Here is a 1,153,433-nt window from a genome sequence, read left to right on the forward strand (position 1 = left end):
GTAGAGTTATTAGGTTATTTTGAAGCAGGAGACGTGAGAAACATGTGTAGTGCCCTCGCCAGGACTCGAACCTTGAACCTCTAGAATACACATCGTGTATGCTTCCAATTACACCACGAAGACATTCATAAATGCGGTAGAAAATACCTTACATACTCCCACTTTGAAAGAGTGGCTGGAGATTAGGGGACCGAATCGACAAATCTCAGGGGCGACGAATTGTCGGCCACCGCCTTTTAGTTCGGGCGCCACTTGTAAAGAAATTGAGGTTTTCTTGAAGCAGGTGATGTGAAAAATGCTCATTGACCTGGCCGGGACTCGAACCTGGACCTGTCGAATACACACCGAATGTGCTACCTTACACCACGAAGAAGGAGGTAAAAATACTTTATACATTATTACATGCTGGAAGGATAAAGAAAATACCTTATATTATTATAAAACAATTTATATTTTTAAAATTCCTACTATTAGTTCATAATCTCCCTACATCTTGTTCAAATTTTTAGTCGTTAATAAAAATACTTTTTATTCATCCACTCAAGTTCAAATGGATTTTTTTAAACTTATAGTATACACATGATGTTAATACACTTTTTTTTACATATTGATAATTGTTTTATTTTTTAAATTTAAATTTTTAATTGAAAATTTTAAAATTAAATTAAATTCATTTTTAATTTGAATTTTTTTGTATTTTTAAATTTTTTTTTGTTGATCTAAGTAGGAATTTTTTTAAATATTTCTTGTTATAACTAACTTTCAACAAACTATTTTAATACTAAAATAGATATGCAGAGAGAAAAATATATAATGCACATGATGCTGTCCGTAAATGCTGCTATCCAGATCAAAATGAATTTTATTAACATGCTGTAGTATCTCCGATCTTTGTTTGCGATTTCCCCCTTCCCAGTGTACGCCCATTTAATAGTGTTCTCGTTTTTATCACATTCTTAGATAGCATGGTACTCGGCATGTAGTATGCAGTGGCCAAGCGCCGGGTAGGCATACCATCTTCATACTTTTCAACAATCAATTTTTGCCTCTATTTTGATCCTAATCATTTTTTTCTGTTGCTCAATTCTTCTAATTAACTTTCTAAAAATTCATTTTTAGTGAATTTTGAAAGCACGAAAAAATACAAAATCACTTTAAATTTCAGAGTTATAGTGCGGTTTGGTTACTGAATAGTAGGTGCGGCCGTCCGGATGCTGATTGACAGTTATTGTATTGTTTTGGCAGAGGTAAATATGCGCAGTCTTAGTCATCGAACTCAAATCGTATTCTAAACAAATATTGTATAGCAACTAGAAATTTTCGCTTCCCAACAGGAAGAATACCAAGCTAGAAGCATTTCAAAGCGGATCTATACCGAGGTACTACTGTACTTGCCCAGCAGTAGATTTATATGACTAATTAGAAAAATTCGATTCTGTATTTGAAGAAACGTTTTGGGCACAGATTTCATGTACCGGGTTGTCCGGAAAATAATGCAGGTTTTCGCAACTATTTATATTTCCTGTACATTTTAGCAACAAAAATATTTTGAATTACATTGGTTTATGCATCATTTTGAAGCTCTATTTTCGCTCTATATTTCTAGTTTTTTTTTTCCAAAATTGTTTTAATAAATATTTACTAGGTGTTATTTTTAGATTTCAAAACGTGATTTTCGGAAAATTTACTTCTATGAGTATAAGCTAGGCTACAGCGCAGCACAAACGGCTCGAAATGTCAACAAAATATGGGGCGAGAAACGTATTAATCAATCTACAGTTCAACATGTGGTACCAAAAGTTTCGCCGTGGAGAATTTGACCTGAAAGATCAAGAGCGTCGTGGACGTTTTTCAGCTGTTGATGGCGACGATTTGAAGACTTTAGTTGAAAGAAACCGGTTCACACCTGTTCTAGAGCTTGCGAAAAAGCTTGGCGTAAGCAAAACAACGATTTATGATCACTTGAATCTTATAGGAAAGTCAAAGAAGCTCCATAAGTGGGTGCCTCACAAATTGAGGAAAAATTTAAAAAAAAAAAAAAAAATTCGCCGTTTTGAAGTGTTCTGCTCTTTTTCTCCGCAACAAAACCACCCTTTTCTTGACCGAATTGTTATGTGCGATGAAAAATGGATTCTCCATAACAACCGGTGACATTCGGCTCAGTTGTTGGACCGCGGTCAGACGCCACAACACTTTCCAAACCCAAATTTGCTCCAAAAGAAAATTATGGTGACTGGTGGTCTACGGCCGGTCTCATCCACCACAGCTTTCTGAATCTGAGTGAAACGATTACAGCAGATAAGTACTGTCAGCAAATCAAGAAAATGCACCACAAATTTCAACGCATGTGCTCTGCATTGGTCAACAGAAAGGAGCCAGTTCTTCTCCACGGCGATGCTCAGCGGCACGTCTTGCAATTGACCCTACAGAAATTGAACGAATTTGGATACGAGACTCTCCCTCTTTCTCCATATTCGCTTGAACTCTCGCCGACCGATTACCACTTTTTTAAACATCTGGATAGCATTCTGCAGAAGATATGCCTCAGAAACCAAGACGAGGCTAAAAATGCCTTTAACAACTTTATCGCGTTCAGAACTTCAAAATTTTATTCTACCGGCATAAATAAACTTATATCTCCTTGCCAAAAATGCATCAATTCGGTTGGTGCTTATTTTGATTAATAAAATTGTTTTTTAGTTGAGTTAGGATACTTTAGAGATATAGGCTAAAAACCTGCATATTTTTCCCGATAACCTAATAGTTAAACCACCATATAATGATTCAAAATGAGCTCTTGAGAAAAACATTATTCGCTTTCAATGTTATTACTGTCATTTTGAATGCACAAGCGCAAACCCTATTTTCATTTTCCTTTCCAAAAGACACTACTGACTGTGGGACCATTAACAGTAGTGCGTATCCCGCCATTCTACTAAACCGAGTAAAAGCACTGAATGAGGGCCAGTATTACCAACATCTGCAAGAATCGAATTTGCAATAGAAATCTTGTAAACCATGGATTCTCAAGCGGTAGTACGCAAGAGAAACAAAGTATTTTTAACAATTCAATTCAAAAATCTCGTGAAGAAAAAGAAAAATTGTTAGAAATTTGCTGTGATCGAACTCTAACTGCAGATTTCAAAAATAACACACTCGTTGACTTTTGGCTGAAACGGAAAAGAATTTAAAGACATTTCAAATAAAGCTATTAAATTTTTATTGGCAGTTTGCGCAGCCTATTTGTGTTAATAAGGATATTCTTTCACGTTGTATTTGAAAAATAAACACAGAATTAAATTTAAAGTAGATCCTAATTTGCGGTTAAGACAAAGCGAAATAAAACTAGACATGAACAAATCGATCTCTCTCAAACAGGCCCAGATTTCACAGCCAATTTTAGCATTACAACTGAAATTTTTATAATTAAAATGGTAACCAGTTTTTAATCTGATATTTTAAGTGCGCATATTTAATACAAAAACCCAGTAAGTTATGGCAATGGCAAAAATACTTGTTTTTTAATATTTCTCTTCAGAAACTGAAAAGTAATCATTTTAAAAATATAGTGGTGGTTTCAGTTTTTGGGTTAGGTAGGTAGGTTACGCCTGGTGTCTAACAGAGGTAAACAGGCATGTGTTCCACGCCCTACTCTAACTACAGCAAAAGCTCCCTGGAGCCACACGAGGCTGCATGAGAAGTACATGGCCTTACGTAGGCCTTAGTAGGATCGTATTACAGATTGAAGCGGCAAGCTGTGGTGTTACAGATAGTAGGTAGTTAAACTAAAAATACTTGTACAATAAGACGTACACCTAAAAAGACATGCAAACAATACACAAAACACATTGCGTAAATTCATAAACAGAGCACATAAAACAGGTACATACAAATAGTCACTTAAGGCACAAAAAGACAAATGGAGTACATGAAGTCACATGAAAGCTGGAGCACAAGGTTAGTGTAGGACAGTTCTGTTGTATATAAATACAGGTACATCTTGAATGATGAATGACGAGTTCATGAATACTCATGTGTGCAGAAGAGTGCAGTTACATTGCTAAGGCGTTGGTGTTAGTGAAAAGGTTGAGAACCGCTGCTGTACACGTTTAATTTTAAATTGATAATGAGAGCTATCTGTCTCAGGCGCCGTGAATGAGCTTTAATAGATAGTAAGTATTCTCCGTTCCAGTCGGCAAAAAATTTCGTTTTGCTTTACCACGGGCAATTTTCGCGTTGCACAAGCGTAGACTGCCTATCATTCCGACTGGCCTAGGCTTAAATCTCCAATGAGGCTGCAACACTTCTGAGATAAGTTTGTGTGGTTTACACGATTATGACAAACCACGCGAGGTCTATTTGCCTAAGAAAATGGGATGCCTTCGTGGAGGACTGCCTAAGGAAGACTCGCTCGTATACACGAGGAAAACCACGAAAACGTCCATGCAGCCAGCCCGTTCGCGGTATTCAAACCTCAGACCGAAATACCAGTGTTCAGCAACTTTACCGCTGCTAGGTCTTCCTTCTGAGATACCAAACTGTCGAATGACAAAATAAAGCCTTAGTTATCTTCTACTAGGTTCTATTTGTGAAATTTAGGACGGAAATAAATCATAATTTTTCCACTCTTGTCCTAGATCTGCTACCAACGGTTATGAACATTTCAGAATTCTTCGTGTCTATACGAGCATGCAAAGAAGGGAATGACGAAGCCATTTTTAAATGAAAGAATAAATGCTTATACAGATATAATTATTTCGACAATTACACAGCAAGAAGCTTCACATAAAAAGGATAATAAAGTTTAATATATACCACACGTTAAAGGATTAGCCAAATTTAATTTGTAGGGCGGAAGGCAGATATATCCATGAACATATCCGAACGAGACATATTTATGAAATAAATATTTGTCAACCATAACTGAAATTGTATCGTAATTAAGAGAAAATGGGTTCCGGACTTTCATAATTAACGAGTAAAATAATAATTTAGAAGTTAAAGTATACATAGTACGAATAAATTCATACCGATCAGAATTTTAAACACACGGAATGCACTTCCGACATTGTAAAAGGAAGGTCAATATTTCCTTCTTTGAATTGCCTACATATATATTATAAAATAGAACAGTATTATATATAAATATAACGGGAAATAAATCCATAATTAAATTACATGATCGAATCAAACTGAGTATACTCTAACTGAGTATAACTGAGCAGCATACTTCATCAACTCACATACGTTGTAGTTTCAGACTATAAATTAAGATAAATTATGTTTGACAAACTCAAATCATCATATTCGTCCTTTTGCATGCAAAACCGTCTTAATCACAAAAAGACACATGTAATTTTGGAAAGTAATTATTAGCGTTTTGAGACTCGAATTCTTACCTTCTCGGTAGCTGATGGCGTTTTATCCCCTAAATGTATCCTTAAATGTAGGAGAAAATGTTCATATCACTAGACAATATTAATAGAGGTCATCATGGTACAGCGGCTCTAATAGGCACAAGTTAAAGTTCACTTAAAGTTATAGGAAGAAGACTTTCAAAAAAAATTCAAAGCTTCGAATGGAGAATGCAACATTCTATTCAGCAGCCATCACCGACCTGCTTTATACTGCGCGCGCTAAGACAGATGTCTTGTTTTGCACCCGCTAAGTCTTTCTGCACCGATGGGCGAAAAATCAAGCTTAGGTGCCAAGGAAAGGTATATAGAAAGGAGGCAATTTTGTATTTCAGAGGAGAGTAAAAAGGAACTTCGTACATTTTTATATCTAGATGGTGCAAAATTAGTTACCATTACAGGTACAACCCTCCTTGGTCTTTGGAAAACTGTTCAAGAGAAATGGAATAAAATACCACCTCCGATCCGATGCTACAAAAGGCTTTATTATCTCGTAAAATTACGGTATAGAAAAATATAGTGAAGTATAAGGTTATCAAATGGAACATTTAAAACAAAATTTTTTGTAAAGTACTTCTGCAATAGCCTCTGGAAATAGGAAACGGTCAATGTTCGTCTGCGTGCGTTCTTTACGATTTTATTATTTCATATGCCAGAAAGTTCGTCTGCAGAAACGTTCACGTAATTTCTTTCTTTTCACAGCGTAACTCATCAAATCCAAGTACCATCACTTACATACGCACGCGGCATATTCATCGACGATGAATATGCCTGCATGCGTATATAACTGATGGTACTTAGTGTCCTAATGATATTTCCGCTCTAACTACTAACGAGAAAAACAAAATTTTTCCCCTATGTTCGCGGCTCGGTACGATTTGCTTGTGGGGGGGGGTGTTGATATATTAGTATGGAATCAATTTCATCCGCGCTGAGTACTTTTTAATGTCAAGAATAATAATAATCTTTAGCACCAAAACATTTTCTTCGTACTTACGTACTATCCCATCAGGCCGTCGAGGAAAATTTCGGCAACGGTCCCCAGTCGCCGTCTTTAAATACGAAATTCTAAAGGATAGGGTCATCCACATTTGGCGCTAAATCGTGCTACTTGGCTTGTCGACGGGACCGTTTTTTTTCCAAACTATTTCACTCGCATAAAATAAATATATCCACTCAAAAATATCTACTTTGTTTCGATGGAAGTATGTTGAAATACTCCGCGTGAAAGTAACAGAAAAAAAAAAAAAAGAAGTAAAAAATGATGATACAAACGATACCAATTCACAGAAAATCGCTAGCTGCTTTTAATCTAAATTCTAAATTAGATTCCTCTGTCAGTCGCCCACAAGCGGCCGAGTGGTAAAGTCGCTGAACACTGTGGTAAAGTCTGAGGTTCGAATCCCGCAATAAGTCTCTAATACGCTTTACAGATAGTGATTTAATAATAACAATCCTGTTCTCTAGGACACAAATTTGGCTTATGTGATTACTACAAAGCCCCGACGGCTATGGGCCAAAGGGGAGGAATGCCTTCATAGAGGGCTTTCTTAGGGAAACTGGCTTGCATTCGCGGGATTCGAACTTCGGACCGAACTCCCGGTGTTCACCGATTTTAACGCTCGGCCGCTGCTGAGCCTGGAACAGAAAAAACGATCTCATTATGGTCGAACTTTCATAGGATTAGGTCTTAAGAGCTTGGAAAATTGATTTTGCGACTTTGATACATTAGAAGGTGCAGCGCGCTTCATTGCACAACCATGTAATTTTCAGTTTGAAACGTTGCATCAATTCTTAGAATCTTTAATACTTGGAATGATCCCTATGGCTAGAAAACTTAAAGCGTGGGTTTATCTGCTTGTTTGTTAAGCAAAATCGCGCCCAGAATATCTGAAACGATAAATGTGTGTGGTACGTTTCAAACAATTTTAATGAATATCCTACAGAATGTGTTTTTTGTTTAGCCCCTTTATAAAACATAATTAAATTTGATCAACTTAATTTTATGATATCTCAGTAGCGTCAAGTTCTACAATAATGTACAATATTAAATCAATGCATACAACGCTGTCGTCTAAAAAAAATTAAAAGGAACGTTATTCGCACGGTCAATAAAAAAAAATTGATATGGTATTTATTATATCTTTATTATGTTTTCAAAAGATGGAAAACTAAAATAAAGAAATGGATATCTCTTCCAGTCTTTTTATCCTTGGGGAAAACTTCGGATGAAATAAAAAACAAGAGGAAAAAAATCTGAAAGTTTTTACATTTTATATCACGCCCAAAAACGTTTTTAACGTTTTGTATGTTACCTTTACTTGTTATTTTCGTCGCATTTAAGCCATAAAATACAATTTAAAACCAATAGCTCAAAATATTTAAAATAGCACATCTTTAGAATTTCCGATACAGTCTCGCGTATTGAAGAAAAAAGCTTTTTTTTTTTTTTTTTTTTTTTTTTTTTTTTTTTTTTTTTTTCCGGTACAGTGTTGCCATTGCTCGCTTTGAAATCGTCGAGTTTGTTAATCAAAAATTCTGTAATGTTTGACAAAATATGAAATAGCTAATAAAACGAACTCCAAATTCAGGCTTCCGGATGCCTATATTCGGGTGGAGACGTACGTTATTCAAATTTGTTTTAATATTATTCAAAAATGGTTTAATAGGTGATTATAATAACTTAACAACTGAGTGTATCAGCAGACTGGTAGCTTGCGAGCTCAACGAAAGCGTGAAAAAACTTAACAAACCCTTTTTGGTGACCGTTAGCTTTAAAAACCTTTCAGTTCATGTTTATCCGAAAAGGCGTTAGCCCGGAACGGCTATTCATTTCGTTTTGTCATTTTGCGTCAATTCACTTTCTGCGTTGAGTCACTTTTCAGATTGTTGCCACCAAATATTGTCGCCCTGTATTATATTAAAAAAAATTGAACAAAAAAGAATTTGCAGAAATGTATGCATGTTTCTCGCATTGTGATAAAACAACGGTACCAAGAGCCATCAAATTTTGAATAACTTAATAACGTGACGCCTGCTGCGAATATGAGCATCTGGAAGGCCAAATTTGGAGTTTGTTTTATTATCAATTTCATATTTTGTAAAACTTTAACGAATTTTTGATTAACAAACTCAAAGATTTCAGAGCGAGCAATGGCAAAGTTGTACAGAAGAAAACATTTTTATATCCAGCGCTCGAGACTGTGTATCGGAAATTCTAGAGATATGCTCATTTTAAAATTATTTTGCGATATTGCTGTTGAACTGAATTTTATGGTTTAAGTGCGAAGAACATGATATTGAATAAATAAAGGTAACACAAAACGCCCCTTTGGACGTAATTTAAAATCCGAAACCTTTCAGATTTTTTGTTTGGGAGTATACTTTACTTATGAAGTAAAGTCAAATTAGTAGGGGCCCACCAGTGGCCGAGCGTAAAGTCGCTGAACACTGGTAGTTCGGTTCGAGGTTCGAATCCCGCGAACGGGCTGGCCTTTCCCCATGTGTAACGTGTATACGAGCCAGTTTCCCTTACAGAGTCTCCACGAAGGCATCCCTCCAGTTAGGCAGATAGCCCTCGAGGCTTTGCCATATTCCCCCCCCACACAAATTAGTCAGTAAATGGTTAAAAAAATTTAATGTCTTTTCATGCACTGAACAGCTTTTGCAAGCAAGATATTTTGAGTTTTGGCATCCTTTAAAATCTTGCTTTACTTTTCGAACATTCTTCTTAATTAGATGGATGGATGGATGAATTATTCAGTTATGGCAGAGCACACGAGGGCTATCTTCCTAAAGGGAGGGATGCCTTTCGTGGAGGACTTTCCAAGGGAAACTATCTCGTGTACACGTTACATATAAGGAAAACCACTAAAACGCCCATGCAGCCAGCCCGTTCGCAGGATTCAAACCTAGGACCGAACTACCAGTGTTCAGCGTCTTTACCGCTCGGCCGCTGGTGGGCTCTTCTTAATTAGAAAACTCATAGCTTCATCAGCTGCGTTAGTTAATTAGCTTCATCAGCTCTTAAAACGTTCAATCTGATTTTGGGAAAGCAATGAGTACTGGAAATAAAGGTTCTCAACCAAAATTACTATGCAATAAAAGTAATTTTTCGCAGAATGTAGAAGCTATCGTTAGACTTGAAATCCAAACAGGCCAGAGAACTTAAATAGAATCGTTATCATGCAATTGAAAATAAAAAGCAATTATAAATATAAAAGAAGCAAAATCTGAAAAGGTTCAGATTTGAATGGTCCCCCAAAACGATTTGTTAAGGCTTTTTACGCTATCACTCTGCTAGCAGCTGTTGCCATCCCTCCTGCTGAACCCATTTCTTTTTGTCTCTTTAGTATTTTAATCGCAATTATTTCATATGCGATTCACCAGGAAAACTAAAAATATTTTAAAACAGCGTATCTTTAGAATTTCCGATACATAGTTTCGCGCACTGGAGATAAAAATTTTTTATTCCGTGCAGTGCTGCCACTTTGAAATCATTTAGTTAGATAATCAAATACTCATTAAAATTTTACGAGATATGAAACAGATAATAAAATTAATTCGAAATTCAAATTAGCTCCAGGTGCAAATCTTCGAGTGGAAGCCTACGTTATTCAAAACTGCGCGGTTCTACGTACCATCGTTTTCCCACACTGCGAGAAACATGCAGATGCTTCATTATTTAACAACTTTAAGTATAATACAGAGCGATAATTTTTGGTGGCAACAATTTCAAGATGATTTCAATTCGAAATGCGTTTGTGTTTACTCCCAGTAAATCCATTCGCCTTGCCAGTTTGCAAACAGGAATTTCCAGGCCGAGTGTTCATAAAGCTGTTCATGAACTGCTTCATAAATTGCAGATTTGTCAGCAATTCAAACTTAATAATCGAGGCTTTCCTAAGGAATTTTCTATACACATTGGTGACCGTGTGACTAGCCCCCTCTTTTCTAGGAGTCATCAATTCATTTGGATGATGACTTCGATACGCTGAGATTGCTTTTGGTACCGCAATTAGAAATTATGAGCCGAACATTATGTTCCCACAAGCCTGTCATTGAGCTACAGATGTATACGTGTTCCTCGATGCAATATTCGCAGATCGTTAGACTGGTAGAGACCAATTTCGTGGCCACTCCGTTCTCCGGACGTCACATCACTCGACTTCCTTTCCAGGGAATACTTGAAGAACCAATTTTATGCTTCAGAGATTCAGCATCGAATAATTAAACAAGCATCGAATTATTAAAAATTCGAATGACCATAGAAACAGTTACTATCCCAAATATCTAATAACCTCTGGAAGGAAATCAAGAAAAGACTATTATCCAAGTGTTTGTGTTAAAGTGTGTTAATATAAAATTCTTTAAAGTTCTAAATGAAATTCAGTCAGCTTTTCCATATTTTTAATTATGTATTAGTTGAAACGTATCTTTAACCGGTAGATAATTTATGGACACCCTGTATACAGAAATGTCAAAGAATGAAGTAAAGAAAATCTGAAAGGATTAAATAATTTAACGTAGCAAATAACTACGGCAATCTTTTGCCAGCTTCTACCATGCTATCAACTACATGCCTGTCTTTCTTCTTATTCTAAACTGACGTCGTATCCCCGTTAACCTGCGTATATAAGAAGTTCCTGTATTCAAATATGTTTTAAAAATATCTTGCCTGCGAAAAGGAGGATTTTTGATACATGGGTAAATAAAGATTGGTGATTTGTAAAAACCCAGTTGCGTCACCTTCAGCCATGGATGGATATCGAAAGCTTTTAAGAGTTCCAGTGTTTTCTTCTACCCACTTAAATTAGGGCATTTATGTATGTATTTCCGTTTATGAAGCAGGACAAAAATTAACACAAGAAAGTGGTACAACGGGAGTAAAATTCATGTCACAGTTGGGAAATTTTATCCTATTTTAGGTCAAGCTCATTTGTTTGGTTCTATTCTAGTGCGATATACGTGTATATACTTAAACCATACATTTGAAATAACTTCGGTATAATACTGCTAGATTCATTTTTGCAATTTTTAATGACCTTTTATTAAGCGATAACAAAGCAAAACATCGTTCTCATCTCGACGCTGGAATGCGTGGTCATAAATGGCGAAGAACCGGTATCTTGAATTTCTGTGATCTGTTGAAATGATTTTGCAGTCAATTCGTGTTTCTTCAGAAGTCAAACTTCCATGTTTACTATAAATTCAGTTTATTGTAAAACTCTTCTATCAACTCCAAACAAGCAAAGCTACAAAAGGTCTCAGCTGTACAAGTATAAAGAACTCAACATTTCAATAAAGGTCTTTTGAAAATTCTTCAATTTTCAGGAGGAAAAATATCTTTTGAGGAATAGGTCTGAAAAACACCTTTGCACAGGAAGCCCTCTAGGAATTTCTTTTTGAAATATATGTTCACTTTGCGCATTTTAATTTTATAGAATGCAGAAAGAAAAATCAAAGAACACGCTAATAATCGAGCTTAGAATAGAAATTTGTTTTAAGTTAGAAAGTATATATATATATATATATATCTTTGTAATGATTTTCTCGAGATTCTTATGTTATTTGTGGATTTCGCTTAACTATTTAATAGCGTGCTCAAACAATGGGGTCACATTATCAGGTTCAGTTTTCCGCCTTACTTTCTTTGGGAACATGCACAGACCTGACTCGGAATAGGGAGCTTACTAAAGCTATGTTCAATAAATGTGGGAAGTAGACAAGATACACAGGAAGGGTATACGAAACCCTTTATTTTTCACTCTTTACAATACTTTCCGTACTTCGAAATACAGAGACCAACTACTTGTGGTCTGAACGTAAGAATATAAAAATATTTAACTAAACTCTAACTTAACTTTGGAACAATAAACGTGGAAGATTGGCCGTATGTTAACAGGAAGCCGTATGTAGTACAGAGAATTGTTAACACTACAATACGTTTAAAATTATCAAGAGGATTAAACCTCCGGCCTGGAAGGCAACCAGCAACCGAGTAAAACTTCTAAGGCAAGCGGCCTGCTTCGACTAACTCCTTCCTCTCTCCTGCTTGGCAAAAAGCCACAACTTAAGTACTTGGCGTTCGCCAGACAAATTTTGCATAAATAAGTTAACGCTTTTAATTCTGGCCGGAAGTAGAAAATAAGAAGTGATAGTAAAGATTTAAAAATAAACGTTAGTAAAACTTAAGATCCTTACAACATTAATAACAGACTTCATCCTTGCCTTCCCCCTGTCTGAAATTTCCCCATAGATTGGGCCAAACCAGTTTTTTTTAAAAAATCTTTTATTCATATTCTTAGTCTAGCTCTATAATCTTTAAGCTATGTATGTGTTACCGTGAAAGACCGAAATTGGAGAATGTCGACTTTCACCGGAGAATGTCAACATTCACCAAATACGTCGGTGAAAGATCGAATATTTCTTTACATTCTTGTACATTCGGACTCTCACCGGTGTATGTCGACAATCACAGATATGCTCTGGTGTAGGTTGAATGTTCTTATATGCAAGATTTGACAAAATAAGAACTGACGTTTTCTTTTACCTCCGTTTTCAACAAGATTTGTTACAGACGAATCGAGGACAAGTGAGAACATGAAGCTCCGTAGCAGTCATTAAAAGCCGTACCTTTTGCTCCAAAGGTAAATAGGTAAGAATTAGCTCTCTTTCTTATTGGCTAATTAGCTATTGACTGAATTTTCTAGGAAATAACTGTTTTGTTCTAAAATGTGCGGTATTTCGTCGTTTTTCCTACTTTATTTTGAACCAATTTTTGATGGCGTAATTCTTTTTAGCGCAGACGTGTTATTAATATCGAAGGATGGTTTTATGTCGAATCACTTTTGTTGTCCTTTTCACTTTTCCAATAACTTTCCCCATAAAACCAGTTACCATAAAAACGAAAATCATTAAATGCTACTCTTACAAAATCCAGTTGCACATATAACTGTGAATTAATGAAGCGGAGTTTTGCGTAATTTGTACGTTATAGAACTGTAATATATAGGCGCGTTTTAGAAAGTTCTTGAGAACGTTTTAAAATATTCGAATGAACGTGTTCTTGTAGAATAGACCGCCTTTCCTCATTTCGTGGAGGTCAGTCTAGTTGAAGCTGAAAAAAAATCTTTCGCAAATTTTGCTCTCATCTCGTTTGGAATTTTTTTTTTTTTTTTTGAGGACTGGCGAGAAAGTTAAACAGTCAAAAACGTTTCAATAGATCACGTGTTAAGATTGTTTGAGGGGGACAGCAGCGATAAGTTTTCATACAGAAGGCCGGGGACTGAAATTCTACACTTTTATGATGTTCGACTTCAACAGAGATAAACAACATTCGATATAAGGAATTTTATCAATTTGTAAGGATTTTGAGGGATTTATTAAGGATTTATAAGGACTTCACAGGGATATTTAAGAATTAAAAAAACAGGAAATCATTCAAGAAGGACATGAGTAGTGCTCAGAAACGCTGATTCGCTGACCATCGATGAATAGTGTTGGCCCAGGAGGGAGGAAAGAAAAATGGAAGAAAAAGTACGGTGTTATCTGTATATTTATCTAATGCATATTCTTTAGATATCATGCCAGATACGGAGATCGGTTGTCGAGATTTGTCAGTTCTGTTTGCCATACACATGATCAAATAGTAAGTGTTTAATCCCAGTCCTTACGTTGCGCCAGAGCTTGGCTTCGGTACTTCTCAGTTTTTAAGATAAATTACAATTTTAATCAAAGAGGACCAGTATTTCTCAGTTTCTAAGGTAAATTACAATTTTAACCAGAGCGCACGAGTACTTCTCAGTTTTTAAGATAAATTACAATTTTAGCCGGAGCGCACAGGTATTTCTCAATTTTTAAGATAAGTTGCAACACTAGCCGGAACGTACGGATAGTTCTCAATTTTTAAGATAAATTACAATTCTAACCGGAGCGCATAGGTACTCCTCAATTTTTAAGATAAGTTACAACACTAGCCGGAGCGTACCGATACTTCTCAGTTTTTAAGATAAATTACAATTCTAGCCGGAGCGCATCAGAGCCTTAAAGATAATAAGCCATACCGCCAAACTGGCACAACCGGCAAAATTAAAACAAACCAAATAATTAAAGATAATCGGAGCCCTGAATAAGATGAGCTCCGTTACATGTTTTATAAAACTAAACCACAATTTAGAAAAATCTTTAGAAATTCGTAACATTTTAACCATAAATAAGACCTTGCAATACCCTGTTTCTCTAAGATACAAATTCATGAGAACATGAGAATCATTCCCCTCACTCACGTCATCTGCCTAAAGGGAGGGATAATTTCGCGGAGGATTTCTTAAGGGAATCTGGTTCGTATGCACGTTACACATTTCTGTCTGCACATTCGCCATCTTAAGCATCGACGATCAGCGCAAAGCGAAGCATAGTGTTAGCGACAACGAATGCCTTAGGTATGTTATTTTTGCTTTATTATTATTTTTTTTTTGTTATATAGCATGGTCTCGCTTTACCCTTAATGTGTGCATGTAGTGAATACTAATAATTTGCTTATACAATTATGTTTTAGTATTCAAGCAAATGAATTGTACGGTATGAAATATTTTCTTCGGATACGCAAATTTATTGTTTATACTGTTATGGTGTTGCAGTTTTAATGCGTGTCGTTGTGCAATTTGAAATAATGAAATCTTACGTTATAGAAATTTACAATCACAGTTTCCTCCTTTTAACAAATATGAATGTTTTCAAACTTTAATGTCGGTTTATATATTCACCGTCCACTTTCCAATCGGGGAATATTTAGTATGTCTTCTATTGTCAGCGCTTCTGGTTTATGAATATAATGTTTAGCGTTAATATTTAATGAAATTTATATACTTATTTGATAATTCAAAGTTAAAAAGGCTGTACTAAAAATTATAAATAGCATTTTTAATAAGAAATGCCATACTAACTTCAAAGTTCAATATCACGCAAACAAAACATAACATGTTTAGGCTAAAGCTATGTTATCTATTCTATTCTATCAATAGGGTTGGGTAAAAAGCATTGTATGTAACATAATTGCAGAAGAAAGGAGTGCAAATTAAAGAAGTGGTTACCGGAAACATGAAAGGAATATAGGTTAAAGCAAATGTTATCATCGGATAGAATTTTATAATACCCTATTTATATTAATTAATATTGATTTGAATTTATTTACAATAGATGTTCTATATTCACAACTGCATTTTTTAATACTAGTTTCATAAGCTCTTATCGGAAACGCTTTTGCGTTTTTCATCATTTGAAAATTACATTTCTGCGTAAAAGACGTCTTTGACTTGTATTCAAGTAACTGCGCTATTTTCCACCTTTACGAGTAGGATCGCTGGGTGAAAGTGTTTCTTTTCAATGATTATGTTTTCGTGAGCAACGTTACGATTTTCAGGCTAATTTGACATTCTATTTGAAGTTTCTCAATGAACTAATTTCCCAGGTCCAACTCTGAGTTTTTGTATTTTCCGTAAACTGAAGCAACTTTTTTTTCAGTTTACGAACGATTTGATTTATGTTAGAGCATTAAAAATCAATGTGAAACCATGTAGTAAAGTAGAAACGTAATTTTAGACAATTATTTTATTCTACCCTAAGACTTCCCATTTATAGCGTAGAAAAAGCAAATCAAACTTAGACTCTATGCAATTCATTTTGGAAAGTAATTGGTGTAGTAATATAGGAAATACAACATGGATACAAGATTGACAGATTATTAATTTTAAAATATTTCTTTAAATTTCACTAAAAACTGAAATATCCATTCGTTAGTTTTAAATTATCAAACAAACAAACTTTTCCCTTTACTAGAATGTGAAATTGTAGAGTACTGTATTCAAAACACTTTAATAGTTCGGAGTGATGAAATTTGACACGCGAGAAATTATACCAAAAAATGGTGTTTTCAATAGCATTCGACTCAGTCTTGACAATCTAGCAAAAGCCATATAGTAACAAGAGTTGCTAAACGATTTAAATAGTACTTGCTAAATTCCAATATGAATCAGAATAATATATTTATTATATGCAGTGGCAGTTATTTTCATGATAAAGTGGCAGTTACTTTTCATGATAAAGCATAGATTTTTCTTGGCAGTTTTCCCTGAAATGAAAGTAACATAATAATGTATCCATTACTAAAGCTATGGTTGCATGTATTGCATATGTTATTTGCAAAACGTCAAGTTTCCATGAACTAGCAAGAAATCAACAATGGGATGTCACAGTGGTGTCTTTACCAGAAAACAGCATAACGTGTTCGATACATACATAGTTGGTTTGCTTTGGTTCACTGAGATTACGGCAAAGCCCACTTGGGCTATCTGCGTAAGAAAAGGGATATCTTCATGGAAGGCTTTCTAAGGGAAACTGGGAAAACCGAGAAAACGCCCATGCAGCTAGCCCGTTCGAGGGATTCGAACCTCGGACCGAATTACCAGTGTTTAGGGACTTTACCCGTCGGCCGTTGGTGGGCCTGTTACATACGTAGAACAGAAATCAAAGAAACACATATTTCTAAATAACAGGAAATCAAAGCGTCATTATCTGTAACAGGAATTATGTATTAGATATAATGCACGAGAGCTGAAAGAATTTTGTCAAAATAATAAATTATTATTCCAAATATATCGGCAAACTAAATCCACAGCGATGCTGATATTCAGAATATCCTAAGTAAAATAATAAAAAATGGCCTTTATTCTTCGAGCTTTAATTCAAACCCTTTGTAATGTTCGAACATTACATAAGGTTTGATTTAAAGCATTCGAACATTACATAAGGTTTGATTTAAAGCATTCGAACATTACATAAGGTTTGATTTAAAGCATTCGAACATTACATAAGGTTACTCCTTAAAACACATTACCTAAAACAGACTTAAGACTTAAGTATTTATGACATGACAAAAGAGCACACAAAGATCTTTTCATCGTAGGAGAAGTTCAGATATTTCCTACAATGTTTAACAACTTACTATGGAAATCCAATAATTAGTACATTTTGCCCTCTTTCCTCCCGATAAATTCAGTATATTTCTATAAATTTTCTTTGAGCTTTTTGTTGCCCATTTTAACAATATCCATATACCATCTGGGAGAAAAGTCGTTTTTCAGTTCTGCTTCAATAGCTCATAATCAGTTGGAGCACCATGGAAAATTCATTATATACACAGACTCTTACAGTGAATTTAAAGCTTTAGAATCCTTTTCTAGCACCGAGTATCCTGTGATGGTGGATGTATTCAAGTTGAATATTAAATTAACAAGTCGTGGCTATGAAATTCTGTACTGCTGGGTCCCCGGACATACAGGAATAAAAGGCAATGAGCTGGCGAACATGACAGCGAAATCTGCTGTTGAAATGTCCGGCCGCCTCATCCCTCTTAGAGATATCTGTTGTGTCATCAAGAAGATCAGAAAAAAATGGCAGCAACTTTGGGACCTTCAACTTCATAACAAGTTGAGAAGGGCGAAGCCTAAAATAGAGCACTGGGATACTACTAGCAGTCTTAAGGAGGAAGTTCTTTTGACTCGCCTAAGAACTGGTCACACTAGAGTGACACATAACTACCTTCTGAAAGCTGAGAATGAGCCTGTTTGTGCAAATTGTGATGTTTGTCTCTCAGTGCATCACATTTTAATTGAGTGTCTATATTTTAATAGTCTTCGCGAGAAGCTATTTTAATAGCTGCGACCTGACTCTCGACCGTTTAATCGGAAGAGAGGTCAATACCAATTTGTTTCACTACCTGAAAGAAACAGATTTCTATGATTTAATTTGATTTCTGTCTTGAGATTTTATGTTAGAATTTTAATGAATCAGATGTTTTAGGATTTTATATCTACATTGCATAACTCATTTTCTGAATCATAGTCAGCATTTTCATCCCATCATTTTAATATCTTTTTACTTGCTTCGATTTTATAAATGTGCTGTTATCTTTAGACATTTTTTTATCTAAAATTTGTACTTAAGTTTGCATGTTGAAGAAAGAATCTTGTGTTTGGCGCATATGGCCTTTAGTGCTTTGTGCCATAAATCTACTACCACTCCCACCACAATAATCAGTTGGGAGAACTGTCTACCAAACAATGTTAAATTATCTCACTAACAAGCATATTCTGAAGAAGAACCATAGCAGGCCATGAGAAATGGCTGCATGATTAGCTTTTAGTGGTTTCGTATACTGACTATTTTTTGGTGGTTCAACATGGACCGTTAATATTGTGGAACTTGCTCGTCATCGAAAGCGAATAAAGGAAAGGAAATGGTACAGCAACATTCTCATGAACATATTAATCAATCACAAATCTGATGACCAAGAAATAAGGTCTTGATATTAATTTAGAAGTGAAACAACAAAAATCAGCGTTATATTTTCAAATTTTCACAGGACTAGTTTCGATGGTTTTACCGAGCCGTCCTCCTCAGCTGCAAAAGCGCAAATGAACGACTTTGTTTTGCTTGTTGTTTGACTTCTAAATTAATATTTGTTCGGCATGTTATTGTATCTTAATTAAGCTCTTGATAGTAAATGCTTACGTTTATTATCAAAGACTGTCAAACTTTTCATACCCAGTCGAAGTAGCGGCAGTCTCCCCTCGGTAAGATCCTAGTATACGGCACGGCCTTGGCGCGATTTTGAAGATTGTCACCAACATAGACTCTTTTACTGCTCATCATAATGTTGCCAAAAATCGCCAAATCCCGTATGTACCGCATACTAGGATTAAACCCTCCCCACTTCTCGATATCTCACCTGTGGTAGCGCAGTTCAAACAGAAACCGAGCACACTGGATAGGCTCACAGCAGTATCAGAAGCTAGGTTCTGTGTAATGTACGCGAACAGCCTCTACGAGAATTTGGCTTTATTCCGGAGTAACCGACTGGCGACCCTCCCGGGGCAACCAAGGGTCTATAAAGTGGCCGTGTTTTCGTGTAGCCGAGCAGAGTACATTCGAAAGTAGCCGAATGATAATATCAATTGCATCAGGAAATTAGAAACTGTACCTTGAGAAGTCGAGCTCCTGCTAACATGTTTTCCGAATGTTCATATACTGCATTTCGTTTTTGCAATAAAGTTAATTACAGCAGTAAGCCGAATTTTAACAGAAGTTTTTGAGTTTAATAAACATTGAAAATCCAGAGTCGAATTGCAAGTTTTAAACAATAAAAGCTATTGATAAAATACGATTCAAGTCTTAAATTAATAGTTATGACAATGGATTGTCATTTGAGTATCATGTTAAACACATTATTTCACAGCTAAAAGCATAAAGTGAAAGATAATCAGTCTTGCATGGAAATAGAAACCACATTAGGACATTATGTTTCATTTATATGCACGAGTTCTATGTTCTATTTATAAAAAAAGGATGTGTTCTTATGCTTGAAATCTTGCCAAGGACGCAAAGAACAACAAAATTATATAACAGTAAACAAATCGTTTTCTATTAATAAACTTATAGGGTGTATTTAATGGGTAGGAAAACTTGGGAAAAGAAAAAGTAATGAAGAGCATTTTTAAAGTTATAAAAGCTAACTGGATATACTATTTGTGTGGAGATTTTCATTCCACTGGATCCTATTTGTGTAAACGAGTCAAAACGGCTTCCTGAACCAATATCCTCACCAAATTCTCTGTTATGAGATGTCTTGAAGTGGAATTTCAAAATGCAGCTCAAGTTCATAGCAAATTGTACAGTGTTTACTAAGCAACTGCGCTTAATTTCAGCCGTGTCCGTATTTGAGGATAAGTCTCTTAACAAGATTTTTACTCGTCTTTCATGCCTAAAATTAATAAGTGATATATTGCATTTGCCAAACAATACCTACTAACGATTCTATGATCATGTTCAGTGCGAGCTAGTACCCTAAGAAATTCGTCGCTTAATTGGCATAAAAACTTACGTCTAGTAATTTAGCCGCAAGATCTTAAAGAAAATAAGTAAATTTTACATTTCCGTCTGTCGTAATCATAATTGGAGATAGCAGCTTGAACTGTTGTTGGAGCCTGCTGCTGCACATTACCGTTTAATTGAGACACATTACCGTTAATATTATTGGTTGAATTATCATCCGTATTACAGTTATCAACAGCACTGTTTTAAGAATAGAATTATTAACATTTAATTTTAGATCACTATTACTAGACACGGAATTATTTGCAAGAATAGCAGAACTAATAAATCTGTTGAGAACATCTTATCTGTTCGATAAATCAAGTTTACTTCTAGATTTAGGTTTAAAGTGCCGTAGCAGTTTCGCTAGGTTTTTTTTTATTATTTTTGCCATTGTCAGACATTTTATTTTCACATTTACAACCTTTTTTTTAACTTTTAGAATCCCTATTACTTCTAGCACTACGTGCAACAGAATTAGGCTCAGAGCATGCGTTGACTCTAGCCTCATTACATTTGTCATTGCGTTTAACAAAATTTGAATAATTTGCCAAGCAAAATTTGGACTTAACCTTCTAAAACCTCATTCTGCTTAGTTAGCATTCGGACTTCAGACATATACTCATCAGTATACATAGATGTCAGGGTCAGTAACCGTAGGTCCAGGAGACGGTTCTTGTTAAGTGCACGCGTTTGATATTTCTATATCACATTCAATAAATGAAGTCCTTGTTGACACGGACAAATATCTAAGTTCACAAAATCATTAGTTGAACATTCGTTATCCAGAGAAAGTCCATGGCTTTTAAAAGTCCATTAGAAGTAGCAGCCGGAAAATATGGATTAAAATCCCAGGTATCCATAATGGTTGAGGCTGAAGCTCCGAAAATACCACGGAACTGGAGCCGGGAGATCTTCGGCCTCCGCCGAACAACTATCACAGTTTGTCGTAAGAACCACTCTGCACAGAAGAATCAGATATCGCTCTAGTAGCGGTTCCATCGCTCTCGCGATTTCTGAATCTACATTATCATCTTGCATTGACCGATGCCTTCAGAGGGTTTGTTCCCATTGAACCTTGTGTTCTGGAGACTGTTAACCCTTTCCGGTACGCTACCTTTTAAAGTCGGAGTTTTGATTAAAAAAAAAAAGGTAGGCAGTCTAATTAGGCCTAGAGGAGTACACAAGTAAAATTTTGTGAAGATAACACTTATCGTTTTAATTCTGTGGGTGTGCCCAAAGTGGCCCACTGATTGAATAGAGCTTCGAAAAGAGTGCTGAAACGAGCATTGTTGTCAATGAACTGAGCGATGAGATGCGGAGAAACAAAGAATACAGACTCTCAGTTGTCCTAGATTATCGGTGAGCCCGGTCTGGGCATCGTAGGGTTCGCCGTTTGATTTTAGGGAAGATTTCAAGGTAAAAATTTAAAACTAATATAGAATAAGGAGATTAGCACACAGCCAAAAAAATAACATAAAAATTTATTTTCAAACAATTTCTTTTATACCCTAAAAAAATCTGGAGGATTTCTTTGAAAAATGAGGGTCTTAAAAAACTAAACATGGCTAAAATATATTGACTGGTTTGTGTTGAGCTGCCGTCTACTATAAATAAAAAAGGTTCAGAGTAACCTATAGTAACCTATAAATCCTTTTTCATTCAATTTTTCTGTGCGTACAGAAGGAAATTTGGCTGATCTTTAGAATATGGTAACTGGTAGTTTGGCGACATTTTGGAGGCGATAAAGGTTACTACCTAGGACTTTGGTAATAATGTGAGAAGCACGCAGTTCCGATTACGCATTATTTTGTGTGAGGGAAATGAGAGATCATGAGATATGTCATGTGACATTAATGGACGAATTACAGTTGTTTAATCGGAAAAGGGGGGAAATCTGGAAAAGCTTCATTGTGTGTTGTGTGAAATAGTGTTAATTTTCGGATTTCATGGCGCTTTGTAAAGTGAATTCTAAATTTTTAATGCGTTTATCTGATAATAATAATAAGTTGAGATTGTGTGAAAGGAAGGATATTACAAGTTTAAATGGTGGTGCAAGAAATATGGTGAAAATGGACATTCTGTGAAAAGGAGTGTAAGGAAGGGTACTTAGTTTGCTGAAAGTAGTTTGAGTATAGGTGAAATTTTATTAATTTCTTATTACTTGGTGAATAGATTTCTAGTTGACTACTGGATTTAGGATTTAGAAATTAGCAGTAGTACTGCAGCGACGTAATGAAGATTCTGAAGAAGATTAGGTAAGTTAGTATTTTTAATCATTTGAGGATATTATTTTTATGCATTTTTCTAAATGTAAGGAGTAAATAAATTAAAATGGTATTATTTGAAAATTGTTATTAGCAATGATTTAGTTTAAAGTAATTAGGATTGTAATCTAATTTTTATTAATTTAATGTATGTGCTTATTTATATTTTAAGTAGTGTTTTTTAATTTAATTTTATTTTAATTTAATGATCGTGATTTTGTGAGTTATATGTTTGTAGTATTTTGGAATATATTTGAGTAGTATACGTTGAGTATTTTCATGCATTTTCGTGAAATTTTTCTAATTTATGAGAAAAAAGCAGTGTACATGGATATAGTGATGAGTGTGCGCAATGCCATTTTTGTGCAATTCTGGGATGTTTTTTTAAGTAAAAATAAGTCGACGTGTACATGGTTTAGTGATATTTTAATTAAATGATAGTTATTTTGTGAATTTTATGTTTGTAGGAATTTGGTATACGTTTTAGCTGAAGTAAACGTGCATGGAAATAATTTAAATATTTGACACTAAGTATTTGTAATGTTTGCGGTATGAATTCGTTGGTGACGTTTAAAATATAATAGATAATTTAGAGGTAAAAGTTTTTAGATATTTTATTTATTTTATGCGTGGAAATGTTTATATTTGGAAAGGGTATATACTTTTTCGCGATAAGGTAATTTCATATATGTTCTTTTTACCGGGTTTAAAGATTCAGAAAATTGTTATGCATTTTCGTGAAATTTTTCTAATTTATGAGAAAAAAGCAGTGTACATGGATATAGTGAAGAGTGTGCGCAATGCCATTTTTGTGTAATTCTGGGATGTTTTTTTAAGTAAAAATAAGTCGACGTGTACATGGCTTATGTGTATGTGTTATTTTGAAAAACGCGTAAGGTGTATGGTATTGTGCACTTTTTCCCAATTTTGCAGTGAATATTTGTAATGATTAAGCAGTTTTGTTAGATAAAATTTTTAGCATAAGTGTAATTCGGCTAGTAGATTGTTGGAAGAAGTGTTCAGTAGATAAAAAGAAAAGAAACATGTCTTTACTTCGTGAAGACAAAATGGCGGCGGGGGAAAAAAAAATAGAGGTTTGCTGTAGGAGAGTTGGTCGCCAAATTTTCGCCAAAAAATCGCCAAGTTACCATAATGTAAAGATCAACCGGAAATTTTTAGGTGTGTCCAGACCGGACACACTGTGCCGCAAAGGGTTAAAGGTCCTTATGTGTGGATTTAACGCTGCGTACTCTGAGAGCGCATTTTCTCTGATCTTTTTCGTAGAGGCTAACACAAACCAGATTCTCGTTTTGATACTGACCTGGATAGAAATATGGCCTTTTGTCAAGCGGACTACATGGATCTTAAGGCTCGTCGGGAAAAAGGCTAGCATACATTCCTTCGTTTAACACACAAATTTGAAAAGCTGATTACTGATAAGTTACCGGCATACCAGGATACGTTCCCGGAGCTTTATACCTCCTCTTTTCAGGAAAACGCCACTTCATGGGGTAAAACTGATAATGAGGATATGGTTTTCGGATTTGTTCGAAATAAACGACGAAGGACCTCTTTACCTAACAGCAATTGATACGCCGTGCTTCCGGACAAAGGCGACGACATTACAATCATGACAAACAAGGAAACCTCCGAAAAGCCTTCAAAGAAACTTTCAGGCCGTAAATCTCCCAACTGGAACAAGCTGGGTACTGGAGAGGAGCTGGAACGAGTTATGCTGCTGGGGGGGGAAGCCAGGTAAAACATCAAAGCACCAAAGGAAATAGAAACTACGCACCAATACAGTAGGCGTCTAACACACAACTCCCTTCGGCGCTCCACGTTGCCAGCCCGTTCGCGGGATTCGAGCCTCGGACCGAACTACTGGTGTTCACCGATTTTACCGATCGATGGGCTGACTCTATTAAGAATTGTTTTGCTTCGCGAACGGAACTTACAAAACATGTGGTATTTTCCCTTCTCCTGTCCGAATTGCTGATACTGGAAGAGAGTGTAATTTACCCTTTTGAGGAATGTATAACAATTAAAATTCATTTTGGTACTTTGTGATTATCTTCATACCACTGCAGTAGAATGACCAACGTGTTGGCGATTAGAAAATGAACTAATAGAAATAATTAGGAAAATGAAATGCTAACTTAAATAAATTAACTCAAATGTGCTAACAGTCCAAACGTGAAGAACCGCTCAACAATGCATATGAATAAATTAATTTAAAAATAAAAACTTAATAATTAAAAGAAAATGAATGATTAAACTGTAGGTAATTTATGTATATAAAGATCATCTTTTTGTGTGTTTGTTCGCGATTAATTCAGTCACTACTATAGCTATCGTCACCGTACTTTCTACCATTCTTTTCTGGGTCCTGGAAAAGATCGACGTCCACTTTTTTCCAAACTAAATATAGCTCAAATCAGCGATATTAATTAAAAATCTCCGAAAACACTCATTTTCGCACTCATTTGTTTGTCTGGCAAATATTTTTGTCTCGCTTTCAAATCGTACTTTTAATAAAAAAAATTGTAAATTTTACAAAATCTATCTATCTATATATAAAGAATAATGTGTGTTTGTTCGCGTTATTGATTTCTGATCAATTATAATCAATATTTTGCCACATTTAATAGACTAAAATTCAATACAGGTGAAATATTGGATGGAACTTGAGCTTTGACGACCATTTGATTAGAAAGACGAAAATCATTAAAAACTGCGTGCCACTGTTGCTGATTTAATGAGAGAGAATTAGTTTATTTTTTATCGAAATCTTTTCTGCGGGTTCCATATCGCAACAGACTGAAAAATCTTATTTTTTGCATCGTTATTACATAAGTATTACAGCGGTACCTTTCTCTCTGTTGTTAGATACGTTACTCTCAATCTAACTTAACTGGCATCGAGTACTTCCACTAGTTAGTAATATAGTTTTAAACTCTTCGTCAAAATTAAAAAATGTAGTTAAAATGTATAAGAATTGAATTATAGTCCCTAACTTACGGAACCGCTGAAGACTGAATATGTGAACATGCATAACTATGACGTCACAAAAATTTCGTTATCTCTGACGTCATGTACTACTTTCTATACTTTTGATTCTTCTTCTACTACATTAGTTGAAACCTCTCTGGCAACACTGAACTCATGTTTAATCTGATCATTTTTAGTGTCAAAGTGATTTTGGCTTTGGCTAATACCAACTGATTTTACTTTGAATATAGCATACTGGTAATTGCATAAGCGAAACACAAAATATAAATTGTTTACAGATATCAACGGATTTCGAAGTTTTATAAGGACTTCCACAGAAGAATATAACTTATGACTTAGAGTTTGTAGCATGAATATTTTGCAGAAGAGAGAAACCATCAAAACATCATACTATCACCTCACTTGCCAGGTTTTGAAACGAGGTCTAACTATCACTATTAATACTTCTACGTCTCCTGCTACTACGGGATCGATTGTAGTTGGAAGACAAATGTTTACAGTCCCCTAAGAAAACAGTTTTTTTAAAGTTTCAATGGTGTTAAAAGCATAATCGACCAGGCTACGTGTGAGAACTGAAGCTTATCACCAAAATGACCCTAAGAATAACATAATAATTTGTATCTAAAAAGAAATATTTGTACAACGAATAAGCCTACCAGCGGCCGAGCGGTAAAATCGCTGAAGACTGGTAGTTCCGACCTGGGTTCGATTGCAGGGAAGGCGCTCACCAGCGGCCGAGCGGTAAAATCGCTGAAGACTGGTAGTTCCGACCTGGGTTCGATTGCAGGGAAGGCGCTCACCAGCGGCCGAGCGGTAAAATCGCTGAACACTGGTAGTTCGGTTCGAGGTTCGAATCTCGCGAACGCGTGGCTGCATGGGCGTTTACGTGATTTTTCTGTTGTAGCATATAGCAATACAAGCCAATTTTCTTTAAATTCTTCTTCAAATGTCTCCCTTTTCTTAGACAAACAGCTCTATTAGGCTACTATTACACGGTTTGTTTCGGAAGAACAACAGTTTGGAATAAGTTTTCTACTCTCACAACAGCCAATCACCACAGATGGCTTTCGGGTTAACGCAGGGAAAACTGGTTCCCCACTACAAACAAGCTGATTGCTGACTGGTTGAAAACGAACAACTTGCAATTTTTTTTTTTTTTTTTGTTGGAAAGGAAGGAAAAAGTCGCACGACTTTCTATTAATAGTAAACCAGGCAGAAAAATTGTCCGAAACAGTTGTTCGTATGAAACAAACGCCGTGTGATATGGCCCTTAGTATTGGTCATAATGAGATCGCGAAATTTAATCCGAGTTAGTTTCTTAAATTAGATTTACAGTCGACTCTGCTTTGACTTCAAATATGAATTAGTAAAAATAAAATGCAAATGCTATAAAATGTTATAAATGCAAACGAATGTAAAATTTTAACGATGTATTTATTCTTTGTTTTAATCTAAACGGTTTCTGGAAATTAAAACATTTCTACTAAATATATACATATCGTAATAAATTATTTTTGACTTATATTACCCACTATTTTCTCAATCTTTTCTGCATACCTTCATGATGTAACGGTTAGCACACTCGATGGGTAATTGAGAGGTCCAGGTTCGAGTCCCGGCGAGGATATTGCTCATTTTTCATGTCTCTAGTATCAAAATAGCCTAATGCCTCTACAGTGGCACCCGAACTAAAAAGGTGGAGAATGATGATTCTTCACCACCAGGCCTTGTTCCCTAATCCCTAATCGCTCCTAATCCCCAATCGCTCTTTAAAAGCGAGTAGTGTCCCCTAATCCCCAGTCGCTCTTTAAAAGCGAGTATTCCCCCCCTCTCTTTTCTGCATGCCTTCGTGGTGTAACTGTTAGCACACTCGGCGCGTATTCGAGATGTCCGAGTCCCGGCGAAAGCACTGCTCCTTTTTCATATCTGCAGCATTAAAATAACCTAATGACCCTACAACTTATACTACCCATTCGAAATAGTGGCATGCTAATGCATGTAACTTAATCGTATTATTAATGTCGTTACATTAACACATGTATTTATATATAATTCTAATCTATTTATTTATATAAACCTAGAAATTCACCAGAACAGAAAGGAGTTTCGTGGGGAAATGTTGATGCTTGGCACAGAGCTTGAAACAAGATAACATCTGTCAGACCGACGCGAAAGTTTCAGCGCAGAAAAAAAAAATCTTATGACATTGATAAAGAAAGCCATTTATTCTGAAACTTCGCTGCTCTAAGAAAATAACAAAACACAGGTCTCGTCTTGCGACAAAAGCATTAGGTTAAATGACTTACGTCAAAGTCTACCATATTTGCATACACTTCTTCCAGTTTAAACAAATTGCATTCTTCAGTTCTAAAGAACGGTCAGAATCATCTACGAAACCTGGCTTCGCCATATCGCCCCTCTAAATTACAACTCGAATTTAGAAAAAAATATATGTTTCTCCGAGTAAAAGAATCTTTTTACCCCTCGCAACTGACGTCGAAGAACATTATCTGCACTCCAAATTCGAAGCAGCATTTCGCGAGACTCTTAAATTATTCCCTAATGGGAGATAGATAGCAAAGAAATTATCCGGAAGCCAGGCATAATGTTTCGAACTCCGAAAATTAAAAGAGAAAAAGTATGTGAAATTTTACCATGTCCGTTAAAATGCATAACTCCATTTAACGTGGGCATAGTTTTCAAAAAGAAAACAGTTTAAGCTTTCTGAAAATTAGCTCGTTTATTCAAACGATTTATTTTGTGGAAAGGGCAAGTTGATTTTGTTGGCAACAAGAAGATAAATTGTTTAGTTTACTTTGACTCCGCATCAAATTGCGAATTTGCTACCTATGTTTGTAAACTTTTCGGATGTGTTAAGATTTTTAAAGTTCGCTATTGCGACGAAGCTGTGGTAGTTTAGATTAAATTCTGACGTATTTTTCTTAGGAAAAATTTATCTATTTATCCTTACGAATTTTTCGTCGAAACGATTTTAAACGTAACTCGCATGCTTTGTGATTTCATACTTTTAAATTCGTAAATAGTTTTGAGTGTCCACGCGTTATTCCTGCATTACTTTCTTTTCGAATTATTTTCTGTTTATACGTTTGCAAGAGGGAAGTCTAAAATTAATGGAGTCATAAAAGTTTTCAGGAAATCTATGCTATTGATAACTGTATGCAAAACTTTCATCTTCGGGTATTTTAATGCATATTAAAAAAATCCCAATGACGTGATTTTGAAAATTGTCGTCAACACCAAAATGACACGTTTAAAGCTTATCGCCTCTCAAATTTCGCTGAATCTCGTGTGTACCGTGTACTAAAATCAAACCGTAGTTTAAACGTGGCTATAATCGTGGAGGCATTTTAATAATGGGGGCCGTGAAAATCAAATAATACCCAAAAGAATTTAAGTGACACAATCCAGAGATATGACAGTAAAAATTAGTAAGGATTTTTCGTTTATTTTCTGATGATGTTTTCTTAATCTTACCTTCAGCATCTCACAATATTTAATGAGAAAAGTCTTTTTGCTTTCCTTTCAAGAAATCCACAGAACACTTGAAATTCTTTGCCATTTGATCACACGGAAAGTTATATGTAGAGCTATTTACAATTTGTTTGCTTAAAGATGAATATTCATCTTTTTAGTCCAAGGGAGCAATTGCCCAGGAGCACTATTAATTTCGTTTTGGCATTTTGCGATGATTCACTTTTCAAACTTTTGCCACCAAATAATAGATCCCTGTATTATATTTACTATTCGGTTTCGAGGGCCTTAAAAAAATTGCAGCGGTAATGTATGCGCGAAAGCGTCAAATCTAGCAAACACGCCCATTTAACAGCGTGCCAAATCTCGCGTACGCGCTGATTTCAGATTGCGTAAGTTTATATAGTTCTATATTTCTTAAGACGCCATTGAAATACTAGTTTAATTTTTAATTCCTTTTTTGATATCCTATGTATTTAACAATTTGGGAATTGCCTATGACGAAAAGTCTGCGATAGAATTTTGGGTAAAGTGCGGAATCACCCACTGCTTGACACTTTTTTAAGAATTGCACATACTCTGTATCCATGTGCACATCGACCTATTTTCACTTAAAAAAAATCCTAGAATTGCACAAAAATGGCACAGCGCACACCCTTGACTTTATCTATGTACACATCGACCTATTGTCACTTGAAAAGTAAAAGAAAATTGACACAATTCCAATTGTTTTTACCCTTGTAAAAAGCGGCAAAGAAATTAAGCGGGCGATTCAGCACTTTACCGAAAATGTTTTTAAAGAAAAGGCATCATTCATTATAAAAAATTATGTTTGAACAACCGACGAGATGACATTATGCTTTAGCGATAACTCGGTAGCGAAATATTATATGAAATTAACCTTTCATCTGAATTACAACATCAATATTTAGATAGTTATTTACTATTATACTTCCTTTCTTGCGTTAGGGTTGCCGCAATTACTTTTGGCAGCACTGGCATCAACAATAGTTTGGCGATTTTTTACGGCCCTCGAAACCGAATAGTACCAAGAAATTAAATAATGAAGAGTCCGCATAAATGTATGTATGTTTTTCGCATTGTAATAGAACAACGGTACTTAGGGCCATCAAATTTTGAATAACGTAATCTTACACCGGAAATGGGAATCTGGAAGCCATAGTTTGCAGTTTTATTATCGATTTATTACTCTTAAATATTTTGACGAATGTTTTATTAACAAACTCAATGATTTCAAAGCGAGCAATGACAACACTGTACGGGAAGAAAATACATTTTTATCTCCAGCGCCGCCAGACAGTGTATTGGAAATTCTAAATATATGCTCATTTAAAAATTATTTTGCAATTTTGCAGTTGAATTGAATTGAATTTTATGGTTCAAATGAGAAGAACATGGTATTTAATAAACAAAGGTAGCACACAAAATGTTTAAAAAAAAGGCCCCTTTGGGCGTAATGCAAAATCTGAAAGCTTTCAAATTTTTTTTTCCTTTCCCTATCGTTGCCACTGCGTCTGAGCCAAAACAATAAACATAAGAATAAAAATGCTGCACCCTCTCGTGGCCGGCAACATGAAAGTAGAACAGGATCCGAATGCTTCTTAAAGGAATAACGTTAGCTTAACATGGTAAGACGTAATCACTGATTAAAGTTGCCCTATCATGCAAGGAGTGTAAAATATAACGTTTTCTGATAATTTCTGAAAATCAGTAAATCTTCTGCAATCGTTTAGTTGTTATAATGTTGGTTACTTGTATGGTGTTTCATTATATATCATTATTCTTTCGTGCTTACTTGCAGTGTATTACAATACATTTCAGTATTCTCTATTGCGATTAATAAATTGCTATATTGAGCAAAATCAATTATAGTAATAAAAAAATCCTTTTTTTGTTACAATAGCTATTTTTTCGTAATCTATTACTAAGCAGATTGTCATCTGATTTTAATTTTGTTTTAACGTGAATATAGACTGAGGTTATGGAAAAGCAAAACTGCAGCTAAAACTAATTTAATCTAATAAAATTGCATGTTTTTTGAAAGAATAATGTCAATAAACTTTTGTCAATTGTTTTATATTACATTGACTGTTATATGTTTTAAACAAAAACTGAGCAATACTTTGTTTCAATTTGAAAATGTGGTGTTAGAAAGAAAAAGTATGATGATATTTTCTTTCGATAAATATTGCGATAACAATTCGAATAAATATTCCATTTGTTACAATTGAGTGAATGTGTAGAGAATTGTTCATATTTCTAAAAAGGCATACACGAACTGGAAGTAATGGGATTTAAATTGTGTTACGATAACAGAAAACAAACCTTTGTTTTTCCCTTCAGAAGAGCATTCTGAAACATAATAGCATTGTTATTCTTATCGTCTGCGTCGTTAATATTGCCATATCTCTCAAAATAATAGAGGAAAAGAACAAACTTCTATAATTGCAGGCATAAAAACATGTTTGCCTTGAAAACCATTATTTTTAGGACTGATCGTGCAACATGAAAGAGTTATTTGTGTGATGTTTTTAGATGATGGCCAAAAGTAGCAAAACTTACATTTTTATTAAAGAACGACCAGATAATTTATGCATAAATGAGATTAAAACCTTTTTAAAACAGAAAATGAAGACGTGTTTATTTAATTTCAGTATTGATCCATCTTAGCGATTGTTCGTCTTGTAGCAAAATGTGAAGCGATTATTAACACATATACATAACGATACACTTACAATGCCCAAAGAAGAAAGGTGCCCACCAGCGGCCGAACGGTAAAGTCACTGAACACTGGCAGTTCGGTTCGAGGCTGCATGCGCGTTTTCGTGGTTTTCCCTATGTGTAACGTGTATACGATCCAGTTTCCCTTAGAAAGTTCTCCACGAAGGCATCCTTCCCCTTAGGCAGATAGCCCTCTAGGCTTTGCCATAATCACACACACACCCAAAGCAATCAAGGTGGTCTACGGTCTGGGTATGCAAAAATTATTACAGAGGCTCATATTTGTTTTCGGACACTTGTGCTTTTCAGTTTTATTTGCAAATACCATTTACTAAATATTAACGAAGTGAGACTTTAATTTCTCGGATACAATTGATCGCCGTTTTTTAAAACCTGCCTATTTTTGAAAATGTTATTCCAAATATTTCTGGTTAGTTTTTTCTTTTTTTACTTTATTCAAAACGTTCTGAAAATGAGCCTTTTGAACGGACCCCTTTGCACCAATAGTTTATATTCAACAAAAGCATTAAAACAACGAGACATCCAATACTTCGTTAGATATCCTTCAGCTAAATTCACATTTTTCATGTGCGGTCAAGACAGGAAAGTGGTTAGCGACTCTGACTACAGTATCGAAGGGCCCGGGTTCGAATCCCTGAGAAGGCATGGTTGTAATTTGTCCGTTCTTGCATAGGAAACAGCGGTGGCCCACCTATTAGGTGCCTCTGTTACGGTGAAACACCGAAATCTGGAGAATGTCGACTTTCACCGGTGAGTGTCAACATTCACATAGTCTCTTGGTGTATGTCCGAAATATTTTCCAAATACTCTTATTTCTGACTTACACCGGTCAATGTCGACATTCACCATGTACTAATGGTGAATGTTAAACATATAACAATATTATATTTTCTTCTCCGTAATTCAGTCGCGAATAAACGCACTTGAAACTTGAAACAAGAACTTAAGAACATGAGAACCTAAGACACACAATACATTCAAAATGAGAAAGGAAAATAATAGAAGTTAAAAACTTACTTAATTATGCAGTACGTTCTAAATGAGAAAATAAAATAACAGTAATAAAAATCTTACTAAATTATGTGATTCAAATCTTATTTATTGCAACAACTTTAACTATTATGGCACTTCATGACCTCTCTTTTCGACTTTCACCAGAGCATATCTGTGATTGTCGACATACACCGGTGAGGGTCGATTATACGAGAATGGAGTGAAATATTCGGTCTTTCACCGACGTATTTGGTGAATGTTGACATTCTCCGGTGAAAGTCGACATTCTCCAGTTTCGGTCTTTCACGGTAATAACTCCATGATACAGAAGCCACCACTTCTGGCTCGTAGTGGCCAAAGTGAATAAGCGGTTAGCGCCTTCCATTGGGGGAAAACATCGGTTTTCATGTAGTTTGGCCTTGATTTAACTATTTTTTTTAGAAAGAATGCTCTGCTTTGTTCTATTCCTTTGTAAAAATTGGCGGTACTATTCGGTTTCGAGGGCCGTAAAAAAATTGCAGCGAAAATGTACGCACAAAAGCGCCAAATCTAGCAAACGCGCTGATTTCAGATTACATAAGTTTATACAGATCTATATTTCTTAAGACGCCATTGAAATACTAGTTTAATTTTGTAATCCTTTTTTTGATTTTAAATCCTTTTTTGATATCCAATGGATTTAACAATTTGGGAATTGCCCATGACGAAAACTCGGCAATAGAATTTTGGGTAAAGTGCAGAATCAACCATTGCTTGACGCGTTTTTAAGAATTGCACATACTCTCGGTATCCATGTGCACATCGACCTATTTTCACTTAAAAAATATCCTAGAATTGCACAAAAATGCAACTGGGCAAACCCTTGACTTTATCTATGTACACATCGACCTATTTTCACTTAAAAATTAAAAGAAAATTGACATAAATCCAATTGTTTTTACTCTTGTAAAAAGCGGCAATCAAATAAGTGAGCGATTCTGCACTTTACCGAGAATATTTTCAAAGAAAAGACATCATTCATTATAGAAAATTACGTTTGAACAACCAACGATAGTATGTCGGTAGTGAAATAGCGATGCAGGCATCCATTCAGTTATGTTTAGCAATTTTTATATAAATTATAATAATGATCTGAAATAGTTATTTACTCTTATGCTTCCATTTAGTCATGTTTAGCTTTTTTCATATAAATTATAATAATAAAAAAGTATTATATGAAGTTGATGTTTCATCTAAATTAAAACATCAATCTTAAATAGTTATTTACTGTTATACTTCCTTTCTTGTCGCATTTATTAGTGTTGCCGCAATTATTTTTGGCAGCATTGGCATCAACAATAGTTGGCGATTTTCTACGGCCCTCGAAACCGAATAGTACCAAATTGGCTTTAATAGATGTGTCGAAGGAATGGCAGGTTTAATTATTTTTTCCCAAATCACTACATAAATATTCAACAGGAAGTCTGAAGCATATGGTGTTGGTGTATTGAGAATACGGCAAAGCACACTAGGGCTATCTGCCTAAGGGAAGGGATGCCTTCGTGGAGGAATTTCTAAGGGAAACTGGCTCATATACATGTTACACATGGGGAAAACCACGAAAACGCCCATGCAGCCAGCCCGTTCGCGGGATTCGAACCTCGGACCGAACTACCAGTGTTCAGCGATTTTACCGCTCGGCCGCTGGTGGGCCCTGAAGAATATGGAGGAATTTCGATAACTTCCAGGCAGTTGTATAATAACCACAAGCGAACGTTTAGGGCTTTATGTGTAGGATCGTTATCCTGATAGAACTTGAATGCATTTCGCATTCCGAATTTTTAGCCCAAACGGACAATTTTCCCAGAAGGGCTGTTAATTTCATTTTGACAATTTGTGTCGTACACTATAAATGTCGGTTCACTTGTCAAATTGTTGCCACCAAATATAAGAGCCCTGCATTATAATTAAAGAAATTAAATAATGAAGAATCTGCATGAAAAAGACAATTCTGTATCTCCCATTCTACTGGGCCGATTGACGAAATCCAACTTGGGTTTTTCATCACTCGAAAGCGCGACCTAGGATATATATTAGATTTATATATAGCATTATTCTAAAATAGGAATTTTGACACAAAATCGGACTTTTTCTGAAATGACATGGTAATTGTTTTTGCCAATAATTTGAGTCGTAGTCACTCAAATTATTCCTAAATATTAAATTTTGTAAAATTTGGTCCGAAATTTACGGGAAAATTCAAAAATTTATCTTGGCAAATTTTTGCAGTTTGCGACAACTGTAATTCACTTGTCGAACTTTTTAATATATGGCAACCTATTTTCCTTCCAGTTTATACAGTGTGCTTGAGTGGACAAATGTCATATCTTTCCTACTTTCAAATAATTTTTAACAAAGTGCCACAGCACATTTCATGTTATTATCGCTTTTAAGAAATATACCAAATTTCAAAACGCGCTAATATATAAATTCACTTACATTTTCAGAAATTTTGAATAAAAAAACTCTAATTTTTTTACAGGTTGTAAGGATTATGCTAATTTTATTAACAGTTAAATTGTAAGTTAAATTTCCTTTCCTGTCAAATTCTTAACTTCAACTTACTATTTCCGGCTAGAACGTAGTTTTGGATTCACTCTGAATACCTAAGGAGGAGGAGCGGTATTTAAACCGCGAAGTCTACTTGCTGAGTTAGAGAGAATCAGAGTTTCTGATTTGCGCGCGTCTGCCTTTTGGCTACTCTCTCTCTCAAAGATGTTATTACGCTCGCCCGTACTCAGGCCCTTGATAAGCTTGGTAGTCAAATAGAGTTAAGGGGCCAACTCGATTAGAATCTTGATAGCTTCGGCTATATCTCCTTAGTTAATCTTAGTTTTAGTTTAATTTTTAGTCTCTTAAGTTCAAGCCCAAGTGTCGGCTTTGCTTGTACACTCCAAGACGGAATTTTGTTAAATCTTATTCGAATAATAAAGGGTTAGTTACCCTTCCTTTTTGTTGTTTCTTGTCACAGAACTTAAGCGATTATTCGCTAACTAGTTCTTAAGATTCGTCACTTTCTACAGTAACTGAGAAATACACTAGTGAGAATCTTACAAGTTATGCTTAGATCTACTTTAATATGATGGTAAAACGTTTATAGATAGAGAAAACTTTAGAAAAATTATTTACAAATTTTAAAAATAAATTATAGAAAATGGGCAAATTTTATTTGGAATAAACCTAAATTTTCAAATGTGAAAGGAAAAAATAAGTTTAATAAAAAATGAGAGATGAATACCAATTCAATTAACACCGAAGAGTTTAAATTTTGAGAGCTAATTTTTTAAAAACTACTCTCGCAATTTTTACCAAACTTGGCAGTTTGCCATAATTTGAGTAGTATAATCGAAATATGGAAAAACATTGGCATGTCATTTTAGAAAAAGGTCCGATTTTATCTGATACTACCTGTATTGGAACAATGCTATATAGTAACTATTCTATGTCGCGCTTTTGAGACATTAAAAACGAATTCGAATTTCGTCAATCGGCCGAGTAGAATGGGAGATACAGAACTGTACTTTTTTTTTTACCTCCCTGCCCCGCAATGTACGTATCTCTCACACTGTGAAAAACAACGGTGCCTAGAGACATCCAATTTAGAATAACGTAGTCCTTCGTTCGAATATGGCCATCAGAAAGCCCAAATTTGAAATATGGAATTTGTTTTATTATCTGTTTCATACTTTGTCAAACATTTAAGAATACTTTACTAACAAACTCAACGATTTCAATGAGAGCCAAGGCAACACTGTACGGGAAAAAAAAATTTTTTCTTTGCTCCAGAGCACGAGACTGTGTATCGGAAATTCTAAAGATATGCTCATTTTGAAATTATTGTGGGACACAATTGTTGAATTGAATTTTATGGTTTAAGTGCAAAGAACATGAAATTTTATAAATAAAGGTAACACACAAATGTTAAAAAAAAAATAAAATCTGAAAACTTTTGGATTTTTATTTTTCCATTCGCGCTTCACGAGTTTGGCACAATCCCAGTTGCGTAAGGAGAGGACCGTTGTAATAAGGAATACCAAGAGAACGTATTCTTCGGTGTGCCAACATACACCATCGAATGTTCATCCCTGAGACAGAATGCATCCAGCTTTGGGTTTAAATTTAGAACGCAGATTTCCTTTACTTCTGGGATTAAACACGGAACTTCGGTCTTTCATTAGCTTTTCTGTAATTAAGGTTACCTATACTGTTTCTTACACCATTTTATTGAATTGGTATTGGAAAATTTCTGTTTTGCTTTTGGAAGATTTATTTATTTCGTATCATTTGGGGAAAAATATTTATGAGAGAACTAACATTCAATTTGATAATATGTGGTAAAAAACAAATCATAAAATCAGCAATTTGTGATAAAATCACGAAAACGTTCGTTTCATTATAAACTCGAATATAGTACAAATGTTCAACAATTCGGCTCAATCTTGGTTTGGTTTATTAGATTACGGCAAAGCACTCGAGGGCTATCTGCCTTAAGGCAGGGATGCTTTCGTGGAGGACGTTTTAAGGGAAACTGCCTCGTATGCACGTTACACATGGGGAAAACCACGAATACACCCATGCAGCCAGCCCGTTCGCGATATTCGAACCTCGGACCGAACTACCAGTGTTCAACGACGTTACCGCTCGGCCGCTTGTGGGCTAAGATGAACTTGAAAAATGTGTTTTTGAATCACTCAATCAAATATACAAAGAGCCTAATTAAACGTAGTTTTATCTAGTTTTAAGAATATGCGGATCAGACACTCATCTTTTAAACGAGAGAGATGTCTTTGAGGGAGGGCTTTCTAAGGTGTATTGACTCGGATACATGTCACGCATGGGAAAAGCGATGCAGCCAGTCCGTTTACTTGGATTCTGACCCAGGTCGAGCTACCAGTGTTCCGTGACTTCACCGCTCAGCCGCTGTTAGTCCTTACCATGGTAATGACGGACTTATAATAAATAATGATCCCTTTTGAAGTAATAGCTATGATATTAAAAATTTTATTTTATAAGGTACTTTCTCCCTCCTTTCCGCCTGCCTTCTTAGTGTAATTGGAAGCACATTGAAAATGTATTCGAGAGGTCTATTGTTCGAGTCCCGGCGAGGGCATTACACACTTTTTACGTCTCCTGCCTTTAGAAAACTCTAATGACTTTACAATTGGCGCCCGAACTAAAAGGTGGTAGACGATAATTCCTCACCACCAGGATTTCGCGATTGTGTCCCCTAATACCCAGTTGCCCTTTAAAAGGGAGAGTATCTAAGGTACCAGTATCGGGTTAAGTCCAGTCCACCTAATCGTCTCGAGGACGGCCTAATGACTGTAACGAGCCCCACCCGCTCCAGGAGTATGTAAGGTGTCTGGCGCCCAATAGCGTGTCCCTGTCTCTCTCGCTAGATCATTGCCTTTCGAGAATAATTTTCTACCTCCTTTCCCTATGCCTTCTTGGTGTAATTGGAAGAATGAGCCCGGAGAAGGCAAGATACAAAAAAACAAAAATCAAAAAAGTATGTTTATGTATGTTTCTTATTTATTTACGTTATTAAACGTACTCGCATGAATTTTCTAGACAAAACACTTAAAAAAATAAATCAAATTTCCGTAAAAGCATTTTGGTTTGCAAACATGCATTTTGGTTGAATACTTTTCTTTTATCTCGCCTGTTATTTAAGGAAAAGATAAATTGCAGAAAGCAAAGAAAAACGCAGTTATCCCAAAGACACAATAACGAAGCCGATGCAAAAATATGTGCTTAATTAGAAATAGAATAGATGCGCTAATAGTTTGTCAAATTTGAAAGATTAAGGAGTTCAATTAACCGCAGCTTAATTCTTCCTGTTTTAGCTTAGATGGCAATTCCCTTGAGCAAACAAGGCTAATTGAAGTTAACGAGCTTTCAATCTTTCCATTAATAAAAAAGCAAAAAAAAAAATTAGATATAGAAAACTGCCTTTTAGTGACCAAATTTACTCGCAAGTAGAAAAATTCTCAAACATAGAATTGTGAAACCTTCTTCTGCTTCAGTTGATACATGTGTCAGCAAAAAAGATTATCAAAATTATTTCAATTATTTCTGATAAATGTTTGCGTTTTCTTGGCGATATGATAAATTCCAGAACTCTCTGCTGCCATTTACGATAGGAAATTTGGACTTTCTTTGAGAAGTGGAAACAGTTTTTATGAGTAAGGTATGCTAATAATAAATAACCTGATTCATTAATATTCATAAATGCATTAAAACACTGAAAAGAACATTGATTCATTGTTAGAGAAAGAACAAAATGCATATTGATAAAATAAGTAAAGATAATTTATGCTTTTTTCCGGTCATAATGAATTCCTAGCTTATATTTTAATGTAGGATTTAATACATTAATAACAAATAAATAATTTTATTCGATAAAATATGTTTCATTCTGATATGTGCAGCATACCGTAAAGAATGCAGTAATTATAATTAAAGTGAAATTTTAGAGAGAAATGCATTGGATGTGATATGTGTCAAAAATTGTATTTTCCGCGTAAAATATTATCAGGGTTGATCAGAAGTAAAGTGTACAATTACTGGAATAAGATGCCGATGAAAGCCGTCCGATGAGATGGTGATCAAATTTTATTCAAAACCGCTAGTGGAATGAAATGCGTAAAAGCACCTGAAAATAAAAAGCGTAAAAACATTTCAATATGAATGAAATCAGTTCGTACTTTCCAAGCAACAACCAATTCGTCGGTGCCAAACCAAGAAACAAAAGCTTTTGACTCTTAATACGTATGCGTATGACGCCATGATTTAAATTTAATGTCGTGTAACAACTTTTTCTCGATACCAATAAAAGAATTAACGTGGCTGTAACATATCGTGCCAGTTATCCTAACCCGAAACAAAATCGTTGCCATCTAGTTATTTAAAATTCTGACATTAACAAAACATTTTCGGCATACATTGCCGTCACCTGCAATCGCGTGCTTTCTTCAACGTTAGAATGTTGATCTTAAATTGTACAGACATTAGGTATTCTTGGAAGTAGACGAGATGAAAAATTAGCAATCGCCTTCGCCGGGAATCGAACCACGGACCTCTGGAATACCGGCCCAGTGTGCTGACCCACTACACCACGAAGGCACGCTAGGAAGGTGGGAGAAATACTTTACATACTCCCTCTTTTAAAGGGCGACTGGGAATTTTAGGGGACCCAATCGCAAAATCCTGGACGTGGAGTCATTATCCACAACCTTTTACTTCGGGCGTCACTGTAGAGACATTACGTATTTTTGGTTAGGTTAGGTTACTTAACTACGGCAAAGCCTCGAGGGCTATCTTCCTAAGGACTTCTAAGGGAAACTGGCTCGTACACACGTTGCACATGGGAAATACCACGAAAACACCTATGGAGCCAGCCCGTTCGCGGGATTCGAACATTGGACCGAACTACCAGTGTTCAGCGACATTAACGCTCGGCCGCTGGTGGGCTACGTATTTTTGGAAGCAGACAAGATGAAAAATTAGCAATCGCCTTCGCCGGGAATCGAACCACGGACCTCCGGTATACCGGCCCAGTGTGTTGACCCACTACACCACGAAGGCACGCTAGGAAGGCGGGAGAAATACCTTACAATATAATAATGCATTTAATGCTGGGGAATGCTATTTTTATTTCCTATTTTGTAAAACTTACAAATTTTTTATTAATAAACTGAACGATTTCAAAGCGAGCAGTGGCAATACTTTTCGAAATAAAGTAGATTTTTATCTCCAGCTCTTGAGACTGTTGCCACTTGGAAAAATGTTTGGGAAAATTAGCGTTTTGGCTAACTCCCCTTTGGACTAAAAATATTTAAACTTAGCGTAACTTTAGAATTTTCGATAAATGTCTCGCGCGCTGGAGATAAAAAGGTTTTATTCCGTACAGTGTTGCCACTGCTTGCTTTGAAATCTTTGAGTTTTTTAAAACAAAATGTCGTTCAAGTTTTTACAAAATATGAAACCGGTAATAAAACAAATTCGAAATCAGGCTTCGGGTGGATAGTTGTTTTATTCAAATTTTTATGGCTTTAGGTACCGTCATTTTTTCACATTGTGATGTACATACATAAATTCGTGAAGATTCTTCATTATTTAATTTCTTTAAATCTATTATAGGGCGATAAGATTGGGTGGCAACAATTTTAAAATTGATTCAACGCCTTTAGTGATTCGACGCAAAATGCCGTTTCGAGACTAATCGCCCCACTAGGCTAACGCCATTTTGGGCTAAAAACAAGCTAAAGATAAATAAATATATGTATTTTTCGGATTTGGGAAAGAAGAAGAGGGAAATAATAGTCTAGAAATGGTGGAAGGGGTTTAGAGCCAGATATACTAACCAAATCCATAGGTCGGCTAAGTGCATGAGGGTTTCTTAGTTTGAAGATAATATGCTATACTGGATAGTTACCACAGTATTCTTTCTAAAGTTCAAACTTGCTTGCTATTTAATTTGAAACTAATTTCCATTCTGGATAAAGCTGGAGGAAGGCATAAGAGGTACAGAAATAAACATAAAATATGCCAGTAAACAGATTAAACCTTACACTAATATATCGTTACTATAATCATTACAGGACAATACTAGTGCCATTTGTGGGTTCAGCAATAACATTTACAAGGTATGAACCAATTTGTACAAAATACAGCTATATTGTTTATTACACTTTAGCCTTGTTCTTAATTTAATGACATCTGTAACGTTTTTGGGATGCACGTTCTTGTTCTCATTTAACGTTTTCTTCCAAAGGTATTAATCTTCGTTTGATTTTATGCTTTTTAATGTGATCAAAATTCAAAGAAAAACAAGATACCTAAACTTGGAAAACATTTATGCATGGTTAACTTCTACCTTCGGAGCATTAGCAATATAAACAGAAGACAATTGTAGCACAACAGTTAGGTACATTAACTAAAATTAGACGCTGTATAAGGTATTTTCACCCTCCTTTGCGCATGCCCTCGTGGAGAAATTGGAAGTATACTCAACGCATATCCGAGAGGTCTAGGGTTCGAGTTCCGGCGAAGGCTTTTCGTATTTTTTACGTTTTCTTCTTCAAAATAGCCTAATGTCTATATAAATGTAAAACAATCTGGAGATTTCTCTAGAAACAATCTGGAGATTTCTCTAGAAACAATCTGGAGATTTCTCTAGAAACAATCTGGAGATTTCTCTAGAAACAATCTGGAGATTTCTCTAGAAACAATCTGGAGATTTCTCTAGAAACAATCTGGAGATTTCTCTAGAAACAATCTGGAGATTTCTCTAGAAACAATCTGGAGATTTCTCTAGAAACAATCTGGAGATTTCTCTAGAAACAATCTGGAGATTTCTCTAGAAACAATCTGGAGATTTCTCTAGAAACAATCTGGAGATTTCTCTAGAAACAATCTGGAGATTTCTCTAGAAACAATCTGGAGATTTCTCTAGAAACAATCTGGAGATTTCTCTAGAAACAATCTGGAGATTTCTCTAGAAACAATCTGGAGATTTCTCTAGAAACAATCTGGAGATTTCTCTAGAAACAATCTGGAGATTTCTCTAGAAACAATCTGGAGATTTCTCTAGAAACAATCTGGAGATTTCTCTAGAAACAATCTGGAGATTTCTCTAGAAACAATCTGGAGATTTCTCTAGAAACAATCTGGAGATTTCTCTAGAAACAATCTGGAGATTTCTCTAGAAACAATCTGGAGATTTCTCTAGAAACAATCTGGAGATTTCTCTAGAAACAATCTGGAGATTTCTCTAGAAACAATCTGGAGATTTCTCTAGAAACAATCTGGAGATTTCTCTAGAAACAATCTGGAGATTTCTCTAGAAACAATCTGGAGATTTCTCTAGAAACAATCTGGAGATTTCTCTAGAAACAATCTGGAGATTTCTCTAGAAACAATCTGGAGATTTCTCTAGAAACAATCTGGAGATTTCTCTAGAAACAATCTGGAGATTTCTCTAGAAACAATCTGGAGATTTCTCTAGAAACAATCTGGAGATTTCTCTAGAAACAATCTGGAGATTTCTCTAGAAACAATCTGGAGATTTCTCTAGAAACAATCTGGAGATTTCTCTAGAAACAATCTGGAGATTTCTCTAGAAACAATCTGGAGATTTCTCTAGAAACAATCTGGAGATTTCTCTAGAAACAATCTGGAGATTTCTCTAGAAACAATCTGGAGATTTCTCTAGAAACAATCTGGAGATTTCTCTAGAAACAATCTGGAGATTTCTCTAGAAACAATCTGGAGATTTCTCTAGAAACAATCTGGAGATTTCTCTAGAAACAATCTGGAGATTTCTCTAGAAACAATCTGGAGATTTCTCTAGAAACAATCTGGAGATTTCTCTAGAAACAATCTGGAGATTTCTCTAGAAACAATCTGGAGATTTCTCTAGAAACAATCTGGAGATTTCTCTAGAAACAATCTGGAGATTTCTCTAGAAACAATCTGGAGATTTCTCTAGAAACAATCTGGAGATTTCTCTAGAAACAATCTGGAGATTTCTCTAGAAACAATCTGGAGATTTCTCTAGAAACAATCTGGAGATTTCTCTAGAAACAATCTGGAGATTTCTCTAGAAACAATCTGGAGATTTCTCTAGAAACAATCTGGAGATTTCTCTAGAAACAATCTGGAGATTTCTCTAGAAACAATCTGGAGATTTCTCTAGAAACAATCTGGAGATTTCTCTAGAAACAATCTGGAGATTTCTCTAGAAACAATCTGGAGATTTCTCTAGAAACAATCTGGAGATTTCTCTAGAAACAATCTGGAGATTTCTCTAGAAACAATCTGGAGATTTCTCTAGAAACAATCTGGAGATTTCTCTAGAAACAATCTGGAGATTTCTCTAGAAACAATCTGGAGATTTCTCTAGAAACAATCTGGAGATTTCTCTAGAAACAATCTGGAGATTTCTCTAGAAACAATCTGGAGATTTCTCTAGAAACAATCTGGAGATTTCTCTAGAAACAATCTGGAGATTTCTCTAGAAACAATCTGGAGATTTCTCTAGAAACAATCTGGAGATTTCTCTAGAAACAATCTGGAGATTTCTCTAGAAACAATCTGGAGATTTCTCTAGAAACAATCTGGAGATTTCTCTAGAAACAATCTGGAGATTTCTCTAGAAACAATCTGGAGATTTCTCTAGAAACAATCTGGAGATTTCTCTAGAAACAATCTGGAGATTTCTCTAGAAACAATCTGGAGATTTCTCTAGAAACAATCTGGAGATTTCTCTAGAAACAATCTGGAGATTTCTCTAGAAACAATCTGGAGATTTCTCTAGAAACAATCTGGAGATTTCTCTAGAAACAATCTGGAGATTTCTCTAGAAACAATCTGGAGATTTCTCTAGAAACAATCTGGAGATTTCTCTAGAAACAATCTGGAGATTTCTCTAGAAACAATCTGGAGATTTCTCTAGAAACAATCTGGAGATTTCTCTAGAAACAATCTGGAGATTTCTCTAGAAACAATCTGGAGATTTCTCTAGAAACAATCTGGAGATTTCTCTAGAAACAATCTGGAGATTTCTCTAGAAACAATCTGGAGATTTCTCTAGAAACAATCTGGAGATTTCTCTAGAAACAATCTGGAGATTTCTCTAGAAACAATCTGGAGATTTCTCTAGAAACAATCTGGAGATTTCTCTAGAAACAATCTGGAGATTTCTCTAGAAACAATCTGGAGATTTCTCTAGAAACAATCTGGAGATTTCTCTAGAAACAATCTGGAGATTTCTCTAGAAACAATCTGGAGATTTCTCTAGAAACAATCTGGAGATTTCTCTAGAAACAATCTGGAGATTTCTCTAGAAACAATCTGGAGATTTCTCTAGAAACAATCTGGAGATTTCTCTAGAAACAATCTGGAGATTTCTCTAGAAACAATCTGGAGATTTCTCTAGAAACAATCTGGAGATTTCTCTAGAAACAATCTGGAGATTTCTCTAGAAACAATCTGGAGATTTCTCTAGAAACAATCTGGAGATTTCTCTAGAAACAATCTGGAGATTTCTCTAGAAACAATCTGGAGATTTCTCTAGAAACAATCTGGAGATTTCTCTAGAAACAATCTGGAGATTTCTCTAGAAACAATCTGGAGATTTCTCTAGAAACAATCTGGAGATTTCTCTAGAAACAATCTGGAGATTTCTCTAGAAACAATCTGGAGATTTCTCTAGAAACAATCTGGAGATTTCTCTAGAAACAATCTGGAGATTTCTCTAGAAACAATCTGGAGATTTCTCTAGAAACAATCTGGAGATTTCTCTAGAAACAATCTGGAGATTTCTCTAGAAACAATCTGGAGATTTCTCTAGAAACAATCTGGAGATTTCTCTAGAAACAATCTGGAGATTTCTCTAGAAACAATCTGGAGATTTCTCTAGAAACAATCTGGAGATTTCTCTAGAAACAATCTGGAGATTTCTCTAGAAACAATCTGGAGATTTCTCTAGAAACAATCTGGAGATTTCTCTAGAAACAATCTGGAGATTTCTCTAGAAACAATCTGGAGATTTCTCTAGAAACAATCTGGAGATTTCTCTAGAAACAATCTGGAGATTTCTCTAGAAACAATCTGGAGATTTCTCTAGAAACAATCTGGAGATTTCTCTAGAAACAATCTGGAGATTTCTCTAGAAACAATCTGGAGATTTCTCTAGAAACAATCTGGAGATTTCTCTAGAAACAATCTGGAGATTTCTCTAGAAACAATCTGGAGATTTCTCTAGAAACAATCTGGAGATTTCTCTAGAAACAATCTGGAGATTTCTCTAGAAACAATCTGGAGATTTCTCTAGAAACAATCTGGAGATTTCTCTAGAAACAATCTGGAGATTTCTCTAGAAACAATCTGGAGATTTCTCTAGAAACAATCTGGAGATTTCTCTAGAAACAATCTGGAGATTTCTCTAGAAACAATCTGGAGATTTCTCTAGAAACAATCTGGAGATTTCTCTAGAAACAATCTGGAGATTTCTCTAGAAACAATCTGGAGATTTCTCTAGAAACAATCTGGAGATTTCTCTAGAAACAATCTGGAGATTTCTCTAGAAACAATCTGGAGATTTCTCTAGAAACAATCTGGAGATTTCTCTAGAAACAATCTGGAGATTTCTCTAGAAACAATCTGGAGATTTCTCTAGAAACAATCTGGAGATTTCTCTAGAAACAATCTGGAGATTTCTCTAGAAACAATCTGGAGATTTCTCTAGAAACAATCTGGAGATTTCTCTAGAAACAATCTGGAGATTTCTCTAGAAACAATCTGGAGATTTCTCTAGAAACAATCTGGAGATTTCTCTAGAAACAATCTGGAGATTTCTCTAGAAACAATCTGGAGATTTCTCTAGAAACAATCTGGAGATTTCTCTAGAAACAATCTGGAGATTTCTCTAGAAACAATCTGGAGATTTCTCTAGAAACAATCTGGAGATTTCTCTAGAAACAATCTGGAGATTTCTCTAGAAACAATCTGGAGATTTCTCTAGAAACAATCTGGAGATTTCTCTAGAAACAATCTGGAGATTTCTCTAGAAACAATCTGGAGATTTCTCTAGAAACAATCTGGAGATTTCTCTAGAAACAATCTGGAGATTTCTCTAGAAACAATCTGGAGATTTCTCTAGAAACAATCTGGAGATTTCTCTAGAAACAATCTGGAGATTTCTCTAGAAACAATCTGGAGATTTCTCTAGAAACAATCTGGAGATTTCTCTAGAAACAATCTGGAGATTTCTCTAGAAACAATCTGGAGATTTCTCTAGAAACAATCTGGAGATTTCTCTAGAAACAATCTGGAGATTTCTCTAGAAACAATCTGGAGATTTCTCTAGAAACAATCTGGAGATTTCTCTAGAAACAATCTGGAGATTTCTCTAGAAACAATCTGGAGATTTCTCTAGAAACAATCTGGAGATTTCTCTAGAAACAATCTGGAGATTTCTCTAGAAACAATCTGGAGATTTCTCTAGAAACAATCTGGAGATTTCTCTAGAAACAATCTGGAGATTTCTCTAGAAACAATCTGGAGATTTCTCTAGAAACAATCTGGAGATTTCTCTAGAAACAATCTGGAGATTTCTCTAGAAACAATCTGGAGATTTCTCTAGAAACAATCTGGAGATTTCTCTAGAAACAATCTGGAGATTTCTCTAGAAACAATCTGGAGATTTCTCTAGAAACAATCTGGAGATTTCTCTAGAAACAATCTGGAGATTTCTCTAGAAACAATCTGGAGATTTCTCTAGAAACAATCTGGAGATTTCTCTAGAAACAATCTGGAGATTTCTCTAGAAACAATCTGGAGATTTCTCTAGAAACAATCTGGAGATTTCTCTAGAAACAATCTGGAGATTTCTCTAGAAACAATCTGGAGATTTCTCTAGAAACAATCTGGAGATTTCTCTAGAAACAATCTGGAGATTTCTCTAGAAACAATCTGGAGATTTCTCTAGAAACAATCTGGAGATTTCTCTAGAAACAATCTGGAGATTTCTCTAGAAACAATCTGGAGATTTCTCTAGAAACAATCTGGAGATTTCTCTAGAAACAATCCTGGAGATTTCTCTAGAAACAATCCTGGAGATTTCTCTAGAAACAATCCTGGAGATTTCAGTTACTATTATTTTTTAAGGATTTTAGTTTTTTTCTTGTAAATGTTAAGTGATACCTGAAACTTTAGGTAAAAGCTGCATTTGTTTATGCTAATAAATTTGTTTTTGTAAAACGATTAATTTTAGTTTGATTTTATATTTAATACTTTCATTAAAATTTGAAAAAAGAAAGCATAAATTTCTCGAGAATTTTTAGATTTTCCCTACCTTCCGGCATGCCTTTCTGGTGTACCGGTTAGCACACTCGGCGCGTATTCGAGAGGTCCAGATTCCAGTCATGGCGAGGGCATTGCGCATTTTTCATGTACTCCACCTTCAAAATAGCCTAATGACTCTTTTTTTTTTTACTCTAGAATTTTTATTAAATTCCTTTCCAATAATTTAGTATTCATTCTGAACAAAATTGTTGTCATGTCACTCTGTCCTGTAATTTTTTTTCCAACAAAGACAATATCACCATCGCTCACTTTCTTCCCTTTTCTTCAAGTATTATCTCAACACGTGTTTTTTGACCAACTTCTGTTTTCAAGAATAAACGCTCCAGTTCCCAATAACTTCCGGAAGATTTCCATCTTTGTTTCCAGGTCTTTCTCCCGGTTGGTTCCCGTTTCCTTTCATTCTCAACGAAAAACTTCTTCTACCCCTATTAATCATTATCCGGTGTCTTCGTGCAGTGATTTTTCTTTCTGTTTCGTTAGATTGTTGGTGCCCACGTATGTCTATTCCGGTAATTCAGGATCTAATATCGGTCTGAGATTAGATGGATCTGCATTTGTTTCAAGTGAAATGCTATTCTGTAATGTGATACTAATTACGATATGGACATTTTTGAGGTTAGCTTGGAGCAATTTGTGCAATTTTTCTGTAAAATTTCCTCCACAAAATGAAAAAGTACTATAAACACATTTAAATCTTCTGCATTAGCGAATTTAATTTACTATTATTATTATATATATATAAATTGTCGTATTACGTTTGGCTTGTTCTTGTTAAACGCTTTATTTGACGAAATATTGTTTCATCTTTATGTCTACAACTGCTACTATCGCACCACAAGAAATAAGTCTTTCTGCACCTTCAGTGTCTTTTTTACGAATGGAACAAAGAGGAGACTAGTTTTGAGCACCGAAAAATTTGCTTTTCCGCCTGCTTGACGAATTGCTTGTTCTTGCGCAGAAATTTTAATTCGAATTGTAAAAAACATTTTTAATTGTTTTCACTGTATTTGGTGTTTTAAATATTTCAATATTTTTGAATTTTTGATAGATATTTTGAGGTTTTATGTATTTTCGCCTTGCCGCGAAGTGAGAACTGGATTAATTGAATGAGAAATATATCTCTTATACAATTCGAGGAAATAAGTTTAAATGAAATGTAGAAAAAATGCGTATAATTTACAATTCCGTACAAGAAAGTCATGTGTGTATACATCAGATTTTTTTTTAATTTAACAAATATTCTATTCGTATAAAGCTAATATAAATTTAAAATATAATTAAGAAATTTTGACTGCAAAAATAAAAAAAGTAATTATTGATGCGAACTAATTTCTAATATCATTTAAATTCTAAGAGAATATGTAAATTAAAAACACGTATCTAAAACCCTGAAAAAATAGATATTTAAAAATAGATTTTTTACTAATAGTTATTTTAATTTGTTAGCCTTTTGTGTCTTCTTTTATTGGCCTCGCGTTTCCTCACTATGATGTGAATTAGCTAGGGTGAAACCAATGTATTTAAACTGATGTAGCGAAAGGTTTAGTCGGAGCGTTGTTTTGCTAATGTGAGCGCACGTTGCTATTTCTTCCAGGTGTTAACCTTGAATTTCGGCTTCACATTCTTGCCGCCGAACCATTAGCCTGCCATTGTAGGTTCTGAATCAACCTGTTCGATTAAATTGAATTGTGTAGAATTATGTAGTCTTGTACTACTCCTACCTTTAAATTGAGTATTATGTATCTTTTAAGTTGTCACCGCAAGTGATCGGTGTCTATACGCAGGTAAGTCCATGCCGACTGTAAACTGTATTGTTTTCAAATAGTCATTTTCCTGGTTATGTTCAACTCCAAATCTTGCTAGAAGTCTTAGCTAGGTCTAGTTGCATTTTATGATAGCGAAGAGAACTAGATCCCACAAATGCAATTTCATTCGAACTTATCTGTTATAAAAACTTTATTATTACGATGACGAACACAATAGAAATTATAATGCTTGATATGGAAATTTTATTTATAGTTCGGTGCTACGTTTTAGCTACAGTGGCTCAGCTGACAACCGAAAACAATGCAGGTCCAGGAGAAAGTGTTTTGGAACACACAATAGAGCGCACACTGATGGATATGGGACTGCGCAGCATATGTCCCACTTCATCTGACTGCTGACCAAGCGTCATTGTCAACTATGCTTACAGCGGGTCCGGGAATATCCAGATTATACCATGGATGAGTGGAAGATGGATCGTCAGATAAAAAAAAATTCTCGTTCATCACATCGACGGTCGTGTTAGGCTATAGTCCGGTCGACCAGGCTAACAGTTGCTCCCCCCTTTCACAGTATGTCATACACAGACTGATGGTGGCGGTGGTAGAATAGACCATGAAAGATAAAGACTATCTGAACATAACTGCAGATCATTTGCACTCTTACATGGCATCTGTCTTCCCAACTGGAGATGGAATTTTCCAGCAAGACAACGCCCCCATGGGACAAGGCTCGCATTGTGTTGGAGTGGCTCGAGAAGTATAAGGATCAATTCCAATTAATGCCCTGGGCACCTAACCCACCGAAACGTGATGCGATAGGGCACATTTGGGATGTCGTGGAGCGGAAGCTCAGAACTCAAATACCACCCTGTCGGAATGTCTGGACTTTGTGTGACCGCTGCTTAGACATTCGGTACAACCTGTCTTCAGTCATATAACCAAGACCTTCTGGCATCCCCGCCAAGGTGACTTGCAGCTGTTTTGCAGGCTAAATGTCGCGCAACGCATTATTGAGTAGCTTGTCATAATGTTGTTACGAAATGTCCAGGCGCGGTGAGATAGCTTCCCCACAAAGCAGGTTTAGGGTTGCCAGAAAATGGCAAAGGAAGGCAGGGTTGCCACATTTGGCGAGAAATCACCCATTTGGTGACCAAATTCGCAATATGCCATGGACAGATGGAGAACCTTCTGGCACGAATTCTTACCGGTTCAGCCCAGAATGTTCTCGAATGCAAGCGAAAAGCTATATAACCCTGCTGGTACAAGGAGAGTTAGTTAGTACCTCGTCTAGCGAGTTGATGGTCAGTCATTGAGCAAGTGTCTCGAAGTCTAGTGCCGAGTTGGTCGTCGACTGTTTGGCTGTTTGGTTTGATTGATTTAATTACGGCAAAGCACACTAGGGCTATCTGCCTAAGGGGAGGGATGCCTTTGTGGAAGACCTTTCTAAGGGAAACTGGCTCGTATACATGTTACACATGGGGGGAAAAACACGAAAACGCCCATGCAGCCAGCCCGTTCGCGATATTCGAACATCCGTCGACTGCACCGAAAGAGTCTCTTAGTGTATCTTAGTAGTCTCTTAGTAGTCTCTTAGTAGGCTAGTGCATCGTCGAGAGAGTGTGTTGAGCCCCGGGAACGACTGAATCGAGGATTCGGGACCTGTACTATAGTGTATCGTCGAATGCATCGCGAGTTGTAGCGTGGAGAGTCTCAATAGTACGTGGAGTTCCGAGAACGACGGAGGAGAGTCGGGAGCTGTACTCTGGTGCTTTGCAGTGGAGCTGTCTCCATCATTATAGCGTGATAGCCAGAAGGCTGTGTCGCTGATCGTGTCAGCGTGTTTATTTTAGTTCTTCGACGACTTTGTAAATGTGTTATTAGAGTTTTTTTGAATAATATTGGTCTATAAAGTGCGTTTCGATACTTCATAAAGTGTCGTCGTTATTCACTCCATATCAGCACGAACCCGTAGCGTAGCGAACGTCAAGAGAAAAACGCAACAATTTGTTGGCTCTTCAGTGTATATTACCTACCGTGAATGTTGTCGTGTGAGGCACTTTCAATTCGGATAAACGTTTTGCGTTCTTTCCTAGTTTTCCTTAATCCTCATCTTTCTGTCTCTAATTTTGCATCATTATTTTCGGTACTGTTGAAGTGCCATTTATAGTATTTATATTGGAATGAGAAAACGTGGATGCTACTGCTCGAAAATTCATTTCTTGTAACCGCATTATTATTCACTTCATTCTTGAGTGCATACTTTGCAAATATTAAACCTTTTAGCTTCATTTCGACTAACTGAAAGTGCTTTCAAGAGCTTGTGTAAGCACTCGAGGGCTATCTGCCTAGCGGAAGGGATGCCTTTGTGAAGGACTTAAAATAAGGCTCCTATTGATGTTGCCCCGTATACACGTTGCACGTGCAGGAAACAACGAAAACGCCCATGCAGCCAACCAGTTCGCCGAAATTCTAACTCCGAACCGAATTACCACGGTTCAGCGTCTTTACCGTTTGGTCGCTCGGGCCCGCATCACCGATTAGTAGAAATATTAAGAAAAATTATGATTAATATTACTTACATTGGCAAGGTTGAGAGAAGGAGCCGTAGATGTCAAATGTCAACATCTCTCCTTCAAAGTCGGTCCGAAATTTTAAGAATGAAAATGTTAATAAATAATAAGCTAAAATAATAAAAATAACTTGAATAAATTTGGCAATAGAAATATTAGTTTTGCTAGAAATCCATTCGAATAGTACACGTACTTTTAAGTATCTTATTTTCTTGAACCTTCAAACAATCTGAAAAAGGAAGGCGTATTAAGTTCCCATTGGCGGAATTCCTTAAAGCAGAATTTGACAGTTCATTGCCAGCGACATCTGGCGGTACATTCTTTTATCACAAAAGACCGGAGTAAAGTTTCGAGCTATTGCAAAAACTATCGCTATTCACCAATGTTTATTATTTGTATTTTTCCCCCGGCCTGGCCATAGGTGTTTGGCATCTGCGTGTTTAGCTTCCAACTTATTCTTCGCTTCTTTTTTCCTCCCTCTACTGTTCCCATACATTGTTTATCTTTGGACTTGTATGGTTTGACGAGCTACAGGAAAGAGGAAGCGACGATTTTTTTTCGGGTTTATTTTTCGCTTCCTTGAGTTTGTGGTTTGCCGATGAAAGTTGAAATAAAAAGTACTGATAGAAGTATAGGAAGTTTATTAGAGTTTTGCTTCTGATGGAGACGCGGTGAGAAGGAATAAGAAATCAATGCCTGCCATTTACGAAACAAGAATCAATGCCTGCCATTTACGAAGCGGGGAAGAAGAACACGTCTTCCTCCGTGCTGAAATAACACCTTTTCTTCTACAAAACTAATACAATTTACTATTCCTGTTATAGTGATGATTATAATAATAGTAGTAGTAGTACAGAAAAATATAGGGTGCGGCAGCGGTCATAGTAGGATATTAAAAACACACAATAAGGCAGTAACTGTAATTTATTTATTACCTCTTATGTCAATTAATAGTTAAAAGTATGCCATTTACTAATGTGTAAGTCGTTGTACATTGCGTGGATTACTTTTTTCAAATGATGCCCCCTCTGCACAACACATTCATCTAGGCGGCGTTGGAAGCTTGCCATAACTCGGCGTAAGGTATTCCCTGGGACAATGCCGACGGCAGTTCGGAGGCGATTCTTCAACTCAGGAATGGTGGCACAACGTGTTCGGAAAACTTCTTACTTCAGGTGTCCCCAAAGTTTGCACATGAAAGATCAGGTGAGAGAGGAGGCCAGGAAATGTCACCAAAATGGGAAATTACTCTACCTGGAAATGTCTCTCGCAATGGTCCGTCCATCTGGAACTTTCCATAACGTCCCAAGTTGAAATGTTGCCGAAATAGACGCTGGGTAGCAATAACAGAGTAGTTATTCTTGAAATAACTTTCAACAGCAAAGGCACGATGCTGGTGCACTCCACCGATCTATATCACTGTCACACACGAAATGACAGCTAATTAGTATACGAATGCGGCACGAGCTGGAGCGCATTCATGCAGTACGTCATTGTACTACGCAAGTCAAATTACGCTATGAACGCTGCCGGAACCTATATAAAAATCTGAATGCTTTCAGATTTTATATTACGCCCAAAAGGGCGTTTTTTAACCGTTTGTGTGTTAGCTTTATTCATTTAATGTCATGTTCGTCGCATGTAAACCATAAAACTCAGTTCAACAGCAATATCGCAAAATAATTTTAAAATTAGCATATCTTCAGAACTTCCGATACACAGTATCGCGTACTGGAGATAAAAAAAATCGCGTACAAGTGTTTGCCCTTGCTCGCTTTGAAATTGTTGAGTTTTTGAATCAAAAACTCGTTAAAGTTTCACAAAATATGAAACAGTTAATAAAACAAATTCTAAATTAGGGCTTCCAGATGCCCGTATTCGTGTGGAGACGTACGTTATTCAAATCTGGATGGCTCTAGGTGCCGTTATTTTATTACAATGCGAGAAAAATACATACATTTAAGCAGATTCTTCATTATTTAATTTCATAAATAAAATATTGGGTGGCAGCCATTTGTAAAGTGAACCGACATTTCAACGCAAAATGCCAAAACGAAATTAATAGTCCTTCTGGGTAAATTGCCCCTTTCGACTAATAATAATAATCAAGAAATAATAATTAAATGAAACTAGGGGAGTAAACAATTTCACATGAAGTACATGCAGCAAAACTCAGACAAAAATGAAACAACTCAATAAAGGGCATAATAAAAACAATATAACAAATTGATGGAAATCTTTGGTCCAACTACTTTCTTCAACGAAGTAAAGGAGGTATTACAATCGCGAACAGAAAATTTTTGGGTGTCATATTTCAACGAAAATATTCATTTTGACCGCTTTCGAATGCAATTTAGCAAAGTTTTTGAGTGACATCTGTATGCACGGACGGAATAAAGGTCTCTTTTTCCCAAAACGCATCAAAAAATGGATTTAGTATGGATTCAGATGAAATTTTTGCGTCACGTCTCGCAGATATGTATCTCGCATAGTATTATGCGTAGTATTATCTTGTGCAGATAGTATTATCTTGATACGCAAGATAATACTATGTCGCATAGTATTATCTTGCGTAGATATGTATCTCGCATAACTCCAAAACGAGTATTCTCGGAACGTTTGGAAATTTTGCGTATCTGACTGCTAGAACATATAGCTGTGCAACTCTTTTTTTGATTGTAATCGGTCACACCAAAAGTATGCATATATAGCCGAGTAAAGGAGTGGGTATATATTACTCCGCTCGATGAGCTCAGTTATGTTTATTCTTATAGCCTGGTAAATTGTGCATTTTTTGCTTTAAAATGATTGAATTAAGGTTTTTATGCGTTTAGGCTTGCTAAGGTATATCTTAATTTTATAACAGTTGTTTTAATTTCCAAGCCCTTTCCTACCAGTTCTTGTTTCCACGTACAACTCGTTACAGAAAGAGTTTTTAGAATGCCGTTGAATGTAGATGAGTTTGAAAAAGTATTTAAGTAAGGTTCAACTAACTTCGATGGAGAGTTCTAAGAATCCTTAGTAGCTCTTGTTTGACTTCTGGCTAAGTCACTCTTGAAGCTGTTAGGCTTGGCCGTATTATTACGTGCCTTTTTCTATTCGCCGGCTAGTTTAATTTAAGAGCCAAATACGTTAGATAATTGTGTTTAGCTTCGGGTAAGTCTCGTTTAGTTAATTATGATTTATTTTGTTATTTCTTATGAGGTTTCCTGTAAGCCTGAGAAGGGGCCGACTGTTATTCTTAATCGAGTGAATAAAAGGGTATTTTAAACCCTCTCGAGACTACGTCTTTAGTTATTTAACTCAGCGATAAGTCGCTACATAGTTCACTAGGTTTCTCAAAGTTCAACCTAGACAAAAAGAGAGAGGATTAATAATGGGAATTTTATAAAATAATTCAGAAATATAATCGGGCACATTTAGTCAGTGGCGTAGCGACGGGAGGGGCGCAAAAAAGGTATTTTGCCCCGGACGCCAGTTATGCTCGCTACGCCACTGTATTTAGTTATCTGCAGTGTCTCAGCAGAAGGCGCACAAACATCAAGGAGGGACAGGTTGCTCAAAGACGAATTGGAATTATCTAGTTACGTAAGGTTTAAGATCTATCTCTTCTTTTCCACATACACTAGTCTAGATTCTACAATGAACCTGGCGAATTCTCGCACAGGCGTGAAATAAATACCAGCACAGAAGAAGGGTGCAAAATAACCCTTTATTAGCTCAAACTAAATTAACAGACAGCACGGACTTCGTGCGTTATAAAAGCGCCGTTCACTTGCGGCGATAACTCAACGTAGACTAAACTACAAATCAAAATCTGAAAAATAAACGAGTGCAAGAACGCACTTCAAAATTACTCCTAAGAGATGGACTCGCAGAAATCTAACCGTCGTGATACTAAACTGAGAAGGCCAAAAGGCTTACTCGAGTGACCGCGAAATAACAGCGAAACGTGCGCTAGGCTAGCGAAACACGCTCTGAATAAACTGAGATAATTCCACGTTTAAATAGCACTTCACTTAACTTTATATTTACATCCTGACGAGAGAATATGTGGAGAAGTTTGAGAAGCTGAGAACAGGAAAACTTAAAATAAATTTGTTATGCAAATGAAGAAAAACCCTACAAGGTTAGAAACGCCATCGTGATGTGGTAGTGTACGCAAAGCATGAGAAAAGCAAGAGCAGCGCTTATGCGAAATCAATTGCAATTTATTAATAACAGCAGGAATATTTGCTAAATACACAGTATTCTCAGATTAATCCACGTTGCCCCCCCCCCAGAGCTTTAACATCTTTGCCGGGTCATAGAAACACGAACGTTGTGGAACAGGTATCCCTTGGACGGCAGCGACATCTACAGAGATGCACACCAGGAAATATGAGGTAGCATATAAACTCTTCTATGAATGAGGTAGCATCTATAAAACGGTCTTCGACAATTCCGTGATAATCGCGGATAGCGGTTTTCTGAAACGACGTTTTCCGATCTCGCTCTAGCCCGTGTAACGTCATTTACTACTTGAATACGACGCTTTCGCCTTGCAGAATTATGATTCCGTTTATCCTTTAAGCATCTCAATAACTAATTTTTTAGATGTTGCCATCAGGGGGAAAGCACACGATCCTTAATTTTTCTTTAAATTTTGTTTGGTTTGATTTATGTTATTACTGCAAAGCCTTGAGGGCTATTGGCCCTAGGGAAGGGATGCCTTCGTGGAGGACTTCCTAAGAGAAACTGGCTGATTTATGTGATTACGGCAAAGCTCTGAGGGCTATTTGCCTAAAGGGAGGGATGTCTTCATGAGGGGTTTTCTAAGGGAAACTGGCTCGTATACACGTTACATACGAGAAAAACAATAAAAACGCTCATGCAGCCGTCCCGTTCGCGGGATTCAAATCTCGGACAGAACTACCAGTGTTCAGCGACTTTGCCGCGCTAAATTTAATCAGTATGTTACTGATAAACGAACTATATGAAAGCACTAAATTCGCTTTTGAGCAATTTGTATGGTTAATTTACAATAAAAATTTTGAATAGTTCATCTCATCGTTTTAATTTATAATATATTTAACCGACAATATTTTTGAATCTCTACAGCTTCGCTGTAATTGATAAAGGGTGTTTTTAGCGCTGTACGTTACGTACATATTACAAAGTTATTTAGCTTTTAAAATTTGTGTAATATTTGTATTTATTTATCTATTTAATGTTATTTTAACTTTTTGAAAATTTTAATGGTAAACTACTGTTTTAAGAATGAAAAAGAATGTAATTTCCTCGTTAGATTTGTTAAATGCATAGTTTCTGATCGCGTTATTCGTATATTATAAGCAACACCAGGCATTATTCAAATTTTTATCAGGATTAACGTGCTTTTGCTTATAAATATACGCTGAGATTATGTTGAAGGAGAAAAACGCTTGTTAACAGTAGTAATTATAGCGACAGAAAATCAGTTAAAATTTAAAGTTCTCTTCATGAACGGATACGCAGTTAAGTCGAGAGAGTTTTTGTTGAAAGTTCCCAAATGAAACCATGTCTTTGTTTAGAATATTAAACCAGAGCCGTGCCAAGGTATTTTTTCACCTGGGGCAAAAAGTAAATGCGCGCCCCCCCTCTCTCTCTCTCTATATATATATATCAAAATAGCTATATTTGTTTAAACAAAAGTAACTGTATTAAAATAAAATATCACAATTCTTATAGCACAATTATACCATAATTCTTAAAATATTTTTGATCATATCTTCAGAAATTCAGAAAAACAATATAGTCAGTTATTTATAAATTTATAAGGTGTTTCTCCCGCCTTCTTAGCATGCCTTCGTGGTGTAGTAGTCAATACGCTCGGCGCGTATTCCAGAGGTCCTTGGTTCGATTCCCGGAGAGGGCGTTGCTAATTTTTCACTTCTCCTGCTTCCAAAAAAATCCTAATGTTCCTAGAACTTTCAAATGAAAATGTTAAAAAATTCTTTTTTGACAAAAAAGAAATAACATTGAAATGCACATTGCATTAATTTCCAGGTTTTCTTGCAATTCTTCCTATTGTTTTATTAATTTAAGTTTGAAGCTTATTTCCCCTAATAATGAGTAATTAATTTGTTTTGTTTTGTTTAAAGTAATTTTCAAATTCGTATAGCCAATTTGGCGCCCCTTCTAGTGATTCACCTGAGGCAAGTGCCTCACTTGCCACACCCTTGTCCCGGCTCTGCATTAAACATTAATATATTCTGAAATTTCTGCAGAACTTTCGTCGAGTAACTCTTCTCACCTATCGTTCCACGTTTTGAAAGAAACCTGGCGGTTTGCTTTTACTTCCTGCAAAGCGGGATCATTTTTATTTAAATTCTCCTTCATTCTTGCACGGCAGTTCCACTACTTCGTACACATGACTTAAAAGTTTTACGTCTTCATCACTTAAAAGTAGTACGACATGCGACGAAGTAAACTCAGAAATTTGGAATTAATCTTCTTCAGCGGTTGAATCTGAGTGGTAATTTTCCGCAGACAACGTTTCCCGGAATTGAAGAATAATTAATTATTCTCTCGTGGTGACGTATGTGTTGCGTGTTAGATCGACCTGACAGTGATATATGATAAGGAAACAGAAGTTGGTAACCGAATTAAGCAAGATCTTAATACCAAACATCGAGTTCGGCGCCGATGAAACTAAATATTTAAAGAAGGTTATTGAATTCTCTGGCGCGTCACAGATCGTTTGGAATATTTTTCGCGAAAATGAGTGACGTGAGATGAAACTCAAATAACTACGAGTATTAATGTATTATGGAGTCAGTTTTAAAATCAGATGTCTGAAAAGAAAGATATTTAAATCGCACTTGTTGCAAACGCTTGTCATTACCTCAGCACGCATTATTTTACTCGAAAAGGCGATATTGTAATTTGTCACAATGTTTGTTATCATTGCAAACTTTAGTAAATGTTTCTTGAGAGAAACTGTCAATAAAAATCTGATGTCTTCCCACCGATTCCTTTTTTCAAAAGCCAACGAGCTCTAAGGAAAGTATCACTTCAAGCTGACAGCTTGGAAACTGTATCGAATTTGTTGTTCCCACAAATACGTCTCTGTGAAATTTTGGATTACATTTTATTACGTATAATTAGCCATGTTTAAAAACTATTTTATTTTTAAATTCATATCTATGTTAGCCCAAAGAGGGAATTTGTCAAGAAGGGCTATTAATTTCGTTTTGCCATTTTGCGTTGGTTCACTATAAACGTCGTTTCACTTTTCAAACTGTTGCCAACAAATATTAAAGCCCTGCACCATATTTAAAGACACTAAATAATAAAGAATGCGCACTGCGAAAAAACGGCGGTATTTATCCATTTCTTAATAACCTAGTCCTCCACTAGAGTATGGAAATCTATAAGCCCAAATTTGGAATTCGTTTTATTATCTGTTTCATATTTTGTAAACTTTAACGAACGTTTGATTAACAAACTCAACAATTTCGAAGTGAGCATGGGAACACTGTATGAAAAAAGAAACATTTTTATTTCCAGCGGCACGAGACTGTGTATCGGAAATTCTTACGATATGGCTCATTTTAAATTGTTTTGTGATACTGCTGTTTAATTGTTTTCGATGATGTTTAAATGTGAAGAATGTGATATTTAATAAATAAAGGTAACACACAAAACGGAAAGAAAGACCCTTACGGTAATATAAATTCTGGAAACTTCCAGATTTGTAGCCCAAATGGGCAATTGGCCCAGAAGGGCTATTAATTTCATTTTGACATATTGCGTTGAATCACTACAAAAGACTGAAACACTATTAGAATTGTTGCCACCCAATATTAGAGCCCTGCATTATAGTGAAATAAATTAAATAATGAAGAATCTGTATAAATGTATGCATGTTTCTCGCATTGTGATAAAACAAAGATACCTAGAGCCATCGAATTTTGAATAACGTACTCCTCCAAGATATTTCTCTCGCCTTCTTAGCATGCCTTCGTGGTGCAATGGGTAGCACACTCGGCGCGTATTCGAGAGTTTCCGATCCCGGTGAGGGTATTGCTCATTTTGTCTCCTGCTTCGAAATAAGCTCACAAGGTATTTCTCCCAATTTCCTAGCATGCCTTCGTGGTGTAGTAGTTCTGCACACTGGAAAAGTGGTTCTGCACAAGAAAAAGTAAAAAATAAAATCACTTAATGGTTATCAAGAGGCCCTTAAGTCAAAAAAACCTCGACTCTATCAAAAATATTCCAGAGGTGCGTGGCTCAATTCCCGGCGAAGGCGTTGCTAATTTTTCATCTCTCCGGCCTCCAAAAAATACCTAATGTCTTTAATCCGAATAGGGGCATCTGGAGGCAAAAATTTTAAATTTGTTTTATTATCTACTTCGTAGTTTGTAAAGCGTTTATAAGTTTTTCATTAAGAAAGTCAACGATTTCAAAGCGAGCAATGGCAACACTGTACAGAAAAAAAATAATGTTTATCTCCAGTGAGAAAGACTGCGCAACAGAAAATCTATGAGATTTTCTGTTGCAGATCCGTTCCATTTCCGGAAAATCTATTAAGATATGCTCTTTTTAAATTATTTTGGGATACTGCTGTTGGAATTGAGTTTTATGTCATAAGTGCGAAGAACATGATATTTAATAAATAAAGGTAACACACAAAACGTTAAAAAGAGCCCCTTTGGGAGTAATATAAAATCTGAAATCTTTATTTTTTTTTGTATTTTTAATTGTGTTTTTATATTTACAATACTGACCCCTTGTCCTCGCTGCTAGACTGACTGCAAATTTTTAATTTTTTTTCACTTAAGTTTTGCATGTAAACACTGCAGCTTCTGCATCTGCATCTAAATTCAATTTAACCTTGTATTTAAATAGAATACATTTAATTCTCCTGTTTTGCTTATTAACTTATCTATTTTAAACTCGAGCTTAAATTCTATATCAAAAGTATGTTTCTCGAAAATGCGTTATGAGTATAGAGTAATCTGGAAATATCCATTATAAAGTCTTTATCGTTTATATCCATACATAAAAATTTAGCTGGGTATATCAAAATAATGTATGACGAGATTTAAAAAATCTTGCTATAAATATAGTTTCAAGCGAAAAAGGAGTAGCTAGGAGCAAGTAAAGCCTTACATTTTAAACCATAAGCATAACAAATGTTTGTTTTGGCTAGGAGTAATAGCCATATGAATGCAGTACAGACAAAAAAGAAATCCTTCAAAAGAGAAGTCTGGAACACAAGAAAAAGTAAAAAATAAAATCACTTAATGGTTATCAAGAGGCCCTTAAGTCAAAAAACCCTCGACTCTATCAAAAATATTCTGAATTATTGTGCATTTTTTGAAGGCAACACAAAAAAAAGGCTATTACGGAATATTCCATTGCATCATCATAAATCGTATGCTCTCTGCAATTTATTTTCTCCGTTCCAATGCGAAAAGTAGCTGGGAGGCAAACTTTTATCTCGCAATATCTGGCAGAAACCTTCTCCTTGCTCCGTAGAAAAATAAAATGATACTGAAACAAAATAAGCGAATGTTATTGGATATTTAACATAATTGCCGTAAAATGGTTTGGGAAGGGCTTAATGTTTCTCCTTTAATATTGTTTGGAGGTTTTTTTCTTATTTTATTGTTAAATAGGAATATTCTGAATAAAAGTGGTTTAAAGTTACCAGCTGATACTTTTGCCTTTTAAAAACACAGAAATTTAAAAAACAAAATATTAGGAGAAAATTACATAGACCACCATTTACCAGTCTACAGAACCGAAGATCATAGCTGTAAATCCAAAAATAATATCTGTAGAAATGCTTGCCATTAACGCTTTTTTTCAATCGATATTATTACAGAGCAATTTTATTTTATTTAAATAGCGTGAAAGCGTGTACGCCACAAATTTACAACAAATCATAGTTTTTGTTTATTTTGTCTTATCTTATAGTACGTTCTAGCAAATTTTTTCGTACAGATTTATCATAAAAATGTTCAGATATACAGTACAGCCAAGGTGTGAATTAAAAAATCTAATATGTACACCACATGACATCTTTGTACGGAAATTATTAAATTATGTACAGTTTTCCTGCATTTTATTTAAACTTATTTCCTCGAATTTCAGTAGAGATACATTTCTCATTCAATTAATTCAGTTCTCACTTCGCGACAAAACAAAAATCCATACAAACTCAAAATATTTTCATTAAAAATTGAAAGGTATAGAAAGACACAAAACACCAAGTACAGTTAAAACAATTAAAAAATTAATTTTTACAGTTAAATATACAGTTTCTACGCAAAAACAAGCAATTCGTCCAGTGGGCAGAAAGGCAGATTTTTCGCTGCACAAAACTTAGTTTTCTTTTGGTGCCACTCGGCAAAAAGACACTGAAGGTGCAGAAACTGACTTAACTTGCTATTCTGCTAAGTTTCCAATGTAAACAAATATGGCTGCTATGCACGCAATATGGCACGCAAATTCATCGCAAATGTAACCTGTTTGATCTGATGCAGTATGCACGGCACAAAATGGCGAAATACACATCAGCGGGGCACTGGACGCTAGCATCTACTATATTCCTACCTTACCAAAGACGTGTAACAACGATCGAGTGAAAAATGGAACTATTTTCACCAGTGTTAAACGGAATCGGTTAGAAAGTCCTCCACCAAGGACACTCTCTTCCGTGTAGTACCTTACGGTGGAACACATAAATAATAATAACATCGAACTATCATTGCATAAAATTTCTCTCCTAGATTTTTCAGTTATCTTAAAGGATAAATTGGTAGCTGGCCAGTATGAACACATACAAATTTATCGCAGATGTGCCCTACTTCCCCTAGAAATTTGTCGCAACATATTGATTCTGATGCAGAGGTCTAGGCACAAAATGGCGAAATATACAAGGTGTACCATAAATGTTGCGACAAACTTCTAGGGGAGGTAGGGCACATTATAAGGATTAAGAATTGCATAGGAACCTATACCCGGAAATGTCAGGGATAAGTGGTAGCAGAGGTAGAAGATGGGAAAAGAAGCACGTGTGATTAATTTAATTTGAATTCCGCGAACTATTTGACCTTTCTGGAACAGGTTCTTCCCAGTTTGCTTGGTGATGTTCCACCAAATGCGAGGCGCAACATGTGATTCCAACATAATATGGCCCCTGCTCATTTTGGACTGGATATTCGTAGCCATTTGAACAGATCATTCCCGCATTGATGGATTGGGCGTGGTGGACCGGTTTCCTGGCCGTTACGCTCAGCGGATTTATTGAGCCTTGATTTCTTTTTCTGGGGCGCGATCAAAAGTGTCGTGTATCACGATCCTGTTGTGTCTGAAAGGGATCTCGTGGCAATACTCGCCTGCGCAGCTGCTACAATCAAAGAAACTCCCGGTGTGCTTGAATATGTCCGGCAATAAATGGTCCGTCGGTGTCGGGCATGTTTGGTGTCCGATGGTGCAAACTTCGAGCATCTATTGTAACATTTAAGCTGTCATATACCATTTGTATTCATGTCCAATAAATGTTTCAAATTAATCACTCTTGTCTCTTTTCCCATCTTCTACCTCTGCTACCACTTACCCCTGACATCTCCGCGCATGTGTTCCTACGCAATTCTTAATCCTTATGATGTACCTTACCTCCCCTAGAAGTTTGTCTCAACATTTACTGTACACCCTGTACATCAGCGAGGCAATAGAGACCATCTAGATTCGGGTCTGGGACATTTCGTCTTCGCCATTTCACTGTGGCTGTTTCGCCGTCAAGACATATTTTTCTTTACATGACTATATTATATCTTGTCGTATTATACTCGTATTAAATTTATTTAGTTTAATAATTACGTTTACCTTTTGTTTAATTAATAAAGGTTGCTTGTAATATATGTAGTTGTTTATAAGTATGAGATATAACAAAATTACACATAGTTAGAAAATTATGTCGGTATCATAGAGAACTGGAACTAAATCTATGATATAATAGAAGTTATATTATCGATTTTAAAATTATGCTGGTATAATATTTATATGATTTGTCAAACTTTCTTGACATTTCAATCGGCCAGTTCAGAGAACTCGCTCTGCAAACAGGAAATTGACATTTTTGAGAAATCTGAACTGAAAACGGAATTACTTTGGAATCTTGCAAGCACATTGCTCTTTTAAAATTAATATGTCATGTGTAACGATGTATTTCTATAAAACTGTACACAGAAAAATTTTATATAAAATTTTTATTAAACTAAATTATTAAACTAAACAAAGTTATTAAACTAAATCCACTTAATATAATACTGCAATTCGTGTAAAGAAAAATCTGTCTTGACGGCGAAATGCCCACGTCGAATTGTCCCAGTCCCTCTAGATTCTTATCATATCGAAGACACGTGACTGCTATTGCATAAAAGACGCAATTATTTTTACCATTGGTTAAATGAAATCAAGGGTTTTATGTTTTGTGTGTAAGTAATTTGCAGTTTTTCTTCTGTAAAATCTGCTTTATAATTTTGTCATTATTTTTTGCATTTATTCTGGATTTAATAGAAATAGTTATTCTTTTCACGAATGGTTAGGGTACACTAGAACTGCAGCTATTTAGTTTAATTTTTAAAAATTTGATTATGGCGACGCTCGCAGTGGTATCCGCCAAAGGGAGGTACACCACGTGGAGGACTTTTAAAGGAAATTTGACTCGTATTCATACTACACATGGATAAGAAACAAGAAAACGCCTGTGCTCATAGCCTCTTTCCCAGGATTTGAACTGCGGAGTTCAGAAATTCTACCGCTCGGACGGTGGTGGGTCCTGAGGACGTGAGACATGCACCTCATTATATGTGAGACATCAGACCTACCTTCCAGAATATTATGGGAAACTTAAACAAAATATAAAACTTCATCCAAATCAATTTCATTCAGAAAATATAATATCAAACATAGTTTTCAAATCAAAATTTATACAGACGGATCAAAAACGGAAATAGGATTTGGTAGCACCTACTGTGTATTTTATAACAGTATACTTATACGTACTTGGAAATCAAAAATGATTCAAACTAATTCAATATTCTAAGGTGAATTACTAGCAATAAGGGAAGCCATAGTATATGCAAAGCAACTTTCAATACCTAGCATCAGAATATCTCCCAGTACCTCAAGCATACAAGCAATAATAGGTAAAAATAAATCACCTTTAGTGCAAGACGTACAACTCCTACTTGCTAATTTTCGTAAAGAGTACATAACAAAACTCCACTGGACAAGAGCTCACAAAGGAACGTTTAGAAACGAATTAGCAGATACATTAACAAGAGAGGCAGCGAACAATACTACTATTCCAATAAATTTTCCACTTCCAAATCCTATTTCATTTATAACGTTGCGCGCCTCCAACTTGCACGCAACCAAGAGGTGACTGTGAAAACTTGTATAAAAGATAGAGCCTTGTGAAGGGTTTAAGTCCCTTTTTATTCAACGTAATAAATTACAATTGCGTTCTCTTGACGCTTACAGACTGTGCCAACTTGGCAGTCAAATAAAAATAATAACCTGAAAAGAAATTAAAGACAATATTCTAACTACGAGGCTCTCTCAAATAACTAACTCACCGCGTTTTACAATACGGCTGCTAATTCAGCAGACTTGAAGCTCACTGGAACAATTGCAACTACTTCCCGCCAAGCACATAGGCCGCAACGCGGGGTTATTCAATTCTCGCTAGCTATCTCCGCGCTCGCTAAGTAAGAATATCTCACCGAACTCATTTCCTTCTATTTAAATCAGAATACTTCCGCTGATAATTTGAATCCTTGCGCGTTCTACTCAAATTTACATATTCTGGCATTGGCAGTTCCAGGGGAAAGTAAGGCTTGACAGGAAAGAGTTTAAACTTAAAATAAATGTTAGTTAAAATAAATATAAACCCTACACATTATTAAAATCAAGACTGGAAAAAGATTTAATAACACAATGGAATGCAAATTGGTCAAGAGACAATACAGGCAGACGAACATACTTATTCTCACAAAATACTTATTCTCTTACATACTTATTCTCACATACTTATTCTCACAAAAACCATCAAGCAGTTTAATAACTTCAAATAATGCAATAACTTATTTATTTACCTCACATGGGCCTTTTATTTCATATCTTCATCGTTTTGGCTTCCAGCATACTGACAACAACATCTGTGGCTCAATAGGAACAATAGATCATTATATGTTCCAATGCTCAATAAACCAAAGATCTCCACTTTCGCCCCTTCACGGCTGTCAACTCACAAATCTGGTTGAAACAACTTCTTAAAAGTAATTTCCTTCATAATAATCTGCATAACTTAATCAAATATCTAATAGAAAACTGTGAACATTTAAAAGGAGCATAAAATCAATCCAATATTCAAGATATTTCATGTTTCAATATATTTCATATTTCAAGGTATTTCAAGATATTTCATCTCATAAGAACTTTCATATTAGAGTTAATTAATTTTTATATATATTTATCAAAATATTTCTTTTAACTTTATTTAATGTATATTTTTATGTATAATGATTTAATGTATGTATCCAAATCTCATATCTATAAATTTTAAATAAACATGATCCCACTGAGTGAGCAATAAAGCTGAAAGCCTTCTTGGCGGCACAGCTGCTCACCCAGTGGTCTCCTGTCAACATCACCAGTACATGTTCGGCCATATGTGGTGCTCTGTTAACAGAAGTCTGTCAGGATATTTAGATTCTTGCTGAGCAATGATGAAATACCAACGGATGGCACCCCGAAAGAAAGTTATGCTCTTGTAGTGACATAATCATCAATACTGGAAAATGATTCTGGGGACATACTTAGACTTCGGTTGAACTGTTACCTAAAGACGGCTCTTAAAAGTATTGCAAGAAGGCATCTAAAACGAGGAGCAGAGGAATATTTATCATCACTGAAAACTGAGTCCATTTAAGTTATTAAAATCATTGCTTAAAATTTTATGTACCGAACCTGAAATGTACTGAACCAGAAATTAGTTTGTTTTGAATTAATAACGTCTGTGTCTTAAAAAATATTCAATACCCTATTCGACATCTTGTAGAGACATTAGGCTCTATAAGATAAAAAGTGAGCAATGCCCAGCATAAAAAAATGAACAGGAGAGATGAAAAATGAGCAATGCCCTAGCCTGGACTCTGATCTCTCGAATACGCGCCGAGTGTGCTGACCACTACACCACGAAGGCACGCCAAGAAGACGGGAGAAATACTTTATATGCTCCCCATTTTAAGACTGGAGATTAGGGGACTCAGTCGCCAATTTCTGGTGGTGGAGAATCATCTTCCACCACCTTTTTTTCAGTTCGGACGCCACTGTAGACATATTAGGTTATACTGAAGCCGGAAGACATGAAAAATGTGCAATGCCCTCGTCGGGACTCGAACCACGGATTTGTCGAATACGCACCGAGTATGCTGACCATTACACCACGAAGGCATGCTAGAAGAGAGAAATACCTTATAACCTGAAAATTTGCTGAGATGGGAAAAAATATTGAAATATTTAAAAGAAACCGTAAAATACATCAATGTATATTGTTATGCATTTTAAAGAGGTTTCCTTCCACAACCACCAAGAATATTTTAGCTTAGCTACATCTCAAAGATATTAAAGTTTCCAAAAAATCATGAAATTGGTGGTTCGCTAACTATCAACAAAATGCCATCAATCTACCAAAACTGGAAAGACTTTCAGCTCCGGGGCCCACCAGCGGCTGAGCAGTAAAGCCGCTGAATACTGGTAGTTTGGTCAGAGGTTCGAATCCCGAAAACGGGTTGGCTGCATGGGCGTTTTCGTGGTTTTCTCCATGTGTAATTTGTATACGAGCCAGTTTCCCTTAGAAAGTCCTCCACGAAGGCATCTCTCCTGTTAGGCAGTTAGCCCTAGTGTGCTTTGACGGAATCTCAATACACATAAACTTACCTTTTAGTTCCGGTTGCACTAATTCTGTTTGCAAAGAAAAAAAGTGGTTTATACTTAGGTTTTTATACCAATATTGGACAAATACTACATATGTTTGCATAAACTTATCAAACGTAAAAACTCTATATCTAATGAAGAGAGGAAAATATTTCAATTATTGTTTCTGAATCGGAATAAAACTTGTTAATTTAGGAATTTCAAACAATTTTCAATACGTACATCATCGAAAAGTAAAACGATTGGAACTCTTTCCTTATAAATGCCAGATAAAAGAACGGAATATGAAATGGCATTTTTATCGTGGAACTGTATGGTGTATTTCGCTTTCCTTGGAAGAAAACTGCCATTTTCTCCTTGTTTATTTCTTTCATCGAAGCGTCTGGGGGTTTCTGAAAGCATCTGGAAGTTGAATATGTATAAATGTCGACACATATACACACATCATATTTTTGGTGCCAGATTTAGAAATGCTATATTTGGAGAAAAGACGACATCCGTTTTCAATTCCTTCTATATCACTTTTCTTTCACCTCTGATTTTACGTTGAAAGTTGCTTCAAACTTTTGTATTTGCGGAGGTTATAAGCCTTTTTTACTTCACTGTGAGTGAACTTTGTTTCTTGTTTAGAAAAAGAATGGTTTCTGCTTTTGAGCATATTTTTAATGCTGATATCAGTATTTCATAAAATGATTTTATACCCGCATGTTTTATCTTCCTCTCGTACGGGCATGTATATGGTCTTAGTTACTATATGCAGTTAATATTACTGTAAAATATAATAAAATATTAATATTACTGTAAAATATAATAAAATATTTCCGCGTTGTTCAAAATTCTATTTATTAACAAATTTTCCTTGAAATGAAAATTACTAAAATTCTGGGGTGAAGAAACGTTAAAATATAAAATTCTTATTTTTTTTCAGATTCTAAAACAGTTTACACATGCGTATATTATACACGATTTTTCATAAATATGTAATTTCATAGTGATAGAGATAATACTTTTCTAAAAAAAGGAAAATAATAAATTATTTTCATAATTTTATATTGTAGAGACAGGTATTTTTTGGAGGCCGGAGAGATGAAAAATTAGCAGCGCCTTCGCTGGGAATCGAACCACGGACCGGCCCAGTGAGCAGAACCACTACACTATGAAGGCACGCTAGGATAGTGGGAGAAATACCTTATATACTCCTCTTTATTTTTAAAGGGCGGCCCACCAGCGGCCGAGCGGTAAAGTCGCTGAATACTGGTAGTTCGGTCCGAGGCTCGAAACGGGCTGGCTGCATGGGTGGTTTCGTGGTTTTCCCATGTGTAACGTGTATACGAGCGAGTTTCACTTAGAAAGTCCTCCACGAAGGCATCCCTCCCCTTAGGCAGATGGCCCTAGTGTGCTTTGCCATAATTAAAAAAAACCAAAGCAAACCAACCTTTTTAAAGGGCGACAGGGGTCTTTAGCGGACCTAGTAGCCAAATCCTGGGTGATTAAAATTCATCTTCCAACCCCCTTTTAGTTCGGGCGCCACTGTAGAGACATTAAGTATTTTTTGGAAGCCGGAGAGATGAAAAATTAGCAACGCCTTCACCAGGAATTGAACCACGGACCTCTGAAATACCGGCCAGTGTGCAGAACCACTTCACCACGAAGGCACGCTAGGAAAGTGGGAGAAATACCTGATCATATAAATATATATAATTTTATAGTTTTTATTCTCATATCTATGATAAAGGCTATTCAAATAGTGCCATAGGCGGACATGACAGCCCTGTCAATCTGAAAAATATTATCATTGTAGATGTTCGGTCTTTTATTCATTTCAATACAGATTGAATTCGTCTAAGGACATATTCACTAAGTTCAAGTCACTCGTGGCCTTTTGGAGTTCACGGTTACCAATGCAGTATTCTTCAGCCTGAATGATCTCAAGAAAGAAAGCATCAGCCAAGCCATACATCCACTTTCAAATATCTTACATTGCAAAGATTTTATGCTTTGTTAAACGATAACGGGTGAAAATAAAAAATATTTGAATTTCAGCAATTTCTTTTAAATCGTTGATTTTGTTTTTCAAATTCGAAAGACGAATATGCTACGAGTGGCACCATAGTTCCTTTGTTTCGATGAGTTTTCTGGTTAAATTTGGAAAATCTTACGCTTTGTGGAATGGCAACACAATATTTTACCAATGACCCATGACACACATCCGAGTTATATATCTGTTTAAAGAATATTCGTTATCAGATATCCGTTGTTGTCGTCCTGTCTCTGATAAAAACCTATTCAAATAACACCATGGGCGGAAACGACAGCTCAGGTAAACTGCAACTTGTAGTCATCATAGAGGTTCGGTGTTTTAAAACAAGACCCCCAACATTTGGCGATACAGCAAGGATGAACGGACAGTCAAAAATGTGTGCGATTCCTCCCTGCAGAAGGAAGAACTCGCGAACATCATAGAATTGGAATTCAGCCTCAACAAAACAGCGTTCAAACTATTACACCGGCTTAAAGACAAGAATAATAATGTCAAGTGGATCGCCAAATGCCAACCACCTGCCTTCAGACAAATTATGCAAACTGGCTGCATCCACATCGGATGGCATGCGCACAGGATCACAGAATATTTCAGTACCAAACGCTGTTACAGATGTCAAGAGTTTGGCCACCTACAACAAGACTGCCACAACAAGGAATTCTGCTCCGGCGCACATAACGTCAAAGACTGCGCCGCGATCAATCCAACATGCAACAACTGCGCAGATTTCAATCACAAGACAAAAGGCACAATCCCTTGTAGACACCCAGCGTACCAACCCACCTGTCCAACCTACCAGATATACATCGAGAGGATTCGACGCAGCACCAACTACTAATCCTACCATACCCGAACCAACTCAGTCTTACCCAAATTCTGCACAAGCTTACAATCTCCCTCTTCAGAGCTCCAGATCGTGTCACAATCTGCCGCCAGGTCACTCCCCACCAGTTATATGCAATTTAACAGTCACAACTCCCGACAGCCTCCTCATGTGCATTCAAATAAATTTGCAACGAGCAAAGGCGGCAACCATACAAGCAACAGCACATGCCATCCAAAACGATACCGACATCCTTCTCATTCAGGAGCCTTATTGCAAGAACGGCCAAGTAGCTTCCTTCCCGCTTTCCTGGAGAACAATCCAAGTGAACGAAAATACCCAAGCCCCACGAGCAGCCATCATAATATGCAACCCGATTTTTGGACTCCCGTAATAGTAACAACAGAAAGAGACTGTGTCGCTATCCTCTTCGAAACTTCAGACATGAGTTTCATCCTCAGCTCCATCTACTCCTTCCCCGCGGACACCATCGCAGAAGCAACTGCCGCAATGGACAGAATTCGACTCAAATGCCCTTCCGCTCCCACCATATTCAGCGGTGACTTTAATGCCCATCACACAATCTGGGGCTATGCCGACATCAATAGGAAAGGTCAAGATTTTGAAGACTACATAGCCGCCAACAACCTCCACCTTCACAATTCCAGAGATGCCCCCTACGTTTGACAACACCTACAGCAAAGGATGGCCAGACCTGACCCTTACCAGCAACAACGCCAGCCACTTATGGCAAAACTGAGAGGTGTCAGACGATTGTAGCCTGTCGGATCACAAATACATCCACTTCAGTATCAGCACCAGCACCACCATCCCAATACTTAAACGCTACAGACTACCGAAAGCAAAAATCAAGATACTGAAAAGGCAACTTCACGACCTACTTAGCAGAGAACTTCCATCACTGCAGAGCTGCCACAACGCCGCAGACCTCGACCAGTACACAAACCATCTAACGCAGGAGCTACAAAAATGCTGTGACAGTACTCTCCCCATCCGCACAACCAAGAAAATACAAGGTCTTTCATGGTGGTCGAAGGACCTTCGCTAGCAGCGCCAAAAATGCCGGGCACTAAGACGCCGCCTTACCAAAGCAGACACCCCAGAGGAACGCGCCTTCTTCCTAACACAGTTCAGAAAAGAGAGAGCTACATACAAACGAAGCATACTGACTGCAGAAACTACCACCTGGAAGAAATTCTGCAGCGAGAACTCTGATCCCTTCGGAATTCTCCACAAAATCCCAACAAGCAACGTTTTTCGACCCCACCAAATATACTTGCAGCAACAAACTGCCAACTCGAACACCAGCCTTACCTCAAACACTGCTGCAATTATCTTGAGCACCGTCTTTCCCTCAGATAACCCAGCTGATGATTCACCGGAACAAAAGCTTCTTAGAAACAACCACGCAGCACCGATGACGACATTCCCTTCACCAGGCAAGAAATCACACAAATCTATCGTACCCTGCCCAAGAAGAAAGCACCAGGCCCTGACGGCCTAGACTATAGCATCCTCAAGGTCGCCTACAAATCACATCCCATCTTCTTTCTTCACTTCTTCAACAACCTACTGAAACATAAGCTCTTCCCAAGCGCCTTTAAAACTGGTCATGTAGTCTTCTTCACTAAAAAGAACAAAGATCCCCAAAGCCCAAGCTCTCTCCGACCGATCTGCCTATTGCCGGCTCTATGGAAAGTCTACGAAAAACTAATAGTACACTCATCTTTCATTTGCAAGACAACCGCATCCTAAGCAGCAGGCAGTTCGGCTTCCGCTCCGGCCTCTCCACACTGCATGCTCTGGAGGAAGTTAGACGGATAATCCACCACAACAAAGAACAACAGCTTCACACGGCCTTTGTCTTAATTGACCTTCAGAGTGCCTTTGACACCCTCTGGTGGCCGGCCATTAAACAAGCTCTCCGCTCATCTCGATGCCCCCGTAACATCTATGGCATATTTGACAGTTACCTCCAGAATCGTTTCCTCCTGGTCCCACACAACAACGGGACAACCATCAAACAGCAGGAGAGAGGATGCCCGCAAGGATCTTGCGCCGGCCCAGTGCTCTGGAATCTAACTTTCAACAGCATCATCTCCACCAACTGGCCACAGCATACACAACTAGTTGCCTTTGCAGACGACGTTGCGTTCCTAATCCAGGGTCGCACCAGAAACGAATTGGAACACAGAAGCACTCAAATATTACAAAAATTCAGCTTCCTCTGTCAAGAACTCAAATTAACCATCTCCACTGCCAAATTAACCGCTCTTATCATTCCCAAGCCAGGCACCAACCCAAGCAGAAATCCATGTATTAAACTCCAACAGAAAAATCTAAAAATCGTCAAAGAGCTCAAGTATTTAGGCTTAATATGGGACAAAGGCCTTACATGGATCCCACATCTACAGCAACTCAAAATTAAGACACAAGCCATTGCACGCAAGGCCCGTCAATTTCAAGGTATAAATTGGGGACGAAACCCATATATTAACAAGATTTTGTATACGACAGTGATTGAACCCATAGTCCTGTACGCTGCGGCAATATGGGCGAAGCCGATGCAAAGCCGGAAACGTAAACAACTACAGACCATCCAAAGACCTTTCGCACTAATGATGTGCAAAGGTTTTCGCACCACAGCCACCTCTGTGGCCATCATCCTTGCAGGCATACCACCACTATATCTTAGAGCCGAGCAAGAAGCTACAGTAACCAGAGTCCTGCAACTACGCAAAGACGCCACCTTCCACGATACAACCCATAGTCCGACCTTATATGAAAACCCTCGCCCCACCCAACGCCCACATCCAGGCATTCAAGGAAGAAACTTCCGCATCACCATAGACAACACTAGCAATTCTAGTATTCCCAACGCTACGTACGTCTACTACACCGATGGATTCAAGTTTGAAGATGGAGTTGGTAGCGCCTACATTTGCTACCACCAAAATGATGAACATACCAGTTGGAAGGCAGCACTGCGGCACTTCAATAGTGTGTTCCAGGCAGAAGTCTTGGCCATCCTCAACGCCACCAACGACATACTAAGTAACGGCTACCGCCAAGCATGCATCTGTACAGACAGCCAATCTTCACTCCTGGCAATTCAAAACTTAAGCCACACCTCCCCAATTATCTCCGAAATCCAAAAGCTACTCTCTGTAAACCACCAGCAACGCATTCACCTCACCTGGGTCAAGGCGCATGCTGGTCTCGTTGGAAACGAGGCAGCAGACACCCTAGCCAAAGAAGCCGCAACCAGTTCTGAAGTTCAGCAAATCCATATCCGTGCACCACCATCGCATCTAAAGAGGCTTCTCAAAGAAGACCTACTCAAAATATGGCAAGAGGAATGGAACGCGTGTGACACCGGACGACGGACCTACAATCTCCTACCCAAAGTCTCTCTATCACGTCTTATAGCTATACCCCAACTCACCCGGTTCATAACGGGACATGGCCCCTATCCAGCGTATTATTATAGGCACAACATCTCCACTACAGATGCTTGCGTGTGCGGCCAACTTGGATCACCAGACCACTATATCTACTCTTGCCCACTCACAGCAGACAACCACATTAAGCATCCCACTCCTCCTACAGACGCCTTTCAACGGTTCATTATTAAAAACAAACCTGCAATCAATAAAATCTGTAAGGTCATTGACCAGCTCTCCGCTATGGGCCAAGATATATGCGACGCTGCATAATCCCACAACGTCTGCCACTAACAGAAGTCAACATGAACATCACCCTGTGCTGCTAACATGTCACCGCGCTCGGCATGCTCATATACTCAGCAACCTATGCGCTCCACAAATATGTATTCGCCGGACCTCTACGTGTCTCCCATATCAATGTCCAGCAATCACATGTTATTCCCATCTTATGGCCCCTCGTCTGTAAACACACCCCACAATGTACAGTATATGTGATCAATGAGACCAAATATGTATCTGACATGTGGCATATGTGTATTATTATTTTTTAAGTGTGTTTTATTTGTCATAAGTCTTCAGTGTTAATCAAGTGTATCCCTCCCCCCTTTTTCCCCTCTGCGTGTGTGTTTTCTGTACATTTTCATGTTTTTATGTTTTCATACGTTTAGCACCTAGCTCTGAGCCCCTCACCTGTAAATCCGTCCCACAAGTCTCATACCTGTAATTATGCATTTAGTCAAGCAATGTTAATAAGTCGCCCCTGTTTGGCCATGTAAACTCCTGCACCCTTAATAAGCTCCCGGTGTGGACTCTTGAGGCCACAGGAAGTTGTTGCCATTAGATAGTGGAAGGCGAGGAACACATGCCTGTTTATCTCTGGTAGCCACCAGGCGTCCCCGTCTTCCGTCACCTACCTACCTACCTACCTACCCACCCTCTCTGTTAATTTTCAATCCTCTGTAATAACTAGATTTAAGCCTGACCATGGTTTTATTTATAAGTCGATCTCCATTGATCGGAGCTGGCGTTTTATCGGAATTGAACGTTTCTTGAATCTGTATATGGCCATGGTTTTTGCATCCGAGAGGGTGACATTTACGTTATTATTAGTGTTGGGATTTCGAGCCTCTTCTGCCAGTTTATCTGCCTTTTCGTGATCTGTATGTTGACACGCGCTGGCAACTGTTGAAGAATGCACACCTTACCTAAACTTTAGAAGCTTTGAGGCAAAAGTGGATCCCGTTAGTGATCAGGGAGCTTCCATTCAGGATTGCTTGTCACGCAAGACAAAATTCCTTTTTCATGCTCCGAAATAGGAAGGGTTCTGGGGATAGGAAAGTTGCCTCCGCTATCACAGAAGTTCTCAAGTGAAGTTTAGCGAAAATGGCTCCAGCTCTAATTTTATATTGATAAGAGATATTGCCTGGAGTAGCCCGAAATACTCCAGAATCTTAGTTACTGATTGTCGCATCAGATGAACCAATGGCTTCATGGGGTTCTCACCAAATTCGACGTCTTCCATCAGTGCAAAATAAGGTGTAACGTGATTCATCCGACCACAGTACCGTTTCCAATCCTCAGATGTCCAGTGTCTTTTTTCCCGACACCGCTGCAAACGAATTCCTGCATGTCGGGTAGAAATGAGTGGTTTTCCCACAGACACCCGTCTATACATTCCTATCCTCAGTAACTCTTTGCGCAAGGCTCGAGTTGAAATCTGTTGGGAAAAGCTTCGTTTAACGATATGTATTAGTTGAAGCACAGTAGAGTCCCTGTTCTACCGCACAATTCGTCGGAGACGACGCCAATCACTCTCTTGGAAAACTGTGCTCGAACCGCAGTTACGTCTTCTAGAGAAAATACTGTGGCTTATGATTGTAACATTTGGAAAACCTTTGACATGGTTGCTTTTGAGAATCCAGTGAGATTTGCTGACTTTGAAATCGAGGCCCCTGCACCAACAATAAGCCCTTTTTTCAAATGGTGAAAGATCTGTTGTTTTTCTCATTTAATTCATTCATCGTGAAACGCACGCTTACACTTTACTTATACTAGCGTTCTAACCACGTGTAACTGACGTCATGAAACAATTTGCATAGTTCATCTCTAGCATCCATTCAAATGAAAATCTCAAAGGTGACCAGTGTGTGTAGTAAGTGTTACAAATTTATTATATTAGAAAACTAAATTCAAGATCTTATGGTTTTTCAAACAGCAAAGTTCTGAGGAAAAGCTTTTCCAAGACTGGTAAAAAAATTATATGATTTCGTGCAGAGGCAATACTAAACTCCGTGGAAAATTCAATACAAGATAACAAGGTAAGCAGGGCCTCAAAAAATTTCATAATTTAAATTAAACTTATGACGGTGAACGTCAATGCAGCTAGTCACTATGTGAAGAATTATTGTATTCTCCGTGTATGCTTTCGTATATCTAGCATTCAGCGTTCTATTTGCTGATTTGTTCCCGCATTTACTCCAGTTCCCGCTGTTGCAGCTTCTAGCTTGCTGGTTTTTCAAGCTGTACACCGCCTATCACGAGTTAGTTGCTAGAAGAAGCGATGCAGTTGTGGAAATGTCTAAGTGTGTCCGAAAGACAGGATGTAATCTGTAGAGGGGTGTGACTAATTTTGCATGAGTGGGTTCTCCATTGGCGGACACTTAGTGGACTTAAACTCGGCCACAATTAACGCCAGAAGTGGTAGCCACTTTATAGTGGAAGCACCTAATAGATGGGCTGCCCTAATTTCTATGAAGGGACGGAAAGTTATAGCCCTGCCTTCTCCGGAATTCCAACCCGAGCCCTTCGGCATCGTAGTAGGCTTCCTTAACCATCTGGGCAGCCAGTTTGCTGATTTGGTTCGATTGATTACGGCAAAGCGAGGGAGGGCTATATGCCTAAAGGGAGAAATGCCTAGGACGATTTCACGGAAAAATTCCTGACGCCTAGCCACTTTACACATGTTGAAAACCCCGAAAATGCCATGCAGCCATCTTGTTCACCTAGATCTTAATTCAGGTCGAACTTTGAGTGTTTAGCGATTTTGCAGCTCGGCCGCTCGCGACGAGCATGTATCGAATTCTGGAAAAATTACAGTTGATTTTTTAATCTTTCCTGTTTTGAATTAACCCAGCGATTAACGGCCCCCCAACCGGTATATTGGTTAGCGTCGCTGACTCCCGTGCCGAAGGACCCGGTTTCGAATCCCGGAGAAAGCATGGCTGTTTGTAAATGCATAGTGTCTGTGCGGCATGGCGGCACTCTAAATATGCGGCTAGCCGAAAGTCATTTCGCGTGGTTTGGTTTAAGAGGAGAGGAGTGGGAGACCCTTGGACCCGTCCCTCCGTGGTGCTCTCCATCAAAATGGGGGGGGCGGAACTGAACTAAACCGCACAATCACCTGTAAGGTGCTCAACGCTGTTGCCAACTACAGGCTTATATTGCGCTCCTTGTCAAGAGAATTTTGCGGACTTGGGCTAATGTTACTATCAGACAAGTGAGGGTAAGTGTCAGACAAGTGAGGAATTTTGTGGGCTTGGGCTGATGTTACTCTCAGACAAGTGAGGATAAGTAAGAACAACAACAGGTTTTAACTAAAATGTTATACACGATGATTCGTCAACATTTGAATGAGTTCCGTTGGTTCTTGAGGCTCTGTCAATTCCTTTATGTATTCAAGAATTTAGATTATTTCAGTTGGTCAAAGCCCGCGAAGATTATTTGCCTAAAGAGTAAATCTTTTTACAAATTAATCAATTTAATCGTTATAACTTTCCATCTATTCGACATCAAATTCGAAAATCAATGCAAGACAAAAATAATTTCCTTTCAGACTGAGATACCACTTAAACCTCTTACCGACCTGGGTTTTCGCTAAGAAAGCACAAATTTCCCAAAACTACTATGAGAAAAAATATTTTCTTGATTTTAATACAAAAGTTCTCCTTATACTTTATACCTGCATTTGTATACTTTAATATATTGCCTTCATTTCTTTAACATATTGTAATATGCAGGTTCACATAGATATCACAGAAGTTCTTACGTTTTTACAGGTATCACAAGAATTATTTTAGGCCGTACATATACGGCTTTGCCGATTGGAAGGAAATACATTTCTCGTATTTTTATGAAACACAAATTTTGAAATTTTGTTAACGATAATAACATTTTATGGAATAGGTAAACTAAATGAAGATTACATTGTAAAACATATTTCTTTGTCTTAACTCGCAATATTTATGACTTAAAATAATTGCATTTTAGTGAAAAGTCTAAACATTTATCATCACTCTGCGTAATTAATAGTCAAATAAACACTAACAGGCCTCTTCCGATTAAAGCACTTTTTTATTAATTAAATGGCAACGGTGCTAATGCTTCATTTGAGACATTTTAATTGCAAATTCGCCGACAAAAGACGTTACAGTTCAAGTGTAGCGGAAGTAGACATAATTCATAGATAAAAAGGACACCAAGTTTTTTTTCTCCTTTGTTTATCGAATTTATGAAAGTGCTATTATTACGCTATTTTTCCCGCTAATAGATCGGAAAAAGGTTTTTTTAGTGATAAATTATTGCTTTCAGAAATTCTCCTTCCGAAGCAATTTAAAATCCCTCTTAATAAAGAAATATGTAATGACGCTAAGTTATTTGACAGGTGAAAGAGTTTTAAAAATGTTGTGTCGTAAGTTCATTTAGTTTTCTTATGTTCGCTGCATTCTTGCAATATCTTACAGGAGTTTAGTTTTCCAATTTTTATTTTCTTTGAATACTAATGGGAAAATATTCCTTTTCTGATTCTCTTGAATAAAATAAAGGTATCAGAATTATAACATTCCCCTCGTTTGCTAGATTTTTTTTTATAAAACCTTGAAAACTCTTTCACTAACTGTAAATATGCATAAATAGATTGAAAATATAAATAGTGCAATGTTTATTTATTTCTTTTTTCTTCAAATGGACCTCGAAGTCAGAATTTTGAATTTCTAACATTTTCATTTCATACTTGGTGCGAATTCTATGACATTTTAAATAGCAAACTGGAGAATTTAAAAAAATTGTGTTGCCACTCTCAAATTCAATAAAAAAAACTCGGCAGTTCAAAAAACATTGTTGCCATTAGATATAGCTTAAAGCACTTATCTTTCAAATTTAATCAGAGAAATCGGCGATTTAAAGGAAATGGTCTGCCACTGGGCAAACTAAGATATTTGTTATTTAAATCTAATCAGAAAGACCGTAAAGGACGAATTTAAAAAGATTTAATCCAAGAAACATTATATAAGAAATTATTTTGCCACTTTCCGGAGTACAATATTTTTAGCCTCTATGCACCTATGTAATGCCATTCGGCAAAGCATAATATATTTAATTTTATTTTCCAAAATATTTTGTATGTTATTGACTAAGAAACTAGATGCTTTAGAAGCAATAGATATATTATTACTTAATAGCTGAACCCCTGAAATTTATGCTAGCCGGGCTCCTTAAAATCATTATAATTTTTTTCATTTTTAGCATAACTATTTTAGTAGTTAGCATTATAAAAGTGCATTATTAATTAAATTTAAAGCACTAATCACCTCCATCCTGAATAAAATTATGCAAGAAAAGCTTATATATATATATATATATTAATATTAATATATGCTTCTATATCATGAGTGGCCAAAGTGCGGCTCGTGAGCCTGATATGGCTTTCGCAGGCAATTTGTTCGGCTCTTGCATATAAAATATATGCATGAAATATGGTAAACTAAAACTGTTCAGTGTCCAAAAAGAAGTCATTAATTAGTTTAGACTCTTTTTACAAAGTTATCAGGGATTTCTTTCTATTTAAAACCTTCTCCACTACTTGTATAATCATGTAAATATGAACTTGTGGCTTTTAGAAAATCTAGATACGGCTCTCTAACATTCTTGAATTCAAACGTGCGGCTCTTACTGACATGAAGTTTGGCCAATCCTGTTATATATGCTAATATATAAATATTAGCAATAGCTCCTTAAATTCTCATTTTTAATTTCTGTACTTTCCCTCTTTATTCTAAGAATGGTAATAACGATTTCTGGACTGCGTTATTTCTATATCGATTCATATCATGTGATTTACATAATGCTGATCACATCGCTAATTCGCAACTTAAATCGAAAATTTCTCTTAATAAGCTGCCACATACATAAGATGACCGTGGACTTCTATCTCTGATGTCGGCTAAAACCCTGCCTCGCTGATCATTTCATTTGAAGTAAAGATATATCAGTTGAAATAAAAATGAGTATTTAATCTGCCTCGGCTGCTAAGTTTGCTGTGGATTACGGATTCAACATTCTACGTATCTACGCTATCAATGTATCTGGAATATTATTACAGTTAAGTCCTGCTTTCATCACATATATGTATATGAAAACGTAAATTAAAAAAATATATAATACAAATTATAATTTAAGTTAGCAAAAGCCTCTTACTACTTAGTTTTACTTTGGCATTTCGCCTATCTATTCTAAAAAAAGAAATCTTCTCCTGCACTGCGTCATTTCAAGAGTAATCCATGTCACATGACTCTTACATAACGCTAGTGTTACAAGTGGGACTGAAGCATGCGATAATAAATTGACAGCAGTACTAATTATTTAAATAAATGCACTGAGAGTCGGACTAACGCATTCTGAATTAAGATTTCATCCCAAACAGAAGCCACTTGCTTTCTACACTTCGGTTTAGGTGAACTGCTGTTGCTGCTCTCTTCTTACTGCAAAGCTACCGAAAATGTAAACATTTTGAAACAGGCACGAGGAGTGGCCCAAGCTGTTTGTGGATGCAACATATTTTTTTAAAATGAAAACCTGATGTAGACACCACATGACTTCCTTGCACGGAGTATTAAATGATACGCATTTTTTCCTGCATTTCATTTAAATTTATTTCCTCGAACTACATTCGAGATAGATTTCTCATTCAAATAGTTCAGTTCTCATTTGGCGGCAAAGTAACAATACGTAAAAATTTAAAATATTTTCATTAAAAACTGAAAAATATAGAAAAACATAAAACATCAAATGCAGCTAAAGCAATTAAAAAAAGAAAATCTGAAAGGTTTCAGATTTTAAATTACGTCCAAAGGGGCGTTTTTTTAACATTTTGTGCGTTACCTTTATTTATTAAATAGCACCTTCTTCGTACTTAAACCATAAAATTCAGTTCAAGAGCAATATCGCAAAATAGTTTGGAGGATATTTTTAGAATTTCCGACACAGTCTCGCGCGCTGGAGAGAAAAAATTTTTTTCTGTACAACGTTGCCATTGCTTGCTTTGAAATCCTTGAGTTTGTTAATCAAAAATTCGTTAAAGTTTTACGAAATATGAAATCGATAATAAAACAAATTCCAAATTTGGGCTTCCAAATGCCCATATTCGCAGTAGAATTACGTTCTTCAAAATTCGATGGCTCTATGTACAGTTGTTTTATCACAATGCGAGAAATATACATACATTTATGCAGATTTTTCATTATTTAATTTCTTTAAATATATTGCAGGACTCTAACATTTGGTGGCAAAAGTTTAAAAAATGAAACGGACATTTATACTGACTCAACGCAAAATTGCAAAACGAAAACAATAGCCCTTCAGGTACAAAGCCCCTTTGGACTAACCATTTTTACAATTAAAATTAGTTTCTACGCAAAAATAAAGCATTCGGCCAGCAGGCAAAAAAGCAGATTTTTCAGTGTACAAATCTGAAACTTTAGTTTTGGTCACACTCGGTAAAAAAAATTGAAGGTGCAGAAACTGACATAATTCATTAGTCTGCTAACTTTCAAATGTAAACAAGTATGGCTGGTATGGTAAACGAAAATTAGGCTTAGCAGCACTAAAACAACTTTTTAAATTGCTGATAATTATAACTGTATGGTAACTATGGCATACAGATTAACTAAACGCATAAAAACCTTAACCGGAAGATAAGAACAACATAATTCAATCATTCTTAAACCAAAAAATGCACAACTACCAACATATAAGAATAAAACACTGAGCTCACAAAGCCGAGTAAGAGTGCGTATATATATATATATGTATATATATATATATGTACTTTTGGGCGGCCGATTCACACCAAAAAGAGAGATGCACAACTACATGTTTTAGCAGTCCCATGTACAAAATTTCAACGTCCTGAGGCTATTCGTTTTTGAGTTATGCGAGATACGTACGTACGTGTCTGTCTGTGCAAACGTGTAACGGAAAAATCTCTTCTGAATCCATAAAAAAAAAAAAAAAAAAAAAAAAAAAAAAAAAAAAGTTTTTTATTCTGTCCCTACGTAGTGATATTACGCATAAACATCGCTAGATTGCATTCGATAGCGGTCAAATGGAAATTTTCGTTAAAGTATGAAACTAGGAATTTTTCGTAATTGCAATCCTTCCTTTACTTCATACAAATGAACTAAAAATGAATATTTAATCTGCCTCGACTGCCAACTGCTTTTCGTTATGTATCAACATTCTACGCGATCAGCTGTTTCTAAGTCATCATTACATCTAAGTCTACTCCATTTTATTATACATTACATGCATTTCATTAATTTTACTCAGTTGGCTTTATTCTTCTTTCAGATGGTAATGCATTTCTTTACATATGGATACTTTCCTCTTCCTGCGAATTTACACTCAAACATGAAAGGTAACGGCGACGAGAAAGCTTCCAGAGTAGAACATCTTGCAAACATTCTTAACAATGTTTTTCAAATGTTTTATACAGTTATGTAATATTACCCTGAACTCGGTATCCTCGAGTATTGGCAGATGTTGCAGCTGAGTAAAACATAAGACTTTGAATGCATAATTCGCAAGGTGTCGAGCGTATCACAGTGCTGCCATTCGGAAAAGCATAAAATCTTTAATTTATTATTTCTAGGCAATCAGTCTGTAGTTGTTTAATAAACTGAGGAATTAAAGCAATGAATTCACTTTTAATAACTTATTTTTAGTCCAAAGGGGCAATTTGCCCAGAAGGACTATTAATTTCGTTTTGGCATTTTTCGTTGATTCACTATAAATGTCGGTTCATTTTTCACATTGTTGTCACCAAATATTAGAGCCCTTTACTATATTTATAGAAATTAAAAAATGAAGAATCTTCATGAATTTATGTATGTTTCTCACACTGTAATGAAACAACGGTACCTAGAGCTATCCGATTTTGAATAACGTAAACCTCAATATGGGCATCTGGAAGCCCGAATTTGGAATTTGTTTTATTACCTATTTCATATTTTGACAGATATTAACCTCTTCGTCGTCCGTAAAGCGTCTAGCGCGTTCAAGTGAAACTTCCGCAGAGCGGCCGTAAGGCGCCTCAAGCGTACTTCTTCTCAAGCTTTCCTCAAGCGTTTTAAACGTTTAAAACGCTTTCTAAATGTTTACTTCTTTGAGTTTTTATTTTTGTTTGTTCTAATACATCCTAGAGGGTAGCACTAATCAGGCATTCTATTTCTAATTGAATTTGCCCCGGGTTTTATGAATATTCGCGCCATTTTACATAAGATACAAGAAAGTGAGAGATGGCTTCAACGTCTACTCAGCAGAAAAAGAGAAAAAATGACGTTGTGAATTGGAAAGACAAGGACATACGTTTGATGAGTACAGTCCATAATAACTCGATGAGTACAGTCCATAATAACTCGATGATTGATGTTGGAACACGGAACCAATAATTGTAAAAGATTACAACTACAAAAGGGAGGAGTGGACCGCCTGGATCAGATGTTATCAAATTATCCTGCTGTTAGGAATAAGCAGAGATATCATTATTTTTCCAGTATGTTTTATTTCCTTATAATTTTACTTGATATTCATTGACATTTATCCACTACGAAATTCATGTATGGAAAGTTATGATGTACAGAGAAAACAACATTACACGCTACGAAAAACAGACGGGCCGCTGGGGGGTAATTTTCGCGGACAAGGAAGTACGGCGAAAGGGTAAAATAATTTCTTCCACGTTTTATTTGAAAAAGAAATACAGAAAAAAATTAAAATTAGATCCTAATTTACTGTTAAAGTGAAAAAAGACTAGACAAAGTAATTGATCTCTCTTAAACAGGCACAAATTTCACACTAAACTTTAGAATTAAAGTATAATAACTTGAATTTTGATAATTAAAATGGTAACTAATTTTTAATCTAATATTTTTTATGTGTGCACATTTAGTACAGCCAATTAGTTGTGCAAATGGCAAAATATATATTTTTTAATATTTCTATTGTCACACTGAAAAATAATCATTGTAAAACGTAGTGATGGTACTAAAGTTTTTCAGTTTTTGTTTAGATGGTACGCGTTAGTCAAAAAGTTGAGAACCGCTGATGTATAATAAATAAAAGTAAAGCACAAAATGTTTAATAAACGCCCCTTTGGGCGTAATGTAAAATGTGAAAGGCTTTCAGATTTTTTTTTAAAATTTTACTATTAGTTTTTTTAATTTTTTAAAAATTTTAATAACAGGTTTAAGCGACAAAAATTGTATAAGTTTTACTTTATAATATGCCAATATGATAATTATTATGAACAATTGTCGTCTACTGTGATAAACAAAAGAAGTTTCTTTTGCGATATAGTATACGTACTTGGTATGGTTCATATTTCCTTCTGAACTGAGTTCTTTACTTCCTTGTACGAAGTATTGTAATCGCGAAAAATTTCGGGTATCATATTTCAAGGAAAATACCCATTTTGACCTAATCGTATGCATTTCAACGATGTTTTTGTGTGATATCTGTGCGTAAGGACAGAACAAAGGACTCCTTTTTCCGCAAATGAATGATAAAACTGATTTAAAATGGATTCAAAAGAGATTTTTTCGTGGCTTCTGTATGTATCTCGCATAACTCAAAATTAAATAGACTCAGAACGTTGAAATTTTGTATGTGGGACTGCTATAACATGTAGATGTGCCCCTCCCTTTTTGATTGCAATCGGCTGCAATATATATATATACTATATATATATATATACTATATATATATACTATATATATATATATATACTATATATATATACTATATATATATATATACTATATATATATATATACTATATATATATACTATATATATATACTATATATATATATACTATATATATATACTATATATATATATATACTATATATATATACTATATATATATACTATATATATATATATACTATATATATATACTATATATATATATACTATATATATATACTATATATATATATACTATATATATATATACTATATATATATATATATACACTTTGTTACTCGGCTCAGTGAGCTCAGTTTCTTTATTCTTATGTTTGTAAATTGTGCATTTCTTGCTTTAAAAATGATTGAATTAAATTGTGCTTATTTTCAAGTTAAGGTTTTTACGCCTTTAGTTAACCTGCATGCAATAATTGTGGAATTACTGCAATTTAAGAGTTGTTTAAGTGCGGTTAAGCCTTTTTTTTTTTTTTTTTTTACTGTGGCAGCCATATTTGTTTACATTTGAAACTTATCAGAATAATGAATTTGTTGCCAATTTAAAGAAACTTAGCTTTGCATTAACAAAGTAACGTCCTCTATTATTATTTCGGATTAAATTGTGCTTAATCCATACTAGAATTATCATTCAAATTATTAAATTAGCTCATATATTGACTCAGCTTAGCGTTCACAATAAATTAAGTTAGTTTCTACGCCTTCAGTGTCTTTTTGCCTAGTGAAACCAAAAGTAAACTTTCAATTTTGTGCACTGAAACATCAGTCTTTTTGCCCGCTGGCTGAATTACTTTTTTTTGCATAGAAACTGTAATTTTAATTGTATTTTTAAAAATTTTTCTGTGTTTTTGTTTTATGTTTTTCTGCAGCTTTAAATTTTTAAGTAGGATATTTTGTGTTTTTTATTTATTTTTTTTCCGTGAAGTGAGAACTGAAATAATTGAATGAGAAATACATCTCTAATGAAATTCGAGGGAATAAGTTTTTGATATTAGCAGAAACGACTGTCCCCATTCTGTTTCGGACAGAGCAGAATATTTACGAATGAGCGAATTGCACTTGCGCATTAGGTAAGCAGCGCTGAATCGTCTGTAAAAAAACTATTTACTTTTTATTTATTTAATTTCTTTTATATACCGTTTCAGATTCATTATAGTATTTGAATAGAACATGTGGCAATAATCGGATGATATAATTTTTTCGCAATCTGTGTTATAAAATGAACAAGATGTAACACTGTTAAGTGAAACTAGCGCCAGAGTATAGCTATGGTAAATAAATATAGTGAATTTTAAAAAGCGCATTTTTTCTATTGTGGTTTATGCGCTATCGACGTAGTAAATTTAATTCAATAAGTTTAACAAAAATGCGTATAATTTAATATTCCATACAAGGAAGTCGTGTGGTGTACACATCAGAATTTTTATTTAGCAGTAATGTAGCTTTATCCCATATTAACATTAGGTGCTATTTTTATCTACCTAGCGATAAAACCATTTTTATAAATGATAAGATGGTTGTGATTATTGGAATATGGCACAGCTCACGTGATTTAGCTATCTAAGGGAAGAGATGGCTTTCTAAGGGAAACTGGATTGTGTACACTTACGCATGAAAAAGCTCCACCTGTTCCCCAGGGTAAAGTCGCTGAACACTGACAGTTCAGTCCGGGCCCCGAATCCCGGCGAACGGGCTGGTTGCATGGGTCTTTTCGTTGTTTTCTTTAACATGTATACGAGCCAGTTTCCTTTAGAAAACCCTCCACGGAACATTCCTTCCTTAAGCAGATAACTCTCGTGTGCTTTACCATAACCAGATAAACCAAACCAAACCAACCTTGCATATGGGAAAAACTCCGAAACACAATCATGCAGTCAACCCTCTGATATATGACTGAACCTAAGTCGAACTTCCAACATTCAGCGGTTTTAACCTGTCAGCCACTGGAGGGGTCAGTTTGTAAGAAACGTTACTATAATCGGAACTTTTCAAATACTAAGTTCATCTCTCTTCTGCATGTAAGATTATGTTAATCATGATTATTTCATTATTACATCAATAAATCTTTCAAAAACCAAACATTAATTCAACAAAGTTCTCGTGCTTTGTAAAGATTTAGTGTATTCCAGTTTCACTTCCTTGTACGAAGTAAAGGGAGTATTGTAATCGCGAATATTTTCGAGTGTCATATTTCAACAAAAATATCAATTTTGACCGCTATCGAATGCAATTTAACGATGTCTTTACGTGCGATCTTTACTTAAGGACAGAATAAAGGGCAGTTTTTTCCAAAACGGATTGAAAAAAGGATTTAAAATGGATTCAGAAAAGATATTTTCGTAATGTATGTACGTACGTATGTATGTATCTCGCATAACTCAAAAACGAGTAGACTCAGAACTTTGAAATTTTGTATATAGAACTGCTATAGCATGTAGTTGTGTATCTCCTTTCTTGGTTGCAATCGGATGCACCAAAAGTATATATATATATAACAGTGGGTATATATATATATATATATATATATATACACCAACTCTGTTACTCGGTTCCGTGAATTCAGGTTTTTTTATTCTTATACTTTGTTAAATTGTTTATCTTTGGTTTGAAAATGATTGAATTATGTTGTTTTATCTTCCTTTTAAGGCTTGTATGCCTTTAGCTAATCTGCATGCAATAGCTGTGGAATTATCAAAAATTTATGAAGAGTTGAATTATGAAGAGTGAAAAATTATGAAGAGTTTTTAAGTTGTTGAAGTGTGTTAAGCTTAATTTTTTTACCATAGCACCCATATTTGTTTACATTTGAAACTTAGCAGACTAGTGAATTAAGTCGGTGTCTGCACCTTCAGTAAATTTTTGCCGAGTGGGACCAAAAGTAAACTTTTATTTTTGTGCACCGAAAAATATGCCTTCTTGTCCGATGGCCGAACTGCTTGTTTTTTGCGTAGAAACTATAATTTTAATTGTAAATTTGTTTTAAAACTATTTTAACTGTATTTAGTTTTTTATATTTTTCAATTTTTAATAAAAGTATTTTGAGGTTTCTTTGCATTTTCCTTGTCGCGAAGTGGGAACTGAATTAACTGAATGAGAAATCTATCTCTATTGAAATTCGAGGATATACGTTAAAATGAAATGCAGTATGCAAATGGGCATAATTTAATATTCTGTACTAGGAAATCATGTGGTGGGCACATCAGACTTTTTAATTTAATGGGAATGAGTTAGTGATTTAATTTCATGTAAAAGATGAACTCCGCCAAACTTCAGTACTCATTATGTTATTATCTATTTGCGAAACCTAAAAGACTTTCACATAACTGAACATATTAGCAAATTTTCTGAATAGTAACTATAAATATTCAAGTTCTGACTTTGTAAACGCTTCGGTTGTTCCGGAATGAAAATTATCGTCCATGAAACTATACGAGTTTGTTCTTTTCAGAAGCATTTTAAGCCTGTTGATATTTTAGAATTATTGCGACAGCTGTTTCTTCCATTTAGCGATACAGGAAGAGTAAATCACTGCTTTACTAAATGAAGCAGAAATTCTGGACGTGCCGTGAATGTATGTTGTTAATAAATTAAAATTTACGTTATCTCACTTCAGGTTTATTTATTACACGAAACGAATTTCTTATGATTAAGAAATTAACATTTAGAAATCTGCAATAAGTTGCTGAGAAGAAAGAATGATTTTTCTAATAAAAAAAACAAATAGAGAAAATATTCTGTAGCAATTTTCTGTAGTGGAATTTTACTATTAGCTCAGAGTTACTCTGAAAACGGCATTTTGTGTCGTTTCACTTTCTGCGTTGGTTCACTTTTTAAACTGTTGCCATCCAATATTATCTCCATGTATTATATTTAAAGAAATTAAATAATAAAGAAGCTGCATGAATATTTCTCGCACTGTGGAGAAACAACGGTACCTAGAGCCATCCAGTTCTGAATAACGTAATCCTCAAACCGAACATGAGCACTTGGAAGCACGAATTTTGAATATGTTTTATTATCTAATTCAAATTTTGTAAACCTTTAACGAATTTTTTATTAACGGACTCAGCGATTTCAAAGCGAGCAATGGCAACACTGTACGAAAAAACATTTTTAATCTCTAGCGCGCGAGACTGCGTATTGGAAATTCTAAAGATATGCTCATTTTAAAATCCTTTTGTGATATTGCTATCGAACTGAATTTTATGGTTTAAGTGCAAGAACACGATATTTAATAAATAAAGATTACACAGAAAATGTTTTTAAAAAAGTGTCCCATTGGGCGTAATGTAAAATCTGCATAGATGTATGTATATTTCTCGCATTGTGATAAAACAACGGTACATAGAGCCATCGAATTTTGAATGACGTAATCCTACTGCGAATATGGGCATCTGGAAGCTCGAATTTGAAATTTGGAATTTGTTTTATTATCGATTTTATATTTTGTAAAACTTTAACGAATTCTTGATTAACAAACTTAACGATTTTCAAGTGAGCAATCCCAACACTGAAGGGGGGGGATTTATTTCGAGAGAGCGAGACTGTATATTGGAAATTCTAAAGAAATGCTATTTTAAAACTTTGCGATATTGCTGTTGAACTGAATTTTATGTGGTTTCTGTGCAAAGAACATGATATTTAATCAATAAAGGAAACACAGAAAAAGTCAGAAACGTCAGATGGCTTTAAAAAAGACACTGAAATTCATAGGCAGTTCATTGGAGATACCGTCAGTACCGTGAAGGCTGCAGGTCAGAACAGGATTCCTGCTTGCCCTACAAACCTCTGACGTAGGGCTTAAACCTTTAGGGGCTCTAAAGTGCATTCTATCTCTAATTTTCGTTCGTGAAGTTAGGTTATTTGAATATGGCAAAGGGCTATCTGCCTAAGGGAAGGAAATGCCTTCAAGAAGGTTTTTCTAAGGAAACCTGGCTCGTAATCTTTGTTAGACAATTGGAAGCTAAGAATCCGGACCGTGCAACCGTTCCTTCTGGCACCGAACGCAGGTTGAACCTTCAGTACTCAACCACTTGATCACAGGTGGAACTCACTGAGGCCAGGAAAAATGAGCATTGGAGTTTTATGTGAGAATGTTTTTCAGAGCTTTGGAGATTGTTTCAATGAGAAAATCTTTCCGGGATTATTTCAAACATCAAATACTAATTCGACAAACTTCCAGTGTTTCCCGAAGATCTCATGATAGTAGTACATCAGCACTAAGATAGCAGTATACAGTACGCACTATTTCATGGTAGCAGTAGCTAATTCTTTATAGGCAAACTGTTTTCGTTCCGGACGTATTTCATTTTGCAGGCAGCCTCAAAGAGAGGTCAAAGTAGAGGAGACCAAAATTTTACCTCTGGTCTGCAACTGTAAAGCCACTGCACTAACTGTGTAGCTCCGGCCCAATTTTAGGAGTGATAAAATCGCTGAAGACAGGTAGTTCAGACCTGGGTTCGATACCAGGTGAACGGGCTGGCTGCATGGGCGGTTTCGTGGTTTTCCCCATTTGTAATGTGTATACGATCCATTTCCCTTGGAAACTACTCCACGAAGGCACCCCTTTCCTTAGATAGATTGTCCTAATATGCTTTGTTACTAAAAACCCATGATATATCAAAACAAACCAAACCAAACCGTAACGGTCCATTTTTATACAGAATACATCGGTGGTCCAGTTGCGAAAGTGTCCCATCTATCTTACTCTACCACCAATCTAGTCGAGAAGATTTTTGGCTCGCCAGTATTTCATGTTCTCATGCGGCACAAACAGTATACAAACGTCCGTGCGTTCTCCGGGTTTCAAATTCAGGCTGAACAATATGTCAACCAGCATAGCTAACCAACTTTACTAATCAAATCGGCAGTATCAAAGACGGGGCTCTCATTATCTGAAATCAGGGATTTTGAATGTTACCACTTTAAGCCATCATTAAGATAGGACATCGATCAAGTTATATGGGTCGTGCGTTTATCCTTCTTCAGTTGCATCTTATTTTTTATTCGTGTGAGATTATCAGGTTCAATGTTTCTTCTAACCTTCTTCGGAAACATACAATGACCTGACTAGGAACAGAGAGCTTACTAAAGCTATGTTCACTAATTGTAGTAAGTAGACAGGATACAGACGAAGGGTATACAAAACCCTTTATTTTTCTTTATATACAATGACTTCCGTACTTCGGAATACAATGACCCTCCACTCGGGGTCTAACGTAAAAAATATAAAAATAAAACTAAACTCTAATTTAACTTTAGAATAATACACGTGGAAGATTGGCCTTATAATAACAGGAAGCGTATGTAGCACAGAGACTGTGAACACTACAATACGTTTAATTATTCAAGAGGATTAATACCTCTGGCCTGGAAGGCAATTAGCAACTGCGTAACTTCTAAGGTAAGCGGCCTGCTTCGAACTCACGGCTTCCTCTCTCCTGCTTGGCAAAAAGGCCACACTTAAATACTTGGCGTTCGCCAGACAACTTTGCATAAAATCCTTCACGCTTATAATTCTGGCCGGAAGTAGAAAATAAGAAGTGATAGTAAAGATTTAAAATAAAATAAACGTTAGTAAAACTTAAGATCCTTACAAGATTAGCCTATAAGATAGTAAGGTCCACCCTTCTGACAAGCCCAAGCTCGCCTTATTATTTTCTCCCTCCTTTCTGCATACCTTCGTGGTGTAACGGTTAGAACACTCGGCGCGTATTCGAAATGTCCAGGTTCGAGTTCCGGCGAGAGCATTGCTCATTTTTCACATCTCCGGTTTCCAAATAACCTAATGTCTCTACAAGCTGCATGGCATGCTTGTAGAATGTAAAACCCAATAAAAGTTAAAGGCAGAAAATGAAAAAGTGCGTTATACATCACAATATGTATTCGTAATTTGAAGCCTGTCTACATAGCTTAAACCTTTCAATGAAATTTTCAATGAATTATTTCAAACATTGATCGATTTGTGTTGATATTAATGAATCAGCTCTTTAATGATTCACATATATCTCACAGACTTGCTTCACATCTTACAACAAAGGCGGGGCCCACCAGCGGCCGAGCGGTAAAGTCTCTGAACACTGGTAGTTCGGTCCGAGGTTCGAATCCCGCGAACGGGCTGCATGGGTGTTTTCGTGGTTTTCCCCATGTGTAACGTGTATACGAGCGAGTTTCCCTTAGAAAGTTCTCCACGAAAGGCATCCCTCCCCTTAGGCAGGTAGCCCTAGTGTGATTTGCCATAATTAAATACACCAACACCAATACAACAAAGGCATACAATGTACTGTATATTCTTGAAGGGGAAAAGTGGTATTATAATACGATTTAAATAGGAAGCTATATTATTATCAGTGTTATACATTTTAATGCCCAGTCATATCTATATTAAAAGCTACAGAATGGATTTTTTTACGTTTGCTTAATAATTCAAGACACGCAAGCATACATTTTAGTTCAATCTTTAAACTGAAAGAACATCCCTCACAAAAGCTTTGAAAATAATAACCCTATTGCCAGATACCTAAGAGATCAAAGCGAGAGACGAAATCGCTTTCTCTATTTTCTGCTGGCAACAACACCAGATTAAGGAAAATGTGTTAAAAAGGTCTTCTTTGAAGAAGATGTTTACCTTCTGCGAAGCCTTATCCTTAAGTTCTCCGATGCCACATGAGAGGCAATTATACTTAAAAGAAGACCGCAAAAGCGAACGCATCTCGTTACAGACTTCCGCTGTTAACCTATGCACTTCACGAATGTGTCTCATGGGAGAATATGTGAAGGATTCTTTTTAAATGGCGGCATCTCCATAGAAACCGCAAACTCTTCTCCGAGCATTTCTGGTTCTTTTTTTGTTCTCTTTTTTTTTTTTTTTTTTTTTTTTTACATTGGACCGTCTGTAAAGAATTGATAAAGTTCGCGACTTTCGACAACTGCCGTGGCAACTGCAAAGAATTTCGTCGCAGGAAAGGTAATCGATTGCGAAATCCATTCATCGTACGACTCGACGCTGTTGTCGGTTTTCAGATGAATCGATATGGATTCTACGGTTAAGCCTTATTCGGTTTGCGTAAATGAAGTTCACTTTTGCCAAAAGCTGAAATCAAAAGATTTCTTCGAGAAATTTCCATTTTTTTAATTTCGAGAACAATGAAATTATTAAATTACGTAATCAGAAAGCAAATAATATTCGAGGTTTTCGACGTTCTCCTTGTAGCATTAAACGGTGACCGTAATGTTTGGAATATAAAACTCTCATTACTCATTTTCGTAATTTTTTTAAGAAAACATCGATTTATTGATAGTGACTTTTGCTTGGCAAAATTGTATGGGATGCAAAGAATGATAAAATGTCTCAGGAAAATGATAAATGAAGAGCTTGATCTCTCTCTCTTTTTTTAAGATCGTTGGCTAACATTTTTGTTGCTTTTGAGCCTAATGAAAGATATACACACATTTTTGATTTGTGGCTCACATTTATTTTCGGACACTTGTGTTTTCCAGCTTTATTTGCAAATATAGCAATTACTAGCGAAACAACTTTATTTTTTTTTCACTTATACAAGGATTACGATCACCTTTTTTTAAAACCTACTTGTTTTAGAAACAAATGTTCAAAGCAGTTTTGATTTTTAAAAAATTCTAAAAACTTTTCTAAACACGTTTCGAGAACATTTGGTCTGACGCCACTTTGGGCTAAAAATACCTAAAAGCAGCCTATCTTTAGAATTTTCGATAGACTGCTGGAGTCTATTTCGCCGCTGGAGATAAAAATGTTTTATTCCTTACAGTGTTGCCACTGCTCGCTTAGATATTGTTGAGTTTTTTAATCAAAAATTCGTTAAAGTTTTACGAAATATAAAGTAATCAGTCTCAGTTAACTATATCACTAATGCCTCTAACCTCAAATTAATAAGCCGTGGGTATGATATTCTTTACTGTTGGGTTCCAGGACATGTGGGTATTAAAGGGAACGAGCTAGCAGACAACATAGCCAAGTCTGCAGTTCATCTTGCACATCGCCTCGTCCCGTTTAATGACATCCGTAAAGTCATCAAGGATAAGTTCTTGTTTAAATGGCAGGAAATCTGGGATACTCGGCTAGCAAATAAGCTGAAAAGTATCAAACCAAAAATTGAATGCTGGGAGCCAACTAGGAACCGGAAGGAGGAAGTTTTGCTGACCCGTCTGAGAATCTGTCACTCACATATTACCCATAGTTATCTGTTAAAAGCTGAGAGTGAACCGGCGTGCCCAAACTGTTTTGTCATTTCTTATTAGAGTGTCCAATTTTTAAAAATCTTCGTTTGAAACATTTTAAGAAATGTGACTTGCCTCTTGACCATATCATTGGAAAAGAGGTCAATCCAAATTTGTTTCAGTACCTGAAAGACACAGGTATGTTTTATTTAATATAATTTGATTTTGTTGTGTTTACCTTATTGTTTTTAATAAGACGTTTTTTAATATACCTCATATTTGATGATTTTAGTCTTGTTTTGTAATTGAAATAATTATGTGATGTGTGTAGTAGTTTATTTCAAATATTTTATCATTGCATTCATTAGCATTGTAGATAACCTCGTCATTGTAATTTTGAGCTATTCTTGTGGTTTTTATATTATCTGTTTGTTTATATGTCTATTGGTACTAAAAGGTTTTTTGACATGTGTTGTTTCGGCGCCAATAACCATTGAGAATTTGTGCCAAGAAACCCACTACCACCACCACCACCACCACTAGTGCCTCTGTTTGAATAGAAGTATTATTTTCAAGACTAAACTACACTGGTTTCCAAAATTAGAGGATAGCAATAGAAAATGCTATACTTGCTAGAAGTTGGTGAAGTTGCGGATGCATTTGCTTCTATAAAATCCAAAAACAAAAAATTCTATTTTCTTAAATTATTTATTACTTTCGATGCACTATTTCCAATGAAAATCAAACGATTCTCATCATTATGTCTAGTTTGTAAAAAATTAAGCTATTCTCACAGTTTTGTCTAACTTGTAAAAAATTAAGTGGTTCTTATATTGTGTTTATTTTTTAATTTTTGTCCAGTTTGTAGATTTCCAGTTATAGCAGACTTACTTTCTTCGAATTCTGAGAAACTTCTCCTTTAAGTACATTTGGTAAACTTGAGCATGTAAAGTGGAAAGGATACCAAAAGCTTGCATAATACGAATTCTAATTGCTCTACTTTAAACATCAAGAATTTGCTTAGTCAGTCAAAATTGTCTCAATTTAAAGAATCTGTGTCTAGAAAAAGTATACGGAATATCTTATCTTTAAGTCAATAATTAATTTTATGTTAAAACTTCTTTAGCAATTATTTAATGAGACAATAATAATTAAACAGTTAATATTGCTGTAAAGTTATTATTTTCTGCTTGAGTTTTAATTCAATTTACATCACCAGAATTACGTAAGGTCACATGACATAGATTTTTCTCGAAATGACGCAGTGCATATAGATGTTGCTATTTTTAGAATAGAAAAGGGAAATTAATTTACGCTGCTAATTTAATCTTTTACATACTTTTTCACCCATTTTTTACTTCCTTGTACGAAGTAAAAAGGAAGTATTGTTGTCGCGAAAAATTTCGGGTATCATATTTCAACGGAAATATCGATTTTGCCCGCATCTAATGCAATTTAATGTTTATACGCGACATCTGCAAGTACGGACAGAATAAAGGACTCTTTTCCCCCCAAAAAAATTATAAAACTGATTTAAAATGAATTCTAAAGGGAAATTTTCGTGGCGTCTGTACGTACGTATCTCGCATAACTCAAAACCGAGTAGCCTCAGAACGTTGAAATTTTGTATGTAGGACAGAAATAACATGCAGAAGTGCACCTGGTATTTCGGTTGCTATCGGCCGCACCAAAGGTATATATATATATATCCACTTTGTTAATCGGCTCAGTGATCTCAGGTTCTTTACTCTTTGTAAGCTTGTAAATTGTTGATTTTTGCTTTAAAAATGATTGAATTATGTTGTTCTCTTATCTTCCGGTTAAGGTTTTTATGCCTTTAGTAAATCTGCGTGCAATATTTGTGGATTTATCAACAATTTAAAAGTTGTTTAAGTGCAGCAAGTCTAATGAATTTTGCGATGGCGGACATGTTTGTTTACATTTTAAACTTGGCAAAATGGCGGATTTGTTGCCAATCTAGACAAACTAAGCTTCGCAACAACAAAGGTAACGCCTTCTTTTATTATTGTTAATTAAATCATGTTTAATCCATTCTGGAATTTATTCGAGAAAATAAAGATTTACTTCGTAATTTTCAATATGGATATTTTGAGTTTTTATGTATTTTTGCTTTGTCGGGAAGTGAGAACTGAATTAATTAAATGAGAAATACTGAATCGTCTGTGAAAAACTGTTCCTTTTTTGTTTTGTTTGCCTTAATTTCTTTTGAGAATTCTTCAAATGATATAGATTTATATACATTCTGAGTTATAATATGGACGAAATGTAACGCTGTTAGCTGAAGCTAGAGCCAGAGTGTCGCTATGGTAAATATATATAGTAAATTTTAAAGAGTGCATTTACTCTATTGTGGTTTATGCGCTACCGACGAAGTAGATATAATTCAATCCAGTAAGTTTAAATGAAATGAAAGAAAGAATGCATATAATTTAATTTTCCGTGCAAGGAAGTCATGTGGTGTACACATCAAATTTTTACATTATTCCTCTATTATCAGTTCTGATATGTGCTTTGTTTATCGGCATTTCATGAATTACTAAAAAATTCAAATATCACTTTGATTACAATTTTATGTAACATTTTCTTGTATGGAAAGCGTTTTTATTAACAGAGATTTCTTTACATTTTGTTTTCATTTTAAATTTTTGCGTAGTAGACAATTTTGTTGGTTGGTTTTAAATACGCAGTTTTCGATTTTCATCCGATTTTTTTTTTTACTTACATAGTTCAAATGTAAATTCTTTAATAATTTCTGATATTAATGATTCCTAAAATTAAAGCCTTTGAATCAACTAGAATATTAAAAATAAAAATTTCCTTGAAATATATTTAACTGTCGCGGATTTGTAAACGAACTCAGCATTTACAGTTGCACGATGCAAGAAATTAAAATACTGTTGCGTGCGTACGGGTTCGTTATGAAATGAATGCACAAGTCCTATGAAAAATGAACAAAAATTTATTATTATCACAACAAAAATGCTTAAATTTTCTCAAATGATCATGCAGTATTACAATATCTCACAGTAGTTATCTTTTAACTACTCAAATGTACAATAGAACGTAATTCAAAACAGCTAAAGAGCGCTAATCCGCGAATTCGCTACAATCAACAAGAGCAGTTTTCTAAACAACAACAAACTAAGCAACTACTACGAACTGAGATGTTTTCCTCCTTTTATAAGATTTTAAAAATCACGCGCTAGAATTTTACAGTACTTTCTCGAAATCAAAAAGAGATATTTATTTATTTAATGCACGCGCTCTTGTATTTTCAATTTTCCGGGTTAGCTTTTTTTAATATTCGTCACGCGCTGCACTGCGCGAGAAATAAAACCATTTAATTTATAATTGAACTAACATTAGCTTTTTAAATACCAAATTCGTAACACTGCCCCCTTCCCAAGGACTGCACGTCCCGGGCAGTACAATCCCTGGATAGGAAGCCAAACTTACAACTGAGGCATAAATGCATTAATAAGCATTACATTACAATAATAAACAACATGAAAAATAAATGCAATAGATAACTTAAACAAATGCTATCAAATGCAAATCAAATACTAAATGCAAATCAAATACTAAATAGAAATCAAATCAAATACACATTTAAAAACAAAAAGGACCATGGTCTTACACTATTTACAATTATTTACATTATGTACTATGGCCATTGTAGTGAGCTAACATGTCGTAATGAACGACTTTAGGTTTAGAGTTCGAAGACTTACGGATCATGACGTCATTCAGTCTCTTCAGGACTGTATATGGACCATCCGAAGGTGACTGTAATTTAGAACTGAGTTCTCTTCGTTGAATCGGGTTCCACAACCACACCTTGTCTCCTTCTTTGAATCTATGTCCAGTAGCTCTCGTGTTGTATCTGGACTTCACTTTCTCCGTCGCCAAGTTCACTCGCTTTTGTGCGGAACGGTGCATCACTTCAAAACGGGCTTGGACATCTTGGATGTGTTTCTCAGGCCATCGCCGTACGGCGATGAAACAGGCGGTCACAAGGCAGACGAAGGTCTCGACCGAAGAGCATCTGGGATGGAGAATAGCTGGTAGTCTGGTGTTTCTTTTCGACCCTAGCATGATTTCGGCAGTTTCTCGGGCTGGTTCTTTCGGACAAAGCGTCGAGATTTCCAGGTGAGGATTCCTTCTTAGGATGGATAGTCATGTCTTCAGATCCTGAAAGCAGTCTGTTGTTTTTCAAGTCTAAGGAAAAAGTGTATTTCCTTAAAAAGTCCAATCCGAGTATGCATGGATCTGTGATATCCGCCACATAAGCCGTGTGATGGTAGGCGGCATTTCCAAACGTGATGCTTACGTTTAACTTCCCAGTTATGTCGATCTTGTTACCAGACGCAGTCTGAAGGGTAACACTGGATGGCGTCCAAATAAGTTTATCTTTAAACTGTTCAGCTAAATCTTTCCTGATGATGGTAACATTAGCTCCGGTGTCAATGATCATATTGCAAGGAACTCCATCGATATTCCCATTAATGGACATTCCGTTACTGTTGCCACTCACTGTATAAATTTTAAGCGCTTTAAAACAAGGTTTTTCATTATCTGGCAACCCCCGTTCCTCGATATTTAATTACTAATTTGTTTACTGCGCCGTTGCTGGGAAATGGTCTTATTTTCCGTATCTCGAGGTGTTCTGCAGTTTCTTCGTATGTGGCCTTCAACTCAACTCCGCAGTTCCAGCACTTTAGAATTAGTTTCTTTTCACTTCTGTTCCGTCTCAAGCCACTGACTTGTCTGGTAAAATCATCTGCTTTATATTCCGTACCCTGGGGTGTTCTGCAATTCCGTCTTAGGTGACCTTCACTACCACATCTCCAACACCTTAGAGCCACTTTCTTCTCGCTCCTACTCCGTATCAAAGCGTCGACTTGTCTGGCTAAATCATCTAAACGAGCCATCAGTTGATCCACTGGCTCATGGACTCGCACAGCTCTAACTGGGTAGCGATCTCTACTAGTTGCTTGCTGGGCTGCTTCGAACTTCATGGCGTACAACAGAGCGCTTTTTATGTCCTTTACATCTGCCATTCGAAGAGCTTTCTGTATTTCAGGATCCCGGATGCCGTCGATGTAATATTGCAGCGACAGGATTTCTCTTGTTTCTGTCGGGCACTCCGAAAGGGCGTGATGCGACAGCCTTTCAACATCCGTGGCGAGCTCCTGAAGTGTTTCGGTGGGCTTCTGCTGACGGGATTTTAGTTGAAGTCTGCTGTAGTCTTTTAAACATTTCTCCCCGAAGCGCAGCTCCAAGGCGCCGGACAGAGCTTCGAAATCTAACCTTTTGTTTTCGGGAAGAGTCTGAAGGATAACCGCTGCGTCGGCTCTTAAAGAAGCGGGGAGATGACAGGCCTTAGCTTGGGAATCCCATCCATTCGCATCTGCCACGATAGAAAATTGTGTCTTATACACCTGCCAGGAGGTCTTCCCATCATATGTCGATAGCTTCAGAGAGGGACGAGCAGGCATGGGTAGAAATTTTAAACCATCCGAAGTGCTCCCTGCCGTCGCTACGAATTTCTTTAAAGTGTCAACTTCTTTGGCGAAGACAGCAGAAATTCTGTCTTCGATTTGTTGTTCAATATGTCCTTGGTCGGCAGAAACTCTTTCTTCAATTTGTTGTTGGAAGGCCGAAACTCTTCCTTCGACTCGTTGCTCCACAGCCGACACTCTATCTTCTATTTCATCTTTGACAGAAGAAACCTTTTCTTCAATTTGCCCGACTTTATTTTCGACAGCTCCTATTCTGTCTTCCATAGCCTCAAATTTACTTTCTATTACGCAGGTTATTTCTCTTTTCATTTCGTCTTGACCTGCTTCAATCTTTTCTTGTACAGCTTTTATGTCTTCTTTAAAAGTTACTTGACCAACTTCCAACTTTTCGTGAACGGCTTCCATTTCCTTTTTAACGGATCTCATCTCTCCTTTAACGGAATCTTGGCCCAATTTCATTTCTTCCTTAATTTCTTCTTTAAATGAGGCAAAGGCTGATATTAACTGCCTTAATTGCTCTTCCATCGCTCTTGTTATTGGCATTCAAACCCCACTCCTGACACCAAAAATTGTTGCGTGCGTACGGGTTCGTTATGAAATGAATGCACAAGTCCTATGAAAAATGAACAAAAATTTATTATTATCACAACAAAAATGCTTAAATTTTCTCAAATTATCATGCAGTATTACAATATCTCACAGTAGTTATCTTTTAACTACTCAAATGTACAATAGAACGTAATTCAAAACAGCTAAAGAACGCTAATCCGCGAATTCGCTACAATCAACAAGAGCAGTTTTCTAAACAACAACAAACTAAGCAACTACTACGAACTGAGATGTTTTCCTCCTTTTATAAGATTTTAAAAATCACGCGCTAGAATTTTCCAGTACTTTCTCGAAATCAAAAAGAGAGATTTATTTATTTAATGCACGCGCTCTTGTATTTTCAATTTTCCGGGTTAGCTTTTTTTAATATTCGTCACGCGCTGCACTGCGCGAGAAATAAAACCATTTAATTTATAACTGAACTAACATTAGCTTTTTAAATACCAAATTCGTAACAATACATATGCTGACTGAACATAAACTTGATGCGGCTTTAATAAAATAATTTGCAGCTGTTTAACAAGTAATGTCTGCGCGACATTCGATTTTGTTGACCTAAATTTAATTGCTTTGAGAATTTTAGTCCAAAGGGGCAATTTGCCCAGAAGGACTATTAATTTCGTTTTGGCATTTTGCGTTGAAATGTCGGTTCACTTTTCAAATTGTTGCCACCAAATATTAGAGCCCTGTATTATATTTAAAGCAATTAAATAATGAAGAATCTGCATAAATGTATGTTTGTTTCTCTCATTGTGATAAAACAACGGTACCTACAGCCATCAAATTTTGATTAACGTACGTCTCCACCCCAATATGGTTATCTGGAAGCCAAATTTGAAATTCGTTTTATTATCTGTTTCATATTTTGTAAAGTATTTGAGTTTTTGATTAAGACACTTAACGATTTCAAATAAAGCAAGGGCAAAAACTGTACGGAGGGCGAAGGGGTAATTTTTATCTCCAGTGCGCGAGACTGAGCGATCGGAAGTTCTAAAGATATGGTCATTTTAAAATTATTTTGCGATATTGCTTTATGGTTTATGTGCGAAGAACATGATATTTAATAAATAACGATAACCCACAAACGTTAAAAAACGTCCCTTTGGATGTAATGTAAAATCTAAAAGCATTCAGATTTTTATATTTTCTTTTTTATTAGTATTAATTTAAGATACGCTGGGACTTACTTGATTGTAAGTGCTGCCGTTTTCCCACATTGAGGGGAACAAATTCCTTCATAAAGTTTCTGATTTAATAATAGAGGTTAAACTTCCACGTAGAGACTCCCACATTTATTTAATAAAGAAAATTCTGAATTATTCAAGACCTAGCTGTGCATTTCGTCACCGTTTCGCCTGCACACTGTTTTCAACAGGTATGTCTTTCAAGCAGAAGTAATCTTTTCCCAGTATACAAAATATATTTATTGAACACAATGAATACATCTTCAAGATATTTAATAATAATATAAAGGCAAGGGGACTCGATACAGTGCGTTCAAAAGTGTGAAATGGTTAACTAAATTGTTTAAAACAAAATGCTGTGCACTAAGGATGTACACTTATTTTCCATTACTTACTTATTTTAGTAGTTATCTCAAAATAGATATTACGTGACGCTGTTTTCTTCTTTTACTATATCTCCTGTCGCCCGGACGGTATAGGGGGTAGGGAAGCCTACTGCCGTACCAAAGAGCTCTTGTTCGAATCCCGGAGAAGACATGGATACTTGTAAATGTATGGTGTCGGTGCCGCATGGCGGCACTAAATACAAAGCGAGCCGAAAGTTCTCTCGTGTGGATTTATGGGAATGGAGAGGAGTGGGAAACCCTCGGACTTCCTCCGAGGTGCTCTCCCTCAAAATTGGGAGTGAGAAATCCAACCTCCCTTCGGAGTAGGTTCTGGCAACCGTTGCCCCATAGAATATGGAAAAGACAGCAACAACACTTATACCTCCTCTACAAGAATGCATTTTTCAGTTCCTTTCTCTTTACATTTTCTCTTGGTGGGATTCGTTTTCAGTTCCTTCTTTTTCAAGTATCCCATGTCACAGTTATACCCTTACCACAGACTCTCTCAGAAACCTTCCTTCCTTTAAAATTGAGGAGTTATAAAATTTTAAATGTCCAATCACTATTTCCCTAAAACTGTTAATATACTACGGTCACACTTACGGCAACCGGTCAAACAATACCTTTCAGCAGACCTTTCGAAAGATGTGAATCCTTTTACTTGAAATGGTCCGCACGAGGGTCGAATTTTTATTTTAGATATTTAATGCGACATAACGCAAGCTGCAGGAATTGGAAATATTCGCTCAATGTACGTGAGGGGCTGCCCGTATTCTTTCACCTACCTTCAGAGGATGGTACTTCGCTGCAGGAAATGGTTCCGGTGATTCATGAGCAGCGGAAAACATTGGAAGACTTTTGGGGGAGAAGGGGAAAGGAATTTTATAGCTGAAAGATTCGGGGTTACCATTTTACTGAAATTTAACTTATAGCCATTGGACCTTCCGCCATATTTCCCTATATTCATTGCATTTATTTATTTACATAATGTGACGGCTGTGCAGAATCTCAAATAGATGTGTCATTGAAACATCGTGAAATACTGATGTATATTATCTTTTGCGAGGATTTGCCATTTAAATCGTAGTTTTATTCAAGTTCCTTTATTTAAGTCAAAGAGAATTTTTTTGTGATATATTTTTAGAAACTTCTTTCATCTGAATAGAGAATTCGCTTATGTTAACCGGTTAAATTTTCTTTTAGAGAATTTGTTCGAGGAATGCTATTTGCATATTTAATGACTTTTAGAACTAATGCGAAGAGATAAAAGCTCAGAGAAGGTTTTTCTAGATTTAATGAAAAATTTCATTTTTGATGAATTCTTATGTATTTAATTTAACATTTCACATGCTTGACCTATTTTTCTAAAAGCGCAAGGCGGTTTATTGTCGTTTTCGTTCCTGTTTTCTTTTTAACTTTGTATAGAATAGAAATTACAAATCTATGCTGATTTCCCAACTCGAGCAATTAATACAGGTGAACACTAATATAATTTATTTGCCTTAAATCAACTCAAACCAATTATTTGTGTACAATTTTGATTTTAATATTCGCTTCTGCAAAATGATTTGAAACGGAGAGAAATATTTAAATAAAAAAATGGATTACTAATTGCATTATGGCAGTACATTCGAGGAATATTTGCCTAAAGAGAGGAACCTTTCGTGGAGAAATTTCTAACGGAAAGCAATTCGTATTTACGTTATGCGTGAGGAAAACAGAGAGAACACCGTTACAGCCAATCCGTTCTCGGGGATTTCAACCCTACTCGAACTACCAGTGTTTAGATATTTTGCCTTTTATCCGTCTGTGGGCTTTCAAAAGGGAACCACCAATCTACCCACAAATTAGCATATCTTCACATCATCTCTTATCTACTCATTATACCTGATACCTTATAATATTGACTCAAATCTTGCGAGAAACACTGCGATTATCGAGAAAGAGAACGAACACATTAACAGCCGAAAACCCCGCGTGTACTTACATCCCCTCCAAATTCACAGCTTCGCAGACCCGCACGTGTATGCTTACGCCTCTGAATATTTGCATCATTCTTTTCCGGCCTATTTAGTAGCTATGGTTCAATACTGTTGCGTTCTACGAGTTCGCGGATTTGGAGTGATTGATGACAACACTTGATGAAGAATCAAAACACACTTCGTTCGCCAGTGTTACACAAGAGAGTTCCAAAGACACGTTTGCAGCTGTCGAAAAACTATGATAAACACGCTGGAATAATCAGCAACACAGTCTTCAGGTTATAAGTGCTTCTCCACGGCAAAGCACTATAGAACAACTCCCGACTCGGTTGACCACTCTCGGAGCTCAAGATACTACTACTGAACTCAACGTACTCAAGATACTCTCAACGATAAACTTAAGATTGACTCGACGATGCAGTCAATGATATACTCGATGCACTGCTACTCCGCGTACAGGCAGGTGCAGGGTTTATATAGGTTTCGGCCTGCCTTAGAGAACATTCTGGGGAAACCGGTAAGAATTAGTTCCAGAATGGTCTCGCTCCGTCTCTGGTGTGGTGTAGGGTCCGAAACCGCTACATAAACCCCGGGCTGTAATACAGGGTTGAAATGAACTTCTTACTCAAGTTATAAAAATAACATGAATTTTAATAAAATAAAAACATTAACAAGTACATATCCATACGATGTCGGACTTGGATACATTCAATCTAGTAATTTCAGAAATTTGTTAACAAGAACATCTATCGCATTATACACTTTATATATATATTTATAGTTATATATATATTTATCTATATATTTATAGTTCTAGCGGACCAATCTAGTAGGAAAGTTCTCGCTCTTCTCAGGAAAAACTTTTATATCTATTTGTGTCGTTACCTGCGCTGAACTGCCTGGGGGAATTCTTTCACTCTTACATAACAAAGGTGTCCATATTCTGACCCTGATGAAAAGACTTCTCTTATCTCTTTGTCCCTTGGATTGACCTTCAAGGCTGCAACCGGATTTATTAACAAAGGCATCTCATTGTATCAGGATTTCACCTATGGACTGAAAAAGATACTATTGCAATCTGAAATCTTTCATCCTAGACAAAGAACCTCTGTGCTACCTTATCACACTGGCATATTCCCAACTTTGTCGCCAAATGGGCGATTTCGCGACAAACCCTTAACCCGCTTTTCGGGGAAGCTACCTTACCGCGGCTGGGCGTTTCGTAAAAATAGCCATAATTCACAAATTATGTTAATTTTGTACCCGACAGTGCTCGTATTTTATTTAAATCAAAATGTCTGTCATTAAAGCCAGCAATCTGTTAACTTATTCAAATTAATAATTCTACTTCCGTCAAACAGTACAATTAATATCGGAACAAACTGATAAACTTTCTATTCCAGTTAACGACCCTAATTCGAATCCATCTTCACCCTTTAAGGAAATCATATTTTAGTTTTCTTATTTCATGGCGCCAGTAGCTTAAATCCTCTCCGGCCATTCTTATCTTATTCGGTCATACCATCGAAACTAGTCCTGGGAAAATTTGCAAATATAACGCTGATTTTTGTTGCTTGACTTCTAAATTTATAAACTGATGAACATTAGAGAGAACTTTGTATTCAATACGCAGAAAGCCATTTAAATGTACCATTCTTTGCTGTCATGAATATATTCCATCTATCCCGTGTGTCATTTATGTCAAGTACCTCAAGCTGTCCGATAAAAGAAAGTAATGATTTTATGCGCGTTTTTCTGGCGCAAATGCCTTTTCTTCGGCGCCCACCAGCGGCCGAGCGGTAAAGTTGCTGAACACTGGTAGTTCGGTTCGAGGTTCGAATCCCGCGAACGGGCTGGCTGCATGGGCGTTTTCGTGGTTTTCCCCCATGTGTAACGTGTATACGAGCCAGTTTCCCTTAGAAAGTCCTCCACGAATGACATCCCTCCCCTTAGGCAGATAGCCCTAGTGTGCTTTGCCATAATTAAATACGCCCACCAGCGGCCGAGCGGTAAAGACGCTGAACACTGGTAGTTCGGTCTGAGGTTCGAATCCCGCGAACGGGCTGGCTGCATGGGCGTGTTCGTGGTTTTCCCCATGTGTAACGTGTATACGAGCCAGTTTCCCTTAGAAAGTCCTCCACGAAAGGCATCCCTCTCTTTAGGCAGATAGCCCTCGTGTGCTTTGCCATAATTAAATACACCAACACACCATAATTAAATACACCACACCACACCTTTTCTTTGGCTGATAGGGCTGATAAATATTTTTGTGGGAATCTACTACTTGTAGTAATCCTCAAATTTAACCCCAAATCACCTGTTTCCATCATTTTAAGCATTATTCTGCTAAATAACACCAATAATAGATTTAGTTTATACTTTTTTCCAAAAATTGAATGCCGAACGTAGTCGGATAAATTAAAGACACTTCTTTTCCCTAATGGCAGATTACAAATTATCAAAAATATATGTTTTGTATAAAAATAAGAAACTCGTATATTGCGGAACCTTCTGTTATCTAGTTTGGTTTATTTGATTACGGCAAAGCATGTGATGGCTGTCTGTCGAAGGGGAAAGATGCCTTCTTGGAGGACTTTCCAAGTAAAACTGACTCGCATACATATTAAACGGGGAGAAAACCATGGAAACGCCCATACAGCTACCCCGTTCGACGAGATTCGAATCCCGGACGGAACTAACTACCAGTGTTCAACTACTTTGCCGTTCGGCTGCTGGTTATCAAGACAGCGTGAAACGATGTTACTTCGACTAATTTAATATTCGTATAAAGCAAAAATCCCTAACTATCTAGGAGGTAAATAATAAAGGATATAATAAAATATACATAAACATTTTCAGCTTCACGATTTTAATAAAATAGATTAAAATATACTTATCAATTTCATTTATGAGATATAAATAAATCTGCCAATTTTATTTTATTTGTTCCTGTTATCACAACCGCCATAATCCGCTTGATGAACATATTATTAATTCGACGTTTTAGAAGACGAATAGTATGAAAGTTTACAAAGCCCAGTGCTAAAATGTTTTACATCAAATTCTGTACACCTTTTTGAGAATCTACGCATGTAACTGGAATTGCATGTCTGGGATGAAAACATTTAAAATTAAAAGCCTGTATTCATGTTTTTAAGTTTCTTGCATAAAATATACTACGTGTATGGCAATATCAACTGAAAGAAGCACTGCTTAGTTCTTCTTACTGCTCTATATATTTTTAATACTCAGAAAACAAATTTCGAACAATAAATTATTGCTTGCATTATCTATATAAATAAAGAAGAATATATGTTTGTGTTTTTTCGCGATTAACTCGGTCATTACTATAACTAATGTCACCAACTTTCTACAGTTCTTTTCTGGGTCCTGGGAAAGGTCGACGTCCACGTTTCCCTTCCCCCTCCCAAAAAAATAGCTAAAATCAGAGATATTAATTAAAATCTCTGAAAACGCTCACTTTCGCCCTCATTTTCCAGGGTGGGGACAGTCTCGCGGGGTCTTTGGAGATAAAAATGCCTCATTTCGAAAAGTGTTGTCACTGCTCGCTTTCAAATCGTAGAATCTGTTAATGAAAAATTTGGTAAGTTTTGCAAAATCTCTATATAAAGAAGAATGGTTGTTTGTGTGTTTGTTCGCGTTATTGATTTCTGATCATTTATGATCCATTTTTTAACCACATTGAATCGACTAAAATTGAATATAGGTGAAATATTGTATGGAACTTGAGCTTTCACGACCATCTGAAAAGAGTGTGAGCCCACCAGCGGCCGAGCGGTAAAATCGCTGAACACTGGTAGTTCGGTCCGAGGTTCGAATCCCGCGAACGGACTGGCTGCATGGGCGTTTTCGTAGTTTTCCCCATGTGTAACGTGTATACGAGCCAGTTTTCCTTAGAAAGTCCTCCACGAAGGCATCCCTTCCCTTAGGCAGATAGCCCTAGTGTGCTTTGCCGTATTCTCAATAACACACCATTTGATAAGAAAGACGAAAATCATTCAAAGCTGCGTGACATTGTTGCTGATATAATGCGAGAGAATTAGTTTATTTTTGTATTGAAATTTTTTTCTGTGCGTTCAATGTCGCGTCAAACTGGAAAATGTCTGACTATGAATCGTATTTTTTGCATCGTTATTAGAGAAGGATTACAGAGGTACCATTCTCTCTGTTGTTAGAGACATTGCGCTCAATGTAACTTAACTGGCATCGGGTACTTCCGCTAGTTATCAAGAATTATGCAAGCAATGAATAATTATTTATGCTATTATAAATATATTTTTGCATAGCTACGCATATTTTTAGATACATAGATTTCGATTGTTTCCATGAAAGATTATTTTAAGTAAATGCTTCTCTCAAAATTTCAGTTTGTTCTTAGAGTATAATGTTTTAAAAGAATCCATGCATAATTAAAGTAGAAATTTGTGAAACTGACCGTATGTAAATATTATTATGTGCAAAATTATACTTAGTCTCTAGTAGATAGTTTTCAACTTAATTCTGTGATACAAATAAGTAACATTTTGTGTACTATACTTTTTTTTTGTTTTTCAAAATAATTTAGTCAATTCACGTATAAGCAAAAGCCCTATACTGTACATACTCCGGTTCAACGACAAAATATGCAGACGATAATAAAACACCATCGTAGACGAAAAAAAAATTTTTCCCCTAAAAATTTGTGACAAATGTAAACTTTACGAGTTTACACAGATTGCGGGTAAAATCGGCAGACAAGCAATGAAACACTGAATTGAAGTTCCCGTTTGAAGCAACAGATGGTGCCCTTTACTTTGAAATGCATCGAAATAATACATCGTCCAATTTAAGATTCCGTCTTTTCATGTAAAGGAAAAAAACATTTCGTAAAATATATACATAAATAAAACCTGAACAGGACACTGTAGTCACTTTAAAAGCCCACGGGTGAACTGTAGGATATAGTGTAAAGGGAAAGGAGAATTTATTAACAAAGAAGACTGATGTGTACACCACATGACTTCCTTGTACGGAATATTAAATTATACGCATTTTTTCCTGCATTTCATTTAAACTTGTTTCCTCGAATTTCATTAGAGTAAGTTTTTCATTCAATTATTCTTCAAAATACTAATCGAGTTCAACTAATTACCCAAGAAAGGGTGTTTTTTTAACGTTTTGTCTGTTACCTTTGTTTATGAAATAGCATATTCTTCGCACTTAAACCATAAAATTAAATTCAACAGCAATATCACAAAATATTTAAAAGAGCACATCTTAAAATTTCCGATATACAGCCTCGCACGCTGGAGATAAAATTTTTTTATTCCATACAGTGTTACCATTGCTCGCTTTGAAATTGATGAGATTGTTAAAAATTTCATAAAAAAAATTACAGAATTTGAAACAGATAATAAAGCAAATCTAAAATTTAAGTCGGACCTCCGAGTGCCCATCTTCGGTTGGAGGACTGTTATTCAAAATTGGATTGTCTGTGGGTATCGTTGTTTTTTAACATGCCAGAAACATTCATGCAGATTCTTCATTATTTAGTTTTTTTATATATAACGTATAGAGATAATATTTGGTGGCAACTGTTTGAAATGTAAATCAACACATAAATTGAAACGACGAAAAATGCCGTTTTGAGACTTATAGCTCTTTGGGTCTAACCCCCTTTGGCCTAAAATCATAAAATAGGTATTTCCACAGCATTTCAATTAGAACTGTTCGTAACTTTTCTGGAAATTATTTAACCGAATGACCGAAGCCATATTTCTTTAATTTGCTAATCTGAGAATATAATTAATATTACATCGCACATATTTATTACTTCTTCATTATTCTTATTCTCAAAATAACTTTGCAATAAAAATTCCTGTGAGACATAAATTGTATTTAACTTTAATACATTTTTGGTGCCATAAACCTCTGATCTGAAATCTATAACAGTACGATTATAGCACGTAATAACGATAACCGAAGCAAATATGACCAAAGAAGACATTTTTGTTTGCATTTCGAAGCCACAGCATATTCAACGAAGTATATTGAGTAAAGTAACCTTAAACTATAGCAGAGTTATTAACAAATATTTATCGATGTTAAGTTTCATCGAAATATCGATTATCCTCGAAACAATATTTGTCATGTAAGTGAATGACTGCTTGGCAGATATTGAAAAATCGATTAATCCGTTTTGGTCGAGTTTGAATTATTGCTGTCTCGTCAAATGAAAGAAAATTATTATCGATACGTAATTATTTCATTAAAATGCTGTTTAATAATAACATTGGTAAATATTTCTCTCGTCAGAAATTCGTATAAATATTTATGCATAATTATTTTATTCAATGTAAATATTTGTATGCCTTTGTTTTAAATTTATGTATTGTGAATCTGTGTAGTTTATCTTTCATTGTTTTCGAAATTTTGAATTTTGATTGAATTTATACTCTATGTAAATTTGTTGTTGAATAATGCTCACTTTCAACAACATGGCATGGTTTCATGTGCTTGAGCTAACCTATACTCAACTCAAGCCCATGAAGTACCTCGTGGCAAGGAGCGTAAGATACACCTGTCGTTTGTCAACACCTTACAACGCTGATGGAACGGAACACTTTCCGTCCTAATAGGCGCCTATCGGAATTAAGTACCGCCCCGCCTTTGATCAATCCACAATGTTGCGACCCCACAGAACAAAGGCAGACAAGGCAGTACCAGTACGGTCCTTGCCGAGCCTTACACTGTCCCGAGAGCCCTCAGGCCGTCTGTGAAGTCTGTTATTATGCCCCCCCCCCCCGTGGTTGAAACTGCCTAGGTACAGATCCTAACCGCTACTTCCCAGGCGTTCGCCTGAGTTAACCCCCGGGGGGTCAGCACCTTACAGGTGACAATGCGATTTAGCTCAGTTACGCCCCCCGTTTTGATGGAGAGCGCTCCGAGGGGGGGACGGGTCTGAAGGTCTCCCACATCTCTTCCCCTACAGCCAACATCTCGAAAAGACTTTCGACTCACCGCATATTTAGAGTGCCCTCATGCTGCACGGACACTATACATTTAAAAATAGCTATGCCTTCTCCTGAGTTCGAACCCGTGTCCTTCGATACGACAGTCAGCGACGCTAACCATTATACCGGTTGCGCGGCGTGTAAATTTCTTACACCTCCTTTTAGTTAATGAAATGTTTGGCAGGTTGCATTGTTAGTTTACTAATGCGCACGATCTTCCTTGCTCGGTTGTTTGGATGTAAAAAATACATGACGGTTATCTGGTTAAGGGAACAGAGCCTTCGTGGAGAACTTCAAAGGAATTTAGGTTATATGACGGTTTCAAAGCAGACGAGAGAGGGTTAGATTAGGTTATTTAAATATGGCAATGAACACCAGAGTTTCCTGCCTGAAGTTCAAGTTCTTCTGGTTCCTAAATAAATAAATAAATAAATAAATAAATAAACAAATAAATCTAATGACTCTACACTGTTTTTATGGCTTTCTTACACTTATCTTATTCTGTGAAATAACATAAAATTTCGTATAACATTGTATGCATGAACAATAAATTTGTGGCTCATATAGATAATATATGTACAATGTTTCTTCGGTTAGAGTAGATTGAAGGGTGCCGCTTTTATTAGCCCGAAATTGTTGTTTCATTTATCGCCGAGTTGTTGTTTCATTTATCGCCGAGTTGTTGCTTCATTTAAGGTAGCCTGAGTAGTTGAATGTTATAGAAACCCTATTATGACGTAATTGGTTGCGTGATTGCGGAAGATTTTGAATTATGGGAAAAAATTTGTAAGGGCTTGTGGTGTGTGTTGGTTAGGAGTACGTTGCTTGTTTTGTGGTTTAGACGCTAGAGTGGTTGAATGTGGTAAGATTAATTTGAAGTTTTTGTACAATTTGGAAGGAAAGGGGAAAAGAGTTTTAATTGACTGGTGTGTAAATGAGGGTTTACTTGTATATAATTAGTGTCCTGTTTGTAGGAAGGAAATACGTACGGTTGAACGTCGAAGGATACCGGCAATACGGAGGATAATTTTGACTCTTATTTTTGTGAATTTATGTGGCGTCGCCAGTATACAGATTCTAGTTTAGATAATGTTAAGAAGTTTTGGAAGATTAAGGAATTTTGTTTGACTGAAGAAAGGGAAATTTCTAAGTAAAGTAAGTTTATATTTCCTTTGTGTAGAGCTAAGATGAATTTCCTTTTTTATATCATTTGATTGTTTCATTTAAAATGTAGTTTATTGAGATTATATATTTTTTGTTGGCTGCTCCTGTGACCTTTTAAGTAAAAATAGATCGGTGTACATGAACAAAGTCAAGGGAGTGCGCAGGGCCAAGTTTGTGCAATTCTCTGTTTTTTCAAGTGAAAATAGGTCGATGTGTACATGGATATCGAGTTTTTGCAATTCTTTGACTTGTTCTTTGGGCCAAAAATCGCCGCTACACAAAGCTAAAATAACAAGTCAAAGAATTGCAAAAACTCGGTGTCCGTGTACCGCCAAAAATCGCCAATTTTCGCCAAGGGGCACCCGTAAACATATTTTTACCTGCTTCTTCCCTAAAAATTCGGAAAATAACAAACACATGGAAAGCTTAGGTAGCAGTAATGATAGTGCATTAAATAGTGTCGTGTAATATTCAGTAGTACGAAGTAAAGAAAGAACGCGAGGAATTTAATTAAAATATACACTAAAAACACAAATAAATAATTATTAATTAATAACAATCAGTTTTTAGTCAGTAGGGCAAAAAGTCCCTACCGGTGCAAATCCCGTGAATTCTCGAACTAAACGAACTCAGTAACCCTATTAACCTTCAAATTATAAAAAAGAAACTCAGAATATTAAAATCAGAATATATAAACGGATGAGAAATCCCTCTAAAAACTAGGTATTACAAAAATATTTCAGAAACTGACATGAAAAAGGGGTTAATCTTTCGAATATGGTAACAGGTAGTTTGGCGACATTTTGGTAAGGCTGTAAAGGTTGCTAGCTAGGACTTCAGCAGTATACATGGATAAAGTCAAGAGTGTGCGCAATGCCATTTTTTGTGCAATTCTGGGATGTTTTTTTAAGTGAAAATAGGTCGACGTGTACATGGATACCGTGTATGTGCAATTCTTAAAAACGCGGCAAGCAGTTTGCGATTCTGCACTTTCTCCCAATTTCGCACCTAATCTTCGTTTATGATTAAGCACTTTTGTTCCATAAAAGTTCTAGCATATGCGTAATTCGGCTAGCAGATTGTTGGAAAAAAATGTTGAGTAAAAAAAAAAAAAAAAAAAAAAAAGAAAACTAGCAAGTTGCTGTAGCAGGGATAGTCGCGAAATTTTCGCCAAAAAGTCGCCAAGTTACCATAATCCAAAGATTAACCAAAAAGGCAATCATGCACGCTTTCGAAAATACACATAGGCAATATTTCTAAAACGCATCAATTCTGAAAAAATGCGTGCAAACATTAAAATTTTGTTATAAAGCAGTGTGAAAGCCTATAGTGTGTACAAAAAAGCACAAAATTTTATCATATTTTAAATAAAGATGCTTTCATGCAAGCAATTTAGATTTTGCAGTATCAAAATTACAAATATGTATATTTCCGCTAATTTCACATATAAGTATCGAAAATAGTTATAAATAAGCGTGAAAACATACGATAATCATAAAGAAACAAGAATTTAACAGAATACATACAAATAATCCTAAAAAGCATAAGAGTTTATCGAATTTTTGCCAAAAAGCCTGTCATGGACGCAAAAGAAGTTCCGCAAAATCAAAATTTTAGATATGCATATTTTAACTAATTTCACATAGAATTGTCAAAGTAGATTATAAAAAGATGTGAAAGTACTCAAAGATATGCGAGAGTGCGAAATTATAATATAAATGATCATGTTAAATTCTTCGCGCACGAAATCGTAAAGTTTGACGTGGCAAACTAAAATCCCATAATAATCGACGAAAGTTAAATATGAATGCTAAAATCAATAGTTTTAAGCACCTTACTGAGGTTTCGTAAACAAAAACAATCAGAGTTAAAAGTTTGTACCTACATACCTGCGTAGTTAGGCTTAACAGGTCCGATGTAGGACAAATCACACAAAAATCTTATTGCACAAATAAACTTCTTCACAAAACATATTCAAAACACAATATCACACATAAAATAAAACTAAACCACTTCTTTACCACAAAAATGATACACCTTTCAGAGCTACAAAATCCACAAGCAATATGGTGCCGGTCATGCGCAGACGACATACAAAGTTAAAGGGATGGAAACCGAGATTTTTGCTGGAGAATCTGCTATTCCGTGCAGTAATTATTTAATCTGACTCTGTTGAGACCCAGCAGTGGCCGAGCGGTAAAGTCGCTGGACACTGGTAGTTCGGTTCGCGGTTTGAATCTCGCGAACGGGCTGGCTGCATTAGCGTTTTTGTTGTTTTCCCCCGTACGCAAAATGTACACACGCCAGTTTCCCTTAGACAAAGGCATTCATTCCATTAGGTGGGTAGCGCTGCAGTGCATTGCCATAATCAAATAAACCAAACCGGATAGTTGACAGATACAGGAAAATTTTTTAGCCCAATTTTTGCAACCATGGAAGACGCGAAGAGCAGTCCTTCACTTCCGTGGAAAGAACTGAAAAACTGAAGAAATTTTTGAAAGTCTGAGAAGAGAATCCTGTTCGCACATTTGAATACACTTTTACGGGATGCAAGATTGGATACTTTTACCGTGCCATAAAAAGACAGAGAGAGGCACCGAAAACGGTCTTTAAGGGCGAGTTAAAAAGTGTATTTTCCGCTGGGATTCAGTTAAATATGGATTGTGTAAAGAAACTGCACTGTAATATTAATGAAAACTGACGAAATAAAAAAAATACCTAAATTCTTAAAACTTTGGAGATACCCTACTTACAAGATATGACAATAAATTTCTATGAAAATGTTCATGAACAAAAGACTCAAAGAAGTTATATTTCTTAAAAGTTATTTTTTCTGACGCTGGCCTGGTTTCTTTTGCCTGATGTTTATCTTAATTTGATCACACTTTGAAGCTAACTTTACCTGATCTAATAACAGGATGAAGAAGTAACTAATTTAAAAAAATTCAGTGCTAGTTTTTATGCAACAGACATAAATAAATCTGAACACGCAGTTATGAAAATATTTGATTTGTTTTAATTATTTCAAGGTAAACTCTGTCTAAAGGATGGAAAGCTTCATGAAGGGCTTTCTGCAGGAACTGTCTCGTATGCGCCTTATATTTGGGAAGAACCACGAAAATCGCATGCAGTCAGCCCGTTCGCCGGGGTTTGAACCCCGGGCGAACTACTAGTGCTCAGAATCTTTACGATATTAGAAGGAAAATGAAGTATGTTACACAAGGTGATGAAGTTTGACTGAAATTACATTTTACTGAAACTGTCCAGTCTACAAAACATCGGCAACAAAAATGAATCATTATGAATTTTTCCCGTGTTTTTATATGAATGAATAATACGTAGCATAATACATAAATAAGTACAATAAGAAATATCAAAGGTTTTGGATTTTAATTGAAGCCCAAAAGGGTTTGTTATCGTGTTTTACGTTTCCGATGAGCTCGCAGTCTACCAGTCTGCTCTTTCACCTGCTGAACCTCATTTTTTTTTTCTTTTTAGTCCAAAGAGGCTTTGTCCTTGAAGGACTATTGTTTACGTTTTGCGATTTTACGTTGAATCACTATAAATGTCCATTTCACTTTTCAAACTGTTGCCACCAAATGTTAGAGTCCTGCATTATATTGGAAGAAATTAAATAATGAAAAATCTGCATAAATGTATGTATATTTCCCGCATTGTGATAAAACAACGGTACCTGGATCCATCGAATTTTGAATGACGTAATCCTCATACGAATATGGGCATGTGAAGACCAAATTTGAAATTTGGAATTTGTTTTATTATCGATTTCATATTTTGTAAAAATTTAACGAATTTTTGATTAACAAACTCAAGGATTTCAAAGCGAGCAATGGCAACACTCTAAGGGCGGGAGAAAAAAATCTTTTTATCTCCAGCGCGCGGAACTGTGTATCGGAAATTCTAAAGATAGGCTCATTTAAAAATTATTTTGCGACATTGCTATTGAACTGAATTTCATGGTTTAAGTGCAAAGAACATGATATTTATCAAATAAAGATAACATACAAAACGTTAAAAAAACGCCCCTTTGGACGTAATTTAAAATCTGAAACCTTTCAGATTTTTCTTTTTTAGCGCAGAAGGGCTAAAAGTCTCGAAATGGCATTTTGAGTCGAATCACTAAAAACGTTGAATCACTTTTCAAATTGATAACACAAAATATTATCGGTTTAAAGGTTTCGAATTCCAAAGATCACTCGTGAAAGCCAATCAGCTATATCCCGGAGCATCTGCTAATTTTATAGCAGTTCTTACATTCTGAGTTATCCTAATCTTTGTTCACAAAATACCAACTGATATAGTGGTCGCTGACTGCCGAAGTATTTGGGTTCGAATCCCGGTGAAGGCATGGATGTTTGTAAACGTACAGTGTCCGTTCGGCATGGGGTAACTTTAGATATGTGACGAGCCGTAAGCCCTCTAAACGAGAGGTTAGTGGTAGAGGAAGAGGTGTGGGAGATCCGCCCCCCCCCGGGGTGCTCTCCATCAAAATGCGGAGCTGAGCTAAATCGTACTCTCAGCTGTCAGGTGCTCAAGTATGTTATTGAAGACAAGCTTATCTTGCCCTCCTTACCTCTAGAAATTTCGTGGGCTTGGGGTGACTATAAGTCAGACAAGTGAATATTAGTCAACAACACAAGCAATCAACAAAAAATCTCTCTGAACACCTTAAAATTTTTTCAATGCAGTGTGCTGTCATGTTGCCATTATTTTCTAGCTAAATCTTCCCACTCCCATCTTTTTGAGTTGTCTCTAAAAGCAATTTTACTTTTAAAATTTTATTAAAAATCAGAACAATTTCAAACACAAAGGGAAAATTAAATAAGAGGTTTTTTTTAATTTAGATATGTTTAGAATGTCGTATAGACAGCCAGCTACATATATTTTTCTTCCGTACAGTGTTACTATTTCTCGCTTTGGAACTGTTGAGTTTCTTAATCAAAAGTTCGTTAAAGTTTTAACCCTTTGCGGCAGTGTGTCTGGTTTGGACACATCTAAAAATTCCCTTCTGTACGCACAGAAAAATTGAATGAAAAAGGATTTATAGGTTATTCTGAACCTTCTTTATTTATAGTAGATGACAGCTCATTTGGGGTGTATAAAAGGAATTGTTTGAAAAGAAATTTCTATTTTATTTTTATGGCTGTATGCTAACCTCCTTATTCTATACTAGTTTTAAATTTTTACCTTGAAATCTTGCCTAAAATCAAACGGCGAACCCTAGATGTGCCCAGAACGGGCTCACCGATAATCTAGGACAACTGAGAGCGTGTATTCTTTGTTTCTCCGCATCTCATCGATCAGTTCATTGACAACAATGCTCGTTTCAGCACTCTTTTCGAAGCTCTATTCAATCAGTGTGCCACTTTGGGCACACCCACAGCATTAAAACGATAAGTGCTATCTTCACAAAATTTTACTTGTGTACTCCTTTAGACCTAATTAGACTGCCTACCTTTTTTTTTTAAATCAAAACTCCGACTTTAAAAGGTAGCGTGCCGGAAATGATTGACAAAATATTAAATAGACAATAAATCAAATTACAGATTCGGGCTTTCAGGTGCTCATAATCGGTAGAGGACTACGTTATTCAGAACTTGATTTCTTTAGTAATAGTTGTATTTTCACAATGCGAGAAGCGCACGGTGACAGCAGTTTGTAGCTTGATGAAATTCTTTCAGTAATTTTTTCGTGATTGTTTTAGTGATTTTAGGGGTATTTTTTCATTTACACACACATACGCCTTTCCAGAGCATTTGGACTAATGTCTCTTTGGGTTGAAATCATTTAAAAACAGCATATCTTTAGAAGTTCCCAGTCTCGGCCGCTAGCGATATTTTTTCCCCGTACAGTGTTACCAATCACTCGTTTGGAATCCTTGAATTTGTTAATCAACAATTCGTTAAAGTTATACAGTGTGTGAAATAAACAATAAAACACATACCAGATTCGGGCTTTCAGGAGCTCATATTCGGATTGAGGACTACGTTATTCAAAATTTGATGGATTTAGGTACCGTTGTTTTTTCACAATGCGAGAAACACACAGTGGCAGCAATTTGAGAAGCGATAAAACGATTTTAGTAATTTTTTCGTGATTTTAGGTGATGATTTTTCTTGATTTTGTTTTTTTGTGATTCTTAGGCGTAGTTTTCATTTACACAGACATACACCTTTCGAGATCATTTGGACTAATGTCTCTTTTTGTTACAAGCATTTAAAAACAGCACATCTCTGGAATTTCCGATAGGCAGTCTTCCCCGCCAGAGATATTTTTTTCGTGCAGAGTTACCACCGCTCGCTTTGGAACCGTTGAGTTTGTTAATAAAAAATTTACAAAATATTAAATAGACAATAAATCGAATTCTCGTTTCAGGGTTTTAGGTATTCATGTTCAAGTGAAGGACCACGTTATTCAAAATTTGATGGTTTTAGGTACGTTGTTATTTCTGAATGCGAGAAACACATTTGAAAAAAAAAATTTGAAAAGATACAAAACGCTTTTAGTGATGTTTTTCGTGGTTTTACGTCAGGATTTTAGTGATTTTTAGGCAATTTTTTTTTCATTTTTTCCATTTACACACACAGAGATTTAGGTACCGTTGTTATTTCCGAATGCGAGAAACACATTTGAAAAAACAATTTGAAAAGATGCAAAACGCTTTTAGTGATTTTTTTTCGTGGTTTTACGTCAGGATTTTAGTGATTTTTAGGCAATTTTTTTTTTCATTTTTTCCATTTCCAGACAGACACGCAGACATCTGTCTGCGTGTCTGTCTGTGTGTGTCTGTCTGTCTGTGTGTGTGTGTGTCTGTCTGTGTGTCTGTCTGTCTGTGTGTCTGTCTGTCTGTCTGTGTGTCTGTCTGTCTGTCTGTGTGTCTGTCTGTCTGTCTGTGTGTCTGTCTGTCTGCCTGTCTGTCTGTCTGTCTGTGTGTCTGTCTGTCTGTGTGTCTGTCTGTCTGTGTGTCTGTCTGTCTGTGTGTCTGTCTGTGTGTCTGTCTGTCTGCCTGTCTGTGTGTCTGTCTGTCTGTCTGTGTGTCTGTGTGTCTGTCTGTCTGTCTGTGTGTCTGTCTGTGTGTCTGTCTGTCTGTCTGTGTGTCTGTCTGTCTGTGTGTCTGTGTGTGTGTCTGTCTGTCTGTCTGTGTGTCTGTGTGTGTGTCTGCGTGTCTGTCTGTCTGTGTGTCTGTCTGCGTGTCTGTCTGTCTGTCTGTCTGTCTGTCTGCCTGCGTGCCTGCGTGTCTGTCTGCGTGCCTGCGTGTCTGTCTGCGTGTCTGTCTGTCTGTCTGCGTGTCTGTCTGTCTGTCTGCGTGTCTGTCTGTCTGTCTGCGTGTCTGTCTGTCTGCGTGTCTGTCTGTCTGTCTGCGTGTCTGTCTGCGTGTCTGTCTGCGTGTCTGTCTGCGTGTCTGCGTGTCTGCCTGCCTGCCTGCCTGTTTCTCGCACTCAGAAAAATCAACGGTTCCTAGAGCCATCCAGTTTTGAATAACGTACTCCTCCACCGGAATATGGACACCTGGAAGCCCGACTTTTGAAATTCCGAATTTGTTTTATTATCTGTGTCATACTTTGTAAAACTCTAAGACATTTTTGTTTACAAAACTCAACGATTTCAAAGCGAGAAGAGACATCCCTGTGCAGAATAAAATATTTTAATTTCCACCTCGTAAGAGGAAAGTCTAAAAATTTTAGAACATTATAAAAATATTTTTAGCCAAAGGGCGTTAGCCAAAATGCTTTTGGAAACGACTGTCATATGTGCTTGGCATAAAAGTACCCGCACCCACACGAAAATAAGCTTTAAATCTGGAAAATGGGATCTTTGCAAGGGTACAGACACCTCTATGCAGGACATCGATGGAGAAGTCAGATTTTCTTTTGCGTTTCAAATTAATTATTTAGGCAGGGAATGAAACAAATTTACGACAGCTTCCAGTATTTCGGGACTACAAATAACTGCATTACTGCTTGTACAGACATTAGGTATTTTTTGGAAGCAGGCAAGATGAAAATTTAGCAACCGCCTTCGCCGGGAATCGAACCACGGACCTCTGGAATACCGGCCCAGCGTGCAGAACCATTACACCACGAAGGCACACTAGGAAGGCGGGAGAAATACCTCATATATTCCCCCTTTTAAAGGGCGACTGGGGTTTTTAGGGGACCCAATAGCCAAATCCTGGGTGAGGAGAATCATCATCCAACACCCTTTTAGTTCGGGCGCCACTGTAGAGACATTAGGTTAACTGGAAAAGCCGGAGAGACGAAAAATGAGCAAATGCCTTCGCCGTGAATCGAACCGCAGACCTCTGGATACCCGCCCAGCGAGCAGAACAACTACACCACGAAGGCACTCTACGAAGGGGGGAGAAATACCTTATATGCTTATAAAGGTAATGAGTTCTTATTTTCATCAAAATGACAAGCTACTATGCAGATGAGGATGGACCTTTATATACTGAAATAAGTTTATGTTTAAACTGTACAAATTTGTATATTTAATGTATTTTCCCGCCTCCTTAGGTCAACAACTCCTGCGAGTTGCAGGAACTTTAAGATAATTCAGAGATTTCATAAAAATGCATACATCTTTATGTCAAGTCAATGATTTCATAAAGTGCAAGTATATCCTATTTATTTTTAAAATAAAATTTGCCCACTGAAACTTCTTTTCTGAAAATGAAATATAGTTTCATTTTCAGAAATAAAGTGTTTTTATTTAGAGCTCCGGTTAGAATGATCAAGAGTTATTGACATTGGATAGTATTTCGTCGCTCTGGTATACACTGAAGTGACAAAAGTTATGGGATACCTCCTAATATTTTGTCGGTCCTCCTTTTGCCCCACGAAGTGCAGCAACTCGACGTGGCATGGACTCAACAAGTCGTTGGAAGTCCCCTGCAGGAATACTGAGCTATGTTGCCTTTATAGACTTCCATAATTGTAAAAGTGTTGACGGTGCAGGGTTTTGGGCACGAACTGACCTCTCGATGATGTCCCATAAATGTTCGATGGGATTCATGTCGGGCGATCAAGATGGCTAGATCATTCGCTGGAATTGTCCAGAATGTTCTAACCAATCGCGAACAATTGTGGCCCGGTGACATGACGCATTGTCATCCATAAAAATCCCATCGTTGTTTGAGTACGTGAAGTCCATGAATGGCTGTAAGTGATCTCCAAGTAGCTGAAGGTATCCATTTCCAGTCAATGATCGGTTCAGTTGCACCAGAGGACCAAGTCCATGCTATGTAAAAACAGCCCAGACCATTATGGAACCACCACCAGCTTGAACAGTGCCTTGTTCACAACTTGGGTCCATGGCTTCGTGGGGTCTGCGCCACACTCGAACCATACCATTCAGCTCTTACCATCTGGAATCGTGACTCATCTGACCAAACCACGGTTTTCCATTCGTTTAGGGACCAACCGATATGCTCACGAGCCCACGAGAGTCGCTGCAGGCGATGTCGTACTGTCAGTAAAGGCATTTGAGTCGGTCTTCTGCTGACATATCCCTAGGAAGACAAATTTCGCCGCACTGTCCTATCGGACACGTCCCTTGTACGTCCCACATTGATTTCTGCGGTTATTTGACGCAGTGTTGCTTGTCTGTGAAACATTGACAATTCTACGCAGACGTCTCGGTCGTTAAGTGCAGGTGGTCGGTCACTGCGGTGTCCATTGTGGGATGTTATGCCTGAAATTAGATACTCTCGGCACACTCTTGACACTGTGGATCTCAGAATGTTGAATTCCCTAACGATATCCGAAATGGAATGACCCATGCGTCTAGCTCCAACTACCATTCCGCGTTCAAAGTCTGTTAATTCTCGTCATGCGGCCATGATCACGTCATAGCCTCTTCACATGAATAACTTGAACACAAATGAAAGCCCTGCCAAAGCACTTCGCATTTATACATTTTCTAAGCGATACTACTGCCATCTGTATATTTGCATATTGCTATCCCATGACTTTTGTCACTTCAGTGTATTTCAGTGAAATTTAATCCAATAAAACCCAAAGAATTATTTCAGTTTAATGAATTCATTAATTTTACTTTCAGATACTTTACTTTTCCTCCACACGATGAGATTTCGAGAGAAAGAAGATGCCGGGCAAATTATCCATAAAACAGATTGTCGGTCAAACACTTGAACAAAAAGTATGCAAAAATTAAATATCAATTAAGCTTTCAACAATTACAAATTAAAACCTGTATAATTATAATGTAAAAGTAAAAATATTTGCTCTATGGACAGAAAGCAATTAATAATCTCAGCTGCGTTAGCGTTGGATTTAGCCTCTGAATGTCCATTTTCACCCTTTTTGCTTCCTTGTACGAAGTAAAAAGGAAGTATTGTAATCGCGAAAATTTGCAGGCATCATATTTCAACGAAAATATCCATTTTGACCGCTATCGAATGCAATTTAACGATGTTTTTGCTCGACATCTGCAAGTAAGGACAGAATAAATGACTCTTTCTCCCCCCAAAAAATTATAAACTGATTTAAAATGAATTCTGAAGATAATTTTTCGTGGCGTCTGTACGTACGTATTTCGAATAACTCAAAAACGTTGAAATTTTGTATATAGTGCTGCTATATAACATGTAGATGTGCACCTCGTATTTTGGCCGCACCAAACGTATATAAATATATGTCCACTCTGTTATATCCACTCTGTTAACCGGCTCAGTAATCTCAATTTCTTTACTCTTTGTAAGTTTGTAAGTTGTGCATTTTTTGCTTTAAAAATGATTGAATTATGTTGTTCTTATCTTCCGGTTAAGGTTTTTATGCCTTTAGTAAATCCGCGTGCAATATTTGTGGAATTATAAACAATTTAAAAGTTGTTTAAGTGCGGCTAAGTCTAATGAATTTGGCGATGGCAGACATGTTTGTTTACATTTTAAACTTGGCAAAATAGCGGATTTGTTGCCAATCTAAACAAACTAAGCTTCGCAACATCAAAGATAACGCCTTCTTATATTATTGCGAATTAAATCATGTTTAATCCATTGTGGAATTTATTCGAGAAATTAAGGATTTACTTCGTTATTTTTAATATAGAGATTTTGAGTTTTTATGTGTTTTACTTTGTCGGGAAGGGAGAACTGAATTATTTAAATGAGAAATACTGAATCGTCTGTAAAAAAACTGTTCCTTTTTTGTTTTGTTTGCTTAATTTCTTTTATACTACATCGTTTTAGATTCATTATAGTATTTGAATAAAACATGAGGAAACAATTAGATAATTCTTCAAATGATATAAATTTATATGCATTCTGATTTATAATATGAACGAAATATAACGCTTTTAAGTGAAGCTAGCCCCAGAGTGTCGCTGTAGTAAACAGAAGTAAATTTAATTCAATCCAATATGTTTAAATGCAAATTATACGCAAGAAAAATTGCGTATAATTTAATATTAAGTGCAAGTAAGTGATGTGGTGTACACATCAGATTTTTTAATATGTATATATATATATTTCTCTCTATATATATTATATATAGAAGTAATTTATACATATATTTCTTTTTCAGTTGGGGTACAAACTGGGGTGATAATGGATACATCAAAATGGTCAGCAACAAAAACAATCAATATAAAATTGCAGCAAAGACCAGTTTCCCAAGAATGTGATTGTCGTCTGAATAAGAATAATTTGAAAATAAATTTTATCTACATTAGCCTTCCTGAAATCTTTATAAGAAACTCCCATTTACCATGAAAAATAAAATATCTACTATACCTTCAAAGTTTTATATACTTTTATTTTAAAGTGGATCAACTTTGTGCAGAGGCAATTTCTTAGGTTTATTAAAGATTTTTTATCAGCAGAAAATGAGTTTCGATAGGTGGCTATTGCCTAAGCTACATAAAAGAATGTGCTGTCAATTTAATGAATTTGTGAATATTTGTATAAGACATCGTTTCTTTTTAATAGTTTTGTGAATGAACTCAACCTTGTACTCAACATTGCTGCCAGGGAAAAAAAAAAAAAAAAAAAAAATACGCATAAAAGGAAAATAAATTGCTCTTAATGACTTTCTATGGGACATATTGACATAATCAAATATTGTTCCAATAGAAATTTTAATTTAGAAAAAATATAAATGCTTACATACAAAAGTTTACAAATCTTTTAACGAAACTTTGAAAGTGAAAATAAGCAATTCAATTTATGTTGAACACTAGATGGCAGCACGAGGAAGTGGTATCATTTTGGTAATGGGTTGCAGTTTTCAAAATATTTGCTTCAGTTTCTTTTTTTTTTTTTTTTTTTTTTTCTTTTGAAGAAAGAAAATTACGTATATATTTTCAAGCTGCACTTCTGTAAAAGATTTAAATCTATAAATAAAAGTTATTAAGAAATAAAAATTTTCTTCCGAACAAATGGAATATTTGGAAATTTAATTTTTGTGCTGCAATCTTGTGCTGGAATTTAGTTCTACAACAACGTCCGTACCTCATTTTTATACGTACAATACTCGCAATTCGTCAATATCGTCTTATGAACGTACAATATCATCTTATGAAAATCCGCTGCAAACAGAGTTTAACAGAAGGCGATTTGTGTATTGCAAATCGGGATAGCTGTTTTAAAATAAAATAACTAACAAGTAATTTATGATTTTCATTATTATTCATTCTAATATTCATTTTAAAAGTGATTATAAAAATATTTTTTATAATTACGTTCTCGATGAAATTTTACTTCTTCCAATCAACCGTTTCGATGTTTGTAAGAGGCGGTTAAGGAAGAAACCAAAAGGTTTTGTTTGCGTTATTTGAATTTTCAAACGCATATACTACTGTTTTGAACAGCAGCTATTGTTTCAATAGTTTTCCTTAGAATTTGCAGTGCTTTTCTAGATTTGATGGATGGTAGGATGTCATCACTTTTGCTGTCAATTTCTGCAGTTCTTTAAACACTTCCATAATTTGTTTTTATACAGGTTGTCTCAATATCGTTGCGAATTGACACACGTTCTAAAAATGAAAGCTCATAACCTTTTTGACTGATATTTGAAACTTTAGCTAGAGCCTGCAATTTATGCTTTAGCTAGAGTCTGTTATATGTACGGCTCTTTAAGGCGCATGCTGACTGCATGGGCGTTTTCGTGGTTTTCCCCATGTGTGACGCGTATACGAGCCAGTTTCCCTTAGAAAGTCTTCCACGAAGGCATCTCTTCCCTTAGGCAGATAGCCCTAGTGTGCTTCGCCATAATTAAACCAATAAACCAAACCTCGGACCGAACTACCAGCGTTCGGCGACTTTACCGATCGACCGCTGGTGAGTCATTGGGCATTCGATTAACGCATTAATGTTTGGTTCTGCGCATGCGCGGCGCCTTTGCTGTCTGTGGTTCTGTGAGCTCATTATTTCCTGGTAAATACATAGTGTATCTGAAATGTTGCGTTGTATTCTACATTAAAATGTGATCTGAAGTTGTTTCAGAGCTGTATTGTGCATTTTTAACGCTTGTTTAGAGCGCTACAAGTATCTTCAAGCCGGTAGGTACTTAAGCCTAACCGGATCGGATTGTTTACGTTTGCTACATGTTGATTTGAAGTTACCTAGATTAAAAGCTGTGCATGTTGGTTCAACTCCGAAGCGATTCGGTATGTATTCGCTTCTGCTTCGTTATTTTATATAATAAATTGATTTACATAAACTTTATAGGAATTTGTGAACAATTTTGTTTCGTTGTATGTGATAGTGAGAAATTGCACATTACTCAGTATTTTGAAGTGATATTGATTAATCCGCATGTAAATTTTATTGACAAAGCTTTTTTGGATATTTTTTTTTTTTTTTTTTTTGTTTATTTATGTGCGTTATTTGGAGGAAAACATGATAATTGCTTATATCTGAGATGTATGCATGAGTACGATTGAATACTGAAATTATTACCGTGCATTTAAAGAACGAATAGTTATTTGTGTTTTAACAGTGCTTAAACTTATTTTCACCCCTATGTCACCACGCTGTTATTACCTTACTATATTGTTTTGAAATTGAGAAACAGACATACATCTGAAAATTGGGTTTCATAGTAAATAGACTTAGGTAAAATCCTAGTATACGGTGCAGCCTTTACGCGATTTTGAAAATTATCGCCAACACCAAAAATGATCCAAAGAACGTCTATATACTATACACTATGTGTGTAAATACATAGTAAAAGTTTACAATTGGGTGCCCCTTGTTTTTTGGAGATTCGTTTTTGACGGCAAGATCGGCGTCAGGAAGACACAATTTCAAGATGGCCGCTACACAAAACCAAAATAAAAAGTCAAAGAATTGCATAAACTGTGTGTCCATGTACACATCGATCTGTTTTCACTTAAAAAAAAACATCCCAGAATTGCACAAACTAGGCATTGCGCACTGCTTAAATTTGTCCGTGTACACATCAATCTATTTTTATTTTAAAAAAATCAGGATGCTAAAGCAAAGTTACACTATAATGGTAACCAGAAATACGATTTCATCGCCAAAATTTTACAGAAAATTGTCGCTAATCGAAGGGGCACCCAATTCTACACTAGAACCAAATACATAATATATACTATATATAACTATATATATTTTTGAATGACTCGTTTACTACTCATCGTTTATGTCCCGTTTTTACTGCTCATCATAAAGTCTCCAAAAGCAGCCAAATCCCGTGTGCACCGGATACTAGGATTAAACCTAGACTTATTATGAGTGGATTCTCTGTATTAGGATTGTAATGGAGTATTTTCATATCTTTTGCACAGATTTAAATATTGAATATTACTTATATATGTTACGGTGAAACACCGAAATCTGGAGAATGTCGACTTTCACCGGTGAATGTCAACATTCACATAGTCTTTTGGTGTAAGTCCGAAATATTTTCCAAATACTCTTATTTCTGACTTAACACCGGTCAATGTCGACATTCACCATGTACTAATGGTGAATGTTGAACATATAACAATATTATATTTTCTTCTCCGTAATTTAGTCGCAAGTAAACGCACTTGAGACTTGAAATAAGAACTTAAGAACATGAGACCCTAAAACACACAATACATTCAAAATGAGAAAGGAAAATAATAGAAGTTAAAAACTTACTTAATTATACAGTACGTTCTAAATGAGAAAATAAAATAACACTAATAAAAAACTTACTAAATTATGTGATTCAAATCTTATTTATTGCAACAACTTAAACTATTATGGCACTTTATGAACTCTCTTTTCGACTTTCACCAGAGCATATCTGTGATTGTCGACATACACCGGTGAGGGTCCGAATATACAAGAATGTAGTGAAATATTCGGTCTTTCACCGACGTATTTGGTGAATGTTGATATTCTCCGGTGAAAGTCGGCATTCTCCAATTTCGGTCTTTCATGGTAACATATATACTGCATTAAAATTGTGAGGCAGAGCTGGATATTGTGAGCAGAGCATAGACTTTCTACGAGTATTTTCAGTGTATTTACAGTATACTCTGGAGTATTTTCACACAATTACAATTTGCACAGAAACACTAAAGCAGGCGCGCCAACTCGCCAATGAAAGAAGCAAAGCAAAACATATATGTTACTCTACTATACAGGGTGTTTCATAGATCATGGGGCAAACTTGGAGGGGTGGTGTAGTGTACTGGAGGTGTCTTCAAATGACCCGTTTTCACACAGATACTGATGCAACCTCTCGAATATTGTGTGCTTCGGCACACGCCTGTTCGGAAACCGTTCCTGGTACAACCGTAGCGCTGCTCTGCCGTTCGCATCAGCAGCACCATACATGAGATGCATGTCACCTTTTTCTCTGTGCGTAAACACACCCATCACGCTTGACATCAGAGTTGCAGATGATCCTCTGATCAGATCAGATCGTTTCTTGGAATTCGCAGCATATAGTCAATCTCTGACTTTGACTGCGTCGTTTGGAATTTTTTGCCCTAAGGCGATGGTAATAAAAAAATTAAAGCGAAATCGCCGCGCCGTTTTAGGCGAAGCTCAACAAATACTCTTATACGGTATGTGTAATTGAGAAATTTTGACATAATAATTTTCTTCGGATGCGGGGAATTAGACGGCATGCTGTCCGAGCTGGGATTTATCTTCATGGTGACGTGGAGCAAGATTCGTCGAGGCCAGTCACGTGAGTGGTCACCCACCCAAGTACTGATCCCGAGAGGAACCGCTTGAAAAGGAAATTTGCGTGTAGCAAAGTTTTGGTAAAAATTGGCCTTTCTGCAGGTGAAATCAATTTAATTTTCTGTTTCGGCAACTTGCATGAGGTATTGAAATATTTGAAATCCAATTTTTAACTTTTCTGTAGTATTTTTCGCACTTCTTAGTTTTATAATAGATGACATTAATAGCTCCGATGATTCCGGCATCCTGAGAAGTAGACTGCAGGTTTTGAAAAGCTGCGTTTAGGTATTCTTCGGTATTTCTATTCTGTAAGGTATTACTATAGCTGGATTTCTTAGTAGTATACGTAACGTTGGGTTGTGTTAAGTTCAGAAGTGGGAAAAGAAGCAAAGAAGCACTTTGCGTTGATTTTGTATATAAACACATTTTCCTCTCGTGTCGTTTTTTTTTTTTTTTTTTTTTTTTTTTTTTTTTTTTTCGTTCCTGCCTTAACCCGTCACTTTATCACTTTAGACCCTACATTCCTATACAAAAAATGCATGTACGCTCCCCCACTCCTTCAAGTTTGTCCCATGATCTATGAAACACCCTGTATTCTCTCTATTGGGACGAAACATGCAACATTTCTAAAACATAACTGTCGCGTGTAACGAGTGTGGATAAAAAGGATACATTTATAAATATAAGATAAGTATATAGCTGCTCTTCGTATTTAAAGGATATATATTAAATAAATATATAGGTTTGCAGTTCCTAGCTTTCATTTTATCCCTCCCCAGATTTTGCAAACGTTCCCCTTGGGGATTTTTATACATTTTAAGGACTTTGGGGGATTTTTATTGGGATATATTTTAGGGATTTTTATGGGGAGGGAACAAAAGCACTTTTATGAGCAATTTTAAGGATAAAGGCATTTTTTAGGGACTTTGGAGGAAAGCATTCCTTATAGGAATATCTACAGCGGTGGAAAGACCCTCCCTTCGCTCCCATGACTACAGATTTCTAGGGTAGCTTGAAAATGGTTGACCAAATCTCAGAAGACGCGCGCTATAAACGGGATTCTCTATCTAGCGTTTAGCTTAGAAAAAGCGTAGTGTGTGTGTGGGGGGGTATTTCTTAGGTACCGTTAACGACGCTTATTTTCGAATTATTGATTCATTCGGAAGACCTTAATTTCAGATGTAAATTTTTACTTTTTCTGTATAATTTAAGCCCTATGATTTCTTATATACTCTGAATTTTACCTTGAATCTTCTGTTCATAATACCACATTTACTCTCCGTAATCTTAATTAGATGGTTAATTTTTATTTTTAATTTCTGCAAAGTTTTGTTGTTTCACGTTTTAGGAAGCGTTACGGAAGAAAATTTCAAATGTAATCACCGCAGCAAAAATAAATAAATAAATAAATAAATAAATAAAATAAAATAAAAAATAAATAAATAAATAAATAAAAATAAAATAAAATAAAATAAAATGAAATAAAATAAAAAATAAGATAACAAGCTAAAATCGGTAACTCCACGAAGTCGGTTATTAGAATGTGGTAACCATTCCTCGTAAGTTCCCTTTGGTTCCTTTCACTGCTTCTTGTTCGCGATATTTTATGTTCGAGTATCGTTTGTCTTTGTACGTGTAATTTACTCTACATTTACTTATGTATCATTAATTTTTCCGAGGCTAAAACACGAAGAATTAATTATAATCCTTGTCTTAATTCGAACTTCTGATCACTTTCACCTCGAAAACACGCACGGGGAAATGCGATAATTTGAAAACATGGATTTTAGTATTTAACTTTCATTCATACTTTTCAAAAACTAAGCAAGCTCAGTTACCAATTTGATCATTCAGAATAATCGGTTTGTTTGGGAATGCATTTGTATGCGAACAAATGTTGAAAATTAATACAAAATATCTGAAGAGGGCGCCATAATACTTCCTTGTTTGAAGTTTTAAATTATGCACATTTTTTGCTGTACTGCATTTAACATTTAAGCATGCACACTTTTTATAAATTTTTGCATTTGCGCGTCATTTTCTTGAGAATTATCTCTGATAGATTTAAAAATCGGTGTAAATCTTATTAGTATTCACCAGAGCAATTTTTTAAAAGTATTCCATTAATAAATCTTAAATGCGTCTATTAGTTTCTGCTAATCTTAAATGTGTAACTATCAATTTCATTTACAAAACTGTGTTGAAGAAATTGCTAACCTTATTGCAAGAGTCGAGCTTCAAGACATAATCAATAGTATTTGCCTACATAGAGTTGCAATAATTTAGGTAATTAGCGATTTCATTAAAAATCTAACGCCCTTGTTTCAGAACGTTAACAAAATTCACATCATACATTTGCAAAAAGCAAATTAGATATATTAGACTTTAAATAAAATAAAATTTCTTGATCTGCTCCTAAAATATTATTTTCCTTATAATAAATAACGACAGGCAGTTTTAGGATGCATTCTAATTTCTAAATATCGAAGTACTAAAAACTCATTGAAAAACACTTGTAAAGATTGCAGTGCAACATAATTGATTTCGTTATTTAATTCCATAGATTTTCTTAAGATTCGTCATCATTAACGTAATCTTTTAGAGAAAAAAATATTAGTTATTATACATTCTTTAAGACTCATTTACTGTGGTACTTTTGTATTGTTCCAAAATGTATGTTCATTTAAAGTATTAACGATAAAGAATGCATTATTAATTTAAATTAAATTTATTATTTAATTAGATATTCTGCTTTGTGTTCATAAAGAGCTAGGCAAAAGCAAGCATGAATGTAATCTTATCACAATTTTTTTTTGAAAAAAATTTTTATTATTTTTTTTTGGTTCGAATTACGTTACTCAAATGTTTCAACTCAAAAATAATTTTTAACAATTAATTATTAGCCTAACAATTATTTATTAATTAATTATTAGAATTTCCAACAATTCTGTTACTTCTACTTCCTTGTACAAAGCAAAGGAGGTATTGTAATCACAAAAAATACCGGGTATCCACGAAAACTATCGGATACCATATTTCAATGAAAATATCGATTTTGACCATTATTCAATGCATATTTTCATGTTATCGAATGCATGTTAAACATGTTTTCGCGTGAGTTCTGTACGTAAGGAAGCTTAAAATAAAGGACTGCTTAAAATAAAGGACTCTTTTTCCCAAAATGAATTTGATTTAAAATGGATTTAGAAGAACGCTTTCGTGGCGTCTTTATGTATGTATGTATGTCTCTTGCATAGCTCAAAAACGAGTAGCCTCAGAACACTTAAATTTTGTGTATAGGACTGCTGTAAAATTTGTTGTGCACCTCCTCTTTGTGGTAGCAATCGACCGCAACAAAATTATATATATACATCCACTCTGTTCCCGGTGCAATAAGCTCAGTTTTTTATTCTTATATGTTTGTAAATTGTGCATTTTTTGCTTTAAAAATGATTTAATTATGTTGTTCTCATATTCCGGTTAAGGTTTTTAGTTAATCTGAATGCAATAGTTGTAGAATTGTCAAAAATTCAAGTTATTTACATTGCTGCTAAACCTATATTTTTATCATAGCAGCCATATTTGTTTACATTTCAAGCTTAGCAGAATAGTGAATTAAGTCTTTCTGCACCTTCAATGTCTTTTTGCCGAGTAGGACCAAAAGAATAATTTTAGTTTAGTACACCGAAAAATCTGCCTTCGTGTATGCTCGCCAAATTTCTTGTTTTTGCGTAGACACTGTAATTGCAATTGTAAAAATTGTGTTTGTTTTAACTGTATTTATTGCTTTACGTTTTTCTATGCCTCTAAATTTTTAATGAAGATATTTTGAGTTTTCATGTGTTTTTACCTTGCCCCGAAGTGAGATCTGAAATAACTGAATGTGGAATCCACATCTAATGAAATTCGAGGAAATAAGTTTAAATGAAATGCAGGAAAAAATGCCTATAATTTAATATTCCGTACAAAGAAGTTGTGATGTATACATCAGATTTTTTACGATAAAATATACCGTCATTTGCCGCGTAGTTTCACCTAGCTTTATAGTGCCCGGTTCGAAAAATTTTAAAAGTATTCGCGTAATTTTGCCATTCTTCTATCTGTTTAGAAACAAGCTCCCCTAAATTTTAAAATGAATCCTTTAACATAGTGATTGTTTTCGCCTTGGAAATAAAGAAAAATCCTTGATATTACCTGCAAAGTTGACGCTGAGCACTTCCCTTCTTACTGTTAACCTTTATATCAGCCTAATGCAAAATCCTAATACGATCCATTGCTACGAAGAAAACACGAAATGACATTTCGTCTACAATTTCACTGAATGAGTTGCACATTCGCCTTCTCAATGCACTCCAGTTTCTCTTTAAGAGGGAGGGGGTTATCAAGAATTTTCTTCCCTCTTGAGTTTTTGTGTTCTTAGTGTTTTTGTTCTCTAATGTAAAATGTAGTTCCAACAGCTCCAGGGAGGACATCATGGAACCTTTTCCGTCGAAGGTAGTAGCCCAATTATTATCCATCACCTCTTAGTTCGGACGTCACTGTTAGAGTCAATAGCTTTTTTGCTGTTCTGAAATTTAAAATGTAGTTCCATCTGCTCCAGGGAGGACATCACGGAACCCTTTCTGTCGAAGGTAGTAAGCCAATTTTTATCCACCACCATTTGGTTCGGGTGCCACTGTTAGAGTCAATATCTTTATGCTGTTCTGAAATGTAGAATATAGTTCCAACTGCTCCAGGGATGACATAACGGAACATTTTCCATCTAAGGCAGTAGCCCAATTATTATCCACCACATTTGAGTTAGTTCGCCACTTTTAAATTAATAGGGCTTTTGCTGTTCTGAAATGTAGAATATAGTTCCAACTGCTCCAGGGATGACATAACGGAACATTTTCCATCTAAGGCAGTAGCCCAATTATTATCCACCACATTTGAGTTAGTTCGCCACTTTGAAATTAATAGGGCTTTTGCTGTTCTGAAATGCAAAATGTCGTTCCAATTGCTTAATGGAGGATATCACTAAAACCTTTTCCGTCGAAAGTAGTAGACAAAATGTTATCCACCACCTTATTAGTTCGGGCGCTAATGTAAGAGTCAATATTTTTTTTTTTTTTTTTTTCTTTTTCTGTTCTGAATTGTAAAATGTTGTTCCAAATGCTCCAGGCAGGACATCACGGAGCTCTTTCGTCGAAGGTAGTAGACAAAACGTTATCCATCACCTTTTACTTCGGTCGCCACTGTTAGAGTCAATAGGTTTTTTGCTGTTCTGAACTGTAAAATGTCATTTCAAATGCACCAGGAAAGATATCACGGAAACTTTTCCGTCGGAGGTAGCAGTCAAAATATTATCACCAACTTTTAGTTCGGGCGCCACTGTTAGAGACAATATGGTTTTTTGCTGTTCTAAAATGTAAAATGTAGTTCCAACTTTTAGTTAGAGTCAATATGTTTTTTGCTGTTCAGAAATACAAAATGTACTTCCAACAGCTTCAGGGAAGATATTACGGAACCTTTTCCGTCTAAGGGTGTAGCCCAAATTTTATCCACCACCTATTAGCTCGGGCAACGCTGTTAGAGTGAATAGTTTTTCCGCTGTCCTGAAATGTAAATTATTCTTACAACTGCTCCAGGGAGGACAACAGGGAACCTTTTCCGTCTAAAATATTATCCACCACCTTTAAGTTCGGGCGCCACTGTTAGAGTCAATATGTTTTTTTCCTGTTCTGAAATGTAAAATGTAGATCCGACTTTTAGTTAGAGTCAATAGGTTTTTTGCTGCTCTGAATTGTATAATGTCGTTCCAGTTGCACCAGGAAGGACCTCGGGGAACCTTTTCCGTCTATGGTATTATCCCAATTATTATCCACCACATTTTAGTTAGTTCGCCACTGTTAGAGTCGATAATTTTTATTGCTGTTCTGAATTTAAAATGCTGTTCCAAGTGCTCCACGGAGGACATCACAGAACATTTTCCGTCGAATGTAGAACACAAAATATTATTCACCACCTTTAAATTCGGGCGGGAGTGTTTGAGTCAATATTTCTTTGCTGTTCTGAAATGCAAAATGTAGTTCCAACTGTTCCAGAAGATATCACGGTATCTTTTCCGTCGAAGGTAGTAGACAAAATATTATCCACCACCTTTTAGTTCGGGCGCCACTGTTAGAGTCAATATTTTTTGCTGTTCTGAAATGTAAAATGTAGTTCCAACTGTTTCAGGGAGGAAATCACGCAAAATTTTCTGTTTAATTATTAGCCCAAATTTTATCCACCACCTTTTCGTTCGGGCGCACTGTTAGAGTCAATATTATTTTTTGCCTTTCGGAAATGTAATATGTAGTTAAAACTGCTCCAGGGAGGACATCAGATAATAATTGGGCTAATACTTTAGACTTTCCCGTCTAAAGTATTAGCCCAATTATTATCCATCAAATTTTAGTTCGGGCGCCAATGTTAGAGTCAATAGGTTTTTCGCATTTTTGAATTGTAAAATGTACTTCCTACTGCTCCATGGAGGTCATCACGGTATCTTTTCCGTCGAAGGTAGTAGACAAATTATTATACACCACCTTTTATTTCGGGAGCCACTGTTAGAGTCAATACTTTTTGGCTGCTCTGTAATGTAAAATGTAGTTAAAACTGCTCCAGGGAGGACATCGGGCAACCTTTCCCGTCTGACGTATTAGGCAAATTATTATCCACCACCTTTTAGATCGGGCGCCACTGTTAGAGTTTATAGGTTTTTTGCATTTCCTAATTGTAAAATATAGTTCCAACTGCTCCAGGGACGTTATCACGCAAACCTTTCCGTCGGCACTAGCAGACAAAATGTTATCACCAACTTTCAGTTCGGGCGCCACTGTTAGAGTCAATATATTTTTTTGCTGTTGTGAAGTGTAAAATGTAGTTCCAACCGCACCAGGAAAGACATCACTGAACTTTTTCCCTCTAAAGGAGTAGCCCATTTATTATCCACCACGTTTTAGTTCGGGCGCCACTGTTAGAGAATTGTAAAATTTTCTTCCAACTGCTCCAGCTAGGACATCAAGGACACTTTCCGTCGGAGGTAGCAGTCAAAATATTATCACCAATTTCTAGTTCAGACGCCACTGAGAGTCAATAGTTTTTTGCATTTCTGAATTGTAAAATGTACTTACGACTCCTCCAGAGAGGTCATCACGTATACATTTTCGCCTAATGTAGTAGACAAAATATTATCCACCACCTCTTAGTTCCGGCGCCACTGTTAAAGTCAATATGTTTTTTCTGATCGGAAATGTAAAATATAGTTCACACTGCTCTAGGAGGAACATCACCGAACCTTTTCCGTCTAAGGGAATAGTGCAAATTTATACACCACCTTTTTGTTCGGGAGCCACTGTTAGAGTCAATAGGTTTTTTGCATTTCTCAATTGTAAAATGTGCTTCCATCTGCTCCAAGGTGGTCATCACGAAACCATTTCCGCCGAATGTAGTAGACAAAATATTATCCACCATCTTTTAGTTCGGGCGCCACTGTTAAGAGTCAATAAATTTTGCTGTTCAGAAAAGTAGAACGTAGTTTCAACTGCTCCAGGAAGGACATGAAGGAAATTTTTCTGTTTAAGTATTATCACAAATTTTATCCACCACATTTTCGTTCGGGCGCCACTGTTAGAGACAAAATTTTTTCCAGTCCTGAAATGTAAAATGTTCTTCCAACTGATCCAGCGAGGACATCACGGAAACTTTTATGTCGGAGGTACAGAGAAAATGTTATCACCAATTTTTAGTTCGGGCACCGCTGTTAGAGTAATTTTTTTTTTTTTTTCTGTTGTGTTGTAAATTGGAGTTCCAACTTTTAGTTAGAGTCGATAGGTTTTTTTGTTGTTCTGAATTGTAAAATGTCGTTCCAACTGCACTAGGAACGACATCACGGAACCTTTCCTGCCCAATTATTAGCTAACACCTTTTAGTTCGTTCGCCACTGTTAGAGTCAATAGGTTTTTTTTCTTGTTCCGAAACGTAAAATGTAGTTCCAACTGCTCCAGGGAGGTCATCACGAAACCATTTCCGTAGAATGTAGTAGACAAAATATTATCCACCACCGGGCGCCACTGTTAGAGTCAATATTTTTTTGTTGTTCTGAAATGTAAAATGTAGATCCAACTGCTCCAGGGAGGATATCAGGGAAAAATTTCCCGTCTAACGTATTAGCCCAATTATTATCCACCAAATTTTAGTTCGGGCGCCACTGTTACAGTCAATATTGTTTTGCTGTTCTGAGATGTAAAATGTACTTCCAACTACTCCAGGGAGGTCATCACGGAATCTTTTCCGTCGAAGGTAGTAAACAAAATATTATCCACCACCTTTTATTTCGGGCTCCACTATTAGAGACTATAGGTTTTTTACATTTCTGAATTGTAAAATGTTCTTCCAACTCCTCCAGCGAGGACATCAAGGAAACTTTCCTTCGGAGGTTGCAGATAATATGTTATCACCAATTTTATTTCCCGCGCCGCTGTTAGAGTAAATATGTTTTTTCTGTTGTGAAATGTAAAATGTAGTTCCAACGTTTATTTAGAGTCAATAGGCGTTTTGTTGTTCTGACTCGTAAAATGTCGTTCCAACTGCACCAGGAACGACATCACGGAACCTTTCGGGCCCCACTGTTAGAGTCAACAGTATTTTTTCCAGTCCTGAAATGTAAAATGCTCTTCCAACTGATCCAGCGAGGACATCACGAAAAGTTTTATGTCGGAGGTAGCAGACAAAATGTTATCACCGATTTTTAGGTCGGGCGCCGCTGTTAGAGTTAATTTTTTCTTGTTTGTTTTTGGAATGTAAATTGGAGTTCCAACATTTAGTTACAGTCAATAGGTTTTTTGTTGTTCTGCATTGTAAATTTTCTTTCCAACTGCACCAGGAACGACATCACGGAACCTTTTCCGTCTATGGGAGTAGCCTAATTATTATCCGCCACATTTTAGTTCGTTCTCCGCTGTTAAAGTCAATAGGTTTTTTGCTGTTCCGAAACGTAAAATGTAGTTCCAGCTGCTCCAGGGAGGACATCAGGAAACCTTTTCAGTTTAAGGTATTAGCGCAACTATTATCCAATACCTTATATTTCGGGCGCCACTGTCAGAGTCAATAGTTTTTTCCATTTCTGGATTGTAAAATGTAATTCCAACTCCTCCAAAGAGGTCATCATGCGTACATTTCCGCCGATTGTAGTAGAGGAAATATTACTCACCATCTTTTAGTTCGGGTGCCACTGTTAGAGCCAATAGGTGTTTTTTTTTTTTTTTTTTTTTTTTTTTTTTTTTTTTTTTGCTGTTCCGAAATGTAAAATGCATTTCCAACTGTTCCAGGGAGGACATCGTGTAACCTTTTCCGTCGAAGGTAATATAAAAATTATATCCACTACTTTTCAGTTTGGGCGCCATTTCTGTTCTGAAATGTAAAATATAGTACCACCTGCTCCAGGGGGAACATAGCCGAACCCTTTCCGTCTAAGGAGAAGCGCAATTTTATGCAACACCTTTTTGTTCGGGAGACACAGTTGGAGTCAGTAGATTTTTTGCATTTCTGAATTGTAAAATGTTCTTTCAACTGCTCCAGCGAGGACATCACGGAAACGTTTCCTTCGGAGGTAGCAGACAAAATGTTATCACCACCTTTTAGTTTGTTCGCCACTGTTAGAGTCAATAGGTTTTTGCTGTTCAGAAATGTAAAACGTAGTTTCAACTGCTCCAGGGAGGACATCACGGAAACTTTTCCGTTTAATTATTAGCACAAATTTTATACACCACATTTTCGTTCTGGCGCCACTGTTACAGTCAATATGTTTTTTTTTTTTTTTTTTTTTTGCTGTTGTGAAGTGTAAATTGGCGTTCCAACTTTTAGTTAGAGTCAATAGGTTTTTTGCTGTTCTGAATTCTAAAATGTGGTTCCAACTGCACCAGGAACGACATCACGGAACCTTTTACGTCTAGGGGAGTAGCGAAATTATTATCCTCCACCTTTTAGTTCGTTCGCCACTGTTAGAGGCCATAGTTTTGTGCTGTTCTGAAATGTAAAACGTAATTTCAACTGCTCCAGGGAGGACATCACGGAAAAATTTTCGTCGAAGGTAGTAGACAAAATATTATCCACCACCTTATAGTTCAGGCGCCACTGTTAGAGTCAATATTATTTTTTGCCTTTCGGAAATGTAATATGTAGTTAAAACTGCTCCAGGGAGGACATAAGGGTGCCTTTCCCGTCTAAGGTATTAGCCCAATTATTATCCACCACCTTTTATTTCGGGCGCCAGTGACAGAGTGAATAGTTGTTTTGAATTTCTGAATTGCAAAATGTACTTCCAACTGCTCCAGGGAGGTCATTCTTCCAACTGCTCCAGCGACGACATCACGGAAACTTTTCTGTCGGAGGTAGCAGACAGAAGGATATCACCAATTTTTAGTTTGGGCGCCACTGTTAGAGTCAATATGTTAGAGTCAATATGTTAGAGTCAATATGTTAGAGTCAATATGTTAGAGTCAATATGTTAGAGTCAATATGTTAGAGTCAATATGTTAGTCAATATGTTAGAGTCAATAATCACGATGGACGCGATCTTTCCTCTCGATGATCCAACCACAGACACAGCTGAACAACGCAGCATCAGACAGGACACCACCTGCCCTGACACGGCAAATGACATGGACTTCAGCATGCAAGAAATCACAGGAATCTTTAGAATCCTCTCAACAAAGAAAGCGCCAGGGCCTGACGGCCTGGACTACAATATTCTCAAAACTGCTTTGGCCGCACAACCTGCCTTCTTCTTGCATCTATTCAATGGCCTATTTAAACTTCAAATCTTTCCAACTGCCTTTAAAACAGGTCATGTTGTCTTTTTTGCCAAAAAGTATAAAGACCCACAAGACCCCCGTTCCTTAAGACCGATATGCCTGCTCCCAGCCATGGGCAAAATTTATGAAAAATTGTTAGTCCAGCGCCTCAGTCACCACCTTGAATGTAATAATATACTCAGTAGTAAGCAATACGGCTTCAGACCAGGAAGATCCACCATCCACGCACTTGAAGAAATTCGCCGCATCATCCACACCAACAGAAAACAACAACTTCACAGTGGCTTCATCTCTCTCGATCTGCGCAGCGCCTTTGATACACTTTGGTGGCCTGCCATTAGACAGGCCCTCAGAACAGCTCGCTGCCCACAAAATATCTTCAATACCTTCAGCGACTATCTAGGCAATCGCAAGTTGATGGTGCCACACAACCAAGGCATTACAGTCAAGGTCCAGGAGAGAGGCTGCCCACAAGGCTCATGTGCCGGCCCTCTCCTCTGGAACCTTACGTTCAACACAGTCCTCACCTATGCATGGCCGCCCTATGCAAAGATCACTGCCTACGCGGATGACGCGGCTATCATCATCCAAGGACGTACGCGAAATGAGTTAGAAGAAAGAGGTAAAGCCGCATGTGAAATTTTCAACACCTTATGCACCAAACTCAAACTCACGCTCTCCATCGAAAAATCCGCAGCATTAATTATTCCAAAGCCAGGCACCAACCCAACACGGAAACCCTGTATCAAGCTACAGCAAACTAATATCAAGATCGTTTCTGAGCTCAAATACCTCGGGATTATCTGGGATCGAGGCCTGACGTGGATCCCCCATCTTCAGTACATACGCAGCAAAACAAACGCAATAGCCAGAAAAGCCAAACTTTTCCAAGGAATCAACTGGGGTCAGAATCCTCATATCAAAAAAATCCTGTACACAACCGTCATAGAACGCATCTGCTTGTATGCCGCAACAATCTGGGCAAATCCAATGCAGGGCAGAAAGCAAAAACAGCTACTCACTATCCAGCGTCCTTTCGCGCTTATGATATACAAAGATTTTCGAACCACTGCGACATCCGCAGCACTAACACTAGCCGGCATCCCTCCCCTTTATCAGAGAGCCACGCAGGAAGCAGCGACCACCAGGATACTACAACTCAGACAAGATGCCACCTTTAATGGACACACCTTCAGCCCCACCTCCTACGAACACCTAAGGCATCACAGCAGACAACATCCAGGTGACAAAGGAAAAGGAGTCATCATCAGCATCCCAAAAGCTCCCTCTTCAAATATCACAAGCGCTCATCCTGTCTATTATACGGACGGCTCTAAGCAGGACGCAGGAGTCGGCAGCGCCTTCCTTCTTACCCACCATAATGAAGTCATCACAAGCTGGAAGGGCCATCTCCAACCACATAATAGCATCTTCCAAGCTGAGGCACTCGCCATCCTGAAGGCCATAGCATACGCTTCAACTACCGCTCACCCATAATCTGCACTGACAGCCAGTCAACACTACATGCCATAAAAAATCACAGACATACATCACCAATCATCAAAGACATTCAAATTCTACTGCAGCAGCATCGCTCCAACGCAGCAAGACTCATATGGGTGAAGGCCCATGTGGGCCTTGCTGGCAATGAAGCTGCAGATGCCCTAGCCAACGAGGCAGCCACCAACCATGAGGCCATAGAAGTGAACCTACCAGCTCCATCCTCCTACCTCAAGTCACAGCTCACACGAGCAACCATTACAGCCTGGCAACGCGACTGGGACAGCTGCGACACGGGGCGTTGCGCTCACATTTTTCTACCAAAAGTCTCAACTAGCCGACTCTGCTCCATACCGCCGCTTACCAGGTTTATAACAGGGCATAAGCCTTTTCCCACGTACTACCACAGACATGGCATATCCATCACAGACATCTGCATATGCGGACAAGAAGGCAACCCTAACCACTACCTGTTCGCATGCCCTCTTACCTCGGCCATGCACCTTCCAGAGCCTACCACCGATCTCGATGCCTTTCTCCGTTTCACGGTTAAAAACCGTGCAATGGTGAATAAAATTTGCCAAGTGGTTAACTACCTAGCCACACAGGGTCAAGGCGTCTGTCACCCGACTTAAAACGTCCATCGCCGTTCTTCACAGAAGTCCTCAACCGCAGTATACTGAGTGCCTGTGCTAACTGAGCTACGCTAACTGTGCTACGCTAATTGTGCTATAATCTGTGCAACAAACGTGCATAACGGACCTAGCGCATCATATGTTAGATTTTTTTAAGCATGATTTATGCCATGCATGTTTATATCCCTGTTTATTACATATGTGCACTATGTATAGTAATTTAAGTGTTGGGGTATAGTGTTTTGTATCTTAAGCGCATGCGTTTTGTTCATCTGTGTATTTTGTTTTCAGCATTGCGTTATATGTGTTTATCACAGCATATTTATTTTATGTGTATGTCCAATGTGTATCGCACTATATGCATCTGTCACTGAATAAGTATTTGCCTCAATGGCAGCACTGAATGTACATTACTATTGCTTCTGTATTGCGCTCGTAATATACTCATGTCTCCGAATTATAACTTATGTGTCACGCATATCGTCTCCTGCATATCTGCATTTTGCTTCTTGTACCTTTTGTATATTTTGCGCATATGAGTACTGCACTACAGTATATATGTATATGTAATTATTATTGTAAATTGCAAGATTGCAATAATTGCCAGACTGCAATTTATCGCCAGATTGAAATGTGCGCCTGTGTACGAAATAACCAAACTTTGGAAATTGCCATTTGATTTATAATTATGCTATTGCAACAACATTGTGCGCGGAAAATGCTTATATTTGATTTTAATACGTAATGTGTACATTGTAATGTTTAATTATGTGTAATTATGTTTACTTGGGTGTTTTAATTATGTTGATGTAATGTTTAATTATGAGTATAATGAAATTTGCGTAATGTGTTTTAATGCGCAATGTATGTAACATGTTTATATCTCTGTTACTTATGTGCAATGGGTATAGTATTTTATGTGTCGGTGTATAGTGTTTCGTATATTAAGCACACGCGTTTTGCGCATCTGTGTATTGCGATTTGTATCAATTGTGCATGAGTCTTGCTTTACATATGCTTATCACAGCATATTGTATTTTATGTATGTCTAATACGTATCGCATCATATGTATACGCTGTACAAGTACTTGCCTCTATGGCGGCATTGCTCGTACACTACTATTGCTGCTGTACTGCGCGCGTAAATGCTAATGCATTAATTTATTACTTATGCATCATGCATATCATTTCCTGCGTTTTGTACCTTTTGTGCTTATGAGTATTGCATTACATTTGCTTATTATTGCACTTTATATCATTGTATATTGCATTACTTCTATTGCACATCGTATTACCTCTATGGCTTCACTGATTGTACACTATTATTGCTACTGCACTGTGCGCGTAATATACTAATATCTCCGATTATTACATATGTGTCCTGCGTAAAGTGTTCTGTGTATTTGTGTATTGCGTTATGTAAATTATATTCATATGAATTCTGCACTATATGTGATTATTACTGTATTACTGTATATTATATTACCTCCGCTGCATATTGCATTGCATCCTGTGTCCTACGTACTGCATCCCATGTATCTGTGTACTGCGTCTGGTATCAATTGTGCATATGAGTACAGCATAATATGTGTTTATTATTGCACTTTGTATTATTGTATATTGTATTACCTCTATTGCATATTGTATTACCTCTACAGCCACAGTGATTGTACACTACTATCGCTACTGCATTGCGCGCGTTAACATGCTAATATCTCAGATTGTCACTCATGTGTCCTGCGTAATGTGTACTGTGTACATATGCACTGCGTTACGTGTCTTCTGAGCATGTGAGTATTGCATTATATGCGTTTATTATTGCATATTGTCACTGTACATTGTATTACCTCAATTGCATATTGTATTGTGTATTGTATTAAGTGTTTAATTGTTTTTGTGTACCTTCTCAAGTGTCTTTAAGTGTTTAGGTGTCTACGTGTCTGAAGCGTCTTAGGTGTTTGAAAGTTATAGGTGTTTTTAGTATTCATGTATTCTTTTTATTTATTTATTTATTTATTTATGTGCACATTTCATGTGTGTTTATGCTCTGTTTAATGTACAAACAAGACTGCCCCACCCACAAATGTACATCAAATTTCAATGTAGCACAATGTCGCCCTTGTATGGCCATGTTTAATCTGAATGGAATATCAATAAGCTCCAGGTGCGGCCTTGTGCGGCTCCAGGGAGTTGTTGTATCTGGTTAGTGGAAGGCGTGGGACATATGCCTGCTTACCCCTGTTAAACACCAGGCGTCCCCGTCCTCCGTCACCTGTCACCTGTTCAGAATTGTAAAATGTCGTTCTAACTGCACCAGGACGGACATCACGGAACATCTTCCGTCTAAGGGAGTAGCTCAATTATTATCCACCACCTTTTATTTCGGGCGACACTGTTAGAGTCTATAGGTTTTTTGCATTTCTGAATTTTAAAATGTACTTGCACCTGCTGAGGTTATCACGGAAAAGTTTCCGTCGGCACTAACAGACAAAATGTTATCACCAACTTTCAGTTCTTGCGGCACTGTTAGAGTCAACATTTTTTTGCTGTTCTGAAATGTTAAATGTAGTTCCAAGTGCCCCATGGAGGACATCAGGCAACCTTTCACGTCTAAAGTATCAGCCCAATTATTATCCACCACCTTTTAGATCGGGCGCGTCAAGAATAAATAGTTTGTCGAGCTGAGGATAAGTCAGGATTGTCACAGATGTTAAAGCCTCTTTCAGTTTGTTAAATGCATCCTCAAATTTTTTTGTCTGCAGCAACTTTAGCTTGCTTTCTGTCAATTTATGAAGGGCGTCTTGCAGTGGAAAAACATTCCTTCACAAAAATCTTCTATAGTAGGTGCAAAGCCTCAGAAAACTTGTCCGGTGATGGATATTTTCAGGGCATCTCCAATCTTCAACCACCGTCACGTTTACTGGATCTGTACACACAACTTCGTCAGAAATGACATGTCCAAGGTAAGTCGCTTTCTTTCTGAATAAGGTTCATTTGTCAGTACATAACTGGCTTCCTCCAGATTTTAAATAACCTATCTACACTCAGAGATGACAAGGGATGTCCGAGGTAAATCGCTATCTGTCTGAACAATTTTCATTTGGCTTTATTGAGCATTACATTGGCTTCCTCCAGATTTTAAAGAAGCTTTCTCATATTTTACAAATGAATTTCAAAATTTTCCCGGCTATGATGATGATGTGATCTAGGCATGTCAGACAGGCTTCGTTGGAAAGACCTTTCCCCGCAGTCTCTATGAAGCATTCGAATGTTGCTGGGGAATTACATTATCCAAACAGCATTACTCCAAATTCCTTGTCCAGTAGTAAATACAGTCTTATCTTATTCCTACTTATACTGCAACGACAAAATACCGTTTTATCTTATTCGTACTTGTACTGCAACGAAAAATACCGTCTTATCTTATTCTTACTTATACTGCAACGAAAAAATACCGTCTTATCTTATTCGTACTTATACTTGGGTGGTTCTGCGCATGTCGGAGTCCATGTTGTTTGGTGATTTGTGAGCTCATCGCTAAAAGGCTTATTTTTTGGTAATTATTGGAATTGTGATTCATATTTTGTGTTATTCTGAATGTGTATTCGCTCCGTTTTACATAATGGTGCTACAAGCTGGATTATTTCAAGGATTCATGAAGATATAAGCATATTAAAATCGCCTTCATGCGAGTTTGCTCATTTGCATATTCAGTGTAAGTTTATGCTTTTTTATCCTTTAAATCAACTACTTAACCTGAATCTGATTTGAAATTTGGATTATTTACATGTTTTTTTAACTGTGTGCTGAAAATCGTTGAAATCAAGTGCTTATTTTTAGGGATATTAGCTATTTTTTTCGAATGTGAGCTCTTTATAAAATGATTCGTATTATTGTGCATATTACAGCTGTGATATTTATTCTGTGTGTATTTGAAAGTTTAGAAGCTCCGATTTAAATATTAGTGCTACAATCTGGTTTATTTCAAGAATTCATGAAGTTATGAGCATTTTAAAATCGGTTTCATGCGTAATAGCTCATTTGCATACACAGCGTAAATTATCGTTTATTTTTCTTTAAATCAACAATTTAGCTTGAATTTGTTCTAGAAGTCAGATTATTTATATGTTTATTGAGCTGTGTGCAAAAATTTGCTAAAAACAAATGCTTATTTTTAAGGGTATTTGATATATGAGATCTTCACGATATAATTTGTATTATTGTGCATATTATAGCTGCGACTTTTATTTTGTGTGTTTTTGAAAGTTTAGAAGATCCGATTTAGATAATTGCTCTTCAATCTGAATTATTTTGAGTATTCACAGATATGCAAGCATTTTAAAATCGATTTCATGCGTAAAAGCTCATTTGCATATTTAGCGTAAGTTTCTGCTTATTTTAGCCTAAGTTGATTGTTTGACATGAACTTCGCGTATAATATAGATTATGTACAAGTTTTCTGAACTGCAAGCTGAAAATAGCTGAAATCAAGTCCTTATTTTATAAATTATTCAAACAATTGTTTAGCTATCCAGGAAAGAGTACTTGATATTTTGGTGCACAAGGTAAGTATACAGTTCGGCTCGTTGGGCGACTTATGTATTTTATGCGCAGAACTTTTGTTTAACTCTTTCGCATCGAGAGACGACCAAATCTGTTTCCAACAAACATCGAAAACGCCCGTGTTTACGAATTTGTCTTGGAATAGTTTTCCTTTCCCCCTGCCTGGTAGATCCATTGTGTGCAGTTTCACCTTAGGCCCGGATTGCACCTGCGAACGTCAATAGCTTTCCGTATTTCTCCTTTATTTGCTTCAAAAGAATGATTGACATGTCTTTTAACAACTCGCGAAACCAATGAGCCATACACTAACGTAAAGGGGAAAGAACTAGGTAGAAAATAAACGAGGCGTTGGGGCGGTTTGCCGTTGCCTGAATGAATGGGCGCTACGGGCGACTTCGATGCGAAAGAGTTAATGCGATTTTATACGTTTTTAGAGGTTTTAAACTTATTTTGGATATGTGTTTAGATTTTTAGTGCTTTTAGAGTATTTTATCTAAATTTTATTGAATCACTTCATTTTAAATAATAGAAAATTTTTATTGGAGAGTTCTTTTACTACAGTGTTAGTTTTATACTGCAGTCCCTAAGCCGACAAGGATTAATAAAATTAGTAGGAAAATGAGCCAAGTTGAAATTTCTTTGCCTGACACTACTATCGATTATAAAATTGCTGGGCTAATCTTTAGAACATGGTAACAGGTAGTTTGGCGACATTTTGGTAAGGCGATAAAGGTTACTAGCTAGGACTTTTGCAATAATCTGAGAAGTACACAATAACAGGTTATTTGTCTCAGACAAATGAGAGATCATGAGACATGTAATGTGACATTTTCCGGAAAATTCGGATCGTGATTTTAGCTAACAAGCACTTAGAAACAATTTCCCTGCTAAAGTGCAGAATCGTCCACTTATTTGTTTGGCGCTTTTTACAAGAGTAAGAAGAATTGGATTTTTGTCAATTTTCTTTGACTTTTTAAGTGAAAATAGGTCGATGTGTACATAGATAAAGTCAAGAATGTGCGCAATGCCATTTTTGTGCAATTCTGGGATATTTTTTTTAAATGAAAATAGGTCGACGTGTACATGAATATGTGTATGTGCAATTCTTAAATTCGATTTGCGATTCTGCACTTTCTCCCAATTTCGCACCTAATCTTCGTCACGATTAAGCATTTTTGTTCCATAAAAGTTCTAGTATAAGTGTAATTCGGCTAGCAGATTCTTGGAAAAAATGTTGAGTTAAAAAAAAATGCCTTTACTTTGTGAAAACAAAATGGCTTCCAAAACAAAACTAGCAGTTTGCTGTAGCAGGGTTGGTCGCCAAATTTTCACCAAAAAATCGCCTAGTTACCATAATGTAAATTCACCAAATGCTGAGTTACAACACGATATGCTGCACAGTCATGTGCAGTATGAATAAAATTGTAGATATCTTACGAGAAAAGAGAGTTCCAAAATGCTTAGTGGGAAACTTGAGTAATGGATTAAACTACATAGCAGAATGAATCGCAAATAAAAGTACGGAGCCAATGAAAGTAAGGAAGTAAGGGATGGTCACTTAGATGATAGATTGGATGAAATTGCGAAAGATCCGTGAGAAGATGGAGTATAATAGTATAGAAGAAGGTCAATGGAACAGAAGTAAAGTAAAGTAAAAAAAAAAAAAATAAAAAAGGGGGAACAAAATTAAGGAAATGAATGAGATACATTTTAAAGAAAATGAGATTATCCTGAGACCCAGGAAAGAAGGTGTTGACGTCTATGATGAAATCAAATCCAACGTTGATCCAGGAAAGTTAGGCATTGGTGTATTTGATTCCTTTTGTAGAAAAAACGGTGATATGATTGTAAGGTTAAAAAAATAGAGAAAAATGTAAGAAATTGGAGGATGAAATTGTTAATAAATGAGAAAATAAGTAATCTGGTAAGACCAAAGAGAAGACCCAAAATTATTATCTACAATGCTTCGGATGAAGTTCCCGATGAAAGGATTTTACAAGCTTTAAAGAAGGAATGCATTTGTGATAAGGATTGTGTAAGGCCTCTGTTTAAGATGAAGGCATCTGAGCAATTTATTTCACATAGGGTTTTTCAAAAGGGTTTCATAGGGTCTTTCAAATTTAATGCGGAGAATTACTTTCAAATTACGCGTGAATGCCAGGGTATTTTATACAGGATCAAAGATTGATTGATGATTGATTGGAAATCTAATTCAGCGAAAAGTTTCCTTCGTCCAAAAAGATGTACTAATTGCCTGGCCTATGGTCATACTAAGAAATATTGCCAAAATGCAAAACTTTGTGCGAATTGCTCAGAGGATCACGTTCATACGAGTTGTAAAGCAGAGAGTTTCACATGCATTAACTGCAGTGAATTTAGTAAGAAGTTATCATACAGAATACCATTTTAATCACCATGCTCTATCTAAGGAATGTTTTGTATATCGTGATGAGATGAGGTTTATAAAAGAACCTCTAGATATCTAGTCATTTGATAACAAAATTTCATCTATTGTCTGCTGGGACTTTCTATGTGTTTTTCTTCTTCGCACCTCGCACCTTTTATTTTTAAATAAAGTTGAATCTCTGTCTCGTGTTTTTATTTCTCACCTCTCCTAGTAATTTACGCTCTTTACAGACTTTTATTGAACTGCAATAGTGAATTTTAAATGTTATATTGGAAGTAGTGAATTAAATAAAGAATTTTATTTAATTCTCTACTTCCAATATAACAGTTATTTGTCTTATTTTATAATATTTTAAAGATATATTTGGGGTTTTTAATTGTATATACCTGGTTTTAACTGCAAATAGTTTGATTTTTAGCTGCAAATTTTGAGGATTGGACTCACTAAAGGTGGGATTTTGCTTTTATTAATAACTAATTTTATCAGTCTTTGTTTTTATACATCTGAAATTAGATATTAAATATTAATTTGAACCATTGCGCAGCTTCAGTTTTCCGGCTCTCTGCAGTAGATAAAATAGAAAAATATGGCCCGGAAATTGCCATACAGGAACCCATGCCAAGATATTATATAAATATGTCTCGGAAATTGCCATACAGGAAACCATGCCAAGATATTAGATAAACTGATTACAGGATGCTTAAAATTTCTTTTATACGATAAGAATTACATATGTGAAAATTAATTTGGGTTTCAGAGAGGAAAATCTACGAACTTAGCTTTAAATACAGTGGTAAATAAAGTGATGAATATACGAAAAGAAAAACATGTAGTTCTGATTTCATTCGACGTCAGGGGGGCTTTAGATTTGATAAGATGGCCGTCCTTGCTACTACATCTAAAAGAACTTGGAATTACTTATACTCTGTTTGAACTAATAAAAACTTACTTGTGTAATCGTAGACTTATTTTTCAAAACAAAGCTTGCACGGAAGATCTGAAATACAGTGTTTCCAAGAGATGTCCTCAGGGTTCGTGCAGTGCTTCTCTGTTCTGGTGCCTCATTGCTAACCAGTTATTAAAACATATACCAAATGTCGATATCATATGTTACGCGGACGCTATGATGGCTATCGCTAGTGGACACTCCCTTGAAAAAGATAGAGAAGGCCTGCAGGAATTTGGAAGAAGGTTTTGTGAATGGAGTTTGGCCCAGGGAATTAAACTTAATCTGGAGAAGACCCAGGTTTTATTCTTCCAAAGGGAAGAAAACATACGAGAACACCACAGATTAGATTTGAAAATAAAAGGATTAAATTAGAGAATCTCATTAAATATTTTGTTGATTTAGTATATATTAAGCTGAATTTTATCGAACATTTTAAATTTATACAACGAGGCTAAGAGCGACTTTAAAGTTTTTATAGAAATACTTTCAATTTCTAGATTTTAAATGAAAAATACAGGACTTTGATGGACATTTATAAGAACGATGTGTTGCCAAGGTTTATAAGAACGAGGTGTTGTTATGGTATAGGTGCATGGGGTGCCCGGCCGCGGAAGCTTGCACGTACTAGGCAGAAATTGGATTCTCTGCAGAGAGCCTGGCTGTTGACAATTACAACAGCTTTTAGAGCAGTCTCGACGGAGGTTGTATGCGTCCTAGTAGGAGTACCGCCTCTCTGGTTGCAGTACAAGTACGAATATGAGAAGTTTATGCTTCAATATGATATTAATAAATTTGGAAAATATGATCATATAGAAGTTTATAGTGATGTGTATCTTGTATCTGTGGTTCCTTATGATTGTAACTTTATTGTAAACGGTGAAATTGATGCATGTACAGATGGGTCTGGCATTGGGAGGAGCGTTGGCTGTGCATTTGTTGTATATTTCCATGGAATCGAGATTGATTATGACAGAGCAAAGATTGGATCTATTAATTCAGTGTACCAATCAGAACTATTGGCTCTTAAGTTAGCTTTACAGTGGCTTAAAAAACTTACGGTTTGATATTTTGTTAATATTTATTCTGATGCATTAGCTGCACTTGGCCGCCCTTTCTCGAGCCCACCAGCGGCCGAGCGGTAAAGTCGCTGAACACTGGTAGTTCGGTCCGAGGTTCGAATCCCGCGAACAGGCTGGCTGCATGGGTGTTTTCGTGGTTTTCCCCATGTGTAACGTGTATACGAGCCAGTTTCCGCGGAGGCATCCCTCCCCTTAAGCAGATAGCCCTAGTGTGCTTTGCCATAATTAAATACACCACACTACACAGCCCTTTCTCGGCCAGACAATGAAAACGAATTAGTTGATGATATTTTCAATTTAAAAAACGTCATCTGAGATATATTTACACTGGATAAGGCTTACACAGAGGCCTTTTGGTTTTTTCTAACCGTCTTATGTTAAGGGATGATGACATCCGTGTTTCACCTGATGTACCGTCTTATCATCTTATAGCTTATAGTGTCTTCTGCGCCTGCCCGGCGCCATTGCAATTGTGTGTTTTTCGCGCTGTTCAATTATGTATGTTTGTGCAGTAAATAAGATAGTAAGTCTGTTTTGTGGGTTTGAATTGTGCTTATTTTTACTTTCCGGTGCAGCTTTATAAAGATTTATGCAAATATACGACGTTTACAGTGAATAGTGAACAACATGCTATGCTGGAGCTGTAAGGCCTAACTGAAAGGTATGTTTACGTTTCCTATTGACTGTTCGCGGATTACTATTTAAATGGATGTGATTTATTGTTTTTATGCATTGAGTTATACCATCATAGATGTATTTAATTTAAAGAATTTTTGTTTGATTATTTTCCTATTAAAATTTTGAGTTCACGCATGAAGGCATTTTTTGACATTTTTTAAAATTCTAGTTAATATTACATATCTTTATGCAATTTCACACCTTCTGATGTAATTTGGAGTCAAAGATTAATTTAGTTTAAGAATTTCGAGTGTTTTATTATTATCATAATTGAGACTTTAAACACGTGCATAACAGAATTTTCAAAATTATTTTATTGTATTGTATATATTTCCATGCACTTTCACACCTTTGGATATAGTTTTGAGCCAAAGATTGGTTTAATTTAAGAATTTCAGGTGTTTGACTACTTCATATTCAAGATTTTTAATACGTGCACGAACTCATTTTTCGATTATTTTTGAGAATTTCTGTTTTTGTTGTATATGTTTTTGTAATTTCACACCTATATATGCAATCTGAAGTCGTTTATTTTTGCAATTTACAAAACATTTATGCGATTGACTTCACTACATTTATCAACTTTGAACTCGCGCATGAAGGTGTTTGGTGAATTATTCTTAAGAATTTGTTATGTTGATACCTTTACGTACTTTCACGTATTTTTGAAAAATTGAATGATATTTTTGTATGTTATTTAAAGAGATATACATGATCGATTCTCTCATTCTATTAACTTCCAACTTGCGCATGAGGGCATTGTTTGATGGTATCTGAGAATTCTTGAGTTTATTCTTAATTTTTATGCATTTTCCCACCCTTTAACGTAACTTAGAGACATTTTTATAATCAAGAAATCTCGCGTGTACTTTATTAGGCTTAACATGGATGCCGCTTGTTTATAGTTATAGCTCACCGGTTTTGCACTTTTCAATTTGAACTTTCAGTCTGTTGTCTAAAATTGTGAACTTTACATGATTTATTGTAGTTTTTACGAAAAAACTGATTTTTACTTAGTAATTATTTTTAGTGTATTGAGCGAGATTTTATTAATGTGGTTTTTATTAGCCTAAAGGGTGTTAGCCCACAAGGGCTATTAATTTCGTTTTGGCATTTTGCCTCGAAAACTTTAAATGGCCGTTTCACTTTTCAAATTGTTGCCACCAAATATTAACGCCTTGTATTTATATTTAAAGAAATTAAACAATGAATAATCTGCATAAATACATGTATGTTTCTCGCATTGTGATAAAACAACGGTACGGGGAGCCATAAAATTTTGAATAAAGTAATCCTCCAACGAATATGGGCATCTGAAAGCCATAATTTGGAATTTGTTTTATTATCGGTTTCATGTTTTGTCAGACATTAAAGAATTTTCGATTAACAACTTCAACTATTTCAAAGCGAACAATAGCAACACTGTACGGGGAAAAAATTATATCTCCAGCGCGCGAGACTGTGTATCGAAATACTAAAGATATCCTCATTTAAAAGTTATTTTGCGACACTGATGTTGAATTGAATTTTATTGTTTAAGTAGAAAGAACATGATATTTAAAATACAAATTTAAGATAATAAATGAGGGTAAGAAAACGTCCCTTTTGGGCGTAATGTAATATCTAAAAGCTTTCAGATTTTTTTTTTTCAAATTCATTGATGTATTCATTGTTAAGAACGCAGTTATATCATCTGATATAGTAATATACTGTATTATATCATTTGATTTAATAGACTGTTTTACGAAAATAATTATTTAGAGAATCCTTTCGAATATTTCATACAATACTGCGTTCAGTTTCAAGAAATTTGTGTCTGTATTCTTTTTAAAAAGGAAATATACAGCTGCTTGTGGGAGCAAGCTGCCTAAAATAGTGTAAAGACTATTTTTTATACTTAGAAAAGGAAACATAAAAGCTTATTTTAATGAGTAGTATAATATCAATAAATGTTAGCTAGTAACTGATAATAATAGAGGCAAAAAATCGTGTTTATTGCATTGGAATCGCTTTATTGTTAATCATGGTGTTATAAAGTTAATACGAAATGTAAAACAAATTGAAAAAAAAAATAAGTAAAAAAACCTGAAATCTTTCAGATTTTATGCTCCGCCCGAAAATGCGTTTTTTAACGTTTTGTATGTTACCTTTAATGACTAAATATCATGTTCTTCGGACTTTAAACACATAAAATTCAGTTCAACAGAACTATCGCAAAATATTTAAAAACAACATATCTTTAGAATTTACGATGCACAGTCTCACAAAATGTTTAAAAATAGAAAATTAGCCTATCTTTAGAATTTCGGATAGGTCTCGCACGCTGGCGATAAAATTTTTTTTTCCATTTGAAATTGTTGAGAATCATAAATTTCGTTAAAGTTTTACAGAATTTTAAATAGATAATAAAACAAATTCAAAATTCGGGCTTCCAATTGCCCATGTTTGGTTGCATGACCATGTTATTCAAAATTTGATGCCTGTAGTTACCATTATTTCTTCACAATGCAAGAAACGTCATGCATTCATGCAGATTCTTCATTATTTAGTTTCTTTAAATATAATACAGGGCGATAATATTTGGTGGCAACAGTTTGAAAAGTGAATCGACGCAAAATGACATTTTGCAATTAATAGCCCTTCTTTGCTAATAGCGCTTTCTACTTGAAAAAAAAAAAAAAAAAAAAAAAAAAAGAATTCCAAATTTAGCGTTTTAGGTGCCCAAGTTCGGCTCGAAAATTCGGAGTATTCTGGTGGGTCTATGTTCCGCCGTTTTTACGGTGCAAGCAGAGTGTAAAATACTTAATTTTAAAATTTAATTTATGTTGAATTCAGACTGACATACGGAAGATAAAAATGTTTTACTTCGAGCAGCAGCATCGCATTGCTTTTAAACCGCTGAGTTTGATGAACAGAAATTCACTTCAGATACGAAACAGATAAACAAATATGGAATTCATAATTCGGGCTTCAAAGGTGCACAAGTTCGAGTGCTCAGAATTTGGTAGTTCTGGATGTCGCCATTTTTTGCAATGCGAGGAAACTGCTAACAGAGATGATATTTGATATCAAAGGTACTTATATTTTGCATACACTCAATACTGGCAGAGTTAAATTAGATTGCGAGATTAATGCTCAGATTTACTTATCAGTGTGTAGTTCCTTACCCATATTAAAATGTATGTTTGCATTAAAAACGGCGCTATTGGATATTCTCATGCGTCTTTGATGCATTGGCAATGTAATACTAACGTAACATGCCGTCCTCCAAAAGTTAACGTTTTTGTGTTTAATTTAAGAATGATGCAACATAGAAGCAAAACATTTAGAGTACATATTCACTAAAACAGTTCTTTAATGAATGCGACGTAGAATGTTTCCAAAGTTCAACATAAACATGAATTACAACAAAAAATTGCACTCTTGGCAGAGAAACCCAGTCTTGAAGGAACAGTATTTTGAGGAAAAATGGAATGTAACATTACAAAAAGGGGTTCTAGTAATGAATGTGTGCACCCCTAGCTGCAGTACATTTGCTGCAGCGACGTTTCATGCTGTCACTTAAGTTGTTCGGTCCGTGAAATGGGAAGCAAAGACCAAACACGGAGTAATCCTTGTTCAAGCTCATCTAATCACCTTGGAGGAGGACTTAAAGCAGCGAACTGTCTCCCAAGGTAGTTCCAAAGATGCTCCATCAGATTCAAATGCAGGGACTGACTGAGCTGGCCATTCCATCCGCTCCATAGCGTGACCCTCAAGATATTCTTCAGCAGCCCTAGCTCGGTTTGGTAGCTCATTGTCGTCCATCAGAAGAAATCCAGTACCACTAGCAGCGGCATATGGGCGGACGTATTGATCAAGGATCTCGTCTCGATATCTTATACCGGTCAAAGTTCCTACGTGGAATACATGCAGGTGAGTGTGACCACCGAGTATGCCCAAACCATTATTCCACCCCCTCTGCAACTGTATCTTTCCACTATGTGGGATTGGTTTTATCTATTACGTTGTTCTCTTCAAATCAGCTGACGACCTGAATCACACTCCAGTGTGAACCTGGACTGGTCTGTGAAGAGAAGAGACACCCATTGTGGACTGGTCCAGGCGACATGTTCTCTTGCTAAACATAAACGGGCATCTGTGTATCCTCGATTCAGGGGACACAAACAGCTGGTCGTTTTGCATGCAGACCTGTATTGTGCAGGCGTCTGTGCACTGTAGTAGCTGAGATTCTTGTTCTGTTGCCAATAAATGATCTGCCATGAGCAAAGGTACAGTAATGTTACTCATCTTTCGCGCCGAAAGAGCTAAATAACAGTTTCCCGCATATGTTGTAACTCTAGGTCTGCCTAGAACACGTCTTCTACACAAAGAATCCTGCATTCAAACTGATTCCATTGTCGGTGGACCACACTACGACAGACATTGAGACGTCTAGCAGCATGATGTTGTTACATTCCCTTTTCCATCCATCTGATCTCCCGCCACCTCAACGAATCGGGCTAACTCTTCTAGGCATTGATAGACTCTGTTGGATATTGTCAACAAAATTGCTAATAGCAATTGAAGATCAACACTCGTAAACAAAACTTATAATTTTAGCATTTTTTCTCCAATTCCTATATAACTCTTCATTTCTATAAAATAAAAGTACTCTTACATAATTTTGATGATGTAAATGGAACTAAAATTAAAACAGCCAATATTAATTTTAACAGCAATATTTAACTATCCAAACAAAATGCATTGAGAACCAAAACTAAGTCAGAATTAAGATTTCACTCTGAACATAAGGCACTTGCTTTCCACGCTTTGGCCTAGCTAGATTGCTGGCTGTCTGCTCCTTCTTTTTTTACTGCAAATCTATCAAAAATGTAAGTTTTTTGAGATGGGCACAATAAATATGCCAACTTATTTGTGGCCACAAATAAAAGTTAAATATACCTTGACTGCCAAATTTCTTATTCCTTGTGGATCAGCGTTGCAGCCTTCTACGGCATCAAAATTCTCGCTGTTCATTGTGGATAAAACCACCTGCGTTCTACTACAGAATCTATTAAATATATATACATATAATTATATACCCTTGGTGAAACCGATTGGAACCAAAAAAGGAGGTGCACATCTACATATTATAGGAGTCTTACATACAAAATTTCGACGTTCTGAGGCTACTCGTTTTTGAGTTATGCGGGATACATATATACATACGTACGTACGCACAAAGACGCCACGAAAACTATCTCTTCACTATCCCTTTTAAATCAGTTTTATAATTTTTTTTTTGGTGGGGGGAAGAATCCTTTATTCTGTCACACAAAAACATCGTTAAATTGTCTCCGGTCAAAATGGATATTTTCGTTGAAATGCGCTACCCGAAATTTTTCACGATTACAATACTGCCTTTTTATTTCGTTCAAAGGAAGTAAAAATGTGTATTTTTATATACTAAGCAGGTATTGTTGGCACGATGCCGAAGCAGAGGATTGCATTCTCCGTATTACAGTAAAGTGCATTTTCGATTTTTTTAAACTTTCTTTTTCCTCTGATATTTCGTTTATCCAAAAATAAAGCGACACATACTATTTGGAAACGTTAAGTATGAACGCCGTTTTATTAGTCCTTTGTTGCCGATTCCAAATTTGGATATTGTCTACCTGGACAGACTCTATAAATAGCCATATTTCGTACATTTGCACCACCGCTGTCTATCTACGTGTTCAACGAAGAACCTTCAAAGAAATATTTACAGAATTGGTAATTTCAGAACTAGTGGTAACTACGACTTGGCTAGCTGTATCTTAATGTAATCAAAGGCATCCAAAGTAAAATTCCGAAGGTTTCGTATATTCTTTTGCTCTGCTACTTCTATTCATATACAGTCATTAGGTTTATCGACACAAGAGCTTTGAAAAATGTGAAATGCCCTGGCCGGGATTCGAACACCGAATTGCTAGCAGGACTGGCAGGGAAACCTATATTCGAGGACAAATATACGGAATCGACCGCTGGCGGTAAGAGACCCGGTGTTTCATCTGAGGTTGCAGTTGTCGAGGGATAGAGGCCTAGCCTCGTCTCACTCGGTTCAGCATCGGCCTCCTCGTGGCACCCGCTGGAAACCTTGTCGGCTTCGGCTGGCATGAGCTAATGATGATGCACAAGCCATCTCTGTGGTTCGACTGGGCGGAATATCCGGAACCGATCATTTAATGGAAGGAGACCTGGGGTTCTTCCAGACCACTGGCTAGACTTGTGTCTAGACAACTTCGGCCAGTAGAGTAAATAATCAAACTTCACAGGACTAGAGTCCTAGTTCATACTAAGGCATGTTCGGGCTTGGCAGGGACCGTACTGGTACTGTCTTGTCCGTTGCTTTTGCCGTGGCGGAGTTATATTGTTTAGAAGAGTTACGGCTGTCATGTGGGTCATGCCCTCGTCGCCGGGGTCCGTGCCCCTCTAGCAAGCAGAGGGATCGCTTGAGGTTTCCAATGGGCGTTTGGATCCTTAATATTGGGCTGTTCATATTCTTTCAAGTGGCGCCACTAGGTGGACGCCTGGAAGTACTTAGAAGTACCTTAATAAATGATTGAGTACTATACTCCCGACTTTGATAATTAAGCGACAGGAGTGGTGACCCGTGTCGGTTAATTTGAAGAAGTCTTTTGAATAACACTGGTGTACAAAAATTAAGGACGAGACGGTTTTTTCAATATAACTTTGTACAAAAGCTTTCCAAATCAACACATTTAATACCGTAAGATCCCCAATACGTAAGGACATGAGTAATGTAAGCAACACTTATTAAAAGAAATCAGAGGGATAAAAAGAAGCTTTATTGAAAAAGTAGCATGGAGCGCAATGAGACTGAAGGCCGAAACATCCCTGTGATGGGTGTCCAGAAAGAAACATTCGGTCTTTAAAAAGGGATATGATCTCCCCTGACTGCTAAGCAGGTTTCACAGCGTCTGCCCATGCTGAGAATGAGGGTGTCAATGAGTTGTTGAGGCATTGCTGCCCATTCGTCTTGCAGCGCCAATCGAAGCTCCGGAATCGTTACTGGTGGTAAGGTACGAGCTGCCGAGCGTCTGCCTAGAAAATCCCATACATGCTCGATCGGATTGAGATCCGGAGATCGTGCCGGCCAATCCATACGTTCAATATCTTCACTCTCTAAGAGCTGTTCGGCAGCTACTGTGCGATGACATGGTGCATTGTCGTCCGTGAAAAGGAACTGCGGACCCATAGCGCCTCTAAAAAGACGCACATATGGAAGAAGAATCTCATTACAATAACGGGTCCCGTTGACTGAACCTGCGTCGAAGATGTGAAGGTCTGTACGACTACCAAGAATGATGCCTCCCCAAACGAGAACACCGCCACCTCCATACCTGTCCCTTTCAATGATGATCGAGGGATGATTGCGGCTTCCCCGCTCTCTCCAGATGAGTATGCGATGAGAATCGCTACTCAGACTGAATCTGCTCTCATCTGTAAAGAGTACTCGTCCCCATTCGTTGTCTCTCCAATTCCGGTGTTCCCGGCACCACAGAGATCGCCTTCTCAGATGGGCAGGCGTTAGAGGTACACGCCGTAGAGGGCGTCGTGCAAACAGGCCACCACCGTGCAGTCTTCTGGCCACGGTAAAACGCGATATCTGTCGTCCAGTCGCCTGCGTCGTGTGTCTAGCAATTTCTCCCGCTGTCTGCCGCCTGTTTCTTCTGGCCTGTAAGGCAATATACCGGTCATCAGCGGGTGTGGTTCCTCGTGGACGACCACTACTAAACCCCCGGATAGCTGTTCCTGTAGTTTGAAATTGTCTCAAGTCGTAAAACGATGCTGTGAGCAATTCCGAACTCTGCAGCCACACTTGTCACACTGCGGCCTTCCTCCAACTTCCCAATGATTCGACCTCGGGTAAAAGCATCCAGATGTCGTCTAACGGATTGATTATTCGCCATTTCTCGCTGAGGCAGCAACTCGTGTGATTTTAACTGCTATACGGCGTGCAATCTCTTTGCCAGAAATACTGATCTTACACCGACAACATGCTTTATACTACTCAGACACTCCCCCATTACGTCTACCTGCATATCTGCGCATGTGCTACCGTACATCACCTTACTTAATCTCCTGATTGGTCTTTCTGTCCGCTCTGCCACTTCGTTCAGCTGATATGCTAATTTTTCGACTTCGTCCTTAATTTTTGCACACCAGTGTAGTTTTCTCTTCCCCCCCCCTAATGGGGTCGAGAAATGCGAGTTCTTGGTCTCTCCGTCGTTTTGTTTTCGGGGGCGGGCCGGCCCGGTCGATTGGAGTGGGGCCCACAATGATCGCCTCTGGAGCTGGACTTTTAATCTGTGTAAGGCGGATCTGAGAGACTGGCCAGGAAACGTAGTCCTTTCCCTCTGGCGTTTATGTTTAGCCTGACCTGCTGTCCAATTACGCCACGAAGGACGTAGAAGGAAGGGAGAAAATGCTTTATGCTCTTTCAAAAAAACTTTCTAACCGACGGATTTTAAATGACCGATTCCTGTATTCCAGACACTGTATTCACAACTTCCATTGTTTTATCAATGCTTCAAACCCAGGCTCTTTGGTTTCAGAATGTCCTCTTCTGCCGAGAAGACCTATCCATATACCCGAACTACAATTTTCTGTACCTCTCTGGTTAATCGGAATTATTATGCGCAATTCTATACCGTCCCGGGCTGTCTGAATAATTACGTCCACTTAACCCAATTTCCTCCGAAATAAACGTATAAATTTGTATGAACAATTTTTCCGCTCTAAAGATTCAGCTTTTGGTCTAGGTATACGATCTTCCGCTTCTTAGGAAAGTTGACTCATCGCAAAGAGTATATTTTGTGTTCTTTGTGTATATGTTACCGTGAAAGACCGAAATTGGAGAATGTCGACTTTCACCGGAGTATATCAACATTCACCAAATACGTCGGTGAAAGACCGAATATTTCATTACATTCTTGTATATTCGGACCCTCACCGGTGTATGTCGACAGTCACAGATATGCTCCGGTGAAAGTCGAAAAGAGAGGTCATAAAGTGCCATTATAGTTTAAGTTGTTGCAATAAATAAGATTTAAATCACATAATTTAGTAAGTTTTTTATTACTGTTATTTTATTTTCTCATTTAGAACGTACTGTATAATTAAGTTTTTAACTTCTATTATTTTCCTTTCTCATTTTGAATGTATTGTGTGTTTTAGGTTATCATGTTCTTAAGTTCTTATGTCAAGTCTCAAGTGCATTTATTCGCGACTGAATTACGGAGAAGAAAATATAATATTGTTATATGTTCAACATTCACCATTAGCACATGGTGAATGTCGACATTGACCGGTGTAAGTCAGAATAAGAGTATTTGGAAAATATTTCGGACATACACCAAGAGACTATGTGAATGTTGACATTCACCGGTGAAAGTCGACATTCTCCAGACTTCGGTGTTTCACCGTAACATATATTTTATGAGCGAGATTTGTTTTCAATGGTCCCAATGCAATGTTCGACTTTCCCAGCTTCAAAGAAAAGTTTATAATTTTTTCTATTAAATCCATATTTGTTTCAAAGCTGAAAAAAAATTGCATAATTCTTTAAATATAAAAAAATCGCAGTCTTTCCACTCTATTTAGTAGTGGCATTTACCACTTAATTCAAATAAAGTGCCGCGCATCGTACAAAAAAATGCCCTAGTCTTTTGCCCTACTTTTTGGAGACTTATGTGTTCCGCGCATTTTGGCACCATTATCGTATCCTTGGCCCCGAATATTTTGAACACCTAGATTTAAACTAGAAAATGCGTCCTTTAATTAAAAATTGAATAAACCTTCTCCTGTAGCATCTTTAATTGGGTTAAATCCAATAAAGTATTCGGATATAACTCATTTACCATCTGACAGATTTACACGTCGCATTATGAAGGTAATTTGTTCGGTGTAGCTAATGTTCGGCGTACATTGTGATATAACGCAATGATATTTGAAATTATGTATTATTTTCATAATCTGTTTTCTGATAGGAGCTAATTTTATTTTGAAAATGTTAACCTAAATAATGAGGCATGAGGATAATCTTATCTTTAGATTTTTAGACGTTATTTATGTGTTCGAATAAAACACGATCAAATTTGGTTATTAGTTCCACCGCTCTTAAAAAGGTTTGAATGTTGTTCTTGTTTTTTCTTCTTCGTGTAGGCTTGAACGACTGTCCTTTAAAGCTAAGTTCTGGTTAGCTAAAAACTGCACAATAGCAATCATATGTTCGATAATTTCTCATCATTGGTTCTTTTCCTGCCCACCAGCGGCCAAGCGGTAAAGTTGCAAAACATTGGTAGTTCTGCCCAAAGTTAGAATCTCGCAAACGGGGGGGGGCTTCTGGGGCGTTTTCGTTGTTTTTCCCATGTCTAACGCGTACACGAGCCCTTAGAAAGTCCTCCACGAATTCATCCCTTCTCTTATGAAGACAGCTATCGCTGCTTTGTCGTAATCACATAAACTAAACCAAACCAAACCGTCTTTTCCAACGAAAGGTTTTGTTGTTGTGCTATTTTTGCTTCGTCATGTTTTCATCTCTCTCGAGAAAGAAAGAGAAAAAAAAAAAAAAATCTGAGAGAGTTCAGATTTTAAATTATGTCCAAAGGGGCGTTTTTTTAACATTTTGTCTGTTACCTTTATTTATTAAATATCTTGTTCTTCGCACTTAAACCATAAAATTCAGTTCAAGAGCAATATCGCAAAATAGTTTTAAATTGAGCATTTATTTCGAATTTCCGGTACGCAGTCTCTCGCGCTAGTGATAAAAAATGTTTTTTCTGAGCAACGTTTACCATTACCCGCTTTGAAATCCTTGAGTTTGTTAATTAAAAATTCATTAAAGGTTTACAAAATATAAAATCGATATTAAAACAAATTCCAAAATTTGGCTTCCACGTGCCCATATTTGTAGGAGGATTACGGCATTCAAAATTCGATGGCTCTATGTACCGTTGTTTTATCACAGTGCGATTTTTCATTATTATACATTTATGCAGATTTTTCATTATTTAATTTCTTCAAATATAATGCAGGACTCTAACATTTGGTGGCAACAGTTTGAAAAGTGAAACGGACATTTATAGTGAACCAACGCAAAATCGCACAACGAAAACAGTAGTCTTTCAGGGACAAAGCTTCTTTGGAGTAATGAATTGTAGCACATTTTGCATGTTCTGCATTATTCTCGTATCTTGAAAAATAGTCAGAATCCTAGTAACCAAGATTAATAAGCTGAATGTACCCCTCCGAATAATTTACATTGAAAACAAAAGACGGCATCTCATGAAACAGAGTATAAAAGCCAAGCTCGTTTAACATTTTCACTATTTTTCAATACCTTGCAAAAATACGAATAAATGAATTGTCTACCAGTTTCACTTGTAGGGAATTAAAAATTTTCTCTTACAAGGCACATGTTCTATCTCAATCAATAAATAAATAATTCTAGAAGCTAAGCTTGGAAACCAAGTAGCATCACTGGCGGTAAAACCGAAGGTTGTGTTTTCTCTGTATGTTCCAGGATCAGCCTCTTCAAGATCAGATTCTGCCATGTCTACATTCTAAAACCCACGGTCTCATCCGGCGAAAAACGTTAAGTTATCAGTCGGTGAATCCAGTTCTGAATTACTGTCGTGGTGACCATCTTGCAGCCGGTCTAATTACTAAAGTTACCATCAGTGAGAGTAGATCACTCTACTTTTATTTAATATACTTCAAGAGACCCTCGAAGTTTCGTTTTTTCAGCTTCCAACTTCCTCTTTCTTTTCGATGAAATGCGCTACTATGACTGTTGGTTTTCCTTTACTTTGTGATACTTTTTTAACATACTGGTTCACAGCAGGAGATTTCCTTTCCTGCTCTTACCAGTTCCTTAATGACTCCCAAACGGGCCTGGAGGAGGTGAAAAACGTCCAAGACGTTTTCTCCAGAAGAGGCAGAAATAGATGGAGCAAATAGTGTGAAGCACCTTGCTTCTTTTAGAGAAGATGCTTGACTGTCTGTGTGTTGAAGCATTGAATGAATTCCTAGGATGAGTAGAAAATGTAATCTAGGTTTGAGGGAAGTCATTTCCTGAGATTCCGCTTTCTGACTGGTTTGTTTGGTCACAAAGATCATAATGCAAAACATGTGCAGCGAACGGTCTGATTTTCTAATCCGCTTGTAAAATTTCGCAGATTAGAACATTGGAAAAATTTGCAGGTTTACTACTCATGGTCCTATTGTAAAACCTTTCATTCAGTTTATTGATGAAATCTTGTATTTTTTCCATTTAAAGATCTGACTGAAGATTTCTATTCCTGACGAAGTAGGGAGCATTGGCGATGAAACGTAAAACCTTGCATTTTACTTTGTGACACTTTTCTAATCTTAAATATAGGGAAAGTGTCACAAAGTAAAGGGAAACCAACATAGCGGCGCTTTTTATAGAAAAGAAGGAAACTGAAAAAAGAAAAAAAAAAAAATAAATAAATAAATAAATAAATAAATAAATAAACTTCACAGGTCTTAAAGAAAAGTAGTATTTTAATATTTTACGTACTTATTCTTGTCCACCGTCAAGACGTGTAATGAAATTGAAGTTTTTTAATTGTGACAGCTTTATGCAATCAGTTGAGACTTCATCAGTTTCTATTGGCGAGAACGTTATTCGCTAAAACTTTTTTTTTTTTTTTTTGTGTGTGTGTGTGTGTAATGGGAGTAAGCGATTTCATCGCACAAGAGCTCATTTCAATTCAATTGATCTGACAAAAAGGAACAATTATATGATCGGCTGTTCTTCCAGTGTGGATTTTCCTCATTGGCTGGGAAGCTTAAATGTTGGCTTAAAGATCCTTGCTTACAAAAAGCTTGAATTTGTGAATCTCATGTTTTTCAGTTACTTCAGAAATGGAATTGTTTGTTATACGCGTTCTGGATACTATTATTTAAGTGTTGCATGATCAATATTTTTTATTGTATTGAGCGATGCATTGGGCTGTGGGGTTGTTAACCAGTAATTCCATTCGGTTCCAGGGGACGGTGGACTTTAAAATTAGTTTTTTAAGTTTCTGCGTTTTCAACAAGAAATTGTACGCATATATATATTATAACATCAGTTTATAAAATATATGTTCAAAATTTCAATTTATTTTAAATTAAAAAATTTTTAAACAAATAATTAATTAATTTAAATAAAGATTTAAAATGCTCCTTGCGGGCTAATTTTCAATTTTTCTTCCTAATTTTTCCTTTAAGTTAGTTATAAAGACTTGAAAAAAGTTTTTGTGTATCCTTTATTGAACATGATGGATCAGAAATTTTTAAAAAGGATTTTTGTGAACTTAAACCCAGTTTTCGGAAGAAAAAAATCACCTCATACTCAAAATGATTAAAAACATTATCACAAGTTTAACCTTCTTAATAACCTCATACCCAAAAATGCATACACAAATCTACTGTAACATATAAGAAGATAGTTTCTTCCAAATATCAGCCCACCAGCGGCCGAGCGGTAAAGTCGATGAACACTGGTAGTTCGATCCGAGGTTCGAATCCCGCGAACGGGCTGGCTGCATGGGTGTTTTCCCCATGTGTAATGTCTATGGTACATCGCTGGTGTCCCCCATACTTTTACCTTTACCATGTGTAACGTGTATACGAGCCAGTTCCCCTTAGAAAGTCCTCCACGAAGGCATCCCTCCCCTTAGGCAGATAGCCGTAATGGGCTTTTCCATAATTAAATACACCATCTTCCAAATATCATTCATTTTTAACTGTAAATGAGACGCATGGAGCATTTTCGAGACATACGAACTGCAAAAATTTTGTTTTGAGAAAACAGAATTTAACGTTTTTCTTCAAACTTACCTTTAATACATGGTCATGAGTAAAAGCAAATTAACTTTAAATATGAATATACAGACGCTGGATAACATTTCTGTATTTTAATCTCATAATATTAAATTTGAGAAAAATAAGCATATCGGAAATTGGTATGTGATTAGAAGTTAGAGGTAGAAACAATTTATACATTATATCCAATGAAACTTTTAAAATTCACCCGTGTCATATGTTCCACCTTTATTTGTTACATTTACATCATTTTTTAATGCTTTACAATATTTTTTACTATTTCTGTTTTTTTTCCAAGCAGATAAACTTTTAATTTTGTTTTGGTTCAAGCGACGTTGATCACGCTTTTTTGCAACGAGTTGGCTTCCTCCTGTTTGTGCCTATAGCATTTATTTAACCAAAGTTAAATTCATTAATAGTTGTTAATACTGATATTTCTAGCCTTTTTTAAGAAATAAACACTTCATTTGGTCAAATATATAAATTATAACATCAGTAAATAACTCCTGAAATACCTTTTCTATTTTCTCCAAAATTTAAAGGGCAAAGTTTACGCTGTTTAAACATTTTAAATGCTTGTAACTTAAAAATCAGAATATTTGAATTCGTTTTTTTTCCATATGATGTAGTTACGTAAGTGAAATATTACAAGAGTAAAAAGACAAATTCAATATTTTGGTTGATTTTTTAGCTATATAGTCCATCGTCCCCTTAATGTAAATTTCAGACTTCTTCCAATCAGTAAGTTTGTAAGTACTGATGGTGACCGGTTTATATATTCCCGAGTGCGGCAGTGCTGGGTTATGATCCGCGAAAAGATAGTCATTCGGGTGCCAACTCCGGCGCGTGTAGTGCTCTAGTGCTTTTTGCGATTTCGAATTTTTGTGATTGTGTTTTTCCGGAGAGTGAAATGAACGGGGACTGGCTTCACCAGCTCCCAGCTATGGCAGGAGTAGACCGCGCGATGCCTAAACCCCACTATGTACCTTCAAGTTACGATCTCTATCCGGTGACTTCAAATTTTGTTGCAAGTTATAAGGACTTACTCATGAAAGACTGGTACGACTCACGAAGAGCGTAAGCGGTTCGCATTTTGTAAATCCCAGTGTGAAAGACTTCGAGTGATGATCGACCAAGCTCAAGGTAAGTGAAAACAATCTGGTGCCAGTTATGATTCAGGTAATTGCGTTAAGGGGGCTCATACACCTAAAACCCCTCATAATCTTCCAATATGTGACTGTTGCAAGAATTGAGATATTTTATTTATTTTAAAAGCACTTACTTCCAACCTTTTACAACTGACTACATAATATAGCTGCTTTGGAAACTAGTAACCAGAAAGTTTGTGTTGCCACAAATATTTTTGTAATTTAATCCTCTTTGTGACAAAATATTTCGCCATGTTTCCACCTTGCGCGCATGATATTTTAAAAATGGCTAGTGGTACATACTTGAAATTAGATGGAATTCTTTATATGGGCACTATTTTCTAACTGAACCAAAAGTATGATAAATATTTAATACTGAAAAATTTTATGGACGAAAACATTACAAATTTTTTTAATAAAATACATTTTATAACCTCAACTCTAAATAAAATAAAAATTTAACAAGAAATTTTTAGAATTTTAGGTTCACAGTAGTTTCTAAATGTTATAAAAGCTATATATTAAATATGGAATTAAATTATGCAACAGAATATTTTAAACTGTGCGCGCAAGGTGGAAACATGACGAAAAATGTTGTCACAAAGCGGATTAAAATATAAAAATATTTGTGGCAACACAAACTTTTTGATGACTATTTCAGAAAGCAGCTATATTATGTAGTCAGCTGTAAAAAGTTGGAAGTAATTGCTTTTAAAATAAATAAGTTATCCCAATTCTTGCAACAGTCACCTATTCGAAGATCTTATGGGTTTTAAGGTGTATGAGTCCCCTTAATGTTGTGTATAATGCTCTAAAAATTGATTCTTGTAGCAATGTTAGCTTTGATTATAGTAATGTTGATACTAATAATGTCTCGGTTATTAGTAATGTTGAAAATGACAATGGTTGTCTAGTGGACTCTTCTAAGTGTCGAATTTAACCTAGTGCTAGCAAAATTAGAAACTGTTCTAAGGAATCGAATAAACGCCTAAATGGTACTCTGTATGCTGATGGCTTTGCTTAGGCCAAAAATACGAACAATCGAAGTAAGATTTAAAGCCAAGTATCGAAATAATACTACCTCTTCAAAATAAGTTTCAGATATTGTCTAGAGCTTGTGATAAAAGTGTAAGTGAAGTAATGCTGTCAATGTTACGTGTATTACGGACAACCCACGAAGGATAAAGTGTTACTGATATCCAACTCCCTAAAATAAAACCTACGTTGATCCAAACAAATGTTAAATTCGCGGGTTTTTTTAAATTCTTAAACAGGATACGGATACAAATTTTTCTCTATTTTTTTGCGCTGGTGAATTTTTGAAAACATTTCCTAAGGGGGAAAATAATCGCAGAGTAATTTCTAAATATCTTATAGATTAGCAGATAAATCATTATATTGTAAGGATGGAAATTCGAACGTCCAATTAAGGTGGTAATTAGGGGTTTACCCACGTACTGTGGGTAAAAAAAGTATTGGCAATTGCCTATAATTGAACATATTTCCTAATAAAGGAAATGCTTGACAATTTTAGCTGGACATAACGAACACAGGGTGTAATAAACGCACAAATCTAATGAAACTTCAATTTAATATGCTTTCTACACAAAATATGCAACAGAAACGTAAATTTATATGTCAAAAAAGTATTGGCAAAGTTCTAACTGCTGTGCAAATTTTGTTATGTTAAGATCGCGTATTTAGACTGATAAGAAACCCTGTTAATATAAAGTCTGCAGTAGTACTTCAAAGCTTTTAAAACGTTATTTTGCTAATACTGTGATAAACTGGCTTCGGCAAAATTCAAAGGGGTTGGATATTAATGTTAAAAACATGATTATTCAGCTCAGAAATGAGGGTTTAACTTATCGTGCTATGAGATTACAACTGAACATAAGCTTATTTATTGTTAAATGTGTTGTAAAAAAGGTTCAAAGAGACAGGATCGACGGAATATAAGTGTAGAAGTGGACGGCCTCGAATATTTTCTGCAAGGATAAAACGTGTCATTATCAAAGAGGTTAAAAAAAACCCCTAAAATAAGTGCTCCCCTGTTGGCTAAAGATGCTGCTAATACTTCGCATAAAACGTTTAGTGTACAGACTATAGGCAGTGTTTGACATAGAGGAAGTTATTATGGAAAGGCAGCTAAAAAGAAAGCTTTCATTTCAGTAATAAACAGGAGAATGAGATTGGATTTGCAAAATCTCATGTTAATTTATCAGACGAAATTTGGAATACAGTTATTTTGTCCGACGAATCAAAGTTTAACATTTTTGAGAGTGATGGATGGCAATCTGTGTCGAGAAAGCCTAACACCCTACTGGAAAAACAACATTTAACACAGACTATAAAACATGTTGGAAAGAGCTTCGTAGTTTGCGGCTGTATGTCAGCCAAACGGAGTTGGTAACCTGTGCTTAATTGATGGTATTATCACAGCAAGTACATACATTGACATATTGAGCCTTAACATGAAATTCAGTGCCCAAAAACGTGGCTTAGGAACATCATTTGTGTTTCAATTAGGATACAATGAACCCTAAGGATACAATGAACCTCACTTGGCAATAGTTACTCTATAAAGCTCCTTGCCAGTTAAAGTCACCGCCTCAGTCGCCTGACATAAATTAAATTGAAACTTTACGTCATAAATTGGACCTAGAAGTCAGGAAACATAAAATTTTGTGTAAATATGAACTGAAGCGTATACTCCCGCAGGAACGGCGCAAAATTCCCAACAGGACTTTGGTTTTTCCCAACAGGACTTTGGTTTTTCCCCAACAGGACTTTGGTTTTTCCCAACAGGACTTTGGTTTTTCCCAACAGGACTTTGGTTTTTCCCAACAGGACTTTGGTTTTTCCCCAACAGGACTTTGGTTTTTCCCCAACAGGACTTTGGTTTTTCCCCAACAGGACTTTGGTTTTTTCCCAACAGGACTTTGGTTTTTCCCAACAGGACTTTTTCCCAACAGGACTTCGGGTTTTTTCAACAGGGCTTTTTCAACAACCAGAAATTCGGTTTTCTCTATGAGAAATAGATTACAAGCTAATTCAGAAGTCAAACAACAAAAATCAGCGTTATATTTACAAAATTTTCACAGGACTAGTTTCGATGGTTTTACCGAACCACCATCCTCAGCTGCAAAACCGCAAATGAAATCATTTCATTCATGAAATGATTTCATTTATTATCAAGGATAATCATTTATTATCAAGGATAATCATTTATTATCAAGGATTCATTTATTATCAAGGATCCTTAAATTATCAAGGATTTCCATCGTTAGCTGGATTGATCAATTATAAGCAACTGTCAATACCTTTTCTGCCCACTGTAGTTTGTTCGTGCTGGCAAACGCATTTATGAAGGTACTAAATTTTTATATTTTAGTGGTTCAGTAGTTCCCTAGAGACGAAGGGGCGGCATTGTCCGGTTTCTGAAGTGTGATTTAATTATAAGTATTTTAGTAATGTAAGTAATTTAATGCCTGGCATGCTAAGTATATGTGATATGTTTAATGATTGCAAAGATATGTTTCATATTCAAGAATTTAGCAAAATGTTTAAAGGTATTTTACACCTTTACTGTGCACAATCTTGTTAAAACGTTACAAACCGTATTCGTGAAACGCAGACTACAAAAATTACCGCCGACAGATTATTTTTTGTATTTATTATTTCTAACAGACATTTTTAACGGGAATTTTTCCTTGACATTATTATTATTATTTTTTTTTTTTTTTTTTTTTTTTTGTATTTGCTATTTCTAACAGACATTTTAACGCTGCTAAATAAATCTACTTATTCGGATGAAATTATTATTATAGTGTAAATAGGTTTTGTACATTATTTTTTGCTACCTAGCATCTGTACGTTATCTTCTGATGTTTACTTTATGTGTTCTTTTTCTGGCACTCATGCGTTCGTTCTTTCTAGCATCTGTGTTCGTTGATTCAACAGCTTGTGACGTTTCACTTTTGATATTAGTGTTTCCAATTCTAAAACTTTTCGCTCAACAAAACTTCTGGGCATTATTCTTACGTTTCACATATGAGCGTAAAATTAATTTTTGCAGGTACTAATAAAAGGGAATTTAAAACTTTAAGTTTATTCGACTAGGGGCGGGGCATTGTGCCCACGTATTCTAGTGTCTAAAAACTATTGCACCTAGTTCTTTTTTGGTGCCTGGTTGGTTTTAGCTAAGGGCTCTAGAGAAATTACAGACTATTCTACAAATTTCTGGATTACCCCTAGTGTGACTAGAAGTGTTTCCTTCCTATTAAAATAAACAAAGTAAACAAGGACACGAATCGAAGAAGCCGAATATTCTTGATTATCCGCTCGCGATAGCAGAGTTATTTGCCGATAGAACGTGCTGATATCACAATAGCGGGTGGTTAGGCCTACCGTTTGCGAGTAGGCTGGTTAGGGTATTGTTTCCACGGAGGTTTTGCTACATTTAGCTAAGGTCTTTATTTTTTAAATTCCTACTGTTAGCTCACACTCCCCCTATATCTTGTTCAAATTTTCATTCGTTAATAAAATACTTTTATTCATCCATTCAAGTTCAAATATATTTTTAAAAGTGGTAGTGGATGGCACTTGATGTTAATACAGTCACATATTAAAGTCAATTTCTACTTATTCGTTCCTGTTTATCGGAACTAAAGGTATGCAGTTTTTATATATATTCCTAGCAGCTACGCGGCCAGCCTTCGTATGGCTTTTAAATGTACCGAAAAAATGCCTGAAGGGAACACCAAATGTTAAATTTAAAAACTGCGCAGAATTTTACTCTGCAGAATAACTTCATAAACAAAAAAAAAACCCACAAATTAAAAAAAAAAGTATTACATATAACAAATTACAATGAAATAAGCAATATCCCTTAATACAAATATTAATTATCCTAATAAATTAATTAACTTCGCGTTGTCTTCTCTCAACAAACGTCTAGTATCCAAGAGAAACATTAAATTTAAAAATTGCACAGAATTATCGCTCTCATTTTTCTAAGTGGCAACAGTGCTGATTTTCAACAGTCAGCAGCCCAGTAGACAATTGAATGAAAAACTGTTGTCAAAACCACATTTCTGAAAGAATGAAACTATTCAAAATGATGCGATTAAATCGAAAAGATGAAATAAAAAAAATATGATTCGAATTTTGAAAAAAATCGCTTCGAGGTACACTGGCTCTTGTCTAGATGCACCTATATACCAAATTTCGTAGTGGTCTGTTGGCTTACGTGTAAAAAGCACGAACAGAAGACACACACTCTTTCTTTTATTATATGTAGAGATAAGATTTAAAAATAATGACCGTTTAGTAGGAATTCTCACGTGCTGTAAAAATTAATTTTATAACAATTTTTAAATTGCAATATTTAACAAAAATAAGTGGCAACAGTAAGACAGATCTAAAGATTTTTAAAGGGTATGTAATTAAAGAATTGTAGTTTCATAGAGCTGGATGAAGCGGATGTAATGTCCCGTTACTTCGCAAAGTAAGTTGCGAATCACTGTAGATTATGCAGTAATATATCTAGGACGAAAGCTCTTCGCAGCAGGTCAAGTATATGTCGTGTGAAATCATTAGATGGTATATTAATTGAAGAACTGCACTGCTCGAAACTCAGTGGAAAGTTTCCTTGCAATGATGAAACATTATAAGAGATGGATAGAATGAGAAATTATAGACCACTATCAGCTTCATAAATTTAGAAACGAAAAGATATTAATTATGTTAATAAAAAGTACTAAAATAAAATTTTTCTTTGTTGACCTAAGTAGAAATTGACGGTAGTTATGAAAAATCCCGTCCACCACAAGTGACGGCGCCAATTGAGCCAAACCAAAAAAAAAAAAAAAAAAAAAAAAAAAAAAAAAAAGGTACTTTTCCGTTTTGCCGGCGCAAGCGATCAAGTCGCCAATAATGGTACAATTGATGCCAAACGAATATTCTCGCTGGTAACCTTTTACGCCTCATTCAGATAGTTCAGTTTTATGTCTAAGGCCATTTTCGGTAATTAAATCAATTAGGATGCAATCACAGCGCTTATCCGAAGCCGAAAATATCGAAAATGTAAAGTCAAGGGTTTAAATTCATCAATTCTAATGAGAATGCATTAGCGAAGTAAAGCACTGCAGTTTTACATAATTTCTGAGTAAGCTATTCGTACGAATTGAAGTATTTCTTGCATTTAAACTTGTGTTCCAAATTAAGATTTAACTTGAAATTAATGTAGATAATTACTGTAGATTTTTGTAGAGTAGTTTACGTGCGATGAAATTGCTTGGGGTCACGTGATATGAACCGGCGAAACAGGATGTTGAACCATGAAAGCATAGTAAATTCTTAAATTAATGTCTTTTTACAAATTTATTGTCTTTATTTATTGGCTTTTTGTAAAATTTTAAGCGATATTAAAATGTTTATGCCTTCAAAAAAAAAAAAAAAAAAAAAAAAAAAAAAAAAAGAATTCTTAGAACTAACATTTTTTTAATATTTTTTTATGTGTATACTGTATGATGTCGCCAATAAAGTCTGCTTGGCGAGATTTGCGCCGGCGAAACAGAAAAGTACCAAAAAAAATACTAAATATACCCGAAAGCATTTATTTATATTTAATTTTTCATTAAAAATTTACGTTATTTTTTATTAAGGAGATACACTGTAAAAGCAATTATTTTCGTTAGGTTTTTGATTTAATCGCCGGTAAGACTCCATAGCTTTGGAAATATTCAACAGCATGCTCTTCTGTAGTAAGCAGGTCCCAAATTTTAATAATTTTTTCATTCGAAAGTGCATGATAGAGGGGGAAAAAAAAGGAGTCTTTAATCAAGAATAATAACCAACAGTTGTAATCAAGGTTACACCAAACCCAGCGTGTTTGAAGAAGACTTTTCCATTTTTGGTGCAACATCGCGTAGTTTGGCGTCTTTTCTTTAGTGGACAAAAATGGTCGACGGGATTTTCCGTAAGTACCGAACTGATTTTAATTTTGTTTTTTTATATTACTTGTTCCTAAGTTAGTTGATAATCATTTCGCCGTCCACGTGTGTGTACCATCTTACTCCTTGCTAGGATGGGCCCTGTTGCTGCATATTGTAACTAAAAAACGGTTGAATCCAATTACTGGTTTTGATATGAGCAAATCAATACAAGTAATTTGCCGGATCTCAGAGGGACAGCGGCAGTCAATCTGAGTGAAATCAGATGTAGCAGTAAATCTGAGTGGAAACGTGGGTGTTTGCACACCAAAGTGCTCGTGAGCACATGAGACTGGAAAGAAACCTAGCATGAGACTGGAAGATTGTAATGCAGCATTTTTACCCTATCATTGTGAGGAAAGAATAAAAATTGGTCGCTTATTATACTGCGCGGATTGGTTACCGATACATCAACCATGAGGTAACTTCCGAAAAGGGCAGCAGTTCGATGCAGTCAAGCAAGATTGGTTGGTAATTATTGTATTCCTCAGTTTGGATACTTGGTTATACCGTGTCACTATTTCAACAGTTTACCGACCACTAGCGGTTCAGCATACCCACGTCCGACCGGCTGCTCAGCCGCAGATTCTCCCTGTCCTGAATTGTCAGGACAATCTGATAAATCGTCTAAATAAAACTCTCCAGTACCTTTTTTTCGCTCATCGTGAAAGGTAAATTTTTTAAAAACGGTGTGAAAATGTTGGAGTTTACGAAGCAACTGACTTAACGCAAATGAGCAGTGTACCTCAATCCTAATAATAAAATGCAGATGATATAGCAAATGGCAATTGTTTGTCGGTATGGCTACCGATTGATAGGCTATTTTTAGGTAACCCCGAGAAAAAAGCGATTATTAGGCTATCGGTCGGTAGGCGTTGGCGAAAAAAAGCAGATTATTAGTCGGTAGGCGTTGGCGAAAAAAAGGCCGATTAATACGCTACCGGTCGGTAAGTGTTAGGGGGAAAAAGCCGGATAATAGGCTATCGGTCGGTAGGCGTTGGCGATAAAATGCTGATTAATAGGCGATCGGTCGGTAAAGTGTTAATTCTCCGAGTCGTAGCACTGTCATTACACGATACAACTGAATGTGTAGCTGTATTTATGATTTATCTTGTGTACTGTTATAGTTTGAAACGTGAATGTTAACTTTTATATTTTTCAACATTGCATCTGTTTTAAGAATTCATAATTTGCTGGGTGCCTGGAATGATAAAGGACTGGTCGACGATCTTGAAGCTAAGCTTAACTTAAAAAAGGAAACAAACCAGGCGATGGATTCTAATGTCACTACAAATTATTATGATTTCAGTGAAATTAACGATTTTTTAAAGTTCTATCCGATTTTAATGACTGTCTGATTTTAATTCAAATCTGGGATATGCATACGTACTATAAAATGGTTCGTTTTTTAGTAGACATTGTTCAATAAATAAAGAATATGCAGAAGAATTTAATAGATTTAGGAAGTACTGTATTTTGTTAATATAACAAAGTTCTGTTTGGATGATAATGTAAAAAAGTTAGAAAATGTTGAATACATGAATCAAAGCTCAGGCATATTTTCGCCTTTCGGCTACGATGCTGCGGAAATGAGTACTGCAGCAACATTTCTTTTCAGCAAGCAACGATTGGCTTAGGAATTTTTGAAAAATGTGAAAACGACAATACATAGCTTTTGGTGGTGATACAATATATGTAAGTTTATCACGGAAAATCAACAAGGCTTGTGGTGGATAAGAATATATTCAAATTATTTTAAACATATATTGTTTTTTAATTAATAGCGTGTTTTCACAATTAGTGTCATAATAATACATTTGTATACTTTTGAATTGTGAAACTATTCTATCCATACTTTTGACTCATTCTGTGCGCCTGTTATCTTAGCTATTACTTCTAAAATAAGCTGATGCATTAACGATACATTATAGGAAATTTTTGGAAAGTTTATAGTTTTATTTTACTTTTGTTTATTTATTGTATTAAGAAAAATTATTGCAAATTTACAGCTGCATCTTCGCAGTTTTGTGGACTGATTATGTAATACTCCTTTGCGCGAAGTTTTCAAATAACTACAATTCAGAGTTCCTTACCAAATACCTATTACACACTGAGAATATAAAAATAAATACTTCCGGTTGTGCCTTTTAAAGACTGTTTCATGGGCTTTCTGTAAAAGTATCACTTCCGATTATCTGGTTTTACCTAAAATCTACTCACTTCTTTATATGAATGCAGAAAGCCTAAATACGGAAAATAATAATTTTGGGAAGTTTCAAATAAGAGTTAACGTAGAGGAAAATGTCGTCCCCATACATAAACACAAACAGACGAGCATCATTGTAAAAAAAAAAAAAAAAAAAAAAAAAAAAATATGAAAGCTTTCAGATTTTACATTACGCCCAAAGGGGCGTATTTTTGACGTTTTGTATGTTACCTTTATTAATTAAATATCATGTTCTTCGCACTTAAATCATAAAATTCAGTTCAACAACTATATCGCAAAATAATTTCAAAATGAGCATATCTTTAGAACTTCCGATACACAGTCGAGCGTGCTGGAGATAAAAAGCGTTTTTTTTTTTTTTTTTTTTTTTTTTTTCCGTACAGTTCAATCAATATAATTCTAATAATATGGCTACTTCACCTTTTGTTGCAACAATGAACAAACTCCACTGAACAAATCTTATGCAGATGTTCTAAAATCCAATTAAAATCAAAGCCATAACCGTCTCCTTATAGTCGTAATTGTCTAAAAGCCATAACCATTTAAAAATAATTTACATATTCTTTCTTCAATAATAAGAAAATTTCAGAATTCACACCAAGAACTGATCATACCCTGGACATACTCTACGTTGAAAAGACTGCTATATTGACAATCGGTGTCTAAATGGCAAGAAGAGTGGGATGCAGCCGAGACTAGTAAGCGCACCCACTACCACCTTCTATACGTAAATCCAGCCAGACTGTGTGCAAATCCTCAACTAGTACGATACATCACGGGTCACGGGCCCTTCCCGGAGTACTTTGCTAGGCATGGCACGTCCAACACAGACCAATGCTGTTGCGGCCAGCAAGGTACTCCGGAACTTTATGTTACCAGCTGTCCACTTACCGACGGGATGCATATCCCAATCCCGATTACAAATACGCAGGCCTTCTGCAAATACATGGTAAGGGAAAAACACCTCAGCCGGAAGCTCATAAAGATCATGAACACTCTCGCCAGCCATGGGACAGACCTATGCGCGGCAGAGTAATCCAACATCTCGCCTGTCAGGAACACGTCAAAAGCTAATAAAAAGCAACTAGTGTGTGAGGAAAACAATCACCAGAACCGCAGTGTTTTAAATGCATCAAGTATCTAAAAGCAATAGTATGAAAATAAGTATCGTATAGTGATTCCAACTAAGTATATGTACAAAATATCATGTTACCAAGGATCTAAAATGGATCTAAAATGCAAAAGTATTAATTTGTATAGAATGCATAAGTAGGAATTTGAGTATTGCATCGTTAGCCTTTTCAACGTATATGTACATAGCATTATAAGGAACCTAAATATTGTACTTATCAATATTGTAAATAATAGTAAGAGCCTTAATGATAGTGAAATTGCATATTATATCACGAAGCTAAAAATTCGTTCTTAAAAATGCCACTTCAGGCAATAAATATATGTGTATCTAAAATGCATCTACAATGCAGCAGTAGAATATTAAGTACTGTATAGTGACTTTTAAAAATTATGTATATATTCATAGTTCCATGTAAACCACGTATCTAAATGTACCCAAAGCGCAATCGCGTGTTTTTCAGTATTGTGCAGTGAATCTAGATCAAGTTAATATACATAGTGCTGAGTGGAATCTAGATATAGCAACTACTAATATAGTAGGTTATATCAAGAAATTATCTACCATGAATCTTTACATGGTATCACGAAGATAAAAACTGCTCCTTAAAAATCTCGCATTAGGCAACTCATATAGGTGTATCTTAAAATGAATCTAAAATGTATTAGGTATCCAAAACGCAATGTATGAACTTAAGTATTGTATAGTGAAACTAAATTAAGCAGATGTATCCAGCGATAAGCAAATTATGTATTTACAATGTATCACAAATATCATAGTATGACTTTCAGCATGGTATCGTGGATCTAAAATTACGTATAGGTACATAGCACCACGTAGATCATGCATCTAGGTTGTTTCTGAAAAGCATACCTGAACTTAAGTACTGCACCATGAACTTTAATTATGTAAATGCTTATAGTAATCCAAAATGTTAAGTATGATGTGAGTAAAGTATCGTGATTATGTTTTATGTATCTGTACATAGTACCATGTGGTAAATTCCCATAGTAATTCAAAATGCAAAGTATGATGTAAGTATTGTATCGTGATCCTGTATTATGTATAGGTATATAGTATCATGTGGAATATAAACACTACAAATTTTACTATCGTATGTAACAGTGCATGTAATATCATATGTAACCTCACGATTTTAAGTAACAACTGAGCATAAAAGCTGTTTCATGCAGTTGTTAAAAGTAGTCCCTGATGCTCTCACTTAAAGCAATGTATGTACAAACATCCAAAATGCAACTAGAATGCATCACGTAACAAAAAGGCAACAGTATGTCTTTAAGTACTGTACCAAGAGCATAAATTAAATATATGCATGTAGAATCATGTTAATAATGTATCTAAAATGTATCGTATTATGAGTAAAATCAAATATATGTACATAATAAAATTATTTAAAATGTAACAGTATGAACCTAAGCATTGCATAGTAACTCTAAATTCAGCATCTACATACCGTAACACGTATCCTAAAATGTATCCTAAATGCAACAATCTGACATAAAGTATTGTAACCTGAATCTAAACTAGGTAGAAGTACATAGCACCATGTAGTTTATGTACCTAAAACGTATCCTAAACGCCATAGTATGATTCTAAGTATTGTAGAATGAATTTAAAATATGTATATGTACACAACACCATGTAAACCAAGTACCTAGAATGTATCTAACATGCAATAGTTGGATTATAAGTATTCTATTGTGAAATTAAATTAGTAATTTTTAGTTTCTGTAACAGTACCGTGTAGAAATCGCATTTAAAATATTAATATCGTAAGTAATATAATGATCGTTCCCAAAATGCCACATTAGACAATATATGTATATGTACTGAAATAAGTGTCTTAAGTATTGTAATGAATTGTATTCTCGAATGTATTATAAACGCTGTATGTATCGTATGTATAGAATTGTAAATTTATATGCAATTATGATGTAAGCAGAAGCGTACTATAATAACAGTGGTAATCAGGAGCCAGCTTATGTATTGTGTAAATTCATGTAAATGCACAAATGTATTATGTAAACACCAGGTCCTGAACTGTAAGCTAGAAATGTTGTATATGTTAAACTCTTAAGTAATCAATATTGTCAAGTTACAGAATACCAGCCCGCGTCATGCGGTGAAGACCCCTGCATGGCCATGTTATGATTTGTTTCTAGATTACCATAAACGCTGGAGTCCGGATCGTTGGACGACGGGCAGCACGGGGGCCTTTGGTCGGCTGAACTGCTCCTGGGCTGAATCCGGCGCTGGGTCTGGGAGTCCGGCGCGAGACGCGCACATGGCTCTGAACACAACCTGCTCTAGATAAGGGTGGACGTGGTGCTGTATTGATTAATCGTATGGCAAAGGGACAGTGCCCACGTCCACTGAAATTTGTCATAGGAGGAGACTTTAACGCCCTTGTGTAATGTGTATACGAGCCAGTTTACCTTAGAAATTCCTCCACGAAGGCACCCCTCCCCTTAGGCAGATAGCCCTCGAGTCTTTGCCGTAATTAAACAACCTAACCTAACCTAACCTAACCTGACTAATTATATACTATGACAAAATTTTGCAAACTTAAAAAAAAAAAAAAAGGTGTTTGTAACAAAATTTGTACTACTTAAATTCTGGAAAGAACTCCGAAGTTTGTAAGTGGAAAGGCGCCGACTGTAAAGTATTATTTATCTATTACATTCTAAATTAATCAAAATGGAAGTGTAATACGGCTATACCCATTTACTTATAGGAAACATTGGGTGCCCTATTACATTTCAACCTGTACCTGTAAAAGTTGATGGCAACAATTTGAAAAGTAAATCAACGCAAAATGCCAAAACGAAATTAATAGCCCTTCTGGGCTACTTAATTCGTGTTTAGTCACTAAGAATTCACTAATGAATTTTTGGGCCGAAAACATTACTATCCGTACCTGTGTATTTAGATTAATGGAAGGTAAAAATATAAACTTTTGGACACAATAATTGCTTAATTTTCGACATTTTTATACGGCACCCGAGTTATTAGTAGATCTTTTCCTGTTTGAATTACATCTTCTATGTACAAAATTTACAAAGAAACTGGGAAACGCCAGGTGTTAAAAATGTATCTCTCTGTAAAGAAAAAGTCGATTTAAAAAATGTCTGTAAAAGAGAGTTTTAAAGTAGTTTATCACGAGGAAAACTTAAACCGTATACCAATGACTAGGTCTCTGTAACCGATGAATAACTGCTCAATTTAGCGGGTGCTAAGAAGTATAAAAGTCTAAAACTTCTCTATATGTTACGGTGAAACACCGAAATCTGTTGAATGTCGACTTTCACCGGTGAATGTCAACATTCACATAGTCGCTTGGTGTATGTCCGAAATATTTTCCAAATACTCTTATTTCTGACTTGCGCCGGTAAATGTCGACATTCACCATGTATTAATGGTGAATGTTGAACATATGAGAATATTATATTTTCTTCTCCGTTATTCAGTTGCGAAAAATACGCCATTGAAACTTAAAATAAGAACTTAAGAATATAAGAACTTTAAACACACAGTACATTCAAAATGAGAAAGGAAAATAATAGAAGTTATAAACTTACCAAATTATGTGATTCAAATATTATTTATTGCAACAACTTAAACTATTAGACAAAGTAGACAGAGTAGAGTTAAACTATTAAGACATCGCTTGACAGAGTAGAATGGTCATAAAAGGGACACTGATTAGTCCATTACTATGGATACCGATTAAACTTCCACCCAAATAAAACCATTCTATATTTACACACATACAGGGTGCTACAGGGAAACTACCTTATTCTTTAAATGAATAACACAAATAGTATAATATTTATCAGTTTAATTTTTTTCCAAGTTATAGAGAGACAGTTAAAGTGATGATGAGGATGAAGAGGATGAGGAGGAGGAAGAGGATGAGGATGAGGTGGAGGAGAAGGAGGACGATAAAGAGAAGGAGGAGGAGGATGGGGAGGTGAATGATGATGACGAGGAGGATGATGAGGATTAGGATGATGATTATCATTATGATGATCATGATCATAATAATTTTCTCCGGAAAGAGCACAAACTTAGGCTTACGCCCAACGCTTTCTTAAAAGAGATATTTTAAATGAAAACAAAACTTAAGTAGCAGACGATATAATTTAACTTTCAAAAATATAGATGCAGTTAAGAAAAGTCCAAGCAGAAGATTTTTTTTCAAAGCAAAACAAATTTGTCTAAAAATGGGTAAACAGCATAGGTAGAAGAAAAACCATATTTGTATATTCTTCGCATTATGAAAAACTGATGGTCAATGACAAGCAATGTATCAGAAATAAAATATTTTTATCTTGTATGCGCTAGGCTGTTTCCATTCAGTTTAAAATTAAGATATTTAACTTTCAAAATTAAATTAGTAGGGTGTAGAATAAAAAAAACTAAGAGAATTAAAAGTATTAAGCGCTTTTCTTAAAAATCTTGCCAAGAATCTTGCCAAGAAAACGGAACATTGATAGGATAAACTGAGAGAAAAATTTTAAAAAAATGAAAAATTAATGCCAACACTTGACAATGTATCGGGAATTATAAACATAAGCTGCTATGCAACTTTTAAAAATTGTTTTAGTTGTACTTTATATGGCGCGAGTAAGAAGATATTATTGTATAAGTACTTGTAAGGCAGCAATAACGCTAATATTGCTTTATTTGTTAATATTATAACGCATAGAGGAACTTAAAAAAAGAACAAAAATAATTTTTCCTTTATAATATGTCTTAAAGGGTATCCAATGAAGGCATAGATAACAAAGTAGTAACATTATATCAATTAATTTACTAACCGAATATGATAACAATTTCAAATTCGAAATCAGTCTTCTTACTGAGTACTTTTCTCAGAAAGAAAAATATCTTCAAAAAATCTATGCTGTTAATACATTTTTGTATAACGTCCTCAGAGGAATTCATTGATAATAATAATATATAGAATCCATTAGGTGCTTAAAGCAATGAAACAGGTAAACTTAACAACGCACTCGGCAAGCTTGCAGTCATGGGCGGTTCGGTTTTTTAAATACAGGAAAGCTATGAAGACTATCTACCTAAGAGGAGGGATGCCTTCGTGGAGGATATTCTGAAGAAAGCTAGCATATTACACTTGAAGAAAACCACGAAAACTAACCATGCAGTCAGCCCGTTCGCCTGAGATCGAACTCAAACCAGGCCGAATTACCAGTTTTCAGAGGTCTTAACTGTTCGGCATATTGATGAGGCCTTGAACACAATCAGGAATCTTCAAACTTATTCAGCTGGACGTTCTGTTAATTCCATATATTCTCCTCTCTTAAAAACTGAAATTCGAATCATAGATCTTTCTGTTTACTAGTTGGACCTGCTACTACTTGCACCACCAGGGGACGCAAGGCAAAAAAGGATAAGTCTTTATAAAGGTACCAGCACGACAGCATTACATGATTTGTTGGACATCTTAACTTAGAAATTTATATGGAATGTATTTCCAAACGGATATTATGTTCAATTATTTTTTAACTTGTTGATTCTAAACCGATCGTCACCTTTTCAATCCAAAAAAAATTCGTATTATATCTAGATGCTATATAAATCATTTCATCTACATACACCAATTAACAAAATTTAACTTTTACATTAGTCCTACAGCAAGAAATTTCAAAATAGAAAGTGTTCTTCAGCTGCAAAGCAGTTGTATGAATATAATAAGTTTCAGAAACTGAATTTACTATGATTTAAGGCTTTAAAATTTTAATATTTATAACAAAGGTTTCAGGAGGCGTGTTGGCATTGAAATAATGGAATACTAATCCTGAATTCTTAAAAAGTCCTCCAACGAAGGCATCCCTACTTTTAGGCAGATAGCCCTAGAATGCTTCGCATTAGTCAAATAAGCCAAAGCATACTGTTGCTGTAAAAAAAAAAAAAAAATATTGCATTTTTCTTACATAATTTCGACTGCAAACGTTATATTTGTTACTACGGAAAGATTTTATTTTTGTGCTAAATTCTGAATGTTTGAATTTTTATAATCCACAGAAACGGAGATAACAAAAAAAAAAAAAAAAAAAAAAAACTAAAAAAATATTCATAATTTACTAGGATATATAAACAAAATAATCATTGTTAAATAGATTTTTAATAAGAATATTTTGGAGAAAATAAATGATTAATGTATACTTTACGTCGTACTTCCTAAAAAGCTTGTTTGTTTTAATTGAAAAGTATGAAACATTCTTGAATCATCTGACTAAGAAGTGAAATGCTTTCGTGGAAGATTCTGAAAGGAAACTTGGCTCATAATTGTATTTCACACAGAGAAATCCTAAAAAGTTCCTATCTAGCCAGGCTGTACGCCATGATTCAAATCCGTATCGAGGAACCAGATTTCGCGGTCTTATCCAGTCGGCTATCAGAAAACCCAGTTTCGTAGAAAACAACAAGAATCGAGTCATTAAATAATTTGCTATTACATTGCATCGGCTAAATAATTTGCATGTCAGATAGATTTAAAAATTTAACATAGCACGCAAAATCATACTTTTCTAAATAGATATGGGTTAGCCAATAGTCGAGCGGTAATATCGTTGAACACTGGTAGTTCGACTCGGACTCAAGTTCTGGCAAGCAGGTTGACTGCATGGACGCTTCGATGATTTTCCTTCTGTGGTTCAATACCAGCCAATTTCCCTTGGGAAGTTCTCCACGAAGACATACTTTCATTAGTAAGATAACACTTTCTTACTTTGCCGTAATTAAATAAACTAAACTAAACCTAAAACTGTCATATGTTTTGCCGCCTTTTTAAAGGAAGTTTCACATTCAACATCCCTTAAAGTAATGAGATAATTTTACTTGTTCGCATATGCCATATTGACATAATTTACCCCTTCAAATATTCAAGAGGATAATTATAACTCTATTTTGGCTGATCATAGAATAGACAGAAACGGATAATAGAATATATAGACGATAGATAAGGATCTTTACGTAGATCTTGTGCAGATCTTATATTGTGTTTTAACTGACTGCTTATAAATACATTTAGATAACATAACTTTAAGAATAGCAAATTTATGTATAGAAATATTGCTTTAGATGAACTATAGAATGAATATTACAAAAGGTATTTTTCAGAAAGACAATTTAAGACGGAAATTATTGTGCAATTTTCATTTTAAAACAATACTTTCCTCCTTAAAGTTATAAGGTATTTTCCCCCTCCTTTCTGCATGCCTTCGTTGTGTAATGTAGTGCATTTGGCGTATATTCGAGAGGTCCAAGGTTTGAGTTTCGGCTAGGGCTTTGCTCATTCTTTATGTGTCTCCTCCACAAACAACCTAATGTTCTACAGTGTCGTCCGAACTAAAAAAAGGGGGATGGATGATGATTCTTCACCACCAGGATTTGGCAGTTGGGTCTCCTATTCTCCAGTCGGCCTTTAAAGGGCGGAGTATATAAGATATTTAACTTCTCACTGCATCCTTCGTGGTGTAATAGTAGCACTCTCAGCGCCTATTCGAGACGTCCGAATTCGAATCCCGGCGAGGGCATTGCTCGTTTTTCACGTCCTTAGCTTCAAAAAAAAAAAAAAAAAAAAAAAAACCTAATTACTCTACGAATTGTCTTTCTGAAAACAATATCTGGTTTCATATATAATATTTTACAAAAGGTATATAAAGAAAATTTAATCAGTTATTCTTTAAATTCTGATTTAAAAAAAAGTGTATTTAATGTGTTTCTCTTCAAGATATGCTATTTAAATTACTTCTTATCTTTCCTGTAAAATATTTACAAACAAATAAAGCTCACATGTTTGAGATCGTTTGATATTCAAACCATATATTTATTTATTTTGAAACATCTTAAAAAATCTGATGTGGACATCACATGACTTCCTTGTACACCAAATAAATTAAACACATTTTTTGCTAAACTTCATTTAAACCTATTTCGTTTGAAAATAAAATAGACTCTTCCAAACAAAATACCCATTTGGAACTCAAAATACCCATTTGGAACTGTTGATTGCAATAAAAACGGAAGTGCACAACTAGATGTTATAGCAATCGCATACAGAAACTTTCAACATTTTACGGTTTTCCGTGTTTGAGCTATGCGATATACATGAATACATACGTACGGACACACGTCGCGCGTCAAACTTCACCATTTTATGGTGAAGTTTGAATTTTGCGTTTAATATATTTTAAATAGAAACTTGATAGAATCGAACTTGATATTTAGATACTGCTGACTGTCATAATATTTACTTGCGTATTTCCCCATTATCACAAGGTTCTGAAATTTTTTTCAAGTACGTATTTCGCGTTATTCCCCCCCCCCCACCCTTTATGACCGCTTTCATAAAAGATGTTTTCCTAAATTTTAAAATGTTTTCGTCCATGTAGTGATTGGATAATTCTTCCTAATTAATGTGCACATGGATTTTGTGTGTATGGTTTTAATCGACGAAGGAAGAGCTTCAAGAAAACATATCTATTGCTCATGTTGTTCTGAAGACTATTGCTGTCAGAAAGTTAGACTGAACGGTGATAAATAGACGATGACAAATAGTTGTAGCTAATGAACTACGGGCCTTGGCAGAGGACAAAGCCAGCAGTCCCAGTAGTATTAAATGAACTGAAACCTAAGGTGTTGCAGAGAACAATAATAAGAGCAGGTAAGATTTAGGATACGTAGAGTAGAAATGAAGATTTGATATTGGGAGAGTTAGTATTGCTATATATTCTTACTAAAAGGTTGGTTTTTTTTAATGTAATAATGCAGTGATAATTACCGGTAGTTTATTTGTGAATACGTTTTACTTGTTATGTTGATAATAGTGAAAAATTATTAAATGGGCTAAATTGCCCCATTTCAGGTTCGTAATCTCATATAAAAGAATACTGAAGGCACAATTTTTTTCCAAACCCTTTGGCGCATTATGAAATAAAATAGATTCGAATTGGTAAATATCGACCAGTAGCTTGTAAGTGATGGGCAAAGCAATTTTCAGATGTATGATTCTAAGCCATTATCAATGAACAATGCATTTAAGCTTTCGGCCCAGATTTCACAAAGTATCTAAGCTTCACGTATAGCCAACTAATTAAGTAACGTTAAGAGAACAAAAAATTCTTACTATTTAAGTCTCTTTCATAATTCCACCTTTTTCGAGACCTCACCAGGACTCAATTTATTTGCTGAAACATGTAAGTCGAAAGTTTTGAATGCTTTCGAGTTGATTTGGCAGCCTCACCTGAGCAATATGTCCAATCAGTTCTGCAAGAGATTATTCTGGCTTTAGCCATTTTGCTAACCGATGTTAAAAACGCGATGTTAAATATTTGGCCAGCTTAAGTAGAAGATTTTGGGTAGTCGTCCGAAATCGTTTAATCAAATATATATTTCAATGTAATTTATTTTAAATACACGCAAATGGAAGAGTTTCGTTGGTAAGCACACATGGTGCCTTTTGTTAAATTTACAGAATTAATAAAAAAGTTATTTTAACCTTCTCAGGACTCTTTGCCATTTGAATTCCGACTGAACCAATAAATCGCTTGACAGAGTAGAATGGTCATAAAAGGGACACTGATTAGTCCATTACTATGGATACCGATTAAACTTCCACCCAAATAAAACCATTCTATATTTACACACATACAGGGTGCTACAGGGAAACTACCTTATTCTTTAAATGAATAACACAAATAGTATAATATTTATCAGTTTAATTTTTTTCCAAGTTATAGAGAGACAGTTAAAGTGAAGAGGATGATGATGAGGATGAGGTGGAGGAGAAGGAGAAGGAGGACGATGAAGAGAAGGAGGAGGAGGATGGGGAGGTGAATGATGATGACGAGGAGGATGATGAGGATTAGGATGATGATTATCATTATGATGATCATGATCATAATAATTTTCTCCGGAAAGAGCACAAACTTAGGCTTACGCCCAACGCTTTCTTAAAAGAGATATTTTAAATGAAAACAAAACTTAAGTAGCAGACGATATAATTTAACTTTCAAAAATATAGATGCAGTTAAGAAAAGTCCAAGCAGAAGATTTTTTTTCAAAGCAAAACAAATTTGTCTAAAAATGGGTAAACAGCATATGTAGAAGAAAAACCATATTTGTATATTCTTCGCATTATGAAAAACTGATGGTCAATGACAAGCAATGTATCAGAAATAAAATATTTTTATCTTGTATGCGCTAGGCTGTTTCCATTCAGTTTAAAATTAAGATATTTAACTTTCAAAATTAAATTAGTAGGGTATAGAATAAAAAAACTAAGAGAATTAAAAGTATTAAGCGCTTTTCTTAAAAATCTTGCCAAGAATCTTGCCAAGAAAACGGAACATTGATAGGATAAACTGAGAGAAAAATTTTAAAAAAATGAAAAATTAATGCCAACACTTGACAATGTATCGGGAATTATAAACATAAGCTGCTATGCAACTTTTAAAAATTGTTTTAGTTGTACTTTATATGGCGCGAGTAAGAAGAAAGTAATGCTTAGTAATAAAGCTGAACAACAAAAAACTATGTTAGTAGGCTGATTGATAAACTGCTATGCTCAGCGAGAGCATAGCAACCAAACCTAATGTCTCGACATAGCTCGATAAACGAGCATAGCAGTTTATCGAGCAATGTCGAGACATTAGGTTTGGTTGAATCTGGAGTCATGAAGAATGAGCAGTGCCCTTGCCGGGACTTGAACGTGGACCTCTGGAATACGCGCCGAGTGTGCTACCGTTACACCACGAAGGCATGCTGGAAGAAGGAAGAAAATACCTTATTTACCCCCCTTTTAAAAGGTGACTGGGGATTCTGTCGCCAAATCCTGGTGGGGACGAGTTATTATCCACCATATTTTAGTTCTGGCACAACTGTAGAGTTTTGAAGCAAGAGGTGGGAGGAATGAGCGTTGCCCTCGGCGAGATACGAACCTGACCTCTTGATACTCGCCGATACCTTTACCCAAGGAAGACATGTTGGAAGGAGGGAACAAATACCATATACTTTCATAAAACTACGATTGCTTTCTGGCTAATTTTAAAGAGTTGACTGAAATCGAAACCAAGGTGTTTGGCAATTTAAATTCCTTGGCGAAATTTCTCTGTTACTAGGCATTTTTATATACTGTTGTCACTTTATTTAGCGACTTTTCTGCAGTTTAAAAAATGTGGTGTATAATATAGTACTGAAAAAAGAAGATTCTTCATTTTCAAAAGGCTATATATTAAAAAGCATTTTGCGTACGAATATTAGTGATATAAGAAAATAACCGCACACGCAGCAAATTTTATGCAAACTCACCCTGTGTTTCACACGAAACGTAAAGGGGAATCATCGCTGTAGCACTGATCCGTTTTCTGAGCTTTTCTAATGTTTTTAGTAGTTGAGGTACATAAACAAGTTCCTTAATTCTCTCCAAAGGAGGAAGCCATTGCATCGGGTAACCTGGGTGGCCCAGGAAAAAAACCCAAGTCATCCTAAGAAATGCACCCACTCAAGCAATGTGGAAGTTCCTCGCTCGGGTACCGATGAATTTGAATTTTCCAATCAGGGGTGTCCTATCACGGCGGTCTTCGACCCTTAGAACTTCACGGACCACTACATATATAATTTTATATTTGGCGAACCACTACATATATATAATTTTATATATGGCGGACCACTAATATGAATTTAAAGAAAGGTAAATACATTTATGTAATAATAATCAGAAAATTACACATATTCCGTTCACATTGAAAAATTACATGAAAAGTACAAAAATCTTACCTTCTTGTAGAGCAAGCTTCACATTTCCATATCACTGAAAAGGAACTTCATGAAAAGCAAGAACAAACCGGCAAAGCCGTATTAATAAACTGACAGTGTTATGCCGCCAATTTTGAATTATTGTAAGCGGAATAATCATCGCTTACTCAGCAATGGCGCTGTTAATCAACAATTACACAACACCAACACGGAAACATCCAGTGATGCAGTTATATACAAAAATGCAGTCATCAAAATCTATCAAGATGCCTATTGACATGGAGAAAAACTGTGTTATTAACGACAATAGCATATGTTTGTAGACTTCCAGTTCGCGCTATTATTGTTGAAAGCAGTATATCCGTGGGTGCCAACTCTCGCTTTCGAATGTCGCTAGATACACCTGCAAAAGTAGCTAAAAGGTCGCTTAATTCAGAAGAAATTTCGCTAAAAGTAGTAGCTAAAATTTTTTAAGAAAGTGTAATCCATATTCCATAATAGGTGTTCTTACTCGTCATTCTTTAAATTGAAACTTCATAAAATATAAATGTCCCAATTTTTCTGCGGACCATCAAAAATGTTCCACGGACCACCGGTTGGCGACCGTTGCCCTATTCTATTGAAATCAGCAGCCAGTTAAGAAATGAACCCAAACTGCCACATATTTAGGCAACTTGTAATACTCCCATTCTTGGTATACAAACTTGGTGAGTTGCCGACCAGCGGCCGAGCGGTAAAATCCATTGAAGACTGGTAGTTCGGTCAGGGGTTCGAGTCTCGGCGAACGGGCTGGCTGCACGGGCGTTTTCGTGTTTTTTTCCCATGTGTAACGTGGATATGAGCCAGTTTCCCTTAAAAAGACCTCCACGGGGCATCCCTCTCTTTCCGTGTAGTGCTTAAGGGCGGAGCACGTAATAGGCCAAAAAAAAAAAAAAACTTTGTGAGTTATATGTTATCACATAGTCATATTAATAATGTAAGTATTTTCAAATTTCACTCCTATTTGTGCTTGTAATAGTTTTTAATATACAGTGTTTTCCTAATAAATGAATGATATTTTGATCATATTACCTGAAATGTTGATGACTGTTACATGCGTGTTTTCGTATACGATTGGGCGGGACTTCTTACACAAACGAGCGGTATGATAGCAATATTCGGACGAAAACTGTAACCGCGATTACATTAAGCGGCGTCTCCTGCATGAAGTTATAAAATGGCGTTCTTAATGCATTAGTGGTGTGAATATTTCCTCGAGATTAGCCTATATTTAGATAAGTTACAAACGACAACCCATTTTTTACAATTTAAACTTTAGATTGATGTAAAGTACTAAATAACACTAAATAACAGCCGTTAGATTAACTGACGATTCAACTTTCTAGATCGTCAAATCTTTTTATATATTTCAGAAGACTCGTTTTAAGCTTTTTTTGAATGTTAACCTTCTGGAAAGGAGCATTTAGACGCTATGTAATCCCATTTTTAGTACACAGGGGCTTTGTTCCTGAAGAACTATTGTTTTCGTTTTGCGATGGCTCATTATAAACGGCGTATCACATTTCAAATTGTTGCCACCAAATGTTAGAGTCCTGCATTGTATTTGAATAAATCAAATAATAAAGAATCTGCATAAATGTATGTATGTTTCTCGCATTGTGATAAAACAACGGTACCTAGAGCCATCCAATTTTGAATGACATAATCCTACTGCGAATATGGGCATCAGAAAGCCGAAATTTGGAATTTGTTTTTATTATGGATTTCATACTTTATAAAACTGTAACGAATTTTTTATGACAATCTCAACGATTTAAAAGCAAGCAATGGCATCACTCTACGGGGGTGGAAACCTTTTTATCTCCAATGCGCGAAGCTGTGCAAAGGCAATTCTAAAGATAGGCTCATTTTAAAATTGTTTTGCGACAATGCTGCTGAAATGAATTTTATGGTTTAAGTGCAAAGAACACGATATTTAATAAATAAAGGTAACACATAAAACGTTAAAAAGAACGCCCCTTTGGACGTAATTTAAAATCTGAAACTTTTCAGATTTTTTTTTTTTTTTGTTTGTTTCTCTACTTTCAGTACAAATATGTCGTTGCAGTGTACAGTGGCACTGTTAGTTTACAGAATAAAACTTTGATGTCTGGTCTCTAAGATCCTTCACATTAGCAAAATCGAATGGAATAGATTTAAGAGTTCCATTATTGCGGCTACTGCGAACGAGAAACCAAAGAATGTGAGAGAGAGAGAGAGAGAGAGAGAGAAGACACCACTGTCATCTTTTAGTTGCAGGACTGAACTATGGGCTGTTTTTGTTGCAGCGAAAAAAGACGTTTCTGCAATGTTGGGAATGGTCGTAGCTCAAAATTTATATTTTTCAGCCGATAAGCTATATTTCTTTAAGAATATAGAAAGAAATTTCAACAAGTATTTGTTTTAACACGGAATCTCTTTATACTTCGATGGGTAACATAACTATATACTGCTAGGGAGACCAGAATTATTTTCTTAATATACGATTTTCCGTTTAATACATTTTAAATAGGGACTTGACAGAATAGAACTTGATATTTAGATACTGCTGACTGTCATAATATTTACTTGCTTATTTCCCAATTATCACAAGATTCTGAAATTTTTTCAAATACGTATTTCGCATTATTTCCCCCCCCCCTTTATGAAAGATTTCATAAAAGAGGTTTTCCTAAATTTTAAAATGTTTTTGTCCATGTAGTGATTGAATAAATTTCTTCCTAATTAATGTGCACATGGATTTCGGGTGTGTGGTTTTAATCGACGAGGAAGATCTTCAAGAAAACAGAAATATCTATTGCTCATGTTGTTCTGAAGACTATTGCTCTCAGGAGGTTAGACTGAACGGTGATAAATAGACGATGAAAAATAGTTGAAGCTAATGAACTACGGGACTTAGCAGAGGACAAAGGCAGCAGTCCCACTAGTATTAAATGAACTGAAACCTAAGGTGTTGCAGAGAACAATTATAAGAGCAGGTAAGATTTAGGATACGGTAAAGTAGAAATGAAGATTTGATATTGGGAGTGTTAGTATTGCTATATATTCTTACCATAAGGTTGGTTTTTTTAATGTAATAATGCAGTGATAATTACCGGTAGTTTATTTGTGAATACGTTTTATTTGTTATGTTGATAATAGTAAAAAATTATTAAATCGGCTACATTGCCCCATTTCAGGTTCGTAATCTCATATGAAAGAATACTGGAGGCACAATTTTTTTCCAAACCCTTTACCGCATTATGAACTAAAACAGTGTTGGATTGGTAAACACCGACCAGTAGCTTGTAAGTGATGGGCAAAGGTTCACGTATAGCCAACTAATTAATTAACGTTAAGAAAACAAAAAATTCTTACCATTTATGTCTCTTCCATAATTCCATCTTTTTCCAGTCCTCACCAGGACTCAATATATTTGCTGAAACACTTCAGTCGAAAGTTTTGAATGCTTTCGAGTTAATTTGGCAGCGTCACCTGAGCATTATGTAAAATCAGTTCTAAAAGAGACTATTCCGGCTTTAGCCATTTTGCTAGCCGATGTTAAATATCTGGCCAGCTTAAGTAGAAGATTTTGGGTAGTCATTCGAAAATGTTTAATCAAATTTATATTTTATTTTAAATACACGCAAATGGAAGAGTTTCGTTGGTAAGCACACATGGTGCCTTTTGTAAATTTACAGAATTAATAAAAAAGTTATTTAACCTTCTCAGGACTCTCTGCCATTTGAATTCTGACTGGAGCAATAACTCGCTTGACAGAGTAGAATGGTCACAATAGGGACACTGATTAGTATAGTACTTTGGATACCGATTTGAACTTCTACCCAAATAAAACCATTCTATATTTACACACATATACAGGGTGCGACAGGGAAACTACCTTATTTTAAAAATGAATAACACAAATAGTATAATATATATCAGTTTAATTTTTTTGTTCAAGTTATAGAGACGATGATGATGGTGGTGGTGCTGCTGATGATGATCATCAACATCAGCAGCACCTCATCATCCTCATGGCTCATCGTGCGCATAATTCTCATCATCCTCATGATCTCCTCCTCCTCCTCCTCCTCATCATCATCATTATCATCACTTTAAGTGTCTCTCTATAACTTGGAAAAAAATTAAACTGATATATATTATATACTATTTGTGTTATTAATTTTTAAAATAAGGTAGTTTCCCTGTCGCAACCTGTATATGTGTGTAAATATAGAATGGTTTTATTTGGGTAGAAGTTTAAATCGGTATCCAAAGTACTATACTAATCAGTGTCCCTATTGTGACCATTCTACTCTGTCAAGCGAGTTATTGCTCCAGTCAGAATTCAAATGGCAGAGAGTCCTGAGAAGGTTAAATAACTTTTTTATTAATTCTGTAAATTTACAAAAGGCACCATGTGTGCTTACCAACGAAACTCTTCCATTTGCGTGTATTTAAAATAAAATATAAATTTGATTAAACATTTTCGAATGACTACCCAAAATCTTCTACTTAAGTTGGCCAAATATTTAACATCGGCTAGCAAAATGGCTAAAGCCGGAATAGTCTCTTTTAGAACTGATTTTACATAATGCTCAGGTGACGCTGCCAAATTAACTCGAAAGCATTCAAAACTTTCGACTGAAGTGTTTCAGCAAATATATTGAGTCCTGGTGAGGACTGGAAAAAGATGGAATTATGAAAGAGACTTAAATAGTAAGAATTTTTTGTTCTCTTAACGTTACTTAATTAGTTGGCTATACGTGAAGCTTAGATACTTTGTGAAATCTGGGCCGAAAGCTTAAATGCATTGTTCATTGATAATGGCTTAGAATCATACATCTGAAAATTGCTTTGCCCATCACTTACAAGCTACTGGTCGATATTTACCAATTCGAATCTATTTTATTTCATAATGCGCCAAAGGGTTTGGAAAAAAATTGTGCCTTCAGTATTCTTTTATATGAGATTACGAACCTGAAATGGGGCAATTTAGCCCATTTAATAATTTTTCACTATTATCAACATAACAAGTAAAACGTATTCACAAATAAACTACCGGTAATTATCACTGCATTATTACATTAAAAAAAAAACCAACCTTTTAGTAAGAATATATAGCAATACTAACTCTCCCAATATCAAATCTTCATTTCTACTCTACGTATCCTAAATCTTACCTGCTCTTATTATTGTTCTCTGCAACACCTTAGGTTTCAGTTCATTTAATACTACTGGGACTGCTGGCTTTGTCCTCTGCCAAGGCCCGTAGTTCATTAGCTACAACTATTTGTCATCGTCTATTTATCACCGTTCAGTCTAACTTTCTGACAGCAATAGTCTTCAGAACAACATGAGCAATAGATATGTTTTCTTGAAGCTCTTCCTTCGTCGATTAAAACCATACACCCAAAATCCATGTGCACATTAATTAGGAAGAATTATCCAATCACTACATGGACGAAAACATTTTAAAATTTAGGAAAACATCTTTTATGAAAGCGGTCATAAAGGGTGGGGGGGAATAACGCGAAATACGTACTTGAAAAAAATTTCAGAACCTTGTGATAATGGGGAAATACGCAAGTAAATATTATGACAGTCAGCAGTATCTAAATATCAAGTTCGATTCTATCAAGTTTCTATTTAAAATATATTAAACGCAAAATTCAAACTTCACCATAAAATGGTGAAGTTTGACGCGCGACGTGTGTCCGTACGTATGTATTCATGTATATCGCATAGCTCAAACACGGAAAACCGTAAAATGTTGAAAGTTTCTGTATGCGATTGCTATAACATCTAGTTGTGCACTTCCGTTTTTATTGCAATCAACAGTTCCAAATGGGTATTTTGAGTTCCAAATGGGTATTTTGTTTGGAAGAGTCTATTTTATTTTCAAACGAAATAGGTTTAAATGAAGTTTAGCAAAAAATGTGTTTAATTTATTTGGTGTACAAGGAAGTCATGTGATGTCCACATCAGATTTTTTAAGATGTTTCAAAATAAATAAATATATGGTTTGAATATCAAACGATCTCAAACATGTGAGCTTTATTTGTTTGTAAATATTTTACAGGAAAGATAAGAAGTAATTTAAATAGCATATCTTGAAGAGAAACACATTAAATACACTTTTTTTTAAATCAGAATTTAAAGAATAACTGATTAAATTTTCTTTATATACCTTTTGTAAAATATTATATATGAAACCAGATATTGTTTTCAGAAAGACAATTCGTAGAGTAATTAGGTTTTTTTTTTTTTTTTTTTTTTTTTTTTTTGAAGCTAAGGACGTGAAAAACGAGCAATGCCCTCGCCGGGATTCGAATTCGGACGTCTCGAATAGGCGCTGAGAGTGCTACTATTACACCACGAAGGATGCAGTGAGAAGTTAAATATCTTATATACTCCGCCCTTTAAAGGCCGACTGGAGAATAGGAGACCCAACTGCCAAATCCTGGTGGTGAAGAATCATCATCCATCCCCCTTTTTTTAGTTCGGACGACACTGTAGAACATTAGGTTGTTTGTGGAGGAGACACATAAAGAATGAGCAAAGCCCTAGCCGAAACTCAAACCTTGGACCTCTCGAATATACGCCAAATGCACTACATTACACAACGAAGGCATGCAGAAAGGAGGGGGAAAATACCTTATAACTTTAAGGAGGAAAGTATTGTTTTAAAATGAAAATTGCACAATAATTTCCGTCTTAAATTGTCTTTCTGAAAAATACCTTTTGTAATATTCATTCTATAGTTCATCTAAAGCAATATTTCTATACATAAATTTGCTATTCTTAAAGTTATGTTATCTAAATGTATTTATAAGCAGTCAGTTAAAACACAATATAAGATCTGCACAAGATCTACGTAAAGATCCTTATCTATCGTCTATATATTCTATTATCCGTTTCTGTCTATTCTATGATCAGCCAAAATAGAGTTATAATTATCCTCTTGAATATTTGAAGGGGTAAATTATGTCAATATGGCATATGCGAACAAGTAAAATTATCTCATTACTTTAAGGGATGTTGAATGTGAAACTTCCTTTAAAAAGGCGGCAAAACATATGACAGTTTTAGGTTTAGTTTAGTTTATTTAATTACGGCAAAGTAAGAAAGTGTTATCTTACTAATGAAAGTATGTCTTCGTGGAGAACTTCCCAAGGGAAATTGGCTGGTATTGAACCACAGAAGGAAAATCATCGAAGCGTCCATGCAGTCAACCTGCTTGCCAGAACTTGAGTCCGAGTCGAACTACCAGTGTTCAACGATATTACCGCTCGACTATTGGCTAACCCATATCTATTTAGAAAAGTATGATTTTGCGTGCTATGTTAAATTTTTAAATCTATCTGACATGTAAATTATTTAGCCGATGCAATGTAATAGCAAATTATTTAATGACTCGATTCTTGTTGTTTTCTACGAAACTGGGTTTTCTGATAGCCGACTGGATAAGACCGCGAAATCTGGTTCCTCGATACGGATTTGAATCATGGCGTACAGCCTGGCTAGATAGGAACTTTTTAGGATTTCTCTGTGTGAAATACAATTATGAGCCAAGTTTCCTTTCAGAATCTTCCACGAAAGCATTTCACTTCTTAGTCAGATGATTCAAGAATGTTTCATACTTTTCAATTAAAACAAACAAGCTTTTTAGGAAGTACGACGTAAAGTATACATTAATCATTTATTTTCTCCAAAATATTCTTATTAAAAATCTATTTAACAATGATTATTTTGTTTATATATCCTAGTAAATTATGAATATTTTTTTAGTTTTTTTTTTTTTTTTTGTTATCTCCGTTTCTGTGGATTATAAAAATTCAAACATTCAGAATTTAGCACAAAAATAAAATCTTTCCGTAGTAACAAATATAACGTTTGCAGTCGAAATTATGTAAGAAAAATGCAATATTTTTTTTTTTTTTTTACAGCAACAGTATGCTTTGGCTTATTTGACTAATGCGAAGCATTCTAGGGCTATCTGCCTAAAAGTAGGGATGCCTTCGTTGGAGGACTTTTTAAGAATTCAGGATTAGTATTCCATTATTTCAATGCCAACACGCCTCCTGAAACCTTTGTTATAAATATTAAAATTTTAAAGCCTTAAATCATAGTAAATTCAGTTTCTGAAACTTATTATATTCATACAACTGCTTTGCAGCTGAAGAACACTTTCTATTTTGAAATTTCTTGCTGTAGGACTAATGTAAAAGTTAAATTTTGTTAATTGGTGTATGTAGATGAAATGATTTATATAGCATCTAGATATAATACGAATTTTTTTTGGATTGAAAAGGTGACGATCGGTTTAGAATCAACAAGTTAAAAAATAATTGAACATAATATCCGTTTGGAAATACATTCCATATAAATTTCTAAGTTAAGATGTCCAACAAATCATGTAATGCTGTCGTGCTGGTACCTTTATAAAGACTTATCCTTTTTTGCCTTGCGTCCCCTGGTGGTGCAAGTAGTAGCAGGTCCAACTAGTAAACAGAAAGATCTATGATTCGAATTTCAGTTTTTAAGAGAGGAGAATATATGGAATTAACAGAACGTCCAGCTGAATAAGTTTGAAGATTCCTGATTGTGTTCAAGGCCTCATCAATATGCCGAACAGTTAAGACCTCTGAAAACTGGTAATTCGGCCTGGTTTGAGTTCGATCTCAGGCGAACGGGCTGACTGCATGGTTAGTTTTCGTGGTTTTCTTCAAGTGTAATATGCTAGCTTTCTTCAGAATATCCTCCACGAAGGCATCCCTCCTCTTAGGTAGATAGTCTTCATAGCTTTCCTGTATTTAAAAAACCGAACCGCCCATGACTGCAAGCTTGCCGAGTGCGTTGTTAAGTTTACCTGTTTCATTGCTTTAAGCACCTAATGGATTCTATATATTATTATTATCAATGAATTCCTCTGAGGACGTTATACAAAAATGTATTAACAGCATAGATTTTTTGAAGATATTTTTCTTTCTGAGAAAAGTACTCAGTAAGAAGACTGATTTCGAATTTGAAATTGTTATCATATTCGGTTAGTAAATTAATTGATATAATGTTACTACTTTGTTATCTATGCCTTCATTGGATACCCTTTAAGACATATTATAAAGGAAAAATTATTTTTGTTCTTTTTTTAAGTTCCTCTATGCGTTATAATATTAACAAATAAAGCAATATTAGCGTTATTGCTGCCTTACAAGTACTTATACAATAAAATAAGCACTGTAACACAGCAACAACGATTAAATGCCTTCTTACATAACAACCCCCAATTAAAACTACTAACTAAAAACAGCAATTGAATTTCCCAAAATGTAGACTTTTCTAGTATGTTGTAAAGTAAGCTTTAAAATATTTTGGAAGAGCTAGTCAGAAATTATGTGAAAGGAAGTGACTCCAGTTTTCATTTTTACAAACTTTCGTATAATGTATCAATTTATTTTAAGCCATTTTAACCAGTAATTATAACTTAATATTGTTTCAAATTAAAAATAATGCATGGAAGCATCCACAATGCTCGAACACAGCATATTTAGAACAGTACAAGGAACTGTTTTTGCTAGGAATCTTTGTTAGGAGGAAGCAACTGATTGAAAGCATGTGTTCAAATTATCACATTAGCCATTTATATTGTGAGTAAAGGTACGTCTTTTGTATGCGTATGTTTAAAAACTTGTTTTTCCGTTCCGTAAATAAAGCAGTTCTCCATGGGTGTAATTACTCTTTTGCGACAAATATGAACTACTGCAGTTCTTGAAAACCGCGAACTGAATGAACCTACGATGACTTTACTGAATGATTAGTCATCCGTTATTGTGAACCATTTTAAGCTTTCCTTTAGAAATACAGAAGGTTACATGTACAGATTTTTTACACATGTACATATTCTTTTTTAATCACTGTCATTTAACATAAATGTAAAATCAATCAATATTTTGTCATTTCTTCGCGTAGCATGTCAAAAGAATTTCTCTTAAGTTATATGTTCATGGTTGAAGTTGCTATGTGTATTTTTTAAATTTATGCTATGGAAGGGCACGGCGATCATCTGCATATGTGAAAATAAAATTATGGTAAAATACTTGATCTCTAATACAAGAGATTAAATTTAAAGAGTCGTGTTTTGTCTAAAATAATGATCTTTTTCCTAATATGTGACGATTTTCTCTAGCGGGACAAGTTTTTTTTACTGCTTAGACCTATGAATCTTGGGCATAAGGCTCAGATTTTATCAGTTCTTGCTGACCAAAGAATGTAGTACTTTGATAAAGAAATTAAAATAAGGTTAGCTTTTATTATTTCGGTAATTCTAAATATTTTTTAAATTGGACTAATCCAAGTTTTATTCAAAATCATCCAATGAGTCGAAAAGGTTGACGAAAATTGCTCACGAAGTTATTGAAAAGGAAACTGTATTTGATATGTTAATCAAGTTAAAATATCATTGCAACTGTCTAGACAACATTCAGTCTAAGAGTGATACTATTTTAGAGGAAATTTATATGCATTTTAAACAATAAATAATACAGATCATTCTTCTTTATTATCTTTATTATGTGTCATTTGCCAACGACAACTTCACCATTCGCCAACAATATATATCCAAAAACAATAAAATGAACTAAACAAACATTAAAAAAAATTCGTGCTTTTTTCCTTATTAGTATTTAGTTTTTATTATTATATTATTTTTTAATTGAAATTTGTAACTGCTAGAAAAGTTGCGGGTTACATTTCGGAAACTCAGATTCGAGATCTTCACAATTGACCGCCTAGAACCGTCAGTAACGCTTTCGAACACTTTTCCAGTGCCCGGCTAGAAGTGTCGGTAACGCTTTCGAGGTAAGCCGTCTTGACCGCCTAAACCCGGTCATAACGCTTAGAGGCTTAATCTACTTGTGTGCTACGAACTTTTGAGTACTGAACATTTCACTGCATTAGTTGTGGCTTGTTTTCGATTACGACAAAATATGCGAGAACTATAATGTATATTTAGTGGGTAATCATTTCACAAGACACTGTATTTAATTATAAGCTACTTTATTGTATACAAAACACATCATCACAGCATACAACTACGAGTGTTCTAGTCTTAGTTCTACGCTGTATAGTATTTTAATAATTTATGTAACAGAATATGGAAATTTTATCTCAGTTCTTCGTTGCTGCTTGTAGTTTCATTTCGTTGAACAAAGTAATATATATCACGTAAAGCATAAGCACACAAGAAAATCAAACTTATTAAAACTTTTTCTAATAAAAATCACATTCATATCAATGTACATTAAAAGCATTGGACGATTTAAAATGCGTTAGAACAAAACTTCAGCAAACCAGTATAAGCGACGAGTGTTGTTCCAAAAAGAATAAGTTGCTATTGTTGCGTACGTACGGGTTCGTTATGAAATGAATGCACAAATCCGATGAAAAATGAACAAAAATTTATTATTGTCACAACAAAAATGCTTAAATTTTCTCAAATTATCATGCAGTATTACAATATACTCACAGTAGTTATCTTTTAACTACTCAAATGTACAATAGAACGTAATTCATAACAGCTAAAGAACGCTAATCCGCGAATTCGCTATAATCAACAACAGCAGTTTTCTAAACAACAACAAACTAAGCAACTACTACAAACTGAGATGTTTTCCTCCTTTTATAAGATTTTAAAATCACGCGCTAGAATTTTCCAGTACTTTCTCGAAATCAAAAAGAGATATTTATTTATTTAACGCACGCGCTCTTGTATTTTTAATTTTTCGGGCTAGCTTTCTTTTAATATTCGTCACGCGCTGCACTGCGCGAGAAATAAAACCATTTAATTTATAATTGAACTAACATTAGCTTTTTAAATACCAAATTCGTAACACTGCCCCCTTCCCAAGGACTGCACGTCCCGGGCAGTACAATCCCTGGACAGGAAGCTAAACTTACAACTGTGGCATAAATGCAACTGAGGCATTACATTACAATATCAAACAATATAAACAATAAATGCAATAACTAACTTAAACAAATCAAATGCTATCAAATACTAAATACAAATCAAATACTAAATGCAAATCAAATACTAAATACAAATCAAATCAAATACACATTTATAAACAAAAAGGACCATGGTCTGATACTATTTACAATTATTTACATTACGTACTATGGCCATAGTAATGAGCTAACCTGTCGTAATGAACGACTTTAGGTTTAGAGTTCGAAGACTTACGAATCCGAACCACGACGTCATTCAGCCTTTTTAGGACTGTATACGGCCCATCCCAAGGTGACTGTAATTTCGGACAAAGTCCTTTCCGTCGAATCGGATTCCACAACCACACCTTGTCTCCTTCGTGGAATTGATGTTCAGTAGCTCTTGTGTCGTATCGGGTCTTCATCTTCTCCGTCGCCAAGTTGACTCGCTCTCGTGCAAAATTGTGCATCACTTCAAACCGGGCCTGGAGATCTTGAATATATTCCTCAGACGATGAAGGAGCATCCGGAGGGCAGCCAAACAATAGATCACAAGGCAGACGAAGTTCACGAGCGAAGAGCATCTGTGATGGAGAGTAGCCGGTAGTCTCGTGGACAGCACTGCGGTAAGCCAGTAAAAAGAGTGGTAATTTCTTGTCCCAGTCCTGTTGGTTTCTGGAAACCACTAATGAGAGGTTATTAAGGATGGTTCGATTGAACCTCTCTACCATGCCGTCCGACTGGGGATGCAATGGCGTCGTTTGAGTTTTGTCAATGCCAAGTAGTTTGCATAGTTCTTTGATTACTGCCGAGGCAAAATTCCTTCCCTGATCGGAATGTAACTGAAGAGGCACTCCGAATCTGGAAATCCAGCGCTGTATCATTACCTCAGCTACTGTGACTGCCTCTTGATCAGGAATAGGATAAGCTTCAGGCCACTTGGTGAAGTAATCAATGACAACGAGTATGTATTTGTTGCCATCAGCAGTTCGTGGCAGAGGTCCCAGGATGTCAAAGGCGATACGTTCAAAAGGCGCCCCTAGGTTGTAACGTTGCAGCTTGCCTCGGCTGCGTCTCCTCGGTCCTTTCCGACCTGCACAGGCATCGCAAGATCGGCACCACTTTTGCACGTCATCCTTTGCATTATTCCAGTAAAAGCGCTCACGAACTCTCTGCAAGGTCTTCATTATTCCAAAGTGACCTCCAGTAAGGGTGCTATGTAACTCTTTAAGGACATCAGGAATGCGGGATCTTGGAAGTATAAGTTGCCATCGGAACGTCTTCCCATCATCCGATTCGAATTTCCGGTATAAGACGCCGCTTCGAATGTGAAGTGAATCCCAGAGTGCCCAATATTGTTTGGTTGTAAGACTACAGATAGAAATGTCCTGCCAGGTAGGTTTTCTGTTTGATGACTCCATTAAATCAATTATGGGTTTAATGTCGCGGTCTTCCAGCTGGTCTTTCCTGACTTCATCATCACTCCACGGTTCTCGATCAGCAGATGTTGATGTTGTAATTTGTCTTGCGACCGGAGTCAGCAGCTCGTATTTCGCTTCCACCCTGGAACAATATCGGCAGCTTTCTTGGCAAGGTCTTCTAGACAGGGCGTCGGCGTTTCCGTGTGATGATCCCTTACGATGACGGATAGTGATGTCATATTCTTGGAGTCTCTGTATCCACCTGGCTATTTGACCCTCAGGATTCTTGAAATTTAAAAGCCAGGTCAATGATGCATGATCGGTGCGGAGCAGGAATTTTCTGCCGTATAGATAGTGATGGAACTGTTCTACAGCTTTGACTATGGCGAGCAACTCTTTCCTGGTGACACAATAATTCCTCTCCGGTTTAGACAGGCACTTGCTCCAGTATGCCACTACACGTTCTTGGCCGTCTATTTCTTGGGACAAAACAGCACCAACACTTTCATTACTCGCGTCGGTGTCGAGAATAAATGGTCGGTCAAGCTGAGAACACATCAGGATTGGAGCAGATGTTAAAGCCTCCTTTAAGTTGTTAAATGCATCCTCGCATTCTTTTGTCCACAAGAACTTTTGGTTGCTCTCTGTCAGCTTGTGTAGGGGTCTTGCGATGGAAGAAAAGTCCTTCACGAATTTCCTATAGTAGGTGCAAAGCCCTAGGAAGCTTCTCAGCTGATGGACATTTTCGGGACGTTTCCAGGATTTAACGGCTAATACCTTTTCAGGATCTGTGCGGACACCTTCTGCAGAGATGACATGTCCCAGGTAAGTCACTTCCTTTCGGAACAATTTGCATTTAGTGGGACTCAGCTTCAGATTGGCTTCTTTCAGTTTCTGAAGCACCTTCCTAAGATTTTCTAAATGTTCTTCAAAACTCTTTCCGACGATGATGATGTCGTCCAGGTATATGAGGCAGGCTTCGTAGGAAAGGCCTTTCAAAACAGTTTCCATAAGACGTTCGAATGTTGCCGGCGCATTACACAGTCCAAACGGCATCACCTTGAATTGCCAAAGCCCTTGTCCCGTAGTAAATGCCGTCTTTTCTCGGTCTTCAGGCTGTATTTCTACCTGCCAATACCCACTCTTTAAATCAAGTGTTGAGAACCACTTGCTGCCAGAAAGAGTGTCTAGAATGTCGTCAATTCTAGGAAGAGGGTAACTGTCTTTCTTCGTAACCTCATTCAACCGGCGATAGTCGACGCAAAATCTTGTTGAGCCGTCTTTCTTTCTGACTAGGACGATGGGAGATGCCCATGGACTTACTGAAGGCTCGATGACATCGCTTTCTTTCATATCTTTTAACAGTGTTCGCACCTCTTCCTGTTTAGCAAACGGTAGACGTCTTGGATGTTGCTTGATCGGGGGATGATCGCCGGTATCTATTCTATGTTGTGCCAAACTAGTTCGACCCACGTCAGAAGACGAGCGGGAGAAAACAACTTGAAGATCTTTAATGACGCGATCGGCAGCATTCCTCTCTTTATCGTTTAATTGCGCATTCTGCAATAACTCCGATGTAATTCTCTCTGAGGACACGGATTCTTGGATGTTACTCTTTCTTTCAACGGTGGTTACTGGAGTACATGCTGCAACCACTTCACCTTTCTTAATAATTCTCCCCTTCTCAGTTACATTGGCGACTCTCACCGGGATAACCGTTCTGGATAGGTCGACGAGTGTTGAGGCTACTAGTACTCCTTTTGGGCTATTACAGTTATTGGGATATTCTATGATGCCGTAGCGGAAATTTCTGTTTTCGGCTATGGATCCAGGAAGTAAAATTTCTGTTCTTGCCGGTATTGTGATATTGTCTTGTGCTATGATTTTATGGACAGATTTAACTTCATCATTGACTCCAAATAACGCTATGTCCTCAGATGTAGAATGCAATTCGTTATTTTTAAAGTCCAAGGAAAAATTGTATTTCCTTAGAAAGTCCAATCCGAGTATGCAAGAATCAGTGATCTCTGCTACATATGCCGTGTGATGGTAAGCGGCACTTCCAAACGTGATGTTAACATTTACTTTTCCATCGATGTTGATCTTCTCACCGGACACAGTCTGTAGGGTAACGCAGGGCGGCGTCCAGATAAGTTTGCTTCCCAGTTGTTGAGCCAAATCTTTTCGGATGATGGTAACGTTGGCTCCTGTATCTATCGTCATATTGCAGGGAACTCTATTAATATGTGCTATTATGAAAAGTCCATTACTGCCGCCTCTCACTGCAGAAATCTGAAGCGCTTTAAACTGGGGCTTTTCATGATCTGGCAACCTCCGCCCCGCGAGATGGCCACTAATTAGTTTCCCTGCTGTTTGTTAGGAGCTGTTTTAACATCCGTACCCTGGGGTGTTCTGCAGTTTCGTCGTATGTGTCCTTCAGCACCGCAGTTCCAGCACTTAACGGTCGGTTTCTTCTCACCAATATTCCGTCTCAAGTCGTTCAGTTGTCTAGTTAAATCGTCTAGACGAGCGGAGACTTGATCCCCTGGCTCCTGGACTTGAGCAGCTCTGACTGGGTGGCGGTCTCGACGAGTAGCTTGCTGGGCTGCCTCGAATTTCATGGCGTACACTAAAGCGCTTTTAAAATCTTTAACATCGGCCATTCGCAGTGCTTTCTGTATTTCAGGGTCCCGGATGCCATCGATGAAATATTGTAGCGACAGAATTTCCCTCGTTTCTCTCGGGCACTCCGTAAAGGCGAGGTGGGACAGCCTTTCAACATCCGTGGCGAGTTCCTGGAGTGATTCGGTGGGCTTCTGTTGACGGGATTTTAATTGAAGCCTGCTGTAGTCCTTTAAAAATTTCTCGCCAAAGCGCAGCTCCAATGCGCCGGATAGAGCTTCGAAGTCAAGTCTTTGGTTTTCGGGAAGCGTCTGCAGTATATCCGCTGCGTCTGCTCGCAGAGAAGCTGCGAGATGACAGGCCTTAGCTTGGGAATCCCATCCATTCGCATCCGCAACTATAGAAAATTGGGTCTTATACACTTGCCAGGATGTCTTCCCATCATATGTGGATAGCTTCAGAACGGAACGAGCAGGCATCGATAAAAATTTGAAACCTTCAGAATTGTTTCCTACCGTCGCTATGCACTTCTTTAGGCTGTCCACTTCTTTGGCGACGGCAGCAGAAACCCTATCATCAATTTGTTGTTCGACGGCAGAAACTCTCTCTTCTATATGTTCTTTTACAGAAGAAATTCTTTCTTCTACTTGTTCTTTTACCGAAGAAACTCTTTCTTCTATTTGTCCAACTTTAGTTTCAACCGCGTCTATTCTGCCTTCCATAGCCTCAAATTTATTTTCTATTACGCAGGTAATTTCTCTTTTCATTTCGTCCTGACCTGCTTTCATCTCATTTTTAAGAGATTTCATCTCTTCCTTAACGGATTCCTGGCCCAATTTCATTTCTTCTTTAAATGAGGCAAAGGCTGATATTAAATGCCTTAATTGCTCTTCCATCGCTCTTGTTATTGGCATTCAAACCCCACTCCTGACACCAAAAATTGTTGCGTACGTACGGGTTCGTTATGAAATGAATGCACAAATCCGATGAAAAATGAACAAAAATTTATTATTGTCACAACAAAAATACTTAAATTTTCTCAAATTATCATGCAGTATTACAATATCTCACAGTAGTTATCTTTTAACTACTCAAATGTACAATAGAACGTAATTCATAACAGCTAAAGAACGCTAATCCGCGAATTCGCTATAATCAACAACAGCAGTTTTCTAAACAACAACAAACTAAGCAACTACTACAAACTGAGATGTTTTCCTCCTTTTATAAGATTTTAAAATCACGCGCTAGAATTTTCCAGTACTTTCTCGAAATCAAAAAGAGATATTTATTTATTTAACGCACGCGCTCTTGTATTTTTAATTTTTCGGGCTAGCTTTCTTTTAATATTCGTCACGCGCTGCACTGCGCGAGAAATAAAACCATTTAATTTATAATTGAACTAACATTAGCTTTTTAAATACCAAATTCGTAACACTATTATTATATTTACTATTAAATTAGTTTGCGTTTTCTAAACCCCTATCAATAATACGCTTATTATAACTTATTAAAATAGACTATTGATTTTCTAATTTTTATCTCACTTATTGCATAAGTAATGTTATTCTTTATATGTAATTGCATGTAATTCAGGTTAACTGAATGCAGTACTATTCGTTTCGCGCGAATTAATTGAAAGTTTTTAACTTGCCGGTTTTATGCATCTTCATAATCATAAGTAAATTTAATTAAATAATACAAATATTTTGAAATGCTATTTTTTAATTGAATTCACAAGCATTTGCATATTTCTGAGCATTTAGTTTGAAATCTAAAGGATATATTATGAAAATGTTATCTGTTTAAAGATAGTATTAGGAAATTTTTACACGCTGCTTATTTATTTAGTGAAGAATGTTCGCGTCAGTTTGTCGTATGTCTAAACACGTTCTTAGCGATAAAACGTAGAGGTCTAAAAGGAAGAAGAGCAACCCTCTTAAACTCCTACTGAGAGTTGTCATTTAGAGATATCCAGGGTTCCAGAAATAAGGGGGTGGGAGACATCTGCACGGCCGCTTCAAGGCGGTCATAACGCTTTCGAACACTTTTCCAGTGACCGCCTAGAAGCGTCGGTAACGCTTTCGAGGTAAGCCGTCTTGACCGCCTAAACCCGGTCATAACGCTTAGAGGCTTAATCTACTTGTGTGCTACGAACTTTTGAGTACTGAACATTTCACTGCATTAGTTGTGGCTTGTTTTCGATTACGACAAAATATGCGAGGGCTATAATGTATATTTAGTGGGTAATCATTTCACAAGACACTGCATTTAATTATAAGCTACTTTATTGTATACAAAACACATCATCACAGCATACAACTACGAGTGTTCTAGTCTTAGTTCTGGTTTCCAATAACTTCGCCGCTTGCGATGTTTGGCGCTACGCTAGGTTTAAGTTCCGTTACGAATACCGCAGGCTGTCTACCTAAGGAAATAAGAAGAGAATATCATATGCTATACAGTTTTAAAATACAAAATCTTGAATTCTAGGAAGTTTAGAGTTCGAACTTGACCTAAATCCACGAGACACTTCTCAGTTTCGCTATGAAATATTAAATTCAGTTGCAATTTAAAATAAATCTCTGATTTGATGATTCTGATGATGATGATGAAGATGAAAGAAAGTGTCATGTCATTTCAGAAAAAGTCAGATTTTGTGTCAGAAACCTATATTAGAACGCTGCTATATATAAATCTAATACATATCCTAAGTCGCTCTTTCGAGACTTAATTGAATTTCATCAATCGGCCCAGTAGAACGAGAGACATAGAATTATCGCAATTTTTCCCACAGTGTACATGATATGTGCTGTTCACATATTTGACAAAGGATAAGAAATTGTTAAAATTATCCGCGCTAAGAAATCGCTGTTTTCGACGGGTATCACAATTTGCAAAGCGATCAGTGAGCTTCTTAAAAATGTCTTTTGATACCATTATATAGCAACATTGTGTCAATATGACATCTATAATACGTTGGTAATTCGTGATAGGCAACGAAATAGCAAAAGTATTTGATAAGTGATTTGAAATAGATAAGTATTTGATCTGAGATTCTAAACAGCAAATTTTCTTTTGATTTAAGTTGTTAGCAACATGTTAAAAACATGAAACTATATTTTACGTTATCTTTTCCTCGCATTTTGCATGTTGGTTTTCTACTTTTTTCTTTATGCTCAGAAATGATGGAATTTTTTGAAATTAATGTAACAGATTAATTATATGGACAATTTAACTTTCTTTTCTCCAAATAAAAATTATGCTAAATATTTCACCATTACATATTCATGGTTTCGATATGGTCCACGAATGCATCGGTAGTTTTAGTAGGAAGTCATTTGTTCTGTACAAGTTCCTCCCAGTAAAAAGGAGATCGGTATTTCCCTCCGTTATTTAATCCACTCGCGATTGGACGAATGGGGAATAATGTATTTAATGTTTGGCAGTGCTGCGAGCAGTGGCAAAAACTTTCGAAATAAAGCAGATATTCATCTCCAGCGTGTGAGACTGTTGTCACTCGGAAAATGAAGGCGAAAATTATCGTTTTTCGGAGTTTTTGGTTAATATCTCTGATTTTAGCTACTTTGTTTTGGAAAAAGTGGACGTCATTTTTTCCAGGATCCAGATACAAAATGACGCTTACTGTCGTCGAAAAACTACAACAAACATTCTAAAACAGTCAGCAACACAGCTTTTAGGCTACAACGGTAAAGACAGTTTCACAGCAAAACGCTAAAGTACAGCTCCGTCAAATGTTTAAGGTATAAGGTAAAATGTAAAATGAGGTCAAAGCTCAAATGTAAAGTCAAGTAAGGTAAAAGGCTAACGTCAAACGTAGGAGGTATAAGGTTAAATGTAAAGGTTGAACGTATGAGGTTAAATGTAAAGGTCAGATGTCTGAGGTCCAACGTCAGATGTGTAAAGTCCAACGCTAGATGGCTAACATAAAACTTCAAGATATCTAAGGTCCAATGCCAGATTTCTGTGGTGTTTTGGGCTTGAGACGTATAAGGTCCAACGTCAGATGTCAAAGGTGAAAGGTCTAAGGTCCAACGTCAGACGTCTAAGGTAAGAAATTCGACGTCTGAGGTCCCACATCAAACGGCTAAGGTCCAACGCCAGACGTCTAAGGTCTCACAACAAACGGCTGAGGTCAGACGTCTAAGGTCCAACTCCAGACATGTAAGGTCCAACGTCAGGCGTGTAAGGTCTAACGTCAGACGTCTAAGGTCCAACATCAAACAGCTAAGGTCCAACGTCAGACGTCTAAGGTCCAACATCAAACAGCTAAGGTCCAACGTCAGATGTCAGACGTCTAACGACGTTATTGTTCATGTTGTTTATTATTGTAATGTAATGCTTATTATTGCATTCATGCTTTAGTTGTAAGTTTAGCTTCCTGTCCAGGGATTGTACTGCCCGGGACGTGCAGTCCTTGGGAAGCGGGCACTGTTACGAATTTGGTATTTAAAAACCTAATGTTAGTTCAATTATAAATTAAATGGTTTTATTTCTCGCGCAGTGCAGCGCGTGACGAATATTAAAAGAAAGCTAAGCCGGAAAACTGAAAATACAAGAGCGCGTGCATTAAATAAATAAATATATCTTTTTGATTTCGAGAAAGTACCAGAAAATTTTAGCGCGTGATTTTAAAATCTTATAAAAGGAGGAAAACATCTCAGTTTGTAGTTAGTAGTTGCTTAGTTTGTTGTTGTTTAGAAAAACTACTGTTGTTGATTGTAGCGAATTCGCGGATTAGCGTTCTTTAGCTGTTTTTAATTGCGTTCTATTGGACATTTGAGTAGTTAAAAGATAACTACTGTGAGATATTGTAATACTGCATGATCATTTGAGAAAATTTAAGCATTTTTGTTGTGATAATAATAAATTTTTGTTCATTTTTCATAGGACTTGTGCGTTCATTTCATAACGAACCCGTACGCACGCAACAGTATTTTAATTTCTTGCATCGTGCAACTGTAAATGCTGAGTTCGTTTACAAATCCGCGACAGTTAAATATATTTCAAGGAAATTTTTATTTTTAATATTCTAGTTGATTCAAAGGCTTTAATTTTATGAATCATTAATATCAGAAATTATTAAAGAATTTACATTTGAACTATGTAAGTAAAAAAAAAAAAAATCGGATGAAAATCGAAAACTGCGTATTTAAATCCAACCAACAAAATTGTCTATTACGCAAAAATTTAAAATGAAGACAAAATGTAAAGAAATCTCTGTTAATAAAAACGCTTTCCATACAAGAAAATGTTACATAAAATTGTAATCAAAGTGATATTTGAATTTTTTAGTAATTCATAAAATGCCGATAAACAAAGCGCATATCAGAACTGATAATAGAGGAATAATGTAAAAATTTGATGTGTACACCACATGACTTCCTTGCACGGAAAATTAAATTATATGCATTCTTTCTTTCATTTCATTTAAACTTATTGGATTGAATTATATCTACTTCGTCGGTAGCGCATAAACCACAATAGAGTAAATGCACTCTTTAAAATTTACTATATATATTTACCATAGCGACACTCTGGCTCTAGCTTCAGCTAACAGCGTTACATTTCGTCCATATTATAACTCAGAATGTATATAAATCTATATCATTTGAGTAATTCTCAAATCGTTGCCACATGTTCTATTCAAATACTGTAATAAATCTAAAACTATGCATAAAAGAAATTAAGCAAACAAAACAAAAAAGGAACAGTTTTTCACACACGATTCAGTATTTCTCATTTAATTAATTCAGTTCTCACTTCCCGACTAAGCAAAAATACATAAAAACTCAAAATATCTATATTGAAAATTACGAAGTAAATCTTTATTTCCTCGAATAAATTCCAGAATGGATTAAACATGATTTAATTAACAATAATAAATGAAGGCGTTATCTTTGTTGTTGCGAAGCTTAGTTTGTCTAGATTGGCAACAAATCCGCTTTTTTGCCAAGTTTAAAATGTAAATAAACATGTCCGCCATCGCAAAATTCATTAGACTTGCTGCACTTAAACAACTTTTAAATTGTTGATAACTCCACAAATATTGCACGCAGATTTACTAAAGGCATAAAAACCTTAACCGGAAGATAAGAGAACAACATAATTCAATCATTTTTAAAGAAAAAAATCAACAATTTACAAGCTTACAAAGAGTAAAGAACCTGAGATCACTGAGCCGATTTACAAAGTGGATATATATATATATATATATATATATACCTTTGGTGCGGCCGTTAGCAACCGAAATACCAGGTGCACTTCTGCATGTTATTTCTGTCCTATATACAAAATTTCAACGTTCTGAGGCTACTCGGTTTTGAGTTATGCGAGATACGTACGTACAGACGCCACGAAAATTTCCCTTTAGAATTCATTTTAAATCAGTTTTATAATTTTTTTTGGGGGAAAAGAGTCCTTTATTCTGTCCGTACTTGCAGATGTCGCGTATAAATATTAAATTGCATTGGATGCGGGCAAAATCGATATTTTCGTTGAAATATAATACCCGAAATTTTTCGCGCCAGACGTCTGAGGTCCAACGTCAGACGGCTAAGGTCCAACGTCAGACGTCGAACGGCTAAGTTCCAACGTCAGACGTGTAAAGGTCCAACGCCAGACGTCTAAGGTCCAACGTCAAACACGGCTAAAGGTCCAACATCAAACAGCTAAAGTCCAACGTCAGACGTGTAAAGGTCCAACGCCAGACGTCAAAGGTCCGACGTCTGAGGTCCAAGGTCCGACGTCTGAGGTCCAACGTCATATGGCTGATGTCAAACTTTACTGGTCCAATGTCAGATGTCTAGCGGTCAAGCTTAAGATATCATCTGACTGACCTCACCCTTCACCTTAGACCTCGTATGTTAGCTTAGACGTGTAAAGCTTGAAATTAGACATCTGACCCTTTGACATTTGAACTTCCACCTCTAACCTTACTTTACATTTGACCTTAGACCTCTTATTTTAGACGTTTGACCTCTTACCTTTGACCGTCTTCAGCAGGGTCATCTTCCGCTAAATGATATCTTTAGAGAAAAAGAATAACATCTCATTTAGGCAGCACTTGAAAAGGTTCTTATTTTACTTTATGTATTTACAGAGAAGTTATTTATTCGATGCAACTATCTTACTGTTACCTTTATGTAATAAAACATGAATTTCTTTGGACTTGAAGAAATTTCTTTGAAAGAGTACAGTGTGTTACACTTAAGGAATATTAATTAAATAAACATTTGGATAATCAGCAACGAGCTGAACGCGCACTCTAGCATTGGACACAAGCGAAAGCAGCTCGCATTAAGAATTTACTTCTGACAGACATTTAGAAAGACAGAATTGCTTCATAATTTCTGAAGCATATAGTTGTGTTGTAAGAAAATAAAAAATTAATATTTACGTCTTAATTTTCTTATCAATATAAAGTATATATGCATCTTATTTTAACCTAATATATGGTGATAAATGTTAATTTTGTTTTGCTATTTTCGATCTAATGACCGTCATTTTTAATTTTATTACTCTTGCGACACTTAATTAGACGGTGTAAAAAACATATTTTCTTTGCCTGTCTGTCATTCTAATAGTGATATTTCATGTGTTAATGATTTCAGCCTACGAGTTAATTTTCCTATAGTGTTAGCTCGATTATTTTAATTTAAATTTTGGTGTGGCTCGACTAATTGCGGGGGGGAATCTAATGTGAACATTACATAACTTTCTTGTACAGCCTATTAAATTCTACACATTTTTCTGCTACACTTCATTTAACATATTTCCTTGTAATATTCTAATTTAATCAACCGATCTCTTTAGACAAGTTGAAAATGACAAAAATTTCATAATTTTACATTAAGTATCAGTCACACGGGAGTCAAACACCCAATCATATTTAAACATTTTAACAACGATAGTGTAAATTAGTACTCTAGGATTATATTATACTACGAAGTTTTAAATAGGACGTTTGTTTGACTGACGTTTGACAGTTTGGAAACTCAAATTAGGCAGTATCCGCAGACTTCGCAAACCTTTGGATCTAACTGGCTTTTTGTTCTGCTCGACTAAGTTGAAGACTACGATAGCGATGCGCCAGGGTTCGAATGCCGTAGAAGGCATGGTGGTATCTGTCCGTCCCTTCACAGGAGGTAATAGTGGCCGCCTGTTAGATGCCTCCACAATAAAATGGTAACCACTTCCGGCCTTAGTAGTGGCCAATGTCGAAAAAACAAAATGGTTCCCCTCCCTCCGCGCTCGAAAAAATAACTCTCGAAAAATAACGAGACTTGCAAAGCACTTCAACTTAGTCGAGCAGAACGAAAAGGCTGTCAGGTACAAAGGTTTGAAAGTCTGCAGATACTGTCTAGTCGGCTGCCCTAACCACTATATCATCTAGGCGGGCCTCGAAAAGACATTCACTTTCAGTTGATTATTCTACATTTCAACTGTCTTTGAGACAGTCACCACAGTCGTATTTTTCCTTCTCATGACACCTCTCAAAATTTGAACTTGGTATCCAATACCGGTGGCATCAATCCTTAACCATTCTTTCCACGCTACACTGGTTATCATAAATTAAGGAAAAATCCCAATTACTGAAAAAGTTACATGTAGAACTTTATGAAACTTACCCACAATATACAACACATAGTGAGGTATCAAATAACAAAAATAAATTGCCAGACAATTATGGTAGTATAGAAATTAACACATGTATAAAAGGAACAAATCGAAGGTGTCAGTTTGCTATAGGAAAAGTACCTTCAATATGGAATATGGTCGCCTCTAGAAGCAATACAGCACATACAGCGATGCGTGATGCTTTCAATTATGCGGTCTATCAGTTCCATAGGAAGCGAAAGCCATTGCTCTTGCAAAGCAAAGGGTCTGAGAGGGCGGATTGAGAGCAACTAGACGTCTCTCTACAGCATCCCAAACGTGCTTGATAGGATTAAAGTCCGGGGATCGAGCTGGCCACTCCATGCGCATAATTGTTTCCTGCTGAAGAAAATCATCTACGATGTGGCTCTTCCGTTATCGTCCTGTAACAGGAAAGCATCACCTATTACCCTGGCACATCGGCGCACATAAGCATCAAGGATGTCATTTCTATATACCGGAGACATGGAGGTCTGTGCGTCCACCCAAAGAGATGCCACCCCAAACACAGACACTGCCTCTTCCGTATGCATCTCTTTCACGTATGTTTGACGGATGATAACGGGTTCCAGGTTCTCTACATATCAAATAACGCCTACTATCGCTTTCAAGACTAAACCTGAACTCATCCGTAAAGAGAACAGCCCTCCAGTGGACATGTTGTCGTGCCCTCTCAAAATGGTCCCTCCTATGGCATGATGTGAGCGGCACGGCACGCAAATGGTTGTTCGCCTCGCATACAGACCACCTTTGTGAAGCCTTCTACGCATAGTTGACGCTGACACCAACCTCCCGGTAGCTGCAGCAAGGGAGGATCTAAGAAGAGTCGGAGTAGCGATTCTATTCCTGACTGCACATACTGTCAAATATCGGTTATCGGCGCTCGTTGTAGCAGTTGGAAGTCTTTGGCTGAAGCTCCTAGATGCCGAATCTGTGGTTTGAAATCGCATCCAAAGTCTATGAACCACAGAAGGACTCCCATTAACCATCTGCCCCTTCTGTTTGACTTTGTACTGCCTCTAGTGTCCCAATGGCTCTCCATCGTAGTTTTGCAGGCAAAGGATGCCTGAAGGTCATTGTTACGAATTGGCTACCTCAGATTTCTGTTGTCACTCTCATAGTTAAATATGTGGGCTTGCTCTCAAACATGGACTTTTATGCTCCTCGCAGATGACGTATTCCGACTGCAGCGCCATTAATTTGCATATTGCAGTTTTATTCAGCTACTCTTACTTGCCAACATATTCAAATTTTTGGCTTATTTTTAAGGGAGTTATCGCTATTTTTGTGATTTTTCCTTAATTTATGATAACCAGTGTACTTTATATTGTACTTTTTCTTTCTTGAATTGTCAAATAATGCTTTTTAACACTTAGGCGTCAGGAGTGAAAATTTCAACAACGGCTGACACATTTTATGCAAAATATTTAAAACGCACAACTCCGGTAATTTTTCATCTACTCTATGGACTAAGTGTGCACAATGAGGTAAGACTATGCTTGGTGAGTAAGTCTTAGTACGTGGTTATTTCAAAAGAACCCCTCGACACATTCTGTGCATTGCATGCATAAAATGTTACAGGTGAAATCATCAGACGAATCATTGTGGTAAACAAGGAAAAGTCAGAGGTATAAGATATCGTGTTAGAAAATAATGCGGCAATAAAACTACAAAGTTTTTAAACATCAATGTCAAAAATATAAAGCTTTCTACAAAATAACGGATAAATCTTCTACAAATATCTTTCGTCAATTACGCCATTCACTCACCAGTATTCCTGAATTACATAATTAAAATCATTAGCTATTTTAACGTGCAATTAAATGTTCTTTATCTATGTGTTGTCCAGAATTCAATAAGAATTCCAAGGTCTAAGGGCAAATGAAATGAATATTAACGCAATCATATCCCATTAAAAGACGATAAGATGTCACAGCTACAACCTAAATAGCCATTTCATGAATATAAGCCTTTTAGCAGAATAAAAGGTCAGTAAAATTGGGGTTTCCGAAAGGGAATTCTTTCCTTCTGTAACAAGAAATCTGTACTGTATTCTTCCTCCACTCCAAATGAGCTCATACCCTATGTTATGATATTTAGCTGGCATAATGCACCACGCAATGTTTCGAAATACAAGTTCTGCTTCCGCCAAAAATGTGAAGAAACGATTCAAAGCAGACCATGAAGAAGCTCTATTGTAGGATAGTAATAGAAAAGTGACAGTTCTATGCCAGGATCAGTAGACAGTGTGCGGTACAGACGCTCTGGCGGATTCCGAAGAAGCCCGCAGAAGAAAGTGCAGGAGGAGGAAGTTAAGGAGGAGTTTATTCCCTTATTTTGGAATTTAACGATTGATTCGCAAGGCCTTAATTTTACATGTAATTTTTTAATTTTTAAAATATACATTAAGCCTTTTAATTTCTTACATATGCTGAATTTTACCCTGTTTCTCAACACTTCTGTTGCTAATGCAACATTTACATTCCAGTAACTTAATTACATAATTTTTATTATTTATTTAAAATCACACAATTTGTTTCCTACATTTTAACCAATATTCATATTGTTAACTCATTTGTTACATTTTACATTTAGTTAGATGTACTTTTAAACGTTTTTTCGTAATTTTTAACGTTTGTAATCTTCAATGTATTTTCAATTTTAACTATAATCAAATGCATCACCTTTACTTAATTTTAGATATACAATTTTTAACTGGTTTCATACGCTTCAACTTTCGTAATATTTCACATATTTGAACTTTAACTAATTTATTTTATTGTCACATTATATTCATGAATTTAATTTTATTTTTAACCTTCCCAATTTCAAACAGACTTTTAATTTCAACTTAATTCCTATACTTTCTTAACATATATATGAATTTTTTTAATTTTAGATGCAATTTTTAACTTGTTTAGTGCATTATAAACTTCCTAATCTTTAAAGTATTCTTAATTACTTTCATTAATACTTTCCCACCATACACACTAACTTCATTTAATTTTAGGATGTAATTTTTGCACATTTTCGACAGTTCTCTTCCTCCTAGTTTCCAACCTACTCTGCATTTTTTAACTCATTTTTTATCATTTCCAAGCGTAGTAACACATTTGATTTTACTTATTGTACTATATCACTTAAATTTACATGTTTAAACTTCTTAAACATGCAGGTAGTTTTCAATTAAGCATTTAACTTTCCGACTGTTAATTATTATTCATATGCAAATTCATTGTATAGTCCTCAATTAGTCTACATTTTAAGGGGCTATTTTAATTTGCATATTCTATAATTTCTCGTTCTGTAAAGCCCATCACACCTTTTCACAACCGCAAAAGCGAATGAATACAATCTCTAAAACCAATTCGTTTTTCGATAACAGTATCCTTTCTGTTTCAACTAATCAATATGTTTGTTTTTGGACGTGGAAACAGATTGATTTTGGCTTTCTATCGTTTTAAATTTATGCATTGCTGTTTCAAATGCAAGATTTTCAGATTTAAAAATTCTTTTTCGTTACAAGAAACATTTTATATTGTTTCTTTTTTCCCTTCTTTATTATATTGATAAATTAATAGAATTTATCAATTATTCGTCCCTCGTTTATACATTTCCCAAACGCAAATTTTATTTTTCACTAATTAATATTTCCACATTTTTACATCTACAAAAGTAAATTAATTTCCTACATTTTTTTTTCATTTTATTTTAATTTTACATATTTTTTTCACTTTTTTACTTTAATTTTTTTATAAGAGTAATATTTATTTTTCATGTTTAACCTTTCTTTCCTTTTTGTTTTAAATAAGATTTTAAATTTTCAATTTATTTATTTTGCGAAAGCAATATTTATTTTCGTAGGTTTAATTTTTTTCTTTTGTTCTTTACAGAAATAGAAATTTATTTTTATCTTTTCCATCGAAAATAAATTCACTTCTTCATTTTTTCCCAAACCTAAATTTTTTATAGTTTTAAAATGTTTTCTTCTCGCATATTAAAAAAAAATTTACACTTAATATTTTCCTCTTGCTTTAAATACTTATTTATGTTACATTTCTATTTTTTCAAAAGTGCACTTATATATTTTCCGGCCTACAAAATTTAAACTGGAATTTACATGCATACAATTTCACACTACAGGCTTTCGTGGATAATGTTATCTGCGTCCTAAAACTGATTCAAACCAATACCTACAGAATTCTTCTACACAGTTTAATTCGAATGCAAAACCAAAATATCATTTCTCTTACTTTTCCACGTTAATAACGCTTAATCAGAGGTACTCAGAACTTTGCCCTTTAATGTATTGTACCAATTACTATGAAAGAAGTAGTTTTTTAAAACACTATACAAAACATCAGAGATTTTCTTACTTTTATTCAAAAGGTTCATCAAACTATGTACAAAACATCAGAAATTCTCTTTTATACATCTTACCTTCTTTCAAAGGATTCACCAAACAATGCTCCGCAAATGTAAAATTTTGCTCTGTATTTGCACATTTTTCCTTACATTTAACATTTATCCTACTTTTGAAACACCTGCATGTCACATCTTTAATTCCTCATTTCCAAAAATAAAACCCGACTTACCCAAGTTTCTTTCTTGTTGTAAGATCTACGGTTTCAACTGAATCAAATCTCATCATGAAGGAACAATAAAATTTCATGCTAAACATTCCTCCTCATTCAATACACGTGCATACGAAAAAAATATTCATTTTTCATTATTCTTATGCTTATACACATATATATTCAGAACGCCTTTTATTCAGAAGGATTCATTTATATTACTAACAGACATTCTGTTAAATCTTTGAAAGAGTTCACAAAGTTTTCTAGGATTTTCTTCTACACATCCTACGCTAAACTACTACATACACGTTAAAACTTGCTTTACGTTTTGAGGTAAGTTCACACGGATTCTTAATGGGATCCCAGCACTTTAACATCTACTCTATTCAAACTTATCACAGTCTTGACTTTCTTCACAAGCTACATGGAAACTTATTTACAGGATAAATATCGTTACTTTTAACAATATCCACTCTGTAACGTATTATTTAAATTCGAATTATGACTAGACCTGTGATGGAGAACTCATGCGTATAGACTCTAATGCGTATATAATTGATGCTCACCTAGGAATTGAAAGCTTCTCTCCTTTCTCCGGACGCGGAACATTTTTGTTCAAACATTACGATAAATATTTTTGAGTCTCAAACCTTTCTAACACATTCATTCTAAATTTAAGCTAAAGCTACGTATTTCAAATGGGCACAATTTTTATTTAATACTGAACTTGTATGATGGTTTTTGAGAATGTCATTTATGTTATTATACTTAACAAACAAAAATTATGCGTAACAAATTTGACATGAATCCCAAATAATGATCAAATATATTAGTTAAACTCATTTTAACTTGAGCCATGCATTTCAAATTGACATACCTATGTTTAACTTTGAACTTGCATTTAATTTATCATGGGTAGAAAATAAAGTAATGCATATATGTCATACATAACATATAATAATAATACTAACATGAACTACGTATAACGATCCAACAAACTTAAAAACATATTCACATATTTTTTAGTATGACAATCTAAGGCTCATGTTTCAGAAGTAATATTATAATTAAACACTGGAGCCAGACAATTCTTTGAACATATATAAATTTTAATTCTTTACTGTCCTACATAATAAGTAAGTAAAATACATTTTTCAAATTATGAAACAAAACTTTCTCTTTCGACCGTGTGTTCTTAAGAAGACAGTCAATATGAACATTTGGGAACCACCCGGTGCTGGTGTTCCTCATTTTCCACACATTAATTAAAACACACCCGTACTTTGAAACCAGCCAAATCAATTCAAATATAGATATATAAATCTAAATTATTAAAACACCTTTAGACGTATAAGAGGATTAATGCAATATCCATGAAAAAAGGTCTTTAGAAAAATTAAAAAAGAGAGGGAAATATGAATGTTTTTTCTGCTTATATTCTGAATGAGATATATCGAGAATAAGAACCTTAATCAGTTTCATGCACTGTTCGTAGAAAACACTGGAGCATTTTCAATCTTTTTTTAGGCCTATAGCACATTTATTTATACTAAAAATCTTTCGTTTCGAGGACTTTCTTTTGCATTTAAAGATTTCATAAGGTATTTTTTCCCCGCTTTTCGCATGCCTTCGTGGTGTAACTGGAAACATTACTCGTACGTATTCGAGAGGTACACGTTTAGAATCCTGGAGCGGGCATTGCATATTACTCCTGCTTCACCGCTTCAACAGAGCTTCAATAACTCTATACAGTAAACAAGCGAGCTTGATAAATTGCATTTTTTACCTCAATTTTATGAATTCGCAACTCGGTAGCAAAATTATAATGTATATCATACCAACATTTTTTAAAATTTATTCCATCACTGTTTGCCACTTATAGACATTCGGGAGAAGTTTCTAATTTTCGAAAGGAGTTCCTATGTTAAAGAAAGGATGTATTGATGTTATAAATCAAAAATTCTTTTAAAGAAAGCGTTTGCCGCTAATTTACCCTTTTTACTCAGTTTTTGCATTTTTCTTATTTAGAGTTTCGATAAATCATAAGAAAATAAAATTCGGGGGGAGGAGTCCATATTTTTTCCAAACTGTTATTCCTTTAACGTATTTTTAGCAACCAATTAAACATATAGTTATCTTGTGTTGCCTAGACAGTCTTTCCAACGTCTGAACCCTGTATCGCTCTTGCTAGAAAATTTAAGTAATATTTTAGCATCAAGCGGAACTTTTTCTAACATTTTCAATGAAATCTAATGGAACTCTGTAGTTTATTACCAATCGGGGAATCTTTTACTAGTTCTTTTTGTAACAAATACACTTGGGAATTATCGTCAAGATATTCCATTTTTTTGTAGGTATATTTTCTACTTTTCACTCCATTTTATTTCTAATGAAATTTGATTCATTTCCAAACAGTAAAATGTTTGTTACTTTCCGAATCGGATGCTTGTCTTGTCTAACATATGCTCATTATAAACAAAGCTACAAACAAATTAAAAAGGTAAGTGAAGTATTGTACATTTCATATCGGAAAACTTACCATGAGTATCTTCCTTTTTAATCCTTAACATTTCTTTTCTGCATCTGAAGTAAATTTTCGGGCATAAAATTTTCAGTTCTGACCGACGTTTTTTGAGGATGACTGCGATGTTATCGTGTTTCTTTAAACCGATTTTGGAAAGATCTTTATTCAAGACCTTTTGAATACTTTAAATAAAATACCACTTTTTACATTGCAAATCATTCAATTTTCAAATGTTTTCCAATTCATCTTTTACAATGTCGTCTGAAGAGTCGGAAATAAATTTTACTTATAAGTTATTTTGGTTAATTTTTTAAAATTTTATTACATGCTTGAAAGATTAAACTTCAATAATACTAAATTTAAAATGATAAATTTACAAAAGAAATGGAATTTTATCTTAGCATACTACTAGGAGAGACTAATTTTCTCTGACATTGATGTATTCGCATAGAGATAACGAAGATTTTTAACGCAGCTCATATGGATTCTGAATAATTTCTCTAATTTATCAGGATCACTGACTTGCCTTACGAAAAAATTCGACTTTGAGAAAACATTTGTACCTACTTTCATAAGCAATATGTGTAAGAAAATATAAATATCTCATCTTCATAAGAAACATCAACTTTCAGAACGTTTTAATTTCAGATACTGTGAGAATAAGAATCGTTGTTTTGTCAAAAAGCTTCTTTTTGACTCATAAATGAAGAACTTCTTATCATATTCGAAGGAAACAACGAATCATGCATGACTGGAATGCGTGTTTCTTTACCAAATTTTTACTTTCTAGCATCATTCTACTAAAACGATACTATTCAGAACTTACGACGAAAACAATTTTTACGTGCCTTGCTTTTATTATAGTTTTTGTTTAATTTTCATATCATTTGCATATCTATGAAATTTGCTTCCCAGTCAAGTGGTAATATATTACTAATTTTCGCTTTCCCAATGCATTTATGATCCTTACGTACTCAGGTACATGTCGCATAAGAAATGCGGCAAATACCTGAGTAAGTGCAGTAAATTGCACTTACTATTATTTAATATTAATTTATATTAATTTTCTTTTAAAAAGAATTACAAAAAAGGAAACGTTATAAGATATATTAGCTGATTATACTTCGGAGGCATAAAAACAATTGAGCATTTACCGTACGTTCCATTCATATATACTTTAACAAATTACGGATTAAATCTAGTTTAAATTACTGAATTAAGGCTCAAAGAAATTATTGTAAATAAATGAAATAGACTGTTGCAATTGTAAACAGTCGATAATATTGCTTGGTCGCCAGTATTTTCTCTCACGCCAGCGGTACATCATTGAGCATGCGTAGTAAGCGAAATTCGTTAACATTGATCAACTCAATGCGCAGTTTGTCATTAAGCCAACGGCGGTGAAGATAGCTTCACGGCAAAGCACTAAAAAACTGAAGTAGTACTGAACTCAGCACATTCGCGATTCTCAAACACGGCTACTCCGCATACAAGCAGGGTATATATAGCTTCTTATCGCAGCCTTAACTTACATTCGAGAACATTCCAGAGAAAACCTGCTAAGAATGCTTTCTTCAATATCCTCGCTCTCAGTCTATGCCGTATCGCCAATATTGTCACCAAATCGGTGATTTTGCGCCATACCTGGCAATTCTACCTTTAAGTGAAACTTTCTGGGAACCCTAAGCCTGCTTTGCGAGAAAGGACTCTTATCGCAGCTGGACATTGGGTCACAATATTTCCGAAGCGTCTAAGAGACAATTAAAAGCGCATTTTAAAACGTTACGGAAACCCCAGTGACGTCGCAAAAATGTAAATTTCGTGGAATATGAAATTATTTAAAAATATTTGTTAGGAACTTTAGTTGTGATATAGGAAAATATACATTAACCCTTTCCGCCAATCTACCTTTTAAAGTCGGACTTTTGATACAAAAAAAAAAAGGTAAGCAGTCTAATTAGGCCTAGAGGAGTGCACAAGTAAAATTTTGTGAAGATAACACTTATCGTTTTAATTCTGTGGATGTGCCCAAAGTGGCACACTGATTGAGTAGAGCTTCGAAAAGAATGCTGAAACGAGCATTGTTGTCAATAAACTGACCGATGAGATGCGGAGAAACAAAGAATACAGACTCTCAGTTGTCCTAGATAATCGGTGAGCCCGTTCTGGGCACACCTAAGGTTCGCCGTTTGATTTTAGGCAAGATTTCAAGGTAAAAATTTAAAACTAATATAGAATAAGGAAATTAGCATACAGCCAAAAAATAACATAGAAGTTTCTTTTCAAACATAATTTTATACCCTAAAAAATCTGGAAGATTTCTTTGAAAAATGAGGGTCTTAAAAAAGTAAACATGGCTAAAATATATGAACTGGCTTGCGTTGAGCTGCCATCTACTATAAATAAAGAAGGTTCAGAGTAACCTATAAATTCTTCTTCATTCAATTTTTCTGTGCCTACAGAAGGAAATTTTTAGGTGTGTCTAGAACGGACACACTGCGCCGCAAAGGGTTAAAGAAATAAATGCAGCTCTTCATGTACATGTTTCTAAAGAAAGAAATATATAATGATTTAGGAAAATTTTGCATGTTTTCGATTTTGCTAGTAACACTGGTAAATCAGGCTACGGACAATAATGGATTGGTGAGTCAGGCTACAGTCAGTAAAATCTAGCTATGGAATTCTTTGGAAAATCAGAAAGTTAGTAATCGTTTCAGTACCTCACTAGAAATGAAGTGTTACTGTTAAGCAGCAATCTGAAAATTAAGAAAGAGGACAGAAAAGTACATGTATAAATTGTTTTGCTGATAAGTTTATGAACATTTTCGTTTGATTAAAATATATCCTGAATCTTCAAAATTAGAATGAAACGCTCAGTTTAACCATTAAGATTTTACAAAGAGAATCTAAACAAGTAAGTGTAATAGTAAAGTACTCTTTAAAATTGCGCTAACAGAAGGAAAAAACATGCCTTTTCCCTAAATATTCAAATAACATGTAATAGAAATGAAAGCATGACCTCGGTTCAACAACGCAATACATGGCGTTTTAATAGTAAATGCAATTTTTTAACCAGATTACTTGTCGCATAAGAAATACTTGGGGAAAGCGAAAATTAGCATTGGACAAAAATAAATTTCATAAATAAGCAAATGGCCTGAAAATAAATCAAAAAGTATAACAAAAGTAAACCTGTAAAAATTATTTTTCTTAAAATAATATACATGTTTGAGTTTTAGTAGAATGAAAACAGAAAGTAAAAATTTCGTAAAGAAACACTCATTCCAATCATGTACCATTAATCTTTCCCTTCAATATGATAAAAATGTAATCTCCGAGTCGAAAAGAAAGCATTTTCACAAAAGAATAATTCTTCTTTTCTCAGTAGTTTAAATCAAAAAGCATTCTGAAACTTTATGCTTGTTATGAAGATGAGATACTTATATTTTCTTAGACATATTGATTGTGAAAGTATTTACACATTTTTTCTTTGAGTAAATAGAATTTTTCTTAAATCAAATCAGTGACCGTGATAATTTAGAGAAATTATTCAGAGTCCATATAAGCTGTGTTAAAAATCACCTGTATCTACATATGAATACATTAGTATCAGAGAACATGTATCTATCATGGTAGTATGCTAACATAAAATCCCCTTTCTTTTCTAAATATCTCGTTCAAAATTTTACCGTTGTTGAAGTTGAACCTTTCAAAGTTGTAACAAAATTTAGAAGTCAACCAAAATAACTAACTAGTAAAATTTGTTCCCAAATCTTTAGACAACATTGTAAAAGTTAAGTAGAAAAATATTTGAAAACTGAATGATTTGCAATGTAAAAAGAGGTAATATACTCAAAGTGTTCAAAACGGTATCAGAAAAAAATCATCTCAAAATAACGCTTTGTGAAAACCGATAACATTCCAATTACTCGCAAATAACCTCCGTGAAAAAAGGAAAATTTTATGCCCGAAGATTTATTAGGGATGCAATAAAAGAAACGTTAAAGATTAAAAATGAAGATTCTCTTGCAAGATTTCCCAAATGAAATATACAATTCTCCACGATACCTTACCTTTCTAACCTTTTGTAGCTTTGTTAAGATGCCACTGTAATAAGTATATATGAGACAAGAAATGCATAGGCATTAGAAACAGAACATACATTTTACTACTTGAAAATGAGTCAAATTACATTGGAAATGAAATGGTATGAAAAGTACAAAAATGTACCTACATGGAAAACCGTAACGATAATTTCTCAGTGCCTTTCTTGAGAAACGAAGTAGTTAAAGATTATCCCATTAGTAATCAACTAGTGAATTCAGTCAGTTTTCTTTAAAAACTCAATAAAAAATTCTGCTTACTGCTACAATATTACTTAAATTTTCTAGCAAAAGCGATACATGAGTCAGACGTTGGTAAGACCACTGGCTGTCTAAGCAATAAACAATAACTATATGCTAAATTGGTTGCTGCAAAGATATTACAGAAATAACACTTTGGAAAAAACAGTTTTTCTTATTATCTATAGCAACTATGGATTGGATTGACTTGACTTGGATTATTTAATTATGGCAAGGCACGCGAGGGCTATCTGCCTAAAGGGAGGAATGCCTTCGTGGAGAACTGTCTAAGGGAAACTCACTCGTATACACGTTACACACGGGGAAAACCACGAAAACGCCCCTACAGCCAGCCCGTTCGCGGGATTCGAACATTGGACCGAACTACCAGTGTTCAGCGTCTTTACCGCTCGGCCGCTGGTGGGCCCTATAGCAACTATGAATAAGAAAAACACAATCGAGGAAATTAGTGGACAAAACTGATGAGATCGGTAAATTAACACGAAACGTTTTCTTTAAAATAATTTTCGATTTATAACATGAATACTTCCTTTCTTTAATATAGAAACGTTTTCTAAAAAATAAAATCTTTTTCCGAAAGTTTATGTATGTGGCAAACAGTGATGTAATAAATTTAAAAAAATGTTATGAAATACATTATAATTTTGCTACCGTGTTGCGAATTCATAAAATGAGGGGAAAATGTAATTTATCATGTTCGCTAGTTTACAGTCTCTTGAAGCAACAAAAATATGCGATGCCCTCGATATATGGACCTCTCGAAAACGTACGAGTATGCTTCCAGTTACTCCACGAAGGCACGCGGGAAGCAGGGAGAAAATACCTTATAAAATCTGAAGGTACGGAAGACGGAATTACTGATTTACGAATGTCTGCCTAAATGCAAAACAGAGTCCTCGAAACGGAAGATTTTTGGTATAAACAAATGTGCTATAGGCCGAAAAAGAGAGATTAAAAATGCTCCATTGTTTTTCACGAACAGTGCATGAATGTGATTAAGGTTCTTCTCCCCGATATATCTCATTGAGAATATAAGCAGAAAAAACATTCATATTCCCCCCCTCTCTCTTTTTTTTTAAAATTTTTCTAAATACGTTTTTTCATGGATAGTGCATTAATCCTCCTATACGTCTAGGAGTGTTTTATTAATTTACATTTTATATATCTACATTTCAATTGATTTGTCTGGTTTCAAAGCACGGGTGTATTTTAGTCAACGTGGGGAAAATGTTAAACACCAGCACCAGGTGGTTCCCAAATGCTCATATTGACTGTCTTCTTAAGAACACACGGTCGAAAGAGGAAATTGGGTTTCATACTTCGTAAAATGCATTTTACTTACTTATGACGTACGATAGTAAAAAGGAATTCAATTTTATATGTGTTCGAAGAACTGTCTGACTCCAGGGTTTAATTAAAATATTGCTTCTGAAAACATTGCCTTTAGATCAAGTGATACTAAAAATGTGTGAAAATGTTTTTAAGTTCTTTGGATCGTTATATGTTAATATCATCTCTTATGTATGACTCATGTGCAAGAGTTTATTTCTTACCCATGATAAATTAAATGTGAGTTGTTAAAGAGATCCAAGAGTTTAAAGTTAAATATAGAAAGTCAATTTGAAATGTGCGTCACATATTAAAATGAGTAACTACTATGTTGGACTATTATTTGGAATTCATCTCAATATTTCTTATTGCGCATGATTCTATTTTCTAAATAGGGTAAATTAGATAACATTATCCAAAAGACATAATACGAGTTCAGTATTGAATAAAATTCGTGCCCTTTTGAAATGTGTATCTTTATCTTAAATTTAGAATGAATGTGTTAGAAAGGTTTGAGACTCACAAAAATTATTATTATACTATTTGAACAAAAATGTTCCGCGTTGGAAGGACAGAAGCTTTCAACTCCTAGGAGAATATTAATTATATACGTATTAAAGACTTCATTTTTTGAGTTCTCCATCAGAGATAAAGCCGTAATTCGAATTTAAATAATACGTTGCAGTGTGGATAGCGTTAACATTAACAATATCCACACTGTAAATCACTTTCCATGTAGCTTGTCAAGAAAGTCAAGGCTGATAAGTTTAAATAAAACAGTAGTTAGAAACTACGTTAAGATTGGAGGCATCATGTTAACAATCCCTGTGAATTTTCCTCAAAATGGAAATCAAGTTTTAGCGTATAAGTATTAGGTTCAGGTAGGATATATACAATAAAATCCTAAACATTTCTGTAATGTATTTCCAAGATTTAACATAACATCTGTTAGTAATACATATCAATCCTTCTGCTAATTAAAAGAGAGTGTTCAGAATATATTCGCGTAAGTTGTATATATAAGCATAAAAATAATGAAAAAGGAATCATTTTTTCGTATGCACGTGTATTGATTTAAGAAGAATGTTTGGCATGAAATTTTCTTCTTCTGCATCATGAGATTTGATTCAATTGAAATCGTAGATCTCTCTAAAAAAGAAACTTTAACTCTGTTTTAATTTTTGGAAAAGAGGAATTAAAAATTTTAACCTGAAGTTGCTTTAAAAGTAGAAGAAATATTAAATATAAGGAAAAAATGTGCGAATGGAGTGTATAGAGAGCAAAATTTTACATTTCCTGAACATAGTTTGATGAATCCTTTGAATGAGAGTAAGACGTGTAAAAGAGAATTTTTGGTGTTTTGCACACCAAAGTTATTTGATGAACCTTTTGAATTAAAGTAAGAGAGAATCCGTGAAGTCTGTATAGTGTTTTAAAAGGTTATTACTGTACAACACGATGGATTAGAGGGCAAAGTTCTGAGTATCTCCGATTAAGTGTTATTAGCATAAAACGCAAGACGACATAATATTTTGGTTTTGCATTTCATTAAACTATGTAGAATGAATTCTGTACGTATTGGCTTAAATCAGTTTTAAGGTGTACATATAACATTATCCATGAAAGCCTGCAGAGTGAAATGATATGCATGTAAATACGAGTTTAAATTTTTTAGGCCAAAAAATATATGCAAGTGTACTTTCTGGAGAAACAGAAATGTAATATAAATAAGTATTTAAAACAAAAGGAAAATATTAAGTGCAAAATAAAAAATGGGAAAAGAAAATTTAAAAAATTAATTTACATTTGGGGGCAAAAATGAAAAGGAAATTAAAATTTATTATCGATTGAAAAAATTTAAATAAATTTGTATTTGTGTAAAGAAAAAATTATGAAATGAATATTATATTTGTAAGATAAATTCAAAATTTAAAAACAACTTTATTAAAATAGAATTCAAAGCGGAAAGCTTAAGTTTGAAAATAGACGTCTTAGACGAGGAAAGTGCTTCAGACCATAAGTATATCCATTTTCAAGTAGACTGCGACACCTCCATTTCTATCCTACGACGCTTTAAGTTACCAAGCAATAAGATTCGTCCCATCACCCTCCCCTTCACTTGCTTACTCAGCGAAGAAGAAAAGAACATTTACAACTTAAGGTATCTTTTAGTTTCTTCTTATCTGACTCTGTTGAACAGACAACAGCAAGACCACCCTTTTTAATTGAACGTATAGCAGTTACCTGAGCTCCAATTTTTGGAAGTGGGAACTCCTTAGCAAGTTTATCCTTCAATTTACGACTAGTTGTCGTATCTTTTGGATATATTAGCAACGTCGGTTGAGGAGCTGCTGGAAGGATGGAATGCTGCACTGCAGCAGCGTAAGAATAGCCTGCGAGTGGAGTTGGCAAATTTACTGTATCTTGCACAGGAAATGAGATATCTGAAGCCTGTTTATGATGGGCAAGTTCACAACAAATAACAGTCGAGGTATTGCTACCAGTATCAGTTGTGGGAGGCTTAGGTACAAAATCTGGGCCTTCTTCAGCTAATTGTTTGAAGGCGTCTAAGGATTTACAAAGAGGTTCTCTTAAATTTGAGGGAAGGACAAATTTGCTTCCTTTATATGTTACTGCTATAGTATGGATAGTTTCATATAATACCTTTATTTTTTCATGATAAGAAATGTCTGAATGTATCAATGTAAATGGATCCAAATCACTTATTGAAGGAGTTTGATTACTATCAATAGGTATTACAGAAGGGCGAGACATTTTACAAAAAGTAATGTAGCATAAACACCATTAAACATATATATTAATCAGCTGTATAATGAGTAAAGATAAAATTGTACCAGAATTATGCAATTCAACTAGAAGTATAAAGAGCAAAATAATATAATACAAGTAAATTTACCAAAGGGATATACGATTTTATACGTAGGTAAGTTGAAAAATAAGTTTCCCCTGTCGACTGTGGTCAGAGTTGTGTATGAAAGTCAAAATATAGAATGAGACATTAAAGATATGACATACCTTTATTTTATTATTCTCGTACGAGTACGTTGAGACATTTGTCATACTCTTGATAAGCTTCAAAAACTCCTCCAAGAAAAATTCACGCTTTGCATATGGAAGAAGCGTTGAACGGCTATGGGCGAAAGGCGACAAAGCAGGAAAACGCGCAAGTCACCGATACACCATTGGGTAGAGGTTGCTGCAAATCAAGCAGATGATGCTGTTGCAGTGCCTGCGCAAAGCGGATACCAGCCTCTCATTTGAGCCCCGGTAGGTATGGAGAGAAGGTGCGTTTTGAATTCGTGGTCAAAGGAGGAAGTGAGAGCGGTTATCCGCTATGAATGGGCACGTGGAGTATCAGGAACAGAAATTCATAACCGCCTCGTGGAAGTCTATGGGCCAGGTGTGATGTCGAAGCAAATGGTGCGGAGATGGTGTCGCACATTCAGTGATGGACGTCGTAGTAGTAGTAGGTTTCCTGGCGCAAAACCTTAATGATTATATGCGCCGAAACTCATGTCAAATATTCTTAAATACAAAGACATATAAAAACAAATGGACAAGATAAAAACATACTAGCATTAAAAAACAATGATGAAAATGATATGCAAAGATACAATGCTTAAAAAAAACAAATACACACATCTCATATAATTATCACAAGTACAAAACACTAAGCCATCAAACATAGCACATATTAAAATGCATACTATTAAAAACAATAAGACATGACAACAGACTCAAATTAAATTAAATAATAAATACCTGTTTCTTTCAAGTAAAGGAACAAATTTGAGTTGACCTCTTTCCCAATTATATGATCAAGAGGCAAGTCACCTTTCTTAAAATGTTTTAAACGAAGATTTTTAAGGTACGGACACTCTATTAAAAAATGGCTAACTGACATTACAGTGATGGACGTCAGCAAGTGGAGGACATACCGAGAGCTGGACGGACGCGCACGGCCACTACAGATGCAAATGTCAGGAAGGTGGATGACATGATTAGAGCGAACCGGCGTATCACCATCGATGAAGTAGAGGAAGAACTTGGAATCTCACATCAGCGAGCTCAAAACATCATCCACGACATTCTTCGATACAGAAAAGTGTCAGCACGATGGGTGCCCCGACAATTGACCTCGACACGCAAGGAACAACGCATGGTGGTCAGCCTGGAACATCTCGTGCGTTACCATGAAGATGACAATGACTTTCTGTTTCGGATTGTGACGGGGGATGAAACGTGGGTCCACCATTTCACGCCAGAATCGAAGGCCGCATCTATGGAGTGGAAACATCCGTCATCACCTGTCCGAAAGAAGTTCAAGACAACTCCCTCTGCAGGTAAAGTGCTCCTCACAGTTTTCTGGGACGCCCAAGGAGTTTTGTTGCTGGACTTTTTGGAGGTTGGAACCATCAATGCTACGCGCTACTGTGACACCCTGTCGAAATTGAAAGAGGCGATTCGGAAAAAGCGGCCTGGCCTTCTCACATCTAGCCTCCTGCTGTTGGATGACAATGCCAGACCACATTCGGCGACGGCAACGCAAAACCATATTGCAACTCTTGGTTGGGAGCGCCTACACCATCCGTCATACAGTCCTGATCTCGCACCAAGCGACTTCCATCTGTTTCCGGCTTTAAAGAAAAATCTCGGGGGAAGGCGCTTTGGAAGCAATACTGAAGTGAAACAAGCCGTTCAACGCTTCTTCCATATGCAAAGCCCTGATTTTTTCCTGGAGGGCTTTTTGAAGCTTATCAAGCGATATGACAAATGTCTCAATGTACTTGGTACCTGTGTCGACAGGGGAAACTTATTTTTCAACTTACCCTCGTATATTCTTAATTATATTATGTCAAATATTTTCTCCCAATACTTAAAAAAATAAAAATATAGTGGCCGATCATTTTTGCTAGACATTGCATGTCATAGTATGAAATGAATATGTATGTCAATTTCGGGGCGTTGTTGGCACTCAATTTTCGTACTCAATTTTCTACCTCTGATTCTGATTTAAGTATCCAAGGGCTATCTGTCTAAGGGAAGGGATGCCTTTATGGAACATCTTCTAAGGAAAAATGGCTCATATCGCCGTTACACAAGGAGAAAACCGCGAAAATACCCTTCGCATGAAATCGAGGAGAGAGAAACTAACAGTGTTCAAAGAATTCAGAGACCGCTCAGTTACTTTCTCAGTTATCCCTGAAGTTATAATGTTTGACCTAAGCATCTGTATGTTTTCCAGTTTAATTTGTACATTATGTATTTGCATGCAGTAGTTGTAGAATTATCAATAATTGAAAAATTGTTTTAGTGCGACTAACTATAGTTTTTTACAATAAAGGCCATATGTGTTTACATTTGAAACTTAATTAAAATCACTTTATGAAGGACCCCCCTCCGGAGTAATACAAATACATTGAAAATTTATGTGCAGAAATAAATTCCATAATAAGATTTGAAGAGAAGGCGACATTATTTTCTTTTTCAAGCTTAGTGTAATATTTCAAGATTCTGTCATGGCTATTGTCGCTCTGATCGGTGTAATGATTAAAGATGCTGATTACCCATACCAATATCCCAGTGTTCCAATTCTGGAGAATGTATGAATATTTAAATGTGTATAGTATCTTTGCGGCATAGATATATTCAAAATCAGGAAATCCTTTCGAAGGCTCTGGTAGTAGAGTTAGAAAGGCGAGACACCGTCGAACGGTTCCGCGAGATGTTTTGAGCCGAACTGCACAGTTAGTGCAGTGGGGTTATACCTGTACAACAAGAGGGGAAATTCTGGTGTCCCGGTCACTTCAGCCTTTATCTAAATTAAGTTTTAAAATAACATTTTCGTACAAAGTATGTCACTAGCGTACAAATCTAACATTTTTATGTCTTCGTGCTATATGCAATCATCGATCCATCGTAAAAACAAAATCCTAGAAAAGTTGATCGAATTCTGAAACCTTTATTAACATCTATAGATGAAGGACAGCGAGCTACAAAGAATTCATTCATCACTTCACTCGTTACTTTCCTCAAGACAAAAGGTCATAAAAGCAGTTTAGTCGTTCCATTTTCTGTGTTCCTGAGGACGAAAATATGTAAGAGAGCTAGAATCAGTTTTGGCATCGAAGGTTTAAATTTAGTGATTTTGAAGTTAGTGATCAAGGATACACAGACACGCATGTGAAGGTTATACATACGAATATGTTAGTAATTATAGATGGCTCGTTTGGTTTATTTAATTTCGGCAAAGCCTCGGGGACTATCTGCCTAAGGGGAGGGATGCCTTCGTGGAGCACGTTTTAAGCGAAACTGGCTCGTATAGACGTTACGCATGAGGAATACCAGGAAAACGTCCATGAAGCTAGCCCGTTCCTTGGAACCTCAGTTCAAAACCGAACTTTCAGACTGAACTACCAGTGTTCAGCGACTTTACCGCTCGGTCGCTCGTGGGCATTCTAGATGGCGGTTTATTTCTAAAGGAAAAGGAATTTACTAAAGAACTGGGATTCAGAAACCGTTTTCAAGCTACGGTAAAGGTTTGGAAAGAATGTCGCATGTATTTATCTAGACGATAAAGGATGAGTACATAATGAGGCGTATGAATCTTGCAATAAATTACACAATTACCTCACAAATACGAAATTGTGAGAGACTCTGAAAAATGGATATATTACAATAAAACAAAGTAAAAAAAAACTCTTGAAGACGGAAAAGGAACACGACAAAGTAGAAACATAAAATTAGCAAAACAACAACCTTATGTTACTCTTGACTAAAATATACGGTAAACACAATATTGTTGCTTTACGATGCTTTGGTCGATTTAAGAAAATAAAATAAAATAAATAAAAGCTGAATGAAATTAAGAATAAGAATCAAAAACAGAAATTTAGAAATTATATATTCTGAAGGTGGAAAATCACCAAGTTGAATTTCGCATCTCCACCAGCAGATTATGCTTGCTTGGACCTCACTAATAACTATACATTTGAGAAGTTGTCACTCATTCTCGATCCTTCGAGAGTTCTTGGAATATGTCGAAAGCTTCTCGAAATGTAGTCCATTTAAATGCAGGTGACCTGTGGATTTAGAATCAATCCACAGTGAAAGATCTTAGCAATAATATTGCTATTTCTTTAACGATTTTTCTAGGTTTCGGCGTATTTGATTACTTTAGTTTAGTTGAGTAAATAGAAAGTGTTCATTAATAAATAATATAGTTAAAACAATAAACGATTCAAAATCGCGACCTCTTCAAAGCAGATTCCATGTACTAATATGTGAAGCTACTATGAAAATGGAATGCTACAATGTCTTCTTCCTGCTGAACGCTAAAGTTGTGTGGAGACGTTCACATGAGCACAAAATAGTGACCATAGGTGTCTCATTAAACATTATGTTAACTAGAAGACATTGGTGATTATAAATGTTGTTATCTCTTAAAGGTACATTACGCTGTCTTAAAATTCTAAAACATATTTGTACGTCCAAGAGCATCACATTTAAACAACGGAAATTGCCTTATTTACAAACGGGCACTTTCCCAAGCAGAAGTATATAAAAAAACTCGACTCTTTCTTTTAATAGCCCACATGCGGCCGAGCGCTAAAATGGCTGAATACTGGTAGTTGCGGTTGGAATCCCGCAAACGAGCTGGCTGCATGGGCGTTTACGTGGTTTTCTGGGGTGTAATGTGTATACGAACCAGTTTCTCATAGAAAGTCTTCGACAAAGGTATTCTTTCCCTTAGGCAGATACCCCGCGAGGCTTTGCTGTTGTCACATGTAACCCAAACCAACATTTCCTTTAATATCCAAAACTGCATTCGTTGTTCTAGGTTACTTGAATACTGCAAAGGCCACACTTGCTTAAGGAGAAGGATGCATTCACAGAAAACGTCAAAGAAAACGGGCTAAAGTCTACGCTATGCATGGAAAAAACCATGAAAACATCAATCAACAACAGGTCCGTTGATGGAGGTTTCGAACTCAGATCGCACTCCAGTGTTCAGGAGTTTTAGCTACTCGCCCACTGGTCGAAGACTTACATTGGTTATTACAGTGTTAAGGAAACAAACGAATACAAGGTGTCTAAGAACAGAAACACCTTTGAAGAAAATTTTCTAAAAAAGAACTTGTTTATATTGCATACGGGAAAATCAGCAAAAATATCATACAGTCAACTGGGACCCACAGTATTTGATCTTCAAGTGCCAGCCCACAAAGCTACATTGCAAAGCGAGGACACAAATTGCATTTGAGTACATTAAATGTCTACTAAAAATTCTTCAATTACGACAAAAAGATTTCCATTATTATGAAAATCTTTTGTCGTATAGATATATGTCAAGACACTGTCATGTCCACGTGAACTTCATATTTCATAACTTACATTAACAATGTAAGATTTCGGAAATATCTGAGACGTGTTACAAACGAAGCGAAGTGTTTTAACAAGATAATTAATTGCGTTGAGAATATTATAAATGCAGAGACTATTTAATAAACAGAAGATGCGTAAAATTCAGAAACTAGATACTTAATATAGTTATTACATTTTTGACAAGCTACGTAAAAAGATCAACGCACCCAGTTTACTATCTTACTGTTATGTCCTTTTGGACAATTGAGAAATTAATGTTGTCCATCATGTTATTAACAAAAGCATGCCACAGAAAATGATGACTATATTCTGCGAATGTATTTGTCCTTTTTATTCGCATTTGAACCTGAAAATATCTTGTTGGGGCCTGGCTTCAAACTGGCGTCGTAATCGGAGATTTACTGGCTAAGTGTAAATTCAAAACGAAATCACACACAATTTATTAATGCTAGAAGATATAAATGGAATTGGAAGACATAAATGTTTTAAATATATTCCAAAGATCAGCGAAATATATTTAGATCCAAATCTACTACGTCCTTTGGCTAGAAGATGTTCTTAATATTTTGGAGTAGTTTAAGGAGTTGGAATTCTTTATACCTACAACGTTAAATTGGCCATTTTCGATGTACCTTTTCTCAAAATATGCTGTGTAATTAAAGCACACATATTTCATTATACTGAAATGAGCTTTCGAAACATTTTGAATTTTAGAGTAATTTATAGAATATTGTACTAGGCATAGTAAAATTTAGCACTTTTCTCACAAAAAAATTGTGAATTTTCCCCCTTAATTTATGACAAAAAGCACATTTCAGTAAATATTAGGAATCGCAATAAATAAGACATAAAAATTTTACATGCCTGTGAACAGTACTTCCCAAGAAAAGGTACATCGAGTATGAAAAATCAAGTTTGGAGTAAAACCCGTTTTTTTATATAAAAATCCTCCTTTATCAAAGCATTTGATAACAAATTAAAACTAAATTTTTTTACAGTTCAAATTTTCATAGAGATTCTAAGCTATGGTATTTTTAGGAAGCTAAAAGTGATGAAAATTTTAAAATGCAAAAGTCCCACATCACCGTTTTTTGAAGATTTTTGGCTTCCAACGCCCCTTACTGTTTCGGAGGAATTATTTTAAATACGCGTTTTATATGGAACATGTTTTTATTCCTATAATCCGTCAACAGATTTGTAATGTTCATTAAAAAAAATTCTCTGCGACTTGACAACTTTAACAGATTTAAATCTGTTTTAATATTTTGTTGTGCTCACCTTTTGAGGGCCCACTCGCAGCCGGGCGGTAAAGTCCCTGAACAGTGGTAGTTCGGTCCAGGGTTCGAATCCCGAAGAACGTGCTGGCTGCGTGGGCGCTCTCGTGGCTTTCCCCATGCGAACGTGTGGATCCTTGTTACTAGGCACAAGTCTGTTTGCAAGAATAAGAGAAGTAATAACACTGCTAAGAAGAACATCACAGCTATTCGATAAATGAAGGTTAAAGTGAGGTTTATATACCATAGCAGTTTTGCTAGGTTTTTCCGAAATTTTTGCTATTGTCAGATATTTCAAATTCGTTAGTGCAAACTTTTATTTCACTTTCAGAATCCCTATTGCTACTGGCATTACGTGCAATAGTATTAGGTTCGGGACCTGTGTTCACTGTACTGTTACTTACAACAAAATTTGAATAATTTGCCAAGTGAAATTTGCACTTACCTTCTAAAACCTCAACCTGCTCGGTTAGCATTCGGACTTCAGGCATATACGCATCAGTATAAATGTCAAGATCTGTAACACATCATCCAGCAGATAACTCTTGGTACATCACGTTTGACCTTCAATTAATTAAGTTCTTGAGGAGCAAAAGTATCGAAGTTCACAAAATACTCAGTTGAATATTCGCTATCAAGAGAAAATTCCATGTCCTTTTTTTATGACAGTCAGGAATAGTAGCCGGTAAATACTGATTAAATTTCGAGGTATCTATAACGGTTGAGGCCAAAGCCCCGAAAACACGAGAGAGAGCCGGGAAATCAGCCAAATGACTATCACCGTCTGCTGAATGACTATCACCGTCTGCTGAATGACTATCACCGTCCATCGTAAGAATCACTCTGCCCAGTAGAACACACAAATCGTGCACCAACACACTAGGCGTCTAACACACAACTCCGTTCGGCGCTTGACGTTGCCAGCCCGTTCGCGTTATTCGAGCCACGAAACGAACTACCAGTGTTTGGCGACTGTTACCACTCGACCGCTGGCGGACTCATTATATTAAGGATTCTTTTGCTTCGCGCCCACCAGCGGCCGAGCGGTAAAGACGCTGAACACTGGTAGTTCGGTCCGAGGTTCGAATCCCGCGAACGGGCTGGCTTCATGGGCGTTTTCGTGGTTTTCCCCATGTGTAACATGTATACGAGGCAGTTTCCCTTAAAAAGTTCTCCACGAAGGCATCCCTCCCTTTAGGCAGATAGCCCTCGTGTGCTTTGCCATAATTAAAATAATCCAATCCATCCTTTTGCTTCGATTAAAAACTGAAAAAAAAAAAAAAAAAACCGTGCGCTGTTTTCCCTTCTTCTGTCTCTGTTCCGAATTCCGGATACTGGAAGAGAGCGTATCTTATTTACTATTTGAGGAAAGTATAAAAATTAAAATTCAATTTGGTACTTTGTGATTATCCTCACGCCACTGCAGTAGAGTCAGCAGCATGTTGGCGACTATTGTTTCGCCAAGATAATTAGGAAAATGAACTGCAAACGCGAGAAAGCGCTTAACAATGGATACGAACAAATTAATTTAAAAAATAAAACTTAATCAAAAGAAAAATTAATGTTTAAACAATGGAAAACTAGTAATATAGTTTTATCATTTTCGTCAAAACAAAGATATGTAATTAAAATGTCTAGGAACCGAATTACAGCCCGAAACTTAGCAACCGATGGAGACTGAACTTGGGATGACGTCGAGGTCATGTGAACATACGTAACTTGGACGTCACAAGAATCACTTTATATCTGACGTCGTGCGCTACGTTTTTGATTTTCTTCTGCTACTTTAGTTGAAAACTTTCTAGTGACACCGAACACGTGCTTATTCTTTAATCAGTTTTGGTGTCAAAGTGATTTTGGTTTTGGCCAATACCGACAGATTGCATTTTGATTATAACATAATAACAATTGCATAAGCGAAACGTAAAATATAAACCATTTATACATAACTGATTTCGATATTTTATAAGGACTTCCACAGAAGAATACACAAATTTTTACTTCAAGAGTTTTCTGCAGACGAGAAAAATCATGAAAATATACAATCAGCTCACTCGCCATGTTTTGAAATTAAGTATAACTAACAAGCATTAAATGCTCTTACTTCCTGTGCCACTACGGGTCGCTTGTATTTGGAAGACAAATGTTTGCAATCATCTAAGAAAACTGGTTATTTTTTTCCTAATGTTAAAAACAAAATCGGGCAGGCTATGTGTGGGAACTGCAGTTTTTCAGTAAAATGACTAAGAATAACATAAAAATTCGGAGCTACAAAGAAATATTCGGGCAACGAATAAAGCCCACCAGTCCGAGCGGTAAAATGGCCGAACGCTACTAGTTCCGACCAGGGTTCGATTCCAGGGGAACGGGCTGGCTGCATGGGCGTTTTCATGGTTTTCCCCATTGTAACGTGTATACCAGCTAGTTTCCCATAGAAAATCCTACATGAAGGCATCGCTACCCTTAGGCAGACAGCCGCCATAATAATAAAAAATAAATAATGAAATAAACGTTTACAGGATTACTGTAACAAATCACCTGCAACCCTGACAAACTTAATCGTTACCTATCTAAGGGTTCAGAGACTTTGCCGCTCTTCGGCTTCTTGTTTTTGACATATAATGTAACGTAATACATACATTTACTTAGAGAAGTGATATATTTGACGTCTACTGCTGGTTTCACCTTCATTTATCAGCTATGCGTAAGCACTAACAACGGTTGATCATAAACAACCTACCAGTCGTGCGGTTTCGGAGATACTCGTTCCAAATCTTCGGGCCATTACAATATGCCCTCTTTTAAATTCGCTTACAGCCCATTACTCGCAAAAGTAAGTTCAAGAATGATTTCTTATCTTCTCCAGCAGCAGCTGAATACCATTCAAACTTAATTACCTGCGTCATCCAGACCAATTCACTGAAAAACATTGGGATGGTCAATGTACTTGTAGCTGAATAAGTTGAAGAAGCACAAGCACTTGTCCATTAATCGGGGCACTTACTAAACGTGCTATGATTAAAGTGGAAATAATTTGCCTTTAATTGTCAGAAAAGAATTAGAAAACGCTTTAGGTGAGTTTTATCTGCTTTTCCAGGTAGTTAGGAAGTTTCACTCTCGTTGTACGACAGATAAAGCGCAAAAATAAAACTCTCGCAAAATTACAAACATAGTATTGAAAAATTATAAAGCGTTTCTGCAAATCAGTAAAAACATATAAAGCAACTCTGAAACTAAGACAAATATACAATAGGTTGCCCTATTAGGAACTAAGTTTATTAAAATCATCTTTGACAAAGCTAACAGTAGAATCAACTTTTAATCGATGAATTAAGAAACTCATTTTTACTTCCTTATAAGAAGTAAAAAGGAAGTATTGTAATCACGAAAAGTTTCCGGTAGCATATTTCAACGAAAATATCCATTTTGACCGCTATCGAATGCAATTTAACGATGTTTTTAGTGACATCTGTACGCAAGAACAGAATAAAGGATTCGACAAAAAAAATTATAAAACTGATTTAAAATGAATTCTAAATTGAATTTTTCTTGGCGTCTGTGCGTGCGTATGTATGTATGTATCTCGCATAACTCAAAACGAATAGCCTCAGAACGTTGAAATTTTGTATATAGGACAGTTATAGGAGGCAAATGTGCACCTTCTTTTTTGATTGCAATTGACAACAGATATAATTTGTTATCAGTTGGTAAATGTATACATCAAAGAATCTAAAATGGTTTCATCATATAGTGGCATAAATGACTTTTATACATGTGCGTTGCCCATCCGGAATAGTGGTTGGCGACACTGACTGCTGTTTCGAAGGCATGAATGTTTGTAAATGTGTAGTGTCTGTGTGGTATGGGGGGCATTTTAAATATGCGGCGAGTCAAAAGTCTTCTCGAGAGGTTGGTGGTAGGAGGCCCTCGGACCCGTCCCTTTCCTTGGGCGCAAAACTCAGCAAAGTTGTAGTGTCACTTGTATGGTGTTAAAGGCCAACGACATTCTCTATCTTGCACTCTTTGCCACGATGCATTGTGTGAGCTTGTTCTGACGTTGCTATCAGAGAAATAAAGTAAGTCAGAACAACAACAATATACATGTGTCCAACTTGTATGAAAAGTCAACAATAAATAGGACGGGGAGAAATTTTTATTTATACTTCGAAACGGAAGCCTCCTGAAACTGCTTTTCTAGCAGCACAAGTCTAGGCAGCATCCAGTTCCATATTCTAAAGACCAACACAGTCCGTTATAAACTTCTTCGTCATCACATGATCATAATTGCCGTAACATTTGCGAAGAATGAAATCCTTCGAGAGCGTATATCTTCTTTTTTATTTGGGCAGATAAACTTTCTTGAGGTGTTGATAAATTAGTTTTGTCGCTGAAGTATTTCCTTCAATTAATAAAAAATATGGAAGAAGTAAAAAATAGTAGCCATTATTTCTAATTATAAAGTTTTTTTTTTTTTTTTTTCTAATTCCGAAACAAGTGCAAAAAGTTTTTGCTGCAGGTATTGATAATTTAATGCAGTTTATCTTAAAATTAATTAAATTAATGTATCATTAACTTTTGTTTAGAACATTCCTGAATGGTATAAAATGAAAATTTAAAATCTAAAATTTGACAAGGAGACAATGTGTTACGTGTAATTTTTAGTTCCATTATAAATTAGTCTTGAGGATTTCTCTTTTTCGACCACAGAGTGTGTAGTGGTGCCATCTACATTTGAACTTTGTAACTAATAGTTCAACATATTCCATAATTATAGATTCCATCTATATTATTTTAGTCTTCCGTTGTTGTTTACCTTATATTTTTTTTAAAGAATAAAGTAAAAATACAGTTTTTGAGCTTTATACCTTAAAATAAAAAATGCAAAATTAGCTATTAAAGTTTTACTTAGAATGTTATAAAATAGTTGTATCAATTGCCACGATGTCGCCACTGCTGCGGATATGGCAAATGTTACTGAGAGGACAGGGAGATGATTTACTCGACGTATTACTCGCAAAATACCTTAGGATTCTCTCTTTTAAATGGACTTCTTTTTAGATTAATAGTTTTTGGTAACTTCAAAACACTGAAATTACCCATAGTAACAATTGAGGGTACAATTCGGTTTCGAGGGCCGTAAAAAAATTGCAGCGAAAATGTACGCGCAAAAGCGCCAAATCTAGCAAACGCGCCCATTTAACAGCGCGCTAAATCTAGCGTACGGGCCGATTTCAGATTGCGTAAGTTTATATAGTTCTATATTTCTTAAGACGCCATTGAAATACTAGTTTAATTTTTAAATCCTTTTTTGATATCCTATGGATTTAACAATTTGGGTATTGCCCATAATGAAAAGTCGGCAATAAAATTTTGGGTAAAATGCAGAATCATTCACTGCTTGACGCGTTTTTAAGAATTGCACATACTCGGTATCCATGTGCACATCGACCTATTTTCACTTAACAAAAAATCCTAGAATTGCACAAAAATGGCACTGCGCACACCCTTGACTTTATCTATGTACACATCGACCTATTTTCACTTGAAAAGTAAAAGAAAATTGACAAAAATCCAATTGTTTATACTCTTGTAAAAAACGGCAAACAAATAACTGAGCGATTCTGCACTTTACCGAGAATATTTTCAAAGAACAGACATCTTTCATTATAGAAAATTACGTTTGAACAACCAATGAGATGAAATTTTGATTTAGCGATAAGTCGGTAGCGAAATAGCGATGCAGGCATCCATTCAGTTATGTTTAGCAATTTTTATATAAATTATAATAATGATTTGAAATAAATGTTTACTCTTATGCTTCCATTCAGTCATGTTTAGCCTTTTTCATATAAATTATAATAATAAAAAAGTATTATATGAAATTAAATTTTCATCTAAATTAAAACATCAATCTTAAATAGTTATTTACTATTATACTTCCTTTCTCGCCGCAATTATTTTGGGCAGCATTGGCATCAACAATAGTTTGGCGATTTTTTACGGCGCTCGAAACCGAATAGTACCCAATTGAGACCAAAACGCATAAATCCTACGACATGCCTTACCAATAGAGGAAAATAATGAAATTCAGATAATTTTAGTTTTTCAATTCGCCTCTACTTTCGAAAAAATGTTTCCGACGAGTAGCAAACGAATATTCTAACTGGAATTCTTAAAACCAGCGGGTTTTGTAATTCAAAGAGCACGCAAGATCATCAATGCCGAAAATATTGGAAAGTTGGCTTTTGAAACAGCGGAACTCTAAGGAATCAATACACAGAAGTGCTACGCAGATCCGAACTATAGAATTATATAGAAATCCTCGAATCGGAATCAAGTCCTGGTTCAAATCCCGGATAAGGCATGGATTTTTTAAATTCATAGGTGTCTGTGTGGCATGATGGAACTCTAATTGAGAAAAATACAAAGTTGGGTAAAAACATATTTTAGGCTGCCCCTTGGCGAAAATTGGCGACTGGCCAGCAAGGCACAATTTCATGATGGCCGCTACACAAAACCAAAATAACAAGTCAAAGAATTACACAAACTCGGTGTCCATGTGCACATAGATTTATTTTCACTTAAAAAAATTCAAAGAATTGCACAAACTCAGCATTGCGCACTCCCTTTAAAAAAATCAGGAGAATGATGACCTCATATTATGTTAAAACAAATTTACTCATCACCAAAAATTGAACAAAGTTTGTAACCAATCAAAGCTCAATAAACTGCATTTTAAAGCACACAATGAAGTAACATAAAAAAGGACACACAGTGAAGTAACACATTATAGCATAAACGCACTACAAAAAGGAAATATCGACTTACCGTATTTCGAAATTTCTGTGTCTTGTGGCACACATAATTCCTTAAATCTGGTTCCCGGATCCTTTAATGTCACTGCGTGATTCACTGAGAAGTGAACGAAGCCATTATCAAACAGACGACTTGATATGATGATGACCTTTGTTCCAGGTAAAATATTCCACTGAATTACATCCATAAAGTTTGTTTTCTGCTAACTTCAACCACTTCGAAAAAAACCTTCTGCTCTCTCGTTCTATGCCACGAAACACCCAGAAAAAGCACAAAATACGCAACTCCCTTGTAAATATTTTCCCATGAGTCAAATTCAGCACAGTCACGCACCATACACGTCATAATAGGGTTTCCATAACATTCAACTATTCAGGTTACCATAAATAAAACAATTTGCGATAAATGAAACAACTTGGCGATAATCCAATGGGCATCCTAAATGTAGACTAACCCTAACTTGAATATTGAACAATAAAAAAAGTCTGGAATGAACAGCACCGTGAGACTTTCTAGTGTTATGCATAACATGAAGAAGAGCTGAAACTCAGTTACAACTAACTACCCCTCAAAACGGGAGCTATGCCAATTAAATTTAAGTAATTAAGATTTATACTCTCCTCGGCAATCCGTTCCGAAACTGGAAAATGTCTTAAAGGCAAATTACGACATTAGATTAGAAAACGGTATTAGGGCGAGTGAACAATGCCGCTTCACAGACGATTATTTCGTGAATTTCTCGGTTTGATGCACCTGTGTGGTAATTAAAATAGAATGTTTGTACTGCTCTTTTAAAGCATTAAATTTATACTTATTTCAGTCTGCAAAATGCTGTTCAAAATAATTTTGTAGACAAAATTTAGGTCACTCATGTGTCTTTGAATACTCTCCTACCAATTCTAAGCTTTCCACAGCTAAAATTTTACATTGCCAGTTAGGTTTTACCTTTAAGACATTCTGTGATATTTCGGGTTTACTTTGTGAAATTATTTGGCATGATTTGAGCAAAACTTTAGGCACAAAATTACAGGCGTTTTTGAAGAAACATTATGCATTAAAATAATTTTAATTTAAACATCTGACTCATTTTTCATATCTATAATTGTAACTTAAATTCCGCTAAGTCCATTAAGAACTTTGTAATACCAAAATTTTGATTACAATATTCAAGATAACAGACATCACCACATAACAAGCTCGCCTTTCCTTTCTTGCATTACAAACTAGTCTGAGTGAAGGTTTGGTTTATTTAATTATGGCAAAGCACACTAGGACTATCTGCCTAAGGGGAGGGATGCCTTCGTGGAGGTCTTTCTAAGGAGAACTGGCTCGTATACACGTTACACATGGGGAAAAACGACGAAAACGCCCATGCAGCTAGCCCGTTCACGGGATTCGAATCTCGGACCGAACTACCAGTGTTCAGCGACTTTATCGCTCGGCCGCTGGTGGGCAGTCTGAATGAAGGAATGCTTTGGTTGATTGGGTTATGTGATTACAATAATGCCTCGAGGGCTCTCTGTCTAAGAGGAGGGATGACCTCGTGGAAACTGGCTGGTATACACATTACACATGGAGAAAGCCACGAAAACACCCACGCAGCCAGCCCGTTGGCAGGATTCGAACCTCGGACCGAACTACCTGTGTTGAGCGACTTAACCGCTCGGGGGCCATCAAGGAGTGGCTATATCTTAGCAAAGTCAACAGGACAGTGTAACTAAAATATTAAACATCAGTTAAATGTAAAACAAACAACTTAAGTAATAATTTCAAAGTTTTCCTAAAATCATCTTTGTTACATCCCTTTACATCTTGCACTATTCTATAAAATTTATAGATTATATTTTTCAAAATTATATGTTCTTTGGAGTAAGAACCGTGTACTATTCATTTTCTTGCTTGTCGTTCACAAATAATTAATGTGCCATTTAATTATTCTCATTGTATGAATGATGCAGTCATTAAATTTTCAAAATACCATGAACAGAATTAATGATGGTTTATTCCTATCAACAGAAAGCAGCGCATTATTAGTATACTTTTATTTTCATGTTTTAATTGCTATGATATTTATTTTAATAAGCACGAAACCACTTCATGTCCTTTACATTCTTTACTGCGCTTAAAATATGATCTGTGTCTTATTTTAAAGTCAGTAATTATTTTGAAGAAACATCTATATTAATTATAAGAGAACTTTGAAAATCCTTTACAGTTTTGGATTTTACTTTCTAGAAAGCTCAAATTAAATTGTTTTTCTATCACGTGCTGTTTGATTTCAGGATAAGGTAACAGATATTAAAAAATAAAATATTAAGATTAAGAAATTGGAAAGATAAACAGTCATATTAAAAGAATGCCGTCAGCAGTTTACAGAATGTATCAAAATAAAATATTTGCTGAAAAAGAATGAAATGAAAAGAAACTTAAAAGTGAGCTATTAAAATTAAATTTGATTATGTTTAACAACACGGAGAAATTTTCTTTTAAATCTTCTTCGGCTATGTTAATTAAATATCACAAATAAAGATCTTAATATAAAGGAAGAAACAACTCGTTAAAAAGAAACATTACACGTTGGGATGTTGAAAATGTGACTTGTTATCAACGTCAAACAAAATCCATTACAAGAAACAATCCACGTGCAGTTCATCAAATAAACAGTGTGAGGCACACACACACGCATTTTTTGTCAATGAATCGAAGCAGGAATCTATTGGCGCAATCCACATTCCAGGTTCGTCTTCCGAGTATCTGCTCTTATAAAAAGCATACTTAATTAAGTTCTTAGAACGAGGAGCTCTGAGCTGATATAGCGAAAGGGACTGCAGGGCCAGGAAACTATCGCGATGCCAAATATGCTCCTGTGTCTCGATAATGATTGTGCCCGTTATGTAACGAACAAAAGATTTTTAGTGTCTGAAAAAATGAATATCTAGAAGATGGATCTTTTCCGTAAATCGTTCAGGTACCTGTTCGTTTTGTAGGACTTTACCATCAGGTACTACAGAAGCAGACAATACATGAACATTCAAGAAATAGAGACGCCATTACGGAAATATGTCCATCCATGCACAGTTCAATGACACTTTGAGGGTTCTATAGCTCCTAAACGCTTGTCCCTTCACAGTTTTCTACATGTGATATAAGCTTTCACAAAATATATGTTTTTCCGGAAAACCGGTATCAAATGAGAGAAAGTTTACCTGTTAGAAAATCTTTGAGCACTTTGAGTCTCCCAATGAACCAATTTCCCAGGTCTACTTCTAATGAGTTTTTGTATTCCCCGTAAACTGTAACAATATTTTTGCAGTTCACGAACTATTTGATTTATGTTAGAGCATCGTAGTTCACGAGCTATTTGATTTGTGCAAGATCATTAAAAATCAATGCGAAACTATGTAGACAAATTATTGTAGACAATTATTTTCTTCTACTCCACGACCTAAAGAATGCTTCCCATTTATAGGTCATAAGAGCAAATCCAATCTAGACTTTCTCTGCCGGAGGACGACACTTAGGAAATCTGAGATAAGTGCTGAAAGATTTCTTAAGTGTCGTCCTTGACCTGATTAAGTCGTCAAGTATCAAGTCGTTAATTTCAAGTCGTCAAGTATTTCCTAAGTGTCGTCCGACATGAATGTGAAATTAGACATAGTAAAGTGGAAAATTAATTTTAAATAATTATCTACTCTACCCCCAAGACTTAAGGTATGCTTCCCATTTGTATTGCATAAAGGCAAATGAAACCTAGACCTTACGCAAACAATTTTGGATAGTAATTAGTGTAATATAGGAAATACGAAATGGATATAGGAAAGACAGATTAATAATTTTTAAGCGTTTCTTTAAATTTCACTAGAAATTGAAAAATCCATTCTTTAAGTTTAAATTTTCAAGCAAACTTTCTCCCTTTACCAGTTCGTGAAATTGTAGAGTAATGTAATCAAAACACTTCAATAGCTTGAAGTGATAAAATTTAACATGAAAAAAATATACCAAGAAATGGTATCTTCAACAGCATTCCAATGAGTCGGACAATCTAACAGAAGCCATATAACAACAAGAATTGCAAAACGATTCAAAATATTACTTTTTAAATTCCAATATGAACTGAAGTAATATATTTATTATATGCGAAGTTGTAGTTATATTTCACGATAAAGCATAGACTTGTTTGGCAAGGTTCGCTGAAATGAAATGTATATAATAACGTATTGATCACTAAAGAAATTGTTGCATGTATTGCATAAGATGGTATTTATAAAATGTCAAGTTTCCATGAATTAGTAAGACATAAGAAATGGGATTTCACAGCAGAAAACAGCACAACGTATTCCCATACGTTACAAGGATACACACGGTTTGCTTTTATTTATTGAGATTACGGCAAAGCTCATTACAGCTATCTGCCCAAGAGGAGGAATGCCTTCGTGGAGGACTGTCTAAGGAAAACTGACTCATATATACATAACACACGGGAAAAACCCATAAAACTCCCATGCAGCCAGCCCGTTTGCGGGACTCGAACCGAGCTACCACCGCTCGGTCGCTGGTGGGCACTCCAGTTATCTAAGAATTTAATATTTTATTGCAGCTATTTATTTTATTTAGAAGCAGTAACAGTATTCTACAAATACAAGCTTTTAAATAACAGTATCGTATAAATATTTTGTTTGAATGAAATATTTAGCACATTGACTCAAATATTTGTACTCAATACTTTTTATTATCTGGGGAGGGGGGGGGCTAATCACGCAAATGACTTGAAACGTTCGATTGACTCTTTTCAGTATAACAGAAGAGGAGAGTGTTTCATAAAGTGACTAAGGAACTAATGTTTAGTGCCTGGTAAGGTCACAATAATGTGATAACACCTGCGAAATATGAACAAAGTAATTACTCGATAAGATTCTCAAATGTAAATTTAATCAGGAGCGTAAACAAAGTTACCCTAAAACCCCTAAAACGCTGCAAATTTTCACGCCTAATTTTGGATGGTAAATAAGGGTATATTTGTTTTGTTTCGCCTCAAGTACATTGCGGAAAAAAAAAAAATAGGACAATTTTATATCTTCCGTTCAACTGGGTCAATTGACGAAATTCAAACTGCGTTTTTCATGTCTCCAAAGCGCGACTTTGGATATGTATTATATATATAGAGAGAGAGAGAGCATCATTCTAACATAGGTATTTCGACACAAAATAGGCCTTTTTCTGAAATGACATGCCACTTTGTTTTCATATATAGATTCTACGACTCAAATTATGCCTAAATATTAAATTTTTTAAAATTTGGTGCGAAATTTTCGGAGAAATTCAAATATTTATCTTATACACATACACACACACACACACACACACACACACACCACTCTGATAAGAGAACAGTACCGCATCTTGTAAAATAACATAAAACACGACGTCATCTCATTTGGATTTTTTTACTGATAACTTGGTGTATTTACATGAATAATTTACACGGCGAACTTCTTAATTTATTCTTAATTCTTAATTAATTCTTTTTTTTTATTGCAGACGAGCGGAAAAATAAGTCATCGTTCATACTTTCAAATGAGTTTAACAAAGGGCGTAAATCACATTTGGCGTCATTATCGTTCAAAATCAATATGCCTAATTTCAAAATGCTCCAACATATAAATTCATGTATATCTTAAAACATTTTGAATAACGAACTCTAATTCTTTGCAGGCGTGGGTAGAAATGCATCTACTTTAAGACGATGTTAAAAATTTTATAGTTTATAATACAAAATGTTTTACAAAAAATTTGTAAAAATATTTAAAAATAAATCAAAAATTGTGCGAATTCAATTTGGATTAAGGCTAGCTTTCGAATTCTGGAAGAAGGAATCGAGTAAGTTTAATAAAAAAACAGAGATTAATAAATATCTAACAAATTCAATTAACATTGCCGAGTTAAAATTTTGAGAGCTAATTTTTTAAAAACGACTCGTGCGACTTTTACGAAACTTGGCAGTTTGGCATAATTTGAGTCGTAAAATTGAAATATGGAAAAAAAAGTGTCATGTCATTTTAAAAAAAGGTCTGATTTTGTGTCAAAAAATATCTATATTAGGGCTGTGGTATATACAAAGCTAATACATATCCTAAGTCACGCTTTCGAGACATGAAAAGCGCAATTTGAATTCCGTCAATCGGCCCAATAGAACGGGAGATATAGATATGTCTTTTTTTTTTTTTTTTTTCTTTTGCACAGTGTAACTGATTTTGATGCGATTCTTAATTTGAACAAAAACGTAGTAATGTGTGTTACTTAGTAAGTTAGTAATGGACTTGGTAACTATGAAATTTAGTAATGGAAACTTAGTACACAAATACCATGGGCTGTATTTGTAGCAGTATCTTAGGTACTGTTCTGTTATCGTGATCGGATGCAGAAATATATGTATATACGAGTGTAGGTATGTAAGTGCGTATATGTGTATACACACACATTCGTATGTACATATGTATATGCATACATGAACACGTCCATCCATGCATGCATACATACCTACAAAATTCTAAATCCACTCTGATAACTACCAGCGGCCGAGCGGTAAAATCGCTGAACACTGGTAGTTCGGTCCGAGGTTCGAATCCGCGAACGGGCTGGCTGCATGGGCGTTTTCGTGGTTTTCCCCATGTGTAACATGTATACGAGCCAGTTTCCCTTAGAAAGTCCTCCACGAAGGCATCCCTCCCCTTAGGCAGATAGCCGTAGTGTGCTTTGCCGTTGACACGACGTCATCTCATTTGGATTTTTTTACTGATAACTGTGGGAGTGTCATCAATGAGCATGAACAGTGTTTTCATCAGTAAATAGCAACAGTGCAAGAAAAATGAAAAAAGAAGGCAAGTTCAACGATGTTGGTCGATTTTTATTAGAAAATTTTTGAACGATGAAACAAAAGTTAAGTACGAACCACAAACTGGAATACTGAGGTATTTTTTAAGCCTTAAACATTTAAAGCGTTTCTTCCAAACATTCATTAGTGTATCCCTACTGTCTGCTGCGTTTTGTTCTACAAAAGAGCTGCTTTAGTTAGAACATTTTTTATTTATTTTTTTAATTTGTACCTTATCTTAGATACGTTTTCGTGTTCAAGGTGCGAAATTCAGGAAAGAAAAACGTATTTCAATTTTTTTCTATCAATTATGATGAAACTTCAAAATACAAGCAAAATATTGGTCATGAAAAGTTCTGAGAGTTTAACATGAATTTTGCTTTTATTATTAAACGAGAGATAATCTTAGAAAGTAAATTGCATATTCCTCTTCGGGGTGTAAACTTTAGTAATAAAAAGTTAATTTTATCATTGTCAAGGCTTGCTTTGGTTTCATAAAAGAATATTCAAGATAAAAGACATCACCACATAACAAGCTCTCCTTTCCTTTGTTGCATTACAAAATAGTAATGCAAGAAATTATTATGTCAAAGCACTGGTATGGCAAAGCATATTATGGCATTAAGGTATTACTATGGCAAAGCATAAATTAGTTTGGTTTATTTAATTACGGCAAAACACACTAGGACTTCTGCCTAAGGTTAGAGATTCCTTCGTGGCAGACTTTATAAAGGAAATTGGCTCGTATACACGTTACACATGGGGAAAACCATGAAAATGCTTATGCAGCCAGCCCGTTCGCGAGATATGATCCTCGGACCGAACTACCCACCAGGTTAGCCTGATAACTCTAAATACAAACGTGAAAGTTTGATGAATAGTAATTTGTGATGCCGTTCCACACCACATCGTGGCAATTATCTCTATAGGTCACGAGTGATTGGTTTGAATTATTTGATCATGGCAAGCACTTCACTTCGTGAAGGACTTTCTAAGGGAAACTGGCTCGTATACATAGTATACATATGCTAATCTACAAAAACGCCCATGCGGCCACCCGTTCACGGTGATATTCGAACCTCGGACCAAACTACCAGTGTTGGCGACTTTAACGTTCGACCGCTGGTGGGCCAGGTCATCAGTGATGACAAAATGTAAGTAACACCATAATAAATATGACTTGCGGCATTAATGATCACAGATTACCTATGCTTCATTTAATTCGAAAAAAGAATGTAATTGGTATAATTTTAGTCACATGTAATTCATAATATACACAACTGACAGTTTTAGCATTATCTTAATTAATAAAACATGCTTTTAAAGTCATATATTATGCATCTGGTAGAGAATCCTTTGACTTTCACTCTTAAATTATAACAATTTCCTTCTTTTTCTTTCCCTTTTTAAAAAATATTTTAATTCATTTTGTCTTTAGTTATAAAACTGGAGGTGAACAAGAAGATTTTTTTAAAATTTAATAATTACATCCCTGGTTTTAAAACTCGAAAACATTTTTGAGAACTGAGACATCAATTCCTGATTTATACGAGAGAATGATCTAACATGTTATTCTCTTCACACAAGATGGATCTAATTTCTAAAATGCTAAAGTCTAAAAAGTACAGAATTTCTAAAAAATTACATAGTCTTGCGCTTTCTAAACCAGTGATTAAACAATATTAAATATCGTAGAAACTGTTACCGGCTCTGAAAACATTTCTAGATTGATCTATTTTTTCTCAATTTGACGATTGTTTAGAGATGAAATGATAAAAATTACTTACCGGATGCAAACTGGTGGTTTTCCCGCCCTTTTTATAAAGAGTCCCAAACTATCAATATTTATCTAAGTCAATAGACATTCTCAATATAGGAAATGATTGAATTAAATAAGCACTACATGATACGTTAAAGAAATAAAACACTTACATTATTCTTCAAATCATCTCCTCGTTATTCCGTTTGGTAAACTTTCGGTAAAATTCTGAATTTCCTGCAGAAATTTTACTGCAGTTTCTTCAGTTGCAGGCAAACTCCACAAACTCATATTTCAAAAATAAGTTGAAGAAAAAAAATATCACGACTTATTTATAAAAACCCTTGGAACACAACTACGAACATCGCATACGAAAATGCCGGCGTTGCTTGACTGAAGTATTTTTATGAGCATGGTTACCGACAGAATAGTTATGCACATGATTATCTGAATTTGGCACATTCTAAAAATGTGGCGACTTCTACTAAGAAGGTGCTTGCGTTAATAGGTAAGTGTGAACACCGGTAGTTGGATCCGGGGTTCGAGTCCCGACGAACGGGCTGGCTGAATGGGCGTTTTCGTGGTTTTCCCCATGTGTAACGTCAATACGAGTCAGTTTCTTTTAAAAAGACCTCCTAGGGGCATCCCTCCCTTTCCGTATATTGCCTACGGGCAGAGCACGTACTAAGTAAAAAAAAAAAGACCTAAGTGTTTAGGACCTATAAATGTTTAGAATAAAAGTAAAGGAAGATTTAAACTAAAATTTCTCAATGACATTTACTCAAACTAGTCAATATAATGGGAAAAAAGTATGTTTCTAAGCCTATCACAGAATTAAGGCTTTTATGGAAGAAAGCGTACTTTTAAACTTCTAATGCAGATGCACTTTTAAGGGTACCTTTTGAGTGATTTTTTTTTTGCAATAAATGCAGTGGATGCTTTAAGCTTACAGCAGTCTAATGTTAATGCTAAACAGTGTGCTCTCGATGTGGCAAAAATATAAGTTTTTGTCGTTAATTTTACAAAAATGCTCTCTTATTTTGTGAGAGAATACTATATTTGTTTCGGCTCTCAAGTATCTGTATTATTTCTTAGGATAGCAGACATATACCAGTTTCCTTGGAAATGCATACTTATCTCTTTAAAACTAACTCGTTTTATGATAGAGTGTCACCTGGCTTTAAAATCCATAATTTTAGTGAATGAAATATCTACTTCTATTTCATTTTGTAGGATAAGTACTATTTGGTAATGATATTCCTTTATTCCAGTCGAGTGGTTAGAGGGGGTCGGTCTGCCTTGAACTGCACTTTTTGTATGGATCGTCCAGGCATGTAAAGAATAATGAGATTCTGAATTGCATTCCGAATTAAACTGAGGGGGGGGTAGCTTTTACTCGAAATAAAGTATTCAAAGAAATCACTACATGATTTTCCCCCAACAGCTAATACTTTTACATACCTCTTTTTATACCTTTTACACTCCGCCGAAACTTTTGAATGAAAAATACTAATATCAACTAAATTGTGATTCCTTATTAGGAAAGAAGTATTTCGAGAGTTTTATTTCCGTTATTGCTAGGGAAAACGAAAGAAGCCTTTAACTTTTGAATTTTTGCAATTTATTCTAAAATGCAGTCTCCACAACAAAGTTCCAAATATTGTAATTCACTTGCGAACTTTCCTCACAGTTGCTATTAAGTGCTGCTAGTTGCTACAAGAATTTTCTAAATAAAAATTATTTCAGCAGTATTTCTGAACTGTAAAATGTTTGCATTTAAGGAAATCTTTCCATACTATCTGTATTAAATGCACTGGAACAATCAAGTAAAAGTTTATCTCGAAAGGTTTGGAAAACAAACAAACAAATTTAAAACGAAGCAGAATAATAATATGATTTTAAGATTTTTCGAATTAAAACATTTCTTCAAAATTAAGTTCAGAGTTTAAAATTATTTCGCTATATATCATTTTGACATTTGTTTAATTATTTGTTAAATGAGGAGGGACGGTTAAATCAGCTACCGCCTCGGGTGGGAAAAGATGGCAACGACGCGAACGACTTGCGTAATGGTGCCGACACCTTTACGCAAGTTGACCGTTGTACAAAGATTCCTCGTTATTAAGTTTCAGCTTACACCTTGAAGAATTAGCGTCAAGTTTCCGGGTGGTTCTGTGAACATCGAAGCGAACAGGCGCCAACTTAAATAATGGTCCTAGTAGTACCTTTTGCATGTTAGATATCGTCCATCAAGGCCTTCATGAAGTTCAGATTTAACCATGAAGAATGTAAGTTGCATTAAGGTCCCGGGACGCTGAGGTGAAGGTCTAAGGGAAAAATCATCCACTTCATAGGTGCCAACACAAAGAAGAGTTTAAATTTGTACCATGAAGAAAGCGGCACTCATTAAAATTCAGGAAAGTTCATTTAAGATGTAAGTGAACAATCGCCTACTTGAATAAAGATGCTGGCACCTTCTTCAAGTTAACTGTTGCTCGTGAAGAAAAAACGGATGAATTCCAGATTACACCACGAAGAGCGCATCCGTAATAAAAATACTGGAACACTCAAGTGAACAATCGTTGATTTCAGTAAAGGTACCAAGAGTTTTCATTTACACTTTTACCATGAAGAATGCTGCCTTCATCAAAATTCCTGGCCGTTTCTTTGAAGATCTTAGTGAAAAGTTACCGATTTGAACGAAGATCCTGGTACCGTTATAATTTAGCCAATTATTCAAGACTTACGGTGTTCTCGGCACACTTATGAAGTTCTGTTCACACCAAGAAGAATGCAACTTTCATCAAGACCACCAGACACCCGTATTAAAGTTTTTAGAGTCACCGGCGTGCATAAAAAAGTGCCGCCACCCTTATTAATATCAGTTTAGAACTTGGAGAAAGAAAGCAACTTCCATCAAAGTACCGTACCTTTATAATGGATTCTGCCTTGGTGAAATCTCTATTATAAAAGCGCCAGCACCTTTAAATTGACCACTTATTGCCAATGATGCCCCGTTATAAAGGTGCCTGGAACTTTATAATGCTGGCAGCAGTATAAAGCTCGGTTTATGATAATTTAAGATTATTATGAGATTGTTATGACTAATTTCCTTTTTCCTTATTCCTCATCAGAATGCAAATTAGCTTGGTATGCATTGAAGTTAAGGGTTTTGAATCTTCAGCTGACAGAACTTCCGGCAACCTCTTCTTTTTGTTCGTATTCTTTCCAGATTTACGTACAAGTTATACTCCGGCTTTAGCATCTCGCTAGCCGATGTTTTAAAATATACACCGGTAATTAACTGAGGCTGAATTATTAACTAACTGAGGCAGAAATTTAATAATTAGGCAGAAAATTAAATAACTGAGGCAGCTTAAATTATTCTCTTTTATATATAGGGTCTTCCGTACATATTGCGACAAACTTCTGTGGGAGGTAGGACACATCATAAGGATTAAGAAATGCACAGGAAACCATGCCCAGAAATGTAAGGGGTGACTGGTAGCTGAGGTAGAAGATAGGAAACAAGAGAGTGATTAATTTGAAACATTTATTAGACATGAATACAACTGGTGTACGACAGCTTGAATGTTACAACAGTTGCTCGAAGTTTGCCCCATGCCTGACACCGACGGAGCATTGATTGCCGGACATATTCAAACAAACTGGGAGTTTCTTTGATTGTAGCAGCTACGAAGGCGAGTCTTGCCACAAGATCCATTTCAGGCACAACAGGATCGTGATACACGACCCTTTTGTTGGCTATCCATAAAAGGAAATCAAGACTCGATAAATCCGAAGAGCTTGGGGGGGGCAGGTAACCGGTCCACCACGCCCAATCCATTGAGGCGGGAATGATTTTTTCAAATGGCTACGAGCATCCAGTCCGAAATGAGCATCCGCCCCATCATGTTGGAACCACAAGTTGTGCCTCACATTTGGTGGAACATCGTCTAGAAAGAAGGCAAGAACCTGCTCCAGAAAGATCAGATAATTCGCGGCATTTAACCTGGATGGTAAGAGATACGGTTTGACTAAGCAGTCGGCGAGCACACCGGCCCACACATTAACTATGAAGCATTGCTGCCGCACACCGTGGGGGTTTTCTAGAGCCAACAAATGGTGATTGTGGTGATTGAATAGACCATGCCTATTGAATGTGGCCTCGTCCGTGAACAACACATAAGCTGGGAAGTTAACATTACGGGCACTTTCTTGCAGAAAACGTGTGCGAAACGCACACGTTCAGAATGGTCATCGGGAAGCAGTACTAACTCCTTTGGAGACGAAAGACGTGGAAGGACTCTGCTTTCAAGACACACTGGACACTTATACGAGACATTCTTAATTGAGAGACAATGGCACGTATGCTGGTCCTTCGATTTCTCTCCACTGTATTCAATACACTTTCTTCCCTAACGACCGATCAGGTAGATCGTGCACTGCCCTCACTTGTCCTGCCACTTCTTAATGACCCGTAGTCGCACAAATTTTGATGCAAACGTGCAAACAAACTGTGGTGTGGTTGATGTGCGTCGGGGAAGCGTTCTCGATAAATGCGAGTAGCGGCTCGTCCATTACCCTCAGCTATTTCATCACAAAGTGCATGTCTGCAAGCTCTCTGTTCGTATAGCGTTCCATATTCTTCGCATGGTGCCTACCGCTCGAATGAGCCACTAGCACTCACCTGTACAGCACCCCTGGCGGCTTAAAATGACATTTCTGGGCATGAGTTCCTAGGCAATTCTTAATCCTTATGATGTGTCCTACCTTCCCAAGACGTTTATCGCAACATTTACGGGACACCCTGTATAGTATCAGTGTATATTTTTATGTAGGAATTTAGCTTTTTTATGTTGATTTAAATGCCCAATAGGTACTGAATCTGCTGACGTTTCTTCTATAGCACAATTTGTATCTGTTCTGTTATATTGATATTAAATAAAAGGTTACTTTAACCTTCTTTAGTTTTGTGTGAGTTGTTTAAAACGTAGCGATAACTCGCTTTGAGTGTAGTGTCTGCAGAATTTCAGTTTCTAGTCATAGAAAGGATAAAGGTGACAAAGGTGAGAAAAGTGAGACACTTGCCTAAGGTTAACAACTAAGATGGGCGTCAAATTAACTATGAAATAGTAGACATATATTTAAAAATTAACACACTATGTGTGTATGATTGTTACCTTTTAATTTTGAAACTTAAAGAGAAGTATCGTTTTAAAATATTATATTTAAAGCAATAAACGAGCACTACAATTTTGAGCACTTTCGCACTCGCATGCCTTTCCTTAAATAACTAAGAAAACCAAATCAAAAAACATAAATAATTATTAACGATTTAATATTTTAAATAAGATACAAAAATTATTATTACGCATTTTATGAGTCCAAAAGGAACTGGAAATACGATTTTGTGTTATTTCACTTTTCATTCGAGTCTGCTGCCATTCGAAAAAGCGTAATATATTATTCTCTCATATTTAGTCTGCCTGCCTGTTATTAATTAATTGACAAATTAAGCTAATTAAACGCAATAGATACAGTCATTAAGAATATTACTTTCTAGGCTTTAGGCTGATGGTTTAAATGAAAATGCATAAAATTCATGATATATTTAATTGAAAATAATAAATATATTTATGGAATTAGACTAGACATGTTTTGACACTTAAAATATTCAGAAAAAGATAGACTGTTCACGTGTTAGTCTAAATGCATATTTATCTATTAGCTTGTAAAATATTTCGCTGTTTCATCTGAGCTATTTCTATCGACAATCTGTGAGGATAAACAATATTAAACTTTAACAGAATCCTTTTGGGCGATCCTTAAAACCTAACCCCTTTCCGATTTTATTTGTTTATTAGTCCAAAGCGGCAATTTGTCCAGAAGGACTATTAATTTCATTTTGGCATTTTGCGTTGATTCACTACAAGCGTTGTTTCACTTTTCATATTGTTGCCACCAAATATTATCTCCCGTTATCATATTTAAAGAAATTAAGTGATTAAGAATCTGCACAAATGTATATGTGTTTCTCGTATTGTCGTAAAATAACGGCACGTAGAGCCATCCAATTTTGAATAACGTATTCCTCCTGCGAATCTGGGCATCTGGAAGCCCAAATTTGAAAATTTCAATTTACTTTGTTATCAATTTCATATTTTGTAAAACTTAACGAATTTTTGGTTAACAAACTCAAGGATTTCAAAGCGAGCAATGGTAGCATTATACAGAAAAATCATGTTTAACTCCAGCGCCCGAGACTGTTTATTGGAAATTCTTAAGATATGCTCATTTAAAAATTATTTTGCGATATTGCTCTTGAACTGAATTTTAATGGTTTAAGTGCGAAGAACAGGATACTTAATAAATAAAGGTAACACACAAAATGCTAAAAAAACGCCTCTTTGGAAGTAATTTAAAATCTAAAACTTTTCAGATATTTTTTCGTATTTTGTTATAATTTTTAGCCTGCTGTTATTGCTTTAGATTTGGATACTAGAATTTACTATATAAGGCATCAAATCTCGGATGAGTCATTTCATCATTATCACATAAATTTTATATGGGGTTAATGTAAAATAAGTTAATTTTTCTTACTCGATGGAAAAGAACTTAAAAAGAAATTGCAATTTTTTTTTAATGTTGAAAGTTACAAGAAAGTATTTAAAAAAATATCTTTAATACATAATTATGTTTTTCATTATAAGTCAGAATAATATTATTTTTGTGTGTGTGTGTGTACATGACATGAATTTTATGATATTTCTAATACAGCAACGTTGACTAGGCTATTCCGTGGTGAAATATGTAACGCAATTTTGCATTGCTACGTTAAGTGGCAGGTTTGTTATTCAACTTTATGTTCATGGAATCAACGCACGTGCATTAAATGTAATTCTTCACGACCCGCTTGTATATAGTTGTTGTGAAGAAAGAGGGTAAGGCTATGCGATGGCCGCGGAAGGTGTTGGAAGTCAGACTGAATGTTCGGAAAAAAATAATTGAACACTTTTTCGGACGATGTATAGTTGCATTATCATCCATGAAGTATCCGTCGCCATCAGGGTAAAAGTGCAGCACTACAGGGTGCACTTCATCCGCTAGTATATTTAGGTATCTCATGGCTGTTTGTTTACACTCGAGGAACACCAGAATACCACTTCCACGCCAGCAGAACATGCCCCATATCCTGATACTCCCACCAGACCCTTGCACTGTGCGAGTAAGGCTGGATGGTTTCATAGGGTTCTCGCCAAATTCGAGATCTTCCATCAGCGCAGTGTAAGGTGTAGCGTGATGCATCCGACCGCATTACACATTTCCAATTGTCAGATGCCCAGCATCTTCTTTCCCGACACCACTGCAAAGGTATTCTTGCATGTCGGGCAGAAATGAGTGCTTTCCTCACAGGCACCCGCCTATGCATTCCTATCTTCTTCAATTCTCTGCGCATAGTTCGAGCTGAAATCTGTTGAGAAGAGCTTTGGTTGTCGATCTGCGTCGAATGAAGCACAAAAGAGTCCCTGTTCTACCGTAGAATTCGTCGCAGACGACGCAGATCTCTCTTTCGGAAAAGTGTGCTCGAGCCACAGTTATGTCTTTCAGAGAAGGACTGTGCGTTCTGATTCCAACTTTTGAAAACCTTCGTTATGGCTGCTTTTGAGAACCCAGTGAGATTTGCCGTCTTCGAAATTGAGGCTCCTGGTAAACGGGTACCAACAATAAGCCCTTTTTAAATAGTGAAAGATCTGTTGCTTTTCCCATTTTATTTTATTCATCGTCATAAAATAAACTTACATACGTCATCCTTAGCACGTATTCAAATGAAAATCGCAAAGGTTTTTAATTCATTGGCCAGTGTGTATACCATTGCCGTTAGCAAGAACTTATTTTGGTAGCTATTAGAATTGGCGCATTCAACATTTTTACCGACGTTTCAAAGATAGATTAAATCCAATAAAAAAGTCTGATGTGTACACCACATGACTTCCTTGTAAGGAATATTAAATTATACGCAATTTTTCTGCATTTCATTTAAACATACTGAAACAACAGTTAACGAATTTTGAATTAAATACACTTGGTCGTTGGGTTCCGATTCCAACTAACCCAGTGAGAATAGCTGTCTTCGAAATCGAGGTTCCTGCTAAACGGGCACCAACAATATAGTGATATATACCTTTTAAACCTTGCACCTTACTTATACTATCAGGTTGCGCGGAAAATAATGCAGGTTTTTGCAATTGTTTATCTTTCCTGTTCATTTTTAGCAACAAAAATATTTTCAATTACATTTGTTTATATATCATTTTGAAGCTCTATTTCGCTCTATATTTCTATAATATTCATTTTGTTCCAAATTTATTTTCAAAAATATTTACTAGGTGTTTTTGTTTAGATGTCAAAATGGGATTTTATCCAAATTTACATTAATGAGTAGAAGCTAGGCTCCTCCAGCGCAGCACAAACGGCTCGAAATGTCAACAAAATAAGGGGCGAGAAAAGTGTTAATAAATCTACAGTTCAACGGTGATACTGAAAGTTTCGTCGTGGAGAATTTGACTTGGAAGATCAAGAGCGTCGTGGACACTCTTCAGCTGTTGATGACGACGAATTGAAGACTTTAGGTTGAAACAAACCCAAGCACAACTATTCGAGAGCTTGCGGAGGAACTTGGCGTAAGCAAAACAACGATTTTGAATCACCTGAATGGTATAGAAAAGTCAAGAAAATTATGGTGACTGTTTGGTGGTCTGAGGCCGGTCTCGTCCACCACAGCTTCCTGAATCTGGGCGAAACGATTACGGCAGATAAGTATTGTCAGCAAAATGCACCAAAATTTGCAACGCATGTGCTCCGCATTGGTCAACAGAAAGCGGTCAGTTCGTCTCCATGACGTTGCTCTGCCGGACGTCGTGCAACAGACCCTACAGAAATTGAACGAATTGGGATACGGGACTCTCCTCCTTCCCAAATATTCGCCTGATCTCTCGTCGACCGATTACCACTTTTTCAAACATCTGGAACAAACATTTAAAATGAATTAGCATTCAAATGAAAATCTCAAAGATTTCTATTCATTGGCCAGTGCGTGTAGCTCTTTCATAGTAGAATGAAAGAAATACTATATGGAGATATATGGATATAGTGATACTCGTAAGATGGAATTGAAATGGAGAACGAAAAATTAAACAAGTTGGTCTCCGCTTTTTCAGTTCCTAATCAGTTGGAAATTTACATCATCGGATTTAGCTCTTTTGAAAGTATGTAGGTGCTACAGATATTAAATCGGAAACATGTAGTTTTAAAAAGTGAGTTATAATAATAACTATGGCGTCGTAAAATATCATATTTTTCAAAGATAATATAGTTTAATTCAATCACATCTGAATTTAAAAAAATTGCGTTAAGAATATTTTTAACATAGAATATAATTATAGAAATGTTGCTTTCTATATTTACAATACCTAGCGTCACAAGTTGATCAATTTTCAACAGATTTTAAATTAGCTCGAATCATATTCTTCTTGAATGCGTTCATTATGTCCAGCAAATTAAGGCACTTTCGGCTACTTTAAAGTACCTGGCTGTATCTTGGCGAAATGTTTTCGGAATTTTTACGAACTAAAGAGAAAATTCCGGTTTTTGGAGCTCCATTGCATTTACAGTATTATATTTTATTTCTATTTTCTCTTTTATTAAATATTATAAGTGCTATTTGTACTTCTTTTCATTTAGTTTGTTTGTGATACAACTTATTCTTATTTCATGGTATATTTTGTGGAACACGAGGAGATAGAATTAAAGTTAACAAAAAAATGAAAGCTTTCAGATTTTATATTACGCCCCAAAGGGCTTTTTTTCACGTTTTGTGTGTTACCGTTACGTATTAATTATCATGTTCTTCGCACTTAAAACCCATAAAATTCAATTCGACAGCAATATCACAAAATATTTTAACACATTAAAAGAGCGTATCTTTAGAATTTCAGATACACAGTCTCGCGCGCTGGAGATAAACATTTTTTTTTTCGCACAGTGCTGCCATTCCTCGCTTTTAAATCGTAGAGTTCTGTTAATCAGAAATTCGTTAAAGTTTTACAAAATTTTAGATAGATAATAAAACAAATTCGAAATTCGGGCTTCCAAGTGCCTATGTTCGGTTGAAGGACTACGTTATTCAGAACTGCATGGCTCTAGGTATCTTTGTTTCTTCACAACGCGAGAAACATTCATGCAGATTTTTCATTATTTAGTTTCTTTAAATGTAATAGATGACGATAATATTTGGTGGCAACAGTTTGAAAAATGAATCGTCACAAAGTGGCGTTTCGAAATTACTGGCCCTTCTGGGCTAACGCTCTTTGGGCTAAAAGAAAAGTGTAGTCCGAGACCGATATTTTATAAATTTGTTACTGTTTCATTCATTTCGAACACACATGATTTTTTATAAAAATGACAATCCCAATACAACCAAATTACACGAGACAAAAATTTCATATATTTTCTTTATTGACATAAAAATAGAGAAACATATCGAATAAAGGTCTGATTGATTAATCATTTAATAACGAAGTATTTTCTTTTAAATATCAACCAGCAATTACAGCACAACAAAATGACTACTGTGCACATATACAGGGTTGCTCAAAAATATTCGCAAATATAAAAGAGATGGTAGAGGGAAACGAAAGAAGCAGATTTTGTGATGGAATGTATACTCGAAAATGATGTTTACTGCGCATTCTGAAGATTGTAAATGATGAAGCTATGTAAAATCTCATTCTCAATAATCGTATGAATTTTGAGTGGTATGCATTGCTATCCGAAAACGGAGCTCACCGATATGCATTTTATCCACAGGGTTACCTATGGGAACGGAGCAGCTACTCAAAGAAAGTACAGGAAAAGGGTTCTTTGTATTTCCTTTGAATAACTGCTCCATTTATCTGCAGCCCACAAATATAATGTAGGTCGGTGAATTTTTCCTTCGTGTAACGACAAATATGGCTTACGTTTCGCATGGGAAATGAAGATTTTTACCTGCGGGTCGCCACGTAACACCTTAACATGCTATATCTACACACACACACATTCTATTACAAACTAGGCTTTTTTCAGTCCCCTTTACATTTTTGCTATATATTTTTGATTCACCCTGTGTAAATGAAATCTCTGAACTCGCATAATGTTTATGCTTTGCTTAATTTAGTCAGAAGTGGGGAAACGAAATGAAACGGAATAAGTTTAGCTGAAGCTTTTCAGTCATCAAAGAGCGAAGAATTTTTCCAGCCCTCATTTAAAATGAATTCCTCACAATGTTATAAAATCTGTTCGAAACAAATCAAAGTTTACTTGTTTGTTCTTCAGTTACAGTGTAAATTCTAAAGCATTATGCTTTTAAATTTTATTAATCCACTTAATTATTATAATTTAATACTATCAAGAATAATTTTCTACGCGAATTTTTACATTTATCTATCTTTCATCCAAAAAAATTAGTGTAATTTGTTTTAGTGGTATTTGACGCGTAACACCTCCCTTTACGTATACGAAAAGGATCTGATTTGTTTATTTCATTATTCAAGCATTTTCAAGTTAAAAGTTTTAGCCTGTATTCGTTTTGTTGGGAAGTGAAGTAGAACTTAATATTTAGAGCTGGAAATGAACTTTGTAATGGCAAAAGGCTACAAAACGGAGGAAATGGTATTTTGTTCTCATTCACTTCTTACTGAAAATTCGTTTTGTCGCTACACCAAATATTTATGTATTTTCAAAATTTCACTGAATATTACGTAGAGTTCAAATGTTAACCAAGGGTTTGTAAAATGCTAAAATCTTAAAAAAAAAGGAAAAGCTAATAGCACATCACTGCAACGGAAATTTGACATCTACCCCTAGTGAGAATTTCCCTTTGTCGGTCACTTTTCCTTCGAACCCCATTTATTATGTCAATGTATGAGCCTTATGTTTTATCATTTTCTAAGGGACCTATGCTCGAAAGGCGCCCTCTGTTGGTTATTTTCAATTTATTTCCAGTGTTACGGAGAGAGTGAGCTATTTCGGCTAATACATGTATTTTCAAGAAGCATTGTATATTCTTCAAATTTTTGCTGGTATGCAACATTCTTTAAAATCATGTTATAAATAAGAGCATAATGCTTTTAAATACATTTCTATGTCACTAAAAATTCCGAAGCTTGTGTAATTTGTATTAAACTAATTTTGTATTGATTCGATCGCATTTCGAGCACAAGAAGGAAAGCTTTTCGCTTAAAACTTTCACAACAAAATTCATATTAATACAACCAGGACATGATAAAAAATTACTACAGTATACTGAAATAACATGATAAAAATTACTACAGTATACTGAAATAACATAATAAAAAATCGCTACAGTATACTGAAGTAACATGATAAGAAATTATTACAGTATAATGAAATAATTTCGATGCTACTTTGAAATCGATCAGCACTCAGTGTAGCGGAACGGTGAGTGGTACACAAGAAACGTACTTAATATTTTATGTTAAATTTGTAGGCATGACGATAACTAAATATTGGTTTTCATTGCTGTCAAAGATATTAAAAAGGCTTAAGATATTTAAAAGATTAATATTAAGATATTAAAAATAAAGTTAAAGAAAGGCTTAATATAAATTATTATAAAAGCTACATATAAATTAATAAAAAAGGCTAATTAAAAACACTTAATCTTGACAATTTAAATATTTAAATTGACTCACAAATATACGTTTCCCTTTTGAACATTTTAATCAACGCTGTGTTGGTTAAATACAAATGCATTTTTCGGAGGTGTCACTGATATTTATTACTGAACCAACTCAGAGAACATTTAGAACTCTTTTGTGATTTGCATCAAAACAGATAAATTCAAAGTGTGCAATTTTGTTGTAAAAGTTTTAGTTTAAAATATTAAAAAATTCAAACCAAAAAACGCTCACAATTTTTTAAATTGTAGCATGTTTTTTATTTTTTTTTAAATATGTTTATTTATTAATATACTTGTTTATTCTTTTTTATGTGCGTTTTTATTTTTGTTTAATTCAAAAAGGTCAAAATTCAAGTGAGAAAATTTCCACAATTTAAAAATTATAATATGCATATTTGTTCTAAATATTTTATATAAAAATTCCTAAAGTTATATGGTTAAAATTACATGATTTGGGCTTTAAATGTTCTAGTAGCCTCTTTTGCCATATTTTTATTCTTAAATATTCATTTCACGTTTTATTTATTTATTTTTGTTTAAACAAATCTGAATTTCAGCTTTAAAAATACTATTTAAAAACCACTAATATATATATATATATATATATATTGTTTTGTTTTAAAATGCTAATATGAACCAAAACGTTCTATATGCTTCAGAAAAAGAAATACATACTTATATAAATTTCATAGCTTAAAAACCTTGTAAGTTCTGCAATTAGATAGAAAAAGGATTATTTATTACATAACAGTGAATCGTGAATGGTTTACAAACATGCAATTTAAATCAGAATCTCTCGAAAAGTCCATATCAATCATGAAATTTGTAACTGTAATACGATTTCAGAAAATTAAAGAAAAGTCGTTTTACAAATAATTCATACTGTAAAATACTGGATTTACAATCTGATTAATTCACAGTAAGGGAGGGGGGAACGAAGACCATAAGAAACAAAGTTTTATTAACATCTAGTACCTATAGCAAATGGTTCACTGTATGCTGCTGCGATAATAATCGCGAACAATTTTTGTAATTAAATAGTAACCATAACAATACGAAATACTACGAAATCGTAGCACCCATATAATGCAATCTAGTCCAACTACGCACAAAAATAGGAAAAACTAAAGCAAGTTATAATATTTCCTTGCTGTAGTATTTCGTGACCCAAAAGTGGGCCTTCATTTATATCCATTCACAGTAAGATTTACAACATTTCCATACATTGGTCAAACATTAACATTCAAGCATATATTACTACAAACTGACAAAACAGCAGAGTGTGCTATGAAGCATTTCAACAAGGGTGTGTTTCTTCGTTACATATATACAAAAAAATTTCTCGCTACACAAGTAATAATAATATTATTGCAAATAATATGATTTAGTATCATAAGCATAAGTCTTTTTGGGGGGGAACACTTTACTACAATATGCAAGTAAGAAACTACATTAAACAACATGGTCTCGCAGAACAGATCTAATTCATTAATTTGAATTAGTTTTGCTAGCAAAGCTTTTAAAAGTAGAACTCAAGAAGTTATATTCTCGTGTACTTTTAACTCAATTAATGTCTGAGTTATAATTTATAAGTATAATATGAGCATACTATAATATATACAATCGCTTTGTTTTTAAAACATTTTTAATCTACAGCTAATGATAATTTTTGAAGCAGCTGTGTAATGCCATTTTTAATAAGCAAACTATGACTCTAATGATTGTATTCTATAAAACATAGAATTCGTCATTAATAAAATAAATATACTTTAAATAGTTTTCGACACACTTCAATCTACGTATCGCTTCGTCATGAATAAATACATTTCTTAAACAAACAATTTTTCTGTTAGATTAATATACAATAATAATAATAAATTATTTTTTTTAAAGTACGGAAGAATCGTAGTAGCAGATTCATGGAATATTCCTACAAAATTCCAAGTATTTGAGAATGGTAACTTTCTCATCTTATAGATAACACTAACAAAAGCAGTACATCGAACAGCAAATTTCGTGTTCAGTACTGTAATTAAAAAATGAGTTTGGACGTTGTAATAAATTTTACGCTTCTCCATTTAACGCGTTTTGATTAATTCTATCCAAAATGGCTCAAAAATTTTTCTATGGTGTCACTTTGCTGGCTTTCTATGAATTATACGCAAATTTCTGAATCATTTATACCCTTTCCCAAAACATACAACATTTTTTTACACTGTTGCACTTCAATTCGTGAATTTGTAATACATTTTGTGGCATCGGAATGAAGACGTTCACGTTCGTGCACAATAAAAGAACACAAGATTGCACAGAAATCTCCTCTTCTTCTAAAATGCACATTTCACAAAGTTTTTGGCAAAAATCTTTCTTTTTTCCTCTTAAACACAGCATTTTTTGTTGCCTTTTATGTGTTACTTTATACTTTCTACGATGCGTCTTCAGAAAAAGATGGCGACCGTAAAAAAAGCTGGAATGATGGATAAGAAGCCATTGCTAAGTGGACTAGTGGGAGCACCCGATTTGGTAAGATCACGCCTCATCATCATAACACGATCGATCACATGTATGACGCCATTGACAGTTTGAACATCTGGGCGGACAATACGAGCTTGACGACCTTCCCATTCCAACAACAGTTCACCTAAATTGAAAAGATAGTTAAATAAATATTTAGTCAATATTTAAATAAATATTTATTCATTCATTTAAACACAAAAAACATAATATTATTAAAAGAACACTGTTAACGGAACATTGTTAAATAACGGAACATTGTTATTTAAGTATTAGCTTTGCTTATGGCAGAAAATTAAGATATTAGCTGAGGAGCTAAATATAGAGATATTGACCAAGTCAATATTTAAATAAATATTTATTCATTTAAACACAAAGAACAAAATGCTATTAACAGAACACTGTTAGCGGAACATTGTTACATAACGGAATACTGTTAACATTGTTATTTATTATTTTCTTACGAAAATTAAGATATTAGCTGAATTGACAGAAAACTGAATATCATTAAGCTTACCAGACATCCTCTTTTGAACGGAATTGGCACCGTCTGATGATGTGGTACCTGCGTCCCAGCCAGTTATTCAGATTTTCCCGCTTACCTATTTTGATTTTAAAAGTTCGATATACACACAAATGACATTAATACGAGCCTATGAGAGCTCGCAACATTTTAGGACACATTCTTTCTTGCACTGAGGTACGGTAAAAAAGTTTTGATGAAGCAGAACCTTTTATTTGGATATACAGCAGTGAATAAACATGGTCTGCAACTGAAGCTTCGGGTGAAAGTATTAATGAAGTTCTCGTATATAATGCAATAAGCATGGATCCTCTTTTCATGAAGTCAATGACTCTAAAAGCTTCATGGCCAGCTAGTTGGAAAATCTGGACGGCGAAAATGCGAGAAAATAAATACTGTGATAAAAGATGGATACGTTTCAGTCATTTCAAAGCAAAAAAAGACATAACATTGCCCTATCTGATTCAAATTTCATAAAACACTTTCAGCATGGCACCAGGCGAAAGAGAATTCTCACTAATGAATATAATAACATCTGAAAAAAAAAAGAATAGCTGAATCCGCGTAAAAGCTTTACTAAGCTTCTAAATTAATTGTGAACTAAATTGTAGTGAATTTTTTGATACCACTAAAGATAACAAAGAATTTTCAAAGAAAGCTCACACCAGGGATAAATACTAACAACTTAATAACAAGGTACGATCAGAAGAATTATTAAAAATTGGCTCATTGTCTTTTGTTTTAAGAATTGACTTATTAAACCCATTCATTCATAGCAAATCCTAGCGTTTTATTAGTCCAAAGGGGTTTTGTACCTGAAGGACTGTTGTTTTCGTTTTGCGATTTTGCGTTGGTTCACTATGCAGGGGCTGTTCACACATTTTTTAGACGAAGTATATTGTATTCACAAAACTAAATTACATAAAATTCTTGTGTTTTAAATGTTCTATTTGACATCCCTTATTCTGAACTATCTTTCGATACCGCAATTTCCAGGATAATAATGCCTTTTGAAGTGGCAGAAGAGGTATTCTATCCCATTCCTCCCGAACAGCTTTCCAGAGTCCTGTTAGGGTTTTGGGACAACGTTTGGATAATGCAGTTTTTAAAAGTCCGAAAGCACAAAAATCCATAGGTGACACATCGGGAGATTTAGTAGGGATTTCAGGAACCTTGATACCAGTTTTTTTGTTCCATTTCTTTTAGGAAATTTACAGTGAATTTTGATGTGGGGCTGCTAGCTTTGTCCTAATGGAGTCTCACAGATTGATGGCACTGTGAGTAAAGCGATGGTATTTCATTCAGAAAAATTATCGGTAAAATATGTTCCTGATAGTATTTGGAGTTAATCTTGACATTTGTTTGCACTCTCTTTATTTTTAACCTGCCATTATAAGAAAAACCAGCAACAATCATGAATCCCTTAGAAAAACTTTCTTTCGATTCTTTAAACCATATGCACTTAATTTCCCCCTCTTTATGATAATAAAGGGCTCTTTTTGGTTACAATCATTTAAATGCACCCATGCTTCATCTATTGTGACAATTGTTTTCCATTTTTCTTTGGATAAGTGTTTCTCATATAGAATTCTGCAGCGTGTCCTGCGTTGAGCGATTTGCTTTGGAAGAAGACGATGCACATTGCGTTTTTTCGCTTTCTTAAGATTTAAATCAACATTTATCATTTTGTTTACAGTGGACACTGAGCATTTTAATGATTTGGCAACTGTCCTTTGACTAGGGGGATTTTTTTAACATTAAACAACGTACCTTTGCAATAGTCGAAGATGTCCGTTTTTTCCTTGGACACTTGTTTGGAATTTTTGTCCCACTTGAGGCTCCAACTTGACCTTTTTTCCTTTCTTGTTCATGATATTACCTATCGACGCTTTAGATATCACAAAACAATGACTTTCACATCGTTTTTGGATAACGGAGTATGCATATTTCTCTTCGGAAAGAGCGTAATTGTAGCCTTCGAACCACTGCTTTGCTGAATTTGCCATTTTGAATAAAAACAAAAATTTCAAGCCACAGACGATAATTTTGACTTTTAAAAACACAGTCAATTACAATTACGTTTTTTGCAGCAAACGAAATTTTATTACCGCTTACCGAAATCGTCTAAAAAATGTGCGAACAGCCTCTGTAAATGTCCGTTTGACTTTTCAAACTGTTGCCACACAATGTTAGAGGCCTGCATTAATATTTGAAGAAATTAAATAATGAAAAATATGCATAAATGTATGTATATTTCTCGCATTGTGATAAAACAACGGTACAAAGAGTCATCGAATTTTGAATCGCGTAATCCTTCTACGAATATGGGCATGTGGAAGACCAAATTTGAAATTTGTTTTATTATCTATTTCCTACTTTGTAGAGGTATATCGGATTTTGGATTAACAAACTCAAGGATTTCAAATCAAGCAAATGGCAACGTTGTACAGAAAAAAAATTATCTTTATCGCGTGAGTCTCTGTAACGGAAATTCTAAAGATATACTCATTTTAAAACTATTTTGCGATATTGCTGTTGAAGTGAATTTTATGGTTTAAGTGCGACGAACGTGATATTTAATAAATAAATATAACACACAAAATGTTAAAAAAACGCCCCCTTTGAACGTAATTTAAAATCTGAAACATTTTAGATTTTCTTTTTTTTCTTTTTTCTGTAGTGAATGTTGTTTCAAAATTGTCTTGGTTTGAGTAAAAAATATTTTTAAGATTCTGGAAGAAATAAACCTATCTTTAAGATACTTAAAAAGGGCTAGTCATCATGTTATGAGATAGTACAGTTCATGAACAAAAATACTTTAGTCTACTCGACATCGAGATGACATCCAATATGACATCTTTGTATAGACCAAACGGATTACGTCATCCCGATGGTGCACATTGATTGCATCTTACTAAGAAATTTTCAAATTTATATAAGTATTTTTTTTTATACATTTCCTGAGATATTTTGAAATTTCAATGCTTCGAACGATGGATATAATTTGTACATTGATATTTAAGAGGCTAAAATAGTCAACAGAGCAACGAAATTGATCAATGGTCCACAGACATTAGATACAGAATGTTTAATATTAGATTTTGCTCTGCTGTCCTCTGAAGTGAATTCCAAAACATAACATGAGCCGTTGATATCTCCACCAAGATTTGGAATTTTTTTTTCAAAAATAGGGACTCGAGTTCTTTAGTAGTGGCATCTAGTTTGTTATAGTGGAAGTACGCAGTTTTGGAGTTTCCTTGAATGAGATGGGCGATGTGAATAGTTGCAGGCTTAGATTTTCGTAGATTGTACAGTTGGAATTTAAGTGAATCTGAGTATTTGAGACTTAAGCATTGCTCTAGTTGTTAATCTACAGAGCTTAGACTTTCTGTAGCAAACTGAAATACAGCGCGTATTGTACAGGGTGGTTATAATTAAAGTGACTCTATTCAGACCCCTGTAGAACCCGTTCTGCCTATCTGATTTTGATGAAACTTTGTATATACGTTATATGGACTACGGAGAAACGATTTCTGGAATAAAAATAGTTCAAAGCGTGACCACTAGATGGCAGATTTTAAACATTCTTTATGCAAATCAGTCAAACCTTTAAAGAGATTTGCAGCCAGAGTCAGAAAATCATTCCGCGTGCCTTTGTCATCGTTAATAATGACCTTACAGAAGAAAGATCGAGCCTTACTGGTAAAACTCTTTTATCAGACCACTGTCTTCTTGCAAGATGGAGCAACTCCCTACACTGGGGGTCAAGTCAAAGAACTGCTTCGTGCTAACTTTGGCGAGAATCGTGTGATATCCAGAGCTTTTCCGGATGCCTTACCCCCTCGTTCACCCGACTTAAATCTCTGTGATTTATGGTTGTGGGGATTCCTAAACGAAAGTGTTTATGGAGGAGGAATTAGGACTTTACTTGAGTGGAAAGCCAGAATTGAAAACGCCATCTTCCTGAAATTCCTCGACAGTTACTTCGCGCTACCATTAAACACGCTATAATGAACTTTCAACACGTAATTGATGTCCATGAAGCACACATTGAGCACATTCTGTAGATGAATAAATTTTAATGATTCTGACAGATTTTTAGTCCTTCTTTATGCGCCAAAATTCCCCTTGGTTGTCAAAATTTGAACTATTTTTTAATTGAAGAAATCGTTTCCCCATGGTCTATATAACATATATACCAAATTTCATCAAAATTTAGTAAGGGTAACGGGTTCTAGAGTGGTCGGAATAGGGCCGCTTTAATTATAACCACCCTGCACGTATGGCAGTGCCGTGAATTGACTGCAAGGTGAGTTTACGTTCAAGTCTAGAGCAGTTCCTTGCGCTTGATCTAAATGCAAATTATTGATGCATTTGGCTGCTTCCTGGCATGATTTATCTGAACGATAACCAGAGCATTGCAAGCAAACAGGCTATGCTTTACGGTTAAACGACATATCAGTCGTAATATCCTGTAACTTTTGCATATTTTCTGTAACATGCAGAAGTTAAAGCCTGCGAATTGGCGACCCTCACGATCAGTTACCTCAACATGTTTTGGATTCAGTTCGGTTATCCATTTCTTCTTATCTACTCAGTGTTCGGGGGTGAATTAAATCTAAAGACGGTTACTGAATGCCAGCATAAGATATTGTGCTTACAAGTAATACGGACGCCAAAGATTCCCTCAATTGACTCTATTCCCTCAATGGTTTTCTCTCCCGCATCAAGAGTTCCTTTTTCAGATTTTCCTTCTTTTTAATGATCATTTAAAGGGAGTTTTTGCAGCGAATCGATAATCTGTGAGAGTAGGGAAAATTTATAGTTTTCGGATTGCATTTAAATTTATAGCATTCGCATTCCAGTTCTTTGGCCAGTTGTAATTAGATGCTATAGGATGGATCGTCTATTTTTCGCCGTGATAATGATTACGTGCTCTGGTCAGCTTTTGTTTTGGTTGGATAGAGATTTTCTTTCTACACTTGTAAATGGTGCCTTATGGTTTTCATGATATGGAAGGTTGAAAAATTGATGTTTAATCGTTGATGAGGAAATCTGGTGTTCCAGTGGGACCTAAGGGATTGTGGGTCGCAGGTAGTGGAGATGCTGTTGTCTAGCTCAAACAGTCTTTTTAGTTGTAAACGTGTTGCTAACTTTGCACTGGATGAACGTTAAAAATTTTCACTTTCCGAACAAACTCTTACAAAACTTTCTCCTATCCTGCTATTATAATCTCCTGCTCATTGAGGATAAACTCGTCAGCTAAGAATCACAGCGACTTCAGCCAAGAATTTTTAGAGAGCTACCGAATCTACCCAGGTAAGCGTATACCTACCCAGTAGATCCATATGATTTAAAATATTCTACAATATTATCTACGGGGGGAATTTCACTTTTTTAAGGCATGTGAGATTGTATGTCTTTTAAGCTCGTTGATGATCTGATTCTCTTGTTAATGTGATAATATTCTAACCAAGTTGTTGTTGTTCGGATACTTATCTGTCGAGATTCTCCGACGTTGTAGGGGCGTTATAGTTTTTGGACTTCTTTTGTTCAAGTGATGTATCACATGATGTTAATAATATATTGTGTTAAATATGGCTATCTTTTCCTGATTCTACTGTGAAAAAGTAAAATTGGTTTAATGGGTGATTTTATAACTGTTACCAAAGCTGCATTGACTGCAAGTGTCTCAATAGCTACTGAGCCTGAGTCCCTCCGCACTTCCAAAACTGGAGAGGGAATACGGGTATCACTCATATCCATTGACCTTAATCAGCATCCCATTGGCTTATTTGAGTTGTATAGCTTAGAACCTATTGCTATTCTGGATTGATTACTTGTTAAAGAGCTAGGTGAAGATCGTCTGAAGGATTTGTTATTTCTTACTAATTTTGAATCTGAAAAATACTGTTATAGAACTATGGCATTAAGCGTGATTAAAGATCATGTATGATGCTATTTGTTGTCCTTGAGAACACGTCTTATTTACGTTCGGTATTTCAGCTTCATTGATATTTTCGGTTTGGTAATTATTTCGATTTTTAGACCAGCATTTGGCCTTTCTTATTTTTGGCTTAGAGGATTTCATTGGTGATAAATTATATGCATGCTTAAAAAATATAGTTATTATAAGTAAATGTTTAATATATGATAATTAAATACTGGAGTAGATTTTAATTAGAAATTTTTGAAGCCAAACTTTATTAATTTTCAGAAAAATGAGCTTAATATTGAAAAATGTGTATAATATATTACTTAAAATGTATATATTACTGTAAAGAAGACAAATGCCCCAACAAAATACTTAATCTGTATCATATACTAAGTGTATCATATACATAAGTGTCTTTGAGTCACCTGTGATTTACATCTAGATATTGCCCATTTCCCCTTCTTACTACGTAATAATAAAAGCTAATAATCACTTAATTCCTAATAAGAAAATAATCTGAACTTCGCACTCTCAGAAATCGTCAATTCCAAACTACTAGCAGCTTTCTTTTAATTCTTGTGTTAGATCATAATTAGTAAATCCTATAATCTATAAAATTTCAGTAAAACGTTTCTTTAAATCGCAACTCTTCAGCTCTTATAAAACTATCACGAATCCTTCAAAACTACTGAAAAAAGCTTATGTGTACAACACATGATCACCTTGTACGGAATAAAATTATATGAATTTTTCCTGCATTTCATTTAAACTTTATTTCCTGAAATAATATTAGAGATATATTTCTCATCCAATTAATTCAGTTCTCACTTCGCGGCATGGCAAAAATATATAAAAACTCAAAATATTTTTATTAAGAATTGAATGTTATAGAAAAACATAACACCAAATACAGTTAAAACAAAATACATTTTTTATAATTTTAATATTAATAATTATTTTTACAGTTTCTACGCAAAAACAAACTTGCAAGAGGACAGATTTTTCGTGCACAAAACTAAAAGTTTCCTTTGGGTCTCACTTGGCAAAAAGACACTGACGGTGCAGAAAGACGTAATTCGCTATTTTGATAAGATTAAAATGTAAAGAAATATGGCTACAATGGTAAAAAAAAATTAGGCTTAGCCGCACTTAAACAATTTTTAAATAGTACGATAATTCTACAACTATTGCCTGCAGATTAACTACAGGCATAAAAACCTTAACCGCAGGGTAAGAACAACATAATTCATCATTCGTAAGGCAAAAAAATGCCCAATTTACTAACATATAAGAATAACAAAACTGAACTCAATAAGCCGAGTAACAGAGGATGTGTGTGTGTATATATTTATATACTTTCGGTGCGCCCGATTGCAGCCAAAAAGGGAGATGCACAACTACGTGTTATAGCTATCCTATATACAAAATTTCAATGTTCTGAGGCTACTCGTTTTTGAGTTACGCGAGATACGTACGAGGCGCCACGAAACAAATCTCTGAATTCATTTTAAATCAACAACTCGTTTGGGGAAAAACAGTCGTTTATTCTGTCCTTGTGTAGCGATGCCACGAAAAACATCATTAAATTGCATTCAATAGCGTTCAAATGGGTATTTTCGTTGAAATATGGTACCCGGAATTTTTCGTGATTACAATACTATCTTTACTTCGTTCAAGGAAGTAAAAAGTATACAGTTATACTTTGCACAATTTTGAAGAGGATGAGGCTTTGTTGGAATAAGAATTTTAATGGAATTAGTTGCAGAAAAGACCTACTTCAACAGCAGAGGCTCTTTGGTCATTTCTCTCAATACAAATCTGATGTATACACCAGACTTCCTTCTATGGAATATTAAGTTTTATACATTTTTTTCTTGCATTTTATTTTAAATTATTGGATTGAATTAAATCTACTTCGTCCATAGCGCATAAACCACAATAGAATAAATGCACTCTTTAAAATTCAATATATTTGCTTACCATAGCTGCACTCTGACTCTAGGTTCACTTAACAGCATTACATTTCGTTCATATTATAACTCAGAATGCATATAAATTTATATCATTTGAAGAATTATGTAATCGTTGCCACATATTCTATTCAAATACTATAATAAATCTAAAACGATGTATAAAAGAAATTAAGCAAACAAAACAAAAAATAAACAATTTTTACAGACGATTCAATATTTCTCATTCAATTAATTCAGTTTTTTCTTCCCGACAAGGCAAAAATACATAAAAACTCAAAATATCTATATTAAAAATTACGAAGTAAATCTTAAACACTTACTTCCTCGAATAAATTCCAGAATGGATTAAACATTATTTAATTCGCAATAATAAAAGATGGCGTTATCTTTGTTGTTGGGAAGCTCAGTTTCTCCAGATTGGCAACAAATCTGCTATTTTGCCAAATTTCAAATGTAAACAAACATCTCCGCCATCGCAAAAATTATTAGGCTTAGCTCCACTTAAACAACTTTTAAATTGTTGATAACTCCACAAATATTGCATACAGATTTACTAAAGGCATAAAAACCTTAACCAGAATATAAGAACAACATAATGCAAGTGGGTACACACACACATATATATATATATATATACGAGTGGATATACATATCGACATCTACATGTTGCACATCTACATGTTATAGCAGTCCTACATACAAAATGTCAACGTTCTGAGGCTACTCGTTTTTGAGTTATGCGAGATACGTACGTACGTAGAGACGCCACGAAAAATTCTCTTAAGAATTCATTTTAAATCAGTTTTTTTAATTTTTGGGGGGAAAGAGTTTTTTATTCTGTCCTTACGTACAGAACAAGAACAAGAACACCGTTAAACTGCATTCGATAGCGTTCAAAATGGATATTTTCGTTTAAATATGATGCTTGAATCTTTTCGCGATTACAATACTTCCTTTTTACTTCGTACAAAGAAGTAAAAAAGTGCACAATTTCGGTTCGTGTGGGCTCTTCGAAAGAAGACATATTTTGATCTATTTATGTATTTTCCAATACAAACGTATTCAGAAAAAAATGTGCTATATGAACATTTGGTATAATTCACGTTATAAATTTAAAAAAACAGATCTTCAGAGGGTGTTTACACATTTTTGTAACGATTTTGATTTTCTCCATGAATTTAAATATTAATTTAAAAATACAAACGCAACTGGCATCCAATTGGAATTAGGCTTACTTATCGTCTTCAGTATTAAAAATATACTTTTCTTTAATATGTCGCTGAAAAATAAACACTGGATCGAAGGATGCATTTTTGCGCTGTCCGAAGAGAATTACTCTTAATTATTAAAAAAAGATACGATAATCATGGTTTTACTATTTATATACGTAAAATAAGTGACATAATTTATGTGAAAGGAAAGAAACGTCAGAGTGTACATCTGACTGTGAAAAAGGCGCCATAAAATACATTTTACACCATAACATTTGTATGATAAATTTTTTCTACATTTATTCGACTAAAATTAATGTAGGTGAAACATTGGAAAGAACTTGAGCTTTGACGACTATTTGATTAAAAGACGAGAATCATTAAAAACTATGTGCCATTGTTGCTGATAAAATGAGAAAGAATTAGTTTATTTTTCTATAGAAATTTTTTATTTAGGTTTCACATCGGATCAGACTGAAAAATGTATGACTTCGAAATGTATTTTTTGTAAAAGTGTTGCCTTTTCATTTTAATCGATTAAAACCTCTTTCTTTAAAAACACTTTTTCTGTCATTTTCAACATACAGAAATTAATTAAAGTGTACGTACACCCTTTCTTCGGAAACAATCCATTTACCCGAATTTTTGATTATCCGGTCTCAATTGATTCGGATATTTGAAGTTCTACTTCATTATTTGAAGTACTACTTTATTATCAAGTACTTTTCAATTTAATCAATTAAAACCTCTTTCTTTAAAAACAGTTTTTCTCTCATTTTCAACATACAGTAATTAATTAAAGTGTACGTACACCCTTTCTTAGGAAACAATCCATATATCCGAATTTTTGATTATCCGAATGGGATCCAGTCCCAATTGATTCGGATATTTGAAGTTCTACTGTATCGAAAACTAATCGATGTTACAAGAATTCCAAATATTATTTGCTAATTTCATCTTTAGTAGTAAAGTTATACTATATCAATAAAAAAAATCTTAATAATCACCACAACACAGATCCTAATTCAGATTATTGACCACATTCAATGCAACACACAGTAGCTGAAAGCTCATACACAGATTTGAAAAAAAAAATCCTATATTTTATAGCATACAAGTTTTTGTTGCTCCGTAACAGCAACAGAGGATGCAAATCCAAGACAAAATCGACTTACATGAGACATTAGATTTAGCAAGAGAGAGGAAACGTTAAATAGATCACCATTTTCAAATGCAGCAAACGGATTTAGCTGTACACGCAGTGTTCCCAAGGTTCTGACTAATATTCTTCTGTGGTTCCTTCAAGAGATCTTGACACCAAACACTTCGTGATAGATTGCTGGAGACTGATGGATAACTGCACGCGTTGGAGCTAAATCATACTGTTGCGTTTCTATTCTTACGTGCGTACGAGTTCGTTGATTTGGAGTGAATAACGACAACACTTGAGGAAGTATCAAAACACAATTTATTAGCCAGTATTTATTCAAGACAACTCCGAAAGCACTTGTACAGTCATCGAACTAGTATAAACACTGTATCACTATAAAACTATCTACTATAAAACAATCAGCGACACAGCCTCCAAGCTATCAGGCTATAACGGTGGACCTGGCCCAGTTAAACACCTGGATTATGTAACATCTCTCTTTTGTCCTCACTCCAGTTGCTAAGCACCACCATTTTGATGTTTCTTGTACCGTATGTCTGTATTCGTAGTTGTATTATAAGTTAGTATTCGTACATGTACACTAGTGTGCAAAAATTAAGGACGAAGTCGAAAAATTAGCATATCAGCAGAACGAAGAGGCAGAGCGGACAGAAAGACCAATCAGGAGATTAAGTAAGGTGATGTACGGTAGCACATGCGCAGATATGCAGGTAGACGTAATGGGGGAGTGTCTGAGTAGTATAAAGCATGTTGTCGGTGTAAGATCAGTATTTCTGGCAAAGAGATTGCACGCCGTATAGCAGTTAAAATCACACTGAGTTGCTGCCTCAGCGAGAAATGGCGAATAATCAATCTGTTAGACGACATCTGGATGCTTTTACCCGAGGTCGAATCATTGGAAAGTTGGAGGAAGGCCGCAGTGTGACAAGTGTGGCTGCAGAGTTCGGAATTGCTCACAGCATCGTTTCACGACTTTGGAGACAGTTTCAAACTACAGGAACAGCTATCCGGGGGTTTAGTAGTGGTCGTCCACGAAGAACCACACCCGCAGATGACCGGTATATTGCCTTACAAGCCAGAAGAAACAGGCGGCAGACAGCGGGAGAAATCGCTAGACACACGACACAGGCGACTGGACGAAAGATATCGCGTTTTACCGTGGCCAGAAGACTGCACGGTGGTGGTCTGTTTGCACGACGCCCTGTACGGTGTGTACCTCTAACGCCTGCCCATCGGAGAAGGCGTTCTCTGTGGTGCCGGGAACACCGGAATTGGAGAGCCAATGAATGGGGACGAGTACTCTTTACAGATGAGAGCAGATTCAGTCTGAGTAGTGATTCTCATCGCATACTCATCTAGAGAGAGAGGGGAAGCCGCAATCATCCCTCCAACACCATTGAAAGGGACAGGTATGGAGGTGGCGGTGTTCTCGTTTGGGGAGGCATCATGCTTGGTAGTCGTACAGACCTTCACATCTTCGACGCAGGTTCAGTCAACGGGACCCGTTATTGTAACGAGATTCTTCTTCCATATGTGCGTCTTTTTAGAGGCGGTATGGGTCCGCAGTTCCTTTTTATGGACGACAATGCACAATGTCATCGCACAGTAGCTGCCGAACAGCTCTTAGAGAGTGAGGATATTGAACGTATGGATTGGCCGGCACGATCTCCGGATGTCCATCCCATCGAGCATGTATGGGAGTTTCTAGACAGACGCTTGGCAGCTCGTACCTTACCACCAGTAACGATTCCGGAGCTTCGATTGGCGCTGCAAGACGAATGGGCAGCAATGCCTCAACAACTCATTGACACCCTCATTCTCAGCATGGGCAGACGCTGTGAAACCTGCCTAGCAGTCAGGGCAGATCATATCCCCTATTAAAGACCGGATGTTTCTTGCTGGACACCCATCACAGGGATGTTTCGGCCTTCAGTCGCTTTGCGCTCCATGCTACGTTTTCAATAAAGCTTCTTTTTATACCTCTGGTTTCTCTTTTAGTAAGTGTTGCTTACATTACTCATGTCCTTACGTATTGGGGATCTTACGGTATTAAATGTGTTGATTTGGAAAGCTTTTGTACAAAGTTATATTGAAAAAACCGTCTCGTCCTTAATTTTTGCACACCAGTGTATATACGTATTCTGTATTCTCTATTCTGCATTTTATATTGTGTATTCCTTCTATTTTACTCATTTTTGTCGGTTTAGGCTACAAATATTTGTACTTCCATATTTGTTTTATGGACCTTTCTCACCAGCTCGAGGGACTCTGTGCCTTATTTATGTAATAGCTTCACTCTCAACTCGAATTTTGACCACTATTGTTAGTCATACTCTCATTTAATTCAAGCCAATCTAAGTTTTATCTTAATTTATTAAAATTAATTATTAAAAAAATTTAAAAAACACCACAAGAAAAATCTGAAATGTTTCAGATTTTAAATTACGTCCAAAGGGGCGTTTTTTTAACGTTTAGTGTGTTACCTTTATTTATTAAATATCATGTTCTTTGTATTTAAACCATAAAATTTAGTTCAATAGCAATTTCGCGAAATAATTTTAAAATGAGCATATCTTTAGAATTTCCGATACACAGTTCGACGAGCTTGAGATAAAAAGGTTTTTCCCCCCGTACACTGTTGCCATTGCTCGCTTTGAAATCGTTGAGTTTGTTACTTAAATATTTGTTAAAGTTTTACAAAATACGAAATCGATAATAAAACAAATTCCAAATTTCAAACTGGGATTTCAGATGCCCATATTCGCAGTAGGATTACGTCATTCAAAATTGAATGGCTCTAGACACCCTTGTTTTATCACAACGCGAGAAATATACATACATACATGTATGCAGACTTTTCATTAATTCATATATAATGCAGGACTCTAACGTTTTGTGGCAACAGTTTGAAAGGTGAACCGACATTGCTAGAGTACGACGCAAAATGCCAAAACGAAAGGAATAGTTCTTCGAGACTCAAATCCCTTTGGACTAAAAAGAATTATATCCTGAATTGCTTGTTAATCAATATCAACCTTCGAAGCTACCAGTTTGTTGTACAAAGTGAACGACCTAGGCTTAGGCACTCTGGTGTAGCAAACACCGTTCCAAGGGAACTGCTATAACGGTGGAGACAGCTTCACGGAAAAGCACGAGAATACAACTCCCGACTTTGCTCGGTCTTTCTCGAAAACCTACGTACTCCAAGCTAACAACTCGCGATACATTCGACGATACACTAGTGTACAGCTCCCGACTCGGTTTGGTCGTTCTCGGAGCTCAATACACTCTAAGATCATACTCTGCGATGCTCTCGACGACCAACTCGGCAGTAGACTACGAGAAACTCGCTCACTGACTCTTAACTGACTATCAACTCGCTAGACGAAACACTAACTGAGTCTCCGCGTACCAGTAAGATTTATATAGCTTTTGGCTTGCGTTCGAGAACATTCTGGATTAAACCAGTAAGAATTCGTTCCGGAAGGTGTTCCAGTCTATGAAATATCGCCAAATTTTTCGCCAAATAAGCGATTTCTCGCCAAATGTGGCAATACTGCCTTCCTTTGCCATTCTCTGGCAACACTAAACTTGCTTTGCGGGGAAGCTATCCTATCGCGGATAGACATTTCGTAACATACACCCCATATATGTACTCGGATCAACGCAAACTCTTTTAAACAGAGCTTCAGAGAATGAAAGACTCATTTTGCTCTTTCCACATTTTTGACATCATATTCTACTGTGCAGTTTTCTTTAGCATATTTTCATATAATGAAAGAATAAGAATATTTATAACCTTCAACCATGAGTTCACTATTGCGTTTTTTCGAAATAGTACGTTCTCAGTACGAATTGCTGCGGGGGATCTCCGTTTAACACATTTCTACTTCTATCTACGAAGTAGAGGAAGTATTCTAATCAAGAAAAATTCCGTGTATCATATTTCAACGGAAATATCCATTTTGACAGCTATCGAATGCAATTTAACGATATTTTTATTTTATTTAACGATCAAAATGCATATTAAAATAAATTTTGACCTTTACCGAATGCAATGCATGACATCTGTACGTAAGGACAGAATAAAGGATGCTCTTTCTCGAAAGAAATTATAAAACTTCTTTAAAATGGATTCAGAAGAGATCATTCCTGGCGTCTGTACGTACGTATGTTTTTCGCATAACTCAAAAACGAGTAGCCTCCGAACGTCAAAATTTTGTATGTGGGACTGGTATAACATTTAGTTGTGCACCTCCCTTTTTGGTTGCAATCGGCCGCACCAAAGGTACATAAATATATGTATATATATACACTCTGTTACTCTTATCCGTAAACTCAGTTCTTTTATCCTTATATGTGGATAAATTGGGCATTTTTTGCTTTAAAACTGATGAAATTATGTTGTTCTTATCCTACGGTTAAGTTTTTCATGCCTTTAGTTTAATCTACATGCAGCAGTAGTAGTAGAATTATCAACAATTTAAAAGCTGTTTAATTGCGGCTAAGCCTAAGTTTTTCCTCATAGCAGCCATATATTTGTTTACATTAAGAACTTAAGTAGAATAGTTAATTAAGTATTTCTGCACATTCAGTATCTTTTTTGCCAAAAGAAAACTTTTAGTTTTGTGCACCGAAAAATCTGTCTTCTTCCTCGCTAGCCGAATCGCTTCAATTTGCATGGAAAGTGTAATTTTAATTGTAAAACTTGTTTTTATTGTTTTAGCTGTATTTGGTGTTTTATGCTTTCCTATGTCTTTCAACTTTTAAAGAAGATATTTTGAATTTCTATGTATTTTTGCCTTGCCTCGAAGTGAGAGCTGAATTATTGCATGAGAAACATATCTCTAATGAAATCCGAGGAAATAAGTTTAAATGAAAAGCAGGAAAAATTAGTATAATTTAATATTCCGTACAAGGAAATCATGTGGTGTACACTTTAGATTTGGATTGGATTGGATTGGATTATTGTAATTTGGCAGAAAACCTGTCAAGGTTATGTGCGCCAGACAAATGGTAACAATGCAATCAGTCATTTGTAAAAACTTCTAGCTTAGGTAAAAAGAGACAGGTTAAAGTCTATTATAAAAGCCAATATGTTTTAAAAACTGAAACAGATTACGATGATATGTTTTTCCAATTGAATTTCTTAAGTCCAGTTCTGAACAATTAAAATGTTTTTGGCGAAAATAATTAAAACTCTGGCATTCCACCAAGAGATGATGGACTGTCAGATATGCATTGCAGTTTGGGCAGCTGGGATTCTCTTCTCCCTTCAGAAGATACTCATTAGTCAGGCGACAATGGCCAATTCTCAGTCGAGTCAAAGGGACATCCTCCCTTCTATTAGCCATACATGGCAAGTATCCAATGGTGGATTTTACATTTCTCAGCTTGTTACATACTTTGTCATCCCATTGCTTCTGCCATTTGCTGAGAATTTTGCTTTTGACAAACCCTTTGATGTCTGCTAGTGGAATCTGAAGATTGTACATTGTGGTTGCAGTTTTAGCTGCAATATCCGCCAATTCATTCCCCTTAATGGCAACGTGTCCAGGGATCCACGAATAAAGAATCTGGTATCCCCGAATTTTTAAAGAATGATTCAACTTCAGGATTCTGGTTGCAACTGAGTGAGTACATTGAGCGTGATTTTCCAATGACATTAAGGCACTCATGGAATCTGTGTAGATAATAAACTTTATGTACTTTTGTTTTGAAAGGTAAGTCAAAGCCAGATAGATTGCAGTAAGCTCAAAAGTAAGCACAGAGCAAACTGTATGTAATCGAACGCCCACTATTGTTCTCTCTGTGACGAAAGCGGCACCAACATGATCCTGGGATTTTGATCAGTCTGTATATAGAGGGATATATTTCCTATATTTGTTTCTATGTTCAAAAAAAATCTGCTTGCAGATGATTTCGTTAGTTTGTGATTTACTCCAGTGTCGAAAAGTATCCAGAGAATGGATTCTCCAATCCTCCCAGTGAGGAATTCCAAAACAATCCTCCACCTGTATATCTATATTAGACAAATTATACTCCTCCACCAAAGCACTCATCCGCAAACCAAAAGATGGGACACATGATGGCCGTGCCTGATATAAACGGGAGTATTGGTCATTAAGCAATTTTGACCGCGTAGAATTTTCGGTTTGTGATAAGACTTTGAAATAATGCTTAAAACAAAGATTTTCACGTCTTAACCGCAGGGAGGTCTCGTTACTTTCCACATATAAGCTTTCCACTGGAGAAGTTCTAAAGACGCCAGTGCATATCCGAAGTGCTTGGTGATGTATCGGATCAAGTTTGGGTAATACTGAAGGCCTTGCCGAACCATAAATGATCGATCCATAATCTAGTTTCGAACGAATGAGAGCTCTCTATATAAGAAGAATTGAGCCTCGATCAGCACCCCAAGAAGTATTTGACAGTACTTTCAGAATATTCATAGTTTTTAAACATTTCTTTTTTAGATAGGTAATATGGGGAAGGAACGTAAGCTTATGGTCAAATATCATTCCTAGGAATTTTATTTCCTTTTCTACAGGAATCAGCACATCTTGCAGATAAAGTTCGGGGTCAGGGTGAGGAATTTTCTTTCGATAGAAATGTACACACACAGTCTTTTGAGTAGAGAATCTAAAACCATTTTCCTGCGACCATTTAACAATTCTATTGAGAGATGTCTGCAGTTTACACTCAATGTCTTTCAGGTCTTCTCCCTGGCAACTGACTTGCAGGTCATCGACGTAGAGCATACCCTGGACTGCTGGAGGCAGTTGTTTTAAAATAGAGTTAATTTTTATACTAAATAATGTAACACTTAATACACTTCCTTGCGGAACGCCCTCTTCTTGATGGAACATGTCAGAAAGTGTATCGCCTATCTTCACATGAAACTTCCGATCCTGTAGGAAATGTTTGATGAACATCGGCATGTTTCCTCGTAAACCATTGCTATATAGGTCACGAAGGATACCGTATCTCCAGGTGGTATCATAGGCTTTCTCTGCATCAAAGAAAATGGAAACATAATGATTTCTTCTAACGAACGCTCTACGGATACCTGTTTCTAAGAGTAGGATATTATCGACAGTTGCTCTTCCTTTTCTAAAACCGTTCTGATAAGGGGAGATACAATTATTTGTCTCTAAATAATAGACCAGACGAGTGTTGACCATCTTTTTAAAGAGTTTGCAGAGGCAGCTAGTTAGAGCTTTGGGGCGTAAACTTGACGGATTAGTAGGGTCTTTTCCCGGTTTAACAATGGGGATGACAAAAGCTGTTTTCCAGGCGTTTGGAAAGACTTGTTCCTTCCATACTCTATTAAAGAGAAAGAGGATGGCTGCCAATAACTTGGAAGGAAGATGTTTCAGCATAGGATAGGCAATATCATCTGGACCAGGACATGAATTTTTTGTCTGCAACAGAGCTCTTTTCAGTTCAAGCACAGTAAAATCATGATTATATGGTTCAGTATTGGGAGATTTGAAATGAATTATTTGTTTTTCAATGCATTTTTTTGCGGAAAGAAATTCAAGAGGGTAGTTATTACTGTGTGAGACGGCTGAGAAACTCTGTCCAATAGCGTTGGCAATTCCTTCCCTACTAGTAACTGCTTCACCATTTATCTTTAAAATGGAAAGTGTGTGTTCTTTGTAGATACCGTACGCTTTCCGGACTCTCTCCCAGACCTTCTTACTCGAAGTTGAAGAGCTAATCGAAGACACATACGAAATCCAAGAATTCTTCTGACTTTTCCTTCGCACCTGCCGAGCTTTTGCTTTAGCCCTTTTGAATATTATAAGATTTGATTCTGAAGGATATCTCCGAAAAATGCTCCAAGCTTTCCTTTGTTTTCTGATGGCATCCTGGCATTCAGGATTCCACCAGGGCTTTGGGTATTAGGCTGTTTTACCGACGTTTTTGGTATACATATATCAGCTGCTTGATTAATTTTATCTGTAATGATCTTCACAGCCTGATCAATGTGCACATTCTTTACTATTTCTTCAGTAAAAAGAACCTAATGTATTAACGATTCTCAGTCGGCTTTGCCCAATAAAAAACGCGGTGTTCTAGGTATAAAAACACTCCTATTTCCTGTAATGTTTATGATAATAGTAGTACAGTGGTAACTCCAATCTAACCTTTATGTATGGGTCTTCGACTTGGTCGCCTTGTATATTGTTTCTTTGCAGCCCAAGAATAAAATCCTCATAACCAGAATGGAATTAATACATGAAATTTATACAGGGTGAATGTGAACAAGAGGGATAAACTTAATGGGGTGACAGAAGGCAACTGTACGAGCAATATTCGTTATCGTATGTATAATCGGAACGGAAACGGCGATCCGCTTAGTGCCATTATAAATAAATGCTATAAAAAGGGTCAGTCCTCTCACACAACGGCATAATCCATCTCCAATATTGTCCTCAGAGTCACAGCTCCAGTATTTATTTCACCTGCAGCGCCTATAGCAACTAAATCATGACAGCCAGAACAAAACATGCGAAACGCATGTTACTCGCGGCATAAGTGGAATTAGGAACCACGGCATTTTCTACCGTGGATTACCGAGAGGATTGCTGGTTATATGAATCACAAAATTTCCAGGACGATAGATTGCTCGAGGTGGTTCCATAGCTTGGCCACAAAGATTAGGATCTCTAGTGTTTGGACTTTTCCTGTGGGACAATATGAAAAGCATAATATACGAGTACCCATTGAAACCAATATGGATCTAGTCGTCAGAATCGCCGTTGTTGCTGGCGATATTCGGTAAGTGCCTGGTGTCTTCGCAAATGTACGTCATTCCCTATTCCGCGTGCATTGCAGCTAACGGAAGGTCTTTTGTGCAATTTCTGTGAGCACGTTCTGTTAATAAAATGTTTCCAGAAGTATCTCCTCTCATTCTTTTCTTAATTCTTTAAATATGACAGTGGAAAACTACAGTGTTCTCCCCGCTTGCTTTCGGACCATACAACCTATGACGAATATTGCTCGTATCATTCCCTAAAGTTTCGCCCTCTTGTTCCGATTCACCCTGCTTTATGTTCGACAGCTTTAAATATTTTACTTCATGAAGCCCCAGACATAGAGGAGGAAGACAAACCTTTTGAAACTACAAAGTACTAATTCGATACGTCCAATAACAAAAGACATTTGTTAAGACTAGAATGTGCTTGTATATATGTTATCGAGTTTGAAAAGTTTGAAATCGTGCAAAGTTCGAAATCCGGCATGCTATAGAATGCATAAAACCAGCCAGCAATGTATGAAACTATTCATATTTCACACATTTCCTAAGCATTCCATAGAACGCCAATAGAGAAACCGGAAAAGTATGAAATACATCTCTGATTCGTATATAAATACAGAGGAGCAGATAGAAAAAGAAATAGAAAGCGTCGAAACAATGAAAAAAGTTGAAACTCATCAGATTATGTAAGAAAAAGAGCCTTTTTCAAAAATCATGGATGAGATTATAGTCCATAGGGGATTAAAAAAACTTAATAAAGACATGCTAATTGAAGCGATTTCCGTTTCTGATACCTGGTGTATGTGTTTAAAGGAAACGAGTGATGCTCTTGTGTGCAAAAAAAGGTCGTCGAAAAATTCAATCTTTCTGTGGTTATGCTAGTAGAGGATGAAATGGATATTTTGTGCACCCTTTGTTTCAAAACGGAAAATACTATGGAAGGTAAAATACTTTCTAAAATCAATCTAGAAATATAAGACAAAAGAAAAAAAAAACGAATTCAGGGAAAAAAAATTCTCACTGCGTCTTCGGGAACTACTGTGCGAGTTTCTATTTCAGACGTCGACAAGGGGCGAGTTGATTCGTGCAATGTATTGGCATTTGTAACAAAATGAGTGTGACAGAGGATGGCTTCTACCGACTTGGAACTTCTGCCCTACTTTTAAAACAAGTTTATGCGAGATCACAATTCACTTTATGCCCTAAGAACTTGTTAGTCCAAAGGGGCTTTGTCCTTGAGGGGCTATTGTTTTCGTTTTGCGATTTCGCGTTGAATCACTCTAAATGTCCGTTTCACTTTCCAAACTGTTGCCACCAAATATTATCGCCCTGTATTATATTTGGAGAAATTAAATAATAAAGAATCTGCATAAATGTATGTATGTTTCTCGCATTGTGATAAAACAACGGTACCTAGAACCATCCATTTTTGAATGACGTAATCCTACTGCGAATGTGGACATCTGGAAACCCAAATTTGGAATTTGTTTTATTTTCGATTTCATATTTTGTAAAACTATAACTAATTTTTGATTAACAAACTCAAAAGTTTCAAAGCGAGCAATCGCAACGTTGTACAGGGGAAAAAACATGATATTTAATAAATAAAGGTGAAACACAAAATGTTAAAAAAACGCCCCTTTTACGTAATTTAAAATCTGAAATCCTTCAGATTTTCTTTTAGAATTGAAGACACTCATGAACACTAAATTCTTCTTCAGTCAGTTGCAGTTGCTGAGTCCAGTGAAGGCGGCCTGAGATTCGTCAAATATATGTGGAAAATAGATGGTCAAATTATGTAATTGAAAATATTATTCAAGCCTAACATGTTCCAACAAATAGGTTAACTTTAATTTCTTATTTTTTATACGAAAAGTTTGTTTCACTTAATAAGAAAGGCACAAATTTTGTTTTATACAACTTTCATTTTTCTTTTGAAAAAAAATTTTTAATGGCTCTCTCATTTTTTTCAAAATAACATTTGTATTTTTGAGGAACACGTCTTCTATATAAACGCCTTATCAGGAACGTTTTTCATACTTTACCTAAATAGTATTTGCCATTCTATAGAATGTCTAGATATTATACGGAATATCTAGGTAAAGTATGTAATTATTCTCATTTCATACTTTGCCTAAAAACGTCTTGCATTCTATACAATGTCTAGGCATTCTGTACAATACCGGCGTTTCATACTGTTGCCGGTAACATATATAATACGAAAATGTAAGAATCGAGTTTCATTTTCGTATCACTACGGAATTTATATTTCGTCAATCATCTTCATGAATTAGATATAAAATATAAAATAAACAAACTAAAACAATATGTATTTGTAATCCAATGCACATGCGTAATATGATGCGATATAATAAGGTTTAAGTAAGAGGATACTGAATAATGTTTTCGAACCATTTTAAAAGAAAACTTACAGAAAATAAAAAATTAAAAAAAAAAAAGTGTTGTGGCATTCATTTGACTGCTCTACATTCAAACAAGCACTAGTCTGCTGCAAATAACAAGAATTGTTAAACATTCAACAATACAATTGAGATAATCATAGTGAGCAGGGTGCATGCACAATGCTTACTCACCTAACGGAGGCAAGCCTCCTGATATATTGCTCACTCCTGAATGCAGCACAAAAAGATGTGAAGTGAAGAAACACATTAAGAAGGCAGGAAAATAAGCAGGCATATTACAGTTAACAGAATGAATGCAAATTACATAGCTTAGCACAAGAATATACAATAAGAGGTACCTTTTCTGTTGGTATTTCTATTGGCAATAAGTAAAATTGCTTTGTAATGTGCTGAATAAAAATTTTAAAACTTGCATATATGTATGACATGTAAACATAGATTGAAATAACTGATAGCATTTAATACGTGGAAATGAATGTACGTTTATTTTATGTTATGAGAAAAATTTGAACTTGATATAGAAGTACTGATAACATACCGTTGTAATACCCATTTTTAAATAGGTTTGAAACGTAAAACAAGTATGTCCTGTACGAAGTTTAAATAAAATCAAAGAGAAACGTTATTGTATTGCACAGCAGAGATATTTCAACAGTAATCTAAAACACCGAGTAAACATTTTTGCGTTTAACAATTGCTTAAAATTTTAAATGGGAAAATTAACTGACACTACATCTCTGAGAAAGGGAAGATCTGTACCAGTTTTGATGGAAAACACCCAATCTTTCTTTCTCTACCACGATCCCCTCAATTGGACATTCGGCTTGCCAGTAATATAAGTGCCACATTTTGGAGAGACACTATACAATTACAAACATTTAAATTTCCTTCAGGTTTTGAGCCCAAGAGATTACCAAATTAAGAGAGGTGGGTTGATTTTTTTTTTTTTTTTTTTTTTTTTTTTTTTAATTTTTAGCAGTCGGCACTGGATGATGTGGTACTTTGTTAAAAGTTTGCAATGAATCCTTTAAAAGTAAATAATTTCTTTTTTGCTTCCTTATGAAATGGTATTTCTTTCCCAATGTTGCATTTTTAATATTTCATCATTTATTTATCCATAATAACGGATCAACGAATGACACTGGAACCTTGGTAATAGGCACTTGCGTGCCGATTTTCTGTAGTAAGTCAGCCCCTTATACAGCTAGCTTGTATGCACTTGCCATACTTAATAAAACAAAGGAAAGTAGTTTTCCGAAAAAATAATGATGAAATGAGGGATTTAATGTTTTGAGGTTTTAATGTTCTCTTTTAGCATCCACAGTTTTAATAACAAAATTGAAAAACTATTGTTTTCTTTGTCAGCTCACCAGGATACGTTTTTGATTAAATACAGAATCCTAATGAAAATGATACACTTGGCATCCTTGGTATGCGCAGATTTCATAAATTCATGAAGGCATCAAAACTGAAAACACGCATCACAACAACTGATAAATATGACTAGAAAAGAAACACGCTAATATGACAATCAAAATCGTAAAAACAACCTTGTATTTAGCGTAAGTATATTGAAACACTCAATCGATTTCGAGGGCAGCTAAAGGTCCCTCCTCATCAGGAGAAAGAAATACCTAGAAAGAAGAAAACTAAAGGAGTAAGAGTCTCAGAAACACGTGGTCCTTATCAGCACTGCATGTGGTTATAATCGGATTTTTAATCAGAGTTACACTGGTCGCCTACTTTTACTGAGCCAGGCTATCTGATCAAACATGTAACACAAAGGACACAGAATTAGCGAAGTTAAAAATAGGGAGCGAGGGGCAACTGCACCTTCACGCTCAAAATCTGAACTTCGAATAAGTTCGAAGTTCAAATTCATTATTCGAAGTTCAGATTTTGAGCGTGAAGGTGCAGTTGCCCCTCGCTCCCTATTTTTAACTTCGCTAATTCTGTGTCCTTTGTGTTACATGTTTGATCAGATAGCCTGGCTCAGTAAAAGTAGGCGACCAGTGTAACTCTGATTAAAAATCCGGTTATAACAACGTGCAGTGCTGATAAGGACCACGTGTTTTTGAGACTCCTTCCCCTTTAGTTTTCTTCTTTCTAGGTATTTCTTTCTCCTGATGAGGAGGGACCTTTAGCTGCCCTCGAAATCGATTGAGTGTTTCAATATACGTACGCTAAATACAAGGTTGTTTTTACGATTTTGATTGATAAATATGATTTTATATTGTAATTTTAATGGCATACTTGCTATAATTTACAAAGTTTAATGTTATTTAATAGTTTATTATGAACTCTCGTAAAATTACCAAACTTCAGCATTAATACCTAACTGATTAGAATTTGCGTAAATGTAAACTTATAGATCTTGAACATATGTATTACTGAACATATTATGTCTTGAGTTACGAACACTCAAGTTATGATTTTCAAAGGTGTTTTAAGAGATGTATGCTCAGGGGCTTCCTGAAGCCTCATTTAACATTTTCCGCTGCTCTCATTAACAAAGAGATGACTTACAGGATGGTTTACAAATGACTTACAGGACCATAAATTCGCATGGACGGAAATTATAACCATATTTTTTTGCAAGCAGACACTGACACTTGCGACTTTCCTGTGATCAACGATATTGTGTGGATGAACAATGAACAAGTGGAATGTCTACATTGAACAGATTTATAGGTTAGCAGAGGAGCTCATCAACTTCACACATAGCAACAAAAAGCTATTATGAAAGAAATGTCTTCAAGAAAGATTAAGGAAGGAATGTTACTACTTATGCCGTTTACAGTTCAGGTATTTACACTGTTCAAGTATAAAATTAAATAAAGCTTTCCTGCATTTTATCTGTTTAATAATATTGCATTTATATTTCTTGTTTTAGATTTCTATTGTTTCTGTGCTATGAACTTGTTTAAATAAACAATCAAACTTGTTTAAATAAAATTTCTAGAACGGAACAATCCATTTTAAGTCAATTTCTATGGAGAAAAGTTTTTGGTTTAAGAACCTTTCCGATGACGAACAGCCTTGAAGCAGGAATTAAATTCATGAACCGTGGTTTTACTGTATTACATCTCAAACAAGGGTATAGAGATAGTTCTCTTCTAAAATTTTGTCATATAGCACACGCATATATATATATATCTATATATATACATACACCACCCGACAGTGAAAATGCAATACAAAGAAAGAGGGGCAATAAAGTGATGAAACTCGGCAAACAGAGAGACAGCAACGAACAATTAGCGATCTTTATTTCGAAATGGTATGCATAATACAGAGAGAGAGAGAAGCTCAGTAGGTTGTAAGACCACCTTGGACGGCAATCCACGAAGCAGCACGTTTAGGTACAGAGTTAGTGAGACTAGGGATGGTGTCCCTGTCAACCATTTGCCACAGTTCGTCTTCTGAATGCGGCAATGGCAGGGTCTGCGTCTAATCACATCCCAGATGTGTTCGATCGGTGAGACATCAGGAAATAATGGCGGTCAAGGAAGCATCTGTACCCCTTGCAAATCACGCTGGTTGATGCGAGTATAGTTAGACGTTATCCTGCTAATAAAGGGCACTGGGCATTCTTTGAAGGTAAAGGAAGTGTCACCGGCTTCAGCACATCATACACGTATCGTTGGGTTTCTCTAAATACGAACTAGAGGTAACCTGGAAACGTACGCAATTGCACTCCAAAACCATGATGCCGCGTTGTCGCGCGGTGGAGTTTTCCCCAATTGCTGCCGGATATGTGGAACTGTCGCCACATACTGTAGGCCACTAACCACCAATCGACACGTATCGATATGGGATATATATATATCGATATGAGAAGATTCAAGGTGTCTTGACATGCTACAGAATGGAGATTGAAATGGCTTGCGAGTGCACCACTGTTTGTCCGCAGATGAGTCGATCCACTCGCCCTGACGTCACCCTGGATGCCACTCCTTCATGGTGTTGCATTTTCAATGTCGAGTAGCGTACATGGTAGGCAAATAGAAGGTTTCTTACATTCCTCCCCCTGAAACTGTAAGATTCTCCCTTTCTCTCCTCTGGTTGAGAACCCTTGGTCTACCTCTTCTCGATTTTTATTTATTTCTTCCCTAAATTCTCTTAACACAGATTCAGAAGAAGAATATGTGCGAATGAACGTAGCACATTGTAAAGCTTTCTTATGTGTAAAGGGCATGCTTAATAAAAGCCATTGCTCATGTGTAAGTCAGAAATTAAACTGTTGTATCTTTTTAACTTACCGTGCAATAATTTCATGCAAATTACAAATATTTACACTGTATCTACACACAATGCAAGATGCACATGCATTTACTTGGGGAAACAAGACAATATCAATATATGAGTACAAACATTGGAACATTGGAAATGTTTTGAACTGCATTAAATAATGCAATGAATTCATTCAGAGGATACACATTTGATACTATTTAATAAAGATCACGAATATTTCAAACAATAAATGGTTATTTTACACACACACATATAATACAGATAAACACTTCATTAGAACTGCATTTTGGAATGAAATTTGCCGCTTTTGTTACAATATATAATATAAAATACATAATACAATTTGCAATCACTTTCAATCAGAAATAATGTTAATTTTTCAAAATATTATTATTGATAAATATCACCGACACCAGGCCCAAAACCACAGTTCTGCGAGATCACTGTTTTCGGAAGGGGGCGTCATTCAATTTAATTGATAATCCATTTGTCTAACAACGTGTAAAACAATTCAGAAATTGAATTTAAGTAAATACTGCAAGGATTTACTACGCATTAGAAGCTGAATTTAATAAATATTCCAAGGACTTGTCAATTTAAGTAAATACTCCAAAGATTTGCCTATTTAAGTAAATACTGCAAAGATTTATAAACTACGAATGCAGAAGGGATTCCTATTTTAGGTGCGGCGACGATGATTAAAATATATGCTGCAAAACTTTTATTTGAACTCAACAATAAATCCCTCGATACGCTAATTTAAGTTGTAAGGTTTATCCTAAGTTTGTAACAGTTATATTACATTTATTTACATTTTATATCTCTTCTAGCTTTAGTTTACAATTCCTTACCAGAATGAGTTTTTAGAGTCGCGTTAAATGCAAGCGCGCTTTTGCCTCTTGGCTACGTCTCACTAAGCTGTTATTACGCTCGGCCGTATTACGTGCCCTTGATAGCTTCGCTAGCTAATTTAACATTACGGGCCAACTTGTTTAGAAATTGTGTTAGCTTCGGGTGAATCTCTTTAGTTAGTTGTTAATTAAGTTCTTATTTCTTACATTTTTGAGTTTCAGCCCAAGTGGAGGTTTTATTGTATGTCCTAGGAAAGGGGCCATCTGTTAACTTTATTTTGGGTAATAAAGGGTAATTAACTCTTCCCGAGTTTACGTTTCTATTTTTAGACTTGAGCGATTATTCGCTCAGTAGTTCACTAGGTTCCTCAAAACTTAGATAAAAGTGAAGATCCCTACAATGTTATCCATTACAACTTAAATTTACATCATGCAGATTCATAGTTTTGGTGTGGTGACAATGATTAAAGCATACACTTCAAATATATGCTTTAATAGAGCTCAGCAACATAACGAGGAAAGACAGATCAGCAATTCAAATTTAATCATTAGTAGAACTTCAAAATTTAACAAAAGAGCCTAAGTTAATTCGAGGGATTATTAGCGTATTTCTCAAAATTCTGCTTTTTATATTATTATTTTTAATTATATTTTTTGTTTAATTCGTGATATCCTGTAATATGTATCGATAAGTAATGTTCAGCATTTCGTTTCTCAGAAAAATGTTTTCTTTTTACTTTACAAACTGTGTTGAAATAAATTATTATATACCCAAAATTTAATATTCGTTCATTACAACTACAATAAATACATACTGCGTTTAAAGTAAAGATAAAAAGTATTATGCAAGTATTCCAAACATCTAATCAATCCGGTGTTTTCAGTTCTATTGCAGAAAATAAATTTAATATTTTGATAGCAATAAAAATGATAATTTATAAGGATACATTTTTTTTTTCAAATTTGTATTTTAAAGGAGATATATGGCCCACCTGCTGAACACTGACAATTTAGTCCGAGGTTCGAATCCCGCGAACGGGCTGGCGGCATGGACGTTTTCGTGGTTTTCCACATGTGAACGAGCCAGTTCCCTTAGTAAGTCGTCCACGAAGGCATCCCTCCCCTTAGGCAAAAAGCCCCCGAGGCTTTGCTGTAACCCCATAAATCAAACCAGGGGATATATATTAAAAAAACAATAACTTGCAGTTAGCTATGTAATATAAATATGAATGAAAATTTAGTTATTAATCAGATAACTTCAAAAACTTCTTTTTCCGTCCTCCATTTTTAGTAAACGCGTGCACTAAATGTTATACATTTAACAGCATTAACTTTTAGCTGAAAATAATCTCAGAACTACACATATGGAGGAAAATTAAACTTTCGACTTAACATTTCTAATTTCAAGCGAATTATAAAAGTCGAAGCAATTCCATAATTTATTTTGTTATTTATTTTAAATAAATATATGTCTTAAAAAGAAAAGACACTGTTCTATTTTAGGAAAAATATATATAAAAAAAAAAAAAAAAAAAAGAAAAGGGAAAACAGGTAAAAATGCATATAAAAATAGAAGTAGTTTATAAGAAATCTTATTTATTTTCGTATTTAGAAAACACAAAAACAAATAACACCTTTAAAACTATTTGTTTGTTTTCAGAAAATCGAAGCAAATATATATGAAATATTTGCTTAGAAACATTGCTTAACATTTAGAACACACATTTCAAATATTTTATTTTCTGCTTTATGTATATATTTTGGTTTGTAGCAACACTTGGAAATAATTTGCGAAACGTTTCCTTTCAAACGTCTTGAGGAGATAAATAACATTTTTATCTCCAGTGCGGAAATTCTAAAGATATGCTGTTTTCAAATGTATGTCGTTTACGAGCGAAGAACATGATATTCAATAAATATAGGTAACACACAAAACGTTAAAAAAAGGTTCCTTTTAGGCGTAATATAAAATGCGAGTGCTTCTAGATTTTATTTTTTTTTTTCCTTCATTACACTCAGAAAATTTTATGCTCCGAATTTTATAAATTACTAAAATAAATAATACACTTTAATGTTAATAATTTAATGATGATAAAATCAAATAAATCATTGTTTTGTAATGTTACTATAGTTTTGAAAATCACTGCTTGAAAATATCCATTAAATTTTTTTAAAAAAAATTATCAGATCTTGTTTAATTTTACCTTATTTATTTCAAATCATCGGGTACTATCAATCTTACTTAATTTTACTTAATTTTTACGCAAAATTTAAGTTCATAAGTTTTGTGCTTAGAGGTTTTACCGTTTTACCAAAGTAAAGATATTTGTACAAGAATTAAGCGTGAAAACAAAATGCGCGAAATAAAGTAAAATGTGCTTTAATGAGATATATTAAATCCTATTTGGAAAAAACTGTGACTTAAATAAATAACATAATCTCATCACTATACAACGTATCACATTTAATAATTAAAACAGTTATGTGATACAAATGCCATATGTTTCAGTGTTAAGTAAACCAGATCGTCCCGTTCTTGCGGACATGTCGGTGACGCGCGCCCCGCCCACTGGGTTAGTCTATCTCTTATAAGGTCCATGATTCACGTGTTCTGACAGGTCATTTGCGATATTTTGCGACTTTTTGAGTCTACTTTTGCTACTTTAGTTGAAAATTTCCTGTCAACGCTGAGCGAAAGTCGCCAGTAGGCAACGGATTTGCAGCGGCCCGGTGAGGCGCGCAAGGTTGTGACAGATAAGCTGATTGCGGACGTTCTCATGAAACGCATGAATATGGAATACAAACGTCAAACAGATCATCGATACCTTTTTATTTAATCAAAAGCGACATTTTAATGAAAGACTATAACCGTAAGAGACAAATATCCTACCACGACATGGTGCGAGTCGAAAATCGCGGATCACAGTTAAGAAATCTTGGATCGTTTATTGATAAGAAATTCCTTATACATACAATACACGGATTTTCATATTTTTAAAATTATAACACTCTTTCACAGACATATTCTGATCCTTTGGAAGATCTTATTCAAGCGAGAAAAACATAAGTAATAATAATCGAATGCCTCTTCTAATAACCTTCGTCGTGTGTAGAAATGTAATGTATTGTATACCTGTTCCGCGGGTCTGCCTTGATCTCACTACACAGCACACCATATACGAGTAGCTCTACTCCCATATCAGGAAAGAGAAGAGGGCTGACAGAGCTGCCGGGTGCATTCTTTGTGTCTCATTTGTCACGCCTATGGAGGCCCCTATTGTAAAACGGTGAAATTTATAAATATTTCTCTCATACACACTACGAAAGGTGCAGAGCTTGTAGAAATAAAGCGTTTGAACGACAACTTGGCACTTATCTACTTCGATAGACGTTAATTAAGAACTGGGCTCTTGTATTTTACACCCCAGAGCCGAGAATGTCCGATTACAGATCTTAGCTAGTACAATAAGCGCTCCAGGGGAATCCTAACACTTAATATATCTCCCACACATACGAGTATTAAATGAATCATATGCATTATTTGCTTATTTTGGAAAGAAGTTTGAATTGAACTAATTTTGCACAATGAAAAAAATAACGTTCTTGAAGTTATTTTCGATTTCTTTAGAGGTGACACTTTTATCAGAATGTTAAGCGTTTCAAATAGTTTTCACATACAGCACAAAGCGAATTTTGAATATTACGGTTTAATTACTCTTTTGTAAATAATTAATTAACATTAATAACATATTCCCAGGACTGAATGCCTTCCAGGTATTTCCAATAAGATAGAAGAGCTTCAGGTGTTTAACATAGCTTCTGTTAAGTTGAATAAGTGCTTTGACACATCAACAAATATTTAATAATTTAATTATCTTTCAGTTTCTATGGAATGTTTTCTTACCTCAAATATTTATTTTTCAACTGGAAACTTTATTCGATGAAATTGTCTCCGAAATACTGTTTGTCTTACTGTTAATTTAGCTTAAATATTTTCATCTTAATTTAAATTTCTCAAGTGAATAAAACTGTTAATAACGCATACAATAAAAATGATATAATTTTCAAATTAAATTAAAATAAAGAACTACTGTTTTAAAGAGAAACATAATAGAACGAACTGACAATTTTAAGAAAATAATTCATTAGTATATTACCAAGTTAAAAAAGCGCAAACGGAATTATCATACCAGTTATTTAAAGAGGGTAGTGAATAAAAAAGCTACGTAGTAATTCTGGAGTAAAGATCAATAGCAAACAATTATATTTTATTGTTTTCCAATGGAAAACAATAAAATGTAATTGTTTATTTATCAATAATTGTTTATTAAATAAAATAAAAAATTTAATTGTTTATTTTATTTTTTTTAATAATATCTAAATATTTACTACAACATCTCCTTTCAAAGTGTGCATATTACCTTCTCCAAGAGGACATACCATACTGAATAACACTGGTTGCGAAACACATAATTGAAAGCTTAAGTAAATTATCAAAGTTAACTCTGAAATTATTATAAATAATCATTCAGAAATGCAGTAATGCATATTAATTATCAGTAAAATATCATCGGATACTAATCGATTGCAGAATGCAATGCTTTGACGCGACCACAATGACGGCCAAATTTCTGTCACATATAAAAAATACCGTAATCATTTATTGAAAAATTGTTATATAATTAACTATTTCATAATTGGTGATAATTTATTTACTTTCCTCCTGGTTATTCCAATCAAAAATTGCAAACTATGTTACAGAAACTTATTTCAGCGATGTTGTGCAAAATTAATTTCGGGAAACTTACCGCCCGGATGGTCGAGATGGATAACCTTGAAACGACCGTGGACCATTTGTATCTCGTTTATTCTTTCAAGGTCAGAGGCACGAAGCTCACGATTAACCACGAGGTGACGATCCAAAATCTGTGAAAACACATACGTGTTTAAATATTACAAAAAGGGAGTGCGTATAATTAAATGATAATGATTATACAAGTTTGTTTATAAGCAGCACTAATAGAATTTCTTTGAGATTAACAAGGTAATAATGTATAATAAAGCAAGAACTTTATTACAATAAATTCAGCTCAATCGTAAAGAATTGTAATTAAAGAGGAGGACTCCGTCATTAAGATATACTTTTTTTTTATTTTTAACGAATAATTTAGAATGATTATTTAATTTAGAATGATTTATGGTAATCTACTAAATACATGTTCTAAATATTTACTATAATTTTTCCTTTCTATAGTCCACACCAGAATGCAAATTAGCTGCTTGAGTATTTAAGTAGACGGTTCTGAATTTAGAATTCCGCTTCTTTAGTGTTACAGCTTTTGGCAGCCCCACCAATGATCATTTGAGATCTTGCCATTTCGCTAGCCGACGTTTTAAAACACGCCATTTAAATATTTCAGGCAGCTTAAGCAAACCATTTTATGTAGTCGATGATTACGTTACTTCGAATCTGAATTCCAGCTGATATTATTTTAATGACTGAATGGAGAAGGTTATTTTTACTCAGAAGTGTAGCCTTCTGTTAAAGTAACAGAATTAATAAAAAGGTCATTCTTAGGATTTTGTCATTAATTCAGACTAAAGTGATAACTGGCTACACTTTACTGTCTAGTAAGGTCTGAAGGACATTAATTTAACATATTTAGCAGCTATTTATTATTTTTTAATAAAAGCCTGCCTGCAAATTCAAACAAAATGCTTTGTTGGTTAATGTTTTCTATTATATGTTTCTTGGAACAGTAGACGGTAGAAGTAGCTGAGTTTTTTATGTTCTTAAGCAGGTATTTAAACAAGTAAAGAACATGCGTACAGAGTTTAAATATACATGAAATAGGCTTTATTCTTCTAATCTCAGCCGATTCTTGCTCTTGAACAGAATTTCAAAGCTACTATATCTGGGGCTTTTAAGTCTGTTCAAAAGCAACTGTTCTCTTTGTGGCATTTTCTTCCACTTCTGTAAATAAGTGACGTCAGCGTTGGGAAGTGCATAACGTTATTTGTCTACTGCCTTTACAGAATTCTTCGATACTAGAGTTGACAGAAAATGTTACCCGTCCTTAATTTTGTTTCATTTTTATTTTCATTTGGGACAAGCAAATAAAGAAAAAGCATTCTTCGAAACTTCCCTTTGAATTCAAGCTTTAAGCAAAGGCACTAAGCAGACATATTCATTACAGACACCGGAATAAGGTCTTACTCCTGCGAAATTCTCTATATCTGTAAAAAGATTTTCGTAATAACCAAGCTAATTTTAATATTAAATATTTGGCATAAAATAAGTTAAAAAGAATTTGACATCCCCCCCGAAAAATGTCTGGGAAGATATGCACAACTGGGAGAAAGGATTGTAAAATTTAATGTACCTTTTTGGTATGGTAAGGGAAAGCTTTCATGGTAAGCTGCTTGTAGACTGTGGGCATATTTCTTTTGAGCTGCATCCATGCATCGTCACTGGGAGCAAAGAATGTAAATCGTTTGTCGTTGCCACTCAAAATTTGACCCCAACCGTCTTGCTCACTCAGTTCATAAGTAATCCTACAAATAAATAATTCCTAAATTAATCGGAAATAAGCGAGATTAAGGCAAAGAAGACACCATTGAATATTGAACAATGTGAACAGCTGACAGATGTTATAGATTACGAATTCCTAATTTTCTTCAATTTTCGTATCAGATTTATGAAACACAGAGAACGTAAAGTAATACTAACTAGGTACTCGATTCTCTTTAAAGGTTATAAGAATCATATATTTGGATCATAGAGTCGAACACATAAATATTGAGAATAGTTTTAAAACCCAATAGTGTTTTTTCTATATGTTTATTTGTGTACAACGAGCTCAGCGAGATCTTGCTTTTGCAACTATTGGAAGATGATCCTCAACATTACTTTTTAACCCAGCAGTAGGTTTTAATTCAAACTTTCATATATTAACTTTCATTTAATTAACTTTCATGTATTCAAACCAAAGAAGGTCTGAATAAAAGAAATGATTAAATGAAGTTTCACAGTACCACGAAGTAGTAAAATATTTGAAACATTTGTTGTGATTTTTAATTTTCTTGCTATCATTTCTCCCAAAAAATAATTTAAATTATTGACTACATAACTGCCGTTTAAGTTTAGCCTTTAATTCAGGATAGCGGATACTTTCTAAGGAATTAACCCTTTCACTAAGAGTTTTTTTTTTTTTTTTAATTCTATCTAAGAGAACAAAATTTGTCATAAATAAGGTAAATTTAGCATTTGGGATTTTTTTGACAAGTGGTTTTTCAAGCCAAAGGCTGGACACGTGTCTCAGCCGCAGTTAATGTTGGAATATATACGTCATTACACGTGGCGATCGACTTACTATAAGCACACCTATTATTCTAGCACACTTTATTATATGAAACAGATATTACATAATATGGTACAGAGTAAAAAGCATTCTTTGCATTACCCAACATTACACATTGGGCAATTCATATTTGTTTTTAGTCCAAAGGGACATTTTGCCCAGAAGGGCTATTAATTACGTTTTGGCATTTTCTGACGTTTCACTATAAACAGCGAATCAATTCTTAAATTGTAGCAACCAAATATTAGAGCCCTGTATTATATTTAAAAAAATTAAATAATGAAGAATTTGAATAAATGTATGTATGTTTCCCGCATTCTGATAAAACAGCGGTACCTAGGGCCATCCAATTTTGAATAACGTACGTCTCCACCCGAAAATGGGCATCTGGAAGCCCGAATTTGGAATTTGTTTTATAACCTATTTCACATTTTGTAAAGCATTTTATGAGTCTTCATAATAAAGTCAACGATTTCAAAGCGAGTTTTGGCAACACTGTATGGGGAAAAATTTTGACCTCCAGCGCGCGAGATTGTGTATCGGAAATTCTAAGGATTCTTTTAAATATTTTGTGATATTGCTGTTGAATTAAATTTTATGGTTTAAGTGCGAAGAACATGATATTTAATAAATGAAGGTAGCACACGAAACGTTAAAAAACACCCCTTTGGTCTTAATATAAAATCTGAAAGCATTCCAATTCCCCCCCCCCTCTATGTTCATTTGTCTACATTGAGCTCAGCGGGAACTTGATTTTTCAATTATTGGAACATGATCCCCAACATTACTTTTTACCCAAGCAGTAGTTTTTAGACTTTTGGTGCAACATTTTTGTCCCTTTAGACTCAAAGGGTTAATGGACAGTATCAGTATCAGAGAACAATATTCAAAAATAAATTAGATATTTTAAACAATTAGCAACATATTTATTTAATACTCATTTTGAATGCATGTTTTATTTTAATATTTATTCTTTTTTTTTTTTTTTTTACATTGATATCACTTGCAAGAATGCCAAACAATAAAAATCTTTTGATTTCTTATTTTAACAAGTTAATAAGTATGTGCAAAACTAGAATAAATAATACAGATTAATGATCAATTCATATTGAAACCCTTTTTAAAAAAAGGAATTCCCCTCCCCATAATACTTCATAGAAATTTTTTTACTATGGAAAATCCTCAAACCTTTTTGACATGGTGCGACTTTGATGTAATTTAAACATAAAAAGTACATTTTTAGTTCATAATAATTCACAGACAGATATTTCCGTTTACAGGATGCTTCAAAATGAAACTTATGTTGTAGGGATCCTTCTTTTTATCTGTTAACTAAGTGTAGAAGAACCTAGCGAACCTAACCTTAACCTTTCTGGACTTAAGTCCAGAAACAGAAACGTAAAACTCAAGAAGAGTTAATTACCCTTTATTGCTCAAACTAAAAGTGTACAGACGTTACCTTCCTCAGAACGTACAGCGAAGCCTAAACTTGGGCGTAAACTCAAAAATATAAGAAATTAGAACTTAAAAAATAACTAACTAAAGAGATTTCGCCGAAACCGGCGTAAATTAACTACCGAAGCTATCAAGGACGCGTAATACGGCCGAGCGTAGTAACAGCTTTAGAGAGACGTAGCTAAAAGACGAACGCGCGCTATTCAGATAATTTAAATCTCTCTACCGAAGTTAGTGGAAATTCAACTTAAATACTTATCTTTCTTATTTGAATTTAAGGTGATTCTAAAAACTCATTCTTGTAAGGAATTGTAAGCTGAAGCTAGGAGAGATAGGAAAGGAACTTTAATTTAAAAATAACTGTTATAAATTTACGGTAAAGCTTACAATGTAATTCATAAATAAGCTATAAAAAAGGCATATTCTAGTAGAATTAAAGGTGTTTACGTATTATTTGAACGAGCGCAGGCGGAAATCTCGGCAACGATCGCCAATCGTTACTGTGGAATTCTAAGGACACGATCATTCATACTTGACTCTAAATCGCGTACTTGGCTGGTCGACGGGAATTAGGAAAGTACATTTATGCTGTTTAGAATTATGTGAAACATTTGTAGTTACATATCAAATTCGTCGAATTACTCTTTTTCTTCTATTACAATTCATATTTCTGTGCAATGATGTTCTGAATATAATAAATTTTTAAACTTTATTCAATCTGAAACATTCTGCAATGTTTTGCTTAGAACATCAGTATTATTTTTTGGCTTTGTTTTTTTGTACAAAACAATCAAAGACTACAGATGTAAAAATAACTTAAATCACATACAAAAACTATAAATTTGAGGCATGTATAAACACAAAGATTCTCTTAACGAAAAGAAGGGTTGTATACGGTGATGTGCATGGCTTTCTTTCAATATAGTTGAAAAATACTGCTAATCCTTTTTAGGACTCCATTCTTCGCAATTTAGTAGTTTGGCTCAACGAGCGTTTGACGGTTTTTCTCAATTTTAATGTAAATGCAGAGCATTTTTCCGCAATAATACCAATTGTACACAAAATTACATTGCTTTACTGATAATAATCATTATCAAAATAATCAGTTTTACAGTGATCATTCAAAAATGCTACCTGCATGGTGGAAGGTTTGGTTTACTGGTTTATCTAATATAGCAAAGCACACGAGGGCTATCTGCCTAAGGCAAAGGACGGCTTCGTGCAAGAATTTATAAGGAAACCTGTCTCGTATCCCTATTACACATAGAGAAGTCCATGCGTCTAGTGATTAGACGCATGGACTAGACTCTGGTCCGTTTGCCTGGAAATGAAACCAATGGTCGGAAACTTTACGGCTAGGTCTCTGGTGAGCCAGTAGGATTAGTTGTTTGATTTGGTTTATGAGATTACGGCAAAACCTCGAGGGCTAACCAACCAGAACTAGAACTACACCCCCACTGTGCAAAATTACTTGTATATTAGAAAAAATGGTGTCATCTAGGAAGAACTTAATACCACCGTAGCGAGCGCGCAGCCGTAAGACCGGGAACTAGACAAAACCGTTGGCGAGTCTATAGTCTGCTGTCTCGAAAGTCATCGTCCAGAATAAACAGAACAGGCCAGTCAGGGGCCACTTAGCGGTAATCCCTTCGGAAGCTACGCGTTCTAACTCGTCCATTGGGAAGCTCTAGCGCAATTTTAGTTTTAGATAAATTGAAAAAGTGATTACAATTCTTCAAAGAGCTCACCCACCTCTTTCGCAATCTGTTCAAGAATGTGGAGATTTGAGCTGATGAGGAGAGTACTTAAATTATTCAGATCAAAAGACAACTTTTGTCGGGTGTTCTGAGTGTAGTTACACGCAGTCAAGTAATGGAGTGCGTCATCAGTACCATTTAAACAGCTACAACTGCAGGTCCCACTCAATCCAAACCTCTCGAAGTACTGCGGGAATCTCCCGTGCCCTGTGATTAACCGATTGATACAGTGGTTACCGTAAAGTGCTCCAGTATCAACCTTGTGGATACACTGGAACGTGTCGGCAGACTCCCAACGAACTTCCACAAGCGTATGATTGAATTATTCAAGCAGGGCTTAAATCTCGAAATTGGGACGGGAAGGACAACGTCGATCTCGTCCCTGTAGGTGGCGCTTTTGGCACGGTCATTCAAATGGCCTTACGTGTGCTTTGATCTGCCTACGTTCAACCGTCTGGAACTGGCGAGCATAGCGGTACCAGTTCTTGACAGAATTCATGATCGGATGACGATGGAGCCTCGAGGACTTAGGAGCTTAGGCCGCAGCCCGATCCACCTTGCAAAACAAAGTTTGCCTTATGACCCTATACGGGCTACGCCAGTACAAAAATCATAACACAACTATACAAACACACGAATCACACAATGCCAATGACTTCTTTATTGTTATTAATAAACTTCATAATCTTATGTACTATTCCTCTTGCCTTAACCATTTTTCATGAAATCTATGTTCGCTCCATCAATGCATTTGGTTAACTTACATTCTGTAATAAAGTGGACATTGTCTCTTACTTCTGAACATACTTTACATAAATCATTATCTTGAACATAGAATCTCTTCAGGTAAAAGGGGAATCTCCCATGACCTGTAATTAACTGATTCAAGTCAATGTCATTGTTAATACTCATATTTTCCTTACGAACAAAAATCTTCATGAACATATTATTTTTAACAGAGTTTTCCCATTGAGTTCGCCATTTATCTACAATGCCTCGAGGACTATCTGCTTACGGGAAGAGACGCCTTCGTGGAGAACTTTCTAAGGGAACTGGCTCGTAAACACGTTTACACATAGGGATAACTACGGCGAGCATGTAGGATAGAAAATATTCCGATTTTTGTACACTTTGTTTTGCAATAAATATTGGAAATTTCTTAAGATCAAATAAGCGTATGTTAAACATTATTAAGAATTAGGTCCTTTTTACTAAAATTTCTATGTTATTTATCATGTGATTATAAAAACAGAATTTTCACAATTTAAAATGTCTAAGATTAGTTTAATAACTGTAAAGTAAAATGCTGTAGAAGTTAATTTATTTAATAGTTTTCAAGCAATTTCATACTACTTTTAACTGTTTTGATACTTCAATCCTAATTCACTTCTAATAGGTAAATAGTATATTCCAAGCATTTGGAATTCCTGGAGTTATTAGTACGTCGTTAAGCATATTCAGAATACTCAACAACTTAAAAATTCCAGCAGTCACTACTATTATAATTAAGTTGATTTAAAAAAATAAAGTAAAACACATTTTTTAAAGAAAATAGATTATATCTTTTGAACAATGATATCATTTAACAAAGGAATTGTAATTACTGGGAATTATGAACCCTTTCCACGGCACTTTTTTAAATCTTGGAATCGCAATAACCATTGAGAATTCAGCTTACGCTAAGTTTCACATACTGATAATTCCTCTTCTAATGATATGAGAAATTAAGTTGTTGATGAATTATATTTTCAACGTATTGTTACAAGACTCTTCAATAAGATTTCCGTCTGGAGAAGAAAAATTCAGATACAGCTTTGGCTTTGAAAAGGCTCTGAATCTATGAAACTTGTCGAAAGAAAATTTTTAAAATTTACGATAAGCTGCGAAGTGCTTTTCTAAAACAGTGGTTTGGTGAGGTTTATTTGATTACGGTAAAGCCAGGCTGTCTGCCTAAGAGAAGAGATGCCTTCGTGGAGGACTTTCTAAGGGAAACTGGCTCGTATACACTTTACACATGGGGAAACTACGAAAACGCCCATGCAGCCATTCCGTTCGCGGGATTCGAATCTCGGACCGAACTACCAGTGTTCAGCGACTTAACCACTCGGCCTACCAGTGTTCAGCGACTTAACCGCTCGGCCGCTGGAGGGCTCTCTAAAACAGTGGTCCCTATAGTATACGTTAGTTTTTTTTTCTATAAAAACGCAAAAATTAATGATTCATTTAAAAAATCTCATATTTACCATCATTTCTGTAAAACTCGCAATATTCCTAAGCCACCCAGATTGTTCTAAGTCCCAGTAGCACACAATAACCAATTAATGTTATATGTACATTTATATACGCAAAATGCATTTTAACCCTTTGACTACGAATTTAGAAAAAAAAATTACCCTGATTTCTAGCCAAGTGAAAAAAATATGTCATAAATGAAGTAAATTTATCATTTGGGATTTGTTTGGAAAACGGTTTTCAAGCTAAAGCCGGGGGCACATATGTCCCAGCCGTAATTAATGGTGGACACATATATCCCACACGTAGCCATAGACTTGCTCCAAGCATAACTATTTTAATCTGGAAAACTTTATTACATGAAATAGATTTACATCGCATGGTACAGGATAAACCATTCTTTGCATACCCGCCATTGCTGATTGGCTAACTAATATTTGTTATTTATGTTCATTTGTGCACAAGGAGCACGGCGGCGTTTTGATTTTCCAACTATTGGAAGATGATTACAACATTCGGGAGATTCTAAACACTTTTTAAACCAGCAGTCATTTTTTAATTGTGAGACATATATATCCCGTTAATAGTCAAAGGATTAAAGTATGGTAAGAGTTTCTGTTAAATGATGAAATTCTGCAATTGGATGAGAATAGTAAAACTCTAAAAATAATAATGGACTAAGATTACTATTTACTTGTATTTTTTTAATACCAAAGTTATAATTGCCGAATAAAACAAAATCATTGATATGATCATCGGCTGCTAAAAATTCATAAGTTTAATTGGGTGGTTCAAATTCAGTGCGAATATTAAACACGTGTACACGATGCAATATTTCAAATGCTTTATGTTTTTGCGTGACATCTGGACGTAATGACAGAATAAAGGATTATTTCCCCCCCCAAAAATTATAAAACTGATTTAAAATGAATTCTGAAGAGAACTTTTCGTGGCGTCTGTGCGTGCGTGCGTGCGTACGTATCTCGCATAACTCAAAAACGAGTAGCCCCAGAACGTTGAAATTTTGTATATAGGATTGATATAACATGTAGATGTGCACCGCACATCGTATTTTGGTAGCAATCGGCCCGCGCCAAATGTATATACATATATGTGTATATACAGTAGTGGCCAAAATTGTGGACACTTTTGGAAATTTTTATGTTTTTGAACTTTGTATGCTTATAGAAAACGTTGCGTTTCACAAAATGCAAACTTGTATATATCATTTTAAAGAGAATTTATTACTGAATTCAATACAAAACACAAAATTAAATTATTTGCAATACAAAAAAGTCAAACAATAATAGTTATCGATATACATTAGATAGTGATGATTGCAGTGAGTTATCAGTACTCAGTAAGGTACCCTTTATTTTTTATTACAGTTTCACATCTAAACGTTTCATTGAGCTGTCAAGAGTTTTAAGCTCTTCTTTCGTTATTACATGATGCCAGGAAACAATTATAGCCTCAATTAGTTCCTTTTTATTTGATGGGCGTCTCATTCGGACAAGAGTTTTCAAACGGTGCCACAAATTTTCGATAGGATTGAGGTCAGGACTGTTTCCTGGCCATGACAACAATTTAATGCTTTTTGTACGAACCAACTCTTTCGATATTTTGACCGTGTGGCAAGGAGTAGAATCTTGCTGAAAAATAAACGAAGCATTGTTGGGAAAGAGATCTCTGATGGAAGGTAGAAGTTTTGGTTCTAGAATAGTGTCAATGTATTTTCTGGCATTCAGTGTCCCATCGATGGCATGAAGGCGACCAATACCATCTGCTGACACGCATGACCAAATCATAACACTAACTGGGTTCTTCACAGTTGCTAGAATGCAGTCAGGATGTAGCTCTTCTCCTATTCTACGTCCTACATATTTTCGCCCATCCCTACCGAATAATCATAAATTTTAGTTTCATCACTCCATATAACTTGTGACCACTGATCATGTGTCCAATTAATGTGTTCCTTTGACCACTGTAGTCTTTTTTTTCGTTGCTGAAAATTAAGATAAGGCTTTTTTCGTGGAATTCTACCTCTCAGTACAACATCTGTTAATCTTCTCCTGATTGTTCTTGAACTGACAGAAACACCAGCATCATTCAGATCAATTCTGATGGCCGCTCATGACGTTTTTCTATCTTGGAGACATAGTCTTTTTATTCTTCTGTCATCAATAGATGTGGTGCACCTTTTTCAGCGTTTTCCTTCTTTGTTTTTTATTGAATTTGTCTCCTGATATCGTAAACAAAACTTTCGGACTCCAGATGTAGTCACTGAACCACCCGTCTTGCAATTTCAGTATAGGAAAGACCACTTTCTCGTAACACAATAATATTACATCTCATTCTAGGTGTCCAATCTGCTCTTTTATTTGATGTCATTGCTTCTTGACTAAATGTTAAACATTTTTACAAAAATTCCTACTTGTAATTGCAGTGTATAAGAAACAGGTCCTCCTTCTACAGAACAAAGCAAAATAATGAATTGTTTCAAGTGTAAACATGATGTCAGCTTCTACTGGCAGTTACTAACATTTGATTGGTTCTCAGAACAAGAACAGTGATTGGCCAGGAAAGCTAGACATTACAAACCACTTCATAAATGTGTTTTTTTTATATTAAAGTACATATAACTTTTTTGTATTGCAAATAATTGAATTTTGTGTTTTGTATTGAATTCAGTATTAAATTCTCTTTAAAATGATATATACAAGTTTGCATTTTGCGAATCGTAACATTTTCTATAAGCATACAAAGTTCAAAAACATAAAAATTTCCAAAAGTGTCCACAATTTCGGCCACCACTGTATATATGGAATTTAGAATCTCATACATTATTTGTGCTGTGCAGTTGGGCAACAGGAATGAGATAATTTTGGAATATAAAATGATACGTTTATTTCAGCATCCATCTCACAAGCGTTCTCTCCTGTACCTTGAGGAGAAGCCCTATTTATAGATACGTGTGCTTCATGGTGCTCATCCAAAAAATGATATTAATTGAAATCACGAGGTGACGGTATCTTCTCATTAGGAGGGTTCTTAAGGACTTTATGTAATAAGACATATTTATGAGTTTGGCGATTTGATGGGCGCCAAACAGGTTAACCTTTAACTACTGTGATTTAAATTGCCGCATAACTAGTGCGGGCGGTCTCTCAGACCGCTTCTGCTAAAAACAAAGTAAGATATTGTTTTCTTTTTTCTTATTTGAATAAATATTATTTAATTTTATATATTTAACTTTTTCGTGAAGACATAAAGCAATGTTTATACTTAAATCAGTTCATTAAAATAAAATATATACTATAATAATAATTCCTTCGTTTACGTATCTGGATGAAAGAAGTAAATTTTAAAATTCAACTTTTTTATTTTGCATTAAAATTTGCGATAAGAATGCTTTAATAAGAATATAGAAAATTAATTTTTATTTTAAAAATTATAATTCGAGCTGCATTTTATACATACTTTTCTACTGCTTTGTAGACACACTGATTCTTTGCATGCTATATAATTGTAAGCTGTTTTCCTTTTTTTTGCTCGGTGGACAAATATATCACGCTCTTTTTACTTCCTTGTACGAAGTAAAAAGGAAGTATTGTAATCGCGAAAAGTTTCAGGCAGTATATTTCAACGAAAATATCCTATTTTGACCTCTTTCAAATGCAATTTAACGATGTATTTCCGTGATATCTGTATGTAAGGACAGAATAAAACATTCTTTTCCTCCAAAAAAAATTATAAAACTGCTTTAAAATGAATTCTGAAGAGAATTTTTCGTGGCGTCTGTACGAACGTATGTACGTACGTATCTCACATAACTCAAAAACGAGTAGCCTCAGAACGTTGAAATTTTGTATATAGGACTGCTATAACATGTAGATGTGCACCTCGTATTTTGGTTGCAATCGGCCGCACCAAACGTATATAAATATATTTATATATCCACTCTGTTACCCGGTTCAGTGATCTCAGTTTCTTTACTCTTATATGTTTGTAAATTGCACATTTTTTGCTTTAAAAATGATTGAATTATGTTGTTCTTATCTTCCGGTTAAGGTTTTTATGCGTTTAGTAAATCTGTATGCAATATTTTTTAAATTATCAACAATTTTAATGTTGTTTAAGTGCCGCTAAGCCTTTTTTTTTTATGGTGGCCATTGATGTTTACATTTGAAACAGGAGACTAGTGGATTTGTTGCCAATCTAGAGAAACTTAGCTTCGCAACAACAAAGATAACGCCTTCATTTATTATTTAAATCATGCTTAATCCTTTCTGGAATTTTTTCGAAGAAATAAGCGTTTAAGATTTACTTCGTAATTTTTAATACAGATATTTTGAGTTTTATGTATTTTTGCCTTGTCGCCAAATGAAAACTGAATTAATTGAATGACAAATAATCGTCTGTGAAAAACTGTTTCTTTTTTGTTTTGTTTGCTTAATTTCTTTTATACATAGTTCTAGCTTTATTATAGTATTTGAATAGAACATGTGGCAACGATTAGATAATTCTTTAAATGATATAAATTTTGTGCATTCTGAGTTACAATATGAACAAAATACAATACTGTTAAGTAAACCTAGCACTAGAGTGTCGCTATGGTAAACAAAGTGAATTTTAAAGAATGCATTTATTCTATTGTGGTTTATGCGCTGTCGGCGAAGTAGGTTTAATTCAATCTAATAAGTTTAAATGAAATGCAAGAAAAAATGTGTATAATTTAATATTCCGTACAAGGAAGTCATGTGGTGTACACATCAGATTTTTTTAATCTAATTTATCATCTTCAATTGCAATGTTTCCTTCATCATCATTTATTCCGAAAACTCTTTTTATTGTAAGTTTGAGTTCTTTAGGTAAAAATGATGAAGTTATCCTCCGTTTTACGTGAGACTGCACCAATTGAATTGCTAATGAAATCTTTTCGTTTCACTTTCGGAGCCAATGGGTAAGATTGAAATAATACGAATGCATTTATTGCACATATAACCAAGTTTTTGAAGAATATTGCCATAGGCTAACGTCGGGTTCTACGAGCAGTTGTATAGATTGAAGGAAGAATAATATTGTGACTATGAGTTCGAACACCTTTGTTGGGCACTTGAATAGACTATTTGAATTAATTTTTTCCAATAAAAATTCTCTTGCAGAAGGAAAACATGGATTTTCATTCTCACCGGCAGATATTTCTGAATTTGTGTCGTGGTCGCTCTCAATAATTTCATCACGGGAACTTTCATCAGAGAACTCTAAATTAGACCAATTTCGAACTATTTATTAAAACTGGTTTTGAGTAAGATATATAGAACGTTTCCTGTACGCATTTGAAGCAATTTCAAGAATATTTATACAAAAGTGAAATATGTAACAACAATGAAAAGTGAACTTTATCGGCCGAAATTTGAATCGTATATGCTGTGATCGGTCCCACAGACCGCTGAGGGGAAGGGCTAATTTAAAAAAAAAAATAAAAGAAGAAATAGAGCTACCCAAACGCAACTTGGTATGTGACCTTGGACAACTGTTTCAGGAAGGTACTAAGAATGGGAATACCCATTAATTATTCTAAGGGGTGGAAGCATTTAATGGAAAATGTCGGGCGGTCTGACAGACCGCTCACAGCAGTTAAAGGTTAATATAATTTATAATAAAGAAAGGATTTCGCCAAAATTTAGGAACAGGGATGCAATTTAGGTAGAGAATCGCCAACACATTATTAAGGAATATGATTAGAATTTAATTTAGTCAATTGATTTTAAAATATCATTACATATATATATATCCGCGTTGTTACTCAGCTCAGTAATCTCGGTTTCTTTATTCTTTATGTTTGTAAATTGTGCATTTTTTGCTTTCAAAATGATTGAATTGTGTTGTTCTTATCGTCCGGTTAAGGTTTTTATGCCTTTAATAAATCTGCATGCAATACTTTTAGAATTATCAACAGTTTAAAAGTTGTTTAATTGCCGCTAAGTCTAATATTTTTCCATGGCGGCCATATTTGTTTACATTTGATACAGCAGAATAGTAGATTTTTTGCCAGTCTAGACAAAGTAAGATTCGCAATAACAAAGATAACGCCTTCTTTTGTTATTGCGAATTAAATCATGCTTAATTTATTCTGAAATGTTTTCAAGGAAATAAGTGTTTAAGATTTACTTCATATTTTTCAATCCATATATTTTGAGTTTTTATGTATTTTTGCCTTGCCGCGAAGTGAAACTGGATTAATTGAATGAGAAATACTGAATTTTCTGAGAAAAACTTTCTTTTTTTCTTTTTGTTTGCTTAATTTCTTTCATAGATCGTTTTAGATTTATTATAGTATTTGAATAGAACATGTGGCAACGATTAGATATTTCTTATGATATAAATTTTGTGTATTCTGAGTTAAAGAAATGAATGAAATGTAACGTTATTGAGTGAACCTAGGGCCAGGGTTTCGCTATGGTAAACAAATATATTGAATTTTAAAGAATGTGTGTATGTGTGTATTTAATTATGGCAAAGCGCACTAGGGCTATCTAGCCTAAGGGGAGGGATGCCTTCGTGGAGGACTTTCTAAGGGAAACTGGCTCGTATACACGTTACACATGGGGAAAACCACGAAAACACCCATGCAGCCGGCCCGTTCGCGGGATTCGTACCTCGGACCGAACTACCAGTGTTCAGCGACTTTACCGCTCGGCCGCTGGTGGGCTTTAAAGAATGCATTTATTCTTTTGAAGTTTATGCGCTACAGGCGAAGTAAATTTAATTCAATGCAATAAGTTTAAATTAAATGCAAGAAAAAATTCGTATAATTTAATATTCCGTGCAGGGAAGTCATGTGGTGTACACATCAGGTTTTTTTTATTCCAAATCAGGCCATTTCTATTCATAACCTAAGAAAAATTGCCATTAAATATTTTCTTCAAATAATTGTTTATTTATATAAGATTTTGAAGGCAAGTGAAAACTCAAATAAGCACAGAACAAAGAATCAAAACTGACTGACAATAGAGAGAAATAAACATGAACATATCCCAAAGATTTTATTACATGTCTAACCTAATGTAACCTATGTTACCGATGATTAGTAATATTCTTTATAAAAAGGGTACTTTTCTTACTAAGACAGACATCCCACGTACGAGCTTTTTAATGGATGCATGGATTGTGTATGGAGTTTTATCAATACAAATCTTTTTTAATATGAACCTTATAAGAGTATTAGTCCATAAGGATTTCTCCCGCCTTCCTAGCGTACCTTCATGGTGTAGTAGTCTGCACGCTAAACGCGTATTCCAGAGGTCTATAGTTCGATTCCCGGCGAAGGCGTTGCTCATTTTTCATCTCTTCTGCTTCCAAAAATTACCTAATGTCTCTACAAATCTAACAATGAACAGACATGGACCTTATAAGAGATAGAGTAACCCAGTGGGAGAGGCGCGCGTCACCCACATGCCCGCAAGAAGGAGTAGGGACGATTTGGTTTACCGTAACATTGAAACCTACGGCATTTGTGTCACATAACTGTTTTTAAATATTAAATGTGACACGTTGTATAAGTTATGAGGTTATGAAAGTCAGTTTTTTCAAATAAGATTTAATGTATCTCTTTAAAGCGCTTTTTTACTACATTTTGCGCAATTTTTTACGCGTAATTCTTGTATAAACATCTTTACTTTGGTAAAACGGTAAAAACTCTAAATACAAAATTTATGAACTTACTTTTGCGTACAAATGAAGTAAAATTAAATAAGAGTGACAATGCATGATACCTTCAAACGAATAAGGTAAAATTAAGCAAGATCTGGTAATTTTTTAAAAACTTTTATGCGCATTATCAGGAGGTAGTTTTTAAAATTATTATAACGTTGCAAGACTATCATTTATTTGATTACATGATCATTAATTATTAACATTACAAGATGATCATAAGATGATTTTTTATTTTAATAATTCATAAAATTTGGAGCATTGACATTTCTGAGCAAAATGAAAAAAAAAAAAAAATTAAAAATCTGAAAACTTTCAAATTTTATATTACATTGTCCCTGCTCCTCCGGATGTGGTCAAAGGGACAGTCCGGGAATGCTTTAGACAAGGAAGAAAACCCATTTGGGTTCGCCAGTTTCTTATAAGGTCCATGTGAACAGATGTTTGACGTTACTCCAGTCTTTTAATACGATGCCTTCGAAAAGAAAGTAACTACTGTCTGCTAAATTGACATCACGGCTGGTAGTGAAGTGTAGATTTCACACATGAGCTAAAATTTGTATAATTGAAAGACACTTCATTGAAATAAGTGCAGATGCTAAACATAACAGCCGGACTCACTTGATAAATGACTGCATATGCACCTTTGTACTACGAACGGAAAACAGCTATCCATCTTAAGTTCAGCAGCGATTCTTGATAGCAGAACCTTTATTTTAACATGGAACCAATTTTAAACTAAGCAAAAGAGATTTTACGAACACGCATTAAGTTGCATAACAGTATCAGTCAGACGCCATTCGACAAAAGAAGATAAAAGCTTGGCGTGCTAAATTTGTCAGCGGAAAATAGCCACAAATTTCCAACCTCAGCCCGATCTTCGAGGAGAAACTCATAGGACCAAATTTTAATCCACGATCTTCAGGTACCGGACCAAATCCGGTACCTGAAGACTTATGGTGTTTTTAAAGCAATTTATTTCTGCTTATTAGCCCAAAGGGCGTTGGTCCAAAATGGCTATTAGTTTCGTCTTAGCATTTAGCGTTGAAAACTTTAAATGTCCGTTCCCCTTCTCAAATTGTTGCCACCCAATATTATCGCCCTGTATTATATTTAAAGAAATTAAATAATGAAGAATTTGCATAAATGTATACATATTTCTCGCATTGTGATAAAACAACGGTACATAGAGCCGTCCAATATTGAATAACGTAATCCTCCACCGAATAGGGGCATCTGGAAGCACAAATGTGGAATTTGTTTTATTATCCATTTCATATTTTGTGAACCTTTAACGTATTTTTATTTAAGAAACTCAACGATTTCAAAGCAAGCAATGCCAACACTGTAGGGACAAAAAAAAAAAAAAAAAAAAAAAAAAAAATCTCCAGCGCCCGAGACTGTATTGGAAATTCTAAAGCTATGCTCATTTGAAAAATTATTTTGCGATATTGCCGTTGAATCGAGTTACATGGTTTAAGTGAGAAGAACACGTTATTTACAGGGTGATCAGCGAATAAGCCCTCATTTCAAAATTAAATATCTCTACAACAAAGATCGATAGAATTATGCGGTAAACTGTACGTTCATTAGCAAAACTGTAAAAATGGTGTGCAAAAGTTTAGAAAATTTAGTTATGAAAATCGTTAACAGATGGTGCTCTGCGCTGAAAACTCTTTCTCTGAAAGAAGTAAAAAAACAATAAAGCAGCCTTTGCAATCAAAATACAATTTTTTTCAAAATGTTCACCGTTCAAAACAATGAGGTGACGTAAACGAACAATGAAATTTGACATCACGTCTTGCAATGTCTCAACGGAAATGGAATCACATGCAACATCAATCAACGATTCAAGCTCATCTAGAGTAGCGGGATCGTTTCGATAGACAGCGTCTTTCAATGCGCCCCACAAAAATAAGTCACAAGGACTCACATCGGGAGAATATAGAAGCCAAGCTATTCCTGTGTCAGTAAATTGCGGATAATCTAACGCAATTACTCTATTTCCAAAGTATTCATGAAGAAAGCGAAAAACTTTATCTGTTCGATGTGGTCGAGCCCCATCTTGCATGAACCAGTCCATACCTGGTCGATTCTCCAAGGCTAGTTGAGTGCTGACAAGTTGTTCCAAAATTGTAACGTAACGTTCAGTAGTTATCGTTTCTCGTACGAAAAAATGGTCCGATAATGGCTCTGGCGCATACCGCAGCCCATGCAGTAACTTTAGGCGAATGCAGTGCTTTCTCTTCATACAAATGAGGATTTTCGGTACCCCAAAATCTCCAGTTTTGTTTATTAACGATTCCATTCAAATGAAAATGTGCCTCCTCTGTGAACCAGATGCAGCTCACATCAAATCTGTCGTCGTTGACCATTGTTAGAATCTGATTCGCAAAGGCAACCCTTTGTTACACAGCTTTCATGGGTATGGACTGATGACTTTGGATTGTGTATGGAAACAGCCGTAGGCTACTTTTTAATATTTTTTGCGTGCTCGTGTACTTCAAACCCGTCTCTGATGCCATCCGTCAGATGCTTTTCCTAGGATTTTGCTGAACAATTCCAGAAACTTTGGCTGCATTTTCAGGAGTGACTACAGTTTGCCTAGGCCCAACATTTCCCTTTCGATCATCAGCCACGTTGCCAATCCGTTCAAATTTCGCGAAGAGCATGCGAATGGTTTTCGCATCGGGTCCAAATGGAACATTGAATCGGTTTTGAAAACTGCCACTTGTTGCCGTAGGACTGTGTTCTAATCGATGAAATTCCAGGACCAAAAAAGCATGTTGTTCAATGGAATACATTATTTCACTTTCTACGCTAGCCTTTTTTCACTAGCCAATAGTCGTACTGATCCTTTTCGAATTCAAAGCACATTTTTAAAGGCTATTGATAGAACATTGCGATTAGAGCGCCATCTGTTAACGATTTTTCGTAACTAATTTTCTAAACTTTTGTACACCATTTTTACAGTTTTGCTAATAAACGTACATTTTACCGCATAATTCTATCGATCTTTGTTGTAGAGATATTTAATTTTGAAATCAGGGCTTATTCGCTGATCACCCTGTAATAAATAAAGGTAACACAAAAAACGTTAAAAAAACGCCCCTTTGGACGCAGTATAAAATCTGAAAGCTTGCATTTTTGTGTTTTATTTATTTACTACATTTTTTATGATAAAACGTTAATGATTTGGAACGTATTAACGACATCGTGGCAACAATTCGACATCATTATGGCAGCTGTCTAAATACGGCATTAGGAGAAATGCTTTCATGCAAGACCTTTTGAACAGAACATGACTCTAATATACGCAAAAAATAGCCAAGAAAACAAACTCATTCGCCCTAGTCTAGTTATCGCGACCGAAAACGAACAATCGTCACCAGTTCTCTGTTGGCCAACTGAACAAATTAGTATTTGTTCAGTTGGCCAACGCCTGTATGATTTGCGTATCCATATGCTGAATCGAAATCTTTGTAAGCATTTCAAAGGGAAATACGTGACATTGAATTAATATTTCCATTCAGGAATCCATGTTGATATAGTTACCATTTGATACTACGAAAGGAATCGATTGTAAAGTATAGTGAAGATAGGATAAAATTATTTTGGAAAGTTAGCTCTTTTGTATGTGGGAACATGTTTAACGTGCAAAATGCATCGTAAATTAGATTTTTACCTTAGGCTGCTCAGATCTTCCTCAAAATTTCGGTTTTTTCAAAACTCATTCGATACTATACTGTATCTAGGCTACGAGAAAATAAACTTTTTAGTTTTAAACAAAGCTTATGAAGCTATCTATATAAGCTGTCTTGGCGCAACGGCATAGATTTTAGGCCCACATCTGAGCTTATGTTTAGTATTAAAAGGTGATCTCCTCTGACTATGGATTCAAAGATTTTTTTTCCGTTTTGGGCTTCATGCTGTTGACTATGAATCAACATATGCTTCCCCCTAAATCAACTGTCTTTAGTCAGTATTCAGCAAATAAAGTTTTAACTGTTTTTAATCATTGTTTTACTCACAGTGTAGAGACATTACGTATTTTTGAAGGCAGGCAAGATGAAAAATTCGCAAACGCCTTCGCCGGGATTCGAACCACGAACCTCTGGAATACCGGTCCATCGTGCAGAACCACCACACTTCGAAGGTGCGCTGGGAAGGCGAGAGAAATACCTTATATACTCCCCCTTTTAAAGGGCGACAGCGGTTTTTCAGGAGACCCAATCGCCGAATCTTGGGTGAAGAGAATCTTCATGCAACACCCTTTTAGTTCGGGCGCCGTTGTAGAGACATTATGTATTTTTAGAAGCAGGCAAGATGAAACATTAGCAAACGCCTTCCCCGGGAATCTAACCACGGACCTCTGAAATACCGGCCCACCGTGCAAAACCACCACACCATGAAAGCATGCTAGGAAGGCGGGAGAAATACCTTTAACCGGAATGTACTTATGAGGTCTGTTTTCGATTTCATTAGTAGAATATGTCACTTTAAAAAGCACCTTTTAAAAGACTATTTCAGAACTTCAGGATATTTAATAGGAGAATGAAATAACGTTTTAACTGTTGAGCTCTTCGAAGCATCTAGAAGCTCTGTAAACGTAATAAGAAATGCATGGTATTAAAACGAATAAACACGCATATAAACAATAATAAATTTGTTTCCCTCAATTTCCGATACTTTAAGATTTCAGGCGTAAAATTTAGTAGATGCATTCTTATTACCGAAAAATACTCGATTGTCTTTATCCTCACAGAATAATGCCGAAAATGTACACTTGACTCAAACACAAAAACATACTATTTCCCATTCCTCCCTGTAACGTATTGATAACTTCGGAATCATGCTGCCAACGTATCGTTGTTAAGTTTTTCATACAGTTTGGAACCTTATACTTCAATTAAACAAATAGTTCCCGATGAACATTATTTCTTCATTTACACGATGCTCTTTGGTTTTATGTTTTAGAAAGGAGCATAGTAAGTACGGATTAAATTTGCATTTTATTTCTTTTATACGAAATGTTTCGTTTTACACGAAATTTAGCCTCAAAATCTTGTCGTTTTGAGTTCCATCGAAAAATAATGCATTTTATTCCTTTTCCATTGCAAGATGAAGTCAGCTTATTTGCTAAAATAGAGTGTTTTCCAGGGAAAATGATAACAGATTCTTATTTGATTCTAGGAGATGTCTCTTGCTGAAGGCCACACAGATATATTTGCTTAATATCTCTCAAAGTACTAAAATTTATTTATTATATTTCTTTCATTCAGATTCCTTTGACCACATTGTACTGCTGCTTCAAGACTGAATTACAAAGCCGCATTGAACCGAAAAATTATTATGTATATTTAGAAAAACAAAGACTTGGAATTCGATATTTTTAAACAGCACAATAAAAGCTTGCTTTTGCAGAAATAATTTTAACTCCGCATTTTCCCACAAAGTAACCACCTACCATCTTCTAGTGCAGCTATGAGTCATAAATCGAAATTTTTGGGGTCACAGAAATCCAATTCGATAGTTCAATTTAAAGAAACTGCATTCGTAAGACTTTTAAAGAAATTACATTAATTGAGATTAATGAGATTAGACTTATAAAGACATTACATTAATTGAGATTAATGAGATTAATTACCTGTTATATGAAGTGTAAAAGAATTTGTAAAACTATATACTGATTCAAACCTAAAACCCGAGTTTTCACAAAAATCCTTGATGAATTTGGATCGGAGTTGAAACTAGATTTCTTATTATTTCTGAAATGGCATTAAATGCTCTTCTGCCATTCAGCACCACATATTTTTCTGAAACTTCTTTTCCAGTTTTAACGCTAATTAAAATCAAATTCCGTTCAATGTTGAAACATGTTGAAGATGCTTTGTTTCTAGCAGTGTCAAATATCGCACCAACATTTAATTGATACGCAGCAGAAAATGAACACATCTGCCTCATCAAAATTTTCTTTAATTTTTGTTTGCTTAAAATAAATCCTAAAATACTTTATAAAAACAGTATTCATTTTACATGCATACTGTTTAACAAAGAAGTAAATTATTTACTGGGGGAGATTTATTTTTATATCTTTATTTTATAATTAATATCTAGAGTCGCAAAAAAAAAAAAAAAAAAAAAAAATCAGTGCTAAAAAGGGGGTGCGATTGAAAATAGTTAAAAAAACCCTGGTCCTAGTGTATACAGATTTCCATAAAAAAGTAGGTCTGAAGATACAAAACTGCAATAATTATATTTTAGCTTGTAATAGCAAAATAATTAGTATAATAAGCTCTTTTGAGATTGGTGAACACAGCGTTTTATGCGTACGTTGCGAAGCAGCGAAACGACTACCTTTCAACCCCAAAATGGTTTGAATTCCCGTTGATTGATCTCTTTCGCATTCAGACAAGAAATAGACGTGATAGTATGAGAAATGATGCAAATGATTAATGGATGAAGGATTAAATTGTCGCGAAAATGAAGAATTGAAAATAAAAGACTTTTTATGGTTAAAAGTAAAGACACCAATTGAAGAGGCATTAATGCCACTCTTTGCTTCGCAAAACCTAAAAGTGGGGAAATACTCAGTAACCGAAATAATGAGGTAAGGGCATTAAAGAAAAATTTAGGAAAGCACATTAACGACCCATTACAAATCTCTAGATGGTTTCCACATTTTAAAATTAACTTTAAACTTTAAAAAGGATTAAATATGTATTTACAGCCAGATTACGTATTACATATCAAGGATTAAATATGTATTTACAGACAGCATATTTCCAAAAATATGCTTTATTTTCAGATATATAAAAACATTGTACATTTATTTAACCTAAACATATTTATGTTTAAATTTCCATGTATATAACGCTGGTTTCAAGGTCACACGACGGAGGTTCAAGGTTTCCTCTGCTCAAGAATTGAGAGTTTGATTTATCAGCTTACATCACACCTTTAAAATCTGTAGTACTGATACAGTGCTCAGTGTTACATAATAAACATTATAATATTCTAAAGTGTACATTCTTCCATGGATGTTTCAAAATGGATAGGAATGGTACACACATTTGCACAAGAAAACGCTAAATAATGCAGAATCTGTCAGATTAGTTTCCAGCAGGCTACAGGTAAGGGGTAATAATGTTGTTCAATAAAATGTGTTATTTCATTAAAACATACTCGATAATCCAAAGGGCTATACGACTAAATATCACTTGAATGAAATCTATACAGAATAAAAGAAATAGGGAAATTCTACAAATCCAAATTTACTGTTCGACATCTGAACACTTCATTCCAGGTGTACCTTTCAGGTACGTACCTGAAACGAGGTTTCCTGGTATTGAGCAGCAAATTTAATTCCATAAAATGTCTAGCTATATTATACAGAAAGTCAAAAAACGACAAAGAGCTACAAAAGCAGTCTCATTCAAACTGTAAGGATTTTAAGATTTGCTAACGTTTATTTTATTTTAAAACTTTACTGTCCCCTCTTATTTTCCACTTCTCGCCAGAATAAACGCGGTTAGTTTTAGTATGCAAATTGAGCTTGCAAACTGTTAAGTATTGTTACGAATTTGGTATTTAAAAAGCTAATGTTTGTTCAATTATAAATTAAATGGTTTTATTATTCGTCACGCGCTGCACTGCGCGAGAAATAAAACTATTTAATTTATAATTGAACAAACATTAGCTTTTTAAATACCAAATTCGTAACACTGCCCCCTTCCCAAGGACTGCACGTCCCGGGCAGTACAATCCCTGGACAGGAAGCCAAACTTACAACTGAGGCGTAAATGCATTAATAAGCATTACATTACAGTAATAAACAACATGAACAATAAATGCAATAAATAAAACAAATCAAATGCTATCAAATACAAGTCAAATATAAATCAAATACTAAATGCAAATCAGATACTAAATACAAATCAAATCAAATACACATTTAAAAATAAAAAGGACCATGGTCTTATACTATCTACAATTATTTACATTACGTACTATGGCCATAGTAATGAGGTAACCTGTCGTAATGAACGACTTTAGGTTTAGAGTTCGAAGACTTACGGATCCGAACCACGACGTCATTCAGCCTGTTTAGGACCGTGTACGGACCCTCCCAAGGTGACTGTAATTTCGGACAAACTCCTTTCCGTCGAGTCGGATTCCACAACCACACTTTGTCTCCTTCGTGGAATTGATGTTCAGTAGCTCTTGTGTCGTATCGGGTCTTCATCTTCTCCGTCGCCAAGTTGACTCGCTCTCGTGCAAAGTTGTGCATCACTTCAAACCGGGCCTGGAGATCTTGAATATATTCCTCAGACGATGAAGGAGCATCCGGAGGGCGACCAAACAAGAGATCACCAGGCAGACGAACGTCACGACCGAAGAGCATCTGCGATGGGGAATATGAAGACCCGATACGACACAAAAGCTACTGAACATCAATTCCACGAAGGAGACAAAGCGTGGTTGTGGAATCCGACTCGACGGAAAGGAGTTTGTCCGAAATTACAGTCACCTTGGGAGGGTCCGTACAAGGTCCTAAACAGGCTGAATGACGTCGTGGTTCGGATCCGTAAGTCTTCGAACTCTAAACCTAAAGTCGTTCATTACGACAGGTTACCTCATTACTATGGCCATAGTACGTAATGTAAATAATTGTAGATAGTATAAGACCATGGTCCTTTTTATTTTTAAATGTGTATTTGATTTGATTTGTATTTAGTATCTGATTTGCATTTAGTATTTGATTTGTATTTGACTTGTATTTGATAGCATTTGATTTGTTTTATTTATTGCATTTATTGTTCATGTTGTTTATTACTGTAATGTAATGCTTATTAATGCATTTACGCCTCAGTTGTAAGTTTGGCTTCCTGTCCAGGGATTGTACTTCCCGGGACGTGCAGTCCTTGGGAAGGGGGCAGTGTTACGAATTTGGTATTTAAAAAGCTAATGTTTGTTCAATTATAAATTAAATGGTTTTATTTCTCGCGCAGTGCAGCGCGTGACGAATATTAAAAAGAAGTGGGGTACGAACCCCACTTCTGACACCAAGTGTTACGAATTTGGTATTTAAAAAGCTAATGTTTGTTCAATTAGAAATTAAATGGTTTTAATATTCGTCACGCGCTGCACTGCGCGAGAAATAAAACCATTTAATTTATAATTGAACAAACATTAGCTTTTTAAATACCAAATTCGTAACAGTATTTAAGTTATGGCCTTTTAGCCACGAACCAGTTAGAGAGAGAGAGAGAGAGAGAGAGAGACTTCTTGCCATCTTACTTCACTAGCGTTTTTCAGTCAGTTGCTGTCCTCCTTTGATACTGAAGGCGTACTGTAGTTTTCCCGCATTCGGCGTACTACATATGTAAATACTAAGAGGCCAATCTTCGCGTTAATAGTCTTTGTAAAGCATTTGAGTTTAGTTCTTACTTAATTTAGTTAGTTTGTAGTTCTTATGTTTTAACGTTCAGACCACAAGTACTGGTCTTTGTATCCCGAAGTGCGAGAACAGCCGTAAACTGTGAAGAATAAAGGGTAATTAAACCCTTCCCATCTGTGTCGTATCTTCTACAATTTCAACGAACATAGTTTAAAGTAAACTCACAGTTCTACATCAGGACACCAACATGTTCGCCAAAGTAATTAGACGAAATAGTAGTCCTGATAAAACAATGATAATCTAGAAGTTTCCCATTAGAAAGCATGAGAATTTTGTTTCAAAAGAAGCCTGCTAGCGCATTCTTGATAATCAAATTATCAACTATTCCTGTTATTTGCAGCAAAAGCTATTCAAAACGTACCTACCGTTGGCTAATCAGATTTCCAGGAGGTGTTTTACATTAACAAAAATCTTTCTGTTCTGGTTAAAGTTTCCGGTTCTAATCCCTCTTTACCGTCAGATTTGCAAACATTTGTTTTCTTAATTGCTGTTTGTTCACGTTTCGATCAATACATGTCGCTAGCAGTTTCAGTAGCTATAATAAGTCGGTTATTTCGCTAAACACAGATAGTTCGACCTGGGATCAAATCCTGGGGAACGCTCTGGCTGCATGGTTGGTTTTCGTGGTTTTTCTAGTGGGAACAAGTTTGATGCAGTTTTCTTTAAAAACATCTCATTGAAGGCATTTCTCTTTACAACCAGAAAGCCTCGAGTTGCTGTGACGTTATCAATTAACATAACCGAAAAACCGAAAATTTGTTTGATAAAAATCAGATGGTCGGAAAATTGCCTGTAGGTTTTCAAACTGCGTTTTCCGTCACTCTGGAAGCGCATGTAGCCAGAATTTAGGCCAGAAACATTTTCAAGTGAAAATTAATAAAGGTTATCAGAAATGCGCAAGCAAAACGGACTTGAAGGACTATTGTTTTCGTTTTGCAATTTTGCGTTGAAAACTTTAAAAGGTTGTACCACTTTTCAAATCGTTGCCGCCAAATACTATCGTCCTGTATTATATTGAAAGGAATTAAATAATGAAGAATCTGAATGTATGTTTTCCGCATTGTGATAAAACACCGGTACCTAGAGCCATCCAAATTTTGAATGACGTAATCCTACTGCGAATATGGGCATCCGAAAGCCCAAATTTGAAATTCGGAATTTGTTTTATTATCGATTTTATAGTTTGTAAAAGTATAACGAATTTTTGATTAACAAACTCAACGATTTCAAAGCGAGCAATGGCAACGTTGTACAGAAAAAACATTTTTATCTCCAGTGCGTCTCGGAAATTCTAAAGATATGCTGAAGTTAAAATTATTTTGCAATATTGCTGTTAAACTGAATTTTATGGTTTAATACAAAGAATTTGATATTTAATGAATAAAAGTAACACACAAAATGTTAAAAAAAGGCCGCTTTGAACGTAATTTAAAATCTGAAACCTTTCAGATTTTCTTTTTCCTTTAACTTTTACTTTTTCACTGATAATAAGGCAATCATTCACTGATCTGAATGAGCATTTTGGCCACTAAAACCCATTATCAGAATTATTAAGAAATCTGAACTGCATGATTTCCTCCCCGAGTTTGTCCGTGTATTTCTAAGCACATAATAAGCGTTTTTAAATATATAATCCTTGTACTTTTGCTATTTTTCCCACAAGTATTAGATCAGCTTCTTGCTGATGCTCTCCTTTCAGCAGCTTCCGACTTTTGTAAAATGAGTGCTAATGTTTCAGATATTCTCACAGAAAGAAAATACACTGAAATGCAGTAAGAGCAGCATCATGCGATTACACTTGTGCACGGCTATTTTAATAACATTAAACGGTGAGAAAAAAATCCTTCTAAACAGCAGTGGCATTTAACTAAATACAATCACATGTAAAACATATGCATAAATTTTAAGACATAGAACAATGTGAAAATTTTAAATAAGTAATAGACGAAATGACAGCATCACGTGCAAAGCAAGTAAAATGCACGTTTATACTATAAAAAGAAATGCGTCGAAACGTTTTCTTTTTTTTTTCTTTGTCTGTATTGTCTTATCTTTATATATTTTCAGACACATTGTACAAAAATATTTGATCATTGTAAAATTATTATAACAAGTTAAAGAAATATCAAAACTGCTAAACCTTTCGGCGACCCCTTACTGCAGGTCGCGAACCACAGTTTAAGAAACGCTGTCTTAGACAAAGGGCAAGGAATCCTACAACTTTATTCTCTAATATTTTAATCGTATTAATAATCTTTGCATTTGTAGGACAGTCACTAAATTCATCATTTTCTTCTTCAGAAACTTTATCCCATAATGTTTGTTTCAGGAAAAGGTGGCAGATATCTTCTTCTGCTATTGATGCTGCAACTTGAATTCTTTTTTTTTTCATATACTTAGACAGAAAAAAAGTTGATGTGTACACCACAAGACTTCCTAGTACGGAATATGCGCATTTTTTCCTGCATTTCGTTTAAACGTATCGAATTGAATTAAATTTACTTCGCCTATAGCGCATACACCACAACAGAGTAAATGCACTCTTTAAATAACTTTATTTATTTACCATAGTGACAGTCTGGCGCTAGATTCACTTAACAGCGTTACATCTCATTCATTGTATAACTCAGAATGAACAAAAATTATATCGTCTGAAGAATTATCTAATCGTTTCTACATGTTCTATTGTAATAATATAATAAATTTAAAACGATGTGTAAAAGAAATTAAACAAATAAAAACAGAAACAGTTTTCACAAACGATTTAGATCCGCTCACCTAATGCGCATGCGTTTCTCTATGCGCGACATACTGGTGACAATATTTTTTGCTAATACAACACACTTATTTTTTCGAATTTTATTAGAAATATATTTCTCATTCACTTAATTCAGTTCTCACTTCGGGGCGAGGCAGAAATACATAAAAGCACAAAATATTTTCATTAGAACTTGAAAAATATAGAAAAACGTTAAAACATCTAAGTACTGTTCAAACAATTAAAAAAAAGATTTTTTACAATTAAAATTAGTTTCTACGAAAAATCAAGCAATTCGGCCAGCAGGCAGATTTTTCGGTGCACAAAACTAAAACTTTCCTTTTGGTCCCGCTCGGCCAAAACACACTGTAGATGCAGAAAGATTTAATTTGCTGTTCTGCTAAGTTTCAAATGTAAACAAGTATGGCTGCTATGGTAAAAAGAATTAGGCTTAGCTGCACTTAAACAACTTTTTAATTGTTGATAATTCTACAACTATGGTATGCAGATTAACTGAAGGAATAAAAACCCTAACCAGAAGATACGAACAACATAATTTAATCATTTTTAAAACAAAAAAATGCCACTATACTTATGCACCCACTTAGTATAAATACCGCTCTCAAGTTACTATATCATACCTTTTCTTAGCTTCCCCATGCTAACATCTATATACTGCTTATGCTTTCCTGCCTGAAATGAAGTCGTATCTTTTTACCTGTGTTATAAAAATGATCGTATCGAACTATGACTGAACATTGTCTACCAAAATCATCTGATGTGAATTATCCTGCAATAAAATTATGTTTCGAAACGGCCACGTCTAGAAGTTGATGTATGCATCCATCTGTCAAACTACGCACTTAAAATATTACATATACATTTACATACTTTTGGTGCGACCAAAAAGGGAGGTGCATAATTACATGTTATAGCAGTCCTATATGTAAAATTTGAACTTTCTGAGGCAACTTGTTTTTCAGTTATGCGAGATAAATATATGCGTACCTACGTAGACGCTACGAAAAAAAATCTGTTCTGAATCAATTTTAAATCAGTTTTGTTATTCGTTTGAGGAAATTATTCTGTCTTTACGTACAGAAGTCACGCAAAAACATCGTTAAATTGCATTCGATAGCAATTTAACGATGTTTTTGCGTGTTGGTCAAAATGGATAGTTTTGTTGAAATATGGTACTCGGAGTTTTTCATAATTACAACACTTTCTTCACTTCGTACAAAGAAATTAAAAGAAAGATCGTTTTCAGATTTTTCCTTATTCCGAATAATCCAATAGCTCTTCCTAAATCTTAGAAAACGAGCTTCTTAGCACATGTAAATCAAAACGAAACTGCTTGGCGACTTGATAGTTTATTTAGCAATATACTTCTGGCTCTGGCAATTTCTGTCGAACGTATTGGGTGATTTTACTTCATTTTAAAAAATCCATTCTGAAAAATTTTATAAACATGAAACGAAATATTGATTACAGTAAGCGATGTATTTTCCGTATACAAACGGGCGGAATTTCAGCAAATCGATACCAATATCCGAATGATAAAAATTAACCGCGATCCCATTAACCGGCAGCTACTTCAATCGAAAATCTTAAAGAATAATTATATGATTAGTCATGCAAAATTCGCATATTCAAGCAAACTTTAGCTTTTGATGCCACGAAGATAGCTAAATCTTAATTGCATGTTGGCATTCACTTCAAGAGGAAACATTTACCTGAGATCTGGATCCGACTGCAGTTTTAAGAAGACTGTTTGAAAGGGCATTCCTAAAAGTCTGTCGATTATGTGCACCATACCATCGATGGCTCCGATATCTGCTTGCACAGCTGCGGCTTTGACGCCCACTCCATCCACTGTCAGAGCTATGGAAAAAAAAAAAAGTCACTGTTTGTTTTGCACTAATGCAAGAATACATTTTAAGAATGCAAGTAAGTATCATTCATATGTATAATTATACAAAATATTTATCATTAAAAGGTCCGCCAGTGGTCGAGCGGTAAAACTGCTGAACACTGGGGGTTCTACCAGGGTTCGATTACAGAAGAAGTGGGAAAATTCTTGACCGTTTTCATGGTTTTTCATATGTCCAACTGGCACCATATATGAAGAATATCAAACAGAGGGTGGTTTCTTTAATCAATACGCTAAAAGGAACCACAGGCATTTACAGGGATATTTCTCTGCAGATGATGAAAACCTGCTACCGAATCATAACACAGAGAGTAATCTTATATGGAGCCTCTGTCTGAGGATCTAGACTTAACCAGCCATACGAGGAAGCTGCTACCTTTGATCCAAAGGACATAACTCCTGTTGGTCTTCAAAGTCTATTGTACCACCTTTCCTGACTCCTTAAAAGTTTTGTCAGGACTTTCTGCCCTGGATCTGGTGGTCGAAAGGAAGGCAGCTCTGACACGGATTGCAAGAATTATAAGACTGCACTTCGTGGGTTATGAATTATTACGTTATGGACCGGTTACTCTTGTATACGCAGCTGCTTCTGATCATAATGAAGCAATCAACCTAGAGTATAACACTCCTGATTAAGACGGAGAAAGGCTCTAAATGCGGATTTTTTGTAACGAATAACAAACTGTCAGCCATGTGTGGTCTAGACGACTCCATGACAACAACACGACAGAGGTAGCAGCTATCAAAGCAGCAGCAGTTTACTTCCTCAACAATTTAACACCCAAAACCAAAATATTCAGTTACTCTGCCTCAAGTATTCAAGGAGTTGATCAGCAGAGCAGTATTGGTGAATGACGTTAGAAGCATACTTCTGAGAATATCCTGTAGAGACATTAGGTACATTTTGGAAGCAGGGAAGATGACAAATTAGCAACGCCTTCGCAGGAAATCGAACCACGGGCACCTCTGGCATACGCGCCCAGCGTGCAGACCACTACACCACGAAGGCACGCTAAGAAGGCACGCTAAGAAGGCGAGAGAAATACTTTATAATCTTTCCCACACAGACCCATCTTTTGTTGGGTTTCTGGGCATGTTGGAATTCTTGGAAATGAGGAGGCAGATAATAAATATGCTGCCAACAGAGATGTTTCAACAATTTCAAAGGTTACTATAAATCGACATCAGTCACTTTTAAAAATGTAACTTTTAATATTTACAATATTTATAGATCATGAATTACAGTGTTGTGGTAGTTTAGTAGAGCAGATTAATCGAGATCTATATATCGAAATCTTTTCCATAGGAACCGAAGTGTTTCTAAAGTGTGCGAAGCATCTAAACATCTATCTACCGAGCTACCGATGGAGCGTCTATGGAAATTCAAAAGGCGCGTCGCGTTTAACACGCAGCGCTAGCGCCATCTACCAATTAATCAAAACAATTTCCACAAGAGATAAAGGCAGATAAGATAAAGGAGGCAGATAATAAATCCGATGCCAAGAATCCTTATTTGTTAGATGTGGAGAATAGGTCTCAGTTTCGTATCTGAAACGAATATCGAAAATAAGAATGATGGACATTTTGGCAAAAGAGGTGGGACTATTCTTCAACAGGAAAAGGAGAACCTTCAGCTTCTTTCCAAGGTTCAGTACGCACCTGAGGATAAAACAGCACTTTTTCACGGGCCATTTCCAAGTTATTTGAAACGCTTTCTACCGGACAGACACTGAGAGCTGTAAATGTGAGTTATTGGACAGCCCGACTGCTACGTGTTTCGCAGCGGAAGGATTTCACCTAGTGCAACAGACTGGAATGCAAGGGCTTTAGGTTTTACAAACAACAGAATGGCCAAGAAAAAACTCAAACGGCTAATGCAACATCGTGCAAAAGAGTGAGCAAACTGCTAAATTCTACGAGCTAAGAAAATCTCTTTCATTTCACATTTTCCTAGTTTCGCGACACATTAACCTTTTATATAAGGTATCTTACCTCGTAATGAGACAGCCAGATTTAGTACCTGTATGTCTACATATGTATTTCATAAACACAGATAAGGTCTTGTAGCAGCGACACTCCTATGCTAGTCTATGGTCTATGAAGTCAGGTATAGCGCAGTATCAGGTCAATATCTAGCGCTGTAGCAAACAATTAACCTCATTACCGTATGTAACTATCGTACATTCTGATGTATTTTTGTTTCACTATTCTGTATCCTGAGATTGTATGACTGTGAATGAGTTACAGTATTATAACTAATATGTGTTGTAAAAGTATTACTGTATTAAGAATTATATGTGTCCGCCGATATCATAGCGGCAAAAACATCGCGGACGAAAACGTCGCGGAGAAAACAACGCAAAGCGAAAACGTGATGCTACAAAACATCCTGGGAGAAAACATCGCAGTTTTAAAACATCGTGATACGAAACATCGTCGTTGAAAATAGAGCGGTTCAAAAACTTCGCAGTTTAAAACCATCGTCGTCGAAAATATCGTGGTAAAAAAAAAGTATCTACAAATCATCGCATGACGATAATATCGCAGACATGCTTTTTTCAGGTTTTAATATCTGTAAATGGATATTCCCATAATGATTTGTAAGTGCAAGATGTAAAGAAGGATAATTTTTACTTTCACATTTTTTTCTTAACTAATAAATTTTTGCTGAGGAAAACAGAAGAAAACTTAAGCATAGAAAATTAATGTAACTTATAACACTTAATAGAATTTGAAACCGACATTTGTTAACTAACAAATGCCATTAATAAATCATTTAGTTACTGGTAATTTTTCATGAAAAGTATAATCTGTAAGTTGCATTTAATTTTCTATGCTTAAGTTTCCTTCTTACTTTGTCAGCGAAAATTTATTAGTTGTTAAAAAAATGTGAAAGTAAAAATTATCCTTCTTTCCATCTTGCGCACGCAAATCATTATGGGAATTTCCATTTACAGTTATTAAAGCCTGAAAAAAGTATGTTTGTACGATGTTTTGTACCACGATGTTTTAGAACTGCGATGTTTTCTCTCACAATGTTTTGCAGCACGACGTTTTCGCCTTGCGTTGTTTTCTCCGTGACGTTTTCGTCCGTGACGTTTTTGCCGCGATGTTTTCGGCTGTAACAGAATTATATGTGTTAGGGTATAATTATATATACAAGAAAGTATTGCAGCATGTATATATTTTGGCAATGTATAAGTATTTTCTAGTGTACCGCATCATTATAATTGGGATGGTAGCGCAGTTTAACCGCAGTATTAATGAAAATGTGTAATTGCATTATTGTATGTATTTAAAATCTCTGCACTGCTTTATTGTGTTTAGCGTCTCTATCATTATATGTAACTACCGGGCTGCAGCTGAGGCAGAATACCCCTGAAAAGCAAATGCTTAAAAAAAATTCAGTATGAAATGAAATCAGTTCATTCTTATTAAGCAACAACCAATTCGTAAATAATGTTTTTATTGCAAAACCAGGAAACGAAATTTTTGACACTTCAGGTTAATATGTATGATGTCCTAACTTAAATTTAATGTAATATAACCACATTTTCACTATATCAATAAAAGAATTAACTTGTGATTAATATATCGTTATATTAACCTCAAACAAAATTTGCCAACAGCAGCTATTTATTTAAAATGCTGACATTAATGAAAAATTTTCCGACGTTCAATGACGTCGCATGCAGTCGCGGGCTTTTCTCAACGTCAGAATATGTACCTTATATAATAACAATAATAATATGTTTAAAGGTTGGCAATGCTATTTTTATTTCATGTTTTGTAAAACTTACAAATTTTTAATTCACAAAGTCTACGATTTGAAAGCGAGCAGTGGCAACACTTTTCGAACTAAAGTAGATTTTTATCTCCAGCGCTCGAGACTGTTGCTACTCTAAAAAATGAGTGGGAAAATTACCGTTTTCAGAGTTTTTAATTAATATTTTCGCTGAATTAAAGTCAGTAGAAGATGATAATGGTCGAAATGACTTCCCACGAATTTCCGTACAAGGAAGTCATAAAGTGTACACATCAGATTCTTTAATATTATTTGTAAACGGATAACAAATTGCAATGAACTCACTTTTGTTCTTCTCGTCTCCCAAAACTCGAAAATACAGACTGTTTCTATTGTCAGCCGATACGTATTCTCTGTACCGTCCATACAGCACGTCATCCGTGGAGATACTTTTCATCACCAGATGAAGCTTCAGTAACTAAAATACATTAAAAAGGCTTTAAATATATTAGCACATTAAAATGAATTTTTCTAAAAATGAGCTTTATCAGTTTTAATTAACATATATACATAGGATTATTAATGTTCACAAATCTTTTACGTTCAATATAAAAAAAGAGCTCAAAACCTCATCTACTTGCGGACTGACAGCAGAAACAAGTGGTGATAATAATGCAAAAATAAATTTAAAAAATATGAAAGGTTTCAGATTTTAAATAACGTCCAAAGGGGAGTTATATTTTAATGTTTTGTGTGTTAATTTTATTTATTAAATATCATGTTATTTGCACGTTGCCACAAAATCCAGTTCAACAGTAAAGTCGCAAAATAATTTTAAAATGAGCATATCTTTAGAATTTCCGATACACAGTTCCGCGCGATAGAGATAAAAAGGTTTTTTCTCCTCGTAGATTGCTGCCATGGCTCGCTTTTAAATCGTTGAGTTTTTATTCAAAAATTCGTTAAAGGTTTACGAAATATGAAATCGATAATAAAACAAATTCCAAATTTGGGCTTTCAGATGCTCATATTCGGAGCAGGATTACATCATTCAAAACTGGTTGACTCTGGGTACCGTTGTTTTATCACAATGCGAGAAGCATACGTACATTTATGCAGATTCTTCATTATTTAACTTATTTAAATATAATACAAGGCAATTATTTAATTTTGGCACCAATTTTATAATGTATTTTGTGGCAACAATTTGAAAACTGATACGCCGTTTAAAGTGATGCGACTCAAAATGCCAAAACGAAAACAATGGTCCTTCTGGAACAAAGCCCTTTTGAATTAATATAGACTACGTTTAAAATCTATCCTACATTCAATTTGAAATCAATCATGTGCAAAAAATAAATACCAGAACCACAGTGGCAAACTGCATGAAAGGGGCAAAAATACCAAAACCAAAAATGAAAGAAGAAATTAACATCTTTTGCTATATCGTTATCAGAGTGTTGGTGCAACGAAAGAGGTAAATAAATCAGCCTGTTTCTGAACCAGCAAAGGCACAAATTAAAAGTTTAATACTTAAAATAATATGAGTAATCTGTATCATCATGTGAAATTAAAAATCTAATACTTAAAGTAATCTGAGTAATCTGTATCATGAATTCAACCCCTACAGGTCATTGTAAGTAGTGCAAAAATTACAAAACTACAGTATTAAAACGACAAACAATCTTAAAAAAGGTAAAAAGTAAAAAATATTTATTTTGAGTGCCCATAGTCGAGAAAACAAAACATGTAAATACAAGCAATTCAATGCATGAAAAAATACATGAAAATTTTAAAACTATGCAGGCCGGAATAAACTGAAAAAATAAAATTGTAGTATCAAAATTATACAGAACCGGAAACGTTAAAAAATGTGTAAAACAGGAACAATCCCGCATATGAATACCAAATTAAATTTGATCTAAAAATTTAAAAATTAAAAAAAAATTTAAAATTCTGAAAGCTTTTATATTTTATATTGCGTCCAAAGGAGTTTTTTTAATGTTTTGTGCTAAGTATCACGTTCTTCACATTTAAATCACAAAATTCAGTTCAACAGCAATATCACCAAAATAATTAAATGAAGCATATCTTTAGAATTCCCGATGCACAGTCTCGGGTGCTTCAGAATTTTTTTTCCCCGTTTAACGCTACTCGCTTTGAAATCGTTGAGTTTGTTAATCAAAGATTCGTTAAAGTTTTACAAAATACGAACTAGGTAATAAAACAAATTCTAAGTTTGGTTCTTTCAAATGCCTACGTTCTGTACTGATTTGATTTTCGAAGAAGGTGAAAAAATTGTGAGGAGTAAGTAAATAAATTCGAACAAGCTAAATAAATTTGAAGAAATTAGACAATATCCAGTAAACTGTGAGCAAATTTTGAGAAAATGAATTTAGGAAATACATTGCAAATTATAAATAACCTCAAAAAGAAAAAAGGCAGAAAACGAAAAACGTTGTCAAATACTAAACTCGCTCAAACGGGCGTTTTTTGAGACTTAGAAGCTGGAGTAGGTCAATTTTGTTAATAAAACAGATAGATAATTCTTAGAAAGTCTAATCTAAATTAAAACTAATGTTAGAATTTTGACAAGAATACCTAATTTAGCTGTCTAAAGACCGTATCTAGACAGTACCGCCATGATGGTTTAGATAATGGGGATTCATACACCTTAACCCCCCCCAAGATCTTCGAATATGTTAGTGTTGCTAGAATTCGAATAACTTATTTATTTTAAAAGCAATTACTTCCAACTTTTTACATCAAACTATATAATATAGCTGATTTCTGAACTAGTAATTAGAAAGTTTGTGTTGCCACAAATATTTTTATAATTTAATCAGCTTTGTGACAAAAATTTTTATGCGTCCATGTCATGTTTCAAACTTGCGCGCACAGTTTAAAACATTCTGTTGCATAATTTAATTCCATATTTAATATATAGCTTTTATAACATTTGGAAACTACTGTGAATCAAAAATTCTAAGAATTTTAAGATATATTTTAGTAAAAAAAATCTGTAATGTTTTCGTGCATAATTTTTTTAATATTAAAATATCCATTAGATTTTTAATTCAGTTAGAAATTAGTGTCCATATAAAGAATTCCATCAAATTTCAAGTACATACCATTAGGCATTTTCAAAATATCATGCGCGCAAGATGGAAACATGACGTTAGCGCATTACAAATTTTGTCACAAAGCAGATTAAATTATAAAAATATTTGGGTCAACACAAAATTTCTGGTTACTAGTTCAAAAAGCAGCTACAGTGGTGGCCAAAATTGTGGACACTTTTGGAAATTTTTATGTTTTTGAACTTCGTATGCTTGTAGAAAACGTTACGTTTCACAAAATGCAAAACTTGTATATATCATTTTAAAGAGAATTTATTACTGAATTCAATACAAAACACAAAATTCAATTATTTACAATACATAAAGAGTTAAACGATAATAGTTATCGATATACATTAGATAGTGATGATTGCAGTGAGTTATCAATACTTAGTAGGGTACCCTTTATTTTTGATTACAGCTTCACATCGACATTTCATTGAGCTGACAAGAGTTTTAAGCTCTTCTTTCGTTATTACATGATGCCAGGAAACAATTATAGCCTCAATTAGTTCCCGTTTATTTGATGGGCGCCTCATTCGGACAAGAGTTTTCAAACGGTGTCACAAATTTTCGATAGGATTGAGGTCAGGACTGTTTCCTGGCCATAACAACAATTTAATGCTCTTTGTACGAAACCACACTTTCGATATTTTGGCCGTGTGGCAAGGAGCAGAATCCTGCTGAAAAATAAACGAAGCATTGTTGGGAAAGAGATCTCTGATGGAAGGTAGAAGTTTTGCTTCTAGAATAGTGTCAATATTTTCTGGCATTCAGTGCCCCATCGATGACATGAAGGCGACCAATACCATCTGCTGACATGCATGACCAAATCATAACACTAACTGGGTTCTTCACAGTTGCTAGAATGCAGTCAGGATGTAGCTCTTCTCCTATTCTACGTCCTACATATTTTCGCCCATCACTGATGAATAACGATATCTTCGTTTCATCACTCCATATAACTTGTGAACACTGATCATCTGTCCAATTAATGTGTTCCTTTGCCCACTATAGTCTTTTTCTTCGTTGCTGAAAATTAAGATAAGGCTTTTTTCGTGGATTTCTACCCAGTCCAACATCTGTTAATCTTCTGATTGTTCTTGAACTGACAGAAACAACAGCATCATTCAGATCACTTCTGATGGCCGCTGATGACATTTTTCTATATTGGAGACATAGTCTTTTTATTCTTCTGTCATCAATAAATGTAGTGCACCTTTTTCGGACTTTTCCTTCGTTGTTTTTTATTGAATATTTCTCCTGATATCGTAAACAAAACTTTCGGACTCCAGATGTAGTCACTGAACCACCCACCTGTCTTGCAATTTCAGTATAGGAAAGACCACTTTCTCGTAACACAATAATATTACATCTCTTTCTAGGTGTCCCATCTACTCTTTTATTTGATGTCATTGCTTCTTGATTAAATATTAAAAATTTTTACAAAAATTCCTACTTATAATTGCAGTGTATCAGAAACAGGTCCTTCTTCTACAGAACAAAGCAAAATAATGAATTGTTTCAAGTGTAAACATGATGTCAGCTTCTACTGGCAGTTACTAACATTTGATTGGTTCTCAGAACAAGAACAATGATTGGCCAGGAAAGCTAGACATTACAAACCACTTCATAACTGTGTTTTTTACTTATATTAAAGCACATATAACGTTTTTGTGTTGCAAATAATTGAATTTTGTGTTTTGTATTGAATTCAGTAATAAATTCTCTTTAAAATGATATATACAAATTTGCATTTTGCGAAACGTAACATGTCCTATAAGCATACAAAGTTCAAAAACAAAGATTTCCAAAAGTGTCCACAATTTTGGCCACCATTGTATATTATGTAATCAGCTGTAAAACGTTTGAAGTAATTGCTTTAAGGTGTATAAGACCCCTGGAAGTCTATCATGAAAAACTTCCATTAAGCTTGTTTGCATTTCTATGTTTTGGTTTTTGGACGACTCGGTTAATCGAAATATATATTTTTTAATTTTTAAGCATTTTAAAGTCTTATGAGATTAGTTATTGTAGCATTCATAAATTTGCAAGGCAAGTTTCGAAGGTTTAAATATAGAACTTTCGAAAGTAGTGATGCAAATTCACGAATATTACATTGATATATGATGATATATTACATTGATATATGATGATGAATTTTCTTGCTGCTTCAACTTGTGCGATAATCTTTATTTTGTATGTTATTTTTTTACTCAAATCTTTGTTAAGCTTGTTTATGGTTTTGAAACTATGCTTATAATGGCCTGCAGGAGTTGAACAAATGATAAAGACACATATTACTTTACTTGATTTTCTGGGATTTTTCTTTCCTTTTTAATTTAAGAAAGCAAATACAAAACTCCTCGTATTCCATGAAGTAGGCTTACAGATGTAGTTCCACAAGACTTACAGATGTAGTAAATAGCTCATAATAAAAGGAGTTACAATTCAGAAATAAAAACATAACATCTTGGTCTGGAGAAAGCAAAGAAAAAACATAAAATACAAATATTATAATAAAAAATACTAAAAAGCATATATTATTGAATTATTTTGTACACTGTTATTAAACAAGCAAGTTTTATAAATGGCAAAAATACTACTTAAAGTAGCTTAGATTAATTTTCTTGCTGAAGTTGGACGTTGGAAGAGTATGAAGGATAGAAGGACGTTGGAAGAGTAAGCTAAAAGATAAGAGTTGCACGTTGAGATAAATGTCTTTGTTTAAAATGAAAAACCTTTGACGAAGAAAAGTCACTTATCCTGTTTTGAAAGCAGTGATATAGTAGTCACTCAAAGACAGTAATTGTTAAAAATCTTTTCTTCTTTAATAACTCTGAAAAAAGCATTAAATAGGCAGTATTGCAAGGACAAAATCCTGACCATTAGTTGAACATAGATATTGTCAGTCTAAAATATTAAGCTATCATTATACTATCTACGCCTTTGACAATTTCTTCTGGAATTCTGTAGTGTTATTTTACAAGTTGTAGTCGGGTTTCTTGACTGCTCAGAACTATACTTTCATAGGAGACATTTTATGAGATAGATTGTATTTAAATACTTAATATAAAGCAAAGCTAAACTTCACAGAAACAGGTACGCCTAAAGAAGCATATCGTTTTGTTTACAATAAAAAATTATGCAGAATTAAACATACCCTGTTGACTCATGTGGGCTTAAAAAGCAAAATGGGCAAAGGTATGCAACAGAAATTCGCAGAAAATTTTATCGTGGTATATGTTGCCTCATTGTCATGAACTGCATGAATGGCAGGCCTTTAAGCAGATTGGCAAGAAGCTCAGGAGGAAGATATCTGAAGATTTAATGCTCTAGTCCAGCCCGTTTTAAAAATTGTTGAGGAATAATTCCTCAAATATGTGCATATAAAGACTATATTATGCATGTTACATCGAGAAGTAGGAAGCTACTTTTACTTTACAGTGGATCATTAACACGTGATCATGAGAATAGGTATAATGATTGCCAACTACATAATATCATTTTCAATAATGAAATAGATTTATGAGCAGTCATGATTCGTCTTTCTAACACCTCAAACTCTGTACACTTAACAATAACTGAATTTATATGTATTATAACTTTACCTCCTTTGGAGTGGTCAATTACATTTATAGTAAACGATGTCTTTAACAACAAGAGATAGATACACTGCTACTTAAATCATCTGATTGAAAAAAAAAATCTATCATCATCTGTAAGCGAAACATGTGTTGATGTTTTGCCTTTTCCTATCACGATCAATAACAACCTCATAGCGATGACGATCCTCTTTTCTTGCTCAGTCAAATTAGACACACTTTAAACAGTTTGCGAAGATCAGTTTAAAAGTTTGGATATGGTTCCGGCATGGTACTTTGTTTTTGAGTGTAACTCGTTTGCGAACATGTTCTCTCAGTTCCAGCAGAATTTCTTCAGCCATTTTATTAGTCCAGATAGGCGTTGGATTATTAGTCTTGGTCTGCATTGTATATTGTCTCCAACTCTTAAAGGTTAATCGTTATTATATTATGCATGTTCACGATTATGAATTAAGTCTTTACCTTGTAAAGAACACGATTTCTTTTCACAATTATATTTTATAATACGTTCCGAAACTAATAATTAGAAAAATTTATACTTCTTTTGAAAAGAGAGAAGTTCTACATATGTCCAAATGTATAACACTCATTAACGCATATTTTAAGTTAAAACAATAACATAAATTACCGTTACGTTAGGTTAGGTTATTTAATTACGGCAAAGCCTCGAGGGCTATCTGCCTAAGGGGAGGGATGCCTTCGTGGAGGACTTTCTAAGGTAAACAGGCTCGTATACACGTTACACATGGGGAAAACCACGAAAACACCCATGCAGCCTGCCCGTTCGCGGGATTCGAACCTCGGACCGAACTACCAGTGTTCAGCGTCTTTACCGCTCGGCCGCTGGTGGGCCAAATTACCGTTACGAACAATGAATAAAAACCATTAAGCTAACCAATTACAGTATTTATATAGTTCAGTAATAACTCTTTTATTGAAGATTATGAATCCTTATTTGGTACTTGTTTCAATAAAAGAGCGTTTCTAATGCTCTTTTATTGAACAAGTACCTTTTTATTGAAACAAGTACCAAATAAGGATTCATGATACCGAGAATTACTAAATTAAATAAAATGAATGAATCGCACATTTTTGTATGCATAATTTATTATATATATATTAATTATACTTCATTACGTATACAGAAATATATATAGTACCTTTCGGATGTATATTAAAATTTTACACATTTGATGAACACATAATTGAATGCTTTTATAATTCGGAATCCATTCTTTTTAATTCAAATTGTCTGCCATTAAAAAGATCTTAGATGACCTTAGACTAAGAAGATTTTAAGTAAAGAAATGTAATAGTATAATGTAAAAACAGTTCTGCAGCTAACTGTCATTGAAATTTTGCAACAAAATTTAAGTTGGCGTTTAAAAATTCAAAAATATTTGAAGATAGCTTACGTTTGTAATGGCAGTGATGTTTGTCTTGATGGTGCCTATAGCTTCAGGTGGAAGCTGACGAATAGCTTCGTTAGTTGGCGCAAACAAAGACTTTTCTTGAGAACTGTTAAGAAGTTCTTTGAAGCCTGGAGCAAAGTTCACCAGTTCCATAAATTTCCTAAAAATATTATTATATTTTAATGAATCAATACAAAATACGAACAGCAAATAAAAGAAGTTTCTTTAATTTTATGTTGTTGGAAACTGGAAAAAAAAGTTCTTCAGTGTTGATTTCAAACCTGGTAACGTATTCTGAAACTGCATCTGTGACCGAAAAAATACAGAGCTTAGAATTTCTGTTTCTTTGTGTCTATCCTAAAGGCATTTTCCTATTTTAGCAGAAAATTAAATTTTATAAGATATTTGGATGAATTCATATATAGGTGCATTTTATCGAAAAAACAATTTTAATCTTCCAAATTCTTTTCATTCTTAAAATTTTGTTGTGCATATTCCTCTTTCAGATTTGAAAGTTATTATTAATTATCTTTTAGTATTAAAATATCATCACTAGTTTTAATTACAAGCAGTATTTAGTATTACTATTGAAATATTTATTATTAGTTTTATGTATTACGGAATTTTCTTGAAATTTGATTTCCGTAATAGTCAGCATCATGTATTCGTAACTTTTATGTTCATGCGGTCACATGTAAAATCATTTTCGATAAGATACAAGATTAGAAATATTTACCTAATTATAAGTACGTTATAAGAAATGTACCGTACCTAATTATAAGTTGTATTGTGGCAGCGCGATGAAGAAAAAGGAAACGATTTATGTTGCCATGGAAATCGCAGACGACGACTTTTTATTCTTAGATTTTGAAATCTAGCAGTTTGAGAAAATAGAATAAAAAAGTTCCGTAAGTGTTTTCTAAATGAAAGGAAATAAAATTGTTTTTTAAAATACAGTCCACTAAAATTCTTGTAACAAGTGTCTATTGTAAACAAGTGTCTATTTTGTAAAACGTTAACGAATTTTTGATTAACAAACTCAAGGATTTCAAAGCGAGCAATGGGCAACGTTGTACAGAAAAAAAATCATCTTCAGCGCGCGAGACTCTGTATCGGAAATTCTAAAAAAAATATGCTCAACTTAAGACTATTCTGTGATATTGCTCTTGAACTGAATTTTATGGTTTAAGTGCGAAGAACATGATATTTAATATATAAAGGTAACAGACAAAATGTTAAAAAAACGCCCTTTGGATGTAATTTAAAATCTGAAATCTTTCTTATTTTTTTATTTAATTATTTTTTATTGAATTAAGAGTTAGTTGAATTGAGTTTTGTTTTCAAAGTGTTTAAAAACTCGAGAAAAGTTTATCTGCAGCTTGCGGCTATAGAGTTAGGAGAAGTGGTAACAGCTAGAATGACGATTACAGATCTGATTAATATTATAAAAAATACTGAGGGAAAAAAAACGAATTCGTAGCTAATCTTATAGAAGGGATAATTGAGGACCGGAAAGTAGAGACATTCGAGAAAAATAAAAAAATTAAAATTACAATTAGAACAAATTAAATTAGAGAGAGCGAAAGCTGAATTAGAGTTGTATATTTCATTTTTATACAGAGCCATTAAACACAATGCATTGTAACGTTTCTTTTAATGTACACATAATTTTTACATTAATTCTTTTCTCTCCCTTCTGTTTCTTTCATCGGCCGTTACCAGACTGCAAAGCATCAAATGAATTTGTAGTACAGAGATATTGTTTTGCAAACCGCCATTAGGTTATTTTCCCCCGATATAGCTGACCTACAGCTGATTTTATATTTTTCATAAGAGACGTTCGTTTTGTAGGCCACACTAGTTAAAAAATGTTTAATCAGACACTGAATTCCACAATGGTAGGAATTTACGCCTGTTTGATGCCGTGATGGGCGGATTTTTCAAGCATCTTGGACTGACGTTGTAGGAGACAAATATGTGACGTCAATGAAGGTCCTTGGAAGAGGGGGTGGTAAAATGGGTTGAAGAAGGTAAAGTTCCAGAATAGTAAAGGTATTTTAAGTGTAATGAAAGCTTAGAAACAAGGTTCTCAACCTTTTTGCCCCCATGCACCACTTTTTACCACTGATAGAAATTCATTCCCCTCTTCCTTTCCAAAACTCGCATACATAAAAAAATATGCATACTTCACCTAGATTATTTTTAACTGTTTCATTAATTAAATAAAAAGTACAGAAAATGTTGATAAATATCAAACTTGAAGAAAAGTACATTTTATATTCATAAATTCAAACTAAATGTTGAACTTATTAAAAGGTTGACTATATTCCTCCTATGAAACTATGAAGTTCCCGCCAGGTTTGAAACCCTCCCTGGCGTCGTTTGGCTGAGAACCCCCGCTTTAAAATCATGGAAACAGTACTTATACGTGGTTAGATATCTCGTAAAATTTTATAATAAATCTAATGCTTTACTTTTGTAAATAACAGATGCATCATAATCCCCAGAAACATAAGAAAAAGAATATTCTTTGATGTTTGCTCAACGAAAATTTATCGGTTGAGAATACACAACTATTTGTCTTGCGTTGCAAATCTTCCGCACATTTCACAAATCACAGAAAATGTATCGATTAATACCATTACTAAGCTTTTACCAAAGTCAGCAAAATAATTTTCCCCAACGGCAACATTTATTTCAGCTCGAGTGGCAACAGTTTCCAAGTAAATCAACGTTTTAAGCGCTCGGCTAAGCAAACTTAGCGAGAGAGAAAACGACATTTTGCAGTTATATATTTCAAGTGATAATAATGCCACTCACTAAAAACGGCAGCCTCTTCTTTATGCCCTTAATTTTTTCGGCGAAAGTTTAACCACAACGTCTTTGAGTCCATTTTAAAATGAATTAAATATCTTTGGTCATGGGGTTTACAGCCAAATGAATCTTGGGGTCTAAGGAAAAATAAGTAATTCTGTAGTTTTTAAAGATTCGGCGGAATAGAATAATATAAAGAGGAAATTATGTTACTCACTCTGAACTACAACTTTCCATCTGGTACGTATAAATGATAAATTTCCAAATAAGTGATGTCATAATTCGTCGCATTGTATTAGTTACGACATTTTCCTTGGTAACAAATTGTCTACTTTGTTACTATTCTTATTAAAATTTATAAATTAAGTTTCAGGAAAATGAAATAATCACATCGTGCAGATTATTTTAGAGTATTAAAAAGAAAAGATGGTATATGATTGCAAATAATTATTTTTATATTTATGTATTTAAATCCAAAATCAGTCATTTTAGTTAAAAGGGAGCTGTTTTTTAGTCCAAAGGAGCTTTGTCCATTAAGGACTAGTGTTTTCGTTTTGCGATTTTGCTTTGGTTCACTATAAATGTCCGTTTCACTTTTCCAACTGTTGTCAACAAATTATATTAGAGTTCTGCATTATATTTGAAGAAATTAAATAATGAAAAATCTGCATAAATGTATGTATATTTCTCGCATTGTGATACAACAACGGTTCATAGAGTTATCGAATTTCGAATGACGTAATCCTACTGCGAATATGGGCATTTGGAAGCCCAAATTTAAAATTTCGAATTTGTTTTATTATCTATTTCACAGTTTGTAAAACTTTAACAAATTTTTGATTAACGAACTCAAGGATTTCAAAGCGAGCAATGACAACGCTGTATAGAAAAAAAAATTATCTCCAGCGCGCGAGACTCTGTATCGGAAATTCTAAAGATATGCTTAATTTAAAACTATTTTGCGATATTACGCTTGAACTGCATTTTATGGTTTAAGTGCTAAGAACGTGAGATTTAATAAATAAACAGACAAAATAATAAAAAAACGCCCCTTTGGATATAATTTAAAATCTGAAAGCTTTCAGATTTTCTTCTTTTTTTCCTTTTCCTTTTTTTCTTTTAGTCCAAAACGCAATTTGCCCTGAAGGACTATTAATTTCTGTTTGGCATTTTGCGTTGAACGGCGAATCACTTTTCAAATTGTTATCACCAAATATTATCGTCCTGTATTAGTTTTTTAAATTTTGGTTTCAATTTCGTGGTGATCACTTTAAAAATAAATTCAAAACAATTGTTTCTTTTATGGAATTTGCGCCAAAACTCAACATTCCTTCATAAACGTTACCGCAGTTTCTTCCATTTCATGTAAATCCCATATTCGAAAAATTAAGTATAATAAATAAATAATAATAGTAATAAAAAACACGGAAAAAATAAAATCTGAAAGGGATCTTATCTGATTTTAACCATATCCCAAAAGGACTGTTTTAAAGTTTAATATGGTTTATCAATAAAAATGAACAATGCAAATGGTCAAAGTGGAATAGCGGAATATATATAGGATACCTTATAGAATATTAGATGAATATACATTTAGACTAACACGTGAAAGTTAAATAGCTTCTGCATATCTAAAAAGTGAAAAAATATGTAATGTATTTCTATAAAAGTTTTCAATTTTTTAACTATATCTATTATGAATAAAATGTATTTTTATTTATATGAATTCGATTCAAAAGTTAAAAAATAATTTCTTAAGAACTGGATCTATCAGAACTTAGAAGAAAAGGAAGAGTTTCTAGAACTTTCCTCCACCTGAAACAGGAAGTGATGAGTGATGACGTAGTCATGCTAACACCGACTGCAAAGACGCAATTCGCAGCAAAGAAATAAATGTTTTAAATTTGAAAGAACAGCATTAAAAAAACTTAACTGCATGAAACATTAGCCTTAATTTAGAAGATATCATTACTGTAAGAATTTATAACATTTAAAAAGTTAATAATATTTATTTATCAATTAAAAAATAAGACAAAATACGCTGCGTTTTCTTAAGAGTTGTAGCACTTTTCCCGGTGCATTTAAATCATGAAGAGGAAAACTATGGCATTCATTATCTTTTCTCCATCTGCATACTAAGTAAGAGAATTCTACAAGTACGATAATTATAATAACAGCTTTTGAAAGTTAAGTTGTAGACATTAGGTTAATAGGAAGCAGGAAAGATGAAAAATGAGACACGTCCTCGCTGGGAATCGAATCACGGACCTCTCGAATACGCGCCGAGCTTGCAGACCACTACATTACGAAAACATACTAAGAAGGCGGAAGAAATACCTTATATACTCCCCCTTGTAAAGGGGGAATGGGGTTTTAGGGGACTTGGTCACCAATTCCTGGGGGTGGAGAATCATCATCCACCAACCTTTTAGTTCGCATGCCACTGTAGAGACATTAGGTTGGAAGCAGAAGAGATGAAAAATGAGCAACGCCCTCGCCGAGAATTGAACCACGTACCTCTGGAATACGGGCCCGCGTGCTGACTACTACACTACGGAGGCATGCTAAGAAGGAGGGAGAAATACCTTATAGGTGAAAGGGAAAAAAATATCATTGATAAGAGATAAAGAAGACACGATAAATAAACATAGGAAAAGCAAATAGTCATTTGTAGAAGAAATAAATACTACAAATGTGTCGTCCTTAGCTTAGCATTATAATTAACTTTAAAATTAATTATAATGCATACATTTTATGCTCCATTAATCATAAATTTAAACAAATTATAAGAGGTAAGATAAATAACTTCAAGCAAAAAAAGAAATAGAAAGAAAGAAGGCTTTCACTTGCAGAACCTGGATAATACACCATTGGTGTGAGCTTAAGAAATAGACGGCTTATTTGAGCCTATTGTTAAATGAATTCCTAATTTCAAAGCCCCTAATTATTTAATTATTTTTATTTGCTTCATTATTATCTAAAAAAATACCTTGCGCGCTATAATCCCACACTCGTCAGTTGCTCTCTTCCTGAGATTATCTGGTGTTGCGTACACTGAGTATTGTAGCGGCTCTGGGAGCACAATAACGATAACCCGGTTCCTACTGCCAGAAAAGGCAGACTATGCTGTCCCGTAGGGTAGTGGCTTCGGCCATCCGAATAGCTCCCCATCCCAATCACTCTTATTACCCTTCGTCGTGGTATCTGTGAACCCGAAGCGAAACAAGGGTCTGGTGGGCCGGTTCAGCAACGGCGGCCATTGAGGGAGTTCTATTTTGTATAAATCTGCGTTTCAGGATTTAGGTTCCTTGTTCGTAGCATAAGGGTTTGGTTTATTTAATCATGACAGAACTCGTGAGGGATATTTGCCTAAGGGATGCTTTCGTGAAGGACTTTCTAAGGGAACTGGATCATATACACGTTTCACATGGAGAAAACCACGAAAATACTCATTCAGCCAGCCCGTTCGCCTGGAATCAACCCCAGGTCAGATCTACTAGTCCTTATCGTCTTTATTGCTCGGCCGCTGTTGGGCCGTAGCATAAAGGAATCTGTTATATCCTCTCTCCAAAGTGATTTTGACTGTCTAGGCTGCCTACTAATATCCTTCAGTCGGGACCTAATGCCTTCAAACTGGATCCAGTCGCTTTAGCCGCATTAAGTTGTAGGGAAGTCTAACTACATTTTATTGATTTCTCTTTCTAAGAATTATGGTGTGAACTGGTTTTGTATCAGTTTGGACAAGTGCGTTTTTATTAAATTTAAAATGTTAACAGGTGCTAGACAATGACGTCTGTTTTCACTTGTTAATAAGAGAAGCGATATTTAACGTTTGTTATCCGAGGTATGAAAGAAGTAAAATATCCATAGGCAGAAAAAGAAAGACTAAAGCATTAAATTTCATATTAAGACATAAAATAAAAATTAATGAATTTGGGGATTTTGTTGAGATGGTTTTAACCGGTAAATTGAATAACAAAATTTCTTGCGTTATAGCTAAAGCTAGTCTTTATGGAAACTACATCTACAGTATTGCTTAAACTGACGAAGCTTGAAATACAACGTTTTTAGAACAAGATCTTCTTTGATCTATAATAGTGTTACGGATTTGATATTTAAATAGTTAATGTTAGTAGAATTATAAATAGAATTGTTTTATTTTCCGTGCACGAATATAAAAGAAAGCTAAACAGGAAAATTAAAAATACAAGAGCACGTGCATTTAACATTTCATAAATAAATATATCTTTTTGATTTTGAGAAATTGCTAGAAAAATCTCGCCTGTAATTTATAAAGCTTATAAAAAGGAGGAAAACCTCTCAGTTCAGTTAGTTAGTTGTTGTTTTAACAGTTTGTTTAGAAAACTGCTCTTGTTGACTGTAACGAATTCGTGGATTAGCTTTCTTTAGCTGTTTTGAATTAATTTCTGTTGAGTATAATAGTATAATAGATTAGCTTTCTTTAGCTGTTTTGAATTAAGTTCTGTTAAGTTTTCTTTAGCTGTTTTGAATTAAGTTTAACGTTTGAGTATTTAAAAGATAACTACTGTCAGATATTGTAATACTGTGCAAATACCTGAAGAAATTTAAGCATTTTGTTCTATTTGTTGTGATAATAATAACTTTTGTTCATTTTTCATCGGAATTGTGCTTTCAATTCATAACGAATCCGTACGTATGGAACCATATGTTCGAGATTTAGCGAACAACTCTTAAAATGGGAAAACTTTAAGAGAATTTAAGCCTAGAATCCTTATACTGATATCTTTAATTTTAAATAAATCGCTCAGCTTTAGAGCCTTTTAAAGTTACGAACTTCTTATCTTATAGCTTAAAGTTTAGCTGCTGATAAATTGGAGCGCATAATTAATTTTGCACCTTCTTTTACGAAATGTCTGTAATAATTTGTGATTTTTTTATTAGTCCAATGGGGCTTTGTCCCTGAAGGACTATTGTTTTCGTTTTTGCGTTGAAAACTTTAAAAGGTTGTTTCACTTTTCAGACCGTTGCCACCAAATACTATCGCCCTGTATTATATTTGAAGAAATTGAATAATGAAGAATATGCATAAATGCATGTATGTTTCTTGCACTGTGATAAAACAACGGTACCTAGAGCCGCCCATTTTTGAATGACGTAATTCTACTGCGAAGATGGGCAACTGAAAGCCCAAGTTTGGAATTTGTTTTATTATCGATTTCATACTTTGTAAAACTTTAACGAATCTTTTATTAACAAACTCAACGATTTAAAAGCCAGCGATGGCAACACTCTGGGGGGTACCTTTCTCTATCTACAGCGCGCGGAATTGTGTATCGGAAAATCTAAAGATAGGTTCATTTTAAAATCATTTTGCGACATTCCTGTTGAACTGAATTTTATGGTTTAAGTGCAAAGAACATGTTATTTAACAAAGGTAACACACAAAACGTTAAAAAAGCGCTCCTTTGGACGTAATTTAAAATCTTATATTTTCTGTTTCAAAAGAAAAACTACGAGACTTTTTCTAATGTTTATTAGTTCATCACTGGATATGATGTCTAACAAGCTTCTAATGAAAAGAAAACCAAAATAAAAATAGCTTTTTTACAGTTTACCATCGCTGTATTAACCCACGAAACACGACAGCTAATGGATTAAAGAGAGCAACAGCCAGAAAAATCTTGCTAAAAGGGGGAAATTAAAGATTATTAATTAATAATAAATCTTCTCAAGACGATTACCTGTCTTGTATGACCCTATATGAAAATTATCAGCACTTTTGAGAGTCTATATAAACATCAGTGTTGAATGTTCTTTCTATAATGTCCACTTCCGAAGAATACTATATTCTAAAAGCGTAGTGGTTGTTTCGGAGAGTATTCAGTAGATTTGACAGATTATAAAAGTGTTTGTTTGAAAATCGACACGCGATAGAAGTTAAGACGATTAAGTAAAATATTTTCTGAAAGGAGAAATAAAGTTCGATACAGACCAAACATGAAAAAAGGTCATGATTAGGTCTATTAGTTAAAAAAAGATCATTCGTCGAAAATAAAGGCATTATTTTGAAAAAATAATGAAAAGGTGTCATTAAAAAAACTTTTATTCAAAATGTGTAACGAAAAAAAGAAGGTTACACAAAGCAAAATTTATACCTTTTTTAAAGAAAACAATGCAGGAAAATGTATGAAATATGTGGAATAATGGAATGAATGTATTAAATGATTGAATTATGTATTATTAAATTTATGGATATTCAAATTGAGCTGGGAGGTACATTGCGTATACTGCCGGTTTGTCTTTTGGTACCCTACATAATGCATAAGGAAATGTATGAAATATTAATCATTTCTACACTATCGGCCATTTTTCGGCATTCTATGAAATGCATAACTATTCTATACAATGATGGTACTATACAATGATTTTATACATTGATGGTAGCATCCAGTGTACAAAAGTATGTTGAATAATTTCTTTAATTAATAATTTAATAATTTTTAATATATATTTAATTAATAATTTTCTATACAATGCATCATTTCCTCGTATTCTAGTAAATGAAACAAAATAGAAAATCCGTATCTTTAGTCACTTATACGGGCGTTGCTATTTATATTTCTGGCCTAATAAATAAAAAACAAATGTTTATGATCGAAATTGGTTTTACTGTTTTTTCAAAATATTCTCCATGAAGATCAATACAGTTTTGCATGCGCTTTGAATGCATCAATCGCTACTTCGGGTGTCGCAAATCGCTGGACACGTAATTTATTTTTGATATGCGGGAATAAAAAATGTAATTGGGTGCCAAATCAGGGTTGTATGGCGGGTGACCCATCAAAAATTCCTTTGTTTGAGCCGATGTGCGAGAGCTCGCACTGCCATGATAAAGAATGGTTCATCTTTTCTGAATTTTTTGAATTTCTCCGATGACTTCTGGCAAACAAATCGTCGTGTATCATTCAGAATTGACCATTGTGCTTTGATCTAACGCCGATGTCGTCACGTGATCTGTCATGCCGAAGAAATAGGCAACCATTTGCTTTTTGTTGGATTTCGCACGTCTTGGAAGAGCCACACAGTCGACTGCTGTTTCGTTTCGGGCTCATATGCAGATAACACAGTTATCGAAAATATCGTTACAGCCGAAAACATCGCGGCAAAAACGTCGCGGAGAAAACAACGCAAGGCGAAAACGTCGTGATACAAAACATCGGGGGAGAAAACATCGCAAAGAGAAAACATCGTAGTTCTATACATCGTGATACAAAATATCGTTGTCCAAAATAAAGCGGTTCAAAAATTTCGCGGTTTAAAAATATCGTCGACGAAAATATCATGGTAAAAAATAAAGTATCTACAAATTATCGCATGACGATAACATCGCAGACACTCTTTTTTCAGGCTTTAATAATTGTAAATGGATATTTCCATAATGATTTGTGAGCGCAAGATGGAAAGAAGGATAATCTTTACTTTCATATTTTTTATTAAGTAATAAATTTTTGCTAAAAAAGTAAGAAGAAAATTTATGCATATAAAATTAAGACAACTTATAGCACTTAATAGAATTTTAAACTGACATAGTTAACTAACAAAGGTCATTAATAAATCATTTTTTATAAAGTTTTTACTGGTAATGTTTCATTAAAAGTATAATCTAAAAATGTTTAGAAAAAGGAAGCTACGTAACTTCATGACCTTATCTATAAAAAATTGCTAATTATGAGATTATTTTCTTCACTTTTGTCAATCTAATACTCTTATAATGAAAATTATTTCTTGCTCTGCTTCAGTTTATTCTTAGGTATATTAAGTTTCCTACTTACTTTTTCAGCAAAAATTTATTAGTTAATAAAAAATATGAAAGTAAAAATTATCTTTCTTTCCATCTCGCTCTCACAAATCATTATGGGAATATTCATTTACACTTATTAAAGCCTGAAAAAAAGCAGGTCTGCGATGTTATCGTCCTGCGATGATTTGTCGATACTTTATTTTTTACCGCGATATTTTCGACGACGATGTTTTTAAACTGTGAAGTTTTTGAACCGCTTTATTTTCGACGACGATATTTTGTACCACGATGTTTTAGAACTGCGATGTTTTCGCTTTGCGATGTTTTCTCCCACGATGTTTTGTAGCACGACGTTTTCGCCTTGCGTTGTTTTCTCCGCGACGTTTTCGCCCGCGATGATTTTGCTGCGATGTTATCGGAGGACACTCATCTGACGCGCCTTGTACGTATTTTTTCAGCATTTAATTGCACCAATCGAGACAAGCCTTCTTTTGAACGTTTGTCAGATTATGCGGAATCCAACGCGAAAAAATCTATTTTACGGCCAAATATTTCCATGTAATACTCGTATATTATTGGTGCTTGTCATATTAATGGAATGTCATAGTCATAACTTTGGGTATGTCATACTAATGCCCAAAGATGCCTCAATCTCACGTTATGTCACGTAACGACCTTGCTTTATCAGGTTCAAGCACATCATCGATATTTTCTGGCACAACAACCGATTTTGGACGGCCTTCACGAAATTTCTCCTAGAGCGAACGTCGACTACGATTGAATTCGTTATACCAGCTTTTTACAGTGCTGTAGGATAGTGCTTTATAGTTGTATGAAGAATAAAGTTCATCGAACCACTCTTGCCTTGATAATCCACGTTGAAAGTTATGAAAAATAATCACACGATAATGTACACGAGTCCATTTCATTTTTTGCCCGAGATGAATTTTCAATTTACTGTAAGCAACACAAATCACGCAAAAATGGGAAAACATTCTAAAGTAGTTATAGTTAAAAATATCAATCTTTTGATTGGATCGTCTGCGGTCGCTTAACAATACTTACTGTTGCCAAGGCCAAAAATAGAAATAGCAACCTTCGTACGAAGAAACATTGAAAAATGTAAACTTTGAAAATTCAGTATGAGTGGTACTTACGACAATCTTCCTTTCTTTTCATTTTGAAGGAACTGCCAGACAGTGATGTCTATGATCATGAGAGGACTCTCAATGAGATGGACAACACCGTTCTTGACAGGGATGTTCGGTTTCAGTATCTTTGCCATCACCACTCCTTTCTTGTGCCTGTAGTCACTGTGGGTGGTGCTACTCTGAGCATATACTGAAAGTAAAAGGTGTAGATGGAATATAGATATAGGTATACGTACAGGAGACACTAATTTTTTACGAAACGGTGAAGCAGACATTGTTTCCATATACTACCTATCCAAAAACACTACCACATCACTATGATCTCTAGAGTTCGCAAAAAATAAATCCTTTATTCATTCCACACTGCCAGCCCTAAAACAGCTAGGGACTCATTTAGAATCCAATCCACGTACTTTATTGGTACATATTATCACGTAGATATATATTTAGCATTGTATACATGATATTGTTACATTATAATCTGGCTGAAAATTTGCTTGCATTAATTTATATACTGAAATCTAACGCGAAATGTCAGCAGCATAAGTAAAAAAAAATTCTACAATTTGACGGTTTGAAATCTTTGAAAGCACACACAGATTTGCATTTCGACAATGTGAAACTTGAGAAAAGCACATTATTTTTTTTAATTATGAGAATTCTTTAATCGCACATATTCGTATATTAGAAGTAAAGAATATTTATGCTGCTCAAAAGGGGGCGAAGTGCAACAATAATAACAATTAACTGAAAAAGCTCCTATTTTGAGATACTATGGCGGATAAATTGGCAAATTTTGCGATAAATTGGAGGTCCTTGAGATTTTGTATATAATGATGTGAAAAATGTTGCTTTTCCAATGCATTGCCTCATAAGTACAACTAATTCGCACGTCCAGCTACCAACTGGAAGATTCGCCGTTCGAATCCCACTCGGTTTATTCCTTACGTTTCTTGTTCTAAAATTTTTCGTTGATGATATAACGATAACAGCAGCTCCTCATTCCAGGTATTAATATAAAATTGCGAAAAATCAGGAACCTTAATATTTCAGAACTAAAGGATAAATTAGCAAACAAAAGAACTCTGTAAAATACATCCTATAAGGTAGATAACATACAGTAATTTAATTAAAATTCAGAAGGATGCTGACAAGATACAAGGAAAGTTAGTTTTTATAATATGGGAAAGGACTTATTATTTCTTAAGTCGCACATTTGAGAACATGAAACGCGTGACTGATGGTCGGACTAAAGAGGGTGATACAGAAAAATTATTTTTTTTCTTTTTTATTTTTTTGGACTCAGATTTTGACTTGAATCAAATAACTTATCATGGAGAATAATCATAAGAAATAGTTCTGATAATGTTTTTTGGCCTGGATGCAAATTAAATACAGTGGACTGTTGCCACGTTATCGATACACAATTAAAATGTATTTTGAACTTCTGAACATTTTTCTCAAATTCATAATTTGAATACCTTACACTGCAGTATGAAAGAAAACTTCTACGCAGCTTTTCTTTGTGCAGTCAGAAATAGTTAATTGGCTATATTTTTACAGAAAATCAATATTGTTTATATTAAGAATTTCTAGTTATTAGTATGGATTTCTAACAATTCTTGGCGAAGGATTTGGTACCTTGAAGACAAAATTCTTTGCATTTTAATGAACTCTAGACTAGGATTTCTTAAACTTTTTTCGGTCGCGAGCCCTTTTTATCAATGAGATTCTTTCGCGACGGCAGGACCCCATAATATTTACGAAAATTTTGTGGGACCCCATAAGCATTGCACAAATCAGACAAACGCGTGTGTGAAACTGTAAATTTTTTCACTTGCACTGTAATATACTACTGCAGTTTTGGATCATTAACTCTAATTTTAAGACATAGAACAATGTGAAAATTTTAAATAAATAACAGGCGAAATGACAGTGTCACGTGCAAAGCAAGTAAAATGAACGTTTCTATTATAAAAATAATGCGTCGACACGTTTTCGTTTTTTCTTTGTCTGTATTGTCTTATCTTTATCTATTTCAGATACATTGTGTAAAAATATTTGGTAATTGTAAGATTATCATAATAAGTTACAGAAATATAAAAACTGTTAAATTTTTTTGGCGGGGGGTCGCGACCCACAGTTTAAGAAACGCTGCTCTGGACAGTATTCCATAACCCTAGATGGCAGTCAGGCTGATCTGAAGTACTGCGCCTGCGCGAGCAGAACAGCAATGTGTTCGACGTTGGGTCTCTAATTAAGAGAGAGACTGGAGCTACAGTGTGGAGATATTCTTCTGTGCAGGTCAGGTATGATGAATGCCATCATGGCCCACTTTTGTCTTCTCCTCATATGTCACCAACTCGGAAATCTATTAATGTTTCTAAAGGCATTCAAATTAAAATTTATGTCTGTGTCTTGATGTATGTATTAGTGATACAAATAAAAGACTGATGCATGACTAAAGCTATTTTAATCACGTCTGGGATATTCACGACGGCAAAGTTCTTTCTGCAGTCATGTTAATTGGCTATACTTATACAGAAAATCAATATATACTAAAATATTTATGCTTGTTAGTGAGATGCATCTTAGAGAAGGATTTCGTAACGTAAAGCTAGAATTGTATGCAACTTTTCTTTGTGCGATCACATGTCAATTGACTATACTTCCGCAGAAAGTATATTGGTTATAATAAAAGAATTCTAATTATTAGTATGATACTTCTTAACAGCTTTATAGGATACCATTTGAAATTAGAAACACGAGTATCTTGCTTTTTAACCATATCCAGTTTGTATGTTTGTACACTCAGACAAAATATATTTATATATTTAGACAAGATTTCGTTTGCAAATTGAATACTTAGTAGTTAACTCAAATGCTCTAACAATTTATTATTAATGTATAAGGTATTTCTGCCACCTTCTTGGCGTGCCTTCATGGTGTAGTGGTTCTGCATGCTGGGCCAGTATTCCAGAGATACGTGGTTCAATTCCCACCGAAGGCTTTTGTTTATTTTTCATGTTGACTGCTTCCAAAAAAAATACCTAATGTCTCTTTAGTGGCGCCCAAACTAAAAGTGTGGGGTGTGATTTCTCCCAACCAGAATTTGACGATTTGTTAAAACCCCCAGTCGCTCTTTAAATGGGGGAGTGTATAAGGTATTTCTCCCACCTTCTTGGCGTGCCTTCATGGTGTAGTGTTTCTACACGCTCGGCCGGTATTCCAGAGGTCCGTGGTTCTATTCCCGGCGAAGGCGTTTGCTCATTTATCATCTTGACTGCTTCCAAATTAACCTAATGTCTCTACAAATGTGCAAAGTTATTATTAATGCAATAAATCAATTTAAAGTGAATTGGACTGATTATATGATTATAATGCATGGATGATTTCGTTTGAATCATTTGATAGCACAACTGCTTGAATTTCGTTTCATAAACCTTCTCATAAATACCGACTTGCTGCAGTTTCAGATCAGCTTTTACGTTTCTATATACTGCTTGAAATTAATTGCAGAAAAAATGCATTTCGAACAATTATTCTGCGAGTCGCAGGTATCAACAAGTGTTATTACATAAACTTACGCAGTGCATGATTGCAAAGTAAAATTTTTATGCGCCTATTTAATAGCAAAATCTTCATTTATGGAAATTTTTTATACCAAATTCATATGAATATCGCCTCTGAAAGCAACATTTGACAGGTCAAAGTTGTAAAAGATGCGAGATGTGGAATAAATCTAGTAATGTATTCAAACTTATACTCACACGTGTATGAATTCCCAATAGCATCGGATTGATTGATGATAGAAAGCTCGACCTGAATGTCATCTCCATATGCCTCACTCTGGTACTTATCCAGGGTAGCCAATCGGGTAAAAAGCACGTTCCTTGGAATCACATGACCTCGAATAACCTAGAAGACACAGGTCGCTTACAAAATGAATACACTTTGGTTTATAACTTTTATTTAATGAACTATTTGTTAACTGAAATGATAACATTAACTCAGGTTGAAACTAGAAACTGCCTGGTAATTTTTAAGTAATAAATTCATGAACTACGAAACCAAACAGCCCGATTCAGAATATCCGATACATATCTGCGAATACATAGTTTAATAATAATACTATAGTGTTCAAATTATTTGAGACAGAGCGATTATTTTATAGTTTATGTATATACATTCATATGTTATAATAATAATTATAAAATCAATACGAAATAAATCCTTTAGCATAAATGTCCTTTAAAATACGCTTAGGCATCGAATCTTCTAGTTATTGTGCAGATTTTTTTTTATTTCTTTATCACGAAACCACATTTTATAGCGTTTTAAATAATGGTTCTTTTTTTTTTGTACAATCCATTCTGCTAGATGCTCCTCGAGAATGTGGCACAAGGTTCCGATAGGATTTACGTATGGCAAATTTCCAGAAGAATCTAGTATAATAATTTTATTTTCCACTTATTTTTCACCTACAATGTCGAATTGTAGCATTCACCCAAGCCATGTTGAAATGTCCCTGCAAACGTTTTCAAGAATGGCACAATCCTTGTTTTAAAATTTCTATACACTTCGATGAACTCCGTCAAAAGGAATTAGACCTTTAGTGCCATCTGCAGTGAAATAAAACCAGAAACCTTTGTTTTTGAGGGTATTTTACGGTTTGTTGGATATGTAGAGTTTTATTGATTCACTCTTATATTTCCTCTAACAATGTTAGATGCGTAACCATGAACACACATATATTGATAAAAGTGCTGGAAATTCCTGGATAGGAAACGATGGACCCGTGTTCGTATTCCGGATAAGGCACGGATGTTTGTAAGCGTATAATGTCTGTGCGGCAAGTAACGCAACGCACGGCGAACTGAAAGCCCTCTCGACAATTTGGTGGCAAGGGAAGAGAGGTGAAAACTTTCCGACCGCTCCCCCCTCCAGAGTGTTCTGCCTGAAATTTGGGAGGAACGGCACAGTTAGTGTGGCAGAACTATATCTGTACGACCAATAGTTATACTGTGGTATCCCGCCCTCTTTTACCTGTAACTAAAAAGTGCCCAATAGTGATTAGTGACACTGACTACCGTACCGATGGGACTGAGTTCAATTCCTGCGGAAGAAATATATTCGTAAGAATATAGTGTCTGCGCGGCAAAGGGCACTCAAAATACACGTAAGCCGAAAGTCCTTTCCAGTCGTTGGTGTAAGGGAAAAAAGGATGGGAAGTCCTCGGAAGTGTTCTCCTTTAAAATTGCGCTAAAGCTGGCCAGTTAGAATGGTGAGAATATATTTGTTCGACCAATGGTGAAATTCTGGTGTCCTGCCCATTTGTAACTGTACATTTGTACTGTTTGTTGCTGTCATTTAGTAAAAAAAGATACATTTTTGCGAATGTGGGAGCCTTCGAGGAAATCCAGTTCACCATATGAAGAAGTCTGCGAATATTTTTCGTAGAATTTAGAATTGTAAGTAACAAATTATGGTGGGAAACCGAATCCTATGTTCGAAAAGGAAAAAGAAACATTCGTTGGCTAATCATAGCTGTCCACTGAGCCTTAATTTTAAATTCGATTCTATGAAAATAAACCATAAAGCCTTTTCATTTGATGGAACTGGATTTTCTTGAAGCTTACTTTTATAAAATATATCTTATTTAGTCAATGTCTAAATTTCAATCCAGTACTTTCAAATGCTTTGTGTTTTTTCGCATTTTATTACGTCTTTATTCAATTAATAGTACTATCGTAGTTTTTATTTCATTCCGCCTATTCATTTCCATAAAAATATAACTGCTGTGTCTCACACTGTTGTTCACACGAATGCCCTTGAATGGATTGAGCACGCCAGAACACTATGTGGTAGAATACCTGCTAACGGAAGAGCGGCGCATATCTAATCCCAACTATGAGCCTTCATTAAAATGCCTCTATCAAGCAGCGAGTAGTATTAAGCCAAAAGTGTATGATAGATAAACTGCAGGCTCTAGGACAGGATCTATGCGCACCGCAGACATAGTAGTACTAATAAGTGCAGCGCATTAAATAGTAGTATATATAGATTTGTTGCGGTATGTGTAGGATTCTACATAGGTATATGCTTACAAATATTTATCATGTCAAGCAGAATATATATATGGCTATATAATAATAGTACCATACGTGTGTGGCATGTACATATCACGGCATGTATATGTTGCGTATGAACACGTTTTTTCCGAAGGTATATATTTACCACGTCAAATAGAATGCTTATGTCTATGCCAACCGAAGGTTGTTTTTCTTACAGACCATGTTTTAAGAATTGCACTTCATGCAAATTCAGAATTAAGGTTTTAAAAACTGTGAATATCCACTTAACGTTCACCAACGAAATTTCAAGAGATATCATCTTCATTCTACTTCAAGCAATATAATGTTTCAATTTCAGTATCGAGTCCAACGTTAACATCTATTTTTGAAGGAGAAAAGCTGCTTAGGAATTTCTTTTAAGTCTCTACTATTCCGAAGCATATTACGAATTTATTTTAAGTCTCTACTATTCCGAAGCATATGCCAACGCTTATACAAAATGTGCAGCGGATCAGATTTATTTACGATCACTCATGTTTTTCAGATTTATTTGAAAATGTCAGTTACTAAATATTAGCAAAAATGACTTTATTGATCGTCTGTTTTTAAAACTTGCTTATTCTGAAATATATGTATATATATGTAATATCGTGATAGTCAGGCACATTAATGACGAAGCTTGCCATCAGAGCGAAATGACAACACAGAAGAATTTAACTTTATAGCTCCATATCTTTCTTCAAATCAAACGGCAGATCATTATTCTTTTAGATTAAATTTTTAATATATTTTTACTGTAAAATGCGACTGTATACATTTTATTTTATCAGTATTTTCTCGTGCAATTTGTCTTATTATATTTGCTGTATCTATAGCAGAGTTTCTTAAATTGTGGGTCGCTACCCCAAACTTGCAATAGGGGGTCGCCAATAATTAACAATTTTGATATTTCTTATTATATTTCATTTATATACTTCCAATTCGATTTTTAAGAAAGAATTTTAATTTAAAGCAACTATGCATAAAGCAACTAAGACCGACCAGACTAAACTGTTTAATGCAATGGAATTCTCTATGGCCTTACTTTTTTTACGCCAAAGTATTTCTTCTCTTGTTTCAATCAGAACGCTTTTACGAATATTCTGTTTAGGGATTTTTATCATGGAATCTAGCAAAAGGCGAAATGATTAAAGTGAAAGGGTCGATTTGTTAAAAGCTACGGCCAGTCTTATTTACAGACAATCAACAAATAATTTTTTCCTAATTAAAAAATAAAAGTAGGTATTTAGATGTCTCTAGTCATATTTACGTTAAATTAATTAAATTCCTTTGACTTTTTAAAGAATCGTTTATTCCTCCCTTAATGTAACCTTTCGATTAATGTTATCAAAATAGAAATGGACAAGCGTGATCACGTTAAGTGCCGCCTACTACAGAAAGAAAACACATGAAAGAAAACTGAAAATCTTCACACAAACTGTATTCACTTTCTAAGTAATTTTCTGAATGTTTTCTAAGGAATTGAATGAATATGTTTTCAATGTTAAGTTTCTGAACTGTTTCCTGATTATTTTAGCCCACGAGGAGAATTCAAATTTTATCGTATTTACCGGAAAAATAGTCGCAATATCTCTGTCCATTTTTTACATTAGCAAGAAGGGTGTGGTGTATTTAATTATGGCAAAGCACACTAGGGCTATCTGCCTAATGGGAGGGATGCCTTCGTAGAGGACTTTCTAAGGGAAATTGGCTCGTATACACATTACACATGGGGAAAACCACGAAACACCCATGCAGCCAGCACGTTCGCGGGATTCGAACCTCGGACCGAACTACCAGTGTTCAGCGACATTACCGCTCGGCCGCTGGTGGGCACCATTAGGAAGAAGGATACCTGTCGGCTTTATCATGTTCAATAGAAAATAGTTTTCCTGGGACAATGTTGAAAATAATGAATAAAATCCGTCATTATACCAATGGATACAGAGGATGGTCAAAAATGTTACTAACCTTATATTTATCTTATAAATACAGAGCAGATAAGTTAAATGCATCAGAAATCTATACACATTTCCGACATATATAAAACGCTTCCTTTCTTCTTTATTTCCTAATTGCGTTTCTTCTACAGCTTATCAATGCCAATTCATATGAAAAGGTTCTCTTAATGGTTTCTTAGAAACTCAGACACCGTGGCTTCTTCTTGATTGATGTGAAGAATCCTCTGAATGCTAACCATTAGATATCACGAGGGATAACGAATCTTTCCAAACAAGTCATCGAAAAATACCTGATTACGATATTTTGAGTCTTTTTGTAGAAATTACATAGTCGGAAAATTGCATACACAAAGCACATCTTACGAGAAAATTGAGTTAACAATTACTTATTTTACGGATGAAAAATGTTGACACTGACTAATTTACGTTTCATTCAAATCATCAAATCACAAATAAAGTTAATTTTCTGCACATATTTTTTCTGCTATAGAATAAAACGAGTTGTTTGCTCCTTTTATTTTAAGTTTGGTTTATGCGATTACGCCAAAGCCTCAAGGGCTACCTGCCTAAGGGAAGTGAGGACTTTCTAGGGAAAACTGGCTCGTATACACGTTACACATGGATAAAACGTCCTTGCAGCCAGCCCGATAGCGGGATTCGAAACCTCGGACCGAACTACCAGTGTTCAGCGACTTTACCGCTCGGCCGCTGGTGGCCTCTTTTATTTTAGGAAATGAAATGGTTAAAAGACCAAAGAAACGTATCCATTAGATCAACAAGATTGTAACTGAAACTCGTTATGAGTAAGCGACAGATTTTATTGAATACAAAAGGAAACACTGTTCCTCAGGTGTGAAAGAAGTTTGCTTAAAATTCTTAAATAAATACTGGAATTAAATGAAATATCAATAATAACTTCAAATATAACTTTATTTAGTTCAGATTTTTTCTTTATTCGTTTATTTGTAAGGCAAATTTAAAGGAATAATTCCATTACAAATGGTTACGGCACTTGATTTCATTTGCACTTCCGTGACGTATCCAAATTACTTGACGTTCTTTCAAAGTGCGATCACCATCAACATCTTCTATAGTATTCTGTCTACTTCTATGCTATTCTATCTAATTTTTGGAACACTAGAACAGGAGCCATAAAATGTATCAAAACTCTCAAGAAAATTAAAGAAAAAAGAAAAAACATATGTAGTGAAATCGCTGCAACACTACTTAACAGGAGTTTCCCCCTAAGAACAGACTTCCGAGATTTCAGTTTCACTATTCGTGCGACTGACAGAAGTAATACTTCGCGCCAGTAAATTGTCATAATTTAAGTCCCCGTTCTTCAGATAAAATCACCTTTCGTACCTTAAATTAATCAAGAATAAAACGTTTTTTGCGCAACCGACTACAAATTTCCTGAACGTATATTATGAGTATATTAAATACCCCGATTGTTGGCAAATCTCCTTTCCACCGGCTGTATTAATGAACGTCATTGTAAAATACCCCTACAATAGTCTGAAGCAACATCAAAGGAAAATACGAAATTTTCTAAAGACAGTATTTACCCCCCCACACACACACACACTCACACTAGCAGATACTTAGCCCGACTTAGGCTTGGTTTAGAGTCGGGAGTGGTGATCGCTTTATTGTGGAAACACCCAATAGATGGGCCAGTATTATCTCCTATGAAGGGACAAACAGTTACAGCTATGCCTTCTCCGGGAATCGAACCCGAACCGTTCGATATATGTAGCAGCCCTCCCTAACCACTACAGCGTCTGGGAGGTACTCTAAATAAAGTATATTCACATATATAATTTTCGACCTAGTACTCGAAGCAGTAGTTCTAAGGTTGAATTACCCGTGAACTAAACATATAAATGCAAACTTTCATTCCTTAACTTTTATTGTTGAATGTGTGCATGGGGAATGATGTTTCTGAACATTTCAGGGTTCCTCTTGATCAACTATAAGATTTTAAAATTCATTGGAAGGTGTGTCTGCGAAAGTTTGGATCCGTTCGAAGTGAAAATATCAAGTTATGACCCAAAGTACTTGAGATGCGGTACTTCCATCCTGAATAAAAACGAAGCTATCCCAGGTTTACATTTTACATAACGTAATGTCATAATCAATGTAATTATATACTAAACTAACCTCAGTATCGCAACAGTCCTAGTGGGCCATGGCCTACAGTGCCCCGATATCTGCTTTCCGACCGTGAACTCCAGGGACCATATGCCCTGAACAAGTGGTTTACTTGTCGCAGAACCCCCGGTGTTTAGTTCCCAAGCGAACTTGGTCCTCATTTCATCGACCCACTCAAGGGATGAAAGGCTGAGTCAACTTGCCCAGCCCGGTGATCAAATCACGGACCACAGGTCCGGGGTTCGATTGGCGACGCGCTAACTATTGCGGCTGTTGTTATATAGTACCGGTCTTTTTTTTACATCATCTATTTTACAACGATATGCAAAATATAGAAAATATTTTAAAACATGTGATCAATTGGCATTCCATTTAAAGGTTACATTGCTGAGATTGCCACACAGGAGCCGGTACCGTCGGTTTTAACTAAACCAAGTAGATGATTTTGCATAGTGCCCTGAAGGGCGGTGCTTTTCAATAGGGGATGTCGTTCGTGGTAGATTGCTAGTATGCTTCGACGTTACCCCACGACCCATGGAGACTAACGGGTATCCATCATACTTCAACTAGCAACGGTATGGATATGCAAAATGCATAGGAAAAAAGCCAAATTTTGCCAAGTAAAACAGTTAATAAAAAGGGTTAAATGTCTAAGAACATTGGCCGGCATCGTTAGAAATAAATATTAGAAGTTGTCGTCTGAAACTCAGCTTTCTGTATAAATGGAGTGGTAAAAAATTATCATTATTCTTATAGTTAAAATCGAAACGCTTTCCCCTATCAAAAGATCTCGGGATCGAATCCTAATAGACACAGAAATTTAATAACTAAACTTGGTAAAAATGATCAATAAATAAAAACACTGCAGTGGTTAATTACCCATTTGTCCACACCCTGATGTCTGTTGAAACTGTGGCCTTGTCCTGCCGCTACGGGCAAGAAGAAAGTGTGGTTTCCCTCCCTCTTGAATAATTCCTCCAACTGCTCTTGCTTCACTCTGCTGTTGAACGCACTGTGACAAAGAAAAAAGATTAAACCAGTTTTAATGCATTATCTATTAAGGTGATTTAATGAAGTACATGATATTCTCATACTTTAAGAAAAAATGTAAACAGCACTGAATTTCTCAGAAATGGACATTAGTTTGTTAAGAACTCAAAACATTGTTCAAACACTCGCAATTTGTGTTCATTAACTCTTCCAAGGTACTTCTAAATTCTTGCAGATCCTACTCGACTGACAGCAAGTTATCGTTTAATCTGAAACAAATCGCAAAATCTAAAAGAAGGTTAAAATAACCCTTTTATTGAAGCATTGATATAAAATACCTCATACAGACTTCACAGTTTGGGATATGCGTATGGCACCGTTTGCCAAAGCGTTTTAAGGAGTTTGTTTGTTTTCGAAACTTTGTCGCCGATGACCGCAGTAGTACCGTGAAGATTTAAAAACAGAAGGCTTGTTATTTTCATTAAGAAATTAAGCTTTTCTTCGTATTTTATATGCTTGCAGCCATGTGAAAAAACAGCAAGTTTCGTTTTTTGAAAGGCCTGTTTTTTAGGCAGGTAAATAAACAGCATTGTTATTTAAGTCAACAGCACATAGAGAACAGTGAACTGCGATATAAGTTTGCCAAATGCTGGAATCTGCGTTGACTAATGTTATGCTTTTATTCCTTTGCAGTTTGTTAAATTTATGAGACAGATCCAGACAGTTTATCCCGGACTTCATTCAACCGTGAACAGAGTACATAGTATGTTTAGATAACTAAAGGTAAGCAGTTCCTATTTTATCTGAATGGAAACAAATCACCGGAAGAGCCTTTGGGATAAAACAGATGGTATTTGGCAAACAACTTAGCAACGTTTGCTAGCTTTACGATGGCTCACATTTGTTTTCGGGAACTCGTATTTTTGAAATAGATTTGCATACATTTTGCACTGAATATTCAAACACAGACTCCAAATGCTTTTGGTAATATGTCATATTTTCGGTATTTTAAACTTTTCCAGTTACAAAATAAATATCATTAAAATATTTCTTGTAAAAAAACAATTTATCGAACATTTATTTCTTGTCATAAAATAATTAGCCCAAAGAGCGTCAGCTTTTTTATTTTGTTTTGGCATTTTGAGTTGGTTCACTATAAATGTCAGTTCACTTTTCGTATTGTTGCCACCCAATATTAGAGCCCTGTGTATTATTTAAAGAAATTAAATTGTAAGGATTAGGTTAATTTTATTAACAGTTAAATTTTAAGTTCTTTTCCTGTCAAATTCTTAACTTCAATTTACTACTTCCAGCCAGAACGTAATTTTGGAATCACTGAATACTTAATGAGGAGGAGGGTATTTAAACCGCAAAATCTAATTGCTGAGTTAGAGAATCAGAGTTTGTGATTTGCGCGCGTCTGCCTTTAGGCTACTCTCTCTCTCTCTCTCAAAGCTGTTATTACGCTCGACCGTACTCAGGCCGTTGATAAGCTTCGTAGTCAAATAGAGTTAAGGGGCCAACTCGGTTAGAATCTTAATAGCTTCGGCTATATCTCTTTAGTTAATCTTAGTTTTAGTTTATTTCTTAGCCTCTTAAGTTCGCCCAAGTGTCGGCTTTGATTGTACACTCCAAGACGGAGTTTTGTTAAATCTTATTGGAATAATAAAGGGTTAGTTACCCTTCCCTCTTGTTGTTTCTTGTCACAAGAACTTAAGCGATTATTCGCTAACTAGTTCTTAAGGCGATCATTCGCTAATTAGTTCTTTCTACAGTAATTGAGAAATACACTAGTGGGAATCTTACAAAATAATGAAGAATCTGCAAGAATGTATGTTTCTCGCATTGTGATAAAATAACGATACCTGGAGCCATCCAGTTTTGAATAACGTAATCTTCCAATGAACCATGGGCATTTGGAAGCCCAAATTTAGAATTTGAAATTTGTTTTATTATCGATTTCATATTTCGTAACACTTTAACGAATTTTTGACTAGCAAACTCAACGATTTCAAAGCGAGCAATGGCAATACTGTCCGGGGAAAAAATTTATCTCCAGCGCCCGAGAGACTGTGTATCGGAAGTTCTAAAGATAAGCTCATTTTAAAATTATTTTGCGATATTGCTGTTGAATTGAATTTAATGACTTAAGCGCGAAGAAAATCTTATGTAATAAATAAAGGCAGTACTCAAAACGTTACAAAAACGTCCCTTTGGGCGTAATGTAAAATATGAAAGCTTTCAACTTTTTTAATCGATTAAATTTTTAATTACTTTAATGTTTATAATATTTCGAATACTCTTCTGTTTCGATTTTTTGGCAGACGATTTTTCTCGCCATAAATTTTTGTTCTAAATGAGAATACATCAGAAGAATTAGCCTCTGTATTTGGAAATTATTACTTACTTAGCAAATTTTATTAACAGTTTCATATCTGAACTGAACATGGTAAGATAACTATAAATTCTGTTAATGTTTTAAACAACAATAATTTTAAATAGGGTAAACCTGTTCAAAATATCAAAACCATTCTTGATATGAAGCTTATAACTCTGTTTGATATAATAAAACGATAGAAAGTGCGTGGAACTTTTGAAAATTCACAAAATTCTAGACAGCGATCCAAATTAACATCAAGTGAATTGGTCACATATCCTACGAAAAATCAACTAAAAAATTAGTGCTGTAAAACATGCAGCCAATCTTAATCTTAATGCAGTCATTAAGGCACACAGATGCAACAGCCGATTGGTAAGAAGTCCAGAAAAAACGAAGAAATAACGCCTAGCGTTCGAAACATTCATGATAATGGAGATGGAGCATCTCACTCCGTTTAATGATTAGTACCTTTGTGAGGTTGCCTAATACTTATTTGCATTGTTAAACTGGAAACATATTTATTACAATTACGGGAGGCTCTTTACAAATATACATAATTTATGGATAGCATAGAATAGTGTAGTAATCGGCTGCAGTTTGCGCTGATGGCTCCATGTAAGGATTAGTAACTAAGTTGCTATTTTGTTTAGTACATTTGTTGAGGTTGCTATTACCTACCACTTTTTGAACGCAAAATATATTTGATACAGATTTATGAGAAGCTCTATAACAATATCTGATAACATGGAGAACACTGAACAATTATTGTACGTAAAGCTATCGGCCTCGTTATGTGAGGATTTTGCTAACGGCTAGTTTCTCTAGCCGAGAGTTCAAGAGCATTCTCAGGTCTTGTTCCGATGGAAAAAATCTTCAGACTGATTTAGCCACGCCTTCTTAATTTTTCAGTATTAGTTTACATGCTCTGATTCGTTATCTCTGGAACGATATCAGAGGAAAAACAAGATAATTGGTTCGTCAGGCGTCCTGTCCTTTGAGACTGGTCGTGAAGTTATGTCTTTTGTATTGTCAATTGGAACGAATTATTGCGTCTACGATGTCAAACTATGCCGTCTGGCACACTTCATAAAAGCTTGGAAACAGTAACTTACAAGGACCGCGAAGACGATTTTCTTATCCTGCGTTGTCCACAGTAGTAAGTAAAGATTTACGATAAAGAAACAACGTTATATATACAGTACTTGCTTCTGAAGGACGAATTACACTGTGGCAAAGCTCAAATTAGGAACAGAATACGAAACACCGATAGCATGTTGGTGAGCACGGGGATGGAGACATAATGAGTTCAGGAAATTTCGTTGCCTTTAGAAGGGGAAATACCTTGTATAGAAGGTAACATGAATAAGTATAAATAAATAATGTTAAGGAAACCTGAAAGCATCTGCAGAAATTTTTGTAAGAGTTATATTTATTTAGCTAACAGTTAAATTTTGAGTTAAAATTCCTGTCCTATCGCTTCTTAATTTCAGCTTACCAATTCCGGCTAGAACGTAGTTTTAGAATCACGTTTGAATGCAAATTGAGGGAGAGTAGTATTTAACCGAAGTTCTACTGCCTTAGAAAGAATCAGAGATTTTGGCTAGCACGCGTCCGCCTTTTTAGGCCTCTCTCTCTTACGCTATTATTACGCTCGGCTGTACTTTAGGCCCTTAATAGCTTCGCAGTCAATTAGCATTAAGGGGCCAACTCCGTTAGAATCTTGATAGCTTCGGCTATATCCTTTTAGTTAAGATTAGTTAAGTTTTAATTCTTAGTTCCTAAGTTCAAGCCCGAGTGTCAGCTTTATTGTAAAACTCCAAGACGGAGTTCTGTTAAATCTTATTTGAATAATAAAGGGTCTTTTAAACCCTTTCCAAGTTTTAATTACTGTCTCAATTGTCACCGTTCATACTGATGCACAATTTTCATTCTCAGTGTATCATTTCTGTCAACAAATAGGTGCGTATGTATCATTTTTATTGATGTGTGATTATTGCCCATTAGGAATAATAAATGATCATGTGTTTTCAGTTATCGCCATCATTCGTATTACTGTGCATGGGTCATTATCAGAATATCATTGCTATTAATATATAAGTGTTTATGTGTATCATTTCTAGTAGTTTATGTATAGTCATACAGAATGATCAACGATTACGTGTAATCATTAACTGTCTTCTTCTGCATTAATACGCCAGTTTGCATTATCAGTGTATCAATTCTTTTATTGTATAAGTGTTTATTGTTTGCCTATCTCATTAACCACTTAGGCCAATATACATATGTATCCAATGTACCTATACCAGCCAATGTACCTATGTATGAAATTTTTATTATTTGTATGCTGAAGCATATATGCATACGCCCTTGTTTGGCCATATCAAAACCTCACATTCTCCATTAATATATTTCCGATGCAGCCCTCGCGGAAAGCCGCGAGGGTTGTGTTGTTCTAGATAAGTGCGAGTACCGGACGAAAACCGACTTGTCATATAAAGCCGTCGGGGTGTCCGGGCCCTGCATTCACCTGTCTCATGAACTCAAGAGATTATTCGCTTACTAGTTCTTAAGATTCTTCACATTCAACTGTAACTTAAAGTACACAGTACTTAGAATGCAAAATACATTCCAGCTCTGTCAGGATAACAATCACATTATTTTGATCTCTACTTCCGCAAATTAATGTAACGATAAAAACTCATTCCAACAGATTATAACCGACATTATTTATATTCATTTCATGCCCTATTCTTAGACTCTGCAATACAGCTCTGCATTTGTAAGTGAGTATTGTCAATGAAATGTTTTTAAAATACATGATTTTATTTTACTTCTTTGTTTATTCAGATAAACTAGGGCTTCTTAAACTTTTTTCAGCCGCGACCCCTTTTTATCACTGAGATTTTTATCGCGACCCGAGGGCCCCATAATTTACGAAAATTTTGTGGGACCCCCCAATCCGACACACGCGTGAGTGAAACAGTCAATTTTTTTACTTCTTACTGTAATATACTATTGCAGTTTCAAGTCATTAACTTTAATTTCGGATTTTAAGACATAGAACAATGTGGAAATTTTAAGTAACAGACGAAATGACAGCGTCACGTGCAAAGCAAGTAAAACGAACATTTATATTATAAAATGAATGCGTCGAAACATTATTTCTTTGTCTGTACTTTTTTTTTTAATCTTTACCTATTTTCAGATACATTGTGTAAAAATAGTGGGTAATTGTAAAATTATTACATAGTGAAAGAAATATCAAAACTGCTAAAATTTTTGGCGACCCCCTGCTGAAAGTCTTGCGACACCATGGGTGTCACGACCCACAGTTTAAGAAACCCTGAGATAAACTAATATAAGAAATATGTTTATACAGCATGCTGTCCTGTAACAGAAGCGATCCTTGACAAGGTATTTGACACATAAAACACAGCTCCACATTATTATTGTCAAGACAAGTTTGAATTGTTGTAAGATTGATAAAAATGTTTCTAGTTTATGTATGAAATATTCGGTGAAACCATTTAGCTGCGAGAACATGAAAAAATATCAGGAAGAAAATGTGGCCTTTAAGTATGTTAAAATAATAGTATAATTAGAAAGTACATTCTCGCTTCTCTCACCTTAGGGGTTCCTTTATATCGTGTTGTTCGGGATGGCTCAAGAGATCATAAGCTGACGGAGGCATTGACGTACTTGATACATACGGTTCGAGAATGTCATCTATGACGTACAATATTTGATTTTCTCCTTCAGTCGACGTATACTCTTTTGAATCGACGATTTTCGCATTATTTGCGAAATATTCCACCTGAAACGAAATAAGATATACATTTTTAGAGAATTCACGAAGGTTTAACTCATATTTACGTTTCAAAACATTAAAGTGAATTATCAGGATAATTATTTGAATTTCACAAGGTTTCCCCTCCCTTCCTCCTTTCAGCACGCCTTTATGGTGTAATGGTAGGACACTCAGCGCGTATTCGAGAGGTCCAGGTTCGAATCCCGCATTGCCCATTTTTAACGTCTCCAGCATCAAAAGAACCTAATGAGTCTGTATAATCATTAGGTTATTTCGAAGCAGGAGAGATGAAAAATGAGCAACGCCTTCGCCGGGACTCGAACCACGGGCCTCTCGAAATACGCGCCGAGCGTGCTGACCGCTACACTGCAAAGGTATGCCAAGAAGGCGGGAGAAATACCTTATATACGTCCCCTTTTAAAAGGCAACTGGGGATTTTAGGGAACCCAATTGCCAGATTCTGATGGTGAAGAATCATCATTCACCACCTTTTAGTTCGAGCACCACTGTAGAGACATCAGGTATTTTTTGGAAGCAGGAAAGATGAAAAATGAGCAACGCCTTCGCTGGGACTCGAACCATGGGCCTCTCGAATACGCGCCGAGTGTGCTGCCCACTGCACTACGAAAGCATGCCAAGAACGTGGCCGAAATACCCTACAAGTCTACAAATTTCAACCAGTTCTTTATAAAACTTGGGACAAATTAGAAAATCTGAAACACAGTTGAAAATCTCTACAATTGGAAAAATCCATAAATAATGATTATTACTTCATTTTTAAGAATATGTGTTACGAAGAGCTGTCTGCGAAGATTTATGCAAAATTTTATACGTCAACTTGATATTTACAGCACCAAAGTACACATTGAATACTAATCGAATTTTATGCTATTCTTGTTTACTGAAGTTCACGCAAAGACACAGGAATAAAGACAGTAAATTTCTTAGAATAGATCTTAAATAGAACTGTTAATTACTGACCACCCTTTTAATTAAATGGGCACTTCTTATATGTTGTAGGTGTTCTTACAATTAAACTACTGTATTTAGTCGCTCATTTTACCCTAATGTTTTACTACTTTTATCTTAAGTAGCTAGCCTAGTAGCCACTAGCTTCGAAGGGGGTTTAAATTATAAGATCTCTCTAAGCCCTGTAGGTTAGTTATATCTATTGTTAATATCTCAACTTTTAGTTTCAATTGTCTGACTTTTAGTTACTGCACAAGCAGAGCCGAAGTTTGTTAGCGTCGAGTAGACGCATTTTGGGTTTTCAAAGATTTAATAAAGATCACTAACTCTTCTCTTGCATAGTTTCCTGCTACTCCAGTTTTAGACAGAAGTTCATATACTGGACTCTACAAAGTAAATTCACAAATGCATAACTGAAATGCATTTGTGAGCTGCATACAAGTGTTTTGTGGGTCGTCGGTTTGGGACCACTATCCTAATAGATAATTGTCATATTTTATTTTCTTCTGCGAAGAATGAAGTGGTGACTGAAAAGCTTACTCTTAAAATGGTAAATTTACAACAGAAAACTATTTTTTAAGTATTCATTTCTTTGACATTTATGTTTCAAAAGTGTTGAGTTGTTTTCGTAATTAAGGCAGAGATTTCACATTTTTTGGCTCTTTTATTATTGGGTTTTCGATAAGACAGTGCACGGAATTAACAATGCTTTTTGCTGTTTTCTTTTTTAAATATTTAATAAATATTGGTTAAATTTTCTCGTTTTTTCTCTACGCCTGACAGAATATTTTATTAAGCCTAATAACAGAGAAATCCAAAATTCAAAGCTCAGTTTATTGTAATATACACAGGAATGCACAAAAACATTTCAAGCAAAAATGCCTACATTTAAATACATATAAAGAAATTTACATATGTGAAATGTTTTTAAAAAAATTTACGTTTTATTTAAATAAGGAATTTAATAACAATCTTCTTTCAAAATTATGTTTGTTATTTCTTATTAACACATAATATAATCACAGTTTTTAGGATAAATTTAAAAATGATGAAAGTCTAAAGTGTCATCTTTAAAGGAAAAAAAAAAAGACTTAAGAGTCTATTATAAATGGCTGTTACAAATTCAAATTGGAATTTTTCTTTAACATATACACAATTCAAGAAAACGATCGGTATTGTACACTGTTCAAAACAAATATTTACTCCCTCAGAAACATAAAACAGCAAATCAAATAAATATTTCGAATATTCACTTTATTCAGTAAGGCAGTTTAATTAAGAATGTATTCATTTGAAAAAAAATCTTAAATGTTTCAACAATAAAGTGTTAAGGATTATGTTAATTTTATTACAGTTAAAGTTTTAAGTTAAAGTTCCTTTCCTGTCAAATTCTTAACTTCAACTTACTACTTCCGGCCAGAACATAGTTTTAGAATATCATCTGAATACATAATGACGAAGAGCGGTATTTAACCGCGAAGTTCTTTGGTCTTAGAGAGAGAGAATCAAAGTTTCTGATTTACGCGCGTCTGTTTTTTGACCACACTCTCTCTCTCAAAGCTGTATTACTCTCGGCTGTACTCAGGCCCTTGATAAGCTTCGCAGTCATCTGGTGTTTAAGGGGCCAACTGCATTAGAAACTTGATTAGCTTCGGCTATATTTTAGTTAATCTTAGTGTTAGTTTAATTCTTAGTCTCTTAAGTTCAAGCCCGAGTGTCGGCTTTGATTGTACACTCCAAGGCGGAGTTTTGTTAAATCTTATTGGAATAATAAAGGATTAGTTACCCTTCCATCTTGTTGTTTCTTGTCACACGAACTTAAGCGATTAGTCGCTATCTAGTTCTTAAGATTCGTCACTTTCTACAGTAACTGAGATTTACACACTGAATGTCTTACAAAGTAATTCATTTGAATCCGCATAAAATGTGTAAAATATTCGTAACGGAAAACAAAAAGACAAAATACTGCCTATATAATATCTTTTAACCTGCTTTAATTTAGGATTTAATTGAAAAAGGTGTTAATTAAGTGACATTAATTAAAGTAAAAAATATGTTTAAATAAAAGTCGCTGGTATATTCTTTATTTACTTCTTTAACGCTTCGCTCGACTAAAAGAAAATGGAACTACTCGTAAAATAATAAATATTTTTAATCTCTACCGCACTAATTATTCCAGAAGAACAAATTTCAATCAGTTAGTTCTTTTTTAATTAAAGTCGAATCTTAAAAAACCTGGTTGCTGTTGAATGTGATGAAATTAAAAAAATGAAATTAACAAACAGGAATGAATGCATTTGAAAAATTACTAAGTTATGCAGAATTAACGACTAGACTAGATTAGAAAATAAAAGAAATTTATTATTCTTTCAGATATAGTCGCAGTATTTTTTTTCTAAAATATTTCCCATTTATAGTTGATAATATTGTGCTGCCGTATGTGCATAAAAAAGAAAACAATTTGCATTCTGTAATGAATACGTTTTCTGTCGGTTTCAGAATACGTTAGAATGCAATTTGCTTTTTTTAAATCTTGGCATATTAAAGTTTACAAACTTCATGAACTTCCGTCTTTAAAGAACATGAGATGTCACATAATGTAGAAAATCTAGTAACAAAGTTCACTTATTATGCATGTTTTTTCCCTAATCCTTCCTCCCCCTCCCATTTCGGTGAAATAAATCTTGTAGAAAGGTTTTTAATGCCTTCTAAGTTTAAACATTTTCTTCCAACTTTTATTAAAAAAGGGATTTTCAACTTCAAACAATACTTTTTTTTTCTGAATCACTCACAGAATTTAAATACTTTAAACAGGTTAATAATTACATAGTTCCGATAAATTTTAGGAAACATGTAAGATTTCGAAACAATGTTTAACATTTTTTCCTTCTTCCTAATATACAACACTTGCAAAGTTTAAACCTTTTAAATAGTCTGAAAAAACCTCAAAGTTCTTATTAATTGCAAGGATTATATGACTATTACTCATGCAACATACCGCAATAAGTTAAATTTTGCCTTTTAAAAAATGCTTTGTAAGTACCAGAGGTGGAAAAGGAAATTTATGGAGATAAGAAGTTTATTAAATGATTTTCTTCAAAACAAAGAATTAGCGTAAAGTAAATACAGCGTTTAAAGCTTTAAAGAAACAAGAGTTTTTAAAACACAGCTGCACCGATCACACGGTTAGAAGACTACATGGCTAAGTTACAAATATTCTATATGTGATCCTTTTGACCATGTTCTATATGTGATCCTTTTGACTATGTTCTATATGTGATCCTTTTGACCATGTTCTATATGTGATCCTTTTGACTATGTTCTATATGTGATCCTTTTGACTATGTTCTATATGTGAACATGGCACGTGTCAATGAAATAAATTCTTCCTAAACGTGTCCTCACGTCAACAGTCAAAGTACATGTTCTGGTGTATTGGTTACGATTGTATACATTTCTAGAAAGAGGAGAAACGGAAGATCAGTCCTTAATGTATCGGCACAGGTAGTAATCAAACGGTGTTAAATCCGGATTTCTTAGTGGCCATTATGTTAGGACCATACTTACTGTAGGAACGCCCAGTCCAAAGCCAGTGCAGGTGTTCTTCCATATTAGTTATAAATGACACAATTCAACAGTATCAGAACTTGGTTTGCATGTTAAATACCCATAAAGCTTTTTCTACCTGAGTAGCAGTGACAGTGATATTGCTCGAACGATGTCGAGAGCGCTCATGGTCATGGTCATTCCTGGCGGGGGTGCAGGGCGTAGAAGTACGCGGGCAGCCAAAATTCGAAAGCGTCCGAACTGTCGCAATACCGCACCTAAATATTTTAAATTCATTGTAAATACGTTGTAAGCAATTTGTCATATGTAAGTACTTAGTGAGTATGAAATAAAAAAAAATTATTAATTATTGAGAATTTTTTTTTAAATTTCGGGGTGGCAATCATAGGAAAGAACGCGGGGCCTAGGAACGGTCCTGCTCGTGGTATTCTGTAGTCACGAAAACAAAGAACAGAAAGAGGTCATAAACATGAAGACTTCCTCTACCAGTTCTTTAGGCTAACTCTGTGTTTTTGGAGCATGAATTTGTCAGTTGTATGAACGCTGTATGAACAGAGTTAAAGAAAAAATTTCTCAGCTCCTTTTTATAATGTCAAGTGTATTATTATCGAGATCTAATGCCACAAAAAATTGCGCATTTAAATTTTCCGTTTTTTCTAATTAAAAGTTTCAGCTCCTTTCAAGACTATCCTTCCAAACGTACACAGTTTTCGCTTCAAGCAACATATTATTGGGCAAAAATGCATCGGTTCTCCACACCGAGGTATTTCATGGAAGTGAACCAAGAGCGCCATCTACTAGGAAAAGATTGGATCGAAGTATTCAGTTATGACAAAGCACACGATTGCTATCTGCCTAAAGGAAGGGATGTCTTTCGTGGAGGACTTTATAAAGGAAACTGGCTCGTATACACGTTACACATGGGGAAAACCACGTGCAGCCATCCCGTTCGCCGGATTCGAACCTCGAACCGGTGTTCAGCGTCTTTATCGCTCGGCCGCTGTTGGCCCCCCTACTAGGAAAAGAAGGAAACAAATTTGTAGGATACGTGTAAATTTTATAAATAGTCAGAATTACAACTAATGCTAATAGATGCACAAAGATTGAAACAAAAGCACAAACTGTCTCCGATAATCGTAACAGAAGAAAGGTTGAAATGATAGTGTAAAGACCAATAGCAATGAAGCTTAGCAATGGAAGTAGCCTTTATTTCTCATTTTCTATCATACATTTATCATATTTTAAGGCTATGTGTGTTAAAGAGTAATGAAATTTAAATTCCAGTATGAGGAGTTCATTCCTATGCCTTTATCATCAAATATGATATCCTTTGCTTTTCTAATTAGCGATTTGAGTATTTATGGATATATACAAACCTTGTGTACTGTACAATGCCAGTTTCCTATTCATTATGGATCAACATTTCTGCACCTTCAAAATTCCGGCTGTTCATTGCCTCTTTATTTCTATTATATATATATATATATATATATATATATATGCAATCAGTTTTTTTGTATGTCATTAATCTATCTATTTTATGCAGGTCAAAAGAGATATACGGTGGAACATAAGGATACGAGCACCTCTACATACGAGAAATTCAAGATAGAGGAAAGTATGAGAAAGAATCGTCTCTAAATACGAGCACTGACTCGAGTAACGAGCAACTAGCCAGGTTTTTGGTATGCGTGGCGCGTTTTCCGATCTGGCTCGACTCGAAGAATACCTCGTCAGATCTCTCAGTATTACTAATTCATAAGTCAAACAACAAAAATCAGCGTTATATTTACAAAATTTTCACAGGACTAGTTTCGATAGTTTTACCGAACCACCGTCCTCAGCTGCAAAACCGCAAAACGATTGAAAAAGGCGGTGTCGGAAGCTATCATTTGGGCTAAAGTTAAGAATCTGCACTTGGACTTTCTTCAAGAAACTCCGCTGCTGATAAATTTCAGTCAGAGTTCCTACAATTTATTACTAGAGAAATGTTTCTTCTCCAACAAGTGTTTAATTCTAATGAAGCAGGTTTTTTGGAAGAAAATGCCCAAGAGGACCTACATCACGCAAGAGAAGAAATATTTGCCTGGTCAGAAGGCAATGGAAGATGGGCTTACCCTTTTGTTTTGCGCCAACGCAAGTGGAGATAGTAAAATCACGCAGTTGCTCGTCTACCACACAGAAAATCCATGAATTTCCAAGCAGAAGAAGATGCAGTAAAACCTTGTGAATGTGATGTGGCGGGTCAACAGGAAAGCCTGGGTAACAATTTTTCATCGAATGGATTAAATGAAGTTTCCAGTCCCTCAGTGAAGAAAATAAGTTGCCACTCAAGACTTTGTTTATCCTTAATAATGCTCCTGCACATCCTCCAGGGCTTGAAGATGATTTGCTGGAGGAATTTCAATTCATAAAAGTCAAGTTTCTTCCTTCCAACAGCACTCCACTTCTCCACCCTATGGAGCAACAAGTCATTTCTAACTTTAAGAAGCTGTACACGAAGGCCTTGTTTCAATGGTGTTTTGAAATAACCGAAATTACCAGCCTGACCCTCATAGAATTTTGGAAGGATCACTTCAACAGCCTGAATTGTTTAAATCTCATTGATAGGGCGTAGAAAGAAGTCTCTGGGAGGACCTTGAATTCAGCTTGGAAGAAAATGTGGCCTCAGAGTATTGCTGATTTAGGTTTTGATCCTCAAACTGTGGACAACACAATGTAGCTAGTCAAAGAAATTGTATATCTGGGGGAAAGTACGGATGAGGATGGTGCTGATCAGGATAAGTTGATTCTGACCTAGAACCTGCCCTCCAGTGGGGTAAAATTCCTAAAAAAAGAAAGCCTTCTTGAATCACAGGGGGACTCTTCTTCCCCACAATAACCCATTTCGTCTTCTTCACATCCCTATCGCCAGTCAGAACTCTTTCTTAAGGGAAATTACGGTTATGTTATTTATCAGTGTTATTTATTAGGAAAATTGATTTTTCTGCTGATGTTTTTGGGGTTGCGGAACAGATTAACTGTATTTACATTATTTTCAATGGGAAAGTTTGTTTTTAGATACGAGAAGTTCGTTATACGAGCTCAGTCTTGAGTCTAATTCCTCTTCAGAATTCGATTGGTGATCACTAAACTGTTCTTCATCAACTGTTTCTTCGTCTTCTTCATTAACTGAATCTTCATCAGTCGACACTTCAGTTTCTGTAATTTTTTCATTTCATCGTTGTAACTCAAATAACGAGACATTTTTGCAACTGCCTGATCTTCTTCACAACTCTAAATGACAATGCGAGCGCGCGCCTCGGGCCTGGGAAGCCCGGCTACCAGTTTCTAAGAAAAGAGAAAGGGATAAATTCTGGAAATGCTTGTGAATGACACATACATGACCTTGAACGCAGCTACTGAGAACGTCGAAAAATTTCACCAAAGAGAGAAATTTATGTATTATGTTTTTGTAACGACCGGGCCTGGGATGCCCGACGCACGTCATCGCGGGTTAAGATGTAGGGTCAACTTGCTTATCTTCTAAGTGACAATTGTACGTGTAGAAAGTTCTAGTAGCAACTACACAGAAGAAGGGATAAGAGTACCCTTTATTAAACTCTTTAAAATTTACAATGCGTCAACTCGACGATAACACACTAGTAGATAGAAAATGGGCGTTCTGCGGCAGGAGGAGCTGAGGAGCTGAGGGCGTGGTCAATGACGTCACACAGAGGGCGGGGCCAAAGGCAACGTCATCACACCAAAGGGGCGTGGTCTCGAGTTGAGTTGAGTTGTTGGTAGACTGCTGGTTGAGTTGTAGACCTCCTGCTTTTCATTAAAAGTTAGTTTTTTTTTAATTTGGCAACGGAGTCATGGCGTCCTCTAGGGATGAAAAATGAAAATAATCTATTTAGGAATTGCTCATGGCGTCCTCTATGGACGAAAAAAGAAAATTTATTTTAGAAATTTCTATTTAAAAAAAAAATACTCTATTATTCAAAATATAGAATTGAACTCTGAAACAAAATATCTCACCAGCTGAGTAGTTTGAAGATTTTAACCACTAAGCTGACGGGATACATTCAGATTTAGGTAAAAAAGCCTATATAAGAAAATGGAATTTGAATCGACTCATCAATTTATTCTGATACTTTTATCCTTTCTAGTTTTTCATGAAACTTTAACTTATTTCTCAGGTTTTCTGTTTCATAATAACATATTCATTTACTGTCATATTTTTTTAATACTTAACGTTTCTAATTTATTTGTAATATTTTATTTAATTTCCACATACTATTTTTTTCATACCTTTCATAAATTTCAGAATACCTGATTTTTAACTTATACGTTATATTTCACAAACGTTCACGCACGTGCTGTTTATTTGTTACATTACTTAATTTTAGATGCAATTTCACACTTTTTTTAACGTTATAATGTTCAATATATTCTGAATTTTAACTTCATTTACTTTTTTTAAACCATTCTAGTATTCTATACACACTTTAACTTAGTGGTATGAAATTGTATTTAAAAAGAAACGTTTATTTTTCATGATCTTAGTTCTTTTACTAAATTTTCTACAGAATTTCTAATTTCTTTCACGTGTTTAACAATATCTTCCTTACATTACCGAATATTTTTTTAAAAAAAACTTAAGTCTATAACTGTTAATTGCTTTTCTTACGTTCATGATTTCCCTTCTGTGTTTATATTTCTTAATTCTAGCTTAACTTATTTATTATAATGTTTTTATTTCTGTCTCATCACTCGTAATTCCAACATTTTATCCCTTTTTATTCATTTTAACGATATGGATTGTTTTCATTTACTCCATAATCAAATATTTCCTTACAATTTTTATAATACTTGTTTTATTCCTCGATCATAATAGATCATCTACAGGTTTTACTCAGAAATTTCCATTCACAACTTTACAGTTTAATACCATTTATATCTAAATGTATTTCTTTCTCATATAGTTTTATGGTCTTCAAAGTTTCTAACATCATATTTAGTTTTAAATCCCGATTACCTTTAAGTGTGTTGATAATTTTCATTTCTAATTTTACAACCACGTTCAGTGTTTCATCCACACATACCAAAATATTTCTTACATTTTCTGATATTTAGTCTATGTCATATTTCAGTACTTCAAATGAATTTACACTGCTCACACTATTATTTTTTCATGTTTTAGAGACACTAACTATACTAATTTTACTATTTTTCCTGCACTAATTGCATCTATGTCAGCACTCATGATAAACTAGCAATTGTTTTGCATCACATGCATAAAGAAATTCTTAAAACCAACTTTTTCAATATCGTACTCAAATTACTGTTTTCCAGATCGGAATTACCAGTATTCTTTGGTTTTACTCTGTTACATCTTTTTAAATTTTAACATTTTACTTTTAATTCTAACATACATCTTTTAAACAGTTTTTTCTTTTAATGATAGCCTTACCTTATTTGTTCAAATTAATTCTTTCATTCACCTTCTTTACTACCTTTCAGTACCTTCATAATTCACTATGCAAACGCAATGTCTTTCACTGACATTCTGTTTAATAATACCACAAGTTTCCTTAATTGACAAAAAGCGAATTATTTCTCATTTCAAAATAGAACTACTATATTTTTGCACAAACAATACCTTTATCCATTCAAGCCACCCCTTAACCTGTAACTGACGTAGCGATAGGAAAGGAGATTCTTATCATATGCTCTTTCGACATTTGAGGTTTCTAGAACTTCTTTGACAAGTATATCAATACCATCAGAAAATATACTTAACACTTTTACCCAGTTTAAAGGCAACATACTGTTATAAGAATGGTTTTAGTTAAATTTATAACACAAATAAACGCATTTTGTGCTAAATAGGCATAAACATTTAGATTCAGAATATTTCTTTTTAATCCGATGTAAGACTTGAATTTCATTCATGATACGGATTGTCTCTTGATTTTCTTTTTGTTTACCTTACACTAATAGAAAATTTTTATTTTACAAGTTCAGCTTTTAATGAAATAGAAATAAAAACTACGATACACCTGCTGTTTTTAAGAAAAGGAACTTTGATATATTTCTGGAAATGTAAATGCTTTTAGAGTTTTCTTTCAATAACGTTGATTTTCATTACCTTACTAACTTCAATAATTCTCTTATTAGCTAATATGAATGAAAGAAGATTGTCAAAAATGTGACACAGTATAATTCTTACGAACATATGTACCTTTACCAGCATACAGATATTACTGATTGAAATGAAGAAAGATACAGATATTTTACTCCAATCTACATTAAATTAAAAAAAAATATTGAAACTTTCATACATTCCAAAGAATAAACGAAAACTCAATAGATATTGTCATGTTTGTATATATGAGATAAAAGTTTTATGAATGGTATTTAAAGTAATGCTTAGAACTTCATAAAAGCGAACATTCACTATGTTAATACACATATCATCAGTTATTTACATTAATCAATATAATATTAATCATTACATGTACTATATGCATATATATTTAAAGTTTAATTGTCTTACAATTGAATAATTAACTATTGAGAGAAAGAGGTTCATATCTTACACTATTTAATTCACATGGAACAAATTTTTCCATCAACCACATTGAACCAAGTTTATTAAATTCGCCAAAGCTCTTTTATTTCTGCATTTTCACACTCAGGACACATTTTAAATGTAACTATTGATTACCATTTCAAACACCGATATCATAACTCAGTGTAAAACTACATCATAACTCATTTTTTCCCTACTAACTACAATTTTATATATTCAAGAAGTACATCTAGACATGATCATTTTCTATGTTCTAGCAAATCGATTCAATTGCGAACATACTATTAAGACTTGCGATTTTTGAAGACTTGCATGTATTAACGATGTCAACGTTTCTTCGTTTTTTGTAAGATTCGTATCAAACCATGTCGCATTCGAATGTGGTGTAAGAGATCACTTTTTCTTTTAAACAATTGTAAACAATGGATGCAATTTATAAAAAGAGAAGTATCATGCTGTTTCAAAACATCATCATCAGCATATTTCTGTTTCTTTTGACACCAGCAAAATTAAAAAAAAAAAAAAAAAAAAAAAGGTTCGTGAGATTTTCTTGAAATTCTGTTTTACTTGAAAAAAAATGTCCGAACATTCAATACGATGTAAAGATTCATATTGTTTTAAATTCTTATGCTCACTAAATATTTTTTATCACGATTTACTCTTAAAAGTAACTTTATAAGTTTTCATATCCTTTTTACATGAAAAGAACTTGTGATTATTCACTACAAAATTCTAAGACGAGAAGCTTCGCGACTTTTCAAACTACAAATTTAAATTTCTTAGGACATACACTACATCTGATGTTTCTTTCATGAGATTTCAAATATCTCTTCAGATTACTCGTATTCAAGAAACCTTACAAATATATCACATAAGTTCAGCGAATAATCGCTTCATAAACTCTTAAATTTTCAACACGAATGAATCACTTGAAGCATATACTGCACTGTAAACATACAATACTTAAAAAAATTGTTATAAAAAATAAAAATACATTCATTTCACCAAGAAGCTTTTCTATTTAAATACATTTATTTATTTCCAAAGAACAAGTTTCTGTATTATACATAAAATATACTTAGAATTTTCTTTCATTAGTTAATATCAAATTAACAACAATATCCATTTACTGATATTTGATATACATGTTTGCTTTAAAATTAAAACTAAAATTTCAATATATTTCTATTAAAAAAAAACATAATGAAAAAAAAATACTCATAACATCAACCAAAGACAGAAATTTAAATAGAATAGCTGTACTTATATTAGTGCATTTTTATAATCTTCATAACATTTCGATTCAAAAAACCTATTACAAAATAAATGAAACATTTTTTTCTGCCTTAAAGAATCTCTTATATTTTTAAAATTAATACATAAAAATATATCTTCACCAATATATTTAATTCTGTCCTCAACACTTATTATAATGCAATCATGTCTTGTTTGTGAAGGATGATTTACAATGCAACCTTCGCATTTATATAGCTTTTTTATCACTGAATTTAATTCAGTTTTGATAGAGTTTATGAGTTCTTTAAAAAGTTCATCATCATCACTTACGATATCCGAACAATTGTTTTTACATTTGATTTGCAACGGTAAAATAATTTCAAAAATACTTTTATATAAAGTATTAGATACATCAGGAATAATTTCTTTCAATTTTTTAAAAATATCACAGTTTACTTTTAGGTATGTAGGTTTTAGTTTAAAAGAATTTTCATCTTGTTTAAAAACTTGTTGAAAAATACACTCACCTTCTTTGTTGAAAACTACCAACTCATTATTGCAAATGATGCTGGCACTCATATAGACAAGATTAAATTCATATATTTTTGAGGAAAATTCTTGCCATGTTGCAGGAGTTATAACAACACCGCGTGTAGTAGGGTATAATATTTTATTTTGTTCCACACATTCACGTAGATGAATGTTCATTCTGTTTTCAAACTGATTTATGGACACAAAATATCCCCAACCAAGAGTCCACTGTGCAATCAACTTCGAACTTTCTTTTTTCTGTTCTCGATTATTCGGCATGAAGATATTTTCAGGAACAGACTTCATATAGTGGGCAAACCAGTCATCCTCTGGAAGTTCATCCTCATTATCTTCCAAGCGTCGTTTTTTAATTTTCGAAATTTTTATGTTTCGGAATGTGATACTAATTCTAGGATCTTTAACGTCAGGTTGAGAGGGTATTCCGTGCCTCCAAAATTGATTCGTTGGGTGTCTCATTACAAGGAGAGTTCCATGAGTTAAGTCCACGCTTCGAGATGTGAAATTTCGCCTGGTAAATACCATTTGACGTTTTGCACCTAAACTGATGATAGGTATATCACTTTCAGGTTCGAGACAAGTTTCATTGTCTTTATGCGTTGAAAGTTTCGCCACTCCGTCAGGATAATAGTTCAATAAAGCAAAATTATATTTTTCATGATGACGTGCAGCACTCATCAAGGGTCTTCCTTCACTTCTGTATGTATTGTCAAACTTGGAATAGCAACAACAACCTTAAGATAATACATTCTTTCGCGTATGATTATCAGAGTTTTAGAAATTTTCCATTACTCTATCATGTTAAGTGGATGATGCTTTTAAGATTCTCCTTATGCATATATGTAATATCGAGGTTCAGAATAACAACATTAGGACACTATAACTCTTTCCCACTATCCTATCATGATTATTTTTACACATATGACACCGGAAAGACTGGCTTCACAAACAAGACATGACAAGAATGTATTACGATAAGTGTTGATGAAATCATTTCGTTAATGTATGTTTTAGATAATTTTTGCTATTTAAGAATGCTACGTATTTCTATATCATTCAGAATTGTCGTTAGATTCAAAAGCGAATATGAGGAATATATGTGATACAGAGTTAAATGTGGAATTATACGAAGAATTTTATTCACGAAATGAAGCTGATATTTTGCTAGATGAACTATCAAATTATGATTTTAAAAATATTAGTTTTGAAATTAATGGGACTCAGTATGTTCCACGAAGAAAAGTACTCGGTTTTGGTGATGAAGGACTTAGTTACAAATTCTCTGGAACGAGCATTTGTGCAGAACCATGGACTCAAACTCTTCTAAATGTAAAAGATTATGTTGAAACGATAACTGGAAAAAAATATAATTTTGCTTTATTGAACTATTATCCTGACGGAGTGGCGAAACTTTCAACGCATAAAGACAATGAAACTTGTCTCGAACCTGAAAGTGATATACCTATCATCAGTTTAGGTGCAAAACGTCAAATGGTATTTACCAGGCGAAATTTCACATCTCGAAGCGTGGACTTAACTCATGGAACTCTCCTTGTAATGAGACACCCAACGAATCAATTTTGGAGGCACGGAATACCCTCTCAACCTGACGTTAAAGATCCTAGAATTAGTATCACATTCCGAAACATAAAAATTTCGAAAATTAAAAAACGACGCTTGGAAGATAATGAGGATGAACTTCCAGAGGATGACTGGTTTGCCCACTATATGAAGTCTGTTCCTGAAAATATCTTCATGCCGAATAATCGAGAACAGAAAAAAGAAAGTTCGAAGTTGATTGCACAGTGGACTCTTGGTTGGGGATATTTTGTGTCCATAAATCAGTTTGAAAACAGAATGAACATTCATCTACGTGAATGTGTGGAACAAAATAAAATATTATACCCTACTACACGCGGTGTTGTTATAACTCCTGCAACATGGCAAGAATTTTCCTCAAAAATATATGAATTTAATCTTGTCTATATGAGTGCCAGCATCATTTGCAATAATGAGTTGGTAGTTTTCAACAAAGAAGGTGAGTGTATTTTTCAACAAGTTTTTAAACAAGATGAAAATTCTTTTAAACTAAAACCTACATACCTAAAAGTAAACTGTGATATTTTTAAAAAATTGAAAGAAATTATTCCTGATGTATCTAATACTTTATATAAAAGTATTTTTGAAATTATTTTACCGTTGCAAATCAAATGTAAAAACAATTGTTCGGATATCGTAAGTGATGATGATGAACTTTTTAAAGAACTCATAAACTCTATCAAAACTGAATTAAATTCAGTGATAAAAAAGCTATATAAATGCGAAGGTTGCATTGTAAATCATCCTTCACAAACAAGACATGATTGCATTATAATAAGTGTTGAGGACAGAATTAAATATATTGGTGAAGATATATTTTTATGTATTAATTTTAAAAATATAAGAGATTCTTTAAGGCAGAAAAAAATGTTTCATTTATTTTGTAATAGGTTTTTTGAATCGAAATGTTATGAAGATTATAAAAATGCACTAATATAAGTACAGCTATTCTATTTAAATTTCTGTCTTTGGTTGATGTTATGAGTATTTTTTTTTCATTATGTTTTTTTTTAATAGAAATATATTGAAATTTTAGTTTTAATTTTAAAGCAAACATGTATATCAAATATCAGTAAATGGATATTGTTGTTAATTTGATATTAACTAATGAAAGAAAATTCTAAGTATATTTTATGTATAATACAGAAACTTGTTCTTTGGAAATAAATAAATGTATTTAAATAGAAAAGCTTCTTGGTGAAATGAATGTATTTTTATTTTTTATAACAATTTTTTTAAGTATTGTATGTTTACAGTGCAGTATATGCTTCAAGTGATTCATTCGTGTTGAAAATTTAAGAGTTTATGAAGCGATTATTCGCTGAACTTATGTGATATATTTGTAAGGTTTCTTGAATACGAGTAATCTGAAGAGATATTTGAAATCTCATGAAAGAAACATCAGATGTAGTGTATGTCCTAAGAAATTTAAATTTGTAGTTTGAAAAGTCGCGAAGCTTCTCGTCTTAGAATTTTGTAGTGAATAATCACAAGTTCTTTTCATGTAAAAAGGATATGAAAACTTATAAAGTTACTTTTAAGAGTAAATCGTGATAAAAAATATTTAGTGAGCATAAGAATTTAAAACAATATGAATCTTTACATCGTATTGAATGTTCGGACATTTTTTTTCAAGTAAAACAGAATTTCAAGAAAATCTCACGAACCTTTTTTTTTTTTTTTTTTTTTTAATTTTGCTGGTGTCAAAAGAAACAGAAATATGCTGATGATGATGTTTTGAAACAGCATGATACTTCTCTTTTTATAAATTGCATCCATTGTTTACAATTGTTTAAAAGAAAAAGTGATCTCTTACACCACATTCGAATGCGACATGGTTTGATACGAATCTTACAAAAAACGAAGAAACGTTGACATCGTTAATACATGCAAGTCTTCAAAAATCGCAAGTCTTAATAGTATGTTCGCAATTGAATCGATTTGCTAGAACATAGAAAATGATCATGTCTAGATGTACTTCTTGAATATATAAAATTGTAGTTAGTAGGGAAAAAATGAGTTATGATGTAGTTTTACACTGAGTTATGATATCGGTGTTTGAAATGGTAATCAATAGTTACATTTAAAATGTGTCCTGAGTGTGAAAATGCAGAAATAAAAGAGCTTTGGCGAATTTAATAAACTTGGTTCAATGTGGTTGATGGAAAAATTTGTTCCATGTGAATTAAATAGTGTAAGATATGAACCTCTTTCTCTCAATAGTTAATTATTCAATTGTAAGACAATTAAACTTTAAATATATATGCATATAGTACATGTAATGATTAATATTATATTGATTAATGTAAATAACTGATGATATGTGTATTAACATAGTGAATGTTCGCTTTTATGAAGTTCTAAGCATTACTTTAAATACCATTCATAAAACTTTTATCTCATATATACAAACATGACAATATCTATTGAGTTTTCGTTTATTCTTTGGAATGTATGAAAGTTTCAATATTTTTTTTTAATTTAATGTAGATTGGAGTAAAATATCTGTATCTTTCTTCATTTCAATCAGTAATATCTGTATGCTGGTAAAGGTACATATGTTCGTAAGAATTATACTGTGTCACATTTTTGACAATCTTCTTTCATTCATATTAGCTAATAAGAGAATTATTGAAGTTAGTAAGGTAATGAAAATCAACGTTATTGAAAGAAAACTCTAAAAGCATTTACATTTCCAGAAATATATCAAAGTTCCTTTTCTTAAAAACAGCAGGTGTATCGTAGTTTTTATTTCTATTTCATTAAAAGCTGAACTTGTAAAATAAAAATTTTCTATTAGTGTAAGGTAAACAAAAAGAAAATCAAGAGACAATCCGTATCATGAATGAAATTCAAGTCTTACATCGGATTAAAAAGAAATATTCTGAATCTAAATGTTTATGCCTATTTAGCACAAAATGCGTTTATTTGTGTTATAAATTTAACTAAAACCATTCTTATAACAGTATGTTGCCTTTAAACTGGGTAAAAGTGTTAAGTATATTTTCTGATGGTATTGATATACTTGTCAAAGAAGTTCTAGAAACCTCAAATGTCGAAAGAGCATATGATAAGAATCTCCTTTCCTATCGCTACGTCAGTTACAGGTTAAGGGGTGGCTTGAATGGATAAAGGTATTGTTTGTGCAAAAATATAGTAGTTCTATTTTGAAATGAGAAATAATTCGCTTTTTGTCAATTAAGGAAACTTGTGGTATTATTAAACAGAATGTCAGTGAAAGACATTGCGTTTGCATAGTGAATTATGAAGGTACTGAAAGGTAGTAAAGAAGGTGAATGAAAGAATTAATTTGAACAAATAAGGTAAGGCTATCATTAAAAGAAAAAACTGTTTAAAAGATGTATGTTAGAATTAAAAGTAAAATGTTAAAATTTAAAAAGATGTAACAGAGTAAAACCAAAGAATACTGGTAATTCCCATCTGGAAAACAGTAATTTGAGTACGATATTGAAAAAGTTGGTTTTAAGAATTTCTTTATGCATGTGATGCAAAACAATTGCTAGTTTATCATGAGTGCTGACATAGATGCAATTAGTGCAGGAAAAATAGTAAAATTAGTATAGTTAGTGTCTCTAAAACATGAAAAAATAATAGTGTGAGCAGTGTAAATTCATTTGAAGTACTGAAATATGACATAGACTAAATATCAGAAAATGTAAGAAATATTTTGGTATGTGTGGATGAAACACTGAACGTGGTTGTAAAATTAGAAATGAAAATTATCAACACACTTAAAGGTAATCGGGATTTAAAACTAAATATGATGTTAGAAACTTTGAAGACCATAAAACTATATGAGAAAGAAATACATTTAGATATAAATGGTATTAAACTGTAAAGTTGTGAATGGAAATTTCTGAGTAAAACCTGTAGATGATCTATTATGATCGAGGAATAAAACAAGTATTATAAAAATTGTAAGGAAATATTTGATTATGGAGTAAATGAAAACAATCCATATCGTTAAAATGAATAAAAAGGGATAAAATGTTGGAATTACGAGTGATGAGACAGAAATAAAAACATTATAATAAATAAGTTAAGCTAGAATTAAGAAATATAAACACAGAAGGGAAATCATGAACGTAAGAAAAGCAATTAACAGTTATAGACTTAAGTTTTTTTTAAAAAAATATTCGGTAATGTAAGGAAGATATTGTTAAACACGTGAAAGAAATTAGAAATTCTGTAGAAAATTTAGTAAAAGAACTAAGATCATGAAAAATAAACGTTTCTTTTTAAATACAATTTCATACCACTAAGTTAAAGTGTGTATAGAATACTAGAATGGTTTAAAAAAAGTAAATGAAGTTAAAATTCAGAATATATTGAACATTATAACGTTAAAAAAAGTGTGAAATTGCATCTAAAATTAAGTAATGTAACAAATAAACAGCACGTGCGTGAACGTTTGTGAAATATAACGTATAAGTTAAAAATCAGGTATTCTGAAATTTATGAAAGGTATGAAAAAAATAGTATGTGGAAATTAAATAAAATATTACAAATAAATTGGAAACGTTAAGTATTAAAAAAATATGACAGTAAATGAATATGTTATTATGAAACAGAAAACCTGAGAAATAAGTTAAAGTTTCATGAAAAACTAGAAAGGATAAAAGTATCAGAATAAATTGATGAGTCGATTCAAATTCCATTTTCTTATATAGGCTTTTTTACCTAAATCTGAATGTATCCCGTCAGCTTAGTGGTTAAAATCTTCAAACTACTCAGCTGGTGAGATATTTTGTTTCAGAGTTCAATTCTATATTTTGAATAATAGAGTATTTTTTTTTAAATAGAAATTTCTAAAATAAATTATTTTCTTTTTTCGTCCATAGAGGACGCCATGAGCAATTCCTAAATAGATTATTTTCATTTTTCATCCCTAGAGGACGCCATGACTCCGTTGCAAAATTAAAAAAAAAACTAACTTTTAATGAAAAGCAGGAGGTCTACAACTCAACCAGCAGTCTACCAACAACTCAACTCAACTCGAGACCACGCCCCTTTGGTGTGATGACGTTGCCTTTGGCCCCGCCCTCTGTGTGACGTCATTGACCACGCCCTCAGCTCCTCAGCTCCTCCTGCCGCAGAACGCCCATTTTCTATCTACTCACACTACACCTCCCTTGGGCCTTAGACGCTCAAGCAACACAGGTAACGGCAATAGGCTAAGTCTCTCCTTAACTTTCCTTCTAAAACCCAGGTACTTAAACACTTTCTTTACGAGGTAGAATTTGCATTCCTTCAAGCGCGCTACTAAATTTAAATATTCTGGCATTGACAATTAGGAATGAAGACTTATAGGAAAGAATGCGAAACTAAATAAAAACTTGGTTTTTTAAAATAAATATAAATCCCTACAAAGTTATGAGCCACATTATAAAATAAACCAAATTTAAATAAATGTACGTGTAATGTTGAAGTTTTAGAAATGATTAGTGGGGAGGATCATTACATAGCAACGGTGAAAGGGATGCATGGGGCAGAAAATGTTGAGAACCACTGCACTATACCTTCTTGGCCTGCTCGAACAAAAATAACTAGTTCCTTTTCGATAAATCTCATAAATACGAGGTGTGACACCAATGAAAAACATACCAAGTGTGTAGCTTGAAAACAAAGCGGAGTTGGCAACAACTGTGTTGGTGACGTTATGCAACACACCTCCTCTATCCATGCGGCCAGTTTCGACTAAACCGATCAAGTCAGTGGGGAGTAGTGCGTGATTGAGTGAACACGCGCAACTGCATTTTGCCGGAAAATTGTCTAATGTAAAAACCGAACAGCGGATCAGTTTCTTGTGAATCTTAAGAAATCAGCCACGGAGGAAACATTTCAAATGTTAACCGAGGCTTAGGGAGATGAAACTTTGTCTTATGCACGTGTGGTTGAATGGCATAAGCGGTTTTCAGGGGAAACGGCGAGTGCGAAAGATGATGAACGTGCTTTATCATGACTGAATGGATTCCCAGTGGTTAGACTGTTAATCAAGTTCACTGAAATACTAAAAAGACTTCGTGAAAAAATTAGGAAAAAAAAGGCCACTGATGTGGAGTGATAGATGGCTGTTACAACAGGACAATGCACCCGCTCACATGGAACTATCTGTCAAATAGTTTCTGACTAGCAAAAACCTTACTGTGGTCGGGCATCCTCCTTATTAACCTGATTTGGCTCCATGCGATATTTTGTTATTTCTTGAAGTTAACTCTTACTTAAAGGGAACCCATTTTACCTCAGCTAAAGAGGTTCAGGCAAAAACGGAAAATCTCTTGAAGGGCCTTCCAAAAACATCGTTCCAGAACTGTTACCAGCAATGACAGCACCCAATGGAGAAGTGTGCGAACGCTGAAGGGAACTACTTTGAAGGTGATGATGTCACGGAGAACTGATTCTGTAAGTACAATGATTTATTTTTGGTGTGTGTGTGTGTTACACCTTGTATAGTGAATTAAGAAGGATCCCCCCCCCGAAGGAATAGGTGTAAGGAAATATGGTGGCATTAAAGTTTCACAATTTTTTTCGTTGCTAAGGGGGTTTGCGCACAAATTTACCTTTATTCTGTATAGTCCTTATATTTTACCCACTTTCAAACATAATTATTATCTGGGGCAAGTGAAAAATCTCAGTCGCCAATCACGCTTTGTTCACTATTAAATCATATTAAGCAAAACAGTAATGCAAGCAGCAATTTCATAGGTTATCAAAGCCAGAATAATTTCAGCATCCATTCTTGTTTCACTGTTCCCCGAAGCAGAGGGTTAAAATTCTGTCATTATTCGCCTATTTTCCCGTAACAAATTACCTCGGTACACCAGGTGACATGCCACAATGCGTCATTATCTCATAAAATATTCATGACCAAAAGACTACCTATTTAAGTACCTTGAATAAAGCTTCCAGCGGCATTATTAAAGTTCTCCCTGAAACAGCAGTACTGTTTGTAGGCAATTTTTAAAACTATACTTTTATAAATGCAAAAAGGAATGCTTGGCAAATATTAAATTTTATTGTTTTACAAAAATGTATGAAAATGCAGAAAGAAGACAATTAGTTTTTTTTTTTTTTTTTTTTTAAATTTTCATAAAGTAAAGGAAGTATTGCAATTGTGAGACATTTCGATTATCAAATCTCAAAGGAAATATCCATTGTCCGTTCACGAATTCATTTTAACTATTTTTTGTTTGCGTGACGTCCGTACGCACGGACAGAATAGAGAACTTTTTATTCCAAAAAGGATTTAATATTTGTTCAAAAGTTCTTTATTTGTGACGTCTGTATGTACGTTTGTAGGTAGGTATCTCTCATAATTCAAAAGCTATTAGTCGTAGAACGTTGAAATTTTGTTTATGGGACTAGTATAACATCTAGTTGTGCACTTCCCTTTTTACTGCAATCGACAATACCAAAACGTGTATACATACATATACATATTATATATAATCACCTCCATTACCCGGCCCAAAAGTCCTTATCTAAACTTTATTTTCGAAATCGTTGTCGAGAACGGCTATAAAGAAAATATATATATATATATATATATATATATATATATATATATATATATAAAGCAAATTAATAAACAGTCACTAGATGGCGCGCGACAAAATGTTATGACTTTAATTTTTTGCTATTAACTTTTGGCAACGAGAATGAACGGACGGTTTTGTAGAGAGAAGAGATGTTAGACGTTCGACTGTATATCTAAATGTTGAATTATTATAAAATTAAAAGTTTTCTTTCTTCTTCTTAAGATGTAGCATATATTGAATAGATTACCGAAAATAGGAATCAGCAAGCTCAAATCCTGGAAGCACTTTGAAAGGACCAAAGGCAAGTGAAACCTTTTTCCTTGAATTTTAGAACTTAAAAAACTTAGAATTTATCGTATAGAAAGTTTTCTAGAATCATAGTCATATACGTTCAATTGCAGAAATGTTTTAAATGAGGATAATATTCAGGTTTGGGCAATGTCAAATTTAAAACAAAATTTTACTTTTAATGCAGTATCCTATGCTTAGATTTGGGAAACTTTTATATTCGTTATGAAAAATAAAAATACAAGAAATTTGACTTTTATATGACAAAAATTTGCCAGGATATTGAATCCCCAAATGTGCAATTTTTACCTTGCCTCGAGGAATCGTTAATTATATTAAAATGATTCCTTCAAATAAATTTAAATGAGGTGTATAACAAGAATGTGTATAATTTAATAGGCCGTAAAAGGACGTCGCGTGGTGTCCATATAAGATTTTTTATTAAATTATGATGTTTTAAAATAGCGTACTTTGTACATTTTGCTGCATAATTTGCATGATTGTTCCGCAGCTGAGTTCGATTTACAAACATATATTTAAAACATACCGTATTGCCATAGGCGTGATTCATTTTTAAACTATAACCCTATATAATGCATCTCCATGAAATAGCCGAATTTTAAATTAAAATCGAAAGAGAAATATTATGCATTTTGTGGACTGGGAAGAGTCCGACTCTCAGAAGATAAAAATGTTTTATTTCGAACAGTGTTGCCACTGTTCGCTTTTATATCGCTGAGTTTGTTAATTAAAAACTAATTAAAAATCTGTACAAAATAGGAAAAAAATCGAAACCAAATTCAAAATTCGGTTTTCGAGGTGCACATGATTGGAGGGAGGACTACATGTATTAATGTATTAGAAATTCGGTGGACCGGAGTTTCTGTGGTTTCTCCATAATGCGAGGAAAATACACATATGCATACATATTCTCATTCATTTAGTTTTGTAAACAACACGAAGATAACATTTGTTAGCAAACATTTGAAAATTGAGTCGTTTGACTTTTCTACGCGACTTGATCAGCAACTACATAAAAGTTTTGCTTTCTGTTCAAAATAAATATATAAAATAAATAAATAAATAAAACTCTGAAAGGTTTCAGATTTTAAATTACGTCCAAAGAGGCTTTTTTTTTAACATTTCGTCTGTTACCTTTATTTATTAAATATCACTAAACCATAAAATTCAATTCAACAGCAATGTCGCAAAATAATTTTTAAATGAGTATATCTTTAGAATTTCCGATACACAGTTCCGCGCGCTGGAGATAAAAATGTTACCTCTTGTGAAGGGACGGACAGTTACAACCATACCTTCTCCGGGATTGGAACCCGGGCCCTTCGGTAACGGAGTCGCCTCCTTTAACCACTATACCATCTGGGCGGCTTTTTATTAAAAATTATAAAATACGTAAACCCTACATTGGTTACTACTTAAACACCAAATACAGTTTAAGAAAAGTAATTTTTACAATTAAAATTAGAGTTTCTGCGCAAAAACAAGCAATTCGGCCAGCGGGCGCGAAGAAAGATTTTTCGGTGTATAAAACTGAAAGTTTACTTTTGGTACCACTCAGCAAAAAAGCATTGAAATTGGTGCCGAAACTGACTTAATATTTAGTTTTAGTATTTTACTAAGAGTTTCAAATGTAAACAAATAACTTCTTCGTTAGGGCTTAGTGGAACGTAAACAACTTTTCAATTGTTAATAATTCTAAACCTATTACATGCAGATTAATTAGAGGTATAAAAACCTTAACCAGACCACAAGAACAACATAATTCAATCACTTTTAAAGCAAAAAATGAGCAATTTACCACCGTATACGAATAAAAAAAACTGAGCTAACGGAGTGGGTATATATAGATATATACTTTTGGTGCAGCCTATTGCAACCAAAACGTGATGTACACAATTACATGTTATATCAGTCCCATATATACAATTTCAATGTTCTGAGGTTTCTCATTCTTGAGTTATGTAAGGTACGTACACACAGACGTCACGAAAGAAACTCTTTTGAATTCCATTTTACAATCCGTTTTGGAAAACAGTTTTCTTTATTCTGTCAGATGTCACGCAAAAACATAGTTCAAATGGATTCGAAAGTAGTCAAAATGGATATTTTTGTTGAAATATGATACCCGAAATTATTCGCGATTATAATACTTAATTTACTTCGTAAAAGGAAGTGAAAATTGAAAAAGCTGAATTTATACGTTCTTGGTAGTATATAATGCAGAACAACATATTTGATTAAAAATACTACATTGTCTGAACACTTATTTATTTTAAACGAAAAACTTTAAAACAATTTTTGGTTTTGTAGCAAAAAACTTTAAAACAGTTGTTGCTTTTTGGTTTTGTAGATGAACATCATATATTATACACGTCAATCTCTCTAGAGTAATTTAATAATTTGCTCTTTTTTTATTCCTGTGAGAAAAGGCTAGTAAGGTGTATTGTCATATTTGGTATCTGGAATGGGTTTAGTCGATAATTTCATCATGTAATATGCCACTGACGCCACATAGTACAAAAACATTTCAGCCATATTTATTCGGCTTGTGTTCAAGAACACTGCTAAAGTCAACTCCTTTGAATGGGATTATAAACTCATTAACACTGATATATTCTTCTTTATCTAATTCCCTTAGATTGTAGAGTCATTTTGAACCAGGAGATGTGAAAAATGTCAAATGGCGTCCCTCGAACCCTGGACTCTCGAATATGCGTCGAGTATGCTTCTAATTATACCACGAAGGCATGGGTAAAGGAGGGAGAAAATATCTTATAAAGCTCTCATGATATGCATCTATCAGTAGCCTAAGTTTATACAGTCTGTCATGACCAGGTAGGCAATAGGCTATATTTTTGTTGGTGTCACTGACATAAAAATATTGCCTAAAAGTTTGAAAACGATTCCGCCATCAAAGGATATCTTCTTGAGTGACTCCATAAATTGCAGTATGCAGGCATAGACACAAGGACAATCCTGAAATGAATTCTTAAAAATACCTCCATTTTAACTTCTTCATAAAAGTTGAAAGTATTAATGTGGTATAAATAATTTAAGCGGTGGAGTTGGAAAATGTCCTTGAAAATCAGAATTCTCGGGATCTTTTTGCACCCGAGGAACAGTTTGAGTTTGCTTTTTTTTTTTTTTTTTTTTTTTTTTTGTTTTTTTTTTGTTGTTGTTGAATTACTAATTCTTTTCACGGTTCACGATTTTTACCATATCTAATTTGATAATTTATAAATCATTTATCTTCTAAAGGATTTTCGTATTTACCATCTACCACGTTTTTTTCCCTCTTCTATTTCGATCTCAATTAATTTATTCCAAAAAGATATTGAGCTAAATAAATATTAACTCTGTTTTGTATTTCGTGATCTTTCGATAAAATAATTGTAACATTTCAACTAATTTCCTAATCGGAATTCTCCTATTCGACATCTGAAAAACTCCTATTCATCAAAATTGATCAGTTGACGAAATTTATGATTTACGCTTTGATACACTGGACACATATCGCGTAAAACAATAAATCCTATATTTAGTCAAAGATATCTCAAAAGTAGCAAAATACTGTACGAAAATACCAGTAATGACAGTGAAAATTAAAAATAAACAACACAACAATTAAGAGGTGTTGAGTTGTACCAAATGGTATCAACTTTTCAACAAACAAAAATACCAAAATTTTGAAAGAAATATTTATTAAAAATATTTAAAATACTATTTATACATATAAAAAATAAATGAAAAAGTATTTGAAGAAATTAATTCATTTAGATTTCCCTCAAAATGAAACTGATTTTGACACGTTTCTTTCTTTTTTTTTTTTAACGTTTTGTGTATTACCTTTATTTGTTAAATATCATTTTCTTCGCACTTAAACCATAAAATTCAGTTCAAGTGCAATATCGAGAAATAATTAAAAATTTTTAGAATTTCCGATACACAGTCTCGCGCGCTGCAGATAATTTTTTTTCCCGTAGAGTGTTGCCATTGCTCGCTTGTAAATCGTCGAGTTTCTTAATCAAAATCTCATAAATACTTTACAAAATATAAAATAGATAATAAAATAAATTCCAAATTTGGGCTTCCAGATGCCCATATTCAGGCGGAGACGCACGTTATTCAAAATTCGATGGCTCTGGGTACCGTTGTTTTATCACAATGCCAGGAACATATATCCATTTATGTAGATTCTTCATTATTTAATTTCTTTAAATATAATACAGGGCGATCATATTTGGTGGCAACAATTTGAAAAGTGAATCGCCGTTTATAGTGAAATGCCACAAAATGCCAAAATGAAATTAGTAGCCTTTCTGGGCTAACGCCTTTTGGGATTAAAAAAATTAGAACAAAGTAAAATTTAAACAAGCATCATTTCGTACATCAACGGAAATAGAACAGCCATTTACTGGTGGGGTGGGGAAATGAATGTGAATTATAACAAGTGTCCATTTGGAATCACTAGGAGCATTAGTTGGGAGGGAAAAAATCGTCAATGTTATGATCCAGTTGGGATGACTAGGACTGAAAGATAAGTGCGTGTAATTCTGAAAATGAGAATTTAGTTTTGGATGGTGAACACAATAAATAAAATTTATCAAAGGAAACCGACATTTTCTGTTTGGTAAAATATAACTGGTTTTAAGCACAGCAGTCCCGATTTTCAATGAAATATACACAAGCACTCTTGTTAACCAGTTACCTGTGATTGACGAGTATAATCGTTATGGAGAAGTGACACGATTTTGTGTATTGACTAGTATACTCGTCATGCGTATATTATGTTAATGAAATATAAAGATAAAAGGGAGGTTTATTTGGTAAGCACTGTACATAATGAAAACGTAATAGAAACAGAGAAAAGAAAAATAATAACAAAGAAACCGGAGCTAGTGACTGATTATAATAAAAAAGTGGGTGGAGTAGAAATGAGCGATGGAATTATCATAGCGTACTCCACAGCAAGAAAACGACTCAAAAAGTACTACAAAAAGATATTTCTCCATTTCTTAGACATTGTGTATCTGAATGCATTCATATTATACAAAAAAATATAATGGAACATTATCGCGTATCAACGTTTTGCTCAAATGTATTGAATACACTTTTGCGACATATCCAGTTGAAAGAAATAAACCGACACAAACTCGGCCATTTAGACCTAATATAAGCCAATTAGGCGGGAATCATGTTCCGGATTATAGACTCGGAACATCGAATAAAAACAGCCCTACGCGAAGGTGTCCGAATTGCTACAAACGTAAGACCAGGAAGGAATCGCTTTACTGGTGTTCGATTTGCAAAGTCCCATTGCGTATAGTACCCTGTTTTGTTGAATATTATTCCACAGCGGGAATTTAAATTCTTACTTTTATATGTATAATATTTAATTTAATTTATTGCGTTTTTAGTTTAATATGTATGTGATACATGCTTATGTCAACCAAATAAGTAAATATTAGTAATAAAATTTTCAATTTTATAAAACAAACGCATCTTTTTCATCCAATATCTTACCGGCGCAACTTACTCTGTGATTGACGAATATACTCGTCATGGCTCGATTCTGGCGACACAAAACGATGCGCACTCTTAAACGAGAGCGCCGCAGTTAACTGGTTAACTCTTCTTCTTGAAAATTTTAGTTTTTTCCTCATATCATTTCTCGTATCATCATCAATGTGTCAAAAATCACATTTTCCTACATTAGGAAACAATATAAATTTTCCTAAACATTGACCATGTTTAGGAAAATTTATATTGTTAATATTATATATAAACTCATATTATTATATATAAACTCAAACCTGCCTGAAAGATACAATCCCTTATGTATTATTGGAAAGAGTAAGTATAGTCGTGCTTTTGGATCCTCATGTATTATTGGAAAGAGTAAGTATACTCAAGCTTTTTCCGACAATTATGGTTTCTCCTTCGTCCTTAAGCTTAAAAACAGGATTTTAAACTTAATAAAAGAACGAGTTTTCACAATAAATTACTTTAAGAAACCACTAATATGAGTCTACATATAAGTAAACTACTCTTTTGTTTGTTCTCGATAGCTAAGAAAGCCTTTTAGTAAAATAAAGCTATTTAAGATACACTGATTCAATTTCATGAATTGATGTCTCGCTTGCGTGCGATTATGTAACACTTCCTGACACGTTGCAACAGAAATGAGTCATAATGTATGATAGTAACACTTCTCAGACAATGACTGACAGCATCGGTTACATCAGTGCGCTTACTATTTACATGCGTAGCTTATCGTCTTCATAATCACTGACAACATTTACGTGTAACTCGTTGGCAGTGCCAAAACAGATAAGCAAAGCTTCTAACACCTGGGACTGATTGGTTTACGATTGTGGTGTCAGTGCTAGTGGGATCGAACAGCACCTTTGCTTTGCACTAAAAATTTGCAATAAATGAACGCATGATAGAAACATTCATTCGATTCTTCCTTATTGAATAAGAAGAAAATTTTATGTTACAAATAAACTCATTTTGATTCGTTGATCGATAGGCAAAAAACCATTCCTAAGTTGGCAGAGATTTTAAATAAAATTGTGTCAGTTTCGAGGATGCTCGAAAACGATTTCAAGACTTAAGTATTTTAAATATTTGCAAATGTTTAACCTTAGATTTGCATAGATTTTATTGTAATATTACTAGTTGCGACCTTAGATTCGTATAGAGTGTATTTAAGATCTATTCAATAAAATTTTGCGTTTAGATTGGCATGGAGTTTATTTCAAATCTACACAAATCTAAGGTAGACATTTTACCAAATTTGAACTTCGCGGTCGACCGTTTCTTTTTAATTGTATTTTTTGGGCTATAATCTATCATAACTCTTTTAAAGATACTCTTTTTTCCAACATCTCGTTTGAGGTTTAATTTCAGATTTTCCAAAATTTAATGTTATTCAGAAATCTGGAAACAGTTTTCTATTTCGGGATCCGTAGCTAAGTTTTGGAATGCTTAAAGTAGTTTGAAGTTCCACTCGCGGTACACATAAACATCACGACCGTTACACTTTGTAGCCGGTTTGGTTCATTTGATTATGACAAATCACTCGAGGGCCGTTTGCCTAAAAGAAGCGATTATTTTATGCTGGACTTTCTAAAGAAAATATGTCGTCTCAATGTTATACGTGCAAAGGTCCATGCAGACAGCCTGTTAGCTGGATTTTAAACCCTTGACCGAACCACCTGTGTTCAGGGACTTTACTGCTTGACCTTTTTGAAGACCTTTCCTGCTTGACCTTTTCTTACATACTATTTGTAAAAAACATCAAGGTTACAGAACGAGAGCGCCTATATACAACATAACTATCTACATACTATAACATAACTATAACATAACTATATTTCTACTATATACAACAAAACTATCTTCTGCTCAATTCTTCTTCCTCGATCTAACAAATCAAATCTATTTAGTAATTTAAGTAATCCTTTTTAAATAAATGGTTCACAAGCACCTATTTCTCATTAAATTTTGAAGAAAAAATTCAACGGTCTTATATTGGAATGAATTGAATTTAATTTTCACGAACACAATCATATTTAAATTTACAATGAGTAATACGTTAAATAAAAATTTAAAATGAATGAGTGTTTTTAACTTTGCACTGAAATGAATTATTTAAAAAAAATCCGAAAGCTTTACGATTTCATATTATTCCCAAAAGGGTGTTTGTTTAACGTTTTGTTTGTTACCTTTATTTGTTAAATATTATGGTTTTCGCACTTAAGCCACATAAAGTTCAATTCAAGAGCAATATCACAAAATATTTAAAAACAGCACATCATTAGAATTTCCGATATACAGTCTTGCGCGCTGGAGATAAAAGTGTTTTTTTTTTTTTTTTTTTTTTTTCGTTGTCATTGCTCACTTTGAAATCGTTGAGTTTGTCAATAAAAAATTCGTTAAAGGTTCACAGAATTTAAAATGGATAATAAAACAAATTCGAATTTCGGGCTTCCAAGTGCCCATGTTCGGACTACGTTATTGAAAATTGAATGACTCTAAAGGGCCAGTTTACATCTCTCAAAGCTGCTCGAAGCGAGCCGCTCGTCCGGGCGTTTCGAACCGAGTGAACGGACCTATACTCTGATAGATTGTTTACACAAATCAAAGTGGACTGACAACTCGCCTCCGTTTGTTTACGACCGACGTCGCAGCTGCAGGAAAGAATATGCATTTAACATACATATATGTTCCTAGGCTGCAGTGCTTGAAGTCTGCGAAGCAGTTTCAAACGAATAATTTCTGCTCTTGTGAGGAAAAAAAAAGAAGAAAAAAAAAATGGGTACGTGATTGGGTAGCTTGCCGCGATGAATTAGGAGTATCAAATGAACTATTAAATGAATTTCGGACGAGAATGTCCAAAGTTACAAAAACGTTATTGCATATCAGATACAAGAAACTCAGTTTGAGAGAAGTTATTTAGTCAACTTTGGTTACTGAAAGTCAAATTAACAAAGTTTTTCTACTATATACAACTGTTTATTTACACCTAATTAATCATTTACAAAATAATGTAAAAGTAATAATGTGTTTTATTATTTATTAATAGAAAGAATATATTTATTCATCCAAAATCCACAGAATCAGTAGCTCTCTGTGCATGAATTAATTATGCAGAGGTTCTGACTGGAACTGTGTTATTTCTAGAGAAGAATGCAAAATTAACACATGGAATATTTATTCAAAGCTACCATTAACACGACAGAAGTAAACTGTATGATATCTACCTAATTATTCAGAAAATCTTAAATAAATAAGAAGTAGCAAAAAACTTGGGAGCATTACATATATTACCACAGGTAAAAGAATATATATATTATGACATAGTTCCAAGAGGAAGATATTTATCGCAAATTGTTACTTTTGGATCCTACTGAAATTGTGTTCTTGGACAACACACAAAGTGATATCAACAAAATTAATAATGCGTAAATATAGTGATTATACTTTTAAAATGCTAAAACGGATAGTTTAAGGAGATTAGAATTCATCTAGCATAATTTGTATAAACCTTAATACACCTTCAGTACTTGCACTCACACATCCAAGCTGAACATGTTTCACATCCAAGCTGAATTGTAACGAATTATAGCCCAGAATGTTTTTATACAAAGCAAGAAATTTAAATATCCCCAATAAAACAGATCTACATATCTTTTTCATATTTTTTTTTTTTTATTTTTATAGTTTATCATATATTTATTGCATCCTCATGTAGGGATGCTTGTAGAAAAATGAATATAAGCTCACATAATTATAGAAGTAAAACACTTCATAAGATGCGTATGCATTAAAAAATGCCATGGTTTGGCTATCGTTTAATCTCGGATTGTAGAACTCACTGTCACGACGTCCCTGCGAACGCTGCTCGGAGTAACTGCCCGAAGAGATTTTTCAACAGGTTCAAAGTAGAAAAGGAAGCGCTGACTCATTTCCCCTACGTTTGTACTCCGTCGAAGTGAGCGTTTACATTGTCAAAGTAATCGTAAGGAGCGACTCGCTCCGAGCCGCTCTGACAGGTGTAAACTGACCTTAAGTAGCGTTGTTTTTCTACAATGCAAGAAACATTCATGCACTTACGCAGATTCTTCATTATTTAGTTTCTGCAAATATAATACATGGCGATAATATTTAGTGGCAACAGTTTGAAAAGTAAACCAACGTAGAAAGTGAAACGACGCAAAATGCCGTTTTGAGACTAATAATCCTTTGGAACTAATAATTCTAATTTCACTTTTCAAATACACATTTTAAAATTAAAAATTGTGCTAAAACCTGAAGAGTTCATTATTTCTTATTTTAGATTTAGTCATAACGTAAGTCTCAATAAAAATGTTAATGAACGCTTACCTTTCGTGATTCAGGATGTGGCTTGACTCCCGCGTAGAGCGGAGGTGAGCCTGGTAGAGACGTGGTGTAGACGAAGGGAAATGATGTTTTATTTGCAAACAAAGTCACTGAAAAAAAGAATAAATAAAATGCAGTCAATACAAAGCAATGCAACAATAAAATTCAAATTCTTGGTAAATGCTATATAAAGATAGGATAATAATAAAGAAAGAAAATCTGAGAGAATTCAGATTTTGGTGTCGCACAAGAGGATTTGTTAAGGTTTTTCAGTGCTCCCGCTGAGCATCGCAGTTTACCAAATCTGCTTTTGGACTCACTGCCGCTAACATAATTTTTCTGTCTTCTTTATTATTGTGCATCTCTTTCTTCGTATTTATGTCATTTAAAAATTACGAGCAAAATCACAAAATATTTAAAAAGAGCGTATCTTTAGAATTTAGTCGCTGTAATTTTTTTTTAATATTCACTCTTATTTCTTTGAAAACTAACCGCTCGAAAGAATTATCATAAAAAAGGAAAATCTAATTACTGATTTTAATGAGTTCAGCTTGTGTCATTTTATAAAAATGTTTAACATTTTTCATTAGATATCTCACGATTAAAATGCATCTTTATTTAAATCTATCAGATTATAAAGTAGAAAGAGTATTGCTAAGAAAAGATTTTATTGTTTTTCAGTCACTTGGTTTACTACTTCATAACGGAGAGATTAAATTTGCAAGTTAAATACATTATGTTTTACTGAATGGCAGCATGCTGGTGCATCGAGGTAATAAGTGTTCTATTTGAGACAGCGATAACACATTGCTTGCCAAAAGTCGAAGTTGCTGACTGAAATTACCAGATAACTATCTTTTATTTTGCTGAATGGCAACAGTCTGGCCCACCGGTTTAAAAATATTTTATTTCGAATAGGTGTTCCCACTTTTCGTTTTCAAATCGCTCAGTTTATTTACCAAAAATTGATTTAAATTGGCATAAAACACGAAACAATTAATAAAGAAATTCGAAGATTTAACTTCGGGCTTAGTTAGTCCACCTTAACTAAACCCTAACATAGGAGGATTACGTGTATTAAAACATTCGGTGGATTTAGGTGCTGCTGATTTTCCGTAATGCGAGAAACATACATACAGATTTTCAGTCCAAAGGGGCTTTGTCTCAGAACGACTGTTTTTTTTTCGTTTTGTGATCTTGCATCGAATTACTATAAATGGCGTACCACTTTTCAAATTATTGCCACCAAATACTATGTATTAATACTTGAAGAAATTAAATAATGAAGAATCTCCATAAATGTATGTATGTTTCTCGCATTGTGATAAAACAACGGTACCTAGAGCCATCCAGTTTTGAATGACGTAATTCTACTGCGAAGATGGGCAACCAAAAGCCAAGATTTGGAATATGTTTTACTATCAATTTCATATTTTGTAAAACGTTAACGAATGTTTTATTAACAAACTCAACGAATAAGCGAGCTATGGCAACACTGTAAGGGGAGAAAAAAACCTTTTTACCTCCAGCGCGCGGAACTGTGTATTGGAAATTTTAAAGATATGCTCATTTTAAAATTATTTTGCGACATTGCTGTTGAACTGAATTTTACGGTTTAAATGCAAAGAATATGATATTTAATAAGTAAAGTTAACACACAAAACGTTAAAAAAACTCCCCTTTGGACGTAATTTAAAATCTGAAAAATTTCAGATTTTTTCCCTTACTTATTCATTATTTAATTTTTTTAATAAAACATTGCGATTACATTTAGTGGGAAGAATTTTAAAAGTGATTTGGACACAAATGTGATAGGTACAAAAAGTGAACTTCAAGACTAGCAACAACTCTCTTCTTCTTACTAATATCTCTGAACTGAATCACATCAGATCCATAACTTCATTCGTCTTCATAACTTCCGACACTATATTAAGTCTCTTCGGGAGATCTTCACACACCAAGGAAACGCAACTAAGTAGATATTGCTCAGTAGCTTTGTAGTTTTTACGTTTGGCACAGGTGGGAAGCGTTTTAGTACCACGGGAATATCTGAAGGTCCTTAAACGCACTGAAATTAACTGAGCCAGTGCCGTTTGATCCTTCCTGTCACCCTTCAAATCAATAGCAGCACGAGGACCTGTACTACGATACCATGAGTTTGTAGATAGCCGTCTCCAAGAATTGTTAATTGAAGCCTTTCTTCTCGAGTAAAGTTCGAGGTAGGTCAAAGGTTCAGCATAAACCTGAGGCATGAAAGTACCCTCCTTTACTAGTCTGTCAGCTATATCATTATATTTGACATTTACATGAGATGTTATCCACTGTAGATGCAGAAGAGAGGAATGGAACAAGGTCTTGAGTTTTTCAATAGCGTTCAATAGGTCTTAGGTCTCTAATATTTCTGCACTTATTTAGGTACTGGATTACACTTCGGCTATCCGTAAGGATCCAGGTTTTCCTCGATTAACGCCGCTCTGAAACATAGTCCAAAGCCACATAATTCAGAGCTGAATACGGAACAGAAACCGGTATTTCTACGCTTGAGAGATATTTTCGCTTCCAGTTTGTACATATTCATGTATACTGCCGTCTGTATTATCAGAACTGCCTCAACAGGTATTCTATTAATCACTTCCTGTATGTTGAGAGGACTTGTTAGTATTAGTCAGTATCTCTTTATGAAAACGCACACCAGAACGAGTTCGTGGATTTGGAGTGACTGATGACAACATTTAATGAAAAATCAAAAAACACAACTTTTTCGCCAGCATTATACAGAACAGCTCCAGAGACACGTTTACAGCCGCCGAAACACTACGATAAACAAGCTGAAACAATCAGCAACACGGCCTTTAGGTTACAACGTTGAAGACAGCTTCACGGCAAAGCAGCAACAAGTCTTGCTAAAAAGGCAAGAGAAATGCCTTACAAGGTTTTAAATATTTAGGTAAAAGTTCAAATTGCGACTAGCTAGAAATTTTTTTACAAAGATATTTGATAAACATATGATAAAATACACATGCATTTTAAAATTGCACGTCTCTATGACAATGATTTAAAAAAATATTTCAATGTCCACCGTCCCCTTAAATAATGTCACTGAACGCAAACGTTGGTTACAGTCAAACTTTGTTCGTCTGCTGATCTTGCAATTCCCGGAGAAGATAAAGCTGAATCACTAAGCAAAAGGTTTTGAAATTCCGTGTCAATTAGTATCACATAAAGAAAGTACTAACCTCTGCGCTTTCGCAGAATTAATCACAGAAATATGCCCTCGTCATTCGTAGTGTCGTAGTTCGTTGTTCAAGTGACTCGTCATTCTCGTAGTTCAAGACTCGTCGTAGTTAAAGTGTCGGTTTTTATTATACACTACAAGACGGAGTTATGTTAAATCTTATTTGAATAATAAAGGGTTAGTGACCCTTCCATCTTGTTGTTTCTTGTCACACGAACTTAAGCGATCATTCGCTTAGCAGTTCTTAAGATTCTTCACGTTCTACAGTAACTAAGAAATACAGAAGTGAGAACCCCACATTTGGCGCCCGAAAAGTTTTCAACGAACCATGTCGTTAAAATCCGGGAAATTTACATTGACTTCTCCAACCCTTCAGGTCCCTCAGACGTCCACGAATCCAATGGAAGAGTTCGGATTTATTTTGAAAGCGATGCGGGCCTCTATGAAACCAGCTGCAACATTTGACGGCAAAGGCTCAGTGATGACCTTCTTGGAGCAATTGGACCTGCATTTTACCTTATACCCAGTTAATCAGCTGCGGAAAGTCACCATCGCGGCAACAAACCTCAGAGGTCAAGCTCTCAGCTGGTATAAAGAGATATAGCCGAAGCTATCAAGATTCTAATGCAGTTGGCCCCTTAAACACGAGATGACTGCGAAGCTATCAAGGGACTGAGTACGGCCGAGCGTAATATCAGCTTTGAGAGAGAGTAGCCAAAAAGGCAGAAGCGCACTAATCATAATCAGAAACTCTGATTCTCTCTAACTCAGCAAGTAGAACTTCGCGTTTAAATACCACTCTTCCTCATTATGTATTTAGAGTGATTCTAAAACTACGTTCTGCCTGGAAGTAGTAAGTTGAAGTTAAGAATTTCACAGGAAAGGGAACTTTAACTTAAAATTTAACTGTTAACCACTTGCACTACGACTAAACTTCACGGTTGCGGTGCCGTGCACTACAATATAACAAGTGGTAAATTGTCTCATTTACGCCGCTCCGCGTCTGCGAGTGCAATTCAGAGCAGTAACTCGAGAAATAAACAATCTCATTGTTAGGCGACGTGTGTACCACGTTACTTTCATTTTTGCGATAAATGCGTATCGACGTCGTGTTCACGTCGCTCGCGGTTTCAGACAAAAGCATCTCGACGTGCGTGGCACGTCTTTTTAGCGCAAATGGTTAATAAAATTAACATAATTCTTACAACTCTGTTACTCGGCTGCCTGAGCTCAGTTTTTTTTATTCTTATATGTTGGTAAATTGTACATTTTTATCTTAAAATGATTAAACAGAATTTCGGATATACAGTCTCACTCGCTGGAGATAAAAATGCTGTTTTTTTTCGTACAATGTTGCCATTGCTCGCTTTGAAATCGTTGAGTTTGTTAATCAAAACTTCGTTGAAGAGTTACAAAATATGAAATCGATAATAAAACACATTTCAAATTCAGATTAGGGCTTCCACATGCCCATATTCTATGGGAAAGTACGTTATTCAAATTTTGGTGACTCTAGGTACCGCTGTTTTATCACAATGCGAGAAACATTACATAGATTCATGTGGATTTCTCATCATTTAATTTCTTTAAATATAACACAGGGCGATAATACTGGGTGGCAACAATATGAAAAATTAAACAATGCTTATCTTGAATCAATGCAAAAACGAAATTAATAATCCTTCTGGGCAAATTGCCCCTTTGGAGTAATAATAAGTTTCAGTTGAAGAAACCCAAATCGAAAAGACAGTAAGACAAATACAATATATAAAAAATAATCAATGATAATTTGATCTAAAAACAAAAAAGAGGCTAGATCTTAAAATCTCTAACATTACAGGAAAAAAAGTTTCGAAATGAAAAAGTATATTCCACCTGTTGCGCCACTTATGGTAAGTAAATTACCTCAGTTAATACTTTGAAAAAGAGTAGCAACGCCTCGGTTTATCGCGAAACTGTGAATTAGAACAGTAGTTTTTAAAATGTTTTGAAAGAAATGAGTTTGTAATGGTTTGGTTTGGTTTATTGAGATAACGGCAAAGCACCTTAGGGTTATCTGCCTAAGGGGAGGGATGCCTTCGTGGAGGACTTTCAAAGGAAACTGGCTCGTACACACGTTACATATGGGGAAAACCACGAAAACGCTCATGCAGCCAGCCCGTTCGCTCGAGTTCGTAATGAAGCGGCTTGTTGCAAATAATTAAAATAAAGTGTTTATGCCTTTAAAGAAAATTCTTGTCTTGTTAATTCAAGCGAGCTGTCTCATTTATCTGATTTAATGAGTATCTTTAGTCTAACCAACACCCCGTTTTCAGTAGCAAAATACTGTAGCTCTAAAATGGGCTAAATAATGAATTTAGATATACTACGAATTTCAAACTAATTAATATTATTAATAAAAATAATTAGAAAGTTCTTTTATTGCATAATTAAACATGGCGAAGTAAAAATGCATAATTTTTAAAAGGAATAAACCTCGAAATACCTGGATTATAAATCCTAAAAGCTTTTTCGCAAGTCTGTACCTAAAGGTGTCCACCGGCTACTCATGGCTAAAGTAGCTGAACACTGGTGGTTCGGTCATAGAAAGTCCTATACGAAGGTATTCATCCTCTTAGGCAGATAGCTCCCTGGTCCTTTGCCATAACCAAAAATAAAGCAAACCAAACCGTACCGTAATTATCTGCGGTCATTTGCTAAAACAATGAATTATAAGATTAATCAAAGCCCGTTGGGCACGTATTTTAACCAAGACTCTACCAATTCAAAGGACAACAAGTGCAGAGACCTGCACTCGTTTCCCTCGGAATACATAAAGTCTCGGCTAAAATATGCAGCAAATAGTGTGTGTGATTACGGCAAAGCCTCGAGGACTATCTGCCTAAGGGAAGGGATGCCTTTGTGGAGGACTTTCTTAGGGAAACTGGCTCGTATACACTTTACACATGGGGAAACCACGAAAACGCCCATGCAGACAGCCCATTCGCGGTATTCGCACCTCGGACCGAACTACCAGTGTTCACTGACTTTACCGCTCGGCCGCTGGTGGGCCCATATGCAGCAAATAGAAGGTTGCTGCTTTGCCTAATTTTATGTTTCATTTTGGTGCGTTTTTCTTCTCTCCCGATAGTAAGACCGTAGATGATTTCAGGACAAACGCATGGAGGGGGGGGGAAGTCTTAATTTCGAGCAAATACGATACATATTAGAAATGTATCTGCAAAATTTCAGCACTTTTTTTTTTTTCAAATTGTAACTTTTCACATAAAGATAAATGTCGAAAGTTTTCATTTTGCGAAAATGCAAAAAATAAATTTTGTCACAGTTATTTTACTTTACTGAAACATTTAAATGCTCTCTTCCCTATATGAAATTATTCTGATTTTCTCTTCTTTCTCAGCGATTTTAAATTTGCTTACTTTTTTTTTTACATAAACCATAGAATGAATTCTAGAATCGCAGAATCGAGTGACTTTGATGTAAAAATCATTTTCAATTTTGTAAACTATGATTAACTCTAGAATTCACAATCCAATTGTATCCTATTCTCAAATTGTTTCCTATTTTGGAACCTCATATCGGAAGAGATGTACGCCAATCTAAAATTTAAAACCAGCTGCACCAGAAAGCCCTCAAAATCTATGCGAAGCTAAGGTTGCCTTTTCGACTATTTTGAACAAGTACATCTTGTTTGTATTTTTTAACATATAATTAACCTTACCATAAATGGAACTCAGTGTTACATAAGATTTCGCAGTGAATGCCAGAAAGGTAATTAATAAAAATTTCTCAATAAAATCTTTAGATATTTTACGTTTCTATATTAGGGAAAGGTAGCCTAATTTGGACCGCTATGATATACAAAGACTGATATCTGTGAGATTTCAGATAGGCATTTTGTTATAAGTAGATGTAGAAGAGGTTAATGCATTTGTGTTTGTAAAGAAACGCCTCGTGGTTACATTGAGAAAAGTGTTATTCGTTTGGCTAAGAGGAAAAATCTGTTGTTTCGACATAAGTGTGAAAGCAGTTAATTCATCTAAACGTAAGTAATTACAAGTCTTATTATACAATCACAAAACTTGCTTATTTATCTACAATTTGCAATTATAATTTTGCGAGGTTATGTTAGTTGGCGTTTCTGTACAATATCAAGCATTAAATATTCAAGTTTCCCAAGTTGGACCGAAAACAGTTGCCGAAATTGAACCGGTCCAATTTCGGCAACGACATTTTTTACATGGAGAAATTATAATTAACCCTAGAACGCTACCCTTCGAAAAACTTACGAGAATGGCAACCATTCGTCTCCGAGACGAAGTATGCGTAAGCCTGCTTAAAACTTATTTTAAAAGCTAATTGCAAAAATATTTCCGCAAGAAGGAAAGTTCTTATCTGTAGTAAATAAGGTTTAACCAAAGTATCAGCTCACCAAAGTTTAACAAAATGCATAAACATAAAAAAGAAACTGATGATTCATGGTTTTGTATATTATGTGAAAAAACCAAGAAAGAACAAATGATAACAATGCATAAAATGTCACGCTTGGATATATACTCGGTGTGCTGGAGTTAATGCTGCAGTTAAAAGGTTCGTTTGTTGTAATTGCCATTAAGAAAAGCTCATGGTCCAATTTAGGAAACTAGTGGTCCAAATAAGGAAGCCAGTTTCCTACATTGAACCGATGACACGATTTTTTTAATTCCTTTTTCACCGTTATAAATAATTTTTTAAATTTAATAAATGATTCTATTTTGAAGGTACACTTAGTGAGTTTATTTTCTACTACTTAATTTTTACTGGCACTTCTTCCGTCCTTCTATATAGTGGAAAATACAAAATTGGCCCAAATTAGGCTACTCTCCCCTATTATGCACCTACACTGGTGTGCGAAAATTAAGGACGAGACGGTTTTTTTCAATATAACTTTGTACAAAAGCTTTCCAAATCAACACATTTAATACTGTAAGATCCCCAATACGTAAGGACATGAGTAATGTAAGCAACACTTACTAAAAGAGAAACCAGAGGTATAAAAAGAAGCTTTATTGAAAACGTAGCATGAAGCGCAAAGCGACTGAAGGCCGAAACATCCCTGTGATGGGTGTCCAGCAAGAAACATCCGGTCTTTAATAGGGGATATGATCTCCCCTGACTGCTAGACAGGTTTCACAGCGTCTGCCCATGCTGAGAATGAGGGTGTCAATGAGTTGTTGAGGCATTGCTGCCCATTCGTCTTGCAGCGCCAATCGAAGCTCCGGAATCGTTACTGGTGGTAAGGTACGAGCTGCCAAGCGTCTGTCTAGAAACTCCCATACATGCTCGATGGGATGGACATCCGGAGATCGTGTCGGCCAATCCATACGTTCAATATCCTCACTCTCTAAGAGCTGTTCGGCAGCTACTGTGCGATGACATTGTGCATTGTCGTCCATGAAAAGGAACTGCGGACCCATAGCGCCTGTAAAAAGATCCACATATGGGAGAAGAATTTCGTTACAATAACGGGTCCCGTTGACTGAACCTACGTCGAAGATGTGAAGGTCTGTACGACTACCAAGCATGATGCCTCCCCAAACGAGAACACCGCCACCTCCATACGTGTCCCTTTCAATGATGTTCGAGGGAAGATTGCGGCTTCCCCGCTCTCTCCAGATGAGTATGCGATAAGAATCTGCTCTCATCTGTAAAGAGTACTCGTCTCCATTCATTGTCTCTCCAATTCCGGTGTTCCCGGCACCGCAGAGAACGCCTTCTCCGATCTGCAGGCATTAGAGGTACTCACCGTACTGGGCGTCGTGCAAACAGACCACCACCGTGCAGTCTTCTGGCCACGGTAAAACGCGATATCGGTCGTCCAGTCGCCTGTGTCGTGTGTCTAACGATTTCTCCCGGTGTCTGCCGCCTGTTTCTTCTGGCCTGTAAGGCAATATACCGGTCATCTGCGGCTGTGGTTCCTCGTGGACGACCACTGCTAAACCCCCGGATGGCTGTTCCTGTAGTTTGAAATTGTCCTGTAGTCGTGAAACGGTGTTGTGAGCAATTCCGAACTCTGCAGCCACACTTGTCACACTGCGGCCTTCCTCCAACTTCCCAATGATTCGACCTCGGGTAAAGGTATCCAGATGTCTTCTAACAGATTGATTATTCGCCATTTCTCGCTGAGGCAGCAACTCGGTGTGATTTTAACTGCTATACGGCGTGCAATCTCTTTGCCAGAAATACTGATCTTACACCGACAACATGCTTTATACTACTCAGACACTCCCCCATTACGTCTACCTGCATATCTCCGCATGTGCTACCGTACATCACCTTACTTAATCTCCTGATTGTTCTTTCTGTTCGCTCTGCCTTTTTCGTTCAGCTGATATGCTAATTTTTCGACTTCGTCCTTAATTTTTGCACACCAGTGTATTCTGAAGAATAAAGTTTTTTAATTCTGAGGAGCGCGCTGAGAGCGTTTTACCGTATTCTTACCTTTAACATATGAAATTCTCGACCAAATCATTTTCATTCCCTTGCAGTGTATTTCAGTATTTTGTCTTTGGAAAGACAGTTATAATCAGGGATATATTTAAACTTTAAAACATCAGAAATTCGATTAAAGAAGACTTAAGATATGTGCTCTAAGGAAAAGCAGTTTCAGAACAAGATTTTAATCATATTTACAGTCAAAATATGATTGCAAGACGTCGCTCGCTTCCAGAACTGCACAGAATTCAAGGATAATTTCAAGTACTAATTGTAAGTCTCTAAATATCAATGAAACTGACACTATGGAGTTTGTTGCTCTGATATACCGTAAGTAAAAACAACTTTCCAAGTGGCAGGTTTAGAATACAACAGATTTAGAGAAGGAAACGAAACAGGTTTGGCTAAATCGCAGATGCTTTTCTTGTTGTCCATTTTACAGCCATATGCAAGGTTTTCGCAGATAAATAGTTATTTTTTTAATTGGTGTATTTAATTATGGCAAAGCACACTAGGGCTATCTGCCTAAGGGGAGGGATGCCTTCGTGAAGGACTTTCTAAGGGAAACTGACTCGTATACACGTTAACACATGAGGGAAAACCTTGAAAACCCCCATGCAGCCAGTCCGTTCGCGGGATTCGAACCTCTATTTCTTTTATTGAAATTTGAGCTAATTTGAAGATGCTACCTTTTTACATCGTTGATTGCAGATAGCAATGGCAGTATTTCGAAACTGAGAAAAGTTTTTACTTGAAGACGATTTACAACTAGACACAAAGCAAATTTGAAAAACAGTCGAAATAAACTTTAAAAAAATCTGAAAGCTTTCAGATTTTAAATTACGCCCAAAGGGGCCTTTATTAACGTTTTGTATGTTACCTTTATTTTTTAAATATCGTTCTTCGCACTAAAACTATAAAATTCAACTCAACAGCAGTATCGTCAAATAATTTTAAAATGAGAATATCTTTAGAATTTCCATACACACTCCCGCGCGCTGAAGATAGAAATGTTTTTTTTCTTATAGTGTCGTCATTGTTCATTTCGAAATCGCTGAGTTGGTAATCAAAAATTCGTTGAAGTGTTATAAATTTCAAATTCCAAATTAGGGCTTCTATATGCCCATATTCAGTGGAAAATTACGTTCATTCAAAATCGTATAGCTCTAGGTATAATTGTTTTATCACAGTGCGAGAAACATGCATACATTTATGCACATTCCTCATTATGTAATTTCTTTAAATATAATAACAGGGCGATAATACTTGGTTGCAACAATTTGAAAAGTGAACTAACGTTTATAGTGAATCGAAGCAAATTGCAAAACTAAATTAATAGTTCTTCTGGACAAACTGCCCTTTTGGACTAACAACAAGGTAAAGTAAAAAGAAGTGAATCCTTTATCCTTTTAAATTCAAGAGGCAAAATAGGCATATAAACTAAAACGACACCAAAAAATTAAATAAACATTTCTGAAACGCAAAAGTTTCACATATCACAAATCTGTGATAACGATAGAAATAACAGGGCTTTGAAATTCTCTTTAATGAAGAATTACGTTCTTTTTAGAAATGCCTTCACTGCTGCGAGACAATCTCCTCAAATTTTTATTTTAGCTAAGCTTGAAAGCTTTAGAACAAAATAAATTTTATTTCGATTCCTAAATTTTTGTCTAACATTTGAAAAGACAGAGAAACACATCTTTTCGAAAGCTGTTCTAATCCCGAGAAAAGTATATTTAAAACGTACATTTTATGGTACGTACGTATTAACGCAATCACTTTGGTGAAATTTGGCAGTTTTTTTTTTTTTTTTTTTTTTTTTTTGAGCAGGTGAAAGGGTGTAAGTTACGTATCAGGTGCAAGGCGGTTTTCGCGACTTTTTTTAAAGATATGTTCCCAAAGTGTCGGTGTTTAAGTCCGTAAACATTATTAACATATGAAATGAAAACATACTTTAACAATTTAAAATACAGATTTGAATTATTAAAAGATATATAACATGATACAAGATTAAACTTAATACTTAAAATATTAAAAGATTTAAACATGATACAACGAAACAAAAAAATAAATAAAATAAAACACTTACATTCTTCTTCAAATTTTTCCCCATATTTGTTTTGGGCGATATTCTTTTTCGTTAGTACACAGCGATTTAATTTCGCTTAAAATACATCACAAAACTGCGGAAACTCAAGCCTCGGCAACAGCGTCTCATTTTATCGTTCTTCCCTTCAGAAAAATTATATATTCTTGCAGAACTTTTACCGCAGTTTCTTCTATTGCTAGCAAATTACTCAAGCTCATGGAACTTAGAAGACAACAAAAAAGAACGCGTACGAAAATGGCAGCGCTGCTTGACTAAAACGAATGTTATGAGGATGGTTGCCGGAAAAATAGCTATGTGAATGGTTGCCAAAGTTTGGCAAATTCTGAAAATTTAGCGACTTCTACTAAGGTGTTCGTGATACACGTTAAGTACCCATTTTATTATATAATTTAGATATCAGCAAGTCGAAATTATTTGAAATCAATTTAGTAGCGTTTTGCAAATGAAAACAAGCTGCATTACAGCTTACAGTACTCATTTATCATGGCGGCTCAATTTATATAATCTTTGGTATTTCTCGAAATGTTAAAGTAATAAAATGAAGTTTATTTTAATTTGACGTAGAGCCTTGTCTCAAGAAATAAAGTGATCCCATTTTCTGTTAAAACATTGCATAAAGTATTCAGAAGCAGAATCAGAGGCGGTTTCGCCATTAGATCAAACGAATTCTTGGATCCAACTTGGCGATCATTTGAGGTACAAAACATCTATGTCTGTCGTTTCACTCATTAACAAAGAAGAAACAAATTTTGAAATCATTTCGATGCTTCATGCCTGTAGCCAAATATTCTTTGAATATCACAAGTAAGTAAGCAGTGAAACCAGACATGGAGATTATCTCGCTAAGACGACCACTTCCAAAAGTGACAGGTGCTTCTGAAAATATACTTTTTCCCTGCCAATGGGCCACAACTAAGGCCAGAAGTGGTAGTCACTTTACTATGGAGGCGCCTAATAAGTGGGCCACTTTTGCCTCCTATGAAGGGACGGTGCCTCACTTGCCTCACCTTTGCCCCGGCTCTGCCACAAACTATACCAGCTGCGCGGCGATTCTGATAATACAAATTTTTTTAAAAAATCTGAAAGGTAAAAGTGATTTAACAATCACCGAAAAGCGTTTTTTAAGAATTTTTACGTTCTCACCGAGTTCGCAATATATAAGGTTGCTCTTGCACACTCTTCGCTGCATATATTTATAATTCTCGACGCAGTCTTTAGTGTTGGTATATATTTAGCCCAAATGGTTTGGTTTATTGAGATTACGGCAAAGCACACTAGGGCTATCTGCCTAAAGAGAGGAATGCCTTCGTGGAGGACATTTTAAGTTAGCCCAAAGGGAGCAATTTGACTAGAAGGCTATTAATTTCGTTTTGGCATTTTGCGTTGATTCACTATAAACGGCGAATCACTTTTTAAATTGTTCCCACTAAACATTAAAGCCCAGTATCATATTTAAAGAAATTAAATAATGAAGAATTTAGCATGAATGTAAGTATGTTTCTCGCATTGTCATAAAACAACGATACCCAGAGCCATCCAGTTTTTAATAACGTACGTGTCTCCACTCCACTATGGGAATCTGTAAGCCCAAATTTGGAATTTGGTTTATTATCGATTTCATATTTTGTAAAACTTTAACGAATTTTTCATTAGCAAAATCAACGATTTCAAAGCGAGCAATGGCAACACAGTACGAAAAAAAATTTTGTCTCCAGCTCGCGACACTGTGTATCGGAAATTCTAAAGATATGCTCTTTTAAAATTATTTTGTGACATTGCTGTTGAATTGAATTTTATGTTTGTGATACTGCTGTTGAATTGAATTTTATTTTTGTGATATTGATGTTGAATGAATTTTGTGATTATGTTGTTCAATTGAATTTTGTGACTGCTGTTGAATTGAATTTTGTGACTGCTGTTGAATTGAATTGAGTGTTAGTGCGAAAAACATGATATTTAATAAATAAAGGTTCCTTACCTCTACACTCTATATTGAAGTTTGGATAGGGCATATTTTAACCCCTTGCCTCAAGACATTTTCATTTGCAAACACACATGCCTCATTTGTGATTCGAGACCAGTCTCAACGATTTGGCAGCCAACACCCTAACCACCTAACTATACAGGTGGCTGATAGTTAGTATGTGCACCCTCCTACACACACAAACGACACTCGGCCTGGAGAGCTGTTTGCTTGGCCTGGAGAGAGGACACGCTTGCTTCGTATATGAGCTGGTAAAAATGGGCAGGATACCAGAAAGTTACCATGTTGTACAGTCCCTCCCCACTAATTAATTGTGCCGTTCCACCTCAACTTTGAAGCAGAACAGGCTGGAAAGCAGTGCGAGGATCTCTCTTCCTTTATTATCAACCTCTTGATAGGAATTTTGGTTCGTCTTGTAACTTGAGTGCTACCTTGCCGCACAGATACTATACGCTTACGAACACCATGGCTTCCCCAGGATTTGAAACTGGGCCTAGCGATACAGCAGCCAGCCTCACTAACTATTCTGCAGGCTGCGCGGCTTTCGTAGATAGCAAAATTCAACAGCTGAACCTACAGCTATAGCAAACCCCGTTCATTAACTCATTTTTTATTGTATAGAAGCTATCGACTGACGGCTAACAAATAGAAATGATCTTATATCCAGACATAGTCTGTCGGGTACGTTCGAATGGATGCACTAACTTTTTTCGGGGGCTGAAAGATGGAACATGCATGATTTTTTATATTTTTACCAAACTTTTTTTTTTTCATTATGGTCATGGCTTAAATAAATATGAAGAAATATTTAAAAAATTATTTAACATTTTTATTGGTTGTTTTTTGAAATTTTAGGTTCGATGCATCGTCATGCATTTAGCTCTAAAATGTAAACTATATGAAAAATTCATTTACAATTGCATAATTAATAAATATTGGCATAAATTACTTAATTATTTATTGTTTTTAGAAGATAATGACTTTAATTAAAATTTTATTGAAACTTTATTCTAATTAATCATGTTCAGACTTTAAAAAAATAAAATTGCAATGAAAATTTAAATAAAAATGACGTATCAATTATTTTGTAGATGTACATTTATTGCGTAATTTATGGCCGTAATTTATGTACATTTATTGCGTATGGAAAATTTTGAAACAATTCTATCCTTATTTAGACATGATGCTACAGCGCATTTTTTACATCCAATAAATGTTTGGAATTTGAAATTTGGCCTTTTACAACGAGTGCAATTTTTGTTCCATATGGGCACATGTTGAATTTTATCCTCTCAGACGCAAGTTGGAGGAATGTTATGTAGGGCCTCTCTGCCGTTTCACATTGTAATCATTTTGTAAAAAGGCATTCGGTCTTCCACGCTTAGAAACTGAACTTTCACCCATTTCGTACAGTCCAACGGATAACACAACCCGAAAGGCGGCCATGTTCAGCAAATCCCTGGAATTGGCTCCATTCTGTAGAGACACTTTTTTGTACAGAAGCCACGCACTTATGACCGCAAGGTCTAAAAAGTAGTAAAATTGTATCATATAACACGTTTTTGATCTCATGGTTATTTTGTAGCTTCCTATGTGACTATCCAGCAAATTTAAGCCCCCCATATGTTTGTTGTATCGTTTCACAACATCTGGGCAGTCCACAGTAACACTCTCTTTTTTCTTCCTATCGAATCTAGATATCTATTCAATGGGTTGAGCACATTCTTATCTTCTTTTCACATTAAATTACTTATTTCAGTTCCACCATAGCTTGCAACGTATTCAACGTTGAGGACACTCAACTCTTTCTTCAACTGCTCACCTGTAGGGGGCTTGCAACCTGAAATTCTGTTCCTACGTACTGTTCCCCAAACAAAGAATGTCCTCATCAGCTAAATACTTTATTATATCAATTGAAGTATAAAAGTTGTCGAAATACAATTTGAAATTTTGATTTCGAGGAATCTCTCTAGAATGTCTAATCACAACATTTCCACTGGCGCCCAGTTCTGCCTCATTTGCTAAACAATTGTGGGGTAAATTTTCTTGGCCTGAGTATACCTCAAACTTGTGAACAAATCCATCGAGTCCACATTAAAAATGGTTTGAAAACAATTTAACCACTAAAGGAACATAAATAAAAAAGTCAAAGGAATTTTCAATACAAACGAACACTTTACATACTACATAATTAAAAACGTAAAATTAAGATTTTATGACTAAATAACAACAATGTATGCAAATATCGAGTGAGTATTGCTGATATAAAAATAAGCATAAAATAAAAAGTATTATGAAGTCTTATAATTGAAATTCCACTCTTAATTTTAACCTGGTTCATATATGCATCAAACTGCACTCTAGAGTGAAGCCTAATCATAAATGCATAGTGATGCATATATGAATCAAACAGAAAAATTAAAATATTTCCTTTTAAAACAATTCTGTGGTTAAATCTTAACATAGAAATGAGAAGTACATACCTTCAGCTATATAGAATAAAATTTTTAAGCCTCTAATATCGAATTTATGAATAACACAAAGCTAGTTTGACCACTGAAAAAACAGAAATGAATTCTGTGTTCTTGGCACTAATGAAATAAAGAGTACAGTTTTATGCTGCCGTCTACTCTGGAAAAGAACAGCTGAACACTGATATGGATATAATATTAAGATACAAATAAACCCAGTAATACGTCTGCTTTGTAATTTTTTTAATGCTAAATTCACTAAACATTGGTATGATTCGTATATGAAGACTTCAAGAAAAAGAGACTTGTGTCTGACACTTCAAAATCAACAGTTATTGAAAATGCCTTGAAAGGTTAAAAATTTAAGTAGCGACAGAGTTTGTGACATAGATTAGGCGCCACATAGTGTGATCATATTTGTCCAAGGCTATTTCGATACTATTACTTACTGATACTCTAAAGTAGGGATTCTCAACCGATGGTACGCGTACCACGGGTGGTACGCAAAGAAGCAAAGTATTTTTAACTATTAAATTCAAAAATTAAAACCCCAACATCCCGATTGAATTTTTTTCTCTAACGCTCGTAAATTTATGCGATCTGAGCTTTGTTCAAGAGTGCTGGTGGTGGTAGTACTTTGTAGTAGTGGTACTAAAAGTTTTCAATTTTTGTTTAGATGGTACGCGTTAGTCAAAAGGTTGAGAACTGCTGCTCTGAAGCTATGAGAAAAGAATACCTTTCAGTCGAGCAATGGAATTTAATGTAATATATATACGTATGTAATGATAGCACACATTTTAAGCACACCATATTTACTCGATGATATCTAACTTTTAGAATGATGAATTTTCAGACACTATTTTACAGAAATCCAACTGAGGAATAAATGTTCCATTGTGGTTATTAGTCGACATAAATTTAATGATAGTTCAACATATTTGAAGCATTGAATGTAAGAACGTTGAGATACAGAAGCGTAGCAATGCTGTTTAGCGTAGATACCTGACGCGTCCATCCATTTTTAAGAAGCAGTTGAGCTGCAATAAATTCCATATTTATTTAAATTACCATTTTGTGGCCACATGTCACTTGACACTCTACTCGTGCCTATAAAGAACATTTACAATTTTGGTACTATACCGGTATAAGCGATTATTGCAGTGCATAAATAATTGCAGCAAAGCGTCTTAACAGAATGAAAGCATAAGCCAGACGAGAGAGTGTCGCAGTAGTAATGCAGAGGAAGAAGGGAGCGAGTCAGTGTCAGTTTTAAGTTTCGGTTTACAATCTGGTGATTGGTCAAAAGATATTTGCATTAAGGGTTACGCAAGATCGCATGATTAATTTGAAATACGCTATATCTAAGACAGAGAGATGAAGTTCCCAAATGAAATAAAAAATAAAAGAGGTTATAGAGAATTAAATTTAGTCGTTCGCTTTCATATTTTTTATCTTACGTATATTATATACAACTAAAAATGTGTGAATAGGTACTTTCACAAATTTTAACAAGGAAAATGCAAATGTTCTTTTTATAAACGGCTCTGTTTTAAATTCAAAGAAAAAGCAACCTCATTTGGGCATATTATTATATTACATTTTAATTATAAGAAAACACTCGAAAGCTATCTGCCTAACGAAAGAGATGCTTTCGTAGAGGACTTTCTGAGAGAAACTGACTCCCATACACGTGATATATCAGGAAAAACTTGAAAACTACCGTGCAGTCAGCTCGTTCGCCGGAATTAAAGCGCCGCACCGAACTACCAGTGTTCAGCGACTTTCCCGCTCGGCCATCAGTTCCTTCTGGTTAGAATTTGTTACTTCCGAAGAAAAAGAGACTTGTGTCTGACACCTCAAAATCAACAGAGTTATTGAAAATCTACATCAAACTAAGGTTGAGGTTTTGCCTAATACATATAACTAAAATTGCAAATTAAATTTACAAACTATTACGTAATGCCGTCAATAAACTTTGGAAGATATCCACGAGACAGTTTTATGAATAACTTTATTGAATGAACATGAGACTTTTAATGTATTAATGTTTTAATGACGCGAGTTCTATGTATCCTTTTTCTGTGGATGGCATCAGTTTTCGGCGTTGCCATGCACGTTCTAATCCGTGTTTGCTTAGTGATAGAAGTGTTCTATGAATTTAATGTTGAGTTGAATTGAAGTTATATATTGTATTTTTGTGTTCTGTTTATTGAATAATATCCTAGCTCATGCTTTGGAAACTGTGAAAATACTGATGTGAAGTATTAATAAAGTTGTTTATTCGTCAAGAAGCATGTGCAGAATCCAAGTAGATAAGATTTATTTCTTTTTCTAAAAATATTGAAATTGTAAACAGATATTCTAATAGTAGACTCACTGTGTCTAATTATTATTAAGGTTTATATACGTATATTAAGAACCTGTTCAGAACAACCGTTGACGGGTAGTCTCGGCGTAGTTCTGATATTTTGATAATATTTTCGTTACACAAACCACGATGCTTGGCGATTTAATATTTTATTTAACGACCTTTCGTAGTTTGGCAATTTTTATAATGCTTTTAAAATTTATTTGGCGACTTTATTTTTTATTTGACGAATTTACTTCAGTTAAAAAATATTCTACAATTATTTAATTATTATAATTCATATTAATCTAATTATTGATCAGAAGCAGAATACAGGTACTTGAATGCGAGAGGCCCATACGACATCGCTCGAAAAGCAAAAACCATTTTTACAATCAATATCATTCTGAGGTTGAAATGTTATTAATTACGATTAAAATATTCGTTTTTAATTTCCTTTTTCTGAATTTTTCACATTTTTAACAAAAAAAGATGCAAAATTTCATTGCAGTGCTCTTCCATTGAAATCTTTAATCCAAGCAGAATACAGCTGCTTGATAAAGAGAGTCTGCGCGAGGTTATTGTCTCTTTAAATGCGCATAACCAATTTTACAATCAATGTTATTGTGATGTTGAGATTTTGCTAATTTTTTTTTAGTTTAAATAAAAATGAAAACTTTTATTATGGTATCTTTCAATAAACTTTTATTATGGTGTCTTCTTTCTTATGGTGTCTAGACAAGCAGAATAAAGATGCTGAAAATGAGAGACTCGCGTGACATTATCACTCGAAATGCTGAAAACTATTTTTCTAATTCCCAGGTTGAAGTTCTACTATATTTAAATAAAAAAAAAATATTACATTTAAATATAAAACACTTCTATTTTATTTTTTAAACTGTTTTTACTTAGAAATGCGAAAATGAAATAAAACGCGTAAAACAAAAGTACATTACATATAAAAATATTTCAGTTGTTTTAATCGCGTCAGGAATGCCATTTTTTTTCCTCTCCTTTACGACGGAGAAAAAATCAAAGAGAAAGTATACTTACAGATTATGTCTTAGCAACTTGTTTTATTTTCCCATTTCTTATTTCCTATAGAATGTAAAAATTAAATCTTAAAAAGTCATAGAGAAAGTATACTTACAGATATGATAGGATACAACGCTGTTCTCTCTACCAAGTATCCGTTCCTTGTTCCTATCTATAGCGTCGTTGGTGGGGGCGAAGAGGGTGATCGGGTAGCGTTGTAATAACCTCCTGACTAATTCATCCCGGTTGACCATATCATGAAACTGAAATGAGATGAAGAACAATTTCTGAGATCACTTGAAAAAGCAAAAGTCACGTGTAAACGGAGAATATGTCTCATCTCCACTAAACTAAATAATCTGAATAGTCACAAATGCAGATTCTCTATTGAAATGAAGGAAATTTATAGATTTTTTTTAAATTTCCAATGGCAAAGAATAAGATGAATATTATGCTAACAGAACTCTGGGAACATATAACTCATCATCAAAAACTCAATATCTCATCATCTGCCCTCCCTTAGTGCTCCGACATCAGCCCAAGCCCACGAAATTCCTCGAGGCAAGGAGCGCAAGATACGCCTGTCTTGAGCACCTTACAGATGGCAGTGCGATTTAGCTCAGTTCCATCCAAAATTTTGATGGGGAGCAGCCCGGGGGGGGACGGGTCCAAGAGTCTCCAACTCCTCTCCCGTTCCACCAAAACACACGGGAGGACTCTCGGCTTGCCGTATATTTAGAGTGCCGTCATGCCGCACCGATACGATACATTTACAAACATCCGTGTCTTCTCCGAGATTCGAACCAGGCCCTCCGGTACGGCAATCAGCCAGGTTAATCACTATACAGGTTGGGCGGCCCAATACCTCTTCATCTCAGAGGCATGAATGTAATCAAAATTACTTTATTATCAATGCACTATACTATGCATATTTTAGTTGTATATGCAAGATTATGTACCTTATTTGTAATATGCCCTTATTTGTAAGATTATGTAATATGTTGTACTGTAATTGCAACATGGTGTATGAACCAAAGTATTATTGTATGGCAATGTACTATCTGCCAAGGTTCTTGTGTGGCACTGTATTTTAAATCTGCGACTGATGTGAAGGGTTCGTATGGCCCCTCACCCTTCCCCATACCATCTTGGGGTGCTCTAGCTAAGGGGAACGCGGCGCTATACCAATGAACCACTATGGTAGAGGAGTGGTGCTCGCGTCCTCCGTCGCTTGTCACTTCAGAGGCTCCACGCACCGCCGGGTACCTTCCGATGGGGGTCCTGTCCATTTTTCATTTCAGGCGCCATTGGGAGGTTTCCCTGGTAAGACTACTAAAACGATAGAGAGGGCACGTCAAGAAGTTCACTCCAGTTTCCCCTCTAAAACTTGTCATAGCTATTTCCCGTGTGTTTGTCTGGTGATTTCTTGTTCAGCTCTTGGTTAAGAGACGCGTCATAAGCTCACCTTCCCATCTGTTTGAAAAATTTCCGAAAATGTAGTTTCTCAGACTGGAAAGAACAATTTGTAGATATCTCTTGAATAACTTCTGTGTATGTTTTTGCTTGATCGTTACCATAGAGGCCACAGTGACCGGGATTCCATTGTAAAACAATCTCTTTATAGCCTCACAAGGAATACAATTTTTAAAGCATCTCAAGATGTTTAATTTTTCAAACTACGCTGGCTAAGATCTAGCATGATATTTTCCCAAATCAAGTCTAAATCTCTACGAGGTTTCAGAAAAGTCCCAGTTTCCAGTTGAAAGTCTGATCCAAGTTTCATGATCTTCTGCAGGAATGCATCTTCGGTTATAAGTTCCTGTGGTCATTTGCGAAAACAATTTCAAAAAGAATCCCAAATCTCCATTTGTTCCTTTCATTATAAAAAATTATCCATTATAAAAAATTAAAATTCATTAAAAAATCCTTTCATTATAAAAAGCTTTTAGCTATGTTGAATGAGGAATACATTTTATCTTGTAATGCTGAAGTCACCAAAAAGTTCCTTCCTTCTACTTACCATAGACTGAATTCCGAGTCTTTCCTCTCGTTAAATTTTAAAGTGTCTCAGTTTTTATCTGGTCACGGTAAATTTGCAAGTTACCTGTTTCGTTTTAATCTACAATCAAACAATTTATGTGAATGTTCAAAAAGAGTTCCTCAGGATGTGGAACATTTGATTTTCTCAACCCTACATTTGATGGCCCTAGATTATTCTTACAGAACGATTTGAAAATGTTCGGAGTGACTTAGCCAGTGAACTTATCTGTTTTCGTGAAGTGCAGACTGCTGTTCTCTGCTTTTGTACGCTTTATTTATGCATGTAACTTTTAATGTTTATTTATGCATGTAACTTTTAATGTTTATTTATGCATGTAACTTTTAATGTTTTAGTTAACTTACTTCTGTAAGCCCCGTGTTGTACATATGTGGTGCACGGGGAGTCTGTATGTTCTCAAAGGGAAAAAAAAACTTTGCAGAAAATACAGTTCATTTAAAAAAACTGTGGATATGCGTGAAGCTAATCATGATTGAGCTGATATTACTACTTTTTAATGTTTATTTCCCAGATTATTAGTGTTTTTCTTAAACGTCACTTTTTGATTAAATTAAATGTGATTCGCTTTGCTAATTCTCGATTCTAAAAATCTATTCTTGCTTTTTATTTCTTAAATTTTCACATGATATCATTTCCGTTCTTTTAATTTTTTAAAATCATTTTGTTTATTTTTATAATTTTTTTTATATTTATATCCATATTCAGCTTTAGATGTTGATCCTTAATTAATTAATTAAAATTATGATTCATTCGGCATAAAAACAGAAAAATGTTCATTATTAATAGTTGAGTATTCTACTGATATTTAAATTATCTTGTTTACAGAAACTATATGGAAAATAAATAAAATGTTCACTTCATTACGCTTTTTTATCTATGGAAAATTTCGATTATTCGACGCTTGATAATCTGAAACTTTAAGTGAAGTCTCTCAAACAGGAAATTTATTCAAAATTAATGCTAATTTTTAGTGACGAATCTAATTTGATTTTATTTACACGAATATTTAATCTGTGTTTTATAAGTGAAGCTAAGTTTATTCGTTTTTCACATTTCTTTCTCAACAAACTCAGATATCATATTTTAAAAAGCTTACGAGCACAGGATCTACCGTATATAAGCTCTATATTGTTTTTGGTATAATAGATTTGTCGTGTAATTAATGGTATAATACACTTTAATTTTCTTTTAACAGTATTTTACATTTAATAGGCTTCGCTTTCAATATTCCAATTAAAATAATGGGGCTCGTAACATTAATCTTCTTACTAAACGATTTAGCCAAACTTAAATTATTCACGGATAAGTTTTTGTTTTTTCATCCTTTTCCCCACCAATGGAATTAAAAAAGTAAAAATAAAATCTGAAAGCTTTCAGATTTTATATTACGCCCAAATGAGCGTCTTGTACATTTACAGACACATTTCGAGAGTATTTGGGGTAAAACCATTTTGGGCTAAAAATATTTAAAAACAGCATAGCTTCAGAATTTCCGATAGACAGTTTCGCGCGTGGGAGGTGAAATTGTTTCATTCCCTAAATGTTGCCACTGCTCTCTTTCAAAGAGCTGAATTTTTTAATCCAAAATTCACTGAAGTTTTAGAAATGTGAAATAGAGAATAAAACAAATTCGGTCTTTCAGGTGCTCGTGTTCGGGTGGAGGACTATGTTATTCAAAATGTGATGGTTTTAGGTACCGTTATTTTTTCTCATTGCGAGAAATATACATACAGCCATGCAGATTCTTCGTTATCTAGGTTCTTTAAATAACAGGGCGATAATAGAAGGCGTTTTTAAATGAATGGTGCGGTTTTACAATTATTAATAAATCGAAGTATTACCTTACCCATGTAAAACCTCCACCGTAAGCATTGGCAACTATCCGAGTTTCTCATACGCCACCTGCTGTTTGCTTGTCATGCATACTGCGCAGCCGTAGCACCAATTTTGAAGATGGCGCCGCAGCAGGAAAAGGGTTTTCTGTGTGCATTTCCATTTTGAGGTCTGCGGTTTCAGTGTAACGCGAGTTTCGTGCACGTTGTCTGTGCACTGTTCCCGTGAGAAATTGTACGGCTTATTTTCCTTCGAACAAGAAACTTTGATCTTTGACTCATTGCTAGACATGTAGGAAACCGGATTGTTAGGCTACCTGAACATCAGTTATGAGGTATTATTACCTTATTACCAATTACGAGGTATTATTACCGAGAATTATTACATTATGCAATCGGATGGTGCTCCGCCCCATTTTAACGGAAACGTACAAGAGATTCTTAGTCGTGTTCTTCCCCAACGCCGCTGAATTCGACTTGCTTCAACAGCAAACAACAACCATCTCCCCTGGCCACCCTGTTCGTCAGATTTAACACCATGAGATTTCTTTCTTTAAGGCTTAATTAAATAACCAAGTTTATGCACCGCCAGTGCCCGTATCCCTCGAGGAAATTTGTTACCGGATATAACACGCACTGCAGACCATCACTGCAGACACGCTACACCGAGTATGAGAAGAATTTGATTATTGTGTAGATCTGCTTCCTTACCCATGTAAACCCATATTATAAGAACTTGGGAAGACGCCCCCACTAACGCTCTAACGCTTACCCATGTAAAGTAATACATCGATTCATTATTAATTTTTAAAACCGCACCATTCATTTATAAGCACCCTAATATTTGGTGGCAACAGTTTGAAAAGCGATACATCGCATTTAAGTGATTCAACGCAAAATGCCGTTTCGAGACTTATTACCTTATTAGCTGACTTACCTATATTATTACTTATTACGTTATTATTTGATTTTAATTATTTTATTTTAAACTCATAAAATAATTCATGGTGTGGTGGTGTATTTAATTATGGCAAAGCACACGAGGGCTATCTGCCTAAGGGGAGGGATGCCTTAGTGGAGGACTTTCTAAGGGAAACTGACTCGTATACACGTTACACATGGGGAAAACCACGAAAACGCCCATGCAGCCAGCCCGTTCGCGGGATTCGAACAAAATAATTCATGGAAAAATAAAAGATAAATATCCGAAAGCTTCCACCTTTTATATTACGCCCAAAGGGACGTTTGTAAACGTTTTGTGTGTTACCTTTATTAATTAAATATCATCTCCTTCACACTTAAACCATATAATTCAATTCAACAGCAATATCACAAAATACTTAAAAGAGCATATCTTTAGAATTTTCGGATACACAGTCCCGCCTGCCGGAGATAAAAAAGTTTATTTTTTTTAGGTGTTGCCATTGCTCGCTATAAAATCGTTGAGTTTCTTAATTAAAAACTCATAAATTTTGTATGAAGTATGAAATCGATAATGAAACAAATTCTAAATTTGGGCTTCCAGATGCCCATATTCGGGTGCAGACGCACGTTGTCCAAAACTGGATAGCTCTAGGTAATGTTCTATCAAAATGCGAGAAACATACATTTATACATATACGTTAATAATTTCTTCAAATATGATACAGGGCTCTAATATTTGGTGACCAACAATTTAAAAAGTGATTCGCCGTTTATAGTGAATCAACGCAAAATGCCAAAACGAAATTTATACCCTTTTGGCCAAATCGCCCCTTTGGACTAAAAAATTAATGAAGTATAAAAATTAAATGATTCCTTTTACAAAATTCGTGTACAATTTTATATCACAAGAAATAAAAGTGTGGGGGGGGCTCTCTTGATAAATTTGTTAAAATTATATCTTATACTATTCACAATGCAATTCGATTAATAGATTTCCTTATTAGGGTGCCCACGCTTATATTATTCGTGATATAAAATTGTAGGTGAATTGGGAAGAGAGAATTATTTAATCTTTTGTTCCCATTAAACTTATTAACCCAATAAACCCTTTAAAGTTACTCGATTGAAAAATCACTTTTCAACAATGAATAATCACTCTTATTTCTCTTAAATGAAATAGTCCAAAAAATGCAATAAAAAGGTAGAAATTATGTTTAAAATCTCAATATGAACTTGAATGTAAAGGATCGTTTTCAGTTCTATCTGATGATGCAAACAATCAAATTATGAGAGTTTTAGTTTACTCATTAAACAAAATTTTGTGCGAAATATCGTTTCAGAGTTTAATTAAAAGAATACAAATAGTATTTTGAACCCTTTGCTTCGTTAAATTCAGTGTTTGTGCAAAATTGGAGCTCAACAGCTTATCAGGAAATAGTTTAAAAATCGATGGTAAAGTTTTGCCATGCTGAAAAATATTATGATCGAATTAATATAGGTAACCAAAATGCGCCTAGCTTAAAAACAATTAAGAGGTTGAAAAGCTTGTTCCACAATATTTGAAAATATCAAATCATTATATACGTATACTAGATTATAAGGTTTATTCTCCTTCCTTTCCGTATGCCTTCGTGACGTAACAATTGAACACTCGGCGTGTATTCGAGAGGTCCAGCTTCGAGTTCCGGCGAGGGCATTACTCATTTTTCAAGTCTCCAGCATCAAAGAATCTAATGATTCTACAGTGGCGCCCGAACTAAAAGGTGGTAGATGGTAATTCGTCACCACCAGGATTTGGCGACTGGGTCCCCTAATTCCCAGTCGCCCTTTGAAAGAGGCAGTATATAAGGTATTTTCTCTCTCCTTCCAGCATGCCTTCGTGGTGTATCGCTTTCACAATCGGATTTCTGATAGACACTTTCGCGCGCTGGAGATAAAAGTGTTTTATTTTGTACAGTGTGTTGCCACTGCTCGCACTAAAATAGTTGAAAAATTCGTCAGTTTTACACAACACGAAACAGACAATAAAACAGATTCGGGCTTCCTGGTGCCCACGTTCGGGTTGAGGACTACTTTATCCAAAATTAGATAGCTGTAGGTATCGTTGTTTTTTCACAATGCGAGAAACTTACATTGATTTATGCAGGTTCATCATTATTTAATTTCTCTAAATATAATACAGGGCGATAATATTAGGTAGCAACAATCTGAAAAGTGTAACAGCCGTTTATAATGATTCGACGCAAAATGCCATTTTGAGACTAATAACCCTTCTGGGCTAGCGCCCCTTTGAGCTAAAAATGTTTAATATGTGAAAAAACTGTATTAACATCAAGTGTCATCCACAACAAGTTTAAAAAAATGTATCTGAACTTGAGTGGATGAATAAAAAGTATTTTATTTACGATTGACAATTTGAACAAGATATAGGGAGAGTTTGAGCTAATGTAGGAATTTAAACCTCCTTTACTGAGTTCACCACGCTATTTTAAATTGATTAGCTGAGATAAATTAAATATTAAATAGCATATGTTTTTTTAACGAATCAACTAAGCATATCAGAATCTTACCGTTCGCACCACCGAAAAAAGAAGGAAACATGTAACTTTATTTCTGAATTTTTGGCGAGCTTTGTAATGTTGCTCGATTTTTTTAGACTATTTAACCTTTACGATTTTAAAATTTCCTCATCTAAAAATGGATCGAATATAAAGTTTTCAAAGTTTCGCAAATTATAAAACATTTTCGTATGATAAAAAATACACTGACTACCAATACGTATTTGGACACCTATGCAAATGACGATATCTGCGGTCCTAAGGTATTTCACGGACTCCGCTGGTATATATCGTGTAGGAAACAGCATCGGCTTTAGTCGCATGCAAGATGCCTCGCAGTACGGAGCTCTCTGATTTCGAGAAAGGTATAATTATAGGGTATCACAAATGTGGCCGATCCTTAAGGGACATATCTAGCGATCTGAAGTACCCAAAATCGACAGTGGCCTATGTTATTAAGAAGTGGAAGGCGAGCGGTGATTGTCGGAATGTGCCCCGAGTCGGCAGACCAACGAAACTGGGAGATAGAGATCGACGAGTGCTGTCCAGAGAAATTCGGAAGAACCGCACCCAATCGATGGCCCTCATCCGAGAGGAGTCTCAACAGGCATCCGGGAGTATTGTTTCAATGAATACCATCCGTAAGGAAACACATCTGCTTGGTTTTCATGGTCGTGCTGCTGCCCATAAGCCTTTGATCACAAAGTCCAACCGCGCTGCTCGGTTAATGTTGTGCAAAGCACATCGAAATTGGACCGTAGATCAGTGGAAACGGGTTCTTTGGAGTGACGAATCAAAGTTCACCCTTTACCGTTCGGATGGCAGGGTCTGGGTCTGGCGTCTACCTGGATAACTTCTCCTGTCAGAATGCATTGTGCCAACAGTCAAGTTCGGCGAAGGTGGAATTATGGTCTGGGGGTGTTTCTCCTAGTATGGGCTGGTACCCTTGGTTCCCATTCATGGTAAGCTCAACTCCGATGCCTACTGCACTATTTTGGATGACAATGCGCTTCCTACGTTGTGGCAGTTTTACGGGTTGGACCCCTGTTACTTTCAGGACGACAATCTCAGTTGTCATGTTTCGACGTTAACCAAGGCTTGGTATGGTGCCAATGGAGTTCATCGAATGAACTGGCCTGCCCAGAGTCCAGACCTGAACCCTATCGAGAACCTCTGGGACGAGTTGCATCGCCGAATTCAGGGTGCACTACCCGTGCAAAATCGGTGAAGGAACTTCTATGTCTTCTTCAAGCCGAGTTTAAGAAAATACCACTAGCTGTCATACAAAGACTTGTGGAAAGTATGCCCCGGAGGGTCCACGCTGTAATTACCTCTCATGGAGGCTCTACCAACTATTGATTTTGAATAAAGTTAGTTTTTCTTTTCTATCGCAGGTGTCCAAATACTTATTGGTAGTCAGTGTATTAATTAAGCGGTTTCGATATTTTTTTAAATGTGTTGTAATCTGAAGGGAGTGGTGAACAAAGAGCTTTCAGTATGTCTTCTTGGAGCATTTAGTCACGAATTTTGGCGATATTCATTTTTGCATTTTAGCCTGAAGCAAAATGCTCGTTAACCCTTTGCGCCACAGTGTGTCCGGTCTGGACACACCTAAAAATTTCCTGCTATACGCACAGAAAAATTTAATGAAAAAAGAATTTATATTTTACTATAGGTTACTCTGAACCTTCTTTATTTATAGTAGATGGCAGCTCAACACAAACCAGTCCATATATTTTAGCCATGTTTAGTTTTTTAAGACCCTCATTTTTTATAGAAATATTCCAGATTTTTTAGGGTATAAAAGGAATTGCTTGAAAAGAAATTTCTATGTTATTTTTTCGTCTGTATGCTAATCTCCTTATTCTATATTAGTTTATTTTTTTTTCCTTGAAATCTTGCCTAAAATCAAACGGCGAACCCTAGGTGTGCCCAGAGAGGGCTCACCGATAATCTAGGACAACTGAGAGTCTGTATTCTTTGTTTCTCCGCATCTCATCGCTCAGTTCATTGACAACAATGCTCGTTTCAGCACTCTTTTCGAAGCTCTATTCAATCAATGTGCCACTTTGGGCACACCCACAGAATTAAAACGATAAGTGCTATCTTAACAAAATTTTACTTGTGTACTTCTTTAGGCCTAATAAGACTGCCTACCCTTTTTTTTTAATCAAAACCCCGACTTTAAAAGGTAGCGTGCTGGAAATGCTTAACTTTGTTTTTGCATTTTACTCCGGAAACTACAAATTCAAAGCGGCTTCTTTAATCTCTGAATGACGTTATTTTTCTTTATTGTATAACTTTCTCATAGTTTATTGCCCGTTTTCAATAATGACAGAAAGTTTTAGTATTAATAACATGTAAGAGACTAAAAGACGAAAAATAAAATACTATTAAAAAACGTTTATATGCAGTAACATTTTATTTAAAATGGATATGATTATTAATGCACTAAATGAAGAAAAATAATTTAGACTATAGATTAATGGTAAAAATTTAGACTATAGATTAATGGTAAAAATTAGATTAAGTAATTCTATTCACAGAGATCTACGCATTAATGTCGCTACCGACAAAAAGAAAGGGGCGCCTGAATAACAAAAAATATTAATTTATTTGCATTGTCAAATGGATAAGATATTATCTTTTTTAATTTATTATCAGCGACCCCCGCTTTTATCATTGGGATTATGAAATTGTAAATAAATTCTGAAAATAGAATGATTTAATCTGTTATTCCCATTAAACTAAAATATTTCGTTCCTCCGTTTGAATTTTCAAGGGAATTTTCAACAAAAGATTACTGCAAAGAAACTTTTTTTAATCGTTAGCATAAAGGGTGTATCGATCTCACCCAACTATACTTCTTGAAAGGCAGGCCTCGGATGAAGACAAAGGAGAACAGGTGGGGACGCGTCTCCAGGATAGGAGAAAGCAGATAGGCGTTTCCAGAATACACTGACTTTGATGAATTGAAGTTCTGAGGTACGCGGTAAAACGCTGTTGTAAGTTTCGATTTAGAAATGCTGTAATGTTCTTTCTGCGCGCTTAAGTAACTCGTAAAAATAAATTCTAATTTGAATATGGATAAGCTGCATCTTACTTTATAAGATTTTTATCAAGCATTCTAATCTAAATCGGCATAAGGGCCTTCAAAGGGCATTAGCCCAGAAGGTTATTAATTTCGTTTGGGCATTTTTCCGACGTTTCCTATAGACGGAGTATCATTTTTCAAATTATTGCCACCAAATATCATCGCCCTGTGCTGTATTTAAAGAAATTAAATAATGAAGAATCTGAATAAATGTATGTATGTTTCTCGCATTGTGGTAAAACAATGGTACCAAGAGGCATCCAATTTTGAATCACTTACGTCTCCACCCGAATATGGGCATCTGGTAGCCGAATTTGGAATTTGTTTTATTACCTATTTCATACTTTGTAAAGCATTTCTGAGTTTTTGATTAAAAAACTCAACGATTTCAATGTGAGCCATACAAAAAAAAAATTATCTGCAATGCACGATATTGTGTATCGTAAATTCTAAAGATATGCTCTTTTAAAATTATTTGACGATATTGCTATTGAATTGACTTTTATGTTTTAAGTGCGCAGAACATGATATTTAATAAATAAATGTAACACACAAAACGTTACAGAAAGCCTCTTAGGGCGTAATATAAAATCTTTCAGACTTTTTTTTTATTGCATTTGTTTTTAAACCATCATGAGTGATGCAGAGGTATTGGCAAAACAAAAATGTGCCTGATTATAAATGCGATGTTACAAACACGATCGTATCCCATTTCAAAATTGAAACTGATTATGATTACCAGATTTCCTCTATTGATATCAAGAAGGAAAAACACATTACTTACACCGAGCGAAATACGAAATACTTAAAAAGAAAACGTTTCAAGCGTCGCTTTAATGGACATATCATACCAATTATCCCAGCGTGGTAGTTCCAGCACTTAAAAGGATGCTTAATGAAAAATGTTGGGCAGTGTTGCGAATATTGATAGAAATCTTCGGAATAATTTTTTCCTTACAATTAACTGAAACCATTTAATAGCACTGAAGAAAATCTGGACGACGATCATTATCACGAAAGAAAAAAAAAATGTAGGTACCAAATTACCTCATAATGATGAAATATATTGAGAATTTTACGATTCTCTTCGAACAAAGGTTATCCAATCGGTTTTTTCGAAACGTCGTTCCCATGAGAACAAACCATTAATTTTTCCCGTGTCGGGCCAATTAACGAAGATTCCATTGCTTTAAGGCAGGGTTTCTTAAAGGTTTTCTGTCGCAACCCCTTTTTATGACTGAGATTTTTTCGCGACCTCCCAGGACCCCATAATATTTACAAAAATTTTACGAGACCCCATAAGTATTACTCAAATCCGACATACGCGTGAGTGAAACTATAAATTTTTCACTTGCACCGTAATATACTAATGCAGTTTTAGGTCATTAACTTTAATTTCTAATTTTAAGACAGAACAACGTGAAAATTTTACGTAAGTAACAGACGACATGACAGCGTCACGTGCAAAGCAAGGAAAATGCACGTTTATACTATAAAAAGAAATGTGTCGAAAAGTTTTCGTTTTTTTCTTTGTCTGTAATGTCTTATCTTTATGTATTTTCAGATACACTGTGTAAAAATATTTGGTAATTGTAAAATTATTATAATAAGAAATAACAAAACTGTTAAATTTTTAGCGAACCCCTGCTGCAGGTCCCGCGACCCCCGTGGGAGTCACGACCCACAGTTTAAGAAACCCTGCTTTAAAGGAAATGAACTGCCACTGTCGATCTAATCGCGAGGAAAAATGACTAACTACGAGTACAAAAAATACCTAAATTTTACTCTGGCATGAACAATGTGGTCTGTAATATTATCCTCCGCTGCATATTGCATTACATCCTGTGTCCTACGTACTGCATCCCATGTATCTGTGTACTGCGTCTGGTATCAATTGTGCATATGAGTACAGCATAATATGTGTTTATTATTGCACTTTGTATTATTGTATATTGTATTACCTCTATTGCATATTGTATTACCTCTACAGCCACATTGATTGTACACTACTATCGCTACTGCATTGCGCGCGTTAACATGCTAATATCTCAGATTATCACTCATGTGTCTTGCGTAATGTGTACTGTGTACATGTGCACTGCGTTACGTATCTTCTGAGCATGTGAGTATTGCATTATATGCGTTTATTATTGCATATTGTCACTGTACATTGTATTACCTCAATTGCATATTGTATTGTGTATTGTATTAAGTGTTTAATTGTTTTTGTGTACCTTCTCAAGTGTTTAGGTGTCTACGTGTCTGAAGCGTCTTAGGTGTTTGAAAGTTATAGGTGTTTTTAGTATTCATGTATCCTTTTTATTTATTTATGTGCACATTTCATGCGTGTTTATGCTCTGTTTAATGTACAAACAAGACTGCCCCACCCACAAATGTACATCAAATTTCAATGTAGCACAATGTCGCCCTTGTATGGCCATGTTTAATCTGAATGGAATATCAATAAGCTCCAGGTGCGGCCTTGTGCGGCTCCAGGGAGTTGTTGCATCTGGTTAGTGGAAGGCGTGGGACATATGCCTGCTTACCCCTGTTAAACACCAGGCGTCCCCGTCCTCCGTCACCTGTCACCTGTAATATTATCACTGTTAGCCTTTTTTTTTTTTTTTTTCTTGCGTGTGTGTGTTACGGTGGTATTTACACTTTTAGAGGTTGATAACTACATTGTACATTGATCATTATATAAAACGTGACGAATTCTGATGCCACATCTTATTTACTTGGGTTTGTTTATTTATTTTTCCTATCAAGAGATAAATTGACACTTCAAGAGTTATGGCACATGGCTTAGAGCCAAAAAGGATATTAAATGAATTGTTTTTGCTCGCAAAATATTCGACTTTTGCAGTCGCCGTAAATTCATTTTAATTAGAAACGATTATATTTAGCTTTTCAAGAGTGAAGTTTCAAGCTGTTTGAAGAGTTTTGCAAGAGTGGAAATTCTGTTTTGCAAAAAAAATAAAGTTTAGCCATTGAAATGCTTTGAATTTTAGCATACTAAAAAGCTCTTGCAAAATACGTTTCGTTTATTATTTTTGTTTTGTGTTCTGAAAATGAACTGCGACGTAAATAAATATATAAATGAATCAATAAATTTGAATAGAGCATTTTTGATAAAATTTAAGTTTTAAGTATTTTCTAAATGGTTTATTCATTTCTGAAGGTGATTCGTTTGCATAAAAGTGACAATTCAGAGGACATGCATATGATATTATTTGATATTCAGTTTTCTATATAATCCTAGGCAATGATGAAATTTTCATTTCAAGTACTTATTAGGAATTAAAAATTCAAACTTATTCATGAAATTAAATGTGCAGACATGTTAGAAAAATGCTGTTAAGCATAAATAATCCTATGTTAAATTTTAAGGAATTTAATAATATACAAGATCTATTTTTTACTTATATTTATAATTTCAACAAGAATCGTAATACTTTTTGAAAAAGTAAACTACATTGTTAAAGAATTTTATATTATCCCACGAGTGCCGAATACTGTAGCGAAGAAAATTACAGAAATAATTTCTTTTACTAAAATTTCTTACGAAATCAAATCATTTATTTCAGATGTGAATCTGTACATATGCATAACAGTGCCCTTGATTATAACTCCTCATAAATTTAAAATTAAAATGTGAGTCTTGACGCATTAAAATACATGTAATATTCCCTATACATTCCGTACATATTTCATATACAAACATTTTCACATATTTTAAACATTTGCAAAATTCATACATTTCAATATTTTAATACTCTTTGCTTAACTTTTTTTGCAGTCAACTTTCATATTTCTACTGATATTTCCTTCTTTGATCTTTCCGTTGAACATCACATTTTTTCACATGGCTTATCACAGATCATGAGACAAACATAACGGTAAATTAACTTGATGGTATGATTCCGGAAATATACAGATATAGTTAGAGAAAAAATATACACTGACGTTACAAAACATAACCATCCCCACACATTTCAATGAACCCGTCTGGATGACATAGAGCGCACGTAATTAAGCGAGAATGGTGTTTAACTGCTGCTTGGAGAAGATAAGGAATCATTCTTGCACTTACTTTTGCGAGTGATAGGAAAGGCTGTAGATCTAAGCGAATTTGACTGTGATGGCCGAACGACTCGGAACTGCACAAATGGTAGGTTGTTTACAATCTGCCGTTGTTAATATTTACGCGAATATTACTATGACCACGTCTTATAAAAAAGAGGACGTCGGAGGACTGTCCCACTTGGTACAGAAGGTGACTCAGTGGTATCAAACAGCCCAATACAGTGCAGGTCGAAGTGCAAGTGTTTCGGAACATACAGTTCAGCGGATACTGTTGGATTTGGGACGCCGCATGCAGCAGACGTCCTAATCGTGTGCCACTGTTGACCAAGCGCCATTGTCAACTGGCCTACAGTGGGCCCAGGAACATCGAGACAAGATGGATAAGTAGAGACAGTTGCGTGGTTGGGCGAATCACGATTTCTCATTCAGCACGTCGATGGTTGTGTCAGGGGACATCGTCTTCCAGGCGAAAATTTGCTCTTCCCTGTACAGCAGGTCATATACAGGTTGGCGTTGGCGATGTTAAGCTTTGAGTAACGGTTTCATGCTCTGGGACCTTTATTTGTGGTAGAACAGACAATGGAAGCTGCAGACTATCTAAACACAACTGTGGATCAGTTGCACCCACCCTTACCTAGCAGCTGTCTTCCCAAATGGAAAGGGAATATTCCAGCAGGAGAACAACCTATGTCACAAGCTCAAATTGTGTTGGGAGTAGCTCTAGGAGCATAAGGAATAATTCCAGTTGATGTCCTGGCCACTTAACTCTCCGGATCTTAACCTGATAGAGCATATTTAGAATGTCATGGAGAGGAAGCTCAGAGCTCAAACACCACCACGTCGGAATATCGCGACTTTGCGTGACTGTTGTTTAGACATTTGGTACAACTTGTCTCCAGTCATCTTACATCCAGTACAACCTGTCTCCAATCATCTTACCAAGAACTTATAGCATCCATGCCAAGGCGAGTTGCAGCTGCTTTTCAGACTAAAGAACGCGCAACGAGTTATTGAGTAAGTGGTCATAATGTTTAGACACTTCAGTGTGTAGTATATTTATATACCTAAAAATTCAGTTTAATAGTTTCAGAAGCAACCGGTTTATATTGTTATAGCTAAACAGCTGTATAAAATTTCCGTAGTTTACTTCATGTTTAATGTGAATATAAAAGAGATGTCCTCAGTAATTTCTCAAGATGCCCTTCTTTCACATAAACAAGTACCTCTTATAGGTTATCCCTTCACCAACCACTGAATTCTTTCTACTAGTTAACTCCAACAGATAGTGTTTACCATAAAAGTAACAAAATACCTTACAATGAATGCTGAATGTTGTAGCCGTCGTTGTTGTGCAGTGCCTAAAGGTGATCTAAGATGCAAGCACAGAGTATATTTTTATATGATATACACCACCGCAAGTCTTTTTCAGATGTCAGTGAGAGCACAATACAAGCCTTCCATTAATATGATCTGCAAAGTTATAGATCAAATAACGGCATTGGGCCAAGACATATGTCAAGCCACTTAATATATAAGTACTTACGTATCTCCTTCCTTACCAAATCTTACGTACTCAACAAAAAGTATTTCTTTACATCAGCAATCTATGGATCAATTGTGTATCAAATTGCAAATCTCTATGCATCTGCAGCATATGTGACTCAAATGTATATCCAATTTGTAGTACATGCAGTAGTACAAGCATACATATCTTATATGCCAATCACTATATGCACTACAAAGGGAGTGTATTACTTCCATAACAATCTGTATTAAGTATTATATATAATCTCCAATCAGTATTCTGTATTATGTACCAGAACTGTGTAATTCAAGTGCCTGTAATGTATTATGTATAATCAGCAAACTGTATTATGTACAACAATCTGCATTACGTGTCGTGTATAATCTGCAACCTGCACTACGTATTATGTACCAGTATGCCTTATATATCTGTATTATGTACTTGAAATCTGTATTATGTATTTTGTACCAATCGCGCCTCGTATTGAAAATCTCTATATAACTGCAACATATGTGACTCAAATGTACATCCATTAGATCAAGTACACATATCATATATGTCAACTACTATCTACATTTCAAATTAAGCAAATTAATTCCATCACAATCTGTATAATGTATAATCTCCAATTTGTATTATGTACCTGTACTATATGTAATTCAAGTGCCTATAATGTATTGTGTATAATCTGCAAAATACATTATGTCTAAACTGTAATATGTACAACAATCTGCATTATGTATAGTTATATAATCTGCAACCTGCATTACGTATTATGTACCTGTACTATGTACCAGTAAGTATTATATACCTGCATTATGTACTTGCAAACTATATTATGTACGAATCGCGTATCAAATTGCAAATCTCTATGCAACTGCAACATATGTGACTCAAATGTACATCTAATATGTAGTACCTGCATAGTTCAGGTATACATACCATATATGTCAATTACTAAAATTAAGCATATTATTTCCGTCACAATCTGTACTGTTTTATGTATAATCAGCAATCTATATTATTTAATATGTACCGTATTGTGTGTAATTCAAGTGCCTGTAATGTATCGTGTATAATCTGCAATCCGTATTATGTTTTATGTATAATCTGTACTATGTACCTGTATGAATTATATACTTGTAATCTGTATTTTATGTATAATCTGCAATCTATATTATGTAATATGTACTGTATAATCAATATCTGTATTTCAAATTAAGCATATTAATTCCATAACAATCTGTATTATGTAACGCGCATAACCTGCAATTTGTATTATGAAGTATCTACTATCTACCTGTATCACGCACAGTGTAGGTGACTAATGTATTATGTATAATCTCCGATCTGCATTACGTAAGTAATTATGTTTAACAATCTGCATTTTGCACTGTGTATAATATATGTCAATCACTATCTGCATATCAAATTAAGCGTAATATCTCCATAACAATCAGTATTATATAATCCTAATTATTATGTACCAGCATTGTCCTACGCACAATGCTCTATGTATCCTGTATGTATGTAATTTATTTGTATTGCGCATTATGCACCTTCATAAAATATGTATCATGTATAGTATATTAATTAGGTTTAAGTAATCCCACATATCATGTAACAGTATTGTCCTATGCACAAAGCACTATGTATTCTGTATGCATGTTGTTCACCTGCATTATCTACATTATGTACTAGTAATCTGTATTATGTACACCATGTACGCTGCTGTAATTTTTTTGTACTGTGCATTGCGCATAAACTATGTACTTGCATAATGCACAACCTTTAACATAAGTAAACCGTACTATGTGCATATCAATTTGTTACATATCACTTAAACACATCCCAGTATTGCATTATGCACAACGCATTATGTATATTGAATTTTAATGGTCTCTGTTTATATGTTTTATTTTTCTCTCTGTGTTAATTTGGTTTTGTGTGTAATTTGTGCTTTATGTGTTCCATGTCCTATTTTTTATTAATTTTAATGTGTATATTAATGTGTTTTATGTAACTGCTGTTTTTAATTTATATATATAACATATGTACTACGTTCCAGCACAATGTCTTGCATCAGTTATAGCCGTCCCTGTAAGGCCATGTAACAAATTTATTTAAAATCCAAATAAACTCCCGGTGCAGCCTCCTGGTGCTCCAGGAAGTTGTTGTCTCTATATAGTGAAGGGCGCGGAACATACGCCTGTTTACCTGTGTTAAACACCTGGCGTTCCCGTCCCCCGTCACAAGTACCTGTCAGTGAGAGCGAGTAGTTTTTGCATATCCACGACTTTAATTAAATTACAGGACTTCCATTTAAAGAGCAGAATGTCCTTTCACGATAAAATGTGCCTCTGTGTCAATTTTTCTCACATGAAAACTAGTTCATAACAAAGTCATAGTGCAAATCTATGTGGATTTTATTAGCTTCCATTTTAGCTTTTTTCCAGGATAAGAATGATGTTGTTTCATAGCCGAAATTGCGAAAGTAAGCATTAGAAAGCATACTTGCACGCTTACTGTAAAGCTGTACTTGCAGGTGGCAGAAAACATTGCAGTGTATGGAGCCGTGGTATGGGCCAATCCTATGCTAGGAAGAAAAAGCAAAATCTTACCGAGTTTGCAAAGACCTTTCCTATTGAATATCACAAAGGCATACAGAACGACATCAACGGCTGCCTTAAACGTACTTCGCAGAGAAGGAAGCTGCACAGCAATTTGTTTCACAACTGTCTACCAGCCACATTTGGAGAAACACAGTTCTCACCAGAAAACACAGAGCGGGATTTCAATCATCTCACCAGCCATCCAGCAATACAAAGGATCGGTGTTAACATACAGCTCAATAGCACATCCCCAACTGTAGATGTTTTTATACACAGATGGGTCAAAAATTGAGGACAATATTGGATGTGCATATGTCGCCTTGCAGAGACATACCATCATGCATAACTGGAAGTGTTGTAGAGTCATTAGGATTTTTTTAGAGGTAGAAAAGATGAAAAATAGCAACCGCCTTCGCCGGCAATCGAACCACGGACCTCTGGAATACCGGCCCAGCGTGCAGAGCCACTACACCACGAAGGACGCTAGGAAAGTGGGAAAAACACCTTATAAACTCCCCTTTTTAAAGGGCGACTAGGGTTTTAGGGAACCTAGCAGCCAAATCCTGGGTGTGGAGAATCATCATCCACAACCCTTTTAGTCCGGGCGCCACTGTAGAGTCATTAGGTTAATTGGAAGCAGAAAAGATGCAAAATATGCAACCGCCTTCGCCGGGAATCGAACCACGGACCTCTGGAATACCGGCCCAGCGTGCTACCGTTACACCACGAAGGCACGCTAGGGAAGTGGGAGAAATACTTTATAGGGTCACCTTTATAATCATAAAAAAGTCTTTCAGGGAGAGATCACGCCCATCGCATAAGCCCTAAAATAGATCATCAGCCAACAAATACTTAATAGCATAATCTCCTCCCTTCCTGCAATACATAATCACACACACAAATCAACAGCTGTTTTACATCTATCCAGTCCCAACTGAGAGATTTCAAATTTCTCCATACTCAAATGGAATGGACTAAAGCCCGCGTGGGGAATTTCGGAAATGAGAACTCAGACTAACTAGCCAAACATGCGGCTAGAAATGTAGAGGTATAAGAATTATATATTCCATGGCCCAAATCATATCTTAAGCTCAACCTCGTGGTTACGGCAACGTCCCAGTGGCAAGAAGAATGGGACACTGGTTCCACGAGTCGTCGCACCTACTATCATGTGACATACGTGGACCAGGCACGGCTAGTCACGCACCCACACATGGTGCGTTATACTGCAGGTTACAGTCCATTTGCGGACTATTTTGAAATACATGGTATAATGCCCACTGTACAGGGCAGCTGTGGGGAGCGCGACACTCCCGAACACTATGTTGCAGAATGCCCACTAACAGAGAGATTGCATATCCCAATTTCCAGGACAAACACGCAGGCATTCTGCACGTTCATGATCAAACAACGGCATCTCACCAGAAACTGATAAAGATCATGTCAGAACTCTCAGACGTAGGAAACTCTTAATTTCCCTTCTTGCATTTCAATACTTCAGTGGTTAACTCAAAAATATGGACTGCGGAGGTAAAATTATTCCTCTTTCCTTCTTGCGCTCCCAAAATAGTATGCGAACATGCATTTACAATTTTAAAATCTGAAAATATATGTCGGTGATATTTATACACGTTTTATATCTTACCACGATATTTTCAATGGCGACACTTAAAAAAAAACTGAGTTTTTCAGTCGCTTTATTTTCTACGAAGGTGTTTTATACCACGATGATTTTACAACTGCAATGTTTTCTCTTTGTTTTCTTTTATCCTACGAAGGTTTTACAAGAATATTATTTTCCCAGTGTGTTATTTTCTCCGCGATGTTTTCGCCTGCAATCGAATCTTCGGATGCAAGTCGTCCTACGATGCAAATTGTTGACCGCTCGTGTGCTGTCCATCGAGGGGATGCAGTGTGTCTTGCCCTTTGTAGTAGAGCTTGAACAACTTGGGTGGTAAAGTCTTAGTGGTAATGTGACCAGTGAGTTCGATTCTATTTGACAGTGAGTTTATAATCCGGCTATTAAAGAAAATATAATAAAAATAAACATCCTTTATATCGCAGATTCGAATTCTTGAATGCAGGGGATGTTCAGTTCGTACATTCACTTTGTTTTAGCATCTCGTTCAAGAAAGCTCATTATCAGAACTGTTTTATAAACCTGAGCTGTTTTATAAACCTGAGCTGCAAGATTTGCTCATTATCAGAACTGTTTTATAAACCTGAGCTGTTTTATAAACCTGAGCTGCAAGATTTACTCATTATCAGAACTGTTTTATAAACCTGAGCTGCAAGATTTGCTCCCTCGTTTTCTGTTACCATTATGATATAACTTTGATCATAATAACTGAATTCTTTCTTCGGTATATAAATATTGTACTTATTTCTTTGGAAATTAACTCATAATAATAGCTCAGGTTCATATAATAGCTCAGGTTTTAATGTAACCCGGATGACCACAATAGAGTTCAAATCTGACCAAATATCACGTCGGAAGATCTGAACTGCGTAAATAACTATTTTATAACGTACTGAAGCTTCGAAGCAAAATTTCTCGTCTAGAAGGATTATGGGCTTATTATGAAATGTTTTTACAACTGGTACTGCAAACAGAGAGGAAATAATGTTTTATTCTTAATTTCAAACTTACAGAAGGCACCATTTATTATGATCACGATTGTCCAGAACTAATCTGATAACATTAACCGAAGGTAAAAGTAAGTGATGAGAAATATATCCGTCAAAAAAATTGATAGAATTTCGCTGATGTTCTGAAAATTTAAGTAATATTCGTATGGCACCCCTCGGCTGTCGCGAATTCAGCATTGTTTTCTTCAGAAAGATTACCAAGTAATATTTCGAATTTATTTCAAAAATTGATTACAGTCTTGGATTCTGCAACTTGAATCTTTTCAGATATTTTAGTGCAAAAAATATTTTTCAGATATTTTGGTATAAAAAAGCAAAATCTTTTAGAATTCTGCTTCGGTATTAGCTTCTAATTAATTCAATCGATCTCCCTCGATCTTAGAAAACGAGCTCCTTCGGGTTTGGTGGTATTAAATCAAAATCAAGCTGCTAGGAGCCTTAAACCCTTACTTGGCGACATGTCTACCCCATCTGACAATTCCTAACCTCGATTTCAACATTACTTTGAAAATTTTATCTTTGATTTGGCGATACGTTTTATGTGTGTTACTTTTATTTATTTAATATCACGTTCTTCGCACTTGAACCATAAAATTCAATTCAACAGCAATATCGCAAAATAATTAAAAAGCGCATATCTTTACAGTTTCTGAAACACAGTCTCACGCGCTGGGGTTAAAAATATTTTTTTTTTTTTTTCGTACAATGTTTCCATTTCTCGCTTTGAAGTCGTTGAGTTTCTTAATTAAAAACTTATGCTTTACAAAATATGAAATAGATAATAAAACAAACTCCAAATTTGGACTTCCAGATGCCCAGTCAAAATTTGATGGCTCTAAGTACCATTGTTTTATCGCAATTCAAGAAACGTACATGTATTTATGCAGATTCTTCATTATTTAATTTCTTTAAACATAACACAGAGCGATTATATTTGGCGACAATAATTTGAAAAGTGATACGCCGTAAAATGCCAAAACGAAATTGATAACCCTTCTGGGCTAACGCTCTTTGGGCTAAAAAAGGCCGAGCAGAATTTCGCCATCAAAGAACAGAAAGCTCTAAATGAACCAACCGAACCGTTTCAAACTTTACCTGTCTCTCATCATTTTCCACGTTTCATCGGTGTTCATAGAAGCCAAAACCATTCCTTTTTTCCTTCCAAAATGTCCTACGTCAATGATGATGGCGAGAGAATAGGGGTATAAGCGCAGCCTTCGAGGTCTCGAAGGTCAAGGTCACGGTATAAGCCACATTCGAACTCACCCTCCCCTTTTCTCCACTCCAAATCCCTAAAGAATCTAGCTTTATATTGGAATGCTGGAACAATTTTCCCGCGCTTTTACGTCGTTGACTGGGAGCCATATTTTGTGTTGCTGCGGCAACGGAGGCGTGGTTATTAGGTGCTAGATGGAAGATTACCGGTAGCCGTGGTAACAGCACTCGTTTTTATTGTTTTGCTCTTCAACATGCAGTTTTTATTATTTATTCCCTTTCTCTCATGATGGCTGAGAATACTTCACATGAAGGTTGGTGATTTTTCATTGTTTCCAATCCTGTTGTTCTCTGTCGTTTAATATTTGTCAAATGTCCGGAATACTGCCATGAATTTCCTAAATTCGAAAACAATCAAGCTAAACACCACGAAGAAGCAAAGTAAAATTTCAAGTACATCAACATGAGTTTACTCAAATTTGATTGTTAAAAAATCTGATGCGGCCACCACATAACTTTCTTGCATGAAATATTAAATTATACGCATTTTTTGCTGCATTTCTTTATTTTTCTTATATGTTGGTATATTGTGCATTTTTTGCTTTAAAAGATGATTGAATTATGTTGTTCTTATCTTTCGGTTAAGGTTTTTACGCCTTTAGTTAATCTGCATGCATAGTTGTTGAAGTATTAGCAATTTAAAAGTTGCGTAAGTGCGGCTAAGCCTCATTTTTTTACCATAGCAGCCCTATTTGTTTACATTTGAAACTTAACAGAACAGTGAATTAAGTCAGTTTCTGCACCTTCAGTGTCTTTTTCCCGAGTGAGACCAAAAGTAAACTTTCGGTTTGTGCACCGAAAAATCTGCTTTCTTGACTGCTGGCCGAATTGTTTGCTTTCGCTTAGAAACTCTAATGTTGATTGTTTAAACTGTATTTGGTGTTTTATGTTTTTGCATATTTTGCAATTTTTAATGGAACTATTCTAAAGTTTTATGTATTTTTCTTTGCCGCGATGCAAGAACTGAATTAATTGAATGAGAATTCTATTTCTAATGAGAAAAATTTAAAAAATAAAAAAAAAAAACTGAACTTACGGAGCCGAATAACACAGTGCGTATATAGCTATATATTTATTTATATATTTTTGGTGCGGCCGATTACAACCAAAAAGGGAGGTGCACAACAACATGTTATAGCAGTCGTACATACAAAATCTCAAGCTAATTATAAATAATAAATTCTGAGGCTACTCGTTTTTCAGTTATGCGAGATACATACATGGGTACAGACGTCATAAAATATCATTTGAATCTATATTAAATCAGTTTTAAAATCCGTTTGGGGAAAAAAAAGATTCCTTTATTCTGTCCTTACGTACAGATGTCAAGTGCATTTGATAGGGGTCAAAAATGGATATTTTCGTTGAAATAAGATACCCGGCATTTTTCGTGATTACAATGCTTCCTTTACACCGTACAAGGAAGTAAAACTGTATCCTCGCAATGAATATTAATAATAAATATTAAAATAAAAATATTTAATATCATGTTTCCTTATACAAAATTTTAAAATTTATATTTAAAAGAATTTGACCTTTGTCATCGCAGTAGCAGAGAAAATCTCTATCTACAAGCTGGGTCCCACCAGCTGGAATAAGATCGCTGAATGCTTTTAGTTCCACCTGGGTTCGATCCCAGACGAATGAACTGGCTGCATAGTTGGTTTTCATGTCTAATGTGATCATGAGCCCAAGTTTCGTTTAAAAATTCCTCCATGGGAGCAGACCTCCTCTTAGGCCAACGTCTTTGCAGGTTATTTGAATATGACAAAGCCCTGGTGTTTTTTGCCGAATTCAGATAACCTGATCTAACCTCTTACGCAAGTTGTATTCTTTCTAATGCTTACTTTCGCAATATCGAATATGAAAGAATATCATTCTTACCCTGAAAGTACGCCAAAATGGAATCTAATAAAATTCATATAGATTTGCACTTTGTTATGAACTATATTTACATGTGAGAAAAACTGACACAGAGGTACATTTTATCGTGAAAGGATAGTCTGCTCTTTAGCTCGAAGCCTGTAATTTAATTAAAGTCGTGTATATGCGAAAACTGCTCATTCTTTCTGACAAGCGACGGAGGACGTGGGCACTGTCCCTTAACCATTACGGTTAATCAGTACAGCATCACGTCCACCTATATCTAGATGATATATCTAGAACCTAGAATATGGCATGGCCACACTAGCGGCGCCTCGCACAAGACGCCCAGCCCCAGCACATCCCGGGGGGCAGTCCAACAGACCAAAGCGCCCTCCGAGAATTCATTCACATCCAAACGACCGGGCCTCGGTACTTATTGATTTTACAAAAGAAAATACAAGGCCATACAACGGCTTAAATATCATACATAGTTAGAAATGGCTACTGTCATAGAGATACATTCATTGAGATATTACATTCGTAGAGAAATTTGTTACATTCATAGGGGTACACAGATAGATGTAATATTCTAACGTATAAATACTTTGGTTACTAATAATATAAAGTTCAAAATTATAGATACGAAAAGAAAAGACAATAAAATTATACATTACACATACCTTTACAAACATAACATGGAAATACAGAACGTTACCTTACTATATTCTTCTGCTGTGCGTCTGCTGTTCTTGCTAAACTTTACATTGTTAAACATACGCAGCACATACACTATACAATATTTATAAATGCCGTATATTACATTGCGTATGTAATAAATACTAAACTATACACCGTACCATGTACATATGAGCTGGTACCATAACTAGCTTTACAATATTAACTGATGTATGCTAAAATTGCCAATTAATAATTACTGATATTTACTGTGGTTTACAATCATTATACATACATTATGCATGCATAATACCTTATTTTTGCTGCATGTTGCATTACGTACATTGAACATGCTAAACCGTACACAGTGTACCGTGTGCGTATAGACTGAAACCGTTGCATATATTAAACATGCATACATTTCGCTATAGATATAATGCATTACTTTGCTACAGACTTGAGCTACTCAGTGCATCACCCATCTTCACACAGAACAAGCATGCAATTACGAATACTGTACAAACGAATACAGTACGCTCAGGCTTAAAGGAAAGCCCTCACTTGGGCTTTTAAATCAGGATAAGAAAATAAGACACTAATCTAAAACTGAACTAAATACTAATCTAATACTAAGCTTAAGCTAGACATAAATACCGAACGTAATTTGGCCCTTAAATTAAACTAGCGGGCAATTATCAACAGGTACGTACAATACGGCCGAGCGTAATAGATTCAAGAACGAAGTAACCAAAACGCAAACACACGCCACTAAGCATGGTTTCGAAGTATGTTGAACTTCCGTTAAATACTTCTCACTCATTTGCATAAAACGCGATATTGAAAACTCATTCTAGTAGGGAATTGTACTGTGAGAAACAATAATTGAAAGAAAAGGGTTTCAAAATTTAAAATAGCTGTTTTAAAATTAAAATACACCTTACAACTTAGCCCCTCACTTTTCAATGCTGCTCTTTCTCTTGGCAAATCTATAATCTACTTTTATCTTATCTTACGAATTTATCTTTTATTTATCGAATATATATGGTTAAGAAAATTTATTTCGTAAGAGTTTGATAATATTCACTGGACTATTGATCACATTAAGCGATGTGTTATGCATGTTTTTCTATAAAGTATTTCGCAACATTGCAATTGTCGCATCAAAAAGTTATATATTTGAAAAAATATTATCGATTTTAAAAATATATTTTGTAATTGTTTTGTATTTCCCTCTTATGTTCATTTTGTACGATTTCTTTATTTAATGATTCAATTTTAAATCAACAAAGATTTAATTTGTCAATTTCATTAATAATTTATTTTATTATCAATGGGCTTTTGATTATGACTATCAACTTGCAAATTTCGGCTATCGACTCCTTAATCCTCACTAAATCCTCTTAAACTGTGTCGATTCCTAGGTTTATCCATATCGACTCTTGCTAAAGAACTCCTGTAATGGCGGTATCAGAATGACAGGTAATTCGGATACCTATTTTATTACGGAAGATATCATTGAAATTTTCTGAAAAATTCTTTTCAGAGGACGGAGATCATCATGGTTGTTTCTGATTATAATTGTAATTAGGTGATTCTCAAGTACACTTTATTGACTTTTGTAATGTAATGTAAATGGCTGCAAAACTGACATACTTTATAAAGAGCGACAGCGTTAAGTTTTAGATGAGAGTTTAAGGAGCACTGATTTTATCGATATTAATTGAGATTTTAAAGAGCATTTTAATAATTCACCATTGTTGTGTTGTAACTTACCGCACTTGTCCGACAGTAGCTAAAGCTGTAGTCGACAGCGTGCTAAAATTTAATGGCAAGCTAAATTCGAGCGTCCACATCGAATTTTTATATGCTTTATGTCCACAGCAACTACCAGAGTTAAAACGTTAATTGTAAGCTCAGTTAAAACGTTAATCGAAAAATATCTTAATTCTACGCATACATTTAGTACATTATTAAGCACGCCCGTGAAACAGAAAGAAAGAATTTAATCAGCAGAATTTTGATTATTCCATTTTTCGTTCAAAAACGTGTGTATCCTTAAAACACACGCTACTCGTGAATCAATATTTCCCTGTTATTCTACTTAGGCATATGGTTAGAATATGAAACACGAAACCAAAAACAATTTTTATTATCAGTATTTCTGGAGGAAGCTTTTGTTAATTTTAAACAAAAGTTTTCAGATATTTTTCAAAATAATGAAATTTTGCTCATTTTACTAATCAGCTACATGTTTGATTACAATTCATCAGAAGATCATAGAAATTGAGAAATGTTATAGAAAACATTTTGAAACAAACGAGGTAGCTTAAGGATTTAAAAACATTTTAAGTGTCAAGTCTCTTAGTATTTCACTAACTCATGCAAAATTTCGAGACAACAGTAGAATGTATTTTTAATTCAAAACTTTCAAACTGCCATTGAAGCAGGGTTTTATAAAAAAAAAGAAAACCGTTACAAAAATGGAGCCCAAAATAGTATTTTCAGAAGCATTTTGCAAACATATCGTACATTATTTTTGCACATTTTGCATTTTTGTAAACATTATCGCAGATAAACTTAAATTTAATCGTTCCTGGGTTCTTTCAAAATTTGGCATTCTTTCTCAAATGCGTTATCCTAAAAAAAAAAAAAAAAAAAACTTGCTGAAAATAATATTATTAGTTTCCATAAACGTTAGTTGTTGGGAGGAAAATATTGCGAATAAACAATTCATAAAATTAGAAATAAAGATTAAAAATATTGTTTGGGGCTTTTAAGTCTTGTTTTGTAAATAGGTTTTTAGCATTTTCATAATTCCATTAAATAACAGAAGATGTATTTTATTGAAACAAGCTTATGAAGTTTAAAGAAAAAAAAAAAAAAAGAAAAAAAAAAAAAAACGCATCGTTTACTTAGCATTATTTTCTGCGCATTATAATAAAAATAAAAGTAGAGCAGTTGTAATCCGTTTTGCCTCCGGGTGTCAGATGCGCACAATTTTGAAATTAGTTTCCTTTATTAAGGAGAGAAAAAAGGATTTAACAAATAATCTTTGAGAAACAATTGCGGCGTAATTTTTCAGGAAAGAAAGTAGCCATATTTTGACTGTTACAAATTCACTTTAATTCAAATGTATTGGGTTGTCGGATAAACAGCTGCGGCTTAATTTTTAAGGAAAAAAAAAGTAGCCACGCTTTGACTGCTACAAATTCACTTTAATTCAATTGTATTGGGTTGTCGGATAAATTCGTTCGGTCTTTTACAATGCTGTTTGAAGTAGCTCGAAAAATATTTTATCCTATAGTTATATGACATGCTGTTGCCCCGTAGTACTCTTCCTTCTTTTGTTAACCATTTTTGAAATTTGATTTACAAGATGGTAAACATATAACCGAAACTGAATTTGCTTTAGCAAAATCTTTCATGTGAATGAAAGAGGAGAAAATGTTACCTTGTTAACTAACACATTAGGTTATTTCGAAGCAGAAGACATGAAAAATGAGCTATGCCCTCGCCGGGACTCGAGCCACGGGACTCTGGAATACGCTCCCAGCGTGCTGACCACTACACTACGAAGGCGTGCTAAGTAGGTGGGAGAGATACCTTATATAACCTTTAAACATATTTCCCTACCGAGTCGATACATTTTTGCCAATCTTTTGCAAGCATTTGCATGCCAAGACAGAAGAGGAACACTCCTCAAATAACTCAAAAAAGTGAATCAACAATCTGTGTTAGGTGTAGATTTTTAGCAAAGAGACTACCTATTTTGAGAGCGAACAAAGTCTCTTTTCATCAGGAGCAAACAAATCCGCAACTGAAAAACAAGTTATGAACATATTTATACTCTAAGGAAGACGAGAGAGTAGCGCCATCTGCTAGTAGAAATAATAACAAAAATTGAAAATTTAGGATAAGAGAGATTTGAAAGGTAGGATTGGATTAAAATCATTAACTAAACATGGTAAATTTTTGTGAATGTGAAAAGCTCCACGAAATCTAATTAGTGGAAGAAGCTTTCTGGATAATTTTTGCACACCCCAAAGTCGAAATTGTGATTAAATTTCCAACTACGATTAGCAATTGAAAACTTGTAAATTTCACCTTTCCGGACATAAGATTTATGTTTCCTAATGCGAAACCTTAATGCTCTTCTGGTTTGGTCGATAAATCTCGAACCACACTGACACGATATGCTATGAATTCCCCAAGAATTGAAGTCAAAAATAGTATCTTTAAGAACTGAACAATGGATTTTATTGATAGGCGAGAAAATGACTTGAAAATGTAAATTCTGGAGAATTCTTGCAATTTTTGTAACTGACCGAAGAATGAAAGGGAAGCACTAGTAGGTTATTAACGTTATTTTTAACAGTGGAACGTTTTCTTGTATGGACAGTGGAATGTTTCTTGTTGTCTTGTATTTCTTGTAAAACATAACAGTAAAAAGAAGCCATTTTTTGTTGTTAAAAGATGCTGATGAAGAGGCAATTTGATCGCCCTCGAAATCGATAGACTTTCTACACTAAAAATGTACGCCTAACACAGGCGGTTGCTTCACTTTTACGATTTACATACTCTTTTCATAGAATATTTTCAGTTGACTGTCAACTCACTCTTGACGATGATGAAGTAGTTATCCCCAAACTGCTTGCATTCCAAGTAGGCCTACAACTAGAACTTGGCTTTCATGTAGTGAAGCCGAGTTTCACTGCGATTATGTACATACACATACAATGCTTACAATACAAAGTTCTTTTTCGAAAAAATTTTAACAATTATTTAAAAATACAAATTTAAAAATTACATTATAAATAATGCGCGAATTTTATTTGGAATTAACCTAAATTTCGAAATGTGAAAGGAAGAATCAAATAAGTTTAATAAAAAAAAGAAATATTAATAAATATATACCAAACTCAATTGACATTGAGGAGCTAAAATTTTGGGAGCTTATTTTTTTAAAATTCCTCGAGCGATTTTTACAAAACTTGGCAGTTTGGCGCAATTTGAGTGGTAGAATTGATATATGGAAACAATGTGGCGTGTCATTTCAGAAAAAGTCCGATTTCGTGTCAAAATACCTATACTAGAACAATGCTATATATAAATCTAATACATATACTTACTCGCGCTTTTGAGATATAAAAATCGCAAGTTGAATTTCGTCAATCGGCGCAGTAGGACCGGGAGATATCGAACTGTCCCCCCCCCCTTTTTTTCTATTTTGCGCAGTTTACATCGTACAAAATCGATTTTCTTTGAGATTGAAATAGCCTCGTATTTTGAACAGACAGCATTTGCATGGTTCAGGATTTTCTAAGCCTCGTCGAGTCCTCAAGAACGCAAATGCAAATTTTTGCTGGGATTCTTAAAAATAGCTGCAGAAGAGTTTTCCGGAAAATTCCGTCATTGGAATATACGCTGCATAGCACAAAATTTCGAACATAGTGGTGATGCTTCAAGCTACCCGAAAAAAGGGCAAAAACAAAATTGTCTCTTAACTTTATCCTTAACACCTCAACAACAGTTTTCAGCGGACAAAGCGTCAAATAACATTACACCTCCCATATATCAACGCTGGAAAACGTTAGGTACCAGAAATGGGTCCAGACGGTCTTCAATGTCTATACGGCAGAGTGTTGCAACGTGATGCGAAGGGAAAACGGTAAAAAATCGTCAATAACTCCAAGGTCAATGTACTCCAATCGTCGATAATACGCGCGGCCATATTTATTTGTTTGACGTTAGCTCCGGTTGTCGGTTTTAGCACTCAGTCATCTTTCTGTTCGATTAACTGTGGCTATCTCGTGTGTGAATAATGAACTTTGTTGTGGTTCGGATAGCTTTTGGCTGATGGGATTTTCTACTCGACTCCTTTTCTTTCCACCCTGCCGAACACATCCGGGTAAGTTGTGGAGTGTATTGAGGAGCCGAAGTAATTTTCAACGAAGCGGAGGAATTTTCGAATTTCATTTGTCTTACGAGGTTTCGCAGACATATTTTATGTTTTATTTATAGATTCACCAGAAAGAAGCCCCATCTGGATTTTATTGTTCAGACTGAAAATTCCTAAAGTTTTGTGAATTGTTTAATATTAACTGGGAAACGATTCTTGAAAATTAAAAAATTGTTTTGGGATACCCCAGAAAGGCTATTATTTCCTTTTGCATTTTGTGTTAAAAACCTTAAAGTCCGTTTCATTCTTCAAGCCATCAAATATTATCGCGCTACATTATATTTAAAGAAATTAAATAATGAAGAATCTGCATAAATCTATGTTTCACGAATTGTGATAAAACAACGGTACCTAGAACCATCAAAATTTGAATAACGTAATCCCCCACCGAATATGGGCATCTGGAAACCCTAATTTGGAATTTGTTTTATTATCTATTTCATATTTTGTAAAGTATTTATGAGTTTTTGATTAAGAAATTCAACGATTTCAAAGCCAGCGATAGCAATACTGTACAGGAAAAAAATTATAACTCCAGCGCGCGAGACTGTGTATCGGAAATTCTAAAAATATGCTCATTTAAAATTATTTTGAGATATTGCTGTTGAATTGAATTTTATGATTTAAGTGCGAAGAACATGATATTTAAATAAATGAAGGTAACACACAAAACTTAAAACTTTTGTGATTTTGTGATTAATAATATAAAATCTGAAAACTTTCAGATTTTCTTTTCCTTTGCATAAATATCCGTTGTAATAATGACTATGAATATCCTGACATTTTCGAAAACGAAGGAAGACATTCTGTGCTGTGATACAGTAATAACTCAATTGTAACCGAATGCGAATTTAAAACATGAAATTTGCATTGCAAGCCGATATAATTAAGCTTTGAAATAGCTAAGCCTTTTCGAGGTAATTTTTGCCTTTAAGATGATGCTCAGTTTTGCACCTGATCTACAGTTTCGCCTCGCTGTGCTATTTTGTAATCAATTTATCGTCATGTTGGACAGAAGTTCCAATTCGCAGATGTTCGTTTAAGGTTTCTTCCATTATTAACTTTTAACTAACTATTAGAATTCATGTAAGAATATCTATTTAACGAGCATATACTCTTAAATATCGGAACGGTCTCTTATCATTGGTTGACAGGAATCGAAAGAAGTAACACACCGTATGTGGTAAAAATATTTCGATGAAGGAAATTACAAATATTAGAGCTAATCATAAATTAAGTTGTGACTACATGGTGTTCGCAATAAAGTAGTGATAAAGATAGACAATTTAATTACCTATTCTATTGCATAATGTAAAGGAAGCTAACTGCGGTTACATGTGAATCGATTTTCATTTTCTGATTGTTATTTTAGCAACTGCTATCAATCAAAACCATCTAAAAAAAATCTGATATGGACACTACATGATTTCCTTGCATGGCCGTTAAAATGCAGCAAAAATTATGCACATTTTGCTGCATTTCATTTAAACTTATTTCCCCGATTTTCATTAGAGATAAACTTCTCATTCAAACAATTCAGTTCTCACTTCCCGGCAAGGATAAAAACTCAAAACATCTCCATAAAAATTGTAATCCTAAAACACCAAATAGAGTTAAAACAAAAGTTAAAAAAAACTTCTTGCAATTAAATTTAGAGTTTAAATTAATTAAAATTAGACAAAAAGACGGACATTTCGTATCACAACACTTTTGGCCCCACTCGGCAAAAATGCCAATGAAGTTGAAGCTGAAACTCACTTAATTCACTATGCTACTATGTTTCAAATGTAAACAAATTGCGGTGCCTTTAAGCTTAGTGAAACTTTTGATAATTTTACAACTATAGAATGCAGATTAACTAAAGGCATAACAACCTTAACCGGAACATAATAACAAGATAATTTAATCACTTTCAAAGCAAAACCTGCACAATTTACCAACATAATAAGAATAAAAATCTGAGCTCACCGAGCCGGGTAACAGAGCGGGTATATATATATATATATAGCTATATTTACATACGTTTGATGAGGCGAATTGCAACCGAAAAGGGAGGTGCACATCTACATGTTATACCGGTCTAATATCGTCACAGACGTCACGAAATAGATCTCTTCTGAATCCATTTTAAATCCAGTTCACAATCCGTTTTGGGGAAAAGAATCTTTTATTCTGTCCGTACGTACAGATGTAACGCAAAAATATCGTTCAAATGGAATTGAGATCGGTCAAAATGGATATTTTCGTTGAAATACGATATCCGACATTTTTCGCGATTACAAGACTTCCTTTACTTCGTACAAGGTAATAAAAAGAGCTACCTGCTAATCGCATTACATAGAAAGGTTCTTCGAAATTCATCGTTCTGAATCGTGATACATAAAGCAAATTTTTGTCGATTTAAGATTTTATTTATGATATCGTCGCGAATAATTTCCTTTATGGTGGTTGGCAAATGGAATTTCAACTAAAATTTAGTATGCGTGGTTAATATCCAAATATCATTTCTCTGGCTGGCTCTGCAACTTAAAATTAAACTCAATATTCTGCCGTGTCTCGACATAAGAACAAAATTGAGCATAAATGTGCTTCCTTCATTCTTCAAGATTAGTAGAAATGTTAATCATCCATAGTAATGCTTCCAAGAGTAGACTGCAACTTCACGAAGAATGGGTTATAGATGACGTCAATTTATAGGCGTCTTACAAATTCTTTACATGAAAAAAGGAACGAAAAATGCACAAACTTTTTTTCTAAATCCACTACATAAGACAAGCGAAAATGAGGTTCAACAGTGGTGATAGTCATCTCACCTATCTCATTATTTAAGCCAGGGGAAAAAAACAGGTCAGACGATATTTATATATCGTATATTCGTGTCGGGGAGGATTCTGTAGATAAGGGTTTCTAAAATGCATTGGTTTCTAAATTAATTTTTCTGGAAAATTTAATTTTTTAAAAAAAATTTAATTTAATTTAAAAAATTTTATTTAATACTAGACTTTATTTGCTTATTTCTCAAAATACTTCATTATTGGTATTTTCCTTTTAGACTTTTAATTTTTAATTGCTAATTTCTCAAGATAACATTTTATTGGTATTTCTTTTTGGACATTCTTCACTATGTATTTACTTTTGGTTTTGACTTTTACCCTTGCCTGCATGAATGACGAAACACGAATTGAATGACTGAAGAGTTAGGTTTGGAGGCAACTTCCCCTTGATAAGTCTGTCTCCTGCCTGCTCAACAGTCATTCACTTATGCATTTTTTAAGGAATTTTTTAGATTAAGTTTAATTTGCTAAATTGGTGAACTTATTTTTATGGTTTGGTTTCGCACTTGTTTTACTTATGCTATCTGAATTTAAATGATATTGTAGATTAGTTTGAAAATTAAATCATTTATATGTTTGCACATTTTTTTAATTATTTTAAACTTAAATTTGCTTTTTTACGTATATACATGTTTGTTAATATTATATACATATATATCGCTTGATGCCACGAATAATCGGAACAAAAAATATGATGCTTGTTCTCACAAAGTAAAGTAGTGAACAGGAATCCAGAGCACCGAAAACCCGAATACCAGAACCAGAAACATGGAATAATAAAGCTTCATGACGTTTCGGAGCAAATTAGCGAGATGTAAATTTCCAAAAACAAAATTGAACTCAAATCCGTAAGAAACGTCAAACGTGACTCATACACAAAATCAATTTTCAAACTTGTTGGTTTGAGTTATATGGATGTCAAGATTTTCAACTGAGTTTGCAGAACCATTAGGTTATAGTGAAGCGGGAAACATGGAAAATGTGCAATGCCTTCGCCGAGACTCGAACCTGGACCTCTCGAAGACGCGCCGAGTTTTCTAACCGTTACAGCACGAAGGCATGCTGGAAGGAGGGAGAAATACGAGGGACTGGAGATTAGATGACCCAATCGCCAAATCCTGGTGGTGAAGAATCATCATCCACCACCTTTTAGTCCGGGCTCCATTGTAGAGTCATTAGGTTATTTTGAAGCAGGAGATTTGAAAATGTGCAATGCCCTCACCGGGACTCAACCTGGACCTCTTGAATACGCACCGAGTGTGCTAACAATTACGCCACGAAGGCATGCGGAAAGAAGGAAGAAAATACATACTCTTATACATACTCTTAGTAATGGCGTAGCCCGTGTATGGTCATAGGGCAAACTTTGTTTTGCAAGGTGGACTGGACTGCGCCCTAGCAAGGGCAAGGGCAAGGGCAAGGGCAAACCAAAAACCCAAACCAAAAACCCAAACCAAAAACCCAAACCAAAAACCCAAACCAAAAACCCAACCCAAAAACCCAACCCAACCCAACCCAAGCCAAGCAAAGCAAAGCAAACTCTTATGAAAAATACCTTCTATCTTAAATATATTTATTTACTTATTTTATTGTATACACATTTTCCTACACCTTCTATATTATTTCATTTACTGCATTTATCAATTAATTTAGCTGTATTGTTACCATATCCTTTGCATTTTGAATTAGTATGTTGTCATTTATTGTCTAGTGTTGTTTCAATACTGTTAGTAATACGAATTATGCTGCACTATATAACACAATTTATCTGTGATCTCTATTACTTGCACATATTATTTACTGCATACTTAATTTGCAGTTTCTTCTGTATTGCATTTGTACTCATATTTATATCATTTGTATTAGTTAAGTACTGGTTCTTCATAAATGCATCTGTTCTGTACTGAATTTGTGTTGCATTCATATTTAACAGCATATTATAATTTTTGTGTTGCATTCATATTTGTGTTGCATTTATCTTCAATAATTTGTGTTGCATTTATCTTCAATAATTAGTGTTGCATTTATATTTAATAGCATATTATAATAGCATATTTAATAGCATATAGAATTATATTGCACTCATATTCAAATATTGCATTTGTACTAGTATTTATATCATCTGTATTAGTTAAGTAATGGTTCATAATATATGCATCTGTTCTGTACCGAATTTGTGTTGCATTCATATTTAATAGTATTTGTATTTCTTATGTGCTGATTTATATAGATTGCATTGTTACATACTGCATTAGTAATGCATTTGTCATGTCCTGCCCTTATCCTCATATTACATTCTTCATTTTTATAATGTGCTGATTCATCCTGATTGCATATATTATGCACTGACTTTGTATTGTCTATTATATACTGAATCTGTATATATTTCTATTCACAGTATTTGTTATGTGCTGAATTCTATTGATCACATTGTTATATACTGTATTTGTACTGCATTTGTAGTGTACTACCCTTATCTTTCTATTTATATTATTCATACTAGATATGTGCTGATTCATCTTGGTTGCATTTATTACATACTGAATTGTATTACCTCTCATATACTAAATTTGTATCGCATCTGCGCTGAATTTACATTACCTGTTATATTTTGCATTTATATGAGTTCATCTTGATTAGATTAATTATGCACTGAATTTGTATCACTTATTATATTTGTATTACTTGTTCTATACTGAATTTATAATGCATTTGTATTTATTTTATTCGTATTTGTTCTGTGCGGTTTTATCTTGATTGCATTTCTACAGCATTGAATTTGATTTACCTGTTATCTATTGCATATTGTCATTTGTAGTGTACTATTTATATTTATATTATTCGTATTGGTTAAGGGCTGATCCATTCTGATTCTATTTATTACGCATTGACTTTGTATTACCTGATTTATACTGACTTTTTATATTATTATTTATTTATTTATTTTTTGTATTGTATCGGTTATGTGCTGATTAATATTAACTGCATTCTCATATACTGAATTGTTCTATACTGAATTGGTAACGCATTTATAGTGTACTGCCCTTATACTTACTCATATTTCTATTACTCACATGCACTCATATCTTGGATTTGTATTTGTTATGTACCCATGCCATTACTTTATCCTCCCTAATGTACTCTGGCCTATTTAATATATTTAATTTTGATTCAGATTTAGTATTATTGTGATGTCATTAACCAGTAATAGGCCTATTCTGTCTTATCGTGATGCCCTTAACTTATAACACGCCCTCTGTGTTCTGTACTCATTTTCCTGTAACTTGTTTTATCTTGTAATCTTGTAATCTTTACCTCTTATTGTTAAATTTGTACAATCCTTGATATATTATTAATGTACTTAATTGTATCTCTCTATGCCCTTGTTTGGCCATGTAAATATTTCTTTTATAAATCTGACGCCTGGGCGACGAGGTGTGGGTCCCCTATGGGCCTTTGGTTCGTTGAACTGCCCTGGGTGGATCCGGCGTTGGGCTTGGTCTCTCTGTGCGCGGCTCTCATGTGGCCTCTTTGGCTGCTCTAGATCTTGGGGGGCGCGGTGCTGAACTGATTCACCCTATGGTAAAGGTACAGTGCTCGCGTCTTCCGTCAATGGAATGGAATGTATACACATTTTATTGTAGAGGTATTTTGGAAAATATGAATTATAAAATACCATCTGTTTCTTCATGATTCCTATTATTTTTCATTATACTAGTCTTAAGTTACTAGGGTCTTGTTCTTTGGTCTCTCGGAGGGTTGAACTTAGTTATTTGGGGCTGGCCGGTTGCTGGTTGCCCTCGTTTATGCTTGGTCGTGAGTGGGGCCCTATGACCATTGTAACTGTTCTTTGGATAGTTAGGCGAGTCGGGCTTCGCTCAATACTTTAGTACTTCATATACTCCCCTCTTTTTAAAGAGAGACTGGGGATTAGGGAACCTAATCGCGAAATTCTGCTGGTGAAGAATCATCATCAGCCACCATTTAGTTCAGGCGCCACTGTAGAATTATTAGGATTTTGTTTATGGTGGAGATGTGAATGAGCAATGCCCTCGCTGGGACACGAACCTGGACCTCTCGCGCCGAATATGCTACTGTTACACCAGGAAGGCATGTGGAAGGAAGGAAGAAACAGCATGTAAGTTAAATACAGCTAAATTGCTCATTATCCGGAAATTCTCATTAGTTCAGATAAACAAGTATTCAAAGAAATACATCGTTCATTAGGCGGATATAAATAAAATCAAATAAGCATCTGCAAACTAGTTCACATCTGGTTCTCAAATTTGTTTTAAAAGCACTTTTCTAAAAAATACACTAATAGCAGAATTACGTGTGAACCCCATAGAGGTATCCTTAAAGAGATGCATGCAGTTAGACTGAAATATCGCTACTCTCTCGAAAATAAAAACGGATGTGCCTTGAGAATTCAGTCCAAGATCTGGGGAAGTTTTCCCTTAAATATTTTTCTTTCCAGGTGGAAGAGACATAACTTAATGTGACCAGGTAAATAAATATCCATCTCTATTGGTTTGGAGGTCGATTTACATAGGTCCATCTTCTTCAAAGGGCAAAACATTCTGTTACCTACTACCAATCTAAGGGTTATATAAAATCTACGCCAGTGTACGGTAGTTTTTTATGTAAAGGAAAATATAAGCTATTTTGTCTTAGAAATCCTACACAGAGGCATCACTGAGGTAGCCCTTATGTTGCTTGCCATATCAAATGAAAAGAAATCTAAATTTAAATTTTTTTCTAATCCCTAATATTTCTTCTTTTAATATTAGTCAAACGAAAATCTTCATAGAATAAAATTTTAAAACTTGATAAAAAACTAGAAAGCTCTTTCTATATATGAGTCTGATTACGCACATTTATAACCAGATGTAGTTAATACATACTTTTAAAACCGTCAGAACCAATTTATTTCTAAATTTCTAATGTTAAGAAGTTTTTAAACTGAAAGACATCTAATTCTATCATTAATTCAAGAAAAACTACTTGTGTTTGTGTGTGGGGGGGATTTTATTCTCTAAGCCTATTTAATGTCCCGAAGGTACATATTGTGACGTTCTACGGGTTCGTGGATTTGAAGTGACTGATGACACTACTTGATGAAGAATCAAAAACACAATTTATTCGTCAGTATTACACAGGGCAGTTCTAAACACGCGTTATTACAGTCCAAAAATCTACGACAAACACGCTGAAACAATCAGTAGCACAGCCTTCAAGCTTTCGGGCTAAAAAACTGAAGACAGCTTCCCGGCAAAGCACTAAAGTACAACCCCCGACACGGTCCAGCACTCTCGGAGCTCCACTGAACTCAACGTACTCTGTACTCTCAAGATACTTTGCTACTCCGCGTACAGGCAGAATGCGTACAGCTTTTGACCTGCCTTCAGGAATTTTCGGGAAAACCGGTAAGAATTCGTTCTGGAATGTTCTCGCTCCTGATATGGCATGTCACTAAACGGGCGATTTCGCGCCAAATCTTGCAACCCAGCCTTTCCTTGTCACTTTCTGGCAACCCTAACCCGCTTGGCGGAGAGGCTATCTATCGCATCTCGGCATTTCGTAACAATATAAATTCCTTGGATTAATGATTTGCAGGAATTAGTTATCGAAGTTAACACAATTGAAAATATTTCTTTGATTTCCCATTCCGTTATTAAGTTTAACTTAATTTTATTACTGATCAAAGTAAAATATTCAGAAGGTATTTTTATTCTATTTCCATTTAATACCATAATATTACAAATAGCTTCCTTAGATTAAAGATTTGAAAGACACCCAGCTACTAAAGCTTCCGTCACAGTTTATAACTTCAAAGTACATTTTTCTAATTTCTTTAAACTTTCTCTTCCTCAATAAAGTTTAATCGAAAATTTTTAATACATTTGTATAGACATTAGGCTATTTTTAGGAAGCAGGGAAGATGAAAAATGAGCAAACGCCTTCGCCGGGAATCGAACCACCGACCCCAGGAATACTGGCCCAGCGTGCAGAACCACTACACTTCGAAAGCGCGCAAGGAAGCCGGGAGAAATACCTTATATACTCCCCTTTTAAAGGGCGACTAGGGATTTTTAGGAGACCCAATCGCCAAATCCTGGATGCAGAGAATCATCATCCAATACCCCTTTAGTTCGGGGGCCATTGTAGAGACATTAGGTAATTTGGAAGCAGGAAAGATAAAAAATTAGCAACCGCCTTCGCCGGAAATCGAACCACGGACCTCTAAAATACCGGCCCAGCGTGCAGAATCACTACACCACGAAGGCACGCTAAGAAGGCGGGAGAAATACCTTATACATTTACCCAACATTTAATAAGACTTATCTTTTGTAACAAACATTAAAATGAGGTATATTGCGAAAGCGTCCAACCTCAGAGCTCGGTTGAGCAATAAAAACAACAGTTAAAAACGGGGTATATTTTAAAATTCGTTTGTTCTACAGATACAGGAATTCTATCAGTCATTAAATTTTCTGCAAGCTTGAGTTACAAATTACGCGCATAAAAAACAAAACGAGAAAAACAGATTTTGCTTCCCAGTTCGAACTTTTAATGAAGCACTGTTTGAATTTATGGCGAGCAGTTATCTTATTCCGAAGCTGTCGGTGGCAACACGAAATGAGACACTTTGCGGAGGAAAATGGAGTAAGGATATTTAATGGAGGGAGGGACAATTTATTAACGGGTACAAGTGGAAACTGTTGGTAATGATGCATGCCGGTTGAATGATAGGGTGGGGAAGTGAAATGGTATACGACTTCAAATTCCTTCATTAGTTTGCGCAATTTTCGTTAGGGAAAAAATAAATTTCGAAGACGCTTTATTGAATGAAATATGATACAGCTCGCGAATATATCTCTAAGTCATGTGTACTGAGCATGGGATAATTTTAAACTGATTCTCTTTCACAAATTGGCATTCAACTTACTTTTTAATGGAAAATTGCTTGTATAAATAGGAAAAATGCTTAGACAAATAGGGAAAATGCTTGTTTAAATAGAGCTATAAAAGCGAAATAATATAGTATTTGGTTTTATAAAGAACATCTCTAAAGTGTCGAAAGGACAATGAGATATACTTTGTTTCTTACCAAAAATTGAACAAAATCGACTTAAACCGTCTTCGAATTTAAATGAAAACACACATAATTCATTTCGTATGCGCATAATGCATTTTGTCATGGTTCCAAAAGCTTGTAAAGTAAATATTTAAAAACATTTCAACAAAGTGCGAAAAGCGTTTCGTTTTTTAATATTTTATTAGTCCAAAGGGGCTTTTTGTCCCTGAAGGACTATTGTTTTCGTTTTGCGATTTTGCGTTGAAAACTTTATAAGGCTGCACCACTTTTCAAATCGTTTCCAACAGATACTATCGCCCTGTATTATACTTGAAGAAATTAAATAATGGAGAATCTGCATAAATGTATGTATGTTTCTCGCATTGTGATAAAACAGCGCTACTTAGAGCCATCCAATTTTGAATGACTTAATCCTACCGCAAATATGGGCATCTGAAAGTCCAAATTTGGAATTTGGTTTATATTCGATTTCATATTTGGTAAACATTTAACGAATTTTTAATTAAGAGACTCATTGATTTAAGAGCAAGCAATGGCAACACTCTTCGGGAAAAAATTGCGCGGAACTGTGTATCGGAAATTCTAAAGATATGCTCATTTTAAAATTATTTTGCGACATTGCTGTTGAGCTGCATTTTATGGTTTATGTGCAAAGAACATGATATTTAATAAATAAAGGTAACACACAAAACGTTAAAAAAACGCCCCTTTGGACGTAATTTAAAATCTGAAACCTTTCAGATTTTTTCATTTTACTTTTATTTATTTATCACCAGAGGTCCTATTAATCTCGGTCTTTATATGTGTCCGTACCACTTTTCAAATGTGTTAGCACTACGCAAAGCGTAAGATGTTTATCTTTCAAATTTAGTAAAAGTACTCAGGTATTTAAATTAAATTTGTTGCCGTACGATGGCGGGCTCGAATATTTTTCTAGTATACTTTCTCTACGGTGCTTCTCAGAAACTACTAAAAAATAACTCTTTTGCTCTCGAGAAACATTTATCACACAACTCTAACTAAAAAGGAAGAACATACGTTTTTTGAACAAAAGGAAAAAGACTTAAACCTGTTGCCACTAAAACGTAAGTGAAATATAATTAAAACTACTAGATCAATGTTTATACTCTCGCTCACAAATTAGATATTGAAATGTAAAGATGCAGTTTCCAACAGTTGCCACGGCAAGATTAAAATAAATTATCTTCCCCGTGCCAGTTTTTTTGCTATTTTAGAAAACGAAATATACGTATTTTTTAATATTTAAGCTCTGTTATTCATTAACAAACAGAGATTTAGGAACAACAAATTCAGCTCATTATATCTTTCATTAATTTTTACCTGGACCAGCAAAATTCTTCTTTAGAATTAATTTAAATACTCTATTTAGAATATTTATTTGGGTTGATGGCAGTGCCAGAGACTAGTTATTTGAAAAGCGAAACAGGCAACGAAAGTGAGATTCGAGACTAAGAGCACTTTTGGGTTAAAACACGAATGGCAACACTGAAACGGTATCGTCATTTCTAAAGATATGTTGTTTTTAGAAATGTTGTGATTTTGCTCTTGAATTTTATGTGGCGTAAGTGGGAAAAAATTGATATTTAATAATAAAGTTAAAAAGATAAACCGCTGTTTAAGTCATCTTGTTAAGAACACGGAACATTGATACGATGAACTGAGAAAAAGACTGAAAACAAATAGGAAAATATATAGTAACACTTCACACCCTATCGAGAATTCTAAACCATTCGCTGGCTTTATTTTTTTTAAATTTTATTTTAACTTTTATGTTGCGCAAATGCGAAAAAAGGGATGTTTAACAATTAAATTTAAAATACACAAAAACATTGTGTCAACAGCAGTGAGTAGACAGATAAACTCAACAAACAATAGCTCAACAACAGTATAAAATACCTTAACGAGCCCCTGGTGCAATGTTAAAATTTAATTAATTTTTAGATTTATTTTTCCTTCATTGCGAAAGACAATTTAAATCTGCCTTTGATTTCAGATGAAAAGAAGCGCACTGCATTTCAGTTAACTGTGAGAAATGTTTTTGAAAAAATTTCAACTTAAATTTCAGTTCAGAAAACTTATATATTTTGGTAGACCCCCAAAATTTTCCCCATCTACCGATATTTCGTTTCAATTGTAATCCCAAATGTGTTAGTGCGAAACATTGTAGAGTCATTAGGTTAATTGGACTGAGGTTTTTAGGAGACCCAATCACCAAATCTTGGGTGCGGAAAATAATCATCCAACACCCTTTTAGTTCGGGAGCCATTCTAGAGACATTAGTATTTTTTTGGAAAAGCTGGAGAGATGAAAAATGAGCAACTGCCTTCGCCGGGAATCGAACCACAGACCTCTGGAATACCTGCCCACCGTGCAGAACCGCTACACCACGAAGGCACGCTAGGAAGGTGGGAGAAATACTTTATAATATCATAAATATTAGTCTTTACCTGTATTATCAATCAAAATTCGCTACATTTTTAAGACTAATTTAAATGTGATTTGAATGTACATTACTTTTAGCTGTATGTCAAGAGCTTTATCACTATGTAATTTCTGAATACTGTATTTTTGCTCTCTATGGCAAAACTCGCATTGTCCCGAATATATGATGTTCATTTCGCCTCATATTAACCGCCTGAAAATTCACTGTAATACAAAAAGCATAGGGTTCTCTATATATTTGTTACAATTATATATATTTGTTACTACTTTTTAAGTTATGCTGAATTACGGTAAAATCCCTGTTAACCGGCAATATCAAAATAACGACACTTTTGAAAGTTTAAACTCAAATCACGACTTAGGCCTGTGAGTTATGGAAGTCTATAATGGGCTAACAATCAGAAGTTTTAAATACGCAAGCTATTTTGTAACTTTTCTACCGATTAATCTACCATGTCTTATGCAACTGGTGAATAAAAGAATTATCCAGAATTTAAAGATGAACTACTGATCTCTTTTTATGAATCTATGTGTGAATTTTGAAAGTAGTGTCCACGATTTTAAGAAGCATTATGGAGTGATGAACGCCATACGTACTTTGTATCTTTCCTGAAAAGATATAATCAACATTACTTTAAATCGCTTTTGATGTAAAGTGTGGTCTAGGATCATGTTCGAAGAAGACAAGTCCAGTGAAAAAGATACTTTTGGGTTTTAAAATAAGTCGGAAAATTTGAGAAGATTAGTTTCATGTGGAGGAGAGGAAGGTTTAGATAGGGGCAGACAATTCTATTCCCATTGCACTTTTTCTAGATGACGACGAAAAAATCGGACATGTACTAGGAAAGGGAGAAAGAAGATGAGGAGGTCGAGGATGAAAATGAAGACAAGCAGAACAAGACATTGAAGTGAAAGGAAGTGATGAATTGCAAGACTTTCTTACGATTTGCGAAGAAATGTTCATCTATATCCCAACATGATGTTATGAAGCTTCATAGTACACAAAGCGAGTTTTTAAAACCATGACAACTATCCTGTAAACAGGCAGATATTTGGAGTTATATGCATCATACTCAGAAGTTCCTAACGTTCATGTCAGAACAGGCCCACCTGCGCTTAACCTCGTACTTCGTTCCGAGAGATTGAGCTGGCTGAATAGGTCTTTTTTGTGTTTTGCTCCATGTGTAAAGTAGGTTTCCCTTAGAAAGTCCTCCGGAAAGGCATCCCTTCCCTTAGGCAGGTAGCCCTCGAGGTTTTGCCACAATAAAATAAACCGTACCAACTCCTGTGGTAATAAAGATGGAGCATTAAGATATTGTTTAATTTTGGTTTTGTGACATATAAAATCATGTTACGCGTTTTAATTTAAACAATCGGTACGATTTTTAGACCAAAGGGATTTGAGTACTGCAGGACTATAACTTTCGTTTTGGCATTTTGCGTCGGACTCCTATATATGTCGTTTAACTTTTCAAACTGTTGCCACAAAATCTTAAAAGACCTGCATTATATTTGAAGAAATTAAATAATGAAAAATCTGCATAAATGTATGTATATTTCTTGCATTGTGATAAAACAACGGTATCTAGAGCCATCCAATTTTGAATGACATAATCCTACTGCGAATATGGGCATCTGAAATCCCAAATTTGAAATTTGGAATTTGTTTTATTATCGATATCATATTTTGTAAACTTTTAACGAATTTTTGAGTAACAAACTCAATGATTTAAAAGCGAGCAATGGCAACACTCTCCGGGTGGGGGGAATTTTTTTTTATCTCCAGCGCGTCGAACTGTGTATCGGAAAATCTAAAGATAGCCTCATTTTAAAATTATTTTGCGACATTGCTATTGAACTAAATTTTATGGTTTAGGTGCAAAGAACGTGATATTAAAGGTAACGCCCAAAACGTTAAAAAAACGCCCCTTTGGGCGTAATTTAAAATCTGAAACATTTCAGTTTCTTTTTTATATTATATATTTATTTGTGGCCCGATATCTCAGAACAATATGTTATGCGTGTGATTATGGCAAAGCCTCGAGGGTTATCTGCCTAAGGGAAGGGATGCCTTCGTGGAGGGCTTTCTAAGGGAAACTGGCTCGTATACACGTTACACATGGGAAAAACCAGGAAAAGGCCCATGCAGCCAGCCCGTTCGCGGGATTCCAACCTCGGACCGAACTATCAGTGTTCAGCGACCGCTCGGCCGCTGGTTCGCCTATCTCAGAACAAACAAAAGGTTATGCAGGCATAGCTTCCACTGCTAACATGTGGATTTTCATGAACTACTTGTTTCTCAGACTATTATGCCCTGTTATATTAATAGATTTTTTTAAACATCAGCAATATTTGGGAACAGTTTATATTATGTTTGCTTCTGAATGCTTTAGCTCATATAGTATTATACTTGTTTCTAAACGCTTTAGTTTACATTATACTTGTTTCTGAAAAACAGAGATAATTCCTCCTTTTTCTTACGAAATACAGTGGATTTTTTTAAATCAATGATCTAATGAAACCTATGTTTTTAGCATCACAGGTGCTGATACTTACTTACTTAGTCTTTGTTCTCACCCTTTTGTTAGTATAATTTTTGTGTACGTATCACTTTTCAAATAAAAGAATGCTGGCACCAAATTCTATCGCCATGTATTATTTTTAAAGAAATAACACAGCGAACATAAAAATAGTATGGTACAGTTTAAACACTATATCGAGAATTCTAAAATTATTCTGTTTTTGAACATCTTAGTGTTGAGTTGATTTTTACTGTTGCGTTTTATATTTTACTGTTGATTTTTACGATTCTTAATGAATAAAGCTCTAAAGACCAGAAAAGCTGTGTTTTTACCAATCTAACAATAGATTGGTAAACTGCGAGCTGAGCGAGAGCTTAAAAACCTTATTATTATTATCATTATTCTGCAACATTATTGACATTCTAATTGAAAATAATGCATTTATAACATGAGCAATTTAATATTTATTTTGACAAATAACACATCACACGTCTATCATTGACTAACTCGTTTGTATTGTACTTGGAATTGATAATTGATAATTGCAAACTAATATACCGATTTTTAAATTAAAGGTAAGGGATTTATAATAACGATTTGGTTAATGTCATTAACGGCACAGCCTCGAGGGCTATTTGCATGAGGGCAGGGATGGCTTCGTGGAGGACTTTCTAAGGGAAACTGGCTCATATACACGTTACACAAGGGGAAAAACACGAAAACACTCATGCAGCCAGCCCATTTGCGGGACTCGGACCGAACTACCAGTGTTTAACGACTTTACCGCTCGGCCGCTAGTGAGCCTTTTATAATAACGAGTTTAAATTATTAATAACGTCATTCTAACAAATAGCTATTCCGTTATTTACATAACTTTATTATGAATAACCAATTTTCATTATCCTCCTTAAAATCGTTACGCACTTCATAACTTAAATACTCAATAAATATATGATAGACGGAGCAATGAATTTATTTTACAATATGCAATTAAAAGAATAAAAATTAAACTGAACTAGTATAGAATTTTAGATTCATTTTAAAAAGCAATTAAAAGAACAAAAAATTTAACGGAATTTTTTATTTGTTTTACAGTTCCCTTCTGTTATGTAAAAGTAATTTTCCACGAAGAAGTATACCAGTCTTTATTACCTTGGATACTTGGATTGATACATCAGAGTACTATGCATATGACGCAGAAACGATGCAATGAAGTGCCCGTACTTTAGAAAGATATGCAAATAAATGTCCCAGAGTAGTGTTTCCCAGAATTAAAATGCCTTTCAAGAAAAAATACTCGAAACCCAGTAAGTTTGAAGCCCTGTTTAGCGTAAGAAGCAGCATCCATGGACCAGTTTCTCTCTAAATTTTTCATTTTCTCCCACTGTAACAACCTCCGAGCAAACACTGCCATTAAGCTCTGATAAGAGATAAGGTTGTACAAACTCGCCCACGCACTTACTCAGTTACGGTTAGAGGGATCGCGAATTCTTTACTGCTACCCGAACACGCTACGCTGTTTTATTACTGCATTAAAAGCTGCTACACCTCTTACCGAGACAGTATTTAGCAGTATGACTCCTACAGGAAAGGACGTAGACGTTCGCCCGCGTGATATATGAAAGGAAAATTTAATTTTCTACCGTTGCCAATGATGGGTTAGAAAAACTTAAAAAAATAACACCGACTTCTTTCGAAGATTTAGCAAATGTTCACGAGGAGCGAAACGCGGTCAGATGAGTGTAATAAAAACGAGACTCAATTAAAATGGATTTTTTTTAACCAATTAAATGCTAGATATCGGGGGATTTATATGTTTCCCACGAAAAGAAATGATATTTTACCAAAAAGAAAATGTGATATTATTTTGACTCGAAGTAAAGGAAGAATTACATCGTAGAAATACTTTAATCATAACTTTTACCGTCATTACTTTTATGTAAATAAGTTAGACAGTATTATGTTTCAAAAAGGAATAAAAATCCTGTTTGGAGAATATTCTAGAAAAGTAGTTCTTTGGAAGTTCTAGGCAAGTTTTTTGGAATTTAATTAAATATAGCTTGCTTCTGTGCAAGCGTTAGATATTTAATTATATCACCTTTAGAAAGGTTTCCATTTTTGTATTGATGAAAAAAGAAACTCAGGTAAAAAGGAAAGGGATTTATAAATAATTTATAAAATTCTTTCATTCCAAGAATTTTCATTCGCTTTTTATTGCCGGTTACTTAATTATTTCTTCAAACTGTCCTCTTTAAATGTTATTAAATTTATCGAGTTATTAAATTAAGACTTTTCATTTAAAATTTTATGTCTGTAGAAATACTCTTTTTAAGATTTCATTCAAGTTTTTATTTACAATATCACCGTATTTTCCTCAATTTGTTTCTTAATTTATTTTTTCTGTAGTACTCAAAATAAGAAAAATCATTTACTAATAACTAACGTTGCCCTTTTATCAATTTCTTCCTGAAATGTTTTCTTTCGATTTACATTATCCACATATTTTTAAACATCTGCTCATTCCCCAAATGTTTTTATTTCTGTAATACTCAAAATAATAAAAAATCATTTAATAATAATCATCATTACCATAATTCCTTCATGTAGTAATAACAACATAAATAATTATTACTGTAATAATTTCTTTCTGCGTGTTTCTTCCTCTAGTATTAAACTGAAAAATAGGACAAATTTTTACCGTAATAATACTCCCTGTACTAATAACATCACTAATAACTATTTCTGTAATTAGTACTTCTTCCTATACTAATTATTACTATAATAATTTCTTCTTGTACTTCCTATATATGTTTCCTGCCATTTTCCCTGAAAATAATGATTTTTATGGTTTATGTTTTTAGTTTTTAGGTAATATGGATTTGGATTTTTTTTTATCTTGAAATGAATCCTATCCTCGCAACGGTGGTTTTCACATTCGACTCAACTGTTGGCTTGAAATGAATCGGACAGTGTGGTGTACCCTGGGCAGAGTTCTCAGCGATGAAACGATAAAATTAACGATAAGTTCTGCTATTCTGAACTAATATTTATTTTGTCTTTGTCACCTTCTTTGCGAACATAGTATACGTCTTTCTTTTGCGGGACTATTTTGGCAGCATTTTTGGTGAAGAGATGAACAAATGCTCAATGTCATCATTTCATGAATGCATAATTTGTAAACCTGCGAGATTTGGTGCAAAAATGTCTTTTTTAATTCATCAGCGTTGTATACAGCCAAGTAAACTACTAATGTGGTGTTAGGAATTCGATTGATAGTGTCGAGAAAGTACCAAAATATATAAAAAATGAAAAGCCTTTTCTTTTATTTCATTTAATACCGCTCTTTATTTATAATTTTTTAAGAGAACTCACGAAAACGAGGAGAAAAAAATTGAGCACTTAATTAAAAATTTCAAAAAAAGAAAACACGGTTGTTTCTTGAATTATGCGGTGGTTATTCCACGCAGATAAAAATCCGCCTGTAATTCTCAGGCACTCAAACTTTTAACTACAAACAGCTTTACTGCTAAAATACCCAGTAGATTAATGAAATTTTTGACCATTTTTTAAACGCAGCTTGAATAAATAATCTCTTTTGTCATATTTTTATTTTTTTGACTAATATTATAGACGAAGTAAATATTCACAAAGGCAAAATATACACAGGTGTGCAAAAATTAAGGACGAAGTCGAAAAATTAGCATATCAGCTGAACGAAGAGGCAGAGCGGACAGAAAGACCAATCAGGAGATTAAGTAAGGTGATGTACGGTAGCACATGCGCAGATATGCAGGTAGACGTAACGGGGGAGTGTCTGAGTAGTATAAAGCATGTTGTCGGTGTAAGATCAGTATTTCTGGCAAAGAGAATGCACGCCGTATAGCAGTTAAAATCAGACCGAGTTGCTGCCTCAGCGAGAAATGGCGAATAATCAATCTGTTAGACGACATCTGGATGCTTTTACCCGAGGTCGAATCATTGGGAAGTTGGAGGAAGGCCGCAGTGTGACAAGTGTGGCTGCAGAGTTCGGAATTGCTCAAATCATCGTTTCACGACTTTGGAGACAATTTCAAACTACAGGAACAGCTATCCGGGGGTTTAGTAGTGGTCGTCCACGAGGAACCACACCCGGAGATGACCGGTATATTGCCTTACAAGCCAGAAGAAACAGGCGGCAGACAGCGGGAGAAATCGCTAGACACAACGACACAGGCGACTGGTCGACCGATATCGCGTTTTACCGTGGCCAGAAGACTGCACGGTGGTGGTCTGTTTGCTCGACGCCCTGTACGGTGTGTACCTCTAACGCCTGCCCATCGGAGAAGGCGTTCTCTGTGGTGCCGGGAACACCGGAATTGGAGAAACAATGAATGGGGATGAGTACTCTTTACAGATGAGAGCAGATTCAGTCTGAGTAGCGATTCTCATCGCATTCTCATCTGGAGAGAGCGAGGAAGCCGCAATCATCCCTCGAAAATCATTGAAAGGGAGAGGTATGGAGGTGGCGGTGTTCTCGTTTGGGGAGGCATCATGCTTGGTAGTCGTACAGACCTTCCCATCTTCGACGCAGGTTCAGTCAACGGGCCCGTTATTGTAACGAGATTCTTCTACCATATGTGTGTCTTTTTAGAGGCGTTATGGGTCCGCAGTTCCTTTTCATGGACGACAATGCACCATGTCATAGCACAGTAGCTGCCGAACAGCTCTTAGAGAGTGAGGATATTGAACGTATGAATTGGCCGGCACGATCTCCGGATCTCAATCCCATCGAGCATGCATGGGATTTTCTACGCAGACGCTTGGCAGCTCGTACCTTACCACCAGTAACGATTCCGGAGCTTCGATTAGCACAGCAAGACGAATGGGCAGCAATGTCTCAACAACTCATTGACACCCCCATTCTCAGCATGGGCAGACGCTGTGAAACCTGCCTAGCAATCAGGGGAGATCATATCCTCTATTAAAGACCGGATGTTTCTTGCTGGACACCCATCACAGGGATGTTTTGGCCTTCAGTCGCATTGCGCTCCATGCTACTTTTTCAATAAAGCTTCTTTTTATCCCTCTGATTTCTCTTTTAGTAAGTGTTGCTTACATTACTCATGTCCCTACGTATTGGGGATCTTACGGTATTAAATGTGTTGATACGGAAAGCTTTTGTAGAAAGTTATATTGAAAAAACCGTCTCCTCCTTAATTTTTGCACACCAGTGTATATAATAATAAAGTAACTCTCTTACCAAGTATTATGACCACAGCATTTAGGTTACATATATCAGGAATTCTTACCTGAAAATAGAAAATTTAAACATTAGTTTAACTAATTTCCCATATAAATGTATTAAACAACAACTGAAGCTGTACTGTTACTTAAATATGCATATTCAGAAATAATAATAACCCCATTTTCTCCTTTTCCCATCAAGACTTCTGCTGTAAGATGGAAGAAGAAAATTGAGTTATTATACATGAGCGCTTATTTTCTGACGAACACTACTTGGTAACTACTATTCGAAACTACTGCAGAACCAGCTAATATAATATAATTTGCAATATGTTACTGAATTAGTCTTAAGTACAGCAAGTAATATGAAATTCTCCAACCTGCGTCTTTTAGAAATCCGTCAAAAAGTTTCAATGCTATCGATTTGTAACATTTGCCATATATCTTGTTATGGCACTTGTTAATCGTCAACACATAATCTCTTTAATTTATGTTCCAGTGGGATTCTTAAATAAGCAATTCTCAAAGCGTTTTTCATTCGGTCAAAATTTTAAATTAACTTTTGTATTTAACCTATCCCGAATTGTTTAAAGACTTGAGCAATTTCTAAGCGCTAAGAAATAATTCATTTTATTTTTATAAAATGAATGTTATTATTTGTATTAGTTCATTTACTTTAAAAATAAAATTATTATAGTTATTTTTATATAGTGATTCCATAAGTATATTTGCTATAAATTAAAATACATTTATAGTATAATATATCTAATTGTTATGAATATTTATAGCATTATTGCAAATAAAAAAAGTTTGAGATCTCATACATTTCGCATAGTCCCCCAGCGGCCGAGCGGTAAAATAACTGAACATTGGTAGTTCGGTCCCATGTTCGAAACCTGCGAACGGGCTATTTGCATGGGTGTTTTCATGTTTTTTTTCCCCATGTGTAACGATTTAATACGAGCCAGTTTCTCTTAGGAAAATCCTCCACGAAGGCATCCATTCCTTCCGTGTACTGCTTTGAAGCGGAACAGGTAAATAATAATAATAGTAACATATTGCCCATCTAATACCAATTTCTTAGTTTTTAATCCTTTGCTTGATTCACCCGAGCTACCTTGGTATGAGAATACCATCACTGGTATTGCGTTAGAGGTAATGGTGCGATACTAGAGATAAATACCTCCAGTGTTTATTGAAAAGCATATTTTCTTTCCCTCCCCCCCCCCATCAAAGTGACTGCTAGCAATCAATTCTACAAACAGTATTACCGTAACCACAAGAATTTTCAACTTCTGTAAGTGCCAAGCAGGGAAACTAGCTTCATTTAAAGCAGATGAAAAAATTTTCCAGACCGGTTTTTCACTATGACTGCTTACCACTGCAAAATATAATTCATTTCGTTTAGCTACCTTTTAAGGGATTAATTCATTTTATTTCTAGAACGAAGAAACCATTTGTTCACTTTCGAGAAACTATAAGGGATGCACGTGTGGGGCAAATATCTTTTAAAAGCATAAAGATATAAGTCAGCATTCCCAAACATCCTACAAATACATTTAAATGTTTAAAAAAAAAGCTCAAAAGTGACTTGAGCGATATTTTACGCAGCTCGAATCAAACCGCATAGCAATGTAGAACTAACTCGGCTCTATGCAACGGTTTTACTAAGAGCTGGTACTTGCTTTGTTATCGGTTGTGTCATTTTTCGGAAATGAGCTTTCAGAAAATCGCCATCCACTTTGGCCGTTTTCGAAATATTCTCAAAAACCTGATAGACAGAGCACTTAAATTTTGCATTAAAGGCTCCACGCTGTTCTGGAATGTCCTGTACTGGTCTAAAGATCAAGCGAACGGAGCAGAGTGGAAGATAAGTAAGCCTTTTAGTAAGAGCTGATAGCAGAAGTGCAACAATAGCGGCATGAACCTAAGTGATACGTGCGATCAGATTTCAAAACTGAAACTGTTCAGGAATGAGTCAATATTGTTGCGTGCGTACGGGTTCGTAATAGATTGAATGCACTATCAAAAGAAATATAACAGCTGGAATTTTCCTCAGAGATATTCGTACAAGTGTTCACAATACCACGCAATATAATATTAAGTAGTTATGCCTCAAACTATTAAAAACGTTAAAATACAACTCAATGCACAAAGAAAGCTAATCTGATCTCACGCTGAACTCGCAACAATAACAACAGCAGCTAACTAAACAACTAAGCTGAGATGTTCTATCTCCGGCTTTTTACAGCTTTCAATCCGTCGCACGAAATTGCCAGCAATTTCTGTTTCTCGAGATTTCTAGAAAGTAATAAGAGGAATTAACTACAGTTACAGCTAACACAGTAGCAAATTACACTTATTCAGTTTCAATACTAATTTCAGAGATATCCATTTAATCTTACATGCACGTGCTCCTGCACTTTTACGTTTCGCGCATAGCTTTCTATTAAAATTTGTCTCGCGCTGCATTGCACGGGAAAATGCAACAATTTTAATTATAATTCTACTGAAGTTGTAGAGACATTAGGTATTTTTGAAAGCAGGCAAGATGAAAATTGAGCAAACGCCTTCCCCGGGAATCGAAACACGGACCTCTGGAATACCGGCACAGCGTACAGAACCGTTACACCACGAAGGCGCGCTAGGAAGGCTGGAGAAATACCTTATAAATTTAGCTACCTAAATGAAACATTCCTAACAATATTTATTTTGTATGTTTAGCAAATGAATAAACATTTATATAAAAAGTATTAGCAATGAATAAAACAATAGTAGAAGTACATATATCGCCTTGAAGGTGCACGTGTTTTTCGAAACACAATTAGATGTTGATAATGCCATTTTCTGGAGTCTAGTTTGTAAAATTTCAGCAGGATCGGAGCAAAAGTGCAAATTTGTATGAACTGTACATGCACATATAAACGAACAGTCTTCTTTATTTTTATGGAAAATTTTATATTAATTGCGTTCGTTTCATTTCGGAGGACCATTTAGTTATTCATAAGACGTGAAATGAATCTGCATACACTGTTTTTAAATCGGTTAGGAACCGCACACACGATTTAGTTATCTCTGTGTGGTCCGCCGCCAGGAGATAAATGAAAATACTCTAGTGCGACCCTTGATGAAGCAAGGGTTATCTAGATGACTGCAAAAGCAGAAAGCTCTGCAGACAGTCTAGCCAAAGAGGCAGCTTCAGGCATGCAGATACTCAAGTCAATATCCCATGCCTATTTCATATCTAAAGAAATGCCTGGAATTGAAGGCCATTGGACGGTGGCAAGAGGAATGGGACCAGGGTTCAACCGGCCGACGAACGCAGTATCACATAGCGTATGTGGACACTGACCGTATCATTTCCAATCCTCAGCTCGTTCGATTTATCACTGGCCGTGGTTCATTTTCGCAATATTCTGCAAAACGCGAACTCAGCTATACTGAGTTCTGCTGCTGCGGAGATATTGGGTCTCCAGAGCATTACCTGACCACTTGTCCATTGGCATCTGATCTTCATATTCAGCTGCCAAGTACCAACAAGCAGGCATTCTGAAAATTTATTAAATTATTTAAAGCAGAGATATCTGATTACAAAGATTATCAATTTAAGGGACAAACTGTCTGCGCAGCGCATAGACTTATGTCAGACAGCGTAAATTCTCCTGCTGTCATAAACGTATGCTCCATATGGATTATATGCAAATTTGTATCAGTATTATAACAGTCTTACATCAGCTAAGTAGTGCACCAGTATTAATCAGTATTGTGTCAGTATTAATACCAGTAAAGTATTGCATCAGTACTGTAACAGTTAAATATTGTATATGCATATTTGTATCAGTAATGTAACAATCGTATATGAGTAAAGTATTGCATCGGTGTATCAGTCTTGTATCAGTAGTGTATCAGTAGTGTATCAGTCATATTTGCATCAGTAAATATACCAGTAATGTAACAGTAATGTGTCGATAATGCATATGTGATGTGTTAATTCGCAATAGCTTGAGTCTTTGTAACGTGTTATTCAGTGGTTTTATTTACCGACTTGTACAAAATCATTCCCATTTACAATTAATCAGTATTATATGAGTATTAATACCAGTAAAGTATTGTATGAGTATTAATGTTAGTAAAGCATTGTATATGCATGTTGCATGAGTAATATAACAGTCTTACATCAGTAAAAGTATTGTATCAGTATTATATCATCAGCCTTGTATCAGTAGTGCATCAGTTATTTTTCATCAGCAATGTACAAGTAATGTCAGTAGAATATTGATCTGTGATACTTTAATTCGAAATATTTTGAGTCTCTGTAACGTATTATTTCGTGGATTTATTTACCGACTTGTGCAAAATCGTTCCCATTTAATCAGTATTCATAATCAGTGTTATATCAACGAATTAGTACTGTAGCAGTATTAATATCAGTATCAGTAATATATCAGCTTTGTATCAGTTCTGCATCAGTCATGTTTTCATCAGTAATGTCCAGTAATATATCTTGAATATTAATCTGTAACTCTGTAGCATGTTATTTGTCGTGCACGTTGAATACCTTTCAGGTGGCATTATGTATTTTGGAGGGGTGCTATAGATAGTGGTGGACGTGGTGCTATACTGATTTAACTGTTTGGTAAAGGGATAGTGCCCACGTCCTCCGTTCTCTCTCTTTATTTATTGTTATAGAAAACGAAGTAAACAAAAATACAGCCCTTTTGCGGTCAATGCAAAGAAAGTTTCAGAAACGGTTTTATGATTGTCGCACAAAGGGAAATTAAGAAGAGTGGAAAAACTGTTAAAATTAACTCAATGTACTATCGAGAGAAAGTTTTACATCCGATATTTACATAACAAATTCCATTCCAATTTTCTTTTTATCCCAAAAGATTTCAGACAATGAAACTTCGTCAAGACTCTTACTTCGAAATGTGCTACTTCATTTACTGAAACAATGAAGACTGATTTAGGTATATCGAATTTTTGGGCGTATACCTCCAATGTATATTGATGTTTCATCTATGGAACATTATCTTTTTCTAAGCGCCAATCCACCACCTATATGGACTGTCGAATATGAATGGAAATCAGTCCCTCTGGAAATTCATTTAAAATCCCTTCTATCATGGAAATAATGATGAACAGTCTATAAAAATGGCTATCAGATCGAATATTTAAAAATACTCTTGACATTTTAAACATGAATTAAAGAGGCCCAAAATTGTTGTAAAATTGAGGAAACAACATCTGCGAAAAGAATATGGATCTCTTGAAATAGGTTTTCGTAATTTTATGTAGACCCTGTTTTGGAGGCCAAGTACGCCAAATTTCATCAAGAATGGAATAAAACTAAATAAGACTAGATTTATACGAATTATAAACCCGCAAACCTTACTTATCTTTATTTGTTTACAAAGATATTGGACTTATCTTTATTTGTTTATAATGAAAAGGCCTTTTATCAGTGAAAAGTAATTAGGATCAAAGCTAACCTATAAAATAAAAAGAAAATTGTTTAATAAACGTTTACTTCGGGTAGTTACTCTCTTTCCTACTATGTTTGGATGGCTCACATATCAAAATGTAATGATGAGAATACCAATTAACCAATATATAAACACATCTATAGCCCCTTAGCTATATACAGGTATTGTTTTGTATGTTATCCTTATCTTTTACTAAATTCACGTATTGTTACATTTAGCTGCACAATACTTTTAGCTTTGTTGTATACATATATAAATAAAAATCTGCTGTGGACTCCAGCCCACCAGCGGCCGAGCGGTAAAGACGCTGAACACTGGTAGTTAGGTCCGAGGTTAGAATCCCGCAAACGGGCAGGCTGCATGAGCGTTTTTGCGGTTTTCTCCAAGTGTAACGTGTATACGAGCCAGTTTCCATTAGAAAAACCTTCACGAAAGCATCCCTTCCTTTAAGCAGATAGCTCCCGTGTGCTTTGCCGTAACTGAATAATCCAATCCAATCCAATCCAATCCAATCCAATCCTGATGTGGACTCCACATGAATTCCTTGTACGGCATTTAAATTATACATATTTTCGCTGCATTTCATATAACTCATTTCATTCCAGATACAGTTCTTATTCAATTAATTCAGTTCTCACTTCGCGGCAAGACAAAAATACATAAAATCTCAAAACATCTTCATTAAGAATTGTGAAATACAGAAAAATACAAAACACCAAATGCAGTTAAAAAAAAAATTATAAAATTAAAACTAGAGTTTTTACGCAAAAGCAAGTAATTTGGCCTGTGGGTAGGAAGACACATTTTTCGGTGCTCAAAACTGAAAATTTACTTTTTGTTCCACTCGGCAAAAAGACACAGAGTTTGATGCACAAACAGACTTAATTTACTGTTCTATTAAGAGTTTAAAATGTAAGCAAATGTCGGCTTCGTTAGGCTTATTAGCACTTAAACAACTTTTAAATTGTTGATAATTCTACAACTATTGCATGCAGATTAATTAAAGGCATAAAAACCTTAACCGTAGCATAATAACTACATAATTCAATCACTTTAATCGAAAAAATGCACAATTTACCAAATATAAGAATAAAAAAAAACTGAGCTCACCGAGCCAGGTAACATGGTGTGTGTGTATACGTGTGTATACGTATATGTGTATACGTATATGTTACCGTGAAAGACCAAAATTGGAGAATGTCGACTTTCACCGGAGAATGTCAACATTCACCAAATACGTCGGGTGAAAGATCGAATATTGCATTACATTCTTGTACATTCGGACCCTCAGCGGTGTATGTCGACAATCACAGATATGCTCTGGTGTAGGTCGAAAAGAGAGGAGTATATGTACACGCTGTCATTGCAAAAGGAAGTGTTCCACAAATAAATGCAGTTGTAAAAGCAAGGGCCTCTTGTGCAATTCAAAGTGTCATAATAGTTTAAATTGTTGCAATGAATAAGATTTGAATCGCATAATATAGTAAGTTTTTAACTTCTATTATTTTCCTTTCTCATTTTGAATGTACTGTGTGTTTTAAGTTCTTATTTTAGGTCTCAAGTGCGCTTTTTCCCGACTGAATTACGGAGAAGAAAATATAATATTCGTACATGTTCAACATTCACCATTAGTACATGGTGAATGTCGACATTTACCGGTGTAAATCAGAAATAAGAGTATTTGGAAAATATTTCGGACATACACCAAACGACTATGTGAATGGTGACATTCACCAGTGAAAGTCGACATTCTCCAGATTTCGGTGTTTCACCGTAACATATATATACAGGGTGTATCTGAAATGCTTCAACAAACTTAGAGGGATGATAGTAATCATCAAGACGAACAAAAAATGCAATAGAACACGAGGTCGCAAATAACATTTAAAGGGTGAAAATCGCAAAACTAATAAAAACATCAAAATCTCGCCTGCTGCTTTTCTGCAGAACTGGCTAGTAGTACGAAGCTGGTTTTCTTTTCACTTTGTGCATATCCGGTGAAAAAGAGATAACAAAAACTGGTAGAAAGCCAAACAAATCTGTGAACACGAACCATGTATGCAAGTTTTCCATATGCTTTAACACACTGGGAAAACCCCTTGTAGAACAGATATGTTATTTCGAATACTATCAAAAGTAACTAGTATATATTTAGAATTTATATATACAATTAAATCATGTTTTTTAACATTTTTTTAAAGTTTTAAGAATAGATATGAGATAAGAGATAAATTAAAAGATAAATTTCTAAAAAGTTTAAAGTGTGCGTCAAGTTTCAATAGTAGTTCCTGAAGTGGTATCTGGGAAAGCTGAGAAAGGAGGAATGAGCTGGCTGTAGCGTGATGCAGAGAAAGCATTCACATAAATAATAGGCAAAGTAGTGCGAGTCTCCTTTGTGCACTACTAATAATTAAACCTTAAATCTGCAACACTTTATTAAGAGGTACATAACAAATTAAATAAGTTATACAATATGGGTACTAAGTATGGCCATAGGCCGTTTACTATTATTTGGGCCATTAAAGTCATAATCGTAAATTCTTATAACTGGGTTGTTGATATTCACAAGATTGGCATAAAAGTTCCTGGCGAGCCGGCAGTAAAAACATTTGAGTTGTTCTATACCCAGTTCTTCATGTAACTTTTGATTTCGAACGTACCAGGGCGAACTGGTAATCTGTCTTAGGACACAATTTTTTGCCTGTTGTAATTTTTTCTTTAAGATTTGCATGAATATGCCCAGAACGGGCAGGCATAGCATAGTATGAGACGCAATACGGTTTTATAAATAAGCAACTTCTTGTCTATTGAAAGTACACTGTTTCGAGAAATTAAGGCGTGAAGTGTGACTTTACTAACTCGAAACTTACTAAGGATAGATGTTATGTGTGGGTACCATGATAGAGTTTTACTGAGGATCACTCCAAGATAAAGGACTTGCTTGGCCCATGGACTTCTCCAAAGAGTTGCAGGTTTTGGTTGAATTTAATCTTCTTGGTAAACAGAATTGCTTGAGTTCCGTATTCTTAGAGGCAGACTAATAAATACAACTTATAATAATAAATACAATAAATACAATAAATACAATTTAAAGCACGCGGTGTAAGAACATGAACCGCCATGGACGATAGGTAGTATTATCGCGACGTGCGTAACCACCTTGATGGAGTTTATCCGACAAGATGGATTGGTATTTGCGATTTTGGGAACTTTTTGCGACCTCTATCATTTCCTTATGCTACTTCTTGCGACTTCAAAGATTTTTATAACATATCGTAAAATGGTTTGTAAAACACTGAATTATGTGCCTTAATACTAATATTCATGATTTTAGTGCTCCACAAACTTTGGTTTTAAGGCAGTCCCCCCAGTTCTATGGTAAGAATCGGACAAAGGGACTTGCAGCTTTCGCGCCATATATTGGGTACCCAAACAGAGAAAGAAATAAAATTCATCCTCCTGATTATAATATTGCTAAGAAACAGAAGTGAGTTAAAAATCAAAGCAACGGCATATTTCTAAATAACAATGCAAATAAATTTAGCAGTGAAAGAACAAACAAGACTATCTTAAGTAATCAGAATTTGAAATAAGTCCACCAGCCAGAACGGAAAACGCACTGAAAGCATTCCTCAATTAAAATGTTCACAATTCACTAATTAAACAAATTAACTGCCAACTCAAAATATTTAGTACAAGCACTAACTATCTAAACTTGAGGAATATCTTACAAATTAATTTAAAAACAGAAATTTAAATTAAATGAGAATTAATCACAAAAGGAATGGATATTTAAACAACTGAAAATGAGCAATATAGTTTTAGAATTTTCGTTAAAGCTAAGATACGTAAGGATCGAATGCAATCTGTAACAAACCGAAATTTGTGATGACGTCAGAGGTCATATGAGCACGCGTAACTATGACGTCATAAAAATCACGTGATATCTGACGTCATTTGCTACTTTTCGCGAATTTTTTAGTCTCCTTTTGCTACTTTAGCTGACAATTTTCTGGAAACACTGCGCTGCAGCAGAAATCCAGGAAGCTCCTGTGATCTCCGAGCGTGTCCGTCAATCGCTTCTCCGTCTACGTACTTTGTGTGATAATGTTCGCGGTCGACACTTTGAACAATTGTTGTAAAATTTTTGTTTTCTTTGGACATTACGAGCTGTGTTGTCTATTCTGTGCAATAAATAATATTCTGGTGTGTTTCTTTCTTGTCTTAGTTTGTCCATCTCCAAAAGCATTTTCTCGATTTTCACCCTTTAAACGTCATTTGCGACCCCATGTCCCGTTGCATTTTTTGTTCGTCTTCATAAGTACTATCATCCCTATAAGTTTGTTAAAGCATTTTAGATACACCCTGTATACACACACATATGTTTAGTGGGGCCGATTGCAACCGAAATGGGAGACGCAGAACTACGGCCATAACCACAGTCCTTTATACAAAATTTGAATGTTCTGAGCCTATTCGTTTTTGATTTAAGTGAGATACATGTACATACGGCCCACCAGTGGCCGAGCGGTAAAGTCGCTGAACACTGGTAGTTCGGTCCGAGATTCGAATCCCGCGAACGGGCCGGCTGCATTGATGTTTTCGTGGTTTTCTCTATGTGTAATGTGTATACGAGCCAGCTTCCCTTAGAAAGTCCTCCACGAAGGCATCCCTCCCCGTAGGCAGATAGCCCTCGAGGCTTCGCCGTAATTAAATAACCTAACCTAACCTAACCAACATGTACATACGTACAGCATCGCAAAAGTATCTCTTTTGAATCCCTTTTAAATCCATTTTACAACCCCTTTTGGGAAAAAGAGTCCTTTATTCTGTTCATACGTACAACAACAATTTTGGCTTCCCTGTCTCGTGTAACTCAATCACATTACAGGTCTACTCCCCCTCTGGGCACGTCGTGGAGGCTCAACCTCCACTATTACCCTCCAGAGGAGCAGCGCACCACCTGGAATTCACCAGGCAGCACCGGTCGTCTAATGCTCCTACTAGTCGCATGGGCGAGCCCGTCGCAGTGGGCCGTTACCCAGCAAACCGAAGGGAAGTAGCCCTCCGGTTACAGTTCCACACCGCTCAAGACATGCCAGTCCCCGAGGCCGGCCAATAAGTGACCTTTCCCAGGGGCTTCAGAACGACCAAGATCATAAATTTTATTCCCCGTGGCCGAGACTGCCTAGGCACAGACCCTAGCCAGTAGCTTCGCAGAATTCTCTACGTCGACCCCCGGGGGGGGGAGTTCATACGTACAGATGTCACACAAGAAGATCATTCACATAGATTCTAGAGCGGTCAAAATGGATATTTTCGTTGAAATATGATACCCGGTTTTTTTTCGCCATTACACAATACTTCCTTTACTTCGTGCAAGAAAGTAAAAAATAAGTTACTTTGTTTGTCCTGAAAATTGTCTACCGATTTCGTTCTCTGATCGTGTACAATATGTTGGCTTGCACTACATAATGAAGACTATCGTTTCGAAATTTGTAGTGGCAACTACACACATAGTTTACCCTAAAAGGAACTTTTTTATAGCAACAATAAATTAAACTTTAACTCGTGCATTATTAAGTTTACAAAAAGGCCACTTAAGTGGCTGTATTTATAACGCATTAGTCATTAGAAGAAGAGAACCTGGTGATCATATAATTTTACTCTTTTCACCTGAGGTCAAAAAGAAATAAATTTCATTTTTATCCGCAATTACTTTTACTGTACAGTTTCTTCGTGATGCTACATGAATTAAAGATTCAGGCCCCAATATGTCGCCATAAATTCCTTTTCTATTGCGCATTTTTTTCCTTCTTTCTTTCTCTTTTTTTCCTTTTCTCCTTTTTTTAAAGTCAGTAATAGCTTACAAGGATTTACGTTGCGTACTCTACAGGTAAAGATTTTTATTTAATGCTCATTATTTCAAGAATAAGTTTTGAAATAAAAAAAATTGTTAGGTTTTTCTTCAACATTACGTTTGTGTCACTTATTTGTTAAATTTCATAATTTTTCAGGAGGCTTTATTAAATGTGACGAAATCGCAAAAGTGGTTAAAACATTTTTAAAAAATCAGCCCTGAAATGAACTAAATAATTTTAATATGAGTTATGTAAACACGCTTCAAAACGTTACTTCGGGTTGTAACTGTTATAAGGTTTATTTTGTAAAAATGTCTTTCTTACGTTAATTCTTTTCCGTATCTTCTATTTCTTGCGTCAGCCTTAACCAGAATGCAGTAAGTTTGCTGGATACGAAGTTCGTCCCGTTTTTCTTAGGTGGAAAAGAACAGCCAAGAAAGAAAATGTAACGTTCATACATATTCCCGTAATTGCCAATATTTAATATGACCACTTTCCATCTGCATTGTAGAAGATTAAACCATCAACCTCTGATTTAGAATTAAAATATCTTGCAATGCTGTTCACCCGTTTTGCGCATCATACAAAGTTCAAAGCGCCGAGAAATTTTGCAACATTCGAAAAGCACGGCTGTCCGAAACAGCTTTTCGAGTACAAGGTAAATCTTGTAGAGACGTTAGGATTTTTTGGAAGCAAGAGAGATGAAAAATGAACAATCGCCTTCGCCGGGAACCGAACCACGGACCTCTGGAATACCGGCCCAGCGTGCTGAACCACTACACCACTAAGGCACGCTAGAAAAGTGGGAGAAATACCTTATAAACTTACCAGCCAAAGTTCAATAAGTTTTGCCGAGTGATTAATTCTGCATGAAATCTGGAGTTCTTATTCTGAAAGATAATGCCTCGGCAATTGATAAGTTCTAGCCGTTTACGTATCCGTTTATCTCTGTGTCCAACTGTTGGCAATATATGTTAGCATTAACGGTTGGATTAAGTGGTAGCTAATATCAGTGGATTATTCCCATTATATTTCACCACTTGCTTAAAAAAACCCTTTTGGGAAGCAGTCCTTTCTTGGATGTTTGAGAAGCAGGCGACAACATAATTTGATATTACTGCAGAATTTCTATTTCACACTTGTTTCTTTCCAGCGAGTTGAGGCGAAACACACTGCTCCAAACTTGCGATGAACCCAAGTGCAAGAATTCCTCTTTAAACTGGTTTTATGGGTAGACATTGGGTTTTTGCTAATGCATTTGATATGGCTTGGTACAGAACCCTTTAGAAACCACTGACGGACTCCAGAAACGAGGTTGAGTTTTACCCTTTCTGTGTCCATTCCTTGATTTTCAAACCAGCTATTTAGGAATTTAGGAACTGTCAAACTAACTTTTCCCGTTAACATTATAAGGTATTTCTCACACCTTCTTAGCATGCCTTCGTAGTGCAGTGGTCAGCACGCTGGGCGCGTATTCCAGAGGTCGGTGGTTCGATTCCCGCCGAAGGCGTTGCTCATTTTTCATCACTCCTACTTCCAAAACATACCTAATGTATCTACAACATGACGAGTATTTTGTCATACTAGGGTTGCAGTACAGTATCTGAGAAACTTGCACACCAAATAATACCTAATATGTTTCTTATCTTTCGTCATTTTAAGCCTTTTTTTTTTGTACCGAATGATTTATCCTTGCTGACATTATAGCTGTCCGCCTTCTCGTTTAATTACATGAAAATTTCCAACATGACGTCATCTAAGACGTCAAATTCATGTTATCCGAATATCCAGAAAACGGGATCAACAGATTATTGTAGATAAATCACTGTTACATTATATGTTCTGGTTATAAAAATATAATGTTGCGAAATAAAAATCATCATGAAACAATTAAAACGTAGAGTTCTCAGGATAAAATCATTATCTAACACGTTAATCGTCAAACGTATCGCCTTTTTATTCTTCATTTTAATGTATTCAAAATTCAGTAGCTTCATAAAATAAATAATTCAATACCTTTTATATCTAAACTAGCGTTAAAATGACGTCAAAAAGAAACAATAAATTAATTAAAGCGGTAAATCGCATACTATACGAATACAGATAATTAGTTTTCTTGAGCTGGACGTGGTCGATTAAACAACATGCGATTAAGTAGGTGAAATCTTGAAGATTCAATGAACTGGTAGTTCAGCCCGAGGTTCAAATCCCGCGAACGGCTTGGCTGCATGGATGTTTCTGTGGTTTTCCGCATGTGTAACGCGCATACGAGCCAATTTGCCTCAGAAAATCTTCCACGAAGTGATTCCCCCCCCTTATGCAGGTAGCCCTCGTGTGCTTTGTCTTAACCAAATAAACCAAATCAAATCGTTACACTCATTCTTGCAGCTAATTATTAGTATCTTTAACAACATACTAATCTATACTCAACTACTCGTTTCTTATACTCATTTTCTTCTTGTTGATAAAAGATTATGAGTTCTTACAATCATTTTATTGACGATCTTAATGTTTTATTTTATATTCCATCGTTATATTTGTAATTCAAGAACATTATTCTGCTATATTTTAATTCTTTAGAATAAGAATATTTTATGGAATCATGAAATTAGATAAATATTATCATCAAAACTTTTATTTCCCATACTTTTTATTATAACGTGTGTATTATTTATAATTTGTTCTTATTTGAAACTCATATATATTATTTAAAGATAGCTATTTTGCCAAACATGCAATAATTAAAATTTATTCAAAAATTTTTAAAGGAAATGGTGTAAGAATTTTCATAACTTCTGATGAGTGTGGGAAATAATTGCCTACTTATAAATTCTAATTACCTAAATAAATGACGAACTTAAAGATAACATATTGTTTCAGCTTTTAAATAAATCATCGCATTGTTAAGAGGTAATTATTTTCAGACTGCTTAAACGACGTAGTAACAGAACAAAAAATTTAAATAACATATTCAAAAATTAATGCTACTTATTTAAAATTCTCAGCAATTTTGATTACATACCCAAACCTTTACCTGCTTCAGCGGAAGAAATATATTCGTCGAAGAACTGTAACATTGCTAAGTTCTTCTATATTTCGTGCAAAGGAAATTAACAAAGTAACATCTATTTCTTAAAGAGTTGCGCTTAATATTTGAACTAAACGTTCCAGACTGATGACTATTTGACGTTAAATAAAACAGGCAAACGAAGCCATCGAAATAAATTTTAATAAAAATAGCTGAATAAATATTTCATGCCTCGCGAATTCTTTACAAAATACCGAAATAAACTTTCATTAATTAAATTCTTATCAGCACGGTATTGAAAATCCACTCGAGAAAAGAATATTTAATTAAAATTTATCCTTTCGATTGCAGCTTCAGATCACCCGTTTGTACAACAAAGCGAGCTAATTCAAAATAAAATATGTATTTCTGCTTTTCATGAGAGACTTGGTGGCAACAACGCTGTGATAACAAACTAGCTGTTGCGTAAATATTAGTACCCTACTGAGATTATTTGAAAAGAGGTTATTACGAGTTCTTCGTTGAAGTATGTTAATATATCTATTGAGCTTCGAGTTAATTGATTGGAATCGTTGCTTAAACAAAGTTGTGAAAGTGTCTTTTAATTGAATATTTGCAGATATTTTTCTAAGTCGAGAAATTTCATGAGTTACGTTTTATTTTTGCCTTTAAATATTATCTCGAAAGCGATTATTTTAAGGACAACCGCAATTAACATTTTCTTCTCATCATAATATTCTTTAAAAGAATTTACCTTATTTCAAATACTTGGCATTTAATTAAGATTAATTATGAATAAAATAATTCAGGACCAGGGTCATATAATAAGAGACTTGGAAAGTTCTGTGTATCCTTTATACTAACACCATAAATGCTAACAAAACTTTGCGTTGTCGAACAGTTTTGGAATACTCCCAACAAAAGCATCCGTTGATGGTTAGTGAGTACTGACTCACTCATAACATTATGTCTTGGAATGCTATTATGCGCAATAGCATAATAACATTACCATTATATGGTACATATAGCGTACTAGCATTATAAGATCTAATGGATACTGAGCGGGTATATGACGGCAACTGATCCGAGGATGACGCGCCGGGTCAGTTACTTTGTAAAGCCCCAGGGGCTCCTCACATAAATATACCTTGATCGCGGTTCCCAAGAGAGACTTTGGAGAATAAAAAAGAAGGGAGGGAAACAAAGAGCCCGGATTTCAAAAGATGGAACACATCAGCTGTAAATAGGCTGGAATATCAATAATAGAAGCAAGGTGAAATAACGTGTTTTGAAAGCTTCTTACGTATAAAAACATTCACCACATCCGGATCGCTTAAAGATGAATCGAAGTAAAATCCGTCTCAAGCAATAAATGCAGGTAAAAATAAAATGAATGAAATACCAATACAAAATTGTAAATACGACCGAATAAGTGTCTTCAGTTGTATTTTTCAAAAGGGTAAACTATGCCCAATTAGAAAAAGAGGAAAACTATGCGAATATTTAAAAAAATTTCATAACGTAGCGCTAAAAGTTAGTAAGAAAAATGCATTAGGAAATACCGTATTCGTCCCTCCTCCCCTTCCCCAATAACGTACATATATTTTCCATGGATGTAAGAAAGGAAGGAGTGGCCAAACCGGCATTAGAAGTGAAGGAAGCACTGCTCCGAAGCTTCGGTCACCAGACGGAGTGTTTTTTGTTTACATACAGAAGCTCTCGACAGCGCTCTGATTGTATTTCGACACACGACAGTTCCATACAAATAAAAAAACGGGACACTTCCGAATAAACATTTCTAGTATGATGGATAATAGCAATTTGTATAGTATAGCGACATTTACGCAAAAATCACATCTTGGTTATTTTTCGATAACTAACAACAGCGATTTTGATTATGAATTTGTTTTATAAAATTCTAAGCTGTTGGACTACAAAAATACAGATTTTGGCAAAAATGTTATGCTTAATGAATGAAAAATACCTCACCGTACCTTTAAAATTGTATACATCTTTCGATACCCTTGATACAGTATTCGCTATTTTTATTTTATGTTCCAAACGCCAAAATGTTTTAAATAAAATAATTTTTTTCACATCCATATATTATTGTTGCATATTATTGCAAAAACCATGTATCTGCCTTTGACAAAATGCATAAATATTCATTCAATTATTTATAAATGTATTTGAAATGAAGAATTTATTCACTTATAAACAACTGTGAAAGTACTGTGAAGAAATCTAATGATTAAATGTATCTAATTTATAATAATTATAAATGTTATCTAAATATATAATAACCTTAATATTGAATTGTAAACATAAATTGAAATCCTGTTGACAAATACGTTATAAAACTATTTAAGCAAGAATTGTTCGTATTGGAAAGCAATCTGTTAAAAGGTATTTATTGTAAAGCAAATGCTATGAGATGCTCACTTAAAAACGTAATGAAGAGTTTTGGATTATGTATTGTTGAAATGAAGGGTAAAAAAAATCTGATAAGTATAATTAAAAGAATTATTCCCCTCACATTTTATAATAACTCAGTTACAAGTTTTAAATAATGTTTAAAAAATAATCCTTATTTTAATCCCTTTTAGAAATATTCAAAGAAAGTTAAGTACTATTTAAAGTATTTCGCTATTAAATTAAAAGGTGCTCTAATTTGAAATGGACCGAATAGAGCATTAATTATAAATTGACTTATAGCTTTCGATTTAAAAATGCCTAATATGTAATGTATGAGAAAGTATTTTAGGAAGAAGCTCTATAAATAGAAAGGAAATAATGCATAATTTTAATAATACAATAAACTTTGATCTTAATTTTTGTAATCCTTAACCGAATCAAATCGAGTTACCTTAATTTTTTTTCTAATGTAATTAATGAAAACTTGTGAAACTATTTCAAATTAAACCATTCTGAGCAAACTGTTCTGTGAAAAGTATAGCATTTAATTCCGTTCAGAATGAAACGTTGTTTAAAAATGTATTCTTTTCTTATACGTAGGACTCTGAAGTATTTTAGAAAAAATATAAACATTTATATGCATATTTACGACGTAATTACAAAATATTTACGTCCGATCGTGTCAAAACCCATTGAACTCAATCGTAAATGACCCAATGTTTTGGTCACCAAAGAAGAGATCGCCAGTGCTTCAAAGCAGGGTATGGGGAAACTGGTTTAGGGCCACTCCATGTAACTTCCTACCTCCATGATATTTTCAAACTCATATTGCTCGGAAGTTGTCGGCTTTATAAGAGAGATGTCTTGATGGAGGGTTTTCAAATGAAAGTGACTCATATTCATGCCTTAACTTACATTTGAGCTGGCGGTCAAACTACTAGTGATCTTATGCATTCAGTCCAACCACACGGGGTTAAAATTTTTTTATTTCTTACACACACATATATATATATATATATATTTGGTAGAATAGGCCAAAAGCAAAGCTTTATTGGATATATATAATTAAGGAATTAAATACAGGTAGTGAATAAAAAAAATTAAGGTCTTCTGAACTGCAAAAAATATTTTGAATTTGAATTTTTTTTTTCTTAGAAAGGCTATAAAAGTCATGTTTAATATAAAATCTATTTCCGTATTTCCCACAAGTATCGGAAAAGACACTACATCATTTAACTCAACATTCCGGAAATGTTTCTCTTACCACAGCATACATTTTCTTCTCAAAGATGAATTATTAATAATGCTACATTATATCGCCAGCGGGGTATTGTTTTCGAAATTTTTTCATGCTTCTGAGAAATCGGATATAAAATAAGGAAAGGAAAAAAAAAATTAGCCCTTCCGATGGGAAATTCGTATCAATAATATATCTGATCTATATCCTTATCGACATTCCTTACTTCAGGAATTCGGCAATATATGACAGCCTTATTTCGTTACGAGATTGCGGATCAATAACATATCGTACAAATTCCGTTCAAGATTATGTAATAAATGTTGTGGTATGTGAATCAGCTCGTATATAATAAAGTAATCAACATAAAAGCTATACCGTAACTATATAGTACGGTTCGGTTTATCTTAAAGGAATCTGTCTGTATTATGGTGGTTACAATTTTATGTGCCGTACATATATTGAAATGCAGTTCAGCTGTAATTATATAGATCGATAACCGATACATGCGTGCGTGCTTTCATCCATATGTGTAATGTGTATACAAATAATGTTTCATTAATGCTATTATAAATGTTCACTTTTCTATTATACAGTGATAAAATGCGCCGCCTATATGGTATAGTGGTTAAAAGAGAATGCTGCGATACTGAAGGGCCCGGAGTTGAATCCCGGAGAAGGCATGAATGTTTGCAATGTATAGTGTCTATCACAGGCAATGGACTATTTTCTGAATACTTTCCTGAATGGCGAGCGAACACAAACCAAACTCAAGATTTAAAATAACAAACGCAAATATCTGTATTTGTGGACAAATAGGATTACCTGATCACTATATAACGAACTGCCAGGTTACTAAAGATTTGCATATTAGAATGCCATCTACAACCATTCAGGCTTTTAAAAAATTCTTAGTAAAGCATAAACACATCATAAGGAAAATCACAAATGCAATGGATATTTTAACTAAATTGGGTACAGATTTATGCCACGTTACATAACATGATTCAAAGATTATTCAAGAGAATGACTATCCTATTGAAAATAATGACTATTGTGAAAGAGTAAGAAATAATGTCTCAAATAACAGAAATATTTAAGACTATAGTAAATAGGAAAAAAATGAGATTTTATCAGGATTTATGTATATAGGAAAGTAAAAGAGTGTGAGGAAGCGTAATTATATTTTATAGATTATATTTATTACATATAAGATTTTACTTATTATATATTAGGTATTCAAAATTTTCTACTTAGCCATTCCAAAGTAATTCAATTTTATACTTAGGTAATATTTTATATTTAGGTATTTAAAACTTTTGTTATTAACCAATATTGTTAAAAATATGTATCTGCCTTATGTCACAGATTGCCACTATGTTGTTTTATAATAAATTCGAGACGAAGGGTAGGGGATGATGGAGTGACTCTCCAGTATTTTATTGGAGGGTTTCACTCGACAAAGGAGGACGTGGCGCAAAACCGATTAACCATAATGTTAAGGGTATGGTGCCCACGTCCTCCGTTAAAAAAAAATGTATAGTGTCTTTGCGGTATGGGACACTCTAAATACATGTCGAGCCAAAAGTCCTCTTGAGAGGGTGGTGGTAGGGAAAGAGGTGTGGGAGACCCTCGGACCCGTCTCCCGGGGTACTCTGGACTGGACGACGTCGAGCTGTTACTGTACGGAGCGAAGTCCGTGATGCTCAAGGCTGTTGTCAACGACAGACGCAATCTTGTTCTCCTTGCCACGATGAATTTCGTGGGCTTGTTCTGATGTTACTGTCAAACAAATGATAAAATTTGTGTACGTATTTTCATTCGGTTCCGAACACTTAGCCAAGAATAACGTAACCTACAGCTATTAGCAGGGAGGACATTCAGCCGACAGGAGGTATGGACAATACAAACATTTAGTGAGCAGAAAATTTAGCCGACACAATATACAGCACACAAACATCTAGTCGACAGAATATTTAATATACATAGGATTTATTTAACCGACAGCACATTTGGCGGACAAAACATTTAGCCCACACAGACATTTTAATCGACTGTAAATTTTACCGATAACATGTTTAACCGCCAGCAATTCAAATAACAATGCTTACATTTAGACAAAAACATAAAATGACGTTTAGTCCGTATCTAAATAAAATTTGCCCATATTTATCCGACAAAAGTCTAGGGTATACAACCATAAGATTTAGAGACATGTACCGCATTATTAATTTAATGGCGACAGATTATAACTTATAAGGTATTTCTCCCGCCGTGCCTTCGTGGTGTAGTCGTTCTGCACGCTGGGCCGGTATTCCAAAGGTGTCCATGGTTCGATTCCCGGCGAAGGCAATTGTTCATTTTTCATCTTGCCTGCTTCCAAAAAATACCTAATGTCTCTACAAGGTAAAGAAAATTTCAGTATTGGCAGGAACGAAAGATTTTATGTGGAATTTAATGGACGGAATTGAAGAGAAAATAATTCTAAAGTGATCTATCGAAGTAAAAATTAATGGAACGTGCAAAAGCTAAAATATTGTTTTGAAAACGTTGGCAAGGGCTGAATTTAAAAATAAATTTCAATTTCGTAACTGAGGAAGATTTATAGATAATTTTCGCAAAGTCAAAATTATGATTAAATGTCCAACGGTGATTAGTAATCAAATTAGCTTAAATGCCCTGCTTACCATGTACGGCTTCCACTGATAGCGGGAACGCACCAATGGTAATGTGAATCTGCGATGGGTGACAGAAGCTAATGTAAATGATCTGAATGCGAACCTCGTGAACAGTTCTCGAAATCTTAGGTTGACAGTAACCTTACCCTTGTTTTAAAGGTCAAGTAAATAAATTTTCAATAAGGTCGGGAAAAACTGTAGATTTGAATGAATTACACTCACGCAAACAAGCAGATGGATTCTTTACATATAGATAAATCAAGCTAGTTTCATTTCACGAGTCCAGCTAGCAATTAATAATATTTGAAATGAATCTGCGTTTATTTCTTTTAAATCGCTTAGCTGGTTAATTAATAACAGAATAAATTTGAAAGAAAAAAAATAAGCATCTTATGCTTTACAAAACGACAAAACACTGCATTGTGGAAGATACAAATATCTTAATTCGGGCAGTAGGCAACATATTTTCTTTTAAATCGCTGAGTTTTTTTATCAAATTCGAAAGACAAATACATTGCAAGTGGCAGCACACTTTTTGTAGATTTGTCCAGCTTTATTATTAAATTTGAAACGTAAAAATATTCCAACATAACCCTTTCCCCTTTTTTCTTATAAGTGTGAAATGGACGTAAAGGTTGTCGCGACAATTATGCTAACACAATGCTGGTTTGGCTCAGGGAGCATCATAGAGAATTGAAAACCATGATTTCGTACGAAGTGCTTCTTCTGTATTTGCTTCTGCGGAGGAACCTCCATAATGCGAAGTAACTACGGTTAATCCTGTTGCCAAAAGGGCGATGCTTATGTATAAGGAGAGCAGCTCATCTTTAAGAGGCAAAAGCTACTTTATCTTTATATATTCTGGCCTTAAGAGCCAGAAGCGACTTTATATATTCTGGCTTGGAGCCAGAAGCTATTTTCTCTTTATACATTCTGGCCTTTAAGAGCCAGAAGTGACTTTTTCTTTATATATTGTGGCTTTTAAAAGCCAGAAGCTACTCTGTACCATTGTTTCCTTCTTATAAGAAAAGCAAGCAGTCCACAATGTAACATTAACGAAAAATAGAGGGTCACCGCATAAGCCCTGCCCAGTATCTCACGATGGATCCTCAGTTGCTCTTTCTCGCACGAATGGTCACCCAGGTCTTCGGACTTTACACATTGTGCCTTTGGTTCTAGTGTGCTTGAAAATACAGGTGTACATAGATTGTACGTATTACAGGCAGTATTAAAAGAAATTATACGCCAATATATGAAAAGGATTACAGATCAACCCTCTACGATGCTGTGGTATGTCTGACGCTACATCACACCACTGAAGAATTCGGTTATTCTCATGAATAGTGGCCCTCGCATTGAATATTTGTACTCCTAGCTGCGTTACAAACAGTGCTGCGCAACTTTACGAGCTTTTGACACACCTGAAGCACCCCCTAACGGTAAAAAATATAACTACTCTGGCAATAAAGTCTTTCACAATTAAATTAAAAAGACATGCCGCGTATTTTTTTTTTCATTGCTGTGCAAACCGTATAATGCTACTCTTTACTCTTTTCCAACTATTTATTTTTTTTACTACTTTTAGATCATCCTGGAGTTTGCGTAATTCATGATTAATCTCATGTTACATCTATATTAATGAAAATATTTTTTAAAGTACTTTTATCTTTTTAGAAAACAATAAACTCAGTTTTTTTCGTGTATGTGTGTAACAAGCTCTAATTTTAAGCATTGTCATCTTAATAATGTATTTCAGTATAAAACAAGCCTCGTGATATTCAAAACAAAAGAAAGAAAACAAGCAACCGGACGTAGTTAATGTTTTTTTGTTATTAAATTACAATATTAAATATTCGAGTCTTATCAAAGTAAATTTCGAATTACAATACTCGAACTGTGATAAGTATTCAAATCCTGCAAAAGAGGGCTCAGTGCTTTATGCAATACCTGTATTCCATTATAAAAATTAATGATTTTCTATTTCAAGTTTTGCGGTCTATATCAATACCACAATTCCATTATTTACTTCAACCTATGATAAAGCAATCTGCATTCTGGAATTCTCAATGGTCAATAATGAAATCCGCTTATCAAATAGTCTGTAATGAAATCAGTTTTTAAATATTCAAGCTTCCGAAATGTCTAATAGATTTGAAAAGTTATTTGGATAACCGAGCTCCATGTTGCTTCATATATCCATAATTGGGAAGAAATATATTAATTTCACTCATACTTGTATTTCTCGGTATTTGCAGCAGTTAGGCCTAATCAGTATAAAATGTATTCCGTGTCAACTCATAATACGTAATTACAATAGAGTTTGAACGAATACTCTTTGCGCCAGAACTAGAACTGACCATTTGAAGAGTACGTAAATATACGTACAGTACATATTTAGTGTAGTATAAGGTATTTCTCCTGTCTTCTTAGCTTGCCTTTGTGGTGTAGTGGTAAGCAAGCTCGATGCGTATTCGAGAGGTCCGTGGTTGGAGTCCCGGCGAAGGCATTGCTCATTTTTCATGTCTCCTGCTCCGAAATAACCTAATGACTCTACAGTGGCGTGTGAACTAAAAGGTGGTGAATGATGACTCTACAGTGGCGCGTGAACTAAAAGGTGGTGAATGATGACTTTTCACCGCCAGGATTTGGCGATTGGGTCCCCTAAATCCCCAGTCGCCCTTTAAAAGGGGGAGTATATAAGGTATTTCTCCCGCCTTCTAAGCATGTCTTCGTAGTGTAGTGGTCAGCAAGCTGGGCGCGTATTCCAGAGATCCGTGGTTCGATTCCCGGCAAAGGCCTTGCTCACTTTCCTTCTCTCCTGCTTCGAAATAACCTAATGTCTCTACAGTAGTAGACTGTTTTTTTCACGAAGGCAAAGCTCTCGAGAGCTATTTGCCTAATGATAGGGATGCCTTCGTGGAGGACTGTCTAAGGGAATCTGGCACGTATACACGTTAAACATGGAGAAAACCTCTAAAAGACCCATCAGCCAGCCTGTTCGTGGGATTCAAACCTCGGACCGAACTGCCAGTGTTCAGAGATTTTACCGCTCGGCGACTGGTGAGCTTAACATAGTATAAGGAAAACAGAACTATTTTTCATGCTATTGCATAAAGATGCCACCAAAATTTAGTTCAGTTATGTATGGAAATAGTCGTAAAAATACATTCCCAGAACTGAGTCAAGTGATAATTTGCAAGTATTCAAATAATAATTTACACGTATTATTGTAAAATGAAGAATTCGTTCGTAACTTTATCGCATAGCAAATTGAGGGATAAGCCTGAAGCTAGAAAATTTAAGAATAATTTGCGGTAGAAGGAATATATGCAAAAGTGAAGCGATGTTTGCGGTTATCTCGAAGCGATATTTGAAAAATAGATTTCGTTTTTCGATTCAAATTTTTGTATTCATTTTCAGTTTATTTTATTTAATTTTTTATTTACATTTTCAAAAATTTTTTGTTGATTTTTCGCAGATATCTTCGATTAAAGAGCAAAGTAAATTTCTTAAAATTTTACTATCTGCACCATCAGTTAGATCGGAGAAAATCTTTTCAATAAATTACACACCGAACCTTTAATATAACGTAAAGATAACTCGTGATATTCAAAATTGTTCTGTTTTTTATTCAAAAATTTTTCATTCATTACTTTAAATTTCTAGCATCCAAACATTTATCTATTAAAAAGTTTTGAAATCTTTACAGAATTCAAAGTAAAAGATTCACATTTTTTAAACAAAAATCGTGAAAAATATTAAATAGATTTCAAGAATTATTACCCAAAAAGATTGAAAAGCTTTTTATTAGAACACAACTTTATACAAAAAGCAGCACAGCATATCGTGCTAGAAGCACGATAGCGAGAAGAAGTGACTTCGAATTTATTACTAAACTTTTTATAAGAAATTTCTACACAGTCTAACTCAAAATAACTAAAAATACAAAATTACAATAAAGGTAGTACGTGATGCTTATAAGTTTGCTATTGTAGGAGACGGTTTCTCAATGATATTACATAAGCAAGCAAATGCAGATTTGTCTTCCTGTAAATATATTTTGTTGAGGAAATTACACGGCTTAACCTCATTAAACATTTATATTAAAACTATGTAATTACTAAATAAACAAAATAACCACTATCTAATTACTACTAAAATAACCACCACCTACTCTCTTATTAGCACGTAAGGTATTTTTTAATTTTTCAACAGTTATTTTAAGTGTATGTTCCTATCGATTCTTGTTTCAACTTGCAACTCTCCAGCAGAATGGGTTTTTAGAATCGAGTTGAATGCAAATGAATAAGAAGTAGTATTTATGGAAGCTTAAGTAGCGCTCGTTTGCCTTCTAGCTAAGCCTCTCTAAAAGCTGTTACACGTGTATTAAGCGCCTTTTGATATTCGTCGGCGAGTTTAAATTAAGGGCCAACTACGTTAAATTTGTGTTAGCTTCGGCTATGTTTCTCAGTTAGTTCTTATTTCGATTTCAAGCCCGAGTTGTAACCCCGAATTAGGCGCCAACTGTTCATCTTATTTTGAGTAAATAAAGGGTAGTTAACCCATCTTGAGTTGACGAGCTCAAGATATATGTTATTTGAACTCAGCGATAAGTCGCTTAACTAGGTTCCCCGACGTACATTTGGTAGAATAAGCGTGAGAAACTCTACAAGCTACATGTATTTTACGTATCGGTTAATCCCGTTCCCGCTTTAAATAGCATAATATGCAATATATTATGCTATTACATAAATATTATGCTATTACGCTTAATACATAATATAATACACTGACTACCAATAAGTATTTGGACACCTGTGATAGAAAAGAAAAACTAACTTTATTCAAAATCAATAGTTGTTAGAGCCTCCACGAGAGGTAATTACAGGGTGGACCTTCCAGGGCATACTTTCCACAAGTGTTTGTATGACAGCTAGTGGTATTTCTTCCACTCGGCTTCGAGAAGACATAGAAGTTCCTTTACCGATTTTGCACGGGTAGTGCACCCCTGAATTCGGCGATGCTACTCGTCCCAGAGGTTCTCGATAGGGTTCAGGTCTGGACTCTGGGCAGGCCAGTCCATTCGATGAACTCCAATGGCACCATACCAAGCCTTGGTTAACGTCGAAACATGACAACTGGCATTGTCGTCCTGAAAGTAACAGAGGTCCAACCCGTAAAACTGCCACAACGTAGGAAGCACATTGTCATCCAATATAGTGCAGTAGGCATCGTAGTTGAGCTTACCATGAATGGGGTCCAAGGGTCCCTGCCCATACCAGAAGAAACACACCCAGACCAGAATTCCACCTTCGCCGAACTTGACTGTTGGCACAATGCATTCTGGCAGGAGACGTTCTCCAGGCAGACGCCAGACCCAGATCCTGCCATCCGAACGGTAAAGGGTGAACCTTGATTCGTCACTCCAAAGAACCCGTTTCCACTGATCTGCGGTCCAATTTCGATGTGCTTTGCACCACATTAACCGAGCAGCGCGGTTGGACTTTGTGATCAAAGGCTTATGGGCCTTTGATCACAAAGTCATGATTTCAGCACGACCATGAAAACCAAGCAGATGTGCTTCCTTACGGATGGTATTCATTGAAACAATACTCCGGGATGCCTGTTGAAACTCCTCGCGGATGAGGGCCATTGGTTGGGTGTGGTTCTTCCGAATTTCTCTGGACAGCACTCGTCGGTCTCTATCTCCCAGTTTCGTTGGTCTACCGACTTGAGGCACATTCCGACAATCACCGCTCACCTTCCACTTCTTAATCACATAGGCCACTGTCGATTTTGGATACTTCAGACCGCTAGATATGTCCCTTAAGGATCGGCCACATTTGTGATACCCGATAATTATACCTTTCTCGAAATCAGAGAGCTCCGAACTGCGAGGCATCTTGCATGCGACTAAAGCCGATGCTGTTTCCTACACGATATATACCGGCAGAGTCCGTGACGTACCTTAGGAGCGCAGATATCGTTATTCGCATAGGTGTCCAAATACTTATTGGTAGTCAGTGTACAATTCTTCTGAGTATGTTATGAATTCCTAACATGTATTAGCTCCTATAAGGTGTATGTACACTGCGGGAAAAAAAAACGAGACAGTTCTATATCTCCCGGTTCTACTGAGTCGATTGACAAAATTTAAATTTCGTTTTTCATGTCTCGAAAGCGCGACTTAGATGTATATTAGATTTATATATAGCATTGTACTAACATAGGTATTTTGACACAAAATCGGACTTTTTTCTGAAATAACATACCAATGTTTTACTGTATTTCGATTCTACGACTCAAATTCTGCCCAGATATTAAATTTTGTAAGGTGCGAAATTTACGGAGAAATTCAAAAATTTATCTTGGCGAAATTTTTTCAGTTTGTACCAAGAATAATTCACTCGGCGAACTTCTTAATATGTGGCATCCAATTTTTCTTTCCCTTCCACTGTGCTAGACCGGAAAAAAAGTTAATTCGTTCCTACTTTTAAATAATTTTAATAAAATGCGTAAACGACATTAGATGTCATTATCGCTTTCAACAAATGCGCCAAATTTCAAATCGGCCAATATATAAATTCACGTATATCTTCGGAAATTTACAGACAGAATGCTCGACATTTACTTTAAACGCAATAGAGAATAAGAGTGAAGAAGACTTAAAAATAAGTGTGAGGAACTCTACAAGTATACAAACAAAATACATTTTATTTCTTACTTTAATTATCTGTCGCCGAAATAATTATTCCGTATGAGTTTTGGATGCTCTTATTTTTATCAGTTACATAACAGATGTATAACAGGCAAGAACAATCAATTCTTGAAGATATTTGTTACTATAAAATTTGAAAACTACGTTAATTTACAATAACACGCCGAACAAGTATTAATTTAAAAGTCAAACAACAAAATCAGCGTTATATATTGGCAATCAGGGTTATATATTGATAATATAACGCTGATTTTTGTTTTTTGACTTCTAAATTAATTACGCTAGATTCTTCGTAAGTTTGTACGCAGCAACTTCAGAATCGTTGTTATATATTTTTTTTTACACGTTTGCATTACATTATTGGCATCTATATTAATGCGTCCATTCAGTAAAGTGAAAGCTCGGAAGAATAAGTATTCGAAGTAAATAATCCCACTAATTGAATTGAATTAATTGCAAAAATGTATTAGCTCTTACAGTTGAAAGCAAAGTTTTTTGGAACAATACCAATTTGTTACGCGTACAACAAAACCGACCCACTCAGAAAGATAGACAATCGGAAGACGTACCTCCATGGCATATAAGGAAAAGCGCAGTTCCATCAAACAAAAAACACACAAAACAAACTCCCCACAAACAAATTGAATCCTCCTTGAAATAACGGTCCTTTAACAAGCTTTCCTAAAATGATGGTGCTCCATAATTTATGAGAGCCCAAGGCAGACATTTAATTACAATGAGTGTGTCCGCTTACAGGACAGCAATGGTTAATTCTATCACAGCCTTCCCCCCTCCCTCTGATCTCAAGTTACTTATTCTAGATAACCTATTTTTGGTTGTTTCCTTATCTAAGTAATGAGTTAATAGTATAGGTGTGTCCTTCAGTGCCTCGGAGAGTGTAGTACATCCAGAAGTTCGTAATTGGATGGGCGTCATGTCAATAAATTAGATCCAGATGTTATTTCTGTCAATACATAAATTACCAGAGAACGCCACCAACAGATCCTTTATTCTTATTACGTTGATGTGTACATACATTTGCATTGAAAGATAGATGAATAATAAAACGAATAGGACATTAATAAAAAAGATCGTTATTGTATACGAACTTAGATGAAAGCAATTAGTAAATATTTAGAGTTTGAGATAAACAGTTATCATGAAATTATTAATATTAGTTATTATTATTTTGAATTAATAATTATAAAAAATTGAAAGCATTCAGATTTTATATCACACCCAAAGGGGCCTTTTTTTTAAAGTTTTATGTGTTACCATTATCTATTAAATGATGCTACCTTTATGTGCTACCTTTATCTATTTATGTGCTACCTTTATCTCTTTATGTGCTACCTTTATCTTCTCACTTAAATCATAAAATTCAGTTCAACATCAATTTCACAAAATATTTAAAAGAGCATATCTTTAGAATTACCGATACACAGTTTCGCGCTCTGGAGATAAAAATGTTTCCTTTTTCTCGTACAGGGTTGCCATTGCTCGCTTTGAAATCATCGGGTTTTGTTAAATAAAAAATTTGTTAAAGTTTTACAAAATGTGAAATCGATAATAAAACAAATTCCACATTCCAAATCTGGGTTCCCTGTTGCTCATACTCGAGTGGAGGACTACGTTATTCAAAACTGAATGTCTCTAGGTACCGTTGTCTATTCATAGTGAGAGAAACATACATACATCCATGCAGATTCTTCATTATTTAATTTCTTTAAATACAATACTGTGCTCTCATGTTTGGTGGCAACAATTTGAAAAGTGAAAAGCCGTTTACAGTAAAATGCCACAAAATGCCAAAACGAAGTTACTAACCCTTCTAGGCTAACGTTCTTTGGGCTAATTATTGTATTATTTATTTAAGTTTTCAAGTCAGTTCGCGCAGTTTTTTAAGCATATGCTATACCCACGTTAGCCAGTTCTCACGCACGTCGTAATCAAAACCCCTCCCACCCTAAGTAAAATTTGTATATCTTAAGATATCTTGTCTTTATATCTTAATATAAATTAAAATTTTTGTATTACTCAAAATTGTAATTCCTTTTACATTAAATTCTGTTTATTGTATCAGCATCAATTACGAAATTTCTAATTTGTTCGATTAGGGGTAGGGGCTCAGACCCAGGTATCCTGGTGTTGCACCGATCCCCCGTGAGAATAAATAGTATTAAGTACATCACGTACATTTCATAGCGCTCAAAATTTATATGCTAGAACTTACTTTATTCTTGATTAATTGGGATATAACTGATTCTACAAACAGTTGCTGCCTTAAATCAAACCGTTAACATTGCTAAAACATTGCTCCTTACGCGTGCCTTCGTGGCGTAATTAGAAGCACGTCCGGTTAGGGGACGGGAGAACCTTAGCTGGTTTCATTGCTCCTTACGCGTGCCTTCGTGGTGTAATTAGAAGCACGTCCGGTTAGGGGACGGGAGAACCTTAACTGGAATCCCGCTGAGGACCCAGCACATTTTGAAAGTCTCCTGCTCCGAAATGAAATGCCTGATAATCTATAAATTACTGAATCAGCAGGGCATACCTTCGCTTTGAAACTTTGCAAAACTTTTGTTGTTTAAGTTAAAGGGTTTGCATCGTTAAATAACTTTTCTTATCTGAAATAGCAACAGCTGAATGGATAATGCACTGAACACTGGTAATTGGATTTGGGCTGGAATCCTACAGAATACGTAACTGGTAGTTTCACCCTGAGCGAAATGTAAATACAAGATTTAAAATTAATCCGTAATTAAAGACGTAAATACGATTTGAGTGTCGAAACGTTTTCAACTGAGTGGGTCGTTACCCTGCATGGATTTGTAGTTAGTTCCTCGAAGCCAGTACTATAATTGGTGCTTGTAGAGACAGTACGTTATTTCCAAGAAAAAAGCAGAGGACACGAAAAATGAGCAATGCCCTCGCCGGGACTCGAACCACTGATCTCTCGAATTCGCGTCGAGAGTGCTGACCACTACACCACGAAGGCATGCTAAGGCGGGAAAAATCTCTTATATACTCCCCCTTTTAAAGAGCGACTGGAGTTTTAGGGGACCCAATCGCCAAATCCTAGTGATGAAAAATCGCCATTCACCAACTTTTAGTTCGAGCACCACTGTAGAGACATTCGTTAATTTCGAAGCAGGAGACATGAAAAATGAGCAGTACGCTCGCCAGGACTCGAACCAATGACACTTGTAAAAGTGATTATAAATGCATGGAATATGATAGTGCAACTCGGCACATAAGGCTATTAATAAATTGCTATATGGTAAGGCATTCTCGGAAATGTGCTGATCTGCTCATTCCCATGATATAAATCACTTCGATCATACGTTTGGAATGCTCTAGGTTTCTTTCTTTGGTAGGTGACAAAGCACGAGAGAGTTATTTATCTTAACTCTTTAAAGGGCGGTAGTTAGCTACAGTAACCACCTTTTCTATTGAACGTATTACTCACTCTTGTGAATGATTTTAAAGACTGACCGTTTCTGAAGTTTCCTTGTAGCTCACTAGATGGCAATCAAGAAACATAATCCAATCAAGAAGCATAAGCCAGTCGTTGATGCAGCAATTCGTCTTCAAGAAAATAAGCGTGAGCCATCGTCTAAAGAAATAAGCATTCGTCTTCAAGAAAATAAGTATGAGCCAAGACAACATCACGACGATACATCACCAAGAAAAAGCCTGAAAGAACAGTGTTGGAATGCAGCGCATGCAAAGTTCCACTCGGCTTTTGAAAAAGAAAAACAGTTTCCATCAGACTGATTTGTAAGGATGTGTTCTGTGGGCGGTGGTCACTGCCGCTAACCACAATAAGTGGTCATTTTTTCCCGCGCCTTGGACAAAATATGTGTATTTGTCGCAAATAATTTCATTGTAACACCTTATATAGTAAATAAAACAAGAGTTTTGCTGAAAACGTTAATTGCCTTGTAAGGATTATGTTAATTTTATTACGGTTAAATTTTAAGTTAAAGTTCCTTTCCTGTCAAATTCTTAACTTCAACTTACTACTTCCGGCCAGAACGTAGTTTTGGAATTTTTCTGAATACTTAATGAGGAGGAGCGGTATTTAAACCGCGAAGTTACTTACAGAGTGAGAGATAATCAGAGTTTCTAACCTACGCGCATATGCCTTTTGGCTACTCTCTCTCTCAAAGCTTTTATTACGCTCGGCCGTACTCAGGCCCTTGATAAGCTTCGTAGTCAAATAGAGTTAAGGGGCCAACTCGATTAGAATCTTGATAGCTTTGGCTATATTTCTTTAGTTAATCTTAGTTTTAGTTTATTTCTTAGTCTCTTAAATTCAAGCCCAAGTGTCGGCTTTTATTGTACACTCCAATATGGAGTTTTGTTAAATCTGATTGGAATAATAAAGCGTTAGTTACCCTTCCATCTTGTTGTTTCTCGTTACACGAACTTAAGCGATTATTCGCTAACTAGTTCTTAAGATTCGTCACTTTCTACACTAACTGAGAAATACACTAGTGAGAATCTTACAGACTTTTCCTGCCCCTCAAAGAGTTAAAGTAGAGATGCATTCGTTCAAGGATATTTTAAGAGCAAGTATCTTGTATTTACGTTTCGCTCAGGGTGAAACTACCAGTTACGTATTCTGTAGGATTCCAGCCCAAATCCAATTACCAGTGTTCAGTGCATTATCCATTCAGCTGTTGCTATTCCAGATAAGTAAAGTTATTTAACGACGCAAACCCTTTAACTTAAACAACAAAAGTTTTGCAACGTTTCAAAGCGAAGGTATGCCCTGCTGGTTTAGTAATTTATAGATTATCAGGCATTTTATTTCGGAACAGGAGACTTTGAGAATATGCTGGTCCTCAGCGGGATACCAGCTAAGGTTCTCCCGTCTCCTAGCCGGACGTACTTCTAATTACACCCCGAAGGCACGCTGAGGATGAAAATACCCTACAGATTCAGAATATAATTCACGTTTCCTGAACGAAAACAGATGTCTGGATTTTTACTTTATTATTAACACAAATTATGCTTTGTGTGAGATAGTTCATTGTTATCTGATTTGGCCAATTCTGGTAATAATTTCATATCAGTTCTTATATACATATATATATTCTAACTCAATTATTGTAAAATTCGGACACTTAACAAGCTCAGGACTTATGGTAACTAAGATTGAAACGCAAATATTTATATACTTAAATCCTTGAATTATTTGAAGAAATTGTTGTATAACACTAAAAATAATTAGAGTGAAATTTATATTAAAAAAAATAAGTAATCAAGAATCTGCATGAATGTATGTATGTATCTCGGACTGTTTAAAAACAACGATACCTAGAGACATCAAATTTTGAATAACGTAGTCTCCACTCGAATATGGGCATCTGGAAGCCCAAATTTGGAGTTCGGAATTTGTTTTATTATAAATTTCATATTTTGTAAAACTTTACAGAAATTTTGATTAACAAACTCAACAATTTCAAAGCGAGCAACGCCAATACTGTACGGGGGGGGGGAATCTGCAGCGCGAGAGACTATGTAACAGAAATTCTAAAGATATGTATGCTTTTCTTAAATGACTTTGTGATATTGCCGTTGATTTGAATTTTATGGTTTAAGTGCGAAGAACATGATATTTAATAACTAAAAGTCACACACAGCACAGGGCCTTATTTCTAAAAGTAGAAGTGTCGGAACCCTATGGAAGACCGTCAGGAAAGAGGAACAAGAGTAAATAAAGTGACTATTAAAATCATTAATAATTTAAAAATTAAATAGTTAGTCTGTATCAAATTAATTAATAATTACTTAATTTATATAATGATTAATATTTATTATATAACTTTTATTTAATTAATTCATAATTAATTTATCATTATTTATTACAATAATTAAAATATAAAGTAATTAAATAATCAAAACTAAATAAAATGTAAAGAGATAAATTAAAATTTAATAAGCCCTTTTTAATATAATTTTATTCCTAAAAATAAAATTTTCGAGATAAATTTCTACTAAAATAATTGCTCAGTTGCATAAAAGAAGTGCCGGAGCCTTTTTATTTAGGGCTCCGGTGGACTCCGCGCAATTTAAACTCTGGTAACACATCAAACGTTAATAAAAGGCCATTTTGGGCGTTCTGAGTCGGAAAAAAGGGGTAGCCGTTTTTGTTTTGGAGGAAGGGACGGAAAAATACAAAAATGCCTGTTCCGGAATTCCAGGCTCAATAACCACTATACTGGTTGTGCCACACTCTTAACACAAAAAATGTAAAAAAAAGAGAGAGAAATTTCCTTTATTAGCCGAAGAGTAGTTTACGCAGGTATTTTTCAATACCTATAAAAATATGTCAGTTTCTATTCAAATCTCAAAGTTGTTTTCGTTCCTCAAAATAACATCGATTTATTTGAAAATTTAAAGATATGCTCAATTTAAAGGAAATAATAAAAAAAAATATTATTTCCTTTGATGATAATGATGAATAAAATATTAAAAGTAATACAACTTCACGGCTCTAAGGGAATGAAAATATGCGATAATTTTAGATTTTTAGTCCAAAGCGGCTTTGTCCCTGAAAGACTATTGTTTTCGCTTTGAGATTTTGCGTTGGTTCACTGTGAATGTCTGTTTCACTTTTCAAACTGTTTCCACTAAATGTTAGAGTCCTGTATTATATTTGAAGAAATTAAATAATGAAAAATCTGCAAAAATGTATGTATATTTCTCGCACTGTGATAAAACAACGTTCATACAGCCATCGAATTTTGAATGACATAATCCTACTGCGAATATGGGCATGTGGAAGTCCAAATTTAAAATTTGGAATTTATTTTATTTTCAATTTCATATTTTGTAAAATTTTAACGAATTTTTGATTAACAAACTCAAGGATTTCAAAGCGCGCAATGGCGACGCTGCACAGATTTTTTTTTTTTTTTTTTTTTTTTAATTTCTAGTACGTGAGACTGTGTATCGGAAATTCTAAAGATATGCTAAATTTAAAACTATTTTGCGATATTGCTCTTGAACTGAATTTTACGGTTTAAGTGCGAAACACATGCTATTTGATAAATAAAGGTAATAGGCAAAATATTAAAAAGACATCCTTTTAGACGTAATTTTAAATCTGAAACCTTTCAGATTTTTTAGGTTTTATTTTCAGATTTTTTAGGTTTTAGTGGAAACAGTTTGAAAAGTGAAACAGACATTTTTTTTTATGAAATACATTTTTTCTGAGTAAACTCCATGCCGTCACTGATTGCTTTAAAAATTTCTCTTCCTTGTTTCATCATAATCCAAAAACGTCAAACAAGCCAATATAACAACATAAGCCTTCCCCAAGAAACGGAAGGAACTCTTGCCGAAACTCTTGTCATTTATAAGCCGGGAAATGTGCTTAAGTGCGTAAGAGGAGTCCGTCACTTTATGGTGAAACCATACTAGTAGAATTCCGACCCCCTTTCCGGTTACGATAGTGGGGATGTTGGAATCGGATAAAGAACACTTCACACTATACACGATGTGACAGCCCTTGCATTAGATGGTGGTCACGCTTTTCTGTCAAATGGATAGCCGAGATAAATTTGATTTCTCCTTTTGCTCAGCAAACAAGAGTTTATGAGAACTCTTCTCTCCTCGATAGGCAAAGGCAAAATTTCTCAATCCATCAACTCTCCAGGCACGACTATATATGTATCTTCTAACTTTCCCACGACGCTAAGTGGATTTCCTCCTCTTCAGCAGTGTTAAGTGGATGGAATTTCTTTTCGTTCGTAACTGTCCCTCGAAGAACGAAGCTTTAGAGCTAAAAGATGCCAGGTCCGCCAAATGTAGATCAGAACTTATGACTTCCGATTGCAGTTTCTAACTGGAAGCTGAAAGGAAACGTCTGAGAGTATTTACTAATTCTTTAAGCGTGCGTTTGATTTGATTATTGTGTGACAGCAATGGTTAAAGATTCTGATAAAGATGCTGCGGAATTTCTTTAAGATATACAACTGCCAGCTTGCGCGGTCAACCACCTAATATAGTTATAATAAAACAGAAAAAATATAAAATGAGGTTAACGAGTACAATTAGCGTAATTAAAAAATATTGAATATTTCTACTTAGGTATCTCAGGATTTAAATACAGTTTTTAATCAATTAGTTTAAAAAGTATAAAACATATTCTTGAATTGCGTTTATTGTTTTCCAATCGTTTGGTTTTATTAATAACAGAAAAGTTAAATTTGAACGTTTAATATCTTCCGCTTTACTGAAGAGCAAGATACTAGCAGGTGGGGGGAAATATTCTATATCTGGCAGTGGTAGCGCATAGCTTTGAAACAGCTAAGTTTGTTGATTAAAACTGAACAATAAATACATTACATTTTGGCGAATGGCAACAGTCTGGCCCGCCGGAGATAAAAATGTTTTATTTCGAATAGTATTGCCCTTTGTTTTCAAATTGATAAAATTAATTATCGATTTTAGATTCGTTTCATTAATTTAATTAATTGAAATTGAATTTAAAAGTAATAATAAAATTTTTAATTCATTAAACGTGCATTTGTTTTGATTTTTATGCGGCAATAATAGCAGTGGAGTAGCCAGAAGGTCGGAGTATTTTTAGGATCGATAATTTTTCGAGAAACATTATTATATAGGGGTTAGTCAGAGATGAAGACTAATGAAATTCTGTTTAGAATTTCATTAGTCTTCATCTCTGACTTCTTCCTGTATTGCATTCTGCCATACAGAATTAAACTGAAAAGAGAAAAACAGTTTTTATCATAGATACGATATTCAACAGGTACTTTTTTATACTACTTTTATTCCGTAGAAACGTTCTAATGCAGATTATGAATACCTATTAAATCTTAGGTTCTCAACCGGGGGGGGATTATATTTTCGGATGAGGGGGGAATGAGGTCAGCATTTTATTTGCCTTTTACGTATTCATTTTCAATTTATGAATACAAGAGTCTACCTTTATTCCAGTTTTGGTATTTATCAATCCGTTCTATGCTTTTTCTTGCTGAATTTATGAATTACATTAAATTTAATACAAATAAATGTACATGTATATTTCGGTTTTCGGAAAAGAGTGGTCTAGAAATGGTGAAAGGTTTTGCTTGGACCAAAATGGTTGAGAACCATTAAACTACGTTAAGATAATATTTGACAATTAAAAAGGATGAATTCCCCGTTATGAAAGAATTATTTCATTATTACTAGGAAATCTACATTAGGAAAGAAGTATTTCATTATTGCAGCATTTCCATTTTTGCTAGGGAATTGAAACCACGAACGTAGATTGGCAGTCCTTTGGAAAATCTGATCTCCCGAACAAAATTCCAAATACTGTAATATGAGTGCGAACTCTCCTCTTAACTGCAATTGTGAGAAACGTCTTCTAAATTAAAATCATTTAAGAACTACAAACGCCTATTTTGCATTTAAGAATTGATGGGCTTGCAGCAAGAAGTTTCACTTTGGTAACTGACTCAAATATGTGGCCCAGCTCCACTTTGGTAGATTTTGTGTTCATAGACATTTTTTGTTAAAAAGAAAATTGAAGTGAAAAGCCATGTGGAGCAGGCTTAAAATATCATTTTACTAGCACTGTTAATGAGGACAAATATTTAGAATATAAGTTACAAAATGAATCTTTGATTTTTTTTTTAAATTTTCCAAAAAAATTTAAATTGTGGAGCTGGGCCCTTCTTGGTGCAAGACCTTCAATTTTCTCTACTGCTAGCGTAAAGGCAAAAGCAAACAAATAGACCTACATAATTGCAGTTGCGAATTTTGCGAATTTTCGGATTTTGCGAATGAAAAAAAAAAAAAAAGAAAATTTTAAATTTTAAAATGTTAGAACTAAAGCTTTTCTTTGAAACTAAACGTAGAGTTTTATTTCCCTACACGTCGTTTTGACATTTTTTCCGAAGAATATTTTGTTCAAGAGCTCTTTACTTACAGTACTGTTTTTAACTCTACAAATTTTTGCACAATAATCATTCTAGAATTTCTTTAATAAAACGATCATTAGATACATATTTGGGGCTTTAATTTATGTGATTTTACCGTCAAAACTTTAAATGAAGTCACAGAATGTCTATTTGCTATAAATAATAAATTGTGTGACAAAATAAAATAAACACTACTTAGAGCGAGAAAGAAATTTGAGACATACGATATGATATATGATGTAAGAACCAATATTTCTTAATGACAGCAATGAAACAGATATTTATAAAAATTAGCTGTTAGCTACCCGAATCACACGGATTAGATATAATTTCATTCACAAGATATTCTTTTCAAATCGCTCATTTTGTTAAATTTTGTACAATTTGAAAAAAGAGATTTTAATAAATGTTAAATGGCAGCGCTTCTGGATTGGATTGGATTATTGTAATTTGGCACAAAACCTGTCAAGGTTATCTGCGCCAGACAAATGGTAACAATGCAATTAGTCATTTGTAAAAACTTCCAGCTTAGGTAAAAAGAGACAGATTACAATGTATGATAAAAGCTGATATCTTTTAAAAAACAGGTTAAAGTCTATTATAAAAGCAAATATCTTTTAAAAACAGAAACAAATTACGATGATGTGCTTTTCCAATTAAATTTCCGAAGTCCAGTTCTGAACAATTAAAATGTTTTTGGCGAAAATAATTAAAACTCTGGCATTCCACCAAGATGTGATGGACTGTCAGATCTGCATTGCAGTTTGGGCAGCTGGGATTCTCTTCTCCCTTCAGAAGATACTCATGGGTCAGGAGACAATGGCCAATTCTCAGTCGAGTCAAGAGGACATCCTTCCTTCTATTAGCCATACATGGCCAGTATCCAATGGTGGGTTTTACATTTCTCAGTTTGTTATATACTTTGTCACCCCATTGCTTCTGCCATTTGCTGAGAATTTTGCTTTTGACAAACCCTTTGATGTCTGCTAGTGGAATCTGAAGATTGTACATTGTGGTTGCAGTTTTAGCTGCAATATCCGCCAATTCATTCCCCTTAATGGCAAGGCAGCGCTTCTGAAAACTGGTTGTTTGTTAAACCGCGTAGGTAAATGAGTTATTTGATTACGATGTAGAGACATTAGATATTTTTTCGGAAGCAGGCAAGATGAAAATTATGCAACTACTTGGATAATAATTCTCCTCAGAATCATCATAAAATACTCCTTTAGTTCGGGCGCCACTGTAAACACATTAGTTATTTTTTTTGGAAGCAGGCAAGATGAAAAATATGCAACGCCTTCGCCGGGAATCGAACCACGGACCTCTGAATTACGCGTGAGCGTGCAGACCACCACACCACGAAGGTATGCCAAGAAAGCGAGAGAAATAACTTATAAAGAGAAACCACACGATAACTAACTGCCTGAAGGGAGGAATGCGTTCTTGAAGAACTTATAGTAGGAAACTAACTCTTACTTACGTCACACACGAAGAAACCACGAAAACCTTCATGCAGCGAACTCATTCGCGAAGATCTGCAGTCAGGTCGAATTACCAGAGTCCATTGATATACATGCAGCCACTTGCAGGAGTAGGAGTAGTCAAATTAAAATTTTTGAAAACTGGCAGTTTTTCAAATCAATAAATTAGTTATTTGATGATGATAAACACACTACGGCTATCTGAGTACTACGATAAACACACTTAGAGTTGGATATCTTCATGGAGGGAAACTGATTTTTATTTACGTAACACCCCAGAAAAACGTGAAGCGAAATGCACTCAACCCATTCACTCGGGCCTGAGCCCAGATCGAACTAGCAGTGTTCAACGATCCTATCCAGTCGGGTGCTGGGAGACGGATGATAAATGTCTTGGCCCCTGGTTCCGTAATTAAAGGCTATGTAAGATTAAAAAAATAATGGAAAAAACTACGTTACAGATGTTTACAATTAAAAAGAGTGTTTTCCTGAAATAATGTATTCAAAAATAATTTCCGTTCGATTAGCCTTTGAAACAAATGATTTTTTTAATGTCTAATGGAGGTGCTTTAAATAACTTCCATAAATATTCTCCGCTGTCAACACTTTTAAATAAATTATTAACTGCCAGATTCCGTACAGAGTCTTAAAGAAAATTAACCTTGACAAACAACTACTGACAAATTAAAGTGCTTTTTCTTTACGCTATGCAAGATTAATCATCCGAAGGTTTTAAAAGCTTTTTTTTAAGTTTTACTGCAGAAATCTCTTCTTTGAACTCGAAGAAATAATAAAGTTTAAAATAGCTTTTTTCTTCAATTATAAAAATGCATTTTAATGCTAAAAACTATCAGTTGAAATTTAATATTTTGTGACAGAAAGCAAAATTTCAGATATATTATGTATATTGTAAAACAAAGTAAAAAGTAAACGGCGCATTTTTTTCTATTTTATATCTCTTAATTACTAGCAACCACATACAAATATGCGAGTTTTTATTCATAGACCTCTCGATTATTCTGCTGATTAAATTTATTCACTCTGGGACCTCACGTTACACAGCCCAATCTCACGTATTTCAAATCCTACTCATGACTGGAATGTTATATAGATGTCACCCGATACGTAATTTATGCTTATGTCAATAAATTGAGTAAAGGATTACAAATCTTGCCAATAATACTAAATTGAGTAAAGGATTACAAATCTTGCCAATAATACTAAATTGAGTAAAGGATTACAAATCTTGCCAATAATACTGCCAGTATAGAGTTATAAACTGAAACATTTATAGTTCAGTATTAGGCATTACATAGCTCGTTTACAATTCTGCAAGGAAATTCAGATCGTGATATAATTTCAGTTCGCAAGATATTCTAAAAGATATTCCAAAAAGAATGTTTTCTAAACTCCGTTTTCTATTTAAAATACATTTTTGTCCATTTAATTTTCTTAAGTGATTACCGTTGAAGGGTTTTGTTAATTTATAAGTTCCAAAGTCTAATTATTAGTCCAAAAGGGCTTTGTCCCTGAAGGACTTTGTTTCGTTTCGCGATTTTGCGTTTAAAAGGCTATATCACTTTTCAAATCTCTGCCACCAAATACTATCTCCCTGTATTATATTTGAGGAAATTAAATAATGAAGAATCTGCATAAATGTATTTATATTCCTCACATTGTGATAAAACAACGGTACCTAGATTCATCCAATTTTGAATTACGTAATCCTGCTGCGAATATGGACATCTGAAAGCTGAAATTTGAAATTTGGAATTTGTTTTATAATCGATTTCATATTTTGTAAAACTTTAACGAATTTTTGATTAACAAACTCAAAGATTTAAAAGCGATGAATGGCAACACACTACGGGTGAGGGGGAAATCTTTTTTTATCTCCAGCACGCGGAACTGTGTATCGGAAATTCTAAAGATAGGCTCATTTTAAAATTATTTTGCGACATTGCTGTTGAAGAATCATCATCTACCACCTTTTTTGTTCAGGCGCCACTGTAGAGATATTAGGATTTTTTTTTTTTTTTTTTTTTTTTTTTTTTTGGAAGCAGGAGATGTGAAAAACTTACAATGCCCTCGCTGGGACTCGAACCCTGGACCTCTTGAATACGTGCCGAGGTGTGCTAACCGTTACACCTCGAAGGCATGCAAGAAAGAGGGAAACAGTACCTTATTGTACTATGAGATTTTTTAATGAACTTAAAACCGAGACATTTTATTCAAATTATCTATAGCAAATAAGGCATTTACTGAAATTTCGGAAGAAAACATTTTAAAAACATTCGGTAAATATTATCAGACACTTCTAATTTTCAGTTATCAGATAAGATACTGTAAAATATCTGCTCTATCTGTTTGTTCCTCATAACGAAAAAGAACTTCGCAATGGAGCAGATGAAACAAAAATGCCCTGCTTCCGAAGTAATTTATTTCCTTACTCTTTTAAAATTTCAGGACAAGCAGAATAGCAGTTGTAAAAATAAACATAAAAATAATATAGCAGTTTGTATAAATAAAACGTTTTCCTACGACTAACTCAAATATTTTGACAAGCATATGTTTTATTGGCAGAAAGATTCGAGAGTTCTTCTCTAAATTCTTTATTCAACTGGAATACTTTCCTGATCACTAGAAACGTACTGCAAACACACTTTTCGAAACTTTCTTGAAAGCTTTTGAAGCTCTTAGTTTCTTCGAAGCACTAAGACTCGTGTGTAAACTTTACAGAAGTTTAAAGAAGAAACTCAGACCGAATGGCAAATCATTCAGAACATGATTCTTTTCCTTTATGCTATGTCCAACTGCGTTTTAAGTAAATACATAAAATTTTCAGCAATTAAAGACAGGCCTTTCTTGATTGCATTGAAACTTATCATAGTTTTAATTTCCTTTTCTAAATCGAAATACTTCGCGTGAGATGATTTTCGGTAAACAGTTCGTTAAAAAGTACACTTATAAGTAAATGAAAAAGCCACCTGTTCGTCTATAAATAGGACATAATTTAAACAGTTGAAGTTTAAATATTTTAAACACATCAAGGTTAAATATTTTATAAAATAAAAGGACTGTGTGATTAAAAATATTAATAAAAAATCAAAATACGCCCCACGCAATTTTAATTACAAAATTAAAACGCAATTAAAGTTCGATTAATCAAAATTCCTCTTTATCTGATGGATCCAAAACTATAAATCAAAATACAATGAATCGATTTATTAATTAATCGAATATCCATCGAATGCTCGCATCATTCAAGCCGGCATATTAAAATATAGTTAAACAACAGATTAATGAGCTAATTCATTACCCGGAAAATATTTTCCAGTAGATTGACACCTCCATTATCAAGCCTTTGCTTTACCTGATAAGCGCTAAGCAAAGAAATTAAAACACAAAAAGAAAATCTGAAAGGTTTCAGATTTTAAATTACGTCCAAAGGGGCGTTTTATTTTACCATTTTTTGTGTTAGCTTTATTTATTAAATATCATGTTCTACGCACTTAAACCATAAAATTCAGTTCAAGAGCAATATCTCAAAATTATTTTGACCTATTGCTCTTGATATTGCTAAAAATTATTGCTCATATCTTTAGAATTTCCGATACACAGTCTCTCGCACTGGAAATAAATTTTTTTCTGCACTGCGTTGCCATTTCTCACTTTGATATCGTTTACTTTTTTAATCAAAAATTCGTTGAAGTGTTACAAAATATCAAATCGATAATAAAACAAATTTAAATTAGGGATTCCACATCTCGATATTTTATGGAAGATTTGTTAGTCAAATTTTGATGGCTCTAGGTACCGTTGTCTTATCACAATGCGAGAAAAATATATACACTTATGCAGATTCTTCATTATTTAGTTTCTTCAGATATAATACAGGGTTACAGTATTTGGTGGCAACGATTTGAAAAGTGATATAGCCTTTTAAAGGTTTCAACGCAAAATCGTAAAACGAAAACAATAGTCCTTCAGGGCAAATTGGCCCTTTGGACTAATAAAGCCGATATTTCGACTACTAATGAATTGACTTTTTGCCTTATGCGAGGCAAATCTATAGAGATTTGAATGTTTATTTTAAATTTCGCAAGAATTTTGCCTTGTATATCTCCGCCGTGAGCAAAAACTACGTAGAAGTTGTACCTAATTCTTAAGTGCTTATCCAAGAAGATATTCTCCCGTTTGAAAAGCTCTTACGTGCCTTTTTTTTTTTTTTTTTTTTTTTTCTAATCTAAGCAATCCATTATTTCGTACTAATCGAGCGCTCTGCGACTCAACATATTCTGAATCTGCTGGTATTAGTTTTGTGTATGTGCAACAAGAGAAATTTACAGTGGATATACAAAAGTATGCAGTATATAAAATTTGTTTGGCATGTAATACAATTTGGATTCCCATGGGAATCGAATCATACAAGCGCGGAATTGTGTGTAGATGAAAACTGTACTATTCTTTATAAAGATACTGGGAGAGATGCTGGTAGAGTGATGTCCGCCGAAAACGTCGTGGAGAAAATAACGCGAGGCGAAAGTGTCGCGGTACAATACATCGTGAGAGATAAGAAAACATCGCAGCTCTATATCATCGTGATACAACTTCAACAAAATATCGTAGTCGCAAATAATGCGGTTCAATAACTTCGCAGTTTAAAAACATCGTCGTCGAAAATATCGCGGGAAGAGCTTCTACAAATCATCGCATGACAATAACATCGCAGACATGCATTTTTAAGGCTTTACAAGTTGTAAATGCATATTCGCATAATGATTTTTGAGCGCAAGAAGGAAAGAGGATCATATTTACTTTTATAACTCACAATTTTGAATTATGTAATACATTTTTTCCCGAAAACGTAAAAGATAAACCTGCACATTTAAAAACTGAATATGAGTAGAAAATTAATGTAACTTATAGCACTTAATAGATGTTTCAAACTTGCATGATTAACTAATAAAGGTGATAACTAAACTAATCTTGTTTTTATAAAGTTTTATTGATAATTTTTCATGAAAAATATATTCTAAAAAAGTTTAGAAAAAGGAATATCTGTAACTGCATGAGATTGTAGAGATATTAGGTTATTTCGATGCTGAAAGAGGTGGGACTCGAAATACGGACCTCTCGAATACGCGCCGAGTGTGCTGATCACTACACCACGAAGGCATGCTAAGGCGGCGGGGAAAAAACCTTATAAGATTACCTCTATAAAAATTGTTTAATTAATTTTTAAATTATTTTCTTTCACGTTTGTTAATCTGATATTCTTTTAGTAAAAACTATACGTTTTGGTTCCATTTATTCTTAAAGCGCCGTTAATATTTTAATGTACAGCGTGCAGTCAATTATCTAGATATCAATTTGTTAGTTATCATGAAAGTCAGCTACATAATACGTCAGTAGAGTATTTGGACTTACTGAATTATACAAAAGCACACTAGGACTATCTGCTTAAAGGAAGAAACGCCTTTGCGGAGTACTTTCTCAGGAAGTGGTTCATATCCACGTTATACATTAGGAAATCTCGAGAAATCTCATGCAGCCTGCTCGTTAACAGTGTCGAAGTGCTAGTGTTCAGAAACTCTACCGCTCCGGCACTGGTGCCAATTCAGCAGGAGAATATTAAAGGAAACTAGTTCTTTTTACATCAGCCATTGGAAGACTCAAATGAAAAACTATATCCAGAAAATTTAAACGCAGATATATATTTTTTTAAATAAAATGTAATTGTAGCGAACCCTTTCAGAAACACCGGTATCTCCTTAAGACTATTAGACTATAAGACTTCTGAGAACAGAAATAAACATAGGTTTTAATCCTTATGTAAGATAAACACATCCACGCAACACTGGAGAGATATGCTACCTTGAGCGGTCGCTTTAAAGAAGATTCTTTATATTTAAATTTACGTTTAGGGATTTCTTATAAGCACTTTAAAAGTGTTATTTAATTATCAGGGTATATTTTATTCGAAAAATATTTAGTAATTAACTAAACTTTTATTAAATACGGAAAACCATTTTCTTAAAACGAACATCTCTATAAGAAACCAGTATCGTTTTGAAACTTTGGCATTTAATTTCGCCTTTCTAAGACAACCAGCTTCATAGAAGAGAAAATCACTTCGAATCGTAAATGGTCGCCTTAGAGAGGGTTAACTGAACTTAGTTTTCACATTTAGTTCTGTTTTTGCCCTTTAGTTTGTAGAAAAATTCGGCATTCTTGAAAGCAAGAGTTAGATGAAAAATGAGCAACTTCCTCACCACGGACCTCTGGAATATGCGCCGAGCCTGCAGACCACTACACTACGAAAGAGGGAGAAATACCTTATATATTCCCTCTTTTTAAGGGTGACTGGGTTTTTTAGGGACGCCAATCATCAAATCCTGGTTTTGGAGAATCATCATCCACCACCCTTTTAGTTCGGGCGCCATTGTAGAGACATTAGGTATTTTGGAAGCAGAAGTGATGAAAAATGAGCAACACCCTCGCTGGGAATCGAACCACCGACCTCAGGAATATGCGTCCAGCGTGCAGATCATCACACTACGAAGGCATGCTATGAAGGCGAGAGAAATACCTTATATACTCCCTCTTTTAAAGGGCGACTAGGGTTTTTAGGGGAGCCAGTCGCCAAATGCTGGGTGAGGAGAATCATCATCCACCACCCTTTTAGTTCGCGTGCTACTGTAGAGCCATTAGGTATTTTTTGAAAGATTAAAGATGAAAAATGAGCAACACCTTCGCCGGGAATAGAACCACGGACCTCTCGAATATTTGTCGAGCGTACAGACTACCACACTACGAAGGCATACTCGTGGTTGCTTTTAAACTGTTGTGGTACTTAGGTTTAGTTAGGTTTATTTTATAATGGCAAAGCACACTAGGGCTATATGCCTAAGAGTAGGAATGCCACCGTGAAGGACTTTCTAAGAGAAACCTACTCGTATGCACGTAACACATAAGGAAAACCACGGAAACGTCCATGCAGCCAGCACGTTCGCCTGGATTTAAATCGAGGTTAGAACTACCAGTGTTCAGCGATTTTGCTGTTTGGGCTTTCGTGGGTCTACCTATTAGGAAATGCGGCTTAGTTAAGAACGTTTTAAAGAAAACTGGATAATGTTGGTAATTAGAGCAAAAGTACTGGCAGGTGTCTTTTATTTCATAAAGTCATGCTTTTGCTCAGTTTTTCTTAAGTTTCAGATATCTTAATTTACGCGTGCCATAAATCTATAGCAGAATTATATTTGTATTTCTGAGTGATATTTTATTTTGCGGCGACTCTTTGTCACTGCAAATTTTTAATTAAAATAAAAATAAAGCAAAAGCTTCATCAGGCTTTATTTTGCCGTGATTAATTTGTCACTGCAAAAATTTAATTGAAATAAAAATTAATAAAGTACAGTAAGACCCCGCTTAACGCGGGGGATACGTTCCATCGAAGTAGAGCGTAATGCGAAACAGCGCTAAGCGAGGCTATCTTAACATGTAAATAATGGGCTTAGGGGAAGACGGATAAAAAATGGTTAGGCATTAAATTTAATAATGTTTTTTTCAATAAAAATAAAATCAAACATTTATTTCTTACAAAAATAAAAACAATATAAACGCATATACTTTTAAAAACAAATAAAATTCTCAGTCAGATCATTCAGTCTATTCTGGGTTTCCAATTTTCTGCCTTTTTGTCAAGAAGGCATTATGATAGATTGGCTTAATGGCATATTGCGTTCAATTTCGTAGTCAATCCATATAGACAGTCGTTTTTCCATTTCCTCTATAATGTTATTTCTAGAACGGGTAATTCTAGTTGCAGAGCTTGACGTAGTTGCAGTTGCCGATGACAGTATTTTTTCTTTATTCTTAAGAATTGTACTTATTGTTGAAGTTGCCAAAATCAATGCAGCACTAATTTGAGATTGACGTTCACCATAAACTAATCTTCTAATCACTTGCATTTGAGTTTCCAGTGAAATGCTTTTTCTGGTTGCTTTCTTTTCTTGTTTTTTATTATCACCCATGATAAAAACTAAAGATCATAATATTTGTCACTGTATTAATCATTATAGTATTATACAAATTTAAACTTACAATAATGTCAACAAATGTTTCAAATGATAAAAATGCGTCCACAAAGCAAGAAACACAACTACACTGTTTCGGATATGTTATTTGGAAACCTAGCGCTGCGCACAATTTCGGAGAATCCCCGGGTTGAAATAAAAGAGCGCTAAACCGAAACAGCGTTAAGCGAGGTCTTACTGTAATAGCTTCATCAGGCTGGCCTACAGTAGTCAATTTTCAAGAACAGAAAGTGCACATATTTAACTCTGACTTTTATTTTCAGTGAATGAAACGTTTCAACTACAAATGTTTTCGCAGTTAAATAGCAAAGTGTTTGGAATAAGAAAATGCCATTGTTTCAAGTATCATTTTAGATGTTTTATAATCATATGATTTTGAATGTCAATCACAGCTAGAAATTTATATAAGAGTTCCCAACACGCACATCCACCTGTGCTGCTAACATGTCACCGCGCTAGGCGTGCTCATACATTCAGCAACCTATGCGCTCTACACATATATATTCGCCAGGACCTCTCCGTGTCCCCCATATCAATGTCCAGCAATCACATGTTAATCCCATATTATGGCTCCTCATCTGTAAACACCCCCCACAATGTACAATATATGTGGTCAATGAGGCCAAATACGTATCTGACATGTGGTATATGTGCATTATTATTTTTTAAGTGTGTTTTATTTGTCATAAGTCTTCAGTGTTAATCAAGTGCATCCCTCTTCCCCCTTTCCCCCCCTCTGTGTGTGTTTTCTGTACATTTTTATGTTTTTGCGTTTTCATACATTTAGTACTTAGCTTTGAGCCTCTCATCTTCTGTAAATCCGTCTCACAAGTCTCATACCTGTAATTATGTAATTAGTCAAGCAATGTCAATAAGTCGCCCCTATTTGGCCATGTAAACTCCTGCGCTCTTAATAAGCTCCCGGCGTGGTCTCCTGAGGCCACAGGGAGTTGTTGCCATTAGATAGTGGAAGGCGAGGGACACATGCCTGTTTATCTCTGGTAGCCACCAGGCGTCCCCGTCTTCCGTCACCTACCTACCTACCTTCCTGCATAGTCATTTTTTAATTAAAGTGATCAGAAAGAATCATTTTTTTTTTCAGTCAAATGAAACTATTTTGTGATTCTATGCACTAAATTAAAAGCATCCAAGATAATTTGAAAAAAAGATATTTTTAAAAAAACATGCCGATTTCCATAGTTTAAATTGAAACCGAAGAAGAATATCTTTTGTTTTTTTATATCAATCAAATGCAAATTTCTTCCTGTTCATATCGTGCAGTTATTACAGATAAGTAGTTCGCAGTAATGTATTCGGAAAATTTCTCTTTCTCGCAAAAAACCTTCATTCTGTAAAAGTTCATTTCGGAAAATATTTAGATTAAAAAATTGTAAATGAAGTATTTAATACAAGGTTTTTATCACTATCACATAGTAATATTTCTTTACATGCCCGCAGTGTATCTTTTCTTTAATAAAAGACTACCTGTTTTGTTTCAGCTGTCAAATTATCTCGCGTAAATTTTTAAGCATTCATTTCGAAGTGCTAGCAAATGAAAAGCATTTTAATTGCTTGAAAACGAAATCTTCTAATACTATAAAAATGAAAATAATAAAGCGGCGTTTAATAAGTACATTCAAATGTATGTATGTCTGTTAATTTACAAAAAACCACTTTGTTACTAGGGAAATCGAAAAGTAACTAAGACATACAAATAAAAATTTATTAATTACTCTATTTTTGAAACAGAAGTTAAGAAAAACATTTATTCTTTGAAAGCGATTAAATCCAATATATGTAATACTTTTTACTGAAGTATCAGTTTTTTCCCTTGGTATGTTTATACTTTCGTTTCTTATGCTTCATTAATTAGGAAAACAAGTGTCCGATTTTTTTCGATTTCCTTAATTATTCGAGCATAGTGTTCAAGCTTGAAACTCACCCGCGTATTAGATGAGATTGTAAAAGGAATTGTAAAATTGATTTAAAACGGATTCGAAAGGAATTGTTTTCTTGACGTTTGTTTGTACGTATGTACATACAAATGCATATATATATATATGTATATATATATATATATATATAAAATAGGAGAAAATATTGTAGTGAGCTCGCCAAAAAGCTACCAGGAGCTGTGGCTCCAAGAAATAGTTCAACGCAGTATTTTTAAAAAAAATATTGAAGGGTAAAAAATTAGCTTACACGCGAAATAAAATGTAGAATATAAAAAAAAAACTTAAAATCAATCGTTGGAAACAGTTGTTACCAAAACCAAAACAGTTATTAAACAATGTTGTTAGACCAAATAGGACTTACAGCACAATACTTATTAGCTTTTCAATTTTATATATATATATATACTAGCTTTTACCCACGGCTTCGCTCGCGTTGTTGTCCTTAAATAAGTTTCAACTCCGCATGAATTTTAAAAATACATTTCGCGTCTAAATTTCAGTAAATACTGCCCTTCTTCAATACCTATAGGCCGCGGATATTTTGTATTTCCGCGGATTGTATCGCCACGAAATCTAGTAAAACTGCTACGTGTATTTCCTAATGACTGAAAACTTTTTGTGAAAGAAGAGCCCAAAGCCTTTTAATCTTAAAGGATTTTAAATAATAAAATAAATTAAACAAATAAAAATTAATAAACGCTTAATTAATAAATGTTACGATTGCAGGCCTTAATTACTTAACCGATCATGATGAAATTTTCAAGAAATATTTTTTGTAAATTAGAAAAGGTTATAGGCTATAAAATGTTTGCGCGGTTTATTCCACACCCTTGCGCGTGCAGACAAACATTTTACATCGTTTAACTCATCGTTATGAAACTTTCAACATTTAATGTTTATACAACGACAATCATTTTATGCTATAAAAGCCATTTCAATATAATTTACGTTTCAACAGATAAGTTACATTTTATAGCTGGAGAGACATTTATAGATGTTACATTTACATTTTATAGTTGTTACAAGTTACATTTTATAGCTGTAGACCTATAGAGACATTAGGATATTTTTTGGAAGTAGGCAAGATGAAAAATGAGCTTTCGCCGGGAATCGAACCACGGACCTCTGGAATACCGGCCCAAAATGCAGAAACACGGCGACTGGGATTTTCAGGCGACCCAATCGCCATATCTTGGGTGAGGAGAATCATCATCATCCAACACCCTTTTAGTTCGGGCGCCACTGTAGATATATATATATATATATATATATATATATATTGACAGCAGGCAAGATGGAAAATAACAACCGCCTTCGCAGGAAATCGAACCAAGGACCTCTGGAATACTGGCCTAGCGTGCAGAATCACTACACTACGAAGGCACGCTAGAAAGGCGGGAGAAATACCTTATAACCTGATGGAAAATGAAAACACAATTTATTAGCCAGTATTACTCAGGACAGTTCCAGAGACACGTTTACAGCCGTAGAAAAACTATGAAAAACACACTGAAACAATCAGCAACACAGCCTTCAGAATATCAGGCTATAACGGTGAAGACAGCTCTTCACAACAAAGGACTAGAATACAGCTCCCGACTGGGTTCGGTCGTTCTCGGAGCTCAACACTCTCTAAGAGATAACTCGACGATGCAGTAACTCGCTATACACTAAGAGACTCTCTGAAGAGACACACTATAGACTCGGGATCTAAACCCTCGGCAGGGTTTATATAGCTTTTGGGCTGCTTTCGAGAACATTCTGTGCCAAACCGTTAAGAATTTATTCTAGAATGTTCTCCATTCGTCTATGGTATATCGTTATATTTGTCGCCAAATGGGCAGACGTTAATAGCAGAAAACTGAAAGTTTACGTTTGGTCTCACTCGGCAAAAGTACACCGAGGGCGTAGAAGCTGATTTAATTTGTTGCGGACGCTATGTTGAGTCAATATATGAGATAATGTAATAACTTAAATCATAATGCCAGAATGGATTAAGCATAATTTAATTCGCAATTGTAAAAGAAGACTTTACTTTTTTGTAGCAAAGCTTAGTTTCTCTAAATTAGCAACTAACTCACTAATCTGCTAAGTAAGTTTCAAATGTAAACAAATATGTCTGCTATGGTAAAAAAATTAGGCTTAGCCGCACTTAAATAACTTTAAATTGTTGATAATTATACAACTATAACATGCAAGTTAACTAAAGGCATAATATCCTCAACCGGTAGATAAGAACAACATAATTCAATCATTTTTAAAGCAAAAAATGCACAATTAAAAAAATATAAGAATAAAGAAACTGAGCTCACGGAGCCCAGTAACAGAGTGGATATATATATATACCTGGTGCGGCCGATTGCAACAAAAAAGAGAGGTGCACATTTATACGTTATACAAATTCCGCATACAAAATTTCAACATTCTCAGGCTATTCGTTTTTGAGTTATGCGAGATGAATAAATACATACGTACAAAATACGTACGAATAAATACATACGTACGAAAAACTCTCTTCTGAATCCACTTTAAAACAGTTTTATAATTAGTTTGGTGGGGGAAAACAGTTCTTTTTCTCTGCCCTTAGGTACAGATGACACTCAAAAACATTGTTAAATTGCATTCGATAGTGGTCAAAATGGATATTTTCGTTGAAATGCGATACCCGAAATTTTTTGCAATTGCAATACTTCCTTTTCACTTCTTAGAAGAAAGTCAATATTAGATATTTAAAGATAGTCTTAAAATCACAAAACGAGGTTCAAATATATTATCGTCAGGTTTGGAAATTTACGCAAAGAGCATAATATTTAGTTATCTAATTTAATTTAAAGACAGAAGGACCTAAGGCAAAATAAAATAAGCCAGCTTTCTATGCCTAGAATGTTTAATAAATTAATTTTGATAAAACAAATTAATTATAGTTTTTTTCATGACTTAAGTAGAAAAGAATGAACTAACTTCATTCTTTTCTAATGAAGAGGGGGGGATCTGAAATATTACAAGCGACAGATCAATTACTTTGGTAATTCGCTCGAAACGAACATTAATCAAGCGTTTTAAGTTAATAAAGATTAAAGAAAAAAATTAAAGGAAAAATTGAATAAATGTGGAGCTAAAATGAGAGAAAAAAAAAGACTCTCTAGAATGGCAATATTTGGGTAACTTTAGAAGTATGCAGAATTATACATTTTAATTATAAAAGCTGATTAAAATTACTTCTTCTAGTTTGTATTCGTGAATTTAATTAAATTATAAGTATGTATTAAATTCAAATAATGATATGAATTTTGCGCTTTTCACTAAATTTAAAAATTGGGTATAAGAAAAAGCAAATTTACTTCAAAAAATGGGTTCAGAAAAACATTTCAATCATTATATTACGGTAATTACTTTGATAAATATGCTACGTAGTTCCAAGTCATTTGAAAGTGTGGACGTTTTGAAATAGTTTTAAATTTCTAGAGGCAATGCCTTGTTGTGCAATTGTGGCCATGTAAAAAACATTTTTAAAAAACATTTTCTAGTGAATTTTCAGTCGCAAGAGCATTTCAAGGAAACACAACACAATGATTAAAATTATCTTTTTGATCAGCCTGTGTCAATTAAGGAATTCGCCCTTTAAGGAGGGTATATAAGGTATTTTCTCCCTTCTTACCGCGTGCCTTCATGGCGTAACTGGATATCATGTCCGGCAGGGAATGAGGAGATTCAGCTCGCAATCAGGAAGCTCCGGCGAGGATACTGAAATTTCTTAAGTTTCTTGGCGTTGAAAAATTCTAAGAAAGTACCTCAAGAAATGGCGCCCGAACTAAAAGATGATGGATGATAATTTTTCATTACCAGAATTGGGCGACTGGATACCCTCATCCTCAATCGTCCATTAAAAGGGGAATTATATGACGTATTTTCTCCTTCTTTAATATGTGCCCGTGCGGAGTACCTGGACAGCACGTCCGGCTGGCAATCGGAAGTTCTGGTGTTCGAATCTCTGAGGGCATTGCATATTTTTCACGTCTCCTGCATTGATAAATCTAATGACTGTCCAAATTATACGTAAATTTCTAAACGTCTTTTATATGTTCTGTACAATATACATTTTCGCAAAAAAGAATTACAATTTGTCTTTTTCTTCATTTATCGGACAATCCCTTCCATTAAGTGATTTTTCCAGTATTATGCAAATAAGCGAAAACACGCATCTGACGCTAACATAGAAGGTCATGGAACACTTATTTGAAATTTCTAAATTACGCAAAATACAATTTTTGGGAATATTTCTTATGACCTCGCTAGGCCCGGAAATTAAGTCCAATAAAGATCATTATATCATCGATATCTTTCTGAATCTTCAGCAGAAATTTTGATGTTTATTACCGTATATATCTGACTATTTTAAATTATTAAAAGAAAGAAATTGATATATTTCGCGCATGCGGAGGTTAAATTATTTTACTTTAACACTCATAGCTCATCGAATATTTATTTAAAATTTCCTTTATTTCAATTTCATATATCGTCATGGTTCTTTCAAATTTTGTTAGGCTTGGTTGAAACCTCTTATATGCCCAAAAGGTAACTGGTATTTTAAAAGAAATCTTTATATTTTGATTAATTTAGGTATACTTAAATTTGAAGTAAGAACAGTGTATAAAGCATTTCTCCCGCCTTCTTAGCATATCTTCGTGATGTAATGGTAAGCACACTCGAGCGTATTCGAGAGGTTCGAGGTTCGAGTCTCGGCCAGGGCATTTCTCATTAATCACTACTTTCTGCTTCCAAATAACCTAATTTCTCTAAATGTGTACACGAATAAGTATTTATTACATATACCAAGCTGTGAATCTGAGATATAAAGTCAGTTACACATTAAAATTAATGGTGATGACTCCTTACACATAGCAAGCTGTAAATCTCAGATATAAGCAACTAATTCACTAATTTGCTAAGTAAGTTTCAAATGTAAACAAATATGGCTGCTATGGTAAAAAAAAATTAGGCTTAGCCGCACTTAAACAACTTTAAATTATTGATAATTATACAACTATAACATGCAGGTTAACTAAAGGCATAATATCCTCAACCGGTAGATAAGAACAACATAATTCAATCATTTTTAAAGCAAAAAATGCACAATTAAAAAATATAAGAATAAAAAACTGAGCTCACGGAGCCCAGTAACAGTTACACATTAAAATTAATGATGATTTAAGTGCAGAAATTATTACAACATTGCAGCAATTATATCCGAGATGCAAGAAAGTCACTAGTATAATTATTCGTGACTGTATTATAAACTAGCAGCTACGCTGCCAGCCTTCGTTTGGCTTTTAAAGTACCGGAAAATGCCTAAACGAAACAACAAACTTTAAATTTAAAAACTGCGCAGAATTTTACTCTGCAGAACAACTTCATTTTAAAAAAAAGTCCCTTAGTCTTTTAGAGACAAAGCCCCTTAGGACTAAAAAAATTCTGAAAGGTTTCAGATTTTAAATTACGTCCAAAGGGGCGGTTTTTAACGTTTTGTGTGTTACCTTTATTTATTAAGTATAACATGAAAGAAACTCAAAAAACAAAAAAATTCCGGGCCGAATTTTACTCTGCAGAACAATTTTACCAAAAAAGTCAATAAAAATATATTATATATATATAAAAAGGAAAATAAAATATGCCAATCTCTTAAAAACAGTGAGATAAGAAATGCGATGAAAAATTGTTGCCAAACACATAATTTCTAAAAGAATGAAACTATTCAATATGATTCGATTTCATTTAAAATCTATCAACAACAATAAGAAAGGAAAATTGTTGCCAAAATCACATTTTTAAAGATATGAGATGTGAGAAGTGTACTTGGAAACTTCATTTAAAAAACAATTTTAAAATACAATATATTATCATTTTTCCAAAATTCTTTTCGTAAAAGCAATCGCAAGGATGAAAGTTTAACGTGTCCAAAAATCAAAGAAAAATAAACTGTACATTTTTAAAAATAAACTGTACATTTTTAAAAATAAACTTTTTTAGAAAAAATCCCGTTGAAAAGGTGTTAAGCTCCCTTTGTTAAATGAATTCGTATTTAATCGATTTATTGAAACACGAAATTTATTTTAAGTTCGTAAAATAGCTAAGTGCCTACGTTTCATGACGATGTGAAAAGAAAGTGTGCAGAGTAAAATCTCGCTTTCCTATATAGCCCAATATGTCTCAAAATGATGCGATTTCGTTACAAAACATAAAATAAAAAAATTCTAATTCGAATTTTGAAAAAATCGCTTCGAGCTGCACTGGCTCTTGTCTAGATGCACCTATGTACCAAATTTCGTAGCCGTAGGTCTATTAGCTTACGCGCAGCGCGAACGAAAGACACACACACAGACAGACTCTTCCTTTTATTATATGTAGAGGTAATAAAGAAGTGTTTACTTTAAAAACATAATTACAAATTTTAATCGTTCTTCTATAAACACAAACTAGGTTACTTAGTAAAAGAGCACAGGAGCAGTTACAAAGAAAGGTACAAGATTCTGATTAGACTTTGGGGAAGGGCCAAAATTTTCGGGTGAACCATTATAATTAAAATACATTGAAATATTTCATTGGCTAATTCTCGATACAGAAAAGCAAGTATTTTTGTTGAAGAGAGATTTCAATTGATTTCATTGTTCCTCCCCCCTGATGAAGTGGCATTGAAGTTGATTGAATTCCTTTTCTGTTTTGTTCTTTTTCTTTAAATTTTATTTAAAATGTTTTTTTGAGTTGGAGTAATACTTGTTTAAAAGTTTCGGTTTTCACATTTATTAAATTCTTTGTTGCATTTATAGGATTATTTGAACTTCATTAAATATGAATTTCAAAATGTTTGGTCTCTTTGTGAAATGTTAGTTCTAAATTTCTTACTTTATGTCTTTAATGATAATTTTCAGCTGCTTAAAGCGTGAAAAAACTAGGCATATTTATATTTCGCTTTAATTTTCTTTGTAATTACATATATATATATATATATATATATATATAATGTACCAGCTTTTGTCCGGAATAAATAGATTGGTGAAGAAATATAGATGTAGTCGTAGATTAAATTATCAGACGATAAGTTTAAAAAACAGCATCCATTTATTATTGGTCAGGAGAAATAGCAGTTTCAAAAATCATATTTTCGGAGTAAATAAAAAAGAATTACTAATAACTTTTTGTATGAAGTTTACTGCATCGTTACATTAAAGAAAAGACCCTGATATTCCTTTGCGAGTCCTTTTATAGCCTCTGGAAAGGCGGAGCTTCCAAGAAAGGACGTCAGCCTCGTCAGCCATTCCAATTCGCTTTAAATATCTCTAGAACATTCTATAACTGTAGGTGCAGAAAAGGCGGGAAAAACAACTTGACTACGGGGCTGTGGATTTAATTTCACGTACTTTCAAATAAGAGACCGTCGCCATTAAAAAATGAAAAGAACATACAGTTAGAATTTTAAGTGTATTTTTGACTATGGAATTTTGTTATTACATATATATTAATAGTTCTATTGAGAAATTGAAAAATAATCATTGTAAAATGTAGTGATGGTACTAAAGTATTTCAATTTTGGTTTAGAGGGTACGCGTTAGTCAAAAGGTTGAGAACCGCTGCTGTATGATTTTATGATGACGCTCCGGACAAAGCTTTAACAAGCGAAAACATGTCGAAGCACACAATAACAAATGGGAGATGGTTGCAAACACCTAGATTCATCAAGAAATTCTATCGGGGGATTCCATCCCAGCTTTCCGGGAAACAATAGAATCATTTTTGCAAAGAATCTTAATAAAGAATATTAATAGCTAATAAGAAGACCGTAATAAGAAGCTCTAAAGGACTATGAGTAAAGCTGCAACACTTCGTCATCAGCCTCAAATAGAGGATTGCATCCCATAAAGAGCTTATTAAGTGCATGAAGGAAAATGAAAAGAATAATTTACTAGTATTTAAACTAAATGATAAATCCAGGCCTCTGCTGCCGGCAGATGGGCATGCCAAGAAACCAGTTGACATCTAAATGGAAAGTGACATCTAAATGGAATTAAAGATAAAGTTTAAAAGAAGTTTTTAAAGTTTTTAGATAAAAAGATAAAGTTTTTCTTTTTCTCAAGATGATAATGTCAACGTGAAGATGACATCTTTCGTTTCTCGCAAAGATGTGTTCTTTCACCTTGTTAACAGAAGGCCTCATGCTGCTTAAATCATTCACTTAAAATTACTTAAATTAAGGAAATGGTTACCTATACAAAACATTGACTAATTTAAAAAGAAAAAATTCTGCTAAAGTTTGAAAAACAGAGAAACATGTTTTGAAGAGTAAAGTGTTTAATATCTCACACAATATTATGTACGATGATTTACAAATGTTTTGTTTGTGATGCTTGCATATATTTTTATGAGGAACGTTAGCCTAGAAAGGCTATTAAGTTCATTTTGGCATTTTGCGTCGAAAACTTTATAAATTTCCGTTTCACTTTTCGAATTGTTGCCACCCAATACTATTGTCCTGTGCTACATTTAAAGAAATTAAAAAATAAAAAATCTGCATGAATGTGTGTACGTTTTTCCCATTGCAATAAAACAACGGTACCTAGAGCCACCCAATTTTGAATAACGTACGTCTCTACCCGAATATGGGCATCTGGAATCCCTAATTTGGAATATGGAACGATTTCATATTTTGTAACACTTTAACGGATGTTTGACTAACAAACTCAACGATTTCAAAGCGAGAAATGGCGACGTTGTACAGAAAAGCATTTTTATCGCCAGCGCGTGAGACCGTGTATCGAAAATTCTAAAAATATGCTCATTTTAATATTATTTTGCGATATTGTCGTTTAATTGAATTTTATGCAAATTAAATGCGAAGAGCATGATATTTCATAAATAAAAATAACACATAAAACGTTGAAAAAACGCCCTTTCGGGCGTAATATAGAATCTGAAAGCATTCAGATGTTCTTTTCTAAAACTAAAATTAAACATTACGCGCTTAGAATTAGGAGCAGCTACAAAAACTGGCATTTTATGAAGCAACAGGATGACTGATATTGGGTGGTGAAACTTCACGTAAGTTCATGAGTAAAAAATAGATATGTTTCAGTTCAGAAAGTATGAGACTTTATTATTAAATCAAAATATTCATCGATATTAAAAATCAATTTAAATAGAGTATCGACCTACGAGGAGAAATATGGGGGAAATGACATCTGGACCTTAAGCATTTATTTACCTTGCACTTCGAAACACGGTAACCTAAAAATAATTCTCTAGAGCATAATAACCTCATGCATAGTTTATAGACAATTAAAAGCTACGTTAAAAAGAAACAAGCTGAAAGCATAATAAAAGTCTCCAGTTTTTCGTTGACCGCGCCCTTTGCGTGCAGACGATAGAAGTTCCCTCCCAAGGGTTATGATAATCTCTTTGCTTTGATTCATTTTTTTTCTGTGTCATTTAGGTGTGCTGAGAAAGAATTAGTTTGACACAGATCTTTCGTGACGGGTTTGAGAAATGACGTATCACCTGAAAAGTTTTCTGTAATAGGAGAGCAGATGATTGTTCCCCCAGAAGTTATATACTTTTTTTTTTTTTTTTTGTAATTTTTCTGTAAAATTCTTCTGTAACATACTTTCAATAGTGTTAAAAATAGATTTAACCAAAGGAAATAAATATATTAAAACTTAATATAAAATTATTCTAATATTAAAAATTAATGTAAAAATAAAAAAGACAAAAAAAATCTGAAAGGTTTCAGATTTTAAATTACGTCCAAAGTGCGTTTTTTACCATTTAGTGTGTTTCCTTTATTTATTAAACATCACGTTCTTCGCACTTAAAAACACATATAAACTCAATTCCAGACCAATATCGCAAAATAATTTTAAAATAAGCCTATCTTTAGAATTTCCCATACACACTTTCGCGCGCTGGAGATAATTATTTTTTTTTACTTTATTGTACGAAGTATTGCAATCGCGAAAAGTTTCTGGCAGCATATTTCAACGAAAATATCCATTTTGACCGCTATCAAATGCAATTTAACCATGTTTTTGCGTGACATCTGTGCGTAAGGACAGAATAAAAGTCTCTTTTCCTCCAAACAAATTATAAAACTGCTTTAAAATGAATTCTGAAGAGAATTTTTCGTGACGTCTGTACGTACTTACGTAATATGTATGTATCTCGTATAACTCAAAAACGAGTAGTCTGTATATAGGACTGCTATAACATATAAATGTTCACTTTGTACTTTGGTTGCAATCGGCAGTACCAAATGTATATAAATATATTTATATATATATCCACTCTGTTACCTGGCTCAGTGATCTCAGTTTCTTTATTCTTATATGTTTGTAAATTGTGCATTTTTTGCTTTAAAAATGATTGAATTATGTTGTTCTTATCTTCCGGTTAAGGTTTTTATGCCTTTAGTAAATCTGCAAGCAATATTTCTACAATTAATCAACAATTTAAAAGCTGTTTAAGTGCGGCTAAGCCTAAATTTTAAATAACATGGCGGGCATATTTGTTTACATTTGAAACAGCAGGATAGTAAATTTGTTTTGCCAATCTAGAGAGAGACTAAGCTTCGCAACAACAAAGATAACGATTTATTTATTATTGATAATAAAATCCTGCTTAACCCTTTTTTGGAATTTTTTCGAGGAAATAAGTGTTTAGGATTTACTTCGTAATTTTTAATGTACACATTTTGAATTCTTATTTGCCTGGTCGCGAAGTGAGAGCTGAATTAATTGAATGAGGAATACAAAATCGTCTGGATTACGTCATTAAAAATTCGAAGGCTCAATGTACCGTTGTTTTATCACAATGCGAGAAATATGCATATATTTATGTAGAGTTTTCATTATTTAATTTCTTTGAATATAACACAGGGCGATAATACTTTGTGGTTTGAAAAGTGATTCGCCATTTGTAGTGAATCGACGCAAATTCGCAAAACGAAAACAATAGTCCTTCAGGGACAAAGCCCCTTTGGACTGATAAAAATAATGTATAACATTTTAAAAATCCACAAAAAATACAACAAGCTCATAATCACAAGTATTCACAAAACTATTACAGTGGGCGTAGTTATTAAAATGTATATGCTATTTATAACATAAATTATACAACCAGAGCTTATTAGTAATATAAGAGATAAGATATAGTGAATAGATTAAACGTAATGAATACAGCGATTTTCGTTACGAAATATTGATACGTATTTAGTTCAACAAGACAACTACATATACAGTCTGTTGCTGTGACTTATCTCACTTGTCTGATAGTAACTTTAGAACAAGCCCACGACATTCATCGTGGCAAAGAGTGCAAGAGCCTTGAACACCATACAGGTGAGAGTACGACTTCGCTCAGTCCCCCCCAATCATAATGAAAAGTACCCCGGGATGGACGAGTTCCAGAGTCTCCCTACCATCAACCTCACGAGACGACTTTTGCCTCGCTGCATATTTAAAGTGTCACCATGCCGCACAGACACTATACATTTGCCTTGTCTTCTCCGAGATTCGCCTCCGGCAGTAGCTCCCCTAACGACATGTAATGCTGGCAACAAGTTGCTTTTAAATCTCAAAGATTATCGAATAAGGCTAAAGTATAAATATTTTACATTTTGCTGAATAGAAATACACTGACGCTTGGAAAATAAATGTGTTCTTTTTCAGGCGTTAAGTGGCTAAATTGGTTAACGAAACATTCATTAAATTCGCCCAAAACATGAAATAAATAAAAACACAAATTCGAATTCAAACTTTGGACTTCGGACTTCGAGGTCCACTTTCGAGTTTAGAGTTACGTACGTTTGAAATCTGTTTCCTCCAAGTGCCGCCATCTTTCTACAATGAGACGCAGAAGTATACAAATTTTTGTGACTTAGGTAATAAAGTATTTGTACAAATCCGGCTCAGCTTAATACGAATGTTTGCTCTCTAAGCTGTAAAATTTAAGAAAGTTGGTTTGGTTTATTTAATTATGGCAAAGCACACTAGGGCTATCTGCCTAAGGGGATAGATGCCTTCGTGTAGAACTTTCTAAGGGGAACTGGCTCGTATACACGTTACACATGGGGAAAACCACGAAAACGCCCATGCAGCCAGCCCGTTCGCGGGATTTGAACCTCGGACCGAACTACCAGTGTTCAGCGACTTTACCACTCAGCCGCTGGTGGACCCCAAAATTTAAGAAAGAATTACAATTTAGTGATATTTTTGCTATGTTTAGATTTGGTACTATGTTGCTAATTTGAAGCATTGCATAACGTTTAAAAATCAATATCCAAATAAGAAATTAATAATAATAATAAATAAATAAATAAATAAATATCTGAAATCTTTCAGATTTTATATTACGCCGAAATATATTACATATTCTAACGCTTTGTGCGTTACCTTTATTTATTAAATAGGATATTCTTTGAACTTGAACCTAAAATTCAATTCAACAGAAATATCGCAAAATAATTTTAAAATGAGCCAATCTTTAGAACTTCCAATGCACAGTCTCATGCGCTGGAGATGTTCCCCCCCCCGCACAATGTTGCCATTGCTCGCTTCAAAATCGTTTAGTTTCTAAAAAACTCATAAATGTTTTACAAAATATGAAATCGATAATAAAACAAATTCCTAATTCCAAATTACGGCTTCCAGATGCCCATATTTGGTGGAGGATTACGTTATTCAAAATTGGATGGCTGTAGGTACCGTTGTTTTAGCACAATGCGAGAAACATACATTACATTCATGTAGATTCTTCATTATGCAATTTCTTTAAATATAACACAGGTGACAGGTGACGGAGGACGGGGACGCCTGGTGTTTAACAGAGGTAAACAGGCATATGTCCCGCGCCCTCCCCTATCTACCGGAGGTTTATTGAGATCTTAAAAGATTTATTACATTGCCATACAGGGGCAGATGAGAGATACATTGGCTATTTATATTGTATTACACATTTAGGTTTGCAAGGTATACGTTACATAACATACTGGTTACACATTTAAGAAAAAAAAAAAAAAAAAAAAAAGAAAGAAAAAGAAAAAAAAATATTAACATAACACATACATGACATGACACATAAATACTATTAATAAAGAAGGTACATGCGCTTAGCAGAAGGAAGATACTGTATTTCCTTAGATGCAGAGGAGTACTTACATTCACTTAAGACCCTGAATTAGTGGGGTTGGCATAGGTCTTGCCCCAGGGCAGTTATCTGGCTGATTATTCTGCAGATGGTATTCACTGTGCCTTTGTTATTAACGATGAATCGTTTGAAGGCTATTTGGTTGTCTGCTGGCAAGTGGAGGTGATTATCCTCCGTGAGCGGGCATTCAAAGATGTAATGGTCTGGAGTTCCGAGCGACCCACAGACGCACAAGCCTGTATGAGAGATACCAAATCGCTCAAAATAGGTGGGAAAAGGCCCGTGCCCCGAGATGTAATTAGTGATGGGAGGTATGGAGTATTGGCGCTCCGTTTTCACTCTAGGCAGAAATAAATTGGTTCTGCGACCCGTATCACAGGTCTCCCATTCAGCTTGCCACTTCTGCAGACCTTTTTCCTTAAGAGTTCTCTTGAGATACGAGGGTGGCGCTGGAATAGTTACCATCTGTGCAGCTATGTTGCGTGCTGCCTCCTTTGCCAGTTGGTCAGCTGTCTCATTACCCTCGTTGTTAACGTGTGCCTTAGTCCATATTAAATTTACAGTTAGTTGAGGATGTGATTGTAGAATATTCTGGAGGTCCGCTACCAATGGGGAGGTGTGGTTATGGTTGACTAGGGCGAATAGCGTTGACATGCTATCTGTAAACAGCATTGCATCGGTGATCCCGCTGTCAATTGCATGCTGAATCGCAGTGGTAATGGCTATGACTTCAGCCTGGAATGTACTGTTTATTGGTTGAAGATGCCCCTTCCACTCGATTTCCTTGCATCCTCCGTGGTACAGGACGAAGGCACTACCTGTACCCTCGTCGAGCTTGGATCCATCTGTATAGTACTGCATTGGGTACCGTGGATCCTGTATTGTAATTTGCTCGCCACTTCTGCTGACGTGAATCCTTATATTTCTTCCCTTGTGCGCAGGGTGCGTCTCCAGGGTATTCTTTGGATGCTCATACTGAACTGGACTATAAGTGTTTCCGCAGAAGATAGCTTCCTTCTTTAAATGGATAACAGTAGCGTAAGCAGCTTCAGTTTCTGCGCGTATGTGCAGTGGCATTAGACCAGATAATACCACTGCTGCACTAGTGGCCGTTGTTCTGTAGGCCTTACACAAGAGTAAGGCGTAAGGTCGTTGTATAATTCCCAGCTGTTTGACTTTTCTACCACTCATCGGACTGGCCCATATTGCTGAAGCGTAAAGGGCTATTTTCTCTGAGACTGTGAGATAAAGAATTTTCTGTATGTGGGGATTTTGACCCCAGTTTCGCCCCTGAAATAGGCGGGCTTTTCTTGCTATTTCGGAAGTTCGCTGTTTAATACTTTGGAGGTGGGGAATCCATGTTAATTTGTTGTCCCACAGAAGGCCAAGGTACTTTAAGGTGTTATTGATTTTAATGTTCCTCTGCATTAATTTGATGCATGGTTTGCGTCTCAGGTTGGCTCTTTGCTTCGGTATGATCAGGGCACAGGACTTTTCAGCAGATAGTTGAAGTTTAAGTTTGCCGCAGAGTTCTGCAAAGAGTGCACAAGACTCGGTGCCATTCTTCTCAAGCTCGTCGCGGGTTCTTCCTTGTACTAACAGTGCGGCATCGTCAGCGTAGGCGACGATGGACGTATGTCTTGGCCATGTGGCCTCCAGGATGGCGTTGAAAGTAATCGTCCAAAGAATCGGTCCCGCACACGAGCCTTGCGGACAGCCCCTTTCTTGGTGTTTAGTAGTAACTCCGTTGTTATGAGTTATTAGTAGACTTCTGTCCTGCAGGTAGTGGCAGAGGACGCTGTAGAGATTGATGGGGCATTGCGCTTTCCTGAGTGCCTGCTTGATTGCTGGCCACCAGAGTGTATCAAAGGCACTCTGGAGGTCCAGCGAGATGAAGGCGGTGTGCAGGTTGCCTGATCTATTCCTTTGTATTTCCTCCAAGATAGCGTGCAGAGCATGAGTGGTGGATTGTCCAACTCTAAAGCCGAATTGTCTATTACTGAGATAGCGGCTGCGATGAAGGTGAAATCTGAGTCTATTGACTATTAACTTCTCATATATCTTCCCTAGGGAGGATAGAAGGCATATTGGCCTGAAGGAGCGCGGATTTTCTGCATCTTTATTCTTTTTTAAGAAGAGGACGACTTGTCCCTCTTTAAAGACGCGAGGGAAAACTCGATGGTGCAAGAGCTGATTGAAGAATTTAGCAAAGAAGGATGGTCTTGCCTTGTAGGCTATTCTAAGGATGTTATAATCGATGCCATCGGGTCCCGGTGCCTTTTTGAGAGGGAGATGGCGGTAGATCTGTCTGATTTCTGAGTCACTGAAGGGCTCGTCCGCTGGAGTTGCTGGAGGTGTTGAGTCTGCACGTATCTCCCTTTGCTCTGTTGTGTCCTGTGTTGGATCGTCATTCGGGAACAGTGCGTCTAAGTAGGTGGCAGCTGTGGCTCCTGCGATGTCTGTTGTAAGAGAGGGGTGGGCGAAGATCTGTGATGGCTGGTAGATTTTATTAGTCGACAATTTATGGAGGACGCTGTATGGATTGTTATTCTGCGTGCAAAAAGTTCTCCAACTTGTTATCTTTGCTGCGAGGATGTTCTTTTTGTATGATGCCCTTTCCTTACGGAAAATTGAAAGGTAGTGCATTTTTGTGTCCTCGTCGGTTGCTGTTCTTATTCTGCGCCTTAGAGCACGACATTTCTGACGCTGTTGCCTGAGTTCTTTACTCCACCATGTAATGCTGTGCCGTTTCTTGGCAGCTCGCGTTGGAAGCAAATTTGAGCAGATGATCTTAATATTATCCAGAAGATGTTCTGTAAATTCTTCCATCTCGTCTTTGCCGTTGTAGGCTTCTAGTGTCTCCTGTTCTGCTGTTAATAAAGTAGAGAAGGCTGCTGTCAGAGGACGGATTTTGGCTTTGGGTAACTTAAAGCGCTTTAAAATACAGATGTTGGTGTCACAGTTGATTGTGAAGGTTATGTAACGGTGATCCGAGCAGCTTAGTTCGTCGCTAACTTTCCAGTCCTGTACTTGCGATAGAGCCGTTCCTGTTGCCAGGGTGACATCTGGCCAACCTTTGCAGTACGTATTATCAAAGGTAGGGGGTGCGCCGCTGGTATTGACCAAATGTAGGTCGTTTGCTGTTAAGTAGTCCTCTAGCGCTTGTCCCTTGGGAGTGATATCTTGGTATCCCCAGTTTACATGATGCGCATTAAGATCACCCCCATAGACTTGTGGCGTTGAATGGCATTTAGATCGGACGTACGTTGCGTTTGCTACGAAATTGTCGATGGAATCTGTTGGGGAGGAGTACGCAGATATAAGAATCAGTTGTGCATTTTTGAGCACAATTAAAACGGCAACAAAGTCTCTGTCCTGTTTAATTAGCAGCGGATTCCAGGCTGGGTTACAACATATTAGACCCGCTCTTGGTGCTTGATCTTGGTTCCTTGCTTTTGACTGGAAGACCTGCCATGCTATAGGGAAACCTGCAATGCGTCCTTCCTGGCAGTACGGCTCCTGGATCATCAGGAAGTCTACAGAATGCTCCGTTGCATGTTGTATCGCCTGTGCTGTAGCAACTTCTGCTCTTTGCAGGTTTATTTGTGTGCAGCGGATTATCTGTGCTGTCGTAGGGTTATTTGATTCTGTGGGTATCGGTTGATTATTACTTGTTGCTATTAGTTGGCTGTTAGTACGCTGTGCTGCGTTGTTGCCGTTCAATATATCGTGCGTATGTCGGGCATGAGGCTGTGTATGCTGCATGCGCGGTATTGATTTTACCACGTGTTCTGAAATTAAAATCGGCACAGTTGATGCAGGTTGGTCTGCTGGCTCTGCATTCCTTAACGCTGTGACTTCCTGAGCAGAAGGCGCAATGTTGCTGGAATTTACATTCACTTTGTAGGTGTCCGAATGCCTGACATCTATAGCACCGTCGCGTATTAAAATATTCTGAGATTCTGTAGACTCTCCATCCGAAGCTGATCTTTTTGAGTTGCGTAAGCTTGTCGTATGCCGCAGGTTCGCATTGGATAATCCACTTTGTTCCATTTCGTCCTTCTTTTAGTCTGTACAGAACCTTTGCTGTGGACTTTGTAAGAGCAAATTCTGAAGCTAGAGTCCTTTCGACCTCCTCCCTCTGTACTTCTGGCGGTACAGCGTGAATTGCAACCCTAGGATGCCTTTTTTCCGGGAGTTTCGTCTGTACAAGTTTTTGACCTTCTTCACTGCCCAATGTATTGGCTAGTTTAGAGAGGTCTTCTTTTGTGGGGCAATCTACTGCCAGTCCTCCTTTTTGGATTTTCCTTATTGCATTAACTCTAACTCCTAAGGTAGCAAGGGGGAATTTTTCAATCAAGGTGGCTTTTAGATCTTTGCCTGTTCCTTTGGCGTCTTGGGCCGGATAGATCAGCAGAGTATGGGTTCTGGGTTTTCTAGACTGGCTGGGCTTCTGAATCAGCTTTGCTGCCTCCGCAAAAGATCTTGGGATGGGAACCTGGGGAATTACAGCTGTTTCTACGTCAGTGAAAGGGCTTGGTGCTGCTGAATCACTTGGTCCTGCGTTAGGTTGGAAGTGCGCTAAGCCGCAACAGACGAGGGTAGATGTGTTTGTGCCTGCCTCGTGTGTTGGCGGTTTTGGACTGAAATCTGGCCCTTCGAGTGCCAACCCTTTTAGCACTTCCAGTGAAGCCTTGAGCCTGTTCCTTAAGACTTGGGAAAGAACGTGTTTGCCTCCTCGATAAGTGTCGGCAATTAGACTGATGTCCCTTGCTAGAGCTGCAATTCGCTCTTCGCGTGTAAGCTCAGACGTCAATAAGGCCTCCGTATCCAAGTTATCTTGTGAGGTAGTTCCTGCTTTATCTGATAAAGTTGTCGGACGTGTCATGTCAGAGTGGAACACAGCACTGAGCAATTATGCGCTGAACACTAAAAGACTAGCACTTAGCACTTCGAGATGACACTTGCGTCACACTTGGTGAACTTATAACACTTGACACACTTTAACACACTTTTAGCGCTATTGCACGATTGTGCCTCTCTGGGTATCTTGGCAGACAGACTTCTCTGTTCTTCATCTGATATTAATTAGTTGAAATCTAATAATTGTTATCCACGGTAAATGTATTTCTAACTTTGACACAGACACTTGCACTATATAAACACTGCACTGCACTGAATTCTGCTATTTATTTCTAACTTTGACACACACACTTGCACTATGTAAACACTGCACTGCACTGAATTCTGCTATTTATTTCTAACTTTGACACACACACTTGCACTATGTAAACACTGCACTGAATTCTGCTATTTAATTCTAACTTTGACACACACACTTGCACTATGTAAACACTGCACTGCACTGAATTCTGCTATTTATTTCTAACTTTGACACACACGCTTGCAGTATGTAAACACTGCATTGCACTGAATTCTGCTATTTATTTCTAACTTTGTCACACACACTTGCACTATGTAAACACTGCACCGCACTAAATTCTGCTATTTTTCTAACTTTGACACACACCTTGCACTATGTAAACACTGCACTGCACTAAATATAACACAGGAGGATAGTTTTGGGTGGCAACAATCTGAAAAGTGAAACGGAGATTTAAAGTTTTCGAAGCAAAATCCTAAAACGAAAGTAATAGCCTTTCTGAGCTAACATCCTTTGGGCTATAAATAATATACAAATAATTTAACTTTAGAGTAAAATAAGAATAAAATTTATAGAATAAACAATAACATTTTTAATAATAATAATCTGCGTTTATTATACAATAATTTAATAAATAATAATCAGAGTAAATTTTTTACCCACGAATACTTAGAATAAAATAAATAATAAATAATAGAATAACATTTTTACGCTTGTAAGAATTACAGTTGTATGCCATCTTGCTAGCTAATTCTCCCCGTTTATGTATATAACCGTATCAACTGTTAATACATAACCTTTTGAAAGCACTGTCTGCCATAAAACTTTTATCATCTGGTATCCCCAACGATTTAGACGAAACACCAGGCCTGTCACACACAACGCTCTGCGCCACACTGCGATGTGATGAATGGAATTAATTATATATTTCACTCTCGGAACTGGCATCGGTCCAGGTCCATAAATGGATTGTTGGCCAGGTATTTCACGGATATGGAAACAATGCTTGACCTCTAAACAGGACCTACACAACAGGAATTCCCGAGGTACTGAAGGCACATGGAATAGCTAGCAACTGTGATGCATATAAACACGCTGTCAGCAATTCTGGAAAACATACATTGAAGCGGTCTTTTACATTTGTGCCGCATACTTTCAAATAAAGATACACTGCAGATAGATGCAAATATTTTCCTTGTTCGGAGGGGGGGATTGATATTTAAGAGATTTCGAACGGAAAACATATAATGCCAAATGGGAACTAAAATACATACCTATGAGCTATAAATACAGCTAATAACGAAATCGTTAAACTGTATACATACTACTACTTTCAACATTTCTTAAAATACGGTGTAGAAGTCGTAGAGGCATTAGGTATTTTGGAAGCAGGAATGATAAAAAATGAGCAACACCTTCGCCGGGAATCGAACCATGGCCCACTGGAATACACGCCCAGCGTGCAGACCACTACACTACGAAGGCGGGAGAAACACCTTATACATTCCTCCCTTTTAAAGGGCGACTGGGGATTAGGGGACCCAATCGCCAAATCCTGGTTGCGGAGAATTATCATCTACCATCTTATTTAGTTCAGGCGCCACTGTAGAGTTAAGTAGATTCACTTTTGTGTGAAGAGAGGAATAACTTCACAGAAGAAGGGATAAAAGTACCCTTTATTAACTCTTTAAAATTTACAATGCGTCAACTCGACGATAGCAAACGACGCTTCTTCTTGGGCGGAATCTGAAATCAGATAACGTAACTAAAAATTTGAGATGTGTACAAGTGATAGAACTAAACTACAGGTCTCAGCTAGATCCCGCTTCTTAACCCCACCATCAAAAACTAGTGACCGCAAATAAATGCAATTAAGCCACGCGAACCAGCAATAACACTGGCAGCCAAATGCTTACAGCAGAGGTGAGCCTAACTTTTCCTCTTTCCTACCGAAACTCGGTTTTTAAACTATTTCTTCAACGTAGAATTTGCATTCCTTAACACGCGCTACAAAATTTAAATATTCTGGTATTGGCAATTAGGGGAATGAAGGCTTATAGGAAAGTTTAAAATACCAAGGGAATAAAATAATGCGCCTATAAAGTATTTCTCACGCCTTCTTAGCGTGTCTTCGTCTTCTAGGGGTTTGCATGCTGGGTTCGTATTCCAGAGGTCGGCGGTTCGATTCCCGCCGAAGGCGTTGCTAATTTGTTATCACTCCTATATTAAAAATAACCTAATGACTCCACAAGTAGCACCCGAACTAAAAGGGTGGTGGATGATGATCCTCCACACCCAGGATTTGGGGATTGGTTCCCTTAAAACCCCAGTCGCCCTTTAATAGGGGGAGTATATAAGGTATTTCTCCCGCCTTCTTGACGTGCCTTCGTGGTGAAGTGGTTTGCATGCTGGGCGCGTATTCCAGAGGTCCGTGGTTCGATTTCCGGCGAAGGCGTTGCTCATTTTTCATCACTCCTGCTTTAAAAATAACTTAATGACTCTACACACCTACAAATCGTCGCATGAAGGAAACGCCACAGATATGCATGTTCAGAATTTAAAAGTTTTAAATGGACCCTTTTTTTAATATCCTTCTGGGTTTAATCAAACGGTAGATGAAATTTCTTCATTATTCTTGTATTCGATTTGGAAAGTTTCATTTATTTAAGTTAAAAAACGATTTCGGCGAAAAAATTCGATTTTTTTTAATTGCCCAGTTTGAAAGGTCAGTTTTGTAGGATTCCGAAAATGGTTCATTTTTACGTTTGTGATAATTAGAAGAGAAGATATAGCCAATTAACTGCACTGGAAGTGAAAGCAGAAAGACAGGAAGTGCCATTTAAAAGGCTCAACTTAAAGGTAAACGATGTTGTTATCCCTGTTTTTTTTACCTGTTTGTGTGTAAATTGTGCTAAAACATTTCATTTTAATTCTGGGTACTTTTTTTTTTGTTTCTGGCATTAATTATTTGCCTTAATTTTTTGAAGTGGGACTGGCAACATTGCGGTTTTTTGAACTGAGTCTGGCAACATTGCGATTAGGTATAAAGACTATGTTGCTGGGTGCACATATAGCAGTTTTAATTTTTAATTCAGGGTATCTTGGATTACTTCCTGGGTTTGAACATTTAGTCATATCAATTGAACAAGAAATGATTAAAAATTACTTTGGAATTGATAACGAAAGAATAAAGAACTCGAAACGTCATTCGTCGCTCATTTCAAAAATAGCCAGAAAAAATTAAAATCAAATAGGAAATCAAAATTACTTAAGTATAAAGATATGGAGGGTGTGATGTACAAATGTGGAGAATTTTAAGTGTGTAAATACAACAGAACAGTTTTTCTGTTAATGTGAAATCTTTAAATGCGTTTTCTGGAAAACTAATTTTTCTAGTGTTTTTTCATACAAGAAATGTAATTACTCAAAATGTTCTAAAGGTATCTCTATTAAATTTCACTAAAGTGTTTTCTATATTATTTACTAGGTTTTAAGCTACAATCCAAGTTATATTTATTAATTTGACTGTTTTATAAGTATTTCTATATAAAACGATGAGAAATATTTTACAAAAAACTGTGTTTTTTCATGTAATTACACATATTTTAGTAAATTTTAGAAATATCATAAACATTTTAGTTCATAACACAGATGAGTGTTGTAGTAGTATACAGTATAAATAAAATTGAAATATATTCTGTGAGAAAAAATATACGAAATTTAACGTAAGTGTTAAATTCTCGTAAAAGAATGCATAAAATTGCATATATTTCAAAAATTTATGAAAATATTCCTAAAAATTTACCTACTTTCATGATTTGATATCATATTTTGACTAAATAAATATATATTTCATCAGAATTCTATGTTTTTTAAAAAAAGTGCTTCGAACATAGGCAGATACCTTCCATCAGCCTTTAGCCATAATCTTCGATTGCAGATGTTTAGTTTGCATTTTCAATGTGAGCAGGAGAACATATTTCTCATCACATAAGAGCTAAAATATAATGTCCGATCTCCCATCTTACATAGCCAAACAATGTGGAATACATTTATACTCTCAGTTCGTTCGGTAGTGAAACTTTGACTTAAAAAACGATATTATAAGTGCCTTTTCAGTCGTTTTTCCTTGTTCATTAACTTTCAGAATGATAAAACCTGAACGCTGATATTACGTAAAATTATTTCAGCTCACTTCACAATTTTAATTGCATTGCACTACAAATCGAATCAAAATTATTTTCCTAATATAGGTTTTTATTATTACGTTATTGGATGATTAGGATTTCTTGAAGCAGGAGACGTGAAAAATAAGCAGTGCCCTCGCCGGAACTCGAACCCAGACCTCTCGAATACACGCAAAGTGTGCTAACCGTGACAACACGAAGGAATTCAAAAAGAAGGCAGGGACCCTTTTAAATGGAGACTTAGGATTAGGGGAACCAATAGCCAAATGCTGGTGGTAAAGAATCATCATCATCCACCACCCTTCAGTTCGTACACCCCTGCAAAGTCATCTCGAATATTTTCAGTGTCAGGAAATTAAAGAAATGAGTAGTGCCTTCGGCGGGACTCGAACCTGGACCTCTCGAATACGCACCGAATGTGCTACGGTTGCACTACGAAGCCATTCAGAAAGTGTGTGGTGTTAAGTTATGGCAAAGCACACGAGGGCTATCTGCCTAAGGGGAGGGATGCCTTCGTGGAGGACTTTCTAAGGGAAACTGGCTTGTATACACGTTACACATGGGGAAAACCACGAAAACGCCCATGCAGCCAGCCCGTTCGCCGGATTCGAACCTCGGACAGAACTACCAGTGTTCAGCGACTTTACCGCTCAGCCGCTGGTGGGCCTGCCATTCAGAAAGAAGGAAGAAAATAATTTATAACGTAGATGCTGATAAATATTTTATACATTAGTTTTTCTGTTTACTTTGCACAAAAGTTTTACGTATTTAACTCGGGAGTGTTTCCGCAATGTATTTTCAAAAACATATCTCGCATTAGATGGTTTATTGTTTGATTGTAAAGATTTCATTCATAATTTCGAACAGTATATTTATAAGGTATTTCTCACACCTTCTTAGCGTGCCTTCGTGGTGTAGTAGTCTGCATGCTGGACGCGTATTCCAGTTGTCCATGGTTCGATTCCCGGCGAAGGCGTTGCACATTTTCAATCTCTCTTACTTCCAAAAAATACCTACATATTTATAGAACAGTATATTTATTCTCAACGAATAATTTGAGCTAATGCTCTTCTTTTGTTAAGTACAAGTCATTTCCGAAATGCATTCATGATTTAAATGAGCTGTGTATCACGACATATAGAACTCGGACATGGAGCCAGATGCTCAAACGTTATGAAGAAAACTGCTAGTACAAATAATAATTTATTTATTTATAGTTGAAAATATCACCGTTGTTAAGGCTTTTTTAACATCCAATTTCATTTTGTCTTAAATTATTTCTAGAGAGCTAAACGGAAATTTAGTCACATTCACAAACTAAATCTATTGGGAAAATGATATCGCATTATACAGCACACTAATAGCCCTGGGATGACATCCTGTGACGTCACGTTTCTATGACAACAATACCCGCCATCCTGGATAGCTAATATTAAACAAGAATGATTTATGTACGAGTTGTTGTGACATAACTGACGGAGAAAAATCATTTTGCTATCACAACTGAAAAATGACGATGTTAATGTATCATGCGGAGCATTTTGAAACATAAATATGCAATTTTACTTTAAGGAATTGAGCAGTGAAACAGTATGAAACTTTTAAAATTATACTGGTTTATGTGAAAGAAAACTATAGTGGACCTTTGTAAAACACGCAGATGAACATTAAAAATAACCTTACAGTTTTTTAGAGGGAAGAAAAAAAATAATATCTCAATGAAATAAATGGAATTTGCTTTACATTAATGATCTCCAAATTGTGTTTGGAGTAGCCCTGAAATTCCTTAATCGGTTCCGAAAATCAAAATGAAATTAGAAATAGTTTTCGAACATGGTATAAAAACCGAAAAAATAAACTTCTAATGTAATTAATTAACAGTTTCTTTTCGTTGTTGTTATTATTATTTAAATTATTATGATATATATCTATTTTTATCGCTAAATTGGTAACGAAATGACAATTTTCTTTTCATACTTCATATAGATAGTAACGAGTATTACGTAATGTACATTCAATGCTTTTTAAGACAATTTTTGAAGACGGTTGGGGTTCTGTAAAAGAATATGTAGAGCCATTAGGTTATTTCGAGGCCGAAGAGATAAAAAATTAGCGACGCGTTCGCCGGGAATCGAACCACGGACCTCTGGAATACCGGCCAGTGTGCAGAACCACTACACCACGAAGGCACGCCAAAAACGTGAGAGAAACACCTTATATACTTACCCTTTTACAGGGCGACTGGGATTTTTAAGGGACCCAATCGCCAAATCCTGGGTAGGGAGAAATAGTCATCTACCACCCTTTTAGTTCGGGCGCCACTGTACAGACATTAGGTTATTTAGAGGCCGGAGAGATGAAAAATGAGTAAACGCCTTCGCCGGGAATCGAACCAAGGGACCTCTGGAATACCGGCCGAGCGTGCAGAACCACTACACCACGAAGGCACGCTAGGAAAGTGGGAGAAATACCTTATAAATATAATGGTCTCATCTGTTCCCTTGGTCAGCAAACTCTGAAGATCACCATTCTATATAAAACTCAGATATTGTCTTCTCGAGCATTTCATCGTAAATTATACTCCTGTTCGAAATTTAAAATATTCTCACATTTGTAATAGCTACATAACGTAATCGTAACTTGCAATAACTATATAACTCAATTTCTAACGGGCACGGCCCTCTTCGGAATTAACTTAAAAGATTTAACTCTTTCACATCGAAGTCGCCTCAAACGCCCGAGCATTTAGACATCGGCTGGACGCCCGGAACGCCTGAAAAATTTCCTACCTAGCGCTTTCCCCCCATCACGTTACTGCATTATTCATTCCTTTCAGGTGTTGTTAAATGACATGTAAATCATTCTTTTGAAGCTACTAAAAGTAGTTCTACTATTTTAATGCTCCTTCTCTTTCCTTTGTTTACTGTCAATGTTTAGCTTTTGATGCCCGAAGTTGCAATCCCATCCCAAGGGATTCCTGTGTGAAGACGAAGTTGCAATCCCGTCTTCACACAGGATGAATGTGTCCAAGAAAGAAGTTCTCGCTTTATTTAAGTAGGTTATTGTTAGTGCTGTAGTATTCAATTTGTCATGGGGGAAGGGAAGGCATTCCAGGATAAATTCTTTGATATAGGCGTTTTCGATGTTTGGGGAAAGGAGATTTTGCGAAAGAGTTAATCTCCGTACCTCGCATAACTGCGGCTGCGGTGAAGTGGAGGATCCAGATCATTTCTTGTTTCACTGCAGTAATACTTCTCAAACACATTAAAAAAAAAAACCGAGTGAAAATAAATGGCACTTGTGGTTTGAAAATGTATTACAAAATAAAACAGCATTTAACAAACTTTCACAGACCATTAAATATTGTGCAGCAGAATTTCTTGGTCAAACCTGTTACCTATATATTTTATTAGAAATTCTGTTGTAGAATCTTCTGGTCCTGCAGGAGTATTATTTTAGTGTATCTGTATAATATATTCTTAATAATGTTTATAATACTGTGACTGTGTCAACTGAATAGTATCACTGCATTTTTGACTTCCTAATTATTGTTCCCCTAAAAAACACGTCTAGTGTTATTAATCTAATACATTTAGTTGATCAATCCAATTATTTCATCTTTTGTTTGATTCCCTAGTTTCTAATATATATATATATATATATATATATATATGTAAGATAAAATTATATGAATCAGAATTATAATATAATTATAAACATTAATTCTTCCTCTCTATTCTAAAATCGTAATAACTTCTCTGCATTGCGTCATTTCTAGATCACTCTATGGCCCGCGCAACTCTGATGACGTAATAATTAAGAACTGAAACTGTCATTGTAAACCAAAACTTTTCCCTTCGCCATGCTTCCATCCTTCATAACTACGCACTTCAGCTTTTGCTCTCTACTGTGCTAAGATGTAATTTCGCTGGCTTGCTTTCTATCTCAACAATATCAAAAACGTAAATCTTCTGTGGAAAGGCACGACTAGAGTGCCATGTGATTGTGGCCACAAATATCAGTTGCAAATAAAAATGGAATTCAAACTGCCTCGACAGCCAAGTTCTTTAGATATTACCACGTTAGCATTACTAGCATACTACGCAATCAAATTCTTCTTCAATATGGGTCTAATCACGCATCTACAGTATTCCGTCTTTTCCTTTGCTTTTATTACGACATATATATTAATATTGCAACTCACTTATAACTAACAATTATTTTGTACTATATTTCATTATTGGGTTCATAGCTTTCTTATGCATATTGTGTCTATGTAATCAGTAGCATATATGTTGTATTTTAAGGAATATATATAGTAATATATTTTCCATATTTTTGTTTTGTCTTGTTTTGTTTTAAAGAGAGTAGAAAGATGTTATCCTCTACAAATCTGATAGGCAAATTTATTATTCTCTGTTCAACAATTATGTAACATCTAATGTGTGTTGCTATAGTTTTATAATAAGTGCATTTACTTTGGTCATTTGAGTATGCTGATTTTAATCGATTCTCTTGTAACTATTTCTTTATATAAAAGTGTGAATCTCTAATTCATAACGGGATTTATTAACCTTGCACAATTGTAAATTTTGTATTTAATTAATAATGTACTCTCTTAACCCTTTAGCAAAGTAACCTCTTCAAACTGTTTACTGAAAGGAATCTTTAGCAATTTCAACAAACAGGAAGTTTAACTGCTAAGTAAGTCATAACAAATAGCTGTATTTAACTTCCTAGCATCGAAAATGTTATAAGGTATTTCTCGCGCCTTCCTAGCGTGCCTTCATGGTGTAGTGGTTCTGCACGCTCAGCCGGTATTCCAGAGGTCCGTGGTTCGATTCCCGGTGAAGGTGTTGCTAATGTTTCCTCTTGCCTGCTTCCAAAACATGCCTAATGTCTTTACAATGTATAGTATTACATGTAAAATGTATATGTGGCACTGTAACCGTTTGGAGAATTGTTAAAAATGCCATCCTACCTGCTAACTGTAACCACGGATAGCATATATTAGATGGCACCTGCCAACATAAATACACCGAGAGATTCGTTAAATCCTTGGATTGGTGGTTATATTGGTAGTGTTTCCGAGGTACTCTCCATTAAAATTGGGTCAGAATTGAGCTAAATCGCACTGTCACCTGTAAGGTGCTCAAATATGTTGCAGACCTCCACACCACGAAGTCATGCTAAGGAGGCGGGAGAAATACCTTATAAGTGTCCTTAAGTTGCCTCGAAGAAATTTAACGTTAGTTTATTTTGGCTGCAGTTACCAGCATTTAAATTTTTTGTTAGTCAGAAATATAAGACACGCATCTTACTTTCAATGATAAAGTCAGCATAATTTTTAACGTAAACTGACGGCCGTTCCAAAATGTTAAACTGTGATAGGGTGCATCATCTTGATCTACTACTAAATGGAACGTTTTTGTACGACACATCCTAGATTCAGATGTAAATCACAAGGAGTGAAGAGTAATTGCTTTTGAGTTTTTATCTGTCTGTATATGCAAGCTGATTAATAGACGAAGTGACGATTCGCCAAAAGCAAAGAAATAGCTCCGCTTGAAGTACCATTGGTTAGTAATTGCTGTAAGACAGATTAAATAGCTGATTTACACATCTCCCTTTCAATGATACATTCAGTATATTTCGATTGCCTCATCCGCGACCATGAACGAAACCACGCATGCGCCATTCGGACCAAATCATCCTCATAAGCGGCGGAAGGATGGGGACTTTCTTACCCTTTCGAGCATATAAATTCTCTCTTTCCGGAGAAGGAAAGGCTTTCGCGTAATCTATTACATCACCGCAAGTAACAACACCCCTTTTGAACGAGTCTAGTATGTGTTTTGGCAAAATGCCTGCCAAAGTTGCGTTTGAGACGGTCGTACTATACAATTTGTACTGTTAAATGATGGCCGTTCCAAAACGGTGAAGTTGTTGCAATAAGGTGTATCATCTCGCTCTGCTATCAGACTTGTAACGTATTTCTCCCGCCTTCTTAGCATGCCTTCGTAGTGTAGCGGGAAGCACAGTCGACGGGAATTCGAGAGGCCCGTGGTTCGAATCCCAGCGAAGGTGTTACTCATTTTTTCCCCTCCTGATTCCGAAATAACCTTATGTCGGTACAGTGGCGCCCGAACTAAAAAGGGGTGCGTGATGAGTCTTCACCACCAAGATTTGGCGATTGGGTCCCCTAACCCCCTAGTCTTAATTTAAAAGGGGGAGTATGTAAGATATTTTTCCTGCCTTCCTAGCATGCCTTCGTAGTGTAGTAGTCAGCACTCTCCACTCGAATTCGAGAGGTCCGTGGTTCGAGTCCCGGCGAAGACGTTGTTCATTTTGTTTCCTCCTGATTCCGAAATAACCTAATGTCTCTGCAAACTAAACCCAACAGCGTTATCGAAATTCGCACCCATTTAAAATTTACAAGGTCAGAAACATAATTTACCTCTTGTTTTAAATTTCAATAGGTATTCCTTTCGTAAGTCACACAAAAACATCATCATCAATTAAGCTCACAACAGCGTATTCAATTAAGTTCACAACAGCGTATTCAATTAAGCTCACAACAGCGTATTCAGTTAAGCTCACAACAGCGTATTCAATTAAGCTCCATAAGATTTCAGGATTAGCTTTGAAGTATCAACAGAGAAAAACATGGTATAAAAATTCAAACAACAAAAATGCCAGCAACAATTACAATTTACTTTAGCACTAAAGCTTTGAAGCCAGATAAAAGAAGCAGTCTTCATTTATTTATCAAAGAACGTTTGGCAACAACAGAGAACAGTTTCTCATGTTTCGATTGCAAAGTCTCTCTCGAGCCTAACCCCAAAAAAGCGCTCTTGTAAACCAGAGTTTTTTTGTTTTTTTTAAACAGCATCCACGAAAACAAGGCTGTAAAAAAGACACCTATAAGCGAGGAAAGCACATGAAGGTTTAATAAAGACTGTAGCCACAAACTGGCCTTCACAAATGGCAAACCTAATTCAATTACCTTAGCAGAATGCGGGAAATGTAATTCAATCAACCATAAAATGAAATTAAGGACTAAGACAATGAAAAATCGATAACATATTAATGCAAGGAGACTTGTAGAAAGTTGGCGCAAAGGACGCATAGTTTTCTGGTGATAAAGTACTCGGTGAATGAAAACAGAACGCTCAGATAGAAGGTAATTATTTAATCTTCAAGTCTCATCCGTAATTAAATATTGACCGCTCCTAATAGAGTCAGTTGAAATTTATTGGATGGTGAGTTAGCTTAATTCTTCTTTCAAGGAAACATTTCTTATTTCCAGTTGCACCGAAATTTCCAAGTTAAAAGAAATGCAGTCTAATTTTAATTGGTTTTATGCACTTAATAAAATGTATGCCAGAAATAATCATGACATCATTGATTTTAACTTAAAAGCCTCTGTGGTGTAATAACTAGCTTTATGTAATTCAATCTATAATCGGCACTTATTTATGTTAAGAAAGCTGAATGCATTTGGAGAATTAAATTAGCTGTTTCTTTTTTCCCCGATATAAAATTATTGTACTCATTCGCGTCGATGTTTTTATCGATAATCAACGGACGGTGACTGTAGCGCCCTCTTCCATTTTCCCGCTAATTTTGCTCAGCAGATGGCGCTGCGTGTCACTGATATGTATGGATATTTGAAGAATAATCCTGCAATGATAATTTCATACTGAAGAAATGAAATCTTCCATTAATCTCTCAAGCTTAATTATCTTCTAAAATTTAAATAAATGTAAACCTACATGTTACATAAATCCAGTAAACGTTACTTAAATCCAATACGTTTACTATTAAAAACACCATAAATTTTACTAAAATGGTAAAAACAAAGACATAAATGTATTCGACTATTTTAAAAGATCAAAATAAAAATCTGTGCATACAAAATAACAAGGAGTAAACATAAACGGAAAAAAAGAATAAAAGGGAATTCTTCGGAATTGCAAACTCCAAGCTGAAATTTTGAACGAACAGATAAGACTGCAGAGAACTGGTGTTTCATCCCAGTTCCAGTTACCAAAGAACGGGCTGATGTCGTTTTATTCCATATACACTGGTTATCACAAATTAAGGAAAAATCACAAAAATCACGATTACTGAAAAAGTTTCATGTAGAATTTTATGAAACTTACCCACAATATACAACACATAGTAAGGTATCAAATAACATAAAAAGAAATTACCAGACAATTATGGTAGCATAGAAATTAGCACATGTATAAAATGAACAAAGTTTGCTATAGGAAAAGTACCTTTAATATGGAATATGATCGCCTCTAGAAGCAGTACAGCACATACAGCGATGTGTGATGCTTTCAATTATGCGGTCTATCAGTTCCATAGGAAGCGAGAGCCATTGCTCTTGCAAAGCAGTTACAAGCGCGGCAAGGGTTTGAGGGGGCGGATTGAGAGCAGCTAGACGTCTTCCTAAAGCATCCGAAACGTGTTCGATAGGATTCAAGTCCGGGGATCGAGCTGGGTACTCCATACGCATAATTGTTTCCTGTTGAAGATAATCATATACGATGCGAGCCCTGTGTGGTCTTGCATTGTCTTCCTGTAACAGGAAAGCATCACCTATTGCCCCGGCATATGGGCGCTCATAAGCATCAAGGATGTCATCTCTATAAACCTGAGTATTCACGGTTCCCCTTGGAAAGACATGTAAGTCTGTGCGTCCACCCGAAGAGATGTCACCCCAAGCAGACACTACCTCTTTCGTATGCATCTCTTTCACGGATGTTTGACGGATGATAACTGGTTCCAGGTTCTCTTTATATCAAATGACGCTTACTATCGCTTTCTAGAGTAAACCTGGAATCATCCGTAAAGAGAACAGCCCTCCATTGACCAGACGTCCAATGGACATGTCGTCCCCACAGCAAACGGTCCCTCCTATGGCGTGACGTGAGCGGCACGCAAATGGCTGGTCGCCCCGCAATACAGACCACCTTCGTGAAGCCTTCTACGCACAGTTGACGTTGACACCAACCTTCCAGTGGCTACGGTAAGGGAGGATCTAAGTAGAGTCGGAGTAGCGGTTCTATTCCTGTGTGCACATAATGTCAAATATCGATCATCGGCGCTCGTTGTAGCAGTTGGCCGTCCTTGGCTAAACAACCTAGATGCCGAATCTGCGGTTTGAAATTGCCTCCACAGTCTATGAACCACAGAAGGACTCACATTTAGCCATCTGACCACTTGTGTTTAACTTTGTCCTGCCTCTAGTCTCCCAATGGCTCTCCATCGTAGTTCTGCGGGCAAATGATGCTTGGAAGTCATTGGTACGAATTGGCTATCTGAGATTTTTGATGTCGCTATCACAGTGAAATATGTGGGCTTGCTCTCAAACATGGACTTTTATGTTCCTCGCAGATTACGTATTCCGAGTGCAGCATCACTAATTTGCATATTCAAGTTTTACTCAGCTACTCTTACTTGGTAACATATTGAAATTTTACACGGTTTGGCTTATTTTTAAGGGAGTTATCGGTATTTTCCCGTAATTTATGATAACCAGTGTATTTCTGCAGAGGTAATATAAACAGCAAAACCTTTCATTTAGCTAGCGAGTCATCCTGGATATTACTTTTCCAATGATACCTATCCCTTGCTTTAAGTGGGATAGCAAGTTAATTAACCAATCCATATATAAAGGACTAATAGTAATATTAATAATAACAAATTTTAAGGCTTTCAGATTTTATATTACACCCAAAGTCGCGTTTTCTTAACGTTTGGTGTGTTATGTAATAAATAAAGCTATCTTTAGAATTTACGATACACAGCACGCCCGCTTATTATTATTTTCCCGTAGAATGTTGCCATTGCTCGCTTTGAAACCGTTGAGTTTGTTAATCAAATATTCGATAAAGTTTTACAAAATTTAAAACAGATAATAAAACAAATTCGAAATTCAAAATTCGGGCTTCCAAGTGCCCATGTTCGGTTGGAGGACTATGTTATTCAAAATTGGATGGCTCTAGGTACCGTTGTTTATTCACCATGCGAGAAGCATTCCTGCAGATTCTTCATTATATAGTTTCTTTCAATATAATACATAGCGATAACATTTGGTGGTAGCAGTTTGAAAAGTGAAACGACGCAAAATGCCGTTTTGAAATTAATAGCCCATCTCAGCTAACGCCGTAATAAATTAACTTACGAAATCAATCAAAAGCTTCGCTGTATACAATGCTTTGAGTAAAATCCTTGTTAAACATTAAGAAACATTGATCAGCTGAGTGCATCTGCACCACACACCTAACTTTTTCTTAGTCTTTCCTAATACAAGACACATTACTAAGTCTCTAGGGGTGAACCTGGGCCTGCAATTTTGATATTTTTGCTGGATATTTGTTGTTTGAACCTATAAAGCCAACCACTCTTTTTCCTGCTTTGTTTATTTCATTCTTGCAAAGCACTCAAGCGATATCTGCCTGAGGGAAGGGATGTCTTCGTGGAGGACTTTCTAAAGGAAGCTGCCTCGCATCTACGTTATACAAGGAACCGCTAACACTCCCATGCAACCAGCCTGTTCTTCTGCTCAACAACTTTATCGTTCGATCTCTGGAGCCTGAGTTCTAACCAGATCTTCCAGGTATCACTCGACCACCTACACCGCAGGATGTTAACGCGATAAAAATCATACAACGCAAGATATTTCTAAATATTGTATAGGAAGGGAGATACATTTTAGCTGTTTATACAGATGCTGCTTACTGAATTTAAATAACATAAATCATAGGACGAAATCCCATTAAACGTTTGCACATATGATGAAGTTAAAAGTTGTCCAGAATACATAACTATCGAATAAACGGGAAAGCTTCAGATTCAACGATTTTCGAAATGCAGTGACGTTACACGCAATCGCCTGCTTTCTTGCACGTCGGAATATGACTTTATATTATTATATAATATGTTGAATGTTTCTGCCTCATATTTTGTAAAATTTAACGAATTTTTTGTTAACAAACTCTACGATTTGAAAGCGAGCAGTGGCAACACTTTTAGAAATAAAGCAGATTTTTATCTCCAGCGTGCGAGACTGCTGCCACTCGGAAAAATTAGCATTTTTTAGAGTTTTTAATTAATATCACGGCTAATTAAAGTCGTACGAAGATAAGGGTCGAAATGGCTTCCCGCAAGTTTTTGGAATCCGGAGGGGGAAGTACCTTTTCTTCTCAGCTCCCTGCCGTTCTGGAGTAGATAATGCCACAAACAAATTGACGCGCACAGACTGTTTAATAGTGTCGATTCTTTAAGGGAACACATACATTTGTGAAATGCTAGTACAGATGTATTTTAAATATTTACTCAAAGTTAAATGAAAATCGCATAATGATTTGGTTATAAGACAGCATTTATTAATTTATATAATATGTTATGTCTGTATTAGCTTTACCAGGTTTCAGATTTTCTGGAAATTTTAGGCGGATTCTTCTACAACAACTTTACTGCTTAGTTATACATACAAATGAACATTTTATATAGGTGTAAGAAATTACTTCTTTAATTTTTATAATATTATATTCTTTACTTTTAGCTGCAAATTTCATTTTCCTTTCATTTTCGCATGTGCTGGAATACTTCTATTTTACATACATATACGAATATAGTCAATCCACAAAAATATTTTAAAAATATTAGATTTTTTAAGCTTATTTGCCTGTTCATAAATTATTATATTATTTGATTTTTTGCATCGTCTTGTACGCTTTCAAAATTTGCATTTAGGCTTGTTTTTTCTATTTTTGAATTAAAAAAATTGCTTATGGCTTTGTTTTTAAAGTGCTGGATTATTATTTTTTGAAAGTTCTGTCTCTGAATTCAATCAACTCATTTTTTTTAATTGTCTATAATTTCGCTATAATTTGTCTCATTTTTTATACCACAAATTTTGCACTGCTTCCTTGGGGCTGTAAGGCTTGGACTCAAGGCCGCCGCGTGGGGGTGGCAAAATTGTTCACCGCACAACGGCGCCTAGGCTAGTGGGGCGCAAAAATTTATTAGTATCACAAGAAATAAAACACAATGCTGGATTTTTGCTCTTAGATACCTCTTATATAATTTCAGCAGGAGAAGGAGTAGACTCTTATATATGCGGATTTTTCCTCTTAAATCACAATATCATACAATATCACGCAGTAGTTACATTTTAAACTACTAAAACATCAAATAAAACGTAATCCAAAGCTCAGAGAAAGCTAATCCGATCTCAGTGCAAATTCGCTACGGTCAACAAAACAGTTATGTAAACAACCGACCTGAGATATTTCTCTCCGGCGTTTTAAAACTTTTTAATCGTGCACTTGAAGATTCTGGTAATTTCTGTTTTCTTGTGATTTCCGTAAAGCATAAGATTAGAATTACGGTCACAGCTAACACAGTAGTCAATTACATTTATTCAGTTTAAATATACTCGTAAATTACCAGATATCTATTATTACATACTTTTATTCCAGAACTAAAAGAAAAGTGCTCCAGCACATTTTAGTGCAGAAGCAGAAAAGTAAAGTGCTCCAGCACTTTTACTTTTTCGGCGTAGCTTCTCGGGCGGCACGTAGCAAAATGGCTGGTTTCGAATGGCACGTGGGCCCCGAAGCAAAATTATTCTGCCTACGAATATGATTCGTCCTACTGCTCCTCCTCCTGCTGCTTCCCCTCTTGCTCCTCCTCTTGCTGCTCGTCCTCTTTCTACTCCTTCTCCTGCTGCTCCACCTCTGCCTGCTCCTCTGAATAGCAGGAAGAGGAGCGGCAGGAGGAGGAGCAGCAGCAGGAGAAGGAGTTATTAATGGAGGAGTTATTATGTATTGTTATTTAAATAACATGCAGCTGCGCAAGTCAGGAAGACTGGAAGAACCTGTCGGTAATTTAATAAATCCTCTCAGACAATAACGGCCCACCAGCGGCCGAGCGGTAAAGTCGCTGAACACCGGTAGTTCGGTCCGAGGTTCGAATCCCGCGAACGGGCTGGCTGCATGGGCGTTTTCGTGGTTTTCCCCATGTGTAACGTGTATACGAGCCAGTTTCCCTTAGAAAGTCATCCACGAAGGCATTCCTCCCCCTTAGGCAGATAGCCCTCGTGTGCTTTGCCGTAATTAAATACACCACCCAGACAATAACACACACCTGCAAACAACCCGGAAAGAGAAAATGAGGAAATAAGTAACGGTAATTGTTTGCCATATCCTTCAAATGAATTGAAATGCTAAAATTATGGAATTCAAGAAAGGTATAAATACAGGTATATGATTGTACAGTCATTAGGTTATTTTGAAACAGGAAAATAAAGCAATGTGCAATGCCCTCGACGGGACTCCAACCTCGGACTTTTCTTTTTCTTTTTACAATGAATGCTTGTCTATCTGCCTGTATATATTGGACCACTTTTTTAACTCTTATGTGAAATTTCCAAAAATTTACGTCTTAAAAATTTAGAGACTTGTAAAACCGAAAAACCTCAATTATAGACATTTGAGACATAAAAAACATAAGAACGGAAATTACATTTATAATTTTTGAGTGATTAAGTTGTTTCAGTGAAGGAAACAGGACTATCAAATGTGTTCTCTACGGAATTTGAAGACCAGATTTTCTGATTCCGATTTGCAACTGGACGTGCTTCCAACTAAACCCCGAAGCCTAAAAACGAGCAATTTTATGTGTTACATGAAAATGCTATTTAATACAAATTGAATATTTCAGTTTATAAATATACCGGTTAAGTATTTATTTTATGATTTGATAAAAAGTTTGCATTGATATTTAAAACTCTCCCCGAGTGATATTTATGATAATCGTAAATAAATATTAATGCAAGACAAACCTTTTCTCTAAAATGTGCCATTCTGTGACATGTTTTAGTTGTAATTTTCTAATGTGAAGCGTGATCAAGAAAAAGAAATCTACACTCATGTTCATAAATTAAGGATAATAAAAATCAGGCAAAGGAAGAGTTACAAGCAAAAAAATTTGACTTATTTGTAAAGCTTATTTATTGAACAAAAGATAAAGAGCATAAAAAGATGCTATATGTTTGATATTATTAAAAAAATTAGCGATTTTTTTCCCTGGAGCGAATTACAAAAAAAAACCTATTTACAAAAAACCAATGTTACGTGGTTGGTATGATTGGTAATATGATTGGTATGTCTCCCAGACGATGCAATACAGTCCGTACAACGCCTAGGCATGCTGTGTATCAAATTATCGATCTGATCTTGGGGGATATTACACCACTCAAAAAGTAATGCTCTCCGAAGTTCCGGTAGACATGTAGGAGGAGGTTGACGGGCTGCAACTCGTCGGCCAAGCATGTCCCACACGTGCTCTACTGGATTCAAGTCCGGTGAGAATGCTGGCCAGTCCATACGGGTGATATCCTCCGATTGAAGGGATTCGCTTACGATGTTTGCACGCCGGTCCTCATTCGGCGTTGTAACTCTGGAGCGACCTGTGCTGTAACGTCTACTCACATTACCATCATTTTGGAATCGTTGCCAAAGCCTGGAGATGACACTCTGGGCAATTCCAAGTTCGTCTGATACTTCCAGTTGGGTACGCCCACATTCCAGACGGCCGATAATTCTACCACGTAAAAAATCATCCAAATGCGTCCTTTGTGTCATAACTATTCGGTTAATGCACTGAAATGCTTATAAAGCGCCTGCGAACAATTTTACTTCTTTGCCTGTATTCCTTATATATGACTCTCTTACACGCTCGTCATTGTGACGTACCATAGGTGTTATCTGGTTACTTCCTGAAATTTGCATCTTGAAGATGTGTGTAGTGATTTTATATGTGATATATTTATTTTAGAGTTCGATTTCCGCGTGACTCCGAATTATCCTTAATTTATGGACATGAGTGTATTTAATTTGCCATGGAAATCACAGACAAATTTTGATGTTTAGTTTTCGGAATCTATTCGAAATTTCAAATTATATATTGTCATACTGTGTAAAACTTTAATAATTTTTTGATTAACAAACTTGACGATTTTAAGGCGAGCAGTGGAAACACTGCACGGAATTAAATGTTTTAGCTGCAGCGCAAGAGACTGTCTATCGGAAATCCGAAAAAATGTCAATAATAAGCTTACTATGTCTGGATAATTCTCTAAGGGATATTATGCATTGGAAAGGTGTTTAAGAAGAATGCATCTTTTTCTTGTTATTATTGTAAGAAGAATTTCTTTTATGCCAGAAAATTCTACAAGACAAATTAATAAAACAATTACGGTAAGTGTTGGTACCGAAATATTTACTTTCGAATTCTTTTTTCAAATATTCACTGAAGAAAGATGCAAGAGCAAAAATAATCGCATCTTTGTTGGGAGAGAAGAAATAAGTGGCTGGATGTATTCGCCAAAAATAAGTACTGAAGTTTTAGAAAATAATTAAAACGTAAACAAAACAAAACAAAAAAATTTTTTGTAAAATTTATTTAAATATTTTAAAATAGGATATAGTATTTTAAATATATCTAATAATGTTTAGTGGAATTTTAAGCTGTTTTAATGCATAACAGTTTGGAGGTAAAACTGCATTAGAATGCAGTAGTGTTGCTTAAGAATGTTTAGCGAAGGAGTTTTAAATATGGATAACATTTGTTATGGAAAATTGTTATGAATTATTTTGTTGTGTGCAAATATAACGTATTATTTTACTGTGCATAAGATATTCTTAGTAAATATATTGTTTTACTGTGAACAATGAATTTGTAATGTTCGTATTTATGAATTAATGTATAATATTTAGTATTGTTTAAATTTTTCGTTCAATTACAGCGAGCTCTTTTAAGTTTGGCTGAAGATTGTGTGGCAGTTAAAAGAAGCGCGGGTGTATTTTATGAATTATTTTGATGATGATTATTCACCACCAGAATTTGGCTATTGAGTACGCTAATCACCAGTCACTCTTTAAAAGGGGATTATAAGTTATTTTCTTCCTCGTTCCTGTATGCCTCTGTTGTGTAACGGTAGCACACTCGGCGCTTATTGGAGAGAGTCCAGGTTCCAGTATGTTGCTAAAGAAATATTTTGAACAACATTGTCCTCCACCCTATTATGAACACCTGAAAGCCCAGATCAGGTGTATATATATATATATATATATATATATATATATTGTCTATGTCATATTTTGTAGAGCTTTAACGAATTTTTGATTAACAAACTCAACGATTCCAAAGTGAGCAGTGGTAACACTGACGCCGGGGAAAGAAATATATCTCTAGTGTGAGAGACTATCTATAGGAAATTTTCAAGATACGCTGTTTTTAAACATTTTCAATCCAAACGGACATTACCGCAAATGCTCTCGATGTTGTGTATGAGAGTTTAAATGAAAGACATGACTAAATACCACTAACAAATTACGAAAATGATCGTGTAAAATCACCCAAAAATTCACTAAAAGCGTTTTGTCCCTTTTAAACAGCTGTCACCATGTTTTTCTCTCATTGTGAAAACATTAACAGTACCTAAAGCCAGCAAATGTTGAACAAAATAGTCCTCCACTTGAATTTTAGCGACTGGAAGCCCGAATTTGCAATTTGATTTATTGTCCATTTAATATTTTGCAAAGCTTAAACTGAGCTGAAAATAAATAAGTTATGAAAATTTTGGAACTTGATAGGTAATTTAGCAAGTGGGACATAACTTGAGGAAAAAACAATTAAAATCTGGCCCGTTTCTGTTAATTATTAAAATTTGTTCGAAGCAGAAATAAAAATACAAATGTTTGTATGAAAACGTCTGTACCCTACAGATCTTTGGATTTGGATCTATTTATGCCTTTGTCGACACTGAAAAAAGTAAACCTTAATTAATTTCGCCTAACGCATCTACACTTTTCATCTAGCATGCTGCGGCCCCCAGCGGCTGAGCCGTAACCTCGATGAACACTGGTAGTTCGTCCGAGGTTCGAATCCCGCGAACGAGCTGTCTGCATGGACGCTGGCGTGGCGTTATATGAGGCAATTTCCCTTAGAAAGTCTTCCACGAAGGCATCTTTCCAGTTAGGCAGATAATAGACCTCTATGCTTAATCGCATAAACCAAACCAAACCAAATCACATAGCATGCTGCATCGAAATCGATGTCTTCCGGAAATTCCTACTTTCTTGCATGTGTATTGTTCACATTTTAAGCTAAAATGATTTGGAACTAATCGCGTTCACACATTGACTACCACACGAGTTCGTAAGAAAATCTCCTTCTTACCACTAGCGCTGCTGTACCATACGTGAACTGTTTCCAATCGTAGGAGTTTAAAGCATCTAGAACGAAACTGGGAAATGCATTCAGTTTAAAGTCTTTCCTGAAGAAAGAAATATCTAAGAAAGCGTGCAAGATTCGAAAATTATTTCTGTTCCACATATTTTTGTGTAGTGACAAATTAACACCATAATTATTGTTCCTCCATTCGATTCGAAAAAAGAAATCTGAAAGCATTCAGATTTTATATTACACCCAGAACGTCGTTTTTTAAACGTTTTGTGTCTTATCTTTTGTTCTTTACTTAAAATAATTTTTAGGTATCTAAATATTAAATTTTCTTCGTTAATTAATTTATTTTATTATAAATAATGAAGCTACATACTCTGAAAGTTTTATGCATATAACTGGAAAATTATTTTTTTTTTTTAATGAGAAACATTTTGAACATTTTAGAATTGTTAAAGGGGTACTGTCCCCTTAATACGAGCATAATAAAGCAAGATAAAATAAAGTTATGTAAAGAAAAATATGTCTTGACTGCGAAACATCCCGACGGCGAAACGGCCACGTTGAATTGGCGACGGCGAAAAAAACGTCCTAGACCCTACAATGGCTACCACATTTCCAATTTTTTTTTTTTTTTTTTTTTTTTGTTCTTGACGAAGAAGGGACTATGCCTGATAATCTTGAAATTTATAGTTTTCTTAAAAATATATGTGGTTCTAAGGTTAATTTTGGTCTAACTTTAAATTTTAATTTTGCCTCAATATAGCGCAATTTTTTCATTTATAGCACAAGTTATAAGGCATTTCTCCCACCTTCTTGGCATGCCTTCGTGGTGTGGTAGTCTGCACGCTAGGCGCGTATCCCAGAGTTGGTTCGATTCCCGGCAAAGGTGTTGCTCATTTTTCATCTGTACTGCTTCCAAAATACCTAATGTCTCTACAGTGCCACCCGAACTAAAAATGGTGAGGGATGATGATTCTCCTCACCCAGGATTTTGCGATTGGGTCCCTTAAAACCCCAGTCACCCTTTAAAAGGGGAAAAGTATATATGGCATTTACCCGCCTTCTTGGTATGCCTTCGTGGTGCGGTTCTGCACGCTGGGCGCGTATTCCAGAGGTCCGTGGTTCGATTCTCGGCGAAGGCATTGCTCATTTTTCAATCTCTCTTGCTTCCAAAATATAACCCAATGTCTCTACAGAGTTTTGCTACAAAAATTGGGAAACCTACGTTTTCCCTACGAAGAAACCTATGAAGGGAGTGCTACGAGGTCTCTTAAAAACACACAGATTTTCCTAAGACGTAAATGTCTCCCCATGAAATAACTTTTAGAGCGCTTTTGCTAACGATTAAATTTAAAGATGTCCAGTATCGAAGTGATTATTTTATAAAACACAACGGATTTGTCAAACAACGATTTAGACTGCCTTTCAAGAAAAAAGAAGGGCGAAGGGGGGCGAAGAAATAAGAAAGTCAGCAAATCTATGTGCATGTGAGAATCACATTTGCTCGAGAGAATTTGAACCCAGCAAATCGTTAATCAATACAAAAAGTGAGAAAAATATAAAACGACAAATTGCCACAAATTTGTTTCCGTTTCTGATGAAAGAACGGATCGTTTCCGCGCATGGATGTGCGTATCAAGTAACTTTTCTGAATCTGGTCATAATCTAGGAACGTGTTCATTATGTAAGTCATGTGATATCTTAGAAATTCTCGACACCTTATATTATTTCTAGCGGGCAACAAATTTAAAAGAAAAATACAAAATATAAGTAAAATATATCGGATTCGCAACTCGCTGGCATACAACCCAATTTCAAAAGCGTGGATTTAAAAAAGTATATACTTTCTAAGTTGTTTAGACTTTAAAATAAGTTATTTAGGGGGAACAAAAAAAATTCACACCGAGTAATATTTTTCTTACTTTGCAATGCTTCTAAAAGAAGTGTTTCTTTTATACATCATTTTCTCCTATTACTGTTTTCTATTATTATTATTTTTATAGTATTACTTTCATTCTGTAGCTTAGGGACCTTCGAATCGAGTTCAAAAAGTAAAATACAGCTTTAAAAATTCGCGGAAGACCGAAATTTAATTCAATTTCGTTCCTCCTCGGATCTGGCAATATCGATTGCGAAGTGACTGAATACATTGCGAAGTTCGATTTTTGTCGAAAAGTAGTGGAATGAAAAGAAGTGAACGGGTTTCTAGAATTAAGACATAAGCATTGCATCATATTTGAATTGAATGTATATTTTTCAGCATTAAATTTTGTGATTAGCATCGATAAATAAAGAATTTGTATACATTTTTTCTTTTGCAAAATAAAGAACTTGCGAAAACAAATTTTAAAAAAGTAAGAGAAAATCTGAAAAGATTCAGATTTTCGTATCGCCCGAAAGGATCTGTTAGGATATTTTTATGCTGTGCCTGAAAATCGTAGGTTACCTATTCTGCTTTTGGACTCAATCTTGCGAACGCATTTTTGTCTTTTTAGCTTTATTATTAAAGCACCGCTTCCTTTGCTCTTACATAATTTGCGCTTTGTATAAATTTCAACAGCAAAATCATAAAATATTTAAAAACAGTATATCCACAGAATTCCCGGTAGAGTTTATATGGTTTTCCTACATTCTTCTCATATATTCATATATTCATTAATAATACATTTCCTATATTATTAATTATTATATTTCCTTCAAAAAAATGCCGCCTAAAAGACTTGCCATAAAAATTTTTAAAAATATACGTAATTACCTTAAGTAGGCAGCCAGTGCAATTTCATAATAATTAATATTCCGAATTAGATATCTAATTTAAATACATTTTTATTTAAATCAATCGTATAAAAAAGTAAAATCTGAAGCGTTTCAAATTTTAAATTATGTCCAAAGGGGCGTTTTTTTAACGTTTTGTGTGTTAATTTAATTATTAAATATCATGTTCTTTGCACTTAAACCATAAAATTCAGTTCAAGACCAATATCGCAAAATAAGTTTAAATCTTTAGGTATCTATATCTAAAGGATATCTTTAGAATTTCCGATACAGAGACTCCCTGGAGATAAAAATGTTTTTTCTGTACAACGTTGCCATTGCTCGCTTTGAAATCCTTGAGTTTTTCTTACAGAAATGGCTGCTGGGAAACGTTCAACGATTATCTTGATTATTTATAATTAAATTATTGAATTATTAATTAGATTTATTGATTAAATTAATAATTAGATTTATTATATGTACTGAATCTGGTGCAAAGACTGTGAAGTTGGACTTTGCCTCGAACCCTGTTTTGAATTCTGTCATAATTAAACTGCATTTGTAAGGTATTTTTCCCTCAGCGCTTTATATTTTCTTAAATTTTATGCATTTTACTTTTTTATATTATGCAATAAATAGAAATTAACTGTAATTCGACTGAAATTTATTTGAAAAAAAGATTTTTTTGGGTGATAACATATGAAATTGATTTTTATAGCAACTTATTTCTCATGATAAAAGTCTATTTAAAAAATATTTTCCAGAAAGAAAAAGTGCATTAATCAATTCTCCAATATATATAGATTTAAAATATGCAAAAAAAAATTACACAACTTTGGAAGCGATTTCGGTCCACAAATTGAGCAATCGGAGGGTTCATCAAAAATTCGTGAAAGTTTTACAAAATATGAAATTGATAATAAAACAAATTTCAAATTTGGTCTTCCAGATGCCCGTATTCGCAGTAGGATTACGTTATTCAAAATTGGATGGCTCTAGGTACCGTTGTTTTATCAAAATGCGAGGAACCTACATACATTTGTGCAGATTCTTCATTATTTAATTTTTCAAATATAATACAGGGCGATAACATTTGGTGACTTCAAAATTTTATTTTTAATTTTATATCGATTTATACAGAATGACATACGCAATATGATGATTTATGTAGAGATTCTACATCGCTACATCAGTAAAGCAAAATGTTACGTATCTGTTTAGATAAGTTTATTTTTAAAACGGAGGATTTTTGGGGATTTGTGTTTTAAATTCTGTAGCGATTTATGCAGTACGACACTTGAGGGACGTTAGACAGGCACATAGAGTAAAGCAAAATATCATAATACTGTTTCAAATAAAGTTATTTAAACAAGGAGGATTTTTCGCGATTATTGTTTTAAATTTTAAATTTCACAAAAGGCATTTTAATTTTATCATGAACTAACTAGAAAAATGCTGGTTTGATTCTTCCCTTAAGAAATCCTTAAGAAATTAAAACGGGGAATATTAATGGTTTGGTTAAAAATAAATAAATAAATAAATAAAAGTAGTTTAAAAAATGGACAGACAACAATGCCTAAATATTTATTCCGCAACTATTTAGTAAGTTAGAATTTTGACGCTGTAAACAGAAAAGTTGCTTGGAAAAAATTTATACGGTATATCTCCCGCTTTCCTGGCGCGCCTTCGTGGTGTAGTGGTTCTGCACGCTGGGTCGGTATTCCAGAGGTCCGTGGTTCGGTTCCTGGTGAAAGCGTTGTTAATTTTGTATCTCTTTGGCTTTTTCCAATTAATCTAATGTCTCTAAAGTGGCTCCCGAACTAAAAAAGGGTGGTGGATAATGATTTCTCCCCCACCCAGGATTTGGCGATTGGGTTCCCTAAAAACTCCAGTCGCCCTTTAAAAGGGAAAGTATATAAGGTATTTCTGCCGCTATGCTAGCGTGCCTTCGTGGTGTAGTGGTTCTGCACGCTGGGCCGGTATTCCAGAGGTCCATGGTTCGATTCCTGGCGAAGGCGTTGTTAATTTTTCATCTCTCCGGCTTTTCCAAAAATAAACTTACTTCTTGACAGAGCGCTAGGAATCCTGAGTAACGCGCGTTTGCCCTTGGTCTAAGTCTCTCGAACTCTTGTTACGCTCAGCCGTATATTACGTGCCTTTTGATAGTCCACCAGCTGGTTTAGGTTTCGGGCCAACTACGTTAAAATTGCGTTAGCTTCGGCTAAATCTCCTTGATAGTCATTAGTTACTTCTTATTTCTTACTTTTGAGTTCCAAGCACGAGTGGAGGCTTCGTTCTAAGCCCGAAGAAAGGGGCCTACTGTTCATCATATTTTGAGTTAATAAAGGGTAATTAACCCTTCCTGAGTTTACGCTTTCTGTTCTTTGAACTAAACGATAATTCGCTTAACAGTTCAGTAGGTTCCCCGACATTTAATCCAGCAAATTCAAAGTGCGGAACTCTACAAATTTTCACACGTTTTGAAACAAACTTTTCGCTGTTATTTAAAATAAGAATGCTAATAAAATATCAGTTGAACATTTTTCTGCACTTTTTCCAATCTAAAGCAGGCGGAGAAAGAAAGTCGTTTCCCTTGAGGGAAAGAGAAATAAAATTTAAAAAAAAAAAAAAAAAAAAATCGCGAAGATTTCAGAATTTAAATTACGCCCAAAGTGGCGTTTCTTTTAACGTTTTGTGTGTTACCGTTATTAATTAAATATCATGTTCTTTCCACTTAAACCACAGAAACCAGTTGAACGGCAATGTCGCAAAATAATTTTAAAGTCAGGATATCTTTAGAATTTCCGATACACAGTTCCGCGTGCTGGAGATAAAAAGGTTGCCCCCCGTAGATTGCTGCTATTGCACGCTTTTAAATCGATCAGTTGCTTTATCAAAAATTCATTAAAGTTTTACAAAATACGAAATAGTTAATAAAACAAATTCCGAATTTCAAATTTGGCTTTCCAGATGCCAGTATTCGCAGTAGGATTACGTCATTCAAAATTGGATGGCTGTAGCTACCGTTGTTTTAGCACAATGCGAGAAACATACATACAGTTATGCAGATTCTTTATTATTTAATTTCTTCAAATATAATACAGGGCGATAGTACTTGATAGCAACGATTTGAAAAGTGATACAGCCTTTTAAAGTTTTCAACGCAAAATCGCAAAACGAAAACAATAGTCCTTCAGAGACAAAGCCCCTTTGGACTGAAAATTGCTTTTCAAGTCATTTCCATCTTAGCGTACTTAAAGCAGCTTGCCATCTTGAAGCCATTAAATAACGAACTGGAGATATTAGTTTTTTATATTTTTAATTTAATTGAGACTTAAAAAACAGAAAATAAAATACAATTAAAAATGCTTTTATAAGATAGGCTTTTATTTAAAATATATACGATAATTAAGGTTAAAAATAATTTATAATATAGTTTAATGGGATTAATAGATAAAATAATTTTATTTACAGAATTTATCTGCATTTTTACATAGCAAATAATAAAATCGTGAGGTGCTTATTATAGATTTAAAAAGATTATTGTTTACATATTTGACAATGCAATTAAATTAAAAACGTTAATGGTTTATATATTTGACAATGCAATATATGTTTTTAAAGTATGTGGGTATCTGTTGGTCTGTCTGTTTGTGACATCATCTTCTCCGGAACGTTGAGTTTCCAAAGAAGTATCCCCGGGTTCCAAAAATTCGCGGGAAGCCATTTCGACCATTCTGATCTCCGTACCACTTTAATCAGCCAAGATATTAATTAAAACTCTGAAAACACTAATTTTTGCCCTCATTTTTTTCGAGTGGCTACAGTCTCACACGCTGGAGATAAAAATCTGCTTTATTTCGAAAAGCGTTGCCACTGTTCGTTTTCAAAACTTACAGTTTTAATTAAACGTCTTCTGTTTTACAAAATATGAAATAAAAATATAATTGCCAAACATAAAATACATTATTCGAGATTCCAAAAATTTGTAGAAAGCCATTTTGACTGTTCCTATCTTCGTACGACTTTAATTAGCCGAGATAGTAATCAAAAACCCGAAAACGCTAATTTTCGCCCTAATTTTTCCGAGTGGCAACAGTCCCGCATGCTGGAGATAGAAAGTGTTGCCACTGCTCGCTATAAAATCATAGAGTTTGTTAATAAAAAATTTCTAAGTTTTAAAAAATATGAAATAAAAATAGTACTGCCGAACATAAAATAGACTATTCCCGATTCAAAAAATTCGTGGGAAGACATTCCGACTGTTGCTATTTCTGTACGACGTTAATCAGCGAAGATATTAATTAAAAATTCTTAAAACACTAATTTTTGCACTCATTCATCGAGTGGCAACATTTTCGGGAGTCGCTGAAGATAAAAATGTTTTATTTCGAAAAGTGCTTTCAAATCGTAGAGTTTGTTAACAAAAAATTAGTTTTACAATATGTGAAATGAAAGTACCACTGCCAAACGTTAAAATGTTATGTGTCATTTTCTGATATCGAAGAAAGCACGCGATTACATATGACGTCAGAGTACGTCGAAAATTTTCATTAATGTCAGCATTTTAAATAATTGGCTGCGGTGGGAAACTTTTTTGTTTCAGGTTAGGATAGACTCGGTATATTATTGCGACATCAATTCTTTTATTATCATTAAAAATAGTTGTTATGTTACTCTAAATTTAAAACATAACTTGATACGTGTACGTATTAACCTGAAGTGTCGAAAGTTTTGTTTCCTAGTTTAGCAATACAAAAGTATTTACGATTTGGTTGTTGCTTGGAAAGAATGAACATATTTCATTCATATTGGAAGACGTTTTTATGCATTTTATGCATTCAGGTGTACATGTAAATTTTGCTTCGGCCGCAAACCGCTCATCTGGCGAACTGGCCAAGTAGTTAAATTAATAAATTTCATTTATTAGTTCCTCACACATTTATTACTATCGGTATAAAACAATAAATAAGTTCTGTGAAGAGAATTATTTAATCTGTTATTTCCGTTAAATTATGGGATGAATTCTTTTTCTCCTTTTAATGCATTAATTTTCGTATCCACTTTAAATAAAAGCTTATTATATGAAACTATTTTTATGTTATTTTATTTATTTTTAAAAATCTTGAGGTGCCATAATGTGAAAAGTTTTATCGAAAAGCACGGTTACTAATTAGAAGAAACGAATGCAGAATGAAATATGGCCCCAAATTCTTTCTCTCTTTTTAACATTCTCACGGGTATCGGTTTTCAGGTAACACACACTGAAAATTACACTAAAGACTTCCTTTAAGTAAAATGCATTTCTTCAATATTTGACAGAATATTGTGACGAATTTCGACAATTCCTCATTATTACAAGAGTCTTCTGTTTGTTAAAAGCAATACTAGTCTTGTTACATCAGATTAAACATACAATTTAACAACTATTTGCAACTTAACACTAATTATTAACATCATTATCTGTTAAGTTATTAAACCCACAATCATTACCTCTAATTACTCCTTGATGTGCTATTAAACAACCCAAAGCCTACGGATTAATATCTAATGCTCTTATTTTTTTAAAAACAAAACTAACTTGCAACGGTCAAAGACATTCCAACTCCAGCCGCGATATTAGTTTAAAACTTGACGATAATGTCTCGCAATTTGGTTCGACAGAGGGTTAATTCCTTTGTTAAGCAAGGCCTGGAATGTCATTAAGCAAAACTGCCGAGTAAACTGATGTCGATAGATGGTTTGATTTGGATTATTAGATTACGGCAAAGCACTCGAGGGCTATCTGCCTCTGATGTCGATAGAATATGGGCGAGTTATAAGATGTTTCTTTCAAAGCATAAATTAGTGCTCATTAAGTAGGCTTCAATTTGGATTATTCTATGCATTCCTAATAATATACCATTTACATTACAATCGCTGCGGGTACAAATCTCAAAGTTCTAAATTATTTTTTAAACTTTATGGTTAGCCCATAAATTCTATGTAGTTATTTATATGTTTGGGAAAAATGCACACGAACTATTATTCCTGGCAAGTCAAAAATAAGTATATCTAGTGAATTTTCGCAAACTGTGATAATCTCAAAATTCAGTATTTGTTTAAACTAATAATATTTGTTTGAACTAAGTCAATTTTTCATTAAATTCGTATAATTAAGCTTTCAAACTACAGTTTTTGATTAATATTGTATAATTATGCTAAACGATCTGCCCATTATTGCTTTACTCAACATATATATTCGACTGGAATAGGAGTAAATATTTTTCATAAAAAAAATTACGAAAATGGCACTCTTCTGAGGTCACATTTCTACACATATTTTCATTAGGAAAAACTGTTATTGTATAAAAATATTAATATCTTCTTTCTACAAAAAAATTATAAATTTATAAGGCATTTCTCCCGTCTTCCTAGCGTGCCTTCGTGGTGTAGTGCTTCTGCAAGCTGGGCCTGTAATCCAAACGTCCGTAGTTCGATTCCCGGCGAAGGCTCTTTAATTTTTTAATCTGTCTTGCTTTCAAAAATACCTAATGTCTCTACAGTGGCGTCCGAGCTAAAAAAGGTGTTGGATGATGATTTTCCACACCCAGGATTTGGCGATTGGGTCCCCTAAAAACCCCGGTCGCCCTTTGAAAGGGGGGAGTATATAAGGTATTTATCCTTTCGTCTTAGCATGTCTTCGTGGTGTAGTGTCCTGCACGCTGGGCGCGTATTCCTGAGGTCCGTGGTTCGATTCCCGGCGAAGGTGTTGCTCATTTTTCACATGTTCTGCTCCCAAAAAAGAAAAAAAAAATGCCTAAAGTCTCTACAGCTTAATACGCGAAAGGTAAGCGTTTTTTTAACATGACCACTCTATACACATTTAAAATAAACAAAAATTCCTACAAAATGCATATTTTAAAATTTAACGTTCGGAAAATCCGCGATGCTGCTAGAGAGCGCTGAAAATGACCACTTTTTGGCTATCGGGTAAAAAACGCAGAACATGCCCTTCTAAGTGTGTGGTGTTATATGCCTGGTCAATGTCATATGCCTGAACCTAATTATTTTGTGACTGCTTGGTATTTCTAAGCCACATTAACGGAATTAGCAACGTCAGAGTAGATGGCGGCCCCATGGAACTTTAATATTTTGAGAGAAATGATGTTAAAGTAAGCTAAATTTTGCACCCTAAATTGCCTGTTCCATGTCAGCTGGCATTCGTTAGCTTTTATGTTTATATCATGCTACAGGCTGCAATATGTTACGTATAGTATATACGGATGTACTGATGAAGAGAAATACTTTTGAAACAAAATTTTACTTCCAAAGAGAAAGTTCTTAGACCAAAGTAAGGAAAAGATTTTAAGTCGACATAAAATATTATGCCACGCTGGTTCCCGACTTCCGAACATATTGTTACGAAATGTCCAGGCGCAGTAAGATAGCTTCCCCGCAAAGCAGGTTTACGGTTGCCATAAAATGGCAAAGGAAGGCAGGGTTGCCACATTTGGCGAGAAATCGCCCGTTTGGCGAAAATATTTGGCGTTATGCCATGGACGGATGGAGAACCTTCTGGAACGAATTCTTACCGGTTTAGCCCAGAATGTTCTCGAACACAAGCCAAAAACTATATAAACCCTGCTGGTACGCGGAGAGTGAGCGAGATAGTTAGTCTCGAGTTAGTCAGTCCGTGCGGAGTCGATCGAGTTGACAGCCGGGCAGCGAGTGCCGAGTAAGTCTCTTAGTGTGTCGCGGTTAGTGCATCGTCGAGAGAGCGTGTTGAGCTCCGGGAACGACTGAACCCAAGTGTCGGGAGCTGTGCTCTGTGTGTCGTCGAGTGCAACGCGAGTTGTAGCTTGGAGAGTCTCGAGAGTACGTGGAGTTCCGAGAACGACCGAGCAGAGTCGGGAGCTGTACTCTGGTGCTTTGCAGTGACGCTGTCTTCCCCCTGATAGCCTGAAGGCTGTGTCGCTGATTGTCCCAGCGTGTAGATCTTCGACGACTGTAAAAAGTGACTTTGGAGCTGTCCTGATTAATATTGGCTAAATAAAGTGTGTTTCGATACTTCATCAAGTGTCGTCGTTATTCACTCCAAATCTACCAACCCCGTACGAACGTGAAAAGAAGAAAATGACGTAACAATATTATTTATTATGTATTTCTGAACATATTATAAGCATAATCTGAAGCATAATTGAATGGCTTATATTTGAAGAAATTAAATAATGAAGAATCTGCATTAAGTGTATGTATGTATGTTTCTCGCATTGTGTTAAAACAACTGACCTGGAGCCATCCAATTCTGAATGACGTAAATCCTACTACGAATATGGACATCTGAAAGCCCAAATTTGGAATTTTTATTTATATTAAAAGTTTTTTATACATTTTCTTTTCAGGTGTACATATATCTTTTAAGTTTTGCTTTGGCCGCAGCCCGCGAGTATAGTATATTCATTGATATCATTTTATAAGAATATGAATGATTATTTTAATAACTTTATCGAAACGGTCGAATCTTAACAAAATACCCAGAGATCATAAGTGTCATACATACAACTGGATTTCTTTTGTCCACAGAATACGTAATTCGTTTCACCAGCGAAAAAAGTATTTCCTTAATTCATCGAATTGATTTTTCCAATTAATCAGAATAAAATTAATAGCGTAGGAAAAAAAAACATAAAAGTGCGAATAAAAAACACAACTTATGAAGTTTTTTAAGCAGATAAAAAAAAAATAATTAAAAGTGCCTTTCAGAATGTTGAGAACAAACTTTGTTCAATTTCATTCTATGTTTCATGGTGAGTGATGAGTGTGTCAGTTCGAGAATCTATAACAAAGTGTTTCTGCCGTCAGGCGGACGCCAGACGATAAACAAATCGATCTCCGCCATTACAAATGGCGGCTGGATAAAATATAAGGTAAGAGAACAGACAATGTAATCAGATTTATTACCAAAACGTACTTGCATTAATCGCAAATTAAGACAACAAATATAGCATATCAGAATAACATTCAAAAATACATTTATTAGCCCAAATGGGCATTTTTTCAACGATTTTTATGTTTTTAACGTTTTTTTTTAAGGAAAATAAGTGTTCCATTTACTCGATTTCCTTAATCATTCGAGCTTATTATTCGAGCTTGAAACTCACCCACGTATTAGATGAGACACGTTGAAACGCGAATGCTCATGTGATCTCGATGCATAATGGGAGACTTAATATGGCCACGATAGGAATTAAATTGTCACAATTTGTGCATCTATGCGTTAATAGCCATGAGTTATTAGTCACTTGTTTGTGTAAATGGTTTTAAGGGAAAGACGTTAAGAGCATTGCAAATTTACCTTCTTCTTGTGCAATCTGTTTTTAGTGAAGAGATTAAATTAAAGAAAGAAAGGTGAAAGTTTTCAGATTTTATATTACGCCCAAAGGATTTTTTTAACGTTTTGTGAGTTACCTTTATTTATTATATATCATGTTCTTCGCACTTAAACCACATAAAATTCAACTGAACTGCAGTATCACAAAATATTTAAAAACAGTGTATCTTCGGAATTTACATACAACGTCTCGCGTGCTGGAGATAAAAAATGTCTTTTTTTTCGTACAATGGTGCCATTACTCCTTTGAAATTGTTGAGTTTGTTAATCAAAAATACGCTTGAGTTTTACAAAACATGAAAACGATAATAAAACAAATTCCAAAAGCCCATATTCGAGTGAAAGGCTAGGTTTCTCAAAATTGGATGTCTCTAGGTACCGCTGTTTTCCTTAGTGAGATAAACATATATACTACATTCACGCAGATTCTTCATTTTTAACTTTTTTTAATATAATGCGAGGTTCTAATATTTGGTGGCAACAATTTGAAAAGTGAAACGTCAGTGAACCAACGCAAAATGCCAAAATGGCCTTCTAGGCTAATAAATACCCTGAAGTGACAAAAGTCATGGGATACCTCCTAATATTTTGTCGGTCCTCCTTTCGCCCGGCGAAAAGTCGTTGGAAGTCCTCTGCAGGAATATTGAGCCATGTTGCCTCTATAGACGTCCATAATTGTGAAAGTGTTGACGGTGCAGGGTTTTGGGCACGAACTGACCTCTCGATGATGTCCCCTAAATGTTCGATGGGATTCATGTCGGGCGATCTAGGTGGCCAGATCATTCGCTGGAATTATCCAGAATGTTTTTCTAACCAATCGCGAACAATTGTGGCACGGTGACATGGCGCATGGTCATCCATAAAAATATCATCGTTGTTTGAGTACGTGAAGTCCATGAATGGCTATAAGTGATCTCCAAGTAGCTGAAGGTATCCATTTCCAGTCAATGATCGGTTCAGTTGCACCAGAGGACCGAGTCCATGCCATGTAAAAACAGCCCAGACCATTATGGAACCACTACCAGCTTGAACAGTGCCTTGTTGACAACTTGGGTCCATGGCTTCGTGGGGTCTGCGCCACACTCGAACCTTACCATCAGCTCTTACCAACTGAAATCCTGACTGATCTGACCAAGCCATGGTTTTCCATTCGTTTAGGTACCAACCCATATGCTCACGAGCCCACGAGAGTCGCTGCAGGCGATGTCGTACTGTCAGTAAAGTCACTCGAGTCGGTCTTCTGCTGGCATAGCCCAAGAAAGACAAATTTCGCCGCACTGTCCTATCGGACACGTCCCTCGTACGTCCCACATTTATTTCTCGGTTATTTGACGCAGTGTTGCTTGTCTGTGAACATTGACAACTCTACGCAGACGTCGCTGGTCTCGGTCGTTAAGTGCAGGTGGTCGGCCACTGCGCTGTCCATGGTGGGATGTTATGCCTGAAATTATATACTCTCGGCACACTCTTGACACTGTCGATCTCGGAATGTTGAATTCCCTAACGATATCCGAAATGGAGTGACCCATGCGTCTAGCTCCAACTACCATTCCGGTTATGTTATTCAAAGTCTGTTAATTCCCGTCGTGCCGCCATAATTACGTCAAAGCCTCTTCACATGAATAACTTGAACACAAATGAAAGCCCTGCCAAATTACTTCGCATTTATACATTTTCTACGCGATACTACTGCCATCTGTATATTTGCATATTGCTATCCCATGACTTTTGTCACCTCAGTGTATATTTTGCCGACGTAGCAACAGAAAACTCTGATATTACTGAGCTTTTGATTAAAAAGTTTATCATAAAATTAGAAATAAATCAAAAAAAAATTCAAAATTCGAAATTTGGACTTCGAGGTGTATTTTTCTGGGTGGAGGACTACGTGTGTTCAGAATTTGTTGACTACGAAGAGCGCATATATGTATGTATTTATATAAATATATATAGATATATGTATGTATGAAAAGAAATATATAAATAGGCTAAAAAGTCGAATTAAAAATTAGAATAAACATTTCTTAAACCCCTTCTGTGCTATAGCTGCAGGATTGAAGTAGAATAAACTTAAAGCAGCTAAATTAATTAGTAAACAGGAACAAAAAAAAATGCGATTTCTCTATAATATAATAATTGCAACCGTGTAAAAGAAGTTTAACACAATATCAAAACTAATCAAAGACTATCAACTAAACACTATCAAAGAGAGAATTCGTAGCAGTACAATCTCGAAAAATAAAAATGCGAAAGGGGAAACCATACAAAATTATACAAATAAAAATTAATCTCCCTTTATTGGAACTTCAATTCAGAACTCATCATGGGAAAATGAATTAAAACTTCATAAAAAACTAGGAGAACGAAACATATTCATGTTTCGTTCTCCTAGTCCGTTTGAGCAGGAATTAAAATAAATCTACTAATGTGAGTAATTCTTTTAAAATCAAAATTATATAAATTCCGTTCTAGAGAAGGGATGTTAAAATCAATTAGATTCCCTTTTAATTCAGCTCGAAACCCAATTACGGATCCATAATGGATGATTCCATAATGGCGCTTTATAATTGACACTTTTCTCTTCCAGAGACTCAAGATTAAAATTCGACTGCAAAATTAAAATATGATTACTTATTTGGAAGTTTAAATGAAAGATGTGAAGGTGAAAGCTGGATTGCTGCAGAAGCTCTGATTTCTTGAAGGCTGCTTAAATGCCAGATTTCTAAGAAATAAAATCTTACAATAAGCAACATAAACAAAGAAAGCGCAGCGTTGTTAAATTAGGCATTTGTCGATATAGCACTTTTTTTTAAATGTAAGGAAAAGGCGATTACATATATGTAAACGCATAATACTTTCTGCAGACAGCTTTGTCTGCAGAAAGTTTTTTTTTTTTTTTGAGAAGATATGAAATTATGGTTTTGATAATCTATTTGAAACAATGTTTACGACAGCAGAGCTCAAACGTACCCTTTCCACACTGAGTGTAAATGCTGCCCGCCCCCCAAAAAAAAAGGTCTGGTGTGGACACACGACTTCCTTGTATGACCTATTAAATTATATACATTCCTCTATGTATTTCATTTAAACTTATTACGTTGAATTTCGATAGCGATATATTTCTCATTCAATTGATTCAGTTCTTACTTCGCGGCAATTCACAAATACATCAAAACACAAAACATTTTCATTTAAAAAACCTAAAACATCGTATGCAATTAAAAAAAATTAAATTACAATTGAAATTAGAATTTTAACGCAAAAACAAGCAATTCGGCCAATGAGCAGAAAAGCCAAATTTTCAATGCACGAAACTGACAGTTAACTTTCCATCGCACTGGGCAAAAAGAGACTGAAGTCGGTACAAAATGACTTAATTCATTATTCTATTAAGAGTTTCAATTGTAAACAAACAACGGATCATTGAGCTTAGTAACACTTAAACAACTTTTAAATTGTTGATAATTCTACAACTATTGCATGCAGATTAACTAAAGGCATAAAAACCTTAATCGGAACATAAGAACACCATAATTCAATCTCCATTTTAAAGCAAAAAAATGAACAATTAACCAACATGTAAGTATAAACTGAGTTCACCGAGCCGAGTTACAGGATCGGTATATATATATATATATTTAATGTTGGTGCGTCCGATTGCAACCAAAAAGAGAGGTGCACAACTGCATGTTATAGCCAGTGCAATGCGGAAGTCCTTTATACAAAATGTCAAGGTTCCGAGGCTAGTAGTGTTTTGAGTTATGCTCGAGGTACACACAGATGTACAGATGTCACGAGACAAATCTCTTCTGAATCCATTTTACAATCCGTTCTGGAGATGCATATTCCAAAACGGATTCATGTTTTGCTTACGAGAGAGTAGCCTAAAAAGACGGATGCGTGCAGCCAGAATATCTGGTATTTCTCTCTCTAAGACTTCAAGGTTATATACCGCTCTTCCTCATTAGCATTCAGACGTGATTCTAAAACTACGTTCTGGCCAGAAGTGGTAAGTTGAAGTAAGAATCGATAGGAAAGGAAATTTAACTCAAAATTTAACTGTTAATAAAATTAACATAATCCGTACAACCTTTTTATGTTTATTTTTTATCTGAAATCCTCAATTTGGTACCCGAAATACATTTTTGTTGGCTACATTTTATTATTCGAATCTATTGGCAGACAAATTTAAATTTTCAGATTGACATATACTTAAAATAGTTCTAGTGATTTAATTAATGATAAAATAACTTACTAACTAAAAACTAAGAAGGAATTATGAAACAATTTGAAGTTTTTACAGAAAATTTCCCAAGTGGGAAAAATTTAAGAATAAGCAATGGCAATTTAATCTCTTCCACTTACTTATTAAATTTTAATACGACGCATAAATAGAAATACATAATTTTATATGCATATAATTTTAAATTTCTTTGTTTCTTACAACAGCTTGACACTCGATGGCGTTTCGATTCTGAAAAAATTTGCAGCCTTGGAAAAAAATTGTAAAAATTATTTTCATGACTGATTGCAGATGCTCATCGGTCATTCGAGTTCTTTTTTTTATTAATTTTCAACCGTGGGAAAAACTGTTCACATATAAATGCATTCCCAAACAAAGCGGCTATTGTTTACTACAAAAAAATTTATAAGTGAACTTATTTAATTTTTGACAGAAGTAGGAATAAAATTTAATAAATTTCACATTTTAAAGTTTTTGAATAAAATTCATATCTCAATTTTGCTTCATTTGTAAAGTTTCTGATTCGTTATTCAAGTTCATTTTTAATGGTAATGAAAATAATGTAAACTTGGATTTCAAATAAATAAAATCTTAAAATATTTTCAACACAGTCTTTGTAACAAACACATACTTTACACGGTTTATGCAAATGTTATAAGGCCAATGATTACATTACAATGTATTTGCGGGGCGCAGGGAACCAGTTTGATATCACTGCTGTAGAAAACTAATACTTTAAAAGGTACTCTTCTGTTTTGAGGGCCGTAAAAAATTGCAGCGAAAATGCATACGCAAAAGCGCCAAATCTAGCAAACGCGACCATTTAACAGTGCGCCAAATCTAGCGTAGGCGCTGGTTTCAGATTGCGTAAGTTTATATAGTTCTATATTTCTTAAAACGCCATTGAAATACAAGTTTAATTTTTAAATAATTTTTTTAATTTTAAATCCTTTTTTGATATCCTTTGGATTTAAAAAATTTGGGAATTACCCATAATGAAAAGTCGGCAATAGAATTTTGGGTAAAGTGCAGAATCACTCACTGCTTGACGCGTATTTAAGAATTGCACATACTCGGCATACATGTGTACATCGACTTATTTTCACTTAAAAAAAATCCCAGATTTGCACAAAAATGGCACTGCGCACCCCGTTCACTTTATCTATGTACACATCGACCTATTTTCATTTAAAAAATAAAATAAAATTGACAAAATCCAATTGTTTTTACCCTTGTAAAAAGCGGCAAACAAATAAGTGAGCGATTCTGCTGTTCTGAATTCCGATTCTGAATATTTTCAAAGAAAAGGCATCATTCATTATAGAAAAGTACGTTTGAACAGCCAACGAGATGAAATTATGCTTCAGCGATAAGTCGGTAGCGAAATAGCGATGCAAGCATCCATTCAGTTATGTTTAGCCTTTTTCATATAAATTATAATAATAAAAACGTATTATATGAAATTAACCTTTCATCTAAATTAAAACATCAATCTTAGATAATTATTTACTACTGTACTTCCTTTCTTGCGATAGGGTTGCCGCAATTACTTTTGGCAGCATTCGCATGAACAATAGTTGGGCGATTTTTTACGGCTCTCGAAACCGAATAGTACCCTTTAAAATTTTGGCATAAAATTAAAACGCGAGATTTTGAAGTACTTTCAATCTTCTGCCCACTCGCTACACGGTATAAATAACACAACCAAACCATTAGCTAAAGCAGACTTATTCGTAACTTAATAGAAAAATATTGATATACTGTGCAGAACGAGATACGTATACAAAAAGATTAAAAGATACTTAGAAAACAGGTAAAAGTTACGTATAGGTATCGAAAAAAATCTTGTTAGGTCGTCGAATGTGCTTAAGTCAGAGTAATCTGCCAATTCTTCTTCTTTACTTCTTACAAAAAATACATATACAAAGCAAAATTTTTAGAACTTTCTTCTAAATCCCACTATATCAGCGATAGTCTATAAAGACAGTAATTTTGTTCAGTGAGAGCAGTGTGTTGGACGCATTCGAGCAAGAGAAATCGGCGAACCACAAAACAACCGATATTACACAAAGGATGGGAAAAAAATATATACATATAACAAGAAAAAAGGAATTTACCTTAACGAATTTTTCTCACATTTTCTTTATACCCAGCTTTCTGTCCTTCTTTTCTTTTTCTCCACCTCAAAGAAAAATGACCGAAAAAAAAAATAGAAAATCTTGTTATAACTTTCTCTTCTTAAAGAACATTTCCTGCGGCTATTCTTCTAAAAACACTGATAAAAAGATTTTTTCCATATTGCTGTCGTAGCTCGTGCTAGAAATTTTTGTACAAAGAATTTATATAGAAGTAGAGATGAAATAACATTTCTTGCCGCTGTTTATGTTTTATTGGTGATTTCGATTGTGACCCCCTTGCACTGCCTCATTACAAATTCTCACGTACAAAGATGATAGCACCAAGGCAAGGTAAATGAAAGAATTATTGTAGGTTATACAGTTAGAGGAAGAAAGGCTAAGTTCTTGCGTTAGTAGTACACTTTGATCAATGTTTCATTTATATTATTAATTCTTTATGAGAAATCAAAATGATTTATTTCTGGAAGGAAATTTGCACTGCTTATGTTCCTAAACCAAACGGAGAAGTTCAATGCTAATTGTATAGAATTTCACAAAGCAATAAAAACTATTTCTGATCGAACATCTTATATTTATTATTAACGGTGACTCACATTTGTTCGAACACTTGTATATTTCAGTTTTACTTGCAAATATCAGTTACTAAATATTAGGAAAACTAACGGGCAAGCCCGCCATATGAGAGTGCTACAGCCAAAGCAAAATTTATACGTTCTATATGCCCTTAAAAAGGAAATGTATGAAAACATTTCAGTGTGAAGGAAATTAGTTCCTTCTTTCAGAGCAACAACCAATTTGTAAATAATGTTTTTATTGCCGAACCAGGAAACAAAAATTTTTGACACTTTAGGTTAATACGTATGACGTCATGATTTAAATTAAATGTAATATAGCAATATTTTCTCAATATTAATAAAGGACTTAACGTGGCAATAATATATCGTTTCAATTATACTAACCTGAAACAAAAATGGTGCCAACAGCAGCTATTTATTTAAAATGCTGACATTTACGAACAATTTTCGACATACAGTGATGTCACATTTTATCGCGCGCTTCCTTTAATTCCTTGTAGAGATATTAGGTATCTTTTGAAAGTAGGAAACGTGAAAAATAAGCAATGACTTCGCCGTAAATCGAACCACGGATTTCTGGAATACGTGCCCAGCGTGCAGTCCACTACACCACGAACACACACTAAGAAGGTGGAAGAACACCTTATATATTCCCCCTTTTAAAGGGCGACTGGTGTTTAGGGGTCTCAATTGCCAAATCCTGGTGAGGAGAATCATCATCCACCACCCTTTTAGTTCGGGCGCCACTGTAGACTCATTGTTTTTAAAGCAGGAGTGATGAAAAATAAGCAACGCCCTAGCCGGCAATCGAATCATGGACCTCTGAATACGCGCCGAGCGTTCAGACCACTACATCAGGAAGGCACGCTATGAAAGGGGAGAACTACCTTATAACCCTATACGGTGCCCTCTAAAACTTAAGGAACAGCAGGTTTTCCAAAGCTCACCATTACAAAAATGTCAGTAACGTTCAAATTGACAGTTCATATGCATGACACTAACATAGTTTAAGAAAATATATGAAAAAGCAATAGCTACCCCTTTTATTTTATAGAAATGAATACTTAAATTGGAGTTGGAGAATAAATGCAAAAATTTTAATTTTTGTTCGCGAGTGTTGATCTTCAGTTGTTATTACAGTTTCGTGGACAATATCCAGGAGAGTCTATCGGTTTCCTGGAAAAATTGTTTGCCCGATTCGTTGAGGTGGCGGGCGATCGAAAAGATTGGAAATGGGATGCCACAAACTAATGTTGGTAGACGTCCCTCGTAGTGTGGTCCACCGACTATGGAATCAGTTTGAATCTGAGTATTCTGTGTCTGGAAGACATGTTCCAGGCAGACCCAGAATTACAAAACCTGCGGGAGACCGTTATTTAGCTCTTTCGGCTCGAAGCAGGAAAAACATTACTGCGCTTCAGCTCATGGCAGATCATTTAGTGGCAACAGGAACAAGAATCTTAGCTACCACAGTGCGCAGACGCCTGCACAATACAGGTCTGTATGCAAGACGACCAAATATTTGTGTTCCCTTGACCCCAGGACACAGAGGTGCCCGTTTATGTTGGCCAAGGAAACACGTCTCCTGGACCAGTCAACAATGAACGTCTGTTTTCTTCAATGACGTGTCCAGATTTATATTGGAGAGTGATTCAAGCCGTCATTTGATCTGGAGGGAACAGCCCACCAGATAAAACCAATCCCATATTTTGGAAAGCCACAGTTACAGAGAAGGTGGTTTGGGCTGGGATCTCTCTCGGTGTTCACACTGACCTGCGTATGTTCTATGAAGGAACTTTGACCGGGATGAGATATCGAGACGAGATCCTTGATCAATATGTCCACCCATATTCATATGCCGCTGTTATTGGTCCTGTTTTTTTCTGATGGACGACAATGCACAATCACAAGGATCTTGGATTGCTGAAGAATATCTTGAAGGTCACGGTATGGAGCGGATGGAATAGCCAGCTCAATCCCCAGACCTGAATCCGATACAGAACCTTTGGGATTACCTTGGGAGACAGGTTGCTGTTTTCAGTCCTCCTCCAAGGTCGTTAGATGAGCTTGATTGAGGTATCTGTGTCTGGTCGTTGCTTCCCATTTCAGTGACGGAAAACGTAATTCAAAACATCGAACGTCATTGCCTTGAATTTATTGTAGCTAGGAGTGGACGCATTCCTTATGAGAACCCATGTAACGTTACCACCCCATTTTTCCTAAAACAGAACTGTGATATACTGTTTCCGAAAGACCGGATTTCTCTGCCAATTTTTTTATGTAATTCATGAGTGCAATTTTTTTTTATGTAATTCATGTGTGTGTTGAACATGAGAAACATTCTATACCGCATTTATTAAAGAATTGTTTAGTGAACAAATCCTGTTAACTTCTTGCTTCTATATTGCTTCATTCTCAAATTAAGACAAAAAAGTCCACGCTGTTCCTTAACTTTTGGAAGACATTGTATAATACTAACATGTTTAATGTTTGGCAATGTTATTTTTATTTCGTATTCTGTAAAACTTATAAATTTTTGATTAGCAAATTTTACGATTTGAAAGCGAACAGTGGCAGCACTGTTTTCGAAATAAATCATACTTTTATCTTAGAGCGCGAGATTGTTGCCACTTGGAAAATATCTCCGCTAATTAAAGTCATACAAAGATAAAAATGGTCGAAATGGCTTCCCACGAATTTTTGGAATCCAGGGTACCTCTCGCGAAATTCAATTCCCCGCTGTTCCGGATGAGATAATGCCACAAACAAACAAACAGACGAGTGCAAATATTTAATAGTATAGATTATCGAAGACTTCATTTTTCTTTCACGTTTACCAGAGGGGAAATTCATATGTTCAGAATATGAACGCGGTCAGCTTTTAGTTATCTGTTAAGTATTTCATTTTAGTTTATAAATATAAAACGAGGTTTTTTATTCAAGTTTGGACATTTACTAACATTTTATGTACATTTGCTGCTTAATTTATATAGCAAGTTATAAAAATAATCTAAATTTAAATGAATATATATATATATGTATTTTTCGATTTCTGGAAAGGACGCTAAGGTGATGATCTAGCAGTGGTGAAAGAGGTGCATGGGATGAAAAGAACCACTGATATGCATTTATAATCAGCAGTAATGATACTACTGATAATCCAAATACTACTGATAAAGATCTTTTCCAAAAACTATCCTTATCTTTTAATATTAAATTTGGTTGGGTTAAAGCCCATATCGGAATATACGTTAATGAGAGAGCGGATGTGCTCGCAAAAGAGGCTGCCATAGGGAGTGTTTCGGGGACGCCTTATGTTCAGGGTTCAAAAAAAGAAATAGCAACTAAAGTTATTTATTCGTTTTATTTTAAGCAATGGCAGTTACAATGGAATTCTTCTAAAAGGAAAAGTCGCTATTTGAAACATTTAGAACTGATTAGGAAAAAAAATTATCTTTAATGATTTTGAAGTTAACCAGCTTCTGACCGGACATGGGCGTTTTCCTGGATACTTCGCTAGGTTTAAGATACAGAACGACGATAAATGTAAACTATGTGATCTGTTTGGTGATGCTAAGCATTTCCTGGAGGTCTGTCCCTACTTTGATGGCTTAAGAAACAATAAAAATATTGATTTTGAAAATAATTTTTTATGCTATAAAGATTTCGCACAATTATGTAAATCTGTGATGAAATTTATTGACGGTGAGCGCCGGTCAGTGGGAATCAGTGTATGATATTTGCATTTTATTGCCATCACTAATTGGTATGTTTTAATAATTTGTTGTTACCACTGTTTGTGTTTGTTATTCGCTTTTTTTTTTTTTTTTTTTTGTCTTTAGTGTCTGCTCTTGTCTAAATGTTTGTATTTGTTCCTTTTCTTCACTTTTATGCTTATAGTTATTATTTACACATGATTATTCTCATTTAGATATTTTATGTTTTATTTTTTCATTTGTTGAAATGGGCATGGCCTGTCATGACCATAAGACCAACTTGTTTGGTTAGGCGGGTCGGGCTGCGCCCGCTACTGATACTGATACTGATAATCCATTTTTAAAACTTGCTTGTTTTGTAAAAGTTTTTAAAAATGTTTTTGTAAAAAATTTTAAAAATATATACAAATATTTTGACGTCTTTTATGCATACAAGAAATAAATTTACTTAAAAAATTTAGTGTAAGTTAAGGTTTCTGTTTACTTTTACGTATCTTAGCAACCATTTTTCGAACAGCTCAATCCAACAAAATAAAATATTTAAATTAGATGTTTAGAAAAACAACTCAACATCCTTGAAACTTAAATTTGAAAACATAAAACACTATGGTATAACAACAATGACATAAACTTTTTAATCAGACCTAATAGAAATTAGTGTTAATTGATTTCCACATTTTTATAATTAAATATTATTGACCGCCGGTTTTGTATTTCAGTGAATAAAAGGATTTGCTTCCTTCTACGAAATCTAAAAGACATTGAATAATCTTCATGAATGATATTAAATTTCAGGAATACACAATTGAAGAGGTTTGCGAACGCAGATTTTTGTTCAGTTTGTTAAAAATAACAGCACCTTTGTTTAATGACGTAGAATCTACTGCCAAAAGCATTTTTCTGTTTAAAAATGAGACAATAGGCTTTTGTTTACTCAACAAAGTAATCTTTAGCACAAGTTATAAACTCCTACATACAATTTTTAATTTTTGTACCTACGTAAAAGCAAATATTTAGATTAATTCCCCAGACAAGTAAAAAGTATCGAAAATCCATACATTTAAACTTTTACGCTTATTAAGGGCTAAATATCCTATAATTACAGCACACCGGAGCTTTAGATATGGTTCCACAGTAAGCTAACTTGAAGAAAGCAATTATATTTTTAACTTTGGAACATTATTTCTTCACTAAAATTTCTGTTCAAATGAAATCACTGAAATATTTAACCAATACTGAAATATCAGATACATAATTAAGTTTAAATTTCTCAAACAAAAGCATGTTGTAAATGAATTTTCACTGAATATTGTGACGTTCTTCTCCATTTATTAATATCAGAGAGAAATAACAGCAAACGATATATACATTTTTAAAATTTTTTCAACTAAAGTTATGTTATTTTAATTGAAAAAGTAACACGAAAATACAATTTTAAAAGTAAAAGAATTTTGCACATTTCTCAGCAGATGTTTTAAATCCTGAAGAAGGGGAATTTATGCATAATCACCCTCGAAACCGATAGAATTATACTCAAAATTTACACCAATCTAAATTCAATTTTTATGTTACAAGACGTAACATTGCTTGATTTAATATATTTGCAAAGCGTAATTAAATGCGAATGATTTTATAACAATGCCTAGGTTAGGGCATTCATATTTAGAATTTCGTACTAGACAAAAGTACTTTCAGGCTATAGTTCTGCTTTGGGCAGGAATTTAAATTTTCACTTTCAAACTGTAAAATTAGATTGCCTATCGGTGTAGCGCAATAGACAAAGAAATTTTAAAATAGTATGAGTAATGCTCAAAGATTTTATCTTCATTTTAAATTTTACAATTTAAAAAATTTGATATAGTTATACCAATAAGCTTATAGGCTCATTAGGATTTTTGAAGCACGGCAGGTGAAAAATGTGCAATGCCCTCGCCAGGACTCGATCCTGGACCTCTCGAATACGCGTCGAGTGTGCTACCACGAAAGCATGCTGAAAAAGAAAAGGAGGTAGAAGTTACCTTATATAGCCCCTTTTAAAGAGCGGATGGAGATTATGCAACCCAATCGCCAAATTTGATGATGACAAATTATCGCCCGCGATGTTTTAGTTCGAGTGCCACTTGTACAATCATTAGGATTTTTGAAACAGGACACGTGAAAATTATGCAGTGTCTTCGCCGGGACTCGAACTTGAACCCCTCGAATACGTGGCGAATGTGCTACCATTACACGCCGGAAGGAGGGAGAAATTGTATTGCGAACTTGCTAAGTTACTTTATAATCCAGTTATAAAGTAACTTAGCAAGTTCGCAATACAATTAGCTTAACGTAGTATACAGTCAGGTTATAACTCTAATAAGTGTAGATTAATGTCATGCATTATGTATGTGTAGTCTAATGTCATGTGAAGTGTAAAGTATGTATGTACTAATTCATGCAAGTATTATGGATAAGTTTAATGTCATGTCATATATCATGTATGTAATGTTATGTTTCATGTATGCATTATGGCCTATGAACACCCAGGTCAACCATTAACATAAGAATCTGTACAGAACCAATGTCAAACTGGAATAGCCCCTATATGGCCATGTAAACTTTTTCATGAAGGCTCAGTAACTCCCGGTGCGCCCTTGTGGGACCCCAGGGAGTTCTTGTATCTATATAGGGGAGGGCGTGGGACATATGCCTGTTTACCTCCGTTAAACACCAGGCGTCCCCGTCCTCCGTCACCTGTCACCTGTTTTAACCTAATGCGGCAATTAATGAAATTTCAATTTATGTACCAGGCGAAAGCCAGCTCCTCTTATAACCTAATGTTTGAGTTTAATAAGCATACATTTCATTAGCATATTTAATAAAAGAAAAGAAATTATATTTAAGTAATTACATTAAAATTATCAGAATTATGAAAGAACAACAGAAAAATTTAAATTAGAAAATTAAACTTTCATTGTGTAATATCAAACATTAAATACTATATGTGTATGGAATAGAAGTTTACGTTTTGCATTGTTTTTGCTAGTTTGCATTGTGTTCTATATTTTATAGTAACGGTTAGCCTTTTTTTAGAATATTTCAGTATCTTAAAATGTGCTAGAATTTTCGTATTATATATTTTAGATTATTCAGTTTTTTGATAGCCCTTGTATGGTTATTTCCTTTTTAATCGTACAAATATATTATTTCTTAATCAAAGAAAAACCAGAACGTAGCTACTTTTCTTAGGTCTTACAGGTGACTATCAATACCCTCTCTGAGTTTTTTTTCCTTCTGGTAAACAGATAACGGCAAGAATTGTTTTTCATTCCAGTGTTTGTTCAGTTATGCAGCCTCACATCAATGAAGTCTGGACACAACATTTATTTATTTATTTATTATTATTATTATTATTATTTATTGTCTTTCTCCGTTTTATTTTTCTTTGGTTTACGATACTTTCATCCTAAGTACTGTTGTATATTTCTTCATAAATATAGCGTTATTTATATCATTTTCTCATTTCTTACAGATACAACAGAAAGAAGATTAATAAGGTATTGTCATTTTCAATTACGGAGAGTTATAACGATAATGCAAAATATAAAGTGTTCTCTACAGCAATGCGAATTATTCCTCTCATTATTGCAGCTCGTAATTTTTTACCTCTGTAATTTAACTCGTAATTTTCACCTTTTTACCTTTTTTTTGTTACCTTTTTAACCTTTTATTGAAGTCAATTTTTTAGCCCAAAGAGGCAATTTGACCAGAGTTTCTATTAATTTCGTTTTCGTATTTTGCGTGGATTCACTATAAACGGCGAATCACTTTTTAAATTATTGCCACCAAATACTAGAGTCCTGTATTATATTTAAAGAAATTGTTATTAAATTATTATTACCTATATTATATTAAAGAAATTGTTGTTTTATCACTATGCGAGAAACGTCAATGTATGTATGTTTCTCGCATAGTGATAAAGCAACCTACATAGAGCCATTCAAATTTTTAATAACGCATGTTTCCACCCGAATATGTGCATCTGGAAGCCCAAATTTGCAATTTGTTTTATTATCTATTTCATATTTTGTAAAGCATTTATGAGTTTTCGATTAATAAACTCCACTATTTCAAAGCGAGCAATGGCAACACTGTACGGGGGAAAAATTATCTCTAGCGCACGAGACTGTGTATCGGAAATTCTAAAGATATCCTCTTTGCGATACTGCTATTGAATTGGATTTTATGGTTAAGAACATGATATTTAATAAATAAAGGTAACACAGAAAACGTTAAAAAAAGACCCTTTGGGCGTAATATAAAATCTGAAATGCTTTCAGACATTTTTTTGTTATTGTCACTTACTCAGAGCCATCTGTAGCTCGATTAATCACCTGAAATCCACCAAATTTGGTAGAGGGACTAATGATGACATAGGAAAATATATTCCTTTAAAAACAATAGTTTCGAAAGTCCCCAATGGAGGAAAATGCGTCACTATCATAGTCTATACTGACGAGAATTAGATAAATGAATATTAAAGAGGAAATTTCAGTGAAACATCACTTTATTGAGATCATCAGTTTGTAAGGATCTTAAGTTTTACTAACGTTTATTTTATTTTAAATCTTTACTATCACTTCTTATTTTCTACTTCCGGCCAGAATTAAAAGCTTTAACTTATTTATGCAAATTTGTCTTGCGAACGCCAAGTACTTAAGTTGTGGCTTTTTGCCAAGCAAGAGAGAGGAAGGAGTTAGTAGAAGCAGGCCGCTTGCCTTAGCAGTTTTACTCGGTTGCTGGTTGCCTTCAAGGCCAGAGGTTTAATCCTCTTGATAATTTTAAACGTATCGTAGTGTTAACAGTTCTCTGTACTACATACGGCCTTTCTGTTAATATACGGCCAATCTTCGAGTAGACACTTGTTTATTAATCCAAAGTTAGTTTAGTTAGAATTTAGTTAATATTTTTATATTCTTACGTTCAGACCACAAGTGGTTGGTCTCTGTATTCCGAAGTCCGGAAATCTTTGTAAAGAGAGAAAAATAAAGGGTTTTGTATACCCTTCCTGTGTATCTTGTCTACTTCCCACATTTATTGAACATAGCTTTAGTAAGCTCCCTGTTCCGAGTCAGGTCATTGAATGTTCCCCAAGCAAGTAAGGAGGAACACTGAACCTGATAAGTTCATTAGATTAGATTTATTAAGTCAAAAAACATTTCAGTGTACCATAGCACATTATTCTGTAGAAACATCAGGTATTTTTGGAAGCAGGAGAAACGAAAAATTTGCAACGCCTTCGCCGAAACTCGAACCGCGGACTTCTGGAATACGCGTCCAGCGTGCAGGCCACGACACCACAAAGACAAGCGAAGAAGGCCTTCGATGCAAATTAAGGAGAAATGCCTTAATTTGCAACCCTTTATTCAACAAAAGCACTAGTTTTCCCAACGTGTGACGTTCATACGAGCCAGTTTCTCTTAGAAAGTCCCCCACGAAGACATCGCTTCCCTTAGATAGATAGCCCTAGTGTGTTTTGCCGTAATCTCAATAAACCACACACCCCCCCAAAAAAAAACTTCCTCGGGAGGGCACAAAGCTCTTTTAATGTGACTTCCCTTTTTATGACTACACTGCATTCTGTACAAAACATTCTCGACAGCCGAAAAACATAACATGCCACCAGGAACGCTTAGCACTCTCCGTTATATGTTGTTCTTTAAACGCATCAAAGTGGGTGGAACTGCAACAAGATTGCCCTTGGACCTCAAATAACTCCACATGTAAAATCACATGGAGTTAGATCCGGCAAGTGACGCAGCCATGCAGTTGGATAAAAAGCTATTTGTGACCCTTTCTTCTGTCAAATGATCACGCAACAACGAATGTACCGATGGACCAATGTGTGATGATGCTCCACCTAGCATAAAGTACCTAATTCAGCAACTGCCTCTGCTCAAGACTTGTCAATATATTATGATACATTATGATTGGTAAAACATTATGATGCATTATGATTGGGGAAAATTTTATGATACATACGATTGACAATACATTATTGGCTATATGATTGGCAATACATTATAATTGGCAAAACTAGTCAACACATTGTGATACCTTTGTGTGATAATGGTACAGTTCTGTGGTCCTGTTACGGTAATGTTCTCAAAAAAGAATGGTCCGTTGATGAAATTTGCTGCAAAAGCACACCAAACAGTGACTTTCGTGAATGCAGCAAGATTTCCTGAAATGTATAGGGTTGTCCGGATACCCAAATTTCAGAACTGTGAATATTACAGTCCGATTTAAGTGAAATTGTGCCTTAGCTTTCTAGAGGTTTCTCCACGGCCAAGCATAGTCGACATCCATCCTAGCAAGAAATGCCAGAACAAATACCACCCAACTATCATAATCGTTATTTTTTAATTCCTGCACTCGGATTATCTAATGCGAGTGAGAGTGGAGCACTTTTCACAAGATTTTCCATTCTGCCCAAAGATTTTAATCCAATTGTCGCGCTACTTTCCCATCACTGCTATCAGTGCTGTTACTACCACTAATGTCCTTGGATGCCATCAACAATTGCAGCCGTGACATCAAGAACTGTGTATTCTGACCGATTTTATGCCGTCTACAAGACCGAACTGCTAAGGTTGTTATTTCTTCAGACTTCAAGCCCACCAGCAGCTCAGCGGTAAAATCGATGAACACTCGTAGTTCGGTCAGCGGATCGAAACGGGCTGGCACAATGGACGATTTAGTGGTTTCACCCATGTATACGAGCTAGTTTTCCTTAGAGTCCTGTATGAAGGCATCGCTCTTCTTAGCAGATAGCTCTCGAGTGCTTTACCATAACTAAAGACACCAAATTTCTGCGCCATGCCAATGCATTATTTGACATATGGCAGGAACAGCAGCGGCTACGTTCGATTTGTGAAGATAAAATGACTTCCCAAGTAACGCATGCCAAGGTAAAGTGATTCGCTTTCCTATACAAGAAATCTCATTTTCTCGTAATACACAAAATTCTGATTTTTTTTTTTTTTCCTTTCTTATTATTTCTATGGAAACTATTCTTTAATTCCTACTCATTCATTACATTGAAAGTTTCAAATTTCGTTTCCACAGAGCGTAGCTAATTATGTTTGCAATTAAGGCACCTTTTGGCGTGTTTCCATCTACTGAATTATTGATAATCTTCTTAATTATTTATTAAATGCTGTAATATCCCTATTTCACAGTGGTAAAATTTAGAGGTTTTTCAAAATTAGTCTTCATCCGTCTTTTTAACTCGTAAATCTTTAAAGTCGAACTCTCCTTATGCAGCGGAATATTTCGTTTCTTGATACTAATTTGCCGAATCCTTACTTACCATACAAATTATGCAATATTACGGATATCTAATCTTTAATCAAGGAACTTCATTTCCAGCCTATATCCGTTTCGCTGGCGTCATATATTAAATCCTACTCCTAATGAAATTTTTGTTCCTTTTTTAATGATTTCTTCGACAGAAGTTCCGTAAAATTTTTTCTACTGCGTTATCCGAAATAATTAGTTCCGGCTTATCGGAACAGAATGAACAAGTTTGCTGCCCTTCCTGCATGCATAAGTAATTTTTGGTTCTTTGTGATCTCTCAGGCTTGCGTAAGATTTACCTACACGCTTCATTTATTGCTTCTGTTTAGGTTTCTTTACGGCTTTGCTCTGGTCACGCTGATAACAAAAAAACGTCCTAGTAATTCCTTAATTATATTTAAAGATTATAATTTAAACTGCCGATTGCTTTTAAAATCATTTTACCGAATATTTTAATTTCTTTCTTCAAATTATTGGCATCATCCGACAACGACAAAAGCAATGCTTAAATATCGTGGCATAAGATAGTTATTATTTTACTAACTTTTAATTAGCTTATTAACTGCCATGATCACTATTTGGAGATTTGTCTTTGTAGCGGAAATGTAGTAACTTTAACTAGGTTGGCAACAATAGTTACTTTTCAACATTGTTGTTTAAACCTTTCTCAATCTTTTACATGAGTTGTTGTTGTTGCCTATTAACAGCCATGATCCCCATTTGGGGATTTGTCTTAGCGGAAATTTAGTAACTTTAATTAGGTTGGCAACAATAGTTACTTTTCAACATTGCTCTTTAAACCTATCTCAATCTTTTACATGAGTTGTTGCCTATTAACTGCCATAATCCCATTTGGGATTTGTCTTAGTAGCGGAAATTCAGTAACTTTAATTAGGATGGCAACAATTGTTACTTTTTCAACATTGTTGTTTAAAACTTTCCTCAATCTTTTACATGAGTTGTTGAGTATTAGTTGTAAAATGAGTGAGCTGGAGAGTATTATTTCTAAGAAGAAGTCAAATTTTTGTGAGTTTCAAAATTTTAACATTTTCAAAACGCGATATGTCATATTATTATGTACATCATTTCAAACTCCTGTGTACTGCCGTGTTCTCTGACGGTTTTAGAATATATTTATTAACTATTTATTGTTAATGTGAATTTTATTTTCCGGCGAGCGTTACTTTAACGTCGATACTCACTTGGGGCTCATAGCAGATTCCATTTATATTTCAATTTATGGTCTTTATGTCAATCCAGACACCCAGATATAAATGCATATTGAGAGAAAAACATTTGGCAGTTAATAGGTTAATGTTAGCAATTACAGTTTAATTTGACAAAACCCTAGCTTTTTCTTCTTGGCTGCTGTCACAATATTAGCTCAAATCAGAAAATTATGCAAATTCAATGATAAGAAACCTATACTTCAAATATGAGGTTAACTTATTAGTAGGCTGATTTAGTAGGCTTGCGCTATGTCGTTGCGGTTTATACTGAGCATACCTTCCTCTTGTGTTAGTATTGTTGTGGCTTGGTAAGCTGCTTTATTAATTAGGAGACAGCATATCTGATCCAATCTAGTAGCTGCAGGTTTGAAAGTAGAATACTGGTATACAAATCCGTAGGAAATTATCAACAAGGTAAGCCATCATTTTATTTTATGTTATTTACATTATTAGGGAATGAATTCATATGTATGTATTCCTCGCAGTGTGGTAAAACATCGGCATCTAAAATCACTAAATTTTTGAAGCCGCATATGCCTTCACCCAAACACGTAAAAACCTAGAAGCCTGAATTTTGAATTAAATTTCTTTTAAATTTATTTTGCGTTTTATGAGAACTTAATGATATATAAATTAACAAACTCAGCGATTTCAAAACAATGTCTTGCCACTCATAAAGTATTTCAAATTTCATCAGGAATTTCAGTGATTTAAAAGAAAGGTGTTGTTACTTAGGAAAACTAAAAATATTCGTCTTTCAAATTTAATGAACAAACTCAGGTATATCAAATAAATGCGTTACCAATGACCGCCTTCCACGCGCCAGTATGCTGCCATTCAACAAAGCCGAAAATATTTATCTGTCAAATTTAATCTGTCTGTTATTGATTAAAAAAAGTAAGCGATTTAAAAGCAATAAACGCAGTTCTGTATCTCAATTGTTATCAAGTATTGACCCAAAGAAATTAGATTAATTTGATTCATTAAAATAAAAAAATATTTTTTACTTTCTTCGTGCAATATAAAAGAAGTGTTGTAATCGCGAAAAGTTTCCGGTATCATATTTCAACGGAAATGCCCATTTTGAACGGTCTGGAATCTAATTATTTTTTTTTGCGTGACGTCTGTAAGTAAGGGAAGACTAAAAGATTGTTTTTTTTTTTTCCCAAAACAGATTATAAAATAAATTTAAAATGGATTTAAAACAAATCTTTCCGAAACGTCTGTACGTACGTACATATGTATGAATGTATCTCACATAACTCAAAACCAATTACTACCAAGATTGCTGTAACGTTTAGTTGTGCACCTCCTGTTTTACTGCAATCGGCAGTACCATTCACATTATATGTACGTGTTTAAGTTCTTACCCATACTTTTATTTTCTCAATCGTTAGTCGTGGTCGCATACTCCTAATTACAAATGTGTTCTAAATGATGAAAGTATTCTTGTTTCCGCAATGTAAAATTAAAAAAAAAAATTGTTGGAGAAATAAGGAAATCTAACTACAAATGCGGTTTCCCGGCCCCTATGCTTACATTTGGGAAATTGTTCTACTCGTTATCCAAACATAAACATACAAGAAGTGTGACTTCCGTACGACAAAAATGGACTGGCTGATCTAATTTCGGAATCTGCATTTTTTGGTGTCATTTTCAACTTGTTTTGAGGTACTGGTTATTTAATTTAGAATAATTTAAGCAATAAGTGCTGCAAAATAGTGTATACAATTTAATAAGTCGTACAAGGAAGTCATGTTTTGTTCACACCGATTTTTTTTCGTTTATATATTGACAATTTTCAGCCACTAGTCATTTTAAATTTTAAAAACCACCACGAGTGTCCAATGAGCATTTATTTGATATTAAATCGGGATTTGTGTGCGTGCGGCAAGTTAAACAGCTGCAAGGAACTAAACAAGTTCGATAATTTTGTTATTAGCTGTTTGGTTGCAACGTCCGTTTGAATTTAATTCTGTACCACTCAAATAATAAAATGGTGCAGAAAATAAGTACATAATGTGAAAATTGATCCACATATGTAAACAAACATGCCGGATAAAAAAAAACGGATCCTTCCACAATGACTCAGTATGAGCAGAAAATCACATTCATTAACTGATTTTGATATAGTTCTTTTGGAATTTTTCTTAATTACATTTAGCCACAATACTTAGGTCTTACCCATCTTTTAGTTGCTTTTGGCCAACCATTCTTCATTTCCTCCGTGCATTTGGTAGCCTTGTAGTGACATTAGGTATTTTTTGGAAGCAGCTGTGATGATAAATGAGCAATGCCTTCGCCGGGAATCGAACCATGGACCTCTGGAATACGCATCCAGCGTGCAGACCACTACACCACGAAGGCACGCTAAGATGGCGGATGAAATGCCTTATAATTTATTTTTTAGGATATACTTTTAGAACAAATATAATTTATTTATTGTTGAAGATTAGCTTATGTGGCTATATATCTGTGATATGTATTAAAATAAATTATATACCGAAACCTTGAATAATAAATCTGATATAGACACCGCATGACTTCCTTGTACAGTCTATTAAATTACACATATTTTTAAAGCATTTCATTTAAATATATTAGCTCGAGTTACTCTAACTTAATTAATCAGTCCCTCAAAAAGAATTGAAAATTGTGTGTGTGTGTGTGTGTGTGTGAGTATGGCAAAGCCTCGAGGGCTATCTGCCTAAGAGGAGGGATGCCTTCGTGGAGGACTTTCTAAGGGAAACTGGCTCGTATACACGTTACACATGGGGAAAACCACGAAAACGCCCATGCAGCCAGCCCGTTCGCGGGATTCGAACCTCGGACCGAACTACCGGTGTTCAGCGACTTTACCGCTCGGCCGCTGGTGGGCCGTTATTGTCTGAGAGGATTTATTAAATTACCGACAGGTTCTTCCAGTCTTCCTGACTTGCGCAGCTGCATGTTATTTAAATAACAATACATAATAACTCCTCCATTAATAACTCCTTCTCCTGCTGCTGCTCCTCCTCCTGCCGCTCCTCTTCCTGCTATTCAGAGGAGCAGGCAGAGGTGGAGCAGCAGGAGAAGGAGTAGAAAGAGGACGAGCAGCAAGAGGAGGAGCAAGAGGGGAAGCAGCAGGAGGAGGAGCAGTAGGACGAATCATATTCGTAGGCAGAATAATTTTGCTTCGGGGCCCACGTGCCATTCGAAACCAGCCATTTTGCTACGTGCCGCCCGAGAAGCTACGCCGAAAAAGTAAAAGTGCTGGAGCACTTTACTTTTCTGCTTCTGCACTAAAATGTGCTGGAGCACTTTTCTTTTAGTTCTGGAATAAAAGTATGTAATAATAGATATCTGGTAATTTACGAGTATATTTAAACTGAATAAATGTAATTGACTACTGTGTTAGCTGTGACCGGCTCCAGGAAACGTATTTTTATGGTGTTGGTGTATTGAGAATACGGCAAAGCACACTAGGGCTATCTGCCTAAGGGGAGGGATGCCTTTCGTGGAGGACTTTCTAAGGGAAACTGGCTCGTATACACGTTACACATGGGGAAAACCACGAAAACGCCCATGCAGCCAGCCCGTTCGCGGGATTCGAACCTCGGACCGAACTACCAGTGTTCAGCGACTTTACCGCTCGGCCGCTGGTGGGCGAATTGAAAATGACATAAAATTCGCAGTATTTGAAAATAAATATCCCGGTCAGTTGTTATCATACGGGCCTCAAACTTCTTACTAACCCAAAGGGCTGTCTCAAAAGGGCATTTTGCTTCGTTTCACTTTCTGCGTTGATTCACTTTTCAAACTGTTGCCATCAAATATTATTATCGCCATGTGTTATATTTAAAAAACTAAACAGTAAAGAATCTGCATGAATTCAGAAATGTTTCTAGCATTGTGAAAAAACAACGGTACTAGAGCCATCCAATTTTGAATAACGTAGGCCTCCACCCGAAAATGAGCACTTGGAAGGCCGAATTTTTTTTTATTATCTATTTCGGATGTTGTAAAACTTTAACGAATTTTTGATTAAGAAACCCAACCATTTCAAAACGAGCAATGGCAAAACTGTAAAAAACTAAATAAATAAATAAAAATTTATCTCCAGCGCGCGAGACTGTGTATCGGAATTTCTAAAGATATGATGTTTTTAAATATTTTGCGATATTGCTGTTGAATTGAATTTTATGTGGCTTAAGTACGAAGAACAGAATATTTAATAAATAAAGATAACACACAAAACGTTAAAAAACCCGACCCTTGTTATTCGGCGTAATAAAAAATCTGAAAGATTTCAAATTTTCTTTCTTTTTTATATAATTGTATTTTTTCGCAACTTACGTATATCTGAGCAACTTACGTATACGTACGTAGATCTGAGCAAAAACTTGCTCAGATATACGTACATGAACCTGAAGACGGGGCTAACAATTAGTTGATATTGTTGCATTCGTACTGGTTCGTAATAGATTGAATGCAGAAGTACGATAATAGCTTAATAAAATGTATTCTTATCGAAAGAAATATAATAAAATGCTGGAATTTTCCTCAAAGATATTCGTATAAACGTTCACAATATCAAGCAGTATAATCAGTAGTTATACTTCAAACTACTATAAACGTTAAAATAAAACACAATGCAAAGCGTACCTAAAGAGAAATGCAATTTAGATTTCTCAGGTCACTAGAAACTAAACAACTCGCAACAACAATAACTAAGCAACGTAACTCAGACGCTCTCTCTCCGACCTTTTATAATTTTCAACCAATTACGAGAAATTTCTAGTCATTTCTGCTTCTCGAGATTTCTGGAAAAGAATAAGATGATGGAATTACGATTACAGCTAACATACACTGGTGTGCAAAAATTAAGGACGAGACGGTTTTTTCAATATAACTTTGTACAATAGCTTTCCAAATCAACACATTTAATACCGTAAGATCCCCAATACGTAAGGACATGAGTAATGTAAGCAACACTTACTAAAAGAGAAATCAGAGGAATAAAAAGAAGCTCTATTGAAGAAGTAGCATGGAACGCAATGCGACTGGTGGCGACTGTGATGGGTGTCCAGCAAGAAACATGCGGTCTTTAATAGGGGATATGATCTCCCCTGACTGCTAGACAGGTTTCACAGCGTCTGCCCATGCTGAGAATGAGGGTGTCAATGAGTTGTTGAGGCATTGCTGCCCATTCGTCTTGCAGCGGCAATCGAAGCTCCGGAATCGTTACTGGTGGTAAGGTACGAGCTGCCAAGCGTCTGCCTAGAAAATCCCATACATGCTCGATGGGATTGAGATCTGGAGATAGTGCCGGCCAATCCATACGTTCAAATCCTCACTCCCTAAGAGCTGTTCGGCAGCTACTGTGCGACGACATGGTGCATTGTCGTCCATGAAAAGGAACTGCGGACCCATAGCGCCTCTAAAAAGACGCACATATGGAAGAAGAATCTCGTTACAATAACGGGTCCCGTTGACTGAACCTGCGTCGAAGATGGGAAGGTCTGTACGACTAACAAGCATGATGCCTCCCCAAACGAGAACACCGCCACCTCCATACCTGTCCCTTTCAATGATGTTCGAGGGATGATTGCGGCTTCCCCGCTCTCTCTAGATGAGTATGCGATGAGAATCGCTACTCAGACTGAATCTGCTCTCATCTGTAAAGAGTACTGGTCCCCATTCATTGTCTCTCCAATTCTGGTGTTCCCGGCACCACAGAGAACGCCTTCTCCGATGGGCAGGCGTTAGAGGTACACACCGTACAGGGCGTCGTGCAAACAGACCACCACCGTGCAGTCTTCTGGCCACGGTAAAACGCGATATCGGTCGTCCAGTCGCCTGTGTCGTGTGTCTAGCGATTTCTCCCGCTGTCTGCCCCCTGTTTCTTCTGGCTTGTAAGGCAATATACCGGTCATCTGCGGGTGTGGTTCCTCGTGGACGACCACTACTAAACCCCCGGATAGCTGTTCCTGTAGTTTGAAACTGTCTCCAAAGTCGTGAAATGATGCTGTGAGCAATTCCGAACTCTGCAGCCACACTTGTCACACTGCGGCCTTCCTCCAACTTCCCAATGATTCGACCTCGGGTAAAAGCATCCAGATGTCGTCTAACAGATTGATTATTCGCCATTTCTCGCTGAGGCAGCAACTCGGTGTGATTTTAACTGCTATACGACGTGCAATCTCTTTGCCAGAAATACTGATCTTACACCGACAACATGCTTTATACTACTCAGACACTCCCCCATTACGTCTAACTGCATATCTGCGCATGTGCTACCGTACATCACCTTACCTAATCTCCTGATTGGTCTTTCTGTCCGCTCTGCCTCTTCGTTCAGCTGATATGCTAATTTTTCGACTTCGTCCTTAATTTTTGCACACCAGTGTAGTGGTTAATTACATTTTTTCAATGTCAAAACAAGTTAAAGAGATGCCCATTTATTTAATGCTCGCGCTCTGTATTTTTACTATCCGACATAGCTTTCTCTTGCATATCTAGAGCTGCATTGCACGGGGAAATACAACAATTATAATTTTACTAAAATTACCTCTCTAAATACAAAATTCGTAACAATATTTTGCTAAAACTGAGAATCGCTCACATCTCTTCTTTGAAGTAAGATGCAAATGTGATGCTTCAGTACAGATTGAACGGTGCATTACTGCTCATCGATCAGTTCAAAAATCAATGAGATGGCCGAAGCTTTGCATTTTTTCATAAAACTGATTTTTTTTTTTTTTTTTTTTTTTTTTGTTTCTCGATCATTGCATTAAATTTTGACGTTGGAGCGAAAATGAAATACTAATCTGCGAGTGGAATTAATAGCGTAAAAAGGGAAATCGATTTCATCAATGCATTTTTTTTCTTTCCAATTATTTATCGTTGTTCATCTTGTGTATAGAAACCTATTTACCCTTTTAAACAACTGAGTTTTGCTTTTCGTCCGCTTTAATGTTTAAGGCTATCTGCACGAAGAGATATTTCGAACTACATAATAATATTTTGACACATCTGATTATATTGACGTTTTGGTGAAAATAGCAACAAAATGTCTGATAACTAATTTTAGGAAACTTATTCATCGCATGAGTGCACTTAGATTTTTTATTAATTGAAGCAATCAACTAAAACCTCACCCTAAATATTTTAGGCTGTGTTCTTAAACGAAACACATTTTACGCCTCTCGCAGAACTAACATGCTTTTTAAATCGAACGTCCTCCTGCAGACTTTGCTGCTCTTTGTTCTACATGAAAGCTCATACTTAATGCAATTATTTATAATTTTAAAAAAAATCTGAAAGATTTCAGATTTTATATTACGCCCAAAGGGGCGCTTTTTAACGTTTTGTGTGTTACCTTTATTTATTAAATGGCATGTTCTTTGCACTAAAACCATAAAATTAATTTAACAGAAATATAGCAAAATAATATAAAAAGAGCATACTTTTAGAATTTCCGATACACAGTCTCGCGTGCAAGAGATAAAAATGTTCCCCCTCCCAATACAGTGTTTACCATTGCTCGCCCTGAAATCGTTGAGTTTGTTAATGAAAAATTCGTCAGAGCTTTACAAATTAAGAAATTTATAATAAAACAAATTCCAAATTTGGGCTTCCAGATGCCCATACCCGAGTGGAGGACTATGTTATTCAAAACTTGTTGTCTCTCGGTACCATTATTTTTTCACAGTAACATACGTATATTCATGCAGATTCTTCCTTATTTAATTTCTTTAAATGTAATGCAGGGCTCTAATATTTGGTGGCAACAATTTGAAAATTGAAACTCCGTTCATAGTGAACCAACGCAAAATGTCAAAACGAAATGAATAGCCATTCTGGGCAAATTGCCCCTTTGGGCTAATTATTTAAACGAATAATTTAACAAACCATGTATCAAACAGTTCTGCTTTGCCTTAAAAGTTAAAAATGCGTCAGTATCTCCTATTACCAATGTATCACATGTCAAAATCTAGTGTATGCATAGTTATTCTATGTGGAAGTATACAGTCTTCCAAAAGCTGTACTAAAAGAATTTTAACTTGAGTCAAAGTATACATTAAAAAATGTTTTTCTTTTCGCAATAAAAGTGTTCTCACTACCAGTGAAATTCTCCATCAAGTGACGCTTCACCAAAATGACGTTTTCGAAGTCGATAAAGCCTCCCCCCCCCCCTTCCCAGCATGATAGATATTAAATTTGAGTTCAAACCTTACTCGTTTTCTGATCCTAAAAAAAACTACGCTTTTTACACTCCATTTTTTTCCTCCAGACTTCCCATGTGTAAAGAAAAAAAATCTGCTGTGAACACAATTATTTCGGCACAAATATTTAAAAGTTTAAATATAAAAGAGTGAAAAATATTAAAAATGGTTTAATTTATTTACAGTAATTTTTAAAAGTGAAAATTCCGCTTTGTAAATTACCATTAGAGAATTTTAGTAACTTAAATTTTAGCTTTAATTTATTTTCTTCAAATAATGTTAATATCTTAAAATCCTCGATGATTAACAATAAGCAATTTAAATACAATAACAATTTTAATTGACATATCAGAATCCAACAAGACTAATCAATCTTGGTGACCCATAAATAGGTAAGCCTCCGCATCGAATCTCGCAAAGGGCATTGCTGTTTATAAGTGTATACTGTCTCTGCGGTATGAGAGCGCTTAGAATACTCTCATGCCGAAAATCCAGTAGAGAGGTTGCTAGGAGAAGAAGAAATGTGAGAGATCATTGGATACATCCGGGAAATCTGCTAGTCTCCTCAGGATGAGGTATTAGTGTTAATCAAGCTTGCATTATATTTGTGTTGTTCTCATTCTTTTTATTGTACACATTTAGTATGCTATCACATTTTCCATCTTTTATATAACCGCGAACTATATACAAATAAGCATAATATGAATGTAAGTATTTGCTTCAGTATCAACACTTCCCTGTTACCGATATCATTATTATGATTTTCTTCTGTTCACTGTGTATTTCATTATTGTTCCGCGTCTTATTATTATTGTTATTATTATTATTATTTTTAATTCGCGGAATTATTGTTAATTCCGCGTCTTATTATTATTATTGTTCCGCGTCAACGCTTTCCTATGTTACAAATTACATTGCTCATCAATTTCCTAGCATATCTTATTTTTCATGCACTGTACACTCGTTGTTACTTTTAAAATTTTTCGTAGCTTAGCACAATGTTAGGTCTTGACCTGCGCACATATACTTATTCTGCAGCATATGAGTCGATATTCAAGTGGGACCTTTAATGCCTGCATGAAATCTCATCCTGGTCCCTGACAGTTTCGGAGATTAGGAGATTTCATCTGTGGTGGGGTACGTTACTTGTATGTTCTGACTCGAGTAAGCTGCCAGCGAAGTTTGCGAGCGAAATAAAAGGGGATTATCCTTCAAACTTGGGGGAAGGGGATAACAAACTCTTACAGTTAATTGAAGTTCTAAGCGGACAGCTGCCGTGACCTTGTCTCTTGGTAACGTTCAATTCAAGGGACCGTGATCAGTTGTTAGTGTTAGATAAGTGAGATCAAACAAAACAGCAAACAGTAAACCAGCCTTCCGAAGTGTGCTTTCCAAATTATTGTTATTTGTGTAAATTATTGTATGAAGTGTTTTGTGATCTACATGGTGTCCAGAAATTCCCTGAATAATTTTAACGGCTTGTTGGTTAGGAATAGAACAATTTATGCCTTTGGTACTGGTCGCGCTTTTACAAGCAAACTTCATGTGAAAAAAGATGTGAAAAGCATGGTTTAAACATTTCTACAAGTAAAATGAGTGACATAATTAATATAAAAGGAAAAAACGTCAAAGTTTACATCTGACTGCGAAACAAAAAGGCAAAAAATGCATACCCAACAAAAGTACACACAGATTTTATTAAATCTAAAGTCGCATCTCGTGTTTTAAAGGAAAGTCTAGCCCCCGAAAGAGCTATTGCAAAATTTTTTAAATATCTCTCTAGGAACTGCGAACAAAATTATAAAATCCGATTTAAAGCTAATCAAAACAAAAAGAAACATGATGTTCATTGCCTAACGCCGAAACATGTTTCTCGGCGTAAGACTATGTGCAAACTGCTGTATGAAAATTATTTGGCAGGTAAATAATAGGAATATATAGTTACTATTGATAAGGCTTGGATATACGTATTTAATTGCAATAGAAAAAATCGATTCCCTACCGAAAAAGAGGTGAAAAATGACATAATATGCTGGTTCAGAGAAAACAAGGAAAGTTTTTCTTAAGGTTTTAAGGTTATAACTGCATTGTCATATAACGGAAAACTTAAAATAAGGAAAGTAGAAAAATTCAAAGCTAATTCGAATTACTAACAGAAATATGTTTTAACATCTATTTTTAAAAAAAATTCCATTCAATCCAAACAATTTTCACTCTGTGACGTTCCATCAGGACAAGAAGCTATTCCCCTTTAAATGCATCTCACCAAGTCCCTTGATGTATCTCATGTGGATTACTGTGCATTCAGTCTTTTAAAATAAGCGTCATTTCCAAACACTGGATAGACTCTGAAAGATTATGCAGGAGCAGTGGAATAATATCAACCTTGATGTTTTAAGAAAAAGGACTTATCTTGGAAGTCAACATGTAATATGATAGATGAACAAAAGGGCTATCAGATTGAACATACTAGAAAATAAAACTCTGAGGTTTGTTTATACATAAATATTTGCAAATTCGTTACATAAATGTGTGAACACCCCCGTACAGTTTTCATTCATATACAGGCCCACCAGCGGCCGAGCGGTAAAGTTGCTGAACACTGGTAGTTCGGTCCTAGGTTCGAATCTCGCGAACGGGCAGGCTGCATGGGCGTTTTTCGTGGTTTTCCCCATGTGTAACGTGTATACGAGCCAGTTTACCTTAGAAAGTCCTCCACGAAGGCATCCCTCCCCTTAGGCAGATAGTCCTCAAGACTTTCCCATAATCACACACACATTCATATAAAAATTTTTACTCCTAATTTTAATGACATTAAAAAATAAATGAATTAAAACGGAACGATATTAAATTTTTGCGAAATTATTTTAACAAGTTGAACTAGTTTCTTACACATTGCGTTAAGAGACAATGCTTTAAAATAAATTCGACGCACTTAAAAACGACGGAATAAATTGCGGTGGCATCAGTCATTTATAAAATAAAGGTAGATATAAAGTTTTATAAAAGCGCTCGCATTTTCCACGAAACACAACACCGCTCCCGAGAGCTATTGTTTTTCTTCTTGCAATCTCTGGGCCAAAGAAAAACATTCTCAGTGATAGAAATCGATTTAAAGCGTGAATTTAAAAGCGGATTGTAAGCGCATTATAAGCCGCATTTTTAACTTTTCTGTAAAAGGAAATCAATACTATTACCTTAATACTGCCTTACACCACAGATTTACATAACTTTATTGTACTTTGCGAAACAGAAGTGCGCTCCGGAAACTTCCTTTTAGGTGAAGTATTGTGAAAACATTATCACAACTTATAAGAGGCTTATAGTATTAGTGACTATGTTTATGTAATATTAAAAGCATCATTATCACATATGTGTTGTAAGCATCGCTTTTGTTTTCCTATTACAGATATTACGCTCCAGGAATTAAAGAACAAGAAGTCTGCTTTAAAATGTTGCTCACAGTATTTTGCAATAAAATCACTTTTCCAAGTAGATTTTACTTCTACTAAGCTAGAGAAACATTTTTATTTCTATAATAAGATATATCAACAAAACGTAGGCATTACTCTGTAGGATTTTATGTTAATTAACCAGTTATAATTTGATACTTAACTAGTCATAATTTGATACTTAACTAGTTATAATTTGATACTTAACTATCACTTCTTTCCGTAGCTCCTCATCAGAAGGAAATTAGACATAGAGAATATAAGGTCGAGGGGATTAGATATTTTAGAGCTTTTCGCAGCCTTTATTGCAGTCCATTGTCCTATTGCCAGCTTTGGCAAAGTTCATTCCGGCTTTAGTCACTTTGCCAGCCGACGTAAAAAAATGCCGTTAATCACTTTGTAGAAACATTAGGTTACTTCGAGGCAGGAGAGATAAAAAATGAGCAATGCTCTTGCTGGGACTTGAACCAGAGACCTCTCGAATACGCTTCGAATGTGCTGAACACTACACCACGAATGCATGCTAATGCGGCGACAGAAATACCTTATATACTCCCCCTTTTAAAGGGCGACTGGAGTTTAGGGGACCCAAACGCCAAATTCTGGTGGTGAAGAACCTTCATTCACCAACTTTTAGTTCGAGCGCCACTGTAGAGACATTAGGTATTTTTGAAGAGGATAAGTGAAAAATGAGCAATGTCCTCGCCGGGAATCAAACCACGGACCTCTTGAATACGCGTCGAGCGGGCTGACCACTACCCCACGAAGGCAAGCTAAGAATGCGGGAGAAATATTTTATAGCATGATCCAGATTAAATGGATTATTTTTCGTGTGTTCTCAGTTTATATTACTTGAATTTAACCTCATATAATGTTACTTCAAATATCCCCCGCACGCAAGTAAAGTTATGTTCTGTAGTACAAGTGGTGCCTAGGGTTAATTTAAGGGGTTCAATAAAATGGATATTTTAACGCTCGTAAGACTTTGTCATCTTAATTTAAAACAAAACGATGGTATCTATCTTTTCGGTCTTGTGTGGACTGAAGGGACATTCATTTAAGCTTCCATTCATAGCAGAACTCTAGAAATCTTTTAATAAAATGTACAAATCCTAAGAAATTTTCCCGGCTTTCATGATTTTGTTGTTGTTGTTGTTGCGATAACCACTTTGCTGCATTTATTGTGCATAGTAATTTGTGGATCAAGTATTAAACATTTTCTAAAATATAAATTACACAATCCGCACCAACTTTTATTACATTGGAAAAGACAAAAATAAATTAAGGTATCTTACGCATATTGCACAAATTCTCAACATACGTATAAGATATTTTTTTCAGTTTTTCCAACATTCGTGGTGGACTTTGCGATTGGGTCTCCTAATCTCCAGCCTCCCTTTAAGCGGAGGAGTATATAAGGTATTTTCTCCCTCCTTCCAACACGCCTGCGTAGTGCAACGGTAGGACGCTCGGCGCATTTTCGAGAGGTCCAGGTTCGAGTCCCGGCGAGGGCATTGCACAGTTTTTACGTGGGCAGCATCGAAATATTCTAATGGGTACACTGCAAAAAAAAAAAAAAAAAAAAAAAAAAAAAATAGGGGACATTACTATACCTCCCGTTCTACTAGGCAGATTGACGACATTCAAATTAAGTTTTTCATGTCTCGAAAGTGCGACTTAGGATATGTATTAGATTTATATATAGCTTTGTTCCAATATATGTATTTTGACACAAAATCAGATTTTTTCTGAAATGACCTGCCAATTTTTTTCCATATTTCAATTCTACGACTCAGATTATGCCAAAAGTAAAAATCGCATGAGCAGTTTTTAAAACATTAGCTCTCAAAATTTTAGCTCCTCAGTGTTAATTCAATTTGGTATGTATTTATTAATATTTGTTTTATTTATGAAACTTATTTGATTCCTTCCTACACAGTTCGAAATTCAGGTTCATTCCACATAAAATTCACCCATTTTTTACGATTTATTTTTTAAATTTGTATATTTAAATAATTTTTATGAATTTTTCAAAAAACAATTCGATTTGATTTCGATTTGAATTATAGCATGTAAAATTTTTACAGTCATCTTAAAGTAGATGTATTTCTAAGGATACCTGCAAAAAATTAGAGTTTTCATTCAAAATTTCCGAAGATATACGCGAATTTATATATTGGAGCGTTTTGAAGTTTAGCATATTTGTTGAAAGCGATAATAACGAAAATGTGGATACGCATTTTGTTAAAATTATTTGAAAGTAGGAACGATGGGACTTTTTTTTCTTCTCATCCACAATGTAAAAAGGTAGGGAGCGAGTTTTTTCCCCACCTGCACAATGGAAGGGAAATGAAAATAGGTTGCCATATATTAAGAAGTTCGCCAAGTGAATTATTCTTGGCTCAAACTGGGAAAAAAAAAATAAATAAATAAAAAAAAAAAAAAAAATGCGTCAAGTCAAATTTTTGAATTTCTCCGTAAATGTCGCACCAAATTTTATAAAATTTAATATTTAGGCATAATCAAAGTAGTAGAATCGAAATATGGAAACAAATGGTATGTTATTTCAGAGAAAGTCTCATTTTGTGTCAAAATACCCATATTAGAACAAAGCTGTATATAAATCTAATATATATCTTAAGTCGCGCTTTCGATACATGGAAAACGCAATTTTAATTTCGTCAATCGGGCCAGTAGAACGGGAGATATAGAACTACTTTTTTTTTTTTTTTTTTCGGAGTGTGCTTTCGCTGATACAACAGATATTTTAAGAATCTAAATAAGGGTTCTGATTATACCGTTTACTAAAGAGAATTTTGCTGCCGTTGTTCGTAAACCTCCTGATTGAGACCTATAGCTAAATCAAGTCAGGAGTTTCATACTGACTACACGGCAACGGTTTTAGGCCATTCATTGGCCTTGACCTTGAGTATTTTTAAGTGACAATATGAATCTACTTGCTCCAGATTTGAAGAAGAATTAACTATGGAACGGATCTGTCGGGGCTCTCACCTTTCACTTCTTGTCGTTAACCTCCCGAGAGATCTTCTGGCTCGACAGCATGGTAAGTGACACCAACAATATACACTTAGAAGCATCCATGCGTTCTCCAAGATTTGAATACACCATAAAGGCCACGGCAGCCAGCTACACTTCCCCATTCGAGCTGTTGGCAAAGACAAGAAAGTCCGACGAGAAAACAAGACGAGTATAACCAACATACAAGTTTATCTCTTATTTTTGTTGCGTCAAAACAGATGTTTAATTGAATTTGTGAATTTCAGATTGTACTGAAGCTGTATTGTAATTTTCTTATGCTCTAAAATCATTATTTAAAAAAAAAAACCTGAAATGTTTCAGATTTTAAATTACGTCCAAAGGGGCGTTTTTTTAACATTTTGTATATTACCTTTATTTATTAAATATCATGTACTTTGCACTTAAACCATAAAATTAAGTTCAATAGCGATGTCGCCAAAGAATTTTAAAATGAGCCTATCTTTAGAATTTCCAATACACAGTTCGACGCGCTGGAGATAAAAAGGCTTTTTACCCGGTAGAGTGTTGCCATTGCTCGCTTTTAAATCGTTGAGTTTGCTACTCAAAAATTCGTCAAAGTTTTACAAAATATGTGTCATAAAAAAAAAAATTCCGAATTTGAAATTTGGGATTTCAGATGACCATATTCGCAGTAGGATTACGTCATTCACAATTGGATGGCTCTAGATACCATTGTTTTATCACAATGCGAGAAATATACATACATTTACGCAGATTTTTCATTATTTAATTTCTTCAAATATAATGCCGGACCAACATTTTGTGGCAACAGTTTGAAAAGTGAACCAACATTTATAGGAGTCCGACGCAAGATGCCGAAACGAAAGTAATAGTCCTGCGGTACTCAAATCCCTTTGGTCTAAAAGTACCGATTGTTTAAGGGGGCACAGCACCTTTAAGCATTCAAAAAATCATTTTTTTTTTTTTGAAAGCAGCAGAAATACCTTATATACTCCCCTTTTAAAGGGCGACTGGTGTTTAGGGGACCCAATTGCCAAATCCTGGTGGCGAAGAATCATCATTCACCACCTTTATAGTTCGGGCACCACTGTAGAGACATTACGATTTTGAACCAGGAGAGATGAAAAATGTGCAACGCCTTCGCCTGGAATCGAACCACGGACCTCTGGCATACGCGCCCAGCGTACTACAAAGGCACTACGAAGGCATGCTAAGAAGCCGGGAGAAATACCTTATAAGCCGACTGCCGTACCGTAAGGCCCGGATTCGATTCCCGGAGAATGCAAGGATTTTCGTAAGCGTATAATATCTGTGCGGTAAGGGGACTTTAAAAACCACAGCAAACTGAAATCCTATCGAAAGGTTGATAGCAAAAGAAGAGGGGTTACCTTTCCACCTCCCGAATTGTTCTCTCTCTGAATTCCAGGCGGGGCTGAGAATTAGCAGTTAGCAAGACCGCGCGATGTATAATATGCCTACTTCGATGTGCAGGTGCAGGCCTTGCTGCAAATCTACAGCAGTATTACCAAGATATTATAAATTTACCTTTAGAAATGTCATTATTATTGACCATTAAAAGCTTATGGAGTGTAAAATTTAATTAATTTGGTTTTACAAATTATCTTGCACTTAGTTAAGTAAATTTAAAAAAAAAAAATCATTAACTGCATCATTTGAGAAAAAAATGCAATCAACAGTTAAAGCTATAAATCAGGAAGCCTAAGATAATAAATGAATTTAGCATTAGCAGTGAAATGTTCTATATTTAAATAAAAAAAATACAAAGAGAACTTAAAAGACTTTTTATATTAAAGAAACATTCAGCGGCTAATTGCTTTATTATCTAATGTGAAATTTAATAATCTTATATTACGAACCGGGAAAGACTAAATGTGTGTTGAATGAACGAACTCATTTAGTCAATATTTACATTTACAGAATCTCCATATACACATGTTGGATGAAAAACAAATAAATAGAAGATGAAGATATTGATTCACCTCCGAAAATTGTTAGTACTTAGAATTGTAGAAAAGGCTCAAAATCGTTTGATAATTATTTGACACTTCTGCCATGTTTATTTACGAAGTTTTTACTAACTATTAACGCAAAAATATACTAACTAGTATTTGAAAACACTGGAAAATATCAAAATGTTTCATTTAGTTATTCTTCGTTTCAAACCTCAAGAGTGCAATCATTTGTAAAGCTATTTTAAATAGAATCCTAAGTTTCAACAATTTGGGATGGGGTGGGGAGAAATAGGTAACATGTTATTTTCATGTTTTAAAACTGCGATTTTTAAGATTCCAAACAATAAGATGTTATATATTATATTGTTATAAATTATGATCTAATTTTATGATCAGCATTTTGCGAACTATTTTGATGTTAATTTTAAGATATTATAATATAAATAAGCTTTTAAGCATGGCTGGTTTACTTTAGATGTTGTTTACTTACAGAAGGCCTATTAATATCGTTTCATCATTTTGCGTTGGTTCACTATTAACGGCGTTTCACTTTTCAGATTGTTGCCACCAAATATTAGAGCCCTACATTATATTTAAAGAAATTACATAATGGAGAATCTGTATGAATGTACATACACTGGTGTGCAAAAATTAAGGACGAAGTCGAAAAATTAGCATATCAGCTGAACGAAGAGGCAGAGCGGACAGAAAGACCAATCAGGAGATTAGGTAAGGTGATGTACGGTAGCACATGCGCAGATATGCAGTTAGACGTAATGGGGGAGTGTCTGAGTAGTATAAAGCATGTTGTCGGTGTAAGATCAGTATTTCTGGCAAAGAGATTGCACGTCGTATAGCAGTTAAAATCACACCGAGTTGCTGCCTCAGCGAGAAATGGCGAATAATCAATCTGTTAGACGACATCTGGATGCTTTTACCCGAGGTCGAATCATTGGGAAGTTGGAGGAAGGCCGCAGTGTGACAAGTGTGGCTGCAGAGTTCGGAATTGCTCACAGCATCATTTCACGACTTTGGAGACAGTTTCAAACTACAGGAACAGCTATCCGGGGGTTTAGTAGTGGTCGTCCACGAGGAACCACACCCGCAGATGACCGGTATATTGCCTTACAAGCCAGAAGAAACAGGGGGCAGACAGCGGGAGAAATCGCTAGACACACGACACAGGCGACTGGACGACCGATATCGCGTTTTACCGTGGCCAGAAGACTGCACGGTGGTGGTCTGTTTGCACGACGCCCTGTACGGTGTGTACCTCTAACGCCTGCCCATCGGAGAAGGCGTTCTCTGTGGTGCCGGGAACACCAGAATTGGAGAGACAATGAATGGCAACGAGTACTCTTTACAGATGAGAGCAGATTCAGTCTGAGTAGCGCTTCTCATCGCATACTCATCTGGAGAGAGCGGGGAAGCCGCAATCATCCCTCGAACATCATTGAAAGGGACAGGTATGGAGGTGGCGGTGTTCTCGTTTGGGGAGGCATCATGCTTGGTAGTCGTACAGACCTTCCCATTTTCGACGCAGGTTCAGTCAACGGGACCCGTTATTGTAACGAGATTCTTCTTCCATATGTGCGTCTTTTTAGAGGCGCTATGGGTCCGCAGTTCCTTTTCATGGACGACAATGCACCATGTCGTCGCACAGTAGCTGCCGAACAGCTCTTAGAGAGTGAGGATATTGAACGTATGGATTGGCCTCACGATCTCCGGATCTCAATCCTATGGAGCATGTATAGGATTTTCTAGGCAGACGCTTGGCAGCTCGTACCTTACCACCAGTAACGATTCCGGAGCTTCGATTAGCGCTGCAAGACGAATGGGCAGCAATGCCTCAACAACTCATTGACACCCTCATTCTCAGCATGGGCAGACGCTGTGAAACCTGCCTAGCAGTCAGGGGAGATCATATCCCGTATTAAAGACCGGGTGTTTCTTGCTGGATACCCATCACAGGGATGTTTCGGCCTTCAGTCGCATTGCGCTCCATGCTACTTTTTCAATAAAGCTTCTTTTTATCCCTCTGATTTCTCTTTTAGTAAGTGTTGCTTACATTACTCATGTCCTTACGTATTGGGGATCTTACGGTATTAAATGTGTTGATTTGGAAAGCTTTTGTACAAAGTTATATTGAAAAAACCGTCTCGTTCTTAATTTTTGCACACCAGTGTATGCTTCTAGCGCTTCCGAAAAACGACGGAACGTAGAGACATCCAATTCTGAATAACGCACTCCTCAACTCGAATATGGGCATCCGGAAGCCCGAATTTGGAAAAAATTTATTATCTATTTTATATTTTGTAAAACTTTAACGAATTTTTACTGATGAAACTCAGATTACTTCAAAGCGAGCAATGGCATCAGTGTACGAAAAAAATAAGCATTTTTATCTCCAACGCGCCAAACTGTGTATCAGAAATTCTAAAGGTAGGCTATTTTTAAATCATTTTGCGATATTGCTGTTGAATTGAATTTTATGGTTTAAGTGCGAATATGATATTTAATAAATAAAGGTATCACACAAAACGTTGAAAAAAGCCCTTTGGGGAGTAATACAAAATCTGAAAGCGTTCAGATTTTTTTTTATATATATTTTACTTCGTATTTCCAGTCTTGACAGTGACATCAGCATCTTGGTTGATGTTATTTTTCAGAAAAGCGGAGAGATAGATATGGCGAAGAAAAAAATGTGTGTAGTGTGGACGTTTCCTACTGATCAGTGTTTATGTTTACCAAGTAACATTTTCGAAATTAAAGAGTTATCAAAAGCATTCTGAGAAAGATGATATTAAATATCAATACAAAATAATTTAAATTTTTTATGTAATGGATTCATTAGAGAAGTTACGAATTTGTTATTAGAGCAGAAAGTTATAGTATATTTTATGATTTTCTGGAACTGCAAGAATTTATCTTTCATGCAAGTGCACGATGCATTATATTGATACCGTATAAAAAAGAAGTTCATTTCAATTCTATTATATAAAATAGCTTTCCCTTCACGTTTCTCTGTTTAAATTGATATTTAGATTACCCTTAAAAAATACGCAAATCATTTGTTTTAGAATAAACATCAACTCGCTGATATTAACACAGAAACATTATGCAAATTTCAGCGAAAACCATGAAACAAAGGTCCCTAGGAAACTAATTACAAGACAAGCCATATTTACCACTTCCGAGTGCTGTCCAATTTTTATGAGGATTTCATATTTCGTACGGCTTTTCCACAAGAATTAACCCGCTGATATAATTACGCAGTTCAGCTAGGTGTGCAGGCTTAAGTATGCATGTCGTCGTTTGGCGGCAAATGAATTTTGACAAGCGCTTTCTCCAGGCCTGCCAGATTTCGTTTAGCTTTAACCGTGACGTCTACTGGTGAAGCAGAAGCAGATTGTTTCCACTTTTATTCGTTAGAAAGAGAAAAGAGAATTATCGTCGGAGAAGTTAACAGCGAAATAGATTGCTCTGAGACATATCATCCATTTTAACAGCAACAAATTTTTGGAAGTTTGAAATAATGCTTATTATATAAACAACATAAATTATTTATTACATACGTGTATCTCATTTCTATTAAATGCAATAACATGCAATCGTATTTTTTAGAACTATTTACATATCTAATTATCAAAACTCGCCGATACACTAAAATACTCTGTTTGAAACAAACGCATTTTGTTTTCCAAAATAAATATTACAAGCAAACTGAGGGATTAGCCATGGGAAGCCACCTCAGTCCCATTCTGGCTGACATATGCATGCATTATTATGAATCAAAATTGTTTGAAACTTTAAACTTCTCGGCATGGTTCCGCATGTAGACGATACTTTTACCCTGTTTGAAAGTAATAAAGATGATTTAAATAAAGTTCTTTCAAAAATGAATTCTATTTATCCTGCTATTCAGTTCACTTTTGAACTTGGGACTTGCAATTCTCTTCCGTTTCTCGACATTCTGGTCACACGTAACACATCCAACTTCAGTACTACGGTTTACCGTAAACCTTCATGGTTTGCCTTCCACCACACTTTGAATCATGTCCTCCGACTAAACAAAAGTTAGCTTCATTTTATTCCTATGTTTTCCGTGCTCTTCAAGTTTGCTCCTCCAAACTAGCCCTTGATGAAGAACTAAATTATTTAAAAGCAATAGCTATTGACAGGGGCTTTTCACCCAACATTATTAATCAAACAATTAAAAAATTCTCATCTCAACACACTAAAAGGCACACTCTTGTTTTAGGATATTATAAAAATTCTGTTGTCATTCCCTTTTTTCCATCAATTATCTATAAAGTTGCACATATTTTGCAGAAATTTAACTTTCGGGTTGTTTATTCTCCCATCAATAAAATTCCGAGTTCCATACTCAAAGACCTCATTCGGGATATGAATTCTTGGGTTATTTATAGGATTCCTTGCCAGTGCGGTTTGATTTACGTTGGCCAAACTAGGAGAGCCTTAAAATTTCGCGTCAAGGAACATGAGGCATATGTTAGAAAAAAGGAAACACAGAAGTCTTCTGTTGCTCAACATTGTTGGTCCGAAAATCACACTTTCAATTTTTCTGCTGCCAAAATTATTCAAAAAACATCTTCCATTGGAGAACTGGATTTTCTAGAGGCTTTTCACGTTCAAAAAAATCTTTCTGTTCTAGTTAACGATCTTAATTCCAATCCATCTTTGCCTTCGGCCTTTAAAGAAATTATGTTTTAGTTCTGGTTTCACCATCAGATGACGCCACTTGCTTAGTCTTATCCAGGTTTTCTTATCTTACCTAATCATTATTTCCTATCTTGTTCATTTGCGGTTTTGCAGCTGAGGATGGTGGTTCAGTAAAACAATCGAAACTAGTCCTGTGAAAATTTTGAAAATATAACGCTGATTTTTGTTGTTTTGACTTCTGAATTATAGTTTAATAATAGCTAATAAATATTATGTTAAAGAAGGTATGTTTTACATTTTGTTGTTTCTTCAGATAATTAGATGACCAGTCACCACCAATTTAAAATGTAACTTGTATTCGTAATAGTATCACCATGAACAAACGTTACTTTGATTTTATTTACCTTGTATTGTAATTAATTTCAATTAATTTTACACTGGACCTTAGTCATAGAATGGGTTTTAAATTGACACAACGCAAACCTTTTTTGTAATTTAGAATTGTTTTATGTTTCACTCTGATAATTACGCGTATTGTTATTTAATGTGATTGATACCGTATTGGTTGAGAAAATATTTACTTATGTTCGCACATATTCACACATTTACCTACTACAATAAAGGTATTAACAGGAATTTTCAAATACACGGTAAATATTTGGTAGTACCCATTGTAACATCTTATGTTATAGTGTTCTACACTTAATATAGAACATTATAAATATGCTTATGAAACTATATTCAGATCGTTCACTAAAATAGGCTGGAATAACTATTTCCTTTTTTAATATCTCACACAAAGTGAACCAAGCAGTGATGCATTTTCAATAATTTTAACATTCCTGAGAAAAGTAGTGATTCAGTAATGTTCATAATTGCGTGCGTACGGGTTCGTAATAGATTGGATGCACACAAGTCCACCGATAGGTTAATAAAATTTATTTTATCAAGAGAAACACTTCGAAGTTCTGGAATTTTCCACAGAAATACTCGTACAGGAGTTCACAGTATTCCGAAGTACAATAAATAGTCACGAATTAAACTACCAAGAACGTCAAACACAACATAGTGCAAAGCTCATGGATACTCGGATTATGTCAGTTCACGCGAAACTAACACTCGCAATATGCTCTCTGTCCGAGCTTTTATAGTTTTCAACCGGCCGCCCAGATATTTCTAGTATTTTCTGCTTCTCGAAATTATTGGATAGCAAGAAAAGTGGGAATACGGTTACAGCTAACATAGCGGTGAATTATATTTATTCAATTTCAATACACATTACGGCAATACAGCGCCCGAACCAAAATGTCGCCAAATTTGACGACTTTTGAATATTTTCCGCCAAATTTGGCGACAAGATAAATCGTCAAAACCGTTGTCAATTTGGTGAAATCGTGTCAAATTGCCGAGGTACCCAATTACTCAATGCTAAATGCACTTGCCTCCATATTTTTTTTTTCATAGCTTTCTCTTAAAATTTGTTTCGCATTACATTACACAGAAAAAATATAACAATTTCACATTTCACTGCACTAAAATCATCTATCTATGTACAAAATTCGTAACAATAAAAACAAAAGTATATTTCTATATGTTTATCGAGTAGAGAAAGTTTGAACTAAAAGATGATAAAACCTTTTCGCGTCAGTAATACTTGTAGCCTGGGATAAACTAATATTTCTATAAATTCCACTGCAGTTTGAAGTCGAGTTTTACATAATTTTGGAATTCAAATGTAGTGTGGTCCAGCGGTCGTCAACCCTTAGAATTTCACGAACCACTACTTATATAATTTTATATTTGGCGGACCACTAATATGAATTACAAAAACAGGTAAATACATTTATACAATAATATTCAGCAAACTACACCTATTTCGTTCACATTGAAAAATTACATGAAAAGTATAAAAACCTTACCTTTTTGTACAGAAAACTTCCCATTTCCATATCACTGAAAAGGAACTTCACGAAAATCATGAACAAATTGGGAAACGCAAAGCAATACAATAAACTGATAGTGTTATACCACCAATTTTTAATTATTATAAACATAATAATCATCACTTACTCAGCAATGGCGCTATTGATCAACAGTAAGACAAAACAAAAACGGAAACTTCCAGTGATGCAATTATAAGGAAGAATAAGGATGAACCATCTGCATTGTGGTTGATACTCCATCAAGTTCCATTCATAAAAATTCACAAAATTTGAAAAAAGTATAATCCACATTCCATAATAGGTTTTGTTAGTCTTCCATTTTTAAACTGAATCTTCAAAATAAAAATATAAATAATGTCCCAATTTTTCTGCGAACCAGCAAAATGTTATAACGGGCCACCGGTTGGCGACCGCTGGTGTGGATCTATTCCAGCTATTTTCAAAACAACTGAATTCCCGATTCGTTCTTGAGCGATTACCGTCTTCGACCATGAAGGAAGATGCGTCAAAGGTGTGGTGTTTTGTGTAAGGAATGTGAGAAAGTGTCCCCTTTCTAATTGGTTTTCTGTTTGACCTTCTTCACTCTCCGGAACAATTACATGTCATGATTGTCAGCGGCCAGCTAGCGATAATATTCACCGCTGAATAGTGAGCAAGGCTATTTCTGCCTCTGTGGAGCGTCAGAACTAAGCAATCAGGAATGGCATCCTCTTCTGTAATGCTGTTTGTCAGAGAATGAGGCAGGAATGAAACTCATTAATTATGTCTTGGGGGCATGAAGGTGAAAGATATGGCTTTTCCCAGTGTGTCTTCTTATCCCGCTGCAATTAGATCCTCGATATATTGAGTTTCACTTCAAATTCGACGTTGAAATTTACCGTTAAGCTGAATGCCTGGAGGCGAATGGCGCATTTAGTTTGGTATAAAATCAGAGAATTAATGAACAATTATTTACGTCTGCATCAAAAATCAAAGAATCATTAAAGGATTAAATTTTGGACAAAGTTAACGTATGTTGTAATAAAATGTTAAGGGACTTTAATATCATTTTAGCTGTTTACTAAGTACTTTGTTCGTCTTTAACTAATTACAAAATTCAATAGTTAGTGACTGTCATGCACATTCATGAAAAATAAGATTAAAATTTGAAAGGAATTAAATTCCAGGTTACAGTTAAAATAAAATAACGCTTCATAAGTTCTATATGATCATCCATAAAATATATACCTAAGCAGAATAAAACTTTTAGGAACAAATTATGATTTTAAGAGCAACAAGAAAGCATATTAATAATAAGAAGAACAAAAAGAACGGTTTTTTCCCAGTTTTCATTATATGTATTTTTATCGGAGAAATTTGGCTTAGCAGCATGATTGATTATAATTCTCAAACACTTTCAGTTTTGAGTAAAGTAACATATATTCCACGCAGACACATTTCTGTTTTATTATAAAAATATACTTAATAAGAGAGGTGTAGTAATAGGTAACCTTTCTGGCTATAAAATTATCTACTCCTTAGATTTAAATCAGGTAGCATTTAATATGCAGATTCAGTTTAGGTTCTACCTTTAGGATTTTGGATGAACACTTTGAGAAACAAATTTTACACTTGTCGAGAAGTACCTCTGGAATACGCGCCGAGCGTGCTGACCACTACACTACGAAGGCATGCTAAGAAGGCGGGAGGAATACCTTATATACTCCCTCTTTTTAAAGGGCGACTGGAGTTTAGGGGACCCAAACGCCAAATCCTGGTGGTGAAGAACCATCATTCACCACCTTTTAGTTCGAGCGCCACTGTAGAGACGTTAGGTATTTTTGAAGAGGATAAATGAAAAAGGAGCAATGTCCTCGCCGGGAATCAAACCACGGAACTCTTGAATACGCGTCGTGCGTACTGACCACTACACCACGAAGGCATGCTAAGAAGGTGAGAGAGATATTTTATAATTTGATTCAGCTTAAATGGACTATTTTGCATGCGTTCTCAGTTTATATTACTTGAATTTAACCTCATATAATGTTACTTCAGATATCCCCCGAAAGCAAGTAAAGTTATATTCTGTAGCACCAGTGGTGCCTAGAGTTAATTTTAAGGAGTTCAATAAAATGGATATTTTAACGCTCATAAGACTTTGTCATCTTAATTTAGACTAAAACTATGCTATCTATTATTTCGGTCTTGTGTGGACCGACTCTTAAGACATTCAGTTTCAATAAGCATTCGATAAACGTAGAGCTTTAGTTATCTATAGGAAATACACAGTTGCTTCTTAAATGACAACTACAAGATATAATAAACAATATAAAAATCATTTTTAAGTCACTGGATTGAGAGACGCAGTCACTCGAATCTAGATTTTTATTTTGTGGAGTCATCGTAAAAGTCTGGGAGAATGTGTTGGTTAATCTTCGGATTATGGTAACTTGGCGAATTTTTGGCGAAAATTTGGCGACCAACCCTGCTACAGCAACTCGCTAGTTTTTTTTTTTTTTTTTTTTTACTCAAAATTTTTTTTTCCAACAATCTGCTAGCCGAATTACGCTTATGCTAGAACTTTTATGGAACAAAAGTGCTTAATCATGACGAAGATTAGATGCGAAATTGGGAAAAAGTGTAGAATCGCCCACTGCTTGCCGCGTTTTTAAGAATTTCACATACACGGTATCCATGTACACGTCGACCTATTTTCATTAAAAAAAAATATCTCAGAATTGCACAAAAATGGCATTGCGCACTCTCTTGACTTTATCCATGTACACTGCTAAAGTCCTAGCTAGTAACCTTCATCGCCTTACCAAAATGTCGTCAAACTACCTGTTACCATATTAGAAAGATTAGCCGAATGTGTTTTGAATTTAAAAGGAAATTTATCATTAGAACGTTCTGTCAGATCTACAGCTATATGCTATATGTCTAATATGTTAGAAAATGTCCGCTAATCCCGCAATAATCATTGTTTGTTTCCAGTTGTTATTTCCAGCAATTACTGTAATTATTCATTAGTAAAATGTTTCTTCCGTTTTCGGTATTTACATATTAACGCAACCACTTTGGCGCAATTTAGCGGTTTTTTACTGTTCACAAGGTAAAAGCTATTTACTAGGTAAAAGTTCGGAATTTTAACGACTTCTTTAGGGAAAAAAACATTCCCAGGCTATCAACAGTTATCACAAGTCGCCAAAGTTATCGCAAGTCGTCAGCATATGAAAAGAAAAAAAATAAAGACAAATTTATTTATTAAATAAGGATTACGTGATACATTAAAAAATAAAATTCTTGCATTTTTCGCAAAAGCCTTCTCCATTTTTAGCGTTATGTTCTTCTCCCCATATACACGGAGATCTTTTCCTCTTAAAAAAGTCAACGAAATTGCACAAAGACGGCACAAAGAGCACCGGCTGCCTACCGAATTCATTTAATTTTTTTTTCGCTTTAGCGGCTTTGTGACAAATTACCGTATTCTTTAGAAGTCGTTACTATATTATCTTTATTTAAAATTTGAAAATTTTCCCTGCTTTATGAATATTTAACACTTATAATGATATCCTATTACAGTATCAAATATTTTAATTTATAGCCACTTTCCACCATGTTATTGAAATTAACGAAAAGAAAGTTGTTCAGCAGATTCTATAAGTAATTGCTTAAGACTAGCCTTTCTTGCTATAAAAGAAAAGACAGAAAATAGCACAATTTATCTATAAAAACTGTTGTATCATGAAAAAAACAATAAGAATACCTAAGAAAATGGCGACGTTACATGAGTGCAGAATTGTGATAAGCATAGTTGGCTGAAGAATGGTTATGCACATGGTTGCCAGAGTCAATACTAAATACTAAAATATTTGTATTTTATTTCTGCTTCGTTGGTTTCACTGTAAGGTTTCTAAGTTTTACTAACGTTTATTTTATTTTAAAACTGTACTATCACTTCGTATTTTCTACTTCCGGCCAGAATTAAATGTTTTAACTTATTTATGCAAATTGTCTTGCTTACGCCCAAGTACTTAAGTTGTGGCTTTTTGCCAAGCGGGAGAGAGAGAAGGAGTTTTAGGAAGCAAGCCGCTTGTCACTGTAGTTTTACGAGTTTTCACTCGGTTGCTCGTTGCCTTTAAGGCCAGAGGTTTAGCCCTCTCTATATTTGCAAACGTATTGTAGTTTCAGCAGCTCGGCGTACTACATACGTACCCCCTTTTAAATAAAGGCCAGTCTTAGAGCTAGGCATTTGTAAACTAATTCAAAGTTAGCTTTTAGTTAGAGTTTTAGTTAGTAGTTTTATATTCTTACGTTCAGACCACAAGTGGTTGGTCTCTGTATTCTGAAGTTCGGAGGTACGTGTAAAAGTATTGAAAATAAAGGGTTTTGTATACCCTTCCTGCTTGTGTTGTCTACTTCACACCTTCTTGAACAGAGCTTGAGTAAGCTCACTGTTCCTATTCAGGATCATTCATGTTTCCAAAGCAAATCAAGAGAAACACAAGTCCTGACATCGCAATCAACAGCTCTCTAACGCCTTCATATTTAATATTGTGGCATACGAGTCTGCCCCAAAATATATTGTTCCAGTATGTTTATTCTACAACATTTTCAAGTTTATGTTATCCTTTTTGAAACACGCTGTATGTGTCACTGTATTCTCTTTATTTGAATTTTTTAATGCTTTATGAATATTTAACACTTATAATGATATCCTATTATAGTATCTAGTATTTTAAATTATAGCCACTTTTCACCATGTTATTGAAATTAACGAAAAGAAAGTTGTTCAGCAGATTCTATAAGTAATTGCTTAAGACTAACCTTTCTTGCTATAAAAGAAAAGACAGAAAATAGCACAATTTATCTATAAAACCTCTTGTAACATAGAGAAAACAATAAGAATACCTAAGAAAATGGCGAAGTTGCATGAGTGCAAAATTGTGATAAGCATAGTTGGGTGAAGAATGTTTATGCACATGATTGCCAAAGTCTGGCATATTCTGAAAATCTGGTAACGTCTACTAACTAAACGCTAAAATATTTGTGTTTGATTTTTGCTTCGTTGGATTCACAATCAACAGCTCTCTAACGCCTTCATATTTAATATTGAGGCATACGAGTCTACCCCAAAATAAATTGTTCCAGTATGTTTATTCTACAACATTTTCAAGTTTATGCTATCCTTTTTGAAACATGCTGTATATGTCACTATATTCTCTTTATTTGAAATTTGCAAATTTTTAATGCTTTATGAATATTTAACACTTATAATGATATAATATTACACTATCTAATACTTTAAATTATAGTCACTTACTACCATGTTATTGAAATTAACGAAAAGAAATAGATAATAGTTTAACAGAAAGAAGAGAAACACGCCAAAGTAAAACATAAGATTAGGTAAAGCAGAGATCTTGTATTTGATTCTACGACAAAAATTAATATCTCCGCAAAACCACAAGGTTCTTGCTCTGCCTAATTTTACATTATTTAACATTTACTGTTTTGAACTGTAATCCCGACTATTTCATCAATGCTTAAAATAAATAAATTAAAAAAAAAGCATATAGTACAAAAAAGGACATAGTTATAAATTTTAGTTTAAATAAAAAGCATATAGTTGTAAATTTTAGTTTAAATAAAAAGCATATAGTTGTAAATTTTAGTTTAAATAAAAAGCATATAGTTATGAATTTTAAGTACTCTATTAATTGAATGAATTTTTAACCCAGAAGAGCTATTCAATTTCAAAACGGCATTTTGCGTCGATTCACTTTTCAAACTATTGCCACCAACTATTATCGCCATGTATTATACACATATTTATAGAAACTAAATAATGAAGAATTCTAATGAATATTTCTCGCATTGTGAAAAACAACGGTACCTAGAGTCATCCAATTTTTACTAACATAGTCCTCCAACCGTGCATGGGCACTTAGAAGCTCGAATTTTAAATTCGAATTCGTTTTATTATCTATTTCATATTTTGTAAAACTTTAACGAATTTTGGATTAACAAACTCGAAGATTTTAAAGCCAGCAATGGCACATACTACGAAAAAAAAAAAATTCATCTCTAGCGCGCAACACTGTGCATCAGAAATTCTTTCGTTTATTTTTTAGTCCAAAGGGGCAATTTGCCGTGAAGGAATATTAATTTCGTTTTGGCATTTTGCGTTGAAAAAACTTTAAAAGGCTGTATCACTTTACAAATCGTTGCCACCACACATTATCGCCCTGTCTTATATTTAAAGAAATTAAATAATGAAGAATCTGCATAAATGTATGTATGTTTCTCGCACTGTGAAAAAATAACGATACCTAGGTACATCAAATTTTGAATAACGTAATCTTACACCGGAAATGGGCATCTGCAAGCCCTAGTTTGGAGTTTGTTTTATTATCAATTTATTATTCTCTAATACGTTGACGAATTTTTGATTAACAAACTCAATGATTTCAAAGCGAGCAATGGCAACACTCTACGGGATGAAAAAACATTTTTATCTCCAGCACGCGAGACTCTGTATCGAAAATTCTAAAGATATGCTCATTTTAAAATTATTTTGCGATATTGCGGTTGAACTGAATTTTATAGTTTGAATACGTAGAACATATTATTTAATAAATAAAGATAACACACAAAACGTCCCCCCCAAAAAAACCACTACGTGGGACGTAATTTAAAATCTGAAACATTTCAGATTTCTTTATTTTATTATTATTCTACAATTACTTACGAATCAATTCCTATTTTGTAGGCTAAATCACAGCAAGGAGTCAAGATTTTCAATTTCGGGGAAAAGGAATAAAAACATCACAACTTGATCAGAACATCGCAAATCTTTCGTTCATTTCTAGTTTCTCTTCTCGATGAAATAATTTAAGTGGCATTTATTCATTCACCATAAAAATATCAAAAAGGTTTCTACTATCAGACATAATCAGCTTATAATTTAAACCGAATAATCTATAAAATTGTCTTTAAATGTACGTGACTGACAAACTCGTGTACAGTGAATAATATAAAAATTGCAAGAAATCGTAAAATAAAGAAAAATATATTTTACTTGTAGCTACTTTTCTCTTTATTACCAAGATAATCTTCTTTACAAGCCATTTTAAAAGGAGATAAATCCTCTCAAAAACAAAAGCTTTCGAGCTTTCTGAATAATGCATTAACTAATCCTTTTCATTAAGAAAGAAAATCTTCTTACGTCTTATTTTCCTCTCGGTATATATTTTATACACAAAGAGAATTATAAATTCTGTTTTACTTTATATCCACTAATAGGGAATTGTGCCAAAAATAATGGTAAAATATACTAAACTAGTATTTAAAATTTTAATGCAGACGCAGAGTAAAAAAGATAACTGCATTCTAGACATGGAAAATTTACTGAACAAGACTCTTTTATTATATTCAGGCAACTCGAAATCACTGCCGACTCGTTGATTTTACAATGTCGCACTTTACGTTTCATCTCATTCAGAAAATATTACATTATAGCGCAATATTATTAAAACAGAAAAGCAAGTATTTAGAAGTGCTAAAATAATTCCGAAATCTGCAGTAAAAGAATTCTTAATTACACTATACAGGATATTTAACCGTTGTTTTAGGTGAACATAAATTTCGTTATTTTATGACACTATTTTATAAGGCAAAAGTTAAAAGGAAGGACTAATTGCAGTAGACAGGGAAAACAAAATTGGAAATTTTAATCGCCTATACAGTGTGTACCGTAAGTTGCGACAAACTTCTAGGGGAGGTAGGGCATATCATAAGGATTAAGAATGGCATAGGAATCTATACCCGGAAATGTCAGGGGTAAGTGGCAGCAGAGGTAGAAGACGGAAAAAGAAGCAAGAGTGATTAATTTGAGACATTTATTGGGCATGAATACAAATGGTGTACGATAGCTTGAATTTACAACACATGCGCTCAAAGTTTGCACCATCAGATGACAAACATGCCTGACACGGACCGTTTGAATGCCGCGAATTATTTGATTTTTCTGGAGTAGGTTCTTCCCGATGTTCCACCAAATGTGAGGCGCAACATGTAATTCCAACATGATGGGGTCCCTGCTCATTTTGGAGTGGATGATTGCAACTATTTGAACAGATCATTTCCGCATCGATGGATTGGGCGTGGTGGCTCCATGATGGATTGGGCGTGGTCTCACGCTCACCGGATTTATCGAGCTTCGATTTCGTTTTGTGGGAAGCCATCAAAAGTGTCGTGTATCACGATCCTGTTGTGTCCGAAATGGATCTCGTGGCAAGACTCGCCTGCGCAGCTGCTACAATAAAAAAAAAACTCCCGGCGTGTTTGATAATGTCCTGCAATAAATGGTACGTCGGTGTCACGCATGTTTAGCGTCTGAAGGTGCAAACTTCGAGCATCGTTTGTAACATTCAAGCTGTCTTACACCATTTGTAATTCATGTCCAATAAATATTTCAAATTAATCACTGATGTTTCTTTTCCCATCTTCTAACTCTACTACCACTTACATCCTGACATTTCCGGACATGCGTTCCTAATGCACTTCTTAATCCTTACGATGTGTGATAACTCCCCTAGAAGTTTGTCGCAACATTTACGGTACACCCTGTACATGGAAAATTTGCTTTTTAATAAACGCATTTAATTCGCATATTTTTTCAAATTAGATTTGCTATTTGTTTGCCAAAATCTTGGCGAAAATTTCACATTTCTACTAGTTTTATCGAAGTTGGAATATTAATATTCCAATCTTAACACCGCAAAATAGGAAATTTTTTAATGTAGGATATACATGCCGTTTGATTGCACGCAACAGCCAAAGTGGTTTGAGTTCCAAAGTGGAAGAAGATTTCGGTACTCAAAGATCAAACCTAATTTGGTAGAAATTTTGTAGGTTAAGTATGTTTGCTAAAAGGCAGCATATAGGTAATCTAAGTTTTAAAAAATATAAAAATCGTGTTTCACTCTTTTTTTAATCTGTATTTGAATCCACAGTGGTAGACTTAATTTTATGAATACCCTTTGTATTCCTATTAACCCCTTGAGCAGCAGCGAGCGGAGAACGAAGCGTAGCCACGGGAATGCCCCCCTGAAATGGAACGCCGCCACCGGCCCACGCATTTTCAGCAGTGAAGCCTACTTTAAACAAAATTCATATAAAACCAGCATTTTAATATAATGACCTCAATTTTTGAAGTTACCTACGTAATATACTAATTATTAATATGTATTAATATAAAGAATATCGCATTAATAGAAATAAATGAAACATGCGAAATACTAAAATTATAACTACATTCATGAAAACAAATACTATGCAGATGAAAACAAATTTAAAAACACGAAATGCAAAAGAAAATTAAGCAGCAATTAACTATAGGAATTAAATTTCAATTTAATAATTCTGCTGTGTGTGGAATAATTCAAAACGAGAATCGACACACAGGACTATGGTGGCGTTTTTCGCCCTGGATATGCCGAGCAAGTAAGATGCATCATGAATCGGGAAAGCTGATATCTTTCCCCTTCTGTAATGATGCTTTAGATAGCTATTTTAGTTAAAATTACTTTTTAATTAACCAAGAAAGTCTATGTTAAGTTTTAAAATAAATATAAAAAAGGACAACTGGTATGAGTTTTCCATCACGAAGTTCGGTGACGTTACATCCGCTACATTCAGCTAGATGCTTTTTCTCCCATTCTCCTAACAGAGAAAAGAAAAAAAAGAAAACTTTGAGCTGGATGCATATTCCCACATTCTGATAACTAAAAACTCAAAGAATAAAACGAAGACAACAAAAAAGAAATCCCTTACGAAATAAACACGCCGGTATCCTTTTAATTTAAAGAGCTGCGACTCCCAGTTTGTTTCACCAATAGATCTCTCAAAAACGAGAAGTAGAAAACAGAAACTGATGCTCCTACATGAAGGTCAAAAGCCACATGACTTAACCCATGTGAAAACAGTTACCATTTAGCACCACCTACTGGCATTTAAAAATTGAAATAAATAGTTCTGTTTTCAAGTTACGTATACCCGACGCTGGTCCTGAACGGGTTTTAAACTTGTAAGGATCTTAAGTTTTACTAACGTTTATTTTAAATCTTTACTATCACTTCTTATTTTCTACTTCCGGCCAGAATTATAAGCGTTAAGGTTTTTATGCAAAGTTTGTCTGGCGAACGCCAAGTATTTAAGTTGTGGCTTTTGACAAGCGAGAGAGAGGAAGCAGTGAGTCGAAGCAGGCCGCTTACCTTAGAAGTTACGCAGTTGCTTGTTGCCTTCCAGGCCAGAGGTTTTAATCCTCTTGATAAATTTAAACGTATTGTAGTGTTCACAGTTCTCTGTACTACATACGCTTCCTGTTATTATAAGGCCAATCTTCCACGTTTATTATTTTATAGTTAAATTAGAGTTTAGTTTTATTTTTATACCTTTACGTTAGACCCCGAGTAGCGGGTCTGTGTATTCCGAAGTACGGAAGTTTTTGTAAATAGAGAAAAATAAAGGGTTTTGTATACCCTTCTTGTGTATCCTGTTTACTTCCCACAGTTTTAAACATAGCTTTAGTAAGCTCTCTGTTCCGAGTCAGATCCTTGCATGTTCCCGAAGAAGGTAAGAAGGAACATTGAACCTGATAGTGGCGCCCAACGAAAAAGAATAACCATGGCCGAGTTTCAAGAAGAACCTGTGCTGCCTGCAGAAACGGCTCAGAATCCAGAAATGCTAGCTGCCGCCCTGGAAGGATTTGGTTACATCGTCCAGACCATGCGCGCTTCGATGAAACCAGAAGCAACATTTAATGGAAACTCACCGGTAACCAGTTTTTTGGAAAAATTGGATGACCACTTCATGCTCTACCCCGTGCACGACTTTCAAAAAGTTACCTTAGCTACCAGCGCTTTGAGGGGCCAAGCGCTTAAATGGTTCAAATGTATAGGCAGAAGTCTCTTGGGTCAAGCAGGAAGTCCCACCTATACTTACGAAAATTTCAAGACTGCCCTACTAAAAGCCTTCCCTGTTGTAAGGGATCGTGCGAAATTAGAAACGGAACTTTTCAGTATATATCAACAAAGAATCGAAAACCTCTCGAGCTTTATTTTAAGAAAAATTCACGTTTTCAAGCTCTTGTATGGAAACCGTCCGGATCCTGAAATAATTCAAGTGATTTTGCCGAGGTTACTACCCCAAGTGCAACACTTTATTGAATTAAGAAATCCGACTACACTGGAAAAGTTATTTGAGCTAGCAATCCAGTTTGAAAGTAGAAGAACGGCGGACATTGAAAGAAGACGCCAATATCAATAGCGAAACCAATTTGGTGCGCCAAGACTACAGCAAACTCAAGCACACGGCTACGGAAGCGAAGAGAATCAGTGGGCAAGGAAACCCGAGCATTGAAAAACAGCCGGCGAACGTCGACAGTTCAATAGCAATCCAGGAAAAAAGTCTCAAGGCCAGGGGAAAAAGAAGGAAAGCACGGAAATGAAAAATAATTGAAACTAAAACGGATTTCTGCTGACGGGAGGGTGCGGAAATCCGAAGGCCACGAAAACCCCTCTTCCTACAAGTTAAATACAGTAATGGTGAAAAATTTGACTCTTCCGAAGATTGAAGTGTTGGTGAATAATATCCCAGCCACCGCACTCCTGGATACCGGCGCGCAGTGTTCCTGTGTGGCAGAAGATTTTTTTAGGAAGTATTTTCGGAAATACCGCATATATAATTCAGATAATACGACAGTGTTAGCGGCGCAAGGAGAACTATGTAAGTGTATAGGTAAAGTACCGCTATATGTCCGTATCAAGGACGAACAAGTAAAGGTGATGTTTTTTATAGTAAAGAATCTGCAAGCACATATAATCTTAGGGATAGATTTTCTTTCAGACGCACAAGCAACAGTGGATTTTAATGAAGCGTCCCTTAAGCTGACAATGAAACCAGTTCAGGCAGAAAAGGCTGAACCGCCGATGTTAAAACTTGACCACCTCCCTAATGACGAGCAAGGAAGAATCCGACAAGTGGTAAGTGAATTTGCTTATTTAGTGATATTCCAGGATTTACTCAGGTTACTAACCATAGTATTGACACCGGAGATGCAATGCCAGTTCGCCAAAAACCATACCGGTATGATAAGAATAAGGAAAAAATTATAGAATGGCATATTACCGATATGCTACGTAAAAAGATCATAACGCCCATCTCAAGTAGTTATGCTAGCCCGGTGGTTTTATGTAAGAAAAATAATGACTATCCTTTGACGCATCCAAAAAGGTGGAGATTCGATATTGATTACCGTAAATTAAACTCCATAACTAAATATCCGGTATATCCGTTACCGATCATTGAAGAAATTCTAAGGAACATAAAATCAACCAAATTTATGACGACTTTAGACTTAACGACTGGTTATTTTCAAATAGGGGTTAGGCCTGAGGACGTGCCTAAGACTGCTTTTATAACCAAGTCTGGCACTTATGCATTTTTGCGTATGCCGTTTGGCCTTTCAGGGGCCCCGGCAACATTTCAGCGATGCATGGACATTGTGTTAAGACCTGTTCTTGGAAAGTCCACATTTATCTATTTAGACGATATCATTATTACTAGTGATAATCTCGACCAACATGTACAGGATTTAAGACAGGTGTTTTCTTTATTAAATGAGGCCGGTCTAAAAGTTAATGTCGAAAAGTGCAAACTTGCAGCCCCTGAATTAAAATATTTAGGTTACAAAATATCTCAAAAAGGAATCGAGACAGACGAATCAAAAATAATCGCTGTACAAAAGTATCCGACTCCAAACACGGCAAAGAAGCTCTCTTCTTTTCTAGGACTTTGTTCATATTATAGGTCCTTTATAAAAGATTTTGCGGCTATCGCTGAGCCATTGTTAAAATTAAAAAGGAAAAAGGCAAGATTCTCGTGGACGGCCGAAGCCAATAGTGCTTTCGAAAAATTAAAACAAGCATTAACGCAAGCCCCTGTGTTGAAATTTCCTGAAAAGGATGAAAATTTAGAAATTTCAGCGGATGCTTCGGATTATGCGGTAGGAGCGGTACTTTCGCAAAATCAGCAGCCCGTGGCATTTTTTAGCCGAACTTTAAATCAAACACAAAGAAACTATTCCGCGACCGAGAGAGAGGCACTTGCAGCTCTGTTAGCAGTGCAAAAGTTCCGAGTCTATTTTGGAAAGGCGCCGATAACAGTATATTCTGATCATGCGGCGGTAACTAGATTGTACTCAGGGAAAAACTTATCCCCAAGGTTAATAAGATGGGCACTCAAGTTACAAGAGTATAATCTGGTAATCAAGCACACACCCGGAAAGGAAAATATCGTAGCAGATGCCCTATCCAGAATAAAAATAGATGAAGAAGGTAATACTGTAAAGGTGGCAATGCTCACAGCATGTACAATAAATTCCCGAGAAACTGTAATAACCGAACTGGGTAAGGATCCTGAATTTAGAAACATTTATGATTATTTAAAGGATCCTGAAAATTTTAGCCACCAAGATATTGTGGCGATAAGAAATAGGGCGGCCCATTACGAACTAATAGATGGTCTATTATTTTATACAAAACCTACGAATTCCAACAACGAATTTCGACCTGTTATCCCAGCTAGTCTTAGATTAAATATCCTGCAAGAGCTCCATGACAGCCCTTTAGCTTCTCATGCTGGTATTCGAAAAACTATCCAACGCGTACGCGAGGCAGTCTACTTTCCTGAACTGCAAAAGTTAACAAGGGCGTATGTCCAGTCCTGCCCAACATGTCAAGCCGTTAATTACATTAATTTCCGCCCGGCCGGGTTTCTAAATAGTATTAAATCCGAATTTCCAAATGAAATAATCGGCATCGATTTATTGGGCCCTTTCCCAAAAAGTCAGTTAAACAAAAGTCGCTATATCCTTGTTATGGTTGATCATTTTAGTAAATGGACCGAAATTGTTCCCTTAAAACGAGCCTCCGCGAAATTAGTTACCGATTCTATTTTAAATAAATATATTTTAAAATACGGGGCGCCCCTAAAAGTTATATCGGATAATGGTCCTCAATTTGTAAGTAATATATTTGAAGACATGTGCCAAAAACTGGGCATACGTCATTTAAAAATGGTCCCGTATCGGCCGCAATCAAATATAGCGGAACGGGTCAACAGAAATATAGTGAAAATTATCCGTAGTTATGTTAAAATTTTCATAAAAGCTGGGATAACTATGTCAATGAATTTGCTTTCGCCCTTAGGACCGCAAAACATGATACAACGGGAAAAACTCCTGCTGAGTTATTTCTAGGCAGAAAGATTATAACACCGTTAGATAAATTATTTTATGTGCAACAAAGAGCCCCAGAATTTAAAATGGGTGATATAGAAAAACTAATAAAAGAAGCAAAAAAGAATACGGAAGTAGCACAAAGAAAACAGAAGTTATACTATGATCTGAAACGACGGGGAGTAGCTTATAAAGTAGGGGATGAAGTTTTAAAAATTAAGCATTCACTTTCTTCAGCACCAGAAGATAAAACTGCCAAATTTTTTCCACGATTTGAAGGACCATATGTTATAGAAAAAATAACTCACGCTGTAGTAGTATTAAAAGCCAGAAATGGTGAAACCTGCTCCGCAAACATTGATCAAATCAAACCCTACTTCGATCGTAATAAAATGCAAATATTTTCAGATCTTTTGCAGGATCCGGCACGGCAGACACAGCAGGCACAAGCTCCAGAGGTGGAAAAACGACAAGTACAAGGGCAAGCCATTAAGAGGCAGGAGCAAGTGAAAAGAAAATTTCCCCGCGGAAAAATTGAAGGTAGCAAGAAAAAGAAGCCGTTCCACCGTCCAGAAAAGAGAGTTCACGAACACCCCCAGAATGAAGAAGGGAGAAGGACGACGTATGTGAAGAGAACCAGGAGAAATGACGGCAACTATAACCCGGCTCTAAAACGGAAGATCTACTCATCCGACAGGACTCTCCGCAGCAAATGTTGCCGAACTGCGGAAGGGCCATCAGCGGCGGAGGAAAAGTTACAAGGAAAATTTGAACGGCCAGCAGCGAGGTCCAAGCAGGAACACGACAGAAGTTTCCCGGTTCCGCCAAGACCAGCTGCCATCAAACGGCCAAGACCACAAGCAGAGGAGAAAAAGAAGGTATTCAAGGGTGACCGAACTGGTGAAAAAACGAAGCTTCCAGAGGAAGGCACTGAAGGGCGAGCCCGTACAAGAAGGAGGATAAATCAAACAACTATCTGCAATACCTTTAAAGACTGGGCCCAGAAAAGGATGTCCGAATATCACAAAGATAAGTAAAATTTTATGTTACTTTGCAAACTTAAGTTAATCTTTCATTCTTACTGCAAATGGCAGATTTCAAGAAGTTTTACCTCATGCGAGGTCTACCTTTATCGCCAAAAGGGCGAGAAATGAGTTGTTACCGATTTTGGTATTATGTTTTTCAATTACTCGCGCGTAAAACTAAAGTTGATGTATAATACCGCTGTGTAAAGACTTAAATATTGTAAAAAGTTATTGTATAAATTTTATTTAAAACATTCTAGCAAGAAAGAAGTTTTAGTCTGAAAGACTTTTTGAAATGTAGTATTTCAATGTAGAAAGAATTGGCACTTGCTTTGAAAAGAATAGAAGTTAACAATGTACTACTAATGTATGTTTTCAAATGTGTAAAATTAACGGCATGTTAATATGTTCTTATATACAATGTGAACTGTTATTTTAAATGTTAAGAAATACCGTGATATGGTAAAAGTGAATGTTAAAATTTTTTTATTCGTGTGACTGTAAAAAGACTAAAGCATGGCGAATATGTGTTAAAGGTTGAATGATGTAGTTAGGCTCTTTGACGCTACACTTCAGAGTTAGACACTTTCAGAATAGTACCTCAGGGTTTAGAGTTGGAATTAGGGTGTGTTACGAGGTCTTGGCATGTTGAATTTTAACACGTTAGTGTTTTGATTGTAGGAGGAAGTGTGGAACACGTAGACAGAAACACATTCGTGTTTGGTGTTCTTTTACAACACATGTCAGAGAGCACGGGAAGAGATAATTAAAATAGTCATGAATGAAATAAGAATGTTAAGAGAAATATAATTATACATGTTACTTGCCATTTCATTGTGTAACATTTCATTAAACTAGTTTTCCTTCCAGATCTCTGGAAGGAACCAGAATTGAATAAAAGCTCCTGTTTAGATGCAGTACAGATGAAAAAAAAAATTGTGTATCCTGGGAGCTGCTATTGTAAAAACAAATTTCTTTCTTTTAAATTTCTAGTTTCTAGCGAAGTATGTTTGTAAAAGATTGGCCTCGCGTTAGATTCTAGAGCTAAAAGTTTTCAACAAGGTCGTTTTAGACCTCAGTTTCAAACTAATTAACTCTGGCGGGAAGTATGTAAGGATCTTAAGTTTTACTAACGTTTATTTTATTTTAAATCTTTACTATCACTTCTTATTTTCTACTTCCGGCCAGAATTATAAGCGTTAAGGTTTTTATGCAAAGTTTGTCTGGCGAACGCCAAGTATTTAAGTTGTGGCTTTTGCCAAGCGAGAGAGAGGAAGCAGCGAGTCGAAGCAGGCCGCTTACCTTAGAAGTTACGCAGTTGCCTTCCAGGCCAGAGGTTTTAATCCTCTTGATAAATTTAAACGTATTGTAGTGTTCACAGTTCTCTGTACTACATACGCTTCCTGTTATTATAAGGCCAATCTTCCACGTTTATTATTCTAAAGTTAAATTAGAGTTTAGTTTTATTTTTATACTTTTACGTTAGACCCCGAGTAGCGGGTCTGTGTATTCCGAAGTACGGAAGTTTTTGTAAATAGAGAAAAATAAAGGGTTTTGTATACCCTTCTTGTGTATCCTGTTTACTTCCCACAGTTTTAAACATAGCTTTAGTAAGCTCTCTGTTCCCAGTCAGGTCCTTGCATGTTCCCGAAGAAGATAAGAAGGAACATTGAACCTGATAAACTAACTGATTGGATATATCGATTATATCATAACTGCTAAACAAGCTACCCACCAAAGTATAGCTTGCCATTCAATATATTGTTAGGTAACTGGTTATCTTAGATTAGCTTAAGTTCCTAAATGAACAGGTATATTAATCCGCAATATCAATTCACTGAGGTAGAAATGCATTAGTCATTCGATCCCATTGCTATCTTTGAACTTGATCCACGGACTCGTCGAAAACATTGGAACTGATTTTGAACAGCTTGATTAGAAAACGTATTCGATATATCTTAACTTTGACTTAATCTTAACTAACTTATTGAGACGAGTATTCAAATTATTTGGTTGCATAATTTGTAAATGGATGTATCAGCTTCGTTAATTTTCCTTCAGTTATCATACTGATGTTACATTTCAGTACACGTAAGCTGGATCATGTCTTACATCATAATAGCGCAAAACTGTGATTATTTTCTTTTGAAGATAGCTGAAGTCACGTTTAAGTAAACTGACAAACCATTTTAAGTGATTTTACCGCGGCTGAAACATCTCTCGCTTCGAAAAACTGGTAGTACCAGAAAATTTCCTCATTGTGAGAAAACGATGTCGAAAATACATTGCCGACGAAATTGCAATGTAAAGCTTGTTCTCAAAGTAGAGCTAGCTTAAGTAACGAATTTTTCTCAGAATCCACGATGACTTTTTACATAAAAAGGAGAGGTCAAAGAATTTTTGATAACTTATCCGTCTCTATCAACGATGTTCTGTAAAATGAAAATGTTCACGCCTGCGCTTCGGAAGTGCAGTCATCACGTGAGTGGCGACATGACGAGTGTGGCCATTGGTGGCGAACGAATCTATTCCACTCATTGAAAGCCACGAGTTATTAATTTTATGATTGTGAGTTTGAGATATTAAGTTATTAATAAAAGTGTACAGTTCACTCAAATGTTATTATTACTTCAGACCTTGATTGATGAGAGCTTGAGATGTTATTATTACTTGATTAAAAGAATGAGTGAAAATGAAATCAGATTATTATCCGAAACTTTATCAAGTTCTATCATTTAAGTGATATACTAATGTAGGAAGAATTTTATGGATACGGGAAAGCCTCACGAAACGTATTTCTCAAGTGGGTAATTCTTTTAGATAATTTTGGCAGCAAAACTGAATTTCAGTTTGCAAATTACTAATATATGCATTACATGTTTTATATGTTTATTATCTCCTAATGTCAAATTCATATTCTCTGATGCAAAATTTTAAATCGCATTTGATTAGATCTTTTGATCGAGGTATGTCATACCGCAATGAATTGCTCATATATTGAAATCAGGAATGTAGGCATTAGTAACAAAACTACGTATTTCACCGACAGGACAAAAATAACACTTAATCAGCAACATCTGAAGAAGAGGAATTTAGTCACTGAAATGTTTCTCTAAAACAAAACTGGTATCAACACTGGTTTAAATATGCTCAATGAAACTTTGCTGTCTTATATTAGAAAAAACGAAGCGAAAAAAGTGTTGTTTGAAAGAACTCAGCAATTCAGTCTTAACGTTTAGAGTATTAAGTAGTGCCATGCCTTTTGTTACATATTCGCTATATTGTTTTTTTTTTCCGAGATGTAATAGAAGAAGATATCGGGATTTATTCACAATGAGACAGAAAATACTATCTCAGAAAAACGAACTAGAGAACAGCGCAAAATATCCTCTATTCTTTGTTTTGTAGGTCAGTATGGCAACGATTTATAAAACAATCTAAAATGGAATACCAAGTTTTAAGCCCATTATTTTAGAACCATCATTTTGGAAAAATGGATAAAATGCGATTTTTATGCATTTTAAAACTGTGAATTTTAAATTTCCAACAAGGTAAACTATAAGCCTCATTATGACGATCTAACTTTATGATTTGCATTCTGTGAACTGTTTTCATGTTAGTTTTACGTTATTATGAAGTAAAGGAGCTAAGCTGCTTACATTAGTCATTATTTAGAAAGTTGGATTATTCTCTATTTTTTAAGTTACTTTAAAGATGGATTTATTCCCTATTTTTTAATTCTTTCACTAGTATTCTTATGTAATTCATACTCTAGCGAAATTAACACGCGAAACACGTTTCACGTGCTCATTCGATAGACACGTACTTATTCGTTAGACAGTCGTGGTTTACTAGTTAAAATTGATCATACGTGATGTTGTAGAGTCATTAGGATTTCTTCTGGAAGCAGAAGAAAGGAAAATTGAGCAACGCCTTCGCCGGGAATCGAACCACGGACCTTTGGAATATGCGCCCAGCGTGCAGACCACTACACCACAAAGGCATGCTAAGAAGGCTGGAGAAATACTTTATACACTCCCCCTTTTAAAGGGCGACTGGGTTTTAGGGAACCCAATCGCCATATCCTGGATGGGGAGAATCATCATCCCCCACCCTTTTAGTTCGGGCGCCACTGTATAGACATTTGGACTTTTTTTGGAAGCAGGAGACTTGGAAAATGAGCAACGTCTCCGCCGGGAATCGAACCATGGACCTCCGTAATACGCGCCCAGCGTGCGAATCACCACACCACGAAGGCATGCCAAGAAGGCGGGAAAAATACCTTATATATATCCCCTTTTATTCCCCCTTCCAGTTCCCAAATCCTGGGCTTGGAGAATCCTCATCCAGCACCCTTTTAGTTCGGGCGCCACTGTAGACACATTAGGATTTTTTTTTAAAGCCGGCAAGATGAAAAATGAGCAACGCCTTCGCCGGGAATTGAACCGCGGACCTCTGGAATACGGGCCGAGCGTGCAGACCACCACACGACGAAGGCTTGCCAAGAAGGCAGGTGAAATACCTTATAATATTAAATAAGGGGAATGAAACTAGAAAATAAAAATATTCTAATACTAATTATAAAATTAAAATCCCTTTTTGGCCTAAAACTCCTTAGCAATGAGCCAACTGAACTGCTTTACTCTGTGGAGAATTGTTTTTGTATATATGCATGTAATAGTTTTCTACTTTCATTATGCTAAGCGCGAGTATTCCAATATAATTTTCAAGCGAGATTCAAAACTTCTAATCTTCTAATACTTTCTAGCTCCTTAGTCGTTCCTCCATTTCCTGACTTAATATCGTGGTTAACCATCCCGTAGGTAATATTACCCTCTTTGCACGCCAGGCCATGGCAAACTCTTAAACTCCCCCCTTCCAATTTTCCATTTTGCTTAACGAATGAGGGATCGCCACGCGTAACCCACTTACGGATGCATTTGTTATAGCCGTTCGACTAGCCTTTGCCCTGAAGCGTCATTTGCTATTGGAAATATTTGTGTAAGCCCCAGCAAATTGCGACCGAGTTTATCGATTAGGATTGAGTATTACGAAGGCTTAATATGTATATATCTCGGGCTTTATTCAATTCTAGCTAACTTTACATCTAAGCGATGTCATTTGCACTGGTATTGCTCTGCAATATGTCTGTAGAGCTTAGAAAATTTTTATTATTGTATGTATTAATATATGGAGTGAACCTATTAATGTATAATGTATTATTGTATCGAATGCACCTTCTATATAACGTATGTGTTAATGTAATGCATGTATTATTAATGCATGTAGTTAGAAGTTGCATAATGTGCACTGGCACAGCTTTGCAATATGTCTGCAGAGTTTAACAAATTTTATTATTGTATGTATTAATATATCGAGTGCATTATTAATGTATAATGTATTACGTATAATGCATTGATATATCGAATGCACCTTTCAGGTTATGCATGTATCAATGTAATGGACGTATGTATGTGTTATTAATGTATATAGCGATAAGTTGCATAATGCCTATTGGTATTGCTCTCCAAAATGTCTGTAGAGTTTAGGTAATTTTATTATTGTATGATTTAATATATCGAGTGCACTATTAATGCATAGTGTATTAATATATCGAATGAACCTTTTACGTTATCTATGTATTGTATGTACGCGTGTAATATTAATGTATAATATATATAGCTATAGGTTATACAATGTGCATTGATATCGCTCTGCAATGTCTGTAGAGTTCAGGACATATTACTATTGAACGTATTAATTTATCGTCCCTGCGTCAACTATTATAATAGTGGGCTATTAATGTACAATGTAAAACGATGTATTACTACTGTGGTAATTCAACATAGTTACAGCACTTTTTGTGTAAGTATCTCTGTATTGTCTCATATATTATGTAAAAAGCATTGGTATTGTAGGAATCCGCAATACGCCTGTCTTCCACCATCTGCTCCTGTTTGCATTATTCTTTTTCTGGACAGTTGCGAGATTCGCACGATACCTGAATAGTCAGTAAAAGCCGCCCGGGTATCCGGACCCTGCTATCACCTGCCACCTAAGAGATGTCAACAACGGATGCTTCATTGAACACTTCAACGGTCGTTACAGCGACTAGGGAAGTTTCGAGAAAGATCTGAATAGTCCTTTCCACGTCGCTAAAATTTTGTTTCGATTTCAGGCTTGATATTCAGTTAATATTGCAAGTAATGCTATCAGCTGCGAATGTCGAAGCCTTCCAAACATAATTTAATAGGATATTCGCAAATAATCTCTAAATACCTTATCTAATTATGCCATGACCTTCATTCTGAAAGGCTAATTCGGTTATTTTGAAGGTATTGGGTACTTGTATTCTATGCTAATTTTTTTGCTCTACATTTATATCTTTAATAGCGCATCATGTAAAAATGGACTTGACGTAAGTTCAGGGTTAATCTTAATTAACCCTAAATGGTGATTGATTCTGTACATTTTCTAATCACAAAGAGCTGCCCATTGCTCGAGTGGAAAGGGTGTGCGTGTGTGTGATTATGGCAAAGCCTCTAGGGCTATCTGCCTAAGACGATGGATACCTTCGTGGAGATTTTTCTAAGGAAACTGGCTCGTATACACGTTACACACGGGGAAAGCCACGAAAACTCCAATGCAGCCAGCCCGTACACGGGATTCGAACGTCGGACCGAACTACCAGTGTTCAGCGACTTTACCGCTCGGCCGCTGGTGGGTTCGAGTGGAAAGGATCGTTGAATACTGGTATATCGGTTTGATTTGAAATTCTACTAAACGGGCTAGCGACATTATTGTAAGTCCAAAGGGGCTTTGTCCCTGACGGACTATTGATTTCGTTTTGAGATTTTGCTTTGGTTCACTATAAATGTCCGTTTTACTTTTCAAACTGTTGCCACCAAATGTTAGAGTTCTGCATTATATTTGAAGAAATTAAATATTGAAACATCTGCATAAATGTATGTATATTCCTCGCATTGTGATAAAACAACGGTATATAGAGCCATCGAATTTTGAATGACGTAATCCTACTGCGAATATGGGCATGTAGAAGCCCAAATTTGGAATTTGTTTTATTATCGATTTCATACTTTGTAAACCTTTAAAGAATTTTTCATTAACAAAGTCAAGGATTTCAAAGCAAGCAGTGGCAACATTGTACCGAAAAAAAAAAAATTATCTCCAACCCGTGAGACTGTATCGGAAATTCTAAAGGATATGCTTATTTTAAAACTATTTTGTGATATTCCTGTTGAACTGAATTTTATGGTTTAAGTGTAAAGAACATGATTATTAATAAATAAATGTAACATATAAAATGTTAAGAACGCCCCTTTGGAGGTAATTTAAAATCTGAAACCTCTCACATTTAAAAAAAAAAATTATTATTATTTTTTTCCTGCTTTTTCACATGTTTAATATAAAAAGGCAGACGCACAACTATGCCTTTTTTGGCTAGGCGTTTCTTAAATTTTTGCAGATTTTTTTCTTACTAAATTTAATTATTATACAAATTTCAGAATTTCGTCACAGATGGTGAATTTCATTTTCAGTTAAAAGAAGCTTAAAAATTCATTTTAAGGAGTAGGTTCCAATTAATTATCTATCAGCCAGATGAGAAACTATTATAGGTATTGACTTTGGCTTCTGACATATAAACACGGCTGGCTGTACACTAGATTTGTATTTTCCATATGAAAAACATGTCTCTTTTCTCCAAAACGTCAGTTAAAAAGTAAGAAGACCGCCTAGTAGGTGAATCATCTATTGGCCACCAATGGCCATATGTGTAAAGCCGTTAAACTCTGGTAAGTTTTATATCGGCTTCAGTTTGTGGTCTATAAATAGACTGGCAGCATGGGATTTTCGTGCTTTTTTTCCTTTACAAAAAATAAACATTTCGCACCCTTCCTTAAAATGACCGCTAAGAAAGCAATTGATTGTATATCAACCTCCAACGGCAGAGTGGTGAAAGCCAGCAAAGTGGTAGCTTTCGACGGCTTCATTTTCTTGCAGTTAGTTTGATTTGGTTTATTGATATTGTAGCAAAACACACTGGGGCTATCTGCCTTAAGGAAAAGGATGCCTTCGTGGAATACTCTCTAACAGAAACTGGCTCGTATACACGTTACACATTGGGAAAACAGTAGAATTTCAGTGCTTTTTTCCCAATAAAAATTACTCGTAAATATTGCCCAGTTTTCCTTACAACATCCGCTAAGTAGACCGTTTAATCATTAATCTTAACATATATTGCAATACTTAATTAAGCTAATAAAATTCACTTTTGATTAACCATCAATAGCATAGTATTTGCATAAAATTTCAGACCAAAACAACGCTGGTGGGCTTCTTGTAGGTAAACAGGTTGATTGCGTAGAATTTCAGTGCTTCTTTCCCAATAAAAATTACTCGTAAATATTGCCCAGTTTTCCTTATAATATCCGCTAAGTAGACCATTTAGTCATTAATCGTAACATATATTGTAATAATTAAGCTAATCAAATTCAGTTTTGATTAACCATCAATAGCAGAGTATTTGCGTAAAATTTCAGATCTAAACAAACGAAGTGATATTACAGTGATATATCTCCCAGCGTTCAAGTTCAGTATATTCGAGACAAAAATATCTCCGATTTAACTTTAAAAAATAATACTTTTTCAAACAAATTAAATAGAGATACATTTAAAGAGCTTATCCAAGGAGCTTTAGAGCGTCAGTAATTGGGAAGTAAGCTTTTAAGTAATTGGGAAAAAATATTAAAGCGTTAATTAAGTAATTACCTATTCATTCCATTTTAATTAAAGGATAACGTTCGTTAAGAATACAAATTCTTTTCTCCCTTTCCAGTAAAACAAAGACGGAAAAAGACCCATCAAATATATTTTTCTTCTTATGCTTTTTAAACGCGTGTTCAAAGTAGTCATCATAAAGTACTGCAAATTATTTTTTAAAAAAACGCTTAAATTTAATTAATGATATATTGTTTATGTCATATTTCACGCGTGTGTTGACCACTCTTTGAAAAATGAGATATGATATTTCGTTTGAAAAAATATTATTTCAGTTATATTTTTACTTCCAATAATAATTTTTTAAATATTTTGCTAAACTTGTTTTTGTTGCTATTACACATATAATTTAAAACAAGCAGTAAAAATATTAAATAATTTAGTTCATATCTGCATAAGTTTTAGAGCTTTAAGAAAAATTACTCGTATTTGTCAAAAAAAAAAAAAATGCAAACTAAAAAAATGCAGTTTAAAGAATGAAAACTTTCTAAATAGTAATTAAATGATTTTAAAGTTCTTAAATATTTTTGTTATCGAATTTCAGTATATATATATATATATATATATATAATAAAACTTATTAGAATTCAGTTGGTTAATATAAACATAAATTACATGATTTCAATTTAAACCTTATCCGACGGGGAATACTGCAAAAAGCGTATTAGAATTCAGTTGGTTAAATATAAACATAAATTACATGATTTCAATTTAAACCTTATCCGACGGGGAATACTGCAAAAATAAAAAAAATAAATAAAAAAAATAATAAAATACAAGTAGAAATTTTCCTCGCCCGTTTCAGCTTTGTAAAACACGTTAAAATAATTTTAATATATTAATTAGTTAAATATATTTTAAAACCAATATTAATAATATTAATTTGTAATTTTGAATTTTACTTTTTCCAAAAAGTAAAATTCAAAATTTGAGTAAACATAAACGTTTTATTTTAAACCGCTTAGCAGCTTTTGGGATTTATTCCCTTTTCAGCCATTTAGTCTCGTATATAAACACCACTTTCAATTAATTTAGGAATACTTTAATTAATGTGTTAAAGGTTTGTTCCACACATCTTATTCATATAAAGTAAACTTCTTCTATGTATATATTACTTTCACATCTCAAATCTGGTTTTCTGATAATGGTTTTGTTGTGTTTGAATATGGCTATCCGCCTATGGGCAGAGATGCCTTCGTGGAGCCCTTTCTAAAGGAAACTGGCTCGTACACACAATACATATAACGGAAACGCCCATGGAGCCACTCCGTTCGCCGGAATTCGAACGCCGGACTGAGCTACCAGTGTTCAGCGACATTACCGCTCGACCGCTGGTGGGCAAAGTAAAACACAGGAAGTATATTTTAAGGGAAGCAAGCGATTTAACTGAACAATTATGACCTGAAGAATCAAAGTTTCTGTTTAATTAATACACAATACATGTAGCGTTAATTTATGATTAAATAATGGTACAGACATTTTGTTCTGGCATTTAGCTTTGTCAGGTTATTTCAAATATATGATTTTATGCTTCATGCCTTTAAAACCGCTTCACGTATGTTCCGGCGTATAGCGCGCACCGGTGCACGCATCTAAAATTTCAAATTACATTTATTAATTTTTAGGAATATTCGCCGTATCACGCGCACTGTTTTCTATACGAAGAAACCTGAAAGACACATGCACGATGCTCTTACCATTTTGAAGTCATTTATTCGAACAATGATATACTAAACTAACAAGAGATAAGGGGAAAAATACACGTGGGAGGAAATGCTTCAGCGAGTAAATAATTTTGCAAAAAGGGTGGGCTGTATTCAAGGCAGGTGTGCACAAGAATTTTATTCTACGATTTGGAGAATATGTTTAACAAATTACGATTTTGGTTGCAATCTGCCGCACCAATTGAGGAATTATCAACAATTTAAAAGTTTTTTAAGTGCAACTAAGCTTAATTTTTGTTTAGCATGGCCGCCATATTTGCATTTGAAACCTACCAGAATAGTGGATTTGTTGCCGATTTAGAGAAACTAAGTTTCGCAACAACAAAGTAATGTCTTCTTTTATTACTGCGAAATAAAGTATGCTTAATTTATTCTAGAATTATCATTTAAGTTATTAGCTTGTTTTTGCGTAGAATTTGTCTAAAGAGGAAAGTTTTTCTCTCTTCTCAGGAAACCTTGCGCTGAACTCCCGGGGGGGGGGGAGATTCTTTCACTCATACCTGGCAATGTGTCCATCTCCTGACCGTGATGAAAAGACTTCTTTTACCTCCTTATTCACTGGAGCGACCTTCGAGGCTCCAACCGCAATTGTTAACAAAGGCACAGTATTTCATCGCAGACATAAAACTATTGCACTATGAAATCACTCACCATACACAAGGAACCTATATGCCACCTTATCATACGACTTATTGCCGAGCTCAAACAACTAAACACGTAGACAAGAGAAGGGTTAAAATACCCTATATTCACTCAAATAAGAATAACAGTCGGCTCCTTCTTGGTCTTACTGGAAGCCTCTACTCGGGCTTTAACTCAGAATAAGAAACTAAACTATAATTAAATAAACGAGACTTAGCCAAAGCTAAACACAATTATCTAAAGTAGTTGGCTCTTAAATTAAACTAGCCGACGAATATCAATAGGCACGTATAATACGGCCGAGCGTAATAGCTTCAAAAGAGACTTAGCCAGAAGGCAAAACCGCGTCACTAAGGATTCCTAACACTCTCTATGGAAGTTAGTTTAATCTTCCTTAATTACTTCTAACTCATTCGCATTCAACCCGATTCTAAAACCTCGTTCTGGTAGGAAGTCGTAAGAGGAAAGAAGAACTGATAGGAAACGGTTTCGAAATTAAAATAACTTATAAAATTAAACAAATTATTTTTATTTCTGAATAAAAGAAAATTTTAAAAAATCTGAAAGGTTTCAGATGTTAAATTACGTCGACAGGGCGTTTTTTTTAACATTTTTTGTGTTACTTTATTTACTAAATATCACGTTCTTCGCACTTAAACTATAAAATTCAGTTCAGCAGCAACATCGCAAAATAATTTCAAATTGAGCGTATCTTTAGAATTTCCGATACACAGTCTCACGCGCTGGAGATAAAAAAAAAAAACATTTCTGTAAAACGCTGCCATCACTCGCTTTGAAACCCTTGAGTTTGTTAATCAAAGATTCGCTAACGCCTTAAAAATATGAAATCGCTAATGAACCAAATTCAAAATTTCGGCTTCCAGATGCCCATATTTGCATCAGGATTACGTCATTCAAAATTGGACGGCTCCAGGAAACGTATTTTTATGGTGTTGGTGTATTGAGAATACGGCAAAGCACACTAGGGCTATCTGCCTAAGGGGAGGGATGCCTTTCGTGGAGGACTTTCTAAGGGAAACTGGCTCGTATACACGTTACACATGGGGAAAACCACGAAAACGCCCATGCAGCCAGCCCGTTCGCGGGATTCGAACCTCGGACCGAACTACCAGTGTTCAGCGATTTTACCGCTCGGCCGCTGGTGGGCCTCGTATTTTTATGACAGTGTGAGAAACATATATACATTTTTGCAGATTCTTCAGTATTTGGTTTCTTCAAATATAATACAGGGTGATAATATTGGGTGGCAACAATTTGAAAAGTGAAACGGACATTCAGAGTGACTCGACTCAAAATCGCAAAACGAAAACAATAGTCTCTCACGGACAAAGCCCCTTTGGACTAAATATACCTTACAAACTATTTGTAAAATGATACTAATCGAAATTATTGACTTACGGGAACACGGCTTACAACTTTGCGATATTTTTAATTAACCAGAAGCACACTTGGTAAAGACAGTTTCACTAACTCGTCTTTTTAACAATCAATCACAGGTAAAATAGGTAAAACACACACAGTCCCATTTAATATTCAGCAGTCAGTCAGTTTGTCGAAGAAGTGATTTAACACGAGCAAAACAAATAACTTTTCATTCATTCAGAAAACATATCTGACAGATTCAGGAAGCAAAACATGTACTTCCTCTTTCTTTCAAATGAAGCCACTGTCGCTAGCTTTTGTTTAAAAACGTATTCTTCAGCAGCTGTTGTTGGAAACGATTTTTCAAATCCTGGAGAACTGGAGGTCCAATGCAGCTGCACAGAAATCGATACACGGCCACATTTAGAATGACCTCGGGGCTTTTCGAAAATTTCCTCCTCATATTAAAGATTGCTGACTTTGTAAACAAAGCCATTTTATTTTACAGAACAGGACAGTGAATGTATTTTACGGCCGAAAATATACCCTGCCTCGGAGCTATTCTTCGTCTGCGGCTGTCTCTTACTGACTGGAGAAAATTTATCTCGGGAAAGGATCACCTGAATAAACGTCAGTCTAATAGTTACAATGTAGACTAGAAATCAATATAAAACTTTTATACTTTTCACATTAGGTTTCTAAAACTATTTATGATTCAATAATAAGTTAAAACGCGTTTTAGCTCCCCATCTGCCGTAATACACTTCTGTGCTCGGCTATATAAGTTATGGAAAAAACTTTTAAAGTCCTTTTTAGGAAGGCTCTTCAATGTCGACGTCACGTTCTTCTTGATGTCTTCATCCACAAAGCGTGTTCCTTTGATCGCAGTTTTGAGTTTGGGAATGTTCGGTCATACTCTCTTGACTTGGTCCCCGCAGACTTCCTGTGATCAAAGGAACACGCTTTGTGGATGTTGAGGACATCAAGAAGAACATGACGTCGACATTGAAGAGCCTTCCCAAAGAGGACTTATACAGCCGAGGACCAAAGTGTGTTACGGCAGATGGGGATTACTTCGAAACATATTAAAAGGTTAAATTTTTCTCACCATCTGTTCTGGTGTTATTAGAACAGTCCTGAAAATTAATAGCCACACCTTGTAATACAAAAACCTCCGCTTAATGTAATCGCGGTTAATGGTATCATTCGGATATTGTTATTACTATCCGCTGTCTGCACACGAAAGCCCCGCCCGTTTGTATACGAAAATATGGAAAATATATGGAAGCGTATTGTGATCCAAAATTCGGTTAATATGATAAAATTATTATAGAATAAATTTTTAAACTATAGTGAAGTCTCCAAATAAAAGATAAATTCGATAAATAAGGTCAAAATTGTTTCTAAAAATTACCAAATGACAGAGAAATGTCGTCAACTAAGGGGGTAAGTCGTCAATCAGCTTGATTTCAATTTCAATCAACCATTTAAAACTAGGCGAAAAAACAACCTCTGTTTGAAGTTGATATTGAATAACTCTTAACGATTTTGAGGGCGATCTGACACAAAAGTCTTTCTTCTTCAGGAGGAAAAACAACTTAAAAAAAAGTGTAAAAGTATATTTACGAGTACCCCTTGTCGAAAATTGGCTATTTTTGGCGGTACATGGATACCGAGTTTGTGCAATTCTTTGACTTTATCCATGCACACGTCGACCTATTTCCCCTTAAAAAAAACATCAGAGAACTGCACAAACTTGGCATTGCGCACTCTCTTGACTTTGTCCATGTACAAATGGATATATGTTCACTTAAAATGTCAAAGGAAAACCCAATTCTAGGTAAAGCTATATTTACGGAAAATTCAACTACTCAGGTTACCATAAATGAAACAACAACTTGGCGATAAATCAAACAACAACTTAGCGATAATACAAGAGGCACCCTTCAGTCTACTCTAACCAAAAAAAAATTCTGAAAACAACTAAGACAAACTACGGATGCTTTTCACATTATTTAAAGTTTTGCACTGGCATGCTCCTTTCAATGAGCACATTTCGAATACTGAAATTAGGAGTGAATAATTTCCAAAAAATTGCAGACAGCGGTAAGTTTGCGTGTGACCTTGGAACGATTCATTTGGAAGTAAGTTTGGTTTGGTCTGGGTTATGTGATTATGGCAAAGCCTACAGAGCTATCTGCCTAAAGACAGGGATGCCTTCTTGGAGGACATTCTACGGGGAGCTGGCTCATATACGCATCATACATGGCAAAAACTACGAACACATGCGTGTAACCAGCCCGTTCGCGGGATTCGAACATCGGACCGAATTACCAGTGTTCAGCGACTTTAACTAATCCAATACGAAAATGTGAAAAGTCAAATATTTCACTTTATGGGATTTATAGATTAGTTTGGCTTGATAACTACAGTAACAACCCCGGGACTCGAATTACAGATCTCTCACTTGCTAGTAGGCTATGCTACTTATATCACGTGGCCACGCACAAAGACACCGGTATTCTAAAACAACCGACAGACCAGATTTTTTTTTTAACAAAACTAAAAATTTTATCTACAACATAAAAACATTTAAAAATTCCCTTACTAAATATTTATCAAAAATATATAAACAACAACAAAAAAGGGGGGAGAAAATATGAAAGGTTTCAGATATTAAATTACGTCCAAAGTTTTTTTTCTTTTTAATATTTTGTGTGTTGTGTGTTACCTTTACTTATTAAATACCATGTTCTTCGCACTTAAATCATAAAATTAAGTTCAACAGCAATACGCAAAATAATTTTAAATGAGCATATCTTTAGAATTTCCGATACAGACGCTCAAGCGCTGGATATATAAATGTTTTTTTATGTACAACGTTGCCATTGATCGCTTTGAAATCCTTGAGTTTGTTTAATCAAGAATTCGTGAAAATTTTACTTAACAGGAAATCAATAATAAAACAAATTCCAAAGTTGGGCTTCTAGATGCCCACATTCGCTGTAGGATTACGTCATTCAAAATTGGATGGCTCTAGATACTGGTTGTTTTATCACAATGCGAGAAACATACCTACAGTTATGTAGATTCGTCACTATTTAATTTTTCAACTATAATACAGGGCCATAATATTTGGTGGCAACAGTTGGAAAATTGAAACGGGCATTCAGAGTGTTTAGAGACAAAATCGCAAACCGAAAACAATAATCCCTCAGGGACAAAGCCCCGTTGAACTGCGGTAATAATATCGGTAAGATAAAGAAATCAAATATTTTTTTTTTAAATCTGAAATCCGACGTTTGATGCCTGTAAGGCAATTTTGTTGGTTACACTTGGCAATTCAAATATATTGGCAGCTAAATATTAAGTTCTTAGATTGACATTTCCTCCGATCAGTTCTGATATCTTCAATTATCATTAAATAACTTGGTTAAGTTAATAAATAATGAAACTTTTCTAATTTTTCGGAGGAAATTTACGAAGTGGGACAAAACTTGAGGAACATGAAACTAACGACAAACATGTTAGATTGTAACATGCTGTCTAGATTAGATTTGAGAAAAAAAATGCCATTTCCCTCAAATAATTCTAACATGTTCATTTAATCTGAAATAACTTACTTAATTTGAACTAAAAATTATCAAACAATTTAGAGAGAAAATACAGACAGTTAACAGAGAAAATTTACAGAGAATCTTAAACAACTAGTAACAGAAAATTTACCAAAACTTTAGGGAACAAAACGTAAGAGTAAATAAGAATGACCTCTCTCTTTCTTACTTAATAAAATCTTCTTCGACACATAAATAAAACTACCTATATTTGTATGAAAATAATTATTAACTTATTACCTTTTTGGGGGAAACATGTAAAAATAAAAGTTAATAAAATCTGTATTTTCAAATCTTTGAATAAGATTTGTATCACAATATAAATTACTTCTATTCATAGATTTTCTGCTGCATTATTAATGCTAATTTTTAATGGGAAAGAAAATAATTTAAACTCGCTCTTCAAATAACTAAAATCTTGAAATCTTTACAACATTTTATTTGCGACAATTGCATTATAAATTCTAGTGTTTTTTGGGAGTATCAACTAGACTTTAAAAAGAATTATCTTCTGGTCTTGTGAATACAGAAACACAAAGTTAGAAGAGTGTAAAACACCCTTTTATTTGAATAGAAAGAAATAATGTTGACCCAACTTGTGCTTACACAAGAAAACACTTCTGGCTTAGCTTAAATACGTAATGTTCAACTAATTCAAATGTAATAAATTAGAGTAACTGCTCCCAGGATAATTTAAAAACGCAGGAAAGGCTCTGGTTTGCAGAAAACCGGCGAGACGAGCTAAATGGCTAGAAACACTCAACGTCGCAGAATCAAATCACTAATAGTCTTGTACAACGTGGCCTGAAGCAGGCAACACATGCGATAAGAATAACTTGTGTAGCCTTCGCTAAAATCGCTTCTAAATAAACGCTCAGTTAATCTGAATCATCTCAATAAACGGTCGCTATATCTGAATAAACGCTGGCTATTGAAAAGCGTGGGTGAAAAGAGAGTGACAGAAAAGTAACTTAAAATGAACTTTTGGATAGAAATAAATAGATAAAAGCTCACAAGATAATTGCGGATACAAGATAATTATCTTGTGAGAGAGACAAGACAATTATCTTGCGAGATAAAACATCAAGATAATCTTTGGAGACAGCATGAAATTACTTCGGAGGCCGCCACTTTGAGAGCACTGCCTTTCTGAATCATATTATCCAAGATGCTGATGTCAGTGCAAACGGTGCAAATAAAAACTAAAGTAATAACTAAAGTAAGCAGCTCATGCCTTAAAGTTCATTCATCTCATAATAACTTAAAACAATATCAAAATAGTTCGCAGAATATAAATCATAAATTATAATAATAATGCTTATAACATGCTAGTGATCGCATTAATGAAATCTTAAAATTCACAGTTTTAAATATATATATGAAAAGCTTATCTTTCTTTCTAAAATAGAAGTTATAAAGATAATTATTATATTTCTTTGAACTAATTTTAAATAATGCTAAAATATTTGTTATATAATTTCAGGCACTATATAAGGTATTTCTTCCCCTTTCTTAGCATGCCTTCGTGGTGTAAGCGGTGGTAATCGAAAGGTGCGTGGTTCGAGTCCCGGGAAGGGCATTGCTCATTTTTCATATCTCCTGCTTTAAAATAACACAATGTCTCTACAACTGTATAAATTTAACACAAAATCCTAGGACCTTTTAAATTTTACAAACATGTTGCGCACCTGAATACCGCTAGATTTTAACATATAAAATATAAAACACTATCTCAAAAGATTAATCCTTAGCTTTTCCATTCATAAAGAAACTCCACATATTCAATTAGTAATGAAAGAAAACTAATTTTTAATTGCAGTTCTTCTAGCTACAAATCAAAGCTCTTTCTCTTATGGCTTTAGGGTTAATTGCCGTCTGAAAATTTTAGCATTACATTCATCCCTTTCCACCTCTCCAGAAGAAGAAAAGTTACCCGGGAGAATAATAAACGTATTTAATACCTAAAATTATTACAAGGAGAAGATAAAAAAAATATAAGAATATTTTTGATGATTTTGGCTTAAAATGCTCGTTATGAGAAGGTTCTTTTTACCACCAAAAACACATCAAAGCAGAACAAGCGTTGCTACTAAAGCGCCATCATTACGAATCAATTATATTCTAATATTAGAAACAAAATGTCATCATGTAGAATTTATGTTACAAGGAGGTGATATCATTAGGGAGGAATGTGTTTCCACTAGCGAATAATTTTTATAATATCTATTAGTTTATTACTTTGGAATATTAATTACGAATAAAATTCAGAAAAACTTGGTATTCGTTTTTCTTTCACATAAATCAAATTTAAATTAGTCTGCTATAAATAAAATGGTACTTTTCCGTTTCGCCGGCGCAAATCTCGCCAAGCAGACATTATTGGCGACAACACACAGTATACACATAAAAATGTTTACAAATGTCAGTTCTAAGAATTTTTTTATTTTGAAGCCATAAACATTTTAATACCGTGTAAAATTTTGTAAAAAGATAATAAATTTGTAGACATTAATTTAAGAATTTACTATGCTTTCATGATACAACATCCTGATTGACCCGTTCATATCACGTGACCCCAAGTGATCTCATCTCACGTAAACTACGCTACAAAAATTAATTATCTCAGTAATTATCTACATTAATTTCAAGTTAAATCTTAATATGGAATACAAGTTTAAATGCAAGAATTATTTCAATTCGTACGAATAGCTTACTCAGAAATTATGTAAATCCGCAGTGCTTCACTTCGGTAGTGCATTCTCATTAAAACTGATGAATTTAACCCTTGAATTTGCCTTTTCTGTATTTTCGCCTTCGGGTGAGCGGTGTGATTGCATCCTAATTAACGTAATTACCCGCGAATGGCCTTAGAGCAGTGGTTCTCAACCGGTGGCACGCAAGAGAAAAATAGGTGGTACGCAAAAGAAAAATAGGTGGTACGCAAAGAAGCAACGTATTTTTAAGTATTAAATTCAAAAATTAAAGCTCCAACATCCTGATTGAGTCTTTCTCTAACACTCGTAAGTTTATGCAATCTGAACTTTGTTCAAGAGTGGTGGGGGTAGTAGTACTTTGTAGTGGTGGTACTAAAGGTTTTCAATTTTTGTTTAGATGGCACTCGTTATTCAAATTATCTGGTAAAAATTATATTTAATTGTATGCCAGTATTAAAAGAAACAATCAATCTGATAAGAAATGGCAGCGACTTGTTTTGAAAATGAGGCGTAAAAAGTTACCAGCGAGGATATTCCGTTTGGCATCGGCTGTACCATTTTTGGCGACTTTATCACCTGCGCCGGGAAAATGGTAAAGTACCAATAAAATTTATCATAATGAGTGAGAGTCAGACTAACTACTCGTTAGGCACTTATCCAATAATCAATGAAAAAGTAATATTTTGATATACTAACTAATCTACGATACATTTTTCTGCATTACGTTAGATGAACATTTTACCATTGGCTACAAAAGCCAATATGTAATATCATCAACCAGATGCCACCATTATTTTCCCTAAGGAAGATGTCACAAATTGTCTAACGTCATTTTTCATTTATATAACTTAATTTGCTCTTTAATTGTTTTCATGAAGATATCAAATAAATGCTCGTAATTGTGATAATTTACTTTTGCGTTACAATTATTATCACGACTTAATAGAATATCCCTTTTTAAAATGAAATGATAAAGCAGAACTGTTCAAAATAATGTTTACTTATCTTACATTAGACAATCGTCTAATGTGCAACGTAACTAACCAAGTGGCATTCTTTTTTTCCTTAAAAAACACGTCACCATTTTTACCAACACCATTTTTCCTTTCAGTTACGCAATTCACGACCAAACTGTGTTTAAAATATAAAGCGAATATGCATAATTCTGATAAGTAACTCCTTATTACGAGTTAATAGATTTCTTCTATTAATATGGGAACAATAGAATTCAAAATAACGTTTACTTATCTTATCTATTAAACAAATTCTTCCCATATTCGGTGTAGCATATTTGCCGCCACATTATGCAGTGCATGCTTTTATAGGATAACAAATATTGCTTAGAAAGAAGCACGTGTACTGTGCTCAAGCCAAAGATACATGTACATCTTGCACAAAAAAAAAAAAAAAAAAATGGCACCAGTTTTGTATCTTCCGTTCTACTGGACCGATTGTTGAAATTTTACTTGCATTTTCCATGTCTCGAAAGAGCGACTTAGATATTAGATGTATATATAACATTGTTCTAACATAGGTCACACATAACTCACACAAAATCGGACTTTTTCTGCAATAACATACCAATTTTTTCCATATTCCGATTCTACGAACCAAATTATGCTTAGATATTAAATTTTGTAATTTTTGGCAAGAAACGTAGCGAGAAATTTAAAAATTTATCTTGACAAATTTGTTCACTTTGCGCCAAGAATAATTTACTTGGCGAACTTCTTAATTTATAGCAATCTTTCCTTTTTTTTCATTGTACAAAACCGGAAAAAAATGTCATCGTTCATACTATTAAATAATTTTAACAAAGTGCGTAAACCAACGTTTGCCATTATTTTCGCTTATAAGTAATATGTCAAATTTCAAAATACGCCAATATGTAAATTTAGGTATATCTTATAAGGTTTTGAATAAAAAACTCTAATTTTCTGCAGGTATGAGTAGAAATGCATCTACTTTAAGATGATGGTGAAAATGTTATATTTTAAAATATTTTAAAAATATTTAAATAAATTTTAAAAATAAATCGTAAAAAATGGACGAACTTTATTCGGAATGAACCTAAATTTCGACATGTGAAAGGAAGAATCAAATAAGTTCAATAAAAAAAGATATTAATAAATATATAAAAAAATTCAGTTAACATTTTTGGAGGAGCTAATATTTTGAGAACTAATTTATCAAAAATTACTAGTGCGAGTTTTACAAAGCTAGGCATTTTGGTATAATTTGAGAGGCAGAATCGAAATATGTCGAAAAATTGGTATGTTATTTCAGAAAAAGTCCGACTCTGAGTCAAAATATCTAAGTTAGAATAATGCTATGTGTAAATCTAATATAATATTATATTCTAAGTTGGGCTTTCGAGACATGAAAAACACTATGTTAATTTTCGACAATCACAGTAAAACGGGAGATATGTAAGCGTTCTTTTTTTGTACGCAAAATGTATATTTTTGGAGCCATTCAAATGGATATGGATTATCTTCGAAACGGGCATTCACCAGGTGAATAATCTGAAGCACATTATTTTGCATCTAAATTTACAATTTAATTTGCATTTTATGAGATACGTTCAAACCTATCTGTATAACACGGGACTTCAACAATCAAAAAGCCTGAAGGTTTTTATTTTTAAACAGTATTGATAAGATTTTATTAATTTTGAGCACACATAAATTAGCATATTGCGGCACCATTGTTTTCGAAGCAATTTACATTTGCTAACATAAATTATTTTTTAAATTTTTATTAGCATTTTGGTAATTATAAAATAGCTTAGGAATTTGTCTGGAATTTAATGGCATGCAGCGTTATTTAACATTCTAGCTGAACTCACCTTTTACTAACCATTAACTAGACTTTTTAAAGCCAGGTTATGAAAATTATAAAAACTGTCCTGAAATTTTCTTATTTCTCAATTTGTTAAAAAAAATGAGTTTTAATATAGATTGATCCAGATACTGATTGTTTTCGTCTTACTAACAAAGGTAAACCTTCGTAAACTACCTACCAAAGGTCACGTTAAATGTTTCCCTTCAAACTGCTGGACTTTATATCAGCCTATTACAAGAATCAACCCATCATAGCGAAGGAAACAGGAACTAAGTCAACAATTTCGCCGAGTCAGCAGCCCATACAGCTTCTGTAATTATTTATGAACGTGTGTGTGTGTGTGTGTGCGTATAATTATGGCAAAGCCTCGAGGGCTATCTGCCTAAGAGGCGGGATGCTTTCGTGGAGGACTTTCTAAGAGAAACTGGCTCGTATACACGTTACACATGGGGAAAACCACGAAAACGCCCATGCAGCCAGCCCGTTCGCGGGATTCGAACCTCGGACCGAACTACCAGTGTTCAGCGACTACCGCTCGGCCGCTGGTGGGCCTATTTATGAACGATTTGAGGCCTAAGAAGTAGAAAGGACAAAAACAAGAGTAGCTGAGATTCAAGTTACAGGAAAGTAGAAACGAAAATACCTAATTAAATATCGCAATGTTAATATTACTTCGTATTTTTACTGGAATTAAAAAAAAAAAAAAAAAAAAAAAAACCGTAAATGGAAAAAGGAAAGAAAGAAAAAATATAAAGAATGATACTAAAAGAAAAATTATGAAATTATACTTAAGGGGGAGAAAGCAAAAGAAAGAATACTGTTATAATTACCTGCAAATGATATAGTTCCCTTTAAAGAAACAATATTGTAATAATTTTCTGTAATTTATCCATGATTACTTTATATGCGGTAAAATGCAAGCAAAGAGAGGAAACAATGTTGCAGTTCATTCAAATTTTTTCTTCAGTCAAAAACCCGAGCTCTTTATTACTAAGCAAGATTTCATTTCAAGTTAAATTTAATTTATATTAACATCGTCTGCGAAAAACGGCTTTTATTTGATACTGAGATGATAAAAGATTCCTCTTTTACTGTAATAAATATCAAACAAAGCGTTTCAATTAGTAGACGGACTAAACGACAAAATTAAAGCAATCATTTTACAACGAAGATAATATTATATTTTCAGTAAGGAATTCTGTTGTTTTTATTGACAAACGAATTTACTTGGGAGCGAGACAAAGCAATTCAATAAAATTAATATGTTTAGCGAGACAGATAATAGAATTTCGACTTGAAAAAATTATTAAGAGAAGTAATATTAATTTAATAACTTATCTTACATTTCTCAGGTAATAATTCTATTTATTAGATTTTATTAAATGTTCTAAATTGACAAAATTCTTCTCCCTTTCGGCATGTTATATTGAAATAAGAATATTATTATTAATTACGCATTTATTATGAAATTACTCAATTAATCTATTCTATTAAAATCTGTGCTCGTCTATACTTGTTTGGGGCATTATCTCCTCCTCAACGGCGGGAAGTCGAACTTCGAGAGATTCCAAAAATTCGTGGGAAGAACATTTTGCTCATTCTCATCCTCGTACAACTGCGGAGATATTAATTCATTATATTAATATACAGAAATATTAATTATATTAATACACAGAAATATTAATTATATTAATATACGGAGATATTAATTAAAAACTCTAAAAACGCTAATTTACGACTTCATTTTCAAAGCGGCAACAGTCTCGTACGCTGCTTTATTTCGAGAAGTGTTGCCACTGTTCGCTTTCAAATCGTAGAGTTTTTTCATAAAAAATTTCTAAGTTTTACAAAATATGAAATAAAATAAACATTAAACATTGTCAAACATTAAATGTATTATTCCCGATTTCCAAAATTCGTGGGAAGCCATTTCGACTATTCTAAACGTGAAATAAAAATAACATTGTCAAACATTAAGAACATTGTCAAACATTAAGAAGGTACAGATATGCAATCAACGTTTAAAAAACGAATATGATATTGAGTTAAATTTAAACAATGATTCCGACTGCGTAGTTTGGACACAAGGCATGGAAGCGATGCACTGTAGAACCGACACTCCATCAGTAGTTAGTGACGATGACTGTTATGCTAAAGGACCCGGTTTCCAATCGCAGTAAGCAGTTAATTATTGTAAGCGCATAGGTCTAAACGGGGAAAAAATCTGAAAGCTTTCAAGATTTTATATTACGTTCAAACGGGCATTTTTTCAACGATTTGTGTGTTACATTTATTTATTAAATATTATGTTCTTCGCACTTAAACCATAAAGTTCAATTCAACAGCGATATCGCAAAATATTTAAAAAAAGCATGTCTTTGGAATTTCCGATACAAAATCTCACGATCTGGAGATACAATTACTCTTTTTTCTGTTTTTCGTACAGTGTTTCCATTGGTTGCTTTGCAAGCGTTGAGTTTCTTAAGCAAAAACTCATAAATTGCTTTACAAAATATGAAATAGATAATAAAAGAAATTACAAACTCGGGCTTCCAGATGCCCATATTCGGGTGCAGACGACCGTTATTCAGAATTTGATGGCTCTAGGTACCGTTGTTTTATAACAATGCGAAAACCATGCATACATTTATGCAGATTATTTATTATTTAAATATAATACCGGGCTCTAATATTTGATGGTAACAATTTAAAAAAATGATTCGCCATTTATGGTGAATCAACGCAAAATGCCAAAACGTTTGTTGCGTCATTTATAGTGAATCAACACAAAAATGTCCGAAGGGGCAATTCGGGCTAAAATGTACTCAAAAGACACGGTGAGACGAGATTCTGTCGAAAGGTAGGTTGTAGGGAAAAACGGGTGGAAGACTCTCGGATTATAATTCTGGGTATTCTCTGTCAGAATTTCAAATTAGGGCGGAAATTTACCAGCTAGGTCCAGCAATACCTATTACCTACAGTACTACAGAGGTCTGGCCTAACTTCAACTTGTAGAATCGACACAAACACAGGATGGCCACCATATATATAATGGACAGTGGTGTGGAGAAAGTTATAGAGAACGTTGCGCCGCCGCGTACGTATAATTAATAAAAGGTTTCAGTTCTGAGAGAGTATAGAGAATGTGGATAGCTGTGGTCATGCAGAGGTAAGGGAGTGTTAAACCAGTTATTATGGAAAACCAACAAATCTGTAAATATATTTTGCTTCATAAAGTACAATTAGAAGAAAATAAACGTGTTTATGCATTGCAAGATGACATCAAACAAAACACCGATGCCATGAGTCAACAAATTAAGTTTTTACAAGATAAGTTTGATCAGCCGGGAAACTAAAGTCGGGCCGCCCGCATGGCAGGCGAGCATTCTACCACTGAACCACCGATGCCATGAGTCAACAAAATGCGTTTTTACGAGAACTGGCATATGATAAACATTGGAATAGCAAATACGAAACTTATTAAGAATAACAAAGTTCGTTTTTTAAATCTAAAATATTTTTTGCTTCATTCTCTGCTAGTTCTTAACAGATTTGTTATGGGATTTAATCCACCAAGGTTTGCAAGACGTCCTCGTCGAGCTATACAGATCTTCCAGGAAAAGACTCGTCTTCTAGGGCAATTCGATTCGACTTCTAGAGTTTAGACTCGCCTTTTAAGGTCGATTGCATATCAATTAGGACGGTGGTTCAAACTAGCGGGATCCCGAGCTTCATGCAGGACTCAAAGGAATTTTGTGTGGTCAGAGAATACATTTCATTTATTTGTATTTATTGCAAATACGGTGCTGAGAAGATTTCGAGATTTTCGTTATTTGAAGTCTTAGTTTACATTATTTTCATTACCATTAAAAATATCGTGGATAATATCTGTAAATGCAGCTGGTTAAAATTTACACTATGAGTTAAATCTTATTCAAACATTTGAAGATACAGATTTTATTGACTTTTATTCATACTCGTCAAAAAATGATTAAGATCGGAGACGAATATTTGCATTCAGAATAATCGCTTTGTTTGGGAATGCATTTATATGTCCACAGTTCATTTCACTGTCGAAAATTATTAACTTTTTTTTTTAACTGACGATCATCTGGAATTCGTAATAAATACAATTTCTAGCAATTTTCTGCAGTATACAGACATTATATGAATAAATTTTGCATTAGAATGTGAAACTTACAATTATTAACATACAAATTCATATGTACTGTCATTTATACGTGAAACAAAAATTTAATAAATAAGAAAGTATGGGTTGTCTTTATTTATTTTCAAGTTTTGTAGCATTTGGAAAGTTTCCTCTAAAAGCTTTTACTTGTTTACATGACTGAGTTACAAAATGTAAGCAATGTAACGTTTTGCAGGTACCAAAATGTAGATTTCAGATAAGAATTTTTTTTACAGGTTATGAGTGTTTATGAGTGTTTTTATTGTTTATGAGTTATTCAGGAAACAAAATTTAAAATATAAAAAATTCCGTAAACAATTTTAATTTTGCCCCAAAAAAGTTCTGACCCATCAGCTGTTTCGAAATCCTGCCTTCAGCTCGCTTGGAACTTGAATCTGAGGACAGGGAGGGTATAATTTCCTACTCCACAATTTCTGAAACAGCCATTGACACTGGCATACGTTTATTGCCCGATCCCCATATACGGTATTACTATTAATAATTACTGCCTGTGTCCTATAATAATAGCAGCAAGTGACTAATTAAACGGGAATTACTGGCGAATACAGCTGTAAATTATCTTGTACGCAAAACTGAGAAGCTTTCAATCAAAATTAAAGTTTCATGATATCTGGCATTTATTTCGACACATCTTTCAATTTTTAGGTTAACCTAATTGTTACAAGTTATGATTACTTTTATAATTTCACCGACAGATCGAAATTATTATTTCAGTTGAATATCAATCCATCATAAACGTTATAAGGTATTTCTCCCGCCTTCATAGCAGGCCTTCGTAGTGTACACTGGGCGCGTATTCCAGAGGTCTGTGGTTCGATTCCCGGCGAAGGCGTTGCTAATTTTTCATCTCTCCTGCTTCTGACAAAATACCTAAAGTATCTGCAGTGGCGCCCGAACTAAAACGGGGGTGGATGATGATTCTCTACAGCCAGGATTTGGCGATTGGTTCTCCTAAAAACCCCAGTCGCCCTTTAAAAGGTTGGTATATAAGGTATTTCTCCCGCCTTCTTAGCAGACCTTCATAGTGTAGTGGTCAGCACGCTGGGTGCGTATTCCAGAGGTCCGTGGTTCGGTTCCCGGCGAAAGCTTTGCTCATTTTTCATCTCACCTGCTTCAAACAAAATACATAATGACTCTACAAAGTCAGATGACAAAAAGATTTCAAGCAAAAATTGAGTTGCAATTCTGCATTTCTTGATGCATCAAAAGAAAAACGTAAAGTTGCAAAAAAATTGAATTAGTTGCAGAACAGTTTAAATGCAATAGAACGATGATAACAAGAATTTGGAAACGGGCTTCCGAATGTGAATCTTGCGCTAATATTGATTCTTCGAAAAATCAAAACTGTGGACGTAAATGCAAAGATTATGAAGAAAAACTGAGACATACGTATTCCTGGATAGAAGGCGCACCATAGAAGCAGTAGTCATAGCCTTTGATCATATTCTTCCTGAAATGCTGGATAATACACGTTTCTGCCACTTCAACGAGTCCGTCACCCAACGATTACAAAACTACATATATGCTTGGCTAGCTAGATGGAAGATCCGAGTTAAAGTGGAAAAGACGTAAGCCATCCTCTTCACTAGAAAGACCAAACCCCTAGTGAAAAAGGCTAGAAAGAAAAACCCCAAGTTCTCTTATACTTCTATTCCCTGGGCCAAGCAGGTCCCTTATCTTGGAATGATCCTCAATAATACTCTTACATGGTCCCCCCACATCACATCTATTATTCAGAATCTTCGAGTGAGTAAAGCCCCACTATTCCCCTTAATTGCTCGAAACAGTGTTTTATCTTTAGATAATAAGTTACACATTTATAAATCCAGTCTGCGTCCTATGTGTTGTTATGTTCTTGTTATGCAAGGATGTTCTATGTGTTATGCAAGTCCATACGCCTGTAAAACTAATTTCAAAAAATTCCAAATATGCCAAAATAGTGTTTTACGCCAGATTATGAGGTATTTTCCCCGCCTTCTTAGCATGCATTCGTCGTGTAGTGGTCAGCACACTCGACGCGTATTCGAGAGGTGCGAGGGCACTGCTCATTTTTCATCTCTCCTGCTTGAAATAACCTAATGACTCCACAGTGGCGTCCGAACTAAAACGTGGTGAATCTTCACACCAGGATTTCGCGAATGGGTCTCCTAAATTCTAGTCGCCCTTTAAAAGGGGAAGCATATAAGGTATTTCTCTCATCAAAATGGAGTGTCAAGTCGCCAAAAATAAGCATTTTCGACACCCTCTTCTTTTTGCGTTTAATCGAGACGCTAATGCTGCAGATGCCTCCAGCGGCCGAGCGGTAAAGTCGCTGAACACTGGTAGTTCGGTGCGAGGTTCGAATCCCGCGAATGGCTGCATGGGCGTTTTCGTGGTTTTCCCCATGTGTAACGTGTATACGAGCCAGTTTCCCTTAGAAAGTCTTCCACGAAGGCATTCCTTGCCTTAGACAGATAGCCCTCGTGTGCTTTACCATAATTAAATACACCACACCACCACCAATGCTGCAGAAGCTGCCCAAGAGATTTGTGAAGTGTATGGAGAAGGTGCAATGCCTGAACCGAACTGCAAGAAATTGGTTTACCAAATTCAAAAATGGAAATTTCGGCTTCGAAGACGCTGCTGGTTCCGGACGACCAAATGAGTTTGACGAAGAGAGTTTGGATCAACTTCTGCAGACGCGAGTCAAAACACTCGAGAATCAGCCGAGCGAATGGTTGTAGCTAAATGACTATAGTTCGACATCTCCGGTCTATCAGGAATGCCCAAACATTCGGATATTATTGAGTTTTTTTTTTGTTAAAATAAAAATTTTAAAATTAAAAAAAAATGGCCATTACTTATGATTCAATCCAATATGTTTATAACAAGTTGCTACACATAGGATTGTCCCAACACAAAGGATTGTTCAATTGAATAAACGACATTACTCAAACAAGCCGCAGAGACGGAATTACATAAAACGACAAAATGTCTAACGCAGACCTGGAGTGTAATTACTTAAATTTTGCCACTGAACCAGAAAAAATGTTATTGAACATTTGGTTCTTTATGAAAAATGATCACAGACACTTATGCTAGGTTGGTTGCTTTAGATTGAAAAAGACAAAAATGCTTAAAACATTGCCTTAAAACATTGCCTGGATAAAAGAAAACCAAAAAAGAAATATTCTGGGATCGATATCTGTTAACCCTAATTGAAAATATTTAACTCTGTTTATGATCTCGAGATCATCGATTTACGGAAGCGGTTTTCTTTCCGGCGCATTTCGAAATGAAGGTACTTCTCCTTTTTCGTTATTATTAGGGAAATCTAAATTCTTCGGGCCGTTCAAATTACTTTCGGCATAAAAACAGTACTTGTCTCGGGATTTCTAAAAATTAAAAAAGTTTTTTTTCGGGGGGGGGTTACACAGAATCATATTTTGAACGGAGAGAGTGATCACGCGCTAAAAATAAAAATTGTTTCCTATTTCTATCACCACAAAGAAAATTATCTGAAACATTACCAGACGTTTGAAACTCGGTGAAAAGGCGAAAAAGAAACTTTATATTAATCAGCATAATATATAAGAAAAACAATATAAAAAACACAAATAATTAAAACATCAATAGCTCCTTGTTTCCTCGTTTTTAATTTGGGACGTAAGATTAAAAGTATGTAAATCAAAATTATAATTTAAACTAAGCAGTTAAGGACGCGGTTAGTGTTTGAGAGGGTGACCACTGCAAAAGTGTAACTTAAGCGCTTTTTAAAAATTATTTTAATAATAAAAAATCTGAAAGGTTTCAGATTTTAAATTACGTCCAAAAAGTCGTTTTTTAACGTTTTGTGTGTTACCTTTATTTATTAAATATCATTTTCTTTGCACTTAAACCATAAAATTAAGTTCAACAGCAATGTCGCAAAATAATTTTAAAATGAGCATGTCTTTAGAATTTCCGATACACAGTGCCACCCGCTAGAGCTAGAAGAAGTATCCCCGCCCTAGAGTGCTTTAAATCGTTGCTCGCTTTTTAAATCGTTGAGTATTAACATAATCAAAAATCAAATTTAGTTAATCAAAAATTCGTTAAAGTTTTACAAAATATGAAATAGGTAACAAAACAAATTACAAATTTGGGCTTTCAGATGCCCGTATTCGCAGTAGTATTACGTCATTCAAAATTGGATTGCTCTAGGTGCCGTTGTTTTATCCCAATGCGAGAAGCATATATACATTTATGCAGATTCTTCATTATTTAATTTCTTCAAATATAATACAGGGCGATAGTATTTGGTGGCAATGATTTGGAAAGTGAAACAGCCTTTTAAAGTTTACAACACAAATTCGCAAAACGAAAACAACAGTCCTTCAGGGACAAAGCCCTTTTGGACTAATTAGCAATATATGCAAGACAAAAATATGTAAATCGTAGTTATAAATTAGCAGTATCTCCTATCTATTCTAAAAATATTAATAACTTTTATACGACTGTTTTATTTCTAGATCAGTCGATATCATATGATCTGCATAAAGCTCATGACGTAGCTAATTCAGAACACAAACCGAAACTTGTTTTAATAAGTGTCAAATTGGAAATTAATTGCGCACTTTTGCTTCTACCTCCGTTTTCGCTAAGACGCTGCCTGGCTGCTCTCTTTCTATCGCAAGAATATCAGAAATTGTAAGTATTCTTGAATAGGCACGAGTACAGTGCCAAATGAATTGTGGCCGCCAATATCAAATGAAATAAAGATGAATATGTAATCTGTCTGGGCTGTCAAGCTTGCTTTCCAATATGGATCAATATTTGTACGCCATCAATATTGTTAAGCGTTTTATTACACACGCACACATACATACATACATACATACATACATATGTGCATATTGCTCAAAGAAACTGCAATAATTATATAGATTTTTGTTCTAATAAGCGCATAGAATTGTTGTATTGAATCATTGCTTTGGAAAAATCGTATAGAATCATAGTATTGAATTATTCATGAGTAATCGTACGGAATCATTGTATTGAATTATTTATTTGTATAGTATTTCCAATGTGCAAGTAAAATTGTACTGTACATATCTTATTTTTGAATTGCTTGCTAGTATTATGTAACATCATTTCAGTAATAAGCACCTGTATGAAAAAAATATTATTTTGATGTCAACATGGCATATATGATTAATAATATGAATAGTATTATCCTTAATATAAGTAATAGTATTGAATCATTGTATATTTATAGTGAATCATTGTTCTAATATTCGCATATAATCATTGTTTTGAACACTGCATTTTAGAAATTGTAAAGAATTTATGTTTTTATAGTGTATTTATAGTCCAAGTGCAATTATTCATTTAACTGTATTAATATCCAATTTTAATATAATAATTGTGTCTTTAGTAGTAAGCTGTAATACAAAAGTTAACAAAGACATTCAGAATAATTAGAGACTTATGTGAGATCTAAGCATTTTTATACTTCTCCACTGTAAATTTAAGTTGGCAATGTATGAAAAATAAGAATTTGTATGTTCTTGGGTTTTTGTATACTGAGTTTAAATGTTAAATTTTGCATTAGTAAATTCATGTTGACAATGTCGTCACTTATCAATCACAACAGCATAATATAATCATTATGTATGATATATCTTCTTTATGTATTGAATTGTAAACTTTATATGTAACTTGCTAAAATTACTTGCTAGGGTATTGAATTGTAATCTTATGTGTCAATTGCTAAAGTTTTGTTCATAAGTACTGTTTTCACACAGATGTAACCATTTTTAATATCTATGTTTTGTAACAATAATCAATGTGCCCTATGAGTGGATCTCGTGTGGCTCTAACATGAGTCAGCTTTAGATAAGGGTGGACGTGGCGCTAAACCAATTAACCATAATGGTAAAGGAGTGGTGCCCACGTCCTCCGTCACTAAACTAAACTAAACTAAAACCACGCAATGAAATGCAATAATTTGGACCGAATCACATACCCGGTGGATGACTAAGCGTCATCTCGTAACATGCGTCCTTATAAAAAGTGCTAACAAATGGTGTGCAATAGTACTCGTAAACACGTATAAGACGTTTCTGTAATTTCTTGCTAATTATAACAGTATTCTACATGAAGTCAACCAAGAAGTCAGATCGATGAGTACTGTAGTTTGGATTTAAATCCCTTTGAATGGGCAGATTGCATCAGAGTTCCTATGTTTTCTCCATGCGCAACCTGAATACATTTCCCATGGAAACTTCTCTAACCCATGCTATAGGCAATCAGGGGATGTGTCTTTTAGTATCTACTATAGACCGAGAGTCATGTCGTTTTAATCTGCTTGAAATTTTGAAAGCGTTGACATAATAGAATAATCTTGATTGAAAAATCTAATGGAATCAAAGTGTAAAAAATGTGGGAAATAATTTTAGTGTGCACCGTGTATTCCAGAGTTCCGAGGTTCGATTCCCGGCGAAAGTGTTGCTCATTTTTCATCTCTCCTGCTATTTAGAAATACCGGTACTATTCTGTTTTGAGAGCCGTAAAAAAGTTGCAGCGAAAATGTATGTGCAAAAGCGCCAAATCTAGCAAACGCGCCCATTTAAACAGCGCGCCAAATCTAGCGTACGCGTTGATTTCAGATTGCGTAAATTTATATAGTTCTATATTTATTAAGATGCCATTGAAATACTAGTTTAATTTTTAAATCCTTTTTTTGATTTTAAATCCTTTTTTGATATCCTATGGATTTAACAATTTGGGAATTGCCCGTGACGAAAAGTCGGCAATAGAATTTTGGGTAAAGTGCAGAATCACCCCCACTGCTTGACGCGTTTTTAAGAATTGCACGTACTCGGTATCCATGTGCTCATCGACCTATTTTCACTTAAAAAAAAATACTAGAACTGCACAAAATTGCACTGCGTACACCATTGACTTTCTCTATGTACACATCGACCTATTTTCACTTAGAATAATTATAGAATAATTATAATATCTTATAATTATTCTATAATTATTCTAAGAGGTCCGTGGTTCGATTCCCGGCGAAGGTGTTGCTCATATTTCATCTCTCCTGCTATAAAGAAATACCTAATGTCTCTACAATTTGTTGGATTTTCCTGGATCAAATTTCAGATATAATTCAATAAGCTATGCTTTCACAGCACGATATATTCGAATCCAATCGAATTACTTTTTTATACGGGTCCCTCAGATAAGTAAAGAAGAGAAATCTGCTACCAAACGTACTTGTACTTATACAGATATCACTAAAGTCGTCTGAGAATCATATTATAGCCATATTTTTTATATTAAACATTGAAAAATATACATGTATTTGTGTGTCTACGATACAATAAGTATGCACATATTCATAATAAATAATCTATACACATTCTGTTGAGTGAGAAAAAATGGTGGAGTTTCCTTCCGAAAAGAAAAAAAAATAGATTCGCTACCTTTATTAAATATATGTCTGGCTCAATGAATAGAAGAATAAGAAAGAATACATTTCTCCAGAATAAAAATCAGCGCTTTCTTTGTACTCATTCCCGAGAATCAGCGCGTTTCGAATATGGAGAAAATTATCTACGTTTTTACTCTTCGCAATACTTTGCCATTAGGCAAACACGTCATGTAAAATGCACGCACATTCACAGACATGATAGCCGTGTGTATAAGAGATTCCCTATCCACAAATTGCACTTTTTCACAGAATTCTTAAAAAAATAAATAAATAGAATATATCATATTTTTCTATACCATTCGCATTCCCGATCACGAACGTAACTACGTCAGATGCATCAAAACGAGAAGAAGAAGAAATCATAGATTACTAGGTTTTCTTTTCTGCTCTTCTTCGCCGGAAGGAAAAAAACGCAAGATTCCAAAACGAGTTGAAATGTTTGGTCTCTAAGACGTGAAGGAAGTACCAATACATTTCACCGAGCTACAGAGCAAGCCTTTCGCATAAAGTACTTTGATCTGAAGCACTATATAAAGCAGATGCGGACAACATGCAGTGGGATGAATGAATTTTTTCGAGGGGAGGGAAAGAGCTTCTGAAAGAAGAGATCGACAATGGCACAGTCACGGATAAAGTGAACGTGACCGTCCTTAGTACAATGGATTCTGCAGCAGGAAACGTGCAGAGGCAAAATTGTGATTACCGCTTTTAGAAATTTGATTTTAGATTGCATTTGATGCTTCGCTCTGAATGAAGAAATGGTGAATAAAGGATATTTCATTTCGGAAATAGAGAAATTTAAATTGAGTCAGAGAATGGCAACGAATACCGGTCCATATGGGCGTTGAAAAAATATAACAATCCATCAGGAGAGCATGGCGTCAAAGACGATTCGGAAAAATTGACTAAGCATTTACTTTGAGTTTAATAGACTTTAGTTATATATGATGGATCCGAAGAACTGCGAACGGGAAATAATTGGAAAATGAGTGAAACTTCACCCGATTGCTCAACAGTCAAAAAATCAAGTTTGATAATAAATCTACTGCCTTGACATTAAAAAAAAATCAGAAAAATTTCAGCTTTTAATTACGTACAAAGAGGCGTTTTTTTAAACATCTTGTGTATTACCTTTATTTATTAAATATCATGTTCTACGACCTACGTACTCAAACTATAAAATTCAGTTCAACAGCAATATCGCAAATAATTTTAAAACGAGCATAACTTTACAATTTCCGATACGCAGTCTCACGCGCTTGAGATAAAAATGTTTTTTCTGTACAACGTTGCCGTTTCTCGCTTTGAAATAGTTTAGTTTTTTTAATCCAAAATTCGTTGAACTGTTACAAAATATGAAATCGATAATAATTCAAAATTTCAAATTTGGTCTCGCGGATGCCCATATTCGGTAGAAGATTATGTTATTCAAAATTGGATGGCTCTAGGTTTTGTTTTGTTTTGGGCTAGAACGCCCCAACCCGCCTGATCACAAAGTGATCTTATGGTCCAAAAAGGGGGCGTCCCATTCACACCGACTTATGGCTCTAGATACCGTTATTTTATCACAATGCGATAAACATACATGCATTGATGCAGATTCTTCATTATTTAATTTCTTTAAATATAAGACAGGGCGAAAATATATGGTGGCAACGATTTAAAAAGTGATACAGACTTTTAAAGTTTTCGACAAAATGCTGAAACGAAATTAATAGACCTTCAGGGCAAATTGCCCCTTTGGACTAAAAAAGAGAAGAAAGAAAAATAAAATAAATAAAGAAGGAAATAAACAAAGCATAATCAAAAAAGAAAATGGGTAAAAACAGAAAGAGAGAAAAAAAACTGGTTTGATTTTTACCAAAAATGTTTAATTTTCTGCAAACTTCAGAGCTATAGCAAGTGAGAAATATAAATAATTTTACATACTGGAAAAGAGTTTTTCTAGATTTTCATGCTTTGCTGATTTATTTGATTAAGGCAAAGCACTCAAGGATTATTTGCCTAAGCGGAGGGATGCCTTAGTGGAGGACTTTCTAAGGGACATTGGGCTCGGATACACATTACACATCTGGAAAGCCACAAAAACGCCCATGCAACCAGCCCGTTCGCGGGATTCGAATCCCGGACCGAGCTACCAGTGTTCAGCGACTTTACAGCCCGGCTACTGGTTGGCCTAGATTTTCATGGAGAAACTGAGTAATAAGCTTCCTTTATTGGTTCGCAAATGGTGCATTTATTTTGAAACTTTGATATATCAGTGCTCAGAATATTAGATGTTTTGGACCCGGAAATTGGAAAAATGAACGGTGCAATGTTGGAACTCCAACCACGAACCTCTCGATTGCTAGCTTGTAGGGTTTATATTTATTTTAACCAACATTTATTTTAAGCTATTTTTCCTGTCAGGCCTTTACTTTCCCCTGGAATTGCCAATGCCAGAGTATGTAAATTTTAGTAGAAAGCGCAAAGTATTCAAATTTTCAGCGAAAGTATTTTTGAGTTAAATAGAAGGGAAACGAGTTTGTAGGTGTGCTTTCTTGATTCACGAGCATCAAGTGAACGCATCTGTAACTTCTAAAGTGGAATAAAAAGGGAGTTAAACCCTTCTTAAGAGTTTGTGTAATTTTCAGTTCATAGCAGTCACTACTACGGTTGCGGGCAAGTTGGGGCCATTCAACACCACAAGCTGGACGTGCTAGCCATTTACATCATGACATAAAATATGGGGGAATATTCCAATTCCTTCCCTTCTCTCTTAAAAGACGACTAAGCAATGGCAAATATCCGCTCGACCAAACCAAGGGCAGACAGATTGCAGCCCCCCCCCTCAGTTTTAGTATGTGAGTCAATATAGACAGTATTAAACATTTGGGATCAGAAAATACGAAAAATCAACTTTACTATTGCCAGGATTAAAAAATATGCACTGCCCAATCACCAGCTTGTAGAGACATTAGGTGTCTTTTGGAAGCAGGAGACTTGAAAAATAAACAACGCTTTCGCCGGGAATCGAACCACGGAACTCTAGAATACGCGCCCAGTGTGCAGACCACCGCACCACTAAGGCATGCTAGAAGGCGGGAGAAATACCTTACATACTCCCCCTTTTGAAGGGGGACTGGCATTTTAGGAGAGCCAGTCGCCAAATCGTGGGTGTGGAGAATCATCATCCACCATCCTTTTAGTTCGAGCGCCACTGTAGAGACATTAGGTATATTTATTGGAAGCTGGTGAGATGAAAAATGAGCAACGCCTTCGCCGGGAATCGAACCACGAACCTCTGGAATACGCGCCCAGCATGCAGACCAGGAAGGCATGCTAAGAAGTCGGGAGAAATACCTTACAAGTTCTCCAGTGGCGTAGTCATTTCTCGTGCGAATTCCGAATGGCATGCATAGTTATCTCATCGCGGACCATAGTCAATATACACTTTATATAGGGGTCTGTGGACGGAAAAGGAGTTGTTGTTCAAAGGAATTACAAAGAAAGATTCCCAAATAAGACAACATATTAACAAGGAGCTATACTAGAATGAACCTTTCCGTGCCAGAACGGGAAGAGAGCGTAGTCTCTTGTAGTGGAAAAAGCTGTAATTACAACAGCATAGCATATTCTTCTACAAGCACAAAAGCTGTTGGACGTGTGTGGGTGTGAGCCAACCAATTGTTTGATTTTAAAAGACGATAAAGTTGCATCCAAATCATTTGTAGAGACTGGCAGATGTTAAAAGAGCATAATGATTATAACCTCTACGGGCATACCTGCTAAGTAACTACAATACGCTTCACGATATCCTGGCCTGAGCATACCTTTCTACGTTTAGGTCGGTTTAACACCCACACTTCATCTGCGGTGGTAAGATAATTCACATAGTATGAGGTTGCATGAACAACGGTAAGGATTCTCCATTAATGTCTGGTCTGTCGACCTATGACTTAGTTGGACCACATGTTCCACCTAATTGACTGAAAGGTCACATGTACGGCATTTTTAGGCAAGAATCCTTGCAAGAAATTCTTTCCGTTGTTCCTCGGGCTGTAAGCACAATAATGAGGTTTCAGCACGATAGAGCGTTATTTACCACTGGAATCGGACGGGATTGAACCTCTTCTCTGGCCACTACCATCACCAGATTTTACACGAATGGATTTTGCTGTTTCAGAGCACATGAAAGGCATGATCTGCAAAAATTCCAATTGCTTGTGTGAGAATCCATTGATCAGACTGTTAGTTGCAGCTCGAAATGTGCGTGAAATGCCCGAGATCTTTCTAAATGTGCACCTCCGCATTTAACCTTGTAATATCATTGATGATAGCCCTTTTCAGCAGTTTGTGTGCAACGTGGAGTCAATAAAATATTGTTTTCTTTTTTACTTTTCCTGTTTCCTTTTGAAGTTGTTTACCTATTGTTTACATTTTCCTTAAGTGCTAACATTTACGCATGTAATTTCCGCGCGTACATTCCATTACAAAATCTGCTAATTTCAGGCCCTCTATATTGTTTCCAGACATTTTAGAATCACCCTATATCGTATCTAATATACGCCACTCTCTTGGCATAGTGGAAGACAACCGTTGTCAGTCTTGGGCCCTATTAAAGACCTAGTGAAAGCATGGATGTTTGTAGCTATGCAATGTCTTTAGTGACATGAGGGCACTTAAAATATTGTCGAGCCGAAAGTTTTTACCCTATTAACTGTCAGTTCGCTTAGAAATAAAAGAACTTATATCCGCTTTGTTTATATGCGTGCTCATCACGGTTTCTATGGAAATGAAAGAGCTGATTTCTTAGCATCTTTAGCTAAGAAATCAGCTCTTATATTTCCATAGAAACCGTGATGAGCACGCATATAAACAAAGCCCATTGATATCAACATTAGCATTCCAAAGAACTATTGGAAATACTTGCATTATAAGAAGCTTTTAGATAAGTGGAATGAGGAATATATTTAATCTTGTAATGCTGAGGTCACCAAAATGTTCTTTCCTTCTATTTACCATGGACTGCATTCCGAGTCTTTCCTCTCTATAAATTTTAAAGTTTGTCAGTTTTTATCTGGTCAGGGTAAATTTGCAAGTTACCTGTTTCGTTTTAATCTAAGATCAAACAATTTATGCGAATGTTCAAAAACAGGATGTGGAACATTTGATTTTCTCATGCGCTACATTTGATGGCCCTAGATTATGCGTGCAGAACGCTTTGAAAATGTTCAGAGTGACTTGGCCAGAGAACTTATCTGTTTTCGTGAAGTCAAAAGTGCTGTTCTTTGCTTTTGTTCGTTTTATTTATGCATGTAACTTTTAATGTTTCAGTTAACTTACCTCTGTAAGCCATGTATTGTACATATGTGATTCACGGGGAGTCTTTTTTTTTTTTTTTTTTTTTTTTTAATTAATGATAGAGGAAGAAGGAATACACATCCCTTGTAGCCGTCTTCCAAAAATGATCTACATCAAAATTTAAACACAGCAAAAACAACGTCAGAGCTTAACACAAATCATAGTAAAATCCTAGTTAACAGGCTGTCCTACTGTTGATTCAAAGTACTTGACATATGGGGATAAGAGAAATAATTATGTGAGATCCGTTTTTATTTAATTCTGAGGTTAGCGTCAAAGTCCTTAAAAAAAGTGTCTTATTCGAAAATCCTATTCTTTTGTTATATGAAGGATTACATTGTGTGAGATAAGTTAGTTGTTTAATATTTTGATTTAATTTTGAGTTAACGTATTAAACCCCCGCAGCTAAGTAACGCAATTTAATCAAAAAAAAAGGGGGGGGGGAAATATCTTTTCAGAGTTTCCTTCGTCTTTTAATGAATTAAGCTGTTTGGATAAATCGAGCTAAGTAATAAAAATAACATTTTTTATGTCAGTTCGAAGAATAATTATTCATTGTCTGATTAAAGAAACGTAGGCAAATAAAATCAGATAATGTTTAATAGACATTTGAAATAAAAAATAGCAAAATGTGTAAATCTATGGAGAGGTCTTCTAATATTTTTAATGTTCTTCTCAAACTCTTAACAGTTTAGTAAAACACAGACCATGCGTAAAACAAAACACGAAAAAATAAAATTCAAGATTTCTCAAAACTGCACTTGCAAAATTGCACATTTTACAAAAATGTGCTTTTAAACGACACGGAATGTGAAGCATGTTACTTCGTCATTTCACAGAGAAAGTACGATGAAAACGATTTAAACATTAATTTGGCTTAAGGCCAACAATTATATAGGAATCATTATCCAAATCAATAAATAAAATAACAGAATTTCTCTGCATATGAAAAGGAAAATGAATTGAAGATGCTTCATGAATAATCATGGTAGCGAAAATTTTAAAATAACTTTTTCTGACCTGCAACGTCGTTCAATGGCTTTAATGATTTTTTTTCATTCATATTTCCTGTGTGAAAATTTTAAAGTTCACCTACTTTTGAAAACTTATAAATGTGAATAATAGTCTTTAAAGATTGACAAGGAATTTTATTAATGATAGGGAAGGGGGGCTTCGGACCACACAGAGATGAGAAAATCGTGTGTGCGACTCCCTTAAAAGTCACTGTTTTCAAGCTGTTGCGACGTGTGAGACGACATGGTCTGATATCACAGACGCAATAATTCGTTTCTACGCCAAATTAAGTTTGCTTTTTCACCTAATTTTAAATTTTATATTTGTATGTTACCTTTCCGTAGCACAGATGCCTTCCGAGTATAAAGATTAGAGGATAGTATCCGTCAAAAAATTTCCTGAAATATTATGAACTTTTGCTTTGAATATATTATAAACAGTTCATAAACATATTTTTACATTTTTCTAAATAAAATACAGTGAACATACTTATTTACACGTTTCTAATTATATTTAATTAGTTAAAAGGCATCGCTGTTTTGAAGGATATTTCTTCTCATCGTTTAATGTTATCGTTCGGTTAATGTTACCAAAACAATCACGGGCAAAAATTTTCATATTCAAACGCAATATTAAGCGACAGAAAAAATTCCGAAGAGAAATAAATTAATAATTTTTCAGACGCATCTGCGTTTTAAAATTTATAAGGTATTCCCTGCTAAAAATGCCCCATAGAAACCAGTAAAACTCTTTATGGGTACCCATAAGATTTTATGGATTTCTATTGACATTTACTGGTTTCTGTTGGTCTCTGTGGGTTTTTTTTACTGGTTTCAGAATGACCCATAGAAACCAATAAAACTTTCTATTGGTACCTATAGAATTTTTGATGGTCTCTACTGACTTTTACTGGTTTCTATTGATCTCTGTGGGTTTTTCTTACTGGTATCAATTGACACCCATACAACCAACATTCAATGGCAGAACTTGGTACTGGTTTGTATAGGTTTATATTGACTTTTACTGGTTTTCTTACTGGTATCAATATAATAATAAATCTTCTGTTGGTTTATATGGGTTTATGCTATTTTTTTTATCTGACGTTAATAGACTTCTTGTAAACAATAAAATTAACAGAATGAAAATATGATCTCTTTAAGATCATCAGAGTAACCTGGAAACGCAGGTGGTCGTTTTAGAGAGGGTTTTTAATAAATATGCTTATTTATTTGATTTAAAAATTTTTTCTCGGAAACAATAACAGTAATCATATACACCACACACAGCGAGGTCTCTCTAAGGCGACCAGCCGCAAATAAAAATTCATCTTTGCAAGTGGTCGCCTTAGGGAGATTGCATCTACGGGATGAATCTCTCTAAGGCGACCAGACACACTTGCAGAATTTTCTTTGTGAATGGTCGCCTTACAGAGGGAATATTCAATACCAAAGTATACTTATGTTTTCAGAAATACTGGTCTCTTTCAGAGGCGGTCGTCTTAGGGAGGTGGTTTTTGCTACGAGTTGGTTCTCTTAATACACACACATAAGCACTTACATTTCTGATATTACAAATAAACACTGGTATCAACGAACATCTCTTTAACGCGAACAAGTTCATTCACAATCGCAAACCTTTTCTCCCTATTAACGCTGACGTGAGGAAAAAAATTGCCCTCCCTCCCCCACTCTCAGAAGTTTCCCAAACAAGCAATATGGCGCCGCTCTAGTTATTGTTGTGCGATGGTGGTGTTATTTTCTTCGTGGTTGCAGTAATGCAATATATTATTTACTAGGAATTACTGTATTACAAATTTTACTATGTTTTACTGTTCAGAAATTAGTAATAAATAATAAAATACCAGCACTGACTATGAATATACAACTAAAGCCATGCACGTGTAATCGTGTCTGATGTTTGAGAGAACGTTGCTGATAATTGACTAGTTCTGAAATGGAGTTTCTGTGCGTGAAATTGATTTTCCATCTTTACTTTTAACCTGAAAAACAATGTGCTTAAAGACTGAAAAGTGATAATTTCAGACTTGATAATTTGGTTCAGTGTGTTTAGATCAGATGCAGAAATACAGTTATTGCATTCTACTGAAACTGTATTTTGAAAATTTTTTTTATTATAGTTTAGAAATACTTTTTTAAAGCTTGTTTATGTAGATGCTTTATCATTTGAATATTATGTACTAATAAATTTGAGCATACCTTACTTAAAAATGATCTTGCATGATTCAATTTTCAATTTTTCGACTAATGTGATGTGGGCGACCAAAAAGAATGTTTTTTTATGTTTTAAAAAATGTACTAATTATATTTCGCGAGCAAAAAAGGTAAGTTTTATTAATGAAATAAACACTGAAATATTTAATGTGTTTATTACTTAATAAATGGGGTAGACAAGACATACAAGCTTAAGGAATCTTTTTTCCACTACTAAAATTATGTGAAAATTTAGATGATCACAGTAGCTTACATTGTTTTTTCTTTTTGATATATTTTTCTTTACAAGTATGAGACTAGAACCACATTTTTACATTAAATATTTTGTGCTATTTTGTTAAAACACATATAATTATTTTTATGCATACTTTAATTTTCGTTATTATTAGTTTGATGAAGAAAATTTCAAAGGCTTTTTTTCATAAATTGCTTTTTAAAAGAAATAGATTTGTGAGTAATTAATAGAGTTTATCTTATATTAAATGTACTAGTCTTTTTTTGGGTGTATAAAAAGTGAATTATTTACTTGAAAAAAAATTACAATAAGTGAAACCTCATATAGTGGTTATTTTCTTAAATTACCATCTCTGACAGTAACACATTTGTCAAGAACATAATTAAATAATAGACTTAAAATCACTGATAGTTTTGTCAGGCTACAAGAAACTGGCATTATCTGGAATTTTGGAGTTGATTGTTTTAGGAACGTTGTGCTGTATAATCAATTGACTTCGGTGTAGTAATTTTTACGTGGGTATGAATTTTGCAGAAGTAATTGAGAGTTTTTACGAGACAATTAAAACCAAAGCTTTTCGGATCATTAGTCTTATAAGGGCACTGTTATAGCATTGCTTTCAAATATAGTTAGACTAATATTTAAACATTATTTTCGGAAGCACTTCCACAGAGAATCCGGTTGTTCTCTGCGGATGAAAACCCATATAAATAAATCTTCTGTACAGCCTTATACAAATGCAGTTAAAATTACTGTCATTACAATTAAGCGAATATAGCTATATTTGTTTACTAAAAGTTACTATTGCTAAATACTGCACTATATAAATTTCATTTGGCATTGTAATTTCAGAAAATGCTCAGCATGAGGTATTTTTATATTATATAATCTACTGTCAAAAACAATAGCTACCTTTTCAGTACTTTAAATTTTACTATTTAGAATTTTTATGGTTGAAAATAATATTTCTATACATTTTCTAAAGTATTCTTTCTACAATAGAAATCTAAATAACATGCACCTAAAACGCTGATTCAAATTTATTCCAATAATGCATAGCTTTAATTAAATTTATGTTCCTTTGAGATGATATATGAAAAACCTTGTGTAATAATTAATTATTAATATATATAGGTAAATGGTATTTTTATATATTTTTTAGGGTAAAGTGCAGAATCGACCACTTATTTATTTGGCACTTTTTACAAAAGTAAAAGGAATTGGATTTTTGTCAATTTTCTTTTGACTTTTAAAGTGAAAATAGGTCGATGTGTAAATGAATAAAGTCAAAGGAGTGCACAATGGCATTTTTGTGCGATTCTGAGATGTTTTTTTTAAGTGAGAATAGGTCGATGTGTACATGGATACCGAGTATGTGCAATTCTTAAAAACACGCCAAGCAGTGGACGATTCTACACTTTCCCCATTTTTCTATAGGAATTTAGTTCCATTAAATTGTGTATATGAGTATATTCATACTTATTCACATAGATGGAATTTTTACAGTACGAAAGTTGATCTTTTTTACATCAAGAACTACATATAGTATAAATACCCATTATGTTATAGATTTTATTTATATAAAATCTGTGGAAGCTTATTTAGCACTAAAAGTTAGATACGGAATAAAACATTATACGCTATGAGATATTTTCTTAATTCCCGAACTGTGCGTTGAGAATTGGTATTTGTTGAGACGTAATTTTTTTTTAATTCGTTTTGCTACAATATAATTTATTGTATTTTGGGTATTATTAAGTTTATTATATGTTATCTTCATGTTTCATTTATCTTTTGAGAGATACAGGTAACATTCAAAGTATTGTAATAAGGGGTCGACACAGTGTTTGTATATTATTATTTCTTCACTACATTATATTTTAGGATTCATCCTTTCTTCCACGCAAAACATCTATGTGTATGCGTGTCATAATAAGCTGCAGGGTGTTACTATCAGTGGTAAGCGAGCTTTAAGGGGATAGCAAGTACGCTAAATTTGAACTCTATGTTAAGTTTCTAATTTGCAAGTCCCGTATTCATTTTGCTTGCTTGTTAATAATGTTTCTCTTCCTAAAAATTTGGGTTTCTTCTAGTTTTGTTTTTTAATTTGGTTTAGTGCTTTGTAGATAACTTCAAATTTAAGCAGATGCTAGAAAGTACCATCCTTTGGCAATACATTTCTCATTAGGTATCAAATTGTTAAACAAGCTGATGTGATTAAATACAATTGTTTAATTTCCCAATTAAACAACTGAAATACAAATATATGCAGTGAGATATAGTACTGTATGTATATATTTATAATGAAATCAATAATATATATACAGTCAAAGTAATGATTCGCAACCATCAAATGAAATGATATTATATATATATGTAATAGATTCTGTAGTCGAATACAAGCAGCTGAATCCGTAATGAACAGCAAGAATTTTGATGGCTTAGAGATGTTGAAACTCCAATCCACAATGAATAAGAAATTTGGCAGTCAAGGTAGATATAATTCAACTTTTCTTTCAGCAAATATGTTGCAGCCACAAACAAGTTGGCACGTTACTTATGCCTATTCCAAAAATTAGCATTTTTTATAAATGTGTAGTAAGAAACAAGGAGCAGACAGACTGCAATCCAGCTAGGCCAAAGCGTAAAAAGCAAATGCGTTATGTTAAGGGTGAAATCTTAATTCAGACCGAGTTAATTTTGGTTCTCGATGCATTTTTACGCGTATTTGATAGTTAATACTGCTGTAAAATTACTATTGGCTGTTTGAGTTTGTTTCCTTTACAACATCAAATTATGTAAAGGTCATATGACATGAATTAATCTCGAAATGATGCAGTGCAGAAAGATTACTGTTTTTAGAATAGAGAAGGAAAATTAATTTTACACTGCTAATTTAATCTTTTGCATATTCCTTATTTTTCTTACATATATATATGTACATATATCTTTGATGGTTGTGAATCATGACTTTGGTTATTATCTTTCTATTCATTTTATTTTCAGAATTATATAAAGTTAGTTTAAAATTTTGTAAAGAGAATTTATACAAATATTTTGTAATATGTTTATAGATATTGACGTGCATTAAGGACAAGGGCTCGTAGGTTTCTAGATATTTTAAAATTTTTATTTATTCGCATTGAGTTTTATTTAAAATTACTTTACATGCTTTCTCCGCAATTTAGTTCTGTACATTTCATCAGTGCTAATTATGTACTTCTGCTGGTTTATGTTTTTATGGAAATTTGATTTACAGTTCTATTTTTGTGTATTTTTTTATAGGGATTCTGTATATGGTTACCCGTTCTATGTACGATTCTATGTATGGATACTCCACTATGTTATAATGCTATTGGTTCTGTTTATGAGTTTTTGTTTACTGTTTTGTTCAGCGATTTTTCCAAGAGGTACCTTTATTGGTCTGTGGATTTTTGTGTAGTGGTTTTTACAGGATTTGGAGTATGGGGGCCTGTATAGGTGTACATGCTTTTGTTTACTGGTTTTTACAAGGCATACTAAGGAATATCCATTTTTTTAATGGAAATTTGGCCAATGGATATGCATATAAAGTTCTGATTTTTGGCTATTGGTTTTTACTGGGATTTTGTTTATAGTGCCTACAGTTCTACAGGTTTCTACAGAGATTTGGCCTACTCGTATCCGTATAGTCGTACGGGTTTCTGTTTACAGGTTTTTTACGTGTATTTGGCCTACAGGTACCCGTACAGCCATGCAGGTTTCTTTCTATGGGTTTTTACGGGTATTTGGCCTATGGGTACCCGTACAACCGTACGGATTTCTTTTTATGGGTTTTTACGGGTATTTGGCTTATGGGTACCTGTACAAACGTACGGGTTTCTTTTTATGGGATTTTACGGGTATTTGGCCTACGGGTACCCATACAACCGTACAGGTTTCTTTCTATGGGTTTTTACGGGGATTTGGCCTACGGGTACCCGTACAGTTGTACGGGTTTCTGTCTGTGGGTTTTTACGGGTCATTTTTAGCAGGGATTTCTCCCAACTTCTTGGCATGTTTTCGTGGTGTGGTGGTCGGCATACTGGGAGCGTATTCCAGAGGTCCGTGGTTCGATTCCCGGCGAAGGTGATGCTCAGTTTTCATCTCTTCTGCTTCCTTTAAAATACCTCATGTCTCATCTACAGTAGCGTCCGAGCTAAAAGGGTGGTGGATGATAGTTAACACCCAGGATTTGGCGATTGGGTCTCCTAAAACCCCAGTCGCTCTTTAAAAGGGGGAGTATGTAAGGTATTTTTCTCACCTTCTGAGCGTGCCTTCGTGATGTATTAGTCTGCATGCTGTGGGCATATCCAGAGATCCGTGGTTCGTTTCCCGGCGAAGGCATTTTGAAGTCTCCTGCTTCCAAAAATATCCTAATATCTCTACAAATTTACGAAGAATTTAACATTGCCTTCTTTGTTTATCTTAAAATTACCACCACAAAAATCGATTCCTGTTTATGTTAGCATCCGTAGGGCATGAACAGAAAGTGTCCTCGATATGTATCTTTAGATAACTAATTACTGCTCACGCATATTTCAGTTTTAAACATTTAATACTCAACAACTTCGAGACAGAACATCAGAAAGTGAGGAAATATCCAATCACTATAACGTAAACAGTGCTCAAGTTCCAATTTTCCATCAACCTTATCAGAAGGATTTCACTAAAAGAGGAATATCGCCAATAATTATTAAGCAGTGTCCTTGTTAAATGGAAACCAAACAGGACAGCCTCGTCTCGTTATTGGTGCTTCAGTGCCTGTACCAGTTATTTAATATCCTGCATGTTAACATTTACGATATTAGAACTGCGTTTCACGAGCGCTGGATGGAAGATATTTAATACCCCAGGGTCTAAGAACCGTCGCAGAAATTCATTTTCACTGTGTACATTGGCACAACGTTAAACAGGCGGTAAATAAGGGTGACGTGGTGAGAGAGAAGACCAGCAAGCAAGCGAATGAAGTATTAAATTAGCCGTGGTGAAAAGGTGGCAAGATGCTGTGTTTCCACGGGGAAAAGTGGAGTTGAAAATGCGGGTTAGGTATATTCGAGCGAAAAATATTTTGGTACGGCATTTAATGGAATTTGGAAAACTGACGTCGACAGAAAAAATAAATAAATAATATGAAAGATTTCAGATTTTAAATTACGTCCGTCGCGTTTTCTTAAAGATCTGCGTGTTACCTTTATTTATTAAATATCATGTTCTTTGCACTTAAACCATAAAATTCAGTTCAACGGCGGTGTCGTAAAATAATTTTAAAATGAGCATATCGTTAGAATTTCCGATACACAATTCCGCGCGCTGGAGATGAAAAGGTTTTTTCCCCGCAGAGTGTTGCCATTGCTCGTTTTTAAATTGTTGAGTTTGTTAATCAAAAATTCGTTTTACAAAATATGAAATCGATAATAAAACAAATTTTAAATTTGGGCTTTCAGATGCCCATATTCGCAGTAGGATTACGTCATTTAAAAATTGGATGGCTCTAGTTATCGTTGTTTTATCACAGTGCGAGAAACATACATACATTTATGCAGATTCTTCATTATTTAATTTCTTCAGAGATAATGCAGGACTCTAACATTTGGTGGCAACAATCTGAAAAGCAATACGCCATTTATAATGATTCGACGCAAAATCGCAAAACGAAAACAATAATCCTTCAGGAACAAAGTTTCTTGAACTAAAAAATATTACTACGCTATTAGTAAAAACATGCTCTTTTTTTTCAATTCCCGCTCATATCTGAATACCTTTTTTAACTGCGAGGAATTGAATATGAAATTTGGCAAGCATTTTATTTTCAATATCCAACGCAGAAAAATTTCATGTAAAAGAAAATGTGGTACTTTTCCGTTTCGCCGGCGCAAGCGATAAAGACGCCATTAATGGTACAACCGATGCCAAACGGAATATTCTCGCTGGTAACCTTTTACGCCTCATTCAAATAGTTCAGTTTTATGTCTAAGGCCATTTTCGGCAATTAAATCAATTAGGATGCAATCACAGCGCTTACCCGAAGCCGAAAATATAGAAAAGGTAAAGTCAAGGGTTAAATTCATCTATTCTAATGAGAATGCATTAGCGAAGTAAAGCACTGCAGTTTTACATAATTTCTGAGTAAGCTATTCGTACGAATTGAAGTATTTCTTGCGTTTAAACTTGTGTTCCAAATTAAGATTTAACTTGAAATTAATGTAGATAATTACTGAGAGCATTATATTTTTGTAGAGTAGTATACGTTAGATGAGATCGCTTGGGGTCACGTGATATGCACCGGCGAAACAGGATGTTGAACCACGAAAGCATAGTAAATTCTTAAATTAATGTCTTTTTATAAATTTATTGTCTTTATTTATTGGCTTTTTATAAAATTTTAAGCGATATTAAAATGTTTATGCCTTCAAAAAAAGAATTCTGAGGACTAACATTTTTTTAATATTTTTTGTGTGTATAATGTATGTTGTCGCCAATAAAGTCTGCTTGGCGAGATTTGCGCCGGCGAAACGGAAAAGTACCGAAAATGTCACATGGTAACTCAATTATATATTTATGTTAGCATAATAAAGACATAAATGTACACATATTTGCCCACTTTCATACGGTAGAGGGTGCCTTTTGAAATCACCGCGTACAGTCATCTTACGCAGTTATTACAATTATGGGGAAAATGTCTATTTTCTAAGCAATTCGATTTTCATTGCATTAGAAACCAAAATTAAAAAGAGTAGAATCAGTCACTGCATTAAATATTCTAACAAGCGCAGTTGTCTTTTCATTTGGGCAAAAATAATGGAATACTAAAATGTCTTTCAAATAAATGAGCAGCGTGCCTAAAATAAGCATCGTCCAGCACAAATTGCATACCAGTTTAAAAGTTAATTATTGCAAGTAGAAAAATATGTTTATGTATACATTAGCTGTTGTTATCATAAAAAAAGAAAGTGAAAGATTTAAGATTTTATATTACGTTTTTTTAACTTTTTATGTGTTACTTTTAATTCAGTTCAACAGCAGTATTATAAAATAATTTAAAAACAGCATATCTTTAGAATTTCCGATACACAGTCTCGCGCGCTGGAAATAAAAATGTTATTTTTTCCGTGCAGTAGTGTCATTGTTCGATTCGCATTTAAATCGTTGATTATGTTAATCAAAAATTCATTAAAAGTTTCACAAAATTTGATATAGATAATAAAATAAATTCGAAATTCGGGCATCCAAGTGCTCACGTTCGGTTGGAGGACTACGTAATTCAAAACCGGATAGCTCTAGTTACAGTTGTTTTTTTCATCAAGCGAGAAACATTCATGCAGATTCTTCATTACTAGTTTCTTTAAATATAAAACAGGGGGGATAATATTTGGTAGCAACAATCTGAAGTGTGATACTACACTTTTTGTGATTCCAGGCAATATGTCGTTTGGAATAGCCCTTTGGGCTAATAATCTTAGTCAGTAACTTTATCTAAAGGATTTTAAAAATGTTTTGCAATAGGTCTGTTTAGTAGATTACATTTAATTCATGCAAAACGAATGATTCATTCATATGTATGGCCAACATACGCGTATTAATGTGAATCTTCAAAATTTTTTTAGTCCAAAGGGGCAATCTGCCCTGAAGGACTTAATTTCGTTTTGGCGTTTTGCGTTGAAAACAAGGCTGTATCACTTTTCAAATCGTTGTCACAAATATTATATCCCTGTCTTATACTTAAAGAAATTATACAATGAAGAATCTGCATAAATGTATGTATGTTTCTCTCATTGTGAAAAAACAACGGTGCCTTGAGCCATCAAGATTGGAATGACGTAATCTTCCATAGAATAGGGGCATGCGAAAGGCCCTAATTTGAAATTTATTTTATCATCGATTTCATATTTTGTAACACTTCAACGAATTTTTGAGTAGAAAGCCAAACGATTTCAAAGTGAGCAATGGCAACACTGTATGAAAAAATAAAAACATTTTTATCTCCAACGCGCGAAACCCTGTATGGGAAATTCTAAAGATATGCTCGTTTTAAAATTATTTTGCGATATTGTTGTTGAACTGAATTTTATAGTTTGAGTACTTAAAACATGATATTTAATAAATAAAGGTAACACACAAAACGTTAAAAAAAACGCCCCTTTGGACGTAATTTAAAATCTGAAACCTTTCAGTTTTTTTTTTTTTTTTTTTTTTTTTTTTTTAAGTTTTTAAATGCATGTCGTTTCAGAAAAGTCTTACAATGCAAGAAATCATAAAACATTTGCGGATTTAACGTGCAATATTCCACTATATGTGCTACTGATAAGTTTTAAATCAATTAACCAAAAATTAATTGCACTGACCTGCTTATTATATTATAACGAAGATCGTTTCGCTAGAGCGAGCACATCGTGTCTTAGCGGGCAAACAAGACGTAGGATTCGGAACCCTAAGGTCAGAGTTCGAAACCTCTCAAAGGCAAGTTGCCTAACAATTGGTTAATTGTTTAATTTTTTTTCTGTTAATTTGTTTCCTTTATGTTCCCAGCGGCCGAGCGGTAAAGTAGCTGAGCACTGATACTTCGGTTCGATGTTCGAATCCCACGAACATGCTGGCTGCATGGGTGTTTTCGGGGTTTTCCCATGTGTAACGTTTATACGAGCCAGTTTCCCTCAGAACGTCCTTCACGAAGGCATCCCTTCCCTTAGGCAGATAGCCTCGAGGCTCTGCCATAATCACATACACCAAACCAACTTTTAAGTTCCGTATATTGGAGAACTTTCTCCATTTTCTAGAACGCTCCAAGTCTAGAATGTTCCAGCTAGTTCATCAGGTGTATATAAGTGGTAACGCATTCTGTTCATATAATAAAGTCTTAATTAAGTACAGACTCGAATACTTGTGCCTTCAGTTGTCAGATCACGACATCTACGCTGCAATGTTTTTGTTTAATATAACTTACATCTATTTCATATACAATTATCTGGCAGTTCTTTGTTCTGTTGTCATTTTATTGCTACCATCTTCATGTAGCTATATTCTTTACATTGGTAGGAATGAATGACTACGTTGTTATAAACGCCTCTGAATTAAGTTGGTTTACAGTGAACGTTTGCCATGAATTAAACAATTTAGTCATCCTATGATTTACGTAATACTTACTTAACTCATATTTGAGTTGCGTTTTCTAAGGTCCTATAGTAACAAGGGACAGTCCTAATTTCTAAGGTCCTATAGTGACAAGGGAATTTTTAACAAGTTAGCTTTGCAATTTTCGTACAGATGCCAAAACTAAATTGGAAACTTCTGTGGCTGACCACATAGAAATGAGAATATCGTGTAGGCGGTCCGCGTAAGTTACTGTTCCCAAGCTTTTATGACCTGCCAGACAACACGGTCTGACATTGCAGACGCAATTATTTGTTTCAGTTGACAGTGCAAAAAACATTGCAGAGTCATTACCTTATTTTTTAAAGCAGAAGTGATAAAAAATGAGCAACGCCCTCGCCGGGAATCGAACCACGGACTTCTGGAATACGCACCCAGCGTGCAGACCACCACACCACGAAGGCACGCTGCTAAGAAGGCGGGAGAAATACCATATTTACTCCCCCTTTTAATGGGCTACTGGCGTTTTTATGGGACCCAATCGCCAAATCCTGGGTGTGGAGAATTATCATCCAACATCCTTTCAGTTCGGAAGCCACTGTAGAGAGATTAGGTATTTTTTGGAAGTAGGTAAGATGTGAAAAATGAGCAATGCTCTCGCCGGGAATCGAACCACGGACCTCTGCAATACGCGAACCACTACACTACGAAGGCGGAAGAAATACCTTATAGCATAACTTCACGACCAGCGTCAAGAAATTTTAGCGTTCTGCACTGCGTTTGTCGTCAAAGCCCCTCTATTTTAGGAGGGCTGACGAACCAATAATCTTGTTTTTCCTCCGATATCGTTCCAGATACAACGAATAAGAGGATGTAAAATATTACTGAAAACTTAAAAAGAGGCGTGGCTAATTCAGTCTGTAGAATTTTTCCAACCTCCAGAATGCTCTTGAACTCTCTACAAGAGAGATGCCTGTTTGCAGGTTCCTCAAGTTACGAGGACTATAACTTCACTACCATAATTGTTCTGTGCTGTCCATGAAATATATATATGTAAAGAGGTTCTCGTAATTTTAATAAATATGTTTTTGAGTTCAAAATGCAGTAAGTATTACGCAGCCTCACAAATGTTCTAATCATTCATGGAGTTAGAAGCGCTACCTGCCGCCGGTATCCTTACTTCTATCTATTATCGATTAAACATCTACCTCCAAAAAGGCCGTTTATGTTTCTTTAAAACCTTTCAGCCATACATGAGATAAGGTAAATTATTTCGATTATCCGTTATATACTCTACCGATATTTCCGCGTAGAGGCAATCATCGCTGACCGAGCTCTTTTAAAATGCACCCATCGATTTTCAGCGAGTTAATGTCAGTCTTTCAATATTGTATGACACTCGAATCTAATTTTGAGGCTGAACTTGGTGTGATTACTTTATTCTCCTTCAGTCAGTCTCCTCTGCTAGAAGATAATTAAACCAGAAACAAAATCCTGCTCCGAATCAGTGTTGAGTACTCGCGACAGGTTTATTACGAACGCAAATTTTTAAAGTGTGTTGCCCGTGTTACAACAAGTCGCGAATATTTTCAATAAGGAATAAATAATAAAGGTTTTCTATAAATTTTGCATGTAAAGGTAATACTTTTTGACTTCTTTGTACGAAGTAAAGGAAGTAATGTAATCACGACAAATTCCGGATATGTATTTCAACGAAAATAATCCATTTGAGCGATATCGAATACAATTCAACGATGTTCTTGCGTGGCATCTGTACTCAAGGACAGAATAAAAAACTTTTTTTCGCCAAACGAATTATAAAACTGATTTGAAATGAATTCTGAAGAGACTTTTTCTTGGCGTCTGTACGTACACTTGGCAAAAAAAGGGGGGTGCAGTTTTATATCTCCCGTTCTACTGGGTCGATTGACGAAATTAAAATTGCGTTTTTCATGTCTCGAAAGCGTGACTTAGAATATATATTAGATCTATATATAGCATTGGTCTAACCTAAGTATTTTGACACGAAAATCGGACTTTTTCCGAAATAACATACCAATGTTTTCCCATATTTCGATTCTACGATTCAAATTAAGCCTAGACATTAAATTTTGTAAAATTTGGTGCAAAATTTACGAAGAAATTCAAAATTTTATCTTAGGGAATTTTTTCAGTTTGTGCCAAGAATAATTCACTTGGCGAACTTCTTAATATGTAAAAACCAATTTTCCTTTCACTTCCACTATGCTAGACCGGCAAAAGGTTACATGGTTCCTACTTTTAAATAATTTTAACAAAGTGCTTAAACCACATCAATGTCATTATCGCTTTCAACAAATATGCCAAATTGCAAACCGGCCAATATATAAATTCACGTATATCTTCGGAAATTTTTAATACACTTTTTGCAGGTATGCTCAGAAATACGTCTATTTTACGATGACGGTAAAATTTTTATAGATTATAATATAAAAATTTCTTCGAAAAATTTATAAAAATTATTTAAAAATACAAATTTTAAAAATAAATCATAAAAAATTGGTGAGTATTATTTGGAATGAATCTGAATTTCGAATGTGAAAGGAAGAATCAAATAAATTTAATAAAAAAAGGAGATTAATAAATATATACCAAACTCAATTAACATTTGAGGAGCTAAACTTTTGAGAGCTATTTTTTTAAAAATTACTCGTGCAGTTTTTTTCGAAACTTGGTAGTTTGGCGTAATGTGAGTCTTAGATTCGAAATATGTAAAAGAATTGGTATGTTATTTCAGAAAATATCCGATTTTGTGTCAAAATACCTATATTAGAACAATGCTATATATAAATCTAATATATATCCTAAGTCGCGCTTTGGAGACATGAGAAATGCAATTTGAATTTTGTCAATTGGCGCAGTAGAACGGGAGATATTGAAATGTTATTTGGGGGGGGGAATTTTACGTACGTATGTATGAATGCATGCATCTCGCATAACTGAAAAACGACTAGCCTCAGAACGCTAAAATTTTGTATATAGGACTGCTATAATATGTAAGTTCACCTCCCTTTTTGGTTGCCATCGGCTTCATCAAAAGTACACACACATATATATATATGACATAATAGCAAAGGTAAAGCCGCAGCAGTGTTGATGCATAATTATCCTATATTGAAGAGGAAGAATTGCGTAGAATGCTATTGTGTTGAGTTCGTAAAGAAAACTTGGCAGTCGAGGCGATTTTAAGTCCATTTGTATTTCCAATTGACATTATGTGGCCACAGATCACTTGGCACCCTAATCGTGCCTGTTCAAGAACATTTACATTATTGATATTATTGCAATAGGAAGCAGCGTAGCGAAATTGCGTCCAAGCAGAGCACAGAGAGAAGCTGAAGTGCGTAATTATGAAAGAGAAAAGTTTTGATTTACAATGGTAGTTTCAGTTCCCAATTATTACGTCATCAGAGCTGCGCTGTCCATAGAATGATCTAGAAACGACTAGCCTCAGAACGCTAAAATTTTGTATATAGGACTGCTATAATATATAACGTTATATTATAGCAGTCCAGAGACGTTATTGCGATTTTTAGAATAGAGAGGGAGAATTAATGTTTTACCGTTAGTTTAAATTATAATTTTGATTCACATATTTTTATCTTACATATATATATATTGTAGAGACATCAGGTTATTTTTTAAAGCCGAAGAGATGAAAAATGAACAAAGCAAACGCCTTCGCCGGAATTTGAACCAAAGACCTCTGGAATACCAGCCCAGCATGCAGAACCACTACACCACGAAGGCACGTTAGGAAGGCGGGAGAAATACCTTATAATATATTTTTTTTCCCTTAAAATAATTGTATTTCGATAACATTTTAATTTTATATTCTTCAATACATGGCAAAAATTGCAGTGGAACTAGTATTGATGCAGACTGAACCAAACGAAGATAGAAGAGAACACTTTACGAGAGATACTGAGGAAAACTTTACTTATCCCGAAACGTTTAATGAGTTGGTTCATATATTGTACCAAGCTAAAATCGCCAGCTATTTAAAAAACAGTTAAATCACGAAATTACTTTTTAAGCAGTAATAGAAATCCTTTTAATTAACATCTGCTTCAATTTCTTTTTTAACGGACATAATACTTAGGTTTGTATAAATTATACGTACTGAATCTGAACTATACCTAACCCGTTTTGGCCATAAAAAGTTTAGCTTTCTGAAAGTCAATTTTGACGTGTGCGCAATACATTAATGAAGTATCCCCCCTTTTTCTACGAGGGTTTAACTGTATATACCGTATAACTCTCTTCCTTTAAAGTCAGCTTTGGTTTCAATGAAAATGTAAAAGAACAAAACAAATAAATCAACATAATCGCATTAGAACTCTTCAATTTTAGATTACCGGTGACTGCAGCCATTTACATAAACTGTGATCCAGTAGAATTTCACTTAAATTTACGAAAAGTAAAGATACTGGAAGAAAACTTCAAGACGACGTTTATCCACGTCCTCCCCTCCCATCTGCGAAAGGAAATGGAATGGGAAATAATAAAAGAAATCCACCAATTGGGATCTGTTCCAATTGGGGTCAACCCTCTTCCGTCCTCCTGAGGCTTTATACAAAAGAATCCTCGCAAAACCCGATAATAACTCCCAGTCGACGTCAAGTATGGCAGAGGAAAAATGTGGCGGATGAAAAGAATGTAGGGAAATCGCTGACTTATATCATCTTTTTTTAATATGAGAGAACGTTAGACGCGATAATGACGTCATGGCATCTGCAGCGTGGACCTTATAAGAAATAGACCAACCCAAATGAGTTTTCTCTGTTGCCCTGGCGCATACCCGCCTGTCACCTTGACCACATGCGGAGGAGTAGGGACGACTTGCAGAAACTTAACGATAGTTGGCTATTGCAGCGAGTATAATTTTCAAGAAAAAGCCGGTGACAGCGCCTCATTTCACAAATTAGAATTTTTATATATTTTTATTTTTGAAACTGAGTTTGATTTTTAAAAATTTAGCATGTTTATCAAGCATAATTAATGTTCTAAATAATTATAAAGCTGTTGCATGCTTTCAGGTCTGGCTATATTTTTAGCTGCAAGGAAATTATCTACTTCTTTTAAAAAATAATATTTTAAATCTGAACTAATAAAAAAATTCAAAATAACAATTTTCTCTTACAATTTTTATGCTTTTATTGGTGTAAATAAGTGAAAAATACTAAAATCCAAAAAAGGAATTTTTGAAAGTTTTTGTTTAAAATTCTTAATTGTACTGCTTTTTAAAAATTATATCTGAACATTATAGCATAATATTCTACAAAAGGGGGTTTTATTTCAATAATATTTCGTAATATATCATAGTGATAAACACTTTTAACACTTTAATAATTTTTATGCATTTATTCTAATGTTAAAAATTGTATTTAACTGTAATAATTGCGCTAGTATTTTATAGCGATTATTTTTTTTAATATATTTCTAGTTCTGCATAAGTTTTCTTATTTATTGTGGATTTATTTTATTAGCCCAAGGGGCGGCAGCTCAGAAAAGCTATTAGTTTCGAAACGGCATTTTGCTTTGTTTCACTATAAACGTCCGTTTCACTTTGCAAACTATTGCCACCAAATATTATCGCCCTGTATTATATATAAAGAAATTTAAAAATAAAGAATCTGCATGAATCCATGTATGTTTCTCTCGCACTGTGAAAAAAACAACGGAATTTAGAGCCATCAAATTTTGAATAACGTAATCCTCCACCCGAATATGGGCACCTGGACGGCCTAATTTCGAGTTTTAATCCATTTCATATTTTGTAACTTTAACGAAGGTTTGATTAACAAACTCAACGAGTTCAAAGCAAGCAATGGCAACCCTGTACAGAAAATAAAAATTTTTATCTCCAGCGCGGGAACTCTAAACATATGTCATATTCAAATACACTCATATCCATAAATTAAGGATAATTCGGAGTCACGCGGAAATCGAGCTCTAAAATAAATATATCACCTGTAAAATCACTACACACATCTTCAAGAATCGTATGCGAATTTCAGGAACTACCCAGATGACACCGATGGTACGTCACAATGACGAGAGTGTAAGAGAGTGATATATAAGGAATACAGGCAAAGAAGTAAAATTGTTCGCAGGCGCTTTATAAGCATTTCAGTGCAATAACCAAATAGTTATGACACAAGGGACGCATTTGGATGATTTTTTACGTGGTAGAATTATCGGCTGTCTGGAATGTGGGCGTACCCAACTGGAAGTATCAGACGAACTTGAAACTGCCCATAGTGTCATCTCTATGCTTTGGCAAGAATTCCAAGATGACGGTAATGTGAGTAAACGTTACAGCACAGGTCGCCCCAGAGTTACAACGCCGAATGAAGACCGGTATTTGGCAGTTACTGCCAAAAGAAACAGGCGGAGCACAACCTCAGACCTGTCTCGTCAGCTCTCTTCAGCCTCTGGTACGACAATTTCAAGGCAGACTGTGTACAGACGCTTAGGGCAGATTGGTCTATATGCTCGTAGACCTGTCAGATGCGTTCCATTTACTGCTACTCACTGTCTCCTGCGGTTAGCCTGGAGTAGAGAGCATGCATTGTGGACACCGCAACAGTGGGTGTGATATTTTCCGACGAGTCCAGGTTTATCTTGCAGTCTGATTCTCGCCCATATGGAGAGATCCAGGTACCCGTTACCACCAAGAAAACATCATTGAACGACACCGTTACGGTAGTGCAGGAGTGCTCGTTTGAGGTGGAATTATTCTGGGTTTCAGAACTGACCTGCATTTTCAAATTGGAACCATGAAAAGCCAAATCTATCGGGACGTCCTTCTGGAACAACATGTACGTTTGTTTCGGGGCGCCATGGGGGCACAATTTGTGTTTACGGATGACAACGCCCGTCCTCACCGTGCAAACATCGTAAGCGAATGCCTTTAGTCGGAGGATATCACCCGTATGGACTGGCCAGCATTCTCACCGGACTTGAATCCAGTAGAGCGCGTGTGGGACATGCTTGGCCGGCGAGATGCAGTCCGTCAAACCTCCTCCTACATGTCTACCGGAACTTCGGAGAGCATTGCTTTTTGAGTGGTGTAATATCCCCCAAGATCAGATCGATAATTTGATACTCAGCATGCCTAGGCGTTGTACGGTCTGTATTGCATCATCTGGGAGACATACAATGTATTAACAATCCTACCAACCATGTAATATTGGTTTTTTTGTAAATAGTTTTTTTTTTTTTTGTAATTTGCTCCAGGGAGAAAAAAGCGCTAATTTTTTTAATAATATCAAACATATAGCATCTTTTTTTGCTCTTTGCGTTTTGTTTAATAAATAAGTTTTACAAATAAGTTAAATTTGTTTTGCTTCTAACTCTTCCTTTGCCTGATTTTGCTTTATCCTTAATTTATGGACATGAGTGTATTTTGTGATATTGCTCTTGAATTGAATTTTATGTGATTTACTTGCGAAGAACATGATATTTAATAAATAAAGGTAACACACAAAACGTTACAAAAAACGCCCATTTGGACGTAATATAAAATCAAATCTGGAGTGGTTCCATAGTTTACCTTTTTTTCCCTCATTACAATCAGAAAAGTTTGTGCTCCGAATTTTATAAATTACTAAAATAAATAATCGCCTTATAATGTTAATAATTAAAGAAAATATAATCAAACAAGTGATAGCCTTTTTATGTTATAATAATTTTAAAAACTACTGCTCAAAAATGCTCATAAAATCAAAAAAAAAAAAAAATCAGATCTTGTTTAATTTTACCTTATTTGTTTCAAAGCATCATGTGCTTTCAATATTATTTAACTTTACTTTATTTGTACACAAAAATAAGTTCATAAGTTCTGTGTTTATATTTTTTACCGTTTTACTAATGTAAAGAAATTTATACAAGAATTACGCTTGAAAAAATTGCGCAGAATGCAGTAAAAATGGCTTTTATGAGATATATTAAATCTTATTTGCAAAACCTGTGACTTTCATAATCTCATCACTTATACAACGTATCACATTTAATAATTAAAAACAGTTATGTGATACATTTTTCTTGTGGACATGTGGGTAACGCACTGGATTAGTCTATCTTTTATAAGATCCATGCTCTGCAGTTGCCATACATGGTAGTGGAAGATGGATATATGTGGTTAGTTTTCCTAAGAAGATGGACGCCATTTTTATTTTATGTTCAAAAACATAATTATTTCACAACTAAACTATAAACAAGTAGCAGAATGTAATATAAATAATAATAAAATAAATGTAATAAACGAAGCATCCAGCAGTAATAAAAAGTTTCCCACGTTAATCGCATATTTTCTTATAGAATTTACGATGTTATTTCAAACACAGGGGTTTTTACACTGCAGAAAACATGTCTTCAAATAAATGCATCAAGTAATTTACTTGAAGTTTTCTGATTCTGCAATTGGCAACAGTCCAGTCCATGATAAAATATTAAATACATTTTTTTTCACGCGCAAATTTCTGCAAAGTGTTTTTAAAAACAGTTACGATGTGGTGTAGCTAACATTGCTCCTTTTAAAGCGAGACTGAGGATGAAGAAACCACCTTCTGGTGGTAATGCATTATCCTTCACCATCTTTTTAGTTCGGGCGCCATTTAGAATTTTCCGAGGCCCGAAAGCTGGAAAAATGTACAGTGTTTTCACAAGGATTCGAATTTTGGACCTAGCTATTACTCATCAGACACGCTATCCAATTACACCACGAAGGCACGTGGAAAGAAAGGAGGAATTACCTTATACGTGTTTCAAGTCTCGGAAAAAATCTAGCTGCTATGTTTCCTTGCTTTTCTTTAAAATCTCAAAAAGTCTACCATAGCTATGGACGTTTTATACTTTTTTAATATTTCCGAAGTTTGTCTTTTCCCTTTTAAATCTTCCTATGAGTTCTAGCTATTGATTATTGTTCTGAAATTCAAGCATTGTGAAACTGCTTTCTAAATTATCGAAATATCACTTACACTTTCTATAAACCCCGTTCTTTACAGAGAGAAAGTCTTCAAGATGAAAGACGTTCATTTTGGAACGCGCTTTAAAAGGATTCATCCAAGTTGATTATTTCTTAAATGTGCGAATAATTACTATTTTATTCCTGCACGAATAACTCTGATCTGGTTTGCTAACAACAATAGCATTACATCGGAAAATACATCAAATAATATAAAACCGATTTAGCCAGTGTTAGGTCAAATAGCGGATTCACAGAGGAGATTGCAGCGACCATAATGATAATAATGATATTTTATTTTCTGCCAAATTCTTTCGTGCAATTGAAAATCTGTGTAAATCAAAATTTTACTCTGTTGAACTTTTATCGTTTCAGAAAGCAAAAATGAATTAAATTATAAGGTATTTTCTCTCTCCTTCCAACATGCCTTCGTGGTGTAACGGTAGCACGCTCGACGCGTGTCCGAGAGGTCCAGATTCGAGTCCGGGTTAAGGCTTTGCCCATTTTTCACTGTCCTTCTTAAAATAACCTAATGATTCTGTAGTGGCACCTGAGCTAAAAAGTGGTGGCCGATAATTCGTCATCACCATGATTCTCCCTTTAAAAGGGGAAGCGTACGAGGTAATTCTCCTTCCTTCCCTGTATGCCTTTGTGTGCCGGTAGCACACTCGGCGCGTATTCGAAAGATTCGGATTGGAGTCCCGGAGAGAGTATTGCTCATTTTTTATGTCTCATGCTTAAAAAAAACCTAATAAACGTAAACTGAAAGGTCAAAAGAGGAGGAAAACTTGGTATGACGCTTTTGCCAATGAAACCTGCATATTAAAATAAAAACGTAAAATGTAAATTAGATAATTTTATTATTTACCTATCATGGCGACGCATGTTAAGCTCTTGGATTTATCTTTAAAAAAAATATATTTTTCGCATTCTAAAATTGAATCGAAAGCTCGAAAACGTATCTTAACATCTAAATCAGGAAATTCTAACATCGTTAAATAAAAAAAGATATTTGAAGGTGTCAATTCATAATGCAAAATAAATTAAGTTTCACTTATCTAAAGTGTTGATTTCTTCAGAAAATTAAATTAAATTCTGTGTCTCCCCGTCTTGACATAATCGAATAAATTGGTAATAATTCTAGTAGCAAATGTTTAAAATGTTTTAGCGTTATTAAACTGCATTCGATAGCGGTCAAAATGGATATTTTTGTTGAAATATGATGCCTGAAAATTTTCGCGATTACAATACTTCATTTTTACTTCGTACAAGGAAGTAGAAAGGAAAAGAAGAAGAAAATTACAAACTTTATAAGAATTTACAAACAAAGGTTGTTGAGGAAATCAGCATTTGAAGCTTTCCAAAGGAACTAGAGAGGCGGTTCTCAACCTTTTGACTAACGTGTACCCTCTAAAAAAATTGAGAAACTTTAGTACCACCACCACAATCATTTTACAATGATTGTGGTGGTGGTGATTGTTTTTCAGTTTCTCAATAGAAATATTAAAAATACATGTATTTTGCCATTTGCACAACCTATTGGCTGTATTAAATGTGCGCAGATAAAAATATTAAATTAAAAATTGGTTATTATTTAAATTATCATAATTTAAGTTATAATACTTTAATTCTAAAATTTAGAGTGAAATTTGGATCTGCTTAAAAGAGATCAATTTCTTTATGTCTGGTCTTATTTCACTTAACTTTAACCGTAAATTAGAATTCAATTTTAATTTTGATCTGTATTTCGTTTTCAAATAAAACGTGGAAGAAAGTACTTGTACACACAAAAAGGTTGTGCAAACAGTCAATAAAAATTGAACAGCTTTATTTGAAACGCCTTTAAATTCTTTATTTGAGTCAAAAGTTAATGAGTGTGTTATTTTTTATATCTTCAGTTACAGTTCGATCGCAGAAATTACTATCAATTTTTCTTCACGAGACTTTTGAATTTAATAGTTAAAAATACTTTGTTTCTTTGCGTACCACCTATTTTTCTCTTGCTTACCACCAGTCGTACGCGTGCCACTAGTTGAGAATCGCTGATCTAGAGTTTACTATTATTGTACATCGTGCAATCCTACCGTATTATTAAAAATGAATGGCCAGTGTCCAGTATTATTAAAAATAATGACTTAGAACATTAAGAGTTTAGCGTACAGTTCCAATACAATTTGAATTTCACAAATTAAATTAGACAATCTGCTGTACAAAATAACCCGCGTCTTTAGTCGGAATTGATACACTGATCTTTAAACTACTAAATATATCATATAACCGTTCAAACCGTCAAGAACGGCGAAAGAATGCGGTAATTCTTTACATCTACCTTCATTAAATAGATAAATCAAAGTACAAATTTTTGGAGAAATTTTGCGTTAAATTTATATAAATTCATTCGTTAATCGGAATTGGCATTTATTAAAGGTACCACCGTCCTTTCATCTGTTTCTTATAAGTATTAGCAAAGGCAATACCATTTTATAAGCAATACCATTTCGGAGAAACTCTTTCCTAACCTTCGGGCCCATCGAATCTGGCCTATGTTAAAGTTACTTAAATCAGCAATCCTCCTATTACATGAATACATGGCCACCATACTGATGCATCAGTATGTCCTGCAACCACAAAATAAATGTGTGTTTCCTTAGCATAACAACCCTGAAATCGTGAGAGTAATGCCCACATTTATGATCGTAAAGTACACTGAGGAAAAAAAAAGGGGGAGAGACAGTTCTTTATCTCCCGTTCTACTGGGCCCGATTGACAAAATTCAACTTGCGCCACTTAGGATTATGTAATAGATTTATATATAGTATTGTTTTATTATAGGTATTTTGTCACAAAATCGGACTTTTTCTGAACTGATCTGCCAATTTATTTTACATAATTCGAATCTACGACTCAAATTATGCCAAACTACCAAGTTTTGTAAACAACTCACGCGTAGTTTTTAAAAAATTAGCTCTCAAAATTTTAGCTCCTTTATGTTCATTGAATTTGGTATATATTTATTAATATCTCTTTTTTTTATTAAACTTACTCGTGCCAGAATTCCTCCGAAGAATTTGTCGTGAGTCTTCCGGGCTTAATCCAAATACAATTCGTATATTTTTTTGATTTATTTTTAAATATTTTTGTAAATTTTTCGAAAACATTTTTGTATTTGAAGCTATAAAATTTTTAATATCTTAAAGTAGATGTATTTCTATGCACACCAGCAAAAAAGTTTTTTATTCAATATTTTCTACGATATTTATGAATTTACATATTGGAGCGTTTTGAAATTTGGCCATTTTTTTTTAACGATTATAACACCAAATGTGGTTTACGCACTTTGTTAATACTAATTGAAAGTATGAAAGGTGACTTTTTTCCCACTGATGTTCAATGAAAATAAAAAGGATTAGAAAATAGGTTGCTATAAATTAAGAAGTTCGCCAAGTAAATTATTCCTGGCGCAAACTGAAAAAAAAAATCCGCCAAGATAATTTTTTCAATTTCTCCGTAAATTTTGCTCCAAATTTTACAAAATTTAATATTTAGGTATAATTTAATCGGTAGAATAGAAATATGGAAAAAGAATTGGCATGTCATTTCAGAAAAAGTCCAATTTTGTGTCAAAATACCTATATTAGAACAAGACTTCAAAGAACTGAGCGCTCGTATAAAGATTAAGGTAATAAAACTTAAGAATTCAAAATTCTATAATTGGATCAAATAAAGAATAAATAACAAGAAATGCTATTCATATATGACAAATAAATGATTTAATGATTTTTTATTCCGATATTCATTCAAATATTGTACAAGACAATTTTACATCACTATTTTCTGTGAGTAAATCATTAATTAAATCATTGGTTAAATCAACAATTTAATAATTTTTAGAAAATATAGGTATCCTGGAGCAATCAATGACCACATATCTATCAAAAAAAAATATTTTTTTTTTATGGCTAAAGGCGCAAGAGCAGTAAATTTGTTGAATTCCAATACATCAAATTGTAATTCAGTTTGAAAGAGTTAGGGGTTTTCAAATGCAGGCCAAACAAGTAATATAAAAAAATTAAGTCAATTACTACTTATAAAAATTTTGGCAACATAATGGGGCATTACATCCGCTTCATTAAACTCTATATAAAACAGAATTCTTTAATTCTATACACTTTAAAAATCTTTAGAACTCTGTCTTACTGTCGCCACTTATTTTTGTTAAATATTACAATCCCATTTATCACAGTCATGTACTATTATTTATAAGCTGTTATAAAATTAATTTTTACAGCACGTAAGAATTTCTAATAAACTCTCATTATTTTAAAGTCTTAATATGTGAAATAACGTGAAATTTTAATATGTGAAATTTTAAATATGTGAAATTTTAATTATCTTTAATATGTGAAAAAACTGTATTAAGATCAAATATCATCCACTACAAGTTTAAAAAATATATTTGAACTTGAGTGGATGAATAAAATGTATTTTATTAACGATTGAAAATTTAAACAAGATATAGGCAGAGTGTGAGCTAATAGTAGGCATTTAAAAAAGAGCGAATACAGTTTGTGGTATATTAAAGTAAATGTATTTGTTTCGATAAATTATGACCAACAAAAACCAACCTAACTTTAAAATGGCTACCGAGCATCAAATGCTGAAGTTAAAGAAATGCTAAAATCATACGTTGACTTAACTAAAACGGGGCAGAAATCGGTCGAGGCAAATACTAAATTTACAGAAAATATTCTTTTGAAAACATTAATTCAAAAAGCGCATCCAAAGCCACAGAAAGTAATCAAACCATAAAAAAGACAGCTTTGCTCTCATTACGTTCTAAAGAAATTGCTAATTACGGATGCAAATCCTTCATGGATTCGAAGACAAAAAAGATGAAGTTATTTGCGAATCATCTTGCCGATCCGAATTAGGCTTGATTGTAAACATCTCTCTGAAAGTGGACATATGCAACGTGATCCTTGTATGTGCATATGATGAGAGCTAAATTTTGTCAATTCTAGCTAATTAAAACACTTTGGTTTCATTGCGGCTTTAAAGTCACTGAATTTCGTTAAGGATTTCTTAACCTTAGCCCTGTGAACACAGAAAAAAAAAATTAGGTAGTTTATTTTTATTTTGTTAATTTCGCTGTTTTGCTTAGCATTTTTCTAATGAATTTTCTTTTCCATTGTCCTTTCTCCGTTATTACCTTTGTTCAAATTATAAATATTTCATATAAAATTATGAAAATCAATATGTAGTAGTTTTAGCATAAATGATTTAAAATATTCATAATCAAACAGTAGTAATTTTATCCTTCTTCCCTCAAAATAATGAAGAAAAAGTTCTTATTGCATACATTCTTACTAGGTTTTTATATGGTCTGTAAAGAATGAAAACTTGATGTAGAATGTAGTAATTTGAAGAAGTTTCGTAATGATTTAGAAAATCAGAAATGTGAATTAAAGAAAACCCTTCTTTTTAAGGTTTATAGTAACCAATTATTTTTCACGATTTAAAAAATCAAAAAGATATATAAAATCAAAAATATGCATTTAAGAAAGCCTTAATTTTAAAATTTCTATTAATCAATTATTTTTTCCTGATTTAAAATATCAAAAATATGCATTTTTAAACGAAATCATCATTTTAAAACGTCTACTAATCAGTTATATTTCCTGATTTTCAAAATCAAAAATATGCATTTAAAAAAGGAACCTGCATTTAAAACTTTTTACTGATCAATTATTTTGAATGATTTAGCAAATCAAAAATGTTCATTTAAAAAAGAAACCTTCACTTTAAAATTTCAATTAATCAGTATTTTTCGTGATTCTCAAAAACTGAATGATGATGAAAATGATTTATAAAATCGAAACTACGCATTTAATAAAAAAAGGAAAACATTTTAAAATGTCTACTAACCAATTATTTTTCATTTCTGTTAAATAATTCATTTGAATAATGCCTTTTTTATAAATATCTTCAGTAAAAAGTTTCAAATTTAAATTATAAATGTCTTCTATAAAAATTCTCAAATTTTCTTTGACATAAATTCTGCTTATCCCGTACTTTTATAACTGAGAAAACCAGAAAACTGAGAAACTGAGAAACCATCTATGAGAAAAATGTCCACGCTACTAAAATATTACTCTTCTCACTTTTTTATTAAAATACCAATTGCTTTGTTAATGAAAACAAATCATTGCATGAAGGTGAAAATATGGTCCGTAATTGCTTATTCTAGACAATACCTTGCGATTTTATGAATACAAGAAAAAATTTCTTTCTCTAAAATATTGCCTAAAGGTAAACTGTTACCAGACCTCCAAGCTATGCGTGACTGCGGATCGAAAGTAACATTTCAGTGAATCTTCGCTTTCGTTATCGCATTGGTTGACCTTAAGCAAAAAAACCATTTCTTTGGGAAAAGCCTAACGCGGGCTGGGGTTGCAAGCAAGACATTTTTGTCCGAGTTGCAAATGTCGCGCTTATATAGCCAGGACATCGCTTTTAGCGAGAATGTTTCAGTTAAGCCCTCCTGTTTAACCAATAGTAGGAGAAGACACTGACAGCGTCTAGCGTCGCTCTGTTTAAACGCGTAGATTTATGTATTCGCATCTCGTGTTCACAATCCTTTACATGAATTAACTTTCCATGTTTAACAGGAATTTTTGAAAGAAAATTTACAGGAATTTAAAATTCATATTTTTAAACCTTGAAGGAAAATTGCCTATTGATTTGGATTCAGCACTCTGAAGCTCCAAAGATTCATCTTCCTCTTCTTTTCATTTCCTAATCGTAATGGAAGATCTTTGGAATATCAGAAATAGAGCAAATTATTCCCCAACATCGCTTCTATGAAATCGATACAAACTGATACAGTTAGTGCTGAATATTCTACATACGATGCTAAACAAACCTTCACCGCAGAATAATTTATTCTTCATAAAGTCTCAGAAAAATTTATTGTTTAAGAATAATTTTTCTTAATTATTCGTTTGTATAAGATTACCTTTCGAAATATATTTGAATCATATTCCAATCAAATGAAATAAAACAAAGAAAAACATAATTATACTCAGAACCGAAGTTCAAGTTTAGCAAGCAATATTCTTAAACTAGTGACAGTAACATCTTTTTTTAAAATATAACGAAACAGTAAGGCATGAATAAAGGTAAATCATTTACCTTATCAATGCAGCAATTTATAGAGAGATGTACATACTTTTCTTACCTGCAAAAAAAACAGAAATTAAACCATGTAAAACTGTATGTTAAATAAATTATATTATTCATTACTCATTTAAAAGAATCAACACATTCATTTAAAAACCGTAATTTTTGTAAATTTTTAACTGAAGAGCAAATTTCATTTATTCAGTTAAAGAATCTCACTTCATCCAATCAAACTTCAACACAGTGCAGATTAGAACGAATAAAAAAAATTGTAGTTTGATGTAGTATGTCTATTCTTGTAAATATCGCTAGTTTACTTCTCGAGAAGAACGATTTCCTGTGTTGAACTAGAATAAGGCTTTAAAGAAATAAAGAACTTTTGAGTGAAAAGCGCTGAAAAATGATACTGAAAATGAATGTCTTAAAATAAAGTTTATCGCAGACCTCAGATACAAAATGTAGATGTTGATTAAAGGGTTCTATTTCTCGAAACTTATGAAATTGCTATTTGATAATTATCGCAATTTTACTTCTCATAACGATCGATAGTTTACTTCGAGCAGAAGAATTTCCTATGATGCACAGTAATACACCTATAAAAAATAAAGAACTTCTAAAAGTTCTTAAAAGTAATATAAAACAAACGTAGAAGTTTGTCGTAGACCACAAATATAAAATGTAGATGCTGATTAAAGGGCTCTATTTCTAGAAATTTATAAAATTGCTATTTGATAATTATCGCAAGTTTACTTCACGAGCAGAAGAATTTCCTTTGTTTCACTGTAATACGCCTATAAAAAAATAAAGAACTTCTAAAAGCGCTTAAAATTAATATTGAAAATAAACATGGAAGATTGTGGTAGACCACAAATATAAAATGTAGATGTTAATTAAGGGGACTCGGTACTCCAAAATCAATGAAATAACCGATTTTTAAATTTTTTGCTGGAAAAGTACCTTAATACCCTTACTACACTGAAGAGAAATTTTGAAATTATCTGACGATAATAAATGCTATAATAAAGTTTTTAAAATTTTTGACACCCCTTCAACGTTTATTTTTTTTACTTCTTAATTTTTTCAGTATCTTACTAAAACCCAGCGTAAATGAAAAGGAGTGTAATTAAATATGACTCCAACTATTAAAAAAAACGCTGTTTATGTGTATAAACTGATTTATTTAAATAGAAATGGAAGTTGGAAAAAAAAGAGTTTTTTCACCTTTAAACTGGTAAGTTTATGTATTTATATTGACCTCAGCAAATAATTTTATATGTATTATCAGTCAGTGTTGCTATGCTCATTCAAAAATTGAAATTATCTGTTATTAGACACGAACAGAAAGAGGTGGTGTAGTGAAAGTGATCAAGTTTCTGACTAAAGCATTATTGACATAGTGCAGGAACAAACATTAAACTCTTTAATTAATTAAAAAGCACATAAATTAGTTATAAATGAAATTTATATACGAGAACAAATGGCTAAAATAAGAGAAGAAATCATAAGCTGCTGAGTGGTTTTAAATAAAAGTAAAATGTTTTATGTCTGTTAAAATTTCAAATTTTGCTTTTTAAAAAATTGAATAAAACGACAAATTAATATTATTAATATTGATTATAAACGTTTTAGAAAATATATTATAATTATGCGTTAAAATTGTTTCAAGCGTATTTTAAAAAACAAAAACAGGTAATAAATAAAAAAAATTCAGCTTAAAATCTTTTTGTCTCATAAAACCACTTATTATACGTAAAATGTAGATAAAAGTTCTTAAATAAAAAAAATCATTAAAAAGGTATCGAGTTCCCTTAAAAGTGTCCACTACTTGAACTTTATGAAATTGCTATTTATTCGACTCCAAATGTTTAGTGAAACAACCTGAATCTTAAAGGAGGTGCACTTTTTTAAGGTTACCAGCTAAGTTATTCGTCTTAGTGCAACTCTTGAGAAGCTAATTATAGGGTGCAGGTCAAGTCTGTGCACCGAGTTTTATTTTAGGTAATACTAATCAAATCAATTTTGCTTTACGCTACTTTATATGCTCGTGTTTTTTGCGTTCCGGGCGTAATGTTGTTTTACCATCATTAGAAATTAATTACAAATTTGACCAATGAGGTTTTGAGAAGTTCTTTACAGCATGCCGCCTTTTTCGATAAGCCTTTTGGTGAAAGTGATAATTCTTGTTAAGAATGTAATTTTGGAAGTCACTGGATAAGGTCATTGGCATTTAGTTTGGCCCAGATTTTAATCCCGGAGAAGGTATGTATGATTTTCTTTACAACATGGGGGCACTTCAAATTCGTCAAGCTGAAAGTCTTCTTTAGAAGTTGATGGTAGTGAAATAGGGATCCATACTCCTGAATCTAGTCCTTCAGAGTATTCCGGATAACATGTGTGTGACAAGGTCACATTGGATTCAAGTCTTTGAAACATTACAACTTTTACAAAAGCAGCTGAGATATTACACCAGATTATGATACGAAGAGTAAGAGAATTAAACAGTTTCTATAAGGGACAGAGTTATTCGCCAACATTTTTTTTTGAAACGTTATAATGCATCTTTTTAATTTTCTAACCAGTTACTTTACGTTAATAATCTTTCCTGTCAAAACTCGTTTCATTTCCCTGCCAGAAATTTTAAATTCCTAGCAATTGCGATATTCAATTTCGGAAGAAGGAAGTACTTAAGAAAAAATGAAGGTTTTGGAGGGTGAAATCAAAGCGTGTTTTGCCTGCTTGAAGGCCATGTTGCTAACTTCGATGATAGCAATTAGAACTCTGCGGGTTTCAGTTATTCTTGCCATTGGGTTTGTTTACACAGGCTTCGGTCAGAAACAGCTTGCGCGCTAGTTAACCTGCGAAGCCGTTATATGGTCGACTTAAATTTCACCAACTGTAGTTTATACATTATCTTTGATTTAATGTCAAACATGCTGGCTTCTGTAAGTACGGGCTAGTGTCGTCTGTTAAAATGTTTTGGATAAATAATAGAGTCCTTCACACCATTTTCCTGTCTTGGTGGTATTTTTAAGACACAGCGAAAAGTCACAAGTTGTCTTTAGAATTCTGATCTAACTTCATGCCATAGAAGACGACCAAATCTTATAACACGAGTAAGTAATTTCCTCACACGAGAATTCGTTTCAATTCAGTTTGTCTGATAACTAGTGAAGCGGATCGCAGCCTTTTGACTAATGCGTACCATCTAAACAAAAACTGAAAGCGTTTAGTATCACTACTACAAAGTACTACTACCACCACTCTTGAACAAAGCTCAAATCGCATAAATTTACGATTGTTGGAGAAAAAATTCGTTTCAATTCAGTTTGTCTGATAACTAGTGAAGCGGATCTCAGCCTTTTGACTAATGCGTACCATCTAAACAAAAACTGAAAGCGTTTAGTATCACTACTACAAAGTACTACTACCACCACTCTTGAACAAAGCTCAGATCGCATAAATTTACGATTGTTGGAGAAAAAATTCAATCAGGATGTTGTGGTTTTAATTTTTGAATTTAATTATTAAAAATACTTTGCTTACCACCTATTTTTCTCTTGTGTACCACCAGTGATACGAGTACCACCGGTTGAGAACCTCTGCCTTAATCTAAGGAAAGTTGTTTATTAGTAGGCGACATACAGAATCTCTTCAGACAATCCTTCTGTCCTTTACAGTTTTTGAAGGTAATAGATACTTTGTAATTTTAGATTCAGCAAATGTGGACGAACGTCAATAATGATAATAGGGGTATGCCATTTGTGCAATATACGTTAACGCGTTACCCCTGGCTTTGCCTCTAGGAAGCGTGTTCTTAGCGACCATAACACACGATATCAGAGAAACTCATCAAATTGGACTGCGTAATTAGGCATGATTCAGCAATTGAATGAGGTTCATTACAGAGAAATGTTTCCTGCTTTCAACGATATTTAATAGAGATCTATACCATAAGAAACATTATTATATTCAACAGGATAATTCCACTCCTTCGAGAAAATGTAAGTAAGATTGTTTTTGAAAAGAGTTGCGCTTTTGTCTGCAATTAACGCCATATTAATACCGTACCATTAATGTACATGTTATATAAATTATCAAATAAAAATATACAGTTTACCAGGAAAAGACTGTTGCCGTATGAAATTTCAAGTAAACAGTGCTTTTACTAATCTATATATACAGCGTGCGGCAGGGAAACTGCTTTATTTTATAAATGAATAACACAAATAGTATAAGCGATATCACTAATTTTTTCCAAGTTATAGAGAGACACTTAAAGTTTTTTTATTACGAGTTAAAAATAATATCATTAAAGTGACCTTCGTTTTGGTCAATGCAGTCAGAAAGTCGATTTTTGAAGTTTCTTTCCACATTTACCAGCATATCAACGGGTATGTTGTCGATTAGCAGCTTGAATATTGTTCTTCAGTTGAGCCACGGTCTTTGGAGGTTAGAGATTTCAGATAGCCAAACAAAAAGAAATAAGGCGAGCGCGCTGGGCACTGACCATCGCGCCGTAAGGAGATAAGGCGTCCAGGGAAATGTTCTCCAAAAATTCATGGTTCAGGGATGCCTATTATGGACAATGCACACCAAACATTCACACGTTCTGTATGGAGAAATTATCTCATGAAATTCTCGGGGATTCGCGCCACTCCATTATCTCACGTTTTGCTTAATGCATGTTGCAACTGGAAAGATGAAAATGAACCTCATCCCTACAGAACACAAGGGCGTCATGCAGCATATTGTCAAGAATGGCTTTGCATGCATTTTTTCATGAAAGGAAATCGCGTGGATTAAGTTTTTGTACCACTGCCAATTTATATCGATGAAACTGCAGTACTGAAAATCGGTACTAAACCTACATGACATAAAACATTAGATACCGCTCTTTTCAATGAGTGCCACCCCACCCTTCTCGGAATAAATGCATGGAGGAATAAATGTCGCTAGATGGCGCGCGTTTCAAATAAGAAAGTTTTCCTGCCGCACCCTGTATAAAGAAGAAAGTCTGTATCTTTGTCCTCTAATAACTCACTACTATAGCTATGGTCACCAAACTTTCTACAATTATTTTCCAGGTCCTGGAAAAAGTCGACATCTACATTTTTCCCAAAAAAAAAAAAAAAAAAAAAAAAAAAAAAAAAAAAGCTTAAGTCAGCGATATTAATTATAAACTCAAAAAAAAAAACGATAATTTTCGGCCACATTTGTCCGAGTGGCAACAGTCTCACAAGCTGAAGATGAAATTATGCTTTATTTCGAAAGTTGTTGCGACCGCTCGCTTTCAAATCCTAAAGTTTGTTAAAAATTTTTTAAGTTTTATAATGAAATAAAAAGAGCATCGCCAAAGATTAAATACATTATTCCCGATTCCAAAAATTCGTGAGAAGCCACTTCGACTATTTCCATCTTCATAAGACTTTATTCAGCCTAGATATTAATTAAAAACTCCGAAAAACATTAATTTTCGCACTCATTTTTCCCGAGTGGCAATAGTCTCACGCGTTGAAGATAAAAATGCTTTTATTTCGAAAAGTGTTGCTACTGTTCGCTTTCAAATCCTAGACTTTGCTAATCAAAAATTTTGCAATATCTATCTAGCTATCTATCTATAGCTATATACATATATAAGGAAGAATTTCTGTTTGTGTGTTTGTTCGCGTTATTGATTTCTGATGAATTATGATCAATTTTTTGCCTCATTTACTCGACTAAAATTTAATATAAGTGTAATATTGGACGGAACTTGAGCTTTTACGACCATTTGATTGGAATGACGAAAAATCACTAAAAACTTCACGCCATTGTTGCTAATATAATAAAAGAGAATAAACTTAGTTTTGTATCGAAATGTTTTATGTGGGTTCCATTTCGTATCAGACTGAAACATGTATCACTCTGAATCTTATTTTTTGCATCGTTATTATAGAGGTATCGCTCGCTCTGTTGTTAGATACATTACTCTTAATCTAACTTAACTGCCATCGGGTGCTTCCACTAGTTTAAATAAAATATAGACGTGCAGGTAACATACTGCAGTGCATTGTCGAACTTATAATCCTGCTTTAAAAACATAGTGTTCCTAAATGTTATTTCACAAATGAAATCAGCATGTTTATAAATTCGCTAAGGGTATACTTTTACATGGAACATTTTGCATTTACTGTGTTTGAATTTATCAAATATGGGATTATTTTAGCGTTAAAGAACTGTTAAAATAAATTAAAGCAATTCTAAATTCAAGCAAATATTAATAAATTAAAATGCAAATACAAAATATTTTACAAATTAAAATGTACCGACATATAATTATTACCAATGCTATACATAGAAAAATGTGTGATTATTAATAACTTGAAGTTACAAACTCATTATCGATTATTAGTAAAAAATGTAAATGCGTATATGTTTATATGAAAAAAACAGCTTTTGTGCTGTTAGTGCTTCATTAGATTCAAACAGCTATTATTCAAACAGCAAACGCGATTTCGATTCTCCAATATATATAGATCTAAAATATGAAAAAAAATTACACAATTTTTGAAGCGATTTCGGTCCACAAATTGAGCAGTCAGAGGATTAAATAACTACATTATAACCGAAATTGCATCATTTCCACTTTTATTCTTCCGAACATATCCTTAACATTTTTTTATAAACAGCTCCATCCCAGACGTTAAATAATATTAATAGCGTAAATTTTCTTTGCTTTAAACCTTCCATGCTGACACAAAAATATACCACGGGAAAAAAAAAAAAAAGACTCAATATATAAGCATTTTCAAGGTTACTGTACCTTCAGGTGAAATATTAGTGCTTTTGACTTAAGATATCGAAAACCATAGCCCAAGCACTTCGCATGGGAGCACCTTAGAGATCATTTTTCCCCCATTAAGTGATCACTAAAGCCCTCTTCAAAAAGTCCTTTATTTTTCATGTCTACTTCTGAGTGATTTAATCCGAGTCTTCTTGATGAAAGTTAATTGAGACTAAACTTCACTGCACCCCCCCCCAAAAAAACCTTAAAAATAAAAACATAAATGAACATCAACAAAAAAATAAAGTAACTCAACTTCCACTGTCATCGTGCAATTAATTATGAGAAAAAAGAAAAGGAAATGAAGACGCTTCAATTGACAGAAGATTAGCAGTTGTTGTAGAAACGGAGATGTGTTTAACTGCATGCTGGGCTGTCCGTAAAGGTTACGTGGTACACATTTTCTTTGTTCTTTTATTCAGCACATAAGACACTGTTAAGTTTTCAACTCAAGTACAATTATTTCCTACTAATGCCGTAAATTGTTTTCTCGATTGCAAATTTAAAAATTTTATCTCGAGAATAGCGTAGACGTTGCTTAATATGATCCGGGATAATGTTATCATTCAGATACTGTTAACAAATTGCCGAAGTCCCGCTCATTTGTACACAAGAACAGGGAAAATACACCGTTAACTGTGACCAAAAATTCGGATAATGTTACCAAAACGTTACGGAATAAATTTTTAAAAACGAAGTAAACTCTCTAAATAAGGTTAAAATAAAATTTTAAAAAAATTTAAAAGGTTTCAGATTTTAAATTACGTTCAAAGAGGCATATTTTTAACATTTTGTATGTTACCTTTATTTATTAAATACCATGTTCTTCACACTTAAACTATACAGGTGGTGTGGTGTATTTAATTACGGCAAAGCACACTAGGGCTATCTGCCTAAAGTGAGGGCTGCCTTCGTGGAGGACTTTACGGGGAACTGGATCGTATACACGTTACACATGGGGAAAACACCCATGCAGCCAGCCCGTTCGCGGGATTCGAACCTCGGACCGAACTACCAGTGTTCAGCGACTTTACCGCTCGGCCGCTGGTGGGCCCTAAACTATATAGGATTGGATTGGATTGGATTGGATTGGATTGGATTGGGTTGGGTTGGGTTGGGTTGGGTTATTGTAATTTGGCACAAACCTGTCAAGGTTATCTGCGCCAGACAAATGGTAACTATGCAATTAGTCATTTGTAAAAACTTCCAGCTTAGGTAAAAAGAGACAGATTACAATCTAAAACTATATAGGTATTTTGTGTCAAAATACCTATATTAGAACAATGCTATATATAAATCTCTTTAGATTTATATTCTAAGCGCCGCTTTCGAGACATGAAAAACGCAAGTTGAATTTCATTAATCGGCCCAGTAGAACGGATATATAGAACTATCCCTTTTTGTGCAGTGTACGTATTATATATGAATATTGAATATATGGTTTATATATGAATGTATTAAATATATGGATATTCGAAAAGATTCGGAAATGCATTTTATACCTTGCCAGTTTGAAAATTTGGTATTACATAGAATGCTTAGAAAATTTTAATCGCTTCATACGTTTCCGTAGATTTTTTTTTTTTTTTTTTTTTTTTTTTTTTTTTTTTTTTTACAGCAGCTACATTTTTGAAAGTATAATTATCGTCTGCTACTTGTTAGTTTTGTTTTATTGCAAAATGTCGCTTTTGAAGAAGCTCTGGATGGAAGACTTTGTGTTCCACCCGAAGAAAATTATTCGTATCTGGTTAATATAAAACGTTGTGTTCGATATCTAATGTTTCCAACCACACATTGAAAAAAAAAGTCAAAATTTAGCTTCAAGTGGAAACATTGTTCCAGGTGCGTATCCAAGGAAAAACTCAATGTTTCGAATGTTGCAAACGTAAGATCTTTAAAGTTGAAAGAAAATCCGTCGAGTCAGAGGACAGGTGTTGTTGCTAATGCTGGCATGTCTGAGCTAGTAGTGGTGGGAGACCCGGGTCTCCACTCTTCCCCTACCACCAACCTCACAAGAGGGCTTTCGGCTCGCCGCATGCCTCATGGACCTATACATTTACAAAAATCCATGCCATCACCGGAATTCGAGCCCGGGCCCTTCGGCACGGAAGTCAGCGACGCTAACCACTGTATCGGTTGGGCGGCAGCGACACTATACATTTACATGTATAGTATCGATGTCCCATCCATGTGTTCTCCAGGATTCGAACCCAGGCCCTTCGGCACGGACGAATATTGTAGAATTCAGAAGTGAATCACAGAATATAGTAAAACTTCCAGGTAATAATATTACAGTAAGACTTAGTTTTGTCACAATAGATGAATTTAAATGACTGTAATAAAATAGATCAATTTTTTATCATTGAAAGGAACGAGGAAAAAAATCTCAAAACATGATTCAAAGAATCTGAAGAAAATTTTTCAAAGGGATTTTTGACTGTTGATGTTTTTACATATAACGACAAATTTAAAATTAACACAGTGGAGAAAAATGTTCAGATTAAACTCCACATACTATCAGCAGATTTCATATCCAATTTGGAAATATGAAGTACCTTTTCTTTAGCCAACTTCCCTTAATCACTGCATTAAGACAAAGCAAGCAGGCACATTTCAAAAATCTTTAGTTAATTTTCTAAGAAAAATGGAGCAAGAATTGGATATCAGAGCCATACCCTTTACTCCTACTCCTACTAAATCTCCTGATATATCGCGCATAGATTTTAGCGCTTTTGATTTTTAAAAAAAGGTTTTCCCAAACGTAGACCTACGACTTTAGAAAGCTGTTTAAGAGGAACGTCTTCCGTTACTAGAAGGGGCATTATTGTCTTCGAAATTGCAGTGTAGGAAGAGAGTGAAGAATAAGGGTTGTCAAATGGAACATACGAAACGCAAACATTTTAAATAAACGAAGCAACGTAAATCGTCTAAAAAATGTGCAAATAGCCTGATCAACATAATGTTGCTGATGCTTATTTTATATTTTGCAATTTTGAGCAACATAATCTTAGTCGAAAGAAAGATATTCTGAAAGTTCTTATTTTAGGTCATTTATCAATCATTAAAGCGAAGATAATCATATCCGAAAAAGGATCGAAGTAAAGGAGATAAAAAACCAATAATTTTTATTGGTTAAAAAATTCCTAGACGGGCATAACAAAATAAGCGCTCAGTGAAAATCTATATCTTATTTATTTTTAACATTAAATTCGATACTTTGGAATCATTTCTTCCATGGTGGTAAATGTATAATTTCACCTTATTCTTTAAGAACATTTTGCAACCCATATCCGACTAATCGACAAAACTGACACCACCACAGAGATGAATGACTCTCGGTATTTTATAATGTTATGTAATATTGCGGATAATTTTTAAAAAATATTATTATATCATCTATCACTGCGGTTATCAGAATTATTACTTTTATTTTCGTAAACTTTTTTATTTTGTTTCAAAATGAAATTTTGGGACTAATATTTTCGCAATAAACAAAATTAATTTTTTAGACAGAGCATATCCGCTTCCTCATAATCAATAGTTGAGTTTACTATATAACCTTCCATCACCGATAAACGCGTTCCCAGGAAGGAAAGAAAATTAATATATCTTTCGAACACATTAACCAATGTTGTTCAAGCAAGCGTTGTGCTATATTGCGCTTTAAAGACCACTATTTTAGTATTTTGAACACTTTAAATAACTGTACACATACAGAAAACTGTTTTAAACCTAACCTGACCTGACCTGACCTGACATATACTTAAGATTAAATTAACCTACAATTAAATTTTGCGACATTGCTATTTAACTGAATTTTATGGTTTTAAGTGCAAAGAACATGATATTTAATAAATAAAGGTAACATACAAAATGTTAAATAAACGCCCCTTTGGACATAATTTAAAATCTGCATATTTTTATTTGCATATTTTTAGCTGTTTCACACCTCCAAGCGAAAAAATTATTGTAAGACAGGCTATTCGCGGGTCAGCCTCAATTTTGTTTCTTAAATTAGAAGCAGAAACTAAGAGTGTGGCTTATACACACGATAGTATGGTAGTACTTGTTGAATGGTCCACATTTACCTAATTTAACGGGAGATTGAAAGAAACACAAAAAACACGACACAGAAAAATTATAAACGCGAAAAAGAATTGTTAAAGTATTTCTGGGTACTGTAGACATTTCACAGCCACATAAGCACATATTTATTATACATTTGCCTCGAAGGCGAGAGAAGCTAACGCGTAGCAACACATCTCGACGGAAGAAACTACTTTCGGAGCCAACATAAATAAATGGCAACGGAAAACAAAGGAAAAAGCAGAGGGCATCGATATCTATCTCATTACTCAGCAGCTCATCAATTCAGTGTAATCCCATACCGTACGATCTTGTTTCGTTGTTACGAGGAAATAACATACAAGTCTCGTCCAATCCTTCTTGTGTTCATCTTCTTTACTCGGCGATTCGCCCGAGAGCGCAGTCTACCATGCAATTACGTCCATGAGTAACTTTTCCGAGACTTGCCACCATGAAAACGTCTTCCACGCTTATTACATTCGCTGATGTATTTGGTAGGAATGCGTCCAATATCCTTTGCGGAATTGAAATTTATAGTGAAGCAAAGTTTGTTTATGGAAGAATTTGTAATATCAATTTTCTTTGAATGTTCACGTTTAGTAAAAAAGACAAATAAGTCGGATATAATAGTAGCAAGGTTCTGAATCTCGGAATCGGTGCTGTTTCTTGGGAAGAGGATTTCGAAGTTTACCAAGCATTCATTGGTTATTAAGAATAAACTTTAAACCTTTCGCATTAGATTTTATCCACAAGTTCTACCCACAATTTAATTTAATTTATCAAGTCTTTGTTGAAGTGAAATTTTAAAATAAAGTTTTAGCGTGTTCAAATAATTCGATTTTTTTTAAAAACCTTTCAAATGTATTGTTACGAAATCTCCAGGCGCGGTAAGATAGCTTCTCCGCAAAGCAGATTTAGGGTTGCCAGAAAGTGGCAAAGGAAGGCAAGGTTTCCATATTTGGCGAGAAATCGCCCATTTGGCGACAAAAAGCCAAAAGCTATATAAACCCTGCTAGTACGCAAAGATTTAGTATCGAGTTAGTTAGTCCGTGCGGAGAGTCCATGCAGACGATAATTAGTGAGTGCGGAGTGTGTCATCGGGTTACAGCCGAAAACATCGCGGACGAAAACGTCGCGGAGAAAACAACGCAAGGCAAAAACGTCGTGCTACAAAACATCGTGGGAGAAAACATCGCAGTTCTAAAACATCGTGGTACAAAACATCGTCGTCGAAAATAAAGCGGTTCAAAAACTTCGCAGTTTAAAAACATCGTATCGTGGTAAAAAATAAAGTATCTACAAATCATCGCATGACGATAACATCGCAGACATGCTTCTTTCAGGCTTTAATAACTGTAAATGGATATTCCCACATTAATTTGTGATCGCAAGATGGAAAAAAGGATAATTTTTCTTTCATACTTTTTATTAACTAATAAATTTTTGCTGAGAAAATAAGAATGAAACTTAAGCATAGAAAATTAATGCAACTTATAGCACTTAATAGAATTTTAAACCGACATAGTTAACTTACAAAGGCCATTAATAAATCATTTTTATAAAGTTTTTACTGGTAATTTTTCATGAAAAGTATAATCTATAATTTGCATTTAATTTTTTATGGTTGAGTTTCCTTCTTACTTTTTCAGCAAACATTTATTAGTTAATAAAATATGTGAAAATAAAAATTATCCTTCTTTACATACTGCGCTCACGAACCATTATGGGAATATCCATTTACAATAATTAAAACCTGAAAAAAAGCATGTCTGCGAAGTTATCGTCATGCGATGATTTGTAGATACTTTATTTTTTACCACGATATTTTCGATGACGTTGTTTTTAAACTGCGAAGTTTTTGAACCGCTTTATTTTCGACGACGATGTTTTGTAGCACGATGTTTTAGAGCTGCGATGTTTTCTCTTTGCGATGTTTTCTCCCGCGATGTTTTCTCCCACGATGTTTTGTAGCACGACGTTTTCGCCTTGCGTTGTTTTCTCCGCGACGTTTTCGTCCGCGATGTTATCGGCGGACACCGTGTCATCGTGTGCACCGAAACTCTTAATGTATCGCGGTCAGTGCATCGTCGAGAGAGTGCGTTGAGCTCCGGGAACTACTGAACCGAGGAATCGGGAGCTGTACTCCAGTGCCTCGTGGATTGTAAATTGCGTCGAGTGCCTCGCGAGTTGTAATTCGTAATAAATTGAATGCACAAGTCTGATCAAAAGTTAAAAAAATGTATTCTCATCAAAAGAAATATAAAAGATTGCTGGAATTTTCCTCAGAGGTATTAAAAGAGTTCAAAATATCACGCAATATATTCAGTAGTTATTTTTCAAACTTCTAAAAACGTTAAAATACAACGCAATTCAGAGAGAAAGAAAAAGCTAATTCAGATATCCCACTTCAAGCAGAACTAAATAAATCGCAATAATAATAACTAAGCAACTGCTGAGATGTCTCTCTACGGCTTTTTATAGTTTTGAAAAGGCCGGGCGAGATATTTCTAGTAATTTATGCTTCTCCATATTTCTAGAAACCAATACGAAGATGGAATTATGGTTATAGCTAATATAGTGGTCAATTATATTCACTCAATTTCAGTACACATTGACGGCGGCGCGGATATTCATTGTTCTTTTTGTGCGGCGGCGCGTGAAATAGAGGTCCATTTCGTGGGGCGAATGGAACTTTAAACAAGTTCACGAATAGAACAAAGAAAGTAACATATTGAGATAATTGTAAGGCCAAGCCGGCGACTTTGTTTAGCTTGCTTTAAAAAATTGCGTAGAAAAAATTAATACAAAAATTTGAGAGGATTCAGATTTTAAATTACGTCCAAAAGGGCTTTTTTAAACGTTTTGTGAGCTACCTTTATTTATTATATATCATGTTCTTTGCAGTTAAACCATAAAATTCAGTTCAACAGCAATGTCGCAAAATAATTTTAAAATGAGCATTTCTTTATATTTCCGATACACAGTTCCGTGCGCTGGAGATAAAAAAAAAATTTTTCATCTCGTAGAGTGTTGCCATTGCTCGCTTTTAAATCGCTGAGTTTGTTAATCAAAAATTCGTTAAACTTTTACAAAATATGACATCGATAACAAAACAAATTAAAAAATGTGGGCTTTCAGATGCTCATATTAGCAGTAGGTTTACGTCATTCGAAATTGGATGGCTCTAGGTACCGTTGTTTCCTCACAATGCGAGAAACATACATACATTTTATGCAGATTCTTCATTATTTAATTTCTTTAAATATAATACAGGGCGATAGTATTCGGTGGCAACGATTTGAAAAGTGATACGTCGTTTATAGGGTCCGACACAAAATCGCAAAACGAAAACAATAGTCCTTCAGGGACGAAGCCCTTTTGGACTAATTATATTTAATTTATAATTTACATTTTAAGTTATTTGTTTTGTATTGAATGTTTGATTATAATATTGAAATGATAATGTTGTTCTGTTGAATAATTAAAATAAAATTTTGTTCTACGTATTTTTTAATATACAAACGTGATCCATAGGTGAGTCATGCCGGCCCGCGGAACAATGAAGCATGACCCACCACATGGTGATGCCGCCCTACGGAACAGACAAGTATGACCGACCGGTGGGTCAGGCCGGCGTCAACGTGTTAAACAAATACTTATTTATTAGATGTTAAATGCACGTGCTCCTGTATTTTTACGTTTCCGGCATAGCTTTCTCTTAAAATTTGTGTCGCGCTGCACTGCACGTGGAAATAAAACATTTTTAATCATAATTCTTTTGAAATTAGCTATCTAAATACAAAATTCGTAGCAGTATTTGCCATGATAATGCAATATTTCAATTTCACATTGCTAGTTTTTATTAGCCCAGAGGCCTACCAGATGTTGATGACATCCTAATAAGTTCTACAGAAGAAGGACTAATTCTTCAAACAATTAATGATTTAAAGAAACGTTACCAAATAACGCATCTTGGTGAAGCTAAATATTTCTTAAGCATGGAAATAAATCGCAAGGAAGATGGAAGTTATCTCTTATCACAGAAAAATAAAATAAATCAACTTGTCAAGCAATTTCAACTTGAAGAAGCGAAACACGCTAGCACATCAATGGAAACGAACTACTACTATAACCTAAACAAGGAAGAAAAATCTCCTAACTTCAAATGATAAATTTCGCCAAGCTATTGGAAGTCTTTTGTATATATCGTCTATCACAAGACCAGATATCACAGCTTCAACTCACATACTCAGCAGAAGGTGTAATAATCCACGTCAAAAGGACTGGAATGCTGTTAAAAGAATCATTAGATACTTAAACACGACAAAGAACCTATCCTTACAAATTTCGTCGAGTGAAGAACCTAATATTACAGTTTATTCAGATGCTGATTGGGGACGAGATATTGAAGATAGAAAATCTACATCAGGAAGTGTTATTTTATTAGGAAGGAACTGTATTTCGTGGTTTTCAAGAAAACAAACTTGTGTTTCTTTATCCTCAGCAGAAGCTGAATATGTTGCACTATCGCAAGCTACGCAAGAACTATTATGGCTATTAAAATTAACAGAAGATTTCAATCTACCCCAAACTCTACCGATAAAGATATTTGAAGATAATCAGTCTACTATAAGACTTGTAGAATCTGAAAAATTCAGTTCACGCACTAAACATATTGATACAAAAGTTCATCATATACGCGACTTGAATAACAAAGGAATAGTAAAACTTGCTATCTTTCAACAAAGGAAATGGTTGATGATATTATGACTAAACCAATTCCTAAAGCTAAATTTCAGTTTTGCAGGAATGAACTACAATTGGTATGAGTTTCATTAGCAAAACAGGGGCAATGTTAGCATAAATTTAGGTATTTTGCATAATGAAACTCGAAAGGCATACGAAACGAACGTGCGCCAAGGTATATATTGGCGAGAGAAAGTAAAGCTCGTGTGCAATGCAGTATATTTGATTTTCACCCTAGCTACTTGTACCTGGCCAAAGGTCTAATCCAGTAGTACTTTTTTCTCTTTCAGGTACGATGGCAAAGTATGTTCCTGTTTATTTTTCTTATTGCCTAAAATAGGTAAGCCTGGTGTTTTAGGACTGATGATGATTCTCTGTAAGTTATTCTTTTCAATGCTTCAATTTTAATGTCTGTGAACATTATTACTTTTGTTATGCTTAAGTTAAGCAGAATTATCCTATTTTATTAAATAAAGATTTCGTAGTTAATCTTTTGACTTATGATTCTTTAATTCTGTGCTTGAGGAAACGTACTCATTACGCCTTCAGTGCTAATGCACAACCAACATTAATTCTTAAATTAGCTTGCACACTGTAACTGCCTAGTGTAAATTTTTTTTAAATATTTTTATCGAAATCATTCCAAAAGTATGCAAATATCCTCTGCAGCAATGTCAAAATGAGAGTAGAGTTTTATAATATTTTTCCGTTTCGAATTCCACATGGAATCACTTGTACTTAAATGAAGCCTAATTATTTTAATGTTAAATGTTTCTCGACTGCCCAGGTTTAGACATTAAAAAAAACATCGTAATAAATTATACTCAACACCACCGGGAAGACGGGGAAATACTATATTTTTCGTACATTGTTCCCCGCTTTTCTTTACTAATTTTTTCGTCCGAAAATCGAAAGATGGAATTGCAGCGAGTTAGAGTCTTTCACTATGCTTGCAACCTTTTTTTCTTTTTTTTTCAATGTTCGCTAAGAAGTGACAATGTCGTATTTCCTCGCATATCTGTCCTCTTTTTGACTAATTTTATCCCCAAGAATAAAAAGGGGAAAATTATGCGAATAATTTAATTTCCGAAGGATGCGGTTTTAGCAAGAACATAACTGAAAAACTCTCAGATATGAGAAAACCCCATATCTGAGTCGTGTGCAGTCCCCACAAGTCACTGTTTCCAAGCTTTTACGACGTGTCACGCGACATTGGTCTGACATCGCAGACGCAATAATTCCTTCCAGTTGAGAGTGCAAGAGACACAACTTCCACGACCAGTGTCAAGAAATTTTCGCGTTTGTCTTCAAAGTCTTTCGTTTCAAGAGGGCTGATGAACCAATGGCCAATGATCTTATTTTTACTCTGATATCATTCCAGATATAACAAATCAGAGGATGTAAAATACTACTGAAAAATTAAGGAGGCGTGGCTAATTCAGTCTGCAGTTTTTTTTTTTTTCCTTTCTTTCTTCCTTCCCCGGCGGAACAACGCGTCAGACTGCTCCTGAATTCTCATCTATAGAGACCCAGAATGCTCTGGACTAGAGAGACCCCCGTCATCAGGATACTCAAGTCACGAGGATTATAACTCACTTCAATAACTATTAATATGCTATTCATGAATTATATATATATATATATATATATGTATAGAGTATAAGGTATTTCTCCCTCCTTCGTAGCATCCCTTCGTGGTGTAGTGGTCTGCATGCTGGAAGCGTATTCCAGAGATCCGTGGTTCGATTTTCGGAGAAAGCGTTGCTCATTTTCTAACACTCTCCTCCTTCCAAAATACCTAATGTCTGTACAGTGGCGCCCGAACTAAAACGCGGGGTGGATGATGATTTTTTTCACCGAGGATTTGGCGATTGGGTTCCCTAAAAACCCAGTGGGCCTTTAAAAGGGGAAGAGTATAGTATATAGGGTAGTTCTACCGCCTTTTTAGCGTGCCTTCATGATGAAGTGGTCTGCACGCTGGGCGCGTATTCCAGAGGTCCGCGGTTCGATTCCCGGCGAAAGCGTTGCTAAAGCGAAGGCGTTTTTTTTTTAAAGAAACCCGCATTCCAGTAAGAATATGCAATAATTTAACATCACAATATCTAATAAGTTACCTTCATTTCTACGTCTCTGTAATTGAATCTCGTCCCTTCTTATTTCCGAAAATTATCCATAAATTATTAGAAAAGGCTAATGTACAGTTGACATAGCGAAATCTTGTACTGAATGTCAGCTAGTGTTTACTTCGCTGTTAGCAGTCGCTTTTTATATTAAGTTGGTATAAATTTGCCCACTTAGAAAGAAAATGTTCGACGTAACCTTCGCAGGTGGTTTATGAGGATTTGTCTTGGTTAGTACGATAAAAACAGTCAAGCAAATTCATTTTAAAATTTAAGGAATATCGTTCTCTGAACACGTCGAGGAAGGAGAAACCCAGGCGAATAGTTTTAAAATTTAAGGTTTGGTTTGGTTTATTTGATTACGTCAAAGCACACGAGGGTCATCTGCCTATGGAGAAGGATGCCTTCGTGGAGGTCGTTCTCAGGAAAACTGGCTTCTAAACACGTTACACATAAAGAAAATCAAATAAACGCCCGTGAAGCGAGACCGTTCGCGGGATTCGATATTTGGATCGAATTACTCGTGTTCAGCGATTTTACGGCTCGTTCGTCTGGTAACCCTTAAATTTAAGGTAGCTCGTTCTTTGAACGCGTTGAGAAAGGTGGAAAACTAGGCGAATATTTTTTAAATTTTTAAAACATGGGATTAAAATGCTATGAAGAAAAATACGTGAATTAATACAGAACTCAATCAAAGGAAAGCTGTTCGGAATTTTTAATTTAGTTTAGCATAATTTTAAAATTGCATTTTAATTGTTTCGCAAAAGTATTTCGAGACCCTCCTATTCAATTGTCTACCATAGAAAGCGTCCGTAGTGGTAATCTAATGTAAAATAATCTGCATCGCTTGCATGGTATCTGCCATCAGATAAAAGCCTTTGGCGAGAGTCAGAAAAAGTTTTCAATAGTATTTGATTTAGTGCCAATTTGAAACGACAAAGAAATTATTCTGTTAAAATATCTGCCGTCAGCTACCATTCTCAGGTGGCAATCTAAGATGTTTTCAATGGAAAAGAATAGAATGTAGTGATGGCACTTTTAGATTTTCTACAGATATCATCAGCTAATGTCTTCAAATGTTATAGCACCATCCATTTCTTGTCATTGTATATTAGTCTCTCTAGAAGGCTTTGATTTCATCATTTGCCCATTTGTTTCATTGAGTTTTCACAGAAAGATGTTACACGAGTTTTTGTGGCGAAGAAAAAGATTAAATGGCTCAAATCTATAATTGTTTCAATCTCCAAGCTACTGGAAGTTATCATGAACGATTCGATCTTCATCAGGGGAATACAAGTTGGTCACGTGTAACGATTTTTAAAGAGCAAACCATAAATCTAACATTTCTGTTGAAATTGTTTCGTGTTTATCCCGAGAACATTAGGGAGTTGATGTAATTCTACGTATGAGAATAACTTGCACATGAGCGTTAACTTATATACAATAGTTTCAACTTTCTAAAGTTATTTCATTTCTAAAATTAAGTTACCTGCAATAAAACGTTCTTTGCAGCATTTTTTTTCTTGTTTCATCGGTAAACGGATTAGCAGAGCGAACTCTCCATGCCGAACTGTCAAAATATATACGTATAATTTTGTTGAAATAAAGGTACAGTATCGTTTGCACGTTAGGTTTACGAAAGTTATACGAATAAAAATATCTGATGTGTACACCACATGACTTTCTTGCACGGATATTAAATTATACGCATTTTTCTTGCATTTCATTTAAACTTATTGGATTGAATTAAATTTACTTCGACGATACCGCATAAACCACAATAGAATAAATGCACTCTTTAAAATTCACTATATCTGTTTACCATAGCGGCACTCTGGGGCTAGGTTCACTTAACAGCGTTACATTTCGTCCGTATTATAACTCAGAATGCACAAAATACTTGTATATATCATTTGGAGAATTCTCTAATCGTTGCCACATGTTCTATTCAAATACTATAATAAATCTAGAACGATGTATAAAAGAAATTAAACAAACAGGACAAAAAAGAAGCAGTTTTTCACAGACGATTCAGTATTTCTCATTCAATTAATTCGGTTCTCACTTCACGACAAGGCAAAAATACACGAAAACTCAAAATATCTATATTAAAAATTTTGAAGTAAATCTTAAACACATGTTTCTCCGAAAAATTCCAGAAAGGATTAAGCATGATTTAATTCGCAATAACAAATGAAGGCGTTCTCTTTGTTGTTGCTAAGTTTAGTCTCTCTAGATTAGCAAAAAATCTACTATTTTGCTGTTTCAAATGTAAACAAATATGTCGGCCGTATGATTTAAAAATTAGGCTTAACCGCACTTAAACAGCTTGTTGTATTGTTGATTAAATGTATACTGCTTGCAGATTTTTTAAAGGCATAAAAACCTTAACCGAAAGAAAAGAACAACATAATTAAATCATTTTTAAAGCAAAAAATGCACAATTTACAAACATATAAGAGTAAAGAAACTGAGATCACTGAGCCGGGTGGATATATATATATATTTATATACGTTTGGTGCGGCCGATTGCAACCAAAATACGAGCTGCACATCTACATGTTATAGCAGTCCTATATACAAAATTTCAACGTTCTGAGGCTACTCGTTTTTTGAGTTATGCGAGATACGTACGTACATACGAAACGCAACGAAAAATTCTCTTCAGAATTCATTCGTTTTAGAGCAGTTTTATAATTTTTTTGGAGGAAAAGAGTCTTTTATTCTGTCCTTACGTAGAGATATCACGCAAAAACGCCATTAAATTGCATTCGATAGCGGTCAAAATGGATATTTTCGTTGAAATATGCTGCCTGAAACATTTCGCGATTACAATACTTCCTTTTTACTTCGTACAAGGAAGTAAAAATGTCACATAATTTTGACCTTCCACAATGCGTTCACAGAGTGGGCTCCCTAAATTTTAAAACATTCGTTCCGGTTGTGACTGTTTTCCTCTTCCTAACAAAACCAAACCCTCGTGAACTACCAGTGGAGGTCACGCCGAGCCTTTTCCATCCACCTGTTCAAATTTATTTCAGCCTAGTAGGAGAACCGAACCATCACAGCGAAACAAATACGAAATGAAATCCAGTCTATGATTTCGCGAAGTCCGTTGCACATTCTCCTTCTCTAATTATTTATGGATAATATGAGGCCTAAGGAGTAGCGAAGACATCAATAATATTGGCGAGATTCAAGTTACGAAGAAGTAAAAAATGAAAATATCTTATCTGATATCTTAATTATAATATTACTATATATTCTTATTGGAATGCAAGTTACTTTTGAAGAAATATTACAGTGTTAGTTGCACGTAGTTTATCGATGACCCATTTTTATTTGTTACGTCCTTACTGCAACCTTCTTAGGTGTATGTGTATTGAGAATACGTCAAAGCACACTAGGGCTATCTGCCTAAGGGGAGGGATGCCTTCTTGGAGGACTTTCTAAGGGAAACTGGCTCGTATACACGTTACACATGGGGAAAACCACGAAAACGCCCATGCAGCCAGCCCGTTCGCGGGATTCGAACCTCGGACCGAACTACCAGTGTTCAGCGGTCTTACCGCTCGGCCGCTGGTGGGCCCAACCTTCCTTAGAAAGTTAAATTTCTCTCATAATAATTTTCAGCGAATTCATTCATTTTTCAGCGATAAAATTAGTAAAAAATAAGGGAACAAATATGCGAGGAAATACTATATTATTGCTTCCTAGTGAACGTTGACGAAAAATGCGCCAAATGCAAAAAGAAACTCGCTATTATCTCATTGCGATTAGGTGAAAAGGATAACGTACTTCTAGCGATTGAAAGTGTCGTAGGAAATTCAATAGACTTCTTATTTTCATAGTTTAAGGTTCTGCACCTTCCGAACTCAAATAAAAATATTATTTAACTTGTATAACTGTAGGAAAACGATTCATTCAAACGTAAGTTGCTACACATGGAATATGTAATTTTCCTCATAGAAAAATACAGCTTATTTGAATCCCAGCGCTTAATGAGCTAGAAAGAAGTGCTATTTAAGAGATGACTTTGGAAGGTGTTTTTAGAACGTATTATGCCTGGTTGAAGGCCATGGTGTTATTTTGAATTAATAGCGATATGATTCTGTGACGTTGAGTGCGTTTACCCATTAAGCTTGTTTACGCAGTCTTCTACGGCTCAGAGCGTTAAATTGATCTGTGAGCCGTTAGACAAAATTTATTACATTTTATTTTAACTTCTTCCTTATCTGTTTTGAGTTACGCAGAAGTGATGTCTTTGTGGAGACATTAGGTTAATTTGATGCTGGAATCGTGAAAAACGCGCAATGCCCTCGCCGAGACTTTCACCTGGACCTCTCGAACCGAGTGTGCTAGCCATTACACCACGAAGGCTTGTTTGAAAGAGGGAGAAAATACCTTATATACTCTCCCTTTTTAAAGGGCGTCTTTGGATTAGGGGACCCAATCACCAAATCCTGGTGGTGAAAAATTATCATCCAAAATCTTTTAATTCGGGCGCCACTGTAGATTCATTAGGTTATTTTAAAGCAAAGACATACGAAAAATGTGCAATGCCCTCGCAGGGACTCGAACCTTCGCCTCTCGAATATACGCTATGTGTGCTAACCATTACACCACGAAGGCATGCTTAAAAGAAGGGAGAAACTACCTTATAGATACTTTACAACCTTCTTTTGATTTTGTTATCATTAAGACCTAAGGATAATTCCTCATATAGTCTTATACAGTTCGTTACTTCATCCTACCAGAGAGACTATAACTTTTATGTTTCATACATCTTTTTGCATGACTTTTCAGAGTCTACGAATCTGCTTGCTGTTCGCCCATACTTTACTAGTCCCAGACCGCATCAAACACAGTATCTTCAATTTAAACTAGGGTAAATCTCATCACGGACTACACTTGTTCATGTAATACTAACTAGATGATTTGTTAACATTATATTTTCAGTGCACGGTTAACATTGTTTTCGGTACTTAACAGTACATATTTAACTGATGATTAACATATTTAACTAATAAGGTAATAACAGATTTAACTTGCTGTTTGTGTACTGATTAATTAAATGTTTAACACAAATTTGTGAATCAAATATTTCTCAAACATGAGTAAATTCCTTTAAGACATACTGAAGATGTTAAATTTCTGATATAATTTAGAGTTCATTAAAAAATTACTAGCAGTTTTAAAACTGTCTTCTAATGGTAAGCAAATTAAATTTGATTCAACCACAAAATCATGAATGTTTTCACGGCGAACGGTTGTATAGTCAAACATGTTCACAAAATTAAGATACAATAACACGGCGAAGAAGTATTAATTTAGAAGTCAAACAACAAATATCAGTGTTATATTTTCAAATTTTCACAGGACTAGTTTCGATGGTTTTACCAAACCATCATCCTCAGCTGCAAAAGTGCAAATGCAGCTGAGGATGAAAAGTGAGCGTTTGCTAATTTTTGTTGTTTGAGTTCTAAATTAATGCTCACAAAAGTCATGACAAAAAATGCGCAGAGTAGTTACAAATACTTATCAAAGCAACATAAAAGTCTCTTATTCAAGTTTATTTTATTTTGGACTGACATTATTTGAAAAACATTGCATTATATGTCCAAAAACAATGTTCTTCCAAGTTAATTCAACTAAAACGTAGTTTCAATTTTATTTGCAACGAGTTAATTTTTTCGTTAATTCCTCTATAGGAACATGTCTGCATGAATGAACATTTTTAAAGTTAACTAATTTTAGATGAGATTTAAAAAATGTTTTTGACTCATCAAAAAATTTTCACTTTCTCTTCACCCACTTCGCTATCAAGCGTAAAAGAGTGGCTATAAAACGCTTCGAAACACTTTCCAACAATGTCTAGAGCAACATACCAGACGAAAAACTATCTACTATAAATAAGTAAAGAATGTACAGATATATAATTTTCTTTTTAGCCCCATAACGGGCAGAGGACATCTTAGAAGGTCATCCTGATTTTAAAGAGCCTTTAAATATTTTTAAGATTACGGCGTAAAGAGTTTAGAGTTGTTTCATGGGCCTTAAATTTCGTACGGTTTACCGAGGAGGATACTTTCTAGTTTGTGATGAGTTGTTTTGTTTGCCGATTGATTTAATTTTATGATCGTAAATAAAGGAATTGAATTTTAATTTGGTCGTAACTTTTTCTCAAACCCCGCTTAGCTTCATAATTTCTTGATTTCACGCTAGTCAACCTACTATATAAACATTCGTCTGGAGTCGTGCCGGAAAGATGCGCAATATTAGGAAAGTTCTTTTAATGCCATTTTCTGTTCAATAATGAGAAAACTAAATTTATTAGTAACTGTACTAAATCAGTTTTTCTTTTCGTCACGATTACGAAATCAAACATTTATCTGCATAATGTACACATTTCAAATTTAATTTATTGAATTACTTTTTTAAAAATTAAAAAATATTATATACACTAAAATTCACCTTTGTTAAGTTAAAATACAACCCCCACCTATTGTAGAGATAGATGGCTATCTGGATTCGGCTACGTGCCAAAGCGCGTACTAATACCGAATGTAGTTATTACTGTTAACAAAATTTTTAGTTCTCTTCCTATACAGTCCACTCATTAGTTTAGAATTATAGAAATATAGTCTAACCTTCATCAGCTAGATTAGACTGCTGGGTCTAGTTCTCCCTACTCACCCTTTAATGGTGGACATTGTAAAGAAACATTCTGGTATTTTCCCAGGGCATTTTGTCGTGGCGTGAATGATTAGTATCGTCAGCTAGTATTCTAAGACCATTAGGTTATAGTTGATGATTCACTTTCGCTGCGCCATAAAAGCTATTATTTTCTACAAAATCAGAAACAAAAAAGATGTAAAGAACAGTTTGGGGGGGGGAATGCAACTATCTCACATAGCTTTGGTTATTACGCTATAAGGAAAACTTTTTCTAGGGTTTCATAAAGGTAATTTCAATTCTTTTCAATATACATAGCTAAGCGAGTCTGAAAATATATGTATATTATTGTTGAATAAATGTATCTTAACTACCGAAAGATACACGCATATTTACGATTGCTACATGAAGAATATTCGTCGATGGTTACAGAAAATGAATAAGTGAATCGAGCAATTATATATGGTACTGATAAAACCAAAGACAATAAAGAGGGATTAATATTTATATTCGTTTTTTTCTACAAGGCAAATTTATACTTGTTGAAACTTTAGAAGTATTTCTCCTAGAAAAATGCTAACATTAAAATATGAAGATTTCTTTCTTCACCATTAGCAAGAAAAGTAGAAATTTAGGAAGTTTAGAACAATTCAAATTCAGTTTGCAATGCCTAAAGACGAAAGATTAAGTTCCAGATGGAATTACAGTTCCTTCTTATAACTTTACTGAGGTGCCTCTAAAATTTTCTGCTTAAAGGTTTTTTAACCTTTTAGTTATTTTAGATGTCACCTAATTTTAAACCGTAATTGATTTAGACATTTTAAGGGGACTCATACACCTTAAAACCCATAAGATGTTCGAATAGGTGACTGTTGCAAGAATTGGCATCAATTATTTATTTTAAAAGAAATTACTACCAACTTTTTACAGCTGACTACATAATATAGCTGCTTTCCGAAATAGCAATCAGAAAGTTTGTGTTGCCACAAATATTTTTATAATTTAATCCGCTTTGTGACAACATTTTTCGTCATGTTTCCAACTTGCGCGCACAGTTTAAAACATTCTGTTTCATAATCTAATTCCATATTTAATATAAAGCTTTTATAACATTTGGAAACTACTGTGAACCTAAAATTCTAAAATTTTCATGTTAAATTTTTATTTTATCTTGAGTTAAGTTTATAAAATGTATTTTATTAACCAAATTTTTAATGTTTTCGTCCATAAAATTTTTCAATATTAAAATATTCATCAGATTGTTGGTTCAGTTAGAAAATAGTGCCCATATAAAGAATTCCATCAAATTTCAAGTATGTACCATAAGCCATTTTTAAAATATCATGCACGCAAGGTGGAAACATGACGAAAAATGTTGTCACAAAGCGGATTAAATTATCAAAATATTTGAGGCAACACAAACTTTCTGATTACTATTTCAGAAAGCAGCTATATTATATAGTCAGCTGTAAAACGTTGGAAGTAATTGCTTTTAAAATAAATAAGTTATTCCAAATCTTGCAACAGTCACACATTCGAAGATCACAAGGGGTTTAAGGTGTACGAGTCCCCTTAAAATATAGGGCTAATTTTTCAGATTTTTGCCTTATGTTGCTTACCATTATTTTTACATTTACTTTTTATGTTTTCAATTCCTCTTTCATCTTTTTTTAAAAAAAAAATTAAGGTAATAAAAGACTTTTTATAGAAGTAAGCGAATTCGACTTTTAAACAAGGAATTAAGGTTTAAATTAGTGTTAGCAATAAAGAATATAAACGATATTACAGTATAAAATTTATTGAAACTAAGAAAGCGTTTAAAAATTACTAACATTTCCTTCATAAAGTAAATCCTTGTTGAACGCCGACTTGCGAAACGAGATTTCGCACACACGCAACGTCTTAATTGTTTCCGTTTAATCTGTCCAAATCTAGAATTTCATTCATACGCGGTTCAACACTGAATGTTTGCTGACGTCAGGTTTAGCGAAAATTTTAAAGGATTTGCATTGATTAAAAATGAAGTCAAAGAAATCGTACAGACCGTAAAATATTTCCAGGTACGAAAGAAAAAACAAAACAATCGACTAATGACGAATTAAAATTTGTATTCACCAGTCGGCAGCAAAAATGATAAAGAAGAAGAGAAAGAGCCTCTAACTTATAAGAAGTTATATGGAACGTTTTGCAGTGGAGATCGGCCCAAATGCAGAAACATTTTATAACAGGCATTGGAAAATTCTGCTGTGTTTTCCGCGAAACTTTGGATCATTTCCCGAACAAAAAAATCACCAGGTTTTTAAAACGTAACTGTATCAAGTGTTTATTACGTAGTAATAAAAATCCATTCGACTAAGTATTTGTTTCGTATTTTCCTTTTAATTACAAAATTATCGAGATTTAACTTTACCCCCACCGCAAATATCGCCTACGCGAACAGTTCGTGTTAGCGTTTTTAATCATATTTCGTTAATTTATTTTTGGCATTTGAAAGAAAGACTTGCTATAAAACTGTAAAATCTGTAAAGCATTTCGTTATCATAAAGTACACAGGATCTGAAATGGAACTATCAAGCTCCTAGATTAGAACCATCATTTACTTCCAGTTCTGTTGCAAAAAGTCAGCTATAGAATGTCTCAACATTTATTTTTAGGTTGTGTTAGAGGGCAAATGCATGAAAAAAATAATTTAAACAAAAATATGCACTTAATTCAATTTCACGAAATCAGCAATCATTTTTCTTCCTTCATCCGTTCATCATATGTTCGGAAATTCTGAAAAAGCGAAGTCTAACAAATATTACTACAACTACTAAAGTTTAAGAAAATTTCCTCTTTCTTAAATTACATTTTTCAATTAAATGGAAATCAACACTTAAACTATACACATAATGAGAAATATCATCTAATATTTAAAAGCTGTGGTGCAAGAAAGTCGATCGAAAATTTTTTATATTCGGTACAAAAATAGAATTCTTAACGCTTATAAACAAATTTCTGTTATTTAAAGTCACAGTTTTGTGTAAAATTGATTCGAATTTTATCTACTGTTCTTTCACCGTTCAAAGAAATATTGAAAATTGCTTTTGCTTTTATCTAACTTTTAGTACCCTTTACATACATTTCCTGTGCAAGCATTTCTTCAAAACAAATGCCTTACGCATAAAATATTACCCAACACATGCTATATTGTCTCCACCTCATCAGGAACTTTTCATCCGAGTCCTGCTGGGGATTATAGCCCTGATAAAATCTTCTTAAAGTTGTCTCGAGTAGAGGTGACGTATGGCTTGTCGTTACCGAAAATTGCCACGATCAAGACGCCGACAGTTTCATGCTTAGGAGCCATTCTCGTGGGCTTCGCTTAAGTAAAACAGTTTCTTAAGTCACGCACAGGCAATTTAATGTTTGTTGGAGGTGGTGGTCATATATTTCTCAAATGCCAAACTCCACAAGGAAAGAAATATTTGCAATACATTTTAATGAGTTTAAGGCTAAAGATTTCGGAAGAATTACTCACAATAACAGCGATGAAAAATATGTAGGTACGTGAAATTAAGTCTATAAAAATGAATCATTAAAACAGTTCATGAAAATTACGTAATATAGGAGATACACATTTAAAGAACTCTAATAAATAAAATGGTATATGAAACACGGAACAAAATACAGAATTAGTACGCAGCATCGTTGGTATAATAAAAGTGCTAAAAATTTATTTAAGGGAAAATTTATTTTATATGTTTAATGTAACTCCACTTCTCTTGAAGCCTCAAACTGCTTCCTTAATTTCAGACCAAATGGTAGTAAAAAGCATTTTGTTTTGTTCTTGTTGCTTATGCTCACTTCTCTGACGTAGTAAGCCCAAGTTCACGAAATTCCTCGTGGCGATGAGCGCAAGATTACGCCTGCCGTTGGCAACAGCCTTGAGCACCTTACAGGTAACGGTGCGATTTGGCCCAGTTCCGCCCCCAATTTTGATGGAGAGCACTTGGGGGACGAGTCCGAGGGTCTACCACCCCTCTCACCTTCCACCAAACTACACGAGAGGGCTTTCGGCTCGCCGTCCATTTAGAATTCGAACCACAGATCTTCCAAATAAATGAGCTAATGGATGCTGTCAACTGGATGGGCTAGCTGCACATCAAGAGCGTATGCACGAGGGAATGCGAGATAATTCCTTACATTCTCCCTCGTTTATATGGCGATTGGGAGGACGAATGTCACTAATAAATCCTAGTGGTGACAAATTATCGTCCACCACATATTAATTCGGGAGCCATTACGAAGATGAATTAGGTTTTCAAAATCATGAAACAAAGTATTAAATTACATCTTCACCGGCATCGGATCCATTGATATTTCAGTTGTTAGCTGGGCGTGCTAACCACTCGCACCACTAGAATATGCCCGAGGGAATGCTAAAATTCTTTACATTATTCATTCATTCTTGCTTAAGTCTAACAAATGTTTTTTTAAAAGTATCTATTATTTCCAAAATACAATTTTTACACTGTCTGTGGCCTAACTATAAGTTTTGTTCATTTTGTCAAAATTTTAGCGAACTGTTCCAATTTTTTTCTGCCGACAGATAATATTGCGAAATGCATAAAAATTATTTAAGTAAGCCTCTATACGATGGGAAGTTAATAAACTTGTTAAAACTCAAATATAGTTGTCTCAAGGTCCGAAACTACCTCAAATGTGAACTTGCTTTAATAGCTTTCCTATCTGATGGGAAACTCAGCAAAGAAGTACTTACAGCAGACAAGACCTAATATATAAAGAAAACACTTTTAAGCAATCCTTTCAATTTTAACCTATGTTAGATTTTTCTACACAACCACAGCATTTTTCACCTACACGAGGTGGCTGGTGTTGTCATTCTAAGCAGCATAAATATTCTATTGTAATTATGAAACTTTGAAAACTGTCTATGTTTCTAAAATGTTTTAATGCTGGACAGTGTAAGTTCTTTACTTTCCTAATTAAAACAGTATATTAGTCTAAACGCGGAATATAAAAGCAATACATATACTTCTTACTAATTTAAATTCTTATTTTAATAGTATACCTAACTGAGGTAACACCACATTTTTATAGTCTCATTTTGCATAACTTATGCATAGAAAAATGTATTTTTAATGTTATTGAAGTATTTTGGAAATTATTTTTATAATCATTTGCACTGTCAGCGCAATTAATAAACGTATTCCTGGCACCATGTTTTGCGCATCTCGGCTACAAAATAATCATATTTCAATGATTTCTATAATAACTTTGTATACGTGATAATATGTTATAATATTGTCAAAAACCTATGTGACATTTTGGAGTTACGTTTTACTGAATATACATATTTTTAGAAATGAAAGATAGCTTTAAAACATAAAATGTGTTAAATGAGCAATGGAGAGGTTTTGGACGTTTTAAAAAAGTTTAAAAAGCACTCCATCAGCAGAAAGAGCAAAAACTGCTGAAACTCCACAGCTTCACTTTAAAGCAGAAAACATGATACTCTACCGTGAAAATCGTTCGCAGTGTCTCTTTTTTTTTTTTTTTTTTGCAAAAGCCAGGAACGGGGAGAGAATAACGAAACCATTTATAATAAAAGTTGGAACTCACTTTCTTTTTCTGATTTTATATTTAACTGATCTTTAGATGTCACAACTTAAGAGAAAATACTTTTTCATTCGTAACCATTTTAATAGTTTTCGAGATATGTGGGCTCCCGTTAGCTTTTCTGTTCCTCAATTTTATGAGCCCTTTAATTTTAATTCTCTTAAATTGGCTTCTGATGTTAATTAATGCATCAGACTGTAAAGACGTACCGCAATCCTTCGTGCTTACTCTCCAGGTGTAAGTGGTTAGCACGTTGAGCCAGTAGGTGAAAAAATCTATAGTTAGATTCTCAGGAGAGTGCGTTTAATTTGTCAGACTTCCTGGCTCCAAATAAATCTAAAATATGTCTACAGTGAAGCCCGAATTAAAATGTGATAAATGAAGACACTTCACCACATGGATCTGGTCGAACGGGTCTCATGCCTTTTCCCAAGTTTCTTTTAAGCGCAGGATAATAGCACATTTGATGTATCGTGTGCCATTATTCCCTGCTATTAGACAAAAATTACTGCCTTCCTCCTATGTGTGCAATTTCAGTGTGAGTGTTTAGCATGTCCACCTAAGTAATTGGAAGATTAATTGATGGAAGAAATAGAATGTGTCTAAGGAATCGGAAGATTAATTAATACGAAAATAGAATATGTCAGAAAAAATGAAAGATTTACTGATAGAAGATTTTTTTTTTTTTTTTTTTTTTTTACGTTTCGCCGTTCGTAAACACTTTTATATATCCTCTTTAAACTCCTAATTTCAACTTAAGTAAATCTTGCTTCGCCTTGAGTCATTTATCTGCAGTCCTCTGCATTACGAAAACTCTTGTCCAATCGCTATCCAGAACTCAAACAAATAATCTAAGAGCTATAAATACTTCAGCCGCATTCTGCTCATTCTCTTTCGACGTGGCAGCTAAATCAAGACTCTTCGCTAAGTTGTATTTTTCTACTATTCAAAATGTAAGCGGCGTATATAGAAATTCTGTGGTATTTACAACACCCCCAGTGTTACATCAATCAAGGATACATCGTAAGAAATTGATAAATTATATGTTGAAGTCGGCACATTTGTCGTGCAATTCCATCTTTCTATAGCAGTCTCTCCAACCTATCTTCCACGACACATCATATTTGTGTGGGAGCTCAAATCTCTACAACATTTCGGCAATGACTAAAAGAAAACTGATTCCGCAAAAAAACTACAATTTCATATTGTTACGAAAAGTCCAGGCGCGGTAGGATAACTCCCCGCAAAGCAGGTTTAGGGTTGCCATAACACGGCAAGGGAAGGCCGGTTGCCACATTTGGCGACAAAAATGGCGATATGCCATAGACGGATGGAGAACCTTCTGAAACGAATTCCTTCTGGTTTAGCCCAGAATGTTCTCGAACACATGCCAAAGTTTATATAAACCCTGCTGAACGTACGTAAGAACAAGAAAACGTGTAACAATATATATGTGTAATAACCTGGAATAAGCTCGTTATAATAACTTGGCATGGTAGATGAATGCATAATTAATCCAACACAAACCAAATCGGCGCAACAGCGCATCGTTCTTAAAGAAAGTTCTATATCTGATAAGCATGAAAAATGTATTTTTTGAATGCAGCAGCTTGTTGCTGCAGCAAAACCGAAGAAAGCGAAGTGGCGAACAAAGAGCGAGCGATTGAACTGAGCGATATTGCGCAGTAAAGAGCTCTTAAAGTAAGGCATGATTACGTTAAACAGATTACATTACTGATCACATTGCAAAAATGTTTACATCAAGCGAATTTAATTTCAGATACATAACGGAGCAATGTTCGGATAATGGGATAAGATTTCATCGCATATTACAGGAATAATTGCCACAATAGATGACGGATCACTTTTCAGAATTACAGGAAGTAAAGATAATTATTGGTACTTTTAGTTGAGCATGCTCAACTAAAAGTAGCAATATGAGTTGAGCATGCTCAAATTTAAAAGACGAGTTACAGGCTGTTGTCAAATTATTGCTGGAAAGGTAGGTATTTTGTATTTTACATAGTAATATATATATATTACTTTGCAGCTGTTGCCCAAGTATTGGGAAATTTATTTAGATTTCAATGAAATTCAATTTATTTATTCAATATTTGATATTAATTAAATAACAGCTATTAGCGTTTGTCTAATTTGGTGCATTCCATCAATGTATTATCTCCACTTCTTACTAAATTTATATTAGGAGATAATATAATCAATATTTCTTTAATAATTTAAGTAATAAGAAATAATTGCGCAAGTATTATGAAATTTATTTCGATTTCAATGAATTTCAATTCGTTAATTCAATACTTGCTATTAAATAGCAGCTATTAGCGCTATTTCATATATATTTATATATATGCGTGTGCAGATATATATGTGTATACTATTAACTTGAGTTAAATATCCATTGAATGAAGAATAACAAAGGAAAATATTTGTTAAAATTGTAAAAAACAGATTAATTTTATATTTAAAATTTAAATCAGCAACTGACTGACGCATAATAATAAATCAACAATTGACTTGCGAAGGAAACCCTTTAAAATCTGAGCGCCATCCAATTGCATTAATCCCTTTGTCATGGATGCACCTGCAAAATGTACATCTCGTAATTTCATTAGTTTATTCATTTTATTAAAGGATTAGAAAATTGTTGACGAAGTTTTTTGAATTTCAGCTTCGTTCATAATACCACAAACATGAGAAACCCGCTTTGGGGACTTTGACAACAGCGAAAACACACTATTATTGTTGCATTCTAGTATAATATAAATCAAAGTACAAGAGCTACACAATTAGCTTATTTTTATTTACATTCGGAATCCCTAAAATGCGATTCGAAAATATTGTTTTCGATCGGACAATACTATTGAGCTTTATTCCTATTTAGAGAAAAGCAACGATATATTAATATAACGTTTACAAATGTTTTTAAATTTTAGCAAAATGTAATACAAATTCTTTCCTCGTGTGAAGCGTAATTCATAGTTAAAGAACATAATTTTTTTATATATACCTACACCATAACGTAAATAATTCAGTAAAACTACGTTTTTGAAAGACTGTATCGCATTCATCTTTGTGAGGCACTTATTGCCAAAATTAAATTTGATAGATTCAGCAGAAAAATAGATTAGATGGACGCGAAATTCATATAGAGTTTAATATCAGAAATCTGACTGAGATGAAAATGTTGGTGAATCTTTGCAAGCAACCATATCGATAAATGCATAGCCTAAAGTATGGCGAAAGTTAGTTTTACAGTCGGCTTTATGAAGGTATTTGTGACGTTTTAGGATTTAGATAATTTTTAAATGAGGGAAATAATTTATATACAACCTCCTTGATTGAGTTCGCGAATTACCTCGTCCCACTTTGATACTCACATTAAACTTTGCACCAGAAATGAATGAAAAGTATTTCCGCATTGTTAAATGTAGAAGAAGCATGTAACAACATACAGATTTGAAAAATTGTGCACACGGTTACAACTCCGAAGCAATGAATGGGTGCAGGAAGTAACACCGAAAATGAAGTAGATGTAGTGACAAGAATAGCTTTTAACGTACAAATCCTTTAACCCTCTGACTACGAATTAAAAAAAAATATTTTCTACTCAGTTTTCTATCCAAGTGAACAAAATGTAAATTTAGAATTTTGGATTTTTTTACAAACAGTTTTCAAACCAAAGGCTGGGACACATACTATGTACCAGTCGCACTTAATGGTGGGATACATATGTCTCACACCTAGCGATCGACTTGATATAAGCACACCTATTATTCTGAAAAACGTTATTATATGAAATAGATTTGCATCATATGATAAAGTGTATGACTGGTCAAACTTCCTGTACCGCCATTAGAGGCTTAACAGGGCTTAGTGAAGCTATTTAATTAAAGAAACATTGAGATCTAAAACAAGGCCCATTAAGCAGTAGAACTACCACCATACTACCTGAAATAACTTTAAATAGAATAAACAACTAAAATATGGACTTAAAGTCTAGGAGCTGGTGAGATTTACCAGCTACATCAACAAAAGCACATTATTTCATACTTTGTAAAATATAACACATGTTACTTACATGCATAAAAATATGTTACTTACATATACAAAGAAATAAAGTAACAGAATATCATAAACATCCTAGTTTTTCTTAAAACAGACAGGGAAAATTTAAACACAATCAATATATAAATTCATTTCATTTACAGATACATATTTTATGAAATTTAACAATTTCAATTTAGTCACTGTATTTTTACCTCGATCCTTTTAGAGTATCAAATTTAGCAATATCTGGTATAAATCTTAGAACAATATTTTTCATAGAAGAGCATCTAAATAACATGTGCTCAATATCGACATAACTCATGCCACATGGACAGGCACAATTTTTAATCGAACACTTATTATAATAAAAGGGAAAGTGTCCATGATTAGTTAAAGCTTGTTTTAGGTACTTGTCACTTAGGCATCTTTTCTCACAATTTAGATTAAATTATGTGTGAATCTTCCTTTAGAATCTGGTCAAACTTTTTTTTTTCAACAAGGATTTCAAACTGTCAAAAGAAGTCTTTACTTCAAAATCAATAATTTGATTTTCAGTGGCAGTCTTTGCCAATCTATCTGCTAACTTGTTACCAATGGTACCAATATGACGCTTCGTCCAAAAGAGTTTAATATCTCTGAAAGCGCTAAGAAAAATTAGCATTAGATGGTTTTATCTGTTTAATTAGATCGTTATTTGGACAAACATCCGTAACTGAAAACAATTGCGCTTTCGCTATCACTATAGATTTCTACAGGATCTAGCGCAGAATTAGAAATAAGCCAATATAAGGCCTCTCGCAGGGTCACTAACTCTGCCTGATAGTCAGAAGCATTGTCAGAAAGTCTATATTTCCTCTGTAAGCTTAGTTTCTCATCTGAGAACACACAAAAGGCTGCCCCCACATAACCATTTAATTTAGATCCATCTGTAAAAACCGTGTAGCCTGTCATATTCGGGAGGCCTTTATGCCGTTTCAATAAAGCTGGATGAATGTCTAAACCTTTCTGAAAGTAAAAATCTCTAGCTAAGAAGATCTCACTGAAACAATCGACAGTTGTATTACCAGCTTTTAATTGAATGCTAGTATATTCTTTTTCAGCTAAAATGTCGGTCGGAGGACATCCAGCCAAAATGGTACAGTGTATACAGCATTCTTTGCATAACCCAACATCACACATTGGGCAACTCATTTGTTCTTTTCGCTACGCTTATCTGTGTATAACGAACACTGCGACGTCTTCCTTTTCCATCTATTGGAAGATGATCCCTAACATTCAGCAGATTCTAAGTACTTTTTAACCTTTAAGTGGGACATATATGTCCTGTAAAAGGGTTAAGAAATGAGCTGATAAAAAAAGGCCACAGAACACTTTTGTCAATGAACAGAAGTGTAGTTATATGCCACACGATAAATGGATCAAAGAAAGACTAAACATGCAGAATATGTCAGCTTGCAAGATACTCTGAAAAAGAGTGCAGTACACGAATCAGCAGACAATAGAGATTTCAGCATTTGCTTTCTATGAGGAACTGTCACCATTATTATCGCCAGTTCCTTATATTTCAATTATTATCTGAGCTGTTTATAAAAACAAACCTGGCAGGCCTTCTTGCTGAGACGTATAAATTTGCTTACATCGAAATTCCAGCTATTAACCGCGAAAATTACAATGAATAAGATTCCACGTCGATACAATCAATTACATGTAACTTTTATTTTAAGAGCTTAATAAAATTTTATTTTACTCATATTTAATATTGTTGCGTGCGTACGGGTTCGTTATGAAATGAATGCACAAGTCCGATGAAAAATGAACAAAAATTTATTATTATCACGACAAAAATGCTTAAATTTTCTCAAATTATCACGCAGTATTACAAAATCTCACAGTAGTTATCTTTTAACTACTCAAATGTCCAATAGAACGCAATTAAAAACAGCTAAAGAACGCTAATCCGCGAATTCGCTACAATCAACAAGAGCAGTTTTCTAAACAACAACAAACTAAGCAACTACTACAAACTGAGATGTTTTCCTCCTTTTATAAGATTTTAAAATCACGCGCTAGAATTTTCCAGTACTTTCTCGAAATCAAAAAGAGATATTTATTTATTTAATGCACGCGCTCTTGTAATTTCAATTTTACGGCTTAGCTTTCTTTTAATATTCGTCACGCGCTGCACTGCGCGAGAAATAAAATCATTTAATTTGTAATTCAACTAACATTAGCTTTTTAAATACCAAATTCGTAACACTGCCCCCTTCCCAAGGACTGCACGTCCCGGGCAGTACAATCCCTGGACAGGAAGCTAAACTTACAACTGTGGCATAAATGCAACTGAGGCATAAACATTACATTACAATATCAAACAATATAAACAATAAATGCAATAACTAACAAACAAATCAAATGCTATCAAATACTAAATACAAAACAAATACTAAATACAAATCAAATACTAAATACAAATCAAATACTAAATACAAATCAAATACTGAATACAAATCAAATACTAAATACAAATCAAATCAAATACACATTTATAAACAAAAAGGACCATGGTCTGATATTATTTACAATTATTTACATTACGTACTATGGCCATAGTAATGAGCTAACCTGTCGTAATGAACGACTTTAGGTTTAGAGTTCCAAGACTTACGAATCCGAACCACGACGTCATTCAGCCTTTTTAGGACTGTATACGGGCCATCACAAGGTGACTGTAATTTCGGACAAAGTCCTTTCCGTCGAGTCGGATTCCACAACCACACCTTGTCTCCTTCGTGGAACTGATGTTCAGTAGTTCTTGTGTCGTAGCGGGTCTTCATCTTCTCCGTCGCCAAGTTGACTCGCTCTCGTGCAAAGTTGTGCATCACTTCAAACCGGTCCTGGAGATCTTGAATATATTCCTCAGACGATGAAGGAGCATCTGGAGGGCGGCCAAACAATAGATCACAAGGCAGAGGAAGGTCACGACCGAAGAGCATCTGTGATGGAGAATAGCCGGTAGTCTCGTGGACAGCACTGCGGTAAGCCAGTAAAAACAGCGATAATTTCTTGTCCCAGTCCTGCTGGTTTCTGGAAACCACTAATGAGAGGTTATTAAGGATGGTTCGATTGAACCTCTCTACCATGCCGTCCGACTGGGGATGCAATGGCGTCGTTTGAGTTTTGTCAATGCCAAGTAGTTTGCACAGTTCTTTGATTACTGCCGAGGCAAAATTCCTTCCCTGATCGGAATGTAACTGAAGAGGCACTCCGAACCTGGAAATCCAGTGCTGTATCATTACCTCAGATACTGTGACTGCCTCTTGATCAGGAATAGGATAAGCTTCAGGCCACTTGGTGAAGTAATCAACGACAACGAGTATGTATTTGTTGCCATCAGCAGTTCGTGGCAGAGGTCCCAGGATGTCAAAGGCGATTCGTTCAAAAGGCGCCCCTACGTTGTAACGTTGCAGCTTGCCTCGGCTGCGTCTCTTAGGTCCTTTCTGACCTGCACAGGCATCGCAAGATCGGCACCACTTTTGCACGTCATCCTTTGCATTATTCCAGTAAAAGCGCTCACGAACTCTCTGCAAGGTCTTCATTATTCCAAAGTGACCTCCCGTAAGGCTGTTATGTAGTTCTTTAAGGACATCAGGAATGCGGGATCTTGGAAGTATCAGCTGCCATCGGAACGTCTTCCCATCATCCGATTCGAATTTCCGGTATAAGACGCCGTTTCGAATGTGAAGTGAATCCCAGAGTGCCCAATATTGTTTGGTTGTAGGACTACAGATAGAAATGTCCTGCCAGGTAGGTTTTCTGTTTGACGACTCCATTAGATAAATTATGGGTTTAATGTCGCGGTCTTCCAGCTGGTCTTTCCTGACTTCATCATCACTCCACAGTTCTCGATCAGCCGATGTTGATGTTGTAATTTGTCTTGCGACCGGAGTCAGCAGCTCGTATTTCGCTTCCACCCTGGAACAATATCGACAGTTTTCTTGGCAAGGTCTTCTAGACAGGGCTTCGGCGTTTCCGTGTGATGATCCCTTACGATGACGGATAGTGATGTCATATTCTTGGAGTCTCTGTATCCACCTGGCTAGTTGACCCTCAGGAGTCTTGAAATTTAAAAGCCAGGTCAATGATGCATGATCGGTGCGGAGCAGGAATTTTCTGCCGTATAGATAGTGATGGAACTGTTCTAAAGCTTTGACTATGGCGAGCAACTCTTTCCTGGTGACACAATAATTCCTCTCCGGTTTAGACAGGCACTTGCTCCAGTACGCCACTACACGTTCTTGGCAGTCTATTTCTTGGGACAAAACAGCACCAACACTTTCATTACTCGCGTCGGTGTCGAGAATAAATGGTCGGTCAAGCTGAGGACACGTCAGGATTGGAGCAGATGTTAAAGCCTCCTTTAAGTTGTTAAATGCATCCTCGCATTCTTTTGTCCACAAGAACTTTTGGTTGATCTCTGTCAGCTTGTGTAGGGGTCTTGCGATGAAAGAAAAGTCCTTCACGAATTTCCTATAGTAGGTGCAAAGCCCTAGGAAGCTTCTCAGCTGATGGACATTTTCGGGACGTTTCCAGGATTTAACGGCTGATACCTTTTCAGGATCCGTGCGCACACCTTCTGCAGAAATGACATGTCCCAGGTAAGTCACTTCCTTTCGGAACAATTTGCATTTATCGGGACTCAGCTTCAGATTGGCTTCTTTCAGTTTCTGAAGCACCTTCCTAAGATTTTCTAAATGTTCTTCAAAACTCTTTCCGACGAGGATGATGTCGTCCAGGTGTATGAGGCAGGCTTCGTAGGAAAGGCCTTTCAAAACAGTTTCCATAAGACGTTCGAATATTGCCGGCGCATTACACAGTCCAAACGGCATCACCTTGAATTGCTAAAGCCCTTGTCCCGTAGTAAATGCCGTCTTTTCTCGGTCTTCAGGCTGTATTTCTACCTGCCAATACCCACTCTTTAAATCAAGTGTTGAGAACCACTTGCTGCCAGAAAGTGTCTAGAATGTCGTCAATTCTAGGAAGAGGGTAACTGTCTTTCTTCGTAACCTCATTCAACCGGCGATAGTCGACGCAAAATCTTGTTGAGCCGTCTTTCTTTCTGACTAGGACGATGGGAGATGCCCATGGACTTACTGAAGGCTCGATGACATCGCTTTCTTCCATATCTTTTAACAGTGTTCGCACCTCTTCCTGTTTAGCAAACGGTAGACGTCTTGGATGTTGCTTGATCGGGGGATGATCGCCGGTATCTATTCTATGTTGTGTCAAACTAGTTCGACCCACGTGAGAAGATGAGCGGGAGAAAACAACTTGAAGATCTTTAATGACGCGATCGGCAACATTCCTCTCTTTATTGTTTAATTGCGCATTCTGCAATAACTCCGATGTAATTCTCTCTGAGGACACGGATTCTTGGATGTTACTCTTTCTTTCAACAGTGGTTACTGGAGTACATGCTGCAACCACTTCACCTTTCTTAATAATTCTCCCCTTCTCAGTTACATTGGCGACTCTCACCGGGATAACCGTTCTGGATAGGTCGACGAGTGTTGAGGCTACTAGTACTCCTTTTGGGCTATTACAGTTATTGGGATATTCTATGATGCCGTAGCGGAAATTTCTGTTTTCGGCTATGGATCCAGGAAGTAAAATTTCTGTTCTTGCCGGTATTGTGATATTGTCTTGTGCTATGATTTTATGGACAGATTTAACTTCATCATTGACTCCAAATAACGCTATGTCCTCAGATGTAGAATGCAATTCGTTATTTTTAAAGTCGAAGGAAAAATTGTATTTCCTTAGAAAGTCAAATCCGAGTATGCAAGAATCAGTGATCTCTGCTACATATGCCGTGTGATGGTAAGCGGCACTTCCAAACGTGATGTTAACATTTACTTTTCCGTCGATGTCGATCTTCTCACCGGACACAGTCTGTAGGGTAACGCAGGGCGGCGTCCAGATAAGTTTGCTTCCCAGTTGTTGAGCCAAATCTTTTCGGATGATGGTAACGTTGGCTCCTGTATCCAGATTTAACTTCATCATTGACTCCAAATAACGCTATGTCCTCAGATGTAGAATGCAATTCGTTATTTTTAAAGTCGAAGGAAAAATTGTATTTCCTTAGAAAGTCAAATCCGAGTATGCAAGAATCAGTGATCTCTGCTACATATGCCGTGTGATGGTAAGCGGCACTTCCAAACGTGATGTTAACATTTACTTTTCCGTCGATGTCGATCTTCTCACCGGACACAGTCTGTAGGGTAACGCAGGGCGGCGTCCAGATAAGTTTGCTTCCCAGTTGTTGAGCCAAATCTTTTCGGATGATGGTAACGTTGGCTCCTGTATCTATCGTCATATTGCAGGGAACTCCATTAATATGTCCTATTATGAAAAGTCCATTACTGCCGCCTCTCACTGCAGAAATCTGAAGCGCTTTAAACTGGGGCTTTTCATGATCTGGCAACCTCCGCCCCGCGAGAAGGCCACTAATTTAGTTTCCCTGCTGTTTGTTAGGAGCGGTCTTAGCATCCGTGCCCTGGGGTGTTCTGCAGTTTCGTCGGATGTGTCCTTCAGCACCGCAGTTCCAGCACTTTACGGTCGGTTTCTTGTCACCAATATTCTGTCTCAAGGCATTCAGTTGTCTAGTTAAATCGTCTAGACGAGCAGTGACTTGATCCCCTGGCTCCTGGACTTGAGCAGCTCTGACTGGATGGCGGTCTCGACGGGTGGCTTGCTGGGCTGCCTCAAATTTCATGGCATACACTAAAGCGCTTTTCAGATCTTTAACATCCGCCATTCGCAGTGCTTTCTGTATTTCAGGGTCTCGGATGCCATCGATGAAATATTGCAGGGACAGGATTTCCCTTGTTTCTGTCGGGCACTCCGAAAAGGCGTGATGTGACAGCCTTTCAACATCCGTGGCGAGCTCCTGAAGCGTTTCGGTGAGCTTCTGTTGACGAGATTTTAATTGGAGCCTGCTGTAGTCTTTTAAACATTTCTCGCCGAAGCGCAGCTCCAAAGCGCCGGATAGAGCTTCGAAATCTAGCCTTTGATTTTCGGGAAGCGTCTGCAGGATATCCGCTGCGTCTGCTCTCAGAGAAGCGGCGAGATGACAGGCCTTAGCTTGGGAATCCCATCCATTCGCATCCGCAACGATAGAAAATTGTGTCCTATACACCTGCCAGGAGGTCTTCCCATCATATGTAGATAGTTTCAGAACGGAACGAGCAGGCATCGATAAAAATTTAAAACCTTCAGAATTGTTTCCTACCGTCGCTATGCACTTCTTTAGGCTGTCAACTTCTTTGGCGACGGCAGCAGAAACCCTATCATCAATTTGTTGTTCGACGGCAGAAACTCTCTCTTCTATATGTTCTTTTACATAAGAAATTCTTTCTTCTACTTGTTCTTTTACCGAAGAAACTCTTTCTTCTATTTGTCCAACTTTAGTTTCAACCGCGTCTATTCTGCCTTCCATAGCCTCAAATTTATTTTCTATTACGCAGGTAATTTCTCTTTTCATTTCGTCCTGACCTGCTTTCATCTCGTCTTTAAGGGATTTCATCTCTTCCTTAACGCATTCCTGGCCCAATTTCATTTCTTCCTTAACGGATATTTGACCAGCATCCATTTTCTCTTTAATTTCTTCTTTAAAAGATGTTTGGCCAGCTTCCATCTTTTCTTGTACAGCTTTTATATCTTCCTTAACGGAGTTGACGGCTCCTTCCATCTTTTCTTGGAAAGCAGCAAATGCAGTCATCATTTGCATGAATTGTTCTTCCATCGCTCTTGTTATTGGCATTCAAATCCCACTTCTGACACCAAAAATTGTTGCGTGCGTACGGGTTCGTTATGAAATGAATGCACAAGTCCGATGAAAAATGAACAAAAATTTATTATTATCACGACAAAAATGCTTAAATTTTCTGAAATTATCACGCAGTATTACAAAATCTCACAGTAGTTATCTTTTAACTACTCAAATGTCCAATAGAACGTAATTCAAAACAGCTAAAGAACGCTAATCCGCGAATTCGCTACAATCAACAACATTAGTTTTCTAAACAACAACAAACTAAACAACTACTCCAAACTGAGATGTTTTCCTCCTTTTATAAGATTTTAAAATCATGCGCTGCGCTAGAATTTTCCAGCACTTTCTCGAAATCAAAAAGAGATATTTATTTATTTAACGCACGCGCTCTTGTATTTTTAATTTTTCCGGCTTAGCTTTCTTTTAATATTCGTCACGCGCTGCACTGCGCGAAAAATAAAACCATTTAATTTATAATTGAACTAACATTAGCTTTTTAAATACCAAATTCGTAACAATATTTTTAATCTTCTATTAGCCATCACGTGCTGAGTCAGAAGTTATTTTAAATGTTATATGAAATGGCTGGGATACGTTTTCTATTATAACCGTTAGTAAACCAATAAAAATACTTAATCGCGTAGCTTATGGACTTCAACGTCGCTAGATTGATGATGGTTAACTGCAGTTTAATAGCATTTATATTAAAACAGATGCAGGAATTTAAAGAATTGTACAAGCGATAATAATAACATTTGAGTAAATTTCTCACCTGGAATACAGGAAATTTTCAGATTTTCTTACCCGCAATGAAAAAATACCACGAGTTAAAATAAAATTTATGATGTTCAGAAAATATTTTTATCAGCATTTCCGTTATTATAAGAAAACATATCTGAAGATCATTCACAAAGCATATTTAGATTGGGTAAGAAATTTAAATAATTAACCTTCTCAAATGATAAAGGGTTTGCCTTCAAACACTGGAATTCATCAAAAGTCGTTGAAGAGAGGTGTTTTCTTGACGTGGTTGCGAACAAAAAATCGTTCATAAGTCACAGAATAATTAAGGAATTTAATAAATTAACCCTCCCGGTAGTCAGGGGCTTAACTCTGAGATCAAACCCTGAAGTCCCTAAAAATAGGCTTTGAAAAGGAAATGCTTCCTGATTGTAAATCTAAAACTGAACTATCAGTGTTCTACCTAATATAGTAGCTGAATTCTTCTGCTTATAATACACTACGGCAGCGGTTCTCAACCTTATGAGTAACGCGAACCATCTAAACAAAATCTGAAAATCCTTGTAAGGATTACGTTAATTTTATTAACAGTTAAATTTTAAGTTTCTTTCCTGTCAAATTCTTAACTTCAACTTAATACTTACGTTCTGGAATTTTTCTGAACACTTAATGAGGAGGAGCGGTATTTAACCGCGAAGTAACTTACAGAGTGAGACAAAATCAGAGTTTCCGATCTACGCGCGTCTGCCTTTAGGCCACTCTCTCTCTCAAAGCTGTTATTATTTTAGCAAGTTAGTTTATTTTTTAGTCTCTTAAGTTCAAGCCCAAGTGTCGGCTTTGACTGTACACTCCAAGACGGGGTTTTGTTAAATCTTATTGGAATAATAAAGGGATAGTTACCGTTCCGTCTTGTTGTTTCTCGTCACACGAACTTAAGCGATTATTCGCTAACTAGTTCTTAAGATACGTCATTTTCTACAGCAACTGAGAATTACACTAGTGAGAATCTTACAACCTTAGTACCACCAATTTACAATGATTATTTTTCAATTTCTCAATGCAAGTATTAAAAACAAAATACATCTTGCTATTTGCACAACCTGTTGGCTATTTATATTAAATGTGCATATATAAAAATATTAGATTAAAAATTCGTTACCATTTTAATTATCAATACTTAAGTTATAATATTTAATTCTCAGACAAACTCAAATAATGTCACAAAAATACGGAATATTTTGAACGTTATTTTGATAAAGAAATATTTTGCAATCCGAGCGACTTAGAAGTATTCTGAAGAGAGGAAATATGACGAATCAGCGGTGCCCTGGCCGGGATTCAAACTCTCGACTTTTCGAATTGGCCGGCCATGCTTCCATTTACACCTGGAAGGCACTTGGTAACGAGGTAAAAAAACACCTTACAAAGTTTGTATACAAATCTGAAATCCAGTTTTAAGGCAACCTGAAGTGTTCGTATTGAGATGCATTTTATTTGTATGTAGTTGGTTTCTTTAACATATATATGGTCGAGTGGAAAAACTGTTAAAGACTCATAATTCGATGAAAATTCGAAACCCAGTGATGGCGATGGCTATATGAAGGCTTTCACGAGTTTTTCTCATTTCTTACATGCTTGCGAGCCAGTCTGGCTCAGAAAGACCTTCCTTTCTCTTTAGGAACTATCACTTGAATACTTTGGATGAAGAAAGCAATTTAGCCTTTTCAAATATTTTGAATCTTATGAATAATTCAAATGAACAAAGCAATTCAGATATTTTGAATTTGAAATCTTTCGAATAATTCAAATGAACAAAACAATTTACTATTCGAATTTGAAAATAAAGGGTTCGAAAAATGGGAATGCACACCTACGAGAAATTGATCCACTAAAACTATTCAAAACCTAAAATGAAAAGAATTCACTCTTGAAATTATTTTTCCGACCATTCCTTTTACCATAATGCTTCCCAAATCAAATAAACCCCTTTCAGGAAAGAAAAGGAGGACTAAATGAAAATAACTAGATCTCCATGTGAGGAAATCAAATTACAAGACTAAAATACACACTAAGCAAAAAAAAAAAAAAAAAAAAAAAAAAAAAAACTAAATACAAACTAAATTTCTTGATAGGTACGTTATCATGTTAATGCATTTGAGACTTTCGGTCAAAAAGAAATATGGTCGAAAGATATTTCGATGGCCTTGCTTTTAAATTATAAATTTCTTAGTTTTTACTTGTATGATTTTACCCATTATTTAGACATCAGCTTTGTTTTAAATTTAGGTATAGTTTAAATTTAGACTTAGATGTTAAGTTACAATTTAGATATGTATTCTGAAAATACCGAGCTCTTGCAAAAGCATTTTGTGTAAAAGCCTGGAATTTCCTGAACGATTACAAAAACTATACAAACGTTATTGATTACTCCTGTATCAATAAAATCTTAATACTTACGTATTATATAGCAACCATCTTGGCGCAATCTGGCGATTTTTTACTGATGTAAAAGTTACTTGCCATGCGCAAGTTTGTGTTTTCCGCACCTTCTTTTTTAGAAAGATTCCCAAACTATCGATATGTAAAGTACGTTCGGTAAACAATATCAATACAGGAAAAGGAAACATACTTTAGCAATTTAAAATAAAAATTTGAAAAACAAAAAAAGTCTGAAAGGTTTCAGATTTTAAATTACGTCCAAAGGGCCTTTTTTTTTAAAGTTTTGTGTGTTACCTTTATTTATTAAATATCATGTTCTCTATGTACTCAAACTATAAAATTTAGTTCAACAGCAATATCGCAAATTAATTTTAAAATGAGCACATCTTTAAAATTTCCAATACAGTCTCAAACTGTATTGGAAGAAAAAATTAGAAAAAATCGCGCTGGAGGAAAAAAAAAAAAAAAAAAAAAAACAATTTTTCCTTGCAGTGTTGCCATTGGTCGCTTTAAAATCGTTTAGTTTTTTAATAAAAATTCGTTGAAATGTTACAAAATCTGAAATCGATAATAAAACAAACTTCACATTCAATTTAGGGCTTCCACATGCCCATATTCTATGAAAGATTACGTTATTTAAATTTTGATGGGTCTAGGTACGGTTGTTTTATCACAGTGCGAGAAACGTACATTTATACCAGATTCTTCATTATTTAATTTCTTTAAATATAAGACAGGGCGATAATATATGGTAGTAACGATTTGAAAAGTGATATAGCCTTTTAAAGTTTTCGACGCAAAATGCCAAAACGAAATTAATAGTCCTTCAGGGCAAATTGTTTCTTTGGACTAATTATTAAGTAAGGATTTTGTCATACACTAAAAAAATAAAACACATTCTTAGTCGAATCTTACTGTATTTTTTTTTTCATTATTTTTCTGCCGAAGTACACGGCGATCTGTTTCCATTGAAAAGAAACTATAAGGGAACTGCGGAGACTCGGCTTCGTACAATCTTCGGCAACAGCGGCTATCTACAAAACGCATTTCGTCGTCCGTCCCTTTAGAAAAATTTATGAAAAATTCTGCTTTACTGCCGAAATTTTACCGCAGCTTGCTTGCGAATTTCTCAAATTCATATTTTGAAACTAAGTTTCAAGGAAAACATTTTACTGTTTGTGTATAAAAATCGTTGGAAATTGTAAAAAAACAAAACAGAAAGCATACGAAAATGGCGGCGTTGCTTGAATGAAATGATTGTTATCGGCAGGATAGCCAGAGATTGTCGCTTTCTGAAACTTTGGTGGTGGTGTATTTAATTATGGCAAAGCACACTAGGGCTATCTGCCTAAGGGGAGGGATGCCTTCGTGGAGGACTTTCTAAGGGAAACTGGCTCGTATACACGTTACACATGGGGAAAACCATGAAAACGCCCATGCAGCCAGTCCGTTCGCGGGATTCGAACCACGGACCGAACTACCAGTGTTCAGCGACTTTACAGCTCGGTCGCTGGTGGGCTTTCTGAAAATTTGGCTACTTCTACTAAGATGGTTGTGATAATACGTAGGTATCCAAATCTGTTTCAAGTAAACTCTTCATATCGCTAAAATAAAATTTCACAAGCGTCTCAATCAAGCATTGGTTTGGTAAAAATGACTTTACATAATATAGAAATCTGAATATAAAATACAACATCTAAATATATTGTACCTAAATATAATAAAACTGTTGTGAATTTTAAAAATCTTCATATTTCATTTCTATTTTACCAACCTTTCGCCATCTGTTGTTATTTTACTGAATCTCTGGCGTTTTGTTTTAGGGATACCTTTACCATGACTATTTAAACCTTATTTCCTATCTAAAACAGCTGTTTTAAGTAGAACAGAATAAAGTTATAGTTCTAGACACAAAGTTCCGGAATAAAATCCACAAAGGAAGTAAATTATAGTATCTTTCTATGCAGAGGACCGCCAGAACAGTAGGCAGGAACTGTTTTTTCCCCCCACTGTCTTTCTAACGATAACGTTTAAACTCTTTTTTTTTTTTTTTTTTTTAACTTAAACATTTCAAACTTAAACTTACTGTAAGGCAAAATTTAAGGGTTTAAGTCCTAAGAAATTTTCTTGTATATAAGTTAAACGTGCGGAATAATATGCGTAGTTATTTTTATTATTATTGAAAATAATAGAAACAGTTATAATTAACTAATTATTATACAAGTATTTTTAAGATGAAGAGTAGTTTTTATTCTCACATATTACAAGAGTGCTTTGCTGCACAAATTCTATGAATTCCCTTTTCACATAAAACACAAACTAAGTTGCACCGTTTAAATTCCGATACCACTTTTTTTTTACTTCCTTGTACGAGGTAAAGGAAGTATGGTAATCACCAAAAATGCCGGATATGATATTTCAACGAAGAAATCCATTTTGACCGCTATCGAATGCAATTTAATAATGTTTTTGAGTGTACGCTGTACATAAGGATAGAACGCTGTACATATGGATAGAATAAAGACCTTGTAATTAAGGACCTTGTAACGCTGTATATAAGGATAGAATAAACGACTCATTTTCCCCAAACGAATTATAAAACTGATTAAAAATGGATTCAGAAGAGATTTTCTCGTAACGTCTGTACGTACGTACGTGTCTCGCATAACTCAAAAATGAGCAGTCTCAGGACGTTGAAACTTTGTATATAGGACTGCTATAATATGCAGTTATGCACTTCTCTTTTTATTTGCAATCGACCATACCAAGGGACATATATATGTATGTCCCTACTCTGTTACTCGGCTCAGTGAACTCATTTTTTATTCTTATATGTTGGTAAATTGCGCACTTTTTGCTTTAAAAAATCATTGAATTATGTTTTTCTTATCTTCCGGTAAAGGTTCTTATAACTTTAGTTAATCTGCATGCAGTAGTTGTAGAATTAATAATTTAATAGTTGTTTACGCATACCTCACGCTTCCAGAAGTATCGCCCATCAATTTTTCTACAGAAAACTCTTTACTTATTGAAATTTTGCTCATTACGTTTTACTTTTGTCTGAACAAATAGTTATAAAGACAAATGAAGTGTGAAATACAACATATGAAAACAATAACTTTTTGAAACGGTGAGCCACTATAGCATCATGACTACGAGATTTCTTTTATTATTAAAAACCAAAACTGAATGATATTAATAAAAACCGCAATTGACCTGAAAGCAACTGCTTTCTAATGAATGGGAAAATTATAGTAACAAACAACAGTGCGATCACATTTCCCCCTCAGTTTTGCCACAATATGAGATAAGCAAAAGCTTGTCGCATTCTAACAGTTAACATAAAAATGCGGCCTTTTCTTTGTTTGGCGTGTCACCTACACCATAAAAATTCAGTTTAACAGCAATATCGCAAAGTAATTTAAAAAAAGCATACCTTTATAATTTCTGATACACAGTCTCGCGCGCTGGACATAATTTTTTTTCGTGCAGTGTTGAAACTGCTCGCTTTGAAATCGTTGAGTTTCTTAATCAAAAAATCGTTTTACAAAATATGAATAAATAATAAAACAAATTCCGAATTTGGGCTTCGATTGGAGGACTACGTTATTCAAATTTGATGTTTCCAAGTACCGTTGTTTTTTTACAGTGCGAGAAACATGCATACATTGATGCAGATTCTTCATTATTTAATTTCTTTAAATATAATGCAGGGCTTCAATATTTGGTGGCAACAGTATATAGTGAAAAGCCACAAAATGTCAAAACGAAATTAATAGCCCTTTGGGCTAAAAACTAGAAATGCTAAATAATAAAATTTTTAAAAAAAGGTGGTTATTTTGTAAAGCAGAAAAGTAGTCCAAGTTTAAGATCGTCTTTTGCTTTTAATATCAAAGATTTTATATAATCTCATTTTCTAAAGCAGGGTTTCTTAAACTTCTTCAGTCGCAACCCCTTTTTATCACTAAGATTTTTTCTCCACCCCCCAGGACCCCATAATATTTACAAAAAATTTGTGGGACCCCATATGTATTGCGCAAATCCGACATAGGCGTGGGTGAAACTCTCAATTTTTTTCACTTGTACTGTAATATACTATTGCAGTTTTAGGTCATTAACTTCTAATTAATTTCTAATTTTAAGACATAGAACAATGTGAAAATTTTAAATAAGTAACAGACGAAATGACAGCGTCAAGTGCAAAGCACGGAAAATGAACGTTTATATCATAAAAAGAATGTGTCGAAACGTTTTTTTTTTCTTCTTTTTTTTGGGGGGGGGTCTGTATTGTCTATCTATTTTCAAATACATTGTGTAAAAATATTTGTTAATTGTTAAATTATTATATTATAAGTTAAAGAAATATCAAAACTGCTAAAAGTTTTTTTGGTAACCCCCTGCTGCAGGTTCCGAAGTTTAAAAAAAGCATACATTTAATCTAACCAAAACTACTCTGCCAAGTGAAAAACTTAGCTTTTGACTGTAACCAATCGATGCCAACTGAGGTAGATTTTATTTTAGAAGAAAGTTTTCAGTGATTCGATACCATTGTTTTCCGAATTTCAAGTCAACCCTCATCTAACATTCCTCGCAAGTGGTCTTCCAGAATAAAAATTACTGTCAATGTGAAGAATTAACCTCGAAAACTCCTGTCTATACTATTCTTATGTTATCTACACTTTTTAATTTGAATTAAAAGGTTTAGTAAAAAAAAACAAATTTCTCTTTTCGATCCGTTTTGATGACATATTCGTTCCATTTGATGATATAATACTGATTTTCCTGATTACCAACTGCGAAGTGTACAGGTCCTCTTACATAGTTTTGACCCTCATAGTGTAGGAATAGATTTCTTAGTTTGTGTCCCTCTAAGTGCTATATCCTGAGTTGCAGCTGAAAGTAGCCGTACTTGTTGAATACTGAAAGCTTTTCGGCTAAAATAAAATATACACCAAATGTCATTGTTTCTCCTAAAGGTAATTTTTTTTCTTTTTAACTGGCGTCTCAATCTTACCCGATCCTTGGAAGAAAATATAATTTCATAATCTTGAAAGATCAAGTTTTATTTCAGATACGTTTAAAGTAAATACATGAGCTATATTTTCAAGGCCTCTTTTGGCATAAATGGAATTATCAACTATGAGTCATAGAAATTCCCTATTTTTCTTAATAGAGTTATCGTTTTTCAGGCTTTCTTATTTCAGACACGGAAGGGACTAGAATTGGAGATGCTACTAAAAGCTAATAAGGACCTCGTAATTTCTTTCTTGAGTAATGGAAACACGGTACAGTTTTCTTTAATAACACTTCCATGAACCGACTCTTCTACGATACAAAGCCTGCGCGTTTGTTGTAAAATAACCTAAACGTATGTTACCAAAACTCATTCAAATGAGTTTATTTTTTAAATTTGTCTATATTTGCAGGGTTTTACTTATACAGATACTTAAAACAATGTTTTTCATAACCTAATACACTGACAATTGAGTTACTGCTCTAGGTCTGAATTAAGATAATTTATCCTACGAAGATTAAAATAACCCTTTTATTAGCTCCTTAAATTTAACAGGTGGCACCCCTTGTGCTATAAAACACTACTAGCTGCGGGCATTTAAAATAACATAAGCTGAAATTGAGAGTTAAGTACCGCAGTCTAAGACTGCATAAAATGCCCTATTTAAGTTGTCCCAATTATTTAAATTGTGTGTATAAAACGTCGACTAGCAAAATGGTTACAGCCGGGATAAACTTTGACAAAAGAGGTAATAGGACCTAAACTATGAGAAGCTCTAATTCTGAAGCAATCAAACCGTCGACTTAAGTACCCAACAATTTTCATTCTGATAAAGAGGATTACGGAAAGAAGAAGTTATAGTAAAAGTTTAAATCCTACTAACTGGCTAATTAATTTTAAAATCTTATGTGCTTGCCAAGCCGCTTTGGATTGTTGACTATTAATCTGAAACTAGAATTATGGATTCTATACCCGATTAACATCTGTATGTTTGTTGTTCTTCCTCCCTAGCTGCAGTAACTGGACCTCCTGTGGTGCAATCGGAACCACGTTATTAGTGATAAAACTGTAAAATGACCGACGTGTTCAGCCTTAATTTAATATGAATATTAACCAGCATACCGTTGACGTAACTTTAAGGCTATCAATTCTCGATTTCTTAATTATTAACCGAAGTTACTGTATCAGTTTTAATATACTTGTTAATGTTCCAAATGCAGTTGGAGCACTTTATGTTGCACTATGAGGACCAGTAAAATGAAAATATTCTTATTCCTTAATTTTGATTAAAACATACCCGCATAAATATAACTTTCATTTTTAATTCCATAAGATTTCGAACTATCTTAAATACGTAAACTATTTCTATTAGAAGTAATCTGTTTCTCAAAACTATTCACGAGAATTTTCTCAAAGGCAGTAATTAATAGTAGAACTGTGCAGAATTAGTTTACGAGAATTTTTGAAAGAGAAATGGTTCTTTAAAACGAAGAATAAAGGAACGCTACGATAAATTAAATTGCTTATGAATTTTTAATACATATCAATGAAATATAGCATAGCAGACCATTAAGAATTGCCTTTCCTTGAGTTTTGCTTTAGGTACATAACTCGGAAATTTCATTAAAGTATGATAATCGAAATTTCTTTTATTTATCGAGTTTAAATAAAATTTTCTTAAAAGGATGCCTCAAGGTATGTCTAATTTTCGTAAAGATTAAGTTATGCCTCCCTAATGTTGATGATTAATGACGGCTACGCATATAAACCGAGCGCATTTAAAAATGCTGCCCAAGAGCATTAAGCTCATTTACTCGTTTTTGGAAATTTCAAATCGCTTATTAATAGCGTGGGCTTTGACAACAATAAAATAAGTATGTTCGACTTAAGCATTTAAAATAACAAATAGCTCCCATTAGATGGTTCGTTAAAATTAAAATCAAGTTAAGCATAATTTTCCGCTTTTTCTGCTGTTAAATTTAACATCACAGTTTTCTGGAAACGTAAAGGAACAATTTCGATATTTTCTCAGAAGCATTAGCAACCATTACGTTGAAGCGTAATATCTTGACTTCAAGACATTAAATATAGTATATAAGCCATTTTTATATACCCACTTAGTATAACTGAAACACGCCCTAGCAGTATTAAATTATTCCCTTGAGGTCAGAGAATAATACCTGTTTAATGGCTTCCCGAAGATAGGTCACGAATTTTCGTAAAAATACGATTTATAGCTATCATTATAACGAGTTGTATAGTAGCGTGTTAGAAGAACTTTTAAGGAACTATGTTTCTAATATAATACTTTTCTTCTATACTGGAGGAAAAAAAATCTCGTTTTTTACCCTGAATTCTGGTAGTGTACTGAGACATACGTTATGCGAAAGAGTTACGACATGAACTTTATAAGATTAAAAATTAAAATTTTACTAAAAATATTCTGCATTTTGCATAGCTGTTTACGTGAAAAAACTAAAATTATTTGTTACTCAGTACTTCCAGGTTTCAATTGTTATAGATTGGGTGGAGGGGAATCTTTGAAAAAAAATTTTTTAATATTTTGTGTTGTACATGTTATTTTTGTGTGCTTGTTGATGATTATGTGTTACTGATACAGATGTAGGAAACCGTTTTTACTAGAAGGGTATATTTAAGAAATGCAATAGGATGACGAGCACCTTGGGCCGTCTAAGCAATAAAACTATACTACCACTAAAACTTAATGCATAATTATATCAAAATAGGTTTAATTCGTGTGGATCCAATGTAGCTCCAATGTTATGACAATTTGGTTTTGCTATTACTAAAACAATTATAAATAAAATACAATCAAAAAAGTGTTTTAAATAATAGGCTTTTGTTTAAAATGGATATGATAATGGACGAAAATGATGAGGAAAATAATTTTAAGAAAAATAATTTACCTTCTAGTTTAATGGGAATAACAAATTAAATATCTGTTTGCAGAAATCTACAATTTCAAATCGCGAATAATAAAAGTGTGGAGGACGCATGATAAATTTAAAAAGAGAGTGACTTATGTTTTTGACATTACAATTAAAGCAACAGATTTCGTTATTTAGTGTGTATTTAATTTAATTATGGCAAAGCACACTAGGGCTATCTGCCTAAGAGGAGGGATGCCTTTCGTGGAGGACTTTCTAAGGGAAACTGGCTCGTATACACGTTACACATGGGGAAAACCACGAAAACACCCATGCAGCCAGCCCGTTCGCGGGATTCGAACCTCGGACCGAACTACCAGTGTTCAGCTACTTTACCGCTCGGCCGCTGGTGGGCATTTCGTTATTTAGACGCCGAAGCTTTTTATCATTCGCCATATAAAATTGTAGACGAATTCTATAAATAGAACTATTTCACCTGTTATTCCTGTTAAACAATATGACAAATTATTTTTCTCCTTTAAGTTCATTAATCATCGCATCCATTTTAAATAAAAATATTTTTAACTGAATTATATTTACAGTTTTTTTATCAATGATGAAAGGTTTGTCACAAGCTATAAATTATACGAAAATAATGAAAAATAAAGAAGAATGAGAAAGGAATGAAGAAATCGCTTGTGTTTAGGTACGAAAATTGGATACAATAACAGTGTTACAACGAACATATTAGTACTTGATTATAAAGCAAAAAATGAATATCGCCAATTCATTTAGTGCACCAAAATGGCAAAATTTTTCATTAAATACACCAAGATGACAATTTTCGTCATCTTGGTGCACTTATGCATTTCCGTGTACTTATGCACCAAAATGGTTATCTTCGTCATGAAATGCTCCAAGATAGCAGTAAAAAGCTTTTTTTTTTTTTTTTTTTTTTTTTGCGAAACATGCTTTGTTTCTTCAGTCATTTTCGGACTGAAACATTTAAAATATGTAAAGAGTTGCTCAACTAATATTTTTGGTCATTCATTCTTTTTTTAAAGAGAAATAATAGTTTGTTTTATAATCTATGAATTTTTTAAATTTTTATACTCGGTACATTTTTAAATGTCGGGGGCCCACCAGTGGTCGAGCGGTACAATCGCTGAACACTGATAGTTCCGAGCTGGTCTCGATTCCAGGCGAACGAGCTGGCAACATGGGTGGTTTCGTGGTTTTCCCAATGTATAACGTGTATATGAGCTATTTTTCTTAGAAAGTCCTCCACGAAGGCATCCCTACAATTAGGCAGATAGCCCTCGCCTGCTCAGCCATAATTAAATAAAGAAAACCTTTTTTTAAATGTTGATACTTTAAAATCATGAACGTCAAATAATCTAAAAAAATCTATCGATTTTCGAAAATTTTCCCAAACCTCATAAATGAAGTTACGAATTTCATACTAGGTTCATTGAAAAGATATTTCTTCCGCTGTATGCGAAGGTGCAGACAATCCCATTTTGGCTAATCTTTGGAATATGGTAACAGGTAGTTTGGCGACATTTTGGTAAGGCGATAAAGGTTACTAGCTAGGACTTTAGCAGTGTACATGGATAAAGTCAAGAGAGTGCGCAATGCCATTTTTGTGCAATTCTGAGATATTTTTTTTTAATGAAAATAGGTCGACGTGTACATGGATACCGTGTATGTGAAATTCTTAAAAACGCGGCAAGCAGTGGGCGATTCTACACTTTTTCCCAATTTCGCATCTAATCTTCGTCATGATTAAGCACTTTTGTTCCATAAAAGTTCTAGCATAAGCGTAATTCGGCTAGCAGATTGTTGGAAAAAAAAATTTTGAGTAAAAAAAAAATGTCTTTACTTCGTGAAAACAAAATGGCGTCCAAAAAAAAAAACTAGCGAGTTGCTGTAGCAGGGTTGGTTGCCAAATTTTCGCCAAAAATTCGCCAAGTTACCATAATCCAAAGATTAACCAAAATTTTGGTATGATGAGTTTATACGCGAAACAAAAATATGCGCTAAATTTGTTTAAAAATTAAATAAAAAAATTCGAGTCGAATTTGGAAAAGCACCGCTTTACCATATTGCATCGTCATCCAGAAATAGCGCGATTGAGTTTGAGTTCGATAGCTTATTCAGAAGTCGGTTAAAAGCCTACTACAAAATTCTATCCACCGTGCCAAAATCGCAAAATTCAACCGAGGCGATTTTTCAACTGAGGCAAAGAGGCAAATTCGCGCCCCTGTATACGATGCAAATTGTTCGACCATTTGAAGGGAGGGAAGAAGAAATATATTTATAAACATACACAAAACAAGTTAACTATACCTGTACTTATCAAATAATCCTGACACAATATTTCCTATTGCGAAATGTTGTATTTGTAATATAGTCAAATATCAAAGAAAATTATTTCACATCATTCATTTTAGAAAGAATTAAAAATCGAATATGCTATTTCAAGAATGGTAAAGTTTTTTCAAATAAAAAAAATATCTCTTAATTCAATTATTTCAATAAGAAATTAAAGAAATAATATACTTTTAAGAACATTACATTGGCAACACTTGCTTTGAAAATAAGATAACAATTATAAGAAATAAGATAACTTAATGGTGGTTAATAGGGCAACACTGGTACATGCATGCTTCTTTAAAAATGATTTGACACGTATAACAACTTATCTCATATTTTAATACGAGCTGTCATTTTGTTACATAAATTTTGCAACAATTGGCTGCCCCAATTCTGTTTTCCCTCCGCTCGACTAGCTTTACTATTCGAAGGCTTTACTATAAGACACATAATAAACAGGACAGTTCTTCGATATTGACATACCTTTTATCAATCAAATCAATTTTCATACCAAGAAAGGCTCAAGAGCTTCAAGAAAACTTTATTTCTTAGCTAACTCTTATCTAACTATGGCCGACAGAAAGGGCTGTCAGAAAATGTTTTCATAGCACAAATTACAATAAGCACAGATTTGCATAGCATAGTCAGTATACTTAAACATTTGCCAGCCTGGTCTAACCGATTTTTATGTTTTAATTTTATTTTCGTGTTTCAAATCTTTAAAGCAACAAAAGTTTTCATTTATTTCTATTCCTTCATATTTCAATCTCTCTAAAACCTGTATTTCTTACAATTCATTTTACAAGAACAGATTTTTTTAAAATATATATTTGATATTGGTTATCTTACAATCAAGAAACTAAACACTTAAAAGATGTTGTTTGAGGTCAATATCAGTTACATTAAAATTAGACAAAAGGGTTTGTCTTAAATCTTCTGAAAAAATTTAAAATTTTAAACCTCCCTTTTTATTTGATAACACAAAGTTAATTTTATTTATTTAATTCTAAACAATCGAGCAACTGAAAAAAAGAAGTCATGTCTTACCTTAGATATATTTGCATTCCAGAAGGAAACTGACAAATACACAATTCATTTAATCCATACAGCAAAGTGATCCAGAAATAGCCCTTCATGAAACCAACTGTACAGTTCCGTCGCAAAATTGGGTACGGATATAAACTCGGACCACGGTCCCGTTCAACACAACATTTTACACAAAAGTAAAGCAAAAACCTGATAATAATGGTTCCTGATTCATCAAACTATAAACTTCATTGATAATAATCATGATTGATAATAATGGTTCAAAACCTGATTCATCAGTAAATATCTTCACTTAGACTTTCGATGCTACACCAGTCGACCTTCATGCCTTCTGTCAGCTGCAACAAAGATAGTTCCAAGTTCCCCTATAAGCCAAGAATACCACATACTAGGTAATGCGACTTGGTTCAGTGGATATGGTGTCTTATGAGATCATGACGTTGTAAACTCTGGATCACTGTTCTTCAAGCAAGGAGGAATTGAGAGGGCGGAAGAGGACCTATGCTTCGTAGATCTAAGGAATTATAGAGTTTCGTCATTCGTTGGCAACAAAGATAGATTGTTGCGATACCATATAAATTAAATTAGAAGACTGGACAGTTTTTACTTCTCTATAATAATGCAGAAGTAAAAACTGCAGCCCACAACTAAAGAATGATAAACAGAAGAGAAACACGCCAAAGTTAAACATATAATTAGCGAAGAAACAAACATATGCTTGGCCCACATTTAGACAAGATCTCAAAATCTTGACTAAATTTACGCCAAATACAAAGTTGTTGCTTTGCTAATAGAGAATGATAGTAGAGAATTGCAGAAAGCTTAAATTCAGCACGTTTGCTCGAAGAATCAATGTTAGAAAACAGTATATACCAGGGGTTCTCAACCTTTTTGTCCCTATGAGCACATTCTAGAATATCTGTTGGACACGGGCACCATTTATAGTTGTATATGTACACTGCGGGGGGAAAAATGGGACAGTTCTATATCTCCCGTCATACTGGGCCGATTGACGAAATTCAACTTGGGTCTGTCATGACTCCAAAGCGCGACTAAGGATATGTATTATATTTCGATATACCATTGTTTTAATATAGGTATTTGGATACAAAATCGGACTTTTTCTGAATTGACATGCCAATTTGTTTCCATATTTCGATTCTACGACTCACATTACGCCAAACTGCCAATTTTTGTAAAAATCGCGCGAGTAGTTTTTAAAAAATTAGCTCATTTTAGCTCTTCAATGGAGTTTGATATTGTTACGAATTTGGTATTTAAAAAGCTAATGTTAGTTCAATTACAAATTAAATGATTTTATTTCTCGCGCAGTGCAGCGCGTGACGAATATTAAAAGAAAGCTAAGCCGTAAAATTGAAATTACAAGAGCGCGTGCATTAAATAAATAAATATCTCTTTTTGATTTCGAGAAAGTACTGGAAAATTCTAGCGCGTGATTTTAAAATCTTATAAAAGGAGGAAAACATCTCAGTTTGTAGTAGTTGCTTAGTTTGTTGTTGTTTAGAAAACTGCTCTTGTTGATTGTAGCGAATTCGCGGATTAGCGTTCTTTAGCTGTTTTTAATTGCGTTCTATTGGACATTTGAGTAATTAAAAGATAACTACTGTGAGATTTTGTAATACTGCGTGATAATTTCAGAAAATTTAAGCATTTTTGTCGTGATAATAATAAATTTTTGTTCATTTTTCATCGGACTTGTGCATTCATTTCATAACGAACCCGTACGCACGCAACAATTTTTGGTGTCAGAAGTGGGATTTGAATGCCAATAACAAGAGCGATGGAAGAACAATTCATGCAAATGATGACTGCATTTACTGCTTTCCAAGAAAAGATGGAAGGAGCCGTCAACTCCGTTAAGGAAGATATAAAAGCTGTACAAGAAAAGATGGAAGCTGGCCAAACATCTTTTAAAGAAGAAATTAAAGAGAAAATGGATGCTGGTCAAATTTGAGGCTATGGAAGGCAGAATAGACGCGGTTGAAACTAAAGTTGGACAAATAGAAGAAAGAGTTTCTTCGGTAAAAGAACAAGTAGAAGAAAGAATTTCTTATGTAAAAGAACATATAGAAGAGAGAGTTTCTGCCGTCGAACAACAAATTGATGATAGGGTTTCTGCTGCCGTCGCCAAAGAAGTTGACAGCCTAAAGAAGTGCATAGCGACGGTAGGAAACAATTCTGAAGGTTTTAAATTTTTATCGATGCCTGCTCGTTCCGTTCTGAAACTATCTACATATGATGGGAAGACCTCCTGGCAGGTGTATAGGACACAATTTTCTATCGTTGCGGATGCGAATGGATGGGATTCCCAAGCTAAGGCCTGTCATCTCGCCGCTTCTCTGAGAGCAGACGCAGCGGATATCCTGCAGACGCTTCCCGAAAATCAAAGGCTAGATTTCGAAGCTCTATCCGGCGCTTTGCAGCTGCGCTTCGGCGAGAAGTGTTTAAAAGACTACAGCAGGCTCCAATTAAAATCTCGTCAACAGAAGCCTACCGAAACACTTCAGGAGCTCGCCGCGTATGTTGAAAGGCTGTCCCATCTCGCCTTTTCGGAATGCCCGACAGAAACAAGGGAAATCCTGTCCTTGCAATACTTTATCGACGGCATCCGAGATACTGAAATACAGAAAGCTCTACGAATGGCGGATGTAAAAGATTTAAAAAGTGCTCTAGTGTACGCCATGAAATTTGAGGCAGCCCAGCAAGCCACTCGTCGAGACCGCCACCCAGTCAGAGCTGCTCAAGTCCAGGAGCCAGGGGATCAAGTCACCGCTCGACTTGACGATTTAACTAGACAACTGAACGCCTTGAGACGGAATATTGGTGAGAAGAAACCGACCGTAAAGTGCTGGAACTGCGGTGCTGAAGGACACATACGACGAAACTGCAAAACACCCCAGGGTACTGATGTTAAGACCGCTTCTAACAAGCAGCAGGGAAACTAATTAGTGGCCATCTCGCGGGGCGGAGGTTGCCAGATAATGAAAAGCCCCCGTTTAAAGCGCTTCAGATTTCTGCAGTGAGAGGCGGCAGTAATGGACTTTTCATAATAGGACATATTAATGGAGTTCCGTGCAATATGACTATAGATACAGGAGCCAACGTCACCATCATCCGAAAAGATTTGGCTCAACAACTAGGAAACAAACTTATCTGGACGCCGCCCTGCGTTACCCTCCAGACTGTGTCCGGTGAGAAGATCGACATCGACGGAAAAGTAAATGTTAACATCACGTTTGGAAGTGCCGCTTACCATCACACGGCATATGTAGCAGAGATCACTGATTCTTGCATACTCGGATTGGACTTTCTAAGGAAATACAATTTTTACTTGGATTTTAAAAATAACGAATTGCATTCTACATCTGAGGACATAGCGTTATTTCTCGTTAATGATGAAGAAGTTAAATCTGTCCATAAAATCATAGCACAAGACTATATCACAATACCGGCAAGAACAGAAATTTTACTTCCTGGATCCATAGCCGAAAATAGAAATTTCCGCTACGGCATCATAGAATATCCCAATAACTGTAATATCCCAAAAGGAGTACTAGTAGCCTCAACACTCGTCGACCTATCCAGAACGGTTATCCCGGTGAGAGTCGCCAATGTAACTGAAAAGTCGAGAGTTATTAAGAAAGGTGAAGTGGTTGCAACATGTACTCCAGTAACCAGCGTTGAAAGAAAGAGTAACATCCCAGAATCCGTGTCCTCAGAGAGCATTACATCGGAGTTATTGCAGAATGCACAATTAAACGATAAAGAGAAAAATGCTGACGATCGCGTCATTAAAGATCTTCGAGTTGTTTTCTCCCGCTCGTCTTCTGACGTGGGTCGAACTAGTTTGACACAACATAGAATAGATACTGGCGATCATCCCCTAATCAAGCAATATCCAAGACGTCTACCGTTTGCTAAACAGGAAGAGGTGCGAACATTGTTAAAAGATATGGGAGAAGGCGATGTCATCGAGCCTTCAGCGAGTCCATGGGCATCTCCCATCGTTCTCGTCAGAAAGAAAGACGGCTCAACAAGATTTTGCGTTGACTATCGCCGGTTGAATGAGGTTACGAAGAAAGACAGTTACCCTCTTCCTAGAATTGATGACATTCTAGACACTCTTTCTGGAAGCAAGTGGTTCTCAACAATTGATTTAAAGAGTGGGTATTGGCAGGTAGAAATCCATCCTGAAGACCGAGAAAAGACGGCATTTACTACGGGACAAGGACTTTGGCAGTTCAAAGTGATGCCGTATGGACTGTGTAATGCGCCGGCAACATTCGAACGTCTTATGGAGACTGTTTTGAAAGGCCTTTCCTACGAAGCCTGTCTGATATACCTGGACGATATCATCATCGTCGGAAAGAGTTTTGAAGAGCATCTAGAAAATCTTAGAAAGGTGCTTCAGAAACTGAAAGAGGCCAATCTGAAGCTGACTCCCGCTAAATGCAAATTGTTCCGAAAGGAAGTGACTTACCTGGGACATGTCATCTCTGCAGAAGGTGTGCGCACGGATCCTGAAAAGGTATCAGCGGTTAAATCCTCGACGCGTCCCGAAAATGTCCATCAGCTGAGAAGCTTCCTAGGGCTTTGCACCTACTATAGGAGATTCGTGAAGAACTTTTCTTCCATCGCAAGAGCACTTCACAAGCTGACAGAGAGCAAGCAAAGATTCTTGTGGACAAAGGAATGCGAGGATGCATTTAACAACTTAAAGGAAGCTTTAACATCTGCTCCAATTCTGACGTATCCTCAGCTCGACAGACCATTCATTCTCGACACCGACGCGAGCAATGAAAGTGTCGGTGCTGTTTTGTCCCAAGAAATAGACGGCCAAGAACGTGTAGTAGCTTACTGGAGCAAGTGTCTGTCTAAACCGGAGAGGAATTACTGTGTCACAAGGAAAGAGTTGCTCGCCATAGTCAAAGCTGTAGAACATTTCCATCATTATCTATACGGGAGAAAATTCCTCCTCCGCACGGACCATGCCTCATTGGCCTGGCTTTTAAATTTCAAAAATCCTGAGGGTCAAATAGCCAGGTGGATACAGAGACTCCAAGAATATGACATCACTATCCGTCATCGTAAGGGATCATCACACGGAAACGCCGAAGCCCTGTCTAGAAGACCTTGCCAAGAAAGCTGCCGATATTGTTCCAGGGTGGAAGCGAAAAAGAACTACATAACAGCCCTACAGGAGGTCACTTTGGAATTATGAAGACCTTACAGAGAGTTCGTGAGCGCTTTTACTGGAATAATGCAAAGAATGACGTTCAAAAGTGGTGCCGATCTTGCGATGCCTGTGCAGGTGGGAAAGGACCGAGGAAACGCAGCCGAGGCAGACTGCAACGTTACAACGTAGGTGCGCCTTTTGAACGTATCGCCTTTGACATCCTGGGACCTCTGCCACGAACTGCTGATGGCAACAAATACATACTCGTTGTCATTGATTACTTCACCAAGTGGCCTGAAGCTTATCCTATTCCTGATCAAGAGGCAGTCACAGTAGCTGAGGTAATGATACAGCACTGGATTTCCAGGTTCGGAGTGCCTCTTCAGTTACATTCCGATCAGGGAAGGAATTTTGCCTCGGCAGTAATCAAAGAACTATGCAAACTACTTGGCATTGACAAAACTCAAACGACGCCATTGCATCCCCAGTCGGACGGCATGGTAGAGAGGTTCAATCGAACCATCCTTAATAACCTCTCATTAGTGGTTTCCAGAAACCAACAGGACTGGGACAAGAAATTACCACTCTTTTACTGGCTTATCGCAGTGCTGTCCACGAGACTACCGGCTATTCTCCATCACAGATGCTCTTCGGTCGTGACCTTCGTCTGCCTTGTGATCTATTGTTTGGCCCCCCTCCGGATGCTCCTTCATCGTCTGAGGAATATATTCAAGATCTCCAGGCCCGGTTTAAAGTGATGCACAATTTTGCACGAGAGCGAGTCAACTTGGCGACGGAGAAGATGAAGACCCGATACGACACAAGAGCTACTGAACATCAATTCCACGAAGGAGACAAGGTGTGGTTGTGGAATCCGACTCGACGGAAAGGACTTTGTCCGAAATTACAGTCACCTTGGGATGGGCCGTACACAGTCCTAAACAGGCTGAATGACGTCGTGGTTCGGATTCGTAAGTCTTCGAACTCTAAACCTAAAGTCGTTCATTACGACAGGTTAGCTCATTACTATGGCCATAGTACATAATGTAAATAATTGTAAATAGTATAAGACCATGGTCCATTTTGTTTTTAAATGTGTATTTGATTTGTTTTATGTATTGCATTTATTGTTCATGTTGTTTATTATTGTAATGTAATGCTTATTAATGCATTTATGCCACAGTTGTAAGTTTAGCTTCCTGTCCAGGGATTGTACTGCCCGGGACGTGCAGTCCTTTGGAAGGGGGCAGTGTTACGAATTTGGTATTTAAAAAGCTAATGTTAGTTCAATTACAAATTAAATGATTTTATTTCTCGCGCAGTGCAGCGCGTGACGAATATTAAAAGAAAGCTAAGCCGTAAAATTGAAATTACAAGAGCGCGTGCATTAAATAAATAAATATCTCTTTTTGATTTCGAGAAAGTACTGGAAAATTCTAGCGCGTGATTTTAAAATCTTATAAAAGGAGGAAAACATCTCAGTTTGTAGTAGTTGCTTAGTTTGTTGTTGTTTAGAAAACTGCTCTTGTTGATTGTAGCGAATTCGCGGATTAGCGTTCTTTAGCTGTTTTTAATTGCGTTCTATTGGACATTTGAGTAGTTAAAAGATAACTACTGTGAGATATTGTAATACTGCATGATAATTTGAGAAAATTTAAGCATTTTTGTTGTGATAATAATAAATTTTTTTTTTGTTCATTTTTCATCGGACTTGTGCATTCATTTCATAACGAACCCGTACGCACGCAACAATATATTTATTATTAGCTCTTTTCTTTATTAAACTTACTTGATTTCTTCTTTCAGAATTCGAAATTTATGCTTAATCCAAATATAATTCGCAAATTTTTTAATATTTATTTTAAAAATTTGCATTTTTAAATACTTTTTACAAACTTTTCGAAAACATTTTTGTATTATAACCTATAAAAGTTTTAACATCATCTTAAAGCAGATGTATTTCTAAGCATATCAGCAAAAAATTAGAGTTTTAATTCAAAATTTCCTAAGATATACGTGAACTTACATTTTGGCGCGTTTCGAAATTTGCTGTAGTTAATATAAGCGATAATAACGAAAATGAGCTTTAAGCACAATGTTAAAAGTATTTGAAAGTATTAACAATGACTTTTTCCGCTCCTCTGCAATGAAAATTTAGTATTTAGGAAGCATTTGAGTCGTAGACTCGAAATATGGAAACAATTGATATGTTATTTCGGGAAAAGTCCGATTTTGTGTCAAAATACCTATGCTAGAATAATGTTATATATGAATTTAAATATATATCCCAAGACGCTCTTTCAAGACATGAAAAAGGCAATTTGAATTTCGTCAATCCGAGCAGTTGAACGGGAGATAACAGCACTCTCCGTTTTTAGTCCAAAGAGGCTTTGCCCCTGAAGGACTATTGTTTTCGTTTTGCGATTTTGCGTTGGTTCACTATAAATGTCCGTTTCTTTTCCAAACTGTTGCCACCAAATTTTAGTCCTGCATTACATTTGAAGAAATTAAAGAAAGAAAAATCAGCATAAATGTATGTATATTTCTCGCATTCTGATAAAACAACGGTACATAGAGTCATCGAATTTTAAATGACGTAATCCTACTGCGAATATGGGCATGTGAAACCACAAATTTGAAATTTGGAACTCGTTTTATTATCGATTTCGTATTTTGTAAAACTTTAACGAATTATTTATTAACAAACTCAAGGATTTCAAAGCGAGCAATGGCGACGTTGTAGAGAAAAAAAAATTTATTTCCAGCCGGTGAGACTGTGTATCGGAAATTCTAAGGATATGCTCATTTTAAAATAATTTTGCGATATCGCTGTTGAACTGAATTTTATGATTTAAGGGGACTCATACACCTTAAAACCCATAAGATGTTCGAATAGGTGACTTGTTGCAAGAATTGGGATAGCGTATTTATTTTAAAAGCAATTACTTCCAACTTTTTACAGCTGACTACATAATATAGCTGCTTTCTGAAATAGTAATCAGAAAGTTTGTGTTGCCACAAATATTTTTATAATTTAATCCGCTTTGTGACAAAAGTTTTGTCATGTTTCCACCTTGCGAGCACATTCTACTGCATAATTTAATTACATATTTAATATATAGCTTTTATAACTTTTGAAAACGACTGTGAACCAGAAATTCTAAGAATTTCATGTTAAATTTTTATTTCATTTTGAGTTGAGTTTATAAAATGTATTTTATTAACAAAATTTGTAATGTTTCCGTCCATAAAATTTTTCAATATTAAAATATTTATCAGATTGTTGGTTCAGTTCGAAAATAGTGCCCATATAAAGTATTCCATTCAATTTCAAGTATGTACCATTAGCCATTTTTAAAATATCATGCGCGCAAGGTGGGAACATAGCGAAATATTTTGTCACAAAGAGGATTAAATTACAAAAATATTTGTGGCAACACAAACTTTCTGGTTACTAGTTTCTAAAGCAGCTATATTATGTAGTCAGCTGTAAAAAGTTGGAAGTAATTGCTTTTAAAATAAATAAAATATCCCAATTCTTGCAACAGTCACATATTCGAAGATCATGAGGGGTTTAAGGTGTATGAGTCCCCTTAAATGTAAAGAACGTGATTATTAATAAATAAATGTAACACACAAAATGTTAAAGAACGCCCCTTTGGACGTAATTTAAAATCTGAAGCCTCTCAGATTTTTTTTTTTTTTTTGGCTCTGTGCATTAAAAAAAAAAAAAAAAAAAAAAAAAAAAAAAAAAAAAAAAAAAAAAAGATCGGTCGCATTTCGCATTGTGCTGGTATCTGTGTTGGACGCAATTTCTATTTCATTAAAAATGAGAAAAATTGCACGTAGAATTTTACTGAAAACTAAAACATTTTTATTGCGATCGTAGAGCCGCGGGCACGCTTAAACGTTCAGCGAGCGCCATGATGCCCGCAGTTGGGAACTCCTGGTATATACAGTGCTTTGAAACCTCAGCTGTTTTTAGTTAGTGTTATAAATTCGTCACTTAATTCAGCTGCAGTACTTAAACTCTTTTACTGCTTCAAGATGTATTTCAGACGTCAAAGTAGAATTTCATTTTTAGAATGAATTTCTAAATTTTCATATAGTTAATGTGGCGCCCTTTTTAGTTGTTCACCTCACCTTTACCCCAGTCTGCCACCTACAGTAAACATCATTACCGAACTAACTGAAAACTTATAAAACACGTTGCTATGGTTCTTTGTTCATAAATGTTGCCAACTAAGCAGGAAAACTGCGAATTGTTGTTGTTGTTGTTGTTGTGCAATTAAATAAGTTTTTGATACATAACAATCAGCAGAAATAACGTTTACTTAGTACCAACCATTGCGAAATCAATGCTGTGTGTATCTTTTCATTATCTTTTAATCCGATGAGAAGAAAGTGTATGCTTGCATTTTGAAGTACAAATTAATGAAGTAACGTGATTAATATATGAATAGGATATTACGGATGTAAGGCTCAGCACACGTTTCTAGACAGAATATATGAAGTTAACGGAGACCAAAAATACAGTGGGTAAAAAAAGTATTGGCTATTGCCTGTAATTGATCATGTTAGCTAACAAAGGAAATGCTTGACAATTTTAGCTGGATGCAATGAACACAGGAGGTAATAAATACACAAATCCTAATGAAACTTTCCTTTTAATATTCCTTTTGCATAAAATATACAATTAAAACGTGAATTTGCATGTCAGAAAAGTAATGGCAAAATCATGCAGCAAAATGCGGGAACAAAATTTAATAATTTTTACCCATACCCTTTTAGCTGCATTTTATAACAGCTTGTAATATATTTCTCAGAGAGAAAACCAAAGTCTTCCTTGTACTATTTGGAGTTTTGTCCCATTCTTGCCGGAGAATACGCTTAAGTTCATCTTTACCCAAAACTTTGTTTCCTAACTTCTAAGTCCAATTTGATGCCATAAGTCAAAGGTTGGCCTTTGGCCTATCGCGAGTACATTTCCAAAACATCAACATTTTTGTTAAACATATTTCCAATCTTATGTGATACATCTGAAATATTAATTTCGGGAAATGGGTTTGAGATGAATAATAATATTGGTTGAACTTTATGGATATCAGAGAAGGGGAGTTGAAAATTATTTTTCAGTGCATTTAGGTTTTCCGTGTATTTCTCTGTTTCAATTGTCTTGTGGTTATTAATATGGCTTGATAAATTCTGAAAATGGGTGAAATTTATTTCTTTCATCTGATTTATCCACAAATTTAACTTTATCTGAAAAACAGCTACAGTCCCAGTCAATTGAAAACAGGCTTTCTTCTTTTCCCTGGGGATCTTCGTTCAGTTTAGCTGTTATATCCGTGAGAAAAGGCATATCGGATAACCAATTATTATTATCCAAGTCTTTATAACTTTTTTCGTTTCCGGAATTCCAAAACTGCTTTATTGGCGAAAGAAGTTCTACAAATCGTTGAAGTACTTTTCCCCTGCTGAGCCATCTAACATCGGAATGAAACAATAAGAATCCATGTTTGCTATCAAATTCATCAGCCAGCAATCAATTACTATGTTATAACGTCTTGCAAAATATCTCTTATGACTATAAATGCTTACCATATTTTAACAATTAAGAAATATAAGTGAACGGTTATTTTTAAATATTTTTTTCCTAGTACCTAATAGGGCTACATGTGCTCGCGAGCACAAAGTTGGGCACCGCTGCCATAAGTTTTTAATTGGATATATGTCAGATGATTAAGGCGGTCTCTTAAACTGGCGTGGAGCGTTATAGAGTAAACACTCCCGAGTGAGATTGTCCTTAGGATCATTGTCCTTTTGAAACACGAATGATGTTTCTAAGCCAAATTTTGGGGCACTGAATTTCAAATTATGGCGCAATGTGTTAATCTACGTAAGTGCTGTCATAATACCATCAGTGAAGCACAGGTTACTAACTCCGTTTCCTGCGATAAAGCCCCAAACGACGACGCTCCCTCCACCATGTTGTACAGTCGGTGTTAAATGTTGTTCTTCCAGTTCGGTGTTTGGCTTTCTCCACACATATTCTAGTGAATACTTCGATTCGTTGGAGAATACCGTGTTACAAATTTCGTCTGATAAATTAACATAGTTTTTTGCAAAATCTAATCTCTTTTTCCTATTTATTTCTGAAATGAAAGCTTTTTTTCTAGCTGCTTTTCATAATAACTTTCTTCATGTAAAATATTATATATAGTCTCTACACTGAAAGTTTCATGCGAAGTATTACCAACATTTTGGCTGACTGGGGTGTACTTGTTTTAGGGTTTTTCTTACTCTGTTCATGAATGCAACGTTCTTCTCTTGCAGGAAATATTCGACGCCGTCCACTTCTAATCTTATTTTCTGTCGATCCGTTTCTTTAAACTTTTTTAAAGCCCTTCTAAGAGTAAATAAACTTGTGTTCAGTTGTATTCCTACAGCACGTTAAGTTAAACCCTGATTTCGGAGCTGAATAATACTGTTTTTAACGTTAACATCCAACTGCTTTGACTCTGAAGCCATTTTATCGCAGTATCAGCAAAATAAGGTTTTAAAAATTTCGAAGTAGCTCTACAGACTTTATACTAACAGAGTTTCTTATCAGTCTAAACACGTAACCTCAACATAACAAAATCTGGATAGCAGTTAGAATTTTGCCAATACTTTTTGACGTGCAAATTTATGATTTTGTTGTATATTTTGTGTAAAAAGCATATTAAAATGAAAGTTTCATTAGATTTGTGTGTTTATTACCTCCTGTGTTCGTTATGTCCAGCTAAAATTGTCAATTATTTCTTTTATTAGCTAAAATGATCAATCATAGGCAACTGCCAATACTTTTTTCCCCCACTGTAGTTTACTGTATGCGGAATCTGATGTTTCTCTAGCAATCGAAAATTGATTCATCTAGTCACGCAGTGTTATTTAGATTTTGCTAAAATTCAGTTAATTAAGCTTAATTTTGCTTTTCTTACAAATATATACATGGCGAAAGTAAAATTAGAATTTTTACAAAAATCATTCGTTACAATTACGAATATTTGTCGTCCAAATATCCAAAAACTGGAATTTAGATAGGTGTGTATTGAGAATACGGCAAAGCACACAAGGGCTATCTGCCTAAAAGGAGGGATGCCTTCGTGGAGGGCTTTCTAAGGGAAACTGGCTCGTATACACGTTACACATGGGGAAAACCACGAAAACGCCCATGCAGCCAGCCCGTTCGCGGGATTCGAACCTCGGACCGAACTACCAGTGTTTAGCGATTTTACCGCTCGGCCGCTGGTGGGCCGGAATTTAGATAGGTGAGTGTTTTGGTTTGTTATGTTTATTTGATAAATGGCCCAGCATTTGATAAATAAAATATTTCTGCTACATCTTTCCTGATAACATTCAATTAAACTTCAGTTTCCTTATGTTATAACCGATTTTCGGATAAGCCAACACTAGCTTAATTAATCGTAACCGAGAATTCGTGGCTGAAAGATGATACTTTGATTCCAAAGTGCCTCGAAAGATGCTGTTTACATTCTTTTGTAATTCTTGTTTAACTAAAGGAAGCAAGTATACCTAAGTTGCAATATATAATACATACTTTCTTCTTAACAAAAAATCCTTCATTCAATTCAACTCACAAAAACAAAGGAAAAAAATCTCATACCAAAAACAATTTAACGAAAGAAGTTCTTGTTCTTTTACACGAAAGAATATTTTACCATTTTTATTCAGTGAATTATAGACGGTGAGAAAAAAAAAAAGGAATTTCAGCGAACTTTTCTAGAATGCATTCTTTTAGGACTCCAGGGCATAACGTGCGAAAATCAAATCACCTTAAAGGCCGTAATACATATATATTTGAAGAATGGAAAATTGCATTATTGAAAATTCCAGTGATCAAGATTTTGCTGACAGCATATATGCAGATCTATGACTTTGAAATTCAGTAACGTATTTTGGAAGAACATATGAGAGAAGAGAGGTATTTTGTAAATTATAGTTTTCGATATTGACATAAAGAATGAAATTTATACATTATTTTCATTCTTATTTACGCGACAGTGAAGAATGGCTTGATAACCTCCTACGCAAATGGAAAGAATTACTTCATCCTTTTTCACTGCAGTCATGTCTGATCGTACCTTAACTGGAGCTCTACATGATAGTTATATGATTTCTCCGCAAAGATGCACAAGTAACATTTCATTTTCAAGTTACAACCCCCAATATTATGCTAAATAATTTGCAGACGCTCAAGATAAAATTAATATTTCATGTCATAAATGGATTCATTGATATTTCGGTACATTTCTATTATCACAATCACCTTCGCAGTAGAAATCGCCAAAGCTTCAGAATACACCAAACTCTGCTAACCACGCGCATAAAAATTAACGCAACTATGCGCCTGATAAATATTCAGCTTCCAACTTCGCCATTTTGTTGTATTCCACGTTCGAAAAGCTTTTGTAGAAAAATTACGATTACTTTTTGTTTTAAACTCAGTTTTAAAATTCGTGCTTGTAGGATTTTCCTGCAACAGAAAAAGAAATGTGAAATTTCTGCAGGAATACATTATTTTGCAGGAAAAATCTCTAAAACAACAATGCTTCGAATTCTTTCACAAAGCAATCGCTAAGAAATTTCCCCACCACAACAAAAACAAAACAGCCATAATTTAACTAAATTTAATCATTGCCTTTTGGAATAAATATATAGTCGAAATGTAGAATACGTATGTTATATGCAGTTTATTAAAAAAATTCTTTTCTTTCATAAAATTTGCCAAACTGGGCCAAGGTGGCTGCGGTTATATGTAAATACCGATATTTCGACTAATTGCAAATTACTTGCACTTGGAATTTATGCACCTGGAAATTTTGTATGCATAAATACCAATTAAATAAGAAAAGTTATTTTTTATAAAATATACAGTCAGACCTCCAGACTCGTCGAAATTTCGGTGATTTCGGATTTTAGATCATCAGGTTAAATATAGCAAAATGGCATGTATAATGTATATATTATAAAATAAAAAACATCAAATGTACCTTACAATATTGTGGCAGCGTGATCAAGAAGAAGACTATTTAACTTGCCATGGAAATCGCAAGCGATTTTTATTTTTAGATTTCGCATTCTAATATTTTGAGAAAATATAGGTGAAACGTGTTGTGAGTGTTTTCAAAATGAAAGTAAATAACGTGTTTTTAAAATCCAGTCCACTGAAATTTTTGTAACAAGTTATCAGGTTCAGTGTTTCTCCTTACTTGCTTCGGGAACATTCAAGAACCTGACTCGGAACAGGGAGCTTACTAAAGCTATGTTCAATAACTGTGGGAAGTAGACAAGATACACAGGAAGGGTATACGAAACCCTTTATTTTTCACTCTTTACAATGATTTCCGTACTTCGGAATACAGAGACCAACCACTTGTGGTCTGAATGTAAGAATATAAAAATATTAACTAAACTCTAACTTAACTTTGAAATAATAAACAAGGGCCTACGTGGAAGATTGGCCGTATATTAACAGGAAGCCGTATGTAGTACAGAGACCTGTTAACACTTCAATACGTTTAAAATTATTAAGAGGATTAAACCTCTGGCCTGGAAGGCAACTAGCAACCGAGTAAAACTGCTAAGGCAAGCGGCCTGCTTCTACTAACTCCTTCCTGTCTCTTGCTTGGCAAAAAGCCACAACTTAAGTACTTGGCGTTCGCCAGACAAATTTGCATAAATAAGTTAAAGCTTTTAATTCTGGCCGGAAATAGAAAATAAGAAGTGATAGTAAAGATTTAAAATAAAATAAACGTTAGTAAAACTTAAGATCCTTACAAAGTGTCTATAACCATCAGCATATATTATAAAATAAAAACATCAATTAGTTGTTTATGAAACGGTGAAATATTTATGAGCTTAAGGAAATCAAAACTTACAAAAAAACCTAAATATCTATTCATTTGTTTTATTTAAACGTTTCTTTCAGTGTAAGCTGTTTTAAGTTACTAGTCGTAATTTCTTGTTCAAGTTCCTGAAATTGCCAAGTGGAGAATTCCCACTAAATTGCAAATCGTAATGTTTTCGTTCTCAGCAATTTCTTTGTCACTTTCTTCATTACGGTAGATATTTTCTGCATTTAGAATCATGTTACATATTTCGATTAGTGTCTCCTCTTTAGCATAGCTTAAGATGCTTGTGTACTATCCCAGCTTAATTTGAAGTGGCTTAATTTGAAGAATATCTTACGGATGAAAATGTAAACGTTATTTAGCATGTGCAAGATGGTAATATTTGCGTCTTCGTTTTTAGAAAGATTCCCGTGCTATCGATATTTATAGTAAATTTGATAAACAATATCAACATAGGAAAAGAAAACATAATTTAAAAGTTTGAATAATTAAATAAGGATTATGTCATACATGAACTAAAAATAATTTTTTTTTTCTTCGAAACTTTCTCTAAATTTTTTATCCCAAAGGGGTATTTATTTCGTTTTGCCATTTTGCGTCGAAACCCTTACATTTCCGTTTCACTTTTCAAATTGCTGCCACCAAAGATTATCGCCCTGTGTTAAATTTAAGGAAATTAAATAATGAAGGATCTGCATAAATGAATGTACGTTTCTCGAATTGTGATAAAACGACGGTACCTAGAGCCATAAAATTTTGAATAACGTAATCCTCCACCGAATATGAGCATTTGGAATTTGTTTTATTATTGATTTCATATTTTGTCAGATATTAAAGAATTTTTGATTAACAAACTCAACGATTTCAGAGCGAGCAAAGACAATACTGTACGGAAAAAAAAGAAAGCATTTTTATCTCCTGCACGCGAGACTGTGTATCGAAAATTTTAAAGATATGCTCATTTAAAAATTATTTTGTGATATTGCCGTCGAATTGAATTTTACGACTTAAATGCGAAGAACATAGTATTTAATAAGTAAAGGTAACGCACAAAACGTTAAAAACGCCCCTTTTGGGCGCAATATAAAGTCTGGAAGATTTCGGATTTTTTCTTTACTTTTCTTGGCATTATTCTTCTCCCAAAAGTACACATCGATCTGTTTTTACTCAATGGATATCAGATAATTTCGAAGACTCGGCTTCGTGCAATCTTTGACAACACGCATGCTGTATTGTTCCCTTTAGAAAATTTTCAGCAAAACTCTGTATTACCGCCAAAATTTTACCGTAGTTTTCCATTGCTGGAAAAATTACACAAACTCATATTTTAAAACTAAGTTCAATGCGAAAAGTATCACGATTTGTGTATAAAAAATCGTTGGAACTTGGGATACAACAAAATAAACGCATACGAAGCTGGCGGCGTTGCTTGACTGAAACGACTGTTATGAGTACGTTTGCCGAATGAATGATTAAGCGCATGGTTGCCAGAGTTTCGCACTCTCTGAAAAGTTGGCTACTTCTACTAAAATGGTAGCGATAGTATGTAAGTACCTAGCGTAACGCTTAGCTAGCATCTGTTATACGCTATTGGCGATGTATCACAAGACTGGCGAGTAAAAACATTAAATTTTATCCTGCTTTTATCGCGCACTGCTGAAGTTACATTAGTTAATTATACTTACGTCTATTTCCCTCCTATGCTTAAGGCTTATCCTAGTCTGCAATAAATAAATTATAGCATATAATTAAGGCTTATCTGAATAATAAATCTGTTATTTTTATCAGACACTATTAAATGTAGTCTTTTGGTGTATGAATATCTTTCTGCGTATGGAAATAAATAAATATCATTCTTATATATGAATATCTCTTTGTGTATAGAAAGAAACTTCTCCTCAGTTTCTCCAGGTCAGAACATTCACTTCGAAGCGCATTTGAATGAAGCCTGTTATCATAACAAAGCGTAACTTCAGCATGAAAGTTTTCGCTGCTTAAGGTATTTCTCAAGCGGCCATGAGTTGATACTCAAGCGTCGATGAAAGCGAAAAAATAATAAAAAAGTAATTGTCAGGCTGGCGTCGGGGTGGTTATTCAATAGATCTAAAATCAGTTACGAAATTTGGTAGATTGTTTGGGTTTGAGATATCGAGCCAAACAGAAAGGAGGCTACGGCGCCAATAAGTTATTGGTTGGCAAGACTAATAACTAAGTGTATCTCTTCCGACGAATAAATATTTTATTTAGCGCCGAAATGGAGTTAAAGTTTTTCACATGCTTTATTATAAAAACATTTCTAATATACACGAGTGAAGCATGAAGCGCGAAACGCAACTTTCGGAATCTAATTCTTTGTTCCCTTTTTTTTCAAAATTATTCCTAAAAATCTGATGTGTAAACCACATGACTACCTTGTACGGAATATTTAATTATACGCACTTTTGGCTGAATTTCATTTAAACTCATTTCCTCGAATTTCATTACAGATTAGTTCTTATTCAATTAATTCAGTTCTCACTTCGCGGCTAGGGAAAAATACATAAGAACCTCAAAATATCCTTATTAAAAATTGGAACATACAGATATATATAAAACACCAAATGCAGTTAAAACAATTAAAAAGCAATCTTTACAACTCGAGTTAGAATTTCTACGCAAAAATAAGCAATTCGGCCAGCGGCCAAGAAGGCAGATTTTTCGGTGCTCAAAACCGAAAGTTTACTTTTGGTCGCACTCGACAAAAAGACACTGAAGTGCAGAAACTAACGTAATTCACTATTCTGGTAAGCTCCAAATGTAAACAAATATAGCTGCTATGGTAAAAAAATAGGCTTAGCCGCACTTAAACAGCTTTTTAAATTGCAACATTGCATGCTAAAGGCATAAAATCCTTAACGAGGAGACAAAACAACTTAATTCAATCATTTTTAAAGCAAAAAATGCACAATTTGCCAACATATAAGAATAAAAAAAATTGAGCTCACCGTTCCGAGTAACAGAGTGGTTATATATATATACTTTTGGTGCGGCCGATTGCAACCAAAAAGCGAGGTGCACAACTACCTGTTATAGCAGTCCTATAGACAAAATTTCAACGTTCTGAGACTACTCGTTTTTGAATTATGCGAGATACACACATACATACGTAAGTACAGACATCACGAAACTCTTCTGAATCCATTTTAAATCCTTTATGCAACTCGTTTGGGAAAAAAAAACGAGTCCTTTATTCTGTCGTTATGCAGAGCTGTCACACAGAAACATCGTTAAATTCTATTCAATAGCGGTCAAAATAGGTATTTCGTTGACATACGATACCCGAAAACTTTTGGGATAATAATACTTCCTTTACTTCGTATAAGGATGTAAAACATTGCTGATCTTTCGGATATTGGACACTCGTATTTCGGATTTTATACCAGAGTGTATCCCATTTATTCATCATTATTATACTGTCGCTTATCAGTGTTCGTTTTGTACTTTGCTATTTTGAACTGCCTAATTCTAGCTGAAAGAAAGTTATTCTGAACGTTCTTATTCTGGTGTCATTAATCAACCATTAAAACAAAGATAATCGTATCTGAAAAAAGGATCGAAGAAAGAGGAAATAAAGAGCCAATAATTTTTATTGGTCATAAGTCTCCTAGACAGTCGTCACAAAATGGGAACGCAACGAAAATCCATATCCTAGTTATTTTCAAAATTAAAAACAGATATTTTCGAATGTTTTTTCCTTATCTACAAAAATATTAATTCTCCTTGTTTATAGAACTTTGTTTTTTGACCGCATATTCCAACTAAGTACTAATCGACAGGACTCCCAACACCACACCAATGACTAATTCGTTTTGGAGCACTATACGTTCGTATATTTGTGAATTTCCATTCAAAATGTTCATATAGTTTGCAGAAAATACACGTTCCCAAGGGACGGTACACCAGAAGGGTTAATAGTCTCGAAACGCCATTTTGCGTTGAATCACTTAAATGTGATGTATCGCTTTCCAAATTGTTGCCGCCAAATATTATAGTCCTTTAAATAATCTGCATGAATGCACGCATGTTTCTCTCATTGTGAAAAAAGTGCGCTACATAGTCATCAAATTTTGAATAACATAGTCCTCCACCAAAACACAAACACTTAGAAGCGTGGATTTTGAATTTAGAATCTGTTTTACTGCCTATTTCATATTTTGTAAAACTTTAAAGAATTTTTGAGTAAGATATTAGCAATTTCAGAGCGAGCAATGGTAACACTGCAAGGAATAAAACATTACCTTCAACGCGCGACGCTGTCTATCGAAAATTCTAAGGATACGCTGTTTTTAAATAATTTTGCTTAAAGTGGCGTTAGCCCAAATGCTCTGGAAACGTGTCTGTGTGTGTAAATGGGGAAGGGAATAACACTCGTTCGATCGTAATATAAAATACGAAGGCTTTCAGATTTTAATTTGATTATTTTTATCCTTACTTTCACAATAAATTGTTCATAAGGTCTCTCTTCTTACCTGAACTCCCACAATATGCATTTAACTCTAATATGCATTTGAAGGGCGGATTTTGCCTAGAGTAACCATATTTTCTATTGAACGTCTTACTCACTCGTGCGAGCGGTTTTGAAGACTGACCGTTTTTGAAGTTCCCCTTGTAGCTCACTAGATGGCAATCAAGAAACATAAGCCAGTAGTTGATGCAACAATTCGCCTTCAAGAACATAAGCATCAGCCATCGAAGACAACATCCCGACGATGCAGCACCACGAAAAAGCCTGTAAGAACAGTGTGGGAATGCAGCACATGCAAGGTTGCACTCTGCTTGAAAAAGAAAAACTGTTTCCATGAGTACTATAGAGAATTATTAGTAGGGATGTGTTCTGTGGGCGGTGGTCACTGACACTCACCACAAGAGGTGGTCATTTTTTTCACGTGTCTTGAACAAAATATGTGTAATTGTCGCAAATAATTTCATTGTAACCCCTGATATAGTAAATAAAGCACGGGTTTTACTGAAAAGGTTAATTTCCTTTTCTTGTCCCTCAAACAGTTAAATAAGCGTTTTCCACACTTGGAAGAATGTCTCAACACCATGCTTCCTGCATTCATATACTGCAAGGATATAATTGTGCATATATTTTATTTTGTACATCTGTTACGGTGAAACACCGAAATCTGGAGAATGTCAACTTTCACCGGTGAATGTCAACATTCACATAGTCTCTTGGTGTATGTCCGAAATATTTTCCAAATACTCTTATTTCTGACTTACACCGGTCAATGTCGACATTCACCATGTACTAATGGTGAATGTTGAACATATAACAATATTATATTTTCGTCTCCGTAATTCAGTCGCTAATAAACGCACTTGAAACTTGAAATAAGAACTTAAGAACATGAGAACCTAAAACGCACAATACATTCAAAATGAGAAAGGAAAATGATAGAAGTTAAAAACTTACTTAATTATACAGTTCGTTCTAAATGAGAAAATAAAATAACAGTAAGAAAAAACTTACTAAATTATGTGATTCAAATCTCATTTATTGCAACAACTTAAACTATTATGGCACTTTATGACCTCTCTTTTCGACTTTCACCAGAGCATATCTGTGATTGTCGACATACACCGGTGAGGGTCCGAATATACAAGAATGTATTGAAATATTCGGTCTTTCACAGACGTATTTGGTGAATATTGATATTCTCCGGTGAAAGTCGACATTCTCCAATTTCGGTCTTTCACGGTAACATAACCACTCAATTCAGAAAACGGTACTGTGCATGTCGTTACGAAAACATTTTATACATGCTGACACAGCTTCCTAGGTAGCCTTCTTCTGCATAAAATTCTAGGGTTTTTTTTTTTTTTTTTTTTTTTTTTTTTTTTTTTTTTTGGTTTTGTTAGATTACGACAAAGCACTCGAGGGCTATCTGGCTTAAGGGAGGGATGCCTTCGTGGAGGACTATCTAAGGGAAACTGCCTCGTATACACGTTACACTTGGGGGAAACCATGAAAACGCCCATACCCATCACTTCGCAGGATTCGAACCTCGGACCGAACTACCAGTGTTTAGTGACGTTACCGCTCGGCCGCTGGTGAGCCAAAAAATTCTAAGAAAATTTTCGAAAGGTCTCACAGAATAGAATTGTACGGCAAGGTTGCTTTCGAAAACATACAGAAATTTTATATTGCTTTTATACAGTAGTATCTTAGAGAAATATGCAGTGTTTAAATAATGCAATAAATTTTCAGATTCAGATTTTCAGATTCTGATGAACCATACTGAGATATAGAAGAGCAAATACAAACCCTTTTGTTCTTAAATGTTGAATCATTTTTTGAAAGGAAATGTTTTCCTTTTACCCTTTAGCTTAACGTTTTTCAACATTTAAATTTATGTAATAATATTTTTATATGATATAAAAATTATGTCTTGTAAAAGCTTAAAATCAATTTATATCATATAATGTTTAAAAATTAAATTTATGATGTTAATTGTAAACATCTAATTCTTCCAATCCATATTTTTAATTATTATACACGTAGACCAGATAGAGATATAATTACACACAAATAAATTAAATTTGGTAACATTCTGTTATCGGGATCAGATTCAGATATCGCCAGAAACTAACGATCTTACGAGGCATAAAATAATCGTCAAAATATTTAAATTACGATAAATAAAATTCGATACGATTAAGTTGAAGGAAACTCCAAAGAAAAAAATAACAGCAAATATTCGTAAAATTAGAAATTTTTAATGTAAATAAAACAACTTGCCAAAGAAATCAGAAAAAAATTAACTTCATGTTTTTTCGTGCACTTACTTTTCAGACTGAATAATTTCTCGTTCCTGAAGAAATTGTGTGGAAGATATTTCATCATTAGGCAAGTCCATATTTTCAAATCCGTGGTAAATACAGTAATAATAAAAACACAAGTGACAGTTACATCTTTGGAATTTGCATTCTCGCAGCTAATTTTGAAAAAAACATTTTTTTACCTTTTCTCTAAAACGCTAACATTGTAACGACTTTACAAGTAAACATTGTCGATTTCATGTAAACCAATTAGAAAAACATTTGGCGACAACAGAACAGTACCTTCAATTCTATTAACTAAGAAGCATTTATTTTTAGTCCAAAGGGACAACTTGCCCCGCAGGATTATTAATTTCGTTTTGGCATTTTACGTTGAAAACTATAAATGTCAGTTTCACTTTTCAGATTGTCGCTAACAAATATTATCGCCCTGTCTTATATTTAAAGAAATTAAATAATGAAGCATCTGCATAAATGTATGCATGTTTCTCGTACTGCGATAAAACAACGGTACCTAGAGCCATCCAATTTTGAATAATGTAATCTTCCATGGAATATGGGTATGTGGAACCGCTTATTTGAATTTGAAATTTGTTTTATTATCGATTACAGATTTTGTAACACTTCAACGAATTTTTGATTAAAAAACTAAGCAATTTCAAAGCAAGCAATGGCAACATTATACGAGGGAAAAAAAATATCTCCAACGCGACTCTGTATCGGAAATTCTAAAGCTATGGCCATTTTAAAATTAATTTGCGATATTGCTGTTGAACTGAATTTCATAGTTTGAGTACGTAGAACATGATATTAAATAAATAAAAGTAACATAGAAAACGTTAAAAACACCCCTTTGGACGTTATTTAAAATCTGAAACCTTTCCGATTTTCTTTTTTTATTTGAATATTTCTGAAATCGAAAAAGATTAAAATTTTTAAATAAAAAAATAATCAGCATCTACGAGCCATGTGCATACGGAGCCAGTTTCCTTTAGAAAGTCCTCCGCGAAGGAATTCCTCCCCTTAGTAGATAGCCCTCGAGTGCTTTGCCATAATCAAATAAACCAAACCAAAAAAGGGCTCAGTCCTTGGCAAAACTACCAACAACTTAATACGCAATTTACCTTCCAATAATATCACAAAATGCAAAATTATAAATGCCTGTATGACCCTAAGTTATTTTCTCAATCCTCGGGAAAACTGCCAAGTTCTTTGTTCTCGATAAGTCTGTAACGACAGTATCAAAGTGAAGAATTCTCACCCTGTAAGTTTGCTTTCCAATCTCAGGAAAATTTTACGAGCGCCATTACCTTAAAATGGATGAATCCATATCTTCAGCTACTTCCCTTCGACCAGCACCGATTCAAACAGCAACTACACTTCAGAGCAGTTTGTCAGGCTAGTTAAATCGATCGCGGCAGCTCTCTACCATAAGAAATGCAGGGCTCCCGTTGTGCTAGATGTTGCGAAAGCACCTGGTATAAAGGGTTAACCTACAAACTGATCAAGATTAACTTTAGTAGGAAAATTATTCTTCTCAATCAGTTCCTTACTTACAGACCGAACGTTCAGAGTTGGTCAAGAAAACGTCCATTTCAGCCTTCAAAAACATCACCGCAGGAATATCCTAATGTTTTCTCTACCGGTTTTTCGTAGTCGATTTTCCTAGAGATAAACTGGATCGTAAAGCTATGTAGCCTGCTACGTCGACGATACGGCGGTAGCCGTGAGTTCTATCCAACACAATATTGTCCGTTCCAAACTCCAATATTTTGTTTTGATATTCCAGATATTGAGGAATGGTACAGGAAATGAAGAATCACTATAAATGTCTCATAGTCTAAGCTCCTGTTGGTAAGGAGACGCAATGTTCGGCAAATAGCGCTGAACAACCTCTACTTATTTAGAAAAATTGCGAACCGTGTAAACAGTGTAAATTATCAGGGCGTTATTATTAACCGAAGGCTCACATGGACTTGCCATATTAAGCAAGTGGCAGATAAAGCGTATGGTTTCGTCAACCAGCTCAAGGTGCTTCTTAGAAATTACTCTATATTATCCTTCAACAAGAAAGACTTAATGGCTTGAAAGAAAAGCCTCTATTTGGCTTTAACTCAAGATAAGAAAATAAGAAACAAATCTAATGCTAAACTAAACTGAACTTAGCGAAAGTTGTATACAATTATCTAACGTAGTTGGCCCTTTATTAAATTCTACTGGCAAATATTAACAGATACGTACAACACGGCCGAGTGTAGTTACCTTTAAACAATGAAATAGCCTGATGGCTAACATGCGCTACTAAGGAGTCCTAAGCTGTTCTGCTGAAGTGTGCGAAGCCTTCCTTTAAATATTATTTCTACTTCATTTACATGCAACGTGAAACTTAAAAACTTATTCTGGTAGGGAAAAGTAGGTGGGAAAAGAGAATAGAGAGTAAAGTATGTTTAAAAATTAAAATTACGGTTAGAAAATTAAAATAATCTCTACAAAGTGACAGTGTTAAATCGCTAAAAGGATTTCTGCAAAAAATATGTACTCCAAATTTCACTGATATTTTTAGACTCAATTCACGAATTTACTTGTTCTTCAAATGCTACTTACTTCAAGTGGTACTAAAAGGACAAGAAAAATTAACTTTCGTTACTTGCAGTTGGACAAAGGGGAGATGGGGAGAGGGAATCATCTCGACTGGTAGGATGACTGTGCTCGTGAGCTAAGCACCTCATGTTTCGGATTCCTGTGCCATTTGCGCCGCCATATTGAATTCGTACGAGATTCACTCTGGATTACATTACATCGTATTTCTTCAACTTGTGTGATTAAATATGTGATTTCCGCGTTTATGCGCGATCCCACTGTGCTGTGATTTCTCTCGATTGTGTTAATTATAGAAGGGAAAACTACTTCCCAGTTCAATAACCACCCGGCCCTGCCTACAGATGCTGCTCGGAAAATGTTTTTGACGCTAACTGACGATCTGATTCAACTCAGAAATGAAGCCCTAGAGGGAAAACTGGCAGAATATTATCGCCAAAGAAAATTGGACTACTAATGACTTCATTAGTGCCGTGCACCTTTCGGAACGACTACGATTGCATATGGACTCTTACCGACGTATTTATAAATAGCCCCAGGGGCTGACAAAATCTATGACATGTCCAAAATATGTTTAAAGGGAAATCACGAAATTTTTAAAAACACTGTCAAATAAGCTACCTGCACTGCAGGCTACTGAAAATACCATTGATAAACACTTTATTCTATTTGAAATATTTGATGAACTATTTGGTGCAAACCATCATGAAAACAATGTTTAATATACACTTTTATCTCAATATGTTGATGTATAATATGTATTTCTACCATGGTAAATGTTTGTGTGCACTAATTTATATCTAATACGTTAAACGTTTATATGCAATTATGTTCTACACTGCTATTTGGTTTTCTGCTGCTCCCATACCAACGGATTCGAGGTGCCCCTTTCACACTCTTATTTAATTTACTTTACCTATTATGTATGCTTATATTTAGGGATTGTCACCAGCTCGACCAGATGCATTATTTCCTCTGACTTTAATTCCTTAAATTCTTAACCTTAACCTCAATCAAAAATTTAATATAAAAAATTCTAAAATTATTAATTAGTTGTATATATATATATATATTTATCTGGTTACACCTTTCTATTTATCGATTTCAATTAATCTGTTCTACACGGGGTAAGGCTTTTAATCTAGGTACCCAGGTGTCTTGACACACCGTTCCACTGGAGTTGGACAAAGATTCAACTTATTTACAAATCAAAATTTAAAACCTTAGAAATTGGCTCAGCTATTCCAGGTAAACTCACGAACTGATAACAACAGTTCGAAAGACAGACAATCCGAGATACTTTTCGTTTTTACAAACAGATATTGCCCAGCCCCTCTCTATTAAATTTAAGTCTTAGTTCCTATTTAAAACACATTCTATTTACATATTCTAATGGAGTATACGAAACATTAGAAGTACAGAAATGACATAGAAAATCGCATTACTTAAAGCAAACTTACAAGTATTTATGAAAAATAAACCTTAATTATTTTCTTCTGTCATCTCCGTATGTGAAATCAGAAACACATTAATAGCAAATCCTAACAAATACGAACATATTTGTGTTTATATTACATAGAAACATAAATCAGATAATGAGAGAGATATTAAAAAAAATATAATGAAACTAAATTCCGGTACATCACACAAAACGTCATGCCTACTAAATTTATCTTCCCCATCAGGTATTAAAAACACGCTCATGAGATTAAAGATAACTAAACAAGAGGCTTAAAAGAAATGCGGAGATAAAATTTAAAAGATATCATCATAAATATTCAACTCTTCTTGTAGTAGGAACATCTCTACTAGATTCTAACACGCAGAGTTTTAGGCAATTAAAACAGCAATTCATTGCCACCCCCCCTTATAAAATGAATGGGTGAAATTAAACTCGACCAACTATAAATCTCAACGTCAGACCTAGGCCTCTAGGGGACGGCCATATATTATTCCTAGTGGAAAATTCAGAGGAAATGTAGGCAAACCGACTTTATAACGTAACGCTTCCTTAGCTAGACATTATTTTTAACTCGCGTAAGTTCCTTATATGCAGTATAAGTATATTTATTTATAAATGTTTAGAATACACAATATTTTAGGTTTAGAATATTTAACGCAAAATATTCTAATTAGTCTCATTATCATTACGCAATAAAACGTAATCAATATAGTATATTTAAAAAGTCTATTGAAATGCAAAATGTTTCCTATCAAGGTAATTATTATTCATTTAGAATAATACCACAATTAAATACAAATTCAAAAGGGAACTTTTCGAGATTTTCGAGACTTCTGTAGTATTATTTTTCCATGGCAACCGTGACTATTAGTGGCAAATGCGCATGCGCTTTTCGGAACATTCCATTTACCGAGTAAGGTGAGTAGCTGCTGTCATTAATGATTCTATATTGTCTTCCAAAAAATAATCACGCGATGGTAAAATAAACAAAAATGGAAAAGTAAAGCTTTGATTAACACCAGATTATACATAAACGTAGCAAATGTATTTATGCGTAAAAGAAAACAAGTATTATGCATAGAAATGAAAACAATATGTAATTTTCATAAATTGTATGATGGCATCTCATTTGGGTCATTAACAAATTGATGTTTAAAGCTAAAAAATAAGAAAACAAATCTCCCATTAATAAAGTATGCAAGCACCTCAGAGCTTTACATAAAAGTTACAGCTATTGCCAATGCTTTCACTGAAATTATCAATCATCGCAGATGAGCAATGACCATTCCCCCGTTACATTTCCCAATTATTCGAAACTTCGAGGAGAGTACTGTACTCCTACGTGAACAACAGGAAGTTTCACCAATATGAGACAGCCCAGTTGATATGTTGATGACAGCACTTTAATTTTATTCCCTACAGATTGGGCGGCTTTGATTGACTGGCCTGCTTCAGTGCATTCGACAACACGTCAGCACTTACGACATTTGTCTTCTTTGAGCCATAGAAATACAAATATCTTAAAAATTTATCTTCCGAACATTTTAAAGACTTCGTATCGTCATTTAATTGGAGCTTCTTAAACGCTTGAGGATGCTGCCGTTTTCAACAACTGCCTAAAAATCGTATATTCGTCTGACCGTAACTGGATGCAACATGTAATATTTGCATATTGTCATCTGTACTCGCAGATATTTTCATCCGCTCAAATTCAGCAATGTTCTTATCTTCCCATTAAGGCTTTTTTAGTTAATCTGCATGCAATAGTTGTAGAATTATCAACAATTTAAAAGTTGTTTAAGTGCACCTAAGCCTAATTTGTTTACTATAGCAGCCATATTTGTTTACATTTGAAACTTAGCAGAATAGTGAATTAAGACTTCTGTAACTTCAGTGTCTTTTTGCCGAGTGGGATCAAATCTAAACTTTCAGTTTTGTGCACCGAAAAATCTGTCTTCTTGTCCACTGGCCGAGTTTTTTGTTTTTGGGTAGAAACTCTAATTTTGATTTAAAAAAGATAAATTGTTTTAACTGTATATTTTTCAATTTTTATTAAAGATATTTTGATTTGGGATGTTTTATGTATTTTTGCCTTGCCGTAAAGTGAGAATTGAACATTGAATGAGAAATATATCTCTAATAAAATTCGAGGGAATAAGTTTAAATGAAATGCAGCAAAAAAATTGTATAATATACCATTCCGTACAAGGACGTCATGTAGTGTACATATCAGATTTTTTTTATGAAGCAATGGATATTTAAATGTAATGACATTAAAAGTTAATGCGTTTTTAAGTTAGTTAATGGAATTACTTCGTTTATGTACTCTTAATTATTCGCATTTATTTTCATACTTAAAATTAGCATTTTAGTCATGCCATTTGAGAAATAAATAACTAACAGTGGTAGACAGCATACTACATCATTTCCAAATAAAATATATATGTAAGATAAAATTATATGAATCAGAATTATAATATAACTATAAACATTAATTCTTCCTCTCTATTCTAAAATCGTAATAACTTCTCTGCATTGCGTCATTTCTAGATCACTCTATGGCCCGCGCAGCTCTGATGACGTAATAATTGTAAACCAAAACTTTTCTCTTCGCCGTGCTTCCATCTTTCATAACTACGCACTTCAGCTTTTGCTCTCTACTGTGCTAAGATGTAATTTCGCTGGCTTGCTTTCTATCTCAACAATATCAAAAATGTAAATCTTCTGTGGAAAGGCACGACTAGAGTGCAAGTGATTGTGGCCACAAATGTCAGTTACAAATAAAAATAGAGTTAAAACTGTCTCGACTGCCAAGTTCTTTAGATATTACCAAGTTAGTATTACTAGCATACTACGCAATCAAAATCATCTTCAATATGGGTCTAATCACGCATCTACAGTGTTCCGTCTTTTCCTTTGCTTTTATTATGACATATATACGTTAAACTTTTTTCGTTAAAAACTATATTTCGTTTTATCTTCCATAATGAAACTTCATAATTAAATCCTTAATACGAATTTCAGGTATAGTAAACATTAATTAAATTAATCTACATTCTACTATCAGCAAGATTGCATTTTAAGTAAGATATCTTTATTTCTGAAACATGTTGCTGTTCTTCGAACAATCCCAGAAGTGATGAGCTAAAATTCAAAGGCTCGACAGGTTCCAAATGACATGACAATTTCTTTAATAATATCCCAATTTACTGAACGATGATCGCTAAACAAACCTCCGACCTGATCTACAGGCTGTTATTTAAAGTGCATGATCTAACAAAGCGATTTTCGTCTTCGATGTATTCTTTCCCTTCATTAAACATCTTACACCACTCAAAATCTCTTACGTTTAATAAAATATTGCTTTCAAAAGCATTTTACAAAGTTTCAAGAACTTAACTAGCGGATTTTTATTCCGAGGACAAAACTTCACGCATATTCTTTGCGATCAGAATCGCCATTTGGGGAAATCTCCAAAGCAAAAATTCTTTATTCATTAAAAATTAACATATTTGCAAACGATAAAAGCAAATAAAATGCGAATTGTTGCTGCATGTCGATGGAACTCGTCAACTTCTGATAAATCTTCGCAAACGATTTTCGACGCTCGCATTTTAAATTATTCATTCTCAATATTTTGATTCCAGTATAGGAAAATGAATTTTAAAAAACGAAAGGAAAATATACATCCATTGCACAACACTAAAATCAAAAATCTAAAGAAAGCCTAAAACGTAATTATGACTGCTATGAACAACTAAGCTGAGAATGGCTGTATATGAATTGAAGAATTTTTCATTCAAACCAATTGAGGAAGTTTCCCTCCGTCTCCAAGAAAAAGAAATGAAAGATAAGAAATCCATTTTTTACTCCATCTTGTGTTCCGAATTGGAAAACTAAATTAAAAAAAATTGTAGTGCTCTCTGCTGAGACCTTTCTTCTTTGAAAATTTGTCCACATTCTTTTTCTGTCATTCTCTTAAGCACTAGAAAGCCATTCTGATTTCATCTCAAGCAAAAATTTTTATTTTTGTTTCATTATTTATTTCTCAAAAGATAGAGACATGATTTTCAGAAATATTCAGCCGGGGGGGGGGCGAAAGAACATTTCTGGATTAGGCTTTTGCATTTTGCTCCATCTACCGACTGAAAAAGAACGCTAGACACATAATAATAAAAATCTTCAAATATTAACAAAATAAAGGGAATTTTCGTTATCAAGTGCGAAATGGAAGCAACGATTTTACATATTTTAAGCCAATATTTCATCCTAGAAAACTGATCTTTCTTTCCAAGACTAAGATGTAATGGAACCAAATACCATGCTATATAATATTTTACATAACCGTATGTCTACAGTTAAGAAGCAAATGCTGCTAAAACCTAACTCTTTAATTTCAGGACGCAGGGGGAAACCATCTGTACTTAAGGACAGAATAAAGGATTCTTTCCCCCAAAAATTTATAAAACTGATTTAAAATTAATTCTGAACAAATTTTTTTCGTGGCATCTGTATCTACTTACGTATATATCTCGCATAACTCAAAAACGAGTAGCCTCAGAAAATTGAGATTTTGATATTTGTAATTTGGCAAGACATCGTCCAAAGTCGCCAAACCTCGCGACCATTTGGCGACATTTTGATCTGGTCCTCTATCACTGTAAATAGGTACTGTAACTGAATAACCAATTGATTTCATTTACAACCGTTACCGTATCCGGTCCTCGTATGCCTTCCAGTAATTTCGAGAAGCAGACAGTACTAGAAATATCTCGGCGACTGGATAAAAACTATATAAGACAAAAGATAGCATCAGTTTCTCAATAGTTGGTTAGTTCAGCGTGAGTTCGGAGGATTGAGATATCTCCGGGTTAGCTTCGCTCTTTAGATGCGCTTTGCATTGCGTTGTGATTAACATTATTAGCAGTTTAAAATAACTAATGATTGCACTGTGTGATTTTATGAAGAGTTGTGCGACTATTTTTGTGGAAAGTTCCAACACCGTGAAGTGTTTCTTTTGGTAAAATAAATTTTATCAAGTGCATTCAATCTATTACGAGCCTATACACGCACCCGACAGTATTATCCGTCAACGGTGAAGCAGACAGCAGTCACTACCAGTTACTTAGCTTTCCTTTTATGTAACCTGACTTTATTCTCGGTAAAGTGTCGTTTTGTTTCTATGAACAAGGATATCAACTAGCTGTTTTATCGCTTCGTTTTGATCTTCCATTTTGAGAAAGAATAATTAAAATGTGGGATATGTTTTCTACAGAACAACAAGCAGTGGATTATCGGTAGTATCTTACCACCAAAATGGACACGATATATTCAACTGAATATGCCCAACAAAAATAAATTGGGACAGCAACCTACGAGAGGTTTGCACTCATAGTGTGCAGAGACATTAGGTATTTTTTTGGAGGCAAGAAAGATAAAAAATTAGCAACACCTTCGCCGGAATCGAACCGCGGACCTCTCAATTACGCGCTGAGAGGTGAGCGTTACTACACCACGAAAGTTCGTTAAGAAGGCGGCAGAAATACCTTATACATTCCCCCTTTCAAAGGGCGGCTGGGGTTTTTACGGGGGCCAATCGCCAGATCCAGGGTGTGGAGAAGCATCATCCACCACCCTTTTAGTTCGAGTGTCACTGTAGATACATTAGGGGCTCCTGTTTTGGAAGCAGAGAAAATGAAAAATGAGCAATCGCCTTCGCCGGGAATCGAACCGTGGACCTCTTAATTACGCGCTGAGCGTGCAGACCACTACACCATGAAGACTCGCTATGAAGGCGGAAGAAATACCTTATAGTGTTACCAACAGAGATTCCGCTAAAATTGGAGGACCTAATAAAATGCTAGAAATCATCGAAAGCCTTTCTACAACGCGCAAAAACAAATCGATACGAAAACTGTTTGTAAAGAGGTGACAATTTCTTTTGAATTCCACAAAAACGACAAGGACAACTTTCGTGGGATCTGTGCCATCTTTCGCGTTTCAACGGTAGCCATCTTGACGCTTGACGGAGTCATAGCGCAAGTACCACACAAAATCAGTTATTGGAACTTTGTACACTAAGTTGAAATGCACCACTCTGCACATGATCGTGAGTTAAACAAGCACATATTCCGTATAATTTTAAGAAAAAAATTTAAATTAAGTCCAAAGAGGCTTTTTTTTTTTTACATTTTGTGTGTTACCTTTATTATTAAATATCATGTTCTTCGCACTTAAACCATAAAATTCAGTTCAAGAGCAATATCGCAAAATAATTTTAATTTGAGCATATCTTTAGAATATCAGATGCACAGTCTCACTCGCTGGAGATAAAAATGTTTTTTTTTTTTTTTTTTTTTTCTGTACAACGTTGCCATTCCTAGCTTTGAAATCCTTGAGTTTCTTAATCAAAAATTCGTTAAAGTGTTACAAAAGAAGAAATCGACAATAAAACAAATTCCAAATTTCAAATTTGGGCTTCCAGATGCTCATATTCGCAGTAGGAGTACGTCATTCAAAATTGGATGGCTCTAGATACCGTTGTTTTATCACAATGCAAGAAATATACATACATTTATGCAGATTTTTCATTATTTAATTTCTTCAAATATAATGCAGGTCTTTTAAGATTTTGTGGCAACAGTTTGAAAAGTTAAACGACATATATAGGAGTCCGACGCAAAATGCCAAAACGAAAGTTATAGTCCTGCAGTACTCAAATCCCTTTGGTCTAAAAATCGTACCGATTGTTTAAATTAAAACGCGTAACATGATTTTATATGTCACAAAACCAAAATTAAACAATATCTTAATGCTCCATCTTTATTACCACAGGAGTTGGTACGGTTTATTTTATTGTGGCAAAACCTCGAGGGCTACCTGCCTAAGGGAAGGGATGCCTTTCCGGAGGACTTTCTAAGGGAAACCTACTTTACACATGGAGCAAAACACAAAAAAGACCTATTCAGCCAGCTCAATCTCTCGGAACGAAGTACGAGGTTAAGCGCAGGTGGGCCTGTTCTCACATGAACGTTAGGAACTTCTGAGTATGATGCATATAACTCCAAATATCTGCCTGTTTACAGGATAGTTGTCATGGTTTTAAAAACTCGCTTTGTGTACTATGAAGCTTCATAACATCATGTTGGGATATAGATGAACATTTCTTCGCAAATCGTAAGAAAGTCTTGCAATTCATCACTTCCTTTCACTTCAATGTCTTGTTCTGCTTGTCTTCATTTTCATCCTCGACCTCCTCATCTTCTTTCTCCCTTTCCTAGTACATGTCCGATTTTTTCGTCGTCATCTAGAAAAAGTGCAATGGGAATAGAATTGTCTGCCCCTATCTAAACCTTCCTCTCCTCCACATGAAACTAATCTTCTCAAATTTTCCGACTTATTTTAAAACCCAAAAGTATCTTTTTCACTGGACTTGTCTTCTTCGAACATGATCCTAGACCACACTTTACATCAAAAGCGATTTAAAGTAATGTTGATTATATCTTTTCAGGAAAGATACAAAGTACGTATGGCGTTCATCACTCCATAATGCTTCTTAAAATCGTGGACACTACTTTCAAAATTCACACATAGATTCATAAAAAGAGATCAGTAGTTCATCTTTAAATTCTGGATAATTCTTTTATTCACCAGTTGCATAAGACATGGTAGATTAATCGGTAGAAAAGTTACAAAATAGCTTGCGTATTTAAAACTTCTGATTGTTAGCCCATTATAGACTTCCATAACTCACAGGCCTAAGTCGTGATTTGAGTTTAAACTTTCAAAAGTGTCGTTATTTTGATATTGCCGGTTAACAGGGATTTTACCGTAATTCAGCATAACTTAAAAAATTCGTTAAAGTGTTACAAAAGAAGAAATCGACAATAAAACAAATTCCAAATTTCAAATTTGGGCTTCCAGATGCTCATATTCGCAGTAGGAGTACGTCATTCAAAATTGGATGGCTCTAGGTACCGTTGTTTTATCACAATGTGAGAAACATACATATATTCATGAAGATTCTTCATTATCTAATTTCTTCAAATATAATGCAGGACGTTAACATTTGGTTTCAACAGTTTGAAAAGTGATACAGCCTTTTAAAATTTTCAACGTAAAATCGCAAAACGGAAACTATAGTCCCTCAGGGACAAATCTCTTTTGTACTAATAATTTAAGAGAAATGACGCAGAAACCTGTGTACAACGTGCTAGAAAAATTCTCAACTTAAAAAAATACAAATATTAATTTTATTTGTCCGTGTTTCGAAATCTCAGACTTTTCTTTTTCGAAGTACTCAAATTTCTCGTATGAAAAGTCTTAAGAATTTTGTCACAAAGCAGTGTTGTATTCTTTCTTTCTGCAAGAGAGGAAAATGGAAGTTTATTTCCGACTGGGGGAAAGACAAGTAAATACGACATTTTATCTCTTAGAAAACACTATTTATAAATCCATATCTACGGAATATTCAACGAAATGAAATAATATGTAATTATTTCCAGTCTAAAATCACGTCTTTCAAAAACTAGCAGAAAAGAAATGTTTATGAACTCTTAGAAATTCTAGCGAAAAAAAGTGCTGGGCTATCTTTTTATGCTACTTGAATCATTTATTTTCGGGCCGTTGCCAACGCCTGTTTGATAAAAATGCAGATGCAAACTCTTTTATTGCTCGCGAGGCTTGCCGTCTTCGTGAAAAAAAGTAGACGACAACTCCCAAGGTAAAAAGGTTACGTTTGATGATATGTATTATTTATTACATCTAAGTGGAGAAAACGTCATTTTAACAGCTATTGAAGAAGCGAAAAAGAAATGTTAGACATTTTACTCCCTTTATACCAACGCGCATAAAATTTCTATTCCAACTGGAAATTCTGAACATTTCTGGAGACTTCAAAATACCCTTGATAAATGTTAGGTAACTTTATTTTTATTTACATATTTACATTTTCCAACCAACGCGTCATCCATAAATATATTTATGACGATTTAAGAAAAGTCACACTATCCTACGGGTATTGCAGGAAGAAGAAATATTTGAAAATATAAGATGGATTGACTACTTTGAATTTTTTAAAAGGCATATTTAAAAATACATAATTGAGTTCATATGAAAAATTTGAGGCTACGTTTTACTCAGAGTCTAAAAATTAAGCTTAAATTTTGTCGCAAGCAGGTTCAGCATTTTTAAAAGTCGAATTTATTTTAAATTCTACTTATTCTTCCAATTGTCGGCAAAGAAATTTTGATTTCTAAACATATTTTTGTCAAAGTCGTCCACTGAGATTAAATACTTTGGTCCGAAATTGGCACTCTCTTCGAATTAAGTCCTTTTGAATAAATTATTGACTTCAAAAATTTTATTCGATTTCTTCAGAGAGAAGATGGAAGAAATTTTTATTCCGTTTAATTAATTTTAAAGGGGATATTTTAAAAGATTGTTCTTTTCAACGCGGCGTTAAAAGGAAATCCTCTGCAGTTATTCTTCGCATTTCCTCTAACTTATGGAGCAAAAAAAAAAAAAAAAAAAAAAAAAAAAAAAAAAAAAAAAAAAAACTGCTCTCTCATCTACAGCGAACTAATCATTATCTAATTTGCTAAACGCTTTAAAAGCAAATACTCTAATTGATGAAAATGGATTTTCTACACTGAGCTTTGATTTTTAACAAAATGTAAACTACACTTAACGTAAAATTAGTTTATCTCATATTTCTCTCACGTTTGGTGATGCTGAAGAGAGTGTTTTCTATTTTCTCCCCGCTTTGCTTTTTTTGGGAGGGGGTGGCAGAGAATTATTAATCAGCTAATTTATTAAATGATAAGTAAAGGAGATAAGCTTCAACAATTTGTCAAGAAATAAACATGTACCTGCTTTCTAGTTATATTTTAATCGGAAAATTACTGTTACTAGCGTAAGGGTTCGGTTGGTTTATTCGATTACGGCAAAGCACTCGAGAGCTATCTGCTCAAGAGGACGGATGCCTTCGTGGAGGACTTTCTAAGGGAAACTGGCTCCTATGCACCTTACACATGGAGAAAACCACAAAACGCCCATTCAACCATATTGTTCAAGGAAGTCGAACCTCTGACGAAATACCAGTGTTCAGCGATTTTACTCCTCACCCGCTGGTGGCCGCGTAATGGTTCGTAATGAGTTGAATGCGACAGATCAGATAATAGCTTGGAAAAATTTGTTTTTTAAAAGAAACATTTTGCAATTGTGAACTTTTCACAGAAGTACTCGTATAAGTACCTGCACACCATCACGCCAAGAAGGCGCGAGAAATACCTTATATACTCCCTCTCTTAAAGGGCGACTGGGGTTTTTAGGGGAGCCAATCGCCAAAACCTGGATGTGAACAATCATCATCCACCACCCCTTTTAGTTCGGGCGCCCCAGTAGAGACATTAGGTATATTTCGGAAGCAGGAGAGATGAGAAATTAGCAACGCCTTCGCCGGGAATCGAACCACGGACCTCTGCAATACGCGCCCAGAGTGCAGACCACCACACCACGAAGGCATGCTAAGAAGGCGGGAGAAATACCTTATAGCTCATCCGAAAGTAGGTTAAAATCGATGACAAAATTCCAGTCAAGTGAAACATCCTGAGTGAACTAAAAAAACGTTTGTAATAATGAGTTTATGTTGTTGTCTTGTCCATGTATTTCAAGGAAGAACGTGTGCCAGAGCTTCAAGGAGGTTGCAATTTTTTCAATCCTGTTTTAAGGGAGAGCACCCCGGGTGGTGGGCCGAGGGTCTCCCACTCCCATCTCCCTTACTACCAAACCACACGAGAGGACTTTTGGTTCGCCGTATATTCAGAGTGCCCCCATGTCACAAAACATCTATACCTACTCCGGGATTCCAATCCTTTGGTACCGCTGTAGGCACCCTTAATTACTATATCGTCTTGGAGGGTATAATAAGGAGTGGCAATAATATAAGCAAATTTGTAATCATTTCCGTTCATTGTAATGTAATGGTTGTTCTAACAAGTATCGGTTGCATCTACACTAGGCAATGCATTCCATTCAAAAGTATTTGTTGGGATACTTTTTTTTACTTCAAAAGTATGTGTTATTTCACGACTAGAAACATAATTCACTCAGTAATGCATCTCCTCTTCCAAAGCCTCGCCAAAGAACGAAAACACAAAAATCCTTTTGACGTCTTTCTAAACCGGATAAAGAGATTCTGAAAATGATGAACAAGCATCGAAGAAAAACAAAATCCTGAAAGAGCAACTCTAATTTGCAACATCAACTAGCCAACTTCTCTCGCTAATGAATCCGTTTCAACAGCAAACAATGGAAGAAGAGTATGTTTATAAGATAACAACTTGGAATTTCTGCGGAAGAGAGTGAATTTTTTCTCTCTTTTTGCACTATCTATCGGTGAGATAATAATTCTTGACCAGGATGTGGAATTATTGATTACAAAAACCATAAAGATAAGCAGTCGTGTTCTTATACAGTGGATTTCATTGTTTTCGAGAAAAGAAACACGTAACAATTCATTTTTTGGCAAGATAAATCAATTGTTGTGTTTCATTTGTTTATTTATAGTATTTTTTTAACTATTATATTAAGACTTTATTCAGTATGCAGTCAAACCCGCTCATTATAAGCTCCCGGATCTAACCAATCAAATTTTTGTTCCCTTGCAGCAAATCTCGAGTGTTCTTTTATAGGGCTATGGCGAAATTCTAAATGTATAAAAATCGGATACAACGAAATTTGTGAATTTCTTAAATTGAATTTTTAGTCTAAAAGAGCTTTGTCCCTGAGGGATTACTGTTTTCGTTTTGGCATTTTCCGCTGAAAGCTGTATCACTTTTCAAACACTATCGCCCTGTATTATATTTAAAGAAATTAAATAATGAAGAATCTGCATAAATGTATGTACGTTTTTCGCTTTGTAATAAAACAACGATACTTAGAACCATCCAATTTTTAACGACGTAATCCTTCTGCGAATATGGGCATCTGGAAGCCCAAATTTGAAATTTGGGATTTGTTTTGTTATCGATTTCCTATTTTCTAAAACTTTAATGAATTTCTAATTAACAAACTCAAGGATTTCAAAGTGAGCAATGACAACGTTGTACAGAAAAAAACTTTTTATCTCCAGCGCGTGAGACTTTGTATCGGAAATTCTAAAGATAGGCTCAATTTAAAATAATTTTGCGATATTGGTGGTGAACTGAATTTTATGGTTTAAGTGCAAAGAACATGTTATTTAATAAATAAAAATAACACATAAAATATTTAACAAAATGCCCCTTTGGACGTAATTTAAAATCTTAAACCTTTCAAATTTTCATTTCAAATTTTGCAATTTTTGACTGAAACATTACTAACCCTTTAATTGATGTCTTTCTTGCATGATACAATAACGAAAAACACCTTTAAGTTGGAGAGGTTACTTTAAGTTTAAACATGCTTTACTGTCAATTCTCGTTTCCCAGTTATTTTAAGTTTAAACTTGCTTTACTGTCTATTCTCGTTTCCCATTTATTTAAAGTTATTTTAAGTTTAAACATGCTTTACTGTCTATTCTCGTTTCCCAGTTATTTTAAGTTTAAACATGCTTTATTGTCTATTCTCGTTTCCCATCTACTAAACCGTACCAGAATGAGTTTTTAGAATCGCGTTTTATGCAAACCAGTTAGAAGGAGTATTTAAGGTAAGTTCCAACTTATTTCGAAAGAGAGTGTTTAAGAGTCTTTTATAGCGCCTATTTGTCTTCTGGCTACTTCATTCTTGAATTGACTACCCTCGGCCATATTGTACGTGGATCCTGATAATCCCCGGCTGCATATGTCACAAGTGCACATCAGAGTAGCCACTGAGGGAGGCGTTTCGAATATGGACCAATGAACTTCTATTGCTCTTGTGACGCTAAATCTTCGTGCATGTGAGCGTATATTGTTTACGTTTTAATTTGCATTTCTTTCGCAGTTATAAATGTATGGTATAAAAGTAGAAAATCTCGTAGTGCTTTCGTTTTATGAGTTTATTTAATCGCTGACATTTCACTTTCGCGATTTTTATCACTCTTTGTTATTTCCATTGATGTTCATGGCATATTATCGCTCTTTACACCGAGAAAATGACTCGAACTACAATTAGCCTCGAATATTATGCATTTACTAACAAATGGGTATCAAGAGAATTTATGTGTATAGTTTGTTCGCGCCTTATGTAAATTTTCATTCAAGGCATACATAGCTCTATTTGTTTGTTTTACGACAAGAGCTATTCACCTAGAATTATTGACTGATCTTTCAGCAGATGCTTTTATTGCAGCTCTTAAGAGGTTCATTTCCCGCAGAGGCAAAAGCAGTGATATATATAGCGATTGTGGTTCCAATTTTGTTGGAGCAAAACGAAAACTGATGGAATTTGAAAGGCTTGTTAGGTCTGCAACTTATAACCAAAATGTTAGCAGATATTTGGTTGATAATGGCATTAAATGGCATCTAAACGTTCCAGGTGCGCCACATTTGGGTGGACTCTGGGAAGCTGGCATAAAATCAACAAAATACCATTTAAAACGAGTAGCTGGTGAGGCGAGATTGACATATGAAGAATTTGAAACATTTCTCACACAAATAGAAGCTTGTCTTAATTCGCGACCTTTAACATGTTTGTCTAATGATCCAAATGACTTGTCAGCATTAACGCCTGGTCATTTTCTTATTGGTGGATCATTGGCAGGCATTCCTGGACCGGGCTGCATTGGGGTTTCCCATCTCACTGGATGGCAACATATTCAAAAGGTGGTTCGGCGGTTTTGGAAGCGTTGGCACAAAGAATATCTGTGTCGATTACAACAAAGACCAAAATGGCTTTGCCAACTAAAAATCTTCAAGTTAATGATCTGTGTCTCATAAAGGAGGATAACTTGCCTCCAGCTGGATGGAGGATGGGTGGAATTGCTCGGTTGCATCCTGGTCTTGATGGTGTTGTTGGGGTTGTGACTATTAAGACTTCAGATGGCATGGTTAAAAGAAATATTACAAAATTGTGTCCATTACCAATTTGAGTTTTAATTCATGTATTATAAATTAAGTATTATATCATAATTTTAATATTGTATTGTGTTTTAAATTTACTGAATTTTAACCACTAAATGTTGAAATAGTATTTCAAGGTGGGCGGCATATTCGCGCCTTATGTAAATTTTGATTTTGTTCCCTGCAAGAGGGCGCCTGCGAGCGCCGAACTACTTGTATATCTATTGTACGAACTTGTTCTTCACACAGTCTAATAAACACAGTAACGAACGTTTGAGTCTACTTTCCATCCGCTAACATAGTTTATATTTTTTTATTTTTTATTGAACTGAGAAGGACTGGAAGTGTTACAATGAATCTAGTATTTTCTTATTTCAGTACTTGCATTCATTTGAGTTTGAAAGTGTAAGATTCAGAATACATATTGTGTAGGATCTGATTATATCCATTGTTAACATTAAAAGTTATATGTGAATAAATTGAATATATTCGTTGTGAATAGATAAATGCATTCTGTTTGATGAGTATTTCTTGTCTAGACAGTTTATTTAAGAGTGAGCAAATATTAAATGTGAAATTTAACACACTAAATGCAAATTAGTAAATTACAAATGCAAATTAGTGAAGTTCACTTTGAATAAAATTCTGCGTTGGCTATTATTATAGAACATCTTTCTTATGAAGACTGAAATAAACAGTGTTGACTTCTATTTACATATATAACTGGTGTAAATATTTTTCTCATATGCATAGTTTTATCTAAAGATATCATTTGAGCTCGGATGTGTATCACATATTTCTTTCGTCTTATTTATCACTTATAAAGCAATATTTCGCATGAATATTTTTTCGGAATATCTAACATGTGTTTGTATTTATTTCGAATTCTTTCAACCAGGCAATGAAATCTTCACAATTACTTACATTTTGTCTAATGTAATTACTTACATTTAATCTAACTTCGCAATGAAAATTTTCAAAAGAAGTAGACGATATACAGAAATTTGTACAGAAAATTGCATGGTAAAATATTTTCAACAATCTTGTTTATACCTTAAAGCGTGCGAAGGTTCATGTGACATGACAGAAATATTACTGGATGCTCATTGGTCCATCCTAGAAGCCACTCCCTCGGTGGCTACACAGATGTGCACTTGTGAAATATGCTCACCGGCTAGGCTAAGTTAAGGTTTAGATAATTAAGGTACGTTAGATATTTGTGTCTACCTTCCGCTAAGTCTGTTTTAGTTAGTATTATATTACTTTTCTATTTCCTTATCCTGATTTAAAAGCCCAAGTGGAGGCTTTCCTGTGAGCCCGAGAAGGAGCTATGTTCATTATTTCTTTGAGTGAACAAAAGGGTATCTTAACTCTTCTCAAGAATCTGTCATACATACTTGAACTCAACGATCATTCGCTGCTTAGTTTGTACAGGCATTAGGTATTTTTTGGAAGCAGGAGTCATGAAAAATGAGCAACGTCCTCGCCAAGAATCGAACCACAGACCTCTGGAATACACGCCCAGCGTGCAGACCACTACACTAGGAAGACATGCTAAGAAGGCGGGAGAAACACCTTATATACTCCCCCTTTTAATGGGTGACTGGAGTAATTTAGGGGATCCAATCACCAAATCCTGTGTGTGGAGAATAATCATCCACCACCCTTTTACTTCGGGCGCCACTATAGAGACATTAGGTATTTTTTGGAAGCAGGAAAGATGAAAAATGAGCAACGCCCTCGCCGGGAATCGAAGTTCTGGAATACGCGCCCAGCGTGCAGACCACCACACCACGACGGCATGCTAAGAAGGCGGGAGAAATACCTTATAAGTTTAACGTAGACAATGCACTGAGGAACATTACAAGGTTAGTGTTCTTTTAGCTTTCTCTGTGTTCTCAAAAGGCTTTCTAAGCTAGATGTAGCAATCAGTTTTTGGAAAAACCAGGGCACATAATAGGCATCTTACTGCGCTTAAGCCAGTCTTCTATTAAGACAAAATGTTTGATTCGATGTTTTGATTCGGTTCAAGTCTCTTGCCTGACCTATTACAGGCCTAAACGATGTCTTCAATGTTAAGTAATGTTTCGCATAAAACAACGGTAACGTTAAAGAACGCGTAACAAACGCAAAGAAATTTAGGAATAGCAAATATTTTTATGTCGTTTCTTTTAAATAAGCGGCATTTTGCTGCATGTAGAAATTTAAATTTTTCCATATTTTTAAACTATAATTTTTACATCCGGCGAATAACGGTAAATTTCGGTAATTTCCCGTAAATTTCCGTTCTAATTTTTGTATTAAAAGTGAGCGTTATACTTCAAAATATACGGTATGTACACTAAAGCCCCGTTCACAAGAGCAGATTCGACCGGTAGCGAAAACCGGTTCTTCCAACGTGTCCCGTTCACATGGGACAAGCATTAACTGCCTCGCCGAATTGGAGGTAGAACTTGGTTGAATGTTACTTACCTCTCGGGAGCAGGGCAAATGGGGAGATTTCCCGTACCAGACTGCGCGATTCACTTAATTTTAGTTACTGCTCGCTGGACTGTCAACGAAATAATCGCGCTGATAAATGTCTGGGGATGTGATAGCATCCCCCAAAAATTAGACAGAACTGTACAAGATACGGAAATTATAGACAAATACAGACAAGGTTATCTGATGCTAGGTATTCTAGAAATATCGTTCAAATTAAAGCTGAAGTTAAGACAAATGCATATAGGCTTCAACGTGAAAAGGGACTCAGTATCTTTTGAATGATTTTTTTAAAAAAAATTTAAGCATTTCATCTACTTTTTATGAATATTATTAAATAGTTTTGTGAGACAAAATAATTTTAAGCTGAAAAAGCGTTTTTGCTAGTATTTTTTTAATTTAAATTTTTGAAGAAAAATTTTACAATTAAAATGTCTTTCTTCTCCTACAATTTTCAATGTCTCCCCCAGTTTTTTTATTCTACTTATTAGAGTGTTCTTAATAACTTCCAAGGAATGATTCTGCAATTAATGAATTAGTTTCTGAGGGGGGAAAATACACTTTTATCTAAAATCTTTAAAACAAATATGATCTCAGTCACATTTTCATTTCAAATAATTTTTTCCTTTCAGTATTTTGCAAAACCCATCCTTGTTTCTATAAAGTATATAATTTTATATAAGCAGTAAAAATAATAAAAAATTTAGTCCATACCTGTATATGTTTTAGGACTTTAAGTAAAAGGATTTATTGAAAAAAGTGCAAAAGGTTTCTCAGTTTGCATTTGCAGTTTAAAGAATACAAACTGTCTAAATAGATATTTAATCATTTCAAATCTTTAAAATTTTATTACTGAATTTCGATACACACATATGTATATAAATCAAACCTAGTGCTATTTATTCAATTGGTAAATATAAACATAAATTACAAACCTTTTTTTAAAACCTTATGTGGCCAGAAAAATTGCAAAAACTCATAAAACGCAAGCAGAATTCTTATTTACCTGTTTTTGTTTTGTAAAACACGTTCAAAACAACTTTAATACATTAATTAATTATAATATTGTTGCGTACGTACGGGTTTGTAATAGATTGATAATAGTTCGTAAATGATTGTCATTTCACTCAAATCCGACGATAGCTTAATTAAATTTATTTTATCATCATAAACACTTCAAAGTTCTGGAATTTTCCACAGAAATACTCGTACAAGTGTTTAGAATATCACTAAGTATAATCAGTAGTTATGCTTCAATCTAATAAGAACGTTAAACACAACGGAATGCAAAACGCATCTTAAGAGAAAGTTTACTCAGAAATATCTCCAATCTCACGCTGAACTAACAACTGGTAATAATAACAACTTATATAGCATAAATAATGTCATAAAATAGTGTGGTATAATGAGATTATTACTTTGAAACCGATGTTTCGAATTGATGCCCAAGAAGAACCAATATTTCCCATTCTGCTTTATTGCATATCTTTCAAAAAAGTAAAAAAAAAATCATCCGATTAATTTCCTTTATCATTTTTTTTAAATGCGAAAGTTTGTTTTATAAGCTGTGAAAATGTCGGAAGTTTGTAACCGATATATTTTTAGATATGAAATTTTAAAATTAATGGGCGTCAAAAAGTCTAAAAATATGAACGATTTTCAAAAATTCTCCCAAAATATTTTTTTTTTTAAATTACGCTAAAAATTTCATTTAATTTTTTTTCTTCCACAGTGTGTTATGGTGCAAACTATAATACTCTGAGATTCTCAGTTTATTTGTTAATATTTGCAAAAGTCGTTTCAACTTTAAATTTGAAAAAAATCTAATCCTCTAAAAATCAAAAGCGTGACACCACATTCACAAGCAGTGTATGTACAAAGTTTGAGTTCTATATTTTATCGGGAAGCAGTTTAAAAATCCATTACCATCTTTTAACCATAGCGACAAGCACCAAGAGTGAACTAAATAATAGCTTATAAAATAATAATAATAATTAAAAAGCATATATTTTTCAGGAACCACTACGAAAGTTCAGGTACCAGTTGCGAAAGTACAGATTACAAAATTAATAACAGTAAACCACGTTAAAAATGTGCAAACAGTATTAGAAATCTGCCAATTCGGAGACGTGATTGTTCACAGAGGCTTTAGGTGTAAAGGGGAAGGAAGACGGTGGTCTTCTGAACGGGTCCTAAAGACGAAACTCTTTCATGTCTCCTTTTTCTCCCCTTGCTAACGGCAGCTGTGCGAAGGAGCGTTGCATGTGAACGGGGCTTTTAAGAGAAAAAAAAGGGAGGGACAATTATATACCTCCCATTCTACCGGGCCGATTGACAAAATTCGAATTGCGTTTTTCATGTTTCGGAAGCGCGACTTAGGATATGTATTATATTTATATATAGCATTGTTCTAATACAGGTATTTTGACAAAAAATCGGACTTTTTCTGAAATGACATACCAATTTTTCCCCCATATGAGTTTTGTGCTTCAAACGACCAAAACAGTAATTTTGGAAGAAGCATTTTTTTTATTATTATTGTTATTATTATTATTTTGGTTAAGTGTTACCAATTTTCTTTGTCGCTTTTAGGTGTAATTATAGCAAAATTATATTTTCGATCAAAAGTATGTCTGAAAGTAAGAAAACGACTTTTAAAACAAAAATTATTTCTTTGGAAATGATAGTATGAATACGGACTCGAAGAAGAAACCTCTCACGTCGCAAAAATTCCAGTTTGAACGATTCAAAAGTGATACTCACTAAAAAAAGTATTTTGTTTTTAAAAGGTTTCGGAACGTGTACTGGTGTGCTACTGTGTGCTGGTCGTTAATCTCCTGCAAACGGTTTTATACGACATGGCTGTAGAGACATTAGGTAATTCGAAGCAGGAGAGATGATAAATGAGCAATGCCCTCCCAGGGAGTCGAACCACGGGCCTCTCGATTACGCGTCGAGCGGGCTGACCACTACACTACGAAGGCATGCTAACGAGGCGGGAGAAATACCTTATATGGTACTGTTGCGTTTTAGAGGTTCGTGGATTTGGAGGGATTGCTGATAACAATTGATGAAGAATCAAACACAATTAATTCGTCAGTATTATACAGGACAGTTCTAAAGACGCGTTCCAGTCGTCGAAAAATGGGCAAACACTCTGAAATAATCAGCAACGCAGGCCTTCAGGCTATCGGGGTATAATAACAGCGAAGACAGTTTCACGACAAAGCACTAGAGACCCGACTAAGCAAATCTCCCGACTCGGTCGATCGCTGAGCTAAACTCTGAACTCAAGACACTACTACTGAACGCAACTCTCTCGCCACTACTACTACTCAAGATACTATTCACGTAGACTGCTATTCCGTGTACAGGCAGAGTTTATATAGGTTTTGAACTGCCATCGGGATCATTCTGGTGAAAACCGTTAAGAATCCGTTATAGAATGTTCTCGCTCCGTCCATGGCATATCGCCGATTTTGTCACCAAATGGGCGATTTCACGCCAAATCTGCATCCCGAAACCCGCTCTGCGGGGAAGCTATCTTACCGCAGCTGGGCTTTTCGCAACACTGCCCCTCCAAAGCACTGCACGTTCCGGGCAGTACAATCCCTGGTAAGAAGCCAAATTCGAAAAGTAACAAAACAAATAAAGTAAATAAGATAAGCAAATATCTACACTATTTGCAAGTAATTATGTACAAACTATACACAGAAATTATCTAGAAAAATTAATCTACAAGAATTATGGGTACCCCTAAGAATGAGAAGCACTACGTACTACGGCCATAGCATGGGGCTAATCCGTCATAACCTTAGGTATTTTAGTGTTACCTTAGGTAAGGAATAGTATTTTAGGAACCTCTCAATCGAGTTATAGGAGGGATATCTCTATATTAAAATTTGTTTACTGTATGCCAAGAGCTTTCCCTTCGCAAGCTAGAAACATCACTTAATACTCACCATAACATCAAACAGACCCACCCAGTTAACAAGATACACACACACAAGTAAAGGAAAACTAAATAACAGAAATAAACTAGCATGTATAAAAAGTAAGTAAATAATCTAGGGATTCGACTTGTCCTTCCAATAAATCCTGACTGAAGAATCAATCATGTCAGAGCATTCTCCTACGCCTAGCGAGATTAAATTCCCTTCGAGTTTTTTTTTTTTTTTTTACTTTTCCTTTAGTTTGCGAGCCATTCTGCCTTACACGGTGATTGATAGATGAACAATAGACGCTGCAAAAAGGGACCGTCTTTTTTAAAAGCGATCCCGAAGAATTAATTAGATGAAGAAGTTAGAGAAGAGAAAGATAGGAGGAGAGTCGGTATGTGTTTTGTCTGGTGGAGTAGTAAAGAGTTATAAATGAAGAATCAAATGCTTTTGTATTGTTATCACTGACTCCGAACCATGTGTGTGCTAAGTGATAAGAGTTGTTAGATTGATCTTTTATTTTATTCTAAGAATGCAGGAAAGAGTGAAAATAATAAAATGTCGATTCTTTTCAAACAGGTGAATTAATGTCACAGCTAGCTAAAGAAAATCATAATGATGTTTTCGGGTATTTTTATGAGGTTACTTTTTTTTACTGTTTGGAATCAATCCTTTGACTAGCGTATTATTAAAAACTTTATTTCATTACATTTGACTCATAAGAGGCATGTTTTTACTTCCTTGTACAAAGTAAAGGAAGTATTGTAATCACGAAAAATTCCGGCTGTCGTCTTTTTGCCGAGTGGGACTAAAATAAACTTTCAGTTTTTTGCACCGAAAAATCTGCTTTCTTGCCGGCTGGCCGAATTGCTCGGTTTCGCGTAGAAACTTTAACTTGAATCGTAAAAATTGTTTTTTAAGTATATTGGTGTTTTATTTTTCCACATTTGTCAATTTTTGATGAAGATATTTTGAGATTTCTGCATTACCGCTTCGTGAGAGCTGAATTAATTGAATAAGAAATGTATATCTAATGAAATTCGAGGAAATAAATGAAATGCAGCAAAAAATGCGTATAATTTCCTTACAAGGAAGTCATGTGGTGCACGCATCAGATTTTTAAAGTAAATTCCGTCTTGATATTACATAGTTGCAAGGGCAACTCTTAACAACTTTATACAGTAATACCCCGCTTACGCTGTTTCGGTTTAACACTCTTTTATTTGAATTGCGGGATTTCCCGAAATTACACGCTGCGTTAGGCATTTGGATATTCGAAGCAGTTTATCTGTGTTTCTTCTTTCCTGCGGTGTTATACGAACGTATTTTTATCGTATCAAACATTTGTTGACGTTATTGTAAGTATAAAGTTTTACGACTGATATAGTGACAAATATTATGATTTTTAGGTTTTTATCATGGGGGATATAAAAAACACGAAAATAAAGCAACAAGAAAAAGCATTTCACCAGAAGCAAAAATGCAAGTGATTAGAAGAATAGATACTGGTGAACGTCAATCTCAAATTGGTGCTGCATTCAATTTGGCAACTTCAACAATAAGGACTATTCTTCAGAATAAAGAAAAAAATACTACATCGGCAATTGCAACTACGACAAGCTCTGCAACTAGAATTACCCGTTCTAGAAATAATACAATAGAGGAAATAGACAAACGACTTTCTATATGGCTGACGACGAGATTGAACGCAATTTGCCATTAAGCCAATCTATTATAATGGAAAAAGCAAGAAGAATTTTTAATTATATTCAGGTTAAGGTAAGTGATACAAGTGAAACTTTCGTTGCAAGTCGAGGATGGTTTAATAGATTTAAACATCGAAATAATCTTCATAACATACAAATTACAGGAGAAGCAGCAAGTTGTGATACGAAAGCGGAGGCTGAATTTCCAGCGACATTAAAAACAATAATTGAACGAGGAAACTATACTCCAGAATTGGTTTTTAATGTTGATAAAACAGGCCTATTTTGGAAAAGAATGGCAAAATGAACATTTCTATCCTGTGAAGAAAAACGTGCACCAAAATTTAAAGCTGCTAAAATCGCTTAACATTTCTCTATTGGATGGTAATGCATGCGAAGATTTCAAATTAAAACCACCACTTATTTACCATTCCAAAAACCGAAAAGCGATGAAAGGAATATCCAAATCAACTTTACCTGTAATTTGGGAGTGTAATAAAAAATCATGGATAACTATGAAAATTTTCCAGAATTCGTTCACTGAATATTTTTGCCCGTCTGTTAAACATTATTGCGAAATTTAAAAAAATTGAATCAGGGGCACTACTTTTAATTGATAATGCTCCAAGCCATCCAACGAATTTATCTGACTTAATAACGAGCATTCCAGTGGAAGTGGTTTTATTGTCGCCTAACACAACCGCCTTAATCCAACCAATGAATCAAAGCGTTATATCAAATTTTAAGGCTTATTACCTGCGACGTACATTTAGACCAGTGAAACCTGTGCATCAACCTTCATGGCAAAAATATTAAAATAGTCATAAACTTGAGGTACCTTGGGGTTGTAATTGACGACAAATTCACTTGGATGCTCTATTTAAAGGAGGTCAAGGCACGACTTCACAGGATATTTCATTCCATGCTCAGCACAGCAGCACTAACATGGGGAGTTTCTTCTAAGATGATTAAGGCGTGGTAATCTGTAGTTGCTGACGGTATTGCACTGTATGGGGCATCCATGTGGGGCATAACGATCAGTACTAAAATTGAGAATCTGCTACGCTCAGCACAAAGACCATTCCTTCTAAGCATTTCCCGAGGATATAAAACCTCGCCCACTAATGTTTTAAATGTGATTTCAGGACTACCGCCTTTGTAACTCTTAGCTCAGCGCGAGAGTGCAATAGTGCGAGTGCTCGGATTCAAAGAGACAATAAGTTTATGTGATAGGACTTATGTCTATGAGCAAAGCATTCCCGAGCCACCTTGTCATCCGGCCGAATTCAACAACTCGATTAACTGAAGGTCACCAACGTGGTTCAAAGCCACTGCAATCTACACCGATGGTTCCACAGGAGAATGTGGCACTGGTAGAAGATATTGTGTTCTACATGGGAACCATACCTTAAAGACCTGGGAAAGAAAGCCTAAGCACCACAACTCAGTTTTTCAAGCTGAACTGATTGCATTGAAAGCTGCACTTGTCTATGCATTGGAAAATAACTATTCTAGTATTTATTCAGACTCAACCTCTAGCCTTCAGGCAATCCAAGGCACATGCAGTAAAATCCACTCGTCATGGCCATACAAAAACTCTTACTAAGAACACCAAAATACTATAGGGCTGAACCCCAGTAGGTACCTGCCCACACCGGAATACCGGGTAATGAAATTTCAGATGCAATAGCCAAAAGAGCAGCAACTGACCTTATGTTCGCACACTTGACGTGCCCTCTTAAAAGCTTAGCTCGAGAGAGAATTACTGAAACGTTGGCAACATCTGTGAGAGACAGAGACCACCGGCAGAAGAGTTCACAGATTTTTTTCAAAAGTATGCCGCCTTCTAAAACGTGGCTCGTCTCACTTCACTCAATTTCTAATAGGGCATGGTCCTTTCATGACTTACCTGCATCGTTTCAGATGACGCGAAAACAACCATTGCTCATGCGGGATGGCAGGAGATTCGGACCACTATCAGTTCGCTTGCCGAGAAACTGCCGAACATCATCTTAGGCAACGAGTAGCAGACCACATCCATGCAGGGGCCGAAGCTACTTCGAAAAAAACGCAAAATCTCAGACAGGCTGGAGTAATTCTCAGCTGCCATTCTCGTCACCAGCACAGCCCCCGTATACTCTGTACCTGTAATGAATTTATTTTGTCTTAGGCTAGCTTCCTCTGCTTTTTTTTCCTGTTTATACTTATCTTCTTGAACTCTAAACTCTGAATTGTGAACCTTGAATTATGTATTTTGCCTTATTTTATGTATTATTTTCACTGTTTTGCCTTTTCTATTTATGCATTATTTCGCTTTTTAGTATTTTACTTTCTATTATTTTAAGTATTGCTCTTTAGTATTTAGCACTATTTTAGATATTATTTTTACTGTTTTATCAGTCACTCTGTTAGTTGCTCATATATATTGCACTATACTCATTTATTGTTCACATTGTGGATTCTTTTTGTAACCACCTATCCATAACTCTGTAAATATGTAACTGAAATTGCTCTCTTCACCCGTAATGCACCCTTCTTCCATCACTGCACTATCGTATTCGTCCAGCATTTGTTTGCAGTGCTCCCAGCTTTCGTCTTGAGCACAATATGTGCCAAAGTGTGTTATGTTGACCAAGTTATTTCCGTCAGCGGGGCTATCTGGACGATATGCTAGCTGCCCCTGTGGATCAGCTGCCTCGCTGTCGGTGGAAAAAAAGAAACAAAGTGATTCTCAACCACTGTGCTGCGGCACTTTTGTGTGTCGCCAAATTCTTAAAGAGTGCCACCAAATTTTAGGAATGCATATAGTAAAGATTATAATGGGTTTGGGTTTAATCCTGTACACATGAGAATATTAATAATGGGTTTAATACCGTACACATGAGAATTGCCGAAATTTGGTTTTTAAGACATTACTAAACGTGCCAATTTTGGTATCCTAGCCGATTTTGGTGCCGAATACTTCTGTATTTGAATTAACTTTGAACGAAGAGGAAGACCTAATTTCGCTTTCTAATAATCGAGATTTAATTTTAAAATATTCGGAAGAATCAATTAATTCATTTCGGATTAACATTAGATGCGATTATCCCATGATGGCCAAAAAACTTTAAAAATATTATTACAGGTTTCTACATCATATTTGTGTAAATTCGGATTTTCAATATTAACCAACATGAAAACACACACACAAAAAAAAAAAAAAAAAAAAAAGATCGAGACTGTTAGGTGTAGGTGAGGATATGAGAGTAGCATTGTCATTTTTACGACCAAATATGTATAAAAGAAATCATCAAAAACACCTCAAGTTCAACTTTCTCATTAAAAGTATTCTTATTATTAACTAGCGGCCGAGCGGTAAAGTCGCTGAACATTGGTAGTTCGGTCCGAGGTTCGAATCCCGCGAACGGGCTGGCTGCATGGGCGTTTTCGTGGTTTTCCCCATGAACGTGTATACGAGCCAGTTTCCCTTAAAACGTCCTCCACGAAGGCATCCCTCCCCCTTAGGCAGTTAGCCCTCGAGGCTTTGCCGTAATTAAATAATCTAACCTAACCTTATTATTAACTTTTAATTAATCCCTTAATAAACGTACTGCTGTTTTTGTAGTACATATTATTTTATTTTACATTCAAAATTATTATCAAAAACTATTTTACACAGTAGGTAAGTAAACAACTTTTAAACTTATTTTTTTATTTGTATGCCGCCAAATTTTGAAATCGTTAAAAAGTGTGCCGCGACAAAAAAAAAAAAAAAAAAAAAAAAAAAAAAGGTTGATAATCACTGATATAAAGGAAAAAAATTAAAAAAGGAAAATTAATCCCTTAATAAACGTACTGCTGTTTTTGTAGTACATATTATTTTATTTTACATTCAAAATTATTATCAAAAACTATTTTACACAGTAGGTAAGTAAACAACTTTTAAACTTATTTTTTTATTTGTATGCCGCCAAATTTTGAAATCGTTAAAAGTGTGCCGCGACAAAAAAAAAAAAAAAAAAAAAAAAAAAAAAAAAAAAAAAAGGTTGATAATCACTGATATAAACTGATGTTTGAAAAAACAGACGGAGAAGAAAAACAATTAATAAGAGAGTTTTGGAAAAACTACAGTATCATGAATGCTGTAGAAAATATAAATCTTTCTTGGAATGAGGTAAAAGAAAAATGTTTGAAAGGGGTGTGGAAGAACATTTGGCCAAATCTAAGCAAGGGCGGTGACACTGGACACTCTGTCGATATGAATGAAATAGTAGAAGAAATAGTCGAATTAGCGAAACAAACAGTTTTAGATGAAGTAAATGTGGAAGATGTCGAAGAAATAGTGCAAGAAACAGAAGCACGTCTTTCTAATGATGAGCTCAAGAAATTAGCGAACCAAGAAAAACACAAAAATATTGAAAGTAGTGATTCTGAAGAAGAGCAAAAAAAAAAAAAAAAAACTTTCAACAGCGTTTATAAAACCAGTTTGACCACTATAACATGGACCAATTTATTGAAAATGACCCAAATTTTGACAGGAGTTGAAAGGCAAGAAGGGGTGTTATGGATGCCTTATCCCCTTACCACTTCTTAGAGCGCAAAAGGAAAAACGCAAATTACATTAGATACCTTCTTGATAAAAGGCAGAAAATTGGAAATACAGAACACTGAAATGTAAACATACTGACTTTATTTATTTTTATGTGTATATTCGTTTATTATGTTTCTATATTTGTAACGAATAAATTTTTGTTTTATTGTTATAAAACATAATTAATAAATTTAATGTTGAAATACCTGACCAATTTTCTACCCATCTTCCCCTAACCCCATTATTTACATGATGATGAGATAACCTCGTTTAACGCTGTTTCATATTACGCTCTACTTTGATGGAACGTATACCTCGCGTTGAGCGGGGTCTTACTGTATGTACATGAATGTTTGGCCGAAAATTACTTTTAAACACAATTTCCGACTCATTGTACCTGAAATCATACTAGGAATCAGGGAATCACAGTACTAACGCTTAATACTAAAACAGCTTTAAAGTGGATCATAAAAAAAATAATTTCAGTTCGGTATCAGTATTGGTTCGGTTTTTTAGCATTTAAAGCAGTCAAATGTTCGTTTAAAACTTTTACCGGGAAGTAAAGCTGAAGGAGACTAAATTGAAACCACTGCTATTTTAACATTTCAAGACTCCGACGGCATTGATGAGAATTTCCAAATCCTCTTTACCGGTAATTGAGGAGTCCAATAAAAGAAGTCTTGAGTCGCTATAAACATTTTACGGAAATGATTTACCGGACAATTTTGCCCGTCGGTCAAACGCTACTGCGGATTCAAAACAAAAGTTTTTTGGCTTTGTTTTTTGATTCATAATGCTCCAAGTTATTCAACAAATTTGTCCGACATAAATTTGTTTTCTTGCTGCCAAATACAACTTAATCCAACCAATGGGTAATTTCAAATTTTAAAGTTTACTAGCGGGCTACAGCCAAAGCAAAATTTATCACTTTTCTGCTCATATGAAAAGAATATATATGTTACCATGAAAGACCGAAACTGGAGAATATCGACTTTCACCGGAGAATATCAACATTCACCAAATACGTCGGTGAAAGACAAAATATTTCACTACATTCTTGTATATTCGGACCCTCACCGGTTTATGTCGACAATCACAGATATGCTCTGGTGAAAGTCGAAAAGAGAGGTCATAAAGTGCCATAATAGTTTAAGTTGTTGCAATAAATAAGATTTGAATCGCATAATTTAGTAATTTTTTATTACTGTTATTTTATTTTCTCATTTAGAACGTACTGTATAATTAAGTAAGTTTTTAACTTCTACTATTTTCCTTTCTCATTTTGAATGTATTGTGTGTTTTAGGTTCTCATGTTCTTAAGTTCTTATTTCAAGTCTCAAGTGTGCATTTATTCGCGACTGAATTACGGAGAAGAAAATATAATATTGTTATATGTTGAACATTCACCATTAGTACATGGTGAATGTCGACATTGACCGGTGTAAGTCAGAAATAAGAGTATTTGGAAAATATTTCGGGCATACACCAAGAGACTATGTGAATGTTGACATTCACTGGTGAAAGTTGACATTCTCCAGATTTCGCTGTTTCACCGTAACATATATAAAAACATTGCAAAATGAATGAAATTAGTCCCTTCTTTCCATGCAACAACCGATTCGTCAATAGTTTTTTTATTGCCGAAACAGGAAACGGAAACTTTCGACACTTCGGGTTCATACGTATGACGTTATGATTTAAATTTAATCTAGTATAACAACCTTTTCTCAATATTAATAAAAGAATTATTAACGTGGCGATAACATATCGTATCAGTTATCCAAGCTTGAAACAAAAAAGTTGCCAAAATCAGTTATTTATTTAAAATGCTGACATTAATGAAACACTTTCGACATAGAATTACGTCACATGCAATCGTGTGCTTTTTTGAACGTCACAATATGATAATATACAAATGTAATATTTTTAACGTTTGGCAATGCTATTTTTATTTCATATTTTGTAAATATTCCAGGGTTTTGACTACGATTTGAAAGCGAGCGGTGGCAACACTTTTCGAAATATAGGAGATTTTTACTCAGCACTCGAGATTGTTGCCACTCAGAAAAATGAGTGGGAAAATTAGCGTTTTCGGCGTTTTAAATTAACATCTCGGCTAATTAAATTCGTAAGAAGATGCGAACGATCGAAATGGCTTCCCACGAATTTTTGGAATCCGGAATAATATATTTAATATTTGGCAATGCTTTTTTTATTTCGTATACCCGATGCCAGTTACGTTTGATTGAGAGTAATGTATTATTTGACTCATGACATCATTTGAAAATTCGAATAATAGCATATTAAACGGCATAAGGAATATGATGCGTCATTGTAATGCATAAACTGAACATAACATGCATAAACCACAACTGACAACGTAATCTTAAAATCAAATGTTATATATACCCATATAACATATGTAACTTTCATTCGGGTCAGCAGAAAGGAAACCAAATACATCATTATTTTGAGCAAAAAATACGATTCATAGCCATATATTTTTTACATAAAAATTCGAAAGAAAAATAAACTAATTCTTTTTCAGGATATCAACAACAATGGCACACAGCCATTGTTTCTGATATGTTACTGTTGCCATTGCTGCTGATATCAGCACTGTTGCCACTCGGAAAAATGAGGGCGAAAATTAGCGTTCTAGGCGTTTTTATATAATATCTCTGAGTTTAGGTATTTATGTTTGGAAACAATTAGACGTCGACCTTTTCCAGCGCCCAGTAAAGAATTGTAGAAAGTTTGGTGACGATAGCTGTAGTAATGAGTGAGTTATTAGCGAACAAACGTACATACTTTCATCTTTATATGCATAGATTTTGTAAAACTTACAAAGCTTTTAACAAGAAATTCTAATATTTGAAAACGAGCAGTGGCAACACTTTTGAAATAAAGCAGATTTTTTTTTTATCTCCAGCGTATGAGACTGTTGCCACTCGGCAAAACGAGGGCGATAATTCGGGTTTTCAAAGTTTCTAATTAATATGTCGGCTGATTAAAGTCTTTAGAAGATAAGAATGTTCTCCCTTGTATTTTTGGAATCCAGTGGTAAATCTCTCGAAACTCAAGTGCCCGCCGTTCCGCAAGAGATAGTGCCACGAACAAATAAACCAATAGACAGAGACGCGCACAGATTTTAACAGTATAAATCAGCGGTTCTCAAGCTTTTGACTAACGCGTACCAACTAAACAAAAATTGAAAACCTTTAGTACCACCACTACATTTTACAATGATTATATTTCAGTTTCTGAAGAAATATTAAATAATAATAATAATAAAATATGAGAGCTTTCAGATTTTACATTACGCCCAAAGGGTCGCTTTTTTAACCTTTTGTGTGTTACCTTTATTTATTAAATATCATGTTCTTCGCACTTAAACGATAAAATTCAGTTCAATAGCAATATCGCAAAATAATTTTAAAATGAATATATCTTTAGAATTTCCAATACACAGCTGGAGATCAAAATGTTTTTTTTTTTTTTTTTTTTTTTTTTTTTTCGTATCGTTTTGCCATTGCTAGCTTTGAAATCCGAGTTTGTTAATCAAAAATTCGTTGAATTGTTACAAAATATGGAATAGAAAATTTAAAAAATTTCAAATTCCAAATTAGGGCTTTCAGATGTCCATATTCGGTGGAGGATTACGTTATTCAGAATCTGATGGCTCTAGGTTCCGTTGCTTCATCACAATGTGACAACCATACAAACATTTATGCAGATTTTACATTGTTTAATTTCTTTAAATATAATACAGGGGGATAATATTTGGTGGCAACAATTTGAGAAGTGAATCGACATTTAAAGTTTTCAACGCAAATTGCCAAAACGAAAATTTCAGCGCGAAATGCCAAAATGAGAAATGCCTTCTGGAGAATTAATGAGATACTATTATCTTTTGTACAGGAACTTATTTTTATTTTCCGCGAAATACAGCATCCATTTCTATCACGCCTTTAAAAAACATCATTTATAGCAAATTTTGTTATGTCTACGGCTAAAAGAATATTTGTGAAACGTACGACATGAAAGAACCACGAAAACTGCCATGCAGACAGATCGTTCGCCTGTTGCTAAAGTCTATAAGCGGCTATTGACTTTCAACAAAGCTCAGATCGCATAAATTTACAAGTGTTAGAGAAAAAACCCAATCAGTATGTTGGGGTTTTAATTTTTGAAGTTAATAGTTAAAATACTTTGCTTCTTTGCGTACCACCGGTTGAGAACCCCTGGTGTAGATTATCTGCGGCGGACATTCCATCAACTTATTGATAAAAATGATAGAGAATATAAAAAAAAATCAATTAGAAATTTTTATATAAATCTAGAGTATCATAGATACCGTAGACAACGTCAGTCTGAGATTACCAAGAAATGTTTGAAAGGAGTTTGGAAAGAATTTTTGGCCGTAGCTAAGCAAGAATGTTGACACGCGGTAGTTTATTGTACGAAACACGGGTCAAGCTATTTTTTGAAACAAGAATAGAAAATATAAATGCGGAGAATATGAAAGAATTATTGCAAGTTACAACTGACCAAAATTTTCCAACGACGATCCCCTAAAAAAAAAAAAAAAAAAAAAAAAAAAAAATTAGTCAAACAAGCCTGGACGAAGATGACGAAACATGAGGAGCGAGAGAGAATTGCAGGGGATTTTCTAAAAGGATTTTAGCCACTATAACGAAAATTATGGATGAGTTTATGCAAAACTAATTTAAATTTTGATCGACATTCAAAAGCAAAACGAATTCTCATTGACGCGATGTCTTGCTACCGACAACTAATTGATGTCCGAAAGAAGAAAAACCAAAGGACGCTAAGGTGACTTCATCACAAAAAGTGTCAAATGAGAAAGTCACAAACCTAACTTCTTTACGCGAAGTTTGTAGAGACATTAGGATTGTTTTTTTCGGAAGCAAGAAAGATGAAAATTCAGCAACGCCTTCGCCGGGAATCGAAACACGGACCTCTGGAATACGCACCCAGTGTGCAGACCACCACACCATGAAGGCACGCTAAGAAGGCGGAAGGAATACCTTATACGTTTTCTGATTTTCATGAATGTTTTAAGAATAAAAATAGATATTAGCAATAAATAACTCTATACGTAAACTAATAAAGGAGCATTTAAGAATAAATATCAACCCCCCTCCTCCAAAAAAAACTGATAAATTTTCTTACTCCCTCTTCTGCTACATTTGCGTACATTAGTTACGGGTTAAGATGATTTCGTTTAATGCTGTTCCATTTAGCGCCGGATCCTACTAGATCTGGATCTTATCGTTAACTCTCTCGAATTTGTCTTCTTCCCCCCCCCCCAAACAATTGCTGATCTATCCTCAAAAAACTGTATTTTGGATTTCATTATATATTTAAAACATTTGAGATTCAAACTACATTAATTTTATGTTCCTTAAATATTAATTTCCACATTTTATTTACCAATATAAAAATTTCCAGGAGTTTAAAAGAAATCCCGCAAAAAAAAAAGCATTTATTTAATATACGAGTTAAAAAAAAGGCGTGCAAGTGGAAAATTTGGTGATAAATTGTATTAATTACTTATGTTAGTTACTCAGAATTTTATGCTTTAATTTTAATTCAGCGAAAAAGCTTCGTTCTTCCAAGGCAGCTTGATTGATTTCTTTCCTCTGCAAAGACCCGTGAAGAAAAAGAAAGTAAAATGCATAATAGCGTGCGTTACCGTAACTGAAGAAATGATTGATTAACTGCGAAGTCTTTAAGCTATCTTTTCAATAACAAATGCGCATTTGACGTTTAAGCACTTTGCTTCAGATTTGTTTCTTCTAATAGACCGTTGTATGATGACGTCAAGCTGTCATGGCGCCACCTGGCTATTAAAAATGTATATTACATGGTAGCGTTTTCTTGCCTCCTTTCTTCATTTTTAATCCAAAGGGGCTTTTTGTCTCTGAAGGACTATTGTTTCCGTTTTACGATTTTGCGTTCAAACGCTATAAATGGCTGTATCACTTTTCAAGCTGTTGCCACCATATATTATCGCCCTGTATTATAATTGAAGAAATTAAATAATGAAGAATCTATGTAAATGTACGTATGTTTCTCGCATTGTGATAAAACAGCGGTACCTAGAGCCATACAATTTTGAATGACGTTATCCTACAGCGAATATGGGAATCTGGAAGCCCAAATTTGAAATTTGGAATTTGTTTTATTATCGATTTCACATTTGGTAAACCTTTAACGAATTTTTGATTAACAAACCCAAGGATTTCAAACGTTGTATAGACATCGGCAGCGTTGGAAATGGCAACGTTGTACAGAAAAAAACAATTTTATCTCCACGGCGTGAGAATTGGAAATTTTAAAGGGATATGCTCAATTTAAGATTATTCTGTGATATTGCTCTTGAACTGAACTTTATGGTTTAAGTGCAAAGAACGTGATATTTAATAAATAAAGGTAAACAAACAAAATGTTAAAAAAACGTAAGTTTTGGACCGTAATTTAAAATTAATTTAATTTCAGATTATTATTTATTGAGTTTCCTCTCTTCTTACTTAGTAGAAGCGTATTTTATTTAAGTCAGTAATTTACTATGAAAAGCAAGAAAGAAATTCATTGCCATTATTGGAGGAGTTGGGCGACAACAGTTTGTTCATAAAACACTGTTCATAAATTTCCAGGACTAGTTTCGAAAGTTTCAATATAGAATCTTTTCTTCAACTGCAGACGCGCAAATGGCGGAAGAAAAGCCAGTGGTTAGGCGAAAAGAATGAGAGAAAGGAAGTCAAGCTTCTGGCGCCGACTTCCTTCCTTCCGCTCATTTTCGTCACCCGAGCACTGGCTTCTCATCCGTCATATGCGCTTCTGCAGCTGAAGAAGAATGTTCTATATTTAAACCTTCGAAACTTATCCTGCAAATTTATAAATATTACACTGATTATTGTTGCTTTATTACCTCTGAAAATAGTTATTCTGCATTTTATTCTAACTGAACTCAGGTTTAATATTTTAGAACGAGGAGATTTAAAAATAAAGTTAACAATTTTAAGCCTAATATTTAAAAAAACTTGTATCATCACATTAATTAAAATTAAATTTTTGTGTAATTTGAACCTGCGATTTTGTTTCTGAAATCTTGTTTGTATTTGTAAAATTAAAAAAATAATAATACAAGATATATCTAATAAGTTAATTTTTTCAAAACTTCCATTTCGCGTGCTTATTCTAATTTTTATTATTTAATTATTAATAATTATTTATCTTTAAGTTATTTATGAGCTATTATTTGTATTATAACTATGCTGTAAGCTCAAACGGAAAAATAAATTGTACGGAAAAATATAAGGTTATAAGGTATTTCTCCCTCCTTCTTAGTATGCCTTCGTAGTGTGGTGGTCTACAAGCTGGGCGCGTATTCCAGAGGTCCGCGGTTTGATTCTCGGCGTTGCTCATTTTTCACATCTGGGCTTCGAAAAAAAAACCTAATGTCTCTACAGTGGCGCCCGAAATAAAAGTGTGGTGGATGATGATTCTCCACACCCAGGATTTGGCGATTGAGTTCCCTAAAAAGACTCCAGTCGCCCTTTAAAAGGGGGAGTATATAAGGTATTTCTCCCGTCTTCTTGGCATGTCTTCGTAGTGTGGTGGTCTGCACGCTGCGCGCGTGTTCCAGAGGTCCGCGGTTCGATTCTCTGCGAAGGCGTTGCTCATTTTTTTCACATCTCCGGCTTCGAAATAACCTAATGTGGAGACAAGGTGCGGGTTTTTTAAAAGGACTCAGTGAAAAATATTTGAGAATCTTTGCGGTAGAAAATTCGTCTCATCTATTTGAGTAATTTTTCTTTTCTTATAATTTCATGTCTTTTAGACATATGCATAAGAATTTTGGTGTCAGGAGGCCATGAGGAAAGAAGCTACAGAAAGCATCGTAGACAGGAAGGAAACAACGAACGTTTGTCTAATAGCTTCCATTCAGGAATATTCGAAAACGTGGGAGTGAGATAACACTAAGATATAACAGTTTAGAGATAAATGGAAGAGAAAATAGGGCATGTCAGGCATTAAGATCATTGTCATTGTGGAGGGGGGGAAGCAGAAGTACCCTGTAATTGAAAGTGACGCAGAAGTCTGCAATATTGCTTTAGTGATGAACGTTTCGTTGTACCTTCTTCAGCAGTCTTCAATTCAAGCTGTTTTTAAATCTATAAATAGAGTTTTATTAAGAGCAATAAAACGAAGTTTGTTTTTCCTGTCAGTCTCTGTTGCATAGCACAAAAAAGAAAAAGCCTAAAGCTAGAAAATCCGAAAGAGAACTTTTTTGGAAAGGGTTGGATTTTCTAATGAGTTTTCTAATACTCGACTTAGTTTTTTTCCCTTTTAGTTATTTGCTTCTTCGGTAATTAAAAATAGAGATGGGTAAAATTTTTCGACACATTCTCATTTAATTAGCGAAACTGCACGACTTAGACTGCACGATTTGCAGCATTGAATAAGCCCAAAAATAGTTTTCCAAAGAAGATTATTTTGATCTTTCATATTATTAGAGATTATTATTATATCTTTAATATTGATCTTTGATATTAAAAAACGATATTAAATTTAAAATCTGAAACCACTCAAATTTTTAGTCCAAAGGAGCCTTATCCCTGAAGGAATTTTGAATGACGTAATTCGACTGCGAATATGGGCATTTGGAAGCACAAATTTGAAATCTAGAATTTGTTTTATTATAGATTTCATATTTGTAAAACTATAACGAATTTTTGATTGACAAACTCAACGATTTAAAATCGAGCAATGACAACAATCTACGAGGAAAAATATCTTATCTCCAGCGCGCGGAACTGTTTATCGGAAATTTTAAACACAGGCTCATTTAAAAATTATTTTCCGGCATTGCTGTTGAATTGAATTTTATGATTTAAGTGCAAAGAACATGATATTTAATAAATAAAGTTAACACAGAAAACGTTAAAACAACGCCTCTTTGGACGTAATTTAAAATCTGAAACTTCTCAGATTTTTTTTTTAAATTTATTTTTTATAATTTTTGTTTCAGGTGTACACGGTATTTTCATAATGGCGCATTTAGTTTAGCATCGAGATTCAATAATTTCAGCCTTAAATTCGTTATATAAATAAAACAAAAAATTACCTTCTAAGCGGCGACGAATTTCTCAAATAAACATTTTTTTCTCAATTTTAACAGCTAGTTTGCCGAACAGATAATATCAGAAAACGGTTCTCTCAAGCTATGCAAAAACGTATGAATCCCATCCATGATTTAGATTAATGATACTAAGGAATTTTTACAAATTAGGCAGTAGTGTAGCTAGATTTTCTGCCGCCCGGGGCTGTCTCTGAGTTTCCATCTGGAGCGGCCCCCGAATTTGCGCCTCTCTTGCTATACAAATAAATAACTACAAAAAATGAGAAAACGACATGTAGAGAAGTGATATTTTAAACTCCATCTTTCTTTTTAAGAATAGCTAACTATAATTCCAACCTTTTAAAATTATATATATAGTGTATGTAATAAAACAAACTTAGCAATATTAATGGCGTAGAAGTTGATTCATATCGAAAAGCAAACTTGACAGCAGAGGCGAATTAAATATTCATCTATATTTTCAATTGGCATAGGCGGCCACAGTTCACTTGGCACTCTAATAGTTCTTATTCAGGAACATTTACACTTTTTATACTGTTACGATAAGAAGAAAGCAACGAGGCAGCATCCTAGCAAGAACAGAGGTAGAAGCAAAAGTGCACCGTTATCTAATATGGCAGTTTAATAAGAGAAAGTTTGGGAAAGTTCGGAATTGACTACGTCATCAGCGCTACGCATGTCGTACGATATGGACTCATCTAGAAACGATGCAGTGCAGGAAAAGATATTTTTTAAAAAAAGAGGGGGAATTAAGAGGCTATTGCTAGTTAGCCCAAAGGGCGTTAGGATAGAAGGGCTATTAATTTCGTTTTGGCATTTTGTGTTAAAGTCCATTTCATTTTCAAACTGTTGCCACCAAATATTATCGCCCTGTGTTATGTTTACAAAAACTTCATAATGAAGAATCCACTTGAGTGTATGTTTCTCGCACTGTGAAAAACAACGGTACCTAGAGACATCTAATTTTGAATAATGTAGTCCTCCACTCGAATATGGGAATCTGAAGCCCGAATTTGTTTTATTATCTATTTCATATTTTATCAAACAAAGAATTGTTAACTAAAAAACTCAATGACCGCAAAGCGAGCAATTTCAACACTGCACGAAAAAAAATATTTTTATCTCCAGTATGCGAGACTGTATCGAAATTCTAAAGATATGCTCATTTAAAATTTATTTTGAGATATTGCCGTTGAATGGAATTTTATGGTTTAAGTGCAAAGAACATTTAATAAGAATAGGATATTTAGTAAATATAGGTAACACACAGTACGTTAAAAAACGCACCTTTGGGCGTAATGCAAAATCTGAAAGCTTCAGATTTTATTTATTTTTAAAATTATAATTTTAAATTACATATTTCTTATTTTACATACATATTTTCTTTTTCTTCAGTGACACTGTAGAAGTCTATTTCATTGCTCTTGCTGTTATGTAAACAGTAGAGAAAAATTTCTTCACTGCAATATACGCATTTGTATTTCTTAAAATATTTTTATTTAGAAATCGCATCTCAGAACTAGCAATAATTAAAGTGATTTAGAGGGAGGTTCGCGCTAGTTTTTCCTTTCTAGCAACTCATAAAACTTAATTTTGAAGAATTCCACCTAAACTTAAGTTCACCCTTATCTTTAAATTGCTTTTGGGATTTCAAGGTTTTTTTCCTGTAACACTGGGTCCAGATGACAGAGACACTTTCATCTCTGTGTTCAGTAAACCCTTTTCTAGATCACATTTTTCATTTTTTTCTTTATTCTAAAATCTTTAGCCGTCACTCTCTAGGAACATCGGAACATTTTTCTTTTTTCGGTTCCTTTTCCGGTCTCCTATAGTCGTCTTTCCTATCCTACTTTTAATAACATTTAAGTTTTGTCCATTCTCTTCAAAGCTTTCAGTTTTTCTTCTATAGAAAAAAATCATTCCTCCTCTTTAATGCCTTTGAAAGCACCACCGGATATGTAAAAGCACTGCACTGCAAACAGAAAACGGGTCACAAGAACAGAGAACAAACACAAGTTCAACTCATCCCCCGATAGAACTGGGTACTAGCTCAAAAAGGTGTAGACCGTAGTGAGTTCCGCTAATAGAAACTAGGTTAACAATGAGGCGCAAACGCTGCTTACTCGTTATATGCCCAACAATTTGTGATTTTTACTTCCTTGTACGAAGTAAAAAAGCAATTACTGTAATCGCGAAAAATTTCAGGTATCATATTTCAACGAAAATATCCATTTTGACGGCTATCGAATGCAATTTAACGATGTTTTCGCGGGACATCTGTACGTAAGGACAGAATAAAGGACTCTTTTCCCCCCCCAAAAAAATATAAAATTGGTTTAAAATGAATTTTGAAGAGAATTTTTAGTGGCGTCTGTGCGTACGTACGTATCTCGCATAACTCAAAAACGCAAGGCAGCCATGTTTGTTTACATTTGAAACTTAGCGGAATTGTGGATTTGAGAGATTGGATTAGAACCAATCTAGAGAAACTAAGCTTCGCAACAACAAAGTAAGGTCTTTTATTATTGCGAATTAAATTATGCTTAATTCATTCTCGAATTAAAGTTATTAGCTTGTGTCTGCGTATAAACTGTAATTTTAATCGTAAAATTGTTTAATTGTTTTAACTGTACTTGGTGTTTTATGTTAAAATGTTTCTGAAAGGAAATTTAAAAAAAAATGTTAGATCTTTAACATCTTTAACGCAGGAATTATTTTATGAATCTACAAGTATTTGACATCCAAATATTTTCTATGTGTACAACATAATAAAAATTTCATCCGTTATATCTCATGTTTGCTGCGAAAATGCAAATAATGGAAGCGAAATCAGCTATAGCAATGTTACCCGACTGAAAGCTCTCTCAACGAAAAAGTTCATTCAAAGTTAACATTTATTACGTTATTTACAAGTTTCTTTTTATACGGAAGCGAATTAAAAATTTTAAAGTGGACTTGGAGATTTCTCTTTAATGAAAATTTTATTTATTTCTATATTTCGAGATTGTTTGTTTTGAGTCTATATTTCATGAAAGAATGGTTGTCAGAGCATCAAAGGAAGTCGGACTTCTAATTCAACCCCAATTTTGAGGGGCAGTACCCCAGAAGTAGATCGAAGGTCTCCCGTTAATCTTCTCTGCCACCAAATCCCATAAAAGGGCTCTTGATTCGACATATATTTAAAGTGCCCCATGCCGCAAAGACACTGTACACGTTTATCCAGTATACGACACTATACATCCATGTTTCCGGGATGCAAACGGACCCGGAAGCGGTGGAAACTTTACTTTGTTTTTGTCGCTTATGCTCACTTGTCTGACGTAGGCAGCCCAAGCCCACGAAATTCCTAGTGACAAGAAGCGCAAGATTACGCCTGTCGTTGGCAACAGCCTTGAGCACCTAACAGGTAATAGCGCGATTTGGTTCAGTTCCGCCCTCAATTTTGTTGGAGAACACTCCCGGGGGGGGACAGGTCCGAGGGTCTCCCACTTCTCACCACTTCCACCAACCACACTAGAGGACTTTCGGCTCGCTGCATATTTAGAGTGCCGCTGTGCCGCACCGACACTATACATTTGCAAACGTGCATGACTTCTCCGGGATTCGAACCCGGGCCCTTCAGCACGGCAGTCAGCGACGCTAACCGATATACCGGTTGGGCGGTGAAATGTTTTTAATGGATATAAATGTATTAGGCAACTCCGTAATCTGATAAATAACGATCACTGCAAAACACACAACCTCAATATCGCACTTTTTATACCTGTCATAATTATGTTGGTTGGTTGATTTTTTAATGGCCCAAAACCTCTAGGGTTATTATGCGCCAGACAAATGGTGAATAAAATTCAAGCAAAACACATTGTATCAAGTGAATTGATGAAATGGACCTGAGATCTTGATGAAGGGATGGAGAAATGACTTTGAAATGTCCATTCACTCTAGCAACAGGTAGATCAGGATAAAAAGGAAATAACTTCAAATCACATACTCGTAGTAAAAAAGGATGTCTTTTAAAAGCTTGTGAGGTTCCAATGAGATGAAGGCGTGAAGAAATGACTGAAAAATGCTCTAGCATTAGGTAGAGCAGGATAAAATGTAGTTCAAATCATATGGTAAAAGGAGATGTCTTTTAAAAATCTTATGACATTGATGTGAGGGTTTCCTCCAATGAGATCTGTTAAGATAACATTCGTAGAGTTAAAATAAAATGCACGTTTCTGACTAAAAGCAGGACAGCAAGTTAAAATGTGATTCACTGAAACGGGAACGTTTCAAGTGCCACAGATAGGCTCATTATCTCCTTTCAAGAGGTACCGATGTGTCAGTCTGCAATGACCAATTCGTAGGCGAGTCAGTAGTACATCCTCCTTTCGATTCCCTGTCATAATTATGTAACAGTAAGAGCAGAGATAAAGTGTTCAGAAAACGTTGAAGGAGTCAACTATTGGGGATTTTTGTTCAAGTTAATATTTACATAATCACGAGTTACAAATATATATTTTCTCCTCCCAAAACATGAAAATCGAGTAACTCAGCCTTCGCGAAGTATAACAGCTGCTATTGCTTCTTCAAATGGTTTTCTCTTCGTCATAGTGATTACTGTCTCTGGATTTTGTATCACTCATTCGGTTTAGGTTCGAATCTTGAAAAAAGGCATGGATGTTTATAAACATATAGTGTCTGCGCAGCGTGGGGCACTCAAAATGCACAACGAGCCGAAGGTCCTCTCAAGTGACTCGACGGTAAGGAAAGATGGATGCGAGACTTTGGAATCCGTTCCCCTTCCCGGGGATTCTCCTTCAAAACTGGGACGGTCATAGGCAAAATCGTACTGTCACCAACATGGTACTCCAGGCCCATGCCAACGGCAGGCAGTCTTGCGCTCCTCGCTACGATACAGATTAATGAGCTTGTTTTGATTAGGTCAGATAAAATAGGCAATAATTCCTTCAAATGTTAAAAAAAATTTATCTGAATAAAAAATCAACATTATGTATCAAAATCTCACTCCCATAAATTAAGGAACACGTGATAGGTGATAAAACTTACTTTTTTTTCCGTTTGCCCCTTGATATTAAACTTAACTTTGTTCTTAAACTTCCTCTCTTACTTCGCAAAGGTTTGCATCCAAAACCCAAAAGTTTCAAAAATGTTTACAAAAGCGGTGAGGGAGGGGAGATTTTAAAGGTCGCCCGAAAGGGGTTGTTAAGTTTTTTTACGCTCCCGGTGAGCTCGCAGTCTGCCAATCTGTTTTTATATTCACTCCTGCTAGCCAATTATTTTTACCTTTATTATTAAGCATAATTTTCTTCGCACTGGCGTGATATACAATTTCACCGCAAAATCACAAAAATTTTTTACAGAAGCATAGAGGCATATGTTTAGAATTCCAAATCAAGTGTTAAATTTTGGCATACATTTTGTTCTATTTTTTCCAATCATTTCTCAGTTTATCACATCAATGTTCCGTTTTGTTAGTAAGATGATTTACACCTTTTTTTTTGCTTTTTTAATTATTAAGATTTTGTGTGCTAACTTTATTAAATATTCCTTTCTTCGCACTTAACCCAGATAAGATTCATTTCGACGGCAAAATCACAAACTACTTTAAAATTTCCGATAGACAGTATAGCGCGTTAAAGAACAAATCATTTTATTTCATAGTGTTGCCACTGCTCACTTTCAAATGGTTGAATTTGTCAATCGAAAATTCATTCAAATATTACAAAATATGGAAAAACAGAAAAAAAAAATAGGAAAGCTTTCAGATTTTACATTACGCCTAAAGGGAGTTTTTAAAAACCTTTCGTGAATTACCTCTATTTATTAAATGTTATTTGCACTTAAACCATAAAATTCAATTCAACGGCAATATCGCAAAATAATTATAAAATGAGCATATCTTTAGAATTTCCGAAACACAGTCTCGCGCGCTGGAGATAAAAATGCTTTTTCTCCATACAGTTTTGCCATTGCTCGCTTTGAAATCGTCGAGTTTGTTAATCAAAAATCAATTGAAGTGTTACAAAATATGAAATAAGACAATTTCTGGTTTCCAGATGCACATATTCGGGTGGAGACGCACGTTATTTAAAATTGGATATACCGTTGTTTATCACTCTAGGTGCCGTTGTTTTATCACAATGCGAGAAACATACATTTATACAGATTCTCTCATTATTTAATTTCTTTAAATATAACACAGGGCTCTAATATTTGGTGGCAACAATATGAAAAGTGAAATGACATTTAAAGTTTTCAACGCAAAATGCCAAAACGAAATTAATAGCCCTTTTGGTGTGGTGTATTTAATTATGGCAAAGCACACTAGAGCTATCTGCCTAAGGGGAGGGATGCCTTCGTGGAGGACTTTCTAAAGGAAACTGGCTCTTATACACGTTACACAAGGGTAAAACTACGAAAACACCCATGCAAACCAGCCTGTTCGCGGGATTCGAACCTCAGACCGAACTACCAGTGTTCAGCGACGTTACCACTCGGCCGCTAGTGGGCCAATAGCCCTTCTAGACTAACGCCCTTTGGTATAATAAATGATAAAAAAAACCTTCATTTTATGAAAATACTGAATATTTTTATTAGATATATCACGGATTGAACGCCTTTTTATTACTTAAATCAATTCGACAAAATTATTAAACAAATATTCGTTAGATCTCCATCTATTCAGTTTGAAAGTCAAATAGCTTACGTTTTACCGAATGGCAACGACTCGCATGAAAAGAGAAACGACGCATTTATGGCATTGCGATTCAAAATCTCCTTTCCAGTCTAATATACATTTTGGGCTTGAATCCTTTTGAACAGTCTATCCTTTTGGACTAAAAAAGTATATTCTTTAATATAACTCCAAAATGATTTTGCTAATTAATACCTGGTGTATATTTCTTCTAACAAACATATTTCAAAATCGATGTGCACGTAAATATGTAGAACTGCCGATAAAATTATTCTCGGCTTTGGCCGTTTCGAGGGTTATAATGGAGAGGATTTCATAAATTTTCATGTAATTGCTGGATAACAAAAGTTTTGGATACGTATTCATACGCATTTGTAAATTTGGAAAGAACTGAATTTTGGGGCAATTTAAACCAACGTCTCAATCAATTTACTTCATATAATTGATAGAAATCAAATTCTTTGGATAATTATTCGTGTGTATTCGAGAATTGGGAAAGAATTTAATTTTGGGACAAACTAGACCAATTTCTCCTATCTTTATACATATTTAATTTATTGAGATGTCTTATATTTTTCAGAAATACTTCATATAATTGATAGAAATCAAATTGTTTGGATACTTATTCCTGTGCATTCGAGAATTGGGAAAGAATTCAATTTTGGAGGGCAAACGAGACCGATTTATCCTATTTTTATACATATCTAATTTATTGGGATGTCATGTTTTTTCATAAAATTTCATATAATTGACAGAAATCAAATTCCTTGGATACTTATTCGTGTGCATTCGAGAATTGGGAAAGAATTAAATTTTGGGGTAAACTAGACCAATATCTCCTATTTTTATACGTATTTAATTTTTTAGGATGCCTCGAGAATTGAAAAAGGATTCGATTTTGGGGACGAATTAGACCAATATCTCCTATTTTTATACATATTTAATTTATTACGATGCCTCAAAAATTGGGAAAGAATTCAATTTTGGTGGCGAACTAGACCAATATCTTCTATCTTTATGCATATTTAATTTATTGGGATGTCTTATGTTTTTTATATAAACTTCATATAATTGACAGAAATCAAATTCTTTGGATACTTATTCGTGTGCATTTCGAGAACTGGGGAAGAATTTAATGCTGGGGCAAACTAGACTAATAGCTCCTATTTTTAAACATATTTAAGGTATTGAGATGTCTTATATTCTTCATAAAATCTTCATAGAGCTAATACGAAACGAATTCTTAAGCTACTCATTCAGGTGTTTACGAGAATTGGGAAAAAATTCAATTCTTAAGCAAACCAGACCAGTTTATCCCATTCTTTAAACATACTGAATCCATTTTGCGCTCTAGAAGCGCTGAACTGTTTACGTTCCTAACGCGACTGAAATAATCACCCACATTCTCAACTTATATGATGTAGGATGCATATTCATTTAATTTCATTTTCAAGTCCCGAGCTTTCCTTAAATCCTACAAATCTCACCAAAATGGAAGATGTCTAGTCTACAAAGGTAATAAAAATCCACACGAAAAACGCGTACTCTTAGGTAGAAGTCAGGAGAAGGGGTGGGTACAGAAACTGGAAGTTGCCCTTGAGGGAAGATAGGGCGACTCATTTGCAGTCGCAGTGGATCGATTAACGGAGTTGGAGGAGAAAGTTTTACCCCTACGTTAACGCTTCGTTGAGGACACTTGGAAAATCTGGAAACTGACGGGTTTATTGGGTGCAGAAATTCTGAACCTTACGAACGAACTGGCAACGGCTGAACTGTTCTAAAGCGAATTTGAGAATATTGGTTCTTGCGATTTGTTAAATTACTGCTCAGTATTATTGGCCAAAAAAAATCGGTTTTGGACAAGGTGATCAGACGTCCTAATTTTTGGAAGCACAAAAAAATATATTCTTATGTCTATATATACACTGTGCTCGTTGAAAAAGAATCTTCAAAAATTTGGTTAAAGTTTGTACACAATCAAGTAGCTGTTTTTCAAAATGCTGTAAAACTTATTGAAGGTGACAAAACTTCGGGAATCGAAATAGCAAATGAAGTTAATAATTTAAAATTTCAGTGTCAAGAGCAGTTAGAAAATAATTTTCTTCCGTTAACTTTCCGTAATTATATAAGCCAGCTAGAAAAACAAGGTGAAATAAATTGTGCAGATATCATGAATCACAGTAAAATGTTTAATAGTAACTGCATAGATTATTTAGAAGAGTGGACGGTACATTACAATGACATTGAACATTTTCAATGGGTTACATTAAAACAAGAACTTAATTGGAATGATGTGCAAAACCCATTTGATCATATGTATTCATAAGGAAAAGGTTAAAGGCTTCAGTAAAAATAACAATAGAGAAAAAATGGTTAGAAATATTTCATCATTTTGAAACAAACCATGTTTCCTACAATAATGCATTAAAATTGCGGAATTAAAATTGTGGTTTGTCCTTACCAGGAACTAATGTTACGACTGAATGCGTTTTGTTCTACGGTTAATAAAATGTGTATAAAAATCACAATTAAGTGTTGACACTTTGAAAGCCATTTTATATGTGAAATATAATTTAACAAATTTCTTGCGAGAAGCTTCATGAACTTTTAAACAACGACAGCAATTTAATAAAAAAAATTCACTCAAATGAAAAATATCCCAAATAATAAAATGATACTAGACTATAATTTTTTAAAGTACAATATTTGTAAATTGTACTTATGTTGAAATTAAAAAAAATATGTAGCAATACTCTTTTTGAGTTCTATAAAAATTTTAGTTGCTGCATGTAGACCCAAGTTTTAATCAAGACCCCATCCTTCCCGGTCAATGGTGTCCCGCTTTACCAATGATAAAATCTGGTCACCTTAGTTTTGGAAAGTCTGCACTATCATGCTGACAAAAGATGTACAGAATTTATACAGTTCAGATTTTCTTAATTTTGCCATTACTGACATCTTTTACAATATATTTTTCATGACTGTCTAAATAAATATTATACGTCTTTACGTATTCAAATTTCTATTATTCGTAACTTTCCATAAGCTGAACTCATCCACGACGAAGTGTATTAAAAATTAATGTCAACTTTTATGCGTATGCCAGATTCCATTAAGTTTTAACCAATTTAAAAATTCGAATATTTTTCGAAGGACGTTGGGAGATATTATTATTATTGTATTTTTCGTGTTAATATATTTCTCTCGTTCTGAAATTCTGAGCAGCTTGACACAAATCTTATTTATAGAGTTTTGGTTTAATTTATTATGGTAAAGCACACTAGGCATATCTGCCTAACGGGAGGGATGCCTTCCTGGGGGACTTTTAAGGGAAACTGGCTCACACACGAATTAGTTCTGTTTCCGCGATTCCTCTTCCCGCGTTTTTCAAAATTCTGCCTGTTTCCCCGAAATTGGAGAGTACAGTACCTTTCCCACAGCTCCTCAGGAGATGTCACGATGAGTCATTAAGAAGAGCTGGGCAGTTTCTTTGTGAATAAGTTAAACATCGTTAGATTAAAGACGTGTCTTAGTTTAGGCTCCTCTTGAAATCTTAAGTTTCATTTCATTTATAATTATGTACAATATTAGCTGTTATTTTCACATCTTATATTAATCAATATGGATGTTTTAGACATTACTGGAACTAAAGGAAAAAAAAACCTTTAACCCTTTATAAAGGTTATCAGTATCGAATTCAGAATAAAAATTAGGAAAATGTAGTTTATTGGATTTGCATAAATGAAAGAATTAAAAGCTGCAAAAGCGCAATTAGAAGTCGTCGTTTTAGAAGAAAAAATGTCGTTTTCAACAAATATTTATTCTGAAAGATTTTATTATAACTCACTTTTATGCAGAATTTTGGAAGAATATTGTTTTTTACTTTAGGAAAAAGATTTTTAGTTCATTGCCAAAAATCATCGCAGAGTTTGAACATCTCTGTCTCCTTTTAAATGCAGTATTATTGTCATTCATGCAAAGATCTGAGATCATAAATATTTTTCGATTATTTCTTTCAAAAATTCTTTTTAAATATAATTTGTTTTTGCTTTCCTACCTTTCGGGAATGCCAAGGTCCCCACTATGTAACCACTTTGGAAAGGGGGTAATGAAGCTTGATGGTTTCTCGAAAACAGGAATGATTTTGACAACCGCGGAAACGGGAATCGCAGAAAGAGGAAGTAGCCCTTCATACACACGTTACACATGAGGAAAACCACGGAAACGCCCATGCAGCCAGCCCGTTCTCCTAGATTCGAATCCATATCGTAACTATCAGTGTTCAGCGATTTTACCGCTCGCCGCTGGTGAGCTCTTATTTGTAGAGAGTTTAAATGAGAAATAATTCGCATTCTCACGCATTTCTGCAACTGGAATCATCTACACAAGTAATTTCAGTTTTATCTATTTTATAATTTTGTTTATTCGGATACAGCAAATGCACAAAAGTCATCTGTCTTGGAGAAATGTATTCGTGAAAGACTTCTAAAAGGCCGTTCACACTGGAGTTTATCTGAGCGAACAGAGACATCTGGCGCAGCTGATATTGCTCCACGCCCCCAACAGCACTGCGACGTTTATGCGTCGTATTGACCTTTATATGAAGTCACATTGTGATGTTGATGTGAAGTCACACTGTGAAGTTGATGCGAAGTCACGTGTCGACGTTAATGTGAAATTACACTGCGGCATTCATGTCATGTTCATATTGTAACTTTTAAACGTCATAGAGTGACATGAATGTAATGTCACTAAAGGTGTCACGCAACACTGCATTACCTTGTAAGTGATTCGTGGAATGTAGCAATACTTCTGTTTTACAGAGTTGCTTTAGCCGATAATTACAACAATGTTTTATTGATCAATAAGAAGCATAACTTCTTATTGGTATTAAAATTGGATTGTTGGATTATTGGATTGGTATTAAAAATATTATTTATATTCGACATTTTTTAATTATTGAAAGTATTTAATATAATAATGTGAAATTTTTATCGTACTAAGGTATATCTTATCTATTAAGTTTATATAACTTTGATTCATCTATTATTTATTACATATCTGTATAAAAACGCAATGCACCTGCAAAAGCGGAACCTATTATATATGATAAAGAAAATGATCGTATGGCCATTTTCTAAGGATTTTACAGTGCAAATACTTTCGAGTATTACCTGTGCAGAAGCTACAAAATTTTCCTTTCTTTAGAATTTGATATTTAAAGAACCTTCATATTTTTCCAAAATTTTTTAATTGTATCTGAGTAAAATCCGAGTTCCTTATTAATTATTTGGCTTTTAATACTATTTTTTCTTCTCCATTTCTGTATTCCTTAATTGAGTTTTCTTACAGGAAAAGAACTGAAATAATCTCTACATATAATAAAAGAAAGAATCTATCTGTCTGTGTTTAACTTTCGTTCGTGATTGCGCGTAAGCTAATAGACCCAGGGCTACGAAATTTGGTACATAGGTGCATCTACACAAGAACCAGTGCAACTCGAAGCGATTTTTTCAAAATTCGAATAAGATTTTTTTAATTTTACCTTTATTGATGAAATCGCATCATTTTGAATAAATTTATTCTTTTAGAAATGTGGTTTTGGCAACAGGTTTTTATTCACTGCATTGTGTAATGGACTGCTGACTGTTGAAAATATCAGATAAAATATTATTTATACACGCAACACGCACATCGCAATCTTCTTATTCTGATGCGCATGTTTCTCGCGAGGCACAACAGCAAGAATTTCCTTTTTTTTTATCCTCTCTCTCTCTCTTTATTAGCTAATGGCAAAGAGGTTTGCATATTTTGAATTCTGTCATCCACAAAGCACAATTTTGATTGGTTATTGCTTTCTGATAATAGTTTCATTCTTTTAGAAATATGGTTTTGGCAACAGGTTTTCATTCACTGCATTGTGTAATGGACTGCTGACTGTTGAAAATATCAGATAAAATATTATTTATACACGCAACACGCACATCGCAATCTTCTTATTCTGATGCGCATGTGTCTCGCGAGGCACAACAGCAAGAATTTCCTTTTTTTTTATCCTCTCTCTCTCTCTTTATTAGCTAATGGCAAAGAGGTTTGCATATTTTGAATTCTGTCATCCACAAAGCACAATTTTGATTGGTTATTGCTTTCTGATAATAGTTTCATTCTTTTAGAAAAGGGGTTTTGGCAACAGTTTTTCATTCATTCCTTTGGATACTAGACTGCTGACTGTTTTCTTTTGATAATGTGAGATTTATTGCTTATTTCATTGTAATTTTTTATATTATGTTTTAATTACTATATAAAATGTTTTGCATGATTGTCGCAAGATTTTGCAGCGGGAAGTTGGTTAATTTATTTATTAGGATAATTAATATTTGTAAAGGGATATTGCTTATTTCAAATTAATTTTTATATATATATATAATACATTTTTATTGAAATTTCTGTTTTTATATTTTTTGGTTTAATATATATATATAAAAATGTTCTGCGCAGTAAAATTTTGTGCAGTTTTTAAATTTAATGTTTGGTGTTCTCCTTATGCATTTTTCTGGTACATTTAAAAGCCAGACGAAGGCTGGCCGCGTAGCTGTTAGTATATTTAATAAATTAGATGAAGGGAAAACCGATAAAGTACTTTATTTATAGCGTATTTACCTATCTGAATATTTTCTTGTATACAAAATGTTTCGTTTCCAGTAAAACCCTTTTGTAAATCAACACAGTAATTTACTATAATCTTAGCTTCAAAATCAGCGATTTCCTGCGGTAATACTTAACAAATAGCTACCGGTGCAAAAATCGGTGGCTCGGGAAACTAAATTACAGAAAATAGATATGTTTAGTTACGTGAAACTTGCGTTCTCTTTAACATTTATTCCCCCACTGACAAATTACAATTTTATGAGATATTTACACTATGAATTTAAAATAACCTTCTTACATTGCAGAGCATTAATATATTTAAATAATTGCATTAAATAATAAAAAAAGAAAAAGAAAATCTGAAAGGTTTCAGATTTCAAATTACGCAAATTACTCAAACAGATGAGACGAATTGTCTACCGCAAAGATTCTCAAATATTTTCCACTGAGTCCTTTTAGAAAAACCAGCACCTTGTGGAGACATTAGGTTATTTCGAAGCTGGAGATGTGAAAAAATGAGCAACACCTTCGTCGGGAATCGAACCGCGGACCTCTGGGATACGCGCCCAGTGAGCAGACCACCACACCACGAAGGCATGCCAAAAAGGTGGGAGAATAACTTATATACTCCACTTTTTAAAGGGCGACTGAGGATTTTAGGGGCCCCAATCGCCAAATCGTGGGTGTGGAGAATCATCATCCGCCATCCTTTTAGTTCGGGTGCCACTTGTAGAGCTATTATGTATTTTGGGAGCAGGAAAGATGAAAAATTTGCAACGCCTTCGCCGGGAATCGAACCACGGAGCTTTGGAATACGTGCCCAGCGTGCAGACTACCACACCACGAAGGCATGCCAAGAAGGTGAGAGAAAAACCTTATAAAGTGAAAATTTAGTATCTAGTATTATATCCTAATTTTTTCTAAATTCCTGTTCCTTTAAGCACGTAAAATATTAACTAAGTAGTTTAAGATTAAACATGCAAACGTCTATCATATCTTTTGCATCATTAACAAATTTCCAATATTTTCGTATCTTGAATAACTTTATTCTGAAGTAATTTAATTCCTTCTAGCAAATAAGAAATACGCTACAGAACAGCTTGATTAATGACAGCTTTATTTTCCTTTGGTGAAAAATAGTTTCATCACAAAAGATGTTTCGATTCAATTTATAAAAGCGCAGAACATCTTGAATGTCACACTGCAGTTGAATGATTTAAAAATGCAGGCGATATAAATGGAAATCGCGAATTCGTGAGTAAAGGAAAAAAAAATAATTTGTCGCCGGAATGCAAACAAATAATAATATTGTATGGACTATCTCGTAAATATATCGTCATTCAGTCTGAAGGTGGAATTTCAAAAAGCGCAGAGACTTTTTTGCTAGTAAAAAATTTTAAGTAAAATTGTGTTAAATTATCAAAAGGGGCACGAACAAATACAAGAAATTTAACTGCTTGTCAATGACAATAGTAAAATTCAGCACATTAGAATTATAAAATTAGAATCACTTTAGAATTATAAAATAACAGACTAAAACTATTCTGCACAGTTTTAGAAGACAAGTATAATAAATCCGTTTATCAATTGAAAACGATAGGCGTACTTTATTTCTATACATTTGCTTTCCTACTAAGAACAGCGTTGTAAAATTAAATATACGTTTAAGCGTTTTATTTCGTTTCCACATCTGCCATACACAAACAAGAAACTAAAGACGAAAAACTTTAGTTTTACCATTATTTCAAAAAGAATTTTCTATTTAATCATATTCCCAAGTGGCAACAACAATAGATCAAACAAAAGTCCAAAAATCACTTATCACTTTTGAAATAACCTCGAATTTTGCTCATTTGAATTTATTCAAAAAGCAAATACAATTAAAGCGTACCGTATGCAAACCATTTGTCTTTTGATCTGATATCACAACTATTCTGTTGCAGTAATATTTGACAAGAAGAATAAATTTGTTTTAGAATATTGTCTATCGTCGAGGTAACGTTAAAATGAAGATACGTTTTGAAACTGATTTGAAAAATTTTCTAGCCTCTTAAAATGCTTTCACAGAATCTACATAAAAGCTTCCTAAATGCAGTTGAATGTAATGGGAAAACTTTTAATCAGGTAAAGAAGATGTATATTATTTTCCATAGAAGGAAATACAGTAAATGTATTTTGGGAGCAAAGGGAGTTTAATTTACAGAAACATAATTTAAACACGTTCTAAGTGTTAATGCAAAAAACACTAACTGATGCTTAATTTATTTCTTGAGTCTCTTTATTTTCTGTCTCAAGCAGCATTACAAAAAAAGTAATGCAAAATGTACATGAAATGTTTTATTTCAATAACATCTGCCTCATAACTACATTAAGAAATTAAGTTTCTGCTTTATATGTCAAATATATATATTTTAAAAGAAGCGAGTACAGTTTTGACTATCGAAAACTATATATCTTTTCACAAAAGCAAAATAAAATTTCTCATATGAACTGCAAATTTAAGCAACTTTTACCATTGTATTTTTCTTTTAAAATATTTATTTATACCTTATAATTTACAATGAATTCTTATTTTCATTTCAAAATTTACAACCGTTGTGAGTTTTAAATTCAGTGCGTCATAAATTATTGAAACCGTTTGGAATATTAGGAAAATTCCTTCACTGTGTATTAAAAGTGTGAGATTCAAGGAAATGCTAAAAACATTTTGTGAAAAAGAAAACTTCATTAAATGTTTAGTACAAATTAAATACACAAAGATATGTAACAAAGGAATGTGGAAATGGCCAGACTAGAATTATTAAACTATGGAAACGCACACTTACGCTATCTGCCCGTAAAACAGTGGTGCCTTCGTGTAGGAATTTTTAAGGGAAGCTGCCTCATCTTTAACTTATAATATCAGGGGGAAATGAAAATGTCCTTATATCCAGCTGGTTAGCCGAGATGTGAAACTGGAAGGTAAAACTGTGAAACATACAAGGGTTCAAAATTAAATTAAGTATGGCGTTTTCATCTTATATTATACATTTGTTTGACTTCTAACCCATCTCATAACAAGTGAACTCTACATTACAACTTTGACAATAAGCTTTACAAGGAGAAGATTAGCATCCCTTGTGAGTTGGCTATCTGAAATGATATAGCCATAATGCTCTCGAAACAGGAACAGGCAAGTGGTTATATATGCAGAAATGGGTGTAATAAGATGTTAACTGTGGTAAATTATGCACATCAAAGTTAACTGGTGCGTAGGAACTGCAACATGACTTTAGGAAAGAAAGCGAGTGAGACGAATATGTTCGGAAAAGGGAAGGTTTCATAATTTTTAAAAAATGAAGTTAAGGAAATTTGATAATCATTTATTGTATATAACTATTATTTATTTTTATATAAAACTGCGCAGCGGTTTGCAGACACAGCGGTCTAAAGCAGTTATCATGAAAAAGAAAAAAATATATATAATGATTTTGATGATTCCAGTTAGCTTAATTTCATAAACATGTTTCATATTTCTAATTAGACTTATCCTGATTTAAATGCTTTTTTATTTAGATCAATCTAGTAAAAAACAGAAGAAAAAATTAAGAATTGCGTTTATGGCTTTTAAATCACCTGCCTTGGTAATCCGTAACAGAACAGATTAAATTTGAAAGTTAAGCTTCGATGAATGGCAACATCCTGGCGGGTGGAAGGAAAAAGTATTTTATTTCGGGCAGGGGAAACACACAGGGCAAATTTTGATTAAAATGTTCCTCACAAATTCGCTAACATGAACCGCTTATACTATGATCCATTATCAACACGTTTCGAATATGTAATCGAAAGAATTTACTAGATCAGATTTTTAAATTCGTATTTATTCTTACAGCAAGAAATTGGAATTCATTATGCACTCAGTAAACCGTGAAATAGTTTCGAATGCAGCAAAACAAAAGTTTGAAAAAATATACTCTGATTGGAAGTAAGACTACGAAGAAATTTACACTCTCTTTCTCACTATCATTTTCATCGATAGATTTTTGGACTCACACAAGCTTCCAGACAATTCTGTGATCAAACACATTCCACTTCATACATATTTTCAAACATTTCTTGTTTCGCGAAATAATATATACGGTTTTCCAACCATCTTCATTCTATTGCGCTTTTCTATGGTATTCTATTGCTCTTTTTTAGTTTTTTTTTTTTTTTTTTTTTTTTCATTTCTGCTTGCCAACAGTGGTGCACATCGTGGAAGTCTTTATATAATTTGTGTCGTCGTTTTTGATAACGGGAAATTCTCGTAATTTGCACGAAACATTATCTTACTAAACTGCCTGTGGCGTGGATGCACTCATTTGATGAATGCTTACGTTTGTTTACTAAATCGTTCCCATACTATATTATTAATATTTAGGATGTTAATTGACGAAGCTATTAGGACATCTTCAGCGATCAAAATTGCTACTGCTTGAAATTGTAAAAAGGGTACAAAATATTTGGCTTCATTTTTTGCTGTTCTGGCATGTTTATTCATAAAGTTTATACGATTTTTTGGCACACAAACACACTAACTTAGTATCTGAAAGCACTTGGAAAATATCCGAAATGTCAATTTAATTATTCTTGGTTTCTAATTTAGAATAGCGACGATTTGTACAGCAGTTTATAATGGAGCTTCACGCGTTAGCGTATTCGATTCGTTAGATAATTTGCGCAAAATTTGAGTTATGTTCTAAATTAACAATAAAGTAACTGATCCACCTTACTGTAACCTTTATTTAATATAATTTATTTGTTATTTTATTCCGTTTAATCTGATCGCTAAATCTTAAAATGTATATAAAACTTCAAAATTGGATTTATTTCCTACTTTTTAATTCTCACATTCTCATTCATTTTCAGTTCATACCTCATCAGAGTCCATTAGCAGCCGAGCAGTAAAGTCGTTGAACATTGGTAGTTCGGTCCGAGGTTAGAATCCCGGCGAACAGAGTGGCTGCATGGGCGCTTTCACGGTTTTTCCCATATGTAACGTGCACGCGAGCCAGTTTCTCTCAGAAAGTCCTCCACGATAGCATTCTTCCCCTTTGGCAGATACACTTCGTGTGCTTTGCTATAAGGAAATAAACCAGCGGTTCGCAATCTTTCGACTAACGCGTACCATCTAAACAAAAATTGAAAATTTTAGTACCACCACTACATTTTACAATGATCATTTTCCAGTTTTTGAATAGAAATAATAATAATCTGAAAGCTTTCAGATTTTACATTACGCCCAAAGGAACGGTTTTTTTTTAAACTTTCGTGAGTACCTTTATTTATTAAACATAACGTTCTTCGCACTTAAACCATAAAATTCAATTCACCAACAACAATATCGCAAAATAATTTTAAAACGAGCCTATCTTTAGAATTTCTGATACACAGTCTCGCGCGCTGGAGATAAAAATGTTTTTTTTAGTACAGTTTTTGTCATTGCTCGCTTTGAAATCGTTGAGTTTTTAAAATCAAAAATACGTTAATGTGTTACAAAGTATTGTTTTTGTTACTAATCTACATGTCTAGGAATATACTAGCGAGGTCCACGAGTTCATTCACCTTCCGAAAATCGAAAACAAGCTTAGGAGACTTGTAAAGGTCCTCAAGAGACAACTCCACTCAAGGATATGTGCTAGTGATGCCGGTGCATTTTGACATTTAGAAAAAATTGGGTGCATCTTGAGACTTCTCACAAAAGCCTTTCAGGTGTCCACTGAAGAATCGGGAAAGTGTTGTCTGAACACATCTATCGTAATCAATAGCAAGAGATCTTCCAGGACAATCAGCTTGATACCAGGGATGATTCGGGGGAACGAGCCAAATTTGCATGCCTGCATGTCTTCTAATGGAATGCAGTTCAAAATACGTCAATGTATTAGTAACTGTTAATGGTTCTTCAGATCCTTCCTTCGCCAGAATGTCTGCCATTTCATTCCCCCATATGTCAACATGGGAAGGAATCCACTGAAGGTGCACTTCACAGAGTGACGAGACCTGCTCAAGCTTGCTAATAATTGCAGTTCCGGCCCTATCACCAACTCTTCGCCGTTACAAAATATGATAATCGATAATAAAATAAATTCCCTATTAGGCTTCCAGATGTCCATATTCGGTGGAGGAATACGTTTTTCAAAATATGATGGCTCTAGGCACCGTTCTTTCTCCACTAGGCCAGAAACATTCATGCAGATTCTTCATTATTAATTTCTTTAAATATAATGCATGGCGATAATATTTGGTGGCAACAGTTTGAAAAGTGAATCGACATAAAATGCCGTTTTGAAATGAATAGCCCATCTGGGTTAACGCCCTTTGAGCTAAAATATATTTTACCATTTGCACAACCTATTAGCTGTTTGAATTAAATATGCGCACATAAAAATGTTAGATTAAAAATTGGTTGCCATCTTAATTATCCAAATTTAAATAGCCATACTATAATTCTAACATTTAATGCGAAATTTGGATTGTTTTGGCTATTAAAGCTTCACGATGTATGGAGCAGTGAGTGAATTTAGTTTCAGGTGAGACTTTATATGAGAAATCACTCCGGTATGTTTTCCTGATAAAGTCCGAGCTCCATTACTGCATACGTCTATGCACTTAACTAAATTTTGACTCAGAAGCACCCTAATTTCAAAGATTTCTTTTATTACAAAACGCTTTCCTTCTCTTTGCGATTTTTCAATTTTGATATTCCATGGAATATTATTCTCAGACATAAAATTGTTAATTAATTTGAAACTCTCACTTGCAGTTGCTCAGTCATGAAGAGATTTACAAATAAATACTCTTCAGCAATTCGTTTATCTTCTTCGAAACATATATAAACTAATAATTGAACAAAGTTCGTTATATCAGTAATTTTATCCAATTACAATGCGAAATACTCACTGTGTTTTATTTTTTGAATAAGTGTCTCTTTTATGGAATTTGCCCTTTTATGGAATTTGCTCTTTCATGAATTTGTCGACATACTGTATCATTTGATAAAGGGATGTTATTAATTTCATTTTTCATTAGTTTCTTTGCGTACCACTGGTTGAGAACCCCTGAAATAAACCATACCTTAGCAGGTTTCACGCATTCCTTATTCGATTTCGTTAGTCAATCGGGTGCTTACTAATATTAAATACTCACCGAAGTATAACAACATTCACAGTAGTAAAACAAATTCGCATGAACACTGTTTGTACTATGTGAGCCACTCAACTGAGATACTCAACTAAGATTACTGAGAGCTACTCAACTGATATTGATGGCATTTGGCAAATAAGCTCCAGAAATCTTCAGCTAACAAGACCTAGAGGCACTATTCATAATCATGAAATGCTTATTTAAATTTTTGTCATTTCGATTATTTTTGGTACCCCTACCTATTTAAATAACGCCAAGCTGCCAGCCTCTCAACAGTCAGCTTACACAAGAGCAAATAATTACTCTCAGCTAGTCACTCAGCTAAAGGTATTTATAAGTCTTGAATGACAGACAATGGCCTCCGAAGCCTGTTTTCAAGCAGACTGCATTTAACTTTTGTGAACAGCGAAGAGACTCCACTGAACGAGGTTTAAATTTCGAAACAAATTCGATATTCAAAATTCGGTTAGTTAAGCTACAGTCAACTTACCTAAACTCCCTTGTGAGTGTTTTACAGTGCATTGCTTTTTGGTGGGAGTAGACACATGTAACATGAATCAAAGAGAAGTTAAGGACATTGTTTAAATTAAGCTTAACTGAAAATAAATACAAAAAGATGACAAACAAACCAAAAAACAAAATAACACAAAAATAAAATCTGAAGGGTTTCAGATTTTAAATTACGTCCAAAGGGGCGTTTTTTTTTTAACATTTCGTGTGCTAAATTTATTTATTAAATATCGTGTTCTTCGCACTTAAACCATAAAATTCAGTTCAACAGCAATATCGCAAAATAATTTTAAAATGAGCATATCCTTAGAATTTCCGATACAGAGTACCATGCACTGGAGATAAAAATGTTTTTTCTGTACAACGTTGCCATTACTCGGTTTGAAATCCTTGAGTTTGTTAATCAGCAATTCGTTAAAGTTTTACAAAATATGAAATCGATACTAAAACAATTTCAAATTTGGGCTTCCAAATGCCCATATTTGCAGTAGGATTATGTCATTCAAAATTGGATGGCTCTAGGTACCGTTGTTTTATCACAATGCGAGAAACATGCATACATTTATGCAGATTCTTCATTATTTAATTTCATCAAATATAGTACAGGGCGATAATATTTGGTGGCTACAGTTTGAAAAGTAAAACAGATATTCAGAGTGATTCGATGCAAAATCGCAAAACATTAGTCCTTCAGGGACAAGGCCCCTTTGGACTAAAAATCTGAAAGTTTTCAATTTCATAATACCCCCAAAGAGGCCATTGTTTAACGTTTTGTGCGTTCAATTTATTTATTATATATCCTGTTCTTCGACCTTAAACCGTAAAATTCAACAGAAATATCACAAAATAATTTAAAAACAGCGTATCTTTAGAATCTCCGATGGGTAGTCTCGCGCGCTATTGATAAAAGCGTTTTTTCCGTACAGTGTTGACATTGCTCGCTTTGAAACTGTTTAGTTCTTTAATGAAACATTGGTTAAAGGTCTTATAAAATATTATATAAAGAATAAAACAAATTCTATATTCTAAAATTGGGCTTCCAGGATCCCATGTTCGGGTGGAGGATGACGTTATTCAAAATTTCATGGCTCTAGGTACCATTGTTTTTTCACAATCAGAAAAACATACATACATTCATGCATATTGTTTATTGTTTATTTTCTTTAAATGTAATACACGAAGTTAATATTTGGTGACAGCAATTTAAAAAGGTGTTTCGCCGTTTGTAATGAAACGCCATAAAATGCCGTTTTGAGACTAATAGCCCTTCTGGGCTAAAGAAAGGCTCATTGAGCTAGCATATTGCACCGTACCAAATGAAACATCACATAGTAATTTTTAAACGACTAAACTGTGAAAACGTTTATGAGGAGAAACGTTAATAGACTTTCTAATATTTAGTCTGAAACTGGGATATATATTAAAACTTTCAGTTCCTGGTTACTGCGGAAATTAAATTAAATAGCATAACTATATGCTTACTGTATTCAATCAGAATGCCGCTCGATTGTTTAATTCCACACAGATTTAAAATATATGTTGAATATAGCTGTAAGCATTTCCCGCTTTGCCTTTTAAAATTTGCTTAACATTTTCTTAGCATTTTAAAAATGAGAGAATTCGGCATAAAACTGCGTTAAGCTGGTATGGCTTTTGATGCCACTTCAACTACCTTGACTGCCATTTTGTTGGAAAGGTTTAGATGTCTGTATTCTTCCTACGTTCAGTTACGTCTGAGAACACTTGTTCAGAGAAGGATTTTACGCATGTTTAAAGACGTTTTTTCTCTTTGAGAAACTCAGCATGAATTTGAATTCCTGATGTGCCATCTTGGGAATTCCTTTATAAATTCAATTCCGTATTCAGTTTCGAAGATTTTTTTTAAATAACATTCTTTCATGAGCAAATGCCAATGAAACAAAATAAAAACAAAATATTTCATGAGCAAATGCCAATGAAACAAAACAAAAACAAAATATTTCATGAGCAAATGCCAATGAAACAAAACAAAAACAAAATATTCCAACGAGGAATTGAAGAAGATAATACATATTTTAAAACTGAAGAAAATGTTTAAAGACAAGAAAGCAATATTTTACAAAATGCCAGAAGTAAATTATTGCTCATTTCTCTACAAGAAATAAAAATATATCGCCTTACGTACAAGATTCGTTTCTTTTCAATGATTCTAATGTCTACCTTCTACCAATCTCAAATGGAATTTGAATAACTCGATGATTTCTTTGTTTCTTATTTGGATGTTAAATTGTTTTGTTAACAACTCGGATCAAAAGAAAGTGAATAAATTTCTAGCAATTCTCTCCCCTACACATTTCCAAGCTCTAAGAATAACAATACACATATATATTACTATGTGATCTCTTTTTTTTCCTAAAAGAAATTTTAAAAATAATTTCATCAATTTTTTCCACATTTTTTGTTTTAAAAAGTTATTATCAAAAAGTTAAATAAATCGTTTTTAAAACGCAAAAGTGGGATACAATTTGTTTAGACAAGAAATGTTGCACAATTTAATCTATAATGTAATATATGTGATTATAGTATAAAATTTAAAACTGTGTGGCGAAAAGTGCAATTTCTGAAAGTTAAACACGTCACTATTTATTAAATTCGCATAAAATACTTTAAAAAACTCAGAATTCAGAATTCGGTGAACCAGGTCACGAAGCATTGGTGCAACTATCTTTCTCCAGTGCAATCAACTCACGCAGTCACTCACAAATCCATCATTTTCTAACTATAGATATTTTTATACGATGTGTTTTAAAAATAACTCGAAACGAAAAATCCCAGTAAAACTTCTACAGAAAACAGTACTGTGATTACGAATTCTTCAGTGTTTAAACTGAAGGTGGGATGGAAATCGCGAAAAATACGAAATACAAAATTTACCAGGAAGAAGGCAAAACTGCGAATTCATTTAAATCAGTACCCAATCACTTTCAATACAATGAACATTGAATACGTCACTAATGTATCTTTTAAAGTCCTAAACCGTTCATTCGACCAACTTTCGTCATTCACCTAAACTATTTATTAGTCAGTGTATTTCTGAAAATGAGGAGCCAAATTTAGAAAGCGATCGATAAATGATAAAGTTCTATGTATAGTCGTCAAAACGATCATCAAGAGACGGACAAAGGTTCCTGGTCGTAAACATCGCTCGACATGCCCGTCATGAATTCAGTCTCTATGGTACTTAACTGGATTTAATGTTACTATGGAAGTAAATTCCAATCTTTACACCCTTTGTATCGCTTGACGCGATGCAAGGGAGCTAGGAGCTAGTTGTAAATATGTTTAGAAATACATTTAGAATTTGTAAATCTTTTGTTTTTTATCGCAGCGGTTCTTAACATTTTGACTACCGCGTAACATCTAAACAAAAACTAAAAAACACTAATACCACCACTACATTTTACAATGATTATTTTTCAGTTTTTCAATAGAAATAAAAAAGGAATATATTATATATATATATACTGTCACAACCTATTTGCTCTTCATATTAAATATGCACTTATAAAAAACTATTAGATTGAAAATTGGTTACCGTTTTAATTATCAAAATTAGAGTTATAATACTTTAATTCTAAAATTCAGTGTGAAATTTGAGCCTGTTTAAGAGAGATCAATTTCTTTAAGGCTGGTCTTATTTCACTTAGCTTTAATGGTAAGTTAGGATCCACTTTTAATTTTGGTGTATATTTACACTGGTGTGCAGAAATTAAGGACGAGACGGTTTTTTCAATATAACTTTGTACAAAAGCTTTCCAAATCAACACATTTAATACCGTAAGATCCCCAATACGTAAGGACATGAGTAATGTAAGCAACACTTGCTAAAAGAGAAATCAGAGGGATAAAAAGAAGCTTTATTGAAAAAGTAGCATGGAGCGCAACGCGACTGAAGGCCGAAACATCCCTGTGATGGCTGTCCAGCAAGAAACATCCGGTCTTTAATAGGGGATATGATCTCCCCTGACTGCTAGGCAAGTTTCACGGCGTCTGCCCATGCTGAGAATGAGGGTGTCAATGAGTTGTTGAGGCATTGCTGCCCATTCGTCTTGCAGCGCCAATCGAAGCTCCGGAATCGTTACAGGTGGTAAGGTACGAGCTGCCAAGCGTCTGCCTAGAAATTCCCATACATTCTCGATGGGATTGAGATCCGGAGATCGTGCCGGCCAATCCATATGTTCAATATCCTCACTCTCTAAGAGCTGTTCGGCAGCTACTGTGCGACGACATGGTGCATTGTCGTCCATGAAAAGGAACTGCGGACCCATAGCGCCTCTAAAAAGACGCACATATGGAAGAAGAATCTCGTTACAATAACGTGTCCCGTTGACTGAACCTGCGTCGAAAATGGGAAGGTCTGTACGACTACCAAGCATGATGCCTCCCCAAACGAGAACACCGCCACCTCCATACCTGTATCTTTCAATGATGTTCGAGGGATGATTGCGGCTTCCCCGCTCTCTCCAGATGAGTATGCGATGAGAATCGCTACTCAGACTGAATCTGCTCTCATCTGTAAAGAGTACTGGTCCCCATTCATTGTCTCTCCAATTACGGTGTTCCCGGCGCCACAGAGAACGCCTTCTCCGATGGGCAGGCGTTAGAGGTACACACCGTTCAGGGCGTCGTGCAAACAGACCACCACCGTGCAGTCTTCTGGCCACGGTAAAACGCGATATCTGTCGTCCAGTCGCCTGTGTCGTGTGTCTAGCGATTTCTCCCGCTGTCTGCCGCCTGTTTCTTCTGGCTTGTAAGGCAATATACCGGTCATCTGCGGGTGTGGTTCTTCGTGGACGACCACTACTAAACCCCCGGATAGCTGTTCCTGTAGTTTGAAACTGTCTCCAAAGTCGTGAAACGATGCTGTGAGCAATTCCGAACTCTGCAGCCTCACTTGTCACACTGCGGCCTTCCTCCAACTTCCCAATGATTCGACCTCGGGTAAAAGCATCCAGATGTCGTCTAACAGATTGATTATTCGCCATTTCTCGCTGAGGCAGCAACTCGGTGTGATTTTAACTGCTATACGGCTGCAATCTCTTTGCCAGAAATACTGATCTTACACCGACAACATGCTTTATACTACTCAGACACTCCCCCATTACGTCTACCTGCATATCTGCGCATGTGCTACCTTACATCACCTTACTTAATCTCCTGATTGGTCTTTCTGTCCGCTCTGCCTCTTCGTTCAACTGATATGCTAATTTTTCGACTTCGTCCTTAATTTTTGCACACCAGTGTATATTTCAAATACAGCATGGAAAAAATCCTTGTTCAGGCACACAGATTATGCGATAAGGCAATACAAATTTGATAGCTTTATTTAAAATGCCTTTAAATTATTTTTTTTTTCGGTTCAGCCAAATGTTAACAAGTGCGTCATTTTCGAAATTTTCAGTTTAATTTGGATCACAGGAAATTTCTATCGATTGTTATTTTTCTTTAAGAGATTTTTGAATTTAATAGTTAAAATACTTCGCTTCTTTGCGTACCACATATTTTTCTCTTGCGTACCACCGGTCGAGAACCGCTGCTTTGTCGTATTCATAAAACAAGCATTCGGCAATTTTGATAATTTTAACGCAAAAAATATTTCACTAAAAGTATTCACCCGTTACAGTTTGCCCCGGACTTGGAGTAAATTATTAGGAAGAAAATACCTTATTAATTAACTGCTAGTAAAACATGTAATAAATGTCAAATTAGAAAACTTCTAATCTCGTCACTTTGGCGTTAAAATTCACGAATCTGTATTTGCGTCTAAACATTTGCAGTGTACACTCAAACCTGTTTTTGTGCGGTGGATAGGAATCGCATAAGAAAAATTGCTCAAAACTTCACGAGTAGCTATAAAAAACAGAGTCAGAGTCGTTTAGAGTTGACATTTTTTTTTACAGTTACCATGTAGACCGTGATCCGTTTTTGCGACGACTCTTGTTTCACTAGACGCTTGCATATGTCTCGTTATCCAAATATACAAAACCGAAGCTATAGTGCAAAAAAAAGCACAAAAACAGGTTTGAGTGTAATTGCTTTTTAAAAATACAGTATTATTACCCCTACACTATTATTCAAGTACATGCACTTCACAGGAAAATCATATTTTTCCTTTGGCGTTGTATGAAACTATCATAAAATGTTTATAGGGAAAAACAGAACACGTGAGAATGCTGATTTTACCTCGTGACCGAAATTATGTACCTTCAGTTACATGAGATATATATGCTCAGCTTATTGTAAGGATCTTAAGTTTTACTAACGTTTATTTTATTTTAAATCTTTACTATCACTTCTTATTTTCTACTTCCGGCCAGAATTAAAAGCTTTAACTTATTTATGCAAATTTGTCCGGCGAACGCCAAGTACTTAAGTTGTGGCTTTTTGCCAAGCAAAAAAAAGAGGAAGGTGTTAGTAGAAGCAGGCCGCTTGCCTTAGCAGTTTTTACTCGGTTGCTGGTTGCCTTCCAGGCCAGAGGTTTAATCCTCTTAATAATTTTAAACGTATTGTAGTGTTAACAGTTCTCTGTACTACATACGGCTTCCTGTTAATATACGGCCAATCTTCCACGTAGGCCCTTGTTTATTATTCCAAAGTTAAGTTAGAGTTTAGTTAATATTTTTATATTTTACGTTCAGACCACAAGTGGTTGGTCTCTGTATTCCGAAGTCCGGAAATTATTGTAAAGAGTGAAAAATAAAGGGTTTCGTATACCCTTCCTGTGTATCTTGTCTACTTCCCACATTTATTGAACATAGCTTTATTAAGCTTCCTGTTCCGAGTCAGGTTCTTGAATGTTCCCCAAGCAAGTAAGGAGAAACACTGAACCTGATATTATAAGCTACGTTTCCTGAAAAAAGAAAGCTTTAGTTTTAGGTCGAAAGTTCTTTACTATTAATTTTCTTTTCTTAATATTTTTCGCAAAAGGATCTCGGGCTTTTATTCGTGTATTCAGTTTATTACAAAAAGGAGTTTTTGTGGTTGTTATTTACTTTCAAATAGAGAAAGAAATTAAAGTACTCTTACATAAGTTGTTGTGTTGTGACTTATTTCACTTGCTTGACAGAAATGCAAGGTGTGGCTATTAATTTCCAGGACTGCTCTAATAACACCAGAACAGATGATGTGAAAAACGTAACCTTCTAATATGTTTCGAAGTGATCCCCATCTGTCGTAATACACTTGTGTGCTCAGTCGTATAAGTTGTGGAAACGACTTTTAAAGTCCTCTTTCGGAAGGCTCATCAATGTTGACGTCACGTTGCATGACAACGCCCACCCCCACATTGCGTTCTCAGTGAAGAGGTTTTGTCCAAGCATGAGGTCGTGGATCTGCATCATCCGCCATACTCTCCTGACTTGGCCCCCCACAGACTTCTTCTTGTTTCCCAAACTAAAAACGGTGATCAAAGGAACACGCTTTGTGGATGTTGAAGACATCGAGAAGAACGTGACGTCGACATTGAAGAGCCTTCCGAAAGAGGACTTTAAAAGTTGTTTCCACAACTTATACAGCCGAGCACAGAAGTGTATTACGGCAGATGGGGATTACTTCGAAACATATTAAAAGGTTATGTTTTTCACATCATCTGTTATGGTGTTATTAGAATAGTCCCGGAAATTAACAGCCACACCTTGTATAAGAACACGTGCCATCGACAGGCGCAGTCTTGCTCTCCTTACTCCAATGCAATTACTGCAGTCTCCTTACTACAATGGCGCAAGTCTTGCTCGACAGGCGCAGTCTTGCTCGATTGTCGATGGCAAAAGCCTTGAGCATCGTACAGGTGACAGTACGACTTCACTCAATTCTTTACCCAAGTCTTATACAGAGCAGCCCTTGGGGACGTTTCCGAGGGTCTCCCACCGCTCTTCTCTTGTCGAGAGGACTAGCCTCGCCGAATATTTAGAGTGCCCCCATTACGCAAGGACACTATACATTTCCAAGCATCCCTGCCTTTTCTGGGATTCGAAGCCGGGCTCTTCGGTACCGCAGTAGGCTTCCCTAATCACTATACCGTCTAGGCAGCACTCTTACATATAAATACCCTAAAAATAATATTTGATATAGTATTCCTTTTTTACAAAAAATTAAATTTAAAATAACTTTTTATTGTAATACCAAATGGTAAGCCTGATTTTTGTTCAGCTAAGATTAAACAACGACACCGTCATATTAATATTTTTTATTTTATTAAAGCAAAATAATTAAATTGTAAGGGTTATTTTAATTTCCTAATAGCTATCAGTCCGAAGGGGCTTTGTCGCTGAAATATTATTGTTTTCATTTTGCGATTTTGCGTTGGAAATTTTAAAAGGCTGTATCACTTTTCAAGTCGTTGCCACGAAATTCTACTATCGCCCTGTATTATATTCGAAAAAAATTAAATAATGAAGAATCTGCACAAATGTACGTATGTTTCTCGCATTGTGATAAAACAGCGGTACCTAGAGCCATCCAATTTTGAATGACGTAATCCTACTGCGGATATGGTCATCTGAAAGCCCAAATTTAAAATTTGTTTTATTATCGATTTCATATTTTGTAAAACGTTAACAAATTTTTGATTAACAAACTCAACGATTTCAAAGCGAACAATGGCAACATTCTACGGGGGGAAAAAGCTTTTTATTTCCCGCGCGTGGAACTGTGTATCTGAAATTTTAAAAGATATGCTCAATTTATTATTATTTGTGCGATATTGCTCTTGAACTCAATTTTATGCTTCAAATGCGAATAACATGATGTTTAATACAAAAAGGCAGCACACAAAAACTTAAAAAACGCCGCTTTGGACGTAATTTAAAATCTGAAATCTTCCAGATTTAATAATTAAGACACAATAACACGCCGAATAAATACTAATTCAGAAGTCAAACAACAAAAATCAGCGTTATATTTATAAAATTTTCACAGGACTAGTTTCGATGGTTTTACCGAACCACCATCTTCAGCTGCAAAACAGCAAATGAACAAGATAGGAAATAATGATTAGATAAGAAAGCCTGGACAAGAATAAGCAAGTGGCGCCATCTGTTGGTGAAACCAGAACTAAAACATAATTTCTTTAAAGGCCGAAGGCAAATTTGGATTGGAATTAGGATCGTTAACTAGAACAGAAAGATTTTTATGAATGTGAAATGCCTCTAGAAAATCCAGTTCTCCAATGAAAGATGTTTTTTGAATAATTTTGGCAGCAGAAAAACTGAAAGTGTGGTTTTCGGACCAACAATGTTGAGCAACAGAAGACTTCTGTGTTTCCTTTTTTCTAACATATGCCTCATGTTCCTTGACGCGAAATTTTAAGGCTCTCTTAGTTTGGCCAATGTAAATTAAACCACACTGGCAAGGAATCCTATAAATACCCCAGGAATTCATATCCGGAATGGGGTCCTTGAGTATGTAACTCGGAAATTTATTGATGGGAGAATAAACAACCCGAAAGTTAAATTTCTGCAAAATATGTGCAACTTTATAGCTAATTGATGGAAAGAAGGGAATGACAACATAATTTTATAATCTCCTAAAACAAGAATGTGCCTTTTAGTGTGTTGAGATGAGAATTTTTTAACTGCTTGATTAATAATGTTGGGTGGAAAGCCCCTGTCAATAGCTATTGCTTTTAAATACTTTAGTTCTTCATCAAGGAGCTAGTTTGGAGGAGCAAACTTGAAGAACACGGAAATCATAGGAATAAAATGAAGCTAACTTTTGTTTAGTCGGATGACATGATTTAAAGTGTGGTGGAAGGCAAACCGATGAAGGTTGACGGTAAACCGTAGTACTGAAGTTGGATGTGTTACGTGTGACCAGAATGTCGAGAAACGGAAGAGAATTGCAAGTCCCAAGTTCAAAAGTGAACTGAATAGCAGGATAAATAGAATTCATTGTTGAAAGAACTTTATTTAAATCATCTTTATTACCTTCAAACAGAGTAAAAGTATCGTCTACGTAGCGGAACCATGCCGGGAAGTTTAAAGTTTCAAACAATTTTGATTCATAATAATGCATGTAGATATCAGCCAGGATGGAACTGAGGGGGCTTCCCATGGCTAATCCCTCAGTTTGCTTGTAATATTTATTTTGGAAAACAAAATGTGTTTGTTTCAAACAGATTTGAGTGAGAGAAATTAGCTCATCAATTTCGATGCAAGAGAAATGAAATTCGCGAAGTCTGGTTTCTAGACATCTTAATGCACCCTCCACTGGGACATTGGTGAATAATGATTTTACATCAAAAGAAACCATGAGTAAATTACTAGGAGAAATGTTTTTAACTTTTTTTACAAACTCTATTGAATTTTTTATGGTGTAAATGTTATTGTCTAATAGAGTTGAAAATCTAGAAACTAAATATTTAGCTAATGGATACGAGGCAGTACCTAAATTTGATACAATAGGGCGGAAAGGAATACCACTTTTATGAATTTTGGGAAGAGCATATAATCTGGCACAATTCGCAACAGATGGGATAAGTGAATGTTTTAAGTTGCCTGAAATGATTTGTGAAGATTTGATCGCAGTTTTTATTTTTGACAAGTCCGAAGGTGAAGGATCTTTAGGGATCGGATTATATGGTCCTTCCTTTAAGAGTTTAGTGACACCATCGATGTAAGTGTTCCTATCCATGACGACTATCTGGCCACCTTTGTCGGCCTTTGAAATAATAATATCCGGGTTAGAACGAATTTCACGCAATGTAGCTCTTTCTCTCGCAGTTAGATTTGGTTTCAAAGGTTTATTATTGAATTTCACATTATGAGCGATAAGATGCCTAATCATTTCTTTCTGTGAATCTGAAACTTTACTGAACTTGAAAGCTTTTTCGATAGGAGCCAAAATCTTTGGAATCGAGAGTTTACAGGTTTGTGAGAAGTTAAAATTATATTTTAGAATTCTCTCTTGTTCTTCTGAAAGACTAACATTAGAAATATTAACTATTGGCTTGATGTTTACAATGGGAAGATTTTTTGAACTACTTGAACTGGAAGATTGTAAAAGAAGTTTTTCGAATTTAACTGCAAGGGTGTTTTTATGACGGTTAACTGCATTCTCCGTTCTAGACCAAGACTTTTGTTCAAGGGCAGTGAATTTTGGATATGATTTAGCGAGTTCCAGATGAAGCTTATAGAGTTCACGTTCAATTTTGGATAATTGTTGACATGTATCCCTTATGACGGACCGAAGTAAGGCAAGCTTGCAATTTAACAGAATTCTTGAAACGCGACTCGAAGGTTTTTGATTAGATTTGATTTGAATAAAATTGGGGATCAATTTTTTACATTTACATTTAAGTAAAAAGTTAAGATGATTCAGGAATTTTTGCCGTTTCAGGCGTAATTTAGTGAAACGATTAACGGATGAAGGCATGATAAACAATACAGAAAATCAAACTAAATTAACTAAACAATAATAAAGCACACACAAAACAGCAGAAAAATCCATCACTGAAATTAATAGAAAACAAAACGTTTGTAAGCAAAATGCATGAAATCAGACAAGCAAAGCACAATATCCAAATATACAAAATATAAACATAACTTGAAAATTGCAAAAAAGTACTTACCGAAACTCATGCAATCACAAAATGACGGCCACACCACGTGCAAAAAAGAAAGCAAAAAATAAGCCTGTTTGGGGCTTCTATAATTAAGACACAATAACACGCCGAATAAATACCAATTCAGAAGTCAAACAACAAAAATCAGCGTTATATTTACAAACTTTTCACAGGACTAGTTTCGATGGTTTTACCGAACCACCATCCTCAGCTGCAAAACCGCAAATGATGCAAAAAATCCTCAGCTGCAATTATATATTTAATAAATGAAGGTAACACTCAAAATGTTAAAAAAGAACCCTTTGGGCGTAATATAACATCTGAAACTTTTCAGATTTTTTTATAAATTTAAAGTCGCACAATTAATTTAAGAAACGTATGCGTATTATGAAAAAAGAGTAAGTAATCTGGTTCATTATATTTTCGGGTATCTGGTATGTGGATTCTACTGTACTTGAATTTTGAACGAAATTCAAAATTACTGATAGTTAAGACTAATGCTATGTCGATATAAAACCTTGATAATCGAATCGATTTAAGAAACCGATACTCAAAAAAGAAAGCTCATTACTAATCGAAACTTAAAAACTTTTTAAAAATAGGAAAAGAAGTGGGGAAAGAAAAATAAACCTTTACATTTTTTATTTCTTTGATATAGGCAAAACAACAGCACAATTATTTTCAAGAGCAGCCATTAAAAACAAAATGTGTGTATGCTTTTTTTTTTACCCTAAAGAAAGGGGAAAAACGTGACTTTTTTCTTTTATATCGTAGGCCCTTTTAATCAGAGGCGTTGCACTTTTTTATCTTCTTGAAACTGTTTCAGAATATAGTTCGCTTTTATCTCCAGATTTTAATTAATGAATGTTAAAATCCTCATTTCTAATGCAAATGAAAATACAATGAAATGCTGTTTCTCTTTTACTGGTGCACAGTATCACAGAAAAGAGCCATTTTCTATAAAAATAATGGAAGAAAGTGCTTTAAATTTTAGCTGTGTTGTTTTCAAACATTAGGGAAACATAATGTGCTTGTGTTCCTTTCTTTCGAACTATTAAAATTTCAAATAGCAGTAAAAACATAAACATCTTTCCTTTCTATTATATTGAAGACTAAAACTCTTTCAGACTTTACATAAGGGAATAAAACTCATTTGAATTACTATTATAAAATTACAAATTTCTGCAAATTTCTTTTCATGTAGTTATGTTAGACATCTGCATTTGGTATGTAAAGTTATAATTCAAACATTTTTTTTATTTGTCCAAAGGCGCGATTTGCCCTGAAGGAATATTATTTTTGTTTTGCATTTTGCATTGAAAACTTTAAAATGCTGTATCACTTTTCAAATTGTTGCCACCAAATATTATCGCACTGTATGTTTCTCGCATTGTGCTAAAACAACGATAGATAGAGCCATCCAGTTTTGAGTGACGTAATCCCACTGCGAATATGGGCATCTGGAAGCCCAAGCCTAAAATGTGGAATTTATTTTATTATGGACTTCTTATTTCGTAAAACTTTAACGAATTTTTAATTAACAAACTCAAAGATTTCTAAGCGAGCAATGGAAACGTTGTACGGAAAAAACATTGATATCTCCAGCGCGTTAGTCTGTTTATCGGAAATTCTAAAAATATGCTCAATTTAAAATTATTTTGCGATATTGCTGTTGAACTGAATTTTATGGTTTAAGTGCGAAGAACATGTTATTTAATAAATAAAGATAACACAAAATGTTAAAAAAACGCCTTTTTGGACGTAATTTAAAATCAGAAACCTTTCAAGTTTTCTCTCTTTCTTTTTTTTTTTTTTTTTACTTTTCAATACATTTTATGTTTGCTGCTATTGTAAATTAGCATTTATAGATAATTTATTTTACTTCGTTTTAAGACATTCTACAGGAATAACGATAAGAATTTGGTAAACAAACAGAATAGAACCTAAAATATTTCCTACTGAAGCGCATACTCGGCGAAAACTCGTCTGCCCTAGTTTCGCAACATATCGCGAAATACCACCATAATTTGTGAAAGTGTTTCATTGAGGGAAAGATATTTTCTACGTGTATCGGCCACTATCCTTCCTTTTGTTGTGATTGAAAATACTAAAAATAGAACTTAGATAAGGTTAGACAATTATTTTAGGCATAATACAGAACCAATATTCATAGTTCTACCGCTCTGAGGAGTTTATGATAATACTAAGAATTTTTGGAGCCCGAATTTATAAATTTTACACGTTAAATTATAGTTCAGAATTTTTATGAACGGGAATCAAAGGCTCATGTGGGTTAAGTTAGGTTAAATGATAAAGAAAAAGCGACTCGAAGAATATCTATCTATGGTATGGGATGCCTTCGTGGAAGACATTTTAAGAGAAACTGGTTCGTATCTACCTTACACATGGGAAATCCACGAAAACTAACCACGCAGCCAGTTCGATCCCAATTCGAACTACCAGTGTTCTGCGACGTTACCGCTCGGCCGATGGTGGACCCAAAGGCTGATGTGAGCACCTGCATTCGAAACCTACCCACACACAAGTCCACAACAGAGATGAAAATTCCAGCGTCCAGTGGGTACCTTGTAGAGACATTAGGTATTTTTTGGAAACAGGAAAGATGAAAAATTAGCAACGCCTTCGACGGGAATCGAATCGCAGACCCCTAAAATAAGCGCCCAGCGTGTAGATCACCACACCACAAAGGCATGCTAGGAGGGCGGGAGAAATACCTTACATACTCCCCCTTTTAAAAGGCGACTGGGGTTTTTAGGAAACCCAATCGCCAAATCCTGGGTGTGGCGAATCATCCTCCTCCACCTTTTTAGTTCGAGCGCCACTGTAGAGACATTAGATATCTTGGAAGTAGGAGACTTGAAAAATGAGCAGTGCCTTCACCGGGAATCGAACCACGGACCTCTGGAATACGCGCCCAGGGTGCAGACCACCACACTACGAAGGCATGCTAGGAAGGCAGAAGAAATACCTTATAACCTTTGGAACCACCAGCTTCCAAATTCATTTGGTACAAGAAAAGAAAAGGCTAAATTGTTTGCTTTTACACTGTTACCTCGGTGCAATAATTCTTTGTGCATAGATCAAGTAAATTCATTCTCTGCTGTACAGTAATACATAAAATTTAGTCCTTAAACAATACATTTCTAATCTTTAAATTATCTTATATTTACAGAAGTAATGAGTCTTTCTTGTGCTTTGACAATTTTCGGTTATTTTTCTTTCGCTACCAGAATTACATTTCATGGCACTTCCTTATTACTAATCACTGCTAATCACTTACTAATCACAAGTCAAGTTTTTGTTTTCCATTTATATTTTAATTAAGATCGAGAATCCCGCTGCTGAAACTAGGAGGACTTTTAACTCTCGTTTACAAGAACTAAGATTTATCGTTGAAAAAATGTTAATTTCTGTTAATATCGAAGAATTAAACTTGATTCTAAATAAAAAAAAAGTACGATATAGCAACATTAGATATATTGCACAAATCCAGCTGCTTATTCAGTTTTAAATCCAAGCTATGTACTTAGAATATTGACTACAAAGTTTAGAAAATAAAGTGAATATTAAAGGCTAAGGAAAAATTGTTATTCTACATCGGGGGTGGCCAACCTCTTTTTGAGAAGAGTGCAATTATCTGTAAAAAAAAAAAAAAAAGAATTTATGTGTGCCACTTCCAACAAACTAAAAACATAAAAAAATGAAAGAAATTTTTATAGGCTGATTATGGGATTTTTACAAAAATAGCGCATTTTTTATGCAAGTCTGATTAGTGGATATTTAGAAAATAATATAATAAATAAAACGGCAAATATTAATTTTATTGTTAGTAAACATTTTTAAAGGTTCAGTCAGTTAGATTATGTATAAAATAAAAATGAATGATTTGAAACATTTAATTCTTAATAATTATTACACAGTCGGTACTTAATTAATGCGGATTTTAAATACGTAGTTCTTTTTTAAGGTCACCAAGTCACATTAGGATTAGTTCTTGAAGGCTCTAACAAAATTAGGTGTTTTAGGTTCATATCAGTTAAACATGAATGATATTTTAATTTTATTATGCTCATAATAAAAAACGTTTGTTCACAAACATATGTTGATCCAAACATACAATAATCAAGCCAAATTAGCGTCAATTTGGAAAATTGCTAAAGTTCAATAAAATTTGGATCATTTGCAGTTGAAGTAAGTTCCTTGTATTTGCTTTTCAGTGTAGTGCAGAGACATTAGGTATTTTGGGAAGCAGGAGAGATGAAAAATGAACAAAGCCCTCCCGCGAATCGAACCACAGACCTCTAGAATACTCGCCCAGCTTGCTGACCACTACACTACGAAGGCACGCTAAGAAGGCGGGAGAAATACTTTATATACTCCCACTTTTAAAGGGCGGTTGGGGATTAGGGGGCCCAATCGCTAAATCCTGGGTGTGGAGAATTATCAACCAACACCCTTTTAGTTCGGGTGCCACTGTAGAGACATTAGGAGTTCTTGGAAGGAAGAGAAGTGAAGAATGAGCAACGCTTTCGCCGGGAATCAAACCACGGATCTCTGGAATACGCGCCCAGGGTGCAGACCACACCACAAAGGCACGCTAAGAAGGAGGTAGAAATACCTTATAAGGTCAATAATTTTAATTTGGATTTCAGTTGGGTAACAATTAACGTCTTGCAGAGAAACTGAATTAGTATATTTATTGCAATTTATGAGTGTATCTACCGACGGAGTTGATACAGATGATACTATTATAATTTCAAACTTTGTAATTTAATAAGTCTTTGCGTGTCACTGTTAGAACTCTGCCGTGCCACGGGTTGGCTATCCCCGTTCTGTATGAAGCTTTAAAGGCTAAGGAAAAGCTGTTATCTGAAGAAGTTACAGAGCGTTCTCATTTATTTTCAAATTTTAAATCACTTTACGTTTCGTTTTCTGCGCAATCAGATTTTATGTTCGCAAGATTCGCGAGAGAAAATAGATTCAAACTTCAAAAAGGCTTTTGTTGTATTTCATGACATATATTCAAAGAACAAATAAGACAAAACATTATTTCATTAATATTAAAATATGAAAAATATTGAATCACGACTCATTCCATTAAATAGGCAGCTATTCGGTTTCCCAATCGCTTAACGTCCAGATCAAGGGGAGCCCACCAGCGGCCGAGAGGTACAGACGCTGAACACAGGTAGTTCGTCCTGGGGTAAGAATCCCTGCAAACGGGCTGGCTGCATGGGCCTTTTCGTAATGTTCCACATGTGTAACGTGTGTACCAGCCAGTTTCTCTTAGAAACTTCTGTACAAATGCATCTCTCCCTTTAGGTACTTAACCCTCGTGTGCTTTACCTGAATCAAATAAACCAAACCAAACCAAACCAAACCAAACAAACTTAGATCAGGAATTCTTAACCAAGAAAGAAACCCTCCTGGGGGAAATATCTTAATTTCAGCGAGCGTGGAATATCTTTCATTTAGCTTTTAAGTACTTAGTTTTAATTTACGATATGAAAAAGTTACTTTTATTTAAAGTTTGGGGTTTACCAACATTTTGTATAGTTTTTGTCGCTTAATTTATAAAAATGGGTATAGATGTATATTTCGAATTTTGGAATTTTGGGGAGAATTATCTTTCAGAAGCGGTCAAACGGGTGCATGGTGCACAAAATGTTGAGAAAAACTTCCTCTTCGTTTTAAAAAAGTTCCTCTTCGTTTTAAAATGTAATATTTGCAGGAATGTTATCAAAGGAATTTAAAAATTAAGAAGATATAATTAGTCCAAAGGGAAAGCCCCCTTGGACTAATTATATCTTCTTAGTTTTTTAGTTAATTTCAATAGTACCTGATAGTCTTTGGTCAATTCCAATAGTACCCGATAGTCCTTAGTCAATTTCAATAGTCTGTGAGGTACTATTGTTTTTGTTTGGCGATCTTGCGTCTAATCACTCTGAATGTCAATTTCACTTTTCAGACTGTTATCACCAAATATTATCGTCCTGTATTACATTTGAAGAAATTAAATAATGAAAATCTGCATAAATGTATGTTTCTCGCATTGTGATAAAAAACAACGGTACCCAGCGACATCCAATTTTGAATGACGTAATCCTACTGCGAATATGGGCATGTAGAAGCCTAAATTTGAAATTTGTTTTATTATCGATTTCATATTTTGTAAAATTTTAACGAATTTTTGATTAACAAACTGAACTATTTCAAAGCGAGTGATGGCAACGTTGTACAGAAAGAGTGTGTACCGGAAATTCTAAAGATATGCTCAATTTAAAATTATTTTGCGATATTGCTCTTAAACTGAATTTTATGGTTTCAGTGCGAAGAAAAGGGTATTTAATAAGTAAAGGTAACATACAAATTGTTAAAAAACGCTCCTTTGGACGTTATTTGAAATCTGAAATTTTTCAGATTTTTTTTTTTTTTTTTTAAATTTTAAATTCTAGTACTTCAAGCCGAAATCCGCAGTGAAAGCGAGAAACTATATTCTCTATTTCCTAATAGAATAAATTATTAAATTTCTCTCTTCTACATCTTTACTAAAAATGATTGACTAAATATTTAAGGGATTAAATATCGACTTCCAAACTGACAAATAAAAGGTATCATTTCAATTGCATGACGGAAGAGAAAAGCGCCTCAAATAAATAATAAAAATTAACCAACAATTTGTATTTGGCGTAGAGTTTTAGCATAATAACTGTCAATTCCGTGTTTAATTAATGAATTACCGTGTGAGTTAATGATTTTAATCCAATTTTACCTAAAGCTTTGAAATCTCTATTATCCTAATTTTTCAATATTCGTTATTATTTCTACTAACAGATGGCTCTACTCTCTCTTCTTTCTCGACTTCCTTAGGGTATAAATTATTCGTAACGTGGTTTTGCAGTTGCAAATTTATTTGCTACTGATGAAGAGGGACTTCGTTTGCCCTCGAAATCGATATATCTATGCTCAAAATCTACGCCTAACACAGGTTGTTGCTTCACTATGCACTTGCACTTTGAAAAGCCCAATTAGGTAGCACAGTGAAATTCCACGTATATATAAATGCGTTAACTAACATTATTTTATTAGTGCTTTTGTTTTTCTTTTCCGACATTAAAAGTTGCATTTCTGTATCCTGTATCGGGATTTGTCAGGATATCCGAAAATGTCACCAATTCGTCACAGCGTGTTGAAGCACCTAAAAGGTTTTACCACGACGAAGAAGATGTTTCTGTGACTTGGAAAAAGCAAATAGAAAAATATTATGCCGATTTTCTGTAGCGAAAAATATAGCCGTGCTTCAATATTTCGATTGTGTAACCATTTTAAAGTCGATAACACGCGAGTGTTTGAAAAGGCGCACTACAGCAGGCCATTTGACGTGCTAACGTATACATCAACATTGCACACTATGACCATCATGCAAATGCCCTGAAAACCATTCGTCTGCAACCGCGAGGAAGCATGTAATGGATGCTGTCAAGAAACAATGGTTTCTCTTAACGAGCGTTTTTGGATGTAAAATGAAACTGTGCAGAAACGGGTTCCTTTCACGTAAGAAACAGCTACGACTATAGTGATAAAACGCATGGCATGAAGTTATGTTTCACGTTTTAAAGGTCATAAAACTTTGTAAAAATATAATTCACTGTGAAGGACTCTACTTTAAAAAAGAAATATGTATGTATTTAGTAGAGTTATGTGACTCTGATATAATCGGCCCTCAACGAGAGAATCTGAATGAAAGACCTGTAAATTAGTCTTCGTGTATGAATATATGTAAGAAGATATGCATCTGTGGTCAGTTATCAGCCTAAAAGGGAATTTGCTCAGAAGGGCTATTAATTTCGTTTTGGCATTATGCACTGGTTCACTATAAAACGACGTTTCACTTCACATATTGTTGCCACCAAATATTACAGCTCTGCATTATATTTAAAGAAAATTAAGAATGAAGAATCCGCATGAATGTATGTTTCCGCAACTGTGAAAAACAACGGTACCTAGAGATATCCAATTCTGAATAACGCAGTCCTCCACTCGAATATGGGCATCCGAAGACCGATTTCGGAATTTGTTTTATCTATTTCATATTTTGTAAACCTTTAACGAATTATTGACTGAGAAACTCAACGATTTCGAAGCGAGTAATGGTAGTACTGTACGGGGGGGGAAAATTTATCTCCAGCGCGCGAGACTGTCGGAAAATCTAAAGATATGCTCTTTTAATTTATTTTATGATACTGCTGTTGAATTGAGTTTTATGGTTTAAGTGCGAAGAACATGATATTTAATAAATAAAACCAACACGCAAAACGTTAAAAAAACGCCCCTTTGGGTGTAAAATAAAATTTGGAAGCTTTCAGATTTTTTTAAATTAATTTTGCTTCAGAATAAAAACACCAGACAGAAACACACAACCTCTTTTATTCGCAGCTACTTTAGGCAGCAATGTACTAAAGAAGTCTTTATATTTTAAAGCCAAGGTGAGATACGTTCAAAAAATCGAATGTTTTTATTTTAGAAGAAAAAAGCGACTAGCGATCCGTTCTTACAAATTTTATGTGATGTTTCGTGCAACTACTATAATTTTCCGGTGCGTTACATTCTGGGTTAAAGCACGTGATCTCAAAATAGCTAAAAAATAAAGATTCGTGAACTTTCCTTTGAATGTGATTAAAAACGAGCTTTGTGAAAGTCTGAAACAACATCTGGAGACAATCTAAAATCGCTTAAGCGTGCAAAGGAGTAATAAAAATTGAGTAGCAAAAATGTAGTGTAAAGAAGATGTATGGAAAAACGTTTTAGAAAAGAAGAAGTTTAAAAATTTAAGTTAAAGTTTATGTTACAAACGCACGCAAGCGCATCCATGGATACACATAACTACTTTGCAAAAATAATTGCTTAATAAATTATATATATATAAATGTGTGTGTATCCCTCTCTCTATGTATACGTATAGTAGCTGTTTGCTCAATTTAAGACGATTTTACTTCGCTGTAAAAAAATCGGTTGTTTGGAATTTTTTATTCCAGTTATCTTTTTGAAAGTAGACATTATCGTCTGCTACTTAACAGTTTTGTTTTGATGCAAAATGGCGCTTTTAAAGAAGCGATGGATGAAAGGACTTGTTTGTGCTCTTTCGAAAGAAACTTATTCGTATCTAACGCTGTAAAGACCATGGGGGATTTTATATTTAAAGGCATGTTAGATAATATTGTCAATAAGAAAGGGAAAAACGTCAGTTTGTTTTCTAGGGGAAAAATTCTTCCAAATACATATCCAAGGAATCTCTTAAATCTGACCAGGCAGCTAAATAAACAGGCAAATCCCGGGCTAAATTTCAAGGTACATGGAAATGATTTGTTAAAAACCCCGCAAAGAGGCTATGACAAGACAACAATTGCATGGCACATCATCTTAATAAAATTGGCATCCTTCCGTGTAGTATATGCCAAATTTGCAACTCTATCATGAATGCAAATCATCAGAACTAGATAAAGAATCTCAGAAACATGGTGAGATAAGCAAAATGCCAGGGCTTTCAAGAACTCCTTGTAAAGACTACATCTCTTATGTTCCTATCCTTGTTGTTTGAATTTTTAACTTTTGCTGATTCTCACTTTAAATGTTCGTCCTTTTTTATTATATATCATTGTTCGTGTGTGATACTTAAGCTGTTTTATATTTTGGATTGATATATCCAATACAGCCATATTTAACAACATATCCAAGGAAAAAAAAGATTTCGAGTATTGTAAAAGTAAAATGTTTGCTGTTAAAAGAAAATCTGCTAAGTCAACGGACAGTTGCAAAATCATAAAAATGCTCTGTGTAAACTATAAACAAAGAGATTAATGCCGATTTAAATCTTAAAAAGGCGAAAAAATATAATGCGCACCGTATTTCTCAGCGACATATCGCCTAACGCAGAAGAATTCTTTTTATGAGAAACATTTACACAGACAAAAATGGAAAAATGTTGTCACGATAGATGAATCTTGGGTTTATTGAAAGGACTGCAATAAAAAATCCATTTTTCTATCATAATCAAACCAGAGAAAAAAATTTAAAACATGTTTCAAACAATGTAAATAATTTTTTAAAGGGATTTACGATTTTTGCTCGTTTTCCACATAACGGTAAATTAAAAATAAAGAGAGTGGAGGAAAATGTTAAGATCAACTCTACGCGTATTCAGGAACATATTTTATACCCAATTTTCAAATATAAAATACCTTGTCCTTACCCACAGTGCCATTCATCACTAGAAGTGCAGCCACACGTCAAAATCCACTCATTTTCGTGATTGAAAAGTATTAAAAGAAATGCTTACATCAAACATGTAATGTACAACGTGATTAAGAGAATATTAGAAAATTCTGAGACATATGTCATCATTTTAGATTATTTTGATGATAAATAAGGCTAATGAGCTCATTAACTTCTAAACGTAACGTGTTCTTTCTCTTAAAATCATAATTTATTGCATCAATAATTAACTTGTAATTATATGTTTAATCGAAATAACATCTGCCAAATGCATTAATCTTACAATCATTAGTCTAATAATTGGGCGCTCAAGATAGTTTATTTTTTAACAATCGTGTTTAAAATTAAAATTCCTGTAAATTTATTAAGTAGGATAGATGATTTCAACAAAAGAACTTTTTTGCTGAAGAACTGTATGTGCAGAAGATTATTTCTTAATGCTAGACTGCAGTATTTTTTGAATGTTCAAAATAAAAGCACTGATTATTTAAAAATCCTAAGATTTCATAAAATATATTTCAAAGTAGTTTAATAGGAGTTAATGCCTCAAAATACTGTTCTGTTTTATAAATGAGTAAGAACTACCATTAGCCAAAAGTTAGGCAAGGTGTAAACCTGTTTTATGCAAATTTGTTCAAATTTTACGTAATAAAACCATTACTTCCAATTCAAGCTTCCCCAACTGAAGTTATTCTTTGCGAGTAAGGACAACGAAAATGTAAACTGTTTTGTGTGAACACGAATGATGCCGAAAAGCTGACCAAACGTTAGGAAGATATTTACGATTTTGAGATAAATGTTAAATTTCATGGTAGCTTCAAACTTTAAAAAGCATTTTAAAACTAGATAAGCATACGATACAATGTTACTATTTTGAAACAAAAACCTGTCAAAATAACATATAATTTAACTTGTAATTTCACAAAATATCATGTTCAAATAACCTAAAAATACACTTAAAATAGCATTATTAAGCGTTATTCAGACAATTAAGCGTAAATTCATATTACCATATTGAAACTTTAATTATGTAGCGCTTACTATAAAATACCGACAGGAAAAAATCGAGATTTTGGTAGCCTTTTAACGTTTTTTAGGAAACTAGCATATTTTTTACTCTAAAGTTAAGCCATTTTTATCATTTTTAAGTTACATTCTTGAAAGTGTGTTTGTTAAATTTAAAACTATCAGTTTTGAAACCGCAATATAATTGCTTGGTTTCAAACCAAGAACTACAACTGTTACTTATTTAATGATCTAACTTTCGTAAAATTATTCGTGAATAATATATTTCCATTTTATCTGATAAATAACACATAAAATATGAGACAACAGATAAACATGAGAAAACACACAGATTGGTTAAAGAATATGCACATTTATCGGAAATGAACGAATGAAATAATTAATGCTCTTACTCGTAAATCAACCAAACGTAACTAATATCAGCGATAACTCAACACGAACCTAATTCAAAATTATCTCTGACAGAAAAGATTTTTAAGATATTTTTGAATTAAAGTTAAAATATTTTAACTCCTTTAAGCATTAAAAACTGCGAAAAGCTTGTAAATATCAAGCTTACGCTTCGAATCAGAATCACTCAGAACTTACTACACAGCATATAAATAGAATCCTTTTATAATATACGAGGTGTGACGCACAAAAAAACGAGACTAAGTGTGTAGTTTGGAAACAGAGTGAAGTTGGCAACAACTGTTTTGGTGACGTCATGCCACACACCTCCTCTATTTACGCTGCTAGTTTCGACTTGACCGACTACGCTAGTGGGGAGTATTGCGTCATTGAGTGAACACGTGCAACTGCATTCTGCCGGAAAATATCTAATGTAGAAACCGAACAGCGAATCAACATCAAGTTTCTCGTGAAACTTGAGAAATCAGCCACGGAGGAAACATTTCAAATGTTAACCGAGGCTTAGGGAGATGAAACGTTGCCTCACGCACGTGTGTTTGGATGGCATAAGCGGTTTTCAGAGAGAAGGGACAGTGTGGAAGATGATGAACGTGCTGATCGTCCAGCACGTTCATCGTGATTGAATGGATTTCCAGTGGACAGACTGTAAATCAACACTATTACATTGAAGTGCTAAAAATGCATCATGAAAATATTAGGAAAAAAACGGCCACAGTTGTGGAGTGATGGATGGATGTTGCACCAGGATAATGCACCCACTCACATGGCCCTATCTCTGAAGCAGTATCTGAACAGCAAAAACACTACTGTGATGGGGCATCCTCTTTATTCACTTGATTTGGCTTCATGCGACTTTCTTTTATTTCCTAAAGTTAATACTTACTTAGAGGGAACCCATTTCGCCTCAGCTGAAAAGGTTCAGGCAAAAACGAGGAATCTCTTGAAGAGCCTTCCAGAAACCTCGTTCCAGAACTGTTACTAGCAATGGCAGCACCGAATGCAGAAGTGTTAGAATGCTGAAGGGAACTACTTTGATGGTGATAATATTATGGAAAACTGATTCTGTAAGTACAATAATTTATTGGGCCAGTCTCGGTTTTTTTTTTTTTTTTTTTTTTTTTGTGTGTGTGTGTGTGTGTGTGTGTGTGTGTGTGACATCTTGTATATTCTGATACTGTAAAATGATTTTATTTACAAATCAAACAATTAGGCTGTAAACTATTCTGTAGAACAGGGATGAGAAAAAGCCCGCTCGAGGGCCGAAACGGGCCATTTTAGTTCCGTAATTCAGCCCATTACGAAACCCAGCGCAATGATATTTTGATCTACCCAGTTTTACACGCAAACTGCCGAAATCAGCACCACGAGTGCGCATCTATTGTTAAATTGAAAATGCGTATATATACGCATGACTATAGTAGGAGTAAAACGAATTGGGTTTTATCAGGATCGACTTACTCGCATGCAACTTGATCCACATGCTGAGAATCGCGACTTCGTGCTTAACGTCTGATATTTGTTTAAAATAAAAAACATGAAATTAATTGTACAAAATACTTCTCAATTTTCTTTTCAAATCTTCACTAGGATGGCTCTTCTCCTGCTACCATCGCATCCTGGCAAACAATAGGGACACCGCAAAAGATCGTGGTACAATCACTGTATCGCATCTTGCGAACGTGCTACGAGCAGGTTGCAGTAAAGATCTTTTTCGCCTGTTAAACGAGTTTCACGGCGAAGGCGGTAAGTACACAGAGAAACAAACAACTTGGAACTTGTAACCCTGGGCGAATAACCAGTTGGCAGAACTGGTTTTGCAATCTATTTTCTCCCCCAAGGCAGTAACTATGGAAATAAATTTAAACGAATTTTAGGATTAGTTAAGCATTTAGGCATGCAGATGTACACTACTCAAAAAAACAAATGGGACAATTCTATATCTCCGATTCCACTGGGCCGATAGGCGAAATTCAACTTGCGTTGTTTGTCTCGAAAGCGAGACTTAGGATATGTATTAGATTTGTATATAGCATTGTTCTAATATAGGTATTTTGACACAAAATAGGACTTTTTCTGAACCGAAATGCCGATTTCTTTTTACATATTTTGATTCTACGACTCAAATTATGCAAACTGCCAAGTTTTGTAAAATTCGCCTGTGTTACAATCGCACGTTTAAACAATTAGCTCCTCAGTTTTAATTGAATTTGGTATATATTTGTAAAACTTTTATTAGCACTATAGATACAGAGAAAAAGTGCAACAACAGATGTCAGCAGTACATTAAACAAAATGTTCTCGTGTTTTCCAAACACAAATATTTTTCCCATTCGCGCAGTGCGTTTTCGTATTCCTGTGCTTTATTCGCTGAGCAAACACTGCATCCTTCTTTTCCCAGTTTTCGAGATTTGTTCTACAAGTAAGAAATTTCTGTCATTTTGTTTTCAGAATCTTTTTCCAGTTTCTGAATCAGTATTATTCAAACTAAAAATTCCTCATCACTTTCACCCTATTTTCTTCAATAGATTCTTCACCAAATGATACATTAAATAAATTTTGCCACATATCTTCCTTGTACAATAAATTAGGCGACATGTTTGCGGCTTTCTATCCTATCAAATTATCAACCACGTAACAGCAATGAAAACAGGCGCGCGGTGTTTAAAGACACGATTCGATCAAAAACATAGCTTCGAATCAAAGAAGAAACTTCAGAGAAAAACTTACGAAACTTAACCTTTTAACTGTCATGCCCGAGATAATCTCGGGCACAGCACTGATGTTCGAAAATGCCACGCCCGAGTATTACTCGGGGTAATTTTTTTTTGGGTGCATCGTATTGTTATACCTGAATATATATCGGGAGACGTTTATTTCGGCTCCATCTCTTTGTCAAACTCGACTGTATCTCGGGAAAAGTTAATGTGCGCTCAATTCAATAGATGACAGCACTTTACTGAAGATTTCAAAGGTTAGAGGTTATAAGTTCTTTGGTGCAAAGTGCACGGGATCTTTTTGTTGTAAAATGACGTCCAATTCTTTGAAACGTTATATAGATGATTTAGATTCTTCAACCGAAGATGAAGGATGTGTGTTTGATGAGCAGTATTCATGATACTTCCATGGTCAGCCTCAAAAATAAAAAAATCGAGATATACTCAAGCCGAAGATTGTTTCTAATTACAGTCTAACTATGGGTGGTGTAGATCGCTGTGATCAGGAAATATCCTTTCATCCAACAATCCGAAACATCAGAAAAGATATTAGAAAAAGATACTTTTACATTTACTAGACAAGGTTGTCTGGAACTCATATTTGCTCTATAAAAATGTAGTAGGGAAACGTATTACATTTTTAGAATTTCGAATTCAAGTTGTAGAAGAGCTTTTACATAAATATGATGACGAAGCTTCTGGACAAAAGAATGTTAGCAGAACACCTACAATAGATAACCCTGCCCGTCTTATTTATAAACGACATTTTATATCCCATATTCCTCCTACTCCTGCGAAACGTGCGCCTACAAGACAGTGCAAAGTGTGTTGTTCGAAAAAGGATAAAAATGGGGAAAAGATAAGGAAGGAAACACGATTCTGGTGTAGTGATTGTGGAGTTGGTTTGTGCTTGGAAAAGTGTTTCCAGTTGTACCACACAAGACTGAATTACTGATCTACTAATAGGTATTCACTTATACGAGTATTTATTTATTTTTTAGAAAATAATTGATTTTTTTTCATTTTTAGAAAATAATGTTCCACTAGAAGCGAAATTTACAACTGCCATGTTGAGTGGCAGCTGCCTCAAGCAACTATGCAGTGGCTACAAAACTTTTAAAGTTTTACCCACGTACTTCAAAATATCAGTTTTGAACTACTTAAGTATATTTTATTTTGTGCTAAACATTTGATTTTTGCAATAAAAAAATTTGACAATTTGTGTATCCAAATCATCAAAATAACTTGACAGTTAAAGGGTTAAAGAGGTTAACTTTTGACACCACTACACTGTACCTCAACAACTTGGGAGGAAATAGGCGTGCTTTGAAGAAAGGTTTCTTGTGAATCGGGATTGTCCCGTGGAGCCAAAACGCGCCCTCGCGCTTTATAGTTGGATTTATTCTCTTCGATTTCCTTTTTCTTTCTCAACCCGATGCAATTCATACCAAGTTTCACGCATTCGTTTATTTGATTTATTAAATCGGAATCTTACTAGTATTTCTAAATTTAGGATAAATATGTTATTAAAAATTACCGCACATTATAGGTCTAAAAAGTAATTATAGATCTAATTAGAATGTGATGCTATAATGTACCGCACATACGAAGAAAGGTCTAAGAAGCAAAGAACATTTTTATTATTAGAATTGATAGATTTAGATACATGGTTATCTACTTTATTAAGAAATATGAAAATGTATTGACAAATACAAACATTTGGTTCACGTTTCTAAAGATGTAACTCAAAGTAATGTATTGTAAATAATAAATTTTAAGGCAATATAGAAGTTACACTAAATTAGAGTCGAGTTTTAAAGTTAAATTAGAGCATCCGGACGTATACCAAAAAATACACCGAAATGGACGTACAACCCCCCAAAAAAAATAATTCCAAAAACATCCCCCCCCCAAAAAATTCAAAGGCTTCATATTTTAAATTACGTCCAAAAGGGAGTTTTTTTACGTTTTGTGCGTTACCTTTACTTATTAATTATCATATTCTACATAATTAAACCATAAAATTTAGTTCAACAGCAATATCGCAAATTAATTTTAATTGAGCATATCTTTAGAATTTCCGATACAGAGTCTCGCGGGCTGAAGATAAAAATGTTTTTTTTTTCGTACAGTGTTGCCATTGCTCGCTTTGAAATCGTTTAGTTTTCTAATCATAAATTCGTTGAAGTGTTACAAAATATGAAATTGATAATCAAAAAAATTTCAAATTCAAATTAGTGCTTCCACATGCCCATTTTCTATGAAAGATTACATTATTCAAATTTTGATGTCTCCAGATACCGTTGTTTTATCACATTGCGAGAAACATACATACATTCATGCAGACTCTTCATTATTTAATTTCTTGAAATATAATGCGGATCTCTAATATTTGGTGGCAATAATTTGAAAAGTGAAACAACGCTTATCGTGAATCGACGCAAAATGCCAAAACGAAATTAAAAGTCCTTCTGAGAAAATTGCCCTTTTGGATTAAAATGATTAAATAGTTTTCAAAAAGAACTATTATTATTATAACATTGTCTAATACTAAAATACAAATGCAGTTGGTGAAATATATACTATACATAAATAAGGCACTTCACATAATATTAAGCATAAATGATTTTTTATATCCAAAGCAATTTTTGGAACATGCTCGGCTGCTAAGTTTCCTCTTCAGTATGGATCTACGTTCCATGCCATCAACATTGTTACGTCTTTTTTATTACATATATATATATATATATATATATATAAATTTGAACCGTTACAACATCAATACATTTCAGTCAAAGTGGATATTAATTGCGCAATATTAACAACAATTAATTACTGTTTGCAAATTCATTTAAATAAATATTATTGCGTGCGTACGGGTTCGTTATGAAATGAATGCACAAGTCCGATGAAAAATGAACAACAATTTATTATTATCACAACAAAAATGCTTAAATTTTCTCAAATTATCATGCAGTATTACAATAGCTCACAGTAGTTATCTTTTAACTACTCAAATGTACAATAGAACGTAATTCAAAACAGCTAAAGAACGCTAATCCGCGAATTCGCTACAATCAACAAGATCAGTTTTCTAAACAACAACAAACTAAGCAACTACTACAAACTGAGATGTTTTCCTCCTTTTATAACATTTTAAAATCACGCGCTAGAATTTTCCAGTACTTTCTCGAAATGAAAAAGAGTTATTTATTTAATGCACGCGCTCTTGTATTTTCAATTTTCCGGCTTAGCTTTCTTTTAATATTCGTCACGCGCTGCACTGAGCGAGAAATAAAACCATTTAATTTATAATTGAACTAATATTAGCTTTTTAAATACCAAATTCGTAACAATATTTTAATTGCTTTCATGCATCCGACAGCCTCATATGTAGCTTTTAAACCAATCAAGGGTTACAAACCTTGTACCAATCTTACTTAAATAAAGTACTTAAAGTAAGCACTTCTTAAAGCAAGTACTTAAAATAAGTACTTAAAGTAAATAAGTACTTCTTAAGTATTTACGGAGTACTTAAATTCTTAAAGGTTTCTTTTTCAAAAGGAAGAGAATTATTCCTATAATACTATCATTAAAATGCAATTCTAAAGTATTTCCATTTCTAAGCCATTGAAAGGATTTCTCGTAAGCTTTTAATGGGTCTTCTAGGGGATGTATTCAGAAGAATTTTAATCATCCAAAATTACGCTTTGTGCGGAATAAAATTAGAAAAACTTTTAAGAACTATTGAAGCAATTGTATGATTTATTAGCTTATGATAGGGAGCTCCTTTTTAAAATTTAGTACGAAATTCGAAAACGAAAAATATATTTCAATCTAACGATATAACGTATGTTAATTTCAAACGACAGCTATTATAATTTTAATATATATATAACAGCTATTCTGAAAATTCAGAATAGCTGTTATATTTCAGAATAGCTGTTATATTTATATAACAGCTATTCTGAAAGGCGATTTGAAAAAGCAAAGGCGAGATTATTTTCTATGTAGTTATTTTGTTTTGGTTAAGCTGTTTTACTGTTTGCATGTAATTTACGATGCTAAACATACTGTAAATTATCAATATATAACCTAAGTAGGCAATTTTACTATTAAGGTTTCATACGAATAAATTAATAAACATTAAAATAAATATGAGCCTTATGCAAATGATTGTTCTGTAACCTACTTACGGGATCTATGTAATTAGAATAATAATATAAATATTCATAAAAATACATGTTGCATGAATATTTAACAGCAAACTAAATATTACTGAGAAGTGAAAAATCTGCATTTTGTTAAAGCCTATGCAATATTTGAAAAAAAAAACTTAAAACAATTTATTGAAGTCAACATTCCCGTGCCCACAATTCAAGTCAATTAAAAAATTTGACAATCACACTCTAGTTCGATAAAATCTTTGCAGCAAACACATTAAATGAGCGAAGAATTATTAGTTCGTAATGTAAGTTCAGCGAACTTTCTCAGCTTCAATTTCGAAAACATAGAAAAAAGAAGAAGTCGCATAAGTCTAAGCATGCTAGAAGGGAAATTGTTGTTTTTTATTACACAAGCCAAAGACGGATGTTATATCGTAGAGACATTACGTTATTTTGTTGCTGGAGACCTGAAAAATGAATGCCCTCACCAAGACTCGATCCTAGGACCTCTCGAATACGTGCCGAGTGTGCTGGCCTTTACACCACGCAAGCGTGCAAAAAGGCGGGAGAAATACCTTATAATATTTTCAAATCTCTACATGCTAAAAGTCAGATTAGTTTTTCAAGGGGGGTGGCTGTATAGTCATTGCAATAGATTATCGTAGTGTAGCAAGGATTTTATATAGCACCTAGACAATACGACCACAGTTATGCGCATCAAACATGGCATAGCTGGAACTGGTGAACTCTACTGTATGCATGAACTCTGACTCAATTCATGAACTTTTCATGAACTATAAATGAACTGTGAACAATCTATGAACTGCTACACTGTCCCAAAAACATCCCATTAATATTGTTGCGTGCGTACGGGTTCGTCACGAAATGAATGCAGATATCCGATGAAAAATTAACAAAATTTATTATTATCACAACAAATATGCTTAAATTTCCTCAAATTATCGTGCAGTATTACAATATCTCAGAGTAGTTATCTTTTAACTACTCAAACGTTCAATAGAACTTAATTCAAAACAGCTAAAGAAAGCTAATTCGCTACAATCAACAAGAGCAGTTTTCTAAACAAACTCTTGAAACAACAACAAGCTAATTAAAATCACTGACTAACTGAATTGAGAGGTTTTCCTCCTTTTTATAAGATTTTTAATTCGCGCGCGAGAACTTTCTGGAACTTTCTCGAAATCAAAAAGAGATATTTATTAAATGTCACATGCACGCGCTCTTGTATTTTCAATTTCCCGGCTTAGCTTTCTTTTAATATTCGTCACGCGCTGCACTGCACAGGGAATAAAACAATTTAATTTATAATTCTACCAACAGTAGCTATTTAAATGCCAAATCCGTAACACTATCACAGTAACTTAATTAAGTTAATTATGATTAATGCTTTTCCATTCAATTCTTTTTGTTTATTTGTGTACATATACTGATATTTATAGTTATATATTTCACCATCAACTGCAATGTTATTGTCATCAGCAACTGTATCTTTCGGCCCACAAGTTCTCTATGCCTTAATTATAACGTTTCAATTAACACCGATGCGTGGCGTAAGTACACCCTGTGGAGGTGTTCTTCTCAAGTGTGAAGGAGCGACACCAGTTTTGCCAATGGCGATGTGTTGGTGCTTTCCACACTTAGTCCTGTCCTGTCCTGGATCTAGTTAATACTATACCGTGTTTCCTCGCATATTTTCTCCCTGGCGTTTTAAAGCCAAGTTTTGAAAATTTAAGAAATATCCGCGTAATTTTTTCTTTTCCACAATGCGTTCGTAGAACGAGCTTCCCTGTATTTTAAAATGAATTCGTCATCATAGTGATTTTGCTTTCGTTTTAGTAATAAATAAAACATCCTCGCAAGTTACATGCGAAGGTCACGCCGAACCCTTCCCTTATAACCACTGAACTTCATGACAGTCTAATACAAGAACTGACTCACAACAGCGAGGGAAATACGAACTGACAGTGTCTAAGATTTCTCTAATTTGGCTGTATATTTAAGTTTTCTAATTATTTATGGATGATCTTCGGCCTAAGGCGTGGCAGATGGAAAATAAAAAACGGTGAAATCGGTGAAACTGAAGTTACAAGGTAGTAGAAATGGTGATAACTTATTAGATATTATAATGTTGCAGTTACTGTGCGTTCTTATTGGACTGTAAGTTTCATTTAAAGAAATATTATTGCCAGTCCTTACAGTTTATACGTGGCTACTTTTCATTTTTTTTTTTTTATATTTCTGCGAGAAATTGAATTACTAGCATAATTTTGCCTTTTCTATTTTCGGACGATAAAATTTGTCAAACAAAAGCGGGAAATATGGTACTCGTATTTGGTAACAGAAACATCGAATAAAACAAAATGCCATAGTAATTTCGCCTTAAATATTATGATTCATTTACAACGCTTTGTGAAGGAAATATAACTGCCTAAAACAAACGTCGAGTGTAAGAACGCCTGAAATACATATGTATCACTACATCTAAAGCTGTAGTTCGAGTTTCGAGCAAATATACGCTCCTAGTGGTTGTAAATACAGTGATTTTAATACTTAGTATGGTTGCCATTGTGGCTGATACATTCGCTGATTTCTCTTGGCACTGATTTAGTTACTGATTAGTTAAATTCTGTTCTGGTGTTATCTGAACCTAATGATTCTCACTTTGTAATCATGAGCGTTCACCTAACAGTCAGTAAAGTTCTATAGACTGGCGAGAACTCCTGATAGCCGCTGATGTTGGTCAAGAAAACATCCGTATATGCAGAAAAAGGTATTAGCTGATGTTACATATTTCACGATCGTATGATATTTCCATTACAAAATACACATGTGAGACACTATAGCCCGATAGATTTCCGCATTTATAAAATGCACTGTGTCCTCATACAATCGTGGCTATGCATCCTGAAGGTGATAGATTGCGGATATTGATGGTAACATAGTTTACTACATTTACTGATTCACTCCGAATGACTGGACACTTCAATTAACCGACACCAACTACTATAAAAATGCATTCCGGTTTCTGCTATTTAAACCATACCGGGTGACCCAAAAGTCCGTTAATATTTGAAAATTCAATAATTCACTAAATAATACGCAGAAAGATAAAAACTGACACACGTGCTTGAAATATCATGGGGGCGTATTGCCAGCACTTTTTTTGCTTTCAATAACTTTTTTTGCTTTCAATAACTGAAAGCAAAAAAAGTGCTGGTAATTATGAAAAATCCCATCGACCACAAGAGAGAGCGCCAATCGCGTCAAACGAAAAAAAACCCCATTTACTAAATAAAAGAAAAATCGCTCTATTCTTATTTTTCTTTCAAATTTATTAGATCATTATTTATTTATATTTAATTTTTCATTAAAAATTTCCGTTAATTTTTATTAACCTCTTCGCCGTCCGTAACGCATCTAGCGCGTTCAAGTAAAACTTCTGCAGGGCTGAAATTTTGTATATACGACTGCTATAACATGTAGATGTGCACTTCCTATTTTGGTTGCAATCGGCCACACCAAAAGCATATAAAAATATGTATATATTTATCCACTCTGTTTCTCGGCTCAGTGATCTCAGTTTCTTTATTCCTATATGTTTGTAAATTTTCCATTTTTTGCTTTAATTGAATTATGTTGTTCTTATCTTCTGGTTAAGGTTTTTATGCCTTTAGTAAATATGCATACGATATTTGTAGAATTATCAACAATTCAAAAGTTGTTTAAGTACGGCTAAGCCTAATATTTTTTGCCATGGCGGCCATGTTTGTTTACATTGGAAACTTAGCAGAATAGCGGATTTGTTGCCAATCTAGAGAAAGTAAGCTTCGCAAGAACAAAGATAATGCCTTCTTTTATTATTGCGACTTAAGTCATGCTTAATCCATTCTGGAATTTATTCGAGGAAATAAGTGTTTCAGATTTACTGCGTAATTTTTAATATAGACATTTATAGTTTTTATTTATTTTTGCCTTGTCGCGAAGTGAGAACTGAATTGATTGATTGAAAAATACTGAATCGCCCGTGAAAAACTGTTTCTTTTTGTTGTTTGTTTAATATCTATTATACGTCGTTTTAGATTTATTAGAGTATTTGAATAGAACATGTGGCAACGATTAGATAATTCTTCAAATGATATAAATTTTGTGCAATCTGAGTTCTAATATAAACGAAATGTAACTATATTAAGTGAACCCAGCGCCAGAGTGTCGCTATGGTAAACAAATATAGTGAATTTTAAAAAGTGCATTTATTCTATTGTGGTGTATGCGCTATCGACGATATAGATTTAATTCACTCCAATAAAGTTTAAATGAAATGCAAGAAATAATGGGTATAATATAATATTAAGTACAAGTAAGTCATGTGGTGCACACATCAGATTGTTTTATTTCAATAAAACCACATGAGATTTCAAGCATATGTGTCAATTTTACCTCTCTATCTATATTAACCCGTGAATTATTAGATTTTCAAATGTTAACGGACTTTTGGGTCACCCGTATTTACTGAATTTAACGACACTAGATATATATATGTTATTGCATTCCTATTTACGTAACATTAAACTAAAATATATCTGAGTACAGGCAGTACTTCTCTCTCGTTTTTATTCATTGTTTATGTAAAATCGATATATTTTAATTCATTGAAATACTGAAAACCTATCATCCAATCTAGCAGTTCACCTTAGTAGCCGACCAAGTAGTTTATTATCAGTCTAAGGTCTCGGTTACAGTTATTTATATTAACACATCAAAACTAATATATTAAAGATCAAAAATATATTTATATAAAATTAAGCGACGTATAGAAGTAAAATTTACAGATATGAATATTACATTATGTATAGCGTATCTAGTTTTGCTTTGTATATTAGGTCAGTAATATATATATATCATTTTCCACTTTGAATGGAGCTGAACTCAACACATTCTAACCGTTTAGATCTATTTCCATAGCAGTAAATATAATGAAGAACATTTCTCGATTTAACTATGCAAATACCTTTCAAGCCTGTTAGCATTAATACCTAAGAAAATGTATAAAACCCTTTAGTAAATTTTAATACTTCAGGCAAATTTATATTTAAATTTACTTTAATTTTTATACATTTTTAAGGCTTTTGATACACAAGAATACATTTTACTTCAGGATGTAAAATGCACATAAATAAAAAAAAATTTAAGAGAGTCTCAAAGATATCAGATTTTACATTACGTCCAAAGGGTCTTTTCTTAATGTTTTGTGTATTACCTTTATTTATTAAATATCACGTTCTTTCACTTAAACTATAAAATTCAGTTCAATAGCAATATCGCAAAATAATTTTAAAGTGAGCCTATCTTTAGAATTTCCGATACACAGTCTCGCGCGCTGGAGTTAAAAATGATATTTTTTCGAGTACAGTATTGTCATTGCTGGCTTTGAAATGGCCGAGATCGTTAATCAAAAATTAGTTAAAGGTTTACAAAATATGAAATAGATAATAAAACATTTTCCAAATTCGGATGCCCATCTTCGGGTAATAACGTACGTTATTCAAAATTTGATGGCTCTGGGTATCGTCGTTTTATCACAATGCGAGAAACAAATACATTTATACAATTCTTCATTATTTTGTTTCTTTAAATATAAAATTTAGACAGTCATTAATTAGCACTTTAATTACCAGTTTGTTTAATTACTTACAAATTCTAATTTTTGATTTCAACAATAGTACACATTTTTTATCTAAGTTATGCTTCCCATTTACAGAAATACCACCTCTCCTAATTTAGATGGATTTGATTAGATTTCTGGCAATTCTTCCACCAACCGAATTTACAACATATTTCTCCCACCATTTCATTATTCTTAAAATTTCTCATTTTTATGTAGCTTGGCTTAATACTTCGTTATCATTCGTTATCATCACACACACACAAAATAAAATTTTTTTTAAAAAGTGATTTTGAGCACTTGAAAGTAATTAGTTTTTCTCTAGGTTACATATGAAAGAAAACACAAGTCATTTCATCAGTGAGAAATTATGGTATGCTTCTGCTTTTTGAGTAAGAGCACATGTGTCTGAAAATGTCGTAGAACATCAAGCGCCACTGTGTGTCATCTGCGTATATTAGACAATGAACACAAAGCAAGATCAAGGTTGTTATTTTGTTCATCTTGTCGCTAAGAATATGAGTGTTCATGCTTTCAAGAAATAGTTTAAGAAATCACGATCTTTTGTTTTAGTTATGTGAGAAAAAGATGAAATATTCATGTACTTCACAAAAATCATATGCAGATGACATTTCTTCTGTTATTTCCTCAAGGAAATGAATACATTTATGATGTGTATTGTTTGTCATTGCGATTGTTTTGATTTTGCATGGTGAAAGGGCTGATGTTCTCAAACATATGTGTAAACAAAAACACAGGGTTGTAATATTTGGTGGCAACAGTTGGATAAGTGAACCGGCATTAAAAGCTTTCAACGAAAAATGCCAAAACGAAATAAATAGCCCTTTCTGGGATAACGCATTTTGGGCTAAAAATATTTAAAAGCAGTTTAGTTTGTTTTTACTGAGAGAAAAACATACATACATTCATGCAGATCGTGTAAATGCAGTTTGATTTTAAATATTTAGATTGCCAGTTTTTTTTTCCGAAGGAAAATATATTTACGATAATTCATCCATTAAAGCACTACGCTTTAAAGTTATTAAAAAGTATTTTTTTTCTCTCGCATTTTAATGCATCATTTAATATTCACAACTCTTGAAACTTTGTTTTCTTACCGAAAATATATTTAAGTTGTTTTTAAATCGTACTTAGTACAACGATTAAAAAAAAGAGATACATTTACGTTTTTAATATTTTTTTAGAATTTTTATTTTTCTCCACGCAGTTAAATTTAAAATGAAATTTTCGAATAAAACATTTCTTGCAGATGTAATACAAAGGAGCATTTCCTTTCTTAAAATGGAAACATAAATCTTAAAATCTACCAGTGTTCAGCGACTTTACCGCTCGGTCGCTGGTGAGCCTATGGCATTCTAAGATTAGCCGTAATTTGTTTCTTCATTCAAAATATAAATCTCATTCAATAAGCTTTATATCTTGGGTTTATACATTTATGTGTAAATGTTTATTTTTGACACTTCTGAATACAAGATATTAATTTTTCCTCTCTTATTTAAACTTTTTTGATCACTTTCAAGTTTGATTTTTTAAAATGAACCTATTGCATTTTTTCAACAAATATCTGAATCGACACTATTTCTTTCTGCTTTCAAATGAACACTAAAATAGTTTGCAAGGGAACATTAAAATAGTTTGCATGTTAACATCAATTTACTATCTTAAATTTGTTTATTAGTTAAAATATTATTTCAAATTTGATTATCAGATAACATCAGTTTATTATTTAACGTTAGCTCAATAGTTACCGTATATTTATTATTTTGTAGAGACCTTTAATAATTTTTAAAAGCCAGAAAACTAAAGAAATCCGCAATGCCATCGACGGGATTCGAACTCAAGAATACGCGTCGACACTTACACTACGAATTTATGCAGAAAAAATGGAAAATATTTTACAATTTAACATCACTTTATTAGTTAAAAAATTAATTTATCAGTTAACGTCCGTTTATCATTTATCATAAGTTTACATTTTAACATTAGTTCATTATCTACATGGACGTCAAAATTGCTTAGATTTCGAATAAAAACATTCAGGCTCACTTTCTTGCATTTTAAGATAATACAACACTTTCTGTTATATGGGTTTATGCATTACTTCAGTAAAAAGAAAGAATTAAGATTAAGGTAGGAATACTACATCTTTACATCGAACTAAAGCAAATTTTTTATCTTGCTTTCATTTTTTGCTACATATCCTTTCACTATTTATTTCTCTTATGCTTTGATAAGTTGGTCCCCTTTCTATTCAAATATACTTACACTTTATTTATTTTAACTGCAACAAAACAGTAGCTGGAACCAATTCTGTAAAGAGGTGCAAGTTTTTTTTTTTTTTTTTTTTTTTTTTTTTTCATTCTGAGGTAAAATGGGAGTGCATTTCCCTGTTTGTTTGTTTGTATAGTGGAAAAAAACAAATCGTGGAATCTTTCACCTTCAATATTTAATAGTTTTATTTTATACTGTTTATGCTTCGCACAGCGTTTTTTGTGGTCGCTTGATTTTTATTGCATTTTTATCCAACACAACATCCGCGTTTGGATACATTTTTTAAATTTTATTATTTGCATGACTGAAGTTTCAGAGCTGGAGGGGGGAAAAACACTTTTCATGTGAAATAGCTCGTTTTATTTGTAATAGAATTCGAAAGGTGAGAATATTTACGTCTCGGGCGGTTAAGGTATTCAAACAATGCACCAGGCGGCGTTATTGTCGCTTAAAAATCTAAGAAGGATCTGTGATTTTCACCGCATGGCTCTTTCCTAATCGGGTGTATTTTACGTTTTTATGTTTCTGAATATGTATGATTTTCGTTTTCCGCTTGGGAACCATCATACGTTTATTTTTATTGCGTTTACCTGAATGGAAACTCTAAAACAAATAAATATATGTCGTTTGCAAGCCCAAAGTGAAAAATACTACGACGTTATTAAATCGTTTGAAAATTATAAGACATCCCAAAACACAAGAGACACACGCCAAAATAAAACATAAAATTAGCAAAACAGCTTCTGTTTCGCGTATATTTAGTGAAGAACTCTATTTTAAGAGCAAACAATACAAGTCCATTTTCATCAAGAGGAAAGAAAATCTACGACAATACGACGTATGTATCTGGTATTTAAAAGCTGCATTATGCGTATATATATATATATATATATAAAAGCTTTCGAATAAGCGTTCTACTTAAACTTAGAAATTAACACAGTTATTCTAGGCGGATGATCATAAAATGGGAAAAATTTATATAATGATTTCAACGAACTCGGTTGGTGTAATTTCATAAACGTACTATTTAATTTTCTAACTAAATATAAAATGCATTTTAATTTAAATCAATGAGACTAAAAGGTAGCAAATGTATTCTTAAGAAAATGTGTGCTTTAAGCGCTTTCTCACAAATACCGATCGTTCTAAAAACATTTCGATTATTAGTCCAAAGGGGCTTTATCCTGAAGGACTATTGTTTTCGTTTTGCGAGTTTGCGTCGAATTACTATAAACGGCGTATTATTTTTCAAATTGTTGCCACCAAATATTAGATTTCTGCATTATATTTGAAGAAATTAATTATGAAGAATCTGCATCAATGTATGTACGTTTCTCGCATTGTGATAAAACAACGATACCTACAGCCATCCAATTTCGAATGACGTAATCCTACTGCGAATATGGGCATTTGGAAGCCCAAATTTGAAATTTGGAATTTGTTTTATTATCGATTTCATATTTTGTAAAACTTTAACGAATTTTTGATTAACAAACTCAATGATTTAAAAGCAAGCAATGGCAACACTCTACGGGGAGATAAAAACCTTTTGTTCTCCAGCGAGCGGACTGTGTATCGGAAATTCTAAAGATATGCTCATTTTAAAATTATTGCTGTTGAACTGAATTTTTATGGTTTAAGTGCAAAGAACATGATATTTAATAAATAAAGGTAACACACAAAACGTTCAAAACACGCCCCTTTGGATGTAATTTGAAATCTGAAAACTTTCAGATTTATTTATTTATTTTTTGTAACTGTATTTGAATACTAAAATTAAGATTATTTGTATGACTGTCTAAAAGAATGGCATATTTACGGTCTGTGTTAATACGTGAAGTAAGCAGTTTTTGAGCACATTGCGTAACATTGGCTTCTGATTCTCTGGAAGCGTTTTTCTTTCGTACGCTGGATGCACGTAATAAAATGTTTCAGCTGTGCTTTAATGTGGGACAGTAACAGTGCCCTAGATGACCAGTAATCGAATGGACCGCAGGGAGGGTGTAAGGGCCTCCGGACTATAAGCCCTCGCGTGGGAACGATAAAAATCCAGCAGGAAGAGTCGCCATGAGATCAGATCGCTTATGGCTGAGAAAAAAAACGCAAGTATAATATTTATTCTTCTGTAGGCACCGACGTTATACTCATAACCGTAACCCAACAACAGAATGTTTGCCAGAGAATTGAGTGGTTGGGGATGGAATGGTGTTATAGATACGAGAAGCTTCTGGATAACTTGCTTAATATTTAATGATTTTATTTATACATACTGCAATGCTTCTCACAGAAAATGAGTATCCGGCTAGAGTAGACTACCCTTTGTATTATCGGGAAGTTGTTGTTTCATTTATGGTAACTTGAGTAGTTGAATGTTTCGTAAATATACTTTAACCTAGAACTGGGTGCACCTTTGCCTTTTTAAGTGAAAATATATCCATGTGTACATGGAAAACGTCAAGGAAGAGCGCAATGCCAAGTTTGTGCAATTCTGTGATGTTTTGTGAACACATCGTATGCGGGTATAATTCGGCGCAGACTTTTCCTCGTGTAGCCGGCGTTTTTTCATGAATTTCGAGCGAGTTGGTCGCAATAAATGAATACGCACTTACAATGCCCATCGTATTTATACGATACTCATTGTTCAGCACAAATCTACTAAATACGTACTTTTACGCAGCCAGCGATGTAGCGATAGACTGTAAAATACGTAAAAGTATATTTCCCGCGTGCAATATGTTAAGGGAAAATAGGTTGCCGTGTACATGGATAAAGTCAAGGGAGTGCGAAATGCCTAGTTTGTGCAATTCTCTAATGTTTTTTAAAGTGAAAATAGGTGAATGTGTACGTGGACACCGAGTTTTTGCAATTCTTTGACTTGTTATTTCGTCTTTGTGTATCCAAAATAACAAATCAAAGAATTGCACAAACTCGGTACCCATGTACCGCCAAAAAACGCCAATGTTCGTCAAGGGGTACCCATAAATATACTTTTACCGAGTATCCTTCTTAATTTCGATATTTTTTTTTTTGTATTTATTTATTGTGCTTCATAATCATGTGCTTAAAAAAATCTGTAACAAATTTTCTGCGGAGGAATACTTTTGCAAGCGTTTCTTATACCACTAAAATTTATGTCCTAGCTTCTAAGCTTGTTAAGTAATGTTCGATTCTTAGTAAAGTTGGAAATATTTCAGAATGCCTCGAATCTTTTCCTCAAGAACAGTGGCCGAGTGGTTAAAATGAAGTGCATACTCACACACCAATATTCTTTCTGAAAGTTCGGCCTGCTTTGAGTTCTAACCCAGCAGACGGTCTGGCGGAATGGTTGCCATTTTGTGGATTCCCCGTAACGTAATACGAGCCAGTTTCCCCTAGAAACTCCTCCACGAAAGCAACCTTTCTTTTAGGCAGACAACCCTCGTGGCTTAGCCGTACTCAAACAATCTAAACCTTTTAAGAATAACCGTAAGGAAGTCTAAAGAAAATTTTAGTTAATGTGAAATTCATTAATTAAATTTAAGTTTCTTGGTTAATAAAGAATGAAACTAAAAGTATAGTTTTTAAAAACACACCAGCACTTATAACAAATATAAAATATAATTTGGTAAATAAAATACACTTTTTAAACTCTTGCATCTAGTAGTTCGTTTTTTCCTCATTAAAAAAAATATTTTAGTAAGTTTTAAATTGTTGAAATTTCGTATATTCCGTTTTCAATCAAACCGAAGACAGACAGGAGAATATAACCATGAGAGTTAGCATAGATAAATATAGACATGTAGAAGATTCTCAATAGATTAGGAATGTCGTCATAAGGTGATGGCGATAAAATTGCAGCAGTTGCGTTCTTTTGAATTTTTAATTCGAGGTGCACGTTGAAGCACCACCGGAACATGTGCACTAAATAAGGCATCGTCGGCGTCGTCTACCTAACTGCCCATCTTCGCCTACTACAACTTCACGTAAGCATTTTGACTCGCCATTCACTTTGAGTGCTCCCTTGACGCACAGACACTGTACGCTTAACTCCACGAATTCTCCGAGATTCGAACACGCGCTCTTCGGTGCAGCAGTCAGGTGTAACTAACGTCGAAATAAATACACACAGACTTCAGAAGTTTGAAAAAAAAAACATTTAATTATATCTTAAATTAGAATTCTAAAGATCCTAATGGCAAAAAAGCGAAAGATTCGAATTTCCGAAGTCTTTTGGTTACAAAGTGGTTACGACTTGCGCGTTTCAAGGATTAGAATGGCCTGTTCTTTTTCATTCCAGTCTCAAGAGTAAACTTACATTAAAATATAAGTTTATTAAATATGACACTTATATTTAAATATAATACACTTATATGAAAATATTACACTTGTAATAGACTTATATTAAAATATAAGTGTATTATATATTAAAATATAAGTGTTGCGCTTTTACTCGCATACTTTGTTTATATCATCAAATTATTTGCAAGGTCCTTTCCCATTTTCTCGGGAAGCTAAATTAAATTTTGGAGTTAGTCTCACCAGTACAAAAGAAATTCAATTCCTTTGTCCTATTTTATCTATCCCACGATCATTTCTGAAACTTCAGAGAAAGTTGAATTAATTTTCGAGTTCACTGTTGAGTTTGCCCATAGGAAGCTCCGATGTCGTAACTAACGCAAGGATAATTTTTTAAGTTACAACAGCGGTGTTAATTGTACACCGCGAAAAAAACATGCGACAGTACTATATCTCCCGTTCTACTGGGCCGATTGACGAAATTCAAATTGGGTTTCCCATGTCTCGAAAGCGCGAATCAGGGTATACATTAGATTTATATGTAGCATTGTTCTAACATAGGTATTTTGACACAAAATCGGACTTGAAATAACATACCAATTTTTTTCCGTATTTCAATTCTACGACTCATATTATACCCAGATATTAAATTTTCTAAAATTTGGTGAGAAATTTACGGAGAAATTCAAAAATTTATCTTGGCGCAATTTCTTTCAGTTTGCGCCAAGAATAATTCAGTCGGTGAACTTCTTAATATATGGCAACCTATTTTTCTTTTCCTTCCATTATGACGGAGGGGGAAAAAGGCACCTAGTTCCTACCTTTTTACATTGTGTATGAGCGAAAAAAATGTCACATCGTTCCTACTTTCAAATAATTTTAGCAAAGTGTCTGAACCACATTTGATGTTTCATCGATTTCAACAAATATGCCAAATTTCAAAACACGCCAATATATAAATTTAAGTATACCTTCGGAAATTTTGACTAAAATCGGTAATTTTTTGCAAGCATGTTTAAAATTACGTTTAAGATGATGATAAACATTTTATAATTCAAAACTTTTTCTTGAAAAAATTATAAAAATTATTTAAAATTACAAATTTAAAAAATAAGTAGTAAAAATCGGGTGAATTTTATTTGGAATGAACCTGAATTTCGAAATGGGAAAAGGAGAATCAAATAAGTTTAATAAAAAAAAGAGAGAAATTAATAAATATATAAAAAACTCAACATTGAGGAGCTAAAATTTTGAGAGCTAATTTTTTAAAAATTACTCGTGCGATTTTTACAAAACTTAATAGTTTGGCTTAACTTCAGTCGCAGAATCGAAATATTGAAAAAAAAATTACTTTACATTTCGAGCTATTAATTAAAGCTTCATTTAATGTAAGATAATTTTAAAAATACATATAAAAATTCCTATATTTATTTAGGCACATTAATGAAATTAAGTTATAAGGTATTTCTCCCACCTTCTTAGCATGCCTTCGTGGTGTAGTGGTCAGCACGTTGGGAACGCATTCGAGAGTTCCGCGGTTCGAGTCCCGGCGAGGGCATTGCTCCTTTTTATCTCTCCTGCTTCGAAATAACCTAATGGCTCTCCAAAGTACAAGAAGTACATAATAAGAACTCCTAAATCTTGAGATCCATTTTCTCAGCAAAGTTCTCCGAAGAAAAATACTTGATGTGACTAAGTGACATTTACATACTAAGTGACTACTAAGTACATACTAAGTAAATACTAAGTGACATTTATGATTCTGGCACCTTAAATTTGCAAAGTTCTAGCTTCTCTTAAATGAATAGTTCCAGTGGACGTTAATAAAACAATATTTTTTTAGGTTAGTATTCGAGCGATAAAAATGACCAATAAAAATTACAGTTCTTTATACTCGAGTCTTTTCCAAGATTCCAGATCTAGATGACTGTAATATATCATAATTATTCGAAATCAGTTATTATTTAATGATAATTATCATAAATATTTAATTAAAATTCGGATTTGGATACTTCATGAGATTTTTTTGACAGCCTATTAAATTAGGCATATTTTTTTTATTAATTCAAATTTTTCCTCGAGCAATCCTAACACGAATAACTGATCCTCAAACCAAGTCGAAAAGGACATCGAAAATTGCAAATTTTAAAAATTAGATATGCCTGTCAATTTTTGTCGTAAGGGAATGATTTGGCATCATTTGAGTCATAGAACCGAAAAATGGAAAATAATTGGCATGTCATTTCAGAAAAAGTCCGATTTTGTGCCAAAATACTTATATTAGAATAATGCATGTCCTAAGTCGCGTTTTCGAGACATTGAAAAATAAAGTTGAATTTCGTCAACCAGCCCAGTAGAACGGGAGATACAGAAATGTCCCCCTTTTTTGGCACAATATACGTACGTACTTATAGATATCACGAATAAATCTCATTGAATCCACTTTTAGTCCACTAGCATTTTGGAAGAAACAGTCAGAGGATTGCTCGTGTACACTTGTAAAAGATTCTGCTTGTGCATGCAAAAGTCACACAAAAATATCATCCAGATGGATCCGGAACGGTCAAGATGGATAATTTTGTTGAAATATACCCAGAATTTTTCGCGATTACAAAGTTTAAGAGAAAATAACATTTTATTACTTATGAAATAGTTTTATAAACTGTTACTGAGATGTAACATGTCATCAGTTTAAACAGCTATAATAGTTTAAAGCTGCGGTTCTCAACCTTTCAACTAACACGTACCATCTAAATAAAAATTGTAAAACATATGTACCACCCCTACATTTGACAATGATTATTTTTTAGTTTCTCAATAGAAATATTAATAATAAATATATTTTCCATCTGCATAACCAATTGGCTATTCGTATTAAATATGCATACATAAAAATATTTTAGATTAAAAATAGGTTACCATTTTTATTATCAAAATTTAAGTTGCAATACTTTAATTCTAAAATTTAGTGCGAAATTTGAGCCTTTTTAAGAGGGACAAATTTCTTTGTTGTGTGGCCTTAATGCACTGCGCTTTAATCGCAAATTAGGATCCACTTTTAATTTTGGTCTGTATTTAATTTTTAGATATAACATGGAAGAAAATCCTTATTCACACAAATAGGTTGTGCAAAAAGGTAATAAAAATTTAATAGCTTTATTTGAAATGCCTTTAAAGTTTCGGTTCCGACAAAAGTTAACAAGTATATTATTTTTGAAATCTTCAGTTCGAGTTCGATCACAGGAAATTTCTATCAATTTATCTTTTCTTTCACGAGATTTTTGAATTTAATAGTTAAAAATACTTTTTCTTTTGCATACTACCTATTTTTCTCTTGCGTACTACCGGTTGAGAACCCCCGGTCTAAAGCAAACATTAAGTTTTTTTCTAGCATTTTTCTTTCGTTTTCCTTTAGCCAAAAATGAAATCGAAATGACCATATTAGAGATTTAATTGTTTTAATCATCAAGTGTGTTTGGAGTAATGAATTGGTTTTTAATTCGTCGGCTACTGAAATGAGAATCACACACCCCTTTCCTTTATTTCTTTAGTTAAAAAATTCAAAGCTCGTATTATCAGCCATTTTACTTCCACTTAAAAATGAAAAACCTAAGCCTATCTATCGCTTTTAATAACTTCCTTGACAAGCACTTTTCTTATTTGAATTCCGATATATGACTAGCACTGATACACGAGAAATAGTCCTATATAGTATTTTGCAATTTGTATTTCACATACTTTATAGAAATATATACTTACCAAACATTGAATATATACTTACCAAACATTGAAATATTGAAAGTTAATTTATCCAACATATGTTTAATTTTTATCATTATCATGGATTTAAAATCAAGGATTATATTTAAGGGAATTAAGAACTAAAATCTACTTGAAAATTTCCCGCTCAGGTCCTTTTGCTTTAATCTTCAGCTCAAATATAAATATTTACGTTCATTATTATGTATTTTGATTACTCATTATTCTATAAGAACTTAACACGTTTAGCACTAGAAAAGCATTTTATTTGAATTAAGTCCAATCAAATTTAATTTTAAGTGATTTGATGAAATACTTGAACTAATAACTCACTTCCTACAACAAATATATAAAAATAAAAAACGAGTATAATTCTCGAGCAAATTCGAAAATATTTATAATTGTTACATGAAATGATTCGAATCACCTTTTAAAATTATTCAATATCCCATGACTTGTTTTTATTTTGAAGTTTTAAATATAATCATATTATGCTAAATAAAAACTATATTCTGTTGTTTTTGATATTGGAACGCAGTAACTCGCATTGAAGCTAAAAGATACATTTTTATGTAAAAAGAAACTTTTTTTGGCAGAAGCACGAATTTTAGAAGTTCGTGTGTTCTCCATTTATCGGATGGTCAGTTTGTAAAAGAATGTTTAGTAGCTCTTGCAAAAGATCTTGTGTCCGTAAAAATAAATTATTTTTAAATTACTAATATTTCAAATTACTGACACTTACGTTAGTTAATTCAAATTGCTGACATTTCGAATGAAATTAGAAGAAACCTGCGCGATATTTCAAATATTTCTCTTTGGCATCTGAAGAATGCACAGACGTTCCAGACTCTGTTCAGCTTGCAGTATTCGTTCGTAAATTAAATGAATAATTTAAAAAGAGTCGGATTTAACTTCAAATTCATAAGATATGTAAAATACCGTTAATTTTTAACAGTGGATACTCGTCAGTATTGTTCTTCGCAGATATAGCATACGTGGCAACCTGCCATTTTTAAGATCTTTTGCGTAACAAAATACAAGTTCCTCATAGAAAATGGAGAATTTAATAATTAAAAGCGTAGTAGAAAGAACTTTTGAAATAGCTGATAGACAAGTTTGAAACAGGTAACTCAGCTGACAAGTTTCGACATTCGCTTTGGCTAATTATCTTAGGGAAACTGTTTTCATTTTACATATAATCAATTAAAAATATAAAGGCTTAAATATTTTTAATCTCTTTTTTTTTTTTTGCATATTACAATTTTACGTTTTATCAGTTTAGAATTGTTTTGAAAGAAATTTGCCTTTTTCATACAATAAACATCGTAATAACAATGAAGAAATATTTATTAATAATCGTGTTTGCAAATATATTTTTACAATGTTAAAATGGTGCTCAATGCATCATCATTACGAAGTTCATTATTACAAAGCGTAATTAATTATTAAGGTACCAGATGCCAATGCTACAAAATTTGAAATCATCTCGAAGCAAAAGAAGTGCAAGTTAAGTCGAATCTTTTGAAACAGTTACAAATCTATTCAACAGGTAAACGACATAAATTTATCTCGTACGATATACTAACGTTTTTACAAAATAATTACTCTCTCTATATATATTTTATAATTGAAATTTAATTGGGTGGTAATAAAGCTTTAAGTATAATAATTTAATTAAAAATAGCATTTTTAGTCCAAAGGGCTTCGTCCCTGAAGAGCTAATGTTTTCGTTTTGCGATTTTGCGTTGGAAACTTAAAGGCTGTATCACTTTTCAAATCATTGCCACCAAATACCATTGCCTTCCATTATATTTAAAGAAATTAAATAATGAACAATCTGCATAAATGTATGTATGTTTCTCGCATTATGATAAAACAACGGTACCTAGAGCCGTCCAATTTTGAATGACGTAATCCTACCGCGAATACTAGCATCTGAAAACTCAAATTTGAAATTTGTTTTATTATCGATTTCATATTTTGTAAAACTTTAACAAATTTCTGATTAGCAAACTCAAGGATTTCAAAGCGAGCGATGGCAACGTTGTACAGAAAAAAAAAATTTTTTTTTTCCTCCAGCGCGTGAGATTGCGTATCGGAAATTCTAAAAATGTGCTCAATTTAAAATTATTTTTCGATATTGCTGTTGAACTGTTTTAGGATTTAAGTGTGAAGAACATCATATTTAATAAATAAAGGGAACGCACAAAATACTTAAAAAGCGCCCCTTTGGACGTAATTTAAAATCTAAAACCTTTCAGATTTTCTTTTTTTGTATCCAATTTTCTGCTTTCAGTATATATTTCATTTCCTAAATATTCGTAATTTCAAATAACTGTTGATTACCAAAATTTTTATTTTACCCGATAAATATTAATTCTCATTTATTTTCAGTATAGGGTCATTATCACGGAAATTTGCATAGAAAACAAAAGTTCTCTCTGGCTGCGACAAAACTTACCTTTTCGTTACAAATCCGACATCCAGTGTAAAGTTTTTCTGAACTTACCTTGCTCAAATCTTTCCGATGTCCAAGTGCATCATAAACTGTATCTGTGAGTACCACATTAACGGCACCAATAGCAATCACACTCAAGGAAACCCATTGCAAAGTAAACCCCATGGCACTTCACTCACAATGGAAAATATTCGAACGTAGGGTTAAAATCGAAGAGAAGGATGAGCAGGCGATTTCAAAAACAAGTACCGCTAGCACTAATATTATCTTCAAAACAAATCACAACATTTTTTTTTTTTTTACTTATTACGTGCTCTGCCCTTAGGCACTACATGGAAAGGGAGGGATGCCCCGTGGAGGCCGTTTTAAGGGAAACTGGCTCGTAATGAAATTGCACATGGGAAAAATCACGGAAACGCCCATGCAACCAGCCGGTTCGTCGACACTCGAACTGCGGACAGAACTATCAGTGTTCAGCGGCTTTTACCGCTCGGCCGCTGGTGGGCTGATTACAACATTTTCAACATCATTTCCAATCCTGCTTACTCCTTGGCGCAGTTTATTCGTAATACCAGGTAACTTAACGGTGGGAAATTTTGGCTAAATAAACTCTTTCTCAGGGTGAAGTCTTCGAACAGGTGTTCGAATATTCTTTGTCGCCAGTGTTGTTGCTACTCTGCGATGAAACTAGACGAGCACGCCTCCACGCTTTGGGAGAGACTGGCACCTTGCTTATTGGGAATACGGGCGCCTCTTTAGGGTTGCCGGAGAATCGGAACAGGCGCTTAGCCGCCAAAAGAATCAATAAGATGCACGAATTTGGCGAAACTAGTTTTGCGTTTTATATTTTCGAGAAACACATACAAACGCCCCATTTTTTAATCGATATTCGAAATTTCGTGTTAGAAAAAATAGAATAAGCATTTGATAAATAATTACTTGAACTAGAAATAAGCTAAGAGTTATTATATATTAGAACAGAATAGATTAGAATTCATCTTATGAATAGAGAAAGAATAAACTAAAGAACATAATTACAATAAAACGTCGATAGATTCTACTTTTAAATTTGAAGTATTTATTCCAAAACTGCAGTTTGATATGTGGATTTCGAAATATAGTAATTTAGCTCTGATAACGTGAAAACGTACACCTCTCAGTTTACAGTTATTATTATTACATTGACACTTGGGACTCTGTATTTTAATCGAAAAGAATCTTAAAAATATAAACCGAAGTTGTTAAATATTACATCGCTGTTATATTTGTCCCACAATGAAGTTATTTCTAAAAATAAATGCAAAAACAGCGTTCTAGTTTATTATGCCAAAGCACACTAGGGCTATCTGCCTAAGGGAAGGAATGCCTTCGCGGAGAACTTTCTAACGGATTCTGACTCGTACACAAATTACAGATGGAGAAAACCATTAAAACACCCACGCAGCCGACCTGTTAGCCCAGGTTCGAACCCAAGTCGGAACTCCCAGTGTTCAACGAGTTTACCGCTCGGCCACTGGTGAACCCAAAATGAAAGCGTTAGTTATTCTTATAATACGGGAGTTAAGGTCCAGTTGCAACATTTTTTGCCATCCAGACGGTATAGGGGTTAGGGGAAATGAATGTGATACCGAAGGGCCCGGGTTCGAATCCCAGAGAAGGCATGGATGTGAATTGTCTGTCTTTTCATAGGGGGTAACGATGGTCGCCCATTAGGTACCTCCACAACAAAATGGTCACCATGTCCGGCTTTAGGAATAGCCAATGCTGAAAAGGCAAGTGCCCGCTGTTCGAAAAAAGAAATGTTCCAACATTTTGGGGAAAATGTTAGCATGTTTAAATGCATTTATGATTCCTCGATTATAACTGTTTTTATAGCAGAACTATTCATTCCTCATATGCACGAAACAAATATTAGGAACACTTTTTGATTTTAGGACAAGAAATACCTTATTATTACTCTTGGTCTATTAAATTTTGCCCCTGACTTGAGGCAAATTTAAGAGACCTGAGTAAAATAGTAACAATAAAAACGGCAATATGTAAAACATCATTATTACTTAATATAGTGACAATGAATTACGTCAAGTATAAAACAAAGATAAAATTATTAGCTAGAGATGGTGTGATCGACCTAGGTCATTATCCTCCAAACCTCAAAGTTTCTGTCAACTTATAGAGACATTAGGTATTTTTTGAAAGCGGGAGAGATGAAAAATGTGCAATGCCTTCCCCGGGACTCGAACCACAGACCTCTCAAATACGCTTCGAGTGTGCTGACCACTACACCACGAAGGCATGTTAAGAAGGCGGGAGAAGTATCTTATAACATGACAAATTATAAAACAAAATATGCCTGTGGTCACATATTTTTTAGATATGACAGACTCGTCTGATTAAAAATCGTAAGAAACACGAAAACAAATGAATGCATTAAAAACAAAACAATATTAACATATACACAAAGCCTTAAGTTTTTAAAATAGAAGATAAAAATAAACGAGATATGAAAAAACACTTAAAAATCCTTTAACAAAATGGAAATCCTTTAACAAAATTAAATTGGTTTCTCTATTATTTAATAATAATATCAGGTTTCAACGAAAGTTTCCGCAAATATCCTCTGCGCAAACAGCTCGCGTTGGCGTATTTAATCCTGTTTTGTCAAACGATTTTTGTCATTCGAAAGAGAGAAACTTGCTTTAGAACACTGTGTTGTGAAATTTGTAAATAAATTTGTAAAATATTATTATCATTAAGTACAAGGTGCCTTAAACGGAACTATTACGGTACCAGATTACAACCATCATTTACAAATTTCCCAACAAAATTTAGAACAAAATTACAAACTTTACAATTTCAGTTCCGTTGCAAAATGTCAGTTACAAAATGTCGCCCAATCATGTGTACAGCTTTAGGTATTAATGTTGTATCTTGACGACACCGTAAAGGTTTGGTACTGAAAGTTCAAAACCAGAACTAGGACACTGAAGAAGCAGAGCGCCCTGGCCAGCCTACTGATGTTGATAAAGCCCGCCTGCGAGAGCTCGCCTGCGAAGAAGGTCAGTATGCAACCACTCGAGACATTGCTCGAGATTAATGGCTGGATTTTGAATTTGTTTTCTAAATTATTTCCCGCTTTGTAAAACTTTAACGAAATTTTTATTAACAAACTCAAAGATTTCAAGGCCAGCAGTGGCAACTCTGCTTGAAATAAAACATTTCTATGTCCACCTAGAGAGACTGTAGTCAATTGAAAAAATGCAAGATATTTATTTTTCAATTTTAATTAATAAACTCAGCTCTATGAAAGCAATATGTTGCCTCGCCCAGAAATAAAGTACTTTTATCTTCCATGCGTCTTCATGATGCCATTCAATGAAGCTTAAGATAGTACTTTAAAATTTAATCTAGAATGCTATGCTGTAACAAACTGGGCGATGCAAAAGCAATAAACGCAATTCTTAAGAATATTTTTTTACTCTTTTTTTGTGATTGATTCGAGTAAGCATGTATTAAAATCAGGAATAACCAATTAAAAATATTCGATATTTTTATGAAATTAATCTGCAGCTCCTTAAAATTATATGCTTTTTCTAAAGCTTGCCTCATAAAAATTATGAACTCACTTTATATATATTTTTATGACAACTATTTAACACAGCTGGTCCGGCCAGCGGTTAGTTTTTAAAAATATAGTGGAGATAATATGAAAACATGTATGGCAATTTTTAAAACTCTCCTGGCAGCTTCTAAAGATACGTTGTTTTTAAATATTTGTCGAATTCGGTGTTGAATTTTATATATCGTCAGTGCGGGAGTATGAAATTTAATGAATAATGCTCAGCACGCAAAAAGTTAATAATAAGAATATAAAAAGAATTTTTCATTAGCCATCTCTCAGAAAACTGAATATTGATAGATGAATTGAGAAAAGACTGAAAAACGTTGTAAAATGTATGCCAATACTTAACACCGCATTGGGAATTCTAAGCATTGGCTGCTATGCAAAGCTTTTAAAACGTTTAAGATATTTTTTGTTGAACTGCATATAAGTGCGAAGAAAGCAATGCATTAAGCACTGTTTTCTACTCATTTAAAGTAAAGCTAAAAAGACAATAAAAGTGGCTTAACAGGAATGAGTGCAAGAGCCTGACTGGTAAACGGCGACTTCACCAAGAACGTAAAGAAACCTTAACAAACCATTTTGCGCGACCATTAAAATCTGAAGCATATCCGATTTCATTTATTTTCTTTCTTTTTTTTTGTATTTCAAAGCTTTTGATGCTTTTGTGTTACAGATTTTAAGAGTGGGAGTGTGTGTGTGTGTGTGTGTGTGATTATTGGCAAAGCCTCGAGGGCTATCTGCCTAAGGGGAGGGATGCCTTCGTGGAGGACTTTCTAAGGGAAACTGGCTCGTATACACGTTACACATGGGGAAAACCACGAAAACGCCCATGCAGCCAGCCCGTTCGTGGGATTCGAACCTCGGACCGAACTACCAGTGTTCAGCGACTTTACCGCTCGGCCGCTGGTGGACCCCCAGATTTTAAGAAATTACCCCCTTTTTTATAATGTTGTTGCTGTCATGTCCATGTATTTAACGGAAGAATGGTTACCAGAGATTTAAAGAGGTTGGACTTCTACTTCCACACCAAATTTTGATGGAAAGCACCTAGGGGAAGTGTCGGAGGTTATCCCAGCCCTCCCCTCTATCATATATTTTATTAAATTTTTAACCTTTTCGCTTGTTTAAGAATTTCGCTTTATTTTTTTATCTCCATATTTTCAAAATTTTCATTTAATTTTGTTATTCATATTTTAAATTAAAATATTTGCCCATTATTTTGTTTTTTCAAGCATTGGATTATTATTTTTGCAAGTTCTGTTGCTGAACTCTATTTACTCAATTTTTCATTTTTAAAATTTTTCTATTACTTCGCAATCGTTTTGAATTTGTCTCTTTTTTCCACACTACAATTTTTGCTCTTCTTACTGATCGATCAACACACAAATTGCTTTGATTGTTTTTCTAATTGTTATTATTTTTTAATTCCATTTTGTGTCAATTCAGAAATAGGCTATTTTATTTATTTTCTTCTTTCGTTGCCCCAACACCCTGATGAGCTGATGAGGATGCAGCGAAATATGTGGTTAAAACCAAAAGCGTCAAACCATATATATATATATATATATATATATATAAAAGTCAAACTATATATATATTATATTACCGTGAAAGACCGAAATTGGAGAATGTCGACTTTCACCGGAGAATTTCAACATTCACCAAATACGTCGGTGAAATATCGAATATTGCATTACATTCTTGTACATTCGGACCCTCACCGGTGTATGTCGACAATCACAGATATGCTCTGGTGTAGATCGAAAAGAGAGGAGTATATGTACACGCTGTCATTGCAAAAGAAAGTGTTCCACAAATAAATGGTGTTTTAAAAAGCAAGGGCCTCTTGTGCGATTCGAAGTGTCATAATAGTTTAAGTTGTTGCAATAAATAAGATTTGAATCACATAAGTTAGTAAGATTTTTTCTATTATTTTCTTTTCTCATTTTGAATGTACTGTGTGTTTTAAGTTCTTATATTCTTAAGTTCTTATTTTAAGTCTTAAGTGCGTTTTTTCGCGACTGAATTACGGAGAAGAAAATATAATATTCTTATATGTTCAACTTTCACTATTAGTACATGGTGAATGTCGACATTTATCGGTGTAAGTCAGAAATAAGAGTATTTGGAAAATAATTCGGACATACGCCAAGCGACTATGTGAATGTTGACATTCACCGGTGAAAATCGACATTCTCCAGAATTCGGTGTTTCACTGCAACCTATATACGCGACATGCACTCCACAATTTTGTACAGCTTACAACTTCTTAGGCAGTGGGCGAAGCAGAAAATAAATTCTCCGTCTCTATTGTGAAGTGGAACAGCGGAAAAAGAAAGGAAGTTAAGATTATATTGGAAAAGTAGTGGTTTGCTATTTTTATAATGAAGATAGGAGTGGAGTTAAAGGGCTATTGTTAATACATTATTAAAAAGGTGCAAAGCGGAAACAAAAATCTGAAAAGTTTTAGATTTTAAACTACGTCCAAAGGGGCCTTTTTTAAACGTTTTGTGTGCTACCTTTATTTATTAAATATCATGTTCTTTGCACTTAAACCATAAAATTCAGTTCAGTAGCAATATCGCAAAATAATTTTAAAATGAGCATATCTTTAGAATTTCCGATACATAGTTCCGCGCCCGCTGGAGATAAAAAGGTTCCCCTCCCACCGTAGAGTGTTGCCATTGCCCGCTTTTAAATCGTCGAGTTTGTTACTCAAACATTCGTTAAAGTTTTACAAAATATGAAATCGATAATAAAAAAAAATTCCAAATTTCAAATTTGGGCTTCCAGATGCCCATATTCGCAGTAGGATTACGTCATTCAAAACTGGATGGCTCTAGGTACAAAAAGGAGCGCAGCCCCATCCACCTAATCGACAAGATTTTATGACAAACAAGGGCTGCTCCAAGCAAAAACCACAAACGAGGGCATCCAATAACCCGGCCATGTCCCGGCAACAGGCAGTAAAATTAAAAACAAACCTAAAAGCTTCAATTTAAAAACACTTATAATCGGGAAACCAAAGGGTGTTAAGGGACCCCGGGTAACAAAAAACATATAAAGAAAACCAAGAAAATAAACTAGAAAATATCACAACAGGAAAGCAAGAAGAAAGAAAAATAAAAAACTAAACAAAATGGTGGTTAGTAAAAACAAAATATAAGGAAAGGACAAAACAATTACAAACCACTCGTTCTCAGAAAAAGTAAAAGACCAATCAGCACACTTCAAATCGATCGATGTAGAGTGTAAAAACCTCCAACCAACAAAACCATCAGCAAAACGGGAAAAATAAAATCACAGAACTCCAGAAACCGCCACTACCAATAATCCGCCTAAATATGACCAGCGGAAGGATCATACCAACAAGCCGCTGAGACACTAGTTCTCAGCGGCATAATAAATTAATATATAATAATTACATAAAACTTAATGGCAGTATGTAATATTTCAATGTGTATATTAAGGTAAACGTTATCTAAGTGTTTTCTCTTTCAGAAACAAATAGTATACAAAACAACAATTAACATTGATAATTACTCCATGTGATAACCATACAAAACTATAATAGATTTAAACTGAACATGTTATATCCTCAAAATAAGTGTGTGGTTAGAAGTGTAATTATACAATAAAAGACACCAGAAGACAAATCATTTTGTTCTACAAAACCAGAGCTGCAACACTCTGAAAATCCTTAAGCTTATAAACTATACATTAAAAACATTGACTACACAAGATACATTAAATATATCAAAAACAATGAAATACATACAAAATACATTAATTATATAAAAGCATAGAATACACCACATACAGCACTGAATAAAATTATGTTTAAATTCCATATAAACACCAATATCTCAATCTAAAATTATTGTAACACAAAATTTAAAAACAAACTTTTATCAAATAAAAATACCAACATCAGAACGATTATTATTTAAAAAATACATAAGTTCCCTTGCAAATTTAAATTCTTTTTCAGCACCTGTAAAAATCTTAATAAAATTATATTTTTTTCATATGTCATAAGTAAATGTGCATTCTTCTACACAGTGCTTTACCGATCCGACAACTCCACAATTATGACAATATGCATTCTCTTCTATGCCAAATCTTTTGAGATACACCGGGAAGCGCCCATGTCCAGTAACGATTTGATTAAAATCCAAATGACAAGAAATACTTTTATTAAACATAGGTTTTAAATAATAGGCATATCCTTTTCTTCTATTCGAATTATTCCAATTATCATACCACAAATCAATATAATACTGTTTGATTCTAGTAATAACCATTTTTCTTGAAGGCTGGACAACGGAACACTCCCCGGAAACATCCAAAGTCGCCTCTTTGGCCAACACGTCGGCCCTCTCGTTACCTTCACTACCCACATGGGACTTAACTCATCTAAATTTAATATCATGCAAACCTTCAATTTCTTTATATAAACACTTAATATCCATAACTAAAGAGTTATTACAATCGTAGCTCTTCAAAGCCTGTAATCAAGATAAACAATCACTATAAACTACAATACTATAACTCCTAGATAGGTTTTTCTTAATCCATTTAATAGCAAAATAAATAGCAGCAAGTTCAGCCTGAAACACAGAATTAAATTTTTATAACTTTATCTTTGAATAATCAATTTCTATACCATAATAGTAAACAACAAAAGATAGGCCAACACTTTCCCCAAACCTAGAACCATCAGTAAAAATATCAAGTTCACCAAAACAATCAAAATTCATTTCATAATTAATGCTCATTCCCTTGGCTGGGTGTATGCAGTAAGGATTAACATTATAAAATGCAGCACAACAAGCTAAATAATCACCATAATACATAAAATCTCTCTTACATGTAGATAACAAAAATTTATCATAAAAGAACTTCTAAAAAATCGAGAGGGGCGGCGTGCTGGCCAATACAAAGGCAGTTTCAGTTGGAGTTGTCCTAAAACACCTAGCCAGTGACAGCAGCCAGGGCCGCTGAATCGTCAATAACTTATTCCTGATTCTCAACAACTCCGCCGCTCTGGAGCCCCAACAACCAATACCGTATAACACAATAGGAACAACAACTACTCTATAAATAGTTCTAATAATATCTCTCTTAAGGTCGATGACACCCGCTGGAAAATTTCTCTTATAAAATAAAAGTATTGAGTCTGTTCTCCTTTGAATTTCCTTGAAGTGTGACTCGAAACTCAGTTTATCATCTATTATGACTCCCAAGTATTTAAATTGTTCGACTCTTTTTAATAATGTTCCCTGGAATCGTAATTTGGGAGGTCTAGTCTTTTTTCCCCATTTGGGAAAAACAAAAAAGATGTCTTTTGTAAGTTGAAGATGAGTCTTTCTGTTATAGTCCATCTCTCAAGAACATCACACACCAATGTAAATCTTTTTATCTAATTTTTCAAGAGACACATCGTATACCACACAAAGTATGTCATCTGCATAATAGATGATTTCAACACCCTCGGGAAGACTCGTATTCAGCAAGTTGTAAATTACTGCACCCCAGAGCAGCGGAGCACTCGAGGATCCCTGTGGGCAACCTATATAAGCTGATTTAACCACTTCAGAATCCCCACCATATGAATAAACAACCTTCCTATTGTGAAAGTAGCTACAAAAAATTTTAATATATTGCAAGGAATCTTAAAATTCACGAGGGTGGAGAGCAGCGATGACCATATAATAGAGTCAAAGGCCTTTGAAATATCAAATGAGACAACAGTTACATGATAATCTCTTTTTTTCTCAGAAATAATATTGATCAATTTATACAAAGCATCATTGGTTGATCTGCCTGCGAAAAAGCCAAACTGTCAATCCGAAATAAAATTTTCTCTGTAGAAAAAATGATACAATCTATTGGTGAGAAGTCTATCCAGTACCTTACTAAAAAATTTTAACAAGCAAATTGGTCTAACCTCTTGTTCATTTTTCGGTATAAATATAACGCTTGATATTTTCCACGCCCTCGGGAAAACCAACAAGCGAAAAAATGTATTATATAATAAAACAAAAAGGCATTTCACAACCACTGCAGAAATATTGTCCAGTCCAGGAGCACTTTTATTTCTTAGTTTATTAATAACATATCCGATCTCATTAGAAGTAAAAGGAAGATCATCAGCACAACAATTTGAAAATTTTAACAATTCATGATCAATAATCCCATCCTCAAACTCACCACAGTCAAAATTCTTATTTAAATATTCCTCAATCACCTCAGTGTATTCCTTATATTCACCCTCCTGGACTCTACTTATTATCTGTGGTAGCCGACGCTTTCCCTGGGCAAAACGAAAGTAACAGTCATTATATACCTTATTTTCCAAAAAAATGTTTGATTTTACTCTCATATTTACTCTTCTTAATCTGCTTTCTATAAAGTGCCATCTCTCTTTTATATAAAACCTTTCTCTTATTTCTTGTTTCTTCATCAATATCTCTGAACAGAAAACTTTCTCAATGCTCTCGTCCGTCGCTTCATATTTTGCAAACTCGTATTCCACCAATAGATTTTCTTGACCTTATTTCCACGTATAGTCAGGTACCTCTTAGCCCTCTAGACAATCAACTTTTCAAAGTCCTCCACAAAATTCTCCAAATTATTTTCATCATCAATTGATCTCAGTCTATGTGTTATTAATTCCATATCCAGTTTAAGTTTTTTACAAAATGTATTTATTCTAACAAGATTTTTTGTAAAACCAGTACTCTCATTTCTCACAGGTTGAACATCATCAATATCAACAGCAACATATCTATGGTCGCTAAGACTCACCTCTTCATGTATCTTGAGTTCAATACGAAACGGGGAGAGAGAGGCAGAACTGAGAATCAAGTCTGTCCAACCTTCCCCTACTGCGGAAACAAAAGTTGGTAATGAGTCTGATTGATTATATAAAATATTATTATGTATTAAAAAATTCATGGTTAAAACACCCCTAGAACCCCAATTAAAATGTTTCGAATTAAAATCTCCAGCAATAAAATAAAATGTATACTTCTTCAAAACGTCTTCAAGTCTTGTCAAATGTAAATTCAAGTTTTCCGCAGGGGAGAAGTATACCGACACAACACCCATTATAAAGTTCTCCATTCTCAAGGAGATGGATACTATCTCATTTGTTTTATAATCTATAATAAATTCAATCTCTTCTTTGGTAACAATTAGGTCAGATCTTCCCCTTACATCATGCACCGCTCTCCAACCCTTTTTTAAATATGGGATTTCTGTATTTACATAATAGGGCTCCTGGACAGTCATCAAGTCAAACCTCTGTTCCAAAATATCCTCAACAGCAGCCAACTGGCAAGCTGCCACAGCACAGTGATTCAAGTTTATATTTAGCACTTTCATAATCAAGGGAACAGTACAATAGCCAACAATAAAAAACAAAAAATTATAAACCATAAGATAATGATCAGTATAAAATATAATAAAACAGCCCAATCGCAGTTCTAACTCTTAAAACCTAAAATAAATCATTTCACTAAACGTATATGTTCTGAAATAAATCTAACTTCCCGTTTGTATAGTTCACAATCTCGTGATAAAACATGGTGATGAACATCCAAATGAGTACCATATTTCGAGTTAAGAGTTCTTACAGTTTACACAAATCTCTACATCCATTTCACTTCGTGTGGTTCAGAACATCTAAAATATACAATTTCATTTTTACAATTTTTGGTAGTATGTCCGAATCGAAAGCAACGCAGACACCTCTTCGGTTTAAGATACAGCTTAGCCGAATATGCCTTCCAACCTATACGAACTCTGCAGTCTTCCAGAACAACAGCTTGACATCGAGGGTCTACACGGAAAACGCAATGAGAAATCTCATCGGACTCTTTACATTTTTGTTTAAACAGAGGACGAACACAACTTCCATCACAAACGCACTCCTCCTTCATTTTATCCATAATCTCCTTATCATCTATTAAATTGCATACGCCATATACAATAATCTTCGGTTGTAGAAACCTTTTCTTCCTTGTATAAAGTTTATCTCTTAAATTTTCCCTGGATTCAATAACGTTGTGTACCGTGTCTACTTCTCTGCTATCTTTAAACCTCATCACCAAATCACCATTCTTTCTCGTATGGGAGCTCATTATTTTTATATCAACATCTTCTGGTCTAACATTAGCAATTAACTCCTTGTATAAATCCACGCCATTCACAGCTGGTTTAACTATTAACTCATTTTCTCTCCAATCATTTACATCCAATACCTTATTCTTTCTATCCTTCATTTCACATGTATCTCGATCTTTCTGCAAAATAACCTTAATTTCATCTATATCCTGTTTAATAACAAATAAAATATTGGTTCTTGATTGCACCATGTCCTTTTCAATAGTCTTTAAATTCTGTGAGACAAGCAAATCCTTTATCTATACCTCTAGCTAGACCATCGGTAATTTCCCGTGAGACTCGTCTAGCTTTTAACATGTCCACAAAATCATATAATGATCTAACAGCAACGAGTACACTCTCAATTTTTCCTTCATCGTTAAGTCTATCATTACTACAGTCCATAATTTCTTTTATTTCATCCGAACTCTCCAAAGTCTCTCCCTCAGCTTCCACAAGTTTACTTTCCTTATTACTCTTTAGTTGACTCATCACAAAAATCACGAAAAGTTCACACACTCACTAATATAACTGAGACGGCGCCGTATTAAAATTTTCAGAATAAAAACATATATACAAATGTAAGATTTACAATAATTACAATTTAAATTTAGTTAAAATGACAAGAATTCTCATATATACAATAAAATTCAGTAAAATACAGAGTGGTTTGTATCACAAAAACAGAAACACACACAAAAACATATACATTCTACAAAATTAAGATGATTGCAAAACGCATCCAAAATGTTTCTACAGCACAATTAAATCCATCCAGCTTTAGCCTCCGAACAATCCAATTTTATAAATATCAGGAGAAAATAAAACTAAAAACGCCTTAAAAGCTGAAAATATTCAGATTTACAATTTAAAATAATCAAAAATACTTAAAAACACCTCTCTCAAAAGCATTCATAGTAAAATATAAAATCAATCTTACATGCGAAAAATCCAAAAATTGTCCAACGGGCTGAAAACATATATAATCAATGCACCAACTTATATATAAGTCTCTCCTGACATAACACTTAAAAATCCGAGTTTTCAATATTTTCCAGTTGGCTAAAAGTTGACATGCCCGCGGTGCAAAATCACAAAGATTCAAACGTAAATAAAATGTAGTATCAAATTTTCAAATACAAATAACTTTAAAAATAGGCCATGAAAATGAATCAAATTCACTATACAGATAGTAAAAGATGTATAGAAACTAAATATCAAAAATAAAGTACTTTACCAAGTCGATGTAAAAGAATACAGGCCAAAACTTAAAAGTCATATGCAAATGAGCTCCTAAATACGCATGAAATCCTAAAATGCTTGTAACTCGGTCAAAAATCCTCGAATCTTCAAAAGCAAGACATCTACACAAACCGGAAGGCCGCCTGTAGATTCCACATACAGCACTTTTAAACACCAAAAATCAATATGCACAAATATATAAGCTTTTCTACACAAGAGCAACAAACACAGCAAATATCATGGCCGACAGTTACGGTTGAAGCAGCCGTTGTTTCAACCGTAACTGTTTAGGTACCGTTGTTTTATGACAATGCGAGAAACACGCATACATTTATGTAGATTCTTCATTATTTAATTTCTTCAGATATAATACAAGACGATAGTATTTGTTGGCAACAGTTTGAAAAGTGAAACGGATATTCAGAGTGATTCTACGCAAAACAAAAACAATAGTCCTTCAGGGACAAAGCCCTTTTGCATTAATAATCATGATTAAATAAATGAAGTAAATGATAGTTGATAGGTAAAGTCCGCAACCTGCTTTACCAGGTAACTGTAAAGCAGGTTACCTAGTCCATTCCCTGCATTATCAGGAGAAATAAAAGTAGAAGAATAAAACATTTAAAAAATCCTGATAACTCTGGGATGGACTAGGAACATTTCACTTCTGAAATCGCAAAAACGTATCCTCGAATACACTGCTTCTTTATATGCTACGTTTTAAAAGAGGAATGAATTTAAAAACAGCAGACGATATTTCTTATTTCAAATAATAAGCTAAAAATATATATTCCAAAACATTTGCTTATTTTTAATTCTTTATCGAATTTTTTTTAGAAATGTGTACACCATCTGTGTTTTCAACAATTAGTATTAAATACCTTTCTGTAATTCTTGAAGACAGTTCGTTTTCAACAAATGCTCTATTTTGTTATTGAATAAATACAGTCGATTAGTTATTTCGCTTGTTTTAATTGAATTTAAGGTATTTCCACATAGACTTTCCCAATTTATTTAAAACGTCATACACGATTTAAAATTATTCTGCTTTGATTTAATTTAAAAGATGACATTCTAATTTTCATTTCTTTATTATTGTATATTTGTGTGTTCATTCATTACTTCCTCGAATCCACAACTTGTTTACATGCGCCATTCTGATACAGAAATAAATTTAAAGACTGCAGACGATATTTCTCATTTAAAATAATAAGCCTAACTTATATATCCCGAAACATTTGCTTATTTTTAACTCTTTATCGAAACTGTTTTCAAAATGTGTAAACATCGTCTGTGTTTTTCAAAAATTAATATTAAATACGTTTTTGGAGTTATTGAAGACATTTCGTCTTCAATAAATGCTTTATTTTGTTATTCAATATTTTATTATTCGTAAAATGACGCAGGTAAAACTTGAGCGCTTTTTATATTTACTTAAAACAAATCTATGTTTTTAACTCGTTTTGGAAGCAGGTAAAAAAATGAATCCTTTGAAGGTCTTTTTTAACACTTTTTTTTTTCATTAAATTGCTGATGTGCTTCAATTGCTAGTTATTCAAAGCTGGTTCTAATAAATCAGATTCCAATATCTAAAGAAAGTTTCAAAAAAATAATTTCAAGCGTTAACAGGATGCACATCCTTTAACGTACTTGAAAAATCTGAGAGTCATGCTTTATATCCTTTATAGTTTATTGCCTTTTATTATTACCTTCGTTATCCTTATTAGTTTACTTTCTGGTTTTTACTATTTACTTCAAAATAAACGTCATATGAGAAAAAAAAATGATAGACTATTTAAATATGGAAAAGGTTTGGTTTATGTGATTATGTAAAGCCTCGAGGGCTATCTGCCTAAGGAAAGGGGTGCCTTTGTGGAGGACTTTCTAAGTAAAAGTTTACACAAGGGGAAAACCACGAAAACACCCATGCAGCCAGCGGCGTTCGCGGTATTCGAACCTCGGACCGAACTTTACCGATCGGCCGTTGGTGGGCCTAAATATGAAAAAATATATTCTTGTAAGATATAACAAAATACGATGGCTGTTTTAATAAATAATTTCCGACCTCAAAATTATTTATTCTAGATTTGGTGCTCTCCTCTCTAAATTCATCTGTTCTCCCAAATTCGAGATCTTTCCATGTTACATAACACTGCTTGAAAACTGGATCTAAAACCCAAAATTAACCAGTCACAGATTAGCTGTACTTATGCATCTAATCTAGTATGAATAGCTACTAACTGCGTAGTCTCTCGCTCTCTCTCTTTCAACTGCTCACTGAGAGGGTGTCGCTCAGCCTCTGTTAGCTATTCGCCATTATTTAAAATGTTATAGCGGATCTAAAATTATGGGGAGCGTTTAGCACCCCTACTCTCCTATTAGTTATGAAGATGTTAGCTAAAAAATTCGTAATCTAAAACTAAACGTTGTTTAACTATCAACCTGGTCATGCTTTTTCTGAAATACCATCGGGTCATTTCACTACGTCGCAATTTCTATTAATCTACCCAGCAGTATTTTCGGTTATGACTAGAACGTGACAGCTTTTTTCTCCCGTCAAAAGTACAACTATAACATATATATCTAAGTGACGTGCATATACGTTTATAAGGTATTTCTACCGCCTTTTTAGCAAGCCTTCATAGTGTAGTGGTCTGCACGCTGGGTGCGTATCCCAGAGGTCCATGGCTCGATTCCCGGCGAGGGCGTTGCTCATTTTTCATCTCTGCTGCTTCCAATTAACATAATACCTCTACACTGGCCTCCGAACTAAAAGTATAGTGGATGATGATTCTCCACACCCAGGATTTGGCGACTGGGTCCCCAAAAAACCCCAGTCGCCCTTTAAAAGGGGTATTGTATATAAAGTATTTCTCCCGCCTTTTTAGCATGCCTTCGCAGTGTAGTGGTCTGCACTCTGTATGCGTATTCCAGAGGTCCGAGGTTCAATTCGTGGCAAAGGCGTTGTTCATTTTTCATCTCTCCTGCTTCCAATTAACCTAATGTCTCTACAAGTTACTAAGGAATATAGATCTAAGAGGAAGGATGTCTTCGTAGAACATTTACGTTACTTGTGGAGTAAACTATGAAAATACCGACGTAGCCAAGTTCTGGTTAATAGCCCCGGAGAGTCTTTTATAAGAGGAATGCTTGGTAGCATTGGTTGATTAAAACAGGAACTGAATACAGCGAGTAAGATTCTAGGGTTTAAAAGCACTAAGCAGAAAAACAAGGCATCAAAGATTCGAACACGAGGAAAAGGAGACACGAAGCAGGGCAAGTAGGAAAAGGAAACTCCCAACAATCATTACTTACATGCTCCCCAACAATTATTATGTTATATTAAAAATGTTTGGCTGCTCCTCCAAAAAGACTAAATTATTTTCCACTATATTTTATTCTATAATTTTGTATTTATTTTGTTACTTTGTTTTGACTTTTATTTGAAATATTATTTTTCCTGTTGGGAAGTTTTCCATTTTTCAATGGCTAAATTATATCAACTATTTCTTGATTATATATATATATATATATATATATATATATATACTAATAATACTTATTTACTGTAAGTAATACTACGTAGATGTTGCATGCTATTTAAATCTGATATACATAAAAAAAGAGACGGCTATTCAACAGGAAAAATAACCTTTAAAGCAAAAATCAAATTTGAGACAGAATTAAAACATCGTAACAAAATAAATACAAAATTATATCATAAAATGTAACGAAAAATGCTTTAATGTTTTTCAAAAAGCATCCAAAAATTTTCAGCAGAGCCGCTTTCTGAATTATATCCGAACGACTATCAGGATAAATTCAAAACGTGAGGTTTCAAAGTAAACGAATTTAAAGTAATGTCGCATACGTATGGATTCGTAATAGATTGAATAGGGACCGAACCACAATGTCGTCAAATGATTTTGGAGACAAAACAAAGTCGCCAAAACCGTTGTCAGCTTGGCGATATCTCGCCAAATTTCCGAGCTATTCATTTACTCAATGACAGTAAGACGGCTAGCGAATTTTTGTTGCTTCTTGCCTTTTCGTGATACCTGTTGGTATGGTTGGTAATTCTTGTACCACTGCTGTTTCAGTGTTCTCGAAGATGGTGAGTGACCTTGTAGAGATAGTAGGTAATTTTTTTAAAGCAGGCGTCATGAAAAATGAGCAACACATTCGCCGAGAATCGAACCACGGACCTCTGGAATATGCGCCCAGCGTGCAGACCACTACACTACGAAGGCACGTTAAGAAGGCGGCATAAATACCTTATATTCTCCACCTTTTAGAGGGCGAATGGGGGTTTTAGGGGACCCAACTGCCAAATCCTGGGTTTGGAGAATCATCATCCATTACCCTTTTAGTTCGGGCGCCACTGTATTAGAGACATTAGGTATTTTTGTGGAAGCAGGAAAAATGAAAAATCAGCAACATCGAACCACAGACTTCTGGAATACGCGCCCAGCGAGCAAACCACTACACCACGAAGGTATGCTAAGAAGGTCGGAGAAATAGCTTATATAATTCTGGCCGGAAGTTGAAAGTAAGAGGGGACAGCAAAGTTTTAAACTTAAAATCTTTATAACCTTGTCTGCGATATAGAAATCAAATAGCGTACCGCGAAGACAAAACTGCATTTCAGGCTTCGCTGCCGACATTTCCGTCTGCTTCCAGCTGAGAGACTCTATAAACAACCCAACTACTCCAAAAAGAAAAGTGCTTTTGCTTTGAAATATAGCAGACTGAGATATATGAAATATCTCCTAGTAAACGTCTTGACCAGCATACTCATAATAACTGCTGTTCTGGACAATTTAACCTTTTTTAATACTTATAAATTCCCTAAAACTGTTCATTGCACTCGAGCTGCAAAAGAGTAATTTACACGAAAGTACACTGTAAAAAAAAAGTTCGCTCTTTACAGGCAAAAGTTTTGTAAAGTCACAGAAATAAAAAAGTTACACAAGAATTTCCTGTAATGGTAACAGGTTGAAAACAAACTGTGGCTGGTACAGCTAATTTGCCTGTAACATTACAGATAATGTTTCAGTAGCCGCGCGGAAGAATCACGTGACTGACTGGAAATTAGCCAATCAGAAGAAAAGTGTTTGAAAGCTAGTTGCAGAAAAAAACATGGCTGAATGCATGTTGGTTGTATAGCGCAGGTAAGTAAGAAAATGTTTACAATTACGTTTGAAATATTTTTTGTTCATTTTATGCAGATTATTCTCATGCACTTTGCACTGTTATATGTAGTGAGTAAGTATTTAAACGTTTAAGCTTTGCGATTAATTAATATCAGTGTTCGTAATGTCTAATGAGTTGAAAGAGTGCAGAATATTTATTCCAAATGCAGATCTAATAGTAGTATTTTGTCATTGTGCATCCGATAAATTATGCCTTAAATTGCCCGTATTATTATTTATAACTAATTATTCCAAAATTTAATCACTGTTGTGGTATTTAATTGAAACGGTAATGTGGTTTTTGAAAACAAAATTAATCATGTTAGCGTTCGTTTGCAATCGTCTGACCAAAGAACGTTTGACATCTTTTTCCCGGCAGGCCTTGCGAGAAAAGTTTATGTAAACATTTAGAATTCTGAATGTAATGTATATATTTTTTGCTTACTAGGTTTAGTTTATTCTTTTTCTAGGATTACCTAATTAATTATACTTGGTTTATAATTCAGTCTAATATGTTTATGTACGAGTGTGTTATGAAGTAAAATTACAAAAACTTGAACAATGCGGTCGAGAATCTCGTTTATTCTTTAGTGTAATAATATTATTTTTTCAATGGTATTAATTTCTTAGGAATATGTTATAATTCCAAAATGAAGTAATTATATTGATTAAAAATATGTCGCATCATACTTTTTGTAATGTTTTGGTTTACTAACTAGATACAACTTAATTATTCCATATATTTTAATATACCAATATCAACAGGGGAAAGATGGAAATGACCTAAAATATTTTTCTAAAAATTGGTTAAACTAGTTATAAAAGAAAACTAAAATTCTGTACATTATTTCCAAAAATATTCCATTAATATTTTATAAATTACAAAATTTATTATATTGTATATCATACTTATAAGTTTTTAAACATTTAATGTAGAATTTATGTTGATTTTATTTTGCCCAATTTTAATACAGTTTTGAAGTATGATAGTCTTGTTACTAGGATAGCATGAATCTGCTAATACAAGTTTAATATATTTCTTGACAAATGTTTCTCTTATTCATGTAATATAATATATAAATCATAAAATAAGTTTTCTTAAAAATAAATTATGATTGTGTATTGGAATTTAAAACAATTCTGTATCTGTATGTTAGTATTAAAAATAAAATAATAATAAATTTTTAATGAAGCATTGATTTTAGCATTAACAATTGTAAATATATATATATATACACACACATGAATAAATGGAAATGCAAGTTACTTTTCCTTACAAAGCCGTCCATGAATATATACTTTCCTTTAGACTGATAGCCTTTGCATGCTTTGCCATATTCTATCAATCCAAATGATGCAAATATGCAGAAAATTTTACTTTCTTTGAAAGTTAATGCAGGAAATAAAATTCAGTGCATTTGTAAACTACAGTAGTTCTCTTATAGCTTGGTATTTAATTGCCCAATGATTTACTAGTCCAAACTAATGCAGAATTCAGATATTGTTCAAATAAAAGAAAATTAATAAGGTCTGATAGTTAGACGTATATATGAAGATTTATTTTTTTAAATATTATTTTAAGTCAACTAAATTAATTTCAAATTTAAGTAAGTATTCATGCCTTTCAGTAGCATTATTTTTGGAAATCTTAAATTAAATAACTGAATGCAATATTTCTTGTTAATAAAAGAAAAGCAATGCTATGAAAGACTAGCGAAGTGGATTTGCAAGTTCTAATTACGAAAGGTCCCATGCTCTAAGGAGTCATTTTTAAAAATATTTAATTAAAAAAAAGTATTTAACGTAAAACTTCCAGCTTCATACATGTGGAATATTAATTCTATATATTTTATCTCATTTTATTGATTAATTTCATAACATTTCGTGTGACACTAGTAGAAATTATTTATTAAATTTTATGCAGTTTCTGATCTATGTTTTGATTTTGTTATTAATTACGTTAGGTTACATAAGATTTAAAATTATGTAAAGTACAAAAACCTTCTGCATCTATTAATATATGCTGAAGTGAATGAAATTATGCCAGTGGAATTTTTTAAAATCAAAAACAAATTTCTGTGGAAAATTAAAGTTATAAATTCTAAATGCAAACAAAGGAGTGAATTCGAAAGTTATCAAATAAGCCAAAGTGTTGGTAATTTTTGCAGTTTTGCAGAAGAATTTTTATACTGTGCAGAATGGGAATATGATGTTTGGTTTTGTTAGTACAGTCAAAAGTCGTTAATCCGGACTCGTCGGGACTTCGGCGATTCCGGATTATCGATTTTTCCGGATTACAAATCATCAGTTTAAATCTGGTAAGATGGTATGCAGAAATTATAAAATTAAAAATATGAAACAGTAATTTATGAAATAGAGAACAATTATGATCTAAAGGGTATCAAAATTTACAAAAAAAAAAAAAAAAAAAAAAAAAAAAAAAAAAAAAAAGAGCTTAATATTTATTTGTTTACTTTATTAAACATTTCTTTCAATGTAAGTTGTTTAAGTTGCTTCGTTTTATGTGATAATACTTTCTCTTTAATTCTATAAACAGCCATAATTTCTTCTTCAGTTACAAAGTTCCGCTGTTGAAGTCCTATAATTGCTGTGTCAAGAATACCGACTAATTTGTCAATCGAAATTTTTTCGTTTTCAATAACCTCTGTATCACTTTCTTCACTATCGGAAGCGAATTATAATGACGAGGAATTTGATTTAAATCATAAACAAGACGGAGTACATCGAGATGAAATACTACATTTAGTAAGGAATTATAAGCCAAATAAAATAAAAACATCTGCCCTGAAGATAAGGATTGCTGACAGATCAACATCCAATACATTGCCCGCCGCCGCGTTTTCCCCCTCCCGCCGCAGAGCAGCGTGAAATTGATAAACAGCAGATTTCTGAATGGTTAGATAAACAAAGGATTATGCCTTTATCCATTTTATTTGCAGCAGTTCCTCTTTTTGTTTAATGGACTTCGAAACATACTTTCGTTTTGTAGATCCTTTACATATTAGTAAATATATATCGGAAATTCTATTTGACATAATTGAAAATTCAAGCTTACTTTTATAAAATTGCTCTAACAGTCTTCAAAAAATAATAAGCCGGATCCAATTCGAAGATTAAGGAACAAAGCAATCTGTAACATTAACTGAATTAGATAATTTTAGCTTAGCTTATACGTCCGTTATACATTAAACGCACATGTGTAAACGTATTATGCGCATGCGCACACGCATATTCGCAGCCGTAAAGGTCTTACGCGCATGCGTCAACGCGACGCATGCGCAGAAAGTTTGTAGCTTTGAGTCCGGATTATAAATCAAACTGAAGTATTGCAACTTAAACACGTAATTTAGCTTAAAATTTATTTGAACTTAATTTTCTAATTTATTTTGATCATGTGTATTTCATGTGTCAAAAGTCTTTAAAATGAACTTAATTCTCATCCTATTTATAAACAAAAATTTTTTTAAGAAGAAAAAGTCACATTTGTTTTGCTTAGTTGCACACGAAAATTAAAAAAAAAATATTTTCATAATTATTCCCCTTTTAATGCATTTAGAAAATGAATATCCCAAGATTTTAAAATGGATTTATCGACATAATGATATATAGAGAGGAGTTATGTTTACTTGCAGACTTTTTTCCTCCTTTTTACTAATATTATAGTATGAAAATCAAGCGGGGAACTAAGCAATAATTTAATTTTGAAGGATGTGATTACAGTAAGACCATAACCAATCAAAAATATTCATGAATGAACTACTGGTAACTATCATAGTATTATTATATAAAAGAAACCTACATTCCAATAAGAATGCTTAGTAACATTAACATTTCAGTATCTGATAATAATAATTTTCATTCCTACTTCCCTATATCTTGAATTTCATTCTTATTATTGCCAAATGCTATTCCCTAGACCTCAAAGTATTTAATGCATCTGGAACTGCAATTTGTGCCGTCTTCTACAGCATGTAATCACCACTCAGTTTGTACTACCACGAGCAGTGATCTTCAGAATTACCGTATTGCGTTGCATATTCCATCCCACCCAGCTTTAGAACCAGATTTTGAAAATTAAAAAAAATATTTGCATAATTTTTCCCCTTTTAATGCATTTAGAAAATAAATATCCCAAGATTTTAAAATGGATTTATCGACATACTGTTTGTTTTCGTCATACTAACAAAGGCAAACTTTTGTACACTAAAGGCCCCGTTGAATCTTTCTCTTCTAACTGTTGAATATTATGTCAGCCTAATACAAAAAATGATCTATGATAGTGAAAGGAAATACCAACTGCCATTCACTGTGCAATTTTGCCATATCAGCTGCATATTCATCTTCTCTAATTATTTATGTATGATTTGAGGCTTAAGGAATTTCAAGAACAACAATGAGAATGAGAGAAATTCAAATTATAAAGAAATGAGATAACTTATTAGATGTTGCAATTATGTGTATTCTTACTGAAATAGAGGTTTCTTTTAAAGAAATAATATTGTGATAGTAGTAGTTTATACATGATTACTTTTCATTTGTTATATTCCTACTGTGACTGTGTCCTTTGGAAATTAAATTATTCGTTTAATTTTTCCCTCTCAATTTTCGGAAGATAAAATTAGTAAAAATAAGTGGGAATCAAGAGCATTAGATATCCCCATTTTCTTGAAGCTGTTCACTATTATTGTTTCATAAATAATAGGTCATGCACCCAAAATCCACTAGCAAATCAGTAAGATGAAAGTGACCACTATGCGGACAAAACATTTAGGGTAACTTGTTTTGTGAGCGTCTTAAGGAAGACAAACATTATCTAAATATTTAAAACATATTCAGAATCCTGTGCTAAAAGAAAGCTAGGGGGAAAATGTTGTCCGAGTCCCAGTGATTCATTTGGACCAATATGTAATATTGTTTTAGAAATTTAAGGTAATAAATATAATATTTTTCGAATGCTAAAACAGTTCGAGAAATTTATTCAAGTTCTGAATTTTGAATATAAGTATACTGTATATTATATTTAATAACTATGGTGGCTTCATTTATGAAAAGATTTGCATATTGGCTGTTTTTGTACAATGAACCTTCTCTAAGCTAGCTATGCGTGATTCCTGAAGATTTTGATCTTTAATGATATTGGGCATCTTCGAGAAGTTATGTTTACTAATTAGTTATTTTATGAGGAATGCTGGTTAAATTAAAAAAGTGATTGACTGAGGTAGCTTGTAGTAATGAGACGGTTCACTGTATATGCAATTTTTTAAAGTATTTAAGCTGTTCCTGATTACTTAAGATATTATAAAGAAATATGATTAAAAGTGTTATATAAGCACATGTTTAAAACATCTATTAAAATAATTTTTATAAGCTTTTTAAGAGCATGATTATGATTTTAAAAGAAATGTTTTTTTCTTTATTTAGGAGACATGGTTTACGAAGAAGGGGGAGAAACCATTCATTTTTTCCAAGCAGTCGAAACGAATTTTTATGAAATGTTATATTGTGTTATTTTTTAATTAATTCTTTTTTAAGGTTTTATGTAAAGTTTATGAATTAAGTAATAAATTATTTTTACTTCTGTATTTTAATTAGCATATTATTTGCTTCATAATGTTTCACAATAAAATTATAAATTCAATAAACTTCTTAATTAACATGCTGTAATATATATAGAGAGAGAGCATAAAGTTTGTTTTCTGTTGTCACATGTATATTTCATAATTTTGTATGCAAATCTCGAAACTTATAATAACTAAGAATACTTTTTAGTATCACTTTCTAAATGGTAAATATTAAGCTTAAAGTTTTATTACATATCACGTTTGTAAAAAATTATAGGTAAAATTAAAATGCATTAAATTTTAAGCTAAACTGAAGTATTAATTTTTGAAACAAATTTGTTAAAGGCATAACTGTATTAAGCATCAAAAATTTTAATGGAAGCAAGGCTTTAAAAATTAAGGTCAGTTGGTGAAGTTTTATGCTTATTCAAAAAGCATGATATTAGGTTTTTAATGAAAGACTTCTATCTGTTAATTCAAAGGAAATTATTTGAAGGTAGGGTAAGAACGTTATGCAGTTGCCATCTATTACTTCAAACAATAGCAGACTGTTGACAAACACTGAGTGCAGATAAGAATAAAAAGGTTAGTTGGACGTTGTAATTCAAGCTTATGAACAAAATTTTGAATTCCTTGTAGTAACAAAATGAAGTTCATTGCTATGTTGAATTCTTTAATTTACTGAAAATGTCATTTTTTAGAAGGAGAGAATATAATATTTTTGAAACATGAAGAACAGCTGTTCTGAGTTCTTCATAGAAATATTTCACAAAATGTCTTTTATTGTAATAATATGATCATATCAACATGCAACACGTTTACTCATATAAGTTAAATCTAAAGCAACATGTGTCTATTTTAGCTAAAATTACTAAAAGAAAGTTCTAGAACATATCTTAATAATTGACACTAAAACATGCAAATAAAGCATACTTTTTTTTTAAGCTATTTTACAGGCCAAATATAAATTCCAGATGACTTTCCATTATTTTATGTAAAGGATATCCATTATTTTATGTAAAGGATATACATGTAATTTAATGTAAGGAGTAGCATATCAATTTGAACTTAATTATCAAATTAAGCTCAAATCGATTATTAATCAAAATGATATATATACCTACAGATATCATTGCTTTACTCAAAACATATTGATTTCAATGTATTTTATTATAATAAGCATTATTTTAGACCAAAATTCTATTACTTTTATAGACATATCCTTTAGTATTTCATCTATGAAAAATATATTCTACACACATATAATTACTTAATGAGATATTAGAAGGAAATAATCTGAAACCTTTACAGATACAACCACTGGAGTTTTACGTAAGAAAAGTATCTTCTACTCACATAATAACGTGCTGTAAAAATACAAGCAAATAACCTGTAACGTTTACATATATCTGTTGAGATCTTACATGAGAAAAACATGTTCTTTTTACATAATTATTTCATGTAATATTACACGCAAATAATCTGTAACCATTACAGATATATCGTTTGGGATTTTACATGAGAAAAACATGTTCTTTTTACATAATTATTTGCTGTAATATTACACGCAAATAATCTGTAACCATTACAGATATATCGTTTGGGATTTTACATGAGAAAAATATGTTCTACTTACATAACTATATGCTGTGATATTACAAGAAAAAGATCTGTAACCATTACAGGCAAAACTCTTGTAAAGTTACAAAGAAAACACCTGTTGCTGTTACTCAAATAACCCATGGCATCCCAGTTTCCATGAGTTTTCTTAGTAACCTTACAGATTTTTTTTTACAGTGTATTGCCCCGACATTCATCGAAAAATAGTCTGAGAACACCAAAAACAATTCTTGAAGGAAATTTGTATATTAATGTATCATTTTTTATTTTATTGATTAAAAGGCAATAAATTATTTTAACTGAGAGAGTTGGCTAAAATATTCGTTAAAAGTGCGTTTATTGTTTAATACTATTTATTATTTGTAATATTATTTGTTTTTCAAGTATTTCTTAGTATATGAATGTAAGGAGTGTAACACGTCTTTTGTGACTGCTATCGCTTCCAGGATCGAAAGAATGTTATTTAAAATCTCAGCCTTCGTTACCCAATTTTACATTTCAAAATAGTGTGTTTTATTTCAAAATAAACTATCTTTTATTTATACATTTTTATATTTAAATTATAAGGTATTCCTCCCGCCTTCTTAGCATGTCTTTCATGGTCAGCACGCTCGGCGCGTAATTGAGAGGCCCGTGGTTCGATTCCTGGCGAGGCGTTAGTCATTTTTCTTCTCTCTTTCTTCCAAAAAAAATCATAATGTCTCTACAGTGGCGCCCGAACTAAAACGGGTGGTGGATGATGATTCTTCACAACCAGAATTTGGCGACTGGTTCCCCCAAAACGCCAGTTGCCCTTTAAAATTGGAAGTATATAAGGTATTTTTCCCGCCTTATTAGCATGCCTTCGTGGCGTAGTCGACAGCATGCTCGAAGCGAATTCGAGAGGCCCGTGGGTCGAGTCCCGGCGAGGGCATTGCTTATTTTTTATGCCTTCTTCTTCCAAAAAATAACAAATGCCTCTACAAAACAATTAGTTAAAATATACCAATTTCTAATGAAATTTGCATTTTCAATTATTTTGTTTTTTTAGATAATGGGATTTATAGATCAGTGGTATGATTGTCAAAATTCTAATATCCCAGAGAGAATTAAGACTCAGAAAGAGCATATATCAATTTAAAATTTTCCATTTAAAGCCAGACTATTTTCTAAGAAGCTACCTCCTTTAGACATCTATCAAGCATTAGAGTCACTAAATTTTCTGCTCACGTAGAATCAAGATTGCGAATTCAGGCCCTGTTTTTACTCGCCAAATGATAAATCAATTCATTTATTTCTCACCTTGCCATGCAACATTTTGTCAGCTTTGCAGTATTTGTAAATGTAGTATGACATTCTACATATTAAAATTCCGAAAGAGCGATAAAATTGCTGATATTTTTGGCTGATTTCTCTGTATGATTTCCTGCTGTTGCTGCAATGCAAAATGCAATGAAAATATAATGCACTGAAGGGAAATTACGCAACGAAAATGATTTTTTGCAATGAAAATAGAAATAATGTAGCAGAATACCGTAAATTTATTTCCAAACACTGGGCTGTAAGATTTATAGTTTAACAATGGCTAAATAAAATCCAAAACAAAGAGTTACTGATTCGAATTTAGAGTAAGTCTTAAGAGCACACACATGTTCGCACAATTTTTAGACGATTTTTTTAGTATATTAGCAGATATATTTTACCTTCTTTACATCCTTCTTCTGACTTTTGTCGTAACTAAGAGAGGATAATTCCTCACAGTCGTCTAGGTCTCGTTAGTTTATGCTACTTAAAAATACGACACTATAACTTAAATGGTTTAATAAAGAAAACAGCTTGAAGAACAAATATTGATTAGCTTGAAGAACAAATACTGATTGTTGGCTAAATAACAAAAACATGTTTCGTTGGCCAATTATATTTTTAGAGGCCTTCCATATTCATAAGTTTATTCTTTTAGTTCTAGTTAATGATCTCAATTCCAATTCCCCTTTTCTCTCAGTTTTTAAGGAGTTCATAGTTCTTTCCCCTTTTATCAACGGATGGTGCCAGTAACTTGATTTCCTTCCTCTCATTGCTGTCTCCATTGCACAGGTTTCTCTTTTGCCATTTGCACTTCTGCAGCTGAAGAAAAAGGTTCTGCATTTAATTCTTCAAAATTACTTTGCAAATTTATGAAAATTAAGCTGATTTTTTCTTGCCTTAGCACCTCTAATAATCGTTATTTGGGATGATGTTCGTATCGTATTTTTAATAAATTATTTTTGATGATTATTATGATTTATCTGATAATGTTTCGCATGTATTCAAGAAGCATGTATTTAAATCAGAAAGCTAGGTGGACAAAATCACAATTATTTAATCTCAATAATCATTTCCTTATTATTTCTCTAAATATGCATTTTAACAGTACATTATACCTCAGAGAAAAATGACTTTGGAGCCCGAAGCGCGTTAACCTAGAAGGGCTATTAATTTCGTTTTGGCATTTTGCGTCGAAACTTTAAAAGCCTGTATCCCTTTTTAAATTGTTGGCAACGAATACTATCGCCCTGTGTTAAATAATGAAGAAGCTCCATGTAGATTTTTCGTACTGTGAAAAAACAACGGTACCTGGAGACATTACATTATGAGTAACGTAATCCTCCACCCGTTTATCGGCGTCTGAAGACCCTAATTTGGAATTTATTTTAATATCTGTTTTACGTTTTGTAAACCCTTAACGAATTTGTGATTAACAAACTCAACGATTTCGAAACGAGCAATGACAACACTGTACGGAAAAAACAGTTTTATCTTCAGCGCGCGAGACTGTGTATCGGAAATTTTAAAGATACGCTGTTTTTAAATTATTTTGCAATATTACCGTTGAACTTAATTTTACGGTTAAGTGCGAAGAACATGATATTTAATAAATGTAACACACAAAATGTTAAAAGAAAGCCCTTTTGGGCGTAATATAAAAGTCTGAAAACTTTTTGTCCTTCTTAGCTAGTATTTAACAATAAATAGTAGGTTAAAGTTTAAAGCAGTTAAATAAAGGTAACATGTTTATTTGAAGGGACAAACATTTACTTTTGCTGAAACTTGCCCAGGTGAGCAGAAATACAGAAATTCCAAGTGAGCTAAATATATCTTTACGGGCGGTATCTTTACGGGCGGTAAATATATCTTTACTCTCTTAAAAAAAGAAATTTTACGCAATTTCCAAAGAGTCCTAAGCAGTTATTTGTAAGCATTTGTAAGTGCAATACTTTTAGTGCTTTAAAAAGAAATGAATCTTTTATAATAGTCCTGTATATAAATTTCATGTAAAGTGCTGTAATTTCAATTACAGTGCATGGTGAAAACAGTTTAACACCTTGAAAGCGCGCACACAATCAACAAATAAGGTCCTGAAAAGAGAACAGTACATTTTCCATCAGATTATAAAGTACTTCTCCCACCTTCCTAGCGTGCCTTCGTGGTATAGTGGTCTGCACGCTGAGCCGGTATTTCAGAGGTCCGTGGTTCGATTCCCGGCGACGGCGATTGCTCATTTTTCATTTTGCCTGCTTCCAAAAATACCTAATGTCTCTACAAGATAACGTCTGAATTTCCGTAGAAATGCTATTTTAACTTATAAACAAATAATGTACTTCTAAGTTTTAAGACCAACTTTATATATATATTGACTGAAAACGGTGTTGGATTACTTGATGATTTAAAAAAAGGACCTTGTAATACTCATACACAAAAGCTTTTACATTTTATACTGAAAATTAATACTGATATTTGTCATAGAAAGACATATTCTGATATAGGCGTCTAAAAAATATCAAAACTAATACCTAAAGGAGCTTCCTTTGCTATAGCAACGATATAGGAAGGATTATTTATAATTTTTCTTTACTGTGCGAGGTGTTTTCTTTTTACTGTGCGGGCACAGCAACAGTAGTGTATTTGAAGGTACGGCCTTAGCAATATCTAAGGCCGTACCTTCAAATACACTACTGTTGCTGTACAGCTGACCTTTCCACTGGTATTCTACCTGTTCATGGCGTAGTACTACGAAAGCACTTCCAACGTAGTGCTGTACTTTTGAATCATCTTTATAAATTTCTGATTCAGTAAGCGAGGTGGAATCTACGTTGTCTATTATAGGGTTCTAGTTAAATTAAGTACCCTTGGCAACTAGAACTAGAGAAGAGTATAGCGACTGTTCGCTGTCCTTAAAGCTGCAAACAAAGTCTAAAGAAGGGTTAAAGTACCTTTAATTTCCTAATATTTATATTTAATACAGTCGGTCCCTCTCGGGTTTGACAGGAAAACCTCTACTTTAACTTAAAATAGAAAATAAACTAATTCAACTAACTAAAACTTAAACAAAGCTGTACATAAATAACTAACCAAGTTGGCCCTTAATTAAAACTCACCGAAGATGATTAACAGGCACGTAAGAATACGGACGAACGTAGTAAAATTGGCTTAAAGCAACGACGTGGCCAAAGTCAGAACACGCTCTTCTACGGAAGTGACTGAACCCGTTAAACACCAGTTCTACCTCATTTGCATAAAACGAGATACTGAAACCTCATTCTGGCAGAGACTTGTATGTGGGGAAACAAGAAATAAAGGAAAGGTTTTCAAAACTAATAAAAAAAAAGTAATAATGAAAACTGAAAGGTTTCAGATTCTAAATTACGTCCAAAGGGGCGTTTTTTTAACGTTTTGTGTATTACTTTTATTTGTTAAATATCATGTTCTACGCATGCGACATGCGACGGGGAAGGTGGGCACCACCCCTTTACCGTCGGTTAATTGGTGTAGCGCCACGTCCACCAATATCTAGAGTTGAACCTTAAATCTTTCAAAAAGCAATTACATGGCCATACAAGGGCTGTTAATATTTAGTATTACATTCTTGTTTGCTGGTTAACATATTCTATGGATAACGTGATTTACAGAGTTAGATACTGACTTTGTCTCTCATTTCCGGCATACAATGCATATGCATTACCTGAATTACATTAATCTTACATTGCGTTGAATTACTTTTGTGTACAGTTACAGTTTTTAGCTGTACATTTCAATAAATATACCTACATTACTTGTAGATTGCATATAAATACAGTTTGCGTGTACATATGCCAATATTACATGTGCCTTACGTTACATTATTTTTATATATATACATAGTCAGGCACGCCTGCTTCACATATTACTTAATTTTACCTACACTGCTTAACCTTAGGTTACATATACTTGCAGTTGCATACAGATACATTCAAATACATTCTGATTAATTTTTAGATACAAATATTTACAAACATAATAGTCTTACAGGTTACTTACATTACATGTTATTTGGGTACTTATTGCATAATTTTCCAGTACATGAAATAGACATTCCAATATATACATTGCTTTGCGTTAGACATCCTATATCCCTTATTCATAATACAAAACATATATGTTACCCATGCATTTTCATTAGACATTTCTGCATTTATATTGCATTACTTTAAATTGCATAACTTACTTATACATAGCTTACTGATACACACAAATATTTACTTATTTACATATATTACACTCCCTTACATTACTTTTGTTTACAGATATATGCACTTTCATATTTGATATTCATATTTGATGTTTGTTGACTGTAGCGAATTCGCGGTGAGATCGGATTAACTTTCTCTGCGCTTTCGATTGCGTTCTATTTAATATTTTAGCAGTTTAAAATATAGCTGCTGATTACTTAAAAGATAATTAAAGCGTGATATTGCATGAATTTCTTTGAGGAAAAATCCAGCGTTTTGTTATATTTCTTGGGATAAGAATCAATTTTATTTACTTTTTATCAGACTTGTGCATTCAATCTATTACGAACCCGTACGTACGCCACAATATGTTATAATCTTTTCACTATTGCAATATATAGAACCTTTTGAATGTACATCTGTTCGTTGCAAGAAAACTGATGGCATACCTTAATATTTTGAAAATGCCACTTTTCTTCGAATTGCAAAAAATAAAGAGGAGATGTTTAAAAATTTTAAAATCTGTTTTTTTTTGCAAAATTAGATACAACTTTAAACATGCATGAGAAAAATTTCGCACCATTTACATGAATTAAAATTTTCTTTTAAAATACATGTTTGGAAACTTAATATTCAGTGTAAGTAATTTAAAACTAACGGGAAAACATAGAACGAATTAAAATTCCATTAAATTTAGTGTTGAGCTTAAAACAATGAAATCTTCAGTATACCATCTGCTTTCAATCTGACTATTAATATTTTAAACATCTCAAGATATTTCGCTTAAATTCTAGAAGTTTGGAACAGAATATAAATGGAAGCGTAAAAGTACTTTGTTGTTAATATTTTCCACTATTCTTCGTATAAAAGTTCTGACATTACTCACCATTAAATAAATACAGCTATGTAAATCTGCGGATAACGGAAAATTCACTGCGAAAGCTTTAATAAGCTAGTAATTTTATTAGTAATAAGATGGGCCGAACAATTTCATTAAAGTTAATAATCTTATTTCCGAGTGTTTAATTTCGGAATATTATTCAAGTCGGCTGAAGTTCTGAGAAGTTAAATAAATACACGAAGCTATAAGCTGCAGTTGAATATTTAGCATGTTTGAGAACTTAATTATCCACCTAGATAGAATGAAATTTTATCCACTTATGAAAGCGTTATTAATTCAGAAATTATTAAAAAACAATAATAGGCAATATAACTAAAGGAATCGTTTGGTGCTCTAATGCAAATATAAACGCTTAATAGGCGCAAATTGCTATATCGTAAATTATTAATGAGCATTTTTTTATGAAGTAATGATTTTCTCATTGATTTAATGAGCTTCATTATTGCTCGAGCAGGTTAAAAGAAAAGAGGCAGTGAACTGTATATTAACTTTCTCAGGAAAGCTGCAATTTGTGAAAAAAATTAGATTTCCCATTCAGCTACGCTGTAGTGGCAAAATGGAAGCTCACTTTCAAGAGGTACCCCCTTTTTTATGACCCTTTGGTATACTGGTTTTGATTTGTATACACCATAAGCGAAATGTTAACAGATTTTGAAACATTTTGCCATTTAAATCATAACCAATCCCTTTAAAAATGTATAAATATATTGCAACATATTTTAAATATTAAATCTACTTTATTTAAATAATGTATATTTTTGCGAATACTTGGATATTACCTTTTGAAAAGTCAGTACTTTCGTGAACAAAATATTTTATAATTTATAAACATTATCCGGCAAATTCGTAATTGAAATTTTGAGAACTAGTAACCTCTCCCTTCTTTAGTTTAGGTTTATTTAATTATGGAAAAGCCCTCGAGAGCTATCTGCCTTAGAGGAAGGATGCCTTCGCATAGGGCTTTCTCGGAGAAATTGGCTCGTATGCACCTTACAGATGGGGAAAACCACGAAAACGCCCATGCAACCACCCAGTTCGGCAGGATTCGAACCCCGGACCAAACTACCAGTGTTCAGCGACTTCACCGCTCGGCCGCTGGCTGTGCCTTCTATTCTCTAACGAATTTTCGCAGGAATATGCTACGGTATGAATTATTTGGGCAGGAGAATTATATAGTAGAGAATAAATCCAACTTTAAAGTTGAATATACATTTTGAGATTTTCCGGTAAGATTATACGAAGATAAAACGAAATTAAATGATAAATAAACAATTAAACGAAGATGAAACAATCACTGTTTTATTTTACAATGTAATCAAAAATAACATTGTACACAATGTTTTGGATAAAAACTTTATGAGGTACCAGAAGTGGGGGCAGTCCGACACACCTAACCAAACATGTTGTTCTTATGGTCATAACAGGCCACCCCAAATTCAACAAAGGAAATGTAAGTGAAACATAAAATAATTAAATGTAAATAGTCATGCGTAAATAAGAATTAAAAACATAAAAGTGAAGGAAAAGGACAAATACAAACGTTTAAACAAAAGCAAACACCAAAGACCAAAAACAAAATGAACTACAAGCACAAACAATGGCTACAAAAAATTAGGAACAATAAATAGACCTTATAAGGTACTTCTCTCTCCTTGCAGCATGCCATCGTGGTGTAACGGTAGCACACTTGACGCATATTCCAGAAATCCAGGTTCGAGTCCCGGGGAAGGCATTGACTATTTTTCACATCTCTTGTTTTAAAAAAAAACCTGCGTTTCTACAGTGGCACACGAACTAAAAGGTGGTTGACAATAATTCGTCACCACCAGGATTTGGCGATAGGGTCCTTATGTCCCCAGTCTCCCTGTAAAAGGTGGAGTATATAAGGTGTTTTCTGCCTTCTTCCAATATGTCTTCGTAGTGTAACGGTAGCCCACTCGGCGCCTATTCAAGAGGTCCAGGTTCGAATTGCACATTTTTCATGCTTCCTGCTTCCTACAAGCTTGTTAAGCTTTAGTAAACATTGACGAATTGAAGACGTAAAGGACGCACAAATTTTTCTCTTCGTCTTTTCTAATATAAGATAAGACCATTTGTTGTTGAAATTAATAAAAATATTAAAATTATGGCTCAAACTTCAGAGATTCCTTAATCATATAAATGACCATTTAATACTGAAAGACAGGAAAAAGTGCGTATCCTGAATTACCTACAAAATTGTACATCCGAGATGAAACGCAATCACTGGAGATCTCCGTCTAATTGACCGGCTCTAGCGTTGCCATAGAAGTTACGTAATTTAATGGAGAAAGCTTTTATTTATTTATTTTTTTTTCAAATTTAATTTCCTTGTTTCTGTGCAGATGAAAATAGCTCTGGAGCATTCGGTATTTTTCTACATACATAAAAAAAAACAATAAAAAAGAGTGAAAATTCTATTAAATGACCCAATCGTGGCTTGTATATTACGTAACCTTATAATGTATTTTCTCCCTCCTTTCCTCATGCCTTTGCGGTATAATTGGAAGCATACTCGATTCATATTCGAAAGGTTCAGGGTTAGAGTCCCGGTGAAGGCACTGACTCTACAAGTGGCGACCTAACTAAAAGGTGGTAGACGATAATTCGTCACCGCCCCATTCGCCTTCTAAAAGGAGGAATTTGTAAGGTATTTTATCCCTCCTTTCCACATGGTGGTGTAATTGGAAACTTACTTGACGCGCATACGAGAGATCCAGGATTCGAGTTATGGTGAGGGCACTGCATATATATTTCACGTCTACTGCTTCAAAATAACATGTGATGAGATTCGACGGATTGCAAAATTTTCAGATTCATAGATCTCAGTGAGACTTGAGGTTTCAAACGCCGTCTGTATATGGCGGAATGTTTGATCGTCAAAATATGTTTCACTCCATCCTTGCAGATCTCCTGCTACTCATCTGTAAACGTTTAAGGTCTTAGGCCTCGTGAACACTGAGATTTTTGGCAGGGTATCAAACTTCAGTACAGATAATTAGCAATTGTATATATGTTTTTCTGTTAAATATGTTACACATCAAAGCATCTTTTGTGTTCGTCCCAAGGAAATATTCCTTTCTACCCGCCTTACCCCATACGTGCTCATGGAGTGTAACAATTACCCCTGGCAAATGCAATATCCATGTTCGAACTGCAGTAGACGCACAGTTGATTTTTTCATATTACTTCCCCTACCCTTACCAAAAAAAAAGTAAAACTATCTCCACAAAGGCTTTTGAACAAATATAAGCGGATGACTCGTTTAGTGCTTGTATTGAGTCGACCAGGTCTCGCCACTCTCTCCAATCAGCCATTAAGTGGAGGAGAATGTAAAGAATTATTATACTCCTCCGTACGCGATCTCGTGATGTAAACAATTATAACGTGCAGGAATGATACAGGACTCAAATCTCGGTGAGATACAGTTGATATTTTTATATCTCCCGATCAGAAGACGTTTCTATAACGTATTCTCTGCAACGCTATCTCGTGGATATCAAAATATAAACTTACGCTGCAGCTCTAATCCGCAAATTCACTTTTATGTTCTCCAAAGAATTCGCTAAGTAAATATGCAGTTTCCCCTAAAACGGGAAGGGTCGAATAAGGCCGTAACACGTTTAAGTCTTCTTAGCGCTTACGTTTGTGTAAGACTAGTATTAAAAGAAATGGAACGAGCCATACCTCCTTAAAAGTTTCTAGATATATTCTACATTTATCTTTACTTACTACTTTTTGTTTACTATATTTTTCATATTATATTAGATATTAGATTTCGAGAAACGTATTTATATTTGGACGTTAAGTTTGGCTAAAGAAACAAAACATGAACTGTAAAATGTAAGGAAATAATTAATTATGTATACGAACTGTAATAAATGCATCCACAGATTAAAAACACGTAGGTATAAAATTTAAAAATCTTGTCTTAAAGGAGACAAAGGCAAACTTTGGCTCAGCTATATTCCATATAACACGTAGGTTCACAACCAGAGGGGATTTTTATAATTAGGGGTATGCTGTCAGCCTTTTATTTATCTGTTAAGTATTTGGTTTCAGTTTATGGACATAAACTACTTTTATTCAAACTTTGGTAGTTATCAAAATTTTCGATACATTTTTTCTTGTTTAACTTAGAAAACATATTAAAAATAATCCAAATTTAAATAAATGTATGTCAGATTTTCCAGTTTTGGAAAGGAGGGAGGGTCTAGCCATGGCAAAAAATTTATATGAGGAAACGTTTTGAAAACGACCAGACAAGAAAAACGTTAATTGCAAAACTGTTTCTTCCAAAGCTAAATTTAAGCCATCGTGATTTTTCCCGAGAGAATCTTGATTTTTCCAGAGAGACTCTAATTAGTTTCTGTTGTTCGCTCAATTGAAATAGTGACCTTCCTTATTTATCAAAACAATTAGCGATTTAAGCACTAGGATCTACAGGTTTGGACATGTTCGGAGGAAAAGAGTTTTATGTATTGTGTTAATATAAGTAAAAAGATATATATTTTACCCTGAATATCAGCATAACAGAAAAATCCTTTCTATCTTCATATACATTACCAGCAATTTTTTCTGCTATCAATAGTTTAATTTCCTTATTAAAAATCGACAAGTATTTCTTCCTTATCCAATACCATTATTTTTTTAATACTTATTCGTCCTCTGGAAGAAACATTAACTTAATCGTTTAATTTACCTATTAATTCATGCGCAAAACGTGTAGATTTGAAATTCTCAATAATTTTATACATTCCCTTTAAATTTCAAAGGTATCCTGAATTTTTTAAAGGTTTTTGCTCTCAGTTATCTTATTAACAATCGAATTACTGGTGGCTTATGATTCATTCTTTAATTCTCTCACCACTGCTGCAATAAAAAAAAAATAAAATATCCTAAAATATCGACACATCATAAAAACCGTCTTAACCCTCCAAAAACTCAATTAAACTCATCTAAAATACAAAAACATATAAAATTACAAATTTAGGCCTAAATTTAAAAAAAAAATCGTCCAACGGGTAGAAAAACTTTGAACCACAATACACCAAAGGATTAATTTTGCTTCCTGAGACCATGAGCAAAAAGACTTCGAGAGATGGTGCAGCAAATGACATTACACATTCAAATTCAAAGTTTCAAATATAAACAACAGCCGCCTCGTTAGGCTTAGCTGCTGTTAAAAATTTTAAACTTTCGTAACTTGAACAAAAACTCATAAAATTTCAGAAAAATCCTCAAATTTAGAAGCGAACACTAAAGGTAACAAAATAAATGCACTTAAAGTAATAAAATGAGCTATTTACCAAATAAATAGAAAATACAGAACCCACGAAAACGCAGCTAGCAACTTCCAAACACGCGCAGAATCTAATTTACGCATCTACCTAATATAACATGCGCAGAAATCTTTCATTTTTGTAATAAGTTCTTCGTCAGTGACCAAGTTACAGACATTATAAATGATGATTTTATATCGTATATTTTTTTTCTTCTGGGTATATAATATATTTTTCAGATTCTCTTTTTAATTAGTAGAAGACTGTAACTTATCAACCTCATCATTCTCTTTAAATCGAACAACAAGGTAACCATTTCTCATATAAGAACTCATAATCCGCTTCCTCCGGTTTTAAATTAGAAATTAACTCATCTTAAACGTCCCCTCCAGACGCGGCAGCCTTAACAGTCAATTCATTTTCTTTCTAATATCTTTTATTCGATATTCCATTCTTTTTCATCTTAATGTCATTGTCTAATAAGTTGTTTACTCTCTAACATACCTTTAATCTCATCAAGTCCGTGTTTGACTGATTGTAATTCTTCAATTTTCGTATGCACAAGATTTTAATCCATAATCTTTAAATTATGTGCAAGCAATAAATCAACAACCTTATCAACATCATTTGCTAAACAATCAGTGATTTCGCGTGAAACACTTTTTACTTTTAATTTATCAACGAACTGATAAAGCGTTTTCACGGCGACTAGTACATCTCCAAAGTCTACAGTATTACAGTCCATAGATTCATTCTCTAATTTTTGCTAATCCATTTCTTCAAACTATCTATCAACAAGATCACTCTCACCCTATCTTAAACACTTAAATAGTAAGTAAAATAATTCGTTGATAAATATAGTAAGCTAAAATCTCACTTCTAAATACCGCGACACGGTCGTAAAATCGAATTTAATAAATTAAAACATACTTATACAAAAAAAACACAAATAAATAATTATTAATTAATAATAATCAAATTTTAGTCGGTAGGCAAAACGTCCCTAGTACCAGGTGCGAAACTCGTGAATTCTCGAAATAAACGAACTTAGTAATGCTTAAGCCTATTAATCTTAAAAATACAAAAAAAAAAACCTCAAAATATTAAAATAAGAATATATAAATCAATGTGAAATCCTTCTAAAGACTAGGTATTACAAAAATATTTCAGAAAATGACATGAAAAGGGCCTGATACACGCTTTCGAACATACACTCAGGCAGTATTCCTAAAATGCATCAATTTACAAAAAATGCGTGCAAACATAAAATTGTGTTATAAAACAGTGTGAAAGCCTATGATGCAAACAAAACTTTATCAGATTTTAAATAAAGGGGCTGTCATGCATGCCATTTAGATTCGCAGTATCAAAATTCCAAATATGTATATTTCCGCTAATTTCTCATATAAGTATCGAAATAAGTTATAAATAAGCGTGAAAACATGCAATAGTCTTAAGAAACAAGAATTTATCAGATTTTAAACAAAAAGACTTTCATGCGTTTAACTGAAATTTCACATTAAAATTCTGAACATGTAAATGTTTGTGTGTGTATTTAATTATGGCAAAGCACACTAGAGCTATCTGCCTAAGAGGAGGGATGCCTTCGTGGAGGACTTTCTAAGGCAAACTGGCTCGTATACACGTTACACATGGGGAAAACTACGAAAACACCCATGCAGCCAGCCGGTTCGCGGGATTCGAACCTCGGACCGAAGTACCAGTGTTCAGCGACTTTACCGCTCGGCCGCTGGTGGGCCATCATGTAAATGTTTGTTAATTTCACATATAGATATCAAAAAATGTTATTAGAAAGGTGTGAAAGCATACAATAAACCTAAAAAGCATAAAGGTTTATCGAATTTTCGACAAAAGTCCTTTCATGCACGCAAAAGAAGTTTCGCAAAATCAAAATTCCACATATGTATATTTTAACGAATTCCACGTATAATTGTCACGTATAAGTAGATTTTAAAAAGTGAAGTACTCAAAAATATGCGAGAGTGAAAAATTTTAATATAAATTATCCTGTATCCTCTTCATGCACGAAATCGTAAAGTTTGACGTGGCAAACTAAAATCACATAATAATTAAAGAAAGTAAAGTATGAATGCTAAAATATACAGTTTTAAATACCTTACTGAAGTTCCACAAGCAGAAACAAATTAAATATATCATGTCATTGAGGATAAATAGATGAAAATAAAAAATAAATAAATAAAAGAGAAATCTAAAAGCTTTCAGATTTTACATTACGCCCATAGGGACGCTTTTTAACCTTTTGTGTGTTACCTTTATCTATTTAATATCATGTTCTTTGCACTTAAACCATCAAATGTCGCAAAGTAATTTTAAATTGAGCATATCTTTAGAATTTCCGATATACAATATCGCGCGCTGGAGATATTTTTTTTCCGTACAATATTGCCATGCTTGCTTTGAAATCGTTGAGTTTGCTAGTCAAAAATTCGCTAAAGTTTTACAAAATACGAAATTGATAATAAAACAAATTTCAAATTCCAGATTAGGGCTTCTAGATGCCCATATTCGGTGTAAGATTACGTTATTCAAATTTCCATGGCTCTAGGTACCGTCGTTTTATCACAATGCGAGAAACGTACATACGGTGTCTCAAAAAAGTGATGGGACACTTGTGCTTTACAAAAGAAAACTGCAATAAAATAAATTTAAAAAACATGTAAAATTTTTTGTGGGTGTGTTTCATACTTAAATTTAGTAACAATTATTACATAACACACATTTTCTCAAAATATTAAAATATTAATTTAATAAAAATACAATTGTTTAGAACGGAACAGAAAATTGCTGACTTAAGTGATGGGACACTTACTTTTCCATCAAATATTTATCCAAAAATTTTACTTTTTAAAAGGTTTTAATATTTTGTTGGATTTCCTTTTACTTTTAAAACATGATTTAATCTTCTTGGGATGGATTCGACTAATTTTTTTGTGATTTCTGGAGTGATTTTACCCCATTCTTCTTGAAGCACCGATTTTAATTGTTGTTTTGAAGAAATGGTGTGTTTGCGAATTCTTGATTCCAATTCTTGCCAAATATTCTCTATGGGATTTAATTGTGGAGATTGTGGGGGTGTTTTTATTATTTCAGACAGTTATACAGCAGCCAGAGTCTAACGTTCAAAGCCCTGTGCTTGGGGTCATTGTCCTGGTAGAATTTAAAATCGTTATTAAGGTTCAATTTTCGTGCTGAAGATTTCAAATTTTGATTTAAAATGTCAATATACTTGTACTGATCCATTATACTGTCAATAAAAACAAGATTACCAACTCCAGCGGGCGACATACACCCCCATACCATAACTCCTCCTCCACCATGTTTTACTGTTGGCACCAAGTTCTGTTTGCGAAATTCTTCCCTTATTTTTTTCCACGCCAAGACTCTACCGTCAGAACCAAATATATTAAATTTACTCTCATCAGCAAATATAACTTCATTCCAGCAATCAGAATTCTTATTTATGTTGGATTTTGCGAAAGCCAGTCTGAGTTTTCTATTCTTTTCACTTACGAAGAATTTTTTCCTGGCTGCTCTACCGTGATATCCAGTAGATCGAATTACTCATCTAATAGTCTCAGAATTAACAATTACTCCATATAATGCTTGTAAATCAGCAGCAACTTTAGGAGCACTCATTCTTGGATTTTTTTAAAAATATTTCGAACGATAATTCGCTTTATTCCATTGGATAGCTTTGATGGTCGGCCAGGTCTTCTTTTATCCTGAATCATATGATTCTTTTTATATCGTTTAATGATATTGAAAACTGTTGAATGACTGAAGTTAACTGTTTCAGTAGTTTCTCTAATAGATTTTCCACGTTCAATATGCAAATTAGTAACTAATTTTCGAATTCCAGGCAAAGTTTCTTTTCGTTTAGCATTCATGGCTGCACAGAGCTAAAAAACACAAAAATTCCAAAGCAAACTGGAGAGAAATACTGCAGACGATTTTATAAATTATTGGCAATTGCTTTTGAGTAAAAATAAATACCCCAAAAGATATTTTTATTGCTTACTTCAGAAGATTTTTGTTGCATAGTACGTAGTGTCCCATCACTTAAGTGAGCCATTTTCTGCTCCGTTCTAAACAATTATATTTTTATTAATATTTTAATATTTTGAGAAAATGTATGTTATGTAATAATTGTTACTAAAGTTAAGTATGAAACACACCCACAAAAAATTTTACATGTTTATTAAATTTATTTTATTGCAGTTTCCTTTTGCAAAGCACAAGTGCCCCATCACTTTTTTGAGACACTGTACATTTATGCAGATTCTTCATTATTTAATTTCTTTAAATATAGCACAAGGTTCTAATACTTGTGGTGGCAACAATTTGAAAAGTGAAGCGACATTTATAGTATGCCACCGCAAAATGGCAAAACGAAATTAATAGCCTTTCTGGGCTAACGCCCTTTGGGCTAAAAACTTTCTGAAAGGATTAAAATTTTAATATTCATACTGAAGGGCTCTTTTAAAGTTTAATTCTGTTTATTAAAAGAGACTATATATAGAAGAACCCAGGGAAATAGCCAAATAATTTAGAGGATACTAAATGAATATACATTTAGACAAATAAGGGAACGTTATATATCTTCTGTATAGTTGGAAAGTGAAATGATACGCAATGTAATTCTATAAAAATATTTAATGTTTATAATTAGCTACATCCTGAACAGTTTTATGTAACTGAATCAAATTCAAACGTAAAGAAAATATCATTAAGAACTGCTTCTATTGTTTTGTATAGATTAGGTTGTTGATCAATAGAATAAAGATTAAATTTCTTTCGATATTAATAACAAAAATAAATTATGAATATTATTCATTTCCTGAATGGCAAGAGATATGAATGAATGCGTTTTGAGACTTTTGAGCTAAAAAGGTTTTCATAAAATAACCATTTATTAAAAACTCATAAAATAGTTATTGAACTAAAAGTAGAAAATAATTTATCACTTATTTTAAATGACAATAAAATTAAATAATGATCTTTACATAATTTATCTACAATTTTATATCATGAGTAATAAAAACTTGGCAATCCAAATAATGAAATTTAACAGTGGAATTACATTATCCAAAATATAATCCACTATATGTTCTCTACTATTAAAACATAATCCATTTATAATTAATAAAACATAATCCAACATAAACTTGGCCAACTCAAAGCCGAATTTCAAATTTCGTTTTTTATTCATTTTATATTTAGCATGAATTAAATGAAATTATTAACAAACTCGATTACAAACTCTCGAGATTAGAAAGCAAGCATTAGCAACACTGTGAAAAATAAACTGTTTTATCTGCGGTCTTTCACCAAACTGAAAGATATTTGATTTTCAGTTTGAATCCACTAACTAAAAAGTTTAAAATCGATGCCTTGCCACTGCTCGAAATCAAATATTTTTATCTTTTGTGAGCCAGCGTATTGTCAGTAAAGTGTGTGACAGTAAAACTTAAAATACTATACCTTAAGAGTTAATCTCTGTTACTGATTAAAACCGAGGGATTTAAACGTAGTTCTTAGGAATATTTTTTCTAATTTTCAATATGATTGATTTAAATAAAAATACATTTAAATAAGTGGATGCCAAATTAGAAAATTTAAGCATTTTTATGAAATGACGCTAGCTGGATTCATTAAAATCATTATATGCTTTTCGCTTTTTATGATAACTCTTTTAGTTGGTTGGCCGCTCGAGCGGTTATAGTTTTCAAAGACGGTGCAGTGGTTAGGGAAGCCTAATAAAATACCGAAGGGCCCGGATAGAGGAGAAGGTATGGGTGCTTGTAAATTTTTAGTGTTTGTGCGACATAGAGACACTGTAAATCTGCGGCGAGCCTAACGTCCTTTCGAGCGGTTGTGGTAGGGAAAGAGGGGTGGTCACTGCCAGGCAAGTGACATATGTCACAACACAGAAATAATGTTGCAAATATAAGAAAGAAATGTATGGCAACCCCAAACACTCTGTTGGGAAATTTGAAGCTAGGTGGCTTTTTAATAATATGTGATTTTGCTGTTGAATGTTCTGTAACGTAAGTGCAAAGAAAGTTATATTTAATAGCAAAGCTAAAAAGACAAAATGAATTATCTTAGCAGGTGTGAGCCCATGATTATATTGTCAACTTGCGATGTTCACTGAGAGCATAAAAACCTCAACAGTTCACTAGTGGTTAAAATCTAAATCTTTTCAGATTATGTTTATTTTTTAGTCCAAAGGGACTTGGTCCCTAAGGGACTATTGTTTTCGTTTTGCGATTTTGCGTCGAATCACTCTGAATGTGCGTTTCACTTTTCAAACTCTTACCACCAAATTTTATTACCCTGTATTATATTTGAAGAAATTAAATAATGAAGAATCTGCATGAAAGTACGTATTTTTCTCGCATTGTAATAAAACAACGGTACATACAAGCCATCCAATTTTTAATGAAATAATCCTACTGCGAATCTGGAAGCCCAAATTTTAAATTTGTTTTATAATCGATTTCATATTTTGTAAAACTTTAACGAATTTTTGATTAGCAAACTCAAGGATTTCAAAGCGAGCAATGCAATGTTGTACAGAAAAAGCACTCTTATCTTCAGCGCGTGAGACTGTGTATCGGAAATTCTAAACATATCCTCGATTTAAAATTGTTTTGCGATATTGTTCTCGAATTGAATCGTATGGTTTAACTGCGAAGAACATGCTATTTAATAAATAAACGTAACACACAAAATGTTAAAAAAAAAACGCCCCTTTGGATGTAATTTAAAATCTGAATCCTTTCAAATTTCCTTTTTCTTCATTTTTTATTAGTTCAAAGGAGCAATTTGCATAGAAGGACTATTAATTTCGTTTTCGCATTTTGCGTTGATTCACTACAAGCGTTGTTTCATTTTTCAAATTGTTACCACCAAATACTATCGCCCTGTATTATATTTAAAGAAATTAAATAAAGAAGATTCTGCGTAAATATAGCTATGTTCCTCGTATTATGATAAAACAACGGTACCTAGAGCCATCAAATTTTGAATAACGTAATCCTCCTGCGAATATGGGCATCTGGAAGCCCAAATTTGAAATTTGTTTTATTATAGATTTCATATATTATAAAACTTTAACGAATTTTTGATTAACAAACACAAGGATTTCAAAGCGAAACATGGCAACGTTGTACAGAAAAAAATTTTTTATCTCCATTGCGTGAGACTGTGTGTCAGAAATTCTAAAGATGTGCTCATATTAAAATTATTTTTCGATATTGCTCTTGAACCGAATTTTATGGTTTAAGTGGAGTATGGAACATTCTATTTAATAAGTAAAGGTAACACACAAAATGTTAAAAAAACACCTCTTTTGACGCAATTTAATATCTGAAACCTTTCCGATTTTTTCACGTTTTAGTTCATTTTTGCTAATCTAAGCAGCATACGATCTGTCATTCTCCTTCCAAATTAAAGGCGGATATAACATTAGGTGGAGAAACCGACAAATTTAAAAAGAAACTATCTTTCACTGTGATATTTTGATATTTCTGAAAAACGTATATTATTACTAAATGGATTTTACTGACAAAGTGGTTTTCGTGCAGCATTTCATTTGTATTTGAAAAGAAATTTCGATATATTTTTGTGTTATCACTTTTTTATTTTGCGTATTTGGTTTTATCTTGATTTGCTCATTTATCCAACTAAAAATGCGAGATTAAGAACACTAAGTATGAAAAAATCCCAAATAAGAGACTGCAGTAGCTTAGCGGAAAAATCGATTCTTTGTTTACAAATTAAAAGAAGAAAAAAAGCGCTTGCTTGGGAACAAAAATTCAGAGCTTCTTCATTCATGCTAATACCTCCAAATGAGCTTCTGAAGTTTTAATGGTGGCCGTCTACGTAACTCTGGCGCTTTAATCCCCATTAACTGAGAAAAAGTTGAAAAATAAAAATCACAACAACTCGGGGATCTCAGATTTGCCTTCTTAAAACACCGTATTTGCAAATTTCTAATTAAGTGTTAATTAGCGGCGGAAGTTATTTTCACTCATGTAAATAATTGCTCGAAGCTGTTATACCATACTTAAGTCTTTGGACTAATTGGATAAGAAATACAAAAACGTAAAACTAAAGATGAATTTCATTCTTCTAAACCGTTTTAAGATTTTTAAATACTTGCAACCAGTGGGTTCTTCAGTTGTAAATTAATGACTTTCTTTTAAGGAAAACATGTGTGCAGACAAGTAGAATGAGTTTACGTTTCTGATAAGGATTTAATTATTCGTAAATAAGGAAGCTTACTTTTAGTGTGAAATGAGCCTGTACGATTTTTACTTTTAAACAGTGCATAAAATATTGTTTCGTGCGTACGAGTTCGTAATAGATTGAATGCACAAGTCCGATAAAAGATAAATAAAATTTATTCTTATCAAAAGAAATATATCAGAACGCAGGAATTTTCCTCAGAGATATTCGTACAAGTGTTTATAATTTCACGCAATATAATCAGTAGTTATACTTCAAAATAGTTAAAATGGATAAATACAACGCAATGCACAGCGTATCTAAAGAGAAAGCTAAATCTAATATCTCAGTTCATGCGAAACTAAACAACTCGCAATGCACAGCGTTATCTAAAGAGAAAGCTAAATCTAATATCGCAGTTCTTGCGGAACTAAAAACTCGCAATAGCAGTAACTAAGTAGCTGGTTAAAACGCTCTCTCTCCGGCCTTTTATAGATTTCAACCGCTCGCGAGATATTTCTCCTACCTTCTGCTTCTGGAAATTACTGGAAAGCAATAAGGGATCGTAATGACTGTTGCAGCTAACCTAGTGTTCAATTTCAATATAAATAACCGAGACACCTATTTACATACATTACATTTTTACTGTTCAAGGGTAAAAATTGAATATACTTCATCTGAGGCAGAATTAACACCCATTACAGGACGAAAATACTATGCGAAAGAAATACAATAGTGACTACTCCAGGCAATATATGCTGATGTTAATCTTCGTTGGTTAGCGTCGCTGAATGCCGTGCCGAAGAACCCGAGTTTAAATTCCGGAGAAGGCATGGATATTTGTAAATGTATAGTGTCCGTGTGACATGGGGGCACTCTAAATATGCGGCGAGCGAAAAGTCCTCTCGAGAGGTTGTTGGTAGGGGAAGACGGGTGGGTGACCCTCGGACTTGTGCTCTGGGGTGCCCTACATTAAAATTGGGGGGGCGGACCTGAGCTAAATCGCCCTGTCACCTGGAAGGTGCTCAAGGTTGTTGCCAACGACAGGCATAAGCTTGTGCTCCTTGTCACGAGGAATTTCGTGAATTTGGGCTGACTAGGTTCGACAAGTGAGCAGTAGCAACAACAGCAATAATCTTTGTAGGAGAAAATTCAGATAAATGGGGAAGGGGATTTCCATAGCTATCACTTTCATGTATTTTTATTATTACATAATCAATCAACCAATTGTGAAGATCATTCAAAATTCCGTAGGAAAGGCTTTAGAATGTGTTATGACGGGACGATGGAGTTTTCAAAACAAAACAGAATAATTTCTATAGACCTTAAGGGAAAAAATTCTAAAAGCTTTCAGATTTTATATTACGCTCAAACGCGCGCTATTTTTTTTTTTTCATTTATAGACGGACACACGTTTCGAGAACATTTGGGCTAACTCCACATTGTGCTAAAAATATTTAAAAACAGCATATCTTTAGAATTTCCGATAAACAGTCTGGAAATAAAATTATTTTACTCTCTATAGTGTTGCCACTGCTCGCTTTGAAACTCTTGAGATTTTTAATTAAAAATTCGTTAAAAGTTTACAATATATGTAATAGACAATAAAATAAATTCCAAATTCGGGCTTCCAGATGGCCATATTCGGGTGGAGGACTACGTTATTCAGAATCGGATTGGCTCTAGTTACAGTCTATTTTTTTTTCCAGAATGCGAGAAACATACATCCATTCATGCAGATTCTTCATTATTTAATTTCTGTAAATATAATAAATGCAGAGCGATAATAATTGGTGGCAACAATTTGAAAAGTGACAGTACAGTGATTCCTTTTACAGTGATTCGAAGCAAAATGCCGTTTCGACGTTTCGAAACTAATAGCCCTTGTGGGCTAAAGCTTCTTTACGCTAATAATGTAAACTACGAAAATCTTCAACTATTAAAATCTCCATAAATATTTCGCATATTTTTTCCATTAATCTGTCGTACACAGTCTTTTCCTCTGAGGGTCAGTCTATTGGTAAATTGTATTCGGTTCATTATGTTTATTTTAGTTATGTGTTTTCAGATTGTAATTGCATTTTCCCATTAAAAATATCACACTATTTTATCTCGTATTTACTATTTCAAACGCATTTTGCACAGATTCTACGTTAAAGCTACCCTCATGTGGCAGGTACTTTTGCGTGATGATTTGTAGTTGCTTTGATTTTTACCCGATGTTGCCCGATGTTTTGAACCGCTGTATTTTGGGACAACCATGTTTTAGAAAAATGTTTTAGAACTGCGATTGTCTCTCCTTGCTTTGTATTCGCCCATGATGTTTTGCATGGCGAGGTTTTCGCCTTCCGTTTTTTTTGCTCCGCGATGTTTTCCGTCACCAATTTATCAAGTTGCTTAAATTATGAATTTGTTTTATAGCTCCTCATACCCTTTGCAGGTACGTGGTTAGAGCTGACACATCTTTTCCTCATCTTAGAACAGATAAAAGGTACTGATAAATAAGTAAATAAATACTTTTAAAAATCATATATATAATTTGAAACAGTATTTTTAAGTGGCAAATCTCTTTCGAGTGGGACAACTTTATTTTTACCGAAGTTTTCTGTTTTTGGCACTCGTTTTTTTTTTTTTTGTCTCGTTTGTTTGTTTTTTACAAGGATAAATACATTTTTGCCAATCAAATTTATTTATTTATATTTAAATTGTTATTATATTATAGTGCGAATGCATTTTAATCATAGCGAAATGTAATAAAAATAACTTTTAGAGAAATATTTAAAAATTAATAGTCAGTATAATGAATGGTGTGAAAAAATTTTAATACGTTTGGAAAACTGTATTTTAGAGTCAAATAAATATTAGAACAGGTGGCATCTGTCATAAAATTAATTAGTTTCATTAATGCAAGTAAAAATAAATACTAGAAGTAAAATATACGAAACAAATACAAGTAAATAAAAGAAAAATAAATAGAAGTAAATAAATATTAACTAACCTTTATTATAAAAGCATAAATATAATTTACAATTGGATTTAGTCCAACATAGTTACAAAAAGATTTTACACGTTTTTCTAAATTGTTTGATGTTCCGAATTCTTTTAGGATGTTTTCAAATCTTTCATGCAATTTTACATATGCGTTTTTCCTTTTTATTCCAGGGTCGCCTAATTCTCTGGCTTTCAAATTAAAAGACAATTTTTGTGTTTTTCCTTTCAGTATTTTAACTAATAAGTGCACATTAGGCTTATTTCTGCCAGCGGTTGCATTTAATTTGGAATTCCACCCTTCAGCAGAATTATTTATCCTGTGATGCTGTCCATATGCATTCCATACTTTCATACTTTAATGGGCATATTTGGATTGTCCATCCACTGCTCGACAAAATAATCAACGGATGTGGTACGTTTGTCAATGCTAAAAGATTTTCCCCATAAAATGCTCTAAGCATCATCTATGTGTTCTGTTGGCAAGTAAGCTAATGCAGAAATCATTCTGCAGACATTTCTTACATCTTCGTTCTCTTTATGTTCCTTTACTGGACCCATTTCTTGTATCTTACGCCACAAACGTTGATAAATGAAAGTTACAACCGGAAATAGTCGAACTGGGAAATTCTAACATCTATTGATGGCTGCGGCTTCAAAATCCAATTTTATAATCTCCTGCTTCCACTTAAGGCACCAATGTTTCACTTCCTGAAACATTGCAATGTCAGTTGCTTGTCTCTTATCCGGCAGAAATGCAAAAAGCGCTGGATAAATGTTGGTCTCAGTTGCTGAACTCTGACGTGTGTTGTATATATTTGAGCAAATTGTTTCGGACAACTTTTAAATGTTCCATCTAAGAAAAAAGTCTTCATTTTCCAAAAGGTACCGAGATTCTTCTCCTCCAAATGCTAAAATCTTGTTATCTTGGGCATTTTTAAAGTCTAAACGAAGAAAGTTTCTTCCTCCATTAAAAAGCATAAGTGTATCGTTTGCAAACTGACTGTTGTTGGCATTTTGGAGATTTTGGGTAACTCTCAAAGCCTTTCTCCTCTCCTTACATAAATAAGTCTTGGCACTGGAGTATATCGGTGTTTTAATAACAAAATCATAACCTTTCTGATATAATTCTGAAAGTTCTTCTTGAAATATCTGGGGAACGGGAACTGATGTTTCTTCCCGGACTCTTTTTCTGCAAGTCTCTAACTTCCTTTTAACTTCGATCTCAGCAATGCTAGGCCCGCAGGAATGTTCAGTTTTCTTCAGTACTTCGTATTGAAAATTTGTCTTTACATTTCCTTTACAATGTTGCATCTTTTTTTTTACACATACCCAACTCATTCCTAATTTATTTTTTCGGTGTAAACGGTGTGAGTAATCATCTACAACTAAACATTCTTTTTCTTTTTTTTGTAAAGAGTAATTTTGAAATGGCTATGAGATCCATCACAGATTTTTTTTCGACGCTATGAAACGACACACACACTTCATAAGGATCAAACATCTACTGAGAAATTGAGAAAAAACCTTGTAGAGACATTAGGATTTTTTAGAAGCCTGGAGAAATGAAAAATTAACAAATGCCTTCACCGGGAATCGAACCACGGACCTCTGGAAGACCGGCCTAGCGTGCAGAACTGTTACACCACGAAGGTACGCTAGAAAAGTGGGAGAAATACCTTATATACTCCCTCTTTTTTGAGGGCGACTGGGGATTTAGGGGACCCAATCGCCGAATCCTGGGCGTGGAGAATTCTCATCCAATACCCTTTTAGTTCGGGCGCCACTGTAGAGACATTAAGATTTTTTGGAAGCCGGAGAGATGAAACATTAGCAACTACCTTCGCCGGGAATCGAACCACGGACCTCTGGAAGACCGGCCCAGCGTGCAGAACCATTACACCAAGAAGGCACGCTAGGAAAGTGGGAGAAATACCTTATAACCGTTTCTCTTAAAAGTATTGACTTATCTCTAGAGCAGTTGCAAAGCTCGAAACGACACAACAGATGACATGTGACTGATTAGGGCAACAACATAGTAGGTGCGAGAATGTCCACTCTGTCCACCCAACTACCCTCACGTGTCCGCTCTGACCACGTAACCAATTAAACACGCCAACGCGAATTGTTTACTCAAACGATATTTGCGGTGCCGGAAAACTTTCGTCAAAGCCTGATGCATTATATATATATATATATATATATATATATATATAACTGAAATATTTTAAACAAAGTTAAAATTTTAAAAAAGCTGCATGACGTTATGCTCTGTAAGGTACATTAATTCAGTGGCAATATTTATTAAATTCAAAATATAATCACAGCAGATTCAAATATAATATTCAAGTATACGATAATGAATTGGCGCCAAAAAAAATGTGATCGCTGATGCAAAAAACTGTTATAAAAAATAACAGTAACATTAGAGCTGTTTGTTTCGTTCTCAATTTAGATTACTGATACCTCTTTATTTTACTTTTTTTACTTTTTACTTTTACTTATTTTTTTTTAATTTCTCCTCCCTTTGCAGTGGTATTTTATTAGTGGTGTAACTTACTTCTTTAAGCCTCGTGGTGTACTTTGTGGAACACAGTGGGAGGGGAATTCGGGCAAACATTTCCTGATATGCAAGAAAGATGCGAAAAAAGAAGCACTTTTATAATCAATTTGCCCTTTTGGGCGCTTTTTACTTACACGAGGCAACTGTTGCACGAATTTTGTTTGTCTTTTGACACAGCACTGATTTGTGAAAGGACTTTGAAACAGAATTTCTTTTTTGCACTAGATTCTTCTTGCATTAGTATTTTGTATATTTTTTTTTGGGGGGGGGAGAAGGATGTTTGAATTTATAATTCGAAAACTGGATATCATATTTGAATTTACTTTAAATATAGTTTGAATTTAATAGTCACATAATACGCAAAATTTAGAAATGCAAGAGATTTTGAGCTCTGAATTCATTCTTCTACAAAATTAATGAAAGGTTTTGAAAACATTTGTATAATTATCACCGAATTCTTCATATCCAATATTTCACAATTTGCGAAAACAAATAAACTCGCAGTGTGAAGGTTTAACAAGATATCTCGAGAGGTTGTTAAGAAATTTATTTCAGAATTTTACGTTGATAGGAAAGAATTTTACGTTGCTAGGAGAATCATTTACGTTGCTAGGAAAAAAAACACCCGCAAAATCTCCGGGTCTTTCCCATGATTGATTTTGGATTATGGATGGGAAGTCCTACAAGGGATTTATTTCGCTGATCCAGGCTATACCTCCAGGCAAATACTGGAACGTTGATTTCGAGGATTAAATGGGAAGCCTAGAACATGATACTTCCGATACGCGGATTACAGAAATATGATGAAAAGAACGTTTTCTGCGTGTATTTTCTCGTCTCTCTTAAATGATTTGTACACTGCGAAAAAAAAAAAAAAAAAGGACAGTTCTATATATTCCGTTCTACTGGGCCGATTGACAAAATTCAAATTGCATTTTCCATGTATCTAAAGCACGACTTAGGATATGTATTAGATTTACACATATAGCTTTGTTCTAATATAGGTATTTTGACACAAAATGGGACTTTTTCTGAAAAAGCATACCAAAGTTTTTTCATATTTCGATTCTAAGATTAAAATTATGCCTAAATGTTAAATTTTGTAAAATGTGGTTCGAAATTTATGGAGAAATGCAAAAATTTAACTTGGCGCAATTTTTTCAGTTTGAGCCACTTGGCGAACTTCTTAATATATGGCAACCTATTTTGTTATATTTTAAAAAATTTTGAATATAAAGCTAAAATGTTTTGCAAGTATGCTAAGGTACATCTACTTTAATTTTTGCAGGTATGCTTAGGTAAAGTAGGCACATCTACTTTTAAGATAATTGTAAAAATTTTATAATTCAAATGTTTATCAAAAAAATTTATAAATTTTTTTTTTAAATACAAATTTAAAAAATAAATCATAAAAAAATGGGACAATTTTATTTGGAATGAACCTAAATTTTGAATTAGGTAGGAGGGAATAAAATAAGTTTCATAAAAAAGAGATTAATAAATATATCAAATTGAATTAACACTGAGGAGCAAAAATTTTGAGAGCTGATTTTTTTTAAAACTACTCGTGCATTATAAAACTTGAGAGTTTGGCATAATTTGAGACGTAGAATCTAAAAATGGAAAAAAAATCTAGGTCTTGATAGCCGTTTCTTTTTCCAGGAATTTAACAATGGATTTTCACGTGCGGCTACTTACCTTCCCATGATGACGTTCTACTTATTGATAGTACTATGAGGAAAGAGAAGGTATTTCATATTAGAAAATTGGGTGTAAAATATGTTCCCGCCAATATTCGAAGTAGATCTTAACAGTTTCTTGCATTCTCTCTAAGTTTTATTTGCATCAAGAAACAGCAACAATCATAAATTCCTTCGGAAAACATTGTTTAGATTCTTTCAACAATGTTCTAAGATTTTTTTTCTTTGGTGATAATAAATGGATCTCTTTTCATTAACGTCATGATGACAATTTTCTCCGGAAAGAGCACAAACTTAGGCTACCGCCCAACGCTTTCTTAAAAGAGATATTTTAAGTGAAAACAAAACTGTTAAGTAGCAAACGATATAATTTAACTTTCAAAAATATAGATGCAGTTAAAAAAAGTCCAAGCAGAAGATATTTTTTTTCAAAGCAAAACAAATTTGTCTAAAAATGGGTAAACAGCATCTGTAGAAGAAAAACCATATTTGTATATTCTTCGCATTATGAAAAACTGATGGTCAATGTCAGGCAATGGATCAGAAATAACATATTTTTATCTTGTATGCGCTAGGCTGTTTCCATTCAGTTAAAAACTAAGATATTGAACTTTCAAAATTAAATTAGTAGGTTATAGAATAAAAAACTAAGAGAATTAAAAGCGTTGAGCGCTTTTCTTAAGAATACTTTTAATATGATTTACTTAAATAGAAGTGCTCTAAAATCGTAAGTTGCCTAAAATATTAAATATTTTTACGAAATTACACTATCTTATTGAAATCTTTATGCGCTTTTTTTGAGATAACCACTTTAGGCGGCTGTTTTTTTAAAGAAATAATGTAACGAATATAAAAATATACGTGGCAATACTTAATAATCTGTCGATAATTCTAAAGATATGCTGCTGAGCGTTACGGGTTTAGCCCTGAAATTTCAATGTTCCTCAAAATGTCATGAAAAAGTGATATTTTCTTGTTTTAATTAAAAAATGATTATTTCATTTTGTACCTTGATTCCTTTTCTTCTAATATACATCCAAACTGAAATCAAATACATTAAAAGCTAGCAGAAATTTTCATGTATAATGAATGTGGTAGGCAAACTTCTGTACGGTATTTTCCGGCCTTAACACTGAGAGAGTTAAATATTTTGTGATTTTGGTGTTGAATTTTATATGACGTAATAGTGAAGAATGTGAAATTTAATAATGTTAAACGAGCAAAAATTTATTAATAACAAGTTTAAGAAATTTTTGTGTGCAATCTTGCTAAGAAAACGGACCATTGATACGATAAACTGAGAGAAAAATTTAAAATGGCAACTGACTTTTAATATAGTATATTTTTAATGTGTGCATATTTAATTCAAATAGCGAATAGGTTGTGCAAATGACAAAATATATATGAAATTTTTTAATATTTATATTGAGAAAATGAAACATAATCATTATAAAATGTAGTGGTGGCACTAAAGTTTTTCCATTTTTGTTTAGATGGTACGCGTTAGTGGAAAGGTTGAGAGCCGCCGATTTAGACGATTCATATATGTGTGTATTAAATGACCGAAGATGACATTCTAGCTCTGGGGATATTTTTAACATTTCATTCATGTGTACATTTTTTATACTGTGACCGTCTTCAGCGATTTAATATTAAAAGCGTTTCTAGCATTATGTAAAGTTCTAGGTTATTGCAAAACGACGGACTTCACTAAAATTCTTTTATTGAGCCAAAATTTCTTTTTTTTCGTTATCTAATTTTCATGTACTTTTAAAAGAGAATTATTCATTTTCATACGGGATCTAATTCAAATAATATTCTTAGAAATCACATTATGTTCAAACTTGAAATCACGATAGCCTCGAAAGAATTCAATTAATCGGTTCGGATTTCAAAGGGTCACCAATAAAATAAAGTCGTTAGTCATGTATTAAAAATTATAAATGTAAAATTCATTTGTTGTCTTTTATATGTAAAATATTTCCCTTCGAGAAATGGAGTTTTAAAGTTATAATACTACAAAATAAATTTGGTACATGCTGTTGTACATTATTGCAAACAATTGTATTTTACTTCCTAATAGTTTGATTTTGACATGTGTCTGTTTCATATATTTATTAGCTCAAAGGGGCGTTAGACCCAAAGGGAGACTATAGTCTATAGATTTAAGACTATAGTCTCAAATCGGCCTTTTGCGTAGTTTCACATTCTGCGTTTGTTCACTTTTCAAACTTTTGACGTCAAATACTGTCGCCATGTATTATATTATTAAATGATGAAGAAATCTGCATGAATGTTTCTCGCACTGTGAAAAACTACGGTATCTAGAGCCACCAAAAAATTGAACAAAGTAGTTCTCTAACCGATTATGGACAGCTGGAAGCCCGAATTTTGAATTTGTTTTATAACCTATTTAACGAATTTTTGATTAACGAACTCAAGGATTTTGAAGCGGGCAACGGCAACACTGTACGAAAAAACATTTTTATCTCCAGTGCGCGAGAGTGCATCGGAAATTCTAACGCTACGCTTTTTTAAAATTATTTTGTGATACTGCTGTTGAATTGAATTTTATGATTTAAGTGCGAAGAACACGATAGTTAATAAATAAAGGTAACACACAGAACGTTAAAAAACGCCCCTTTGGGCGTACTATGAAATGTGAAGAAGATTGTAGATTTTTTTAACTTGATTTAATTATTGCAGTTTGCAAAGTAATTTTATATTTATTTATTGTGATTTTAGCTTTTTAATTTGTGGCAGTTATTTTATTGGTTAATATTTATTTCGCATAGCATGCAATAGATGTTTCGATGTTTTTCGATTACCGCTGCATTTATAAAGATACTTCGTGGAAAAAAGGAAGATAGGCTACCTCGTGGAAACTCTAGAAATCTTCGACCAACTCCTTTTCGAAGCACTGAATTCCATACTTAACGGAAGTTTCTAGAAGTGTTTACTTCCTTGAGCAACTCTATTAATAGGAGACTGTTGTCCATCATTTCGATGAAGGATATTAGATTGGAGCTGCGAGCAACACTCTTGAGATTATTGTTTCAGATCTTGACATGCGAGCGATTTCCGAGATCTGAGATATTTTTTACCAGTTAAATATAATTTTGCCTTATCAAGCATTTTATGCATACGCTATTAATAGCTATTTATCTAGATGTGCTATTTTTCTGATACAATTTTCTTGTCTCTCAGTTTATCTGCTCTGCTTATTTAAGGAGATCTCTATAAACCGGTATAAACATATTTCATAAATTTTGCTGAGCTAATTATATATTTATCTTTGTCAAGATTAAAACTGGTTGAATATAAGGGACGCGAGACATCTATGACACAGTTTCAGCAGAAACAATAGAAGAATTTTATCTGTGATTCGTTCTAAATTCATGCTTAAAATCTCTGAAACAGATCAAAGGAATCTTATTCCATTTGAGAAAAAGGGTGCAAGTAAATTTAAAAAGTTCTGTGCTGTGTAAGGTAATTTTATAAGGTATTTCTCCCGGCTTCTTAGCGTGCCTTTGTGGTGTAGTGGTCTGCATGCTGGGCGCGTATTCCAAAGGTCAGTGGTTCGATTCTCGGCGAAGGCGTTACTAATTTTTCATTTCTCCTGCTTCCAAAACATACCTAATGTCTCTATAACGTTTTGAGCATGCTTGAGGGTTAAGACCACACTTAATCTGATAATTCATAGAGAATTATGGCTGATTTTATTCTACGCCATGTACCGTAAGTTTCTGTTTAAGAAACCGAAAGTTGATGTCTAAATTTATGCAGACAACTCTAATTATATTTATACTATATACTAATTAGATTTATAACTATATAAGCCTTAACATTTCTTCGCTCATCCTCGAGTACAACATTATGCCCAGTTTTCCTAACTTTATGCGGAAAAAAAATCATTACCTTGTCTTTTATTTCATAAATATTTGTTTTATTTATAACAACGTAAAGGCTGAAAAGTTGCGTATCCTTGCAGATAAAATACGAACACATAGAAACTAACTCCCATTAAGGTATCCGACTACCTTCTAATCGTCAATTTTGATGGAATTTTACAAAAACAATATTTTATTTTAAACCTTTACGTTAATCTTCCAGAAAATACTTTTATTTTGTCTCTCCTATCGTTAGAAATAGAATTAGGGCTGTTTTTATTCTACGCCATGTACCGTAAGTTTCTGTTTAAGAATCCGAAAGTTGATGTCTAAATTTATGCAGACAACTCTAAATAAATATAAAATGTGAATTCTCCATTTGAATACTTTGGGTGATGTTCAAAAGATGATTTTGAACCTTTCTCGGGAACAACTAGTTTTGCAAGTTAATTTTCATACTTGGCAACATTTCCTTTTCCACCTGTTCGTGTTATCAGGTTCAATGTTCCTTCTAACCTTCTTCGGGAACATACAAGGACCTGACTCGGAACAGAGAGCTTACTAAAGCTATGTTCACTAATTGTGGTAAGTAGACAGGATACAGACGAAGGATATACAAAACCCTTTATTTTTCTCTATATACAATAACTTCCGTACTTCGGAATACACTGACCCGCCACTTGGGATCTAACGTAAAAGTATAAAAATAAAACTAAACTCTAATTTAACTTTAGAATAATAAACGTGGAAGATTGGCCTTATAATAACAGGAAGCGTATGTAGTACAGAGCCTGTGAACACTACAATACGTTTGAATTTTATCAAGAGGATTAAAACCTCTGGCCTGGAAGGCAAACAGCAACTGCGTAACTTCTAAGGTAAGCGGCCTGCTTTGACTCACTGCTTCCTCTCTCTCGCTTGGCAAAAGGCCACAACTTAAATACTTGGCGTTCGCCAGACAAACTTTGCATAAAAACCTAAACGCTTATAATTCTGGCCGGAAGTAGAAAATAAGAAGTGATAGTAAAGATTTAAAATAAAATAAACGTTAGTAAAACTTAAGATCCTTACAGTGTTTGCATTACATTAAACCTATTTGTTAAAAATAGAATATTTTCGGCTTTTCTGTGACGAAAAAAACTTTAACTTTTAAGCTCTTTTCACCCTCCTTTCTGCGTGTCTTCGTGGTGTAACGGTAGTTCACTAGCCGCGTATTCCAGAGATCCAGGTTCGAGTCTCTGACAGAGCATTGCAGTTTTTTTGCATAATCATGCTTCAAAATAGCCTAATAACTCTAGAGTGGCACCCAAATTGAAAAGCGGTGGATGATGATTCTTCACCAGAAGGATTTGGCAATTGGGTTCTCCAATCTCCAGTCGCCCCTTAAAAGGGCGAGTATATAAGGTATTTTCTTCCTCCTTATTGCATGCCTTCGTAGTGTAACGGTAGCACAGAGGACGCGTAGGGTCCAGGTTCGAGTCCCGGCAAGGTCATTGCTCATTTTTTTGTGTTTCGTCATTCAAAAATCCTAATGATTCTACAAACTTAAAATATTACTATAGTAATTGTATGAAACTTTCCACAGATTTTCAGTGAAATAACGTAATTTAAACGGACTAAAAGTTTAGGATTATGTTCGCATCTAAAATTTTTTCAGACAATTTTAAAAGGGAAAAGAGAGAAATTTCTCAAAAACTAGCTAGTGCATGTATTCAGAGAGGTATATTTAAGAGACATTTTATTTTATCACTTAGATTTTAGTCCACATGATTCATTGTACCTTAATAAATATAAGTGACAAATATAAAAGTAAAATATTGATAAATAGTTTTGTGGGAATGTAGCTAGTAATCCTAAAATTTAACACATTATTCATTATTACTAATATTCAATTTTTTTAATTATAATTATGAATGATAATATAATTGTAATTTTATTAATTATATAAGTATAATTTTATTAATTAATAAGTAAATATATAATTATAATTTTACTAATGATAATTTTTAGTCCAAAGGGCTTTATCCCTGAAGGACTATTTTTTTCAAGTTGCGATTTTGCGTTGGTTCACTATAAATGACCGTTTCACTTTTCAAACTGTTGCCACCAAATTTTAAAGTCCTGCATTATATTTGAAGAAATTAAATAATGAAAAACCTGCATAAATGTATGTATACTTCTCGCATTGTGATAAAACAACGGTACATAGAGCCATCGAATTCTGAATGACGTAATCCTACTGCGAAGATGGGCATGTAGAAGCCCAAATTTGAAATTTGGAATTTGTTTTATTATTGATTTTATATTTTGCAAAACTTTAACAAATTTTTTATTAACAAACTCAAGGATTTCTAAGCGAGCCATGGCAACGTTGTACAGAAAAAACACTTTTATCCAAAGCGCACAAGACTATCGGAAATTCTAAAGATATGCTCAATTTAAAACTATTTTGAGATATTGCTCTTGAAATGAATTTTATGGTTTAAGTGCGAATAACATGATATTTAATAAATAAAGGAAACAGAAAAATGTTTAAAAAACGCCCCCTTGGACGTAATTTAAAATCTGAAACCTTTTAGATTTTTTTATTTAATTAATATTTTAATATAACATTTAATTTATTTAATTTTATTTAATAGTTAATTAATTAAAGTGTAATTTTATCTAATATCAGACAAAATTACACTTTTTATATATTTATCATTTGCTTCTACCCTTTTAAGCAGTGTTTTGCTAAAATAACAACCAATAATATATTTATTTATACTATGTGCTAAAATTTGGTTATCGAACGTATTCGGATGCCTTAAGGATAACAGTGGCGAGTTTATATGACTCAGTTTACATCCTACAATGTTTTATCCGCCATTGTTTCCTACTCATCTCCGCAAATATCGTAATCCACCAGCTTACGCGATTCTCTAATCCTTTATTGTTCATTCTCATGATCAGGTTTCCCATCTTACATGAACTATCGCTTTCTCTGATCCGCTATTTCCGATTGTCTGCCCCAATACCTACGATCGGTAGGATGTAAGGGGCACTGGATTTACTTACTGATCAAGGGTGGATTGGTTTCGGAAGAGGGATGCAGAGTGCCTCAGAATATCACTCCCTGTTAAAGTTTCCGGTCCCTCGCCTCCTAGTAGAATGGATTATCGATTGATTTTTTGTGGAAGTCCCTTGAATGTTATTGGTGGAGAGGATTTACATTGAGCTTAGGTAAATAACAGGGAAACGGTTGTTGGGAAATGGGAGTTTCCGCATAAACAAATCCATTCTGATATGTCAAAGGCTGTCTGATGATTATTTAGACTTAACTGCAAAAGTCAAATCTAAGAAGGGAAGGAAAATAAAATCTTACCAATCATTTGGGATGAAATCCAATACTACCCATCTGTTCTAATAAACATTAAGAAATGGAAAGAGGTATATATAGAGAGAGAGAGACTAATTTAGAGATGATTTATTGTAATAGTACTGTATAGTCATTAGGATTTTTTTTATGCGGAAAACGTGAAAAATGAGCAATGCCTTCACGGGACTCGAACCTGGACCTCTCGGATACGCGCCGAGTGTGCTAACCGTTGCAACAAGAAGGCATGCCGAAAGAAGGGAGAAACTAATTTATAGTATATACTTGCTTGGTTAGGTGGGTTGGGTTACGCTCGCTTCTGCTACTTTATAGTACATTGAAAGTTTGTTGGTTTTGTCATAATTCGATCTTTTCGCACCTGGTATACCATGGGCATCACTAAACCTAGTTAATTTGTTTCTCTATGGAAGTAGCTGCTTATGAAGAGGAAAGATGTATTGGAGGAGTTATTTTAATTCCCTAACAGTTATTTATAATTTTGAAGAGCTTTACTCATTTTCTTATTTCCCAATTACAATTCCCTACCGGAAGAGGTTTTCAGCATCGTCTTTCATGTAAATGAGATAGAAACAGTATTTAAGTGGAATCTTGCGTAGAATAGCTTAAAAGTTCTTAGTAGAGCGTGTTTTGCCTTCTGGCCACGGTCACTGCTTTAAGCCAAATCATACTACGTTCCTTCGTATTGCTAAGTGCGTGCTAGTGTTCGCCGGAGAACTTTAAATAAGGGTCAACTTTGTTCATTATTTCTGTGTAGCTTCGGTTGGTTTTAGTTAACTAGCACTTGTTTAGTTTCTTATTTTTTATCCTAAATTAAAGCCCAAGTGGTAGCCAAACCCGATAGGGGCCAACTGTAAATATTGAGTAAAATCAAACGGCAATTTCACCCTTCTTTGGACTTGTTCTTACAGCCTAAGAAGTAAGCGATTCGTAGCTTCTCAAGTATTCTAGTTGCCAAGGACAACCAATTTAACTAGATTCTTAAAATCGTTTTAAAGAGTTCAGCTGGAATAATTCAACGGGTTCGGCCAATAATTAATTATAATAGAAATAAAGAATACCGTTTATTGCTTTCAAATCGATTAGTTTGTTGTTTTAAAAAAGAGAGATTAAATTTGGAAGAAAAATTAAGTATCTTATGCTTCGCCAAATAGCAGCACACCGGCGAGTGGAAATTAAAAAGAAATGGCATCAGGCAGTGGCGATAGATTTCTTTGAAATCGCTAAATTCTTTTACTAAATTTGAAATACAAGTATCTTATGGTTCTCCGAAAAGCAACGCATTTCGTTTAAATCACTGGAATTTCTGGTTAATTTCGAAACTTAATTATCTTAGATTTTTCCGTATGGCAGCACACTGCTTTTAAATGGCTGAATTCGTTAATAAAAAGTTCCTTAAATTCCCATAAAATATGAAAAAAAAATTTTAAAGGTTTCAAATTTTAAATTACGTCCAATGGGGCGTTTTTTTAACTTTTTAGGTAACGTTTAAGGTAACACACAAAAGCTTGCTTTGTGTGGTACCTTTATTTATTATATAGCATGTTCTTTGAGTTAAACCATAAAATTTAGTTCAACGGCAATGTAAGAAAATAATTTTAAAATGAGCATGTCATTAGAATTTTCGATACACAGTCTCGCTCGCTGGAGATTATTTTTTTTTTCTTTTTTTCCCGTAGAGTGTTGCCCTTGCTCGCTTTTAAATCGTTGAGATTGTTAATCAAAAATTAGTTAAAGTTTTACAAAATACGAAGCAGATAATAAAACAAATTCCAAATTTCGGCTTTCAGATGCCCATATTCGCAGTAGGATTACGTCATTCAAAATTGGATGGCTCTAGGTACCGTTGTTTTCTCACAATGCGAGAAACATATATACATTGATGCAGATTCTTCATTATTTAATTTCTTCAAATATAATGCAGGACTGAAATATAATACAGACTTCAAATATAACGCATAACATTTCGTGGCAACAATTTGAAAAGTGATTTATAATGATTCGTTTATAATGATAAATATGATTTATGCCGTTTATAATGATTCGACACAAAACCACAAAACGAAAACAATGGTCCTTGAGGGACAAAGCCCCTTTGCACTAATAAAGAACAGTGTTTATTTATTTCAAATCGACTAGTTTGTTAATTAATAAAAGATAGCTTAAATTTGGAAGAAAGCTTAAGTATCTTACTCTTCGCGAAATGGTAACAAACTGGCAAATGAAAATTAAAAAGAAATGGCATCAGGCAGTGGCAATATATTTCTTTTAAATTGCTAAAATTTTAGCCTTTAGTAAAGGCTAAAATTCCTTTACTAAATTTGAAGACAAGTATTTTATGGTTTTCCGAAGAGCAATGCATTTCTTAAAAGAATTTCTGGTTTATTTCGAAACTTATCTTTTGCTTGCAGCACACTTCTTTTAAATGGCTGAATTCGTTAATAAAACGTTCCCTAAATTCCCATGAAATATGAAATAAATACAACAAAATAATTCGGGTTCCAAGGTACACAGGTTCGGGTAGAGAACTATGGTTGCCTAAAGTCTGGGTGGCTCAGGTGTGATATTACGATATTGACAGAGCCGCCGGTTTTCCATAATGTGCGGAAATGCATACATGCATACATAATATTCCTCACTATTTAATAATAGAGGTAGAAGCTACTGCTCTTACTAGCTATATATAGTGATCTACTGCAGTAAAATTAGCTGCTAATTTAAATTTTTGAATTGTTTGGTTCAATTTAAAAGTTCAATGATTTCAGAACTGAATTCATATACTTTAAATTAAATATGTTAATTAAATTACAAAAAATGTATTATAAAATATCTCTCTCTCGAATTTAATATATGACTGAGGTTCTCTGCGGCTGCGACCTTCTCCTGCCGGTCCCTAGTCATTATGACCAAAACTCATAATTAGCATCAGCTGTTGGCCACTTTCCCCGAGGCAAAAGAAATTGCTTTTCACGATGTGAGGTTTATCCATTTATTTATAATTAATAGTTAATTTTAAGTTGAAAGACTTTCCTATCACTCTCTTTTCACCCTCATGCCAGAATGTAAATGAGACAGCGCGCGTTTATTCGGATTACGATAGAAAGAGCTATATAATCGATAGATAGAGCTATATAATCAAGAATTTCCGAAGTTAGTTTTAGAGCGTGTTTGCCTATTCTCGGCCACGTTAAGAAGTGATTATTAGCGATTTGATTCTGGGGCGTTGAGTGCTTCTAGCCATTTGGACTGTCTAGCCGGTTTTTCTACAAACCAGAGCCAGAGAACTGCGCGTTAAATTAGTCTGGGAGCCGTTAGACTAATCTACCACATTTGAAATTGTTCAATGTTACGTATTTCTGATAAGCCAGACGTGCTTGGCTTGGGCAAACCCAACTCGGGTAATTGTTAATTTTGTGTTCGAACAAAAGGGTCTTATACTGACTTCGTTTTGTTTCACAAGGCTAGATGGTAATTCTTCAACAGTTTTTATAAAGATGTAGCGTCATTAGGTTTTCTTAAGCGAGAGACGTAAAATATGAGCATTGCCCTCGCCGGGACTCGAACCTGGACCTCTGGAATACGCGTCCAGTGTGTTAACCGTTACACCACGAAGGCGTGCAGAAAGGAGGTTGAAAATAAAGTCTATAGTGTATGCTTCCTAAGAGAACTAGACTTTAAACCATAAAAGGCAGCTTGCTCCTGTTTTTCTCGGTATTTCTATATATTCATTCGACATTTTCAAAAAAAGAAAAATACTTAAAATCGTTCTTTCAATTTCTCCCTCGCCTTTAGAATATTTTTGCCCGGTTTCTCGTTCACATGAATAATATTTCAATTTGCAGTTTAATTATCAAGCGATTAGCATTATTATTATTAATTAAATAGTTATATAAAATGTTCTTCCAATCAAAATTAAATAAAGAAAAAATTAAAATTTAACATTATAGTTAAACTTCACTAAAATGATATAACATGGCAAAATCTGTGCAATATTCTTGCAATTATTTGAATGTTTTATATGTATATATATATATATATATATATATATATATATATATATATATATTCTATTTCCTTTTAGTATCATTTATATGTCCGTTGAAATAATACAATGATTACAATATCCATGTAATACTACAATTATATATATTATAATATATATTTACACAGTTTCAATAATTTTAAATGTTTCACTCTCTTCTTACAGAAAAAGCAAATACTTTATCAGCATTAAAAAATTACAGTTAATATCAGTGGCGTAGCTAGAACTCCCCCCCCGGGAAGTCTCTGATTTTACCGCCTGTTGCGGTCTTCGAATTTGCAATCCTTCTTTCTTGATATAAAAATAATACCAAATCGATATGTAAATAAATAAATAAAACTACACTTATTTTTGAAAAGGAGAAAAAAACTCAAACATTTTAAACGTGTAATATTATACTGCTTGTTTTTCTTTCTTCGCAAAACCATTAGTAACATTGTAGATAAAACCTCGTTTATTTCCAGTTTAATTCCGTATGGCAATTTAGAATCTCATTATTGATCACATGCCTTCTCTATCCGCCTGTTTGACACCTATAAAAGCAATGTTTCGCGCGATAAATGTCACCTCCATAAATACCCATCAGTGAGCGAGCAGTAAAGTCGCTGAACACTGGTAGTTCGGTCCGAGGTTTGAATCCCACGAACCTGCTTGTTTCATGGGCGTTTTTGTGGCTTTCCCCATGTATAATGTGCATTTGAGCCGGTTTACCTTAAAAAGTCTTCTACAAAGGCATACCTCCGCTTAGGCAGATAGACCTAATGTGCTTTGTCATAATCTCAATAAACCAAACACCTCTGAACACATACTTCATACGGTTAACCGCCCGCATTTAGCTACGTCACTGTTTAGTACATAATTATCATAATACATGCTAAAATTCTGATCTGTAACTCTAAGTGTCTTAAGAATGCTTCAGTTCTTCTCTGAATTCAGACTTCTTAAGTTGGAACACTATTAAAAAGTCCTCCACGAAGGCATACCTCTCCATGGGCGGATAACTCTAGTGTGCTTTGCCTTAATCTCAATAAACCTATCAATCAAGCAGCTCTAGAAACATACTTCATGCGGCTAACCGGTCTATTTAGCTACGTCACTGCTTAGTACATAATTAAAGACACCTTTCTGAACTGTACCTCAAAGTTTCATAAGAATACTCTTTTTCTTCTCCGAATTGAGACATCTTAAGTTGGGACACTATTAAGAAGCATAGCATAAGTGAATATTGTTCCCATAGTTGCCAAAATGAAACTTCTCTTAATAGGAACTATCTTCCACACGGTTAATAAAATTTCGTTTCGTGTACTTTCACGAAATCTCCGCAGAGATTCAGATGTAAGTCGACTGTTCTGTAGAATTTTCTGCGCTGCACAGCGAACGGCTAGAGATGCTTCGTATACCATCGATCCAGGTACGGTTATGAGAAGGAAAGACATTAAACTTGAAAAAAAGTGTACTAAAAACACTAAAACCACCTCTGTGCTATCGTATAATTTCCACGATAACTGGAAAAACATCACAGTCGCAGTGTCAAGAGCCACCAAAAAAACATTGAAGCATAGTTCATTGTCAATCTTTTCGGCTAGTTCCTTTAATAAATTATAAAAGCGCATAGGTTTTTCATTAATAATGCATTGGTCTCCTATCACTGATTTTGCCATTCCTCGTATTTTTTGGCTAAGTTGATAACAAACGACGCCATAATATACAGCAAATACCTGGATTGGCAAATTTGAGAAAAGTGATAAAGACAAAATGTACACAGCTTTCAATATTTTTGTTTCCAAACTTTCTTTTGGTATTCTGAGGATGTTATAGAGAGCTCGATCAAAATTACAAAAACTACGAAATGAAAAAATAATTATAATAATCTGCAGGCTTATTGTTAAAACAATCCAGATATATGTATAGTACCTTAATCTTTTGTAAGGTTTAGAACAGACATGCTGAATGGTTTGTAATAATGTCTCCAAACGACTTATTTTCAAGAAGAGGACAGTTTTGTGAACGAGAGCCAGTATATTCTTAGACAAATAAACCCCCGCCCACAAGCCTCCTTTAGAATGAACTGAAATTGTTATTATAAGAAAAGCGTGAAATATATTACTGAAATAAGATATTCCTTGGAACAGGCATAAGAAAATGGACGTTACTTTACCACGCTTGGTGACTGTCTTCGGTTTAATTATTCCACTAATGCGGAAAAGCGTGATTAGAAATTTATACATGAAATTGAGTTCGCCATTCATGGTTTTACTTTTGTAATTCGTGATTATACTTACTTTTTTTAACGAAGTAACTAGTTAAATTAATATTAATTAGTAAACAGTTAATTCTAATCTTATTTTGTTTTGTTTTCTAAATTTTTTCTTCAGTTACAATGGAGAGAGTCTTCAGTATATTCGCAATATTCTTTCACTACCATCACGTTAGAAAAATCCGTAAGTAGTAACATATGTTCATGACGTAGGAAAACTCACAATCACTACTAACATCTATGCTTTCTGAAAGTAAGCAATTATTGTTTGAGTTTGTTCAGATTTTAGTAACATAAAACAGAGTAGTACAACAACGAATTTTATGCAGTCTGTCTTTAAATGAAGAATCAAAAACAAGGAAGAGTTTCTTGTTGGCTGTAGGTTGTGGTTCCAAAGGATTCTGCTCCAACGTTTAATTCATTTTTCCTACTTTTTCCTGCTTTTATACCGTTGTCCACCTTCATTTTGCAAATGACTCAGCCGCGTTGTTGGTAGAAGAGGCGGTTAACAATTGTCTTCCCATATTACGTAAGCTATATTAAAAATATCCACTTCGTCAAACAAAAGTTTAACACTTTCCTAGTAGATTTACAACGATATTGCTATAGTAAATATAATTTTCAAAAGTGCAGTTTCATGGAAAATCGTTGCTGTGTGATATAACAACACAATTTATCATTTCGTCATATTTTGTTTTAGTTTGCGTAACGGATATCCTTCCTATTATTACTGTTCTCTTAAAATTCGTTGCATTAAATTTGCCAATATAATTTACTCTGCAAAGACGCAAGACCTTGCGGCTTTTAATAATGTTTACTCATAGCTGTTAAAATACTCGCCATGTTTACTTGTATGATGAATATGCCTAAAGTTACTTACCAGCTAAATTGAATGTTCATATTTCTTCGTATGTCCTTCATAATCTGTGTCCATGACAACACTAAAGTTAGTTGACTTTTATGTTTATCTTCAAAACTGTACAAAATGTTATGTAGTAGAACTCGTAATTCATCGAAGTGTTTAGTATTTTTCAAGCTGTAGTGTTGTTTGAAAACTGTTCAACAAGTCATTGTTCTCACCGTTATGACTTTTAATTGAATAAATATATCGTAAAATTAATCGAAATAGCCCTAAATTCTAATTTGGAAAATTTCGATAACGTATAGTTATATTAATGTTAAATGCAGCTGTTTAATTTACTGCATTATTTTTAAATGCTTTGCAATAATAATTTACTGCATTATTTGTACTGATAATTTACTGCTGATAACAAAAACGAAAGACTTAATCATGGTCAGAAATGTCAACTATATGGCTGAATGGATCATCAAACATTCTATAGTGCTTGTAATCACTATGATTTGAAAAGTGAATAAAACTAACTGCATCATGCGCTAATGATACAGTACCTCGTTTTATTTTCTCTACAAATAATTACTCGTATAGTTTTTCTATAATTTTATGCTTATAGAATACAAATGTAAGTTAGTTTCTTTCAAAACTCCCATCACGCCGCACCCACGTAGATTAGGTAATCTAAGCAAGCTTTAACGTTGCAAGTTATAATATCGTAAGTAAATTACATTTTAGTAAGTCTGTTTTCGGAGCGATTACTTACGTATAGTATAGAGAGTATAGTTACTGCTGACAGTACGTTTTAATGTTAATAAGCTAGAGGTTTGCAGCCTTCCCGAGTACGTTTTCTAAAATTTGCATGAAAGTAAAATTATTTATATTAATTATGGAAAGAAAGTTTTTTCCTCTATTTTTTTTCTTTTTAATGTTCGATTTTTCAGGTTTCGTAACGGCTGTGCAGCAGTAACAATACCTGTTAATAGTAATAATATCTTAAAACTATCTGTTGTGTATACCACATGACTTCCTTATACGGAATATTAAATATTATACGCAATTTTTGCTGCATTTCATTTAAACTTATTTCATTGGAGATATATTTCACATTCAATTAATTCAGTTGTCACTTCGCGGCAAGGCAAAAATACATAAAAGCTCAAACTATTTTCATTAAAAGTTGAAAGACCTAGAAAAATATGAAACACAGATAAAACAATTTAAAATGCAGTTAAAATAATTTAAAAAGTCAATTTTTACAATTAAAATTAGAGTTTCAACACAAAAACAAACAATTAGGCCAGCGGACAAAAAGATTTTTCGGTGCATGAAATTGAAAGTTTCCTTTTGGTCCCACTCGGCAGAAAGACACTGAAAGTGCAGAAAGACTTAATTAATGTCGCCAGTATTAGAACAAATCACTTTTGAACAGCTCGCAAAACATTAGTGCAGTTGAAAAAGTACTAAACGCTTCGACAAACATTGGTTATACTATATAAAACTTGCATAAGTTTTGGCAAGAAAATAAAGGAAACATCTCAACGCACGAGATAAAATATGAAAATTTAATTACCCCAAAGAGCGTTAATTAATTGCGTTGCTATTAATTTCGTTTCCGCATTTTGCGTCAATTCACTATAAACAGCGAATCAGTTTTAAAATTGTTGCCACCAAATATTAAAGCCCTGTGTTATATTTAAATAAATTAAATAATGAAGAATCTCCATAAATGTATGTATGTTTCTCGCATTTTGATAAAACAGCAGAACCTGGAGCCGTCCAATTTTGAATAACATAATCCTCCACCTAATAGTCTCCTAACCATAAACAGTCTCGCAAGCTGGAGATAAAAATTTACTTTATTTCAAGAAGTGTTGCCACGGCTCGATTTCAAATCGTAGATTTTGTTAATAAAAAATTTCTAAGTTTCACAATGAAATAAAAATAGCATTGCCAAATATCAGACACATTATTCCCGACTCCAAAAATTCGTAGGAAGGCATTTCGACGTTCCCATCTTCGTACGACATTAATCGGCAGAGATATTAATTAAAAACTCTAGAAAACACTAATTTTCATACTCATTTTTCCGAGTACCAACAGCCTCGCGCGTTTTCGAGAAGTGTGTCTGCTGCTCGTTTTCAAACCGTAGAGTTTGTTTAAAAAAAATTTATAAATTTTACAAAAATCTATATATATAAAAAATAATATCTGTTTGTGTTTGTTTTTCCGCGTTATAGATTTCTGATCAATTATAATTAATTTTTTGCCACATTTAATCCACTATATGTAGGTGAAATATTGGATGGAACTTAAGTTTTTACGAAAATTATATTCGAAAGAAGAAAATCAGAAAAAAACCTGTGTGCCATTGTTGCTGATATAATGAGATAAGAATTAGCTTATTTTTGTATCGAAATTTTTTGTGTGGGCTTCCATATTGCATGAGACTGAAAAACGTATGACTCTGAATCGTATTGTTAGAGGAGGATTACAGCGGTATCGTTCTCTCTGTTGTCAGATACATTACTCTCAATCTAAATTAACTGGCATTGGGTACTCCGCTAGTCAATTATACTTGCGAAGTCAGTAATATAATCTGCGTTAGAATATTATAGTAAGAGTAAAATCGGCTGCAAAATTTACGCTTTCATACTTCACAGAACAATTTTAATAATGCTGTATTTAATTAAGCAAATCATGAAATACAACTACATTGATCCTAGACATAAACGAACTAAATATAAATTACTAAGCTGTCCTCCGCTTTAGACTGCATAAAGCAGCAGTCTAGCGTAAAATAAACAACTTTTACTAGATATTAAACGAATCTGAACAGTTACTTCGGTTCAATATTAAGAAATTTTGAAAGGTGTCTCTTAATTGGATAGCGGATCAAATCAAAATTAATTTGCTGGTTTAGGCGGAGGAAATCTAATGAAAATTTATTCACAATGTCATTTTGGGATGCATTTCGCAAAATTCTGTCCAACCGTTGAGCAGACGTGATTAGTTTCCAACTGTATATCTTGTAAGAATTAAGTTATATTAATCCTTATTTGATGAAGTGTAATTTTATAACAAAACAAGCATTAAAAAGAGAAAAAGAAAATATTGTTACGAATTTCGTATTTAAATAGCTAATTTTAGTAGAATTATAATTAAAATTGTTGCATTTACACCTGCAATGCAGCGCGAGACAAATTTTAAGAGAAAGCTATGCCGGAAAAGTAAAAATACAGGGACACATGCATTTAATAAATGGGTATCTCTTTAATCTGCATTGAAATCGAATTAACGCACTATGTTGGCTATAACCAGAATTCTATCTTCTTATTTCTTTTCAGAAATCTCGTGAAGCAGAAAGTACCAGAAAAATCTCGCGACTGGTTGAAAGCCAAAAAAAAGACAGAGGATCTCTAGTTGCTTTTCTAGCCGTGTTCCAGAGCATTCTGGCGTGTTGTTCAGTTGGAAACAATCTGCAAACTGAATTAGCCACTTCTCCTTAATTTTTCATTAATTTGTTATCCAATTTTATTAGACACAGTAGTATTATTAATAGTATCATTAATTTCAGTTGCATTTTATGTTCTCTGATTCGTTATATCAAACAATATCAGAGGAAAAATAAGATCATTGGTTCGTTACCCTGTAGAGACATTAGGTTATTTCTAAGCCGGAGAGATGAAAAATGAGCAACGTCTTCGCCGGGAATCGAACCACGGACCTCTGGAATACGCGCTCAGCATGCAGATCACTACACCACAAAAGCACGCTAAGAAGGCAGGAGAAATACCTTATATGCTGCCCCTTTTAAAGGGTGGCTGGGGCTTTTAGGGGACCCAATCGCTAAATCCTGGGTGAATAGAATCATCATCTACCACCCTTTTAGTTCGGGCGCCTATGTGGAGATATTAGAATTATTTTTGAAGAATGGAAGAGGAAAATGAGCAACGTCTTCGCCGGTAATCGAAACCACGGACCCAGCGTGCAGACCACCACACTACGAAGGCATGCTAAGAAGGCGGGAATACCTTATAAGCCCTCCTGAAATCGATAGGCTTTGACGACAGACACAGTGCAGAAAGCTAAATATCTTTTGACACTTGTCGTGATGTTATGTCTCTTGTACTGTCAACTGGAACGAATTATTGCGTCTGCGATGTCAGACCATGTCTTCTGATACATCACGAAAGCTTCAAAACAGTGACTTGCGGAGATCGCGCACACGATTTTCTCATCTCTGTATACCGCAACTCGCCGCAACTTAATAACGCTGATGGCGCAACTAATGCGGAACCTAATTTACGGGAGCCAATGCGGAACTCATAACTTAAACCTTTTAGAATTGAGGCCTTTCTTCCGGTAAGCTTCCATATTGGATAACTGCGCACTCCTGCTGTGTGACTGCTCCATTACACAAACACATACATATATATATATATATATATATACGACACCATAATGAATTTATAGCACATATGTTACTAACTTTTAACAATAGTTAATATATTGAGCTGCGAACTGATTAATAAAATAACGAAGAATGTAAATGTTTATGATATAAATGGTATAAAATAGGTTTTAATTAATAAATGGTTTTGATTTTTATGTATTATATTGTTTCAAGAATTCCTAATTCTCCTTGAAATTTATAAGACACAGAACATTTTGGTATCCAACATTTTTAGGAACTATACTGATATACTTTTTTTCTGTAGAAAAGCCCAAACGTTAAAAGAATTTATCGAAATCTTTGAAGGAAAAAATGAAACTTTTTGATACTTTTGACTCTTGCACGTAGCATTACTGGAAGGTCTCAGAAACTCAGTCGAATGCCTGAAATATAATGACTGGCAGAAACGTTTTTTGAGATCAATGGGACAGGTAAGGTATATTTTTAAAAGTCAAAGAACACTATTTCAGAGACATTTCTCTCGGTAACTGGTGCAGCCTAGTTCGGACTTGGAACAGTATGGCTCGGTAAAAATTGGAAAGAAAGTATTTATTTCGTTTTCTATTCTGGAAAATGTTGAATTATTCATACGACTATACTTCAGCTCTCTCGGCGAATAGTTATTTCAGTTATATTTTTCGCGCTGAGGTATTTCTATACCTTCACTTAAACTCTACGAGTATTTCAACGTAAGTTTATAAAATAGGACCAAAATGTAGGTAGATTTGTTTCAGTTTCATTAAGTAACAAAGAGTTTAACCTGAGCTTGCTGTTTCGCACCCCTTTGTCATAAATCGCATTCCAGGAATATAATATGTGCCAATTTTTTCATTATAAAATATAAGTATCTCGTGTTAAACAATAACAGCTTTATTCCAACTTAGTGTACAGGAAATAGGATGTTTTATAAGGTATTTCTCCCGCCTTCTTGGCATGCCTTCGTGGTGTGGTTGTCTGCACGTTGGGTGCGTGGTTCGCGGTTCGAGTCCCGGCGAAGGCGTTGCTCATTTTTTCATCTTTATTGTTTCCAAAAATCCTAATGTCACTACAATGGCGTCCGAGCTAAACGGGTGGTGGATGATGATTCTCCACACCCAGGATTTGGCGACTGGGTCTTCTAAGAATCACAGTCGCCCTTAGGGGGAGTATATAAGGTATTTCTCCCGCCTTCTTGGCATGCCTTCCTGGTGTGGTGGTCTGCACGCTGGGCGAGTATTCCAGAGGTCCGTGGTTCGAGTCCCGACAAAGTCTATCGTTCTGTGCTCAAAGAGCAGCCATAAAACATGCCATTCGGAAACATGCCTTTCCATTAATGTTTATGTAATCAAAAACCACGTGTATGTGAGTCATGCTTCTCTCATTTTGAGTAGAAGGTCAAGTCTACCATGTATCTGAAACCATATGGATACAATTCCACCTTATGCCAAACGTTCTAGATTTTAAAACGTTTCAGGACACTGGCACATATGGTGTCTTCCATTTTTGTCATCTTTACTGCTTCCAAAAATTCCAAAAATTCCAAAAAATGTCTCAACAGTTAAGTTTATACAAATATCAGTACATCATACACAAAGATCTTATCCGAATGAAATTAAAAGTTTGTCAATGTGTTTACCGAATAGGATTCTGTAAGAAAATTGTCGACACTTCCGTTGAGAATTTTAATTCAACCACTTATAGGTTATATTACTATGTACGTACTTATTTGAAGCCATATGTGAAACAGTTCATCATTGTGAGTATATTATTCGAATCACATGAGAAGTGTGCTCGAGTTTTGAAAGAAAATTAAAAGCATTTTTATCAAGAAAGTTTCAGATTAAACTATGCTAGATTGAATTTCAGATAATGGAGCTGAAATGCAAATAAGGCCACTATCTAATTCCTCTATTTTCGTCTTTGTAAATACAGAGTCTTTATGTGCATTATCTGCCATTTCTATTATGTAATCACTGCTCTACCTTATTCACTGAATTCCTCTGTTTTTAATTGCATCTTGCTTAATAAATACTGCGCTTCGAGAACGAATGGTGACATTTCATAAGATCATCGTCAAATACGTCTAATCTGAAACTGAATCAAAACGCCTTTGTTTAATTCATACATACACTAAAAAGATTAGGTGAGTGTGGTTTTATTGTCTACTAGCAGCTATGCGGCCAACCTTCGTCTGGCTTTTAAGTGTACCGAAAAAATGCCTAAAGGGAACAACCAAATGATAAATTTAAAAACTGCGCAAAATTTTACTCGGCACAACAAATTTATAAAAAAAAAAGCTTAAATTTTTTTAAAAAATGTATTACATTTAACAAAATTACAATGAAATAAACAATATCCCTTAATACAAATATCAATTATCCTAATAAATAAACCAACTTCCCTTTGCAAAATCTTAAGAATGCAAACAGTATAAAAGAAGTTAAGAACTTTGTTTCCTAAAAAAATCATGCAAAACGTTTTATATAATTAAAATTATATATAATTAAAGCATAATATAAAAAATTACAATGAAATACGCAATAACTCTCACAGTTTCAAAACAAAACTGTCAGCAGTCCAGTATCTAAAGCAATGAATGAAACATTGTTCCCAAAATCCCATTTCTAAAAGAATGAAACTATCATCAGAAGGCAATAACGAATCAAAATTGTGCTTTGTGGATAACATAATTCAAAATATACAAACCTCTTTGCCATTTGCTAATAAAGAGAGAGAGAAAGGAAATTCTTTCTGTTGTGCCTCGCGAGACATATGCGCGTCAGAATAAGAAGATTGCTATGTGCATGTTCAAAAATCAAAAGAAAAAAAGCAGCATTTTATCTCATATTTTCAACAGTCAGCAGTCCAGTATACAAAGCATTGAATGAAAAACTGTTGGCAAAACCACATTTCTAGAAGAATGGAACTATTCAAAATGATGCGATAAAATGGAGAAAATAAAATTAAAAAAATCCGATTCGAATTTTGAAAAAATCGTATCGAGGTGCACTGGCTCTTGTCTAAATGCACCTATATACCAAATTTCGTAGCCCTGGGTCTATTAGCTTACGCGCAGCACGAACGAAAGACACACAGACTCTTTCTTTTATTTTATGTGGAGATATATGGCACCGCAATTGCTGAATTTGGGCCTGAAAAAGCTCTGCATGTGATGCATGAACTCATTCGAGATTCTCTCTCAGAGATTATCTTTGTACAAAGACTTTTGGCCTCTTTTTTTTCCCTTTGAAACTGATGTAAATTATAATGGATACTCATTACTAACGGATCTCTTTTATCCGGGGCTTTGTTAAAAAGTTAATTTTATAGCGAAAGAATTGAAAACCTTGATTATCTCAAGAAAAGAATCTTTTCAGCAATTTCAAGCTTTACACTAGATGTTCTTGAAAGAGTATGGACAAAAACTGAACACCGCTATAAAGTCTATCGTTCTGTGCTCAAAGAACAGCCATAAAACATGTCATTCGGAAACATGCCTTTCCATTAATGTTTATGTAATCAAAAACCACGTGTATGCGAGTCATGATTCTCTCATTTTGAGCAGAAGGTCAAATCTACCATGTATCTGAAACCATATGGATACAATTACATCTTATGCCAAAAGTTCTAGTTTTTAAAACGTTTCAGGACACTGGCACAAATGTGTGATGGCCGGGGGGGAAACGAGAAAACACTCTGGCACGCCAGAATGTCGGCCGGGAAATGAGGACGTTTCTTGTTGGGACGTATACGTGACAGTCGGCGCGAAGGAGTTAAGAGATGAATGGCAAACACTAACAAAAAAACACCCTTGTTCTAAAAAAAAAGAAAGAAAAGTAGTTGGAAGGTCATCACTTTGAACTGAATCTATTGCTTCAGCAGTATTTATCGCATTTGCCGGCGTATAGGACGCACTCTTTTTTTATTTGAAAATGGGCCTGAAAATCTGGGTGCGTCTTATACGTCGATACTTATTGCGTCTATACGTCGGTTGTGAATCTACCAAAGCTTCGTGGAATGTTGTAAAAAGAGACAGTGGTTAAATAATTTAAGAAGTGGGGCATTAGTAATGCAATGGATGGTACAGAGGACAATTTGTTGTATGAGAACTCAGATGCTGATTTAGAAGACGTTTAAGTGAGTGATTAATTAAGTCAAGTGACTCTTAATTAAGGTCTGGAGATCAGTGTCTGGGGTTTGACGAAGAAGATTAAAAGGTGTTTTTTCCCAAATAGATTGGGTATTTGCAGAAAGTATTTAAATTAATTTATATTTAAAATACTGTAAATCCATTATAATGATCAGTAACAAAAGATTTATCTTTCAAAAATGTGCATAAAAAGGGGTTGCGTCTTATACGCCGGCAAATACTGTAATTAAAAACAGCTAGCCCAGAGCTTTGATTACATATTCCAATGATATATAGTTCCTTATTATTTACATAATCATATATAGTAAACATATATACTAAATAGCCTTATACTATTTACATAATCCATTGTTACCACTTAAAGTTTTGACTAATAATTCACTACTTCGACTGAAACTTAGAGTCACAAAGTAGTGTTGGTGAAAGTCTACAAAGTTTTTGATTGATCATGAAGTTTGTAGGAGCACATTTTCTGCTATTTTCTTTTAATCAAACATCGTTACATTTTACAAACGTAATAAATCGTTATCATTCGAAATATAAATTATATTTATCTTTAGATCTTTGGCTAATTCTAAACTTAGCAGATTAGGGGATTGGCTGACATATGGAAAGTAAGAATTTGCTTTCAAAGAATTTCTTTCGGAAGGAAAATGGCGTAAGTTTTCTCCAAATCGTGCCCATTATACCTATTTCATAATTTTCAAGATGAAGCATACAAATTTTTCTTTTCTTTTGATAATCTCTTTATTTCAAGTTAAACTGATATGGATAAACTAGCGTATGAAAGCTTAATTAAGTATCCAATTTAAGATGAACAAATGCTGATTGAAAATATTTTACGTAAAATAAATGTGGCAAGTTTCTCAGGTTATAAATTACTAACAGAACATTTCATTAACTGATAGGATAGTCTTATACTTCGTTTTAATACTCTGGCGGTATTAAAATTACTGAAAGAAAAGTAATTTGGCGTACGCACACTCATTTCTACGGTATATCATTTATATCATAGTTCACAGATATCGGTATTACAAAGATGAAATTGCTCATTGCTACAGTTAAGATTTTAATAGGAATGATTTACCAAAAATCAAAATTAAAAATAGGAAAAACAACTAACTTACAGATTTTTCCCGGTATAGAATAACAAGATCTGTACAAATTCCTGTAGAAAGATATATCAGCCAAAGGAAACACAGTACGTGATGCTATACACAAATGTCCAAATTTTTCTTTACTTGAGTGAAATTATGGATTCATCGGAACCTGTGAACCTGCGAATTTGTATGAAATGATACATAACATAACTACAAAGAAACAACTTAAGAGCACTGCATATGAGATACAAAACTGTAGCTTGAAACAATAAAAATAGTGATAATGGTTTCAGAAAGAGAAAACACTTTAAAGCTTATAAGATTATTTCTCCCTCCTTTCAGCATGCCTTCGTGGTGTTTTTGTTGTTTGGATTCTAAATTAATTACGAACTTTCTTAGAAACGTAATGCGGATTTTCTTTTTTAATTAACAGGGATTCTCTCGCAGCATTTTTGCCAACGTTTTCTATATTCTCCTCATTGTGACGGTCATATCAATGCCTTCTTTCTATTAAATTTTCAAAACAGTGGTAGAAGGATGTTGTTAATAATAGAAAAAGAAATATTACTTAGAATTTGGTGCATTCGTTACATTGTTTATGACAGTATTTGAGTCGTAACATTTTATACATTTCCAAGAATTTTTCTGATGAAAATACAAATAAAAAATTTAAAAAAAAAATCTGAAAGGTTTCAGATTTTAAATTACGTCCAAAGGGGCATTTTTTAACATTTTATGTATTACCTTTATTTATTAAATATCACGTTCTTCGCACTTAAACCATAAAATTCAGTTCAACAGCAGTATTGCAAAATAATTTTAAACTGAGCATATCTTTAGAACAGGGTTCCTTAAACTGTGGGTCGCGACTCCTTTGAAGTCCCCTGCAGCAGGGATCGCCAAAAATTTTAGCAGTTTTGATACTTCATTATATTATTATAATAATTTTATAATTACCAAATAGTTTTACACAATATGTCTGAAAATAGATAAAGATAAGACAAACAGACAAAGAAAATAAAACGAAAACGTTTCGACCGATTCTTCTTGTAATATAAACGTTCATTTCCCTTGCTTTGCAGATGACGCTGTCATTTCGTCTGTTACTTATTTAAAATTCACATTGTTCTATGTCTTAAAATTAGAAATGAAAATTAATGGCCTAAAACTGCAATAGTATATTACAGTACAAGTGAAAAAAATGACAGTTTCACTCACGCGTGTGTCGGGTTTGCACAATATTTATGGGGTCCCACAAAATGTTTGTTTATATTATGGTGTTCTGGGTGTCGCGAAAAAATCTCGGTGATAAAAAGTTGTCAGGACTGAAAAAAGTTTAAGAAACCCTGCTTTAGAATTTCCGATACGCAGTCTCAGGCGCTGGAGATAAATACAAGTATGTTTTATCTGTACAACGTTGCCATTTCTCGTTTTGAAATCGATTAGTTTTCAATCAAAAATTTGTTGAAGTGTTACAAAATACGAAATCGATAATAAAACAAATTTTAAATTCAAATAAGGGCTTCCACATGCCCATACTCTATGGAAGATTACGTTAGTCAAATTTTGATGGCTCTAGGTACCGTTGTTTTATCAAAGTGCGAGAAACACATATACATTTATGCAGATTCTATATTATTTAATTTCTTCAGATATAATACTGGGCGATAATATTCGGTGGCAACGATTTGTAAAGTGATGCAGCCTTTTAAAGGTTTCAAAGCAAAATCGCAAAAGGAAAACAATAGTCCTTCAGAGCAAATTGCCCCTTTGGACTAATAAATATTTTCTCGTGTATTTAAATGCTGGTTTATATATATATATATATATATGCTCTTTGGAAAGAGTTTTAATGCACGCCATTGTTTGCCAAATATCTTTAAAAACCTCATTTTTAATTAATTAGCCGTTTCATATTTCGGTCTTAGAAAACATTCAGGTGAACTGCTCGCTTCTTATATACTTTCTGAATAAATGTTCTTTCGAATGAATTTAAATTTAATCTTTTCTGATCTCTCATTGATAACATTGCTAAAGAATTTTTCAAAATGATTGCTACGCTCAAAAGTTAATTTCATTTAAAAAATAAAAATAGAATAAAAAAACTGAAAGCTTTCAGATTTTACATTACGCCCAGAAGGGCGTTTTTTTAACTCTTTGTGTGTTACCTTTATTTATTAAATATCACGTTCTTTGCACTTAAACTACATGAAATTCAGTTCAACAGAAATATCACAAAATTTAAAAACTGCCAAACGACATATGTTTAGAATTCCCGATACACAGTCTCGCTCGCTGGACATAAAATCATTCTTTTTCGTACAGTGTTGCCATTGCTCTCTTTGAAATCATTGAGTTTGTTTATCAAAGTTAGTTAAATATTTTCAGAATTTGGAATAGATAAGATAGAAATTTAGAAATTCAAAATTCGGTCTTCCCAGTGCCTATGTTCGGTTGGAGGACTACGTTATTCAAAATTGGATGCCTCTAGGTACCGTTGCTTTATCACAATGCAAGAAACTTTCATGCGGATTCTTCATTATTTGATTTCTTTAAATATAATACATGGCGATAATATTTCGTGGCAACAGTTTGAAAAGTGAACTAACGCAGAAGGTGAAACAACGCCGTGTTGAGATTAATAGTCCTTTGGGCTGAAACTTTCTTTGATGAGATTTTAGTGAACTCAGCGATATTAAGCTTCTCAGAACAAATAATATGTTACTGTAAAGTAATTAACATTTCAGAAAATGATTTTCTAAAAGAAAAGCCAGACACCTGAGGGAAAAAAAAAAAAAAAAAAAAACTCAACAGACATGTAACTGATTTCCTGTATATGAAACGCATCGCTCTTAAGAAACGACATTGGTTCTGAGTTTATTATGCGCATATATTTTAAGAAACGACATTGGTTTTGAGTCTATTAATCGCATTGCTTTTAAGAAACGACACTGGATCTGAATCCGTTGCAATCCTTAATAAAATTCAATTAAATAAATTCTGATATACAAAATTTTAAAATTCCGTTAGTGGATATTTTTTTTCATTTGTTATTAGAACAAACAAACAAGTTTTATTAATATACATGCTCCTACCCGTTTATAAAATTCATCATGTTATCATAATGGTATCATCATACTAATTAATGAAACAATTTTTTTCTGGGGTCACATCGTCAAGGTCGCAGTTCCAATTTTCTACACTAGGTAGATAGCAACAGAAGCCATTTGCTCGGAATAATGGCTTACATCTTAAAAACATCCTAAATAAGGGAAAAAACCTCAAGCTCAATTCCAGAAAACAGTTCTTTTTTATGCTACGCTCAAACTGTAGAGACATTAGGATTTTTTTGGAAGCAGGAGATGTGATGAATGAACAACGCCTTCGCCGGGAATCGAATCACGGACCTCTGGAATAAGCGCCCATCGTGCAGACCACTACACTACGAAGGCATGCTAAGAAGGCGGGAGAAATACCTTATAAAATAAATAAACAAACTAAATTTTAATCGATTATTTCTTTGAGTCCGTAGTTGGACATTCAGACAAGGGTAAATGATAAAAAAAGGATAAAATTTTCGGTCTTTTTTGTCCTTCATTCTTTATTGCAGTTTATAAGATTACAATGACCCATAATAGCTTAATTGCTCGAGTAAACTGTCAAATGAATTTGTGATATTTGTCCTCCTTTTTGGGGGGAAAAGTCGTAATTAATACCAATCAAATATTTATTTAGATCCCAGAATTCTGTTTTAAAACTGTAAAGTGTATTTTTCTCGCCTTCTTAGCATGCCTTTGTGGTGTAATGTTCAGCACGCTCGGAGCGTATTCGAGAGGCCTGAGTCCCGGCGGGGGCATTGCTCATTTTCCACGTCTCTCAGCATGAAAAATATCTAATGCCTCTAGAAGTTAACAGTGGAAATATACATATATTTCACGTGTATAATCTGCAACAATACCTTATATACTCCCCGTATCTGAAAAATAAACAAACAAGACGTAGTTTCTTGTTGTTTGGTAATAAGGAATTCAAATGAATTCTTCACGCAAAGGGAAAAGAAGTCATAATTTTATCAATAAGACAGCCGGTCATAGTTTAATCAATAGGGCATAATTTCATCGGTAGGTCAGCTGAAACACTTTCTGACGCATTTTGGCTTAAATAGCACTTTCGATGGTATTACTGAAGAACAGACAGAGTCTGCAACCTCCGGGGGATTTGGTGTAATCTCAAAAGTGATCACAAACCAAAAGGGATATATCGAGGAGAGCTAACACAAAAAGGATTGTTTAGAGTAGGGTACTGAAACTGGCAGCGATACATTTCAATTACGTATTTCTCACAAATACAGTGTTGCAAAAATTTCAAGAGAGAAATTATTTAAAATTTAATTTGCATTATTTTCATTGCCATTAAAAATGAACATAAATAAAGCATCAGAAAATCTGTAAATCAGCTAATTAATTTACATAGTGAAATAAATCTTATTCAAAGATTTGAATATACAGATTTTATTAAATTTTAATCGTAACTGTCAAGAAATAAAAAAAGACAGAGTTACAAATTTTTGCGCTTAAGAATGTTTTTTTCTTTTTTGTGTGTGAATGCGCGGATAAGTGAATAGCTTCTTTTCACAGCTGAAAATTGCCAAGAAAAGAACCCGAATTGAGTGATAAGCACTTATAATCCCCCGTGAAGTTCATTTGAAGCAATTTCTCTCCCATCTGCAAGCTTCATCAGACTCGAAGGTATATCGAGAATTACGTTGTTGTAAGAAATGTCGAAGTTTCTAAATATTTACACAGAAACATATGAATTTTTATCTCTGCGTCGAAAAAAATTTATTAAATATCGGGTTTTAACGAACGTTTCCCGCCACCACAAACATTGTCTACGCAAACAGTTCGCGTTAGTGTGTTTAATCATATTTTGTCAAACGATTTTTGACATTTGAAAGAGACTTGCCTTAGGACACTGTGTTGTGAAATTTGCAAAAAGATATCAATATCATTAAGTACAAGGTGTCGGAAATGGAACTATCACGCTACCAGATTAGAACTATCAATTACTTCCAGTTATATTGCAGAATATCACCATACCATGTGTAAAGCCTTAGGTACTAATGCTGTATGAGTATGACACTGTGAAGAATTGGTACCGAAAGTTCAAAACCAAGGTTATGACATTCAAGAAGCAGAGCGCTCTGGACGGCCTACTGATGTTGATGAGGCCCGCCTGCGAGAACTTGTGAAAGGAGATCAGTATGCAACCAATCGAGAGCTTGCTAAAGAGTTAGATGTTAGCCGCGCTATGCATCAACTTGACGTAGAAGTTCAATCGCTGGGTGCCGTAGATAATGACAGACGTATTCGAGCCAGCACTTAAATTCTCGAATATCAACGGGAGGACAAAATTCTGGACCGGATCGTCACTTGTGATGAAACGTGGATTGACTTCAACCACAGGCCGAAAAGGGTGTTGGTCAGCGCCCGGTGAGCCCGTCGGCAGCGTCACAAAGTGAAATTTTACTAACAAAAAGGTCATGCTTTGTATCTGGTGGGATTGCTGTGGACTTTGCAGGTATCAAATTTTAGATTTCAGATAGAAATTAAATATTTATAAATTAGATTTTTCCCTCTTTAGGACATTATTGTTATTGTGTTTTGATAAATATTTAATAAGATCAATTTAACATTTGCTTTGAAATCTTTTTTATGCTGTTAATAACAAGATTTTCATTTAAAAAAAAAATGTTTTAACCCGTCAGCTGTTTCCAGATTCAGCCCGCATGCAGTTTGAGTTTGAAGCTACTGATTTTATGTGGTAGGATGGTTTGCTTCATAGAGCATATTTTAGAGAAAACTGGTTCTCACATTAGTCCTGAACATTTCCACACAGCCAGCTTTTTTACTAGAGTCTGAACACGGGTCGAATTACCAGCATTTGGAGATTTATCGCTCAGATCACTGGCGAGCTCTAACATAAAAATGGTTATTTATACATTAAATTGGCTTAATCATTTACCTTATAGTCCGTTAGCAGCCACGCGGTAAAATTACTGAACGCTGCTAGTTCTGATCAGAGTTCGATTCCAGGCAAACGGGCTGACTGCACGGGCGTTTCCGTAGTTCGCTATTCAATATAGCCCATTGTTAGCTAATTACAGTTGTCATAGACTATACAAGTTTACAGTTAATTATTTCACAATACGAGAAGTTAAACTATGAATTTAATACAAAGCTTTTCGTCAAGACTTTCCTTGCGGTTTATATTCGGCATCAATGCATTGATCATCACTGATTCTCGTTATAATTCCATCGATCCCAAGAGTTCATTACCGAACCCGTTGTGGTGGTTTGGATTTGATTACGGCAAAGCCTCCAGGGCTATCTGCCTAAGGGGAGGCATGCCTTCGTAAAGAACTTTCTAAGTGAAACTAGTTGAGTGAGTGAAACTGGCTACACATGGGTAAGTGAAACTAGCTACACTGGCTACAAATACACGTTACACATGGGGAAAACTACGAAAACGCCCATGCAGCCAGCCGTTCGCGGGATTCGAACCTCGGATTGAAATGCCAGTGTTCAGCGACTTTACCGTTCGGCCTCTGGTCGGCCCTCCCATTGGGATAACCGGATTTAAGAGACATTTTACGATATACGTACATGCTACTCATAACAAGGTTAACTTACCACTTACCAAGTTACGATTCAGTTAAGTTGTGTATTTTTCAAGAACTGATTATTACTATTGATTCAATCTACATATAATGTTCACAGTTCACTTTGTGTACTGTTACAGTGTGGTAAAATATCATTTGCGAATACAAGTTAACTGCACTAATTACAGTGTACAGTGAATGGTGAAAGTACGGTTTACAGGTTACGAATAGGTAAATGATAGGATGATTGTACTATATTTGAGATGCACAGTATTAGGGGATACTTTTTCAAAAGAAAGCAAAAATACAAGAAAAAAGATATATTTATAGAATATAAAGAAGAAAACGAGGAAAAAGAAAATGTTTGTTTAGTTTACATAAAATCTTAGATCATCAATGTTTAGATCCATAAAAACCAGATTAACGGCTCCAGATTTCGGAGGTCGAACATTAATTCATTAATTAATATTAAATATCACGTTCTTGGCACTTAAAGCATAAAATTCAGTTCAAGAGCAATATCGCAAAATAATTTTAAATTGACCATATTTTTAGGTTCTCCGATGTACCGTCTCATGCGCTGGAGATAAATGTTTTTCTGTACAACGTTGCCATTGCTCGCCTTGAAATCCTTGAGTTTGTTAATAAAAAAATTCGTTATAGTTTTACAAAATAGGAAATCGATAATAAAATAAATTCCAAATTTGGGCTTCCAGATGCCCATATTCACAGCAGGATGACGTCATCCAAAATTGGATGGCTCTAGGTACCAATGTTTTATCACAATGCGAGAAACATATATACATTTATGCAGATTCTTCATTATTTAATTTCTTCAAATATAATACAGGGTGACAATATTTGGTGGCAACAGTCTGAAAAGTGAAACGGACATTCAGAGCGATTCGACGCAAAATCGCAAAACGAAAAAAATATTCCCTCGGGGACAAAGCCCCTTTAAACTGAAAAAAAAAAACAAGTATAATAACATTACAAAAATGTTATTATTTTTTCTTTCTTTCTTTTTTCTTTTTTTCCTTCGAAATATTCAGCAGGAGTAGTCTTGCTACAAGAACTTTTACGAAAACCACAGAGATCAACTCTTTTATTTCAACCTTTTATGCTTCCGTGCAAATTATCTCGCCTTTTATACCAATGCTGAAGCTTTTTATAATGCTGATTACATGTACAAGATATCCCATAAATTAGAAAATGCAAGATATATAAAATTAAAAAAACTGGCTGATCCCTTTGACTAATGCTCACCTATCTGGCCTATAATAAGCCCAAGCCCACGAAATTCTCATGGTAAGGCGTGCAAGTTTACGCTTGTCGTTGGCAACAGTCCTGTGTACCTTACAAGTGACAGTGCGATTTAGCTCAGTTACACCCTCAATTTTGTTGGAGAGCACCTTGGGGGGGGGACGGGTCGGAGAGTCTCCCATCCATCTTCCCCTACCATCAACATCTCGAGAGGACTTTCGGCTCAGCGCATATTTAGAGTGCCCCATGCCGCACGGAACACTGTACATTTACAAATATTCATGCCTTCTTTGGGATTCGAATCTGGCCCTGAAATAGTGGTCAGCGAAGCTAACCACTATATCGGCTGGACGGTACTGGCTTATCGAAAAGCTCTCAGCACCAACAGGTGAGTTTTGTTTGGTCATAAGCTTCATTTTAAACCATATTTTTTTGAAGGATGGCGTTCTACCGATAATATCTAAAATGTACAAATTTAAGTCTTTGAAACAAGACATGCAACTGAGAAATCACTATAAAATTATAGAGTATTTGTTGCGTTGTAATATGCTACGATGGATAAAATCTGATAGATCATCCTGTGGATTGCATTTCAGATTATTCCTAATTTGCGCATTTTCATAAATATCTATGATGTGGACAATGTGATAAGTCTAAGTTATTTACTATTCTGTTTCTATGTTGAGTCAACACTGCAGCTGTAAATTAATGCCAGATTTACTACACAATTAGCGTGAATTAATTACGCTATTTATAATTTATCTCCGCTATTACAATGAGAGATTCCTATGAAGTGATTATTCAAAAATTGCGTGATTGTAATCATAGGAAAACGCTGTTAATATTTCTTTAACATATAGAATTGGATGTTAAAAAAGTTCAAATTCTTTACTAGAGAGAAAACCGAAAATTTTCGATGATAGAATTATTAGTTATTTAAGCTATTACAGTTTCTAAAAAATTAAAAATTAACAAAATATTTTTTCTTAAGAATTAATTTTCATTAGGAAGCATTAAAAAGCGTTACTAGCATAAAGAGCATTGATTATACTTGCTTTTATTATAATTAAAATGTGTAGTTTTTAGAATATATATTATATTTAATATATATTTAATACTGACATTATACTTTCATGCATAATGAATTTGTTTATTTTTTTTTTAAATTTCTAATTCTATTTTGTACTTTTGCAGAGACATTAGGTATTTTTTAAGCAGGCAAGATGAAAAATTAGCAATGTCTTCGCCGAGAATCAAACCACGGACCTCTTAAATACGCGCCCAGCGTACAGACCACCACACCACAAAGGCACGCCTAAAAGGCGGGAGAAATACCTTATAAAACTTACAACATGCAACTTAGTTAACAATGTTGATCATGATGACAAAATTTCATTTGCGCAATATTATTATTCCAGAATGTTTTTAAAAATTAACACATAACTGTTTTCTTTCATTTCCTTTATTTTCATTCTCTCTGGGACGACATTCAATTCCACATAATTTGACCTAGGACGGTTATTATCTTATCTGAGCATCATGGTTTCGCCTAAATTCGAACACGGACCTTCCACTTGCCAGGTAAACTTACTAACCATTTACACCACCAATAGTACTCATGCGGCTATTGTACAATGGAACGTTCGTACAGATATTAAAACAGACACGCACAGCCATGCACTTGTATGATAATGTGGCTAAATAATGGACGACCTTAGGCTTGAACTGGAAATACGCGAACGAGAATTTGCAGGTCTTGGACTCTGAAGGGTGGATAAATGTACCGACATGGAAAACAACAGTCTTATCTAGCAAATTTAGAGCACTTATGCTTTGTAGAATAAACGTTACTTTAATCTACAGGGATATCTCTGTCAAGAAGATGCTGCATTTGTAAAGGACTTTCTAAGCAAAGCTGTCTTTTATTATTACGGAAAATAAACCCAGAAATACACTTACAGCTAACCCGTTTCCTGAGATTTAGAGGTTAAGTTAGGTTATTTGAATACCACAAAGCGACGAGGGCTATATGCGTAAGAGGAGGTTTGCCTTCGTGGAGGACTTTCTGAGGGAAACTGGCTCGTATTTACGTTACACATGGAAAAAACCACGAAAACCAACCATGCAGCCAGCCCGTTCACCTGGAATCGAACCCAAGCCAGGTCGAACTACCAGTATTCAACATCCTTTTCCTCTCGGCCTCTAGTTGTTTGCAGCGTATTAATTTCTGTAGAAATGAGTAAGAACAGTGTTTCTAATGAAAACATCCTTTACTTTAGTATTTAAAGGGGAAACATGGAAGTCACTACCAACTTATGTCCATTACTTTGAGTCCTGTCTTCTAACCAATAAAACAAGTAATTGAAATTGTCTTAGGTTAGATGAAAAACTTAACGATAGAAAAAGACTTAAGTTGAAAAACTTAACAATAAAATATAAAAATTAACATACGGTCTGGAGCTTGTAGAATATGGTCTACTAAGATAAGATAAATTTTCCAGACATTTCTTTGCATTTTAATACGTGAATCATATTCATATGTTAAGTGGCATTACTTAAAATCTCATTTTCTGTTGATGAGATAATAGTAGCTAGTCAAAGTGTCTCATATGCTGATATGTGAAGATATGTTGACGAAAGATGATTCTATAATTATTCGCTTCGAATTTGCAGTAATTATACGACCGCTGTAATAAATTTCAGAAGTCATTTATACACAGAAATGAATGTCTTAATTACAGAAATAATGGTTAACATGAGATGTTTAATTAGATTACCTACAGGTATAATAGTTACTGCATTTCAGCTTACAATCAGTAATAATAAATAGCAGTTTTTAACTATTGTTGCTAGTAGTTGAACTAAAATTCACAAATTTGTTAGTCTTTTCCACATAACACAAACTTTAATCTTGGCATTCTCATTTTCTCTTTAAGAGTCTAGAAAAGAATATTCCATTTTAAAATTCTTCCGCTGTTTTAGAATTCTTGAGCCCTCTTTTAGCGCATAGTTTCATGCACTAGAAGAATTTCAGGAGAATCACTTTGGATTGGCCAAATAAGACAGAGCATTTTTTCCTTGAATTTTAAATAAGGAATTCTGTGGCTCTCTCTGGCAGAAATAAAATAGGACTTATACGAAAATACCCCTATAGTGGGAATTCTTCAGTCCTTTATGAAAAGGATTTCAGTCTTTGATTTGTTAATGTATGACGGAAAATATGGCGAAAGATTTTCCACTTCTTCATTAATATTTATTTTTATACTACGAAAGGCTAAAACTGCTGATTAATGTAGAATGAATAATTTACTTCTGTATGAAGACATTCTCTAAAATGAACGGGTGCCATCAAATCATTACAATAAGTATTTCCTTCTATTACCTATAACTAATATCAAAGCCAAGTTTATTAAGTACTACAACTAAAAGAGTATAATAACTATTTAATTTTTGTTTTACACATTTATTTAATTTTTATTTTACACATACTTTTTTTTAACATAATTTTAAAAATCATTTTTGCTTTATGGACTGCATGAAGGGACTAGTAATTTTTGACACTAGTAATGGATTGAGGCAGCGTGTTTTAAAAATTGTACTATTGCCTTTTTCATGTTGGCAGCTTATAATTATTCCCCTTTCCAACCTGCATACGGGGTTCCAAGACTTGCTGCAAAGTCAAAAAAGCCTCGATATTTAACTTATTTACCGAAGAATAAAAGCTAGTATAATTTGATCTATGTCGGAATGCGCAATTTGATGTTGCAGTGCTTGTATGGCACTGAAGAATCCTAAATCCATGATGTTGCCGGGCGGTTGGCATGTTGACCATATTCTAGAAATGGTCTCGGTTTGGTGTGGTTTATGCGATTATGGCGAAGCTTCGAAGGCTATCTGCCTAAGGAGAGGGGTGCTTTCGGGGAGGACTTTCTAAGGGCAACTCGCTCGTATACACGTTACACACAAGGAAAACCAAGAAAACGCCCATGCAGCCACCCTGTTCGTGGGATTCGGACCGAACTACCAGTATTCAGCGACTTTACCGCTCGGCCACTTGTCGGCTTTGAAAGGGTTTTGTCTGGCACATTATGTTTTTTGCCAACAGTCACTAAACTATGATGCTTAGGTCTTTCCCTTTAAAGTTTCTCAACAGCTCTTACAGCTTCGTATTTCTCTTTTCAGACCTTAAATTGCGGTTTTTCCAGGTAGTTATAGTACAAAAAAGAATGAAATTAAATAGACATGTAATGTCAAAATTCTAATTTAAGAAAGCAGATGTTAACGTATTCAAAACTTTTCTTCTTTTCTTCTTCTATCACCTTAATCCAATTTATAAATGAATTTATAAATCGGGCAATTAGTTTATAATAAGGAGCGAGGCACACTCCCTCCTTATTATAAATACTTCAGGAATAAATGCTTATTCATTCCTGAAGTATTTATAATCATTTTTGCATTTTCTTTCTCATTAGCAGCTGAAAATATTCTAAAGAAATATAGGGTAGAAAATATTAGGGTTCAGTGCAGCTACGCAGGTTATTTCTTCTTTTAATATTATCGCAATCAGGTGGACCCACTAACAGCCGATTGTACAAAACCACTGAATACTAGTAGTTCGAAGGAGGGGAAAATTCTGCTGATTGGGCAGGATGTATGGCGTTTTCGATGTTTTACCAGTATTCTGAATAAATGCAATTTAGGGTTAAGAAGTTATCTAGAAAACCATCACTTCTGTTAACCAGATAGCCCCAGAGTTCTTTGCCGTAATTTAATAAATAGCAATCCAATCGCCGTCAGCTGTCCTAATCTTGAAGCTTAGTTCAACGTGTGGTAAATAGCACATGAGTGCGTTAAATTTTACAAATCTTTCGTAATTAACCTTCTATTAAAATGCTTGCGAAAGTAAATAAGAAAGGTTTGTATTTAGAAACAAGATTAAAATTCATACAACATTCTTCCATAAAAGAAAGTTGGCAGAAATGTGCCAACTTTCTGTTGTACTGTAACGGGAAGGGGACAAAACCCAAACGACGCCATTACATCCCCAGTCGGACGGCATGGTAGAGAGGTTCAATCGAACCATCCTTAATAACCTCTCATTAGTGGTTTCCAGAAACCAACACGATTGGGACAAGAAATTACCACTGTTTTTACTGGCTTACCGCAGTGCTATCCACGAGACTACCGGCTATTCCCCATCACAAATCGGTCGTGACCTTCGTCTGCCTTGTGATCCCTTATTTGGTAGCCCTCCGGTTGCTCCTTCATCGCCTGAGGAATATATTCAAGATCTCCAGGCCCGGTTTGAAGTGATGCACAAATTTGCACGAGAGCGAGTCAACTTTGCGACGGAGAAGATGAAGACCCGATACGACACAAGAGCTACTGAAAGGAGACAAGGTTTGGTTGTGGAATCCGACTCGACGGAAAGGACTCTGTCCGAAATTACAGTCATCTTGGGATGGTCCGTACACAGTCCTAAACAGGCTGAATGACGTCGTGGTTCGGATCCGTAAGTCTTCGAACTCTAAACCTAAAGTCATTCATTACGACAGGCTAGCTCATTACTATGGCCATAGTACGTAATGTAAATAGTGTAAGACTATGGTCCTTTCTGTTTCTAAATTTGTATTTAGTATTTGATTTGTATTTATTTGATAACATTTGATTTGTTTTAGTTTTGCATTTATTGTTCATATTGGTCGTTATTGTAATAGTTGTAAATTTGGCTTCCTGTCAGCAATTGTACTGCCCGGGACGTGCAGTCCTTGGGAAGGGGGCAGTGTTACGGATATGGTATTTAAATAGCTAATGTTAGTTAAATTATAAATTAAATAGTTTTATTTCCCGCGCAGTGCAGCGCGTGACGAATATTAAAAGAAAGCTAAGCCGGAAAATTGAAAATACAAGAACGCGTGCGTTTAACATTTAATAAATATCTCTTTTTGATTTCGAGAAAGTACTAGTAAGTTCTCGCGCGAGATTTAAAAATCTTATAAAAAGGAGGAAAACCTCTCAATTCAGTTAGTCGGTGATTTTAGTTAGCTTTTTGTTGTTTTAAGAGTTTGTTTAGAAAACTGCTCTTGGTGATTGTAGCAAATTCGCGGATTAGCTTTCTTTTAGCTGTTCTGAATTAACTTTTGTTGAACGTTTGAGTAGTTGAAAGATAACTACTGTGAGATATTGTAATACTGAAAGAATATCTGTGGGAATATAAGCATTTTTATTGTGATAATAATAAAATTTTGTCCATTTTTCATCGGACTTGTGCATTCAATTCAAACGAATCCGTACGCACGCAACACTTATTTGAAATGCTATAGTTAAAAAATAATGCTGAGATGACATGAAAAACAGTCAAATGTTAATGTTGGAAAGTTTTCAAAGCATTCGGTACTTATCTGCGTATTTTCTCAGACTTAAGAAACATTTCGATGCATGAAACCACATTTAAATTTTGTGTATAATGTGCTTTTGCAAGAGGGTATTACAGGTACGGATCTCTTGAGTCTCTTTATTTCACCAACGCATAGAAATATTTTAATATAAGTATAATTATCTGTAAAACTACTGCATTTTGTCTTATTTTCTTTAATTGTGTTAACTAAGGCTTTCTGCAACGCAGAGGCATGCACATACTTTCAGTTGTCTATGTTCGCAGTAACACAAAGAAACTTCTTTATTCCTGCGTCTATAGTAAAACACAAACTCTCCATTGGCATTCAATAAAAGTATCTGCATACATTTAAAAACAATTCTGATACCTAAACAGGCGGGTAATCATAGCGAACTCTACCTTAATTAGAAAAGCCTAAGTTGAGCCTTTATCTCCAGAAACATATTTCTCCACGGAGGATTTAATGATTTAAGAAAACCCTGTAAAGACGTTAGGTATTTTTGGAAGCCGGAGAGATGAAAAATTAACAATCGGGAATCGAACCACGGACCTCTAAAATACCGGCTCAATATGCTGACCACTACACCACGAAGGCACGCTAGGAAGGCGGGAGAAATGCCTTACATACTCCCCCTTTAAAAGGGCGACTGGGGTTCTTAGGAGACCCAATCGCCAAATCCTGGGTTAGGAGAATCATCATCCAACACCCTTTTAGTTCGGGCGCCACTGTAAAGACATTATGATTTTTTTGGAAGCAGACAAGATGAAAAATTAGCAATCGCGTTCGACGGGAATCGAACCACTGACCTCTGAAATACCGGCTCAGTGTGCTGACCTCTACATCGCGAAGGCACGCTAGGAAGAGGGGATTTATACCTTATACCCCTTTATTGTTATAAAGGTTTTTATTAACTTTAGATTATTGTGAAAAATGTGCTGCAATTTGTTATTTGATGTCAAGTTTTTAATACTTAATTTTAAGAGCTTTATCATCTGGAGAAAGAAATCGCACACTTTTAGGCAAGACAACTGGATCAGCAAACACCAGAACGGGTAATACCGATATCCGAATTTTTTCCTTTTCGAGATATCACGACCTTAAAACGAAATGTAAAAATTTCCAGAGAAGCCATATAAGAGACAGCAATGTGGGTTTTTAAATTTCAGACACCAGAAACTGAATCTAATAAAATATGGTTTCAGATTTTCACGTAAACATTTCTAGAATCTGCATTTTCAAGAAACATTGGAAAAATAGCAAACAGACTTTTGCCAAAATCAATCGTTTCCGAGGACTTGCTATTTTTTTTTTTTTTTTTTTCTTAATTATCTTTGACATTTACACTTTGACATCTATGACTATTAAACATATTATGAAAGCTATTTCAGAGCTTCCAAAATATGTATCACGATTTTAACGAAAATGAGTATATCTGCTGTTAAGAGATTTAGATCAAGTTCTAACATAGATCTGAATTAATAATATTCAATTATTTATTTAGATTTAAATTACGGCGTTTTTTCTTTAATATTCTCTTATTTTTTAATTGTATTTATCTTTAGAACCAACCTAATTTAAATTGGGTCGAAGTGTATGTTTACCAAATCACCTCACGACATAGAACCTTTCTGGATGTTATTTCTGGATTTTAGCAACTGCGGTAAAAATTAGAAAATTTAAGATTATTACACTTATCAGAACTGAGTTCAAGGTTAATAAGATTAGAAGGTTATTAAGACTGTTTTAATTCCTTTTCTGACTGTCGAGGGTAAACGTGTTATCAAAAATCCAATTAAATAATTAAACAATTATAATTAAAATCTGAATGATTTCGGACTTTACCGACCTCCCAAAAGCATTTGGTAAGTATTTTACATTCCCGCTGAGCTCCCAGTCTACCAGGGTGCTGTTTACAATTTTAAAAGCAGCATATGTTTATGCTGCTAGGCAGAATTATTATAAAAATAATATATTGGAATTCCCGATGCAATGTTAAATGTTGGCATACGTTTTTCTACACTTCTCAGTTCGCCATATCAATGTTCGGTTTTTCTTAGGAAGATAAGCTACAGTGGATGGACAAAAATATGGAAACACCTTGTGAAATGCATGTTTGAAAAGAAAGATTGATTTTAATGAAATATGTAGGTGGCGCTGGCGTTTTTGACTACTGACGCCACCTATACAACTTCGTAAATGTGCTAATTAGTTCAGTTGTTGTCGGAGTACTGTTATGTATGTCAGAGTTAACAGACTTCGAACGTGGGCAAATTGTTGGAGCCCGTATGGTAGGTGCTTCCGTAGGCAAGGTAGCCGAGGTGTTTAGTGTTTCAAGAGGTACTGTATCGAAGATTTATTCCGCATATTTGAAAAGCGGAAAAACATCATCTGCTAAATCACAGCGCGGACGAAAGTGTGTCCTGAGTGATCGTGACAGACGATCATTAAGGGCAATTGTGACGAAAAATAAGAAGACCACAGCTGCAAAAGTTACTGCTGAAATGAATGTTGTGTTACCGAACCCTGTGAGTACCAAAACACTTAGAAGGGAGCTTCGTAAACAGGGAATTGCTGGCCGTGCTGCAATTGAGAAGCCACTCATCAATGATGCTAATGCCCGTAACAGGAAAAGGTGATGTTTAAGTCATAAAGCCTGGACTATAGAGCAGTGGAAGCGAGTAATATGGTCTGACGAGTCTTCTTTCACATTGTTTCCCACTTCCGGCCGAGTTTACGTCTGGAGAACGCCATCTCAAGCCTATAATACAGACTCCTTGTTGCCAAGAGTGACACATGGTGGGGGTTCTGTTATGGTTTGGGCAGCCATATCGTGGTTCTCTGCTAGCCCCATGATAACTGTGTCAGGGCACATGACTGCCAAGACTTATGTGAACATTTGTGCCGATCAAGTTCATCCCATGGTACAAACTTTGTTCCCCGATGGTGATGGTGTCTTCCAAGACGACAAAGCTCCTGTTCACACAGCTCACATTGTCCAGGACTGGTTTTCTGAGCACGAGGATGAGTTGTCCCATCTCCCCTGGCCACCACAGTCACCAGACCTGAATATTATCGAACCTTTGTGGTCTATATTGGAACGGAAAGTGCATTCTCGTTATCCACCGCCAACATCGTTATCTGAACTTGCCACCGTTTTGCAGGAAGAATGGTATAATATTCTCTTGGCAAACATACAGGAACTGTATTTATCCATTTCGAGAAGACTGCAAGCTGTTTTGGATGCCAACGGGTTTCCTACACTATATTAAGCAAAGAAACATGTTTTTTTTAAAGGTGTTTCCATATTTTTGTCCAACCCCTGTATCTTCCTAAGAAATCGTTTTTTGTGTCTTTTTACTGTGACCGTTTTGCGGGCTAACTTTAATTTTTAGATATCCCGTTCTTCGCCTTTACGTCTCATAAACTTTAATTCATTAAAGTTTTACAAAATAGGAAATTTAAAATTTCGGGCGTCTAGGTGAACATATTCGGGTAGAGGATTATGTTATTCAAAATTTAATGGCTCGGTATAAGTGCCATCGCATTTTCACAATGCAAAGAACACAGATACATTACATGTATGGAAATTTCCGGTTATGTTTTTACCACCAATCCTCGAATTCCATATCACAGATTATGTTCTTACTGCATTAATATAAATATTAACAAGACATAGTGCACAATAAAAATTAAACTTTATTTAGGAACATCGCGCATACTCCCCGACAGCCTGCCTGTTTCGCTCTGCTCGCTACTCGTAAGAAACTTCTCCTCTAGGGTTGCCACACTTATCGGAGGGCGCAAGGCGCGCTCCTTATCGCCATCACCACAGAGTTTCCCCCCAGTTCCTTTAATGGCTATTCAAAGGAACGACATAGGTTATGAAATTATCTCAGAGTATCCGTGCTGTCGGGTATTTTTTTTATGATTACAAAATTAGAATATAAAATTAGAAAAGATCAAAATGCAATTCAATATATAACAAGGTATTGACACATATAATAAACATGAAATAACAAGAAATATGTTAAGATATGAATTTTAAAAAAGTGTTTTAAATTGTTATGTAAGAAGCAAGTTTCTTAGGGAAGTGAACATGTCTTCCCGATCTGGTGACAGTTTGTGTCTTAGAGAGTTCGTTTGCAGATTTATTCTGCTGAACTGTCTTTAAGTCTTTATTTGTTTTCAGTTCAGGCAAATTAGAGTCCGAAAGCAAATAGGCTGGTTTCACACGGTCTATAGACACAGTAGATTTCAGACCCTTAACATCAATTGTGAAAGTTTTGTCTGTTCTAGAAAGGACTTTATGCGGACCTGTATATGGTTGGCACAGAGGTGGCTTTACTCGATCGACACGTAAGTATACATGCGTACACGACTTTAAGGTAGCACTTACGTAACATTTTTCTTGGCAATGTGCAGATGTTGCTATTGGATTCAATTGTTGCATTCTATGCCTAAGATTCGTGATAAATTGTGTGTCATACGGAGATATCTTAGATGACGTTATCATATCACTAGGCAGCTTGAGAGTTATGCCGTACACCAGTTCAGCACAAGATGACTGTAGATCTTCCTTTACGGCTGTCCGAATACCAAGCATAACAACTGGTAGTGTTTCAGTCCAGTTATTGGTCTCGTGAGCCTTGAGAGAAGATTTTAAATGTCGATGAAATCGTTCAACAATGCCGTTGGACATTGGATGATAGGCTGTTCTTGTGATTCTGTTCGTACCCAAAATGCGCGTGAATTCTGCAAAAAGTGCGGATCTCATTTGAGAACCTTGGTCTGTTGTTATAATCGATGGGCAGCCAAAACGAGATATCCAACAGTTGAAGATGGCTCTGCAAATGGTTTCCGTTTTCATATCCGGGATGGGAATGGCTTCAGGCCATCTGGAGAATCTATCTATTAGAGTCAAAAGGTACATGTTGCCTTCTGATGGAGGTAACGGTCCGACGATATCCATATGGATTTCTGAAAAACGTGCATCAGGAAGAGAGAATGTGCCCAGTGGTGCTTTAGTATGCCTAGTAATTTTCGATTTTTGGCAAGATTCACAGGATTTCACCCAATTTTTGATATGACGTTTCATATCGGGCCATACATATCGAGAACAAATAAGCTTCGTAGTAGCTGCAATTCCTGGATGTGACAGATTATGCAGATGATTAAAGATGAGTCTGCGAAAGGAATTTGGAACAAATGGACGAGGAATGTCTGTTGATATGTCACACAGAATATTACCATCAGAATATTGGCACGGTTTAAATTCCAGTTTCAAAGATGATGTGTTGTTTTTGAGAAGGTCTTGTACCTCCGGATCATGCCGTTGAGCTTCCGAAAATTTTTTAAAATCCAAAAATGGAGATTTTGTTATGGAATCAATTTCGATTCTTGAAAGAGCGTCAGCAACGACGTTTTTTGAACCTTGCACATGCCTAATATCAGTAGAGTACTGAGAAATAAAATCTAAATGTCGCAATTGTCGAGGTGAACATTTATGAGGGTTCTGTTTAAAAGCGTATATTAACGGTTTTTGATCCGTATAAATTATAAAATTTCTGCCCTCTAACATGTGTCGGAATTTCTTAATTGCAAAATAAATAGAAAATAATTCCCTATCGTACGCGGACCATTTCTGTTGACTTTTACTGAGTTTCATAGAGAAAAATGCTATAGGTTCCCATGTTTGTTGAGACAACTGCATAAGTGTGCCGCCTATTGCGACGTTTGAGGCATCTACCCAGATGCTTAGCTGGGCTCCGGGAATAGGGTGTCTCAAAAGGGTAGCCTGAGCAATGGCATTTTTGGCAGCAATAAAGGCTTGTTCAGCATTCTCGTTCCAATTTAATTGTGGGGATGAATCCTGAACACGAGAACGAGATTTCTTTTTATTAATATAGCCTTCTAACAATTTTATTAAAGGAGAAAGAATATGTGCTGCTTTAGGTATGAAACATCTATAAAAGTTAAACATGCCTAAAAATCGGCGAAGCTGAGTGAGAGTGGTAGGTTGAGGAAAATCTAAAATACATTTGACTTTGTCAGGAAGAGGTTCAATTCCGTTTTCACTAAGGTGAAAACCTAAGAAATCAATAGACGTTTGACCAAAGGTGCATTTTGAAACATTTATGCAAAGTCCATATTCCTGAAGTTTGGAAAATAAAGCTTTCAAATGCCTGCAATGTTCCTCAGAATCTTTAGAGGCTATCGACAAAAGCGTAAACGCCTTCTAAACCCCGCGTGACTTCATCTATAAAACGTTGAAAAGTCGCAGATGCATTGCATAAGCCGAATTGCATACGGATACTTTCGAATAAACCGAATGGTGTGCATATGGCGGTTTTGTGGATGTCGGCTGGGTTAATTGATATTTGATGGTATGCCTTAATCAGGTCGACATGACTAAAAATTTTAGTACCGTGCAATGCAGCAGTAAAATCGGCTAAGCATGGAATAGGGTATTTGTCTTTTATTGTTTGAGCGTTCAATGCTCGATAATCTCCTACAGGTCTCCATTCCAGACTTCCCTTTTTTGGAACCATGTGAAGTGGGGATGCATAATTGCTGCTCGAAGGTCTCAAATGCCCCAATTGCATCATAGTTTGAAATTCTTGTTTTGCTATTTTTAAGCGATCTGGAGCTAACCGACGAGGTTTTGCAACCACAGGTGGACCTTTAGTTATGATATAATGAACGGTGTTGTGTTTAACAAGTTGGTTAGGATCTGGTAATCTAGTAACTGAAGGAAATTCTTTTAAAATTTTGTGATATGGTGTATCACTAAATACAGTTTTTACTGAATAAATGCTTGCATTTTTCACGCAACCGACGGTTTCAAAATGCGTTTTTAAATCTTTGAGACATTTGTTTCTGAGATCAGGCACCAATTCAAAGAAATGGAGAAAATCTGCTCCAAGAATGGGTGTACTAACATTTGCTATAAGAAAAGTCCATGTAAACTGTCGTCTTAATTTGAAATCCAAAGAAAGTGTTTTTTGACCATAAACATGAATAGTAGAAGAATTAGCAGCGAAAAGTGTTTGTTGGGACGAATTCCGTTTTTGAGAATTATTTGCTGGAAGTAAGGACACGTCAGAGCCGGTATCGACCAAGAATGAAAGGTTTGTTCTACGGTCACGAACGAACAGGCGACGTGAAACTTGAGGCAAAGAATAAGTCGCCTCTATTCTTTGCTGGTTTCGTTTCCCTGCCATGAACAAGGTTTTGTACATTTGTCATCTCTACACTTTTTCCCAAAACGTCTATGATACCAGCAAACAGAATAATCTCTCCTTTTGGAATTGCTTCTTTCCTTATTGCGATCTCCGCGATTTGGCGAGCGACCACGAGAAAGAGAAATGCGATCAATACGTTTGTTTAATTTTTCTATTTGTTTAAATAATTTATCCTCAAGAGACTGAGCGACTGTGCGAGAAACGGCACAAGTCCCTGGGGTTGGATTTACTTCTAAAATTCTGTCGGCAATTTCTGCAGCTTTATCTACAGTTAAATTGGAAATCGCTGCCAAAATAGACTGAACAGTCGAAGGCAAACGTTGAAGGAATAATTCTAACATTAAGTTATCAGGAACATTTAAAGATTCTGCTCGACGTTTCATATTTCTAAGCAAATCGGAAGGTTTTCGAGAGCCTAATTCTTCTCCAGATAATAATTGGCGAATTTCTTGCTGAGAAGATTCTCCCGAACGATTTATTAACTCAGTTTTAAGCTTTGCATATGGATCAATAGGGTCTGGTTTCATAAGTAAATCCCGTACTAGTGATGCGATATCTGGAGGAAGATGAGAAACTACATAATTATATTTAGTAATGGATTCTGTGATAGGTTTGGGGGTGGCAAGAGCAAAAGTACTTTCACACATAATAAACCATAAAGATGGGTCTGATCGGTTATAAACCGGAATTTGGACGGCATGAACATCAGACATTGTGCAAGGTTTTTAAGCCAAAATAAAAGGAAAAATTTAACTAAAGAAAATGAAATTAAATGATAAGTAGAAAACAGAATTATAAAATGATCTATAATTACTACTCATCTGTGATCCGGAGGACGAAAACCGATGTAATCCATTACTTCTGGTTTGGAGATCTTGAGTGATGGCTTGTAGTCAAAACCGAAAGTGCTTGAGAACTGTTCATACGATTTAACACAGTCCGGGTTACCATTATGGTGATTTCCGGTTATGTTTTTACCACCAATCCTCGAATTCCATATCACAGATTATGTTCTTACTGCATTAATATAAATATTAACAAGACATAGTGCACAATAAAAATTAAACTTTATTTAGGAACATCGCGCATACTCCCCGACAGCCTGCCTGTTTCGCTCTGCTCGCTACTCGTAAGAAACTTCTCCTCTAGGGTTGCCACACTTATCGGAGGGCGCAAGGCGCGCTCCTTATCGCCATCACCACACATGCAGATTCTTCATCAATTAATTTTCTTTAAAGATAATACAGGGTGATAGTATTTGGTGACAACAATTGGAAAAATGATTCGCCGTTTATAGTGGACGACGCAAAATCCCGATTCGAAACTAATAGCGCCTACGGGATAACGCCCTTTTGGGCTAAAAATGTCTCCTATTTTATATACTTAAATAAAAGGTGCATTACGGTTTTGAGCGTGTTGTATTTATCTAAGCAGGATATTTGTCAGTTTGTAGGGTTTATATTTATTTTAACTAACATTTATTTTAAGCTATCTTTCCTGTCAAGCCTTTACTTTCCCCTGGAATTGCCAATGCCAGAGTATGTAAATTTTAGTAGAACGCGCAAAGTATTCAAATTTTCAGCGGAAGTATTTTTGAGTTAAATAGAAGGGAAACGAGTTTGTAGGTGTGCTTTCTTGATTCACGAGCGTGAAGGTTGCTAGGTAGAAATTTAAGAACCGCGCGTTTCGGCCTGTGAGCCTACTTCGGCAGTTAGTTGAATCTTTCAACTTCTTATTCAGAAAGTTTGCTGAAATCTCAGCTGTATCTTAGAACGCGGTTAAGTTAGTCACGTTTATAGAGACTCGTAGGTAGTGACTTGCTATTTATTCATTTTTAGTCGTACTTTCTTATTTGTATTTAACCGCCGGGTCGGCGTAGTTTGTGAGCGTCAAGTGTACGCATCTGTAACTTCTAAAGTGGAATAAAAAGGGAGTTAAACCCTTCTTAAGAGTTTGTGTACTTTCCAGTTCATAGCAGTCACTACTACGGTTGCGGGCAAGTTGGGGCCACGCAACACCACAAGTTGAATAATTTCGTGAACGTTGAATGTAATTTTTCAGATATATTATTCGAATGAAAGTACAAAAATTGTTTATTTTTAGGTCAAAATGTAAAAATTAAGTAGCTTAAAAATCGCTCTAACATAACATATTACTATTTTTTGCATATTTACTTTTAAAATAAAGGTATGTTTACGCTCCACAGAAAGACTTTAAATCATATTTTTTTGACTTTAATTTTAATTTTCGTTTTCTGAAAATTAACATAAGTTTCATGATCGTTGAAAGTACTTTACCCACAAACGAGTTAATGTTCTGTCTCCGAAATCAAAACAGAGTCCCAAAACGATTTTATATAACCTTTTCATTAAAAGCCTGTATTTAACCAAATGATCCACTTCTGTGTATAAATTAATGCTCAGTCACTTGCGGATGTTAAATGACAGAAAATTGAATAAGACAATTAAACTGGTTTATAACGGGACAGAACAACATGCATGGTCTAAATAAACCATACAGGGAGAATATAGAATAACTTAAAGGTAAAATGGTAGCCATTTTTATTATACAGCGTGAGGCAGGGAAACTTCCTTATTTCAAACGCGCGCCATCTAGCGACATTTATTCCGAGAAGGGTGGAGTGGCGCTCATCGAAAAGAGCGGTATCTAAAGTTTTTATATCATGTAGGTTTAATCATGCAAAGGATGAGAGATGAGCACGCGTTCTCCGTGGATTCGTACTTCTAAACGTACTGCATTATCATTCATATAAATTGGCAGTGGTGCAAAAACTTAATCCATGTGATTTTCTTGATGATGATGATCATGATCATGATGCTGATGCTGCTTCTGATGATGATCATGATGATGATGATGATTTTCTCCGGAAAGAGCACAAACTTAAGTTTCCGTTCAACGCTTTCTTAAAAGAGATATTTTAAATGAAAACAAAACTGTTAAGTAGCAAACGATATAATTTAACTTTCAAATATATAGATGCAGTTAAAAAAAAGTCCAAGCAGAAGATTTTTTTCAAAGCAAAACCAATTTGTCTAAAAATGGGTAAACAGCATCTGTAGAAGAAAAACCATATTTGTATATTCTTCGCATTATGAAAAACGGATGGTAAGCAATGGATCAGAAATAAAATATTTTTATCTTGTATGCGCTAGGCTGTTTCCATTCAGTTAAAAACTAAGATTTAACTTTCAAAATTAAATTAGTAGGTTATAGAATAAACGCTTTTCTTAAGAATACTTTTAAATATGATTTACTTCACTAAAAGTGCACTAGAATATACGTGGCAATACTTAACAATCTCTCGATAATTCTAAAGATATGCTGCTTTTAAATATTTTATGATTTTGGTGTTTAAGTTTATATGGCGTAATAGTGAAGAATGTGAAATTTAATAATGTTAAACGAATAAAAATTTATTAATAACAAGTTTAAGAAATTTTTGTGTGCAATCTTGCTAAGAAAACGGAGCATTGATAGGATAAACTGACAGAAAATTTTCTAGAAAATGAAGAATGAATGCCAACACTTGACATTGTATCAGGAATTATAAACATAAGCTGCTATGCAACTTTTAAAATTTTTTTCTGTTGTACTTTATGTGGCGTGAGTAAGAAGAAAGTAATGCTTAGTAATAAAGCTGAATGACAAAAAACTATGTTAGTAGGCTGATTGATAAACTGCTATGCTCAGCGAGAGCATAGCAACCAAACCTAATGTCTCGGCATTGCTCGATAAAGTGCTATGCTCAGAGAGAGCATAGCAGTTAATCGAGCAACGTCGAGACATTAGGTTTGGTTGATGCTGGAAACATGAAGAATGAGCAGTGCCCTTGCCGCGACTCGAACGTGGAACTCTCGAATACGCGCCGAGTGTGCTACCGTTACACCACGAAGGCATGCTGGAAGAAGGAAGAAAATACTTTATTTACCCCTCTTTTAAAAGGCGACTGGGGATTCAGTCGCCAAATCCTGGTGGGGACGAGTTATTATCCACCATCTTTTAGTTTCGGCACAACTGTAGAGTTTTGAAGCAAGAGGTGGGAGGAATGTGCGTTGCCCTCGGCGAGATTCGAACCTAGACCTCTTGATACTCGCCGAGTGTGCTACCTTTATCCCAGAAAGGCATGTTGGAAGGAGGGAACAAATGCCATATACCTTCATAAAACTACGATTGCTTTCTTGCTAATTTTAAAGAGTTGACTAAAATCGAAACCAAGGTGTTTGGCAATTTAAATTCCTTGGCGACATTTCTCTGTTACTAGGCATTTTTATAAACTGTTGAAACTTTATTTAGCGACTTTTTTGCAGTTTAAAAAAAATGGTATATTATATAGTACTGACAAAAAAGATTCATTTTCAAAAGGCTATATATTAAAAAACATTTTGCGTACGAATATTAGTGATATAAGAAAATAACCACAAACGCACCAAATTTTCTGCAAACGCACCCTGTGGTACACACGAAACGTCCAGGGGAATCATCGCTGTAGCTCTGATCCGTTTTCTGAGCTTTTCTAATGTTTTTAGTAGTGAGGGTACATAAACAAGTTCCTTAATGCTCTCCAAAGGAGGAAGCCATTGCATCGGGTAACCTGGGTGGCTAAGAAAAAACTCCAAGTCATTCTAACAAATGCACCCACTCAAGCAATGTGGAAGTTCCTCGTTCGTGGATGAATTTGAATTTTCCAATCAGGGGTGCCCTATCACAGCGGTCGTCAACCCTTAGAACTTCACCGACAACTACATATATAATCTTATATTTGGCGGACCACTAATATGAATTTAAAGAAAGGTAAATACATTTATGGAATAATAATCAGAAAATTACACATATTCCGTTCACATTGAAAAATTACATGAATAGTACAAAAATCATACCTTCTTGTAGAGCAAGCTTCACATTTCCATATCACTGAAAAGGAACTTCACGAAAAGCAAGAACAAACCGGCAAAGCCGTATCAATAAACTGACAGTGTTATGCCGCCAATTTTGAATGATTGTAAGCGGAATAATCATCGCTTACTCAGCAACGGCGCCATCGATCAACAATTAGACAACACCAACACGGAAACATCCAGTGATGCAGTTATAAATAAAAATGCAGATCATAAAAATCTATCAAGATGCCTATTGACACGGAGAAAAACTGTTATTAACGACCACAGTAGCATACGTTTGTAATTCAAAAGCAAAGAGAATTCCATTTCGCGTTATTATTGTTGAAAGCAGTATATCCGTGGGTGCGAACTCTCAATTTCAAATGTCGCTAGATACACCTGCAAAAGTAGCTGAAAGGTCGCTTAATTCAGAAGGAATTTCGCTAAAAGTAGTAGCTGAAATTTTTTAAGAAAGTGTAATCCATATTCCATAATAGGTGTTCTTACTATTCATTCTTTAAATTGAATCTTCATAAAATATAAATAATGGCCCAATTTTTCTGCGGACCATCAAAAATGTTCCACGGACCACCGGTTGGCGAACGCTGCCCTGTCCTATTGAAATCAGCAGACAGTTATGGAAAGAACCCAAACTGCAACATATATAAGCAACTTTTACCAGTCCCATTCTTGGTATACAAACTTGGTGAGTTGCCCACCAGCGGCCGAGCGGTAAAAGCCGTTGAATACTGGTAGTTCGGTCCGGGGTTCGAGTCTCGGCAAACGGGCTGGCTGCATGGCCGTTTTCGTGTTTCTCCCATGTGTAACGTGGATATGAGCCAGTTTCCCTTAAAAACACCTCCACGGGGCATCCCTCTTTCCGTGTAGTGCTTAAGTGCGGAGCACGTAATAGGCCAAAAAAAAAAACTTTGTGAGTTATATGTTATCACATAGTTATATTAATAATGGAAGAGTATTTTCAAATTTCACTCCTATTTGTGCTTGTAATAATTTTTAATATACAGTGTTTTCCGAATGAATGAATGAATGATATTTTGATCATATTACCCGAAATGTTGAGGACTGTTACATGCGCGTTTTCGTATACGATTGGGTCTAAAACGACCTTGTTGAAAAGTTTTAGCTCTAGAATCTAACGCGAGGCCAATCTTTTACAAACATTTCTCATTAGAAACTAGAAATTTAAAAAAGAGTCGTTTTTACATTATCAATTCCATGGACAATTACTTTTCATCTGTACTGCATCTAAACAGGAGTTCTTAGTTGAAATCTGGTTCCTTCCAGAGATCTGGAAGGAAAACTAGTTTAATGAAATGTTACACAATTAAATGGCAAGTAACATGAATACTTATATTTCTCTTAACATTCTTATTTCATTCATGACTTTATTTAATTCTCTCCCCGTGCTCTCTGACATGTGTTGTAAAAGAAAACACCAAACACGAACGTGTTTATGTACAAGTGTTCAACACTACCGCCTGCAATCAAAACACTAACGTGTTAAAATTCAACATAACAAAACATCATAACACACCTTATATTCATCTCTAAACCCTGAGGTACTATTCTGAAATGGCTAACTCTGAAGTGTAGCGTCAGAGAGCCTAACTACATTCATTCAACCTTTAACACATATTCACCATAATTTGCTCTTTTTACAGTCACACGAATAAGTTAAAATTTTTGGCATTACTTTCACTTTTAACATATCACAGTATTTCTTAACGTTTAAAATAACAGTTCACATTGTATATAAGAACATATTAACATGCCATTAATTTTACGCATTTTAAAACATACATTAGTAGTACATTGTTAACTTCTATTCTTTTCAAAGCAAGTGCCAATTCTTCTCCATTGAAATACTACATTTCAAAAGTCTTTCAGACTAAAACTTCTTTCTTGCCAGAATCTTTTAAATAAAATTTTATACAATAACTTTTACAATATTCAAGTATTTACACATTCCTATTATACATTAAATTTAGTTTTACTCGCGAGTAATTGAAAAACATAATACCAAAATAGGTAACAACTCATTTCTCGCCCTTTTGGCGATAAAGGTAGACCTCACATGAGGTAAAACTTCTTGAAATCTGCCACTTGCAGTAAGAATGAAAAATTAACTTAAGTTTGCAAAATAACATAAAGTTTTACTTATCTTTGTGATATTCGAACATTCTTTTCTCTGCCCAGTCCTGGAAGGTAGCGAAGATTCTAGTTTGATTTATCTTCCTTCTTGTGCGGGCTCGCCCTTCAGTTCCTTCCTCTAGGAGCTTTCTTTTCGCTCCAGTTCGGTCACCCTTGAATACCTTCTTTTTCGCCTCTGCCTGTGGTCTTGGCCGTTTGATGGCCGCTGGTCTTGGCGGAACCGGGACACTTCTCTCTCGTTCCTGCATGGATCTCGTTGCTGGCTGTTCAAATTTTCCTTGTTTCTTTGCCTCCGCAGCTGGTGTTCCTTCAGCAATTCGTCGACATTTGCTGTGTAGACTCCTGTCCGATGGGTAGATCTTCCGTTTGGGAGCCGGGTTATAGTTGCCGTTATTTCTCCTGGCTCTCTTTGCATTCGTCGTACTTCTCCCTTCTTCATTCTGGGGGTGGTCGTGCTCTCTCTTTTCTGGTCGGTGGAACGGCTTCTTTTTCTTGTTACCTTCAATTTTCCAACGGGGAAACTTTCTTTTCAATTGCTCCTGCCTCCTAATGGCTTCTCTTGTGATTGTCGTTGTTCCACCTCTGGAGCTTTTGCCTGCAGTGCCTGCCGTGCCTGATCCTGCAAAAGATCTTTAAATATTTGCATTTTATTACGGTTATAGAATGGTTTTATCTGGTCAATGTTTGCGGAGCATGTTTCACCATTCCTGGCTTTTAACACCACTACAGCCTGAGTTATTTTTTCTATGACATATAGTCCTTCAAATCGTGGAAAAAATTTGGCGGTTTTATCTTCTGGTGCTGAAGAAAGTGAATGCTTAATTTTTAATATTTCATCTCCTACTTTATAACTTACTCCCCGTCGTTTCATATCGTAATACAGTTTCTGTTTTCTCTGTGATACTTCAGTGTTCTTTTTTGCTTCTTTAATTAATTTTTCTATATCACCCATTTTAAATTATGGGGCTCTTTGTTGAACATAAAATAGTTTATCTAACAGCGTTATAATCTTTCTGCCTAAAAATAATTCAGCAGGAGTTTTGCCCGTTGTATCATGTTTTGCGGTCCTAAGGGCGAAAGCTAATTCATTGACATAGTTATCCCAGCTTTTATGAAAATTTTTAACATAACTACGGATAATTTTCACTATATTTCTATTGACCCGTTCCGCTATATTTGATTGCGGCCGATACGGGACCATTTATAAATGACGTATGCCCAGTTTTTGGCACATGTCTTCATATATATTACTTACAAATTGAGGACCATTATCCGATATAACTTTTAGGGGCGCCCCGTATTTTAAAATATATTTATTTAAAATAGAATCAGTAACTAATTTCGCGGAGGCTCGTTTTAAGGGAACAATTTCGGTCCACTTACTAAAATGATCAACAATAACAAGGAGATACCGACTTTTATTTAACTGACTTTTTGGGAAAGGGCCCAATAAATCGATGCCAATTATTTCATTTGGAAATTCGGATTTAATGCTATTTAGAAACCCGGCCGGGCGGAAATTAATATAATTAACTGCTTGACATGTTGGGAAGGACTGGACATACGCCCTTGTTAACTTTCGCAGTTCAGGAAAATAGACTGCTTCGCGTACGCGTCGGATAGTTTTTCGAATACCAGCATGAGAAGCTAAAGGGCTGTCATGGAGCTCTTGCAGGATATTTAATCTAAGACTAGCTGGGATAACAGGTCGAAATTCGTTGTTGGAATTTGTAGTTTTTGTATAAAATAATAGATCATCTATTAGTTTGTAATGGGCCGCCCTATTTCTTATCGCCACAATATCTTGGTGGCTAAAATTTTCAGGATCCTTTAAATAATCATAAATGTTTCTAAATTCAGGATCCTTACCCAGTTCGGTTATTACAGTTTCTCGGGAATTTATTGTACATGCTGTGAGCATTGCCACCTTTACAGTATTACCTTCTTCATCTATTTTTATTCTGGATAGGGCAACTGCTACGATATTTTCCTTTCCGGGTGTGTGCTTGATTACCAGATTATACTCTTGTAACTTGAGTGCCCATCTTATTAACCTTGGGGATAAGTTTTTCCCTGAGTACAATCTAGTTACCGCCGCATGATCAGAATACACTGTTATTGGCGCCCTTCCAAAATAGACTCGGAACTTTTTCACTGCTAACAGAACTGCAAGTGCCTCTCTCTCAGTCGCGGAATAATTTCTTTGTGTTTGATTTAAAGTTCGACTAAAAAATGCCACGGGCTGCTGATTTTGCGAAAGTACCGCTCCTACCGCATAATCCGAAGCATCCGCTGAAATTTCTAAATTCTCATCCTTTTCAGGAAATTTCAAAACAGGGGCTTGCGTTAACGCTTGCTTTAATTTTTCGAAAGCACTATTGGCTTCGGCCGTCCACGAGAATCTTCCCTTTTTTCCTTTTTAATTTTAACAATGGTTCAGCAATAGCTGCAAAATCTATTATAAAGGACCTATAATATGAACAAAGTCCTAGAAAAGAAGAGAGCTTCTTCGCCGTATTTGGCGGCGGATACTTTTGCACAGCGATTATTTTTGATTCGTCCGTCTCGATTCCTTTCTGAGGTATTTTGTAACCTAAGTATTTTAATTCAGGGGCTGCAAATTTGCACTTTTCTACGTTAACTTTTAGACCGGCCTCATTTAATAATGAAAACACCTGTCTTAAATCCTGTACATGTTGGTCCAGATTATCACTAGTAATAATGATATCGTCTAAATAGATAAATGTGGACTTTCCAAGAACAGGCCTTAGCACAATGTCCATACATCGCTGAAATGTTGCCGGTGCCCCTGAAAGGCCAAACGGCATACGCAGGAATGCATAAGTGCCAGACTTGGTTATAAAAGCAGTCTTAGGCACATCTTCCGGTTTAAGCCCTATTTGAAAATTACCAGTCGTTAAGTCTAAAGTAGTCATGTATTTGGTAGAAGTTATGTTCCTTAGAATTTATTCAATAATAGGTAACGGATGTACCGGATATTTAGTCATGGAGTTTAATTTACGATAGTCAATCGCAAAACGCCACCTTTTTGGATGTGTTACTGGATAGTCATTGTTTTTCTTACATAAAACAACCGGGCTAGCATAACTACTTGAGATGAACGTTATGATCTTTTTACGTAACATATCTCTAATGTACCACTCTATAATTTTTTCTTTATTCTTATCATATCGGTATGTTTTGTGCGAACTGGCAGTGAATCTCCGGTGTCGATACTATGCTTAGTAACTTGAGTAAATCCTGGAATATCACCAAATAACGAAGCAAATTCACTTACCACTAGTCGAATTTTTTGTTGCTCTTCCTTAGGCAGGTGGTCAAGGTTTAACATTGGTGGTTCCGTTTTTTCTTCTCGAACTGGTTTCATCGTCAGCTTAAAGGACGCTTCGTTAAAATCCAGCGTTGCTTCTGCCTCTGAAAGAAAATCTATCCCTAAGATGGTAAAATTTTTTACTATAAAAAACAATCTTTACTTGTTCGTCCTTGATACGAACGTATAGCGGTAATTTACCTATGCACTTGCATCTTTCTCCCTGCGCAGCTAACACAGTCGTATTATCCGAATTATATATGCGGTATTTACGAAAATACTTCCTAAAAAAATCTTATGCCACACAGGAACACTGCGCGCCTGTATCCAGGAGTGCGGTGGCTGAGATGTTATTCACCAACACTTCAATCTTTGGAAGAGTCAAATTTTTCACCATTACTGTATTTAACTTGAAGGAAGAGGGGTTTTCGTGACCTTCGGATTTCCGCACCCTCCCGTCAGCAGAAATCCGTTTTAGTTTAAATCTTGTTTTTTCCTTTCCATGCTTTCCTTCTTTTTCCACTGGCCTTCAGACTTTTTTCCTGGATTACTATTGAACTGTCGACGTTCGCCGGTTGTTTTTGGATACTCGGGTTTCCTTGCCCACTGATTCGCTTTACTTCCGTAGCCGTGTTTTTGACTTTGCTGTGGTCTTGGCGCACCAAATAGGTTTCGTTGCTCATACTGGCGTCTTCTTTCAATGTCCGCCGTTCTTCTACTTTCAAACTGGATTGCTAGCTCAAATAACTTTTCCAGTGTAGTCAGATTCCTTAATTCAATAAAGGCTTGCACTTGGGGAAGTAACCTCGGCAAAATCACTTGAATTATCTCAGGATCCGGACGGTTTCCATACAAGAGTTTGAAGACGTGAATTTTTCTTAAAATAAAGGTGGAAGGATTTTCGATTCGTTGCTGGTATATGCTGAAAAGTTCCGTTTCTAATTTTGCACGATCTCTTACCACAGGGAAGGCTTTTACTAAGGCAGTCTTGAAATTTTCGTAAGTATAGGTGGGACTTCCCGCTTGACCCAAGAGGATTCTGCCTATACATTTGATTCAATTAAGCGCTTGGCCCCTCAAAGCGCTGGTAGCTAAGGTGACTTTCTGGAACTCATGCACGGGATACAGCATGAAGTGGCCATCCAATTTTTCCAAAAAACCAGGGATAAATAGAAGGGCTAGGTCATTCCTTTGTTCGACTCCTCGCCGACGCGAGCCTCATGGAGGGGGAGAATCTGACGTGTCTCTGTTGCACCTGCTCTGATTTCGCGCCTTTAAAACTGTAGTTTCATTCAGTTGCGAGACGATTTTCTGGAGATCGCATATCCCAAATTTATTTTAATCATACATATTTGTTTTCTAATGATGCAAATATTTAAAATAATTTGTCTGTATATATATATATATAGTTTTAGTCAGTTTTCTTTTTAAATTCTATATTTAAAGTAGCCTTCATGTAATATGGCTTCTTGTGCTGTAGCAACGTGCCGTAACACTTACAGAAATACGAAAGGAAGAGATATTGTATTTCATGCTTTCCCCAAGGACAGTTTGCGTTTGACGAAAGAATGGATACATAAATGTCGAAGACAAGATTTTCTTAATGTGAAAAACGCAAGAATTTGCAGCGAACATTTTCTGTGCAGTGATTATGAAGATGACATAAGAAATCGCTTGCTTGGATTGCCGCGAAAGAAACTGTTGAAATGCAATGCTGTGCCGAAAGTAAATTTATCGTGTGCAGTAAACGAAATAACACCAATAAATCGGAGACATTTGAAAAGAAAACTAATGCAGAGTGCTTTTGAAAGACTACACTAATTAAGCCCAAAGAAAATTTATTTTGAGGCCGAGAACGAAATTGAAGCTGACAATAATAAATCAAATGTGAATGATTTTGAAATAAAACTCACAAGTGACAATGCCCTATGTGACAATATCCCTGAGTGCCCTAAGTGTAAAGATAAACAAGAATGTATTGATAATTTGAAGAACAAAATAATATCCTTAGAAAATTGTAATAAAATATTGAAAAATAGAGAAAAGAAAAATTTTAGAATGTTTGCTCAGCGACAAAGAAGGTGGACGACATCTAGAAAGAAATTTGTATCGGAAATTCAGAAATTAAAATCCCAAACAGCGAAATTTAGGAAAAAACAGAACAGATCGGAGAATTTGGAAAAACGTCTAAAGCATATTTTTCAAAGACGCAGATTAACGCATTGCTAGAAAAGAAGGAAAAAATCAGGTGGACTAGTGAAGATATTTCACGTTGCATTGTCATAAATGCTCTGTCATCTAAAAGCTACGATTTTTGGAAAGAAAAAATGGGAATTCCTTTACTTAGCACTAGCACATTAAAGAGATGGTGCGCTAAATTTTCATGTAGTCCAGGAATTCAGAGTGATGTTCTTGCTGTAATGAAGGAAAGATGCCAATATTTGAATTCTCTAGAAAAAATATGCGTTTCGACGAAATGCACATAGATTCTAAACTCTGCTATGACTCTAAACTGGACCAAATTCTCGGTCCTTTTCAAAAAGTGTAGTTTGTTTTAATCAGAGGTCTCATTTCGCAGTGGAAACAACCAATATTTTTTGATTTTAACACTCCAATGAAGAAAGAACTTCTTTTTTCACTCATAAGACATATTCAATCATCTGGAGTAGAAGTGAAAGCAATAGTGTCTGATTTAGGAGGATCTACTACTTTGTGGAAAGAGTTACAGATTTCGGTTAATAGTTCTCAGTTTCCAAATCCAGTATTCCAAACGAAAAAAATATGGGTTTTTGCAGATTTAGCACACAGCCTCAAATTACTGAGAAACCACTTTTTAAATAAAGGATTTGTTTTAGAAGATGGAACTGTTTTAAATGTTGGTATTATTAAAGAGGTTTTAAATAAAGATTCAGGAGAAATTAAATTGTGTCACAAACTAAAACCAAATTATTTAATGGTCAAGGGAAACGAGAGACAAAAAGTCGCTCCAGCGAAAACATTATTTTCAAGAACTACAGCAAAATGTATACTCCACCTGACAGGAAATAAAAAAGCATCAGACTTCTTTGAGTTAATCGACAATTTTTTCGATATTATGAATAGTACCAAAACATACCCTCCTTCAGATAAAATACTTAAAGCAGCATTTGGATTAAATGAACATCATGAAAAACAAATTCAAGTTTTAGAATTAATGGTGTGGTGTATGTGGTGTGGTGTATTTAATTATGGCAAAGCACACTAGGGCTATCTGTCTAAGGGGAGGGATGCCTTCGTGGAGGACGTTCTAAGGGAAACTGGCTCGTATACACGTTACACATGGGGAAAACTACGAAAACACCCAGGCAGCCAACCCGTTCGCGGGATTCGAACCTCGGACCGAACTACCAGTGTTCAGCGACTTTACCGCTCGGCCGCTGGTGGGCCCTTTGGAATTAATGAAGAAAGTCATTGGTGGATTAATAGTTCAGGAAAAGCCAACTTACTGCCTTTCCAAAAAGGAATAATAATTTCAATAAAGTCTCTTTTTGGCCTACACCAGGATTTGAAATCATCGTATGATGCTAAATATATTTTAACCTCTAGATTAACTCAGGATGCACTTGAAAGTCTCTTTAGTCAGATTCGAGAGCTTGGTAGGTTTAATAACCATCCATCATCAAGTGAAGTTATACGCCGCTTAAAGCAATTAATACTCGCTAATAAGCTGCCAAATTTATCTTCAAAAGTATGCATGACTAAAGAAAGCAAAAATATTGATTCATATTTAACATCAGAAATACTTAAAAGGGCTTTGAAAACTGAGGAGGAAGATGCTTTTCCATTAAATACTATTGATGATTTGGATTTGGATTTCATAGAGGAACCTTCTGCTATGGATTGGGAATTAGAATTGAATTCCGACAGACAATTTTCGACAGCCGAAAAAGAAGCATTAACATATGTTGCAGGTTATATTGCCTATCGTGTGCAAGACAAAGGGCCATCATTGGGAACAATAACTAAAAATAATGCAAGAACCAATATTTAGTTCAGAATGGATTAAATTATTGTCCTTAGGAGGTTTGACTACACCTTCTCATTCATGGATGAATACAGTATGAGTTCGAAAACATATTTTGTGCAGTTCATGGTACAACTTACTATAAAGGGAAGCATGTAATTGGCTCTTTAATTAATAAACTGGAGAACCATTATCCTGAAGTTAACAGAGAAGCAATTCGTTTATTTTGCAGAGTGAGAACTTTTATTAGAATACGTTTCTTAAATAGAAATGCATATGTTTTTTCCCAAAGAAAAGCAACCCAAAAGGCAAAAAAATGGATTGCTTCGAATGTGGCAGCCAATAAATAATGTTTCAACAACTTGTAGTTGCATTGCGACTGTACAAGTAAGCATATATAATATGTTTTGATTTGAAATATTTCTAGATGGCATTTTAGAAGTTAATAGCGTAAAGATATTTCAAATGAGAACTAAGTCTGTTAAGTTATTGTTACAGTTATTTTTATTGTATCCTCTGTTATTATTGATTCGATTTTGTGTTAGCTTAACATTCTAGATAAAATATATATAAAGTATAATATTAAAGTAATTAGCATAAGAAGACCTGCCCCCTAACCCCCACTTTTGAAAAATTAAATAATTATTTTAGGTACTGTGAGTAAAGTTGTTTTGTCTAAATTAAGATAAGAATCTTACATGTATTTATTTAAATGAAATATTGATGGAAGCCTAAGTTTCAAAATTATTTAAAAAAAAATATATGTTGTTATATTGAATCGGGAGAAAAATATGCCAATGTAAAATTTACAATTAGGCTGAAACTCAAACTTAGATTAGCAGAAATTTTGCCATATATAACCATACACGTTTAAAACTATGCCAATTTAAGTTTGTTTTTTGATTAATTTTAAATAGCTCTTATTATAGTTATCTTAGAAGCAGAAGTACAGTTCTCTTAGTTAACATGCAGATAAAGAAATGATTAGAAACAAACAGGCATTTAAAAAAAAAATCCCTGCAAATAAAAAAAAGGAACTTTATGCTAAGAGTAGCGCATTTTATCTATTATTTTAAAATTGAGTAAGTACTATTAAATTTTGTAATGTTCTGTGTAAAATGCATACTGCATAAATCTTAATAACCTACACGTAACATTTTTTCTTCCAAATTATAGCTATCTTTCACACACAGCTCATTTTAAACGCTGGTTCTTCAAATTTAAAACGCTAATTTCTATGTTGTCAATTGCATATCCGCGCTCAGTGGCATCATTGCTACGTCATCACTCCTCACTGCCTGTTTCATGGGGAAACGCTCTATGAGCTAGCCCTTCTCTTTAGTCCTGCAAAAAACCGGTTACCGGTGAGTTTTCATTAAATGTTGCTTCTGGTTTCATCGATGCGCGCATGGTCTGGACGATGTAACCAAATCCTTCCAGGGCGGCAGCTGGCATTTCTGGATTCTGAGCCGCTTCTGCAGGCAGCACAGGTTCTTCTTGAAACTCGGTCATGGTTATTCTTCTTCGTCAGGCGCCACTATCAGTTTCTGTGTTCCTCCTTACTTGCTTTGGGAACATTAAATGACCTGACTCGGAACAGGGAGCTTACTAAAGCTATGTTCAATAAATGTGGGAAGTAGACAATACACACGAGAAGGGTATACGAAACCCTTTATTTTTCTCTCTTTACAATGATTTCCGTACTTCGGAATACAGAGACCAACCACTTGTGGTCTGAACGTAAGAATATAAAAATATTAACTAAACTCTAACTAAACTAACTTTGGATTAATAAACAAGTGCCTGCTTGAATATTGGCCGTATATTAACAGAAAGCCGTATGTAGTACAGAGAACTGCTAACACTACAACACGTTTAAAATTATCAAGAGGATTAAACCTCTGGCCTTGAAGGCAACCAGCAACCGAGTAAAACTGCTATGGCAAGCGGCCTGCTCCTAATCACTCCTTCCTCTCCCTTGCTTGGCAAAAAGCCACAACTTAAGTACTTGGCGTTCGCAAGACAAATTTGCATAAATAAGTTAAAGCTTTTAATTCTGGCCGGAAGTAGAAAATAAGAAGTGTTAGTAAAGATTTAAAATAAAATAAACGTTAGTAAAACTTAAGATCCTTACAAGATTAACTGACGATTCAACTTTCTAGATCGTCAAATTCTTTTAGATATTTCAGAAGACTCGTTTTAAGCTTTTTTTTTTTTTTTTTTTTTTTTTTAATGTTAACCTTCTCGAAAGGAGCATTTAGACGCTAAGTAATCCCATTTTTAGTCCACAGGGGCTTTGTTCCTGAAGAACTATTGTTTTCGTTTCGCGATTTTGCGTTGGCTCATTATAAACGGCGTATCACATATCAAATTGTTGCCACCAAATGTTAGAGTCCTGCATTATATTTGAAGAAATTAAATAATAAAGAATCTGCATAAATGTACGTATGTATCTCTCATTGTGATAAAACAACGGTACCTAGAGCCATCCAATTTTGAATGACATAATCCTACTGCGAACATGGGCATCTGAAAGCCGAAATTTGGAATTTGTTTTATTATGGATTTCATACTTTATAAAACTGTAACGAATTTTTCATTACAATATCAACGATTTAAAAGCAAGCAATGGATTTAAAAGCATGCATCATCCTCATCATCCTCCTCCTCATCACCATCATCATCACTTTAAGTGTCTCTCTATAACTTGGAAAAAAATTAAACTGATATATATTATACTATTCGTGTTACGCATTTTTAAAATAAGGTAGTTTCACTGTGGCACCCTATATATGTGTGTAAATAGAGAATGGTTTTATTTGGGTAGAAGTTCAAATCGGTGTCCATAGTACTATACTAATCAGTGTCCCTATTGTGACCATTCTACTCTGTCAAACGTGTTATTGCTCCAGTCAGAATTCAAATGGCAGAGAGTCCTGAGAAGGTTAAAATAACTTTTTTTATTAATTCTGTAAATTTAACAAAAGGCACCATGTGTGCTTACCAACGAATCTCTTCCATTTGCGTGTATTTAAAATAAATTACATTGAAATATAAATTTGATTAAACGTTTTCGGATGACTACCCAAAATCTTCTACTTAAGCTGGCCAAATATTTAACATTGCGTTTTTAACATCGCCTAGCAAAATGGCTAAAGCCGGAATAATCTCTTGCAGAACTGATTGGACATAATTCTCAGGCGAGGCTACCAAATTAACTCGAAACGATGTTTAATAAATAACGGTAATACATAAAACGTTAAAAAGAACGCCCCTTTGGACGTAATTTAAAATCTGAAACCTTTCAGATTTTTTCATTTTTTTGTTTTTTTGTTTCTCTACTTTCAGTACAAATATGTCGTTGCAGTGTACAGTGGCACTGTTAGTTTATAGAATAAAACTGATGTCTGGTCTCCAAGATCCTTCACATTAGCAAAATCGAATGGAATAGATTTAAGAGTCTCATTATTGCGGCTACTGCGAACGAGAAACCAAAGAATGTGACAGAGAGAGAAAAGACACGACTGTCATCTTTTAGTAGCGACTGAACTATAGGCTCTTTTTGATGCAGCGAAAAAAAGACGTTTCTGCAAAGTTGGGAATGGTCGCAGCTCAAAATTTATATTTTTCTGCCGATAAGCGATATTTCTTTAAGAATATAGAAAATCTCTTTATACTTCGATGGTTAAAAGAAATTGTTTTAATACGGAATCTCTTTATACTTCGATGGCTAACAGAACTATATACTGCGAGAGAGACCAGAATTATTTTCTTAATATACGATTTTGCGTTTAATATATTTTAAATAGGAACTTGATAGAATAGGACTTAATATTTAGATACTGCTGACTGTCATAATATTTACTTGCGTATTTCCGCATTATCACAAGGTTCTGAAATTTTTTTCAAGTACGTATTTCGCGTTATTTCCTCCCCACCCTCTATAAACGCTTTTATAAAATAGGTTTTCCTAAATTTTAAAATGTTTTCGTCAATGTAGAGATTGAATTAATCCTCTTAATTAATGTGCACATGGATTTTGTGTGTATGGTTTTAACGGACGGAGGAAGAGCTTCAAGAAAACCGAAGTATCTATTGCTCATGTTGTTCTGAAGACTATTGCTGTCAGGTTAGACTGAACGGTGATAAATAGACGATGTCAAATAGTTGCAGCTAATGGACTACGGGCCTTAGCAGAGGACACAAGCAGCAATCCCAGCAGTATTAAATGAACTGAAACCTAAGGTGTTGCATAGAACAATAATAAGAGTAGGTAAGATTTAGGATACGTAAAGTAGAAATGCAGATTTGATACTGAAAGGTTAGTATTGCTATATATCCTTACTGGAATGTTGGGTTTTTTCAATGTAATAATGCAGTGATAATTACCTGTAGTTTATTTGTGAATACGTTTTACTTGTTATGTATTTACCCTAACCGCGTTCTTCGGATATTAATTGCATACTTTTTCCTCTGTTTTCGTGCGAAGAAAAGTGTAAAAGGGAAAGAAAAAAAAACACCAGTAAGATACGGTATTTATAAATTAAATAGTAGGGTATAGTAAAAAAATTTTTGAAAATTTTCTGAGTATTACGTTTGATTGATGCATTGAAATTGACACTTCTCTTCCATCTTTAAAAGAATGAAATAACTTCAATCAAGATCGATGGAAACTTAACGTTATTTTTAGCGCATCAAGTAGTTTCCAAATTTTATTTAAACTCTCGTTTCTATCGCTTAGTCTCCGCAACTTTTTTTTTTGGCTTCTCACATGGGACAAACATTATTGACGTTCATTTAACTCCTTCAGGATGAGTTAAATTTCGATGAAGCAAAATGATTTAGATAAATGAGAATTTCCGAAGAGCTTCGATTTAAATTTGAATACATGAATTGGTTTGCCTTAAATAAGACACCCGAGTTCTTATGCAGTACAGTCATATTTTTTCCTTTAAAGTATTCATGATATTTCTTAATAAAAAAACTTGATAATAGTGAAAGTTTATTAACTGGGCTACATTGCCCCGTTTCAGGTTCGCAATCTCATATGAAAGAATACTGGAGGCACATTCTTTTTTCCAAACTCTTTAGCGCATTATGAACTAAAATAGTGTCGGATTGGTAAACATCGACCAGTAGCTTGTAAGGAATGGGCAAAGCAATTTTAAGTTATATGATTCGAAGCCATTATCAATGAACAATGCACGTAATCTTTCGGCGCAGGGTGAGTGAGTGAATTTTTTGGCGCAAAAACCAATGATGATTATGATGCGCCAAACAAATGGTGGGATGACCTAATTTAGAAATGAAATACTTATTAATAAAAATTATTAAAAAGCTACATGTACCAAATCCAGAGGATGGAGTCATACAAATAACCTGATAAATGCACACATTAAAATACAAAACAAAATCTGCTGAACAGATTACATTAAATAATAAAAGCCAGTCTCTTTTAAATAATAAAATAAATTACAATTGGCCTCTCTTTCGATTAAACGGTCGAGAGGTAAGTCACAGCTATTAAAATATTTCTGACGAAGACTGTTAAAACAGGGACACTCAATTAAAATATGACGAACAGATAGACAAACATTACAATTTGAACAAACAGGCTCATTCTCAGCTTTTAAAAGGTAGTTATGTGTCACTCTAGTGTGACCAATTCTAAGGCGAGTCAAAAGAATTTCCTCCTTACGATTTCTAGTTAATTCCCAATGCTCAATTCTAGGCTTTACATGTCTTAACTTGTTTTGAAGCTGAACATTCCAAAGTTGCTGCCATTTTTTCGGATCTTCTCTTTGACTACGCAACAGATGTCTCCAAAAGGGATGAAGCGACTGGACAGATTAACAGCACATTTCGCTGTGATATCTGCCAGCTCATACTCTTTTATTCCCACATGCCCGGGAACATGACTGCAATAAAAAAATATCCATTTATTATTGATAATAATAAATGGATATTTTTTTATTGCGGTCATTTAAGTATACCCAAGATTCGCTGTGACAACACTTTTCTAATTTTTCTCGGATAAATGTTTCTCATAAAGAATTCCGCATCGCCTTCTGCGTTCGGCGTTATGTCGGGAGAAAGGTGATGCACATTACGTTTTCTCTCCAAATCAGCATTCATCACTTTGTTTACAGTTGACACTGAGCACTTTAATGATTTTGCAACTGACCGTTGATTTGGCAGATGTTCTTTTAACATTAAACATTTTTACTTTTGCAACATTCGAAACATTCTGTTTCTTTCAATACATATTTGGAACAATTTTTCCACTTGGAGCTAAATTTTGACATTTTTTGGCCCAAAGGGCGTTAGCCCAGAAGGGCTATTGATTTCGTTTTGGCATTTTGCGTTGGTTCGCTATAAATGTCTGTTCACTTTTCAAATTGTTGCCAGCAAATATTATCGCCATGTGTTATATTTAAATAAATTAAATAATGAAGAAACTGCATAAAAGTATCCATCCATGTTTCTAGCATTGTGATAAAACAACGGTACATAGAGCCATCCAATTTTGAATAACGTATGTCTTCACCCGAATATGGCTATCTGGAAGCTGGAATTTGAAATTTGTTTTATTATCGATTTCATATTTTGTAAAACTTTAACAAATTTTTGATTAACGAACTCTACAATTTCTAAGCGAGCAATGGCAATACTGTACGGGGGAAAAAACATTCTTATCGCCATCGCGTGAGACTATGTATCGGAAATTTTAAAGATGTTCTCATTTTAAAATTATTTTACGATATTCCTGTTGAATTGAAATTTATGCTTTAAATGCGAATAACATGATGTTTAATAAGAAAAAAGGCAGCATACAAAAAGTTAAAAACGTCCCTTTGGGCATAATGTAAAATCCGAAAGCTTTCAGATTTTTTTTCTTTTTTATGTTGTTGTTGAGAACATTATCTATGGTAGCTTTAGACATCAAAAAGACATGATTTTAACAACATTTTTTAATTACTAGATGCGAATAATTTTCTCCGGAAAGTGCACAAACTTAGGCTTCCGTCCAACGCTTTCTTAAAAGAGATATTTTAAATGAAAACAAAACTGTTAAGTAGCAGACGATATAATTTAACTTTCAAAAATATAGATGCTGTTAAAAAAAGTCCCAGCAGAAGATTTTTTTTTTTTCAAAGCAAAACAAATTTGTCTAAAAATGGGTAAACAGCATATGTAGAAGAAAAACCATATTTGTATATTCTTCGCATTATGAAAAACTGGTGGTCAATGTCAAGCAATGAATCAGAAATAAAATATTTTTAAATTGTATGCGCTAGGCTGTTTCCATTCAGTTAAAAACTAAGATATTTAACTTTCAAAATTAAATTAGTAGGTTATAGAATAAAAAACTAAGAGAATTAAAAACATTAATCGCTTTTCTTAAAAATACTTTTTAATATGATTTACTTAAATAAAAGTGCACTAAAATCGTAAGTTGCCTAAAATATTAAATATTTTTACGAAATTACACTATCTTATTGAAATCTTTATGCGCTTTTTTTTTTGAGATAACCACTTTAGGCGGCTATTTTTTTAAAGAAATAATGTAACGAATATAAAAATATACGTGGCAATACTTAACAATCTGTCGATAATTCTAAAGATATGCTGCTTTTAAATATTTTGTGATTTTGGGGTTGAATTTTATATGGTGTAATAGTGAAGAAGGTGAAATTTAATAATGTTAAACGAGCAAAAATTTATTAATAACAAGTTTAAGAAATTTTTGTGTGCAATCTTGCTAAGAAAACGGAACATTGATAGGATAAACTAAGAGAAAAATTTTTTAAAAAATGAAAAATGAATGCCAACACTTGACATTGTATCGGGAATTATAAACATAAGCTGCTATGCAACTTTTAAAAATTGTTTCTGTTGTACTTTATGTGGCGTGAGTAAGAAGAAAATAATGCTTAGTAATAAAGCTGAACGACAAAAACTATGTTAGCAGGCTGCTTGATAAACTGCTATGCTCAGCGAGAGCATAGCAATCAAACCTAATGTCTCGACATTGCTCGATAAACGAGCATAGCAGTTTATCGAGCAATGTCGAGACATTAGGTTTGATTGATGCTGGAGACATGAAAAATGAGCAGTGCCCTTGCCGGGACCCGAACGTGGACCTTTCAAATATGCGCCGAGTGTGCTACCGTTACATCCACGACTCGTTAAGTTTATATGTAACTTCAGAATATCCACTATGACTGGATTTTGAGTGTGGGAAAAAGCTTCTAATGATTTAAGCGCACTACAGGAGTCTGTATAAACTATAAACTTTTTGTGGCAGAGCCTTGAGATGTACAAAAGACTATAATATATCGCAGTTAGTTCGGATGTTAAGACAGAGAAAGCATGGTTCAAGCGTCTGCCCTCCACGTGATCTTCAATTACAAATGCCATTCCGACATGATCTTTTGACTTTGAACCATCTGTATAGACTGGAAGGTAACTGCTATATTTGTGCCTGTGCTCAGCGAAGATATGTCTGTAAATGATCTCGTTAGTGCTTGCCTTCGCATGATGCTTAAAAACATTAAGAAGCTGAATCCGTACATTTTCCCAAGGTGGGATTTCAAAATTCTGTACTGCTTGGGGGTGCATATCAGAGAAGGAAAGTTCCTCAATGACAGGGCGAACTCTTAAAAGAAAGGTAGGAACACAGGATGGACGTGTTTCAAATAATGTGTTACACACATTATCAAGTAAGCACAGTTTATTGGGATGTTCACGTTGGGATAGAATATCAAAATATTTCAAAAGGGACAATTGATCACGCCTCAGATAAAATGATGGTTCGTTGGAGTCAACATACAGGCTCTGGACAGGAGAAGTACTGAAAGCTCCTGAACAAATCCGCAGAGCTTGATGGTTAACAGGATCTATTTTTAACCCATTTACGGTTTGGCCCGGATTTTCTCGTTCTTTTATGCAGGTCTCTTAACGGTTCGTTACGGATTATTGTTAGTTTAAATGTACCCTTGAAAACGGACAGTCCCGTGTTTTTGTATTATCGAAAAAACGCGCCAAAAACGACAAGCCCGTATTTTTGTATGTCTTCCAACCCCCAATGCCTAAGGGGACAAGGGTCCATGCAATCCTGACGACAATGGGTAATGCCTGTCATTAGCATGGAGGTAAGAAAGGGAGGAGGGGCCATTCCGCGCTAGAAGTGAAGCACTGCTTTGAAGCTTGGGTCACCAGACGGGGTGTTGTTTGTTTACATTCAGAAGCTCGCTTGACAAGATTCTGATAGTATTTCGACACACGACAGTTCCATAGAAATCGAAAAAGGGACACTCTCGCATGAAAGAAACATTCATAGTGTAACGGATAATAGCAATTTGTATAGTTTACTGACATTTACGCAAAAATCACATCTTGGTTATTTTTCGATAACTAACAACAGCGATTTTGATTATGAATTTGTTTTATAAAATTCTAAGCTGTTGCACTACAAAAATATAGATTTTAAGAAAATTGCTAAAAGAGATCTGCCAAAATTTATTTTCTAGAAGATTTGAAAAGTTTGAAACTTGATGGCTAAATGTAAATATAAAATTATGTATGTTAAAATATTTGTAATTAGGCACATAGGTCAGATTAAGTTTTTATTAAATAGAGTAACGCATGCAAGGGCTATCTGCCTAAAGAGAGAGATGCCATTGTGGAGGAATTTTGAAGAAAAACTGACCTTTGAATAGGTATTAAAAATAATACTTATAATTTTCACTCAAATTATATTCATATATATTTTTTATGTAAAACTTTCGGGTCTATGCTAAATTAGTGTAAATTACTTTACACGAAAAATATAGTGAATGCACAGAAATTAAAAATTTGCACATGCCGGAAATGATAAATAGGAAATATGTATGGGTATTTATGCATGTGCTTGCAAAAAGCATGTATCTGCCTTTTACAAAATACTTAAATATTCATTAAATTATTTATAAATGTATTTGAAATGAAGAATTTATTCACTTATAAACAACTGTGAAAGTACTGTGAAGAAATCTAATGATTAAATGTATCTAATTTATGATTATAAATGTTATCTAAATATATAATAACCTTAATATTGAATTGTAAACATAAATTGAAATCCTGTTGACAAATACGTTATAAAACTATTTAAGCAAGAATTGTTCGTATTGGAAAGATATCTGTTAAAAGGTATTGCAAAGCAAATGCTATGAGATGCGCACTTAAGAACGTAATAAAGAGTTTTGGAATATGTATTGTTGAAATGAAGGGTAAAAAAAAAATCTGGTAAGTATAATTAAAAGAATTATTTCCTTTACATTTTATAATAACTCAGTTACAAGTTTTAAATAATACTTAAAAAAAAAAAAAACTTATTTTATTCACTTTCAGAAATGTTCAGAGAAAGTCAAATACTATTTAATTCCTAATAATTCTCTAATTTAAAATGAACCGAATAGAGCATTAATTATAAATTGACTTACATTTTTCGATTTAAAAGAAGCCAAAAAAATCATGTCATATTTAAGAAAGTATTTTAGGAAGAAGCTCTATAAATAGAAAGAAATAATGCATAATTTTAATATTAATAATACAATAAACTTTGATCTTAATTTTTGTACCTTAACCGAATAAAACCGAATTACCTTAATTTTTTTTTCTAATGTAATTAACGAAAACTTGTGAAAATATTTCATTCAAATTAAACCATTCTGAGAAAACTGTCCTGTGAAAAGTACAGCATTTAATTCCGTTCAGAATGAACTGTTGTTTAAAAATATGTTATTTTCACATACTTAGGACTCTGAAGTTTTGTAGAAAAAGAAAATATATACATTTATATGTATATTTGGGACGTAATTACAAAATATTTACACCCGAGCGCGTCAAATCCCATAGAACTCAATGGTAAATGACCCAATGTTTTGGTCACCGCGTAGGGATCGCCGGTGCTTCAGAGCAGGGTACGGAGAAACTTGTTTAGGGCGACTCCTTCTTACTTCCTACCTCCATGGTCATTAACGTGGGGAGAAATCTTCTTGATGTTATAGGATAAAGGCCTTACACTGACTCTAAAGAAACAAATTTATTACCAGTTACAAAGTGGATGCATATATAAAGGGATTTAAGAATTTCCGTTTTAGAGCAGTTATTGAATAAAAAATAGAATTTTTTACAAAATGAACGTTTACCTATAAGAGCATTAATGAATTAAACGAGAAAAATAAAAGTAATAAATGCAAACATAAAAATCTGAAAATGCAAATCTTTCAGATTTTACATTACACCCAAAGGGGCGTTTTTTTAACGGTTCGTGGCTTACTTTTATTTTTATATATCATGTTCTTCGCACTTAAACCATAAAACTTCAGTTAAACAGCAATACCGCAAAATAAATTTTAAATGAGCATATCTTTAGAATTTCCGATAAACAGTCTCGCCTGTTGCAGATAATTTTTTATATTATTTTTTTCATACAGTGTTGCCTTTGCTCACTTTGAAATCGTTGAGTTTCTTAATTAAAAATTCATTGAAGTTTTACGAAATATGAAACAGATAATAAAACAAATTCCAAATCTCGGCTTCGAGATGCCCATATTCGGGTGGAAATGTACGTTATTCAAAATTGGATGGGTCTAGATACCGTTGTTTTATCACAATGCGAGAAACATACATATATTTATGCAGATTATTCATTATTTAATTTCAAGGCAGATAGCTCTCGAGTGCTTTGTCGTAATCTAATAAACCAAAACCATTATTTAATTTCTTTAAATATAATACAAGGCTGTAATAGTTTAGCAACAGTTTGAAAAGTGAACTGACATAGTTTTCAACGCAAAATGCCAAAATGAAGTTAACAGACCTTCTCAGCTAACTCCCTTTGTTCTAAAAATAATGTATCGTGTAATTTAATGGGAATACGAGATTAAATAATTCTCTTTAAAAAATGCTTCTACAAATTTATATCACGAATAATAAAAACGTGAGGCTCTCTTGATAAATTTATAAATCTTATACGTCTGACAATGCGATTCAATTATTTGATTTCGTAATTTAAGAACCAATGATTCTTCTTATAAAACTGTACAGGAATTTAGCAAAGAGGCTATTAAGTAATCTGTTATTACCATTAATCTATGCGATAAATTATTATTATTATTATTATTACTTTTGGTTCAGTCTTTTACTTCCAAGTATCCTTTTACCTCAAATAATCGAAAAGATATATAAATTTAAAACAAAATCCGCCCCAAAATCAGAAATTAGGTTACGAATTTCATGCAAATTTTATTTCAAAAGCTATTTTACGCTCTGTAAAATGATGCAAACTTAAAAATTTTGAGATTTTTAGTTTATTCTTTAAATGGAAATATGCGCAAAAAATTTCTTCGACATTAAATTTTAAAAACTCTAAATTGAATTATTATCATCCGTAAACGGTGTGTGTACAAAATCTGAATTGAATAGCTTATCGAAAAGTAGTTCAAAAATCGACGATGAGCTTTTGATTAAACACCGTGAATGAACTGAATACAATTTTTGGAACAGCTCTGTTTTTAAGCACTTTGGAAAGATCGGTAAGTTGTTGATATAGCATAACCGTTATTTTTATAACATTCTTGGCATTCTTGGCATTATGAAACGTGTAAGTGACATTCATAAGCGATTCCCGACAGTTCTGGTCATTTGTCAAAGCGGCTGCTTTTAAAAATATTGTGAAGCCCATTCGATGTGCTCCACTATCTATGATACTCATTATCGATATTTAATTAGGTTTTATTTCTATGCAGAAATACTGGTAAAATTAAGAGGTCAAATATTTAATTATTTGAGTTATATAACTACTTATACTGTCTCAAGAAATTTTGAGTCATTTTGTAAAAATAATCTTTTCTTTAAAATTCCTTTTCCCCCCTACCCCCTATGCTTGATGACTTTATTACTATTCTGATGAATGGAAGGTTTGTAGAGACATTACATTTTTTTTTTTTTTAACAGCAAGAGACATGAAAAATGAGCAATGCCCTACCCGGGACACGAACCACGGACTTCTCGAATGCGCGCCGAGCTTACTGAGACCACGAAGGCATGCTAAAAGGGCGGGAGAAAATACCGTATACAATATTTTAGCAGAATTTTTTGGAAACGTATTTATATAGAATGTTGTAGAAATCGACACAGTTTGATGCCAATTTAGAGGTGTTGGTGTATTTAATTATGGCAAAGCACACGAGGGCTATCTGCCTAAGGGGAGGGATGCCTTCGTGGAGGACTCTCTAAGGGAAACTGGCTCGTATACACGTTACACATGGGGAAAACCACGAAAACGCCCATGCAGCCAGCCCGTTCGCGGGATTCGAACCTCGGACCGAACTACCAGTGTTCAGCGCCTTTACCCCTCGGCCGCTGGTGAGCCGCCAATTTAGAGGAGGAGTTGTTTATGAGCGTATTAAAAGTGCTTTTTCCACTCAAAATGTTAACTACTTTAAAATAATAAATCATAATCGCACTGAATCTGATGTTTACAATTATTTCCCCTGAGCTTTCTTTAAAAAGAAAGAATTACAATTGTGTTTAATGCAGAAAATTTAATGGAATTGGCATCTGCGCAAGAGGACGGAAACTATCAGGGAGGACTTTCTAAGGAAAACTAGATTTCCTTCACATTGAACGTAGAAAACTTTCACCGAACAAGCGTGTTCATCAGGATTTGAACTTATCTAGGATTACCAGTACTCAGCGGTTTTAGTGCTTGGCCACTGGGGCCCGCAGACAGATTAAAAATCTTGTTTAGAAACCTTTTTTTCTTGATTTAGTGTGACAGGTGCCGTAGTTTGAAGGTTAGGATTACTTGAATACAGCAAAACACACGAGGACTATCTGCTTTTAAGGAAAGAGATGCCTTCGTAGAGGACTTTTTAACGAGAAAAGTCTCATATTCATGTTATACATAGGAAAAAACATGGAAAAATACCATTCAGCCATCGTATTCGTTCGTCAGGGTGTAAATCTAAGTCGAACTACCAGTATTTACCGGCCACTAATATGGCCGTAGTTTAATAGGGAAAATAACTGTTGGACTGTAAGGCATCTAAATTAAGAAATTAAGAAATTTAAAAAATACACTTCTAAGGTAATCTTAAACCTAAATTAAGTTTTTTATTATAATTATGAAAGAGTTCAACGCATTTGTTAATTTTCAGATTGTTAAAATTAGTGTGGCTTTAATGAACGATTATTTAAACCTGTTACAGGAAACCTGTTACAAATACATCAAAAGTTTCCTTTAAAATATCAGGAATTATTGAAAAACCTTCTGTAATTTAAAAACGAGAAAACGTATTTAACCAGATTTTACATGTGTGAAAAAATAATGAATTTTGATCTCCCCTAGTAGAGACATTTGTAATTATATTTCTAGTTCCAAATTCAAAGTGAGAAATATAGTTGCCTGGCTTCTATTTTCAAAGACAAAATAGATCAACTGCATGGAAGTTTTATGATTTTTCTCAACATGTAAACTAAATGCGTGTAAGTGTTTCTTAGAACGCTCGTCAGAAGTAGAATATCTCTATCTTGGTAGATAGATATTGTGTGCTTTAGTAAAGTTAGCAAATCTAAACACAGGGACTAAAGTGTATGTTATTCGACTATGTTAGAGTCATGGAGGTAGGAAAGGGAGGAGGGGCCATTCCGCGCTAGAAGTGAAGCACTGCTTTGAAGCTTGGGTCACCAGACGGGGTGTTTTGTTTACATTCAGAAGCTCGCTTGACAAGATTCTGATAGTATTTCGCCACACGACAGTTCCATAGAAATCGAAAAAGGGACACTATCGCATGAAAGAAACATTCATAGTGTGATGGATAATAGCAATTTGTATAGTTTACTGACATTTACGCAAAAATCACATCTTGGTTATTTTTCGATAACTAACAACAGCGATTTTGATTATGAATTTGTTTTATAAAATTCTAAGCTGTTGCACTACAAAAATATAGATTTTAAGAAAATTGCTAAAAGAGATCTGCCAAAATTTATTTTCTAGAAGATTTGAAAAGTTTGAAACTTGATGGCTAAATGTAAATATAAAATTATGTATGTTAAAATATTTGTAATTAGGCACATAGGTCAGATTAAGTTTTTATTAAATAGAGTAACGCATGCAAGAGCTATCTGCCTAAAGAGAGAGATGCCATTGTGGAGGAATTTTGAAGAAAAACTGACCTTTGAGTGGGTATTAAAAATAATACTTATAATTTTCATTCAAATTATATTCATATATATTTTTTATGTAAAACTTTCGGGTGTATGCTAAATTAGTGTAAATTACATTACACAAAAAATATAGTGAATGCACAGAAATTAAAGATTTGCACATGCCGGAAATGATAAATAGGAAATATGTATGGGTATTTATGCATGTGCTTGCAAAAAGCATGTATCTGCCTTTGACAAAATACTTAAATATTCATTAAATTATTTATAAATGTATTTGAAATGAAGAATTTATTCACTTATAAAAAACTGTGAAAGTACCGTGAAGAAATCTAATTATTAAATGTATCTAATTTATGATTATAAATGTTATCTAAATATATAATAACCTTAATATTGAATTGTAAACATAAATTGAAATCCTGTTGACAAATACGTTATAAAACTATTTAAGCAAGAATTGTTCGTATTGGAAAGATATCTGTTAAAAGGTATTGCAAAGCAAATGCTATGAGATGCGCACTTAAGAACGTAATAAAGAGTTTTGGAATATGTATTGTTGAAATGAAGGGTAAAAAAAAAATCTGGTAAGTATAATTAAAAGAATTATTTCCTTTACATTTTATAATAACTCAGTTACAAGTTTTAAATAATACTTAAAAAAAAAAAAACTTATTTTATTCACTTTCAGAAATGTTCAGAGAAAGTCAAATACTATTTAATTCCTAATAATTCTCTAATTTAAAATGAACCGAATAGAGCATTAATTATAAATTGACTTACAATTTTCGATTTAAAAGAAGCCAAAAAATCATGTCATATTTAAGAAAGTATTTTAGGAAGAAGCTCTATAAATAGAAAAGAAATAATGCATAATTTTAATATTAATAATACAATAAACTTTGATCTTAATTTTTGTACCTTAACCGAATAAAATCGAATTACCTTAATTTTTTTTTTTTTTTTTTTTTTTTTTTTTTCTAATGTAATTAACGAAAACTTGTGAAAATATTTCATTCAAATTAAACCATTCTGAGAAAACTGTCCTGTGAAAAGTATAGCATTTAATTCCGTTCAGAATGATATGTTGTTTAAAAATATGTTGTTTTCCCATACTTAGGACTCTGAAGTGTTGTAGAAAAAGAAAATATATACATTTATATGTATATTTGCGACGTAATTACAAAATATTTACAATCCGAACGCGTCAAATCCCATAGAACTCAATGGTAAATGACCCAATGTTTTGGTCACCACGTAGGGATCGCTGGTGCTTCAGAGCAGAGTACGGAGAAACTTGTTTAGGGCGACTCCATCTTACTTCCTACCTCCATGGTTAGAGTAAGGCCGAATTACTCAAACATAGTTTGAGGCCTTACTCTAACATAGTAGAATAGTGAAATCACCCTACATCGCCCTCTTTTACTTACTTTTATACTTTTACCTCAAAATTATATATTGTATCCATAAAAATTTCTCTAAATTAATGTTATTTGGATTCGAAAACCATTTTATGCTTAAATACATCTTCCCAGATGTTTGTCTTTTACTCACTGAGAGTCAATGCTTCTTGAAGATGTCAATTCATGAATGAAAAATTATTTCTTGCTTTTCCGGTTTTCCCTAACCGTTCCCACAAAGGCCGAACCTTTGGGCGAAAACAGCCCTCCTACCAGGACTTAGAAGAGAAGGGCTAGCTCATAGAGCTTTTCCCCCTGAAGCAGAAATTGAGAAGTGATGACGTAGCCATAATGACACTGAGCGCGCCAATATAATTCACAGCTTGGAAATTAGCGTTTTTGAACCAGCGTTTAAAATGAGCTGTGTGTTAAAGATAGCTATAATTTGGAAGAGGCAATGTTACTGCTTTATGCATTTTAGACTGAACCATTAAAAAATTTAATAATGCTTACTCAATTTTAAAATGATAGATAAAATGTGCTACTCTTTTAACATAAAGTTCCGTGGTTTTTTTTTTTTTTTTTTTTTTTTTTTTTTTTATTTGCAGGTTTTTTTATTTAATGCACGTTTATTTCTAATCATTTCTTTATTTGCATGCTAACTGAAAGAATTTTTATACTGCTTCTAAGATAACTATAATAGCAGCTATTGAAATTTACTCAAAAAACAACTTTACATTGACATAGGTTTAAACATATATGACATACATGGCAACATTTCTGCTAACCTACGTTTGATTTTTTGCCTAATTGTAAATTTTATATTGTTATAATTCTCTTCCGATTCAATATAATAGATATTTTTAAAATAATTTTGTAATTTATACTTATATCTATATTACAATTAAATAAATGTATATAAGATTGTTACCTTAATTTTGACAAAATAGCTTTATTCAGAGTACCTAAAACAGTTATTTAATTTTTTCAAAAGTGTGAGTAAAGGAAGCAGGTCTTTTTATGCCAATTACTTTGATGTTTTATACTATTATATTTTATTTAGAATGCTAATCTAGCACAAAATCTAATCAATAATTAGTTACAAAGGGTACAATAAGAATAACTTTAACAAGTACTTAGCAAAATTAGTTTGTTAAATACTTGTTATTCTTGTTGGTACTATTTTAGTACTATTCATAATACCGAAGATATCGATTAGCTCATAGAAGTCAGATGCTTTCTGATTTCCTGTGGGGTAGAGTATACCTTTTGCGGTATTTTTTGAAAATAATGTTTTCTCTGGAACGACTTTTTGTTTCTCGTTTCCCTTGACCATTAAATAATTTGGTTTTAGTTTGTGACACAATTTGATTTCTTCTCAATCTGTATTTAAAACCTCTTTAATAATATCAAAATTAAAAACAGTTACATCTTCTAAAACAAATCCTCTATCTAAAACGCGGTTTCTCAGTAATTTGAGGCAGAGCGCGAAATGAGACCTCTGATTAAAACAAACTGCACATTTTGAAAAGAACCAATTAGTCCAGTTCAGAGTCATAGCAGAGTTTTCAATCTATATGCTTTTCGTCGAAACTCAGAACGCATATTTTTTCTACAGAATACAAATATTCGCCTCTTTCCTTCTTTAGAGTAAGAACATTACTTTGAATTCTTGGACTACACTAAAATTTAGAAAACACTAAAAAATAAAATAAACACCATTTCTTTAATTTGATAATACTAGGTAAAGATATTCCAATTTTTTTATTTCCAAAAATCATAGCTTTAAGATGACAGAGCTCTTATGACTGTGCAACGTGAAATATTTTCACCAGTCCACCTGATTTTTTTCTTTATTTTCAGTAATGCATTAATCTGCGTCTTTATAAAAATATGCTTTAGACATTTTTCCAAATTCTCCGATTTGTCCTCCCCCCAAATTTCGCTATTTGAGATTTTAATTTCTGATACCAATTTCTGTCGTCCACCTTCTTTGTCGCTGAACAAACATTCTAAAATTTTTCTTTTCTCTATTTTTCAATACTTTAATACAATTTTCTAAGGATATTATTTTGTTCTTCAAATTATCAATGCATTCTTGTTTATCCTTAAACATTCAGGATGATCTACATTTTCATTTGCGAGTTTTATTTCAAAATCATTAAAATTTGATTTATTATTGTCATCATCAATTTCGATTTATTATTGTCATCATAATTTACTTTCGGCACAGCATTCCATTTCAACAGTTTATTTTTGTGGCTATCCAAACAAGCGATTTTTCATATCATCTTCATAAACAATGCATAGAAAATGTTCGCTGCAGATTTTTCCGCTCTTCACATTAATAAAATCTTCTCTTTGACATTTGTGTATCCATTCTTTCGTCAAAAGCAAACTCTCGTTTGGATCCTTTGGTTCCATGAAATAAAATCTCATCCTTTCATACTTCTGTAAGTGCTACGGCACTTTACTGTAGCGCAAAATGACATATTACGTAAACGATACTTTACAATATAGAATTTAAAATAAAAACTGACTAAAATTGCATATATATAAATTTTAAATATATACATTATTAGAAAACAGATATATATATTATTAAAATTAATTTGGGATATGTAACCTCTAAAAAATCGTCTCGCAGCTCAATGAAACTACTGTTTTAAACGCGGGAAATCAGGACAGGTGGCATCACAGTGACGTCAGATTATTACCTGTTACGTCCCCCCATCAGGCTCGCGTCGGCGAGGAGTCGAACAAAGAAATGAGCTAGCCCTTCTATTTATCCCTGCCTCCTACGATGTTAATTCCTTAGTAAAAGAGAAAGCACTGAACGGGGAAAAGTAGTAGAAATCTTGACTTTCCTCTTCACTCAAAATTCAAGCATTCCCAAAATCTACTATGAAAAATATACTAAGGTATAAATTTTTTGTGTAATAAAATTATAAAATGCAATATATATATATATATATATATATATATGTGTGTGTGTGTGTGTGTGTATTCTAATATATACATATGCTAAAATATGAATGCATATATATATATATATATGTATATATATCATTGATGACATATATATATCAATTAAACCATTAGACACACTTACGCACATACATAGTCAGATATATTACAAATGTAGAATTAGTATCAGTAGGTGAAAGAAGAAAATAAATCCTACTGGTGAAAGATTGCTGAAGAAATTCAAAGCATAATGAAAGTTTCTTTTATCTTGGAATCAAAGAACTTTTTTATCGCTTTAGTTTTTGGGAGACTATTAGATTAAAATGTAATAAATAAATAAATATATGGAAGAAATATAAATCTTTAAAGGATTGGATTGGATTGGATTATTGTAATTTGGCACAAAACCTGTCAAGGTTATCTGCGCCAGACAAAGGGTAACAATGCAATTAGTCATTTGTAAAAATTTCCAGCTTAGGTAAGAGACAGATTACAGTCTATGATAAGATCTCATATCTTTAAAAAAAAAAAAAAAAAAAAAAAAAAAAAAAAAAAAAAAAAAAAGGTTAAAATCTATTATAAAAGCCAATATCTTTTAAAAACAGAAACAAATTACGATGATGTGCTTTTCCAATTAAATTTTTTTTAAGTCCAGTTCTGAACTATTAAAATGCTTTTGGCGAAAATAATTAAAACTCTGGCATTCCACCAAGATATGATGAACTGTCAGATCTGCGTTGCAGTTTGGGCAGCTGGGATTCTCTTCTCCCTTCAGAAGATACTCATGGGTCAGGCGACAATGGCCAATTCTCAGTTGAGTCAAGAGGACATCTTCCTTTCTATTAACCATACATGGCCAGTATCCAATGGTGGGTTTTACATTTCTCAGCTTGTTACATACTCTGTCATCCCATTGCTTCTGCCATTTGCTGAGGATTTTGCTTTTGACAAACCCTTTGATGTCTGCTAGTGGAATCTGAAGATTGTACATTGTGGTTGCAGTTTTAGCTGCAATATCTGCCAATTCATTCCCCTTAATGGCAACGTGTCCAGGGATCCACGAATATAGAATCTGGTATCCCCGAATTTTTAAAGAATGATTCAACTTTAGGATTCTGATTGCAACTGGATGAGCACATTGAGCGTGATTTTTCAATGACATTAAGGCACTCATGGAATCTGTGTAGATAATAAATTTTGTGTACTTTTGTTTTGAAAGGTAACTCAAAGCCAGATGGATTGCAGTAAGCTCAGAAGTAAGCACAGAGCAAACTGTATGTAATCGAACCCCTACTATTGTTTTTTCTGTGACGAAAGAGGCGCCAACATGATCCTGGGATTTTGATCCGTCTGTATATAGAGGGATATATTTCCTATATTTGTTTCTATGTTGAAAAAAAATCTGCTTGTAGATAATTTCATTAGTTTGTGATTTATTCCAGTGTCGAAAAGTATCCAGAGAATGGATTCTCCTATCCTCCCAGGGAGGAATTCCAAAAAAATCCTCCATCTGTATATCTATATTAGATAAATTATACTCCTCCACCAGAGCACTCATCCGCAAGCCGAAAGATGGGACACATGATGGTCGTGCCTGATATAAACGGGAGTATTGGTCATTAAGCAATATTGACCGTGTAGAATTTTCGGTTTGTGATAAGACTTTGAAATAATGCTTAAAACAAAGATTTTCACGTCTTAACCGCAGGGAGGTCTCGTTACTTTCCACATATAAGCTTTCCACTGGAGAAGTTCTAAAGGCACCAGTGCATATCCGAAGTGCATGGTGATGTATCGGATCAAGTTTGGCTAATACTGAAGGCCTTGCCGACCCATAAATGATTGATCTATAATCTAGTTTCGAACGAATGAGAGCTCTATATATAAGAAGCATTGAGCTTCGATCAGCACCCCAAGAAGTATTTGACAGTACTTTCAGAATATTCATAGTTTTTAAACATTTCTTTTTTAGATATGTAATATGGGGGAGGAACGTAAGCTTATGGTCAAATATCATTCCTAGGAATTTTATTTCCTTTTCTACAGGAATCAGCACATCTTGCAGATAAAGTTCGGGGTCAAGGTGAAGAATTTTCTTTCGACAGAAATGTACACACACAGTCTTTTGAGTAGAGAATCTAAAACCATTTTCCTGTGACCATTTAACAATTCTATTGAGAGATGTCTGCAATTTACATTCGATGTCTTTCAGGTCTTCTCCCTGGCAACTGACTTGCAGGTCATCGACATAGAGCATACCCTGGACTGCTAGAGGCAGTTGTTTTAAAACAGAATTAATTTTTATACTAAATAATGTAACACTTAATACACTTCCTTGCGGAATGCCCTCTTCTTGATGGAACATGTCAGAAAGTGTATCGCCTATCTTCACATGAAACTTCCGATCCTGTAGGAAATGTTTGATGAATATCGGCATGTTTCCTCGTAAACCATTGTTATATAGGTCACGAAGGATACCGTATCTCCAGGTGGTATCATAGGCTTTCTCTATATCAAAGAAAATGGAAACATAATGATTTCTTGTAACGAACGCTCTACGGATACCTGTTTCTAAGAGTAGGATATTATTGATAGTTGCTCTTCCTTTTCTAAAACCGTTCTGATAAGGGGAGATACAGTTATTTGTCTCTAAATAATAAACCAGACGAGTGTTGACCATCTTTTTAAAGAGTTTGCAGAGGCAGCTAGTTAGAGCTTTGGGGCGTAAACTTGACGGATTAGTAGGGTCTTTTCCCGGTTTAACAATGGGGATGACAAAAGCTGTTTTCCAGGCGTTTGGAAAGACTTGTTCCTTCCATACTCTATTAAAGAGAAAGAGGATGGCTGCCAATAACTTGGAAGGAAGATGTTTCAGCATAGGATAGGCAATATCATCTGGACCAGGACATGAATTTTTTGTCTGCAACAGAGCTCTTTTCAGTTCAAGCACAGTAAAATCATGATTATATGGTTCAGTATTGGGAGATTTGAAATGAATTATTTGTTTTTCAATGCATTTTTTTGCGGAAAGAAATTCAAGAGGGTAGTTATTACTGTGTGAGACGGCTGAGAAACTCTGTCCAATAGCGTTGGCAATTTCTTCCCTACTAGTAACTGTTTCGCCACTTGTCTTTAAAATGGAAAGTGTGTGCTCTTTGTAGATACTGGACGCTTTCCGGACTCTCTCCCACACCTTCTTACCCGAAGTTGAAGAGCTAATCGTAGACACATACGAGATCCAAGAATTCTTCTGACTTTTCCTTCGCACCTGCCGAGCTTTTGCTTTAGCCCTTTTGAATATTACGAGATTTGATTCTGAAGGATATCGCCGAAAAATGCTCCAAGCTTTTCTTTGTTTTCTGATGGCGTCCTGGCATTCAGGATTCCACCAGGGCTTTGGGTATTTTGGCTGTTTACCCAACGTTTTTGGTATACATATATCAGCTGCTTGAATAATTTTATCTGTAATGATCTTCACAGCCTGATCAATGTGCACATTCTTTATTATTTCTTCAGTAAAAAGAGCATAATGTAAGAAAGAGTTCCAGTCGGCTTTGTCCAACAAAAAGCGTGGTGTTCTAGGTATAAACACACTCCTATTTCCTGTAATGCTTATGATAATAGGAAAATGATCGCTATTATATAGATAATTCTCGACATTAAAAAAACAAAAAGGCAAAAGCTGTGGAGAAACAATAGGAAGGTCAATGGAATGGAAGGTCCTTGTTGGCTGATGAAAATAAGTGCTTTCTGTGTTGTTAAGGATACAGAGACAGTGGTCGTGGAGTAGCTGTTCAATTTGCTTTCCTCGTGGGTTGGTGTCTTTACTACCCCACAAGGGATTGTGTCCATTGAAATCACCGACTAGAATAAACGGAGCTGGTAATTGGGCAATTAGATCCTCTAAATCTCTTAAGTTAATGTTCTCATTAGGCGGGATGTAAATACTGCAGACAGTAGTCAGTGTTCGAATGCTCAACTGTACTACAACTGCTTGGAGAGGAGTATCCAAAGGGAGAGCACTCGAAGGGCAATTAATTGAGGTAAGTAGACATACACCACCACTTGCGCGTTCACTGAATGTCTTATCCTTTCTTGTCATCGAGTACCTACGTAGCTTTGCAAAATTACCAGGTTTGAGGAATGTCTCTTGTATCGCTATACAAATAGGTCGATATTTATTAATAAGTTGCTTAATGCCATCAATACCCTGATAGAAGCCCCGGCAGTTCCACGAAATGAGAGTAGCCATTAGGAATGTTTATTGCTTCGATGCTGTTTCTTTGTTTTGTGAGGTAGAACATTTTTCGAGAGATCTCCGCCTCCATCTGTTTCCATCTCAGATTCGATAAAGTCTGAAAAGGTCCCTTCAATAGAGCTTCGGCTTGAGCTTCTCTTTTCTGAGCTTTTGATTTTCTTTTTTGAACTCTCTGTTTCTTGTGTTTTTATTTCTCGACTTTCTATTGTCTGTTTGGGAGGAAGTAGAATAAAGACTTTTTCTTTGTCATTTGTTTTTGGTTCAGGTATCTTCTTCTGTGTGCTATGCGATGTTTGTGTACTTATTGACCGATATGATTTAGTGGCTTGTGCATAGGAGACATTTGCTTTTGACTGAGCCGTGCTAAAAAGTTTCTTAGCTTCAGGATAGGAGATTTTTCTTGTAGTCTTAATATGCTGTATTTCTTTCTCTTCTTTCCATTTAGGGCAGTTTCGTGAGTATGCTGGATGACTGCCATGACAGTTTGCACATTTTGGATCAGCTACACAATCCTGACTTTCGTGACCTCCTGCAGAACAGCGAGCACATGCCAGATTTCCCCGGCATGCGGCATTCGCATGGCCAAACCGTTGACACTTGAAGCAGCGCAGTGGGTTCGGCACGTAAGGCCTGATGGGGCAATTTAGGTAACCTGCCTTAATGGCTTTCGGTAGCTCTGGAGAGGAGAAAGACAGAATAAGATGTTTTGTGTTGACGAGTTGCCCGTCTCTACGGACTTTTATTCGGCGGACGCCACATACATTTTGCTCGGCGAGTTCTTTTGAAAGTTCATCCTCAGAGACTGATATCAAGTCTATTTCCGAAATGACACCTCTTGACGTGTTGAAAGACTTATGTGGGGATACAGTAATAGAATGTTCCCCCATTTTGGTCATTTTTTGGAGAGAGGAAGATTGTGCATCAGATGTAGTCTCGATGAGCAGAGATCCTGAACGGAGCTTTTTTATGTGTTTTGGCTCGCCTACTGAGGCCGCAATATGCTTATGGATGAAGAATGGTGATAGATTTTCTAGCTCACCAGTGATAACTAAGAACTTTATATATTTGTTTGTGCTAATTAAGGTCGAAGTACAAATTCTTTTAGCAGCTCCAGAATTTTTCGTATCCATATGGTTAGGAGAAGAAGTTAAAGTATTCATATCGAAAAGAGAGAAGGTTTCGGGCCCGACCGCCCCACCCACCATGGAGCCCAGCAAGGGAACACAGATCCCTGTGTTAGGGCTAGCCGGGCCTATACGCAAACTGAAGCCCCCACAGTCGGCTTTCCCAAAAGCGGAGACTTCGGAGAGCTTATCCCCTAGCCACTGACCAATAGGACTAGTGGCCAGCCGATTGACACTAGCGGGGACAGCTAAGTGCCTCCCGTTTTAAGTAGAACAGAGGCCAAAGCAGTGTGTTGGGGACAGTACCTCGCCCCTCAACTGCCAGGATCCTCCTTTCCCACCCTACGGGTCACCATGCACGACAAACGCATAGGCGGTATTCTCACCATGGTGAGACAGAAACCAAGAGTAGTAGCTGCATCTCACAGTGAGCCCCAACCTCCAGTAGAGGAAACCACAAGGGAGAAAAAATAGGAGAGAGAGCTAGACAAGAGGAGAGGAAAGAGAGGAGGAAAGGTCACTGGGGTCCCGGGAGTGTGATACCCGATCACCAAGACGGCAATCCCCTGAGGGTTCTTCACCTGCTATGCTTTAGCTGGGCATGTTGGAACGGCCTTCACGCCTAGGGTGGCCCTACCAGGAGCTATGCTCCCGACGTACTTCGCCCGTTCCGCCCAGTGACACCCCCCGCCACGTTGAGGCAGCATAGCAGGACTTTGGGGGGAATCTTTAAAGGAAGAAAAAGGAAAAATAGAATCAAACAATCAAATCCATTTTCAGCATTAAAACCAATTTTAAATGCGACAGTATATTTTTCTGCAGATACGAAAACTTGAGAAAATAGACAGAAATCTGCATTGTTTCACCTATCAATTTACGACAAATGGAAAAACGATACGAGAAAAAGTAAATTTGAAAAATTTGCGAAAGCGGAATAATTTCGAATGCTGCACAAACAGAAAGATACCATGCAGAGACATCGGATTTTTTTCGAAGCAAGAAATTCGAAAATTCAGCAGTGCCCTCATTATGCTTCTAATAAGGAGGTCTTCCAAATTCTAGCTGGAAGGACTTCCATTTATAACAAGATAGTGAGATTGGCATAATTCCTTATTATTTGTTTTCATTTAAAGGGCGAGAGAGAAGAAGCACGAGGCACTGTCGGAATAATTCATGTGTTAACGAATTATCGTCTGACATGTTTTCGTTGGGATGCCATTGGAGAGACAGTGTTTTTACGAGGGAAAAAAAACACGAAAAATCCGTTATCCTATCAGCGGAATACGAACCACAGGCATTCCGACTGATAGTCCGATCTACTATCACTTACACCCCGAGTTCAAATTCTAGCTGGAAGAAGCTCCTTTGAGCAATTTCTAGCTCAAAGAATAATGAGATAATTTCTCATAATCAATACGGATATATAACTGATGATTATAAAATTTTATTATCATTAAGACTGGAAAAAATACACGATTTAATTCATTTTCATACATTTTAAAAGAAGTTAAATTTTTCAGAGAGTTACTATAAAATATTTATTAGAATGTGAAATTTAAGCATTTCAATTATTTATATAATAAAGGATAAATTTTATATTTATATAATAAAAAGAAATCGTTGATAATATCACTGTGATTTTAGTGGAGATATTTTAAGAAATAAATAAGTGAAAGCTGGAGGAAGAAAAACTATTTCAAGTTATATGTTTATCTTAAAAGTAACGAGAGAAAAACTATGTTGAAAGAAAAGGCACACATATCGAAATTGTTTCCTGTACTGCTGGCAAATTATTATATGGCATGCATACTATAATATTCATGAATAATTGATTGCTACTACATGATTAATACAGGCATAGCATATTTCTATGGACTGATTTGCTGTAATTCCCAATTTGATTTTTACATACTTTTATATTTAGGACACTAATTACATCACACTGAAGATTACTCAATGCAATAATTCCATTACAGTTTTATAAAAATTTATAAAATTTTCAGTTTCAATAAAAAAAATATATAATACTTCGATGACTCAGCAGGTAACATAATTTATTATCTTTCAAGTTTTTTTCGAAAACACCTCGGCAGATACAGAATCAGCCGCAGACTGTACTAACTTTAACAAGCGCAGTATCTGAGTGTTCACATTTCTGTTTATAACTGCAATAAGAACAAGTATAAGTTTGAAAAGTTTACCAATGGCTATGTGGATAAAAGAGATGATCATAAGTATTTTGACCTGGCTTTGGTTTCTAGTCAATACGTTAGTTGTAGGGAAGATTTCGTGATTTTTTCCATGTGAACTAGTTTTCTTTATAAATTCCTCTAAGTCTTTCGTTAAGTATATACAAAGTTGCTACATTAAACATTAGTAAGTGTTTACATAGGTAAACATTTTAAAAGCGACTAGCGTAAAGAAAGATTATTTAAATTATGTTTTTAAAATGCAAATTCAGAACACTGAAAACCAAACAGTAAACATTATAAGACTAATTTAATAATCTTTGGTTTGGTTTAAAATACTTGAAAACTTTATTTAAAAATCGTTGAAATTTACAATGTTTGTTCCCAACAAACTGTTATTCTGCCATATTCATCGATTGCGTTAATCAAAATCTAAAATTATCTAACGTAAAATGTAATTATCCGAAAATTATGTAAAATGAGAATTTTTTCCCACTATATCTGTAGCTTACAATGGCTAGAAAAAAGATAGCACTAGATAATGAGTATTTCTACAATGAAAAAACTCTATTGACTAGAAATAGTCTTTGGAGACCTTAGTGTCAGTTATCCTGCGGAGGTCATGTTCCCTTCCAAGTCATTTTCTTTCCCAGGAGGCAGGGGTAGAAAGGACTCTTCCCGATTATTATTACTTTTAGCAAAGACGTTTACAATTATCTATTCAATCCTTGCTAATCAGACGAATTTGAGAAGAAAGGGAAAGTTGTAGATAAATTTTGCTTCTTCCAGTGCCAGTTACAAATCGTACAGCTGTTCAATAACATTTGAACTATATCATTAACGTTGCATATTACTAAAATGTACTTGTTCTTTAAAGTCCTTGATCTGTTCTAAAAATAATACCGCAGAAGTTTCAGAAGTGAAGTGCAATTTAAAGCTACTTAACATTTCTATTCTACTTTACATAAAAAAGTAAAACTGTTTAAAATGCATATAGTTTAACGTTTCCTGTTTTATTTGGAATAATATTTCAAAAACAAAACTCGTGTTGGTTACGACCCAAGCAATACTTAACGGGATAAAGAGCCGTACTTTGATAATGCATTCAGTTTCATGCATTCAGTTTAATGCATTCAGTCCAAATACGTATTGAAGAAAGAAACAGAATGTTTCGAATGTTGCAAAAGTAAAAATGTTTAGTGTTAAAAGAACATCTGCCAAATCAACGGTCAGTTGCAAAATCATTAAAGTGCTCAGTGTCAACTGTAAACAAAGTGATGAATGCTGATTTGGAGAGAAAACGTAATGTGCATCACCTTTCTCCCGACATAACGCCGAACGCAGAAGGTGATGCGGATTTCTTTATGAGAAACATTTATCCGAGAAAAAATAGAAAAGTGTTGTCACAACGAATCTTGGCTATACTTAAATGACTGCAATAAAAAAATATCCATTTATTATTATCAAAGAGGAGAAAAATTTTAAACGTGGTTCAAAGAATCTTGTAGAGACATTTGGTAATTCGGAAGCAGGAAAGATGGAAAATGAGCAACCGACTTCTCTGGGAATCGAACCACGTACCTTTAGAATACCGGCCCAGCGTGCAGAACCACTACATCACGAAAGCACGCTAAGAAGGCCGGAGAAATACCTTATAATCTAAAGAAAGGTTTTCAAAGAGATTTATCATTTCTGCTTCTTTTTCGTATAACGGTAAACCAAGAATAAAGACAGTGGAAGAAAATGTTAAGATCCACTCCACATATTATCGAAAACATATTTTGTATTCGAATTTCAAATATGCAATACCTTCTCTTTGCTCAGAGTTGTGATCACTCAGTAGAACGGTATCAAGAGAAAGGAAGCAGCGAGACGTCAAAATCTACTGTTAATCACCTGAAAAAAAAAAAATGGAACTAAAAACGGGTATCCAGTCCATACCTTTCCCTCATATACCCATTAAATCTCTTGATTATGTTATCAATGTATTTTTGAGCTTTTGGACTTTTAAAAAGCGGGTTGTCCAAACATCTACCTACAACCTTTGGAAAGTTGTTCGAGCTCAATGGGATAAAATACCTCTTCTAATATTATGAAAGGTTTGATTGTTTCAGAAATTACGGCATATAGAAATAGTGAAGAATAGGGCTAATCAAACAGAACATCTGAAATATAAAGATTTTAGGTGATATATTTCTGTTGTTACAATAAAAATCGTCTAAAAAATGTACGTACAGCCTCAGTGCGAAACACAAATTAAGCAATCAACTCATTTTAAAAAAAGAAATCTAAATGGGTTCATAATTTAGCTGTCGCTCAAAAGAGCTGTTTTAAAGTATAACGTGGTTCATCAGTAGAGATTACAATATACATGGCCCAGGTGGAAAACAGATCAATATACAATTAAACTAACATAGGAACGTTATATATCTTCTGTATATTTAAAAAAGTGAGAAAACATATAATGGAATTCTACAAAAATACTTAATATTTTTAATTAGCTATATCAAGAATTAAATGCAATTTTATTTTAGATGAAAAAGTAGAAAAAAATTACGAGCCGCATCTATGACTTTTTAAATAGTTTAGTGCGTTCATTAATATGAGACAGATTAAATGTGAAAGAATAGTATCTTATGTTTTTTCAAATGGCAGCAAACTCGAATGAAAATTCAAACAACGCAAAGTCGTAGTTCGAGATTAATAGCCCTTCAAAGAAACTTTTCATTATGTCTCTTCTAAACACCCACATCCTAAAAAAAAAAAAGGTTTCGGATTTTAAACTATGTAAAAAGGGGCGTTTTTTCAACGTTTTGTGTGTTACCTTCATTTATTAAATATCACGTTCTTCGCACTTAAACCATAAAATTTAGTTCAACAACAATATCGCAAAAGAGTTTTAAAATGAGCATATCTTTAGAATTTCCGATACAGAGATTCACGCGCTGGAGATAAAATGTTTTTTCTGTACAACGTTGCCATTGCTCGCTCGAAATCCTCGAGTTTGTTAAGCAAAATTCGTTATAGGTTTACAAAATAGGAAATCGATAATAAAACAAATCCCAAATTTCAAATTTGGTCTTCCACATGCCCATATTCGTAGGAGGATTACGCCATTCAAAATTCGACGGCTCTATGTACCGTTGTTTTATGACAATGCGAGAAATATACATACATTTACGCAGATTTTTCATTATTTAATTTCTTCAAATATAATGCAGGACTCTAACATTTGGTGACAACAGTTTGGAAAGCGATTCGCCGTTTGTAGTGAATCGACGCAAAATCGCAAAACGAAAACAATAGTATTTCAGGGACAAAACCCCTTTGGACTAAAATGAGTTGCGCTTTTCCGGAATGACAACATCAGAAGAAAATGATCGTGAATTATGAATAAAAGAATAAGAGTTGTGCTTTTTCGGAATGGCAACGTGAAAAAATTTTCTAAAGATCTGTATAAAATTCAGTACTAGTAGTTATTATTAAGCTGGAGGTGTCGTATGTTTGTGCTTTCAAAAGACTGAATAAAATTTATTAATATAATCAAAGGTGGTTTATTATTGACAAGAAGCGAATTCTCACATTAAGGTGCGGGAAGATCAGTATGCAATTTTTAGAAACAAGAAAGTTTTACTTCCTCCCCGTGCAATAATCCCAGCGTGACTGATGGCTCTTAATTGGCTTCAACTTAACCCGTCCCTTCTCTCGTGCGAGCACTCCATTTAATTAAGTTATCGTCTGCGAGGATTACACGGCTATAAACCAAAGGAAGCGTCCTGACTCGAAATTTTAATTGCGCGTTCTAAATTCTCGTCTGCGAAAGAGAATCCTAAACGCAAATTCGAAAATTAAGTTCAGTGCTGCGTTCGTACAGGCGATGCTTGGGCATTTGAACATTTGGCGTTCCACTCACGTCGCAGTTTATTTTCTGATGAAGTTTGCCTTCTCATGGGAGGGAGGAAAGTTGGTAGGTGTGTGAGAGGTGGCAACGAAGCGGAGTAGGTAAAGGGGGTCGGGGGATTTGGGGACATGAGTATGCTGTTTTAAGCGCACTGAAACCTCAACAGTGGAAGAATTTTAATGGGAGAATACGCCATGGTCTCTCTCCGAAATCGCTCTATCAGACTAAAGGTTGAACTCAAAGCCAAACAACAGCAATTAAAAAGCAAAAAACGTGAAGTATATTTTACATATTTAAAGCTATGAATCAGAGGTAATCGTTTCGATCCCAACTGAAGCGAATCTACCGATTACGTAAATTATTACTATTTCTTATATCTAGAGGTTACAAGCAAAAATTTATAAAGATACTTATGAAAGCAATAATCCTATCTGAGTAAGCGTAATAATATTAACCTCCTTTTGTTAGTTTCTTTACATTTTAATGAAATTTATTACAGGTAATATTTTACAGATTAATTCTGTGAGCGATTTTTGCATAATCGTAACTCGCATGCAGATACTTTGCAGCTTAAATGAGAGTCATTCTGGATACTTACGAACGCACTTTCAGGAATAATACTTCTTCCTCGGTCGCTTGAATATATAGGGTTGGTGAGAAAGTAGTTTTGTTTTTTAGTGTAAAATAACATTCAAATTTTTCTCACAAAAGTTTAATTTTAACTAACCAAGTGTCTTCCATTTTGTTCGACGACCTTTTGCCATTTTTCTGGTAACTCCATGATTCCGCGTTTATAGAAATCTAGTCTTTATCATAGAGCTGTAATGTACTAGAGAGAGAAACGGCAACCCTGAAGGGGAACAGGAATACGAACCACGTGACATTTGGTACATTTCCCAGATCGTATTTCGCGCGAATCTTCCTTACCATTACAGTTCTATGGAGAATTTGTGAGAAGCAAGTGTTTTGCGTGTAAGCGCATTGTTTCAGACTTCAAAAATGATACTTTCGTGCTCCGCATATGGATGTAATTCCAGATATGTGAAAGATGGAGGAGTAACATTTCACAACTGAGCTTTTTCTAATGTTTTAAAACCTAATTTTATAAAATGTAGAGGTTTTTTTATCCACTCTACTTGCCTTTTTCTAATAAAAAATAGATTTTCTAATTTTATATAATATATGCATACTTGAAATAACATTTAAATAAAAGTATCTTAATATATATGTATGTTTCTAATAACTGCTTTCTGAAAAAAATGTTAAAATTTTAGTAATACAATATAATTTTAATTAGTCTAGTATTCTGCTTTGGCGACATTTTTTATACGCCAACAGACTGTTTTGAATGCGTTTGTTTATATATTCTTTGCGTTTGCTCATGCGGACATGTGCGAAGTAGTAATGTATGTATTTAATACTTGGTAATGTTGATGTAACACTGTGTAAGAATTGCATAAAATTATGTTTTTTTAGGGGGGACATGAATGACTTTATTTATATCCTTTTCTTGCATCCAAATATAACAAATTTGTTTACCTTCTTTTGTTTACCAACTTTTTGTTTCATAATTTAATTATTTACCACTCTTTCTCTTCCTTTTAACTTATATCTGCTATATTGACATTCATTTTTAGTTCATTTTATTTAATATCTTTCTCACTTTGATTTGCCTACTCTGTAGTTCTCTGTAATACACCGTATTAACACTAAATTTCCTTTTTGTACTATTTTCTGTTTTCACTCATTCTTCTTATGTTATCTATTTTTTTTTATTTTTTATTCTGTCCTGAGTACTAAAAAGCCTTCTTTTTTATTTATTTATTTTACTTATTTATTTTTTAGTTTGCTATTAGTTTATTATTTATTATTTAGTTTATTATTTAGTTATTAGTTTATTATTTAGTTTGTTCTCTCCAGTTTTTTTAATTTTATTTTAAATTTGGTAGACGCCGATGGACATATTGCAAAATATTATTCTACAGCATGAAAATTATTTAAATTTTAAAAATTAAAATTTAAAATAAAGTGTTCAATTTTAGGGAAATTATTAATTTTGGCTGGTGTTTATCGATCTAACCTCTTCTGCAAATTCAACGGCAGCTTCTGCGAAATGACGTCTTTCCAAGTTCGCATTTCGAACTGAGAGAAAAGAGAGAAAAAAATCGCCAGCCATGGCGATAGTACGCCAAAGTCTGGATTCAGTTCCATTTCATGCCCAAACTTCTGCAGCTCATTCCTGTGCCACTTTTTCACGCGGTTTTGAATGGCGATGCTCCGTCTAGTATATAACAGGTCTATGGTCTTTATCAGCAAAAACTCAACCAAGTGCGACTTTGAGGTCATCGTCATTACTGAAATTTTCGCCATTTAAAAAGTTTGGTAAACTTCGAAATAAATGATAATCCGATTGTGTAAGGTAAAGGTTATACGGGGAATATGACATCGCTTCCTAACCAAATTCTAATAATTTTTTCGTGTTGCTAAAGATAAGCGAGGCCTCGCCGTTGTCGCAGTAGAAAACGGCTCCTTTGCAATTTGTTAGTTCTAGACTTTTTTTTTTTTTTTTTTTTTTGATAGTTTCCTCCAAATTTAAAAGTTGTTGACAATAAACATCAGAGTTGATCGTTTGTTTACATGGAAGGTGTGTATGTGATTAGGCAAAGCCTCGAGGGCTATCTGCCTAAGGGAAGGAATGCCTCCATAAAGGACTTTCTAGGGGAAATTGACTCGTATACACGTTACACATGGGAAAACCACGAAAACATCCATGCAGCCAGCCCGTTCGCGGGATTCGAACCTCGAACCGAACTACCAGTGTTCAGCGACTTTATCGCTCGGCCGCTGGTAAGCCGAAATTAAGGGTAAAAAAATATGAAAAGTATAATTAAAAGAATTATTCCCCTTACATTTTATAATAACTCAGTTACAAGTTTTAAATAATGTTTAAAAACTAATCCTTATTTTATTCTCTTTCACAAATATTCAGAGAAAGTTAAGGGGACTCATACACCTCAAACCCCTTATGATCTTCGAATATGCGACTGTTGCAAGAATTGGGATATTTTATTTATTTTAAAAGCAATTACTTCCAACTTTTTACAGCTGACTACATAATGTAGCTGCTTTGAAAAATAATAACCAGAAAGTTTGTGTTGCCACAAATATTTTTGTAATTTAATCCTCTTTGTGACAAAATATTTCGCCATGTTTCCACCTGCGCGCATGATATTTTAAAAATGGCTGATGGTACATACTTGAAATTGGATGGAATTCTTTATATGAGCACTACTTTCTAACTGAACCAACAATCTGATGAATATTTTAATATTGAAAAATTTTATGGACGAAAACATTAAAAATTTTGTTAATAAAATACATTTTATAAACTTAACTCAAAATAAAATAAAAATTTAACATGAAATTTTTAGAATTTTACGTTCACAGTATTTTCCAAATGTTATAAAAGCTATATATTAAATATGGAATTAAATTATGAAACAGAATGTTTTAAACTGTGCGCGCAAGTTGGAAACATGACGAAAAATGTTATCACAAAGCGGATTAAATTATAAAAATATTTGTGGCAACACAAACTTTCTGATTACTATTTCAGAAAGCAGCTATATTATGTATTCAGCTGTAAAAAGTTGGTAGTCATTGTTTTTAAAATAAATAAGTTATCCCAATTCTTGCAACAGTCACCTATTCGAACATCTTATGGGTTTTAAGGTGTATGGGTCCCCTTAAGTACTATTTAAAGTATTTGACTATTAAAATAAAAGGTGCTCTAATTTGAAATGGATCGAATAGAGCATTAATTATAAATTGACTTATATTTTTCGATTTAAAAGATGCCTCAGAAGCTAAAAAATCATGTCATATTTGAGAAAGTACTTTAGGAAGAAGCTCTATAAATAGAAAAGAAATAATGCATAATTTTAATATTAATAATACAATAAACTTTGATCTTAATTTTTGTAATCCTTAACCAAATAAAATCGAATTACCTTAAAATTTCTAATGTAATTAACTTGTGAAAATATTTCGTTCAAATTAAACTATTCTGAGAAAACCGTTCTGTGAAAAGTATAGCATTTGATACCGTTCAGAATGAAATGTTGTATAAAAATGTATTCTTTTCATATACTCAGGGAAGCGGCTTAGGGCCACTCCATGTAACTTCCTACCTGCCTCCATGCACAGTACAGCAATAACAGACAAAGCTTTCGCTTGGTCCGAGTTATCCTAAGGCATATCGGACAAAAGCTTCTTCCTTTGCTTTTACGTTTTCTTCGAAAGGAAACAGCACAAGGGTGGGTGTCCTTAACGAGTTTCCTTTGTTGATTACTTACCGGTCATTCAGTGAACCCACGGAGTTGTTCCCATGAAAACAGGAAGTCCTCAAATTTAAACTTTACATTCAAACCTGAGGATTGTTATAATACGTTTTTGCTGTCGATTGCAACTAAAATGAGAGGTGTACACCTATTACAGCTGTCCCATATACAAAATGTCTACGGCTACGCGTTTGTGAGTTGTGCTAGTACTTACTTATAATATGTACTTACTTAAGATGTTAGGGGAAAAAAGTGTCTTCTGAATCCATTTTTAAATCATTTTGCAATCCGTTTTTGAAAAAAGAGTCCGTTTTATTTTGCAATTGCGCACAGATGTCACGAAAAAAAAAATTGCCATAGAATGACGTCACCTGCAATCGCGTGCTGTATTCCACATCAGAATATGATATATAATGAAAACAGAATAAATCTGAAAAAATTCAGATTTAAAATTACGTCCAAAGGGGCGTTATTTTAACATTGTGTGTGTTACCTTTATTTATTAGGTAACATGTTCTTTGCACTTAAAACATAAAATTCAGTTCAAGAGCAATATCGCAAAATAATTTTTAAATGAGCATAGCTTTAGAACTTCCGATACACAGTGTCGTGCGCTGGAGATAAAATGATTTTTTCTGTATAACGTTGGCATTGCTCACTTTGAAATCCTTGAGTTTGTTAATAAAAAATTCGTTAAAGTTTTACGAAATATAAAATTGATAACAAAACAAATTACAAATTTGGACTTCCAGATGCCCATATTCGCAGGAGGATTACGTTATTCAAAATTTTATGGCTCTAGGTCCCGTTGTTTTTTCACACTACGAGAAATATAATACACACATTTATGCAGATTTTTCATTATTTAATTTCTTTAAATATAGTACAGGGAGATAATATTTGGTGGCAACAAATCGAAAAGTGATACAGCACTTGTAGTGAATAGACGCAAACTGCCAAAACGAAATTAATAGTCCTTCTCGGCAAATTTCCCCTTTGGACTAAAAATAGTTTAAATTGATTCGAAAGCGGACAAAAGGGACATTTTCGTTAAAGTATGATACTCGAACGTTTTTGGGATTACAATATTTCCGCTATTTCGTACAAGGAATTAAAATCATGGCAACATTTCAGATTTTATAGAAAATTCTAAAGATATTCGATACAAAATATTTTTAATTCACTCACGCCATCTAGTTGCTTTACATTTTCAAAACTTAATCAGCCCGCTATCAATTCACAATCTATTTGGTTTAAAAGTAATAAAAGTTCTTTATTATAAATATATGTACATACTTATTTTCTGCGATGCGAAAAAAGTAGGTTTCATTGTGGTTAAAATGCTAAACTTAAATCTACTGTATCAAATTCATCTCCTTTTCTCCTTAAATAATGCATCTCATTAAGTGATTCTTAGATAAAACTTTTTGAAAAATATAAAATTACTAGTGGGCAAGCCTGCCAGATGAGCGGGCTACAGCCAAAGCAAAGTTATGTGTACCCCTGAAAAGCAAATGTATAAAAACATTTCAACATGAATCTAATCAGTTCACTTTTTCCTAGCGAAAACCAATCCGTAAATAATTTTTTATTGCCTAACCAGGAAACAAAAACTTTGGACACTTCAGGTTAGTACCTATGACGTCATGATTTACATTTAATGTAATATAACATGATTTTCTCAATACGAGTAAAAGAATTAACGTGGCATTAATATATCATGTCAATTTTACTAACCTAAAACAGAAAAAGTACAAACAGCAGGTATTTATTTAAAATGCTGATATTAATGAAACGTTTTCGACATATAATGACGTCGCATGCAATCGTGTCCTTTCTGCGACATCAAAATATGACCTTATATAATAGTAATAATATGCTTAAAGTTTCGCAATGCTATTTGTAGCTCAAAAGGGCTATTACTCTCAAAACAGCATTTTATATCGTTCCAGTTTCTCCGTTGGTTCAATTTTCAAACTAAATATTATCGCCATGTATCATATTTAAAGAAAATAAATAATGAAGAATCAGCATGAATGCTTCTCGCATTGTGAAAAAACCGCGGTACCTAGAGGCATCAAATTCTGAATAACGTAGTCCTCCACACGCACATGGACACTTAGAAGAATGAATTTTGAATTTGTTTTATTATCTATTTCAAATTGTCTAAAACTTTAAGGAATTTTTGACTAACAAACTCAACGATTTCAAAGCGAGCAATGGCAACACTGTAAAGGAAAAAAACATTTTTAGCTCCGAGGCGCGAAACTGTATCCAAAATTCTAAAGATGTGCTCTTTTTAAATTATTTTGTGATATTTCCGTTGAATTGAATTTTATGGTTTAAGGGCGAAGAACATGATATTTAATAACTAACTGTAACACTCAAAAAGTTAAGAAAGGTATCTTTGGGCGTAGTATAAAATCTGAAAACTTTCAGAGTTTTTTTATTTCATATTTTGTAAAACTTAGAAATTTTTTATTAGGAATCTGTACCATTTGAAAGCGAGCAGTTGCAGCACTTGTCAAAATAAAGCAGATTTTCATCTCCAGCTTTCGAGACTGTTGCCACTCGGGAAAATGACAGCGAAAATTAGAATGTTTGCGAGTTTTTAATTAATCTGTCGGCTAATTACATTCGTTCGAAGTTGATAATGGTCAAAATGGCTTTCCACGAATTTTTGACGAATTTTTGGAATCGGGGATGATATATTTAATACTTGGCAATACTATTTTTATTTCATATTTTGTAAAACTTATAAATTTTTATTAACTCTACAATAAACTCTACGAATGAAAGCGAGCAATGGCAACACATTTCGAAAAGCAGATTTCCATCTCCAGCGTGAGAGAATGCTGCCACTCAGAAAAATGAAGACGAAAATTATCGTTTTTCAGAGTTTTTAATTAATCTCTCGGCTAATTATAGTCCTAAGAAGATACGAATGGTCAAAATGGCTTCCCACGAATCTTCACAATCCGGAAGGTACCTCTTTCGAAGCTCAACTCCCCGTCGTTTCGGAGGAGAAAATGCCACAAAGAAACACAGACGCGCACAGATTTTCAGTAGTATAGATATTTAAGATACATTATAGAATTCTGTTAAGGAGAGAAAATGATTTAATAAGATACAATGTAACTGAGCTGTTGGGTGCGCTGAATTATGTATATAACTGCTAAAATTAAGGTAAATGTAAGGTAATGTAATGGTAAGGGGCATAAAATTCAGAGTCAGTCATTCTTCCACAATTGGAAAGCTTACTATCCTGCAATGCTATGAAAAGATATACATAAGGTTAGAAAGGAGTCAATAGAGGAACTCGTTTTTAGAAGCCTAATTCTTAGCTTCTTAAGTTTACCATAATAGAACGTTATTAATTTTCCTATATTTCACTCCCCGTAATCATGATATTTCCATCCTAATTCGACATTTTTTTTAAACACATCGAGTCTTCCTACGCTTGCAGTTTCTGTTTTTGAAGTGCAGAAAGGAAAAGAGTAATAAAAAATGAAACTATAATTTACTCCGCTAATGAAGCAAGTAACTTTTGAAACGAACTTTGGAGAATTTCTCACAACAATTCTAATTTTGTGATCAATTTTTCCCTTCCAAATGTTACATCAGGATTTATTATTCCGATTACTGTTTTGTAAATGAATGATATAATTTTCCTAAATCATAAATGAAATTGTCCTTGCAATCAATTCAATCACGCAATAACGTCTACTTTAACTCAATAATAATACGAATTCTAGAAAATAATGGGAAAAAATTCCAAACATTCAGAATCATTGTAATAAGACCATCTCATTAAGCCTTCTCCGAACTGATGTTTCTGCAGCCGATCGAAACTATTCGGAGAGAGTAAAAATCAGAGCAATGCGTTTGGTTATCATTGGCGGAGTTCTAAAAAAACAATCCCCTCTTCTTTCTGTCGACCTTTTATTCCGAGTAGTGTTTTATTTTTATTTTATTTTATTTTATTTATTTATTTATTTATTTTTCCCTTACGGTGAAAAAAGGAAAAGATAAGAAAATATCTTTATATTGCATTACATTTCCGTGCAGAAAACGAGGTAATGATTTAGTAATGTTCGCGTTTAAAAGAAAAAATACTCTGAAATTAGTAAATTTAAACTCACAATGTATTATTAGGGATTAATCTAGCATTTCAGATTTTTCTTGAAGAAAAATGTATGCAATTATCCTAAAGAAACATCATTAAAATTTGCTTCTGGGATAAAAATGGATTTAGATGAGCTGAAAATTGCAATAATGTGTTTTCCCCGCATGCACATTACTTTTACACAGAGTTAATAACAGTCCTTTTATCAAATGGACAGGCTTTTTAATCAGCTTTTCTATCTTTGTCCTTTCTTGAGTTCAGCCCACCAGCGGCCGAGCGGTAAAGACGCTGAACACTGGTAGTTCGGTCCGAGGTTCGAATCCCGCGAACGGGCTGGCTGCATGGGCGTTTTCGTGGTTTTCCCCATGTGTAACGTGTATACGAACCAGTTTCCCTTAGAAAGTCCTCCACGAAGGCATCCCTCCCTTTAGGCAGATAGTCCTCGTGTGCTTTGCCATAATTAAATAATCCAATCCAATCCTTTCTTGACTTCAGGAAACATACCAATTTTCATTTCTTCAGCAAAGCTACTAAACAATTAGTACTACTATTAGTAATAAAACTTCAGTTATTCAAATTAATAATTATCTCCTCCAGAAGGGAGGGTAGTTGAATTTCGAGAGAGGTTCCCTCGTTTTCCAAAAAATACATGGAAAACCATTTCGACCATTCTCATCTTCTTACGACTTTAATTGACAAGATATTTATTGAAAACTCTGAAAAACGCTAATTTTCTCCCTCTTTTTCCATCTGGCAACAGTCTCACACGCTGGAGATGAAAGTCTGCTTTATTTCGAGAAGTGTTGCCACTGCTCGCTTTCAAATTGTAGACTTCGCTAATAAAAATTTGTAATTTTTATAACATATGAAATAAAAATAGCATTGCCAAACATTAATTATATTATTCCCGATTTTAAAAATTCGTGGGAAGTCATTTAGGCTGTTCCTCTCTTCGTACGACTTTAATTAGCGAAAATATTAATTAAAAACTCTCAAAATGCTAATTTTCGACTTATATATGTTTTCGAGTGGCAGCAGTCTGGCGCGTCATTCACTTCCTCTTCAGTCGCCTTTTATGTGGAGGAGAATGTAAAATATCTTCTCCATACGTTTACGGTTTAATTGGTAACAACTTTGTCTAGCAATCGGGATGTGCGCAGTTAGAGTCCTAGCGAGGACATTGCACATTTTCATGGCTCCTGCTTCAGCAAACTTAATGACTCAATACACTCTTCGAGATTTAATCCGGGTCGAATTAACAGCATTCATCTGTCTTAGCGATCGCTGTTTCAAGAATATTAAATCCTTGTTATTGTGGTGTGAAGCGAATAAAGCGGGGACATGTAGAAAGACTTCCACAGAATACGTCCAAAAATAAACCAAAACCATATAAAGATAAAACCATAAAAGCTTGCTGTTTATATTGTTACGAAATGTACAGGCGCGGTAAGATGGCTTCTCCGCAAAGCAGTTTTAGGGTTGCCATAAAATGACAAAAAGGGCAGGGTTGCCACATTTGGCGAGAAATCGCCCATTTTGCGACAAAATTGGCGATATAACATGGACGGATGGAGAACCATCTGGAACGTATTCTTACCGGTTTAGCCCAGAAGGTTCTCGAACACAAGCCGAAAGCTATAGAAACCCTGCTGGTCCGCAGTCAGTCAGTGTGTGTGCTTCGCATAAAGTGCGAGAGAGTTAGTATCGAGTTGGTGTCTCGTATAGCGAGTCAATCCCTGCGGAGTCGATAGAGTTGACAGCCGGGCAGCGAGTGCCGAGTGGGTCGTCGAGTTCAACGAAGAAGTCTGCTAGTGTATCGCGGTTAGTGCATCGTCGAGAGAGCGTGTTGAGCTCCGGGAATGACTGAACCGAAGAGTCGGGAGCTGTGCTCGTGTGTCGTCGAGTGCATCGCGAGTTGTAGCGTGGAGAGTCTCGAGAGTACGTGGAGTTCCGAGAACGACCAAGCAGAGTCGGGTGCTTTGCAGGAAGCTGTCTCCACCGTGATAGTTTGATAGCCTGAAGGCTGTGTCGCTGATCGTCTCAGCGTGTTTATAGTAGTTCATCGACGACTGTAAAACGTGTTTTGGAGCTGTCCTGACAATAATGGCTAATAAAGTGTGTTTCGATACTTCATTAAGTGTCGTCGTTATTTACTCCAAATCCACACGAACCCCGTACGAACGTGAAGGGAAAAAAACGTAACAACTGGTGTCAGAAGGAAAAAGAAAAACGCAACAATATTAAATGTTACATAATTTGAATTTTTAGAATTTAAAAATAGATATTTTAACTTCTTCTAAAGTATCAAAGATTCTTCAAACAAACTGAATATGCGATCATAAAATAAAATGTGTGTATTAACAATAGTATATCTGTAATACTAAAAGAGCACAGATAAAATACACACACACACATTTATATACATATAAAATCATTCTTATTAAAAAAATTTAGCTATACCTGTTTGTTATTTGTGGGTGTTCTTAAGTGGCTCATTGAAAGCGCATAAACTCATAATCACAAAAATCAAGAAGTTTCACGAATGTTAAAATGTTTTTGTTACATTGTGAAAAGAATGAAAAAGCATAGAAAATCGCAGATAGCTGTAGAGAATCAATAAAAAGTTACAAAAGGATATACGATTAAGAATAAAACCATAAAATGTTGCTTTTTATATTAAAAAGTAATTTAAAAAATTAAACATTTAAACGTTTTCGGAAATTTGGAAAATATACGAAAGCAATTAAAAGTAAGACGATAAAAATTAATATGCGCAATAACAGTAACATTGCATTAATCTTAAAATTGTGCAAATAAAATATCTCATCCTAAACTAAGATTAATTCTTTCTCATTTGAACACCTTTGTTAGAGGTACCTTAAAGAATATAAATTATTCCTTGCATACGAGGAAATGGAGTTTACTCTTCTCGAAATTAAAGCTTCTGGAATCTGCTTTAATTCTCGGGAACGAAGTTATCACTACGTCAAGTTGCGAATCGAAAGATTTGTGTTCGAAGGCAAAAACTGCAGGAGGGCATTTTTTAGAATAAAGTAATTATTTTAAAAACGAATTACATTGAGAATAAAATTTCTCTAAAAATAACATTTCATTGAATATCTCTTAAGTTAGTAAAAGAATATATTTTATTTCTTTATTTCCAATTGATTGTATTTTCCCACAGATTAGCCAAATTATTCCAAATACTGTATATATACTAAGTTTATTTATTATATTTCTTCGAATACTATATACTGTAAAGTTATAATGTTTATATGCAAATCTATTGTATCTAATTATTACATTATAATAACTGTGCATTAAACATATAAAAAAGGCGAGATTTTCCCGTAATATCCATGTCATGAATGACTTATGTTAAATATTTATATGATTTTAAAACAGCGATGAATGCATAATTATATAGTAATAAATCAAAAGCAGAAAGTCTTTCCCTTTAAGCATTCAACCCCAATAACGAGGATTCAGTCTTACGCTTTCACAATTACAAGAAACACTCAACAATTCATAGGTCGATTAGCCGGGAGGCATGTCTTCTTAGACCAGCATGTTGTACTATGTGTTGCCATAGCACTCTTTCGAAACTACAAATTTGCTCGCCATGTGGACTCAAACTAATTTGCATATGAGCAATGAGCACAAGAAAAAAATTAGAAAGTGCGGAAAACAATTAATATAAAAAAAAAAAACGTGTTAACAATAATAAACTCTGAAGCTGGCTACAGCAGCTTTAGAATCATTCGCTAGTTCGACAAGAGAAATATTTAATGATTTTTGTAGAGATCTACCATTTCTATAGTCGTGTAATGCTTACGATCGGATTTTTACATGATACGTTTTTGACTTTTACTCATTGAAAAATCAAAATTTTAATTTACATCTTAATTCTTTGTGATAGTAGATACTTAAATGACTCAATACAATCATATAAATTCTCAGCTTGAAAGAAACAATTATTTGGAATAATTTTACAAATAAATTAATTTGCCAATGACCATCCACGTCAGTCCAGTGTTACTTTTAAATGTACGCATTGTATACCGAAAGTACGCAGAAATCTTTTTCTCTCTAATTTTACTGAGCGAACATGTGAATAATTGTTGCATGCATCAAGTACAAAATATAACTTTTAAAATGGGAATGTTAAGTATCGCTTAACTGTAGTTTGGATACAAAAAATACATCAGTTATCAAAACATGGATACTACTGATCGAAAGAAGTTTCAAAATACTACATTTCGCAAACGTTCACAGAAACAGGAAACGACCAACTCAGCACCCAAACTCTAAACGTAGAATCCCATCTCCTTTATCTCCATTTCCTCTACACTGAACTTTGGATGAGACAAACCAAAGAAAATCGCGATTCGAACCTCAAGAGTATTTTCCTCCCAAAATCTCTGCTTTTCATTATAATTTTTTTTCTTTGCTTGGCACAAAACCTCCGATCGAACAAAATGCGATCCCTTCCACTGGAAATTGAATTTTTGGATAGCGAAAACAAAATAAAATAAAACATTTGTCCGTCTGGACATTTGTTTTTCTGCCACTGCAGGTCGAGCCATGAAGAAGCAAAAATATATAAATAAGTTATAAGTTTGCCTTTTGCGTCTAGAAATGACTCTGCCTCTTTCCTTTTTCCACTCCCGTAAGAGGGAATTGTAGGGAAGGAAATGGTTTCTATTTTGTTTAGATGTTTCTCTTGCATTCATCGATTGTACGTTCTCGAGGCAAATAACAAAAGGTATAAAGGGGTTTCGTAATTTGTTTCAAATGCTTTACGGGCTTAGTTCTAATTTACATTCTGATCAAAACATAACGTATACTTATAAAACTTGCAAGGATTAATTAGAGACACCTAACACTTGTTCCTTTCCTTCATTTTCTAATTTCATCTCATTGAAAACGCATGTCGCGTTGTTTGGAAAACATCATTCTTGCCGCTGCAGTAAATATTTTAGTCAAGTTAATTCTTATCCTTGTTAAGGTGTTCTTAGATTAGTGATTTAAGAAATGAATGGGTTCGACATTTATGTTGTTTCCGAACCAATGTTTGACTGGTGACAAGATTATAACACAGCGAGCAAGGTCTATTCGCCTATCAGCAGGTGTCCTTTCTTTTAAAACATTCTAACGCTTGTCGCATAGGTGTTTACGCTTTTTTTGTAATGATTTTGATTTTCTCCATGAATTTAAATCTTAATTTTAAAATACAAACATGATTGGCATCCAATTGAAATGGGGTCTAATTATCGTCTGCAGCATTAAAAATAGTCTTTCCTTTAAAATGTGGCTGAAAAATAAAAAACAATCGAAGGCTATACTTTTTGTTCTGTCCAAAAAGAAATACTCTATTTCAGTTATTAAAAAACGACGTAAGAACATATTTTTAATATTTCTACACTTAAAGTAACTGACATAATTAATATGAAAGGAAAAAAAAAAGTCAAAATTTACACCTGACTGGGAAAAAGGCAAAAAATGTTCAGACCCAACAAAAGTACTCACAGCTCCTAAAGCTTAAAGTTCAGACCCCCAAAAGAGCTATCGTAAAATCTTTAAATATTTCTGTAGGAACTGTGAGAAAATTATAAAATCTGATTTAAAGCAAAACAAAACAAAAACACGATGTTTATCGCCTAACACCAAAACATGTTTCTCCGTGGAGGACTATGTGCAGATTGCTGTATGAAAATTATTTGGATTTATTATTTATTAGGTGAAAAATGGAAATATATAGTTACGATGAGGTTTGGATATGCTTATCTGATTCCAATAGAAAAGGATCGACTTACTACAGAAAAAGAGGGGAAAAAAAAAAAGACTTGAGATGCTAGTTCAAGGAAAACATGGAAAGTTTTTTTAAAGGTTATAAGGTATTTCTTCCGCCTTCATAGCATGCCTTCGTGGTGTAGTGGTGAGCAAACTCGGCGCGTATTCGATAGGTCAGTGGTTCGAGTCTCGGCGAGGGCACTGCTCATTTTTCATGTGTCCTACTTCCAAATAACCTAATGTCTTTACAAGGTTTTATGGTTATTACTGAAGTCTTTTGCAACGGAAACTTTAAATAAGGAAAGTGGGAAAATTTGTCAGCATTAATTCCGATTAATATCAGAAATATATTTTAACACCAATTTTTAAAGATATACAGACTTCACTGTGTTAAGTTCCATCAGGATAAGGCTCCAAGTCATACCTCTAAATCTACTGCTCTTTTTGTTGAAAAAATGAGAAATGAAACCGGAATTGAAGCTATTTTCTTTACATGCATCTAACCCAAGTTCCCTGAGGTTTCTCTTATGCATTACTGTGCATTTGGCCTTTTAAAACTAGCTGTTTATAAGCGGCATCCCAAAACATTGGATGGACTCTGGAAGATTGTCAAGGAGGAGAGGAATAAAATAAAACTTTATAATTAAAGGAAAGACTTTTATCTTGGAAATCAAGGTGTGATATGATAGTTCAACAAAAGGGCTATCAGAATGAACATATTAGAAAATAATGTTCTAAGGTTTGTTTATATATAAATCTTTACAAATCCGTTACAAAAATGTGTGAACACTCTTCTGAATTTTCCCGAATTTTGGTTCTTAAAAAGGGTTTGTGTAATACAAAACCTGGATGCTTGCTCAAAACCATTTGCAAGAAATATCCGAACTCGCTGATCATTTAGCCATCCCATCATTGATAACGTTGTCCTGGGTGCACTGCAGAAGTAGATCGATATTGCATCCCCGTGAAAAGAAAACACATATGCAGGGTGTTTCAGCAAATCGGCTACAAACTTTCAGGAGAGATAGCGTACACCTAGAGGATGGATAAGGAAAGCATGGTCGAAAAAAATTTCCTGGAACGGTAGTGAGGACACAGTACAAAAGAAAGGAAGAACATTAACAAGGGTAGAAAACATATGCTTAGTACAGCAGAATTCAAGATATCAGAACGCAAATAGACAACAATCGTCATCAAAGAATGTGTTCGAAATTAAGACTCCGGACCTCACATCTCCGGTACACGGAAGATCTGGTGTTCTGGAAAATACCGAGCATGTCCCGGACTTCCCAGCAGCAGCCACGATGTTTGTAACAACGTCCTCAAAACTTCTAACGGGGTTTAGTCAACCATTGCCGTGACGTACCCCAGAGGAAGTAGTCAATGCAAAAGAAGTCTGGCGATCTTGCTGGCCAATGTACCGGACCATCCTGCCAGTCCTACGTTAAAGAAACGTTTCTAACGTAATTTCGAACACCTTCTTTGCTGAGGATCGTCTGTTCTTTGTCCAAAGGGACAATTTGCCCTAAAGAACTATTAATTTCATTTTGGCATTTTGCATCGAAACCTTTAAAAGTCTATATCACTTTTCAAATCCTTGCCACCATATATTATTGCCCTGTCTTACATTAAAAAAATAAATAATGAAGAATCTGCATAAATGTATGTATGTTCATTGCCTTGTGATAAAACAACGGTGCCTAGAGCCATCAAAATTTGAATAACGTAATCTTCCATAGAATATGGGCATGTAGAAGCCCTAATTTGAATTTGAAATTTGTTTTATTATTGATTTCAGATTTTGTAACACTTCAGCAAATTTTTGATTAAAAAACCTAAACGATTTCAAAGCGAGCAGTGGCAACACTGTTCGAAGAAAAAAGCATTTTTATCTCCAGCGCGCGAGACTGTATCGGAAATTCTAAAGATAAGAATCATTTTAAAATTAATTTGTGATATTGCTGTTGAACTGAGTTTTATAGTTTGAGTACGTAGAACATGATATTTAATAAAGAAAGGTAACACACAAAACGTTGAAAAACGTCCCTTTAGACGTCATTTGAAATCTGAAAACCTTAGGATCTAGAAGCCAGAATTGCTATCATACGAACGAGTTCGGGAATTCTGCATGAATACAAGTTATTTCCCATTCAGTGGCACGATTCTCATTAACTAAAGTTGCAGAATCATTGCTAGTTATATCATTTTTCCAAGTATCCTTTTTAGTGTATTCAGAACTTCAAAACTTGTATAAATAATAGTTGATTTTCCCGTTAGCCTCCAAACGAAAAATCTTTTCAATTTTATCATTCGGTATAGGTATATTATCGACACAACTGGCAATTCTTTATATTATCGACACAACTACAATTTTTTTACAAAACGTACCTAATAAACCTGAACAAGAGTAACAAAACTATATATAAGGTATTTTCGCCCTCTATTTCCGTGGTAGAATGCTAGCACACTCGTCGCGTATTCGAAATTTCCAGGTTCGAGTCCCAGCGGAGGCACTGCACATTTTTCACATCTCGTGCTTCAAAATAACTTAAAGACTACTGTGGCGCCCGAACAAAAAAGGGGTGGACGATAATTTGTCACAACCAGGATTTGGCGACCGGGTCTATTAATCTCCAAATCACCCTTTACAACGGAGACTATACTATGCTACTACAAATGCAAAGCCCCCAGCTCCCTCGGTCGATGATTCAGCCATAAAGCCATAAAGCCAAATACTTTCTCCCTTTTTCCCGTATGTCTTCGTGGCGTAACTGGAAGCACACTCGACGCGTATTCGAGTGGTCCAGGTTAGAGTCCGGGTGAGGGCATTGCGCATTTTTCATCTTTCCTGCTTCCAAAATACCTAATGTCTCTACAAACTGATCTAGTAGATGAACCGCAAATTTATTTTAAAATACATACACATGATTTTACCACTTAAAACACTATTAACGCGACTTTTTCCCGATATATAAATGGCGGCACTTTTAAGCAGTTCCGGCACCGTTCGAAAACACAGGAATCTTACGGTAAGTTGCTACCCTACGTAACCCGTACGGGTGCTCCTTAGCAATTCTTATGCAGATCAGTTGCTAACTTGCCCACTTTTATGACTGCACAAAGCGAAGCGAATATAATTTTAGTTTGTCTGATTAATAAAGTAAATGGAAGATTGCTATTCAGATTAATAAAACAAGGTAGCAAGTGATCCGAGTAAAGGTGAGGACAAATTTATTTCAGGACTTTTCTTGCGAACTTTTGTGCCATCAAACAGTCGCTGAGTTGCATAAATGTGTCGACACTTTTAGGCGCAGCATCATGAAAGATTATGCCCTTTTATTGGAATTTAAAAAAAAAAAAAAATCCATTTCCTCCTGCTGTAAACAAGCTGCAAAAGCCGGAATAGTGGTTTGTGCCCTTGACTGCCGTAGTGACAGTATTAATAACAGTGCGTACGAAGGGTGAAAAGGCTCTTTTATTCAACTCAAGAAAGAATTCACAATTGGCATTCCTAGTGCTTAAGAAACTTAGGCAATACTTTTGGCTGTAATTTTTCAATACAGAATTATAAAATTAAAACTAAGCCTACACTAAATAATAAGGCGAGACTACACAGTCGTAATTAACGCGAGTTGGCTTTTAACCCTACCACCGACATACACAAACCGGGAATTAATATACACGTTCGTAAAATAGCCAACTTGAAATATCAGCGAAACAATGTGGCCAAACGGCAGAAAACACTTTGCCTGAAGTGTCTCGGACGCGAGCTTAAATGGCATCTTTCTACCCTATTTCGCGCGAAACTGAAATATAATTCTGGCAGAAAATTACAGAAAATAGAAAAGGTAAATAACTAAACAAAACTGGTTATTTCAAAACCAAATAAGTTCTTACAGGCTGATTTCATTGTCCCTAGTTGAGAACCCCTGCTATAATCTGAAAAAGGGTAAAAAATAAAACCCACTGTTAGCCCTTCTAAGAGCTGCGGCAACTTTAATAGCCGTCTCGGATTGCTTTAAAAGAATGATTCTTTAAATTTTTAGTCCAAAGGGGCTTTTTGTCCCTGGGGGACTATTGTTTTCGTTTTGCGTCGAAACACTATAAATGGCTGTATCACTTTTCAAACTGTTGCCACCAGATATTATTACCCTGAATTATATTTGAAGAAATTTAATAATGAAGAATTTGCATTAATGTATGCATGTTTCTCGCATTGTGCTAAAACAACAGTACCTAGAGCCATGCAAACAGGGGCATTTGAAAGCTCAAATTTGGAATTTGTTTTATTATCGATTTCATATTTTGTAAAGCCCACCAAAGGCCGAGCGGTAAAGTCGCTGAACACTGGTAGTTCGGTCAGAGGTTCGAATCCCGCGAACGGGCTGGCTGCATGGGTGTTTTCGTGGTTTTCCCCCATGTGTAACGTGTATACGAGCCAGTTTCCCTTAGAAAGTCCTCCACGAAGGCATCCCTCTCCTTAGGCAGATAGCCCTAGTGAGCTTTGCCATAATTAAAACACACATATTTTGTAAAACTTGCAAATTTTTGATTAACAAACTCAACGATTTCAAAGCGAGGGATGGCAACGTTGTACAGAAAAATCATTTTTATCTCCAGGACGCGAGACTGTATATCGGAAATTCTCAAGATATGCTCGATTTAAAATTATTTTGCGATATTGCTCTTGAACTGAATTTTACGGTTTAAGTGGGTATATTTTATTATTTATACATGATATTTTAAAAATATATGCAACACACAAAATGTTGAAAAAACGACCCTTTGGCCGTAATTTAAAATCTGAAAGCTTTCAGATTTCCTTTTTTAAAATTTATTTATTTACTTACCTATTTAATAAGGTTAAAGTGCAAGCGGATGGTTTTAATATTGTTGTTTACCATTACTGAAATTATTATTATTAGCAGACTGTGGTCAAAGCAATATTTTTAAGTTCTATGAACTAAAAAACTGTAAATAAAAGAAGCTATTAATTTAATGTACTGTACAGAAAGTTGTTAGCCGCGACCAAACCAAAATTTATCAGTTCTATGTACACCTGAAAGAAAATGCATAAAGACCTTTCAGTATGAATGAAATCAGCTCATTCTTTCTAAGCAACAACCAATTCGGAATTTTTTATTTGTTCCCAAACCAGGAAACAAAAACTTTCGACACTTCAGGTTAATACGTATTCGTATGAAGTCATGATTTAAATTTGATGTAGTATAAGAATTGTTTTCTCTATATAACTAAAAGAATTACCGTATCGTGTCAGTTACCCTAGCCTGAAACAAAAAAAGTTACCTACAACAGCTATTTCTTACAAATGATGACATTAACGAAAATTTTTTGATATACAATGACGTCACGCAATCGCGTGCTTTCTTCAAAGTCAGAATATCACCTTATGTAAAAATAATGTGTTTAATACTTGGCAATGCTATTTTTATTTCATATTTTGTAAAACATGTAAAATTTTTATTAACAAACTTTACAATTTGAAAGCGAGCAATGTAACCACCTTTCGAAACAAAGCAGATTTTTATCTTCAACAAACGCGTTTGCTGCCACTCGGAAAAATGAGGGTAAAAATTAGGGTTTTCGGAGTTTTTTTATAAGTATCTTGGCTGATTAAAGTTGCGCGAAGATGAGAATGATCGAAATGGTTTCCCACGAACTTTTGGAATCCCGGGGGGGGGGAGGAATTCGTTTCGAAACTCAACTCCCCGCCATTCTGGAGGAGATACTGCCACAAACAGAAAGACGATCATAGATTTTAATACACTATATATATATAAATATATATATTTAGCTGCGCTTCTTTAACTTTTTCGAATTCAGACAGACAAACAAGCACAACTTTGTTTACATATTTTTGAACGATTTAATCAAGTTTAAAGGGTAAACAATGTTTTTTAAATGTTCCATACAGTAGCTCTTTTTTCCTGGACTAAGTCTGCATCCTGATTTCCATGACAGATTTCGTAAAGTTTTGAGGGGTATTGATTTACATTCTACATCCACTACTTTCCAGAGTGCATCAATCGTTTTAAGAAACCGTAGGCACAGTAATCCATAGTTGCAGGTATACAGTGAAAAGCTTATATGCAATGTAGGTCAGTCTTTATTTTTTCAAAGAATGCAGTGGTACTTTTCAAAGTATGACTTGATGCTTTATCTTGATGAAGATTCACTCCTTGAATGGTTTAGCTTATTATTTATGGGAAAGCACTCGAGGGCTATCTGCATAAGAGATTCGCCTTTCGTGAAGGTCTTTCTAAACTGGCTAGTATACATGTTATACATATGGAGAACCACGAAAACGTCCCTGCAGTCAGCCCGTTCGCCGAGAATCAAACCCGGGACCGAACTACCAGTGTTTAGCGATATTACCGCTCAGGCGCTGATGGGCCTTCCGATCTTTGAAACACATTGGGATATAGAACTTCTGTAAAACATCGGACGTTAAACTTCCTCTTGATTGAACTTTGAGCTGATTTTAACATGTATTTTTCCACGTCTATTTTTAATTTCCCACTGTAAGAGAATCTTGCTACTATTTCAAAGATTTGGAACGTTTGATAATAGTAACCCATATTATGGAATACGAGCATTCAGGAATGTTTTCTTTTGTGGAGAACTCTGTAAGGGATGGTTTTATGTGTGCAATGCATTCGAAGATGACAACAAATACAGCCAGCCCATTCAAAAGTCTGAGGGGAAGTTTTTACTACACTACCAATGATTATGGATTTTAATCATTTGGCCTCCTTATTTAAAATATTATATCTTTTCAAAAAGGAATAATAAAAATTTACTACAATATAATTTTTTCCTAAATTATTTATCCATTCTTCTGCTTCTGTTCGGTACCTTTTGTGCTCATAGAAAACATAGGATGCATTTCGAGTAATAAATGTTGAAACTTTTAAAACGGTTGAATTAGTTTTATTTCTGGAAAAGCAAGAGATTTCATTAGAATTAAAATTTTTGTTGCGACTTTTATTCTACTTGTACGAATAAATTACCTGTGCAAATGTCAAAAATAAACTTAATTTTTTAAATTTCGCTTTTTAAAGCGCGGAAAATAAACCCAAATAATTAAATTCCTCTTCGAAATATTTTAGTCATTTTTACAAACGCATGGGCTGTAATTAATGTTTCTCTTTATCGTCTTCTTGGCTCAGTCCTTTAGGAGTACTTTAGGAGTACTCCTAAAGAGAATTCTTTACAATTATCTCGAGTGACAAGAACTACTTCACAATAGAAATGTATTCTTTAGGTGAATTGCCGTTTAAAAACTTAATTGCAGTCCGAAACGTGACTTTTCACTGGATTGCACATGATTATAACAAAGAGTACTTGTTCGGGAGTTCCAACAATTATTATAAATTTTTTTTTTTTTTTTCATTTTAGATGATAATTTTGTACAAGAATTTATTGCGTGATTAAAGTTTAAACTTCGAAAAATTAGCAAGAATTTGTAGGCATATTAAAACTAAATTAAGGAATATTGCAAGAGGTCAAGAATGGTTTTAATGGTAATTTTTCCTAATGATGGTTCATGGTGGATTGGCAATTATGGTATCTTGATTTAAGCGACATCACACCGCAATTTCCTTCCTTTCGATAATTTGACGTAAAATTGACTGATAATGGTGTTGTAATTTAAGTATATTTTGTAAAAGGAATAAATATTAAACAAGGATCTCTAAGTGATTAATCAAAAGTTAAACAGAATTTTAATTATGGAAAATACGGAAAGAATTTTAAAATCGTAAATGTAGTTTAATTCATTTAAAGAACACCCTCCATATGAAATATGTCCATAATCATGTGGTTGTCAAATTGTATATTTCGTTTAAGTTAAGTTAGTTCTCTATTTTTATGCATATATTATTTCAGTTTCTGAAATTTATAATCAGAAATCACAGAAGCTGAATCCACATTTTTTTTTTTTTTTACTTTAAATTTTCAGCTAGAAATTTAAAATCGAAACACAGATATTCTGAAAGAAGGCGCAGTTTGTAAAATGTAAAAATTTCTGCTAAAAACTTAGTAGCGTTTCCGGGATAGCGGTTAGTGACTGAATGTCGAACCGATGGGTATGGGTTCGAATCCCGGAGAAAGCATGGATGTATGTAAATGTATAATATTGTGTCTGTGCGACATGAGGGGCATGGAATTCAGCTAGTTACGTGTATGGTGGGTGCTCACGGCTGTTCGTCAACGGCAAGTGGCTCCTTGCCACGATGAATATCGTGGGCGTTTGCTGACAAGCGTCAAACAAGTGAGATTGGTAACGGCAATAACAACTTAGTTTTATTTTCAGCAGATATTTCCAACCAGTCTTGCAATCCCAAGGACTTTTTTTTTTAATTCCCCAGCTCCATTTACAATGGCTCACATGTGTTTTCGACACTAGTATTTTATACTTTTATTTGTAAATATCAGTTACTAAGTATTCACATATACATATTCAAAAGGCTTTGAAAATGAACTCGCATATGTATTCGGATACTCTGAATAAGTACTTTATATTAAATAAAAACATAAAAACAACTGGACATTCAACATTTCTTTCTTTATGTTTTAGCAAAAATGACACTTTTCATGCGCTGTGGCATGGATTCAACTAATTTCTTCTTGCAAGAAGGCTCCAATCCTGAATTGTAAGAATTGGTTTTAGCAGAGTTTTCGAAGAAGTAACGAAGTTTCGAAGATGTAAATAACCACAAGCAAAAATATACTGCTGTATATTCAGGATCCTTATTCTGAGAGAACTTGAAAATATTTTGCTTTCGATGTTTTCTCTCATTCGCTTTCAGTAAGAATATTTATATAGTTAGTTACACCTACCCATATTATTTTCGATAGGCACTAAATATCTGGTTCCAAAGGGAGCGAAACATTATCAAATCTCATTCTTGTGCGTAAAATTAGGCAATAGGTGTTCGAATTCAATTCCTTATTCTGATTTTACCACCTATTAATTCCTCTGTCAGACCCATATATATTAAATTTTAACTTTTATGAAAGTATAATATTGTTCTATTATGATAAAACGTTGCTTATCGTGGATTAGGCAAATGTCAGGCGTATTTTCTAAGTTTTATTCTCGACGAAGAATATCCTTCTTCCTGATCTCTCATTGTATTAGTGTACCGTAAGTGCCTCTTCTAAACGTTTCACGCTTAACTTTCAATACAAACTGTTCTTCTAAGTCTGCTGAACAGTTCACTGTATTAACATTTAGATTTTGCCTGTGTTTTTATAGAATGAATCTGCGATTCCTTGGCGTTAGCTTGGAATGTTTTCCAGACTCTAGTTCATTTGCAACAGTTCCGTAGTTTTATTATATCAAAGATATAATGAAATTCTTTATACCAAGGATTTTTTTTATATCTGGATAATTTTACTAACCTTAAAAGATGATTAAACTTCTGATAAAGTCGGTCGTTAATTTGCAGCCTCTTCTCATTTCACTGTCGATACGTACACTGAAAAGCCAAAACATTATGACCACCTACTCAAGGACTCGTCGCACGACATTTGTCCAACAAAACAGCGGCAATTCGCCTTGGCATGAATGCCAAAAGTTTTTGGTAGATGACTAGGAACCAAACGTCTAAACAGCGGTCACGCAAAGTGTAGATATTCTGACATAGTAGTATTTGAGCTCTGAGTTGCCGCTCCATGACATCCCAAATATGCTCTATTGGGTTAAGATCTGGCTTGTAAGGTGGCCAGAGCATTTATTTGAATTCATCCTTATGCTTCTCGAACCATTCCAACGCAGTTCGATGTCTTGTGACATGAGGCGTTGGCCTGCTGTCTTCCCATTTCCTGTTGGGAAGACAAACGCTATGTAAGGGTGCAGTTGATCAGCAGTTATGCTCAGACAATCATCAGCTTTCATGGTCTCTTCTACCACAAATATGTGTCCCAGAGCCGTCCATTAGAAGGTCTCCTAAACTATAACACCGCCACCACCAGCCTGTGTCTGACCTGCAGTATAGGTTGGGGGCAACTGATCGCTTGGAAGACTACGTACCCTGACACGACCAACGACGTGGTGAATGAGAAATCGTGATTCATCCAAGAGGCAACTGTCTTTCACTTATCCATGGTCCAGTCCTGAAGTTTCAGGGCCCAATAAGAGGTAGTTGACAATGACGCTTGTTTAACCCTATGCGGCACGGTGTGCCCGGTATGGTCATGTTTTTTAATCGTAGTCAAAATCTCTTACTCTTTTACGCGCTTCCCAACAATGCTCGTTTCAGCACTCTTTTCGAAGCTCTATTCAATCAGTGTGACCACACACAGAAATAAATGATAAGTTCTATCTTAACAAAATTTTACTTGTGTACTCTTCTGGGTCTAATTAGATTGCCTTCCTTTTTTTTTATCGAAATTCCAACTTTAAGAGTTAGCGTGCCGGGAAGGGTTAACAGAAGCACACGAGTGGTACGCCTACTGCTCAGTTCTATAGCCAACATTGTCCTCTGAAGTGTGTGTTCCAAACCACTTGCACTCGCAATTGTACTGGGCTGTCAGCTGAGCCACAGTGTGGCACCGATTTTAATGTCCCAAGCGAGACACTCTCCAACCTTGCTTTCTTTGGCGACGCGTTGACGTCCAAAATCTTGGCGTCTACAGCTAGTTTTACATCCACTTTACATAAATACTAACAACGTCAGATCGTGAACAACCTACAAATCGAGCATTTTCGGAGATAATCGTTCCGAGTCTTGGTCGTAAACGTAAGTGTAAGAATGATTCCCTACCTTCTCCAGCAGCAGTTAAATACCATTCCCACTTAATCACGTGCTCCCCACGTCATCCAGACGAGTTACATTGAAAAATGTCGGGATGGTCATAATATTTTGGCTCATTAGTGTAAATATAAAATAATATAATGTGCACTCGTTTAAAACAAAAAATTATTATAACATGAAATATTGTTTATGAAAACATTTGATAAAGTAATTTGGAAAGTTCGAATTATTAGGCGAGTTTTTAACACTTTTTCAAACAAACTATTTTATTAAAAGGAATATTTTAACTATATTTTACACCGTCCGAAGTTTAAAAGAAAAAATAGTGTCTTGGAAAACGAAATTGTGTTTTAATATTTAGTAAAATGTCAGTTTCAGTATTTAGTACGAAATGTATATAAATTTTTAAAACATGCGGTCATTTTTTTTACTTGAAGTTTATTGCTAGAAATCTGAAATGGGAAAACAAAGATTGTGAATGAACGCACGCATTTCGGGAAATGAAAGTACCGTATTTGCCGGCGTATAAAACGCACTGTTTTTCTTTGAAAATAGGTCTGAATAACGGGGTGCGTCTTATACGCCGATACTTGAGTCCTATACATTGATACGTCGGGCGTCAAAGCTTCATGGGATGCTGTAAAAACCGAAAAAGTGGTTAAACCATTTAAGAAGTGTAGCATTCATTAGCAGTGCACTCGATGGTACAGAGGACAATTTGTTGTATAAGGACTCAGATGCTGATCTAGAAGACGTTTTCAAGCGATTCTTCATTTAGGTCTGGAGATAAGTGTCTGGGTTTTGACGAAGGAGATTAAAAGGTGCTCATTCTCAGACAGATTGAATGTTAGCAGAAAGTACTACTTTGGATTTGTATTACTTTATATTTAAAATACCGCAGATTCATTATAATGATCAGTAATAAAAGTAATCTTTCGAAAATGTGCATAAAAAATGTGATGTCTACACCGCATGACTTCCTTCTACGGAATATTAAATTATACCCATTTATTCTTGCATTTCATTTAAACTTATTGGATTGAATTAAATCTACTTCGTCGATAGCGCATAAACGACAATAAAATAAATGCATTCTTTAAAATTCACTATATTTGTTAACCATAGTGACACTCTGGCCCTAGGTTTACTTAACAGCGTTACATTTCATTCATTTTTTAAGTCAGAATGCACAAATTTTATCTTAAGAATTATCCAATTTATAAATCTAAAACGATATATAAAATAAATTAAGCAAAGAACAACAACAACAAAAAAATGTTTTTCACAGACGATTCAGAATTTTACATTCAATTAATTTAGTTCTTACTTCGCGACAAGGCAAAAATACATCAAAACTCAAGATGTCTATTGAAAATTATGAAGTAAATGTTAAACACTTATTTCCTCGAATAAATTCCAGAATGGATTAAGCATGATTTAATTCACAATATTAAAAGAAGGCGTTATCTTTGTTATTGCGAAGCTTACTTTCTCTAGATTGGCAACAAATCTACTATTCTGCTGTTTCAAATGTAAACAAGCAATGGCCGCCATGAAAAAAATTATTAGGCTTAGCCTGGCTTAAACAACTTCTAAATTGTTGATAATTCTAAAATATTGCATACAGATTTACTAAATGCATAAAAGTTTAACCGGAAGATAAGAACAACATAATTCAATCAGTTTTAAAGCAAAAATGCACAATTTTCAAATATATAAGAATAAAAAGGGGTACGTCTTATAAGCCGACAAATACGGTAATTCTGCTGAAAGTGGATTTTTCAACAATGGTGTGAATACTCAAAATCACAAGACCATTCCAAATACTTTTCTCTGCTAGACATTGGAAATATTTATATATTGTTTGAGAACGGAGACACCTTCGATATTTTAAAATAATCGCTCTTAAATTTTGTTAAATTTTCAAATTAATTTGACATCAGGAATATATCCATTGCACATTCACTTGCTTTTAATTCTTTTGATTCAAAATGAATTTATTTCTCATTCGAATGATTAGTAGCAAACATAGTAATAGTATTAATAATAATATCAGTAGTAAGAAAGCAGAACCTAGGTTATTTTGAAACCGGAGACGCAAAAAAATGAGCAATGCTCTTGCCGGGACTCGAATCTTGGAACTCTCAAATACACGCCCAGTGTACTACAGTTACACCATGAAGGCGTGCCGGATGGAGGGAGAAGATACCTTATAACAGTAATGGTAATACAATAACAAGAACGACGATAATAATAATACTAACAATAATCTCTATTAAATATTAAAGAATGTGTATGGATATAGGTATGATTATTCATCGAGCTGCGGAAATCGGCAGTAGCTTGAGTTGCCAAATTCTGAAATTCTGAATGTATATGATCTTCGTCAAATACATGTGCACATCGAAGCCTCAACTTTGAATTTCGAAGTTTTTTTTCGCCCAAAGAGGCATTAGATCCAAAAAGCAAACAAAACTGCCTTTTTGCGTCTTTTCACTCTCTGCGTTGATTCACTTTTCAGAGTGTTGACACCAAATATTATCACCATGTTCATTATTTAAATTCATTATTCACAATGCATTATTTATTAAAGAAACTAAATAATGAAGAATCTACACTAAAGTATGAATGTTTCCACCATTGTAAAAAAGAACTGTACCTAGAGGCATCCAATTTTGAGTAACGTAGTCCTCCAACTGGACATGGGCAACTGAAAGCCAGAATTTTAAAGACAAAAATAATGTGTTAGCAGGAGAAATTACGAGAGCAAATTGGTAACGTGAGATTCTCAGAGAGAGCATTAAAATAACTTTAGCAAATCCTCTGGTGCGACTTTAAAATCCGAATGTTTTCAGAATATAATCATTTGGGAACACTTTTTCAAGCATGAAATTACACTACCTCAATAAAATCATTACACATTTTTTTGTTGTTTCAAATAGTTATTTTAAGTAGTATGCCACACAAGTAGCTACTTAAAATAGGTCACGATATAAAACTTAACATCGGCAATGATTTCGAAATTCAGTCTCGCAACATCGATAATTGTGAAATAATCAGTTCGAAGCTTCCCGAGTATCTACAACAAGCGTATCGCCATACTACAACATGCATTAATTAACAAGCGTATCGCCAAAGTGTGTAACATAATCCTCTTCAAATTGATCTGCATACGGCAACGTGCCGAATTATCCTTTATTCGAGTAAAATCCTTTCACTCTCCAACAAAGGCCTCAGGAGTAGAACTGCCAGAAATCCACTTCGCGGATGAGTTTCTGCACGAATCTGTCGCCTTTCTTCAGTACGCCTGGAACTCAGATTTCCGGAATATTCGAGAGCCCGTTAATTACGCTAAATTAAAACGCTGCCGTCCGCTAATTTTTACCACCGTTCTATAGAATGCCTAATAAATTAATCCAGCGGCTTCGCATAATGAGAAAATTCCACGATTCTCTCCTAAAGGTGTGAAGGAATTGTTGCCAGAGGATGCCCAAAATTAGAAAATGGCGATGCAATACTAAGAAGTTTTGTGCGAGTAATTAAATTGCAGCATTTTTTTATTTGAAGCGGATGGCTTTTAAAATGCCGCTTTGAATACTCTTTCGGCTTAGCTTGGGAATAAATGTCTTATTCCGAGAATCGTAATTCCTAAATATCCTTTTCTTAAAATTTGAGTTTAGCATTTCTGTATAAATCAAGCTTGAAATGAATGCACAAAAAGCGACGCACTTAGAATTTAATTAGCTTTATACCACACTGCTATTTTTCATTAGTGTATTTTTGTACACATACTACTCGGAAATTTGCTTAAAATTCTCAAGGCATCTTCATACGAGCCTTTATTACCCCCCTGCATCCTTTTTACTATTGCTAGACAATCATTCTCGACCTCCCATCCCAAATTAAAACAAGACATATACGTTGATTTAAATTAGATTATTTCTTTATGCGTTTTTTAAACTAAACAAGAAAATGTATAGAAAATGTTGGTAAATAGCAAAACGCGAAAAGAAATAGTTTTTTAAATTCATAAATTAGAACTCAACAGGTAAGTAGAAGGCTGACCGCATTCCTCCACCCCCCCTGAAACCAAGAAATTCCTGATAGGAATTCTCCTCTAGTTAAGAGCCCCTGTTTTATCATTTGTTAATCTTAACTTTTAGTCTCATGCTGAAAGAAACTCCAGTAATTAGACTGTTATGTTTCAAGGAAATATTTTCGTAGAAGTGGGAATATTTTATGTGTGTTGAAAATATTTTCAACGGACGAGGTAGTATTTTTTTAAAATATTTTAAATTTAAATTGAAAATTCAGTGTCCTTTTAGCGAAAATATAATATATATGTATAGTTATACTTAAAGAATTCCAAACAGAATTTTTGGAAAAAATAAACTTATTATTAAACCGCTTATTTTAATAACATTTGATCAACATTTAATATATATTTTTAATTTGATACTATACATATCTTTAGCGCAAAAAAGACATTAGCTCCGTATGGGATATTAGTTTTGAAACGGCATTTTGCGCTGAACCCCTATACCCGGCCGTACAGATATTAGGATTTTTTTTAAGTAGGAGATGTGAAAAATAAGCAATGTACTCGAACCTGTACCACTCGAATACGCGCCGAGTGTGCTACCGTTACACCCCAAAGGCATGCAGAAAAAGGGGAGAAAATACTTATAAGGCCTATTACTGTTCAAATTGTTGTTACCAAATGTTATCGCCCTGTTTTATATTTAAAGAAATTAAATAATGAAAACTCCGGGTGAATGTAGGCATATTTCTCGTAATGTGTAGAAGCAACGGTACCTACAGCCATCCAGGTTTAATAGCATAGTTCTACACCTGAACATGGGCACCTAGAGACCTTAATTTTAAATTTCGAATTTGTTTTATTATCTGTCTCCTATTTTGTAAAACTTTAAAAAAAATTTCGTTTAATAAATTCAAAAGCGAGCAGTGGCAAAACTGTAAGGGAAAAAATATTTAACATGACACATATATACATAATAACAAACAAAACGTAAATAACAAAGACAAAGAAATGTTTTATAAAGCCATCTTAGTAAGAAAACAGAACACTGATATGATTAACTGAGAAAAGACTGAAAAAAAAAAAACAGAAAAATGTATGCCAATACTTAAACGTATACTGCTATGCAACTTTAAATTTTTTGTAATTTTTCCGTCTAATTGTATATGGCGTAAGCACGAAGAAAAGGATACTTGATAATAAAACTAAAAAGACAAAAATATAGGTTAGTAGGAGTGGGTGTAATAGCAGACTGGGTAGACTACGAGCTCAGCGAGGGAGTATAAGAAACCTTAACAAAACCCTTATTGACGACCGTTTAATTTGAAACCTTTCAAAACTATTTTTACTCTAAATGTGTACATTTCGCGAGATATGTTACAAAAAATAGTGCATGGAATTTTAGATACTTCAATTAGTAGGTCTAATGAAATGTTTTGTTGCCATGTCTAGTGAAATAATTTCTGCTGTCATGCCAATAGAAAATGGATAGGTTTCAGTTCAAATATTTTCTTTAAAAAATGAAATATCATGGGCATGTTTTTTTAAAAATACGATAATGAAACATAATCTGAAATCTCCATTTTAATTTTAAAAAATCCTCACATTCTTAAAACATTAGGATAATGAACACAAAGAAAAATAAACTTAAATTTCACTTGTAAAAATAACCAATTTAACAGCTAACCTCTCTAAATTTCTTTTCACTTCAGTAATGACTTCGAACCCACCAGTGGCCGAGTGGCAAAGTCGCTGAACACTGGTAGTTCGGTCCGAGGTTCGAATCCCGCGAACGGGCTGGCAGCATGGGCGTTTTCGTGGGTTTCCCCATGTGTAACGTGTATACAAGCCAGTTTCCTTTAGAAAGTCCTCCACGAAGGCATCCCTTCCCTTAGGCAGATAGTCCTCGAAGCTTTGCCATAATCACACACACTTAGTAATGACTTAACTTCATTTGTGCTTTTCGACCGGAAGAAAATAAATTCATTTCATAAAACATTAACCTCTTCTCTTACAGCGCATGTAAAACTTCAGTTTCCCTTTGTGGTCCCACCGTATGAAATGTGATGAAGGAACCAAGGCGTTTCATATTTCAAACTCTGAAACGGAAAGTTTAACTTCAAACTTCAAATGTGCATCAATTTTGCCAAAATGCTGCCAGCCATTTAAATAGAATCTCTTGAGGGGTAGCCTTACCGTTACAAAAATTATTATTTTATTTACGGATATAAAATTAGCAATGCTTACAACGAGAGTTCATATTTAGAAACTTTTCTTGCTTGCTGTATATTGCCAGTTACACATGTCGTGATTTAAATGCACATTTTTTTAAATCAACCAGTAAAATGTAAACAAAATATTTTTAAGATATGCTCTTTAACCACTTCGCTTGTTACTCAGTAACAGAAAGATTAAATTTGAAAGCCAAAAATCTTACTCTTTACTTAATGGCCAAAAGCTGGTGCATGGAGATAAGTATTCTATTTGAGGCAGTAGCAGTATATCGCTTTGAAGTAACTAAATTTGTGGTTTAAAACTGAAAGATGTTTATCGAAAGATCTTATATTTAGCCGAATGGCAACACTCTGGCGTGCTGGAGATAAAAATGTTTATTTCGAAATGTGTAGTCATTTCCTTTCAAATTGCCAAGTTTGTTGGATAAAAATTCGGTAAATTTGTATAAAATAAGAAATAAATCGAAAACAAATTCAAAATACAAAATTCGGACTTCACGGTGCCCATGTTCGGATGAGGACAACATGTATTGAAAATTCGGTGGCTCTAGGTGTGGTTGTTTTTCCACAGTGCGAGGAACATACACACAGATTATTCGTTATTTTTTTAACAATATATCGCGATAACATTCTGTGGGTAACATCTGGAAAAGTAATTCGGAGACAAAAAGTGAGTTTCAAGACTAAAAGCACCTCTGGTGCTAATAACAACTACAAGAACCCAAATATTGTAATAAAATGCAGATTTTAGAGGATACATTTTTGCATATTAGGCTTAGTTTGAAAATGCACTCTAACACATACCAATGATCCTCTCTCTTATGATCACGGACGCATGGAGAACTTCTCTGTAAAGATTTATAGGGTTTACAGTTATATAATATCCAAATGTGTCGCCCGGATCGATACTGCTGTTGATATATTATTGAGCCCGCGTTCGAATCCCGGAGAAAGTTTGGACATTTGTAAGTATATATTGCAGCATGGGGGCACTTTAAATGCCGTGCACTCGAAAGTCTTTTCGAGAGGCTGTTGTTAAATGAAGAGAAGTGGAGGGCCCTCATATCCCGTTTTAGATGTGGATATATCTCTTTAGGTGGAGTTTTCTATTCTTTCCCTCCTTAAAGCCACTTGTCCCTTGAAGGTGTTTCATGTTAAGTCTACGCTACGCTATGATATGTCACCATGCAATGTCCACCTGTCGTATGTTGTATGTCACATGCCAATTGTATGTTGTAAATATGTAACCTCAATACGTTATGTCCATATTCCATGCTATGCTATGTTGCAATACTATACCTTATCTATGCTTAACTATGTTATGTCGCTATACTATGTCCACCTGTCGTGCAAGTTACAATACGTTGTGTATTTAATGTTGTAAATATATTATGTCGCTATGCAGTGACTATATTCTATACTATGTCACGTCGAAAGGCTATGCCTTGTCATGTCTATGCTGAGCTATGTTATGTCGCCATGCAATGTCTACTTGTCGTGTAGGAAATGCAACGCTAGGTATTTTATGTTGTAAACATGTTATGCTCTAGATGGAGCGGGTCTCACACTATACTCGATTAGTCTTTGAAAGCTGTCCGGATGTCCAGCCCTGCTGTCACCTGTCCTCTGAAGGAATCTTGGGCAACGTTCTTGGTGACGAGACGGTCAAACGATCGATGTGTAGATTTGAAGCAATCTATACTCGCATCTTGCTATAGCGAACTTACAGCGAGCGAAAGGTTTGGTTCGTTATATCCCATCTGATGAACGGTGTGACGAAAAATTCCTATCACGAAATAGTGCAAAAATGGATTTATGAAACACAGAAACACTGATTAGCATTGTTCCATCTTCCAAAAAGTGTTGTTAGTAATTTGAATTTAAAAAATAATAAAAGTTAATTTTGATTATTATTAAACTCTGTTACCACATTTGTTTTTCGTTACTTTTCAGTTTCAACATGTGACAATTTTACACGAAAAAGTACTCGGAATTAAGGTTTAGACTCGTCCCTCCAACCACATATTTACAAATTATCAATAAACTTCAGCCTTCAACAGAGTGCTGTCAAAGAACTCAAAGTCAAAAGGTGGTGGCGGTGGTAGTAAATATATGGCGCAAAGTTCTAGAGGCCATATGCGCCAGACGCAGGATTCATTTTTCAAGATAAAAACTATAGCTTTTAGATAAAGAAAAAATCTAAAGACAATAGCACTTTTAAAATCGTGGCAAATAAAAAGATAATGAAATGGTGGGATGAAAATGCTGATTATGATCAGATAATGAGATATGCAGTATAGATATAAAATCCTAAAACATGTGACTGATTAAAATTCTAACATAAAATCTCAGGACAAAATTCAAATTAAATAATAAAACCTGTTTCCTTGAGGTAGTGAAACACATTGTTATTGACCTCTCTTCCGATTAAACGGTCGAAAGGCAGGTCGCAGCTATCAAAATACTTTTCACGAAGACTATTAAAGTATGAAGTCAAAAGGACTCGAATGAAATCAAAGAACCGATTCAAACTCTTTGTCTGATTCCACCAATCGTTATCTGACTTGAATTAGAATAAAAGTTCTGAAATTTTGATAAAATTTGAATTACAGTAAGAATACAAATTTTTAAGGTATGTTTATTTTGTATCCTGCTTTTTCAAAATTTGAGGACTGCATTTGTCTGCTTTTTCAAGAAACAGAGAAAGCTGAGGGTGAAGATGAAAGTAATGAAAGTGAACAGCTGACAATCTTAAAAATCTGAAAAACAAAGTTTTTTTTTTTTTTTTTTTTTTTTTTTTTTTGCAGGAAAACTGTGAGAACGGGAGGTTTCTCACGATGCGCGGCAACACCTTTTCGAAGAAAGCCTAAAATAATTCAATTGACTTTATAATGTACGACACTTTATTGAATTATTAAGAATATGTGATTCTCATTGTAAAATGTATTAATATTGTTTTAGATCGATCTTCTAAACGATATATTTTTGGCTTATTTTATTTTTCACATTCTTGCACTTTTGTACTGAAAATATCCGGAGAAGGGAAGGTTTGATTTGGTTCATGTGATTACGGTATAGCCTGCAGGACTATCTGTCTAACGAGATGGATGCGTTCGTGGAGGACTTTCTAATGGAAACTTGCTCCTATAAACGTTATACATGAGGCAAAACTGGGAAAATTCCCGTGCAGCCAGTGCGTTCGCTGTGTTCTGTGTGGAATATTGAATCAGAGTTAAACAAACTTATCCTTATTTTACGGTTAGTGAAGATTTGCTTTCTACATTCCAGAATTCTATATTTCCGCTGTGAGCGTAACAGTTTAGCACCGCATTTTTTTTTATTAAAAGAAACACAACAAGTTCCCCATGTACCACATAGTATCACATGGGGCTTACAGAAGTAAGTAAGAAACACAATACAAACTAAACAGAAGAGAAAATTGAAATAAAATTAAGGATGATTACACAGTTTTACAATGAATTGACAAAAAGTGTTAAAAGCACTTCTCTTGGAAATAAATTGGCAAAACTCTGGAGGCCAGTTAATATTAAAAGTTTTCAGTCCCAGTTTCAAGCCTTTTCTTTCGCTCTCATATTTAGGACATAGAAGAAGCACATGTTCTACATTCTCCTCGCCGCCGAGGACACAGTCACAGACAGACTCAGGACTCAACTTAAATCTGTTCAAATAACTTTTAAAATTCCCACGTCCAGTAAGAAACTGGGTTAATTTATAATTTGTGAAGAAATGATGACACGACAATCTCATTTTAATAGAAGGGAAAAATCTTCTAGTTAAACTCCCTTTATTTGAATTAATGAATTCGTGATTCCACGACTCCACAATGCTTTCATACATGACCTTCTTATAGAAGGAATTAGGGATATTATCAAAAGTGTCAATTTCCCGCTTAGTCGTAGTCTTAGCAAGGAAATCGGCTCGTTCGTTCCCAACAACACCTCCACGAACAAATGAAAATGAAACCGAAATATTTTTATTCTTTAGATTTTTCAGTTCTTTTTGAATCTCGATAATGATATTATTAGAAGAAGAAATACATTTTAAGATCTCTAAGGATGAAAGGGAATCAGTACAAATGAGATAGTCTGAAACAGCACTGTTTTGTTTAGAGACCCATTTGACGGCGAAGTTTAAGCACAAAAGTTCAGCCATGAAAACGGTACATTCATCTCTGATTCTAAATTGAAAGTGCTCAAATTCAAGACCATTTTTGAAGACAACAAATGCGAGACCAACCTTGCCATCAATTTTGCTGCCATCAGTATAGCAAGTTGCAGGTGAATCATCTACGATTTTATTGCTAAACTGAATAAAATTAACAGCATTTCTTTCTGAAGGATGAGGGAGATCAGATAGAGGTAATATACAATCATACTGAGAGACAGTAGAAGCAGAAATATTTTCCTTATAAGCAATAGAATGAAGAATGGCAATGTCAATTGGAGGAAAGCCAGAAATTTGCATAAACAGACTCATAGCTTACGGTACGATATCCACATATGACCCGCAGAAGTAACCGTCTTTGAACACGTCGTAAATATCTATAATTTATCTTCTTCTTGAGCGATATACCCCAGACTCTAGAGCCATACATAATGAAGGGGGCAATTCCTTGTTACAGATGAGCGAATGAACGTTGTAATTAATACCTTACCGTTTAGCACCGCATTGGGATTAGAAATGAGATTTGATTTTAATAGCTTTAGATAAGTATATACTTTAAAGTGCCCTTTTCATTTTGAAATGTTAATTCGAGTATTAGTTGCAAATGACTTTTTTTAATAGTTCCGCAAGCTAGCGAATTGTCTATTGCATTATTATTTAAGCTAAAAGCCCAGAAATACTGAACAAAAACATTCTTTTTTCATTCAATCTCTATTCTCTGACTGGCGAAAATTTCTGACTGTCAGCGAGAGGCACATTTTATGATGTTTGATTCCGAATGACACAAGAACTTTGTGCTTGAAAAATTAATTTTAGTTCGAGTAATGTTCCTGAAGATTCGTTATACGTCACCTTATTTATTATTTTTTCCTATTCATTGTCTTAGCAATTAGTTTCCTTTAAACCCTTTTTTTATGGAGGAACATTGAGTATGCTTTCTAAGAACGTACTAAGAAATCACAAACTTCATTTATTCACTAATTCCTGGAACTCTTGTCTCCCAGTTAGGCCTTAATAATTTAACATAATTTTTCGTTCATTCTTATTAATCGATTAACATAACAAAGCAATACTATATTTTACATTTAGACTCTAATGTCAAGAAGCAGATGCCGTTGTTGCCCGATAATAAGTTAAGCCAAAACAACTTTACAGTCATTTTCCTATGGAATAGATGCCTTCGTGAAGGAATTCTTAAGGGACCTATGATTTATTCTTAATGTCAGAATTTATTAAGGGTATTTAGACAGAATATTTTAGTTACAAATGGGGAAAACTAACAAAAACCAACCATGCAGCTAGCTCGTTCGCCGGGATTCGATCCCAGGTAGAATTATTAGCGTTCAGCGGGGTCACCGCTCGGCTGCTGGTGGACACCGACGATTAAATGTATTACTTTCAGATCTTAGACGGTTTACCAGGTATGCATTTCCTAATTCATACTCCAAACAATTTTTTATTTTATGGTTCTTTCATATATTAATCGTATTTCGCGAAAGAGGGTTTCTTTTCGAGGAGACTAGAAAGTTTCCATTTTTCAACATTCTCTTGATCACCCAAAACTCTAAATGACGCTTCCACATTGCTGCAAATTGTAAAATATCAATTTTGGAAATGAAAGAAGTTTAAAATAACCGTTTCTGTGATGAACTAAGAAATGGGATCAGCTTAATTTTGATGTCTTCCCATTGTTTGATAAAGTGCATGAGCAAAATTACTTAGCAAGAATAAATACAGTTGTAAGTACAGAATAAATATTACATTGCTGTGAAAATTTCGAAAGTATGTTTCATGTCTTTTTAGCTCAAAAGTGCGTTGACACGAGTGGGCTATTAGTTTCGAAACGGGATTTGGCGGCCTATCACTTTAAATGCCTGAATACCTTTTCAGATTGTTGCCACGAATCATTATCGCCCTGTATTACTTTTAAAGAAACTAAATATGTAAAAGTCTGCCTGAATGTATGTATATTTCTCGCACTGTGAAAAAACGACTGTTCCTAAAGCCAAAGCATATTTGGAATAACGTAGTCCTCTATACCCGAGCATGTGCACCTGATTGTAAAATTTAATTTTGAAACTCAACGATTTGAAAGCTAGCTGTGCCAATAATGTTCGTAATTTTCGTTCGTAACTATCTATTGGGAATTCTAAAGATATGCTATTCAGCTCAATTTTATGTGAACTGAAATCAACTGAATTCATTTTTATCGCACGAGTGCGAAGAGCGTGATATTTAATTAATAAATTTAACACAAAAAACGTTAGTACCCTAAACACAAAAATAAAGTTTTAAAAGCCATCTTACTAAGGAAACCGTACATTCACATGGTAAACTGAGAAAAGACTGAAAATAGTAGAACACAGTGCCAACACTTAACATTTCATCGAGAATTCTAAGCACATGCTGCTTTTAAAAATTTTTCTTGTTGAATTGTAGATGGCGTAAGTGTGAAGAAAACGAAACTTAATAATAAAGCTAAAAAGAAATGGTTTAGCAGGAGTGCATGCAGCAGCAGAAGCAGACTGGTAGACTACGAGCTTAGAAAAAACTTAAGAAACCCTTTTGGACGACAGTTAAAGTCAGAATCCTTAGAGTTTTCCGTTAATCTTTGGATTACGGTAACTTGGCGATTTTTTGGCGAAAATTTGGCGACCAACCCTGCTAGTTTTTGTTTGGACGCCATTTTGTTTTCACGAAGTAAAGTTTTTTTTTTTTTTTTTTAACTCAACATTTCCAACATTTTTTCCCAACAATCTGCTAGCCGAATTACGCTTATACTAGAACTTTTATGGAACAAAAGTGCAAATCATGACGAAGATTAGGTGCGAAATTGGGACAAAGTGCAGAATCGCCCACTGCTTGCCGCGTTTTTACGAATTGCACATACACGGTATCATCCATGTACATGTCGACCTATTTTCACTTAAAAAAAAAATCTCAGAATTGTACAAAAATGGCATTGTGCACACTCGACTAAAGTTCTAGCTGGTAGCCTTTATTGCCTTACCAAAATGTCGCCAAACTACCTGTTACCATATTCCAAAGATTAGCCGAGTTTTCGTTTTATTTATGTGTTATTCTTATCTGGCATCATTACTGTTCGTGCTAACATACAATATTTCGCCTGTCTCTAAATGTATCATACGCAATAACGTAACGTTTGATTCCATTTATTAACCCACTAATTGTACTATACGTCTATAAATGTGAAACATTTCCCATACATGGCAGTATACTAAAATGAAAGCTGTTCTTTTCTTTCAAATATTATTACTTCACACGACACATTTATGGAAAAGCAAAATCTTTTAGTGTTCAGTATTAAAATTTATCTAAACGCTTTAAATGCTACTTACGAACTTCTCAGTTTTTCGTACTGAAAGGAAAACAAAAATACATTAATCTCGATTAGATATTCTGTTTCAATATTCTTAACGTTCTAATAAAAATAAAACTAGAACAACTTATGGAACTTATTTTGAAATCAGATATTAATAAAAGCCTTTGCATAAGATAATTTAAAAAATGCAACCATATTATTTCATTAGAAGAGGAATGTGGAGAAATGGCTTCTCGTTTTGCTAACATACTCTACTTCAACAGTATAAATTTCCTTATTATGAATGAATTTAAAATTGAATATAATAAAAGACTATCTGTGATAAATCTGACAAATTTCATAGGCCAATAAATGAAATTTTTCTGTTTTCACACAGAAATAACCAAAACTCTGTTTTTCTTTTATTGTCATTTCCTTTTCGGATTAGAAATAACACTAATACTTACATACAGCGTCTAGCTTAACCAAACCTGATGATGAAAGCAAAATCAAAATGCTTATCAAACCTCGAATAGTTTACATCAAATTATTTAATTGCAGTTTGGTTAATTTGATTACGGGGCTGTCTGCCTAGGGGGGTTGATTTTAAAATAATCTTAGTATTATAAATCAAACTAAAATAATTTAATATCTTCATAACTATGCTTATTAGCATTTCCACTCTGCTTTTGTTGTATTTATATTAATTAAAGCCCTCGGAGTAATGAAATAAATTTTAAAGCTCAGAGCAGGAAATATTTTGAATTTCAAAAGTATTTTTTCCAAACTTAACTGAATAATCGTATTAGTTAAAAATGTACGTCTATATTAAAAGGCTGTTCTTGACACCTTAACAAATTATGCCGCTCGCCTTTCGTTCATAAAACATCCAGAATTTTATTTACACACTGGTAGTAGTGAATAACATAATAGGAGGCGTATGCTATTATTATCCAATAATTTCATTTCCCTCAGCGCATCCGAAAGTCGATCACAAATACTCTAAATCATCATTATTCACATATTCGGAACTATCGTCATTAGCGCCTGTCAACTTCGTAATAAAGCGAGCAATATTTGCTCCAACAAAAAAAAATATTTAATTTGCATAATAAATCGATTAATATTTGCTTTCATTTTCGCTTAAGAAGCGTAATATCATCCTTAGCCTCATGTTACGACATTTCAAAACGGACAACGAAAAAAATAAAGTTCTAAACGATATAAATAAAAAAAAAACATGAATAACATATAAAAAATAAACATGATATAAATAAAAAAACATAAAACTTGCCTTAATTCGACGTAACAGGAACGTAATGTTTCAAAAACCTACATCCATCACGCTTCTGCTCCGAATATTGCGTTTGTATAAGCATGCACCTGTTCTAAACATAAACATTTCATTCTTACAATTTTGTGCTGCCAGGTTCAAAAATTAAATCAAATTCCGCGCGGAGAAAAATCGTGGCTGACGTCACTAGCAACACTGTCTATCGACAGGTGGAACACCGCTGGATAATAAGTATTCTGTTTGAGGTCGCGGAAACACAATGCTTTGAAAGAACTGAATTTGTGAAATAAATTTAAACATAAATATCTTAAACTTTGCCGAATAGTAAAAAATCTGTCAAATTGGAGATGCAAATAATTTATTTCGAACAACGTTGCCACTTTTCGCTTTCAAATCGCTGAGTATGATAAACAAAAATGCTCTAAATTTGTACAAAACGCGAAATAAGTTAAAAACAATTTTCGAAAATAAAAATTCGAACTTGATAAAGGTGACTGATAAAGATTGTACAATAATTACTATCATTATTTAAACTTAACTGCTACTTCAACTATTATTTTCAACTTATTTTTCATTATTACTTTTCTTATTGTTAAATGGCAACAATTATTATTGTTGTTAAAAATGTTCTTTTTTCCTTTTTATGTAATGTTTTGAACGTTCTCTCGGCTTTTTTAATGTTATTTTTGTTATCAATGCTAATTTAAAGCTGCATTTTAACTGAATATATAGCTTTTAATTTTTAAAATTATCGTATTCATTCATTGTAGTTCATTTGAGTGATTTAAAAGGCGTCCTACATTTTTATTTGCAGTTGTTGTTTACGTTTTCTGACATTAGGCGTCATGACATTACTTCTGGTTCGAAACAATATTTCCGGCAGCAAAAGGATTTAAGAAAGAAGACTTTTTGTATGTTGCCAAAGAAATTGGTGCGACATTGTTCAAACGATCACAATAACAGAACTGAAAGAACTGATTTTTCAGAGTAAACAGTATTTGGATGATCCACAGTGCGTTACAGATTTTTTGATAACGACTGTTAGTGAACGGAGACAAAAAGAAGAACGTGATGAAAAGCTAAAACAAATAGGATACGAAGAACGGGAAAAGGTAAGGCAACATAAACTTGAATTGCGCGAATTCATGCAAAATCGCCAATGGCAGATGAGTCTCAAAACTTTGTTACTCTCACTGAATCTAAAAAGAAATTTAATTTTCAAAATCAGAAATTGGACAGTTTAGTGGTGACATTAAGGATTGTCTACCCTTTTGGAGTCAGTTCTAACAGATTCATAATGCCGAACCACACAGAGATAAGTAAATCGTGTGCGGTCCGTGCAACTCACTGCTTCCAGCCTTTACGATGTGACACACGCCATGTTTTGACATCGCTGAGACATAACTAGTGTCAGGAGATTTTAACGTTCTGCACCGTGTCTATCGTCAAAGCCTCGATTGACGAACCAATGATCTGATTTTTCCTCTGATATCGTTCCAGATATAACGAATCAGAGGATGTAAAATGAAACTGTACAATTAAGGAGGCGTGGCTAATTCAGTTTGAAGATTTTCACCATCGAAGTAGCATGAGGAGAACGCTCCTGAACTCTCAACTAGAGAGACATTCGTTAGCCTCACACTACGAGAACTGTAATGCATTTAAATACTTATCTATGTTATCCATGTATAAAGAGTTTCCAGTAATAATAATAAATTATGTTTGAATTTAAAATGCAGTAGGACAAAGCAACTTTGCAAACTTACCCAACCATTACAAGGAGTCAGATACGCAACCTGCAGCCACTCAACACAGGGTAGTTTGACAGTCCCTCCCACAAACCCTCAGTGGTGACCAAGGACTGACAACGGCATTAATAACCTCAACTATTATCACTAACTGTTATACAGCTTGAGTGCATCATGTACTATACAATTTCGAAGGATGTTATGCACTACATTTTCCGAACGTCAGGCCGAGGGATCTCCTACAAACGACTCGATTTCAGCTGACCGTGCATGGTAATTGAATTCCCACGTCGCAAAGATCCTTTACACTTCTAAACATAAATTGCTTTTTGGGGATTCGAACCCGGAGGCAATGATACGTAAACGAGAACAATAAGGGTTACACGGATCGGTACGGCTTTTGTAAATGTAAGAACATTAGAGAGTTCTTTGACTGAGCTGTCAGACAGCACAATGTTCACGACTGATAATCGCAAATGCGAATTTTAAATGGAAATCTGTTATTGAGTGAAAGCGTGTAAACCATGATATCTATACTCATTAATTTTCCCTTAAAATCATTAACGTATGTTGAAAGGGAAAAAAATAAAAAAGAAATTTAATCATTGCAGGTGCATCAATCACTGTTTGAGATGGATGTAATGGTAAATAAATTTCGTTATTTCCAGTAGGAATGTTAAAGGGTATAAATTTATCAAATTTATCAAACCATGAAAACGCGCATGCAGCCAACCCGTTACACTAGAATCGAACCCAGGTCGGAACTACCAGTGTTCAGCCATTTTACCCCTCGCCGCTAGTGGGCTTACTTGTTGCAGGAATATTTCTTTTTAGATACGAATTGTTACGCTATTCTTAGAATTATTTAAAAACTGCAGTTTTCACACATAGCCTGCCATATTTTGTTTTTAACACTGCTGAAATTAAAAACAATATGAAAAAAATAACCAGTTTCCTTACACGATTGGAAACATTTCTCTTTCGACTCCAAGCGACCCCGTAGTGGCAGATGACCTAAGAGCATTTAATACTGATAGTTAGACTTCGTTTCAAAACTTGGCGAATAAGCTGATAGTATGTTTTAATGGGTTTTCTCGTCTGTTAGAAACAGATGCTACAAAATCTTGAAGCCCTAAGTTTTCATATTCTTTTGTGGAAGTCCTTATAAAACATGGAAATCTGTCGATATGTGTAAACAGATTATATTTTGCGTTTCGATTATGCAATTACCATTATAATAAAAGTAAAATCAGTCGGTAGTGGGCAAGACCAAACTCACCTTGACCCTAAAAATGATTAAAGATTAAACATGAGTTCAGTGTTGCCAGAGATTTTTCAACTAATATAGCAGAAGAAGAATCAAAAAGTTAAAAAAAAAAAAAAAAAGGTAGCACATGACAATTATAGATTACGTAATTTTTGTAACGTCATAGTTATGTATGTTCACATGACATAGTTATGTATGTTCACATCACAAATTCAGCCTCCATCGGTTCAGTAAGTTATGGACTGTAAATTCAATTCTTAGAATTTTAATTACATATCTCAGTTTTGGAGAAAATTTTAAAACAATATTACTAGTTATCCGCTGTTTAGACATCCATTTTTCTTTTAATAGTTACGGTTTTATTTTTAGTTGAAAGGAGTAATTTGCCCAGAAGGACTATTAATTTCGTTTTGGCATTTTGCGTTGAAATGTAGATTCACTTTTCAAATAGTTGCCGCCAAATAATACAGCCTTGTATTATACTTAAATAAATTAAATAATGAAGAATCTGCATAAATGTATATATATTTCTCGCATTGTGATAAAACAACGGTACCTAGAGTCATCCAATTTTTAAAAACGTAATCTTCTACAGATGACCGAAGTTTTGATTAACCAACTAAAGCGCTTCAAAGCGAGCAATAGCAACGTTGTACAGAAAAATATTATCTCCAACGCGCCAGACTCTGTATCGGAAATACTAATGATATGCTCAATTTAAACTATTTAGCGATATAGCTCTTGAACTAAATTTTATGGTTTAAATGCGAATAACGTGATATTTAAAAAATAAAGGTAACAGACAAAATGTTAAAAAACGCCCCTTCGGACGTTATTTAAAATCTGAAACCTTTCAGATTTTTTAAAAGTAGTTTTATGATAATTTTTTTTAAAATTAGTTTGCTCATATCCACTGTTAAGCACTTCCTCGCCTTTGGATTTTTAGCGTACTTATGCTAATTTGTTTGAGTTAGCAGTTCATTTTCCTAATTATCATGGCAAAAAATCAGTCGCCAACACGTTGGTACCCTACTGCAATGGTTTGAGGCTAATCACAAAGTACCAAATTGAATTTTAATTTTTATACATTCCTCGAAAGGTAAATAATATGCAGTCTGTTTCTGTATCTACAATTCCGAACGGGACAGGAGACGGGAAAATACCACAGGTTTTATAAGTTCTGTAAACGAAGCAAGAGAATTCTAAATATAGTCAGCAGTTCGCCAGCGGCGGAGCGGTAAAATCCATGAACACCAGTAGTTGGGTTCGAGGCTCGAATCCCGCGAACAGGCTGGCAACATGAAGCGTCGAAGAGAGTTGTGTGTTAGACGCCTACTGTGTTGGTGCACGATTTCTGTGCTCTGCTGAGCAGAGTGGTTTTTATGATGCACGACCGTACTTTTTCGGCGGAAGCCGAAGATTTCCCGGCTCTATCCCATGACGCATTTTGGAACTTCGGCTTCAGCCTTTATGGATAAGTCGGGGTTTTAATCAGTATTCACCGCCCGCCACTTCTAACGGACGGCCATGGACGTTCTCTGGGTAACGAATATTCAACTAATGATTTTGTGAACTTGGATATTTGTGCGTGTAAAGAAGAATTTCATTTATTTAGGATCAAACGTGTTGCACGCACCAAGAATTAACTGCGGGACAATGGGTTACTGGCATTTATACTGATGAGTATATGTCTGCAGTCCGAGTGCTAACCAAGCAGATTGATGTTTCAGAAGGGTAAGTGCAAATTCTACCTGGCATTCTTCAAATTTTGTTAAAGGTAATGACAGATGTAATGATGGTACCGCCAACGTAGGCCCTGCACCAAATTCCATTGTACTAGGTGATAATAGTAAGTGATTCTAAAAGTAAATGAAATGGTTGTACTAGTAAATCTGAAATATCTGGCAATGGTAAAAATAAAATAAAATAAAATTTTTAAAAAACCCTAATAAAACTGCTTGGGCACTTAAAAGTCTAGAAGTAAAATTGCTTTATCGAATAGATGTGATGTTATTAGTTCTCGTATTATTGGAAATAATCCTGTGTCTAGTAATAGTGATCTAAGTTTTAAACATTAATAATTCTACTGATAACAATGTTGTTCGTAACTGTAATACTGATGATGATTCAAATGTTAACGGTAATGTGCAGAAGGAGGCTCCCGGAACAGTTGAAACTGCTATCCGCAATTATGATTAGGCCAGCCGGAAATGTAAAATTTACTTATTCTCTTAAAGATCTTGCAGCTAAATTACTAGATGCTGAATTTTTATGCCAATTAAGCGATGAATTTCTTAGGGTACTAGCTCGCTCGGACCATGATCATAAAATCGTTAGTATTTTTTGGAAAATTTAATAGATCGCTTTGTTCTCGTACATGCATTGAAAAACTAGTAAAACATTATGAAGAGACTTATCCTCAATTACTGACCCGGCTGAAATTAATTGCAGGTGAATTGCAAACACCACACAGTTTGCTATGAACTTCAGCTGCATTCGGGCATTCCGTTTGAAGACATAATAGAGAATTTAGTAAGGATCTTTGTTCAGGAAGCCGTCTTGACTTCCGTTTGCCAAATAGAATTTAATGAAATGAAAACTTCCACACATATAATATATCCAGCTATTTTATGTAACTTTAAAAATTTTCTTCCCAAGTTTTCCCACCAACCAAATATAACACTATAATTTTACTATTAGAAAATGAGTTATTACTGTAATAAAAGACTGTTGTTCTTTGTTTGCTTGGCGAGATTTTGGTTATGAAAATAGATCCACTTTCTATAAGTAGGACATTGCACTCTTGCATATAAATGAAGGATGATGGGTTAATGTGCTTTCCCTTTTTATGCAAGACAAATTTGTCTAAGTTTCTGCTTTCAGCTGACTACCACGTATGATAGTCAAATGATAACCTATTGTCATACCTATTAATTTTAGACTTGAATCTTATTTAATCTACAGTTTTTATTGTTTAAAACTTGCGATTCGACTCTGAATCTTTAATTTCTAATAACCGCAAAACTTCTGTTAAAATTCAGTTTCCTGCTGCAATCAACTTGATTTAAAAAATGTAACGCACTACAGGAACGTTAAGGAAACAACATCTTAGGAGCTGGACTTCTCCAAGGTTTAATCCTAGTATCCGGTGCACACGGAATTTGGCTACTTTCGGCGACTTTATGATGAGCAGTAAAAACGGGACATATACGATGAGTAGTTAACGGGTCATTCAAAGAAAATATATAGTTAAACATAGTATATACTCGTACTATGTATATAGTATATATATATATGTAATGTTTTCAGTTATTCCAACACATCGTGGGCGAATGGTGAGGCTATTCCATTACACGTTCTGGCAGATGGTTAACGAAGCTGGAGTGATTGAAACACGGAGTAAAATGACGACTCAGGACTTTTCACTTTTAACAGCAAGCATATCTTTATTTTAATTTATAGCAGATGACTTTTTCCAGATGAAGTTAATCAAATAACTTATTCAGTAATTGAACTATTAGATACGACTGACTTTAAACTTTAATACATCATAACGTTCTAACAAAGAGGAGCATAGCGGAAGCGTTAGCAGGACGAAGGCGAGAAGGCATCTGTCTAGGAGAACTTATGACTCAGCATTTATATGAAAGGTTATGTAACAGAGTAGCTTCTAGAAAAATGTAGAAAAACTTATGACGCAGCATTTATATGAGGAGGTTATGTAATAGGCGTGAATGTTCTAGCAGGTACTGGGTTAGGGGACGATCCTGAATTGCAGAAAATTAATTAAAGGTTGCTGGTTCGCAAAGAGCAAAGCCATCGTATTTTTTTTATATTTTACATATATATATATATATATAGACTTTCTTCGGATCATTTTTGGTGTTGGCAATAATTTTCGCGCCAAGGCTGCACCGTATACTAGGATTTTACCCTTCTCCAGATGCAATTTCTGATTTCCTTATGTAATTGATACTATCATTTGGCCCCGCTCGGATGTACGACGCTCGGCTACGTGGCCGAGCGTTTATAATTAACCACTACAGATTTGAATTATAGCCGTTTATAAATCAAGCACTACAAAAATGAAACTGTAGAACTTATAGAAAAGCATAACTTGAAAATAAATTGGGTTAAAGGTTACATAAGTGTTGGAAATGAAGCTGCAGACAACACTGCGAAGGAAGCAACTATGAGCGGTAACATAGATATTTGTTTCACCATCTCAATAGAATACGTGAAAACATTATTGCAAAACGAAATAATGAAAAAATGGCAAGACCGTTTGGATAATAACACTGGAAGAAAATTATTTCAGATTTTTCCTAAAGCTAAGACAAAAAGTGCTCTCTAGTGACAAAAGAATAAATCAAGCACTGACAGGTCACGGACAAAATCCAGAATATTTAAAGAGATTTCACATAACGAAAGTCAAATGTAAATGGGGTTGTGAAGCACAAAAGCTTTATACACTATTTCTGTGAATGCAAACAGACAATCTCTATTAGAGAAGAATATTTTAAAAATACTTCAAAAAAATAAAGTATTTATGGAGGATGATGGTTCGCTAAAACCATCGAAACTAGCCCTGTGAAAATTTGAAACATTAACGCTGATTTTTGTTGTTTGACTTCAAAATCAATACTTTTTCGGCGTGTTGTCGTATCGTGATTATAAAATATTTATTTACGAAAAAAAATCCGGGTTAGAAATTATAAAAATTGTAAATAATCTAATTGGATATGAATATTTTGAAGTAGATTATGTAGTAAATTTCTAAAATTGTAAGTATATTTGTGATTATTTATGTAATTTAGTTAGAAAAATTGTGTAATAAGCAATAATGTGTTTCGTAATTGGGAATTTATATGTCAAATTGATTAACTTAAATTAATAAGTAATTCAGTGTTTTAGAAAGCTGGAAAATCTCGATTAATTGTGAAGTCAAACTATTTAGTTGTATCATATTTTATTCTATTATGTTGAATTTATTTAGAATAAAAGTCGAGGTGACACTGATGGCGAGGCCAAAGAATCTTCCTCGAAGAACGATTTAAGGGCAAACTGCCCAGTATTTTAAAATTTGTTTAAAAATTAAGTTTATTTGCTTCTTTGATTGTTTTGCCAGTATTGGCGGTATGGTTTCTAAGTTGAGTTTAGTATATGTTTATAGTCGATCGGTTACTCTGGAATAAAGCCAAAGTCTCAGAGCCTCTGCGCCTGCTTTGGACAGAATCTAGCTACTGATACTGCTGCTCCGTTTAGGTTTGAACTGCGCTGGAAAATGGGAGAGTGTATACGGTATACACGGGATTTGCCGACATTGTATAACAGTTATTTGGCGACTTTGTACAACAGTAGTTTTTATAATAATGCATTTTTTGGCTCATTATAATGTACCTTTTGGCAACATTGTGATGAGTAGTAAATGTGGTATTTATCATGAGCAGTAAACGAGTCAATGTTGGTGACAAATTTCAAAATCGCGCTATGTCCGTACCGTATACTATACTACGATATTACGCAGAGAAGATGGTCGCTACTTGAGCTGGGTATGCAAAGTTTTGGACAATAGGTTTACGTTAAACATAAGCGTTTACTATCAAGACACCATTTTCCGGTCAGTAGTTTTGCAGTTGATTAATATGTTCATGAGAAAGTTGCTGTACCATTTCCTTTCCCTTATTTGCTTTCTATGAAGAGAAAGTTCACACGATACTAATTTTCGATGTTGAACCACCAAAAACTAATCTGGCAGTGTGGGAAACCGCAAAAAAATAATCAGTTGGTACATGAAACCACCCAAAACTAATCAGGCAGCCTTTTCCTGTAGCCATACTATGGTTCTTCTTCAGAATATGCTTATTAGTGAGAGCATTTAAAACTGTTTGAGAGACTGTTATCCCAACTGATTCTCTGAGTTTTTGAGGCAGAATAACTGAAAAAGGCTTAAAAATAATCGTCTTTCTCTGACATGGTATATGAATATTGCGAAAATGGTCGACAAAAAGCATGTCAAAGAAAATTATAGAAATATGCGGGACTTATCGAGAGGAAAGAGGTTTGGTTTATTTAATTATGGCAAAGCACTCTAGGGCTATCTGCCTCAGGGAAGGGATGCCTTCGTGGAGGACTTTCTAAGGGAAACTAGCTCGTATACACATTACACATAGGGAAAACCACGAAAACGCCTATGCAGCCAGGCCGTTCGCATGATTCGAACCTCTGACTGAACTACGAGTGTTCAGCGACTTTACTGCTCGGCCGCTCGTGGGCCCGAGAGGAAAGAGAGAAAAGTGTACTAATTATTGGATTTCTGTAGAAGTTGTTAAACCTTGTAGGAAATATCAGAACTTCTTCTCCTACGGTAAGATCTTTGTGGGCTTTTTTTGTCGTGCCGTAAATACTAAAGTCTGTTTTAGGTAATGTGTTTTAAGAAAATATCAACAAACCGTTCCTAAATGCAGTCAGTCTTCTGTGGTGAGTGTTGAGTAACTGAAATATAAGAAATACTGTTGTACAAATTATAAAAGGAATTTGCATTTTTTCCCCACAAGTCTGTAAACAGTAACATGCTTAAAAGATATTCTTAAAAACTTTTGCCAGATAAGTTTTGCTCATTTTAATAAGAATTGTTGACAGTTGTATGTGTACGTATATAAGAATTTCGAATTTTAATTTTTTATTTCACATATTTTGTCTTTTAATTATCAGAGGCTTTTCATTGACATGTGAGCGCGCATGCCTTTGAAATCAGAAAATAATTGTCCCATGCGATGATAGTAGATGGAACTTTGTGTTCTCGTTTTACAGTAAAATTTCAGGACATTATATAAGCGTAAACTTTTTGAGTTAAAGCTCGAAGAATAAAGTCTGTTTTTATTACTTTTTATTATTTTACTTAGAATATTATGAAAATCAGCACCGCAGTGGTCTTAGTTTGTCGATATACTTGGAATAATAATAATTCAATATTATGTTGACAAAATTCTTTTAGCTCTCACAGTTTGCATTACATCTAATACAGAATTGCTGTTACAGATAATGACTCTTTGATTTTCTGTTACTTAGAAATATGTTTCTATTCTACGTATGTAACAGGCCCACCAGCGGCCGAGCGGCAAAGACGTCGAACACTGGTAGTTCGGTTCGAGGTTCTAATCCTGCGAACGGGCTGGCTGCATAGCATTTTCGTGTTTTTTTCCCATGTGTTACGTGTATACGAGCCTCTCTTAGAAAGTCCTTCACGAAGGCATCCCTCCTTTTAGGCAGATAGCTCTAGTATACTTTGTCCTAACCTCAATAAATCAAAGCAAACCATCTATGTATGTATCCAATATGCTATGCTGTTTTCTGTTAAAGACACAGTTGTGACATCCCATTGTTGATGTCCCGCTAGTTCATGGAAACATGACATTTTACAAATAATCTCATGTGCAATACATGCAACAATAATTTTAGTAATTAAGAAGTTATTATGTATCTTTCATTTAAGCGAAAATTGCCAAACAAATCTATGCTTTGTGAAAAATTACTACTTCGTATATAATAAATATATTAACCCAGTTCGTAATTGGAATTTAACGAGTAATGTTTTAAATTGTTTTGCAGCTCTTGCTATATAAGGCTTTTGTCTTTTGTCAGATAGTCAGACTCGTTGAATACTATTGAAAACACCATTCTCTGGCATATTTCTTCCAAGTTAAATTTTATCACACCAAACTATTAAAGAGATTTGATTGATTGACTATAGGATTTCACGTCCTATTAAAGGAAAAAGTTTGTTTACTTGACAATTTAAAACTAACGAATAGATACTAATTCTGAAGTCAAACAGCAAAAATCAGCGTTATATAAGACATCCCTCCGCTTAGGCAGATAGCCCTAGTGTGCTTTGCCGTAATTAAATAAACCAAACCAGCTTCACCTAGATTGCCCTCCACGAAATGAGGAAAGGCGGCCTCTTCTACAAGAACACATTCGTTCGAATATTCTCAAAAACGTTCTAAAATGCACTTGTATGTTACAGTTCTATAACGTTACAATGCCACATAAATTACTGCTACTGGTAGAACTTTGGCTTGTTCACGCGTTTTACGTGTCACAAAACGGTATGTCGGTTTAATCCTAGTATACGGTGCACACGGGATTTGGCTACTTTTGGCGACTTTTATGATGAGCAGTAAAAACGGGACATATACGATGAGTAGTAAACGGGTCATTCAAAGAACATATATAGTTATGGGTCATTCAAAGAATATATATAGTTGTGGGTCATTCAAAGAATATATAGTTATACATATTATATACTATGTATATAGTAATAGTATATAATGTATAGTATATACATAGACGTTCTTTGGGTCATTTTTGGTGTTAGCGATAATTTTCAAAGTCGCGCCAAGGCTGCACCGTATACTAGGATTTTACTGGTATGTCTTCACGAAAATGCGTTTGTCTTTTTTTACATATTTATATACGATTTTCGGAAATATCTCTAGGGGACAGTTTTAAATATCAATGCAAAATTTTTAACAAATCATAAAATATATAAGTATCTGGTACATTTATAAATCATCCGAAATATTTAATGTTTTAAATAGCATTTTGATATAACGAAATTTGTTTGTTTTTAGCCTTCCTGATGTAGTTTCAAGCATGTCCGGCTACAAATCGAAAGCCGGACTTTCTGGTATGGTGTTTGAATCCTATCGAGGATACTTTTGATAGTCCTGTTTCCTTTACCGAAATAACTTAATGACTCAAAAATGTGAATGTAATTTCCGTTGTTATATTTTTTAATGTCTGTAATTGTGATTTTTCCATTTTACGAGTCCCCGAGCCGTTAAGACAGCTGAATACTCGTAGTTCGATCTGGATTGGGTTCTATTTTAGATAAATCGGCTGGCTGCTTAGATGGGATTCGTAAGTTTCAGCATAGGTAACGTGAATAGAGACGGGTTTGCTTAGGAAGTTCTCCACGAAGTCATGCATCCTCTTCGGCGGATAGCCCTCGTGCGCTTTGCCATGTTCAAATAACTTATTCTAACTTAACCATTTTCCGTGTCATGTAAGTTTCTGTTACCACGGCATTTATCGCGCATTTGTACTGGAAAATGGCCATTGCCAATCAGTGCAGTTTAGTGAATTTTCAGAGTAATCTTAATAAAGTTTCTAAATGATTTAATTAGAGTATATGAAACAAAGAGATAAATTTATACTCTTACCATTCTTACTGGAAATAACGAAATTTATTTACCTTTATATCCATCTCAAGCAGTCTGCTTGATGGACGTACGTGCAATGATTAAATTTCTTTTTGTTGTTTTTCAGTTTCACCACACGTAAATAATTTTACGGAAAAATTACTAAGTACAGAAATCATGGTTTACACCCTTTCAATCAATGCCAAATTTCCATTTAAAATACGCATTTTCAATTATGAAGAAGTCCTAATCGTGAACAGAGTGCTGTCTGACACCTCAGTCAAAGAATTCTCTAATGTTCTGACATCTGCAAAAGCCGTAAAGCCCCGTATAATCGTTATTCGTATAATCATTATTCGTAATCCTCTTCTATGTATCACCGGCTTTGGGTTCGAATCCCGAAAAAACAATTTATGTTAAGTAGTGTACAGTATCTTTGAGACATGGCGGTACTTAAAATATACGGTCAGCCGAAATCGAGTCTTTTGTAGGAGATCTCTCTGTCTGACCCTCGAAAGATGTAGAACATAATATCCTTCGAAATTAAATTCAAATTCGGGCTTCCATTTTCAGGCATTATTTAATTCCAAATTTGCCTATTATTTAATTGCTTTAAAAATAATACAGGGCGATATTAGTTGGTGACAGCAAATAGAAAAGTGATACTTTGTTTATTGGGATTCAACACAAAATTCCGTTGCGAGACTAATAGCCCATTTGGGGTAACGCGCTTTTTGAGCAAAACGTCTAAATCCAATTAAAAAAAAACACCGGATGACTTCCTTGTAAGGAATTATAGGCATTTTTTTTTGCATTTTATTTAAACTTATTTCCTCGAATTTCATTAGAGATATTTTAATCATTCAATTAATTACGCGACAAGCCAAAAATGTATTAAACCTCAAACTGTTTTAATTAAAAATTGAAAAATATGAAACATCAAATACAGTTAAAGCAATAAAAAAGCTGTTTTTGCATCTCCAATTAGAGTTTCTACACAAAAACAAGCAATTCGGACAGCGGCCGAGAAGGAAGGTTTTAAATGCAGAAAACTGAAAGTTTAGTTTTGGTTCCACTCGGCCAAAATACATTAAAATTGCGAAGACTTAACTCACTAGTCCACCAAGTTTCAAATGTAAACAAATGTGACTGCTATAGTAAAACAATTAGGCATAGCCGCACTTAAGACTCTTTTAAATTGTCGATAATTCTAGAACTATTGCATGCAGATTAACTAAAGGCATAAAATCCTTAACCGGAAAATTAGAGCAACATAATTCAATCATTTTTAAAACAGAAAATGCAGAATTTATCTAGATATAAGAATAAAAAAAACTGAGCTGACGAAGCCGAGTAAAACGAGTTGGTATATATATTGCACACTTTTCACATCTCATGCTTCAAAATAACCTAATGATTCTACAGGGTTTATAAACAAAACATTTTATTTATTAAAGATAAACCGGAAGTGAAAGCTTACTTGAATTCGTTGCTATCCTGCCAACTCCATGTTTTAACGTGGAATTAGGAAAGTCGTGGTGCTGGTTAAATCAGATATTTTTTTAAAACGAATAATTTCTTCGGAGTTGTTAATACTTATTTTTTGATGCAGAGCATGTACGAGAAAGTATTTTAACTTTCCTTTTTTACACACATCATCATCGGATATTTAAATTAAGGTATCAGAATTCCAGAGTTTATATCGAAGATGTTTTCCTAAAAATTTTGTATGTCTGTGGAATAGTAATAAAGGGAATAGTAATAAAATTTTTGAATCTAATCAGAATAGAATCAGCCGGCTGAACTCTTTACTTGCTTGGCATTGCTAAAAAGGTTACATAAGCACAGACCTTCTTTCTTTATTCGAAACTAAACTTTTCTTCTTATTTGCATAACTGCATAGTTAATTTTGCTCTGAATCAAACATGATCTCTGCACGATTTCCTACCGAATAACTTTAAATTTTTAGAACCCCCCCCCCGAAAAAAAAAGAGTTCGTTTTCTCTCATTCGGCATAATATGATGAGTTCGGGAGCTCTCCGACAGAGATGTGCATTTTCCTAAAGTAAGATTTTTTTTTTTTTTTTTTTTTGTTTCATCTATTCAGGCGGGTAATGGAAATTTATTCTGAAACGTCGCACCTGCAGTAGCTGATGTTATAATAAGTCTCGAAAGATCTTAGAATCACCCATAAGAAGAATATTTAGTTAGGGATTCATTTTGATAAGATGTGCTTTGAAATATCTGAAAACTTTAACCGGAATATTAAAATTAGTGATACGATTAAATTAAACTATAGCTTTTATTCTGATAAATGCTTCTTGGCTTATCTAAACTAAAATTAATGTATTGGTGTCTGATTTATTCTCAAGCAACTGCGTCAATATTTTCAGGCGCACTTTCCTAGTTGTAGAGGAAAATGAGCTATATTTTATGTAATACGCATGTAACTTAGATGCAGAAAGAAGAAAGCTATATAAAAATGTATATGTATAATATGTAAAATCAGAATATCCTCCTGTAGATAGCTGATTAGTGAGTATCAGGAAATAGTAAAGTACTCTAAGATAGCTAGAATATTAGGTACGTGTTAAGAGTACTTGTGTATTATTCCTTCGATTGTGAAATGATATTGAACATCACTTATGTATAAATGTGATTTAACAACATACTCATAATATCTACGCTTTCGCTTGAACGCCGAATGATTCTTGATAAAACATATTTTGTTTTTATGAACAAGAATATGAATTAACTGTTAATGTAGTACTTTTCCTTGCATTTTGAAAAAAAAAAAAAAGTCATGTGTGAACACAACATAACTTCCTCGTAATGGCCTACTAAGTAACACACATTTTTGCTTCCCTTCTTTTAAACTTATTTCTTCGAAATATTCTAACGTAACCAATCCTTGAAGGCAAGCTGGCAATGACATCAAAGATTGCTGCAGATTTTGAAATTAAACATCTCGATCAGTTTTTATCTTAAGAAAATTGTAGGATGGTACCGTCAAAAACGTGTGTATTATTGGACACGATACGTCATCTGAATCCGTCCAATAAAGCAGTAAAAGGCTGGAACAGTTATAAAAAGAAAATTTATATTCGTATCGTTCAAGACAGGTATTCCAGTAAAATTGGAAGGCCTAACGAAAGAACAGAAATCATCTAAAGCCTTTTGATGAAACGCAAAAATGTTTGGCACAACTTTGGCGGGATCTCCAGCAAATTTTAGGGTTGGATACTAGCCAACTTTTATGGTCGACGGTTGAAAGCGTAAGTACCTTTGTTTGATATTACAAATACGATTTTATAGTATCAGATTTAAGATTTTACTTTAAAAGTGTATGCACATATTAAAATTTCTAGGAAACCAGAAACTTTTAAAATAGTACGGCGGCTATATACGGCGAAGTTTCTATTTCTAGCAACGATTTAACTTTAGAAATATTAGAAACAACAAGCAAAGTTTTCTGGTATATATTTGGAGTCTTCTTTCTCTGTACGTGTAATGATTGAGAGTTTTTTTCCTTTTCGATCAATAATGTTGCTTATTTTGCACTCAGAAATTTTATTACCACGCATTTCACAACGTTTGCGAATTATGGAATCGGCATATTTCACTTCGGAAATACCCTTCAATCCGCAGCTTATTTACATGCGGCATTTTGAGGGAATAAATTTAAAAGTAATAGACGATATTTTTCTTTTGTGACAATAAGCTGCGGCAAAAAAAAATTTATTGCAAAGCATTTGCTTTTTACAATTCCTTATCGAATTCGTTCTAAAAGTTAGTAAACACCCTATGTAGAGTGCCGGTTAATAATTAGCAGTACTGTGTAGCTTGTTCCTCTTAAATTTCGAAATCAAATTTTGTATAGTTTGAAGTCACGTAACTCACCATTACGTTACGACGCCAGACGGTATGTATTAACTATGTAATACTAACAGATTCAAATACTTCGCTCGTGCATCACCACAATAATTATGTCGCTTAAAAAGAGAGTAACCAGAAATAAGTCAGAAATCGCAAATGTGAGTGCTTTATAGTGGGAAGAATTTCTAGAAGATAACTCGGATAATGATGAAAGTTATATGCGTTCAAAATTTATTCTTAGGGAATAATAAGCAGCTTTTTGAAAACTATTGTGTGTTATTTTATTGAATAAATGAATTTTAGTTCTTATTCATTTCTCTTTGCCTCAGCCCGCAGATATAAATAATATTTATTGTTATAATGGAAAATCGCCCTTTCATTCATCATTATACTGAAACTTTTAACGTGTTTTGAGATACTTCTCATTTCACGTTGGTAAGCAATGCAGCTTCACCTTTCGCACTAGTAATTAGCGTTAGTTCTTCCTTTGGCATGGAATCGACAAGTTATTATATCTAGACCAATCTGGGATATTTTCAGTTGCACTGCATTCGATGGAACGACCTCGGATTAAGGTTGTCGCGATGAAATCTTAGCTTCTCCCTCGCGGGAGGGGGATAGGAAAACAATTTCCAGTATTCTGAAACTCGAGATTGAAACTAATTGACCGTAATCTACCAGAATTTAGGGGGACGCGTCGGGTGAAGAGAACAAAGTTATAATCTCCGAAGCCTGCAAGTCTGGAACAATTTTTTTTTTCGGAGCATAGTTAGTGTCTGAGTTTCCACATTCGAACTCTCATAGAAGTGACTTGTGTATGGATTAAAGATATTCATTATAAGTCCCAATCGAAGCGTATTTAACGGAACGCTTAAGCAGACATGATTAAGTCTCTAAATGCAAATAATATTTGGCTGTGACATAAAATATAAAAGTATGTTATAAATTTGAGGCTGCTCTAACGTTAGGTTTCTTGACATTAATATTAAAAAATACATTTATGTTATGATTATAAATTGCGTTAGGATTACTAGGATCACATCAAGCACAAAAAGGGTATTTGCCTAACGTGAGGGAAGCCTTCTTTGCGGAGTTCTTACGGGAAATTAGCTCTTAATCACGTTAAACCTGGGAAAAGTCTTCAAAAGCCCTTGCAACAAGTCCGTAAGCCGAGATTTCAAACCAGGTCGAAACACCAGTGTTCAGTGATTTTTATCGCTGTGCCGCTCGTATTGCACTTACATTAATGTCAGTTTTCTTAATTTTCTTAATATTATGATGATGTTTAGGGGCAATCTAAAGCAGATTTCAAGTTGTTTAAAATTCCAAGATTACCAATGGCGTCGATAGAAAATATTTCCAGCAGTCTTATTTAACTATAATTTCTGTAAGTAATTATATTATAATCATTGCATTACTATTATTTCTGCTTTCTGCCTGGGGTTCTGCCAGATCACTGGCTAGACAGCTTCGGCCTGCTGAGAAAATAATCAGTCTTCACAGTGACTAGAGCCATCGTTCATTCGATGCTAGGTTCAGGCTTGGCAGGGACCGTACTGGTACTGTCTTGTCGGTGTCCTTGGTGGTGGGGACGTTACATGGTCGATATTTGACCGTCTGAGAGAACATGATTCCTGTCGGTCGGTGCGGAGGGACGTATGAACTCGTTCTTTTTATAAACGTTGGCAATTTTTAGCGTGCTGCGGGAGGGAGTGGTGCCCCTTCTCGTGGCGAAGTTTCTTGACTGTGTGGTCTGGGTAGAGATCGGCCCTGTGGATCTTTTCGTTACTGTCTAATGGTAGCCCGTCGGTCTCTGCCTAGACGATTCAAAAAGCTGAAGGAGGTTTCCTCTCGACCCCAGCGACCGGGAGGAGTGGCGCCCTCTCAGTATGGTCCCGGAGGCATGGACAGAAACCTTGAAAGGGAGGACAAGATCCTTCCAGAACTTCGCCATGTTTTCCTCTGGCGCAATACTTCAGATATAAAAACATTAGTGTTTGCCATGAATAACTGGAATGCCGATAGAATATGAAATTCACTTTTCGATTCATTTTTAAGATTTCTATATCTAATATCCCTTCTATCCTTCATAGTATATATTAGCGTTAATAAATTTATACATTTATTAACTATTACTCTATATTAACCCTCTCTTTGCGTCATTTTTTTATCAAAATAGGTTCCAAAAATTAATTTCTTTTAATTACATATTTCAAATCTACATATATTTTAGAGTTAATAATAATTTATTTCCTAAACAGTATTAATTGATTATATTATCTGATATAATAATGATTATATAATCTGATTATATATTAATTTAAAAGTGTGCATCCATACTGGTAAGTTATATTTTGAAAGATGTTTTGAAGTAATTTGAAAGCAAAAAGTTAATAATGTTTTAACGGGGACTGGAGTTAAATCATCACGAAGAATAATATTACAATTGTAAAAGTAAAAATTAAAACATGTAATTATTGTCATTGATCGGAAATTAGTTGACTTTTCAAGGGGAACAAACCAACTCCCGTTCAATGATCAATAATTGATAAAAATACGTAAATATGAAAGTGTTTCGTCTTTACTCGAGTTATAAATTAAAGCCAAACCGGCAATTCTAGTCAGGCCAAATATTTCCGCGAATAGTTGCTACTCAAGAACTTATTCTCATGAAGCATTTTAGTCAATTCAATTTGGAGTAAAAATCAATTACTGTAGAGAAATCCTGTAAAACTCGAGTAACCGTCCCCGACACTATCATCTTTATGTATTTGAGTACTATATTATTTGTAGAAATTAAACATTGGAAATTGTCATTATGAAATCGAAATCAAAGTAAAGTTGAAATAAACATAGAAGATAATAAAAAAGATAAATAATGCAAACTTTGTAAAAACAAATCAAAGAGGTCATAAAAATAATATAAAAATAAAATAGAAAATAATATAAATAAGATCAGTGAATGTACATGAAGATATAAAGGCCAGAAAGGTATTAAGTAACTTACATTCTTTCTAGTGGGGGAGTTGGCAATGTGTTCTCTTCGTGTCTGACTCAGAAGTGTAGGGTGTCCGAAAATTCTTAGCGGCAGTAGGGGCTTTGAATTATATCAGTCGGTAAGACTTGGGTGAAGTAATTTATGGTAGTGGGTGGGACTTGGAATTCTTGAGGGATGTATTTTGTGGAGTTCTTATCTGAGAGAGACCTTCTGTTAAGATTTTTTTTAAAATACTAGTGAATGGAAATTAATTAATTTCTGGCTAATTGTCGTGTCGCAATGATTAAGAATTTAAGAAAGGAAAAAGGCATTTTCGCTGTCCAAGAGCTAGTAGACAGTCTAAAGGCAGGAAATAGGCCCATTCTTTTTAGTAACAGTATAGTAACAGTATATGTCTGAAGACAATTAGCTTTTTACAATATATACAATTGAGTAATTACACTATATACAAATCTTTCAACTGACAGTCATCCAACTTATACCGCCTTCTCAGGTTTAGGAATAAATTATCATATCCCTATCAGTTAAATGATTTAGAGTGAGTATTTAACGCCTGCTCTTTTAAGGCAATGGTTGATAAATTGAAAGGGAATTAGATTATTTTTGAGAATTTTGATAAGGATCAAAATTTCGCGTTGTAAATCTATTGTATCTGTGCATATAGTTTTAATTCGTTGTATTTGATTAATTATAGTATTGTTAATTACTTTTTTGGATATGTTGGAGTTCCAATTTATTAATTTGTTAGTATTGAAATTGAAATTTCTTGTTTTGTCAAAAAGTAAAATTTTTTTGTAGTTAATGATTTGAAGATCTAGAAAGTCTATGCTATTTTGTGAATTATTAGTTTTATTAAGTTTAAGACAATTCGGATAAATGTCGGAGTTTTCAATTTTACCAAAATTATTAATTGTAATAAGGTCATCAATATATCTGTAGGTGTGTTTGTAGTAATTTAACTCTTGTGGTTGTAGATTTTTTTGGAAGTTAAATTCTTTGACAAATAAAAAGATATTACAGATCGAGGTGCTGGAATGTAAGCCCATTGGCAATCCTCTGACTTGTTTAAAAAGTTGATTTTGAAACTTGATGTAGTTATGAAAAAGTGTGCATTTTAGGTAGGTTTTCCATTTGTCAAGAGTCATGATATTGAGTATATTAGGGAAAAGTTTTGGTAGATCAAGTAGACTGGTATAGATTTCTTCTAGAGGAAGTGAGGTATATAAGTTTTCAAAATCATAGCAGTTAATGTTTTGGATGTTAATGGTATGAATGGCATTAATGACAGGTGTGTTATTATGAATGATCCAGCAATAGTTATGATTAGTGTTACAATCATTGAAAATAAATTTACAGATTTTATTAAGTTGAATTGAAAAATAATAGTCTATATTTTTCTTGTAATTATTAGTTCCATTAGCTATAAATCTAAATTTTAATGGTGTTTTATGGAATTTGGGAATCGCATAAAGATTAGTAAATCTGTTGTAGTTTGCATTGAAAATAATATTGAGTTTCTTATGAAAAGTTTTAATCCTGTTTATGATAGATGTTTCTGTAAGGTTGGCTGATTGATAAGTAGTTGCGTTGAGAAGTTCTTTATGAATAATCTCAGTGTAGAATTGTTTTCATATAATGCTAAAGTTATTAGTTGCTTTATCTATTTTTGTAATAGTAAAAAGCTGTTTTAATTTACTAATATCTGATGTAAGTTGCGACCAGTTCAGTGTACTTTTAAATTTGAGGTGACTGATTTCTGTGGATATGCGTTGAAGAATTTTAGCTTTCCATTTTAAGAAGGTATCTATGGGAAAATTCAGTTGATAGCTTGCTTTAACTATAAATTCGTTGATGTTGTTTTCGAAAGTCTTGTAACAGTAATTTGTAGTCATGTTTCTGACTGGTCTAAATTTTGTACCATAACTCATTAGTGTTTTTAGTTGATGGTTTTGTATGATATTCAGGTTGCCAGTAATTATGTGCTGGTGATGAGAATCTACGTAATTGCTGTAAATTGATGTCTTACAATGTCATTCTGCAGTTTCATCTATTTCATGGTGGTTAGTAAGCAAGTTGATTAAGGTCCTTTGATATTTAAATGCAATCATTGGTATAGTGTCAACTGCGGGGAAGTAATCTTTACAATCTCTGATGATTCTTGAGAAATGAATATTGTCAAACTGCGGATGCAGAAAATTGACTTTAAAATAAATTTTGCGTTGAGTGAGACTATTAGAGAGTCTGAAAAGACTAAAATCAAGAATCATGTCTTTAATGATTTGTATGTCGTCGTAGCTTTCTTGAATGAATTTTTTTAGTTTGATAAGGAATTTATTAGTACAGGAGTGTAACCAGTTGAGAAGTTTCTTGGGAAAGCAGTCTGAGTCAAAAAATCATTTCGGTACTTTTCCGTTTCGCCGGCGCAAATCTCGCCAAGCAGACTTTATTGGCGACAACATACATTATGCACACAAAAAATATTAAAAAAAATGTTAGTCCTAAGAATTCTTTTTTTGAAGGCATAAACATTTTAATATCGCTTAAAATTTTATAAAAAGCCAATAAATAAAGACAATAAATTTATAAAAAGACATTAATTTAAGAATTTACTATGCTTTCATGGTTCAACATCCTGTTTCGCCGGTTCATATCACGTGACCCCAAGCGATCTCATCTAACGTATACTACTCTACAAAAATATAATGCTCTCAGTAATTATCTACATTAATTTCAAGTTAAATCTTAATTTAGAACACAAGTTTAAATGCAAGAAATACTTCAATTCGTACGAATAGCTTACTCAGAAATTATGTAAAACTGCAGTGCTTTACTTCGCTAATGCATTCTCATTAGAATTGATGAATTTAACCCTTGACTTTACCTTTTGTATATTTTCGGCTTCGGGTAAGCGCTGTGATTGCATCCTAATTGATTTAATTGCCGAAAATGGCCTTAGACATAAAACTGAACTATCTGAATGAGGCGTTAAAGGTTACCAGCGAGAATATTCCGTTTGGCATCGGTTGTACCATTATTGGCGATTTGATCGCTTGCGCCGGCAAAACGGAAAAGTACCAACATTTCAATTGTTTTTTCAATGCAAGTGTATCCAAAGTGGATAAAAATCTCGCATTATTTTTTATTTTGCTTCCTCTTTTTCCTCTCTGCGTTTTGATGCTGTAGAGTTTAAATTGGCTGAAAATAGACTTCTTAGAAGTATCTCTATGACTATGTATATAAGTGTTAAGTCCATATGGATAAAGTGAACGTTGTTTCAGTATATAGAGAGATTCCTGAAAAATTCGTGTTTTGTGATTGGGTATTATATCTAGTATCTGAAGTTGAATAGAGTTGAAGTCATGGTGTTTAAAGTGTTCTAATTCTGCTGTATTAAGTTGTGATGGTGTACTTATTTTAATGTTATTTTTTTGTGCGTTGAATTTTTTGATTTGAGCTCTATGGTTATTGATTCGAAAGTTAAGATTGTTTTTAGTCTGTCCTATATATTTAATATGTCAAGTACCGCATGTAATCATGTAAATACAGTTAAATGTTTTTCATAGAAATTGTTTTTTGGGTTTACCTGTAGCAGGCATAGCGTTAAATTTTCAAGTTTGTCATCTAGTGGAATGACATTTAGTGATTTCAATATGAGTTAAACTAGCAAGATATAAAAGTAAGGAGGCTGCTAACCTTCAATACAGTAAAGTTTTTGTATAAGAACTTTAAAACTTAAAAAGGTTGGAGATATACAAAAAATTTTTGTACAAGAGTTTTATTTTCAGTGTAGAATTGGATCATAAAAAAAGGTTGTCGGAAAATTTAAACTGAAGAATAATCATATAAAAGAAAAATTTTGAAAATTAATCTTGGCTAAATTATGATTTATTTTATAAAATAAAATGGTAAAATATATATACTAATGAAAATACGCAGAATATTTACAAAACATTTATTGGAAATGAAGTCTAATGTGATAAACTTCGAAACAAGGCTCTAGGCATTCTATCTCGCCATCTTTGCACCAAATAAGCGTTTCTTTGAGAATTTTTTTGCCAGTTTCAGTTCGTTTTTTAGAAACAAACAACACAATGTCTACGCGTTTCTTTCTTGATGGAATTGGGGGATATATATCTAGCAAAATGTCGAGTAGTTAGTCTCATGTGATTGAGAATTGAACTACAGACATCTTTGAACTTCAAAAAAAGTGCGCCAAATGGTGCAAAACGTGTTTGTATATTTCGCAGAAATATGGACAATTAAAACCATCTGTTGACTTAGATATGAATAAATTAAACATCTCAGAAAAGCCGAAACTAAACCATGAACGGGAAAAGAGCGGGTTGCACAGTTAAAGAAACGAAAAAATGCATTCCCGCAGAAATCGCGGGTTGTGCAAATTTTGCTACTTCTACGTTGCCAGTGAAAATCGCGGGATACGCAGCGAGAGGGTTAAAGATAAACGTTCTCTGTATTAGAGAGTGCTAATAAATTCATTTGCATTACATTCAAAAACGATCAAGGTTCTGTTATAACATGAACGCTATGTAATTGCTATTAATGCATAATTAATTACGATAATATATCTTCCTATATATTTGCGTATGGAACTGCTCGTTTCTGAATGTAATACAAGTCTATTTATTAACTCTGTAATGGTAGTAAAGAGTGGGAGGAATACTGAACATCGAAACTCTTAAAAATGAAGCAAAAAGAAAATTTTATTTCCGTGGAATTTCAGAATCATGAAAATCACTAATTACTTTTAGAATTTTTAACATGGGTGCGACTGTCACTTGCCTTTCACTTATTCATAAAATCTAGTTTTTAAAATAAAGTCGCATATACTCATTACCATATTACCATAAAGGCGACTCCAAACAGGAGGATATTAAGGGAAGAAGGAGATGCCTTTATAAAAGAAACACCATATCTAAATGTATCTTGAATAACCAACGAAATAAACAATAAGAATCATAGTGACGAAAATTGATTTCGAGAAATAAACTTCCGAATGTTAAACACGAATTTCTTCCTCTGGCTTCTCGTGAACTTCCTCATGTGTAACTCGTATGCGAGGCAATTTTCCTTAGACAGTCCTCCCCGAAAGCATTCTTCCTTGCGTAAATATCCTCCGAGTATAAATATCCCTCGCGAAACAGACCAGCAGTATATTTGAAAGTAAGCGAAAAGCATTTTATCGCTTTATTAAACTAAATACAAAACACCTGAAATTTACTTGGGATATTCTCACCGTACACGAAAACATTCCCTTACGATTACCTTTTTTAACATAGAAGTGGGCGCGGATACGTTACACGTGGATTATACTAAAATAACTAATATATTACGGGGGAAAAGATCGTATAACAATATAATTTCAACGTAATAATCTGATTTAGCTCAATTGAAAAGTTAATATCGTAAGACATAAGCATTGTCTGCTTTAATTAAATACGCTTTAAGGTAGAGGTTTAACCTTCAAAAAATACATTTGACGGATAAAGTGCTGTACCGACGTCTCCATTTCAAGGAGAAGATTTTAATGCAGCTTTTACATAAGCATTAAAATCTTTGTTTTTTTACTGGTGTCTAAGCAATAAGTGATATAATATTTTAACTTCACGAATTCTCGTATGTGACAAAGAATGATACGGTAAATTTTTTCTTGCTGTTGCTCTTAATTAAAGTATTTCCTTTACTTCCTTGTGATAATTAAAGGAAGTATGTTAATCGCGGAAAGTTTCGGGTATCATATTTCAACGAAAATATTCATTTGGTCACCCTTAAAACTATTTGAACGACTTTTTTTTGTATAAAAGGACAGTATAAAGGACACTTTTCTTTAAAACTTCTAAAAGGGATTCGGAAGGGATTTTTTTTTTTTTTTTTTTTTTTTGTCACGTCTTTACTGCATACATACATATGTACATATCTCGCCTATCTCAAAAGCGATTAGCCGTAAAACTTTGAAATGTTGTATATGGGACTGCTATAACATATAATTGTGCACCTCCCGTTTTTATTGCAATCGGCCACACCAGTGTATCTGTATATATAACCTCCTCTTATCCGGCTGGATGAGCTCTTCTTTTTTTTTTTTTTTTTTTTCTTTATACGTAAAGCGGGATCATTTCAGGTAAAGACTTTGCAGGAGAAGGAGGAATCGGGTTACTAAGAACTGGCGAACATGCATTACTTCTATGGTGCCGTGGACTAGACGCCTGGCCACCGCAATACCCCGACCTGACTCCCTATGAGGGATACATGAAGTCCATGGTATACGAGACCACCATAACATCGGACATAAATCTCGTCGCCGCTATCATGGAAGCGGCGCATGTGTCCGTGACCAGTGAATCCATGCGTCGATATTGTGAAGAGTGCATTGCGGCGAATGGAACGAATTTTGAACATCTTCTGTGATTCAACGCTGTTCTTTAATAAAAATAATATTAACACCTCTTTGGACTTGCTTTCTCTCCCTCTACCTCTTCGAACTTTGTATTCTAGCTGTCACGGACGCATGTTCCTATGTAAATCTTGTTTGGCATGGTATGACAGACAAGCATGTTAAGTTTGGCAACCACCTTCTGAGGCATTCTGTACATATTCCCAGTCTGTTTCCCGGCTCGGTTAGTTCTGGTTTTTGTTATAAATAATGTGCCTTTTTTGTTTTAAAAGGGATTGAAATACGTTGTTACAATGTTCCGATTAAGGTTTTTATGCCTTTAGTTAATCTGTATGAAATAGTTGTAGAATTATCAACAGCTTAAAAGTGCCTCTAGACCAAACGAGGCCGCCATTTGTTTACATTCCAAACTCTTAGTTGAATATTGAATTAAGTCAGTCAGTGAACCGACATGAAGGTTTTTTTTTTGCCGAGTCGGACCAAAAATTAACTTCCGGTTTTGCGCATCGTAAAATTTTGTTTTTTGTCCGCTGGACGAGATGCTTAATTTTGCTTAGGAACTCTAATTTTAATTGTAAAAACTCTTTTTTTAATTTGCTTTTAATTGTATTTAGTGCTTTAGGTTTTTCTGTATTTTGCAATATTTTAATAACGACGTTTTGAGTTTTTATGTATTTTTGCTTTCCGACGAAGTGAGAACTTGAATTGATTAAATGAGAACTCTATATATCTAATGAAATTGGAGGAAATATGTTTAAGTAAAGTGCAGTAAAAACTGTACATAATTTAAAAGGCTGTACAGGAAGTCATGCGTCACAACAGATTTTTTTTTTAATTTCAGATTGTCAAAACATGAATACTTTCTCCATTAAAAACACTTCTGTAATTGGAAGCCTATGGCTAAGACCAATGATTGCGAAAATAAAGGCCGAGTAAGGACGTTTAAGCCGGTCAAAGGGGTGGGTGTATAATTTCATTTCTTTCATGTCTTTACGGATTTATTTCTAAATTTCTTTCTTTTTATCTATAATTATATATATATATATGTTTGTATAATGTAACATGAAATGCTTGAAAGAGAAAATGCTCTGCCAAAAAAATAAAAATACAGGGGCAAGTCAATATCTATCTCGCTAAATTGACGATATATCGCGAAGCTGGCGATGGTTTTCGCGACTAACTTTTGACGACAAACTTGGCGAGAAATCAAAATAAGACACCAAAGTCGGTGATCATTTGGGGACATATCGGTCCGGTCCCTAGATGGGTATTATAACTTTAATGGGTATTGTAACTGAATAACTGTATTGACGCTATATGCAACTGTACCCGTATTCGGCTCTTAGATGTACCTTTAATCGCATATGCCTCCTAGTAATTCGAAAAATGGAATTGACTAGAGATTTCTCGGCATCCGGGTGAAAACTATATAAGAGCGAAGAGAGGATCTTTTCTGAATTGTTGTTAGTTCAGAGCTGAACTCAGAGTATTGAAATATCCGCGAGAGCTTCACCTTTAGATGCGCTTTACATTGCGTTGTGTTTAACGTTCTCAGTAGTTTGAAGCGTCACTACTGATTGCACTCTGTGATGGTGAGAAGAGCTGTATGAGTATTTTTGTAGAAAGTTCCAGAACTGGTGAAATGTTTCCTTGTGTAAAGTAAATTTTCTTAAGCTATCATCAGTTCTTTGTTTATTCAATCTATCACGAACCCGTACGTCCTCACCTATACATACGTTTGGTACTGCTGATTGAATTAAAAAGGAAGTGCCCAAATAGATGTCAGAGCTGTCCCTGCTACAAAATTTCAACTTAATGATTAATAGTTTTTGAGTTATGCGAGGTACGTGCGTACGTAAGACATCCCGGAAATAATCCAGTTTGAAACCTTTTAAAGCAATTTAATGATCCGTTTTGAACAAAGAGTCCTTAACTCTCATACACATCACTCAAAAATGTCGTCCAAATGTATTCGAGAAAGGTCAAAAGCTATATTTCCGTTGAAATATGGTACCCGAAATTACAATACTTCCTCTACTTCGTACAAGGAAGTAATAAGAAAGTTCCCTCTAATGTATTATGTAAATTACTTTGCAATTTGAGTATTTTATTATGTATGTTACTTTGCAAATTCAAATATATTCACCTTGGTAAAATAAAATAATTATTTGAAAAGGGTAAAATTCTTTAAAATGCAAATAACTAATTAATTTTAAACGAGAAATAGCTTCAAATGTATGAAAATGTGCAGGAAAGAAATGTCTAATTTTTTAAATCTCCCACCCTTCTCTTCCAAAGGAAATGAAATACAGAGAAATGAAAGAAAAATCTATACTGAGAAATACAGAAAATCTATAGAGATACAGAAAATCTATAGAGAGATACAGAAAATCTATACATAGAAATGAAAGAAAAGCCTCTTTCTGAGCTTACAGATGCACAATTCGGACATTAAATTAACTTAAAGCAGGTAAAAACGACGCAAAAATACAAATTGAAACAAACTGTGCATCGACCAGCTACTAGCCCAACCATTACAGCTTGGAGAAAAAAGAAGACACTTTGAGCAAGTTAAATATTTAGTCAGCAAAATGTGCGCACAGTTTCAATTTGTGATTTTGTTTTTCTCTGTTGCGTTCAAAAGACATTTTTGACAAAGCTGATGCCATTTTGCGAGATTTAGAAATTGAATTATTGCTATTGAAACTTTAAAAAAATATATTTATAACGAGCTTCACGAGATTAATTTTGATTTTAAATATCTTCTAAAACAGATAAAAATAATTAATAAAGTATGAGATTTCTTATTAAAAAAAACAGAAAGCGATAAAAATTACTGGAAATAAATATTCATCATCCACAAAAACTAAGCTCAACCAACAATAGCTTAGTTTATCCATGCAAGAAAATATTCAGAAGAAGCATATTTAACTGCTCTATAAGAAATTTTGTTTTACTTATTGCATCTAATTCGAGGAGAAAGCTATCCAACAAAAATGTAACAACTTGATCCGTTATTCCATGTCTTACACGCAATTAGAACCGTGTACCCGAGAGCTTTGTGTCTGCCGCTTCCGGATTCTTTTGTTCGTTTGGACGATTATTAATTTATTCACAGATAGATAGCGCTCCGTTTGTATAGTCTGCTTATTTGTTGCTTTTATGGAACGAGCGAATGGCAGCACCGCAGTTGTTGAATGCATTTTCCTTTTAACAAGTAATTCTTTTCAATTCTACTCTGCGAGATGATCTTGAATGATTTCCAGAAAGAGAAATGTAGTAACACAAATCCGGAATTTAAACCGTTGTTAATCTTTTATTGTTATTTAAAGAACCTCGAGAGAACATGACAAAATGTCATCCGATTTGTTGTTGTTATTCCATTCTCCGAACAAATATTTTATGAAATATAATTGATGTGTATTTTTGACGTACGTGTCGGTTTCCATTCCAATATGCTTCTGTAGAATGCAAAGAATTTTTGGTTCAACTTTTCTCGAAAATTGTCATTAGGTTTAGTAAATTTAATTTGATGTCGCATACTGGAAATTTTTCTTTTTTCAAAAGCCGATTTTTAAATGCTTTGATTTATCTTTTCATTTATAAAATATATTTTTCAATTCTAGCGCATTTCAGGAATTGTTCTAATGATTGGATGTTTTGAAGGCTTAATATTTCATGAAACTGAAAAGGGAGATTAAGATTATATTTCAAAATTTAATCGTTCTTTGCACCGCATCATATAATTAATTATTTATCAACACCCACATCGTTTTCAAATTTCATTACAGACCTTAATAAATTTAAAAATTTCATGTCAAATTTTAAAAGCAAGTGTCTTGAAAATTTTACTGGTGACGCAAGTAGAAAAATTCAATTTTTAAAAATATTTTATTGTATTCAGTTATTTATATCGGTTTTTAACGAAAGTTTCCCTCCACCGAAAATATCTTCTGCTCAAACAGTTCGCTTTGACGTGTTTAATCATTTTGTCAACCGATTTTTGGTATAAAGAGACTTGTTTTAGAAAACTATATTGTGAAATTTGTAAAAAAAATATCATTAAGTACAAGGTATCTGAAATGTATCTATCAGACACATTAGAAACATCATTTACTTCCAGTTTCGTTGCAAAATGTTAGCTACAGAATGTCACCAAATTTTGTGTGCGTAGGTTATCAAATAATGTGTTTAGGTACTAACGTTGTATCATACGACACTGCAAAGGCCTGATACCGAAAGTTCAAAAACAAGAACTATGACATTGAAGCAGATCGGCCTACTGATGTTGGAGGCCTGCCTGCTGGAACTTGTGGAAGAAGGTCAATATGCAACCACTCGAGAACTTGCTAAGGAATTCTAATTCAGAAGTCAAACAACAAAAATCAGCGTTATGCGGTTTTGCAGCTGAAGATGATGGTTCGGTAAAACCATCGAAACTAGTCCTGTGAAAATTTTGTGAATATAACGCTGATTTTTGTTGTTTGACTTCTGAATTAGTATTTATTCGGCGTGTTATTGTGTCTTAACTTGCTAAGGAGTTAGATATTAGTGCCATGTCCATAAGTCGCGCTATGCATCTGATAAATATGACGTACAATTCAATCTCTGGGTGTCGCAGGAGCTGAGTCAAGAACAGATAAGGACAGACGTGTTTGGGCCTGCACTAATCTGCTCGAATATCAGCGCAAATACAAAATTCTGGATCGGATGATCACTTGCGATGAATATTGCATTTACTTCAACAACACAGGCTGAAAAACGGGTCGTTCTGCGCCCAGTGAGCTCGTCGGCAGCATCGCAAAGCGCAATTTGACTAGCAAAATGATCATGATTTGTATCTGATGGGATTGCCAAGGTATTATCCACAGAGAGAGTAGCTGGCAAAAGGTAAAACCCTTGACGGTCAGGTGTACAGCAAGATGCTAGTCTGTGTTGACGAACTAGCATCTTGCTCTACACCTGACCGTCGTCGCCGTTCCAAGCTTATCATGGAAAAGCGTGGAAATGAGTCCCGGGACCAAAACGGTAATGTTCTATCAAGATATCGCAAGACCCTATGTGTCTGCATTCACCGGCTGGACTGTGTGCGGACTCGAATGGGATCTTTTTTCACACCCACCCTATAGCCCCGACATCGCTCCTTCGGATTTCTACCTTTTTTCCCACCTTCAACTACATCTTGCTGATCCTCTCTTCCATTATGATCTCTGACGTCTGTGTCAGAGATCCTACATGTCAGAGACTTCAGATGTGACCTATGACGTCTGAAATGAGGTTGAGCTGTTTTTGGACTCGCATCCACGAAGTTTCTGGGCCGAAGGCTTTGAAAACCACCAAAACGTTGGCAGAAAATCCGAGATTTGGGTGATGATTACTATCTGCGCTAAAGTTACTGCTTTCATGTATTCTTTTTTCTAATTTTATTAAAAGGTTTCTTGGCTTAAAACTTTCGTTACAACTAGATATATTTTAATTTTTACAATTTATTCGACACAAGCTTTTTGAAGTTTAATATTGAATAACATTTTTACGAATGTTTTGTGGTTCGTAATTAACGATTAAACGTTCAATAGTAGAACTTATACATCTTATCCATTAAATTAATTTAAACTATTTTTCTAAATGAAGTCTGTTCAGAATTTCGTACTTAAATTACCGTTTTTATATCGATTTTTCGAACATCGATCAAGAAGAGGGCAATTGTTCAAAATTGGCAAACAGAAATTGAAACAAGAGGATAATAAACGTTCACAATCGGATAGATCGGAAGACGTTAAAAAAAGAGGAATCACGTATTTTGTTGTTAAATAGACTTGTTGTTAAATGTTGTTAAATGATTCTTCTGCCTGCAGAAGAGCTTTCGTTTAAAATTATTCCTCTTTTGGGAATTATGGAGTATAACATAAGTGATGTAACAGCTACTGCCGGGAAAATAAAAATAATTCTTTTCACGTATCACAACATTCTTGGTCATAAGTGTTCTAGAAATAGAGAGGAAAATCAATAAAATCTTAACATTGGAGCATAAACATAATCTTAAGAAACGATAAAACATAAAATTTATTTAAATTGCTATTTAGAAATTTATGTTAAAATTTATCATTGTTAGCAGTCCAATGGAGGTAAAGTCTACAATACATTATTTGTTTTTCCTTCACCAAGACTTATTGTTTACTAATTTGTATTGATCAGGAAATCACGATATATTTGTAATATGCTCTATTTTTTATTACAATTAAAAAAAATTGAGTATGTCAAGAATATTTAACAATTTATGTGTGAATGGTATCAGATACCGTTCAGTCAAACAAAACGTTTTGGTCTATTCTGATGTATTTTGTGAGATTCAAAATATATTCAATAACTTGAGACTCACAGTTTTGATTCTGAATATAATTGAGCCCACCAGCGGCCTAGCGGTAAAGTCGCTGAACACTGGTAGTTCGGTCCGAAGTTCGAATCCCGCGAACGGGCTGGCTGCATGGGTGTTTTCGTGGTTTTTCCCATGTCTAACGTGTATACGAGCCAGTTTCCCTTAGAAAGTCCTCCACGAAGGCATCCCATCCCCTTAGGCAGATAGAACTAGTGTGCTTTGCCATAATTAAATACACCACACCTGAATATAATTGAAACATTTTTGCACTGAAATATTTTTCGAAGAGTATTTTATATCCTGACAACAATGAATTTTGAACTTCATTTCCGTTTCATGATGCAAAATACGTTAGGTTTAGAACGTCAGATTACAATTATCAGCTCTCTTATTAAGTACAAGAATATTTTCTTGTACAAAAGCCATAAATATTTACAGAATTTTTGCAACAGAATTTCATAACAGTGAGTCAAACATTAAGAAATATTATTTCTTGCTCTATTAGAAGATCCCTCTGTGATCGCATATGTGGGCTGCATTACTTAATTACTCGCAGTAGCCATTTCACAAATCTCTATGGAATTAATAGCTATGAACCTATTTATTCTTAATGCATTTTCCTTTCTCATTCGCAAATAAAAATAAACCTCTGTGTTTCTAGTTATCTTAGAGAGTCTTTGTTAAATTTCTCTCTAAGGCGGACCACAAAAGATACCAGCAGAAATCCCTTTCTTTTATCGCATACGAGTAGTAACGCTAAAATAGGGCAATTCGATAAATTTTATTGCTTGAATATTTTTTATTCCTTTTTAGCTTTATTTATTTTTATATGTGTCCTGGGATTATTTCTCTAATCCAGAATCGAAAATCATTTGTGGGATATTTGTGTTAGCGCTGAAAGCGGAATTTAATTATTAATGCATCTATAGTTTTTACTGTTGACGTCAATAAAAACACCTTTGAAGAAACTAATTTTATATTCAAATACTTCTTTTCACATGAACATGTATAAGTATTTGAAAATTAATTTTTGAAGATGTATTGTAAATAATCTGGTTCAGATTAAATATTCAGCATGAAATATACGTAATTAAAAACAATAGCTTGTCACGAAATCTTACCGCCACGTATTATTGTTAAAACATAACGTAGCAACGTAAATAAAACGATGTTGCCACTGAAATTTACCTCTTTGTAATATTTTTAAGGAAATAATCTAGCGAATTTAAACAAGAGTATGGCTGCACAAACTAAAAGGTGTTCCTAAACACTTCTTTTCCACGTGATATTGTTCATGCCTTTAAATTGAAAAGCACAGTTGCTATTTTCTCATTAATCTATCACCTTTTCCGTTTTCATTCAAAGCCCACCAGCGGCCGAGCGGTAAAGACGCTGAACACTAGTAGTTCGGTTCGAGGTTCGAATCCCGCAAACGGGCTGGCTGCATGGGTGTTTTCGTGGTTTTCCCCATGTGTAACGTGTATACGAGCCAGTTTTCCTTAAAAAGTCCTCCCCGAAGGCATCCCTCCCTTAAGGCAGATAGCCCTCGAGTGCTTTGCCGTAATCTAATAAACCAAACCTTTTTCATTCCCCTGTGGTATGAATGGTCTGGCTAATATTTTAAGATCTGCGGTTCAAATTCTGGAATGAAAATCTGGGATTTCAGAGTTTTGTTGAAAAACAAACAAAAACAAATGTTTTTCAATTTTCTGGGCTCCGAAAAAATATCAGTTTGTCTTTAAATTGTCCCTCAAACTAAATATATATTGGACAATAACGCCTCACCACCTGGAAGTGGTCGACCGAGTTTTGCGCCTCTTCCCTGCGCTCTTTGAAAGAGAGATAATGTAAAGAATTGTCACCTTTTTAGGTCGTTCTCGCTTTAAGTGATTTTCTTCAGCCAGCTAAATCTAAAATATCCGTTTTTTGAATTCCGGCAAGAAAATTACATATCACTAATAAAAAAATCCAATTTATCACATTCAAATCCTCTTATTATCCCCAAGAATTTTAGGTGCTTGAACTTCACTTTTGTATCTGTGTTGCTGCAAAGATTGTCACCAAATACTACTTCCATGTATTTTTAAAGGCAAAATGTAACAATACAAATAAAAGGGTGTTGCCACCAAATTTTGACACCATGTATTATTTAAAAAGTTATATAGCGAATGTTAAAAGAAAAAATAGGACAACATTTAAAACGTTTTCGAGAATTTTAAAGATATCCGATATAAAATATTTTTAGCTTCCATGCGCCAGTTTGTTGCTAAGCATAGGATATTTTTTTTTAAATTTCAATCTGAATGTAAATGATTAACAAACACAGTGATTTAAAAGCAATAAACGAAATTCTTTATCTCTTTCATAAATTACCAGTTCGACTCGCGAAATACCACTAGCTGGATATATACAAATATTATGCACATGCTTCCTTTTTTATAGTAGGTATTTTAGGCGGTTGTCCACGCTAGAGACTACTTATTTGAAAAGTGAAGCAGACAACAAAAGTGATTCGACCGAAAAGTGAAATTTGAGAATAACAACCGTTGGGCAACGCACTTAACATTGTCGAAAATTTTAGGGATAATTAAAACTTTCGTGATTTTGCTGTTGAATGTTGTATGGTGTCAGTAGGAAGAAACTGATGTTTAATATAAAGTTCTAAAGGATCAAGAGCAGACAGATACTTGCCTATTCAGCAATAGTGTAAAATCTTAACAAACTATCTAATGTGAATCTGAAATCTTTTAGATTTCTTTCTTTTTCGTTATTTTTTGTTTATTTAGTTATTATATTTAATTTTTGGGATGAAACTTCACGTAATGGTACATAATATAAAACTGTAAGGCAGAGAAAATAAAATTGGTCCTGAATGCATGGGAATTTCTTTTAGCAAATCAAAGGTAGAATTAAAGCTCGTTTAGCGTACAATTTTATAATTGAAGGTTAATATTCTTTTGAGAAAATGCATAATTATGTACTTAAATTAAACAGGGGCTCGGATTAATTAAATATTAAATATTATTATAAATTCTCGGAATGAAGGAACGGCTGATAACGTATTAAAATAAAATAAAAATAAAATATTTGATGAAATTTCACATCAATCCAATCTAAAAGAGTTTGATAACTAAATCCAAATTATTGTGTTTTCATGAGCAGCAGATCGCTACGGTAAATATGCAGAATTAAGGTTGCAAAATATGTTGTAGTCGTTTAGCTGAATGATTCCTGAGAAGAATTCTCAATTTTTTTTTCCTCAAAAACTGCAATGGCCATGCAAACTCAGGAGGGAATGCGAGCTAATGATTTGTGCAGATAACTCTGAACAGAAAAGCCAGATGAAACGAAAAAAATCTGAAATTCATTTCAACTCCAATTACGAGTTTTTCATATATGTAGATAAATTTAATAAAATTATATGTGAACATCTTTTGTATAATATAACATGAAGATTCTGAAGAAAGTGAAAAGAGAGCTGGAAAAATAAGATTACAAGAGTAAGTCTTAACACTGAGATAAATGGCTATCTCGCTTAGCTGGCGACGGTTTTGGCGACTAATTTTTGTCACAATTTTGGCGAGAAATCAACAAAAGGCGTTAAACATTGCGACCATTTGGCGACATTTTCGTTCGGTTCTTGTATAACTAAAATTTTAATATCTTCGTACATTGGTTAATGTACTTAGGAAACAGTACAAATAATTCAGTAGCAAAACACTGTACCACACAGTACTAATCTAGGGTCTAACTTTTAATTCACCGTACTAATTACTTATTCCAGCATAACATTGCGCACCTAATATTTCAGTAAGTACATGTCTTCTGTAATCTAATGATAATGCTTCAAAGGATCATAGTGTACTCAACATATGAGTACACACGTTATGTATATATGCTATCGTATCCATGCTTTTGCATACACCTTGTAACATGGCAATGTATTATCCAGTGTCTAACATTAATTTGCTTTAACGCCACTGTATGAAGTACCAAATTTGGATGTATGTTTATATATTAGTATATTAGCACAATGAACACGTATGGTTATCTAGATAAAGGTGGACGTGGCGCTATACCGATTAACCGTATTGGAACCGTATTGGGTGGTGCCCACGTCCTCCGTCGCATGTTGCATGTATAACTAAAATTCGTGCAGGAAATGAATAACTATCTGATCACTATATATGTAACTGTAACCATATCCGGCCCTTACATGTAACTTTAATTGTATATTTCTTCCGCTAACTTTGAGAATTGGCAGGTACTAGAGATTGTCCACCGGCGAGGAGAAAACTATGTATAACAGGAGAGAGCAACAGTTCTCAATTTTTAGTTCAGTCTTAGGTCTCCATGACAGCTTTGCTTTTTACATGCGCTCCTCATTGCATTGTATTTAGCGCTTCTAGTAGTTTAAATTGGTAACTACAGATTGTGCTCTGTCATACTGAGAAGAGTTGTACGAACAGTTTTCTGGAGATTTTGATAATTGTTAAATAGTTCTTTTGTGAAAATAAATTTTATGAAGCTATCATCGGTTCCGTATGCGTTCAACCATTACGAACACATAAGCACGCAGTACTATTATTTTTTTAAATGAGCAGCAACAAATAAAAGTAGCTCAATTTATAAGGTATCTCCCCCGCCTTCTTAGCATGCCTTCGTGGTGTAGTGGTCAGCACGCTCGACACGTATTCGAGAGCTCCGTGGTTCGAGTCTCGGCGAAGGCCTTGCTCAATTTTCATATCTCCTGTTTAAAAAAAATACGTAATGTCTCTACAGTGGCGCCCGAACTAAAGAAGGTGCTGGATGATGATTCTCCGCCACCAGGATTTGGCGATTGGGTCCCCTAAACCCCAGTCGTCCTTTAAAAAGAGGTGTATATAAAGTATTTCCCCGCCTTCTTAGCATGTCTTCGTAGTGTACTGACCAGCACGCTCGACGCGTATTCGAGAGGTCCGTGGTTCGAGTCCCGGCGAGGGCTTTGCTTTTTTTTCATCTCTCTTGCTTCGGAATAACCTAGTCTAACTCTACAAGTTTTGTAAAAAGATATTGTTGTTATTCATTTTAACAGGGGCCACCGGCAACATCGCCGAGAAAACAAGGCAAAACGTCGTCCTACAAAACTTTGTGGGAGAAAAGGAGAAAACAAAGCAATTTTAAATCACTGTCCTGTAAAACACGGTAGAGGAAAATAAAAACAGTGAAAAACTTGGCAGTTTTAAAACATTGTCAGATAAAATATCATGGTAAAAAGTAAAGTAACTGCAAATAATGCCATGATGATAAAATCGCAGACATGCGTTTTCTGACTAAACAATTTAAGATAATTTTCTCGTACTGACTTTAAAAGCACAAGAAGAATTAAGTAAAATTGTATCTCTATATTTCTTATACCTATTGATATTAACTAATAAGTGTTTACTGGAAACGAACAAAGGAAAATTAAGCGTTTAAAATCCTGAAATCAGAAACAACGAATGTTACCTATCAGTTAATAGAAATTGAAATTTATATTGCTAACGATTAAAAGCCGCAAAGAAGTATTAGCCTCGAAATGGGATTTTGCGTTGTTTCACAACAAAAGGCACTTTCATAATTGTTGTCACCAGATATTTTCGCCCGTATCATTCTTAAAGAAATTAAATGATGAACAATCTGCATGGGCATATGTATTTTCCTCGCTCTGTGAAATGAAGACGACGATAAAAACATCAAATTATGAATGCCGCAGTCGTGCACCCAAACATGTGCTCCTGGAGCCTTGGGTTCTGAATTTGTGTTATTATTTATTTCATGTTTTATGAAACTTTAAAGAATTTATACGAGACTGTCTTCTATGCGCGAACATGTTTCCATTCAGTGAAGCCTAAGGTACTTTCTACTTTTTAATGTGATTGATTTAAAGAAACATGTATTAAAATTATGACTCTTTTAATTAGAAATATTTAATATTTTTATACAATTATACTAGATAGACATATTGAAATCATTTTGAATTTGTTATGGTAGTTATTTTAGGTGGTGATTTCTCGCGGCTAGTTTTAAAGAAATAATATGGAGAATATAAAGATATGTAGGGTAACATCTAACTCTTCATCGGGAATTCTAAAGATGTGTTGTTTTAAATATTTTGTGATTTTGCTGTTGAATTGAATTTTATGTGGCACAATTGCGAAAACCGTGATATTTAATAAATAAAGTTAACACGTAAAAAGTTAGTAATAAAAATACAAAGAAATATTTTTGTTAAAAATCTTACTAAGAAAACTGAATATAGATAGGATAAAGTGAGAAAAGACTAAAAAAAGTAGGAAAAATGTTCTGCATCGAGAATTCTAATGATATACTTCTATGCAGCTTTTAAAAATTTGATGATATTGTTATTGAACTGCATGGTGGCGTACGTGCGAAGAAAAAAGGATTTGCAGGAGTGACTGCAAACTCGGCACAAACGTAAAAATTTAAAAAAAAAAAAACTTTTAGACGACCCTTTAAAATCTGAAAACTTTCATGATTTTTTATCTATTTTTTATTTAATTATCCTGTTTTATAAAGATATATTAGTCAATTTTCCTGAAAATATGCGGTATAATAAAGAAAGAGAAAACTATACGTAAGTATAATCCTATATTTAATTTAATAAACATTTTATATAAAATAATATATAAAATTTTTGAATACGTAGTTTTATACAAATGCACCGTTACACATGACATATTAATTTTAAGAGAGTAAAGGTGCTGACAAGATTCCAAAGTAATGCCGTTTTCCATTCAGATTTCACAAAAATGTGAATTTCCTATTTGCAGAGTGTCTTTTCTGAACTAGCCGATTAAAATTTCAAAAATTTTGACGAATCATGTAAGCATTACACCAACATAACTTTTTAAAATCGGTTATATAACCTCTGTTATATCAGAGGTTTAGCCCTAGTTCTCTTACTGACATAATATTCTAACTAACTATACTGACATAATATTCTAACTAACTATACTGACATAATATTCTAACTATGTGTAATTTCCTTATATTTCATACTTGTAAACAACTAAAGCCTGAGTAAAAACTTTAAGGCCAGTAAAAATTTTTGAGAAAATGGAAACTTTTAAACTAAGGAATTAAAATACCATTTGATTGATAATTATTGAGCTTAAATAAAAGTAAAAAAAGTAGAAAAATTAATTTGCAAATATTTTATTATTAGAAAATATTACAGAACACACAGATGAATATTTGAGCCTGAGTAAAAACTTTAAAGCCAACATAGAAAATAACATATAAGAAAAAAATTACAAATTCTTAGAAGGCTGTGTAGGAGCCATTTCTTCGAATTACTTCAAATATTCTTGTTTTCATGGATGAAACGAGTTTTTGACAAAGGGTGGGGTCGGTTTTATACTATTCATCTTCGATAGTAGATTTCAGCTCTGTTGTTGATGTAAAGTGCCTCCCATTTGCATAAACTCTTCTTGCTAAGTCACCCCCAAAGGTTCTCGATTGGGTTGAGTCCAGGTGATCTAGCTGGCCATTTCACAGTTTCAACATTGTTGACTTGGAACCAATTTTTTGTGCGGTTACTCGAATGGATCGATGCTTTGTCTTGCTGATATTTCCAGTTTTCTCCAGCAAGACATTCAGCATTTGGCAAAAGATGATTTGTTAGGACATTTTGGTAGCCTTGTGAATTCATTCTACCTGAAACGAATGCAATTGAGCCCACACCATTGTAAGCAAAACAGCCCCAAGTCATGAGAGACCCTCCACCTAATTTGCGCTTGGAGAATATTTCTTTTTCATTTCTTATATCATGCCAGTAGAAATTCCAGCCATCTGGTCCATCCAAATTCCATTTTTTTTTTCGTCAGAAAAAATAATTTCTATCCATTGGTTGTCCCAGGTCATGACTTTCTGGCCGAAGTTCAAACGCTCTATTTTGTGTCTCTGCAGTAACTGAGGCTTAGTCAAGTTTGCTGTATAAGTGAACCTTCCAGACCTTCTAATTGTGTTATAAATCGTTTTTTGACAAACTTTTAAACCTGTCATCGAAATCAATTTCCTGGTTGAGTACTTTCCAGTAGATACAAGTTGGTAAACTCTTCTTTCATCACGCGAGGACAAAACTTTAGGTCTTCCCCCAGTATTCTTTCAATTTCAAAAAAATGTTGACTACAGTCTTTAATCTTCCTATCTTTATCGCAATAGCACGACTACTCATTTCTGTTGAAGACAAAGCTTCGATCTTTCCTCTTTCACGATCAGTTAACTTCTTACCCTTCGCCATCTTCACAAAGATTACCAATACTTCGAATAAACTTATGACAAATATGAAAATTGCAGCGTTGTCACAAGCTAGTAGTTGCAATGGTAATTACACGATTATATTGTATTTATTTTTTAAAAATGACTGGTGGACTTAAAGTTTTTACTCAGGCAGAAATACTAACTTTGTAAATAACCACATGTTTCTTGTAATTATGTATTTACAAATTATGTTTATAGCATTTATTTCTTATCAGTGAATTTTATTATTATTTGAATCCCTTTTATTTCATTTTACATTTTCTCAAAACTTTTTACTGGCCTTAAAGTTTTTACTCAAACTGTATATATATTACAAGAAACCTTTATTAAGTATACAAAATGTAAACAGGATTATAAAACTAAATAAATTTAATACGTCAAGATATAATGCCGTTATGTAAAGAAAAATATGTCTTGACGGCGAAACATCCCGACGGCGAAAAGGGCACGGTGAAATGGCAACGGCGAAAAGTCCTAGACGCCCATTAGCTGCTTAAGAGTACCGCCAAATTATCGTCCGGTATGGATTGAATAACTGATTGTATTCAAATACAGCGCAAAGTCAGGGAAATTTCACTTTCTTTTTAGAACTTCTAAATGCTAGATAAAATTTTGTTGGGAAGTATGATTACTAAAAATGGCTGGGGACTAACCGAGTCCCTCTAGTCCAGTGACACGTTACTTGAATGATCACCCTAAACTTTGAGAACCCGTTCGCAGGAATGACTTAAATTATACATGAAGGCAGGATTGTTATTCGACCGCTTGATACTGAGACATCATTTTATCGATGTGCGGTCTACATGTGCATGTAATGAGTTTGGTTTGGATTATGTGATTACGGCAAAGCCTCGAGGGCTATCTGCCTACGGGTAGGGATGCCTTAGTGGAGAACTTCCGGTACTTTTCCTTTTTGCCGGTGCAGGCAATAAAGTCTCCGAAAATGGTACAACCGATGCCAAACGAAATATCCCCACTGGTAACCTTTATGCCTCATTTTCAAACCAAGTCGCAGCCGTTTCTTATCAGATTGTTTCTTTCAATACTGGCATACAGTTGCATAAAATTTTTACCAGGTAGTTCAATTTTATGTCCTAAGGCCACTTGCGGTAATTAAGGGTGCAAACACACCGCTCACCCGTAGGCGAAAATCTAGAAAAGGCAAAGCCAAGGGTTAAATCCATCCATTCTAATGAAAATGCTCTAGCGAAGTAAAGGACTGCGGTTTTACATAATTTCTGAGTAAGCGTTTCGTACCAATTGAAATAATTCTTGCATTTAAACTTGTATTCGAAATTAAGATTTAACTTGAAATTAATGTAGATAATTACTGAGAGAATTATATTTTTGAAGCTTGGTTTACGTGAAATGAGATCACTTAGGGTCACGTGATATGAACCGGCGACTCAGGATGTCGTACCATGAAAGCATAGTAAATTTTTAAATTAATGTCTTTTTACAAATTTATTCTCTTTATTTATTGGCTTTATTTTCTTCAAAATAAAAAATTCTTAGAATTAACATTTCTTAACGTATTTTATGTGTATACTGTGTTTTGTCGCCAATAAAGTCTGCTTGACGAGATTTGCGCCAGTGAAACGGAAAAGTACTGAACTTCCTAAGGGAAACTGGCTCGCATATACGTTACACATGGGGAAAACCACGAGAGCCAGTCCGTTCGCGGGATTCGAACCTCAGACCGAATTACCAGTGTTAAGCGACTTTACCGCTCGGCCGCTGGTTAGCCGTGCATGAAATGAGAACGGCTGTTAATTTAAAGAACTTTGATAAAAGCAAGATTATGATAGCCCGACGACTATGACCGTATCTTACTGAAATATAATTTCTCTTCTAGTGTTCGCTAGCTTTCATTTCGTAGTTCCTATGAAGAATTAAAAAGTACGATGAAATCGGTAGTACCTAATAAAATAATGGCCGGCACTGGAGATTATTCAACACTTTGAAGACTAATAAACGACTGCAGTTGGTTCTCTTGGTAGCTGCAAGATGTAAATAGCTCTAGGAAGACCGGTATTGTACGGAAGCTGGGAATAATGTTAACGTCATTGCTGACAACGTACTATTTCATAGCTTCTGTCTTTCCCAGCAGAAATGGATTCTCCAACACAACATTTTTTGTTGTTGTTGCTATGAAGCCGAAAATTAAATGATAGTGATCTGAAGAAAGTGCTGGCAAATTTCAATTCATATTCTGGCCTTCAATAGATCGTATATTATACTTACTGAGTGCATTCCAGACACCACAGACCTCCAGCTCACATCTTCAACCAAACATCATTTCAGGAAATTACGTGATCTACTCGAAACACGTATTGCGACTCTTTATGCAGCAGATTTGACTGCAGAGGTGAATCGAGTTGTACGGTATTAGGCATTTATAATACTTCTTTTGATCATTGTATAATCGTGTAACCGATAATAGCATATTTATCTCTAACAGATGTATCGGCACTTATATAGAAAGCAACCTCAGTGTTTGCGATAGCCCGACTCTTAGTCTTATGCATATCAGACCGTCAAGGTTTGCTTTTGAGAATTTTCATTTCTGATTAACTCAATGATTTGAAATCAGTTACCATTCAGAGAGGATTTTCTTGCACGCGACCATTGATAAACCCTTTAACACATTTTTAAACGTGCCTTCAAAGAAGGCACTCCGTTGTTAGAATTGAATAAACAACCTTGTCATCATTTCACTTACTCCTTCTATCGGTTATAAAACTGCGCGGATTCTCCAGAAGCTGAACATTTTCGCTGCTTTCAGTATAATCTGTTTTTCGATTTTTAAAGATTCCATATCTGACTTTAAATCTTCGGGAATTTATAGCGCATCTCATCAGTTACGTATATGGGTCAGTGTAAAAGGGCTTTACAGCTTTGCGTCAGAGAAAACGTATCTTATGTCCGAAAAGAAAAAATACATAATTCTCCGATAGCTAATTATAGTTGGAAATTCAATCACAAGTTTATTTCTGAGTTATAGTAAATTAATCAACATCGTTCGTGAATGGAATTTCCTTTAAAGCATTTTACATTCATAAACATTTTCTTTCTTTAAGCCCAAAGAGCGTTAGCCCATAAAGGCTATTAATTTCATTTTAGATTTTTGTAGCGTTTCTCTATAAACGGCGTTTCACTTTTAAAATTGTTGCCACCAAATATAATCGTCCTGTATTATATTTAAAGAAATTAAATAATGAAGAATCTGCATGTGTATGTTTCTCGCATTGTGATAAAAGAACGGTACCTAGAGCCATCCAATTATGAATAACGTACGTCTCCACCGGATATATCTGGAAACTTTTTTATTATCTATGTGATAGGGGAGTTGAAGATGCTTAGCTAGGGTCAATTAACAAGTCCAACGTTTTCCACACCACAGAACATTTAATAAAAATAACAGAAGAAGGTACAGATTGAATTAAATACAAGTGCTGTTTGAAACAAACAGGATTCTGGATAGGTTTTGCTAATCTTATAACATAGCAACTTGGTGCCTACTCGGACTTGCTGTCGTATTATGCAGTTCAATTTACCACCTCCTCGTGGAAACACACAGTTCATTATTTAACCACCTTCTCGTGGAGAACTACGTCTTACCACCTTCTCGGGGATAGAAGACTGTCCCTATGTCTTACTCCTCTTTTCACCTCGCTCTCGCTGCAGGCGCATAGGTGAGGCCCTCTGGTGGTTGTGTTGCACTTACGGATACTACAATCGGCCTTCCTGACCCTTTTTCGCCCTCGAAAACACGGATCAGCGACAATAAAACATCAAGACCGCACGTGAAAATAAATTAAAAAAAAAAAGAAGAAAAAGGAAAAAAAAAAGGAAGTGCGGAAGAACCACACATAGTCCTATATAGTAGCAGTCCAAGCCTTCATGTGATCAATTGCTGTAGTGGTACATCCAGGACCTTCATGGTGTCCCACTTTTTCCACCTGGTAGCGAGCTTTGTCTTTCCTCGCTATTACACGATATGGACCGAAGAACTTTGGCCTTAACTTTAGACCACCTACATACTGCGTTCTTTGTATGGCAACTAGCTCGTTCACATTGTATACCTGTGCCTCTTTTGTCTTCTTGTTATATGTTTTTCTATTCCTTTCCTGAATTTTTAGAATGCTTTTCCTTGCTTCCTGTCTCATATCTTCTCGAGCTTTCATCATAATATTTCTTCCTTCTTTTTCGAGAATTTCCATAATCTTTGATTCTTCTCGATTTCTCATTTTAACACCAATGAGAAGCTCAAATGAAGAACTCTTTGTGCTACTGCTCTTAGTGCTGTTTAATATCCGTTGTACATCTCCGACATATTTGTACCATTTGGTTGGATCATCAATGCATAATTTGGATAGGTCTGGAATCAAAGTGAGTTGAATTCTTTCCACTTGTCCATTTCCTCTAGGAACGCCTGCAGTTGTAAATATGTGCTGTATCTTCTCTTGACTACAGTAATCTTCAAAATCTTTAGAGGTAAACGCTGTACCTTTATCACTTATAATTCTCAAAGGATTACCGAAAGTTGATTTTTTTCAGTTTCAGCTTCTGCAATGCCTCTTGAGCTGATGTAGACTTTACTGGATAGAGCCACACGAACTTTGTAAATGCATCAACCACGGTTAAGATATGATTGTAGTTCTTATTTGTCGAAGGTAATGGTCTTATAAAATCGATATGAAAAGTGCTCAAAGGGGTACAGTCTTTTGGTATGGGATTCAACAACCCTTCGCCCTTACCTCGTTTTCTGTCGCACAAAATACATTCTACACAATTTGAAATAACTTGTTCAATTCATTTTCTAAGGTTAGGAATATAAAAGTCGATTTTCAGCAGATCTTCCGTTTTAGACATTGCGAAATATCCCATGTTGTGAATACTACGTATGATTTCTAGCTCTAATGCTTCGGGTACCACAAGTAGCTCGCGACCACTGTCGAACTTGTATAATACTCCATTTTTCACTAGGATATCTTTCTTTAGTCCTTGCTCGACTAAGGATTTTAGCAACTGCAGACGCTTATCCCTTCTTTGCGCAGCTGCAATTCTGGCTGTAATTTCTCTCTGAGTACAAGTAACCATCATGACAGCGTTTCTACTTAACGAATTCACATGCTTCACTTGCTGCCCAGATCTGTGAACAATTTCACAGTAACGCCCATCTCGCCACTTTAGCGGTTAGATCTTTCTTAAACATAGTCTTCTTGAAAGCATCGCAATCTGTAATTATCCTTACCTTACATCCTGAAAGGTAATTCCTGAATTTCTTTAGAGCTTCTACTATAGACAAAACTTCAAGCTCATAACTAGATATCTTCTCTTGTTGGACACTAGTTTTTTTACTCATGAAGTAAATGGGGTGTAACTGTCCATCATCTGACTTTTGTAGCAATACAGCGCTGAAACCATGACTCCTTGCGTCTGTATGCAATTCTAATGGTGTTCCTTGTTTAAAAATATGAAGAACCGGACTTGTCGATAAAAGTTCTTTCAATTTGTTAAATGCTTCTTTTTGTTCAGGCCCAAATTTGAATTCTGGTCTGTTACGAAAAAGATCACTTAGTGGTTTCGCTATTTTTGAATAGTTGGCAATAAATTTCCTAAATTCCTAAATGTCTGACTATAGGTCAGACAAGTGAGCATTAGTCAGCAGCGGTGATTATGGACAGAAAGATATTGCATCCGATTAATGACCCCAGCTTTTATTTTGCAGTTTCATTCAATCCATCAAACATTTTATTGTCCGACATCAGAAACCCCTTTACAACAAAAGCTTTGTCATCACGACTAGCGCAACTGGTTCGTTAATTTGCTTAACAGACCTTTAAACCCGAATATAATAATTTGTGAAAGTCGACTCTAATTGGCGTTGATTCTAGTAATAATATATAAGGGAGTATGTAATTATTGGTTAACATATTAGTAGTTCTAAATTCTAAGTTCTAATTAAACTTTTCAAATCTCGAAATTCTAACTATTTTCGAATGTACAGATTGTTGACATGTTTTTTAATCTGTAATATTGCTCTTAAATGTGAATAATAAGACAAGAAATTTCAGGGTATGCAAAAATATTAGGAGAGGTGGAAGACTATGCAAAAGTAAATGTTATTTTGGGGGAAAATATTCCAAGCTTTCCTTTGCTGTTTGAAGTCTATGTGTTAATTATAATGTAATCATTATAATGTAATTTTTGTATGGTTTTACTCGTAACCACTCTTTTATTGAAACACAATTATTTCCTTTAAATTCATAACTTGTACAAGGTAGTGGTTTTATTCGTGGTATTTAAGACTTAATTTTCTGTGTTCATTTATGTGAAATGTTACATGCGGTGACTTTTGAGACAGCTTTGAGAAGTTATATAACGCTCAAGTTCTAGAAGAGATCTGAATTCTTATTTTTATACGTAAAGCTTCTGATTTACTTATTATTAATGAAAAATGTAAAAGGAAATTCATTATTTCTGTAGTTATCAGTAACGTTTACTGTAAACCGCCATATGTCGCGATCGATACCTGTTCTGAAAACTTCTAGTTTGAATTCATGAAACTTATATGGATAGTCAAATAGGATAGGACTCTGTTACGCTCTGATCACATTTGCGGAAATCAAATCCCTTAAGTACAGTAAAGAAAAAGAAAGAACTGGGTCGACTTTCACCTTGTCGAGGAAACAAAATCTGCAAGAATAGGAAGCCACTAACGAAAGAAACAAACAAAAGCTGATATTGAGTGAAGGGCAGATTGGGTCCAATGTAAACACTAATTGGGTTCTCTTGTTCTCCGATTGGAGCGACGAAGAATATGATTTTTGCTCTACAAAATTCCTCGAGGATATTCTCGAGGTCATTGTCTCGAAGATGGCATTGCATTTGAAGGTAACATTAGCTGGACTAGACAAGCTTTCGTTTCAATATTGGTTTTTGACCCAGTGTAACAACAGAAATGTTTTCGAAACCATTTTAAGGCGAATAGCATCGAATAGGAAGTTCAATAAATGCTTTCTAATTCGCTAATTTAAGCGATAAAAGTTCTTATTTTATATTTTCAGCCATATATGCTCACGTAAATGATACTTTGATACGTTATATATGACAAAATATTTCTCCAAGTTATATCAAATAAAACCAAATTTTTAAAGATAAAAGAAAGAATTAAAATGTTAGAGCCTCCCAACCGGTATAGTGGTTAACGTCGCTAACTGCTGTGCCGAAGGGACCGGGTTCGAATCCCGGAGAAGGCATGGATATTTGTAATTGTTTAGTGTCGGTGCGGCATGGCGGCACTCTAAATATGCAACGAGCCGAAAGCCCTCTCGTGTAGTTTGGTCGAAGGGGAGAGGGGTGGGAGACCCTCGCCCCGTCCCCCTGGAGTGCTCTCCATCAAAATAGGAGGGGGAGAAACTGAGCAAAATCGCACTGTTACCTGAATGGAGCTGTTGCCAACGGCGGGATTATTCTAGCGCTCCTTGCCACGAGATATTTCATGCACTTGGGCTGACTATGTCAGACAAGTGAGCATAAGCAGCAATTTTCCAGCTTAATAATGAGTTAATTAGACCTAAGGAACAATTATGTTTTGTGACAAATTTTGGGTGTAAAGCAGAATGCTATAAATATTTGTTATTAATAATTAATTTGCTGATAGCTGGTGATCAGAAACGTAGTTGATGTAAAAATGTATCTGCAAACGATTAGTTTGCATTTCATTTCGTTTCAGATGATTCTATATAAGTTAATATTAAAGTTTATTTACTAGGCACGTGGGTAGATAACTTGTACATTGAACAATAATACATAATTTAAATTCTCCTAGATTTCGATATCCCAAACTCCCGTATATCCGAATGCTCACGCTCATCCAAACAAAATAAAGTGTTTTTTTTTTTTTTTTTTTAAAGTTATTAATTTAATTTTTTTTTACTTCCTTGTACGAAGCATCGTAACCGCGAACAATTTCTGGTGTCCTATTTAACAAAAAGGTCTATTTTGACTGTTCTTGAATAAATTTGAACAATGTTTTTGCATAAAATCTCTGCATACGGACAGAATAAAGGATTCCTTTTTTACAAAACAGATTGTAAAACGGATTTAAAATGGATTCAGAAGAAACGCTTCTCGTAACATACGTACGTACTTTATTTTTGATTGCAATCGGTTGTACCAAACGTATATATGTATATATACACTCTGTTACCCGGCTCGATGAGCTTATTTTTTAATAATTAATTTTATTACTAATTTTTTTGGTTCTTATATGTTAGTAAATTGTGCATTTCTGCTTTAAAAGTGATTTAATTATGTTATTCTTATATTCCGGGTAAAGGTTTTATGCCTTTCCTTAATCTGCATGCAATAGTTGCAGAATTATCAACAATTCCAAAAGTCCAAGTGACCCTGTTAAGCCTGACGAAGCCGTCATTTGTTTACATTTAAAACTCTTAGTAGAATAGGGAGTTAATCAGTTTGTGCATCAATTTCAGCGTCTTTTTCCCGAGAGGAACCAAAAGTAAAGTTTCAATTTTGTTCACCAATAATCTGCCTTCCTGCCCACTGGTCGAAATGCTCTTTTTTGTGCTAAAGCTTTAATTTTAATTGCAAAAATTGTTTTTTTAACTGTATTTGGTATTTTATGTTTTTCTGTACTTCAATGAAGATGTTTTTAATATTTCTGCATTTCTGCCTTGCCGCGAAATGAGAACTGAGTTAATTGAATGAGAAAGTTATCTCAAATGAAATTCGAGGAAATAAGTTTAAAGGAAATGCAGGAAAAAATGTGTAAAATTTAGTAGGTCGTATAAGGAAGTCATGTGGAGTCCACATCAGATATTTTTATTCAAATAATATGAAACTAAAATGAATTGCAACGGGCGCTTTGTTCCAAAGCAATTAAACTATTCTCGGAGAGCATTAAATATATCGGACAAAATTATATGAATTTGCCCGATGGTTATGATGAAGCTGGATTAAAGATCCGAGTATAGAACTGCAATTTGACGTCCAGATACTTGATCATGAATAGAAAGATGTATGTGCTCTTCGAAAATCATGCATTAAAAAAAATAATAAACATGTGTGCCTTTTTGGGTAGACTTACTCCTAACCAGGCAAGTTCATTGGAAAAGTTAGTTTTGTGGTTAATTGCATTAGCTGTGGTCAAGCAGTATTACTTATTGGTCAAGCAGTATTACTTATTGGTCAAGCAGTATTACTTATTGGTCAAGCAGTATTACTTATTGGTCAAGCAGTTTACCATTATTGAAGCAAGAGAAAAAATTATGCAGTTTTCTTTGCTCTAACTCAAGCGACCCACAACAAAATAGACTATCGTGGAGAATTATTTCTCATCAAAATAATAGCTTCGTCGTAAGTAGCAATCTCAATCGCTAAATGAAGTATATGTTCATATATTACATCTCTACTTTATTTCATGCAAGGTAAAAATAATAATTTAAGTCAATTGAAATGAAATAGAAGTAGCTTTGTAGAGACATCAGGTTAATTGGAAAAGCCGGAGAAATGAAAAATGCGCAACCGCCTTCGCCGGAAATGGAACCACGGACCTCTAGAATACCGGCCCAACGTCCAAAACCACTACATCACGAAAGCCCGCTAGGAAAGTGCGAGAAATACCATACATACTCCCCTATTTAAAGGGTAACTGGGGTTTTTAGGGAAGCCATTCGCCAAATCCTGGGTGTGGAGAATCCTCATCCAACACCATTTTAGTTCGGGCGCTACTGCAGAGACATTAGGTATTTTCGAAAGCAGGAAAGATGAAAAATTAACAACGCTTTCGCCGGGAATTGAACCACGGACCCCTGGAATACCGGCCCAGAGTGCAGAACTACTACACCACGAAGGCACGCTAGGAAAGCAGGAGAAATACTTTATAGCTTAATTAATACAGCAGAATGCTAATTATCAGGATAGGAAAAAACATTTCTCGTTTTTGCTTGCTTAGCTGCTGCTTGTTACCAATGTTTTGTTTTGTTATTTATTTATTTTAAGGGTTCTGTGATGTTACTTCAAGGGAATTTAATCATTTTATTTTTCTTGAAAAAGAAGTAGGTTCTTTGTTTAAGGCGAATCAAAGACATTTCTTATCTTCTTTGGGAAACATTGTTTTTAAACGTTGTTTAGCGGGAATAACAATGTTTCATATTAATATACAATATCCATTGAATTAAAATATTACATAATATTTTTCATAGAATATTAGACGCTATTTGTTGAATTAAAGCACTGTATACAAAGCAAAAAGTTCACTATTTTCTATGGTATTATGGATATTTCGGATATCTTACACATGTATGGATATTACGGGTATTTTATATATCTATATAACATTGGTATGCATATATGAAATTATACTCTGCACGTATTAAATATTCCTTTCGTTTTTCAATGATCCACACTGTATATCGTTATTAAAACTTTGTATGTTTTTTATACTTTAAATTTGCTTAATATGTATGACATCTTTAAATTTTAAGGGATCGTAAGCATCAAAATGAGCTAAAAAATTACGCAAGAATTGATACTGTATATTTATTTTTCTTCTTTTTAACTCTTCGTGTAAATATTTTTATCTAAAAAAAAATTCTGTATCATATTTTATAGTCAGACTATCTACTGGAAATTATATTTAAATCACTTTAAATAATCTAATTAATTATTTAATTTCAAAATTATATTTGGATAAGATCTCTTTTGATTCATTCTAGAAGGTGTTTAACAATTTCATCGATAAAAATGCGAAGAAACAGAAGCTGTGTTATTTGAATGTTGCAAATCACTTGAAGATTTAAAGAAGGGATAGCTTTGTGGTGGTCCTTTTAAGCGAAATTGGCTCATTTTTTCTCGTTATTTATGCATAATGCTACGAAAACCAAACAAGCAATCAGTACGTTCACTTGACTTTGAGCAGGTTCCAGCTACTAGTTTTAAAAGGTCTTAAATACTCGGCGATTGGTGGAATAGGAATATTAGAAAGGGAGAAGTCAAACTATTGTTACAAAATATTATTAAATTTTAAATGTCTGAATTCAACTCAGTAAATATATATTCTCACGAATTTTGTACCTACAAATAATTTTAGTGAAATTATATGTGAAATTGTTCAATTGTGTTTGTATAATATAACATGAAAATGTAAAGAAGCGAAGCTTTGCCGGAAAAGTAAGAATACGGAAGCAAGTCTATTTAACATTGAGCAAATGATCATCTCTCTATATTGGCGAGATATCGCCAAGCTAGTGACGTTTCTGGCGACTAGTTTTGGTCGCCAAATTGGGTGACCATTTGGCCCGACTTTAGTCCGGTCCGTTTATAACTGTAATTTGTTCTGTAACTAAATAACTAATTTATTATATATTTATTTATATGTTGGTTCATAAAAAATCAGAGTATATTTTAAATTTTTGCAGGAGGAACTTCCCCAGTGAAATTCTATCTGTGTAAAATACCATAATAGGGTTAATCTACGAGACTGTTGTGCTTCCTCGAATTGCGTATGGCATAGGCGCATGGGGTTGCCAGGCGGAGGAGGTGGTTAGACATCGTACGAAACTGGACACAATGCAAAGAGCTTGGTTATTAATGCTTACGAGATGTTTCAGAACGACCTCTACTGAGGTTGTTTGTATCTTGGCCGGTGTGCCCCCTCTCTCCAAACTATTTGTTTTTTATTATGATAAATTTCGTTTAAGAACATGAAATATAGATTTTAAATTATATGGAGATTTTATTGTAACACGGTGTGCGTTTGAAAATTTTGATTTAAATTTGATTCACCCTGCTGAAAGAATTTTTATTCCGTATTTGGATTCTCCAAAAATAGGAGAAATTGACATATATACAGATGGGTCAAGTCTGGGAGACGCCATTGCCTTCGCATATGTTATATATTATTATGAAACAGAGATTGAGAATAATAAATTTAAACTCAATATTTATAACTCAGTTTATCAAGCGGAAGCTATGGTTATTTTTTATTCACTAAAATGGATTAAGAAGACTCTTAAAAGGAAATATGATATACATATTTATTCTGACAGTTCTTCAAGCTCTGTCACGATCTGATCAAGACAACCCTTTAATAGTAGATATTAGACAATTATATAAAGACTTGAGAGAAGATCAAAATAGTATGTTTAATTGGGTGAAGGCACACGTTGGACATTTTGGAAATGAGAGGGCAGACGCACTGGCCAAGGAGGCAATTACCGATGTTAATGCTCTTGATATTTATGTACAGGGATCAACAAGGAAAGCTGTGACTATTATAAAAAATTATATTTATGATAAATGGAGGGAGGAGTGGGAAAGGTCTGATCGAAATAAAGGTTATATGAAATTTGTTAAACTTATAAAAGGTTTATGCTATTCAGACATTGACGTTAACCAAATCATTACAGGTCATAGCCGTTTTCCTTTCTATGTTAAAAGGTTTAAATTACAAGAGTCTGAACTCTGTGATATCTGTAAAGAACCGGGCACTGCAAAGCATTATGTGGAAACATGTAAATATTTTACTGACATCAGGAACGAGTTTAAGAAAAATGATTTTAATATATAGGATATTTTAAATGATTTTCAGACTGAAAAAATTTGCCAGGAAAATGATGGAGAAGATTAACCATAATAAGCTTGCAGTAAGGATTTTCATCTGAATTTTGTTTTTTAGTTATGGTTTTTATGTCTGTTGAAGGTGCTGTTTCTGGCTTGCTCTGGCGCAGCCCGCAAAAAAGGCCATAGGGCGACGTAAAGTCTGCCAGGAGAGTCGGGCTGCGTCCCTCACATCATATTAATTATATGTAACTGTAACCGTATCCAGCCCTTATATGTAACTTTAACCGTATATGCCTTCCAGCAATTTATAGAAATGGAAGATGCTAGAGATTTCTCGTCGGCCGGCCAAAACTCTATAAGACCTGAGCGAGCATCCATCAGGTGATAGTCATGATCAGTGATGATCAGTATAGACTTCGGAATTTTGAAATCCTCGCTCTTTAGGTGCACTTTGCATTACGGTGTGTTTAGTATTCTTAGTAGTTTGAAGTGTAACTAATTATTTTATTCCGAGATACTGAGAAGCGCTGATCGCCAAACGTCAGTAAATTTGGCGACTATTTAACGACATTTTTCGTACGGGCCCTGTATTATCGTAATGGGTATTGTAATTTATTAACTTTAATTGATTCCATATAGGGCTGTAACCGTATCCGGCTCTCATACCTTTCAGTACTTTCGAGAAGTAGTAGAGATTCTTCGGCGGTCAGGAAAAGCTGTACAAGCCGCTGTTACGTTTTTGAGTTGTTTATGTTCAGCGTTAATTCGAAGTATTAAGATATCTCCGTGTGAACTTTGCCGTTCGGATGCGCTTTGCATTGCGTCTCGTTTAACGTTGTTAGTTTGTTTGAACAGTAACTACTGACTGTCCTCTGTGATACTGTGAGGACCTGTACAAGTACTTTTGTGGAACGTTCGAGAAATGGGAAGGGTTTCTTTTCGTAAAATAAGTTTTATCAAGCTGTCAACAGTTCTGTCTGCATTCAACCTGTTACGACCCCGAAGGCATGCAACAATATTTAATTAATACTTGAATAAGAATCAATTAAATGCCGAGTAGTAGTTTTTGTAGCATTATTAAATTTGTAAGTGTTACCGGAGGATTACGAAAATGAAAAAATTGTAAATTCCATTCATTCCCTTTAAATCTATTAAGCAATATGTAAATCGTCTTCTAACACATTCCCCTCCTCAAGAAAGTTTCAACTCTCTATGATCTCGTTTTATGCAACAGCGCATTACATAAAATTAGCTGGCGATTGAGACCGTGCTTAAAATAATGATTCTTCTATCTTAGCAAACGAGAGATAAGGCCCAATACGGCAAAGCGAAATCTTCTCTCACTCTTTATGCATGTGCTCGTTACAGTGATGAGAATTGGAGTTTTACTCATTAGGCATGCCCAGACCCTCTGGGATGAATATGAGGAACATGTTAATGGAATGCCCGGAGAGTAGACATAAGATTCTAATTTGGATCTTCGAACAATCTTGCATTATTAATATCAATGACGCCGGCAGTTATATAACAGGAGATTTGCTTCGTATAAAGAACGAGAATTTAAGAACAAAGCTAGTACTGATATGTATTCTTTTCGTGTTACTTAACATTATTTGTACTATATTCGGTAACATTGAAATACAGGGTGTCCGTAAAAGAATGTACGAGTTTTAATGGTATATTAAAGGAGTTTATTTTATACTAAATATAACAAATCATACATGAAATTGAATGAAAACTAACCTAGTTTTTCCTATAATTGCTCAATGTGTGCGCCTTTAGTGATACGGCACACATCCAAACGAAAATGCAATTCTTCCCATACTGTCTGCAGCAAGTCCGGAGTAATGGAACCAACAGCCTGTGCAATTCTACCTTTCAAGGTTGGTAAATCGGGGGGTAGGGGTGGAACGCAGACCCTATCTTTTACGAAGCCCCAAAGGAAGAAATCACAAGGCGTGATGTCAGGTGAACGAGGCGACCAGGGTGACAGAACTCTGTCCTCTGGACCGTGACGCCCAATCCAACGGTCAGGGACTTCGACGTTTAACCAATCTCGCACAAAGAGACTCCAGTGAGGAGGGGCTCCATCTTGTTGCCAAATAAAGTTTGCAGGTTCGCTTTCTACTAATTGGGGAAAGAGCTATTGTTGTAGCATATCCAGATAAGAAACCCCTGTTACTGTAGCTTCAGCGAAAAAAAATGGTCCGTACAACTTGCCGTCGTGAAACAGCACAGAAAACGTTTATTTTTGGAGAATCTCTTTCGTGTTGTACAAGTTGATGAGGATTTTCTGAACCCCATATACGAACATTATGGGTATTTACCTTCCCACTTGTATGAAACGTCGACTCATCACTGAACACCACATGATGCAAAAAGTCATTGTGCCGTTGAAGAACTTCACATGCAAAACGAAATCGTACTGCACAATCATTTGGCTTTAATTGCTGTACTAACTGTAATCGGTATGGACGCAAATGTAAATTGTTTTTTAAAATCGTCCAGACTGTCGTCTTTGGCAACTGTAGTTCGTGACTTGCTTTCCGAACAGATTTCTGTGGACTACGACAGAAAGATTCTTCGACACGTTCCACATTCTCTACAGAAACTTTGGGTTTTCCCGGGCTTTTACCTTTACGAAGACATCCGGTCGTTTCGAATTGTCAATACCATCGGCGGATATTTCTGTCACATGGGGGATCACATTTAAACTTTAATCGGAACGCACGTTGAACAGCAATTACCGAATCACTCTTAGCAAATTGTAGAACGCAAAACGCTTTACGCTCAGAAGTCGCCATTTTGAATAGATGACGCTGCAAATGTAAAAACGATATAGCGGTACAAGCGCATGCGCTTATCTGTAACTGTTGGAGTTATTCTTTATTCGTCACCTTCAACCACAACTCTCGAACGATTACAGCTGATACTATTACAATTTGAAACTCTGACATTCTTTTACGGACATCCTGTATCTTTACTGTTTCAAGATTAAGATAGAAATCCGAAATGTACTACACTGGATGGTAAAATTTAGTGACTTCATTATATTGTCTTATTATAAAATAAAATGAATAATTTTACATTTGTATTTTGTTCCTGCATCAAATGATCGTAAATTTCTATCCTAACTCATAATTTTTAGCAACTTTAGATTGAGAAATATATGCGCTATGCCTTCGTCAGAATTCGAACAATAGACGCTAGCTGGACATGTTCCTGGTGATATCGAACGCCACGTGCGGAAGAGATTCAATGATGTATTTTGTACCTTTTGTAGCATAAAAAATTATTCCTAAACTAAACTCAGCTGTAATGTTGTAGGATAATTTGATGGCGCAGAATGCTCAAGTTCTGATCCATAATGTATAGGAAACTGTCAGCCGAGGGAGATTAAATCTTTATTTTTATTTCAATAAGCCACAGGTAACTTGGCACATTACTTGGTTGCCTATTTCAAAATGTTTACATTTTTCATAACTTTGCAGTAAGAAGAGAGCAACAGTCCAGCTATGTAGAGAAAGGAAGGAACCTTAATTCAGAATAGCTTAGTTTCGAGTGTCAATGCATTTGATTGGATAATTAGTACTGCTGGTAAAATCATCATTGGCTGTTTGAGTTTTAGTTCCATTCATATCAGCAGCGTTATGTAAGATTCATATGACATGGATTACTCTCAAAATGAACGCAGTGTAGAAAAAGATATATATTTTTAGAACAGAAAGTGGAAATTAACATTAAGGGGCTGAATGCACAATTTCTTATTAATGCCAGAACCAAATTTTGTAAGTGAGACTGTTTTGTACGTATGTAATTTAGTTACCTTGCATAAACTCTGAAAACGTAGTGATAAATTTATTTGAATTTTTTGAAGGTAAATAAGCGTAGATACAATAATTTGTGTAATTGCTTTTCCAGAGCACAGAATATGATGCAAAAGATAAGATTTTCACAAGATTTCTAAAGTAATAATTTTAACAAAGGAGTCGTACATATTTGCTTAGTTCTGTAGATAAAACAAACGGGATCTACACATTTAAAAGAGAGATGATTTCTTGAACGGTTTTCCAAAGGATGCTAGCATATCTATTCACGTAACACATGAGAAAAACAATTAAAACGCCCTTGCAGCCAGCGTATTTCCTGAGATTAAGCAAATTCCGACTTTTATATTATCCAACTACCAGCATTCAGTATCTTATCTCGACCACTAGTTGGCTAAATGTATTTAGTTGTATTAATATTTTGTGTAAAATTTCATATGATAAAAGTTCTATCCTGGCAAAAGAAATATCTAATCTTAAAAGTGAGAAAGGAATTTTAATTTTCGAGTTTGGGAAAAAATTAACTATTTAACATGAATGAATTACAGCATGAAACTGGAAAATATCTCAGATTTCTTGAGTCCATATTAATTTAAATAAGAATAGGTCAAAGAATCCTACGTATCTATTTGAGGCTTTGAAGTTATCATTTTGTAACGTTTATTTTACCTAACACGTTATTTTTATGTTTATTCTTTTCTGTGACCTGAATTTTTTGAATTAGTTCCGTTTCCGCGTTTTTCAAAATTCTTCCTGCTCTCGCGAAATCGGAGAGTACAGTAACCCTCCGACAGCTCCTCAAGAGATGTCATGATGATTCATTAAGAAGAGCTGTGTAGTTTCTTTGTGAATAAGTACGTCTTCGTTAGTACGTTTCGTCGTACGTCTCCTCCTGAAATCTTAAGTTTCATTCCATTTGTAATTCTGCTACAATATTAGCTGTCGCATCATTTTCACATCTTATAATCATCAATATGTATGTTTTAGACATTATTGGGACTAAAAGGAAAAACCCTTAGCATTTTATAAAGGTTATCAGCATCGAATTCAGAATAAAAATGAGGAAAATGTAGTTTATTGGATTTGCATAAATGAAAGAATTAAAAGCTGCAAAAGCGATATTTAGACCAAAAAAGTCGTCATTTTAGAAGAAAGAACGTCGTCTTCAACAAATATTTATTCTGAAAGATTTTATTATAACTCACCTTTATGCAGCATTTTGAAGAATATTGCGTTTTACTTTAGGAAACAATTTTTCGTTCATTGCCAAAATCATCGCAGAGTTTGAACATCTCTCTCTCCTTTTAAATACAGAATTGTCTTCATTCATGCAAAGATCTGAGATCGTAAATATTTTTCAATTATTTCTTTCAAAAATTCTTTTTAAATATAAAATTTCTTGCTTTCATACCTTACGGAAGAGGCCATGGTCCACTCCGCCCCCCACTATGTAACCCCTTTAGGAAGGGGGATAATGAAGATTGACGATTTCGCGGAAACAGGAATGATTTTGGCAACCGCAGAAACAGGAATCGCGGAAAAAGAAAGACACCGAATATTTTCCGTCTGTCTCAGCAAAATGTAAATTAGGCTGAGTTTAGTTAGCGAACGTATTTACAGTTCTCGGAGTTCGACAAAGAGCTGTTGTTTTTATAGCTATATTAGCATATCTGTGCCGATATGTGTTTTGGTGAGTGATGTTTATAGTCTTTTTACTCGCGAATCTTAATCCGTTCATTCTAATCAGAGCTGGATTAGTTACACAAAGAAAGTAACCTTTCCTTTTAAATACTTAAATTTTGGTGACCATGCAAACAACAGTGAGTATGTTTTGACTACATTAGAAGATTAAATTTTAGTAAAAATTAAATTTTAGATTAAGATTAAATTTTATAAATCTTTTAAATAAGTTTTATATTTTTCTGTGTTCTTGAAGTTTATACCTGAAAAAGTGTGTGAAGTGTAAAGAAGAGAACTTAAACTAAATAGCAAGAAGGTTAATGTGTTAATTATTTGGGTTTAACAGGTATTAATTGAGTTTTAATTGTTAATTAGGTACAATTTTATAAAATGTCAGTAACAGCTTGGAAAAGCCATACAATATATTTCTGGAAATTTATTCTTAAGCTTTAACACCATCAACATTTTCTACATGCATTTGAACAGGAAAATTAAGTTTAAATAAAGCAAGATTCTTGCTAGTCCGTAAATTATCCATAAATAAAGTAAGGTAAAATTGCAATAATTTTGCTCTTCTGTGATTAGGAAATTCTGCTGTTTCAGCATACTACAACAACTACACAAAAGCGAACTGCTGGATATAGCATTGTCTACAAAAGTACTTAATTCACTATCTCCGTGCCAGGACAAATCGTGTATACGCTGTTTAGATCTCTCTTGGCAGCGAACTAAATTTATGTCTCGTATGTGCGAGTAGATAAAGCACCGAACGGAATATTACGAAGCATGTTTTCGATCGTGTAATAACTCACACACTACTTGGCTACTTATTCTAGATTCCAATCGAGAAATGCATTCCATCGCATCTTGCATGAATAACATTTTACAAACATAATCAATCACAAAATCAGTAAAGAGGTTTGCTTCTATGGTTATTTAAATGTTATCAAAATTGTTCTCATTTCATTTAAATATTGTTTATACTTAAAATAATTTTTTTTAAATCAAAAAAAGTTTGATTTTAGCAGTCCCCAAAAGGCTTTGTTAATTTTTTTTACTCTCTCGCTGACCTTGCAGTCGAGAGGTATACTCTTACCTCACCCCTGCTAACCTAATTTTTTCGTCTTTTTATCTTTATTATTAAGTATCATTTTCTTCGAGCTTGCGTCGTATACAATTCGACAGCAAAATTTAAAAAGAAATTAAAAGCAGCATAACAATACATGCTTAGAATTCCCGATGCAGCGTCAAGTGTTGGTATACATGTTTTCTGTTTTTTTCCAGTTTTTTTCTTAGTTCACCATATCAACGTTCCGTTTTCTTACTAAGATGGTTGAAGGAACCTTTTTTCGGCCTTTTCATTAGTAACGTTTCGCATGTTTATTTTAAGGCTATCTATAAGGTTTATTTTAATGCAACCATAAGGTTTATTTTAATGCAATATCACGTTCATGGCGCTTACGCCACATAAAATTCATTTCAACAGCAAAATCACAAAATATATGAAAACGGTATATGTTTAGAATTTCCCATTGACAATCCTGTGCGTTTTATTCCGTACAGCGTCGTTACTGCTCGCTTTGAAATCGTTGAGTTTATTAATAAAAAAATCGTTGAAGTTTTCCAAAATATGAAACTAATCATGAAACAAATTCGAAATTCAGACTTCCAGGCGCCCGGAGGACTACGTTATTCAAAATGGGATGGCCTAGGTGCCGTTGTTCTTTCATAATGCGAGAACCATGCATACATTCTTGCATATTCGTCATTATATTCGTCATTATTTAACTTCTTTGAATACAATAAAGGGCGATAATATTTGGTGCAACAATATGAAAAGTGATACGCCGTTTTTAGTGATTCGAGACTAATGTCCCATTCAGAGTCCCTAATGACTTTAGTCTGATAAAAATACTCCATTATATATTCAGAACTGTGAAATGTTCGCTTCAAGGTAATGCCAAATAATTAATTAATATCAAATAATAAAGTGAGAAATCATTTGTACTTGATATAGAGTATTTTTAAGTAAGCCTACTAGCTTATATTGTAGAGTCATTAGGATATTTTGGAGGTCGAAAAGATGAAAAATTAGCAACGCCTTCGCCGGGAATCGCACCACGGACCTCTGGAATACCGGCTCAGTGTGCAGAGCAACTACACCACGAAGGCACGCTAGGAAGGCGAGAGAAATACCTTATATCAGCGGTGCCCAACCTTGTGCTCGCCAGCCCGATTAGGTACTATGAACAAAAAAATATTTTAAAAATAACCATTCTTTAATTTTTCTTAATTGTTAAAATATAGTAAGCATTTATATTCATAAGAGATATCTTGCAAAACGTTATAAAATAATTGATTGCTGACTGATGAACTTTATAGCGAACATGGAATCTTATTGCTTCATTCCAATGTTAGATGGCTCAGCAGAGGAAAAGTACTTCAACCATTTGTAGAACTTCTTTCACCAGTAAAGCAGTTTCTGGAATCGGAAACGAAAGATATAAAGAATTGGACGATAATAATTGGTTATCCAATCTGTATTTTCTCATGGATATAACAGATAAACTGAACAAACTGAATGAAGATCTCCAGGCAACAGAAAAAACCCTCTTTCAATTGACTGGGACTGTAACTGCTTTTCAGATAAAGTAAAAATTATGGATAAATCAGATGAAAGAAACAAATTGTAAGGATCTTAAGTTTTACTAACGTTTATTTTATTTTAAATCTTTACTATCACTTCTTATTTTCTACTTCCGGCCAGAATTATAAGCGTGAAGGATTTTATGCAAAGTTTGTCTGGCGAACGCCAAGTATTTAAGTGTGGCCTTTTTGCCAAGCGAAAGAGAGAGGAAGCAGTGAGTTCGAAGCAGGCCGCTTACCTTAGAAGTTACGCAGTTGCTATTTGCCTTCCAGGCCAGAGGTTTTAATCCTCTTGATAAATTAAACGTATTGTAGTGTTCACAGTCTCTGTGCTACATACGCTTCCTGTTATTATAAGGCCAATCTTCCACGTATATTGTTCTAAAGTTAAATTAGAGTTTAGTTTTATTTTGATATCTTTTACGTTAGACCCCGAGTGGAGGGTCATTGTATTCCGAAGTACGGAAGTCATTGTATATAAAGAAAAATAAAGGGTTTTGTATACCCTTCGTCTGTATCCTGTCTACTTACTACAATCAGTGAACATAGCTTTAGTAAGCTCTCTGTTCCTAGTCAGGTCATTGTATGTTTCCGAAGAAGCTTAGAAGGAACATTGAAGCTGATAGTGGCGCCCAACGTAGAATAACCATGGCCGAGTTTCAAGAAGAACCTGTGCTGCCTGCAGAAACGGCTCATAATCCAGAAATGCCAGCTGCCGCCCTGGAAGTATTTGGGTACATCGTCCAGACCATGCGCGCTTCGATGAAACCAGAAGCAACATTTAATGGAAACTCACCGGTAACCAGTTTTTTGGAAAAATAGGATGACCACTTCATGCTCTACCCCGTGCACGAGTTTCAAAAAGTTACCTTAGCTACCAGCGCTTTGAGGGGCCAAGCGCTTAACTGGTTCAAATGTATCGGCAGAAGTCTCTTGGGTCAAGCAGGAAGTCCTACCTATACTTACGAAAATTTCAAGACTGCCCTACTAAAAGCCTTCCCTGTTGTAAGGGATCGTGCGAAATTAGAAACAGAACTTTTCAGTATATATCAACAAAGAATGGAAAACCTCTCGAGCTTTATTTTAAGAAAAATTCACGTTTTCAAGCTCTTGTATGGAAACCGTCCAGATCCTGAAATAATTCAAGTGATTTTGCCGAGGTTACTACCCCAAGTGCAACACTTTATTGAATTAAGAAATCCGACTACACTGGAAAAGTTATTTGAGCTAGCAATCCAGTTTGAAAGTAGAAGAACGGCGGATGTCGAAAGAAGACGCCAATATCAACAGCGAAACCAATTTGATACGCCAAGACTACAGCAAACTCAAGCATACGGCTACGGAGAAAAAGCGAATCACTGGGCAAGGAAACCCGAGCATTCAAAAACAGCCGGCGAATGTCGACAGTTCAATACCAACCCAGGAAAAAAGTCTCAAGGCCAGTGGAGAAAGAAGGAAAGCACGGAAAGGAAAAATAATTTAAACTAAAACGGATTTCTGCTGACGAGAGGGTGCGGAAATCCGAAGGCCACGAAAACCCCTCTTCCTACAAGTTAAATACAGTAATGGTGAAAAATTTAACTCTTCCGAAGATTGAAGTCTTGGTAAATAATATCCCGGCCACCGCACTCCTGGATACCGGCGCGCAGTGTTCCTGTGTGGCAGAAGTCTTTTTTAGAAAGTATTTTCGCAAATACCGCATATATAATGCGGATAATACGACAGTATTAGCGGCGCAAGGAAAAGAATGTAAGTGCGTAGCTAAAGTACCTTTATATATCCGTATCAAGGACGAACAAGTAAAGGTGATGTTTTTTATAGTAAAGAATTTGCAAGCACATTTAATCCTAGGAATAGACTTTCTTTCAGACGCACAAGCTACACTGGATTTTAATGAAGCGTCCCTTAGGCTGACAATGAAACCAGTGCGTGTAGAAAAGGTTGAACCGCCAAGGTTAAATCTTGACCACCTGCCTAATGACGAGCAAGATAGAATCCGACAAGTGGTAAGTGAATTTGCTTCCTTATTTAGTGATATTCCAGGATTTACTCAGGTTACTAACCATAGTATTGACACAGGAGATGCATTGCCGGTTCGTCAAAAACCATACCGGTATGATAAGAATAAGGAAAAAATTATAGAATGGCATATTACCGATATGCTACGTAAAAAGATCATAACGCCCATCTCAAGTAGTTATGCTAGCCCGGTGGTTTTATGTAAGAAAAATAATGATTATCCTTTGGAGCATCCAAAAAGGTGGAGATTCGCTATTGATTACCGTAAATTAAATTCCATAACGAAATATCCGGTATATCCGTTACCGATCATAGAAGAAATTTTAAGGAACATAAAATCAACCAAATTTATGACGACTTTAGACTTAACGAATGGTTATTTTCAAATAGGGGTCAGGCCTGAGGACGTGCCTAAGACTGCTTTTATAACCAAGTCTGGCACTTATGCATTTTTGCGTATGCCGTTTGGCCTTTCAGGCGCCCCAGCAACATTTCAGCGATGCATGGACATTGTGTTAAGACCTGTTCTTGGAAAGTCCACATTTATCTATTTAGACGATATCATTATTACTAGTGATAATCTCGACCAACATATACAGGATTTAAGACAGGTGTTTTCTTTATTAAATGAGGCCGGTCTAAAAGTTAATGTCGAAAAGTGCAAATTTGCAGCCCCTGAATTAAAATATTTAGGTTACAAAATATCGCAAAATGGGATCGAGACAGATGAATCAAAAATAATCGCTGTACAAAAGTATCCGACTCCAAACACGGCAAAGAAGCTCTCTTCTTTTCTAGGACTTTGTTCATATTATAGGTCCTTTATAAAAGATTTTGCGGCTATCGCTGAGCCATTGTTAAAATTAAAAGGAAAAAGGCAAGATTCTCGTGGACGGCCGAAGCCAATAGTGCTTTCGAAAAATTAAAACAAGCATTAACGCAAGCCCCTGTGTTGAAATTTCCTGAAAAGGATGAAAATTTAGAAATTTCAGCGGATGCTTCGGATTATGCGGTAGGAGCGGTACTTTCGCAAAATCAGCAGCCCGTGGCATTTTTTAGCCGAACTTTAAATCAAACACAAAGAAACTATTCCGCGACCGAGAGAGAGGCACTTGCAGCTCTGTTAGCAGTGCAAAAGTTCCGAGTCTATTTTGGAAAGGCGCCGATAACAGTATATTCTGATCATGCGGCGGTAACTAGATTGTACTCAGGGAAAAACTTATCCCCAAGGTTAATAAGATGGGCACTCAAGTTACAAGAGTATAATCTGGTAATCAAGCACACACCCGGAAAGGAAAATATCTTAGCAGATGCCCTATCCAGAATAAAAATAGATGAAGAAGGTAATACTGTAAAGGTGGCAATGCTCACAGCATGTACAATAAATTCCCGAGAAACTGTAATAACCGAACTGGGTAAGGATCCTGAATTTAGAAACATTTATGATTATTTAAAGGATCCTGAAAATTTTAGCCACCAAGATATTGTGGCGATAAGAAATAGGGCGGCCCATTACGAACTAATAGATGGTCTATTATTTTATACAAAAACTACGAATTCCAACAACGAATTTCGACCTGTTATCCCAGCTAGTCTTAGATTAAATATCCTGCAAGAGCTCCATGACAGCCCTTTAGCTTCTCATGCTGGTATTCGAAAAACTATCCAACGCGTACGCGAGGCAGTCTACTTTCCTGAACTGCAAAAGTTAACAAGGGCGTATGTCCAGTCCTGCCCAACATGTCAAGCCGTTAATTATATTAATTTCCGCCCGGCCGGGTTTCTAAATAGTATTAAATCCGAATTTCCAAATGAAATAATCGGCATCGATTTATTGGGCCCTTTCCCAAAAAGTCAGTTAAACAAAAGTCGCTATCTCCTTGTTATGGTTGATCATTTTAGTAAATGGACCGAAATTGTTCCCTTAAAACGAGCCTCCGCGAAATTAGTTACCGATTCTATTTTAAATAAATATATTTTAAAATACGGGGCGCCTCTAAAAGTTATATCGGATAATGGTCCTCAATTTGTAAGTAATATATTTGAAGACATGTGCCAAAAACTGGGCATACGTCATTTAAAAATGGTCCCGTATCGGCCGCAATCAAATATAGCGGAACGGGTCAACAGAAATATAGTGAAAATTATCCGTAGTTATGTTAAAATTTTCATAAAAGCTGGGATAACTATGTCAATGAATTTGCTTTCGCCCTTAGGACCGCAAAACATGATACAACGGGAAAAACTCCTGCTGAGTTATTTCTAGGCAGAAAGATTATAACACCGTTAGATAAATTATTTTATGTGCAACAAAGAGCCCCAGAATTTAAAATGGGTGATATAGAAAAACTAATAAAAGAAGCAAAAAAGAATACGGAAGTAGCACAAAGAAAACAGAAGTTATACTATGATCTGAAACGACGGGGAGTAACTTATAAAGTAGGGGATGAAGTACTAAAAATTAAGCATTCACTTTCTTCAGCACCAGAAGATAAAACTGCCAAATTTTTTCCACGATTTGAAGGACCATATGTTATAGAAAAAATAACTCACGCTGTTGTAGTGTTAAAGGCCAGAAATGGTGAAATCTGTTCCGCAAATATTGATCAAATTAAGCCCTACTTCGATCGTAATAAAATGCAAATCTTTTCAGATCTTTTGCAGGATCCGGCACGGCAGACACCGCAGGTACAAGTTCCAGAGGTGGGAAAACGACAAGTACAAGGGCAAGCCAATGAGAGACAGAAGCAAGTGAAAAGAAAATTGCCCCGCGGAAAAATTGAAGGTAAAAAGAAAAAGAAGCCGTTCCACCGTCCAGAAAACAGAGTTCACGAACACCCCCAGAATGAAGAAGGGAGAAGGACGACGTATGTGAAGAGGACCAGGAGAAATGACGGCAACTATAACCCGGCTTTAAAACGGAAGATCGACTCATCCGACAGAACTCTCCGCAGCAAAAGTCGCCGAACTGCGGAAGGGCCATCAGCGGCGGAGGAAAAAGTACAAGAAAAATTTGAACGGCCAACAACGAGGTCCAAACAGGATCACGACAGAAGTTTCCCGGTACCCCCAAGACCAGCTGCCTTCAAACGGCCAAGACCACAAGCAGAGGACAAAAGGAAGGTGTTCAAGGGTGGCCGTACTGGTGAAAAACGGAAGCTTCCAGAGGAAAGCACTGAAGGGCGAGCCCGTACAAGAAGGAGGATCAACCAAGCTACTATCTGCTATACCTTTAAAGACTGGGCCCAGAAAAGGATGTCTGAATATTACAAAGATAAGTAAAATTTTATGTTACTTTGCAAACTTAAGTTAATCTTTCATTCTTACTGCAAGTGGCAGATTTCAAGAATTATGTTTTTAAATTACTCGTGCGTAAAACTAAAGTTGATGTATAATAGCGTTGTGTAAAGACTTAAATATTGTAAAAAGTTATTGTATAAATTTTATTTAAAACATTCTAGCAAGAAAGAAGTTTTAGTCTGAAAGACTTTTTGAAATGTAGTATTATTTCAATGTAGAAAGAATTGGCACTTGCTTTGAAAAGAATAGAAGTTAAAAATGTACTACTAATGTATGTTTTCAAATGTGTAAAATTAACGGCATGTTGATATGTTCTTATATACATGTGAACTGTTATTTTAAATGTTAAAAAATACGTGATATGGTAAAAGTGAAAGTAATGTTAAAAATTTGTTATTCGTGTGACTGTAAAGATTAAATCATGGCGAATATGTGGTAAAGGTTGAATGATGTAGTTAGGCTCTCTGACGCTACACTTTAGAGTTAGCCACTTTTAGAATAGTACCTCAGGGTTTAGAGTTGAAAGTAGGGTGTGTTAAGAGGTCTCGTTATGTTGAATTTTAACACGTCAGTGTTTTGATTGTAGGAGGAAGTGTGGCACACGTAGACAGAAACACATTCGTGTTTGGTGTTCTTTTACAACACATGTCAGAGAGCACGGGGAGAGATAATTAAAATAGTCATGAATGAAATAAGAATGTTAAGAGAAGTATATTCTATATGTTATTTGCAATGTCATTGTGTAACATTTCATTAAACTAGTTTTCCTTCCAGATCTCTGGAAGGAACCAGAATTGAATAAAGCTCCTGGTTAGATGCAGTACAGATGAAAAAAAAAAGATTGTTGTAGATCCTGGGAGCTGCTATTGTAACAAATTTCTTTCTTTTAAATTTTCTAGTTTCTAGCGAAGCATTTTTTTGTAAAAGGTTGGCCTCGCGTTAGATTTTAGAGCTAAAAGTTTTCAACAAGGTCGTTTTAGACCTCAGTTTCAAACTAATTAACTCTGGCGGGAAGTATGTAAGGATCTTAAGTTTTACTGACGTTTATTTTATTTTAAATCTTTACTATCACTTCTTATTTTCTACTTCCGGCCAGAATTATAAGCGTGAAGGATTTTATGCAAAGTTTGTCTGGCGAACGCCAAGTATTTAAGTGTGGCCTTTTTGCCAAGCGAAAGAGAGAGGAAGCAGTGAGTTCGAAGCAGGCCGCTTACCTTAGAAGTTACGCAGTTGCTATTTGCCTTCCAGGCCAGAGGTTTTAATCCTCTTGATAAATTAAACGTATTGTAGTGTTCACAGTCTCTGTGCTACATACGCTTCCTGTTATTATAAGGCCAATCTTCCACGTATATTGTTCTAAAGTTAAATTAGAGTTTAGTTTTATTTTGATATCTTTTACGTTAGACCCCGAGTGGAGGGTCATTGTATTCCGAAGTACGGAAGTCATTGTATATAAAGAAAAATAAAGGGTTTTGTATACCCTTCGTCTGTATCCTGTCTACTTACTACAATTAGTGAACATAGCTTTAGTAAGCTCTCTGTTCCTAGTCAGGTCATTGTATGTTTCCGAAGAAGGTTAGAAGGAACATTGAACCTGATAAAATTTCCCCCATTTTCAGAATTTATCAAGCCATAGTAATAACCACAAGGCAAGTGAAACAGAGAAATACTTGGAAAACCTAAATGCACTGAAAAATAATTTTTAACTCTCCTTCTCTGATTTCCATAAAGTTCAACCAGTATTATTATACATCTCAAAAACATTTGCCGAAATTAATACTTAAGATGTATCACATAAGACTGGAAATATGTTTAACAAAAATGTTGTTGTTTTGGAAATGTGCTCGCGAGAGGTCAAAGGTCACCACTGCCTTATATACTCCCCTTTTAAAGGGCGACTGAGGTTTTTAGGGGATCCAATCACCAAATCGTGGGCGAGGATAATTATCACCAACACCCTTTTTTTAGTTCGGGCGCCACTGTAGAGACATTAGGTATTTCGGAAGCAGGCAAGATTAAAAATTAGGAAACGCCTTCTCCGGTAATTGAACCACGGACCTCTGGAATAACAGCCCAGCGTGCAGAACCACTTCACCACGAAGGCACGCTAGGGAAGCTGGAAAAATACCTTATAATATTACATCGTTCTGACATGCAAAAAAGGTTGAAATGTAAATTTAACGCATTTCAATAAAAGTTCACCGTGCTTTTGCACTACTGTAAATAACTGCATTGAATGCAAAGATAAAAGTAAGCTGCAGTTGCTGAAGTAAATTTTTTTCTATTCCTTTCGTCAATAGATGGCGCCAACTCGATCGGCCTCTGGACTTCCTCTGGACAACTCTCGCCAGTTTTAAAGGGCTTTTTCATCTTTTTCTTCAACCTTCTCCTAGCTCCCTCCATGGGACTCATTCAGGATCTATCATCACCATGCCCATTGCCGACTTATCTAATTTTTAGAGGAAGTACTATAAAAGCAGTAGAACACCTGTATAATTACTTGTGTATCAAAAGAAGTAAGATTTGTAAACTAATGCAAATTTATTTCCCGCAAACGAAAGGCAACGGAGGTTTTTAAAATTCGTTTTTTGATGTGCTTTTCTGAGGTTATCATGTTGAAATTATGACTGATAACAAGATAATTTATGTTACTAAAATAGTTATTATTATTTAAATCTTTGCTATAACTTTCCGTAGTCCTCGCCAGCATTTAAATTAGTTGTGTATTTAAGCAAAGAGTTTCGATATTTAGGTGTGAGCTTCTGGCAGCATCGACTTGTTACGTACTTTCACCAACTTTGCCTAAGATTATTTTCGGCTTTAGGATATTGCTAATCGACCTTAACCCTGTTTAAGGAGTCTATTTTGGTTGTAGTCTGAAACAACGGTAATTACATAGGAATTTTAATTTATCTTTGTTAGTAATTTAACTTTATCTTTTGTTAACTTAATGTCATGTTATTATTTATCTTAGGTTATTATTTCACTTTATCTTATATTGCTAACTTTATTTAAATACCAAAGGTAGCGGAAGTTCGTTTGTAGCATTAGCAGTGCGTTCGGTTAGACGACGTTAATACGCGGCATTTAAAATATTGTGTCAGCTTAAGAAGGCCAATTTGCGTACCCTCTCACTATAATTCCTTTAATTTGGAAACGCTTTGCTGTTTTAAATACCTGTAAGTGTATATACAGCTGTGCTTTCTATTCATTTGAAGAGTTAATAAAAAGGTTGTTTAAACCTTCTTAAGACCTTTGTCATAATATTTCAGGCAAAGTAAAAAATAACTCCTGAGTCTAATAGGGTTTGAAGGACTATACCATTACGCCAGTACATTGCGGGAAAGACTTTCCAGCCCTTCAGATTTTGAAGCCTTTCGAGGGATCTTTCCAAGTATAAATGCATCTGGTTGACAGATCAAATTCATAAAGCTATTTTTCTGTGGGAAATATTGCAGACATGCTTGTCAGTAAGCGATTAGTCCAAAATAGGGGCTTCTTTCTCATTTCGTGAATGCTGTGAGTTACTAGCCTAGAAAAGGTATTAATTTCTTTTTTTGGCATTTTACATCGAAAAGTTGAAAAGTCTGAATCACTTTTCAAATTGTGGCCACCAAATATTATCGCCTTGTATTATATTGTCGTGTAGATGAGGGGATCCTACAAATGAACGGGCAAGTACAAGTCTAAACTCAAGACTTTTTATCAAATCGAACTGAATGAAGAGCTACTTATATACAGCTGGTGAGCATGCTGAAACATTCCAGACTTGGAATGCTCTGGAAGAGAAAAAAGAAAATTTACATAAATAAGATAACATTAACAAGAAGGAAATTTGCATAAAAACCAATTATCAGGCATCCTGCCGTTGATGGGTTTCGAACCCTGCGCCTTCTTCGCTAAGCTATGAGGAGCTCGATCGAAAAGAGGAATTTTTGCTACATTTCCCGCTACTTAGGAAGAAGCAGCGTCCCGTTGCGATCTGGTCTGGCTTCTTGTAACAGGTCTCCTGGAAATATTGGAGCAATTTTTGCTACAATATTTAAAGAAATTATATAACGAAGAATCTGCATAAATTTATGTATGTTTCTCGCATTGTGATAAAACAACAGAACCTAGAGCCGTCTGATTTTGAATAACATATGTCTCCGCCCGAATATATGGGCATCTGGAAGCCCGAATTTGGAATTTGTTTTATTATCTATTTCATATTTTCAAAAGCATTTATGAGGTTTTGATTAAGAACCTCAACTATTTCAAAGCGAGCAATGGCAACACTGTAGGGGGGAAAAAACATTTTCAACTCCAGGGTGCGAGACTATCTAGCGGAAATTTTAAAGATATGCTCTTGTAAGGATTATGTTAATTTTATTAACAGTTAAATTTTGAGCTAAAGTTCGTTTCCTATCGATTCTTAACTTCAACTTACCACTTCCAGCCAAAACGTAGTTTTAGAATCACGTCTGAATAGGTAATGAGGAAGAGCGGTATTTAACTGCGAATTTCTTCGGTCTTAGTTGGTGTTGGTGTATTTAATTATGGCAAAGCACACGAGGGCTATCTGCCTAAGGGGAGGGAAGCCTTTCGTGGAGGACTTTCTAAGGGAAACTGGCTCGTATACACGTTACACATGGGGAAAACCACGAAAACGCCCATGCAGCCAGCCCGTTCGCGGGATTCGAACCTCGGACCGAACTACCAGTGTTCAGCGACTTTACCGCTCGGCCGCTGGTGGGCCCCTTCGGTCTTAGAGAGATACCAGGTATTCTGGCTGCACGCTTCTTTAGGCTACTCTGTCGTAAGCTATTATCTCGCTCTGCCGTACTTTAGGCCCTTGACAGTCTTTTAACGTTAAAGGGCCAACTCTATCAGAATTTTGATACCTTCGGCTATACCTCTCTAGTTTAGATTAGTTTAGTATTGTTCTTAGTCTCTTAAGTTCAAAGCCCAAGTGTCGGCTTTATTGTACACTCCAAGACAGTTTTGTTAAACTTTACTTGGAATAATAAAGGGCTAGTTTACTCTTCTATCTTGCTGTTTCCTGTCACACGAACTCAAGCTATTATTCGCTTATCAGTTCTTAAGATTCTTCACTTCCAACAGTAACTTAGGATTACAAAGTGAGGAGCTCTACACTCTTTTTAAATTATTTTGTATTATTGCTGTTGAATTGAATTTTATGACTTAGGTGCGAAAACCATGATATTTAATAAATAAAAGTAACACACAAAACGTTAAAAAAAAACTTTTTGTGCGTAATATAACATCTGAAAACTTTCAGAATTGTAGGAATTGTTTTAGACTGATGCGAAATGCCGAAGAAATGTTGGAAACATTTGTATATTTATTTATGCCTTTGTGCTTGAAATAAACTCTGGTTATCATCCCCTCCCCCCCCCAAATGACACTGCATTGCTACCATTTAAGAATAAAATACTAATTTAAAATAATTATTGTCCCCATTCCCTTCAAAGATGCCATTTTCGCTATTTATGCAATAGTCGCAGTGTTTTCTAAAATCTGCAAATTTTGTTTAGTTGACCTTCGCTCAGCAACCTTTTATTGTCGGTCTGATATTTTATTCAGATTCAGTATCTCAGGCTAGAGTTAAGAATATTTTCTAGGAACGATTCTGCGATGACTCGTATGATCTTTCAGTGTCAAAAGCGGTTGAGATGAATTAGGAATTACAGGAAGATGATTCTGATATTTTTTTTTTATACATGAGTTAGAATTGCGCACCAAACGCCCATGCTTTTAACTCAGTTTGAAGGGCCATGCATATTACTGCAATGTTTTGAAAGGGCGAAGAGACTGCATAGTTTGAAAAAAGTCTCAACATGCGAAAATAAGATGTGATGGTTTTAGTACAGCACTACTTTGAAGGGTTTTGCAGAAATGAAACTCGTATCGGCATCTCATCGTTTACTGAAGATAAAGTCCTAGTGCATTTTCTAATTGTTAAAAATAAAATTCAAAGTCATGGGCAATCAGATGAAACAGCGGAGTTCAGAATATGTGGCTTTGGCATATTAGCCAAAGTCATATTGAAACAAAATTTAGGAGACATTTTGATCATAAAGCAAATGATTATAAACTCTACATCGTACAGAACAAGAGTAAAGTGATATAGATATGGGCATGAGATTTTATGCAGATGAGTTTTTAAATTTGTCCGTGTTCGCCCTATGTCTTTAAGATCAAGCTAATGTATCTGGCGCTCATTGTTTATATTTGCTGCACTATACATTTCGTCTCTTCTGTAGCACTACCATGAGCATCGCCTGTTTTTCCATATTATATTTTATATAAATTTTGTGGGTTTAATTCTAGAGAATTCGGACTTTACGGCAATGATTTTGTATCTAAATATTCCCGTCATCATTTTGAGATAAAGATTTGAATATATCCAATATAATCGCCTGCTATTGCTTTGTTTTGATTAGCCTGCAGGATAAGGTATTTATTTGGCGAATGGTAAGTAGACAGATGGCTAGAAGTTTAGATAAATGCAATTTCTGAGTAAAAAAATAATCGATTGTAAATTGTAAAGCCCTCGACAATCAAATCGACATTATTGCATTTCAAAGAGATTTATATATATACATATATTAAATTTGAAAAAAATTGTATAGTTAAAATAAAAATGAAAGCATTACCGCAGTTCGAATGTGTACAAATATTAAAAAAATGAAGCCTTTGATCCTCAAAGATTATCCACCGATTCAAAGATCCATTGCATCGGAACTTTGAACATCTTTTCACGCTGTAACTAAAATCATTCATAAAGATTTGAAATTAATAAATATATTTAAACGTTTAAGTTCACCTGCTTTTGCCGAAGTATATTACGGAAAGAAATAAAAATTGTAGAAAATTATGAGAAAAAGCACCTAGCTGCTCACAAATGGAGATTTGTGGTAACATTTGATAAGCCTTGGGTATATTTAAGCGATTTTAATAAAAAAAGCAAACTCTGTTTCTCATCTAACGAAGATGATTGTACGAAATTGCCTCTTCAATGTACATAAAAGTTCCTAACGGGAACAGTTATAGTTTCAGGATTTTGTTTCAACCGTAAATTGAAACTAAAAAATCTGATATGGACCCCATATGACTCCCTTGTACGGCCATATAAAATATGCACATTTTTGCTGCATTTCATTTAAACTTATTTCCTCAATTCAATTGGAAATATTTTTCTCATTCAATTAATTCAGTTCTCCCTTCGCGGCAAAGGAAAAATGCATAAAAACTTATAAAACATCATTAAAAATTGCAAAACACAGAAAAACATAAAGCACCAAATACAGTTAAAAAAACAATTTTAACAGTTAGAGTTTATACCCAAAAACAAGCAACTCGGCCAGCGGGCAAGATGGCAAATTTTTCGTTGCTTAAAACTGAAGTTTTACTTTTGGTCCCACTCTGCAAAAAGACATTGAAAGTTACGAACCTTAGTTAATTCACTATTCTACTGAATTTCAAATGTAAACAAATGCATATTAACTAAAGGCATAGAAACCTTAATTCAGTTGCTTTTAAAGCAAAAAATGCATAGTTTACTAACATATAAGAATAAAATACTAAGCTCACCGAGCCAGGTAACCTCAATGGGAATATATGTATGTATATACAATTGGTACGGATGACTGCAATGAAAAAGGAAGATGCACAAATACCTGTTATAGCAGTTCCCATGTACAAAATTTCAACGTTCTACGGCTGCTCGTTCTTGAGTTAAACGAGATATATATTATACATACGTACGTACAGACGTCAAGGAAACAAAATCCCTCCTGAATTTATTTTAAATTCATTTTACAATCCGTTTTGGCAAAAACCAGTCCTGTATTCCGTCCATACGTACAGATGTCGCGCAAAAATTCGTTTAAATGGTTTCGAGAGTGGTTGAAATGGATATTTTCATTGAAGTAGGATACCCAATATTTTTCGCGATTAAAATACTTCCTTTACTTCGTAGATGGAAATAAAAATATCTCAAGCAAATCTCAAGTTAAGTCACTGTATTATGAACAGAATATTTTAGAACTAGTTTTGAAGAAGAATTTCCAGTCTTGTATGGAAAAGACTTCAATAACATTGAGCTTCATGTGGATAGAGCCTCTAGCCACAGGCCTAAGTCTACTACCGCTAGCTAAAAAACAATGAGAAATAGGATTAAAGGAGTCTTATTTTATTAAATGATCGGCAAAATCACCTTACGCTTCTTTTAAGGACTTTCACGCTTTTGGTTTGTTGAAACGGGCGCTTTAAGAGTCCAAGAGCACTTAAGAGATTTTGGAAAACGATCCAAGATGATCGTTTTCCAAAATCTCTTAAGTGCTTTAGTGCTTAAGTGCTTAAAATAACTTCTATTTTATTTTTCTAACACATAACGAGAAAGTAAGTTATGGAAAGAAACATATGTGAAACAAACTAGTTTAGTGAAATTTAAAGTCGTTCTTAACGTTCATGTTTGAATTTTATAAAGAAGATCTTCTGCAGAAAATAGTTCAATGAAAAAATTACTGTGATTATAGCAACAGTATTCACTACCACAAAATTTGAATTTATTTACTCCAACGCTAATTTCTAATATTTCATTCCAATTTAATTGAAATGAATCCGAAAATACTATATATATTCCAATGCAGTATGTCTAATATTTCATTTCGATTGAATTTAATTCAGTCAGAAAAAAATTGAATTTATTTATTCCAATGCATTATCAAGATGCTCAATATTTTATTCCGATTGAAATGAAGAAATACGATAAAACTGAATTTATTTATTCCAATGCAATATTAAAATGTCTAATATTTCGTTCCGACTGAATTGAACTGAATCCAAAAACACTGAATCATTTATTCCAATCCATACGATTGCTAATATTCTTCGCTAAAGTGCAGAATCGCCCACTTATTTGTTTGGCGCTTTTTACAAAAGTAAGAATTGGACTTTTGGCAATTTTCTTTGACTTTTTAAGTGAAAATAGGTCGAGGTGTACATGGATAAAGTCAAGAGAGTGCACAATGCCATTTTTGTGCAATTCTTGGATGTTTTTTAAGTGAATACAGGTCGATGTGTACATGGATACTGAGTACGTCCAATTCTTAAAAACGCGTCAAGCAGTGGGCGATTCTGCACTTTCCCCATATTTTATTCCAAACACATTGAATTTATTTATCCCAATAAAATATTTTTCTGTCTAATATTTCATTACGGTTGAATTGAATGAGAAAAAAACGAATTTATTTATTCCAAAAAATATTTTTGTTTAGTATTTCATTCCGATTGAATTGAACGAGGAAAAAACTGAATTTATATCTTTCAATGCAATATTAAGATGTCTAATATTTCATTCCGATGGAATTGAATTGATTCCAAAAAAAAGTGAATATATTTCATATTTTGTCAATATTGTCACATATTTTTGAATTGAATCCAAAAATATTGAATTTATTTATTCTAATAAAATAGTTTTAAGTCTAATATTTCATTCCAATTGAAATGTATGCAAAAAACACTGAATTCATTTATTCCAGTGCAACATTAAGATGTCTAGTATTTCATTTCGATTAAGAACCCACGGCCGAGTGGTAAAAGCCACCGAGGTATGAATCCCACGAAGGGACTGGCTGCATGGGCGTTTCGTTGTTTTCGCATGTGTAGCGTGTATACAAGCAAGTTCCCCCTAGAAACTCCTCCACGAAGGCATCCATCCCTTAGGCAGAAAGCTCTCGAGGCTTTGTCTTAATCTCGTATTACCAAATCTTCCCATAATTGAGGAACCCTCTGGTCTGCAAGGCTGTATTTTCATAGACCTGTTATATACTAGACGGAGCATCGCCATTCAAAACCGGGTGAAAAAGCGGCACAGGAATGAGTTGCAGGAGTTTGGGCATGAAATGGAACTGAACCCAGACTTTGGCGTACTATCGCCATGGCTGGTGATTTTTTCCCCCTCTTTTCTTTCAGTTCGAAATGCGAACTTGGAAAGATGTCATTTCGCATTGTCATTGCCGCTGAATTTGCAGAAGAGGTTAGATCGATAAACACCAGCCAAAATTAATAATTTCCCTAAAATTGGACATTTTATTTTAAAATTTAAGCCAGACAAATAGTCATATTAGCTTTTCAGCACAAAGGTAGACAAAGATAAAAAAGACAAAAACAGAATGAGACGAAGCAGTGTGCAATAAATACAACATATCGGAAAAATGGTAATAGGAATAAAGTACAAATAAAATAAATATAAAAAAAGATTTTTTTCATTTAAAAATAAATAAATAAATAAAAAGTGATTTAGGCAAAGTATTAATACATACTAAAGATAGTGGATGAAAAATAAAATAATTAAAAAATTAAAAATAAATAAAATTCATATATATATATATATATACTTATTGTAATGCATAAACAAGGAGCAAAGATAATTTAAGAAATGATTTTGAATGAAAAAGAGATTAAAATAAAACAGGAAAATTATAAACCTAAAAGGAAAAAAAAAGGGCCAGGGAAAAAATAAATAAAATAAATAAATAAAAAAGAAGGTTGTTTTAGTACTTGGGACAGAATAAAAAAGAAAAAAAAAATAGATAACATAAGAAAAATGAGTGAAAACAGAAAATTGTACAAAAAGGAAATTTAATATTTATACGAAAAGGAAATTTAATGTTAATACGGTGTATTACAGAGAACTACAGAGTAGGCCAATCAAAGTGAGATATTAAATTAAATGAACTAAAAATGAATGTCAATATAGCAGATATAAGTTAAAAGGAATTGAGAGAGAGGTAAATAATTAAATTATGAAACAAAAAAGTGGTAAATTAAGACTTCCTTTTACTAGCAAAAATATATATATATATTATGCACGTTGCACAATGTAGTCGCACTTATTTTAAATAATTTTAGAAAGTAAAATTTAAATAATGTTCATTATTTTTAAAAAGAAACTTAAAACTATTAAAGTTTTGAAATTTAACTGCTATTTAATTACTATTTTCTTAATACTTAACAAATTCTTAATATTTGAATAAATGCCAGAAACATGATATAAGAAAGAAAATAAGTGATTGAAAGTAAACATATTTGTTATATTTGGATGCAAGAAAAGGGGATAAAATAAAGTCATTCATGTCCCCCCCCCGAAAAAAAACATAATTTTATGCAGTTCTTACAGAGTGTTACATGAACATTACCAAGTATTAAATACATACATTACTACTTCGCACATGTCCGCATAAGCAAACGCATACAAAGAATATTTAAACAAACGCATTCAAAGCAGTCTGTTGGCGTATAAAAAATGTTGCCAAAGCAGAATACTAGACTAATTAAAATTATATTATATTACTAAAATTTTAACATTTTTTTTTTTCAGAACACAGTTATTAGAAACATACATATATATTAAGCTACTTTTATTTAAATGTTATTTCAAGTATGCATATATTATATAAAATTAGAAAATCTATTTTTATTAGAAAGCGGCAAGTAGAGTGGATAAAAAGAACCTCTACATTTTATAAAATTAGGTTTTAAAACATTAGAGAAAGCTCTCCTGTGAAATGTTACTCCTCCACCTTTCACGTATCTGGAATTACATCCATATACGGAGCACGAAAGTACCATTTTTGAAGTCCGAAACAATGCGCGTACACGCAAAACACTTGCTTCTCACAAATTCTCCATAGAACTGTAATGGTAAGGGAGATCCGCGGGAAATACGATCTGGGAAATGTTCCAAATGTCACGTGGTTCCCATTCCCATTCCTGTTCCCCTTCAGGGTTGCCGTTTCTCTCTCTAGTACATTACAGCTCTATGTGTATTTTACGTCCTACATTTTTTTATGAAGTCTGTATGAACGTATAATATACTAGCATCTTCAAATCTGTCTTGAAATCTGTAAAAGATATCAAGACAACGTGTTGAAAATACATAAATCCTGATAGGAATTAAAATCAAGAAAATACCTCTTTCTCATGGCAAGTTTTGGAAAGCAAGTTTTGGAAATTTGGGTTTTCTTCGAGAAACCCCGTGCCGGTCAGAGGGTTAAATGAAAAACCCAGTCTAGGTAATTATTATTAATACCGTTACTATGCTATGGTTTTGCAAACTGCTTCCAATTCTTAAATTTTGTGAAATGCTTGGTATGTCTTTATCGGAGCTTTGCGTAATTCTTGAATCACTGTATGCCTTATCTTACATAACATTGTTAGGCCGGTGTTAACTGTTAGTCTTAGCGCTCGTCGCCGTTGCGCGAAATATAACACAGCTAATCTAGCTCCCATGCATCTTCGCTCGTAGTCTATTTTCAAAGCTTTACAATTCCAAAAACATAGGATTTTTAATTCATTTTTAATTTTTGTCAATATATAACTGCTTGATTTAATAAAAAAAATTCTGAAAGCTTTGAGATTTTATATTACGTCGATAAGGGGCGCTTTTATAATGTTTTGTGTGTTATTTTACTTTTTAAATGTCATGTTCTCCGCACTTAAACCCCATAAAATTCAATTCAAGAACAATATCGCAAAATATTTGAAAACAACATATTTTCAGAATTTCGACAGAAAATCTCGCGGAGATAAAAATGTTATTTTCCTTACAGTGTTGCCATTGCTCGTTGTGAAATCGTTGAGTTTGTTAAAACAAATCCGTTTACAAAATGGGAAATGGATAATAAAAGAAATTCGAAATTCAAAATTCGGTTTTCCAGGTGCCCATATTCCTGTGGAGGACTATTATTCAAAATTTGATCGCTCTAGGTAACGTCGTTTTTTCACAATGCGAGAAACATACCTACATTCATGCACATTCTCCTTTATTTAATTTCTTTTAAAATAATACGGAGCGATAATATGTGACGACAAAAGTTTTAAAAGTGATTGAGCATTTTACTGTGATTCAACGCAAAATGCCCTTTCGAATCTAATAGCCTTTTTGAGCTAACGCTCCTTTGGGCTAAAACCTTCTCAATAATTTTAATTTTTCAAAAATTTTAATAGCATATTTGTTTGAACCTGAATGTATTATAAACTAAAATAGATGTTGTTAGATATACATCCAAACGGTGATTTTAATAAATATTTTCTGCATTACTAAAAAGTAGGAAAATATATTTCTACTGCTATATATTATATTTAACATAAGATGTTGTTCCTTTTACCTAATTTAAATCATTTAAACATTTGCATATATTGATATAATTATTATATCAATATATGCAAATGTTTAAATGATTTAAATTAGGTAAAAGGAATATATTGATATAATCTAAAATCAGATATATTAATTAAAAACGCTTAAAACACTAATTTTAGCCCTCATTTTCCCGAGTGGCAATAGTGCTGGTATCAGGAACAATGGCAACAGTGATATATCAGCAACAATGGCTTTGTGCCATCATTGCTGATATAATGAGAGAGAATTAGTTAATTTTTCTATCGACATTTTTACGTGGGTTCTATATCGCTCAAAATAATTCATTTTGTTCAAAATAATGATATATTTGTTTTTATTTTTTCTGATCCAAATGGCAATTCCATATGTCATATGGGTATATATACCCTATGATTATGTAGTCAGTTGTTGTACATGTATTGAATATTACTTTGTTTCTTTGGCATTTTTATGCATTTCAGTGACGCATCCTATTCCTTATGACGTGTAATATTCTATTATACGAATTTTCAAATGATGTCATGAGTAAAACATACACTCTCAATCTAACTTAACTGGCATCGGGTACTTCCGCTAGTATTAAAATAAACTCAGAAAATACCTGAGGTCTAAAATCTGATGATTTAAGTAAAACTAATTTATATGTTACTGGCAAAGTTTGAAATACAGCATTCTATAGAATGCTTTGCCGAAATATGAATCGTTTCATACTTTGCCAACTAGTTTTAGGCATTGTATACAGTGCCTAAAACTAGTTGGTAAAGTATGAAACGATTTATATTTCACACCTTTCTTCAAATTCTATGGAATGCCAAATGACCAACCCTGCAAAGTATGAAATAAATTTCCGATTTGTTTCGAAGAGCAGAAAACTACTTTCGAGAAGTTAATAAATGATGAAAAATGCCAAAATGACTACTAAGAAAGAACCACGCGATTAATGGTTGCTGAATTGCTATGATGTTGTGTTTGTGAGAAACAAAAGTACATTCATTTTTGCTGTTAAAGGAAGCGTCAGTAGTCCGTGTCCAGTACTCAAATGAGTTTTCATGGAGTACGGGAAATAACTCAGCGTCCGTGACGTCACTCCATAAAAACTCATTTGAGTACTGGACACGGACGACGTGACAGAATGTTGAAAGAACTTTCATCCAAATACAAAAACATTACACGTAATGATACTGAGCTGCACAACCATCTTTATGAATCCTAACAGAAAAAAAGAAAAGTGTATTAAAAAGGACATTGCTTTATGAAACTTAATACCTCTTCTGTATTTAATTTCCGTTGTCAGGTAGATTTTATTGATTCCCATTCTCAGCCAGATAGAAAATTCAAATTTATTACGTTGTATCAAGATCATCTGACTATTTTTTTACGTATTTCAGATAAGTTTTTAATACCACTTTTTCATTAATTTCATTTGTATTTTTGAGGAATGTACGTTCTTTAAATAATAGCTTTTATCATGACCTTTTTCATATTTTGCCTAAAGAGCATTTGTCATTCTATAAAATGCCTAGGGAAAGTGTGTAATAATTCTCACATTTCATACTTTGCCTAAAATGTCCGGCTTTATATACAATACCTCTGCATTATATAGAAGGCTGGCGTTTCAAACTTTACCTTTAACAGCTATAAATTAATATCTACCCATTCGAATCGTTTTCTATAACTCTCATAACCATCGAGAAAGTGGTTACAATTGACAGCCATTTTTTCAATAACAAGTAACTCCCTAATGATGCCACACAAAAGCTCAACGAATGTTTTTAACCGCTTTTCCCACGAACGAAACACTTATGCAGGAATGAAAATAAAAGAGGATCCACAGCTATGGGGAAAAAACCACCCTCTTTTAGACTAACTCTTAGCTAGCTTTTAAAGAAGTGTAACGTATTCAAGAGAAAAACTGTTTAGCTGAAAATACTACAGTTCTAAGTTCACTAAAAACATTAAGAATTAGTACACAAATCTAAATTCTTAATGAATTGGTACATACCAAATCATTAGGAATTAGTACAGAAATATTCGTTACGAATAGTAAAAAATTCATTATGCACTGTGAATTAATACACAAAAAAAGCAAGACATTTTACATTTCTCAATGCTTTGCTATTATAAAAGTTACTAATTCAGAAGTCAAACAACAAAAATCAGCGTTATACCTACAAAATTTTCACAGGACTAGTTTCGATGGTTTTACCGAACCATCATCTTCAGCTGCAAAACCGCAAATACAAAAACATTACACGTAATGATACTGAGCGGTTTTGCAGCTGAAGATGATGGTTCGGTAAAACCATCGAAACTAGTCCTGTGAAAATTTTGTAGGTATAACGCTGATTTTTGTTGTTTGACTTCTGAATTAGTATTTATTCGGCGTGTTATTGTGTCTTAATTATAAAAGTTATTGTTTGGATTACAGAAGGTATTCCGATATAAAAGAAATCGCGATGTGATAGAGGAGAAACTTGAAAGCAAGTACTCGACGAAGAGACGGTACTCTCGGCACACGCCTCCTTGGGATTAGTGCCCTCAGTTTTCACACCTGGCAGGACTCTTTCAAAGGATTTTTGCACCTGCCTGGTTTATGGTTTACTTACTTGGTTTATGGTTTTGTGGAGCAACTTTTACCATAACAATTTACGATCTCTTGACGCACTGGAACAGAAGACGCGCAACACCATCACCAACCTCCAATGGTACGAATGATTCAAGTCATATTGAGCGTGATCCATCGAAGGCAGGGGAAAAGGAGTCTGGAACATGATGGTCAACAGCTCCAGTACTATCTGTAGAAGTGGAGGAACCTACATATAGTAGGATTTTGTCTTTCTTTCTAAGCTTGCACGAGGGCTGTCTGAAATGTTTCGGACCTCAATATGTACATCCGCAACTCAAATCAACCGACTTGGGGGGGACTTGTTTGGACATCAACTGATAACTACCAATCAAAATTTCAGCTTTTTTGAAAGAGGAATGTTTTGTTTCACAACTACTTTTGTAAGTTGATATTTCCGTTTTTACAAAAATGGAAAAACTCGAGTATCGTGTTGTCATTAGATACCTATTTTTGAAAGGGAATACGCGTTGGCACAATAAATTGGAGTTTTTTCGAGTATTTTAATCACTTTAGATGAAACCTGAAGTCATCATTACAGACAACAAACAAAAACACAGTCGAAACAGTAAACTGAGAAAGGAGAATCGGCTCCAAAACTGGTAAAAACTGTTCCTTCTGCTTGAAAAGTGATGACAACCGTTTTCTGGGACAGCCATGGGATTGTCTCAACAGATTATCTTGAAAAAGGAAAACCATTAACGGAGCATACTATGCAACGGTACTTGACAAGCTGAAACAGAAACTACGGAAAAAGGCCACATTTGTAAAAGAAAAGAATTTCGTTTACCAAGACGGTGCT

General features: G+C 34.7%; 1 protein-coding gene, 1 long non-coding RNA gene and 1 other non-coding gene across 13 annotated transcripts; 1 reads left to right on the forward strand and 2 right to left on the reverse strand.

Moving 5' to 3' along the window:
- The first annotated feature begins 14,784 nt into the window (after nucleotides 1–14,784).
- On the forward strand, nucleotides 14,785–124,923 carry LOC118193819 (uncharacterized). 4 transcript variants are annotated; one of them, XR_015038492.1, is made up of 4 exons: nucleotides 14,792–14,857; nucleotides 22,521–22,603; nucleotides 122,621–122,719; nucleotides 124,102–124,923. It is a non-coding gene; the product is annotated as an uncharacterized LOC118193819 (long non-coding RNA). The 4 variants fall into 4 exon arrangements; XR_015038490.1 differs by lacking the exon at nucleotides 22,521–22,603 and having other exon boundaries at nucleotides 14,785–14,857; nucleotides 124,102–124,920; XR_015038491.1 differs by lacking the exon at nucleotides 14,792–14,857 and having other exon boundaries at nucleotides 22,303–22,603; nucleotides 124,102–124,921.
- An 81,953-nt stretch (nucleotides 124,924–206,876) lies between these two features.
- LOC118200157 (fasciclin-1-like) lies at nucleotides 206,877–887,374 on the reverse strand. Of its 8 annotated transcripts, none has more exons than XM_085807026.1 (15): nucleotides 887,208–887,373; nucleotides 472,451–472,499; nucleotides 421,295–421,442; nucleotides 401,524–401,630; nucleotides 369,086–369,273; nucleotides 362,969–363,101; nucleotides 355,632–355,779; nucleotides 351,868–352,051; nucleotides 340,117–340,273; nucleotides 332,323–332,455; nucleotides 328,036–328,183; nucleotides 299,947–300,118; nucleotides 298,372–298,489; nucleotides 288,630–288,665; nucleotides 264,882–266,582 (listed from the first exon to the last, which is right to left on the reverse strand). In XM_085807026.1, the coding sequence occupies exons 3-15, from the start codon at nucleotides 421,431–421,433 to the stop codon at nucleotides 266,380–266,382; spliced, it is 1,866 nt and encodes a 621-aa protein (XP_085663152.1). In that variant the 5' UTR covers nucleotides 421,434–421,442; nucleotides 472,451–472,499; nucleotides 887,208–887,373; the 3' UTR covers nucleotides 264,882–266,379. The 8 variants fall into 8 exon arrangements, with proteins under 8 accessions (XP_085663156.1, XP_085663152.1, XP_085663153.1 ...); XM_085807027.1 differs by lacking the exon at nucleotides 887,208–887,373 and adding an exon at nucleotides 886,713–886,798; XM_085807024.1 differs by lacking the exon at nucleotides 472,451–472,499 and having other exon boundaries at nucleotides 886,713–887,374.
- Nucleotides 502,783–502,855, reverse strand: TRNAS-CGA (transfer RNA serine (anticodon CGA)). The gene has a single exon. It is a non-coding gene; the product is annotated as a tRNA-Ser (tRNA).
- Nucleotides 887,375–1,153,433: the final 266,059 nt, after the last annotated feature.

This window comes from Stegodyphus dumicola, chromosome X1 (genome assembly GCF_044657685.1).
Source record: "Stegodyphus dumicola isolate Sdum_Otavi_A_Nest chromosome X1, ASM4465768v1".
NCBI classification, from domain to species: Eukaryota; Metazoa; Arthropoda; class Arachnida; order Araneae; family Eresidae; genus Stegodyphus; species Stegodyphus dumicola.

Excerpts from the sequence above, each read along its gene's own strand:
- LOC118200157 (XM_085807024.1), bottom strand. The coding sequence starts at position 886,826 with ATGGGGTTTACTTTGCAATGGGTTTCCTTGAGTGTGATTGCTATTGGT. Across the intron at positions 401,631-421,294 it reads CGTTGTATCCTATCATATCT|TGACTTTGTTTGCAAATAAA; the intron begins GTAAGTATACTT and ends TCTTTTTTTCAG. Across the intron at positions 340,274-351,867 it reads GAAAAGAAAGGAAGATTGTC|GAAATTTATGGAACTGGTGA; the intron begins GTAAGTACCACT and ends TAATATTTTTAG.